This window comes from Bos indicus x Bos taurus, chromosome 19 (assembly GCF_003369695.1).
Source record: "Bos indicus x Bos taurus breed Angus x Brahman F1 hybrid chromosome 19, Bos_hybrid_MaternalHap_v2.0, whole genome shotgun sequence".
Taxonomy (NCBI): domain Eukaryota; kingdom Metazoa; phylum Chordata; class Mammalia; order Artiodactyla; family Bovidae; genus Bos; species Bos indicus x Bos taurus.
In genome coordinates this window covers 29,391,598-30,485,473 of record NC_040094.1, presented here as the reverse complement: position 1 = coordinate 30,485,473, position 1,093,876 = coordinate 29,391,598, and the positions used below count along the sequence as shown (strand labels likewise).

General features: G+C 47.0%; 12 protein-coding genes, 3 long non-coding RNA genes and 1 pseudogene across 37 annotated transcripts; 9 read left to right on the top strand and 7 right to left on the bottom strand.

Moving 5' to 3' along the window:
• Nucleotides 1–10,621: 10,621 nt before the first annotated feature.
• On the top strand, nucleotides 10,622–40,886 carry LOC113877399 (myosin-8). 2 transcript variants are annotated; one of them, XM_027517466.1, is made up of 40 exons: nucleotides 10,622–10,878; nucleotides 11,134–11,176; nucleotides 12,692–12,926; nucleotides 13,603–13,746; nucleotides 13,832–13,988; nucleotides 16,104–16,131; nucleotides 16,231–16,339; nucleotides 16,432–16,524; nucleotides 16,655–16,718; nucleotides 17,609–17,707; nucleotides 17,799–17,902; nucleotides 18,059–18,197; nucleotides 19,287–19,405; nucleotides 19,496–19,645; nucleotides 20,999–21,169; nucleotides 22,020–22,329; nucleotides 22,435–22,502; nucleotides 24,075–24,162; nucleotides 24,249–24,366; nucleotides 24,714–24,837; nucleotides 24,935–25,071; nucleotides 26,810–27,065; nucleotides 28,720–28,962; nucleotides 29,053–29,229; nucleotides 29,307–29,452; nucleotides 29,536–29,626; nucleotides 29,987–30,376; nucleotides 31,589–31,715; nucleotides 32,280–32,398; nucleotides 32,523–32,719; nucleotides 33,853–34,036; nucleotides 34,123–34,288; nucleotides 34,375–34,499; nucleotides 35,656–35,964; nucleotides 36,602–36,805; nucleotides 37,970–38,095; nucleotides 38,181–38,351; nucleotides 38,567–38,671; nucleotides 39,191–39,286; nucleotides 40,609–40,886. In XM_027517466.1, the coding sequence occupies exons 3-40, from the start codon at nucleotides 12,717–12,719 to the stop codon at nucleotides 40,756–40,758; spliced, it is 5,814 nt and encodes a 1,937-aa protein (XP_027373267.1). In that variant the 5' UTR covers nucleotides 10,622–10,878; nucleotides 11,134–11,176; nucleotides 12,692–12,716; the 3' UTR covers nucleotides 40,759–40,886. The 2 variants fall into 2 exon arrangements, with proteins under 2 accessions (XP_027373267.1, XP_027373268.1); XM_027517467.1 differs by having other exon boundaries at nucleotides 10,830–10,878; nucleotides 12,688–12,926.
• Nucleotides 40,887–67,111: 26,225 nt separating this feature from the next.
• On the top strand, nucleotides 67,112–114,561 carry LOC113877997 (myosin-13). Its single transcript, XM_027518769.1, has 38 exons — nucleotides 67,112–67,315; nucleotides 69,237–69,380; nucleotides 69,485–69,641; nucleotides 70,699–70,726; nucleotides 71,168–71,279; nucleotides 72,272–72,364; nucleotides 74,238–74,301; nucleotides 74,386–74,484; nucleotides 74,589–74,692; nucleotides 81,333–81,471; nucleotides 82,610–82,728; nucleotides 83,399–83,548; nucleotides 83,667–83,837; nucleotides 85,764–86,073; nucleotides 87,014–87,087; nucleotides 87,182–87,269; nucleotides 89,524–89,641; nucleotides 90,811–90,934; nucleotides 92,386–92,522; nucleotides 93,674–93,929; nucleotides 95,651–95,893; nucleotides 97,514–97,690; nucleotides 99,576–99,721; nucleotides 99,828–99,918; nucleotides 101,091–101,480; nucleotides 102,246–102,372; nucleotides 102,459–102,577; nucleotides 104,601–104,797; nucleotides 105,165–105,348; nucleotides 105,729–105,894; nucleotides 106,592–106,716; nucleotides 107,504–107,812; nucleotides 107,894–108,097; nucleotides 110,095–110,220; nucleotides 110,476–110,646; nucleotides 112,641–112,745; nucleotides 112,843–112,938; nucleotides 114,379–114,561. The coding sequence occupies exons 1-38, from the start codon at nucleotides 67,112–67,114 to the stop codon at nucleotides 114,544–114,546; spliced, it is 5,835 nt and encodes a 1,944-aa protein (XP_027374570.1). The 3' UTR covers nucleotides 114,547–114,561.
• On the bottom strand, nucleotides 112,522–145,925 carry LOC113877998. 2 transcript variants are annotated; one of them, XR_003506882.1, is made up of 6 exons: nucleotides 145,689–145,925; nucleotides 143,786–143,934; nucleotides 115,456–115,754; nucleotides 114,898–115,129; nucleotides 112,743–112,912; nucleotides 112,522–112,562 (listed from the first exon to the last, which is right to left on the bottom strand). It is a non-coding gene; the product is annotated as an uncharacterized LOC113877998 (long non-coding RNA). The 2 variants fall into 2 exon arrangements; XR_003506881.1 differs by having other exon boundaries at nucleotides 112,743–112,893.
• Nucleotides 145,926–149,900: 3,975 nt separating this feature from the next.
• On the bottom strand, nucleotides 149,901–169,062 carry LOC113877551. Its single transcript, XR_003506760.1, has 2 exons — nucleotides 168,609–169,062; nucleotides 149,901–150,094 (listed from the first exon to the last, which is right to left on the bottom strand). It is a non-coding gene; the product is annotated as an uncharacterized LOC113877551 (long non-coding RNA).
• Nucleotides 169,063–193,004: 23,942 nt separating this feature from the next.
• Nucleotides 193,005–403,144, top strand: GAS7 (growth arrest specific 7). 5 transcript variants are annotated; one of them, XM_027516623.1, is made up of 14 exons: nucleotides 193,006–193,579; nucleotides 320,908–321,028; nucleotides 343,380–343,460; nucleotides 354,079–354,164; nucleotides 363,031–363,084; nucleotides 370,714–370,803; nucleotides 374,026–374,141; nucleotides 376,940–377,014; nucleotides 382,013–382,091; nucleotides 389,348–389,476; nucleotides 390,591–390,714; nucleotides 394,257–394,336; nucleotides 395,905–396,003; nucleotides 396,624–403,144. In XM_027516623.1, the coding sequence occupies exons 1-14, from the start codon at nucleotides 193,397–193,399 to the stop codon at nucleotides 396,735–396,737; spliced, it is 1,431 nt and encodes a 476-aa protein (XP_027372424.1). In that variant the 5' UTR covers nucleotides 193,006–193,396; the 3' UTR covers nucleotides 396,738–403,144. The 5 variants fall into 5 exon arrangements, with proteins under 5 accessions (XP_027372425.1, XP_027372424.1, XP_027372428.1 ...); XM_027516627.1 differs by lacking the exon at nucleotides 193,006–193,579 and adding an exon at nucleotides 289,743–289,840; XM_027516625.1 differs by lacking the exon at nucleotides 193,006–193,579 and adding an exon at nucleotides 307,114–307,284.
• Nucleotides 403,145–407,990: 4,846 nt separating this feature from the next.
• On the top strand, nucleotides 407,991–416,073 carry RCVRN (recoverin). Its single transcript, XM_027519375.1, has 3 exons — nucleotides 407,991–408,478; nucleotides 412,041–412,152; nucleotides 415,568–416,073. The coding sequence occupies exons 1-3, from the start codon at nucleotides 408,098–408,100 to the stop codon at nucleotides 415,681–415,683; spliced, it is 609 nt and encodes a 202-aa protein (XP_027375176.1). The 5' UTR covers nucleotides 407,991–408,097; the 3' UTR covers nucleotides 415,684–416,073.
• Nucleotides 416,074–419,232: 3,159 nt separating this feature from the next.
• On the bottom strand, nucleotides 419,233–462,689 carry GLP2R (glucagon like peptide 2 receptor). Its single transcript, XM_027518798.1, has 13 exons — nucleotides 461,272–462,689; nucleotides 455,633–455,720; nucleotides 453,394–453,498; nucleotides 451,954–452,075; nucleotides 445,992–446,098; nucleotides 443,585–443,738; nucleotides 443,003–443,162; nucleotides 441,903–441,963; nucleotides 439,525–439,594; nucleotides 435,983–436,071; nucleotides 427,699–427,837; nucleotides 422,319–422,360; nucleotides 419,233–421,330 (listed from the first exon to the last, which is right to left on the bottom strand). The coding sequence occupies exons 1-13, from the start codon at nucleotides 461,458–461,460 to the stop codon at nucleotides 420,995–420,997; spliced, it is 1,662 nt and encodes a 553-aa protein (XP_027374599.1). The 5' UTR covers nucleotides 461,461–462,689; the 3' UTR covers nucleotides 419,233–420,994.
• Nucleotides 462,690–464,630: 1,941 nt separating this feature from the next.
• GSG1L2 (GSG1 like 2) lies at nucleotides 464,631–472,650 on the top strand. The gene is made up of 5 exons (XM_027516700.1): nucleotides 464,631–464,928; nucleotides 468,196–468,243; nucleotides 469,307–469,456; nucleotides 471,263–471,374; nucleotides 472,392–472,650. Exons 1-5 carry the CDS (start codon nucleotides 464,631–464,633, stop codon nucleotides 472,648–472,650), a joined length of 867 nt encoding a protein of 288 aa, XP_027372501.1.
• Nucleotides 472,651–475,823: 3,173 nt separating this feature from the next.
• Nucleotides 475,824–489,138, top strand: DHRS7C (dehydrogenase/reductase 7C). 2 transcript variants are annotated; one of them, XM_027519102.1, is made up of 7 exons: nucleotides 475,824–475,963; nucleotides 476,166–476,325; nucleotides 479,280–479,392; nucleotides 480,994–481,204; nucleotides 483,548–483,640; nucleotides 486,739–486,894; nucleotides 488,879–489,138. In XM_027519102.1, exons 2-7 carry the CDS (start codon nucleotides 476,172–476,174, stop codon nucleotides 489,085–489,087), a joined length of 936 nt encoding a protein of 311 aa, XP_027374903.1. In that variant the 5' UTR covers nucleotides 475,824–475,963; nucleotides 476,166–476,171; the 3' UTR covers nucleotides 489,088–489,138. The 2 variants fall into 2 exon arrangements, with proteins under 2 accessions (XP_027374903.1, XP_027374902.1); XM_027519101.1 differs by having other exon boundaries at nucleotides 480,991–481,204.
• Nucleotides 489,139–497,323: 8,185 nt separating this feature from the next.
• USP43 (ubiquitin specific peptidase 43) lies at nucleotides 497,324–548,907 on the bottom strand. Of its 5 annotated transcripts, none has more exons than XM_027517564.1 (16): nucleotides 548,282–548,907; nucleotides 539,587–539,718; nucleotides 534,397–534,486; nucleotides 531,502–531,605; nucleotides 526,290–526,382; nucleotides 524,250–524,385; nucleotides 522,357–522,492; nucleotides 519,672–519,807; nucleotides 519,141–519,252; nucleotides 513,299–513,402; nucleotides 512,095–512,172; nucleotides 511,037–511,163; nucleotides 510,594–510,945; nucleotides 508,011–508,169; nucleotides 506,247–506,411; nucleotides 497,324–499,052 (listed from the first exon to the last, which is right to left on the bottom strand). In XM_027517564.1, exons 1-16 carry the CDS (start codon nucleotides 548,780–548,782, stop codon nucleotides 497,971–497,973), a joined length of 3,507 nt encoding a protein of 1,168 aa, XP_027373365.1. In that variant the 5' UTR covers nucleotides 548,783–548,907; the 3' UTR covers nucleotides 497,324–497,970. The 5 variants fall into 5 exon arrangements, with proteins under 5 accessions (XP_027373365.1, XP_027373366.1, XP_027373369.1 ...); XM_027517565.1 differs by having other exon boundaries at nucleotides 510,609–510,945; XM_027517568.1 differs by having other exon boundaries at nucleotides 510,594–510,837.
• A 2,310-nt stretch (nucleotides 548,908–551,217) lies between these two features.
• On the bottom strand, nucleotides 551,218–576,948 carry CFAP52 (cilia and flagella associated protein 52). The gene is made up of 14 exons (XM_027517570.1): nucleotides 576,817–576,948; nucleotides 574,781–574,980; nucleotides 574,256–574,392; nucleotides 570,669–570,797; nucleotides 569,759–569,858; nucleotides 568,780–568,896; nucleotides 566,447–566,547; nucleotides 565,758–565,928; nucleotides 562,709–562,857; nucleotides 560,687–560,832; nucleotides 557,884–558,035; nucleotides 556,502–556,604; nucleotides 552,685–552,796; nucleotides 551,218–551,595 (listed from the first exon to the last, which is right to left on the bottom strand). The coding sequence occupies exons 1-14, from the start codon at nucleotides 576,896–576,898 to the stop codon at nucleotides 551,420–551,422; spliced, it is 1,875 nt and encodes a 624-aa protein (XP_027373371.1). The 5' UTR covers nucleotides 576,899–576,948; the 3' UTR covers nucleotides 551,218–551,419.
• A 698-nt stretch (nucleotides 576,949–577,646) lies between these two features.
• STX8 (syntaxin 8) lies at nucleotides 577,647–786,291 on the top strand. Of its 9 annotated transcripts, none has more exons than XM_027518815.1 (9): nucleotides 577,647–577,750; nucleotides 587,679–587,778; nucleotides 596,154–596,248; nucleotides 605,748–605,858; nucleotides 625,956–626,080; nucleotides 637,107–637,199; nucleotides 701,500–701,601; nucleotides 733,109–733,250; nucleotides 755,473–755,717. In XM_027518815.1, exons 1-9 carry the CDS (start codon nucleotides 577,734–577,736, stop codon nucleotides 755,630–755,632), a joined length of 945 nt encoding a protein of 314 aa, XP_027374616.1. In that variant the 5' UTR covers nucleotides 577,647–577,733; the 3' UTR covers nucleotides 755,633–755,717. The 9 variants fall into 9 exon arrangements, with proteins under 9 accessions (XP_027374616.1, XP_027374617.1, XP_027374618.1 ...); XM_027518816.1 differs by lacking the exon at nucleotides 755,473–755,717 and adding an exon at nucleotides 786,113–786,291 and having other exon boundaries at nucleotides 577,648–577,750; XM_027518817.1 differs by lacking the exons at nucleotides 733,109–733,250; nucleotides 755,473–755,717 and adding an exon at nucleotides 786,113–786,284 and having other exon boundaries at nucleotides 577,648–577,750.
• LOC113878019 lies at nucleotides 714,373–715,197 on the bottom strand (annotated as a pseudogene).
• Nucleotides 786,292–792,173: 5,882 nt separating the features above from the next.
• On the bottom strand, nucleotides 792,174–981,077 carry NTN1 (netrin 1). Its single transcript, XM_027518814.1, has 7 exons — nucleotides 980,725–981,077; nucleotides 979,189–980,270; nucleotides 860,853–861,041; nucleotides 848,326–848,475; nucleotides 845,174–845,227; nucleotides 810,428–810,502; nucleotides 792,174–795,934 (listed from the first exon to the last, which is right to left on the bottom strand). Exons 2-7 carry the CDS (start codon nucleotides 980,201–980,203, stop codon nucleotides 795,606–795,608), a joined length of 1,812 nt encoding a protein of 603 aa, XP_027374615.1. The 5' UTR covers nucleotides 980,204–980,270; nucleotides 980,725–981,077; the 3' UTR covers nucleotides 792,174–795,605.
• Nucleotides 796,306–798,366, top strand: LOC113878021. The gene is made up of 2 exons (XR_003506886.1): nucleotides 796,306–796,849; nucleotides 797,289–798,366. It is a non-coding gene; the product is annotated as an uncharacterized LOC113878021 (long non-coding RNA).
• A 34,744-nt stretch (nucleotides 981,078–1,015,821) lies between the features above and the next one.
• Nucleotides 1,015,822–1,090,305, top strand: PIK3R5 (phosphoinositide-3-kinase regulatory subunit 5). 4 transcript variants are annotated; one of them, XM_027517839.1, is made up of 19 exons: nucleotides 1,015,822–1,015,948; nucleotides 1,063,194–1,063,309; nucleotides 1,065,483–1,065,583; nucleotides 1,068,601–1,068,669; nucleotides 1,069,450–1,069,588; nucleotides 1,079,939–1,080,008; nucleotides 1,082,557–1,082,731; nucleotides 1,083,330–1,083,483; nucleotides 1,084,116–1,084,199; nucleotides 1,084,447–1,085,188; nucleotides 1,085,315–1,085,468; nucleotides 1,085,796–1,085,921; nucleotides 1,086,370–1,086,495; nucleotides 1,086,621–1,086,714; nucleotides 1,086,886–1,086,962; nucleotides 1,087,469–1,087,562; nucleotides 1,087,789–1,087,871; nucleotides 1,088,243–1,088,355; nucleotides 1,088,466–1,090,305. In XM_027517839.1, exons 2-19 carry the CDS (start codon nucleotides 1,063,207–1,063,209, stop codon nucleotides 1,088,617–1,088,619), a joined length of 2,658 nt encoding a protein of 885 aa, XP_027373640.1. In that variant the 5' UTR covers nucleotides 1,015,822–1,015,948; nucleotides 1,063,194–1,063,206; the 3' UTR covers nucleotides 1,088,620–1,090,305. The 4 variants fall into 4 exon arrangements, with proteins under 4 accessions (XP_027373640.1, XP_027373641.1, XP_027373638.1 ...); XM_027517840.1 differs by having other exon boundaries at nucleotides 1,086,367–1,086,495; nucleotides 1,089,205–1,090,305; XM_027517837.1 differs by having other exon boundaries at nucleotides 1,086,367–1,086,495.
• Nucleotides 1,090,306–1,093,876: the final 3,571 nt, after the last annotated feature.

The following is a 1,093,876-nucleotide window of genomic DNA, read 5'->3' as shown; positions in this document are numbered from 1 at the left end:
GCAAAGATGTGAAGAAAAGAGAACCATCATGAACTGCTAATGGGAATGTAAATTGGTTATAGCCTCTGTGGAAAACAGTACAGAGATTCCCCAGAAAATTAAGACTAGAACTCCCATTTGATCCAACTATCCCACTTCTGGATATTTATTCAGAGAGTATGAAAACATTAAAAAGATATATGCACTCCTATGTTCATTCTCAGCATTATTACAACAATCAAGACATAAAAACCACCTAGGTGCTCACTGATGGATGAATGGATAAAGAAGATGTATACAGAATAGAATACTACTTGGCCATAAAAAGGTGAATTCTTGTCATAAACAACAACATGGGTGGACCTTGAGGGTATTACGCTAAATGAAATCAATCATATGGAAAAAAGACAAATACCGTATGATTTCACTCATATGTGGGATAAACAAACAAACAAAAGCAAACACATAGATAGAGAACAAAGCAGAACAGTGGTTACCAGAGGAGAAAGGAGTTGGGGGGGGCGGAATGGGTAAAGGGGGGCCACCTATATGGTGATTAGGTAGAAACTAAACTTCTGGTGGTGAGCACATTGCAGTGCATACAGGAACTGAAATGAAAACATGAAATGTACACATAAAACTTACCATACACTTCCAAAACGAAGATATGTGAAGGTCCAATAATCAGATTTAAAGATGTTCAATATCACTGGTCTAAAGGATACTGATTAAAATCATAAGAAGCTTCTACTATACATCCATAAGCATGGCTAAAATTATAAAGACTGACAATGACAAGTGTTGGCAAGGATGCTGGACAACTACATTTTTCATGTATACTAGTAAGGACGTAAAATGGTTCAATTGTGTTTTTTAACTGTCTTACCATTTCTTATAAATTAAGCACATACCTTTACGCCTTTTGACATAGCTATTCTACTCCTCAGATTGAACAAATGAAATAAAAGATACGCCCACAAAAAGAAAGAATATGGTTTGGCAAGAGAATAGATGAAAAAATATGGTATATCCTTACAACAGACTGCTACTCACCAATAAAAAGAAATAGAAGAGCATAGATAATCTAAACAACATTCCTCTTTGGCACAAGTCATGAAAAGACAGGAGTTACTTCGTTTTCTTGAAGATGAGGTAACTAGAGTCTCATATCGGAAAAGACAGAAATGCCTCAACCGTCTGTAATTCCTCTGCTTCTCTTCAATCAAGAGAAAAAATAGAAAAATCCTCAGGGCAAAGAGAACCTTAGGAATTGTAAGTTAATTCTTGGCAAGGACTCAGAGTAGAAGGACCATTAGATACAGTAACTTAATGCTGGCTCTGGGCTTAATTGTAAGCAGATACCAGTGAGAAGAGCAAGGACAATGGATATAAGCCAGACCTTGGAAGAACTTTTGCTCCAAGTTAAAAGAAAGGAGTTGTCACACAAGAATATCTGCATTGGAGAAGGGTTGGAATACACCAATAAACAAGTTTTAGCAAAATACAGCTCAGTTTTCTTATACATTGCCATCAAAACTCTTCACATGCTTGTTTCAGATCAGATCATGTCCGACTCTTTGTGACCCCATGAATCGCAGCACGCCAGGCCTGTCCATCTCCAGTCCATCCCTGTCCAACTCCCGGAGTTCACTGAGACTCATCATTTTAAATAAGGTTTTCCATTTCCAGGGTTGCATCTCAAAGAAAACAAGTGGAAAATGCATTATGTTGATCCCTATCTCAGATTAAAGTGAGTGTTAGGTTTCAACTACTCACCACATAATCAGAGCATCACTACTTAACAGGTGGCCACTTAATTAATCACAGACAAAGTAACTGAAGGGACATTTGTTTCTAAAGTTTTGCTATTAGAAGAAATGTTAGATGCACAGCCTAGGCACACCTCTTGTCCCCCCACCCCTACCCCATGTTTCTATAGGAAAAGAGTAGGATGGCAATTATTGCAATTTTAAATTTCAAAAGATGGAACAAATTGCCCTGGAATTTTACACCCTTATCCATAGCATATGAGAGCATCCACTCCCCCACATCACCATTTGCTACTATCAATTTTGATGACATATTTACGGTCATTTAAAAAATCAAAATGGGAGTAAGGACGAACCTTTGTTGGCAAAGTAATGTCTCTGCTTTTGAATATGCTATCTAGGTTGGTCATAACTTTCCTTCCAAGGAGTAAGCATCTTTTAATTTCATGGCTGTAGTCACCATCTGTAGTGATTTTGGAGCCCAGAAAAATAAAGTCTGACACTGTTTCCACTGTTTCCCCATCTATTTCCCATGAAGTGGTGGGACCAGATGCCATGATCTTCGTTTTCTGAATGTTGAGCTTTAAGCCAACTTTTTCACTCTCCTCTTTCCCTTTCATCAAGAGGCTTTTGAGTTCCTCTTCACTTTCTGCCATAAAGGTAGTGTCATCTGCATATCTGAGGTTATTGATATTTCTCCCAGCAATCTTGATTCCAGCTTGTGTTTCTTCCAGTCCAGCATTTCTCATGATGTACTCTGCATATAAGTGGTCATGTATGGATGTGAGAGTTGGACTGTGAAGAAGGCTGAGCACAGAAGAATTGATGCTTTTGAACTGTGGTGTTGGAGAAGACTTTTGAGAGTCCCTTGGACTGCGAGGAGATCCAATCAGTCCATTCTGAAGGAGATCAGCCCTGGGATTTCTTTGGAAGGAATGATGCTAAAGCTGAAACTCCAGTACTTTGGCCACCTCATGCGAAGAGTTGACTCATTGGAAAAGACTCTGATGCTGGGAGGGATTGGGGGCAGGAGGAGAAGGGGACGACAGAGGATGAGATGGCTGGATGGCATCACTGACTCAATGGACGTGAGTCTGAGTGAACTGCGGGAGTTGGTGATGGACAGGGAGGCCTGGTGTGCTGCAATTCATGGGGTTGGAAAGAGTTGGACATGCCTGAGTGACTGATCTGATCTGATCTGATGGTTCAGGCATCCAAAATGGAGCTAGATGGACATTTTACATGTGGTTTAAGACATATTCCTACATGAAAACTTGAATTTTCTCTGAAATGCATCAAACTCGAGGACACTAACAACCATTTTCAAAACATTAAAACTCTACAAACTTAGTTTTAAAGTACTCTCCCCACCATATAATCATTACAGACCCCAAAAATCCTTGCTTAACAAGCACCTTCACTTTTTACCTGTTCCAATCCCACTTCCTGACAGTTTATGCAGCCTTGTGGGATTTTGTCTATATAAATCTCTCCCATTTTGTAGTCTCAGTTCAGTTCAGTTGCTCAGTCATGTCCAACTCTTTGCAACCCCATGAACCTCAGCACACCAGGCCTCCCTGTGCGTCACCAAATCCCGGAGTCCACCCAAACCCATGTCCATTGAGTCGATGATGCCATCCAACCATCTCATCCTCTGTCGTCCCCGTCTCCTCCTGCCCTCAATCTTTCCCAGCATCAGGGTCTTTTCAAATGAGTCAGCTCTTTGCATCAGGTGGCCAAAGTATTAGAGTTTCAGCTTCAGCATCAGTCCTTCCAATGGACACCCAGAACTGATCTCCTTTAGGATGGATTGGTTGGATCTCCTTGCAGTCCAAGGGACTCTCGAGAGTCTTCTCCAACACCACAGTTTAAAAGCATCAATTCTTCTGTGCTCAGCTTTCTTTATAACCCAACTCTCACATCCATACATGACCACTGGAAAAACCACAGCCTTGACTAGACAGACCTTTGTTGACAAAGTAATGTCTCTGCTTTTTAATATGCTGTCTAGATTGGTCATAACTTTCCTTCCAAGGAGTAAACATCTTTTAATTTCATGGCTGCGATCACCATCTGCAGTGATTTTGGAGCCCAGAAAAATAAAGTTAGCCACTGTTTCCACTGTTTCCCCATCTATTTGCCATGAAGTGATGGTCTAGCAGAACACAATTCAAGTGCTTCTTGTCCTAATAAAGAATAAAGCCCAAATAAATGCATCTTTATTCCAATCAAGTCTCCATTTCTGAAATTTTAGTTCAGTTTTGGTTTTGGTTTTGTTCAACATGATGGGTGAAATATACCAGTTGTCATTTGATCTTGAATATCCTGAACTTTGAGTATTTTCAAGTTTATTGGCCACTTGCATTGCCTCTTCCATTAACTGTCTGTCTGTATCTTTTGGCTACTTTTTCTATTTACTCGTATCTCCATTTCTTCTTGATTTTTTTTTACAGTTTTGCTTTGTTTTAATGCTTAAGATTTCAATTCATCTAGCATTTATTTTTATAAATGGTATCAGGCAAGGACCTAATTGTCCTTTCTCTCCCTGCCCCCAAGTGATCTGAAGTGCTATCTTTTGATATACTAAATTTCTGTACATGCCAGAAACCATTTTTGGACTACTAATAGTAGTTCTATTAATCTACTCATCTTCACCTACACTAACTTCACACTATTTCCATCACTACATTTCTAAAATATGTTTGATGTCAGGTAGGGTGGGCTTGACCTACATACAGCATATTAAAAAGCAGAGACATCACTTTGCTGACAAAGGTTGGTATATTCAAAGTTATGATTTTCTCAGTAGTCATGTAGGATGTGAGAGTTGGACCATAAGGAGAACTGAACGCCAAATAATTGATGCTTTTGAACTGTGGTGTTGAAGACTCTTGAGAGTCCCTTGGACAGCAAGGAGATCCTTTAGGATCCTAAAGGAAATCAGTCCTGAATATTCATTGGAAGGACAGATGCTGAAGCTCCAATACTTTGCCACCTGATGCGAAGAACTGATTTAATAGAAAAGACTCTGATACCGGGAAAGGTTGAAGGTGGGAGAAGGGGACGACAGAGGATGAGATGGTTGAATGGCATCACTGGCCCAATGGATATGAGTTTGAGCAAGCTCCAGGAGTTGGTGATGGACAGGGAAGCCTGGCATACTGCAGTCCATGGGGTTGCAAAGAGTTGGACACAACTGAGTGACTGAACTGAACTCAAGGGTGGGCTTGTTACTTTGTTGCAGTAAAAATTTATTATTCCTGGAAACTTGTATTCTTTTACTACAAACTGTGGTGTTGGAGAAGACTCTTGAGAGTCCCTTGGACTGCAAGGAGATCCAACCAGTCCATCCTAAAGGAGATCAGTCCTGGGTGTTCATTGGAAGGACTGAAGCTGAAGCTGAAACTCCAATACTTTGGCCACCTGATGTGAAGAGCTGACTCATTTGAAAAGACCCTGATGCTGGGAAAGATTGAGGGCAGGAGGAGAAGGGGACGACAGAGGATGAGATGGTTGGATGGCATCATCGACTCAATGGACATGGGTTTGGGTGGACTCCGGGATTTGGTGACGCACAGGGAGGCCTGGTGTGCTGAGGTTCATGGGGTCGCAAAGAGTCAGACACAACTGAGAGACTGAACTGAACTGACCTGAATATTGCAATTTGCTGTTGAATGACAGCTCTATCCTTCGTCTATTACTTCCAAATCTGTTCCCTTTCCATAGAGAAACATTACCGTAATCTCAGGAAATTTAGTTTTCATTGTCTTGGGGTAGAATAAATCAAGTGATTCCTAAACATCTACAGTTATTTATATTTCACCAGCAGCAAGCACAGTCAAGTCTACAATCCCCCACACACCCCCCACATACCCCCGCCTCTTTTCTTTTCCAACAGCTACTGGCTTAGTTTAGGTTCTCAACTCTTCCCTAAAATAGCACAACAACTGCTTAAGTAGGTTATCTCTGTTGCACTTTTCCAATCCATCTTCCATGATGCTACCATAACTGTGTTTAAAATGCAAACCTTAAAACGTCAGTTCCTTGTTTAAAAGACTCCAGCGATATCCTGTGACCTATGGTAATAGGGTCCTATCTTTTACATGGTTTTCAACAGAGTGATAATAGCCAATATTTATCAAATACTTTCTACACTGCCAGTTACTATGGTAGCTGCTTTACACATATTTCTCACTGATCCTGTGAGGATTAACTACATTTCTCATTAATCCTGTGAGGTGGTGGAAAATTATTATAATTGTCCTTTAACAGATGAACAAACTGAAGCCTACGGATATTAGGTGACTTGCGTAAAATCATATGAAATAACATCTGGCTAGTTACATGGATATTTAAGACACTGAGTGAGTGAGTGAGTGAAAGTCACTCAGTCGTGTCTGACTCTTTGCAACCCCATGGACAATAAAATCCATGGAGTTCTCCAGGCCAGAACACTGGAGTGGGTAGCCGTTCCTTCTCCAGAGGATCTCCCAACTCAGGGATTGAACCCAGGTCTCCCACATTGAAGGCGGATTCTTTACCAGCTGAGCCACAAGGGAAGCCCTTATACTGTGTACACCATAAAATACACGCCAGTTTGCAGCCTCTAAAACTTACCTATTAAAAGAAGTTCATATAATGAATTTTTAAAGTAGTTACTTGATTTTTTAAGCTAGATATAAAAAGATAGTCCATATACATGCTACCCAAAAGTAAAAGCAACACAGTATAGCAAAATATTAGCAAAAAAAGAACTCAAAGCAAACTACTACTAAAAGCAGCAGGGATAGTTCATATTTCATTTTAAAAAGATACAATCTACCAAAAAGACAAAACTATCATAAATTTCTATGGAGTTAGCAACTAACTTTGAATTACATAAACAAAAATCTGAACAATCTGATAATAACCAGAGTGGATTCTTAACTTACATCTATTAGAAAAATCACAGATCAAGTAGACAAAACTAAAAACAGATGATTTGAAAAACACAAATAATAAGCTGAATGATAAAATTTAAAAAAAAATTTGTAGCCAACAATGAGAGAACATAAATGCTTTTCAAACATCTAACACATACATTTTTAATGGAGGTGATATCAGTCCTTAAGAAGTAAAAATTAGTTCTTAGGAGAGCAAAAGAATCTTAGGCATTATAATAGTTTGTGCCTCACTATGGCCCCCAGGGAAAAAAAAGCTCAACCCTATCTGAAAAAACCTTATTGCTTAATCTCTTTTGTTATGGAGAAATTAATTTAAGTTTAAATTTCAATCCATTTAATTACAATCTTATGCTGAGTATTAATTTCTTAAAGAGAAATTAAACTTAATGAATTTAATTTGATTAATGTCTCTCTTCAGTGGGCAAGTTATTGAAAAAAAGGTTAAAATACACTGATCTAAAAAATGTATAAAAACTGAGTCATATGGGGGAAGACTATATCTAAATTTGCTTATACATACATAAAATACCTCTTAAGGACACACAGGAATCTGATAACTGTTGTTGACTCTGGGGAGGGAAACGCAATAGCTTTCTCACACTATTATAGTCTCACTTTTATTTATTTTTTTCCTTTTTTTTTTTAAATTTTATTTTATTTTTAAACTTTACAATATTGTATTAGTTTTGCCAAATATCGAAATGAATCCGCCACAGGTATACCTGTGTTCCCCATCCTGAACCCTCACTTTTAAAACAAGAAAAATAGTAAAAACATGATCTATGAAAGAAAATACTGATAAACTGGACTGCATCAAAATTTAAAACTTTTGCTATTCAAAAGGCACCATTAAGAAAATGAAAAGACAAGCCACAGACTACATGAAAATATTTGTTAATCATATATCTGATAAAGGACTTATATCAAAACATATATCTATATATGTGAGTATAAAGATCTCAAACAAATTATACGAAAATTATCCAATTTTTTAAATGAACTAAACAATTGGATACCTAGATAAAACACATAAATGGTAAATAAGCACATAAAAAGTAACCAAAATCATTAATTCATTAAGGAAATACAAATTAAAACCACATTAAGATACCACTCTACACTCACTAGGATATATAGCAAGCGCTGGTTGCTCAGTCATGTCTGACTCTTTGCAACCCCAGGACTATAACCTGTCAGGCTCCTCTGTCCATGGACTTCTCCATGCAAAAATACTGGAATAGATAGCCATTCCCTTCTCCAAGGGATCTTAGCAACTCAGGGATCGAATCCAGGTTTCCTGCATTGCAGGCAGATTCTTTACTCACTAGGATGGCTTTAACAAAAAAGGACAATACAAGTGTAGGTGAGAATGTGAAAAAACCTGGAAGCTTCATCTTATTGGTGGAAATGTAAAATGGCACAGCCATTGTTAGAAAGAATTTGGCAATTTCTTAAGAAGTTGCTGCTAAGTCGCTTCAGTCGTGTCCGACTCTGTGCGACCCCATAGACGGCAGCCCGCCAGGCTCCCCCATCCCTGGGGTTCTCCATGCAAGAACAGTGGAGTGGGTTGCCATTTCCTTCTCCAATGCATGAAAGTGAAAAGTGAAAGTGAAGTCGCTCAGTCGTGTCCGACTCCTAGCAACCCCATGGACTGCAGCCTACCAGGCTCCTCCGTCCATGCGATTTTCCAGGCAAGAGTACTGGAGTGGGTTGCCATTGCCTTCAGATCAGATCAGATCAGTCACTCAGTCATGTCCGACTCTTTGCGACACCATGAATTGCAGCACGCCAGGCCTCCCTGTCCATCACCAACTCCCGAAGTTCACTCAGACTCACATCCATTGAGTCAGTGATGCCATCCAGCCATCTCATCCTCTGTCATCCCCTTCTCCTCCTGCCCCCAATCCCTCCCAGCATCAGAGTCTTTTCCAATGAGTCAACTCTTCGCATGAGGTGGCCAAAGTACTGGAGTTTCAGCTTTAGCATCATTCCTTCCAAAGAAATCCCAGGGCTGATCTCCTTCAGAATGGACTGGTTGGATCTCCTCGAAGTCCAAGGGGCTCTCAAGAGTCTCTAGCAACTCAACTCCTAGTTATCTCCCCAAGAGAAATGAAAACAAATGTCCACATGATGACTTGTATGGAATATTATCAACAGCACTTTGCATAACAGCCAAAACTAGAAACAATTCAAATATCCATCAATTTGAATGGATAAACAAAATGTGGCACTATATCATAGACTACTAATTAGCAACAAAAATGAATAATCTGTTGATATATGCAACAGCATGGAGGAACTCAAAAAGCATATTAAGGAAAAGAAGCCAGACATGAAAGACTACCCACTAGAGGATTCCATTTGTATGAAGTTTCTAGAAAAGGCAAAACTACAGAGACAAAAAGCGTATCGGTTTTTGCCTAGGAGTTCTGATCTGGATGCTACCTGAACTGTTTTATTACATAAACACACAAACACAAATACAGACACACGAGGTCCCTCATTCCTATTTTATCTACTAAGAAGTAAACTGCATGTGTACACACGCACAAGAGAAAGAACCAGCAGCTGAAAGAGAATCCTCCCCCGCAAAGCCCAAATTTATACATCTGGAAATTAAAAAAAAGAAAACCACACTTAAGATAAATTGAGAGCTGAAATGGAAATAGAACTTTAAAATGACAATCGTACAAGGGTACTATAATACATATCAACCCCTGGGATTCAGCCAAAGTAGTAACCAAAGAAAATTTTATAACCATAAATAACATGCAAGATCATAAGAAAGAATGAAAATAAATGAAGTAAGCTTTCAGTTCAAGATGCTAGACACACACAAATAAAATAAACCTAAAGAACTAAAAGAATGAAGAAGATTAAAAGCAGAAAATAATAAAATAGAAGAAAACTTATTTGGTAAATCTAAATTAAAAAGAGCAAACACAAAGACAACACTTTGGCAAATATGATTTAAAATAAAAAGAACAAAATCAAAATACATTAAAAAAAATAAAAAGGAATAGATGACTACACAAGAGTTTTTTTAACCATAAAAAGATATGCACAAAAAAATGTCCAAAAAATCTATAAAAACTCACATGGAATGGGCAATCTTCTAGGAAAATATAAATCTTCCAACTGGGGGAAATAAAGGTAGAAACTGCATCCTGTCTATGGTAGTGGTTACAAGAAACAGTGCACATGAAAAACTCATAGAACAAAAGAAGTGAATTTTATTGTAAGTTTAAAATTTTTTAAAAATAGTAGCAAAAAAACATATAACTGTCACTTAGAAAGCGTGGATTTTGCTATATATAAAGTATACTTCAATATTCCTAACCATTAAAAAAAGGAGATTCTAATTTTAAAAGAATGTTAATATAATTTGTTTAAAGAATAAGAGTGTAAATTTCATTGGTGGTATGAAAATTATCTATGATATAATTTTTTAAGTAAAATGTAAAGCAAATATGTGCTATATATGTGTATATAGTTATGATCAAACTTATACGTCTATAACTTATCTTACTTCTGCATAATGAGATTACAGACATTTTTTTCTCTTTGCTTATCTGTATTTTTACTACAAAGAATACATATTATTCTCTAATAAATAATATTTTTTTCAGTGTTGGGTGGATGAGCACTGACTTAACGGTAGGGACTCAGTATAGAATCTTCTCTCCCCTTGGCCTTGCTGCCCAAGCCCAGACTCCAAGGGTGAGCCTTGGCAGTGACCCAAGGTAGTGAAGGAGGTGGGGGTTCCTATGGTAACAAAGAAGGAAAACGTGGTTAGGCCCCTAAAAGCAATGCTCGCTGAGGCTGTGATCATTGGGTTACCACAGGCATGTGTGAGAGTTTGCCAAATCAAATATAGCTCTTAGGAACTTACTTTGAGGCCCCACCAGGCACTGTCGAAGATTACCTTCCCAGCACACTAGAAAGCATTCTCTGCCGGCAGATTGGTCCCTGTCACATTATTTATAGGAGATTGGTTCACATACTCAAAATGATATGAATACTTCTAATTATATCCAAACATGACAAATGTCAGAACAAATTATTCTGAGGGTTCACGCTGCCAAATGTCTTGCCCTAACAAAGAGGAGCAAGCTGCGGCATCAGCACACCAGCTCCTATATAAGCACGATGAGCCCTCCCGGTACATCTCCACCAAGGACCCAGAGGTAAGTGAATGGGGGCCTTGGGACCTGCAGGGCTCCAGGGGACAGAAACAGCTTACCCCGCAGCCCATCTCTGAGCATGAAATTGTTCCTCTCAGCTCTGACTTTTATTTTCATAAAGCCATGGCAGGTTTTAATTCTGTAACTACCGTACTGGAATTTATTTAATTCTGTAATTTAGACCAGGCAAGTTTTAATTCTGTAACTATCTTACTGGAATTTCAGAGCTTCACTAAAAAGAAACTCGTTGCTTTACAGTTTTAGATGCTCCTGAACCTGCATCTTCATCTGGAATCCGGAGGTAAGACTCCACTTTATTCATTTATTGATGACAGAAGGGATGTAGCCTAACAAAGCTGGGGACAGCGCTTCATTGTACACCATTTCCTTACATTTTGCGGTTATGTAAATATGTTGTGCTTCCAAATGTCTGCTTAGAAATGCTGGGAAATCACTTCTTCCAAATGTCTTATTCTCAGAGACCACCGTCATTTGAGTTCCAGGATTAAAGGACCATTTGGGAAAGAATGAATTTTAACAGTGAGTTCTCAGCTGCACTTAACAACTGTCAGGGGCAATGGATTACTCCATGCCAACCTCCTTCTACTGACAAGCGTTGAAAACTTGGGTGTTTCACTAGTATTTTTTAAATACCTGTAAAAATTCTTAATCTAAAACATGTAAACAGAAATGAACATCTGCTTAAAACCATAGTATTTTAGCTACTTTTTCATGATTCACTGTAGTTTTTAGAAAGATTTGTTACTGTTTGTTTAAAAAAAAAATCACAAGAATTACACCCACAGAGTGCTATCACACTTTAAAATAGAAGGAGAGATTCTGGCCCTTCCCCCAAGTAATTCACTGCCTGAGAGTAAAGAAAAGACCCAATCAAAGTAATGAGCCAATGCTGAGACACATATCTATCAACAGAGGACAATGGCTCATATGCATGTGATAAACTCTTACACTTTTGTCTTTTCTTTTTCTGGATGAAGAGAAAAGAAGCCTGTGGAATTTATGCAGGATGAAACACCTTCATGCTGAAGCTCTCATTCCCCTGTGCTTAGATCTGTTAACTGACAGTTCAAATCCTTCATGCCAAAAGGAGAATGTTAAAAGAGATTTTGAAATTAAGGCAATGCTAAGTCTCTTGGTAACAAGCCAAATGATATATTTAAAAAAAACAACCCTAGAGTGATAACGATTTCTTATGAGGTTAATGACCCACCAAGAGATGTTTAATATAAAGTGGGTGTTAAAAAGAATTATTTGACTTACAAGAGAAAAAAAAAGGCCATCTAAAAGGCAAAAATGGTTTTGGTAGCTTGGAAGATATCAACTTTCATTTGCCCAAGACAAACTTTCCCTCCTAACTCTATGATTGTCCCAGCAAATGGCAGATGCAAACATTATGCATCTGAGGATTAAAGAATGACAGTTGCTATAAAACAATCCATCAACAACAGTCTTAGCTATAGATATTATTAGAGTTTAGAGATTAAAACAGGCAAGGATTCCATTCTCACTCAGCTGTAGGTGCCCTAGCCCTGAAGATCAAGACATGCCATCTGGGAAGGAAATTTTCAAAGCCCTAAAAATGAAGCCTCAGATTGCAGTCTCATTCCAAACCAGCCCTGTGCTAGTGTTATTAATACTTTATTAAGTTGAACGCTGGTCAACACAGGTTGGAAGAACAATTACAGTCCAGGCTGGGGATGGAACCTCAATATTTCTGTCATTTCAAATTTTTTTCTCACATGTATATAACTTCTGGTTTCTCTTTTCCCTCTCTCCCATTCTTTCCCCAAGGCAGAATTCTCTCTAAATAAATTGCAACCATGAGTGCGAGTTCAGACGCTGAGATGGCTGTTTTTGGCGAAGCCGCTCCCTACCTTCGAAAATCAGAAAAGGAACGGATTGAAGCCCAAAACAAGCCCTTTGATGCTAAAACATCAGTCTTTGTGGCAGAGCCCAAGGAATCCTATGTGAAGAGCATCATACAAAGCAAGGAAGGGGGGAAAGTAACTGTAAAGACAGAACGTGGAGCAGTAAGTAAAAACATAAGGAGAAAATCCTTCCCGTTTTATTTCTCCATCTCCTCACTTCAAGTTGAAGCCTTCCTTGCTCACAATTTCCAAGTCTATTGCCAATCCAGACACCCTTCCAGTCCATTAACAGACATCAGATTTGGAAGGTAAAAGAAATTCTCACTTCTCCCTTTCCCAACCACCAAAAGAACTTTAAGCCCCTAGTCAGCCTCCAGCATTTCCCTTCCATCACTCACTTCCCAGTCTAAATCTCCAAACCTGGGAGAAATAAAAACTAGTTTCTATCAAAAGAATTATTATCTACTTAGGTAAATAATGCATTAATCTTCCCATTACTTCCTCCCAAATTGAAGTTTCTTATAATAAATGGCAAGGAGAAATAAAAAATTAAACCCATTGAAGTAAAATGATATAAACGGATAAACCTGGGACATGAAAATGTGGGAGGAAAAAAGTAGATTTTAAAGAGTAGGATGTATTCTAGCTCATCACAGGAAACAGATTTTTTTTTTTTACCATCAAACTCTAAGATGAATACATTTTTGTGCTTTTATTTAAAGGACACTGAATAATATAATGGAAAGTGCCCACAATCGTAGTCTTATAACCAAAGCAGATACATATAAATCCTACTTCCAACCATTAATACAAACTTGACTCTCACTTTACTTGCCAGACTCTCACTGTCAGAGAAGATCAAGTCTTCCCCATGAACCCTCCCAAATATGACAAGATCGAGGACATGGCCATGATGACCCACCTGCACGAGCCCGGAGTGCTGTACAACCTCAAAGAGCGTTATGCAGCCTGGATGATCTACGTGAGCACCCTTCAACCTCTCTTTATTTCATCTATCTCTCCAAGTAGAATCAAATCCCACATGTTGAGTGTTCTGATTTTCTCAGACCTACTCGGGCCTCTTCTGCGTCACCGTCAACCCCTACAAGTGGCTGCCGGTGTACAACCCCGAGGTGGTGGCAGCCTACAGGGGCAAAAAGCGCCAGGAGGCCCCGCCCCACATCTTCTCCATCTCTGACAACGCCTATCAGTTCATGCTGACTGGTGAGTGAGTGATGCATCTATTTACAGAAATGTGGAAACGGAATCTTGAATGAACAAGTAGACTTTGGGCTTTGATTACAATAATACATTGCAGCCACACAGGGCTTCACTGTTTTCAAGAAACTTTCAGTGCTGTAACATCACATAATCTTCCCCACAGCCACTCTACAGATGAGTAAAATGAAGCTAGTCACTGAGTTCACTGACCTGCCCAAGCTAACCCAGATAGAAACTGGAAGCCTAAATGAAACAATTAGCAGACCTACATATATGTTGCTTTTCCATATTTTTTAATTTATGATTTGGAGAGGGAAAAAAGTTCAAATATATTTTTTTAGTATATTCACATCCACAGCAATCAAGGAAAATACTTACCAGCCATAGCTGGAAAGGGTTGTGAATTTCTTTATCTTTAATAGATACAGCCAACACTGCCAGCGTTTGAGATAGAAAGAACTGAGACTTCCCTCCCAAAGATTTTGAAGCATTTTCCTACTAGAATGGAAGAAAATAGAAATCCATCTTTCTTTGAAAACATTTTTTAAAAATTTATATCAAAGTCTGTTGCTCCTATCTTATCAAAACATAAACAAACAGCTTTGATACAAATTGCAGGCCCAAATATAGCATTAAAATCTTTTATCAGCATACACCAAATGTATTGCCTTTGGAAATATTCCAGATTCCTGAGTTTCCTGTTGTTCCATGAGATATTAGAAACTGGGGAAGATTTTGTTCCATTTTGGTTTCTCTTTTGTTTATTTTGTTGCACTGTTTTCAAATTGTCTTTTAAAGGAGAAAAGAAAGGGATAAAATACAAATCTTGCATTACAAACTGGCCAGCAATTCTATAAGGATTTCATGCTAGTAAACTGTCTTTGGTTGTCAACAGAACCTAGCTACCTTCCAGAAATTATTCAAATTCAGGCTCATTCCAGAGGTTTTAACATGCAGCAGTTGCATTTACACTGGTGGTATGTAAACCACCACCCCTACCAAGGTCCTCACTCCCCCAGCTTTCAGGGCTGCTCCAAATTCAAGATTACTTATCTCCAAACATGATTTTGATATAAAACCATGCAAAACTGTAGCATCTGACCAGGTTAGAGACTAAAACATTATTTTCTTACCTATGTTCCCACTAGCTGTGACATGATCTTTCATGATTTTTCTTCTATTGGAAAAAGAAATCAATCTGAATATGTTTCAAAATCTGTCTCTACTTCCCTAAACAGAGCTTTAAAGTTCCCTGAAGTCTATATGCACATCTAAATAGCATCCATCTTGTATCTATTTCTCTGAATAGGTTTTTTTTAGATTTACGAATGCTCTAGAATCTATCAGTACAAAATTAAAAATTTAACAGATCAGAAAATTGGTATAAATCCAACATATCAGTCATATAGAGTGACAGTTTTTGCATTACTTAGAAAATGTGTATAAAAGAGAGAAATAAAAGGAAATGAACAGTGACAGTTATTAATACAATTCCAGATCTCTTCCTTTTTTAGTATTACCAGCAGTCAAGTTAATATCAAGAACTGGGAGGAGGCCAGACAGCCGAAAAATATATAAACCAGAAGTCAAGAACACCAAAATATCTTAACAAGTGATGTATCTATCAGAAAAATCACTTATTCTTCCCTGGGTTCCTTTCTTTATCTGTTAAATGAAACTTCAGAATTCTGATTCTTACTGAAATAGCTACAGATGAAAGTATGTGATGCCTGGAATTTCCTTTAAAATAACCAAGCTTGGGATGGGAATATAGATTATATAAAATTGGCCATATAGTAACTACTGAAATGCTGTATACATAGGTACATAGGAGCTTTTAACAGTATTTTCTCTACCTTTGTATAGGTTTGAAATTGCCCATAAGTTTTTAAATTAATAAAATACCAGAAGAAACAGATGATTCTTTGCCTCTCATTTTCACAAATTTTACTCCAAGAGGCAAGTACTGTCTGGGAGCTATACCCAAAGCCAAAATCACAGGCAATATCTTCAAAATGTTAAAAAGAATAAACTGTATTTAATCTGAACAGAGTCAATAATCTTCATAGTGAATGTGCACTATTTTTAAAAATGATGGTCTTGATTTCTCTTTCACAGATCGTGAGAACCAGTCCATCCTGATCACGTATGTGATTTTTCCTTCTTCTCTGATTGGTGGTGATTGTCTTAGATGTTGACAATGTGAGCTGTAGTTCTGATCTCTTCTCTGGTTTTTATTTGACAGCGGAGAATCTGGGGCAGGAAAGACTGTGAACACGAAGCGTGTCATCCAGTACTTTGCAACAATTGCAGTCACTGGGGAGAAGAAGAAGGAGGAACCTGGCAAAATGCAGGTGGGTCTGATGGGCATGCGAGAATCATGATGGGCAGGGCGCTCAGGAAGCCACGGACTTCCTTGTGTTTCTGCTCTTGTGTTTCTCTGCAGGGGACTCTGGAGGATCAGATCATCAGTGCCAACCCCCTGCTGGAGGCCTTTGGCAATGCCAAGACCGTGAGGAATGACAATTCCTCTCGCTTTGTGAGTCTCTGGGTCACAGAAGGGTTTTCTCAGGCCTTAAATGCCCATAAAGGCATGTCTCAGTCGTTATTTCAGTCTCTTCTTATTCGTGTTTTATTTTGTACATAACATCGTCTTTTTTACTTGCAAGGGTAAATTCATCAGGATCCACTTCGGGACCACAGGGAAACTGGCTTCTGCTGATATTGAAACATGTGAGTAACACAACCATTGAAACTCAGGCAGATCAACCAGGGATGTCATTTGCAGGGATACTGTCAACACGTGGTGAGCACTGAGCCTGCCGCCAGTGCTGCTCGTGAGCTAATGCTGTAATTCTCCACAATCTCCGTGTGCTCTGCTTACCTTAGTGTCAGACTGACGGCTCTGCAGCACATTCTGAAATGCCAGTCTCAGAAGCAACTATGCCATTTTTTCCAGGACAAACAGTAGGACTATTCACGGGTTCCTATATGTTATCTACAGGTTGACAACACATTTCTGTGATTTGCTCTTTTTCTTTTTTTGCAGAAGGATTCATATTTATTGGTTCAAATAGAGTATCTAACATTTGCTAAACATGCATTTCACACTAACTGGCCACATTTCCACAGGTAGTCAAATTCTCAGAAAAGGGCCCATCCCTTGGCAGAGGGCCGGGGTAGCAGAGCCTGCCAACTATCACTTGGTCATGCAGGACTGACGGAGCCAGGTTGGCAGGCATTCTGTGATCTGCTCTTGATCTGAGGTTTGGTAGATGTTTCCAAGGTAATCCCTCACCAAGGAATCTAGGTGAGCTGAGGAAGGAGGGGATATTAAAGATCAGTTATAAGACAAAGGTCATAAGTCATCCATATGAAAAGCTGATTTGTTACTAGAGCATGCATACTTCACTCTTTGCTTTTAAATGGTGAGAACCTTGGGTAATTGCCATATGTATTTGGAATTCTTATATACAGTACCAACAGGATCAATCATCAAGTTGAAATCTCAATGAAGCCTATTGTAATATCCCCAATTTTAGCCAAAGACATTGTGGTTCATTTACTGTCTCAGCAGCATTGATATTTTTTCTAATTCCATGTCTATTTCCCCCTCTTTCCAGATCTTCTAGAAAAGTCTAGAGTTACTTTCCAGTTGAAGGCAGAAAGAAGCTACCATATTTTTTATCAGATCACTTCCAATAAGAAGCCAGATCTGATTGGTAAGAATGAACCTAAATTCACAGACAAAAGTTAAGATTTTTGTTAACTACTTTTAATGTGAAACATACACCCTGAACTCTGTGTCCCCAGAAATGCTCCTGATCACCACCAACCCATATGATTACGCCTTTGTCAGTCAAGGGGAGATCACAGTCCCTAGCATTGATGACCAAGAAGAGCTGATGGCCACTGATGTAAGACATAAACTCACTTTTAAAAAAATCTATTATGCATGGGAATGATAATAGCAACCATACTGTAAGTGTGGTTACCTTAGAATATAGTGTAAATTCATCAAAATATGTTAATATCTTCTGCCCTAACCTTTTTCCTGTCATTTCTCCTGACAGAGCGCCATAGACATCCTGGGCTTTACTTCTGAGGAGAAAGTGTCCATCTACAAGCTCACGGGGGCAGTAATGCATTACGGGAACATGAAATTCAAGCAAAAGCAGCGTGAGGAGCAAGCAGAGCCAGATGGCACTGAAGGTACCAATGAACCCCCAACTGGGTTTAAGACAGAAAATACGACAAGAAAAAATAAAAAGCTCTTCTAAACTCACATCTCCTTTGCAACTAAATTTCTGAAGGGCATGCACACATTACACATACTGCACTCTGTCCTCGCCCCCTTTTCCTCTTAGCATCTCCACATCTCCGTCATTTCTACACACACCAAATAGTGAAAATGAACCCTAATGGCCACTTATAAGTATGTATTTAAAAAGCACAACCTGGGGCCAGATCAGAGAGAGAGTAAGACAGAACCATATGCTTACTTTGCCTTAGAAATGACAAGAAGGTACACAGGATAACTTGGCATATGGGTGTGTTTCAGCACCAACTGGGTAAACCAAGCAGGGGGATACAATGTCTGCCCAAACACAGAGCTGGGGTGGAGGATATCCCGAGATATCTGTGCACGTGTGTGTTGTCTACATGTAAACCTGCAGACAATCTAGGCACCAAGTAAGATAAAAAGAAACTGAGAAAGAAAAGTCATATACTCTGTGGAAGGAATATGGAAATTACAGAAACCACCATGGAAGCTACAGTTATCTGCTCCTTTGAAGCCTTTCCTGACCATCCCAGTTCGACATTCTGTCTCCCTCATTTACATCATAGTCATTGGCAACATTTCAGAAGGGGACGAGGTAGGAATCATCCATTGAGATTTAGTTCCCACATTTTCAGATAAAGAAACTGGTCATTGATGGTAAGTTGGGAAGAGCAAAATTGAGATAAGGTGTATTCATGTCACCTTTCAACCATACCTAAGAGCAGGGACTCTGGCTTTTGTCTTACGTAAAGTTATTTCCATTAACATTGGACTTACGTTTGATTTTGCTAAATGACTCAAAAGCTGCTTGCAACAAATCACCAAAGGCCAGTGTAACTGACTGATCATTTATTAGCAAGTACATGCTCTAATGTACAGAAAGCCTTGCTTGACCTTCTATAGAATTATTTAAAGTTTTTTATTTAAATAATAATGAAAATGGATTGGAGGAACCTGGAAAGACTATCTTAAAGAAACATCTGCCATTAAACAATATTTCTTGAATTGTGTCTCTGCAGTGGCTGACAAGGCTGCCTATCTCCAAAGTCTTAACTCTGCTGACCTGCTCAAAGCTCTCTGCTACCCCAGGGTCAAGGTCGGCAATGAGTATGTCACCAAAGGCCAGACTGTGCAGCAGGTAAGTACACAACCTTCATGAATCACACATTTTCCAGGCCTTCAGTTCATGTCTTTAATAAGACCAATAATCATTACTCTGTCCATGAAGGTGTACAATGCAGTGGGCGCTCTGGCCAAAGCCGTCTATGAGAAGATGTTCCTGTGGATGGTCACCCGCATCAACCAGCAGCTGGACACCAAGCAGCCCAGGCAGTACTTCATCGGGGTCTTGGACATCGCTGGCTTTGAGATCTTTGATGTGAGTTATCTTCAGATTAATAAAAAGTGGGAGAAAGACAATCTGGGTTTTGATATATTGGGTATTCCCCAGTGGCTCAGTGATAAAGAATTCGCCTGAAATGTAGGAGATGTGGGTTCAATCCATGGGTCAGGAAGATCCGCTGGAGGAGGGCATGGCAACCCACTCCAGTATTCTTGCTTGGAAAGTCCCATGCACAGAGGAGCCTGGCGGGTTATGGTCCATGAGGTCACAAAGAGTTGGACATGAGTGAAGTAACTGAGCAGCAGCAGCAGCATGCTGGGTATTATTCATTTACATTTGTAGTGTCTACATCGCTTTCTCCAACATAGTACCTAGGACAAAATATCTAGGAGGTAACAGGATAATAGCAGTCGTAATAATAACGGCCACACTTTATCGAGAAGTCTGTATTTCTGGCACTCTACTAAGTACTTCAAATTGTTACCTCATTTAATCTTCACAATAACCCAAGAAGGAGTAACATACTTCTAATTAAATGTGGAGGAACAGATGCAAAAAAATCAGCACGCTTGCTAAAGATCCTCCAGCCACGTAAGGCAAAGCCAAGATAGGAACCTGGATCCGTAGTGTTTGGTCCATACACAAGGCTCCCTCCGTCCCATGGAGGAAAAAGGAGCTAAAAGGAGAAGCACAGTGACAGTTCATAGTCTTTCCTCTTCCAGCTTCATCTGACACCCACCATTTCCCCTCTGGGTCATTAGCTTCATCATCTATAAAAACGAAGGTGTCTATAAAGTAACGAAGATTACTATAAAGACTTCATCAGATCTTCAATGCTAGACCACACAAGGTCCCTACTTTCACAGATGTGACAATGAGAAGTTACCAAATGTTTGATATGAAGAGAAATTAACCTATTAATTTCACTTTGTACATCAAATAAAGGTCTTAAGAAAAGCTTTCCTTAATAAAGTGACAGCCAAAAGTGAAAATGTGAACTTCACCTTGAATTAGAGAGTGGGGTGGTAAAAAGGTGAGGCTTTGCAATAAATTACTTTCACCCTTAAATCTGAACCCATTACTCACTGGATTGTACTTTTGTTGTACTTTTAATGCACATTATTGCCCAGGCAATCTCAGAAGGGGAAGGAGGTCCATTCTACCAGAACTCTTGCTGTGTGGCTGACAGCTGTAAACAATGCCCAGAAATCACAAAAAGGGCTCATGTCAAAAATGATCCTTTCTTTCCTGGGATTTCTGAATAAACAATAATTAGTTCATAATTTTATTTCATTACTGAATTACACATATTTTCAATAAAAGATTTTTCAGTAATGAATTCTACCACTTTAAAAATCCATTTAACATTGGAAATTTGCTTTTGTGCAGTTCAACAGCCTGGAACAGCTGTGCATCAACTTCACCAATGAGAAACTGCAACAGTTTTTCAACCACCACATGTTCGTGCTGGAGCAGGAGGAGTACAAGAAGGAAGGCATCGAGTGGGAGTTCATCGACTTCGGGATGGACCTGGCCGCCTGCATTGAGCTCATTGAGAAGGTCTGTTTGACTTCTAAAGTAAATCTGAACTGTAAGCATAACCTTCCCAAGTGTCTTAAGCAACTTCAGAAAGTATTACAGTAATCTTAAATAGACTGATATCAGAACAAGTTAGAGAATTACTTTAGAAATTATTTCCTCTTTTCAGCTTTTACAGAAGGACCAGAGAATTTAGTTTCATTTTGTCCTGAGCAGTTTTGTTCTAACACTGACTCAAACCCAATTTGAAAACAGCACCTCTACTGAGATGGTCTACTTCACGAGAGAAACTACCTCATTTGTGACCCAAGACGTCAGCAATAGAAATAACTATTTTCTAAGTCAAAATTAATGCAGAGGTAACACAGCTAGAGCTTCTGTGAAAGATAATCTGTTTGGAAGTCAAGAAGTCAAATTGCTTATGCTTGTTCATAATCTACCTTTAAGGAGATTAAGTACACAAAATGTCCTATATAAAGTTTGGGTTATTTATACTATTGCATATAAAGTAAACATCATTCTAAGTCACTAAGTTCTTTTCATAGAAAAATAAAACTTTGACAATACATTAATTCACCAAGTAGGTGAGTTAATGTGATAAATACAGACATTTTAATGTCACCTCCACATGCTGTGCTGACATCTGGAGTTTGTATCTAGCTATTTTTTTACTTAAAAATAATGTTATGGATCGAATGTGAGAAAGAATGGTGGAAAGTCATTCTAGTGATAACAAAAGGACTATAAGCTTGATCCTGGTTTACTTTTTAAGTATATTTAATTAGGAGTGCTCATAATTCAATCAAATGACAGCCACTATACCTTTTGAGACAAGATAGACTGACACCAACGTCTGCTTTTCTGAATTCAGCCACTGGGCATCTTCTCCATCCTGGAAGAGGAGTGCATGTTCCCCAAGGCCACAGATACCTCCTTCAAGAACAAGCTGTATGACCAGCACCTGGGCAAGTCTGCCAACTTCCAGAAGCCCAAGGTGGTCAAGGGCAGAGCCGAGGCCCACTTCTCCCTGATTCACTACGCGGGCACCGTGGACTACAACATTGCCGGCTGGCTGGACAAGAACAAGGACCCCCTGAACGACACAGTGGTTGGGCTGTACCAGAAGTCCTCCATGAAGACTCTGGCCAGTCTCTTTTCCACATATGCTAGTGCTGAAGCTGGTACTTTCTGTGCCCCTGATTTAAATTAACCTATCCCCACAGAAAGTTTACATGCCATTCCAGCCTCTGGGATACATTCATTAATGGGTTTTCTTTTTATCTTAGACAGCGGTGCAAAGAAAGGTGCTAAGAAGAAGGGCTCTTCTTTCCAGACTGTGTCAGCCCTTTTCAGGGTAAAGTACAAATTTAATTCAAAAATCCATATGGTCTCTATGACTTATTAAAATTATAGGATTTAGAATAAATTAGGAGGGAATGGAATGTTAATAGGAATTATTTCAAATATTTCCTCTTGTTCAGGGTACTTCTGTAGGGCCGAATGTTTTACCCACTACTCCTTATTATGCTCATCTCATGTATTCAGGAACTCCAAAAATGCCTTTAGGAGTTTTCTGGTTCTATAATAAGGCTGATTTTTGAGGAAGCACAGCTGAACTTCAAAGGTCTCCCTGCGGAAAGCCGTATCTTTATTCCACTAATATTGCCCTTTGAGAACATTCCTGAGTCCCTCTTTGAGAATAAGCCTGAGACACATCCTTTAGGACATCTTTCCACCAAAATGCATCTTTGTCTTTTGAGGTAGATTTAATTTTTTGTGATAGCTGAAAATTACCTAAAGCCAAATCTCGTGATTTAAATGGATGATTAAGATAGAAAAATACCCGTAAAGAATTAAATAACAGTAATAATAACATTACTACAAATAATGTGATTCTCTTGGATGGCTTAAAAACTGGTTCTTCTAAAAGGGGACATATGGAGCATCTGATCTAATGGCTGCTTTGTCAGGATTTCTATGAACTTCTATAGCTAAGTCTCATTCCTTTTAAAACTAAAACGTAGATATAACATATAACCTAAACAAGAAAATGGCCCTGTTCTTTTCTCACTACCAATTTGCACTATCTCCCCAAACACACTCTTACACATATTTTCAGGATTAGAGACTCACATTACTTATTTTATATCCTAATAGTTAACTGAGATGTAAAAAATAAAGCAACTCTGACTTCTCAAAGAATATACCTAAGAAATACTGAAAAATATCTACATGCTGGTTTTCTACAGTTGAGTAAATCACCACTGTCTATCATAATCAGTTATTCTGTTTCTGGAATAACTGCCCCATATGCCTCAGACTGTGAATCATCCTCAGGTATCCGAGATCCACCTACAGAAGGTCATATAGTCTCGTGATTTTAGACTCTTCAAAAAACCCAAAAGGTTACAGGTCCCAGGGAATAATAAACTCAAGAAAGGAATCAAGCACTGGGACAGTGACTGACATAGGTCACCACTGTAGACTAGTACTGTGAGAATTATTAGCACTGAGAGAGGCAAGAGAGACCTTAGAGGTGATCTCAACCATTTTCAGATGAGACCCAGAGAGACAAAAGGGATTTCAAGCAGCTCGTTAGTGGCAAAGCAAGACGGTAGTCTTTTATTTTCTGATTCTTGCTCAAGAACACTTCATGTGCCTCAATGCCACTTGAATTGGCAGTTTGTTTACAGGACAGATCCTAGGTGTCATAAATGAATACCACAGAGAGCTATATTTCTCCGTAGCACTCTGGCCTTTCAGTTATTTGGCAGGCTACAACTCTTGAGACCCTTAAAACACAGAGCAACTGAAGCCTCATAGACTTAATAGTTAAGAGAGTGCCTAGGTTCATTTCATATAATTGCCAAAAAAAGCAACCTGAAATAGAACTTTCTCATCAAGTCCCTTCTCCCTGGTTTTCTAGGAAAATTTAAATAAATTGATGACCAATCTGAGGAGCACACACCCCCACTTCGTACGCTGTATCATTCCCAATGAAACCAAAACTCCCGGTAAGATCTAAGAGCACGAAATAATCAAACAGGCACAAGTGCGACAGTTGAACCGCCCAGCAGTATGCACTCTGATCTCTTTCTAGGGGCCATGGAGCATGAGCTGGTCCTGCACCAGCTGAGGTGTAATGGGGTGCTGGAGGGCATCCGCATCTGCAGGAAGGGCTTCCCCAGCAGAATCCTCTATGGGGACTTCAAACAAAGGCCAGTCACTCCTTGTTGTATTTCACTAAATGCTGTGCTTGTTTAATCATTTTTACTGTTGTCCTCTGTTCATTGTGTTCTATGTACCCTGTTTAGTGGGTATTATGAAGTAAGTCAAATAATATAGTCTTGTGGTGGTAGAACAGAATACAGGCTAGAGGAGGTGGCATTTCTTACAAATAGGAGGGAAGCATGCATTAGCTCGTGGAAAAATGGATTCACCAATATGGACAATTGGGTTTTCTATTTTGCTTTCTTTCTTTTTACTGATGTTTCTTTTTGGTGTCCTTTGACTTTCATATATGTTCACATCTTCCTAACCATTCATTCTTTCTTCAATGAAACAGATACAAAGTTTTAAATGCAAGTGCTATTCCAGATGGACAGTTCATTGACAGCAAGAAGGCTTCTGAGAAACTTCTTGCCTCCATCGATATTGATCACACCCAGTACAAGTTTGGACACACGAAGGTACAGCCGCTATTTACTTACAGCTGATCCAAGCACCGTCTGCCGTGTCTGTCTCTCCTGTAGTCTGTGGATCATTTGTGACTTTCCCTCTCTCCAGGTTTTCTTCAAAGCTGGCCTGCTGGGTCTTCTGGAAGAAATGAGAGATGAAAAGTTGGCCCAGATTATAACAAGAACTCAAGCTGTCTGTAGGGGATTCCTAATGAGGGTAGAATACCAGAAAATGCTGCAAAGGAGGTAACAACTATGCAGAGTATCAGGACGATGCGGTCCCTCCGGGACTCCACTACATCAGTCTTGCTCACTCATTAACTCTTCCATTTTTCAGTTCATATGCGCTTCTCACCCAGTTCAGAACCCACTCCTACAACACATCAGACTTTGCCCAAGCCCTCACATTTCGACTCCCATCAAAACTCTCTCCTCCCTCATTGTCTCCCTTCTATTCCTCTCACACACAGCTGCAGCAAGCACTGTTCTCATCATGCCATATTCAGTTGCAGTTCCCCATGGTCTCCCCTGTCAAATCCAAGTTGCCTCTGTGTCTGCCAAGGCCCTCTCTATTCCCCACCTCATCTGTCATCTCCAAATGCCTTGTCTTTTCCAGCCAGCCTAAACAGTTTGCTTATCTCTTATATTCTTATGTTTGCTCAAGCCCTCTCCTCTTGGCCTAATTTATTCACTCACCAGCTCACAACTTCCATTTCCTCTTCCCCTAATTAACCTCATCCAGCTCCACTGACCTAGCACGACTGCATTCCCTGTCCTTACACACACGTTTTGCATTCAGTCTGCTCATGCACACTTATTTATTTCTGCATTATAAGTTTTTCCAAGTCTTTCCATGTGTCAACATTATGGTGTATGCCTTCTTGGTTTATGGTTCTCATAAATTGGACCTGTAGAAATAGAATTTCCATTTTAATAAGCTTGAAGAAGCAAACACACTGTTCAAAGGCAGTAAAACTTTGCCAGTTTACTGCTACAGTGTGCAGAAGGGATATCTTTTATTACTATTTTTAAAATGTTATTTAAATAAAACAAATTTTGGAGCTCAATACAAGCTAAATGCTCTGTAGACAACAATCTAGTTGAGCGGGTAAGAATGAGTAATTTGAAAGGATTTGAGAAAAGCCAGTATATCATTTGAAGAAGCTAACAAAAGAAGTTCACAGAGCAGATAATTCAGGGGTAATTAAATAAGAGGAGAGGCTTCAAGGAATACATGATAAATCACAACCTCAACGTAGGTTCAGTTCAGTCACTCAGTCGTGTCCGACTCTTTGCGACCCCATGAACTGCAGCATGCCAGGCCTCCCTGTCCATCACCAACTCCCAGAGTCCACCCAAACCCATGTCCATTAAGTTGGTGATGCCATCCAACCATCTCATCCTCTGTTGACCCCTTCTCCTCCTGCCCTCAATCTTTCCCAGCATCAGGGTCTTTTCAAATGAGTCAGCTCTTCGCATCAGGTGGCCAAAGTATTGGAGTTTCAGCTCCAGCATCAGTCCTTCCAAGGTGGAGCAATTCAAAAAGCAAGCCATGCCCTTTCACGGTTCTCATCAGTGTGCCCACAGCTAAGCTGCATGATCCGCTTACAACTGCCATACCCACTCCCAAATCACTAACACTGTGATTTCTCAGATGTTCTTAAAATGGTGCATGCTGCTCATATATACAAAGTATCCCTCCTCTAAAGTCAGCTTCTTTGCTAGTGTGACAGGGTCTTGGGAACACAGAATCGTTAAGTATGAGCAGTGCACATTAGCCAACAGGTCATACTGAGGACCACTCTAAGGGGGAGTGGGTGGGAATGTGTGTTTATGTGGCCTGCATATAAAATATACAGAATCTGGCATATCATTTATATGTGGGGTGGTCATTAAAAGGGGAGTTTATATGTTTAAAAAAAATTACAACAACAACGTTGTCTCTAATGGATCAACCTACACTGATCCTTTCCTGTCATTTCAGAGAAGCCCTTTTCTGCATCCAGTATAACGTACGAGCCTTCATGAACGTCAAGCACTGGCCTTGGATGAAACTTTTTTTCAAGATCAAGCCCCTCCTCAAGAGTGCAGAGACAGAGAAGGAGATGGCCACCATGAAGGAAGAGTTCCAGAAAACCAAGGATGAACTGGCCAAGTCAGAGGCCAAAAGGAAGGAACTGGAGGAAAAAATGGTGACTCTCTTGAAAGAGAAAAATGACCTACAGCTCCAGGTTCAATCTGTGAGTACCCTCTGTGCTGAATGCACCATGTCAGTGACTTCAATTGCACCATTTTCTTGACTTCACAAACACCTTGGATTTACAAATGGCCTTTTCTTGAAAAAGAATATTTCCAATTGCTTTTTTCAGTATTTCACTTAACTTTCAACATTCCTATGAAGAAGGCAAGAACTACTTCCAAATTGCAAATGGGAAATTGAAGAATTTATTTAACAATGTCACAAATTTAACAGCCATGAAGGAAGCAATTTAAAGGCAAGCCCTCAAATCTCAGTCATTTTTCTGAGAAAATGACTGTTTTAATGCTTCAACCCAGCCTTAAAAGTGGAGCCCTATTTTCTGAATACACATGTATAAGATTGCATTTAAACTCAAAAAAGACAGTCATTCTTATTTCTCTCTGGATCTCTTTTTCCCAACCCCCAGGATTTAGCCCAACAAATTGACTTGCAGTTATTTGAACTGAACTACCAGGGTAAAAGGCAGAGCTAGTGAACCCTGTGATTCTTCCTTTGATACAGATCCCGAGTTCTTAAGGTCTCTCCTCTGTTTATTGATTCAAGAAGAAGCTGAAATCAAAGTGGGACAGGCTTGGCATCAACATTCTGGCCAATTACAATCTCCCATTTCCTTAGTCCAAGTCAAGCAAGCCCAACAATGTCATGAAGAAATCCATAAAAAGGATAGCTTTCTTAAAATTTTTAAGCTATTTTCAACTTTTCCTATTGATAAATTAACTTATATGAGTTACATTTTCCTTAAAGCACAGTATCACAGCCTCTTCATTTTAACCTCTCTTCATAGGTATTATCGTTAGTCAGTGAGTAAATATGTACTAAGCGTATCACTTGAAAGCAAAGGAACCCTGAAAAGTCCCCATTATCATTCATTCAAGCATTTTAAAAACTTAAGATATAAACAAACACTGAGAAGTTAAAGAAATTCCCCAGATCAGAGTAATCTAATAAGTCAGTGGCTGAACTGATTTTTATGAGTCCTTTAGTCATTTATAAAAACCTTATTGAGTTATATATAGTTTCTCAAAATTACAAGTTCTGACATACTCTAAAATTCCTTTTGAGACTAATTCTTAAAATGGAAAAGGAAACCTTGGACAATTATAGAACTGTTATGGCCTATCAGGGAGGTTTTGAGTGTATAAAAATGTTTCGTGGAAATATATCCATAGTATAAAAAATGTTCTTTTTCTTTTTTAAATTCAATCTAGTAACTAGAGAATGACCAAAGCCAAAATGAACCAATGTGACTAAGTCAAAATCTTTGAATATTATAGCTGAAATGCTCTTAACAATCATCTATTCCAACCCTCTTAATTACAGGAGATAACTGAGTATAAGAGGAATAAGGCAAATTTGAGACAAGAACTCAGGCTTTGGTCCTCCCACTCTTCTATACACTACTTTTTAAAACAGTCAATTGCTTCAATTCAGCCATTTTTCAGACTAATTTGTTTCTAAATCTATAGTCCCGGATCTAATTAGTTACATTTCTCCAAACAACGGAATAATGTTCAATTAACTTATACTCATACTGAAAAATTCATTAGCATTCAGTAAACACTTCTATTTCATGCAAAGAACAAGTTCAAAATAAGTAACAAATTCTCTAATTAGTTTAACGAATCTCCCTTCAGGAAGCTGATGCCTTGGCTGATGCAGAGGAAAGGTGTGAGCAACTGATTAAGAACAAAATCCAGCTGGAGGCTAAGATCAAGGAGGTGACTGAGAGAGCTGAAGATGAGGAAGAGATGAATGCTGAGCTGACGGCCAAGAAGAGGAAACTGGAAGACGAATGTGCAGAACTAAAGAAAGACATAGATGACCTTGAGCTGACACTGGCCAAGGTTGAGAAGGAGAAACATGCCACAGAGAACAAGGTATGAATCATACTGCCCTTTACCATGCAGAGACTGCCATCCATCTAAGCTGCTCCACTGCAGAGGTCACTTCTCTTTTAACTCTTTTAGGTTAAAAACCTCACAGAAGAGATGGCCGGCCTGGATGAAGTCATAGCTAAGCTGACCAAGGAGAAGAAGGCTCTCCAGGAGGCCCATCAGCAGACCCTGGATGACCTGCAGGCAGAAGAGGACAAAGTCAACACCCTGAACAAAGCTAAAGCCAAGCTAGAGCAGCAAGTGGATGATGTAAGTGTGTTTTTAATATCCATTTGGAAGTTTTTTCAATTTCCTTTAATTTTTAATGAAATTTACTTTTGCATTAGCTTGAAGGGTCTCTGGAACAAGAAAAGAAACTTCGAATGGATCTAGAAAGAGCCAAGAGGAAACTGGAGGGTGACCTGAAATTGGCCCAAGAATCCATGGTAGATATAGAAAACGACAAACAGCAACTTGACGAGAAACTTAAAAAGTAGGAACTCCCGAAAAAAATTCTATATGACACCATATTTCAATTCGTAGGAGTACTAATATGTCTTGTTCTTCTGTCTAAAGGAAAGAATTTGAAATCAGCAATCTGCTAAGCAAAATTGAAGATGAGCAGGCAGTAGAAATTCAACTACAGAAGAAGATCAAAGAATTGCAGGTGAGTCATCTCACTTCCTGGAGAAGGCAATGGCACCCCACTCCAGTACTCTTGCCTGGAAAATCCCATGGATGGAGGAGCCTGGTAGGCTGCAGTCCATGGGGTCGTTAAGAGTGGGATACGACTGAGCGACTTCACTTTCACTTTCATGCATTGGAGAAGGAAATGGCAACCCACTCCAGTGTTCTTGCCTGGAGAATCCCAGGGACGGGGGAGCCTGGTGGGCTGCCATCTATGGGGTCGCACAGAGTGAGATACGACTAAAGTGACTTAGCAGCAGCATCTCACCTCCGTTTGTTTCTTCACCCCAAAAACCTGAAATTGAGATGAGATCACGTTAACGTGCTATGTCACCGCCAGGCCCGCATCGAGGAGCTGGAGGAGGAGATCGAGGCTGAGCGGGCCTCCCGCGCCAAAGCAGAGAAGCTGCGCTCAGACCTCTCCCGGGAACTGGAGGAGATCAGCGAGCGGCTGGAAGAAGCCGGCGGGGCCACTTCCGCCCAGATTGAGATGAACAAGAAGCGAGAGGCCGAGTTCCAGAAGATGCGCAGGGACCTGGAGGAGGCCACCCTGCAGCACGAGGCCACGGCGGCCGCTCTTCGCAAGAAGCACGCGGACAGTGTGGCTGAGCTGGGGGAGCAGATTGACAACCTGCAGAGGGTCAAGCAGAAGCTGGAGAAGGAGAAGAGCGAAATGAAGATGGAGATCGATGACCTCAGCAGTAACGCAGAGACCGTTGCCAAAGCCAAGGTACCTGATACTCCCTTTATTTTTATTTTCCCAAAACTATCTTTCAGTTCAGTTCAGTCACTCAGTCGTGTCCGACTCTTTGCAACCCCATGAATCGAAGCATGCCAGGCCTCCCTGTCCATCACCAACTCCCAGAGTTCACTCAGACTCACATCCGTCAAGTCAGTGATGCCATCCAGCCAACAATTTTAGCTGAGATTAATAGTGCTCATAATGGGTTCCATGAAGGATGGGATTACTGATAAAATGGTACACGCTGGGAATTCCCTGGTGCTCCAGTGGTTAGGACTTTGCGCTCTCACTGCCGAGGGCCTGAGTTCAGTCTCTGGTCAGGGAACTAAAATCCCACAAGTCACATTCGGTGCAACCACAAAACACCAAAAAAATAGTTGAAGCAAAGTATCGAGCATTGTGCCAGACCTACAATAGGAACTTGAAAATGTGTTTTCCTCTTGTACTGAACATGCATTCCCAGCACCTTCCCTCTCAAGAATGCTCTGGTTTTCCTAGTCATGTGAGTTACATGCAATTGGTTTCACATTCAACTCCAGAGGGAGAAACTGATTGGCCTAAGTTGTCAATATAACCCAGCCCCATCAGGTAATTATTAATGATAATCTGTAAGAACCCTCACTGTTATCTGGCATTAAACATTGTTTACGGCACTGATCTAAAATTTTCTATTCTGATACATTCCATTCTATTTCGTTTTGTAAAATGCTGGATATGCTGCCCTGGTGGCTCAGTGGTAAAGAATCCTCCTGCCAATGCAAGAGATACGGGTTCAATCCCTGGATCAGGAAGATCTCCTGGAGAAGGAAATGGCAATCCACTCCAGTATTCTTGCCTGGAAAATCCAATAGACAGAGGAGCCTGGCAGGCTACAGTCTATGGGGTCATAAAAGAGTCAGACACAACTGAGCAACTAAAGCAACAAATAATTAAGATTGTTTCACAACCTTCTTTAAGTGTCAGCATCAAGTACCACTGGGATAAGTGAATAAGCTCCAACAATGACCACTTTAGGGACATCATGCACCCATCATGCTTGAAACCAAACATGTTCCATAGAGTTGGCCATAAGTTTCTAGTCACACTCGACATAGCTTTATGTCAACATAGCTTCACTCTAAAAATATTTTAAGAATCAAGTATTAATTTTATTTTTTACTGCATTCAGTATCTCATCTTTCATGGCTACGTGTCCTGTAGGGAAACCTTGAAAAGATGTGCCGCACTCTAGAAGATCAAGTGAGTGAACTTAAGACAAAAGAGGAGGAGCAGCAGCGGCTGATCAACGACCTGACAGCTCAGAGAGCGCGTCTGCAGACGGAAGCCGGTAGAGATTTCCCCACAGTCCCACAACTACGTCCTAGAAAAAAGCAATTTTGGGGATTCTGAGTTAATAGCAATACTCTCATATTACAGGGGGGTAAACAAACTACCAAAATTTGCTGACAAGGTCAGGAAAAAAAAAAGCAAGAAATAATCAGCAGTTCTAGTTTATTTGTTACTCTCCGATAGCAATGCTGCTTGTTAATCTCTATTAGCCTTGGACGGAGGAGCCTGGTGGGCTGCAGTCCATGGGGTCGCTCAGAGTCGGACATGACTGAGCAACTTCACTTTCACTTCTCACGTTCATGCATTGGAGAAGGAAATGGCAACCCACTCCAGTACTCTTGCCTGGAGAATCCCAGGGACGGGGGAGCCTGGTGGGCTGCTGTCTCAGGGGTCACACAGAATCAGACACGACTGAAGTGACTCAGCAGCAGCAGCAGCAGCAGCCAATTCTATAACAATATTTGAAGTATATATCTGTCAATTTTATGTATAATATATATACAAACCTTTAGGCTTATTTTTTTATGCCACTAGCAAATTCCTTTACTTCTATAATTCTTAGGTGAATATTCCCGACAACTGGATGAGAAAGATGCTTTGGTCTCTCAGCTTTCAAGGACCAAGCAAGCATCTACTCAGCAGATTGAGGAACTGAAACGTCAGCTAGAGGAAGAAACTAAAGTAAGTTTCACCAAAGATCTTGACTAATCAAATCTAAACATGTTCAGTTAGATTCTACTTTAAGTGTATAAGTTAACTATCACTGAAGAAATGATTTCAAGTCAGTGAACTCATACTTCCGCAGGCCAAGAACGCCCTGGCCCACGCCCTGCAGTCCTCCCGGCACGACTGTGACCTGCTGCGCGAACAGTACGAGGAGGAGCAGGAGGGCAAGGCCGAGCTGCAGAGGGCGCTGTCCAAGGCCAACAGCGAGGTGGCCCAGTGGAGGACCAAGTACGAGACGGACGCCATCCAGCGCACGGAGGAGCTGGAGGAGGCCAAGTGTGTACTGTGAACTCTGGAAGAGGAAAATGACAGGTTTCCTAGCTGAGCAACTCCCAGAAAGATCTGTGATGAGGATAATAACATAACAACAGCACAGGCTAACATTTACTGAGTGTATACCATGTCTCCAATACTAATATATATTACATATTAACATTTAAATGCTTTCATAGCAATATTACATCACATTGTTATTTGTATCCCTATTTTACAGATGAAGAAATTGAGACTGTGAGAGTTAACCAACTAACACAAGAGCATATGATTAATAAATAGTACAGCTGGGATTAGAATCAGACATTCTGATGCCAGAGACCACCTTCTTAAGTACTGAGGCACAAAGACAGATCTCTTAAAACTCATAATGGGGGCCACCCAAACTGTGCATAATGTCCAGGGTCAGTCTGAATAAAGTAAAGCCTTAGTCTGTGTACAGACTAAAGGAGATCTTCAGTAAATCTTCTAGAGCATCAGGGATAAGGGTTTTTGCATATGTTAGGCTTGTATATTTGGCACACAGTTGGGAATAAAGCAAGAATGTAGACAATTCAGAAGTGGGGTGGGGGGAAGAACCCCGCCTTTGCTTAGAATGCATGAATTGTCCTGATTTATTCCTTTCTTTTCCTGGTGAGACTCTCCAAATATACATGATTAAAAGAAACTGGCTATTTTTCTAGGAAAAAAAAAGTATATAAAATAAAATGGAAAGTCTGAGAAAGCAAAAGAATATGCCCAGTATATCTGTGCCCAACAGTTAGTCTCAAATCCTTTTTGGAATGAGGTGAGATATACATTAATCAATAGAATTACCCTTGCTAATCATTCTCCCTACCATACTCAATCAGAAGCCTGCAAGTCCCCAAACCATATGCAGTAAGATACATACAACATCAGCTCCAACAACAACCTCTAAGAATTCAAAAACAAAAACTTGCGTTCAACCATTCACCACTTTGGACCTTTTCATAGTTTATCCATCTAGAAAGCAGTTCTGGCTACCACAGTTTTGAAAGCCGTGCTACTTGACGTCTATTTCATAGTTCAGAATTAGGATTGTGAAAGGGGGCTGAGAGCTTAGCACTTACCCCTGTTCCTGACCTTTCCCCTTAATTGCCTGGCTAACTTCTCAGGAAGAAGCTGGCCCAGCGTCTGCAGGATGCTGAGGAACACGTAGAAGCAGTGAACGCCAAATGCGCCTCCCTTGAGAAGACCAAGCAGAGGCTCCAGAATGAGGTTGAGGACCTCATGCTCGACGTGGAGAGGTCCAATGCTGCCTGCGCGGCTCTCGATAAGAAGCAGAGGAACTTTGACAAGGTGGCTCAGCCTATATAAACTCCACCCACGTTTTATTAATACTTAGTCTCCCTTTCTCCATCGGCTGACAATTGACTGCTTTTCAGGTCCTATCAGAATGGAAACAGAAGTATGAGGAAACTCAGGCTGAGCTTGAGGCCTCCCAGAAGGAGTCCCGCTCTCTCAGCACTGAGCTGTTTAAAGTCAAGAATGCCTATGAGGAGTCCCTGGACCAACTTGAAACCCTAAAGAGAGAAAACAAGAACTTGCAGCGTGAGTGCACTTGAAATTCTCTATCCTATATGGCCTTGGCAGGACCTCTCCATTTCTGACCTCTTCTCCCTTCTGTTCACCCACAGAGGAGATTTCTGACCTCACTGAGCAGATTGCTGAGGGAGGGAAGCAAATCCATGAACTGGAAAAAATAAAGAAGCAAGTGGAACAAGAGAAATGTGAAATTCAGGCTGCTTTAGAGGAAGCAGAGGTATATATTATGATGTTGGGCAATGGTACTATGAAAGGGATCCATTATTACAGAGCTGGTGAAAATTTGAACTCATATAACCTTGATGAAGGGCAATTTGATGACAGTCATCAAAAGTCTTAAAAATGGAATACTATGACCTATCGGTTCCATTTCTAAGAATCTATCCCCTAAGACTGTCCTAAATGGAGGCAAAGTTTCAACATAAGCTATCCAATCCAAAAATAAAGTGATGCAATGATGAAATTTTCTACAGCCATTTAAATGTAATTAATACAGGGAAATATTTATGGTAGAGGATAATTTTTAAAGCAAGACATATATCTGCATATACAATTTTATCATGTGTAAATGGACATGGGTTGGGTGGACTCCGGGAGTTGGTGATGGAGAGGGAGGCCTGGCGTGCTGTGGTTCATGGAGTCACAAAGAGTCGGACATGACTGAGCAACTGAACTGAACTGAACTATGTATATATACAGGGAAAAAAACTAGAAGAAAATGCACCACATTAAAATTATGCCTCTGAGTGGAGGCACGATAGGAAGGTTTTCTCTGTTTTTATAAATTATGCCCACATGATGCAGTGAACATCTATTTTGTAATCAGAAATATATATATATATATGTTTTAAAACTGAGAATTTCTACAATAGGAATTAGTATAGCACTTTATACTTTACAAAGCACCCTTATTACAGAGCTTCCCTCTAAAATCCATGACTAAATAAACAGAAGGATGATTTACCTAGCAGAGTCCTGCTGCTGCTGCTGCTGCTGCTGCTGCTAAGTCGCTTCAGTCGTGTCCGACTCTGTGCGACCCCATAGATGGCAGCCCACCAGGCCCCACCGTCCCTGAGATTCTCCAGGCAAGAACACTGGAGTGGGTTGCCATTTCCTTCTCCAATGAATGAAAGTGAAAAGTGAAAGTGAAGTCGCTCAGTCATGTCCAACTCTTAGCGACCCCATGGACTGCAGCCTACCAGGCTCCTCTGTCCATGCGATTTTCCAGGCAAGAGTACTGGAGTGGGGTGCCATTGCCTAGCTGTTGTATTGTACTTTGTAAAATTAGACAAACTGATATTAGTAAGGGTTTGGCTCACAAGGGAATATCCTCCAGTCATTTTCCATTATTAATTGATCATTGTTTTGTTAAGGCATCTCTTGAACATGAAGAGGGAAAGATCCTGCGTATCCAGCTGGAGTTGAACCAGGTCAAGTCTGAAGTGGACAGGAAAATTGCTGAAAAAGATGAGGAAATCGAACAGCTGAAGAGGAACCACATTAGAGTTGTGGAGACCATGCAAAGCACACTGGATGCTGAGATCAGGAGCAGGAATGATGCCCTGAGAGTCAAGAAGAAGATGGAGGGAGATCTCAATGAGATGGAAATCCAGCTGAACCATGCCAATCGCTTGGCTGCAGAGAGCTTGAGGAACTACAGGAACACCCAAGGGATCCTGAAGGTAGATGGGTCCACTGTACAGCCCAGATGAGTGAGGGATGTAACCTGTCTCCCATTCATCACAACAGCTTGTTAAACCATCCATTTTTTTCCCTTTAACAAATTATAGCAATTCATAGTATGAGGGAGCTAAATTAAGTACACATAGAATATATTTTTAAAGAAATATTATGTAAAAAGGAAAATAACCCAGAAGCCCAGAGATATGATATGAGAGAAATTAGAAGAGTTTGGCGCCAATAGGCCTGGGGTTGAGTCTTAGTTTTGTCACTTACTAACTGCCTGATTTTAGGCAAGTTATTATTTAACCTTTCAGAACTTCTATTTCTTCCACAAAATAAGAATGAAACTACCACCTCGTAGGGTTACTTTTGAGGATCAAGTGAGAAAAGAGATGTCAAGTGATGGGTAGAGCATATAGAAAGTGCACCATAAATGATCCTAGCACGTGAAAAATAACCAGTTGATGGCATAAAACACAACAAGAATCCCTAGCTGGTAACATCGCCATTTTCATGCTCATTCAAATGGCAGGCCTGTCATTTCCTGTGCCTGGTACCAGCCCATTCTTCCAGTTCATCTCCTAGGATGTTCACACCTTCTTTAGAGTGTCTAAGGCCTTTTTATTAACCTAACAGGATACCCAGCTCCACCTGGATGATGCTCTCCGTGGCCAGGAGGACCTGAAGGAGCAGCTGGCGATTGTGGAGCGCAGAGCCAACCTGCTGCAGGCTGAGATCGAGGAGCTGCGGGCCACCCTGGAGCAGACGGAGAGGAGCAGGAAGATCGCAGAGCAGGAGCTCCTGGATGCCAGTGAGCGCGTCCAGCTCCTGCACACCCAGGTGACACCCTTATATCAAACAAATACTGTATACTGTGATGCTGCTGCTTCCGTTTAGTCGCTAAATCATGTCCAGCTCTTTGTGACCCCATGGACTGTGTAGCCCACTAGGTTCCTCTGTCCATGGGATTCTCCAGGCAAGAATACTGGAGTGGGTAGCCATTTTCTTCTCCAGAGGATCTTCCCAACCCAGGGATCGAACCCACATCTCCTGCTTTGGCCTGTGGATTCTTCACCACTGAGCCACCAGGGAAGCCCCACTCCATTTTTATAAATATGTGTATATTTAGAAGGATGGAGGAGATGCTTTAAAATATTAATTGCAATTATCTTGAAGTGATGAGATTATAGGTGATTTTTTGGTGTCTGTGTTTCTTTTTTAGATTTTATACCAAAAAAGGGACAGGGGTATTACTTTTTTTTTATTTAAAATTAGGGCTTGAGTCTTTAGATTATTTTCAAAACCATGATGTGGAATAAGCTTAAATAAAGATTATCCACTGACTACACAATCTGAAAATGCTCCATTTAATATTTCTCATTAGAAGCATGTCAGCATTCAGCCACTACAGTGCTTACAGTCCCTTTGCCTTGCACAACATTCAGCATCACTGACCTGCCAAGGCATTAAATACCCTAGTCATTTTGACAACCAAAAATATCCACCCCTAAAAGTTTCTAAATACCCACTGAGGTGGTATTGCTTCCCTTAGAGAACCACAGGGCAAAATTTTAAGAAAATGTTTTCAGAAGTACTCTTCTGAATTACTATTCAATACTCCCAAAGGGAGCAAAACATTCAAGTTAACAGAAAATAGATTCCTTCTAATAGAAGAACTCTCAGTGCCAGGCACTCTCACAAAAAGAAGCAATTCTTTTCGAACGTTTCAAGGATAGAATACTAGTGATGTCTGTTTGACATATAATTGAAAGAGCAATTAATTAATATAGGCATTTTTGAACCTCACACATCCTCACACACAAATCAGATGGGCAATCAGGGGACGCGACAAACCTTGCAAATGATTAACATTTTGCATGGAACAAACATTTAGTTTAGTGAAATCTTGCTATTAGGTCCCCTGTTTGAGTCAACAAGTAAGACATCAATAAAATCCCAAGTGTTCAAACTACTAGTCTTATAAATTTCCACTACTTTTAACAGAACACCAGCCTGATCAACACGAAGAAGAAACTGGAAAATGATGTTTCACAACTCCAGAGTGAAGTGGAAGAAGTAATTCAAGAATCACGCAATGCAGAAGAGAAGGCCAAGAAGGCAATCACTGATGTGAGCAAATGAGCATTTGTTTAATGATACTGTGTGTGTTACCTGCTATTACCAAGATTACGGTATTGTTTTATTTACTAATTAGGCGGCCATGATGGCTGAGGAGCTGAAGAAGGAGCAGGACACCAGCGCCCACCTGGAGCGGATGAAGAAGAACCTGGAGCAGACGGTGAAGGACCTGCAGCACCGCCTGGATGAAGCTGAGCAGCTGGCCCTGAAGGGCGGGAAGAAGCAGATCCAGAAGCTGGAGGCCAGGGTGGGTCTCTCAATCTCTGAATCTGGGAAGGGAAAAAGTCACCACCACCACCACCACCACCACCGCCCCCCCCCACCCCCGACCCTTCTCTCTTCTTGTATATTGATTTCCATCCTTACCCTGGGGCTGAGGACATCCACCCAGTATCATCAGTAGGTCATGAGTCAATTAATATCCCCCAAGACTGACTATATAATTATCTTTCTTGATTGTAGGTACGTGAACTTGAAGGAGAGGTTGAAAGTGAGCAGAAGCGTAATGCTGAGGCTATTAAAGGCTTACGGAAACATGAGAGAAAAGTAAAGGAACTCACCTACCAGGTAAGGGGAATAGCTTTCTAGAATATCCAGACTTCCTGCCCAAAGAAAACCTACAGACTGTGTGATACTCAAAAATAGCTACACATTAGCTTGATATATGTAAGGGGCAAATAACACAATCACCTATCACGGGCACTCTCCTAAGCCACAAAAATCAGGAATACCTTTAAAAATAGTGTAAGTGAAGAAAGAATATAGGTTTCAAGGCCAGGTCAACTGGTATTGGCATCTCTTACTTTTTAAACTCTGATAGGTTACCTAACACTAATCACCTGTAAATTCTACTCACCAGAGCAGGGAGGTAAGGATTAAAGAACTGTATAACTCTCTAACATAGTTCCTGCACATGGTATACTTATCAAGAGTGGCTACTGTTAATACTATGAAGGAAGCCTCAGTGTCGACCACATTTACCCCAGGCCCACCTGCCATCATATCAAAGTGATTTATGTCACCACCTATATTAGGTTTATTTTATTGGATTGAATGCAGACCTTTTTTTTTTTTTTTAACTTCCAGACTGAGGAAGATCGCAAGAATGTACTCAGGTTGCAGGACCTGGTAGATAAATTACAAGCGAAGGTGAAGTCATACAAGAGACAAGCTGAGGAGGCTGTAAGTATCTTTAAGCCCTTAAGAGAAGAATAAAACTTCTGTGGTATTAAGAGAATGTGTTAATTAGAAAGAGACACAGATGTAAAGAACAGACTTTTGGACTCTGTGGGAGAAGGCAAGGGTGGGATGATTTGAGAGAATAGCACTGAAACATGTATATAATCATATATGGAATAGATCGCCAGTCCAGGTTCGATGCTTGAGACAGGGTGCTCAGGGCTGGTGCACTGGGATGACCCTGAGGGATAGGATGGGGAGGGCGGTGGGAGGGGGGTTCAGGATGGGGAACACATCTATACCCATGGCTGATTCATGTGAATGTATGGCAAAAACCACAATATTGTAATTAGCCTCCAATTAAAATAAATTAATTAAAAACAAATAAAACCCAGGATTTATGACAAAAAAGAGATAAGTAAGAATATATCATTCTTAAGAAATGATATAAATTTGAATTTACTCCCAAATTCTAATTATGGAATAAGATTTCAAGAGGAGATATTTTTATTATTAAGCAATTTGTAGGGGTTGGGGGGAAAAAAGAAAATTCCAAATAACCCACCTTACTTGATAGCTGCAAAGAATCTCCAGTAGAAAATCTAACACCAAGATAAATATTCCTGTCCCTCTAGAAATGGGAAGAATCAAGTATTCCCAAAAGCCAAATAGAAATCTTTTACCCCAACTGACTCCTTCACTCACTAACCAGTGTCATCAGCAGAGGCTTATCCCTGCACACTTGCTATAGCAAATTGGGCTGTGTTGGAAGTCTCTCCAGCTTCACCTTTCCTGGTTGTTCCCCGTTCTTCCAGACACAACGTAGTCGGTAGGAGATAAGAAAAGCGCACACAAAAGGGAGCGACAGAACAGAAAGAAGTCCAGCCAACGGAGGGCATTACTTTCTTCCTAGCCCAATTTTTCTCCCATCTCTGTATACCAGAGTCAAAACATATGGCAAAAAAAAAAAAAAAAAAAATTAAGTGGAATTTTCCCAAAGTTAATAATTTGATCTTACATTTACTTTCTAATCTCTGTGACCATAGATGGTCTCTTCCTCCTTTCCACACAACCCATACATGGTAAACTGATTTCACATATACATGGGTTGGGCATAATGAGCCTGTCTCTTCCATTTCAAAACTGTTCCTTCTTTCATTCTTTAGAGTCAAAAAAGTAATTGAAACTACAAGTTCGGTCTGGATTTGAAGTCAAATATGACAAACAGACCATAAGAAAGAAGTATCTGAGTTGAGGAAATAATCCTGTTTCGTGACAAGTGCAATAAGAACCACGAAGTCTAATTCTCACAACTTTATTCTTAGGAGGAGCAATCCAACACTAATCTCGCCAAACTCCGCAAGCTCCAGCACGAGCTGGAGGAGGCCGAGGAACGGGCTGACATTGCCGAGTCCCAGGTCAACAAGCTGCGGGTGAAGAGCCGGGAGATTCACACAAAAGTCAGTGCAGAGTGAACACACCTGCCTGGTGCTGCCAAGGGCCTGAAGAAATGCACAAAATGTGCTATTTTGGGTCACTTGCTTTGTGATTTTTTTCTCTTATTGTTGAATAAATAAAAACCATAGTGAACTGATAAATTGAACCAGAGTGTAATTTTTTTATTTCCAGAATTCCTTATTCTCAAACACAGTTCTCACCTAGCTGTTATCTTTTAAACAGTATATATGCCTTTCCGGAACATTCAGTGTTTGTACCTTTCTCACCACCCAGCATCCCCTTTCCCATCTCCACCTCCACCACACACACACACACGCACACACACACAATTATCTTTTGCTGGACTTGATTCTATTAAATCTCTCAAGATTGTTACACATTTCTATGTAAAACACTCCCTGAGGTTACTCCTTCAGACAGGACCCATTCGTGCACCCACTCCATACAGCTACTGTGTACAGGGCCCTGCTCTCAGTTCTTGGTAACTGCCATGAACAAAGCATAGTTCTCACCCTCTAGGAGCTTATATTCTATAAGTAAAGAAAGGCGATGAACAAATAGGAAGCTGTGTAATGTGTCAGATAAGTGCTGATGAGAAATAAAAATAAGAAGAAGAAGGAAGCAGTTAGTGTTTTGTAAAGAGGAGTTGAGGAAGGCATCTTTAATAAGAACACATTTGAGCAGAGGCCTAAGGGAAGCAAGAGTATTCCAGGCAGAGGAACAAAAGAATATGCAAAGGTCTGAAGCAGAGGCAGTTTGGCAGGTTCCAGGGACAGGAAGGTGGCCAGCAGGCCTAGAGGAGAATCAGCAAGACAGGTACTGCATAAGAGAGGAAACCTGGGAGCCCAGAGAAAATGCAGGGCCTGAGGGCCCCCTGAGGACGTGTGTCTTTACTCAGAGATGGGAAATTTTGGGAGAGTTTTGAGCAGAGGAGTGATATTAACATGCCTTTGAAAGAATCACTCTGACTGCTGTGTTGAGAGTAGACTGAAGAGGGCAGAGGTAGAAACTGGGGAGACTAGTTAGGAGCCTACTGCAAAATAAAATATTAAAAAATGACAGTGGCTCAGACTAGAAAGATAGCACCAGGAGATGATGCGAAGCACATGATTCTAGATATACTGTGTAGTGTACACAGGATTTTCTGACAGATCGGATAGATGAATGGGTCAGAGAGAATGAGAACTTCTGAATAAAGGAAGAATATTCATTACTTTGCCAACAAAGGTCCATCTAATCAAAGCTATGGTTTTTCCGGTAGTCATGTATGGATGTGAGAGTTAGACTATATAAAGAAAGCCGAGTGCCAAAGAATTGATGCTTTTGAACTGTGGTTTTGGAGAAGACTCTTGAGAGTACCTTGGACTGCAAGGAGATCCAACCAGTCAATCCTAAAGGAAATCAGTCCTGAATATTCATTGGAAATAAATCAGAAACTCCAATACTTTGGCCTCCTGATGTGAAGAACTGACTCTTTGGAAAAGACCCTGATGCTGGGAAAGATTGAAGGCAGGAGGAGAAGGGGACGACAGAGGATGAGATGGTTGGATGGCATCACCAACTCGGTGAACATGAGTTTGAGTAAGCTCCAGGAGTTGGTGATGGACAGGAAGGCCTGGCGTGCTGCAAAGATTGGGTTGCAAAAATTCAGACATGACTGAGCGACTGAACTGAAGACAAGAAAGATTTAGTCCAGGATAAACATGAGGTGTTTGGTCTCTAGAAAACAAGGAGGAAATAAAACAAAAATGCAATCTAGACAAAAATTGTACCTATGCATGCCTGTCCTTCTCCATCTTCTACCATCCACTATCCCCTGCCTCCCAACCCTATCAGCCCACACCTTTACAGTACAAAATGAACAGGCCACAGTTTCATAAACATCTAAAGTTAATACAACAATTTAAAACCAGAAAAAAATTTAAATACTCTCCTAAATAAAACTTTGGATCAAAGAAGGAACCAAAAGTAGAATCATAAAAACTTTGAAAAGTAAACATAAGAGTAAATCTTTGTGACCTTGGTTCACACAAAGATTTCTTAGATGCCAACACAGAAACACAGCCATGAAAGCAAAAAAATGATATTCTGGATTTCATCAAAGTTTGTGCACCTTGAAAATCTCTATTAAGGAGAATGAAAAGAAAGCCACCAACTGAGAAAAAGTATCTGAGAATCATATTCCTGATAAAGGACTTGTGTCCAGAATATATAAAGAAATCTATCTTCACTAAAAAGAAATCACCCAATTTTTAAAGAACCAATATAAGACAAACATTTCACCAAAGAAAATATACAGAGAGCAAACGGGCATATGAAAAATGCCCAACATCATCAGTCATCAGGAGAATAATAATTAAAACATAATGAGATATCACTGACACACCTATTACAATGGCTGAAAATCCAAGTGTTAACCGAGAGGTAGAGGAACTGGACTTCTCACACCTGCTAGTGATCATGTAAAACAGCACAATCACTTTGGAAAAAAGTTTGCCAGTCTCTTAAGAAGTTAATTATCCATTTGTTCCCATCATTCCACTTTGATGTATTTACTCAAGAGAAATGAAAACCTATGTCCACACAAAAACCTGAACACAAATATTCACAGCATATTTATCTGTAACAGCCCCAAACTGAAAACAATCCAAATGAGCATCAACAGGTGAACAGGCAAACAGATCATGGTAAATTTATATAATGTAATACTTGTTGTTTAGTAGCTAAGTTATGTCTGACTCTGTGACCCCATGGACTGTAGCACACTAGGCTCTTCTCTCCATGGGATTTCCTAGGCAAGAATACCGAAGTGGGTTGCCATTTCCTTCCTGTTCTAAAGAACAGGTGGGGTTCTTTACCACTGAGCTACCAGGGAAGATTAAAATAAACTGTTAACAAACACACACCCCACACACACAAATGGATGGATTTCAAAATAATTCTGCTGAGTGAAAGTAGTCAGACCACAAAGTGTAGACTCCATTACTCCATTCATACAAAATTCTAGAAGCTAAAAATGAAACCACAGTGGTTGAAAGCTGACCAATACAGAGATAGGGATAGGGAGGTGGGATTTATGGGAGGTACAGAAGGGCAGTAGGACATATTGCAAAGGCCCAGGAGAAAACTTTGGAGGATAAGGCACACGTCCATCATCTTGATTCAGATGATGGTGTCACAGCGTACACATATGTCAAGACTCTTTATTATTTTTTTTCTCAATGAAAATAGAAAAGTATTTTATTTTTTTAAATTTTATTTTATTTAACGTTACAATTGTATTGGTTTTGCCATATATCAAAATGAATCTGCCACAGGTATACATGTGTTCCCCATCCTGAACCCTCCTCCCTCCTCATACCATCCCTCTGGGGATGCACCAGCCCAGTGCACCAGCCCCAAGCATCCAGTATCGTGCATCGAACCTGGACTGGTGACTCGTTTCATATATGATATTACACATATTTCAATGCCATTCTCCCAAATCATCCCACCCTCTCCCTCTCCCATAGAGTCCAAAAGACTGTTCTATACATCAGTGTCTCTTTTGCTGTCTCGTATACAGGGTTATTGTTACCATCTTTCTAAATTCCATATATATGCATTAGTATACTGTATTGGTGTTTTTCTTTCTGGCTTACTTCACTCTGTATCAATTATATACCCATAAGGTGTTTAAAATTTTTCACTGTGGGGGAATTCCCTGGAAATCCAGTGGTTAGAACTCCACTCTCTCACTGCCGAGGGCTCCGGTTTAACCCCTAGTCAGGGAACTAAACTCCCATAACATGTGGGGTAGGGGTGGAGGGGAGCAAAAGAAGGAAATTTCACTGGGGAAATACCGCAACTACAGTGCTTTGCAAAAATAATAATTAGGACACTGTATGTCTAAAGCCAGAGTTAAAATTTTGGATAGGAATCACATGTATTTACCAGTTTGGGGAAAACTGACTTATTTACTATGTTGATTCTGCCAATTCATGAATAAGTTATGTTTTTCCATTTATCTATTCTTTGATTTCTTTCTTTCTTGGTTTATAGTTTCCAGTACACAAGTCCTGTACATGTTTTGTTAGATTTACATCTAAATTTTTCTTTTACTTTTTGTTTTTAAGCAATTGTAAATGGTATTGTACTTTCAATTTGAGGGCTCACATGCTTATTGCTAGCTTAAAGAAATAAAACTGACATTTGTGTGTGTATCTTATATCTGGAAACCCTACTGAACTCACTTCATAGTTCTGAGTTTGGGGGGAAGGAAGTTCCTTGGGATTTTCTACATGGACAATCACGTGCCTCAGAAATCACTTAAAGTGAATCTAAATTAAAACTAAGTCCAAAATTACACAGTGAGGAAAAAGTCTGATTGGGGTTTTATCTTAAAATCAAGACAAGACTTCACTGGTGGCCCAAAAGATAAGAATCTGCCTGCCAATGCAGGGAACTTGGGCTCTGTCTATGGTCTGGGAAGATCACGCATGCCTCGGAGCAACTAAGCCTGTACGCCACAACTGCTGAAGCCCACAAGCCTAGAGCCTCTGCAACAAGAGAAGCCATCGTGGTGAGAAGGCCAAGCAAAGCAATGGAGACCCAGTGAAACAAAAAATAAATAATAAAAATCAAGTCAGAAGTATTGAAATAAATTTATTTGCTCCTGTACCTCACAGGATTTACACTGTAACTGCATCTCTGCTAACTCTTAGAACAAAGAATAAATCAGTGTTGGAGTTGGGAGGAAAGGGACATAGTTCCCAGGATCTTGTATGATAGGGCACCCTTTATGTTTGATTTTTGCAGTCCATCATAAAGAACGTCTTTTGCAGCAACAACAACAACGAAAAAAAAAAAAGTGTGATGCCTTTATTGCCTTCCTAATCCTTTGATCCTAAACTTACTCTCTCCTGAAACACTTATTGGATCATCATCTTTGCCCATTTTCAGATCTTTAATCATTAACTAGTTCAATGCTGCTGCAACACACTGGAATTGTTTTGCAAAATTCAAGCAGATTTCTAATACCACTTTCATCAACTTCAGGAAATTCTGTAAGTTTTGCAGTATTTGTCATTTTATTTTGCAATCATGCTGCATTGACTGTTGTATGTTTCCAACACCTGATGATCAGCATGATCACATACCACAATAAGGAATAAGAAATCTGACTCTATATTAAATGTTTCTTTTACTTTAACATTTTGTATTCTATAGCTTTTGCTACAAGATAAGAATGTTTCCTGTAGCTTGAAATATATAAGATAGCCCACTCCTAAGGCTCTGATCTTTAAGGGTATAACATTTTTCCATTTGTATAGAGATAAAAAGTTGCAAAACAGAGAATAACATTTATCTTTTGGAGGTTCACAGGAACATCATGACCTGACCTACATGGACAGCTGCAAGAACAAAGGAGTCCAACACCAAGAAGTTTGCAACAACCAACCACACTCCCTTCCCTTTTAGTATAAAAGAAGCCTGAATTCTAACTCAGGTAAGATTGTTCTTGGCGGTTCTAGTCCACCACCTTCTCAGTTTGCTAACTTTCTGAATAAAGTCACTATTCATTGCCCCAACTGTCTCTCAATTTATGGGCCTGTCATATGGCAAGTAATATGAGCTTGGACTTGGGACAATCATTAGTGAATACTTTTTGGTTTTTTATGCAATATCATTATGGTGGAGACAGTAATGACAGGCACCGCACTATAGCAAACCCGAAAACATCCATAGCCTTTGCTCAGGAAGTCTATTATATGAATTTCATAAAGATATACATAAACACACGTGCACAAGTTTACTAGAATACTATGACGTAGAACAAGAGTTAATATCATGATAAGAATTTCCATAATCTAATAAGCTGTAAAGGCATAACACAAAACCATGCTTACAGGCTGATATCCCAACTGTGTATTTGTTTAAAAACATGTTTTTTTAATTAAAAAAAATATTTATGTGTTTACAAACATAGGGGGAAAACGTATAAAAGGACTTACACCCAATTTAGGTAGAGATTACCTCTATGTTAAAATCTAGTAGTGATTTAAATTTTTCTTTCAGTATGTTTGATTATATTTTTCCACCTTTCTACAATGTGTACCTTAGTTTTGAAATTGTTTTAAATTCTTTTAATAAAATACAATAAATAATAGGAACTTGCTTCTTAAGATGTCTTCATATCCACTTCTCATCAAAGACATGGGTATAACTGACAAGAGAACGGTGAAGAGGAGTGGGTCATTTGATGGATGAGACCATTAACACAACTGCTAAAAGCTGCTGCCTTTCATCCACACTCTCGCTAAGGATTAACATTCCAGGGCTAACACAGCAGCTGTCAGTGAGCAAACTTAAATTCTACCTCCTGGCTGTGACAGAGGTTTGGGTGCATGTTACACACACCAGTGTCCCCAGGCACCTTCACTGCGGACTTAAGTGGGTCACATTTTCCTAAGTAGGAAGCAGAAGAATCAGCTGTGGGCAGATGGAAAGAACCTTACTTAACGGTGGAATTTACCAGCCTGATTCCTCCCTCCTGGCTCCAAGCCCCACCAAGATGCTGCTTCCGGAGCCCACAGAGAGAAAAAGAAAACCTCTTCGCTGATGAAGAAGAAAAATATCCCCCTTGGGGAACACACCCCAAACGTGACTTTTCTTAAATTACAGTAGCCTGACCTTCACAAGAGGTCAGGCTACTTTCTCAGCTCCTCACAAAATCTATAGCTTATGGCTCTCGCTCAGGGAAACTGAGGCACAACACAGTGGGAGCTCTCAAATTATAAAAAATATCATTAAGGGTATGGATGGGAAAGGTGGTACCTTCTGAGAAAAAGACTCAAATATTTTTTTTCTAGCATATTCAGCAAAGTAATTCAATTGATACCCACAATATTTAATACCCCAAAATGGATTTAGCTTATCCGAGGTATATGTATAAGCAATGTAATAACATGCCTATAAATGCACTGAAACGCTTCAAATGCAATTTGATGACTTGAAAATTTTCAAAAATTTCCTTGAGGCCCAGTCACCAAGATCTGGGCATTTGAATTCCCTCCCCACGTCTGGTTTCACACCCTCCTCTTTCCACACACAGTTACTCTCTGGAATCTCAGAGAGAATGATGAAGGCCTTCCTCTCTCACATACTCGCAAACACAACACTCACCAGCCAAGCTCCACCACAGGTTCCAGGCTGGTTCCAACAATGGCGGCATTGCTTCGGCCTTTCCAGAAGACATAATGGAGTGCAAAGTCAAGTGGGCCTGAGGAAGCATCACTACGAACAAAACTAGAGGAGGTGAGCTATTTCAAATCCTAAAAGATGGTTGGATGGCATCACCAACTCAATGGACATGAGTTTGAGTAAACTCCGGGAGTTGGTGATGGACAGAGAGGCCTGGCATGCTGCAGTCCATGGGGTCCCAAAGAGTCAGACACGAATGAGCGACTGAACCGAACTTCGGCCTTTCCTTCCTCCCAGGATGCCCTGGGGCCCAGTCCTCCCAGGATGCCCTGGGCGCACTCCTCCCAAAATGCCCTTGCGTGCACTGGAAATGAATTCCTCACTTCTCTGGGAAATTGAAACCTGATTTCTTCCCAGTTGTTATTGGGGGCTTCTCTCCAAGTCCAGGGCTACTGATTTTTTCATGTGTTTTCAATGTTGTGTTCCACTCACCTACCCCTAACTAGCTCTTAAGCTTTCTGAGAGAACCAACTGCTAATCCGTGATGCCTGGAGCAATGTCTTTATAAGCCATTTGTTAAATGAAGAGCAGGTGTTAAACTGTTGTTTGAAAGAATGAACCAAAGCTGAGTAGGAAAAGAGCAGATTAGAAAGAATGAAGAGACAGAGCCAAAGCAAAAACAACACCCAGTTATGGATGAGACTGGTGATGGCAGCAAGATCCAAGGCTGCATAGGAACCTGGAATGTTAGGTCCATGAATCAAAGCAAATGGAGTGAACATAGACATTTTAGGAATCAGCAAACTAAAATGGACTGGAATTTAACTCAGATGACCATTATATCTACTACTGTGGGCAAGAACCCCTTAAAAGAAATGGAGTACCCCTCACACTCAACAAAAGAGTCTGAAATGCAGTGCTGCTAAGTTGCTTCAGTCATGTCTGACTCTGTGCAACCCCATAGACAGCAGCCCATCAGGCTCCATTGTCCCTGGGATTCTCCAGGCAAGAACACTGGAGTGAGTTGCCATTTCCTTCTCCAATGCATGAAAGTGAAAAGTGAAAGTGAAGTCACTCAGTCGTGTCCAACTCTTAGCCACCCCATGGACTGCAGCCTACCAGGCTCCTCCATCCATGGGATTTTCCAGGCAAGAGTACTGGAGTGGGCTGTCATTGCCTAGTACTTGGATGCAATCTCAAAAGCGACAGAATGATCTCTGTTAGTTTCCAAGGCAAACCATTCAATATCGCAGTAATCCAAGTCTATGCCCCAAGCAGTAATGCTGAAGAAGCTGAAGTTGAACAGTTCTATGAAAACCTACAAGACCTTCTAGAACTAACACTCCAAAAAGATGTCCTTTTCATTATAGGGGACTGCAATGCAAAAGTAGGAAGCCAAGAAACACCTGGAGTAACAGGCAAATTTGGCCTTGGACTATAGAATGAATCAGGGCAAAGGCTGATAGAGTTTTGCCAAGAGAACGCACTGGTCATAGCAAACACCCTCTTCCAACAACATAAGAGAAGACTCTACACATGGACATCACCAGACAGTCAACACTGGAATCAGATTGATTATATTCTTTGCAGCCAAAGATGGAGAAGCTCTATAGAGTCAGCAAAAACAAGACTGGAAGCTGACTGTGGCTCAGATCATGAACTCCTTATTGCCAAATTCAGACCTAAATTGAAGAAAGTAGGGGAAACCACTAGACCATTCAGGTATGATCTAAATCAAATCCCTTACGATTTTACAGTGGAAGTGAGAAATAGATTTAAGGGACTAGATCTGATAGACAGAGTGCCTGATGAACTATGGATGGAGGTTCATGACACTGTACAGGAGACAGGGATCAAGACCATTCCCAAGAAAAAGAAATGCAAAAAAGCAAAAATGGCTGTCTGAGGAGGCCTTACAAATAGCTGTGAAAAGAAGAGAAGCTAAAGGCAAAGAAGAAAAGGAAAGATATACCCATTTGAATGCAAAGTTCCAAAGAATAGCAAGGAGAGATAAGAAAGCCTTCCTGAGTGATCAATGCAAAGAAAAAGAGGAAAACAACAGAATGGGAAAGACTAGAGATTCCTCCAAGAAAATTAGAGATAGCAAGAAAACATTTCATGCAAAAATGGGCTCAATAAAGGACAGAAATGGTATGGACCTAACAGAAGCAGAAGATATTAAGAAGAGGTGGCAAGAATACACAAAAGAACTGTACAAAAAAGATCTTCGTGACCCAGATAATCACAATGATTTGATCACTCACCTAGAGCCAGACACCCTGGAATGTGAAGTCAAGTGGGCCTTAGGAAGCATCACTACAAACAAAGCTAGTGGAGGTGATGGAATTCCAGTTGAGCTATTCCAAATCCTAAAAGATGATGCTGTGAAAGTGCTGCACTCAATATGCCAGCAAATTTGGAAAACACATCAGTGGCCACAGGACTGGAAAAGGTCAGTTTTCATTCCAATCCCAAAGAAAGGCAATGCCAAAGAATGCTCAAACTACCGCACAATTGCACTCATCTCACATGCTAGTAAAGTAATGCTCAAAATTCTCCAATCCAGGCTTCAACAGTACGTGAACCATGAACTTCCAGATGTTCAAGCTGGTTTTAGAAAAGGCAGAAGAACCAGAGATCAAATTGCCAACATCCATTGGATCACCAAAAAAGCAAGAGATTTCCAGAAAAACATCTACTTCTGCTCTCTTGGCTATGCCAAAGCCTTTGACTGTGTGGATCACAACAAACCGTGGAAAATTCTGAAAGAGATGGGAATACCAGACCACTTAACCTGCCTCTTGAGAAATCTGTATGCAGGTCAGGAAGCAACAGTTAGAACCAGACATGGAACAACAGACTGATTCCAAATAGGGACAGGAGTATATCAAGGCTGTATGTTGTCACCCTGCTTATTTAACTTATATGCAGAGCACATAATGAGAAATGCTGGGCTGGATAAAGCACAAGATGGAATCAAGATTGTCGGGAGAAACATCAATAACCTCAGATGTGCAGATAACAGCACCCTTATGGCAGAAAGCAAAGAAGCACTAAACAGCCTCTTGATGAAAGTGAAAGAGGAGAGTGAAAAAGTTGGCTTAAAACTCAACATTCAGAAAACTAAGATCATGGCATCTGGTCCCATCACTTCATGGGAAATAGACACAGCAACCCTGACAGACTATTTTTGGGGGCTCCAAAATCACTGCAAATGGTGATTGCAGCCATGAAATTGAAAGACGCTTGCTTCTTGGAAGAAAAGTTATGACCAACCTAGACAGCTTATTAAAAAGCAGAGACATTACTTTGCCAACAAAGATCCATCTAGTCAAAGCTCTGATTTTTCCAGTAGTCATGTGTGGATGTGAGTTGGACTATAAAGAAAGTTGAGGGCTGAAGAATTGATGCTTTTGAACTGTGGTGTTGGAGAAGACTCTTGAGAATCTCTTGGCCTGCAAGGAGATCCAACCAGTCCATCCTAAAGGAAATCAGTCCTGAATGTTCACTGGAAGGACTGGTGCTGAAGCTGAAACTCCAATCCTTTGGCCACCTAATGCAAAGAACTGACTCATTCGAAAAGACCCTGATGCTGGGAAAGATTGAGAGGAGGAGGGGAAGGGGGCAACAGAGGATGAGATGGTTGGATGGCATCACCGACTCAATGGGCATGGGTGTGGGTGGACTCTGGGAGTTGGTTATGGACAGGGAGCCTGGCGTGCTGCAGTCCATGGGTTCGTAAAACGTCAGACACAAATGAGTGACTGAACTGAACTGAACTGGGAGGGCCAGCCCTCAACAGAGAATAAGGAAGAACGAGTGGGTGCGTGCTTAATCACTCAGTTGTGTGCCATTCTTTACCACTGGATGGACTGTAGCCCTCCATGCTCGCTATCCATGGGATCTTCCAGGCAAAATACCTGAGTGGGTTGCCATTTCCTTCTTCAGGAGATCTTCCTGACCCAGGGATTGAACCCACATCTCCTGCATTGGCAGGTGGATTCTTTACCACTAAGGCACTTAGGAAGCCCTATAGGAAGAATAAAGCTAGCTTTATAGTAACAGCTGGCATGTAAAACCCCATATCCTTAGCTGCATTTGCAAGACTTTAACTATCTGGCCCATGGCCACTTCTGCCACTTCATTACTTACTACAGTATTCCTGGCTCCTTTCATTCCTTCCCCACTGGCCTTTACTCTGTTCCTGTGCAGCCAAGTTCCCCTCCCAAAGAGTTTGCCTTTGTTTCCTCTGCCTGAAATACTGTGCCTGGTTGATATTCTCCTGGCTTGCTCCTTCAATAAGTGTCTGCTCAAATATCACATCTTCAGAGAAACCTTCCTTGATTGATCTATTTAGACACCACACAGCTACTGTTTCCTTATCCTAATTTTTCTTTCCTTCAGAGAATTTATCACTAATTGACACTTGATATCTGTTGTTCCCACATACACACACTCAAATAGAATTTTCAGGAAGGCAAACTTTGCCTGTTCTGTCCTCTAGCACTTAAAATCTTCTCAGCATGTTGTAAGTCCTCAGTGGTTGTTTGGTGAATAAACAATTGAATGAGTGTGTTATAGTTTTAAAATTATCAGTTCCACATGTGATTTTTATCACTATCCTGGCTTGGTGACAGATCTCAGCTCATTCCATTCAACCTCATCTTTACTATCATACCTTCAACAACCTTTTGGGTAGGGTGATAAATTTATCTGAGTTTGCCAAGGACTGTCCTGATTTTAAAACTGAAAGTCTCAGGAATCTCTTCAAATCCAAGCAAATTAGGGTAAAGGGTCACCCTGCTTGGAGATATCCAGGCCTCATCTTCCTTCTTTTGATTTATTGTTGTGTGTGGTGTTGAGGGGCAAGCGGTAACTTAAGAATGTTCTGAGGGGATTCCTTGGTGGTCCAGTGGCTGGGATTCTGCACTTCCACTGAAGGGGATGTGGGTTTGCTCCTTGGTCGGGTAACTAAGATCCTGCATGCTGCACAGAAGAGAAAAAAAAAAAAGAAGTTTTGTGCCATATGAACAAGAAAATGGGAAGACTGGATGAATAATAGTCTGGCTGTGGTCAGCTGGTGAGCCTCACCAAACAACAATAAAAAAGACACGAGAGAACAACATAGAACACATTGTCCTGACTTCCAGAGCCGACTGGCACTGCCAGTGGTTGGTACATTCTCTAGAGAAAGCTCCTGGCTTCTGAGTCTCAGGCTTGCCTGTTGACATGGTCTCACCCACTCTGTGTCACTTTCAAAAAGGAGCCTATGATGCATTCATTAACTCAGTTGTCACGAGAAGCCCATAAGTTAGGTATTATTATTAGCCCCATTTTACAGATAAAGAAACTGAGGCCCAGAAAAGCAGAAGAAGTTTTGCCTTATTGCCCAAATTCACACAGTTTAAAAGGTGAAGTCTGGATGTGAACCCCAACATTCTGACTCTCAAAGTCCACTCTAAGTGACTAAATTATCATGCAGATTTTAACCATGTAAATATACATTTGGGCTGTGCCCAGCAAAGTTTTTGATCATGGTTTAGAAAAATGTTTTTATTATAGAATAAAACGGTATGAATTTTTAAGAAAAAAGGTATTAATCATGAACAACAAGGTTCTACTGTATAGCACAGGGAACTATATTCATCCTGTGATAAATAATAACAGAAAAGAACATGAAAAAGAATGTATGTATAACTGAATTGTATTGCTGTACAGCAGAAACTAACACACTGTAAATCAAGCATAATTTCGACCAAATAAAAATTTTAAAAAGTAATCAATCATGCTTTCCTTTGTTCTAATGAGGCTTTAAGCAACTGAAGTAATCAAAGCGCAACATAAAAGGTGAAATGATGGAGACCTTAACTCTCACAGCCATCAGTCAAAGTTAAGAGGCCAGATTGAGGGAGGTCTTCAGTTTACTGAGCAGACTAATTGGTAGAATTTCTTCTCTGGACACAATGTTCCCAGGTCATGAACACATGCTCTCCAGGATGTTTTTGGAGAAGGATGCCTGGTTTGTGTGTAGTTCTGAGAAGCGTGTATAATTCTGAGAACGTTCGTGTCTTACAGGATCTTGCAAAGCCAGAAGCAGCTGTCTTGTAGTGAAAACACAAACTGGACTTGTTCTAGTTCCCACTCTGCCACTTACTAGCTGTACGACTAGTCACTTAATCTCGCCAAGCCTCAGTTTTCCCACCTGTAGAAGTGATAAATCTATGTCCTCGTTGACTAAAGGAAAATCAATTTAAGCAATTCTCTGGATAATCTCCTATCAACTTTTTTTTTGCAAAACTGAAGCGCATACATGCTAGCAGTGCACAGGTTATGTATTGCACTGGGCTTCCCAGGCGGCACTAGTGGTAAAGAACCCACGTCAGCAGACTCGAGAGACGTGGGTTTGATCCCTGGGTCAGGAAGATCCCCTGGAGAAGGAAATGGCAACCCGCTATAGTATTCTTGCCTGGAAAATTCCATGGACAGAGGAGCCTGGTGGGCTACAGTCCTCGGGGTCGCAAAGAGTTGGGCACAACTGAGCACGCACACACACACACACACACACACACACTGGATAATCCATCAGCTTTTTTCTTTGCAAAAGTGAAGTGCATAAATGCTAGCAGTGCAGAAGATTATGTGTTGCACTTGAAAGTGTTCTGAACTAGCACTCTTGGATCTGAGAGTTAAATGGGGAAAGTTCTGTTTAATTAATTAAGATTAATTAGGTAACCTGTCCGGAACCTCAATTTCTGATTCTGTAATGTCAGAGTTCGATTAGCTAATAATATTCAAGGCAATATTCTAGTTCTGCAAGCTAATATTCTCACTCAGTGTTTTTAATTAGGTGATTAAATATAAATATATATCCTTCACAAATGTACCTGTCCTGTGACTTTTGCCCAGAAATTTCTGTTCCTGGCGGCGGGAGACCTTCTTGCTGCTTTGTGAAATTTCATCTGTTACATAAGCTTTTAGATGGTTGTGAGGGGTGAGGGTGATCCTCCAATTAGGACAATTAATTGCCCTTTCTTCTCAAGTAGCCCTCCAAGCCACGACCTTGATTACACTTGCTTTCTGGGCCTCTCTAGTTGGCCCTGCTACCGCTTTATCCATCCAAATCATGTCCTCTGAATGCACTTCCTATAGTGATTGGTGGAGAGATTTGCTCCCAGGGAAATGAGGAAAACTTTTTCCTCCTCCTTGACACCTGTCACTCCTTAATCCTTGCCTTCAGGGCTTCCACCCCCACCATCCTGCTGACATTCATGTCAGGATCACCTCTGTGACTGACCTAATGCCCTTTTCATGGTCCTCCTTTTCTCCATCTTGCCTGTAGAGCTTTTTATTATATCCTCTCTCTTGAAAACACCACTTCCCTTGAGTTACTTTGACACAAATAAAGTCCCCGTCACTTTAGAGTTGACAAAATGATTTTGTAACAAGACTAGAGAAAGCCCTCATGGACAGAAGAGTCTTGAAGTTGGGAGAGATGGAACAATGCCGTGGGTGTGAGCTACAGACTACTACTCCAATTTAAAAAATAAATTCATATTTCCCCCTTCAGTATTGCTCCTGGGCTGGTGTCATGCCCCTAGATTTCTCAGCTGCTGTGAGGGCTGGATGAAAGGCAAGATTCTCTGATTTCATTTCCCTCCTCAAACCCAGCGGCATCAAAGTCCTGTTGGTCCTGCCTTCAGGGTATCCCTTGGGTTTTCTCTTTCCTTTTACATCTCATTTCTGTCCTGCTGAATCAAGGCCCTCTTTGTTTTCCACTATGATTATTTTTTTATATTCAATGGAAATAGATATTGTTTGCTTGCTAAGCCACTTCAGTTGTGTTCGACTCTTTGCAACCCTATAGAATGTAGCCCCGCAGGCTCCTGTGTCCATGAGATTCTCCAGGCAAGAATACTGGAGTGGTTTGCCATTTCCTTCTCAAGGCAAATAGATATTACTTGTATGTTTAATGTGGACTTCCCAGGTGGCACTAGTGATAAAGAGCCCACCTGCCAATGCAGGAGACACAAGGGACGTGGGTTCAATCCCTGGGTTGGGAAGATCTCCTAAAGAAGGAAATGGCAACCCACTCCAGTATTCTTGCCTGGAGAATCCCATGGACAGAGGAACCTGGCAGGCTACAGTCCATAGGATCACAAAGAGTCAGACACAACTGAAATGACTTAACACGCATGTATGTTTAATAAATATATTGAGTGGATTTTAAGATATTAATATAATGTGGGGTAGGCCCTCAAAAAATAAGTCTTGAGCTCAGAGAGATCTTATACTGGCAAACATATTCCTTTCACCTCCTAGGGTTCTCTCTCTTTTTATTTTTTTGCCAGGCCTAAGTGTGTGTGTGTACATGTGTGTGTATATATTTACTTTTCTGCTTAAAAACCTTGAAACATTCTCCAATCATCTCAGAATAATGCCCTGATTCCTTCCAGGGTCATCAGGAGCCCATCGGAGACAAGCCCAGCCCACTTCTCCAGCTTCACCTCCGTGTTACCCCCAACCCTTCCCTCTAGGCTTGCCCAGTCCACCTTCCTGAAACACCTTCCTGAAATCTTGTTTCTAACCACAGTCCCTGCAATCCCCCACGATCCCACGATTGCTTCTGGCTCCATTGTGTACAAGCTGTGGGGCCTTTTGGTCAATCACTTAACCCCCTTAGGCCTCAGTTTTCTGTGTGGACAACAGAAATAATAATGATTATTATTAGTACTTAATAATATAAGTAATATAACCCCCTAAGGCTTGCAGAGAAAAATAAACATAATAAAACATAAAATTTGTGACCCTATGGACTGTAGCCCACCAAGCTCCTCTGTCCATGGGATTCTCCAGGCAAGAATACTGGAGTGGGTAGCCATTCCCTTCTCCAGGAGATCTTCCTGACCCAAGGATTGAACCTGGGTCTCCAGCATTACAGGTAGATTCTTTACCCTCTGAGTTACCAGGGAAGCCCCTGTAAATTGGAAAGAACCTAGATAGCATATTCAAAAGCAGAAACATTACTTTGCCAACAAAGGTTCGTCTAGTCAAGGCTATAGTTTTTCCTGTGGTCATGTATGGATGTGAGAGTTGGACTGTAAAGAAGGCTGAATGCTGAAGAATTGATGCTTTTGAGCTGTGGTGTTGGAGAAGACTCTTGAGAGTCCCTTGGACTGCAAGGAGATCCAGCCAGTCCATTCTGAAGGAGATCAGCCCTGGGATTTCTTTGGAAGGAATGATGCTAAAGCTGAAACTCCAGTACTTTGGCCACCTCATGCAAAGAGTTGACTCATTGGAAAAGACTCTGATGCTGGGAGGGATTGGGGGCAGGAGGAGAAGGGGACGACAGAGGATGAGATGGCTGGATGGCATCACTGACTCGATGGACGTGAGTCTGGGTGATCTCCGGGAGTTGGTGATGGACAGGGAGGCCTGGCGTGCTGCGATTCATGGGGTCCCAAAGAGTCGGACACGACTAAGCGACTGAACTGAACTGATAAAAAGCATTATTATCATCATCTCCACAATCACCAGCCCCTTCAGAGCTCTCCTCTCTTCCAAAGTGGTACCATATCATTAGTAAGAACTCTGATAATATTTTACATGCACAACATACCTTATGGGTTTCAAACACCTTGTCCATACATCTAATCCACTGGGCATCCCACTCATCTTGGCGCTAAAGTTTACCTTGGAAAAATAAATTGTACTTTTTGTGTCTCTGTACTCTCTTCCCATGTCCATTACCAACCACCTCCTTTGGGGCAGAGTCCCTATTTCATGTCTCCATTCCTCAGTATGCCAGCACTCAAAAGTGCTGGGCTTGCAAAAGCGAAAGGTTATAGGCATTGGCTCTAAAGCCAGAGAGGATTTGAATCCCATTTCTGCCACTTGCTGGTTGCATGGCCTCAGGCAGGTTACTGAAACTCTCAATGGCCCAATTTCTTCAGCCATAAAATGGGGATAATGTTAACACCTACCTCCCAAAACTATTACAAAGCGTAAGTGAGCCAATATGGCTAAAGCCTGGGTACGTGGTGAGCTCTTAATAAAAATAAACTCTCACACTCATGGTGGATTCATGTTAATGTATGGCAAAACCAATACAATATTGTAAAGTAATTAGCCTCCAATTAAAATAAATAAATTTAAATTTAAAAAATAAATAAATAAAAATAAATATAAACTCTTACTCTTAAGTGAGACTCAGTCTGATTCCATTCTTTTCCACTGTATCACTCTGACCCTCTTTCAACACAGATTCCCCATGAATTGTCTTGACTGGTTTATTCACAGGAACAACATTTACTGAGCATCTGCTACATACAAAAGAGGCTGTCCCTTGAATAAAAGCGGCTGTGTGTTTGCCTGATCGCTCTCTGTTGCTTTGTTCTAGGCCAAATGTTGCTAAGAAACAGAGACAACTCTATGGACTGCAGTCTTCAGCCTTCTGTTCTCGTTTTCTTGAGCAGGGAGTAAGATGGTGTTCCAACAGCACATCACTAGTTACAAGAAAGTTCTTCATGGTTCTTTACTGGTAGGCTTCTCAGATTCCTTACCATGCTAATATTTATGGTGAATTTCCAATAGCAGGGAATAGAGTTGGCCACATTTCCCAAACTCATTTAACCACAGAACCTTTTATTTCACAGTTTCTCTCAGAATCAGCATTCTGTCAAATCTGCTTTAGAAAATGCTATTGTGGAAGTTTTATTCCTATCTGCTTCTTCCTCTGCCTACAGTTTCATTTTCACTAATGCACGTTGTCATTTGGAAATGCCTTACTTACATGAGACTACCCACTGGAAAACTAGAGAATCTTTTTTTTTTTTTTTTTAATTTAAGGATAGTTGATTTGGGCTTCCCCAGTGGCTCAGGGGTAAAGAATCCACCTGCAATGCAAGAGTCGCAGGAAATGCAGGTTCGATCCCTGGGTTAGAGGAGGGCATGGCAACTCACTCCAATATTCTTGCCTGGAGAATCCCATGGACAGAGGAGACTGGCCGGCTATAGTTCACAGGGTTGCAAAGAGTCAGACACAACTGAAGCGACTTAGGACACAGGCACGCATAGTTGATTTACAATATTGTGTTAGTTTGGGCTATATGGCAAAGTGATTCAGTTATTTTTTTTCAGATTACATTCCATTATAGGTTATTAAAAAATATTGAATAGAATTCAGTACACATTGATCATATACAACATAAACAAGTCAGACTGTATTACTGTAAATGGCTCTAACTTCTAATATGTATGGTTATTCCTACATATTCAAGCATCACTTCCGTCTCAGCCAAAAAAACCTATGCAAACATAAGAGTTGTCACACAGACTATGTATTTTCATTAGAACTTCTAGAACTTTATGACTTTTTTTTTTAATTTAAGCTTGCTCTTAATTTTATAATGGGGCTTCCCAGATGGCTCAGTGGTAAAGAATCGCCTGCCAATGCAGGAGACACAGGAGATGCAGGTTCAATTCCTAGGTCAGGAAGATCCCCTTAAGAAGAAAATGGCAACTCACTCCGGAATGCTTGCCTGGGAAATCCTATGGACAGAGGAGTCTGATGGGCTAAAGTCCATGGGGTCACAAAGAGTTGGATGTGACTGAGAGACTAAGCATAACAAAGCAGAAATCATCATATTAAGTCGAAGTAAGCCAGACAAATATCATGTGATATGGCATATATGTGAAATCTAAAAAAAAAAAATTGATACATACAAACTTATACACAAAACAGAAATAGAGCCACAGACATAGGAAACAAATTTATGGTTACCAAAGGGGGAAATGGAGGGAGAAAAGAATAAATTAGGAATTTGGGATTAACAGATACACACTACTTTATAGAAAATAGATAAACATCAAGGACCTACTACATAGCACAAAGAACTATACTCAATATTTTGTAATATAAGGAAAACAAATCTGAAATATAAATACACACACACACATATATATATATATATAACTGAAATACTTTGCTATATACCTGAAACTAACACAATGTTGTAAATCAACTATACCTCAATTTTTTCAATGTTAAAAAAAAGAACGGATATGTTAAATGGCCAATATTATGTTTTCTGGAAATTTCTGAGAAGAGGCACACAGTATCTCATGTTTACAGTCCTTGGTAAAGGAGACGTAATTAGTATCCATGCTATTGATCACCCATTGCTTGACAATTCATCCTGTGTCTCTGCCCTTCACTGACCTTCTCAACACACTCTGCCCCAGTTCTACTCAGTCCCTAGTACTCTCTAAGTCTCAAAGATCTGTGTCCAACGTCAAAATCCCTACGCAGCTGACTTGGCATTACACAGCCTCCGCTGGTCATTTATCCAAGTAACTTAACAAGAGTGAGAGATCAGTGCTACGACGCATTTACATCTAACAAGTAAATGGTGATCCCCAAATATAGCCAAGCTAGAGCGCTGGGCTTGCAGATTTGGGGGTATAAAGGGAGCCCCGCGGGTCACGCTTCTGAAACCGCTTTGACCGCAGCATCGTGAGGTAAGTGCTCACCAGTGCCCACTTTTCTGCTCCATGTCACTCTGATTATACCTGATTAGGTTATGCGGAAAGAAGAAGAGAAAGCAATACAGTAGCCTTTGCTGAGGACCTAGTAAGTGCAAGGAACTGTGTTAAGCGCAGTATGGAAGACAAGATGACAAAGCCTTTCAAGAAGCTTCTACAAGGAGTAAAAAGACAAGAATATAAGCAATTATGAGACCAAAAAAATTACCTTGCAGGATATGAAGCTGAATACAATGCATACTTACCCTTCTAATTGTTTAAGTCAATATTATAACATGCAGTCAGCAAATAAACCTGCTAATTTGTGATATCTCTTCTGCAATTGCCTTGAACTATTATTTGAAATTTTTGTGATCATTTAAATGTTTTTCTTATGTCAGGATATCTGGAAGATAATTGTGGGAAGAAATCCTCTCATGCATTTTATCCATCTCAGAATGCATCCTTAGTCTGCTTAGGAATGACTGGTTTCCAGATTGCTCTTGCACGGTGTGCCCGGTGGACTTTGGGCTGGGTCATGTCTGACCCTGCAGAAGCATTTCTCAGAAGAGACTTGGGAGGCTTTGATTTCTGGCCACCATCTTCACCAGAAAGCCTCCTGTCATACATTCACATAGCTAAGAGGAATCTTGAGATTTTCTGGTCTGTCTCATTTGACAGAAGGGAACCAAAGCCCAGAGACATTACAACAGCTACTTTACAGGACTGGCATTAGAAACCTAAGGTTCTGCCTCCACGTCTGGTTTCTTTTGAACTGAGGGTTCAAAATAAAATACTTAATCATTTAATTGTTTCTGGAAAAATGTGGGAGAATTTTAGGATGTAGCTAGAAATCTTTTAAAGACTCATCAAAGAAAAAGATAAAAGGAGGCAACCAAAGTAGTAAAGCAAGTGTTGAAATGTCTGTTTCTACCTAAATGGTATTTCATGACATGATTCTCTGATTCTATAGCAGTACTCTATGGTAAATGGGAAGTTGAAGGCAGATTTTATATGGGAAATTATTCAGACTCTTATGATACCTTGAGATCTTCATGCAGGTTATAAACTTGTGGACTGAGGTTAGTCCCAAATAAGTTATCAGCTGACGTACCTTCATCTTCTCCAACAGAATATAGTATATTTAAGAGAGTGCCCTTCCTAGACCTCTTAAAGAAGTCTTGCCTATAATTCACAACTTTTCTCCCATTGCCAAAGAACTCAACTAACTGATCTAAAGATTCAGGTAACAGTCTGGATGATTCTTCCTCTTCCTTTCTTCCCTGACCCCTCACAGCCCCCTACACTCAGCCAGAAGCATCATCTCTGTAAGTCCCCTAACATTTCATTTAGACTCTTACAGAATTTGCATTATTCTTCCTTGTATAAGGATTTATTTGACCACTTCTCTTACCCTGTACTATATTTTGCATTATTTTAGAGTAGAGACTGTCTTTATCCTTTTTTATACCTGCTTAAGGCGCTAACTCCTGGAGAAGGAAAAGGCAACCTACTCCAGTATTCTTGCCTAGGAAATTCCATGGACAGAGGAGCCTGGGTGGGCTACAGTCCATGGACTTGCAAGAGTCAGACATGACTTAGCAACCAAACCACCAAGGAGCTAACATGGTACTTGGCACACACAGAAGATACTCAAAAAAATTATTAATCAATATTGTATTTAACCAATTATTTAAAGAATAAAGAACTTAACCAAAAGGAAAATGGAAAATTTATTTCCATACCACACCATCTACTGTGTACCCATTTAAAAGTAGATAAATTTAGAACAAGCACAGTTCCTAGATTTATTTAACTCTTCATAGTTCATTTTTCTTTGTTTTTGTTTGGTTTTGATTTCTGGAACCACCACCCAAGAAGATACTTCATTTCTGAAGGACACTGACGGTTGCTTTGGGAACCAAGAAGGTAAGAGTTACTATTTCGGTTGGGAATACAGTAATTGATTGAAATTAGCAAACATTTTATACATTGTCATCCTTGTCGCACTCATAAGAAGCTAAAAATGGTGAAATTAAAATCATTTACTTAAGTATTTCTAAAGGCAGATTACAAATGTGCAAATTGTATCTAAGGACGAATGGCTTCCCAAATTTGCCCATCATACTGAGAATAATAAAATACACTGCAGAACTCTGACATGTAAGCTCCAAGCCAATATACTTAGTTGGCAATGAGCATGATGTTCATAGGCTCAAGATTCAGTCTTCACACAAGTCTAACTTTGAGGTGTTTTGAGCAGGGTCCACACCCCTGAGTCCACTCAGCTATGCCTTTACTCACAAATAATGCTGAGAGAATAAGGAGAAATGGATTCAACCTTATGTCCACTATAGTAATAAAAACACTTCCCCCTTCAAAATCTGCACTTTTGGAGGTAACTCGAGATGAATCAGGACCAAGGAAAGCAAAGTATAATTAAGTCATGACCACACCGCTGTTGACAAGATACAGTAGCTGAGAAATCCCCAGGAGAAGGATGTGAGTTGAGATCAGTGTCATGTACACTGACAGCAGAAAGAGGGGGTGGGGAGCAGTAAAAAGGTGGTGATAGAGGTTAGGTAGACCGGAATGACTATCTCCATTGGAAGACCCTGAAGGCTGGAACAGAGTGGATGGTTGAAGGGACACAGCTGTGTAGGCTTGGAAGTAGGTTAAGCTCTTAAAACCGAGGAGAAGCTAATTAGGGGACTTTCTGGGGGTAGAGCCTCCAGGGACACCACAAGTCATGCCAAGGGTGTTGGATCAGACCTAACAAGGCTAAGTTTATCAGCCAAGCATAAATGGTTTTAGCCTGGGCCCCAGAGTACAGTTGTATAAATATGGGGACAAGATCTGACTTAGCAACCGCACGTAGGCAGCGGATCGAGGGGCTTTGCTGGACAGTGACTAGTGAGTCAGCAGTGTGATGAGACTGCCAGAAGGCAGTCACCACCCCAGGCGTAACACCTAGGTCAGGAGAGGTGAGTGCAATGCTGACGGAGAATGACATGTGGTCTGGGTGCCACACCTCGAGAGATTAACAGGAGTGAGCTCACCGTGACTGTAAAGGAGGTGCCAAAGCAGCAGAAGAAGATGGAGATGGTCCTGGGCTTATTCAGCCTGGAAAAGAAAAAGCTAAGGGGAACCCAGAGCAGCCATCAAATTGGTGTAGAGTTGTCTTCTAGGAAGAAGATTTGAACTCTTTTTGTTGTTACCAAGAACGGGAATGAGGATGGAACGTCCTGAAGTCACAGAAACCCAGATTTCAGTTTAAAGCAAGAAGAATCTTTGGCCTGAGAAACCTTTCCCAAGTGATTTTCAAAAACTTCCAAAATTTTTCCAAAATGGAAAATAGTCATCCTGGAAGGTGTTCGAGTAGCCTGGACAACACATTTGCCAGAATATCACGGAGACAACTCATGCATCATCTACGCAGGGTAATAGAGGAAATGAAAAGATACTGGATTTTCAGTCACAGTTGGAGTTGTGGGTAGAAAAAGAGAAATCTCCACCTCAAGACTGGTCATGACCTGAATCCCAGATGGAAGGTCCTATTTTTCTAGGAGGCCTAAAGACATAGCTTGACCACAAGCTAAGCTTGACCACCCACCTTCAGACTTCAGTCTTATGCAATCATCACAAAGTTTTCAATATTCACGTAATACCAGAAACCAATTCATTTAGTATTTTGACTTGTTTCCTTTTTTTTTCTTAAATGTGTTTTTCAAAGCTACCTTATATGCTTGCTATGAAAGTGTGAACCATCTATATGAGTGTCAGCTGAGATATTTAGATATTCACAGTCTCAAACTGTACTCATACCTGCTGAATCACAATATCCATTTCAACAAGACTCCCAGTTGGATTCCTACACACCAAAGAAGAGAAACACTGCTTTCCATCACTATATAAACAAATACTTCACAGTCATACTACCCTATGTTTTTTCTTCAGTGTCTTATCTTTTTGCCTTTTCCTACTGTTCATGGGGTTCTCAAGGCAAGAATACTGAAGTGGTTTGCCATTCCCTTCTCCAGTGGACCACATTTTGTCAGAACTCTCCACCATGACCCATCCATCTTGGGTGGCCCTAGACAGCATGGCTCACAATTTCATTCAATTAGACAAGGCTGTGGTCCATGTAATGAGTCAGTTTCTTCTGATGCAAAGAACTGACTCATTGGAAAAGACCCTGATGCTGGGAAAGATTAAAGGCAGTGGGGAAAAGGCGGCAGCAGAGGGTGAGATGGTTGGATGGCATCACTGACTTGATAGACATGAGTTTGAGCAAGCTCCGGGAGTTAGTGATGGACACAGAAGCCTGGCATGCTGCAGTCCATATGTTTGCAAAGAGTCAGACATGACTGAATTGACTGACCCTATTTCATAAGTTCTAATTTTCTTCGCAATTTTCACAGAATATTATCTCTACACTTGGGATGCATCTTAGAAGCAATGAAAAAAGTATCATAATAGAGAAGGTTTTATCCTGTATTTATGGGATGTAAAATTGTTCATGGCATTGTAGATTTTGTAGATATTTGTAGAATAAGGTAATAAACTTTAAAATAAACATATCACTATTAAAATTAAGAAATAGTTGCCTAAATCACTTTGTGTATGACCATTGGGACTATGCCATGGTTTTAGAAAAGCAAAATAATGTTCCCAAACATCACTGTGTTTGAGGCCCCTGGGAAAAATTCGGTTTCCTCAGTCTCAACCACAGAGATTCTGTGGCAGGTGATTTTGATATGGATCAACTTTCAGCACTTTGGGTACCAGGCTGAAGTCAAGCAGCCTGATGAGATTTCTTCATGCTCTGGTCCAACCATTCTCAAAATGTTACCCATGGGGACTTCCCTGGTGGCCCAGTGGTTAGGAGTCTGCCTGCCAACGTAGTGGACATGGGTTAGATCCCTGGTCCAGGAAACTCCCACAACCGCAGAACAACTAAACCCAGGCACCGCAACTACCGAGTCAAGCTCTAGGGTCCATGTGCCGCAACTACTGAAGCCCAAGCACCCAGAGCCTGTGCCCCACAACAGGGGAAGCTACTGCAATGAGAAACCCGTACTCCACAACCAGTGTAGCCTCCCACTCATGGCAACTGGGGAAAAGCACTCACACAGCTACAAAGACACATCATGGCCAATTAATTAATCGATTTTTTAAAAAGAAAAAAACGTGACCCATGGATCCTTGGAGATCCATGGAGAGGTACCTTGGAGAGATACATGAGGTCAAAAAAATTTTAATATAATACCCAGACACCATTTGCCCCGTCTTCACTGTGTGGACGTAATGATGCAAAAGCAAGGATGGATAAAAGTTCTAGTGCTTTATTACAAACCAAGACATGGCACCAAGCTGTGCTAGCAGTCGTAGAAATCTTCACTGCCATATACTGACACTGGAAAAAAATTTTCTTTATTTAAAAAGTCAACTTCATTGAAAAAAATGACAAGTTTTGCAGCAGTGGAAATGATTGGTTTTGTCACACCTCAACTTCATCCACGTCTTCATAATATTCTATGTAATGGAACAGGAAGTCCGCGTGACAAGCTCTCCTGCTGCACACTGGACTCTGAGGGTTGTCTGGAGGGAAAGCACGTGTGCAGTTGTCTCAGCTGCAAGATGAACCAGCCACTTGTTTCATGAAGCATCCTTTTTCCTGGAAAGAATGACTAGTGGACAAACTATGGTTTCCCAGACTTGGATATTTGGCAGACATTTTCTCAAAAAACAATGAAGTATGCTTATCCAACTTCAAGGAAAACAAGTATTTGTTACTAATGATAGAGTTGAGCTTTCAAGCAAAAATTGAAATTTTGAAAGACTTGTGTCTACCACCATTAGCTTGACAACATCCTAATATTTGAATTTCCTAATGAGTGCTGATATTAATGACTGTGATTTTTTTATATTGTGCAATGAAATATGTTGATATTTGGAAGTGTTGTAGAATTCAGTGAACAAGGTTTCTCAAATGATTGATGTATGATGTTTATACATAGGTAAAAGTTTCATTCAAAGTTCAACACAGACCAACAGATTATAAGGTAACAGGTACCAAATGTTTGTTGATGTGGTTTCCAATTCTATGCTGCGACTAGCCTTTAAGAAAGTACCACAGAAACTATCATGTGTAAGTTTTGGTACAGTATCTAAAAAGAATATCCACAATCATTTGAAAGGACAATTAAAATACTTTCCTCTTCCAAATTACATAATTGTGATAATTTCTACTAGGATTTATCAACAGTCATTCTTCTTAGACACCTTTAAGATTTGGGAATGACACAGAGATCATGAGGCTCAAATATGATATTGAATAAGGAAGCGTTTTCTGAGTTCTCTTTTATTGAGCTCAGCTTAGATTCCTCTAATTGGTTCAGACTTCCACACTTGGAGCTGGACTTAGAGCTGTTCCAAAATCAACACTCAGAGTTGAAAGCAACCCCTCAAAAATTTTTCTTGGAGTAAAATATCCCCTTTAGCTTGCCCCCACTTGCCTGCTCTAGGCCCCCAAACCTGGGCCTAGATTCCGCAGGAACTGGGTTAATCCCAAGAGCTTTTGAATCTGGCCCCTGTTTGAATAGAGATAATAGGCCGGGCCCCTCAGCCCCCGCCTCAGCAGCCCTGGTGTCCCCAGCCCCTGCAGCCATGAGTTCTGATGCGGAGATGGCCATTTTCGGAGAAGCAGCTCCCTACCTGCGGAAATCAGAGAAGGAAAGAATCGAGGCTCAGAATCGCCCGTTTGACTCCAAGAAAGCCTGCTTTGCAGTGGATGATAAGGAATTGTACGTGAAGGGTATGATCCAGGGCAGGGAAAACGACAAAGTCACAGTCAAGACCCTCGATGACCGGGTAAGTGTTGATCTCAGACGTTCTTGCTAACGTGGGCATCCTCCTTCATCCTCTGGAGTAGAATATTAGAAATTGCATGCTGATCCATGGCAACCTGATAACAGAACAAGACTTCCATTGATCTACTTTATGGTGACACGGCAGGTGAACACTGCTTTGACACACACCTTTGCCCCTGTCTCTTCCTTTCTCCAAGGATTTGAGCTTTGAGAGTTTTTGTGAGGTTTGCTCTGGGGAAAGGGGAAGGCGGTGGTGAAAGAGGTTGGACTATTGAAGGGAGAGATGGATGAAGACTGCTGCTGGATTGGTGAATATTCCACATAGAACTCTCTAGGCTGCGGTGTGACTTAGAGAGGGAGCTCCAGAGGCAATGTCTAGTTTACTACAGAGAATTACAGAGCACCGTTCAAGGTGGCTGAGATGGTAAAGAATCTGCCTACAATACAGGAGACTCAGGTTCGATCTCCAGATTGAGAAGGTCCCCCGGAGAAGGGAATGGCTACCCTCTCAGTATGCTTGCCTGGAGAACTCCATAAAGAGGAGCCTGGCAAGCACATGTGTCCATAGGGTTACACAGAGTCAGACATGACTGAGTGACTAACACTTTCACTATTCAGTTCAGTACTTACTGGACAACTACCACATCTAGGTCACAGTGTCCATCACTTTGCAAAGGTGAGAAAATCTCAGTAACCATTTCCCCAAAGTTTATCATCCAGGATAGGTATCAAGAGTACATGACGGGTACAAATCGCAGTTCACAAATCCAAGCATACAAAACAGGTGATTACTATTGTTGTTGACTTAACCTCTGATGTTAGTCTCTTTAAAAAGGGCCAGAAATAAATTTTCTTGAGTTACTATTGGGTCCACTCCCAAGAGTTGTGCCACATTTTCAGTAATACCATATTGGGTCTCACTGTCCCCCTAAAGGATCTGCTAAGAAGCAAGCCCTGAATCTTCAAGACTCACAGATTTTTCCATCTCCCTTGTGCTACTCTGGGTGTCTCTCTCTTTAGTGTAGGGCAGTGGGGCAGAAGGGCCTAATTTCCTCTAGAGATGTGGCCTTTACCAGCAAATCTCCTCCTTTTTTCAGTAAAACCCTCAAAGCTCTTCTAAGGATATAGGCTTATGGCAAAGACTAGAAAGCCTTACTGGCTGTTTCTCTTTTATGCACTAGTTTCTACCTTTCCTGAGTAATGGAGTGCCAGCTGTATGCTTAAAAGGAGGGAAAAACAGATAAGGGAAAATTAGGTATTAGTCTCAAAATACTGTTTGGCCATACATGGCCATATGGCCATGGACCATACTCCAAGTCCAAATGTTTGAACTATTAGAGCAGAGGTGCAAGGAATTCTGGAAGCCTTGAAAAGACAGGGGAGAGCAGAGACAGGTCATGGATGAGGGAGCACCTAAGAAGAGCTCTGAAGGTAGCTAGACATAATTTCAATGTAGATATTCTAGACAAAGGGACCCATGTGAATAGAGATATCGAGGTGGAGATGTACCAAATATGCTGGAAGAGTTCTTTCCAGTATTCCAAGCTTGAGCTCACCGTAGTACTCACAGCAAATGGGGTACACAGAGACAAGCTTCTCTGGCCTTGGCCATCCTGAGTACCCCTGGCCACCCTGAGGTTGAAGGGCTCTACAGCTTTGCACAGGTGTAAGCCACTCCTGGTGCAGAATGGCACACTGACTTGGGGGCATCAGACCAGAGCTGGTTACACAGTTTGACCACATGTAGATTCAACAAGAACAGGTGTTTATGGACCATCTCTGGGCACAGATATGATCCATGATGCTATCCATGGTAATGGGGTCATCGCACCACAATACCTCAGCACTTTCTCCACACTGGTACCATGGATACTGAACATCAGCTCTCCCACTCATCACCTGCCTTTCCTCTCAATATCCAGACACTCACTCTCAACAGCGAACAGGTGTTCCCCATGAACCCTCCCAAGTTTGACAAGATCGAGGACATGGCCATGATGACCCACCTGCACGAGCCTGCTGTGCTGTACAACCTCAAAGAGCGTTATGCAGCCTGGATGATCTACGTGAGTTTGTTCTCATGGCCCCTGTTCATGCAGGCGGTTAACATTTTGAAAACCAGTATTAATGTCCTCATGAAATAATTATATTCCTTTTTTTTATGGTGCAGACATATTCAGGTCTCTTCTGTGTCACCGTCAACCCCTACAAGTGGCTGCCGGTGTACAACCCCGAGGTGGTGGCAGCCTACAGGGGCAAAAAGCGCCAGGAGGCCCCGCCCCACATCTTCTCCATCTCTGACAATGCCTATCAGTTCATGCTGACTGGTAATTTCCGTTTTTTATGTATTTCTTTTTGGCTGTGCTGGGTCTTCTGGAGAAGGCAATGGCAACCCACTCCAGTGTTCTTGCCTGGAGAATCCCAGGGACGGGGGAGCCTGGTGGGCTGCCATCTATGGGGTTGCACAGAGTCGGACACGACTGAAATGTCTTAGCAGCAGCAGCAGCAGCAGTGCTGGGTCTTCATTGCTGCACACTGGCTTTCTCTAGTTGCTGCGAGCAGGGGTCATTCTCTAGCTTTGGTGCTCAGGCTTCTCATGACGGAGGCTTCTCACCTACTCCAGTATGACTGCATCTTTAAAGACATCTGCAATGACCCCATTTCCAAATAAGGTCACATTTTGAGGTATTAAGGGTTGGGACCTCAACCTATGAATTTTGCAATTCAACCTATTGTAAATGGAAAACCATTGTCACCTTCAAGTAAAAGCGAAAAGGAAAAGAAAAATGCAGTGACAACAAATAAGCAACCATAAGTCGAATTATTAATAGAAGCTATGGATTCTTACAAGTTCTGGGTCTGAGACTTGCGTTTTTGTGGTTGCTGTTGTTAAAAAGGGAGATAAGAAAGTGCTAGTGAGGAGATAAAGATCTGTGAACGTGAAGAACTTTCACACCGTGGGACTCACTGTTCACGTCCCATGCTGCCCACATTACACATCCTACATTTGGGAAATCTGCACAAATTGTCTCAAAGAAGATTGTGTATGTTTAGTTGCTCAGACATGTCTGACTTTTTGTGACCCCATGGACTACAGCCTGCCAGGCTCCTCTGTCCTTGGGATTTCCCTGGCAAGAATACTGGAGTAGGTTGCCAATCCAAGGATCAAACCTACATCTCCTGCTTGGCAGATGGATTCTTTACTGCTGAGCCACTAGGGAAGCCCTAAAGATTAGATATACCCAAATCATCACACCACTAGTTATGGCAAACTCAGAACTGGACCTCAGGGGCTCTACCCACCCCTACCCAGTGTTGCCTTATTTGTACATCCTGCCTCTTGGTTGGTCATTGATTCTGTTCTGCTTCCCTCTGTATTTCCAGATCGAGACAACCAGTCCATCCTCATCACGTGAGTAACCCATGTCTGCTCTAGGATGACTTGGAAGAGGGCCATCCATCCCTTCCACTCTCCTTTATCTCACTTACTTTTTTAAAATATATATTTTATTCAAGTATAGTTGATTTACAATGTTGTGTTAACTTCTCCTGTACAGCAAAGTGATTCAGGTATATATGTGTATATATTCTTATAGATACAATTCTTATATATGCAATTATATATATACAATATATTTCCATATTTTTCCCATGGTTTATCACAGGATATTAAATATTGTTTCCTGTGCTATACGGTAGGACCCAGGTGCTTATCCATCCTACATATAATAGTTTGCATCTTCTAATCCAAAACTTCCGGTCCATCTGTCTTTCATCTCCCCTCTCCTGTTGGGCCTCTTTCCACCCATGGGTCTGTTCTCTATGTCTGCATATCTCACTTTTAAATCAACAGTGGAGAATCTGGAGCTGGGAAGACGGTGAACACCAAGCGTGTCATCCAGTACTTTGCAACCATTGCAGTCACTGGAGACAAGAAGAAGGAGCAGCAGCCAGGCAAGATGCAGGTGAGCAGCCTCCTGCCCCTGGAAGCCTTCTGGAATAAGTACAACTTAAATCTTGGGTGAGCACTAGGTATTCTGTGCAGGGCTCTGTGCTCAGCACAGATGTACAGGAAGAGGTCTTGCCTGGGAGTACTTAGGGGACAAGACAAGAAATGGCTCCACCTCGTGGACTCAGGCTCTAGCACAGGCCCCATCAGCAACAGCCCAATGACCTTGACCATCTCCACACCCTCCTCTGGAGAAGGAGTGGTTTAGGCCAGAGGTTCTCAGAGGATTGCTAGGCTCCCGGCCCAGGATTTCTGCTTGAAATTCCTATCTCACCTTCACAGTCCTGGCAGGTTGCATTTCTCTCACTTTCCCACTCTTCATGCAGCTGGTCTAGGGACCACACTTTGAGAACCACTGGGCTGGACAATAGTTTCCAGAGAGCCAGAAAGATAAGCAATCATGCATGGAAGGGGGAGAGTGAAAATTCTGCTTTCCATAAGAGGGCTTTTAAATAATAATTTTCATGAAATATTTTATGCAACTTAAAAATATTTTCAAGAATCACTGTTTCTATCATATGGGTCACTTTCGTTGCTCACAGTCTAAATTCTACTTCTGAACCCAAATATCTATATAAATGGACCTGGTGCAGGCAGTAACACAGGTCTGTACTCCAAAAATCTGTATTTTATAATGAAATGTTGTCAGAGAAAAAAGGCAATCTGGGAAATTGAGATGGAGTGGATAGTACTCCAAACAGGAATCTGGTGTGGCCAGAAGTCACTGTGATGCTGTGCTAAAACCCTTTCTTGGATGAGACCTTGAAGCCTCCTTCAGTAGAGTAGAGATAGGCTTCTGGGTACTTCTACATTCTGCACCGGCCACCAGCCTGGACTGTGTGACATCTCTCCCTAATCCCTTCCCAGAGCAAGCATACTTTAGAGTCACTAAGAAATTACTTCAGAAGATGTCCAAAGTCCTCCCTTTTCCTCTTTTATTATTTTTAGGGAACCCTGGAAGATCAGATCATCCAGGCCAATCCCCTCCTGGAGGCTTTTGGAAACGCCAAGACTGTGAGGAATGACAACTCCTCGAGATTTGTAAGACTCATTCCAACTGTCAACAGCCCCCAGAAACCAAACCCTCTCCTCCGGTGCTGGATGTGAGAAAATGGCCACACAAACTAGGGTATTCCCGGCTTCATCTACCCTCAAGTGATTCAGATCAAGCTGCCCAACCGGGATATTCTGATACACTTCCAAGAACATGCTGGCTTGTTCCCAGCACAGGGAGGATTTAGCTATGCTTCCCTAACTAATCAACAGCACCTTGGAGCATCCTGGGGCTTCCCAGGTGGCACTAGTGGTAAAGAATCCACCTGACAGCAGGAGACACAAGAGAAGTGGGTTCGATCCCTGGGTTGGCAAGATCCCCTGGACGAAGGCACAGCAACCCCCTCCAGTATGCTTTCCTGGAGAATCCCATGAACAGAGGAGCGTGGCAGGCTACAGTCCATGGGGGTCACAAAGAGTCAGACACAGCTGAAGCTACTTAGCACGCACATACACGCCCAAGAGCATCCTGAAGTCACAATGACTCAAATTCCACAAGTACAGAGCAATTTCTTTATGCAATAATTGGTCTTTTGGAGTGGAATCATTTTAAAATGCAGAAGTCCGTTGAGCAACATCCACTGACTTACTAGCCATGAAAACCTTAGTGTGAAGTTAGTTAGCAGAATTGACCTTCTCCAAGTCAGCAGGACGAAAAACCTGGTGAAGGCAGCAGAGATCAAAAATTGGGGAAAAATTTAAATCGAAGGCTGTGTCCCATCCTTCAACATTTCACTTAGAATTAGCTCAACCAAAGAGGCATTTACCTCCGACATTGGCAAATAAACAAATATCCAGTCTTCTATCGAATTTCACTGGCCAGAGGAGCAAGTGCCCAAAGGCACTTCCATTAAGGAGCTAAAACTCCTGAGAACCCAACACATAATTCACATAAACCTTGGCTGATCCTTCATTAGCTCTGCTTTAGGCTTCATTCAGAAAATACTGAGAATATCACTGAGTACAGTAGATTCCAGCGTCTGTGGGTGAACAAGCAAGGCAGTATTTTTGCCCTCGAATCTGCTCACAGAATGGCAGAGACCAATTTAATGAACAATGTAAGGAGGGAATATACACACACATACACACGCGTACATTCACACACACACACACACACACACATATATATACTATATGTAATTTCACCTCTGACTACCCCAAACTGAGTGAACCCAGGTGCTGAGTGGGTCTTTAGGGAGCCAGCTCCTCCTGGGAGCTAGGTTTGCCTGTAGTAAACAGTAAGGGGATATGAGGCAAGAAATCTCAGAAGTAGCACCCAGAGGCAAAAAAGAAGTTAGTTATTCCAACCAGGTTATCAATGCAAAGATGTTATGGAGAGTTTGAGCAAGACAGAGACCAAGGAGGCAGTCAGGTGAGAGGTGGTCCCAAGAGAGAGTTGAGAGGGAGCTCACAGGCATCCCCAGAGCTAAAGGGACAGAGCCATGGGCTTTGGGCAGAGCTATCTGAGGCTTGGCTGAGCTGGTGGGGGGACCGGATGCCAAGCAAATGGAGAGAAGGAAGTCCTCAGGCTTCTGGCATCACCCTTGCTGACCCTACATGTCCCACCATCCACAGTCTCACCTAACAGAGGCTGCAACAATACCATGCAAATAGAATGGCCACGTGTCAGTCTCTCAGTGGTTCTCTTTGCGACCCCATGGACTGTAGCCCATCAGGCTCCTCTGTCCATGGGACTCTCCAGGCAAGAATACTGGAGTGGGTAGCCCTTCCCTTCTACAAGGGATCTTCCCGGCCCAGGGATTGAACCCAGGTCTCCCGCATTGCAGACAGATTCTTCACTGTCTGAGCCACCAGGGAAGCCCAGAATAACCTTGGTGTTTGTCAATCTGTCGTTGGACAGGGGAAGTTCATTCGGATTCACTTTGGAGCCACAGGAAAGCTGGCATCAGCAGACATTGAAACCTGTGAGTCCAAACACACACCTTGAATTTGGCCCCAGGGTCATCTCCTGGGGAACACAAAAATCACATTGCTTTTTGTTACCTTAGATCTCTTAGAAAAATCCAGGGTGACATTTCAATTATCCAGTGAGAGAAGCTATCATATTTTTTACCAAATCATGTCCAACAAGAAGCCAGAACTCATCGGTAAGTTTCCTTAGTTACAATTCTTATCTTCCAAACCAGTGTCATTGGAAAAATCCCAGAGTCATTTGTGCATTAGACGCTAAAGGGATCTTCCTGCTCCACAGACCTGCTTCTCATTTCAACCAACCCCTTTGACTTCCCCTTCGTGAGCCAGGGAGAGGTCACCGTGGCCAGTATTGATGACAGTGAGGAGCTGTTGGCCACTGATGTAAGTATTCTGTGTGTTTATTTACTTAAGTGAGGAATTGTTGAATTTATGAACTGGGAGGCATCCATGATCTCATAAAGAAGCTGGGACAAAAGGATGCTCAGTGATTAGACCCAAGATCTTGGAGAATTTGTACAGATGGCACCCTGCCCCCACTTCAGAAAACTCCAGAAATGGGAATAACTGAAAGTTCTCCAAAACAGGCCTTCAGTTCCATTCTGCAGCCTTTCAGGGTATAACGTTTGCATGGATAATGGATAAGTTATTGTTCAAAGTCTTCAGGATACAAGACCATCTACATGGTTCTTTAAGAAAATCTAGAAAACACAGAAAAGTCTAAAGCAGGAAAATTCAGCCCCACTCTGCAGTAGCTGCCCCATTCCCCCGTCTATCTGCCCTTGGGCTCACAGGAAGCACACCTGTCAGGCCTCTGGCCTTTAGCCCTGGGGAGCATCTCCAAAGTCAAATATAACTAAGTGCATTGAGCACTTACATGTGCTGCTGCTGCTGCTGCTGCTGCTAAGTCGCTTCAGTTGTGTCCGACTCTGTGAGACCCCATAGACAGCAGCCCACCAGGCTCCGCCGTCCCTGGGATTCTCCAGGAAAGAACACTGGAGTGGGTCGCCATTTCTTTCTCCAATGCTTGAAAGTGAAAAGTGAAAGTGAAGTCGCTCAGTCGTGTCCAACTCTTCGCGACCCCATGGACTGTAGCCTACCAGGCTCCTCTGTCCATGGGAGTTTCTAGGCAAGAGTACTGGAGTGGGGTGCCATTGCCTTCTCCCTTACATGTGCTAGGAACTGAAAAAAGCTTTGCCTGCATCGTCTCCTTTAAGCATCAACAAAACCTCTAGGATTGGCCCCACTGTTGCCCCCATTTCATAAAGGTAGAAGCTGAGTCTTAGGGAAATAAAAACTCACAATTTGCCTGAAGACAGTTTGTAAACAACTGTCTGAACCCAGATCTGCCCAACCCTGAACTTACATTTTTAACTAAAATACATCTCAGTGTAGTACATCTCTACCCCTGAGTGGCTCCACCCTCTCGGAAGCTGTAAGAGCTTTTAGAGAAGGGTCTTATCCAATAGCCCAGGGGCCCTGTCCAGGGCCCAGCTCCCTGGCCTTCATTTTCTGCCATTTCCAGGTGATGCTGATTGTTTTTAAGGCAAGGAGAAAATGCTCATGATCAATAAACTTCAGTTAACGTCAGTCTGGCTATTGTATATTTTTAACCAGGTTTCCTCACCAGGTTTCTCCAGCCTTTACCACCTGGGCAGGAAGCTTAGTGACTGACACAAGGCGTCCCAGCACCCCGCCACCTCCCGAAAGTCCCTCCTGTTGTGTTGGCCACTCAATCATGTTCTCCTCTCTGTGATTCCATGAACTGTAGCCCGCCAGCCTCCTCTATCCATGAAATTTTCCAGGCAAGAATCCTGGAGTGGGTGGCCATTCCCTTTTTCAGGTGATCTTCCCGACTTAGGGATCAAACCCTGGGCTCCTGCATTGCAGGTGGATTCTCTACTGTCTGAGCCACCAGAGAAGCCAAAGCCCTCCTAAGGAATTCTAAAAATTCCCAAAGTAATATCTCAGGTCCTCACAGGAGACCCCAGCTGTCAGGGGCTGCCGTTGCTCCCCCCTCCCAAGGAGAACATTCAGGGCAGTGGTTTACCTATGGCCAGAACGGAGGGGGACAGGTGTCTCCAAGAGACTGCGTTCTCTAGTAATGCTTTCACCGGCGTCCTTTTAGCTTTTAGCCAGAGTTCTTTCTCTCTTTATCTGTAGCCACCCGCTCCTAGGACACAGACATGCACCAGCTGGGGTGGGATACAGATTCTAGGGCCTCAGAATCTCCCCTCCCTCAGTTTCTTATGCTGATTCTCCCTCCCTCACAAGGGAGTGCCACCCTGGAGTGCCTCCCTCTGCAATACCGTCCTACTGACACAGACCTGGTCTGTACCATCAGCTCCCCAGACACATCCAGACCTGTTTCAAATCCATCCCTGCACATTGCTGCAAACTCTCTTAGAATATCAATTCTTCACCTGGTTCAGTTCAGTTCAGTCGCTCAGTCGTGTCTGACCCTTTGCAACCCCGTTGAATGCAGCACGCCAGGCTTCCCTGTCCATCACCAACTCCCGGAGTCCACCCAAACCCATGTCCATTGAGTCGGTGATGCCATCCAGCCATCTCATCCTCTGTTGTCCCATTTGCCTCCTGCGTTCAATCTTTCCCAGCATCAGGGTCTTTTCAAATGAGTCAGTTCTTCACATCAGGTGGCCAATATTGGAGTTTCAGCTTCAACATCAGTCCTTCCAATGAACATTCATAACTGATTTCCTTTAGTATTGACTAGTTGGATCTCCTTGTAGTCCAAGGGACTCTCAAGGGTCTTCTCCAACATCACAATTTAAAAGCATCAATTCTTCAGCACTCAGCTTTCTTTGTAGTCCAACTTTCACATCCATACATGACTACTGGAAAAACCATAGCTTTGACTAGATGAACCTTTGTTGGCAAAGTAATGTCTCTGATTTTTAATATGCTGTCGAGGTTGGTCATAACTTTTCTTCCAAGGGGCAAGTGTCTTTTAATTTCATGGCTGCAGTTACCATCTGCAGTGATTTTGGTGCCCAAAATATTAAAGTCTGTCATTGTTTCCCCTGTTTCCCCATCTATTTGCCATGAAGTGATTGGACCAGATGCCATGATCTTAGTTTTCTGAATGTTGAGTTTTAAGCCAACTTTTTCACTCTCCTCTTTCACCTTCATCAAGAGGCTCTTCACTGCTTCACTTTCTGCCAGAAGTGTGGTATTATTTGCATATCTGACGTTATTGATATTTCTCCCAGTAATCTTGATTCCAGCTTGTGCTTCACCCAGCCCAGTGTTTTTCATGATGTGCTCTGCAAATAAGTTAAATAAGCAAGGTGACAATGTACAGCCTTGACGTACTCCTTTCCTGATTTGGAACCAGTCTATTGTTCCATGTCCAGTTCTAACTGTTGCTTCCTGACCTGCACACAGTTTTCTCAGGAGGCAGGTCAGGTGGTTTGGTATATCCATCTCTTGAAGAATTTTCCACAGTTTGTTGTGCTCCCCACAGTCAAAGGATTTGGCATAGTCAATAAAGCAGAAGTAGATGTTTTCTGGAACTCTCTCACTTTTTCAATGATACAATGGATGTTGGCAATTTGATCCCTGGTTCCTCTGCCTTTTCTAAAACAAGCTTGAACATTTGTAAGTTCACGGTTTACATACTGTTGAAGCCTTGCTTGGAGAATTTTGAGCATTACTTTGCTAGCATGTATGATGAGTGTAATTGTATGGTAGTTTGAGCATTCTTTGGCATTGCCTTTCTTTGGGATTGGAATGAAAACTGACCTTTTCCAGTCCTGTTCTCAGCCACTGCTGAGTTTTCCAAATTTGCTGGCATATTGAGTGCAGCACTTTCACAGCATCATCTTTTAGGATTTGAAATAGCTCAACTGGAATTCTATCACCTCCACTAGCTTTGTTCATAGTGATGCTTCCTAATGCCCACTTGACTTTGCATTCCAGGATGTCTGCCTCTAGGTGAGTGATCACACCATCGTGATTATCTGGGTCATGAAGATCTTTTTTGTATAGTTCTTCTGTGTATTCTTGCCACCTCTTCTTAATATCTTCTGCTTCTGTTAGGTCCATACCATTTCTGTCCTTTATTGAGCCCATCTTTGCATGAAATGTTCCCTTGGTATCTCTAATTTTCTTGGAGGAATCTCTAGTCTTTCCCATTCTATTGTTTTCCCCTATTTCTTTGCACGGATCACTGAGGAAGGCTTTCTTATCTTGCTATTCTTTGGAACTCTGCATTCAGATGGGTATATCTTTCCTTTTCTCCTTTGCCTTTCACTTCTCTTCTTTTCACAGCTATTTGTAAGGCCTCCTCAGACAACCATTTTGCCTTTTTGCATTTCTTTTTCTTGGGGATGGTCTTGATCACTGCCTCCTGTACAATGTCACAAACCTCCATCCATAGTTATTCAGGCATTCTGTCAAATCTAATCCCTTGAATCTATTTGTCTCTTCCACTGTATAATCATAAGGGATTTGATTTAGGTCATACCTGAGTGGTCTAATGGTTTTCCCTACTTTCTTCAACTTAAGTCTGAATTTGGCAATAAGGAGTTCATGATCTGAACCACAGTCAGCTCCCAGTCTTGTTTTTGCTGACTCTGTAGAGCTTCTCCATCTTTGGCTGCAAAGAACATAATCAATATGATTGCGGTGTTGACCATCTGGTGATGTCCATGTGTAGAGTCTTCTCTTGTGTTGTTGGAAGAGGGTGTTTGCTATGATCAGTGTGTTCTCTTGGCAAAACTCTATTAGCCTTTGCCCTGCTTCATTCTGTACTCCAAAACCAAATTTGCCTGTTACTCCAGGTGTTTCTTGACTTCCTACTTTTGCATTCCAGTCCCCTATAATGAAAAGGACATCTTTTTGGAGTGTTAGTTCTAGAAGGTCTTGTAGGTGTTCGTGGAACCATTCAACTTCAGGTTCTTCAGCATTATTGGTCAGGCCATAGCCTTGGATTACTGTGATATTGAATGGTTTGCCTTGGAAATGAACAGAGATCATTCTATTATTTTTGAGATTGCATCCAAGTACTACATTTTGGACTCTTTTATTGACTATGAGGGCTACTCCATTTGTTATAAGGGATTCTTGCCCACAGTAGTACATATAATGGTCATCTGAGTTAAATTCACCCATTCCAGTCTGTTTTAGTTCACTGATTCCTAAAATGTCGATGTTCACTCTTGCCATCTCCTGTTTGACCACTTCCAATTTGCCTTGATTCATGGACCTAACATTCCAGGTTCCTGTGCAATATTGCTCTTTATAGCATCAAACTGTACTTCCATCACCAGTCACATCCACAAATGAGTGTTGTTTTTGCTTTGGGTCTATCTCTTCATTCTTTCTGGAGTTGTTTCGCAACTGATCTCCAGTAGCATATTGGACTACTGTTCATGGGGTTCTTAAGGCAAGAATGGGAGAAGGCAATGGCACCCCACTCCAGTACTCTTACCTGGAAAATCCCATGGACGGAGGAGCCTGGTAGGCTGCAGTCCATGGGGTCGCTAAGAGTTGGACACTACTGAGCGACTTCACTTTCACTTTTCACTTTCATGCATTGGAGGAGGAAATGGCAACCCACTCCAGTGTTCTTGCCTGGAGAATCCCAGGAACAGCGGGGCCTGGTGGGCTGCTGTCTATGGGGTCGCACTGAGTCAGACACGACTGAAGTGACTTAGCAGCAGCAGCAGCAAGGCAAGAATACTAAAGTGGTTTGCCACTCCCTTCTCCAGTGGACCATGTTTTGTCAGAACTCCCCACCATGACCCGTCCATCTTGGGTGGCCCCTACATGGCATGGCTCATAGTTTCATTGAGTTAGACAAGGCTGTGGTCCATGTGATCAGATTGGTTAGTTTTCTGTGATTGTGGTTTTCATTCTGTCTGCCCTCTTATGGAGAAGGAAAAGAGGCTTATGGAAGTTTCCTGATGGGAGAGACTGACTAAGGGGGAAACTGGGTTTTTACCTGGAAATCTTGAAAAATCTGTGCACCTATAAGGTTTTCATAGGGACTTAATGAGATAACACAGGGATGGTGTTATTCATTTTAAAAATAGTCACCACCTAAAATGTTGAGAGTTATGTTTTATTCGGCAGGAATTTTTAGGACTTCAAGCCCGGGAGGCAACATCTCAAATAACCTGAGACAACTGCTCGAAGGAGGCTGGGGGGCGGGGGGGGGGGGGGGGGGGGGGGGGGAGGGGTGATGGGGGAGGTTGAGGGGGGAAGTCAGGTTATAGAGAAGCTTTACAACAAAGGTCGGGTAGTCTGAACATGAAAAGATGATTGTTAATTTAAAAAAAAAAAACAGATATCCAAACTTAAGGAATGTAGGGCTTTTCTATGTATGGGAAGATGCAAGAGTCTGGACTCACTGAAATCATTCCTTTCATATGCACCTCAGCTCTCTGGAGCCAGTATCCTGTATTTTCACATCCTGAGTTTCCTTAGAGCTTACTGGCTCTTGAAGGAGGGCTGCTGTCGCTGATGGCTGTGATATCTTTTGCTTACTGATATCGCAGGAAATATTCCATTTATCAGTGCCTAGTGCCCTCCCTAGCTCCTTTCACATTTGAAAAATTGCCTTTTCCCTTCCAGTTCTAATATTCTATGATGCCATGTCATTGCTATTCTGAACAACACTGGAATTCCTAGATGGCAACGCCAAGCTCACAAGCTCTTGGATAACATCCATGAGCCTGCCTCCTCCCAGAATCACACAATCGTTCCCAATGGCCTCGTCCAGAAAACAGCCTCAAATCTATGCACATTAGGACAGGACTCAAATCAGTGCTCACTGGATGGAAGCAAACAGATAATTCACATTTTCTTCCCATAATCTCCACCCACCCACACAAACATGGTCAATGAAAGAAATGGTTTTTAACCCCTAACTTAACATACGCCACCTGTCATCCACTTATTGGGGTAATGCCGTCTCGTGTGCTCTACAAAATGCCAGGAAAGAGCTGCATTGGGATCCCTGAGGTCTGCTGTGACGGCTGTCCTTCTCTCTAATTCCCAGAATGCCATTGACATCCTGGGCTTCAGCTCAGAGGAGAAGGTCGGGATCTACAAGCTGACGGGCGCTGTGATGCACTACGGGAACATGAAGTTCAAGCAGAAGCAGCGAGAGGAGCAGGCAGAGCCAGACGGCACAGAAGGTATCACACATGGGAAGGGGATGAGGTTCAACTCTCCACGCACAGAGTCGGACACAACTGATGCAACTTAGCAGCAGCAGCAGCAGCAATCAGAATAATGGTAGAAAGTGAAGTCGCTCAGTCGTGTCCAACTCTTTGCGACCCCATGGACTGTAGTCTACCAGGCTGCTCTGTTCATGGTATTTTCCAGGCAATAGTACTGGAGTGGATTGCCATTTCCTTCTCCAGGGGATCTTCCCAACCCAGGGATTGAACCCAGGTCTCCCACACTGTAGACAGACGCTTTACCATCTGAACAAAGAGTGAAACACGCAGTTGGTCTCTTAGTAAGTCCTTAACAAACACTGCCCTGAATTTTATTAACGTGACTCCCCAACCAGCAATGAGGTGATGGTCCCAACCAAGGAGGAGCTTGGGAACCAGCATGCTTCTACTTCTCAATGAGCTCAAGGCAAGAACCCAGGCTCATTCCAAAGTCCACCGAACTAGTGAACTTTGTGAAATTGCCAGTATTCAACTGAACTTGACCATCTCCAAATACTTGCAGGCAAGATTTTGTACTTCTCTCTCAAGTATTTGCATGGCACATTGAGCTCCCCTGGTGGCTCAAACAGTGAAGAATCTGCCTGCAATGCAGGAGACCTGGGTTTGATCCCTGGGTCAGGAAGATCCCCTGGAGAAGAGAATGGCAACCCACTCCAGTATTCTTGTCTGGAGAATTCCATGGACAGAGGAGCCTGATGGACACGACTGATGATTAACACTTGTAAAAATTAGGAATGTGTTCAACTTATATTAATTGTCCAAATGGTGCTTCCTTTACCTATACACCATGTTGTTGTATTATCAGATTCCAACAGTACTAAGTAGCTATATATTTTTTGTTGAAATTTAAATTTCAAGTTTGTCAAAACTGACCTATTACTAAAGACTATCTATTATAGAAAGCAAAATGAAAGTTCTTGAAAACCCAGGACCCTGAATTATGGGATCAAAACTCCAGTGCAGGCCTGGGACTTGTAGGAAAACATAAAAACATCCAAAAGCATTATAGACAATACTTCTGGGAGGACCCAAGGCCTGACTGGATGTTTTAGCAGCTGCTGGCTGTGTGACACTGCGTCTTCTTTTCCTTCAGTGGCTGACAAGGCTGGGTACCTGATGGGTCTGAATTCCGCAGAAATGCTGAAAGGCCTGTGCTGTCCAAGGGTGAAGGTTGGGAACGAATATGTCACAAAAGGACAAAACGTCCAGCAGGTAAATGGAAATGCTCTAAATCCAATCAACTCGAGTGTTTTTCTATTTTCAATCTCATCCTGAAGTTCTTTCAGTTGCAGGGGTCAGAAAAACATATGCAACTGGCTACAGACAGCATGGAAAAGGAATTCATTCTTCAGGCTCAGGGTAACTCGAGGAGGGCCTTGGTGCTATGAGGGCCTGGGACCAGGCAGTGAAGAGCCCTCTGGAGCCAGGCAGCCTCCTTCTCAGGGACTGTAGACTGTCTTCTCTCTCCTGCTCTCTGTTCTTACTAGGCGGATAAGCTTTCCTTACCTCCCCTACCGTGACCACCCCAGAGCTCCCAAGTTTACATCTTCGTGGTTCCATCCACATCCTGAGACCAACATCTTTTTGATCCCAATTCCAAATTCTCAGGAGAAACACTGTTTAACCCAACTTGGAGCAAATGTCCACATCTGGTTCAATTAGGTGTGGCCAGGGCTAGAGTCATGTGTTATATCCATGCTCGGTAGAAAACGAGCTTTGTAAATGAAATTGACCTCATGTACTGAGAAAATGCCTTGAGATAGATTTAATGTTAGGTTAAACTGTATGAAATTGCCAGTGTTCTGCTGCCTTTCAAGGCATCCACTTTGTAGGTTTCATAAAAATACTAATTTGAGGGTTGAATGAATGATCCTTTTTCAAGGTGACCAATTCGGTGGGCGCTCTGGCCAAAGCCGTCTATGAGAAGATGTTCCTGTGGATGGTCACCCGCATCAACCAGCAGCTGGACACCAAGCAGCCCAGGCAGTACTTCATCGGGGTCTTGGACATCGCTGGCTTTGAGATCTTTGATGTGAGTTGTTTGGGTAAATGATAGACCTCAAAGGGCCCTTCTGCTTTGTGTCTGCTCTGTTGAATCACCCCTGGATTTTCCAGACTCACTTAAATTATTTGGTATCTGAAACACCCAGTTCAACAGCCTGGAGCAGCTGTGCATCAACTTCACCAATGAGAAACTGCAACAGTTTTTCAACCACCACATGTTCGTGCTGGAGCAGGAGGAGTACAAGAAGGAAGGCATCGAGTGGGAGTTCATCGACTTCGGGATGGACCTGGCCGCCTGCATCGAGCTCATCGAGAAGGTAAGAAACACTGCTCCCTGGGGCAGCTCCTCATCGGCTGGGCCACCCCCTCTTTGCTCTAACGCTTCTCTGCTAACAGACTGGCTCCCTAAACCCATGTCCCCAGGCTCTGAACCTTCAGAGAGCTGAATTCCCAGTGCAGAAAGGGTAAATGTTTGGAAAGCTCCCAGAATCTGTTCAGACAATTAAAAAGGTATGTGAGCGATTAAGATCCAAGGGCTCAGTGATCCCCAAGAATGTGAATGAAGCCCAGGGGTGACTGGGCATTTCATACATACCTGAATTGTCCAAGGAGGAGGGACCATGGAGCAGTGGGCTTCCTGGAGGAATGTTACTATGAAAAGAGGATGATATTAACTTTTTAAAAAGGAATTCCCATCACATTTTGAGCACTGGTTGTGTTGGAAGCTTGTCTTCCTAAGGTGGCTACTGAAAAACCCAGATTTTATTGCTTAAAATATTACTCATATGATTTTTATGTCTATGTATGGAAGGAAATGGCAACCCACTCCAATAGTCTTGCCTGGAGAATTCCATGGACAAAGGAACCTGGCAGGCTACAGTCCATGGGGTTGCAAAGAGTCGGACACAACTCAGCAACTGTCACTCACTCACTCATGCAACTTTACATTTTTTGTAAATTTGTTCCTAAAAGGGAGTAAGTCAGGGAAATATAGCTTTTTTTTCCCTTCCTATGTAGGGAAAAACTTAGTTCTTCCCTGGTGTGTGTTTCTCTTCTATGAATTTGCTTTACTACTCACACAGAGCACTTCATTTTTTATATTTCTGGTCACCAAACACATGGAGGTTTTTCCTCACGACAGCAAGCAATCCTCTGCAACATTAACTGGTCAACCTACAATTTCACTCAGTTCTGGCACTCTCTACCCAGAGAGGCCAAGTTCAAGCAGTAGGTCCCCAGGTGTCCTATAACTTCTCACTTCGTTGGCTTTAAATCAGTTTCTCACAACCCTGTCCTCAGGTTTAATTAATTTACTAGAGGGGTTCACAGAGCTCAGGAAAACAGTTACATTTACCAGTTTATTAAAGGGTTTGATAAAGAAAACAGATGAGGGACTTCCCTGGTGGTCCAGTGGTTAAGACTCTGTGCTTCCAATCCTGGGCACCCGGGGCTGATCCCTGGTTGAGGAACTAAGATCCCACATGCCACATATTATGCCCAAAATAATAAATAAAATTAAAAGTAAATAAATAAAAAAAAATTTTTTTAAGGGTACAGATGAAAAGCCAGATGAAGAGACATATGGGATGGGATCTGGGAGGGTCCCAAATGCAAGTGTTTCTGTCCCCCACCCTCCCAGTGTGGACATGTTTGCCAACCTGGAAGTTCTCAAAATCACCTACAACTAGGATTCTATGGAGGCTTCCTCATGTAGGCACGATCAATCATTAGCTGCATTTCCAACCCCTCTCCACTCTCTGGTGGATGGGGGAGGGGATGAAAATCCCAAGCTTCTCATCACGGCTTAGTCTTTCTGGTGACCAGCCCTCAGCCAGGGGCCCCCACCCCAGAGTCACCTCAAGAGAACAACAGATGCTCTAGTACTCATCACTAGGACACTTTACAAAGGCTTTAGACGCTCTTTGCCAGGAACCAGGGACAGAGACCAGTATATATATTTTCTATCATCTCACAAAGAGCTGCACTTACATACGTGCAATTTCATCCCATGCTTTTTTTGCTCAGCAAACATTAAATAAGCACCTACTATGCTGTTGTGCTTAATGTCAAGCACTATTCTGTCTGCACCAAGCAGACCGACAGCCTTGTTCTCGCAGCACTGACATCCCAGTGTTCCTAGTAACAGTGACGGCACCAAAGAAGTTGCCCTTGGCTCCTCCCGAAGATGGAGTCATGGGGCTGTACTAGTGAACGCTGAGGACAGTCTATTATCCTCCCTCCAGCCTATGGGCATCTTCTCCATCCTGGAAGAGGAGTGCATGTTTCCCAAGGCCACGGACACCTCCTTCAAGAACAAGCTGTATGACCAGCACCTGGGCAAGTCCAACAACTTCCAGAAGCCCAAACCTGCCAAGGGCAAGGCTGAGGCCCACTTCTCCCTGGTGCACTACGCGGGCACCGTGGACTACAACATCGCCGGCTGGCTGGACAAGAACAAGGACCCCCTGAATGAGACGGTGGTCGGGCTGTACCAGAAGTCTTCGCTGAAGCTGCTGTCCTTTCTTTTTTCCAACTATGCTGGTGCAGAAGCAGGTGACATCCTTTTTTAAAATCCCCCCTTGTGGAAACTATGTAATCACTCACAGCTCATGAAGAACCAGTAATTGGACATGAGCTTCAGGATGACTTTGATTTGCCTGTTTCTGTGTTTCTTTCTCCTACTTCTATTCTTCCTCTTCCTTAAGAGATTGAGTTCTAATCATATGACCCACAATTCTACTCCTGGGTATACATCCCCCCCAAAAAACACTAATTTCAAAAGACATATGCACCCCAATGTTTATAGCAGCATTATTACAATTGCCAAGGTATGGAAGCAACCTGTGTCTATCACCAGATAAACACATAAAGAAGACATGGTAATATCTTGTATGTGTGTGTACACACACATATAATGGAATATTACTCAGCCATAAAAAAGAATGAAACATTGCCATTGCAGCAATAAGGATGGAGTTGGAGGGCCTTAAGCTAAGAGAAATAAGTCAGACAGAGAAAGACAAATACTGTATGATATCACTGACTTGTGGAATCTTAAAAAACCAAAATCATAGAAACAGAGATTGGATTTGTGGTTGCCAGAGGTGGGAGGTGAGAGCTGGGGAAAAATTGGGTGAAGGGGGTTAAAAGGTGCATACTTAAGATTATAACATAAATAAGTTCTGTGGTTGCAATGCACAGTGTAGCAACGATAGTTAGTAATGCTGTATTGTATATTTGAAAGCTGCTAAGAGAGTAGATTTTAAAAGCACTTAACCCAAGAAAAAAATTAATTATGGAGGTGATAGACGTTAAGTAGCAGTGATCATTTTGCAGTATATACAAATATCAAATCATTCCTTTGTACACCTTAAATTTATGCAATGTTATATGTCAGTTACAGCTCCATAAAATGGGTGGGGGTGGGTAGGAAGGCCATCACTGTGTCGTCAGGACTCACCAGACACACCCGCCTTTGTCTGTCTGTCTCCAGGCGACTCCGGGGCAAGCAAGAAGGGCGGGAAGAAGAAGGGCTCCTCCTTCCAGACCGTGTCCGCCGTGTTCAGGGTTGGTTTTTCACACCTTCCACATTCAGTTGCTTTTCTGCCCAGTGAAACAGCCTTTGGAAAAGTAAACGTGCTTCTTCTGGTTTGTGTCCCAGGAAAATTTAAACAAATTGATGACCAATTTAAGGAGCACTCACCCTCACTTTGTGCGATGTCTGATTCCCAATGAGACTAAGACACCTGGTGAGTGAGAACCCACCAGCACAGGACTCCCTGAAACATAAGCGAAATCCTGCGGCGGGTGTGCACACGTGTGTGTGTGCACGTGTCGGCGAGTCTGTGTGCATGTGTGTGTGTGCTTCCCTGAGGACGAGGTCGTGATAGCCTTTATCTCTTTTCGGTCTATGAAATAGGGCTCCCAGATTTAACAAATTAAAAATATGAGACCCCTCCCCATTAAATTAAAATTTCAGATGAGACAGTGAAAATTTTCTTAGTATAAATATGACCCATGCAATATTTGGGATATACTTACACTGAAATAATTATTTTACTGTTTCTCTGAAATTCAAGTTCAACTGGGCGTCATTTATTTCACCTATATCCCTACTATGAAATTATTTCCAAAATATTATGTATTGGGTTGGCCAAAAAATTTGTTCAAGGATTCCATAAGATGTTACATACAAACTCTTTGGCCAACCCATCATCAACTCAATGGACATAAATTTGAGCAAACTCTGGGAGATAGTGAAGGACAGAGAAGCCTGGCGTGCTGCAGTCCGTGGGGTCACAAAGAGTCGGACATGACTGAGTGAACAACAACAACAACACATATATAGGTACATTATATTCATAACTTTCATAAGGTTCTTAGAAACTCCCCCTCCCCCTAAAAATGAAGAGCCACTATATTTGGCAAATAATCGACTTAGGTCTTTCATAATAAAAGCAGAATCAGTAACAACTGTTTTCTGAGCACACTACAGTCACATTATTATGTTACGTATTATAACAGTATTATGTCACTGCTTATAACAGTTCACTGCAAGATAAGTGTACTTATCTCCATTTCATAAGTGAGAAAATCGAGAATCAGAGACCAGGTATATAGACATAGCACTGTGCAGTACAGTAGACCTTTAACCATCCCCAATCTTGGATTCACAAATATTCTTGGAGTAGGACTGAGTTTCAGGGTTCTTTGTCACAAAGAAAAGAACAGACCATCACATACACTGTGGCTATCAGCCAAGCTGTTCCATCCCAAAGGCTGAGGTTCCAGCATCAAGTCCTGCTTCAGCAACATTACAGGAAAGCAGATGATGCAGGAAAACAGCTCAGCTCCACCTGCAACTGCTCAAGGGCCCGCAGCTGAGTCCTTTAGCTTTCTGGTCTATAAAAGGAGGCTTGAATGGCACTTTACTGATTCATCAACTTAGTTATTTACTCACTTATTTACTGAGTGAAAATGATAGTCACTCAGTCATGTCCAACTCTTTACAGTCCCATGGACTATTATAGCCTTCCAGGCTCCTCTGTCCATGGGATTCTCCAGGCAAGAATACTGGAGCTGGTAGCCATTCCCTTCTCCAGGGGATCTTCCTGACCCAGGGATCAAATCCAGGTCTCCTGCATTGCAGGCAGATTCTTTACCCTATGAGCCACCAGGGAAAATTAACCCCCTTCACCCTCCTTAGAGGGTTGTTGTGAGAATTAAATAAGCCAGTACATGTACAGCATTTAAAACAGGGCCAATCATAAGAGAAAAAATTGTAACTGTGTATGGTGATGGGGGCTAACTGGACTTCTTGCAGCAATCATTTCATAATTGTATACAAATATGGTTGTACACCTGAAACTAATAAAATGTTATATGTCAATGATGCCTCAATTTTTTTAAAAAAGTGCTAGTAGATAGCACTACAACAGTAGTTGTAGGTGAATTTAAATAAACTCTGTCAGCTCATGATTGATGAGGCAGACGAAAATATGTAGGAGTGCATGCAATATAATAAATTATACGGTCAACCTCGTCAAAATATCAAACACAGCAATGACAGAGGAGGCTTCTTCTTTGCATATTCTCATGAAACCCTTACACATGATTACTTATTAGGCCACCAAGGAAAATAATAAAAACAAAACAATATAGGGAAAATACATTATGAACACTCTGCAAATGTTGGCTGTCAATTATAGTAATAATAAAAACTGTTGTTACTATGAGAATAATAATGATGAGAGACATTTCTAGACCAAGACAACCATTCTGTCTTCACCAGAGTCAAGAGCGATGAACAGGGCAAAGATTAATATTTTGGCTTTTAGTCCCATGGTTATGGGGTGCTAGAGTCTCCCCAGGATGTTGAGATTATTTCTACTGGCACCAAACCTTCCCATTCGAGTCTGGGTATCCAGGGGTCTTGTGGTGCCCAGATCATCAGAGAAAGCAGTGGAAACGCCGCTAACAGGCCCTGGGCTCCTCTCTCCCCAGGCGTGATGGACCACCACCTGGTCCTGCACCAGCTGCGCTGTAACGGGGTCCTGGAGGGCATCCGCATCTGCAGGAAGGGCTTCCCCAGCCGGATCCTCTATGGCGACTTCAAACAGCGGTAGGTCGCCTGCCTTTGCAGCTCTCTCCTTTGGAGGGTACCTTCTGCATCCCCCAAAGGCACTCCTGCAGCTGGGTGTTGGGTGAGCTCCCAAGGTTTCCATAGCATTCTTCTGCTGGGGCGACGAGCCTTTGCACAGAGCAAGGGCTGGACCAGCCCAAAGTAATCCCAAGATCAAGCCCAGACCACTCGAGCCTGACTGGGACTCCAGACCAGAGTTTCTCAACCCCTGCACTGTGGACATTTGGGGCTAGATAATCCTTTATCGTGAGGACTGTCCTGTGTGTTACATGATTTTAGCAGCACCCCCGGCCTCAACCCGCACCGCCTCAATCTCAGACATTGCCCAGTGTTCCCCAGTTGAGATTCCCTGCCCTAGACCAAGGCTCTCCTCCCGACTGCCATCTGGGCCCACAAGTCCAGGTCTTGCCCAGGGGGACAGGTGAGAAGAGGACACTCTAGAATGACCACTAGCCTGCAGGTCACAGCTGATTTCAAGGCTCTATAAGTCAGATAAGTCATCTCCTCTGAAAGCACCATCCCAGCCATGCACTCAGCTGGCCTTGCTTCCATACATTTCTCTCCCTCCTGCCACAGTTGGCTGGCCTAAAATCAACTCCTAGATTCCCCTCTGCCAGACTAGTCACTGTATAATAATCCATTTCCATGGCTGGAGCAGGAGAAGGTTCTGGAAGGCCTGGTCTCAGGCACAGAGCCTTTCGTAGGAGTTGATTCCATTGGGAAATTTTGCCCCTCGACTGAAAGCTCCACCCTCCCCAGAACTGCCTGGATGGTGGGGGGATGTAGGTAGGTGCCAGTCCTGATCTGGACTGCAGTGCAAGTGAGGCGTCTCCTCGGCTCCCGTGTGCTGGGCCCGCTGCTGGCATGGCCTTGTCCCCTCAGCAGCAGTGGCTCCCTGGATTCTGCCTCCCAGACTCCACCCTGGGTACAAGGGACACCACCTCCTCCTGTCCCAGAGAGACCGGGCTGGGACCCCGCTGGGCTCCGTGGCCCCAGGGCCTGAGCAGGCAGGAGCAGGAAACAGCAGCCCCTCGGGAAACAGCGGGCCCAGCACCCTCCCGGCTCCACCCAGGGCTGTGTCACCAGAGGCTCTTCTCCAGACCACTGACACGCAGGCCCCACGCCGACCCCTCCCCCTCCCTCGTCAGGTACCGGATCCTCAATGCCAGTGCCATCCCAGAGGGCCAGTTCATTGACAGCAAAAACGCTTCCGAGAAGCTTCTGAACTCCATCGACGTGGACCGGGAGCAGTATAGGTTCGGCCACACCAAGGTGAGCACAGGTGGGGCAGGGACGACCCCCACCCCAGGTAACCCCCAGGCCAGTGGGGTTAACCCCCAAACCCCCTTTTGAACTGTGGTGTTAGAGAAGACTCTTGAGAGTGCCTTGGAAGGCAAGGAGATCCTACCAGTCAATTATAAAGGAAACCAGTCCTAAATATTCATTGGAAGGACTGATGCTGAAGCTGAAGCATCCAATACTTTGGCACTTGATGTGAAGAACTAACTCATTGGAAGAGACCCTGATGCTGGGAAAGATTGAAGGCAGGAACAGAAGGGGATGACAGAGGATGAGATGGTTGGACGGCATCACTGACTCGATGGACATGAGTTTGAGCAGGCTCCAGGAGTTGGTGACGGACAGGAAGGCCTGGTGTGCTGCAGTCCATGTAATCTTAAATAATTGCACACAACTGAGCAACTGAACTGAACTGGGCTGCTTGTGAGCTGATGGGAGGAAAGGTTTCTCTTTCCCATTCCAAAAAGCCTGACCATCCCTTGCCCAGAAGCCCAGGCCAAGAGAACTCTGTCCAGGAATAGGAAGCTCTCTCTATGCTGATTTTAAGTGTCTAGAGGCTTAATTGGAAGCCCCAGCTCCAGCCCCAGCAGCCATAGAAGAAATCAACAGCAGCAGAGAATGAGTGCCCAAGGGGAGAGGGAGCCCAAGAGATCAGAGAACACAGAATTCCAGGGACCATGAGGTCCTGAGAAGAATTATAACCAATAAAAATGATCACCATTATTGAGCACATGTACATTGAGACCTGTGACATGCCTTCTATACACATTTTACCGAATCTTTCAGATCACCTGATGGTGATAAGGGTGGTACTTACCTCATGAGGTTACTGGGAGGCTCCCAGAGGACAAGAGACTTGTTCGAGGTCGCATGGAGAGTGGGTGACAAAGGGCAGCTGCAAATCCTGGCCTGACTCCAAAGCTCCGTGTTCTGAAAGGGGCCAGGGGACCATCAACCCCATTAGGGAAAAGCCTGCAGCCCCCACGGGTGCCCTGCTTCCCGGGAACATCACAGGGGCAGAGGAAGCCCTGCAGGTGTGGGCAGTGCAGGGAGGGGCCCCGAGGGTGGGACCCACCTCCTCAGCTGGGCGGAGAGATTGGAAGATGAGGATGGGGAGGCAGAGGCGTCTGTGAGTCCCTCCTGGTCTGCATCTGTGATTACATTTCTGCCCCATCCTTGCTTCCTGCACATGAACTCCATCAGAATCTGTCTGCTTGGGCCAGCGGGGCCTGGAACATACCTTGGAACAGGACACAGAGAGGCTCCTGCAGAGAACACAGCCTCCAAAAACAGAGTCCTGGGAGCCAGATGCCTGCTGGTCCCAAGCCAGGGCTCTGAAGGCGAGGGCTGGGGCTAGACAGAGATAGCCCCCCTTGAGCACACAGGCTAAGGATGAAGCAGGGCCCATCTCTCCTTTCACACAGGTATTCTTCAAAGCTGGGCTCCTGGGCCTCTTGGAGGAGATGAGGGACGAGAAGCTGGTGACCCTGATGACACGCACGCAGGCTTTATGCCGGGGCTACCTGATGCGGGTAGAGTTCAAGAAGATGATGGAGAGAAGGTGATGCAAGCTCTCGCCTCCCTGCCCTCCTCCCGGGAGCTGACCATCGCTTCGTGCTTTAATCTTAAGATGTTCACTAATTTGTCCCACATTTACTGAGCCACGGTTCTGTTCTGGGGCCTCTGCTTGACACTGGGGAAGCAGAAATGATCCCTGGCCTCCAGGAGCCCACAGAGGAGTGGGAAGCAGACACCTGCTCGGCTAGTTTTGTGGACGGATTGGGGGCTGGGGTTGGCATGAAAGGGCAGCAAAAAACAAAGAGCTTTCCAAAGGAGGTTTTGCATGGCTGGAGGAAGGGTGGCCTGTGGGTTGGGGGGAGCAAAAGCAGGACACTTGACTGAAGCGAGGAGAGGCTGGCAGTGGAGGTCCCCACCTGCCACCTTGAAGAGCCCAGGTTAAATCTTCCTCTTGATGGGGAGCCATGAAGATGAGTGAGAGGATCGGATTTGTTTCAATAGCTCAGACAGGTCACCTGGGGGACTTTCCTGGCAAGCCAGTGGTTAAGACTCCATGCTTCCACTGCAGGAGGCACAGGTTTGATCCCTGTTCCAGGAAGTAAGATCCCGCTTGCCACACGGCGTGGCCATAAAAAAAAAGCACACATACTCAGAGAGGTCACTGGCAGCCGCAAGAAGAGCAGGCCTGAAGGCACAAGAAGGGGAAGGCCAGGCTGTAGCAGAAGTCCAAATAGAAGATGACAGGACCTGAATTAGCAAACAGGATGGAAAGGATCGAATGAAGCTTGGAGGGCCTTCGTCCTTCAGTAATTCAACAGGAGGAACAGCAGCACTGTGGGCCAGTCCTGTGCGGGGATTCCCTGCGACCCCTTCCCCCTGATTCCCTGTATTCCCCTGTCCTTCACTACCTCCCGGAGTTTGCTCAGACTGACAACCTTAGGGTGAGCATTTTCAGTAGGGTGGTGGAGGTGGAAGCCAGGTGGATGGCACCTCTCTCACCTCCTAAATTTGCACATGCTGTTTCCTCTCCTCTTCGTTTCCAGAACAGACTCTGGAGCTCATGGGATGGGTGCAGCCAAGCTGCACCTCTTCCCACCTGACCCATAAGGGTGAAGGTCTTGGGCCCCACGGGGGCAGGCGGGTGGAGACTGCACCTTGCTGTGGTCCATTAACCCCAGTCCTAACAATACACAGGGACTCCATCTTCTGCATCCAGTACAACATCCGATCTTTTATGAACGTCAAGCACTGGCCCTGGATGAACCTGTTCTTCAAGATCAAGCCCCTGCTGAAGAGCGCGGAGGCCGAGAAGGAGATAGCCACCATGAAGGAAGACTTTGAGAGAGCCAAGGAAGAACTGGCCAGATCTGAGGCTCGCCGAAAGGAGCTGGAGGAGAAAATGGTGTCCCTGCTGCAGGAAAAGAATGACCTCCAGTTGCAGGTCCAGACTGTAAGTATCCCCCTGAGGCCAGGAGGATCCATCAGTTTATTCAAGCGATAGTGGTGCCACCCAGTGGGCTTGTGGGGTATTACATCGCTGCCCTGCTAGTAAAAGGAGGCCAGCCTGGGCTTGTGGACTCAATACACTGCAGAATACATCTGCAAAGTGAATTTGTGCTCACTTTATTTCTCCCTGTCTTCTACAGCAGAGTCAGATGTATTTTGCTGTGGGATGAGGGCGATGTGTCTGTCCTAATAAAAAATCTGTCAGTGATGTACCAAGTCTTTTTAAAAATCATGTAACTAAATCACTGGGAGTTTCCTGGTGGCCTAGTGGTTAGGATTCCAGGTTTTCACTGCCATGGCCTAGGTTCAATTCCTGGTCAGAGAACTAAGATCTTGTAGGCTGAGTGGTTCAGCCAAAAAATTTAAAGATAAAAACATTTTTAAAAATTAAAGATATGCATATTTTCAAAGATATAGGGAAAATGAAGCTGTATATCTAGTACATAACACTCTGGCAGCATAATGGTCTCATTTCAGAGAGCCAAGACATTTAGTGTTTGCTCTTTTTAATGAACTCCCAATACATTTACCTTTTGCTTAAGTGCACAGCACCTCCTCCTCCCCTTTCACCTTCCCAAGCACGGTGAGCACAAGAACAAGTTTTGGAACCAGATATCTGGGTTTACATCCCAGATCCTCCACTTGGCAGCTGTGTGACCTCAGGCAGGTGACTTATCTTCTTTGTCCCTTAGTTTTCTCAACTGTGAAATGGGCACAGCAATAGCCCCTCACCTCTTAGGGTAGCTGGGAGGCTCAGATGAGTTCATGCATGTAACACAGGACATGTTCAGTAAACACAGAAGGCTATTCTTGCCGGACTCTTTTCATCCATTACCTTGAAATGCGTGTCCAGTTCTCACAACACTGAGAAGTAAGTAAGAGAGGATATAATGTGTTTACATTTAACATAACATAATCAGCTAATCGTGGCCACTCCAAGAGACTCATTGCAGAGCCTTCTGGGGAATGTACATATTTAATCACTTGTTTCTGTCTATTTGGGGTTTTCTGTTCTGTGGCTTAAGGAAGCAGGCCTCAGGAATTGTAAGAAGCACTAGCTGTGGAGAGTTTCAAAAGGTGGTCAAGTTTGGGGAATATTAGTTAGCGTGTGAAAGCACAGAGTGGATGCGTTGATCTTCAACTCGTGTAGGAGGAAGAGGGAGATGGCCGGGCGTCCAAATGTGACAAATTTGCAGAGGCTTCATGAATGCTACGTGCGCCTTTGCTTGAGAATTTCTATTAAGTAGATGACACCATTAGTGGCTAAAAAAAAGTATTTGGATGACATACATGAGTACGTGCATGCATGTGTGCACACATGTGCACATATGTGTGTGTGTATGTGTGTTTGTGGCGATGATCCATTCCTTGACTTGGGTCCAGATAATGGGCTTTTGGAGGGTAAAGCCCTTCCCTCTGGGGTTGGTCAAAAGGCTGATTAAAAGACAATAGTCTGTAAATAACACGATCCTGCTGTATAGCACAAGGAACTGTATTTAACATCCTGTGATAAACTATAATGGAAAAGAATATGAAAAAGAACGTGAATCTGTGTGTAAATGAATCACTTGGCTGCACAGCAGAGACTAACACAACACTGTAAATCAACTATCCTTCAAAAAATAAATTAGAAAAAACAATGATCTGTTTGGTTTTTTTTTTAAGGAAACAGAAAACCTGATGGATGCTGAGGAGCGGTGTGAGGGACTCATCAAAAGCAAGATTCAGCTGGAGGCCAAGGTGAAGGAGCTGAACGAGAGGCTGGAAGAGGAGGAGGAGATGAATTCTGAACTGGTTGCCAAGAAGAGGAACCTGGAAGACAAATGCTCCTCCCTCAAAAGAGACATTGACGACCTGGAGCTGACCCTGACCAAAGTGGAGAAAGAGAAGCATGCCACGGAGAACAAGGTGGGCATCCCCACCCCTCCTCCCAGGAGGAGACAGGTGGGGAAGGAATTGCCCGGAAGTGGGAGGGGAATGAATCCACCTCCACCCTGTTCTTAAACCTGTGGGCTCTTCCCTCGCTCCTGCTACCTGCCTGGTCACACCACAAGCTTCTAGCCCCAACCCTTCCTCCACAAAGCAAGAGATCCTTCAGGAGAAGCACTTGGCACAGGGAAGCCAAGGAACATGCCCATAGAGCCAGGCAGATGATCAGGGAGGCAGGTGGTGAAGGAGGCAGAAAACTGGACCACACCAAGGACTGGCAGGGAGGTTAGAGGTTCAGGGACCCTCATGCATTACTGGTAAAATGTAGACTAATGCAGCCTACGGGAAAGCCATCTGGAAATTCTTAGCTGAGTTAAGAATCCATGCATCCTTCAACCCAGTGATTCTGCTTCTGGGTATACAGACCAAGGAGTTCTTCTGCCAGGTCCATAAGGGGACATGTATGAGGAGGCTCATGGCAGCATTTCTTGTGGTGGGGGGATGGATGCTGGAGGCAGGATCAGGGTCCACCTGGGTGGGTGGAGAGGTGAGATGTGGAGGAGACACAACAGGGTGTACACACAGCCATTGGGACAATGAGATGGATGTAAAAGACCTCGTGCTGAGTGTGGGGACAGAGGGAGAAAATGAAACATATGGCATGAAACTGTTTATGTAGACTAAAATTACACGCACACAAAATAACACTTCACAAAAATACATGGAAAATACAGTCCATGATTCACATCATCTTTGTTGCCAGGGAGGTAGAGATGGCTCAAGGCAGTGTCGAATGGACAACTGGGTGTCAGTAGGGAGGTGACAGGGAGGGGTAGGGACTGTGGCAACCTGGAGAGCACCTGCCCTGCCCCCAGGTGGCAGCCAGGACCCAGTGCCAGCCAATTGTTGCCAGGTGGGGATGTGAACGCTGCATGGCCAGAGCTTCTGATTTTCCTTGAGGAATCAGACATCCAGATTTTAGGTGAAATCTCATTTTTTTTCCCCCAATGTTTACAACTTATTTAAAAGTTGTACACTATTATGTGGCCGGATTTGGCCCACAGGTCAGGAATTAACAACGTCTGGTCTGGAAGAGCGCTGCACGTGGGAAAAGCTCAGTTTAATGCTTTAAAGCTCCATGGTTGGTGCCCTGGCCCTGCTTCCTGACACAGGGGACTCCCCATTCTGGATTTTCTTGCGTAGCACCTCCTGCCTATTCCTCTTCCCCTTCCTGCCTCATTCTAAGCCCTGGCCAGCTAATAAACAAATTCCCATGGATATAATCTGATGAGTATAGGTTGATGTGTTGTTTTTTGGAGGCAGCATGTTTGCATGGATAATGTCCTTCTGTGTACCATATGATGTCCTCTTTAAAAAAAAAAATTATCCTAAAGGGCCCTGTGATAGGCCGGTGAGGACTGAAAAACATCAGAGGCTGCCAATTTCAGAATGATGCAGCCAACACAAGGGCACCTGCTGGAGAGGCAAAGAAGCAGTAACCAAAAAAGAGAAAGTCAAAGAAAAAAAATCAATAGCCTTTGCTGGAAGCTTCTGGTTTAATTGCTTGAACTGGTTTAAACTGGTGATATACTCCCTTAGGTAAAGAATCTTTCAGAAGAAATGACAGCGCTTGAAGAAAACATTTCCAAACTGACCAGAGAGAAGAAATCTCTGCAGGAAACCCACCAGCAAACACTGGATGATCTTCAGGTTGAAGAAGACAAAGTCAATGGTCTGATCAAAATAAATGCCAAGCTGGAGCAGCAAACAGATGACGTGAGGAGATTTCATTACTATGCCCTAACATTGACGACTCGCAGAAACAAAGACAAGATGAGGTCTACACGGGATGCAGGGGCTGAGGGTTCCGACTCTGGGGTCAGAATCTCTGAGTTCAGATCTCAGCCCCTTCCAAATAAATGTGGAATGCTGAGCGAGCCACTTAAACTTGTGACTCCTCAGTTCCCACCTTGTGAAATGAGGATTCAATTAGCTTTACCTCCAAGAGTTTTCATGGAAAGCTTAGCACACAGAGCGTGTTCAGTAAAATGTCAGCTGCTAATATCACCGCCACCATCGTCATCACTATCATCATCACCCTCAGCATCACCAGCACCAGCACCATCACCACCATCATCACCCTCAGCATCACCAGCATCATCACTACCACCATCACCATCATCATCGCCACCATCACCACAATCATCACTGTCACCACCATCATCACCATCGTCATCACCATCGTCATCAGCACTATTATCCCATCACCATCAGCATCACTGTCATCACCACCATCAGCATCATCACCACCATCATCACCATCATCGCCACCGTCATCAGTACCACCATCACCACCATCACCATCACCACCATCATCACCATCGTCATCACCGTCGTCATCAGCACTATTATCCCATCACCATCAGCATCACTGTCATCACCACCAGCACCATCACCACCATCATCACCCTCAGCATCACCAGCATCATCACTACCACCATCACCATCATCATCGCCACCATCGCCACAATCATCACTGTCACCACCATCATCACCATCGTCATCACCATCATCATCACCAATGTTATCCCATCACTGTTATCAGCATCACTGTCATCACCACCATCAGCATCATCACCACCATCATCACCATCACCACCATCATCACCCTCAGCATCACCAGCATCATCACTACCACCATTACCATCATCATCATCATCGCTACCATCATCACCATCGTCATCAGTACCACCATCACCACCATCACCACCATCACCATCACCACCATCATCACCATCATCATCACCATCGTCATCAGCACTATTATCCCATCACCATCACTATCAGCATCACCATCAGCATCACCACCATCACCATCACCACCATCATCATCACCACTACTATCCCCATCAGTACCACCATCATCACCAGCATCATCACCAGCATCATCACCATCAGCAGCAGCATCACTATCATCATCATTATTAGCATCCACTTGTAGGTCCTTGGGTTCCAACAGCTTCAATCCTGTTCTAACTTTGTTAAAAATGAGTTCCATTGGTAGTCTGAAAAATCACCATCAACCCCCTCCCTACCCCCACATCACGTTACACTTTTGTTCTTGATATAAGAGCCAGGTTTGAAGCTTTAAGGTTTCACTGCCAGTCATGGCTAGAATGTTTCCAGATTGCTACAATTGTCCTGAAGCCAGAGCAGGTGTCCTCCCCAACAACTCCTTTCCCTCACCACTCCCCACCCCCAAACACACATTCTTTGCCTAAATCTCCCCACAGCTGCCTGGTGCAGGTAGGGGAGAAGATTGACAGTATATAATCTAGACCGTCCCAGGCACAGCTGGGGCAGTGCCCTCCCACAGGTGCCCCGTTGTTCTGTCTGGGTAAGAGTGTGCATCCCCCAGCACCATGTTTCCATCATGGGGCATGGGTAGGCCAAATGGGCATCAGCTGAAAGAGGCACTGGGAGGCCTCGGGGGGGACCCAGCCTTTGCCAGAGGACAGAAGAGGGAGGAGGCAGGGGCCATGCTCCCTCCCAGGGCAGAGGTGAGAGCTCACAGCTGCAGGATCCCAGGGACACTGCCTTTGGCTAAGAGGCAAGCTCAGCTCCCAGCATATCTCAACCCTCCCCCACCATGTCTTCCCAGCTGGAGGGCTGCTTAGAGCAGGAGAAGAAACTGCGGGCTGACCTGGAGCGAGCAAAGAGGAAGCTGGAAGGAGACCTGAAGCTGTGCCAGGAGTCGATCATGGACCTGGAAAACGACAAGCAGCAAATGGAGGAGAAGCTGCAGAAGTAGCTCTTTCATGTTCACCTCTGTGTTTGAGCCCGAAAGCTAACTTCTGCCTGTGAAGGGCTCATCATTCGGGTATTTTAAATATATATACGTATCTGTTTGCAGGAAGGATTTTGAAATCAGTCAGTTACAGACCAAAATTGAAGACAAACAAGTTCACAGTCTGCAGTTACAAAAGAAGATTAAAGAACTGCAGGTAACGTGTGGACACCTTCCCCACCGACTGGAAATCCCTGTATCAGGGACCCCTCCTTGCTCTTTCCCCTAGGTTTCTCTTTTTAAAGTATTTATATATTTGGCCGCACTGGGTATTAGGTGCAGCAAATGACATCTTGTGTTGCATCATGTGGGCTTAGTTCCCCTTAGTTCCCGGACCAGGGATTGAACCTGAATCCTCTGCGTTGCAAGGCACATTCTTAACCATTGGACCCCCAAGGAAGTCTCATCCCCAGGTTTCTTTTGCTGCTTTTTTGTCTTAGTCCTGTTGGAGCTGGAGAGAATCTCCTTCCATTTTTTTGAAGTTAATATTCAAATTGTTTAAGTTGCATATAAATAGATTTTCTTGAAGATAATTAAAATTATCCATAGACTAAATATTATTGATAAGGGTGCTCTAAGCACCACTCCTAAGTCCAGGGTCCTTCCACCTTCTCGGAAATCCACTGCATCCTCTGGATCTTTTGTACACATGGATCTATGTACACAGACACAAAGAAAAATATATAGGAGATGCATGCATGCATGCTAAGTCACTTCCGTCATGTCGACTCTTTGCAACTGCATAGACTGTAGCCTGCCAGGTTCCTATATCCATGGGATTCTCCAGGAAGAATACTGGAATGGATCTGCAATGGATTGCCATGCCCTCCTCCAGGGGATCTTCCTAAAAGGAACAAGAATATTAAATAAATATGTATATATATAAACCTCTACATAATATATATGTATATGGGGACTTCCCTAGCAGTCCAGTGGTTAGAAGTCAGTGCTTCTACTGCTATGGGCCCATGTTTGATGCCTCGTCAGGAAACTAAGATTATCCAAGCCATGCAGCATGGCCAAATATATATATACATACAAAAAATATATACACTTAAAATATTATATAGAGACTATCATTACACGAGTTGCTCTCTTCATGTAGCTGTCCATGGTAGACATGAGTGGACATCTTACTACTTTGTGGTCTCCTGGACCATGGGCTGATCTGACCATTCCCCTATTGATGGGCACTTAGATTGTGGCCAAGTTTTCTTCCAAGGATTTAATGTTATAATGTATTCTTGACTATCCTCCCCACCATGTCCTCCCCAAAGTAGGGCTGTTGCCCAACCCCCCATGACCTTCCTGACCCAGTGACCCTTCCAGGCCCGCACTGAAGAACTGGAGGAGGAGGTGGAAGCAGAACACACACTCAGAGGCAAGATTGAGAAGCAGCGCGCGGACCTCTCCCGGGAACTGGAGGAGATCAGCGAGCGGCTGGAAGAAGCCAGCGGGGCCACTTCAGTCCAGATCGAGATGAACAAGAAGCGGGAGGCTGAGTTCCAGAAACTGCGCCGGGACCTGGAGGAGGCCACTCTGCAGCACGAGGCCACGACGACCACACTGAGGAAGAAGCACGCGGACAGTGTGGCCGAGCTGGGGGAGCAGATCGACAACCTGCAGAGGGTCAAGCAGAAGCTGGAGAAGGAGAAGAGTGAGCTGAAGATGGAGATCGATGACATGGCCAGTAACATCGAGACCGTCTCCAAGTCAAAGGTATCTGATGCTTTTGCTCTCTGCAAAGGCGAGGCAGCATCCACCTGCTGGGTGAGCAGGTACAGTTCCATGCCTGCAACTCACTGCATGTTCTCAACGGTAACACTCTCTCCACTTCCATCTGCTCCTGGCTCCCCAAATTCATTCAGGTCACCAGAGCCCTGATCCAAAGATCTGCTACAACTCAAGATCTCATCATTCATCCAGTCTGTCCCAAATGCTTCCAATCCATCTCCCATTTTCTTATTTATTTATTTGTGTGTCCATGCCTGCTAAGTCACTTAAGTTGCATCTGACTCTTGTGACCCTATGGACTATAGTCTGCCAGGCTCCTCTGTCCATGGGATTCTCCAGGCAATAATACTGGAGTGGGTTGCCATGTCCTCCTCCAGGGGATCTTCCCAACCCAGGCATCGAACCCAGGTCTCTTACGTCTCCTGTAGGTGGGTTCTTTACTACGAGTGCCACCTGGGAAGTCCATTTTTTTATTTGCTTATTATTTATTTGGCTGTGTCAAGTCTTAGCTGTGACACACAAAGTCTTTTGTTGTGATGCTCAGACTCTCTAGTTGCAGCACAAGGGTTTAATTCCTCCACAGCATGTAAGAGCTTAGTTCCTGGACCAGGGATCAAACCCGAGTTCCCTCCACTGCAAGGCAGATTCTTCAAAGTGGCAACCCCACTTTGAAGCTAAACTATCAAATGATTTGATACTGGGAACCCAGGATCCATTTTTCCCATTCATGTTGGCTTTTTTTTTTTCAAGAGTAATGTGGAAAGGATGTGCCGGACTGTGGAAGACCAGTTTAATGAGATCAAGGCCAAGGATGACCAACAGACACAGTTAATCCATGACCTGAATATGCAGAAGGCAAGGCTGCAGACCCAAAATGGTGAGGATGGGCAGGGCCCCAGGGTCCCACTGCACCACAGAAGAGGGTGGTCCAAACCCTGACGTGGGCCCACATCTGTTTGCCAGGGGAGCTAAGCCACCAAGTGGAAGAGAAGGCTGCTCTGATCTCACAGCTAACCAAAGGCAAGCAGGTCCTCACCCAGCAGCTGGAGGATCTCAAGAGGCAGCTGGAGGAAGAAACCAAGGTAAGGATGGATGCCTCCGTCTAGAAAGGTAGAGTCAGGTAGGACCTGAGAAGCCATGGAGCTGGTTGAGGGCAGTGCTGTGTCATGAAGTCTGATGCTGCTCCTCTCTTCCTTGCAGTAGGACAGGAAATGTTCTTGGAGGTTCCAGAACCTTGGCATTGGATCTCCTTCTTCAGAGCTAGAAAATTCTACCAGGGTGCTCCATCCTCGGAGCCCCTCTGTTCCCCAGTGGAGGGGCTGATAAACTCCCCTCCCCCACCACTGTACTAGCTGGGCCATCTCTGCCTCTGTGCATCTTCCCACTCTGCCCAGCAATCATTCCACCCCCTTGAAATTCCCTCCTCTCTCTCCCCCATCACTCTTTATGTATCACCAGCTACAACACCAACATTTAAGAACCCCCTCCTCCAAAAGGCTGGTTGGTTTGGAGGCGCTCTTGAAACATTTGCATAAATGCAAACACCATCATCATGTTCTTGACGTCAATATCAAGATATTTATAATTCACATCCCTCAACTAATCTGTCAACTCCTAGAGGGCAAGAATGATTTTTCCCCACTGTAGTAGTTAACAGTAGTTACAGCACACAGCAGAACAGTGCACACAGTGGGCGCTTAGTAAATGTTGTCGATGTGTGTTTGAGAACTAAAACACAAAACCAAGAGTGCCCAAAACTGCATATATATAGTTCTGGGGTTGCCATGTGCCAGCTAAAACTTACAGGGCACTTTTCTGGAATTCCAGCAAACTCCATCTGCCTCTCCTAAAAAACAAGAAAAGTGCTGTATTTGTCTCCCATCTTTCTAGTATATGGTTGGGGTTCCTGGGGGACTTGTGGGACAGAGGGAGTGGAGAGAATCAGAGCCTGAGAAGGCCCCTTCCAGGAGCAGGGCTGTCCTTTGGCCAGGATGCAGAAGGAGCTAAGCTTTCCTTCCTGGGAAAAGTTTGTTGTTTATTTGTGTCTTTGTTGTTGTTGTTCAGCTGCTAAGTCGTGTCCTACTCTCTGAGACCCCATGGACTGTAATCCATCGGGCTCCACTGTCCATGGGGTTCTCCTGGCAAGAATACTGGAGTGGTTGCCATTTCCTTCTCCAATTTGTGCCTTTAAAAGTATGCAAATATATGAGTTACTGCACTGGGCCAACCAGAAAGTGTGCTGTGACCATTATGATGAGAGCACCAGTTTCCTCCCGACCAGGTAGAAGTGAGTGATGGAGGCCTCCGCCATGTCCCCCTTCTGCTTGGGAAGTGGTGGCAGGGCCGTGGAAACTGCACAGCTCATGTCAGAATTCCCGGGTGGGGACACAGCCCGCTGATGACACCAGAATACACTTTTGGGGTTTTCATGGTCACAGTATTCCGAAAGACTGCATTAAGTAGTGAGAAGATCAACCCCTTTCTGATTCTCCTCCAATTATTCTGATTAAATAAGAAAAAGGTCTCAATTCGGATGTTGTTGTTTAGTCAGTGAGTCGTGTCTGACTACTCTGTGACCCCATGTGAGCCCGCCAGGCTGGTTAGTAGTCCATGGGATTTCCCGGGCAAGAATACTGGAGGGGGTTGCCATTTCCTCTTCCAGGGGATCTTCCCGACTCAGGGATCAAACCCAAGTCTCCTGCATTGGCAGGCGGGTTCTTTACCCCTGAACTAGGAGGGAAGCCCCTCAGTTTGGATACCATCTCTCTCACACTGGTGCATCCTCCTTACCAAAACACAAGAGCGTAGGACTAGGAGACAGGGTCACAGCCGCAAATTACTCAGCTAGAAGGTGGTAACACTGTCTTACCTCCATTGCATTTATTCGATTACCTTCTGTTTACCGCAAGTGTTAATGGTTTTCCACTTAAATATAATAGTCTACTTTTTAAAAAGTGAAGTAAAACAGGAGCTATGCTGCTCCAGCGAAGTTTGTGAAGGCAGCAAGCGAATGGTTCAAGTTGGGAAACACTGATTGAAACAAAATTACTTACCCTGGAAAATGACCAAACGGTTTTGCAATTTGCCACCACGGCGATTCCGCAGGCCAAGAGCGCCCTGGCCCACGCCCTACAGTCTGCCCGCCACGACTGTGACCTGCTGCGCGAACAGTACGAGGAGGAGCAGGAGGGCAAGGCCGAGCTGCAGAGGGCGCTGTCCAAGGCCAACAGCGAGGTGGCCCAGTGGAGGACCAAGTACGAGACGGACGCCATCCAGCGCACGGAGGAGCTGGAGGAGGCCAAGTAGGGGCTCCCAGGTTACACTAGGACAGACGACCTTAATACACAAGGGAGAGACAGGTGACAGGCCCTGTCTTCCTCCCTAGGCCTTCAAGTTTTCCTAAGCACACAGACCGGGTCTCCATGCCCTTCCCCCTGGGTCCTGTCCATTCATTCCACCTGGTCCCCTTGGCACCTCCTAGGTGACTGCTTTGCCACCAAACATTTTGGGGTTCTTCAGGTGATACTTAGCTCCTATCCAATCATCAAACTCTAGCCCTTGGTCTTATCAAATTCCAGTCCTTTATAGATGGCTCCATTCCCTCCTTATCTGACAGTTACTTCTGAAAGAGTCCACCTTTCCCAGCAACAGTAGGTCTGATCCTCTTAGGAAAAAACTGGCCCAGAGGCTCCAGGAAGCAGAGGAAAACACAGAGGCTGCGAGCTCCAAGTGTGCATCCTTGGAGAAAACCAAGCAGAGGCTCCAGGGAGAGGTGGATGATCTGATGCTGGATTTGGAGCGGGCCAACACCGCCTGTGCCTGCCTGGACAAGAAGCAGAGGAACTTCGATAAGGTCCTTCCCCAACACTCGATGCAAGAGATGTGTGAATGCACACACCTTCGGGGTAGCGGGAGGTGCAGAGAGCATCAAGTCCGGAGTGGAGAACTTGGGGCTTTGCACTGTCTCTTGATTTTGTGATGGTCCCTCTGAAAGGAATTTTATTTTCCATCAAAGTTAATTCAGATTACTTTGAGACCAGCATATCTTTCAGAATACAGCAGATGTCTGTAGAGATATCAGAGTTTAGAACCCCTGAGTTTGGGGAATCCCTTGTTTCTTTGGTCTCTAAAGATGGGAGGGTCCCACTTTGGCATCGCTGACATGACTCACTGTTAACATGACTCAGTTCCTGGCCTTCTCGGCTCTTGATGGGTCCCTCTGTCACCTCCTAGGTCATCTCAGAGTGGAAACAAAAACTAGATGAGAGTCAAGCTGAGTTGGAAGCAGCTCAGAAAGAGTCCAGATCTCATAGTACTGAAGTCTTCAAGATGCGCAACGCCTACGAGGAGGTGGTGGATCAGTTAGAGACACTGAGACGGGAGAATAAAAATCTGCAAGGTGAGCACTGCCCCTCGCAGGGGTAAGACAGCCCCCAGCTCTCTCCCCCCACTCACAGGAGTGCGACAGTCCCCCCTTCTCTTCCAGCCACCTCTCCCCGACTTAGCCACGGCCACCTCCTTCTCACTGCCCCACAAAATCCTCACATCTACTCCGTGACCCCAGGACCCAAACTCCACCAATGGAAGGCATAGTGGCAGCCAAGCCTCTATGTTCTCAAGAGCAGAGGGCTCCTGGGCTGCCAAGCTCCTACGCTGCTAGAGAACAGATCTTCCATGAATTCTGTCTCTACGTGGCTTTGTGTCCTCGGGTCTGACACTAAATCCCTTAGGGTCTCAGACTCCTGATCTACAAAATTAGACCAGACCCAATGCCCTCGAGAGCCCCTTCTATTTCCGAGACTGTGATTCTATGCACACTCTCCATGATTTCCTCCCTGGTCCTCTCCGTGACCATTTTGTAGACTGTGTGAAGATGCAGGGTCACAGTGTTCAGCTGTTCCTCCCTCTGCCCCTCCAGGTGAGGCCACACACCTGTGTCTTACCGACACCTCCCCCGAAAGGCTACACTGTATTTGTTCTTTCCTGTATCAATGTCATGAATGAATTGCCAGTCCCTCAGTTCCCTGCCAAAATTTGATCCTGTGCGATCAAACAGAACCTGTGGAAGTAGCCTGAATCAAGCCTGTCCTTTGCAGAAGAGATTTCCGACTTAACCATGCAGATTGCGGAAACAAACAAGAATCTTCAGGAAGTGGAGAAGACCAAGAAGCAGGCGGAGCAAGAAAAGTCAGACCTCCAGGCTGCCCTAGAAGAGGTGGAGGTAAGTGCCTGGGATGTGATGGAGAAGCACAGAGCACCACGGAAGGGGAACTAGACCATCTCCCTGGGCACCCTTCCGGCACTGGAGCTTTGCTGGAAAGAACATTCAGCTGCCTGCACCCCACGGTGGGGGTGGGAAGGGCAGCTGTGTCCTGCTGCTTCATCTCCTCCAAGTCCTCCAGTCCATCATATAATATTTTCCCTATTGAATAAATAAACCTGTCTTTATGTCCTCAACATCTCAGAAAGCAAGAACTCCATCACCAAACATCCTGAAAGCCAGCTCCAAATGCCTTAGCTTCAGCAAAGAGCTATGCACAGTCATATTTGGCCACTGGGAATTCCATGTGGCCCAAAGAGTGCAATGTCCTGATTTAATCATCCATGGTAGCCAGTGCAGGACAGATGGTTGAGATGTTTCTAAGGAAATTTCCACGACTCAGGGTAACAGGAGAGCAATTTCTCTTTCTCTGTCTTTTTAGAGATGAGGTAGGCTCCTGATTTATGGTCACTATTTTTTTTTAACAAAGACACAGTAATCAAATTTTTACTAATTCAAAGAGATGCTCTGTCCTCAAGACATAAGGCTGTTTGTTTATAACAAAGTTTCAGCTCTAGTTTCAGCACTAGTCACAACTTGGGAGCGAACCGTTTGACCTCTTTGAGCATTGTTCTAGTCATTTGTAAAACGAGCATAACGGCATCCATTTTATCAGGATGGGGATGAAAAACCTCGTTCCAGAAGGTGGCTGCCCCAGCACTCCCAGTCTCTCCTTTGCTTTTATCAGGGTTCCTTGGAGCATGAAGAGAGCAAGATCTTGCGTGTCCAGCTAGAGCTGAACCAGGTGAAATCCGAACTCGACCGCAGGCTCACTGAGAAAGATGAAGAAATCGAGCAGCTGAAAAGAAGCAGTCAGCGGGCGGCGGAGGCCATGCAGAGCATACTGGATGCTGAGATCCGGAGCAGGAATGATGCTCTGAGGCTGAAGAAGAAGATGGAGGAAGACCTCAACGAGATGGAGATTCAGCTGGGCCACTCCAACCGCCAGATGGCTGAGACCCAGAAACACCTGCGCTCAGTCCAGGGCCAGCTCAAGGTGAGTGGGCGGCCCACGGGGGACCTGGCGGGACCTCATCCTGCCCTGGGCTCCCGTCTCACCCCTGGCTTCCCTGTGAAGGACTCCCAGCTACACCTGGATGATGCCCTGAGGAGCAATGAGGATCTCAAGGAGCAGCTGGCCATGGTGGAGCGCAGGAACGGCCTCTTGCAGGAGGAGCTGGAGGAGATGAAGGTGGCCTTGGAGCAGACGGAGCGGACCCGCAAGCTGTCGGAGCAGGAGCTGCTGGATGCCAGTGACCGCATGCAGCTTCTTCACTCCCAGGTGAGTCCGTTCTTGCTGCACTCAGGGTCCACCCTGGGGGTCAGGCGGGATCCAGGCTCTGTGGAATGGAGTTTCCACCACTCCTCCCAGGCTAGTGGTCAAGACCAACTTTCATTAGGCTTAGTTCTTGGGATAACACTGTCTCTAGATGGAAGATGGCTGAGCTTTCTTTTATCCAAAGATAAAGAAGGATGAATTATTGCATAAAGGGGCTGGAGAAGGCTTCACAGATGCAGTAACATTTAAGCTGCAAGCTTAGATAATTAGGGCTTCCGTGTGGCTCAGACAGTAAAATATCTGCATGCAATGCGGGAGACCTGGGTTCAATCCCTCGGTCAGGAAGATCCCCTGGAGAAAAGAATGGCAACCCACTCCAGTATTCTTGCCTGGAGAAATCAATGGACAGATGAGCCTGGTGGGCTACAGTTCATGGGATTACAAAGAGTTGGACATGACTGAGCAACTAACACATACACACACTTAGATAATTAGGGTCGTCTTTTGAAATAATTTTTTTAAGAAAGTTACAAAATTCCTTGTTTTATTTATTTATTTTTGGCCATCCCACATGGCATGTGGGTTCTTAGTTCCCCAAGAAAGTGAAAGTGAAAGTCACTCCGTTGTGTCCAACTCTTTGCCACCCAATGGACTATGCAGTCCATGAAATTCTCCAGGCCAGAATACTGGAGTGGGTAGCCGTTCCCTTCTCCAGGGGATCTTAAACCAACCCAGGGATGGAACCCAGGTCTCACACACGGCAGGCAGATTCTTTACCAGTTAAGCCACCAGGGAAGCCCCAACCAGGGATCAAACCCTTGCCTCCTGCAGTACAAGCTCAAAGCCCTAATCATTGGACCATCAGGGAATTCCAAAAAAAAAATTCCTTGCTTTAAAAACTAGAGAATACAAGCCAAAACACAGAAAAATACCAACCATATCGTTAGCATTTGGGGATCTTTTATTCTAGACTCTTGTTTCTACACATAAATATGATTTTTTTAGTAAATGTCATCAGTCTTTTTGTGATTTTTTTTTCGTTTAACAATGTCATAAGCACATTTCTATATTTTAAAATAATTTTCCATGATACAGTCTTTTTAATGGCAGAAAAGTAGTCCATTTTAGTTGTGTATTACGACACTTTTATATAATCAGTCTTCTATGATTTGGTATTTTTAGATTGCTCCCAATAAAAGTTTTTATGATTAGAAGATTGCTATGACAAACTTCTTCATGTACATCCATGATTACTATTTCCTTAATATTCCTAGAAGTAAATAAACCCCTGGAAGCCCAATTTCATGGTCAAAACAGTAAAAGCATTTATATGCTATAAATTACTCTTTAACAAAGTTGTCCCAATTTTTATTCCTATTGGGAAAATATGTGAGAGTGCTTAGCAATTATTTGTTTTAATCTTCACTAATATTTATGCTTGAAAATGCCTCACTTTAAAATTTCATATTTCTTTGATTACTAATGAGGTAGAACATTTTGTCATATTTGTTGGTTATTTGTATTTCGTCTGGTGTGTCTTAGCTATTTGTACTTTTGCCCTTTTTTCTTAATGGTTTATCTTATTTACATATTAAGGAAGGAGATATTTTTTCAGCAGTGCACATTGCAAATGCTTTCTCATTTGTCATCACATTTACAACCCTATGGATAATGTTTGGATAATCAGAATTATTTTTCATTTCATATAGTGAAATCAACCATTTCCTTGTTCCAACAGCATTAATTAAATAATCTATCCTTCCTCAAATATTTGAAAACCTACCTTAATTGTTTATTGTTATTTTACCTACAATTCTTGAATCTGATTTGGGACTTTCTGTCTGATCAATAATGAGTCTTTTTTAATATTTTTTCACGTGAAAAATAAGAACCAGAACGTCCTCAACATTAGACTTCCTTCCCCACCCAACTCTCTCCCTTCCAATCACTGTAAGTGTCCATACGCAGCCTGAACCTCTGGTATCTAATTTTTCTTGTAGAACACGAGCCTGATAAATACCAAGAAAAAACTGGAAGCTGACATAGCCCAATGCCAGGCAGAGGTGGAGAACTCTATCCAGGAGTCCAAAAATGCGGAGGAGAAGGCCAAGAAAGCCATCACAGACGTGAGCTCCATTCTTTCCTCTCAGAGACACTGTCTGGAGATAAGAAAGGGGCTTCTAAGCCAGGGCCTGGCGAGTGGGTCTCCTCTCCTCAGCCCTGCAGTCAGTCAATGGTGGCTTCCTGGAGAGATGGAGACCGGAGGCTCAGCAGAGGCAGAGTGGGAGGGGAGCTGAGGGAGGGAGGACCAGCCTCGCAGCATCCTCCATGTGCCCGGGGAGGAGGGTGGGTGGCCCACAGACGTTTCCTGTGAACCACAGGCGGCCATGATGGCCGAGGAGCTGAAGAAGGAGCAGGACACCAGCGCCCACCTGGAGCGGATGATGAAGAACCTGGAGCAGACGGTGAAGGACCTGCAGCACCGCCTGGATGAGGCTGAGCAGCTGGCCCTGAAGGGCGGGAAGAAGCAGATCCACAAGCTGGAGAATCGGGTAGGGGGGCCAGAGGGGACTCTCATTCCCAGAGTGACAGAGGTTCAGCTGCCTCTGGCAGAACCACAGTCCCAAAACTTAGGTGGTGGGGAAGTGGGCACTGAGTCGATTGCAAGTGCCGTTTGAGGGCCACATGTGAAATTCCCTGTGAGCCAGATGTCCCTCCCCCTCCTTCCTCTCTGCCCTACACCCCAAGACATATACAGACCCACTTCAGAAAGGGTATCCCTCAATACCTGCAGTGCAACGACATACCACATGTTCACGGTCTATTTTTATTTAGATTCAGATCGATATTAACTGGGATGGGGGAAACATACTTTGCAGTCATAAGATCATACATTTGGGTGTAATTCATCAAGCTGCACTTTGATAAGGGGCTTCTCTGGTTGCTCAGTGGTAAAGAATCCACCTGCCAGTGCAGGACACTCAGGTTAGATCCCTGGGTTGGGAAGATCCCCTGGAGAAGGAAATGGCAACCCACTCCAGTATTCCTGCCTGGAGAATCCCATGGACAGAGGAGCCTGGCGGGCTACAGTCCATGGGGTCGAAAGAGTTGGACATGATTTGGTGACTAAACAACAATAAGCACTTTTATAAACAACAGCCCATCCTACGTAAAATCTGCCACTTTGGCTTCCAGTCCCAGGTCTCATTCCCTTCCTGGCTTTCCTAATGTCGATTTCCTACTGTCAAAATACAACTTGCGATTCTGGTGTCTTTCTCACTCCATCCAAAATGCAGGGCGATTGGCGCTTCCCCCAGGCTAACTCTCCAGCAACTTGCAATCCATACGCAGAACAGGATTGCTTTGTCTTGATCTGGGAGCATATTTTGTAGTTTTCAGTTTCTTTCCTGATGATTCCCTTCGTTTCCTGTACCCTTTGCTTTTCCCTTTCGACCTGGGATGGTTCATTTTATTTGCTTTTTAAACCGGGCTGCATTACCTGTTGGCAGTTTGGAGGAGGCCTTGGAGAAGGATGTGAAACTGTCTCTGTTGTCCCCGAGAGAAGGGACATGAAAGAGGCAGACATGATGAAGAGGTGGCGAAGAGAAGAAAACCACTTCTCCCACAGGAAAGACCCAAACGCATTCTTGATGCCAGCCTCCCAAAGATGTGGTCACCACACTTGTACACTTTAAATGTAGCCATTTTTTAACACCATAGTTCAAAATCCTCAATTCTTCGGCGCTCAGCTTTCTTCACAGTCCAACTCTCACATCCATACATGACTACTGGAAAAACCATAGCCTTGACTAGACGGACCTTTGTTGGCAAAGTAACGTCTCTGCTTTTTAATATGCTGTATAGGTTGGTCATAACTTTTCTTCCAAGAAATAAGCGTCTTTTAATTTCATGGCTGCAATCACCATCAGCAGTGATTTTTGGAGCCCAAAAAATAAAGTCAGCCACTGTTTCCACTGTTTCCCCATCTATTTCCCATGAAGTCATGGGACCAGATGCCATGATCTTAGTTTTCTGAATGTTGAGCTTTAAGCCAACTTTTCCACTCTCCTCTTTCACTTTCAGCAAGAGGCTTTTGAGTTCCTCTTCACTTTCTGCCATAAGGGTGGTGTCATCTGCATATCTGAGGTTATTGATATTTCTCCCGGCAATCTTGATTCCAGCTTGTGCTTCTTCCAGCCCAGCGTTTCTCATGATATGTTCTGCATATAAGTTAAATAAGCAGGGTGACAATATACAGCCTTGACGTACTCCTTTTCCTATTTGGAACCAGTCTGTTGTTCCACATCCAGTTCTAACTGTTGCTTCCTGACCTGCATATAGGTTTCTCAAGAGGCAGATCAGGTGGTCTGGTATCCCCATCTCTTTCAGAATTTTCCACAGTTTATTGTGATCCACACAATCAAAGGCTTTGGCTTAGTCAATAAAGCAGAAGGATCTTAAGTTCACCCTAAAAACAACCAGCACACAAGTGGTGAGAAAAGCCTGGGAGATGTGGCCTGACCCCTGTGCTCTCTTCTGGGTGCAGGTACGGGAGTTAGAAAGCGAGCTGGATGCTGAGCAGAAGAGGGGGGCTGAGGCTCTGAAGGGCGCCCACAGATACGAGCGAAAGGTCAAGGAGATGACTTACCAGGTAGGCAGTGACTCTCCTGAAACCCCAGCAGGCACCCTCTGGATCCCACCTGCAGAAGCAGCAGAGAATGGGTCTGGCATGGACCTTGTGTTTGCAGGCAGAGGAGGACCGCAAGAACATCCTCAGGCTCCAAGACTTGGTGGACAAGCTGCAGGCCAAAGTGAAGGCTTACAAGAGGCAGGCAGAGGAGGCTGTGAGTATGGGGTCCATCCCAGTCTCATAGGGTGGTCTTTATCCCACCCACCCTGACTCACAGCACTGCCCCTGACTCACTCAGAACTCCCTGCCCCTGTGAGCTGACCTCAAATACCTGGTCTTAATTCATGTCATCCCATCCTACCCCTGGCCCTGGCCCCCACCACCTCCATCCTTCCTCAGCCTCCCTAACTCCCACTCCCCAGTTCATGCTTTCAGATCTACCCTTGAGCAAACAGTGGAACCAACAGGGAGGAAATGGTTTGGGCTGAAATGAGCACTTCCCAAATACCTTCTGGGGACTCAAGGTCTGAAGGACTTTAATAGCAGGAAGCTGGGGTGGCGGGGAGGAGAGGGGTGGGGTCTTTCTCTTTGATAGATGAGAAATCCTTTAGGAAACTCTGGGTTCCACAAAGTTGGAGGGTTGCTTTACTTCAAGGGTTTCTCAGATTTTGCAGATGACGCGGGATGGACCTCATAGTGGAAGAGGTGTTCTGAGTTGTAGCATTTCTCACCCTTGATGGAACATGGCATCTCTTTTTAGTAAACAGAGCATCTCACAGGACTTGCACCCTGAGAGACAAAATCTGGGGGCACCTGCTCCAGATAAATGATGGAAGATGAGGCTTCTCTCCCTGCCCTTTGTCTTCCCTACTCAAGAGGCTGGGGCTTCCGTCCTGACCTCTGGGAAGCCGGTCTGGACTGGTTAAATGGGAGGAGGATTAGCACAGCTGCAGCAGAGCTGGCCAGGGCCCAGCAGGCCACTTTCATCAGAAACCCTTGGATGGTCCTCAACCAGACCCAGCCTGGCCATGGGAAGCCAGCACTGGGAGCAGGCACAGGGCAGGGGCAGGCACAGGGCAAGGGGGCATGGACCGTGAGTCTCTTGACACCTCTATGTGCCTTGGGAGACTTAGTCTCCTCTAAAGAGCTCTGAGGGGTGGGGATGGTACAGAGGAGGGGCACAGGGGAACAGGCAAGCATCCTAGGGGCAAAGTGACATGTTAATCACTCAGTCATGCCCGACTCTTTGCAACCCCATGGACTGTAGCCCACTCCTCTGTCCATGGGATGCTCCAGGCAACAATACTGGAGTGGATTGCCATTCCCTCCTCCAGGGGATCTTCCCCACCCAGGGATTGAGCCTGGGTCTCCTGCATTGCAGGCAGATTCTTTATCATGTGATCCACTGGGGAAGCCTAGGAAGCCCTATCCTGTGGGCAGCGGACCTCCAGGTGACTGCGCGGTGCACATGGTCAGGAGCTGCGGGCATCATCCTCACTGCTGGAGAGCTCAGCTCTCCCTCCTCTGACCTCAGGGAATTGGGGCCCAAGCTCTCCTGGCACCCCCGTTCCCACAGAGGCCGTCAGGGACCCAGGGCCTCAGAGCCAGAGGGAGGGGCTTCCTCAGCCTCCTGCCCCTTCGGCCTTCCCTTCAGGAGGAGCAAGCCAACACACAGCTGTCCAGGTGCCGGAGGGTCCAGCATGAACTGGAGGAGGCCGAGGAACGCGCCGACATCGCTGAATCCCAGGTCAACAAGCTGCGGGCCAAGAGCCGAGATGTGGGAGCCCAGGTGAGAGCAGACTCCCCACTCCAAACACCCTGAGACTCAGGACCAGGCAGCAGCCGCAGAGCTCAGAGGGTGCTTGTCAGTGTCCCTCCCTGGCTGCCGGCTGTGCCTTCACTGAGGTACTGCTTTAGCCAGGTCCCCGGGGGTTCCAGCTCACAGGAGCAGTGAGGGGCTGGGAGCCAGATGCCCTACTATCCCTGCCCCTCCCTCCCTGTTGCAAAAGGCAGTGCCCAAGAAGCCCCTGCTTTTGGGGGGATTCGCCCCATCTCCAGGGGCTCGACTAGTTTGCTTTTACAATGTACAAAGGGAGACAAAGCCACGTCTTAATGTTTTCCTGAGACTCCAGCCTCCCCAGTTACCCCACTTGAACACGAGGCCCAGCCTCACCTTTGCTTTGACTCATTTCCTGACTCATTTCCTGTGTACGATTCTTTTTCTCCCCCAGAAGATGGAAGAATGAGCCCCTCCCAATGCCTGTTGCCATGGGACACCTTGGGAGAGCAGAGGGATGGTGTCCTGAGAAATAAATTCTCCTGGCAACTCAGATCTCTGGCTCCGCTATGTTTATTATCACTGTCCGTTCTTCCTCCGTGGGGTGGTTCTCAGATTCTTGCCAGGTCTATTGTATAAACCATAAAGAAAGAGATGTGAAAGTGGACCCTCCTGGCCCTGAGTAGGAAAGAAGGAAAATCAACTCGCTGCAAGATAGACCACCGGCTCCCTAGCAGTTAAAAATAACTTTCAGATACCTGTGGGCCATTCTCTACTAGGAATTCATTATTTTTTCCAGCTCAGTTCCCCCGAATTTACAGACAGGGACACTGGACCCAGATGGATTAAGCACTCTGTAGTTATCCAGATTGGAGGAGCCCAGACCCCCAAGATCCCAGAGCCCCCAGGCTAGACACCTCCCCCCAAGACCTCAGGGCTCTTTCCCCCAGGCACCTCTGCTCTTCCATCCCGTCTCTCCTGGGGCGGTGTCTCCACTCCTCTCACACCACCCACAGGTCCCAGAACATCTTCAGAGGTAGCAGGTGCTCCTGAACACAGGATTCCTTCCTAGGACAGTTCCTTCGGGAAGGACTGCCCATAAGCTGGTCTGCAAGCTCTGCTTGTTCCTCCTTCCCATTTTCCTCCATGTGCACAGATCCTGTCCACGGTGCTCTGGCCAAGGATGAAGAGTGTGGCTAGTCTTATGGTCGCTCCCAGAGCCCCCTGACTCTGATTAAGTTGGGTTTCTTGCCCTGAAAGGATAGAAATGCAGCAGCATGAACAAGGACAGGATCAGGAGCCAAGACTAAATCTGAGCCTCAGACGGAGCACTTAGTAGCAATAGCTGTGTGGCCTGGCTTGGCCATGTACACTCTCTGAACCTGAGTTGCCTCAACGGTCAGACTGAGTCGTGTGGTCAGGGGCATGGACTTTGGGTTCCATCAAACCTGGATGGAATCCCAATATTATCACATACCAACTGTGTGGCCTTGAGCAACTTAAGACTAATTCCCTGGGCCTCACTTTCCTTATTCTGTAAGGCAGAGATAACAATAAAAATCATTGCTTCTCTGGGACAGATGGAGGGTTGGGGTGATGGCAAGGGGTGCAGAGTTTCTGGCTTACTATGTACCAGGCACTACAATGCACTCTCCTCTGACATCTTAGACAGTCCCTTCTCTCTGGCCTCTAGATCCGTCTTTGCATCTCATCACCAGCTCACCCCTCGTGCCGTTGACATAGGGATTGGCAGCAGCGGTGGTGGCAGGAAATGATTCTGAGGTCAGGTGACCTCAGATGTCTGACATCACCATCCCCACCATCACCGTCACCGTCCTCATCATCCCCACCATCACCATCATCCTCACCATCCTCACCATCTTCACCTTCACCATCCCCACCATCATCATCACCATCCTCAATATCATCACCATCATCACCATCACCCTCCCAGCATCATCATCACCACCATCACCCTCCCACCAACATCATCACCACCATCACCCTCCCACCATCATCATCACCACCATCACCCTCCCACAATCACCATCACCATCATCATTGCTATCATCACCATCCTTGGCACCATAATGCCTAAACTTAAAGACTGAAAAGGTCCATTAAAAAATGATCTCCTTCAATCCTCTCAATTTCATACACAAGGAAACCAAGGTCATTCTCAAAGTCCCCAGACACCAGATCCTAGCCCTACACTCCTGCCACGCCACTGCCCCACCCTCCCGATTAGAATGATAATACAGTTTCAGCTACGAATAACCATTCTATAAGATGCTGAGGATCCACGTGCCCCATTTTCGTCTTTTCCACAAGGGTCTCCCAACAATCCTGTCGGGAGGTCAGGCAGGTATTAACACCCCCGTTTTCTAGCAGACGGACTGTGGCTTTTCTGACGCTGAGAAGGAGCTGAGCTGGAAGCCCTTCAGACTCACGGTACAGCAGAGTCTCCCACGGTGGCCTTTCCCTGCGCATGTGGGGAAAGCCCTGGGCTGACCTTCTGGGTCCCAGTCCCACCCTACCACTCGCAGCTGTGCGATTTGGAACAAGTTACTTCGTGACTTTGAGCCTTTGCTGCCTCACGTGTAAAATGGGGTGTAATGATGTGCATTAGAGGGCTATTCTGAGAAGTAACTAAGAAAATGCAAGACATGCCCTTGGTCTGGAGCCAGACACATAGTTTATACTCTGGTAATGTGTCATCACAGTGGGCAGGGGTGACACGTGACCTCAGAGTGCAGGTGGAATGTCAGACGGGGGTTCAGAGGGGGCTGGGATTGGGCTGTGTCTCCATGGGGATTCCTCTCGTTTAAGGAGCTAATATACCATGCACTTGAGGGGCATCAAAAAAATTTCCTGTGGAATCACTTCTTTCTGACATTCCAAAAAAAAGCAGATATGAATTCCATCTGCTCCAACACTCCCCAGTTCACTTAGAGCTGCCTAGCATCTCTGCATTCACCCCACCCTGGTCCCCCAGATCTCTAGCACGTCACACTTTTCAGAAGGCCTTGGGAAAGTCAGGGAGTGTCTCTGAGCCTCAACGTGGAGCAGGAAGTCCTGGAATTTCCTACGTCAGGACAGAACTGTTGAAAGATTCACACCTGATGCGTGTAAGAGATTTTCCTAGTAACTATCCAAATTGGAGATGTTTTACTAACAAGAATGATAATAATAACGATACTGTTGGCTGCTGCTGCTGCTGTTATTAGTTTGAAACCTAGCCACCAAACCTGGGCTTCAAGTTCTGGGGGCCTTGGACAACAGAGCCTACCCTGACCTACAGGCCTCTTCAAAACAGAGCTTTGCTGCCACCTCCTGGCGGTGGGAAGACAGGCTTTTCATAATGCAGATGACCCAGAGGTCTTACCCCTCGAGTCTTGACAATAGACATTCAGAGTCAGAGGTGTCCTTGGGAAACAGGATCATCCCATCCAGGCCCCCGGTTTTGCAGATGATAAAATTCAGATTCGTGATGGGATCTGGTGACCCCCACAGGATGAAGTGTCAGAGCCAAACACCCAACTCTCAGGGCTCCCAGACCAGGGCTCCCCCTAAGTGAGTGTCCTCAGAAGAGGACCCTGCAGAATCTGAGATGGAGGCCTGGGACTGGCCGGGCTGTGAGTAGGCCCTGGTGATGGCCCTGGCAGCAGAGGGTGAGACCATGGCCAAGGGTCTTCTCCCAGGCCTCACTCCCCTTGTCCCAGAAATCACTGCCAGACTGGAAAAGAACGGTTGGTCCCCAGAGTAGAAGGCAGTGGGCCTCCACAAACAGCCTCCTGCTCCTAACAGGGTGGGTGACCAGACCCTGGGTGTCTCTGAGATGAAGGTGGCCTGTGGAGGTTCCAAATGTAAGTCTGTTGGCCCTTCTCCTAGGCTCCAGACAAAGGGAATACCCAGGTCCATAATGAGATACTCAGGTCAAGACCTTTGCCATCTGACCCTTCAGACCCCTCCCACTTTTCACTTGTCCCAAAAGAGGTCAAAGAAACAATGCTTTTCCTTGCCCTCTGGACTTTGGGTGGGTCCAGCCAACAGGGAGCTGAGATAGAAAAGCAGAGGGAAGAGGAAGAAGAGGGCATTTATTCCCTGCATCCTCCCACTCCCCAGCCTGCTCTGTCATCATCTCCACTGACCAGTCCCCTCACCCTGTTTGAACTTGGAGCTCTGCCTTATTCCCGTGGCCTCCCTGAACCTGCCTACATCTCTGTGCAGAGTCTCTTCCTCAAACACCCGACACGTTGTGCTGACCTGGGTGTGGCATCTGCTTCCAGCCAGAGCCCAGCTGGTACACACCCTGCCCTGCACATCTATTTCCCTGCTCCACGGCCCTCCTATGCAGTGGGGTCAGCTGACCCCACAAAGCACGGCTGCTTCACTGCACCATGTGTACATCTCCAGGTCATAAATCCCATTCTTATCACTAATGACCCATTCAGTTCCATTGCACGCTTCAACTCTGGCACAGGCCTCCTGCCAGATCAAGCTTTTAGGATCTCATCCAGGTCCCTGTTTTCATTTAAACCTGGGCTCACACCAATAGCTCTTGAACCCAGGAAGACGCAGTCATTTCCTGCTGAGATCTAAGTGGCATCAGTGGTATCCTGGAAACAGCTCGTACCAGCTCACAAGAGCCAGTTATGAAACTTTTAGGAATTTTGTGAGCCAGTTCTTAAGAGTTAAATTTTATAATTTACTTACTATTAAATTTAAATTTTATAATTTTACAATGAGATAAATTACAGCTCTTCCTCGACTTTCATCGTAAATTGAAAATACCATTTATTTGGAAATGCATTTGATACATCAAACCTACCAAACCATTATCATTTAGTTCAGCCTACCTTGAATGTGCTCAGAACACTTACATTTGTCTACAGCTAGGCAAAATCATCGAACACCGAGCCCATTTGAGAGTAAAGTGTTGGCTATCTCATGTGAGGTATTGAATACGCTACTGAAAGTGAAAAACAGAATGACTGTCTGGGTGCAGAAAGGCTGTAAGTATATCAGTTGTTTCCCCTCATGACTGCATTGCTGACGGGAGCTGTGGCTGGCTGCCCTGCCCAGCGTCAACAGAGGATCAGACTGCGTATCTCTAGGCCAGGGAAAAGATCCAAATGCAAAACTCAAAGCACAGTTTCTACTAAATGCATATTGCTTTTCTAAAGTTGAAAAATTGTGAATCGAACCATCAAAAGTCCAGGAATATCTGTATATTTTTTTAAAAAGGTAATAAAAAATCAATATGGGGACTTCCCTGGCAGTCCAGTGGTTATGACTCTATGCTTCCAATGTAGGAGGTATGAGTTCAATCCCCAGTAAGGGAACGAAGATCCAGCATGAAGCTCAGTGTAGCCAAAAAAAAAAAAAATTAATTAAAAATCAATACATAAAACTGCAAAAGATTGAAGGAGGAGAGGATGGCAGAGGATGAGATGCCCATCACTGACTCAATGGGCATGAATATGAGCAAACTCCAGGAGATAGTGAAGGACAGGGAAGCCTGGTGTGGTGCAGTCCATGAGGTTGCAAAGAGCTGGACACGACTTAGCGCCTGAACAACAACATAACTAATCTATTGCATTTATAACGATCTGTGATTTACAACTAATAAATCTGTGTGATAGACATACTCTCCAGTGGTTTGCTACTTACATCTCTTTCTGTCTCCACATTTAGGAATGTCATGGGGGATGCTGAACCTGGCCGAGGTGGAAATATTTACACCACAGAAACTGACAAACACTTTAGTCCAGGGCTTTTTATCTCTCTGCTTGTTAAACAGTTACCAGCATACCACTACGTGGAACCAATGAACCCAATAAAGACAAACCTGGAATTTGTATATAAAGATACTGGAGGACGTACTAGGTAGGCCAAGCCGACCCCCAGTTTCCACCAGTCCTACCAGGCCAGCTGATTCAAGGCAGCAGATTGAGAGGACTTCTCAGAGCCAAGGATTTCCTCCTTCAGAGTATGGGCAGGTGGGGAAGGCAGGAAGGAAATGTGGGCCAGGCCATCCTAGTCCCAATTCCACAGCTATCTCCTGGGCGTAGGAACTCATTCATCTGTGACAGAGAGTCAGCTGCAATGTCTAGGCAAGAAGGAAGATTTACTGGTTCACCTAAATGAACATTTCGAGGGTAGTCAATCTTCAGGCTGACTGGGTCCACAGATGTGTCATTGGATCTAGGATTTCAAACAGTTTCTTATTTTTCTCTTTTCTTTCCATCTGTCCATTCTGCTTTCCTCAAAATTAACTTTATTCCCCAGAAGCCTGCTCCTTTGTGATTACAACATGGCTAAGCTTGTATCCTGTATCTTCCCATCTTATGCTAGTGGCCTAGGAGCATCTTTTTTTCCAGGAGTTCCTGCAAAAGCCGAAGGGTTGGGCTTCACTGGTTGCTCAGTGGTAAAGAATCTGCCTATCAATGCAAGAGCCACGGGTTCGATCCCTGCTCCAGAAGATCCGACATGCCTCGGTGCAACTAAACCCATGTGCCACAGCCACTGAGCCTGAGCTCTACAGCCCGGGAGCTGAAACCAGTGAGCCCACATGCCACAGCTACTGAAGCCCTTGTGCCCTAGAGCCTGTGCTCCACGACAAGAGAGGCCACCGCAATGAGAAGCCAGTGCCCCGCAACTAGAGAACAGCGCCCGCTCACTGCAACTAGAGAAAGCCAGCACAGCAACGAAGACACAGCACAGCCCGAAAATAAAAATAAAAACAAATAAACAAATAATTTTTTTAAAAAGCTGAAGGGCTGGTTCTCATTGGCCTGGATGGTCAGGCCTGATGTCAGGAGATGGCAGGAGGACGGAGGGTTTTGACTGGTCAGTTCTAAGTCATGATGGTCCAGCCACACCCAAATCCAAAGTCAAGAGGGATGTTTCCTATTCCTCCTACGAGGTCAAGTTCCTACTCCCAGAAGAAGCAGTATAGATCACCTCAATTTGCTGCTCATGACCAGGGCTCACAAGCCAGGGACCGTGGGGCTTTGCTGAGTCTGATTTTCGGTTTGGGAATTGAACTGCCTTCCCACACAGTCACTGTGAGGACAAATCCATACACGGCAGTCAACCCCCTGGCACAAAGTGGGCTTCTAGAATGCCGGTTGGCATTTCCCTTTCTTCTTTGCTTGTCCCCACGAAAGAGGCACCATGGCCGGCCGCCTCAGAGTCTAAACAGGAGATCTCTCTTGGACCCAGCCGGCACACAGACCCAGCAGACATCCCTCGTCCTTCAACACTCCTGCTTAGAGTGTAACTTCTCATAACATCACATCATTTCCTCCCCCGCCAGTGACCTGAATTCCACCATGGGCCTCTCTCTCACCACCATTGGGAGGAGGAAGAGACTTTAGCTCCGAGGTACTGCCCTGCAGCTAGGGGCTTCCTGTCCCATGAGTCAGGAGGGAGAGGTCCGGGTGGGGCCAGACAAAACATCTGGACCCCGATCAGGACCCGGTAGGGATCTGGACCAGGCTGGTGGCCCTGCCGGGGTGTGACTCCTTCTAGAGAGCAAGCAGACGAGGCTTCCAGCCAGCCTTGGACAGACGGATGGAGGGACTCTCACATACTGGGAGCTGTTATAAGCTCTGGGAGTAAATTAGGGTAATAAATAATAAGACTTACAAGTGCCTTTCCCTCTGAGGAATTACAAGTTCATCTCAGACCCCAACCGCTCCACTGAGCGCCTCCCAACGTTCGCCCGCCTCACGGCCCTCACCCATTCCTCTCTGGGGCCCTTGGGTTTTCATAATCACCCAATTCCTGTTTCTCTCCATCACTAAACTGCCACCTCTTCAAGAGCCAGCACCCTCTTCATCATCTTAGAATCCTCCAGGGCAGGTGAGGCAGTCCACAGAGGTTGCCAGAATGGATCAATGTTCATAACAGCATTTTCATAACAATAAAATACTTGCAGGGCTTGTCAGAATCCTCTTGTTGTCTTTATTACGTGTGTTCTTTTATGGTCTTCTCTGATAAAAGCTTTATTAAATTAATTTTCATTATACCTCAAAAAAAAAAAATTGCAGGCCTTCCCTGGTGGTTCAGTGATGAAGAATCCACCTGCCAATGCAGGAACCACGGGTTTGAACCCTGATCCAGAAAGATCCCACATGCCACAGAGCAACTAAGCCCACATGCCACAGCCTGCGCTCTAGAGCCCAGGAACCGCAACTACTGAAGCCCGCACACCCTACAGCCCGTGCTCTGCAATAAGAGAAGCCACCACAGCGAGCAGCCCACACACTACAACTAGAGAGCAGCCCCCACTCACAACTGGAGAAAAAAGCCCGCACAGCAACAAAGACCCAGCCCAGCCAAAAATAAAATAAATGAATTTTTCAAAATCTTTTTACATGACTATTTTTAAAATTAAACAATCACAAATAACCTAAAATGCTTAGTAATTGAGGGCTATCTGAATACGTTGGGTCATAGTTCTAACAGCAGCTGATGTTAACAGAGCACTCTTCATGTGCTAGCTGCTGTTTTAAGAACTTAACGTGCATCATCTCATTTAATATTCACAAAACTTCTCTATTGTAGGCTCCTATTTTCTCCTCATTTTATAAGTGTGGTTCAGAGAGGTTAAGAATTTGCTTAATGTCACACAGCTAGTGAATGGCAGGGCTCGAGCTTGCAATTACCATGATAGTCTAGGATTACTCGGAGGGTTATGTATCTTGTAAGAGAGAACAGCACAAACAACATTTGAGTCCATCAAGATGCAGATATTAACGTACTTACTAAAAGAAGTTAAATGAAAGAAGCTTAAGTTAATACATACATGCCGATGACAGCCCTGTGTCAGACAAGCCCACAACCAGGATGATGAAATAGAGTTTCTCATCTCTTTGAGGTTTCATTTCTCTATAAAGCTGTGCATAATTTTCTAGAGTTATCTTTAGACTTTAAGATAAGATTTATGCCCTGGGGGCTGGGGAAACTACTTCCTAATTTGATAGAAGAATACTGGCTGAGATGTCAGGACTTGAGGCTGACTCAATTCTGCTCCTTCTCAGCAAACACATTTTACAGGGATCTTCCAAAACGAAGCCTTGACTGAAGCCTGGCTTCGGGGGAGTCCTGAGACATGGAGGTGGGGGCTTCAGGGTGGTGGGGATAGGGGATCCTTGTAAAGAGGGTCACAAAAGTGTCAAAGTAGTCATAAAAGCCCCTGTGTCTTGGTGTGGTCAGAGAGCCCCCTGTCCCCAGCAAAAGGAAGGCCCCCCTGTTATCTCCTCGAAGCCCTTCCAGTGAATCGGGTGCTTCAAGGGGGGATGCAGACAGGAAAGCCCAGGTCACCAGTGTTGAATTGAGGTGACTCTGGAGGGCAGACAGGAGACCCTGGAGAGGGCAGGGGTCAGGAGGCTCACCAGGGCATCAATCCAGGGGGCAGATGGACACTGCACTTTTCGGCTCTAGTGCAACTTCCTTCCTCCATCCTGAAGAGCTTCCCAGAAGCATGAGAGATCCAAAAATCCCCCCAGGCCTGGAGCCAACCTAGGAATGACTGAAGGAAATAGCCTCCCTGGTGGCTCAGACAGTAAAGAATCTGCCTGCAATGCAGGGAACCCAGGTTGGATCCCTGGGTTGGGAAGATCTCCTGGAGAAGAGAATGGTTACCCACTCCAGTATTCTCGCCTGGAGAATTCCATGGACAGAGGAGCCTGGCGGTCTACAGTCCATGGGGTCACAGGAAGTCGGACACAACTGAATGACTAACACAAGGTGCTCTACACAAGATGTCAGGAGGACAGGAAGAGGAAAGAGGAGGCAGGGCTGGGGGTGGGGGGAGGGGGGAGGCATGCCATCCACAGGTGCAGCCCGAATAGGGGTTGGGGTACGGGGGTGTGGCAACTGCTGCCTGAATAGCAATTGGGGGAACTGGTCCTCTTTAGTCCAGAGAAGAAGCTTGGGGGCTGGAAGCATAGTTGTCAGTTTCAAATATTTGGATAGCTGCTCATGACAAAAGAGAACATGCTGTAGTCAGAGGCTTCTGAAGTGTGATGATGCAGCAGCAGCAGCATCCCCGGGTGTTTAGAAACACAGACTCCAGGTCCCTCCCAGACACAGCGAATTCAAACATGGCCCTGAACCTGATCTCCAGGCCATCTGTGAGCACATCCAGTTCAAGAAGCACAGATCTGGAGTGATGCTACTCACACTGTAGTTCAGAGGCCAGTGCCCATCTCTGAATGGCTTGTTAATCGTTTCCCACAGATGAGTACAGACACTGAGAGTGTTTGGAAGCTTTTACAGCCATACGGTGCAGTGGTAAAGAATCCGTCTGCCAGTGCATAAGATTCAAGAGATGAGGGTTCGATCCCTGGGTCAGGAAGATCCCCTGAATGAGGGCTTGGCACCCCACTCCAGTAGTCTTGCCTGAAGAATCCCATAGACAGAGAAGGTTGGCGGGCTACAATCCACAGGGTCACAAAGAGTTGGATGCAACTTAGTGAATAAACAAGAACAGCAAACACCCTGGATTGGAATTTGGAACCAAAAAAGGACACTATTAGATCTAAGTACAGTGTGGAGTGTAACTGGTAATGCACAATGTTGGTTTTAGTTTTGTTAAGTGTGCCACGGTTATGTAAGACATAAACATTAGGGAGAACTGGGGAATTCCCTGGTGGTCCAGTGGTTAGGATTTGGTGTTCTTCCTGCCAGGACCTGAGTTGGATCCTTGGTCAGGAAATTAAGATCCCGCAAGCTATGTGGCATGGCCAAAAATAAAAAAACAACTTTAGGGAAAACTGGATGCGGGATATACTGGAACTCTGTTCTCTCTTTGCAACTTTTCTATAAATCTAAAATCAATCCAAAATTTAAAGTTTACTTATAAAAATTTAAAAATCTAAATGTAAAAATAAATTATACTTGTTTATTCCAGCACCGAACAGGTAGAAAATGATTTTTTAAATTATTCTGCTTATAATTGAATTTTTAAAAATCAATTTCCTAACAGCGAATAAAGCACATACAAGACCTCTAGAGAAAATTACAGAACTATTAAATTTTAGATCCTTAAGAACTACTAAAAAAAAATTTCATAAAACAAAGATACAGCATGTGAACTTATAGATGACTTTACAAAATAAAGGCATGGTTTCTTTCCAAATCTGTTTACAGACTCAGTACAATCCAGATCAAACATTTCTACAGTCTCGTATCTTCCTTCTCCCCTCAAACCCTTTCCCTCTCTCCCCTTTTCTTTCTTTCTTTTGACAAAAGTTAACAAGTTAATCCTACATTTTATAAGAAAATGCAAAAGATAAAGCATCACTAAAGCATTCTTGAAGAAGAAAAACAAGGTGGGAAGAAGGAGAGAGAAAAAAAGTTTTTTAAAAAAGAAAAACAAGGTGGAAAGATTTGCTTGTGTGTGTTCAGTCGCTCATCACGTCCAACTCTCTGTGGTGCCATGCACTATAGCCAGCTAGGCGTCTCTGTCCATGGAGTTTTCCAGGCAAGAATATTGGAGTGGGTTGCCATTTCCTACTGCAAGGGATCTTCTCAACCCAGGGATCAAACCTGCATCTCTTATGTCTACCTGCATTGGCAGGTGGATTCTTTACCACTAGCGCCACCTGGGAAGGCCCAAAGACTTGCTTGCTCTACCAAAAAGGACCTCTGGGGCATAGAAAAGAATGGATTAGTATTTTCTGTCTATTCATTCTATTAATTTTTGAAAGCTTGGTATTGAAACTCCAGTTTAAAATCTTAATTTAGCTACTTTAAAAAAAACTGTAATATAGAGTAGAACTATATTTAACTTTGTTCTGTATTTTCCAAGTCTCCTGTAAATGTTAATGTCATACTTTCATAATTCAAAAAAAAATTTTTTTAATTTAAAAAGAAAAGGTGGATTATTTTTAAAAGAATCGATTTACTTTTAACAAATACCGGGGCAGCCGGAAGCCCCAACACTCCAGACCATGGTGGTCCCGGTGGACAGGGCCCCTCGGGCTCAGGTAGTGGAGCCCGTCCCACAGGAGGTGGGGAGCGGCGCTGGCCAGCTGGCCCTGGTAGAGGGAGAAGAGGCCTGCCCGCTGCTGGGGGGCCAGGGTCCCCGGTGGAGCAGCGTCCTCTTCCTCCCCATGGGGCGCCCCCGCAGCGGAGCCCGAGCCTCCAGGACGCGCTCACGCCCCACGAGGAGGAGCAGCGGTGGTCTGTGCAGTTGGACCAGGGCTACATCTCCAGGAGCTCCCCGCAGCCCCACGACGACGACGGGGAGGGGGTCGGGTGGGGGAGGACGGAGGGCAGCCGCTGTCCCCCCAGGGCCTGAAGAGCCTGCGCAGCCTCCAGTTGCTGCTCTTCTTCCAGGAGCTTAGCAAGAACCCTGGCCTTGAGCCGGAGGAGCCGCCATGCGTGGCCCTCCCCTAGCCGGAGCGGTGAGTGAGCACGTGTACGCGTGTGTGCACGTGTGGGCTTGCATGCGTGAGGCCGCACCTTTAAAGGTAGCCAGCTTGACTGTTGGAGAAGGAAATGGCAACCCACTCCAATATTCTTGGCTACAGAATCCTGTGGACAGCGGAGCCTGGTGGGCTGCCCTATGGAGTCACACAGAGTCGGACACAACTGCAGCGACTTAGCATAGCATGCATACATGCTACAGAAAATAGCTTAAGATTTGAGGACTCTTCTGTGCCAGGCGCTATTCTAGGCCTTTTTCGTATATATACTCATTCAATACCCACAATAGTTCAAACAGGTGATTACTGTCCTTACCCCAGTTACCATCATTAGGAATACCAATGAGGACAAGGCCACAGCAGAGGACCTTAACGAAAGCCCTGGTCCCCAGAGGGCTCTGGCTACCAACACAGCTCCAAGAGATCTGGACACACACCAAGCTGCCCATCTGAGCACATCTGCCCAACACACGGTATCTCCAGCGGTGAACCCCCAGGTACCACCTGGGACCTCTAAAAAAAAAAAAAGACTTATTTCAGCCTCCAATCAGCCCCAGGCACTTACAAAGCTCCTGAAAGTGTTAGAAGGAAGAGGGGGGAGGGGGTACTAGGGTGCCAGAAAAACTTCTCCGAGAACTAAGATTCCTACTGATGCCAAGAACTAACTGGGAATTCCCAGAATGTTTCCTTTTGTTTTTTCCTCTTTAGCCTCTGTGCCCTTCACAGGACCCCTGGCATCTAACAAAAGCTGCCACAATTCTGTTTTAAAATGTTATGCAAATCATCCTCCCCCAGGGTCAAGGAGAAACTTAAGCAGAGAGCCAGAAAAAGAGGTGAGGGCTGCCCTGGCAGGGCCATCTATTAGTAGAAGGCCATGTGGTGGGGGCAGGGGCCCCAGAACAATCACAGTGTCTCCTTAAGTACAACCTTGGGTGGCAGGGGGAAGCTGAGGTTCAGGTCGTTCGGCTCCTATCAGCAGCTATCAGAACTTCTGGGGAGGAGTGATGAGCGGGCTTGTGTGTGTTTCCAGGCTGGCTTCCCAGCTGTTCTTAAGCCAAGGTCACACCACCCTGGAAGGCTTCTCACCACTGCTTACTGCTCTGGGCAGAGGAAAGAAGTAACAGCTAAGGGGTCTGGGACTTCGTTTAAAGTTTGTCTTTAGACTTGACCCTGGACTGAAAAATGTTGGTTGCCCTCGAAGCTAAAGACCAAGGGGAAATGGTATATTCCAAAAACTATGTGCCTCTCCCTTGCCAGACTCCCGAAGGTAATAATAACAACAACAACAGCAGTTATTTATAGAGTGCGTACTAGGGGCTTTCCAGGTGGAGCAGTGGTAAAGAATCCGCCTGCCAAGGCAGGAGGCATTCAATTCCTGAGGTAGGAAGAGCCCCTGGAGAAGGAAGTGGCAACCCACTCCAGTATTCTTGCCTAGGAAATCCCATGGACAGAGGAGCCTGACGGGCTACAGTCCATGGGGTCACAAAGAGTCATACATGACTGAGCGACTGAGCGCAGTGTGAGTGCCTACTATGTCCTACACACTTTCTAAGCCTTCACTCCCCTTTAGCCCCATGAGGAAGGAACCACTGTGCCCATTTTGTAGATGCAAAAACAGGTTAAAATTTGCCCAAAGCCACCCTGGAGCTGGGATTTAACCCTGAGGGTGACCCCGGAGCCCACACTCTCCTACATCTCAGTGCATGGCTCCTCTGATATAAGGAAGGCAGAAAATTCCAACCTGGTGTTCTCTGCAGGCCTCTGGTCACTCTCCAGATTCGGTTTGAGGCAGACTCTGAGCCAGACGATAGGACCCACCTAACCCTTGGGGTCACAGTGGGGGCTCCTTCGAGGGCAGCTGTGATCCTTCATTTACGGGTTCTCTAGAGGCCCTTTGAGGCAGGTTCTCGGGGCTGCAGTCAGTCCCCAGTTCTCCCTGCTGCAGCCACTCCCTCAGATGCTAACACAGCAGAGTCATGCTGATTCGTAGAAAGTCATGTGCTCTGACTCGGACACACAGCGACATCTCTGTCTTCCTACCCCAGGGCCTGACTTCATTGCATCTCCATGGGGACGTTCTAGCGCTCTGCTCAGGCAGGTGTAAGATCCTGAATAGCCACTGACAGTCACTGTGCATTTGGGGTTAGAGATTGCCCCTCAAGCCCCCATCTCAGCCACACACACACTAGCGCACCTCACTTCCTATGAACCACAATAGCATTCCTTGTCCCACAGAAGAACAAAACCTTTTTAAGCCGTCATCTGTACAGTCCTCGTCAGCCTATTTTCAGGCACTTATGAGAATCCCTTTCATTACTCCTCTGTCTGCCCTGACAGAGTTTCAAGGGTTTTCTTTAACCACCCTCTTCTCTGCCTGCAGCTGGATACGTGCCCCTCAGACCCCCACGGCTTCTCCGCTTTGCTCTCCCTCTTTCGTTCTCCCTTTCATGGTGAAGATTGATCTCTGCCCTGTAGGTGTTGTGAAGCTCCCTGCTACAGCTCTTTCATCTTCAGCCTGCCTCATCTGCGGTATTTTAACAGGAGCACCCTATAAGAGGGTCTACCCCTTCTCCCTCCTCAGATGTGGAAAGTTCTTTTCTGATTCGCTGGGCCTGCTCAGTTTCGGTCAATATTGGTCCATCCATTTCTGTTCTTCTTTGTTGATTTTACCCTCCCTGGGACCAAGCTGTCAAGCTTGTGAGGACAGGCACCCACCGTTTCATGTTTGAAACTACATCCCTGGGACCTGGGATAGCATCAGGCAAACAGTGCTCAGTCAATCAGTCGTGTCGAACTCTTTTATGACCCCATGGACTGTAGCCCACCAGGCCCCTCTGTCCATGGGATTCTCCAGGCAAGAATACGGGAGTGGGTAGCCAATCTCTTCTCCAAGGGATCTTCCTGACCCAGGGATCAAACCTGTGTCTCCTGCATTGGCAAGCAGATACTTTACTACTGAGCCACCAGTCAGGCACACAGTGGAGGTTCAATAAGTATCTGCAGACTTTGTTCAGCCCACCAATCCAACCTCCTTAACTGTTCAAGTCATATCTCAACATAATGCATTTGAGATGGGGAAAAGGAGGGAAAGGTGACATCCTGGAGCATCTCAGCTTGTCTTTCTTTTAAGGAAGAAAACTTTTCCCAGGAGCCCCAGCTACACTTCCTCTTCTTCTCACTGGCCCAAATCAGATTACATGGCCACATGTGGGAAATTCTGTACTTGGTTTTCCAGCTTCTGTAATTGCAGGCAGCTGGAGGGAAAAGGGGGGCCAGAAATTACTTGTGTAGTTAAACAACAGTGTCTTCCAGAAAAGCCTTCACAGAGAAACCACAAGACATCTGAATGAAGGCTACTCAAGCCATCTCAGGCTGGGAAATTTTTAAAAACTGAGAAGAAAGGCACACTTCAGACTGAGTTCAAACATTCTGACTTAGACTGCAGCTAGACCTATCCTGGGAAAAGCCCCCGGCTGGAAAGCACCTCTGCTGGAGGAAAAGCCCCTGTGTTTAAATACATGGCCCTTGGCTCTGGTGTGCAGCCAGAAATTCCATACCAGGAACCCAGATGATGGGTTATACTGTGGAGCGGGCAGAAACGTGGCCATATTATGCTAATAATGTGGCTTCATCAATAGTTAGGGATCAAAAGCTAGTGGAGGGGGCAACTCTCATCTCAAGTTAATCACATAAGCCCATCAACCTTGGATGAGATTACATCAGGAGTAAGGATAGAACTAAGGGACCAAGTCTACTTTCCCATCAAGAATATCCTTTTCCCAAACAAGCTGAACTGTATCCTTTACCCAAGTTATGTAAACACTTGCTACCACCATTATTATGGGTCCAAGTGTCTCATTTATGCTGACTCATGGGGCTTTGGGCTTCCACACACGGGAAGTTGGAAAGTGACAATTCAGTCAAAACAAAAATTTGGCATAACGCAGTAAAAAGGAAAAGAAAAATCCCAAACAAAGTCTCGTGTGTCTCCACACATGTGATTGGAGAAAACATACCCATGCATAATGTGAAAAAGCTATCCTGGCCTGATGACATCCTAAGCCCAGGCCTGTCCATGTACCTCTGACCGCATTCAAATGTTTCAAATCAGCAAATGATTTTGGACACCCACAATGTCTTTCTTTCATCTGGACGAGTTAAACCAAGTTACTTTGGGGTTTTGTTTATTTGTTTTTGGCCACACTGCACGGCATGCAAGATCTTAGTTTCCCAGCCAGGGATCAAACCTGTGCCCCTTGCAGTAGAACAGAGTTTTAACCACTGGACTGCCGGGGAAGTCCCTAAACCAAGTTACTTTGTGAAGAGAACAGAATTCATCATCGTGCTGCTGTGTTTAGAGACATTTTCAGCAAAATGAGCGCCAGCCTCTGCGACCTGCAATTTCATCCATCTATTCATCCAGTCATACACTCAGCCACCCAGCCCCCTATCGACCTATCTTTTCAGATAGATAGCTGTGTATCTATCTGTTCATCCATCCATACACCCATCCATTCATCCATCCATCCATCCAACAATCCTTCATTCATTTCCATGGGACTTTCACTATCCCCTCTTCTTCCTTGCTGCCTAGAGATGTACTTTCTCCCTGTTAGCCTTCCCTTTTCACAGCGAATGCCTTTCCCCTTCCTCATTTTGTGAAATCCCACTGATCCCGACAGTTCAGGTTCAATCTCTTTTGGAAGATGCTTCATGGACTTCCACTGTAAGCCCCAGAGTTATCTTAAGTCTTATGGTTCAGTTCAGTCACTCAGTTGTGTCTGACTCTTTTCAACTCCATGGACTGCAGCATGCCAGGCTTCCCTGTCCTTCACGAACTCCTGGAGCTTGCTCAAACTCATGTCCATCGAGTCAGTGATGCCATCCAAACATCTAAACCTTATCCTCCTGCCTTCAATCTTTCCCAGCATCAGGGTCTTTTCCAATGAGTCAATTCTTCACATAAGGTGGCCAAGGTACTGGAGCTTCAGCTTCAGCATCAGTCCTTCCAATGACTATTTAGGACTGATTTCCTTTAGGATTGCCTGGTTTGCTCTCCTTGCAGTCCAAGGGACTATCAAAAGTCTTATCAAACACTACAGTTCAAAAACATCAATTCTTGGCATTCAACTTTCCTTATGGTCCAACTCTCACATCCATACAGGACTACTAGAAAAACCATAGCTTTGACCAGATGGACTTTTGTTGGCAAAGTAATGTCTCTGCTTTTTAATATGCTGTCTAGGTTGGTCAGAGCCTTTCTTCCAAGGAGCAAGTGTCTTTTAATTTCAAGGCTGCAGTCACCATCTGCAGTAATTTTAGAGTGCAAGAAAATAATCTGTCACTGTTTCCATTGTTTCCTCATCTATTTGCCATGAAGTGATGGGACTGGATACCATGATCTTAGTTTTTTGGATGTTGAATTTTAAGCCAACTTTTTCACTCTCCTCTTTCACTTTTATCAAGAGGCTCTTCAGTTCCTCTTCACTTTATGCCATAAGGGTGGTGTCATCTGCATAACAGAGGTTATTGATATTTCTCCCAGCAATCTTGATTCCAGCTTGTGCTTCATCCGGCCCAGCATTTTGCATGATATATTCTATATATAAGTTATTTAAGCAAGGCAACAATATACAGCCTTGACATACTCCTTTCCCAATTTGGAACCAGCCCGTTATTCCATGTCTGGTTCTAACTGCTGCTTCTTGACCTGTATCAGATTTCTCAAGAGGCAGGTAAGGTGGTCTGGAATTTCCATCTCTTTCAGAATTTTCCACAGTTTGTTGTGATCCACACAGTCAAAGGCTTTAGTGTAGTCAATGAAGCAGAAGTAGATGTTTTCCTGGAATTCTCTTGCTTCTTCTATGATCCAGTAGATGTTGGTAATTTGATCTCTGGTCCTCTGCCTTTTCTAAATCCAGCTTGAACATCTGGAAGTTTTCAGTTCACATACTATTGAAGCCCAGCTTGGAGAATTTTGAGCATTATTTTGCTAGCATGTGAGATGGGTGCAATTGTGCAGTAGTTTGAACAGTCTTTGACATTGCCTTTTTTGGGGATTGGAATGAAAACTGACCTTTTCCAGTCCTGTGACCACTGCTGAGTTTTCCAAATTTGCTGACATATTGAGTGCAGCACTTTCACAGCATCATCTTTTAGGATTTGAAATAGCTCAGCTGGAATTCCATCACCTCCACTAGCTTTGTTCATAGTGATGCTTCCTAAGGCCCACTTGACTTCACATTCCAGGATGTCTGGCTCTAGGTAAGTGATCACACCATCATGATTATCTGGGTCATGAAGATCTTTTTTATATGGTTCTTCTGTGTATTCTTGCCACCTCTTCTTAATATCTTCTGCTTCTGTTAGGTCCATACCATTTCTGTCCTTTATTGAGCCCATCTTTGCATGAAATGTTCCTTTGGTATCTCTAATTTTCTTGAAGAGATCTCCAGCCTTTCTCATTCTATTGTTTTCCTCTGTTTCTTTGCATTGATCACTTAGGAAGGCTTTCTTATCTCTCGTTGCTATTCTTTGGAACTTTGCATTCAGATGGATATATCTTTCCTATTCTCCTTTCTTATGGTAATTCGTGTGGTACTTATATCTTATATTCTTCTCTTATTATGTAATAAATTACTGCCTTCAACATTTTTGCACTGTGGGATGGGTCTGGGTGGGAGGGAGGTTCAAGAGGGAGGGAATATATGTATACATATAGCTGATTCACTCTGTTGTACAGCATAAACTAATACAACATTGTAAAACAATTATCCTCCAGTAAAAAAATAATACATGGAAAAAAATTTCTGCACTGCTGTATTGCACTGCTCTTGTCTCTTGTGATTGACACATTTGTTTTATTTTTTTATCTCCCCGAGTAAATTGTAAACTCTGTGAGAAGAGAGACTATGGTTTTTACTTCTTTGCCACCTCCCTCCACAGCTGGCCTTTTGCATAGCATTATGCAAATTGTAGGCACTCAACAAATATACTTTGATTGGTTACGCAGTTTCATCTGTGAAGTGGGGATAATGTTTGTGTTATAGGAGTTCTGGGAGGATTAATTGAGACAGCGTGTATTAAAGAGCTTCTTAAACTGCAAAGTCCAAAAGACATTATTACTGATAATAATCACTTTATTTTTAATAAAATAATAAGTTAATAGCCATATGCTAGGTTATCTACAATCTGGATGACCAAGGATGTACCCCATAAACATTTCATTAGTACTTATAGAATCATTAGGTCCTACACAAGATACGAGAGCTACAAGGAGGATGGAACATAGTAGTAGCCTTCAAGGAATTCTTACTTTAGCAAAGGAGCAAAAACAGAAGTTCCTGCCATGTTGTGTGAGGCTACAGAAAGCTCTATAATACAGACACAAAGTGCTCGGAGACACTTAAAGGATTCATTTATCATGACTGGGGCATTAAGAAAAACTTCAAAGATGAACTGTCACTTGAGCCGACCCTGGGAGGTGAATAAAAGTCCAGTAGATGGAGAAAGAGGACAAGAACATCCTAGGGAAGAAAAAGAGTAGAAGTGCAGGGTGTTTGTAGAAGAGGACACAGGATTATCTGATTACAACCTAAGAACTTTGTGAACCGTGTTAAGGAACGTGAACTTGATTCCAAAGGCAATGCAAAAACTACAGAGAAGCGAAATGATGAGACTTGTATTCTGGCTAAATGACGATCAGGGACAATGCTTCCCACTGCAAATAACAGACATTCAATGAAAACTAACGTAAACCATAAGGACATTGATCATCTTACTGGAAATAAAGGGCAGGCAAGCTACAGGCATGGTACAACCAGCCCCATAAACACCCCAGAATCTCTCCAAGTCTCCACCGTGCAAACACTAGTTATTGCCTTTCCCTGGGGTGGCTGCAAAAAGGCAGTGCCAGTAACACATTCAGGCACAAATAAACCCTAAAGCATCTTCCCTACAGGTGCCTCTCCCCTCATCTCATTGGGTCACATGGCCCTGTCAGAGGAGAGAGGCACGTGCCATGCCGGGCTTGGGCCCATCATCTGAGCTGGAATGATACTGGAGCACCCACCATGATGTCCACCACAAAGAGCCTTGCTGCCAGCTTGCAGATGGGCTCCAAGGGGAGACTGAAAACAGGGAGACCCATTGAGGAGCAGTGCAAGATGGAAATTATACTCAGTATTTTATAATAACCAATGAGGAAAAAGGAATCTGAAAAGTCATATATACATGTATATATATATACATATAGATACATAACTGAATCACTATACTGTATACCTGAAACTAACATGACACTGTAAAGCAACTTAAACTTCAAGAAAAAAGGAGACAGAAAGAAAGGAAGGGAAAAAAAATATGTCAAATGCTAAAGTGGACTTTGGTGTTTTTTTTGGCTGCTCAAGGACTCTACTGAGGCAGAGTCCTACAGTAACTAGATAAGTAGAATATTCTGGATCTTCCTCTCCCAGCCTCCCGTGAAGCTCAAGCGTGGCTGGTGACCTAGACTGTCAATCAGATGCACACACTTCTAGGCTTTGAAATGAGGGGAGAGAGGGGAATTGAAGCTAGGAAAGAGGAACAGAGTGGGGCAGGGGATACCAGTCTTGACTTCCAGTGTCCAGGCCAGAGGGCTCAGCAGTGCAAGGCTCTGATCTCAGGAATTTAGTGGTGTCAACAGCATTCTTTTTTTACTGAACTAGTTCTGTGTCATGATCCACTTTTGCTGTTCTCTGACTGCAAAGGCCTGCTATATTCCTGTCTATTTGTCTATATATTCAATTAAAACTAATTTTTAAAAATCATTGCTTCTCCATACAAGCAACACATAACCCTGGAAAATGAGAAAATACAAATAAACAAAAGATAAATTTTAAAACTCTCACAACCCACCACCCAGTCATAATCATTGTAAACATATTCTTCCAGACTATTTTATCTGCTTATTATATTGTCTTTTCTATCAGTTGTTTAATAGTCCACGTATGATATATATCTAACCAGTACCGTCTGGATGGGTTCTGTACAGCTGTGTTTTGTTTTGCTGTTCTAAACAATGCTTTGATAAACCTCCTTATACATCTGTCTCTGCACATTTCTCTGATGGTTTCTTTTATTTCCAGCTTTATTGAGATATAAATAGACATATAACATTGTGTGAGTCCAAGGTGTTCAACACGTTGATTTTCATTTGCTACACTTACATATTGCAAAATGATGATCATCATAGTATTGGCCGACACCTCTATCCCATCACATAGGTACCATTTCTTTTTTGTGGGGAGAGAATTTCCAATCTGCTCTTCTTGGCAACTTTCAAGTATGTGATACAGTATCATCAGCTATAATCACCATGCTGTACATGAGATCCCCAGGACTTGGTAATCTTATAAATGGATGTTTGTACCCTTTAATCAATATCTTCCGGTTCCCTACACCTCCCACCAGCCCCTGGGAACCACCACTCTACTCTGATTCCCTGAGTTCAATTTTTTTAGATTCTCTTTGTCAGTGAGATCAAGCAGTATTTGTCTTTCTCTATCCGACTTATTTCACTTAGCATATCTGATGATTTCTTAATAATTCCTAGAGGTTGAATTGCTGGATCAAAAGACATGCATTTCCCTGTGAGGCTTTTCATTACTTATCACCAACTTACCCTCCAGAACCAATGTATACTCCTATCGGCAGATTACAAAAGGTTTTAAAGCTCCTGGAATTTTCACATGCGAGCCTGCCAAGCCAGGTGTCTACAAGTAGTCTGGTTTTAAGCTCAATGAAGTACTGTCTTTATATTTCCATAAGTGTGTTTCATTGACTCTAGTTTCTTATTTCCACCTGTTGAGATGATTATGTTAGCGACCCCATCTTCACTCCTGAGCATGAGATCTTGAGATTGAGTCAAGTTGGGGGTCTCTCATGAATCCTGCGTTCACATCACCTGCAAATCTAACTGTGTCCCTTCCATGTTTTCGCCTGAGTTATAGATGACATTGTTGGGTAGGACAGAGCCAAGAGCTGGCAATCTGTTGATGTGCCTTCAGCCCGAGATAATCATCTACAAACCTACCCAAAAGCTCTGGTGACACCCTGTATCATGCCTGGTCCTTCTCAAGGATCCGCCCACAATCCAGCAACAGACAGGTATAACGGCTCACACAGCAGGATGAGGCCCAGCCCTGCAGGTAGAGTCTCTTCTGGTCAGACCCAAGGTGTGTCAGTAGTTCAATGTTATTAATACTATGTTTGCATCCATGTTCTCACTACCATGATGAAACAGATGTTTGCCATATTTGTCTCAAATAATTTTCTTGAGGAAACAAGGTGTCTCAAACACAGCTGAAACCCCACTTCCATCCCCCAAAGAAGGAGCGATAGAATTCCTTTGCATTGTGTATGTTTAGTACACTTATATGTATCCATAGACAATGCACATTACTGAGGGTTTTTTTAATCTGAAAATTCTGTAAATCGGTGCAGCCACTATGGAAATGAGTATAGACATTCCTTTAAAAAGATTAAGAATAGAACTACTGCATGATACAACTATCCCACTTCTGGGTATTTATCCCAAGGATACAAAAACACTAATTTGAAAAGATATATGTGCACCAATGTTCACTGAAGCATTGTTTACAATAGTCAAGATAAGGAAACAATTTAAGTGTCCATCACATGAATGGAGAAAGAAGATGTGGTACACATACACTCTGGAATACTACTGAGCCATAAAAAAGATAAAAATCCTCCCAGCTGTGACAACACAAGTGGATCTTGAGGGTATTATACTAAGTGAACTAAGTCAGATGGAGAAAGACAAATACCATATGATTTCACTTTTATATGGAATGTAGCAAAGAAAAAAATCAAAGTAAGTGAACAAACCAAACAAAAGCAAACACATAAATTCAGAGAACAGAGTAGCCCTTATCAGAGGGGAAGGGGCAGCAGGGAGGGAAAAGTGGGTGAAGAAAGTTAACTGTATAGAAACAAAAGTTTTGGTGATAAGCATGCTGTAGGGTATAAAGAACTAGAAACATAATGTTAGACACATGAAACATACAATGTTACCTCAATAAAAAAAAATTAATTGTACAGCAGAAACCAAGACAACATTGTAAAGCAATTATCTTCCAATTAACAATAAATTTTAATAATTTAAAAATGCTAAAAAGATTTTAAAAGACAATTTGTTGTGCATTTTTCAGTTTGAAGATTTTGTTCTTGTTCCTCACAAAGGCCAGGGAAAAATGATCATCAGTACTGCTGACACAATGACCTTATCCCTAAATGCCTCTTTGATTGCTCCAAATGTTGGAATAGGACGTAGATACCAGTCATTCCTCTTGGTGGGTCAGCATCTGGATTGTTTCTCCAGGTCTTTGAGTACCCCACACCCCCATAAATCAGCACAGAGCTGATCACTGCTGACACCCACTCCCCAGCCTCCTCTGAAGCAAGGATATGGGCATGTGACCCAGAGCCTGCTGATCAGAGACATGCGTCTTAGACTTTGAATGCAAAGAATCACCAGCAGCTACGGAGAATGCTTCTCAAACCTTAATCTTCTCAAGAATTACCCTGAAGTCCTACTGAGACGCAGATGGCTGGGTCCCACCCTGAGAGAGTCTGACTCAGTAGGTCTGGGATAGAACCTGGGAATCTGCATTTCTAACGCTCCCAGGAACACAGCAGTGTCTTGAGTTTGAGCACCCTCTGTAATGAGGGCTGTGGTTCCCAGGGGAGAGTTCAGGTCCCAGGGCAGCCCAACTGACCCTGCACCCAGCATCGGCAGGGAAAACGGGGCTAGCTCTGCAGTGGAGTTCGAGCACTGTTTCTCTCTGGGGGCTGCTGCCACAGTCCTCCTGTCTTCCTGGCAATTCTATGAGCTGCTCTGCTCCCTTTAAATAGACTGTCTGGCTGCTCAAACTGGCCAGAGTTAGTTTCTGGTTAGCAGCAACTAAGACCGTTAACTGATCTAGTAGCCATTTTATTGTCTTTTAAATTTTTCTTTGAACCCTAAACCAGGGGTTCCCAACCTCCAGGATCTAATGCTTGATGACCTGAGGTAGAACTCATGTGATAATAATAGAAATAAAGTGCACAATAAATGTAATGCTCTTGAATCATTCCGAAACTACTCCCCCACCCCAGTCTGTGGAAAAATTGTCTTTCATGGGACCAGTCCCTCATGCCAAAAAGGTTGGGGACCACTGCCCTAAAGCACTCCCAACTTTAGCCTTCCTGACGTTATTATTCCGAATCTGTACTAATAGTACTGCATCCCTGGGATCTATGCCACTTAATTCATCTTTGGTACACATCTGTTAAAAATTACGATTTTCTTATTTCCAGAATAATGTATGCTTATTATAAACATATTTGGAAAACACCGAGAAGCTCATAGAAGCAAATTCACAATTATCTTTAATCCCACCACCAGAGACAACCATTATGAATGTTTTGTTATATTACTTTCAGTTTTTTTCTATATACACACAATTTTTATATATTTGAGATTATACAGTACACACAGTTTTTTTTTATAATTTTTTCATTCCAACAATATAAGTAAACATTTCCCCAGTCAAAAAATATTGCACAATATAATATGCAATAGCAACACAGCATTCCAGCATATGACGTGCTGTAATTTATTCAACTAACCCTTGCTATTTGACCTATATATATAGGTTGATTCAGATTTTTCACTAATACAAGTAACACTGCCAACTTCTGATTCAAAATAGCACATGGTGAGCAATTCTGACTATAACCTCTCCAAATTCTCTAAATTTCATTCATCCAACAAATATTTCTTGGGTGTGTACCATGTGTCACGCACTGTTCTAGTTGCTGAGGATAAAGAAATGAACAAAAATAGACAAAATTATCTTACCTTCACTGTAGCTTTCATTCCAGTAGGATGAATAGTAATGATACTACATGTCAATAGTATACACACAAATATACAATACACTAGTAATATGCCAACAATAAAATATGAGGGCAACTACCACTTATTAAATGTTTGCCATCTGTCAAACATTATGCTAAGCCCTTTCTGTGTAATAAATCCACAGATGCTATTATCATCTCCATTTTTCAGAAAAGGCCGTGGGCATTCTAACTTTCTCCTGCCTGCCCCCTCCCTTAACCTAGGAAGACCTGGTATTGAATCAGTTAAGTCGGAACCCCTCCTCAAAGGGGAGCGAGAGGAAGATGCCACCCCACAGAGCTGTGGAATCCCAAGTGAGAGCCTGTTTTAATCAAAGAAATGCACCAGGATCTGCATTGCTCAAGCCTTACTTCAGCTGTAGCCTGGGTAGGAAAAGGGACCAGCGTCTCCCATGAGCACAGGTGATTTGCCTTCTAACTGCTGACAAGTATTAGATCATGTGTTATTCAGAGCAACAAACCCAGAGACTTCCCTAGTGGTCCATTGGTTAACAATTCACCTTCCAATTAAGGGGCTGCTGCTGCTGCTAAGTCGCTTCAGTCGTGTCCGACTCTGTGCGACCCCATAGACCGCAGCCCACCAGGCTCCAGGCAGGAACACTGGAGTGGGTTGCCATTTCCTTCTCCAATGCAGGAAAGGGAAAAGTAAAAGTGAAGTCGTTCAGTCGTGTCCGACTCTTTTCGACCCCATGGACTGCAGCCTACCAGGCTCCTGCATCCATGGGATTTTCCAGGCAGGAACACTGGAGTGGGTTGCCATTTCCTTCTCCAATGCAGGAAAGTGAAAAGTAAAAGTGAAGTCGTTCAGTCGTGTCCGACTCTTTTCGACCCCATGGACTGCAGCCTACCAGGCTCCTGCATCCATGGGATTTTCCAGGCAAAAACACTGGAGTGGGGTGCCATTGCCTTCTCCACAATGAAGGGGACACAGGTGCAATACCTGGTCAGGGAACTCAGATCCCACCTCCAGCTCTTCTACTGAGCCCACGTCACAAAAGATCCCAAATGCATGCCACAACTAAGACCCAACACAGCCAGATTTTCTAAAAAAAAAGACAGCGAGAACAAAATCAGCACGGGGTCCACGAAAAAATCCAGTGGGGAACAACAACGACAAAGAAAGCAGATGCATTATTAGAAGGCCTAAAGGAAGAGCAAGCCACTGATAACCATCCATTGTTGCATCGGTAGGAAAATGCCAGGAAATTTTTTGCATCCACCAGAGGATACATGAAGACATGACCTTTCTGAAATATAGGATTACAAGGAAAAACAGACTCAGGTGAAAAGAAGACAGCAAGATAAATAAAAGTAGCATTAAGGGATTGATAAAGGAGGAATATAAGGAAACTGAGAACAATAGCAGATTACAGCTCATATCCTCAGTCCCTTTGCAAATGGTAGAATTGATGTTACCAAAAATGTTCGTTAATCAGACAATACCACATACTGGTGAAAACCTGAAGCGATTGGAATTTTCCCACGTTCCTCGTAAGAAAATTCGCAGGACAGGCAGACACACGAGGGTAATGGTTCCAAACCTGCTTTCTAACACCCACATGCCAGTCAGACCCTATACCAGTTAAGCCAGAATGCCTTGGGTGGTGGTGAGGGGGGATGAGCCACACATCAATAGGCTGTTGTTGCGTTAATTCCCACGTGATTCCAATGTGCAGTCAAGTTTGGGAACGACTGTTCTAGAGAAATCCTTATGTGTGTGCGCAGAGGATGACATATACCAGAATGTGAACTGCAACATTCTTTGTAATCGCAAGAATCCAGAAATTTCCCACTGTCCATGGGCAGAATTGATACAATGGGGTGCATTCACACAAGGAAACACTACAGCACCATAAAAACTAATTGCAGCCATATCCATCAGCATGGATGACTCTCACAGACGTGAAAATGGGAAGGGAGAAGCAATGCACAGAAGAGCATGTGTAACTTGATTGCACTTGCATAAGAAAAAATGCATTAACTAGACAATGTAAAAAGATATGCATGTTCATGGTATCAATAAGACTATAAAGAAATGCAAGGGAATGATAACCATAAGTTTCAGGATAGAGGTGACCGGGGAGGAGCATCTAAGATACTGTTCGATTTTAAACAGATGGTGGTAGCCTATTTGTTATACGTATGTTGTGAGTATTATTTTGCCTGCTTTAATTATTTTTTTTTTATTTTAAAAATTTAAAAAGGGGAGTATTCATGTGTAGGGACCAACCTGAAAATATTTTTCAAAATTCAGAGAAAAAGGGCAAAGAAACAAAAAAATGACAAGAGAAAAGTGCATCTGTGGAGGACACTGGATGGCCATAATGATACCTTTTATTATTATTATTATTCTGTAACATTCCCAGGTGGCTCAGCAGTAAAGAACCTGCCTACCAATGCAGGAGATGCAGGTTCAATTCCTGGGTCAGGAAGATGCCCTGGAGAAAGAAATGGCAACCCACTCCAGTATTCTTGCTTGGAAAATCCCATGGACAGAGGAACCTGGTGGGCTACAGTCCATGGGTTTGCAAAGAGTCAGACATGACCGAGCAACTAAGCACACAGGAATGCACAGCATCTTACATAAAAACAGGAATTTTTTTGCCAACTCAACATAAAGCAAAGAAAGTGGAAAGATTTTCTTAAGATCTCACCACTCAAAAATGAGATTTTCATAAACAGATGAGGATAAGAACTCCCAGAATCAGAAACGATGAAGAAAAAGATTTTCCTAAGTACAAACACAACTACAAACATAAAACAGCATTAAGATTATTGGGTAAATGTGTTGGAATAAGTTGATTGTATCTAACTCTTTGCTCCTGGCCTTGAATGCTTCCTTAGGCAAACTCCTGGAAGTAGAATTACTGACACATAAATAGATGTTCAAACAATAGTTGTTAAAAGCATAAATAGACAGAGAAGATTCCATAAAAGTAACATTCACACAGAAGAAAATTCTGTAAAACCATAGTGTCAGAGTTTAATTTTGAAGGTGGACTAAGACATGACTTTTATCTGACTTTTCATTTAGTCTGTGTTTTTTTTTTTTTTTTCCTTTCCAACAATGAATACATGTTACTTATATAATAAAAACAAAATGTGATTTTATAAGCAGGTGTATCAAGGGTAATTGCAGCAAGGACCTTTCCTAGGTCTTTCCTGGAAAAGCTCATGCGGTAAAAGCAACCTGCCTAATTTTAAAAGACTAAGAAAAAAGAGAGCTTGATTTTTAGCCAGATCCTCACAGTGGATAAACCTCATCATAGTAACCAGCCTCCCTCCGCCCTAGTATCTATGTCTCTGGGTATTCTTGCCCTTAGGTAGCTCCCCTCCCAATTATGAGAGTTGGTCTACGAAACCCACAGAATATGACAGAAGAGATGTTATTAGGTTTTAAAAGACACTTCCATCTTGGTCATTCTCTCTCTTTTGAATCAGCTGGTCTGGGGGAACCAGCTGCCAGGTCATGAGCAGCCCTGTGGAGGGGCCCATGTGGGAAAGAAGTGAGCCCCTTGCCAATGAGTATGCAGGCACACCATCTTGGAAGTGGATCCCCACCCCAGTCAAGCCTTGAGGTGATGAAGCTCAGCTGGGATCCTGACGGGGACCACACGAGATACCTGGAGTCAGAACCACCCAGTTAACCCTCAAAAACTATGTGGACTAATAATGGTTTATTGTTTTCAGCTGCTGCATTTTGGGGTCATTTGATCTGCAGCAATGGATAACCAATGTACCCTTTATAAACTGAGTTAGTAACTTTCAGGACCAGGGAGAAGTAAGGGAAAGGGTGTGGGGTGGAGAAAGGGAGGTGAAGACCTTGGACAGAGACACACTGGCGGGCCTTGGCTGCACCAAGCCTCAAGGCCGAATCCTACCTGGTACCCCATACCGGTGGGGCCAGCCAAGTACACAGCCACCAGTGGACGCTGAGGGCTAGTCAAGCAGAGAAGCATAGCCTGGCAAAGAAAGGAGGGGTCGTCCTTCTCCACTTTCCATGGGAGACCCTCAGAGCTGGCACAAGGGGCTGCAGGGAGGAGGGAAAGGGGTGTTAATAAGCAAAGTCATCTTCTGCTCCCCGAGCTGAGGGCAAGGAGGCTCTCAACTGACATGTGATGGAAGATGACAACATCTGAACATGATGGCACATTTCCAACTCTTAGTTGATGCTGCTGCTGCTGCTGCTGCTAAGTCGCTTCAGTCGTGTCTGGCTCTGTGCGACCCCATAGACGGCAGCCCACCAGGCTCCTCGGTCCCTGGGATTCTCCACCCAAGAACACTGGAGTGGGTTGCCATTTCCTTCTCCAACGTATGCATGCATGCTAAGTCGCCTCTGTCATGTCTGACTCTGTGCGACCCCATGAACAGTAGCCCACCAGGCTCCTCTATCCACAGGATTCTCTAGGCAAGAATACAGGAGTGGGTTGCCATTTCCTTCTCCTTCCTCGAAATGAAAACTATTTTAAACTGGAAGTGGCTGGACAGAGCTGATATTTATAAGATTGGGCTAACTTCAGTTTTTCCACTGCTGAGTATGAATAGGGTTTGGTTTTTTTTTGTTTGTTTGTTTTTTGAGAAGAAAAGGAAGTAAGTTATAAAAATAAAGCCAGCCTCGCTGGTACATGGCTAAGTGGTTCAATCAGAGCAGGGAAGTAAATGAATGGTGAGACCTGAGATACATATGCTGCTTCCTCTTGGGTGATATAAGCTGGTCAAGGTCCCCATACAGATGTCTAGCACACTTTCAAGATCTTCCACCGTTACCAATGCAGATATTTTAAAATTGCTTAGGCTCTCCTGCCCTTATAAATACTGCTCCTTCCTAGACCAGCTGCCCAACCAAACTTTCTGTGATGATGGACAAAGTTCTCTATCCACACTATCCAATAAGATAGCCACTAACCACACAGTTATCTGTAGAACCAGTTATCTTAATAGCCACTACCACATCTGTGCTCAGTCATGTCTGACTCTTTGCGAACACATGAACTGTAGTTCACCAGGCTCCTTTGTCCATGGGATTTTCTACCGGAGTGGGTTGCCATTTCCTCCTCCAGGGGATCTTCCTGACCCAGGGATCGAACCCATGTCTCCTGCATTGGCAGGCGGATTCTTTACCACTGAGCCACCTGGGAAGCTCCTTGATAGCCACTAACCGTCTAGTCAAGGCTATGGTTTTTCCTGTGGTCATGTACGCATGTGAGAGTTGGACTGTGAAGAAGGCTGAGTGCCGAAGAATTGATGCTTTTGAACTGTGGTGTTGGAGAAGACTCTTGAGAGTCCCTTGGACTGCAAGGAGATCCAACCAGTCCATTCTGAAGGAGATCAGCCCTGGGATTTCTTTGGAAGGAATGATGCTAAAGCTGAAACTCCAGTACTTTGGCCACCTCATGCGAAGAGTTGACTCATTGGAAAAGACTCTGATGCTGGGAGGGATTGGGGGCAGGAGGAGAAGGGGATGACAGAGGATGAGATGGCTGGATGGCATCACTGACTCGATGGACGTGAGTCTGAGTGAACTCTGGGCGTTGGTGATGGACAGGGAGGCCTGGCGTGCTGCGATTCATGGGGTCGCAAAGAGTCGGACACGACTGAGTGACTGATCTGATCTGAAGGGCTATCAACCCCTTGAAAGGCAGCCATCAACTGAGGGATGGACTTTCAAATTGTATTTAATTTTAATGAATATAAATAGCCACAAGGGCTTAGTGGTCCTTCATTGACAATGCAGTTTGAGATTATGTAAACAATTCTTTTTTTTTTTTTTAACTCTTTGGTTACCTTGGGTCTTCGTCGCTGTCCACAGGATTTCTCCAGCTGCAGCGCGTTGGGGCTCTCTTCTTTGTGGTGCACAGGCTTCTCGCTGCGGTGGCTTCTCTTGTAGCAGAACATCGGCTCTAGGTGCTTGGGCCTCAGTAGGTGCAGCACGAAGGCTCAGTAGTTTGGCTGATCCAGGTCTTAGTTGCAGCATGCACGGGATCTTCGATCCTGGTTGCAGCATGTGGAATCTTTAGTCGTAGCATGTGGGATCTAGTTCCCTGACCAGAGACTGAACCTGGGCCCCCTGCATTGGGAGCTCGAATCTCAGCCACTGGACCCCCAGGGAAGTCCCAGAATCAAATTTACAAAGTGTTTACAATAATATTTACACCAGGAAATTTTGAGCACAAACTGGCTATCTGATACTCTTTAAGAATTACTAAAATTTCATACTGAAGTATTTACAGATAAAATAATGTGATTCTAACTTTGGAGAAGGAGATAGCAACCCACTCCAGTATTCTTGCGTGGGAAATCCCATGGACAAAGGAGCCTGGCAGGCTACAATCCATGGGGTCACAGAGTCGGACACAACTTCATGACTAAACAACAACAACATGTGCAACTTGCTTTAGATAAGGGGAGTGGGGAGTGGATGGAGGAAACAAGGTGGGTTGAAAATTGGGGTTGTTTTTGGTTTGAGGAGGGTTGGTGTTTGGTTGATATTAACAAATGTAGAAGCTGGGCAATGGGTGTACAGGCCTCCCTTAGATTAGTCTCATTACATTTTTTTTTTAATTTTGAAAACTTTAAGAGTTTTTACTAATAAACACTGAATTGTGCACTTAAAAAAAAAAAGAGTTTTTAACAAAATGGGAAAGTACTCATCATAATATCCACTGGGAGGAAAAAAGCAATCTACAAAATGATAAACATACCATCAAATGGGGGATTTCTACCCATGGAATGAAAGACGTGGCCCACTGCAGTGGCTAGGAGCCCGATGGCTGAGTTCAGATTCTATGATACCCACTTGGCTTAGCAAACTTTTTTAGTTTCGATAAACCTCAGTCTCCTCATCTACAAAATGAGGCTCATACAAGAATGGATCTCTTAAAACTGCTGCAGAGATTAAATGAGCCTATTGATGAGATAATTAGCCAGTATCTGGCACACAAGTCCCATCATCACATCTGGAAATAGATTGATCAGCCGTTGCCGTTAGACCACCGTATTATCCAATTTTCCATAAAAGGGACGCCTTCCCTTTATAGTCAAGGGGGAAAATAACAGAACAGCTTCTTCTGTTATTACGTCTGTGTTCTGAAAAACTGTTAGCAAAGTAAGCTGATAATTTATCAGATGTTCTAAACTTCAGCAAAAGTAGAATTCCGGTTTATGCTTTCGATAAGTGGAATTCCCTGTGAACACCCTGTTTTGTGGCCTTTGCCACAAGACCAATTAGCAAAAGCATCTTCTGGAAGTTTCCTCTGGTCTAGGGTGGGGGTGGAGAGGGGAGTGTGAACTTGTTTCTGTGGTTCTCATTCTGGACCACAAAGCTCTCCACACTGGTGGAGAGACTTTCTTTGCTAATAATGCATACATAATTTCCCCTTTCTATTAGTTTGCATTTTTAAAGCAGTATATATCCTTCCATTGTCACCTTCTAGTTAGGAATCCCCTCCAAACCGAGAGTGGTGCTAATGAAATTTTATTTATCTTCTTTCGATAACATGAAAATCTTGCCTTATCCATTCCCTGTATCCTTCACATTGGGAGATAGACATGAAAGGCCATAAATAAAGTGTGGACCAACTGTCTTTATTTTTGCTCAAGAATAATAGCACTGTGTCTGTTACCCTGTTTCTATCTATATCACAAAGGCTGTTTTCCATTTTCTCCTATCAGTGGTAGCAAGTTCACAGAAACGAGACTAAACCAGAGACAGAGCAGGAGACAGAATATTGGCTCACATAACTGAGAAGTCCAAGGGGTAGGGATAGCTGCAAACATGGTTTAATCCAAGGTTTCTAATGTTTTCAGGAATTTCTCTCTCTCCATCATGAGGCTCCACTTTCTGCTATACTGACTTCCCTCTCAGATTCATTAAGATAAGGTAGCATTCAGAAGCTCCAAGTTTATAATCAACCATCTCAGCCACTCTAAGCAAGAAAGACTTCCCTGGTGGTGCAGTGGTTAAGACTCCATGCTTCCAATGCAGGGGAAAGCTCTCCACACTGGTCGATCCCTTTTCAGGGAACTAAGATCCCAAAAGCTGTGCCGTAAGACCAAAAAATTAAAAAAAAAAAAAGAAAGAAAGAAAGAAAGTGTAAAAGTCAAAGTGTCAGTCGCCCAGTCCTGTCCAATTCTTTGTGACCCCATGGACTCTAGCCTGCCAGGATCCTCTGTCCATGGGATTCTCGAGGCAAGAATACTGGAGTGGGTTGGCATTCCTTCTCCAAGGGATCTTCCTCACCCAGGGACTGAATCCAGGTCTCCTGCATTGCAGGCAGATTCCTTACTGTCTGAACCACAGTAAGACAGTAGTACTTACTGTCTTACATTAGTACTGTCTTTAGTACTAAAGTACGAAAAAAAAGGAAAATACTAAAAAAAAGAAGGCCTACCCCATTCCCAATCATTTGAGCAAAGTCCTAGTGACAATTCTCAATGATCTAGATCCAGTCACATAGCCAAGCTTCAAAACAGTCTTTAAGATTTTGATTGACTATTTCTGGAAGCAAAGGATGGAATCAACCCCCTTTAGCCAAATGGATGTTGAAGATGGATGGTTTTCCTTCAAAGATAAACTGGTAAGAGAAGATGGCAAATGGATGGCTGAGCAGACAAAAACAGCAGCTGTCCACTCCATGTCCCATAACAATATTTTTAAATGCCTTTTGACGGCACTGGGGAATCTCCTGCCAAACACACTCTTCCGCATCTCTGTGACTCTCAGTCCTTTGCCAGGAGCCTCCTATTCCAGTATCTTGGGCTTTTGCCCAGGAAGTGAAACCCTCATCATCACCATCAACATCACCAGCTGTTCACTCCCAGAATCCTCTCCTTTCTCTTCCAAAGTCACAGTCATCAGCTGGATGAAAAGATGGAATACCACCTGTAGCCTCAAATCCTTCCAAGTCCTTCTCAGAACTTTAAACTTCCAGAGACATAATTCAGATTTCCTGTGACTGCACCACTCATCTACACATGAATCAGAAGAAGTAGGTCATGGCTGGAGATTCTAAGCAAATATTCCATCATACCTTCTTATCTGTGCTCCAAATTAAATCCTGTATCTTGGAAATTCCCTAGTGGTCCAGTGGGTAGGACCTGGTGCTGTCTGGGAACACACAAGTTTTGTTTGTTTCTTCAATACATGTACCTGGCATGATGCTGAGGCCACACTAGATGATGCATGCCCTGTTTCTACTCTTGCCCTTTCCAAGTGCCCTTAAAAAAAGAAATACTAAGCTGAAGATAGCATTAGGAAGGGAATACCGAGGACTTCGTCTGTGATATATTTTTCAAGCTCGGAGGTGGGTATGTGAGTGCTCATTGTATGACTGGCTGGTCTTCTGAAGTACTTTATAAATTTAAAATTTTGTAGGTTCCAGCTCAAGCTGACAGATTGAAAAGCTAACCTGATCATATCACTCCCCAGCTTGGCTCCCCACAGCCCACAGGATGGCATCCAAGGTCCTCACAAGGCACACAAGGTCCAAGCTATGGCCCGGTCTTCCTTTCTTCCACCTGTAATGGTCTGAATGTTTGTGCCCCATTCATATGTTGAAGATCTAACTCCCAATAAGATAGTATTTGGAGGTGGGGCCTTTGGGAAGTGACTAGGGTTAGGTGAGGTCATGAGGGTGGAGCCCCTATGATGGGATGAGTGTCCTTATAAGAAGAGGAGGAAAGACCAGAGCTCCCTCTCCACACCATGTGAAAACACGAGAAGGCAACCTTCTGCAAGCCAGGGATAGCTCTCACCAGGCACTGAATCTACAGGCCCCTTGATCTTAGACTTCCCTGCCTCCAGAACTGTGAGAAATAAATGTCTGAGATATCATATTATTATATGAAGCCCTTTCACAGCCACTGCTTCATGCATCTTGAAGTGCAATGCTCTCTCTTGACTGGGTGCTTTGAAATCTGTCTCTCTCCATTTTTCCACATGGCTAACTCCTATAAACTCATTGTATTTGGTAGAGTAGGCTAATATAGATCCCAAAATGCAGTGGCTTAAAGAATATATTTATTTCTATTCATGTAGCAGTTGTGAGATGAACAATCCAGGTGAATGGAAGCTTTGCTCCTCATGGTTATTCAGAAACTCAGGTTCCTTCCAGTTTCTGCTCTGCTGACCTCCCAGTCCTCAAGATCATCTGCATGATGGAAGCTGGGTCACCATCACGTGCAGATTCCACCTGCAGGGAGGAGGAAGAGGGGTTGGAGAAGGCACGTTGGGATGTTTTTTGCAGCCCAGATCCTGAAGTGGTCCACTTCATTTTCACTCATGCTATTGGTGATAACGTAGCCACATGACCACAACTAACTGCCAGGGATGCTGGGAAATGTAGTCCTTCATTGAGCAGCCATGTCCCTGCCTAGAGTTGTCTTATAATAGAAGAATGATTTTCAACAAACAATTGAAGTTCAGAGCTTGAGTCCTCTGAAGAGCCTTCTCTATTTCCAACCTCTCTGTCTGGGTGATATTCCCTCTTGCAAACAGTGTGCTCGACAGCAGCTATCGCAGTAGTTTCTTACCACTCAGCTTTACCCATCCCCCTGTTCCCAAGTGGACTATGAACACAGTGGGTGTTGCTCTGTATCCTCATTGCCTGGCATTTGATAGAAAAATGAACACATTTTGAATAAAAGTATGGAGGACCAGCTACTTAATTTGCAGGGCCCAGTTCAAAACAAAAATGTAGGGTCCCCTGTTCCAAAAAGATTAGAATTTTAAGAAAAAAGCATCAGGAACTTCTCTGGCAGTTCAGTGGCTAAAATATCGTCTTTCGATGCAAGGAGCACACGTTTGATCCCTGCTTGCGGAGCTAATATCCCATATGCCTCTGGCCAAAAGTCCAAAACACAAAACAGAAGGCATATTGTAATGAATTCAATGAAGACTTCAAAAATGGTCCACATCAAAAAAATCTTTGAAAAAAGATTGGTTGGCCCAGGCAAGACCACAATAATAGGGTCCTCCTGAATGCAGGTCCCTATACACCTACATGGGTCACATGCCCATAAAGCCAGCACTGAAATTTTGAATAAATAAATGAATACAATTGAATAGCCTGAGTCATCCTCCATAAGAAAAGTCGCATATCTGTTGTATACCATGCAATGAGTGGAGATGAATCACACTTGTCCATATTTGGGAAGCCAACCTTTGCTCTCTCTATGGGGGAAACTGACTAGAGGTCATCTTGATGGTGAGGGCATATTCCTTGTCATTGAGGGGGTACGGACACAGCAGCTGGGGGGCTGCCAGCTCCCTGACAATCCAGATGCAGAACCTCTCACCTTCTTTTTGTCTCCTTTCAAACAAGTCACTGCAGCAGCAGTAGTCATCATGGAAATTTTCAGAGACTCCTGGGGCTGGGGAGACCTTAGAAGTCATTGCCAAGCAGTTCTCCAGCATCTGCTCAAACACCTCCAGCGACAGGGAACTTCCTACCTCCCCAGGCAGCTCCTTCTGTTTCTGACAGCTCTGCGGATGGAGCTCTTCCTAACAGAGGAGACGAAACCTCCTAGCTCGTGACTTGCATGCACTGGCTCAGAGCCACACGGAGGAAGTGTAACCCGGCTCCCATGCCCTTCAGGTGTTTAAAGGGCTCTGACGTTCACCAGAGAGCAGGGGTTGCCAACAAGCAGAAGAGAGATGGGATATGGGCCACAGATGTATTGTGTTTGGCCCAGGCAAGATTAAATATTGGTTTTGGTTGGTTGCCAACACTGAAAAATCTGGAGGGCTCATATAAAATGGAGAATCTAAGCATCTAAAACTTGGAAGCTCCAGCAATACTGAGCTCATCCCTCAATCCTACTTGCCACTAAGGATGCTGAAGAATAGATACTGGGTAGGTGACTGTCAGTCTTCACCATGGCCTGTTGCTTGGGCCTGTTGATATGGGTGCATATGCACTTGACTCACTTTCAGAATCCTTACCTTGATATTAATGTGCCCAGACTCCCTACTCTAGGAGTCAACAATGAGATGTAAACCCAAGCTTTTTAACTGGTTTCAGGTAAAGTTACTTAAAGAGTCTTTCATGCCTTTTTTTTTTCCTTCCTCCTCAGAATGTAGAGGTGTTGACTGATGTTTCAGCAGCTACCTTGTGACATGAGGTAATCTTGAAGATGGAGGCCACATACAGCAATGTTTGTTGAAACAAACAGATGAAGCAGGATCTTGGTTCAATAATGATTATAGAACTGCCATGTCAGCTCTCTCTACTTCTGAACTTCTTTTACCAAAAATTAATAATTAAAAAAACCAAACCAAAACCAAAAAGCCAATTAAAAAACAAAACCAAAAAGCCACTAAAAAAAAATTGGCTTTTTTCAAATTAAGTTTTTATTGTGGCAAACTCTATATATATACCAACATAGACTAATATCTACATGTAAAAGAATTAATTGAGACCTCTTACCTCACATCATATCTAAAAATTAACTCAAAATAGATCATACACCTAAACTTAAGGCTGAAACTATAAAACTCGTAGGCGAAAACATAACAGTGAAACTTCATGAAATTGGCTCAAGCAATGATTTCTTAAATATCACACAAAAAAGCATAAGCAATAGGAGAAAAAATAAATTGGACTTCATCAAAATTAAAAAACTTTTTGCTTCAAACAACACCTTCAAGAAAGTTAAAAGGCAGCCCACAGAATGGGGGAAAATATTTGCCAATCCTTTTTCTGACAAGAGACTTATATATAAAGAAGTATTACAACCAGAATATATAAAGAGGTATAAAATTTCAAATATTTTTTAGACATGATTTTAAAATGTGGAAAGGATTTGGAGAGACATTTCTCCCAAAGGAGATATACAAATGGCCAATAAGCACATGAAAAAATGCTCAACATCATTAGCCATCAGGAAAATGCAAATCAAAACCACAATAAGATACCCACTTCACACCCACTAGGATGGCTAGAATAAAAAATAACAAGTGTTGGCAAGGATGTTGGAGAAATTGGAACCCTTGTGCATTGCTGGTGGGAATGTAAAATGGTGCAGCTGCTGTGGAAAACAGTTTGGCAGCCCCTCAAAAAGTTAAACATAGAATTACCATATGATCCAGCAATTCCACTCCTAGGTATATATCCAAAAGAAAGCAGAAACGTAGGTATTTTTATACCAATATTCAAAGCAGCATTATTCACAATAGCCAAATGGTGAAAAATAGCCCAAGTGCCCATCCACAGATGAATGGATAAACAAAATGCAGTGTATACATACAATGGAATATTATTTAACAATAAAAAAGAATGAAGAACTGGACTTCCCTGGTGGTCTAGCGGTTAAGGACCCACCTGCCAATGCCAGGGACACAGGTCCCTGGTCCAGGGAGATGCCACATGCCTCGGAGCAACTAAGCCCGTGCACCGCAAGTGGGGCCCATGTGCCACAACTACTGAAGCCCATGTGCTCTAGGGGCCGAGAGCCACAATGAGAGAAGCCACCACAATAAGAAGCCCATGCGTCACAGGTAGAGAGCAGCCCCTCCTTGCCACAACTGAGAAAGCCCACGCACAGCAAGACCCAGCACGGCCAAGACATAGATAAATATGTATTTCTAATGAAGCACTGATACATGCTACAAAGGGATGAACCTAGAAAACACTATGTTAAGTGAAAGAAGCCAAATTAAAGATCACATATTATAGGAATCCATTTATATAAAATGTCCAGAACACGCAAATCTATGGAGACAGAATGGAGATTACAGGTTGCCAGGAGCTGAGAAGAGGAAGAAAGGGGAGTGACAGTTAATGGTAAGGGACTTCTTTGGGAGTTGATAAGAATGTTCTAAATTTAGATTGTGATGATGATTACTCAGCTCTGCAAACTAAAAATCACTGCACTGTACACTTAACATAGGTGAATTTTATGGTATGTAAATTATGTCCGATTCTTGTTAACTTCATGTTCTTCAGCAACATATTGGATCTTTCTCTCTGTTGCTTCATCTGTGAAATGGGAATAATAACCCATCAGCTATGTGAATTGAAAAGATGACATAAAGATAGATTTATAAGGTACCTCACTCAACGTCTGACATGGAATAGGCACTCCACAGCGGTGGTTCCCATCTTACCGGCCGTGCTTTATTAGTAAATATGAAATTGTGTTAATCTTGAATCAGCATCTTCTTAATCATAAAAGATTCAGCTCTTTTATTATTACTGTTTTGATTTTAAGGAATGGACTCATTTCCCTAAGTGTACTATCTTTATATACTAGTGATAATAAGAATCACTAACATAAATAATAACATTTCATGCAAAGATTGGCTCAATAAAGGATAGAAATGGTATGGACCTAACAGAAGCAGAAGATATTAAGAAGAGGTGGCAAGAATATACAAAAGAACTATACAAAAAAGATCTTCATTACCCAGATAATCACGATGGTGTGATCACTCACCTAGAGCCAGACATCCTGGAATGTGAAGTCAAGTGGGCCTTAGGAAGCATCACTATGAACAAAGCTAGTGGAGGTCATGGAATTCCAGTGGAGCTATTTCAAATCCTGAAAGAGGATGCTGTGAAAGTGCTGCACTCAATATGTCAGCAAATTTGGAAAACTCAGCAGTGGCCACAGGACTGGAAAAGGTCAGGTTTCATTCCAATCCCAAAGAAAGGCAATGCCAAAGAATGCTCAAACTACCGCACAATTGCACTCATCTCACATGCTAGTGAAGTAATGCTCAAAATTCTCCAAGCCAGGCTTCAGCAATACGTGAACCATGAACTTCCTGATGTTCAAGCTGGTTTTAGAAAAGGCAGAGGAACCAGAGATCAAATTGCCAACATCCACTGGATCATTGAAAAAGCAAGAGAGTTCCAGAAAAACATCTATTTCTGCTTTATTGACTATGCCAAAGCCTTTGACTGTGTGGATCACCACAAATTGTGGAAAATTCTGAAAGAGATGGGAATACCAGACCACCTGACCTGCCTCTTGAGAAATCTATATACAGATAAGAAAGCAACAGTTAGAACAGGACATGGAACAACAGACTGGTTCCAAATAGGAAAAGGAGTACATCAAGGCTGTATATTGTCACCCTGATTATTTAACTTCTATGCAGAGTACATCATGAGAAACGCTGGACTGGAAGAAACACAAGCTGGAATCAAGATTGCCGGGAGAAATATCAATAACCTCAGATATGCAGATGACACCACCCTTAGGGCAGAAAGTGAAGAGGAACTCAAAAGCCTCTTGATGAAAGTGAAAGTGGAGAGTGAAAAAGTTGGCTAAAAGCTCATCTTCAGAAAACAAAGATCATAGCATCTGGTCCCATCACTGAACGGCAAATAAATGGGGAAACAGTGGAAATAGTGGCAGACTTTATTTTGGGGGGCTCTAAAATCACTGCAGATGGTGACTGCAGCCATGAAATTAAAAGACGCTTACTCCTTGAGAGAAAAGTTATGACCAACCTATATAGCATATTCAAAAGCAGAGACATTACTTTGCCAACAAAGGTCCGTCTAGTCAAGGCTATGGTTTTTCCAGTAGTCATGTATAGATGTGAGAGTTGGACTATAAAGAAAGCTGAGCACCCAAGAATTGATGCTTTTGAACTGTGGTGTTGAAGACTCTTCAGAGTCCTTTGGACTGCAAGGATATCCAACTAGTCCATCCTAAAGGAAATTAGTCCTGAATGTTCATTGGAAGGACTGATGCTGAAACTCCAATACTTTGGCCACCTGATGCAAAGAGCTGACTCATTTGAAAAGACCCTGATGCTGGGAAAGATTGAAAGCGAGAGGAGAAGGGGATGACAGGATGAGATGGTTGGATGGCATCACCAACTCGATAGACTTGAATTTGGGTAGACTCCGGGAGTTGGTGATGGACAGGGAGGCCTGGCGTGCTGCAGTCCATGGGGTTGCAAAGAGTCGGACACAACTGAGCAACTCAGCTGAACTGAACTGATTGTAACAATAATGAACATTAACTGAATGCTAGCTCTGCAGCAGATACTGTACTAAGGGTTTTTAGTATCTCGTTTCATCTTCTCAGCCTCATTGTGTGTTAGGAATTACCTTAGAGAAGAGAAAACTCAGGTTGAGTTCAATTTACTCCCTACAAGTTCCCACAACAAGCAAATGGCTGGGCTGGGATGCTGGGCCCACCCGCTTAGTTCCAGAGCCTTTCGTGTCTGGCTTCTCTATCTACTCAATCCTCTGCCTCTAGCCCACCTAGTTCCTCTCCTTCCTAAAGAGCTCCACTGCTGCCGCCTTCAGGGCAGCTTGTAACCTGGGAGGCAGTGGTTAGGGGTTGGGCAGGAGAGGAAGAGGGGGAGGGGGGGGAACAGGGAGAGATGGGGAGAGGGCAAGCAGGAGAGAGAGGGTAGGAGCAGAACAGAAGTCACAGTCTGCTGTAACCTGATCTCAGGAGTGAGGACCCTCAGATCAGATCAGATCAGATCAGTCGCTCAGTCGTGTCCGACTCTTTGCGATCCCATGAATCGAAGCACGCCAGGCCTCCCTGTCCATCACCAATGCCCGGAGTTCACTGAGACTCAGGTCCATCGAGTCAGTGATGCCATCCAGCCATCTCATCCTCTGTCGTCCCCTTCTCCTCCTGCCCCCAATCCCTCCCAGCATCACAGTCTTTTCCAATGAGTCAACTCTTCGAATGAGGTAGCCAAAGTACTGGAGTTTCAGCTTTAGCATCATTCCTTCCAAAGAAATCCCAGGACTGATCTCCTTCAGGATGGACTGGTTGGATCTCCTTGCAGTCCAAGGGACTCTCAAGAGTCTTCTCCAACACCACAGTTCAAAAGCATCAATTCTTCAGCGCTCAGCCTTCTTCACAGTCCAACTCTCACAAAACCATAGCCTTGACTAGACGGACCTTTGTTGGCAAAGTAATGTCTCTGCTTTTCAATATGCTATCTAGGTTGGTCATAACTTTCCTTCCAAGCAGTAAGCGTCTTTTAACTTCATGGCTGCAGTCACCATCTGCAGTGATTTTGGAGCCCAGAAAAATAAAGTCTGACACTGTTTCCACTGTTTCCCCATCTATTTCCCATGAAGTCATGGGACCGGATGCCATGATCTTCGTTTTCTGAATGTTGAGCTTTAAGCCAACTTTTTCACTCTGCACTTTCACTTTCATCAAGAGGCTTTTGAGTTCCTCTTCACTTTCTGCCATAAGGGTGGTGTCATCTGCATATCTGAGGTTATTGATATTTCTCCCGGCAATCTTGATTCCAGCTTGTGTTTCTTCCAGTCCAGCGTTTCTCATGATGTACTCTGCATAGAAGTTAAATAAACAGGGTGACAATATACAGCCTTGACTGACTCCTTTTCCTATTTGGAACCAGTCTGTTGTTCCATGTCCAGTTCTAACTGTTGCTTCCTGACCTACATATAGGTTTCTCAGGAGGCAGGTCAGGTGGTCTGATATTCCTATCTCTCTCAGTATTTTCCACAGTTTATTGTGATCCACACAGTCAAAGGCTTTGGCATAGTCAATAAAGCAGAAATAGATGTTTTTCTGGAACTCTCTTGCTTTTTCCATGATCCAGCGGATGTTGGCAATTTGATCTCTGGTTCCTCTGCCTTTTCTAAAACCAGCTTGAACATCAGAAAGTTCACGGTTCACATATTGCTGAAGCCTGGCTTGGAGAATTTTGAGCATACTTTACTAGCATGTGAGATGAATGCAATTGTGCCGTAGTTTGACCCTCACTCCCCCTCTTTTTCTTAAGAGTCACCGGGTGGGGCTTAGGAGGCAGGAGATGCAAGAGACAAGGGTTTGATCCCTGGGTCAAGAAGATCCCCTGGAGAAGGAAATGGCAACCCACTCCAGTATTTTTTGTCTGGAACATCCCATGGACAAAGGAGCCTATCGGGCTACAGCCCAGGGGGTTGCAAGACTGAGCACGCACACAATGCACACAATGAGCTTGGGAGCAGATCCTTCCCCAGTTGAGCCTGAAATGACTTTGGCCTGAGCCAACATCTTGGTTAAGCTTATGGGACTCCCTGAGCCAGGGAACCTTGCTAAGTCTCACCAGGATTCCTAATTCACAGAAACTGAAAGATAATGTGTGTCTTGAGTTGCTTCATTTCAGAGTAATTATTATGGAAAAACAGGTAACTAATCGAACCACTGACTAGAGACTTCCCTAGATATACCCTTCATCTGTGCCTTTAACTTCCAGCACCAGATTAAAGAGCTCTTCTACTAAACACCCCTTGGGGAAGACCAAAGGGCTTTATGCAAGATACACTGGAGCACAGCCAAGGACCATTGTATTGCCAATTTGTGGGAAGGAGGCTTATTCTTTTAGGAGTATGTTCTCAACCAGGGGCAAAAATTGGTTCTCAGGAGGTAGAAGAATCTTACCCTTTGTACATATAAAGCACAGATATGTGTACAATACATAAGCAGACATACAATATATCCATGGTATTAACATTTCACGGGATTGGGGAGGGGTGGATAATGGTAATAAAAAGTTGAGAAAACACTGCTTCGGGATGACAAACCTGGCTGCCTGTGCAGGCGAAGAACTGCGGTGAAGAACAGGACAGCAGAAGCAGGAGGAAGCAGGGCAGGAGATCAAGAAAGCCCTAATAAGAAGACTTTTAGAAGCCTGCTTGGGGCCTGCCTCTCCCGGGGGTACTTCTGACATCCTGAACTTCTCCGTCGTGGAATTTAGCACACTGTTTTAATTTCCTTTTCTGCTGCTGCTGCTGCTGCTAAGTCGCTTCAGTCGTGTCTGACTATGTGCAGTCCCATAGATGGCAGCCCACTAGGCTCCTCTGTCCCTGGGATTCTCCAGGCAAGAACACTGGAGTGGGTTGCCATTTCCTTCTCCAATGCATGAAAGTGAAAAGTGAAAGTGAAGTCGCTCAGTCGTGTCCGACTCTTCGTAACCCCATGGACTGCAGCCCACCAGGCTCCTCCGTCCATGGAATTTTCCAGGCAAGAGTACTGGAGTGGGGTGCCATTGCCTTCTCCAATTTCCTTTTCACTTGTCAGTAAATCTGTAGAAGATAGGGACTGAGCCAGCCTAGGCCTGGCACATAATAGGAGGTCAAATAAAGACTGGCCACAGCTGGTGGTGCCCTGGGCCGTGTCTTCCCAGGCTCAGGACTCCCCGCTAGGCACCTGCATCCCCCCAACCCACCCCCAGTTGGGGTTGCTGACCTCACAGACCCAGGAAATCTGACCACCACAATGTAACTTCTACAATTTCTGGACAATGTGAAAGATCCCATTGCTTTATGGTAATATTTCATGAACAGGATCAACTCTAAGGTAATAAATAGGTAATCAAACAACCACAGGACAACTCAAACCCACTTAAATTTGGGATGAGAACCAGGTTAGAGGTGAGCTGACCATCCACCTTGGTCTTCCTCTGAAGACTCAACCTGCTGTGACTCAGATCAATATCTTGGCACCAACACTCATGGGTTGGGGAGCCTTAAGAAAGCTTATTAACTTCGCTATGCCTCAGTTTTCACATTTATAAAATAAGAGTAATTATAGTTCCTCCTCATAGGGTTGTTGAGAAACAAAATGAAGTGATGCATGTAAAATACTTTGAATGTTGCCTAGTATACAGTAGGAGAAGTGAAGTCACTCAGTCGTGTCCAACTCTTTGCGACCCCGAAGACTATAGCCTATCAGGCTCCTCTGTCCATGGGATTTTCCAGGCAGGAGTACTGGAGTGGGTTGCCATTGCCTTCTTTAAGTGCTCCATAAATGTTACCTCCAGGCTTCCGTGGTGGCTCAGTAGTAAAGAAGGTACCTGCCAATGCAGAAGTCATGGGTTCAATCCCTGATCTGGGAAGATCCCACATGTCACAGAGCAACTAAGCTCGTGAGCTGCAGCTACTGAAGCTCTCATGCCCTAGAGCCTGTGCTCCACAAAAAATAAAAGCCATCGCAATGGGACGCCCTTCCAACACAACTAGAGAGTAGCCTTCACAGCAAGAAAGACCCAGCATAACCAAAAATAAAAATAAATAAAATTTTATTTTAAAAAGATCAGATGATTTTCAAAAAAATGTTACCTCCATTGATTAATGGGTCCCCTCATAGTAAGTGCTCTCACATATTATGGTGGCAGGCTCAGAGTGTATATTTCCTGCTCCAAAGTTATTCTCTCCTTTCTTCCTTGCTGGTAGAAATGGCTTCCCATGTTAGCTTTCAGAAATGCTGGACATTCATTTCCCGATTCCCTCCTAGCAAGAGATAACCATGGGCCAGTTCTAACCAATAAGGTATGAAGGGAATCTATTAGAAGTGTCTGAGAAATGTTTCCTCCTTGATAAGAGAAACATTTGAAAATATTCCTCTCCTTTTGGCTTCCCTGGTGGCTCAGAGGTTAAAACGTCTGCCTGCAATGCAGGAGACCTGGGTTCGATCCCTGGGTCTGGAAGATCCCCTGGAGAAGGAAATGGCAACCCACTCCAGTATTCTTGCCTGGAGAATCCCATGGACGGAGGAGCCTGGTGGGCTGCAGTCAACGGGGTTGCAAAGAGTCGGACACGACTGAGCAACTTCACTTTCACTTCCACTTCATGCTTTGAATGATCTGGTGATGTGATGCCTGGCACTGAAGCAGTCATTTTGTCAACATGAGGGTAGAGTCACATGAATAGCAAAGACCTGGACTCATGCTGATATCATTGATCTTACCCTGGAACCACCTACCTCCCACCTTCTGTTTAACTAGGACAATTCAAAACCTTTCATTTTAAAGCTGCTATGTCTCACTTTCTGTTATTTATAACCAAAAGTGTCTTACACGTCTTGCGAGTTTCTTACTTGTCTTACAAGGAGCTTAAGTAATATCGTAAGTTAAGGAATCCTTATAACATAATTCGACCCTGTGACAGACGTATTGTTCCTATTTCATAGGTGAAGGAGCTAAAAGCAACATGGCAGGAGTCTCAAAGATAAATTACTTAACTTAATCCTTATAAAAACTCTGTGAGGTAAGTCTTATTTCTATTGATAGATTTCTTCACAGGTTCAGAAGGTTTAAAAAAGTGCCAATTTCACATAATTAATAAATGAAGAGTCAAGACTTAAAAACCCAAATGTAAATACAACATTCTTCCCAATGTTCTTTGGGGCTACTGCTCAGCGCCCACATCTTTCTGGACATTGTATTCCACTGCCAATGCTGAATAAGTAAAAGTTCAGTAACACTAATTCAGGTCATGTCAACCTGAACGTAATTATGTTCATCGCTTAGAAAAGAGCATTTGCTAACTAAATATTAGCCATAATAAAGAAGAATGGTGGCGACGGCTAGATGAAATTCACAGTCTGAAGACCCATGTGCCAATGTATATTTCTGTCTTTAGGCTCTTGGAGAATTTATATTCCTGATCCACACTTCAATTGGTAATTGCCCAGCGTCTGTTCTTTTTAAATCTTTATTATTTTTTATTCTCTCCCAGATGTTGATTTGAGCGGCAGTGATTTCAGAATTTCAGTGAGAGGTCCAGCTGCTGGGTTTGGGACGTGTCCATGTTTTGTTTCTTTTCAATCCTTCAACTTGAATTTATGATGAGGTTTTGATGAATAGTACCCTTCTCCAGCCCTGCCCTCTTTGCATGTGTCTGAGTCTGCGATATCGTTGGTCTAATTATGCGGATGTGTCTCTTGCTGGAAAATTTATGTGATGACTGTTGCCAAGAACTAGGAGCCAGAACCAGGGATTTGTGGTCTAAACATCCTTGATGCTACTCTGGGCAGTATATTCAAAGTCAAGTCAGGGAGACCAGGTAGCTAGTTAATTGAGGGCGCTAGCAGCTGAGAGTTTGAGAAAGTGTCAGCTCTTCCGCAAACTGCAAACTTATGACAGAAATCAAGGATCTGGAAGGTCAATCAAGATAGGAGCAAAGGAAGGGAGTGGGTATAGGAATGGAGGGAGAGAAAAGCTGGGATGTGTGGGTGTGTGTGTGCTCAGCTGTGTCCAACTCTTTGCAGCGCCTCTGTCCATAGGATATTCCAGGCAACAATACTGGAGTGGGTTGCCATTTCCTCCTCCAGGGGATCTTTCCGATCCAGGGATCAAACCCTTGCCTCTTGCATCTCCTGCACTGGCAGGCAGATTCCTTACCACTGTGCCACCTGGGAAGCCCCAGTGGGTGGGCGTATTTACTATCTTTACATAGACCGTGCTTCACAGTTTGGGCCTTGGTCACCCTGAGACAGCTGGCACTATCTAATAAGCTTGGCTAGGTTCACTCACTTCTTGGCTTTCCAACTCATTTTTAAGTTCCTTGAAGTCAGAATCTATTCTAGTGATCTCTTGCCGTATAACAAGTCACTCCAATTTTCAGTGGCTTAAAATAAAGATAGTCATTTCTATGAGTCAGGAATTCAGGATGTTCTCAGTTGGGTAGCCTCACCCCTTCCTCCACTATCCTCCCGGTCCAAGGGACTCTCAAGAGTCTTCTGCAGCACCACAATTTGAAAGCATCAATTTTTGGCTTCATTCAGAGCTGTTTTGGCCACCTGATGCGAAGAACTGACTCACTAGAAAAGACCCTGATGCTGGGAAAGATTGAGGCCAGGAAGAGAAGGGGACGACGGAGGCTGAGATGGTTGGGTGGCATCACCAACTCGATTGACTTGAGTTTGAGCAAGCTCTGGGAACTGGTGATGGACAGGGAAGCCTGGCATGCTGCAGTCCATGGGGGTCACAAAGAGTCGGACACCACTGAACTGAACTGAACTGTTCCTCTCTCCCCTCCCCCACTAGGCAATAAACTCCATGAAGGCAGGGATTTTTGCTTCTTTTGTAAACTGTACTCACCATTGTTGCCAGGCAGAAGCCCAAGTTCAGTGTTACCAGAGCTTCTGATTTTCCAAGAGAAATTACGTAGCTGTATTTTTACGTCAAATATGATGTTTCAGTACTGGTATGTAATAAAATTTTTCAACAATATTGCACTGGCTAAGTAACTTAGAACCATGGATCTCTAGTTTATGGTCTCTGGCCTTGTGTAAAGAGGCAGTAGCCAGGTTTGGAAAGCAGGCTCAGAAAGGACAAAGCTCTTGTCCTTTCTGAAGGTGGGATGGAGTGGGGCTTGGTGGGGGTCCCCCAAAGGCCCCGGATTGACAAGTTTAATGATGGCCACTAGGGGGAGCTCCCCACTACCTCCTTCAGATCACACCAGCCCTGTCTCCACTCCCAGGGAGGAAGCCCTTTGATGGAACCCAAACAGGAAAACATGGGCAGGAGGTCCCCAAAGGGAGGCACATCTGGTGTGACAAGCAAAGTGGTCCAAGGTTCTGGGGTCCACGTGGCCGGATCTGTTCAGTCTTCTCTTGGGACCTCTCTTGAGCCCTCCCTGTGTTAGAATTTTTCTGGCTCTTCAGATTGGATTCCAGCTTCTCAAGCCCTAAGTGTCCAGATGTGCCTGGGCAGTGTCCTCCTGCAACGCTGGGCAGGGGTAAGGTGAGGCCAGTAACAGAAGAGACGGGAAGGCCCAAGCTGGGCCTGGACACAAGCTTCAGTGAACAAACTAGAGGGACTAAATAGCTTCTTCATGAACCACCATCAAGGGCACAGGCTGCTGGTCAAGAAGAGCTGGACTCAGGGACTTGGCCCTAAGGTCCTTCTGTCTCGTAATTACCAACAACCTCATGAGGGACGTGGTATCTCCATTTTTATAGACAAGGACAAGTGACCAGAGAAGTGACAAACCCAAGACCACACAGCTGTGAGTGGTGGGCTTTGATTCAAACCCAGTGCTGTCTGACACCAGAGCCCAGCTTCTGTCCGTCCCACACCTCTGCCCAGGAGAGCAGCATGAGTGGCTCAGGAAGCAATCAGACTCCAAGGACCAGAGAGACCTACAAAGCCCCAGAGTCCATCACCCCACTGGACTTGGGACTTTTTTTTTTTTTTAATATTCTAAGACAGAAAATCAATTTATTTTATTTAACTATTGCTTGTTATAAACATGATAGTTTAGGGAACATTTAGCAAAAAAAATTGAGGCAAATTCTATATGCTTCCAGTGGTGCTGAGTCAGTTGGACAGCTGTATGTAAATCAATGAAGTTAGGCTACCCCCTCACACCATATTCAAAAATAAACTCTTAATGGCTTAAAGATTTCAAAGCAAGACATGACACCGTAAAACTCCTAGACAAGAACATAGACAAAACATTCTCTGACATAAATCGTACCATGGTTTTCTTAGGTCAGTCTCCCAAGGCAATAGAAATAAAAGCAGAAATAAACAAATGAGACCTAATCAAACGTACAAGCTTTTGTACAGCAGAAGAAACCGTAAACAAAAATGAAAAGACAACCTACAGATCAGGAGAAAATATTTGCAAATGATGCAACCGACAAGGGCTTAATTTCCAAAATATACGAGCAGCTCCTAAAATTCAATACCAAAAAAACAAACCACCCAATCGAAAAATGGGCAGAAGACCTAAATAGACATTTCTCCAAAGAAAACATCATGCTCATGCTTAGTCAGCTCAGTCATGTCCGACTCTTTGTGACCCTTTGGACTGCAGCCCGCCAGGCTCCTTTGTAAATGGGATTTTTCAAGCAAGAGTACTAGATCAGATCAGATCAGATCAGTCCCTCAGTCGTGTCCGACTCTTTGCGACCCCATGAATCACAGCACGCCAGGCCTCCCTGTCCATCACCAACTCTCGGAGTTCACTCAGACTCACGTCCATCGAGTCAGTGATGCCATCCAGCCATCTCATCCTCTGTCATCCCCTTCTCCTCCTGCCCCCAATCCCTCCCAGCATCACAGTCTTTTCCAATGAGTCAACTCTTCACATGAGGTGGCCAAAGTACTGGAGTTTCAGCTTTAGCATCATTGCTTCCAAAGAAATCCCACGGCTGATCTCCTTCAGAATGGACTGGTTGGATCTCCTTGCAGTCCAAGGGACTCTCAAGAGTCTTCTCCAACACCACAGTTCAAAAGCATCAATTCTTCGGCACTCAGCCTTCTTCACAGTCCAACTCTCACATCCATACATGACCACTGGAAAAACCATAGCCTTGACTAGACGAACCCTTGTTGGCAAAGTAATGTCTCTGCTTTTCAATATGCTATCTAGGTTGGTCATAACATTCCTTCCAAGGAGTAAGCGTCTTTTAACTTCATGGCTGCAGTCACCATCTGCAGTGATTTTGGAGCCCAGAAAAATAAAGTCTGACACTGTTTCCACTGTTTCCCCATCTATTTCCCATGAAGTCATGGGACCGGATGCCATGATCTTCGTTTTCTGAATGTTGAGCTTTAAGCCAACTTTTTCACTCTCCACTTTCCCTTTCATAAAGAGGCTTTTTAGTTCCTCTTCACTTTCTGCCATAAGGGGGGTGTCATCTGCATATCTGAGGTTATTGATATTTCTCCCGGGAATCTTGATTCCAGCTTGTGTTTCTTCCAGTCCAGCATTTCTCATGATGCATTCTGCATATAAGTTAAATAAGCAGGGTGACAATATACAGCCTTGACGTACTCCTTTTCCTATTTGGAACCAGTCTGTTGTTCCATGTCCAGTTCTAAATGTTGCTTCCTGACCTGCATACAGACTTCTTAAGAGGTAGATCAGGTGGTCTGGTATTCCCATCTCTTTCAGAATTTTCCACAGTTTCTTGTGATCCACACAGTCAAAGGCTTTGGCATAGTCAATAAAGCAGAAATAGATGTCTTTCTGGAACTCTCTTGCTTTTTCCATGATCCAGCGGATGTTGGCAATTTGATCTCTGGTTCCTCTGCCTTTTCTAAAACCAGCTTGAACATCAGGAAGTTCATGGTTCACATATTGCTGAAGCCTGGCTTGGAGAATTTTAAGCATTACTTTACTAGCATGGGAGATGAGTGCAACTGTGCGGTAGTTTGAGCATTCTTTGGCATTGCCTTTCTTTGGGATTGGAATGAAAACTGACCTTTTCCAGTCCTGTGGCCACTGCTGAGTTTTCCAAATTTGCTGGCATATTGAGTGCAGCACTTTCACAGCATCATCTTTCAGGATTTGGAATAGCTCAACTGGAATTGTATCACCTCCACTAGCTTTGTTCATAGTAATGCTTTCTAAGGCCCACTTGACCTCACATTCCAGGATGTCTGGCTCTAGGTGAGTGATCACACCATCATGATTATCTGGGTCGTGAAGATCTTTTTTGTACAGTTCTTCTGTGTATTCTTGCCACCTCTTCTTAATATCTTCTGCTTCTGTTAGGTCCATACCATTTCTGTCCTTTATCGAGCCCATCTTTGCATGAAATGTTCCTTTGGTATCTCTGATTTTCTTGAAGAGATCTCTAGTCTTTCTCATTCTGTTGTTTTCCTCTATTTATTTGCATTGATCACTGAAGAAGGCTTTCTTACCTCTTCTTGCTATTCTTTGGAACTCTGCATTCAGATGTTTATATCTTTCCTTTTCTCCTTTGCTTTTCACTTCTTCTTCTTTTCACAGCTATTTGTAAGGCCTCCCCAGACAGCCATTTTGCTTTTTTGCATTTCTTTTCCATGGGGATGGTCTTGATCCCTGTCTCCTGTACAATGTCACGAACCTCATTCCATAGCTCATCAGGCACTCTATCTATCAGATCTAGGCCCTTAAATCTATTTCTCACTTCCACTGTAGAATCATAAGGGATTTGATTTAGGTCATACCTGAATGGTCTAGTGGTTTTCCCTACTTTCTTCAATTTAAGTCTGAATTTGGCAATAAAGAGTTCATGATCTGAGCCACAGTCAGTTCCTGGTCCTGTTTTTGCTGACTGTATAGAGCTTCTCCATCTTTGGCTGCAAAGAATATAATCAACCTGATTTCGGTGTTGTCCATCTGGTGATGTCCATGTGTAGAATCTTCTCTTGTGTTGTTGGAAGAGGGTGTTTGTTATGACCAGTGCATTTTCTTGGCAAAACTCTATTAGTCTTTGCCCTGCTTCATTCCGTATTCCAAGGCCAAATTTGCCTGTTACTTCAGGTATTTCTTGACTTCCTACTTTTGCATTCCAGTCCCCTATAGAGTAGGTTGCTATTTCCTCCTCCAGGGGATCTTCCCGACCCAGGGATCAAACCTGTGTCTCCTGCATTGCAGGCAGATTCTTTACTCACTGAACCATTGGGGAAGCCCCAAAGAAAGCATACAGACAGCCAAAATGCACATGAAAAGATGTTCAACATCGCTAATTATCAGAGAAATGTACATCAAAACTACAGTGAGGTACTATTTCACACCATTCAAAATGGCCATCATTAAAAAGTCCACAAATAAAAAAATGCTGGCAAAGGTGTGGTGAAAGGGAACCCTCCTGCACCGTTGGTGGGGATGTAAGTTGGTGCAACCACTATGAAGAAAATATGGAGGTTCCTTAAAAAACTAAAAATAGAACTACCATGTGATTCAGCAATGCCACTCTTGGGCATATATCTAGACAAAATTATAACTCAAAATGACACATGCATCCATATGTTCACAGCCGCACTATGTGCCATAGCCAAGACATGGAAGCAACCTAAATGACTGTCAACAGATGAATGGATACAGAAGATAGATAAAGAAAGAAAGAAGGTATATATATACAGTGGAGTACTACTCAGCCATAAAAAAGAATGTAATCATGCCATTTTCAGCAACACAGATAGACCTAGAGATTATCATACTAAAAAAGGAAGTCAGAAAGAGACATTTAAATACCATATGATATCACGTATATGTGAAATCTAAAATGCGCCACAAGTGAACCTATCTTTGAAACAGACACAGACTCACAGACATAGAGAACAGATTGCCAAGCAGAGGGGGGCTGGATTGGGAGTTTAGGATCAGCAGATGCAAACTATTATATATAGAATGAATAAAGCAGGGTCCTACTGTATAGCACAAGGAGCTATAGTCAAAGTCCTGTGACAAACCATAATGGAGAAGAATATGAAAAAGGATGTGTATATATGTGTAACTGAGTCACTCTGCTGTGCAGCAGAAATTAACACAACATTGCAAATCAACTACAGTTTAATAAAAAATTCTATATGCTTCCTGCATAATATATAGTGAGATCAATCCCACTTTATCATATGTAAATGTAGATAATGTTCAAACTTCTTTTTTATTTTATCTTTTGAGACCAATCTTTATTGCTTCAAACTATTGGTCACTAGTGAAAGGTCCTGGAATAAATCTAGCATGATATCCCTCCCCACGTGTCTCTGACCAGCTCTGATCAGAACTTTGTCTCCCTATAAGGTTACACACCAGCTTCTGCACCACTTAATCCTCTTTCCCTAAGGAGGTCTCCTGCATTTGACCAAAGTCCTCAGTGCAGGAACCAAGCCCTCCTATCCTCCTAAACAGCACATCTTTCATTTAAAAGCACCAGGGTGTAGAGAAAGGAGTTTCCCAGGTGGTGCTAGTGGTAAAGAAACTGCAGGAGATGTAAGAGATGGTTGTTCAATCCCTGGGTCAGGAAGATCCCCTGGAAGAGGACATGGCAACCCACTCCAGTATTCTTGCCTGGAGAATCCCATGGACAGAGGAGCCTGGTGGGCTACAGTCTATGGGGTCTCAAAAGAGTCAGACATGACTGAAGCAATTTAGCATGCATGCATTTTAGAGACAAGACTGGGATTTAAATCAGGATCAGTGGGTGCCAGGAGGTGAGCAGGAAATGGGGGAGGCAGGTTTGTCCAGCGCCAGCATCTCTTACCTGATGAGCCCCAAGAAGATCAAGGTCAAAGAAAGTTCTTCAGGGCTGTTCCTTGGTAGCCTAGTGGCCAGGATTCCGTGCTTTCACTGCTATAACACAGGTTCAATCCCTGGTTGGGGACCTGAGATCCTGTAAGCCTTGGGGCTAGGCCAGAAAAAAAATAAAAAGAAAAAGAAAGGTCGTCAAGCCTCATCTTTGTAGGCGTTTTGAACAAGCTTGCCTGCCAAGGTTCTCAGCCTTTGCTCTGGAGCAAGAGCTAACACTGGTCTGGCTTCCTTCTGGCCAGCTGCAGACTGTCAGGCAGGCCTCTGCCCCAGAGCTCCCCAGCTCTTCTGGTCTGCTCTTGTCCGCTTGGCCAAAGGAGACATCACTTGCTGGTGCCACTGGAATCAGAGCAATTACAGGCCCCTGCAGATGCGCTGGGGGTGCGGTGGGCGTGGCGGTTGAGCAGGCCGGAAGGGATCAAAGCTGATGGAGACGGAGTCTGTCTCACCCACTCGCCCCGCCTGCACACTTTCACTCCCTCGCGGAGTTACACGAGTTCAGTTGACAAACCCTCCTTCCAGAAAGTCTCCCAAGAGAACGCACTAATCAGATCCCACGAGAAGTTGTTCCAGCACCTTTCTTCCCTGAAATGCCATCATCCTGGGTCTAATGTACTGATTATGCAATAAGAAAATGTCTTCATTAATTTCGTAAGTAAAGCACATTAGCCTACTTTGGAACTCATGCTTCCTTGTGAAATCATGAATAATATCAGTTCCTGTTCCTAAATGGAACCCATAAGGAAAATCAAGAATAATTACTGTGTTTATTAACATTCGGTGATTAACATTTCAAAAGCAATTTAAATAAATACAGTGCAAATCTGAGAGGGGGCCCCATGGTAGGGATCTGTATGGAGTAGAACCACATTCATTGGAACCTGGGAAATTTAAAATTCTTATTTTTCAAGGTGGCTGTCGCTGACCTAGGCACCAAGGAATCTGTCCAAAGATCTCAGGCTGTGCGGGATGAGATGGGTCCAGGGTCGCTCCCAGCTGTTTCTTCTCCAAACGCAAGGGGAGCCTGGAGACAACAGTCCTTCCCCCTGTATGTCCCCCTCCTCTGTGAGAGGGAGATGGCAGCAGAGGACAACATTGACTGCAACAGGGGGAGCCCCTCAGGTGGGTGTATAAAAAGTCTGCAGGTAGGAAGTTTCATTTTTTAACTGGCTCTGTCCCAAATTTCCTATGCCACTGTGATAGGCTGAATAACAGTCCCCTTCTTCCTAAAGATAACCACACCCTGATCTCTGATGCTTGTGAATATGTTGCCTTGTTTGGGGGAGGTGGGTGGGAAAAAAGAAGAAGACTTTTTTTTTTTGGTCTTGCCACATGACTTGTGGGTTCTTAGTTCCCTGACCAGCGATCAAGCCTCCAGCAGTCCTAGCCACTAGACTACCAGGGAATTCCCAAAAGAAAACTCTGTAGATGTGATTAAATTCAAGGTTTATTTTCAGTTGAAGTATAGTTGATTTATACTGTCTTAGTTTCTTGTGTACAGAAAAGTGATTCGATTGTACACACATCTTTTTCATATTCTTTTCCATTATGTTATTTTTTCTTTTTTTGGCTGCACTGGATCTCAGTTGTGGCATGTGAGATCGTCCTTGCGTTGCATGGGCTACAGAGCACACAGGCTCTCTAGTTGAGGGGTTTGGGCTCAGCTGCACCTAGGTATGTGGGATCTTAGTTCCCCGACCAGGGATCAAACTCTCATCCCCTGGATTGGAAGGCAGAGTTTTAACCATCGGATCACCATAATAAAACGTTATGTTTTATTGCAGGTTCCCTGTGCTATACAGCAGGACCTTATTGTTGATCCTAAACTCAGGATCTGAAGATGGGGAGAGTATCCTGGATTAGCCAGATGGGCCCTCAAGGCCATCACATGCATCCTCATAAAGGAGAGGCAAAGGGAGATATACTACATGCAGACGACAAAGAGGTGATGTGACCAGAGAGGCAGAGACTGCAGTGATGTGGCCACAAGTGAGGGAGTGTCCACAGCCACCAGAGAGGCCAGGAACAAAACCTCCCCTACAGCCCTTGGAGGCTGCAGAGCTGGGCCAATGAAACTGATTTTGGACTTCTGGCCTCCACAACAGTGAGACAATAAAGGTATGTTCTTGTAAGCCACCGAGTTTGTAGTAATTTGTTATAGCAGCCATGGGAATTAATAAAGTCACCTTCATGACTTCTGCTAAGTCTGTACATGTACAGGTTAATTGTTTACTAACATTTGTCTTTAAATCAATTCTGAACTAATAATAGAACTTTCTACCTTCACCTTGTGCTGGAAAACATTTCATGAAATCCTAAGCTTGATATTCATAAAATTTCAACATCATTTTAAATGCTCATGCCTGTGCCCCCTACAATTACCTGTTAAATCAGCAGACCACCAATAAAAGTGCCCATCACTTATGAAACACTGACCCAGCTCTGCACAGCATAGGAAGGATCCACGTGCAGCTGGGCTTTCAAAACTGCTCAGTTAAGTTCAAATTTCACTTGAAAATAATCAGAAAAAAAGAAGGAATCAGCCCCTTTAAAAATAGAAGCCACTTCTCCAGCAAATTTTCACAGAGTCAGATTTTAAAATGCAGAATTTAGCAGAATCTTAAATCATTCTTTGTAGAGTTACGAACACATAGACAAGGACCCTGAAAGGAGGGAGCCATAGAATGTGCTAGCAGGAGGCTGGATCTGATGGCAGCATCTGGCTAAGAGGAATCTTGTTTCCCCAGCTCAAACCGGAACTGCATATCTCCTTTTGTTTCTTTGTCTTCTCTGCCTCAGGACAGACGGATATGTAGTAAACCAGGAATTGCTGTGCAAGGGAAGGGACTAGGATTTTTAAGGCTGAGGGATGGTGAGGTGGTGGAACTGATAAGGTTCCCAATTAGAGAAGAATATGCCAATTACTGAAGTTTCCTATGACTCAAGCAGGAGAATGGGCAAAGAGGAAACTTTCTTTTTTTAAAATTTATTATTATTATTATTATTTGGTTGCACAGATTCCTCATCGCAGCACATGGGCTTAGCTGCCCTGTGAGGGCTTCCCTGGTGGCTCAGAGGTAAAGAATCCACCTGCAATGCAGGAAAGACTTGGGTTTGATCCCTGGGTTGGGAGGATCCCCTGGAGAAAGAAAGGCTACCCAGTCCAATATTTTTGCCTGGGAAATCCCATGGACAGATAACCCTGGCAGGCTGCAGACCGTTGGGTCGCTAGAGTTGGACACAATTTAGCGACTAAACCACCATCATGTGGAATCTCAGTTCCCTGACCAGGGACTGAACCAACATCCCCTGCATTGCAAGGTGGATTCTTAATCACTGGACCACCAGGGAAGTTCCCAAAGCGGAAACTTTCATCCACAAAGTTGAAACTGCCCAACTGGGCATACCTGGGGAGGTCTCAATCTGCAAAAGGAGAGTCAGGTTAGTGTAGCTCATGTCTGGGAATAGATATGAATAAGTAGTGAATACTGAGAGTTAAGGGCTTCCCAGGTGGTAAGGAACCCGCCTGCCAATGAAGGAGACCAAGAGATGAGGGGGTTCAGTCCCTGGGTTGGGAAGATCCCCTGCAGGACGGCATGGCAACCCACATCAGTATTCTCGTCTAGAGAATCCCACGGACAGAGGAGCCTGGCGGGCTATGGTCCATAGGGTCACAAAGAGTTGGACACAACTGAAGTGTCTTAGCGCATACACGCATGCACTGACAATTAAATTCTAAAAGGGGCCAGTACTGGATCTGCATCTGTATTTCCCCATTTAAAAAAAAAAAATTGTTTCATCACAAGGCATGGCAAGGAGGAAGTACTTCAAACGTGTTTGATGGGAAAACAGATACATGAATAGATTCTTTTAGTTTATACATTACTGCTGAGAAATGTAATCTGAAAACAAAATTCTGCTTTTTATTTCAAAAAGGTCTGTAGCTTAGGTCATCCAGGCTCCTACCAGCCAAGCCTGGGAGAAATCAAGGCCTCTGGCCTCACCTAAGTGAATAGTCACATGTTTCCTCCTTTGCCCCTGAAACTCAGCACTGATCTGACCCATCCTCTGATCACTAGCATAACTCCAGGGCTCCAGGAGGAACTCTCTCCCTTCGGTTCAGTTCAGTTCAGTCACTCAGTTGTGTCCGACTCTTTTCGACCCCATGAATCACAGCACGCCAGGCCTCCCTGTCCATCACCAACTCTCGGAGTTCACTCAGACTCACGTCCATCGAGTCAGTGATGCCATCCAGCCATCTCATCCTCTGTGGTCCCCTTCTCTTCCTGCCCCCAATCCCTCCCAGCATCACAGTCTTTTCCAACTCTTCGCATGAGGTGGCCAAAGTACTGGAGTTTCAGCTTTAGCATCATTGCTTCCAAAGAAATCCCACGGCTGATCTCCTTCAGAATGGACTGGTTGGATCTCCTTGCAGTCCAAGGGACTCTCAAGAGTCTTCTCCAACACCACAGTTCAAAAGCATCAATTCTTCAGCGCTCAGCCTTCTTCACAGTTCAACTCTCACATCCATACATGACCACAGGAAAATCCATAGCCTTGACTGTGCAAAGTAATGTCTCTGCTTTTGAATATGCTATCTAGGTTGGTCATAACTTTCCTTCCAAGGAGTAAGCGTCTTTTAATTTCATGGCTGCAGTCACCATCTGCAGTGATTTTGGAGCCCAGAAAAATAAAGTCTGACACTGTTTCCACTGTTTCCCCATCTATTTCCCATGAAGTCATGGGACCGGATGCCATGATCTTCGTTTTCTGAATGTTGAGCTTTAAGCCAACTTTTTCACTCTCCTCTTTCACTTTCATAAAGAGGCTTTTTAGTTCCTCTTCACTTTCTGCTATAAGGGTGGTGTCATCTGCATATCTGAGGTTATTGATATTTCTCCCGGCAATCTTGATTCCAGCTTGTGCTTCTTCCAGTCCAGCGTTTCTCACGATGTACTCTGCCTAGAAGTTAAATAAGCAGGGTGACAATATACAGCCTTGACGTACTCCTCTTCCTATTTGGAACCAGTCTGTTGTTCCATGTCCAGTTCTAACTGTTGCTTCCTGACCTGCATACAGATTTCTCAAGAGGCAGGTCAGGTGGTCTGGTATTCCCATCTCTTTCAGAATTTTCCACAGTTCATTGTGATCCACACAGTCAAAGGCTTTGGTATAGTCAATAAAGCAGAAATAGACGTCTTTCTGGAACTCTCTTGCTTTTTCCATGATCCAGTGGATGTTGGCAATTTGATCTCTGGTTCCTCTGCCTTTTCTAAAACCAGCTTGAACATCAGGAAGTTCATGGTTCACATATTGCTGAAGGCTGGCTTGGAGAATTTTGAGCATTACTTTACTAGCATGTGAGATGAGTGCAATTGTGCGGTAGTTTGAGCATTCTTTGGCATTGCCTTTCTTTGGGATTGGAATGAAAACTGACCTTTTCCAGTCCTGTGGCCACTGCTGAGTTTTCCAAATTTGCTGGCATATTGAGTGCAGCACTTTCACAGCATCATCTTTCAGGATTTGGAATAGCTCAGCTGGAATTCCATCATCTCCACTAGCTTTGTTCGTAGTGATGCTGTCTAAGGCCCACTTGACCTCACATTCCAGGATATCTGGCTCTAGGTCAGTGATCACACCATCGTGATTATCTGGGTTGTGAAGATCTTTTTTGTACAGTTCTTCTGTGTATTCTTGCCACCTCTTCTTAATATCTTCTGCTTCTGTAAGGTCCATACCATTTCTGTCCTTTATCGAGCCCATCTTTGCATGAAATGTTCCCTTGGTATCTCTAATTTTCTTGAAGAGATCCCTAGTCTTTCCCATTCTGTTGTTTTCCTCTATTTCTTTGCATTGATCGCTGAGGAAGGCTTTCTTATCTCTCCTTGCTATTCTTTGGAACTCTGCATTCAGATGTTTATATCTTTCCTTTTCTCCTTTGCTTTTTGCTTCCCTTCTTTTCACAGCTATTTGTAAGGCCTCCCCAGACAGCCATTTTGCTTTTTTGCATTTCTTTTCCATGGGGATGGTCTTGATCCCTGTCTCCTGTACAATGTCATGAACCTCATTCCATAGCTCATCAGGCACTCTATCTATCAGATCTAGGCCCTTAAATCTATTTCTCACTTCCACTGTAGAATCATAAGGGATTTGATTTAGGTCATACCTGAATGGTGTAGTGGTTTTCCCTACTTTCTTCAATTTAAGTCTGAATTTGGTAATAAGGAGTTCATGATCTGAACCACAGTCAGCTCCTGGTCTTGTTTTTGTTGACTGTATAGAGCTTCTCCATCTTTGGCTGCAAAGAACATAATCAACCTGATTTCGGTGTTGACCATCTGGTGATGTCCATGTGTAGAATCTTCTCTTGTGTTGTTGGAAGAGGGTGTTTGCTATGACCAGTGCATTTTCTTGGCAAAACTCTATTAGTCTTTGCCCTGCTTCATTCAGATCCAGTCAAATAGTGCCTTGGAGCTATGGAGGACCTTCCCAGCATTATCCCTCCTTTTTCTGACACAGCATCCAGCACCTCTCCTTGGGAAGGTTTCTTTGAGATTACTGGATGGAGCTGAGCCAGCCTCCTTAGTTTCTTGGGGTGGCCCTATATCAGATTAAGCCAATCACTATATCCCATCTGCTTGCCCCTAGAGAATGTTCAAGGGAGGGGTCAAAGAGCGTCAGGGTCAGAAATTTTATTTCAGATGCTAGAAGAATCGCCATACCTCAACTGAATCTGAGAGCCAGTAAGACTGGAGATGCTGTCTGCCATGATAACGAAAAAGTTTTAAAGAATAAATTTGATGCTGCTGCTGCTAAGTCGCTTCAGTCGTGTCTGACTCTGTGCAACCCCAGAGACGGCAGCCCACGAGGCTCCCCGTCCCTGGGATTCTCCAGGCAAGAACACTGGAGTGGGCTGCCATTTCCTTCTTCAACGCACGAAAGTGAAAAGTGAAAGTGAAATTGTTCAGTCGTGTCCGACTCTTAGTTGATGAGGCTACATCAAATCAAAAGAAAGCAGAGCTAAGGTACAGAGAAGTGAGCACATTGTTTGAGACCCTGGATCCAGCCATGCCTGAAGCATCATATCCCTGTACCCTTCATTTATAGAAATAATACAGGGACTTCCCTGTGGCTCACTGATAAAGAATCTGGAACACACGGGTTTGATCACTGATCTGGGAAGATCCCACATGCCACGGAGCAACTAAGCCGGTGTGCCACAACTATTGAGGCTGTGCTCTAGAGTCCAAGAACCACAATTGTCAAACCCACATGCCCTAGAGCCTGTGCTCCACAACAAAAGCCACTGCAATGAGAAGCCTGAGCACTGCAACAAAGATTGGCCCCCTCTCACTGCAACTAGAGAAAAGCCTGCACAGCAACGAAGACCCAGCCAAGCCAAAAAGAAATTAAAAGAAATAATGCAATACATTCTTCTTTTTTTTCTCTTTGGTTGGATTTTCTATTATTCACATTTAAAAGTGTCGTGAGGCACAAGCTATACTTTTGTACGAACAGGGCATGTTCCTCTTCTAGAGAGGCACATTACAAACAGGTGTACCTGCTTGCTCAGGCTGGGGCATGGCCAGCCTATCTGAGTTCAGCCTGGACTGTAATCCCCACTTGCCCCATATGCCTGGTGTTCTTGCGAAGGGATTAACCTATACAATATACTCCATGACAACACAGTCATGACTCAGAAAGGATTTTCTCCTGGTTGTAGCCAGCCTCCAACATGGCCTCCAGTGAGCCTAACCTCTTATATCTTATGTCTTCCTTATGCTCTTATATAATCCTTCTGAGCTCCATGTAAGGCTGTGTAACCACTAAGACATTGTAGAAGTAAGATGAATCACTTCTAAAGCTAGGTCATAAAAATGACTGCAGCTCTGTCTTGCTGGCTTTTCAATCACTGTCTCTGGGAAAACCAGCTGCCATGTCAGGAGGACCCTCAAGCAGCCCTTTGGAGAGGCTCCCTGTGTTGAGAACAGAAGCCTCCTGCCAGCAGCCACCACCAGCTCACCAATCATGTGAGTGAGCCATCCTGGAAGTAAGTCCTCCAGCCCCAGTCAAGCCTTCAGATGATGCAGCCCCTGCTGGTATCTCAACTGCAATCTCATGAGCAACCTCAAACCAGAAGCACCCAGCTCAGTCACTCCTGAATGACCCACACAAACTGCGAGATAACAGACATTTAACATTGTTCTGAGATGCTACATTTTGCAAGAATTGTTCCAGAACAATAGGTAGGTAGTGCATGCTTCTTCATCCGACTTCTCTCCTCGGATCCATCTCTTCCTCCTGGCTAAAGTCCCCGATTTCCTTACCAGGCTACCCACCCCTGTTCCATGCAGCCCTTCAGTCTCATCCTTTTTCCTCAGTTGCGGTTTTCTCTCCAAAGATGACCCTTCAGTGCAGCCTCATGACCCCTCTCCTTTCCCTCCACCCCTGCCTTCCTCTTCCACCTGAAGAAATGGCTCTTTCTCCTTCCTACATCCCCATTCACTCTCCTCTTGACAAACTTCCCAACAGCAATTACAGTTAACAGTCCTTGCTATAAGAAACTAGATTTCTTCATGTGTCCCAACAGACTGGGTAACTTGAGGGGGTTGTTTTGAGACTACTGTCCACTCCTTCACCCCATCTCCCCAAAGCTCAGAGGGGAAAAATCTCCCACATCCCTTTCCGGTGGAGAAGTCCAGGCAGATTGAAAAGCCCCGTGAATTCTGATTTTCACAGGGCTTTTGCAGTGGCAGAAGAGGGTTGGGGAGAAGTATGCCACGATTGTCATGGCAACACGCTCCCTGGTGGGTCCTGGGCTGCACTCCCAGGCAGGGGAAGCAGTCCCAAGTGTGTCTCTCGCTGTGGGCATCAGACGACGAGCTGCCCAGGAACAGAAGGCGCTGAGGCTTAACAGGTGTCCCATCTCCAGAGGCAGACAGCCAGGTAACAGAGCCAGTAAGTCTGGCACTAGAGGAACAGGTAAGCTCGCCCTGGGGTCTCACCAGAGCCCCACATGGGCAGGTTTCTGTCCTCCCTACACTATTTTTACTCCCCGAGGAAGTGGTCAGTTCTGGGCTTCGGGTGACTCTTGCCTCTGGAAATAAAGGTCAGCAAAGTCCATCCTTCACTGTGTCAATGGGTCCCAAACTTAGTTGTTCATTGGCATCTCCTGGAGGTCTTTACAAAATGCTGACGCCTAGTTCCCACGCCCAGATACTGACTTATTGGGTATGGAGTACTGCCTGGCCATCAGGATATTTTTATGTCTCCAGGTGAATCTAATATATAGCAAAGGGTGGGAAGTCTTGCACTAAGCCGAGTCTCAGGTCTGTGCTGAAAATTTAAGCATGCACACATCTAACAACTTCTCAGCCAAATTTTCCATGGTTAATCCCAGGTATTGGAACTTGTCACAACCTCACTATTGGTGTTTCATATCATGAATCCAGCATAACATTAGGCAAAGCTTTGTAGAATGGGTGGTCAACAAGGAATGTGAGAGGAATGGGGTGGGTTGGAGACTCCCACGGGCCTCACGTTACCTCTTGAAGGTAGATCTGAATGGGGGATGTTGCACCAAAACTTGTGAAGTTAAAATTGTTATTTGTATAGACCAAAAATGGTTTGTGGTTGTTGTTTTTATATGGTTCAATCTAATACCAACTCGCTAGGAGGCAGCTGTTTCCAGTGGCTTCCGTAAGAAGGCAGGCATGGTGGGGGCTTAGGGAGAGGGTCAGAGTTCAAGGTTCCAATAGCTCCGCAGGGTTATCTGCATGTGATACACATGCAGTTATGGCATCAGCTGGAGTTATCGGCCCAATGTTAATTGTTGATCCCCTACCCTGACCTGCATAGACCTGATTCCCCATCTCAACAGCTGTCTTCTCAAAACATCAAGGCTTGATGCCCCTGCTCGGGAGGCTAACAATTCCCACTCTATAAGGACAGTGTTGCTGGAAGGTGGGACTCACCATGGGCTAAAATCGGACTTGGTGAAGGGCCACAGGTACAAAATCTCTCTTCATTATTCCCTTGCTTATTATGCATATTTAATTTTTTATTTTTTATTTTTAGCTTTGGTTTATAGAAGTCATATGCGCTCATTTTAACTAAAGAAATGATCCCAAGATTTATAAAGGGTCATCTCCTCCTACCCTCACCTCCATTTCCACTGCTTTTTCCTCCAAGTGACCAATGCTGGCAGCCACCTCATTTATTTTTTTGTTAGGAAATGAGTTGTTCCACATCAATGAATTTGCCCACAAATCAAAACTGTCCCTTTCTGTGAACCCTCCTACACTGTTGGTGGGAATGTAAATTGGTGCAGCCACTATGAAAAACAGTATGGAGGTTCCTTAAAAAACTAAAATTAGAGTTACCATATGAGCCAGGTATCCCACTCTTGGGCTTATGTCCAGAAAAGACGAAAATGCTAATTCAAAAAGATACATGCTCCCCAATGTTCATGGAAACACTATTTACAATATCCAAGATATGGAAGCAACCTAAATGTCCATTGACAGATGAATGGATTAAAAAGATGCAGTGCACATACATAATGGAATATTACTCAACCATACAAAAGAATGAAATATTTCCATTTGCAGCAACACGGATGGAGCTAGAGATTAATATACGAAGTGAAGTCAGTCAGATAGAAAAAGACAAATATTATGTGACATCACTGCTGTGTTGAATCTAAAAAAAAATTAAAATACAAATGAACTTATTTGCAAACCAGAAACAGACTCACAAACCTAGAAAAAAAACTTAGGGTTACCAAAAGAGAAAGGGTGGTAGAGGGAGGGATAAATTAGGAGTACGGGTTTAATAGATACATACTATTATATATAAACCAAGAAGGATGAAATATATAGCACAGGGAACTATATTCAATACCTTGTAATAACCTGTAACAGAAAAGAATCAGAAAAAAGAATGTATGTATATCTGAATCACTTTGCTGTACACCTGAAACTAACACAATATTGTAGATCAACTACACTTCAAAAAAAAAAAAAAAAATCCTGTCCCTTATACCTGCAAATACTTGAAAAACTGGGGGTAGTTTAAGCACTGTGGATGAAGCTGGCCATAGATGGAAAGTGTCCTCTCACTCCAAATTAATATGTTGTAACCTGACCCCCAGTGTGATGGTGTTAGGAGGCAGGACCTTGGGGATGAGACACAAGGATGGAGCTCTCACAAAAGGGATTGGTGCACTTACCAGAGAGACCCCACAGAGCTGCCTTGTCCCTTATGTCCTGTGAGAATATGGTGAGAAGACAGCCATCTATGAACAAAGAAGCAGGTCCTCACCAGACACTGAATCTGCTGGTACCTTGATCTTGGACCTCAGTCTCTAGAACTGTGAGAAATAAATTCCTGATTATAAGCCACCCAGTCTAGGGTATTCTGTTATAGCAGCCCAAGTGAACTAAGATAAAGATCATTCCGAAAGGTATTACCCAGTGCCTTGGCTTTTAAAATGGAGGGGCTCAGAGTCATTGTCACTCTTATAAAACTTTACATTCAGTTCAGTTCAGTTCAGTTGCTCAGTCTTGTCCGACTCTTTGCGACCCCATGAATCGCAGCACGCCAGGCCTCCCTGTCCATCACCAACTCCCAGAGTTCACTCAGACTCACATCCATTGAGTCAGTGATGCCATCCAGCCATCTCATCCTCTGTCGTCCCCTTCTCCTCCTGCCCCCAATCCCTCCCAGCATCACAGTCTTCCAATGAGTCAAGTCTTCGCATGAGGTGGCCAAAGTACTGGAGTTTCAGCTTTAGCATCATTCCTTCCAAAGAAATGTTTAATAGTTCACAAGCCATCATTCAATGCATGAAACCTACTTTGGTTTTTCCAGCGGGCCTGTAGAATAAGGGAGACACCTTAGCTCCTGTTGCACAAATGAGGAAACTGAGGCTCTGGATAGAAGAGCAAAACCCCAGGCTGGCATCCACACAGCCTCCTTTTCAAGCTTAGTTCAGGATCGGCTTACTCAGCTCTGCCCCCAGGTCAGTGCTGCTCTGTGTATTAATGAACGTCCATAACCAACATCTTAGAAACGCCTCTGGGTAAGACTATTTTATTTTCTTGTGTCTTTTTTTAGTGATCCTTCCATATTCCTCTCCTCACCAGTGTCAACTGTCAGCTAGCCCTTCCTCCTGCTTCAAGATACCTTGCCCCACATAGTACTGACTGAAAAATCAGCTAAGGAAAATTAGTTTGTTAGAATGGTTTGAAAGCAGAGTGAATAGGCTCTCACTGAGATTCTGAAGGACTTTCCTACGAGTTAGGTATATGGAAGAGGCTCAGGGGCACATACTTCCTTTTTTATTATGGAAAATTTCAGTCCTGTAAAAAAGGAAGACTGATGCTGAAACTGAAACTTCAATACTTTGGCCACCTGATGTGAAAAACTGACTCCTTAGGAAAGACCCTGATGCTGGGAAAGATTGAAGGCAGGAGGAAAAGGGGATGACAGAGGATGACATGGTTAGATGGCATCACCGACTCGATGGACATAAGTTTGAGCAATCTCCAGGAGTTGGTGATGGACAGGGAAGCCTGCATGCTGCAGTCCATGGGGTTGCAAAGAGTCAGACACGACTGAGCGACTGAACTGAACTGAAAAAAGGAGAGAGAAAAGAATAATGAATCTTTCCACGCAACCCCTGGTTAAAGTAGACCACCTTCAACAATTACCACGGTTACACATTTCTTGTCTTGTTCAAAATGCATTTTTGCTCAGCTCTTGTTGAATTCCAGATCCCTGAAGTGTCTGGATATTCCTGCACCATTACTATCAACTTTGAATACCCAGGAAGGACCACCCCATCATGCACCCTTTTCTTTCTTGTGAGTGAGTGAAAATCTCTCAGTCGTGTCCAACTCTTTGCCACCCTGACTATACAGTTCATGGACTTCTTCAGGCCAGAATACTGGAGTGAGGAGCCGTTCCTTTCTCCAGGGAATCTTCCCAACCCAGGGATTGAACCCAGGTCTCCAGCATTGCAGGCTGATTCTTTACCAGCTGAACCACAAGGGAAGCGGTCACTCAAGATGCCGGCACGGGCGAGGCCAAAGGGCAGTTTGCTACAAAGTTCTCAGGAAGCACCTTGTGTTCAGCCCTATTTCCAGGGTCCGCAGTGAGTAGCTCATGCTTCTCAAACTCTGACCTTCAGGTGACTGAGGAAGAGCATTTGCCTGACCCGGGAGATCCTGCTGGGGAAGTCAGGAGGAATGCAAACCTGTGTTCTGTTTCCTTGCCAAGGTTGTTCTGGAAGGCTCTGGAAGGAATTTTTATTAGTCTAGAGAGAAAATAAGCATAAATTCCACCCGTTTATGACACCAAGCCTGGAAGTTTCCACATACCACTCTTGGGCTTCTCAAATCCCAGATTTAAGTCAAGTCTCTTCCATTCTGATAGCAGCCCAGGGCACACTCACTAGAGCTGGACTCTTGACCAAGAAGATTTCACAGATGACCCCTGGTGAGCCTATCCTTCCCATGGTCTCTTCTGAAACAGGTGTCACCCCCGCCCCCTACCCTCAAACCCCTGCTTCTGCAGATGACGAAGTAGAGCTTCGGGAGGTGAAGTCACTTGTCCCACACGTGTAATTAGTAAGCAGAAAAGTTAGGCTCAGATGAGCCTAATAATTTAAGTCTTCATTAATAAATGGAGAGCTAATTATAGTCATTGAAGAGCCTGTTCCTTTTCTGTTGTGATTAATTATGAATTTATTTTTAGTCTTTGGAAGAATGAAGACTCGTGGTGAGGTTTTGTTCTGAGCCAGAAACGTGCTATTCCTGACTGTCCTCCCGGGCCGGCCCCCTTTCCCTCGGGGACAACAACCCCAAGCAAGGTCGCCCGTGTGCATTTTTTTCAAGGCTCAAGATTCCCCAGGGATTTGGGTCCACTTAAGCAACTTTGGAGAACTATTTGCACACCTTGATAAGAGGGGCGCCACCTCCAGAATCCAGCCTCAGCCACACTGTTGGGAAAAGGAATGAGGGTCTGGTTTGTTTTGAGGGTAAGAGAAGCAGGCTGGATGGAAATAAAAAACCCATCTTGTGTGTCTGTGTGGACTTCAACAACAGCAGAGACCGGGAGCGGCGGCAGTTCTCTGAAACTTGTAAACTTCCAAGGAAAGATTGAGGAGAAGGGGGTGATGGAGGATGAGATGGTTGGATGACATCACCAACTCAATGGACATGAGTTTGAGCAAACTCCAGGAGATGGTGAAGGACCGGGGAAGCCTGGCACCCTGTAGTCCCTGGGGTCACAAAGAGTTGGACCTGACTTCGCTACTGAACAACAAAGCTTCCAGACAGCCCAGCCCTGACAGAGTGTATTTTCCCAGGCTTTACATATGTTAACAGCCACCATCAAGCTAGAGGTGGGGCTTGGCCCTGGAGACTTGCTGTCTCTTTAATGTGGCTTTGTCTATCTTTGTTGGGTTTCTCAATGACTTTTTTGTTGTTATTTACTCCCAAAGGGGAATCTCACTTCCTTACTTCCTGTTGCTGCCAGGGTTAGAGTGGGAATGGGGCAGACACTCCTTTACTACCCACTGCCAAGGACTGGTGTAAAGATACAGTTCTATTTCTAAATGCTATTTTTGGTCCCACAACTGACAATTTCTCCAAGGCCATTCTTTTCTTTTCTGTTCCTCTTTCTCTTCTCTTCTTGCTTCTTTTGCAAATGAATTTCAGTGGGGAAGTGAGGAACTGGCCAGATTCTGCTCTGGCTTCAGAGCCTGGTGGGTGGTTGGGAGGGTGAATGGGGTGGGAGAAAGAAGGGCTGTCTTTTCTCTTCCCTCCTCCCACCCTGATTTCTCTTCTCCTTCCCTTTTTACTCTATCCCATCCCCACTCTCTTCTTCTATAGTCTCTGTCTCTCTTACTCCCCACGATGGCTTCCTCTCCATATTTATCTATTCCATCTCTGCCTCCCAATTTCTGCCTGCCTCTGGCTCTTCTGCTTCCCTCAATAACATCTTTTTAAGTGGTGGTAGCCTGGCCAAATAGGATGCAAATTCAAACCCTTCCTACTTATAACTTACAACATTCTGTGATGGTACAAAGATTACCTGAAAATGTCTGGCAATCTTAGTGTTGAGGGTGATGTTTCTCAAAGTATGCTGCAAGGACTCCAGTAGTATTCTATTGGAGGTTTTATTCAAATAATAAAACAAAAAATTCAATAATCCAAAAGTTTTAATCAAAACACAGATTCCTGGGCCCTATTGTAGACCCACTAAATCTGAATCTCCAGGAATAGGCATCATTTTATTATTATTTTTTAATGGCTGTGCTGGGTCTTTGTTGCGGGACATGTCTTTTTTCTAGTTGCAGTGAGAGGAGCTATTCTTCCTGGTGGTGTGAGGGCTTCTCATAGCGGTGGCTTCTCTTGTTGAGGAGCAAAGTCTCTAGGCGCTTAGGCTCAGTAGTGGCGGCTCACGGGCTCTGGAACACGGGCTCAGTAGTCCTGGTGCACATGCTTAGCTGCTCCAAGGTATGTGGGATCTTCCCAGATCAGGGATCAAACCTGTGACCCCTGCATCAGCAGGCAGAGTCTTAACTACTGGATCACCAGGGTAGCACCTCCATGATTCTTATACACACTGAAGCTTCAGGATCTTTGGCTGCACCTCTTTTTCATTCCGATCCCAAAGAAAGGCAATGCCAAAGAATGCTCAAACTACTGCACAATTGCACTCATCTCACATGCTAGTAAAAGTAATGCTCAAAATTCTCCAAGCCAGGCTTCAGCAATATGTGAACCGTGAACTTCCTGATGTTCAAGCTGGTTTTAGAAAAGGCAGAGGAACCAGAGATGAAATTGCCAACATCCGCTGGATCATGGAAAAAGCAAGAGAGTTCCAGAAAAACATCTATTTCTGCTTTATTGACTATGCCAAAGCCTTTGACTGTGTGGATCACAATAAACTGTGGAAAATTCTGAAAGAGATGGGAATACCAGACCACGTGACCTGCCTCTTGAGAAATCTGTATGCAGGTCAGGAAGCAACAGTTAGAACTGGACATGGAACAATAGACTGGTTCCAAATAGGAAAAGGAGTACGTCAAGGCTGTATATTGTCACCCTGCTTATTTAACTTCTAGGCAGAGTACATCGTGAGAAACGCTGGACTGGAAGAAGCACAAGCTGGAATCAAGATTGTGGGGAGAATTATCTAACCTCAGATATGCAGATGACACTACCCTTATGGCAGAAAGTGAAGAGGAACTCAAAAGCCTCTTGATGAAAGTGAAAGTGCAGAGTGAAAAAGTTGGCTTAAAGCTCAACATTCAGAAAACGAAGATCATGGCATCCGGTCCCATGACTTTATGGGAAATAGATGGAGAAACAGTGGAAACAGTGTCAGACTTTATTTTTCTGGGCTCCAAAATCACTGCAGATGGTGACTGCAGCCATGAAGTTAAAAGACGCTTACTCCTTGGAAGGAAAGTTATGACCAACCTAGATAGCATATTGAAAAGCAGAGACATTACTTTGCCAACAAAGGTTTGTCTAGTCAAGGCTATGGTTTTTCCTGTGGTCATGTATGGATGTGAGAGTTGGACTGTGAAGAAGGCTGAGCGCTGAAGAATTGATGCTTTTGAAGTGTGGTGTTGGAGAAGACTCTTGAGAGTCCCTTGCACTGCAAGGAGATCCAACCAGTCCATTCTGAAGGAGATCAGCCCTGGGATTTCTTTGGAAGCAATGATGCTAAAGCTGAAACTCCAGTACTTTGGCCACCTCATGTGAAGAGTTGACTCATTGGAAAAGACTGATGCTGGGAGGGATTGGGGGCAGGAAGAGAAGGGCATGACAGAGGATGAGATGGCTGGATGACATCACTGACTCAATGGACATGAGTCTGAGTGAACTCTGGGAGTTGGTGATGGACAGGGAGGCCTGGCGTGCTGCGATTCATGGGGTCGCAAAGAGTCGGACACGACTGAGCAACTGAACTGAACTGAACTGAACTAGCTCAGACTCTAGATGGGAGAAGAGGGGAGAGGGTGGATGGAGCTCTGAATGCTATCTCTTCCTTGGAGGCCCAAATGCTAGGCTTTCCCCAGACTCCAGGAGAACTGGACCCAAAGTCCAGGCTTATTTTCAGTACACTAACTTCTTTTTCCTTCCCACTGTCTTCTTAAAGCTGACTCTCAAGATCACTGATTTCCCAGAAATCCACAGAATATCCACGAGACAAAGCAGGAAAACAGTGTTAGAACCTCTAGTTAAGTATAATATATATTTTAATATAACCCTTTAAAAATTTTAATCTTGTGTATTTTAAGATACTTATTAGCTTAGTGGTTCATGTATCTAATTTATAAATAATAGAAATATATATATATTGAGGAGTTTTACTGACAGAGGTGCGTAGTCAAGGTTTGGAGAACATCACTCTAGAATCAAGATATTATATATTCTTTAAGGTCAGGGACTATATTATTTTCTTTAACACACTATATTGAAGCATAACATTTATACAGAAAAGTGCACAAGGATGTATACAACCTGGAGAATAGCCCTGTGTAACTTGCACCCAGATCAAAAAGTAATTACCAGGATCCCAGATCCTTGGACCCCTGCTCTCAATACCCTTTCCTCCAATAATGATTCTCCTCACTTCTAGGAATTTCATAAAATGCCATCATGCTATGTATGGACTCTTTAGTGCTTTGTTGTTGTTGTTTTGCCATTATTTTGTTTGCTTGTTTGCCCAAAAGTACATCTGTGGGATGTTCATTCTTAAAGTGTAAAATTTTCCATTGTATAAATGTCATCATTTTATCCGTTCTCCTGTAGGTGAACTCATAATCAGTTCAGTTCAGTTGCTCAGTCATGTCCGACTCTTTTCGACCCCACGAATCGCAGCACGCCAGGCTTCCCTGTCCATCACTAACTCCCGGAGTTCACTCATACTCACGTCCATCAAGTCAGTGATGCCATCCAGCCATCTCATCCTCTGTCGTCCCCTTCTCCTCCTGCCCCCAATCCCTCCCAGCATCAGAGTCTTTTCCAATGAGTCAACTCTTCGCATGAGGTGGCCAAAGTACTGGAGTTTCAGCTTTAGCATCATTCCTTCCAAAGAAATCCCAGAGCTGATCTCCTTCAGATAACTCATAATAGTGTGGGGCTATTATGAATAGTAATAGCTTCCCTGGTAGCTCGGGTTTGATCCCTGGGTGGGGAAGATCCCCTGGAGAAGGAACACTCCAGTATTCTTGCCTGGAAAATCCCATAGACAGAGGGGCCTGGTGGGCTACAGTCTATGGAGTCAGACACAACCTAGCGACTAAACCACCAACCATTATGAATAGTGCTGCTGTGCACACTGTATACATCTTTCCCTGAGTGTATGAACACATCTCAGGCAGCTCTATACCTAGACGGGGAATGGATGAGCCACACAGGATGCTCCAGGCAGCTTTGCTAAATATGTTTTCCAACTGGTTCCTCTCAGCCATGCACGAGCGCTCCAGCACCTCAAAATATCAATACATGGTATTTTCTATTTTGCTTTTATATTTACCACATGATGAGTATATAGTTACCTTTTTATGATTAAAAGTATTTGGCCGTGTTGGGTCTTAGTTACGGCATGTGGAGTCTTTTGCTGCCGTGCACGAGCTCTCTAGTTGTGGTACGCAGGCTTTTAGTTGCTCCACAGCATGTGGGGTCCTAGTTCCCTGACCAGGGATCAAACCTGAGTCCCCTGCATTGCAAGGTGGATGCTTAATCACTGGACCACTAGGGAAGTCCCCCGCCCTTTGATTTTGATTTGCTCTTCTGATGATTGATGAGGTTGAACACCTTTTAATGTCATTGGTTGTTTGTATATCTTCTCTTATGAAATGCCTGTTCAAATCTTTTGCCCTTTTCTCTATTGTGTCATCTGTCTTTTTCATCTCGATCAATAGGAATGCTTTATATATACTCCACACTTCTCTTTCTATTCCAGGCCCAACAAACTGTCCGTTTTATAGAATGGGCTTAATAGCTTTTCAGATTGGTGCTGAATGAACTAGCACATGGGTGGGGAAGAGCATCCTTGTTGAATGAATGAGGCCTTTATACGTTTTTGTGTGTTTTTTGGCTTATGTTAGCAGCTTTCCTGAAATGTAGTTTACATACCAAAACATTTACTTGTTTTAAGTGTACAATTCAATGATTTCTGGAATTGTGCAGAGCCAATTGCCACAACTCAATTTCAGAATGTTGTCATCACCCCCAAAAGAAATCTCCTGCCTCTTTGTTTACCCCCTATTCTGACTTTCAGCTTCAGGCAACTGTTAATATATATACTGTCTCTATAGATTTGCCATTTCTGGATATTTTATATAAATGCAATCATACAACACTGGCTTCTTTGACTTAGTGCGATGGATATCTTTGAGTGCGTCCGTGTTGCAGCATGTATCAGTACTCTGCTCCTTTTTGTGGGTGAATGAGTGACCCACTGCATGGGTGAACCACATCGTCTCTATCTGTTCATCAGCTGATGATTGCTATTGTTTAGTCGCTAAGCTGTGTTTGGCTCTTTGTGATCCCATGGACTGTAGCTTGCCTGGCTCCTCTGTCCATGGAATTTCCCAAGCAAAGATACTGGAGTGGGTTGCCATTTCCATCTCCAGGGGATCTTCCCGACCCAGGGATCAAATCCGCCTCTCCTACAGTGGCAGATGTTTTGTTTTTTTTTTTAACCATGGAGCCACCCGGGAGCCTCAAGATGTACCACATCTTCTCTATCTATTCATCAACTGATGATGGGCATTTGTATTATTTCCACCTTTTGGCTCTGAGAAATCATGCTGCTGCGGATATTCACTGCAAGTTTTGTGTGGCTGTTTGTCTTCATTTCTTTTACCTAGGAGTACTGCTGGGTCCTATGGCAAATTTATGTTTAATTTTTTAAGAAACTGAAACTCATATTTCTCTGCCATCCATAGGCTGATGATGGAAAGGCATATGAAGCTGTCTCAAGTAAAAAAGAAATCCTGCCAGCACACAGCTATCAAGTGCATAGTGTTGAGAGAAAAGTTACAAAAGATGGAGTGGAGCCTGCTCTCAGGAGTTTACAGGCTAATCCAGATGTTCTAACACATGTGTTTATAGAGTAACTTGGCAGTATGGAAAATCTGAATCTGAACAGAGGTCCCAATAATCTGTGCAAAATGAATTCAGGAAATACTGGATGCGTACTTTTTGTGGCTTTAGGAAAGATAGATAGAAATTTAAAACAAACACGTTATCCCTCCCCTGAGTTACTAAGCAACTAATCAGTAAAATAAGGCCTAGTTATCAAAGAAGTTAAACAATTAGAGATTTAAATACAAAGTCAAGATAATACTAGAAGATGTGGGGTGCAGTGGGAATGGAGGGAGGAAGGTAAGAAGGAAAACAGAAAAACTTGTCTGTCCTTTGAGATCTTGTGAGAAAACAGAAACCCAGAATGTGTTCCTTTAAAATTGTGGCCTTTCCAAAAATGTAAGGGTTTCCAGTTCTATCACTGCCCTGGAAATCTTAGTTCAAAAAGAAGTGTTGGATAATAAATAATCAGGACCATTGAGCTAGATCAATAATAATGACTGCTAATATTTGAGTAATTAATGTGCCAGGAAGAAATATCAATAACCTCAGATATGCAGATAACACCACCCTTATGGCAGAAAGTGAAGAAGAACTAAAGAGCCTTTTGATGAAAGGGAAAGAGGAGAGTGAAAAAGTTGGCTTAAAGCTCAACATTCAGAAAACTAAGATCATGGCTTCTGGTCCCATCACTTCATGGGAAATAGATGGAGAAACAGTGGAAACAGTGGCTGACTTTATTTTTCTGGGCTCCAAAATCACTGCAGATGGTGATTGCAGCCATGACATTAAAAGACACTTACTCTTTGGAAGAAAAGTTATGACCAACCTAGACAGCATATTAAAAAGCAGAGACAGTACTTTGTCAACAAAGGTCAGTCTAGGCAAGGCTATGGCTTTTCCAGTGGTCATGTATAGATGTGAGAGTTGGACTATAAAGAAAGCTGAGGGCCAAAGAATTGATGCTTTTGAACTGTGATGTTGAAGAAGACTCTTGAGAGTCCCTTGGACTACAAGGAGATCCAACCAGTCCATCCTAAAGGAGATCAGTCCTGGGTGTTCTTTGGAAGGACTGATGCTGAAGCTGAAACTCCAATACTTTGGCCACCTGATGCGAAGAGCTGACTCATTAGAAAAGACCCTGATGCTGGGAAAGATTGAAGGCAAGGGGAGAAGGGGATGACAGAGGATGAGATGGTTGGATGGCATCACCGACTCAATGGACATGGGTTTGGGTGGACTCCGGGAGCTCGTGATGGACAGGGAGGCCTGGCGTGCTGCAGTTCATGGGATCTCAAAAAGTCGGACACAACTGAGCAGCTGAACTGAATTGAACTGAATGTGCCAGATGTTGCTCTAAACAGTTTACAGTTTTACTCATTTAATCCTCTTAATAACTCTATGAAAGAAATATTACTATCATCTTCTAATGGTAAGGAAAATGGGACTCAGAGAGGTTAAGTACATTGCCCAAGGGCACACAGCTAGAAAACAGCAAAACTGGAGTTTGGATACAGAGTCCAGAGCCTACATATTTAATCACCTCAAGTCGTGTAGTACAGTTATAGGACTCAGTCTCCAAATGCAGATGGGAAAGTAGATCCAGAGGTGTCTGGAGATTTATCTGAGATCAGGGATTGGAGTTGCACTCACTACTAGTCCAGTCTTACTTCTATCAAGAGTGACACTGGGTATCACCAGAGAGCCCATTATTAAGATGCCATTTGTGGATGAGCCATAGGAGGCACGGGTTTCCTGACTCCAGCAGAATGGACCCAAGGAAGCAGCGCTTCATGTACAATAAGCAGGTCTGACCTCTGCTGTTGACCGGCCACATGAGGGTGGGCAAGTTATACCCTCTGAGCCCAGTTTTTCTACTTGTAAACTGGGGGCAGTAGCCATACCAGCTCATAGGATTATAGGAATGAAATGAAAGAATGGAAGAGACTGACAGTCATTGCCAATTTTGGTACTGTTTGGGGCAGGTCATTTGGAACTGAAGTGTATAGGATGCTGTGTAGGCGGAGATTTCTCAAGTCCAAACTGGATAGCAGGTTGTTTTTAGGTATCCCACAGAATTCTGTGTTGCAGGAAGGCTCTGGACCAGTTGTCCTAACTTGATCTGGGTTATATCATCAGATGTCATATCTTTTTGCCTTTTCATACTGTTCAACTGCTATGTTTTTTTCAGTAATCATGTATGGATGTGAGAGTTGGACCATAAAGAAGGCTGAATGCTGAAGAACTGATGCTTTTGAACTGTGGTGCTGGAGAAGACTCTTGAGATAGCAAGTCTCTTAGACAGCAAGGAGATCAAACCAGTCAATCCTAAGGAAATCAACCCTGAATATTCACTGGAGGGACTGATGCTGAAGTTGATACTTTGGCCACCTGATGCGAAGAGCCGACTCATTGGAAAAGACATTGATGCTGGGAAAGATTGAAGGCAGGAGGAGGAGGGGGCGGCAGAGGATGATATAGTTGGATGGCATCATCAACTCAATGGACATGAGTTTGAGCAAACTCTGGGAGATTGTGAAGGGCAGGAAGGCAGGGAGGTGTGCTGCAGTCCATGCAGTTTCATATCATCAGATATGAAACCTGAGGTCAGTCTGCACATATGCCCCGATACAACACATTTTAGTCCCTTTTATGACTTGATTAGGTCGATTTCTTTTAGTGACTGTTTTCTGTACCAAATTTTGCAGCTCTGCTTCAAGGGACTCTTAGTGGTAACCATAGTCAAGAGTTTGTTTCCCCACGATTGTAGACATGCAAAGGTTGGTAAATTTGCAATCGATGGAATACTGTAAACCATCTGCATTTGTCAACTTGCCCCTGGCCAGAGGCCAGGCTGAGGCTGCTCTTCCAGCAAGATAGCTTTAATGCAGAATTTGGCTCTACAGTGATTTTCGAAGCTAGGGTGGGCCTGGACCTGAGCATTTAAAAGTTGCTCAGGTGATTCTAATGAGATCCACTGATTCTCACTAGAAAAATGTGTGAGATCTCAAGGTTCTTATAGCCCAGCTGGGCAGGTTTTGTAAAGGGTATCTAGGCAAGCATGTGTTTCTCTGGTGGCTCAGATGATCTGCCTGCAATGCGGGAGACCTGGGTTCAATCCCTGGGTTGGGAAGATCCCCTGGAGGAGCGCATGGCAACCCACTCCAGTATTCTTACTTGGAGAATCCCCATGGACAGAGGAGCTTGGCGGGTGAGATGGGGTTGCGAAGAGTCGGACAGGACTGAGTGATTAAGCACACAGGCAAGCGTAGTGAATGATGAAGCTGGGGGAGGTATTGTGTAGAGGGCCTGAAATGCACAGGCTGAGACTGTTGGCACTGAATATAAAAGGTTACTGAGTAGGACTCAAGGGTGGGTAATTAGAAGTATACATAGAGATTAAGGGGTTCAGCTATTCACAGTTTAGGAAACGGAATTTAATTTTCCTATAGAGTAGGCTAACAAAGCTTTTACTTCTATACCGCTCAGTTCAAACAAAGGTCAGCTTCCTTCAGCACCCCGGTCCACTGGTCCCAGCAGAGCAGGAGCTTGTCCAAAGGAATTTTGTAGGTCCCTGGCACATTGCGTGGATCTTAGTAGTCTCCCACTAATGTCTGTTGACAGAGTAAACGAGTGTAGACTTCTCGGCTTGGCGCATCTCGGTTTCAGGAGACGTGGTACCCTGGGCCGGTCTCGCTTTTGCATGTAAAGGCTGTTCCCCCTCTTCTCCCTTTATCGGTAATGACCTGCTTCCAATTCTACTAACTCGAGTTTTGACTCCGTCGCCGCCTCACTCGGTCCCACCGGCTGCCACCTGGCTCAGGAGTCGGCTTCAAGTCTGCCTCTCACCCCTCGTCCAGTTTCCGGTGAGTCAAGTTCAACCCCAGGTTCAACCCTGACAGTGACGGCCACACACACATTCCCTCACCGGCACCTCGGAGGAGGCGCACGCCCACCACCGGCCAATAGGCCGCGCAGAAAGGGGCGTTTCTAACCCCGCGGCTTTCCGGGGTGGGGGTGTGAGCCGGGAGACCCCTCCCGAGTAACCCGCCTGCTCTGCGAGGGAGCGCCCGGCCCTCAGCGGGCGTGGCCGCCCTGGCCCAGCCCCCGCCCAGCCCCGCCCCCGCGCGCAGAGAGGGCCCCCGCCCGGCCGCCAGCCCCTCTCCACGTCCGCTGCCCCTCCCTCGCCGCGGAGCCTGGCCGAGGGGGATGCTCCGGGTCCCACCTCCCCTGGGAGCTGCGCATTTCCGCGCGCCAGGGCGGCCTCGGCTGCGGCCGGCCCTCGCGGCGGACGCCCGCGTTCCGCGTCCCCGGGAAGTTGTCTCCGGAGCCCGCGGCGCCTGGGTCTCCTCCCCCTGAGCCCCGCCCCCCCGCCCCGAGCTGGGAGCCGCGAGCCGCCCGGCCCGGGGGCGTCGCCGCTCGCTCTCCGAAGCCAGCGAGTCTCGGTTTCCCTGCGCGGGGTGCACGTCCCTCGCCTGCCCGGGGAACCCCGGTTACCCCCGAGACGGCGCGCGCCCAGAGCGCGGGAGCCCGGAGCGCCGGGCGCCTGGGACCCCGCGGAGCCGCTGCCCAGCCCGCGGGGCTCGGCAGGGATGCAGGCTGCTGTGTGAGCCCCGGCGCCAAGGCCATGTCCGGCGCCCGCTGCCGGACCCTGTACCCCTTTTCCGGGGAGCGGCATGGCCAGGGGCTGCGCTTCGCCGCGGGCGAGCTCATCACGCTGCTGCAGGTCCCGGACGGCGGCTGGTGGGAAGGCGAGAAGGAGGACGGACTCCGCGGCTGGTTCCCGGCGAGCTACGTGCAGCTGCTGGAGGTAAGGGGCGAGGGCCGGGGCTGGGAGGCCGGCGCGCTCGCGTACCTGTTGCCTGTTCCCGGGAGGCCGGAGCCGCCCCTGCCGGAGGGGAGCCCGGGGGGCCGCCTCTGTGCGCTGGACCCAGAGCCGCGCGCTCCTGTGGGCGGTGGAGGCGGCGTGCGCCCTTGGGGCGTGGGCAGCGCGGGGTTCGCCCCCCGAGCGCTCCCCGTGCCGGGCCTCTCGAGCACATCGTGGCCGCCCTGAGGAAGCGAGAACTTGTTGCCAGTGTAAGCTCGGGAGCGGGCGGGCGCGTTCCGGCGGTGGCCGGGGCCGCCGGAGGGCTGCGGAGTCCGGCGGTCTAGGGAAGACGTGCAGACGATCGGGATGTGAAAAGTGGCCCCGGCGCCCCGAGCCTGCCGACCCGTGGACAGTTGTGCTGCGGCGGGTCAGCTCCCCGGCTGCCTCCGGGCCGTCCACTTACTGGTCAGCTGAGCCTGGCTGGCTACCAGCCCGAGCCCCGTCAGCAGGTCTGACCCGGGGGTGCCGCAGCCCCCAGCCAGCGCCCCCTCCCCTGGCCCAGCTCCCCTAGGTCAAGGTTCAGAACCTGGAAAGTGGCTTGTCCTGGGGTCCTGGCCTGGCCCCAGGTTTCACAGGACCTGCTGAGCCAAGTCGACTGGCTGTTTATTGTCTGGGTGACAGTTGGGAGGCCTCGCTGTCCTCTAATCGCTGAGCTCATGGTCACAGCCTGAGTGGGATCCGAAGTTTCTAAAGTCCTTTGGTGGGGGGTGGGAGGTGGTTTTACAGGACGTCCCCTTCAGCCTGACCCCAGGATTGCTGCAAAGACTAACTGTGAGTCGTCGGAAATATTATGTCAAAATACTGTCCAAATCATAGAGATTGAATTGATTAATAATTTAACCCCCACCCCCCACCGACCTACTTCACAAAGAACAAAGTAGCAAATTTTGACTGAAAATGCTCTGTGTGACTCAAAAAAGACAGACAGAAAGCCAGATAGGGGTGGAATGGTTATGGGTGAGTTTGCCTGAGAAAAACCCTCTGGAAACATTATCAGAAATCGAGCCTGGCCTCATAGAGATACAGTGATGTTTCTTTCAGGTCCAGAGAACAAAATCCCTCCTATGAGGCTTTAGTAGCCTTTGAGCAAAGTTGAGGCTGGAAGGAGCTTTCATGGGCTGTCCACTGAGGCTATTTGGAAACCTTCTTGGTTCTGTAATTTGAGAGCCAGGCAGCGTAGGGGAGGCGCAGGTGTTTCTCAGCTTTCCTAACTGCCTTCCTGAGATTCAGGTGTGAAAGAAAGCAAGTGAATGGCCCCTTATGAAGATCTGGAGCCTCCTTGTTTCTATTCCAGAAGCCCTGGGAGAGGCTCCTGTGGTAGAGTCCTCTGGTGGCCACACTTTTCCAGGAAACACTGATGTGGAAATCTGGCTGTTGGATGTCCGGTGAGGAGCGTCCCTGGCTGGACTGAGCCAGCTGTGTGTTGGGTGGGGAGTGAGGTTGGAGGGTTTGTCCACTGTGTTAGCGAGAGTGAAGTGGCTCTGCTTTTCCTTCCTGGGAGGAAAGGGAGGGTGAATCAGACCCAGGGGACAAACAGAACGATCAGATGGGACAGTTGTGGGTGTGTCGGTCACAGTTTGTGGTATATACATTGAGACTCTCCTATCTCCTAAGGGGCTTTCAGACCAGCACCCATCTGAGGGAGCAGTAACCCTGAGAGGGGCTCCCATTTTGTTAAGCACTTGCTAGGCACCAGGTATGGTCCATGCATTGTCACCAGTTCCCCTGACAGCCCTGGGAAGGGGAAGGAGCTATCCCCATTTTTGTAGGCAGGCAAATTGAATGAAAAAGGTGAAGGCAGTCAGCCAAGGAGTAGTTGGTTAGCAGCTCAGCTGGCTGAATATTACCCTTTGGGCCTCTGTCTCTTTTAAACTCAATATCCTGGGTCACACTGTACCAGAAGGCAAGTGAAGGGTCTGGATCCTTGTGGTGAAGGGTCTGTGTAGCTCCTGAGGTCAGCCTGCCGGAGACAGCGTCCCTAAGGGGCGGCAGAGATGCTGGGGCTACGGTGAGGGCAGCTGCTCCTACCCACTTGAGAAGCTCTCCTGCAAACCCTGATGTTTAATTTCACTCAGAGCCAGCTGTGTTTCCCACAGGTGGAGGGAGGAGTGGGCCTGAGTCCTAGGACTCTTTTCAGGGAAAAGCAGATGCAGCTTTGACAGGGAGGGTCTTTGTATCTGGGAACCTCATACATGAGCAGGCCTGGACCTCGAGGCTGAGGTTAGTAGAGATGGAGGATATGCAGGTAGGTTCCCCTGGGTTGCAGTGAGTCCCCAAAGATAGGCTGGGTTAGGGAATGCAGAACTCGCAAGGGGGTCGCAGGTGGTGGACTGGCCAGCATAGGGAATCATGGGTCTGGAGGACTGCCAGCCAGGTGTTGGTGCTGAAACCAGGTGGCCAGAGGAGCCCGTAGGTACTAGAGGTGGTAAACCTCTGCTAGTGGGGTGCCTGGCACTCAGCTTGCAGAGGGGCATGGAGTTCAGAAGGCCAGGGGAGCTGTTGGGGATATAAGTACAGACAGAAGGGGCTACACTAGGCTCCTGAGGCAGGATTCAGATGGGGGGATGCACAGCCTAGCCCCCACCCCAGTGCACCATTTGTTCTGATAGAGTGCTGTCAGGAAACCCCATCTTGGCAAAAATGTGCCAAAGATCGAGAGCCGTCTGTGCAAGATAGACACGCCTCAAGGATTTCCTCCTTGTTCATGTGGAAAAAAAAAAAAAGGGGAAGCACACCCCGTTGAGAGGAGTTGAGAGCTGACAGGGAGGTCAAAAGACCCGCCCTGGTGGCCAGTGAGCCCCTGAGCAGAGCCCAGTTTGACAGAGGTCCTGGTTCCTGGGGAAATCTTTTGGTCAAGACCCCAAGGAAATGAGGGAATGGGCTGCACATACTTGGCTTCCAAAGGGTGGCTTCCAGGAAAACCTCCGCCAAGCAGAGATGGGGAGCCCTGGTAGGCAGGGACTGGTCACAGGGATCCCACTCTTCAGTGGATGGGGCAGCCTTCCAGAGGGTGACAGGCGGAGGGAGCCAATTTTCCCAGAAAAGGGAGGAGGCGTAATAGATAAGATGCACAGCTGCCTAGGAATTATCAAGGCCCTTAGATAAAAGCCTAGAGGATCTGGTGGCTCAGACGGTAAAGCGTCTGTCTGCAATGCAGGAGACCCGGGTTCGATTCCTGGGTTGGGAAGATATATCTGGAGAAGGAAATGGCAGCCCACTCCAGTATTCTTGCCTGGAAAATCCCATGGACGGCGGGGCCTGGTGGGCTACTGTCCATGGAGTTGCAAAGAGTTGGACACGACTGAGCGACTTCACTTTCACTTTAGATAAAAGCAAGCAGAAACATCTTTCTTGAGGGTCTGATCCACCACAAAGAGCTCGAGGAGCTTAGAGAGACATGGTTGAGGAGCAGCTGAGGTGATGCTCTTACCTTGAATGGAGAGAATTAAGGATCTGGAAGGTACTGTAAAGCATCTGCAGAAACCTCTAGAGGTTTTGGGGATTAATCCTAGGGGTTGGGGGGCTGGTAATAAGATTGGAATGCACACACAATAGAGCTTTCCTTGAGCGAGGTGCTGTTTTCAGCATCCACAATCTGGCTGCAAGGCCTGGACTTCAGAGATAGTAACGGAATATGAGACTTTGCCAGTCAAACTAGTTGGCTGCAGAGGGTCACCCTTGCACGTCCTTCTCTCCAAGTCCTGTTCTCCCATTTTGGGTTCAGGTGATTGTGTTGCAGAAGTTTACAGAATGTTGCTGGGGGAGAGAGATGCTGGGCTGGGGAAGTGGGCTGTGCTGTGGATCATGAGGGATATTTTATCCATTGCTGTGAAATAAGCCCCCTCAAAACTTAGTGTTACAAAACAACTGTTTGTTACTATGGCACATGTTTCTGTGGATTGATGGGGCTCAGCTGGGTTGTTCTTCTGCTGGTCTTGGCGTCTCTCATGCATTTGCAGTCAGATGGTGGCCAGAGTTGGGGTCATGGAGGCTCCGCTGAGCTGGAACCTCCAGAAGGGCATATTCACTCACCCATCTGGTGCCTTTCATGTGGCTTCTAATGTGGTGTCTCATCCTCTGGTGCCTTTCTCTGCAGCAGAGCAGCTGGAGTTTTGACATACTGACTTCCAAGAAAGCAAAAGTGCAAACTGCCAGGCCTTCTTAAGGCTCAGGTTCAGACCTGGCGCATCGTTTCTGCCAGGTTTCATGGGCAAAGTGAGTCTCAGGGCCAGTCCCTGATTCAGGGTAGGAGGGCGGTTCATACAGGTGTGGGTACAGGTGTGACACTGAAGCAAGGTTCACTGAAGGCCATTTTGCAGACTGGCTACCTCACAAGGCTAGGGAGAATACCTGGGACAGATGATCCGTTAGAGGGGAAGGTGTACCAGGTCACATGGATGAGAGAGCTTCGGGGAGGTAAAATGAACAGACTTGGTCATTCTGCTAGGAAATTCTCCATCGTCATCCTTTTATGTTTTGTTTTTTTTGTTTTGTTTTTAAAGATGCCAGGGATTTCTTTGTAATGGCGATTAATGATGCAGCAGAATTTGAAACCAGATTTTTCTGTGCCTGAAGCCTGGGTCTGTCTCCTGAGCCACTGACAAACCAACTTTTTCAAGTTGGGGCTATTTGGTGCTGGTTGTTAATGGACATCATGCATCCGAACTGCCTGACATCTTGTAGATGCTCGATATGTTGCACAGATTGGTTTTAATACAGGGCCTTTCTTTTTGTAACATGGAGATTACCTAAAATGGGTGTGACCTTGTTCCTCATGCCTGTATTTTTCAAGGCAGTCATAAGCTCTGTCCACAAAAGAAATAATTAGGGCTGGTGGTTCGCGGAGCATGTGATTGTGACTGAAAAGATTAAGGTGCTTTCTGCCATCTTCACAAAGTCATCCTGCCCTTTGATTTGGGGGCTGTGGCCAGCGTTTGTGGCTCCCGCTGTGTGAAACTCTACCTACGGCCCACCCTCTGCCTCCGCTCCTGAGCAGCATTCCCCCCTTCACTGCTCTGTGCAGGTCTGGTCAAGTGGCCACCCCCTCGGGACTTCAAAGCAGTGGGCAGGGTTTGTGGATTCTCTGGATTCGGGGCATCTTCACAAAAGTTCCCTTAGCAACAAGTCGGCAGGAATCCCTGACATCTGTTAACCACCACGTGAATCCCCGGAGTCCATTACCAGTTAGAAACATGAATGAGATGCTGACCTGCTTGTACTCTTCCCAGCCCGAAGAAGCCCAGCTTTTATCTTACAGCCTGGTTGACCTTGTCTACGAGCACGGATGCTGGGCCTTACCTGGCTGGTGAAAGAAAAGGTTTGGTAAACCAGGAAATCTTGGATATAAGTTAGGTGTTAGGATTTTTATCCAGAGGTTGGGGTTCTCCCAGCTTGCCCACTTATTACTCCCAACAGCCACATGACAAGCTTTCTAACAGAATGTCAGCACGGGTCCCCAGCACTTAAAATTGCAAAATAAGTAGATTCCGCTCTGCCTGCAATGGCGAGGCTGCTGGATAGTGTTCCCTGCCCCCACCTGTTTTTGATTGAACTGTATATGGGATCTTAGTTCCTCAACCAGGGATCGAACCCATGGCCCTTGCATTGAAAGAGTGGCGTCTTAACCACTGGACCACCAGGGAAGTGCCTGGGTGGTGCTTATTCCCATGGAGAGAAGTAGAAGTGGTGGCCAGCTGGTGGGCTTGGCTTGTCCCTTGGAGCATCAGAGCATGGGTGACACTGTGGAGGTTCAGCTACGACAGGTGTGTGGTGCCAGGTTTGCATGGATTCCTCAGAGGACTCGCCCACCTCTTGCCTTTGCATTTAGTGTCTCTCCTGCCTCCCATCTGATAAAGATCAATTTTGTGAGATTAACTTCCTGGTTCACTGCATTCCCCTCATTTCTTGAGTTGGTAGCCAGACTCAGTCCCCAGGGACTCACATGTCCCATGTCCATACTACACTTTTAATCTCTCTCCTCCTCTAAGTGCCTTCTCCCCCCACCCTCTGAACCCTCTGACGGTGCATGTCACCGTCATCTCTCCAGTGTCACCCGACTCTACCCCTTCTTACCTTTCCTCTCCTGTTCGGTTGAGTGCAAACCTGGTCTGTTCTCCCTTAGAAACGTTCCTCAGAGCCTTCTCCTTCTTCGCTTGTGTTGGCAGACTTTTTCTGAAAAGGGCCAGGAAACATTTTCGGCTTTGTGGGCCAAGCGGCATCCTCAAGTTATAGCTGCGGTGCTGTGATGTGCAGTGCGCCGGAGACAGTGAGAAGCTGTGAGAGCACCCATATGGTCCCTGTCACAGCCACTCAGCCCTGCCTGTGGAGCACGAAGCAGCTCGAGAGGAGCCCTGAACCAGCGGGTGTGGCTGTGTGCTGATAAAACTTTATTTATGGACGCTGGGATTTGAATTTGTGCCATGCAGTATCTTTCTTCTTTTGCTTCATTTTCAACTATTTAAAGATGGATAGGCCAGGGACTTCCCTGGTGGTCTAGTGGTTCCCCTAGACCACCTAGGCGGTTCCCCTGGTTGAGGAACTAAGATCCCACGTGCCAAGGAGCAACTAAGCCCTCATGCTGCAGCTACTCTCGAGCCACAGCTAGAGAGTCTGTGCACTGCAGTGAAGATTCCCTGTGCTGTAAGACCTGCTGCTGCTGCTGCTAAGTCGCTTCAGTCGTGTCCGACTCTGTGCGACCCCCCATAGACGGCCTCCCACCAGGCTCCTCCATCCATGGGATTTTCCAGGCAAGAGTACTGGAGTGGGGTGCCATTGCCTTCTCTGAACTAAGACCTACACAGCCAGAAAAAAAAGATGGATAGGCCCTTCCTTAGCTCTGGGCTGTGTGTGGTTTGCCAATCCCTGTTCAGAAGTTGATCATTCATTCAACAATCCCTGAGTGCCTAACAATAGACTGTGAATGCTACTGTAGGTGAAGCAACGAAAGGCATAGAAAAGAAACTTACCTTTTAGTTGGAGAGATGGTAAACTAGCAAAAAAAAAATATATATATATATATATATGATTTTATATATATATATCTGATTTTATAGTAGTATATATGATTTTAAAGCAGGGTACTGTGATAAGTTAGGGGTGCAGGGTACAGGAAGGGGGGTTCCAGAAACTGTCAGAGAAAGCTTCTGCAAGGAGGGGATATCTGAGCAAAGAGCTGAGTGAGCCAGGCACATGAGGATCTGGGATGTGAGTGTTTGTTCTGCAAATGCAAATAACCTTAGAGAGGGGAGTATGTTTGATAGATATGAGAGAACCAGAATATTCCAGAATGGTTAGAGAGCAAGGACAAGCTTGGGATGTGGCAGAAAGGGAGGCAGGTAAGTTGGATAGTTACTTTCCTTCTCCCTACAGTATATGTAACTTGATTTTTCTCTATGAATTTATGTTTTATGTACCTGTTCTGCACAGTGAAAGAAAGGTACTGTCAAGCATTTGAGGTTCTTGCCTTTCCCTAGATTTGCATTTATGTTCTGGGGAATTTAACTGCAAACAGCGTCATTCCAAGGGCCCAGCTGTTCCTCCGTGTCCTTTGGGCCTCTGCTGACCTGTGCTTTCCTGTGTGGTTCTCTGTTTGTCTGTCCATACTCTTTTTGCCAGAGACAATCTCCTGTCTGAAGGGTCCCTCTATCTGGAGCCCCCTCTGCTCCTTCTCAGCGGTTTTTGGGTGGACAAAATCGGAGTATCATTCTCTGACACTCTCTGAAGCTTCTTCTGCCTCCAATGATGTGCTGGTAAATGTTTATTGATCAACTTTGGGGGATGGAGGATGGAAGTTCTGATTTGTAGCATCTGCCAATTTCTGGGATGTAAATACTCCCGCCATGGCCGATTTCAAGCTACAGATGGTTTCTTTTCATTGACTACATTGGACCTGTCATCTTGTGTAAAATTAAGGTATACAGCCTGTTCATCTGATAGCAGATATTATAACATGATAGCAACATTTAGCACCTCTATCACATTCCCTATTTATCCTTTCTTTTTCAGTGGTTCGTAGCTTTCGGTGTGATTGACAGGTTAGCATGCTCCGAGTTGTTTTGGAAAGCTCACCTGGGCTGTAGTGTGGAGGATGGATTTTAAAGGGCAGGAACAGGAGCAAGCAGATGAGTTCGAAAGCTGGGAGCAGGTTGGTGGGAGTGGAGGTTCTGAGAGAGAAGGGGATGGATTTGGAATATGTCTTGCAGGTTGAGTCAGAAGAATTTGCCAGTGGATTGACGGGGGACGTGAGGGGCCTTACCTCTGCAGGACTGTTGTGATGTACTCTATGGTATTTTCCTCATCCATGAATCGTCTACTCTGCCACCAGAGACCTCTTCCTTCAAAAATGAGCTAAAAGGCAAATAAAAATTGGGGAAAAGTTAATGTCCTTAATGCAGGAAGTACTTTTATAATTTTTTTCCCCCCAAAAGCAGAAACAGGAACACATCAGTATGCGAATGGGCAGGGAACTTGGATAGACACTTCATAATAAAAGATGTGCAAAGTCATCAGCATATTCAGTCTCATTAGTAATCAAAGAATTGTAATTTTTTTGGAAAAGGTAGCTTTAACGAAAAGCGTCAACATAAAAACAGAATGAGTCTTGGCTAGAGTGTAGGAAGATTGTCATATGCTTCCCAGAGTGTAATTTGGCAATACATCTTAAAACCATAACAATGTATGTGCCCTCTGCCCCAGCAATTCCACATGTAGAAATTTGGACTCGGGAAGAATCAAGCCATAAGCCTCAGAATACCCGTTGCAGCCTGTTTCTGTTATAGCTCAATTGGCCACACCCGACCTTCCCACCTGGAGGAACTGGTTAAAACAAGGTTCACCTGTGCCTCACACAAGGCCACCCATGCAAAAGGGGTTCAGCTGAATTTGAAAAATAAAACATTTTTGTCAGTGATGCTAAGTGTTTTTAATGGAGTTAGCGTGGTTCAGATTTCACCTGATGACAAGGCAAAATGAGCTGGTGTTTCCAAGAATGAACTGCTTTTTAAAAGCAGAGACTGTGTCCCATGCATTCTCTGATGTATCCTTTTGTGCAAAGACCCAGCTGAAGGAGTACTTGCCTGGCCCAAGGCCATGTTCTTTTAGATATCCTTAGTAACAGCAAATCTTTGTCTTTCAAGGGGTGCATTTGGTTTTTTTGGAAACAGCCAGATTTTATTTGGAGCCAAGTCTGGTGTGTCTGTATGTGTGACTGTCTGTCTGTCACCTTGTTGAAAAAAGGATGTAAAGCAGCTTACCAAAAAGCATACGGTACAGTAAGATAGAAGCATAAATACATGGGGAAATCTGGGGAAAGGAGAAAATAAGATGATGGAGTGAAGTCTGAAGAGTGTAGAAGGTCATTGAGTTAAGTAATGCTGTTCAGGGTTTAAAACGAGGTCCTCAAGTCATGATGTGTTTGAGCTGTTCTCAACGGGGAGAAACAGATGTTCTGAAGATGGCAGCATTGGGGGCTTAGGTGCTGTGTCAGTCAGGATGGGTTAGGGAATGCTGCTGTAACAAACAGTCCCCAAGTCTGAGTGCTTAAAAACAATATAGGTTCGCCTCTTCTCACACTGCCAGTCTATAGCAAGTCAGTTGGTGGCAGCGAGACCCTCCAGGAGGGACCCAGGATGAGGGAGCAACCACGGTCTTGGATCTTGCTGGGTGACCAACAGCACCTGGTTCTTAAAGCTTCTTCCCACAAGTGGCACATGGCGTTGGTGCTCAGATGTCATTGATGAAAGCCCAGCCACACCTCACTTCAAGTGGGTGGGGTGATGTAGTCCTGCCCGGTGCCCAGAAGGAGAGGAGGAGTGAGCTGCATGTATATGGACGGCTTTGGTGTCCACCAGGGTGTGTCTTCACTCAGGGGGATGCTCTGTTTCTGTTCTAGTTTAGTCTCCGTATTTTATGGCCATACCGAGTGGTGCTTCTCAAGTTGACTTTGATACCTCTAGAGCAAGGTTTCTGGATGTTGTTGGATGCAGATTCTGACTTAGTAGGTCTGGGGTTAGGCCGGGGACTCTGTGTGTCTGATAGGCTCCCTTGGAGTTCAGCCCCAGCATGGGCCCATAGCTACTGAGACCAGGATGAGCTTTTACTGTTCTTTCAAATCAGCTCCCCCTCCACCAAGCTCTCCTGGCATTTGCCATGCTCCTGGGCACACTAGTGATACTTGGCCTGATCCCAGACTTCCTGTGATTTTTTTTTTTTCTTTGCGGTAAATACATCTGTCAACGTTTGGTTCAACAAAATCAAATATTTATATTTGAGCACCTACTGTGTATGCTAGGCTCTCTGCAAGGCCCGGTGGATACAGTCGAGGCCTGGAGCCAAGGTCTTCTCTGGGAGCCCTCAGGGATGTGCCAGCCCCCCTAGGTGACTCTGGCAGATGATTTCTCTAAAAAAAACTTCAGTTTCACAACTTGTTCTACTGGAACGAAAGCCTTTCCAGAAGTTTTGCATCCATTGTTCTTTCTCAAATGCCTTCATTTCTCCACCCTTCTCATTTGCTTGTCAGATGCACAGAGAACTCCCATATTCGTCAACAAAAAAACTAATTAAGTTGTAAAAACTCTTCAGAGATGATATTTTAAAATTTCTACAGAAATGAATCCTTGTCCTAATTTAATCATGACAGAGGCTCCTTATTTTAGCGATGGCTCATGGAAGAGTGTCATTTGTTTTTGATTCATAATATAAAGTAGAAATAGAAATAGGAAGTTGGAGGCCACTCTTCTCATTTAGCAAGTGTTTTACTGATAAATAGCTACAAGCTTTTGTTGTGTTTGAAGTGAAAAATGAAACTGTTGAGTTCTGGATAATCAAGGACATACTTCACAGAAAATCTGCTAATCTGATGATGGTGTCGGTCAGTCCCTAAGTCGTGTCTGATTCTTTGTGACCTCATGGACTGCAGCATGCCAGCTTCCCTGTCCCTCGCTATTTCCCGGAGTTTGCCCACGTTCATATCCATTGAGTCGGTGATGCTATCCAACCACCTCATCCTTTGCTGCCCTCTTCTCCTTTTGCCTTCAACCTTTCCTAGCATCTCTACCAGCTAATCTTGTACTCAATCTAGTATTTTCGTATTTATAAAGAAGGTTTTGGATGCCTGGGGCCTCCTGCTTGCTGTGGGCACATGGAATCCACCTGTGCAACATACCATGTAGGACATTAAGCCAGCACTTATAATATTAATGTGCATGCATATCACAGGGGGCTTTTGTTCAGATGCAGATCTGGCTTCAGTGGGCCTGGGGTGGGGCCTGAGACTCTGCATTGTCTAACAAGCTTCCAGGTGCTGCTGGCCTCTGAGCCTCAATTTGAGTAGGAAAGCATTTGAGTACCCTAAGGGGTTTTTAAGTTTGCAAGCCATGATTAAATTCTGGAATTAGATTGGATTTAGTTTACTTTTCTTTCTTCATGGGTTATGTAAGACTACATAGGGTCATGGAAAGAACACAGGTTTTGGAATTAGACCTCAATTTGAGTCTGTTTAATCTGAGAGGTTTGAAGGTGGTAAAAAGGATGGTGGGCGGGAGGGTGGTATCTGGTGTTCCTATTTGCCCAGAGGGGTCTCTTGATCGCCATCATGGGTTGGAGGTGGGGCTTGGGAATGTTTCACCCTGGCTAGGTAAGGAAGAGAGGTGGCTGAGAGCTGAATGGTAGGCCCAGGGTCTTAACTACAGCATGCATGAACTTGACAGCATACAGAGAGCCCAGGGTGGTCTTGCCGGATACCAGTGTGTTAGGAAAAACATGTCCCCACATCTCAAGGCACTTGATCCCATTCCAAGGGGATGCTGGATGTGTTGTGTGGTTTGGTTTGTGGGCTGGAATGTGAGCCCTGTGGCTACCATCAGTGTGGACACTCTGCTCAGGGGCAGGGACAGAACCTCCTCCAAATGGCTGAAGAGTGCAGGGTCAGGGTCTGGCAGCTCTGGGTTCAAATCCTGACTCAGACCCTGCTGCCTGAGAGACCCTGGGCCGGTTGCAGAATCTGCGTAAGTTTCCTAGGGCTCCTGTGAGGTAGCCAGGCACCTTGTACACACTGTTAGTGGAGTCTACACCCCCCATGTTCTGGGGATCATGCCAAGACCAATACTGAGAGCTACCGCTTTACTGGACTTCCATTTATGGGGGTGCGGCTGGGGTGAGAGGAAACTCCCTCTTTCCCTGGGCCCCTCTGAGATCAAGTACAGGGCTCCCTGGTTGCAGTCCTGTGGTCAGGGCCTTCCGACCCACAGGCAGAAGTCACCAGAGCCTCTTACTGAATGTAGATTTGGATTCTGAGGGTCTGGGGTGGGACCTGAGAGTCTGCATTTTTAAAAAGGTCTGACAAGGAGATGCTGCTTGTCTGGGGCCCACACTCTTAGAAGCACTGCCGGAGAGCACTTCTCTGGATTTTTCAGGACCCAGATCCTACTATTTAAAGCAAGTGAAGCTGCAGCCGCTGGCCAGTTCTGGTTTATTGGAAGCTGCTGCATGATGGTTGTTGCTGCTCAGGCTGGGTTAATTAGTCTTAATTGCTTCTTACCTGGGTCTGATGGGCCTCTGGGTGCTCAGACGTTCCCCGAAGAGGCTCTTATAATGAGAAAAATGTCAGGAGAGGTGACGTGTTGGAGTTTACTGAAGGATTTAGGCATTCCTTTTCGTCTTTGCTGGTCCTGGGCCCACAGAAAGATTTGTTTCAAGGGCCTGGATGGGAAATTCTCTTCTGAAGGTGTTGCTGTGGGGCTTAGAACAACTGATGGTCTCAGAACTGGCGATGGAGTTAGTGCCGTAAAGCTGGCGTCTCCCACGGCCCCTGGATGCAGCCCTCAGGTCTACGTGGCTCTGCGCTTGGCCTGCCTCCTCTTGCCTGGATCACTGCCCTGGCCCCTAACCGCGCTGGCTCTGCCTTTGGCCCCTTGGTGATGTCCATTCTCCGTAGAAATGCCGTGGTGATTTCTCTAGCCAGTTCGGCCAAGGAACATTCCTGGTTAAGACTTTCCTTGGGTTTTTTTGTCTTCCTGATATAACATGACTTACCTTTGCTTATGCGTCCCCTCACTACCTGGATTCTGCCTCCCCTCCTGGTCACGTTTTTAGCCACTTCTCTGTATAGGCAAAGCTGGGAAGTAAGATTGTCACCTTGTATATAATGCACAGCAAGCCATACCAGGCCCTCCTGAAACAGGAGGGAAGAGGGCAGGCACGGTCTTTAAAAGAGTGATACAGCCGTTGAGGATGTGAGGTAAACGAGTCAGAACCTACTAGACCCAAGATGGCGGAGGATTCCACTTCCGGCGCAAGATGGTGGATGACTTGACTTCCGGGTCATAGACCTCAAGCCTTATTATATGCTTATCGTAATATATTAGCACCTTAATGACATGCCACCAGATGCCATGACAGTTCTGAGGCTGACCATAAAAAGGCCAAGATGGGCAGTGCCCCAATGCCTGGAAATCCCTGCCCCTTCTCCAAGATAGTTAGAATATTCTTCCCACTCATTAGCATACTAAATTACCCAACCCATAAAAACTAACAACCCCAGTATTCTGGGGCCTGTTTCACTTTCCAAGACAGCTCTATTTTCCTGCAGCAGTTCTGGAGTCTTAGAATAGGAGTGTCCTCAGTTTGTAGACACTCTAGTGTGTTGGTGTTCAGGGCTGATCTGACCTGGGTTTGAGTACTGGCTGTGCGAAACTTGGGGCCAGTCGCTTTCCTGTCCTTGGACCTTAGTTTCTATGTCTTTAAGACCCATGTCAGGCTTCCCTGGTGGCTCAGTGGTAAAGAATGCGTCCGCCAATGCAGGAGAGGTGGGTTCAATTCCTGGGTTGGGAAGGAAATGGCAACCTTTTCCTTCCCAAGGAAATGACAATCCTACTTCCCTTCTACCCCCTGGAGAAGGAAATGGCAACCTACTCCAGTATTCTTGCTTGGGAAATCCCATGGACAGAGGAGCCTGGCAGGCTACAGTACAGATCGCAAAGGAGTCAGACACGGCTAGCGACTGAACAACAGCAAGACCCGTATCAGAGGATCGTTGTGCAAGTTAGAGTTGTCTCCTTTGATGTCAGTGCTCTGCAGAGAGCCTGGTGTCAGGGAGCCGGATGTGCTTGTGGCCATCTATCACTCAGGGTTCTGGCTATTATTTTCTTAGTAAAAGAAACCTGCTTCCCTGAGCATCAGTTCAAACCTCTTGGTCACCATTTCTGGTGGAGACCTTGTCTCTCTGGCTCTTGTCACCTTAACTCAGTTTCCATCTTGGTTCTTCCAAGTTAAGTCTCTTTCCGTCAGGTTTCAGGTCATCATTGAAGATGTGTTTACAGGAGGATCACTGCCTTTTTGTGGATGGACCCTTTGTCATGGTGCATTTCGACCACAAACTTAAGCCAGAAATTCCTTTCTTGAAATGTCACAGTTGTCTGACTCTCCTCCCATCCGGATTCTCTCTGAATGTGATAAACCCGCCTGGGAGTGACCAAGATTAGAATCTTAGCTGGAGGTCAGCAGTCCAGGGGAATTTTATCTTAGAGCCTACGGCAGATAAACCCACTTATAAGGGCAGGTTTTTTTTTGCAGAAGATTGCCTCCTGAGGCCTGTGGGTAGGGTCCTGCTCAGAGTGAGGGGGTCACAGGACCCGTGGATGTTTTCAAGCTGATGTGTTTGCTACGTGGCCCTCGATTCCTTCTTTCGGCCAGCCAGCTGCCGAATTTCTGAGCATGGCTGCTGTAGGTTCTTTGCAGGTAGAACGGAAGCACAGTAGTGGGAGATTCTGCCTGTGCCCTGTATCCCTCCACCCTGGCTCCATAATCTGATTCTCTGGCAGCACTTGCAGGGCTTTCTGCTCATTGTTGTCCCCTCTTTGCATTCCCCCATGAACCAGGCACAGAGAAAGCCTGCTTTCTGTGCTCCTGACAGCTCCCTCCCCCCACCCGCCACAGAGAGGGCAGGGAGGGTTTTTTTTTTTTTTTTAACCTTTATTTATTTATTTATTCTGAGCAGCATGCAAGATCTTAGTTCCCTGACCAGGAATTGAACCTGTGCTCCCTGCAGTTGGAAGCACAGAGTCTTAACCGCTGGACCACCAGAGAAGTCCCTGTCTTCCCGCTTCTGACTCTTCTTTTGAAAAGAGGAGATAATCTGGTCTTCAGGGAAAAAAGGAGTATCAGTGTGAATCTTTTAATTGTTCACTTGCCACTCGGGCCAGATGACTGATGCACACCATCTGGGAATTTGGGATCAGAGAGACAGGGAGCTAAGGTTTCTGGAGGTTCATACGGACAGCCATGGGATGAGACCTGATCTGTGCGTGCCCTCAAGGAGCCCTGTGGTGGGCGTGGCTGTGGAGAGCCTGGTGTTGTTGAGAATTTCAGACCTGCCTCCTCTGCCTCCCTGAGGAGAAAACATTCTGAATTAAATTGTAGCCACGCCTCTTCCTCCTCTGTGCAGGGTCCTCTGTGGAGCCATTTCGAGTGTGTTCAGCATGTGGGGAGAGACTAGCCTGGCCAAAGCAATACCAGCCATTCCAGGGAGATTGTGGAGCCAGCTCTGGCCTGAGCCCTTTGCCCCGACTATGCCCCTGGTCCAAGAAGATGACTGCTGGTGCATGAATGGAGGCAGGGGAGCTGGAGCTGGCCTGAAGTCTGCGTCTCCCAGACCTGGGGTTCTCTGGTGCTGGTTCCTGGGATCTGACACAGTGCTGCTCTTCCAGGGACTATGGCTTGATCATTCTCCTGTTCAAGTGACTCCCAGGATTCCTCCAAGAAACCTGAGCACTCTGGGGGACACAGTTTGAAAAGCGCAGTCTCTCGGTCCACTAAATGCCAACCCTCTTCTCTGCCCATCAGGATCACTTTCAGTTAGTTCAGTTGCTCAGTCGTGTCTGACTCTTTGTGACCCCGTGGAATGCAGCATGCCAGGGCTCCCTGTCCGTTGCCAACTCCCAGAGTTTACTCAGACTCATGACCATTGAGTGGATGATGCCATCTCATCCTCTGTTGTCCCCTTCTCCTCCTGCCTTCAATCTTTCCCAGCATCAGGGTTTTTTCAAATGAGTCAGTTCTTCGCATCAGGATCACTTTAGAGGATGCCAACTCGAGTGCCATTCCGCGGTGCTTCTGAATTGAGTGCCAGGGCATGGTCAGGGTGCCCTGTTACTCTAGGTGGCTGGTCTGTTTTTTAATCAGTCCTGGGGAAATGATTTCTCAAGGAAGCAGCAGAAGGTGTAAATTACGTTTCACTGAAAATCATCAAGACTATATTCAGCTACAGCAGCAAGTCTCTTGCAAATAGGGACTGATGTGAGATGCAAGCAGGTTGGAAAGAGTCACAGTGAGGACCTGCAGCTGGCTTGATTGACGGTCACAGAGGCACATGCACTTGGCTTTCTCCTGTTTATAGGGGAGAGGGATGGAAAAGCAACAATTATTCTCAGAGAACTGTACCCCAAGGGGGACGGTTTTAAGGTGACTGACATCCACCTTGGAATGGACGAGTTTTCTGTTAACCTGCTTCTTAGTAAGTATTCCTTGTATTTCCACTGAGCCAGGAACGCTGGGCTTAGGGCCGGTGTCCCCACTCTGCCCTAGCCTCTTGTTGCCGTCCACAATGTCCTTCTGAGTCCAACAGAACCCTCTCCACTGGCTCCCTGCCATCCCTGTGTGAGGGTGCTCCTTGTGGGGATGAGCACGGGGCTTCATAAACCTACCCCCGCCTCCTCACTTGCCCTCTCCTGGCGCCCAACTCTGCACCCCCTGCCTTTGCACGGCTGCACCTCTCTCTGGGGTCCCTTCCCCCTCCGGCCTGTCTGGGGAATGATAATCCCCCTCCAGACCCAGCCCAAGTGTGGCCTTTGACCTCTCCCCAGGCAAGCAGGTCATTCTTCCTTGGCTTCCGTAGGGCTTCCTGCTGTGGTGGCCCTGACCACACTGGGTTGCAGTCACTCCTGTCCTGCACTCTGAGCTCCTCCGGTGCAGGAAACCTGCACCTGCATTGTCGTGGATCTTTGTGATGCCCAGCTTGACACAGTGCTTGGCATCCGTGAGATTTGGCTGGGTGACTGTTGGAACACCGGTTGGGTAGACAGATGAACTAAAGAGTTTGAAGAGAAGGCTTGCCAAATAACAATAAAATTCTTTTAAAAAGGTGATGAGTTAAGTGAGGTCAGTAGAGTGACTTTAGAAGAAGAGGAGGTCAGGACACAGACACAATGAGGAAGGCTCAGGAAGGAGACAGCTGTCTGCAATCCAAGGAGACAGGCCTCAAGAGAAACCAGCCTGCTGACACCTTGATCTTGAACTTCAACCCTCCAGACAATAGATTTCTGCTGTTTGAGGCCCTCGGCCTGCAGTTCTGGCCACCGGAGCCGACTCCTCAGTTCAGTTCAGTCGCTCAGTCATGTCCGACTCTTTGCGACCCTATGAATCACAGCATGCCAGGCCCCCCATCCATCACCAACTCCCAGAGTTCACTCAGACTCACGTCCATCGAGTCAGTGATGCCATCCAGCCATCTCATCCTCTGTCATCCCCTTCTCCTCCTGCCCCCAATCCCTCCCAGCATCAGAGTCTTTTCCAATGAATCAACTCTTCGCATGAGGTAGCCAAAGTACTGGAGTTTCAGCTTTAGCATCATTCCTTCCAAAGAAATCCCAGGGCTGATCTCCTTCAGAATGGACTGGTTAGATCTCCTTGCAGTCCAAGGGACTCTCAAGAGTCTTCTCCAACACCACAGTTCAAAAGCATCAATTCTTCGGCGCTCAGCCTTCTTCACAGTCCAACTCTCACATCCATACATGACCACAGGAAAAACCATAGCCTTGACTAGACAGAACTTTGTTGGCAAAGTAATGTCTCTGCTTTTGAATATGCTGTCTAGGTTTGTCATAACTTTCCCTCCAAGGAGAAAGCGTCTTTTAACTTCATGGCTGCAGTCACCATCTGGAGTGATTTTGGAGCCCAGAAAAATAAAGTCTGACACTGTTTCCACTGTTTCCCCATCTATTTCCTATGAAGTGATGGGACCGGATGCCATGATCTTCATTTTCTGAATGTTGAGCTTTAAGCCAACTTTTTCACTCTGCACTTTCACTTTCATCAAGAGGCTTTTGAGTTCCTCTTCACTTTCTGCCATAAGGGTGGTGTCATCTGCATATCTGAGGTTATTGATATTTCTCCCGGCAGTCTTGATTCCAGCTTGTGTTTCTTCCAGTCCAGCGTTTCTCATGATGTATTCTGCATATAAGTTAAATAAGCAAGGTGACAATATACAACCTTGACGTACTCCTTTTCCTATTTGGAACCAGTCTGTTGTTCCATGTCCTGTTCTAACTGTTGCTTCCTGACCTGCATACAGATTTCTCAAGAGGCAGGTCAGGTGGTCTGGTATTCCCATCTCTTTCAGAATTTTCCACAGTTTATTGTGATCTACACAGTCAAAGGCTTTGGCATAGTCAATAAAGCAGAAATAGATGTCTTTCTGGAACTCTCTTGCTTTTTCCATGATCCAGCGGATGTTGGCAATTTGATCTCTGGTTCCTCTGCCTTTTCTAAAACCAACTTGAACATCAGGAAGTTCATGGTTCACGTATTGCTGAAGCCTGGCTTGGAGAATTTTGAGCATTACTTTACTAGCATGTGAGATGAGTGCAATTGTGCGATAGTTTGAGCATTCTTTGGCATTGCCTGTCTTTGGGATTGGAATGAAAACTGATCTTTTCCAGTCCTGTGGTCACTGCTGAGTTTTCCAAATTTGCTGGCATATTGAGTGCAGCACTTTCACAGCATCCTCTTCAGGATTTGGAATAGCTCAACTGGAATTCCATCACCTCCACTAGCTTTGTTCATAGTGATGCTTTCTAAGGCCCACTTGACTTCACATTCCAGGATGTCTGGCTCTAGGTCAGTGATCACACCATCGTGATTATCTGGGTCGTGAAGATCTTTTTTGTATAGTTCTTCTGTGTATTCTTGCCACCTCTTCTTAATATCTTCTGCTTCTGTTAGGTCCATACCATTTCTGTCCTTTATCGAGCCCATCTTTGCATGAAATGTTCCCTTGGTATCTCTAATTTTCTTGAAGAGACCTCTAGTCTTTCCCATTCTGTTGTTTTCCTCTATTTATTTGCATTGATCACTGAGGAAGGCTTTCTTATGTCTTCTTGCTATTCTTTGGAACTCTGCATTCAGATGTTTATATCTTTCCTTTTCTCCTTTGCTTTTCACTTCTCTTCTTTTCACAGCTATTTGTAAGGCCTCCCCAGACAGCTGTTTTGCTTTTTTGCATTTCTTTTCCGTGGGGGTGGTCTTGATCCCTGTCTCCTGTACAATGTCACGAACCTCATTCCATAGCTCATCAGGCACTCTATCTATCAGATCTAGGCCCTTAAATCTATTTCTCACTTCCACTGTATAATCATAAGCCGACTCCTATAGGGCCCTAAACCTATATTTGGGTGGGAGACTTATTTATGTAATTCTGTGTGGTATTGACATATAACAAGGCTGAGCACCAAAGAATTGTTGCCTTCGAACTGTGGTGCTGGAGAAGACTCTTGAGAGTTTCTTGGACAGCAAGGAGGTCAAACTAGTCGGTCCTAAAGGAAATCAACCCTGAATATTCATTGGAAGGACTGATGCTGAAACAAGCTCCAGTACTTTGGCCACCTGATATGAAGAGCCGACTCATTGGAAACGACCATGATGCTGGGGAATATTGAGGGCAGGAGGAGAAGGGGACGACAGAGGATGAGATGGTTGGATGGCATCACTGACTCAATGGACGTGAGTTTGAGCAAACTCCAGGAAGTGGTGAAGGACGGGGAAGCCTGCTGTGCTGCAGTCCATGGAGTTGCAAGGAGTCGGATAGAACTGAACAACAACATGTGGGATCAACACTTTGGATGTGGCGGTTGTCCTGGTTTTCTCCTTCACACGTGTCCCCTTGTGAACACATGATATGTTTCAGATCCTACACTAGAGTATGAGCCCCACGAGGACAGCTGTGCATCATGTTTGTTTGCTGTAGGATCCCTAAAACTCAGCACACATGAGGGCTCGTGTAGAAGCTAGAATGTCTTTTGGATGAATTCTGTCTGAAACAATGGCCTGAAAGTCAAATACCTCACTCTGGGTCTAAATCCAGAATTTTTAATTAAAATCACTGGTTTTCTGTGTTCAGCTAGCTCTCTGCTTCAGGCTCACCCCACAAGGTGGCTTCCTGCTCTGTGTCCTCTGTCTCTCTCATCTCTACCCAGCCACCAAAGGTGATTAAAATGTATTGAAAATCAGAAAAGAGTTAATTTATTAGTTTTTCTTGACTCTCGGTGGGCTGAGCCACAGATTATGTTAAGCTAGGTCGTATCAGTCAATGAGTTTGAGTGCTGTGACCTTCCCAAGGGTTAACCCAGTGAGGCCAAGGATTTGCTTACTGCAGCATGCCTGACACCGATGACAGTGGCTGGTCCAGAGCTGGGGACTTACTCATATTTAGGAAATCAGCGATTCCACCAGTATAAAGGTGAAGTGAAGGTGTTAGTCTCTCAATCATATCTGACTCTGGCATGTGCCTCATGGACTGTAGCCCGCCAGGCTCCCCGTCCATGGGGTTTCCCAGGCAAGAATACTGGAGTGGGTTGCCATTCCCTTCTCCGGGGGATCTTCCTGACCCAGGGATTGAACCCAGGTCTCCTGCCTTGCAGGCAGATTCTTTACCATCTGAGCCATCAATATAAGGGGCAGATAGATAAATGCTTGGCATTTCCTGGTGGTCAGCTGCAGTCTTTTCTGCAGGAAAGCCACCCCGTGCCTCCAGGCTCCCATTGTCCCTGATCACTGGCCTGTTTTCCTCCTCAGGCTGCTGCTGGTGGTTCCTTGTCTGCAGCCCCCTGATGAAGGCACCCTTACCTCCTCAGTGTAAGAGAAGAGGTCTGCTTCTATACAGCACAGCTTGGCCGGTCTGGTGTGTGGAGAGGGCCCCTTTATTTGGAGAAACTCATGACTTGCCTGGGAATTTTTGACTCCTTTATCTTCCTCTTCCTCTGCATCTGGTTTTCTCATTTTTGTTTTTATCCCTGACTCCCTTTAAAAAAAGTGTGGTTAAACTCACACACCACATCACACTTTACCATTTTAAAGTATACAGTTCAGTGGCATTTAATACATTCGCAGTGTTGTGCAGCCACTGCTGTCCTGTTCCAGAACATTCTCATAATCCCCTAAAGAAACCCTGTACCCGTTAAGCAGTCATTTCCCATCCCCCTACACTCCCCAGTCCCTGCCAACCACTCATCTCTTTTCTGTCTATGGACTTGCCTGTTCTAGGCATTTCATATCAATGGAACCAAACAACGTGTGCTCTTCTTGTGTCTCGTTTATTTCACTTATCTTGATGTCTCTGTGGTTCATCCATGTTTCAGCATGTGTCAGGACTTCATTCCTTTTCATGGCTGAATAATATTACATCATAAGGATTCACCACGTTTGCATATCATCAGCTGATGATCCTGTGGATCGTTGCCATATTTTGGCTGTCGTGACTAGTACCATTCACCACTACTGTCTCTGGTTCTGCTTCCAAATGCTCTTTAATTTTATGTCCAGAATGCATAGGTTACCTCTGGTGGCAAAAGCATTGTAAAATGAGAAGGCAGAGTCCTGGTGCTCCGTTCTCCCTCCATCTCTGAGATTGTGTCAAGCCTCAGTTTGCTCATTTCCAAAAAGGGTGTAGGATTCTCAGCCTTCCTTACTCAGCCAGAATGTTGTATGAGGCACACGTCGTAGAATATGAGTTTAAGCCTTTTCCAAGCTGGGAAGTCTGATGTCAAATGAGAGTCGCTGATGTTCCTCATTTTTTCCTATGCTTTTTCTCACTTTCTGTTTGTCTCTCTGCTTCCTCTTTTTTCTTTATTTTGCTAACGGCTGCCCTTGGATTCCCTTTTCCTTTCTTCTCATTTCCTCTTTCTTCAGCTGGCTAGGGATGTAGGAGGTGGTCTTCTGTCCATTGATGTGCTGGAGATGAACAAGATGATGGATGTAATATGGGCATCCTTGGAAAGGGAGGGTGGTGGGTGGCAGAAGCTGGCAGTTAGCAGAACTGGCTGGGGATGGGGTAAAGTCAGCCACGGCTGGACCCAGTGGTAGAACATGGGCTGAGACATTCCTGCCGTTCTCTTGGCCTTGGCTTTAGAGACTCCATTTACAGGCAGTTTTGAGGCCTTTTGCAGTCTATATAGTAGGTGGTTTGATGGATACTTAGGCAGATATTAGAATCCAAATAAGCAGACCCAAGGGACACTTGGTGGAAAGCTGCAGATGGAGGCTATGCTTTTCATGGTGTTTTACTTTGCAAATGCTACATCTTCTGCAGTCCTGCATGTGTTGTTTTCCCAACTGAAGTTTAAGCTTCTTGAAGGCAAGGGTGATGGTCCTCTTTTTTATTTCTATCCCCTGCGCTTGCACATGGTGTCCTTCAGAGATTCTGGACATAAGTGGTGTTGAATGTATGTGATAAGAACTTTGTTTAGTCCTACAATGGTTGCAGGGGGCTTCCACATGGAAGTTTTCATGTGTCTTCTCAACAGCCTGGCAAGGTGAATTCTGTTTCTCAAATCTACAAACTTAAGGCTTAGAGAGGTTATGGAAGTTGCTCTGAATACACAGCCAGCTGGAGGGGCTGTTGGCTTCCTGGTTGCAGCAGCAGGGAGGTTTTACATCGGATAAGAACCATGTGGCAGCACTTATTCGGGGAGATGGGAAATCAATCCTTGTGCAGTTAGACCCCATTCATTTTGGAGATTTTTTTTTTTTTTTTTCTGGACACCTTAGAATTTCCGAGTCCAGAAGAAGTTCTGTTGGAGTTGCAGGTGGCCTTCCCTGTTAGTCAGGATAGATTCCTCTTTTCTCAACAAACTTTAGAGACGCCTCAAGGAAAGCTGATATCGTGCTACGTTGGTGTGTTCCTCATTTGCTACCAGCGGGGCTGATTTAAGGAACTGTTGTCATTCCTGGTGACAGCCTTGGAGCCAGCTCTCAATGACGTTGCCATTTGGAACAGGGTTCTTGGGTCACTGTCGGCATGCTGGGTTGGATGAAGTCTCTGAGAAGTCTGGCTCCGATGGGGTCTTGCAGGAGGGATGAGTGTTTTGGAGTGAGAGAGCCTATGGGGAGAGCGTGCCTGGAGGAAATTGGGTCAAGATGTTTGGTTTTAACACCTCTGATTTTCTTCCAAATCGGAGAAGGAAAAGATTCTAACTTAAGGGATGAAGGGAGATTTAGAGTTTTCCGTGAATAGAGCTCAGAGCTCCTTGGAGCCTAGGTTCTTCATGGCTCAGGTGAAGCTGCAGAGGGAAAAGCCATGCCTGGCATTTAGGAGAGCCATGTGCTTGGCTGGGCATATTGCTGAGCTTAGAAACCACATGAACTGGTAGGGTTCATGCTCAGCCACAGAAAGTGCCACTGTCTTTGAGTTGTTCAGGAACCTGTGTATATGTATTGTTGGGGAGGTGGAATTTTTAAGCTTAGAGATCTTCCCCAAGGTGACAGAACCACTGAGTATAGTTAAAGGGCACTTCCTGCCCATTGGAATCCTTAGGCGTGTTAACAAGATAAGTTCAGGGCATCATGGACTTTGCATTCTAGTGTCCATGGGGTCACAAAGAGTCAGACACAACTGAGTGACTTCACTCCCTCACTCACTGAAGGCAGCAGACCATAAACAAAACTAAGCAGGGTGATGACTAAGAAAATTTGAACCGGATGGGCAAGGAAGGTCTTATTAGGAGAGGACATTTGAGCAAAAGCTCTGGAGGAGGGAGTAAGACTTTGGATTTCTGGGAGAAGATTGTTCTAGCCAGAAGGCAGAAGGGGAACAGCCAGTGCAAAGGCCCTGTGGCCTGAGCATACTTTGAGTTCAGAGCAGCAAGATCAGGGTGGCTGGGCCAGGTGAGGAGCTGGGTGTGGGGTAGGGAGTATTGGAGGTGGAGGGCATCAGGGCAGGTGGACCTTGGAGACCCTCAGGAGGTCCTAATTTTTACTTTGGTGTTCTAGGGGGAACTGTTAAGTAGAGATTTGATGTGACCTGATTTATTTATTTCCCCCCCATTTTATTTATTTATTTTTGACTGTGCTGGGTCTTCACTGCTACACGAGCTTTTCTCCAGTTGTGGCGAGTGGGAACGCTCTCTAGTTGTGGTGTTTGGACTTCTCATTGCCGTGGCTTCTCTCGTGGAGCATGGGCTCCAGGGCATGCAAGCTTCAGTAATGGTGGAGCACAGGCTCACTAGTTGTGGCTCCCAGGCTCTGGAGCACAGGCTCTCGTTGTGGTGCACGGGCTTAGTTGCTCTGAGGCACCTGGGATCTTCCCAGACCAAGGATTGAACCCGTGTCTCCTGCGTTGGCAGGCGGGTTCTTTACCACTCAGCCACCAGGGAAGGCCTGCTTTTCTGTTTACAAGAGTCACTCTGCTGCTTTAAGAATGGGTGTGGGGGATGCAGATGGAATGGGGGGGAGAGTGAAAAGAAGATGAGTAAAGACATCATCGCAGCAATACAAGTGAGGGGTGATGACGGCTTTGACCAGGGTTGTATAGTTGGATTTTGGCTGTAGTTTGAAGGCAAAACCAGTGGGATCTGGTGATGATGGATTGGATGTGTAAGGTTTGAAGAGAGCTTAAAGATGAATTCAAGGTTTTTTGTTTAAGTGACTGGATGGAAGGAGCTGGTACTAAATGAGAAGGTGAGGACTGGAAGTTGTGGATATTGGGAGGATATCAAGAGTTTGGGCGTGTCAAGTTTCAGATTCCTATGTATAGTCGAGTCATGATAGTGAGTAGGCGTTTGAAAAGAGGATGCTTGAATTCAGGGGAGAAGTTGGCTGCTATTGTGACTTTGAAGTCTTTCTGGTGTAGATGGTCTTTCAAGCTGCTGTTCTGAATGAGGTCGCCCGGGGAGTTCTATGGATAGAGAAGCAGGCCAGGGGTGGGGCCCAGAGACACCCTAAAGAGGGTGAGGAGGAAACCAACCTCAAAGGAGAAGGTTCAGCCATGGGGAAGATGGGAGGGAAACCAGAAGACCAGAGCAACTTCATTGAGCTCTGAGACTGCAGCTCAGGGTCCTTGAGACTGGGGGCTCTCAACTAGGCAGCATTAAGTACACCATGCCTCTGTGCGCCTGCGCAGTCGCGTCCGACTCTCTGCATGGACTGTGGCCGGCCAGGCTCCTCTGTCCGTGAGATTTCCCAGGCAAGAATACTGGAGCTGTTGCCATTTCCTTCTCTAGGGCATCTTTTTGACCTAGGGCTCAAACCCGCATCTACTGCATTGATAGGCAGATTCGTTGCCACTGAGCCACTTGAGAAGCCCATTAAGCACTAGGCACACCCCAAACAGTGTTTGAGATGAAGTTTGCAGGTTATAGGATGATTAGAATTTTCTTCTGATTTTTGTATCCTTTTGGGTCAAGCACAGTCATCTTAGCATGGCTTTAGTCATATTTGCATTTTCTGTAATCCCCCCACCCTCATGGCTAGGCCTCACTGGCAGCCTCATCCACAGATAGTTTGGGGAAGGAGCTTTTAATTATTAAGTTTTAACCACACAAATCACACATGAATTAAACTTTACATCCACAACGGGTGGGCTTCCCAGGTGGCGCAGTGGTAAAGAATCCACCTGCCAATGCAGGAGATGTGGGTTTGATCCCTGAGTCAGGAAGATCCCCTGGAGGGGGAAATGGCAACCCACTCCAGGGTTCTTGGGTGGAAAATTCCGTGGACAGAGGAGTCCATGGCGGGCTACAGTCCATGGGGTCGCAAAGAGCCCAACACAACTGAGCGTGCACACATACTCCACAGTGGGTGGAAGGGAATTATATTTTGGATGGCAAGGATGTTCCAGGTCTTATTTGTGGTTTGTGACCATCCAGAGGCTATTTTTTGAGGAAAGATTTCCAAGTAAGCTGAGAACATCAGTATACCTCACCCTAAGCACCTCAGCATACTGAGGTGGTTAGTAACACTACTAACCACAGTACTGTGTTGGCAGTTATTTTATTCTTTTGAGGTTAAATTTGCATACTGTCAAGTGCGGATATTCTAAGAGTCATTTGTTGAGTTTTGACAACTGCCTACATCTGTGCAGCCCCAGACCCTATCAAGTTCCAGAACATGACTGTCACCCACAGGCCCCTTCCTCTCTCGGCCCTCACCCTCACCCACCAGAAGCAACCTTGGCTCTGATTTTTTTTTTTTCTACTCTAGAATCTCACTGTGGTTTTAATTTGCATCTTCCCAATGACTAATGATGCTTCTCACCTTTTAAGATACTTACAGGCCATTAGGGTTCCCTCTCCCGTTAACATGTCTAAGGATGACTTTTAATTTGAGGGTGGGGGACCCATGAGGGAAGGAGTCCAGTTGATTGGCAGGGGTACCAGGAGTATATTCTTGTAACAATATGATTCCAAGGTGTCTGCCATTAACTGAATGGCATACCCTATGAGACTTTCCAACAAGGAAATGCTGATATGTTAAGAAATCCAAAAACCAGGTGGAGGAGTGAAAATTTGAAGCTTGTCACTCAAAGCCTTATCTTCTAATCATTTCCAGTTATAGGACTTTGCTTCCAATGACTGTCAGTCCAGCAGAAGGACTCAAAATCATTAGCAGATTCATAAAGAGATTTGACCAACAGCTGCTAGAGGAAGTGTGGCTTTGAGTTCCCCATGCTGGTGTCAGACTGGTCCTCGTATTGTCAGGCGAGGGTGCTGGTGCAGGCGTGGAGGTTCCCAGGGCAGTTGACAGCAAGGGATTTAAAAAAAAAATTTCCCTGGTAAACTGCAAGGTTGACTTATCTTGCGCTTTAGAGCTTCAGGTCTCGCCCCATCCTTTGTGGGCAAGGAGTCTGGTTTTGCTGTAGGCTTATAAGTGGTGGGTATTGGGTTGACCAAACAGTCCATTAGGGTTTTTCCATAACATCTGACGGAAAAACCTGAACGAACTTTGTGGCCCACCCAGTATTTCCTCCTCCTCCTCGGGCCCCATCTGTCTGATCACGCAGCTGGACACATGTGGCCTTGTGACAAAGAGTGGGCTCTACTGGGGGGGGGGAAGTGAGGTCACCCACATCCTCACTTAGTTCTGTGTCTTATCAGCTGTCATTTTCTAAAGGAGCTATTGGTTGGGGGGTGGGGGAGGGAAGGTGGTCACCAGAATGTTCTTCCAAGGAACCTGTCCTCAGTGACAGCCGTGTCTGAATTGCACCACTGAACGGTGTGTCCATCAGAGTGTGGAGGGCAAAGAAACCTCTTAATTGTGGAGGCAGTGAGGAGTTTAAAGAAGGGAGTTTTCCCAGAGATGTAGGTGGACTAGGGGATGGTGAAGTAGGCCCTGGGAGGCAAGGGGAAGGAGTGGTGACAGGAAGCTGGAGAGAGGTCTGCAGCTGGAGGGGCGAACTGATAGAAAGATGTTGCAACCAACCACAGCCCACAGAGAGGGAGCAGGTGGAAATGCCCGGATCTCGTTCTTCTCCTGAATCCTCACCTCCCACCTGTCTCCCCCACTGGCTGATCCCCCTTGTTAACCAGTGGACAGGGGAGTCCTTAGCTGCAGTTCACGCAGGCTGGCCTCCCAGTGCACAGAGCAGGGAGAAGGGCCAGTACAGATGCCAGCGTGCAGGTGGAGAGTCACCAGCCCAGAGGTGTTTTCCAGACCTTGTCTCATGTTAAAATGGCACTTACTTGCTTTTGGAGAAGGACATTTAAAACCCTCTTGGAGAATTCTTGGAGAATTCAGAAGAGAGCCTGGAAACTGATATGAGATAAAATGCAAATACAGAGTATGTGGATCTTGAACATAGAGATCTTCCTCAGCTTGCTTTTAAGTCAGGAAACATGGCAGAGGCGTCCTGTGGTTCGTGTTGTCAAGGGGCTGGTGGAGCGGAGGCGCCTTGGAGGGATTGTGGGTCTGGGAGGTGGGGTGAGCCAGAAGGACCTCCCTGGGCTGGAGGTAGCTGGCAAGTCCACTCCTGTTGTTCAGTTGCTAAGTTGTATCTGACTCCTTGCCACCCCATGGATAGTAGCCCGCCAGCTTCCTCTGTCCATGGGATTCTCCAGGCAAGAATACTGGAGTGGGTTGCCATTTTCTCCTCAAGGGCATCTTCCCAACCCAGGGATCGAACCCTAGTCTCCTGCATTGGCAGGCGGGTTCTTAACCACTGAGTCACCTAGGAACCCTGGGAGGTCTACTTACTGCTACTGCTAAGTCACTTCAGTCGTGTCCGACTCTGTGTGACCCCATAGATGGCAGCCCACCAGGCTCCCCTGTCCCTGGGATTCTCCAGGCAAGAACACTGGAGTGGGTTGCCATTTCCTTCTCCAATGCATGAAAGTGAAAAGTGAAAGTGAAGTCAAAAGCTCAGTCGTGTCTGACTCCTAGTGACCCCATGGACTTCAGCCCACCAGGCCCCTCTGTCCATGGGATTTTCCAGGCAAGAGTACTGGAGTGGGATGCCATTGCTTTCTCAGAGTCTACTTACTAGGGAAATACAATTACATATCAAAAAGAGAGGGAGAGGGATGTCCCCAGCGGTCCAGGGGTGGGACTTGGTGCTTTGACTGCTGAGGGTGCATGTTCAATCCCTGGTCAAGGAACTAAGATCCCACAAGATGCACAGTATGGCCGAAACAAAACAAAAGAGATGGCGAGAGAGGAAGGTCATGGCAGAACCTAGGTTGTACTGAACAAGAAGGAAAACTCAACTCAGAGTGGAGAAGCAGCCGGCCAGGTCAAAGGTCAAGAACCCAGTCTCTAGACTGGCTTGTGGAACATGAAATACAAGGGCCAGGAGGGGGAAGGCTGTGAAGTGAGCTGAGCCTAAGTCAGTTCCTGGTGGGAGAGGTTATTCTGTGGAATCTCGACTCCAGGTGATGCTTAGCCATGGCTGTGGAGGATAATGGTCCAGAGTGTGGGGTTCTGCTGCCACGTAGTAGCTGTGGGACCACAGGAGGGTTACTTAACTTTTTGTATCTCAGATTTCTCATCTCGTAATGAGACCATTTTAATACCCATCTCATAGGGTTGTATTAAAGTTCTAGTAAGTCAGTAGACATGAACCTTAAAATTATGCCCAGCATAGAGTAATTGGGCTTCCCTGGTAGCTCAGTTGGTAAAGAATCTGCCTGCAATGCAGGAGACCCGGGTTTGATCCCTGGGTAAGGAAGATCCCCTAGAGAAGGAAATGGCAATCCACTCCGATATTCTTGCCTGGAAAATCCCATGGACAGAGGAGCCTGGCAGGCTACAGTCCATGGAGTTGCTGGTAGTCAGACACGACTTAGCAACTAAACCACCACCACCACCACCACCACGGAGTAATTAGGCAATTAGTGTTACCTGTTAACATGATTGTCATTTGAAAAAATATTGTTCCAGCCTCAGGAATTAAACCAGCATCCCCTGGAGGTAGGGCTTAAGCGTTATGCTATTTTTAAAGCTCCCTGGTGAGTTGCTGAAAACCATAAGCCACTGCTTTGTGGTTTAACCTTCAGGTTCTCTGAAGGCTGCTTCTGAACTGGAAAGGACCAAGTGGAACAGTTTTGGGGGCAGGGAGAAAGAGAAGAGAGGTCCCACCAGGGAGGAGAAAGTGGAGAAAAGCTGTGATCCAAACTGATCTTTGAGATCAACTGGGATCCTTGAGATCGCAGCAGACAGTGAGCCAGAGAAATTGGCTTGAGTTAGCATCTATTTGGAAGCTGCCTTTTTTCACAGAGGTGGCTTTTTGAAGCACAGCAGTCATTTACACTTCAATATGAACAGGTACTAGGATTCTCTGGTTTTGAATAGGGTACGGTTGGGGGACTTTAGGAGGGCACGGGTATCAGAAGGAAGAGTGTTGGGGAAAGGGAGGTGGAGGAAGAGGAGAACTTTTTACATCAATGTTTTCTCATCTTGAAGAGTCAGTGGTAGGTAGGATTTAGGACTGGAGGTTCCATGAAGCTTCGTGGAGATGAGTTTTAGGGGTGTTTATGTGTGTATGGCTTAGGTAGGGGTTGATGGTGGTGCCCCTTTTATGAAACACTTCTACAGGGTAGGTTTCCCAGAACACAGTGCAATAAACATCTTTTTTCAACTGTAATGAAGATATTGTACAGGTGGCTTGGAGCATCACAGATCAGTAGCCTCTTGGAAAGTATGCAAGAGGCACCTGACATACACCTCCCTGAACTGGCACTGTTAAAGCCCATGTGTTAAGAGAGAGGTCCTTGAAGACAGGGACTATCTCTCTTTCTTCTGTGATTTTTATTTATTTTTTTAACTTTATGTGTTTTTTTTTTATTTTTTTCCTTTTTTTAAAATTTAATTTAATTTTATTTTTTCTAATTTTATTTTATTTTTAAACTTTACATAATTGTATTAGTTTTGCCAAATATCCATAATTGTATTAGTTTTGCCAAATATCAAAATGAATCCATCACAGGACCCTGAACCCTCCTCCGTCCTCCCTCCCCATACCATCCCTCTGGGTCGTCCCAGTGCACTAGCCCCAAGCATCCAGTATCGTGCATTGAACCTGGACTGGCATCTCGTTTCATACATGATATTTTACATGTTTCAATGCCATTCTCCCAAATCTTCCCACCCTCTCCCTTTCCCACAGAGTCCATAAGACTGTTCCATACATCAGTGTCTCTTTTGCTGTCTCGTACACCGGGTTATTGTTCTCATCTTTCTAAATTCCATATATATGTGTTAGTATACTGTATTGGTGTTTTTCCTTCTGGCTTGCTTCACTCTGTATAATAGGCTCCAGTTTCATCCACCTCATTAGAACTGATTCAAATGAATTCTTTTTAATGGCTGAGTAATACTCCATTGTGTATATGTACCACAGCTTTCTTATCCATTCATCTGCTGATGGACATCTAGGTTGCTTCCATGTCCTGGCTATTATAAACAGTGCTGCGATGAACATTGGGGTACACGTGTCTCTTTCCCTTCTGGTTTCCTCAGTGTGTATGCCCAACAGTGGGATTGCTGGATCATAAGGCAGTTCTATTTTTTTAACTTTAAAATTATTAATTTATTTATTTTGGCCAGAGTTCGGGATCTTAGTTCCTGGATGAGGGATCAAACCTGCACCCTCTGCAGCAGAAGTGCAGAGTCTTAACCACTGGACAGCCAGGAAGCCCCTCTTCTGTGATTTTTATTTTTTATTTATTTATTATTATTTTTTTACTTTTTAGTCTTTTTATTTTTTTTACTTCTTTTTATTATTATTATTTTTTACTTTACAATATTGTATTGGTTTTGTCTTCTGTGATTTTTAATATGATCTCTTGTACCTGGGCACTGAGAGTTGAAGAATTTATACTTGAGTTTACATCTTGACTGTGTGACCTTGACTGAGACACTCGGTCGAGGTGGACCTGATTTTGTCAGATGTAAAATTAAGCTATCAATAATGAGAGCTGTAAGGGTTAAGAGATCAATGTACGTGAAACCACCTCTGCACTGCAAAGTGAAATCACAGAAACTCAGGGTATTGTTATCCATCCTCTTGTATCCCACCAGGATGTCTTAGTCAGTGCTGAGCACATAATTGTTTCCTGATAAAATCTCTTTGGGCAGCTGATTGCTTTCCAAAGTGTGTTGCTATAGATTTGGGTTTAACCCACCTGTTATGATGGTCTATGCCTCATCTTTTGAGGGGACTCATCCCTCTTCTCTTTATCCCCAACCCTGTAGTCCTGGTGGGGCGTATCCAAACAAGGTAAGTTGCTAAGCTGGGAGGAAGTTACCAATTCCCTCCTAAATTGGGGAGGTGCCACCTGCAGAGGACAGCCAATCAGAGGGGAGAAATGGCACCCTGTTGACATTGTGTGAACCCCTGGAGCCAGTCATCGCTGAACTCCACCCATTAATAGGTGTTTATACACCCCTCCCTCTACCCCCTCCCCATCCCTTTTGGCTTAAACTTGTGGGTTACTGAAAGCCTTGGCTCTCTTTCCCTTTCATCCTGGAAAGCAGCAATGGTCTCTTTTGTCCTGTTAATAAAAGGGAAAGAAAGAGGATGTCACAGGTAAAAAGTCAAAACTGGAAGATTTTAGTTAACATATATATACCATATCTCGGAGAAGGCAATGGCACCCCACTCCAGTGTTCTTGCCTGGAGAATCCCAGGGACAGGGGAGCCTGGTGAGCTGCCGTCTATGGGGTCGCACAGAGTCGGGCACGACTGAAGTGACTTAGCAGTAGCAGTATACAGTATCTTCCTGTAAGCAAATGCTATGCTGCCACTGAATGATGTAGAAGAATATTTAATCAGGAAAAGTCTCACCAAGGAACAATGAACATGTGTTAGTTTTGCAGTTAGAAAACAATCTTTGAAAGAAGTTTTGCACTAGGAAGAGGGCTTGCCATCAAGTCTGGGGAAGCTCAGAGCCAGCCCTCACTGACAAGTTTCTTTCTTTCATTTTCTTATTTATCAAGCACTCATAGAGCACTTGCTACACGCCAGGTGTTGTTCTAACTCCTCTCATCCTCACAGTGACTTCATGAAGTAGTTTCTACCATTGTCCCCATCTTACAGGTAAGGCAACCGAAGCCCAGAAGTAAAATGGCTCATCTGTAGTCATCACAGTGGCTGGGTTAAAGCCCAACAGCCACTTCCCCAGGTCGTGCTCCAAACGACCCCAGGATGCTGCCTTTCACAGACACATACTAACTACTGGCTGAAAGGAAAGAAGTTATTTTTTAAATACAGGGATAGACGTTCATAGAGAGAAGACAGTGTGAAGAGATAGAGATCAGTGAGATAATCTTTTCTTTTTTTTCTGTTGCATTTTGCATGTGTGCTAAGTAGCTTCAGTTGTGTCTGACTCTTTGGGATCCTATGGATTGTAGCCCACCAGGCTCCTCTGTCTGTGGGATTCTTGAGGCAAGAATCCTGGAGTGGGTTGCCATTTCCTTCTCCAGGGAATCTTCCTGACCCAGGGGTTGGCCTTTAATCCACTTTAAATTTATCTGTTCTTTGTTTTAGTTGCTATATTTTTTCGGTTTTCACATTTCGGGTGTCCTCTTTTTCTGATGTATTGTCACTGTTTACAGTTTCTAATTACCTCCTGAGATTTTTATGCTTGTCCTTAACTCCTTGAGCATAACATGCCTAATAATTTCATGGAATGTATCTTCTAATTGCAAAAAAAGCAAAAAAGCCCACTACCACCTGAACTGTGTTCAGTCATTCATTTTATTTTTCCTTAAGGATATAAACCAGTTAAGGGAAAGAAAGAAAGAAAGAAAGAAAAAACAGAGAAAGGAAGGAAAAGTCAGATGCAGGAGGGGGAAGGGGTGGGAGGGAGAAAGGGAAAGAACAAGTTAAACCATACCCAAGAACACATGGGATTGAAGGTAAGATGATGTCAGCTGTCCATGTCAGCCCTGATTTTCTCTGGGGCGGTAATGAAGTGAGTAACCCCTGTTAGGGCTGCCCTGCGCCTCTTAGTGAGTTGACAAATGACTATTCCTAGCTCTTTGTTTTTATAGTACATTTTAAAAATTGAGATATAATTCACATACAATAGAATTCACCCTTTTCAAGTATGCACTTCAGTGTATATTCACTATTTAATCCTAGGACATTTCTGTCACCCCAAAAAGAAACCCTCTATCCATTAACAGTTACCCCCTTCTTCTTCCCTCCTCATTCCTGACCACCGTTAATCTGCTGTCTATCTCCATGGATTTGCATGTGTTAGGTGTTTCATATAAATGGAATCACACACCGCGTGCCTTTCTGTGTTTGGCTTTTTTTTAGCATGATGTCTTCAAGGTTCGTCGGTGTTTTTGCATTGTCAGCAGTCCATTCCTTTTTATGGCTGAATAATATTCCACTGTGAATAGAGAACATTTTATGTATCCGTCCTTCAGTTGATGGACATTCGGGTTGTTTTTGATTTTTGGCTATTTTGAATAATGCTGCTACAGTTTGTGTGCACATTTTTGTGTGGACAGTTTTCATTTTCTCTTGGCTATATACTCAGGAGTGGAATTGTGGGGTCACATGGTGAGTCTGGGCTTAACTTTTTGAGGAACTGCCAACCTATTCCCAGCTCTTTAACCTCTAGTCCTTAAATGTCATTTATGGAAGGCTGTAAAAAGATAACCTGCTGCTTCAGTCTGTGGCAGTATCTTAAGTTCTCTGAGATAGGATATGGCTTGCCCTTAAAAATGGCCCCTCTTCTGTTGAAGCTGACGTGCCAAGTGCCAGCCTTCTGCAGCAGGAGATTGGTTTGTGGTTCCTCCAGGCCACCAGTGGTGATTCATGACCAGCAGAAAAGAGTCACCAGAAGAATGGTGTAGAGAAGGACCTAGGTTAATCCGAACCAACAGAGCCACTCCCCATCCCACAAAAGTGACTCCCCAAAAACCAAGATGCACCTAAGACATTAAAAAAAAATCCTTAAAACAGGTGATCCTGACTCTTTCCTGAGCTGCTCAGTCAACAATGCCTGCTGTTGGCAATAATTAAGGTTTGCAGGAGCTTGAAGGTCTATTGTGTTCTCACATGTAACTCATGGTGGGACCGTGAACTTGGGTGAGCAGTGACCCCTCCCATTCTCCTGATTTTCCAGCGGAGGACTTAGGAGGCGTGTCATTTGTGATTTGCTCCAGGTTAGGAAGTGGATGTTGGTCAAGCACAGACAGAGCATTCAGACTCTGATGCAGAGTTCTGTGCTCTTTTATTTCCAGCTCTTGGCAGCGCTCACACTCGTTTTAAAATGTAGATAAAGGTACTCTGGTTTTCTTTTTGAAATCAGCAAGTTATTTAGAGAGTTGGAGCTTGGTTTGGGCATGCTTTGATAAAATTGTGGTCGGATTTTTGGCACGAGGGAGGAGGTGGCCGTGTGTACCCCCGACCCCATCCTGTGTGTACAAAGGCAGTTTACCTAGTATACTTTTACAAGTGTGTTTTCTGTGTTTATGTGTGAGGTTTCTTTACCGTGCTTGGCTGGTCTTAGAGTCTCACTTTGAGCTCTAAGAGGAAATAGAAGGATGTTCCTGTTATTTTAATAGCTTGTAAATTCCAAACGGCTAGATAGGTTCAGCTGGGATCAAACGTCGTTTACAGAAACTTTCAGGATGTTTCCTTTTGTCTGAGTGTTTTAAGAATCTACCTAATTGATGTTGTCTGGAAATTTTTGCAAGTTTTAGAGACGCAGCTATGTATTTATACTTCACTGTGGTTAAACACAGGGACACATATGTGCCTCTCCCCCCACCCCCACCCCCCCCAAAAAAAACCCAAACTTCACTGCTTGGCTTTGCCCAAAATCATGAAAACAACTATTCATGAGCCAATACCCAGACACATAGAGGACCTTGTGCAAGTAGGATGAACAAAATACTTTCAAATGTTGTTAAGCGAATTGGGAAGGTATGCGTAAGAATATTGCCATTAACAAAAAATGTAAACTGGGTGACTAAGCATTTGAAGAGGGCTTTTGGATTTCCTTTTAGCTTGTTGAAATTTTTGATTTAATAGGTAAATCTCAATTTAGCGTGCCCAAAGGAGCACAGATTCTGAAATAGTAGGCCCTAAAGTAAGGAATTTTTACCGTCTCACTGCAGGAAAGGAGTGCCCTATTTTAAGCCGTCATCCCCTGATGGTGATGTAGCCTGTTACATTCTGAGGTGGTCAGGTTCCAGCTGCAGTGCATCAGTGCAGAACAGGGGCAGGGGGCGGGGGGGGGGGGGGTGGCGCGTCTCAGAGCCCCCCTCGGAGTTTTCATTTCAGGCAGGTTCCTAGTGATGCTGGTCCGTGGCCCACACTTTGAGTAGCAGGGCCCTGGAGAACTTGCCTTCTGTCTTTTGAGAGGATTTTGCTTTGTAAGGAAAGATGTGAAGGTCCGTCACAGTGTGGGAGACTCAGCCAGGACCTGGTCCTGGGGCATCTTTTCTTGGGTTGACCCGGGAGGTGAGCTGGGCTGGGTAGAACATTTCGTTTCTTATCCATTCTTTCTGTTTGATACTGGTTTTGGTCACAAAACCTGTTGATTCAAAGGATGTGTGGCTCATGCCCTGGATCCTTCCCACAAACCTCCTGCCTTTGGATCAGTAGGAGCAAGTTTCATCATTGAGTTGGCTGCTCTTAGCCCCACGGAGACAAAATAATGTGTCTGTCCACCTCACTGAGCCCCTGGGCTTTGCTCTAGGATTATGCCCCTCTGAGAGCTGGGAGATAGCCCTCATTTCTGGGGGTGTCAGGGAGCTTTGCTGTCACGCCCCCTCTCCCTGAGCCCTGGTCACTCAATGACTCCCCGGCTGCTTGTCCTGACCCAGCCATTCTGTCTGCCCAGCTGCAGGTGTGATGGTGTCCCCGGCAGGAACAGAGGACCCATGGGTGCCCCTTTTCCCCACATCAGGACCAGGCCACCAATTAGGCCGCCGCACCCATAGGAACTTGGAACCTGATCCTGGGGACCCGGCTCTGCTTAACCTCAATGCTGTATATATGACAGACTGCCAAGGCCAGGGTGGGGCTTCACCATCTAGTTTTAGGACTTTGAAGGTTTCTCCCCAGCCTCCGCCACCTCCTCCCTTAACTACACTTTCTAATGATGGGATTGGGGGCCCTTCTGGTCTTAGGTGCTGCCTGCACTTGCCTGGGCACCTTTTCTTTGGACTGACCTGAGCATGACTCTCTCCAGAGGAACCTGGGGGTTCTGTCCTTTCTGCATCCCATTCCCAGTGCTTCTCTGAAACACAGTTTGTTTTCCTGCCTTTGCATGTACACTGGAGCATTCTTTTTCAAAAATTTTATTTACTTATTTTTGGCTGTGCTGGGTCTTTCTTTATTGGGCTTCCCTTGTGGCTCAGCTGGTAAAGATTCTGCCTGCAATGCAGGAGACCTGTGTTCCATTCCTGGGTTGGGAAGATCCGCTGGAGAAGGGATAGGCTATCTGTTATTCTTGGGCTTCCCTTGTGGTTCAGCTGGTAAAGAATCCGCCTGCAATGTGGGAGACCAGAGTTCGATTCCTGGGTTGGGAAGATCCCCTGGAGAAGGGAAAGGCTACCCACTCCAGTATTCTGACCTGGAGAATCCCATTTGACCCTGCTCATGGGCTTTTCTCTAGTTGTGGCGAGCGGGGGCTACTCTTCATTGCGGTGGCTTCTCTTCTTGCAGAGCACAGGCTCTGGCTCACCGGCTTCGGTAGTTGTGGCACACAGGCTTAGTTGTCCCAGGGATCCAATCTGTGTCCCCTGCGTTGGCAGGTGGATTCTCAACTACTGGACCACCAGGGAGCCCCACTTGAGCATAGTGCCTTCACCAATACCTGTCTCCATGCCGCTGGCAGATGGCTCTGGACACCAGCGTGCTTGTAGACTTGAGCTGAGCGATGCTGTCCGCCAGGGATGGGATGCATTTTTTCCCCTATGGTTTCCCACCCTCTGCCTGGGACAGCCTGTCTTTCTTGAATCATCTTGGTGGAATGGCCCAGCCATGGTTGAGAACTCCTTTTTGAGACCTTGCTATGCATCTACAGAAAACACTCCTCGTCTTTGGTACCAAGTGGCTTCTGTCGTGAGTTTTCCCCTAGCCTCCCCCCACGCTTGTCTCTGATTAGGGATTTTTTATCCAGATGATTCTGGTCAAGAGATGGGCAGATCAGATCAGATCAGATCAGATGCTCAGTCGTGTCCGACTCTTTGCAACCCCATGAATCGCAGCATGCCAGGCCTCCCTGTCCATCACCAACTCCCAGAGTTCACTCAGACTCACGTCCATCGAGTCAGTGATGCCATCCAGCCATCTCATCCTCTGTCGTCCCCTTCTCCTCCTGCCCCCAATCCCTCCCAGCATCACAGTCTTTTCCAATGAGTCAACTCTTCACATGAGGTGGTCAAAGTACTGGAGTTTCAGCTTTAGCATCATTGCTTCCAAAGAAATCCCACGGCTGATCTCCTTCAGAATGGACTGGTTGGATCTCCTTGCAGTCCAAGGGACTCTCAAGAGTCTTCTCCAACACCACAGTTCAAAAGCATCGATTCTTTGGCGCTCAGCCTTCTTCACAGTCCAACTCTCACATGCATACATGACCACAGGAAAAACCATAGCCTTGACTAGATGGACCTCCTTTGTTGGCAAAGTAATGTCTCTGCTTTTGAATATGCTATCTAGGTTGGTCATAACTTTCCTTCCAAGGAGTAAGCATCTTTTAATTTCATGGCTGCAGTCACCATCTGCAGTGATTTTGGAGCCCAGAAAAATAAAGTCTGACACTGTTTCCACTGTTTCCTATGAATTGGTGGGACCGGATGACATGATCTTCGTTTTCTGAATGTTGAGCTTTAAGCCAACTTTTTCACTCTCCACTTTCCCTTTCATCAAGAGGCTTTTGAGTTCCTCTTCACTTTCTGCCATAAGGGTGGTGTCATCTGCATATCTGAGGTTATTGATATTTCTCCTGGCAATCTTGATTCCAGCTTGTGTTTCTTCCAGTCCAGCGTTTCTCATGATGTATTCTGCATAGAAGTTAAATAAACAGTGTGACAATATACAGCCTTGACAAACTCCTTTTCCTATTTGGAACCAGTCTGTTGTTCCATGTCCAGTTCTAACTGTTACTTCCTGACCTGCATACAAATTTCTCAAGAGGCAGATAAGGTGGTGTGGTATTCCCATCTCTTTCAGAATTTTCCACAGTTTATTGTGATCCACACAGTCAAAGGCTTTGGTATAGTCAATAAAGCAGAAATAGATGTCTTTCTGGAACTCGCTTGCTTTTTCCATGATCCAGTGGATGTTGGCAATTTGATCTCTGGTTCCTCTGCCTTTTCTAAAACCAGCTTGAACATCAGGAAGGTTCACGGTTCACATATTGCTGAAGCCTGGCTTGGAGAATTTTGAGCATTACTTTACTAGCATGTGAGATGAGTGCAATTGTGCGGTTGTTTGAGCATTCTTTGGCATTGCCTTTCTTTGGGATTGGAATGAAAACTGACCTTTTCCAGTCCTGTGGCCACTGCTGAGATTTCCAAATTTGCTGGCATGTTGAGTGCAGCACTTTCACAGCATCCTCTTTCAGGATTTGGAATAGCTCAGCTGGAATTCCATCACCTCCACTAGCTTTGTTCGAAGTGATGCTTTCTAAGGCCCACTTGACTTCACATTCCAGGATGTCTGGCTAGGTCAGTGATCACACCATCGTGATTATCTGGGTCGTGAAGATCTTTTTTGTATAGTTCTTCTGTGTATTCTTGCCACCTCTTCTTAATATCTTCTGCTTCTTTTAGGTCCATACCATTTCTGTCCTTTATCGAGCCCATCTTTGCATGAAATGTTCCTTTGGTATCTCTGATTTTCTTGAAGAGATCCCTAGTCTTTTCCATTCTGTTGTTTCTTTGCACTGATCACTGAAGAAGGCTTTCTTACCTCTTCTTGCTATTCTTTGGAACTCTGCATTCAGATGTTTATATCTTTCCTTTTCTCCTTTGCTTTTCGCTTCTCTTCTTTTCACAGCAATTTGTAAGGCCTCCCCAGACAGCCATTTTGCTTTTTTGCATTTCTTTTCCATGGGGATGGTCTTGATCCCTGTCTCCTGTACAATGTCACCAAAGCAAAAAGAATACCGAGCTGTGGATGTGACTGGTGATAGAAGCAAGGTCCGATGCTGTAAAGAGCAATATTGCATAGGAACCTGGAATGTCAGGTCCATGAATCAAGGCAAATTGGAAGTGGTCAGACAAGAGATGGCAAGAGTGAATGTCGACATTCTAGGAATCAGCAAACTGAAATGGACTGGAATGGGTGAATTTAACTCAGATGACCATTATATCTACTACTGCGGGCAGGAATCCCTCAGAAGAAATGGAGTGGCCATCATGGTCAACAAGAGAGTCCGAAATGCAGTACTTGGATGCAATCTCAAAAATGACAGAATGATCTCTGTTCATTTCCAAGGCAAACCATTCAATATCACAGTAATCCAAGTCTATGCCCCAACCAGTAACGCTGAAGAAGCTGAAATTGAACAATTCTATGAAGACCTACAAGACCTTTTAGAACTAACACCCAAAATAGATGTCCTTTTCATTATAGGGGACTGGAATGCAAAAGTAGGAAGTCAAGAAACACCTGGAGTAACAGGCAAATTTGGCCTTGGAATATAGAATGAAGCAGGGCAAAGACTAATAGAGTTTTGCCAAGAAAATGCACTGGTCATAACAAACACCCTCTTCCAACAACACAAGAGAAGACTCTATACATGGACATCACCAGATGGTCAACACCGAAATCAGATTGATTATATTCTTTGCAACCAAAGATGGAGAAGCTCTATACAGTCAGCAAAAACAAGACCAGGAGCTGACTGTGGCTCAGACCATGAACTCCTTATTGCCAAATTCAGACTTAAATTGAAGAAAGTAGGGAAAACCACTAGACCATTCAAGTACGACCTAAATCAAGAGACGGGCAGGGGCTATTGATCCCCAAAGTTGTATCTGCTGTATAGTTTCCTTCTAGTTGAAAATCTATATGTTTTCTTATAAATTCAATGTCCATAGATACTGATTTACATAGTCATTTCCCAGACCTTCTCTTATCTGATATTAGGGGTCCTGCAGAGATTGGCCACCTTGGGGCTGATTTCACAGCTTATGGGATTCACTCTGGTCTGATAGATTCAAAACCACCAAGTGCATCCTGAGGTCTGGCATGCTGTGAGTACTCATTCTCTTTCACTTGGGGTTGGTTCAGCCCCTGGGCCCAGCTCTGCCCATAAGCAGCAGAGGTCCATCTGTCTTCTGTGCACATTTGGTGAGCGCTTGGCAGCCATGGTCAGGACACACTCCTGGCTCTATTTTAGGGGCAATGAGGAGTGTAAATGGGTCCAGCAGCAGATTCCTCAGCTTGACACAGCGCCCCAAATGGAGCCAATCACCAGCTTCACCCCCCTCAGCTGTTGGGAGTCTTGTGATCACATCTCAGTGGGCTGCTGGTTGACCAGTCTCAGTCTTCTTCCTCCAAGCTGTCGGAGTGTAGAATCTACCACCTGACTATTCCTAGCCCTGGCAGGGTCAGAGGAGGGCTAGGGCTGGGGCCTGAGCCCTCTTCAACGGGCTCCTTTTTCCTCCACACTCACCAACTCGAGCTGTAACACACACCTGACCCAGGAGTCCTAGAAGCTGAAGGAGGACCTGGAGCGGGTGGTGGACCAGTTGCTGATGCAGGAGGACTGTGTAGGGGGTCGAGAGTTGTGGTCTGGCTGCTGCTTTGTGTCTGTGATGTGTCAGTGCATCACCTACAAGAGGTGTGAACTGCAAGGTGACTGTTACTTCTCTTTTACCCTCCGACCTCCCAAGACTTTTCCTGTGGTCCACCCTGAACAGGACATACAGGAAAATGGGTTCTGAGAGCTGAAGTTCAGCCTAGCCAAGGTGACCCATTAGAAATCCATGACACCCCAAGAAGGCTGGCTGAGCTGATGGGCAGACAGCACATTTGGGAGTCAGAATGATCTAAAGTTAGGGAAATGGTTTGACCTGTGCCTCTTCCTTGAAGGGGGAATAATAGTACTGCTGCTGCTGCTAAGTCGCTTCAGTCGTGTCCGACTCTGTGTGACGCCATAGACGGCGGCCCACCAGGCTCCCCCGTCCCTGAGATTCTCCAGGCAAGAACACTGGAGTGGGTTGCCATTTCCTTCTCCAATGCATGAAAGTGAAAAGTGAAAGTGAAGTTGCTCAGTCGTGTCCAACTCCTAGCGACCCCATGGACTGCAGCCCACCAGGCTCCTCCGTCCGTGGGATTTTCCAGGCAGGAGCACTGGAGTGGGTGCCATCGCCTTCTCCGAATAACAGTACTAGTACCATTCTTTGTGGACCTCCCCGGTGGCTCAGTGGTGAAGAATCCACCTACAGTGGAGGAGACTCAGGTTCGATCCCTAGGTCAGGAATATCCCCTGGAGAAAGAAATGGCAACCCACTCCAGTACTCTTGCCTGAAAAATCCCATGGACAGAGGAGCCTGGTGGACTACGGTCCGTGGGGTCACAAAGAGTCAGACATGACTGAGTGACTAAGCAACCTACCGACCTTTTGTAGAGGGTTACTAATTGCAAGGATTATATTGAATCAAGGGTGTCAAGGGTCTCACTTTGCTCCTGGATGCAGGGTAAGAAGTCTTGAGACCTCTTCACAGTTCTGGATGCTATCCACGGACATAATATCTCCACATAATTAAGTTTCGGTCTGTCCCCTTCATAAATGGCTTCATATCAGGCTTGTGTATTCCTTGTGTTAAGTCCATTCCTAGGAAGCTTCTATTTCTTCTTGTTATTGTGAATGAAATTTAATTATATTTTTAAATTGGTTATTGATGATGTATGGCTCCAGAAGGCTGTTAATAAATAACCATGTTCTATCTTAAATGGGAATTCCTCTGGGGTGTCCTGCTAACTCTCTAATCCTGGCCTTTGGCTTTTAGATAGCATGTATTATATTTTCTACTAGCATTTTAATATCTTTTTAATGTGTGTTTTTCTCTGTCCTCATGGAGCGTATATGATCAGGCTGCTCCTAACACCAAGAAGAGCTATTTTTGGAGCCACACATAGATGTGGAATTTTATCAAATGATGCCTTATCAGCATCTCTCAAGATACGCATAGATTTTAAAAGCCTTTTTGGAATTTTAATACCATTAATGATATTAATAGATTTTCTAGCAGGACAGTGTTGAGATCAGAGGCAACTCAATGGAGAGAGTGTAGAACAGAGTGTCTGAAAAGCCAGATTCCAGCTCTAGTTTGGTTCTCGGTTACAAATCTGACCTTGGACCAGTCTGTGTGCTTCCCTTTTCCGTTTAACGATAGCTCGCGTCCGTGTTTCCTTGTCTGTCATGTGGCCATAGCTCTGCTTTCCCTCCCTTTCTTGTTAGTGAGTTGGAAGGATCACAATGAATCAGTAGTTCTATCCTCTACATTTGTTTAAATGTTTTCTCATCTAAACAGTGACAAAAGTGCAAAATGAGGGGCGTCACCATGTTCCTTATTGGACTGTCAACGAGGAATTCATGTGTCCATTCAGTCATTCCTCCAGCAAATATTTATGGAGCAACTGCAGCGTGCCAAGAATTGTTCCAGACACTGGGAATACAGCCGTCAATGGAGTAGACCAGTTCACTTCACAGTGGAGCTGACATCCTGAGAAACACACACTTTCACACATATGTCAGCTAAGTGATACATAATATGAAGGTCTACAAAGCAGGGGGAGGGGGTGGAGAAAGAGGCGGATGTGGGGAGGTTTACTTTAAGTGGAGTGGTCAGCAGAGGCCTTTCCGAGGTGACATTTGAGCAGAGAAAGAAATGCAGATGGGCAACGAGCCACATGGAGATCTGGGGAAGGATAGCCATGCCTTGAGTTGGGTGTACTGGCGGGAGGAGGGGATTTGAGTTCTAGTAGGTCAAGAAAAGTAGATGATGCGGTATCTTGTGGACCTACCATAGGTGCTGTCTCTCTATTTTTTATTTTCAGTATGAAGGGAAGTCCTTGGGGATGAGGGGGTACGTTGTGAACTGTGAGTGACTTGGTAGCGCTTTGCATCCTAGACGGTCTCTCTGGCTGCCTGATGAACTGAGGCCGGTTGTGAGTTGGGGTGGGCAGATCCGAGGGGATGGTGATCCAGCCTGGGATGATACACGGAGGTGGTGACGAGTGTTGAATTTGGGGTTCACGTCTAAGGAGGCGCTGACGGGATTTGTTGATGAATTGCTAGCCTCATCTTAGAGATAGCTCCTTGGCTTTTCCCCTGAGAAGGAAATGTGTCAAGCTCCTCTTTCCTGAGATGGGAACTCTGGCCCACATTTCCCACAGCATCATTGTGCTGAGTTTAGAGAAACCCCGAGGACCCCCAGCAACTCTCCAAACCTCTGGCTGGACCAAGAAGTGAAGATAAATCACCAAGGGGTTTGGACGTCCCTGGAAGAAATCCCCTTCCAAGGCCGAGCTTAGAAACGCAGTTTGATCAGATCCACGGAGGAAGCCCCCCACCTCCCATGGGTCATGGGAGGTTCGTTTGGAAAGGAAGATGAGCAAGTTGGCGCCCTGCCCCAAGTTACAGTTGGCGGTAGTCACAAGATACTCTTCCACGGGTGACATCGTGATTAGTAAAAGACAGACCGCGCTTGGGAGGCATCTGCTTTAATTCGGGGCGTCTAATCTTCCTGCAGACAGCCCTTTGTCCTGCACTGGCTGCAGCCAACGCGTGCTGCTCTGGGGCCAAGTTGCTAATTTATGTCTTTGCCCTTTCAACTTTCCCTCCAACTCTGAACCAGAAAAAGTCTCATCTCTCCTCAAATCTTACGGCTTCAAGTCTTCCCCCATGGTTTTCTGCTGGTGTTCCTTCCTTTGATCTTCTACTGGGAACTTATTTCCTTCCAAGAGCTGAGACATGCAGCTCTGAGCAGTGCAGACACCCTCCCCCACCTTGGCTGGTGGGCACCCCCATCTCCACCCCCAGTTCTGAGCCTGTATTATGTGTGCTAGTGGGGCAGGGAGCTCAGAGAGTGGTACCAGAACTGTGAATGGATAGGAAAGAAAACGGCATCATGCCTGCACTGTCCAGCTCATTCCCTCCATGTGGAGATGGGAGAGCACAAGTTAAAAATAATCTTAAAAGGCAAAGTTGGAAATATAAACAAACGTAAACCGGCAGGGTGTGATGGAATGTTCATAGCCACCTCCCGCCCCTGATTTTATTAGTTTAGAAGAAGTCTGGCCAACCCAGTTCCTTGCCTTCATCGTGGCAATCCAATCTGAGTGATGGGCAGGGAGGGGCAGAGTTAGAGCAATCTGGAAAGCTAGTTTCAAGAAGAAAAGAGGAAGGGCTGATCTTGAGGATGTGTGTATGAGCATCTCTTGGTCTGTCTTTCGGAGAAAAATGTCTGCTGGGGAGAAAGACCCAAGCCATGGGGACACAGGAGGAATTTAAAGTTTTCTGAAGCAGGAGGAAGATGTGGTCTTTGGCTGACGCCTGCAAGTCAGATTGAAAGAGAAGAGGTGAAGGTTTTAAGTTTTGCTCTGTGCTGTGAATTGGACCCCTTTTCCTCCTTTTAAGAAGAGACTGAGTAAAGATCGCATTGCTTTTATAACAGTTTTTGGTCACCTGAGTCACGTTTCTTTGAATGTGATACCATGGGGAGGCTGAGTCATGGCTGTGTAGACAAGGAATTCGATGACGTGAGGCGATTATCTGTGTGTGCACACGAGCATGTACACAGAGGCACATATGCAGAATGGGTGGGGTTGAAGATAGAGAATCCAGAATTGCTGGATTCGATGGTGACTGTGCTTAACCTTCTAAGGAACTGCCTGAGGAGTTTCCAAAGCTGGGGCGCAGTTTACATTCCTCCATATGAGGGTCTTCCCATCCCTGCCAACACCTGTGGTCATCTATTTGATTACAGCTGTTCTAGTGGGTGTGAAGTGGCATCTTGTGGTTTTGATTTGCATTTCCCTGAATGCTAATGATGTTGAAGATCTTTTCAAGTGCTTACAGGCTATTCATATATCTTCTCTGGAGAAAGGTCTTGTCAAAGCCTTTGCCCCTCATCTTGAGTTAAATAACAGATATCTTTTTCTTACTGAGTTGTGAGTGTTCATATACTCCAGATTGAAGTCCTTTATCAGATACATGATTTACAGAAACTTTCTCCCATTCTGTTGGATTGTCTTTTCATTCTCTTGAGAGACTCCTTTGAAACATAAAAAATTTAAAATTTTGATGACATTTTCCCCCTGCATTGTCTCCTGTGCTTCTATTAAGAAACTGATGTCTAATCCAGCGTCATGAAGATTTACACTGTATTTTCTTCTATGAGTTTTATAGCTATAGCTCTTACCTTTGAAACTTAGATCTATTTTGAGTTAATTTTTGTAAATGATGAGATAAAGACGTCAGTTTCCTTCTCTTGTATGGGGTACGGACACGACTAAGCAACTAACACACACACTCTCTGGTCCCAGCACTGTTGGTTGGAAAGAGTGTCCTCTCTCTGTCTTACGGGCTCGGCACTTTTGTACTTTTGTCATCAACACATCTTTTAACTATGTTAAGTATTTAAGTCATTGGCCAGGGAAACATCTCATGTATGATGGTTGCGCAGAGGGAGAAATCAAATCAGTCAAGGATCGTTTATGTTAAAAGATGCCCTTTGTTGGAATTTTAAACAAGAGTTTGATGAGCACTTTAACTGCGAGTGAAAATAGGCGGCAGATGATGCAGTTGATTAAATACAAGTCACGAAACACGGAGTTGTATATTCTGGCCCCTTAAGGGGGATTAGGGGAGGCACTTGGCCTCGGTTCACTCTGGAATTCCATCATCCATGGACTGAAAAACAGAGCTAAGGGCATCAAGTGTGGGTCTGTGAGCACGAGCAGCCCCTCTGTCATATGTCACCCCAAGCCCCCTTCCTCAGAGGCTCCTTAGCTAAGAGGTAAATGCAGTGACAGAGGGCAGCAGTCGTCTGGGGGACTCTGCACAAGTTGTTTCTTGGCCTTGATTTAGGAAAGGGATTAGGGAATTATTTCCTCTCAAAGCCTCCACCGCAGAATGGAATCCTGGAGCACCGAGGCCTCTGCCTCCCACGTGTGGGCTGGGTGGTGGAGCCGCCCCGGAACCGTGGGTGTGGGCCAGGGGGAGGCATGCACGGCCTCATGGGGGGACCCGGGACCCTGGCCAGGCCAGGGCCATGTGCTGGGCTCCCAGGCCTGGCCTGGCTCCCTGGAAACTGGACCCGAATCCCCCTCCAGCTCGGCTGTTTCTGGCAGTCCACCCAAGCCGAATGCCCCAGAGCCGAGGGTTAGCTAAGCCCCAGATGTTTAGAACCCTGACTCAGTGTTTGTGTGTGCTCCGTTGAGGGCTTATGTGGCCCCCGAGGTGGTCCTGGAATTGCTCAGATCTTTGTGTGGTTCTCGGGTTTCATCCCTGTTTCCAGGGAGAGGGTTCCAGCATTTGCTCAGGGCTCTTTGTCCTGGTCTGCTCAGCCTGTGGGAACTTGCCCTGTCTCAGGGGCTTCAGGGAAGGGTGGTGGTAGGGGCGGTTCAGGTCTTGGAGGGGAATCTGGTCAGAGCTCTGGGCTTAGAAGGCTTCTCTGCCCAGGTCCAGTGTTTCCTGGGTTCAGGTTAGTGTCTTTAAAGTCAAAGTTTTCAAGTAAGCAGTGTGTCCTCCAGCCCTGAGTCTGTCCCTCTGTGTGCGTGCTAAGTCACTTCAGTCATGTCCGACTCTTTGTGACTCTATGGCCTGTACCTGCTAGGCTGTTCTGTCCGTGGGATTCTCCGGGCAGGAGTACTGGAGTGGATTGCTGTGCCCTCCTCCAGGAGATCTTTCCAACCCAGGGATCAAACTCATGTCTCTTAAGTCTCCTGCATCAGCTAGTGGGTTCTTTACCACTAGCGTCATCTGGGAAGCCCGTCCCTCTATGAGCCGACAGTTGAAATGCTTCCAGGAAGCTGGATGGAGCTGTTGATGACAAAGGTTCTGGAACAAAGAAAAAGTGAGCCTTTCATGCAGTACCTCAAGCCCAGGTTTCCTCCAGACCACAGAGCCAGTAGCAGGAGCCCACCCACCCCCAACTGCCAGGCCCCAGCATCACCCAGCTGCAGACTTTGCAAAAAGTCTGTGTGGTACCCTCAGAGAAACCAGTAGTCCCCCTGATGTAAACTGGAGCTGGGTCTAGAAAGGGGCTTATGGAGGGGAAGGGAGGGCCCAGTGATGCCTTCTTTCCAAGGCTCCCTGAGTCCCTGCTTCTTAGCTAACCCCAGCATTCAGAGCAGAAAGACACCCACAGTCACGGAACGTTGCTTCATCTTGAGTGGGGATGATGGATTCAGATGCCAGGTACCAGGTGGATCGCTGGGCTCCGAGGAACAACATGCCACTGGCAACAGGCAGCCCCGGCCGATTGTGGGGAAGCTTTGCCCAGCTGGAAATTTGAAATCACCCCGTTCTGTAATGTTGGTGATTGATTGAGGCTGAAAACAGCAGCCAGCAACAGAGTATGCCAGCCAGGATTACCAACCTCTGTCTGCTTGCAACCGCTTCCTGCAGAGGACATTCGGTTCTAGGCACAGGGTGACTCACCCGAGGTTGCCAGGCCGGTCAGCAGTGTGCACTCGCTTGGATCTAGACGCCCCCCGGGCTCTGGTGCTGTGTCCAGCCAACTCTATGAGACCCAGTGTGGTTACAGAAGGATCACTCAGCTTAGGGAAGGTGCCAGGCAGGGGTTTGAACCCAGAAGTGGGCTCTGCTCTCTGGCTCTGCCACTCTGCTCTCACTGGGAAAGGAGGTCAGGATCTGTTGGTTCCAGATCATGTTCTCTCCCCACAAGCCCCCCGGGATTGGTCCTGACCCTCAAAATAGGGCTGCTGTTTGACCAGCAAGTAGCATCCCCTAATTCTGTGGGCTGTTCAGGAATGAGAGGCGATCTTGTGGGTGTGTGTGCGTGCCCACGTTCTTTTCCTCTCCTCCCTCTCACACATTTATTGTTCCTGGGTTTTCTTTTTTGGCCGCATCTTGCAGCATGTGGGCCCTTACTTCCTCTGCTGCTGCTGCTACTGCTAAGTCACTTCAGTCGTGTCCGACTCTGTGCGACCCCATAGACGGCAGCCCACCAGGCTCCCCCGTCCCTGGGATTCTCCAGGCAAGAACACTGGAGTGGGTTGCCATTTCCTTCTCCAATGCATGAAAGTGAAAAGTGAAGGTGAAGTCGCTCAGTCGTGTCCGACTCTTAGCGACCCCATGGACTGTGGCCCACCAGGCTCCTCCGTCTATGGGATTTTCCAGGCAGGAGCACTGGAGTGGGGTGCCATCGCTTACTTCCTCTACTGAGAATCAAACCTGTGCCCCCTCCCTTGGAATGGAAGCTCGACATCTTAGCCACTGTACCACCAGGCAAGTCCCATTTCTGGATTTTCTCCCTGAATTCCAAGGAGTTCGCCAGGAGGCAGAGACCCGGAGAGTTGAAAGAAGAAGGAGATGCGGGCACGCCTTATTTTATTGCATTTTGAAGATACTGCATTAAAAAAAAAAAAAATCGAAGGTTTGTGGACACCCTGCATTGTCAGATGATGGTTAGCATTAGCAATGAAGCATCTTTAAATTAACGTATGTATTTTTTTCCAGATATAATACTGTTTCACACTTAATAGACTATAGTAGAGTGTAAACATCTTTTACACACACTGGAAAACCAAAAAAAAAAAAAATCTCTCATGATGTACTTTGTTGTGGTGGCCTGAGACTGAACCCACTGTATCTTCAAGGTGTGCCTGTACTTTTCTCTGCCTGGGAAGTGGCTCCCCATTGGTAGGAAAGACCTGTTTAACCCATGTCCTCCCTGAGTCACTAGGTCAGGTCATTGCTGGCAAGTTGGTGTCAGGGAACCTGAGTTAGTGTTGCCAGGCTCAGCACCTGCTGTAGGTCCCCTGCAGCTTAGGGGGCTGCTCTGAAGGGCGCAGTGGTAAAGAGTCCACCTACCAATGCAGGAGACCTGGGTTTGGGAAAATCTGGAGAAGGAAATGGCAACCCATGCCAGTACTCTTGCCTGGAGAATTCCATGGACAGGGGAGTCTGGTGGGCTTCAGTCCATGGGGTCACCAACAGTCAGATACAACTTATCATGCAAAGTAAGTACTGAGAGGAGAGCAGGTGCCACATGAGTGACAGACCAAGCCACAGACTAGCAGCATCCTCATCGGGCAGAGTCTGGGAGCTCACTGCTTCCACCTGGTCCAGGCCCCTCTGACTACCTGATGGGAATTGAGGTGAAGCGTCAGAAGTGGGAGAAGGGGTATGCGGCTGCTGCTGCTGCTAAGTTGCTTCAGTCGTGTCCGACTCTGTGCAACCCCAAAGACAGCAGCCCACCAGGCTCCCCTGTCCCTGGGATCCTCCAGGCAAGAATACTGGAGTGGGTTGCCATTTCCTTCTCCAGTGCATGAAAGTGAAAAGTCAAAGTGAAGTCACTCAGTTGTGTCCGACTCTTAGCAACCTCATGGACTGCAGCCTACCAGGCTCCTCCGTCCATGGGATTTTCCTAGCAAGAGTACTGGAGTGGGGTGCCATTGCCTTCTCCAGAAGGGGTATGAGGGGAAGTATTAATAAATAAAGCGGGGGGCATGTGTGCTAAGTAGCTTCAGTCATGTCCGACTCTTTGCAACCCTTTGGACTGTAGCCTGCCAGGCCCCTCTGTTCATGGGATTTTACAGGCAAGAATACTGGAGTGGGTAGTCATTTCCTCCTTCAGAGGGGCAGGGGGGGTCTTACTGACCCAGGGATTGAACCTGAGTTCCCTGTGTCTCCTGCATTGCAAGCAGATTCTTTGCCCATTGAGTGATCAGGGAAGCCCTCTAGCTGAGTGTTTTCTGGATGTTTCCTAGTCCGTTAAGGCTGGTCCAGAAGAAGGCCAAGCAGGAGTTTGTCTAAGTTCTCCACTGGCTCTCATACTCGGTGGACCCCTCATGCCAGCCTTGTTCCCAGCATCACCCACTCCCTCACTCTGTCACCATTCACGCCCCTTTTCCATCCTCCTGGGAAAGAAAGAACAATCTTCTTTTTTTCTCCCTTTTAATCATATGTTTTGCGAGTTGCTTTTTTTCTTTAAACTTAATATATGTTAAATGTCTTTTTATGTGAGTAGATGCATCTATTGTTGTTCAGTCACCACGTGATGTCTGACTCTTTGTGACCCCAAAGACTGTAGCCTGCCAGCCTCCTCTGTCCTTCAGTATTTCTTGGAGTTTTCTCAAATTCATGTCCATTGAGTCAGTGATGCTGTCCTACCATTCTCATCCTCTGTTGCCTCTTCTCCTCCTGCCCTCAGTCTTTCCCAGCATCAGGGTCTTTTCCAATGAGTCGGCTCTTTACATCAGATGGCAAAAGTATTGGAGTTTCAGCATCTATCAGTCCTTCCCATGAATATTCAGGGTTATGTCCTTTATTCAGGTTATGTCCAGGATTGACTGGTTTGATCTCCTACCAGTCCAGGGGACTCTCAAGAGTCTTCTAAAGCATTATTCTTAGTGTTTGCTTTTAGTTCATTTTTTGGATAAACTATTTATTACTTCTAATCCCCTAGTGATGGACACTGAGGTTACCTTCTTTTTCTTTTTTTGCTAGTATTAAGATCACTAAAGTCAGCATACCTCCTGAGGCATCTTTTCCTGGTAGTTTCCAGTTAGGCCTATGGTGTGCTTTTTTTTTTTTTCCCTTTAAAGTCTGTATTGAATTTGTTACAATGTTGCTTCTGTTTTATGTTTTGTTTTTTTTTTGGCTGTGAGGCATGTGGGATGCCAGCTGCCTGAGCAGGGATTGAACCCGCACCTTCTGCATTGGAAAGTGAAGTCTTAACCACTGGACCCCCAGGAAAGTCCCTCTGCGGTGTACATTTTGACTCATGCTGTCATTACCCTTCAGAAAGGTGGTGCCAGTTTACAGCCCTCGAGAGTGCCTGCTGCACCATTCACTGGCCAAGACTGGCATTTGCAGGCCTAAAGGAGAAAAACGTCGAGAACTGGTGGCAGTGTGTTCTACCAACACCCTTATGCCCGAGACACCTGCTCCTTCTCCAACATCAGTCTCTCTCCTCTGTGCTTTGCTTTTGCCCATCCTTCAAGACCCAGTTAGCACCCTGCCACTCCCAGGAAGTGGGCTGCTATGATGGAAGGAAGGCTAGACTTGAAGGCTGAGGTCCGAATCTTGGCTCTGTGCTTCAGCGCTGTTCAGTCACGGCTGACTCATTGTGACCCCATGAACTGCAGCATGCCCGGCTTCCCTACCCTTAATTACCTAAGAAAAATTTCTTGTCTTCTCAGCGACTCTTATTTTCTAATCTTTAAAATGGGAACAGTAATACTTACCTCACAGAATTATATACTTGGCACGTAGTGGGTGATGAGTAAATATCCACCTCTCTCTCTCTTTTTTTTTAATTGGAGTATAATTAACCCACTCCAGTATTCTTGCCTGGAGAATCCCCATAGACAGAGGAGCCTGGTGGGCTCTATGGTCCATGGGGTTGCAAAGAGTTGGACATGACTGAGTAACCAAGCACACACATAATTGTTTTAATTATAATTGTTGTGTTGGTCTCTGCTGTACAACAAAGTAAATTAGCTGTATGTATACATATATCCCCTTCCTCTAGAGCCTCCCTCCCACCCATCCAGGTCTTTATTTTCAGGTCTCCTTCAGTTATTCTAGTGCATGTAACTTCTCTCTCATCTCCCTGACCCCTGGCACCACATCCACCATGGGGCGCCTTTGTCCTTGAAGACTTGACCTATGAGTGATTTGAGTCTTTGAGTCCATGGTGGTAACCTAGGCTCTTCCTGAGTTGTTTTTCACCACTCAGACACCTGGAAGGTTGCATGAATGTGTGTCAGAATCACTGTGGTTCCGTCAGACTAAAAGGAGATCTTAATGAGATCTGTTGCGACCTACAAATGAAGCCACCTACAAATGATGCTGTGGGTTAGATGAGCGGGGCCCATATCTGCCAATAGGATTTGTGCCTGGGGTGGTTGGGCGGGGGGCCAGCAGGGCATCGGATATCTGGGCCCTTTCCTTTGGGATTTGGTCAGTAACTGTGTCCTGGAGACTGTGTTTCTTCCTTCTGGGACCTGTCCTGTTGAGTCTCATTTCCCCAAATCCCCATACTCAGATGCTCAGCCGTGTCTGACTCTTTGAGACCCCATGGACTGTAGCCTGCCAGGCTCCTCTGTCCATGGGATTTTCCAGGCAAGAATACTCAAGTGGGTTGCCGTTTCCTACTCCAGGGGATCTTCCTAACCCAGGGATCGAACCTGAGTCTCTTATGTCTCCTGCACTGGTAGGCGGTTTCTTCACCACTAGCACCACCCCAGGCAATGGCACCCCATTCCAGTACTCTTGCCTGGAAAATCCCATGGATGGAGGAGCCTGGTAGGCTGCAGTCCATGGGGTCGAGAAGAGTCGGACACAACTGAGCGACTTCACTTTCACGCATTGGAGAAGGAAATGGCAACCCACTCCAGTGTTCTTGCCTGGAGAATCCCTGGGACGGGGGAGCCTGGTGGGCTGCCGTCTCTGGGGTCGCACAGAGTCAGACATGACTGAGGTGATTTAGCAGCGGCAGCAGCACCACCACCCAGGAAGCCCAGGTCTCACTCAGTGGGTCTCACTTAGGACCCATGTACTCGGTTTTCTGAGTCTTGTGGTGGGTGAGGGCTGGTCTTCTCCCGGCTGTGCTCTTCCTTGTCCACCTTCAGCCTGGCCTGGCCTGTCCTTGTTGGCAGCTCGTGCAAGACCCTGGCACCAGGGGCCAGTCAGAGCTGGGGGGGCCAAGTGGGGAGCCTTCTCGGGCACAGTGAGGGCCCTGTTTTCCTCCCCCACCTCACCGGGGGCCCCCGTTCCCTGCAAGGAGAGTCACGCTTTCCCCCTTGAGATAAGAATAGAGCCTGACTGTGCCCCAGGACAGAGTCCAGCTTCTTCAGCCGGGCCTCCGAGGCCTGGCAAGGGCTCCCAGATGGTACTGGCATGAGTGGGCCCTGGCCGCCTGCCCCGCCAGCCCCTTGTGCATTGTGCAGCGGGGACACTGGTGCAGTGTGCGTGCCTGCCCGGCCCTCCACCCACTGCCCAGAGCCCTCTGTCTCCAGGCTCTGCTCAGGATGGAGGCGCCTGGCCTGGATCAGTTCCCCCAGGCTCTGTGGTGCCCCTTGCCTTCCCCAGGAGGGCCTCTCACTCCACCCTCCCAGCCGTGAGACCTCCTGTGAGCAGCCAGGCCTGACTTTTCCTGGAAGGGAGGACTGGAGCTGTGGCTAGGAGCGGAGACCAAGAAGAGGCCATCCAGAGGGCTGAGTGTTGAAGGCAGGGGGCCCAAGGGACAGGAGGCAGGAAGCAGCAGGGGCCTCGGATAGAGTGGTGGCGGGGTGCTGGGGCCTCTACCTTTGTTGCTGTTGTTCAGTCGTGTCCGACTCTGCGACCCCATGGGCTGCAGCATGCAAGGCTTCCCTATCCTTCACCACTTCGCGGAGCTCGATCAAACTCATGTCCATTGAGTCAGTGATGCTGTCTAACCTTCTCTTCCTCTACCGCCCCCTTCTCCTTTTGCCTTCCATCTTTCCCAGCATCAGGGTCTTTTCCAGTGACTTGGCTCTTCACATCAGGTGGCCAAAGTATTGGAGCTTCAGCTTCAGCATCAGTCCTTCCAATGAATTTCAGGGTTGATTTCCTTTAGGATTCACTGGTTTGATCTCTTTGCTGTCCGAGGGACTCAAGAGTCTTCTCCAGTACTGCCTGTGTCTGAGGTGGGAGCTGGAACAATCTTGCATCAGGCTGACAGCAGGACTGACCCAGGAGCTGTTAACCAGGCACAGGGCATGGAGTGTCCCCTGGCTCTTTTTGTGATCATGTTGGGGGATTCCCGGTGCCCTTTTTAGCCTTCAAATTCTAAGGCCAGGCTTCTCAAACTATGGTCCTTGGGCCAGCCTCAGCCGTAGACCTGCTCAATCAGAAAGCAGTGGAGCCCTGAAATCTGTGTTGAGCATGTTCTCCAGGGACTTCTGTTGAGCGTGGGAACCCTGGGACCCTGCTGATTTTAAATATAGTTTTCTGTGCTTTTTCCAGAGTCCAACAGGTGACTCATGAGTGTTGAGGCTGTGGCAACCTTGAGGGCCCCATCTAAAGACATTCAAGTAAAGAGATATGAAAATATGTGTTTGAATATGGGGTCCCCCATTTAATCTTAAAAAAACAGAGATCTCAGCCTGCACATTTAATTTGACAGCATGTCCAGTCGTGTTTGGGGTTTACGGGGTGAGAAAAGCCAGGGTTCATGGCTGTCAGTAACTGGTTTGTGCAGTGTAGTGTAGGCGTGGTTGGGAGCCAGGGTTTTCCACTTTGCACTGAGGGCTTTCCACCCTTCCTCCCATGGTTGTTAACCAACCCGCCACACACGTCAACTCAGGTGTTTGGGGGCGATGTGCTGCCAGCGAAGGTTGACTGGGTCCCTCTAAGAAATGCTGGCATAGACACTAGCTCCTCTCTCAAGAAGAAAGCACTGTTTGTGAGTCTTCAGTGGGAGGGCGGGATGAAGGCAGATGCAACGGCTGACCGTTTGAGTTTCCGAAGCACCGTCCCTGGGTTGGGTCTGGGAGAGGCAAAGAACCATGTTCACAGATGGGAAAGTCCACTCTCAGGGGTCGGGTCATAGAGCTCATCAGTAAGTCATGTCCTCTGATGTTCTTTTCCTTCCGTCTTGCCAGCTGCAAGGGCTATGGTGCAGATGGCCCTTGGGGCATGGGGTTTGATGGTGCTAATGAGAGTGGATGTTGTGTGACCTTTAGTGAGAGGTCAGGCTCTTGCCACATGCTTTGGGGGCCTTGTGTCAAGGGCTCACAGGGCTCCAGGCAGCCCTCAGCCCACCGCTTCCTAAGTCTTCCCCTGCAAGAATGGGTCTCAGTGAATTTTGAGATGGCTGTGGTGCGCCCTGGGTGGGAGGGTTGCCAAGTTCTTTACTGGGATGCTGGAGGCCCCCGGGAAGCACCTGGACTTCTGAAATTTCACTAGAAAGCCTGGGATTGGAGAAGCAGGAGAGAGGTTGATGAAGAAGAAGCAAGCAGTCTCAGTGGCCCACAGTTAGATCTTCAATACTCCAATACTCTTAACTAAGTAACAAGCCTGTGGCCTCACCGATGGGTGCGTGCGTGTATGCTAAGTCACTTCAGTCCTGTCTGACTCTTTACGACCCTTTGGACTGTAGCCCACCAGGCTCCTCTGTCCCTGGGATTCTCCAGGCAAGAATAATGGAGTGCGTTGCCATGCCCTCCTCCAGGGGATCTTCCTGTCCCAGGGATCAAACTAGTGTCCCTTACTTCTCCAGCACTGACAGCCAGGTCACACAGGTGGCTAGGCTATTTTAAAACAGATCTGTCCAATCAAAAATATTTAAGTAAGGACTTCTCTGGTGGTCCAGTGGTTAGGACTCTGATTTCTGCTGCAAGGAGGCACCGATTCAATCCCTGGTTGGGGGACTAAGATCTCATGTTACACAGTGTGGCCAAAACATAAAATTTAAAAAAATTTAATAGACAGCATTGACGTAGCACTTGTTGTTTTTCAGGTACTGTTCTAGAGACTGTACATTTATTTATTCACTCATTTCATCCTTGCAATAAACCTATGAGTACTACCAGGCCCGTTTTATGAGGAAATTGAGTCACAGAGCAGTGAAATAGTTTCTTCAGGGTCACCCAGTCAGCGACAGGATTTGTACCCATGCCATCTCTCTCCAGAGTGTGTGACCTGAACGACTGGTTGCTGTATTGATTTTGTATGTGCCTGCCACAGAGGGGCATGGAGCCCCCATAACTCAGTGCAGCTGTAAGGTGTGGAGCTCAGAGCATCTCTGCTGAGAGTCATCACCGGGGTCTGGGGATTGAGTCCTGCTCTAGCTGAACCATTCAGGGGAGACTCCATATCAGGGCTTCCCAGTGGTAAAGACGCTAGTGGTAGAGAACCCACCTGCCTATGTAGGAGATGTAAGAGATGCAGGTTCAATTCCTGCTCCCGGAAGATCCCCTGGAGGTGGGCATGACAACCCACTCCAGTATTCTTGCCTGGAGAATCCCATGGACAGAGGAGCCTGGCGGGCTACAGTTCATTGGGTCGCAAAGAGTCAGACATGAATGAGGTGACTTAGCGTTTACACATGCAGTAACAGGGCAGGATGGGAAAGTGACGGTGCCCCATCTTCTCAAGTCTCCTCCATTTCTGGAGAGAAATGAGACTGGAGGGTTTATGGCAGGGCAGAGGGAGCCTGGGGCCTGCCCTGGTCCTGCTGGATGAACAGTGGAAGGAGATGGATGGTCCAGAGGTCCAAAGACTGTCAAGGGTGTGCATCAAAGGCCAGTCTTGACTTTCCTCCACACAGGAAGAGCCTTTGTGCTCAGTTCACTTGCAGTCCCCCAGTGGTTAGTGCCACTGATAAGAGAGTTCCAAACTGAGGTCAGAGACTTGAGCTGCCAAATGCTTTTGGTCCCCAGATGGCCTAAGTGTGATGTCCTGCACGTCATCCTCTGCCTCTGGGCTGCCATGGGCTGGGGAGTGAGCACAGCTGGGCAAGAGGAATCAGAACCTGCTCGACAGAGATGCTCAGAGTGGAGGGGAGGCGATGGTGCTCCTTGGGAACGTGTTGGTCTGCAATATGGAACAAACAAGTGTGTCCAGAGGCCCTAAAACCAGCTGATGCTTTGGGATGGTGACCAGGCAGGGTGTAAGGACAGTCTGTGGGCAGCTTCCGCAGAGACCACTGAGTTGTGACTTCTGCTAATCCAGGTCCCGGTGGTGATGGGGGTGTGAAGTGGGAGGGAGAACGTGGGCCAGGCCCTTTGACCAACAATCCGACACTCTTGAGGGGAGGGGAGGTCTCCGTTGTGATTGGCATGCTTGCGGGAATCCTGTGGATGGTGAGCTTCTGCTCTTCTGTCACCCTTCTGGAATGACTGTCTTTAACTTCTCTCTCCTTGGATAAAATGTGTAATAAAATGTAATAAACTGTAAAAGAAAGCATGTTCATGAAAGTGGGGCTGTGCCCGGGGCTGACCTCCGGTGAGCACTCAGTGACTGAGGGAGGGAAGGAGGAAAGGAGGAGGCTGAACAGCTAGACAGTTCCTCCTGGAAAGAAGTTGTTTCTTCTTGGAAACAACTGTAATATTTTGAACCAGTTAGAATTGCTGCCCACCGTCCCCGTCTGCTCTGAACTCCTGATTCCCCTTGTTCTGTTTGTTTTCTTCCATCACCTTCTTCTTTTTAAAAATAATTTTCTTTCTTTATTTTTGGCTGTGCTGGGTCTTCATTGCTGCTCAGGCGTTTCTGTAGTTGCAGCAAGAAGGGGCTCCTCTCTGGTTGCGGTGCTTGGGCTCCTCATTGTGGTGGCTTCTCTTGCTGGAGCCCGGGCTCTAGGGTGCACAGGCTCCCAGGCACTGGAGCGCAGGCTCAGTAGCTGTGGCCCACGCACTTAGTTGCTCCTTAGTATATGCGATCTCGGATCAGGGATTGAACCCATGTCTCCTGCATTGGCAGGCAAATTCTGTACCACTGAGCCACCAGGGAAGCCCCTTCATCACCATTTTAATATTCTTTATAGTTTATTTATTGAGTTGGCCAAAAAACATCTGAACAACTTGGCCAGCTCAGTATTTATTGATTTTTATTGTCTGCTCCCTCTACCCCCATGCAGAAGTCAGTGGTCCACACAGACAGGGTTTTTCCCCTTCTGTTTGATCACTGACATGTCCCAAATGTCTAGGAGCAGTGCCTGACCCTGGGTAGGTACTCACTAAGTATTTGTCAAATGAATGAATGGATGGAAGTGCCAGGGAAGGGCTTGGCTTGTGCTGTCTGTCCCTGAGGATCCGCTTGCCGTAGGTGTTGGAACATGTTATCCTCAGGGAGGGGCAGGCCTGCGTCCCCTGGGAGGGGCCCACACAGTCTGGCCACCTGCCCTTGGCCCTCTTTGTCCTCCTGATTTCCTGGGCCCCTAGAGTAGGACTATGTTGATAGTGTCCAGCAGCTCGGACACAGAAAGGCTTTCTAGGACTTGTGGGCTGGACAGTGAGGACCCTTGGGGGCCAACCGGAGCCAGACCAGTAGTGAGGTGAGCTCTCCTCAATTGAGGATCCTGGAGTCTGTGGTCAGACTGTGGTCAGACTGCATTCCTGAATCCCGCCTAACTACCCCCCCCACCCTACCGCCGCCCTGGCCCCCCATCCCCACAACTCAGATTCCACCTTCCGGGCTGTGAGAAGTCGAAAAATTCCAGATTGAGCAACGGTAGGCTGAGACAAAATCCCTGTTGACTCAGCCTCTGTCTTCTTGTCTTGCAACTGGTGCCTGACCCAAAGGATTAACCGTGGTCATCCTGGCTGGCCCTACACCCTGGGCCGCCGCAGGGCCCAGGCGTGTCCCATTACTCTCAGGATCAAACCCAGACCTCAGTCCTTAGCCTGCTGTTTGGGCCCAGTCCGGACCCCTGGCAGCACCGCCGTGAGAGCCTTCAGTTGTGGCCAGCAAGTCCATTTCCAGCCTGAGCTCATCAGTTTTGCCCCTGACCTCCTGACCCATATCCAGTTGGCATTGCCACTCAGCCTGTCCACACCACCCGCAGCCTGTCCTGCTCAGTGAACTCCAAGTCTGTCGCTTCAGCCGCTCTGGCCAAAAACCTTGACAGCCCCCTCCCGCCGCTTTCTCTCACGTCCTGTGTTTGGTTTGTCAGATAAGCACGTGAGCTCCTCCTTCCAGATACGACTTAAAAAAAAAAATTTCCAACCATCCCACTGCTGTCATTTTGCTCTGAGCCACAGCCACCAGCATCATGCCCTTTGATTTGAACAGTCGCCTCCTGACTCAGAACATCTGGATGGGCCCCTACGATAGCAGAGTAAATGCCGACGAGGTCCCCACCACAGCTGACAAGGAGCTACACAGTCAGACACGTGACTGCCCTGACTCTGGGGCCTCTGCTCCCCCTCCCTCGCTCACCTCCCTCACCCTGCCTCTCTGGCCCTCCTGCAGCTGTTTCAGGCACGCTTCCTCCTCAGGGCCCTGGCAGCCCCGCATGGCTCACTCCCTGCAGTGGACTGAGTAATGGTCTCCACTCCAATGGACTAGTAATGTCCATGGCCTAGTCCCCAGAGCCTGTGGGGACGTTACCTTACAAGGCAGATGGGATTCCGCAGGCGTAAGTCACTTAAGGCTCTTGTGATGAGGAGGTGGTTTTGGATTATTCCGATGGGTCCAATGTAAGGACAAGGATCTGTAGAAGAGGCAGGCGGGAGGGTCATGTCTGGAGTGGATGTGACAGCAGAAGCTAGAGACTCAGGATGTGGGGAAGGGGCCTCGAACCAAGGAATGCGGGCAGCATCTAGAAGCTGAGAGGAGAGGCACGGACGCAGGTTCTCTTTAGGGCCTCTCGAAGGAGCTGCCTTGCCAGTACCTTGACCCCTTTCTAGGCCTCTGACTCCAGAACTGGAAGACAACACATTTATATTGTAACTTTGAGCTTTGGTGTTCTTGTTGTTGTTTGGTCACTGAGTCATGTCCGACTCTTTTGCAACCCCCAAGGACTGCAGCCTGCCAGGCTCCTCTGTCTGTGGGATTTCCCAGGCAAGAATACTGGAGTGGGTTGCTATTTCCTTCTCCAGGGGATCTTCCTGACCCAAGGATCAAACCCACATCTCCTGCATTGACAGGCAGATTCTTTACCACTGAGCCACCTGGGAAGCCAATTAGTTTGTGATAGTTTGGTACAGCAGCCAGCAGAAACGAACCCACTCTTTCATCTCTTTTGAGTCTCTCCCTCACCCCACTGTGCCCACCCCTTTGCGTTACTTGGTTCTTTTCCTCCATCACTTGTCACATTTCAACAAAACTGAGTCATTTACTCATCTATCCAGCTGTTGTGTGTCTCTACTCACAGGGGTGTGAGTTCCGTTAATGTTACGATGTAGCATTGTCAGAGCCTAAGAGACCTTGTTGATCTCTAAACACAGCCTTATTTCATCAGAGTGAGATGAGGAGGGGTCCTGCTAAAAGCTATGGTGTTGCCAGGGTAATTTCTAGAGCCCTGAGGGCTCAGACCTCCCAGTGCTTCCACTCTCAAGCCGTTATCTCTTTAGGGCTCCTCCTCCCTGAGGCCACACCCAGGGATAGCAGGGCCTGCTCACAGCCGGTGCTTAGAACTTGAAGGCTGGGAATCAGTCTTGGCTGAGGATTCTCCAGGCAAGAATACTGGAGTGGGTAGCCATTCCCAGGGGATCTTCCCGACCCAGGGATCACGCTCGAGTCTCCTGCATTGCAGGCTGATTCTTTACTGTCTGAGCCATCAGGGAAGCCCTCCTTTCCCTTGGCAGAGGAGTTGGTGGGTGAGGCAGGGTCTTACAGGAAGCCTGGAGATTCTCCCCAGGGAGTAGGGATGGGGAAGCTGATGGTCTTGTCCCCAGCAGCCTGTGTGGAAGATGGAGTGTTTGGAAGAAGGAAAGGAAGAGAAGATATGAAACAGTAGTGATGAGCAAGCAGGTAGGACAAGAGTTGTGTACCCACGATGGGCACCTGGGCTTGAGGACCCCAAAATGACATGGCACATGGCCAGGGAGGAGCAAAGGATATAGAAGACCTTCTTTTTAGAGGGCCTGAGGTTTGCTTCCCCAAGACACAGCTGCAGGGTGCAAAGGGTGACGGGTTGGCTGTTGGGAAGACTCCTTCCTGCTGTCTTCTCCAGGGAGGACATGGTTTGAAAGGCTTCCTGGATTGGGGAGGGGAGGTGACATTTTTGCCCCTCTCCCCGCAGGCTGCTGCTGAAGTGCGGTTAGTGATGAGCCTACAGCTGTGTTTTTGCACTGCTCCACCCTCCCTCCCGTCCGCCCGTCCCACAGGGCTCCCCCTCCCTCCCTCCCTTGTCCTCCCCCTGCTGGCGGGTGACTCACTCTGCTCTTGTGCAACAGCCCAGGCTCTCGGAGCAGAGTTGTTTTCCTCGGTGCATCAGCTCCCCTCCTGATTTATGTCTTTCCATTTGGGTTAATGCTTTCCACATTTGGGTCTGAAGATTAGTGTGTGGCTCAGGGCTGCAGCCACCAAAACCCCAGCGCCCTGCTTGGGTCTGGCATGGAGAAGCCAGCTAGCCAGCCCAACAGACAGCCAGACAGAGGGCAGCTTGGAGCTTTACCTGGAGGCCATCCTGCCTCTGGCCAGCCTCCTTGCCTCCCGGAGAAGGCAGAGAGGGAGGCTCACAGGCTCTGCACCTGGCTTGCCCGGGACTTGTGCTGTTTCCTGTGAAGGGCGCACAGCGTGGAGGGTGCGAAGAGGTAATCGCCCGAGCCTGTGACTTCCCATCAGAGGAGCTGCATCGTCGTCGGGAAGTGAGCAGCACAAGTCATAGGGCGTGGAGAAGTGATATCTCTGTGGCTGTGAAAGCTGCCGTACAACACATTGTGTGTGTGTGTTTCTCTCTCTCTCTTCGTGGAACAATAATATTACCTTCGTTGCCATGGTGTTGTTGTGGGGGTGGCTAATTGGACGCAGACCTGATACGGGCTGGTGTCCATAGTGATTATCGGACGCAGCCGTGGAGCCCGCTTGCATTTGCTCCCCTAGCTTGAGAGGCTGGCGGGGCATCATCGCCATGGCAATGGGCGCCCTGGGGTAGGGTGGCACCCTGGTCCGGAAATGGACCCAGAAACCAGGGCTTAGGCAGGGGCCGGAGCAGCCCTGATCACTTCCAGGGCTGGAACACAGCCTGGGTTTGCTGAGGACCAGGGTTTAAGGAACTCCTCATCCTCCTCGGAGGCCCTGGACCACAGGGGAGCGGATGGGGCATCTGTGGCACCGGGAGGGCCGGGGGGTTGACTCGAGGCTGCTTGCTGTGCAGCTGTTCCCCTGGGCCTCCTCACCTGGCAGGTGCCATCTTCCCACCAAGGTTGTAGCATCCATGCAGAAGGAGGTATATGGGGTAGGTTTTAAACTCTTTGTTGAGTGTGAATCCCAGGAATGTATCTTTGTTAGTTTTATTTTTACTGAATATGTCATATATAGATGAATTCTGACATTTGATGAGCACTAAGAAATACAGCAGGCTTCCCAAGTGGTGCTAGTAGTAAAGAACCCGCCTGTTAATGCAGGAGACATGAGAGATGCAGGTTAGATCCCTAGTTCAGGAAGATCTGCTGGAGGAGGGCATGGCAACCCACTCCAGTATTCTTGCCTGAAGAATCCCATGGACAGAGGAGCCTGGCAGGCTACAGTCCATGGGGTTGCAAAGAGTCAGACATGACTGAAGTGACATGAGCACATTTTTACTGAATAGGTAATATATAGATGAATTCTGACATTTGACAAGCACTAAAAAATAGAGTGAACGTTGGCCTACCTCTTACCCCGTCCTCTGCCTCTCAGTTCACCTCTCAGAAGTGAGCAAGTTATCACTTTCTTGTGGGTGTGGAGGAAATCATGCAGATGTTTGCAAATGTACATGTGTCTTTACTTCCCTTCACACTGTGATGGCTTCCTCTTCTTCACCTTGCTGCTGCTGCTGTTTTTTAAACCCTGTAACAATAAATCAATGGAAAGAGCATATTTTGTTTGTTTTTTAAAATGCCTTCCTGCCTCATTTCACCAATGTGCCTTCCTGGAGGAATTTTGATGTCCACAGATGTCCATGGCCCTGATCTGGGCCTTGTGGGCACAGGCATGAACAGAACAAGCCAGCCCTGTTCGAATACAGCATCTCGTGTTGTCTTTTCAATAATGAAATAAGCAGAAAATCATGATCCTTGAGCACTTAGAACTTTACCTCGCCCTGTTACAGAAAGGGAGGTGTTGGTTTTCTCTCGCCACAAATGTAGTAGTTTCTCATCCCTTCCATAAATCTGAAGAGCCAAAGTCTTAGATGAGTCATGAGGTTAAAAATCAGTGTCCCAAGACTGGCTTCTCCTGGGGGGGGGGGGGGCATCCATTCCTTTCTTTTTCCATCTTCTAGAAGCTCCTTCCAGGACTCGGGGCTGCACGTCTTACTGCTTTTTCTCCCCATTTCTGGCCTCACTTTGGCTTCCTTCCCTCTTTGACCTCGTCTCCTTCTTATAAGGACCTTTGTGAGTGTATTTAGGGTCCAGCCAGATAAACTTCTCATCTCAAATTCCTTAGCTTAATTACACCTGGCACATCCCTTTTTTCTTTTTGCGAGTTCCAGAGATTAAGATGTCGCTCCATTTGGGGGCCCGTTTTTCAGCCTGCTCCAGGGAGTAGCTTTCAGTACTTGTAGAAGAGCAAGTTTGTGTGAGAGAATGTCATTAACCAAGTCGGGCCCTTCCCAGGTGTTTCCTATTGGTGGAAATGGCCAAGACTTGAACTATTCCTTGAAGGTCTGATGTTCTAAATCAATGCAGCTCACTGTTTACAGTGGCCAAGACATGGACTCCTCAATGCCTGTGGACAGACGAATGGATAAAGATGTAGTACATATATACAATGGAATATGATTCAGCCATAAAAAAAAGAATAAAATCATGCCATTTGCAGCAACATGCATGGACTCAGTTCAGTTCAGTTGCTCAGTCCTGTCCAACTCTTTGTGACCCCACGGACTGCAACACGCCAGGCTTCCTTGTCCTTCACCAACTCCCAGAGCTTGCTCAAACTCACGTCCATCGAGTCAGTGATGCCATCCAACCATCTCATCCTCTGTCATCCCCTTCTCCTCCTTCCTGCCTTCAATCTTTCCCAGCATTAAGGTGTTTTCCAATGAGTCAGTTCTTTGCATCCGGTGGCCAAAGTATTAGAGTTTCAGCATCAGTCCTTCCAATGAATATTCAGGACTGATTTCCTTTAGGATTGACTGGTTTGATCACCTTGCAGTCCAAGGAACTCTCAAGGATGGACTCGAGATTATCATACTAAGTGAAGAAAATCAGAGACAAATACCATGTATCACTTATATGTGGAATCTAGAATAGGACACAAATGAGTTTACCTACAAAAGAGAAACAGACTCACAGACGTACGGAACAGACAAGTGGTTGCTAAGGAGTGAGGTGGGAGAGGGATGGATTGGGAGTTTGGGGTTAGCAAATGCAAACTATTATATATAGGGTGGACAAGCAACAAGGTCCTACTCTATCACATAGGGGACTATAATATCCTATGATAAACCATAATGGAAAAGAATACGAAAGAAACTGTTTATATATGTATAACTATATCACTTTGCTGTATAGCAGAAATTAACACAACATTGTAAGTCAAATATACATCAAAAAAAAAAAAGAAAGTGGTGCAGCTTACAGTTGGGTCTCTGCATCACCTGGGGATTGTGGGGAAGGCCCAGAGACCCAGATCTTATCCCGTGTCCATAAGCCTTGACCTTGTGCCCTTCGTGAACTCTTCATTGACTCTGTTCCTCAGTGAAGTTTGAGAAGCACCCCTCTTAGGAGTCATCTCGGGGATGATAATGTGTGTGTGTTGGGTGCGGGGGGTGGGTATGTGTGGGAGGTGGAACGTCTTGTCTTCCGTGAGTAAGCACCGAAGCTGGGCTGCAGACAGGAAGCGCTGGAGGAGACCAGAGGAGGGGCCGGTGTCTGCAGAAGCAGCCGCCACCTGAGCCACACCTGGGAGGCAGGCAAAGGTGCGGCTGCATGGAGAAGCAGGGAGGGTGCACCAAGCAGAGCGGAAGCCTTGACGGCAGCGCAGAGGTAGGAACAGGCATGCTACCTGTGGGGACACGGAGGCCGTGTGGGGCCAGAGGGACAGGAACGGGGAACTGGGCCGACAGGAGGAGCACTTGACAAGATTCACCTGCGAGTGTTTGCAGGCTCAGGATAGGGCAGAGGCAGGATTCTGTCTGCAGTGTCGTCGTGGGGATGAAGGCTGGGTGGTGGCAGGGAAGGTGGAGAAAGGGTGATTTAAGAGGAAATCTGAGTGGCTAATTGAGCAGGTGTGTCGGGCGCCGGAATGCTATGAGCCAGCCGGACAAGGTCCCTGATGTTGGAAGTCTGCTTCGGGGTGAGGAGGCGTGGGTGGGGTTGGGCAATAAGCAGACAAATCCAAATAAACAAGGAGGGCCTCAGCCCGTGGTAAATGCTGTGCAGGATTAAATTGGTTCCTGTGGTTGGAAGTGACTAAACAGTGGCTTTAGATCGGTGCTTGTGGGGGAACCTCCCACTTAAGCCGATGTCTGGATCCGGCCATGGGAACGAATTGCTGGGGAAAGGCAAAGGTAACAGCCCATGCCAAAGCCATGAGGAAGGACCGAACTTTTTCCAAGGAGCAACTAGGAGAGCGAGGTCGAAGCTTAATCTGCAGCGATGGAAATGTTCTGGTCATTTCCGGGTCATCCGTTCTGGTCATGTGGCCACCAGCCCCATGTGACAGCTCAGTACTTGAAAGGTGTCTGGGAACAGTTAGGAACCAAATTTCACATTTTATTTTAGTTGTCACTGTTTTAACTTTAAAAAAGCAACATACGTCTGGGAACCACACTGCATTGAGTGGCACAGAGCAAAGAAGGTTGGTGTGGCTGGAGGGGATGTGGTATAAAATGATGAGGGATCGGGTAGGTAGAAGGGCAGACTTTATTGCTTTGTGAATTAGGCGAAGTAGTTTGGATTTCTTTTTTCAAAGAGCAGTGCAAAGTCTTTGGATGACTTTGGTTGAGGGGGTTGATGTAATCTGATGACTGTATTCTAAGTTCTCTCTGGTTGCCATGTAGAGAATAGGTTGGAGGGGATGGAGAGCCAATTTGAAGATCACTGTGATGATACAGGGAGTGGTGATGGTGCCCTGGGAACGGGGTGGCAGCACTGGGTGGATTCTGGATGAACTTTGGAGGTGGATTGACCGGAGTTGAGAGGGATTAGATTGGGAAGGTGGAGAACTTGACCCTGGGTAGCAGCATTGTGAGAAGTCTGCTCAGAAGTCTGGCTACGTCTCAAAGTCTGGGTAAACTGTACCCAGATCCCTGACCTGCAGAAACTGAGACTCCGTGTCTGTTGTTTGAAACCACTGAGGTTTGGTTTAATTTGGTACACTGTGGGCTTCCCTGGTGGGTCATTGGTAAAGAATCTGCCTGCCAGTGCAGGAGACATGGGTTCGATCCTTGAGTTGAGACGATCCCTGGAGAAGGGAATGGCAACCCACTCTAGTCTTCTTGCCAAGATAATCCCATGGATAGGGGTGCCTGGTGGGCTACAGTCCATGGAATTGCAGAGAGTCGGACATGACTGAGCACACAATACTGATACACAGTAATATTATTTATTACTAATTATTATTTGCTTATTTGCTAGTAATTCTATTAGTAAAATAACTAGTAGAAGAGGCAAAGGCAGTGTCCTCAAAACCCTTCATCTCCTGGCTTTACTTTCCTCTATGTTGGCAGCATTTTCTAGCTTAGTCACCTCTTCAGAAAGATGCTAAAAACTCTTAGTAATTCCAAGGAAAGAGGAATATCACTGGGCAGCTTTCCAGTGGAGCCTAGGATGGCGTAGTTGAGAGGTGGGGTCATCCTAACCCCCATGGACTGTGGAAGGAATAAGAGTGATACCCAGAGGAAAATTAAGGTCAGCTGATTCCGGTGGGAGAGGAATGGAAATCTACCCGGCATGGTAACCAATGAGACGTGGCAGTGATGGAATCCTTGATGTGAGCCTGGAAGGCATTTGAGTGGACAGGTCCAGCTCTCAGGCAGAGAGGGACCTGAATGGCTGGTGTCATCAACATCAAGGGAACAGTCTCAAGTGTAAAGGCAACAGCTGCAAGGAGCTCGGGGAATGAGGTCGTGGGAAGTGGTGATCCCCGCGTTAACTGTGTGTGAGATTTGGTGTGCCCGTGTCCACGCAAGGACATTAAGAAGAGAAAATGGCAGTGAGATGCCAGGCAGGCAGATAGGGACCAGTCTTTTGAAAAGTCCAGCAGCCAGATTTTGTTCCTCTGTGCTAATAGGCGAGGTTGCCAGTTGCAGGCCTAGAACTATAATGAAATTAATCACAAAAAGGCAAGGCTGCCAGGAACCATATACATCACTTGTTTCATCATCTGTTAAACCTGAATTATTCCCCCAAGACTTCTTTTAACCTAAAGTTTCCGTTTCCTCCTTCTGAGCCTTCAGAACTCCTAACAAGGAGGGGAATAGCTGCCTCTTTTCCTCCCTCTTTCCTGGTCGCCTGTGAAGGTGCTAAGGAGCTAGATTAATAATAAGCTGAGAATATTCCTCCAGCCCAGCAGGAGTGAAGAGAGAGGTCCTGGCCCTGTCCTGTCCCCATCATGTGCCTTTTGGTATGAAGTGGAGCCTGATTGTGAGTTTGGGAGGAAGTTAGCTGTCAGGTCTGAGCAATGCTTGGTTTGTGAGAGAACAAAGATTTCTCAGGAAATAAGATTGGGCAGAGGCCATCACATGGACTGGCCACAGGGAGACTAATTTTGTAAAAGTCATGAAGATGCAGCTTTGTTTTTTTTTTTTAACATTTTATTTTGTGTTGGGGTGTAACTAATTCACACTGTTTTGGTAGTTTTAGGTGCACAGCAGAGAGAGTCATACATAGACGTGTATCCATTGTCCCCCAGACTCCCCTCCCATCCAGGCTGCCACATAACACTGAGCAGAGTTCCCTGTGTTATACAGTAGGTCCTTGTTGGTTATCCATTTTAAATATAGCTGTGTACAGATGTCCATCCCAAACTCCCCAACTATCCCATTCCCCCTATTCTCCCCCTCCCCACAGCCATGAGTTCTTTCTCTAAGTCTGTGAGTCTGTTTTGTAAGGAAGTTCATCTTTGTATCATTTCTTTTTAGATTCCACATATAAGGGATGTCATACACTATTTCTCCTTCTCTGACTTACTTCACTCAATATGACAATCTCTAGGTCCATCCACGTAGATGAAGCTTTCTTTTCAAGCCCAAGTGTTACATGCAGACACAATGGCACTGTTGTAACTGCCTGGGATGGCTCGCTTCCCTTTGGTATCAGGTGTATTCCATAGAGCAAGCGTGCAGAGTGTTAGAGGGTTCACTTCATGCCTGACCATCCAACTTGGCCACCGGAGCAAGAATCCTGCGGGAGACATAAATTGGAAGAGGAATTAAGAACTCCAGTTTGTCCCTCACTTCCAGCCTCCACACGGAGAGAGGCTGACTGCCTCTGCCAAGTCCACTCCAGGCCAGTGGAAAGATGCCCCTCTCAGGTCACTTGACACTGTGACCCACTTTAGACTTCTCACCAGCCAGAGACGCAAAGTCCCCGCCTGCTCCGGCTGCCCCCTTCAGCCTGTGTAATGGTTGGAAACCTGGCAGGGCTTTCTGCATCACCTTTCCTGGAGCTCCGCGGGAATGCGTCCTGGCCTTGCAGGGGCTGGTGGGGCAGGCACTGTTTGGTAAACAGGGGCGGGACTGGGGGAGAGGGGGAACTGGACGGGCGGGTCCCCGACTCCCTCTGCTTTTTTCCAATGACTCACAGGCTGTGATGCTGGAAGGGGCCTCTGGGATAGATCATCTGCTCCAGCAGGCTTATTTCACAAGTGCGATTTCAGAAACAGGGCTCAGGGAAGGTCCCAGAGCAGTGAGTGTAGGGGGAGGGGGACGTGGGACCCGTCACTCGTGTCCACTCATGTCCACTCCCAGGGCCACATGTGCCCTTATTTATTTAGACCCTGATGCTGGGAAAGATTGAAGGCAAGAGGAGAAGAGAGTGGCAGAGGATGAGATGGTTAGATAGTATCACCTACTCAGTGGACATGAATTTGGGCAAACTCCAGCAGATAGTGGGGAACAGAGGAGTCTGGCCTGCTGCAGTTCACGGGGTCGCAGAGTCGGACACAACTTAGCAACTGGACAACAACATATATATGGCAGGGATGGGGTAGGAATGGAGTTTGGTTTTGGACATGTTGAATTTGAGGTGTCAGTGGCCTGTGTTTCTGAAGCAAAATGTGGTTTATCAGACTTCCCTGGTAGTCCAGTGGTTAAGAGTCTGCCTGCCAATGCAGGAGACTTGGGTTCAATCCCTGGGTCAGGAAGATCCCCTGGAGGAGAAAATGGCAACCCACTCCAGTGTTTTTGCCTGGAAAAGCCCGTGGACAGAGGAGCCTGGCAGGTCTACAGTCCATGGGGTCGCAGAGAGTCGGACACGACTTAGCAACTAAACAACAAGGTTTTGTATTCTCAGAATAGAGGGTACTAGGAGTTGCTGTTTTCAATGAGGTCGACAGGAAGGGTCTCCGGTTGCGAACGTTTGAACAGAGACCCGAATAAAATCAGGGAACAAACCTGTGGGGTCTGAGAAGTGTGTTCTGTGGGGTGGGGAGGAAAATGCATGGGCCAAGAGTGGACAGGCCTTCATTGGGTCTGGAATAGAGGAAGATGGGTAGGTGGGAAAGATTTGACTGGAGGCATGACATGATTTCTTTTAAAGACTGAGATGAAATTCACCAAACCTAAAATTAACCTTTTAAACTGTAAAATTCACTGATCCTTAAGTGTATTTGCAATATTGTGTGACCATCTCCTCAGTCTAGTCCCAAAACATCTTCAGCAACCCCAAAGGAGACCTTGTACCCTTACACATTCATTGCTCATCGCCCCCATCCATCCCTCCCCGCCACTTGAAGCTCATGGTCTTTAAAGACTTTTTTAAACTATCTTCTTTTTCTGAATGGTGGGAGGAACTTCTTTTGGCTTTAGGGTAGGAATGGTGCTTGCCTTGAGCAGGTGGCTTGTTTTATCCTAAGGACACGGAGGACCCTTTAGCCAAACACATTTCCGTCTTTGCTCTGGCTGCAAAGCTTCATGCCAGATTTGGGGGCCACCCCTTCTAGTGCGGAGAGATTGGACTGGAGAGGTCCCTGACCATAGCCAGACCGCATCTTATTTTTCCTGCTCCAATTTTCTCTATCCACTTTGGCGCTCCCAGGGTCTGGACCAGGGAAATGGATCATGGGAACTTTCACTAATTCTCTCCCCTCCACTCCATCCTCCCAGCTTCTCCCCGCTCTGAAATCAGATGTGCTGCACTTGACCTCCCTGCCTCGGGGTTTTGTGCCCACACCACGTGTCCCCCCCACTGCCAGCGTGGAAATCAACAGCTCCAGAAATAGCATGCGTGGCAGCCCGCCCTGGGTCATTAGGGTGATTTATTTCTCTGTTAGAGACGCCGGACTGGGTGAGGATTTACCTTGAGTCCCTTCATTGCGCTGGGCTGAGCCTTGTGAAAAGAGGCTCGGTAATTAGGGCCGCGTGGAGCCTCCCTCAGCCCAGCCTGTGCGGGTTTAATGAGAGTCAGCCAGAGGCCAGGGAGCTTCAGGTTGGCACACGTGGTCCTCATCTCCTGAACTCTCATTGACTCAACTTAGGGGCCCAGAGGACCGGACTGTTAAGAGGTGAGGAGGTTGCCAGCAGCTGGGTTCCCTGGGACCTTGAACCCCTTCTCCATCCTCCTTCCGACCCCAGCCCACCTTCTTGGTGCCCCTAACAGAACCTCAGTTTCGCTGGCTCAGTAATGTATTCTCCCCACCACCTTTCTTTTTTAAAGCAGCACAAGCCTCTCCTTCACTCTCTTTAATGTTACTGAAATTGTACCTGGTGCAATTGTGCCTTGACAGCGAGGTGGGGGACGTCTGCTCTGGGTGAAGCCCCAGCCTCCCTTTTGACCCAGCCCATCAGGATTTTATTCTCTCCCCTCCTTCTGGATATACTCCCTAACAGGCAGATGCATTTCTTATTTTCAATTATTTTCTTACTAGAGGATGCTTAGGGCCCTGGCGGGGCAGGCTTCCCTGGTGCCTCAGGAGTAAAGAATCCGCCTGTCAATGCAGGAGATACGGGCTCAATCCCTGGGTCGGGAAGTCCCCTGGAGGAGAAAATGGCAACCCACTCCAGTATTCTTGCCTGGGAAACCCCATGGATAGAGGGGCCTGGCGGGCTACAACCCATGGAGTCGCAAAGACTCAGACACATCTGAGTGACTGAAAACCATCACATCATTGGGGCCTGTGGATTTCAGAACTCAGGGACCTCAGACTTCAGCCCTTCTTCCATTTCTGAGCTGTAAAGGGGTCATCGTTTCTGAGCTCAGCGGTGGTGGGCTGACTGCCTTCTGAGATCTTAGGCTTGCTGAGTCCATCCTCTTCACAATGATGAAGGTTTTGGAACTGTTTGAGGGAGCTGTTCAGAAAGGCCTCTTGATTGTTTCATTCATTCATCATCCATCATGATTCAGTGAATCTTTATTGAATGTCTTCAGTGTGCAAGGCATGTCTGCTGGATGCATTGTAGACACCCAGCATGGGCACCTGGCCCCCTGCATCCCAGGGACCAACAAGCTCATTGCCAAGCAGGGACAAGTCCATGCCACGCTCCAGCATCAGCCTTTTCTGGCAAGTGTTATTGACATGGTGATGATGCTTAGTGCCTCTCAAAAAGCATCCTGGCCCACTTCTTCCCTGGTGATCCCATCTTCCGGGAGACATGTGCCTGCTCAGCAGAAATCAGGGCAGTTTGTGTATACACCACCACCCCCGCGCCCCCCCCCCCCAATCCCCCCCCACCACAAACACAAACACAAGCCACCCGGGGAGGCCAGACCCTGCTCCCTCTGCAATCTGGGCGGGTGGGATGTTTCCTTCACGGATAGTTTCTTTTGTGAGTTTTCCCATGCATACCTGAACCTCTTAATGGACTCTCCTAAAACTAAGTGGGAATCACAGTTGTTCCCTTCGTTTAGAGGGCAGGGGAAAACCTTTCGTGTAACTGTTCCCTGTATCTGCTTGTGCCTTGGGGAGGTCCTTTGTTAAATTGACAGAACCATTTTTGGTTATTTGGGAGCCACTGAAGGATTTCCAGGTTGGTCTGAGGGGATCCTTGTAGCTTCTAGGCCTCCTCTGCCTGCAAAGGCCTCTAGAACTGGGATCTCTTGGGAATCTGTGCTACAGCTCTGAACCTCTCACTCCATGCCCCTATCTGTGCTGTAGTTCAGGTAGCTTTGATTCATGCTGAGATCATGCCTGATCCCCCAGCAGATCTCTTAGCACACCCATTAGGATCCATGAAGAAGCTTTGGTCTGAAACTGGATTTCTGCACCGACCACAGTTCTTACTGATTTCATCAGCTTGTGCAACCTGAGTTGATTCACTTTTCCCATCATGTTTAACGGGCTTCCCTGGTGACTCAGATGCTAAAGAATCTGCCTGCAATGTGGGAGACCCAGGTTCGATCCCTGGGTTGGGAAGATCCCCCAGAGAAGGGAATGGCAACCCACCCCAGTATTCTTGCCTGGAGAATTCCATGGACAGAGGAGCCTGGCAGGCTGCAGGCCATGGGGTCACGAAGAGTCAGACACGACTGAGTGTCTAACACTTGGTTTTAACTGAAACTCTGCTCCTATCCCCTCTGTTTAGAGAGCCCAGAATAAATTCAGGTTCCTTATGATGGTTTGAGAGCAGGGATGGTGCCAGGTATTGCAAATCCTGTGCCAAAGCCAAGGAAACATGATCCCTGCTCTCAGAGCCTCAGAGGGACATGTTGAGACCCTGTTTACCCGTCCTCCCTGCTGCAGAGTGTAAGCATTCTCAGCTGATTAGCTAATGACTTAGGACTGGGCTAGTGTGATGCCAAAAACGTGAGTCACTCACTTACAGGTATGGGCAGCAGTGCGCATGTTCTGTTGCCATGGGAACGTGAACGTGTATTCATCTCCAAGCAGAAAGAATTTACTTCCACTCCTCAGGGATGTGGATGGTTCCCACATTGTTCCCCGGGCATGTCTGTTCTCCCTAAGGCTGCAGCGTCTTCACCCCATCACCCCATCCACTGTGACACTTTTCTGGGTGAGTGTCCTGACCCAGTGAATGCATTGCCCCACCCCCAGCCCTTCTATTTTGTTGGTGCAGCCAACATCCCACTGTGCCTCTGATACCCAAGTTGAAGTCCCAGTGACCTAATTGTAAAGCAGGAGAAGCAGGAATGTTTTCTTGAGGCCAGGCAGCCTGATGAGGTGACAGGAGCCAGACTTTAAAGTTTGAACAGATTTGGCTCAGGTTCTGGCGCTGTCACTTATGAGCTGTGTAACCTTGAAAAAATATTTTTCTTCCTCTTCAGTGTCCTCATAGATAAAGGGGGGTTAATCCCTATGTTGGACTTCCTGGGTGGCTCAGTGGTAAAGAATCCGCCTGCAGTTCAGGAGGCACGGGGTTCAATCCCTGGGTCAGGAACATCCCCTGGAGAAGGGAATGGCTACCCACTCCAGTATTCTTGCCTAGAGAATTCCATGGACAGAGGAGCCTGGCAGGCTGCAGTCCATGGGATCACTAAGGGTCGGACACAACTTAGCAACTAAACACCACCACCACCATCAACAAATCCCTGTATTACCAGGTTGTGGGAAGGATGAAATTAAAGCATGTCAGTCTGCTTCGTGCGTCACTGAGTACATTTTCTTATTCTGTGCCCCAGCACCCTGGGGTGAAGCAGTGACGCTGAGTACCCTGAGGCATTACCTCTGGCTTCCCAGGTGGCGCTAGTGGTAAAGAACCCATCTGTCGATGCAGGAGACTTAAGAGACACAGGTTCGATCCTGGGTCAGGAAGATCCCCTGGAGAAGGAAATGGCAACCCACTCCAGTATTCTTGCCTGGAGAATCCAGTGGACGGTGGAGCCTGGCAGGCTGTAATCCATAGGGTTGCACAGAGTTGGACGCTGCTGGAGTGACTGAGCACACCACACCCAGGGACATCCTGGAGCATTCAGAACTCTGGACTGTGGGCTTCGCCTACCTTATGCTGGCTGGGTGATGTGTCATACGGGGTTCTTTGGTCACAAACTTCAGAAACCAATTCTTCGATGTAAGCAAAGTGAAATTTATTACAAAGATTCTGGAAGCTCACAGGATGGACAGGAGGCTGGGGATATCTTCTGAAAGCAGATAGAAACCAAGATGCTCGGTTGTGTGGGGCCAGGAGGTAGGACTGATAGGAATAACTTTAGAGCGGGACTGATAGGAATAACCTTAGAGCGAACAGAGCGTGCTCAGGTGTGCTTGGTCGTTAAGGGGGAAACCCCATGCGTCTCTCCGGGTGTCAGCGGAGAGCATCTGGCGGCAAGCACACCTTTGCCCTGTCAAAGAGGGAGGAACTCCCACTGGCATCCCTTAGGGCTTATAGAGGGAGGGCTGGCACCTGGATTCAGAGATCCATGGAGAAAGTACCTAGTAGGAGTGCCTTTTTTTCGTAAAAAAAGAAAAGAAAAAGTACAATGGTGTTAAGGTTTGGGTAAGGGACACTCGGCAGCTTAAGCAACAAATGTTTGCAGCTGTGATCTTGGACAAATTTCACTGCTTTCCTGAAAATGAGAGACTTGAACTTGATAATCTCAAAGGACCCTTGGGTTTCTAATAGGACTGCTGCAGTGATGAAATAGCTTTCCACGGGAAAGGATAGGATTTAGCATTAGGTGCCTTCTTAGTTCTTTGTTTTTCTCCGGAAGCCTCCTGCTCTGCAAGATATGCAGTTAATGACCAATATTTTCTAAAACCCACTTAGTTTTAACCAAAAAAAGAAGTTATATGTATCTACTATATCCCTATTTTAAAAATCAACTATAATTTATATATTTTACAATAAAGTATATAATTTACCATAAGTGTATCATGAAAAAAGTGAAAGTGTTAGTCGCTCAGTCGTGTCCGAGTCTTTACAGCCCCGTGGAATGTAGCACGCCAGCCTCCTCTGTGTATGGAATTCTCTAGGCAAGAATACTGGAGTGGGTTGCCATGCCCTTCTCCAGGGGAATCTTCCCAACCCAGGGATGGAACCTGGGTCTCCTGCCTTGCTTCTCCTGACTTCCTTGGTGGCTCAGACGGTAAAGAGTCCGCCTGCAATGCGGGCGTTCCATCCCTGGGTCGGGAAGATCTCCTGGAGGAGGAAATGGCAACCCACTAGTGTTCTTGACTGGAGAATCCCATGGACAGAGGAACCTGGCGGGCTACAGTCCATGAGAGTCACAAAGAGTCAGACACGACTGAGCGACTAAGCACAGCGTTGCAGGCAGAGTATTTACTGTCTGAGCCACCAGAGAAGCCCAAATGTATTATAATTTACCATAAATAAATAAAATGTGCTGTAAGCTATTATTTACCATAAAATTCACCCATTCTCACGATATAGGTCAGTGACTTGACAAATATATACACCTGTATAACTGCCATTCCAATTGACGTCTGGAACATGGTTCTGAAAAGTTCTCTCTAACCCATTTGCAATCAGTTTTTCTCCTATTCATCTCCTCAGGTCACCTCTACCTTCTACCCTATAGGTTAGTTTTGCTTATTCTAGGATTTCATAGAAATGGATCATGTGGTTTGTAGCCTTGAATCTTGGCTTTGTACCCTTGAAGTTTGGCTTCCTTGAATAGGATAAGGTCTGAGATTTAGCCATATTGTATCAGTTGTCGATTCCGTTTTATTGCTTAGTAGAATTTCATTGGTTGACCATACTCGTAGACCCAAACTTAACCCATTTGTCAATTGATGGACATTTGGGATGTTTCCAGCTTTTAGCTATTATGAGTAATTCTCCGAACTTTTGTATGTAAGTCTTTCAGACATGTTTTCATTTCTCTGGTATAAATACCTAGGAGTGAAATTGTTGGATCATATGATCAGTGTATGTTTATATAAGAAACGGCAAAACTAGTTTCTGCACTTCACTCGTCACTCACAGCAACATATGAGCTTTCAATCGTCCTAGGTCCTTGCCAAGATTTTTTTTTTAACATTCTAGTGAGTATGAAGTGGTTTCTCATTGCGCTTTCAACTTGTGTTTTCCTGAGGGTTAGTGATGTTGAACATTTTTCCTGTGCTTATCACCATCTCTGGATTCGACAGGTATCAACACTTGCCAAATGTCAGTTAGAAATACCACATTCAGTTCAGTCGCTCAGTCATGTCCACCTCTTTGTGACCCCATGGACTGTAGCACGCCAGGCTTCCCTGTCCATCACCATCTTCCGGAGCTTGCTCAAACTCAAGTCCATCGAGTCGGTGATGCCATCCAGCCAATTTATCCTCTGTCGTTCACTTCTCCTCCTGCCCCCAATCTTTCCCAGCATCAGGGTCTTTTCCAAGGAGTCAGTTCTTCACATCAGGTGGACAAAGTATAGAGTTTCAGCTTCAACATCAGTCCTTCCAATGAATATTCAGGACTGATTTCTTTTAGAATTGACTGGTTGGATATCTTTGCAGTCCAACTGACTCTCAGTAGTCTTCCCCAACACCACAGTTCAAAAGTGTCAATTCTTGGGCGCTCAGCTTTCTTTATAGTCCAACTCTCACATCCATACACGACTACTGGAAAAGCCATAACTCTGACTAGATAGATCTTTGTCGGCAGAGTAATGTCTCTGCCTTTTCATATGCTGTCTAGGTTGCTCATAGCTTTTCTCCCCAGGAGCAAGCGTCTTTTAATTTCATGGCTGCAGTCACCATGTGCAGTGATTTTGGAGCCCAAGAAAATAAAGTCTGTCCCTGTTTCCCTTGTTTCTCCATTTATCTGCCATGGAGTGATGGGACCGGATGCCATGATCTTAGTTTTTTGAATGTTGAGTTTTAAGCCAGCTTTTTCACTCTCCTCTTTCACTTTCATCAAGAGGTTCTTTAGTTCCTTTTCACTTTCTGCCATAAGGGTGGTGTCATCTGCGTATCTGAGGTTATTGAATTCTCTCCCAGCAGTCTTGATTCCAGCTTGTGCTTCCTCCAGCCTGGCACTTTGCATGATGTATTTTGCAGGGTGACAACATACAGGGTGACGATAACACATTCCTCGGCATTAAAAAAAAAAAAAAATCCCACGTGTTCCTCCAGTTCTATTCCCCTTTCTCCTTGTCTCTACAGAGGTAACCACTCTTCTGTGGTTGGTGCCTCGTTTCCGTGAACATGTTTAAACTTTATATTACCGTGTATGCATCTACAGGGGCTTCCCTGGTGGCTCAGCGGTAAAGAATCCGCCTGCCAACGCAGAAGACGCGGATTCGATCCCTGGGTCAGGAAGATCCCCTGGAGAAGGAAATGGCAACCCACTCCAATATTCTTGCCTGGGAGAACCCATGGGTAGAGGAGTCTGGCGGGCCACAACCCATGTGATCACAAAAAATCGGGCATGGCTGAGTGACTAAACCACAGCAACAGCATGCATCTGCAGTAAACATTTCCTAATGTCTTATGTCTTTTGAAACTTACATGAAATATAGTTCTGTTGGTGGGATTGGCTTTCTTCACGCATGTTTTTGAAGTTTATCCAGGTCAGTGTGTGTAGACCTGGTTCATTTTTCTAGCGCATGCGTATCTCATAGTTGATTCCTGTGGGTGGACTTTTTAGATTATTAGAAACAACTATACGTTTCTTCTTGTGCACTTCTGTGAGTATTCCTCTGAAGCAGGTAGATACCTAGAAGATTATCTGGGTCTCAGTATGTACCTTGGGATTTTGCCACTTGGGATTTTGTATTTTTCAAAGAGGTTTTGCAAATATACACGTAATGCTACTCGCAGAGTATACAATATCCACTCCCCTTGCCAAGAGAGCACACTTATTTTTGCCATCTGAACGTGTGAAATATTGCACCTCAGATTTAACTTGGGTTTATTTTCCCTTCATTGCTAGTGAGGTTGTGTATATTTTCATATGTGTGTTTGCTTTCAGATTTCCTCTCCTGTGCATATCCTATTCACACCCTGCTCACTTTTCCATCACGCTGTCTTTTAAGCCTTGCTTTTTCATATTTTTTAAATGGCATATTTTGTTACATGGCATTTAAAAATTGTGATCTAGTCAAATGCATGTATTAACTGCATAGACTGTTTTTATTGAGGGCGTAAGATGGTCCTCCCATCCCCAGAATTTGCTAATGTGTATTTAGGATTTTTACACCTGTGCTCTGTGAGGTTAAGAGGTAGGCTTTTGATTCTTACTTTGTTTTCCTTTGAAGATTTGTATCAGAGTATTCTAAAAGGAATTGACTGTTTTTCTATTTCTGGTAGAGATGGTGTAAATGTTGCCTTTCCCTCGAAGGTTAAAGAGAACTTCGTCAGTAAAACCACATAAACCCATTATCGTTTTTTAAGGTAGATTGTAAACCGCAGAATTGATTCCTTTGAAGGTTATGGATCTACTCAGGTTTTCTATTTCCTCTTGAGTCAATTTGAAATTTTTCTGAAAAATGATCAGTGGCAGGAGATAGCAAACAGTCAGGCGGTTCCAGGACTTGTGAGAAAGCAGCACCTTCTGCCGACTCAAATTCCAGACACCTAGGTCAGCTGAGGAGATCAAAGGGAAAGCACTGCAGGGCTTTGTATTATTCAGAAGGAGAAAAGAGTTATCAATTAACTGTGTGCTTGAAGTCAAGTGTACATGTAAAAAATGTCAGTGTAACCACCTAAGTAGTATAAATAGACTCTATAAATACCAAGTTTGTGGATTGGAGGGAAAATAAAGAAAATGCAGTCCATCCAACAGAATGCAAGCAGGAGGGAGCAGAAACCGTAAAGCAAAAAGCCTGGTAAATAGAAAGCATGTCATTACGATGGCCTGCAGGCAGCATCTCCTCCTAAGATCCCTTTCTGGATCCTCAGTTTTTCCGCTTAGCACTGCACCCATCCGTCACCCTGTGCCATGACTGCCCGTCTGCCATCTTTCTCTCTTTACAGAAGGCAGACTCTTCCCAGAACCTGACTGGGTCATATTTTTGCTGCTTATCAGTGCCTGACATATAGTAGGTGCCCACTTGGTGTTTGAACGAGCCTGGCAAACAATTTAATAAGTAAGTGAACAGATGGGCTAATAAATCTGGAAAGGTTACTCTATCAAGTTTAGTGGCTGTGGGGAGACATTTTAATCAGCGATTGCCTTAGTTGATCTGTGAGGGGGGAACTGAGGAAGTAGCTGGAGCCAAGGATTTGACCGGGGGTAGGAATCAGCGTGAGATGCCTAAACGGGACAAGAAGTGAAAGTCGTATCCAGCTGTTTGCGACACTATGGACTGTAGCCTGCCAGGGTCTTCTGTCCATGGAATTCTCCAGGCAAGAATACTGGATTGGGTAGCCATTCCCTTCTCCAGAGGATCTTCCCAATTCAGGGATCGAACCTGGATCTCTTACATTGCAGGTGGATTCTTTACTGTCTGAGCCTAAATTGAAACCACCTCTAAAGTCTTCATTCAGCTGTCTGTGTGGCTGTTACATACTTCAGTATGTGGTTAGTACCTTGAGAGGTACCTTATGCAGCCGACAAAGAGCCTCTGCTGCAAATCAGAGTTTCCCAAACATGAACCAGAGCACGGGTCACCTGTGCCCTTAGCAGAAAGCAGATTTTGATGCAGGAGGTCAGGGGAGGGTCCTGAATGCTGTGTTCCTAACCAGCTCACTGTGGCTGGTGTGTGGACTGGGCTTTTTGGAGCAAGGGTTCATGCTGTCATCTTGTCATCTACACCTTGGCTTTCCCCAGGGCCTCGGGGACAACAGAGGAACTCTAGACTTAAGAGAACAGGCTCAAACAAAAACCATTCTGACTTCCAGAATTGTTATCAGTGACCCTGAAAGAGCCCAGCCCACGCTGGCTGGGGAGGGGTATCAGCTAGCCTCAAGCTGTGTTTCATCCTCTTCCCCATTTTCCTGTTTCTCAGGCTGAGCCACTGGGCCTGTTAGGACACGTCGGATCCTGGGAAGCCCTCGTCTTTGTGATTCACATGTCACTTGTCACTGTTCTCCGGCCCTGCCACACTTAATCTGAGCAATCAAAATCCCATTTCCTTGCCTCATTCCTGTGAGCCTTTGCCTTGCTGTCACTAGGGTCCCCGGCCAGGGAGGGTCTCCTAAATCTCCATTTTGCTGCCCACCCTGGGCGAGACTATGTCATTCTGCACCCTTGGAATCATAACACAGCCTGGGAACTGTAATACCCTGTCAACCAGCTCGCTTCTTTTTAGCCCGTCTCCCCCTTTTTAGAGAAATGGCACAAAACCAGTGGGCAGGTAAGCCAGTAATGCAGCAGTCCTAGGGCCAGACAATCCGTGCACGTTGGTCCATCCCCAAGCCTCTGTCCACAGTCTCCCCCCGCCCCACCCCCGGAAACAGTGCTGGCAAGTGGTCCGCTCTTTTCTTTGTCTTATGCTCATTATCTGCTCCCATGGATCCAGGAGGCTGGTGGACAGAAAGATCATTCTCTCAGTAAATGATGGAACTTGGGGTTTCTCTGGGCATGGGGTAGCTCCAGGACTTTACAGGAAGGGTGTTGTAAGCCAGAAGAACCTCTTACCTAGCAAGAAAATCGAAATTTGAATGCCTTTGGGGCTGTTCCCAGACCGTGGGCAGAAGAACCCTCCCCACCAGCTTCTCTAGCGCACTCCTGGTCCTCAGTGAGCTGCAGCCTTTGGCTTTTCCCAGGATGGGCAGAGGTGACGCTGCCCTGAGAGGAGGCCCAGGATGACCACGCCAGCCAGCATCGCTGTTGTGGAACAGATGATGGTCAAAGCAGGCTGCATGCTGGCTTTGCGTCCCAGGGCCCCAGCCTTTCTTATTATTAACTTTGGCTGAGCAAGCTGTAGACCAGGTCGTGTCTGCTACCGGCCCCCATGAGGCAGGTGGTGGCCACAGAGTCATCCGAGCAGCTCTGTTGGCTGCATGTTGGAATCACCTTTGAGTTTGCAAGGCAGCCATCTCCAGGTGTCTCCCTGAGACATCCTGTTTCACGGGCCAGGGGATTCCTGGGCATGCAGGTGGCTATAAAGCTCCCAGATGGGGAATTTCCTGGTGGCCACTGTCACTGCCATGACCCCAACTGAGGAACCGAGTTCCCACAAGCTGTGTGGTGTGGCCAAAAATAAATTAAAAAAAAAAAAAAAAACTCCCAGGTGATGTTCATGGGCAGCCAGGCTGAAAACCACTGCTTTCGAGGATGACGGGGAAGATTTTCTTCATCCTGTAAGGACAGTTTTTGAATGGCCCTGTTGAGTTTTCGTGAGATGACTGCAGTCTTTTTTTTTTCATGGGACATTTCCTGGTTTTTAGGTAGGCCCCTGACCTGCAGGCTAAGCCCTCACCTCTCTGGCACAAACACCTGTTGGGTGGGGCCCCACCTCTCCAGCTCTCTGCTCACAGGCTGTTCACTGCACGTGTGGGGGAGTAATCTGCCTTCGGCTGTTTCCTATTCTTGTTCTTGGCTTCAGACTCAGAGCCCAGCTCCACAGAAATAATGGTACTGAGCCCAGTCTCTGGGCGCTTCCCACTACCCCTACAACAACCCTACTGGGTTCGTATGATTTTTGATCCTGTGCCTCAGATGTGGAAAGTCATTTGGCCAGGGGGATGGTGGAGCCAGGACTTGAATCTGGGTCTGTTTTCCTCATCAGCCCAAGCTCTCAGCCATCCCCACTGCCTTTCTGTGCTTGGGGTTCCTTGGTGCCTTCCTGCCTGCTGCCTCTGGATGGTTTCTGAGTGGGACCCTCTGTTTCTGATTGGATGGCTCCTTAAAGCCTTTGGTTGGGTTGGACCAGAAGATCATGTGGTATTGGGGAAGTGGGAATCAGGGATATCGTCCCATGTTTGAGAAAAAAGGCACATTTCCAACTTCAGAATGCTGCCCTCATCCCGGACCAACCCCCACATCCTAGATCATGACTTGCCTGTGAGAAACCCTCTGCCTGTCCCTCCCAGCTCCTCCTAATTTAGGAAATTGGCCAGAAGCACAGCATCTCTGGTGGCATTTTCTGTCCCCAAGATCAGGCCAGTAGCCAAGGCCAGCTGAATGGAGCTCAGGGGAGCAGAAACTAGGGATGAGGGAGAACAGGGCCCAGGCTGGGAGCAGAAGGGGCACCTGCCCCAAGTGGGTGCTGATGTTGCGTGACTCCTGGGCACAGTGGCCGCAGAGGTTGGAGAACAGGTGAGCCAGTGGGGCAGGGAGGAGCTGGAAAATGCCTTGGGATGGGGCGTGGGGCAGACAGGGAACCAGCCAGCAGCACCTGCTTCCCTGCTGCCTGACAGTGAGCCAGGCAGGGCAGGTTCCTATAGCACGTAGGGTAACCGTGTAGCATGTTCCAGAAGACTGGGCAAAGGTGGGTCTCAGTGGTCCACAGGCAAGACTTTCCGAACCATTAAATCACAAAAGGAGAAGTGTTTTCCTTTTGCAGTGCTCTCAGTTAAGGAGAGTTTGGGGTGGTGCTGAGTGAGAACAGGCCTCGGCAGGTAGCACTGTCTAGTTACGACTGAGTAGCATCGCTTGTTTTTTTTTGTTGCAGTTATTTTTGTGCTGTAGATTTCTGGCAGATGTTACTAGTTTTCCATTCAGAGAATACTATTAAGATTTTCTGAGAAATGTGTTTTTTTTTTAAGTAAAGAAAGAGTCAACTAAAAATATTAAGTAAACAAGAGTGGTATGATGTCATGCCAAAAATGATAGTGAAAGATGAGCTCCCAAGGGAAGCTGGATATAGGGGGTTCAAGGTCACCAGCTGTAGGGTCAAATAGACCAGGGCTCACACCCATTAAAATGGGATCTTGGGCAAGTCATTGCATGCCTGTAAGCTATAGTTGACACCATTGTAAACCGTGAATATTATATTAAATAAGGTCACGTGTGTCGCATGCTGGGCCCAGTGCCTGACATATAGAGAGTGATAGTAAGTGGTGGTGATTATAAGAAGTGCTCATCAGTGTGAAATATTGCAGTTGCAGGCCAGTGTTTCTGGGAGAAAAATGCTGTCAATGAGCACAGGCCAACCATGGGCCAGCACGCTGTGTGAGGGAGTGAGCTCTCCATCAGCACAAGGGTTTTAGAGGCTTGTCCCTTGCTTAGGGGTCAATGGCAGGAATCTGCCACTGAATGGGCCAGCCAGACAGCAGGAGAGGTCCCTTTTAAGGAACATTCTATATCCAGTGTGGAGAAACCGTTAACAGAGCCAGCCCAGGACTGCTCTCCTTACAGAGCATGCTTGCAGTGTTGGCCTTTGGCTGATGCCACTTGGCTCTAGGGAGGGTTCCCGCCATTCCAGAAATGATAAGCTGGCTCTTAGGTTCTTTCAAACATTGTGGTTCATTCTGAGCACCTGCTTTCCTTCTGGGAGTCTGGGCTTTTGCTATGTATCAGGCAGAGGATGCCTATGGGATCATGAGTGCGTGCTCAGTCACTTGGTTGTCTCTGGCTCATTGCAACCCCTTGGATTGTAGCCCACCAGGCTTCTCTCTGTCCATGGAATTTGCCAGGCAAGAATACTGGAGTTCCATTTCCTTCTCTAGGGGATCTTGCTGACCCACAGATCAAACCTGCGTCTCCTGCATTGGCAGGTGGAGTCTTTACCCCTGAGCCACCAGGGAAGCCCGCCTATGGGACCAGCCCCTGATCGAGCCCCAGAGCTCTGAGTCTCTGAGCATCCCTGGTAGACACACTTCTACCCATCGCAGCTGGACAAATTCATTGCATCTTGTGTGGCTGCTCTGGGAGGAGACTCCTGCAAGCTTTGCACCTGGTTTCCTCAGGGCCTGGCCCCAGACACTTTTTCCCTTTATTGATTTTTCTTTTTTTTGGTATTTTTGTGTTATAATAAATCATGGCTACATACTGGTTCTGTGAGTCCTCCTAGTGAATAACCAGACCTGGGTGGTCTTGGGAACCCTGACACAGCTGGTCTCTGCCTTCCTGTCAGAGGAGAACCCAGGCTCCTTCAGCCCTTGAGGGAAGGGGTGTGGGGGTGTGGATGCTGCTTCTGGGATGAGCTTGCCTATCAAGAGTGTGTTGGGGGGCTGCCCCTCTCAGTACTGGTGTGATTTCACTGAGCTGCTCACGAAGCAGCTTAAGAGGTTTGGGAGGAGCTGGTGGATCTTTTCACATGAGGCCTCAGTCTCAGCTGTAAGGCGTATGACATTCTGAAGGACAGATCACAGGCCGGGACTAGTTTGTGCAGAAGTGTCCAAGGTCAAGACCAAGACCCAGTGACCAAGGTCGTTTGATATAGATAGTGTCAGAGACACCATACCCCGGCTCTTTACAGAATGTGAGGTGACCATACCTCCGAGTCAAGATTATGGGATATTGCTGTCAGCTTCTCTCAGTTACAGAGTTAGCCGTCTCCTAGATGGGGGTCTCTCTAACAACTTCTAGGGGATGGTTTCTTATCTCTCATCAAGGCCCCTGCCCCCAGCCAGGGCAGAGCAGGGTGTGCAGTGTCCAAGCTGTATTCTCAAAGAACTGTCACCAACTGGAGAGTGACAGACATTCTGGCTTGGTGCTGGTTGGGCGGGTGGCCTGGTTTTTCTGTGTGGGTCTCCAGGGAGCTTTTCAGCCAGAAGCAAGCTGGTGGGGGCGGGGGCAGTAGTCTGCATGGAGGAGTGAAGGGGAGGCATTTAGTGACCTGCAAGGAGCCAAAGTGGATCATGGCTGCCCATGCAGAATGTCAGGGACCACGCAGTCCTTATGTGTTAGCTGTGTGTGGGTTTCCATAAGAGGCCTTAAAATGAGTGTGGTGCTATTTAAAAACGGCTCTCTTAGCCTGCCCAGGCCATCCTGGGCACCCTGTAAGGGACTACCTTGAGTGTTGGCAGTGTTACAGGAATGCCTGTGATTTGGGGAGCTTCCCTGGTGGCTCATTGGTAAAGAATCTGCCTGCCAAGCAGGAGTTTCCGTTTCAATCCCTGGGTTGGCAAGATTCCCCTAGAGGAGGGCATGGCAACCCATTCCAGTATCTTGCCTGGAGAATCCCATGGACAGAAGAGCCTGGTGGGCTACGGTCCATGGGGTCACGAAGAGTTGAACACAACTTAGCGACTAAACAACAGGGCTTTGGGGAACCCCACCTTGCCTCACCAACCAGGTCAGCAGACCGCAAAGGAAGCTCAAAAGTTTGGTTTTGTTCAGGGTGTTTCTGTGGAGATGTGGGCGTGTCCTGACCCAGCTCCCCACGTTGTGGGGGCAGCTTCCAGTTGGGAGGGGGGCCTTCCCCAGTTGCTCGAGTCCTCTTGGGGACTGGCAGAGGCCGGACACCCCACTTAGATCCGAGTCCACCCACATACTCTTGTAGGTGTGACCAGCCTCTGTTCTCCCCACGGTGGGGGTGGGGATGTCACTCCAGAGGCAAGCCTCCCCGACCCGGCCGGGGAGCACCTGTGATCTACAGGTCTGGTTCTTTCCAGTGGGTGGTCTTTCCCTTCCTTTTCTCTGGTGCCAGGGCCCCCTTAACAGCAAGTACAGGCCAGAATCATCGCAGCTGTAAGAAACAGCCCAGCTGGACATGGCTTCCTTCACACATCACACTCTCATTTTCCCTCCTTTCTTCCTGCTTCCAGTACAAAGGGGATGCCTTCCCCCATCCTACCCCAACCCTCCCACTCACTGGGGACATTATGGTTTATGTGGGGGTATGTTCTAATTAGCCTTACCTTGATCTGAGGTCATACTGCATTTTATCCCTCAGCAGACAGCCCCCTGACTCCAGCTCCCCAAAATGTCACTGATCAGACCTCATCCAGGAGTGCAAGCCACACTGGGCCGAGCCTGGCACTCTGCTCCCTGCAGTTCTTCTACTCTGTCTTTTAAAGACTCTGTGGTTATTTCCTCTCCTAGTGCTGCTTGGCCTGCCCAGGAGTTCCCCGCCATTCTGTGGAGCCCTGCTGGGCAGTCCTGTGAGGCCTAGGAGGTGTGAACCGTGGCGTGCCTTGTCCATGCTCACGTGATGGTCTGACTTGGCCAGGATGAGGGGAGATGGCGAGAATGGCTCCCAAAGTTGCGTCCGCATTCCAGTCCCCAGGCCCTGGGAAGTTACCGGATTTGGGAGAAGGGTCTCTGCAGATGTGACCAAGTTAAGGATTTTATGATAAAGAGATTATCCCAGATTATCCAGATGGTCCTAAATGCAGTGCTGGGTGTCCTTATTAGAAGGAGGCAGAAGGAGATGCTGCTGTGCCTGCAAGAGGAGGAATCTGACCAGGAAGGCGGAGACTGGAGTGATGTGGCCACAAGCCAAGGGAGGCTGGCAGCCACCAGGTGCTGGGAGAGGCAAGGACAGGATTCTCCCCCAGAAGTTCCAGAGGGAACATGGCCTTGCCAAAAACCTTGATTTCAGTTCAGTCATACAGATTTTGGACTTCTGGCCTCCAGAACTGAGAGAATGAATATATATATATACACATACACACACACACACACACACACACACACACACACACACACACACACACACACACACACACACACACACCTGAGAGAAGTACATATTCTGAGAGAATACATATAGACTTAGTTTTATGCTACCAAGTCCATGGTAGTTTTTTGCAGCGGCCATAGGAAACTAATACGGAGGATATTTGGGAATGCATGTCTCATTGGAAGAAGACTTTACCTTGATAGAAGGGGCTGAATCTCTCATACTTTCTGCTCTATGTTCTTTAGAGTTTGCTGCTGTTGATATTATGCCCTGGCCTGTGCTGAGAGAATGTTAGGCACAAATCTTTCTATTTCATCTTATATAAATGCCTCTCAAATTGGCTTCAGACAAAAAGGGAATTTATAGTTTGGTGTAACTGAAAAAGTCCCAGAATGTCAGCTTCAGGCATGGTTTGATCAAGCAACTTACACAGTATCAGCAGTCTGATGTCTGTCTCTCTCCCTACTCCCCTATCTCTTCCCTCTGTCCCTCACCAGCTCTTTTTTTCCTTCTGTGTAGCTTCCATACTCAGGAGGTTTTTCCCATAGGGTGTCAAGATAACCATCATTTATCTTACTGCATTTACCATTAGCTTCACATTTACCTTAATTCCAACTAAAATCCAGGAATTGAGCACCTGGGTTACTTGCCCCCTCCAGAGCTAGTCACTGTGGCCCGGGGAATAGACTGTGCTCCTTAGAGAGGCGAGGGCCACCTCTCTCCACAAACCATGATGACGGGGTAGGGGAAATATGCACCCCCAAAAGAAAATCAGGGCACTCTCAGCAGAAGTAGGGGTGTGTTGGGGGAAGGCACACTGAGAAAGGTAACTGTCACAAGTTGCTTCTGGCTTGGTGTTTCCTGGAGATGTAGCATGCTGTTGGAGCCCAGGGTGGTTTCCAGGCCCCCAGATCACTGTTCTTGGAGATACCAGGTCATGCCTTTGAGGCTTTCCCTCTGCTGCAAAAATCCAAGTGTGAAAACAGACGTCCACATCCCCACATGTCACAGGAGATGGAGATGCTGACCCCAGAGTTCCCGAAAGGAGGGTATTGGATGAGGGAGCCAAGAGGTTTGTGTCCAGCAGCAGCAGCTGCTTGCATTAGAAAATCCCATTATCAAAGCGTCTTTGAACTTCTGTTGGCATTTACATGACTAATGTTCGATCTGGTGAAAGCCGTGCTTGGAAAAGGGAAGTGGGGGTGGGTGCTCCCACCACAATGGGGCTTTCTCTTTGGCAACAGTCCAGGAGGGAGGTGACTCACTGTGGGGACTGAACCACAGAGGGGCTTCTGGAGCCACATGAAGACAGGATCCCTCTGCCCCTTGGAGGTGGGAGCCCTGGGGCCCGGGTCCAGAAGGAGGCATTCTGCAGGCAGAATGCTCAGTGGTTGAGCTGTGCTGGGTGGCGGTCAGGAAGCTGCCACACTGAGCAGGTGAGAGGAGAGGTGACTCACTAAGAGGTCCGGAGCCAGCTGTGCAAGTTCAGCAAGTTTCTACGGAATGCATAGAGCTTTTACACCATCGTAGAGTCAAGAAATCGTAAGTCGATGTCAACAAAAGTCACCATAAGCCAGGGACCATCTGTGCTTCCAGAACCTACCTCCAGGCTTGTGGTGAACGTACATGAACTGATGAGGACATTTAGCCATACAGTGTCGTGTTGTGTGTTTATTGTTGTGGTTGTTATCACCTGAAAATGAAGATGGTTTTTCACCTTCCTCCGGTGTTGGTTTGCCTGTTAAATCAGATAGTGTTCATCCATGTTTGGAGCCGAGCCTTACTGTTCTCCGTTCAGTAGAGTTAAGCTCCTTGTGGACAAGGCCCTTCTGTCTCGGCTGCTATGGTTTCCAGGTCTAGATGGTGTCTCGAGCTTAGTAGAAGCATGGCAAGTGTTTGCAGGACAGACAGATGGACGCACGTGGTGTGCTGTGTGGCCAGCACCTTGGCGCAAGGGGTCCTGAGTGCCAGGGCATCTCACTCACGGGGCTGGCTTCACTAGAGCTGGTGTTTCACATGCTTTGGGGCAGAGATGGTGGCTTTGGCAGAAAATGCTGGATAATTGCCACAGAGAAGTTAAATAAGCAGTAGGTGTAGAGCAGAGAGCAGGGGATTGTCTGGGCTGCAGGACATGGGGACACATGTGCCCATGCCCGGTGCCACCGTGCCTCTGCTCATCATTGTGGTGGAGGTGGGAGGGAGTAGGAACTCCTTTGTCTGAATGACAGAAAAGTGGGGTTCACAGGTCCTGCCTGTCCCTGCCAGGGAATTGCCAGGAAACCATCACCAACTCGATCTCTGCTGCTGCTTCTTGACCCACTCTGGGAGCCCCGGCCGGTGAATGGCCCAGGGGGTAGGATGGAGGTTGCCTGTGCGGAGGCGCATCCTTTCTGACCCTTTCGGTCTGCAGGGCTGGACGGGGCCTCCTGCACAGCCCTCCCCTCCCCAGGCTGCCCCAGCAGCTGCGGCTTCACCCATGCTGGGCTCCCCTGGCTACCCACAGGAGCCCAGGGGCTGGAGGGCTTTTGCTGTGGGGACTGAGACCTCTAGGTCATTAAGTACTCTCAACAGCTGCTGGTGGCTCAGCCCTCCTGGGAGAGAGGAGAGAGAACATGGGCGTGTGAGCACTTCTGGATTGCAAATTCAGGGGTTTCTGAGACCAAACAGCATATCAGACAGCAAAGCAGGATTAGTCATGTTATTTGAAGTTGTTTATGTAAAGGGATTTAAATGATCTATGTCCACTGTGTTCTTGGGCCTTCAGTGGGCAGGGTGCATTTTATTTGTTTTTAAAGCTTGTATGTATTTCAGAAAAGAATCATTTGAGGATGATTTTGGAACACAGAATCTACTTTAAAATATTAAACAGAATGGTAAGTGTTCCTCCTTCATCGTGAGTCACAGCTTCTCCTAAGGTCCAGTGGTTGGTCTCTCCATGGAAATGGACTTGAGTCAGGGTCACTGAGAACCTGATCAGTATTAGGCTGTACCAGAGTTTCTCAGCCTCGTCCCTACTGGCATTTGGGGATTTGGGGGTGAATAGTTCCTGGTTGTGGGCTGGGGGGTCCTGTGCATTGTAGGATGTTCAGTAGTATCGTTGGTCTCTACTCACTGGATGCCAGTGGTCAACACAATCATGCCACCCACCAGATGTCCAGAGCCCCCCTTCCTGGAACCTGTGAGTGTATTAGGTCACATGGTCCAGGGAATTGACGTTGCAGATGGAATTAAGGTCACAAATCACACCTTGTGTTATGTCCCGGGATATGTTGCAGTGTCTCCTAGTTTATGGTCTGTGGGAACTTGAATAAAATTTGTATCCCACTACTGTGTGAAATGGAGAAGACGATGACACTCCAGTACTCTTGCCTGGAAAATCCCACGGACGGAGGAGCCTCGTAGGCTACAGTCCATGGGGTTGCTAAGAGTCGGACACGACTGAGCGAATTCACTTTCACTTTTCACTTTCATGCATTGGAGAAGGAAATGCAACCCACTCCAGTGTTCTTGCCTGGAGAATCCCAGGGATGGGGGAGCCTGGCAGGCTGCCGTCTATGGGGTCGCACAGAGTCGGACACGACTGAAGCGACTTAGCAGTAGCAGCAGCAGCAACTGTGTGAAAATTGTTTAAATCTTGATTATGTTGAATTGGTTCTCAGTGCTTTTCGGGTCTACTGTACTTCTCTGTCTATTTATTCTATTAATTTTTGAGAGTTTGATATTGAAATGCCAACTAAAAAATCTTAATTTATCTACTTAAAATAATAATTGATATATATATATAATGGAACTATATGTAACCTTGTTCTGTATTTTCCAAGTCTCCTGTATATGTGTTATCATATTTTCATAATTTAAAAAAATTAAAGCAAGAAAATAAAAAAAATTGCAGAGCAGTTGACCTGGAGGTGAGTAGTTTGGATTATATAGGTAGGCCCCAATATAATCACTAGGGTCCTTATCAGTGGAAGAGGATGAAAGAGAGAAAAACCAGGGAACTTCCCTGGCGGTCCAGTGGTTAAAACTCTGTACTTCCAATGTAGGGGGCGAGGGTTGGATCCTTGTTCAGGGAATTGAGATCCCATATACTACTCATTACCTGCTCCCCCTCAATCAAAAAGAAAAAGAAGAAACCAAAGAGATCAGGGGCTTCCCTGGTGGCTCAGATGGTAAAGTATCTTCCTGCAATGTTGGAGATATAAGGAGTTCAATCCCTGGGTTGGGAAGATCCCCTGGAGAATGGCATGGCTACCCTCTCTGGTACTCTTATCTGAAGAATCCCATGGAGAGAGGAGCCTGGCGTTCTACAGTCCATAGGGTTGCAAAGAGTTGGACACGACTGAGTGACTAACACTTTGATTTTTCAGAGAGATAAAAGCAGCATGAAGAAGACTCGATTCACCATTACTAGCTTTGAAAATGGATGAAGGGGCCAGGAGCCAAGAAATGCAAGTGGCTTCTAGAAGCTGAAAATTAAGACAAGGAAACAGATTCTTCCCTAAAACCTCCATAAGGAACATAGTCCTGCTGACACCCTGGATCTAGCCCAGTGAGACCCATTCTGAAATTCAGAACTCTAAGAAATTTGTGTCGCCTTAAGCTACTGAATATCAATAACCTCAGATATGCAGATGACACCACCCTTATGGCAGAAAGTGAAGAGGAACTAAAAAGCCTCTTGATGAAAGTGAAAGTGGAGAGTGAAAAAGTTGGGTTAAAGCTCAATATTCAGAAAACTAAGATATGGCATCTGGTCCCATCACTTTATGGGAAATAGATGGGGAAACAGTGGAAACAGTGTCAGACTTTAGTTTTGGGGTCTCCAAAATCACTGCAGATGGTGACTGCAGCCATGAAATTAAAAGATACTTACTCCTTGGAAGGAAAGTTATGACAAACCTAGATAGCATATTCAAAAGCAGAGATATTACTTTGCCAACAAAGGTCCGTCTGGTCAAGGCTATGGTTTTTCCAGTAGTCATGTATGGATGTGAGAGTTGGACTGTGAAGAAAGCTGAGCGCCAAAGAATTGATGCTTTTGAACTGTGGTGTTGGAGAAGACTCTTGAGAGTCCCTTGGACTGCAAGGAGATCCAATCAGTTCATTCTGAAGGAGATCAGCCCTGGGATTTCTTTGGAAGGAATGATGCTAAAGCTGAAACTCCAGTACTTTGGCCACTTCATGCAAAGAGTTGACTCATTGGAAAAGACTCTGATGCTGGGAGGGATTGGGGGCAGGAGGAGAAGGGGACGACAGAGGATGAGATGGCTGGAGGGCATCACCGACTCGATGGACATGAGTTTGAGTGAACTCTGGGAATTGGTGATGGACAGGGAGGCCTGGCGTGCTGCAATTCATGGGGTCACAAAGAATCGGACACAACTGAGCGACTGAACCGAACTGAAGCTACTGAATTTGTGGGCATTTGTCAGGACAGCAATAGGGAACCGATACTCCTGCCGGTCACTCCTACCCCCATCGTGACAGCCAGTAAATGTCCCCAGACATTGCCAGATGTCCCCAAAATTGCCCCAGTTCAGAAACACTGGCCACTCGAACCACCATGCTGTTTCCCTAGAAACTGGGGAAGAGCTTCTCTGCTCCACGATGCAAATGAGGCCGGGAGTGGGTGCACCCAGCACGATTGGCTGTATGCCCAGCACGGTTCTCTCTGGAAGGAAGGGACCATTGGTGTAGAAGAGGGCAGGGGTGAGGCTTCCCAGGTAGTTCAGCTGGTAAAGGACCCACCTGCGATGTGGGAGACCCGGGTTCGATCCCTGGGTTAGGAAGATCCCCTGCAGGAGGGCATGGCAACCCACTCCAGAATTCTTGCCTGGAGAATCCCCACAGACAGAGCCTGGGGGGCTACAGTGCATGGGGTCACAAAGAGTCGGACACAACTGAGCGACTAAGCACAGTGGGGGCCACAGCTGCTCCCCCAACCCCTCCCCGAGGCTCCTGGTGCTGTCACCAGTGGCTGAGTGTGCTTGTGCATATTTGTGCAAAACTAGAAAAGAAGTTGAACTATCTTCAAGTGCACCATAAAAGAGAATATAAAAATGCAGTAAATGTCAGCTGAAGCAGCCTCGCTCATAGAGTCCTCGGTGAGGAGGACTAGCACGCCGGGTGCCCCAGCACTGTTTGTAAGCATTGTGGGCGGGGAGGAGAGGCCAGGGAGCCCAGCCCGTGCTGGGGGCCACCAAACCTGGGCTCTGGGCCAGACACTCAGACCCCGGTTTCCTTCTCCCCAACCCTGATGCTGTAATTCTGTTTATTTTGCCGACTACGAAGTCCATATGGTTCTGATTTTGCCTTTGTGATCCGTCATCTCTGCGTGGCTTCGGAGCCAGGGTCCATGTGAAGCAGCTTTGAAGTTGTCCTTCTGGGGTAAGCGGGACGTGGTGCCTTTCCAGGGTTTGATTGGAGCAGTGCTCCAGGAGTTGAGAGTAGGAGGTGGGCGGCCAGGTCAGAAGGGAAGAGTGTTTGCAGAGCCTGCAGCCCTGTGTGCAGCCCAGGGCCCCTCCCTGATCCTCCCAGCTCCTCCCAAGACTGAGGTCACAGTGACTCTTCCTTCCAGGCATCCCAACAGGACGTGTGATTCCATGTCAGTTAGAGCTGTGGCCCCTGCTCCTCCCTGCAGGGCAACGGCTGGCCTGGGGGCAGAATAAAGGCAGAGACGGGGAGAGGGGGAAAAGAGGAAGAGTCAGTGAGCAAGGAGGAGGTGGAAAAAGGCATTGTCTGCATCTGTACTTTAGACATTAAAGGGCCAGAAGGATCTGTGATGGACTGGCCTTAGATGGATCTAATGGATGTGTGGAGGCCAGTGGTCCCCAAATTTCAGCATGCATTGGAATCATTCACCCCAAAGGCTTGTCAGAAACGGACTGTGGAACCCCACCCCCAGAATTTCTGATTCAGGAGGCCTGGGTTGATGCCCCAAAGTTTCTACTTCTGATCAGATTCCCAGGTGATGCTGCTGCTCCTGCTCCTGGTCCAAGGTGGAGAACTATTCGTCTAAAACAAGAAGAGGCTCTTTGTAATTAAAAGCGGTATCAGTAACTAATAGTTCTCAGGACTTTACAGTTTATTGGTGAGGGCCCCTCCCTTTTTAAAATTATAAATATAAATAAATTTTATAATAAATTATAAATTTTAGTTTATAAAAGATAATTTTCAGGTATACAACATACTGATTCAATATTTTTATAGATATAAATATTCCATTTGAAGTTAATACAAAATAATGGCCATATTTCCCTATGCTGTACACTGTATCCCTGTTGCTTGGGAGGAGCCCACTAATGATCTGTTCTATAAGGAGACAGCATCATTGTCTGTGTTTTGTTTTTTCTTTTTCAAGGTGAAAGTAGCATGTATTTTAGTTTTTTCTAGACAATAAGATTGACCTTTTTAGGTATACAGTTCTGTGAATTTTAACACATTATAGACTTATGTGACCACCACCTGAGCCAGGATATAGAAGAGCTTCATCACTCTAAGATCTTCTCTCCTACCCTCCCTTTGCATTCATCCCCTCTCTGACCTAACCCTTCATGGGTCATCCATCCTTGTACAGTGGTTTTGTCTTTTTGAGAATATCATACAAATGGAATCATACAACAGGTAACCTTTTGAGACTGGCCTCTTTAATATCTATGAGATGGGTCCAGGTTGTGGCATATATCGATAGCTTGTTCCTTTGCGTTGGTGAGTAATATCCCATTGCATGGATGTTCCATAGTTTGTTCTTTAGTACCTGCTGAGATCCTTTGGGTTGTTGCCAGTTTGGGGTTCTTAGGAATAAAGCTGCTATGAACATTTGTGTACAAGACTTGCTGTGGACCTATATTTTAATTTCTTTGGGGTACGTGCCTAGGAGTGGAATTGCCGGGTCATCTGGTAAGTATATGTTTAACTTTGTAGGAAACTGCTGAACTGCTCTCGAGTGGCTGTACCATTTTGCATTCCCACCAGCAATGGATGAGATTTCCAGTTGCTCTGCATCCATGCCAGCACTTGATATTGTCCATCTTTTAAATTTTAGTCATTGCAGATCATGTCTGATTTTGAAATACGTAATCGAGTCTCAGAAAGGCGCAGAGAGTTGTCTAAGGCCCCTTGGCTCTTGGTGGCTCCTTGAATAACAGAATCCATACCTTTTGACTTAATGGCTGTGAGTATTCTGGGTGGTGGCTGTGCTGAACAGCACTGGTGGAGGGCTGTTCCACATGCCATACCAGGAACCAGGAGCTCCTGTGTGAGATGGGGGCTGTAGACATATCAGGGCTTATGTGGCAGGGTTAAGGCATATGTCCAGGGACGAAGGAAACAAGGAAAGTAAAAAACAGAAGTGAGAAAGGAGACAAGATGCACATCCTAGAATTGCAGAGGTAGGAGGGACTAAGCTGCTTCTTCAGTCCCTCATCCCCCCTGCCCTTATTTTTTCTTTTTAACTTTTATGGTGGCTCAGTGGTAAAGAACCCCCCTACCAGTGCAGGAGACACAGGAGACACGAGTTTGATCCCTGGGTCAGGAAGATCCCTGGAGGAGGAATTGACAACCCACCAGTATTCTTGCCTGAAAAATCCCATGGACAGAGGAGCCTGGTGGGCTACATTCCACGGAGTCACAAAGAGTCAGACACTACCGAGGACACAGTTAACTGACTTACAGTGTTGTGTTAGTTTCTGGTGCACAGTAAAGTGAGTCAGTTATACATCTGTGCACTCTGTTTCATCCATATAGACCATTACAGAATATTGAGTAGAGGTCCCAGTGTTATACAGTAGGTCCTTATTAGTTATCAATTTTACATATAGTAGTGTGCCCCCTTATTTTTACACTGAGGCTCAGAGAGGGGAAGCTGCCTGCCAAATGTCACTCAGCTCACTGATGCCTCTTGATTGCGTGTGGCCGACAGATGACAGAAGCCACCTTTGTTTCCAGAAGCTTCCTTAGAAATAACACAGGCTGCTTCCCCTTGGTCCTTAAGGAGTAGAGCTGCAGATAGACACACCTGGTCAGGGTCACCGCACCCCTTCAATGTCCTGGCCTCAGGTCTGTTCTGGGTAAGGAGTTGGCTTCAAGAAGGAGCTTGTGCAGAGGGCCACGGCCACAGCTGAAAGCAGAGGGGTGACTTCACAGGGAGGAGGTTGATGGAGGACCAGGCCCTTCTGCTGAGCTGTCCCACCCACCCTCGCGGGGGAAACGGCACAGCTGTCCTGGAAGGCTGTGGACATGCTTACCCGATTGCAGAATACTTACTTTCGTTTTGAATATCATTTGTTTGGTTGCCACAGCAACGTCAAGTCTCTATTTTAATGCTAACCTGCGTGGCTGCAACTTTCTATATATAAATGCTGCTTTGCACAGTGAATTAGCTGATGCCACGGGGAAGCAGCGGATGTGGAGACAGTGGCAGAAAATGACCAGCGGGTCAGCTTTGCAAGAGGAGGGTCTGTGGGGCTGAGGTGAGTGGGCACCCAGGGCGGTGCTACTGGTCTGCGGGGCAGATGCTCGAAGCTCATTGGAGCAGGGTGAGAGCGGAGTGGGGGAGGCAGCCCCCACACCTGCCACACCTGCGGAAAGCCAGGAGGCAAGTCCTTCTTGGACGGCCTCCTGCTGGGTGGGGGCGGTGTGAGTCTTCAGTTTCCCCACAGATTCCCCCTTCCTCTTCCCTTCACCAAGTCTGCCAGCGGGGGACCTGAGGCTCCTGAAAGAGGAGCCAGCCTCTGGGCAGAATGGTGTCTGCAGTGAGCTGAGTGCTGCGTCAGTTTTCCTTGTTTTCACTTTGACTGGGTTCCCTGGTCCGGAACTTCGCCTCCTCTCTTTAGCCTTTTCTCCCTTCCCTGTTGGGGCTGGGTGGCTCCACGTGGTACAGGTAGAGTAGTCAGGAGAAGCCTGGAAGGGACCTTGGGAGTCGGCTGGTTCAACTCCCTCGCCTCTAGATGAGGGCGAAGCCCAGAGAGGTACACGCTCTGCCCGTGTCACACAGCCGGTCAGAGAGACTGGGGCGGGAACCAGCTCCCCTAGGATCTTCTGACTTGGGTACCCATACCTCCTGTGGGCACTTCTGTCATGGGGTCAGGATGGCTGAGGGTATACACACCAGGCTGCAGAGAGGGGGCCCATTACTCGGGGGTGCTTCTTTCTTAAGTCACAAGTTGGGGGGGCATGTAAGGAACCCAGGATTACATAACAGGATCAGAAGCCATTAAGGCTTCAGGAAAGAGCATGGAAGTTGGAGTCTGGAAAACTTGGATTCAACAGATTCAGCCGCTTCCCGTGTGACCACTGTGTCCACTCTTCCGAGGCTGGATTTCCCCAGGGAGTACGGGCATCTCTTCCCCAGCACTGTTGTGGACGGTCAGTGTCCCAGCTGGTGTGGACCTGTCGGCGACAACACTGGGGCCCTCGTGGGGGTACATGCCTCTGAGGACGAGGGGCCTGGAAACCACGAGCATCCACGCGGCTCCGTTCCCCAGTGACAGGGAGAGGCTGCCGCCAGCAGCAGAGGGCTTTGCTGGAGATTGGGTTTCAGACATGCCTTGAAATGCACTACTATTTTATCATCGTTTAGAAAGTGTCATCTGGGCACCCTCTTCCATGATATCAAACATTCAACCGATATTTTAAGTGTGCTAGATCCAAAGGCTCGGACCCTGTTCTTTTTTCTTTCTTTATTTTTCCTTGGCCGTACCATGTGGCTTGTGGAATCTTCGTTCCCCAGTGAGGGATCAAACCTGGGCTTATAACAGTGAAAGCACAGAGTCGTAACCACTGGACAGCCAGGGAATTCCCAACTCTTCTTTTTATTATTTTTTTAAAAATTTTATTGGAGTATAGTTGCTTTACAATGTTGTGTTATTTTCTACTGTACAGCAAAGCACCAACTCTGTTCTTGGAAAGAGGAAATGTGTACAGTAATCCTGGGTGCCCACAAGTGCAGAGAGTCTGGTGCAGAGAGATTGGAAATGAAGAGCTTGCATGTCTCTCTGGGCGGCTCAGGAAAGTGCAAAGTAAGGGAATCCCTTGCAGGAATTTATGATGGAGAGTGGGGGGGTAGGTGTCCAGTGGGGAATTTAGAAAGAGGAGCTGTTGAGAGCAGATAAAGCAGTGTTTGTTTACTAAAGCAGGCATCACTAGCCACCTTGTGTCTATAACCTGTATTAGCCAGCATGGAAAAGAGGGGAAAACAGCAGAGTGCGTTGCGTGTGGTAAAAGCAAGTATTGCCTCGTGAAACTTTTGCTTTGCATGTATATTGGGTTGTGAAATAAAATGTGCTTATTACTTTGGGTCAAACTTTCAAAACAGACAAAAAAACGACAACTGCTGGCCTGGAGTGGTGACCCAGTGAGCCTGAAGTCTCCTGTGGGTGGCTGGGAGTGGATGTCCTTTTCAAGGAAGAGCTAGAAGGAGGAAGTATGGGTTCTCAGTGGGGAGAACCCACGCAAGCATTATCTTGAGAAGCTGGGGTGATGCAGTGGGCAGTTCAGATGGGGCCAAACAGGCCAGCTGGGAGGCGTGAGGTCAGGGGACCAGGGGACCAGAAGGCATCCCCTTCTCCCAGGACCTGAGAGCAGAGTTCCCTTTGGGCAGATTGAGAAGGATACCTGTGATCCTTGCCCACTCCCCCTGCTCCCTCCCCAGCGGTCCCAAAACACACATTCCCCTGCCCCGGAGCCTTGCAGAGCTCTGCACTGCTTAACGCGAGGAATGAATCCAGCCGTCCTCATCCCCAGGCACCATGCTTCCAGAGTTCTGGCTCCCCAGCTGCTCAGTGTGTGTGATCCCATGGAGGAGGTGGATCTCTGCTCACTCTAACAGCTGTGTCATCCACCTTTATACCCGATGGATGTGCATCTGTCCTCCCCAAGGCTGTGGTACTGGTTCACTTTCTCCTCCTCCTGCTCCATACTTGGCTTTGCCTCTGAACGCCTTCTCTGCCTCCCTGCCCAGCTGGTGATGCATGCCTCTCTCCTTAAGCTGTATATCAGCTTCCTTACTCACTGCCTCCCCTTCCAAACCTTCTCATCAACTGTTGAAGCACCATTTTTCCATAGACAGAGTAGCATGGAATTTCCAGGGTCCACCCTTCTGGTTCCCAAACCTCATCCCATGCCTCTCTTCCAAAGAAGGTTGGAGCCAGGCTGGGGTGCTCAGCTCTGGGTGAGATGTAGTTGGTCACACGTTTTCAGCCCTTGGAAGCTGTGTCCTGATACCCCGGAATTTGGTATTCAGTTCACTCACCAGGTGTCTTAGTAGTAAGAGGTCTTAGCAAGAGGGTGACTAATACTGGGTTTTGTTGTTCAGTCACTCAGTCATGTCTGACTCCCTTGCTGCCCCATGGACTGTAGCCAGCCAGGCTCCTCTGTCCCTGGGATTTTTTTCCCAGGCAAGAATACTGGAGTGGGTTGCCATTTCCTCCTCCAGGGGATCTTCCAAACCCAGGGATGGAACTCGTGTCTCCTGCATTGGCAGGCGGATTCTTTACCACTGAGCCACCTGGGAAGCCCTAATACAGGGTAAAAGTGCTAATTATACCTTTAGTCTAGGATGGTGGTATTCAGTTCTTTAACACGAGGGCACCCTCTCTTCAAATGACTGTTTAGGCAGGTCCACAACAATTAAAACCAGGAGCTACACACTGGTGGCCAGTGGGAAAACTCCAGGGGCTTTTGGTGGTGGTTTTTTGTTTCTGCCCATGGTTTCATTTAAAAGTTGTTGAGTTGATTACCAACCTCCAAAAATCTACAGATTTTATAGTAAGAATTCAAATCTCCAGCCTCTCTTGCAAAAAAAAAAAAAAGACTAGTTTTGACGACACTGAGCCCACTGTCCTGCATGACATCAATATGCTGATGATGATGGAGGGTGTTCCAGTTTGACCCAGTCCCCACCCATCCCTATTGTGATCGCCAGCACTGAAAACTATAATGAAACCGTTGCCAGTATTTGTGTGATGTTTTTCTTAGGGTTAGGAAATAGGAAATAGACCCTGCACCCATGTGTATGAAAAGAAGGAAAGTGAGAGGGTCAGTGGTTTCCAAGAAGATACTAAAGAATCTTATTTTGAAAGTGAATGTATCAGTCTCCTAAAGATGAATCTTTAAGGAATAGACTTAGAACAGGTGCTTTTTTTTTTTTTTTTTTGCCTTGAAATCAGTGGTTCTCAAAGTGTGATGCCTGAACTAGCAGTCGTATCCCTTAGGATTTTGTTCAGAAATGCAGGTCATTAATGGTGCTGCCCAGACCTGCCGATTCAGAAACACAGAGGGTGGAGCCCAACAGTCTGTGTTCTGATGGCCCTGCTGAAGAAGCTGAAGGCTGAGGACCACTGCTCTGAGGCTCAGAGCACAGACAGGCTTCCAGCACCCTGTGTGGTCACTTTCCATCCTTTTAAGACCCAGAAGGGAAGAAAGGCAGGGACCCCTGACCAAAGAGAAGGAGTTGAAGGTTTCACCTGACGCCACTCCAGGCAGAGTCCTGTGCATGTTTTGAGGGCAGGAGGGGTTCTTCTGGCTCCAGAATCTCCACAAATCCCAGCACTTTGTCCGGCACTTCCGTCTCTGCATCCCATTGGGGGCAATCGTGGTGAGGAGCCCTAATGCCTTTGACCATCCTGGGGAGATGCATAGTCACTGTGCTGGCTTCCCAGGGAAACAGCAGTGTGTGACCCCAACAAACAAGGCCCAGGAATGAATGACATGACGAGGGCCCAGATTGGCTGAAACTTATCATAGGTGACCAGGCATTCATGGGCTGGGAGTCCTTAGGTGGAAATGTTAATAATATACCAATTCTTTTAGCACTCAGATGTAAGAGCCCATCACAGATGTATATTTCAGCTCTCTCCTTGGTAACTCAGGCTGCTGTCATCATAGCTGATCACTTGGCTTCTGTCCACTTTCTCTCTGGTTAAAGGCTTTAATGACTTCAGTGGACAGCCTAAGTGAGCCAAGAGAGTACATTTTTTCCCGAGTGCCTTTACTTGAAGGGCACTAGGCCTGTGAGATGCTTGTTTCAGAGACCCTGACTGAGCCATTGTTGCCTTCTTTGCCCCTGGCCCATTTTGTTCCTTTATGATTTGGGGGCCCCTGCAGCGTGTGGTATGTAAGAGCCCTCCCAGCATAAAATAGGTAAACACATGGGCTGTGTGTCTGCCTCTGCCTTCCTCCTTCCTCTCTTCCCCTTACCCTCCCCTTCATGTCCTGGTGACCCTGGAAAATTAAGAAACCCACTTTCTTAGTGGACTGACAGTCTTACTCAGAGACTGAAGGAGCTCCATTGATTCAGCTGTACTTGTTGGGTGCATTTTCTTTGTCTGGGGACAGATTCGAGTAGGACTCTGTTCATGTTCTCAGGAACCTCGGGTAAATAAGCCGTGGCGACCACTCATCATCAACCCCTGAACAAGGCAGCCGTGGCAGTGATGAGAGGACCAGCCCAGGGGGAGGGAAGATGGGCTGGTGGGGTGGGGGTTGTGGGGGACATCTCCTGGGAGACAGCAAGAAGTGAGAAGGCTGGCCCACCAGACAGAGCAAGATGGATCTCCATGCTGGCTGGAGCAGGATGAGCCAGGATGAGCCTTAATTCATGGAGGAACCGGGGAGATGACTTGGGGTCAGTGGGCAAGCATCTACCTTGAAGACAGGACACTGGGCTCAAACCAGTTCTGTGTCTTGTTAGTGGTAAGACCTTGGTTTATTCGATTCTAAAATGAAAATGATTTGATTATAAAATGAATACTTCTCTCCCAGGATTCTTGTAAAGGTCACATAAGCCACAATAGATATGTTACTGACCCAGGATTGACAGTGCTTAAGCAAGAAGAGCTCCAGAGAAGATAAGGACAAATGGTGAAGTGCAGACAGAGGGAATCGATTTTGCGGGGGGAAAGAGACCTGGTCCTTTGTCCTCCTTGTTATCCAACATGTGTGCTCAGTCATGTCTGACTCTTTGTGACCCCATGGACTGTAGCCCGCCAAGCTCCTCTGTCCATGGAATTTCCCAGGCAAGAATACTGGAGTGAGTAGCCATTTCCTTCTCCAGGGCATCTTCCCAACCCAGGAATCAAGCTGGCATCTCCTGCATTGCAGGCGGATTCTTTACCACTGTGCCACCTGGGAAGCCCAACCTGTCTCATTTTTAGGAGCTTGAAGTCAGGGTTGGAAGCATTCTCTCCAGGTGTCCTGGCTGATGGCAACAATTCAAATGAAGGCACACGCGGGCCCCTTTGGGAAGGTTGCCAGGCCCTTGTGTAGGGCTTTGTGTAGGTGGGTTCACAGCTCTTGTGCAAGGCCGTGTCTGTTTCTTGATCTGATTTGCTAGCGGTCACCAACTTCCCAGGAACCCTGGTGATATAGGTGTTTCCAGGCCCCACAGATTTTACTGGCCCCTTCTGCTGGTCCCCAAAATCCTAGTCTTGCCCCACGGAGCGTGCTGATTCCCTGTCACGTGCTGTTCCTCTTTGTCCTTCAGCGAGCTCGGTCTGTGTCAGGAAGGTCATATGGTGTCACTCTGAGAGGTTAGCCCGCAAGCTGTGCAGCAGGAGTGACTCAGCGTTGGGGACCTCAGCTGATGAGTCTCCTAAAGGTTGCTCAGTGGTTTCATGGGGATGGAACAGTGTGGAAGTACAGCTGATACTTACAAAGTTTCTTCCATCATTTTGGCCCTCTTATTCAGTCTTTGCAAGAATTTTGTGCAGGGGGAGGTGGTATTTCCGTTTTTGCATGTGGAAAAGAAAAAGAGGTTCAAAGAGGTGAAGTGACTTGCCTGAGGTTATATGGCTGGTACGCTGTAGAACTTACACTTGAACTTCCTCTGCCCTGGCTGAAGGTGAGAAGCTAGGTTTAAGGACAAGCAGAGGCATGTCTGTGGCCATCCATGTGGTTTGTGGGGGTTGCCTCTTCTCTTTCTTATCCGTGTCCACAGCCCAGACATCGTGCATAACCTTCTTTAGGGAGCCCCCGTCGCGGAGCGGAGGCTGTGGTTCCTCGAAGCCTCTGGAATCTTCCAGGCCTCCTTGTTGGAATGGAGCTTTGCATTTCAATGAGTGGAAAAAAAATAAGCAGAAGAGGCTTTGCCAAAAGGGAAAATCAAGTGCGTTTATGACTCCTCTTTGTGTGCACAGATGTTTCCTCCCGGGTCACCCCCCCTTTGCGGGGGCTCACTGGCCACAAACAGATGGGAAGTGGCTCATGGTTGAGCTGAGAGCCAGACTTGTTGGCAAAGGTCTTCTTGCATGGAGCCGTGTGGGGGTCAGCCTGGGGAGGGGTCCTACGTGGGGTTTGGCTTCTGCCATGCCATCTGGCCGGACCTAGTTCTCCAGCCCTGATGGCAACATTAGCACCAAGGCTTAGGGCCAAAGATCAAGGAGGAGGAGGCTTGTCGTCTAACCTCAGTCTGCCTCTGAGCCTCAGTTTCCCCATCTGTAAAATGGCAACATGAGATTAAGTGATCTCTACAGTCCTTCTGATCTCTTAATTTTTGTGTTAGCCCTGCATTGGTTGAGTAAGTTCTTTACTGTTGCTCATTTTGTCTTAGTTCATTTTCTTAAAAATAAAGACATTCCCCCCCCCACCCGACCAAATCTCCCTGTCATTTGAAAGATAACACTATGAACCCTAATCTGATAAATAGTTTTCATTTTAGGGGATGGCAAATGAGGTGTGACATGTCAAGGGGGGTTTTACTAGCAAATGTTATCTAAATATTTTGTATTCCCTGGTGGCTCAGTGGTAAAGAACCTGCCTGTCGATGTAGGAAGTTCGAGTTTGATCCCTGGGTTGCGAAGATCTCCTGGAGAAGGAAATGACAACCCACTCCAGTATTCTTGCCTGGGAAATCCCATGGACAGAGGAGCCTGGCAGGCTGCAGTTCATGAGGTTGCAAAAGAGTCAGATACGACTTAGCGACTAAAACAACAATAAGTGAGATGGGATATATCGAGGGAGATTTTATCGGCAAATATTATCTAAATATTCTTCATAAGGCTATATGCATGCATTAACTCGTAATGGAATAAGTTAAAGCGTTTTTTTAAATGCACTTAAAATGAATATGCTCATTATAGAAAACTTGGAAAATGCAGAAATAAGAAAAAATAGTTAGCATTCTTTTCTGTTTTTTTTCTTTGCTGTGCATATTTGTCTACATAATTGGGATCATATGGTACATCTAACATTGTATATGCTGATTTTGGGGGGAAAGGCACTATTTACGACTACATCTTTAAAGAAGAATTTTTAATTTTTAAAATTAACTCTAAATTTTGAACGTGATGAAATAAATTGCAACAGCCAGAGGAATCCCGCAAAACAAAGACAGCCTTTGTAACATTTTCATGTGTTTCCTTTGTGCTCTGCTTGGAGTTGGGGGGAGTGTTATTTTCCGTGGTTGAGATCATGCTGCATACTCTCATTTCTAAAACTGGAACCACTCAGAGAAGATGATATAAAAGAGGGTTTTGATGGCGGAAAACATTGGCTATTGAGGGGTTTATGAGTCTTTCCTGTTTAAGGGTGTGGAGGAAGATTTGGTTCATTCAGTGTGAGTTTTGAATGTGCAGAAGATCATAACCCAAGTTCTTTGGCAGAGAAAGTGGCCCCTGTGATGTTCCCACATCACTTGGACCGTGGTAGATGAAGAAACAATGACTTGTTGTTGGGTGTGTCTCCCAGCGCAGCATCCACAAAGCTTCAGTAGCTGCTCCCCCCAGCCATCGGCTTGTGCTTGGACAGAAAAGGTGGCATCAGTTACTGATGTGCCCCACATGTGGCCAGAGGCTTCGTCTGTACTGGCCGTAAAGGATGTTGCAGGAGAAACGTGTATCATAGTTCCAGGGTGGGAGGAAAGCTGCAGAGGAGGACCAAGGGAAATACTCGGTACCAAACCCTGCAGCTGGACAGTCCCCCAGACTGCACAGTTTGCTGGATTTCTGAGTTGAGGGTCGGTGCACTAAGGAAAGGAGAAGGCAGTGGCACCCCACTTCAGTACTCTTGCCTGGAAAATCCCATGGACAGAGGAGCTTGGTAGGCTGCAGTCCATGGGGTCACTAAGAGTCAGACACGACTGAGTGACTTCACTTTCATTTTTCACTTTCACGCATTGGAGAAGGAAATGGCAACCCATTCCATTGTTCTTGCCTGGAGAATCCCAGGGACCGGGGAGCCTGGTGGGCTGCCGTCTATGGGGTCGCACAGGGTTGGACACGACTGAAGCGACTTAGCAGCAGCAGCAGCACTAAGGAATGCATCTAGGAGATTTCCCTGGTGATCCAGTGGTTAAGACTTCGCCTTCCAATGCAGAAGTGGAAGTTTGATCCCTGGTCAGGGAGCTGGGATCCCACGTGCCTCGTGGCCAAAAAGCCAAGGCATGAAACAGAAGAAGTGTTCTAACAAATTCAACAGACTTCAAAAATGGTCCACATTAAAAAAAAAAAAAAGGCATTTATATGGTTATTCCCCTGGCAGCATCTTCTTAATTTTGATTTCTCTCTCAATGTCTGGAGAGTAAGTGGGTGGTGTCTTCAACTTGCATGTCTACAGGAACATTCCTGTTCCTTTCATGACAAATATTAATATAACTCAGCTGGATATGTACATCTTGAATGTCTTAACTTTTTGGACAGAAACTCACATTTACAGCTCAGTCTTTTCCATCACTCAACAAATGTTTATTAGACACCCACAGGGATGAACAAAACCATGGTGATGCCCATTAAACTTTGACCTCAGTGGGATATGTTTTCTAGCACTTTCAGATGGTCCACGCCAGGCCCTGATGAGCTGTGAGCGAAATAAAGCCTTCCCCACATGGAGCTTTTTATTCTAGTGGGAAGTGTTCTCTGTTAGTAGGAGCAGAGGAAAAGTCTGGAGAAGGACTGATTTCCTGATAGCATTTTTCTTGTGCTTGTTGGTGTGCATGATTTTTGTCATTGATTGTTGATTTTCATATATTTGTTCTGGTCTTTTCTAGTGGAATACTACTTAAACCTACACTGATTCATTATATCCTTGCTTTCTGTGCTTTTCAGTTTTGGGTGATCCTTTTAAGTTTACTTTGCACTTTACTGATTTAATATTTTTATTTATCCACAGCTGCTCATGTGGCTTTAAATGAGCAGTTTTCATATAATCGTTTCCTCATCCCTTTTCTTCGTTACGTCATCCTTTCTGTTTTGCCTGTTTTTTTCCATTACAGTTTTTCTGTTCCTCTCTAAGGGGTCACAGCTTCTTACATTCTAGCAGTTTCCTGCCATTTTAAATTACTTTTTGAATTACTTTCCGAGATGTGCTCTTCCTTTGAGCCTTTGGGATGGTGTTTCCTCACTCATTTCCCATGTGTTTCCCCTCCGTTTAAACTTTCTTAACAAGGCAGGATCTATGTAGACTCTGCGTTATACCAACAGAGTATATAGATCATCTGTCACAGGCTTTGGCACTCTGTAAACTTGGGGGAAGGTGGAATCCCTTTTCACGTTTGCTCAGCTGCAGGTTCAGTGGTGTACTTATATCTCCCAGTCCGGTCCTTGTTTGCAGATTGGCCGTCACCTGCTGCATTGTCTTGTACTGCCTGGTTCTCTGCTCTTCCGAATGGGTGGAGGGCATGATAAACCCATCCTGGCCCCATCCCCGCGCACTGCTGCCAGGGCACCCTCCAGACTTGACCTGTGGGATCCAGACTTCTCCCAATAACCAACATCCCTCCCAGGCCCCTGCACCTGCCTGCACTACCTGCTGGCTCATTTTCTGGGCATCTCTGTGCTGAAACGGGTGGTGGAGAAGGAGGAGCAGCCCTCAGGCTGCTTCTGAGCCACAGGGGCTGGCTGTTCAGTGCTCAAGTGGGTGCAGATCCTGTGTATCACATCAGGACCCCAGAATGATGAGGGTGCCAAGTGCATCTCAGATTAGACACAGACCAGTGAAGGTGTAAAGGGCTGTTTCCCCTTTCACAATTAGTCTGTGCTTTGTAAGATTTTCTCCATTCACTCCACTGGCCTTAAAGGTTGTTGTTGTTCAGCCACTAAGGTGAGGTCAGGTGTCAGATATCTGACTCTTTGCAACCCCATGAACTGCAGCACACCAGGTTTCCCGGTTCTTCACTATCTCCCGGACTTTGTTCAAACTCATGTCTGTTGAGTTGATGATGCCATCCATCCATCTCATCCTCACTCTTCTTCTCCTGCCCTCAATCTTTCCCAGCATCTGGGTCTTTTCTAATGAGTCAGCTCTTCGCATCAGGTGGCCAAAGTATTGGAGCTTCAGCTTCAGCATCAGTCCTTCTAGTGAATATTCAGTGAAATTTCCTTTAGGATTGACTGGTTTGATCTCCTTGCAGACCAAGGGACTCTCAAGAGTCTTCTCCAACACCACAGTTTGAAGACATCATTTCTTCGGCACTCAGCCTTCATGGTCCAACTCTCACATCTGTACATGACTACTGGAAAGCCCATAACTTTGACTATACAGACCTTTGTCAGAAAAGCGATGTCTCTGCTTTTTAATACACTGTCTAGGTTTGTCATAGCTTTTCTTCCAAGGAGCAAGCATCTTAAAGGTTCTGGAGGATTTTTTCCTTGGATTCCGATTGCCACTATTTTTGGATTTTTCATAGCTTGGGTGGGTTTTATCTTTTCTTCTTATTGCCACTTTAGCCCAAGGTTGACAGAGGTGTTCACGGGGCTCCTGCCAATGCCCCTTCCCACAGGAAGTCCCCTGCATCCCTCTACTGTCCTCTTGGTCCTCCCTGTGGTGATTCAGGCCCACACCAGGGCCCTCATTCCTGCAGTTGTGGTTATGTGGTCACTGAAGAATTCCAGTTTGGTTTTCTGGGATTCAAAAAAGAACCTCCTAAACCACTGCCTGGATGCTGTGTACTAGTTTTACACATCGCCTGAGAGTATGTTTCTCCAACTGGCTGAGTTTACAACTAAGGATATACAAAATGATCTTAGATGATGATCATTTCTTATCTCCTAAGAAAACTTAGGAGATAAGTTTTTAAGCTCCACTGATTTCGCTGTGTAATATAAAAAAGAATCCAAACCCAATCAAATCCATGGTTTTTAGATATTATTGCTTTGGGCCAGGCTAAATTGAGGTTCCATGTAAGTCTGTAAAAAAGCAGTTAAGGAGGGACTTCCATGGCGGTCCAGTGTCTAAGAATCCACCCTCCAGTGCAGGGGACCAGGGTTCGATTCTTGGTCAGGGGAACGAAGATCCCACTTGGCTGTAACTACTGAGCCCGCACGATCTAGAGCCCGTCCTCCACAATAAGAGAAGCCTGCAATGAAGACTCTGCAGGCAAAACACCACCACCCACCAATTAAGTAAATCATAGTGTAGCTGATGCATGATGATGGAAAAGATTTGATAGCAGAATGTGAGTGACTGAGGTTCGGGAGATGCTGAGTGGGGGATCCCATAGTTCTAGAACTGGATCTGTTAGGAGGCCTTTTAGACAAATCAGGTGCCATTTCTGATTATGTCCACGTGATCTGGGGACTCCTTTATGATGGGGACACATCTCCCTTATGAGGGGCCTTGGACCCCACCATGTTGAATGCAAGGAACTGGCTGCCAATCACTTCACAGGAGCCACCGTGTGGCCAGGTAGGCTGGGCTGGCCACTGTCTACATTCAGCCACATCCTCTTTCTTGCTTTCTTCTGAGCGACATCTCTCTGAATGTTCCCTCGCTTCCCTGTGCATCCTCAGGCTCACTGATGCCTTGTGTGCCCGTGTTCAGATTTCCATACCCACCTTACTTCCATATTCCTCTTTCTGAGATTAGCAGGGGAAGTAGCCTCTCTGTAGTCAGCAAGCACTTTTTTCATTATCTCACATGGACACTTAACTCCACATTTCTTCTTAAGATCCTCTCCACATCATTTCCTGTGACTCTGATTCTCAGAACCTGCATCCGTTCATTCCCCGTCATGTAGCCCCTGCATGTGAGGCATTGGGCTGGTTTGGAGGGGAAACAGATTAAGACCTGGGTTTTTCCCTTCACCTTTAAGAATCCTGAGAGAAGCCCATGGAGATGGAGGGCATGGAGGTGGGATGGATGCATTCTTCTGCGACTTGAACGCGACACCCCCTTCTCCCGCCCCGGTAGGTTCCCCTGTGCATCCTTTCTGCATGAACTCAGCGTTGACCTGGAGCAGCAGCGCCCAGTCTTTTTGGCACAGAGTTTCCTGGAAGACAATTTTTCCACAGACTTGAGTAAGGAATGGTTTGGGCATGATTCAAGTGCATTACGTTTATTTTGCACTTCACTTCTATTATTATTACATTGGCTCTACCTCAAATCATCAGGCTTTAGATCCTGGAGATTGGGGACCCCTGACCTTTAGGATTTCACCATCTCCATGCAGGTGCTCCAGTTCCATGTGCTAGACTCACCGCGGCTGCCCAGTGATCACTTTGAACTTGGACGTGTCAACAACAGACTCCACCACAACCCCCCAGATGGCTCTTAAGGGCTGGATCACAGTGCGACTGGTTCTAGCTTCCCTTGCTCCCTTTGGAGTCGACTTTTACTATTGCTCCTTCTCCTGACGTCTCATCAGTTACCAAAACTTATTCTACTTCTTACTCAGTGTCTTCCTGCTCTGATCAAGCCCTTCTTTTCATCCCTGCTGTCCAGCAAAGTCTGTATCTTCTGAGGAGCCGCCCCTCCGCCTCCCAGATGAAAGTGCTCTGCCCTCCTCTGGATTCTGAAAGATCCTATTGTTCACCAGCTTATCAGTTGGCGCTCCTTACAGACTCCTCTGTATGGTTCTTCTTTTTTTTTTTTTTTTAACACTTGTGTTTGTCTGTGGCTTATTAACCTTCCAAATTTTTAGAAGTCAGTTCCTACATATAATACTTGCCCGCATCATCCACAGCATTCAGGAAGGTGTCATTAGTAACTTGATTACTTATGAGCTTGATTAGTTATTAGTTCGGAGAAGGCAATGGCAGCCCACTCCAGTCCTCTTGCCTGGAGAATCCCAGGGACGGGGGAGCCTGGTGGGCTGCCATCTATGGTGTTGCACAGAGTCGGACACGACTGAAGCGACTTAGCAGCAGTAGTAGTTATTAGTTGCTTGATGGATCAGGTAGCCAAGGGGCTGCATATGGGGTGGGTGTGTCTTTGAGACCCTGTACTGTAGAGACTCCACAGGCTGGTGAATAATTTCTCCCTTCATCACTCTGAAGCATTTAGAAAAAGTGAGTCATCACCATCCCCAGATGTTCTTTCTTATTAATTATCATTACAAGACAACATAATTTGTCCAACGGGGGTCCCTCAGCAAACGTGGCCTATTTTGGTTGACAGCGTTCAACTTGACTGAAAAAAAGAATAATTACAGGAGGGTTGGTTGCATCTAACTCCATTCAACTTGGGGAAAACGAAGCTTGGTGGAAATGATTGTGGGTCTTTTTGCTTTTGGATTATGGGGCTCCATAGGTAGAGACATACTTATTTTCAGGGACCAGAAGGAAATGAACAATTTGTGCTTTTTCACAGCCAACTGTACTGGTAGAGGACTATTCGTAAAGCAAAAGAAATATGACTTCTGGATTGAATGCTAGGATAACCCCAAACAGGAAACCTATTAGAATGTGTATATGAGTAAATGTTAACTTGGGTGATTCCTAAAGACCAAAATCTCTGCAGAACTTTTATTTCTACTCTATCTAGTTCAGGTCAGAGCAGATCAACCTCCTGGATTATAATGGTCCAGAAGGGCCCCTTGCCTCTGGCTGGAGAACCACCTTGATGGTGATTTCTGTGTTGCCTACAGCAAGGCATTATTGTCTGTGGTTGTATCAGCTTGTCTTTGTGGTGCAAGGTCAGAGCCACATCGGGGCTGAATGGCCTGAAAAGGGTCCCCTCTTTGCTGTTATAAAAACAAGAAGTCGTGGGCTGTAAAAGCTTCCATTGCCATTTTAATCCCAGAAAACCAGAGGGCTGGCACTTGCCTGGTGGTCCAGTGGCTAAGAATCCACCTTCCAACGTAGGGGGGCCCAGGTTCGATCCCTGATCAGAGAACTAGATCCCAGATGCTGCAACGAGGAGTTTGCATGCTGCAACTAAAGATCCTGCATATTGCAATGAAGATCGAAGATCCCGAATGCCGAAACTAAGTCCTGGTATACTGGAGGGGGTTGCCATGCCTTCCTCCAGGGGATCTTCCCATCCCAGGGATGAACCCAGGTCTCCCGCAATGCAGGCAAATTCTTTACCATCTGAGCCACCAGGGAAGCTCAGCCAAATAAATAAATACATGCATTTAAAAAAATCAACCCCAGAGGGCTTGAAGGTAAGGGTCTTGGCTGTCTAGGTGCAAATGAAGTTTGCTCTCATCTTCTCCTGGGTGGGAGCCCATTTCCAGGAGCAGAGAAGGACCTTGCTTTGTATTTCAGGGCATGGCTGGTCCCACAGCTCAAGGTGTAGGTTTGCGCCTGGTCTTCCCTCCCAGCCACAGAAAGGAGATAATCCAGCAGCCAAGGGAGGACCCTCACCTCTGGATATGTGCTCACTTCTTTTAGTGGCTGGTTTGGGACCATTTTACATATGTAGATATAGCCCATATCTAGACTGCGTGCATGCATGTGCTCAGTAGTGTCCGACTGTTTGTGACCCCATGGGCTGTAGCCCGCCAGGATCCTCTGTCTAGGGGATGCTCCAGGCAAGAATACTGGAGTGGGCTGCCATTTCCTTCTCCAGGGGAATCTTCCTGTCCCAGGGATTGAACACTGGTCTCCCACATTGCAGGCAGATTCTTTACCATCTGAGCCACCAGGGAAGCCCAACAGGTGTTATCTCATTGTGGTTTGAATTTGCATTTCCCTGTTTCCCTAATGACTAGAGACATGAATGTCGTTTCACTCACTTATTGGCCATTTGTGTATCTTCTTTAGAGAGATATGCTTGTAAAATCGGGTTGTTTGTTTTTTGTTGTTGAGTCTAAACCTTTTGTGTCCAGGGAAGCTGTAGCGCGGACTCCTTCAGCCCCTGCTGATAGTAACAACATCAACAGTAATAACTCACATCTCCCCCGCACTGTGCTAAGTATTTACATGGATTCTCTTCCCCTTTGAATCCTCACAACAACCTTTTGGGAGAGGTACTCTCTCTCTTTTACAGTTGAAGGAACCAAAGCTTAGAGGTCTTGCCCTGTGTGTCTCAGCTAGTAAGCAGTGAACCAGAAAAGACATGACCTTGATCAGACTGTGTCCCTAGTCAATAGTACTGATGTCCCAGCCCCAACCAAGGGTGGGCATTGAAACCTCCTGCTTAGACACTTCATTCATGTGTTTGAGAGAAGAAGTGATGATTTACAGGAAACCACTCAGTTCTTTTTTTCCATTGAGTCAGCTCTTCGCATGAGGCGGCCAAAGTATTGGAGTTTCGGCCTCAGCATCAGTCCCTCCAGTGAACACCCAGGACTGGTCTCCTTTAGGATGGACTGGTTGGATCTCCTTGCAGTCCAAGGGACTCTCAAGAGTCTTCTCCAACACCACAGTTCAAAAGCATCAATTCTTCTGTGCTCAGCTTTCTTTATAGTCCAACTCTCACATCCATACATGACCACTGAAAAAACCATAGACTTCACTAGACGGACCTTTGTTGGCAAAGTAATATCTCTGCTTTTTAATATGCTGTCTAGGTTGGTCGGGATTGGGGGCAGGAGGAGAAGGGGATGACAGAGGATGAGATGGCTGGATGGCATCGCTAACTCGATGCACATGAGTTTGGGTGAACTCTGGGAGTTGGTGGTGGACAGGGAGGCCTGGCGTGCTGCGATTCATGGGGTCTCAAAGAGTTGGACACGACTGAGCGACTGAACTGATATGAACTGACCCAGTCCTTGGGACCTCAGTCCCTCCGGAAAACCATATTTACTTCGATGTCAAGAATCAGTTTCTGAAATCCCTAAGATTTGCATCTGAAAGCGAACCCAGAAAGGCAGGGCACTTGTAAGTGCTAAACCTTCAGCTGTTCCAAAAAGCTTTGTAAGTGGAGTGACAGGGAAGATTCACCAAGGTGCCAAGTCCTTGCCAAACTCATGTCATTGTTGGAGACAGTGTTGCTCTCGGAGTCCAGTCCTTTCTTCACATGAAACCAACAGATCTCTGGTCCCCAGGCTGTTTTCGTCTGAGATGCCTGGCATCGCCTCCTCTTTTATCCTCTGTCTGTCCAGGTTTGGTAGTGTCAAGGGCAGAGTGAAGGCAGAGGACCCTCGTCTTGTTTCTCTGGGAGCTGTAGCTTTTCAGCCCTGGACGGGTGTAATACTATGGTTCTTTGGGAGGGCATTCTCCATCCTTTTTACGTTGGTTTTTATCTGGCCTTGGGTTTGCACAGCTGGGGCCGGAGCCGGGGCCAGAGCCGTGACTTCGGTTTGGGAAGAAGTTGGCGGAACATTCCCTTGCAGGGCCTGGGCAGACCCAGGGAGTCCCGCCTAAAATACAGTGGACAAAGGAGCTCTTGTCCACAGGCCTGGGGGTGGGAGGCAACTGGTCAGTGACACAGGCTTGGCCATTGTGTGTCCTGACCTCAGCCAACTTTTTTTTTAGCTGAGAAAGGGGAAAAAGAGAGAGTGCAAAAAAAAGAAGAAAGCAAGCAAGCCTCCAGACCCTTTGCATCTGGAAAGTCCAGAATGCATCGTTAATTTCCTCACAAGCGCTGGAGCAGATTTGGAAGGAACTGTGCAATGTAGTGGGTTCTTTGTGAAAGAACAGCAGTGTGAAAAGCCACAGGAACATCCTCCGGGCTGCTCGGAGCCCTGACCCTGGGGTAGCTGCCCGCCTGGGCCTCATTTCCTGCATAGGGGGCCCATGGTGAGGAAGCTGGCAGCCCGGAGACCTCACACAGGATCCTGAGTTAGCAGCCCCCAGAGAAGATGAGCTCGCCTCCGATGGTAAGACTCGATCCCTCTCACCTGCCAGTGTGTCAGCAGCTGGCTTTTCTGTGCATGTTTCTGGGATGAGTTCGTCATTGCAGAGAGGCAGTTCTGAGAACTCTCTGAAATACAGGCTCCCAAATGCTGAGTTTACAAGTCTGGAGTGTCAGGGGCACCTTTCATGGGTCTGAGGCCAGAGTGATGGGGGGAAGGGAAGGTATGGGCTGATGTTTGAGAAAGCTGGGAAGGAGGGGGAAAAGACGGAAAAGGGAATGTTTGTTGGGGGAAAGGAAGTCTTGCCTCCATCTTGCTACCTGGGAAGGCAGTTTAGTTCAGTGTGACGGAGAAACAGTGTGATGACGTGAGTTTTTCTATGATGGGGATTAGAGTTCAGGTCTTGCCTCCATTGCCTAACTTCTCCCACATCCTGGTTTCTGCCCACCCCCCAACCCCCTACTCCATGACCCAGCTCCAGCTGGGACAGTGGGCAATAAAAGTCCATTAAAGGATACAGGTCCCCAGAAGGTAGTTGGGTGTCTGCCCATTTAAGCCAGTGTTGACACTAGGGTTCCAGGTTGGGCTCGTTGCTTCTGTCCAGCTTGGTGGCCGCTGCAGTGACCGCCCTAAAGATGATGGATGTTCCTCCAGTACTTTCTACCCCCCTGACTGGGTCAGAACCAGCATCTCTGATTTTGGCATGACTTCTGATAGGGTCTTGCACCTGTAAGGAGGAGGAGAGATGATGCTAGTTGGCCTCTGACTGGTCATGTGACCTGGTTTCAAAAGTGCATCTGAATTGCCCCAGGACCTTCGCAATGGAGAGCCTGGCTCTAGGGTGGGGCCCAGGACCCTGTGTCTCTAACCAACTCGCAGAGGACTCCCCAGCTGTTGGCTGAGGGACCACACTTGGAGAAGGACCGTTGTAAAGAACCCAGACACTGTCAGTCCAGGGCCGACAGTTACCGTCACTCAGGACCTGGCTGCAGAGCGCTGGGCGGGTCTGGTCATGTCTGTGGGTGGCAGCAGGGAGGTTTACAGGGAAGAAGGGATTAGCAAGGAGATGAACACTGAAGGGCATTCAGGGAGCGGGGAGGAGCCCGGTAAAGCTCTTGGCAAGAGAACGAGGTGTGTGGGGCACCAGCCATTGGCAGGTTACAGAGTGAGTGGTGAGCAGAGGCCACTGTCTGCCGGCAGGTTCAGAACTGTTTTTCCAGAGCCTGCCTTGGGTGTGGGGCGAATTCTAACTTCTGATGTCTAGAATCTCAGGACACCAGGTGGATGTCTGGTTTTAGGCAAAACAGAGAGCAACCATGTGTGGCTGTAAGAGTGACAGGGAAGGGGCGGACATGGGCCATCAGGACATAACTCACTAGAATGTCCCACGGTGAGAGGCAGAATCACTGAACTCTGAGGCAGTGAGGCACAAGCGCAGGTGTTTGAGGTTAAGGCAGCGTTCCAGGCTCTCATACCTCTGAATCCCATGTCTACCCTTGAACATGACTTTTTTCCCTCCTACAAATATGGCACATCCCTCAAAGAGTTACACTAACATCTAGGATCGTTGAGCATCAGGCTGTATATTTTAAGCGGAAACAAACTCAGCCCTGGAGACCATCTTGTCCAACTTCCGTATTCTTGAAATGAGGAAATTCCGTACCAGCAGAGATGAAGTATGTTGCTCAAGATCTCACAGCAAGACAGTGGCCGTGCTGGGTCCATATTCTATTCACGATGCCCCGAGAGCGGTGGTAGACTCCAAACCTCAACAGCCATGTCCTCGGATGTCCCACTTGTCTAGTTTCATAGGCACCAGGAGCTGAGGCTCCAGAAATGGCAGCTGACTTGGGTTGGTTGGAATCACACCCCTTCTGACTCACAGTAACAGTCGCAGCCCCTCTTAGCCTTAATCTCCCTCTGGTGCTCATGGTTCTGAGCCCATTAGGAATCACCAGGAACAAGTTCACAGAGTTGGAAGTCTTTGATTGAAATCATTGGGAGCACACGTGGTTGGCACTGCAGAGTAACTGGAATTCGTCCCTACGGGGAGAAGATTGGTCACCCCAGGTTCCTTTTGGTCCCTGTGGTCCTGAGAGCAGCATCCATGAAGCTGGATCATCTGGATCTCGGCCACAGACAGAGCATCAGAGACCCTCACCTTTGTGCCCTGGTGAGCTCTACTCTGCCTCCCTTTTAGACAGCACTAACTCTCCCGGAGGAAGCCCGCTTTTGCCCCAGAGCAGCTGTGGGCAGCAACTGTGTCACCTGTCTTTGAAGCTCCTTTTCTGGCAGGCAGGCTGCTTTTCATGAGGTTCCCAAGCCTCTGACTGCCCGGACTAGCGACTTTCAACTCCCTGACTTACTTCTGAGCTTCTAAAATACATTTTGAACAGAACAGAATGCTTGGGAAACTCGATTATGGGGTTTTCTTCAGAGTCTTAACAACTTATAAGAGTGCCAGGAACGGCATAAAGTATTTTAGGGTTTTGCACCTTAATACTGAAGGAAGGCTATATTTCTTTTTCTCCTTTATTTTTTCCCTTTCCAATACCAAGTGTTGGCAAAATTCTCTTTTTCCCAGGTTTTTTACTTTGAGAAGGGAAACTGGACTTGGCATCATCTAGAAGGGCCTTCACCCTACTAGGAGCTCCCTAGGGAGGGTGTTGCATGTGGATGAGCCTCAAATGTCCTGCAAAAGTACCTTCTAGAATGGGATAATTGATGTCATTATAAAGTAGTATAGAAAATCTGGGATTTTTTTTTTTGCCTTCCCCCCCAACCCCGGATCTTCTTCTAGGATGCATTTTGAGATCCTTTACAACTATGTCATTCAGTTCCTAAGTCGTGTCCAACTCTTTGCAACCCCATGGATTGCAGCCACACTTCCCTCTCCTCCACTATCTCCCAGAGTTTGCTCAAAGTCACGTCCGTTGAGTTGATGATGCTATCCAACCATCTCATCTAAGGGAAGTGTTAAACTTTACCCCAACTCCTTCCTCTGAAACATAGAGACATTACAGCCACGAAAAGGCTAGAACAGTGACCTGTGGCAGAAAAAGGAGAATTCCGGGTTCAGTCTCCCCACAGAGGTTTCAGGTATATTGCCCACAATTCAGTTATCCAACTGCTGCGGTTCAGTCACTAAGTTGTGTCTGACTCTTTGCGACCTGGTAGACTGCAGCCTGCCAGGCTCCTCTGTCTGTGGGATTTCCCAGGCAAGAATACTGGAGTGGGTTGCCATTTCCTTCTCCAGGGAATCTTCCCCACCCAGAGATCAAACTCACATCTCTTGTGTCTCCTGCTAGGCAGGAAGATTCTTTACCACTGAGTCCCCTGGGAAGTTTAGGCATAAATTTTTATTTTAAAGAATTTTTTTTTAATGTGGATGGTTTTAAAAGTCTTTATTGAATTTGTTACAATATTGCTTCTGTTTTGTGTTGTTGATTTTTTTTTTTTTGCCCCCCCCCCCCACGAGGCATTTGGGATCTTCCTTCCAATCAGGCATCAAACCCCTACTCCCTGCATTGGAAGGTGAAGTCTTAACCACTGGACCACCATGGAAGTCCTAGGCATAAATTTAATGATTTCCAATTGCTGTTAATCACTTCACTGTTCTCTTTCCCACCAATCCCTAGTCTGCAAGAATGAAGCAGTAGTTCTAGATCAAAGGAGTTTCAGATCTCTGCCTCTGGAGCCCAAAGGAGTTTGGGGGGAAATTGTGCATAAAAAGGGGGGGAGGGGAGTTTCATGAACATTTATGTTCCTCTTCAGGAGGTTTCTGCCATCTCTCTTGTTTATGTGGTGGAGGCTTTTGCAAGTTCGCGCCAGTCATTTAAATGCCTTGAGATTTCCCTCATGGCAGTTTTGGCCTCTGTTATGAAAGATGCTCCTTGGGGTGTAGAACCCCAGTGTTTGAGGGCTCATAACCCCTGGTTTCACAGATGAAGAGAAAGAAGTCCAGGGAGGCAAAGGGGACCACGTGAATTACAGCTCGTTGCCTGGGAACGCAGCCTCTCTAAGCCTGGACCCCTGTGTTTTCTGCTGATGCTCCCAAAGTGGAGGTAGGATCTCAGAACAGCCCCTGCTATTTTTAATCTGTCAGCGGAGGGGTGGGAGGAAGGGAGCCGACATTCTCAACAGCCCATCAGGAAGCTGAGTTTGAATAAAATGTCTCTGTGAATCACAAGCTGGGGAGCAGAATCACTTGGGTTTTTCCTGCTCAGAAGTTAGAACCGGCTGCCGGGAGCTCACCACCTTGTCCTTTAGAGCGCGGAAACATCAGGATGAGACACACCTGAGACATGAGACAGGCGTTAGGGGTTCCCCAAGCCCCTCCAGACTCCAAGGAGGGGATACAACTGTGGCTTCTGTCTTACTCCTGGAGCATTCTCCATACTGCAGGAGCACCCACAGGAACCCCCATCCCCCTTCTCCCCACCATGTGGCCCTCAGCATGGCCACAAGGACTCTGGTTTCCTGCTCCTAAACTCGTCTGTAAGCAGCAAGAGGGATTGTGATATTCAGTGGCACGTTGATGCTGTTCAGTCAATGTGGAGATTCTCCCAGGAGACTCTGAGGAGTGAGCCCCTCTCAAATCCCAGCCATACTGGATGGTGCCCCAGGAAAAGTACCAGCCGCTCAGAATTCCCCATCTCTTTCATTGTCTTTTCTAAAACCCTGTTAATTGACTCTTCTGGTTTATATCTGTGTGGAAGGTGCAACAATAATGTCTTTCCTCCAGGGTCGGTGAAGTGGGGCTCATGTAAGAATGTGTGCAGGGCTGGTACAGAAGCCACTTCCAACACTATCCGTTCCTTCTTACTCTCTACTGCTTGGCCCCCGGACACTGCAAGGCCATGAAGTGGCCTCTGAACCTGGAGGGTTCATTCATCCAATTCATTCTCATAATTTGTGGTATTGCTTGCAAAGCTTTTCATCCATCCTTGCCCTGCTGGAGACCCCATGGTTTCCAGTTGAGCAAGTTTTCCTGTGAGAGTTGACTTCCTGTACCCTTGCATGGGCTACATTGTAATTGTGTTCATCAAAATTCCTGGTTCACCAGATCACTCCCTTCCTTTTCAGGGTCAGAAAATACAGAGTTGATTGTTCTGTGTCCTCTGCCTATTCAGTCCTAAGAAACATGCCCAGTGAATTGATGGGCCCCCAGGGAGGCACTGGGTGGAGGGTGGGGTGGGGGCTTGCTGATGGATATTCAGAGTTCCCGGGACCCTCACTAAGTCTTCAGGAGACAGTCTGCAATGCTCAAAGTAGTTCAGCCTCCGGGCCCAGGGCTGGCAGCTTTGTGGGTGCCGGGAGAGAGCCCCCATGGCACTGATGTTCACTTCTCAGAGCGGTACCAGTCTCACCCACGGTGTGAGGCTTCCTCTAGCAGCATGGTGGATGGAGAACAGTGGCAGGTTCAGTGGGGGGATTGTGGAAGGTAGCTGATGCAGACAAGGAGTTGGAGTGCACCTTTTAAGCACTTGATTGGTAAACATCCTGAGCCTTTATTGGTAGAGCGATGTATTTTGAGCGATTCCGTTCGTGAAAGGCAAAGTGACATAGTGAGGGACATGTGACATAGTGGCCACATAGAATGGCCTCAGCATCTTCTGCATAACGATCCACAGGTGTCTTTGGAATCGTGGTCACAGAGGAGCTGAGGGCCACTTTATTTATGCTCCTTTACTGGAGACACCCTCCTCCTCCTCCTCCCACTTAAAGGGTTGTAGGACTTTATCCTTTCGTTGCTGTGTAAATGTGTTGTTAGACGGTGTCGGCTTGTTGTTGGGCTTTGAAATCCCATTTTGCCTGGAGCAGTACAGGACCTTCCTGTGTGTCTTCTTTGAGCTGAGGAAAGTTTTCCCCCAACCCCAGAAATCTTTGTTTATAGTTTCTTTTCTGTTTTGGCTTTTGTTCTAGCTTCTTCCTCGGGAATACCTAGCACCTTGGCCTGCTCTTCTGTTGATTCCGTTTTCATGTTTTCCCATTTCCTTTTGCATTCCGGGAGGGAAAAAAAAATCTTCAGTTTGTTTTGTCCATAACTGATTCTTTTTTTTTTTTCCCTTTTTGCAATACTGATTTTATATTCTGTTGCAACCAGTGTGGCTGTTCCTTCTGTCACTATCTTTTAATTTTCCGTACAGTTTTGAGCACATTCTGTCCCTTTTTTATATCACTTTTTAAAACAAATTTGCCTTTTCTTCATTAGTTTGTTCTCTCCTTATGACTTTTGTAGCATAAATGCTGTACATTCCTGCCTTCTTTTGTGGTCACTCAATGGTTTCCTGGAATTTTTCTTCTGGAGATCAGATGAGCTCATGAGTAGAAATTTGTGCTGCTCCTGAGGCTTCCGGATGCTGTTCCTCAGTTTATTTCCTACACTTGAAAAAACACTGTATTATCTGGTCTCCCCACCTCCCTGTACTTGAACAGTCTGTTCAGTCAGATCCATGAAGAGCTGGGATGTGTTCATGGGTGTGTGTGTGTGTGCATGCGCGTGTGCACGCATGCATGTGCATGCTCAGTCATGTCCCAATCTTTGTGACCCCGTTGACTATAGCCTGCCAGGCTCCTCTGGAGTGGGTTGGCATTCCTTTCTCTAGAGGATCTTCCCAACTCGGGATTTGAACCCAGATCTCTTGCATCTCCTGCATTGGCAGGTGGATTCTTTACCACTGGCACATACATTGCTTGGACTGCTGTTCTCTACTTGTTTAGTGAGAAAGCCTCTCAAATCTGTTTGAAGCCTAGTTTCTGTTACAGTTCCCAGTTTCCGTTCATTTATCTGTCCATCCATCCATCCAATATTCTGAATGCTGAGCTTAGAGTAAAGGTAAGAACAAGATGGACGTGGCCTTGCCTTCCTGAATGTTTCTTTCTTGTGTGGCCTCTCTTCTGCTTCCACCTGTTTCCCCTCTGCCGCCTCCTTCTCCACCACCTCTTCTGCCTCTTCCTCCTCCTCCCCTTCACTCTGGCCAGGTCTCCAAATCTCTAACCCCTAGAAGATCCACTCGAAGACCATGAACATGCTGTCAACATCCATCCTCTTCCCACCAGCCTATAAAAGTACTGTGAGGACTACACTTCCCAGAATGCCCTGTGCTGTTGTCATGGGTCCCCCTTTCCTCCCCAGTTAGTGTCTGTGAGTTGCTCTCCATGGACAGAAAGGCTGCCAGAGCCAGAGAGAGCAATACTTTCACCTGTGAGATAGAGGCAAGGTGCCAAGAATTCTCGTAGACACAGCCTGTGGGCTGGCGGCAGCAGTGTGGAAGGCGGGGCCCCACTTCATGCCTGGTTTCTTAACCCATAGCCAAAGATGCTCTTTCCTTGGGTAGCCGTTCCCAGCTTTGTGTGGGGCTCTCTCCACCCTGAACACATGTCAGCAGAAGGCGTGGGCTGGACTTGAGTCTCTAGTCTCTGGCCCGACCAGGTCTTGGTCCTCTTGGTGGCTCCTTTGCAGCCCTGTCTCTAATTGGTTGGCCCATGTTGAGTGACAGTAGAGGCCGCTCTGGGCCGTTGGGTTCAGGACTGCTCTGGGCGCACCTGTAACAAAGTGGTTCCCGGGACCTGTGGCTCCCAGGCACCCCTGGCCATGTCTCGGCTGCCCCCAGGTGTCCCAGCTGGCCGTGTGGTTGAGAAAGGAGAACTTGCTGCAGAGTTCTTTGTGGAGAAGCCTTCAGGCAGTGCCAATCACAGCTCTGGGCTCATTAGCAGTCATTGCCATGGCAACAGGACTGCCAGAAAGTGGCTCGTTAGGCTGACAACTTCAGCACTGTTATATATAGATCTGGGTGTAGGGGGGTGGGGGCTCCTGGATATGCCTTTCTTTAGCTCTTCTATTGCTTCTGGGTTTGGGGTGTGATAAGACGTGGAATGGGGGGACCTTAAACCCGTCTGATCCGACTACAAAATCGAGTGTCTGACGACCACCCGTTACCACCAGTGAGGACCATCTGCTCACATCTGTGGAAGGTAAGAGCAAGATGCTCCTGCAAGTCTCCTGAAGGGCGAGGAGTCCCGGGTTGAACTTGAGGCTACCGGGAGCTGAGTGTTGGGGTTTGTACTGCCTGGAGGCTGCAGAGGGAGACTGGGTCTCTCTTAAAATAGTCTCTCTGAAGGGTCTGGGCTAGGGGCTAGGAGTCTTTTCTTTCATACATAGCCAGGAAGCCAAACACTGTCTTTTTATAAATTGTTAATTTTCTGTTCCCAGTTTTGATTTAAGAAGTGATCGTTTCTCTCCATCACTCCCTCTCAGGAAAGCTGCAGACCCTCTCTTCTGAGTTCACTGAGCATGAGACTTAAGGATAACATGTTAAAAGGTAGCTTCCCAGGCTCAAGGTTGATTTGAAGTCAGGACTCCAGCATCTGTACTTTAACCCACATCCCAGGTGATGGATGGGGTGTCTTAGGGACCACACTTTGAGAAACACTGCTGTAGCGGGGATTTGTTTTTAATCTCTGGGTGACTTCCCTTTGTTCACCTGCTCTTCTGCCCCTCTCCCCGTCCCACCCCAAGGGGGAATCAGTAGCCATTACTAAGAGGAAAATTTTCTTCTGTTGTGTTGTTCTAAGTAAGGAGACAAGGAAGTCAGCCCACAGACGGGGAACGTGACTGCTTGCACGTGGGTGGTGATATTTCTGCACATCTCCTGGGGAGGCATATGTTCGTTTGGAGACCGTGAGACAGGCAGGAGGATCAGGCTGGGGTGCCGTCCTCCTCGGGTGGGATCTGGAATGTCAGGTGGTCCAGGCGAAGATTCGAAGCTGATCACAGACAGCTGGGGAGAGATGGGCTGAGGGTAGCCAGGATCTGAGTTACTGGATGGAAATCTCTCGAATAAAGCTGATACTGTAAAGTTTGGTTTCACCAGTTAATTAGCTGTGCAGCTTTGGGTGAGATATTAAACTCTCTGAGTCTCGGATTCCTCCTTTTAAAATGGGGGAAGAAAATGGCATCTCTGCAGCAGGCTTGTGGTGATGATTGAAGATGAGTGTGTGAGGCACCTGGCTCAGTCCTTGGTGCAAGCAGTGGAAGTCATTATAGGTGATTGCTGGTGGGGTCCGAGCCCAGATGTTTCTTGAGGACCTTCTAGACTGGGCTTCTGAAGTCGTCTGGAACCTCTGCATGTTCCATAGGAAATAGGATGAGTGAGTAGGTAGACACGTGTCTTCATTTGAAGGGTGGGGGGCAGAAGAGCCAGAATTTGCTTTAGATTCTCAGAGGATGGGCTGTCATATACCGTTGAGCAGGTTCTATACTGAACAAGGGGGCCCAGGTTGGGAGGAGGTGAGGTCAAGGGAGGCCAAACCCAGCCTTGCACTCGGGGCCAGCCCATCTGGAGAAGAGGCGGTATTTCCTGATTCCCACAAAGCTGTGCTGTGCATGAGGTTAAGAATTTCTGAGTTGGAGGAAACTGGTCTCATCTCCCCTGATTCCCACTTCTTCTGACCATCTTCATTGTAGGTGTGGCCCCCAACCTCACCCTTCACCCCTGCTTCTAGTTCCTATTCCCATGGGAAAGAGCTGCTGAAATGGAAGGGGAGAAGCCACAGGACTAGGGAAGGGAAGGGAAGGATTTAAGTTGGAAGGAAACTAATTAGAAGTATAGGTTTGGCAGAGACCTTAATTACTGGGTAGTTCCTCATGCTGAATCCTCTTGATTGCTCTGGGGAAGCTTTCCCAGGAGGCCTGGCCCTCTGCAACCACAAGAAGATAATGGTGGTTTGGGCCACTTAAATGACGGCCTGCAGGTGGCAAGGCCAACTCTGTGTGTGTGCGTGTGTGTTAAAATACACCTGTACCTGTGTGCGTGCGTTCGACTCTCTGCAACCCTGTGGTCCATAGCCCACCAAGCTCCTCTGTCCATGGAGTTCTCCAGGCAAGAATACTGGGGTGGGTTGCCATGCCCTCCTCCTGGGGATCTTCCCCACCAAGGGATCAAACCTGTGTCTCTTGCATTGGCGGGCGGGTTCTTTACCACTAGCGCCACCTGAATAAAGCACAGGGAGCTCAGCTGGGTGCTCTGTGATGACCTAGAGGGGTGGGCTTGGGATGGCCCAGAGGGAGGAGATGTATGTATACATACAGCTGATTCACTTCGGTGTACAGCAGAAACTAACACAACACTGCAATGCAAGTATACTCCAATTAAAAGAAAAAAATACACCTAACATAAAAGTTATCATCAGTGACACATACACATTCTCAGTTTTGTGCAACCATCACCACTGTCTATTCCAGAACATTCTCATCATGCCCAAAAAGGAGTCCCTGTACCTGTTTTCCCCTCCCCGCAACCCCCTGACAACCAGTCATCTGTTTTCTATCTCTAAGGATTTTTCTATTCTGGATGTTTCATTGAAATAGGATCATACAGTATGTGGCCTTTTGTGGCTAGCTTATTTCACATGGCATCATTTCAAGGTTCGTCTGTGTTGTCATGTATATCAATACTTTATTCCTTTGGATGACCAAATCTTCCTTTTTATGGATACACATGGGCTTCCCTGGTGGCTCAGATGGTAAAGAATCTGCCTGCGGTGCAGGAGACCCAGGTTCAGTCCCTGGGTCAGTAAGATCCCCTGGAGAAGGGAATGGCAACCCACTCCAATATTCTTGCCTGGAGAATCCCATGAACAGAGGGGAATTTGTCGGTCTGTTCATCAGTTGACAGATACTTGGGTTGTTTCTACCAGTCGTCGATTGTAGATGCTGCTGCTGTGAATGTGTATACAAGTCTGTGTTTGAGCGCTGTTTTCAGTTCTCTTGATATACCCAGTTGTCCACACATCTTTGATTCCTGACTTACTTTAAACCAGCTAACAGGAGGGACTTCTCTCTGGAAGAAGGGAGACAACAAGGGAACTGTGCCTGCCTTGTGGGTGGGAGGTGGAAGCAGAACACAGCCAGATGGCGTGCGGAGCGGGGCCCCGTGGCCATGTTAGAGGGGAGGTGGAGACCATCTTTGCCATGTTGGCCCAGGTGCCCCCGTCCCCTCTTTCAGCACCCCTACCTTCTGGGCTCAGCATCCAGGAGACCTCTCCAGGTACCTTCCAGAGGGCCCTGCATCTCCTGGATGGGGGCAACCTCAGAGCGGTCATGGCCCCTCCTTGGTCATCAGTGTCTTCAGATGGAAACTCGGGCTTCTTCTGACCCTACAGAGTTAGGCGAGTTCACTAGTCCTTCTAAAGAGAACAGCACCACGCAGCTGTGGAGACAGGACAGGCATCACTGATGCTGTTTCACAGGTGGGACCCAGAGGCACGAAGGTCCAGTTCACTCACCCCACCAGCCCAGCGCAGGAGAGGTCGTCTCACCAGAGTGTGAGAGTCAGTGTCTTAACCCGCCAGCCTCCCCTGCAGGTCTGTGTTTGCCTTTTAAGTTGAGCAGTCCTAGAAATAAAAACTTCAGGGAAGTGACTGTGAATGGTGACATTCCATCTGCGGTGACGGTGGGGCAGAGGCCAGGTACGTGCCCCTGAACTTCACATTGTAGGAGGCAGAGGCTCTGTGAAGCTTGGTCTTGCTCAGCCTTGAATGGCTCCCCTTTCCTCTGGGAACCCCCATTTATTGAACACAGCAGGTGACAGGTACTGTCCTTGGTGGCTAGTGTGTTATTAATTTCCACGGTGTCTTCCACAACCGGGCTAATATCGCCACCCTCCTTTTCACAGATGTGGCAACAGACAGCTGGTTGAGTCATTTCCCCAGGTCACGTGGCTGCTAAGAGGCTGAGTCAGGATGGTGAGCCAGAGACCAGAGGACTGGTTTTCACTGTGCTTCTGGGTCTGTCTCTCCTCTGCAATGTATTTCTGATGACATCCATTTCTGATACCTCTTAAAAATCTCTCATTATTTTACCAGGTTATTTAGACAAGCTTCAATCCGGCCTTTCTTCATGGATTCTATAAGTTACTTTGGGTCAAGCAGAAGCAACCTGGTTCTAGAAGGTTTCTCTCTTGGGACTTCCCTTGTGGTCTGGTTTTCAAGACTCCGTGCTTTCAATGCAGCGGGGGTGGGTTCAATCCCTGGTCAGGGAACTAAGATCCCGCATGCTGCGTGGTGTGGCCCCCCCACAAAAGAACGTTTCTCTCCTCAGCCAACCCTCTGACCCTCCTCTGTTTTACTCCCACCTCCACTCAGCCAACATGCCCATCTCCTGCAGGAGGGATATTTTATACACAAAACACAATACTCATCATAGGGTTTGCATGTGTTTTTACCACTTTCCAATCTGGGAGGGGCTGAAGCAGTGTCTGGACACCCAGGTAAACATGCAAAGCTGTGTGCTTGGGCTCAGTGGACATTTTCTGCTGAGGAGGAGGCCTCCTGGCTGCTGTCTAGCCCTGGGAAGTTCTTCTAGAAGCCAGTCTTCTGCAGAGTCAGAGGTGCTGTGAGTTAACAGGTGTGGGAGTCGGAAGCCATTAGGGCATAGGGGAAGGCTTTTAATTAAACTGTGAACATTTGTAATGAAACATACACCACCACTCCACGGAGGGACACAGGGAGGCTGTGTTTACCCCAAGTCCCAAGAGCAACTACAATTGATCCCATCCCGCTGAGGGTGTGCAGGGCACCGCAGGAAGCAGAAGCATGAGACTTTGCAGCTTCAGAGAAGCTGAGAGCAGTCTGGGAAATGAGTGTCTCTACTGCTCAATTTCAATCTCTTATTTTCCCAAACAGTGGTCATCAGTGACCAGAACCTGCCTCTTCTGGTATGGCTGGAGGATTCTGAGGGCACTTAAAAGCTGATGAGTTTTAATATTTCTGAACAGGATCCAGCTTTGCTGAGAAATTCACCACACCTCTCCTCGTGTGGCTGGAATTCTGATTTTAGTCAACTTACTTTCTTCACAAGGAATAGCAATTGTCTGAGAGGCTAACTTGAGCCCTCTTTTCTTATTTTTCAATGTTCTTTATTTAGGTCACAACTTTTTTGTTGTGTGTGTGTATTAACAAAAATTTAGATGCGAGAGATAAGCAAAAAGAAAAGAATAAAAAATTCCTCATAATCCCACCACTACAAATCACCTCTGTTTAGCCTTTGTGTCTTTATCTTGTTTTTCTGTTGTGTACTTTTTCTCTGACCTTATTTATTTATTTTTAAAGAAAAGTACTGTCACGCTTAGTTAAAAGAATTAAACCACACATCAGTGCATACTGTGGAAAGGAAGAAGCCAGTTTCACCTCAGCTTCCCAGTTCTCTCTGCCATTTAGACATTTGACTAGAAAAAAACCAACTATTTGGTGGTCCTGGAGAGTTTCAGATTCCAGTGACCCCCCACCCCCCACCCCCTCAGGCAGGTGCAGCATCCCTGTGAGTGGTTTCCTAGGGGCCCAGGAGAGAAACCCCAGCCATGTTCATTGAGCACATCTCCACCCCCCATCCTATGGGGGGAGCTGTCCCTTCTGTGGTGGTTCTGAAAATCTAAGTGCTTTTCACCCGTCATTGCTCAGGCAACCTCCATAATCACACCTGTAGCCTGTTACCTCCCCCAGGGAGGCCTGTAGGCCACCACACCACCCCCAACCCCAACCAGCGTCGAGCCATTCTAGGGAGACTTCATCTGCCTCTCACTTCCCGGTTGAGAGACAGCTGCAAAAATGCCACACGTGTGTGACCTTCTCTTTCCTCCTCCACAGAAGCCTGGAATGGTCCCCCCTCCGCCGGGAGAGGAAAGCCAGACTGTTGTCCTTCCACCGGGCTGGCAAAGCTACTTGTCCCCTCAGGGCCGGCGCTACTATGTCAACACGGCCACCAATGGTGAGTCCTGCTCCGGGCAGCGTCTTACAGCAGCCCCCGGGGTCCTGTCCGTCTGGAGGGGCACCTCTCTCCTCCACCTCCTGTGCTTTAGAGCTTTCCTTCGAACTCTCCCTCAGAGGCTGCCAGGATATCTTTCCTTCCCCCAGGCCTGGGTGGCAGGAGGTTGAACCAGGGTGGGGAAGCCTGTCCTTCAAGGTTGGGGTCATCTTTGTAACCTGGCATCTTTGTGGAACCCAACCTCATGGTCTGGGACCATATTTTCCAAGCTGGGATCTTGTAAGGATCTGTAGTCCACAGCTGGTTTAAATCAAATCAAACAGGTTAAGCCACTGCATGATTTCTGGGAGCTTGGAATGTGCTGATTGATACCCAAACGGGTTACAAGAGTGGGGTTTTCCTGTGATTTCAACACAGCATGGCTCTCTTCCCTGAAGTATCTCACTTGCTGGTGTTTCTTAGGATGTTCTTTGGGAAAGGCTGGGGCTACTTATGGGTTTATTCTAACCAGTAAGAGAGGTCCACATGCATTTCCGAGTTGAGTCAAGATCACTTCTCTTTGTCCCAGTAATTGTGGGCATCCTGAGCCTTCAGAATGACTCCAGGATCCCAGCTCATTGCCGTAGAGTGACCTGCAAGAAGGGTCATAGAAGGAGAAGCGGTAGGAGCCATATAACAAGGTGGGCAGAGTGATGTGTAGGTTGTCATCTTGGACCAGACAGAGCAAAGCCAGCCATCAGCTCTGTCTCTTAACCCCAGGGCAGTTGCTATAAGAAAACAGAGAGGATGGAAACCCAGAAAATGAGATTTGGTGGGAATCTGTGCCAAGGCAGAATGTGAAATCTTACCTGAATGCACCTGTTGACACCTCACTTCCCTCATCTGTGCCTACCTGACTACAGCCACCTCCTCCCACCTGACGGGGCCATGGATATGGTTTATGTTAATGAACCTGCAGTCGGGACCTGGTGAGAGAAGAGCCAGCTGCTGTTTTAAGGGAGCAACAGAGAAAGCAGCTGAAAACTGCCACTTGGGGTGGTTGGTTTGTTTACATCTCCTGGCAACTCGGCCTTCCGCTCAAGGGGGTGTTCTAGTTGAAGACTTAACCGGGGTTTCTAGAAAAAAGGAAGTGGAACTCCTTCTGACCATGCTAATCAGAAAGAGTCTTCCTCAAAATAAACATGTGAGCCGCTTTGTACTGTTATCAGATTATCAGACTTTGAAGTTTCGGAGGAGAGTGTGTTTATGTGCAGTTCCCCATCTGTAAAATACAGAAATTGAGCCATATGACCCTGAGATCATCAAGAATTTGGCTCCATCCTTGTCCTGAATTAGCTCCTGTTGCAAAGGAGCAGAGGGGTAGAAGTAGCTTTCTCAAAATCTCAACTCATTTTTAAAAAACAACCGTGTAACAAACAGTCCACTGCTGATATACGCTCTCCTTCATTCAACTAGCCCTCTCTTTATTAGGGGGATAGTTAGGTCGCATTTTACCAGGCAGGGCAGACAGCTTTTTTCTGAAGCCCAGATGTCATGCCACTGGGTCCTGGAAGATAGTGGTCACAAGAGATGCTAGACCAGGGGTCAAACTCTTTTTCTCTGATAGTCCAGGTGGTAGATATTTTAGGCTCTGAGGCCCATGGGGTCAATGTCACAGCTACTCGACTCCACCATTGTCATGTGAAAGCAGCCATGCTGCTGCTAAGTCGCTTTAGTCGTGTCTGACTCTGTGCGACCCCATAGATGGCAGCCCACCAGGCTCCGCTGTCCCTGGGATTCTCCAGGCAAGAACACTGGAGTGGGTTGCCATTTCCTTCTTCGATGCATGAAAGAGAAAAGTGAAGGTGAAGTCGCTCAGTCATGTCCGACTCTTAGCGACCCCACGGACTGCAGCCTACCAGGCTCCTCCATCCATGGATTTTCCAGGCAGAGTATTGGAGTGGAATGCCATTGCCTTCTCCAGAAAGCAGCCATAGATGATGGTAAACCCATAGGGGCAGCTGTGTTCTGATAAAACTTTACTTAGACCCTGAAATGTGAATTTTCAATAGCTTGCATGTCATGAAATAGGCTCCTTTTTTCAACCATTTAAAAATATAAACACTGATCTTGGCTAAGGAGTTTCCAAGCTGTATGATGACATAACATGTATTGGTCCACAGGCCAAACTGGCAGGTGACACCTCTCTGGGCTCTCTGTCATTCCCAGTAGGACCTGCCCTGCTCACCCCTCCCCATTCTCTCCCAAATGCTCACAGTAATCCAATAATTACATTTATTATGTACATATTACATGTCAAAATGTGTTAAATTAGCCGTAAGTAATTTTATTTAATCTACTCAACAATTCAGGAAAACAGGGGCTTTCAATAGGGACAATTTTGTTCCCCAGAGAGCAAGTCTGGAAAGAATTTTGATTGTTCCAACTGGGAAATGTCCTGGCATCCAGTGAGTAGAGGCCAGGGATGCTGAAAAACCTCCTGCAATATACATGCAAGTTTTATTCATTCATTGTTTAATTCATTTTCATTTGTGTGGTTGATTGAATTGTTCATGCAACAAGCATGTTTTGGGCCTCACATATGGTCCAAGCAGAGTGTTGGATGCTGGGATATAAGAATAAAAAACAGCCTTGACTCTCAAAATGCTAATCTTCTTATAGTAGTAACAGATTTTATTTAATTTATTTTTATTTTTTGGCTGTGCAACTTGCAGGATCTTAATTCCCTGACTGGGGGCTTGAACCTGGGCCCTGGCAGTGAAAGCCCCGAGTTCCCTGGACTGCCAGGGAATTCCCAGAAGCAGATTTTAAATGAATCGAAATTTAATTACAATTGTGAGAAGGGTTGTGAAGGAGAGAAGTCCATGGTGTTTTGAGAGCATGTCCCTTAGAGACCCTGGGAAGTCAGGGGAAGCTTCCTGGAGGAGGAGGTACCCTTCAGCCGAGATGGGAAGCATGATGACAACATTAGCCATGTTTGGAGGGATCGTGCAGACCCTCAGGGTCATGTTAAAAGTTGTACTCTTTAGTTTTAAGGGACTGGGAAGACCAGATGTCTTTCTAATTCTCTCTGGGACCTCAGTCCTGTTTTGTCTGGCTTTTGGACTGCTTGGTAAAGTTTTGAATCTGACCCCCTTTTCTGCAGGAAGGTACTGAAAGCAGCCTCTCGGTCTTCTCACACCTACGTTCATCTGACCCCCTGACTCCTGGAGGCATTTGTGTCTCCTCACCACCAAACGGGCTGCACCCACCTTTCTGCCCCAACTCTTGGATCTCTGCCGGCATGTTACTCAGGCCAGAGCCAGGCACCACTGCCAGGGAAGCAGAGCCCCTGTGCTCAGCCGCCACGAGCCATTTCCCTCTTCTTCCTGTCTGTCTTCCTTTGCTCCAAGCTCTCCTAGTCCCTGTAATCCCTAATCACTTCTTTCCCAGGGGGTGCTGGGGTACAATAGACATGCTGTCCCTGTTTTTACACCACATACAAATGTAAGGAGTTTAAAGCCCAATTTACATTTGTATTGCCTTGCTCTGGCTAATCTGCTTATTTTCAAATCCATTTAGGATTTTTCTGCCTGGGAATTGTCCCAGGGCCGGCTGCTGTGCTATGCTGGGCTATGGGGTTGCAAAATCAGAGCAGAGGCCGTCTTTGCCTTCAAAGATGGAAGGTCTGATGAAGGCAGAGAAACCGGAAACCAATAATGTTGCGGGTGTTAGCGTGGAAATCTGGGGGCTCATTGAAGGGGGCCACCAGCTTTATCTGGGCATCAGACCAGTCTTTGAAAGGACAACGCTACTTGACTTAGGTGTTCCTAGCTGTGGTGTCAGCCGGGGGAGGCTGATGTGTTGGAGCAGAGAGAGAGGGACTTGAGAGTCTGATTCACTAAAGACCTCCTCTGGGTGAGGAGGAGTTGGGACTTTGCCCTGTGGGCATGGCAAGCGATGGAAGGATTCAGAGCGCTGGCTTGACATCTCGGAATGTTGTGGAAGGCTTGCTTGTGCTGCAGAGTGAGGGGTCAGAGGATGGCGAGCAGAGGCCTGGCAGACTCGATGAGAAGTAATGAGGTCAGCTCCACGGCAGCAGCTGTGGCTGGAGAAGAGGAGGTGGGATACGTCAGGAGGGATATGGCAGGTCCTGGAAGGTAGAACTCACAGGTTCCTTTTCTGCCTTATGTGCTGGAGCCATGTGGTGAGAACAGGGGATTCAAGGGAGGAATGGCCTTGGAAGAAAGAAGATGAAGCCCTGTTGAGCATGCAGTTCCCAGGGAACATTCAGGGAGAGATGGCCAGCGCATGTTGGATGGATGGGTCATGACTCAGAGGTCATCTGGGCTAAAGATGCGACTCTGGGGAGTCTTGTGGGTTCACAGCATGGTGGGCAGAGAGCAGGATGGATTTCACCCCTAATTGCCCCTTGGCCTGACCTTGTTTTTCTGGAACCAACCTGCACAAGCATGGGTGAAGCCCAGAATCCGCAAAGAACTGAGATCAGGAGTTCCCTCCCAGGGCAAGCCTCCAGGAGGAAGAGAGCCCGGAAGAACCATGCTTAAGGGAGGGACAGAGGGGGCTTGGAAAGAATTGTTAGAGATGGGAGGTATCCTTGAAAAGGCAATGTCATGAAAGGCAAAGGAGACAAGATTGTCAAGACAGACTGAAATATAGATCAGATTCATGGTGGAGGGATATTTTAAATCCCTAGAGAAAGCACAAACTATTTAATAAATGGTGTTGGGCCAGATGGCTAACTTTTGATGGGTAAGTTAATGCTCTTGTTTTCATATAAACAAACTCAGCTTAAACTTGGGTTTCCCTGGTGGCTCATTTGGTAAAGAATCTGCCTGCAATGCAGGAAACCCAGGTTCATACCTGGGTTAGAAAGATCCCCTAGAGGAAGGCATGGCAGCCCATTTCAGTGTTCTTCCCTGGGAAGTCCCATGGACAGAGGAGCCTGGCAGGCTACAGTCCATGGGGTTGCAAGAGTCGGACACAACTTAGTGACTAAAACACCACCAAACTCAGCAAGACCATCAGAGCATGAGACTTAGGGAAGCCCCCATCTCCCCTCATCTTCTCACAGTTTATGGCTCCCAAAAGCATTTTGTCAAGCTGGGTGGCCCTGTGCCCAGGCCCAGGAACCCTGGGGGTTCTGGTATCAGGAAGCTGTTCATGCTCTGCTGTTCTGGAAAGTGCTCCATTCCACCCAGAGTTGACTCAGTTGCTAAAAATGAGGGTTGTGTTTAATTTCTGGATTTTGACTTGTTAATAACTAGCCTGTTCAAGAATCTAAACTAGTGTGAAGGGAGACCTCTTATTTGTATAACAGATAGTTGCATTTCAAGAAATATAGCACAAAATTGTTTTGTTCTGTGTATAATTGGAAGGCCAGATATGCATGTTTAATCACTTCACAGTGCTACAGTCCTAGGTATTCAGGTCTTCTTTTTGCAGAGATGCTGACTTTTTAGATATTGTGTGGGATATATTTTACCATTTGGATTTTGAAGGGGTATTTCCAGCCAGTAATGAAGGCCAAGGGCTTCCCCAGTGGCTCAGCAGTAAAGAATCTGACTGCAGTGCAGGAGACTCAGGTTCAATCCCTGAGTCGGGAAGATCCCTTGGAGGAAGGCATGATAACCCACTCTAGCATCCTTACCAGGAAAATCCCATGGACAGAGAAACCTGGTGGGCTGTGGTCCAAGGGGTCACAAAGAGCTGGACACAACTGAAGTGACTTAGCACACTGCACACAATGAAGGCCAAGATGAGTTTTGTTTAGTGTATGTCAGTATTTGACTTCTTATTTCCGTATACTCTACATCTGATAGTTACACTGCTCTGTTGTCTTTCATTTCTAAAGAACGAGGATCTTTTGGGAGGCACCTTAGCCCTGTTTCTCTAGAAAGCATAGCCTGAGACAAGGATTAAGTGTTAACACCTTATTTAGGAGGTATAAGCCTAAAGGTGAGGATGGGTGAGAAGGGGAAGGGAGACAAAAGAAGATGCCCTGTGATGCTGGCTTCCCTCGTAGCTCAGACGGTTAAGAATCTGTGTGCAATACAGGAGACCTGGGTTCGATCCCTGGGTTGTGAAGGTCCCCTGGAGAAGGGAATAGCTACCCACTCCAGAATTCTTGCCTAGAGAACCCCATGGACAGACCATGGGATCACACAGAGTCTGACACGACTGAGCAGCTAAGCTAACACCTTTCACTTTCAAGGCCAAAGTGGTGAGGATGGGTGAGAAGGGGAAGAGAGGCAAAAGAAGATGCCCTGTGTGATGCTGGCTAGCCTTAACCCTGAACTGACAGTGAACTGGTCGCTCAGCAGCTATGTTCACATCTCTGCAAGGTTTGCAGAGAGGAGTCCTGCCTTTGCGTAGTCCACGGGAGAGCAAGGGGTTTTATCTGTGCACCTTCTTCTTAGCTCTTGTTCCCCATGGGCCATCCTTCTCCACTTGGGAGAGCTATTTCCGCCTCTTCCCCCAACTTTGGGGTTGTATCATCTGAACCCCAGCAGCCTCTCAGAAAGCTTCATTCCACTCCCATGGAGTGGTGCTTCTGCTAAGCCCAAGGCGTATGGTCAGGTCTAACCACAGTAAGAGGAGACAGTTAATGGAAATGTGAGGAAGAGCTCCATGTCAGTCCAAACCTGGAGGCTCCTGCAGCATTACCCATCTCTCCACTGTCAGACCTGGATGACTTGATTGTTTAGTCTTTCTGTGACCAATGACTTTTACTCCACAGTCATCCTAGGGGGATCCTTCCAAATCATTGGACACAGTGGTTGGCAACCTATAGCCCTTGTACAGCTTGTACAGGCAATCCACAGGGCTTGTACAACTTGCAGCTTTTTTTGTTAAAGTTTTACTGGAACACAGCTGTGCTCTCTTATTGTCTTATTGCCTAAGGCTGTTTGTTATTACCTGAAGATGGCAGAGTTGAGTATGGTCCATATAGCTCACAAAACCAAAAATATTTACTCTCCGGCCTTTAAAAGAAAACATTTGAGATTCCCCAGCCTAACAAATAGAGCCCATTCATTTTACACATGAGGAGGCGGGTCCCCCATGCGGTAAAGGGACTTGGTCACAGTTACCTGGCCAACCTATGCCTACATCTTCTGTCTTGTAGTCTTTTCCTTTTGCCTCAATATCCAAGAGGATGAACATGGGCAGTGGTGACTTAATTTGCAAAGAGGACAACTGAGTTCATGGATTAGTAGAAAAACAATCTGAAATAACTTTTATTTTTAAGAGAAATGCCACTGTCTTTTGAGAGTGTCAGCTGAAACCCAGGAGAGCTGGGAGTTGTTTTTAAGCTCTTTTGACAAAGAATTCATGTGTATAAACGTTTTATTATGTTTGCAAGCCCAGCTTGGAGGATTAAACCAGGATTTGAGCTTTTGGATTCATTTGCCAAATAGTCGGCACTTTTCTTGATTTCTGGTTTTAATTTTTCTTTAAATGAGTAGATTCCCACTTAACTTTATTACACCAGGAGCTAATGTGAGTTTCCGGATCAGTTTTCCAGTAGAACACTTTTTAAAAGCTTTCTCTGAGCTTTTCTTTGTTACAAATAATTGGGTACTTTTCTAACTCCCCAGAGAGAGCAACTCTGATAATTCTCAGTTAATAAAAGTTGCCCTAAGAAACTTCTGCATCCGAAAACATTAGTCTGTTTTCATCTATCCATCTGTGTTGAACAAATGTGAGATTAAAAAGATGCGTTTATTTGGCACATTCAGTTGATTGAATTAGTTGTGTGTGTGTTTTCATGTTTTTTATTTTGGCTGTATAATTTTTCTTTAACAGACCCTCTCTTAATGGAAGGGTTGTTGTTATTTTTCAGTTGCTCAGTCGTGTCTGACTCTGTGACCCCATGGGCTGGCTTCCCTGTCCTCCGCTGTGGCCTGGAGTTTGCTCAAGTTCATGTCCATTGAGTTGGTGATGCTATCTAACCATCTCATTCTCTGCTTCCCTCTTCTCCTGCCTTCAGTCTTTCCCAGTGTCGGGGTCTTTTCGGATAAGTCAGCTCTTCACATCAGGTGGCCAAAGTATTGAAGCTTCAGCATCAGTCCTTCCAGTGACTATTCAGACTTGATTTCCTTTAGGATTGACTGGTTTGGTAAAGGCTGTTGATCAAGACTGTAAATCTTACTATTAATCTATTTCTGTGGGGGTTGTATTTTTTCCTTTCCAAGAATTCATTTTAATTTGTAATGTTACTGTAACACTTTATTATACAACACATCTTATTTCTCAGCAGTTTTTCATACCAGTAATCTCTTAGAATTTTGGCAAATGCCAAGTGGGTTAGACAGTCGTTCACACTGCCAGTAAGTTGAAGTCCCATAAAAATCAAAAGACAAAGGAGACAGGAAGACAAAATGTTACTTTGAAGATGTTGACTTATTGGCTGTTAGGTGGAACCACAAATTAGTAGCAAATGGTTCAGGTAGGAAATAAAAAAGAATGTGTGGCACATGACCCAGCAATTCCACACCTAGATACCTATCCAAGAGAGCTGAAAACATGTCCACACAAAAACTTATACATGAATGTTCATAGCAGCATTTTCATAATGGCCAGAAACAACCCAAATAATATCCAAAATAAAAAAAATCTGGTCTTATCCTTGCACTGGTAAGTTCTTCAGCTGTAAAAAGGGATGCAGTACCAGTGGGTGTATGCCTTATGCATGGGAAGCCTTGAAAGTATCATGCTAGGTGAAAGAAACCAGACATGAAAAGCCGTGTCTCATATGATTCCATTTATATGAAATGCTTAGAACAGGCAAATCCGTAGACCCAGGAAATAGATGTGTGGCTTCTAGGGTCTAGGGGGGGAGAGGTGATTTCTCATGGGTGTCCTTTTGAGGTGATGAAAATGTTCTAAAATTAGATAGTCATGGTGGTTGAACATCTCTGTGAATACACTAAAAGCCCCTGTGAGGGATGCTTTTAGAGAGAGAGTTTCATTGTCTATGAGCTGTATCACGATAAAAACAGGTGTATTGTGGAGGGGACCAGTTGGTAACTTTCCTGGTGTCCTTCCAAAACAAGTCCTTAGATGCCCCAGTTGAACATTCCCTCTGCCTGATTCCCAGACTTTGGCGGACACAGAATCACAGAGGGAATTTGTCTAGAAACATCAACACACCGGACCTACTGCTAAACCTACTGGCTTGGAATCTATTATTTGGAAAGAGTGAAAATTTCTGCTTATTATATTTTTAAGTGTTTTCTTGTAGTCACCTCCTCTTTTTGACTTGTAAGGTGACAACTAGATTGAGGACAGCATGGCCAGTGGATCAGATATTCTAAACCTGGGGAGTCAATGTATTTATTTATGTACTTGTGTTTTTTAAATAAATTATTTATTTATTTTTTTATTTGGCTGTGCTGGGTCTTCGTTGCCATGCGAGCTTTTCTCTCTTGCAACGAGGAGGGGGCTGACCCTTTAGTTGCACACGTGGGCTTCTCATTCTCATTGTTTCTCTTGTGTTGGAGCACAGAGTTCTAGGCCCAAGGGCTTCTGCAGTTGCAGTCTGTGGACTCAGTAGTTGGGGCACATGGGCCTAGCCACTCCATGGCATGTGAGATCATGAGATCAAACCTATGTCCCCTGTATTGGCAGGCGAATTATTATCCTCTGGGCCACCAGGGAAGTCCTGCTGAGTCAGTTTAAATCCAATTTTCTCTTTCGGAAATTCATTGAGAAAATATGGCTTTGTTCAAACAAGTAAACATGTGTTGTAATCCCAAGGTGGAAGATTATATAAGTATAAACTATTGTAATTAAAGTATAATGTCATGGAAAAGCTACTTGAAGACAACTCAGTTTTACAGTGACAGGGAACCAAATGAGTATAAAACTACCAGGAAGGGCCCTTCACTGGCTAGTGTCTATATCCTTATGTGTCGTCAGGGTAGCGCACTTGAGGCTGTTTCTAGCTTTTACACTTATCCTCAGAACAGGATGTAGTGGCAGGTCTTATAATTTCAAAGCTTTTGAGTCAATAGCTCAGAAAGAATTTTTTTTTTGAATCTCGGTGTTTTTGTCATTAAAAAACAACAACAAGACCCATGGGCTCTAGTTTCAACTTTGTTTCTAGCTGCAACTAAGTCAAAGAATTTGGGGCTTCTATTTTTCATTTTCCCATTCTGTGTAGCACTCTGACATCTAGCCAGAATGAACACCATCCTTGCCTTCAAGGAAGTGCAGCTCTATGATGACTCCATTTCTAGGGCAGTGGTGTCGTAGTGCCTCTGAGTGTGGTGGCGGGCGGCAAGACAAGCTCAGAACCTCACCTCCATCCCAGTGAGCTGTTCTGCAGAGATTCAGGTAGACTCAGTGTCTCACAGTGGGTTGTCTTGAGGCCAGAAGCTGTCCACAGAAGCATTTCATTCTGTATGCACCACCCTTAAAGATGTTGAATGAACTGCCAACATTGAACATTGGGAGGTTTTTCATAAGCACCCACATACTTGTCTCCTTTTGAAAAAGCGTGAGGATTTTCAACCCACCTTCCTGCCTGAACACAACTGGATGGATCTGAGCAGGTCGCCATCACTCCTGATTTTTCTTAGACTCGAGAGTCTGCTTCCTTCAAGCATCTTATGTGTCCAGTGCTTGTGTGGGCTTGAGCTTTGACCTACGTTTGGACGTAGCCTTGTGGATTTACAATGAGTATTGCAGGGGAGAACTGGTATTAGACATAAAGTCAGGAAGCTATAAATACAGTTGGAAATCAGAGATTATGAAAGAGGACCAGGCAAGAGATTAAAGAATCTGGAGAGAAAAGACTGGCTCACTTCCACAAGGATCTGTCAGACTCATCCCACACTCTGTCTTATACCTGGAGCTTTTGTGTGCATCTGACATGTTAGTGCAGGAAGCCCTGCCTTCGGGGTCTTCCGTAAGGCCCATGTGTGTGTTGGGGGGTAAGGTGGGCTCATGTGGCTGCAGCAGGAAGTTGGGGTACACAGGGAAGGGCAGTCTGGACACAGATAGCCATCGATACTCTTGAAAGGTTTAGGTCCCTTGGAGTCAGTGGGATTCTTGGCAAAAATGGAAATTATCCATAGCTTATATCTGATGAGCAAGTGGGCCAGGACCACGTGGATTGGTTATCAAGCCACAAGTGTTTATTCAGTGCCTCCTCTGTGCCCATCTCCAGTTATGCACTTGGACTGCTCCTTGCAGGGGCGGTGTGGGCGAACACAATGCAAAGGACTTCGTGAGCGCTTCTTGGTGGAGATGAGATCACTGAAGGAGACTTTCCTCGTGGGTTGCAGCCCATTCTCTTTGCTGCCTAAGTAGACCCCTGAAGGTCCCTTCCAACTCCGAAATCCTGTGCAACCAGGAATTGCCGAACCACTGTGTTCATCACCCCCTTGAAATTTGGGGATGCGCCTCTGTACGGAGAGTTGGCGTGGCTCCCGGCAATCAGACCTTCATCACTGGAGGAAGATCTTGGAGTTTGGGAATAGCTTCTTGTTTCGGTCCAAGTTGGAATCCAGAGTAGGCAATGCTCTTGCAGGAGGCGTGGGAGGAGAATAGGCTGAAAAGTTAGTGGAGCGGGATGAGTGTTGTTTGCCCGTGCTCTCCAGGAGCGGGATGCTGGGCTGGGCGTGGGCTCTGGGAGCCTCCACTGAAGGATCTTGCTGTCCTTGGACAGATCATGGGCTGGGCCTTGCCCCTAGCGGGCCTCCTGGACATTCCTGTCAAATGAGATGCTGCCCTCCTGCCGGCTGTGGTTATTGCCTATCTGTGCGTCCAGCCTGGCATAACATCCCGCCTTCCTCAGTTCCTGTGCAGAGGTGGTCTTGTGTTCTGGGGACTCTTCTGGAGCTGAGATGCGCAACTGGAGCTTGAACGGGGCCTGGTCTTTTTTGTATGGTGCAAGAAGCATCCAAGAATGCCAGGCCCCATGGTCTGTGCCATGGAAGGAGGTGTGTGCTAGGCAGGAGTCAAGGACCCCGTCCCCTCCTCCCTCTCCATTTCTCCTTCCTCCCTCTTCTTTTCTCCCTCCCTGCCCCCCGTTCCTCCCCCGTCATCCCCTGCTACAGATAAAGACTTCAGTTGCTTTCAGCTGCTTTTGTATAAAATTCACATGTGCTAATGGGGGAGATGCTGCAGAAAAAGGTACAGATTGGACAGAGCAGGGAAGCCTTGGGAAGCAGGACAGAAGGGGCCAAGGAGCACAGCATTTTTTGATACAATATCCCACCCAGCTGGCTCAACTCTTTGATGAATAGGAAGCATGAATTCCTATTGCAAGCTATTGTGTCCAACTCTGCGACCCCATGGACTGCAGCACATCAGGCTCTTCTGTCTGTGGGATTTCTCAGGCAAGAATACTGGAGCGGGTTGCCGTTTCCTCCTCTAGGGTATCTTCCTGACCCAGGGATCAAACCCATGTCTCCTGCATTGGTAGGCAGATTCTTTACCACTGAGCCACCAGGGAAGCCCCACCCCCACCAGGTGTGCAAGCGCAAAGCCACCTTAACTAGCAGGTTTTAAGGATGGAGTGGAAATCCTTAAGAGGCTTCCACAACAACCTGAACATCTGTGATCCTGACAGATTTCTTCTTTGCTTTCAGAGCATCTTTGCAGTGAGACTCACTTTTTCTTTCTCTGACTCTCTCAGGCCAATTACACTATCTGTTGTGCGGTTTTCAGCAACATACTTGTTTGGGGGGAAAGGGTAAGCAGTGGATGCTTTCAAGTCAGAAGTAATTCGTGGGTTGGCTTGATGTACTTTTCAAAACAGGTTTTTTGGACACCCCCCCCACCACTGCCCCACAGCTTTATCTGCAGCCCCTGTAGACAGGATGTGAACTGTGGCAAAGAACTCTGTTCTTCCTTGTCTTAGTCTGCGTCTGCGGTTCTCAAAGTGGGGTCCCCAGACCAGCAGCATCAGCATCACCTGCGCATTTGTTAGAAACACAGTGTCTCAGGCCTCCCCCCAGCCCCGCTGAATCAGACCCTCTGGGGTGGCCCCGCAATCTCGGGCTTAACCAGCCCTCCAGGTGACGCTCAGATCATCTAAAGTTGGAGGAGGCTGCCCCTTTTCCCAGCGTTTTAGCATCTCCCTTACTGGATGAGGAAACTCCCCTGGTAGCTCCTGCCAATGCAGGAGATGGGGGTTCGATCCCTGGGTCCGGAAGATCCCTTGGAGGAGGGCATGGCAACCCACTCCAGTATTCTTGCCTGGAGAATCCCATGGACAGAGGAGCCTGGCGGGCTACAGTCCAGGGGCCTCGCAGAGCCAGACACGATTCAGTGACTAAACAACAATAATTAGATGTGCCTTTTAGATTCAACTCTGCCCATTTCTTCCTCATTTTGTTTGTGTCGTCCTCTCTACCCTGAATGCCCTTTCTTGATGTTTGAGAAGAGCTCCTTTCGCCCAGAATTTCTATACCTGTTGTGCAGTGTGGGTTCATGATAAAGACCAGGCACCTGAAGGTGCTTTGGGGCTGCTTGTGCCTTGGGGCTGGCCCGCCTTTCCCAAGGGCCCAGCAGCCTTGGAAGTGTCTTCGTGGCTACACCTCGCGGAGACGATTGCTGATTCCTTTTTTCCCAGAATAACCAGAGCTCTTTCTGACAGTTTCTTCCAGCTTGCGAAAAGCAACACTCTCAGTGGTTCTGAGCATTATTTATAAAATGTAAAGTCACACCTTTTACTGGAAAGTCTTCTAAATCTGCATTAGCAAAGCAGAGCAAGGGGAGTCCATAGATGTTGAGTTTCTCAGAAAACAAAGCAAAAAGATGATGTTTGAGTGGAAAATACCAGTTCGTGGGTAGAGAAGCTTCTGAATAGTTGAATGTTGTGACTTTTTAACCCCCCTTGGAGAGGTTATGGAAGCCCTACTTGAGGGCATCTTAAGACATCACAATTCAGCCTGGTCACAGAAAGAGGTTCCAGATGTGGATCTAATGGCCCTGGGACTGGTGTTGGTTGTTACAGGGCAGTGCCGTTTGGGGATTGTAGGTGGGCAGAGACTGTCTTGTAGAGAAATAGAAGCCCACCTGAACAGTTTATGGGGAAAAAATAAAAGACCTTTATTAGAAGGACATGGGGTATCTCACAAAAGCCCCCACTTAAGAACCGAAAAATCAGCTGCGTTGTTTGTCCTGGGTCTCTGGGATCTCATGATGTCGGTTCCTGGGTTGATTTCATACATATTTTTCTCTGCAGACTTGCCTTTTCTCTTTAGCAGCCATTTAGCAGAAAAAGATCCAATGGGTGGGGGGAAAAAAGTGTCTTAGACTGCACTTCTCCAATTTTGACTGAGAGGAAGCATCTTTTCTTATGGGTCATTTGTAATTGCTTTCCTGTGACCCACCTGTGTATGTTCTGGGCTCTTTTTGGGTTGGGCAGCTGGCTTGATTTGTGCTTCATAGTCTGCGAGGGGGAATTGGTGCTCTCTCTGCTCTCCATATGGATGGTTCGGAGGGTAAAGAATCTCCCTGCAATGCAGGAGATGTGGGTTCGATCCCTGGGTCAGGAAGATTCCCTGGAGGAGGACGTAGCAACCCACTCCAGTATTCTTGCCTGGAGAATCCCATGGACAGAGGAGCCTGGCAGGCTACAGTCCACGGGGTCACAAAGAGTTGGACATGACTGAACAAGTAACACTTTGAATTTCACTTTCTGGTCTCCATGGCCCTTCTTTGTTTCTGTCCTCTGTGTATCTTTTTATCTATACACACGTATATGCACTTACTCATTTTTAACATCAGCCACTGGCAGTGTAACTGGACTGACTTCTAACAGGGCTTTGAACTGAGTCTTCATTCATTCATCAAACATCTATTGACTGCCTGCATACTGGCAACCAGGGAAACAGCAAGGCATTTGTTTGACACAGTCCCAGCCCTCGGAGCACACCTCTGGGCGGACTGGATTTGAAAGCAAGTGTTGCAGCTGAGCTAGGAAGAGCTCATCCAAGTCCCCGAGGGCAGGGGCAATACTGTGAGCTCTCAGCGCCCCTTCCCAGCCTCATGCCTATTCACAGGGTTCAGAAAGCCTGAGTGATGCTGGTGGGGAAAACACAGGACCGTGAGTGTCCCAGCCGGGCTGAGAATATCCCACTAGCCCTGACCTGCCAGCTCCATCCACGCCAAGCACCTGGGACCAGGATTGCGTAAAACTTATCTTTCCAGTTCAGGACTTTGCCTCAGAAGCTTAAGATAAGGTTTCCTGGGGAAGGCCAGGCCCTGTTGGAGTGCTTCCTTCTGCAGCCTGCCCACAGGCTAGAACCTTCTGACACTGGGCTTCCTTCTCTACAATGCTTTCTACCCTCTCCTCTTCATCAGCTCCTCTTCTAGGAAAAACCCTAAGGACTCAGTCGTGCTAAAGGGTTTGTGATGGTCTGTGTGATTCATAAGGCTCCCCCAGAAGCTAAAATAGATAATAAAGCCACAGGCCAAAGCAGAGGCTTTTGCGCACAGATATTATAATCCTGATATTTTTAAAACATCAGGATGGACATGGCATTTCCAAGGGCTCCTTAAGTTTCCATACATTGCTGTCACACGTCTTGCTTCGTGTTGTTTTTTTCAGTCACTGAGTCATGTCCGACTCTTTTTGACCACATGGACTGTAGCACACCAGGCTTTCCTGTCCTTCACCATCTCCTGGAACTTGCTTAAACTCATGTCCATTGAGTCAGTGATGCCACCTGACCATCTCATCCTCTGTCACCCCCTTCTCCTCCTGCCCTCAATCTTTCCCAGCATCAGGGTCTTTTCCAACGAGTGGGCTCTTTGCATCAGGTGGCCAAAGTATTGGAACTTCAGCTTCAGTATCAGTCCTTCCAATGAATATTCTAGGTTGATTTCCTTTAGGATTGACTGGTTTGATCTCCTTGCTGTCCAAGGGACTCTCAAGAGTCTTCTCCAGCACCACAGTTGGAAAGCATCAATTCTTTGGCGCTCAGTCTTCTTCACGGTCCAACTCTCACATCTGTACATGACCACTAGAAAAATGGTAGCTTTGACTATATGGACCTTTGTGGGCAAAGTGATGTCTCTGCTTTTTAATACACTATCTAGGTTTGTCATAGCTTTTTTCCCATCTTTTAATTTTGTGACTGCAGTCACTGTCTGCAGTGATCACGCCTAACCCCTCCCCTGGGGTTTGTGTCTCATCCGGGTACCTCCCAGTCTGGCTGGTTCCTGTCATGATTTTACTGTGGACTCTACCCCGTTTTTCCCACATCTGATTAATCCCTGATACTACTTGTTAAAATGCTAACTTCTGGATTCCACCCAAGATCTGCTAAACCAGAACCTTTGGGCACAGGGTCTGGGAATCTGTGGCTTCAGCAGATGGCCCCAATGATCCTGATAAGAGGCCAAGTTTGGGAAACAGGCCTGGAGCTTTACCAAATCACTGTGCTGAGGGCCTGGGTCCTGAGTGTCCAGGCTTTGATTTGATGCGATTTCCTTTTCAGGACCCATCTACAGTTTTCTCAGCCACACAGCAGGGATCGTAATATCTGTGAGCTGGCAGTTGGCTTCCCACAGCTGTTGGTTCAGTGACCAGACACCCTTTTTGTTGTGTGGCATCAGCCCTCGTCACTGCCGGCTCAAGTTCAGGGATTCCTGCTGTGTTTGCCCGAGTCTGTGCTCTATGAGGAGGTTGGGGATCCTAAAGGGATTGAAGGACAGGCTCAGAGTATTCCAGGTGGGCCCTGCATCCCCTCCCACTAGAATTTCTCTGGCAGCTCCCGACCCCGCTCTTGCAGGACTGAGCCAGCTGGAGCCAGTCCAGAGCTTGGCTCAGGCCAGTATCAAAGGGCCAGGGCACTGCCGGGGCCACTGGTTCATCCACTGGCCTCTGTATCACCTATGAAGTGTGCATCAGGACCCCTGCCCCGCCCAGATCACAGGGTTGCATAAGGAGCCTGTGGGTTGCCACGTGGAGGGAACTTTCTCTGGTTAACTCAGGGACCCCCTTCAGCTCTGACGTGCGTTCTCACACCTCTAACCTGTCAGCATCACAGAGGGAGCCTGCCTTTGCTCTCCCTTTGGGAGATGTGCTCTGTGAAGGTGGATGGGGCAGAGTGGGGCGGGAGGAGCTGGTGGGGTGGAAGCTGGGAGGCGGAGGGAGGGAAGGAAGGAAAGAATGGAGAGGAGTTTGTTTTATTCTTGTCATTAAAGTCTTGAGGGCTTCCTCTGTCTCAGAGACTGTGCTGTATATGCTCGTTGGCTGCTCATCGCAGGACCACGAGACTACAATCGTGTTACCCCACTTTGTATGCTCAGTTGTGTCCAACTCTTTGTGACCCCATGAACTGTACCCCTCCAGGTCCCCTCCAGGTTCCTCTGCCCATGGAGTTTTCCAGGCAAGAATACTGGAGTGCGTTGCCGTTACCTACTCCAGGGGATGTTCCCAACCCAGGGATTGAACCTGTTTCTTGCATCTCCTGCATGCGCAGGCAGATTCTTTCCCACTAGCGCCACCTGGGAAGCCCTCACTGTAAGGAAACTAAGATTGAGGACCCAGTTACAAGGGGTGGACCTGGGATGCAAACCTCTGTGTGACCCCTGAGCTCTTAGGAACACCTCCAGGTTGCCTTAGAATATTTGAGGGGTGTTTTTAAACACCCAGGTGGTGTTAGTGGTAAAGCACCTGCCTGCCAATGCAGGAGACATAAGAAATGTGGGTTCGATCCCTGGGTCAAGAAGATCCCCAGAGGAGGGCATGGCAACTCACTCCAGTATTCTTGCCTGGAGAATCCCATGGACAGAGGAGTCTGGAGGGCTACAGTCCATGGGGTGGAAAGAGTCTGACACAGCCAAAGCGACAACATATTAAACACCCAGGCCAGGTTCCCTTCCATTTCTTTCCTTTCTTAAAACAACGAAGTCCTGGTAAACCCAGTTTTGTAGACATGTCCACTTCTCCTTCCAATTCTGAAAGGTTTTTAGATGCACCTCACAGCTTGCAGGATCTTAGTTCCCTGGAATCCAACCCCAGCCCCCTGAAATGCAAGTGCAGAATCCTAACCCCTGCACCGCCAGGAAATTCCCTGAGAGAGGTTGTTTGCGAGAAGCTTTTGTGTCCTTCTGTTTCCACATGGTCTGTCTCTCCCAAGGGCATCCATACTGGGTATGAGCAGGACCCCAGAACCCATTTCTTCCTCAGCTGGTGAAAGGGAAAGTCGCTCAGTCTTGTCAGACTCTTTGCCACCCCATGGACTATACAGTCCATGGAATTCTCCAGGTCAGAATACTGGAGTGGGTAGCCATTCCTCTCTCCAGGGGATCTTCCCAATCCAGGGACTGAACCCAGGTCTCTCTCATTGCAGGCGGATTCTTTACCAACTGAGCTATCAGGGAAGTCCTCGGCTGGTACCTATGGTTATTTCACTTGATAGCCAGTGGGGGCAACAGAGAGCCACTACCCCGCCAAGAAAATGAGTCAATCATGAGCCAGGAGTCTACTGGTGTGTGAGGTAGAGGGAGGGAGGTGGAGGGCGAGCAGGGAGGGGGCAAGGCTTACAGATCCACCGAGACCAGTGGCCTAGGTCCAGGGGCTCACTGACTCTCCCAATACCTATAATGCATGCAGGAAGCGGCCTTAACAAAGGGAGGTGAAGTTTAGAGGTGACTTTAAAGTTAATAACGCCTGCCTTGCTTTTTTTTTTTTTAATCATCATAATAATAGTTATGATGATTATTTTAAGGAGGGGGTATCTGTGCTCTGAAACCAGATTTACATCACTTTCCACCTTTCAACTTCACACTCTCCAAAAGTTTTATTCTACACAGAGCAGCTGCTGTAATGGGGAAGTGGAAATTTCTGGCTTTTCACGTGGTTGGCTGGAATAGCAACCTCCCTTAGTCTGATTTGATCCACGCTCAGCAGTCAGCTCATTTATGTGTGTCTGGATCCCCTGGTTTCAGCGAGAAAAGTTCAAGTTGAGTTAGAATTGCCTTTAGAAATAAAACATGTTTTCTCATGAATTGGTCAGAAGTTTTCCAAGCGAGGGTCTCACTCCTTCCATTCTGTCTTCACTGATCACCCCCCTCCCCCCTGGGGCCTTTGGGACCTGCATGGGAGCAACTGTTAGGAGCCTGGATGGTCACCTGAAATGACCTAGAGCCCCAGAATGGAAGCCCAGAGGATGCAAGGGGGCCCCAGTCCAGGGTAACTTGAGCCCCAAGCTGCCATTTCAGTTTTGCTTTGGTGCTTTGGCTCCATCAAGGAGCCTGGTGTGCTGTAAATAGATTAGGGAGTCTCTTAGAGGAAAAGACCTGGGAATGGCTTCCTCCCTGTGGGTGGTGTGGTCATCTGGGGCAATTTTTCCTGCTGCGGATGAGATCATTCAGCTAGAGCCCCAGGGACTCTCTCCAGATGTCCGCCCGGGCTGGCCCCATTCCTGCCCCAGGCTCGAAGTGGCTTTGTGTTTTGTGTTGACCTGAGCTGGCCAAGACCAGGAGGTGGACTGGGTGGAATCCTTCAGGCATCTGCATTGTCCATGATGGAGCCCTGGCAGAGGTTGGGCAGAGAGATTCAGCCCTTACAGGGATAAGGGTCTCCAGCCTCTGGGGGCCGGTGAGTGACCCAGGTCAGTGAGTGCAGGGCATGGGGCCTTCCTTTGGAATCCAGCATCTAGAGCGGGATTCTGACTGCAGGCAGCATCTTCCTGTGATTTCAGGGTCTCCTCTTGCAGACCCCTGGGAGGGCTGCATGGAGGGAGAAGCATTGTTGTTGGGACTTGACAAATGGACAGGATTCTGACACCCAGAGTTGGGGGCAGGAGGTGATTGGGGGTGTGTGAACAGCTACAGCAAAGACGTTCTGAGACCAGTGAGTGTGTTACCTGGGCTGGAGTGAGGTCAGCGTGGATCCATCTGGACAGACAGATAAGGTGCCTGTGCTAGAGCCTTGCTGACTGAGAAGTGGGGCAGTGGGTGGGGGTGGATGCAAAGTTTGGACTTTATTCTCTGTGCCATGTTGGAAAGGGCTCCACAGAGGACTCTCCAGGTGAGTGCTGACCCCCAAGTGGGGAGACATGTTAGGGGTGAGATGGAATGAGGAATGTGATGGAGGTGGATGCCTCTAGGCTCTGGGAACTGATTGGAGGTGGGTGGGGGGACCCAAGGGGAGCTGATGAAGCCATGAAGGTTGGTCCCCAGAGCCACGGGGGGCCAGGTTTGAGGAGAGAGCCTGAGCTGGGTGCTGTGGGCGTGCAGGCAGCAGTGTGGTCAGGCCGATCTGGCAGCAGAAAGGAAGGTCTTTTTGGAAACAAGACTGAGGCTGCAGGCTATGTCTGGTCCCAAGGGGAACCCACCTCATGTTGTAGGGAGGCTGTTTTAACATCTGAATTTCCCCCGCATTTTCACATCCAGCCTCCATGATCTGTTTGCTTTACTCAACTCCGATAAGGCACCTACTGTGTGCCCCTGTCATCCTGCTTCATGCTATTACAGCCCTGTTTAGGTGCCATCTTCATCCCCATTTTACAGTTGAGAAAAACAAAACACAGGTGGCTTCCAAAGGTCACAGGTCACAAGCGGCCAGGCCTAGACCACTTTGCACTGCCCTCGACCTCCGAGCAGGCTTGTGGTCTTCACACAGTCTCCAGGTCATGGTGCTCTCAGCTCCAGTCCAGGTGTCCGTCCTCCTCCAGGGAGGCCACTGAGCCTGCCCTCTGGTTGTCCCTCCTGGAAGACCCCTCTGCTCTCTCGTTCCTGGTCACATTCTCCCCGCAGCTTCCCTTGCTCCCCCCATTTTCTCTCCCTTAAGACGTGAAAGAGCCGTATTACCACCCAACTGCTAGAGCCATAAAACCCTAAAGTCCAAACAGTGGGTCTCAAGGTTTTGATCAAAGTCTGGGGGCAAGAGTCTTGGGACCTAAAAAGACCAGTCAGCCCAACCCTTTCATTTTAGGTAAATAATCAGAGGACCAGAGAGATAGCGTGACTTGCCCAAGGCTGCCCAGCAGATGAGAAGCAGATCTGAGGCAAAGACCCCAGTTCTCTCGAATCTCAGCTGAGAGAAGCTATGGGAAGGTTGTGCTTGTTTTTGTTTTTAATATTCGAAACAATTGAATTTTCAGTAATCGAATTTTGGATTCAATAATGTCATATCCATATATCAGATTAACTTTAACAATAACTTGACACTAAATACTTGTAAATGGGCATTTGGCATGAACATAGCAGCTGTCTTGGGTGGATGCCACTCTTGGTCTCATTTTACAGAGGAGGAAGCTAAGGCACCAAGGGGACGATGAGCTTGGTCAAGATCAAACCTGGTAATGAGAGGCAGAGCTCGTTTAGACCCAGGCATTTGGCTCTAGACTCACTGCTTTTACTTGGTGGCTCAGATGGTAAAGAATCTGCCTGCAATGCAGGAGACCCACGTTCAATCCCTGGGTCAGGAAGATCCCCTGGAAAAGGAAACAGCAACCCACTCCATTATTCCTGCCTAGGAAATCCCACGGACACAGGAGCCCAGCAGGCTACAGCTCATGGAGGTCACCAAGAGTCGGACACAACTAAGCAACTAACAACCGCTGTGCTGTCGGCCCTTTTAATTGTTTTGGAAAGATACCCACAGAAGTCCAGCTCAGTAGTTGCAGAGCTCAGGGTTAACTGCAGCATGTGGGGGTCTTAGTTCCTCGACCAGGGATTGAACCCGTGTCCCCTGCATTGGAAGGGGGATTCTTAACCACTGGACCTCCAGGGAAGTCCCGAGAAGGCATTGTGTTTTTTTTTCAGTAGATAACTTAATGAGAAGTCTTTGCTCACAGCTGTGAAATGGGTGAAGTAGCGTTTGGGGGCTGATCGTATAGCTACAATATTAGCTTTATTTCTGGCTGGGCATCAGAGGAGAGAGAAGTGTGTGATCAAACACAGCAGCTGTAATTCACACAAGGTGTGGAATTGGAGAAGCAGGAAGGGAGTCATCTTCACAAGACACAGAACCTGGGTCTCTGTCCAGACCCCTGCCCAGGGCTCCTTCCTCTGGGTTTTGGGGTTTCAGATGACAGTGGGCATTTGGGGAGTGATGGCCAGTTGGCAGTTGAGGTTCCAGGATAAGGAACTGAAGTGGAGATGTGTGAGGGGGGAAGGGAGGGGCATTGGGGACTGTTTCAGAGGGTCCCAACCAGGAGGCCACCTTTTGGTCCCAGCTTCATGGAGAAGGGTCCCCAATAAAGAGAAGCTTTGTTGCCCTGGGGGGCAGGAGAGACAATTATATGGGAGCAGAAGGCAGATTCTGGCTTCCTGGAGTCAAAGAAGCAGGTGATCCAGTGCAGCTCTGTGACACTCAGAGCTTCTGCCCGAGGAAATTCTCAATATGATTTTCTTTTTTTTTTCTTTCTTTGACCAGAGACCACCTGGGAGCGTCCCAGCAGTTCTTCTGGGATTCCAGCCAGCCCTGGCCCTCACAGGAGCTCTCTGCCTCCAACAGGTACTGTCCACACGCTATCTCAGGGCATCGGGATGGACCACACTCACATGCACCTTCATGGGAGAGGCCCAGCTTCTGGAGCCTGGATCTGAAACCTGGCTGTGGATCTCATGGGCCAAACCCGGGAGGGGTCTTGAGGACTCGGAGGCCCCGTAGGCTGTTGCCCTGTGGGATGGTTTCACTCTGGCAGTGCCAGCTGCAGCTCTGGTCTCTCTCACTCCCCTCGGGTGCTTAGAGGAGGGGGATGGCTGGGTGAGGTGAGGCAGCAGAGCTCTTGCCTGTCTGCGGGCGTGAGGACCTGAGCAGCGGCAGATTCACTCCACGTGGTTTCAGAAGACATCAAGGGGTAGAGGTTAAGGAGGCAGATGTTTACTCCTAACAGGGCGTCTTTAGGTCTCCTCCACCACTGAGAAATCAAAATGTGATGCCAGCGCATTATTTAGTGAAGATTGCTCGGCTTCCCTGGTGGCGCTCGTGGTAAAGAACCCACCTGCCAATGCAGGAGACGTAAGAGACACAGGTTCAGTCCCTGGGTCTGGAAGATCCCTGGAGAAGGGCATGGCAACCCACTCCAGTATTGTTGCCTGGAGAATACTACAGACAGAGGAGCCTAGTGGGCTGTAGTCCATGGGGTTGCAGACTGGACATGACTGAGCGACTTAGCACTCACACACATAAAGATTACTACCGTCAGCAGAATTCAGAACCGAAGTGGTGGCAGAATAGACCTGGAGAATCATCTGAGGCCTGAGAGAAGGGATGGGGGGCTGCTTTTCATGAAAAGTTCTTCTAGGCTATTAAAATGTTTTTATTTATATTTTTGTGTATATATGCATGTATACACACACACACTTTTTTTTTTTTTTTTTAACTTAAATTTAAGAAGGAACCCCCTGTGGGGCAGAAAAATGGGGCATTTCCTCCTGGTTTCCTGGGGATGCAGCCAGGGCTACATTCTCAGACCGAGTCCCCAGAAATGGGGCCAGTTAGCCTTCCTAGTGGTCATATGACGGTAGGCATTTCCCGGCACACTGCCTTGTCTTTTGTTGCTGTTCTTGTGTTTTTTTAACAATAGAAATGCTGGTGTGAATACTGTGAGGTGTGGCCCTCTATCCTGGCTGGCTCCAGGCCACCTAGACACTAGAGAGGAAACCCAGCTGTCTTTTGCAACCACAGGGGGGTCCCCAGAGCAGGACAGGGATGTGACACGGGCAGGGAGAGGCTGGGGCGTGTGAGATGACAGGTGATAACCCTGCACAGCCGGGTTGTGCCGGAGCCAGTTTGGAAAGCTTGCCCTTTAGGTCAGTGCGGTCAGCTCTCCGAAGCCTGCTGCCCCTGGCACCGTCCCCAGAAGCATCCTGTCCCCTCTTTGCTGTGGACGGAGCCAGCCCCCAGAAGGGGGGTTGTGGGGAGAGGCTCAGATCCAGGGAGAACTGCCAGGGTGGGCAGGGCATCAGACAGAGAGTGTGGCCCCCGACCTCCCTCCTCTACCTCAACCCCCTGCGGCCCGGGGCACCTCCTTCCCAGGTCTCTGCCAGAAAGGGCTTTGTAGTCAAATAGAGTTGGAAATCCTGCCTCCTCTCTCCACCTTTGGAGATCACACATCAGCTAGGAGAATGCCTGGACTGGACCCCATTTAACTCGGTGTTTCTGTCCTTGTGTGTGTTTGTCCACATCAAACTTAAGCTTCTCTGGCTCAGCTTCTTCTCTGGCTTCTCTTCTCTGACTCCGTCCGTAGTGGTTCTCAACTCGGGGGTGATTTTGCCTTCTGGGGGACATTCTTGGATGTCACCAGTAGGGGGTGGTGCTCCAGACATCTAATGGGGAGAGGCCAGGGATGCCACTCAACCCCTGACAGCCGTGCATGTCAGCAGTGCCCGGCTCGGAAGCTCTGTTCTAGAAGGACTCAGAACCTCAGCTCAGCACTACTCGGGGGTCAGACGATGGACTACAGCCTATGACAATGAGAAGCAGCCACAAAACACGCAGGACCCCAGCTCTGGATTCTCAGACCCACGTTTTTGGGTTGGTTTTGTTTTGTTTTTAAGATTTATTTGAAGATAGTTTTATTTAATTAATTAATTGTTTTGACCGTGGCATGTGGGATCCTCCTGACCAAGGATGAAACCTGCGCCCGCTGCAGTGGGAGTGCGGAGTATTAACCACTAGACCACCAGAGACGTCCTCAGGCCCACGTTTTATTTCCCAGTTTTAATATCTTGGAAATCAGTGGTGTGTCCTAGTCTAATTGGAAGCATCCTTTTTTTTTTCTTTCTCGATAGTGCTTAAAATAAGTGTGCCTCTAACAACCAGTGACATCTTAGATTTGTGACATTGCAGCTCCTTAGATTGAGGTCTCAGGCACATCCCTGCTCCTTGCCAGGCCTCACTTTGCCCACTTATAAATGGGAGGAAGATGCGGCTCAGGTCCTGTCCAGCCCTCCATGGCTGTGATTTGTGGTCCTCTCTGCCCTGGGGCGTGAACACACATGTCAACTCTCCATCCGCCCTCTGGGGTGGAAGAGAAGAGAACCCACTAGTGAGGCTAAGGCAGGATCTGTGATACCCTGACATCTTCTTTTCTGGTTTTTAAATAGAATCTTGAAAAATAAAGCAATAGCTAGGTTGGTATTTCTCCCTACAGGGGAGCAGCACCAGGATTTTCCCAGCCATTCTTTCTTTCAGTTTTATAAGCAGCTTTCAGGAGATTGATTTTTATTGTGGAGAGAGAAATAGACTTGATGAAGACATGACGTTGCTTCAAAAGCTGACCATCCCCATCCTCGAGTTCCTGGGGCTGTGGGCGCCTCGCCTGGAGACCACTCAGGGCCCTGGATTGAAGCCCCTTTTGTTCTGCTCCTGCTTCTGCAGAGCAGCAGTGATGGAATCGAAGCCTTTCCATTCAAAGAATGTACAGACATCGTTCTCAGTACTGGGGGTACATCCTCAGGCAAGCCAGACTTGTGGGGTCCCTGGTCCCAGGAGCTACATGCTAATGGGCAAGTTGGATAAACAGGCAAACGTGAACTTGATCAGATGTTCGTTGCATGGTCAGTGGGACAGATGACTGGGGCATCAGGGGCGGCCTCACTTTAGGTCAAGCTTTAAAGACAAGGAGGAGACGGTATGTGTGGAGGGTGGTGGTGGAGTGTTCTGGGCCAGGGGACAGCGGGTGCAAAGGCCCTGGGGTGGAAGTGATCTTGGCACATTTGCGAATGGAAAGCAGACCCGTGTGGCTGGAGGGTGGGGGACAAGAAGAAGGGTGGTAGGTGATGGGGGCGGGGGAAGTCAGGGTCCAGAGGAAGGTATTGTTGGGATTTCCCTCTGAGTGTGAGGGTTGGGATAGGGGGTGAAAAGCAGTGGAGGTGTCTTGTCTTTCTATGCAGCTACCCACTTGAAGCCACTGGGCAGCTCTTGGTTAGCAGTGATGGGGTTGGGGGTTGCCTGCAAGGTGGGTGGGGGCGTAAGGATGATGTGGGAGGAAAACAACCACGTTTACTGACTACAAGCATCCCATATGGTCGTTCCTGAAGGTCATGGACAAACAGGCCAGGAAGAATATGGGTGGGAACCACAAGTGAACCCAGCTAAGCCAAGCTTAGATAATGCCCCTTCAAAGAGGCAGAGGGGTGGAGGCGACCTTGGGGCTCAGGTTGACTTTTTTTCTTTTGGCCACACCACTTGGCTTGCAGGATCTTAAATCCTTGACTAGGGATTGAACCCATGCCCCCGGCAGTGAAAGCCCAGAATCCTAACCACTGGCATTGCCAGGGAGTTCCCTCAGGTTTACCCTTGAGTTGAGCTTCTGAAGAGGGTTGGCAGGACCGCTGTGGACAGGGCCAGTTTGTTCTTGGTCCAGGTTTGTCTGATGCCTGAAGCTCAGCCAGCCGGGTTATAGCCGGGGAGAGACCTGAAACACACCCAGTACCCACTCCCCACAATCTGGACTCCACTCTTGGAATGTTGGGGGCCACTTTGAGTCAGCACCGGACCCAGGACTTTCCGTGTGTGGAAAGTGTGTGGCCTCCTCTTGGATCACAGTGGGAGCTGTGTTTATTCAGTAACTTTATTAGAAGTATTTAATGCCAGGGTTTCCCAGTGGGGTCCATGCAAGTCAGCTTGAAACCCCAACAGAATACCGAAGGCTCTGTTCAGTAACTACTGCATGTATTAAGGAGAAGGCAATGGCACCCCACTCCAGTACTCTTGCCTGGAAAATCCCATGGGTGGAGGAGCCTGGTAGGCTGCAGTCCATGGGGTCGCGAAGAGTCGGACACGACTGAGCAACTTGACTTTCATTTTTCACTTTCATGCATTGGAGAAGGAAATGGCAACCCACTCAGGTGTTCTTGCCTGGAGAATCCCAGGGACGGGGGAGCCTGGTGGGCTGCCGTCTATGGGGTCGCACAGAGTCAGACGCGACTGAAGCGACTTAGCAGCAGCCGCAGCAGCAGCAGCATGTATTAAAAACCATCTTTGGGCTGGTTTAACATGCCATGCAGCAATAATGATTCATATGGAGAGAAATAGTAATAGGCAGATGGAAAGAAAACACGAGTTAAAAATAAAGTTCTGGGAATTTCAGGTAAGAGTTGCTGGGTCCAGTGGATGCCAGCACAGACCTCTAGAACTTTCTGCCCTAACGGAAATGTTCTGTCTCTACCCAGTATGGTAGCCGTTGACCACATGCAGCTCCCGAATACTTGAAATATATCTGCTCTGCCTGAAGAATGAAGTTTTCATTTTATTTAACTTAGTACTTTTCAAGTTTTAGAATAATTTTAGGCTTACAAAAGGAAATTGTGAAGACAGTACAGAGAGTTCTTATATAGCCTGTACTCAGTTTCCAGTAATGTTTTATGTATTTATTTATTTTTTGGCCACACCACATGGCATGTGGGATCTTAGATCCCCGATGAGGGATGGAACCCAGGCACCCTGCATTGGAAGGTGGAGTCTTAACCACTGAACTTCTGGGGAAGTCGCTCCCCTAATGTTAATGTCACATTACATAACTTCAGTCCATTTATCAAAACTAAGACATCAATGTAGTACAGTATTATTAACTAGTCTGAATTTCATTTGATTTCACCAGCTTTTTCAGTGTTGTCCTCCTGTTCTGGGATCCCATCCTGGGTACCACCCTGCATTTGGATTATATTTAAATGTAACGTGTTAGAATTTGAATAGCCACCTGTGACTGGTGGCTGCCCTATCAGATGACAGAGCAGGCAGGCATGCATAGAGAGTGAATTCCTTTCTGAGCTTCTAGGCCCGGACAGACGTGGGTTGAACTTGCATTGTGTTTCCCTTCGGGATGGAGGAAATCTGTCACTTATTGAGCTGCTCTGGGAGTGGGGGTGTTGGGAAGCCTGGGTTCAGATTCTGGCTTTGCCCAGCCTGGGGCTTGATTCTGCTGAGGGGTCATGCTTGGACAAGCAGCCTGCCTCCAGCAGCCGAGGAAAGCCAGATTGCAGGGGAGGGAGTGAGGTCTGTTGTTGATCAGGCAGGGCCCGCCTTTGAGTACACGCAGACAGCTGTGCCCCGCTATGAGCAGAGCACCCCAGGAAACAGGCTTCAGAACCTAGGCCTCACCCCCAACACATCTTCTTCTCCAGATCAGGAAGCCCCAGCCAGCCTTTCCCTCCCACATAGGAGCAAGTGGAGACCCTGGCCCGCTGCAGAAATACAAGCTGCCGGACCCAGAGCGCTTTCAACTAGGAATCACTGTTGACCCCAGGGGAAGGGCATGGGGCTCCACCTGTTCCTTGAGAAACATGCCCCTGTTGGCATTCCTTTCCTGGGGGCCCTTGCAAAGGCCTGTTTAACCTTTGATAACCAGGACAGTAGACTCAAATTTCCAACCTTTCACATCCATAGACACATAAATTGTAAGTTCTCTTTGGGGAAATATAGTTTACATCTTAGACAACCGGGGAGGCAGTGGGGACTGGGTAGTCAGACAGAAATGTAAAGAACAGAAGGATTTCCAGACCAGAGGGCTGTAAATGTAAAACTTCTTCCCTAGACAGACCTGGCCAAATGTGGCACACACTTGGGAAGGTGAATATGATGAAGAGCATCCTTTTAAGGCCACACAGGGCATAGTGGGGCAGCGAGGCAGGGATGGTACCCACCAATCTGGCGTGGGTATTTGCCTCAGTAACCTGACTTAAAACCTACTTTCCCACAGCCCCAGTTGCCTTTCCCAAAGTGGGTTCCATGACAGCACCTCTGCTTTCCTGGCACCCCCCCCTCCCCATCCTGGTTCTTTGTCCTTGTAAGCTTGGGACTGCCATGGTTCTGCCTTGATTGAGATTTACAGAGCACATCGGCATATTTAAAAAAGGCCTACCGTCAGATCCTGCCCTTTACTTTCACTGCAGGTCGCTTACAAGGAATGTCCTGCAGAATTGGTTGTTGTCACCTGCCTGGGGAGATACCCTGTTCCTCCAGGTTCAGATGTCGTAGGAGTGAGGCGAGAAGGATTTCCAGAACAGGGGCTTCCCAGATGGCTTTACATTGAGGAAAGAAGTTACTTGTTTATTCCAGAGACAAAGGAGATGAGCCACACCTGCTGGAGGCATCCAGGGCTGGTTTTCTTGTTTGGAAGAGTTAAGTCTTATCTTTAGGGTGTTTTAGAGAACAGGACCTGGACATTGGGGCTTGGAGAATAAACCATCTTACATGGCAAATTGGAGTTGGGGAATGGAGTCAGAGTTATAGGGAGGGGGTGAGTTCTGGGCCGCAGATGATGCTGGCAATTCTCTGTTGGTCTTATTTCTGTTTCTTTATCCACCGCTCCACCAGCAAATGACTTCTCCTTTCCACAAATTATATGCCCCCTTCTCTCACTGTAGAGAGCCCTCTCTTTGTTTAACTTCCCATAAAGAGGAATGAAGTATGTGTGTGTGTGTTTCTATTTGTGTTTGAAGTTACTAAAGTTACTAGATAGAGCTTTCTGTTCCCTTTTCTTATCTTAAAAACAGCTGAATTTGGTATTTTATATATGTTTTTTTCTTGTATCCCCAACTGAATTATGGTCCTTATGGTTATGAGTGATCTTTGACTATATTCTATTTCATTTTTACCCCTGGGAGGCTGGAGGCCTCTAAAGCACCCACCTCTGGCCGTGTTCAGTTTTGACCTCACCCTCAGTAAGCCAGGGGGCCCAGCGGCATGGGGATGCCCATCGGGACCATCTCAGGCGAGCTGTAACGGTTCAGATCCCCAAGGATGAAGGTGTGGGGACCGTTGGAGTAAAATGCAGTGAGACAGGGTGTTAGAGGAGAGGTGCTGTATGGGGAGAGATGGTTGAATGGAAAATTAGTTTTTCTTTCCCAGTAATTGTTTTGACATGAGTGGTAATTAGCCAACCGCTGACAGGCCAGAACTGAAGCGAGAACAAGGGGATGGATTAGGGGCAAATGCCATTGCATTAGATGGTTCCTGGCCGCTGTTAGCGTGGGGGCCGCCAGTCTGGGGGAGGCTGCAGGCGGGACAAGGGCATGTTGAGGGTGCACTTTTGGGGGGGGTGCTGTGGTGGGAGAAAGCGAGGATCAGAAAGACTCTGCCCTCAAGAAGATGGGGACCACCTTGGGTTACAAGGACCCAGTAGCATTAAAGGTAGTGACTGCTTCTAAACTAAGGCCTGCTCAGGTAAGAGCTTTCATATTTCATTTTCGTAGTCAACTGAACTGTGGTCCCATTTTTGTTCTTGTCCTTGGTGGGTTTTAGGATCAGGGCAATGCTGTCTTTGTAGAATAAACTGAGAAAGTCACCAGGTGTATTTATACTGTGCAGTGTAAGCCTATATATTTCTTTCAAGAGTTTGAATGACTTTGCCTATAAAACCATCTGGATCTGATGTCTTTTGACAGGGAGGTCCTTTTTCAAATGTTTTACTTGTTTTGGTGTCTCTGGTATTCTTTGAAATCATTTTGATCATTTGAATCTCATGGAAGGTTTTGTATTTATTAGCATAGAACTACAGATCAAATCTCTTGCATTAAAAAAAAAAAAGTCTCTGTTTGCAGTCTAATTCCCAATTTTAAGCATTTGTGTCTTCTTTCACTCTCAAATTAGGCTGATCTGCCTTTTTTATCTTTGTCATTCTCTACCCTTCAACCCCTCAACCAGCCAGAGTTGCTAATATCATCCTGTCTCCTAACTTATTAATTTCTCTTGCCATATTTATATCCTTGTCTCATGTTTTCCTTGGATTAATTTTATTGGCTTTTAAATTTTTTTCTAAATTCTTGAGTTGAATGTTTAGTCCATTTATTTTTATTCTCTTGGCCTTGGTAATGCAATAATTAAGGCTATGAATTTTCCTCCAAATATAATTCAGGCCCTTTCCCATTTGTTTTGATATGTTATTTTTCATTATTTTCAAAATATTGTGTAATTATAGTTTGAAATTGCTCTTTGACCTGAGATTATTTTTTAAGAGGGCATTCTCTTAAATGTCCAAGCTTCTCGGGTCAGGGTAGGGGGAGAGATAGGGACCTTGTCTGTCTGTTCTTTCATTATTTCTATCTACTTTTATTGCTTTCCAGTCAAAGAATATATCTTGTGTTATTTATGCCTTTTGCAATTTATTGATACTTTATTTATGGCTTAAGTAGGCCCAACATTTTTAATGTACCGTGGCTTCTCAGTAAAAAGAGATTATCTGTTTATAGGGTATGATGTTTAATCCATCTAGTTCAATCAGCCGTTTAAATTAAATCACTGAGACATTCCACATCCTGACTTTTGTCCACGAAATCAGTCCTAGCCTGAAAGCAGTATTAAGGTTTCCTACTGTTGCCTTCGAATTCTCCAGCATTTGCGTTTTGTCCATTTTAGTGCCGGGCTCCTTGAGAAGTTAAGTTTCTGGAATGTTATGACTGCCTCATAAGTAGTATTTATCTATCCAGTCTAGTCTGCCATTGCTGTCACGGCCTGTGCCAACCTGGGTAGGTTGTCCTCTGAGGCCTCAGTGTTCAGTGTTGCCCTTGGAATCCTACCCCCGACCCCTGCCTTTTACCTAGAGGACTCTTGGATAGAATCAACAGCTTCTTGAGGGCCCTGAGTATAGACCAGGAGCATGGTTGGCCACGTGAACCTAACTTGTTGTTCCTTCTTGTGTCCTAAGCCACTGCCCTGGGCCCCCGCTGTGTGGCCAATGCTTTGTTTTCCTGGTCTGTCTGTGCCCACCCTTCTTCCAGAGTACCCGGCCAACTGTCGGATCAGGAGAGACCCAGTTACCCCGGGAATCTGCTGAGTGCATCTCTGCTCACGGGTGCCCTGAAATTTTCCCTGCAGTTGGTGGAGAATGGGGGACACACCCCCAGGATGAAAAGGGCTCTCCGTGGCGTGGCCTTCACACCCCATTGCTTGCCCCTGGCCCTTGCCCTAAGAATGGGCAAATGGTCATAACTATAGTCCCTCCTCCTTTACCTCCTCCCTCTCTGTTGGGTTCTGGCAGCAAGACCCACGAGTGGACATCAGTGTGTCCATCTTTCTTCAGGCTGACCTGCAGTGATGTGTTGTAGCAAATCCTCCAAAGCCTGGGGCGTCAGGAAGATGGCTTTCCTGGTGTCCAGAGATCATACAAGCTTGGGGCTCAAGGCCACTAGATTAAGGACCTTCGTGAAAAGAGGATTCATCCATTCTCTTTTCATGAAGTGTTTTATAATTGAACGGATCCCTTCTGCAGGTGTGGATTTTCATCCCAACAGAGTGGGTTTGGAGACTAGGTAGAAGTGTTCCCATTTTACAGATGCAGAAGCTGAGGCTTCAATAACTGTATCCATGAGAGGGCAGCACCGCCTCTGGGAACTGAGGATGCGTGGGCCTCAGTGTGTATGTGTGATGTCAGGACCAGGCAGCAGTGTTGGGGGCTTCAGATAGGCCCCCCTGGGAGCTTTGAGGCCATAGAAATTGGCAAATACTGCAGACCAGGGCTCCCTATCCTCCTTTGAAGAGCAGGAGTATCAGCTCATGTTGGGAGCATGAGTGAGTGTCATAGGGAGAGACTTTTAGAGCCTTGAATATTTTTTTGTCTTAATTTTAGCAAAACCAGGACTCATGAAGGCTGTCATATGATCCCCTAACTCTTAATTAGCAAAGCCAAATTTCCTAGAAACCCATGAGGCCAGTTCTCTTGTCATTAAACTGACATTCCAGTAGGGGAGGGGGAGGAAGTCCTTGGGCGGGGAGTTGTTGAGGGGGCGGTGATTTGCCAGAGGGTGGGGGTGTCCCCACCTGACTCTAGGGAGAGACTGGACCCTTGATCCACACCAGTGATCACGGCCGATGAGGTTATTTTTGGCGATGACTGTTGGACTGTGATGCCTCTCCTCCTACTGAGCATCTTTCTTTTCTTTGGTTCAAAAAGATCCCCCAAGAGATCAGTAGTTGGGTGCTGGCACTTGGGAGATGCTCTCAACCCATCTCCAGCACCACAGATAGGAGTGAGAGCCAGAGAGGTGGTCCTGGCTGTGCAAGACCCCTCAGAGGTAGACAATGAGGTGGGAGAAGGGGCCTCAGCTGCCCACTGTGGTCTGCAAGGTCGGAGGGGCCTATCGGTGGCCAGCGCAGCAGCATCTGAGTGGTGTTTCTGTCCCCGCAGTGAATGGATACCACACGTCAGGGACCCCAGCGCACCCTCCCGAGACTGCCCACATGAGTGTCCGAAAATCCACCGGTGATTCCCAGGTAAGGGGCCCTGTTCCGGGATGTAGGGGCAGCCCTTAGGTAGGTCCAGGGAGGCATCATTAGAATGGGGACACTGTAGGGGTCCAGGTAGCTATAGCCCAGTCCTGCCCCAGGTAGGAAGAGGTTGGTATCCAGGTCATTCCAGTGTACCATGATTGCAAGAGAGATGGTGTGATTGTGGTTTGGTTTTTCCTAGAAGTTGAAGATGGTAGTTTTTTTTTTTTTTTTTTCGTCCCATGCCACATAGCTTGAGGGATTGAACCCGAACCTCCTACAGTGGACATGTGGGGTCTTAACCACTGGACTGCCTTGGAAGTTGAGGATGCTTTTGATGGGTTGACAGGGATGGGATTATAACCTCTCTGTGTTGGGGCAGAAGGTTCCATCCTGCTGTCTGGATTCCTAATGGAGTCCAGATTTCCCAACACTTTAAGAATATGGGTGAGTCCAGGCCATTTTCCTTCTCTGCGTGACCCTTTCCTACCCCTAGACTTCACCCAGAGTAAAACTGAGTCAAACATTTTGTCACATTTGATCATCCAGAAAGGGGCAGCTGCAGGATAGAAGGACATGGGAGTGTGTTTTAAGATTCCCAACCTGTCATCTCAGCCGACACTTGTACAAATGTAGGAAGGAGGCGTCAGCCTGTGTTACAGATGTGGTCATAGAGTCTCAGACCAGATACGTGACTCGAGCAGGTTGACATGATTACCAGGTGGTCAGACCGGACTCGATGCCAGGTTCTTCCAGTGGCCTTAAGCTGTGTCTGAGGAACTGGGGACGGGTCTTACGTGGTCCATCTATGAATTATCCACAAGATGTCCTTAAGCAGAAGCCTCCAGACCAGCCCTTCCAGGAGTTAAGATGCCAGGCCCCAAGGATGGTGGTGGTGGTGGTGATGGGATAACAGTAGTGGCTTGCTGTCAACAGCAGTGGGTTCTGTGTGCTGGTCCTGGAAGGAAAGCCCTTGTGGTCAAAGCAGCTCCAGTGTGACACTTAGCTGAAATGCAGGCGAGAGGGGCATGAGAGCACGTGTTAGGACCCAAAAGGTGGTGAACTATGCCTGGACGGGGTGAAGCCATAGGAAACTCCAGCGGAGGTCCATAGCGGTCCTGACATGCAAATTGGTCGTCCAACCTGGGTATATGGGGCGAGAAACCTCAGAAATCTAATTATGTTCTTGTCTTAGGAGGCTGAGCCTTGGGCTCAGGTCCGTTCAGTTCAAACTCTGGAGGAGAATTGGGACATCTGGGTGAGGCGAGGCTCCATACGTACTGATGGATGGACAAATCACCCCGGGCCTCCTGTTAGAATGCAGATTCTGATTCAGGAGGTCTGGGGAGGGGCCTAAGGTTCTCTGTTTCTCACAAGCCCCCAGGGGGTGCTGCTGCTTCAGGTAGGGGGACCGTGTCCTGACAGGCGAGTATCCGGGCACAGTCAGTCGTGGCAGCACATGTGTGTCCCCTTCATCCTCTGCTCACAGCACACGTCACAGCCCTGGCTCTGTGTGTTTCCTGCAGAGCCCCCCTTTCAACACAGCCTGTCAGTCTGTTCGAAATGAAGCTCATATGCCACCCAACTGCAGAGTGTTGTCAGTCCAAGTTCTGCCGTGGTCTCTCAGCAGCTAGAGAGGCACTTAGGAAGGATATTGGAAACAGCCCCCTCAGCCCCTCCCCCGTCATTCTTCTTTCCTTCTCTAATGACACATGACTCCCCCATCCTGAAACCCTCTCAAGTTGTTACTTAATCATTTAAAGCAACATGTATCCTGATCCTTATAACCTCCTGGGAAGGCAGTTGGACATTGTGTTGGCGTTAAGACTTTGACCCAGGAATTTCCCTCCAGACATCTGTTCTTGTAATAGGCACAGGGATTTTGATCTGTGTAAAGCTGTCCACTCAAGCATACAGCCTTTGACCCAGCCTAACTGTCCAGTAACGGGATGGGTAAAATGGATAATGGCAGTGAGCGTCTGTCTGGCCAAAGTACCATGCAGCCATGGAAACACATTCTCCTGGAGAAAATGTACTAATTTAAGAAAATGCAGAGACCATAATAGTGAATGAAAAAAGCAGAACGAAATTGCATATATGTATGTATGTTCAGTCGCTCAGTTGTGTCCAACTCTTTGGAGATCCCATGGACTGTAGCCCACCAGGCTCCTCTACCGATGGGATTTCCCAGGCAAAAGTGCTGGAGTGGGTGGCCATTTCCTCCTCCAGGGGATCTTCCCGACCCAGGGATCGAAGCCCCATCTCCTGCCTGTCTCCTACATTGCAAGCAGATTCTTTACCTCCTGAGCCATCTGGGAAGTCCCAAAGCTGCATTTATGGTCCATCTTGTTTGGGAGAAGGAAGTTCATCCATATATGAAGACACGTGACTGGATGAAAAAATAAACCCAAGCATTGGTGTTTCTGTCCAGTTCTCAGTCAGGGGACATTGGGCAATGTTTGGATATTTTGGTTGTCACAACTGGGCTGGGGGTTTTACTGGCATGTAGTCGGTGGGACCAGGGCTATTACTAAGTAAGGTGCAGGAGAGCCCCACAACAAAGAATAACCCAGATGAAAAGATGAAGGGTGCTGAGGTTGAGAAACCTCGGTCAAAGGTGATGTTTATTTTCTTTAGACTTTTAAGTATTTTAAGAATTTTCTAAAATAAACACATTTTACTTTTATAGACAGCAGATACAATGAGAACTAAGAAACAAAGAGTTAGAGGTGAGGTGCTGGGGATGCAGGAAAGATCGGCTCTGGATACCCTGGCCTGAGCGCTGCTTCAGGACAGGTGGAGTCCCGTGTCTTCCTTTTTTGGATGGTAACATGCAGAAGGTGAGGTATCATCAGCGTAACAATAAATAGTGCAGCACACGGAGAGAACAAAATACATGTGTCCACCAGTTTGCAGCACTGTGTTAGCCTTTTAGGCTGTGGAAGTGTTCGTGTTCCTGCAGAGCTGGCTGTCCACAAAGGCACCAGAGAACAGTCATAGAAATAGGTTAAGAAGGGTTGGTATTGAGAGAGCACTACCGATAAATGGTCCTCAGAATATGTATAAGCGCACTTCAGCAAGCTCAGTGTTTACTCCCCCATCCCAGGCTGTCAACTGTAATTAATGACAGTCATCACCTAATAATACTACAGGTGGCACAGTGGTAAAGAATCCACCTGCCAGTGCAGGAGAGGCTAGAGATGTGGGTTCGATCCCTGAGTTAGAGATCCCCTGGAAGAGGGCATGGCAGCCACTCCAGTATTCTTGCCTGGAATATTCCGTGGACAGAGGAGCCTGATGGGTTACAGTCCATGGGGTCACAAAGAGTTGGACCCTCCTGAGCGGCTTTGATAGATAGAGCATGCGCACAATATTGAAAGAGTGAATGAATGAATGAGTGAGTAAATGAACACATGGCCATTTGAGATGCTGGGTCAGGGTAGATACAGTACCTTGTCACACCTCTCTTATGCTCTTTTACTACTGCCTGTTGGCTGCCCCTCCTTGAGAAAGCTAATCAAGAAAATGAGAATGTTGGGCAGGTTTGGGGGTGGGGAGGCATGTGTAATCTTCATGGAAACCAGAAATGTGTCTGTACCATCGTGGGTGGAACTGAATGGCTGGGTGCCCTGCAGCCCCCGAGGGTGCCCACCCCTGCTCCAGGAGACCTGAAAGGCTGGGCATAGGTGATGGCAATCTGGTGCCACCCAGTGGAAGTTTGCAAGTGTGCAGCCCTGGGGCGAGCTACCTGGGTGATGGATGCAGGGGACCCACTTGATGGGAGGTTAGGGGATCAGAGACTGAGACTAGTCATGCTGGCCTTGGCAGAAGCACACCGAGCCTGTCCCCTGCCTGCCTGCCTGCCAGGGCTATGGTGATTTTATTTTATTTTTTAAATTTAAATTTATTTATTTTAATTGGAGGCTAATTACTTTACAATATTGTACCGGTTTTGCCATACATCAGCATGAATCCACCACAGGTGTACACGTGCTCCCCATCCTGAACCCCCCTCCCACCTCCCTCCCCGTACCATCCCTCTGGGTCATCCCAGTACACCAGCCCTGAGCATCCTGTATCCTGCATCGAACCTGGACTGGCAATTCGTTTCTTATATGATATTATACTAGGGTGATTTTTAGCCCTCTCTGATCCCTATGCTGCAGATGGTGATTGCAGCCATGAAATTAAAAGGCGCTTACTCCTTGGAAGGAAAGTTATGACCAACCTAGATGGTATATTTAAAAGCAGAGACATTACTTTGCCAACAAAGGTCCGTCTAGTCAAGGCTATGGTTTTTCCAGTGGTCATGTATGGATGTGAGAGTTGGACTGTGAAGAAAGCTGAGCGCCGAAGAATTGATGCTTTTGAACTGGTGTTGGAGACGACTCTTGAGAGTCCCTTGGACTGCAAGGAGATCCAACCAGTCCATTCTAAAGGAGATCAGTCCTGGGTGTTCTTTGGAAGGAATGACGCTGAATCTGAAACTCCAGTACTTTGGCCACTTCATGCGAAGAGTTGACTCACTGAAAAAGACTCTGATGCTGGGAGGGATTGGGGGCAGGAGAAGGGGATGACAGAGGATGAGATGGCTGGATGGCATCACCAACTCGACGGACATGAGTTTGAGTGAACTCCGGGAGTTGGTGACAGACAGGGAGGCCTGGCGAGCTGCAATTCATGGGGTCACAAAGAATCAGACACGACTGAACGACTGAACTGACTGACTGATCCCAATGCCGGTACAGAGAAGGCAAGGAATATGCCCCCCAGAGCCTAGACTCTTGTGACTCACTTTCCAACTGTTTTAGCTTTCCATGAACTGTTCCCCAGGAAGGTTATCTTTAGATGCAGAAGAGAGGAAAGGGAGTGGGACTAAGAGCTTGGAAACTTAAGGGACCCGTTGGAGGAGACAGTGTGTGATGAAGGAAGAGGTGAGATTCTGAGAGCTCATTTACTCAGTGGGGCTCCTCCTTCCCTACTTGGTCAATAGCTCGTGTTCTATTGAACATGTATTTCTTTGCCAGGTGCTGAGTCATAGACAGATAAAGCCCTTGTCTTGTCAGGGTTAGGGCTTCCCTGGTGCCTCAGATGGTAAGGAATCTGCCTGCAATGCAGGAGACCAGGTTCAGTCCCTGGGTTAGGAAGATCCCCTGGAGAAGGGAATGGTTACCCACTCCCGTATTCTTGCCTGGAAAATCCCACGAACAGAAGAGCTGGGTGGGCTATAGTCCATGGGGGTCACGAAGAGTCAGACATGACTGAGTGACTAACACTTTCATTTGATAGAGGTTAGTAGCTGGGGCTGGAGAGAGACAAATGTTGATTTCATATTGTCAGTGATGGGGCTGGAGGGGAGTGTGTGCTCTAAAGACCTGACCAAGTGGTGGTGGAAATGTCTGGAGATGGGCTCTTTAATAAAAGTTGAGACTGGAAAAATCAGCAGAGGTTTAGCTTGGTCGAGAATGATGGTAGGGGAACAGCATTCCAGGTGGAGGGAACAGCATATGTGGATGCTTAGAGGCAATGATTTTGAAAAAGCTGTAGAGGCCAAGCGGGACTATGGTTTACTGTGTTAGCAAGTGTGGGGAAGGCAGAAGAGGAGGCCAGAGAAGTCCTCGAGGCTGTTTTGAGGAGCTTGGGTTTTGTCTCAGTAGTGCTGGAGCCACTGAGAGGTTTCACACTGGGTTCTGCCTGCTGAGAGTATGGGAGCCACACTCTTCACACGCACGGAGACCAGGCTCATAAGATATCACAGAGCCAGGGGCCTGTGGAGTCAGCTGGGAATGACCAACCATGGTCTCCCGGGCACTGCCTCCTCTGTCACCACCCTTGATGGGTCCTCACAGTGCCAGCCAAGCAGCCCAGGTGAGGCCAGGAAACCAGGCTGGGCAGAGCTTTAAAAAAAAGAGGAGAAAAACCTTCTAGAATCATAGGAAAGAGAAATTAAAAAAAAAAAAAAAACTTCTGTTATGGACATTTGTAAGCATTTATAAGAGTAGAATGAATATTATAATAAAGGAGAAATGGACCAATCATTTAACTTCAGCAGGAGACCTGGGTTCAATCCCTGGGTCGGAAAGATCCCCTGGAGGAGGAAATGGCAACCCAGTCCAGTATTCTTGCCTGGAGAATCCCATGGACAGAGGAGCCTGGCGGGCTACAGTCCATGGGGTCACAAAGAGTCGGACGCAACTTGGCAACTGAGCGGCAGCAGCAAATACATGCATATACACATACACATGTATGTGAGATCAGTGAGGTGACAGTGTCAGGCCACGCACACACTCTGTCTCCTAGCAGCCTTTTCTCTCAGCCTTTTCAACCATCCCTGACGGCTGTGGCCTGAGTCTTTGACACTGAGCTTTGCCAGTGGTCATGTTTGAATTCCTTGCATACGTTTTCTAGACCTTCCCCTGTTAAAAAAAAAAAAAAAATGCTGCCCCTCCTCCGTCCACCTTTTGGAGTAATTCTTTGAGGTTATTATTCATATTAACGCTCCAGTGGTCCCAAATTTGGGTGTGGAAGCCCCTTTGAGCTGGAGTCTGTGTCCTTTTGTTAGGTCACACCGTTTGTCTAACACTTTTTTTTTTTTTTTACCTCCTGGCACAGGAGTTCCAGGTCCACCTGGCCTTTGGAACTAATCGATTCTCCAAGGAGCCTGGGTTCCTTTTAGTGGGGCATCATATTAAAATCCACTTCTGTCTACAGCTATGCCACCCTGAACGCATCTGATCGCGGAAGCTAAGCAGGGTTGGGCCCGGTTAGTACTTGGGTGAGAGAAGCCACTTAATTGTAGCAGGTGTTCTCAGCGTGGCTGAGATGTCGTTCCACCAGGGCCCTTTCAGTGGAGTGCTTTAGGGTGTATGTGTCTGTGTGTGAGTATGTGTGTCTCTGTGCATGTATGTGATGTCTGTGTATATGACATTCAAATAACAGGCACAGGTCACCAGCAGCAAAGACGTGAGACCACCCGAAGGACCCTGTGACCCCCGTGTGCAGCACTAGCCAAAACTGCACAGCTAGGAGGGCAGAGACCGGCACCCAGACTTAGAACATCCCCACCCCACCTCACAGTGCTATTACTTGCCCTCGTGTCCTGGCTGAGATTCTGGGGAGGAGGGTGACCTCTGTGTCCAGCATCATCCCAGACAGCCTCGGACACAGCAGTCCCCAAGTCAGTGTGTATGGGTGACAGAGATGTTTCTTTGGCCCTGCAGAGACACCTGGAAAAATAAGACATGGTCCCGGATTTCTAAGTGGACGGGTGGGGAGGCAGGAAAGAGTCGTTCGGGCTTGGGTGTAGGTTTGCTCTGTTTACCTGCCTTGCGTCTTTGGACACGTTGGTGTCTGCAGACCTCGGTGTCCTCATCTGTACAATGATGGTGATGCCAGTAACTTCCTGGGGTCAGGAGGACTCAGGGGGCATGTCTTCAGCTAATCTGATGCCTCCGGAGCTCAAGGACCATTGGCAACAGGTAACACTGAGGCTCAGAGCCGAGTTAACTCGACGGGATGTCGAGGCCAGTGAGTTCATCTTCTCGTCTATGAAATGATGACGTATGAAGGTCCCTTTGAGCTGGACACTCCAGGGATGTCAGTCTTGAGTAGTGGACTTCAGTTACCGGACATGGTAGGTCTGGGTGGGAGTGAGGGACTGATCGTGGATCTAGTGGGGAAGAGTCCGGGAGTGAGGGGACCGTGGGCAGGAACTCCCTTAAGCTCCTTATTTTGCCTGATGAGCAGTTGGGTTCCTGAGGAAGGGGCTGGCTCCCCCCCACCCCCACAAGACACTCATCTTGCTGGGTGATCCAGGGCTGTGCTGGCCTGGGGATGGGAGCTGTTGGTTCCCTGGGGCTTGCTAGAGAAGCCCCTCCACGCTTTTTCTGGGCCTTTCCCTGTAAAGGCCTAGCAGCCACTTTCTTCCATCCCACTAGAGACAGAATAAGGCTGTGAGTCCCAGGACACACATGCAATGCTGCCCCAGTGCCCTAGGGGCCAGCCTGCTTCCCAGCTCGACGTGTGGCTCAGGACAGGAGGGCACATCCCACATCTTGCTCAGGGACCCTACTCAGTCCCTAATGTAAAGGCTGATGGGACAGCAAAGAGCCAGGCTTGACCTTCCCCGTCAGGGCCATAGACTCTTAGGATCAGTGTGGTGTTTTCAGCTGGCAATCCTGAATCTTCCATTCCAGGGCCATCCAGGATCTAGAGGCAAGCTGCCGAGGTCCGGTGGGCCCAGTGGTCCTTGGGATGAGGGTCTTCTTGCCGGCAAAGGAAAGACCCCAAAAGGCAACCCCAAAGTCGGAATGGAAGCTGAAATCACAGCCTCCCTGCTCTTGGGGTAGGGAGGGTGACAAGTCACGGAGGTGTGGCCGAGCACCCCAGTCCATGGTACATGGATCCAGGGTGTGATATGTTGGACAAGGTGGGGAATTCAGAATAAGATGTCTTGTTCTGAATCCTGTAACAGGAGATGGTGGCCCACAGTCTGCCTTAACTCTCTACTCCCAGATGGATTCTGAAGGTGGAGACAGCTCTCAGAACTGCTTACCAGCAGAGGGCAACTGAAGGGTTAATGCTCCCAGCCACCGATGGGGAGACGAGGAGGCAGACCTGCTTTGGAGCAGTTTTCTCAGAGCTCCTGTTGGGAGGTTTCCTCCAATTCGCCTTCAAGCCAGGGCACGGAAGGCTCCTGCCTGCCCTCTCCCAGAACATGGTGACTTAGGGGTTAACAACAGCTGAAGGAGCATCCTCGAACTTCCCTGGCACGGGGCTTTTAACCCATCCCTCCACCTTCAGGGAACCCGAAGGAAAAAGGATGTCCAATATGGAGAACAGCTCTGACGATGTTTCTTGCCTCTCTCCCCAGAACCTGGGATCCTCATCACCAAGCAAAAAGCAGAGCAAGGAAAACACCATCACAGTAAGTGGCTCCCGCGCGGCAGGTGGGGTGGCAGGCTGGGACTCTGGTCCACAGCTGGGCTGTTGCCGTGGCAGTGTGAACCTCTGAGTGGAAGCAATGCCCAGCCTAGAATCTGGGAAGTTCTAAAGCTTGGACATAGCTGAAGTTTCCCACCACCCCCTGCTGCCCCCGACCCCCACCCCCTGCCTTGCCCTGGCCCTTCTTCTGTTGATTTCTTATTCACGTTTTCTCTCCAGGCAAATAAGTGGAAGGATGGTGCTCGGAATAACGCAAAACCATTTTTCTCAGGGCAGGCAAGGGAAGCTGGTGTGCAGGAGTGGGTGGGAGGGGGTGGACTGTGCTCTGAGCAAGTGACGTGACGTGTAAATTACAGCCGTGGCAGGGTGGCTTTTGTGCGGGGTAACTTCTGGAAGACGTCAAAGTTAAAAGCAAGAGAAAGCGCCCTAAGAATAGAGTTCCTGATGGGGAAGCAGGCAGCCTCTGCCTAGAGCAGCCACACAGTCTCCCAGGGCTGAAAGCCCGCCAAGACTCACCGGCCCCCCAACCCCGTGGAGGCTGAAGAGGACCTCCCCCCATTTCCCTCCCCACTGCCCCCACCCCACATCAGCCTTGTGCTCGGGGAAAGCTGGCACTGAATGTCAACATCCCTCCACGTAGAGAAACAACTTGTCCGTCTGCTCAGACAGACCAGAACTTGGAGATGGGAGAAGTGTGGTCCCAGGTATGTGGTTTTGACCAAGTGCCGCAGAGCTGGGACCGGGGGATGGGTCCCTAGGCCCATTGCCATGCTGCCCACAGCCTCAGAGATGGAAGTGGCAGGGAGACCCCTGACCCGGCTCATGCAGGCTGCACATCCACTTTGGAAGAAGAAGCAGTGGGCAAGCAGTGACAGTAACAATCATAATTGCTGCCACTGCATGTGCATTTATTATGCACCACTAGGCTTCTGAGCACCCATTCTAGGCTCCAGTCACTGAGGGAGGGGCGGGTGATTGGACCAAGGTGGGTGTGGGGATGGGGAACCTAGACTCTGAAGCCAGGGTATCAGTCACAGCACTTCTGAGCTGGGCAGTGACCTGGGGAAGCTTTCCTGGCCTCTCTGTGCCTCAGTGTCCCCGTCTGCACAATGGGGAGATGGTGGGCGTGTGTGCCCTAGGGATGGTGTAAGGACGGAGTGAGTTCATACCTGGAAAGCCCTTAGAACAGCCTGGCACACAGTAGGTGCTCAGTTCGCACCAGTCTCCTCGTCGCCCTATTTACAGATGAGGAAACTGAGGCACAGAGCAGGACCTCAGCCAAGGTCACAGCTAGGAAGCATCGGGGCTGAGACCTGTGCCCCCTTTTTTTTTCATTAATTTTTATTTGAGTAGAGTTGCTTTACAAAGTCATGCTAAGTTTCTGCTGAACAGTGAAGTGAATCAGCTATATCTATACATACATCCCCTCTGTTTTGGATTTCCTTCCCATTTAGGTCAGCAAAGGCATTGAACAGAGTTCCCTGAGCTCTGCAGGAGGCTCTTAGCAGTCGTCTGTTCTATTCATAGTATCAGTAGAGTATAGATGTCAATAGATGTCAGTCCGCACCTCCCAGTTCCTTCCACTCTTCCTGTTCCGCCTTGGTATCCATACATTTGTTCTCTATGTCTGTGTCTCTATTTCTGCTTTACAAATAAGACCACCTATACCGTTTTTTTTAGATTCCACATACATGCGTTAATATCCAATATAAACAAATACTGTATATTAAAGCGTATATCTGAGACCCGAACTCTTATCACCGGCAGTGTCCCCCTGGAAGTTGCCCCCTGAGGTGGGGGACCAGGTGACTCAGGGTGGGGCCAGCGACAGTTTCCTTGTTACTGGAGCTGATGGGCAGGGTGTGGGAGACCCCCACCCCACCCCCTGGGCAGACCTCCCATAGGTGAATTTCGCAAAAAGCCCTTAGGGTGCTAGGGCAAAGTAGGAGCTTCTGAAGTTTCCTGAAATAGGGAGGAGAAAGTGCAAGAGAGGGAATATGTTAGCATTGTAGAAGGAGAGTGAAAGAGAAAAGGGGGAAGCAGAGGGTTATGCCTCCCTTGGGTGATGGTGTGCCTCTCACAGGCTGGGGCCTGGGTCACCTGCCTCGGTCTGCCTTTCGCTCAGAGCTTAGGGCTTTGTCTGCGTGGGCTGGGTGTGGCCCTGGGTCTCCTGGCAACTCAACTCCTCCATCCCTGCCTCACCACCTTCCCTCCTCCTTCCCACTGCCCTGCATCACTGCCTCTCATCCAGAGCTTCAAGGGTACTTGTTTAAAATGCAGGTTCCAAGTTGGTCCCTCCAGGGTGAGGCTATAAAGTTCGGGTTGTAATCAGCATCCCCCCTGGGTTTGAAATAAACACTCAAGCCTTAGGGACTTTTTGCTGGGGCGACTGAGGAGGGGCACAGCGAGAGTGAGGAACAGAGCCCCCTGGCTGTGAACCTGGATCTGCCGGCTGCCAGCCCGAGGGCCCTGCTCATCTCCAGACTGGAGGTGGGTGTCCTCGCTGGCTGGCCGGCGGGGCTGAAGACCTCTGTACCTTGGCTCTCTTCCTCCCCGGGAGTACTCTCTCTCTACCCGCAGCTCCTTCCTCTGAGCCCTGATCCTGCAGAGCTCATGGTTTCCCTGGGAGGCAGTGTTGCAGGGGTGGGGCTGAGGGGGGAGCGTAGAGCTCGGGCCCAAGCCTCCCTCTTCCTGGCGTGTGGGATTGGGGTGAGGGTCCTCTTGCACGATCTGACCCTAGGAGCAAAGATTTGCAGACCTGTGTGGCAATGACGGATACAACCAGGCATCTGAGTCTGGCTACCAATGTGGCTGAGATGCAAGGACCCAGGTTTATTCTGTTTCTCTGGCTTGCCCCCCTCCCCCCACACACCCCACCCCACTGGGTCTGGAAGAAGTTTTGAAGAGGCAGACACATGCGCTGCTTGACAGCAATGGAGCCCCGGGTAGGGCTGGCGGTGAGTGGGCTTGATTGGAAGTGACGGGCGGTGATGGCAGTTCACAGCCCTCGGCACCAACATCATGCATAAAATCTAGAGGATTCGACAGCAGATGACAGCCAAGCCAGCCAGCCACACTCCTGCCCTATAAAGAAGGGTCTGGGCTCCCCTGATCCTCGGGTTCCTGGTGTGGCTCCCTGGGGCCTGGGGCCCTGAGTGGGAGCTTGGAGGCCAGATGTGTATGCACCAGGGGACATTTCTATTCTGCTTCCTTAGGTCTGGCTTTTGCCTCTTACATACCCTCCCCATTAGCCTCTCTCCAGGAGGAAATTCTGTAGAGCTAGGAGATCAAAGCAGTCCATCCTAAAGGAAATCAACCCTGAATATTCACTGGAAGGACTGATGAAGCTGAAGCTCCGATCCTTTGGCTACCTGATGGGAAGAGCCGACTCATTGGAAAAGACCCTGATGCTTGGAAAGATTGAGGGCAGGGTGACAGAGGTTGAGATGGTTGGATGGCGTCACCGACTCAATAGGCTTGAGTTTGAGCAAACTCCGGGAGATGGTGGAGGACAGGGAAGCCTTGCGTGCGTGCTGCAGTCCATGGGGTGCAAAGAGTGGGACAGGACTGAGTGACTAAACAACAGCAAAGGAGGAAGTTCAGGGCCCATTTAGATGTAAAACTACCATCTTTACTGTGCTGAAGGCGGCCTCTGCCTCCAGGGAGGCCTCCACGCCTGGCCTCCCCGCAGGAGGCGCCTTGGCTGGGTTGCGCTTGTATTCAACAGCTCTCGCACCATGGTTGGATGCCTTTGTGGCGACTGTAGCCCCCTTAAGACGCCCCCCAGAGAGATTCTGGGGGCTGCTCTTGTTCCGGTGGAACCCCAGCTGCTTAGTGGGCCCACTGGGAGCAGAGCAGGTGTTACTACGGTTACTGGGGGCTGGAGTCAGTCCCTGAGCGAAGATGCTGCTGGTCGAGGGTAATGATCCTGGGAGCAAGAGTGAGAGGGACCCCTGGAACTTTCCGCAGACACAGCAGGGTAGAAGGCATCTTCTGCTGCTGCCTCCAGCACCCCTTCCTACTTGCACCCCTGCCTTGGATGGGGACCTGGCATAGTTACATCTAAGTGTTTTAGAAGGTCGTGTGACACAGGTTAAGGGCCAGGTGTACCTGGCTGGCTTCTGACCCTGGCTCCACCATTACAGATGAAGTTTGCAATTACTCATTATTTCCTTGTTTGCCTTCCTCATCAGCCTGTAAAACCATCGAGGACAGAGACCACCCCTTCTGTCTCTAGGCTCTGTTCCTTGTACTGACAGACACTGGCAGCCCCCATCCTGTGGCTGTGCTGGGACACAGCAGGGAGCAGGGCAGTTTCCTCCTCTCTGGCAAAGAAAGAGAGATGCTACACAAGCAGTCAGGAGAAATACAAATGCACACGTGCAAAGTGCTAGAAAGATCTACCCTAGTGCGCAGCACCAGGTAGCCGTTCAACAAAGGTTTGCATGAACCGCAGACGAGCAAGTGTTCCTGGTACAGCCTCATGGATGCAAATACTTCTGCGACCCTCAGTTAATCAAATGAGGCCAGTGACCCAGCTCGTGGGGTTGCTGGGAGGATGAAGTGAAGAGCCACCAAAGCTCTTGGCAGGAATTCTCCCAGGAATTCCACGAGTTTTACAAGTTCCTTCCACAGCAGGGTTGGTGAGGTGCAGTTCTGGAGATGCCCACCAAGTGGGTGCAGGGCTCTGTGAGGATTCAGGAAAATTCCTGTGAGATTCCTGGGCTGGAGAAATGCCAAAATCGGGGTTGACTGAGTGGAGACGGGCACTCAGGGGCCACTGGCCAGTCCCTCTGAGGGCTAGTGCCCTCAGAGTGGCAGAAGCCACAAGCCCTCTCCCCCAGCCCCATTAGCTTTCCTTCAGTGGTGGTTACAGGGCCACTCTTTGTGGGAGCCCCCCTGCCTTCTAGACCCTGGACAGCACTTTCTAGAAGACCTCTAACCCTTCTGTGTGCCTTCAACCTCCTACTCCATGATTCTTAATGCCCAGTGCAATGTCATAGTTCGTTTGTCATTATTACATTTGCTTTCAATTGCCGTGGGCTACATTATGAAACAAAATAAAGATGGGCTGTGATCATCATTATTTGTTGAGGCAAGAAAAGCTGGAACGTGAAATAAGGACCATGTGAGGCTGTGGAATCCGGCCCTGCTTTCCAGAAGGAGACTCCCCTCTGGACATTCTCTGGGGTGTCAGCCTGAAAAGAGGGTTTGGGAAGACCCACTGCCTGAGCTGGGTGTCAAGAGGCTGTCTGGCCCCCAAGACTGCAGGCCAGTGATGCCTCAGGTGGCAGTGGGACGGGCTCGGGGGGGAAGCTCCCCACCCCGGGGTTGCCTTGGCCCCCACCTGGACCTTGGTGGCATTCCGTGTCCCCCTGCCCAGGGCTCTCTGGATCATCCCTGGCCATGGGCCTGCCTCTTGCGTCATGTTTCCTTCCAGAGCAGGACTCTCTGCCCTTACATTGGCCACGTGCTAGTTTCTGGAAAGAGGGGGCTCTTTCCCTGGCTGGAATTTCTCCTGGATTCTGCCCCCCTAGACTGCAGGAGGGGGATTTACTGGATTTACTTCCAGCCACCCCCGAGCCCCTAAACCAGAGGCTGCAGCTGGGGACCCATGGACCTGACTCGACTGGCAGAGGAGTTGCTTTGACTTGCAAGGGGTTGTTGTTGCTGTTATTAACCATGAGTGAATTGCCAACATTGGAGAAGGGACTGGCAACCCACTCTGGTATTCTTGCCTGGAGGATTCCACGGACAGAGGAGCTAGGCAGGCTACTGTAGTCCATGGGGTCACAAAGAGTCGGACATGACTGAGCAACTAACACTTTCACTTTCAAGCACTGAGATACTTGACGTATAAATCCTCGTTCTCCACTACTGTCAAGTCATCACATAAGCTGATAAGCCTGGACTCTTCATTCTAGCTTGACAGCAGTTGGCGGAAGCTGAGAGGAATCTGCTCCCCGCCCCCACAGACAGACCCTCCCCAGCCTACCCCACTTTTGAATGTGGAGGCTGGTCACCCCCCACAGCCTGAGCTGCAGTTTCCATGACGTGCAGCCCCACACTTGTTTCCATGGCTTTCTGGCAATGGAGTTTGTGGCTTCTATTCAGAACCTCGGGGATTTTCTGCACTGTTCTCCCCCTGAACGTCTGACGACTCCCACTTCAGCAGTTGCTGGGATTGTGATGAGGGTTAAAGACTGCCGGGGCTTAGGCCTTGCCTTCCTGAGGCCTTACAGCTCCCAGAACAAATTAGCAGACTCTCCAGGAGCAGATGTGGGGCTTGAAGCAGCATCAGCAGGGTCAGCGGCGAAGGCACAGCTGCAAGCAGGGAAAGCCAGGAGTGCTGCAGATAGGCTCCAGCAGAAAAGTCCGAGACAGAGCCCAGGAATCTCTGCACTGCTCTCTCCTGGGCCAGCTAGCCCCAGACACACACCCGGGATTCTCATTTCAGCTCTCTTTGTTCATAGAGTGCATGTTGTTCAGTTGCTAAGTCGTGTCTGACTCTTAGCGACTCCATGGACTACAGCACACCAGGCTCCCCTGTCCTCCACTGTCTCCCAGAGTTTGCTCAGATTCGTGTCCATTGAATCAGTGATGCCATCCAATTCTCTCACCCTCTGTCGCCCGCCCCCTTCTCCTCCTGCCCTCAGTCCTTCTCAGCACCAGGGTCTTTTCCAGTGAGTCGACTTTTTGCATCAGGTGGCCAAAGTATTCAGCATCAGTCCTTCCAATGAATACTCAGGGTTGATTTCCTTTCGGATTGACTGGTTTGATTTCCTTGCTGTCCCAGGGACTCTCAAGAGTCTTCTCCAGCCCTGTAATTCAAAAGCATCAATTCTGCAGCGCTCAGCCTTCTTTATGATCCAACCCTCATATCTGTACATGACTACTAGAAAAACCATAGCTTTGACTATACTCACCTCTCACCCAGGATGCTCAGCCACTTAATTCCTTTCCCTAGAAGCAAATGATGTCATCAGTTTCCTCCCAGAAATATGCCAAATTTGGATCTATTCCTACCTCCTTCCTTTTTTTTTTTTCTTAACTCTAAGACAACAAACCCTAAATACTATTCCACCTCTTCTCCCCAGTCACCCACCCACTTAACACTGTCCTGCACCTTCCTTATCAGTACAGAAGAATGTCTCGCTGGGCCTTTCACCATGGTTATGATTCCTATCCATGTCTCTCATACTTTCTAATGATTCTCTTGCTGATGGCCAGTAGAGTTGGGCTCTAGCCTTTTGCTGTGTAGGCATAGCTGTGGTAAAAACCATGTGCTTAAGTCCCTGTAGCCACGTGCAGGAGGAGGGGAGAATCCTACAAGCAGGGTCACTGGTGGAGGGCTCTGGACATTGGTTGTGTTGTTAAGCCCTGTTGCACTGCTCTCTAAGACGGCTTGGACTGACTCCAGCCCCTGTGGGGTGGGGGCGAATGCCGGTCACCCCTCATTTGAATGCTGACCACCGCACAATACCAGTGCATGTTCTCGACCAAGCTGGCCCTGTAGGGAGACTGCTTGAGTGCTTTGTCCCGGGACCAAAGCCTCCCCAGCTTCTCCTAACCCTCTAACCAAGCTGTGCTCTCTCCTGTCTGTGCCTTCCAGATAAACTGCGTGACGTTCCCTCACCCAGACACAATGCCGGAGCAGCAACTGCTGAAACCAACCGAGTGGAGCTACTGTGACTACTTCTGGGTAAGTGGTGCTCGGTGTTGCTTGGACTGTGGTCCCAGGGACCACGAGTGAGCACCCGAGAGGTGCAGGAGGAGCCTTGAGCTCAAAGCAAAGCAACTTCTCCAGATGAATCCTAACAGCTGGCAGTCAGTTGAGCACTGGAGGCTGGAAACTTAAGACCCACTTGGAGTCTAGATTATTCTGTAAACCTCAGAGAGTCCACAGGGCAAAACGGAAACTCCAGCCAGAATGTAGGTAAGCTGGAGGGTCACCTTGCTGCTCAGCGGTGACAGGAGACCAAAGTCAACTCCACGAAAGGAACCTGGGCTCCAGCCTGTTCTGTCGCTCTTGAAGGTGATCTTGGACAGTGCTTCTCCGACAGCCTTCCTGTCTCTATCAAAGTCACCAGGAATTTGTAGGGAGCTCCAGCGTGAGCAACTCTGTGGTTCCAGAGCTTTTGTGTTACTTATGGGAACCTCCAGTTTTGCAAGATGAGCAAGTTCTGGAATGGGATGATGGTGATGGTTGCCTGACAGTGCTGCTACTAAGTCACTTCAGTCGTGTCCGACTCTCTGCAACCCCACAGACGGCAGCCTACCAGGCTCCCCTGTCCCTGGGATTCTCCAGGCAAGAACACTGGAGTGGGTTGCCATTTAATGCCACTGAACTGTGCACTTAAAAATGGTTAGGATGATACATTTTATGTGTAGTTTTCCAAAATTAAACATCTTTTGACAGATGCCGAGTCCTACTCAGAAACTCTTAGAGTCCTCCTGGACATTTGTATTTTAAAGTTAACAAGGGCTTTAAAAATGAAATCACCCCATTCTGGAATCAGACAGTGGTGATGATTGTACAACCTGTGTATATATTAAAAACCAGTAATCATACACAGGGGCTTCCCTGGTGGCCCAGCAGTAAAATATCTGCCTGTGATGCGGGAGCCACAGGTTCAATCCCTGGGTCTGGAGGATCCCCTAGAGAAGGAAATGGCAACCCACTCCAGTGTTTTTGCCTGGGAAATCCCATGGACAGAGGAACCTAGCAGACCACAGTCCATGGGGTCACAAAGAGTCGGACATGACTGAGTGACTTAATCACCATCACCAATGGTACACCTAAAAAAATAAAGTTTTGCAAAGGCCCCAAGGAATCAGAAATTAAAAAAAAAAAAAACTTGATAAAATTTCATCCACCATGCAGAATGGATTATCTACCCTTTTTTAGATTTGCTAACCAAGTGTATATTAAATAGTCACTTTTGTCTTCCTACCAAACCTCTTGCACTTTAGAAGCTAGCCAGGGATTCCTGTTGCCCCATCTGTGTTTCTTCTAGATCTTCTGAGATGAGTATGGGGTGGGGATATTGCAGGAAGAACTCTGGCTCTGGCAACAGACACACCTGGAGATGGTGAAGAAAGAGCTCAGGGGTGTGGATGAGCAGGGACCAGAGTGTATGAGACCTCATAGGCTCCATCAGTGTGCTGTATTTTATTCTGTTTGCAGTATAAACAGATGGTGGAGGATTCAAACAGGAACAGGATGTGATCTGGTTTGTATGTGCCTTGGAACATGCGTGCATGTTATGTCGTTTCAGTCATGTCCAACCCTATGGATCCTCAGTTCATGGGATTCTCCAGGCATAATAATGGAGTGGGTTGCCCTGCCCTCCTGCAGGGGACCTCCAAGACCCAGGGATTGAACCTGCGTCTCTTACGTCTCCTGCATTGGCAGGTGGATTTTCTCTACCACTGGCACCACCCGGGCAGCCCCACGTGTCATGTAGGGAAGGCAGGAGTGCCCGTTAGCCTCTGGGAGGCCAGGGAAGATGGTGGCAGCTGTGGAGATGGAGGGGAGGAGCTGAATTTGGAGATGTCATCCAAAAAGAAGGGAACAGGAACCAGAGCATGGGAAGTGGACCAGCTTAGGCTCCAGGAATGGGTACCCTGGGAGCCGAGGTCAGTGGAGGGAGGGAGGTTGGAGAGTGAGGGGGAGTGGGCGATCCTGGTCAGTGCCATCTGCTTCCATCTCGATTCAGGCTTTCCTGGGACTCTGATACCTATCCTAGGGCTTTGTCTCCCTGACCATCAAGACCTTTTCTTCTCACAGAAATTTCTCTGCTGACACAATCCTTAAAGCCCACTTCTTTGGGCCGGTTTTCCCAGTGTGGACAAATTGCTCGGCCTGTCCATCCTCTCTGGGAGGTGGATTGGGGCTAAGTGTTTTGAATACTTTTTCTTTGACTTTTTCATGAAGATGTAGCATTCATACAATGGAGTGCACACATCTTAAATGTACTTGGAGTAAGTTTTCAATGGCCAGAGCAGCTGCACTGTGATGTGGCTGAGATGTCAACCCTGGAAACCTGCCTTTTTCCACTCCGGCAGCGGCCCTTCAGTCCAGCTTCTCCCCAGAAGTCACTGCAATCTTTTAGGCATGTGCATTGGAGGATGGCACTGCCTGGCTAGTGTTAAAGTGGATGGCAAGGCTCAGGGTTGGGGGTACCTGCCCCCGAGGTTATCCACTGTCTCCCAGCTCAGTCAAGATGCTAAAATTCTGCAGAGGATCTAGCCAGCCCAAGCAGCCACCTGGAGCCTGTGTTCTTGGCCACCTGCCCTTCCTTTTCTTCATTTCTAGGTTGAGGGGTTGAGAGGCCCAGATGTGGGGCGGCTGCAGTGGTCAGGGCTCAAGCATCCGGGAGCACGTTGGGGCAAGGGCACCGGGAGGGGCGTGAGTTGGGGCGGCTGAGACTACTGCCCTCGTCCTCCTTCTCGGGCTGAGGTCAGGGTTATTAGCAGGTGACTCGGGGTCTCTTGAGAGTCCCTTGGACTGCAAGGAGATCAAACCAGACAATAAAAGGAAATCAACCCTGAGTATTCATTGGAAGGACTAATGCTCAAGCTGAAGCTCCAGTACTTTGGCCACCTGATGCAAGGAGCTGACTCACTTGAAAAGACCCCCACGCTGGGAAAGATTAAGGGCAGGCAGAGAGGGGTGTGGCAGAAGATGAGAAGGTTGGATGGCATCACTGACTCAGTAGACATGAGTTTGAGCAAACTCCAGGGGATGGTGAAGGATGGGAAGCCTGGTGTGCTGCAGTCCATGAGGTCACAAAGAGTCAGACACAACTGAGCGAATGAAGAACAACAGGGTCTTTTCTGGGGTCTGTCTTCCCTACACTCGGTTCATCCCAGCTCCAGACGCCGGTGTCCCTAAGCGCTCCTGCCTCTCTCTCCCTCCTAGGCTGACAAGAAGGACTCCCAAGGCAACGGCACGGTGGCTGGGTTTGAACTGCTGCTGCAGAAACAGCTGAAGGGCAAGCAGATGCAGAAGGAAATGTCGGAGTTCATCCGGGAAAGGTGAGTCCTGGGCCCTCCCCGCTCCGGGGCTGGTGATGGCACCCACTGTGGTCCCTGAGCCCGGCGTGAGCCCCACACACCCAGCTCTGCACTAAGGGACATGCAAAATAGGAGTCAGACTCATGGGCCTTGGGACAAGTCTGGCCAGCAGGTGTGTTGCTTTGGCCTATGTAGTGTTTTCAAAGATTCAAACCAATGTTAAAAACTGGTGGATTTCACATTAAAATCTGCATATCTGACATCTCTGGGGAGAGCAAAAAGTCTGGCTCCGTGGCTGTGCATCCCTCATGCAACAGTGCCTGGAGCTGAGGAGCAGCTGCCCGTGTGCTGGGAGCCTGTGCTTCCAGTTTGCTGCAGTCCCCACCACTCCATAATATATTGCCATGAAGACTGCTTGGCTCCTTTGCTTATCTGTGCATGCACAGCCACTGTTCTTTAATGTAACAAAAAAGGAGAATGTTACCTTCTGTTCATCTTTGAGTCAAAACCACATCCCAGCCCTGGGCATCCAGAAACACCCACCCCTACCCCCATCTCTGCCTTTAGGGAACTCAGTCTGATGGGAGAGGTCAGGTCATTATGATAAGAGCGGAGTATAATAGTGGTTTGCCTGTGTGTAGATGAGGAAACAACGCATGCCTGCTCAGTCATGTCTGACTCTTTTGCAACCCCCTGGACTGTGGCCCGCCAGGCTCCTCTTCCATGGAATTCTCCAGGCAAGAATACTGGACTGGGTTGCCATTTCCTCCTCCAGGAGATCTTCCCCACCCAGGGATCAAACCTGTGTCTCCTGCATTGGCAAGGGATTCTTTACCGCTTGAGACATCAGCAAAGCCAAGGGAATGATGAATTCAGCCTAATGGAAGTGGGGAAAGTTCTAGTGACAAGCTCCTTCTCCATCTCCCTCCGTCCCCAGGCTCTCCCAAGTTATGAGACTCTGTTAAGCTGACATTTACCTGCACATTCACACACATATGCTTACCCCCCTCCCTCACACACATACATACACACAACTTCATATCTGGAATTTCAAAGGCACACTGGAAATATTTACGGTAAATGGCAATGTATTTTTGAAATAATTTTTTTTGGGGCCATGCTGAGAGGCATGTGGGATGTTGGTTCACCCACCAGGGTTCAAACCCACGCCCCCTGTATTGGAAGTGCAGAGTCTCAGCCACTAGACAGCCAGGGAAGTCCCAATGTTTCTTTTTTATTTACAGCAACAGTAATTCAGTAACAATTCTGTGGTATGTTAAAGCACCTGCTTTCCTTTAGGAGGCCTATTTTCTATAGATAGAATCAAATCTTTGCTTTATGGCCTATGAAACAGGTAGGAAATTGAGAGACTGTGTAGTTCAGGTGTCAGAAAACAATAGTAGACACCAGGCCAAGAGGAAAATGGCTAGAAAAGCCAAGTTTGAACATACTTGTGGTTTATGCTTTCATAAAGACGTCACATTAATAAATGAACCATACATGCGAGAACCCTGGTCTTCCCTGGGACAGGTGGACTCTTGAGACTTCTCAGTCCACCTAGGGTCTCGAAGGGGCACCTTTCAGAGCCAGGAGGGGTGGGACCTGAGGTGCAGAAGCAAGAGCTGGGCCAGGGTGGGAGGCCAGCTGTCCGGTGAAGCACGTGACCTCAGCTTAGGGGAGCGAGGCTGGCATCAGCCCTGGAGAGGACAGGCCTCGTGCCCGGTACACACAGTTGGCATTGCTGAACTTTTGAAGCTAAGAGTGTGACGTGGTTTTGACATGGTTAGATCTGCTTTCTCGAGAGATCTCCTGGCCGGAAGCTGCAGGCTGACCGTCCACATCCTCCTGGGGAGAGGAGGGACTAAAGACTCGCTGGATGGAGAGAAAGCGAGGGAGGCGGGCTTGGGAGGATGTGGAGATGGCAGAGGTGGTGGTGAGAGAAGGACCGAGACTGGGCCTCTCAGCACTGACGTGGGAAGTGATCGTGACCCCCGAATGCTGCCCGGAGATTCGATCAGGTCGCTCTCTCTACATCCTTTCACGCTTCAGCTCCTGAGAAGCCAAGAAGCAAATGCTGCAGCCCTGGGAGCATTTCTGGGTTTGTTTCGTTTCCCAGATGACGGACTAGGGGCCTCTCTGAGGCCCCAGCCGTCTGGCCGGCTCTGGTCATCACAAGCATGGCTCCTCAGGGGACTGCTTAGACAGTGACTAATGCCATGACAACACGTTTTACACAGTTGTGGCAGATAATACAGACCCCTCCCTGGAGAGCTGCCTTGAAAGTGTGTCAAGGGCCTGCTGAAAGTGAAATCCAAGGCAACTTCCCTCTCTGGGGATGTGGCATCTGCTGGGCACCACTGGTTTCCATGGAGATTCTTGCACCCTGCAGGCTGGGAAGTTGGTGGCCTTGAGGGCTGGGAGAACATGGACAGCGTTCTCTTCCTGCTTCTTAGGGGCTGTGGCTACCTTGCAGGCTCTCACGCCAGAGCTCTCACTTAGGGGCAGGGCAGCCGTGGTCCATTACCAATTACATCTCTTCATTTAAGTGTTTGCCGTGTGTCCAGCCCTGTGCTAGGGGCTATGCAGATGACCACTTTTCATCCTCACACAGGCACCAATCCCCGACTTTGCAGATCGAGGTTCAATTTCATTCCTTCATTCAGCTCATATTAAGCACCTACTGTGAGTTGGGTGGAAAGACAAGAGCCACGTACTTGCAGAGCTAATGGTCTTTACACCGTTAATGAGCAGCAAGGCTGCAGGTCAGATCCACGGTCTAGCTCTGAGGAGCTGACATGTTGGGTTTTCTCCCTTTGCAGGATAAAGATTGAAGAGGAATATGCGAAGAACTTAGCTAAGCTCTCTCAGAACTCCTTGGCCGCACAGGAGGAGGGGTGAGTAGGAGGAACAGGGAGTGGGGTAGGGAGGGGGAGGGACACTCAAGAAAGGGGAGGATCCCTTTTCACTGATCACTGGTCATTGCCATGGTCCCATATGGATGGTGAGGTCTCCATGCACCTGGCTGAAGGTGGGTGCCCATGATTCAAAGTGGGCATTCATGGTTAATGGTGAACATTCTTGGTTCAAGGTGGGCATTCATGGCTCCAGTTGACCAGCCATGACTCCAGGTGTGGGCATCCATGCTCAAGGTTGTGCTTCCACATTATTTACTCATTAGCAGCCAAGGGCCTCCTGGCAGATGCTGGAGTATGCCAGGACCCCTTCTGCCCTTTCCCCAGTAGCTTGGAACCAGCCTCCAGATGCCCACCCCTGCTCCCTTGTCTCCGAGAGCAGGCTGGCAAGAAACTAGATGTGGGAGGATTCCACACCTGGCCCCTTGGTTAGAATCTCTCCTGTGAGCCTAGGCCCAGGCTTCCCTCACCCTCCAGCTGTGACCATCCAGACCTCCGTGGGTGGGACCTTGGCTGGGGGAGGCCCAGCCCCACCCTTCTGGCCACAGAAGAGTCCCTAGTTGGGGGTAGATTGCTGCCTTCTGAGCTCCATATGTTAACATAGTTTCAGCCTGCTGGTGGTAAGGCAGATCGGCACAGCTGCTATGGAAAACAGTTTGGCAATGTCTCAGAAAACTAACCAGAACTCCCACAGGACCCAGCAATTCCACTCCTAGGTTTATATCCAGAAGAACTGAAAGCAGATATTCAAATATATGTACATGCATGTTCATAGCAGCATGATTTATTATAGTCACCAAGTGGAAATAACCAAAATGTCCATCAAGGATGAATGCATAAGCTAATTTTAGTCTGTCCACATTGGCTATATGGATAGGAATGTTATGCATCCATAAAAAGGAATGAAGTACTGATCCTCGTTACCATGTGGATGAACCTCAAAAACATTATACTAAGTGTAAGAAGCAAGATGCAAAGGTTGTATGTTATAGGATTCCATTTAGAAATGTCCAGAATAGACAGATCCATGGAGACAGAATGAAGATTGGTGGTTATCAGGAGTTGGGGGAAAGGGGACTGGGAGCAACTGTTTAATGGGTACAAAGTTTCCTTCTGGGGTGTATGTTCATCTGCTCAGGTTGCTATAATAGAATACCATAGGCTGAGTGACTTAAGCCTTATGACTTAAGCCACAGAAATTTAATTAATCCCGATTCTGGAGGCTGGGAAGTCTAAGGTCAAGGTGCCAGCAGGGTTAGTGTCCCGTAAGAGCTCTCTCCTGTGTGGCAGGTGGCTTTCCCTTGGTGAGGAGAGAGAAGGAACTCTCTGGTATCTCTTCCTATGAGGACACAAATTCTATCAGATCAGGGCCCCACCCTTATGACCTCCTTTAACCCTAATTACTTCCTTAGAGTAACAGATAAATGTCCAAATAACAGCCACACTGCAGGCTAGAGTTCCAACCTATGGATTTAGGGAACAACACAAGCATTCAGTCCATCACAGATGATATTGATAAAAAAAGCTTTGGAACTAGATAGAGGTGGTGGTTGCCCAGGATGGCCAATGTAGTAAATGCTTGTTCTCTTTGAAGTGGTTAATTTTTAAGAAAATATTTCTTTGGCTGTGCTGGATCTTAGTTGCGGCATGTGGGATCTAGTTCCCTGATCAGGGGTCAAACCCAGTGCTCCCCTGCATTGGGAGCACTGAGTCTTAGCCATCAGGCCACCAGGGAAATCCCCTGGTTACATTTGTGTTAAGTGAATTTCCCCTCAATCACAAAACAAAACCAGAATCTCAGGAGGTAAGAGCTGAAAGGCCCCCCGAAGTCCCCTCTCTAGTCTGACCTCCCTGCAGTGCAGTCTCTATTTGAATCCCTCCTATGAAGATTCAAATAGAGACTTCCTAGGGATGGAAGATACTCTGTCATAGTCATCAGAGAGCCGTGATGTTGAACAAGCCTGAATCTGCCTTCATAGCTTGAATTCTCCAGGGAACAGGGCTTTGCCAACCAAACATAGCTTTGATTAGGGCCTTTTCGTGGGCTTGCCATGCAGCCAAGAGGTTGGAATGGTTTTTACTGACGCAGCAGGCCACAAACCACAGGATCGCCCTGCATGGCCAGTGTCCCTTCCAGGGACATCAGGGAAGCTGCCTCCAGCCTCCTCCTGCTCCATGTACCCAGTCTGGGACCAGGGCAGGAGGGGACCCATGAGGGAGTCTCCCCTCTGAACTGGGGATGGGGCTTTCCTACGTGTTCCCACGCCCTGCAGTGTCGCACTACTGCTCCTAAGAAATTCCACCTCCTCAGCCTGGGCCACTGCCAGAGACACTCCATCCTGCCCATGCACATGGCATATGCTCCCAGCTACACGAGTCCAGAGTCAGGCCTCACCAGCATGCAGTACACATGTGCAGCCACAAACACGGGCAATCCACCACACACTCACAGTCATGGATTGGCATTGCTCACCTGCAACACAGCCGTGAACCCGTACCCCATCAGCCCCGTACCCACGTCCCGCTCCCACACACACGCTTCTTCCAGGAGGCACATGGGCCACTGGTCACAACCTGCCGCCCCGCCGCTTTGCATTCACACATGGCTCTGTCCGTCAGCCCTTCCACCTGAAACTTTCAGAGCATGACGCTGGAGCCTAGAGATGTAGGGTAGCCTAGGAAGATGCTGATGGGGAGACTTGAGTTGCCCTCAGATTCCACAGGGTGTGTACAGAATAAACAGAATCAGGAGATGAATCCTGCCTTCAGTTTTGCTCTCCTGTGTGGAAAGGATTTTGGTCTTTCCTGGTTGGTAATTGTGACAGTAACGTGGATTTTGATTTAGCAGGCCCCAGATGGTGTTCTGGAATAGAAATTATGTCTTGGGGTGTTTGTTTGTTTGTTTGTTTTTTCCCATCAACCTCTTATCACAGTCTTCAATGAGAGAATTTCTAAATGGCTTTTTTTCCTAAGTTGTGATGTGGCTCCAAGGCTGGCTAAGATATTGCAAGGGGGCTGAACCAGCTCAGATAGGCCCGTCCACGTGTTTGGAGTGATGTCCTCCTGCCTGTGGGGGCCCAACCCAGCAGTGGGGCCAAGGACACGGCCCTAAGTGTGAAACTGTGCTTCCGCCTTTCCTCCCAATAGTCCAGATGACAGTCTCAGGCCACTGTCACCGTCCCTGGGCCAGTTATTGACCGTGTGCTTTGCTAACAGCTGACTTACAAACACTCAGCACCAGCAGGGCTTCTGGGCTCTTGTTCAAATCTCCCGCAGGCTGGTGAGTAGCTTCGCTGCAGGGAGAAACGCCCCCTTTGACCTCACTGTCAAAGCTCCCGCTTCTCCCCAGGACTGCTGCTGTGAGCAGTTGACTTTTATCCTAGTTGTGTGATCCATCTGGAGGTCACCTGTGTGCGTGGCGTGGGGTCAGGGGCAGGATTTCTTTTTCCCTGTGGATGTAGAGTTGTCTCTGCACCTGGTGTTGAAAGGCTGTCCGTTTCTCCGTGAAGATGCTTGGCACCTTTATTGCACGTAGATCACCCGTATTTGGATAAATCTTTTTCTGAACCTGGTATTCTGATCCCATATCTGTATGACTCTCATGACTCCTTCCACTCCCTCCTTCTCCCCACCCCAGGCCCTCTACCCATCTGCCCAGTCAGGTGAGGGTACAGGCCACCCAGCATGGCCCCAACCCAGCTCCCATGAGCTCAGGCCCTTCAGGCCAAGACAGACGTCAGCAGCTTGCATCATCCCAATTCCCAATCCCTTCTCAGGTGGGCCCCCCAGCCAGAATCACCCAAGGGGACCTTTCTTTGGTGTCCGACTCCTAGATAAAATCGGTCAGGCACTTCCCGTAAACACCCACCCTGGCCTGAGCCAGCACCACCACCAGACAGGCCTGGACTCTGATCAGAGGGATCCATTCTGTTCTGTTGGGTAATTTTCAGCTGCTGGTTGCTCAGCTCAGAACCCAGAAGCCTCGCAGCAGGCTGTCTTTTAATCAGGTTTTGCCACTCGAGTTTAATGAATTCTCTGGGGGAAGTGGCTTTTTGATGAAAGGAAGTCAACTGACCGTTCAGCCCTGGTATACTGGCTGGGTGAAGAGGTCTCGAGCAAGAATGCAGGAGCATCAGTGGGAAGGTCAGAGAGGTTCAAGAGTTCTCAGTCAGGGAGATTGGAGCATGGGGGCATGCTTTCAAAAGTCCAGGGGACTTTGGGAGATTGCTTGTACTTGGAACATCTCTTTCAAGTGGAAAAGCAATTTAGCTTAGAGGACTCTGCCATTCTCTGGTTGGCTGTGGGCAGCACTGGGGCTTTATTACTGGCCAGAATAGGTTCTAGAGCATGGGTCGGGAGGCCATGTTCCTGAAGATGGGGATGGCGAGCCTTCTCAGCTGTGTGGGCAGCCCTAGGAGGCCCCTAGACCCAGATGGTCCATCTTAGCCCGCCCCCCCAGAAGTCAGGCCACTGGAGGTTTGCCTGGAGGCAGGGCTGTGTGATACCTTCTGTTAGAGAAGGGCTTCTCCCTGGAAAGGCACCCATTCTCCCTCCTTGTTTGCCAGCAGGTGTTTGCACCCCTCAACAACAAACCAGGGAGGGTGACGGGAAGGCAGGGGACAGTCATGGGACAGGTATCAGGGCCCTCATGACACCCCCCACCAGCCCCATCTGCCTAATCCTCTGGGCTTCTGGACACTTCGCAGGCACTCAGCTGGCTGCTGCAGTCAGTTCTCTCAGCTGTGCGATGCTCAGCTCGTTTGGGGGTGGCTTTTCCAGTCCCATAGGTCAAGGCATGGTACTCATGTTGGTTTTGTGCCCGACCTCCTCCTCATCCAAGTCCATGGTCTCAGGCATCGTACGTTCCCCAGGGACTCAGAGTCAAAACCCACCATCCTGCCTCATGGGGGGAGGGCTGTGGCCTCTGCCCTGAGGTCAGTGCGTCCGTCCTCGAGCCTCACCGTCTCCTTGGTGTTGCAGCTCCCTGGGAGAAGCGTGGGCGCAGGTGAAGAAGAGCCTTGCAGATGAGGCTGAAGTTCACCTCAAGTTCTCTGCCAAGGTAACCCCTCCCTGGGTTGGTCTTATACACACATGTGCAGCTGCTGCTCCAGTGTGTGGTGTTGCCTGGTTTCCATGGTGTAAATTTCAAGAGTCAGGAAGAGATGCTAGCAATAGATGGTTGCTCCCCTGTACCAACAAAATAGCATCGAAAGCCATACACATCCGTCAAGAGTGCAGATAATAGTCAGATGTCGTTAATAGGAGGGTGTGAGGGTATGTGCTACCTTTGTTTTTAATACAGTTTGTTAATTTTAAGTTTAGACCATTGAATTTTTAATACTGGTTGTTCTTTCCTAATCAACTCACAAAATTCCTCCAAGTTTAACCCTGGGCCATGGTGAGCCTTGGGCTTCCCTGGTAACTCAGACGGTAAAGAATCTGCCCGCATTGCAGGAGACCCAGGTTCGATCCCTGGGTTGGAAAGGTCCCCCTAGAGAAGGGAATGGCTTCCCACTCCAGTTTTCTTGCTTGGAGAAATTCCCTGGCAGGCTACAGTCCATGGGGTTGCAAAGAGTCAGACACGACTTAGTGACTTAGCACAGCACCCCACATAGCTGATTTACAATGCTGTGCTGATCTCTCCTGTATAGCAGAGTGACTCAGTTATATACAACATAGACATTCTTTTTTTTAGGGCTTCCCTGATGGCTCAGCTGGTAAAGAATCCTCCTGCAATGCAGGAGACCCTGGTTTGATTCTTAGGCTGGGAAGATCCCGCTGGAGAAAGGATAGGCTACCCACTCCAGTATTCTTGGGCTTCCCTCGTGGCTCCGCTGGTAAAGAATCCGCCTGCAGTGCTGGAGACCTTGGTTCGATCCCTACGTTGGGAAGATCCCCTGGAGAACAGAAAGGCTACACACTCCAGTATTCTGGCCTGGAGAATTCCATGGCCTGTATAGTCCATGGAGTTGCAAAGAGTCGGACATGACGGAGCGACTTTCACTTTCAAAGACATTCTTTTTACATTTTCTTTTCCATTATGGCTTAGCGCAGAACATTGATTAGAATTGCCTATAAGCCCACACTTTAAAATTGAGGGGTACGCCACCTCCTTTACTACTTGAAGGTGGCATCCCCCAAGATTGCTGCTCTTTCCCGAGATTTCCACGCTCAGCACTCGCTAATCCTGTCTCTTTTCTAGTGCTTTTCCCACAGCAGTTGCATTTCTGGGCTTTGTGCACTGTTGGGGGACAGGAAACTGGCTTTGTTTCCATGTCTCCCCACCCTGCCCCATGATGGTTCTCTGCACACCAAGGGCAGAATGAATGACTCATACAGTTGAGATGTGCGAAGGAGCTTTATAAAGAGCGGAGGTGGGAGGAGAAACAGTGCCATTACCAGCTCCCCACTCCTGAAGGATGCTGGTGCCCCGAGAGGGAGTTGACACCCAAACGTGAGTGAGAACTGGACCAACAAGGGCACACTAACCTTAGACACCAACCGTTTCACAAGGAAATTGCCTCTCGAGCACTGGCGGAGAAAGGAGCCCCGTAAACGAGTCGCCTTTGAACCTTGTATACAGAGCAGTGAGTTATTTTTAAGCTGTAAATCACAGCAGTGTTCCCTCTAGGTCTCCCTCCTGCTCTCCTAACCCCCAGCAGCTCCAATCTCTGCAGCTGTAGAAACCTCCATTGACTGTGAGATGAATGGTGAGGCTGTGTCGTGAGCATTGTGAGCATCGAGGCTGGGAGCCAAGTCTGCAGGCTTCTAAATGGTCACCTGCTGGATCCCCGGGAATCCTGGTGACCTTTTCTCCCCATCAGCAGGCCCCTGATTCTCAGTCATTTGTGAAGTGCTCACTGGGAGACAGAGCCCTCCCCCATGCAGTTCTCCTATAATCTTACTTTTTACTACTGCTGCTCACAGCACTGGCGGCTCAGACGGTGAAGAATCCGCCTGCAATGCAGGAGACCTGGATTCGATCCCTGGGTCGGGAAGATCCCTTGGAGAAGGGAATGGCTACCCACTCCAGTATTCTGGCCCGGAGAATTCCATGGACAGAGGTGCCTGGCGGCCTACAGTCCATGGGGTTGCAAAGAGTCGGACACGACTAAGCAAATTCTTACACATACTCACAGCACTACTTCTAGTCACCAAATGTCTGGGTTTTCCCCACACTGACCAATTCCCTGACCCCAGCTGGAGGTCCTACAGTGTAATTCACTTCTGACACTTAACTGCCCCGAGCTCAGCATCAGATCCTGCAGGTTAAGGACTCAGTCCCACGAGGCCACCCTTGCTTCAGACGGCTGTTATAAATAGTGGGTCACCGGGTTACTCACAACTTCTGTCCCACTTGGCTGCAAATCAGGGTTTTGAGTGATCCCCTCATCAGGTTTGGTAACTTATTAGAAGAGCTCACAAAACTCAGGGAGACACTTATTCATCAGTTTATTATATATTAAAGGGTATGATAAAGGCCACAGATGAACAGATGCTCAGGGTCAGGTAAGAAAGGGTCCTGAGTGCAGGTGTCTGTCCCCATGGTGCTGGGGATGCACATCCCAGCACGTGGGTGTGTTCACCAACTCAGAACCTCTTGGACCCTGTGATTTTTCAGACTTTTGTGGAGGTTTCATCACATGTGCTGTGTGTTAGTCTCTCAGTTGTGTCTGACTCTTTGTGACCCCATGGGCTGTAGCCCACCAGGCTCCTTGTCCATGGGGATTCTCTAGGCAAGAATACTGGAGTGTGGTTGCCATGCCCTCCTCCAGGGGATCTTCCCAACCCAGGGATCAAACGCAGGTCTCCCTCACTGCAGGTGGATTCTTTACCATCTGAGCTACCAGGAAGCCCATGAATACTGGAATGGGTAGCCTATCCCTCTTCAGGGGATCTTCCCAAGCCAGGAATCGAACTGGGCTTTCCTGCATTGCAGGCGGATTCTTTACCAGCCGAGCTCCCAGGGAAGCCCTTCATCACATAGGCATAATTATTAACTCAGTCTCCAGCCCCTTTCCTCTCCCTCCAAGGGATCAGAGGAAGGGGCTGAAAGTTCCAATCATGGCCTGATCTTTTTGGTGACAAACCCCCATCCAAGAGCCCACCAAGACTCGTCTCATAAGAAATTCTAAGAAATGTAGGAGTTGGTGTCAGAACTGGGCTCAAAGACCAAATATTAAGCCAGAAGACGCTCTCTCAGCACCTTTGTTGTTTAGGAAATTACAAAGGCTCCAGGAGTTCCGGCCAGGAGCGGGGATGAAGAGCAAAATAAACACGTTGTCATTTGGTGGGCCAAAAAGTCCATATGGGATTTTCTGGACATGGGAAAATCCTAACATATACAGCCAACCCCATGTATCACAGTATCACGGTTACATGAGTTTCATGTGCAGGATGTAACTCATCTCCCTCAGTTGTATCAGGCATAATGCAAGACAACATTGCCGTTTCACAAATGAGAAGGAACAAAGAGGTCAAGTCACAGCCCGTGGTCACATAGCCAAGTGGGCTCAGCTATTGAGGAAACAAAGGAGAAGACTGAGTGGGTTGGAGCCTTGACCCCTGGCCCTTTCCTCTGGGCAGACCAGTGGCATTTAAAACCCAGAACTCTGTGCTGAAGCACACTGCCCTCTCTTAGGGACTGTCCACCATGGTACAGGCTGATCTTCCAAATGCCGGGATGTTTTAATTCAGAGCTGACTTCATCTAGCTGATGGGAGGCTTCTGAAAAATACTCACACAAAATTCACACATAGATTTTTCCATAAGAATGTCTGCTGCCTCCAGCCCATCAGTCAATGTTGGTGGCCTCAGGCAGCCATAGTAGCAGCCCAGTGATTGTATGACAATCCCTTAAAAAGAAAAGACTATCCATCCACCATAGATAAATATAGCTCCACGTGTGAAAAACCCATTTTAACATCTGCTCCAAAAAGGCTCCTTGAAAATGTCCTTCCTGAGTATTCTGTGTCGAGGGGCAAGAGCTCTTTAAGAAATGCAATTTCATTCCAGGGATCTTAGGCTTTTCTAAGTCTCCTAGCTCGAGCCATTGTTCAAAGCAACAGACTATTAAAGAAATAAGATTGCTCTGTATAAAGGAAGTTATACCTGCTTCTGGGTGAGGAAGAGAGAATAGAAAAATTCCTTGCGATGGGAGAAAATTTAATCATGCAATCGAGGCCATGTATTCAGCCAGAAGATTTTTGGGGGGCACAGAGGGCCTCAAGAGAATGATAAAAAAATGATTTTTTATCAGTGCTATCACTCACAAGCTTTGTGATCTTGGGAGAAGCCACTTAGCATCTCTGGGCTTCCATTTTTTTCAAGTGTGAAGTGAAGTGTTTGGACCAAATCAGTGAGACTTGAAACTGACTTGACTGTGACCCAGTTATACATTTTCCATGGCCACCCGGAACACACACGTATCCACACCTAGATAATCACATACAGATACCCCCGTATGTGGCTAAAACATCTCTGATGTTTCCTCTTCATGTCTGGGCTATGCTCATCAAAAAGCCGTCCTGATCCACTAACCATTTCACAGCTCTTAGCAATGCACTGTTTGAGAAACACGGGACCAGATACAGGCATCCTTGTTCTATATAGTACTTGGCTTTAGTGTCTCTTTTTTACAAATTGAAGATGTGTGGCAACCCTGCATTGTCAGATGATGGTTAGCATTTTTTGGTAATAAATATTTTTCTTTTGACCGTACCCACAGCATGCAAGATCTTAGCTCCCTGACCAGGGATCGAACCCGTGCCCCCTGGCTTGGGAGCACAGAGTCTTAACCACTGGACCATCAGGGAAATCCAAGTAATAAGTATTTTTAAAATTAAGGCATGAACATTTTTAAGATACACTGCTATTGCACCCTTAATAAACTACATGCATGCTTGCTCAGTCATGACCGACTCTTTTCAACTCTGTGGACTGTAGCCCGCAGGCTTCTCAGTCCATGAGATTTTCCAGGCAAGAATACTGGAGTCCATTGCCATTTCCTCCTCCAGGGGGTCTTCCTGACCCAGGGACCACATCTCCTGCATCTCCTGCATTGGCAGGCGAATTCTTTACCGCTGAGCCACCTGGGAAGCCCTAATAGACTACAGTGTAGTATAAAACATTGCTCTCGTGCACACTGGGAAACCAGAGCATCCATGTGACCTGCTCTATTGCAACACTCACTGTTTTGTGACACTCACTTTATTGTGGCGGTCCGTCACCCAACCCACAGTTTCTCTGAGGTCTTCCTGTGGTGTCTGAAATTCCTTCCGACCTGAGACTTCTCTTGCTGTCTTCTGATGAGTGACGTGGAAGGAAGAGGCAGAAATTCTGAAAGACAAACTGAATGGCTTCAATGGCCTATTGCAGCCAAGCCAGGCCAGTTCAAGTTCATAAGGACAAACTTCTGTGGAGGACTTTGGCCTCCTGGTTAGCCTGTAATGCTTAAAACTTAAGAATGAGTATAAAGACATCTAGCCAACTTTCTTAAAAAATTAGCCTTTTTGTTAAAGTACTTAAAATATAGAGTGAGTCTCTGTGGGTCTTCAATCCATGGGATTGAATCACTTCTAACAGCCAGTAGTGTGATGTTTCCAGAATGTCATTTGGAATTTGGGGAGAGCCTTGGGGGTCCTGGCAGGATCTTGGTCCCTCCCCAGACCACACAGTCTGGGGCCAGGACCGAGAAATCCTGAGGATTGACAAGTCTCTGCAGGTCACTCCTGGGCATATGAATATATGGAAATCACTTGCAGTCCAGGGCCTCAGAAAGAGAGCTCAGAGTTACTGGGTCAACAAGCCAAGTTAACCCATATAGACCCACAACCAGGAGCAGTTTCCCAAGGCAGCCAACTGTGCAGCCCTCGCCTTCCTCCCCCAGTGCCTAATCTGTGTGGGGAGGGGGTTCCCTAGGTCTCAAAAGCAGTTAAGTTGGTAACATCTTACAGATTGCCACCAGATGGGGGTGTTTTCCTGTGCAAGGAATCTTCCCAGGGCTCAAAAACATGATAGCAGACATTACAGCCAACATGAGGGGAGGGGTGGAAGTGCAGCCCTGGCTCCATTAGACTTTGAAGGTCACCCACCAGCAAAGCATCATCTTGTCACCCAGAGCATCGGCCCCGAAAATCTCATTTTTCTGAGTAGTGCAGGAGGGCCCCCTGTGTACCAGCTCCGGCCAGGCACTGTGGATACAACAGGGGCCCAGCCAGCATGGCCTCCACCCTCCTAGAGTTCAGAGTCAACATGTAATCAGTGGTTTGGTACAGGGAGCACCTCCATCCTTGAGGCCTCTGGGGAAAAGGTAATGTAGCAAGAAAGAGCCTGGTGAGGAGGGAGAGAAGTCCCAGAGCTGGCATGTCATCCATCCAGGGAGGTTCAGTTCTGATTCCCAGCAGGAAGAGTGGAGGTTGAGAGACCCTGGAAGGCCAAGTCAGGGGCCCTAGGAGGCCAGTAAGGAGGTCCTAGAGGTTATTTTGGGGGCCTTAGGAGCCAAGACAGGGTGGGTGAGGCTCTGAGAAGCTGAGTCGGGGGCAGGGAGGCCTCTAGACTGTGCCTTTGACCACAGCAGGTCCATATTTATCTGTTGTCACATACATCTCATGTTCGTATCCTCAAAAAAAAGTTTTAAGTAACAGTTCTCCTTCCAAAGAGAGTGGGGTGGAAAAGAGGAATGAAAGAAAAGAAAGCTGGGAAACCTGATGCCACCCAGCGCCTCTCAGAGCATAAAGGGCCCTTCTCTGGCCCTAGAGGTGCAAGGCTGGTCCACTCTGGTGGCGTGGGGGTGCGCCAGCCTCCGCGCCGACCAGTGGGCACAGCCCAGGGAGGGTCCCTGTGAGCCCCCATCATGGCTTCCTGGAGATTTGGACCACGTGCACATCATCTGTGGTCCTTGCACCTGGCACGTGGTAGATGATCAATAAGTAGAACCGACCCGAGATCGCCTGGTTAAATGTCGCCCTTGTGATAGTGGCTGAGTGTTTGGGGTCACAGGGATGGTCCCCAAAGCTCCCAGTTTAGAAAGTAAGGGATACATCTGAGCAAAGCCCTGGAGGAGGCTCTGCGGGCTTCACACAGGAAGAGGGTGCCCACAGGGACTTGGTGGGCTCCAGGCACTAACCCATCCTTTGGTGTGAACCCTGGGCCTGGCCGGTGGAGGTGACTTCCTCAACTGCATACACAACCACGTGTCTCTGACCTCCCTGTGAGATGGTATCCATCCTCACCCACGGGGTGGGAGAGAGCACCCCCTCCCTCCTCTCATAGCTTGTGCCCCCCGGGTCCTGAGTGTGTCTCCCCCATCGACAGCTGCACAGCGAGGTGGAGAAGCCCCTGATGAACTTCCGCGAGAACTTCAAGAAGGACATGAAGAAGTGTGACCACCACATCGCAGACCTCCGCAAGCAGCTTGCCAGCCGCTACGCAGCGGTGGAGAAGGTGAGGGCCCAGGTCGCGGAGTGGGAGGGGTCCTGCTGGAGGGAGCAGGGGCTGGGGGCCGGCAGGGGCTCCATGTGCCCTGGCAGGGGCGTTTGTCCCCCCTGCAGCCAGATCTGGGGTTGCGGGGTAGTGTGAGAACCCCTCCCCCGGCCGAAGGTTACGTGTGTGCTTCCCCTGGTGCTCAGATTCCCGGTGAGTGTGGGAGAGGCTGCACCTGCCTTGGGGTTGTAGAATGTGAGACAAGATACACCCTGATTTTGAGGGTCCTGAAGCCTGGATGTACTGCCAGTCCACACAGGGCCCCTTTGTCTGGGTCTCACCTGGCAGAATCCCTCCTGACTGGACCACCCCCCTCCCAGAGGCCAAGGTGGTCTGACCTTGCTGGGAGCTCTGATGGTCAGTTATGGAGCAGAGAGAGGTCTCCCCCCGGGGCTGACCCCAGCGCCTTTGGGAGGGGTGCGGGAGAAGAGGACCGTGTTACCTCTGTGGGCACCCTAGACCTTGCCAGTGCCCAGCACCGACAGGCCCATTCCACCCCAGAAGGGGGAGGCTGGTGTCACCAGCTGCTGAGCACTGTTGGGAGGTGACGTCGATGATCTCTGTGGTCCCTGCCTCCCTGGAGAAGCTGTGGTCTCAGGACTGCCTGGGTCCCCAGTGCATGTACATGCTCCAGTGAAAACATGCTCTGGGGGGCTTGCTCTAGGCCAAGGATTAAAGGATGCTTTGCAGCCTCAGTGTGGTCCCCAGCTGGCTGAGTGATGCTGATCTGGCCACTCAGCCTCACGGAACCCCTGTAGCCTCATTTACCAAAGCAGGGAAAAGAAAGGACTTACCTAGGAAAGACTCTGATGCTGGCAAAGATTAAATAAAGGCAAGAGGAAAAGGGGGTGGCAGAGGGCAAGATAGTTGGATGGCATCACCAACTCAATGGACATGATGAGCAGACTCCAGGAGATAGTGACGGATAGGGGAGTGTGGTGTGCTGCAGTCCACGGGGTTGCAAAGAGTCAGAAACAACTTAGCGACTGAACAGCAACCTAAAAAAGGAGGCCAGGCCCAGTGGGCCCTTGCTGTCTCTGAGCCTGTGATTAACTCCACGTCCTTGGACCCCCAGGCCCGAAAAGCCCTCACGGAGCGGCAGAGAGACTTGGAGATGAAGACCCAGCAGCTGGAGATCAAGCTGAGCAACAAGACGGAGGAGGACATCAAGAAGGCCCGGAGGAAGTCCACGCAGGCGGGTGAGTGCGGCCCTGTCGCCTGCTGCCCTCTCTGTCCTCACCTGGTCCCAGAGGCATGGACAGGAGAGGCTGGGAGATGGGGTGCCTGGGAACATGCGTTCCACAGGGTGAGACTGGTGCAGGCTGTGGAGTGGGAAGCAGTGGCGAGGGAGGGGTCTCCCCACACCCTACCCAGAGAGGGCTGCTTCTGGCCCAAGCCCAGGGTCTCTGGTCAGGTGGTGGGCAGACTCCTCCAGGACCTAGAATTGAGGGGTCTTGCCCCTGCCTGGAGTTCCTTGAAGTGCAAACCCCACCCACCCGCCAAGTTGCCCCACCTCCCCGGGTACTAGTTCTCCAAAGGTTCTCCTCCAGTGATGGACTTCTGACCCAGAATAGAGGCTGACATTTTGTTTAAAGAAATAATCGTATTTCAGGATCTTCTCTGGCAATTCAGTGGTTAAGACTCCTCGCTTCCAGCGCAAGGGGTGCAGGTTTGACACCTGGTTGGATAACTAAGAACCCTCATGCCTTGCAGTGCAGCCAAGAAAATATTTTTAAAAAAGAAAAGAAAGAACCCTATTTCAGAGTCTCTCCAAAATATTCCTGTGAGTCAGCTTCTGCTTCCACCTAGAGGTAAAAATTAGCTAATGCACAAGGAAGGGGGAGAAAAATCAGCAAGAAAGTTTTTTTAAAAAAATTTCAATACTGCTTAACAACCAGTTTCGCAGTGTACAAGGTCAGTGCATTTTGCTTTCTGGGATTAGAATATGTGCTGTGAGATAAGGTTTGGATTGGATGGTTTGGTCTCTAAATCTTTTTCACCCCAACTTCTGGTGAACTTGGTGTAATTAGTTCATTAAAGGATGAAAAACAGCCATCTTAGGGACATTTGGAAATAAGGTGATGTAAAGATGTCATAACAGAATAATATAAATGCAACATTTATATAAAAATCTTTAATAGCACAGTAGTAGAAACAGAAGCCATGCTACACCTGTTGGGAGTAGGAAAGAAAACCCAAGGAGAGGAGAGGCACATTTAAATTAGCTTAACTACAGAAACTGTTAAATAATTATGTTACAAAAACAATATTGCTGCTTGACAAATATTTTAATCAACACATAAGAATATAAAATCTTATTCTCCAGATATAGTCACTGTCAACACACCCTAATTTTTTTTAATGTTTTTAAATGTATATACATATCATATTATACTGTTCTGAACTTACATTTTAATAGATGTATCTTAGAGATAGGTCTGTTTCATCATCAATTTATTTACCCATCCATTTATGTACATCAGATTTCCTAAACAGTTGAATAACGTGCAAGTATATGATTGTATCCAGATGTATTTCATCATTCCCCTAATGGACTTTTGTAGGACTCTCAGATGGTTTCAGAGTGTTTGTCAATGCCAGCGATGCTGTTACTATAAATGCCTCTCTGTGGGCGGGGGAGGGGGGGGGGTGTCTGCATGTCGCCGGGATGTGGAGGGGTGTAACTGGGTCAGAGGCTTGTATTCATTCTGATGGATGTTTCCAAGTTGCTTTGCAGATGGGTGTGCCTACTCTCTATGAATGCCTGTTCCCTAAACTCTTGTCAACACTGTATCCTGTCTCATTTTGATATCCTAGCTATCTAGTGAAAAATAGTATTTTGTTTCTAATTTAATTTACACTGCTTTTTTAGTGGAGTTGAGCATTTTAAAAATAGACTTTTAAATCATCTGTGACTTTTAAAATGATTCACTCATATCCTCTTCCCATTTTCTTGTCAGATGGCGGGTCTTGTTCTCATTGATTGATTGACAGGGATTATGTTAGGAAAATCAACATTTTGTCATTTGAATTGCAAATATTTTTCATAAGTGGTTTATTTTTTTATTTTGTTCTTTGTATTTCTTTTTCATTTTTTTTTCTTGGTTTGTCTAATCTTCACTGTGGCTCTCTGAAAGTACTGTTATTATCCCCATTTTACAGATGAGGAAACTGAGGCACAGGCAGGTGAATCAACTTGGTCCAAGGCTGCACAGCTAGTAAACAGTAGAGCTATATGACAACCCAGTAATCCGGTTCCAGAATCCGTGTCCTTAACCCGTACTGTTCAGAAGGGTCTGATTTCAAACCCTTGGACTACATAGGGAAGAGACACACCTGCCTTCATCTACTTTATTTCCTGATGTTGCAGAGGTTCGTGAAGCATGTTCTCAACATCAGGATCAACAAATAAAGCTTTGGGAATTTCGTATTGTGTTTATAAGGGTGACCTTACCCACAGTCAGGCCCAGGCTTTTGGTGGGACTGTGACTGCAGTGAAATATACACTTTCTTCCCTCCAGTTCAGTCCTTGGGATCGAGGGCCCAGCCATTGGCCTTGGCCCAAGAGCAAAATGAACCAAGCCCTTGACGTGGGTTCTGTTACTCAAGGCTTAGCTCCCAGATAATGGTGTGGCTCACTGGGGAGGAGACCCTGAGCCAGGCACTGGGCATAACTCTCCCCCACTTCCCTTCGCTTTCATATCTGAATACACGTGAGCAAGTGATGCCATTCTAGGGATCCCTTTGAAGGGTTAACCCATTATCGTTGGGTTCACTCATGAGTTTTCCCATCGTGAGCGAAGTCCCTGGTGTCTTCCTTTCTCTGGAACCCTGTGATAATCAGGAAGCTCTATGCAGACCGACCTGTGCTCCTCCAACTGTGATGTACACATGGATCACCCAAGGAACTTGTGCAAATCGTTTCTGATTCGCCCTGTCTGGGGAACATCATGAGATCACATTTGGAGCAAATATCCAGGGTGTACCGGTGCTTCTGGTCCAGGAATTGTGTTCTTTGTAGCAAGAGTCTAGGGTACCAGGACCTTAGTAACGCTTTCAGGTTGCTTTCTTTCTAACTATAAACTGTCTCAAACATATACAATTACATAAAAGAACACACTGGCCATCAAGATAGAATAGTTTGTTTCAGATGTCTCTCTTAAGAAATGCTATCGAAAGAGCCCATCCCTTCCCACCCGGACCCTTTCTCTGTTTCCCAAGGTAGCCAGTATCCTGGCATTGGTGTGGTAAACTCTGGTGCCTGTTTTTATACCATTATTGTACATGAATGAGCCATAAAGCATCAGACACGTTCTTTTGTGTTTCAGAATGACAGCTTGCTGCCTGTACACACACACAGACACACAATCACAGAGACACACAGACACACCAGTGGACGGACGTGGTGTGCAAACTTCCCTTCTGTAACTAGTACCGAGTTGCTTGAGACACATGTTCAACCAAGCAGGACTTGCCAATGTGAAATCAAACTGCCATCTCTAGAGGAGGAAGCATTTCTGGGGCTTATGATAGACTTGAGGGGTCCCCGGAGTACCCCGACCCACACCGTACATACCGCCTTCCTGAGTTTTTGGCATCTGGAGTCAAGTTCAGGTGCACGCTCTGAAGCCAGTCTTTGATAATGCTGGGTTGCCCCTTCTTTGCCTCCATCACCTCGGCCGTGGGGTACAGGTGGCAGAGGGCAGCCCTGGTGAGTGACAGTGGCCTTGGCCCTTTGCAGGAGATGACCTCATGCGCTGTGTGGACCTCTACAACCAGGCCCAGTCCAAGTGGTTTGAAGAGATGGTGACCACCACATTGGTGAGTGACTGGAGATGCAGAAGCACGTCCCCGCAGGGGTGGGCGCTCAGGAAGCTATGGGTGGATGCTGGTGGACGTGAGGTCGATGGGTGGAGGTGAGAGATGGTCATTAGATCTTCTCTAATGTTGAAACTGAGAGCTTATCTCCAGGCCAGGCCATGTGGATTCATACCCTTGCTCTGGCACTTCCTACTGTGTGAACACAGGCAGCTATGGGCTCTTGCCGTATCGTCCTGAGGGGTCAGGGTCAACCGAACAGAGAGTGGTCCATTTAGGAAAAATAGCCAAGTTGTAGGAAATGTGGGCCTTCCTTCCCCCAGAAGAATTAAGGGTCTACAATCACAGAGCCTTGCGAGACGTGTGGATGGGTGAGGTTGGGGCAGTGGGGGAGGCCTCTGACCAGGGGTGGGGGAACAGACATCGGACCACTTCTTTGCTCTCCTGAGTATTTCTGTGAAGTCAGCACCCGCTGCGTAGATGGTGAGATGGGTTGGCACTTGGGCCACTGGGCCAGGTGAGAAAGGAGCTGTCCTGCCAAGTGCTTATCACACCATCCCTCTGCCCCAAGCCACCCCTGTCCATCTGCCCATCCAGCACGGGACTACCCTCTGCCTTCTGCAGGCACCAGCCCACCAGAGCAGATTAGAGGCCTCCCCCGGGGACAGTGGCCTAGATTTCCTCCTGGTTAATCTCCTAATTAAGCTTCCTGCTTACTCCCCCGACTCCCGGCTAATCACCTGGGCAGTGACCTAGTTGGACACAGAATAGTGGCCGGATCCCCTAAATTCCAAAGAAGCAGGGCCATTTAGGAGTCAAAGCAAATTTCTGCTCTTCCCTGTGGCCTTGGCCACCCCGCTCCTGGCCCTCCTGCCTCCCCGGCCTGTCCCTCAGCACTCAGGGCGGACAGAGACGAGGCCACTCAGCAGAGGCCCAGGGACAAAGCCCCGAGAGTCTGAAGGGCAGAAGCTCCTGCACGTGTTTCGTTTCTCAGCCCTGTCAGGGCCTGGGGCTGCAGCCGTGCAGAAGTTTGATTAAGGGCACAACAGGGGGCTTCCCTGGTGGTCCAGTGGCTAAGACTCCACACTCCCAGTGTAGGTGGCCTGGGGTCAGTCCCTGGTCAGGGAACTACATCCCACATGCCGCAACTAAGATCCTGTGCAGCCAAAAAAAAAAAAAAAAGAAATGCACAAAAGTGCAAATCCCACTGCTCCCATAATTCCTTGTCACTTTGGGCAAGCGATGTAACCTCTCGAGGTGTTCATTCCCTTGTTTGGAAAAGGTAAGAACAGAACCTGTATCTCTTAACATTATGATGAGGACAATTAAGCGATGCATGGAAAGCTCATAGTACCCACCATGCCTGGCAAAAGGAGATTCAGGAAACAGCAGCTACTGCGTCCTTGGCTATACCTTCGCCCCCAGATATGGGGTGGGTGCCTCGCCAGACCCCAGGGAGTCGGGCAGCATCTGTGTTTTGCCTCTAGGATGGTCAAGGACCCGTGTAGGGGGAAGGTCCCCAGGTTGAAGGGACACCCCCCAGAGGTCTCTGTGGGTTTCCTCCTCGCCAGGAGCTGGAGCGGCTGGAGGTGGAGAGGGTGGAGATGATACGGCAGCACCTTTGCCAGTACACGCAGCTGCGGCACGAGACGGACATGTTCAACCAAAGCGTGAGTTCTCCGACCTAGGTCGAGACCAGTGGGGCCCCTGGGGGATGCTGGGCCAGGGGGAGCCATGGCCTTTGTGCCATGGTGGCAGGTTACATAGGAGGAATCTGTCCTGAGGGTGGGCAGGGACCTCTTGGGATGGACGTGTCAGTTACCCTGGGCAACCACGTGACTCCATCCCAAGCGCACCCCATAGATGTGTTATGATGGTTAAAATAGCTGGAGGTGACCTTGCCTCCTCTGTTGGATTTCTTACAATGCTGGAGCTATTCAAAACCTCTCAAGCTAAAGTTCAATAAACCTGTTTGCAGGTGGTAAACGGGGGGACACGTGAAAAGAGGAACGGGTCACAGACTCTTGAGCCCACCTGCCCTTTCACCCACCCTGTGGTCTGGAGGGTCATGTGTATGAGGGGAAGAAGAGCAGAGGCCAGAGCTCTGCATCGCCCCACCCCTGGTTCTCCCAGCCCCCAGGTCTGTCCCTCACACAGGCCTCCCTGGGACCCCACAATGCTCTAGAGGAGCTGCTGTGTCGGGCGCAAGGGTGTGAGTGGCGTAGCTCAGAGGATACGCCCCTGACTCCACCTCTGCCTCCAACTGTGTCCTCTTCTCCATCCCTTGCAGACAGTCGAGCCTGTGGACCAGCTGCTTCGAAAAGTGGACCCAGCCAAAGACAGGGAGCTGTGGGTCAGAGAGCACAAGACGGGCAACATCCGCCCCGTGGACATGGAGATATAGACGCACGGCCCGGGGGGTCCTACCGAGGAGGGGTTGGGGGTCCCACGGAGAGGAGGTGGCGCTCCCGCCGGGGGGGCCTGCTGTCGGGAGTGGCACTGCCCTCCCCCTGCTCTCCTGGTCCACTGAGGAGAGGGGACAGTGATGCCAGAAGGGCGGCCCAGATGGCCCCACAGGGAGCTCCCCGGTGTTCCCAGGCCGAGAAGATGGATCCACAGCCCTGCCCTTGTCTCTGAGGCTGAAGCCCCCTGAGTCCCGTGCTGCGCTTGCCACTCCAAGGATAAACCGAGACTGGAACTTTGTGGTCCCTGTTGAGTACCAGAGGGGTCCCCTCCCCACCCAGAGCAGTTGTGTCCCATGCTCATGCCCCTGGAAGCCCAACGGCCCTTCTTCCAACTGACCTCCTTGTCTCCAGGCCTTTGGAGGGGCAGGGGAGGGAGGTCTCCGTCTCCAAGCCAAGTGTCAGGATCAGAGTCATGGAGAGAAGGCCACCGTTCAGCACAGCAGCCCGCACCCAGAATCCTTTGCAGCAGCCCTCCCTCTTGATTTTTTTTTTCCCCCCTTGAATATTCTGAGGGCCTTGAATATTCTGAGGGCCTACATCCTGGCTCTTCTCTGCTAGTTTTCACCAATGGGAGTCTTGGGAAGAAGGTCTGGCTCCAGTTTTCCCAGACTGACCCTGCCTGGAGAGGTCAGGATGAAACTACCTCATTCAGCAAATTCACCCCAAGTTGGAGCAGTGAATCGTGTGCCTGTTAGATCAGGCATCCATGTCATGTGCTCTTTCCAGACATCCCAGTCCACCCAACCTGCAGCCTCTTCCTCGGGGAAGCCCCCTCCTCCACCCTCGCCCATCCCAGGGAGCTGAGTCAGTCTCACGTCAGGGAGGGGTTGGGACAAGTCTCTGTCACCTCGCAGGTGGTTCTATGTGCCTGTGCACGGTGGAGTTGGGACTGCCGTTCCGTGTGTGGCTCTCATTGGCGGGCACCACGCAGGCATTGCAGACTGTCGTGGCCACAGTACATGTCACCATCCAGGCAGTCGGGTACCTTGGCCTCTCAGCCCCTTCTGCACGTTCCCAAGCCTCACATGCAGCCCCTGCTTGGGGCTGGTGCCCCCTTGCCCTTTTGCCATCTCCTTTTTCCCTGGAAAGCCTGGTCTGAGCTGACCTGGGAAGCCACCGGGTCCTCACTCATCACTTTCTCGCTTACATACTAAATCTTGAGAATTGGCTTGAGGGGACTGGAAGCAGAATAGGGCTGGAGGAGGTCAGACGGCTTGCAAGGGGCACATTCTAGCCTGGAGCCCACACCCTAAGAACCCATGTTTCTTCACTTTTCCCATTGATTACTTTGGGTTCACAGGACTCATGTCTCATAAGGGCAGCCATCTAAGAGGATAACTCACTGGTCTTTCTCTCTCCATCGTCCAGGCTGGCAACTGATGACTCGTTTTTCTTGTATCTCTTGGTACCCCTTTCTCTGAGTCAGTATGGCGCCCTCATAGTGATAGTAGAAAGATGCTGAATATCCTAAAGCAAACCAAGCTTTGCCACTTTTCTTCTCAAAACATCCCAACCAGAAAGGTCAGTGTGAAGGCCTTCACTAACATGCAGCCCGCCAGGACAGATCTGTGTCTGGTGTGGAGAGCCACTCCTTCTCGTCTGGGGTTGGGCTGTGACACCAGCTGCCCATTTGGGGCTATCATTTCTTGGTTTCTTGATTAAAAAAAAAAAAAAGATTGGTGCTAGTAGTAACTGCTTTGTGGCTTAGTCAACTAATTTGTGGATTCAACTAATTTCCAACATTCAAAGCCAATAGCCTTGTTAACATAGATACGTTCATGTGTGATGTGGCTCATTGATTTTGTTTTCTCATCCCCATCTGAGGATTCCCGAGTCTTCTGTTATTCCCTGGGGCTCTCGCCTCTTTCAGGGTAGCCTGAGTTGGCCTCATGTAGGTCAGTCTATTTTCTGAAGTCATGCTTTCCCCCTTTTCCCTCAGTCTCGTTAGCCATCCCCCGTATACTTCTTTTCCTTTTTTCTTCCCTCCTTTATTCATTCATCAAGCATTTAGCTAAGCCTGGGCAGTATGCAAAGATCTAGGAACAAGATATAGCCCTATCTGTCATCAGGGAAACCAATGATCTGTTCTTTTGTGTAGACTCGTCTTTTCCCCAAGGGTCTTGCAGATGAGTAACCTTGGCATTCACCTACAGATACTCTCTGCAGAGTCTAGGTTTGCAGAGATACCCTCTGTTGTACTGATAGCTCTTCATTCATTCACTGATTCTCATTCATTCATCTAATCAGCAGACACTTGGGGCAAGCCAGGTATTATACAGTACTGCAGCCATAGCTGCATACCAGCCAGGAACTCCGCCCCATCCCCCAGCCCTTCTGTTCTCCATGGGGACAAGCGCATGTTTTCAGACCTTTCTGGGAAATGAGAGCCTTGCACCTCTTCCACGTTTAACCTACTGCTAGCCTGTAATAAGCCGTGTGGCATTTACCCAAGGACGGAAGAACCAGAGAGCACCAAGAGTATGATCATGGGGTCACTAGACCCTCACAGCTCACATCCAGCTCAAATTTGAGAGATTTGTTTGTTTTAAATAATTCTTGCTTTACACAGAGGAAGCATAAAGCCCAAGGCCAGCCAGTGAGAGCTGTGAACTGAATAGCGAATCACGAGCAGGGCTGGAGTTGAGAGTACAGGCCTCTGTCCCTGTGGTTGGGAGGAAGTCATGTCTGAGAGTCATCTTCAGAGTGGTGCTCTGTCCTCGTGGTTGGTTTGGTTTGGGTTTGGGTATTTAGGTTATAAGAGGATATGCTTGGCTTTTTTCAGGGTGAATGACTCCAGGTTATTCGTGAGCACATCCACTGTTCCATTTCTGAGAACAGGTGAGCCCCTTCTACCTAGGAGACACGGATGCACTTTGTTTCATCTGTGAAAGCCTGATTTTTAGAATAGAACCTAAGACAGTTACCAAGATAACCTCCAGGATAAGCTGCTTGTCCCTCTCTTTTTTTTTTTTTTTTTTCTATTGCTTCTGATCAGCGTTGGAAAGCACTGGCCAGCTGACCCACAGGGATGGGTGACCTGAGGTTCTTCCCATGGGAGCACCTTGGGTCTCCTTTTAATCTACCCAACACCTGTGTCAGCTGGGGAGCAGGGAAGGGTGGGTTGGATTTCTTTGAGGGGGAAACACTTCTTCCCTCACTGAGGCTGATTAACAACTGAAGCAAATAGAAAAACCCTGTGTATACTCAGGAACCAGGGGTTTGTATTCCCTTTGTGGAAACCAATCAATTACTAGATTAGGAGATGGAAGCAAAGAAGTCTTGGCAGAGCCAAAGTCCCTTCTTGGAAATGCAAGCCATAAGATTCCGAGGACATCAAAGACCTCGGCTTGTTTAAGTGATTTTACTTCCAATGGTGAATGGCCTTGACAAGGAGAATTTATACAGGATTCTGCAGACCTACTGGTGATTATGTAGATAGGGAAAGTTCCTGGACCAGTGTTAAGTGGGGCACAGATCAGAAGCACACTTCCTTAGCCAGCATACCGTTATTTCCATAAACCTTCCTGTCCCCACAGGTCCCACTGCCTTTTTTTCCAAGTTTATTGAGATATTTGACATTCGAAATTGGGGGTTCATGAGCGTACAAGAAAATTCACCCTTTTGAAGGATACAGTTCAATGAATTTTGACAAACTTACACAGTCTTATGGGGCTTCCCTGGTAGCTCAGATGGTAAAGAATCTGCCAGGAATGCAGGAGACCCAGGTTCAATCCCTGGATCAGGAAGGTCCCCTGGAGAAGGGAATGGCTACCCACTCCAGTATTCTTGCCTGGAGAATCCCATGGACAGAGGACCCTGGCGGACACATGGGGTCCATGGGGTCACAAAGAGTTGGACACGACTGAGCAACTAACACTTTGACACGGTCTAGTAACCACTGCTGAGATCAACATAATATTTCCATCACTCCAAAAACATCCCCTCATGCTCCTTTGATGTCCATCAACTCTTCCCAGCCCCAGCACCTGGCAACCACTGATGGATTTTCTGACCCTGCAGATCTGCCTTCTATAGTGTGTCATAGAAATAGGCAGAAGCCTTTGAGTCTGGCCTCCTCGCTCAGGTTGATGCCTCTGAGTCACCTTGTCGTAGGATGTCACTAGCTTGTTCCCTGCAATGCCCAGTAGCCGTCCATTGAATGGGTGTACCCCACTGCTTCCTTGCTCTTAAAAACACAAGTTGTCTTCCTGGAAGCTCCTGACCTGGAGTCTTGAGCTTGTTTGCACAGCTACTTCCAGCCAGCTGCATCCAGTGGTTTTTGGGACTTACACTTGGCTTTTTTTGAGTCATTTTAGTTTGGGGGGCATCTAACACTTAAGTTTTTCACAATGCAGAGAGCTGCTGGGGATGGAGGCGGGGATGGCGGACAGGGTCTCTGCTGCCCCCTGAAGCTGGTATCTCAGCTGGTAGATCCACTTGCTCCTTGGGACCCTCCCTTCACCTCGCCCAGTCCCTGCCATTTGGTGAGAGTTCAGGGGTGTGGGAGGTGGGTGGAGAGGGTGTGGGTGAGAAAGCAGGGGGCTGGCCATGGGCTCAGCACCACCTTTCTCTGGATCTTCCTTCACCTGCAAACTGAAGGTGTTTATTCTAGAACATTCTCCCAGGCCTCCTCCAGCTGCTGCATTCTGTCTCCTTCCGTTCTCATTTCCAGTTTTGTGCCCAATGCACATGTCATACCTAATCTGGGTCCGCTCGGCACAGCTGTGCATGCTGTCACCTCACACCTTCCTGAGAGGGGGCCCCGGGTGCTGAGAAATCTAAAAAGAGATTTTTAGACACAAAAACTTAGAGTTTCATGAGCTGTTGAGAATGAGGTAGTTCCTCCTCCTCGGACTCCTAAAGAAAGCAGAAGCCATTACCTTTCATCCACTGATGTTTGACACCATATCCCGAGGGTCACTTCCAAGGAGCAAAAACAGGCATGGTGTCAGAGCCCCCTCCCTTAAGGTCCTTGTCAGCGCCCTAGCCTTGCTTACCTGATCTATGCCTGCACCCTCCTGGGTGGTGGCAGAGAGAAAGCCACACCCAACTGCTGATGCTGGTCAGCTCTGGCCAAGATCCCCAAAGTAAGGACGCCTCCAGCTACGTCCTGATTGTGCCCTGCTCAGTGAAAGCTGAGCCCCGGAAAGCAACCAGGTACCTCTCCCAGCCAACAGAAGACATCCTTGGGTCCAGCCAGGTGACGGTGTGGGCTGTGGAGCCCACAACACAGGATCCCCCGCTGCCAGGATGCCTCTTTTTTTCTGGGGGAGGGGGGCCTGGGGGCTCTCAACATCTTCCCCACTCCACCCCACCCCCACTGGAGTAATTTCTATCGGGCCCTTTGTGAAGGTGGGGGACCCAACCCCTCTTTCCTGGCTTGGTGAGACTAAGGTGACAAAAATCAATGTTCTGTTTCCCCTGAACCTTCTAGATGCTGGGGCATGGCTACTGGGGGACCTTGTTGGAAGGTGTCTCCGAGGGAGAGGGGCTGTGATGCCTTTGGATCTCTGTGCTGTTCGGGGGACTTGACCCTTTATGTGTGATGGGGCATCCCTAACGGGCTTGCAGTGGTGGGAGGCAGAGGGTCAGGCACATGGGTACTCTGATGGGGACGGTGTGACGTGGTGACGAGGAAGGAAAGCATAATGAGCCAGGGCAAGAGCACCAGACTGGCCCCGCTTTGCTCTCATTCGTCCCGTAACCTGTCATTGTCACATCCTCTCCCGGGACCTGGGCGTTTGTTGTCCGTCGAGTGGAAGTGCTCTTCAACTGGCATTGCATGCAGCAAGAGACCAGCTCTTGGGACAGGGGCCTCCAGGCAGCCGTGTGGACCCAGAGACAGTCATTCAAAGGGACACATGCCATCCTTGGGGACGGGGCCCCAAATCGGTATCTCTGCCCTTAGGAAGGGGACGATGGGGCAGGAACAAGCCCCTTCACAGACAGGAGCACATCAGCAAACCCCATGTAAACGGGATTTTCTAACAAAATAAACTTGCTTGTTTGCTCTGTTTTCTGTAACTTTTGCTAAATACTTTATACATTTTTAATGTTAAAAAGCTGTGTCTCCTCCAGCATTCTTCATCCCGGTATGAATGTGTTTATTCCACGTTGTATATCCTTCCATCCCCTGGCTGCCTAGATCGGTAAATAAAGTTGATGTACTATAATTTATAAGTAACACTGTTGAAACTCTGATCCCTACAGAGGCTATAATCCGCCCTTCCAACCCCACCCCCATAATAGCATTCGTGTGTATTAATGCTGAAAAATTAAATGTTTAAATTTTGAAGGCGTTTGCTCTATATAATTGTTCTGCATTATTATAAAGCATTTTCAGGAAGTTAAATGCTCTCATTTTTTCCCCCTTTGGCTCTGTGTGTACACTTGAGATGCTTAGATTTCGTCCTGTGTAAAATAAACTGTCCAGAGACACCATGTCGTCCCACTGGGCAACCCTCTTTCCTGGAGGGCTCCCACACTCTTCTTTGCACAAATGGGCTCAGTGTCCTTCCCGAGCTGGGTGATCATTTTACCCCCAATGACTTAGCAGAGGGACAACGAGCATGTGGGCATTGAGCCTCCCCCACCCCAATGGGTATCATGCTGCCAGACCAAACCCTTGGCCCCAGTCCCCTTCCCTGGAGCCTTCTGTCCCTATGAACACAAGGGGCTCCTGGCTATTATTTCCTTTCTCCACCCATCCATCCCATCCACCCATCCATGCAATAATTAGTGAACACCACTGTATGCCAGGGTCTTTCCAGGTGGTGCTAGTGGTAAAGAACTCACCTGCGAAATGCAGGAAACTTAATATGAGACAGGAGTTTGATCCCTGGGTCGGGAAGCTCCCCTGGAGAACAGCATGGCAATCCACTCCAGTATTCTTGCCTGGAGAATCCCATGGACAGAGGAGCCTAGTGGGCTACAGTCCGTAGGGTCACAAAGAGTCAGACACGGCTGAAATGACTTAGCACGCACGCACAGAATGCAAAATACTGCTCTCAGTACTGGGAACACATTGGTGATGGGAACAGATCAAGAATCTTGACCTTGGAACTTATTTTCCAGCAGAAAGAGACAGGCTAACAAAAGGGTTTATAGAGTGTATGTAGAAAATGATAGGTGTTACGACAAAAGGGCAGGGGGAGGGTTTCAGGGGTGGTGGTGGGTAAGTGGCAACAGGAAATAGGGTGATTGGAGTGGCCTCATTGAGAAGGTGGCATTTGACTAAAGTCAAGGACACCTGGGAGGGAGCCCAGCAGGTAGCTGGAAGGGAGAACCTTCCAGGCAGAGGAGGTGGCCCTGTTAAAGGCTGGAGGCACCTCATTAAGGCCAGTTGGCTGGAGCAGACACAGTGACGGGGAGGAGGCAGCTTCTGCAGAGCTTTGCAGGCTTTGGAAAGCCTGTGATTTTGCTCTGGGGTCCATCCAAGCTGAGAGCGCACAGCCTGATTTCCTTGCTGGAGAGCTCACTGTAGGAAAAGGGGAGCAGGGCAGCCAGAATGCAGGGACAGGGGACGGTGCCTGCAGGGGTGGCCACGAGGAGGTGGGGAGAACGGTCAGATTCTGGAAGTGCTTTGAAAGTGGAACCAACGTGGTTTCAAGCCAGTTTGGAGTGGCTCGAAAGTGGGGTGTGACAGAAAGAGGGGCACAGGAGATGACTCCGAGGATTTTGGTCCAGGCAACCAAAAGGACAGACTGCTATTTACCATGATGGAGACAGCCATGGGAGAGGCGTTCCTCCCATTCTCTGCCTCCCACTCACCCTCTCTGAGCCCTCTTTCCCCTCTGCTTCCAGACCAGGGTCAAAGGGTTCTCTTGTCCTTCTGCTCACAGCAAGGGAAGGTGGGGGAGGGGGACCGGGGCTACGGGGCTCCCAGCTTAGGGAGAGGACAGGGCCAGCCTCTGGGAAGAGTGTGTGTCTTTCAGTCAGGGCCAGGCTGGGAGGGGGAGACACAAACAGATGCACTGGCCAGAGACGAGGGCTTCTCCCCAAGTGGTCTTTGGGGCTCGGGGACAGTTTATGGCCACAGCTTAGACTTAACAAATCCCCTCACAATACATCATCTCCAACAACTTGTTTGGCTAAGGAACATAAACTCTCCCTCTGATAGAAGATGTTTACGCAGGTTTTCAAACAAACCTCCAGGTCATGACCCCTCTCTCAGCATCGACACAGCTGCCTGTGGTCCCCTCCCACGGTCGGGCCCTCCTGGGCACAGCAACCTGAAGAGTGTGGGCAGCACCTGCTCCTTGCTCTTGAGAGGGGCAGAGGGGCTGGGGGCTCTGGCTGCCTTCTGTGTTAACACGGGGTCCTGTCTCCTGGCCCACAGCCTCTTTGTTGTCATGGCAACCCAGCTCCTCACCTTGAGAAACACAGCTTCTTGCCCACTCTGCTCACTCCTTGAGAACGAGAGCTTGGTTTCTTCCTGTGACATTGGCCTTGTCTCACCTGCAGGCTCGGTGTGGACACCCAGGAAGCACTTCTAATCCTCGCACACCAGGTTCAGAGGCAAGGGTGGAGGCGTCTGACTTCATTTTCAGGGCTTGGGTTTTGTTTGTTTGATGACTGTCCTATTTCTAGCTGCTCTTGAGAACAAATGCCTTGCTGCGGGCTAGTGAAAGCCTAGAAAAGGAGAAACCACTCCGTTTAAGAAAGACTATGCTATCAAAAACTGATGGAAAAAATAGTAAGTACACAGACACACACACATCTAACATTAAGGCCTCCTGAGAAGCACTCTGGACCCTCAGTGGGTGGGGCGACCAGGAGGAGTGGGTCAGCACACCTGAGCCTGAACTTCCGGGTCCTTCCTGCATAACATTAGCGGGGGCTGGTGGATGTCTTTCTCCCAGCAGCAGGGACCTGCCATTAGCCTCTTATGAAATAGGATACAAACCCTAAGTCACCTGCCTGCACACTGTGCGCTTTATTCTTTGCAGTTACTGTGTGTGCGTGCCAGGCTGCTTCAGTTGTGTCTGACTCTGTGTGGCCCTACGGACTGTGGCCGGCCAGGCTCCTCTGTCCATGAGATGCTCCAGGCAAGAACACTGGAGGGGGTGGCCATTTCTTCCTTCAGGGGATCTTCTCAACCCAGGGATCCAACCCACATCTCCTGTGCCTCCTACATTGGCAGGCGGGTTCTTTACCACCAGCGCCCCCTACAAAGCCCTTTGTAGTAACCACCCCTGGGTAAAGCCGAGACTTCTCTCCCATTCTAGATGGCGATTCTGGGGTTCCAGGTGTGATGCTCAGCCAAGCAAGGGCACCAGTGGCCTCTCCTTCGGGTGCTGAGATTTCAGGTACAAGCCTACTCATGAGGGCTCTTCCCTGAGGCCCACACTGGGTACTGAGCTGACCACAGGGGTGGAAGCCTCCCCTGGCAGAGCTCCTTCTTGTCCATTCATTCACTCAGCAAGCACATACTACTGTCTTCCAGCTCCTGGCACCAGGCTTGGTTGCCAACCAACGATATACAGCTGAAATCAAGCCACAGGTAAGTTGTATTTATCCCACACCATGTTGTTGAAAAAATTGGAAATCACTCCCACAGTTTGGAAATTGCATCTGGAAATCTGATTTCTGATTTCTCTTGGGTTACCAAAAAGTCTAGTAACACCAGGCCATAATCCCATCTGACTACATTCTAATGGAGGCAGCCCCTGCCATGTGGGACATAGGCCTCACCACTCCCTATTGCCTTCCTAATTCCCTGGCTTCACTCACACACTCCACATGCTGGCCTGGCCTCTGTTCGCAGTGCAGTTCTTGATCCCTGTCACAGAAGAATATTGGCAAAAGGTAACATGTGTTCAGGGCTTCCTTGATGGCTCAGTTGGTAAAGAATCCGTCTGCAATGTGGGAGACCCTGGTTTGATTCCTGTATTGGGAAGATCCCCTGGAGAAGGGATAGGCTACCCACTCCAGTGTTCTTGGGCTTCCCTTGTGGCTCAACTGGTAAAGAATCCACCTGCAATATGGGAGACCTGGGTTTGATCCCTAGGTTGGGAAGATCCCCTGGAGAAAGGAAAGGCTACCCACTCCAGTATTCTGGCCTGGAGAATTCCATGGACTGTCCATGGGGTCGCAAAGAATTGGACATGACTGAGCAACTTTCACTTTGACTTTTCACTTTCAACATGTGTTCGGCTCTTACTACCGCCCGGCTCTATCGTAAATGCACTGCACATATTAACTCATTTCAGGCTTACAGTAACAGCGATGCTATTACGATGCCCATTTAGTCAAGGAATGGTCACTGAGGGCCCAAAGCTGGCAGGTACCCTTCATGCAAAGGAAATGCAGTGGGGAACAAAACAGAATCCCTGCCTTCACGGTGCTTTCATTCTGATGCCATCCCAGGCAGCACGTGGAATAAATAAACACTAAGTCAGAAGGTGTGCTCGAGAGGAAGAACAACCACGCAGGATAAACAGTTGGGGCTTGCTGGTGGTTGGGATGGGGGTGCTGCTGTTACTGAGAAGGCAACATTTAAGGAAAACCATGAGGGAGGTGAAAGATTAGAAGAGAACTCTAGGCAGAGACAGGTTAAGAAACATGCCTGAAGCCGCTGTATAGGTCAGGGAGCTCAGCTCGGTGCTCTGTGATGAGCTAGAGGGGTGGGACGGGGGAGGGCGGTGCAAGGGAGGCTTGAGAGGGAGGGGATGTATGTACACTTACAGATGACACACGCTACTGTACAGCAGAAACTAACGCAGCATTGTAAATCAATTATACTCCAATTTTTAAAAAATGAAAGAAAAAGAAATGCGCCAGAGGGTCACACGGCTAGTAAATTGCAAAGCTAAGGTTTGAACCTTTGCTGGTTCCAGAGCCTGACTCCTAACCCAGCATTATAGGACCATCCGTGACGCAGAGACTCTCAGAGTTAGGGCAACGGAAGACAGGCAGGGAGCATCCTTGCTCTTAGAGAGCTAGAGCTAGCGGTGGGGGGTGAGGTAGGGATGGCCACGGGGCCTAGGTGAGGCCTCAGGTCTCAAGATTCTGATCTACTGTCCCGGCCTCCCAGAAGGCCAAGATGGATTGACCTCCTGCTGTCAGCTCTTTATTTTAATCTCAGGGGGCTTCTGGGAGCTCGCCTCCCTCCCCTAACCGCAAGCTCCAGGCCCCTCCTCCCTCCAAGTACTGGGGTGACCCGGCCACAAATCCGCCTAATCCATCAGCATCTCAGGGTGCGACTGTCTCCTGTGGCACCAAGCCTGGCAGCCAGGAGACCCCATTGCTCCCATCCACCCAGCAGTGATAGCCCGGCCGGGCCCACACCACCTCACCCATGGGGAACAGCAAGAGTGGGGCCCTGTCCAAGGAGATCCTGGAGGAGCTGCAGCTGAACACCAAGTTCACGGAGGAGGAGCTGAGCTCCTGGTACCAGTCCTTCCTGAAGGAGTGCCCCAGTGGCCGGATCACCCGGCAGGAGTTCCAGACCATCTACTCCAAGTTCTTCCCCGAGGCCGACCCCAAGGCCTATGCCCAGCACGTGTTCCGCAGCTTTGATGCCAACAGTGATGGCACCTTGGACTTCAAGGAATATGTCATCGCCCTACACATGACCAGCGCGGGCAAGACCAACCAGAAGCTGGAGTGGGCCTTCTCCCTCTATGACGTGGATGGCAATGGGACCATCAGCAAGAACGAGGTGCTGGAGATTGTCACGGTCAGTGTCAGCCTCCTCATCTCCGGCTGAGAGGGATGGGGGTCTCGAGGAATTGGGCTGCTACTAATTCCTCACGGGGGCCTGGCAGGGAGGAGGGAGTGGACACCCAAGGTTGGTGACTCAGTGGCTCTGAGAACGTGGTCAGGAGGAGTCTCCAACAAATCAATATTAATATTCTTGCCTGGAGAATCCCCAAAGACAGAGGAGCCTGGCTGGCCACAGTCCATGGGGTTGCAAAGAGTCAGACACGACTGAGTGACTAAGCACAGCACAGGGCACCTTCCCACAGCTTCATTTTCCTCCTAGAGAAGACGAATCTGGGTATTTTCTATTATTTACCTTTACCATTTCCTTCTTTCCCTCCCATCATTCTTCCTTTCTTCATTAAAGCGTTCTTCAGGGACTTCCCTGGTTGTCCAGTGATTCCAATGCGAGGGGTACAGTTTCCATCCCTGGTCAGGGAAATAAGATCCCACCTGCTGTGCAGTGCAGTTAAGAAAATATAAATAAATAAGTAGGTGTTAAAAATAATAAAACATCCTTCAGAACCTCCAATAGGACACACTCAGATTCTTTTTTTGTTTGTTTGTTTATTTGGCTCCAGGGGGCAGGGGGGGTCTTAGTTGAGGCACGTGAGGTCTAGTTCCCTGACCAGGGGTGGAACACCAACCCCACCCCCAGTACTGGGAGCCCAAAAATCTTAGCCACTGGACCACCAGGGAAGTCCCTTTCATAAGATCTTATGGACAAACCCTAACGAACTTTTCGGCCAACCCAATATATTTATGTATTTATGTTTATTTTATTTTGGTCCTGTGGCTTTTGGGATCTTACTTCCCCAAACAGGGATTGAACCAGGGGCCATCGCCACTGCAGTGAAAGCCCCGAGTCCTAACAACTGGACAGCCAAGGATGTCCCTTTTGAGTCATTTTAGAGACATAACATGTTTCAAGTATGTTGGCCCAGGATCAGATCATCTGCCAAGATTTTTAGGTGTTTGAAAAGTAGTTTTATTTAATATAAAATGCATGCAATTTAGAAACCTATGCAAAAGAAAATGCAAATTGCCTTTACTTTCATCATCCAGAGAAAACTACTGTCAACAAATAGGCATGTATCTTTCCAGTCTTTTATCTATATATTTAAAAACAACTTTAGAATTAGGACATATACACATATAGTTTTATCATACTTTTCTTCAGCCACTATTTTACTATGAATATTTTCAATATCAAATTGTTTTTAACAGCTGCTTAGAATTCCATCTTATAGACATGTCAAAATTATTTAACTGTTCCTGTATTTTTGGATAACGAGGATACTTCTATTTCTTCCCTATTATATCATTTTTTCCCTTCATTCAGTATCATTTTATTGAATTTTCCCCCTACCCCCACCCATGTCACTTGCTTTCTTTCTCTAATCCCACTCCTGTAAAGAGAGAATATTTTTCATCTTTTATATAATTTTTGAGGCATTTGTAATCCCACTTTCATTCACCCAATTCTTCCACCTTTATTAGGCAAAACCGTAGATAAAACAGTCAAGGATGCAGCTGTGGTCAGCGACTCCTTCTTGGGCCTCCCGTTAGGGGCAGGTGTGTGTCGAAACCTCACTGGTCTCTGGGTGGGGCCTGCAGAGCAAGCTCCCTGGATTGACAGGTGGCCTGTGGCAGGGACCACCTCCTCAGAACCACCTAAAGGATGCCAAGCCCAGCAGAGGCCTCTGAGTTGGTGATTCTTCAGAGAAAGGAGGAGGAAGAAGATGAAGGGGTAGAAGGGAAGGGAAGGAGGAAGGAGAGGGTGGGAGGTGTGGGGAGGCAGAGAGAGAAGGGCACGTCCACAGGTGAGGCTATGCAAGAGCGTGCCAAGCCTCTGCTATTCACCATGTCCAAGGTAACTGGCCTGGGAGTCGGTCATCTGTTGAGGGTTCTGATGTACCACCACCAAGCTGGGCGTCCAGAAAACCACAGAACCTCCCACCCCCAAGGGTGAGGACGTAATGGTTCTTTCTCAGTCCATTCCTGGAGGCCCTGACAGTGTGCCCTTGGTTTTAGAAGCAGGGTGATGGGCAGCCAGTCACTCTCAGCCTTTAGCCTTCCGACCTGCCCATGGGTCCCTGGCTCAGGAACTTAAGGAAGCCCTTACTTCAGTGCTGGGTACCTCCGGGCTCTGAGCACTGTCAGTGAGGCAGCTGCCCCAGCTGCGGGTTTTGACTCCCTTGCTTCTCTTGCTGCAGCACAGGGAGCTGAAAGGAGTTTCTAAAGCCACTGCTCTTCCCTCCAGGTTAATTTCATGGGCATCACTGCCCCTGCCCAGCTGGTTCCCTGGTGTCTCCACAGCGTCCCAGTCCCAACACTTAGGTCGCAGTCCCAGTCCCAACAGCTTAGGTCGCAAACTGGGACACTCAAGATGGGGGAGCCACAACCTTGAGCATCCACTCTGGGTCTGGCCAGCCTCCTGGAATCCTAGTAACCTGGAGCTGAAAGGACACATCAAGACTACCCTGTCCCTTTCCCTGACCACATGTCGGAAGGCACTTCCTGCTTTGCTGGACATTGTCTACTCAGCTCCTGTATTAGCTAGAGTAGAGGGAAGTGAGAAGGACACTTGAGCTTTACCCTCCCTAAGCAGAGGGGTAAAGGAGGAGCTTCCAGAGGCCTTACCCAGCCCCTACCATGCTCTCCAAGACATTCTAGGAATAGCATGAGATGCAAGCACAGAGGTTCTAGAACCAAACTTGCCAGGGTTAGAATCTCCAGTTTTCTGCTTCTGGTTGTCTGAATTCTAGCAAGTCAGCTGATTCAGTTTCTCCATCTGTGAAATGGGCCAATAACACCCACCTCATAAAGCTGTCATGAGTTTACATGTAAAGACACTTAGAAAAGGGCACAAACATTAGCCCTTATTACCATAAGCAATCCATGTGACACTGCTGTTGAAGAACCTGTCTGCCAATGCAGGAGATGTAAGAGACACAGGTTCGATCCCTGGATCGGGAAGATCCCCTGGAGGAGGGCATGGCAACCCACTCCAGTATTCTTGTCTGGAGAATCCCATGGACAGAGGAGCCTGGCAGGCTATAGTTAATGGGGTCGCAAAGAGTCGGACACAACTGAAGTGACTTAGCACACACGCACCATAGGCCAGCCTGCTAGGCAACCAAAGTACCACTTGGATTCAGAAAAAGCCGTCTGATGCACTTCTGGGCAGTGAGGTTAAAGGTACCAGTTTTCAAAATGCAGCCTTCAGGAAGCCTTTTATTTCTTATTTTCATTTTTTAATACAATGAAAGTAATATGTCTGCATGGTCAGGAAATTCAGACTGTGCAGAAAGGGACAAAATAAGAAGGGAAAGTCATCCTCACCCCTCCCCCGCATTCCCTTCCCCTTCTTAAAAGTACAGATGACTCCTCCCACTCTCAGGAACTAGGGAGGATTCAGTCAGGGCCAATGGGTTGGGGGGCCTGGGCATCTGCATTTTAACCTCAGCGTCCTGCTCAAGCCATGTGGGTTCCCCCAGAATCACTTCTGACCAGTGCTCCCCCTCAATTCGGTGCAGGCTATCTTCAAAATGATCAGCCCTGAGGACACAAAGCGTCTCCCAGAAGACGAGAACACTCCGGAAAAGCGAGCAGAGAAGATCTGGGGATTCTTTGGCAAGAAGGATGATGGTGAGTGACTTCTCCTTCCCAGCTCTTGATTTCACCATCCCGGGCTATGTCCTAGAGACCCCAGTGAGATTGACCCTTCCCAGTCCAGAGACCAGGTGGGACGGAGGACCCCTCCTCCCACTGCGAGGTGGTCAGCAGAAGAATGGTCAACAGACAGTTGTGGGCCCTTCTGGAACTGACTGAAAATGTCACCACCTCCCACTGCTCATAAAACTCCACCACTGCCTAAGATTCTCTGGGGGTAAACATAGGCTGTAAATGATGGGGTGCTTTGGAAGAAAAAAAAGCATCTTTTGTTTGGACAGAGTTAACCCACTTTGAAGAAAGAGTGAAAAATCAAGACAACAGCCCATCATTTTATATACAAATGACAAGTTTTGAGGCTTTGCAAGCATACTGCTTTCTTTTTGAATGGAGTGCCCAGTTTTGTGTTGTTATTTTAGGACACTTTGGTTTACTTGTTTAAACCAAACAAGTAGCCTTCTGCACGGCTGGGATGGGGTAAAGCTCACTTCAGAATTAGCGTGGCATCCCAAGTAAGCGGGATCTCAATTTATATGGTGTTACTTTAGGACATTAGTTTGGGTCCCCTCTCCCAACCCCCAAGCACCATCAGATGGAATTAGATTTCAATTCAATCTCAAGAGATTGATGGGGGTGGGGGGTGCTATGAGGGTAAATGAGGAGAGATATTCAGGAGGCTGGGAAGGCCATCAGACTGCAAAGCAGATGAACGGCTTATGGGCAGATGCAAGAGAAGTCTTAAACTGCAGGGCTGGGCTAAGAAAGTCTTGGTGAAGCTGAGGGTGTGTCCTCGGGCCCCCTTCTGCCAGGAGCTGACCTGTCTTGGCTCCCTCCCCTGTTCAGTCTGGCTGAGAGCAGCCAATGGGGAGCGTGAGCTTGTACCGAGCGGTGATGGATTCCAGAACTGGGCGGTGGGGGCTGCTGGTGCCTGAAGCCCATGTCCAGCTCGGGAAGGACACAGGAGAGGGGTTGGTATCAGATGGGGACTGCAAACTCGAATGACCAATGGGGCCGGGATGATGAACGTGAGAGAAGTGGACAGTGGCCCAATGAAGCAATAGGGACTGGCAAACACTGGGGCATGAGGGCCTGCCTGGTTTTATGGCCTCTGGTCAATTGTTACCACATAGGAATACAGAGCCGTTGGGGCCTCATCGTCTGCTTTTTTTTTTTTAAAGAGAAGCCAGCAATCGAGATTTTTAAAATCTGAAGTGCCTCCACTGATGAAACACTACATGGTCCACACACATCTGAGGAGCTGGTATCGGCCCGTTTGTGATCTCTGGGCGAGTCTCTTACCAGGGTTCCAGGTCACACACCCATGGAGGATGTTAAAGAAGGCCCCTACTAATCTGCAGTCCAGGGAGAAGGTGGATTAGCAACCAGATCTGTGAAGTTAGGGCCAGAACTAGGGTGAGGCATGTGAGGTGCCCTGGCACAAGACTTAAGGAGACCCCCCTTCTCAGATGCCAGCCCTGTGCCCATACGATGCTGAAAGTGAGAGCCTCCTTAAATGTTGAAGGGTAGGTACCTCCCTTTCCTCACCCAGACGTCATCTCCCCTTTGAACACCTTCTCCTGGCTGCTTCAGGTGCCTCCCAGTGGCATGTCACCCCTCTGGCTCTTTAACCTCCATCTTGACATCCTGCTGGGTCTGGCAAGTGCTGAATCCCTTGTTCTGCTACTTGCTGACCTGAATATTGACCCCAGTGAATGTCACAGGAGGCAGTGGTACTCCTGCCAGGTGACTTGTGTTTTCACATGGTCCATCTGAAGACCAGGCTTCACTCCACAATCAGCTTCTGAGAGTAGGAGTTTCAAGCTGTCAGTGAGGTTCATAGGGCACCTGGGACCTTAAAACCCACATTTCATCACCCTGACCTGCACAAGGAACCTGCATCCTAATCCAGGAAGGATTAAGGTCACTCAAAAGGCCTGGAACATAAAAAGCCAATGGAAACCCACTTCAGCTAAGCCAAGCTTTATTGAGCATTTAGTACATCAGGACTATGAGCCTCGCCATAAGCAGGGAGGAACATTTGCCTCATTCTAGAGTCATTTCTCGGAGAAGGCAATGGCAACCCACTCCAGTACTCTTGCCTGGAAAATCCCATGGATGGAGGGGCCTGGTGGGCTGCAGTCCATGGGGTCGCTAGGAGTCGGACACGACTGAGCGACTTCACTTTCACTTTTCACTTTCATGCATTGGAGAAGGAAACGGCAACCCACTCCAGTGTTCTTGCCTGGAGAATCCCAGGGACGGGGGAGCCTGGTGGGCTGCCGTCTATGGGGTCGCACAGAGTCGGACATGACTGAAGCAACTTAGCAGCAGTAGCAGCAGCAGAGTCATTTCTGGGCTTCCCTGGTGGCTCAGACAGTAAAGAATCCACCTGCAATGCAGGAGACCTGGGTTTGATCCCTGGGTTGGGAAGATCCCCTGGAGGAGGGCATGGCAACTCACTCCAGTATTCTTGTCTGGAGAATCCCCATGGACAGAGGACCCTGGCATGCTACATACAGTCCATGAGGTTGCAAAGAGTCAGACACAACTGACCAACTAAGCGCAGCACAGCACAGAGTCATTTCTACAGGTGACTGTCTCCCCATCAGACCAACAGTTCCCCAGGCCAGGGGCATTATCTCACTCCCTTCCATGTTACACCCTGCCCTCTGCCCCCTGCAATGACCTCAGCCCCATATACAGTGGCACAGAGGAAGGGCTTAGTGAGTGCATTTAACTGGAGAGAACTGAATTCAATAGTTGGGGCAAAGCCCTTTCTTGTCCCAAAGGGGGAGGTAGATTCAGTTCAGTTCAGTTCAGTTGCTCAGTCGTGTCCGACTCTTTGCGACTCCATGAACCGCAGCACACCAGGCCTCCCTGTCCATCACCAATTCCTGGAGTTCACCCAAATCCATGTCCATCAAGTAGGTGATCCCATTCAGCCATCTCATCCTCTGTCGTCCCCTTCTCCTCCTGCCCTCAATCTTTCCCAGCATCAGGGTCTTTTCAAATGAGTCAGCTCTTCGCATTAGGTGGTCAAGTATTGGAGTTTCAGCTTCAACATCAGTCCTTCCAATGAACACCCAGGACTGATCTCCTTTAGGATTAGGGATGCAGAGATGCCTAGGAAAGGATCGCCAACCAATCAGAAGAGACACAGCACTGGCCCAGCCTCCTGGAGACCCTGCAGGGCCTGTCACTAACCCTCTCATTGTTGGTTCACCGGGAGGTCCAGGGGTCCTAGGAAAGAGTTAGAGGGTGGGGTTGTCCTCAGGGGCAAGGAGATAGTATTTTCATAATAGAGCCATCCACTCTGGGTATGCTTGCAAATATCAGCTTCATTGCAGCTGGAAACAGTCTATCCTGACTGTATTATTTTCTCCTCTTGCAGATAAACTTACAGAGAAAGAATTCATCGAAGGGACCCTGGCCAATAAGGAAATTCTGCGACTGATTCAATTCGAGCCTCAAAAAGTGAAGGAGAAACTGAAGGAAAAGAAACCCTGATGTCAACTGCTCAGGTCTCCTCCCTCCCCACCCCTCTCAAATAAACACACTTGTGCACACATGTGCACGCACACAAACACACACCGCCCCCGGGGCCGGGAGGGCCTCCAACCCACAGCACATTAAACCCTCCTGCACACCTCCCTGCCAAACGGAAGTGTCGTTAAGCTATTCACCAAGTCCCGCCCACTATACTGCCCGCCTCCCCTCCCCCCAGCCCGCCTCCCCTCCCCCCAGCCCGCCAGCCCAGGCCTCCGTAATAATTCCAGGATTAGGTCACAGGAGCCCTAAATATAGGTCACTGGAGCCCTAAATATCCCCGCCCCCATGTAAGCTCCTTTGTGGATTGTTGGGTAAGCAGGTTCCAATAAATGCAAGAGGAGCCGGGCACTCAGCTGACTGGTCAATCTCCAACTGGAAAAGGAAATATTTCTGTCGGTTCAGCCTCACGGACAAGGCTGTGTCGCCGTCGCAGTCACAGACCAGGGTGCGGGGACTGTGGCGCTGCAGGAAAGAGACACGGCCCTGTTCTGGTACAGCTCAGGGTGCAGAGGGGACCATAGACCTTGAAGAAGCCGGCAGGGGTGGTGAGGTTACCATGGAGACACGCAAAGCATTGTGGGAAGATACAGTAGGCGGGGCTGACTTGTTCAGGGATGGGGAAGATGTTCCGGATGAAGAGGCGTTTCAACTAAGACCCAGGGGATTGGAGTGGGGGAAATGTGAGGGTGGAAAAGTGATGTGTCTTAGAGACCCTGAGTCGGGTATGAGCAGTTCAAGTTCTAGGACCCTGAGAAGGCCAGTGTAGCCCAAAAGCAGAGGGAGGAGGCGGGGAGAGCAAACTGAGTTAAGCTTCCAAAGTAGGCGGTGGCGGGGGGAGGCCAGACCATGCAAGGACTTCCCTGCAGGCCAGGGGAAGACCTAGGGTTCACCATGGGCGTAGTGGGGGCTGTGTGGGGTTGGAAGTAGGAGGGATTTATGTTTGTAAGAGAACTACCCCGGTACCCCCCGCAGGATAGGAATAAATTAGGCAAGACTGGGGCCTGGATATCACACTCCTATAATTGCCCAGGTGGCCTGGGCCAGGGGAACAGCAGTGGGGTGGAGAGAACGCGACCTGCTGGGAGATATTTAGAAAGTAGGATCCACCTGACTGGTTCAGGGGAAGAGGGAGGAGCAAGGATGGTCAGTAGCCAGGTTTGTGGCTTGGGTGCCCAGTGTAATCCATTTGATTACACCAGATGCCTCAATGGTTTTCACCTGGTTTTCATTGTGATGTCAATAGGTTTCACTGGTGATAGCCACCAGGGTGGGAAACAGCAGGGAGAGATGCTGGTTTCGGGGGAGGATGACCAGTTCAGCTCTGATCCAATGCAAGGTGAAGACAGATGTCCCCGCAGCCCCTACTTTTTAGGGGCAAGGAAAAGGAGCCACAGAGTCAGCAAGTGGCTTGGTTAGGGTCCACTAATGAGTGGAAGCCAGCCCAGTGCTGCCCATTGGCTCACACTCCCTTATCAGAGCTCCAGAGCCTGGGACACCTCGGAGCTCCACCTGCGGGTTCTCAAGATCATTGTGTTCCTTGTTTTGAAAGCTCTTTTATTCTTCAGCCTTAAGTTCCAAGACGAGGTCAGAAAAATATGCACATGTTCCGGACACTTGAGCAACCTGTATGCAGCCCTCGGGGGCTGGGGAGTCTCCCTCTGCTGGTGTGGGGGAATTACCCTCGCTTTAGCAACAGCAAAGGCTCAATCACCGCCACCAGAAGTGCTGCTCTTTGTGGAGGACAGCCTTGAGAGTTATCGTAATACTTAAGGATGCAGTGTTTCCTATGAGCCAGCCATTCTGCTGGATACTGGGCATTATTTCATTGATGGGGGTGTTATTATTAATATCCCCAGAGTATGGATGAGGACACTGAGGCCATAAAGTAAGAGTAGGGTTAGTACTCGAACCAGAGCCCCTTTGATTACACCAGAATGCCTCAATAGTTTTTACCTGGACCTGATAGGACAGAATTCTGGGATCGCACAGCATCAGAGCTGGAAGTGGGAATGGCTATACAGCGTCTAGTCCAGCGGTTTTGGCAGAAGGAGAGAAGCCAGCTGCCCAAGATGCCCCTCCAGTATCAGACATAGAGGCCACCCAGGAGCCATCTCGGGGGAGAAGAAAGGCCCAGGGTGGCCTAGGGAAAGAAGCAAAGGGCTCAAGGCCTCACTCCAGTGCTCTTTCCCAAGCTGTGTGCCGGGCTACTGGTGTGCCTTCTGGGCTCACCAGCCATCAATGTTTCTAGAATTGCAATGTTCCAGTAATTGCAAAGCCAGAATAGAGACCCACTAGGTGGGATTTTTTTTTTTTTTTTAATTTAGGCTGTGCTGGGTCTTCATTTCTGTGCACAGGCTTTCTCTAGTTGCAGCAAGCAGGGGCTACTCATCATTGCTGGGGGAGGGCTTCTCTTGTTGTGGAGCACAGACTCTAGGGCACCCTCAGCAGTTGTGATGCCCAGGCCTATTTTCCCCCCTGCATGTGGAATCTTCTGGGACCAGGGATCAAACCCGTGTCCCCTGCACTGGCAGGTGGATTCTTCACTGGACCACCAGGGAAGTCCCTAGGCAGGATCTTTAAAACAACAGCAAAGTGAATGATCTAGGGAGCAATCTAGAGAAGGCAGGCACCTGCCTTCTATGCTTTTGACATCTGACCTCTACTTCTCTCCCCTACCCCTCTGTCCACTCCTCTTGGTCCCTGAGACAGTGGACCCCCCCAGGCTTATTATCCCCAGGCTTATTACCGCAGCTCTTTTCCCCATTCCTGGCCAGGAGCAGTGCACCAGGTTCTCCAGGGGTGGAAACCTTCAGCTCCAGTGAGAAACCAATGGAAAAGAAGAGACAAAACACAAATCCAATTGAAAAACTTATTTTAATCATTAGCAGAACAAAAGCAAGCAGTCTGTGTGTGGCACCCCATTTGTGGAGTGAGTGGGGAGGACTTATTTACAAACACTTTTTTAAAAGTCCCTTTTAGAAATGGCCGGGCCCTGAATAACTGACTCTCAATAGCATCCAGTGCTCCCAAGACATATCTTTGTTTCCTTTGACGGATGTGTTCTGAACCTGTTCTCAACCAGCTATGCTGGGAACCAGCTAGGAATTCACACAGCCCAGCTTTCTAGGTGCTAATAAGCCAGTGAGAAACAGAAGAGACTTTTACAGAATGAAAAAACTAGGGCATATATCTTAATGATTGAATTGTGGATAATCTGGACACAAAAAAGAAACCTTTGCTTGGCTCTATACTTGCCTAAGGTCAATGCTTCAGTTTCCCCTGGTGCAGAGCAGAGCCAGGCCTGGGAGGAGGGGAAGATGGGCACTTCAGGTGCAAAATGTAAGGTGGGTGACCAAAAGCTCAGTAATCAAGATAATACTTTGATGTAATCATTTTAAAATAAAAATTAATGTTAAAATGTCCATTATGAGCAAAACATTCAAAATTTTTTTCTGGCTGCATTCTGCATCATGTACGGTCTTAGTTCTTTGACCAGGATAGAACCCACACGCCCTGCAGTGGAAGCGTGGAGTCTTAACCACTGGACCACCGGGGAAGTGTCTCAAAAATTTTAAAAGTCAGGACCAGACCCTGCGTTTATATCTCATGGTCCCACTTACTCCACCCTCATCGTGGCCTGGTCCCAGTAAAATATCATTTTTATGAATGGTCATGGGCTGTAGCTCACAGAATGGTCGTTGCTTTGTTATCACATTAAAATAGTACTTGACAGTTGTGGAGTTTTGTTTTTGTTTTTATTTTTAGTACTCTCTTCAATGTTGTACCTGAACTGCGCTTCTCATTTGCCTCTCCCTGGTCCCTGTCCTGATGCCAAGTGTCCTTGACAATGGAGTTGCCAGGTGACGTACCAGATGTACAATTAGACTTGAATTTCACATAAAATATATCCCATGGGATATACTTAGACAATACTATTATTCACTGATCCAAAATTCAAATTTAATTGAGGATTGTGTATTTTTAACTGTTGAATCTGGCAACCATACTTGATAAGCATCATACCTCCCGTCCCCCTAAAATAAGGCAGGATTTGGCCCCACAGCAATATATCCCACCCACCCACTCATGTACAGTTCACATATAATAAAAGCAACACTCCTGAACACCAAAACCCTATTTCCATAGCGCATTCCTCCTTTGACCTTCCCTCAGCCTCTCGCCTTACAGTTTCAGTCACTGAATTTGTCCCTAAGCCTGGGCCCTCCTCTGCCTCCAGAAACATCCTCCACTCAGGGCCTGTAGCACAACTCATTCCCCATCGGCAGACTGGGTTCCCTAGCCCTGGCCCTCCTCAGCACCACCTTGACATGTCCAGATCACCCATAGTCCTCTCATTCAACTGGGTACCCTCTGGCTCTTAGCATCAATTTCCACAGGAGGAGTAGAATTCTTATCAGTGGGGACTTAGGGGGAGCAGTGGGTAAACCCCCCAGGGAAGCAGGTACAGCCATTGATGGCAAACCAAACACAGCAGAGTCAAGTAACGCTTGAAGTCAAACTCAGAAAGGCAGGTGGAGCCAGAAAGGCGAGAAAACAACCAATGGCAACTTTCAGAGGGGCTCTGGGAGCTGGGGCCAATGCTCCAAGGAAGAATGGGCTTGTCTCGGGTCAAACAGAACTTCCATGGAGTGGGATCTGCACTGTCAGAGAAGGAGGGCAGGCAGGTCACAGCCTAACCGCTGAATGCAGAATACCACAGGCCTCGCTGGACCAGCGGCCAGCTCAGAGGGGTTTCTAGTTCCAGCACATCCTGCCCTGGATTTTCAAAATGTAGGCTTGCATCAGAATTGCCTGGGCTGCTTGTTATAAAAGTCCCATCACCGGCCATCTAAGTGCTCAGGTGCGCTCTCAGTATCTTTGCTGTGAATGAGTCAGACTCTGCATGTGAAACACTTGGCAGGTGGTCCTGAGACACCCTGCTCCCGACTTCAGATGGATACCTGGTGAGCGCTGGCCTCTGTTTCAGAGCAGACATCTTTCTGAGTCCTCAGGCGAATTTAGGGCCAGCCTGGGAGGCTAATGGTCATTCTGGAAAACACACCTGCAGGGGTGATGTGGATGACAAGGGCAGGCAGAAGTGGTGAGGGTATGCAGCCTCTGTCTACGGAGCAGGGAAAGCCTGGAAAGAGTCATGGTGTTGGAGAGAGCTGGATGTACCAGAATGATGCTCACCCTGCACCATCCAGCTTGGCCGCCGCCTCCTTCAAGTGCTCAGGAGTCCGTGGGAACTGGTGCAGTGGGCTCCTGCCTAGATCTCACTCTCCTTGAAGATCTCCTCCATGGTGTGCACCAGGGTGAAGTAGCCCTCGCTGCTCTCCGACAGGCTGCTGCCACGGGGCCAGGCTGCGTGGCCTTGATGAGGCGGGGTGCCTGCCACCCCTAGGCCCTCCTTGGTCAAGTGCAGGAGCCGCCCACCACCAGGCCAGGGCCGCGCCTTCTGCAGCGACCCGGAGTTGGTCCCCTCAGAGAGCTTCTTGGGACATTTCCCCAGGAATCGGAAGTTCTTCCCCAGCACCCAGGCCCTGCAGCCTGAGTGGTGGGCTAGCAAGAAGCGGGCCCACTGTTTTCGCAGCTCAGCCTTCACCTGCCAGGCGAGAAGAGAGCAAGGTTACTGCCCGGGAATCATTGAATCCTGCATCCACTCAGCAAATGCGTGTTGGGTGGCTACTCAGGACCACCCTACGGAAACTTGCGTTCTCACTAGGGGAAAGGAACAGAGAAGCAAACAGACACATTTGAGCAGAGCAGAGGGTAGTAACACCCAAGGCTGTTAAGCAGGACCACGGGAGGAGGCAACAGTGGCTAGAAAAGGACTGTGTCAAGGTGGCATTTGAGGCCTGCCTGATGAATCAAGGGTCCCTGTGTGAAGATATAGAAAAAGCAGCAGTGAGCAAGACAGACGAGGTTTTGCTGTCAAGCAGCTTACATTCTAGTGGAAGGAGGCAGAGATCAATATTTAAACCTGGGGTGGGGAGAGGGGAGGATGAAAGGGAGCTAGAAATCCCACTGGCTCCTAAGTCAGGAGCAAACTACTCCAGCCTGGGCCCTTCCCCCTTTCAAGCCTCTTTCCAAAGGAGCAGAGGGCTGACTGGGGCTCTGCAACAATAATAAATGTAACCATTGTTACGAGGCAGAGAACCTTTACCACCAGCGCCCCAGGGTAACACTGCAGGGCAGGGACTGTTCCTACTCCCATTTACAGACTGAGGTTCCAAGAGCCATGGTGACCTAACACACAGCTCCTAAGCGGGTGAGTCTTCACGGCTTGATGCGAATTTCTGGACTCTAGACTTGCAGCTGGTTCCCTCTATCACACTTTGATCCTCCTGCCTGGCATAGCTCCAGCGGGACCATGGTTGGGTTCTGTAAAGAAAACTCACCCCAACACCTTGTCCCCAGAGCCTCAGCTGCTTCTTCTCTCCACTGGACACCCGAGGTGCCCATTTGTCCCAACACATGCTGGTCACTGCATGTCTCCCCATGGCACTGTCATATAAACTGAACCCTCCAGGGGGCAGCAGGATGCCAGCCCCAGCCTCGCAGGAAGCTAGAAGTTAGCACAGAAAACTTACCTCTCCATTAGCAAAGCAATACTGCGAGGCCACCAGTAGCCCCTGGAATGAAAGGAAGAGGTGGTGTGAAGCTCTACTCAGTAGAAGATGTGTCTGAGGGTCACTTGGAATGTCCGCAGGCCAGCCCTAGTCTCAGCAGCTTCTACAAGATGCAGGCAGCTACTCGCTTGTGCTAACTAGAGTTAGTCTAGTTAGTACGTACTGGTGATGTTAACTCGGATTTCCATGGGGTCTCTTCTTTCTTTGACACCCACCACCCATATCAGCCAAAGCATTGGCTTAGGTGGTCATAGGTCAATGATGTGCGTGTGTGTGTTAGTTGCTCAGTCGTGTCTGACTTTTTGCAACACCATGGACTGTAGCCTGCCAGGCTCTTCTGTCCATGGGAGTCTCCAGGCAAGAATGCTGGAGTGGGTTGTCATTCCCTTCTCCAGGGGATCTTCCTGACCCAGGGATCAATCCCAGGTCTCCTGCATTGCAGGCAGTTTCTTTACCATCTGAGTCACCAGGGGAAGCCCAACATCATTTATTCAATTATACAAATACTGAAAAAGGCAAATGTCCCATTTCTACTTGTCCATAGTGGGCAGTTAAACTATTTTTGTTTTTTGCCTAACTTGCATCCTTTCCTGACCCTTCCCCACTCCCTGGGCTCTGGCAGGGCTGTCAATCATGCAGTCCTCATCTTCTATGAAAGCTATCACCACCATAAGCTGCTCAAATGGTCATGTGACCCTAGCAGGCTCAATCACAATTCTTTTCACTAACAAAGAAGGCTTCATCTCTTCCCCACATTGGCCAACTTCAGAGTCAAAGTCAGTCTGGAGACACTCAAGGGCATCTCTCCCAGCCACGCAGAGTGATCCCATCTGAGGATGAGGCCAACATAGAGAAAAGTTGAGGCTGGAGATTGTCAAGAGATGGGTTTCGGCGGTACTGCTATGGCTTTCCCTGAGACACGAGAGTCTCTGGGACTTAGACTGTGTGTCTGAATCACTGGAGATCCATATGTGTGCAGGACCCAAAGGCTTGAGTGTTTATGGGAAGAACATCATAAAATGCCAGGACTCACAAGCAAAGGACACATTTCCAAACAGAGAGTGAAGGTCATGGTGTAGGCTGACTCTTCCACCCCTCTTGATAACATTTCTCTCATCTGCTGTTGCTAGGGTGGGAGGTTTGGTGCTGGGAACAGAGCTAGACTTGAAAAGGAATTATAAAATGTTGTTCTGGGGCGGGTAGATTTTTATGCTCGTTCTCAGGGAAGTCAGAGATCGCCACACGGGCTGACACGACATCAGTCACGTGTTTGGATTCTGCCCAGGGGCCGGGAATTTTCCTTCTCCCGGGCACCTTTCTTTATTCCATGGCTCCAGAATGGCTCTGCTCTAGGGCTCCTAAAGGGGGCACAGTGCAACCAGTTTACCATTCTCACACACTCGGTCTCCTTGGAGGGTCAGAGCTGCTCTGTGCAGTTGGCAGGGCAGGTGTTATTTGCCTCTGGGTCTAGGATATTAGAACAGAGTGCTGGGACTCTCATGAATCAGTTGGCTAAAATAGGATTCCACATCACAAGCGTGTCTTTCACTTCACGTTCCCGAGTCATGGTTGGAGGAACATCCTGGAGTCTGGTTAATTTTTGTTCTAGATGAAGCAGGTGTGAAGGGCTCGGCCCCCCGAGCAGATGGCTCTCACTCCATATGTCACCACCACGTGGTAGTCTCTCCACAGATCCCTTGAGAGCAGTGGGAGGCTGATGAAATCCTCTAAGCAATAAGACCTTGGGAGAGCGAAGCCCCCCCCACCCACCAAAGCAGTTCAGTTCAGTCGCTCAGTCGTGTCCGACTCTTTGTGACCCCATGAATCATAGCACGCCAGGCCTCCCTGTCCATCACCAACTCCCGGAGTCCACCCAAACCCATGTCCATTGAGTCAGTGATGCCATCCAACCATCTCATCCTCTGTCATCCCCTTCTCCTGCCCTCAATCCTTCCCAGCATCAGGGTATTTTCACATGAGTCAGCTCTTCACATCAGGTGGCCAAAGTATCGGAGTTTCAGCTTCAACATCAGTGCTTCCAATGAACACCCAGGACTGATCTCCTTTAGGATGGACTGGTTGGATCTCCTTGCAGTCCAAGGGACTCTCAAGAGTCTTCTCCAACACCACAGTTCAAAAGCATCAATTCTTCAGCACTCAGCTTTCTTTATAGTCCAACTCTCACATCCATACATGACCACTGGAAAAACCATAGCCTTGACTAGACGGACCTTTGTTGACAAAGTAATGTCTCTGCTTTTTAATATGCTATCTAGGTTGGTCATAATTTTCCTTCCAAGGAGTAAGTATCTTTTAATTTCATGGCTGCAATCACCATCTGCAGTGATTTTGGAGCCCCAAAATATAAAGTCTGTCACTGTTTCTGCTGTTTCCCCATATTTGCCATGAAGTGATGGCAATGGCAAGCCACTCCAGTACCCTTGCCTAGAAAATCCCATGGATGGAGGAGCCTGGTAGGCTGCAGTCCATGGGGTTGCTACAAGTTGGACACGACTGAGTGACTTCACTTTCACTTTTCACTTTCACACAATGGAGAAGGCAATGGCAACCCACTCCAGTGTTCTTGCCTGGAGAATCCCAGGGACGGCAGAGCCTGGTGGGCTGCCATCTATGGGGTCGCACAGAGTCGGACACAACTGAAGCGACTTAGCAGCAGCAGCAGCAGATGGGACCAGATGCCATGATCTTCGTTTTCTGAATGCCGAAGCAGTAAGAAAAGGAAACTGTTGGGTCCAGTGCTGATTCCTGTGGTGGAGCCACTAAGACACAGCCCCCTGATAATGCACCTGCTCACCTGAGCTCCCACCTCTGCCCGGTGGCCTGGAGGGAAGAGCACAGGGTTATTCAGGAGGGCAGCCTCTGCCCCGGCATGAGGCTCTCAGTGTGCTTCTGTCTCTCTCTGGAGAGCCCATCTGATTCCTCACCCTCCTTGGCAGTGCTCCGGGGGAGCAGGGCTGCAGGACCAAGTGATCAGTGCAGTAGCTGGTCTCCAGAGACCGCCCCAATGTTTTCTCCATCCCTTTATGTGACTTCGAACATCAAGAGGTGGATCTTATCTTCCCTTCCCTCGAGGCTGGGATGACCTTGTGACTCCTCCTATGAGCACAATGTGGTGGGAAGTGACATTCTGGGAATTCTGGCCCTCCCTCTTAGAACACTTGCTCTGGGGATGTTCTGGGAGTCCAGCTGCCATGCTTCGAGGCGCACAAGATACATGAAGAAGCCACGTGGAGGAGGATGGAGGCTCTCTGATCCATATCCTCAGCAGAGCTCCCAGATGACAGCCCATGGCAACGTCCAGCGTGTGAATGAGCTGTCTTGGATGTTCCAGACCAATCCAACCTTCAGATGTTTGCAGCCTCATTCAAAGATGACATGTATCAAAAGGATCACTCTGACAGCCCAGCTCACAGACTCATTCAGGATAATAACATAGTTACTGCTTCAAACTATGATCGGGCCTGGTTTGTTACACAATAACGGGTGACCAAACATGTTTCCAGTCACCAGAGAGTTTGATAGGCTAGGATTCTTTCTCAGAAATCTGACCCACAAGACCCCACATGAGTGTCTGATCTTCAGCTGGCTTTGGGTACGTGAGATCAGCTGATCGAGGGGATCAAGCTCTCTGAGGAAAAAAGGGCACCAGATACTTCTGACAGAACAGCTGTGGGCTTTTGTTTTGTGTTGTCATTTCTCGTTTGGGATTACTTTTTAAAGAAGATTAAGACCAAGCAACATAGGAAACCCAAATGACTAAACTATATAGCCTTTGCAATCCCCCAAAAAGATGGAAATAAACATGGTTTCAAAATGCAAAAAATTATCAGTGTGTGCTCTCTGTTCAAAACTACATGCAATTCAGCTCTAACAGAAGGGAAAAAGAGCCATTGTCCAGTGATCCCTACCGTACCTCAGGCTCTGTCTCCCTGGCCTCTGGTGAGTGTGCAGTGGTCAGGAGCATTTTCTTCACTCTGCCCACAAACTCTCAGTACCTGACAGTGTCTGCTAGTGGCTTCAGGACTCTGATACAGGGACTTCCCTGGTGGTCCAGTGGCTAAGACTCCATGCTCCCAGTGCAGGGAATCCAGGTTCAATCCCTGGTTAGGGGACTAGGTCCCACATGCAGCAACTAGAGTTCACACGGCACAACCAGAAGATTCTGCATGCCTCAACTAAGACAGGGTGCAGCCAGATACATAAATAAATACTAAAAAAGAGACTGCTATAGGCAACTTGGTTCTGACCTTCACAGAGCACCTGAGAAGCCCTCCTGCACAGTGGTTACAAGCCAGGCTTAATCTCTGAATGCAAATCTCATCTCTGCTACTTGTTAGCATATGCAAAAGTTCCTCTGAGCCACAGATGTTTCAACTATAAAACGATAGAATAATCACTCCCTCACAGTGAGAATGGGAGGCTTCAATGACATTTATTTTGACCCAAACAAAACCAGTTCTGGTGGCAAAGAATTCACCTGCCAATGCAGGAGATGCAAGAAACGTGGGTTTGATCCCTGGGTCAGGAAGATCTACTGGAGAAGCAAATGGCAGTCCACTCCAGTATTCTTGCCTGGAGAATCCCCTGGACAGAGGAACCTGGTTGGCTACAGTCTATGGGGTTGCAAAGGGTCAGACATGGCTGAGCACAGCACAGAAAATCACTTCAGCCAGCCTCAGCCATCCAAGTCTGCAAAGCTTAGGCTCTAGATGAGTGGGGAAGTCATCTAGAAAGTTAAGCCCATGAATCCCATGAAAGAAAGATGAAACAGACCTACTATATCCTACCTGGATTGCTGACCCCCAGAATCATGAGAAATAATAAACATGACTGCCATTTTAATCCACTAAGTAATGGATGACAGTTTAAGCAATGGATGAGCAAAATGCCTAGGTACCTCAACCACAGCTGGCCTCTTGTTTCTAGATTCAGCTCCCACATAACTGTCAAGGTTCAAGAGCCTCCTGGTCTCTACTCACTGTTCATTTTGCACAAACTCTGTGGAGAACCCAGCAAAAATAGGCACTTAATAAAAGACTCCATGCTGACACTCGCAAAGAAAATGATTGTGAGTCACACCAACTATTACAGAGCAGGAAACAAACCACTTTCCCTTTTGTAGTCACCAAGTCATGCTGGCAAGATTAAAGCAACATGTTCTTCTCCACACTCTCCTAATTTGAAAGGCCCTCGCTGATCAATCCTGCCATTACTTGAACTCTTTTTCCACCTGCAGGCTCTTGAAATTCTGAGTCTGTTTGGATCAAAGGCATTAGGCTTTCTACAAAGGCAAGAAGTCCTTGTTCAGACATCTACTTACATGGAAGGAGCCCAGAGTCAATTGAATGAAGAGTCGTATATGTCTTGGAAATCCTTCAACTTGATCATCAGTGATGAAAGAGAAGAGAATGTCATGAACGCCCAATAAAGGGATGAGGACCAGTGTGGACTTGGCCAGTCTGCAAGTAACAACCGGAACAGGTGTCATGAAAGCCACCCTGGGAACAGGCAACATTTTCTGCTTTTCTGTGTACCGATTATGCTTAGTCGTTCAGTCATGTCTGACTCTTTGTGACCCCACGGACTGTAGCCCGCCAAGCTCCTCTGTCCATAGGGATTCTCCAGGCAAGAATACTGGAGTGGGGTTGCCATGCCTTCCTCCAGAGGGTCTTCCCAACCCAGGGATTGAACCCAGATCTCTCACATTGTAGACGGATTCTTTACCATCTGAGTCACTAGGGAAGCCCAAGAATACTAGAGTGGGTAGCCTATGCCTTCTCCAGGGGGAATTTCTCAACCCAGGAATTGAACTGGGGTCTCCTGCACTGCAGGGGGATTCTTTACCAGCTGAGCTACCAGGGAAGCCCTTTAGTATAGCTCTAATTGTATTGATAAATAGTTGGTTTTTCTGTTTGTCTCCTTGGGTACATATACATGGAATGCCCTAAGAGCCAGTATGGTCTTGTTCACAGATGCATCCCCACACTTGACTCATGGAAGATGCTCAGAAAACATGAATTAGATGGATGAATGGATTCCCCCATACAGATTATGATATACCTACAGATCTTAACATTTTATTTGATGGATATATTTACACGTACATGGGTATTCCCCTGGGACATTACACAAGTTCCCTATTGCCTGGCCAGCAAGTGCCTCTACTTCTTTCTCTATCCAGGACTTCCAACGTCAGTGCCTTACAGAGCCAGAGAAGGGAAAGAAAATGACTTGTCCAGGGTCACACAGCCACTAAGTGGTATCTCCCAGCCTGGAAGCAGGGCTTCTGACCTCACACTCAGGCCTTGCACACTAAAGCAGGATTTCATCATCTGTCCCCATGCTGTTCCCAACCTGACAGCGAGGGCAGCAGGAAATGAGACACTGATCCTTCTCGTAAAAAGCACCGTGTGGACACCGCTGTTGTATACACTCTACACAAAAAAGACAAACATTGCTTTGTACCACCCACGTGCAAATGCACAGCTGCGACCCAGACATTCCGTACCGCATACTGGTGGTTCCCAAATGGGCTATCAGAATTCCTACAAAGCTTTGAAAAAAAAAAAATATATATATATATAGGTTGGCTCTCAATACAGCTTCCTGGGTCCTGTGTCAACCCCCTGAATCAAAATCTCTGGAGGTTGGGTCCAGGGAATGAGGATGTGTAAAGGACTCCCCATGGGATATCAAGCAGCCACATTTGGAAACAACTTCTCTTCACTGTTGAGCAGCTTCTAAATTTCAAACTAACTACATGAGTAAAGGTGACTCACATTTGGGGCATAAACAAAGCTACTGTCTGATACACATCTGGGGAAAAAAGAGCTTAAATGTAATGAATTTTTTTTTTTTTTTTTTTGCCCAAGTCACTTGTCTTAAAGACTAGGAGAAGGTTCGTTTCTCCTCACTGAATAAAAACCCCATGGAGTTAAAGATGTGGAGGGACTTCCCTGGCAGTCCAGTGGTTAAGACTCTGTACTTCCGCTGCAGGGGTTCAGTCCCTGGTCAGGGAACTAAGATTCCACGTGCTGCATCTTGAAGTCAAAAAAAAAAAAAAAGATGTGGGAACAGAGAGGGTCAGCAGCCCCCATGTGCAGTATCTTCAGGGAGGTTTAATTTTATCCAAGAGAAAGCATCTATATGAATCTTGTATTTGAATGTTATCAATGAAATTAAAACCCTCACCTTTGTACCCTAAAAGGACCTACAGCCAGTAAGAGTTGAGCAGGAGTCACAAAGGAGGGGGACGCCCCCCACCCCCAGCACATGGGCTGAGCGTCCTAGGACAGAGCCCCGGGACCGAGGAGTGGAGAATCTGAGATGCAGCCACCAGTTAGGTGATCCTCCTGAGCCGAGCTCACACCTAGTAGAGCTCCCACACCCACCTGTGCACACTCACTTAGCTGAGCCACATTAAGGTGTTCCCAAGCAGAAACTCTGTCAAGAGTTTCACGTTTTGCTTGTTTGTTTCTCTAATTTCCAGGAGTATCTTAAATCAGAGGTGGCAAATTGGCATCCATGGGTTATATTTGACCTGCTTACAGCTTTTGCTTATGCTAGGTAGTGATCTTTGCTATTGGAGCTGCCCTTAAATAATGAGATTTCAAGCAAAGAGGTCCAGGTGTTCAGCTTCTTTTGAAAAGTAGGGAGATCTGACCAGACTGGGCCGCAATTCCTTGTTGCCAATCGTCATCTACAGCCTTTAGAGGGAACACGGTTTCTCCAACCCAAGACTGTTTGGCCCTTGCAAGCGTGTGAATCTTTGACCCTCACCCTGAGTTATTTAAAAAATCTTTATTTATGTATAAAAATATTAAAATATGTATGTATGTATGTATGGATTATTTTTAAAAAAAGATTTATTTAGCTGTATTGAGTCTTAGTTGTGGCACATGGGATCTAGCTCCCAGACCAGGGATCAAACCCATATCTCCCTGCATGAGGAGCTCAGAGTCTTAGTCACTGGACTGCCATGGCAGTCCCTATTTTGGATTTTAATAACACATACTTTCATGCATGTCTTATCATCGACTTATTCTCAGGGCCATGCTATGACATTATGTTTTTTAAATAAACTGTTCATCTTGAAATACTTTTCGATCTACAGAAAAGTAGCAAAGATCGCACAGAGAATTCCCACATACCCTTCACTTCCCCTAATGTTTAAGTTGTACAGACCCATGATGGGACCTTTGGCAGCACTAAGAAACCAGTGTTGGCACGTGGCCAATAACTATCCTCCAGACTTTACCCAGATTTTCACCAGCTTTTCCAATAACGTTCTTTTCACATTCCAAAATCCAATCCAAGGTCCCCACACTTAGCATGGAAGAATTGTTAAGGAATGATCATCTTCTAATGACTTTTTGGGTCATTTTACTAGCTGCTATCTCTCTGTGCGTATTCCAAAGGAATTTCCCATTCCTCATATGATTCTGAGTTCTCTTTGGACAAAAGACTATTTACATCTCTGTTTGGATGAAAATCCATAAGTACCTATAGCAGCTCCTCTTATGAACTGTGTTTATGCCCTTTTTCATCTACAGTCATTTGTTTATTTTAATGGTTTAATTTATTGCAGTCGGTTAGCTCTTCAACTAGAGAATGAAATGGCAACCCACTCCAGGATTCTTGCCTGGAGAATTCTGTGGACAGAGGAGCCTGATGGGCTGCTGTCCATGGAGTCACACAGAGTTGGACATGACTGAAGTGACTTAGCATGCATGCATGTATTGGAGAAGGAAATGGCAACCCACTCCAGTATTCTTGCTTGGAGAATCCCAGGGACAGAGGAGCCTGGTGGGCTGCCGTCTATGTGGTCGCACAGAGTCAGACACGACTGAAGCGACTTAGCAGCAGCAGCAACTCTTGTGAGTAAGTACAGAGAGGAGGAGGAGGAGCTGGGGCCAAAGGCAGTGGGACTTGAAGACAGTACCTGGGGCCGGGGTTTGAATCCCAGCACTGCCAATTACTAGCGATGTGGCCCTGGGCAAATTATTTAACCTCTCTCCCTGTAAAAATGAGGATTATACTACTACTACTATCATATGAAATGTTAAAATAATAATAAAAATATTATTAATAATAATAATTCCTAACATTGCCATTTTAAGGACTAAATAACATGGAGCCAACCCTCAGACTAAACCATACCCGATATGTGAAGCATGATCAATAACATTTAGTTGTCACTATTTTTAAAGAAGCCATCTCTCCCTCAGGTTGCTCACAATCTCAGTGACTTGGATCAATTTTTCTTCCATTGTGACATTTTTCTGAAAGTCCTTTATAAGTTCACTAAGAAATGGTTCTGGGCTTCCCTGATGGTCCTGTGGTTAAGAATTTGCCTTGCAGTGCAAGGGACACCAGTCTGATTGTCGGTCCAGGAAGATGCCGCGTGCGGCAGGGCAACTAAGGGCTCCACAACTACTGAGCCTGAACTAGGGGATTTCTTTGGAAGGAATGATGCTAAGGCTGAAACTCCAGTACTTTGGCCACCTCATGCGAAGAGTTGACTCATTGGAAAAGACTCTGATGCTGGGAGGGATTGGGGGCAGGAGGAGAAGGGGACGACAGAGGATGAGATGGCTGGATGGCATCACTGACTGGATGGACGTGAGTCTGAGTGAACTCCGGGAGTTGGTGATGGACAGGGAGGCCTGGTGTGCTGCGATTCATGGGGTGGCAAAGAGTCGGACACGACTGAGTGACTGAAATGAACTGAACTGAACTGATGGAGCAACTACTGGAGCCCGTGCTCCACAACAAGAGAAGCCAGTGCAATGAGAAGCCCAAGCACCGTAACTAGAGGGTAATCCTCGCTCTCCACAACTAGAGAAAATCTGCAGGCACAGCAACGAAGACCCATCACAACCAAAGACAGATAAATATATTTTTTAAAGATATGTACTTTAAAAAATAAAATAAAAATAAATTTTAAAAAAGACATGATTCTCCTTTATAAGTTCATTAAGAATCCTGCCCCACACATCACACCAAAAATTAAGATCATTTTTCTAGGAAGAGCATGTCACCTCCATTCTGGGAACCACAAGAAACAGAGAACTCCCTCCAGGCTGAGGGTCTGCTGGGGTCTGTCCACAATCCAGGGACACTGCTCTCTCTCCAGGTCTGCCTCAGTTGTCCTTTGCCAGACCATGCAGCTGGGCTAGTTACAGTTTACTGCTTGAATGATGGAAGCCGGGGAATGAGGGATAGGATTACAGAAGGTTCTGGAGTCCTAGCAACTTGCCTCTTTGGCGAGTCTCAAGTGTGTCTAATTTAAACTTTTCTAAAATATACTCCTGGAGGGGGTCCAAATCGTGAGAACTACATTCTGAAAGTTCTCGAAAACCTGGGAGAGTTGGAGGCCGGACTGTTCCTACCAGAGTTTGGACAAAATGCATTGGCTTCATCACCCTCTTCTCCTCATCCTTGCAGGGGCCCCAGTAGGGGGGACGTGGAAGAGGAGGACCTTCCAACATGGGGGAGGGCAGTATGAGCTGAGTGTGCTCATGACCCCTTGGGGTGACGGGAAGCAGCCCTCCCAGAACTTAGAAATGAGGGAGTTAGCACTGCTCAGACAGAAAGATGGGCAAATGCACGATTCCCTGGACCAGGTGGTAAAATAAGGTGGCCTAAGGGACATTTCCCTGGGGACTCCCCTTGTAGTCCAGTGGTTAAGAATCTGCCTTGCCACGCAGGGGCTATGGGTTCGATCCCTGGTTAGGGAACCAAGACTCCGCATGTCACAGGGCAACTAAGCTCAAGCACCACAACTATGGAGCCTGCGTGCTCTAGAGCCCACAAGACACAACTAGAGAGTCCTCGTGCTGCAATGGAAGATCCCATATGATGTAACAAAGATTCGTGTGCCACAACTAAGACCCAACGAAAATAGATAAAAATAAGTAATTTTTTTTTAAAGATAAGAGAAGTTTGAGAGCCATTGTTTTGGATAACTCTAGAGAAGAGCCTGGAAAAGAGGATGTCAGGCTGCTTAGAAACATACTTTCCATGGTCCAACCAGAAAATTGCATGTATCTGGTCCCATGGTCTATGTATTCTGACTGTGTATCAGAATCTTCTAGGAACTCTCCTGCAAGAAGTCCATGGGCAGGGAACACTGGTGGTCCAGTGGTTGCAATCTAGAACCTGTGCTCACAACAAGAGAAGCCCCCCGCCCAAGAAGCCCCCAACTAGCAAAAGCCTGCACACCACAACAAAGACCCAGCAAAACAACCCCCAACCAAAAGAAGTCCATGTGATGGGGCTCCATCCCTCGATACTGAATCTAATATCCAGCGGAGGGGCTCATGAGTCAGGGCTTTGGGGCCGGCTATCTGGTGATGCTTAACACAGCCAGGATGGAAAGCTATCATAGGGGCCACTGAGGGTCTGCAGCTCAGGGACGGCCCAGTGGTCCGTGGTGGGCTTTGGCAGGGTTTAGACACTCTGTCTGTGTGAGAGGTGGTGCCTTGACACTTGTCTGCCCCTGTTTCTGCCTCTTGGGAGTGCCGTCTTCTGATGGGTTTTCATGGTGACTGGGTTTCCCTGGTGGCTGGTTAGTGAAAGGATTCCCCGGTGAATGGACCCAGCCAGGGTAGAGGGGAGAAGCCCTGCTCTTGGCCTTGGATCTCCACCCTCAGAGACGGGTGAGAGGCTTAGCCTTGGGAAAAGGGCCAGAGAGGCTGTCAGCCACTTGGAGGCTTGGCCAGAGACGCCCAGAAAGACACATAGCTCTGTGTGGTCCGAGCCAGCTCAAGTACCCCCGGGCAATGGGGGTTTGCATAATATCTAAGCCAACAACTGTATATATTTGCCTGGTCCTGAACTGTATGTGTTTATGCTTCTGGAACTCCCGAGGGTAGGGGGTTAGGCTGATAGGACTTGGGGTCTGGAAACCCCAGGCAAATACTATTCATTGCATTTAATTAGGACCTCCTTTAACCCTCATCCCACTCCAGTATTCTTGCCTGGAGAATCCCATGGACGGAGGAGCCTGGTGGGCTGCAGTCCATGGGGTCGCAAAGAGTCGGACACGACTGAACGACTTCACTTTCTTTCTTTCCTTTAACCCTCGTCACAAGTTGAGGATGGGTCTGGGGTGACTCTCCCAGGTGACACACCAGAAAGCAGACCTGGGGAGGCCAAGCGACTTGCCCAAGGTCAGTCCAGGATGAAGGTCAGCATCGGCCCTCCTGATTCATTCTACACCCACATCCCGATCCGTGGCGAGTTGGAACGTGTACTCCTCACAGATGGGGTCCCCATCCTATTTTCCTTTCACTTGAAGAACAGGGATGGCACATCATAGACCCTCATTGAATGTCTGTTGGAAAAATGAAAAACTACCTTCCCCGCACACCTGGCTCAGGGTGGCTTCTGGCCTTAGAGGGAGAAGTCCAGCTATATAGCCACTCTCACGCATATCTCTGCCCCTGCTCTGCCACGTGGACTGAAATCTCTTAAGTTTTGAGCAAAACTTTGGGTTAAAACACTGCATCCCCAAGAAGCACACACATGCTATAGAAAGTAGAATAACTGGGAAAAGAGGAGGGGAGGGGGACCTTTGTCTCGCTTTCATTCAGCATTTGATTGACGGCAACACAGAAGTAAGTAATCACCCATGATCTGACACTGTGAGACGGGACCGCGGTCACCGTGGAAGCAGAACAAGGGATGCAGCAAAAGCAAGTCCCAGAGAAAACATGACTGTGTTAAAAATGTACTTCTTTGGGCTCCAAAAGTTTGTGGTCACATTACTCGAGGTCTTGATGCTGCTACTGCTAAGTGGCTTCAGTAGTGTCCGACTCTGTGCGACCCCATAGACGGCAGCCCACAAGGCTCCCCCGTCCCCGGGATTCTCCAGGCAAGAACACTGGAGTGGGTTGCCATTTCCTTCTCCAATGCATGAAAGTGAAAAGTGAAAGTGCAGTCGCTCAGTCGTGTCCGACTCCTAGCGACCCCATGGACTGCAGCCCACCAAGCTCCTCCGTCCATGGGATTTTCCAGGCAAGAGTATTGGAGTGGGGTGCCATTGCCTTCTCCGACTCAAGGTCTTAAAAATACCCAAATACTCTCTTCTGAGTTGTTGTTGTTCAGCTGCTATGTCATGACTGAGTCTTCTGTGACCCCATGGACTATAGCCCACCAGGCTTCTCTGTCTATGGGATTCTCCAGGCACAGATACTGGGGTGGGTTGCCATTTCCTTCTCCAGGGGCTTCTGAGTTACACTACGTCTTTTATTCTGTTACCTCAAATAAGGCAACTGTCCAACTCCCCTTCATGTGATTCTTTCCTATCCCTGTAAACCACCCACTCTTGGGGGCATTTTTCACAGTTTCCCCCTGGGAATGTGTGTGCCCTTGATTACTCACCACTGACTTCATTTTCATGGGACCAGAAGGTCCTCGATCTTTAGCAAAAGCCTTACATGACACCCTGACACTTTTTTCCAAGGGGCTCTTGCAGACACCCTCATCTCAGGAGAGAAACATATGAATGCCATTTTCCCCCTTCCTGGGACATTAGCCAGAATAGCCAGAAGGGGTCAAAATAAACTTTGACTGTTCGGTACTGACCTCAGGCCACTCACCTGTATTTATAATCTCTGAAGCACATTTGATGAGCTTTGAGCTTAGAAATGAGAAGCTTGAGAATTTTCAGGAAGATGAAGAAATTGACCTTGAAAAAAAAAGCAGATATAAATAAGTGATGGACTCTATGTGGCTATGACTATCAAGGTCACCCTGGACCTGCCATCAGATCCTTGTCCATGGAAATGGAATGGGGCAGGTTGGCAGTCAGCCAGTCAGGTAGTTAACAGTCAGAGTAATCACCTCTCTCCCAAAGGCCATCTCAACTGAGAGCCTGGAGAGGATTCTAAAGAGTCACTTATCCTTCTGGTTCTGGGACACCCACCACAATAGCCATCTGAGAAAGGCAAACAGACGTTTACATGACTATTTTTAATTAAAATTATTGAGGGACTTTCCTGGTGGTCCAGTGGTTAAGAATCCACCTTGCAATGCATGGGACACAGGTTCGATCCCTGGTCGGGGAACTAAGACCCCCACATGACACAAGGCATTGCCAAAAATTTTTTTAAATAAAAATAAGTAAAATAGAAAAGACTTTAAAATGCCTCTATGCAATGGAGAAAGAGCCCATAGAGATGGTGGTCAGGTTACAGTTAACGGAATAAAGTCTCTATAGACATTGAGCCAACACAATACTGATGTCCTTGTCTCAAACCACAGATTGAAACACAAGCTGAAGAATCCAACATGTACCTGTTATTACTTGTCTTATTGGCCTGGGGAAAATCGATACTCAAAGCTAAGACGGCAGGGTTTCAGGCAAGAGGCTATGTATCCAATCTGCAAGCCAACAGGGAGAAGGGAAATTCCCAGCCAAGGAATATTTAGTAACAGAACACTTAAAGGCAAACTAAGTGTAACCAAGTAATTTATCCCCTTTAATGGGATATCTGTTTTTCATCACAAAGAGAAAACGCTGTGTCCTTGGCTTAGTGGCTTGTTGAACTTGAGCATTTTTCTTACAAAGTAAGCCTAACAGGGAAAGGCACATATTTCAGGGAATTAATTTCAACCAGGACTGTCTCGTAGGAAATGAAGGTTTGTGATGAATGTGTTGATTCATTGTTCTTTGCGTCTTCCAGAGACCAGACAAGAGAAAATGGGCATCGACCACTGACATGGAATGAAACACCAGCCTAGTGGACCACAGAACCTCCATCCATCCAGGTGCCCCAGAACTCAGGGCTCAGCAGTCACAGTGGGATGGGGCGGTTTCTCATCTGTACACCATCTGGAAAGGGGCTGAAGGAGGACTTTTTTTTTTTTAACAAGTTTCTTTTTCTTTTGGCTGCACTGGGTCTCCATTACTGGGTACGGGCTTTCCCAAGTCACAGTGAGCGGGGGCTACTTTGTGTCGTGGTGTGCAGGCTTCTCGTTGTCACGGTGGCTTTCCTCCCTCGGCACACAGGCCCCAGGGCACGTGGGCTCAGTAGCTGCAGCTCCCAGGCTCTAGAGTGCGGGCTTCCATAGTTATGGCACACGGGCTTCGCTGCTCTGTGGCATGTGGACTCTTCCCAGATCAGGGATTGAACCTGCGTGCCCTGCATTCGTGGGCGGATTCTTCTCCACTCTGCCACCAGGGTCCTGAAGGAGGACATTTTTGAAGAACCAAGCCAGCTCCTGTTGGATTCTGTGACCAGACATGGGACACTTAGGATCCCAAACATATAAGGCTCTTTTTCCAGCCCTAGACAATACAGAATGCATTCAATTCAGTTCAGTTCAGTTGCTTAGTCGTGTCTGACTCTTTGCGACCCCATGGACTGCAGCACGCCAGGCTTCCCTGTCCATTACCAACTCCCAGAGCTTACTCAAACTCATGTCCATCGAGTCAGTGATACGATCCAACCATCTCATCCTCTGTTGTCCCCTTCTCCTCCTGCCTTCAATCTTTCCCAGCATCAGAGTCTTTTCCAATGAGTCAGTTCTTCGCATCAGGTGGCCAAAGTTTTGGAGTTTCAGCTTCAGCATCAATCCTTCCAAAGAATATTCAGGACTGATTTCCTTTGGGATTGACTGGTTTGATCTCCTTGCTGTCCAGGGGACTCTCAAGAGTCTTCTCCAACTCCACAGTTCAAAAGCATCAGTTCTTCAGTGCTCAGCCTTCTTTATGGCCCAACTCTCATATCCATACATGACTACTGGAAAAACCATAGCTTTGACTAGATGGACCTTTGTCAGTAAAGTGATGTCACTGCTTTTTAATATGCTGTCTGGGTTGGCCATAGCTTTTCTTTCAAGGAGCAAGTGTCTTTTAATTTCAGGGCTGCAGTCACCATCTGCAGTGATTTTTGGAGCCCAGGAAAATAAAGCCTCTCACAGAATGCATACGGTCAGATGTACTGTTCTTGGTGACATTTCTCTGGCAACACTCAGCTGCCGTGCTCAGATCTGGGTCTACAAGTTGGCAGGGGTGGTTGTAGAAAGGTGGGGGCTCAGAGTTTGATGTCATGTAACCCAAAACTCATCTGCCTCCCCACCACCCCATCAGCCCCCTCAACCCCCTCCACTCCTGCTGCATAGACTAAAATGCCTACGTTAGAACTACTCCTTTAGGTTAAAACACTCCATTCCTAAGAGCCCTGCTGAAGGAAGGGCACACCGAAGGTGAAGGGAGGCTGAAGGGGGATTTCTCTTTCTTATCTGCTCACTCGCTCATTTTTACAACAAGGAAGGATTCAATCAATACCTATGATCTGACTTGCTCTCATCATGAGAAGGAGAAGATGGGACAGCAAAGGAAAACAACCCACGTGCTGCAACCACTGAAGCCCAGGCACCTAGATCCTGAGCCAAGAAGAGCCACAGCAATGAGAAGCCCGCACACCGCAACACAGAGTAGCCCCACTCACTGCAACTAGAAAGCCCACGCTCAGCAAAGAAGCGCAGCCAAAAATAATAACTAAATATATATTTTTTAAAGGAATAAAGGCCCTTCCTCTGCAAGGTCTCAGAGTAGCATCACCAACTGACTCTAACCCTCAGCACAGCTTTGCGTTAATAGTGATTGACTATATATATATATATATATTTTTTTTTTTTTCCCCTTCTAAAAAAAGCTTCCTTAGTCTCCCCTCTCTCCTGCTAATGGTGTTGAAATCCAGGCCCATAGCTTTGCTGTCCCTGGACTTGTCCATGACTCAAGACCCTGCAGCCCCAAGGTTTGTCCACATCGAAGACAGTTGATAGGGGGTCACCGAGCTGACTACAGGTTTCTTTACATAGTCTGAAAACCCAGAGAGAAGGAGGCTTAGAGGGTGAGCCTGGATTTAGGTCCTGAACCAAAACAAGAAGTTTCTTGTGAGAGAGGAGATTATATGGCACACTTACTTCTGCCATGACACAACACCCATGAGGAGTTTCTTATTTGTTTCTTCTCGTTCAACAGATCCAAACCACGGCTCAGCATCTTCATCTCGAGGGATCTGGCCCAGGTTCTTTCTGAGCCAGAGAATTTGATGGGAGGCAGGGAAGGGGGTGGGGTCCTCCACAGCTGCTGAGCTCAGAGAGGGAAAAGGGTGGGTGGGGTGGTCCTCACCGTTATGCAAAGCATCATGGGTCCTCGGATGATCCACCAGATATTCTTATTCCTGTTGTTTCCCCAGCACCTAAGGCAAAGAGTGGGCAGTAGAAGACTTACAGTTGAGACAGTAAAGACCCCAAGCTCCCTGGAAGAAGGCTCACTTGGTGTGGGGAGGGAGGACTCAAATCCCTTCTTACTAGGTTGATAGTGTTGACTTTTTTTTTTTTTTTTTTGGTGAACCAGAAAAATGGTCTTCATGCTAACAGCTTGCAGTGTATCCTTCTACATATTTTCCCATGTTCGTACAAACATAAACTCTTCATTATATGAGCACACCTCGTTTTCCTATGCTTCACTTTGTTGCACTTTGCAGATACTGCGTTTTTTACAGATTGAAGGTTTATGGCAAGCTTGCATAGGGCAAGTCTATTGGTGCCATTTTTTCCAATAGCATTTGCTCACGTCATGTGTGTCTCTGCGTCACATTTTGGTAATTCTCACAATATTTCAAACTTCTTCATTGTTGTTACATTTGTTATGGTGATCTGTGATCAGTGGTCTTTGATGTCACTATGGTCATTGTTTTGGGGTGCTATGAACTGTGCCTGTATAAAACATTGAACTTAATAAATGTGTGTTTCTGACTCCTCCACCAACTGCCCATTCTCCCATCTCTCTCCCTCTCCTCATGCCTTCCTATTCCCCAAGACACAAATAGTGAAATTAATCCAATTAGTAATCCTACAAAGGCCTCTAAGTGTTCAAGTGAAAGAAAGAGACATATCTCTCACTTGAAGTCAAATGTTAAAAACAATTAAGGTTAGTGAGGAAGGCATGTCACAAGCTGAGACTGGCTGAAAGCTAGGGTTCTTGCCTCAAACAGTTAGCGAAGCTGTGAACACAAAGGAAAAGTTCTTGAAGGAAATTAGAAGTGCTACTCCAGTGAACACACAAATGATAAGAAAGCAAAACAGCTTTCTGGCTGATACGGAGACAGTCGGAGTCTGGAGAGAAAATCAAACCAGCCACAACATTCCCTTAAGCCGAAGCCTGATCCAAGCAAGGTCTTAACTCTCTTCAATTCTATGAAGGCCAAGAGAGCTGAGGAAGTTGCAGAAAAAAAAACTGTGAAATTAGCTGACATGGGTTAATGAGCTTTAGGAGAGAAGCCATCTTTATGACATGAAAATGTAAGGGGAAGCAGCAAGCGCTCGGTGCAGAAGCTACAGTGAGTTATCTGGAAGAGCTAGCTAAGACCACAAATGAAGGTGGCTACACTGAACAACAGATTTTCAAGGTAGGCTAAGCAATCATCCATTGGGAGAAGGTTCCATCCAGGACTTTCATAACTAGAGAGGAGAAGTCAATGCCTGGTTTCAAAGCTTCAAGGGACAGGCTGACTCTCTAGTTAGGGGGCTAATGCAGCTGGTGACTTTAAGTTGGAACCAGTGCTCATTTACATTCCCAAAATCCTAACTTGTACTAGAGCTACCCTGCCTGTGATCTATACATGGAACAACAAAGCGTGGATGATAGCACATACATTTACAATGTGAGTTACTGAAAATTTTAAACTCACTGTTGTAAACTACTCAGAAAAAAAAAATCCTTTCAAAAATATTACTGCTCATTAACAATCCACCTGGTCACACAAGAGCAGTATATGAGAATATTTGATCTTAGTTCCCGGACCAGGGATCAAGCCTGCATACCCTGCATTGCAAGGTTGATTCTTAACCACTGAACCAGCAGGGAAGTCCCTGTTTTGTTTTTAACTTCTGAATTTCTTATTGTGTGTCTCCTCTCTTCAATCTCATTTGAGACATAAGAATCAGGGACACATTTTTCTTGTTCTTATGTTCCTATCTTTACACATACCATTTTTTCAGTCTTCACCCAAGAGCTCTGATGAAGATGAGCAATGAGATTAATGTTGTTTTCATGCCTACTAGCATAACATCCATTCTGCAGTCCATAGATCAAGGAGTAACAGATGAATTACTACAAATCTTTGATTCTTTTACCTATATTCTTAAGTATATTCTATATGGCCCAAATGGAAGGGAGCGGATATTCTCTTTGGGAAAATGATGTATTCCTTATATTGGGGCCATCTTGGAATGAGGCTTCCCAGGTGGCTCAGTGGTAAAGAACCTGCCTGCCAATGCAGGAGATCCAGGAGATGTGGGTTCAATCGCTGGACTGGGAAGATCCCCTGGAGAAGGAAATGGTAACCTGCTCCAGTCTTCTTGCCTGTGAGATCCCATGGACAGAGGGAGTCTGGTGGGCTGCAGTCCATGGGGTCACCAAGAGCTGAACACGGCTGAACACACAGCATAGTACATCTCGGAATAACTAGCTCATGGAAGTTCAAAAAGAGGTGAGTTACCTACCCTGTATTCTCCAGCTGAGCACGGGCAATGCTCCAGGGCACAACGAAGAGCACCGGGAAGCCTGGGAGAAAACACGGAAATGGGGTCAAGGGCTGGTTGGCCAAACTTGCCTACTGCTCATCCCACCCTGATGGGCCAAGTACACCTGGTTAAAATTATAAAAAAAACAAACATCATAGAATTGTGGGCTGTGAGAGCTGGAGAGACCTACAGATGGCACAGAGCCATCCATTTGTTGGGAAACCAGGAGGCAGAGAGGAGACCAAATTTGCCACCTGTCACAAAGTAGCTTAGAGTAAATCCAAAGACATTAATCAAGCCTCCTGAATCCCAAGCCAGAGTTAGTCCTTCTGATTATTGCAACCTCAACTTCCCCAAGAATCTATGGCAGCAAGAGCTCCATATCTCATCCTGGAGGTTTGGTTGGCCCATGGACTGAATGTTTGTGTCCCCCAAATTCATACATTGAAGCCCTAACCCCCAGTGTGATGACATTTGAAAAAAGGACCTTTGGAGGTAATTAGGTTTAGATGGCATGTGTGTAGGGGCTGGTCATCATGATGGGATTACTGTCCTTATCAGAAGAGACCAGAGAGCTTGCTTTCTCTCTCTCTCTGCAATATGAGGCTATAGCAAGAAGGCAGCTGTCTGCAAGCCAAGAAGAGGAACTTCATCGGAACTCAACCATCGTGGTGCCACAGTCTTACACTTCTCAGCCTCTAGAACCTTGAGAAATAAACGTCTGCATTTTAAGCCACACAGTCTATGGCATTTGTTACGGCAGCCCTAGTAGATAATACAGTTGGGGACAGGTTAGGAGGAATGTCATCTGACTCTACCAAAAACTTCCCAATTTCTGAACATGTGTATTGGGTCTACAGCACTTATATCTACATAAATATACATGCAGGTGCATGCACACATGTGTACATGTGCACGCATGCACACGCACACACACACACACACACACACACACTACCCCTCTCTTCAGAGCCTCTTGTCATTGAGGAATTATCTATCCCAGAGACGTCCCTCCAACTCCAACCAAAAGCTCTACTGGGCTCCCATGTTCAGACAGATCCCCAGTTCAGGTCACTCACCCCAACCCACCAGCAGGTATCTGGGCCACAGCCGCCTTTCTGAAAGCATTATGGGCTCCAGCAGTGTGTGAAGGTAAAGGCCTTCGACGAGCAGCCACGAGTAATTGGTGCCCACAAAGTAGTGCAAGAGGACCTGGGCTGAGCGGCAGGAGGCAGCAATCTGGAAAGGACAGAGCACCTGGGGGTGAGTCCAGGTTTCTCAGCATCTGGACCACAGCAGAGGGGAGAAGGGCCTCCACACACAAGTCCCTGCCTCTGAACTCCCCTCTCTCTCAGACACAAGAGTTTTTTCAGAAACAGTGCTATTGCACACTTAATAGACCACAGCACAGTGTACATACACCATGGTCAGTGTTCTTGTTGTATGCACTGTCTGCTCTGCTTAGTCGCTCAGTCATCTCCAACTTTTTGCAACCCATTCTCGGGACGTTGGCTTTAAAAAAAAAAATCAGGTGATGCATCTCTTACCAGAAAGACTGACACCCCTTTCTCTCTCTCATCCACTCCCCAGCCTCACCTTCCTGCTCTCTGATTCCCAGGACTGATCCACCAGGTAGAGCCCAGGAATGAGGAAGCACATACCTCCGACACATAGGACAGCCACTCTGTCTCACTGTTGGGCGTCTTGGAGTAAGATTTGTAGAAGATGACGTCTTTCACCAGCACAGCCAGGGCTCTCAGGATGAAAGAGGCAAACAAGTTCATGTGGATGTAGTTACGTGTGCAGTGGAGTTTTCTGGGCAGGGAGAAAACCAAGGGTCTTCCCTCAGAAAAGAATGGCTCAGACCAACAGGTGTGTGCCTGAAACCTGTGTATGTGCCACCAAAGGGCACAGGTTCAGAGTGTAGGCTGCAGAGCTGGATGGATGGTGCAAAGGATCTTACCTCTCTCTGCCTCACTTTCCTCATCTGTAAGACGGGGAGAATAACAGGTACCATTTATAACATGCCAGGCTAGGCTCCAAGCTATTTGCATGCGGATTTAGTTAAGGGCATCCTTACTCCTATCACTTACATCACAGTCTCAGAGGAGTAAGTGCCAGAGGTGAGATTTAGATTCAGAAACTCTGAGGTCCACATATGGCTCTCCAAGACTCTACTCCCTCTAAGAACGTAGGCACTCGTCGCAAAGGCTACATGAGGATCCAACCAGTTAATGGGTGAAAAGTACCCACGCAGCACCTGGCACTTAAGAAGTACCCAGAAAATGTCAACTCTCATGACCTCCCTCACCCACCTGGAGCCTCCAGCACCAGCCGACGTAAAACTGCATCCTTGGTCTCTCTAGGCAAAAGGGCCCTTTTCCATCACTGTGTTCTCAGAGCCCCGCCTATGCCCCTGTGTGACACATGCCCAGTCCTGCCTCTCTCTAGAGCTATTATTACTTTTATCATTTCCAAAAAGATTTGAGCAGATCTTTGTGTTTCATGATTCATGCATTCTTCTCCCTAGACTGGGCAGGGACTGGGTCTTGCTCTCCTCAGAGCCAGAGACAAAAATGAAGACATGGTCGACCCAGGCTCTGCTCAAGTTAATTCTTCTGAGGCTGGGCAGTTATCTTCTCCTGGCCTTGTTCTGAGACTTTGGGAACGTGAGTGGAGGTGGTCACCGAGGGCAGTGGGCACAGGCTGCGGAATTCTCTCCTGATATTCAACGATTGCTCTCCCACTGGGGCAGGTGGTCATGACTCCGCTTTCTGCTCCAGGAGCTAAAGAACATCATGGGATTGAGGGGGCAGGTGGGGCCAGACTGGACCTCACACAGCCCAGGTGGGAGTGCTCTGGAACCAGCATCCAGGGTCCCCATCCAAGTCTCTGCATCCGTGTTGAACGCTCACTCTACCACGTTACACTCCATTAGGTTCTTGAATTGACCAAGACCAGGAGACAGCCTTGGAGGGTTCCTTAAGGGGTCTATAAGTATCTCACTTGAGTGACTTCTAAAATGACTTAGTAAAATGCACTCCAGTTTTGGATTCTGAAAAGCGCTACAATAAAGGAATGAAAGTGCTCAGCCTCTGGACCACCTGCTCATGATTTTGGCTCCATCATTCACCAGCTGTGTGACTGTGGGCAAGTCACTTCATCTCCCTCTGTTTCAGTTAACTCACTCATAAAATGGGGGCGATAATAAGGCTAATCTCCAAGGATTAGAATTCATCTTAATTCTGATTAGAAAGAGACTTAAATGACTTAATGCATGTAACAGGGCCCGGCATCCTCAAAAGGTTAATGGCTAATTGGAGTCCGAGGGTCCTGGGTTAAAATCCCAGCTCTCCCACTCACTAATATGCCTTGGGGAAGTTTCTTAATCTTGTCCATAAAAATAGTGCATCCAGTAGAGCTATGGTGAGAATGGGCTGTGGCAGTCATGGGTATGTACGACTAGGAATTTAGAGCAGGGACTAGGAGTTTGGGCAGAGCTCATCTAATCCAATGGAGAAGGCAATGGCACCCTACTCCAGTACTTTTGCCTGGAAAATCCCATGGACAGAGGAGCCTGGTGGGCTGCAGTCCATGGGGTCGCTAGAGTCTGACACGACTGAGCGACTTCACTTTCACTTTCATGCATTGGAGAGGGAAATGGCAACCCACTCGAGTGTTCTTGCCTAGAGACTCCCAGGGATGGGGGAACCTGGTGGGCTGCCGTCTATGGGGTCGCACAGGGTCGGACATGACTGAAGCGACTTAGCAGCAGCAGCAGCAGCAGCAGCATCTAATCCAAAGAGACAAAGACAGAGTTGGGAGCCCCAGGTTCCAGTCCTAGCTGTGCTTTGCAACCCAGGGTGGCTCAGTACCTATCCCTGGACCTCCCAGATCCCTTCTCTTTGCCTACAAAAATGGGATGGATGGACTGGAGACTGTCTCGGATCCCCTCCAGCTCTGAGGAGCCATGAAATCACCCAGCCTGGTCTCCTGCCTTCTCAAGGGAGCCAATGAGCACATGCCTGGATACCTGCCTGAGCACATGCAGGCAGCAGTTCCACTCACCGAAGAAACAAGAGGAGGGTGAGAGCCAGGAAGAGCGAGACGATGGAGAGAGAGTAGCCCACTGTGTACAACAGCTGCAGTGTCGACAGCAAGGTGCGGTGTTCAACCTGAGCGCAGAGGAAGAGCAGACATGACTGGCAAGCCAGGCAGCTATGGCGTCCAGCCCCTGGATCCATGCCCCCAACCACCAAGGGTCTAGGTTTGAACCCGAGGACACTTGTTGACACCATAGCCCTCTGGCACATCTCAGAGTTCAAGGAAACTTCATGAGTGAAGAACCCACTATGGGTCTCACCTCCGTGGTTGGTCCCACCACCACCCAGCAGCAATGCACCAAGATTCATGATATCTTAAGAGAACTGTGCCCAGGACCAGAGGGTGCCTTGGGAATGAAGACAGGTTCTTTGCCCCTGGATGTGCTGTTCCTACAGTGTAGGGGCCTCTCTCTCTGGAAGACAGGGCCAGCTTTCCATCTCGATGTCTCCCTCCTAAAGTAACTCTTCATAGATGATCCCTTAAACAAAGACCCAGTTAAACACTGGAATATTTTCTGAGTCCCAGGATAGCCTGATGGTGAACAGAGGATAGTTTACTGGAAATTCTGTGGGATTTTTTAATGGAATCCCTTCTCACTCAATCCATTGTGCATATAGCCATCAAGATTATGTTTCTGAATAAATTTTTGCACAAGAACCCACAGCTAATATGTATTATCTGCTAGATTATGCCTAAACTTCTCTGCATAACCTTAACAGAAGTTAATCAGCTTCACAGAAGTATAATTGGGATACAGCAAACTACACATATTGAAAGTATAAACCTCGGGAAATTTGGACATGACTATATCTCTGATGTCATTTTCACATTCAAGATAATGAACATTTCCATCACCTCCCCAAAGTTTCCTTGTGGCCCTTTGTAATTCATCTCCTCTCATCGTTTCTTGCCCTTAGAGACAAGTTTGCATTTTCTAAAATGTTTATAAATGGAAACTTCTAAGTATTCAATTTTCTGTTAGGCTTATTTCCCTCAGAGTAATTATTTAGAGATTCATCCTTATCATAGTATGTATCTTAGTTCATTCCTTTGTTGTTTTTATTGTTTAGTTGCTCTGCAACCCCATGAACTGCAGCATGCCTGGCTCTCTTTCACTATCTCCCAGAGATTGCTCAAACTCATGTCCATTGAGTCAGTGGTGCCATCCAGCCATCTCATCCTCCCCTTCTCCTCCTGCCCTCAATCTTTCCCAGCATCAGGGTCTTTTCCAGTGAGTCATTGCTTCACATCAGGTGGCCAAAGTATTTGAGCTTCGGCTTCAGCATCAGTCCTTCCAATGAGTATTCAGGGTTGATTTCCTTTAAGATTGACTGGTTCGATCTCCCTGCTGTTCAAGGGACTCTCAAGAATACTACTCAGCCAGCATTTTTTGACAATATGGATGAACCTCGAGGGTATTATGCTATGTGAAATAAGTCAGACAGAGAAAGATAAATACTGTATTATTTCACTTGTATGTGGAATATTAAAAATGAACAATCAAAAACAAGCAAATCAAATAAATGATCAAACCAAACAAAAATAAACATGTATACACAGAGAACAGAGTGGTGGTTATCAGAGGGGGAGAGGCAGAGGGAAGGGTAAATTAGGTAAAGGAGATCAACTCTATGGTGATAGATGGAAAGTAATCTTTTGGCGGTGAGCATGCTGTAGGGTTTACAGAGGTAGCAATACAGTGTCGTTCACGTGAAACTTAAATAATGTTATAAACCAGTATTACTGTTGAGTAGTATCCTATTATGAATATACCACGATTTACTTATGCACTCACCCATTGATGGACTTTTGGATTGCTTTCAGAGTTTAACTTTCACAAATAAAGTTGCTCTGAAAACTTCTGTACAAGATTTTACGTGGACACAGGTTTTCATCTCTCTCAGATAAATATCTAGAAATAGAATGACAGGGTAGCATGGTATGTGCTTTAACTTCTTAAGAAACTGCCAGACTGTTTTCTAAATAAGCTGTGTTCGTTTACATTCCAACCAGACTGCCAGCTGCTCGGGAATCGACTAACATTTCCTGCAATCAGTCTTTTACATTTCAGTCATTCTAATGGGTATGTCGTCGTGTCTTATGGCGCTTTTATTTGCACTTCGCTAATGATTAATGATGTTGAGAATCACTTCATGTGCTTATTTGCCATCTGTATGTTTTGTTTGGTAAAGTATCTGTTCAAATATTTGGCTGTCTTTTAAATTGGATCATTGGTCTTAATTTTGAATTGTAAATCTTTATATATTCTAGACATAAACCCATCAGATACATGTTTTGCAAGTATTTTCTTCCCCTTTATGGCTTGCCTTTTTATTTTTTTCAGTTCAGTTGCTCAGTCATGTCCGACTCTTTGTGACCCCATGGACTGCAGCACACCAGGCTTCCCTGTCCATCACCAACTCCTGGAGCTTGCTCAAACTCATGGCCATTGAATCAGTGATGCCATCCAATTACCTCAACCTCTTCTCCTCCTGCCCACGATCTTTCCCAGCATCAGGGTCTTTTCCAATGAGTTCTTCACATCAGGTGCCAAAGTATTGGAGTTTCAGCTTCAGCATCAGTCTTTCCCATGAATATTCAGGACTGATTTCCTTTAATTGACTGGTTTGATCTCCTTGCAGTCCAAGGGACTCTCAAGAGTCTTCTTCAACACCACAGTTCAAAAGGATCAATTCTTCAGAGCTCAGCTTTCTTTATGGTTCAACTCTCACATCCATACCTGACTACTAAAAAACCCATAGCTTTGACTAGACTGACCTTTGTTGGCAAAGTAATGTCTCTGCTTTTTAATATGCTGTCTAGTTTTGTATAGGTTTATTTTATTTTTAAAGTATCTTTAAAAGAGCCTAAGTTTTTAATTTTGATAAAGTCCAATTTATCAACTTTTCTCTGGTCACTTCGTAGCCCTCTCAGTTATTAGCCAGACTGTCTTAGTACAACAGAGTTTGTGTTTTAAGTGACCTTATTCTACTTGTTTATTGGTTTTAGTTGTTAAATTGCATCTGATTCCTTGTGACCCCATGGACTGTAGCCCACTAGGCTCCTCTGTCCATGGAATTTCAGGCAAGAATACTAGAGTGGGTTATCATGCCCTCCTCCAGAGGATCTACCTGACCCAGGTATCAAACCCATGTCTCTTATGTCTCCTTCATTAGCAGGTGGGTTCTTTACCACTGAGCCACCTAGGAAGCCCCATTCTACCTAATAACGGCCCCCAAAAGTAGTGATGCTGGCAATTTGGATGTGCCAAAGAGAAGTCACGATGTGCTTCCTTTAAATGAAGAGATGAAAGCTCTTGAGTTAAAAAAGAAAGAAAAAATATCACATGCTGAGGTTGCTAAGATCTATGAAAAGAACCAATCTTCTATCTGTGAAATTTTAGAGAATCAGTGGTGCTTGTTGTCACACTTCAAACTGTACAAGTTATGGCCACCGTGCATGATGAGTGCACAGCTACAACAGAAATGGTATTAAGTGTGTACAGTTTTGAAAGACACTCACAGACACACACACACACACAATATCCTTAAAAAGCACCAATTACTATGCGTAAAGACCCCCAGTGTGTTGTTAGTTGGAAGAACATAACACATCTCATTTTCCAAAACCCCAAAGGGCAGAGACTTACTAACACTAGCCTTGTTTGGGCAAAAATTCAACCCTCTACTAGAAATACAGGTAAACATGGCCAGAAATTTTGGGAAGTATTTGATTTCTTAGAAATATGATCATTTGCAGAGGAGAAGGCAATGCCTGTGTCCTCACTGCTCTAAAGAGAGAACCTTTCCTTCCTGTCTTGGAAAGTTCTTCTCAATCTTGTTTTGCGGTCTCAGTTGCCTGACCTGAGCCCAAAGCAAGTGGCAGGCATTTCACACCAGCTGGTGAGTTCGTCATCACCACGTCCCTTCAGAGTCACCTGGGGAACCTCCCCATCAGTATGGACGCCTTGACCCCACCACATCCCCACTGACTCAGAATCTGTGGAACCATTCAATATTTATGAAGTACCCACTGTATGTGAAGGTTCTGTGCACTTTACCAGCACTGTGCCAGAGGGTGGCAGCTGTTCAGATATGATGATGGCTTTGTGATTATTCTCAAGCAGCTTTGTCCAGTAGGGAAGATAAGAAATGTACACAGTTTGCCCAAATCACAGCATGACGTTAACAAGAGCATGGTGTTGTCACAAAAGTCAGACAAAATCTTGAGATAAGCTGAATCCAACCAACTGCAGGCATGATTTTAATACCTTTAAGAGGTGTGGCCTGTCACATGGTCTAGGGAACATGGAATTCTGCCAATTCCAGTCAAGGAATAAAGTTAAAGAGAGGTTTAGAAAAAATTCCCTGCAGATAGAGAGGCTGTGACGAAGGCTCTTCATGCCTGATGGGAGGACGTGACAGACTTGAGACTCAAGGACCGGCCAGTTCCCACTGGGGGAAGGAAGTGAACCACAAACACGATCATTCACTGCCCAGCGACCCGGCTGGATCCTAGGGGTGGAGTCAGCACTCTTACTTTAAGGTCGTGGTGACGAGGGGTCAGGCTTTATCCAGAGACTCGGACGTCTGTCAGCTCTTTAAACCCTCGTGCGGTCACGGGCAGTAACTGTGCTCTGCTGGGGCATGGGGAAGCAGAGGCCCAGAGCAGTGAAGGGTGAGGTAAGAAGAGCTAGAAAGCAAAGGGACTTCCCTGGTGGCCCAGGGGTTAAGGAGCCACCTGCCAATGCAGGAGACATGGATTTGATCCCTGATCCAGGAAGATCACACATGCCTCGGAGCAACTAAGCCCGTGCACCACGGCTATTGAGCCTGTGCTCTAGAGCCTGGGAGTAGCAACCACCCAAGCCCGAGTGCCTAGAGCCTGGGCTCCACAACAAAACAAGCCACAGGAACGAGAAGCTGGCTGACTGCAACTAAAGAGTAACTCCCACTCACCTCAACTAGAGAAAGCCTGCATAGCAAGAAAGACCCAGCACAGCCAAAAATGAATAAATTAAATACATTTTTAAAAAAATTAAGAATTAGAAACAGGGCTTCCCTGGTGGCTCAGTGATAGAATCTGTCTGCCAATTCAGGAGACACAGGTTCGATCCCTGGTCTGGGAAGATCCCACATGCCAAGGAGCCACTAAGCCCATGTGCCACAACTCTCTAGAGCCTGGGAGCTGCAACAACTGAGCCCATGTGCCACAACTACCGAAGCCCGAGCTCCCTAGAGCTCTTGCTCTGCAATGAGAGAAGCCACCACAATGCGAAGCCTGTGTACTGCAACTACAGAGTAGCCCCTGCTTGCCACCACTAGAGAAGAGCCTGCTCAGCAATGAAGACCCGCACAGCCAAAATAAATAAAACTATTAAAAAAAAAATTAGAAACAGTAAAAGAAAGAAAGAAATAGAAATTCCATATTAAAAAAAAAAAAGAGAGAGAGAGCTAGGAAGCAAAGACTCTGGATATGAAGGTGGGCTGCCTGGGCCCTTGGCCTTGAGCTTGTAGCCAGACACTAGGTGTGTTCCCTCAGGACACTCTGTCGGAGAGTGACAGGTGCTGTCAAGGCTGGAGAGACCACTCCCCATGGGGTGGCCTTGGAGGACTTCGCTTGAAAGGAGACGTTGACTTTGAAATGTGACTTTGGGGAAGGAGAAGCTGAAGAACAGCTGGGGAAATGTGGGCCAGGCGGCAGGAGCAGCAAGCACAGACGCTGCTTGTCTTTCCTTAGGGGTTCACGCCTCGGCCCAGCAGCAGAAGACATGCTGCGTCTGCCACAGGAGGTGCGGTTTTGTGTGACCAAGGACTTTGCCAAGTGAGTCTGGGGCCGACGCGCTGGGGCAGGCTCCTTGCGTGGAGCCCCAGCACAGGGCGGTTTGGGCCCTGAGATCCGCCCTCACCGAGCCCAGCCAACTCACTTTTTGTTTGAAGCTGTCATCCTCGGCGCATTCAGAGTTGTCCTGCCAAATATCTGTGGAGTTTTCCAGCGTCTGCCAAGCACCTCGAGACAGGCAGTATCTGTAGGCCCTTCCTGAGTTCTCTGAAAGTAAACACAGCTCTAGGGGAAAGGTCAGAGCACGCAGCCCGCTCTCCGAGCACGTGGGAAGGCCCTCATTCTCACTGCAAAGCTGTGGAAAAATCCCAGGGAAGAGGAATTTTCACTTCCCCTTCGGGGGACTCGTTAGCGTCCTCACTGTTTATTTGGGATGGAAGGAAAAACACGGAAGCCTCTACATTTTGTAGCAAACCACAATCCGTTAATGTCTGCTGTGTTTACCCAAAGTCCCTGGTGACTCAGAGATGTGACAGCCCTTCAAGGTGCAGCCCAGCTGGGAGACACAGAGCTGGAGCTTCCTGACGCCCAAGAGGCCATGCCATGGAGAATAAAGGGCCCTGGACCAAGCCAGTTCCGCCTCCTACAAGCTCTGTGGCCCTGGGTGGGGTCCTACCCTCTAGTCCATCAGTTCCCACTTCTGACGACAAGTCTTGACTGTTCCACCTCCAGTTCTTTTCTTTCCTCTTTCCTCTTCTTCCCAACCCATTGCCTCTGCCTGAATCCACATCCTCCTCCTCTTTTTCTGGATCACTGCAGGAGCTTCCAGACTTGCCCTTGTGATCTCCCTCCATCCCTCAGTCCATTAGCCACAGGCTACCCACGTCAGCTCCCCCAAACCACCTCTTCATGCCTTAACACCTTCAGTGGCTCCACATCTCTACAGAGGGGAGTTTAAAGCCCGAAGCATAAAGCACAGGCCCAGCCTCATTGCTTGGTCTTTTTGTGCCGGTATGTCCTCTCCCTTGGGCTTCCCTTGTGGCTCAGTCAGTAAAGAATCTTCCTGCAGTGCAGGAGACTGGGGTTCAATCCTTGGGTCAGGAAGACGCCCTGGAGAAGGAAATGGCAACCCATTCCAGTATCCTTGCCTGGAAAATCTCATGGACACAGGAGCCTGGTGGGCTGCAGTCCATGGGGTCATAAAGGGTTGGGCGTGACTGAGCAACTAACACTTACTTACTTACTTATTCTCTCCCTTCTTACATTCTAATGCTTCTTCCTCTAAGCTCATCCCTCGAGAACTCTGCAGCCAAGTCTGTGGTAGCCAGGCCTGGACTCTCAAATCTTCAAAGGAGAGAGGACCAGGATACAAGCAGAGCCTCCAGGCACAGAAGACTTGCAGGAAGATAGGAGAAGAAGCAGAGAGGAAAAGGAGGATGTGCTACTGACAGCTAAGAGGAGACCTTTCGTGGGAGAAGAGGGCTGGAGAAAACAATCTGGAGCCCCCTCCTAATCAAACCCTGGCTGCTCTATCCAGGGAAGCCTTAAAGGAAATGTTAGATATTGGTAAAATAAGACTTATTACCTTCGCGCCACCAAGGTAAATAGGAAGGGCAGGGGACAGAGACATTTCCAGGAGTGGAATGAGGCCAGCACACATACTTATCGAAGGTCCCATTACAGACTGCACCTGCAGAGAAAAGTGGGCAAAATAAACAGGTGGAGCCCAGAGCCCACCTCACTGGCATTGAAGCTGGTGTGGCCCGAGCAGGGACCAGCCAGGGCGTCCCACTCTCTGGCGTCAGATCAAGGATGAGGAACCATGTGGGGAGGACAGGAATGCTTCACGCAGCCCCACATGTGGCTCTGTCCACCCAACCTGACCCCTGGCGGTGGTCCAGTCTTTCATGTCAACATGCACGTCACACTGGTGTTGGTTTACTTTACATGGGCTGAACTCTCACAGAAACTCAGGGTCAGGAGGACACTTAGAGGTTCAGCCAGCATCTTCTGTCCTGTAATTAACCAGTTATATCTATGAAATGTGCAAAATGACTGGTGGATAGAAGGACTTCTGCAGGGTTGAGGTTCTCGGTCACGTGTACCTGAGTCAAGCACTACCTGGTCAGATTTCTCTGTTTGAAGATGAAGCCAACAATCATTATGAAATATCTGGGACTCTCAAGCAGCTCAGGGGATGAGCTGGTGCTTGGCAATGAGATGCTACAATGTAAGCATCAGCTTTATGAGCCCCCAGGATCAAACAAAGGGGCTTCAGGCTGGACCCCAAACATCCATATTGCAAACTCCTCACTCCTGGTTACCAAACATCATTTCCTACCATGGGCTCCCTATTAGGCTAGAACTCAGGGGCCACTCAGAATGAAGAGCCAGGTCGTTGGTATCAGGACCAAGCCACAGGTCTGGAGTTTGGGGCGCCCTATAGACCTGGCTGCCAGATCAGCACCCAATCAGTGCCTAGCCTGCGTGAACTCGTCAAGATGAGCTGCCCAGAGGGAGGTTCCGGATCAGGAAGGCCTCCCTACTCTTAGAAAGCAATTTTCCTCAAGATGGAAGTGGTTCCTATAATGAATCAAGCCTTGGCAGCCACCTGCTTAGCTAAAGGATATTTAAAAGGAAGGAGGCATGGCTTGGAGACTGGACTGCCTTTGTGTTGGGAAAAGGCAGATAGAGTTTCTAGTGTTCTGTCAACCTCCAGGTCCCTGAGTGAAGTCATCTGAAAGAAGCCAGGAGATGAAGGAGAGGGCAGTTTCTACCCACAGCTGACCAGTCTCAGAGGCAGGGGGCCAAGGCTTCTTACTTCTTTCTTTTCTCGACAAAAAAGAATCTGGATGCACCCAGAGACCCAGCATGTAGACAGGAGAGGCTGTGGGCTGAGCAAACTATTAACATATTTGCTAGAATGCACTCAACCTAGTGCAGTCCTAGATAAATGTTCGTACCATGGGAGACTGAAGGACAACCCCCCCACACATACGTATGATAGATTTCTGGGTTAATCTATGACAGTGGCTCATGTCATGTGATTAGGTGGTCAAAGTACCATGACACATGGCTTATATCAAACATGGTCACATGCATGTATATTCTACCTTGCATGCTCTTGGAGCATTGCAAGATGCTTGCAATTGGAGGTGGGTAGCCTTTGTAACTGTCCGACCCAACTGAACACAGCAGAAGTGACTTCCAAGGCTAGGTCACAAAAGGCAACATGGCCTCTGTTCATGCTTGTGCTTGCAACCCAGCCACTGTGCTGTGAGGAAGCCCAGGCCATATGGAGAGGCCACGTGGATGTGGCCCAGCCAACAGCCGCAGCATGACTCCCAGCATCAGCCCGCAGATGAGGGCATGAACCAGACTTCAGATGATTCCAACCTCCAGTCTTTGAGTGTTTCAGCTAAACTCCAGACATTGCAGAGCAGATATAAGCCCTCCCCAATATTCTCTGTCTGAAATCCTGACCCACAGAAACTGTGAGAGAAACGTGTGCACTCTAAGTCGTTTCAGTCGTGTCTGGCTCTTTGCAACCCTATGGACTGTAGCCCACCAGGCTCCTCTGTCCATGGGATTCTCTAGGCAAGAATTCTGGAGTGGGTTGTCACGCCCTCCTCCAGAGGATATTCCTGACCCCTTGATCAAACTTGCATCCCTTACGTCTCCTGCATTGGCAGGCAGGTTCTTTACCACTAGCGCCACCTGGGAAAGCCCATGAGAGATAGTAAATCATTGTTATTACTGTTTTGAGCCACTAAGCTTTGGGACTATCTGTTACACAGCCATAGATAACTGATACGTGTGCTTACCAGAAGTTTCCTTGAGTAAGTCTCTCAGACACTTCTCTTTATACTGAGCCCACTTCCGAGTTGTCTCCTCAAGGAGAGATCCTGTAACCTGAGCAGAAAAAAAAATTATAGTGAACTCCAGTAACCAGCAAGCAGGTTATCACATTTTATCACAAATTATCACCTCACACCATGATTCTCAAACCTTCCCACTGATAAGCCCATAATGGCCTGCACCATGGAACAATTTCTTTTGTATCTTATGTCCTATCTTAAATATTGCTGCTGTTGTTTAGTCACTAAGTTGCGTCCAACTCTTTTGTGACCCCGTGGACTGTAGCCCACCAGGCTCCTCTGTCCATTGGGATTTTCCAGGAAAGAATACTGGAGTAGGTTGCCATTTCCTTCTTCAGGGGGTCTTCCCAACCCAGGGATCAAACCTGCATCTCTTGTATTGGCAGGTAGGTTCTTTACCACTGAGCCACCTGGGAAGCCAGATGTGGGGGAGACTATTGTAAATTGCAGAGATATTTTATTGAAAGGCATTCAAACACACACATGCATACAGAGAGGACAAAACAAACAAAAACCATCCACGAGCCCTACAGGTTGCCAGTTTTCACCTCCTGAGTAATTAGTTCAATCTACCTCACCCCTCACCCTCACCACTCCCCAGCATGCCCCAGACCCAATCCCATGGCATCCACAGGGTCTGTGAGTAGTTCCTTTGCAATTTTTCCAGAAAATGACACAGAGAGCTTTCTGAAGACAAGCAAGTATGGTCATCGTTAGACTAGAGGTTCCCAAACTTTCTCAATTCTTGCTTCCTTTCCAGTCTTAATAATTTTCCCACAGCACCCCCAGGCCAATAGAAATACCGAATCTAAAGTTCCACTAATCAGACTTCCCTGGAGGTCCAGTGGTTAGGAATTCGCCACCAGTGCAGGGCACATGGGCTTGATCCCTGGTCTGGGATGACTCAACTTGCTGCAGGGCAACTAAGCCCACATGCCGCAAGTACTGAAGCCCACACACCGAGAGCCTGTGCTCCACAACAAGAGGAGCCTGCACAAGGAGACGCCCATGTGCTGCAACTAAAGAAAGCCCGTGCATAGCAGAAAGACCCAGAGCAGCCAAAAAACAGAGTGCATTAATTAAGTAGATAGGCCGAACAACTTATTAAATATTTACCTCCTAACAACTTAGTACCTACTGGGGATGATGTGTGCTTGTGCTTAGTCACTCAGTCGTTTGGAATCTCTGTGACCCCGTGGACTGCAGCCCTCCAGGCTCCTCTGTCCATGGGGATTCTCCAGGCAAGAATACTGGAGTGGGTGACCATGCCCTCCTCCAGGGGATCTCCCCAACCCAGGGATCGAACCCATATCTCCTGCATTGCAGGTGGATTCTTTACTGTCTGAGCCACCAGGGAAGCCCAGTGGGGATAGTAAAACATCTCAAACCTAACAGTCAGATTGACCACTACGACCTGTGTTCCTGTTCCGCCCTGGTTTTTGAAGTGTTTGCTTTTTATCACAGCAGCTGCAAAGAATCCCATCTTTGCAAAGATACGTCATGCAAGAAAGTAGTGCCATATAATGTTGAAACCATGGATTACCTCAAGTTCGTCATTCGCAGATGGAGTGTATCCCTGCTTCCCTCAAAAAATTAAAATTCCTAACAGCACCCCTGCCAGTTCACAGCAGGGGTGCCCTGGGACATCTTAGCACAGTTTGGGAACCATGGGATTATCCAGTAAGTAGTTATCATGATGATAATAATGATGAAGTAATTGGTATTTATCCCTTGGTTTCTGTTTCCAGTGCATTTTAAATCTCCATTAATAATCTCTCTTTCTCTGTTATGGCCCAAGAGGCACCATGGTACATTAGCAACACACTGTTTAAAGAAACACATGTCCTAACGGGAACATAACTGACTATATTAATTTTACAAGTTTGGCAGAGATGTTGATAACTAAATCATCAGCTTCCAGGATCCTCCAAGTCACCCAAGTGAAGACCTTTCCTTGGATAAAGTGCTGTTTATATGCACCAGGACCTAACAGAGAGAGAGACAATAAAATCAACTTATATGTGAGCTGTCTATGGACTAATATTCTCTTATCCCCCTGTTCTTTCCCATGACTGACGGCCATGGTCAAAAGAAAAATAAAACCAAAGCAGCACTCAATCTGATCAGTCTAGAAAAGCTGGACAAACTCTGATTATCTTCCCAGGTACTTGACCTAAGGACACCAAAAACATGAAAGGCTAATCTAAGTTCAATCACAGCCAAATCCTAATAAAGTAGTGATGAGTGGATATTTTCTAGCTGGAAAAATCCAGCTCAATCCTGATTCCTCTTTCTCTCGCAAGGGTAACCAGCACCAACTCACTCAACAGAGAATGGATTAAGAAAAAGGCAAAAAAAAGCTTCTGTTGACTTGCTTTCAACAAAACCTCTATTATTCTTTGTTACCAAAGGAATAGACTTCACTGTAGATAAAATAAAAAATGAAGACAAGCAGAAAGGGGAGAAGAAATGGAATCTTAATCTTTTTACCCAGAAATAACTATCTCCCTCCAGACTCTTCTCTCTACACTCACATACAATCCTTTCTCTTTTTTCTTTCTTTTCTCTTTCATTTTAACCCCAAAGAAAAATCATATTGTTGTGTAGTCTCTTTTTCCACTAGAATATACACAGTGCCTATATTTCCATTTCGAAAACTATACTTTTAAAACATCATTTTAAGAGCTCTGTAATTTTCTACAGATGAATGTGATACAATTTATTTCTCCAATCCTCTAGCAAATTAAACACCTACATTGTTCTAGATGTTTGCTAATATAAATGATGCTGTAATGAAAATATTCACAGCTAAACACTCGAGCACATCTTTGTTTTCTTAGGGAAAATTCTTTGAGTTGGAATTTCTGGGTCATCAACTATACATTTTTAAAAGCTTTTGACAATATACTGCCAAATGATCCTAGCCAGAAAGAATTTTTTTTAATTTAAAAATATGCACCTTTTTACACTCTCATTGGCAAAGTATGAAAGAACTACACATTCACTTCTTAAAGAGCCTGAAGAGTTTATATTTTTTGACACCAAAGCAACTCCTAATTAACTCAGCTGAGCTGTGGGAAGGGGGAGGAGGCATGAGGATATAGCACTGTTTCCCAGCTCGAATTTAGAATCTAAACTATCCCTGAGAATTTCTCATTAAGGGAATTTTATGGTGACTTCCTGCCAAAAAAACACGCCATGGTCATTTATATCCATGCAGGGTGAACGGCTACGAGCAAAAGTCATCACGGAAATCTACGCCAAGGCTCGTGTAACATAAACATTTGGAGAAAGAAGTTGGGCTTTAAGATGGGTGACCAAGAGGAGGGTCTTCAGGATTTTATACGCATAACACAGGACAGACAGAGGGAAGAGGTTCTGAAAACAGACTGGGTGGTGGAGGTGGGGAAGATAGGCTGCCCATAGGCACATTATTGATTATAAATATACCAAGGTGTGGCTTGGTCAGCGTCATCCGCCAGCCTGACTCACTGCAGATTTGGCTGTTGTCACATAGAAATATTCGTATGTCAACAGCTTCCAAGGAATGCTGGGGAAGAAAGAACACAGGACTTTCAAGTAGCCTGGGGGGAGGCGCAGTGTCTCCACCGCTCACAAGCTATCTCATCGCAGGTGATCAGACAAGATCCTGTGAATCTTGGTGGCCAGTGACAGTCACCTTTTCAGAGGCTCGTTGTGGGATTTGGGCAAGACCATTAGGACAAAATACCAAGTGCTGCAGCAGAACTTGGCACCTAAGAGACAGCCGACCCACGGTTGTGGAGAGGAGATGGACAAAACCAGAGAGTTAGCTGAACATATACTCCGTTTGAATATGAGACAGGGGACTGGGGCAAGGGTGAGAGATCTGTATCAATGCTTCCAACAACGGCCCCACCACTAACGAAGTCCCAGGCCACCTGCCCCAGGAACATTATGGTCACTCGCCGAGAGGCAGCCTCCACGGCAAGAATCCCAGGCAACCCTGGACCGGGTTCACATCTACTGACTACAGCCTCTGGGAGGACGTGGATGTAGTGAATTTGGTGTGGGTTTTCTGCCCCTCAGGTTCTGGACCAGCATCAGAAAGTCTGATAAGGTGAGCAATGATGAGACCCAGCACCCCAGCCCTCCCTCTGTGGGGGCAGGAGGAATACAGATATCCAAGGCTGCAAAAGGAGATGAACTCTGCCCGTAGACCAAAGGAAGAAGAGAAGCATTGAGTTCTCAAAGTACTTCCTCACTCAGGTGAAGGGAACTGAAGCTCCTTCACATCATGGCCCAGAATAAAGAAGAAACCTTGAGGGACCTCCCTGAGGGTCCAGTGGCTAAGAATCCTCACTCCCATTGCAGGCGGCCCAGGTTCCATCCCTGGTCAGGATACTAGACCCACACGCTGCAACTAAGAGTTCTCAGCTGGTTGGATGGCATCATAGACTCAACGGACACGAGTTGGAGCAAACTCCAGAAGATAGTGAAGAACAGGGAAGCCCGGCATGCTGCAGTCCGTGGGCTCACAAAGAGTCAGACATGACTTAGCGACTGAACAGCAAATGCTGCAACTAAGACCCGGCACAGCCAAATACATTTAAAAAAATTGGAAAAAAAAAAGGAATCGCAAAGGGAAGGGGCAAATGTCTCGTCTCCTTGGATAAGAAAAAATAAGCTACCAGAACGCCCAACTAAAGAAGATAGTTTCAAACATACATTATGATTCACCCCTGAAGTCCTTAAACATCATGCCATAGAGTTCAATTTTCTGACAGAAAAACATTCAACTTCCTTGAGCTTCAGTTTTCTCATCTGTAAATGGGGTTAACAGGAAAACCTCCCTCCTAGGTTTGCTGAGAGCATGAAATAAGATAAAGAGCCCCAGACCTGGCATCAGACCTGGAGCATAGTAAGTGTTCAGCAAAAATGTTAGCTTGGGTTAATAAGTATTTTGTTAAGGAGAAAAGCAGACTGTTGTTTTTCTTTTAAACTATATGTAAATAAATGGTAGAAAAGTATGAGTGTAAGCCAAAAACTGTGAATAAGGGTGATCTCTGGGTGGTGGGAGTACAGTAATTTGTAGTTTATATTTATACATCTCTGGATTTTATGAGTTTATTTCTGTAAACAAAAAGCATTCTGCATTTTTATAATAGGAAGGAAGGAAAAAGGAAGATAGGAAGGAAAGAAAAAAAAATCCACTCATTCAGTCTAAATACTCAAACCTGGAATAATGATGAAAGCGAACAAAAGAAACATGCAGGGATTTTTAAATGCTATTTGCAGGGTTCACGCTGACATGCAAAAATGCTTATCATCTGATGTAAAGGGGAGACCAGGATACAAAATGTTTTCCACATCCTAATTCCAGCTGGGGAAGAAAAAAAATGCATAGAAAAAGGATTTGAGGAACATATGCCATAATATCAACAGTGATTACCTCTGAAGGCTTGGGTTATGGTTGATTGTCATTGCCTTAATACCATTTTACATTTTCCAAATTGCCTACAAGAGGCCTGAAGTGCTTCTATCATCAGAAAATACATACAACTGATAATAATAACAATAACAATAATAATACAAACGGCTCTTACTTGTTTGATGGAAACCAGAAGCAGAAGGGCCAGGAAGGGCCTCGCAGGGGTCCAGTGAGCCAGCTTGTGGGGGGAGGAGAGAGGCCCAGCCCCCTGGGCAGCAGGGGTGCCCATGAGCAGCACATGGGCTCCAGGCAGGGGGCTCACTGCCCTCCTCCGGGACCCTGCCCAGCTCGGCCCCGGCCTCATCTTTCTTGCTGTGGGTCACAAGTGTCAGCACATCCTTCGAACGGTCCAAGATGTACCGCAGGCGGCCGCCTCTTGCATTCCTCTTCCTCCAGCGAGATGTTTGCACAAACCCTCTGCACACCGCCCCTGAGAGCGTCTGGCCCAGTCTAGAGCCATCTACCGAATCTCCAAAGTTTCTCATCCCCCGTCCCGCCTCCCCCTCAAAAGGCAGGGAGATTTTTCCCAGACCTTCCCCAAGTGCTGGGACTTCCTGGGCAGAGGCCGCCCAGGAGAAGAGGCAAGGCAGCCAGTGGGTTCCACCCCTGAAGCCCCACCAGCTGCAAAGGACCAGAGTGGGACTGACCTGGATTCCAGGCCCTGAGGACCAGTGGTGGGAGGATGGGCCTCCTGGTCTGAGGTGGGCATCTTCATCATGGGGGACACTTGTTATTGAGGCTTTAAGTTTGTCCAGGATGGGCTGAGCCCAGCTACCAAGGCAGGGTCTCCTCTGGCCCTGTTTATGCCAAGACTTCCAGAAAGACAGCTTTTCTGCCCAGGAGACACCAGCTCCTGCCCCAGGGCCTGAAGCAAAACCCCCATCAGTGGGCTTCCCTGGGGGTCCAGTGGTTGGGAATCCACCTGGCCAGGCAGGGGACATGGGTTCAGTCCCTGGCCGGGGAAAATAGGATTCCACATGACGTGGAGCAGCTAAGCCCATGTGCCACAACTATAGAAGCCTGAGTGTGCTAGAGCCTGTGTTGCACAAGAGAAGCCCCGCAGTGAGAAGCTCACACACCACAGTTACAGAGCAGCCCTCATTCTCTGGAGCTAGAGAAAGCCACTGCACAGCCACAAAGACCCAGAACAGCCAAATAAATACTTAAAACAAAACAAAACCCCATCACCGACTTCAGCTCCTGCTTCATAGCAGCGAACCAACATGCTGAAAAGTCAAAAAACGTGCTCGCCTCTAGATGGCTCTCACCTGTGAGCAAAGGTTGCTCAGTCCACCAGGCAGATCCTTTGTCAGAACCCATGATCCATTATTGCCAACTAACAGGTGTGTAGTTTTCCACCACAACTCACATGGACAAAATCTTCTCACCTGACAGCCTACTTCTTTCATCCTTAAAATAACCCTGTGAGGGGATGGTTAGTTCTCTGCTTGATGGCTGCAACATTGAGGTTCAGAGAGGTTAAGTGGCTTGCCCAACACCACACAGCATGTTAAAGGCAGAGCCAAGATACCTAGGTCTTCTGACCAGTCACCTGACCACAGAAGCTTGATAAGGTCCCATATCTGACCCTAACCCTCTAGGTGAGTTCATTTTTTCTAGGAGGTTCAGCACTGTATCTCTGAGATACTCTGCTTGGCCCTTCTCATCCACCCCTCCCTGTCCAGCCCCTTCCAAGCCTTTCCTGAACTTGAGATTCCACAGAAGACGTCCTGATTGTATGAAATGCAGGTCAGCAAGAGACAGGAACACCGTGTTTCCATTTAGGCTATTTTTCCCCCCATAAGTTGGACCAGAGGCTCTCATCTTGGCTAACTTTCCCAAGTGAGTGAACTTTGAACAGTTGGGGCAAAACAGGTGAGCATCCCTTAATAGAAATCCTTTGACAGCTTAAAACAAACAAACAAACAAACAAACACATGGCGAGATTTTAAATACCAGCAGTAAAACATTCAAAATGAACACAGACCCCCTACCCCAAGATGGACTCACATAATGATGCGACCTCTGGAATCCATGTGGTCATCCCTCTGGGACAGCAGAGAGAGGAATGGAGTAACCCAGAGGGAGAAAACTGCCCACATGATGGTTCTGATCCTTCCATACGGCTGTAAAGCTAATCTGTGATGCACTTTACAGATTGTCTTCCCAATCGCCTACTTGCAAAAACAGTGCCGCCTGCTTGATAAGAATATTCTGTCTAGCCTCTCTGAACTTTTTCTCAAAAACAGCCTTTTTCTAAAGGGACAGGGGTTGTGGGGAGGGGACAGCTACACATGACTTCCCCACTCGTTGGATGGATGCCATCTAGTGATAAAATGAGGTAACTCCTCTTCCCACAAGACTGGTTGGCAACCACACAGACAGACTCAGCTCACAGCACAGTCCTTGGTCTTTGCCAGCCGGAAAATCCAGGCTAAGTGATGTGGACCCAGATAACACCGGCCTTTTTTCCCACCTGCCCAGGTTGATTCTCTGTCATGATGGGGGAGGGGGGTTTGTCTTTGGGAGGTGTCCATCATAGAATGGAGAACCTTTGTGTTCCAGATGCCACGTGGAACCCTTGAGGACATCATGCCACGTGAAATAAGTCAGTCACAAAAAGACAAATTCCACATATAACTCGAGTGACCAAATTCATGGAGAGTATCATAGGGGCTGGGGAAAGAGGAATGGGGAATTGGCATTTAGTGGGGACAGAATTTCAGTTTTTGCAAGATAAAAAGAGTTCTGGAGCTTTGTGGCAGACTTGAATGTACTTAAGAGTGCACTTAAAAATGATTAAGACAGTAAACTCTGTATTATGTGTATTTCATCACAATTTAAAGAAGAACAAAAATGGCATCTGTGCTCAGTGTTTTGCAGCAGCCTGGATGGGAAGGGAGTTGGGGGGAGAATGGAAACATGTATATGGACGGCTGAGAACCTTCGCTGTTCACCTAAAACTATCACAATATTGTTAATCAGCTATACTCCAATTCAAAATAAACAGTTCTTTAGAAAGTGATGGTGAAAGTGTGAATAACACGAATCAAATTTAAGAGCATTTCGAGTTGGATCTGTAGCTATTCCATCGTGCCTAACACAAAACGGAAGGACATGGTCTTCCAGTATCTAAAAACAGTCATCCAGTTCAACAAAAGAGTTGCTCACATCACATGGGAATAAATGAAGTTCTGCCCTTGCAAAAAAAAAAAGAGAACAAAAACAGAAAACCAGCACCCCTACATCATGGGAAGGACTGAAGGGCTGACGGTGTTGAAGGGAGCACGGCCCAGCTCTGTGGCTCCTTCGGGCACAGATGTCACACCCTGGAGAGCACCAGTTCCCCAGGGTGACGTGCAGGGAGAGAGAGGTAAGGATGCCAGATGGTGGACCGAGGTGGGGCGGGTACCAGGATGAGGCAAGCGAGGGGGACCCCACTGCTCATCCTGCCGCTGCACCCCGCATTCAGCCATGGACCAGTGGGCTAGGCAGCAGCGGGCTCTGGCCCTCCTCCCGGTCTGCCTGGCCCTCACCTTCTCCCTCACAGCCGTGAGCAGCAGCTACTGGTGCGAGGGCACGCGGCGGGTGGCAAAGCCGCTGTGCCAGGATCGTCCGGGGGTGCTGCACTGCATCCACTACAGCCGTGGCAGCAGCAACAATGGGACCCAGGCCGTCCAGTACATTTGGGAGATGGGGGACGACAAGTTCGTCCAGCGCAGGTTCCACGTGGGGCTCTGGCAGTCGTGCGAGGAGACGCTTGGAAGCACAGGTGAGCTCAGCATAAACGGGTCCTCTGGTGGTTCGGGGATGTAAGCTCTCTGGCTTTCCATGTGAAAATATCACCTAGACCCAAGAGAGCCTGCCTGGGAAGACTGCAGCCTGGGGCCCCTGCAGGGAGATTGCTCCACACGCACATCTGCTAGTCAGTCTAATTTAGCACAAATGCCTGGGCGAGTTGATGCATAAGGAAAGGAGCAGATTACAACTGGAGGTGGATGGTGGCACCCACAGAGAGGGACAGGAGGGACGAGGGGGGCTACGGAGACCTGGCCGCAAGGACTCCAGCCTGGGGAGGATGCTCCTGGGCCCTGAACAAGCACAAGAAAGGGATCAAAGGGTGTCTGGTCACCCCCAGCTCTGCTGCCCACTGCAGCTTCCTGGGTATTCCCCTTCTTAATCAGCTTCATCTGCATCCCCCTAAAAGTTGACCCTCCGTTGGACACCCTAATAGAGTCCTCCTGGGGACCCCCTACCTGGAGTGCTATGTAGTGACCCCCCTACCTGGAGGTCATTTTCTAAATAGCTCTGCACCTTCTTCCCAATGCCTCTAAAGAGAGAACGCATTGTCTGAAATGAAGATGTAAAACAAAAACTCCTCTTAGAGAACAAACTTATGGTAGGTAGCCAGGTGGAAGGATAGGGAGCTTGGGATGGACATGTACACTCTGCTGTATTTAAAATGGATAATCAACAATGACCTACTGTAGAGCACAAGGAACTCTGCTCAATGTTATGTGGCAGCCCGGATGGGAGAGGAGTTCGGGGAGAATGGATACATGTATATGTATGACCAAGTCCCTTTGCTGTTTACTTGAAACTATCACAGCATTGTTAATCGACTCTACCCCAATACAAAATAAAAAGTTTTTTAAAAAAAGAAATAGAAAAAACCAAACATTCATGGTTGGGGCAGCTTTTCAACTCAATATTCTTTCTCCTGGGTGAATGAATTAGTCAGCAGAATGTGTTGATTCCAGACTCTGTGCGGTTCTGCTGAACCAAGAAATTCAAGCACAGAGGGGCCTAGGCACACCACAGCGGGTGGGGGTCTGGGGAGAAAAAGCAGACGGGGCGCCACAGTCCGTCCCCAGGACTCTGACACCGTCTCCCAGGCAGGCTGCCTGTACCGCTTGGCTGGCAAACCTCTGTCCAGCTATGTAACACCTGCCTGTCTGGCTTCATGGGATTTATAAAGATTTTTTCCTTTTAATCCTGCTGGACCTATTCAAAAGGAACATCATTTCTGAGGATTCATATTAACCAAGGGGTCACTGCGGTCTGATCCACACTAAACTCACCCTTCTAAGCTATTGTGAATTCTCTTAATCTCCTTGACTGGTCTCATTTTTCACTCTGCCCTGCCCCTGGCTCTGGACTTGCCTCCTTTTACCCCCCATTGAGATAAGGCAGCCCTCACCAGAAGGCTAGTTAGATGTCCAGTCCTCCATGCATTAAGCAGAAAGACAGCAGTAGGGTTTAAGTGCATACTAACCAGGAGAGAAGCTTTCCTATCTAAGTGTTTGTTGCTCAGTCGTGTCCGACTCTTCAACCCCATGGACTGCAGCCCACCAGGCTCCTCTATCCATGGGATTTCTTAGGCAAGAATACTGGAGTGGGTAGCTATTCCCTTCCCCAGGGCATCTTCCCGACCCAGGGATCGAACCCGAGTCTCCTGCATTGGCAGGAGGATTCTTCCTATCCAGTATCTTCAAAGCAAGGCTAACATGGGGACTATTAAACCAATTTTAGAAATAGGAAAGCCATTCCTCTGAAGAGTCATTAACGGGTGGGATGGGAGGGAATCTCAAGAGGGTAGGGATATATGTTACTGACGGCCGATTCGCATTGTTGAACCACAGAAACCAACACAACACTATAAAGCTATTATCCTCCAATTAAAACAAAAAAAAAAAAGAAAAAACAAAAAGAAGAGTCAATGATCTTTGCCCCTAACATTTGCGTCTTTTAGCTCCTAGCAGCCCAGACTGGGAGCCTCGGGATGTGTCTTCCCGGCACCTAAGCTCCTGGGTTGAATCACTGATGCGGCAGGACAGTCTTGGGGCAGTACTGGGCCCCTGCAAGCCCAGTTCTAATGCTGAAACTGCCTCTACCCGTGTTTTCTGTACCATGTTTCCCTCTCAGAGGTCCTAAGACACACTCTTCCTAACCGTGCAGAGACAAATCAGGCATGTCCTTGGCTCCTCCCACTCCACCATCTATGATTCAATTCGGAGCTGATGTGTTAATGGAGCAAGACGGGGGTACCCACCTGGGACAACATCCCAGAGGGTGATTCGCCCTGGTGTCAAATCCTCCATCCACTACTCACCCCCAAACCGGAATTTGGTGACATCAATATACTCAGTAGATAACCAAGGACTCATATCCTTCAAAGGGACTAAACCTCACAGGGGGCAGCACAAGCTTTTCTAGCCAATATGTGCAACATGACTGATGATACAGGCAAAGCACACCCCCTGGAGCACAGAATAAGTCTGAGGGTGGGTTCTGCCTGGTACCTGGTACTCACACACATAACTCTTTCCTTTCCTCTCCCACTCCAGAAAGCAGGATGGAGTGCAAGTAACTGACTCACTTCATAGCAGAGATAGTTCTGAATCTGCTCTATTTCATTTCTTAAAATGATTACAAACACTGTCACTTTCCCCTCTACCCAGAAAGAAATTATTTGAGACTCACGTCATCCTGGATGCTGTTTGGGAAGTCCAGCATCCAGTCGTGCAGCATCAGTCCAGATGGGCTAGGGTATGCTGTAATAACAAACAACATCCAAGTCCCACAGGTTTAAACCACCAAATTCATTTCTAGTTCTTGCTATTTGTATTTTGCCGGTTGGCAAGTGGTGTCTCCTCACTGGAGCCACTCAGGGATCCAGACAGAGAGAGGCTCCACCCGGACATAGGCTTCTGTGATCTCAGAGGCAAGAAAATGAGAACTTTTAGGCAAAACACTAACTCGTAAAGCTTCTGACCGGAAGTGACCCGCACCCACCCACCCCATAATTTCCACCCCCAGTCCTCGGCCATAACAAGGCATTTGACCCAGCCTGGATTCCCTGGGGCCGGATTGCATCATGATGCTCCAGGGAGGGGCACCACCTCTATGGGAACAATAAAGCCACACTCCCCAATCCTTGTTCAGAATGATGTGGGTGCAGCCAAGGGGGGCTGGAAACACAGCTTGTCCCTCGTTGTCAAGGTTCACCCTACTTGATTCTGTCTTCTTTTACTTCCAGGTGAAAACTGCAGAAGTTTCCAGAGTGTAATACCAGCTGAAGAACAAGGTAAACACCTTCCTTATGTTCTGTCCACCAGCCCTTCTCACCATTCGGACAATGTCTATGGTTTCGGTTGGGCTGGGGGGAAAACATGAACGAGTTATTTATAGTTTTTCCATGAATTCAAGTCCCACAGAGCCACTGGCTCTTTTCATGGGCCCTGTAGGCAGTAACGCTAAAAAAAGGTTAAACCATCAACTCTGCAGGGAGGAGGGGGATGCCTTGATAGGCGGTATTTGCAGCTTTTCGGGGTGTGAATACTCCCACCGAGGCCAATTTCAAACTATCAATGCAAGGTGACCGCAGAGCAGGAAAAAAGATGAGTCTAGCTCATCACTGCCAATAGCGTTTTCCCTCTCTATAACACTCATCAAATTTAAACTTACTTTCCTAGTATCGTTTCCCCAGCAAGAATTTAGCTTTTGTGATGACATGGACCATGTCTCTTTCATTCATTGCTGTGTCCCCAGAACCAAACTGCCTTATAGGAGGCTTTTTGCAAATAACAGTTTCGCTCTCTGCCCCTTTTATTCACTCCACATCCAACCTATTTCCTTGAAGCAGCAGGAGGGGTCCCACCAAAAGGATAAATTGTAGGTTGACATGGAAACAAATGAGATTCTTGGCATCTCGAATCAGGGGGCCTCAATGCTCAGACTCCTTCGTCCGCCCTGGTAAAGTTTACCCTCTCCTTCAAAAAATGAAGATAGTGTCTTCTGATGGAATCAAAATAACATGGTTAACTTCTGAACTGGGGAATGGGACCTCCAGCATCCTTCAGGAAGAATTTTGCTTAGTATTTTTTTCCCTCCCAGCTAATGACAATCTTCCCAAAGCTTCTCTTTCAAGCCCCAGGACTCCCCTTGCATTGTCAACTTTCCAAGACTCAGTAGAGGTTTCTGTGGTTTTCACCCCGTGGTGGTTTTTATTTGTTTATTTTTTGTTTTAGAAGTGACCCGAATCACATGATTGAATATCCTAGTATTTCTAAGGGGCTGCCCTGGTGGCTCAGATGGTAAAGAATCTATATTTCTGAGTCCCAGCATCTCTTTTATCCTTACATTTGCAGGTGTCTTGTGGCTGTCTATTGGGGCTGAGGTCCTGAATATCCTACTGACATTGACAAGTGCAGTCCTCCTGGGCTCCAGAGTGAGGCATCACTCTGGGTTCCACTGGCTCAAGGTGGATGCCTCAGTAGCCATCCTCACCGTGCTTGCAGGTACTTTCCAAGAGCATTATCAGAACAGGCAAATTCCCTGCAGCCTACCCCCAAGGGAACTGGCAGAGCTCCAAACTGGCTCTTCCTATCGCTGGCCCATTCAGCGGGACAACTGGTCCACTGGAGAAGATACCAAATTAATCCCATTGGTGGAAGCAATGGGAGGCTGATGAAAAAAGTGGGGATAGGCACAAATGGAAAGCAAAATTTATCAGCATGTCTTTGTCACAACTGTGGGGGAAGAAGTCCACTGGCTTTGAGGACAGAGACTGCCCTATTTGTACAACGGTAAAGCATGAGTCCGTGGAGAAATACTGCCTGGATTCAGAGATCTCCAACTTGCTGGCTGTCTGATTCTGGGCAAGTAGCTTCACTTCTCTAATTAGCTGCCTCAGAAAGCTGTGATGGAACTTCCCTGGCAGTCTGGTGGCTAAGAATTTGTGCTTCCACTACAGGGAGCACGGATCTGATCCCGGTCAGGGAAGATCTTGCATGCCAGTGCAGCTGAAACATACAAAAACAAACAAAATGCTGTGGTGATGACTCAGTAAGAACGCACACAGCATATAGTAAGTACTCAAAAATGGCAGCTTGTTAAAAATTATCCAAGTGGGGTCAATAGCCCTGTGAGTAAAGAACTCCTCTTTTTGGTCTTCTGTGTTGTCCAAGTAATTTTTCCATTACTGTTGTTCAGTTGCTAAGTTGTGTCTGACTCTGCGACCCCATGAACTGTAGCTAGCAGGCTCCTCTGTCTAGCAACAAATGGGACTCTCCAGCAACAGTACTGGAGCCTGTTGCCATTCCCTTCCCTGGGGCCTCTTCCTGAGCCAGGGATGGAATCCCGGTCTCCTGCATTGCAGGCAGATTCTTTACTGTCTGAACCCATAGACCAGGGAAGCCCATAGACCACTAGAGAAGTCCCAAAACTACTTTCTATTTGACCATTGAAGCCACAGTTGGTCACTCCCTGCCATACGTTTATTAAATTAAAATATAGCCCTGTAATGGGAGCCCCTGAAAAAGAAAGACAAAATAACTAATATTTAAAAGTAATATTCAAAGAAACTTTCTGGAACAAAAGACCAAAATCTATGCATATAAAACTCTAATACCTGGGGGGAAAAAAATGACACAGTACATTCAAGTCCTAGACATATCCCACTAAAACTGTTAAAGGAAAAGAAAATCATCTGGGTCCTCAAGCAAAAAGATCAATTCACTTACAGAGAACAGAAAATCACATTGGGAACTGACCAGTTCCTGCTGTGAAAGTCTAAGTGGCCAGAACCTATTCCGATTTTTACGCAAAGTTTTTCTGTGTTAGCAAACAATCCACATTCAAAAGAAAAAGTGACAGAACTTAGGAAAGTATGGCTTCAGGCTAAATGTAGCTCAAGGACCTCTTCCCTGTTCTGGAAAACAGAGGAGATAAAATCGGTGCCTCTGGGGACTTCACTTGTGGCCCAGTAGTTAAGACTCCGAGCTTCCAATCCAAGGGGCGCAGGTTTGATCCTCGGTCAGGAAACTAAGATCCCACATGCTGAGCTGTGTGAGCAGGAAAAAAAAAAAAAAACACCCCACAGCGACATGATAAAATAGAAAAAGGAGGTGGTCTTGAGACAGATGACATGGCAAAGGAACATTCACCACCGTGTAGATTGGTGACTCTTAAGAAATCAGTAGACGTGTAAAACATGAAGGCTGCTTGGAAGGGCTCAAGGAGGATGTTAGTGGGCTAGGACAGCCAACCCATGTGCCGTAAAAAACTGCATTCTTGACTGTAGCTCACAAGCTTTCCTTGTACAGGGCTCCTAGCCATGGTGGCCCACATGATGTACACAACCATTTTTCAAATCACCGTGAACCTTGGGCCAGAAGATTGGAAGCCTCAGACGTGGGACTACGGCTGGTCATACTGGTGAGTCGCTGGCCACGGTGGACAAGCAGGGATGCACACAGGTTTTCTAGGACCACCACCACCGCCCTTGGCCACGGCTCCACCACCTGCTACTCTTGGGACTTTGGGTTAGTTCCTCAACCTTTCTGTAGCTCAGATTCCTCATCTATAAAATGATAAAACCCAGTTCAGATATTTTTATGAGAATGTAAGGTTATGTTTATAAAATTCTTGGCACAGAGTGAAGCGCTCAAGAAACAAGAGATAGTGCTGCTGTTACTTTCTTGAACATGGTTTAAGGAGAAAAGTCCTATTATAATTCTTAATAAATATTTCAGTGAAGAGAGACCCCGTCCTCGATTCTAATGGAAAGACAGGCCATGACATGGAAGTTCTACTAGAAAGACTTGATGCAGAATTGGATACAGAAATGTGAAGTCACCAGCTCAAGGTTGCACAGTTAATGAGAGATGTGTGCAAACCCACAGTGCATGCCTGACTCCCAAGTCTGGTTCTCATTACCATTCACACATTCCCAACAAAAACACGTTGACTGCTCTCTGAGATCTGTGATTCAAAGCATTAGTCGCTCAGTCATGTCCAACGCTTTGTGACCCCATGGACTGTAGCCCGTCAGGCTCCTCTGTCCATGGACTTCTCCAGGCCTGAATACTAGAGCAGGTAGCTGTTCCCTGCTCCAGGGGATCTTCCCAACCCAGTGATCGAACCCAGGTTTTCTGCATTGCAGGCAGATTCTTTACTGTCTGAGCCACTGGGGAAGCCCAAACCCAGGTCCAAATTGGGTAGAACCGGGAGTTGATTTTCCATCCCAGCAGGAAGCCCTGGAATCAGCCCTGCACCCTTTCCTGCTGCTGCTGCTGCTGCTAAATCACTGCAGTCATGTCCGACTCTGTGCGACCCCATAGACGGCAGCCCACCAAGGCTCCTCCGTCCCTGGGATTCTCCAGGCAAGAGTACTGGAGTGGGTTGCCATTGCCTTCTCTGGCACCCTTTCCTAACCATGCCTTTTGTTGACAGCCTCGCCTGGGGTTCCTTTGCCCTGTGCATGGTTGCATCGGTCATGGCCACAAGCAGATACACAGCAGCCCGCCGGGAACTCGCAGACAAAAACAGTGGACAGAAGGGCAGTCGGCACTCTCCACAAGACTTCCAGAAACCCAAGGCTTCAGAAAGTGTTTGGGAAACAGAAACTGCTCCCAGCCCTGCGGGGTGTGCCCTCATTGGTGTATCTAAGCACCTGCCACCAGAGGCTGCAGGCAAGGTGTCCATGTGCTAGCCAGGGTTCATGGCTGACAGATCTGCACAGGCAGACACACCAGACGCTTGTCTACAAGGAGCATCCCTGGAGTGGGCTTCACAAGGCTGTGAAGTAAACTTCCCACCTGCCATCTTACCCTTCACTAAACACCTTTGCCTTCAACTTCTGATTCCTGTTATAATGCCAGTATTTTTAAATGAGATAACACCTACAGAAAATATCAACCATTGACACTCTAGTATAAGTGAGCATCCCAAGCTTTCCTGACAGTTTAATTAGGGTGACAGAGAAAGTAGGCGCATGTGAGGGCTAAGAGGAAGAGCTGAAGAAAGGGGAAAACAAGGCTTTGACTAAAACAATGTAGATTTGTTGCCCACACAGTTATGTTGACAAAAGAGTCTAGAAAGTCTTTTTCCTTAATTGACACACACAGATTAATAGTACATGTGACTATCCTATATTTTTTTCTGTTTTAATTGGGAAGAAATGAATTTAAAAATCAGTTTTGTGTTATTTTTAAAATACATTTTCTTCTAAATGTTTTACTTTCCACCTATAGGAAAATCAGTTTGGAAGGATAATCAAGTGATAAAACAAAATAATAAGGGCTGAATGGAATGACATCTTGTCACAGCTAAGTGGAACAAATGTTTGAATTGTGGTGCTTAAATTAAATTGCCAGGCACTTCTGCTTCTAAAAATAAACACAGTGAAACCTGAAAGTCTTGTTTGAAACAGTGGTATGCTGCGTGTTTCCTAACTTGTTCAGTTACAATATTATATACACCTATTTTGCATTTCAAACTAACATGGTATTGAGGCCACCGATTGTTAAACACATAACTTGGGTTTTAGGGGGGGGAAATGAACTGCCATATCCTAATAATTCTAAATGCATCCTAGCTTAGATTCATATTTTAAAATGTGTTTATGTGTGTAGTGAATGTATCATTTCTGAAAAAAAGTCTGAATGTTTCCAATAAAATCACTCAATCCATTTATGCTGAACTGTACCATGTATCAGAGAAGGCAATGGCACCCCGCTCCAGTACTATTGCCTGGAAAATCCCATGGACGGGGGAGCCTGGTGGGCTGCCGTCTGTGGGGTCGCACACAGTCGGACACAACCGAAGCGACTTAGCAGCAGCAGCAGCAGCCCCATGTAGACTGTCAGAGAATAAGGGGCAGTTCAGCTAACTTCTTCATAGTTGTGGATCTGCCTATGGAATGTTGTGCTATGTTGAACCAGGCATATCCAAAGTGGTATTAAATGGCTTTTTCCTGGAATGAGTCCAACACGAGGAAGGCGTGCTGGGGTCCTCTGGAGCAGAAGAGTTCATACTCAAAGGCCCTGCCCTCCACAGGGTGCATATTCTTTTATAGGACTTGTCACCCCTGTGCGTCTGTGTAGGTAAATCCTGTGTCAATGTCACAACATTGAGAGAGTCTGATCCTAGAGAAAAGGAAATCCAAAAGAAAAGTCCCCAAAGAGACACTCAGTTCTTTTAAAAAAAAAAACTTATGCCTGAAGTTTCCAAGGAAGAAACGAATGTTCTGGAGTCATGTGAGAGAAACTGACGTCAGCAAACAGGATACACGGCATCTGGGGAAAGGAGTCAGTGATGAACGACACATCGGGCCAGACAAGAGGTGACTGGTCCCCAAGGCTCAGGTCAAAACCGACTTTGCTGCATTCTCTGAGTTTCCAAGGCCCTCTGCTTTCTTTTATTTTTTTATTTTTGGCCACACCACGTGGCATGTGGGATCTAGTTCCCTGTCTAGGGACTGAACCCATGCCCCCTGCATTGGAAACGCAGGCTCTTAACCACAGGAACCCCAGGGAAGTTCCCCTTTTATATTTTTTAAGTCTTGATTTTATTCAAGTACAACATGCCTACAAAAAAATTACCCAAACCCTAAGTGTACAGCTTAGGAATTTTCAGACTATGAACACGGCCCCTCAGATCAAGGCATCTCAGCTCCATCTGTCTATCTTCGCTATAAAACAAATTCAGGTGGATTTTAATTCCTCCATATATTGCAATAATCTGTTTGCAGGTCTATTCCCCTCTTATGAACTGTCAATTATTTCTCTATAGCATGAACTGTCCTCTGTACCTCCCAGCATTGAAAACAATCATAGGCATATAGAACTCCCCAACACACACATACATATATATATATATATGTTTATATATATACATATACACACATACACACGTGTGTTTATACAAGTATATGCACACAGATTGCCTGACTGAGCCCTGGCATCTCTCACCTCTCAAGCCTGTCCAGGGTCCTGAGGAATGAGCCCTGATATGCATTAAGGAAAGGCAACCAGGAAACCAATGCAGACTAGGAAAAAACTGCCAGAGTGAAGGCAGAAACTGAAAGCAACAGGCACGGCAATGGACCAGACCCATTCTGGGTGTGGTACACAGTCACCTCCTATATTCTTTCTTTCATTCATTATTTTTGGCTCTCCTGGTTCTCATTGCTGTTCGCAGGCTTTCTCTAGTTGCAGTGCACGGGCTTCTCACTGTGGTGGCTTCTCTTGCGATAGACCATGGGCTCTAGGCACACAGGCATCAGTAACTGCAGCACTTGGTCAGTAGCTGCAGCACAGGGCCTCATTAGTTGTAGCCCACGGGCCCTAGTGCATGCAGGATTAATCACTAAAGAGAACAGAGCCATCTTCTCAGAGTCTGTTACTAAGCTGCAGTATCTTATTCTCCCAACAGTCCTGCAAGATGAGACGATTGTGCCCACTTTACGGATGAGGAGACTGAGGCTCCAAGAACTGGAAGCACTTGAAAGAGGAACAGCCCCAAACTGCCCTTTCCCATAGTTCATGTCACACCTTCAAGTGGTTCATCTGTTCTGTTAAACAGATTTTCTGTGTTTTTTTCACCTCCATCCAGAAAGTTCTCTTGCTGCCACCAGAGTCTGAACTACCTGGAAGCTACCTGATAGGAGAGTTAGGACGTGAGGGTAGGGATGTTTGTGCTGAAATCCCAGGTCCCAATCCCTAAGGTCCATCCCTGAACTGCAGAGGAACCTCTACTAGAGAGGCACCCAGGAGAGCTTTAAAAGGGTTGGCAGGGACTCTGAAATCAGACCCGGCCAGCATGTGTTCCTGAATATCAGCAGAGACACTATATTTACCCTGAAAGCCCTTTAGTGCACTGACAGCTATAAATAGCCATTAGGGCCCAAGCAAGTGGCCTTAACGCATGGCTTTCCTTCCAAAAATGCAGGCACATTTTAATTAAATTCGTAATTAACCTCTGGGAGGGCAGGTCCCTGGATTCCATCTGCTTCTGAAAACACCGTGAGTAATTCCCTCTTCATGACCATTTGGGGATTAGCACGCAGCCAGGAGCTCTGGAAGCAGCACTCAGGGGGTTTGCACAGAGCCTGGCTCCTGCAGAGGAGGCTCCCGGCTCAGGGCTTGAATGTGCAGCCTCGGGCCTCCTCTGCTTCGGGTTCCGAGTCCCTTTGTCAAGCGAGTTCCTTTTCCCCATTTTTCCCAGAACAAGATGGGGGTCACCGCCGTGCTCATGCTGCCCCTGCTGCTCTTAGGAATCAGTGGTCTCCTCTTCATCTACCAGGAGGTGTCCCGGCTGTGGTCCCAGTCAGTCGTGCAGAACAAGGTGGTGGTCATCACCGACGCCATCTCAGGACTGGGCAAGGGTAAGCAAGTTTTGGGCTTCCCCGACGGCTCAGTGGTAAAGAATCTGCCTGCCAACGCAGGAGACTCTGGTTTGATCCCTGGGTCAGGAAGACCCCCCAGAGAAGGGAATGGCAACCCGCTCCAGTACTCTTGCCTGGAGAATCCCATGGACAGAGGCACCTGGTGGGCTGCAGTCTATGGGGTCACAGACTCGGACACAACTGAGCACACACAAATGAGCTTCACAGCCTCTTGTGCCCACTTCTGCCCTGAAGGATGAGAGGCCATAGTGTGGGGTGTGGGTGTGCCCTCTGGGCAGGAGGGCATGGGTCAAGGCTGAGTTCTCTCCCAGCATATGTTAATCAGCCAGTGTCTTCTCTCTTGGAGGCTAAAGCTTGCTTGCCTGAGAAATGAGGGGATTGGAATATCTAGGGTTGCAAATGCACAGCCTATAGCCCAAAAGCAGTCTACAGAAGTGATTTGCTTTGCCTTCAGGGAGTTTCTAGAAATTTTGAAGTTCAAAGCCCTCAGCCGGGGCAGTGAACTGGTGATGAGGCCAGACCTGTGAGCTGGGTTCAATTCTTGGCTCCACCAATTACTAACTGGTTTTGCATTGCTCCGCCTTGGATTTCTCATCTGAAAGCAAGGATGCTAATACTCTGTGCCTCGTAATGCGGTTGTGATGACTAAATGAATAAAGAAATGGAAAGCCCTTAGGGACAGTGCCTGGCACTGTCGTGGGCACCTCTCAAATGTTAGCAGTGGCGATAATAATGAACAAATCATGCAGAGAACGCAAACGCCAGCGTGCCACACACCCCATAATCCCTGTTGTCTTACGATTGGCCTGATTCAGCCACATCACTTCCCAGTTCTGAAGGCATTTAGAAGTAACTTGAGAAGCTGGGAGTGGGGGTGTGACCTTCAGTAAACTCTTATGGTGGCTTTAACATGCTGCCGACCGCAGTGATTCTGGGTTCAAAGTGCTCCATTTCTCAGGTCCCAGGCAAAAAAAAATAGTGAGGGGCATTGAGCGGATGAGGTCAGTTACACATAGCCCACAGCACACACACAGTCCCACAGAACCTGACCGAACCCAGTGGGTAGCACTGGAGAGCAGCAAGGGGGCCAGAGCCAAGCTGTCTCCTAGGGAAACCAGACAGACAGAGATGTCAGGACTTCTAACTTTTGCCCCAAACCCACATAATTCAGCCAAGTCAGGAATAAAGTCACCTTGTACCCACTGTGTCTGCAGCAAGAATGATCTTCAAAATACTTAACCACTGCACTTCAACTGCTTCAGAGAACACAAACCTTGCCTGTGTTTCATCACCTCTAAGACACGTCGTTTTCTTCCTTTAACCATTCCTGAAATTGAGCTGGTGGTGGTGGTTTAGTCGCTAAATGGTGTCCGACTCTTGTGACCCCATGAACTGTAGCCCGCCAGGCTCTTCTGTCCATGGGATTCTCCCAGCAAGAATATTGGAGTGAAATTGAGGTAACTGTCCCTTAATCAACGGTCTCTTACGATGGCCCTGGGCCATCTTTGTGTATTTTAAAATCGCTGAAATCAAAAAGTGTCTTTCATACTAAAGGCCTCTGGTCTGTGAAACACGACCTCCAGGGCTGCCCACACCCAGCGCAGCTGCCGCTGCCACTGAGAATTACAGCCCCAACTTGAGACTAGCCATTCTCCCTCTGAATGGTTTCCTTTAGTGAATTCTCTTATTATAAAAACCACATATATTTAAAAGGATCTTTCAAGAAAAAAGAACCGAGGGACTTCCCTGGTGGCCCAGTGGCTAAAACCCTGTAGGTTCTGTTTCTAGGGAACCCAATATAACAAACCGCTGCATAGGATGACTGTGAGAATAAAATAAGCTAATATGTGTAAACCTCTTTCAATAGCCACTCAAGCAAGTAAACTGTCAAAGTCTGTTAGCTTTTATTGTTTCGTTTGTTGGCTGTGCTGGGTCTTCCTTGCTGCGCATGGGCTTTCTCTAGTTGCAGCAAACGGGGCTACTTTTCGGTACGTGGGCTTCTCATTGCAGGGCTTCTCTTGTTGCAAAGCACAGGCTCTAGGGCATGTGGGCTTCAGTAGCTGTAGCACGTGGGCTCAGTAATTGTGGCGCATGGGCTTTAGTTGCTCCACTGACTGTGGGACATTCCTGGACCAGGGATCAAACCTGTGTCCCCTGCAGTGGCTGGTGGATTCTTATCCATTGCTCCACCAGGGAAGTCCAGCTTTTATTGTTCTTAAATATCAACGTTATTGCCACATAAAAATATTTGTATTTACCAATCACTGCCCAGTTGAGAACATTGAGCAAGCAAGAAATTCATCTAGAATAAAATGAACTACACAGAAGACAACTTCACTTTTTTTTTTTTTTTTTTAAATAAAAAGAACCCTAGCTGGGGCATCAACCCACAATGAAAATGTAGAGGAAACTAGTGACATTTGATCTGGAAAAAAAAAAAAAAAAATAGCAACTGTCTCCAATATCCTCAGACTGAGATATACTTAACACTGTGCTTCTGGGGGTCTTATTGGACAGAGTCATCTTTCTGTCCAGTTTAAGAAAGAATATACCAGGATTTCCCTGGTGGTTCAGTGGTTAAGACTCCACTCTCCCAATGCAGGGGGCACAGGTTCAATCCCTGGTGAGGAAACTAAGATCCTGTATGCCACACAGCCTGGCCAAAAAGAAAGAAAGAGTGTCCCGAAAATCAGAACTGCTCAATGGAGGAGGGGCTATTCACACCCCCGTGAGCTGCCTTTCACAGAAGGCAGCCATGCTGAGGCTGGAAACAGGAAGAAAGTCCAGAGGAGGTTGAACGCAGTGCCCTCTAAAGGAACTCATAGCTCTAAGCCTTCTGAATTCTTTGAATCCTCGAATTTGTAACCACCCCACCTCCCATCTGCAGTTTTATCCACTCAGTGCATCCTGTCCTCCTCCCTTCTTCCCCACAGAGTGTGCTCGGGTGTTCCATACCGGCGGAGCCAGGCTGGTGCTGTGTGGAAAGAACTGGGAGAGGCTTCAGAGTCTATACGATGCTCTGATCAGTGTGGCTGATCCCAGCAAGGTAAGGCCTTCGGGCAGCCAGCATGGGCAACCCCTGGGCACCCTTAGTCTTCATGCTTGTCACAGAGCAGCTCTGCCTGAAATCTGGTGATAGCTTTGGGGAAATGTAATCTTGACACAGCCGACTTGGGGGTTGATTCATTTTGAACCCTCACCACGCCAAAAATTTCTTCTCTAGCCTCTGAGCCCCACCCCATTCTATTTAAGTCAGACTCAGAGGACCCAGAAGATACGGTATGTCATAGACACAGCTCTGTTTATAAATTCTTATGGCTGACTTTTAAAATAATACTTCAAATAATATCTCCTTCAAAGAGGGACTTCCCTGGTGGCCCAGTGATTAGGACTCGGTGCTGTCACTGCAGGGGGCCATGTTCAATCTCTGGTCGGGAAACTAAGATTCCTCAAGCCATGATGTGCAGCCCCAAGTGTTTTATTTCCGTCCCCGTCCATGAAGTTATATAGGAGGTAAACACATTTCAATGAAGCTGGGGTTTTCAAGGCATTTCTGGATCATTGTTTAAGAAATTGCTTTCAGAGTTCTCTTTAGGATTTGTTTTCTTTTTTTTTTGCCAATCTACATGGCATGTGGAAGTACCCAACCAAGGACTGGAAACAGAGTCTTAACCACTGGATCACCAGGGAAGTGTCAAGAATTTTTTTTTAATTAATCTTTGCCCTTGATGTTGAATTGGATTTTGGATAAAGCCAAAAATAATTCAGAACTAAGTCTGGTATTTGAGGAGATGAAGCAAAAGGATAACACCAAAACCCCAAAGCATGTTTCCTGGGATTTGATCAGGTATTGGTCGTGAAGTAGTAAAAAGGAGGTTCTGAGGTCAACTGTGTGGGAAATACTGAGTTAGAGAAAGCTTCTCTGACTGATTTCTTTACTGCAGGACTTTTCAGAACCTTTGTTATGTAAATATGCATTGTGTTATCTCCAAGAAGAATGTATAGTAGTCTATATTTCCCAAATATGTTGAACCAGAGAACATGCTTTTTTAAGGGCATATCTCAGGACTCATATTTGTGAAACACCAGGATTGTATCTGCCATGTGGAATTATCAATTTTTCCATCTGTACCCCTTCTAAATCATGAAAATCTTGATGACAGCATGTTTAGGGCTGAACACAATGCCTTGCACCTATACAGACGGTGTTCCAAAAAATTTATATCGAGTATATCATTTTGGCCAAAAAACAAATGTGGCTACAAAGTACTGGGCAGATTCTCTTGTGGCTTGGAAGCCAGTCTGAAAACCATTTCCAAAGAGGAGCTCAGAAATGTTATTAAAAAATGACATCAGAGAATTTATGCACAGCCTCCATTTAGATTTCTCAGTTCTGGCCCCTTGACCAGAAGATCAAACTTTGTAGTGCATGTTAACATGTTGGGAATGTTACTGTTACCTTGGTCCCCAAGGATGCATTTTCTCCATCAGTTTACCTTCTCCCAGTTATCTCTGTTTCATTTAATCATCTGTTTGTAGTCATTCCACAAGCTCTGAGTTTCAAAAGGGGCAACTCTTAGATGGAAGGGCCCCAAGGTCTGTGAGGATATTCCCACACGTGCCTTGACTGTCTCGTTGGTCCAGCAGACATTCACCCCAAAGCTGGTCCTCTTGGATCTCTCAGACATTAGCTGTGTCCAGGATGTGGCCAAAGAGGTCCTGGATTGCTACGGCTGCGTGGATATCCTCATCAACAATGCCAGCGTGAAGGTGAAGGGACCTGCCCATAAGATTTCTCTGGAGCTCGACAAAAAGATCATGGATGCCAATTACTTTGGACCCATCATATTGACCAAAGGTCTCGTGAGTTTGACCTTTCCGTGGATTCCTGGGTCACTGGGCTGCTCAAGAGGTCTCTGTTATGCCCCCAGATAGTCATCCACTTCTGGATGGAGCCTCTAGCCCTCTTCAGAAAAATCCCTGCTTGTTTGGTGAAAGCTTTCAGCTTTTGACTATAAATGTTGATGAAAGAAAAGGGTTGTGAAAGTCTCTTAGTGGTATATTCCTGCCTGCCTCCTCTGTTCAGTCCCCTTCCCAAACCCTGCCCTTTACTTCCCTTTTCTTACTCACATCCATGGCTCCCCTCCAATCCCATTCCACGTCTCTGGACCATTGTCTTCAACCCCTGCAAACCTTCTATTATATCCACCTTGTGGTTGATCTGCTCCTAATAATGACAGTTGGTCCAGTGTTGAAATTCTGTCCTCAGTCATGAAGAAAAGAGTTCATCCCAAACTACAAAAGACCCAGAATACCGTCAATTCCTTTTCAGAAACAGGAAAGTGTTAGTCACTCAGTTGTGGCCAACTCTTTGTGACCTCATGGACTGTAGCCCACCAGGCTCCTCTGTCCATGGGATTTCTCAGGCAAGAGTACTGGAATAGGTAGCCATTTCCTTCTCCAGAGGATCTTCCCGACCCAGGGATCGAACCTGCATCTCCTGCATTACAGGCAGATTCTTTACCATCTGAGCCACTAGGGTAAAATTATGGTCCCTTTGTGGAGATTCTAACAACCAAGTTCAAATGCAGGTCTGAAGCTAGGGTGGGGGTTGTGGAATAGCTAGAGATGACATGGAATAGAACCAAGAGTTAAAGCCCTTCCCCCACCCTAAATAAAGTTTATCAAAGCAGAATCACAAAAGGAAGAATATAAGGATATACATTTAGGGAGCAGGGTACACTGGCAAAGCTGAGAGAGCAGGATCTTTGAACTGCCTTCTGTACAGCAAGAATCTCCTCGAAAATGGGATTCTGAGAACTGAGACAGATGAAGGCAAAGCAGCATTGGGAGCAGAAAGATGACTCCCAGAGCTTCCAGAGATGAGAGTGCCCCAGAGACCACAGTTTCCTCGGCCCAGTCGCTGTGGACACACCCAGCAGGCCAGCCAACGTGCGTCCTCCTCTCAACCCCTGAGAGCTCCGGTTCCCTGGCAACAAAGTGAGGCATGCTAAGTTGAGTCTTGATTTTTTGCCGTCTCCTGATTCCACCTGTGCTATCATTGCTCTATAGCTTTTTCTAAATTCCCTCACTTGTCAATTAATTCTACTTAAGAGGAACTTTTTTTTTTTTTACCATAAATTAAAAGTTCCTTTCCTCTCCATAAATGGAAGAAAACCTGAAATCAAAACAAAGTCTTAAGTTTTCCCAAGACACAGGGCTGAGGTCTTTCCTCTTTTTCTTTTTTTTTTTAAAGATTAGCACATGCAAGAGAGGTTTTAAAGACCCACCTGAACCAACTTTCCTACTGGAGGAATAGGAGAATTGGAAAGGGAGCTACCTTTCTCACTACTAAAATCAGTGTCACTTCAAGGACATGGATGGGTCATTTAAAATCACCCAGGGTTGGGGACTTCCCTGAAGGTCCAGTGGTTAAGACTTCACCTTCCAATGTAAGAGGTGTGAGTTGGATTCCTGGTAGGGGAGCTAAGATCTCACATGCCTAGTGGCCAAAAAACCAAAACAAAACAGAAACAATACTGTAACAAATTCAATAACAATTTTAAAAATGGTTCCCATTTTAAAAAAGCTTTATAAAATATAATAAAATCACCCAGGGTTAGGTCTAGTGGTTAGGACTTCGAACTTCAACTGCAGGGGGCCTGGGAATTAAGATCCTGCATGACACAAAAATAATAATAAAATAAAATAACCCAGCAATTCACCAGTCAAGCCCAGCCCACTCCTAGGCAACACTGGATAAATGGTGGCTGGGATCCAGCCCACCTGTGTCCCACTGTAATCTAGTTAGCAGGGAGGCAAAGGAGCCTGTGGGAGAAGGCAATGGCAACCCACTCCAGTACTCTTGCCTGGAAAATCCCATGGGAGGAGCTTCGTAGGCTGCAGTCCTTGGGGTCGCTGAGAGTCGGACATGACTGAGAGGCTTCACTTTCACTTTTCACTTGCATGCATTGGAGAAGGAAATGGCAACCCACTCCAGTGTTCCTGCCTGGAGAATCCCAGAGACGGGGGAACCTGGTGGGCTGCCGTCTGTGGGGTCGCACAGAGTTGGACATGACTGAAGTGACTTAGCAGCAGCAAAGGAGCCCGTGTGATGAGGGGTCTGGGGAAGGGGTCTGCCGGCTGCTGCCTGACTCCATCTCAGGTTTGTAACCGTGAGTCTTCATCCTGTGCTTTCCAGCCCTGCTCCCCGACATGATCTCCCGGAGGACCGGACAAATCGTGTTAGTGAACAACATCCAGGGGAAGCTTGGAATCCCCTTCCGCACAGCCTGTAAGTTGCTAAGACAAGTTTCATCTCAGGTTACGTGTCTTATAAGACAAGAGATGTGGTGTCTAGGACGAAGCATATGGTTCCTGGGGGGAGAGGGTCCAGAGATGAAAGCATCCGTTGGCTTTTCTTCCATCCCCTCAGCTCCTATTTTTGAGCGCCTACAGCACACAGGTGACTGAGAGATAAAGATAAGTCCTTCCCTCGGACCCCAGAAGCTCATCTTGTTCTATGCTCACAGCAGTTATATCTGTTACTTCTACACCTCACCATATCCTCACTCTACAAGCCAGGCATCTGAGCCCTGGCACCTGCATTCTTAACCCTGATGGCCTCAGGACCCTGAGAAATCAGTCTTACGTGGGGTATCAGGCTTCTGAGAAAGGATATGGGAATTCACACCCATGTCAGGCATTTTACATACATTTTCTCACTTGGCAAGAGTGATACTATCCTTAAATGATTAATTAATTACCTCTATTTTATGATTTATTTTTACCTGAAGTGGTGTAATATTAATCTTTTTTAAAAAATTATTTAATATTGGAGTATGAAGAAGGCAATGGCACCCCACTCCAGTACTCTTGCTTAGAGAATCCCATAGATGGAGGAGCCTGTTAGGCTGCAATCCATGGGGTCGCTAAGAGTCGGACACGACTGAGCAACTTCACTTTCACTTTTCCCTTTCATGCATTGGAGAAGGAAATGGCAGCCCACTCCAGTGTTCTTGCCTGGAGAATCCCAGGGACGGGGGAGCCTTGTGGGCTGCCGTCTGTGGGGTCGCACAGAGTCGGACACAACTGAAGTGACTTAGCATAGCATGGTTGATTCTGGGACTCCTAGATGGCATTACTGGTAAAGAACCCACTTGCCAATGCAGGAGATGTTAGAGACATGGGTTTGATCCAGGGTTGGGAAGATCCCCTGGATGAGGGCGTAGCAACCCACTCCAGTATTCTGGCCTGGAGAATCCCCATGGACAGAGGAGCCTGGTGGGCTACAGTCCACAGGGATGCAAAGAGCCAGACACGACTAAAGCGACTTAGCACGCGTGGCTGATTTACAGTGTTGTGCTAGTTTCACATGTATAGCAAAGTGACTCAATTATACATACACATACATTCATTCTTTCTCAGATTCTTTTCCTATAATGGTTATTACGGAATATTGAGTAGAGTTCCCTGTGCTATACAATAGGTCCTTATTATCTCTTTTATATATAGTAGTGTGTATACGTCAATCCCAAACTCCTGATTTATCCTTTCCCTCCCTCCTTTCCCCTTTGGTCATCATAAACTTGTTTTCAAAGTCTGTGAGTCTGTTTCTGTTTTGTAAATAAGTTGATTTGTATCATTTTTTTTAGATTCCACATATAAGTGGGATCATATGATATTTGGGGATACCAGACCACCTGACCTGCCTCTTGAGAAATCTGTATGCAGGTCAGGAAGCAACAGTTAGAACTGGACATGGAACAACAGACTGGTTTCAAACAGGAAAGGGAGTACATCAAGGCTGTATAGTGTCACCCTGCTTATTTAACATCATGAGAAACGCTGGGCTGGATGAAGCACAAGCTGGAATCAAGATTGCCAGGAGAAATATCATTAACTTCAGACATGCAGATGACACCACCTTTATGGCAGAAAGTGAAGAAAAACTAAAAAGCCTCTTGAGGAAAGTGAAAGAGGAAAGTGAAAATGTTGGCTTAAAGCTCAACATTCAGAAAACTAAGATCATGGCATCTGGTCCCATCACTTCATGGGAAATAGATGGGGAAACAGTGGAAACAGTGACAGACTTTGCTTTGGGGGGCTCCAAAATCATTGCAGATGGTGACTGAAGCCATGAAATTAAAAGACGCTTACTCCTTGGAAGAAAAGTTATGACCAACTTACACAGCATATTAAAAAGCAGAGACATTACTTTGCCAACAAAGGTCTGTCTAATCAAGGCTATGGTTTTTCTAGTAGTCATGTATGGATGTGAGAGTTGGACTATAAAGAAAGCTGAGCACCAAAGAATTGATGCTTTTGAACTGTGGTGTTGGAGAAGACTCTTGAGAGTCCCTTGGACTGCAAGGAGATCCAACCAGTCCGTCCTAAAGGAAATCAGTCCTGAATATCCATTGGAAGGACTGATGTTGAAGCTGAAACTGCAATACTTTGGCCACCTGATACAAAGAACCAACTCATCTGAAAAGACCCTGATGCTGGAAAAGATTGAAAGGGGGAGGAGAAGGGGACGACAGAGGATGAGAGGTTGGATGGCATCACCGACTCAATGGACATGAGTTTGAGTAGGATCCGGGAGTTGGTGATGGACAGGGAGGCCTGGCATGCTGCAGTCCATGGGGTCACAAAGAGTTGGACACGACTGAGCGGCTGAACTGAACTGATTTGTCTCTGACTTATTTCACTTAGTATGATAATCTCTAGATCCATCTATGTTGTTGTCAACAGCATGATTTTATTCTTTTCATGGCTGAGTAAGATTCCAGTATGGGGCATCCCAGGTGGCTCAGTGGTCAAGAATCTGCCTGCCAAATGCAGGAGACGTGAGTTCGATCCTTGGGAAGGTGACCTAGGACCTAGAGAAGGAAATGGCAATCGGCTCAAGTATTCTTGCCTGGTAAACTCCATGGACAGAAGGACCTGATGGGCTACAGTCCATAGGGTCGCAAAGAGCCGGCCAGGCCTGAGTCTCTGAGTATGCACACACAATATTCCAGTGTATATATGTACCACATTCTCTTTATCCATTTATCTATTGATGGGCATTTCGATTGCTTCCATACCTTGCCTATTATAAATTGGGCTGCAACTGGACATTTTAAAGATGAGAAAACTGAATCTCTGAAGGTAAAAACTGGCCACTTGCCCAAAGTCACACAGTGGAATAGTAGCTAAAGTGGACTGGGTCCCATCTCTGCATCTGTTCACTGCTTCACAAAGGCTCTCTGTCCGCATCTACGAAGTGAGGGGCAAGGCTGGGGACTTTGCGGCCTCACCCAGCAGAGCCTGTAGGGATGTGTGTCTCCAACCCCCTCCCGGGAGGCACAGAGGGATCCGCACCCACTGCCGGGCTGATTTCTCTTCCAGATGCCGCCTCCAAGCATGCGGCACTCGGCTTCTTCGACTGCCTGCGGGCAGAAGTGGAGGAATATGACGTGGTCGTCAGCACCGTGAGTCCCACCTTCATCCGCTCCTACCACGTTGATCCAGGCCAAGGAAACTGGGAGGCCTCCATATGGAAATGTGAGCTTTCAGAGCACAGCTGGAGGGAACAGAGCTGGGGAGGGCTTGTGGAGGAGTGGGGTACGCCCAGGGTGGCGGGGGGTGGGGTTGGGGTACCGTGAGGGGAGGGTGTTCCTGAAGCGTGAGACTGGGGAGATGGGGTGTCTGCACCCCGCTGGCAGCGGGGAGGGACCCCAAAACTTCAGTTCCAAAGCACCAGGTAGAGGGTTCAGTTCAGTTCAGTTCAGTTCAGTCGCTCAGTCGTGTCCGACTCTTCGAGACCCCATGAATCGCAGCACACCAGGCCTCCCTGTCCATCACCAACTCCTGGACTTCACTCAAACTCACGTCCATCGAGTCAGTGATGCCATCCAGCCATCTCATCCTCTGTCGTCCCCTTCTCCTCCTGCCCCCAATCCCTCCCAGCATCAGAGTCTTTTCCAATGAGTCAACTCTTCGCATGAGGTGGCCAAAGTACTGGAGTTTCAGCTTCAGCATCATTCCCTCCAAAGAAATCCCAGGACTGATCTCCTTCAGAATGGACTGGTTGGATCTCCTTGCAGTCCAAGGGACTCTCAAGAGTCTTCTCCAATACCACAGTTCAAAAGCATCAATTCTTCAACCTTCTTCACAGTCCAACTCTCACATCCATACATGACCACTGGAAAAACCATAGCCTTGACTAGACGGACCTTTGTTGGCAAAGTAATGTCTCTGCTTTTGAATATGCTATCTAGGGAACCCTCCCTAACTCGCAGCCAGCAGACCAAGGCCAGGCTAGGCTCCATCACTCACAGGCTGTGTGACCTTGGTCCCGGGACTGCCCATCTCTGGGCCTCAGTTTCCCATGCTAAACAGCCAGGATTTGGTTTTGGAGAAACTTCTGCTCCACTTCAGAGAAGGCAATGGCGACCCACTCCAGTACTCTTGCCTGGAAAATCCCATGGACGGAGGAGCCTGGTAGGCTGCAGTCCGTGGGGTGGCTAACAGTCAGACACGACTGAGCGACTTCACTTTCACTTTTCACTTTCATGCATTGGAGAAGGAAACGGCAACCCACTCCAGTGTTCTTGCCTGGAGAATCCCAGGGATGGGGGAGCCTGGTGGGCCGCCATCTATGGGGTCACACAGAGTCGGACACGACTGAAGCGACTTAGCAGCAGCAGCGGCGCCCCTTCCCTAGGTGGCAGCACAGAGGAGAAGCTCAGAGTGTGGCCCAGAGTGACTATTCTGAAACTCACCTCTGTCTCATATTAAGTATTGGAACAGCAGCAACTCCCTTCCCCTGTTTCCCCTTTGGAAAATGAGAGATGATGGTACATACCGACCTGGTAGAGTCCTAGAAAGGAAAGTTCCAGCTCACAGAGTTTGGAACAGCAACTAGCACATCCTGAGTGCTCTGTAAGTGCACCTGTGATCTCTATTCTAGAATGCTCTATACAGAGCAGCTACCTCACAAGGCTCAGTGGTAAAGAACCCACTTGCCAATGCAGGTGGGTTCAATTTCTGGGTGGGGAAGATCCCCTGTAGAAGGAAATGGCAACCCACTCCTGGGAAATCCCATGGCTATACGAGCCTGTCAAGCCACCCATGAGGCCGCAAAAAAGTCGGATGCCACTTAGTGATTGAACAACAACAAAGACGTGGGCAACCGGTTCCAGGAGGCACTGGACAAGCACAGCCTGGCAACAATCATGAACAGCAGCCCCTTCATATGTCTGACACCTTCTTACCTTCTAAGCTCTTTCTCATCCCTTCCACCACTCATAACTACCCTGGGATGTCAAAGGGCCAGAAACTGCACCCACTTTACAGATGAGGAAGCTGAGGCAAGGCGGGTAAAGTGCCTGCTCATAGCGCATGGCCAGCGGCCAGCACGTGCAGGGTTGGCCCTGAGGCGGGACCCCTGCACCGCACACCCGTCCCCACCTTGGGGGGCGGGGCTCTGACCACCTCCCCCTTCCGGAGGCTATGAACCCCGCCCCTTCCGCGGGGGGCTTTTCAGTCTTTTTCAGGAAGCTGACCTACGGGACACACCCTGTGGACGTGGCGGAGGAGGTGATGCGCACGGTGAGACGCAAGAAGCAAGAGGTCTTCCTCGCCAACCCCATCCCCAAGGCCGCTGTGTACATCCGCACCTTGTTCCCCGAGCTCTTTTTCGCCGTGGTGGCCTGTGGGGTGAAGGAGAAACTCAGCGTCCCGGAGGAGGGTTAACTGCCGGGCTTCAAACAGGTCTCCTCGAGGGGAATAAAGGTTTTGCTGGTAGGTGGTGGGTCCTTCCATCTTCTCAACACGGGGGTGGGGGTGGGGAGGGAACAGTTCCCCCAGCTGCACTCCACGTGGGAGATACGCACCATCACAGTTAGGGTGGCCCTCAGTCACTCCGGGCCTCTGCGACATACCCGGGACAGATTTCCAGAAGCTTCTCGACTCTATAAGGTGACAATCCAGCAGAAAAACAGGACCCGTGTTGGGCTCGACACCCACAAACACACACACGCCATCAGCCTGCCCAGGCACCCAAAAAACCACCTCCATTTTACCTAAATGTGATCTGTCCAGTCAGCCCCCAACCGTAGAAGCTGGACTTGCCAGCTCCTTAGGGAAGCGCTGCTAAATAGAACTTTCTGGAATAATGGAAATATTGTATCATCTGCTGTGTCCAGTGTGGCAACCACCAGCCACATGTGGCTGTTAGGTACTTAAAATGTGGCCTGTGCAACTGAGAAAGTGAATTTTTTATTTTATTTAATTTGCATTAATTTAAATTTAAATAGCTGCATGGGGCTAGCGGTTCCCAGGTTAGCAGTACAGCAGAGCTAATCCTTGGTCTTGGCAGCAGAATCAGCCCTTTTCCATGGATTTCATTTGTCCCAAGAGGAGCCCAGGCACAGATGTTTAAATTTTTTTTCCAGTGGATTCTAAATTGCAACAAATCTTGAGAACTTCTGCCCTGGGGCATCCAGCTCATTCCAGCTTTTTCTTACATTCTCAAAGCAAAATTCATTTAAAACTGCCATCGTTATTATTGGTGGATGTTTCCCTTAGTTTAGTTTTTCTTAAATACAACAGTTAATGATTCTTCAGATCTTGGAAAGTGTAGGATATATTTTTTGCACTAATTTTGTAACTACTGCTTCAAACTTTTTCTAATATTTATAGTTGAAAGAGGGCCCAAATTTCCTCCCTGAACTCAAGCCATTTACAAAATTAACATACGTGGTACACATCCACATGTACATATCCCTGAATTTATAAAGGAAAATGTCAGGGACTTACTTCCCTGGTGGCCCACCTTCTAAGGCAGGGGATTCAGGTTTGATCCCTGGTTGGGGAACTAAGATCCCCATATGCTGCAGGGCAACTAAGCCCAAGAGCTGCAAACGAAGACCCAGCACAGCCAAAAAAAAAAACACACAGTGTCCAGACCATATGATCACCAAGGAACCCAGGCAGCCCCAGGATAAGGCAGCAGGCCAGGATGTATCTCCAGAATTTAGGACTCTTAAGTCAGGGCAGGCCTAGAGTCAGCAAGATGACCGTCTGTGTCATCATTGTTGTTGGGTGTCAGGGTGCCTGGAGGTGCCTCGGCCAGAATATTGGAAGGTCAGTAGGGGCTGGGAGGCAGGGGAGGGACAACACCATTAAGAAAATGACTGATGTGACTGGTGACCAGAGACAGAGAAGGCAGCTTCGGGACAAGAAGGGCTGGAGCCAGCCCTGCAGGCAGTCTTGGGGTTGCACCAGGACTGGGTTCCAGGTCAAGCTTGGCCACCACCCAGCCCTGGACCTGGGGTCCTGACCTGCTCTCTTTAAGGCTCTGCCTCTTCTCAGGGTGGAGTGGGGCTAAGGGGCCCCTCCTTTGATGGTGGGGGGTGGGGTGGATGGGTGGGGAGGGGCTGCGTCTGGGAAGCATCCACGCTGGCCCTGATCCACATTCTGGGAGAGCAAAGACTCGAGGACTCCAAGCTGAGGGAAGACCTCGGCCCCTGGGGTTCCTCAAAGGAAGCCACGTTGAATGACAGCTCAGGAAAAAAGGTCTCAGGAAGAAAGACATCTGTGTCAGTAGGCCTGCTCCACTGTCCCTGCAGCCAAAGCGGTCAGAGACCTACGGGTGGACCCATCCTCAGCCGGACTGTCTGGCTGGGACCCCAAGCTCCCTGAAGTTGAATTTCCTGTCCGGGGACTTTGGTCTCCCTCTGACTGGATGCCCCCACCCCATTGCCTTCCGGATGTCCCTGTGTCCACGCAGGCCCTGCTGCCTTCTCAGGATGGGATATCTCACCAGTCTAGCAAATGAAAACCCACAACTCTTAGGTGGAAACACAGGGGAAAAACTAAGTTGTTGAGGGGAAGGCATCATGCAATAAGAGGAATGGCCACCAGGGGTCACTGTGGCTCCAAACCTATTTTATAGCTGCATTCTCTGTTCAGTTCAGTTTGGTGGCTCAGTCGTGTCCGACTCTTTGTGACTCCGTGGACTGCAGCATGGCAGGCTTCCCTGTCCATCACCAACTCCCGGAGTTTACTCAAGCTCATGTCCATTGAGTCGGTGATGCCATCCACCCATCTCATCCTCTGTCGTCCCCTTCTCCTCCCCCCTTCAATCTTTCCCAGCATCAGGGTCTTTTCAAATGAATTGGTTCTTCACATCAGGTGGTCAAAGTATTGCAGTTTCAGCTCCAGCATCAGTCCTTCCAATGAATATTCAGGACTGATCTTCTTTAGGATAGACTGGTTAGATCTCCTTGCAGTCCAAGGGACTCTCAAGAGTTTTCCCCAACACCACAGTTCAAAAGCATCAATTCTTCGGTGCTCAGCTTTCTTTATAGTCCAACTCTTACATCCATACATGACCACTGGAAAAACCATAGCTCTGACTAGAGGGACCTTTGTTGACAAAGTAATGTCTCTGCTTTTTGTTATGCTGTGTAGGTTGGTCATAACTTTTCTTCCAAGGAGTAAGTGTCTTTTAATTTCATGGCTGCAGTGATTTTGGAGCCTAAAAAAATAGTCTGTCATTGTTCCCACTGTTTCCTCATCTATTTGCCATGAAGTGATGGGACCAGATGCCATGATCTTAGTTTTCTGAATGTTGAGCTTTAAGCCAACGTTTCCACTCTCCTCTTTCACTTTCATCAAGAGACGCTTTAGTTCTCCTTCGCTTTCTGCCATAAGTGTGGTGTAACCTGCGTATCTGAGGTTACTGATATTTTCCCCAGCAATCTTGATTCCAGCTTGTGCTTCTTCCAGCCCAGCGTTTCTCATGATGTACTCTGCATATAAGTTAAATAAGCAGGATGACGATATACAGCCTTGACGTACTCCCTTCCCTATTTGGAACCAGTCTGTTGTTCCATGTCCGGTTCTAACTGTTGCTTCCTGACCTGCATACAGATTTCTCAAGAGGCAGGTCTGGTATTCCCATCTCTTTCAGAATTTTCCACAGTGTGTGGTGATCTACACAGTCAAAGGCTTTGGCATAGTCAATAAAGCAGAAATAGATGTTTTTTTGGAACTCTCTTGCTTTTTTGATAATCCAACAGATGTTAGCAATTTGATCTCTGGTTCCTCTGCCTTTTCTAAATCCAGCTTGAACATCTGGAAGCTCACAGTTCACATACTATTGAAGCCTGGATTGGAGAATTTTGAGCATTACTTTACTAGCGTGTGAGATGAGTGCAATTGTGCAGTAGTTTGAGCATTCTTTGGCATTGCTTTTCTTTGAGATTGGGATGAAAACTGACCTTTTCCAGTCCTGTGGCCATTGCTGAGTTTTCCAAATTTGCTGACATATTGAGTGCAGCACTTTCACAGCATCATCTTTCAGCATTTGGAATAGCTCAGCTGGAATTCCATCACCTCCACTAGCTTTGTTTGTAGTGATGCTTCCTAAGGCCTACTTGACTTCACATTCCAGGATGTCTGGCTCTAGGTGAATGATCACACCATCGTGATTATCTAGGTCATGAAGATCTTTTTTGTACAGTTCTGTGTTTCTTGCCACCTCTTCTTAATATCTTCTGCTTCTGTTAGGTCCATACCATTTCTGTCCTTTATTTTGCCCATCTTTGCATGAAATGTTCCCTTGATCTCTGATTTTCTTGAAGAGATCTCTAGTCTTTCCCATTCTGTTGTTTTCCTCTATTTCTTGACACTGATCACTGAGGAAGGCTTTCTTATCTCTCCTTGCTGTTCTTTGGAACTCTGCATTCCAATGGGTATATCTTTCCTTTTCTCCTTTGCTTTTCGCTTCTCTTCTTTTCACAGCTATTTCTAAGGCCTCTTCAGACAGCCATTTTGCTTTTTTGCATTTCTCTTTCTTGGGGATGGTCTTGTTCCCTGTCTTCCTGTACAGTGTCACAAACCTCCATCCATAGTTCATCAGGCACTTTGTCTATCAGATCTAATCCCTTTAATCTATTTGTCACTTCCACTGTATAATCGTAAGGGATTTGATTTAGGTCATACCTGAATGGTCTAGTGGGTTTCCCTACTTTCTTCAACTTAAGTCTGAATTTGCCAATGAGGAGTTCATGATCTGAGCCATAGTCAGCTCCTGGTCTTGTTTCTGCTGACTGTATAGAGCTTCTCCATCTTTGGCTGCAAAGAATATAATCAATCTGATTTCAGTATTGACCATCTGGTGATGTCCATGTGTAGAGACTTCTCTGGTGTTGTTGGAAGAGGGTGTTTGCTATGACCAGTGTGTTCTCTTGACAGAATTCTATTAGCCTTTGCCCTGCTTCATTCCGTATTCCAAGGCCAAATATGCCTGTTACTCCAGGTGTTTCTTGACTCCCTACTTTTGCATTCCAGTCCCCTGTAATGAAAAGGACATCTTTTTTGGGTGTTAGTTCTAGAAGGTCTTATAGGTCTTCATAGAACCATTCAACTTCAGCTTCTTCAGCATTATTGGTCGGGGCATAGACTTGGATCACCATGATATTGAATGGTTTGCCTTGGAAATGAACAGAGATCATTCTGTCGTTTTTGAGATTGCATCCAAGTACTGCATTTCGGAAATGGCAACCCACTCCAGTGTTCTTGCCAGGAGAATCCTGGGGACAGGGGAGCCTGGTGGGCTGCTGTCTATGGGGTTGCACAGAGTTGGACACGACTGAAGCAACTTAGCAGCAGCACTGCATTTCAGACTCTTTTGTTGACTATGATGGCTACTCCATTTCTTCTAAGGGATTCTTGCCCACAGTAGTAGATAAAATGTTCATCTGAGTTAAATCCACCCATTCCAGTCCATTTTAGTTCTCTGATTCCTAACATGTCAGCGTTCACTCTTGCCATCTCCTGTTTGATCACTTCCAATCTGCTTTGATTCATGGACCTAACATTCCAGGTTCCTGCAGTATTGCTCTTTACAGCATCGGACTTTGCTTCTATCACCAGTCACATCCACGACTAGATGTTTTTGCTTTGGCTCTGTCTCTTCATTCTTTCTGGAGTTATTTCTCTACTGATCTCCAGTAGCATATTGGGTACCTACAGACCTGGGGAGTTCATCTTTCGGTGTCCTATCTTTTGGCCTTTTCATACTGTTCATGGGGTTCTCTGTAGAGCAGAGCAATAACAAGTCCACAAAATTGCATGCAGTTCACCATCTCCAATGAGCAGCCCCCCAACCCCCCCACCCAGGACTCCATTTAGTCTTCACACCAACACCGAGTCACTGGAACAGCTGAAAAATCCATTTCACCGACAGAACTGAGGGTGGTCCTGCTGTGTCCGATAGTCTTGGCCTCCAATCTGGGCAGAAATCTGACTCTATCCTTTCCCATGCCCTGTTCTCCCAGCCTTCCCTACCAGGTCCCTCTAGATGGGAAAGTGGTACAAGGGAACTCGGGCATCCTTGCAGAAGGTGTGGTGTGGCAGATAAAAGCACAGGGTCCAAGTGTAATTGCCTCTTCTATTCCAAATCCATAGCCTAGGGCAAGTGCTCCAATCTGTAGTGTATTAAAGAGAAAACTGCTAACAACTGGGCCCTGCTCATGATATCCAAGCGTGTTCAAAAGGGAGAAGCCTGGGTCACAATGCAACCCCTTAGAGGACAAAGGAAGTGGGGCTGGGCTTAGGAAGAGCTTGGGAGTGAAAGATGATGAAGGAGTGTCAACAGAGAAGAAAGAACCAGATACAGCAGGAGGACTCCTAGATTCCCATAAGCCGGGAGGACAAGTGTGTCTTCCCTATCACCTGAGAGCACGTGGATTAAGACTTGAAGAAAACACAGACTTCTTTTGAAATGCACTCTGGTCCACTGATAACATACATCTCTCTCTGGTGTCAGGTGGTGGGCCCCCCTGCTCATTTCCTCTGTCATCTCAGTTCTGTCTTGGAAGTGGTGCTCCAAAGTACATGGTCTCTACAAAGGACCCAATTTCATTCATTCTTATGGCTGAGTAATATTTCATTGCATATGTGTACCACATCGTCTTTATCCATTCATCTGTCGATGGACATTTAGGTTGACGTCCACATCCTGGCTATTATAGTCTAGAAACACGGAACAGATGAACCTATTTCATCAGGGAAGGGGAGGGTGGGATGAACTGGGAGATTAGGGTTGACATCCACTACCATGTGTAAAATAGCTAGGAAAACAGATGATCTGTGTAGCACAGGGAGCTCAGCTCAGTGCTCTGTGATGACCTAGAGGGGTGGGTGGCAGGGAGGCCCAAGAGGGAGGGGATGTAAGTAAACATATAGCTGATTCACTTCCTGTACAGCTGAAACGAATGCAATATTGTAATTATACTCCAGTTTTTCAAAAGTACAGTCTTTCTTATGGGGAAGAAAAAGAACCTCATTCTTCCTTCTTAGAAAAAGAACAGTAGCAGAGACACACCAATGAGTCATGCCAAGTGTATGAGGAAAGACTTAATTCAAGTCGGGTGTCTTAAATGGAAAGGAAGTATTTCTAGAAAATGGACTGTTGAAATAGAGACTCTCCAGTCACCTTACCTGTCAAGCCCTCTGTCTGATATCATTGCTGATATCAACAGCTATGAGCTTAGATAACCAACAAGGAACTATGCTCAATGTTTTTAAAAACGTACAAGGGAATCTGGAAAAGGATTTCTCTATCAGAGTCAGGTTTAGCAGCTTCCCCATAAGTGAGGCAATATTTGTTAAAACAGCTATGAAAAGTGTGCAAAGTTCTAGGAAACAGAGGACAGTCACCTTGAGACAGGCTGGGACCTGGGACCCTTTGCAGTGCTTGCATCTGGCAAATGTCCCAGAGGAAGAGATACAAAGAAACTATAAGGGAACTAAAAATAACTGCACATATAGGCTGCTGCTGCTGCTGCTGCTGCTAAGTCGCTTCAGTCGTGTCCGACTCTGTGCGACCCCATGGACGGCAGCCCACCAGGCTCCCCCGTCCCTGGGATTCTCCAGGCAAGAATGCTGGAGTGGGTTGCCATTTCCTTCGCCAATGCATAAAAGTAAAAAGTGAAAGTGAAGTCGCTCAGTCGTGTCCGACTCTTTGTGACCCCATGGACTGCAGCCCACCAGGCTCCTCCGTCCATGGGATTTTCCAGGCAAGAGTACTGGACTGGGTCGCCATTGCCTTCTCCACATGGGCAGTTGGCCCAAATTATAAACAAGAAGATAAAAAAAGGCCAAAACCCAACTGCCACTTCTGAGGGGCAGGGAGCAATGGCAGGGTCCTGCCCGTGATCCCTGCACACAGCACCACCAAGGGGGTGGGCAGACCACCTAAGCCGCCCCTCAGACCCAACCACCCTCACCCCATTTTAGGGACCAGCCTGCCCTCTGCAGGGAGGGAACAAGGGCACCCGTTGCTTGCCTTCGCTCCCTCCTGCTGCAGCACAAGTCCTGGTAAAGCCTTGCCTGAATTCCTCCTTTGGCCTGTCATCAGTTTCTATCATGAAGGAGTCCAAGGACCCCGATGATGATCCATCAAGACAGGCTCAGACTCTGGTCCTTGAAAGTACATGCTTTCCAGAGAGATACCTGGGGGGACTTCTATTTCCTTAGCAAACAGCAAGTCATTTTAATTAAAAGGACTTAAAATTTTCAGAAACAACGCAATCAATGACTTTCTGATAGCAACAGCAATGAGCTTAGATAACCAACAATGAACTATACTCCGTATTTTTAATAACCTATAAGGGGAAAGAATCTGAAAAAGGATCCATCTATCTATAACTGAATCATTGTGTTGTACAGCTGAAGTGAACATGACTTTGGAAATCAACTTATTTTTTTTGACCATGCCATGTGGCATGCAGATCTTAGTGGGGTCAAACCTGTGCCCCCTGCATTGGAAGTGCAGGGTCTTAACCACTGGACTGCCAGGAAAGTCTAATTATACTTCATTTTTTAAAAAATGGTTAAATGGGGGGAAAAAGCAATGAGCTAAGTTTATGCAGCAGAAACAAGAGCATTTGTCTAACTTGAATAATTCAGAGAGCTATTTGCATGTTTCATGGATGAACTTTTATTAAAATTGTACATAGATCTCACAGTTAATTTTTTTTTAAAAAGAACTTCCTTTTGCCCCTAGTATCAAAATAGTTATCTTTCTTAAATACCTTGAAAAACTTTAATACAATTGTTATATATTAAATAGTCTCCTAAAATACTCTCCGTTCATTCTAGAATCCTGCTTTAGTATAGCTACCACTTTGTTTGGCATCCTTAATGCTTCATCCCAGAGACACATCAGGAGGAAAATATTTTCCTGTTAAGTCCATTATTAAAAAACAAGGTTTAGGAGAACCCAATGACAATATTTGATTTAGTACTGAAGGTTCTTATTAATCATTCCTTAATACAAGTACTCAGGCCCTGGAATTACTTAAAACAGCAGATCTTGCCCTGAAATGGTTATACTGACCAACCAGCACCCTCTAGTGGTCTGGAAACACACAAACAGCTAACAACACAGGAAGGTCTTTTCAGACGTTTGGTGTTGGAAATACAGATGCAGAGACCAGAAATTTTAATTTTCAGGAGTCCAGAGAAGACAACTGGCTTCCCCCAATCCCACTCTCAACACGGGTTGCCCACAGGTGCTCGGTGCAGAGCCGAGAGAATGGCAGCTCCCCCCAGAGCACACAATCAGAAGCTGGACTCAGGCAAGGATTTCTTCCGACGTAAGGACAGCGTGTGGTACTTCACCTTCGGCAAGGTGCCAAAAGACGTCTGCTCCCCGGGGACACTCCTCTGTGACATGCCGAGGGCGCTGGCCCTCGGGGGCCTGCCAGTCTTGCGAGGGAGGAGCAGAGAGCTGGGCGCTGATCGGATGTCCCTCTCTCTTTCCAGGTGGCCGGCCGGGCCCCTGGCCAGGCTCTCTCGAATCCTGAGGGATGGAGATGAGCTTCGGGCCTCCCCATCCACAGCTGGGCTCCTCCTGCCGCTCACCAGGGAGACGGGGGCCACCTGGGGGGCTGCCTCTGGCCTGTCCCTCTTCCTGATCTCCTTCTTCCAAAACACAGACCTCAGAAGGGTGAGGGTCCCTTGTGGGAATCTGTCTGTCTCAGGGTCCCTTCTCTCCCCATTAGCCCTCATCTTGCCTGGGCTGTTTGGGCGACTGTCTGCACTCTTTCTAGGTAACGCCGCAGCGCTGGGACCCTCCTTGGGGGAGGGTGCTTGGCCACTGCTCCCGGTTAGGCCACTTCCCTTACAGCTTGTGGTCCTTTGGCCCTCAGGCCGGGCTCGTCTCCCATCATCTTCTGTTGAGGACATCACTGTGAGGGGCAAGTCAAACTGTTTGGGCAGCCTGATGTCCTGACTTGAGTTTTCCTTGAGCTTCCTGGCTGCATTCAGGCCATCTGAGTTGCCAGGGACCACGCAGTGGCCAGGATGGCCAGAGGGGCAGGGCGCTGTGGCCAGCACTGTGTCACTGGTTCGCCTACTGTCTTCACTCTCCGCAGAGAGGGTGGTGTGTGACTTCTGGTGACCGCCGGCAGGACCCGTCAGCAGCTGCACGATAGACTGGCTCGTGGACCGAGGTCTCCGTCTGGACTCCAGGTACTCCACCAGCTCGACAGATGTGCCCAGCGGTTTCTCCCTGGGGCCAAAAGACCAGCGGAGGGGCATGGTCTTGAAGGCCCCCTGCTTTGCTCGGGAAGGCGTAGGCACCTTCATGCTGATGCTGCGGCCTTGGATGCCCCGTGCCAAAGGCCTGGACTCCAAGCCTCCTGAAAGAGACACCAAGAGCATCAGTGCCTGACTCGCCCTCCAGCTGCAGTAAGAGGGGGGCTTACCTGGTGGTTCAGATGGTAAAGAATCCGCCTGCAATGCAGGAGACCCAAGTTCCATCCCTAGGTCAGGAAGATCCCCTGGAGAAGGGCATGGAAACCCACTCCAGTATTCTTGCCTGGGGAATCCCATGGACAGAGGAGCCTGGCAGGCTACAGTCCATGGGGTTGCAAACAAGTCAGACACAACTGAAGCAACTTAGCACCCAAGCAGTAAGAGTAGCCACATCCAACAAGCACTGACCGAGCACTTCTGATGATCAGGCACCATCCTGAGTGCTGGGGACATAGCAGTGAACAAGACTGGCTTCTGCCCTTGGGAACACCAATGTTTTCACTCACTGTTTCATGGGCTCCATTTATATATTTGAAGCCACAGGGCAAGCCAGGGCCAATGAAGGCAGCTACGTGCCAGGCAGTGCAGACTCCCAAGGAAGCTCAGTCTCTGAGGCCACTGGCCTAAGATTTAAGATTCTTTTCATTCATCTTAAATATGGTCATGGAACAGAATGCTCAGCAAAAATCCCTGCCTTTTCAGGTCAAATTAGGTGCTTTTACCTTTCAAATGCACCAATCTCCCTTAGGCTTAAAAAAAAAAAAAGAAGAGGATTATGTGTTTAATTTTATCAGAATTGCCAGATTCTCTATTGTGCGTTTTGTGACATAGAAAGATGCTTTTGATATGTACTATTAAGGACGATACAGAGTCTAGAAAAAGTAATCCAACTTGCAAAAAAAATATATATATATATATATATACACAGGTATAAGTATAGATCTGTGCATGTGTACATATGAAAACATACAAAGAAGTATAGAGAAATAAATACTAAAATGACAAGGTGTCGAAGGAACCATGGGAGTGCTGTGTGTTTTTTATTTTCTTCTCAATTCTTTCCTTACTCTCAACATTTCAGGGTTTCAGATTTACAAGATGAGAAGAGTTATAGGGAGTTAAAGGGAACATACATATACCCAAGACTGTGTATCCTTCCTGAAGACAGTCAATCAGTGTCAAAAAAAAAAAAAACCTCAGGCACTAACTTAAGCAAGGAGGTGACTTCTACACTGAAAACTGAAAAACATTGCTGAAAGAAATGAAAGATGACATACATAAATGAAAACAGATCTTGTGTTCATGGATTTGAAGACTGAATATTGTTAAAATGTCAGGCCTTCCCTGGTGGGTCCATGGTTAAGACTCTGCACTTCCAAGGCAGGGGGCACAGGTTCAATTCCTGGTCTGGGAACTAAGATCCCACATGCCTCATGGCATGGCAAAAAAATTAAAATAGCAATAAGAACAATATATAATTTTTTTAAATCTTCAAAAAAATTGTCAATGTTACCCAAAGCGATATATGGATTTAGTGCAATCCCTATCAAAATACCCATGAGGTTTTAAACAGAAATAGAAAAACTCATCCTAAAATTCATATGGAATCTCATGGGACCCCCAAATAGCCAGTCCCGGAAAGACACATACTGTATGATTACACTCTAAGAAGGACTCTGAGCAGCCAAAAGCAGAGACACGAAAAGTATAATGGTGGCTGCCAGGGGGTGGGGGAGGAGGGAACAGGGAATTAGTATTTAACGGGTTCAGGGTTTCAGATTTAAAGATGAGAAGAGTTATAGGGGTGGTTTTTGGTGGCGGTACAACAATGTGAATGTACTTAATACCACCGAACAGTACACTTACAGATGGTCACAATGGCAAAGCCTATTTTGTGTGTGTGTGTGTGTGTTTTCCTGGTTTGTGGGATCTTAGTTTCCCAACCAGGGGTTGAACCCAGGAACCTTGACAGTGAAGTCCAGAGTCCTAACCACTGGACCACCAGGGAAGTCCCTGTCGTGTTTAACACAGTTTTTAAAAGTTAAAAAGTCGTTGGTCATTGCACCATTAAGATGCCTTGATTTATGAGATGCTTGTCACCACTGAGAAAGGACTCCTCAGCTAAGCCCACGTGGCACAAGGACGGTCACCCTGAGCAAGGGCACCAGCCTCTTGCCCACAGTCCTCCACTCTCACCACAGGGCACGGTCCACAGCTCCCAAAATGAACAGGACTGTAGCCACCAAAGCCGACATCTGAGCTGTACGAAGAGGGCCCAGGGGGCGGGGGTGCTCAGGAGGTCAGAGGAGCAGATACGAGGGGTCCCCAAGCCGCCAGCTGGGAAAACACACAAGCATGTAAGCCAGCCGAGGTGCACAGACAGTCCGTCAACTCCACGAGGCGTCTGACAGCATCTCCGAGGTTCTGAAGATCTCGCCTTTCAAGTTTTCCACAGATAATCTTTGGTATTTTTTATTTTTTTTTAAAGCACTTCAGATTAGCCAGCGATGGACACAACATCACTCCCAAGTACTCTATAATTCCAGTCCTGAATGATGTTGTTGTTCCATCATTAAATTCCCACACCTTGGAGGGAAAAAAAATAAATAAAACAGTTCTGGGGGCTGAGATGTGTGGAAAGGTTTTGTTTCCTGTCCACAGCCCGGGGGAAGGGCAGAAAGAGAAGCTTTGTATTAGGAGTCACAGAGCGGTGACTTTCAGCCTTTCAAAACAGGAGGAGCCGACTGCAGCCCTGGCAGGCGGTGGAGCCAGCTCTCCATCCTTCCCCCAACCCCAATGGAGGGGCGCGGGCACCCTGCATCCTGTCACTGGAACTGCAGGTGTCCACAAAGCACCCAGCTCCTCTTTCTCAAGACACAGTGAGAAAGCACCTTGCCGATCAGGATTTTATTTCATTCTGTTTGTTGGATCTGAGAAGGAGCCAGAGCTTTGGCGGAGCGGAGAAATAAACGCGAAAGCACCCACTGGGAGCCAGTGCTTCCTGTTCACCAAAGACCTCGCTTTCGGGGAAGGTGGGGGGCGTTGGGGGGGGGGGCGGGCAAGTGCTCCCCAATAAGAGAAGCCACAGCAATGAGAAGCCCCAGCACTGCAATGAAGAGCAGCCCCCGATCGCCGCAACTAGAGGAAAGCTCACGGGCAGCAATGAAGACTCAGCACAGCCAAAAATAAAAATAAACAACTAAATAAAAGAAAGACTCTCTCAGGAGCCAAGGCCACTGGCCGTGTCCATCACTCCAAGAACCACCCACCACTTGAAGAGGGTGGAGGGCAGCCTCTATGTGCAGAAACAGAGAAGTAAGAACACACTTAAAGGGGTCTGGCTGGAGAAGGACGTGGTAATCTACTCTGGTATTTGTGCCTGGGAAATTCCACCGACAGAGGAGCCTGGCAGGCTGCAGTCCATGGGGTTGCAAAAGACTCGGAACTGACTGAAGGGCCTAAACAGCAAACAAAGGGGGTCTGGCAGTCAGAGAATATGAATAAACAGAAACATCAGAACAGGCTCTTTTGAGCCATCAAAGAAAACAGACAAAAGCTGTCAATGAGACTCCAGTGTAGAAACACAGGAGACTGAAATATGTGACTTTCAGGTTTCAAATTTCAGTAAATGAACTGAAGGCATCGAGGGTCACTGTTAAGACTCAGATTAGTGCCCTGAAGTGATCTTGAAATTTATGACATTTGGTACATTTCACAAATTCTATAATTGTGAAAGAAGCGTTTGAAGCCACAGAGCAAAATGGCAGAGATAGAAATTGCAGGGCAAAGCTAGGAGACTTCTGAGGATGGATGTAGGAGAATCAAGAGGCAAATAACAGGAATTTGAAAAGTAGGCAAGACAATAATTAAACAAAAAGAGCATTTCCTTAAAGAAAAGCCTGCATCTGGAGAAGGAGCATTCCGAGTTCCAGACAGGGTTGATGAACGAACACAGACCCAGGCATATTCTGGTAGGATTTCTAAACTCCAAGGTCAAAGCTTCCAGCCAGAAAGAACAAGTGACTCTCACATGAAAAAAAAGAACTTGTCACCTGCAACCTTGGGGCCTCATAGACCGTGGGAAAACATCCACAGATGCCTGAGAGAAAAACAACTGTAACCTAAGAGCCCTTCACCACCGAGCTACCATACACTTCCCAGGAAAAGAAAATATTTGCGGCTCTGCTGAGAGTTAGACAGCATGTCATGCATACCTAAAAAGAACTCTGAGCAAACACTAAAAGTCAGCACCACGCCCGCAAGACAGAGGGTGATGAAAAGACGACAGACCATGGCGTCCCAGCGGACCCTGCAACCAGGTACCATCCACCCTCCCGGGGAACGGGTGGTCTTAGGATGTGTTATGTGAGCTTAAGTTGGTGTGTTTGGGACAGGAAACCGACAGCAAGAGGAATTCTGACGACAATCTGGAACAGAGTAGGAAACCATCTCAGCAAAACCTAAGAGCTGGGGAATGACATGGGGGAGCTCCAGAAACAGACGGGAAGGAGCATGTGAGAACATTTCTAATCTCTCACTGGGGGGATGGCATGGAAGCGTCACACAGGTCATCTTATGGGGGAAAGAGAGGAGGCAGTGCTGAAACATAATGACTCCAGGAAACAGCAGGCTTCTCATATCCGTATAATAACAGGACAATACATTTGATTATAAATATTGGGAAGCATGAAGTAACAATTAATAAGATGTTAAAGAACAGCACTTCCAAGTGAAGGAAGAGAAAAAGGGAACACATTGTAACATGATCAAATCACTAAAAATAAGAAAAAAAGAATGAGTAATAGAAAACATTTTTAAATGAAAATTCACTATATAGAGAATAGGTAACCAACAAGGACCTACTGAATAGCACAGGGAACTATATCAATATTTTGCAGTAACCTGCAAGGGAAAAGAATCTGAAAAATATATATAATATATATATGTTATATATGCGTGTATGATGTCACTCAGTCGTGTCCAGCTTTTTGCGACCCTATGGACTGTAGCCAGCCAGGCTCCTCTGTCCATGGGATTCTCCAGGCAAGAATACTGGAGTGGGTTGCCCTCCTCCAGGGGATCTTCCCAACCCACGATCGAATCCATGTCTCTTATGTCTCCTGCACTGGCAGGCAGGTTCAGGAAATCACTTTGCTGTACACCAGAAGCTAACACAACATTGTAAATCAACTATAATTCAATTTTTAAAAAGGACGTGGTGAAATTGAATACAACAATCGACTCACCTAACTGAATACTTAAGATATAAAGCTCAAAAAAAAAAAAAGATACAAACTCACATTCCGCAAACAATGTACATTATTTTGTATATTGTGTACACAGAACACTGACAAATAACAAATAACACTGACAGAATAATCATCGTGTACTTACTTGATCACAAAAAGGGAATCGTTTTTGAAAACAACATTCTTGGATCACGATCCATAAAATCAGATATCAAGAATAAAGAGTGACTAAAAACTCTTAAACAATTGAAATACCCTGATAACCTTAAGATCAAAGAGGAGATCGAAACTGAAATAACATACTATTTGGAAAGCACTGAAAAAGAGACAATAAAACCTTTGAGGCTTAATAAAAGCCATAGAGGAAATTCACCATCAGGAGCATCGACACTGAAATGGTTTAGTCCTAGGGCCCCTCCTCTGAAAGGACCTCAGCAATTTTTTCACATGGTCATGTTTTTATATACAATTACACAAGTGTTTCTGTGTCCTTTTCTTTTTAACAGAGCCTCTCCCAACGTTCATCCCCAATTATATAAGTTGTGGTCCCCATAAATTTGAATCTGTTCATTTTTGTTTAAATTGCCTTCATTATTATGAGGTCCCATCACCAGAGCTATCGGAAGGATCAAACTGCCAAGCTCTCAGTGTTTCTCTGCAGGGGAACTGCTGGCACTTGGGAAGGACAAGTCTGTGCTGCGTGGAACCATCCCTGAGCATTGCAAGACATTTAGCATCCTTGCCTCCTGGGGACTAAATGCCAGTTGTCCTCTCTACTCATTTTGACAGTAAAAAAAATTCTCCCACAGACCCACAGGGAGAGGAGGTGGTACTAAGTGAAAATGTTAGTCCCTCAGTCGTGTCTGACTCTTTGCAATCCCATAGACTGTAGCCCACCAAGTTCCTCCATCTATGGAATTCTCCAAGCAAGAAAACTGGAGTGGGTTGCCATTCTCTTCTAAGGGATCTTCCCGACCCAGGGACTGAACCTGAATCTCCTGCATTGCAGGCAGATTCTTTACCATCTGACCCACCAGGGAAGCCCAACCACTGTTGAAAACCTATGGGCTGGATTTTGATCTCGCCCAGGCTTAGTATTCACAGGAAAATAAGGATGGATATACAACCATCTCAAGGCTTCTCAAACAGGTTCCAAATCTATCACCATTACATTCAAACTCCAAAAGGGAACACTCCTTTTGAACCAAGGCTCTGACCCATGTCCTAACTTGAAACTTGAATTTGGAATTTACACCTAAGAGCCGCAAAGCCAGGATTCGGGCAGCCAGAAGGAGCAGGTCTTCCTGCAGCCCAGCTACTATGCAACTGAACTTGTGACTGGTTACGTCTGAGGTTCAGCTTTCTCTTTTGTAAAAGGGCGATCATCTTACTTCTCCCAGAGAGCTGGATGAGGAGATGAGATACGTAACGTGCCTGCAAGGGTGTGGAGGTCAGTGACTCTCCAATACTATTTCTCCTTCCACCCCACCCCCTCTGTCTCTCTGGGGAGTTTTCTAGAGCTATGCCCCACCCCTGTCTGAGTACTATGTTGGAAAGTTGGCTGTCTCTTGAAGTTGCCTCCGTGAGCGATATGAAACACATTTTTTCTTGGGAGAACTGAGAAATGGCCCAAAGTCCTAAACCTCTGAACAGACCTGGGGTGAATTTATGAGCCTGTGAGAGGCTCATGCTAATGAGGAATGGACAAGCTTGGGAAAGAATGCCTTTTGGTTTTTGTTCAACAGACACTACCCTAAAATGTGCACAGATAAAAAATGTGAAGAGAAAAGAAATGCCCAGATAGGGTGAGTCAGAATATAATGCACTGGGACTTCCCTGGTGGTCCAGGGGCTAAGACCTGCGCTCCCAATGCAGAGGGCCCAGATTCCATTCCTGATCAGGGAACTAGATCCCACACGCCCCACCTAAAAGTTTGTAATGCTGCCCCAGCCAAGACCCAGCACAGCCAAATAAATAGACAAATATTCTAAAAAAAGAAAAGAAAATGAAAATAAGATCAGCAAATTTAACCGACATGATGGAACATACCCTTCTCCTGCCTGGGCAGGCTGTTGGTGCAGAAGGCAGACTCGGGCAACCGGGGCCGCGCAGGGCCAGGGGCAGAGCTCCAGGACAACAGGCTGCCCCTTGTACTGCCGTTACTGCTCCCGAGCCTGAGGAGCCAGTGGTCAGACAAGGAGGAGCTGGTGGAACCTGCAGAGGGAACACAGAGCTGGTGGGCTTGACCATCCTTCGGGGGCCCCAGAACACTTCTCACTGCCAGATTCCCATCCCCGCGCCCGGAACTACAGAACCAGAGCGGAGCTACAGAAATGAAAGTGAATTGCCAGAGGAGAACCTGTAATTGATGAACCATAGCTTCCCTGGTGGCTCAGAAGGTAAAGAATCTGCCTGCAATGTGGGAGACCCAGGTTTGATCCCTGGGTTAGGAAGATCCCCTGTAGAAGGGCATGGCAACCCACTCCAGGATTCTGGCCTAGAGAATCCCATGGACAGAGGAGCCTGGCAGGCTACAGTCCATGGGGTCGCAAAGAGTCGGGCACAACTGAGCGACTACACTTTCACTTTCTTTTTTAATAAACATAGCTCTCAGGTTGGGTTAAGCGATTATTTCCTATTGAGGACCCACATCCCTTATAACTGCCTCTCCCTTTCTAATGGGACTAATGCAGTGTTATACTACACAAGCTTAACACATTATTGACCTGAGATGTATTAATGTGTCTTTTGTTACCTGAACGTTACTGACTGGCGACACAGCAATACATTTGTAGAGAGTGATACAATTAACATCACCCTGAGAAGGTGTTAGAGCTTAAAATTGATCAAGGGTTTATTATGCAACTTATGAATGTCATTATCATTCACATTTTCCTCCCTTAGGTTTTTGTTCCAACCTTGTGTGTAGTCTAAACCTAAAATTTTCAAAAATGACACATCGCAAAATTTTGAGTGAAAAAGAATTTTTCAGTAAATTTTATGCTGATTGTCCAAGTGACATATATACTAGTGTCTCAGAAGATGACAGTTCTTCAGAATATAGTTCTGATTCAAACAATGTAATTATTAGGCCAACAAAAGATGGAAAGTGAAAATGAAACCTTGGTGCTAAAGAAGGCTCCTTTGCTTCTACAGTAGAGAGAACGAAAGACAACATTTTATGAAAATCGGAAAACTACAGTTGTGTCAGATGTAACAACTGAACATCATAACCGCAAACTGTTAATGAAATAACAGAACCAATTTTTGGCTGACCAAAATAAAAATCGGTGGCCAAGGCAATAGTTTCTGCAAAAATCCCTCGGTCAATAATGAGCTAATTAAGATCAGGCTCATATGAGCAAGAGAGAAAATATAGAATGCCACGCTCCCAAGAGTCACCTGTCACAGGTACAAAATGTTATTCCTTTTCCCGTTCTTGGATCTCAGTGTGTCCCGCCCACATCGTTACAAATGGGACACAGTTCTGTAGGGCTGTACATGCTCTGGAAAGTGAAAGTAAAAGTCGCTCAGTCATGACTGAGTCATGGACGCCCCATACAGTCTGTGGAATTCTCCAAGCCAGAATACCAAAGTGGGTAGCTGTTCCCTTCTCCAGTGGATCTTCCCAACCCAGGGATCGAACACAGGTCTCTCACATTGCAGGCAGATTATTTACCAGCTGAGCTACCAGGGAAGCAGACAAAGCTTCCTCCTTCAGACCCTTGCCAGACCTATCCTGGTCCTTGATGTGACTGAGCATCTTGCCTTTGTTCAATACCCCCCTCTCCCGGGAGGAATGGCAGTACCTACCTCTCATGGAGCTGCTGGCTGACCATGGAGGGATGCTGTTCCTCTTCTGATAAAACAAGATGTAAGCCCCTCGTGTATTGACCTCGTCTTCTAGAAGCGGCTCCACCATGCTGTCATCGTAACTGTACCACTGGCCGTCCAGAGAGTTCCGGCAGTAGGCTGCGAAGGTCCAAACCCCAAGTCCCCGTTAATTGGAGCCCCCCAAAGCAGGAAGAGATTTCCCACTGGCATGGCTGAAAAACAGATAATTTGTCATAGAATGAGAAACATCGGTTCATTTTTAGCCAGAAAGGAATTTGGTGGAATCAGAAAGGATCAACCAGGTATACATCCAGATGCTCACTGATAAAGTGAGTTGTTACCACACAAGCTGAATCCTTATGTTGTAGAGATTGTTCAGGCAAAATTTCTAATAAAAGCGTGTCCTGAGTTCTTTATGGGGGGCTTCCCTGGTGGCTCAGATGGTAAAGAATCTTCCTACAATGCATGACACCCAAGTTTGATCCTGGGTCGGGAAGATCCCCTGAAGAAGGGAATGGCTACTCATTTCAGTATTCTTGCCTGGGAAATCCCACGGACAGAGGAGCCTGGTGGGCTACAGTCAATAGGGTCGCTGAAGAGTCAGACATGACTGAGCAACTGATACTTTCACTTTTTTCAGGTAACAATGCTAACGGTCATCCTGGTTCTTTTGAGAAGCTTCAAAATGCACATCTCTGATTCAGTATGCAAGGAAAACATGCACTTGGGATTATAAGACGCTTCTTTCCTACCTAAGAACTGTAGCCAAACATCTAAGAAAATGATCATAGATAAGACTCTCACCACCTTCCAAACAAATACAAGAGATATTCCTCTCCTTTCCCTCCACGTCTCAGTAAATGGTACCATAACATACTAACTCAGGAGTAAAAGCCAGCTTTTTTTCTGTAATGGGCCAAATAGCTCATTTGGCCAATTTTTGGCTCTGCAGGTCACCTTTGGCCACCTACGGTCTCTGTCATATATTCTTCCTGCTGTTATTTGGTTTTTGTTTTGCCTTTTTACCCCCTTTTAAAATGTAAAAGCCATTTTTAACTCATGAACCGAGCGAACACAGGTACCAGACTGGATCTGCCCACGAGCCACACTCGGCTGGCTTTTTTTTTTTTTTTGGCTGAAACTCATGGCATGTGGGATCTTAGTTCCCTGACCAGGGATTGAACCCACGTCCCCTGCTGTGGAAGCACAGTTGACTGACTTGCACTGGCTCAAACCAGGCACGGGAAGTTCATCTTTGCTCCTGCCTCTCTTCCATCCCATGCTGAGTGCAAAAGCCAGTCTGACCAATTCTCTTTCTCAAATGTGTCTTGAATACCCTATCATTACCCAAGTCCCAGCCAACACCGTCTCCCACTTGAGGCCCAGAAACACCCTCCTAACTGCAATTCCAGCTTATATTCTTGCTCCACCCAATTCTCTGCTCAAGCTAAGACCTCACTTTGTGAACTCGATTATGTCTTTATTCCTCGGCCGAGAACCTTTTAATGGCTTCCCACCACGGTTTGGAAAAATGCAGTCTCTTTTCCATGGCCTCCAGCATCTTGGGATCCAGCCCCATCTTGACTTACTTCCCCCTTCAGTCACAGCGGGATTTCATCAATTCTTAAACACACAAACGCTGCCTCTGGACCTTTGCACACGCTAGCAGTGCTGCCCGTAATGCTTTCCTACCATTATTCACACAGCTAGTTCCACATCTTCTTTCCTAAAGGTAACACGCTCAGGCAGGCCTTATCTGTATCTCAGACACAGCAACCAATCACCTTTCCATGACGCCAAGTAGTGAAAGTGTTAAAGGGACAAGCACCTTTTTATTTCTGTGTCTGAAATTAGTCCCATGAGGGCAGGACTCCTATTCATCTTGTTCATCACTTAGGTTCCAGCACCTAGCCCAGGGTTTGGCATAGAATGGGGACTTCATAAATATTTGCTCAATGAACAGATGAGTGATGGTCCTGGTTGTTTATACGGTCCAATATTTTCCAAATTGCAGGTTCATGAGTACACTAGCAATAGCCCACTTTTCAAAAAAAAAAAAATATTTCCAAGAATTTTTTTCCAGAAATGACCTAATTTATATTAGTGTAGAACAGACCAAGGTATGCAATTATGAACTGAGTGAGCTGCCAAGCTCTTTGTTTCTGTCCTCCCATCCTTCATTCACTTCAAGTTCCTAGAAGGCAGTAACAACTGAATGTACCCCATAGAAATAAATACCAAATCTGATAAGTGGGAGTCTTTGGGCTGAATCACAGATGAGGACAAATGTCACTCTTTGGGTTTCACCTGATATGGTGAAAACTCAGGCTGTAACTAACTTTCTATCCCAACCACCCTCCTAAGCCTGCCCCATGCTTGGACCAGCACCCCCTACCCTCTGGCAGGTTCCGGGCATGGAGCGGGTGAGGGGTCAGCTGGTGTTCAGTGCCCGAGTGAGCTTGGCATCCCATGAGTGTCCCTTCCAAGGGTATCTGGAGGCCCAGGCCACAGCCACGAATGTGGGCATAGCAGCAGCAGCCACGGGCCGCGAGGCAGGCTCACCTGTGTAATGCCCACCTTGCAAACTGCCGTGGTGGTTGCAGACGGCGTAGAGGTCGTACAGGAAGTCTGGCGGGTAGCTGGTGGGCAGGCAGGCTGGCTGCTTCCAGGAAGGAGGCCAGGCGCCCGGCATGGCCTTGGGGCTGGTGCTCCTCTGGGCCACGTGGGGAGCCATGTTGAGCCCGGCGAGCGGGAACTTCACCAGCGTGGAGAGCTTGTTCCTCCTCTCGCCCACCTGGCAGAAGCGCTTGAGGTGGATGATAAGGATGTCAGGCAGGGTCCAGAGGCTCAGCTTCACCACGCCCTGCTGCAGGGCCTGGCAGTGGGGGCAACGCCATGCGTCGTCCTGGGCCAGCTGGAAGGGAAGCCGCCAGGACCGTGAGCCCACCCACCGACGGGCCCTGGCACCCCCCGTCCAGCAGGGGCGCAGACCCCCAGGGCGGGACCTGCTCCTCCTTGGTGTAGAACTGGAAACACTCGTCCAGGGTGCAGCTGTGTTGCTGGTGAGCCTGCTGCTGCCGCCTCACACTGTCTGCATCTTGCACCTGCTCCTCCTGGGGGCTCCCAAACAGGCTGCAGGGGGAGCAGACAGAGGCCGTGTGGGTGTCTCACTTCCCCGCAACACCCCCAACCGAGGGTCTCTACTCCCAGCTAATGGGGTGCAAAGCATCTGCTGTGGAGTCAAAGGCCCCCTTCCTTGGGCTCCCGGAGCGCCCACTCTCTCTTACTGGAATTCTCAGTCTCCCCCAGCAGCCCTGAGAAGGACCAAGCCCTGGGCTTAGGTATCTTTGTCTCATGTGATTCATGGCCTGGCACCTAGTTGAGATTAATAAACCCTCACCAGGCCCACTCCAGTGTTCTTGCCTGGAGAATCCCAGGGACGGCGGAGCCTGGTGGGCTGCCGTCTATGGGGTTGCACAGAGTCAGACACGACTGAAGCGACTCAGCAGCAGCAGCAGCAGCAGGCTGAACAGTGCCTTTTCCCAATGTTGGAAGATGCCCTCGGGGTTAGAGAAGCAGCCACACTGGGTGACTCAGAGTGTGCACTTGAGCCTGACGGCCTGAGTTCAAAGTCCACCTCTGCTAGGCACGGGCTGTGTGACACTGAGCGACCGTTTAGCCTCTCTGTGCCTTGGTTTCCTCATCTGACAAGGTGGATTCAAGTTGGCCCTACCTTACAGAATGGGATATATGAAATATCCTGCACGGATGGAAAGTGCTCAGGGCAGGGCCTGGCCAGGGGAAGTGAATAAGTGTCACCTCACCATTTACAACTGTGACTGTGACCACCACGGCCATCACCCACTGACATCATTATACTATTCCTACTGCTGTTGTTTATAGACAGACAATTGCCAGTGGGGCTTCTTGGAGGAATAGGTCACAGGGCATCTGGGAAGCTTCATACACCCCACAGTGGCATCAGGGGAGCTGGCACAGGAAGGTCCCTTATGCACAAACAGGCTTTGTCTCCTCTGCTGGAGCTGGGCTCTGCTGGACTCACCGCTCCTTGGTGTCAACGTCCCACTCCACGGCCAGTTTGATGTGCGGAGGGCCTCCTGGCCTCCTGAGATGCAGAGCCCTGATGAGAGAATAGGGGGCCCATCCAAGACATGGAGACGGGCTTCCCACTCTCCCCACCCTCCCCACCCCCAGGACCAATGTTCCCAACAGAAACGTCCAGGGCTGCATGGAAACCAAGGTCGGGGGCCTGAGGAGGCACTGTCTGCGGAAGGCTTGGTCCTTCATCTACCCTGAAGCCTCTGTCCTCCCTGTCCTGGGAGCTGTGAGCTCTGAGGGTCTGGTGGCTCAGCGCTCCCACTGCAGCCCCAGCCACCTGCTCAATGACAATAGGTCTGTTCTGTTTGAACATCCTATACACACACCCAATTCTGATGATGCCCAAAATGAGCTGCCGGGTTTCCCTCCACTGTGAAGTGAAAGGAGCACCTTTGAGCCCACCTCCACGACCTAAAAGGTCTTCCCCTTCCAGAGCCCCCCAGACCCAGAAAATCTCATTGGCCCATCGGTCTTTCCAGCTGCTTGCACTCAGCCCATTTCAGAAGAGACTGGTTGGCCTTAATGCAGAAGAAAGTAGAAGACGTGAAATCAAGACACATATAGACAAGCGATGGGAGGGTCTGCCCCTTAAAAGAAAGTTTTGAATGCCCCTTAAAAGAAAAAAGTGGAGATGTCACATAAGCCTCCAGCTGTCACCAAGATGATTCAAAAACAGGTTTTGAGGGACATCCCTGGGGGTCCATGGTTAAGACTCTGAGCTTCCAATGCAGAGGGCATGGGGTTACATCCCTAGTCAGGGAACTAAGATCCTGCATGCTATATAGCATGGCCAAAAAATAAAAATAACAAATAAAACCAAATTGAAACTATCAAAAAAAACAAAACAAAACAAAAACCCAGTGTTTGAGTTCATGGAAGGTATACAATCCTTAACTAGCCATGTGAGTGTGAATAAGTCCTCATCTTTGGGAACCCCAGGGTCCCCTCCATCTCTGAAGTGGCCATCAGTCCTGCTTAGACATAAGGACTGGAAGCACAGAATGTATACAAGGACCTAACCCAGTCGCTAGTGCTGAAGACCAAGGGCAACTAAGATTGTCATCAGTTTTACTGATACACAGCCTTGAAGGAGTCTAGTCAGACAAGAACGTATTCATTCTCTTACCATGTCTGGAACATCCCCTTACCTGTCAACTGCCCAGTGACAGAGGGGCCGACTGTCCTGTGGGGACAAGTAGCTACAGGCCAGGGAGAGTCCCACGACCCGGATGGAGAACAGTGACCCCAGGTTCTGCCAAGCCAAGAACAGGAAGCAGGTCAACGTGCATGTTGGTGTGAATCAGATGGTTATGTGCAAAGAAGTTACTCAAAAAATGCAACTTTCTGATTATAGGGATTTTTTGAATATGTCCTTAATAATTTTTTTCTAAACCTGGAGATATAAAGGCTTTAGATTTTTTTAGAAGATACACCCTATACCTTTTAACATAGTAATCTAATACCATGTAACATTAAATTTTCTGAAACAGCGAACACAGTGATTTAAAATAACATTTTAAAAAATAAAATAACACATGGTTAATTAAAGCAAATGTTGGCACAATAAATGGGAAATTAAACGAATTCTGTCCATCAATTATTAATGGAGAAGGAAATGGCAACCCACTCCAGTACTCTTGTCTAGAAAATCCCATGGACGGAGGAGCCTGGTGCAGGCTACTGCCCAGGGGGTCACAAAGTTAATAGGCAATTTAATTTATCAAGATGATTATAATCGTCACCAGATTACCAAAGTGAGGCAATTATCTAAAAGCAAGCTAGTGTACATTTTACTTATCAAATGCTAAGTATTTGTACACATCGAAATAAGCCACATAAAAGAAATGTCACATATGTTTTTATTCTAAGACATGTATTTTTTTCATATTCTAACTTTTCTGAACTGAAGTAAACCTTGAAAGTGAAAGTCGCTCAGTCGTACCTGATTCTTTGCAACCCCATGGAATTCTCCATTGAACCCCATGGAATTCTCCAGGCCAGAATACTGGAGTATGTAGCCTTTCCCTTCTCCAGGGGATCTTCCCAACCCAGGGATCGAACCCAGGTCTCCCACAATGCAGGCAGATTCTTTACCGTCTGAGCCACGAGGGAAGCCAAGTGAACCTTAAACAGCGTTATTTGCAATAGTCAACTGGTAGAAGTAACCCAAGAATCCATCAACATATGAATGGATAAACCAAATGTGGTATTATAAACACACAAGGGATTCCCTGACAGCTCAGCCGGTAAAGAATCCACCTGCAATGCAGGAGATTTCAGTTTGATTCCTGGGTTGGAAAGATCCCCTGGAGAAGGGATAGGCTACCTACTCTAGTATTCTTGGGCTTCCCTAGTGGCTCAGCTGGTAAAGAGTCTGCCTGCAATGCGGGAGACCTGGGTTTGATCCCTGCCTTGGAAAGATCCCCTGGAGTAAGGGAATGGCTACGTACTCCAGTATTCTGGGCTGGAGAATTCCATGGACTATACAGTCCATAGAGTCTCAAAGACACACACAATGGAATATTACTCAGCCTTAACAAACAAGTAAATTCAATGCATGCTGCAACATGAATGGACCCTGAAAACATTTTGCTTAGTGAAATAAACCAGACGCAGAAGGGCAAATATTGTATGGTTCTATTTATATGAGATACCCAGAGTGGTCAAATCCTTAAAGACAGAAAGTAGAATGGAGGTTCCCAACAGGCTAGGTGCTGGGAGAGCAGAGAGCTGTTATTTAATAGGTATAGTTTTTGTGGGTATGAGGAAAAATTTAGGGGGTATAGTGGTGATGGCTATGTATCATGAGGAATACAATTAATGCACACTTGTGAATGGTTAAAATTAATGTTACATGCGTTTTTCCACAATGTTTTAAAAAAATCAAGTCAGGGGTTGCCTGTATCATAATTTTGCAGGCCCCACTGACTGCTTGGTTCTAAAACTGAAATGGCTGTAGAGGTGCAGAGGCAAAAGTACATGGGAGACCACGGGGAGACTAAGAACAGCTGATTTCAGTGTTTGCATGAAAGTGGTTCTGTCCACTTTCAACAGCAAGGAGCACAGGGTTTGGGGAAGGCCAAAGCTATTACTAGGTATTCTGACCTACTTAGGGAGAAATTCGAGTTTCTAATTTGGGCAGATCTGCCGGGCAGTTCATGGAGCAAAAATGCTTTGGAGATAAAGATTTGGTACAAAGGTAGAAAAGGTCATTAACAAAATGATATTTGGGGTAAATCCTGAGTCAAATGTATGGTTTTCCCTGGGCAGGAAAGCACATAAATTATGAATAATTATGAAGAAATCCCTTTGAAATGTTTGGGACATCCTCCAAATGGGAAGATTGTACTTAGAGAATAATTGGGGGTAAATGAAACTCGGGGGCTACTGACCTGTCCCTAAAAATGTTAAAGTCTTCTATGCCAAGCAGCCATCAGAACAACTTCTGATGCTATCGGGGCTAAAAGGAATGGTTTTAGGGAATTCCCTTATGGTCCAGTGGTTAAGAGTTCGTGTTTCCAATACAAGGGGTGGGAGTTCTATCCCTGGTTGGGGAACGAAGATCCCACATACCCCATGGCATGGCCAAAAAATAAGAAATGGTTTTAAAATTTGTTGCTTTTATTTGGAAACTACCAGACTCTACACATGGACATCACCAGATGGCCAATACAGAAATCAGATTGATTATATTCTTTGCAGCCAAAGATGGAGAAGCTCTATACAGTCAGCAAAAACAAGACCTGGAGCTGACTGTGGTTCAGATCATGATCTCCTTATTGCCAAATTCAGACTTAAATCAAAGAAAGTAGGGAAAACCACTAGACCATTCAGGTATGACCTAAATCAAATTCCTTACAATTATACAGTGGAAGTGACAAATAGATTAGATCTGATAGGCAGAATGCCTGAAGAACTATGGATGGAGGTTCGTGACACTGTACAAGAGGCAGGGATCAAGACCATCCCCAAGAAAAAGAAATACAAAAAGGCAAAATGGTTGTCTGAGGAGGCCTTGCAAATAGCTGAGAAAAGAAGATAAGTGAAAGGCAAAGGAGAAAAGGATAGATATACCCATTTGAATGCAGAGTTCCAAAGAATAGCAAGGAGAGATAAGAAAACCTTCCTCAGTGATCAATGCAAAGAAACAGAGGGAAACAATAGAATGGAAAAGACTAGAGATCTCTTCAAGAAAATTAGAGATACCAAGGGAACATTTCATGCAAAGATGGGCACAATAAAGGACAGAAATGGTATGCACCTAACAGAAGCAGTATTAAGAAGAGGTATGAAGAATACACAGAAGAACTATATATAAAAAAAAGATCTTCATGATCCAGATAACCACGATGGTACGATCACTCGTCTAGAGCCAGACATCCTGGAATGTGAAGTCAAGTGGGCCTTAGGAAGCACCACTACAAACAAAGCTAGTGGAGGTGATGGAATTCCAGATGAGCTATTTCAAATCCTAAAAGATGATGCTGTGAAAGTGCTGCACTCGATATGCCAGCAAATTTGGAAAACTCAGCAGTGGCCACAGGACTGGAAAAGGTCAGTTTTCATTCCAATCCTGAAGAAAGGCAATGCCAAAGAATATTCAAATTACCACATAATTGTACTCATCTCACACACTAGCAAAGTAATGCTCAAATTCTCTAAGCCAGGCTTCAACAGTACATGAACTGTGAACTTTCAGATGTTCAAGCTGGGTTTAGAAAAGGCAGAGGAACTAGAGATCCAATTGCGAACATCTGTTGGATCATTGAAAAAACAAGAGAGTTCCAGAAAAACACCTACTTCTGCTTTATAGACTATGCCAAAGCCTTTAACTCTGTGGATCACCAAAAACTGTGGAAAATTCTGAAAGAGATGGGAATACCAGACCACCTGACCTGCCTCCTGAGAAATCTGTATGCAGGTCAAGAAGCAACAGTTAGAATTGGACATGGAAAAACAGACTGGTTCCAAATCAGAAAAGGAGTACGTCAAGACTGTATACTGTCACCCTGCTTATTTAATTTATATGCAGAGTACATCATCCAAAATGATGGGCTGGATGAAGCACAAGCTGGAATCAAGATTGCCAGGAGAAATATCAATAACCTCAGATATGCAGATGACACCACCCTTATGGCAGAAAGCAAAGAACTGAAGAGCTTCTTGATGAAAGTGAGAGGAGAGTGAAAAAGTTGGCTTAAAACTCAACATTCAGAAAAAGAAGATCATGGCATCTGGTCCGATTGCTGCCGCTGCTACTGCTGCTAAGTCGCTTCAGTCGTGTCTGACTCTGTGCGACCCCATAGACGGCGGCCCACCAGGCTCCCCCGTCCCTGGGATTCTCCAGGCAAGAACATTGGAGTGGGTTGCCATTTCCTTCTCCAATGGGTGAAAGGGAAAAGTGAAAGTGAAGTCGTTCCGTCATGTCCGACTCTTCACGACCCCATGGTCTGCAGCCTACCAGGCTCCTCTGTCCATGGGATTTTCCAGGCAAGAGTACTGGAGTGGGGTGCCATTGGTCTGATTACTTCATAGCAAATAGATAGGGAAACAGTGGAAACAGTAACAGACTTTATTTTTGGGGCTCCAAAATCACTGCAGATGGTGACTGTAGCCATGAAATTAAAAGACGTTTGCTCCTTGGAAGAAAAGCTATGACCAACCTAGACAGCATATTAAAAAGCAGAGACATTACTTTGCCAACAAAGGTCCATCTAGTCAAAGCTATGGTCTTTTCAGTAGTCTATGGATGTGAGAGTTGGACTATAAAGAAATCTGAGCGCTGAAGAATTGATGTTTTTGAACTGTGGTGCTGGAGAAGACTCTTGAGAGTCCCTTGGACTGCAAGGAGATCCAACCAGTCAATCCTAAAGGAAATCAGTCCTAAATATTCATTGGAAGGACTGCTGCTGAAGCTGAAACTCCAATACTTTGGGCACCTGATGTGAAGAACTGACTCATTGGAAAAGACCCTGATGTTGAGAAAGATTGATGGCAGGAGGAGAAGGGGATGTCAGAGGATGAGATGGTTGGATGGCATCACTGATTCTTTGGACATGAGTTTGAGTAAGCTCTGGGAGTTGGTGATGGACAGGGAAGCCTGGTGTGCTGCAGTCCATGGGGTCGCAAAGAGTCGGACATGACTGAGCGACTGAACTGAACTGAACCAGTCTGAGAATCAATAAACGAGCAAGGCATAAAGGTGTTCCTTCTTGGAGTTTTTCATGTGTTTTTCAAAAATTGGACAAAATTATTTGAATATCTACATTCTCATATTTGGACATAAACATCAATTTTAGTTTTCCACAGGAGTAATACTTCAAGTCCCTTAAAACTGTTTTTTCATTTCTTTTTTTATATTGGAGTATAGCCGATTAACAATGTTATGGTAGTTTTAGGTGGAGAGCAACAGGATGCAAGTCCATTGAAACTTTTGGTTCAAATGTCTACATTACAGTTTTTTACAGTAAGTTTCTCTCCAGGAAGAACTATGGGAAGCCACAAACGAATGATGTAAATTCCACTCTTTCTTCCAGTTTTTTAAAAAAATATTTATTTGTTTGGCTGCACTGGGTCTCAACTCTGGGATCTTTTCTCCTGGTTGAGGCATGCTAGATCTTCAGCTCCAGCATGGGAACAATTAGTCGTGGCATGTAGGATCTGGTTCCCTGACCAGGGATAGAACCTGTTGCCCCCTGCATTGGGAGAATGGACTCTCAGACACTGAATCACCAGGGAAGGCCCCAGTGCTGTTTCGAAAGATTTAACAAGCGAAAGCTCCATCTGTGAAAGGTCTTTGGTAATGTGACAAAGAGAGGAACGGCACAGGTCATAAAATGGTGATTTTTCTTGCATAAAAAAGTTATTTGATATGACAATGTGAATGCTGTCATTGATGCTAAATTCTTGTTTCTCCTGAGCTACCCCTAAATTCCTACCCTACACACACACAACACACACACACACGCACACACACACACACACACTGACCTGTATGGGGACTTCGCTCTTCATGAGGTATCGGACTTTGCTAAGAATGCACTGCTGGAGCTGGATCCATGAGATGGCTCTGTCTTCCCTTACCAAGAAAGGAGGCCCAAACCTGGAAATCCAAGTATATGAGGTTATTTCAGCAAAACAAAAACCAACAATACCCAAGAGTCAACAGTGTTGACTCTACTCATTGGCTTCACTCAATGGGATCCCACATACCATGCACCAGAGCCAATTAAAAAAAAAAAAAACTTAAAAAAAAAATAGAGATGAGAGCAGTTATCATTGTTCCTAAAACCAATAGAAAAACCTCTGATACTTAATTGTTACAGATGGTGTTAGCCATCTGCTGAGGGCTATCACTTTTGATCCTCTTGATCAGAAAGCACCTCACACCCTACTCCTTGTGGATCAACATTAAGAATGGATATTTAATCTTTTTCAAATTAGAATTATTCCAGCCCAAATTCCAAGTACATGTTGACACACCCCAGAAATCAAGTGAAAGAAAGACAAAGTTAAACATACCTGCTGGCCTGCTGCCCGGAGCCCACCAGATTACAGAAGAGGATTAGCACCGAGGTCTCGATGTGGACGGGCAGCGATAATCGCTGACCCTCACGGGCTGCCAAGCACGGGGAGACCAGTAGACCAGATGGACGAGCTGAAGATCAAGAATTACATTTGTGTTCTTAAAGGAGCTACTGCGCTGGGTCAGAACACTGGCTTCTAGCCCCTCTTCTCTTTGAGCATCTATTAACCACCCATGGGAGACACTGGAGGGCTACAGGGAAAGCAATATTAAGGTTCATGGCACATGTGCCGCTGGACACTTGGTGCAAGAAGAGGATCTACACGGTAGTGAACTTGCTGCTGTGTTCAGCCGATTTTAAAATACAGAGATTTTTCAGTTCTAATGAGATAGATGAAACTGGAGCCTATTATACAGAGTGAAGTAAGCCAGAAAGAAAAACACCAATACAGTATACTAACGCATATATATGGAATTTAGAACGATGGTAATGACAACCCTGTATGCGAGACAGCAAAAGAGACACAGATGTATAGAACAGTCTTTTGGACTCTGTGGGAGAGGGAGGCGGGGGATGATTTGGGAGAATGGCATTAAAACATGTATAATATCATATAAGAAACGAATCGCCAGTCCAGGTTCGATGCAGGATACAGGAAGCTTGGGGCTGGTGCACTGGGATGACCCAGAGGGATGGTATGGGGAGGGAGTTGGGAGGGAGGTTCAGGATGGGAAACACGTGTACACCCGTGGCGGATGCATGTTGATGTATGGCAAAACCAATACAATATTGTAAAGTAAAAAATAAATAAATAAATATATTTTAATAAATAAAATACAGAGATTTTAATCAACACTTTTCAAAGCCAATCTGAAAAATATACCAAAATGATTTTGGTTGCTTGTATGCTTTGATCAGAGAGCTGTAGAGTTTCTGCTCTCTTAGAAAGCCAACATAAGAAGAACAGAGGGAATGCAAAAATCTTTGTCATTGAGAAAGTAGAAGAATTGGACCATCCTCAATTTCCAATCAGCTCTGAAATTTTACTTTTAAGGCACAGACGGGTGACCTGTGATTAAATTTGAAACGAGGGCTTGTTTCACTGAGTTATCACATAATCAGGGCCTGTCAATGTTTTATTCCAGATTCCACACCCAGAGTCTCTCCAGTGACTCAAAGTGACTGCAGATACTTGGTTCCCACAGCCAGTCTGCCACCTAGGCTGGCTAAGGATACAGCCTGGGCAGAGAATTTATCTGTGGTACATGGTAAGACTGGCACAAGGTGCTCTAATATGAGTCTTCTTGACTGGTTAATTGGACCAAAATGTATACTGACCTACAATGAAAGGCTGTCAGAAACTGACCACCTTTGCCTATCCAAAGTTTAGGAAAAGTAAACATAGGGAAGTGAGACTATTAACAAAATGTCTTTTAATAACCTATTTGACCATCTACTACTCCAGTTTATAAGGGTTTTTTTTATTAATTTATTTTTATTGAAGGATAATTGCTTTACAGAATTTTGTTATTTTCTGTCAAACCTCAGCTCAACATGAATCAGCCATATATAAATATATCTCCTCCCTTCTGGAACTCCCTCCCATCTCCTTCCCTATCCCACCCCTCTAGGTTGATACAGAGCCCCTGTTTCAGCTTCCTGAGCCATACAGCAAATTCCCGTTGGCTATCCATTTTACATATGGTAATGTACGTTTTCATATTACCCTGTCCATACATCTTACCCTCTCCTCCCCTCTCCCCATGCCCATAAGTCTATTCTCTATGTCTGTTTCTTCACTGTTGCCCTGTAAATAAATTCTTCTGTACCATTTTTCTAGATTCTGTATGTATGCATTAGAATATGGTATTCATCTTTCTCTTTCTGACTTACTTCACTCTGTATAATAGGTTTTAGGTTCATCCACCTCATTAGAACTGACTCAAATGTGTTCCTTTTTATGGCTGAGTAATATTCCATTGTGTATGTGTACCACAACTTCTTTATCCATTCATCTGTTGATGCACATCTAGGTTGCTATAACAGTTTTACTTCAAGCACTGACCTTGAACCATAAGACTCCTGAAGACAAAGATTACTCCAGCACCCATTCTGAATGAAAGTGAGTTGCTCAGTTGTGTCCGACTCTTTGCCACCCTATGAATTGTAGCCTACCAGGCTCCTCCACCCATGGGATTTTCCAGGCAAGAGTACTGGAGTGGGGTGCCATTTCCTTCTCCAGAGGATCTTCCCCACCCACGGATTAAACCCAGGTCTCCTACATTGTAGGCAGGTGCTTTACCATCTGAGCCACAAGGGAAGTCCCATTCTGAATAGTGGTTCTCAAAATGTGGCTCCAGGATCATTATCACCAGAGCTTACCAGACAAGTAATTTCTCAGGCCCCACCCCTGGCCTTCTGAGTCAAAAGCCCTGTGGGTAGGATTCAGAAATCTGCTTAAACAAGCTCTCCAGATGATTCTGATACTAAGGTTTTGAGAATTCCTGTATTAGTTGATTGATTTTTAATAATGAATCATCTGTAAAACAAATATCAGAGAAAATAAGCCTGATATTTCCAAGTACTAAAACTGAATGTCTTATGCCTTAGCACCCAATAGGTATTCTCTCAAACCTATAATTCATAATATGCAAATAAAATTTTGCAAACACTACTGTACCTGAGAGCATCTCCTGCCCAGGTGATGGGGGAGCTTGGAAGGCATAGACATTATCTCCTTCTGCAATAGTATTCAGGTCCTCTTCATCAAAGAAAGACCGCTGGAGTCCACTGGGATACAGTTCAACCAAGATCACCTGGAATGAAAAGGATCATTTTCCCTTTTGTTTCTCAAAGGGAACTTAACAAAGAAGCAGTCTAAAAATGAACCAATTGCCTGAAACCTCTCTTTTACATTTTCCTTCCAAGTGGTTACTTATTTTTAGTAATAAAACACTAGGTGCTACAGTCAGACTAACACAGACTTGGATCTCAACTGCAACAACAGAATATCAAAGTGCCAAAGGAAGAGTGGGGAGAAGAAAATTGAAAAGCTAAAGTTTTATACCCAGCTAAACTATCCTGACAGAATGCGCCTAAAATGAAGCCTACTTCAGATAAACAAAAATTGAGAGTGTTTCCCACTAACCGATCTCCACTTAAAAAACTTCTAAATAGTACTGACAACTTTTCTCACATTGTACCATACATGGAAAATATTTTTATGGAACACTGAGGTGAGCAGAAAAGGCTGGTTTTGTAGTGGAGCAGATGGGTGACTACTGCTGTGAGGGTCCTGGCTGCCCCCAGATCCAACTCTGTCCCCTGAAGGGTGGAAAGAATCAACAACTGAGCACACAGACATACATTTTTTCCTCCAATGGAGATCTTTATTAAAATAGTGAGAAAAGTCAGAAGAACTGATTGGGTAGAAGCAGGAAGGAGCCCACTGGGGTGATAGAAAGGTTCTGTTATCATGGTGGTTACACAGATGTACATGTAAAAAGTCAACAAGTTATAACTTTAAGATGGACACTTTCTTATATCCCTTCCCTTCTGTAATGAAAAGGTTAAAAATATTCCTTAATTAGAAAAAAAAAAATCTCATGAGGTCACCAAGTCACCAATTTTACACCAATGGAAGTATAAAATTTCCATTTTACAGTTAAAGAAACAGAGGATCAGAACTTCCCTGGAGGTCCAGTGGTTAAGGCTCTGTGCTCCCAATACAGGAGGCATGGGTATGAGCCCTGGTCAGGAACTAAGATCCCACATGCTGCACAATGTGGCAAAAAAAAAAAAAACTAAAGAAAGAAATAGGGGACTGATTACTTAGTCTAAGGTCCGAAAACTAGAAAGGGACTGAATCACAATTAGAACCCCATTTTGAGCCCTTCCCTTGTTGCTTTTCACCACCATCCCTTCTATCCTGTCCTTTCATGAGGGACCCTATTATGGGTCTGTCCACCAAAGTCACAGTGAATCCAAACTCTTTACCAAGACACTTAAAAAAAAAAAAAGTGGAGCACACCCATCCCACTGTCCCCAAATCGCCTCTCTCATGTACTCATCCCAAGTTCCTCTTCAGTCTCCTGATTTATATGCTCAGGAGTGAAAACACAGAATAGTGGCTCAGGTTCTGAAATCACCGCCTGCATTCAAATCCTGGCCCAGGCACTGACCTTGTGTCACACTTGCCCAGTGCTCACTGGTACAATGAGCATAACTGTAATATCTGCCTCACAGGATGATGGTGGGGAGTAAATTAGCCATAAAGTTCACAGAGTGGTGCTCAGCACTTAATCAGCACTACTGAGAGTCAGCTATTGTTGAAAGGATGATGATCGCCATCATCATCACCTTTTTGGAAGACAAAGGTGATTTCCCCTCCGGGTTATTCTGTGAAAAAGCAGGGAGCGGTCTAGGCCCAGTCATCACAGACACCAGGGACTATTAATCAAACAGTATCTCATGAATCACACTGGAGTCACTGAGAGCCAAAAATTAGCCTAAATAGCCCAGAGGGCTGGTGCAGTTAGCATCCCTCATCCTATGCCCAGGTCCCCCATCACACCTCCTCTGGAGAGACGCCGCCTTCCTCTGCAACCATCTTCCTCAGGGCTGCCACTGTGCTCAGGATTGGCACGGCAAGGCCAATGCGCAGGAACCGCTGGCTCTTGGAGGGGAAGACCAAGGTGACACTCAAGAATCTGGAAAATAGGAAGGAGGCCACATCCTTAAAGGACGGACATGGGCTGTCACCAACATCACTGACACTAGACCAGGTTTAGCACTTGGGCAAATCTTTGCTTCCTGGTCGGGTCATTGCCTTTTAAGTACGTTGTCACCAGGTGGCAGCAGAGAGCCAATTCCCCAAGGCTCTCAGTAGCATGTACTTTTCCAGCGACTTAAAAGTAAAAGATATTTGATCAAGAATCACAGCACAGGTCTTCCTCAACTTACAGTGGGATTACGTCATTGTAACTTAAAGTATCTTAAGTCAAAAATGCATTTAATACCCCTAACCTATCAAATACCATAGCTTAGCCCTCCCCACCTTAAACATTCTCAGAACACTTACATTTGCCCACAGTTGGGCAAAATCATCTAACATAGAGCCTCCGTGATAATAAAGCTTTGAATTGCCCCTGTAATTTACTGAATGCTGTGCTGAAGGTGAAAAACAGAGCGGTTTTAAGTATATGGTTGTTTACCCTTATGATCACCCAGCTGGACTGGGAGCTGTGGTGCTGCCCTGCCCAGAGAGGACCATACCTCACATTGCCTGGCTGGGAAAAGATCAAAATTCAAATTGCAAAGTACGGTTCCTACTGAATGCGCATCACTTTCATACCATTGTACAATCAAAATATTGTACGTCGAACCATCGTTAAGTCAGGGACCATCTGTTCCGACCTATGGTCTCAAGATTCTATTTGCTAAGTAGATAATCTAAAGCAAAAAGAAACTTTGAAGTCTGAAAAGTAGAGCAGTCAAGTCTCTCCCTCCAGGACAACTCAACACTACTGACAAGGCTCCCCTTTTCCTCCTGAAGTTCTTTCTCCCTTGTGATGGAGTACAGCCCTTTTGCTCCCCAACTTCTCTGGACTCTCTCTAGTTCCACTGTCTACTACACCCAGCAGCACACCAGGGCTTACCCCTCCAACTCCTGTGTCTCCTGCTCTCTACTACAGTAACAATCTAATCCATGTGAATAATTAGCAGAGCTGAGACTTGAACCCAGGCAGTCTGGCCCCAGAGTCAGTGGTCCTAACCATTGTGCTATGCTGCTTCTGGCCAGGAATCACAGCTGATATCTATCAGTAGCCATCATATGATGATAGGATAAGTCAGTTATTAATATATTTATGGCACTGACAATCAGCAGAACAGGAGTTCAAAGCAGGAAGCGAGATTCAGTTGCCAGGAAAGGATATATAAAGCCATCAGTCTTCACCGCATCCTAAAGATGGAGGATATCAACAGGCAGAAGGCAAGAGAAAAGATTTTGCAAAGCGGGGGAACCCAGGGAAGAAAGGCCCCATATAGGAATTCACTAAGCTTCCATGTGGTTGGCAGTGGCCTTAACAGTCCCTGCCAAGACCTAGGCTTCTGGGATGCCTGTGCTACGTGCTTCCTCTTTTTGCAGAGCCAAACTTCATCATGTCTCCTACCTAATCCTGCCTCCTCTTTTCTTTTTTTCTCGTATCTCCCAACAACCCCTTTCCATTTCCTTTGCCCCTTAAATAAACCTTTTCCTACACCTTCCCCAAGAGGAAAAAGGATTTAGAAATAAAGCTGGGGAAAGCAGAGGATGACAAGTTTTCTCTGGTTCACCTCTGTCTGTTTGAGTGGTACCAGCTGGCCCATGCCAGCTTCTAAATGGGCCAAAGATGGAAGCCGGGCAATGGGGCTGATAAACAAAAGCATGTTTATAATCCCATCTTCAGCCAAAGAAGGAACTCAGTAACCTTTCACGTTAATCATCCCATTAGGTCATTGGATGTCCCCAAGAAGCAAGGCTTGGCTGAGAAGCAAAAGAGAACTTTGTAGCTGCAGGGTCCAGAGATTCCAAAAGATGGACATCAAGTTCACCAGCATGATGCTCACGTACCTCGTCTGGCGCAGAGGGATGGGCAGGGACACGCACAGGAAAGGGTCGAAGGTGTTGCTCTGTTTCAGGCAGTGGGGACAGGTCAAGGAAGATCTGTGAGGGTGGAGGATACACATTAAAGTCGAATCGCCACTTGAACAGTTGGGCAGTTCCTCAAAGAGTTAGAGCCACCATTGCAATTCCTCTGCTAGGGCCATACCACAAAGAATTGAAGACAGGTATTCAGATCTTTGTGCACAAAGGTTCAGACAATGTTATTCACAATAGCCAAAGGGTGGATACAACTCATGTGTCCATCAATGGATAAATGGGTAAACAGAATGTGTTATAGACACACAATGGATTATTATTCAGTCCTGAGGTCCTCACACTTGCTATATAAATGAACCTTGATAACATCATGTGAGTAAAAGAAGCCAGACACCAAAGGCTACATAATTTATGATTCCATGTATATGAAATACCAGAGTGAGTAAAGCCACAGGAAGAGAATGCAGATTGGTGGTTGCCAGGTGATGAGAGGAGGAAAACCTGGGGAGTGGCTGCTTCATGAGTACCAGGTCTTCTTTTGGGGGTGATGAAAATGGTTACGAACTAGAAAAAAAATAGGTGGTTGCACAACATAGTGGGTGTACATGCTGCTGAACTACAACTTTAAAATGCTTAATTTTATGTTATGTGGCTCTCAACTCAATTTCTTAAAAAGGAAAAAGTTTAATCATATGTATGGGGATTTCCCTGGTGGTACAAAGGCTAAGACTCTGCTCCCAGTGCAGGAGGGTGGGCCTATGTTCAATCTCTGGTCAGGGAACTATATGCCACGTGCTGCAACTAAGACCCAGCACAGCCAAACAAATAAATAAATCTTAAAAAAAGAAAAGATAGACCAGAGAACAGACTGGAGTATTTAATGTTCAATCACTCTCTGCCTTTGGTGAATTTTCCTTTGGGAAAACCATGGCAATGCTGTAGTAAAAAGGATGCACCAGGCATAGAGCGCCAGCCAGCAGGGGGACCTGATGTTTGTGGGGACTCCTCTGCCACCCTGTTTCTCTCCCTCCCTCCTCCCAACCTCACCCATCACATACTGTGCCATAACACAGACCTGAAAGATGTACTTTGTCATTGGGAACTTTCCAAACCCGTTTCACATTTAAGCAGACCAATGAGACGGAATGTTTTTCTTTGACTTACTCATTTTTAAAAAATCTACTAAAACTAAGCAAGGCCGAGTTTTTCTTGCAGATGCACCCTAGTCAACCGATCCAGGGACACGACCTTTAGATGGAGCCGTGAATCTCTGGCCCGGAGCAAGAGATGCATAGTTTGGCAAAAACATAGAATGACCTAATTTTGTATTTAAAGAATAAAGAAAGCATATTGTTTTCATAAAAAACCAGAGAGAGGACGTGAGAGGCACCTGTTCCTCAAAGGATGAGAAGAGGATGATGAGTATAACCAACAGATCAGGGGGAGAGGGTAGCATCACTTTCACAGAAAACTCCAGCAGTTACGAGGCTCCAGCTACACCTCAGATGTGGCCTGGAGGGGTCCTTTCGTCCTTGCCATCCCCTCCAGTTCATCACAGTCCTATCCTACTGTCTCCCAGGCACTCACAGGAGAAAGGACAGAAAATCACCCCAACGTCCTTCACTCTTCACTCGCCCATTTTCCCCAAGCTATTCATCCTCTCTGTCCAGTTGCTTCTGTTCCAAAACTAGCCTCTCATCTGCCGCTGGAACTCAGAACTGCTGTCTGCTCTCCATGGGTTACAAATGCCCCGAAACGACACTGCTCGTTTCACACCCTGGCCTCTCGCTGCCACTGAATATCCATCTGACACCTCCCACCCAGCCAGCTTCACCTGCTCGCTGGCTGGTGAGACGGATGTTCACACTGGCAATGGTAATTAAGACAATGCACAAGCAAGATGTCACCTCTCCAAATCTGCGATCTGAAAAACGCTTCTAAAACATACTCTGCCTAAAAGGGAATGCCACCTGTAATGGGAACCAGATTAGGATTTCTGTGAACAAAAGCTATGAATGCCATGGAGAGAGGAACACACACACACACACACACACTGCCTCCTCTAGCCAAAACTCCAACATAGCAACAATCCTTGACTATTAAACTTGCAGATGTTTTCAAGCCATGATAATAATTGTATAGAATAACCAATTATTTGCCCTCCAGTCCAGTGGTCCTGGACCTTTTTGGCACCAGGGACCAATTTTGTGGAAGACAATTTTTCCAAGGGGGAGGGATGGTTTGGGAATGACTCAAGAGCACTACACTCACTGTACACTTTATTTCTATTCTTATTACATCAGCTCCATCTCAGATCATCAGGGATTAGATCCCGGAGGTTGGGGGACCCCTGCTCTAGCCTACAACCTTCAGCACCCTAATACTATTCTCCCTTCCCTCCTCCAGCCACAGGCAAAACCTCAGCTCCCTAAAAAAGGGACAGCAAGGGGAGATATAGGGAGAATCTCAGTGAGCAGGGGGCCTCTGCACTAACCCAGAATAGCACTTCCGGCTTTTGGTTTCACAAAGAAGACTGATACCAGAGGGCATCCTCCCCAGGAAAGGAGACTGAAGAGGGTCCAGATCAGCAAGGACCACACCCTGGGATTCCAGCCTGGAACTGGCACCCACTATGGCTGCAGAAAACCACTGCTCAGACCTCAAAAGCCCTAACCTAGATGGATGTCCCTAATGATATTTTTTTCCTTTACTCTGGACCAGAAGGCAGAAAGCAGCTATTTTTAGCTGTCACCAATCTCTTTTTTTTAGCATGAATATCTCGCTTCTTACTCACCCTTCTACAGCAATCAACCCAAAGGGTGCTTACAGTCCTTAGTATCAGCCTAAATGTCACTTCTTCAGGAATCTGTCCCTGACTCACCTTTTACCTTGTGACACTGTGATTTATAATAAGAAATATATATTTATGTTGAAAAGCATGTATATTCCTGGCACAGAGCTCCTAAAACCCTTGGAATTTCCTAAGTGATGAGAGCAGAAATAAAGGCAAAATGAGCATTTTTTGCTATTCATAAAAAACCCCGTACAACCACACCTGAATTTATGCTAAAACCATAGGATGGGGCTGGTTGTCAGAGGAACCCAGCACAGGACGAGGACTTTCAGCTCCACGTGCTAGCTCCACACTAGCACTCAGCTAGGCTAAGATCCCACATGCTGCGGGGGCGTGGCCAAAAAGAAAAGAAAAAAAAAAGAAAGTAATGTAGAGGGAAACAAGAGATTTTTTTCCTCTTTCACACTCATAACATGCACTTCAACACTCCCCCAATTTTTCCTTCAAAGCACCTGCCAGTTATACAACTATGTAAAAACCCAGGAGTCGCCCTAGATGTTCACAGTTCCCTTGGTCCCTCCCCCTCTTACTCTTAAACCCACTGACAAGTCCTGGTGACTCTACATCCCCAACTGTTCCCCATCTACCCACCCTGCTCCCTCCATCTCCATCACTACCTGTCTCCATCATTCCCAGTGCTGCCTCCCTTCATCACCAAAACAACTCATTTCTTTCTTTCTTTGTTTTTTTGGCCGCAGGCCACGGCAGGTAAGATCAAATCCCCTATCAGGGATCGAACTCATGCCAAGTACAGTGGAAGCTCAGATTCTTAACCACTGGACAGCCAGGGAAGTCCCAACTAGCCAATTTCTTAAATGGATAATTAGACCACATGCTGCCTTAAACTTTGAAGTGGTCTCCTATGGCCCTTAGGCTACATACAACCCATGCTACCAGATTGCCCGTCCAACTCTCCAGCCTCGCCTCTCCCCACCCTTCACTACTTGGCAGTTCTCTGTTCCCTGAACTTGCATCATCTCCACCCCAGACCCTTTGCTGCTTTTTCTGCCTGGAATATCCTGTCCCCAAGTATCTGAATGGCCAGCTTCTTGTCACTCAGCTCGCAGTTCGAATGTCCCCCCTGAAAATAAGCCTCACCTGATCATCTTATCTAAGGTCGGCTGCCTCCCCAACCTCCCAAGTTATCATTTCACTCATTGTTATCACAGATTGTTGCATATTATGTGTGTATTAAGTCCCTTCCCAGGTGGCGCTAGTGGTAAAGAACCCGCCTGCCAATGCAGGACACGTAAGAGATGTGGGTTTGATCCCTGGGTTGGGAAGATCCCCTGGAGAAGGGCATGGCAACCCACTTCAGTATTCTTGCCTGAAGAATCCCATGGACAGAGAAGCCTGGCCAGCTACAGTCCAAGGATCACACGGAGTTGGACCCAACTGAAGTGACTTGGCAGGCACATATGTGTACTATCTAACACCTCCCCCAATACATGCTTTCAAACTGTGATGCTAGAGAAGACTCTTGAGAGTCCCTTGGACTGCAAGGAGATCAAACCAGTCAATCCTAAAGGAAATCAACCCTGAATATTCACTGGAAGGACTGATACTGAAGCTGAAGCTCCAATATTTTGGCCACCTGTTGCAAAGAGCTGACTCTTTAGAAAAGACCTTGATGCTGGGAAAGACTGAGGGCAGGAGAAGGGGATGACAGAGGACAAGATGGTTAGGTAGCATCACTGACTCAATGGACATGAATTTGAGCAAACTCCAGGAGAGAATGGAGGACAGAGGAACCCGGGGTGCTACAGTCCATGTGGGTCGCAAAGAGTTGGACATGACTTAGCATCTGAACAACAACAAACCCCCAATAGAATGTTAGTTAATAAGAACAGTGGCTGGGGTGTGTTCACAGCTCAAGTCTCAGTACCTAGAAGGGGGCCTGGCAGAGTCTATGTAAGTTTATATTTTTTATATCCTTCATTATGCTGGGAAATCTAGAACTCCAAATAATGTGTTAAACTCAGCTCTCTGGTAATAAAGAACAAATCAGAAAGATCTCACCCACTTCTCAGCAATGGCCTGGGGAGATCCTAGGCCTTCACATTCATGTTTTATAGAACCATCTTCACCAATACTCCTCCTTCAAGCAGGATGGGAGGCCCAGGAGCCAGCAAGAAAGGAAAGAAATACTGAAAGTTGGAAACAACAGGAGTAAGTGCTTAACTGTGATTAATAATGGGGGAGACAAGGGAGCTTATGGTTTCTGTTGTTTTACAATCTCAGGGTAAACCTGGCAATGTGAGGCTGGTTACCAGCATACAAGTTTGCTGAAGCCTTAGGCAACACATTTTAAACATACCCTATTCTTACCTGTATTGTGCTTGGAAGTGGCTTTGCACAAAGCTTTGGCCCATAGAAAGCGGAGCCGATGGCGACAGAAGGTTCTCAGAGGTCTTCCTGGCTTCAGGTTGAAGCTGCAAAGAAATGAGGGGAGGAAACAAAATTAGCCATGCCTCCCATCACTTCACTGCATCCAGACCAACGAGACTCCACCGCCTCCTGGGTCCACAGCATCCCTTTCTGGGACTAGACCTGCAGAACCAGGCTTTCCATGTTGCTTACCATAATCTACTGCTCCTTCAATCCCTGGACCTCCCCAATTCCCTGAGAGAGTGACAGAGAAAGGAAAGAGACAGAGGTAATGTGTGTTGTGTGTGTGTGTGTGTGTTGAAAGAGCATGACCCTTGGTGAACACTCACACATACTACCCCAGCTCCAACCATTACCTCTGGATTAACAAACCCATTCTTTACCCCCATGCTTCTAGGAACCCTGTGTCTAAATGTTTCCTGTACATTTCACTTGGATGGGCTGTCATCACTTCAAACACACCCACACCAAATCTGACCATCTCCCGCCTCCTAAACCATTCCTGAACATATTTTCCAGCGAGCCAGTCTTCACGTGAACATCGTCTTTCTCAGACAAAACAGGTTTGCATCTCAGAATAATGAATGTGTCAGCCTCCTCCCACCGTACTCTGTCCTACTATATTCTTCTCTGAATTCCCTTACGTATGAGTGTCCCATTGCAGCTATAATAAATGTAATAAAGTAGTGGCTTGAAACAATAGAAATGTGTCCTCTTGTAGATTTCAAGACCAGACATCCAAAATCAGGGACTTCCCTGGTGGTCCAATGGCTAAGACTCTGAGCTCCCGATGCAGGACACCTGGGTTCGATCCCTGGTCAGGGAACTAGACCCCATATACCACAACTAAAAGATTCCACATGCTGCAAGATCTGGTGCAGCCAAATAAATAAACCGATATTTAAAAAATAAAAAGGAGGGAGGGACTTAATCAAGACACCTTGTGTGACACCCTGTGTGCACAGCTCATAACTGAGCAGCCAATGGGGCAGGGGAGGAGACAGAGGAAGGGGTTCAGTTCAGTCACTCAGTCGTGTCCGACTCTTTGCGACCCCATGAGTCGCAGCATGCCAGGCCTCCCAGTCCATCATCAACTCCCGGAGTTCACCCAGACTCACGTCCATCGAGTCAGTGATGCCATCCAGCCATCTCATCCTCTGTCATCCCCTTCTCCTCCTGCCCCCAATCCCTCCCAGCATCACAGTCTTTTTCCAATGTGTCAACTCTTCGCATGAGGTAGCCAAAGTACTGGAGTTTCAGCTTCAGCATCATTCCTTTCAAAGAACACCCAGGGCTGATCTTCTTCAGAATGGACTGGTTGGATCTCCTTGCAGTCCAAGGGACTCTCAAGAGTCTTCTCCAACACCACAGTTCAAAAGCAGCAATTCTTCAGTGCTCAGCTTTCTTCACAGTCCAACTCTCACATCCATACATGACCACTGGAAAAACCATAGTCTTGACTAGACGGACCTTTGTTGGCAAAGTAACGTCTCTGCTTTTCAATATGCTATCTAGGTTGGTCATAACTTTCCTTCCAAGGAGTAAGCGTCTTTTAATTTCATGGCTGCAGTCACCATCTGCAGTGATTTTGGAGCCCCAAAAATAAAGTCTGACACTGTTTCCACTGTTTCCCCATCTATTTCCCATGAAGTGATGGGAAAGAGGAAGGGGTACATAGGGTCAACTCCAAGCTTCCGATCTGGTGCCTGGAGAACCCCTGATCCATTAACAGAAGTGTGTGTATGTGCTCAGGGGTGTCTGATTCTTTGTGACCCCATGGACTCTAACCTGCCAGGCTCCTCTGTCCATGGGATTTCCCAGGCAAGAATACTGGAGTGGGCTGCCATTTCCTTCTCCAGGGGATCTTCCCAATCCAGGGATTGAACCCTTGTCTCCTGCATTGGCAGGCAGATTTTTCACCACTGAGCCACCAGGGAAGCCCATTAACAGAAGAGGGAATGGCAACAGGAGAAAGGGGAAGTTGAGGGAGGGGAGAGCAAGCCAAGTTCCAGGCAGAGACACCAAAGGACAAGGGAATGAAGGGCTCGGAGGAGAGAGAGAGAGACCATGGATGCAGAGCAGACGTGGGCATTTGGGGCTGCCCAGGACGGTCTTCTTTTCACTGAGAGTAGCCCTCACTTTGGGAATGCTGAATTCAGTCTGGGGGGAGGGGGCAAGGCTCTTTCATCAGGAATCCTTTCCTCCCTCACCAAAGAGACTGGTACGTGATCCAAGCAGGATGGATGAGATGTCCCTGCTCTTCAAGTCAATCACAGGCAGACTGACCTACAGGCCGCAAACTGCGACTCTGGCAGAAGTGTCCAGGCCAGAGGATTGAGCCATTCCTGCCACTGACACCCTCCCCACACCCAGAGCTGTCTGGCTCAAGACGGTTCCAAGCCTAGTCTTCAGCATTCATTTCCATTCTTCACACCTGCCCTTTGCCTTCCAACTAATTCCTTTGTTGTTTGAGTTGGCTGATTGGCTGCCGTTCCTCACAACCAAAGACCTCACAATGACCCAGGCTGCTTCTCCATCAGGATGATAGGGCAGTGGGACTTCCCTGACAGTCCGGTGGGTAAGACCTTCCAATACAGGAGGTTTGGATTCAATCCCTGGTTGGGGAGCTAAGATCCCACATGCCTCAGGGCCAAAATAACTAAAACAGAAGCAATTCTTTGAAAATGGTCCACATTAAAAAAAAAAAGAAAATCTAAAAAAGATGATAAGGCAGCATGCGTTGGGAGCGGCTGCATACAGGACCGTCCAAGGAGGGGTATGTAAAGAGAAAATTCCAAACGAGGCTGGGGTGAGAGGCAATGGAGGGTCACTCACAAAGCATGGTGTATCAGGCAGGTCGGACCAGGCTGGGGCTACCCTGCTAGCCGAGTGATCCTGACTATCTCCCTGAGCCTTGTTCCACACCTAAAAGGAAGAGGAGTATTACGTCAGCTCAGGGAGTCATCATTTAAATAAAAAGAGATGAGGGTATCCTGCCTGGCACATAGTAGGTGCTTAATAGATGTTAGGTTCCTGGTCCTCTCCCCAGCCTCAGTCCCTTTCTTAATCCTGCAAGAGTGGCATTTTCTGTAAGATAAACTGCCCAAAATATTGCTGGTGTCACACTGTCCACAGGATAGTAAAAAGATGCCCTATTCACCAGATGAAAACATTTGTTACATTAACAGAAAAGAAAGTGGTCCTCATGTTTCCTGTTCTAGTTTCAAATAAATTGAGCTACATGGCTTTCATATGTTTGAAACAGAAATAGCCTCAGAAAGAAAAATTGTTCAGAGGTACACAGGGGCAGTCTCTTTCCTTCTTGGAAAGCGAAAATAAAGTTTGTGCCAAATAGTCCAACAGCTCTGCTCTTCTACCTTCAAGCATTCACAGCCAGCCCTCTGCAGGCAGCCCGATTTTCTGAGAGCAAGTTTCAGGAGGAGCTTTGACTCCATCCAGACACAGAAAAAGATCTTTCCTGGTCTCAATCAGGTCAGATGAAGAGCAGGGCAAGCTCCTCTCTCCGGCCAACAGCCAGCTGTGGTCTTGCTGGGTCGTGGGTGCCTTCTTGACACCCTTGGCCATTAAAGGAAGAGAAAGCAGCCGGCGTGACTGAGAATCATGAGTGAGGGGCAGAAACCAGGCAGAGCTGTTGGTGGGTCAGCCAGTTAGGGCCCCGTCAGCTGTATAGGAGTCTGGATTCTGTTGTAAATGCAACAGGAAGCTGCTGAGGAAATTAAAGCAGGAGGGTGATGCAATCTTATTTCCTTTCTGAAAAGATCCCTCTGGCTGCAGCATGAAGAACACACAGTAGCGGGGCACACTGGAAAATGGAAAACCAGTTAGGGCTGCTTTCATGAGGGTCTTGAAATCGTAACACATTATTGACTTAAACTCACTGTCATCTTAAAGACAGGTTTGAGGTGGTGTGCTGTGGTTGGGACCAAGGCTCCAGAGCAGAGTTCTCCATGAGGGGGATGCTTTTGCCTCTCCTCCAGGGGACATGTGGCTGTGTCTGGAGACAGTTTTGGTGATCAATCACAATTAGGGGTGCCACCGGCAGCTGCTAGGTAAAGAAATGCTGCAAACGGTACAACGTACAGGACAAACCCCACTCCCCTAGAATCACCTGGTCTTCCGTCAAAAGTGCTGAGGCTAAGAAGCCCTGCTCTAAGAGTCGAATTTTCTAGCTTTGCATCCTGGCTCTCCTACTGGCTTGCTGTGTGACTTGGGCCAAGTTACTTAACCTCTCTGGGCTCTCCCCCACCTCTATGGGATGCTTTTCCTGCCACCAAAGGATGAAAGAGAAGGATTGAAAGGTAACTGGGAAGGCTGTTTATTCCTCTAACTTGCCAGGTAGGAAGTGCTGCCTGGCACAGGCAGGGAGTGGGGAGGAGCAGGGGAAAAATGGAACAAGAAGCCTTTTCTTTTTTGGCCACATGGCTTGCAGAATCTTAGTTCCCTGACCAGGGATCGAGCCCATGCCCCCTGCAGTGGAAGCACAAAGTCTAAACCATTTGACTGCCAGGGAAGCCCCAGGATGGTTCTTTTTAAAAGAAGAAAACAGGCTTTCAAGCTAGATTCCCCTTGGACTTGAATCCTGACTCTGTCACTTCTTCAGCTGTGCTGCTTCAGGAAGGTTACACAGCCTGTCTGATTCTTGGTTTACCCATATGCCAAATGGGGATAATAACTCTTGAAACACTCCACAAATGACAGTAGCTATTCATACTGTGTATAACACTCCAAGATGCACTCTGAAAAGTACAGAACAGGCTACAATCACTATCTTCCCCATCCCATGCATTTGGCAACCTGCTGTCTCAGACATAAGAACTCTTTCTGCAGCTCTGTCAAGCTCTTTACCTTCTACATTATACTGTGGTTTAAAAGAGTTTATTCAAGACATGTATGGTGGTGCTCTCCTTAAAGCTGCAACTTGTCATTTTAAAAGAAAAAGAAACAGAGACAACTGGCTGTGCAGACAAGTTAAAGGAAAAAGGTGACTCGGCTTCTTGAGCCACTTTATTTTTGAATAAACATTTTATGTATTTAAGGAGTGCAACATGACGATTTGATACACACCAAGGTAGTGGCGGTGATGGAATTCCAGTTGAGCTCTTTCAAATCCTGAAAGATGATGCTGTGAAAGTGCTGCTCTCAATATGCCAGCAAATTTGGAAAACTCAGCAGTGGCCACAGGACTGGAAAAGGTCAGTTTTCACTCCAATCCCAAAGAAAGGCAATGCCAAAGAATGCTCAAACTACCGCATAATTGCACTCATCTCACATGCTAGTAAAGTAATGTTCAAAATTCTCCAAGCCAGGCTTTAGCAATACATGAACTGTGAACTTCCAGATGTTCAAGCTGGTTTTCGAAAAGGCAGAGGAACCAGAGATTAAATTGCCAACATCTGCTGGATCATGGAAAAAGCAAGAGAGTTCCAGAAAGACATCTATTTCTGCTTTATTGACTATGCCAAAGCCTTTGACTCTGTGGATCACAATAAACGGTGGAAAATTCTGAAAGAGATGGGAATACCAGACCACCTGACCTGCCTCTTGAGAAACCTGTGTGCAGGTCAGGAAGCAACAGTTAGAACTGGACATGGAACAACAGACTGGTTCCAAATAGGAAAAGGAGTACGTCAAGGCTGTATATTGTTTAACGTCTATGCAGAGTACATCATGAGAAACACAGGGCTGGAAGAAGCACAAGCTGGAATCAAGATTGCCGGGAGAAATATCAATAACCTCAGATATGCAGATGACACCACCCTTTGGCAGAAAGTGAAGAGGAACTAAAAAGCCTCTTGATGAAAGTGAAAGAGGAGAGTGAAAAGGTTGGCTTAAAGCTCAACATTCAGAAAACAAAGATCATGGCATCTGGTCCCATCACTTCATGGGAAATAGATGGGGAAACAGTGGAAACAGTGTCAGACTTTATTTTTCTGGGCTCCAAAATCACTGCAGATGGTGACTGCAGCCATAAAATTAAAAGATGCTTACTCCTTGGAAGGAAAGTTATGACCAATCTAAATAGCATATTGAAAAGCAGAGACATTACTTTGCCAACAAAGGTCCGTCTAGTCAAAGCTATGGTTTTTCCAGTGGTCATGTATGGATGTGAGAGTTGGACTGTGAAGAAAGCTGAGCGCCGAAGAATTGATGCTTTTGAAGTGTGGTGTTGGAGAAGACTCTTGAGAGTCCCTTGGACTGCAAGGAGATCCAACCAGTCCATTCTGAAGAAGATCAGCCCTGGGTGTTCTTTGGAAGGAATGATGCTGAAGCTGAAACTCCAGTACTTTGGCCACCTCATGCAAAGAGTTGACTCATTGGAAAAGACTGTGATGCTGGGAGGGATTGGGGGCAGGAGGAGAAGGGGACGACAGAGGATGAGATGGCTGGATGGCATCACCGACTCGATGGGTGTAAGTCTGAGTGAACTCCGGGAGTTGGTGATGGACAGGGAGGCCTGGTGTGCTGCGATTCATGGGGTTGCAAAGAGTCGGACACGACTGAGTAACTGAACCGAACTGAACTGAAGGTGGTTAAATAATTACTTCAGTCAAACCAATAAACATATCCATCTCTTCACATAATTCCCTTCTTGTGTGTGTGGTGAGAGGACCTAACATCTACTCCTAGCAGATTTCCAGCACTCAATATGGTATTATTAATTACAGTCACCATGCTGCATGCTAGGTATCTAGATTCATTCACCCTACAAAACTGACTGCCATTCAGTCTCTCCCTCATTTATCTACTCATTTTAATAAGTATAATTTATTTACAATGTTGTGTTAATTTCTACGTACAGCAAAATGACTCAGTTATATATATATATATATACACATTCTTTATTGTATTCTTTTCCCTCATGGTTTATCACAGGATACTGAACATAGTTTCTTGTGTTACACACTAGGACCTTGTTGTTTATCCTTCTGCTAATCCCAAACTCCCAATCCATCCTTCCCGCACCCCCGCCTCGGCAACCACCAGCCGTTCTCTGTGTCTGGGAGTCTGTTTCCGTTTCATGGATGGATCCATTTGTGTAACATTTTAGCATCCAATCTTTATTACCCACAATAATAGTCTCCAAGCAGGCAGTGTAAAGATGGGAGAGTAACAGGTGAAAGAGCGAAACACTTCCGAAGGGCTTTTTAATCGATTCGCAAGAGGGATGGGAAAAAATGGTCCAGACGTAAAACAAACAAACAAAACAAGCAAAGCAGTTCTTGTAGCTGGTTCTTGATGTGGACCAGTTTTGAGACACATCAAAAGTAATGTGCGACTGATTCATTACCAAAGCTTGTAAAACATTTTTTAAATTACAATGGATTATTCATGGACATTGTTTTGATAACTTTGCTCACTCGTGGTATAATAAATTTACTCACTTTTCCTTTCTTAAGTGAGAGATAAAAGGACAGAAACCAATATTGATCTTTATTTAGCAAAGCCCATAGAGAGTATAACTGGTGTATCAACCGACTGTGGCTATTACAAATGATCGTAGGGCTTTCTTACTCCCAAAGGTTTGAGGTTTCATCCAAATCTGGGAATGCTGAGGGCACACGTGAAAAGATCACCCATCCTGTGTCTTGAGAAAAATGATTGGGAATCACTTGCTCTGCAGGATAAGTAACTGAGAAAGCAGAGCTAAAATGGTAGCATTTGAAAATAATAAGCAACACCACCGATGGCCTTACAGGACCATTCTAAGGCATAGGATACTGACGAAAAGGAAAAATTTTTTTTTTCGAACTTTAAACCAAACAGAAACCATATTCACCGAATCACTGGGATTAGAGAGAATGAGGAACGGTGATGGGAGGAAACATCTGGTCTAAAACAAACGGGGCAAAGAGGAAGGCGCAGGGAATGGTACTGTGTGAGCAGCAGCCAGAATACACAAAAATCTACGGAGCTGAATTTCAAGATTTAGTTTTGAGGAGTTGAGTAAATGTTCAAGGCAAAAAACTAAAATTGAACACAATGTGTTTTCTGAGGGTGACTGACCTTGTCAGAACCCGGCCCTCGGGAGGAGCCCTCCAAGTCCTCGTGCACGCGATCCAACAACCAGAGCAGGAACTCCAGGGCATCGTGCTGGGCATTGCCTTGGAACTGAGCGCCATACTTGGAGACTGCGTTCTGAAGGAACAGAGAAAAACCAGAGGGGCAATGCGGCCTTTCCAACAGCCAAATACATACATCTCCACTCTTCGGAAGGTTCTTTTCCATATAGGTCATTATAGGGTATTGAGTAGAGTTCCCTGTCCTATACATTTCTGCTCTGTATACAGATTCATTTGTATAACTTTTTAGATTCCACATATAAGTGATATCATATGGTATTTGTCTTTGTATTTCAAGAAGCCCGCTCAGTTGTGTCCAGCTCTTTGCAACCCATGGACTGTAGCCCGCCAGGCTCTCTTTCCATGGAATTCTCCAGGCAAGAATCCTGGAATGGGTTGCCATTCCCTTCTCCAGCGGGTCTTCCCGACTTGGGGATGGAACCCGGGTCTCCTACATTGCAGGCAGATTCTTTACCATCTGAGCCACCAAGGAAGCTCACTAACACATAAGTAATATTGTATAGTATTTTCTTCGTCTGACTTATTTTACTAAGCATAATATTCTCCAGGTCCATCCCTGTTGCTGAAAATGGCAGTATTTCATTCTTTTGTTTTTTTGGCTGAGCAATATTCCGTTGTCTGTTTCTATTACATCTCTTTTATTTACTTATTTTATCACGCCGGTCTTCACTGGGACATGTGGGGTCTTAGTTGGAGCATATGCGATCTAGTTCCCTGACCAGGGATCAAACCTGGGCCACCTGCACTGAGGGTGGGGAATCTTAGCCACTGGACCACCATGGAAGTCCCCATATCTTCTTAATCCAATTGTCTGTTAATGGGCACTTAGTTTACTGCCATGTCTTAGCTATTGTAAATAGTGCTGCTGTGAACAAACAGGTGAGTGTATCTTTTCAAACTAGTGTTTTCATTTTTTTCCTGGAAATATACCCAGGACTGGGATTGCTGGATCATGTGGTAGAATGTTTTAATACACATGATTATCTCTCTTCCCTGAAGCTCTGGCCCTTGTAGTGCTGGGGCCCATGCTCCCCTGCCCCCATTAGTCTATTTCTGCGCTCTCTCTGCTCATCCCACAGGTAGACAGCTTCCGGCCCTGCTCTCTCAGCAGTGGTTTCCTTCGTTCCCAATTAACTCTCCTCTTTGAGAATGACCACATGACCCAGTGAAGTGGAATTCCTTAAATACCAGGCCTGTGGTTCCTTCACTGCCTCTTCCTAAAATGAATGGAATTTGAGAAGTCTGAACTTCTTCTGTGGTTAGATCACAGTGTGAGCCAATCCTTCATCCATCCCTTTAATAAATAGGTGTTTGTTGAGTGCCTACCACAGGCCAGGCACTAGTTTAGGGACGAGACTTCCTGCCCTCTCGGCACTCATATTCCCACGCCCTTCACTTTGCCCCGTTAAAGGATATGGCAACTTTGTCATTTTCTGGGTAAAGGCAGGTTCCAGCTTTTAAAAAATTTTATTTCAAAGGGTAATATATGCACCCACCTTTTTACATAAAGAATTCAAAATATAAAAAGAACAGTAATGAAAAGTCTTCCCTTGCCTGGGTGCCCCTCCCCAAAAGGAAGAAGACACTGAATATTTTCTTACTTAAGCATCCTTCCAGGGTCTTCTTTGTGCAACATGAGCATTTGAGTGTAAGCAACCCCCCTTGTCTGTGTACAGGGCACATCTTGTATATGTTCCCTGCAGGTCTGTCCTCTGCTCATGCCCACCCAAGGGAGCAATGTGAGCAAAGCTGTGGACCCAGCTGGTCTCACCACGTCCAATCAAATCAAAGGTGTGCCGTGTGCTCAGTCGCGTCCAGCTCCTTGCAGCCCCATGGACTGTAGCCCGCCAGGCTCCGCTGTCCATGGGATTTCCCAGGCAATAGCGGAATGGTTTGCAATATCCTTCTCCAGAGGATCTTCCCGACCCAGGGATTGAACCCACATCTCTTGTATCACCGGCACTGGCAGGCAAATTTTTTACCACTGAGCCACCTGGAAGCCCTAATGAAAGGGCCTGGGCTTTTTTTCTTTTAAATCTTCCTTTGGGATTTAAAGGCAACTTTAGGATGAGCTGAAGCGAAATTCAAGATTTGATTAACTGAAATGCTGGTTCTGAGTTTTTATTATTTGAAGCACACTACCTTGGGTACATTGGAGGGTCTAGATTTCTCTGCACTTTGACCCCCCCTCCCACATACACACACAAGCAGGGCTGCCCAATAAGCAAATAAAAAGAAGCATGAATAAGTGATAAACAATGTGTAATGTTTGTGGTAGAAGTATTCATATGCCCCAGGCAATAATGGGGATACATTTTGACTAACAAGTTATTGTTAATCTGAAATTCAAATGGAGCCGGGCATCATGTATTTTGCTGGCAACACTACCCCCCAGTCACCCTCAAACCTGTATCCTTAGCACCAACATTCCCTTCTGGGGGAGCAGCCACCACCCCCCAGCTGGAAATCTCTAAAATCAGCTCTTTGTTTTAATGTCAGAGTCCTCTTTCAGGGTCCCTCTCACACCCACATCAGTCAAGAGTTCTGATTCTGGCTTCCTGACTGCGCCTTCCAGAGTCCCATTCCCACTGTTGAGTCCTAATTCCTGTCTACCCAGATGACAATACCCATCTAGAAGGAAGTCGGGCCCCCAGAGGCTCCCCCTGCCCACCCACTGCCAAGACAGTGGACAGACCCTTCTTCCCACAAGCCTGCTGGTAAGGTCAGGCCCCCACCCCAAACCCTTCCTAACTGCATTAAAGCTATATCCTAACATGGGAGGGATGAATGGCAATATTTGGTATTTCTACCCTGCAATATGGCATAGCTCTTACCCATATGTGTGTTTCTCCTTCTCATCACTGATAATTTACAACATGTTTAAGCAGTATTCCTAGTTATTTCATATTTCTGGTTTTTAGGAATGAAATTTCATTTTTATGTTTCTAAAAGGGTCTTGCTTTTGACTATCTAGTACCTGACCCTATTAATGACAGTGATAATTCTAAAACATGGATTCCCCAAACCATTCAGTAGTTTCCCTTCCAGGAAAAAAAAAAAAAATTGAATTTTTTTTTTATCCTGTTTCCATTTCATGTCTTACTGTTTTGTCCAGAACTTCCAAAACATACAAGTGATGAAGGTATCCTTGTTTTTTAAAAAAGCAATGCCTCTGGTATATCACTTGAGGCATACTGCATTTCTAAAATTGTTGGTCTAAAATTGATCCTCAAACACATAAGCTAAGATAAATTCCAGATGGCTGAAATCCTTAAATAGCCATAGAAAAATCAGAAGTACATAACACAGAATGTTTATCGAAAGGTATGAAACAAATAAATCTAAAACTTTCTGTAGGTAGAAGGATTGAGTCTGGAGGAAATATTTTCAGCAAGTATGACAAGAGTTAAAGAATTTAAAGAAACAAGAAAAAAGAGCATTATGACCAAGGCAGAATGTTCAGACAAACCACATGAGCAGACAATTCCAGGAGCAGTCTTATAACCACTCATAGTGAAAAAGCGTAGAAAGATCCAACACTCGGCTCCAAACAAACAAATGTTAAAACCAAGATGCTATTTCTATTTGTTCAACATATTAATGAGAGAATATTTAATACTCAGGAAAACATGTATTGCTGGGGTATCTACAACTTGATATCATTTTTGGAAATTTGTCAATGCGGGCACTCAAAATAATCAAGCCCAATAAAGTTGATCTAAAAACTAAAAAGCAATAAACACTTAAAATTGGGAAGATGATTTATATAGATATCAAAACTCATCAGATGGTACTTAAAATTTTTACTCAGCCCTGAGAAGAAATTCTGCCATTTGCAGCAGCATGGATGGACATGAGGACATGACGTGAGTGAAATAAAAAGACAGAGAAGAACAGTGTATAACACCTTTTATAGTGGGATCCAAAAATATCAAAATTGAAAAGCAGTATATAGTGGTTATGAGGGGCTGAGGGTAGACGGAAGGGAGAGGTGTTGAAGGTACGTACTTATAACACTAGGTATTTAAGTTCTGGAGACTAGTACATGGTACAAGCAGACATCAGGTATGGTGGGTTCAGTTCCAGACCACCATAATAAAGCAAATATTTCAATAAAGCACATCACGTGAAATTTTTGGTTTCTCGGTGCATATAAAAGTGATATTTACACTCTTCTGTGGTCTCTTAATAGTACAATATTATAACGTACAATAATATGTCTAAAAAACAACATATGGACCTTAATTTTCTTAAACATTTATCGCTAAAAAATGCTAACCATCATCTGAGCCTTCAGCGAGTCTTCATCTGCTGCTGGTGAAAAGTCTGACCTTGATGTTGATGGCTGCTGAAGCCTAGGATGGCTGCGGGAATTTCTTAAAATAAGACAACAGTGACTGACATCTACGCTTGGATTGACTTTTCCTTTCACTTGAACCCTTAGAGGTCACTGCAGGGTTACTCATTGGCCTAATTTCAATGTTGTGTGTCTCAGGGAAGAGGGAGGCCCGGGGAGAGAGAGATGGGCGGAATAGACAGCTGGTGGAGCGGTCAGAACACACACATTTATTAAGTTCATCTTATATGGGTGCAATTCACAGCACCCCCAAAACAATGACAATAATGACATCAAAGATCACTGATCACAGATCATCATAACAAATATGGTAAAAATGAAACAGTTGGAAATACTGTGAAAATTACCAAAATGCGACACAGAGACACAAAGTGAGCAAACACTGCTGGAAAAAGAACACTGACAGACTTGCCCTACACAGGGTTGCCACAGACCTTCAGTTTGTAAAGAACACAGTCTCTGCAAAGTACAATACAATGAAATGTACCTATACAGTGATTATAGACAACAAAACTGTATTATAAATACTAAAGTCACTAGAGACTAAACCTTAAATGTTCCCAGAACTAGAAGAAATACAATTACATGATGAGATGGAGGTATTAATCTATTAATGCTACTACTGGCAATCATACAGTAATACAAACGTACCAGATCAATATATTATCAATATATACCCTACACAGGGTTGTATCTCACATATAACTCAATTTTTAAAAATGGGTGCATTTCATTGTACATAATGTATACCTTTAAAAGTTGATTTAAAAAGCAAGAAACAAAAAAAAGAACAAAACAGTCATCTTTGCTTTGACCATGTCATTTCACTCAAGAAATTAAGCGTATGGAAATGATCAGAGCTGAGGACAATGATTTAAATATAAGAATTTTCAATGCAGCATGATAGTTGGAAAATTGTACAGTATAAAAATGTCTCCCCACAGATGTACAGAACAGTCTTTTGGACTCTGTGGGAGAGGGAGAGGGTGGGATGATTTGGGAGAATGGCACTGAAACATGTATAATCTCATATATGAAACGAATCGCCAGTCCAGATTCGATGCATGATACAGGATGCTTGGGGCTGATGCACTGGGATGACCCAGAGGGATGGTACCGGGAGGGCGGTGGGAGGGCGGTTCAGGATGGGGAACACGTGTACACCTGTGGCGGATTCATGTTGATGTATGGCAAAACCAGTACAATATTGTAAAGTAATTAGCCTCAAATTAAAATAAATAAATTTATATTAAAAAAAAGTCTCCCTAGCAATTGGATCATTTAGTGAAATAGCATACAATCATTATTAATAAAAACTGTTTCATAGAACATTTTAATGACCAGGAGAAAGTCTCAAGTTAATACTTACATGAAAACAGCAGGATACAAAACTAGAATTTCCAATTGTTTGTACATGATTTGAAACACATCAACACACTAATGATGGTTATCTCTAGAAGGAGGAATTCCGGATCTTTTTTTTTTTTTTTTTAACACATTTTAGTATTTTTCATTTTTTTTTAGTTATACATATTTAATTACATCATCAAGAAATCAAAGTATTTTGGAACAGGATTTTTTTAATGTATTTATTCATAAAACAGTGGTCCTACTGTCAGTAGGAGGCTGGGTGACTCAGGGCCCGAGGAGGGGGACCCCCACAAACCCATCCCATTTGTGTGCCTGGGCTGGGGTCACACACTCCAGCATGCTGGCTTCTCAACTTCCTCTCTTCCTCAGTTCAAAGCTAATAATCCCTCTTAAAGACCAAACTCCTTCATACAACCTTCTGTGGCTTGTCCCCAATGAATTCTCCAGCTCCTCCCCCGAGCCACATAGGCTTTCATGGACAGAGGAGCCTGGCTGGCTACAGTCCATGGGGTAGCCAGACATGACTTACTGACAAAACCACCACCACCAATTCATTTTACCAAGCACTTATCCTGTCCAGCCCCACTCCACTCGGTGACTGGCAGTTTCAGTCTCCCGGACTACAATGCATTTTTCCCCCCACCCTCCTTTGTCCTTAGTTGACCCTTCATTCCTCAAAACTCAACTCAAAGCTTCACACTCCTGGGAAGTCTCCCTGCCCCGCCTCCTCACCCCACCTCCCCGGAACAATCAAATCCTTCTAGCATAATTGCCTGGTGTCTCAGATTGTAAAGAATCCACCAGGTTTGATCCCTGGAAGGGAGGATCCCCTGGAGAAGGAAATGGCTACCCACTCCAGTGTCCTTGCCTGCAGAATTCCGTGGATAGAGGAGCCTGGCAGGCTACAGTCCATGGGGTCGCAAAGAGTAGACTACCACTGAGCAACTCACACTTTCACATAACAGAATTGCCAGAGAACATCTTCATTTTGTAGTTCTTGTCACCAGTTCTAATCATGGGCCAGTGGGATTACTTCACTCATCTCCGTCTCTCCTGCTGGACCGTAAGCTCCCAGGATTTGCATTCATCCCCCACCGCGTGTTCCATGCTCTTAGTATAGTGTCTGGACACAATATTTGTTGAATGAATGAATGTTTCCTCATCTGGAAAATCAGAGAAGCCCACCTAGATTTCAATCCACAAGGTTTAAAAGCCCCTGTTCTAGACTCCTCCACTGTCTCCAAGGCTGTCTGCCTGAAAAGTCCCAAGAAAATTTGGACCATATCACCTTTATTAACAAATTAACAGTTTGATTATCGTTCAATTCCCCCAAGACTCACAAGGAGTTTCTTAGCTCTACGGATTTGAGGCAGAAGAGACATAGGAAATCCTGGTGAGTCACAGATTACTAATTCAGAAGACTTTTCAATTACTCCTGCCTCTCCATGGCTGCAGTAACTGGATGAGCATGCAAAGACCAAGAGAAAAGGTACACAGAGCTTACCTCCCTCCTTCCTCTTGGTCTCTGCAGGTGAGGAGGTATTAATATAATTAACTCATTTTATCATCACAACATCCCCGTAATAAGGTACGTACTGCTAGAGTCCCATTTTACAGATGAGGAAAGCTGAGGCACTACTGAACTTTTAGTAACTTGCTCAAGGTCACAGAGGTGGTATCCTTCACCACCATAGGACACTGCCTCTCATGTTTAAAAAGTGAATGCTACCAAAAGAGCTATTACTGACACCCATTTGACTCCCTGACGCCTGCAGAACAGTGCTTCCCTAGTGAAAGGAGAGAGGAAGGTGAGGGTTGGCATCCTTGTGGGTCACATGTCAAGGATTGTTTTCTCCGGCTGAAACTCAAGAGTGGTGATGCTTGTGGAATGAACACTGACAAGTTCCTCCTCCCCCAAGAACAACAATCCCTAGTCTTCAGGGAGCTTCAGCTCTCTGCCCAGAACTGTGGGTTTTGTTTTGTTTATTGTTGTTGCTGTTGTTTTAGCAGGAAGCCAGCCATGTGCCTCAATTTTCAGGACTCTTTCATCCAACTGGGACCCCAAACAAACGCTGGGTTTTTATCCTGGACAAAGTGATACACAGAACTTCCAAAGTCTCTTGACCCTGCAGCATCCCCAGTAAGGAGATGACCCCAGGGAAAAAGGATACAAACCCATGCTAATGCATCGTAGGGGATTTGATTCACACTAAACAAAAGGATGCCATCTCTGATGTAGCAGATCCACTCTGTTTCCCTGGCACTCAGTGCAGTACCTGGCGCACAGGTTCTCAGCTTGCCTTGGGCTTAGACTGAAATCCAAACTCCTTACCACTGCCTCTGAAACCTTACATGATCTGGTCAACTTCATCTCCACCTCACTCTACTCTCCTGGGCAACAGCCACCCTGGTTTTCTTTGATGCCTCCAACTCTCAGCTCCTTCAGGCCTCTGGTCTTGATACTTGCTGTTCCCTGGATTATGCCTAGATCTTTGCCTGGCTGCGTCCTTCTCGTCATTCACCTCCTTCCTCCCAGGCCCTGGCCTTTAAAGTCTGACTCCCCGCACCGCATTGGAAACCAGACTGGAAATTCCATACTTGGCGTGAGAACCAACCCTCCGAGGCTTCACCTAGCGTTTGCTGAACACAGAAATGTTGTATACACTCAAACCTACCAGCTCCTGGCACTCCCCCTCCTCAAGCGCTGACACACTAGTCAGCTCAAAACAAAAGCGATAATCCCAGGCTGAACTGGTAACTGTCATCTCGAGAAGTCCCCAAGAAGCCCCCTTCCTGATGGAGCACCCACTTGTCCAGAAGGGAAAAGCGAAAGGCCGGAGGGCGGCTGCCGCCGAGCGGCGAGGACTGGAGGCCGCTGGGCGCTGCCTACCTTGAACTCCGCGGAAAGTTGGGGCGTGTATTCGCGAGTCCAGAGCGCGCGCACCAGCGCCGCCAGCTGCTCGGTGACCTCGGCGCGGCCGGGCTCCGCCCGGTAGCGCCTCAGCGCCAGGAACTCGGCCAGCAGGTCGGTGTTGCTCAGACACTGCACCACGGCATTCATGAAACAGGTGTTGCCGTGGTTCTTCAAGCCCTGCGCTCCTGGGGGCCGCGCCCCGTCGCCGGCGGGGAGCTGGGGCTGGGGTCCGGGCGGGCGCTCCTCCCCGGGGCTTCCGGGCGCGGCGGGATCCTTGCCCTCAAAGCCCCCCTCCCCATCGCCATCGCCGTGTCCTGACTGGGGCTGGGGTCGGGGCCGGGGCGGCGAGTCCCCAAGGCGGGAGCGACTGCCCAGCGCCAGCAGGAAGCGGCCGAACAGGCGGCGCAGGGAGCGGCGGCGGCGGGGCCGGGGCGCAGGCGGCTCCTCTTCGGCCGCGGCCCCCGCGCTTGGGTCCATGGCTCCTGCCAGCGCCCCTCCCGGAACCAAGCCTCCAACCCCCGGGGGTCCCAGGGGGACAAGCCGCCGGCAGGCCCTTCCAGGCTCGGAAAGGTGCCCAGGCGCCGGCTACCTGCGGGCCAGGTGTGCCGGGACCGGGCGGAGGCGGAGCTAAGGGCGGGGCTGCCCCGCCCCGCGCGGGAATCCGGCTGCAGAGACCGCCCCGGGCAGCGCCCCACCGCCCCGACCCGCCTCCGGGTCCCGCCCCCGCCGCTCGGACCCGGAATCAAAGCACTGAGGCTTGGCTTTCAGCTTTCCTCCCCTTTCCTTATCTCTCCTAAACCTACCGACCCAAATTTAACCTCTGCTCTTAGTCCTCTCCCAGCCTTCAAGCTGTGAAAATAATAGAGGAATGATAAATATGAACGCCTGGTAAACTGCAAAGCCCTGGCTCTTGCTAAGTTTCTTGGAATGACGTCCAGGCGAAGGTGAAGCCTTCCCAAAGGGTAGCCGCGGGCGTAGCGAGACGCGCACAGGGAGCGGCGACGGGGTGGGGAGCGCTTTGGCACCGTTGGTTCCTCCGCAGGTTCAGGTGTGTGCGGACAAGTAGCACCATCTCCTTCCAGCCCGTCTGCCCCGCTGGGGAGGCAGAGTCTTTGCGGGACCCGCCATCCTGAGACCAGAACTGGGAGGCGTGTGTAGAAACACCCGGGGTGGCTGTGGTTTAGACCAGGTTAGAGTTTATCAAAACTTGCAAGCGAGACCTTATCATCCTCAGTTTAGCTTGGTGGACAAACTGGCTCAGAGAGGTTAACGCCATGGGCTGAGGCCATAGACCCATAAACAGGGAAACCGGAACTGAAGCCGGGTTCTGCCAATCCCGCAGCTTCGCTCTTTTCCAACCTCAGTATTTGCTTACGAAGAAGTTTTCCGGCTCCCTGGCGCGCCCCCTACGCGGTCACACTTTCATTCCTTAAAGCAAAATCCTAACTGGATTGCTACCCAATAAGAATTGACTTGGTATAGCCTCTCCCTGGATTCGCTGGGGGACTCCGCTCACCTGTCCTCTAACTGTCAGGTTTATAATTAATCCGACGAAGTCTTGCAAAGTGAATTTCTCATCCGTTTCTAGCTCAACAAGAGATCAGCAGGATGCGTCATTACATCAGTGCCCTGAAATGTTACTTATTGTTTGATGAATATGTGGTCATCATTTATTAAATATCCACCTTGACATATCAAATAGGGCAGCAGCAGGTTACCTGATGAAAGAAAAAAAAAAAAAAAAAGCAGCAGCAGCAGCAGCATTAAAGAACAAAGAATATGCCCAGAAGAAAAGACTGTTCTGTGAATTAGAAACTTGACGTGTTTCTGAAAAAATGCCTTCGTCTACCTTCCCTGGAAAAGGATACTGGGTTGGACAGTCAATAAACAAGTTCCATCACCTTTCTAATGGTAAGCAGAGGAGAAAGATTTTATGCTCAATTGCAGAAAAGCACCTATCAGATTTCACCTTTGATAATCACCCTCAGGGTCCCTAACTCACATTTTTATTTTAGAAAGCACAATTCATATTTAACTTTCTGCTCTGTGTCTCATGAATTCTTCTGATGCCTTAATATATTATTTCACTTAATTATAACAATAATTTTTGGAGCAGATATTCTTGCTTTGGGGCTTCCCTGGTGCCTCAGATGGTAAAGAATTCCCTTGCAATGCAGGAGACTTGGGTTTGATCCCTGGGTTGGGAAGATCCCCTGGAGAAGGGAATGGCTACCCACTCCAGTATTCTTACTTTATGAAAGTATCAGAAAGTACTTAAAACAAAACAAAAACCCTACCCAAGATCTGGACTCAAACCCACATCTTGCCCAAGGCAGCTTGACCAATGAAATGCTAATTAAGTAAACTCATATGTATACCTCAGAGAAGGCAATGGCACCCCACTCCAGTACTCTTGCCTGGAAAATCCATGGACGGAGGAGCCTGGTAGGCTGCAGTCCATGGGGTCGCTAAGAGTCGGGAATGACTGAGCGACTTCACTTTCACTTTTCACTTTCATGTATTGGAGAAGGAAATGGCAACCCACTCCAGTGTTCTTGCCTGGAGAATCCCAGGGACGGGGAAGCCCGGTGGGCTGCTGCCTCTGGAGTCACACAGAGTCGGACACTACTGAAGCGACTTAGCAACACATGTATACCTATGGCTGATTCATGTTGACGTATGGCAGAAACCAATAAAATATTGTAAAGCAATTATCCTTCAATTCAAAATAAAAAAAAATTTTTTTAAAAGAAAATAAACTCACCTTCTTTGTTTTTAGAGAATTACAGCAATGATTATCTGCAACAAATTGTGAGGAAGGGCTGTGGGGTTTGCAGACTCATGGAACAGATTAGGATAGGAAACCAATGACTGGGAATTTACTCATAATGAAAAAAAACAGTCTAGATTAATTATTCTTGAACACATCTCAATTTTAATATACAATTCAAGAATGTGCAATGCATTCTATAAAGGAAAGGAGAAACCTGTAGATAAAATATTTTGATCAAAGAACAAAAACACAGGTGTGAGAAAGCAAGATTAGTCTAGGAGTCTCAGGCTTCTTCAACAAGATGGTAATTGATGCTGTGAATCCAGGAGATCTCTGCTGCTTCATGAGGGAAATGGGTATTTCCACCTCAAAATGGCCCCATCGGCACTCACGCTAACGATGTACTGATTTCCTGGACTTATCCGGATACGGGTGATGTTGCCACTGTGTCCCACCCCAACATGGGTCACTTCACCCTCATTGTAATCCCAGACCTTGACCAGATGGTCATTTCCACCTGAAACAGACAAACAGTTATATGGCATGGCTGCAACAGAACAGAGAGAAAACAGTCCTGATTTTTAAAAACGACCATTTTCAATACATTCCCCATGTGATGATTTAAAGGAAGAAAAAACCTATCTTTATAAACACTCTTCCTTGACTGGGAAAAATCTAGAACTGTTGCAGTAAATTTGAGGGGAAAAAAGTAAAGAGGTGACATCACCCTTGATCCCACCATCCAGAGATAACAATTAGTAACTTCTTGGTTTAGTTCCTTCTGGTCTTTTCTCTGTAAGTTACACAGTTACACAGCTGAATATGTGATTGGGATTATACTGTGTCTACTTTTATATCCTCCTTTATGTAAATGTATTTGTGAAACTTTCATTGATTTAGAACATTAATTGGTTACTGTCCTGAAGACTCAAAGAGGCTGCAAGAAATAAGACTGATGCTGTTGCAATGGGCACATTGTGTAGCAAATGCCCCCTGGACATGCTGATTGAAAAGCCTGGCATCAAAGACTTCAGTAGGAAACATCACAGCAAGGCAGGCTGGATAGCCCAGTCTATGTAAAGGTCTATTTCTATCTTTTTTTTTTAATTGAAGTAGGGCTTCCCAGGTAGCGCTAGTTGTAAAGAACCTGCCTGCCAATGCAGGAGAACTGAGAGACAGGGTTCGATCCCTGGGTTGGGAAGATTCCCTGGAGGAGGGCATGGCAACCCACTTCAGTATTCTTGTCTGGAGAATCCTATGGACAGAGCAGCCTGGTGGGCTACGGTCCATGGGGTTGCAAAGAGTCAGACACGACTGAAGTAACTTAGCACATATCATTGCTGCCCATCACAAAGAAAAAGCAAACAGTGGAAGCTTAGCTTTTATTTGTGCCCCTCAGGCTCGTAGGCAAATGTGTCTTCTCATTGAAATGTGACTTCTGGATTTTTCTTTCCTAGCCACATAGGCTGCAGCGCACAGGCCTGAATCTAACCTCGTTGCCCTTTAGACCCTTCTGGGGTCACTGCAGTTGCCCCCTGGCCAGGGAATTCCAGGTTTCCATTTAAATAAGCTAAGCTTGGCTTTCTTCTCTGATTCCAGGACTGACCTGTAACAAAATGCACCCCTTCCACTGTGATGTCCATGCCGTTGACAGCCCCGGACAAGGAACCGTCCAACTCTCTGATGACTGAGCCGTCGAACACTTCCCAGTAAGCAATCTGGAATTGGAGAACGAAGCATGGGGCAGGATTCAGCTCAGTGGAATCATCCAAGCACACGCCAACAAAAGAAGGTTCTACTTTATATAGCAGGCAGCAGAAATATACTCAGGGATGATGTATCGGCTGACATTATAAATAGGCTAAGGCAGGGGATGGAGAAATCATTTTAATATTTTTAGGAGTGGCTTTTAAATTTGCATTCTATTTAAAGAGATGTTGATATGCTGGTAAACTGGATTGAGACAGAGAGCGCTTTTTGGTTAGATGGAGCAGATTGAGCCTGGAGGAAGCTGTAAAGGGAAGAAGAAACCGGCCAGTGCACAATTCTGCACTTAAAGGAGGAGAGCAAAGCTTTCTTTAGGCTTGGCAGGAGGGGAAATGAAATTTCTTTAGGGCCTTCAGCTTGGAGAACGAGCGGTTCTGCAAAATTCTGGAGACTGGGCCTTACAAAGTCAGCTCTCGCTGTAGCTGGCCCTCCTTCTTCCTCACCCCACACTTATCCCCACCTTCTCTTCAGACTCAAAGCAACAGAAGATTTTGCAGGGACGGGTTTAAACAGAAACTGATTATATTACCCCTGCCACCTTCCTGGGCCATGAAACTAGGTTAGGGGTGGATAGGAGACAGGAGCTCAAAGAGCGACGGTTTTTTCTCTGAATATACTGCTTTTATACTTTTTTGAACTTTGAACCTTGTCAATGTACAACCCTGTTCAAAAATAAAATTTCTTTCTAAACAAAAGTGCCCTTGACCGGAAATTGGGAGTGGGAACTTAGGTATGTATTACACCCGGAACTTTCTCTGTCTTTCGTGTTGATGGAAACTTGCTGTATTTCAGTCATGAACACCAGGAATCTATGTTCCTCTGAATTTAGCTAGAAATTGTGTATGCTATTTAAAATTTTTTTCTTTTCTTTTTTTTTTTATAATTTCTATTGATGCTGGATCGCTTTAACAATAAATTTCGGTTTTCAGACTAAAAGCATAAACAAGTGTAAAAGCATGCTGAGGGGACTTCCTTGGTAGTCAGTCCAGTGGTTAAGACTCTGTGCTTCCACTGCAGGGGGCACAGGTTCAATCCCTGCCTGGTTGGGGAACTAAGATCCCACATGCCACATAGTGAGAACAAAAAAAGCAGGGGGCCGGGGGGAGGCATGCCAAAAATCTTTGTTTCTCAGGAATCACATCCATGTAAGTCCTTGGTGCTTGACTACTAGTTTCCTTGACCAAGGAAGTCAAAGTGATCTTCAGCTGGGCTTTCCTGAGGGTCCTCTGCCAGAAGTGGTCTTCCCTGAGATCAAAGCATGGCTACGTCCCCCTGGCACTGAGGCCTCAGCTCAAGTGTCACCGCCTTAAGGAGGGCTCGCTGACCAGCCTCCCTAAAGCAGTTTCCTTCTCGCAGCCAGTACCCTATAACCGGATCTATGTATTTTTAGCTCTTTTGCCATCTTGTATCATCTTGGTCACTTATTACTCATTGCTCATTCATGGACTCTGTCACATGTGTACTGTTCAACTCCAGCCCCTCCCACCCAAAATTAATACAGAAAGTAAGTTGCCTCCATGACAGCAGGGACACTGTCATGCGCCTAGCGCTTAGTTTGACAGATTTGTGATTTATGGTTGGAATAGTCTGGTCAAAATTCAAATAAGAGGGAGATGGACTGTTTCAAGTCTCATAAGCTGAAACCTAGAATACAGCAGATATCACCCTAATCTAGAAATGATATGAATCGTATAGCAGAGCATTTATAATGACGTTGTGATTAGCTCCTTAATATCTATCCATCCTAGTTCCCAGAGGAAGCCCACTTAGACCACAAGTCAAGCATGCATTAGGGGATAGGCAGGTGTGGGCCAATTTGGACAGATGCGACACAAAGAAACTAACAACCTAGAGACTGGAAAGGATGCAGCTCTCCACGCCTTCCCAGAACACTCTGTCTGGTTGGTTCAGGCAGCCGTCCTTGGGTTTTTATGACAAAGCTGTTGAATCCTGCCCCCAGATCACAGATGCAAGGCCTTGTACCAAGGCCATGGAAGTACAGCCCAGAACCAAGGACACCTCTGAAGTTGAGCCCCTTTGTAAGCACTGCCAAAAGCCCCTGATTATCACTAACAAGCTTCTTGACTCCCAATTAGACAAAGACGCCCACTTCAGTAAACACCCTAAAGCGCCTCAACCAACCACCTGACGCTAGCTTTCCCCCAGGAATTTTCTTTGTCTTGAGGCTATAGAAATTGGCTGTTAACTCATGAAAACTGTCGACTCTCCTGGGCCTGTTGTGGGGCTGGCCCGCTGCGCTCACAGTGCCCGCTGTATCTGTGCTTTGTTCTTAGTAAACTCACTCCCTTCTGAAATGCTCCGTGTCTGGAAATTCTTTTCCATCCCACGCTAGGACTGCCTCAATGAAAGAAAGGGTCTTCAGGCTGTAGTTCCCACTCACCTCGGAAGCTTAAACAGGAAAAATCCCCACTTCTGGATTCAAATTTATGGGCGTGGGGGTGGGGAGGGCAAGTCCCTTTAGAACTTTGCCCGTGCTATTTTTATACTTTCCACTCCATTATCTCAGACTGCAGCTGGCAAACAATAAATAGGCAACCTCCTCTTCAATTATCTCAAAGGCGTCTCAAAGACTAAATTAGCGGGATCCAAACCCAATACCTGGATTGGCAGGGAATCAGGCCAAGATCTGACGGATCTGATGTGGCTGGCAGGATGGGAGACACCCTACCAGCTTCCTTGCCCCTCTCTCCTGAAGCCTCTTGCTCACTCTGAGGAGGAAATATTCCCCCCAAAAGAAGGGCCGATTTCCACCCAAGGACATGGACCCCCCCAGCTAAAGAGGTTTTTAACATATTGATGAAGTAGGGTGATGAGGGCTTCCCAGGTGGCACAGTGGGTAAAGAATCCGCCTGCAATGCAGGAGACACGGGTTTGATCCCTGGCTCAGGAAGATGCCCTGGAGGAGGAAACAGCCACCCACTCCAGTATGCTTGCCTGGAGAATCCCATGGACAGAGGAGCCTGGCGGGCTACAGTCCATGGGGTCACAAAAAGTTGGACACGACTGAGCACTCACTTATAGCATGAAGTGTTGAGAGATGAGCTCCATTGTCATTCAATTTGAATTTAATCACATGACAACTGCTTTGGACATGGCACTTCCATTCTAGCCCTAAAAATTTCCTCATAATCAAAACCAGTACTTACTAAGTGCCTGCTCTGTGCCAGCCCTCACCCTCAGCTTTTAGCATTGTGGCTCAGCTGGTAAAGAATCTGCCTGTAATGCAGGATCATTAAACCTGTAATGGGTTTGATCCCTGGGTTGGGAAGATCCCCTCGAGAAGGAAAAGGCTACCCACTCCATATTCTGGCCTGGAGAATTCCATGGACTGTACAGTCCATGGGGTCACAAAGAGTCAGACACAACTGAGAAACTTTCACTTTCACACTATATGAAAACAAGCTTGATTAAAGTCAAGCATGACTGTAATCCATGAGGTCAGTGGTGTCGTCACATCCATTTTGCAGACAACGAAGCAAAGGCACCCAAGAAAATGACACAGCATTTCCAAAGTGACACAGAGGATCACCGGCACTCCCATCCTCCGAACTGGCGTGGCTTGGCTCCAGAGCCTGTACCCGTGGTCACGAGGCACCATGGCTCTTCTCATGAACCAGAAAGGTCCCAACCCTTACCTTTCTGTCTGTGCCACTGGTGATGATCTGGAACTCCTCCGGGTGGTAACAGACACACTGGAATAAGGTGTTAGCCAGGATCATCTGATTCCTCCTAAGACGCCTGAAAAACAGATCCGAAAGCTGTGAAATCACTATTCTCTTCTAGAGAAATCTTATTTACCAGTAGAGCCTGGCCTGTGACATGGCCACCCAGCCATCTGGTCTATGGAAGGAGAATCGATATTTACACATTTCTTGGGGAGTTGTATTATTGTTATTTAGTCATTCAGTTCAGTTCAGTCGCTCAGTCATATCCGACTCTTTGTGACCCCATGAATCGCAGCACGCCAGGCCTCCCTGTCTATCACCAACTCCGGGAGTTCACTCAGACTCACATCCATCGAGTTGGTGATGCCATCCAGCCATCTCATCCTCTGTCGTCCCCTTCTCCTCCTGCCCCCAATCCCTCCCAGCATCAGAGACTTTTCCAATAAGTCAACTCTTTGCATGAGGTGGCCAAAGTACTGGAGTTTCAGCTTTAGCATCATTCCTTCCAAAGAACACCCAGGGCTGATCTCCTTCAGAATGGACTGGTTGGATCTCTTTGCAGTCCAAGGGACTCTCAAGAGTCTTCTCCAACACCACACTTCAAAACCATCAATTCTTCGGTGCTCAGCCTTCTTCACAGTCCAACTCTCACATCCATACATGACCACTGGAAAAACCATAGCCTTGACTAGACAGACCTTTGTTGACAAAGTAATGTCTCTGCTTTTCAATATGCTGTCTAGGTTGGTCATAACTTTCCTTCCAAGGAGTAAGCGTCTTTTAATTTCATGGCTTCAGTCACCATCTGCAGTGATTTTGGAGCCCAAAAAAATAAAGTCTGACACTGTTTCCACTGTTTCCCCATCTATTTCCCACGAAGTGATGTCATTAAGTCATGTCAAACTCCTTGCAACCCCATGGACCATAGTCCACCAGGCTCCTCTGTTCATGGGATTCTCCAGGCAAGAATACTGAAGTGGTTTGCCATTTCCTTCTCCAGGAGATCTTCCTGACCCAGGGATCGAACCAGTGTTTCCTGCTTGGAAGGCGGATCCTTTACACTGAGCCAGGGAGTTGCATTAGTGTAAGTTAAACCATGTTTTGCTTTGTGTATCTAGAGAGCTACTTCCCTATCCATCAAGAAACTTCTAAGGTCCAGCTCTTCCTGGAAGCTCTGCCCTTTCCACCAGTATCTGTGAACCCTCAACAGTCATGGAGATGAATGGCTTCTGAGATGCACCCCTTTCCTGTTGCCCAGAGGCAGGTTTCTGCCCTTTGTTTGAGTTTTCCCTCGAGTTCAATAGCTGGGACTGCATTCTGCATCAGTGGTCCTCCCCATCACTGGTACCTACACCAGGTCCCAGATGATGCAGGTGCCGTCCGTGCTGGCTGTGACGCACTCCTCATTACTCTTCTTCACCCGGATGCAGGACACGGAGGACTTGTGCTCCTTCAGTGCCTCCTCCAGCTTCTGGGTCTGGTGGCCTATGTGCCACACCCTCACCTGGAAGCCACAAAGCACAGGCTCTCAGTTCCAACTTGGGACTTTCTGATGAAAAACAGATCCCAAGAGTGTTCTCACCTCCTGGGCCTGATTTGTTTTTCTAATTCCCTGTTCTCATCTTGGTTGAGTGGGGTGGGGATATCAAGTTGCAGGGCGGGAATATTCTTTCATGGAGCCAGGAAGACGCCTACCAGGAGCCTACATCCATTTTTACTTTTAGGGCTGAGAAATTTACCAGGCCCCCGCTGCTAAAACCAGTAAAGCAAGGGCTGCTGCTGAACTGAGTGAAATAATAATGTCTGCTCGTTTCTGCTGAGCACTGCTATCAAATTTCTGGTGCCATCAGGGAATCTCTTGGGTACCCAGGGCCATATTTAAACTTTCACATAAGCTGCTCAGTTTCAATTGTTTAAAATCAGTGGTTCTCAACCCCATCAAAGTCAATACCCACTTTCAATAACAAATATTGTCTGACACCCCTCTGTCAACTTGAAATGAAATGCAGAGGTGATACAACTACCTACACACAAAATTTCATAACTGATGCCCTAACTGTAATAAAAAAAAGGGTAAGTAAAAAGGAAAGTTATTTGGTTATAACAGTGGGTCCTGTAATGGATAAACATGCTGTCACAGCTAGACCAGAAAACATTATCATGTAGTCAGATGCTCACAGTCAGATGCTTCCTATAATGAATGTGTTGGACCTAGGAAAAACAAGGAAAGTAGAAATAATTTTGTATAAGTGATACAAGACAATGAAAGAGCCATAGTCTAGTTGAACATGAAATGGAAAACTAGGGTCTTCACAACTCAGGTAGTGGGCATTTACCAATGAAAATGGAAGTAAAATACTCAAGTGTGTTTTAGTAACCATTGCATTCAGACCAGTACACACCTGTGGACCAGCAGCCCTGGCCTCCCGTACCTAAAAAGACCTTAAAGACTATGTCTCTTGGAAGGAAAGGTCTTTAGTAGCCAATGGAAATGGGAGGGGGGACTGTGAAAAGATTGCTAACCAGGGTCAGGGGCAACCAATTTGTAATGTGTAAGTTCCTCCAGTAGCCCTCCTCAGCCACGCGGGTGCATATGTGTGTGCTCAGTCATGTCTGACTCTGCCACCCCATGGACTACAGCCCACTGGGCTCCTCTGTCCATGGGATTCTCTAGGCAAGAATACTAGAGTGGCTTGCCATTCCCTTCTCCAGGGGATCTTCCCAACCCAGGATTCAAACCCATGTCTCCTGCATTGGCAGGCAGATTCTTTACCACTGAGCCACCTGGGAAGCCCTCCTCAGCAAGGCAGATGCCCCCAAAGGCTGAGGGAGCAAGCAAGGATGCTGCGGGTGTTAGCAACAGCTAGGCTGCAGGAATGACGGAAGGGAATGGAGCTGCAAGGGTCCAGAGAGGAGGGAGATGGCTCAGGGCTGGGCGGGTCTGTGGAGCATCTGCAAGGTCTTGTCTAGAAGATGTGCTCTGACCATGAAAGGCACACCAGGCTCTGAAGACAGTGCAAAATAAAGGGTGTAAAGTATCTCATTAATATCAGAATTGCTATCTTCATGTCACACTTTACTTTTACAGGACACTGAATCACAGAGAGGTTAAAGCACACAGCCCAGGTCACACAGCTTGGAAGTGGTGGGAGTGAAATTTGAGAAAATTGAGTGTGACTCCAGAACTAAAACACTCAGACACTAACTGGTTTGGTCTGATCTCTGCCAGAGGCTATATGAAGATGCTGTCTCTTTCTTCTCCTTAGGTCATTCCTATGATAGCATGGAGAAAGGAAAGGAAAATGTAATGTCCTATGTTGAGAGAAGGAAGGCTTTGGGATGGAAAAAAAACCCGGGGAGTAGAGGGAAGGGAGATACTGAGATGTATGAAAAGACATTTTAGGCTCCTTGAAATGATGCAAGAAAATGATTGAGTGTACTAATTTTAAAATGATGGTCAAAGTGTATAGGTAGATTAAAGAATTGAGTCCAAAAATGGCATTTCCTTTAAAAAACAAGATAAAGACAATTTAGAAATGGCAACCCACTCCAGTACTCTTGTCTGGAAAATCCCATGGACTGAGGAGCCTGGTAGGCTACAACCCATGGGGTCGCAAAGAGTCAGACACAACTGAGCAACTTCACTATGGTTTTTGAAGGGGAAAAAAAGGTATTCCAAACCTCTGGCAAAACACCAACTTGGTCCCTAGCTCGATTCCATATAGAATGCTTTCATGTCCGTATCCTAAATGTCCTTTCTGGGAACAAATATATTGATATGTGTATTTATACTATTAGAACTTTAATGTATGATGGACTTCAGAGTTTCATCAAAACCTTAATTTGGTCTTGCCTGACTCCTACTACAGATGAAAAAAATCAAATTAGTGGCCTGTTATGGGGCAGTTGAAAGATTGAAGGCAGAAGGAGAAGAGGGCAACAGAGGATGATATGGTTGGATAGCATCACCGATTCAATGGACATGAACTTGGGCAAACTCCAGGAGATGGTGAGGGACAGGAAAGCCTAGCGTGCTGCAGTCCATGGGGTCACGAAGAATCAGACACGATTTTCTGACTGAAGAACAATAACAAATGGGGCATTTGCTCTGAATATGTGACTATTTTTAAAAGATTCAGCCCTGGAGAACAGTACCTCCCCTTCTCCTCCGCCGCTGATGACCCTTTTACAGTCACTGGTGGTGGCGATGGCAGTCACGCCAATCCTGTGTGCATTGTTAATAACGTACATCAGTCGGCCTGTCTCCGGGGCAAAGGCTCGGATTCTACCATCGTCCCACGCTGGCATGAAAGGGAAAGAGAAGGCAGGCAGGATGAGCATACTCTAAATCCTAAGTGAGAGACAGGATGTGAGGGGACAGTGGTGGTGATAGAGGGAAGAGGCCAGTCCCCCACCCACTGCCAGGAATCACAGCCCCCTTTTCCCTGATTCCCCAAACTGGTCACACCTCCCAAAGGAAATGAACGGCTCGCCTTAGCTAAGCCTGCCTCCTGGTGTACCCCACCCCAGGAGACATTAGTTGGGGAGATCATCCCCCACCTCTCCCATGAGCTGTAAAACTTGCACAGTCAACTAGATGGTTGATATTGCAACTGGGATGTCAACCAGGGATCAGAAGTCAGCTTCCAGAAGAGTTCTGTTTAAAAGCATGTCAGCCCTGGGGACTTCCCTGGCCGTCTAGTGGTTAAGGCTTTGCCTCCCAGTGCAGGGGGTGCAGGTTCAATCCCTCATTGTGGAGCTAACATCAAGATCCCACATGCCTCCCAGCCAAAAACCAAAACATAAAACAGAAGCAATATTGTAACAAATTCAATAAAGACTTTAAAAATGGCCCGCATCAAAAAAAAAAAAAGTCTTAAAAAGGAAAAATACCTTTGAGTACTAGAAATGGCATAGTCTTACAAATTAAAGAATTTCCTGGCTTCTGTGTTGAGAGCAGATCGTGGAAGAAAGGTGACAGGTGAGGGCAGAAGCAAGGAGTCTTGGTAGGAAGCTACCAGAATAATCTAGGAGAGAGATGGTGGTAGTGACTGAGATGAGGGTGGAGATGATAAGATGCATGGAATCTTGGATATACTCTGAAGAAGGAGCCATTGGAGCAGGAGAAATGGGGTTTTGGTATAAGACAAAAAGAGAAGTGATGATGATGCCAAGATTTTTGACCCCAGGATTTGTTAGCTCTAAGTGTAATGCAAACCAAGAGCTCCTGGGGACCACTATGTGGAGAAAACATGCCCCAAGGTAGAAGCAGCACAAGGAGACAAAGCCAAGAAGAGAGGGCAGTGAGATGGTTCCTGATATCATCATTTTATATTATTATAACGATTGTTTTGGCTGCATCCAGGCACATGCAATCTTAGTTCCCTGACCAGGGATCGGACCGGTGTCTTCTGCAGTGGAAATATGTAGTCCTAACAGCTGGGCTTCCAGAGAATTCCCCTGATATCACCATTTTAATACCTGCCGCTAAACTCCGGGAGTTGGTGATGGACAGGGAGGCCTGGCGTGCTGCAATTCATGGGGTTGCAAAGAGTCGGACACGACTGAGCGACTGAACTGAACTGAAAGACTCACTTGACTTTTCATTGATGTGAACCAGTAATTCACTTTTGACCGTTGGGGAAATTTATACATGGATTGAACATAAATGATATTAAGAAATTATTATTTTATAGGCAAATATCTTCAGAGATGCATACTGAAGTCTTCAGAAATAGAATATCATGGTGTCTATAATTCATGTTAAAATATTTTGGCACGATATAATCAACTGAATTAAAAATAAATTCCCTTGGAGCTATAACTTAAAGTCAGGTTTTTAATCTCTTGAGCAACAAAAAAGGGTTCTCACACAAGAATCCTGGACTCGCTAAGGCCTCAAATCCACCCTGTGAGGTGAAAACTGAATTTTCCTGGCCAGAGAGAAAGCAACATGCTATATGAAGCAATGTGGGGGAAGAGAAATTGCTGTTTGGTAATTCCTAGCTCAGAAAGAATCCTAGCTGGAAGGGAATTCCAAAAACAGGCTAGATGAAAAGCAAGTGGACCGTGGGAGGCCACACCAGTTCATCCTCACACGGAGCCTGGTAGGAAAAGACTAGCAAGAACCGAAGCCACAGCCGGAACCGGAAGTCAAACCTGGTACTCCGACCTTACCGGAAATGATGCTCTTGCCGTCCCGCATGAAATCGATGCCATGGCAGGTCATATTGGGCACGGTGATCCGCAGCAACTCCCTGTTGGTCAGCGTGTGCCACACTCGGATGTCCTTCTTGGCGCAGGTGGCGAAGAGCTCAGCGGTGCCGCTGCAGAGAAGCCACCAGGGGAGTGAGACATGCAGCTGCACAAGACGCACAGTGTTTCTCAGATGCAGGTTTGACGCTAAAACGGGCTTCTTGAGGATGTAGGGAAGGATGCTTTTTGAAAGTGTTAATTGCACAGTTGTGTCCGACTCTTTGCAACCCCATGGACTGTAGCCCGCCAGGTTAATCTGCCTATGGGATTATCCAGGCAAGAATACTGGAGTGGGTTGCCATTTCCTTCTCCACAGGATCTTCCCAATCCAGGGATCGAACCCGGGTCTCCCACATTGCAGGCAGATTCTTTACCATCTGAGCCACCAGGGAAGCCACCAGGATGCTTTTAGATGCCTATTGTCTCAGGCTTAATGGCCTTACAGATTCCTTGTGCAGAATGGCATTTGATGGGGAGTTCCTTGGTGGCCCAGTTACTAGGACTGGGAGCTTTCACTGCTGGGGGCCCAGGTTCAGTCCCTGGCTGGGGAACTAAGATCCCACAAGGCGCACTGCTTGGCCACAATTAGTAAATAAAATACCACATTTTGGAGCAGTGAAATCGTCACACAAACCTTCTCACAAATAACAATTATAAAACACAGATAAAATGAACACAATAACAAGGCTGCCAAATCCCGAAGACACTGAAAATATTTTAAAATAGAAATCAAGAAGAGCTTGCTCTTGTGAAAGTGTAACTGGGGGACTTTCCTGGTGGTTCAGTGGCTAAGACTCCATACTCCAAATGCAGGGGGCCTGGGTTCAGTCCTTGGTCAGGGAACTAGATCCCACATGTTGCAACTAAAAAAAAAAGAAAAATCCTGAACGCAGCAACAAAGATCAACTAAGACCTGGCACAGCCAAAAAAACAAATAAATACCTTTTTTTAAGTGCAACTAGAAAGGGTTAAGAATCATTACTGTGCGATTTTCTAACCAGAGATGCCCCAAACTCCCTAGGTATGGTGACCACAGAAAAAAAGTAGCAGAAAAATCACAGCCTCACTGACTAAAGGTGCCGGCCATCAGAGTAAGGGGCTGGAAAATTCATCTGGAATTTAAAGGGAAAACCCTGGCAGCAAGAGAATCATAAGAGGAAGACCTAAATTCTGATTATTAAAAACTGCCCCAATTCCTGTGTGCCAGTTGAATTCTACACATGGGGGGTGCAGGAAACCTCGAGAGGAAAAAAAAAAAACAAAAAAACAGGAGGCAGAGACCAGAGAGGACACTACTTTTCTTTTTCAAATTCTATTTTTTTCTTTCTTTTTAAAAAATTTTAAGATTCTCTTTTTGAGGTCAGCACTATATGGATGAATCTGAGAGCTTTTTTAACTGACTACATTAACCAACTGTGCTTAGTTTGGGTGGCTGAAAGCTGAACCTTAGAGACTTAAAGTGACTGCTAGGATGTTTCTTTAGGGGGATATAAAATGTTCTAAAATTGATTATGATAATGGTTGCAAAACTCTGTAAATATACCCCTAAGAAAGCCATTGAATTGTATAGAGGGTGAATTTTAAGATACGTAAATTATATTTCAATAGAGCTATTAAAAAAAAAAAGAAAGGGGTACGAAACCTGATTAGATTAAAGACTGCATAGAAATTGAAAAGACATGTAAAAACTTACCCTTACAGAAGACACCAGGACCAAGTATTTTACAGATTGATTCTACCAAGCTCCTTAGAAAAAGACAGGAAAAGTGACACAGAAAGGAAATGACCAATTTTCAAATAAGAATTCGCCTGATGGGAGGCACCAGCCATTTTCACTTTTAGAAATAGGAGGGACCTAATCACAAAGGCTCAGGAAACCAAAACTACATTTGGTGACCTCAAGGACCAAGTTTTCAAAGAGCCTTGCTGCCTATACAACAATGATCTTGAGTTTTATAAATTCAAATGAATTACTGAAGAAGTTCAGAGCAAAAACTGTGACCAACTTTATGGGACAAATCTCGCCAAAGACAAATAGATTTCATAATCAAATAATGACAGACTCTGATGGCAGCTCTGTTTGACATTAAAACTGCTCATGGTTATATGTTTCACTGTCTTGTGAGAGATTTACCAATATATATAGCAACTAGGTTCAGAGGAATTCTTAATCTTATGGCCACTGCCATCAGGCAAGCCAAATCTGGAAGACACAAGAGGTGCAAACAAACGACCTGAAAGATGTTTGAAAAAAGGCATTACTAAGTTGTGCTCCAGACAGCAGTGGAAAACAGGAAAGTTTTTCCAGTCTGTTCACCCTTTCCATGATGAATTTACTAGAAAAGCCAACATTCCAAAGAGGCCCAAATTTGAATTATAAAATGAATGTAGCTGCTTGGTAAAAGCCAAAGAAAATCTATTAACATAATTCACTACAATAGAAAAATTCATGGAGAAAAAAATAATAATTTATTATTGTTAGGTAGTTAGAATAGCAAAAAGGAGTCCAAAAGGGTGGTGGCTAAAAGACAAAGAAAGGGAAAAGACCTTGAAAATAGAACAAAAGAAAATCCATGGACTGGAGTGAGAACTTCAGATGAAACAAACACACCCCCTTCTTGGCTAGCGCAATTGCACAGGGCAGGCTCAGCAGGGAGGAGATAAATGAATAAATGGAGGAAGCCAAGGATTGAGGCCTCTCCTTTGGGGTCGGCCCACCCTCACGCTTTGAAGATGTACTATCCTTTGCTTGCTGAATAAAACTCTGAGTTGTAACCAAGCTGTAACACTGGTCTGCTGTTCAAATCTTTGCTGTGGTGAGACACACCACACATAAACATAATGTAAATTATATTATGATTTATCATGATTGATTATGTTAGTAGGTGAAAAATGTGTTAATAAAATTAAATTTCCTTGCACATGGCATCAAATCTCTACATTCTTATCACTTTTTTACTCTTCTACTTACAATGGGAAGACAATGTCCTCAACAGATTCAAAGTGACAAGTTGTGATGAGAGTCTCTTTGAAATTAGTGAAATTGACACGATAAATGTGTGATTCTTCTGTTCCTACAAAGAACTGGTGTCCTTCCCCTCGAAGTGTGATAGAGGTGATTCCACCTTGTAACTGGATTTTCCTTTAAGGAGAAGCAAAAGGTGAAGAAGATTTACTCAATTGATGAGCATTTATTAACTGTCTGAAGCATTATAGAGGATACATATTAGGTATAAGAACCTGAGTCCTGCCTTCAAGGAGATCACACGGTTGGAAAGGCAGGAGTTAGAATATCAAGTGCCCATGGTCAGCAAAGGGGGAGGCCCACATGGTTTATGATAATCAAGGAAGTTTACAGTGAGATGTCCCTCTAAATGGGTGGTGGAACACAAGTAGGATTTAGATACAGGGAACATTCCAGGCAAATAAATGGGTAAAAATGACCATGGCCAAAAAACACTTCATTCACTCCATGTCTAACAAGTGGAATCTTTTCATTGGCAAAAACCACCATCTACTGTGTTTCCAGCTACTCATTTTAATAGCAAGATGAGATTTGTTTTAAACCAAATATCACTTTGTCCACATCATTTAGTTGCCGACTAAGCAAACCTCTCTCTAGAGGGTGTCTCCTCATCCAAACCCTGTGGGGTAACTTACTTGATAGGTTTGTAGCTGGGGCTTTTACAGAAGACCAGCAATCCATCTCCAGAGCCTACCAACAAACCCCCCATCTTCAGGCAACAGATAGCTGACACTCCCTAGAGGGAGAGAGAACATTAAGGGTAAAAAGCTAAATGGTTTCATCATTAGGAATCTATGCATCTCTATTTTTGCTTTGCAAATAAGATCAACTGTCCCATTTTTCTCAATTCCACATGTATCTATTAATACACGATTTTTGTTTTTCTGACTTAACTTTACTCTGTATGACACACATACACTATTGATACTATGTATAAAATAGACAACTTATGAGAACCTAGTATAGAGCTCAGGGAACTCAGTGCTCTGTGCTGACCCAAATAGGAAGGAAATCCAAAAGAAAGGGCATATATGTATATGTATGTGTGCATGTATGCTCAGTGACTCTTTGTGGCTTCGTAGACTGCAACTTGCCAGATTCCTCTGTCCATGGAATTTTCCAGGCAAGAAATACTGGAGTGAGTTGCCATTTCCTCCTCCAGAGGAATCTTCCTGACCCACTGATTGAACCCATCTCTCCTACTTGGCAGGCAGATTTTTTACCACTGAGCAACCAGGGAAGCCCCCTTGCTCTACATATTGTAAGTTAATTATATTGGTTTGTCCATAAAGTTCATTTGGGGTTTTCTGTGAGATGTATGGAAAACCCAAATGAACTTTTTGGCCAACTGAATACTTCAATAAAAAACAAAAATCTAAATTAAAAAAAAAAGTTGGCTCTATGGTTAGAAAGATGAAGAATTACTTGATATTCAAACCAACTGTCTTGATATTCAAACAAATACCTCCAATCCCTTTGCCCTGAAAGAATGATATCTTTCCACTTGTGTAACGGGCATCTTGGAAACATTGCTTTATATTATGTAATTTACCTTTACACCTGAATTAAGCACTAAAGCATCCATGGGGGAAACTTAAGTGCCACAGGTTTAAAGAACACTGAGACAGTCAGCATCTTTTCTGGAGAAGCACTGACATTCCAAGTACTCAGCAAAAATATCCAGGTCAGAATTTTCACCCATGGAGCCTTTCAGAGTCAGAATTGGCAGGACTCTCAACCTTGCCCTCCTTCAGCCTGATCTGATTTGGTTTCATCTGTTGAATATATTGGAATCCCTCTCCTAAAAATCATTTGAAAAACACTGATTTGGCCTGTGCCTATGCTGCCGCTAAGTCGCTTCAGTTGTGTCCGACTCTGTGCGACCCCAGAGACGGCAGCCCACCAGGCTCCCCCGTCCCTGGGATTCTCCAGGCAAGAACACTGGAGTAGGTCACCATTTCCTTCTCCAACGCATGAAAGTAAAAAAATAAAATGAAGTCGCTCAGTCGTGTCCTACTCCTAGCGACCCCATGGACTGCAGCCCACCAGGCCCCTCCGTCTATGGGATTTTCCAGGCAAGAGTACTGGAGTGGGTTGCCATTGCCTTCTCCTAGACTCTGCTTATTGCTAGACTCGACTCTACCTATACTGTAGCTTTCTCCCATTCTTAAAAGCTGAATAATAAGTGGTTATGTGACTTAGAAAACTCTAACACCTTCCCAGGAACACGGTGCAATATTTCAAAGCTTCTTGGGACCATCAGCTAAGTGGAAAATTATCTAAGCTTGAACCATCTGTTCCATTATCAGACATGAGATAGATAGGTGCAGAACCTGAAAGAAGCTTTGAAATCCAAAGTTTAGTAGAAACAGCCCTGTAACTTTCTGGGGGCACTGGAAATAACAGCACTTATTCTGTCCAATTACCCTTTGATGGTAGGCTTTTTATTTTGGTTTGGAGATCAAAGTCTCTTATTGGACTTTTAACCTGAATTGTTAGGAATTCTGCAAATATAAACAATGAACAATTTCTACATCTTGCTCATGACTTAAAATGTCAGCTGAGGCTAAAGTTTAAGATCTAGTTATTAGATTAGAAAAAAATGACAGATAGTCTTGTAAATCAAAGAGCACATGTCACTTACACATGGCAACTGGACTGCCCAAATGCTGGAATGGATGTGATTACAAATCACAAAGCCACAGGCCTTGAGCTTTGAAGATGCAAAAAAAAAAAAAAGTGTGATTCTGACCCCTAATTGAGGACACCTGGGATATCCTGAATATACACCAGTGATGAGGGTTTGATCGAACTAGTCAATGAACATTGCAAATTGCAGTGTGGCCTTGGGTGCACCATAGACGTGTTGTTTCTCCCCACAACCCTTGATGGAAGTCTGTGCTAACAGTGGCAGGAGGAAATCACTAGAAAACAGCAGGGCAAGCAGACTTTGATGGTCTCTACTTACCAGACTGAACTTGTCCTTTGCAGGCCCTGTGTCTGCCAGCAGCTTTGTCCTGGGGTTCATTTTTAAAATATCTCCAGTGGTGGTGCCAAGGTAGAAAAAGCTATCGTCATTAGCCATCTGGGGATGAGAGAGACAAGGAAACCTGAAGACCTGGTTTGCCCAGTTGATGCCCAGGAGCCCCTGATCAGGGAGGGGATGAGTTTTCTCTGAACCCTATGAAGACCTCCAAAAGTCCTTGAGGTGACTTCTGTCTCCTCAGACTCGAAGATGGGTAAGAACACCTTCAAGGGGAGCAGAATCAGGGCCAAATTCAGAACTGTATGAAACATCGGACTCCAATCAGCGTGAATTTCACTGAAATGGACTTGTGTCTGCTATTAGCATGCACTCCCTGAGGCATCTCCGAAGGGCTCCTAGGGTGAAGGTGTGCTCCTCCAGAGAGAATATGTATTTGCTTTATTTCCTATTTCCCAAAGTCTACATTCATAAAACGAGTGGAGAATGGGGTTATATGCATGAATATCTGAATCCACATTAAAGACACATGAATAATCCCTCTTTGTGGAGGAGACTGCATTTCAACAAGGAGTTTCATTGTTAGAAACTTTATTTCTTGTGCAGAAATAACATGAGTGGCAACAGGAGGTGCTGTGGGCCTTGAGCACCTCCTGGCTACCCTGCTTCCCACCAGGTGAGGCAGATTCCTGGGGTCTGATGGCAGTTCAGGTCCACTGAAACAGATTCCCCCAGAGCTGTGTCTAGGCAGCCTCTCCAGCTTCCCACGGGAGCTCCTGAAGTGAGACTCCCTCACCTGTGCCTCCCCAGGCAGTGCCCTCCATGTCCAGGGCTCCCCTCCCCACCCCCAGCCCAAAGAACATGTACTTACACACATGCACACATACACACACACACATACCCCTGTCTTGCTCAGTACTATTAACAAGGACTTGTACTAATAAAATAACAGAGTAATTCTTACTGAGATGCTCATGACTATTCTTTTCATCTGTCCTGTTTGGCACTCAGTTGGCCAGATCTTTCTGTTTGGGAGATCCAGTTCCCATACTCGAATTGTCCCGCTAGAGAAAAGAAACAATCAACTGGAGACCCATTTAATAAATCCTTCATCTCTTCTCTGTTTTCTGCAGTCTTTTGAAGGAGAAGCTGAAAGGAAGAGAACTAGGTATTTTTGAGGATTTGTTATGGCCTGGTGGTCTCCCCAAGACACAGTCGTCATTTGGATGCCGAAGTACTAGCATCTGCAGGCTTTCTCATTTGATTTGGTATAATGAATTCCTGAAGTTGGAATTGTCACAGAGAATCCAGTATAGATGGGTACCAAACCAGAAATCTTATTGAAGAGCAGTAACTTTTTCTTTCTCGGTTAGGAGGATCCCCTGGAGAAGGAAATGGCAACCCACTCCAGTATCCTTGCGTGGGAAATGTCATGGACAGAGGAGCCTAGTGGGCTACAGTCCATGGTATTGCAAAGAGTTGGACATGACTAAGTTACTGAGTGTGCACACACGCCCTGAGTGTGAGCACAGATTGTGGGCAGTGTGTTATCAGTAACAGGCAGACCAGAGGCAGAAATGGATTTAGCCAATCAGCAGAACTTTTTCAGTAGGAAGCACAGAATGATTAAATAACTGTATTTAAAAGGACTTCCAGCCAAAATAATTTTTACGTGCGTGCTAAAAACTCGCTCCTGTATTGGCAGGTAGGTTCTCTACCGATAGCATCAGCTGGGATTTTTCGTGTGAAAATTATGATGGAATCTCTTTTTTCAGGATGAAAACCACGTTCCCCATAATTGGAATGACTGTGTTTTCTTTGTAAGCGAATAGGGTGATTTACATGTTCTAGAAACCTTGACAGCAGACACGTACTTTCCAGCAGTGACAAACATCTCGTCGCGGCACTTGGAGAAGATGACTGTGGTGGCGTTCCCGACATTGAGGCCGGCTGCGGGGCTGCCACAGATGGCCTCTCTCTTGGCTATGCTCCAGACAACCACACTGCTCAGACGAAAGGACAAAGAGAATCAGGGGGAAACGGGCTTTCAAAATAAGAAATGGCTCTTTTAGCCGTTCTAGAAGGAAAGAAATACAAGAGGTTACTCACAAAGAAATGAAAGAATTATATTAACCATCCCCCCAACCCCCAGACATCTAAGTCTCTTACTAAAATAAAGAGATTTTTGAGACAGGCAGGGCATAAAAGTTTACCACTCATTTATCGCTTGTAAAAAATTCCCTTGGGGAAATACTCCAGCAAAAAAAAAAAAAAAAAAAAATTGTTAATTAGAAGCAATAAAAGAGAATGACATAGGGATGTTTTCAAACTTCACCATGCCATGTAGCTGATTCAGCTGGAGGACTTGCCAAAGCAGGAAGTGCTAGGACCTGCCCCCAGACGTTCTGATTCAGTAGGTCTGGGGTGGAGTCTGAGAATCTGCTTTGCTAAAAAGTCTCTGGTGTGCTTTGGTCTGGGGACCACACTAAGAGTAGTTCTGTTGTAGCTCAGGGCTTCCCAGGTGGCTCAGTGGTAAAGAGCAGCAAATGCAGGAAACACAGAAGATGTAGGTTTGATACCTGAGTCGGGAAGATTCCCTGGAGTAGGAAGTGGCAACCCACTCCAGTATTCTTGTCTGGGAAATCCATGGACAGAGGAGCCTGGCAGGCCCCAGTCCTTGGGGCCACAAAAGAGTCAGACATGACTGAGCACACACACAAACATGTTGTAGCTTACCTTTGCATCTTTCTGGGTGTAATCATACAATTTAGTCCTAAATTGATAGTGCTTGGTTAATGATATCAAGAATGCAGGGGAGAGGGTATTACGTTAAACCCTGGAATCACTGCAGAGATGTGGATGGACCTAAAGATTGTCATACGGAGTGAAGTGAGTCAGAAAGAGAAAAATATTGTATAATATTGCTTATATTTGGAACCTAGAAAAATGGTAGAGACGAACTTATTTGCTAAGCAAAGCAGAAATAGAGTCGCAGATGTAGAGAATGAACTTCCGGTTACAAGCAGAGGTGGGATGGACTGGGAGATTGACGTTGAATATTTACACTGTTGTTGTTCAGTCTCTTAGTCGTGTCCGATTCTTTGCAACCCCATGGGGTGTAGCTTGCCAGGCTCCTCTGTGCTCCACCATCTCCCAGAGTTTGCTCAAATTCATGTCCATTGAGTCAGTCATGCTACCTAACGATCTCATCCTCGGCTGCTCCCTTCTACTTTGCCTTCAGTCTTTCCCAGCATCAGTCTTTCCACATACCCTGTGCTGTGCTAGCCTGCCAGGCTTCTCTGTCCATGGGGACTCTGCAGGCAAGAATACTGGAGTGGGTTGCCATGCCCTCCTCCAGGGATCCCACACTGCAGGCAGATTCTTTACTATCTGTGTCACCAGGGAAGCCCATGAATACTGAAGCGGGTAGCCTATCCCTTCTCCAGGGGATCTTCCCGACCCAAGAATCAAACCAGGGCATATATACACTGCTGCTAAGTCGCTTCAGTCGTGTCCGACTCTGTGCGACCCCACAGACGACAGCCCACCAGGCTCCGCCGTCCCTGGGATTCTCCAGGCAAGAACACTGGAGTGGGTTGCCTTTTCCTTCTCCAATGCATGAAAGTGAAAAGTGAAAGTGAAGTCGCTCAGTTGTGTCCGACTCTTAGCGACCCCATGGACTGTAGCCTACCAGGCTCCTCCATCCATGGGATTTTCCAGGCAAGAGTCCTGGAGTGGGGTGCCATTGCCTTCTCCACTGCTATGTATGAAATAGATAACTAATGAGAACCTACTGTATTGCACAGGGACCTCTACTCAATGATCTTGTGGTGACCTAAATGGAAGGAAATCCAAAAAAGAATGGGTATATGTCTCCATTTAACTGACTCACTTTGCTACACAGAAGGAACTAACACAGCAGGAATGGGGAGTGACTGCTAATGAGCACTGGTTTCTTTTTGAGGTTGAAAATGGTCTAAAATTGATTGTGGCAAAGCTTGCACAACACGACATGTAAACAATGTCTTGGGGAAGTATTTTGGCAAAAATGATTCCTCAGGAGATTTCAATGTGTACCCAAGATTGAGAACAACTACCGTAAGTTAAGAATAGCAATAGACTGCTGGACGCATTTCTGTTGAGGAAAAAAACAGTCAAATGGGGATGGGCCAGGGACATGTGACTACTTTGCTATATACTGAGAACTATCAATATATAACTACACATGAATATAAATTTCCATTGTAATTAAGCTTTGCAGCTCAAACAAGAAAATATCTGTAAAAGTGCACCGAAGTGTTAAGTCCTACACAAGCCTTGGGTGTTCCTTTAGCACTTACACAGGAATATGCACTGCATTGATTGTTCTTCCTAATATAATGCTTTGAAATACTTTTCCCCCAATTTCGTTTGTATGTATTCTCTCCCTACTAACCTTGACCGTGAGATCCTTGAGGTCAAAGATCATGCCTTAGGGAAGTTAAAAATGCCACCTCTGAAGTCACACTTCAGGGTTTGTCCCCCAGCTCTGCTACTTAGCAGCTGGTGACTCAAGTTCATCTGTCATATAGCCCCAAGAGCTCCACCTCGTGGAGTTGCCATGAGGCTTAAATGAGATAATGCAGTTAAGATGCTTGGCACACATCTGACCTGTAGTAAGTGCTCAAAAAAAAAAACAAAAAAACAAACAGCTATGGTCGATGATGAAGATGATGATGACAAGGATGATGTCATCTTTTCCAGCAATGATTCTCGATTTAGCTGCAAATTAGGATCATATGGGAAATCTTTAGAACTCCTAAAACTGAGGCCAATTAATCAAAGTCTCTGAAGGTGGAGCCAACCACCAGTAATCTTCTAAAGCTCCCAGTTGATTTCAGTGCACTGCCAGGCTTGAGAATCAGTGTCTTATGGTATTTTCCTCACGGGCTTTTTAATTTTTTTCTTTTGATTCTTAGCATTTCAGAATATTTAATTTTCACTATTTTTGTTTGCAGTCTTTTCATACAGATGAAGTTTCATGTAAGTAGAATTCTTTATTCTGTGCTTTTTCTTAATATAGGGCATATAAATTTCCCAACCAATTGGGGAACTCTCTATAAGCACTTTAAGTCTTTAAAAATCTATAAATATTTTAAATTATCAATGGCCACTAAAAGTTAACATGTATTTTTTTAAATGACATTTCCCCCAGTTTTTGCTTGGTTCTACATATATATGCAGGTACTTTACTTTCATAGTTACATATTTTCTTTGTTATTTGTTTCTGTCTTTTCAGCTTAATTCGAACTCTTTCACCAAAAATTTATAATTTCCCAAATTCATATGAGCTTCATAAGCTTTTCACATCACACATGCTCAAATACAGACAGGCAAACAGAGAATGTTAGAAAGGGGACAGTTGTTAACACGTCTAGAAATATGCCTAGTAGAAAAGAAATAAGTGTGCTTAGTTCATTACCTTCCATCGTCTGGGCCTCCTAGTGATACCAAGTACATATCATTTGGTGAAAAGGCCAGAGCTTCAATTTTGCCCTTGTGAAGTGACAGCCGAGCCATCAGCTCCCTTTTCTTATAATCCCACAAAATGATATCTGCCTGGGGGCAAGAATACACTGTCAGACCATAGACAGGCTTTGAAAGGACCAGAGGAGAGAGCTACCTCTCTGTGTGAAAAAATAATCATTCATCACTTTTCTAGAAATTAGAGCACGTCTTCCGAACATGACAGCAACAAAACAGAAACAGGTGTAAGCGGGGACTTTTGTTTCTAGGTATTACCAGTCACAAGCTGCTGCACTGGGTATAAAGCCACCAGGTGCCTTTACTTTCAGCTTCACAGAGCGAAAATGAGTTCCAGGAGAGGCCAAGGGAAGAGGAGGCAGGGTGTACACAGGACAGTGCAGAGCTACTCTGAAGTGAGGCAGTTTTTCTTGGGAGGCGCCTCTGAATCAATACACGGTGGGTGGTGTTTTAATGTATTCACCTTAAAGCCCATGAATGTGACTTGTCCAGACGCAATGTAAAGTCCACTCTTGGAGATGGCCACACAGGAGACGTTGTTGCCATGACCGTGTAGGAAATTCTGTTCCTGAGTATTTATTGCCTGGATGAGGATGGTGCAACCCAGAGGGTAGACCAGATGCTCCTGGTCAGGATGGCATTTTAGACCAGTGGGGACATGTCCTGAAAGAGAGGTTGAAAATAATAAAAGTCGAGGGCAGAAGTGGCTAATTGTTTTTATTTAGACTGAGCATAAGGCTTTTAAAATAAGCCTTAGTTCAACTAAAATAAGTGTGTGTGTTTGGGGGTTGGGCAGTATTAGGTAATTTTACTCTACTGACAAGGCTGGTATAGAGTATATTCACTGCTAACGAAAGATTTTCAGGGCATCCGAGGTAGAAAAAAGTCTGGTTATAATATATACAGCATGAGTCCACTTTTATTAAAAAATTATGTCAATGTACATTTGAAAGGATCATACCAAAGTTTAACAGAGATATCTTTGGGACAAGTAATAATGGTTGATTTTTCCTTAGATTTCACTGTATTTTTCCACTTTTCTAAGCTCTTGTTCTTAAGTATGACTATGGATTTACCCCCTGTATTACTCTATATTCTCAGTGCATAGTATACTATTTACATGTGTGCGTGTGTGCTCAGTCGTGTCCGACTCTGTGACCTCATGGACTGTAGGCCTGCCAGGCTCCTCTGTCAGTGGGATTATCCAGGCAAGAATACTGGAGTGGGTTGCAATTTCTTCCTCCAGGGGATCTTCCCGACCCAGGATGGGACCCACATCTGGTGTCTCCTGCATTGACAGGCGTGTTCTTTACCACTGAGCCACCTGGGAAGCCCACCATACTACTTGGCATTCAGTAATTTTAGATAAATGCATATTTGACTGTATGAAAGAATATAAGTTGTCACAAAACCAAGAAGGCAAAAACAATTCAATTTTATTGAATTTTAAAAGGCCAAGATAATTGGAGACACTGAGATATAACTGACAATACTCTCTGAGCGCTACAAAACAGTATTGAACAGTACTGAATTCAGTAGCAGGGCTCTCTACTGGTCACCAGTGTGATCCTTTGCCCTCATAGCAGGTCACTCACTTCCTTTACCAATGATCTGGTGACCAGCTCTAAAGATGGCCAGTACTAGGATGTACTAAGTGCTCAATTTCTATCAGAGACCGTTAACATAAAACAAAGAGAAGGCTCAAGAGCCAAGTCCTAGAATGTGCTAAAGCTTTAGTTATTGATTGTTCTGTGTCTACATTACTACAATTTTAAAGCTTTCAGGCATCACAATGCATTTTCTTTAAAAGTTTGCTTTTTCTAAAATGCAATCCATTGTTTGTTTTCATCCTTCTCAAAACCCAAACAGCATTTCCCCTCTTCATGTTCCAAACAGGAGGTGGTCATAAGTCAGATTCGAGCGGAACAACCAGGCCCCTCTGACCAAAGCACCTCCCCAGTCCAGCTCCCCGTGGTGTCCATCATGGTCTGAAATCCTCACCTTCCTTCTGGTTAGAAGACAAATCATCCCCTAAAGTGGTTGCTCAAAACACAAGTTCCCCACTCCCTCCAGCCCCTTCTCATTAGTACATCAGCTGGGATTTTAGAGGTTACTTGGTCCCAGGGACCTACACGTATTCTGTAATCCAATACTGAGGGGCAGACAGTTTTGCTGGCTGTGTGGGGCTTAGAGCCAGGGGAGAGCTGGCTAGTGGGAGAAGGGTTTCAGATCACACTTTTTTATCCTTATGGCCTAGTAAGGGGGCATTTGGTTCCTTTCAGATGTTGGCAAAACCCATCCCGAATCTTTAAGGTCCGGAGCGAGGACATGACTCTAAGATCTTTGGGGAGGAGAGGCTGTTTGGGTCCCCAGTGCTTGACTCATGCCAGTGTCCCAAGCTGCCTTCCAGGTGCCGCCTGGTGTCTCACTCTCCCTGGTTGCACCACATTGTCCCTGGGGTCCCTAAACCACCTAGCCCAGACACGTTCGAGGTCTCACCATTGAATCCGATCACGGCCTCAAGCTCCAGCTCCACTGCCTCAGCCACCTCATCCTTGGGCGAAGTTTGGGTCTCCATCATCTGGAGACTCCGCTCACTTTCCTCTCAGCCTACAGAGGTGCAGCGTCTTCTGGTCGTTATGGTAACGGACTTGCGCATGCGCGTCAGATCCACGGTCGCGCTGAAAGCCGGCCTACGGAGTCCGAGTCCTTTTGCCCTCGTGAGAATCAAGAGAGGGCTTTTTTTTTTTTTTTTTTAATTTTCTAGTATTTCTCTGGAAATTTAAGGGGCACGAAATGCACAGACTAATTCCCTCCTCCTCCATGTAAAGAGTCTGTGACCTTTTGGGTAACGATATAATCAAGTACTTGATGGCATTTAAAAATTAAACATAAAGTTAAGTGCCTCTGCTGGGAAGGCTGCTATAATATATAATTGACACTTCTTTGGGTCCCTTGAAACAGGATAAAAAAATAATTAAACCATTGAGGTATAAATTACATATCCTAAAATTTATTTAAATAGAGTTTATACAATTGTGCAACTATCACCGCAATCCAGTTTTTTTTTTTTTTTTTCTTTGTTTTAAGCAGAATAAAATGTTAAATAACGCTAGAGGTCTTAAGGGGCTCCCACCTTCCGGGGAAAATGCTTGGATTTTGTTCGAAAACAATTTTATTTGAATTGCACCCAGCTGTTCGCGTCTCTTAATGGACACAAACTGGTCCAGCCCTCAGTCCCCGGGGAAGCGCTTTCCTTTTTCTCGTATCAATAGATTGGAGGCCTTAGGGTACGTATATTGCAAACTCCGAGTTCCGGGCGCGCACGGGTCGAGCCGCGGGGTCTGAGCCGCGCGGGCCGCCGTAGTCAGCTGCTGCGAGCAGGAAGTGTCCGAGCTGCGGGCGGAGACTGCACCATGGCCCCGGACCCTTGGTGAGCCCCGGGTGAGGGCGGCAGCGCGCGGACGGTCTCGGGGGAGGCCAGGCTTCCGGGGAGCGGGTGATCGCTAGGCATTGGGGATGGCGGCCTTTCGGAATGAGGGGTGGGGTAGCAGGGATCCTTCTGCCGCTGAGAGCCGGGGGTTGAGGGGCTGCGCTCCTCCGCATCCCGCCGCCACTCTCGGTCCTGCAGGGGTGGCTGGGGTGGGAGACGCGGTGTACACTTGGGGGAGTTCCAGCGCCAAATCTCTGAGCCGCATCTCCATCCTGGTGGTGGAGCTGGCTAATGCAGGCTTCCCCGGGACTCCTGTGAAAGTGAAGCACAGAGTAACCTTTTTTGTGGAACGCCAGTCCCTCTGGTGAATTTCCTTATTTCGCCGGTAGCGAAACCGAGGTTCAGAATTCACGGGAGTCCGCGAGTTAGTAACCAGTTGACGCTGGGGTCTAGATCTTGTGCGCCCTTCAAAGAAAACTAACCGGAGTCTGGGAAGGAAATTATGCCTGTTGTTGATAAGGTATTATATCCTCACCTCAGTATCTACAGCAGCAACTTATGCAGTAAAACAATAGCTGAGAAGAGTCTTTTTTTCAACAGTCAAGTCCCTAGGACTGAATGATGAGAGACATAAATTCCGATCCAAGGAACCTACTGCAATAGCATATTTACTTGAGCTTTTTGTTTACTAATTAAAAACCCTCTAGCTCTACAAAGTTCTTTTTGGAGAATATGTCTCACATTAGTACTTCTAACATAGTTTATAGTTAAGTTGCAGACAGTCTGGATATTAATAGATTAACTTTGCAAGATCAAAGTTAATCTGCCTAGGATCTGGATTGTCTGGACCAATGGCTTAACTAATTCCATACTATTTTTTTTTTTTCACCTAATTTTAACACCCTGATAGAAAAATTTAGAAAATACTGAATATTTGCAGAGGAAAAAAAAAAATCTTTAATTCTATCTGGAATAATTGCTGTTGTTGACTTTTTAAATGAATTTATTACTTTGTATAATATATGTATGTATATAATGTATTTTATAGAAACAAGGGCCATTCTGTGTATCACAAATATTCACCGAAAACACAATCTTTATGTTGCTTAATAGTGTATCATGTGAATAACCATAATGGAGTGTGATTTAATCATTGTACCTTTGTATGTTTTAAAAAAATACTAGGGTTTTTTTGCTTTTATTTTTTTTTAATTGGGAAGACTGCCCCTTGGAACCATCTCTCACTTCCTTGACTTACTTCTTGACTCCACTTCCTAGAAGTAGAGCTACTGGGTCCAAGAGTATGAACATCTTTAAGGCTGTTGATACAGATGGCTAAGTTGCCCTCCACTTCATGGAGGCTAATTCCCTCATTTTACACATAAGGTAGGAAATACAGCTCAGAAATAAGGTAGAGGTCCCAGGGTATCCATTTAGGTGGGTGGAAACTATCCCCAAACCCCTAGGCCTCTTCCACGGTTAATGTGCAAAAGTGCGGATAATTTCTCCTGCTACTCTCAAGTAGTTTAACTTAGCAGCTTCTCATGTTTGTTGAAAGTGAAACACTGGGGGACTCTGCTGTGCTCAGTCAGCTTCCTTGCAAAGTGGGCTGCTGATCAGGAGAGCAGAAAGGAGTAGGGGATAGGACTTAGAAAAATCTAGAAAAACAGACTTGATTACAGCTTAGCCCTCCTGCTATCGAGAATCATGTCAGTGATGCTTTACTCATGTTTAGAAGTAGAATATGACTGTTACTCTTTTAATGGCCTATCAAAGCAAATGGTAAGCTCACTGTGTAATAGAAATATCGCATGGAGACTGTCTCTGAACAGGCTCTTTGCTAAAAGTTAATCAGCTTTGCCACTTTTTCCCTCTCCATTCCAGTTCCTCAGCCTCTGTCATGGTGTCACCATCCTCTTAGTCTCTTAGACCTAAAAAACTCTGATCATCTACTTTTTCTTCATTCCTCCTATCAGATTATTGACTCATCTCCACGATTTTTATTTTTTTCTTTTCTGCTGTTGTCCAATTCTTTTTAGCCTTATGGTTTACAGAAAGTAAATGTTGGTGGCTGGTTATGGAGTTGAATAGCTGGAGAAGCCTTCTCCTGGTCTCCTGCCACTCTTCTTTCATTCCCAGTGATTTGTGCACGTGGAGTTCAGGTTACTTTTCTAAACTAGGACCTTAGGCACCTGTGTGCTTGATTCCATCATGAGGTTGCCCAGTGGTTCTCAAGCTGTGCTATAGATTGGAATCTCCTGGGGAGCTTTACAACGCCTCATGTCTAGGGCAAGCCCCCTGCCAATTCAATCAGAATGCTTGGGGTATGAGGAAGCTTTAAAAAACGTCCCCAGTGATGGAAGGGGCTTCCAAGGTAGCTCAGTGGTAAAGAATCTGCCAGCCGATGCCAGAGATGCAGCTTGGATCCCTGGGTGGGAAGATCCCCTGGAGAAGGAAAGGGCAACCCAGTATTATTTCCAGTATTATTGCCGGGAAATCCCATGGACAGAGGAGCCTGGCAAGCTATAACCCATGGGGTCACAAAAGAGTTGGGCACAACTGAACACTTGCAGACCAGACAGTGATTCACATGTGTAGAAGAACTTCAGAACCAGTTTGTAGAGCTCAGGCGAGAACACAAGGATTAGGAGCAAGACAACTGGGGTTTTGGCCATAAGCATTTCACATAACCTCTTCAAGGCCTCACTGTCTCTGTAAAAGTATACCCCACAGTTTTCAAATTCCCTTCAAACCTTATTATTATGCTACTCAAGGCTCTGCAGAAACCATCTTCAACTCCTTTCTGCCATCTTGTTCTTCACTGTCCTACCCAGGACCACCCCTCAGCCGACCATGCCAGGCTCTTTCCCTTCCTTTCATCTTTGCTTGCTTCCTGTGCCTCTCACCTCCTCTAAAAGGTGCTCCTCCCTCTTGCTTGAGTGAGAGCCCTGCTTTGACCTTGTGGTTCAGCCCAAGGTATAACCTCTTGGCCCAGCCTTATCAGGTCCAAGTGTCTTGGCCAGTAATTTCTGTCACTTCTGAACTCCAGATATAGGCACTTGTTATTTCTACTCCTCGTCTGTCAGGAGGTGTGTTACACCTTATTATTGACTTGCATTTATGTGGTCTGGGACCACAGAGCCAGACCTAAGAACCTCTTTTCATTGATGATGACATGGAGGGGAAATGGGGAAATGTGGCAAAGTCGGGGCCAGCACCCAATTTTTCTTATCAGCCTCCTGTTTCCTTAATTATGTATTGGCTCATATCACCTGCTCACTTTTGGTATACATGAATATATCAGATCAGATCAGTTGCTCAGTCGTGTCCGACTCTTTGCGACCCCATGAATCGCAGCACGCCAGGCCTCCCTGTCCATCACCAACTCCCGGAGTTCACTGAGACTCACGTCCATCGAGTCAGTGATGCCATCCAGCCATCTCATCCTCTGTGGTCCCCTTCTCCTCCTGCCCCCAATCCCTCCCAGCATCAGAGTCTTTTCCAATGAGTCAACTCTTCGCATGAGGTGGCCACAGTACTGGAGTTTCAGCTTTAGCATCATTCCTTCCAAAGAAATCCCAGGGCTAATCTCCTTCAGAATGGATTGGTTGGATCTCCTTGCAGTCCAAGGGACTGCAACACCACAGTTCAAAAGCGTCAATTCTTCGGCGCTCAGCCTTCTTCACAGTCCAACTCTCACATCCATACATGACCACAGGAAAAACCATACCCTTGACTAGACGAACCTTTGTTGGCAAAGTAATGTCTCTGCTTTTGAATATGCGATCTAGGTTGGTCATATACATATGGGCTTCCCTGGTGGCTCAGGGGTTAAAGCATCTGCCTGCAATGCGGGAGAGCTGGGTTCGATCCCTGGGTTGGGAAGATCCCCTGGAGAAGGAAATGGCAACCCACTCCACTATTCTTGCCTGGAGAATCCCATGGACGGAGGAGCCTGGTGGGCTACAGTCCACGCGGTTGCAAAGAGTCGGACACGACTGAGCGACTTCACTCACTTACAGTACATATGTAAGTTAATCCTGTTACAGAGCCAATTTGCTCACCAGTGGACAGTAAAGCCAATCTACTGACCCCTGGCGGTGGTGAAGGGAAGTGCAGCGTTTATCGCTGCCAAGCAAGGAGTCCTGGTAGTCACTGCTCCAAACACATGCAAGTTCCTTCCCCGCCCTGCCCCGCCCCCGCCAGGGGATCGCCAAGAGTCGGGCAGGACTGAGGCACTAACACTTTCATTTTCAGGGAAAGATTTTTAAAGACGGGATGAGGAGTTTGTGGGGCGCGTGATCAGCTCGTGGACATTCTTCTGATTGTGGTGGTGAGGTAATTAAGAATCAGCATCATCAACCTGTGGTTCCAAAACCGGTCTGGGTTCTACAGGCTTGGGGGCGCCGGGGCTGGGGACGGTTAAAATCGTCTGCCTGCTGGGGGTTTCAGCATCTGCAAGACAGCTTGAAGGACACGGCTCAGAAAAGGTGGCTCTTCTACCACCCTTGAAGAGGAAGTAAAGGTCCTTGACTTTGCTTAATGGCTAAACTATTCTTATTTTGTCTCGCTTGAGTGTTTTCCTTTCTTTCTGCATTTTCTTTCTTCTCCAAATTTACTCTTTGGAACTCAAGGAAGGCCTAAGAGGCTAAAGCTTTTCTATAGACAAGAGGCATGTCTTTTCTATAGACAAGAAGAAGACATGGAGGTAGGGGTCTATTCCAGGAAGGCCCCATAGGTTACACTACCTCACTGGATCCTTATTAAATTTAAAATGTAAAGCTCTTAGCATGGAACCTGACCCAGATCAGGTACTCAGTTGTTAGCCATAGTTATCATTACTATAGTAAGATTCCTCAGGGAAAGGACTGGAAATTGTTTTTTTCTCTTTGTTTAGAAAGACATTTGCCAGGTCCCCTCAGTGTTCAGGTGACACATGGGGATTCAAAGATTTTAAGAAATGGCTTGTTTATTTTTTTCAGACAAAAATTGGAACATTAGATTCCACAGGAGATCTAAATATTGTTTATTGGCACTGGAAAATATTTCTGTCATGTATTCATAGTCTCCACCCTTTAGAAGACGTGAAATGTCTATACACACTTAGATATTTTCTGAAACAGATAAAAAGTGAAAAGGCTCTTAGCAAAGGAAAAATTAAGGGACTGTTAGACATTCACTGTGAGCCTTTCAAAGCCCTCACCCCTGTTGAATAGCAAACAGAAGCTCAGGATGTGTTTCGAGAGAATTCCTGTGTCAGGTGGGTGTGTGTCCTTTGTCCTCAGAGCATTATGTTACCTGTTGTTCTGTAGGGCTCTTCCCTAAATAGCTGCTCTCCTGGCCTCTCACTCTCCATCCTTTTATCCTGCCTTATTTTCTTTCTTCAGTTCAGTCCATTTCCTCAGTCATGTCTGACTCTTTGCGACCCCACAGACTGCAGCATGCCAGCCTTCCCTGTCCATCACCAACTCCCGAAGTTTACTCAAACTCATGTCCATTGAGTCAGTGATGCCATCCAACCATCTCATCCTCTGTCGTCCCCTTCTCCTCCTGCCTTCAATCTTTCCCAGCAACAGGGTCTTTCCATTGAGTCAGTGCTTCGCATCAGGTGGCCAAAGTATTGGAGCTTCAGCTTCAGCATCAGTCCTTCCAATGAATATTCAGGACTGATTTCCTTTAGGATTGACTGGTTGGATCTCCTTGCTGTCCAAGGGACTCTCAAGAGTCTTCTCCAACACCACAGTTTAAAAGCATCAATTCTTCGGCACTCAGGTTTCTTTCTAGTCCAACTCTCACATCCATACATGACTACTGGAAAAACCATAGCCTTGACTAGAAGGACCTTTGTTGGCAAAGTAATGTCTCTGCTTTTTAATATGCTGTCTAGGTTGGTCATAACTTTTCTTCCAAGGAGTCTTTTAATTTCATGGCTGCATTCACCATGAATTGCAGTCACTGCAATTTCATCTGCAGTGATTTTGGAGTCCCCCAAAATAAAGTCTCTCACTGTTTCCATTATTTCCCCATCTATTTGCCATAAAGTGATGGGACCAAATGCCATGATCTTAGTTTTCTGAATGTTGAGTTTTAAGCCAGCTTGTTCACTCTCCTCTTTCACTTTCATCAAGAGACTTTTTAGTTCTTCTTTGCTTTCTGCCATAAGGGTGGGTATCATCTGCATATCTGAGGTTATTGATATTTGATATTTCTCTCGGCAATCTTGATTCCAGTTTGTGCTTCATCCAGCCCAGCGTTTCTCGTGATGTACTCTGCATATAAGTTAAATAAGCAGGGTGACAATATACAGCCTTGACGTACTCCTTTTCCTATTTGGAACCAGTCTGTTGTTTCATGTCCAGTTCTAACTGTTGCTTCCTGACCTGCATACAGATCTCTCTAGAGGCAGGTCTGGTATTCCCATCTCTTTCAGAATTTTCCACAGTTTGTGGTGATCTACACAGTCAATAAAGCAGAAGCAGATGTTTTTCTGGAACTCTCTTGCTTTTTCGATAATCCAACGGATGTTGGCAATTTGATCTCTGGTTCCTCTGCCTTTTCTAAATCCAGCTTGAACATCTGGAAGTTCACAGTTCACATACTATTGAAGCCTGGATTGGAGAATTTTGAACATTACTAGCATGTGAGAAGAGTGCAATTATGCAGTAGTTTGAGCATTCTTTGGGATTGGAATGAAAACTGACCTTTTCCAGTCCTGTGGCCACTGCTGAGTTTTCCAAATTTGCTGACATATTGAGTGTAGCACTTTCACAGCATCATCTTTTAGGATTTGAAATAGCTCAGCTGGAATTTCATCACCTCCACTAGCTTTGTTTGTAGTGATGCTTCCTAAGGCCCACTTGACTTCACATTCCAGGATGTCTGGCTCTAGGTGAGTGATCACACCATCGTGATTATCTAGGTGATGAAGATCTTTTTTGTACAGTTCTTCTGTGTATTTTTGCCACCTCTCCTTAATATCTTCTGCTTCTGTTAGGTGCATACTATTTCTGTCCTTTATTGTGCTCATCTTTGCATGAAATGTTCCCTTGGTATCTCTAATTTTCTTGAAGAGATCTCTAGTCTTTCCCATTCTATTGTTTTCCTCTGTTTCTTGGCACTCATCACTGAGGAAGGCTTTCTTATTTCTCCTTGCTGTTCATTGGAACTCTGCATTCAAATGGGTATTATATCTTTCCTTTTCTCCTTTGCTTTTCACTTCTCTTTGTTTCACAGGTATTTCTAAGGCCTCTTCAGACAGCCATTTTGCTTTTTTGCATTTCTTATCTATGGGGATGGTCTTGATCCCTGTCTCCTGTACAATGTCACGAACCTCCATCCATAGTTCATCAGGCACTCTGTCTATCAGATCTAATCCCTTGAATCTATTTGTCACTTCCACTGTATAATTGTAAGGGATTTGATTTAGGTCATACCTGAATGGTCTACTGGTTTTCCCTGCTGCTGCTGCTGCTGCTGCTGCTAAGTCACTTCAGTCATGTCCGACTCTGTGCGACCCCATAGACAGCAGCCCACCAGGTTCCCCCGTCCCTGGGATTCTCCAGGCAAGAACACTGGAGTGGGTTGCCATTTCCTTCTCCAATGCATGAAAGTGAAAGTGAAGTGGCTTAGTCGTGTCCAACTCCTAGCGACCCCATGGACTGCAGCCTACCAGGCTCCTCCGTCCATGGGATTTTCCAGGCAAGAGAACTGGAGTGGGATGCTATTGCCTTCTCCAACTGGTTTTCCCTACTTTCTTCAATTTAAGTCTGAATTTGGCAATAAGGAGTTCATGATCTGAGCCACAGTCAGCTCCTGGTCTTTTTTCTGCTGACTGTATAGAGCTTCTCCATCTTTGGCTGCAAAGAATATAATCAGTCTTATTTCAGCATTGACCATCTGGTGATGTCCATGTGTAGAGACTTCTCTGGTGTTGTTGGAAGAGGGTGTTTGCTATGACCAGTGCATTCTCTTGACAGAACTCTATTAGCCTTTGCCCTGCTTTATTCCGTACTCCAAGGCCAAATTTGCCTGTTACTCCAGGTGTTTCTTGACTTCCTACTTTTGCATTCCAGTCCCCTGTAATGAAAAGGACATTTTTTTTGGTTGTTAGTTCTAGAAGATCTTGTAGGTCTTCATAGAACCATTCAACTTCAGCTTCTTCAGCATAACTGGTCAGGGCATAGACTTGGATCACCATGATATTGAATGGTTTGCCTTGGAAATGAACAGAGATCATTCTGTCGTTTTTGAGATTGCATCCAAGTACTGCATTTTGGACTCTTGTTGACTATGATGGCTACTCCATTTCTTCTAAGGGATTCTTGCCCACAGTAGTAGATAAAATGTTCATCTGAGTTAAATTCACCCATTCCAGTCCATTTTAGTTCACTGATTCCTAAAATGTCAACGTTCACTCTTGCCATCTCCTGTTTGCCTTGATTCATGGACCCAACATTCCAGGTTCCTATGTAATATTGCTCTTTACAGCATTGGACTTTACTGCTATCACCAGTCACATCCACAATTGGGTGTTGTTTTTGCTTTGGCTCTGTCTTTTCATTCTTTTTGGAGTTATTTCTCCACTGATCTCCAGTAGCATATTGGGCACCTACCGACCTGGGGAGTTCATCTTTCGGTGTCCTTTTTGCCGTTTCATACTGTTCATGGAGTTCTCAAGGCAAGAATACTGAAGTGGTTTGCCATTTCCTTCTCCAGTGGACCACATTTTGTCAGAACTCTCCACCATGACCCGTTGTCCATCTTGGGTGGCCCTGTACGGCATGGCTCATAATTTCATTGAGTTAGACAAGGCTGTGGTCCATATGATCAGATTGGTTAGTTTTCTGTTTTTTTGTGGTTTTCAGTTTGTCTGCCATCTGATGGAGGATAAGAGGCTGATGGAAGCTTCCTAATGGGAGAGACTGACTGAGGGGGAAACTGGGTCTTGTTCTGATCGTGGGACAATGCTCAGTAAATCTTTAATCCAATTTTCTGTTGATGGGTGAAGCTGTGTTCCCTCCCTGTTCTTTACCTGGGGCCATACTATGGTGGAGGTTACTGAAGATAATGGCGACCTCCTTCAAAAGGTCCCATGCATGCAGTGCTACACTCAGTGCCCCCAACCCTGCAGCTGGCCGACCCACGCCTCCACCGGAGACTCCTGGGAAAGTCTGGGTCAGTCTCTTGTGGGGTCACTGCTCCTTTCTCCTGGTTCCTGGTGCATACAAGGTTCTGTTTGTGCCCTCCAAGAGTCTATTTCCCTAGTCCTGTGTAAGTTCTGGCAGCTCTATGTTGGGTTTAATGGTGACCTCCTCCAATAGGGCTTATGCCATACCCAGCTCTGCTGCACCCAGAGCCTCTGCCCTGCGGCAGTCCACTGCTGACCTGTACCTCCACAGGAGATACTCAAACACAGTTCTGTCTCAGTCTCTGTGGGGTCTCTTGAGTTCATCGTTTGCTGTATTCTCCCATGCCTGGAGCAGTGCTGAGCTCTCCAGAAATCTTTGCTGAACGTTTTGTAAATGAATGCATTGGGATGCTTTATCAGCGGCCAGAGAGCACAGTGGTTAGGAGCACAGACAGGCTCCAGCACAGAGGCCAGGCAGCCGGGGTTTGCTGCTGGAGGAGCCCATTGGGCAAGTGGCTCTACCTCCCTGTGCCTGATTTTTCTCAAGTATATGCTGGGGATGGGGACCCAGCTCCCAGTGTTCTTGTGTGGGTGGAGTGAGTTATTACAAAGGAAGAGTGGAGACCGAACCCATCCCATAGTGAGTTACCATTCACCGCGTGTACGCCTTCACTGCCCCTCTTATCATCCTCCCTGCCTGTTCACTGTCATGACTAGAATTACACACTGCAACTTTAGATTACGCTGACATTTCCTTTAAGGAACTTTCAACATGTCTGTCCCTTTATGACTCTGACGCAGGTTCTCCACCTACGATTCTACCTGCCAAATTGCACAAGAGATTGCCGAGAAAATTCAGCAGCGAAATCAGTATGAAAGAAATGGTGAAAATACAACCAAGGTAAGGCCAGGAGAGACTGGGCCCTTCAGAGGATTTGTTTGAGCTCTGAGGTCTGAAAACTCTCCCCTTTCAGAGGCTGTATGTGTAACAACCTGTGTGTGTCAGTCACTCAGTCGTGTCTGACTCTCTGTGACTCCATGCACTGTAGGCCCACCAGACCCCTCTGTCCATGGAATTCTCCAGGCAAGAATATTGGAGTGGGTTGCCATAGGTCAAATGGACATTACAACCAATCCATTCATTGTTAACTTAATCACTGAGACCAAATGAAGCAGGGCATCTCTTTAATTTCTCCTATTTTATCTTAAAAGCTGCTGACAGTTTTATAGTCTAGTTCCAGAGTTGGTACACTGTCCCCCAGGTGGTAAATCTATCAGGCTCTGCAGAACAAGAGGCAAGTTCTCACCTCTTTGAGTAACCATTCTCAAAAAAACGATGATAGTCTTTTTTCTTTTTTTACATTTTACGTTTAAACATGATCATCCTTTGCTTTCGGGCTGTAAAAAAGACAGTGGTGGGATTTGGCAAGGTTTTTTTGAGCAAATCCTGAGTCCATGCCAATTCCTTTGATTCTAATCCAGCATAACAGGTTTCTTTGTAACTTCCCCATTCCAAATTAATGTTTTCCTTTTCCTGCAGTGAGAACCCCGATTTCCACAAACATTGATATGTTCTTGCTCATTTGGTCTCTCTTAGGAGTGAAAGTCACTCGGTCATGTCCGACTCTTTGTGACCCCATGGACTATATAGTCCATGGAATTCTCCAGGCCAAAAACTGGAGTGGGTAGCCTTTCCCTTTTCTGTGGGATCTTCCCAACCTAGGGATCGAACCCAGGTCTCCCACATTGTGAGCAGATTCTTTACCAGCTGAGCCACCAGGGAAGCTCAAGAATACTGGGGTGGGTAGCCTATCCCTTCTCCACCGGATCTCCCTGACCCAGGGATCAAACCAGAGTCTCCTGCATTGCAGGTGGATTCTTTACCTGCTGAGCTACATGGGAAGCCCGGTCTCTCTTATAGTTTATACAAAAAAGTTTTCAGAATCATTACAGAAGCACCACTACATATGCTAAGTGTAGTTTGAGTCTCTCTATTGTTATTTTTAAAATTTAGAATATCCCACTAAGGATACTAAGGTTATTCTGTTTTAAAGATATGAGAATTGATTATTTTTTTCTGTATCTTATGCTCTCCTCTGTGTCTATTGATACTCATTTTCAGGGTTTACTTTTTTCTCTGCCCTTAAATTTTAAATATGTAAAACATTTATATAGTACAGAAGTCATATTATATATAAAGGTGTACTCAAAGTCTTGTCTCCATTCCACCCTTTTTCTTGCCTTCTTCAACTTCTTCTTAGAGTAATCCTTTCTTTTTTAACATAATTTCTCATTTATTCTTCCTGTGTTACTTGTGGAAATTAGCATCCGGGGGTGTGTGTGTGTGTGTGTGTGTGTGTGTGTGTGTGTGTGTGTGTGTGTGTGTGTGTGTGTGTGTGTGTGTGTGTGTGTGTGTGTGTGTGTGTGTGTGTGTGTGTGTGTGTGTGTGTGTGTGTGTGTGTGTGTGTGTGTGTGCGCGCGCGCGCGCGTTACTCTTTTGTCTCTTGCTCTTTTCACCTAACAGTAGTATCATAGAAATGTTAATTCGTTGAGATCTTTTTGGTTGTTCTCAGGACTTTGTCGTGCTCTCTTGTGTGTTGCTGTTTAGCGCTAAATTGTGTCTGATTCCTTTGTTTCCCCATGGACTGCAGCACACCAGGCTCCTCTGTCCATGGGATTTCCCAGGCAAGAATACTAGAGTGGGTTGCCATTTCCTTCTCCAGGAGACCTTTCCGACCCAGAGATCTAACCCAAGTCTCCTGCATTGGCAGCAGATTCTTTCCCACTGAACCACCAAGGAAACCCCTATTGTGTGTACTGTAGTTCACTAACCTGTCTCCTAAGAATAGGCATTTAGATTGCTTCCTGTATTTTGCTCTTAAGAATAATGCTGCAATACATAACTTTGTGATTTTTTTTTTTTTTTTTTTTGAGATTCTTTTAAGAGTGAATTCTCAGAACCAGGGCATTTGTGATTTCTTTTTTTTTTAATCTGTTGCCAAATTACCCTCCACAGGGGTTGTCACCTTTGGCTTCCCAGGTTGGCCAGCAGAGGGCGTTGTCAATTTCCTGAATTTTTTGCCAACCTAGGTGAGATAAAATATTTTAGTGTAATTTTATTTTATTCATTTTTTAAATGGAGGCATAATTGAATTATAATATTATATTGGTTTTAAGTATGCAGCATAGGGATTTGATATTTTTGTACATTATAGTGTGATTACCAGATAAGTCTAGTTACCATCTTACCATATGAAATTATTATATTACTGACTATATTCCCTATGCTGTACATTATGTTCCCTTGACTTCCTTACTTTGTAACTGAAAGTTTGTACCTGTTAATCTCCTTCACCTTCCAGTGTGGTTTTAAATTTGCGCTTTTCATGATATAAAGTGAAGTATGTTTTCACATTCATAAGCACTATATATATATATATATATTCTGTAAATTAATTCCCTATCTTTTGCCCATTTTTTTACATTGGATTATTGTTTTTTTTTTTTTAATTTTTAAGAGCTCTTATGTATTAGGGAGATTAGCTCTTTCTGATATATTGTAATTATTTCCTCTCCTTTATCATTTGTTGCTTGACTTTGCCATGGTAGCTTCATCATATGAAAGTTTTAGTTTGTTTTTTTTTTTTTATAAAGTTGACTATCAGTTTTTAATTGCCTCTGCATTTTCACTTATAGCTTTTGCTACTTGTAGGTTATAAAGGAATTTGTTCCTGATTTCTTCTAGCAAATTCATGGTTTCATTTTTTACATTTAGATCCCTGATCCATTCAACCAGTATCATCTTCTGATGATAAACCATTCTGCTAAGTCACTTCAGTCGTGTCTGACTCTGTATGACCCTATGGACTATAGCCCACCAGGTTCCTCTGTCCGTGGGATTCTCCAAGCGTGAATACTGGAGTGGGTTGCCATGCCCTTCTCCAGGGGATCTTCCCAACCCAGGGATCTATTCCGCATCTCTTATGTCTCCTGAATTGGCAGGCGGATTCTTTACCACTAGCACCACCTGGGAAGCCCAATAAATCATTTGACTAAGGGCTGGATGGGAGAAGGCCCGGGAATCCCACTCCAGTACTCTTGCCTGGAAAATCCCATGGACAGAGGAGCCTGGTAGGCTGCGGTCCATGGGGTCGCTGAGGGTCAGACACGACTGAGCGACTTCATTTTCACTTTTCACTTTCATGCATTGGAGAAGGAAATGACAACCCACTCCAGTGTTCTTGCCTGGAGAATCCCAGGGACGGGGGAGCCTGCTGTGCTGCCGTCTCTGGGGTCGCACAGAGTCGGACACGACTGAAGCGACTTAGCAGCAGCAGCAGCAAGGGCTAGATGAAGCACAAGCTGGAATCAAGATTGCGGGGAGAAATATCAAATATCAATAACCTCAGATACACAGGTGACACCACCCTTATGGCAGAAAGCAAAAAAGAACTAAAGAGTCTCATGATGAAATTGAAAGAAGAGAGTGAATAAGTTGGCTTGAAACTCAACATTCATAAAACTAAGATCATGGCATTTGGTCCCATCACTTCATGGCAAATAGATGGGCAAACGGAAACTGTGAGAGACTTTATTTTTTTGGGCTCCAGAATCACTGCAGATGGTGATTGCAGCCATCAAATTAAAAGACACTTGCTCCTTGGAAGGAAAGTTATGACCAATCTAGATAGCATATTGAAAAGCAGAGACATTACTTTGCCAACAAAGGTCCGTCTAGTCAAAGCTGTGGTTTTTCCAGTGGTCATGTATGAATGTGAGAGTTGGACTATAAAGAAAATGGAGTGCCAAAGAATTGATGCTTTTGAACTGTGGTGTTGGAGAAAACTCTTGAGAGTCCCTTGGACAGCAAGGAGATCCAACCAGTCAATCCTAAAGGATATCAGTCCTGAATTCATTGGAAGAACTGATGTTGAAGCTGAAACTCCAATACTTTGGCCACCTGATGCAAAGAATAGACTCATTGGAAAAGACCCTGATGCTGGGAAAGATTGAAGGCGGGAGGAGAAGGGGACGACAGAGGATGAAATGGTTGGATGGCATCACTGACTCAATGGACATGAGTTTGAGTAGGATCTGGGAGTTGGTGATGGACAGGGAAGCCTGGTGTGCTGCAGTCCATGAGGTCGCAAAGAGTCAGACATGACTGAGCGACTGAACTGAATTATAAAAATGAGTTTTCCATGTGGCTGAATATTGTCCAGGTTAGATTAAATTCCTCAATATAGGCTTTCTGGATTTAGGTTATATAAAATTTTAAGCATTTTAAAAATGTCTCAGATTCACATGTCTATACCAATTCTGATAAACTTTAAAAAAAATCTTTCTCTGTTAAGTATACAATAGTTTAATATACATTTTAAAAGTTACTTATGCCATTGAGCATCTTTTCATATATTTTTTGGATGTTTGTATTTCTTCCTTTATGAATTGCCTGTTACATTCCTATACATGTTCTTAACCTAGCTTATTATTTCTTAATTTCCAAGTGTTTCTTACCTATTTGTTAACTAAGCTTGGATTAAGCTTTGATTTGGCACATTTGATACAAATATTTTTTCTATTAATTTGGATTTTGATTTTATAAATGACTTTTTAAAAAATATACATACTTGTTTTTAAATTTTACTTGAAATTATCACTGTTTTTATTCATGGCCTTTTCTTATAGGAGAAGGGGAGTAATAGTTAGAAAGACTTTTCATACTCAGGGATTATATTAACAGAAATACTTTGTCTAATTACCTAAATTTTCTTTAAACTTTCCTCCTCTTTTTTTTTTTAATATTTTTTAGAACACAGAAATCTTTACAATATTTGAAATTTGTTTTGTGTATTATAATTTTTTCCCATTTGCTTAATTATTAATCTCCACCGAAGTATGAAATATTTCCTATTTCATTCACTGAATTTTTTCACAGCTGCACTGTTTATGGACATTCTGTTCTTTTGCACTAATGAAGCCATTGGTAACTGCTAGCATCACACTCTTGTAGTTTTTTTAATAAAGATGTAACATCTGATTGTTTAAGGCCACCTTTGTAACACATATCCTTGATTTTTCTATGCTGCTGCTGCTGCTGCTGCTAAGTCGCTTCAGTCGTGTCCGACTCTGTGCGACCCCATAGATGGCAGCCCACCAGGCTTCCCCGTCCCTGGGATTCTCCAGGCAAGAACACTGGAGTGGGTTGCCTTTTCCTTCTCCAGTGCATGAAAGTGAAAAGTGAAAGTGAAGTCGCTCACTTGTGTCTGACTCTTAGCGACCCCATGGACTGGAGCCTACCAGGCTCCTCCATCCATGGGATTTTCCAGGCAGGAGTACTGGAGTGGGGTGCCATTGCCTTGTCCGGATCTTTCTATATCTCCCTTCATTTATCCTCCTCTAACAGCAGTTTTGCATAGCTTTACTTAGTTTACTTGGAGAGGGGGGGTGCTGTGCTAGGTCTTCATTGCTACACAGGCTTTTCTCTAGTTGTGAAGAGTGGGGGCTACTCTCTAGTTTTGGCAGGTGGGCATCTCATTTCAGCGGCTTCTCTTGTTGTGGGGCACAGGCTCTAGGGCGCTCTAGGAGTTGCAGCTCCCAGGCTCTAGAGCACAGGCTCAACAGTTGCGGTGCACAGGCTTTGTTGTTCGATGTACGGCATGTGGGATCGGCCCGGATCAGGAATCAAACCCGTGTCTCCTGCACTGGCAGACAGACTTCACCACTGAGCCACCAGGGAAGCCCTGCATAGCTTTATTAAAAAGAATTTTGTGCTGTGCCTCATTTACCACCTCCTCTCAGAGAAGGCAATGGCAACCCACTCCATTACTCTTGCCTGGAAAATTCCATGGACGAAGGAGCCTGGTAGGCTGCAGTCCGTGGGGTCACTAAGAGTCGGACACAACTGAGCGACTTCACTTTCACTCTTCACTTTCATGCATTGGAGAAGGAAATGGCAACCCACTCCAGTGTTCTTGCCTTGAGAATCCCAGGGACGGGGGAGCCTGGTGGGCTGCTGTCTATGGGGTCGCAAAGAGTTGGACACGACTGAAGTGACTTAGCAGCAGCAGCAGCAGCTCTAATAAAAGCACTGCACACGGGATTTTGGATCGATGTGTAGTATATTTATAGATTAAATTGGGGAGCATTTACATTTTTGCAGTATTGATTCTTTCCCTTCACTCATTCCTTCAGCAGTATTTCCTGCAATTACTATAGGCCAGACACTGTGCTAGATATGTTTCAGATTTTGTTGATATTGTTAATGATGTTTAAAAATAATTTTTAGAAGAGTTCTTCCTACCTGAATTTAGGAATGCCCTGGATTTTTTCATTTTGTAATTGATCACCACCATGAATTCTTTACCTTTTTCTAGTCGTTGTTTGGTTGATCCTTTTAACTTTGCCAAATAGACTATTTTTAACCTGCAAATAATGATAATTTCATTTCCTTCTTTCCAGCCCTTATGTATTTCTTTTAACTTGTCGTATTGCATTGGTTAGAACTCTAGACCAAAGTTAAATAATATTGCCGTTAAGGCCAGCACTGACCCATTCTGAGTTTTCTTTCCTTGTTTTTGTCATGTTTTTAATTAATTTCCCCTGTGTTGTATTAATCATATGTTTATTCTATTTTTAGTTGTTAATACCCCTCATAACTTTAGTTATTAATACTATTAGCTGTATTATTAGATCTTCTAACATCAAAGTATTTTTAAATTGCTCAGATAAATTCTGCTTGGTGATGGCATGCTGTCATTTTTAATGTAATTCTGAATTTGCTTTGCTAATATTTTTTAAAGGCTTTACATTTATAATCCTTGGGGGAGATTGGCAAGTGGCTTATTTTTTTTCTCTTATCTCCTGTCAGTGTTGGTTACCAATGTTGTGTTAGCCTAAAGTATGAATTAGGCTTTCATCCTTTTCTGTGCTTTGGAAAGCTTCTGTTAAATTCTCATAACAGAATTTTTTTTCCTGAAAATAATAGTTTTCTTATAAAATATTAAGAAATCCTGCTACTTAGAGATAACCACCCTTGATGTTTTGATGTCGTTAGTTCCTGGGTTGTTTTTTTCTCTCTGTGAGTGACATTGCATTTTATGACTTGATTTCTTTTTCTTTTAATAAATTACGATGGATATCTTTCTATGTTAACAAATTTAGATGTCATTCATACTTTTTAATGACTACATTCTTTTTCATCTGTTAAATGCTTTTGATCTTTAATTTTTTAGACTCTCAGACCTGGTGTGTGTGTGTGTGTGTGTTCATTATTCTTTTGTTTGTCTGTTTTGCTCTTTATTTCTTGAATGAGGAAAGATCTGCCTTCCTTGGCGTTTCCCCATAGACGTTGTGGGTGGTTTTTCTGTGGTTCCCAGAGGTATTAGAACAGTTACGGTTAGGTTTTTCTTGGCTGCTGACACCTTTGAGGGTTGCTTGATGCATGTCGTGCTTGGCCAGCCTCTGCTGTTCTGCTGTGTTTTCCTTGTGTGACCCCCACTAATCTAAGGAGAGAGCCCCTGCCTCACTGCAGTTGTATAAGTGTTCCCTTTTAACAAGGTAGCAAATGAAACTTGGGACAGTCTTGTCTTTCTCAACATACCTCCAATTATATCCATGGTTGATTTTATTTTTCATATTTTTAAATTCCTGAGAGGCTGTCTACCATCCTTTAAGGCAGCACTTAGAGTCACAAACAAAACTTGACTCTGGGTTTGTAAATTAGAGAAAATTTACACACTCCTGGAAAAAAGAGTCATATGTGGTTAACATTCCTCTTTAAAGAAAGGCCACGCTGCTATAAAACTTTGAATGGGTTGTAAGGATACCAGTGTGTTTAGGGAAGACTGTCCAGGATGGCCATGGGACTTGACATCTTGCTCTTTGCAGTGTGGGTGAGGGAACTGTGGGGTTTTTGCTGGTGAACAAAGATGAGGTACATGCAATTTCCTATGTGGCTCCTGATAGACAAATAGGATCAGAAGGTAGATGTTCAAGGGCCAGAATTCAGCTGACTGTGAGAGCAAAGTCAGGGTTCATAGATGGACCGACTTACCACCTGGTCAGGTCATAGGATTGGGTATAAGTGTTAGATGGGTGGCTGGCCCAGGCAACCATTAAGATTCCATACAATCTTGAGGTTATCATTGGGAGGCTTGATGTCTCTTCCAGCCTTCCCCTGATGGAATCAGTTTGTAAAGCAGCATTTACATGATATTTTTAGGAGATTCCACACCTCTGGACTAGCATACTTAGGCTGTGTTCTTTTCTTTTCAGCTTACCGTGACAATCAGAGCTTTGTTGCAGAAACTGAAGGAAAAGATCGCCCTTTTGAAGGACTTATTGCTAAGAGCTGTGGCAACACATCAGATGTATCCATGTAAACATTTCCACCTCTTGCTAGAGTGGGAGGACAAGCAGTCTTATTTTAAGAAAGGAAGGAATCTGGGCCACCCAGATTTTTTCCACAGCTTGAGGAAGACCTGGTTTCCAAAATATTGCCTATAATCTCGATTTCTATTTTAAGGTCCGTTATATGTTTTACAGTGAATATGCTGGCGAAGCAAGACGCACAGCAAGAGCTTACTTAGTTGGGTGTAACCTTGACCGTGCAGGCAGCTCATGTTTTCTGTTAGCGCTGTGTTTACACCGAGCCCCGCGTTGCTACCTGTCTAGACTGCGGTGAAAGCAGTCCAGCAGCAGAACTTCGATGATGCTCTTGAGCCATGATTCTGCTCAATGCAGTTCCCAGAGTTTTGAACAATTCCTTTTCTCTTCCAAGAGACCCGTACCAGTAGAAACCGTACTTTTTTCCTCCCCGATTATGTAGGTTATTGAGATGTGACTTCTTCACCTTATGGTTCTTGAAGTGACAGTACCCCTGGTTTGGGAGGTTTTTTAGGTGGGGTATAAAAGCATCTGCCTCCAATGGGGGAGACCTGGATTCGATCCCTGGGTTGGGAAGATCCCCTGGAGAAGGAAATGGTAACCCACTCCAGTATTCTTGCCTGGGGAATCCCATGGACGGAGAAGCCTGGTAGGCTACAGTCCATGGGGTCGCAAAGAGTTGGACACGACTGAGCGACTTCACTCACTCACTTCACTCATAGGAGGCACCTGTGTGAAGTCAGTTGTGACATCACCTCTACTTCCTACCAACGATGTCAACTATTAAAATCTTTTTATTTTTTTAGAAATTCATGATCTGATCAATTTGGGAAAATATATGTGATCTGTTACATAAAACTAATCCCTTAAATCTGAGTTTACAACTGACCTCAAACTGGGCCTCTCTTACCATCCCTTTCCTTTATCCATGGTTCATACCAAAAACCCAGACTTTGGTATCTCAGGAAATGGATTGTTACTGCCGAATTTTAAGCATGGTGAAAATGTAGCTTTTTAGATAAAACAATAGAAGATGTGAAAATGTATTTTCTCCAAGTATCATCCTTATATGTCACCAGAGAGGTTGGTTTAGATAGTTGCATGATTTCTAGTATTCAGTTATTTACCCAGTAAGTTTCAAATAAAAGTTTAATTTCAGTGAACAATTGAGGCCTTATTTTTAACACAATTAGGGCATTCTGATATGTTCAGTTTGTAACTTTACCCTCCGTCTGGTATGGTTTGTTACTGCCCAATTAGTTTATTATGTAAGGAATTTTTATTTTATCAAAATCCACAAGTTTTAATATATTGACCTCAAGTTAGCAGAGCTGTTTTCTCTACCAAGTGCTTGGAAGTCTGCACATGGGCTCGAGGTGTGCAAACTCATTTTAGTATTAACCTAAATTGTATATTAGAAACATAGCTAAATATTGTTTCCTGATTTAATATTAATAACTGTATTTGCTAATAGGTAACTGATTATTACTCATCTTATAATGTGTGCATGTGTGCTAAGTCGCTTCAGTTGTGTCCAAATCTGTGCAACCCTGTGAACTGTAGCTCGCCAGGCTCCTCTGTCTATGGGAATTCTCCAGGCAAGAATACTGGAGTGGGTTGCCATGCTCTCCTCCAGGGGATCTTCCAACTCAGGGATCGAACCTGTGTCTCTGATATCTCTTGGATTGCAGGTAGATTCTTTACCACTAGTGCCACCTGGGAAACCCCCAGACATAGCACATCTTATAATATTTATGTGCTAAACCTATGGTGCAAGAAGATATAAATTAATAACTTTTACTTCTATTAATAATTTCTGCTAGTTATTAATTATAAGGCGTACCAAGCATGGTGCAATAATAATTGACTTTGTTCTTCTAAATGCTTGCAGTCTAACCACATTTTGAAATCTTGTGGCATCTGGTTTCGTGGCGATCTCAGAGTTTGCTGAATTAAGCACCAGACATTTAAAAACACCAAACCAAAAAAAAATAAATAAATAAAAAATAAATAAATAAAAACACCAAACCGAGTTATTAAATATATTATGAAAGTATTTAAGGACCATCATGTGAATAATTTAGACTTTCCTAGGAGAAATCAAGCACTCAACTGGAATATAACAACTTTCTTGAAGATTCTGTTTTGTTTTTAAATAAAATAATAGAGCCTCTTTCTACTGGAACGGCAACCACAGCTAGGGATGGAATTTAGAGAATCGCCCTATGGGAAAGTGAAAGTGTTAGTCACTCAGTCCTGTCCCACTCTTAGCGACCCCATGGACTGTAGTCCGCCAGGCTAATCTGCCCGTGGAATTCTCCAGGCAAGAATACTAGAGTCGGTTGCTGTTTCCTTCTCCAGGGGACCTTTCCAACCCGCGTCTCCTGCACTGCAGGCAGAGTCTTTACTATCTGAGCCACCAGGGGGCGCTCATTAACCTCTGGATTTTTCAGGGAGACGGTTTCTTAGACCGGGAAGAAGGAGGTAGCTTCTGTATTACTCAGGCCTCTATTTAATTAGTCTTGTTTCTTACATCTTCCCTCTCCCTGACCTTCCTCTTCCCAAACATTTAAGATAATTCTGTGGTGGTTATCTGAGATAATTCTAGGGCAGTTATCATCCAGATTTAAGATGTATCATATAGCAACTTGTCAGGCCTGGTAGGCTCGTATTATTAGACTGTTTGGGTGGGTTCTTTCCCTTCTTTACAAAAAAGGTACTGAGGCCAAGGCCAGCTTGTGCCTCAAGTCACTAATGTAAATTAATAACTTTTACTTTCAGCATTCCAGCAGAGGAATTTTCTTCACACCCAGGAGGAGAATCTTTAAGAGCTTAAGTAACTTGCCTAAGTCCCCGCCGCTGAGAAATGGAAAGCCAAGATTCCAATGCAGGGCTGTCTGGACCCAAAGCCAGTTGTTTAAAAGCTGAATTCTACTTTAGTGATAGAATACAGTCCACCGTCACATGACCTGTCTTCAGCGAGAATTCCCTATTACTTGGCGTGTTGCTGTAATGCCAAGACAAATCTTGTTTATAATGCAAATCCTCAAGACCCTTCTTAATCATCAGAAAGATTAAACAGTCTTCACTGTGGTTTATTAGGTATACTTTATGATGTTGTAATTCTTAGAAAAATGTGTGTCCATAAATCGCCAAGAGAGTGACTTTTTAATCCTTTTTCTTGAGGCATAATTAATGTGGGGTGACTTTTTTAATGTGAATATTTGGAAACCACATTTCCTTACTGTGTCGGGCAGTCGAGAGTTTCTGGTACCTGACTTAAGAAATTTATGCCTCTCTGCATTCGTGAAGTTTTCCAAGGAACACTAGGAGTTGCCAGAAAGATAAGTCCTATGAAAATGCCTTCCAAACAATTAAATTCTGGGATGTTAGGCATAAGATGTTACTGCTCTTTCCTGAAAAAGTATTTTTCTCTGGCAAGAATAAATGTGAAATTAAAATGAAAGTGGCGTGCTTTTGAATCGGTTAGCTTGCAATTCATAATCCAAAGTCCTGCAGCCAGAGTGAAAATTGCTGAAAAGCATTAACTTCTATTCACAGTGCTTCTTGGAGATGGTGATTATAATGGTCTCACCAGTTGGGAAAAGCTATGTGCAACAGGAGGTCGCATAGGAAATTTCAGGTAGCACTAAGGTTATTCTTAGAATTAGTTTTACATGAAGCTTGTCTTTTTGTTGGGTTTTTCAAAGGCAGCACTTTTAGTACTTTGAAAAGAATTTTTGAAAATCACTTTACAAAGGACTTCAGTATCAAAAGCTATTTTGGTCTCTTGTGAGAAGTCCTAGAGAACTAATTTTTAAGAATCGATAAATAAGGGGACTTTCCTGGCAGTCCAGTGGTAAAGATTTTGTCTTCTAATAGTGGGGATGCAGGTTCAAACCCTAAGATCCCACATGCCTTGCAGCCAATAAAGGCAAAAAGATGGTCCACATAGAAAAAATAATCTTAAAAACAACAAAAAAGGATACATAACCCTGTTCCACTTTGTTTTTTGGGGGAAGAAAGATGAGTAGACAGGTAGCTGGCTGGAGAGATCCCCGTGTAACAAACCTGGATACAAGGATACATGTATGTGTGGAGGAGCTCAGTGGATAGGTGTTAAGAATAGCCCCTGGGTGCCCCAGTAGTGGGGACGTGGTTCTAAAACACTGCACCTGGCCATGACAGTTTTCACTGGTGTCTGCTATTGTGAGAAAACTAAGGACAAGGTCATTTTTATTTCAGTAGGAATTTTCTGATTTATAGTCTGTGTCATGGTTCTCTCTGGTTTCGAGTGTTAACATCTTGCTTTTTCGCCATGGTAGTGAAAGCAGATGAGAGTTTTGTCTGTTGTGGTTTTTGGAATGTCCACGTAGATGGCAACGTGTACAATTGGTCTCTATAAATCCCCCCTCCCCACACCCACAGTTTGTTTGGAAATACTTCTGCTCCATGAAACCCCTAAGTCTGGGCACTGTTGGAACACTGCGAACAACACTGGCTCGGTGGCAAACAACTGAGGCAGAAGGCCAGCTCCACCACTGCCTCAAGGCCAGAGAGCAACGTGGCCTTTCCTGACCTCAGTTTTATCTACAGAGTAGGAATAATCAGACTTGCTTTGCAGGCTGTTGTGAAAGTTGAAGAAAATGCTCTATTTAAAGCATCTCACAGGACAAGTTCCCCCATAGTCATTGGTGTTGAATAAAAGTTTTCAACTCTTCGAGGGCAAGTTACTTAACTTCGTTGTGCCTTGTTTTCTTAACTTGTGAGAAAAGGATAAAGTACATCCAGCTTATAGCATTGTTGGGAGGATTAATTATATGCATAGAAGGTGCTTTGCATAAAGCAAGCCCTCCTCGAGGATTACCTGCTGCTTACCATTTTATCACTGTTAAAATTACAGCTAATGTGGAGGATTTACAGGTACCCTTTTATGGAGTTTATAACACATAAGGAGGGTACATCCAGGCATGGAGATAATGATAGTATTAAAATACTACTTGCAAAATGGGATCAGTGCTTTGAGGAAGGTTGGCACCTGGGGCTGGTCGGTAATAGACACTCAGTAGAGTTTGTTAACTTTGGAGGATCTTCCTGTCCCAGGGATTGAACTCAGGTCTCCTGCATTACGGGCAGATTCCTTACCTTCTGAGCCACCAGGGACTCCCCCTAAAAGCAAATAATAAATAAAAATGAAAGAGTTGAAGTGCTATGTGAGCCAGAAAAATCTCTGGCCTCTGGGACCTTAAACTGTCTCTGTGCAATTCTTCTTGTGGTTCTGGAAGTAATTATCCTTCTCCACAGCAATTAATTTGCACGGAAGACTTACTTAAATTCTTATGCCTTCTACCAATAAGGAGAAACTCCAGGAGCTGGAAGTGGGGGAGGGAATGGGGTGTTCCCTGGGTTCAGCCCCATCTTCACCCCTCTCCATCCTAGATTGGAAGTGCTTCCCAGGTTATAGCAGAGAAGCTGGACTCTGAAGTACAGTGATGCAAAATCAGGATCTAGTTTTATTTGCAACCTTGCATGAACTGGTTATAATTACATGTAAATTCAGTCTGGCCAAAGACAGAGTACTATGGTGGTTAGATCTTCTGTTTCCCTGTCTGTTCTCTGATCTTCCTCCTTGGTTATTCACCAGGTTGATGGAAGAGAAGGTCCCAGCACTGGCCTCATGACCATCTGCCCTGTTTTCTGCTTATCCTTCCTTACCCTGTACTCGGTCCCCCCAGCTACTATGAGCCTACATCCATGGAGTGTCATTACCTTCTAGGTGGTTCTCTGACCTCTTGTTAGCAGCAACTTCTATTATAGTAAGTGTGCCATGCAGAAGGGCTATGCATCTTTTTATTCTCTTCAGCTCCCTCTATCCCCCATTTCCTTATGCTCTGTTCACTCAATAGATTAAAATAAAAACAAAACCAGGAGGTAGAGTGAGTGTTCCTGATTGGTTACTTTTCCCGGTGTTCCAGATTTACAGGGGATCTCTGGAATATTCTGAATTAATATTATCAGTATTGTTATTAACAGGATGCTAAGAAGTGGCAAAGTTAAGTGAGCAGTACTGGGGGCCTCAGGGTAGAGAAGCCGCACTCGAGGTGGCGAAAAAGAGCTGGGCTCTCACCCACTGTTGCCATGGTTTCTGGTCTGGTGAACAGGAGATTCAACTTACCTGTCCCAGCATCAACTGTCTGTGATTCTGTTCTCCAGTTACCCCTCCTCTTCAAAACATAATCACCAAGTTTTACTGCTCTTAGAATTGATGTCCTTTGTTGGTTAATAGTTTAAATTCAGTGTCTGCTAAATTTTAAAACTTGCCTTTACTTTTTCTATAAAAGGTACTTTCCACCTGTCAATTTCCTTTTTTTTCAATATCATTTGGCTCTGTTGGATCTTAGTTGGGGTCCATGGACTCAGCACACAGGCTTCAGTAGTTTCAGCATGTGGGATCTTAATTCCCCAACCAGGGCTCAAACCTGAATCCCCTGCATTGCGAGGCAGATTCTCAGCCACACGAATCACGAGGGAAGTCCCTCTACCCATACATTTTCTGTTGTTAATTGTTTACTCTTCTCTCACTTCCGCATCCCCATCCTGTTCTAGCTCATTCTTCCACAGTTAACAGTGTTGGTGGTTGGTTCCTATTATCACAGACTTTTCTAGGCATGAACAGATATGTGTACATGTAAGTATAAAATGCTTTTGACTACAGAAGGATCATATGTTTCGTTCTGAAACTTTTTGTTAGCATTTAATAGAGTCAAACAGTCCAAAACAATACCCAGTAGATAGGAAGTCTCCCTTACACCCTGAGTCCCCGGTTCCCTTTCCTTAGAGGCAATTGTTTCTATATCCTTTGAGAAATTTTCTGTGTATATACCAACATATGTATTTAATGCACGCAGTGGGAGCATACTATTCACTATTTAGCTCTTTGCTGTTTTTTGTTTTTGTTTAACACTTTATTTTGGAGATTGTTCCATATCAAATAATTTATGTAGCACTTAGTAAGTGCTCATAAATGTTAATTTTCATTATCATTGATACATACAGGGCTTTCCTATTCTCTCTGTTTTGGGGGAAGGGGGCTACAAAACATGCCATTGCCGAGATGCGCTATTTCCTTATTGACAAACCTTAGAATGTTTCCAGTATTTGGCTGTTATAAATAATGCTGCACTGAACATCTTTTTTTTTTTGGCTGCACTAAGTGGTGGCTTGTGGGATCTTAGTTCCCCAACCAGGGGTTGAACCCAGACCTTGGGCACTGAAAGTGCGGAGTCCTAGCCACTGGACCACTAGGGAATTCCCTGCTCCTGCATCTTTGTATAGTCTTGTGAATGTATCTGTAGGAGAAATTCCTGTTAAAAGAATGTGCCTTTTAAATTCTGTTGGGTATGTAGAAGACAGTCGGGCAACTGGTTGAACCCATCTCCATTCCCACCTAGGATGTCTGAGAGTGCTTGGTTCCTCAGCCCTTTCCAGAGCCTTCTGTCACGGTTTCTTATCTGGCTGGCAAAAACGACAGTATGTTTCAATTTGTATTTCTTTCACTAATGTAAAGCTGCATTTTTTTTCAGTTTATTAGCATAATTCTTGTTTTTTTTCCAATGCCCTGTTATATCCTTTGCCGTTTTAAAATTTGTCACTGTTAATTTGCCACTTGTACTTTTATTTTGCAGATAGTTACAATTTTTATCCAGATTTATAGTTTCCTTCATGACCTCTGGGTTGACAATCTCGACTAGGAAGATTTTCCTTACTCTAGAGTATTAGAAAGTTCTCCAAAGGCGTTTTCTAATGATACTTCTGTAATTTTATTTCTTATGTTTAAACCCCTGAGCCAGTCAGATCTGTAATCTGCTTAATTGTAATATTGGATTATCGTTGAGTTTATGCTCACTTGGAGGATTGGATAACTGAAATCCCAGCAAAACCACAGGTTGCCAGAGTAGGTTGAGCATAGAATGGAAGACAAGGCTAATCAGCACTGTGATATAATTAGTAATTTCCACAATTAAAATTCCTGTTTTGTCCTGTATAATTTATGTCATAGCTTCTGTCCCTTCTCCTCCCCACCCCTCCTTCCATTCTCACGGGCCGCTTCTGCTTTATTGACAATTTACCACTGATTTGAAGCACACTGTATTTATTTTTGGTGTTGCACTGATCAGAAGGCTAATATTCGGCCCTTTTATTAGTACAGAGGAAGGACTTGCTCACTGTTTCTTGGTTACAGTTGCTGCTTCACTGTTTCCAAGATGGGTTCTTAGTGACCGTAGTCAAGTAGGAGATGGAAAAGCCATAGTAGTCATTTTTCTCAGGAAATCGGGGCATTCTGGAATGTTGAGAGAATGTATCCATTATTATTTTATAAATGTCCAGAGTCAATAACACTGCTTAGTTACATTGGTTTAGGGGGGATTTATGATTTTTCTAGCTAATATCTGTTACCGGGGAACATTTTTTTATGGGCTTATTTGCTTTTTTTGCTAGCTATCCAGCTCTTTCTATTCAAAATTATCAACAAAAGTAGATTCACTGGGCCGTGGTTTTCCCACCCAGGGAAAACTAGTATATTCTGCCAAGTTCTCAAACTTTTGGGGCCTAAATGCAGGATTTAATATCCCTCTCGAAAGGAGAAGTGTCTATAAATCCATAAATCCAAAGCAGTAGTCCCATTCTTTAACCGGAACTGGGAAAACCATGGCCATGAGTTGTGTTGGAAAAGGTATGAGAGATTACCTGGGGGACATCTGAAGAAACAGATCCAAAACACTGAAGTAATTGGTCACGACCATGGATACTGATCAAAACAGAACTAGTAGGCTTTTGGACCCCTAGTCTAGCACAGATCATAGATTAACACATTAGAATATGGTTATTTCTTTGTAATTTTGTTTAGAATTATTGAAGATCATGCAACGTATTTAGTGAGCTGATGGTAACAGTTTTTTTTTTAGAGCAAATCTGTATAAAGTAGCACTTTACAACATATATTGTAGGTGCATTAATAGGTGTTAATAATATGAAAGAAGGCAACAAAACTTTTTTTTTTCTTTTTTTCCTTTTTAACAGAGTATCTTAGGTATTAATGTCTAGGAAAAACCCTTGACCACTGTGACCAGCACTCAGAACTTAAGGATTCCCTGAGCCACAGTGTGCTGTAGAGAAGAACATTTCAGCATTGGCCACTGGGAGGAAAATCGTTTTTACCAACTGTATTTCTCAGTGAATGATCTCACATGGTGGGTCTGGTTCAGTGTTTGTAAGTCCTCTGCGATGGTTCTGTCCAGGTCCTTTACTGTAAGGGTCAGTGAAGGCTGAGATCAGAGCAGGAGAGCGCTGGCTCAGGACTCTTCGGGGTAGGGTTGATTCAAGTCTGGAACAGTCCCCTCTGACTTGGAGAGCTCGGTTAATAATGTAATAGATCAAATGAGGTAATTCACCTACTCTTGGACCTTAACGAGTCGCCTGCAGAACACAGCTCGAAGGAGACCGAAGACAGAACCTCTTGGATGATCTTGTAACTCGAGAGAGACTACTTCTGGCCTCCTTTAAGAACGAGGGTGCAGAACCCGATCTTATCAGGTATGATGCTTTCCTTTACAGGGATTAAGCAGTGGGCGAAACTTACTTGCAGTGGTTACAGTTGTTTCCCGAAGGGCTTAATTTCTTTATCTGGTAAAATACATCCTGTCTGTTCATTTGTAGTGCTTGACTGTCATTTTCTGTTCAGCATGGTTTTCATTAAGTTTCTGCGTTTGAGTAAACCAGGCACATTCAGCTGAATCCCATTTTGGAAGATGGTTATTTGGATAGAATACAGACGAAGTCAGAAAATGTCTCTTCATTCCCTGGTTGAACTTTTGCTGTGTTAGCTGCCTTTTAAACTCTGGACGTCATGTTTTTATCTGTGTTGGAAAATGATATGTTTTTTTTTTTAATTGACTTGTAGAAATGTGTCCTAAAGACTGTGTAGTCTATGGCTTACAGGACTAGAGGAGTTGGGGCCCTTGGTTTCTTCTCTGATCTTTGCCAGAGCATGATTCACACTTGACGGAGTTTGTCGGCTGCTCTGCACACAACTCCGGTGGAAGACTCAGACAGAGGAGGGGTCCAGCTTTCCGGATTGAGGTTAATAAAGTATAAACTGTGATATCTTTAGAACTGGCCTCCCCGGCTGCCTCTAGAACCCCCTTCACCACATTAAGGGACCCAGCACAAATGAGATCAGGATGAAACCTGCCTCTCCCCTCCTTCCCCACGAGGGATGGGGTCTTCACAGTGGGGGCGGCAGCTTGTTCCTGGTTAGGAATAATATGGCTTCCCAAGGGCAATGGTTTGTTTTTTTATTTAAATGGGGTGGGGTGGGGCGTGGAGGGCGTGGTCCTAGAGTGGTCCCAGGTGACTCTGGTCTGCAGTCAGAGGCTGGAGAATCACTGCCAGAGGGTGACCGAAAGAGGATGGAGCAGCAGCTTGTCCATTCCAGTCTTCTCAGGAGCTTGGGATTTAAGGTTTGTAGAGAGGAAGTGATGAAATTCCAGGAAGCTAGAGGAAATCTTAGAGTTGTTTCTTTGACCTAAAGGCCTAAAGTCAGGGAAGGAGGAGTTGGGTGCTGGGCAGGGTTTGTAAATGGACGGGGAGGCCTCCAGTGAGCGGGGCTGATCCATCATGGTGCCTGAGCCTTCTCGGGCGGATGCAGGAGTAGAAGTTTGAGGATGAAAGCTCAACCCTCAAACATTCAGGGTTGGTGAAAAAGAACCCGTGAGTGAGGAGGTCTTGCAAGGTGAGGAGAGAGTGCTGTCTGCGGGCATGGGCCTTTACCTTGAAGTTCAGAAACGAACTCAAAGTACCATGGCGAGGGAGGAAGTTTCCTGGGTGAGGAAGGGCCCGGTAGAGAGGGGTGATGGTGGGAGGAGAAGACCTGGAAATCTTCCTCCTCTGTCGTGGAGGTGACTGTGTGGTGAGAGCCTTCCATGTGTCAGGTCCGCTTCTCTTCACTGTCATTTAATGATGTCGAGGGGCCAGTTTAGGCCTTAGGTCTTTGTGGGGTGGGGTGGGGGATGAATGGTTGATTTTTGGTTCCTCTCTCCCTTGTTGACGAAAATAATAAACAGTAATAAGAGTAGAAAAGTTTCATTTGAGCCAAACTGAGGATTAGCCCCCAAGCCAGCTTCCCAGGTTACTCTGAGAAACTGTCCAGAGATGCAGGGTTTTTTTTTTTTTTAGCACAGTTTTATATCTTGCAAGAACAAAGAACACTAAACGAGTCAGGGGTACATTTCTTCAAGGTTAAAAATAAAAAATAAAAAGACCAGAACATACACAGGGAGTCAGCATGGCCTTGGCACCTGGGAAGGGAGTCGCTTAGCCCATCGTTGGCATCCCAGGAAGAGGGGCATAGCATCTTTATTTTTAACATGGACATTCTTTACTTCAGGTCAGTGTGCCCTTTTCTGTAATAAATAGAGCAGATGTACAATGGGTGTTAGATCAGTCACAAGCAAGCTGTTTTAGCATAAAATTCAAGTTAACTCATCTTTTTCCTCCCCCATAAAAATCTGTAGGCCAGAATGACTTCCCTAAATCTCAGTATATAAGAATTTATCACTTGTCACCTCCTTCTCTTTTTTCGGTTTTGGTCACTCCTCTTCTCTCCTGTGATAACCTTTCTTTGCTATTTAAAGCACTGTTCGCTCACGAGTCGGGTCATCTTCACCTGGGTGCCTCTTAGAAATGCAGGGTCTCAGACCCCACCTCTGCCCTCCTGAATGGAATCTTTATTTTAACAATATCCTCAATTTGGTTTGAATGCCCCTTCCAGCTCAAATACTGGTTTATATCACTTGTTCTTAATTATGGCACTCAGTCACCCACAAGGCTTATAAAATTTTTTTAAAGGAAAAAAAAAGTGTCCAGACAATATACTTGCAGACTCTGAATGAGTGAGTAGTCTGGGGGGAGCTCCGGTCGGGGTGAGAACAGTTAGAAACCACTGAAACCATTTCTTTCCCTCATGGGGTCTGATGAGCACTGGTAGCTAGCAGCTGCTGCTTGTTTTCTCCATGCCAGGCCCTGTGCCAAGCTATAGGTGCCTATGCTTAGGAGATCTTTATAACATCCCACCTTATAGAAGAGAAACTGAGGCTCAGAGGGGTCAAGGAACTTGCACTAGATCCTAAGGCTAATCCGTTTCAGAGTTTGATAGTACGTGTGTGGGTGAGTGAGCGCATGAACACTAACACTTAACACTGGTTAAGGTCAGGTAGGTTCCTGGAAGCAGATTGTCTCAGATTTGAGGCCAGAGTTTCCAGTCTTTGATTTCACTCACCTGCCCATACCTAAGTGTTATTTTTGCCTTTTTCCCCTACCCCCTGAATCTCTGGGTCAGAAAGATCTCTTGGAGAAGGAAATGGCACCCCACTCCAGTATTCTCGCATGGAGAATTCCACGGACAGAGGAGCCTGGCAGATTACAGTCCATGAGGATTGCAGAGTCAGACACGACTGAGTGACCAACACCCCTGAATCCCCACTTCGTTCCCCAGCTTCCCATGCCTGAATAACTCTTTTGCTTGGATCTGTCCTTCTGAGGGTCTGAATTCAGTTGTAGAGGTGGCCAGTTTGGGTTCCTGGTTCAGCCTTGCTCTCCTGCCTCCTGGCTGTCCAGTCATTTCTGAGACCTCATCAGGGACCTTTCAGCTCTGTCCCTGGAGACACCTCATTGTCCCCCCTGCTCTGATGTCCCCAGTGACTCACAGAGGTTTCTTCAGTCCTCCTGTAGGTCAGTTCCTAGTTCTGGGCTCCTCTAGCATCTTTGGTTGCTTCTCTAATCTCTGGATTCCTCCAGCATTTTTGATGGCTTCTGCCATTCTTGATATCAACGTGGGTTGCCTTGTCACCAGGGGGATAGGGAGGTGGGGGGCTCATGTCTTCCCTTTTGGTCACGACTCACAGACAGCGGAAAGCCTCACCCGAACTTGAAAATGTTCTGGACCTACTCTCTCTGGCACCTTTGGTCATTTGTGCTAGACTGTCACCAAGCATGTACTGTTGGAGAACTGGCGGTGATCTGCTCATTGGGCTTTCAGAGCCCCGTAATAACTGGTGGCAACATTGCAAGAGTTGACCCAGCCAGGACTCCCTGAGAACTGGTTGAGCCTCTCTGTCCTCCTGGGCTCTTCCATCTTCCTCTCCTGTTTCCTTAGTGTCCTCCTCCTCCCTCACCCCAGACCTTTGTGCTCTGTCTTTCTCTTCCCCATCCTTCATTTCCTGGGGTCCTTCTCCCCTCCCTTTCCTCCCCTTTTCTCTTCCTCCTCATATGTGGCCTTATTAAGGAGAGGAGAGTATTGTCAAACTTCAGTTCAGATTAGCATTTCCCTTAAACAGACACGAATGTAACAATCCCATAATTGAATGTGTAGCTGTCATGTGACAGAATCTGAGTTTTTACCTTACGGATTACTGATCATTGTTCTCACGCAGTAAGCCTTGATGTGAGACTCAGGTCTAAATAAGCAATGGTTGACTAATTGAGGGTATTTGGAAACTTGTTAAAGAAGTCTCTGTGTAACAATGTCTCTTAGAAGATAAGCCCTAACTTTATAAAGAGGTGACACAGCTTCTGATTGAAAACCCAACTGCCCTTTCTATTCGAGAGCATCGCTAAGTCTCACAATTAGTTAAATCTTTGTAAAGAGACAGGAAAAAAGAAAAATCATTGCATACTCCACTGCTCCCTGACCATCTCAAAGATTATGTGATTAACTAGGCTGTAGTGGGTGGCTAATTGGCTAAGCTTTAATCTTCACACCACCAACTATATGGAGGATTATAGGAAATAGGAAGTTATTTAGAAGTTGAGATGGTAGTTATGGATCAGGAGTGCTATATTAACAAGCAGACCAACTGCTAAAATCAAAGAATAGAAGATGATAATGAAATATTCACATTTTCTTAGAGTGTAAGCTTTACATTTAATTTCATATATTTACTTTTTCTTGGAGCTGCTTTTTTAAAAAAAGTATAATCCTTCGAATTTATATTTCATAGCACTATATTGGCAGCCAAGGAAGACAGAGGAAAAATTGACTTTAAATATTCCATTAAAAGTGTTCCCCCTCTACCATTTTAGATCATTGCATGTTTTCTTTCGATTTAAAACTTAGTTTATAAGAAGGATGATTTCTATTTGATAGTATTGAGATTTCCTAAAAACTATTAATTTATACTCTCTATTGCTTGAAGTTATGAACATATGACCAGCCTACTCTTCCAGAAGTAGGAAATGGCTGAGGAATAAACAACTGCATCATTACCTGCGAGACAATGGATAAGCCATAATTATTTATCTCTCTTACTTATGTCCCAGAAATACACTAACTTCCTAGGTCATCTGACATGTAAAGGATGTGCTGAAATCAGTAAAGATATGCTTTTCTCTGTATTTCGGTGAACCCAAGGATAGTTGAACCAGTTCAGTTCAGTCGCTCAGTCGTGTCCGACTCTTTGCGACCCCATGAATCGCAGCACGCCAGGCCTCCTTGTCCATCACCAACTCCCGCAGTTCACTCAGACTCACGTCCATCGAGTCTGTGATGCCATCCAGCCATCTCATCCTCTGTCATCCCCTTTTCCTCCTGCCCCCAATCCCTCCCAGCATCCGGGTCTTTTCCAATGAGTCAGCTCTTTGCATGAGGTGGCGAAAGTACTGGAGTTTCAGCTTTAGCATCATTCTTTCCAAAGAACACCCAGGGCTGATCTCCTTTAGAATGGACTGGTTGTATCTCCTTGCAGTCCAGGAGACTCTCAAGAGGCTTCTCCAACACCACAGTTTAAAAGCATCAATTCTTCGTTGCTCAGCTTTCTTCACAGTCCAACTCTCACATCCATACATGACCACTGGGAAAACCATAGCCTTGACTAGACGGACCTTTGATGGCAAAGTAATGTCTCTGCTTTTCAATATGCTATCTAGGTTGGTCATAACTTTTCTTCCAAGGAGTAAGCGTCTTTTAATTTCATGGCTGCAGTCACCATCTGCAGTGATTTTGGAGCCCCCAAAAATAAAGTCTGACACTGTTCCACTGTTTCCCCATCTATTTCCCATGAAGTGATGGGACCAGATCCCATGATCTTCGTTTTCTGAATGTTGAGCTTTAAGCCAACTTTTTAACTCTCCACTTTCACTTTCATCAAGAGGCTTTTTAGTTCCTGTTCACTTTCTGCCATAAGGGTGGTGTCATCTGCGTATCTGAAGTTATTGATATTTCTCCCGGCAGTATTGATTCCAGCTTGTGCTTCATCCAGCCCAGCGTTTCTTATGATGTACTTTGCATATAAGTTAAATAAGCAGAGTGACAATATACAGCCTTGACGTACTCCTTTTCCTATTTGGAACCAGTCTATTGTTCCATGTCCAGTTCTAACTGTTGCTTCCTGACCTGCATATAGGCTTCTCAAGAGGCAGGTCAGGTGGTCTGGCATTCCCATCTCTTTCAGAATTTTCCACAGTTTATTGTGATCCACACAGTCAAAGGCTTTGGCATAGTCAATAAAGCAGAAATAGATGTTTTTCTGGAACTCTCTTGCTTTTTCAATGATCCAGCGGATGTTGGCAATTTGATCTCTGGTTCCTCTGCCTTTTCTAAATCCAGCTTGAACATCTGGAAGTTCACGATTCACGTATTGCTGAAGCCTGGCTTGGAGAATCTTGAGCTTTACTAGCGTGTGAGATGAGTGCAATTGTGCGGTAGTTTGAGCATTCTTTGGCATTGCCTTTCTTTGGGATTGGAATGAAAACTGACCTTTTCCAGTCCTGTGGCCACTGCTGAGTTTTCCAAATTTGCTGACATATTGAGTGCAGCACTTTCACAGCATCATCTTTCAGGATTTGAAATAGCTCATCTGGAATTCCATCACCTCCACTAGCTTTGTTTGTAGTGATGCTTTCTAAGGCCCACTTGACTTCACATTCCAGGATGTCTGGCTCTAGGTGAGTGATCATACCATCGTGATTATCTTGGTTGTGAAGATCTTTTTTGTACAGTATTTGTGTGTATTCTTGCCACCTCTTCTTAATGTCTTCTGCTTCTGTTAGGGCCCTACCATTTCTGTCCTTTATCGAGCCCATCTTTGCATGAAATGTTCCCTTCTTATCTCTAATTTTCTTGAAGAGATCTCTAGTCTTCCCCATTCTGTTGTTTTCCTCTATTTCTTTGCATTGATCGCTGAGGAAGGCTTTCTTATCTCTTCCTGCTATTCTTTGGAACTCTGCATTCAGATGCTTATATCTTTCCTTTTCTCCTTTGCTTTTTGCTTCTCTTCTTTTCACAGCTATTTGTAAGGCCTCCCCAGACAGCCATTTTGCTTTTTTGCATTTCTTATCTATGGGGATGGTCTTGATCCCTGTCTCCTGTACAGTGTCATGAACCTCAGTCCATAGTTCATCAGGCACTCTATCAGATCTAGTCCCTTAAATCTGTTTCTCACTTCCACTGTATAATCATAAGGGATTTGATTTAGGTCATTCCTGAATGGTCTAGTGGTTTTCCCTACCTTCTTCAATTTAAGTCTGAATTTGGCAATAAGGAGCTCAGGATCTGAGCCACAGTCAGCTCCCGGTCTTGTTTTTGCTGACTGTATAGAGCTTCTCCATCTTTGGCTGCAAAGAATATAATCAATCTGATTTTGGTATTGACCATCTGGTGATATCCATGTGTAAAGTCTTCTCTTGTGTTGTTGGAAGAGGGTGTTTGCTAAGACCAGTGCGTTCTCTTGGCAAAACTCTATTAGTCTTTGCCCTGCTTCATTCCGTATTCCAAGGCCAAATTTGCCTGTTACTCCAGGTGTTTCTTGACTTCCTACTTTTGCATTCCAGTCCCCTATAATGAAAAGGACATCTTTTGGGGGTGTTAGTTCTAAAAGGTCTTGTAGGTCTTCATAGAACCATTCAACTTCAGCTTCTTCAGCTTTACTGGTTGGGGCATAGACTTGGATACTGTGATATTGAATGGTTTGCCTTGGAAATGAACAGAGATCATTCTGTCGTTTTTGAGGTTGCATCCAAGGACTGCATTTTGGCCTCTTTTGTTGACCATGATGACTACTCCATTTCTTCTAAGGGATTCCTGCCTGCGGTAGTAGATATAATGGTCATCTGAGTTAAATTCACCCATTCCAGTCCGTTTTAGTTCGCTGATTCCTAGAATGTTCACGTTCACTTCTTGCCATCTCCTGTTTGACCACTTCCAATTTGCCTTGATTCATGGACCTAACATTCCAGGTTCTTATGTAATATTGCTCTTTACAGCATCCGACCTTGTGTCTATCACCAGTCACATCCACAACTGGGTATTGTTTTTGCTTTGGCTCCATCCCTTCATTATTTCTGGAGTTATTTCTCCACTGATGTCCAGTAGCATATTGGGCACCTACTGACCTGGGGAGTTCCTCTTTCAGTATCCTGTCTTTTTGGCTTTTCATACTGTTCATGGGGTTCTCAAGGGAAGAATACTGAAGTGGTTTGCCATCCCTTCTCCAGTGGACCACATTCTGTCCAAGTTGAACCAAGGTGGTATTAAATGCAGTCAAGAATATTAAATATTTCCAGTAACTTAATGAAAAAAAACTTAGAGTAAGAAAGTGTGGTAAATAGAAAAATTTTGAGTGCCTACAACGTGCCAAGCACTGGTAAAGGGAGTGTGGTGGCATAAGGCTCCAAACAACAAAAAATATCTAGTTTTTGCCTTTGAGCTCTCTACAGTTCAGTGAGAGAAACAGACGTGAATTAAAGAGTCATTCAAATAAGTAAAATAAGTTCAGAAAAATATATTGTGCTTTGAGGGAGTATTAGTGGGGAAATGATTTAGGTAGGAAAGTCATGTGGTTTAATATTTATTTTGCAAATGCATATTTTGTTTCTCCATCTAAATTTTAAATACCTTGAGGATGGAGACTGAAATCTTGTACAATGCTTAATAGATACTTGCTCACTTAATGAAAGTCTTTGTGTTTCCTGTATCTTTCATAGATACTTAGCAGATTTTGGTATATAGTAGGCACTCAGCAAATTTCTGTTGATTGAAAGGTTGACTGAGTCAGAATAGAATAGCATGGGTTCTGTAACTAAAAAAATCTGGGACCCTCACAGGATTACCAGATGAAAAAGTTTTTTTGCCTGCCTCATAAAATCTGGTGGTTCTCTGGGACAGCTCCCTTCAAATGGTGATGCAGGTTTTCCCATCTTACAGCTGTGCTGTTTTCACAGAGGACCTCCATTTTCACTGTGAGAGGAGAAGAGAGAAGGTATAGAGGGCTCACACCCCTCTTATATGCTGTCCCCTATGTGTCATCCCATTGGCAGTAACCAGTCACATGGTTCTGATCTGCCTGCAAGGAAGGCTGGGAAATGTAGTCTTGTCTAGACTCACAAGAAAATGAAATGGGACTTGCGGCAACACATTGCTTGTCTCTACCTCACTGATTATCTTGGGTGGTTTTCTGAAGAGATAAATAACTTTGGGACATAGTCTGCCTACTTAATTAGCAGAGATTAGAGTCAGAAATTAATAAAGGCACATGAGCGGGCTGAGAGGGGACCCTGGTAGGGTGTGTTCTCCTTTTGTACAGTCATACTTGTTCTAAAAGGGTTCACTCGGGCAGGGGTACAAACACAGGACAGAGAAATTAAACTCCAATGGGTATGTGCAACGAAACTAGAAGAGGAGGTCATGTCTGCAGCAGTCAGAGGAGGAGGCCCAAGTAAAGCACCTGAAGGGTCTGGAGAAGATGGTGCTTGTGGTTCTTACCTTCAGCCAAAGGGGTGCCTGGTTTCGCTCAGGCACTGATACCCCAATTACGATGCCCTCAGCCATGAGGGGAGAAGGTAATGGAAACCCACTCCAGTAATCTTGCCTGGAAAATCCCATGGGGGGAGGAGCCCGGTAAGCTACAGTCCATGGGGTTGCAAAGAGTTGGAAACGACTGAGCGACTTCACTTTCACTTTTCACTTTCATGCCTCGGAGAAGAAAATGGCAACCCATTCCAGTGTTCTTGCCTGGAGAATCCCAGGGATGGGGGAGCCTGGTGGGCTGCCGTCTCTGGGGTTGCACAGACTCAGGCATGACTGAAGCGACTTAGCAGCGGCAGCAGCAGCAGCCATGAGGAACTGATGATTCTACTCAAAACCGCTTACATAAGGAAAAGTAGCTCCGTATAGTAATTTCCAAGTTAGAGAATTGAGGGAGGTGGTTAATTCTACAGCCAGTGGTGATCCAGAGTCTGCTGTGTCTTTGTTGTGTCTTTATCTTCAGACTGACTCTTCTCATGGTTGAGGATGCTTGTAGTAAGTTCCCAGACAGATGGGAGTGGGAGGAGAGGTTCAAGAGGGAGGAGACATACGTATACCTGTGACTGATTCATGTTGATAAATGGCAGAAACCAACACAGTATTATAAAGCAGTTATCCTCCATTTAAAAATAATTTTTTAAAAAAGCTCCCAGACTTCAAACAGCCATAGGAGAGGAAAGAGGGTGTATCTTGCTTAAGTCATATATTCACGTAGCTGAGATGTTTTGAAAGCACTTAACAATGTTCAATGAGAAGCCTCCCTTCCTCTGTGTCCCACCCGCAAGATAAATATCAGCGTTAATAATCTTTGGTCTATCTTTCCAGGGTTCTCTTAAGTATATGCCAACCGATAAGAATATATTTGCTTATTTCCCCCCGTCTTTTACACAAATGGTCGTATACTACACAAATTATCCTACAATGTTCTTTTATCATCTAAATATACTGGAGATCTTCCCAAACCAACACAAAGTCTTGTCATTGATTTTTGTAGCCTTATAAGATTTCATTGTATGTGCTACATAATTTATTGAATTAGTCTCCTATTAATATGTGTGTTGTTTCCACTCTATTACATTGTGTATGTATGTATGTACTTAATACCTGTACTTTTTTTTCTGTTACATAAATGCAATGGTAAATATCCTTATACATAAAGGGTTTCATCGTCTGAAAGCCTTAATCTCTAGTTAAGTTCTTAGAAGGTCAAAGGGTATTTACATTGATAATTTTTATGTCTTGGAGCTTTTTTTCTTTTTTTTTTTTTACAGACTTCATTTTTTAAAATTATATGTATTTTTGGCTGTGCTGGGTCTTCATTACCGTGAAGGCATTCACGAGTTGCAGCGAGTGGGGATACTGTCTATATGCAGCGTGTGGGCTTCTTATTACAGTGCTTTCTCCTGGTGCAGAGCATGGGCTCAGTAGCTGGGTGCACAGGCCTACTTGCCCTGCAGCATGTGAAATCTTCCCAGACCAAGGATTGAACCTGTGTCCTCTGCTTCGGCAGGTGGATTCTTAACCACTGTACCAGGGAAGTCCTAATGTGAAACTTGCGAAGTAGGATGTTTCAGTAGCACTCTTTTTATCTTAAAATTGTCTCAAGCTTGACAGCGTAGTCCTTTGAGATTTTTCAGGTAGGTGTGTACTTGTAAGACTGATTATCACTTGAAGGCATCTCTGTAGTCACTTAGTCCAATTTTTTTTTTTTTTTTCTCCGTGGGTTAGGAAAGGAAAACCCCTGTTAGCCAAATAGATAATCCTTCATTACCATTAGCATTGATTTGGATGGTTGATCAAGGGAGTCAACCCAGAGACCCTGAGATCTAAGTAAATCTTAAGACGTTGCAGCCCCGTGTTGCTCAAGTCAGTGAAGGTGCCCAGTTACTACCGTGTGGATGTGGTACAGTGTAGTCTGTCCACAAGCTGGCGGCAGCAACCTGGTAGTTCCTCTCCTCGGAAAGTCTTGAAAGCCAGACAGCAAAGAAATACCAAGTGAAAACTAATTTAAAATGCTATTTATAAATAGTATTTTAAAAGGCCACAGAGGAGTATGTCAAATGAAAGAAGTATGAAATCTATACACTCAAAACATTAGAGAAATGAAGGAAAACCATATTCAACATATTGCTGACTTTCCCTTTTTCTGTTTCTAAACATACTTTCAAGACTGCGTTGTGTTATAAGGCAAGGAGCTGCTTATAACACATGGTAATCATTGGATTGCTTTTCATTTTGTAGTTGAACTTCAATTTCTCACCAGCAGATGGCGCTCAGCCACCAGACATTTGACAGAGCAGCTCATTCCTCTTACACTTAGAATTCTTAGGTTTTATGTGTTATCCCTTCTTGTCCTCCTCCTGCTTTTCAGGTACCATGATAGTCACACGTAAGACAAAAGAATTGTTCCCTTTGGTTTTATTTGCTTGATTTTAGATTGCCTGGATGACTCAAGAATTTCTCATTTCAAATTGAGAAATGAGGCCAAAATGATTTCTGATGGCCTTTTTGACCCTCCAAATGGAGGGTCTTCTTCTATAAACTCTTTGTTGCTCAGTTATGTCCAACCCTTTGCAACTCCGTGAACTGTAGCCCACCAGGCTCCTCTGTCCCTGGAATTCTCCAGGCAAGAATACTGGAGCGGGTTGCCATTCCCTTCTCCAGGAAATCTTTGTGACCCAGGGGTGGAACTCGCATCTCCTGCATTGCAGGTGGATTTTTTTTTTTTTTTTTGGATTTTTTTTTTTTACTGTCTGAGCCACCAAGTTAGCCAACTGTTTTATTAAATTTTAAATTATAATATTAAAGCTTCTTATTGGTACACTTGGCCAACAGTGAATAGGGGAAAACAGAGTGGTTTAAAATGAGCAAATTGTTTGATTGCAGTAGATCTTCAGGTTCTGCGGTGAGACTTTCCTTGGATGATGTGTAAGCTATTTTTTCTTGAGTTCTTATTGTTCTGAACTAATACTAATTAGTTTAAACTAATTGACTAAAGATTATTCAATTTAACCAAAAAGAAAAATGAGTATTTACTTTTCAGAAGTCATAGTGTTAGGCATTTCTTCTCCCTGGAATGCCAGCTCTCTGAGGTCAGGTCTCTCGTTCTCTGCCAAGCCCCTAGATTCATGCTGGCACATAGAAGGGCCTCAGTATTTGTGTGGGGGAGGAATGGATGGATGGATGAATAGGTAGATGATACAGAAAGAACTGGACAGAGTACCAGACCTAAAGAAGTAAGCTGTCTGGGAAATAGGGGCTACAAGTAGCTTGTGGACTTTATTCTGATCACTTAGCATTGCAGTAACAGGGTGATATTCGATTTTCTTAATCATCAGCCTGCTAGTTTCCACCAGCATGGGGTCTGTGTACTTGTGTTCAGCATGTAGTCACCATCTTCCACCTGGGTGGGGTGTCTTGGTTTCTGCTGAAGAGCTCATAGGTATGTGTCAGACTGTAGTTCTGTGTATCCCTTGAGGAGAAACTAGGACTCTGTTTAATTGCTGAGCTGGGCTTCCCCAGTGGTAAAGAATCTGCCAGGAAGACCCCCTGGAGAAGAAAATGGCAACCCACGGCAGTATTCTTGCCTGGGAAACCCCATGGACAGAGGAGCCTGGCGGGCTAAGTCAAACCCGACTTAGCCACTAAACAGCAACAGCAGCCATGGATCCACAGCTCATGATTGTGACGGGACAGTTTTACTTTGGGGTTGTTATTGGGAGTTCCGTTGCAATTTGAGAAAATCCCAAAAGGAAATGAAACATACCTCCAAGTTGTGTCGATTCTCCAAGTCAACCCAGTTTGGAAATCTTGATCCTCTGTAGTCATTCTACTCAGCAGCACTTGTGAAGCTTTCCTTGGAATGACTGGGTGAATTGTCCCATCCCCGCTGTCCCGTTCTGCCACTCCCCTCATCCTGACTGCCATCCCCTTCTGCCTACATTGCCCTAGCCTTCTGGTCTACCTCCCTGACTGTGGCCCTTCCTCGGTGTAAGCCATCCTGGGTATTGCTGCCAGATTTTTGCCTCCAAAGAATTTATGCCAGAGAAACTATTTCTGATTGAAATTTGAGCCTCTGTACATCTTTATATTCACGGAAAGAAACTAACTGAAAAAGCTTTGAGGAAGGAATTGCCTTTTCATACCACAGTAGCATTTTCACACCTACAGGCAAGTCTAGTTACAAAGCTCTGCAGGTTCAATTCAGCTCGCTGACACCCTAGAAATACCATCTCTGGTCCTGACTGCGAACCTCTCTGTGATCTGTGAATACTCAAACACTGTTTTTTTCCAGACAAAACAAACATTTTATGTAGTTACTTTGATATCTTTTGGAAATGCTAGGAGAAGGCGCTTCTTGAAATTCACTGGTTTTTCAATGCTCCATTTGGTTGATAAGAACATCCTCCTTGTGAACTCTGACGAGCTTCAGCAACATGTGTCAGCAGAAAAATGTGGATCATCTGCACCTCCCGCATATTAACTTAATAAGATGCATCGTTCACTTTTGGGGAGAAAAATGAAATATTTTTATAGTGTCAGAAGGGACTATGAAACCTTTTGGTAAAATCTTTTTTAAGACAGATATCTAATGTATTTAGTACTGTGGCATTTATTTGACATGTTCCATTTATTAAATAAGCTCCATCTTGAAAGACTATAGAATAAAAATGATGGATTTATTTTTAAAAAACATTTCAGTCCTAATTGGGGGAGCATGGTAGTTAGCATTTCCTTTCTTTTTTAAAAAAATATTTATTTATTTGGCTGTGCCCGCTCTTAGCTGTGTCATGTGGGATCTAGTTCCCTGCCCGGGGATCTAACCTGGGCCTCCTGCATGGGAAGGTTGGAGTCTCAGCCCCTGGACCACCAGGGAAGTCCCAGCATTTTCTTTCTATAACTTACTTTTCAAAGGAGAAACACTCCTTCATTGTCCTTCCAAGAAGGAGTTTGAGCTACAAGGTGTCTTAGTGACAGAATTCCCTTTCAAGTTAAAATTCCCTCCATCTGCTTGAACAGCATCTGTTTCTGCTGCTAAACTCTTGAAGGCGGGTAGCAGTTGTTTCCTTTTGCTTTCTTCTTCTTCTTTTTTTTTTTATTCTCTCAAGATAAATGTTAAATACCCCTCTCTTTTTGTCTCCGTTGCTTAAAGAGCTCAGTGGGTTTCCTAGTTCTGTTTCACAAACAGATTCTGAATGCTTCTTCTCCAGCATACTCAGAGGAACTGTCTTTCTGGTCCTGGGGATAGAAACATGACGGTCATGTGGCCTCTTTCCTTCCAGAGTTTATAATTTAGGAAGGGAGACAGATGAGTAAATAACTAACTACAATCCTGCTTGATAAATGCCACGTCGGAGGTTTTGCGTGAGGTGCCATGGGAGCACCCTGGAGTGATTGATTCAAGGGAAGAGGGGGGTGAGGATGGGAATCAGGAAAGACTAAACAGCAGAAGTGACATTTGAGTTGAGCCTTAGGGGATGAATAGAATTTTGCCAGATGGACAAAGGGGTGGGGGCGGGGACCCTCCAGACTCATACAAAAACATGAGAGTGTGGAAGTTTGTGCCTTTGTCTGGAGACCTGGTGAGCAGTCCATAGGTGTGGAAGGGGGTTTGGGGAGGTGACATAGCCGATATATCACTGGGGCCATATTGTAAAGCTTAAACTTAACCTGTAGCTTCTAGGAAGCAGTGATAGTTTTAAAACAGGCGAGATCTTGGGACCTCTCTTGGCGGTCCAGTGGTTAAGACTGCACACTTCCAATGCAGGGGACACTGGTTTGATCCTTGCTTGGGGAACTAAGATCCCACATGCTAAGTGGTGCAGCCAAAAATAAAAAATAGGAGAAATCTGTTTTAGAAAGATCGTTGTGGCAGCAGAGTGTAAGATGATTTGAATGGGGGTGATTGGGAGCAAGGGGGCCAGTCAGAGGCCATGAGCATCTTCTACGGGAGAGATGCTTTTCTGAGCTGAGGCAGCAGCAGCATGGATGGACACAGGGCGTGGACTTGAGGGCCACCTCCTGCAGAGGCCTTGGGCGTTGATGAAACGTGGCCAGGGGTGGGAAGAAAGGAAAAACGGTCCAGATGACTCGGGAATGCAGCGATGCTGCTGAGTAGAGAGCATGGAAGAAGAAACTGCTTATAGGTGAAAGGAGTGGATTTGACTTTGGGTGTGTTGAGTTTGGAGTGGAGTTCTCAGCTGGAGATTCCTAAAGGAAAAGCCGTGAATGCAGAGAGAGCGAGCTGGTAGGGAGATGTTGTGGGTACGGAGAAATTTGAAAGGATGAACAGTTGAGGGACCTGCCTTGCCTGGATTTTGATATGTGGGTTTTTTTTTTTTTTTTTTTTGCTTTGAACTGTTTATGTGCCATTCCTTCCCTACCCCCAGATTCTGATTGTGTCCTGCTAGGGCAGGGGGCCCCCAGGTAAGAATCCATCACCATGATGAATGGAGAGAACCATGACTTATTGCCTTTGTGTTGGTGTAGAAACATGGTCTAAGCACTATTAGTGTCTGTCCTTACAGCCCGAAACCACAGGAACAGATAACACAGCCCAGAGAGAGACAATATAGCCAGAAGCTGCTCCTGCTAAGTCACTTCAGTCATGTCCAACTCTGTGCGACCCCATAGACAGCAGCTCACCAGGCTCCCCTGTCCCTGGGATTCTCCAGGCAAGAACACTGGAGTGGGTTGCCATTTCCTTCTCCAATGGGTGAAAGTGAAGTCGCTCAGTCGTGTCCGACTCTTTGCGACCCCATGGACTGCAACCCACCAGGCTCCTCCGTCCATGGGATTTTCCAGGCAAGAGTACTGGAGTGGGGTGCCATTGCCTTCTCCACAGCCAGAAGAGAAGATCTAAATAGAATCCCTGAGGCACACCACTACTTAAAGGGCAGATGGAAGGAGAGGTACCTGCAAGTTAGAGGACATGCTGTGGGAGAGAGGGGTGTGAAAGGAGCCAAGGGAAGAGGGCTTTCTTGGGTAAGGGAAGAAGGTCAGCAGTGACCAGTGGCCAGTGAGGCCTGGAGGACGAATGAAGTGAAAACGGAGAGGCTTTGTCAGCAAGGAGGTTACGGGTGAGAAGAGTCTTAGCAGAGCCCCGGAGGTGGAGGCGGATCCTGGGCTGAAGAGTGAATCCTGAGGGTCAGGAAGCAGAGCTGATGAGCACCGGCCATTCTTGAAGGAAGTCTGGCTGTGAACAGGAAAGAAGGCCTGAGGATTTATAGGATGAGGAACAGCCAGTGGAAAGCTGAGATCACAAGATTGTGGAAGTGTGAGGCTGGAAGACATAGAGGCTCACTCTGGCTGCCTATCTTGGAAGCAAGTCTACTAGACCCAGGCCCCCCTTCCTCCGTATCTCACCCCCTCCCCACTTTTATCCTGGGCATGTCAATGGCACATGTTTTCTGCTGAGAAATCATTTATTCATGTTGTTATCCTTTCCTGGGGTGTGTTTCCATGTCTTCCTCATAAAACTCAACCTTACCTGTTTGGGGTCTCCTTGCCCATCATGAAACCTTCGCTGAGATGGTAGAAAGAAAGGGCTTTGGATTTGGAGTCAGAAGATGTGGTTGAACTTTAGCTCTGCCATGAAGCATGTGGCCTTCAGGAAGTGACTTGATGTCTCTCTACCTTGATTTTTCTTGTCAGTAATACCTGCTCTGACTTACACACAGGCTTGTTCAACGAGTCGAATGAGATCATGTTTGTGAAATGCCATTGACATGACAGCACACAGAGCCACTGTGTTAGGTTACACTTGCCTAGCTTCTCTTCTTACTGATTTCATTCATTCAGTTGTGGGTTTTGCTGAATAAATTAACTCATTCAACTTTTTTTTTTTTTTGGTTTGTTTTTCCCTAGTGTCTATTCTGCCAGGCACTGAGGATATAGTGATGAATAAGACAGTCGCTACTCTCTGGAGCTTACAGTGTGGAGTGGGAGACAGGAAAATAAGTGTGTAGCATACAATTGCTGGCTGTTTCAGTGCTGTAAAGAGAAACGAGGCAGGCTGAGGAGGAGGAGAGCCCAGAAGTTACAGGGAGGGGTACTGTTTTAGAGGGAGCAGTTGGGGCAGCTTCTCTGAGGACATGACATTGGAGCAGAGTAGAATGAGCAGGGAACAGGGCCACGTGACCATCACGGGTGACCAGAGCCTTAGCCATGGGGGAGGGGAGGTAGCAGGTGCAAAGGCCCTGAGGTAGGAGTGTGCTCAGTGTGTTGTAGAAACAACAAAGAAGTGAACGTCATGGGTTAAAGATGTTGCATTTTACGCTAAGGGTGATGGGAAGGCACCGAGAGGCTGTGGCAGAAGAAACATTATCTGTACGGTGGTGGCTCTGGCAGCTGGTGGGGAGTAGATTGTGGAGGGTGGGAGCAGAAGCAGGAGGCAGGAGTGCCAGGGGCAGAAGCAGTGGAGCAGAGGAGAAGCGGGTGGATTTTAGGTATGTTTTGAAGGATTTGCTAATGGACTCAATGCTGTGAGGCACCAGAGAGTCAAAGTTGATTCGAGGGTTTGGGCCTGAGCCGATGATTCTGTGGTCGTCTTGAACTGAAATTGGGAAGAATGGGGCAGAGGAGAATGGGCTTTGTGGGGAATTTGTCTTTTTTTCTCTGTTCTTTGTGGAATTTAGCTATAATGAGAAAAACTTCCATTAAAACTGAAAGACTTCCATTAAAACTGAAAAAATCTTAAAGGTCTTCGAATTCAGTGATTTCCAAAGATATAAAGACATCTTCTGCAGGATTATGAAGAATACCTGCCTCCGCCTCCAACGTGAGTCTTTCCCGCTCACCTGCCAACCCACCGTTAATGAGGGTGGCGTGCCTCTCCAGAGTGGGGCTGGGGCGGGGGCTGAAAACCACTGACCCACTTGGTTTCCTTGTCTTGTGGCTGAGAAAACCAGGCTGAAGAGGTTATTGGCATTGCCCAGGGATGCAGGGCTAGCTGTTCTCTTATTTCATTTAAGAGTTCCTTCACGTGTGGTCAGTTTCTCTTTTCCGTTTGATTGTAAACTCCTTAAACTCTAAGATTTATATCTTAAGATTTTTCATAGACTTTCTTTCTTACCCAGAACAGTACTAATAGGCATCTATCCTAAATGTTAGGTTTTAGCACCTGATAATGAAAAGAAAATCAAGTCTCCTGCCCACAGCGGCACCTGCGATTTTACCTGCTCTTTTTAGTAAAGTCACATCCATCCTTGTTGAATTTCCCAACAGATTTAAGGCATCAGCAAAGTACAGACACACAAGGGAGAGGGCAAAGGGGAGGGGAAGAGGGAGAAAGTGATCGTTCAGCCTCGAAAAACTGAACCAAAAGTTTGGAATCAGCTCAGAAAGAAGGCATTAGGGACTAATTACCACTTAGGGAAACTGTAGTTTACTGCTGCTTTTATATTGAACTATGTGAAAGTGAGATCAAAACAGTTCTTCCAGCGTTTAGGACTTCTGCAGGACTGAATTTAGCCCTGGGAAATCTTTCTTGTATGTCTGGTGGTTGATGTGTGTTTGATATTAATATTAAATTGTGCCCGTGTTGTACTTTTATTCTCCAATAGGTTTAAAAAATTTTTTTCTAGAACCTAATTTTATTTATTTGTTTTTGGTTGTGCTGGGTCATCGTGGCGTCAAGAGCTTTCTCGAGTTGCAGAGAGTGGGGGCGACCACTCTCTAGTTCCAGCGTGTGGGCTTCTCAACTGCAGTGGCTGCTTTTGTTGTGGAGCACCGGCTCTAGGGTGCTCGGGCTTTAGGAGTCGCAGCTCTAGGCTCTCTTAGAGCACAGGCTCAGTGCTTGTAGCGTCCAGGCTTAGTTGCCCCCTCAGGTCTGTGGGATCTTCCTGGGTCAGGAATCAAACCCGTGTCTCCTGCTGTAGCAGGCAGATTCTTTACCACTGAGCCACCAAGGAAGCCCCTCTGATAGGTATTTTAAAAGTATATTTTAACTACTGAAGGCTCTGATTCAAATTTTCTGTCTTTTGAGAGTACAAAGACAATTTTCTTATATTTTTCCCCCATAAGAATTTTTAAAATTATGCTCTATGTGTGGCAAGGGCTACAGCGGGGACATTCCAGCATTGACTTTCGAGGAGTCTGCTGACCACTCGGGTGCAGCATGCTAACTGAAAGGAAGAGCGTGCTGATAAATGCACTTTCAAGTTCACTTTATTCACCTCTGACCCACCATCCTGGTTTTTGGCACTTGTGTTTGCAACAGTTCATACATAATATCCCAGGGGCCATGTGGGTTACGAGAGGGAGTCAAGATTAAGACGGATAATTCAGAATTTGTGTTATAAATGCTCGGTTGTATTCATTGAATTGGTTTTGAAACCTACATGTGTTTCTCTCTGTGAGTAGCCAGATTCCCTCTAATAAGGAATTCAGTGGTCATTTTTTATGCTATCAGCCGTCACAGCAACATTATATCTTCTTGAGAAATAATATTTGTGCCTTTGGTGCCACCTAGCCCGTGAGACAAACTTTGTCTCAATGGAAAGGACACTTCCATTTGGCCTTGAGTTTCTGAAATTTAAGACCCTCACTTATGATTATTGACTCAAATATATCATGGAGGATTAGTAAGAGTATTAAGTGTCGCCACAGTCTCCTTCACAAGCTGTAATTCTCCTGGGGACCAGGCTCGGGCCTTATTCATCCTCGTATCTCTTCCAGCCCTGAACACAGTTGCTGGCATAAACCAAGGATGCAATAAATTGCGGTCGAAATGAATTTTCAAAGCATGCGAGGCTGGCCCCCTCTGCCCCTGTGGGAGCGATTTGCGGCCGAGCTGGATTTTTTGAGCTATGTAACGCATTCAATCTTGTTCTTAGGTCCAGCCTGATGACTGGAGGGGCCAAGCGAGGAGCACCCAACCCTTGGCTCTTGGAGGAGCCGGAGGAGACCAGAGGCTTGGGTTTTGATGAAATCCGGCAACAGCAGCAGAAAATTATCCAAGGTACTAAATACCCAAAGGGTGTGGGCTCAGAAACCTGGTTGGGTTTTTTTACCTTAGCCTCAGATGTTCCCAATACCCATTGAAAATCGGAGGGAAAACGGTTGGTCTTTGAGAGTTCTTGGCGGTTCTGTGCCTCAGGGTACCTGGGGATTAGACAGATGCTGTCATCCATCCAGGTAGCTGGTGGAAGTAGGGATTCTCTCCTGGGAGAGGGACAGAGTGCAGCTCAGGGTCTGGTTATCCCAGGTGACTCGAGGCATGGGCCTCTTCCTCCTCTCCATGATTAGGACTCATTCTCCAAAGAAAAGGCTCCATTTTTTTTTTTTTTTTTGTATAAAAGTTAGTTTGGCTTTTACCTTCAGGTTCATCTTACCCAGCTGGCTTTTAAACCTGCTAATTTCTTCTGTTAATTTCAGAAGTAGTGCATGATTGTTATACAATGTTCAAACAATATAGGGATATATAAAATGAAAAGCTTTTTCTGTATTGTTCCTCTGATCTCAAACTGTAAACAGATTAACAATATATATTTCCTCAGGCTTTTTTTTGTACATACATGCATGTATACTGTATATTCAATATAAGCACATGTATGTTTTGCATAAGTGAGATCATAATATAGATATTTCTACAGCTTTTTTTTACTTAATATGTGTGATAGACATTTTTTGATGTCAGCGTTGCAGATGTTACTCCTGCTAATTCTCCTGATTGAAACACAGCTTTATGTAGGTCTAGTTGACATCATAAATAGCACATATATGAAGTGTATGATTCATTAAGCTTTGACATATACATACACCTTTGAAACCATCTCTACAATCCAGATAATAAGCATAATCATTACTCCTGATAGTTTTCTTCATTTCTGTTGGTAATTCTTACTGTTGTCCTCCCCACATACCCAGACAGCTGCTGATCTGCTTTGTGTTGCTATAAAATCATTTCTGTTTTCTCTAATTCTGTATAAATGGACTCATACAATATGAGCTCTTTGCGAGTTCAGGGGTGGGGTGGTCTGGCTTCTTTATCTCAGGGTAATTATCTTAAGATTCATCCACATTGTTCCATGGGTCAGTATTTTGTTCTCTTACATCACAGAGTAGTAATCCCTTGTATAAATTAACAACAGTCTGCATGTACATTTACATGTTGACGTATGTTTTGCTCTGACGTATGTGTGGGGAAAGGGCTATATGGAAACTCTTTGTACCCTCCTCTCAATTTTGCTGTGTATTTAAAACTGCTGTAAAAAACAAGTCTCTTAAAAAAAAAAAAAAGGTAAAACCTTTTTATCCACAGATGGCATTGACCATTTGTATAGAAAATCCTACAGAGTCTACTGCAAAACTATTAATTAGTGAGTTTAGCAAGGTTGTGTGATCCAAGATCAGTATACAAAAATCATTTGTTTTATATACTAGCCACAGCCAAGAGTAGGAATGTATAAATGCTGTTAATAAGAGACCAAAAAAACATGAACTACTTAGGGATAAATCTGGTGTTGAGTTTAACTCTTTGCCAGATCTGTCCATTTCTGAGAGGAGGCTAGAAGTCTCCAACTATGATAGTAGGTTCAGTCACTCAGTTGTGTCCAACTCTTTGCGACCCCATGGACTGCAGCATGCCAGGCTTCCCTGTCCATCACCAATTCCCGGAGCTGGCTCAGACTCATGTCCATTGAGTCGGTGATTCCATCCAGCCATCTCATCCTCTGTCACCCCTGTCTCCTCCTGCCCTCAATCTTTCCCAGCATCAGAGTCTTTTCCAGTGAGTCAGCTCTTTGCATCAGGTGGCCAGATTATTGGAATTTCAGCATCAGTTCTTACAATGAATATTCAGAACTGATTTCCTTTAGGATTGACTGGTTTGATTTCCTTGCTGTCCAAGGGTCTCTCAAGAGTCTTCTCCAACACCAGTTCAAAAGCATCAATTCTTCAGCACTCAGCTTTCTTTATGGCCCAACTCTCACATCCATATATGACTACTGGAAAAACCATAGCTTTGACTAGATGGACCTTTGTTGGCAAAGTAATGTCTCTGCTTTTTAATATGCTGTCTAGGTTGGTTGTAGCTTTTCTTTCAAGGAGCAAGCATCTTTTAATTTCATGGCTGCAGTCACCATCGGCAGTGATTTTGGAGCCCAAGAAAATAAAGTCTGTTGCTGTTTCCATTGTTTCCCCATCTATTTGTCAGGAAGCGATGGGACCAGATGCCATGATCTTAGTTTTTTGAATGTTGAGTTTTCAGCCAGCTTTTTCACTGGCTTTATCTGTTTCTCCTTGCATTTTAACAGGTTTTTTTTTTTTTGCTTCATGTAGTGTGATGCTCGGTGTTAGGTGCGTACACATTAAGGATTGCTGTGTTGTCTTGGAGAATTGACCCCCTTATTATGTAATACCCTTTTTTACCCTTGATAACTTTACTTGCTTTGAAGTCTACTCTATCTGAAATTAATGTAGCAACTCCTGGTTTCTTTTGATGACTATTATTGTGGTTTATCTTTCTCCATTCATTTGCTTTTAATCCATATTTAAAGTGAGGTTCTTTGAGGCCACATGTAGTTGAATTTTTGATCTACCTTGTCTTTGTCTTTTAATTGCTGTAGCTTTATGTCTTTATTTCAATCGGGATGCCTTTTATTTTTCTTTCTTGCCTTATTACACTTGCTACCACCTCCAGTACAGTGTAGGAATGATGAGAGCAGACATTCTTGCCTTGTTTCTAATCTTATGGAGAAAATAATTCATTTGAAAGCCAGATGTGAGTTTTTCTTGGTTTGGTTACTAGATATTTCTTTCTAAAAATATTCTTGAGATTTTCTTTTTTCCTTCTCCTGGGATGCAGTTATTCAGGTCTTGCTTTGTCAGGTGGACCAGAGGAGTGTTTATTTTAGGGCATGGGTTAGCAAACCATGGCCTGTGGACCACATCTGGCCCACCACCTGGTTTTGTATGGTCTGCAAGCTAAAAATGGTTTTTCCATTTTTAAACGATTGAAAGGAGCCCCAAAAAGAATATTTCGTGACTTGTTTAAAAAAAAAACACAAGACTGTGTAATACTCAAAAGTGTAGTGTTCATAAATAAAGTTTTATGGGAGCACAACCATGCTCATTCATTTATGTATTACTGACGGATGCTTTCCTATGACGAAAACAGGGTTGGGGCAGCTGCAACAGAGATCAGACGAACCACAAAGCCCAAAATATTTGCCATCTGGCCCTTTGTAGAAAATGTTTGCAGACTCCAGGCCAGAGGTTATTTCCCTCACTTCTGTGCCAGAACGATTTTGTGTACTCTCTGTGAATTATGTGGTGACCTGGTGAGTGGGGATTAGGAGTTGCGTCTTTTGATTGGTTATGTCTTATGTCCAGTTCCTGTGAACTCAGAGGGTTATTCCCTCTAAGGTTTTCAGGTGGTTCTTCCCCCGGCCTCAGTCAATTTCCTCACACACATGTCCTGATCAACACTTGCCTGAAGTCTCGGGGTGGATCCCATGCAAATCTCCCATTTTCTCCCTGCACAGCCCTCTGCTTTCTATGTACTGTGCCCTACATACTTGAGCCACCTTGACCTCTTTTTCTTTTTTTGGATTCTCCTCAATCTGGGAAGGCTGCACCTGAGATCCACCTTCCCCACGCCATGGCCTGGGACTCTCAAGCCAGTGATCTGGGACTGAGAGCTCATCTCATTTGTCTCCCAGATCTCAGGGATCACCGCCCTTTATTTCCTGACATCTGCATCTTGAAACTGTTGTTTTGTATATTTTGCCTGTGGTTTTGTGTATTGTTTTGTTTTCTCTTTGTTTGGGGCCAGAAGTAAATCTGCTCCCTGTCAGCCCCCCTCTTGTCCAGAAGCAGAAGTCTAACTCTATTTTGAACTCCTTTTTCACAGTGAAAGTATCTAGCACATGAAGTCCTGGTCCTCCTGAATCACTTCAATTCCATGGTATCTCACCCGTTATCGTGTCTGAAGCAAAGTGAAGAAGCTGAGAACAGTGCACCCTTGCACGTAGCCCAGCTGTTCATTTGCAGTGATTTACTTTTCAGGATTCATGGTTCCTGAAAGGAATGTCTTGATAGCTAATACTCATGAAATTTCTGGGCATTGTTGCTTTTTTTTTTTTTTGCCAAGAAAAGCTGTTTTCGGTCAAGAGAAGTATCTCTGGCACTGACAAGGTGCCTCATTCAGAGATCGCTGTGGGCTGGGTGTGAGAGGATGCAGCATGTAAGTGTTTGTGTTGAGTCTCCCACACTGAGAGCATCCTCGCTAAGATGCCCACCCTTTGGAAGCCGGCTGGCCTTTGGGGTTTATGGGGTGGGGCTGGGGAGTGAAGGAATGGAGGAGAGGGGCACTTACTACAGGTCTGAATGTTTTTCTGCTCTTCCCTTTGTGTTTTGAAACGCTCTATCCTTCCTTGCTTTCCGAGCAAGCTGCCTTTTCAAGGATGAATGCAAAAACAGAAGTTCTCTTTACATGAAACCCTCATTACTCTTTTCTCTGCCTCAAGAACCTTGGTGATATGTGTGCTGAGATTGCCATGGCCATGCTTCCTGGCTAGGTCCTGCACTACAGAACCACGAAGGGTCATTTCTAACTTTGCCTGTGGCATCTGTTAGCCTTTTTGTACTTGCGTTGACCTTTAGAAAACACTTGGAAAATCATCCTAAAATAACAGGTTTCTGGTGGAGCTTAGACTCAAGGCAATGAATGCCTTCCTTTCCTGATCTGGAGGCTAAGCCTCCTTACTGCCAGTTAGACGGCCTCAGTTTCTATGCTTCCTATGCTATAATTTGAAGCACAAATGGGCATTTGGCAGAAGATGGGTGAGGTGATGCAGTTAGTAACCGGATCATTCCTGGTGGTCCAGAGGTTAGGGCTCAGTGCTTTCACTGCCAGGGTCCAAGTCCATCCCTGGTTGGGGAACTAAGACCCCTCAAGTTACGTGGCACAGCACCCCTACCCCATGCCCATCGCCCCCAAATCCCTGAGATAAAACAAGGGAAACTGCCTTTTTGGTCGGTAAAGACCTTTGTCTCTGAGTCAGATGGTGGATGGTGGACCTGGAAGAAGGTGTATCACTTAGCCTCTCCCCAGGAGGTCTTTGTTGCTGGGGCTTTTAATTAGCTCCAACTCTCCTTTACCATAGTCTATAGATGTTGTTTCTAGATTCTAGCAGAAGACTGTGGATTAGTTATGGGTTTTTGTGTTTTTAGGTCTTGTAAGTATTTCCGTTAAAATAGTGGTGGGGAAAGTGACTGGCAGGGCTGTGGTGTACCTTGGCGTCATCCGAGTGGCTCATCTTTGAACCCCTGGATTCTTAACATCACAGACAGCTCTCTTTCAAGATACCCTTTCTTACAGCTGCCACCTAGACCAAGATTCCTTCCCCTAAAATCTTAAAACAAAAACATCTGTTCTTAGAACTTGCTCTAAGAGTCTTTCCAATGTAGTGATTAACTTTACCCAGCTTGACCTCATCTTCTGCTCATTCGTTCCTTATTTCCCCTTCTCCAGGGAAAGTTCCTGTATGTCAGATGTGGGAGTTTCCATCGCTCCTCTCTGGGCACTGGACAACACAGCCTCAGCTACTTTTTCTGCTACCTAAACTCAGAGGGCTGGCTAATGTTGACCAGAAGTCACTCCATATATATGTAGTAGAGACTATCTTTATTTCTTCAACAGATCTAGAGGGCCCTCTGTGGTCATTCCTTGGTTTAAACACATTGGTCAAATACTTGATCTGTTCCACCAGTTGGGCTCAGAAGTGGGGCAAAACCATAGGAAAAGACACAGCCTCAGGCCTCGGGGCTCTTGCCATGTGCTCAGTCAAGGGGTCCGAGATTGCCGTTCTTAAGAATGTTCCTTGGTTTTGTTTGCTTGCTAAAATGTTGGTAACTTTTTGCCGTTGACAGTTTGAAACATATGACAGTGAGAGAGTAGGCTGCTGATTCCATCCGACCCAGCGGTTGTTTCAGCAGTTATCAACTCATAGCCCATCTTGTTTCATCTATACATCTACCCACCTTCCCATCCCCGTGATTATCTCTGAAGCAAATCGTAGACATTATACCATTTCATTGGTGAATATTCCAGAATATATCTCTAAAGCATGTTTGTAAAAGATTCTTGTTGTCCAGTCACTAAATTGTATTGGACTCTCTGCAACCCCATAGACTGCAATATGCCTGGCTTCCCTGTCCCTCACTGTCTCCTGGAGTTTGCCCAAGTTCATATGCATTGAATCGGTGATGCTATCCAACCATCTCATCCTCTGTCTCCCTGTTTCCTCCTGCCCTAAGTCTTTCCCAGCATCAGGGTCTTTTCCAGTGAGTCAGCTGTTTGCATCAGGTGGCCCAGGTATTGTATCTTCAGCTTCAGCATCAGTTCTTCCAGTGAATATTCTGGGTTGATTTCCTTTAAAATTGACTGGTGTGATCTCCTTGATGTACAGGGGACTCTTGGGAGTCTTCTTCAGCACCACAGTTTGAAAGCCTTCTTTATGGTCCAACTGTCACATCTGTACATAACTACTGGAAAAACCATAGCTTTGACTAGACGGGTCTTTATCAGCAAAGTGATGTCTCTCCTTTTTAATACACTGTCTAGGTTTGTCATAGCTTTATTCCTTAATATAATCAAATAATCCAGTCAGATTGTTTGATGTTCAGATTTCTCTGATTGTCCAATGGTTTTTTTTCTTTTAGGTTGTTCAGTTCAAGATCTGAATATAGTCTGTACATTGCAACTAATTGATATGTCCCCTAAGTTTCTTTAATCAATATATGCGTTTGCCAACTCTTTTTCTTCACAGTTTGTTGACAAAACAAGGGCTTTTGCCCTGTAGTTTCCCACCATCTAGACTTGCTATTTGTTTCCCCATCTACTGTTTAATGTATTCCTCTGTCCTGCATATTTTCTGTAAATTGGTAGTTAGATTTAGTGGTTTGATCAGAGTCATGTCTGTCATTTTTGGCAGCAATACATTATGATGACCTTCCCTTTATTTTTAATCTGCAGCCACCAGATCATCCTCCCACAATTATATGACATTTAGTTAGAAGATGGGTTTTCTGCATGTCTTAAGACAGGAAGTGTTCAAACACCTAACCATTCTGAAGGGATTTTTCAAAAAATGATTGTATTAATTTTCTGTTGCTGCTATAATAAATTAGCACAAACTTGATGACTTAACCAACCTAGTCAGCATGCTAAAAAGCAAAGACATTACTTTGCCAACAAAGGTCTGTCTAGTCAAAGCTATGGTTTTTTCAATAGTCATGAATGGATGTGAGAGTTGGACTGTAAAGAAAGCTGGGCACCAAAGAATTGATGCTTTTGAACTGTGGTGTTGGAGAAGACTCTTGAGAGTCCCTTTGGCTGCAAGGAGATCCAACCAGTCAATCCTAAAAGAAATCAGTCCTGAATATTCATTGGAAGAACTGATGCTGAAGCTTAAACTCCAATACTTTGGCCCCATGATGTGAAGAACTGACTCATTGGAAAAGACCCTGATGTTGGGAAAACTGAAGGTGGGAGGAGAAGGGGATGACAGAAGATGAGATGGTTGGATGGCATCACCAGCTCGATGGACAGGAGTTTGAGCAAGCTCCTGGAGTTGGTGATGGACAGGGAAGCCTGGCGTGCTGCAGTCCATGAGGTTGCAAAGAGCCGGACATGACTGAGTGACTAAACTGAACTGATGACTTAAAATACAGATTTATCATCTTACAGTTCTGTAGCTCAGAAGTTCAGTACAGATCAAGGTGCTGGCAGGGCTGGGTTCTCTTCTGGAGGCTCCAGGGAAGAATTCATTCCCTTGCCTTTTCCAGCTTCCTGACGCTACCCACATCCCTTGGCTCATGGACCCCTTCTTTGTCTTCAGTGCCAGCACGTTGCATCTCTCTGACCCCTCCTCATAGCTCTCTCTGTCCACAGCTGGGAAAGATTCTGTTTTTAAGGACTCATGTGATTACTTTGGGCCCATTTGGATAATCCAGAATAATTTCCCATCTCAAATCCCTTAACTTTAATCACACCTGCAAAGTTTCTTTGCCCTGTAAGGTCATATATTCACAGGTTCCTGGAATTAGGAGGTGGACATCTTCAGGGGGTAATTATTCTGTATAGCACAGAGGTCGTTACATTTTTTAAAATTAATGGCACCCCACTCCAGCACTCTTGCCTGGAAAATCCCATGGACGGAGGAGCCTGGTGGGCTGCCAGTCCATGGGGTCGCTAAGAGTTGGACACAACTGAGCGACTTCACTTGCACTTTTCACTTTCACGCACTGGAGAAGGAAATGGCAACCCACTCCAGTGTTCTTTCCTGGAGAATCCCAGGGACGGGGGAGCCTGGTGGGCTGCCGTCTATGGGGTCGCACAGAGTCGGACACGACTGAAGTGACTTAGCAGCAGCAACATTGAATTATGATTAATAGAGTGTGGTGTGTTACAGATGATCTGTTGTGATATAAAGCCTTGGGCTGTACATTGGGTAGAGCAGAGTATAGTAATGAACTGTTATTATGATATCATAATAGTTTGTGGGGTTCTAGATTAACTCTCTGCATGGGTCTTGATAATTGTTGATATTTTTGAAAATAGCAGCATTTATTTTCCTTGTGTCTAAGATGACTGTACCACCTCCGTTTAAGAAATGCTGCTTTAAGACTTGCAGAAGCTCAGGTCATCACAGTCATTATTACTACATGCATAGCATCTCTGTTATCTGGGCCTTCTGTGTTTCTGAATTATGGGATGAAACTGTACTGTAGCACTTAAACATCGAGAGGAAGTACTAGGTTCTTATAGAAATGATTTGAGTGGAGCAGAATTTTTAGCCCTTTTTCTGTTTCTCATTAGCAAGATAACCTTTAGGTGGTTGAGGCAGGTAATGAGTCGAGGTTAAGTGAAAAGAGTGTAATGTAGGTATTTTTCATTCATAATCTGTGTCTCTGCTAGGTAAAGCAGCTCCAGGGCTTTGATAATTTTTTTTTTTTCCTAATTGAAGATCATAGAGGAATCTCCTGTTTTCTTCTTATATATTGTTTTACCTTTTAATTCATACTGACACTTGACCCTCAGTTGTATATATAGATTATTTGGGAGATGCATTTAGAGTTTTCCAGTAACATCGGTCATCCTATAGCAGCACTAGGTTGATGATAGATTTTTCTTGGAGTCCATCCAAGAGGTTGTTACTGAAGACCAAAAGGACCTCATTATAAAGTGATTTTGCTATAAAATGGTCCCATGGAATGATCCCTAGAGATAGCAGGTCATTTGTATGGTTAAAAAAAGAGCACATCGTGTCAAAAAATGTTACTAAGGGGTCCTTACCCCACACCATTAGTTTAAATAAATTCCAGATGAATTAACAAGTTGAGTGTAATGGCTTAATTCCATAAAAAAAAAAAAAATCTAGAAGAAAACCTAGGAAAAACTATGCAAGGAAATGTTAATGTGATCTTGGGCAGAAGGACCTTTGTGATTTCTGCTTTTATAGATGGGCCATCATGTGAAACAGACGTTTTAAAAACCCCAACAAGTGAAGCTGCGAATGGCAGAGTGCTCGGTGGAAAGAGTCGTTCGACTCGGCCTTGGAGAGTTCTTTCCAGTGCACCTGTGGGCAGAGGAAAAAAGTACAGGGATGGAGGCTGCCTAGAGTTAAGAAAAACAAACTTTAAAGATCTTGAGTAACTTAAGTGCTTTTCTCTTTGAAAATCTTAAAATCCAGAAAAATAACACATTACAACAAGATTTTTTTTGGCCACACGATGTGGCGTGCAGGATCTTAGTTCTCCAAGCAGGGATCAAACCCATGGCCCTTGAAGTGGAAGCACAGAGTCTTACTGGACCGCCAGGAAGATCCCCAAAAATAACATGTTTTTTAAAAGCAAAAATATTCTTTTACTATTGTATATATTGTTTTGTATTCTACTTTTTTTTTTTACTTAATAATGTTATCGTGAACTTCTTTTGGAAGTTCATGCCCCAGGAGGGGGTGTGTTGGGAGAAGTTGCTTGCCTTGGGGTGCTGCTGGTCACTGCACACTGAAGGAACTGTCAGCACCCAGAAGCCTGTCCGGAGGGCAGGCTGGAGCCAGGAAGGAAAATTCGTTTGCTCCTGCAGTGTTTCCGCAGTTTCCTCCACTGACAAAGCTGGTGAAGGAAAAATTATTTAAAGGACCCGGATCCATTTTCTCAGAGCAATCAAAATAAGGGAGAACTTGGAGCTAAGAAGCATTAAGTTGAAGAGCAGCAGAGGAAGCAGTATTTCAAGGAATAGCCTTGTATCGATTGGATTGGCAAAAAATTTACTTGGGTTTTTCTGTGCCATCTTGTAGAAAAACCAGAATTAACTTTTTGGCCAACCCAATACATCATTGCATACCATCCAATGTTTTATTGCATACATTCCTAGACACAGAATTGGTAGATATGGAAGTTAGCACAGTTCACTCTCTAGAAAGATATATTAGCTATCCCCCCATGACTTAGTACTTAGGAGCTTCTTTGCACTTTACTTAACCCGGGGTGTTAGCAATCTTTTTAATGCTTACAAATCTGATAAGTCAGAAAAAAGCTTCACTATTCTTTGATATCTTTAAAAAATTAGTAGTGATGTTGGAACTTTTATGTCTTTTTCTTTTTTACTCTTCTGTGCATTCCCTGTCTATATCCTTTGCCCATTTAAAAAAAAAAAGGAAGATTGTCTTATTGATTTCTACATGCTCTTTATTATCAGAAAGTATAAACATTTATGTAGTCAAATCTTACTCATTTATAATATTTAAAATTTAATTCATCTGGAAATTATTTTCATTTAAGTTCTGAAGTGTAGGTGTTTAACTTTTTTCTTTATTTTGTTCCAATACTGTTAACTATTTTCTCTTTTTTTCTGACTGATTTCAAATGTTACTTTGATCATGTATTGAATTGTGTTCCATGCCTGGGTCTGTTTCTGGACCGAAATTGTTTTCCTTAGGTTTTTAGTGAGTTAACTGCCTTACTTTTTCTTTCAGAACAGGACGCAGGCCTCGATGCCCTTTCCTCAATCATAAGTCGCCAGAAACAAATGGGGCAGGAAATTGGGAACGAACTGGATGAGCAAAACGGTAAGGACGTGTCTGACATTGATCAGATTTGCCACTGAGTACTAGTGCTGAAGGCTTGACTATTTGTTAGATGACTCTGATATTACAGAGCACCGAAAGTAGTTTAACGTCTATGGATTATTATAGTTTAATGCGATTGAGGGTGGTCTGCAGCCGATTTAGATTGTAGTTACTAAACACTAGGTTAAGAAACTTAATAAAAAATCTCCAGTTTTTGAAGCTGCTTTGAAAAGTGCTGTGTTCTGTAATTGAGTTATCCCCTGGGCCCTCCTCCTGTGGTCACAGGGTGAGGTGGCTCAGTGTTTTTCGAGGACGCAGGGGCACATGGAGCCTACAGGGACATATCCTCTGCACACCCAGAGAATTGGCTCCTCTTCCATCATAAATATCAGGCTGGGGGACAAAAAAGTCGTACGTGAAGCTTTTTTATTTCAGGGCTTGATGTGATGAACCTGGCTAGAGAAAGGTCAGTTTTCAGACCCACAAGCAAGATGGCTTGGGAGAGATGAAGCATTAAGTTAGGAGCCTACCTGGCAGGCTCTGGAGCTTAAAGTGTGTGGCTGAGGGTACAGGGGCTGGAATGGAAGATGCAGCGGTAGGATTATGTGGGGAAAAGGGAACGGAGGCAGGGGACTGATGGCACTTTTACTGAGTGGTCTTGGTCAGGGGAATGGGGGAGCGGGAAGTCACTGGTTTGGAGCAGAGGTCCTAAGTCCAGTGTGGACACATTCAGTGAGAGATGCCAGTGAGAAATCTGAGGCACAGCATCTAGTGGACAGTGGCAGATAAGCTACCAGAGCTCAGCAAGAGGACAGGACCACAGGGAAGAGAAGTGAGAAGCTTCAGTGTAGAGGCAATGGGTAGAACCATAAGAATAGTTGAGTTTCAGTGAGGCTGGTGTTGATCAAAGGCATCTGCTGGGTGCTAAGCCCTTCAGTCTGCGCCATTTCATTTAATCAGTTCACAGCATCGTGAAGGCGACATTATCACTGTTTGTCAGAGACGAAGCCCAGAGTGGCCGAGGTGCCCTGTTACGTCACCTCACTTGTCAGGAACAGAAATGAAATTTCACTCCAGCTTCCTCTCTAAGGAAGACAAAGTAAGGAGAGAAAAGCAAAAGGCTCGAAGCTGCTAGCTTGTGGTCATAGTGTCATGGAGGCTCACGGTGGAATGGCTTTCAAGAAAGGTTACCCCGTATGGAGCCCTGGGAGTCGGTGGTTGCTCACTCCAAATGGGGGCTGCACCTGTCAGACTGTATAAGCTCCACTTCTCGTCATCTCTCTAAGCAGTGAGTTCATTTTTTGCTATAGTACTATTCCATTTATCTATCGTAAATGAACAAATAAGTTAATTCCGTCTGTCTGCCATCTGTCATAAATAAATAGGTCAGCAAAGCAAATGGAGAAGTCCTCTAGCGTTACCATCCTAGTGTTAGTCGCTCAGTCGTGTCCTACTCTTTGCGGCCCCATGGACTGTAGCCTGCCAGGCTCCTCTGTCCATGGAATTCTCCAGGCAAGAGTACTGGAGTGGGTAGCCAGTCCCTTCTTCAGGGGATATTCCCCAGGGATGGAACCTGGGTCTCCTGCACTACGGGCAGATTCTTTACTGTCTGAGCCACCAGGAAAGCCCTCATCCTACTATACCAGTAGAGGTTCTTAATGGTTTAAGCACAGAGGGGAGGACAGTTCAGTCCTTTGCTAATGGTGCTGACATGCACGTACTAATTCATGTATTTGCATTTAACTCAATTACTGGCCAGTTCCTTCCTTGAAAGATAGTATTTGTAAGAAAATTGGCTCTATAGAAAGTCTGCTTATCATAGGTATAACTTTTCTTTATCCCAAGGAAGTTTAGCTTGCTCACTGGGTCAGAAAGAACACTGGCCACATGCTAATAAAGCATGTCCATCCTGTGATGTGCTTGGATAAGCCATGTCCAATAACCATGGTCCATGGTCAAGCTGGTTGGTGCCTACCTTAGTGAGGTTGACTTACTGACTTCCCAGATGAAATTGCCATGTATTTTCTTTTTTAAAAATTTTATTTCTTTTTGGCTGTCTTGGGTCTTTGTTGCTTTGTGGGCTTTTTCTCTAATTGTGACAGCCAAGGGCTCCTCCATAGTTGCAGTGCATGGGCTTCTCATTGTCGTGGCTTCCTGAATTGGCAAGCAGAGTCTTAACCACTTAGCCATCAGGGAAGCCCACCAGGCATGTCCGAATCTTATGTTTCCTCCTGTTCAGTAGTTGTCATGCTTTGCTGCATATTAGAATCATCTGAGAACCTTCTAAACCTTCAAAGCCCAGGCCATACCCAAATTGGTTTTCTGTTGTTGCTATAACACATCACTACAGACTCCATGGCTGTAAGCAATGCAAACTCCTTATCTTATGGTTCTGGAGATCATAAGTCTGCCATGCTCTCCCTAGAGGAGGCGTTGGCAGGGCTGTACTCCTTCCTGGAGGCTCTAGGGGAGAATTCGTTTCCTTGCCTTTTCCAGTGTCTGGAGGCTGTCTGCATTCCTTGGCTTGTGGCCCCCTTCTCCATCTTCAAAGCCAGCAATGTAGACTGAGTTCTTCTCTCATTGCACCATTCTGACCTTTAACTCCTGCCCCTCTCTTCCTCTTTTAAGGGCTTTTGTGATGACACTGGGCCCATCCAGATAATCCAGAAGGGTTTCCTAGTTAAAGTTAACCTTAATCCATCTGCAACCTTGATGCCCCTTAGCTGTGTAACCTAACATTCTCAGATTTGGGGACCTAGATGTCTTTAGGGGGCTGCTGTCTGCCCAACACAATACCTGATGCCAGTTAAGGCAGAATCTCTAGGATGAGGCCTAAGCAGGAGTACTTTATAAAGCTCCACAGATGGTTTCAATAGGCTGCCAGGTTTGGGAACCAGTGCTCCTGTTGAATGGGGTTTCCCAGGTGGCTCAGTGGTAAAGAGTCCGCCTACCAATGCAGGAGATACAGGTTCGATCCCTGGGTCGGGATCTCCTGGAGAAGAAAATGGCAACCCACTCCAGTACTCTTGCCTGGAGAATCCCATGGACAGAGGAGCCTGGCGGGTTACAGTCCATAGGGTCAAAGTCAGACACAGCTGAGGACAAGCACAAGCCCTTGTTGAATATGCTGAGAGAATGTGTCTTGTACTGTACTTTCTCCGCGTATGCTCACGTGACAGATGTAAAGCCCACATGTGCACAGACCGTTCACATGGTTACATGTTACATGTTTGCTGTCCTGGTCGCACAGACTGTCTTCCCATCGTAGTGCTTTACCCGCATCCCTCTCATCTCTTCCTCCGCACCTCCACAGTCCTCATCTCCGTCCCAGGCCCAGATGCATACATGTGTACATGGACAAACATGAGGTATTTTCCCACGAGTTGCCAAAACAAGCTGGGTTTTTCTCTGCGGTGGCCTCCCACTGAGCCTGCAGCTATGCTGGTGGTTTTCCGATGTGCACGCTCACCCCTCAGAAATAGGGCAGAGTCAGCCATTCTCTTTCAGAGGAATGGAGAGGCTCCCTGAGGGTAAAAGGTGATACCTCTGCTAGGACCGTGGTCAGTCTTTGTTCCTTTCGCCACAGTCAGGGCCATTCTGCGGTCGAGGTGTTGAGCACAGGGATGCTGCCCCATCTGGGGTTTTACTGTGACCCGTATGTGTCACGAGGCATCTGGGACCCTGGAGAAGGCTACCACTTTTGGTTGTAAATATCTCTCCGTGGTTTATGGGCCTACTGAATTGTTCTTTTGGTTTTCACTGAATGAGCGAAATAATAGGCTAAGATCATGGCCAGCCGGGCCAGGCTGGAGTCGGGTATCCAACCCTTAACTAAGAAAATACACGGTACTGAGAACATAACCACAAAGCTGAAGGGCTGGATCGTCATCACTGCAGGAATTAAGATTCCAGTCTCCTCATAGAGTTCAAAAGGGCCTGACCCACGCCAGTAATTATACCCTGTTCACATGCCAGGGACCCAGCCTAATGAGGAAGGGGACTGGCGGTTCAGTGACGAGGCGGGTGGTGGGAGACCTGGATGTCTGGTGGGTGTGGGCCTTGGCAGCTGGCGAAGGTGAGGGGATGCAGGAGAGAGAGGGGCGGAGGCCTGAGGTCACCAGGGAGACCCCCCACGAGGGACCAGGTCACGATGAACCACGTGGATGACCCAGGGGAAGAGGGCTCGTGTTGGGCTGACTCCCCAGATGCTGTTCCAAGGTGAAGCTGCGAAAAAGTCTTACAGAAAAATCCTTTAAAGTTCATGCTCAAATTAAAGTTCATGTTCAAGAGCACAGGGCCTTTTGAAAGGAACACTAAAACAAGAAAATGAACGGGACTGACCTGACTAAGGCGGGTATTTCCGATACCCGGTTTGGCTGTTGGCCAAGCTTTGAAGCCAGCGCCCAGAAGAACCCCAGAAACCCAGTTCTAACAGAGGGAACAGCACCAAAACAGGCTGTGTCACCAGCCTCTGCCAGCAGATTCGTTTTGATGTTCAAATATGCCAACTTCAGCCAGCCCTTTCGATGTTTCTCTGTCAACCTTTGAGCACTTCCTTGCTTTCTGGAAGAAACCACAGTGACAAGGAAGGTGACTTGTCTCTGTTGGCAGCCTCAGTAGTGGGGTTGAGGAGACCAGGGTGTGCTTTGAAAGAAGACCTAGACAAAATGCTTAAAGATTTCATGTACATATTAATGAATTACCATCTCATTCATACAGAGATTTGTGAGTTCCTCAGGCTCAGAGACTCATAGGATGGAGAGACGTTTCTGAGGTCACTCCCTTTCCCCATCCCCTGCCATCTTTTCATCTTTGGGAAGAATTCCACTCGGTCACCCTTGCCTACCGTCATCGGTGCTTCCCTCTGGCGCCCCTGGAGGCGTCGAGAGCTCTCTGGCTCTCTGGTTCATACGTTGCGTGTGCTTCTTCTACTGACTGGCTCCATAATCTGCCTGTATCTATGAAATCATTTATTTTCTATTTCATAAAAGTTTATCAAATAAACTTTTTATTAACCTAACAAGAAAAGGCCTCATTAAACCTGGTAAGATCTGTGCAGAGTGATACTTTTCCTTCCGTAGTACATCCTCTGTCCATTCAGCAAGCACTGAGGGCCGACTGTGTGTGCTCAGCCCTGTGCTAGAACCCGCCACGTCCATCAGGTGTGGGGAGACTTGGCTTCTGCCCTCAGGGAGCTTCTGCTCTGGAGGGGGAGGCAGAGGTTAGACAGACAACTGCACAGACGCCCAGCTGCAGACGGCGGTAGTGACGTCCCTGGGCACCTTGAGAACACAGAGCAGAGGAGACTGACACGGTTTAGCACTGAGAAAGCCTACCCCCGAGGAAATGATACCTGTGCTGGGGTTTACAGGGAAGACCGCTGCTGTCTCACTGTGACTATATATTTTTTCCTTTTCCCTTGTATTTCTTACGATTTTTGCTTTACGTATCTTTGTTTCTTTGTTGTTAAGGTGTCTAATGGTTTATGATGTCTATCTTCTTTGTGAATTGTACCTTCTATCATTAAAAAAAAAAGTAATAATAAAAAATAAAGGGAAGACCATTTCCAACAGCAGGAACAGCATATGCAAAAAGCCCTTTCATGGAAAGGAGGGTAACATGGGTGAGAAACGAGGGCAAAAGCCTGCTGATCCCAGAGTCCAGGGAGCCCAGGGAAATGTTAGAACAGTGAGCAGGGGAAGGCGGAAATCAGAGTAGTGTTTCTGTGATTAACATTTTATTCGCATTTGTTGTTGTTTAGTTGCTAGGTGTGTCCGACTGTTTTGCAACCCCATGGGCTGTAGCCTGCCAGGCTGCTCTGTCCATAGGATTCCCCAGGCAAGATTACTGGAGTGGGTTGCCATTTCCTTCTCCAGGGGAATCTTCCCAACCCAAGGATCGAATCCGCGTCTCCTGCATTGTCAGGCGGATTCTTTACTAATGAGCCACGGTACAGGTTGTCAAAAATGGTAGACTGAGCTGATGGGAAGCCCCTCACTCCCTTCCCGAAACACATGAAAATATTAGATAAAACATTAAAAAAATTGATTTATACTTCTTAACTGAGCTTGAACGCAAGAGTTTCTCTAGGTGTCAGAAAGGAAAGCGCTGCCCCACAGCAGTGAGTGCAGTGGAAGCCCCGTGGCCCTCAGAGATAATTGAGTGGATGTACACCCTAGGCAAAATTCTGAAAGAGATGGGAATACCAGACCACCTGACCTGCCTCTTGACAAATTTGTGTGCAGGTCAGGAAGGAACAGTTAGAACTGGACATGAAACAACAGACTGGTTCCAAATAGGAAAAGGAGTACATCAAGGCTGTATATTGTCACCCTGCTTATTTAACTTATATGCAGAGTACATCATGAGAAACGCTGGACTGGAAGAAGCACAAGCTGGAATCAAGATTGCTGGGAGAAATATCAATAACCTCAGATATGCAGATGACACCACCCTTATGGCAGAAAGTGAACAGGAACTAAAAAGTCTCTTGATGAAGGTGAAAGAGGAGTGTAAAAAAGTTGGCTTAAAACTCAACATTCAGAAAACGAAGATCATGGCATCTGGTCCCATCACTTCATGGGAAATAGATGGGGAAACAGTGGAAACAGTGTCAGGCTTTATTTTTTTGGGCTCCAAAATCACTGCAGATGGTGACTGCAGCCATGAAATTAAAAGATGCTTACTCCTTGGAAGGAAAGTTATGACCAACCTAGATAGCATATTGAAAAGCAGAGACATTACTTTGCCAACAAAGGTCAAGGCTATGGTTTTTCCAGTGGTCATGTATGGATGTGAGAGTTGGACTGTGAAGAAGGCTGAGTGCCGAAGAATTGATGGTTTTGAAGTGTGGTGTTGGAGAAGACTCTTGAGAGTCCCTTGGACTGCAAGGAGATCCAACCAGTCCATTCTGAAGGAGATCAGCCCTGGGATTTCTTTGGAAGGAATGATGCTAAAGCTGAAACTCCAGTACTTTGGCCACCTCATGTGAAGAGTTGACTCATTGGAAAAGACCCTGATGCTGGGAGGGATTGGGGGCAGGAGAAGAAGGGGACGACAGAGGATGAGATGGCTGGATGGCATCACTGACTCGATGGACGTGAGTCTCAGTGAAGTCCGGGAGTTGGTGATGGACAGGGAGGCCTGGAGTGCTGCGATTCATGGGGTCGCAAAGAGTCGGACACAACTGAGTGACTGAACTGAACTGACACCCTAGGGACTAGTGTTTTAGTATCCACGCAGAGATGAGAGCTGGGCTATAGTCCCTGGCATTGTGAGGGACTGAAAGCAGGCTCTGCATGCAAAACCAGGAGCTGAGAAATGACCATTTTATGGGAAAACGAATCTCCCCTACCCCCACCCAAGAATGAGATACTCAGTGAGGCCACCCACCTTGGGCCACAGCCTGTCTTACATTTTTAACATGTAGGCTTCAGTTTACGTCTCTGAATAAATCCAGATTAGAATTATTAAACTTTCCTTCAGACACCTCCTCTTTCATGTTTTAAACTGAAGTCCTCTTTTATTTTCTACTGACTGTATTTAGATTAACCAACATGTTTTTACTGATTTCTATTTCTACTCTCTTTTCTGTTACTCAGCTGTAAGTTTTAATACTCATGATTGTATGTTTTTAAGATTGTAAAGTCCTTTAAACCTTTGAATGGTGCCCATCAGAACTTTGCATCTTCTTTCTGCTTTTTGCAGTGTTTCTGAGCCCTCCAGGTATGTTTTGGTTTGTTCATCTCCATCTTAATGCTGTTACAGGCTGAATTATGTCTTCTCAACATTTACAGATTGAAAGTCCTGACTCCCAGAACCTCAGAATCTGATTGTATTTGGAATTAGGGTCTTGCTTTCATTCTTTTTTTAACTTTTAATTTAATATTGGAGTATAGCTGGTTAACAATGTTGTGATAGTTTCAGGTGGACAGCAAAGGGACTCAGCCATGCATATACATGTAACCATTCTCCCCCAAGCTCCCCTCCCATCCAGGCTGCCACATAACATTGAGCAGAGTTCCCTGTGCCATAAAGTAGGTCCTTGTTGGTTATCCATTTTAAATACAGCTGTGGGTACATGACCATCCCAAACTCCTTAACTATCCCTTCATCCCATCCTACCCCCACCACAACCATAAGTTTGTCCTCTAAGTCTGTGAGTCTGTCTCTGTTTTGTAAATCAGTTCATTTGTATCATGGAAATAGGGTGTTTAAAGAGGTGATTGAGTTAAAATGAGGTCATTGGGTTGGGCCCTATCCTATATAATTGGTGTCCTTATAAGTAGAGGAAATTAGGGCACCGATGGGAGACCACGTGAGGACACAGAGAGAAGACGGCTGTCTGCAGGTCGAGGAGAGAGGCCTCATCAGAAGCCAGTTCTGCTGACACCTTGATCTCCTACTTCTAGCCTCTAGGATTGTGAGAAAATAAACGTCTGTTGTTGAAGCCCTCAGGCTTGGACTTTGTTAAGGCGGGTCCATGAGTCAAGGACCATGCTGATGAGTATAGGAAACTGACATAGGCTTTGTTGGTATTTTGGTACATTTTGCTCTTGTTGTTCAGTTGCTAAGTTGTGTGTGACTCGTTATGACCCTGTGGGCTGCAGCACACCAGGCTCTTCTGTCCTTCACTGTCTCCCTGAGTTTGCTCAATCCATTTCCTGTAAGTCAGTGATGCTATCTAACCATCTCATCCCCTGCTGCCCCCTTCTTTTGCCTTCAGTCTTTCCAAGCATCAGGATCTTTTCCAGTGAGTCAGCTCTTCACATCAGGTGGCCAGAGTACTGGAGCTTCAGTTTCAGCATCAGTCCTTCCAATGTGTATTCAGGGTTGCTTTCCTTTAGGATGGACTGGTTGGATCTCCTTGCAGTCCAAGGGACTCTCGGGAGTCTTCTCCAACACCACAGTTCAAAAGCATCATTTCTTCTGTACTCAGCCTTCTTTATGGTCCAGCTCTCACATCCATACATGACTACTGGAAAGACCATAGCTTTGATTATGCGAACCTTGCATAAGCAAAGTGATGTCTCTGCTTTTTAATACAATGTCTAGGTTTATCATAGCTTCGCTTCCAAGGAGCATGTCTTTTAATTTTGTGGCTGCAGTCACTGTCCTCAGTGATTTTGGACCCTAGGAAGGTAAAATCTGTCACTGCTTTTCCCCCTTCTGTTTGCCATGAAGCGACGGGACCAGATGCCATGATCTTAGTTTTGGTAGGTTTGTTTACCCCCAGACCTTCTTTCTTGAGTGTCCTCTCTGTGGGCAGGCAGGGGTACCAGCAGGAACCTTCCCCGCAGGGTGATGTGGACACAGCAGATTCAGGACCCTTGGCGGCAACCCTGACCCCCACATCACTAAGGGAAGGAAAACTTTAACCTCAGGGTGACATTCTTGTATGTGTTTATTTCTTTTCACTTCTGTCTATCCTAGAGGCTCCTGTTCAACTCATTCCGAGCCTGAACCCCAACACTGTGGGCTCCCCAGGCAAACCCTCCTCTCCAGAGAGAGTGGTCTGGGCACTCCAGCTGGGAGCCAGTGCTGCAGACTCTAGGCTCCACCGAACAGGGTGGAGGCCCGCCCAGCTCAGCTGTTCTCTAGACAGCCCTGCCCTCAGATGCCCCATCCCTGCCTCCCAGCCTCTTCTCTGTAGGCCTTTCTTCGGCTCCCAATAGCTATTGATGGCAAGCTTGGAGCTTCTCCAGGGTTCTATCAGGAAGAAAGAGCTCCTATCTGTAGCTCTGATCATGTATTTCAAGCTGTTGCCCACCCACCCTCACCACCCCCCACCCCCGGTTTTGGTTTATTTGTCAATATAGTCCCAACTATCTTCTTCTTTTTTTTTTTTTTTAAAGAAAGCCTTTCAAATGACTTATTCACTGACAGCATTTCTTCATGTTTTCAGGGCCACCATGGATTGATTCTCCCAAAAAATCTTTTTACTGGCCTTTCATTGTGCCCGTGGGAAGGAAGGGGACAGCCATGTGTGCTGGCCCTTCTGTCCTGAGCTCAGAGTCTCGCTCTTATATTTTGGACAAAGAATCAGTATCTATAGAAATCATTTTCCTAAAACAGCTAGTGTTGTGGAAGCTCTGGTTAAACAAGTTTTCAAATACAGTCTGTGAAAGTTGTTTTCTGGGGCTTCTGTGATTGGAGTGATACTTCCAAGTTCTGTCAGTCAGTCTGTTTACAGATGGATTTGCTCAGAGATAAGACACTTAGAGATATGGATGGAAAGTGATTATTTTCCACGTACTTAGGGCTTCCCTGGCGGCTCAGATGATAAAGAATCTGCCCACAATACAGGAGACCCAGGTTGGTTTAGTCCCTGGGTCAGGAAGATCTCCTGCAGAAGGGAATGGCAGCCCACTCCAGTATTCTTGCCTGGAGAATCCCATGGACAGAGGAGCCTGGGGGGCTCCACTCCATGGGGTCACAAAGAGTCAGACACAACTGAGCGACTAACACACTGACTTATGGTACTAAGTACTTGGTGAATATAAAAGTAGTTCTTTATCAAAACATTCATTATTAATCTCTCAGAAGGGGTTTTATTAGTATTGTTTAGTTGCTATGTCGTGTCTGACTCTTTTATGACCCTATGGACCATAGCCCACTAGGCTCCTCTGTCCATGGGATTTCCCAGGCAAGAATACTGGAATGTGTTGCCATTTCCTTCTCCAAAGGATCTTACCAGCCCAGGGATCAAACCCTCATCTCCTACATTTCAAGGCGGATTCTTTACCACTGAGCCACAAGGGAAGTCCTAAGAAGGGGCTAGTTGATAATAATGCAGCTAGTGGGGGTGAGGGGAGAGAGAGAGAGCTCCCCAAGCCTCGTTGTTCAAGGTTTTTTTTTTAAATCATGGCTTCATTATACAGGCAGAATCTTCGTTGTATAGGTGTGATTGATCAAACCTTTGGCCACATGAGGAACCCAGATTCTTGGAATTTGCTGGGTCTGCCGAAAAGATTCTCAGACCCATGCCTGATGTTTGTCACTGGGAACTTCAATTCTGGTGACCTGGGCTGGAGCTACTTTGGGTCCCAAGACTTATTTTGTCCTCTAGTCTAGTGCTTTCTTTATCCTTTTTTTCTAGGCCAACGTCTTGGTCTTTACCCTGGCCCATGTAGCCGGCTGAGAGATCATCTGATGAGAGAGGCAAGGATTTTCCAAAGGAAAAGCTGTGGAAACAGTTGTCGGGGGAAAGGTCATTTATCTTCAGGCCCTGGGACAGCTGGCCCAGGCGATTCGTTGGGCTTCCCTCTCCCTGGGCTGCACCGAAGTCCCTAGTTGACTTCCAGGAGGGAGGCGGTCAGGCCAGCACCAGCAGCTGGAGTGGAGAGTGAAGGACAGAGGAGCCAGCCAAAACCGGAGACTGTAGAGACTCTCAAGGGGAGGGCCAGAGCAGTCACAGTTACAGGAGCAGGTCAAGCTGGGGGGCGCTGCCTTCTGCCACCTTGACCCAGTGATGGTGCTCTCCTCGTCCTTGGTGCCTTTGCAGGAAGGGGAGACCCAGAGCTCCCCTTGGAGGTCATGTTGGGGGTCTCCAAGGCCACCTCCAGGTTTGGTGCTTTGTTGAAAGGACTCGTAGGACTCAGCAGATACTTGCCTTCTAAAAATCTGTGTCTACCCTCAAATCAATACTTGTAGTGCTTTTGCAGTTATTCATGGACATGTGTAAAGGGGATAATTCTGGGTTATGTGATGAGCACATTCCTAGCCAAGGTCAAATCAGGTGATGGTCTGCCTTTTTATTTCTGCTTGCATACAGAGGTGGCCAAAGGAGGAGACTCTGGCTGTGGGGCCAGTTGAATGGGGTTTGAGTCCCAACTCTGGCTCCTGATTTGGGGGGGCCAGCTTCGGGCAAGTCACTTAATAGTTTTGAACCTCATTTTCTCTTGTTTACTGAAGTATAATTGATTGACAATATGGTATTAGTTTCAGGTGTACAGCAAAATGATTCAGATATATGTATGTGTGTATGTATACAAACAAACACATATTCTTTTTCAGATTCTTTCCCTTATAGGTTGTTACAAAGTATCGAGTTTAGTTCTTAGTGCTATACGGTAGGTCCTTGTTGGTTATGTATTTCATTTTCTTTACTGAAGAATAAAATAGAATTCACCAGGATTATCCTGTTTTTTGTTAGGTTTGAAGATACAATCTATATCTCCATAAAATGTAGACATACAGCAGTTCCGTATTTGCAAATTCCATATTCATGGGGACTGTGTAGAACAGAACTACCATGAATAACGATCGATTCTAGTTGTACTCATGGTCATTGTGATCAATTACAGTGAAAGAGCACAAAGCGAAGTCAGAGCAAGAAAAGGCAGGAGGGGAACCCAGACACATGCTTCCCGCGCCTTCTTCCAACAGGTGGAGTCACACGGAATGGGCCCTCACCCCACAGCAGCGGAGTTATAACAACACCTGTAAAGTGTTGCCAACCAGGGAAGCTCATGAGAGACTCAGGGCCCAGGGATTATTATTTTTTTTTTCTTTTAGGGAATTGCTATGTTCCCAGATTCCAAAAGGAAAGCTGGCATTAAGCATAAACCAGACTATTTATATGGTTTTGAACTAGTGACCACACTTACCAGTAATCGGTGGGAACCCTCCCCAAATCCAGGTTCCCAAACACCAGGCAGTTTTGTGAGCAGGCCTTCCTAAGAGAAGCAGTCAGGCCTGGCATGTTCACTGTTTTCCACACAGAGACCCCCACCCCGTGTGGTTTGTTTATCATATCTCTGTGCTTCTCTGTGGCTGGAGGGTCCAGGGAGAGTCCTGAGATGGGGTAGGCGTGGGCTCTGCAGAAGGGAAGGGGTCCAGGAAGCCGCCGGGGACCCGTGCTCACCTTTCAGCTGCACCTAGAATGTGTGAGGCCGGCTCCGTTAAGCAAGACCTTCTGCTGAGCTCAGTCTCTTTAGGAGCCACAGAGAATGTGCTTTTCAAAGTGGAAGTTCTTTAGCATCTGGGGTGGTGAAAAGGATTGAAGGACTTGGGTAATAAAAACCAAAGCAGCAGGAAGGAAGTGGTCTGATTAGAACCAAGTGCTTGGGCGGGGGGAGAGCGCGTGGGGAAGGAACTGGGGTGTCTGGGCGGTCCTTTCAGATGGTTCAGGATTGTTAAGGGACCTGGAGCACAAAGGTAGCTCGTCCCCACCATGCTTTTGGGGAACACCATGTTCTCTTTGCAGGCTGACAGTTCCGTCCCTCCAGGAGAGAGGAATCGTAGAGGAAACAATCAGTTGTTTTTAACTATTTAAAACAATAGTTTAGGAACTGGGTTGACATCAAAGGTAGAGTTCTCTCAGTTTGGTTAGTTTGAAATCCATAAACACAACTTTAAAAACTTTTTCTGTCGTGTACTAAAAAAATTAACCAGGGAGACTTCTGTAGTGGGCCAGTGGCTAAAACTCTGAGCTCCCAATGCAGGAGGCCTGGGTTCAATCCCTGGTCAGGGAACTAGATCCCACATGCTGCAACTAAAGATCTCACATGCCACAGTGAAGATCAAAGATCCTGAGTGCCACCATTAAGACCCATGTATAAATAAATTGTAAATATTATTATTATTTTTTTTTTTTTTACAAAAAAACAGCCTTTGAAAAGTGTGCTTCAGTGTTAAGTATTGTGTACCCACCAATAACTGAGCTGAAGGAGGCCCCAGTGTGTTTCTGTACCCTGGGGGTCCTTTAGGTAGGATCATTTGAGGCCCCATGTTCTGTTTCTGGCTTCACTCATGACTCCTGTAGGGTCTGCTCTATTAGCCCCAGCCACAGCTTGGCGGGTCTTAGGGGTGGGAGTAAGGTGAATACTTATTGACTGTTTTCTTTCATCATCCAGTCAAAAAGCATAAGAGTAGCCATTTTTGTTGTGCTTTGTTTGGAAAGGAATTTTAAAAACTTGCTCTTGTACTTTTCCTTGCTAGAAATGGACAGAGTCTGGGACGTGGTAGGTAGCTTGTGATTGTGAGAGATGTTTCAGGTGGCTTGTGGAGAGATGGGGCTTGAGATGGTGGTTTGGGATGTAAATTGATGAGATGGTTTATTTGCTTTTCACCTTTTGTCCTTGTGTGCGTGCTCAGTCATGTCTGGCTCTTTGAGACCCGGTGGACTGTAGCCCTCCAGGTTCCTCTGTCCATGGGGTTTTCCAGGCAAGAATGCTGGAGCGGATTGTCATTTCCTCCTCCAGGGGATCTTCTCAACCCAGGGATCGAACCTGTATCTCTTGCATTGGCAGGCGGATTCTTTACCACTGAGCCACCTGGAAAGCACCTTCTATCACTTACATATTAATACATGTAGCCTGACATCAGTACAATTAGGCCTCAGTTTTGGGCCCAGAGCATCTTTGTGTGTGTGTGTGTGTATTGTGTACAAGAGAGACAGGACACATGTGGGCTTAGACTCGGATGTGAATAGGAATACATCTGACGCTCTGGGAGTTCACAGTCTGTTATGTACTAGGTGGCAGTCCTGCTCACCCTGCTCAAGGGACTATGTGGGCTCCTCACTTGCCTCACTGAGAGTTCTGTTGTGCTCCTTTGTCTGGCTGGAATAATGCAAAGACCAACCCAGGTGGAGCTTCTCAGTCTCTAAGTTGAGTTTTAAAGGCCTGTGGAGTGTAGGTCATATAGAGGAGGAAAGACACCAAGATGATTATGAAGGCTTTTTTTTTTCCCAGCATCTTCTTTTAAGTTGTGTCACTTAACCTTGAAAACTGATTATCTTTTCTTATCCACAGAGGTGTTGAGTCATAGGTTGGATTCTCTTGGGAGCAGCCCCAGGAGGGAGTTTACTAAGCAGGATGTATATCAGGGAGTTCCCGGCAGGGTGGTGGAGGTGGTGGTGGTCAGCCCCTGTGGAAGGGAGGCCATGGAGGCCGGATGGGCAGAAGGAAAAGCTGAGCTCAAAGACAGCCTCAACCAAGCCCACAGGAAGCCTTGGATCCAAAATAGCCTGTCAGGGTGGGCCCATGTTGAGTTCACATGCCGAGGCCTCTTGACCCCCATCTTGATCAGTCGTCGGACGTGGAAGAGCATGTCATTGGGCAGCGCAGCTCTGTGCCCTGAGACGATCCCCAAGGAAGCTGATGGCCAAAGGCCACCTGGTGAAAGCGCTGTCAGTAGCTGGGGCACCGAGTCCTTCCTTGAAGGAGGGCCCAGGCGGTGCATCTCTGTTGGGTCCACCCCAACCCTGGATCAACTTTACATATTTGAGAATTGTTAGTGTTGGGAAGCCCAGTTAGCTGGTTGGAGAAGGTCCTTGGGAAAATGGCGAAGGGCCAGAAATACCCCAGCTTGGTGTGCTCGGGCAGAAAAACATCTTCTGCCTTTGGTTATGCCCGGCGCCAAGATTTAATAATAAATATTAAGGATGTTGCTTGAGAAAACGGGTTATGGGATAAACACATGGGTCACTTAGAGCGCGCTGTCCTTGAAATATTTTTACTGATTAGGTGTTAACCCCGTATGCACTCTGCTGGCTGTATACTCTAAGCTCTTTGTTCCTACTTCTATAAAAAGGCTTGACTACAAAAATAAACTTGTCAGTCCTTACAAGAGACTGTCCAAGTGTCCTTCTTCCATGTTCGTCGCTTCCAAGTCCCGGGGAGAAAATCCCCAACAGTTAGGTCTATAGAGTCAGAACTCAGCAGGTCAGATGGGATGTGTGTTAACTAGAACGCCAAGTCTCTGGGAATGATTGACCCTTACCTGACATTTTCAAGAGACATTTATAAATCTTTGGAATTAAACCAGTATATTGCTTCCACTCGATTTCTAACCATAGCTCTGTTCATCGTTAGGATAAAAATAAGGAACATTGTGTCTTTTCACCTTTTATAGTTAAATGTGTATCATTATGGGAGCTGTGTATTTTAGGGCTTTCTGTCTTTAAAAACTGTTACTCAGTTATAGCTTGTTCAAAAATAACGGGAATCTGTCAGCAGATATAAAGGGTTCTCTTCAGAAACTTGAAATAAGAATAAAAAAAAATCACAGCCAGTAGAAATGATAATTAGCTTTGTTTTATCTGCACCAGTGTCCTATTAACTGCATGTTCAGGCTCGTGCCTCTTTTCTTAATAAAAGAAAACTAGTTCCAGACTTCTTTATCCTTTTAAAGATTTCGTACTTCATGGGTAATTTCTTAGAATTATTTATGTGGCTGCTCTGGGTCTGGGTTGCTGCACGCAGGCTTTCTGTAGTTGCAGTGAGCAAGGGCTGCTCTTGGGTTGTGGTAGTCACGGTGCGCGGGCTTCTCACTGCAGTGGTCTCTCTCATTGTGGAGCACGGGCTCTAGGGCACGTGGACTCAGTAGTTGTGGCACATGGGCTCCGTTGCTCCGTGGCACGCGGGATCTTCCAGGACCGGGAGTCAAACCTGTGTCCCCTGTTTGGCAGGCAGATTTTTAACCATTGGACCACCAGGGACGTCCTGGTAATTCTTACTGTTGACTAGTTAATTAAGGGAAAGATGAAATGGGTAGATTTTTAATTGGAGACAGAAACCATTTAAAGAACCCAACTGTCTGAGTTCAGTGGGTTTCCCCCTGGGAATCAGCTTGTATGCTGTCTCGACCTTTCATGGGTTTGTTTTGTTTTATTTTGTTTTTGGTGGAGACATGGGGGATCTACCTTTTAAAATAGAACAAAGTAAAAACTCCTTCCCAAGAAGTTTTTCTCTGTATCTCACCTCAACTCAGGCTCCATTCTGAATTAACGTTGGTTAAAAGCATAAGGGGTGGTAATGACCATGCTGGCTGAAAGGCCTGGAGTGTCTGGGATGGCTGGCAGGGTCAGGACAGGTGCTCTCTGGACTCTGCGACCTGGAGCCTTCCAATGCCCCAAGCCCCTCTGGAGAATGGGCTGAGCATCCTGGCTTTCCCCTTCTCGGGCAGCGGGGGGAGCGGGGGGAGGTCCTGCATTTCAGGGAAAGAGAAGGGAATGGAGCCTTTGTCTTTATCTTCGCATGACAGTCACATCCGGAAGGGTGGACACTGTGTTTCACCCGCATAGCCTGTGGCGTGGCCTCAGTGATCAGTCCTGAGACTCAGGCACGGGACTTAACCTCCTCTCTATGCCTGGGTCATCTCGTTTTTAAAGCAGGGAGATGTTTCCACCCCACAGGGTTTCTGTGAGGACTAAATGGGATAAAACACATAAGGGGCACCCCATCTCGGATACAGCAAGCTCTCAACAGCTGCTCATTGTGGTCATCATCATGAAGCCGCGTGCTTCCCAGGTGGTCAGTGAAGTTGGTTGAAATGAGGTTCCGAGGGTTCTCTTGGAGCCACCAGGCCACCCCACTTGTTATCCCCATTATGCCTCAGGCCAAGGGAGATGGGCCAGGGGAGTGTACTGGACACAGGTCGGTGTCTCTTTGTTGGAAACAGTCGTGGGGGATTTAATCCCAATCCCTTTTTAGGGTGAAACTGAGTAGGAGTCTGTCATACCCCTTTTGAGCTTTCATTGTGTTCCTTAGAATTGGAAGAGCTGGCTAGTGTCCGTGCATCTCTGCGATGCTTGTTTCCCCACTCTCTCTCTCTCTCTCTGTTGAAAGGTCAGTGTTAAGTCCTTTCCAGCAGCCATCAGGTCTTTCGTCCTGGAAATAGTACTTACTTGGTCGCCCAAGGTGATTAATGTACTATAGTCCCTCCATTCTTTGGAAACAGTTGCTCCCCGTGTATTTCCAGGACCATCTTGTACAGCCTCAGTCTTGCCACGTTTTATTTTTTCTTCCATCTATCCGATTCTACAAACAGTTCATTTGGACTTTTCTCTAACAGCTTACAGAAGAGCATCAACAAAGTTTTTGGCCAACCAGGTAGTTTTTCCAGGTTCCCCGCCCCCCTTTTCTACCAGCACCAGGGCGTGAGGAAGGGGGAAGGACTGTTGCAGAGAACAGTAGTTAAGAACAAAGGCTTTGGAATCAGAGAGGACCTCTTCCCCCCACCCCACCCTACCCCTCTTCTCTCTAGCTGTGGGACCAAGAACCATTTTCTTAATCTTTCCAAGCTTTGTCTCCATATGGGATGATAACACCTACCTTATGGGCCGTGGGGATTAAACTGAATAGTATCCTGCCGGCTGGGCGAAGGCCCCAGGCTCAGCCCTGGAAGCCCTCAGTCAAGGGCGGCCTTGTTGCCCCAACAGCCCTCAGATAGCTCTGAGCACCGCTCAGTTTTTCATCCTTGGTGATGACAGGCGTGCGGCCCGAAGAAATGTTTGAACTCGCGTTCTTGAAAGTTCAGTTTCTGCAGGTGAGCTGGCACACCTGTGATACGGCTGCTCTCAGGGTATAAATTTCTCCAGCCCACAGAATTTCCTTTTCACCACGCCCAGCTCATTCCCAATATTAGTTCACCAAACTCAGAGCCTTCTGGTTTTGATTGGCCAGTCAAGGTTCATGGAGGCAAATTCTTTCCTGAGATGGGCCCATATGTTCTGGAAAGGGAGTGTTTGCGAGCCGCCCAGGCGGTCACGGAGACGCGAAGCCAGAAGACAGCATCATGTTGCCATTTTCAGCAACTCCCGGTGGACAGCCAAGCGGGATGATTAATATTTGAGCGTCTTTGTTCTTGCTGTTCCGTTAGAAAACCAGCGCTGTTTAAATCACTCTGAAAATAACACGCCTGACATTTCCACGGTTTAAAAAAGAAAAACAACCTGGGGAAGTAATCCACCCCGCCTATTACCGAGGAAGTGTTTTCAGTGAGAAACGAGAGAAAATTGTCTGACTTGGGGGAGAAGGCTAATTCCGAAGAGCTTCATGGCAGAGAATACATTAAAACCTATGAAGCTCAGAGGCGTGACCCAGCGTGTGTATTTAAGAGGCTGAGATTGGCCTCAGGAGGCACTTAAGCTCCATCTCTGGTCCCTGCGTCCGGCCACCGAGCTTGTGTTGAATGTGTATTATGCGCCCACTTCTGACACCATTTGCTGGAGACATGCACCTGAGATTTTTCAGCCCATGAAGCCATTTGGGAATGCGTGTTATATTGAAGCAGTACCAGAGGCCAGAGAACACAGTTTAATTTCATATTTAAGAATTTTGTTTCCTTCTTGTGTTGCTCTGTAAATCTAAAGGGAAAGTACGACCTACTCGGGTGTGTGTGGCATGCAGCTAAGTTTGAGACCTGCTTTTAGGGACCACATTGAGCTGTGGACCTGGACGCACTAACCATTTGCCTCATGTCGTAGCTGTGTTCTTAAAATAATTGCATGTCATAATTGAAAGATCATAATTACGGATCTCAATTTAGATCACCCCAGTGTATCGTTCTATTTATAAGGTTGCCTTCATTGCTTCAGAAAATGAGCTTCGACTCTTTCTGATAATTGCCTCTTGCAGCTGGTGATTTTTAGGAATCAGATTTAAGGAAGCTGCAGAGCATATATGACAACTGTCTGCAAGCAGCATGTTTCAGTCCCATGATAAATAAAATATTTAACTTTGGGGAGTTAACATTATTTTGATTCAGAAGAGAGAAATTAATACAAAAAAAAGTCTCTTAATGAAATGGATTCCAGTGATGTCTTATTTTCAGTAATTCTCTAGTAAGACATATAATTGTTCTTGTGAGTTGGGTGCCTACTCTGTTCCAGGAACTGTCTTCCTGGTTTATGTAAAGTACTGTGTTTAATGCTAGTCCCATTTAAGGGGTCGGAAAACTGACACTGAGAGAATTGAACACTTGCCTAGGATCCCACAGCAGTAAAATGGCAGCGTCCTCTTAAGGCCCTGTACCTGTAGACCAATGAGACACCCGGGTGTGTTCCTACATTGCTGCTAAGTCGCTTCAGTCGTGTCCGACTCTGTGTGACCCCATAGATGGCAGCCCATCAGGCTCCACCATCCCTGGGATTCTCCAGGCAAGAACACTGGAGTGGGTTGCCATTTCCATCTCCAGTGCATGAAAGTGAAAAGTGAAAGTGAAGTCGCTCAGTCGTGTCCGACTCTTAGCGACCCCACGGACTGCAGCCCACCAGGCTCCTCCGTCCATGGGATTTTCCAGGCAAGAGTACTGGAGTGGGGTGCCATTGCCTTCTCTGGTGTTCCTACATTGGGAGTTCTCAAGCATGACTCCTCTGCGAGATTCTCTTCTGTCTTCCTGGAAGCCCAAGGAGGTCTCGCTTCACATCCTTTAGGGCCCAGGTTGAATGGCTCGCACTTCTTTGAACTCCAAGGGCTGCAACCTAAGGACCAGCACCTCCTCCCCCCTCCCCCAACCCCGTCTTCTGGTGCCTGGGGAGCAGGGCTGGTCCCTCTGTGGGCAGTGTCCCCAGCTCGTTCTCAGACTCTCCTCCTCCGCTCACGTTGCCCCAGGGTAGAGGATTCAAGAAGGTGCCCCCAGACAGTCCTTCCTTGTGCAGACTCACTTTATCAAAAGGAACCAGTGATGGCCCCTTCAGGTTTCCTTGTATGTTTTATCATTCCACACATTGTTTTTTGTTTTTCCCTGATAGAAACCCATGAAAGGGAGGAGAAGTCAGGGTTGAAATGAGGTTTTGTTTTCTGTTCTGTCACAAACAAGCTCAGCTTCCATTGGCTTAGAACTACTGTTAAGCCCCTAGAGGGGTCTTATTTTCAGGTTTCCTCCTGTAAAGACCTAAGCCCTGGAAGCTCTCTGTGTAGTGTATTTGTGTCCCTCCTTTACTGGAACTGGTCACGTGGTCTCGCCCGCCGCCCCCCACCCCCACCCCTTCCCACAGTGGGAAGAACTCCCACGGCCTCCTTGTGTCTGGGCACCTGGCTGTCCTTTGGGCTTATTGCGAATCACTCTTACTGAGAAGGTCAGGCTTCCTCTTCTTCACCTTCTGCTGGCTTCTGACTCTAGCCCAGCTCCCAAAGGAGTGATAGTAGGAATTTTCTGAGGGAGATGAGCCAGAATCTAGGCTGCTGGCAGGTAGGGGGTGTGTGCTCTTAGGAAAAGTTCCACATGATTCTGATACACATTCTCTCAGCATCCTCCCCCCTCGCAAGGTCACTCCTCCTCACACTGACCATCTGCCTTGCCCGTATACCCTCCAGGGTGGGTTCTGTGGATGAGCCTGTAGTTTGGAGTGCTCCATTGTTCAGATCTGTCAGGAGGAGAATGTATTTTTTTTTTTTCAGGAGCCATGTTGTTGAGTTGCTAAGTCATGTCCGACCCTTTGCAAAACCCCATGGACTGTAGCAGGCCAGCCTTCCTTGTCCTCCACTGTCTCCCATAGTTTGCTCAGATTCATGTCCATTGAGTTGGTGATACCATCCCACTATCTCATCCTCTGTTGCTCCTTTCTCCTCCTGCCTTCGGTCTTTCCCAGCATCAGGGTCTTTTCCAGTGCGTCACCTCTTTGCATCAGGTGGCCAAAGTATTGGGGCCTCAGTGTCAGTCCTTCCAGTGAATATTCAGGGTTAATTTCCTGTCAGATTGACTGGTTTGATCAGGAGCCGCATATGTGGTGAAAAATAGGCAGTTTTACTTTGAAGGAACTCTAATTTTAGTTGGAAAGATGATTAGTTATTAAAAAATAATCCTAGGAGATTATTGAGATCAGAGCTGTCACAGAATGATGTGGAAAGTCTACAAAGCAGTTTTCTCAGAAGGCATGGAAGGGGACAACAGAGGATGAGATGGTTGGATGGCATTAGCGACTCAATCGACATAAGTTTGAGCAAGCCCCGAGAGTTGGCGATGGACAGGTGTTGGGGGCCAGAGTGAGGTACTCCGCCCGTGACAAAGGTCATGAGGAAGGAGGCTCGACATACGCAAAGGCGGGATCGAGCCTCAGGAGTCCCCCTGGAACTCCTCGAGCATCTACCCCCATAACCAGAGCCTGCCTACTTTACTACTTTGTGCTCTTTCCTACATCTCTGACTTTACAGGGGGCTGTCCCCCACCACCTCTTTCGGAGAAGGAGTTAACCTAGAGCTCCAGTTTATAATAATTCCTGGGCGTGATAAGAGTGTTTTAACCTACAAACTCCTCTGAAGGTTCTCTAGCCTGCCTGACAGGCTCGTCCGGCCACATGTGATTGCTCACAGCCTCCCAACCGTGAGAGGCACAAGATGCTTTAAACCCTCTAAAAACGGGTTCTTTAGAGAAGTTAGAAAACTATTAGTATAAGTATAACGGGCTGATTAGAAATTGTATTGGTGAAGGGTTTTTCATTTGTTGAGCCAATGTTTGTTGCTAAGTCTCCACATCCCCTGCCCTTACACACATTAATGAATATATAGAAGAAATAAGTATTAACCTTTGATATTAATCACGTTAGACCTTAGGCTAAGTAAATTCTTTCCTTAACTAAAACCCACTACACCCTCACCCTGTAGGAATGTAACTTTACTTGGGTGGCGTCTGTTTTGAGAAAAATCAGCCCTGGAGAAATAAGTGTCCTGATTGACTGACCGCTGTCACAAGGAGAGGGTCGTAAATTGTCAGCAGGCCCCCCTGGCCAGAAGATGATGTAACACCCCTAAGACCTCTGTATACATTTGTATGAAGCACCTGACTTTGATAAAAGTCAGGACTGCTGACCCCGCGTGACTTTTGTATAACATCTCAGTGTATAAAAACAGACTCTGGAAAATAAAGAATTGGGATCAGTTTCTCGAAATACTGGTCTCCCCATGTCGCTCTCTCTCTCACTCTGGTTGAGTCTCCATCTGGAGCGCGGAACCCGCCATGCTTACTAACTATGCCTGGGCTTCTAAGATCCGACCGGGGAGGCCTCAGTGTCTCCTCTCCTTCGGGAGAACGGAAGGACGCCTGCGGCCTACGTAAGTGGTGCAAACTTCTTGTCTTGAAGTTTTATTGGTCTCCGGCGTAAACCAAGCCACTCAGCCTCTTTTCTCCACTGAATTTTCCTACTGAGCTATCCTCATCCTATTACTCTTTATATCTTTGATAAAATATTTAAATAAATAAATAGGTCGCCGACGCCGTCCCCGCTTCGAATACCCTGGATCAGCCAGGGGAGGACCCCGGCAGGTGGCGCCCGAGACAGGGATTTTCGAAGGTAAGCTCCCCAAAGCAATCAGAGCCATCAGCCCTATTGCTCCCCGTTCTCGGAACAACTGGGTTACCAGCCCTCTTGTTCCCCCACGGAGCAGTTTGGGTCACCAGCCCTACTGCTCCTCCCTTGGAACAGTTTGGGCCATCAGCCTACTGTTCCTCCCCCGGAACAATCTGGGCCATCAGCCCTATTGTTCTTCCAACGTTCGGGACGGCTAGGACCCCACTCGAGGGTGCCGCGGACCCCCCTGTAGGATAGACAGGGCGAGTAGGAGTGGGAAGTGTTGAAAGTGTTAAAGAGTCAGAGAGCTATCGTATCCTGATCCTCGCCTATGCCGTCTCTCCTTCGAATACCCTGGATCAGCCGGGGCTGGTCCCCGGCAGACAGGGAAACCTGGTGTGTTGCAGTCCATGGGCTCGCAAAGAGTAGGACACGACTGAGCGACTGAACTGACTGATGGATGGACAGTATTTCTCTTTTCTAGGTTGTACATTCAGAGGGAGGAAGAAAGTTGTTGGCCAGCTTAATAAATTTTATGATGGTAATTAATTAAATCTCCATAACAACCTTGTGAGGTAAACACCATTTATACTGTGAAGCCCATTCACCTCCATCTTTCCCAAAGATACACCACTTAACTCCCCAAGAGGCAGCATGGTTGCTGCCATCACGTGACACTTGTTTACTGTGCTCTTCATAAGCCAGTGTCTCCCAGCTCCAGACACCCTCCCGGGCTCTCCTTTGCGATGCTGGAGCTGGCACTCTGTGAGCCACATTCTGTCTTGCCAGCTGGCTTCCCGTTGAGCTCTGCCAACAGGAAGTGCTAGGAGCATGCTGCAGGGTTGGGGGACAGAGAGGGGCAGGCACCTTCTACTTACTTCATGTCTGCGTGCATCACACGAGCCATGTCTCTTCACCCTGGTAACAGCAGCAGCAGCAGCAGCGCCTTCCTGAAGCAGCAGCCGAATGCGTTTGCAATTTTCCGGTAGTCGCAGGGTCAGCCTCTTCGGGTGCCCACCAGACACTAACGCCATCTGAGCGGCAGTCCCTCCAGAGAACTTTGAGTTCATTTCCATAGAACCCACCTTTAGGCTCCCAGTGTCAATAATCTCAACTTATTCGTTTTGCTCCCAGTACTGCCTGGCATGCTGCAGTCCATGGGGCTGCAGAGTTGGACACGACTGAGCAGCTGAACGACCACCACGGATACTGCTTCCTTGACGTCTTAGGGTTGTGCTTTCACCGTTTCAAGTACCTAGTTCTCGGCTTTCTAGTTAACAGTTCTCTATGTTAAATTCTCTCTCTTAAAATAACTACTGTGGTTTCTGGCTCCTGGTTGGACCCTGACTGACACACCTATAGAACTTGGACTGATACACCGATAGAACGTCTGACAGAAGTGAGAACTTAGCCCCAGAAGTCTAAGTTTAGCTTCATTAAGCTGCTTGTCCTCATAAGCCATTGTCTTCATCTGCGGGAGCCGCCCTCTAAGCAGCCTCTAACATACACTCGTACTGCACTGGAAAATTCTGACCGCCTTCGAGGAGCGAGAGCATGACAGCAGACTTGAAATTAGGACCTGGGATCTGTTTTCTAGCAAGCCATAGGCTGAGCTTCTTTAAGTCTGGATTACTTTGGACAGTGCTGTCATAGTATCACAGGGTGTCCTATGGTAGAAAACAACAGATTTCAACTCAACTCTCCTGCCCTTAATAGAAAAATCTGTAGCTGCATCTCTATATAAAACAGTATAAACAGAAACAACTATAGCTAGAATAAACAGTAAAATTCAAACTGGACCTTGGTTTTCTTGGTAAGATTGAGTTACTGTCTATCCCACAGGACTGATGTGAGATTAAGCCAGATGACATGTAAACACATCCAGCACCATGCTGGACCTTTAGTTCTAAGTCCCTGTAAACGGTGATTATCTCCCCGTCTTGGTGTTTGCTACACTGTGGGGGATCTGATGGCTGACTCTGACATCGGTCCCAAATTATCAGTCTGTGCCGATTACAGCACAACCATTCACCTTGTCAAAGATCGGATGGATAACTGACAGGTGTCCCATCCCAGACCGTCAAACAAGAAGGAGAAGGCCTCCTAGGGCCTCTGGCAAAGGTTTTCTCTCCCTTCTAGGACAGAAGTGGCTCAGGCTTTTCTTCCTCTGGAAGGTGTGTCTGGACATGACTCTTAGTTCAGTTCAGTCGTTCAGTCGTGTCCGACTCTTCGCAGCACGCCAGGCCTCCCTGTCCATCACCAACTCCCGGAGTTCACTGAGACTCACGTCCATCGAGTCAGTGATGCCATCCAGCCATCTCATCCTCTGTCGTCCCCTTCTCCTCCTGCCCCCAATCCCTCCCAGCATCACAGTCTTTTCCAGTGAGTCAACTCTTTGCATGAGGTGGCCAAAGTACTGGAGTTTCAGCTTCAGCATCATTCCCTCCAAAGAAATCCCAGGACTGATCTCCTTCAGAATGGACTGGTTGGATCTCCTTGCAGTCCAAGGGACTCTCGAGTCTTCTCCAACACCACAGTTCAAAAGCATCAATTCTTCGGCGCTCAGCCTTCTTCACAGTCCAACTCTCACATCCATACATGACCACAGGAAAAACCATAGCCTTGACTAGACGAACCTTTGTTGGCAAAGTAATGTCTCTGCTTTTCAATATGCTATCTAGGTTGGTCATAACTTTCCTCCCAAGGAGTAAGTGTCTTTTAATTTCATGGCTGCAGTCACCATCTGCAGTGATTTTGGAGCCCCAAAAAACGAAGTCTGACACTGTTTCCACTGTTTCCCCATCTATTTCCCATGAAGTGATGGGACCAGATGCCATGATCTTCGTTTTCTGAATGTTGAGCTTTAAGCCAACTTTTTCACTCTCCACTTTCACTTTCATCAGGTAACTCACATGACTCTCAGAACCTCTCTAATTACCATTCTGTGACTTTAGGAGGCTGAAGCCTTTGCTGAGGCTGGAAGGACAGAGATTTTTCAGGCCGAGTAGTGGCCCCAAAGTTCATGTCCTGGTCCCTGGAACCTATGACTCTCTTACTTTACACAGAAAAGGGGGACTTGGAGATGTGACTAGGGGTACAGGCCCCAAGATGAGATTATTTTGGATGATCTGCATGGGCCCGACATACAAAGGTCCTTAAAAGTGGAAGAGGGAGGTGGAGAGCCAGTGTCAGAGTGATGTGAGAAGGACTCCGCCAGCCATTGCTGGACTTGAAGGTGGAAGGGGCCATGAGCCATGGCGTGCAGGCAGCCTCTAGACACTGGCAAAGCAGGGACATAGGCTCTTCTCTGGGGCTTTCAGAAGAAGCTTCAGCCCTACCAACACACTGATTTCAACCCAGCGAGGCCCAGCTCAGACTTCCCACCTCCAGTTCTGTAAGATAACATGGTGTTTGAAGCCAGTAAGTCTCTGGTCACGTGTTACAGTAGAGATAGGAGACTAGTACAGAGGTGGAAGGAACCTGGTTGCTAAGTGACTTTGCGAACCTCTAATCAGCTGCCCCCTGGAGCTACTCCTGAATTTCTCCTCACATGAGACAAGTTTCTACTTTTAAATCCAGCTGGAGTTGGACTTTCTGTTTCAGGCAGCCCAAGATGTCCTGACTGACACACACATGCTTCACAGAACACTGTGTAGGTATCAGGTCAACTCTTAAGTTTGCATTTGTTGAATTGTGAAAAAGTGCTGGAGAAAACCCCTCAGAGTCCACAGCTGAAGAAGCAGGGCTGTTTTCTGATTCATACTAAGTAATAACTTAGAATTCTTTTTTTTTTTTTTTAAATAAAAGACACAAAAGATGTTTGGAAGGATGGATGAATTATTTTAACACTGAGAGGGCCTGGAACTTCAGCAGGTGCACTTTCAAATTGCCAGATTCATTTCCTCCTGTGACCTCCGGGCATCCAAATTCTCGTTTCCGAAATAACATTTCAACAGACTCCAAGAACACGCCAAGAAGTGATTATTTTTACAAATCCAGATGACTTCCTCATTTAGGATAGCCCCGGCAGAGGTAGAAACGAAGGGAAACATGGACTCTTTTTCCACCTCCGCAGAGAGGGAACAGCCCCATCCCTGGCTCTAACCGAATACTGCTGACAACTCTGAAAGCCGTTATCATCCGGACAGCTGTTCAGTGGCCTTCGTGAACCCAGCTGGGGGCGCGGCCCAGTTTAAGATCAGAGAGGCCAAAGATCAAACGCTATTTCAGTTGGTTTCCCAGCCTTCCCCCACCACTTCTGGGTTTCAGATTAGCGTTTGCAGTTGCTGCCCCAAAGACCATCATAAGACCCACAACCCTCTGTGCTCGCTACGTCTCCCACCCCCCAAGTACAAGTGTTTAGTCTCGCTACCTCCTCCTCCCCTTCACCATCGAGCTGGTTTTCTAAAGCAGATAAATCTCACGTCCACGAGAAAACAATACTTCTTGTATCATGGTGCCCAGCCCTGCCTGTCTAGCCAGGGCCTTCTCTGAAGGTTGTTTGTTTAATACGCTTAACATCCTTGGTTGTGATGGTTCTTCCCAGGATCTGCCTGGTTGTCCGTTTCTTTGCTTGCACTTCATGGCACTCAGCATCATCCCCCCAAGGTGGGTATTTCCTCCCACCCACCTGAACCTTTCAGAACTACAGTGTGTTTTTAAGCACTGATTCCTTCTCCCAAGGAAGCATTATGATCAAGGAGCTAAGAACCAGTGTTTCGAAATAGAAATATTTATATTTAACTCTCTAGTTAAGCAGAGATTTTCTTCTTCTTCTTCGTCTGTATTTGGTATCTAAATTCCATTCAAGATTGAAGAGAATTTTTTCCCCTCTTACCCCACCTTTCTGCAGCATCAGTTTTCTTCCCCACAAGCACTCTTGTGTTTGAAAGAAGGGAAAATGGAGCTAATCGTTTCAGGTATTTCTCAGCACGACAAAGGCTCCACCAAGAAGCTCTCAGGTACAGGAATGTCTGGGGTAAAAATGAACCAAGATACTTAGAATAAAACATCAAAGAAGACACAAGATTGCGTTATAGTTACTGCTGAGTAACTAGAATTTGAGTCACATACCAGCTGGGTCAGTATAATGATGAAATTGCCATTAGGGCACATCTTATTGTTTGACCCCAATAGAACAACTCATGCTCCTTGTGTTCAGAGAGATTTCGGTAAGTGCTTCAATATTTTAAAGGTAAATCATCAAGGTAGCTTAATTGGATTAAGAGAAAAGCATCCATCCAGATACAGCTTGAATTAAATCACATAAGAAAAAAGAAGCAAGCTATCAAACTCAAATCTTCTAAACAGTGAAACTTTAGTTTTTTTAAGAATCCAAGGACAGTGTGTGTATCTGTGAGTATGTCTGTGTATTTGTATATTTAAATCATGCGTTTATTTGTTATGAAGTAATCAAAGTTAGTGATCGTTTGGGGGGAAAAACACAACACCTTGGGTATTTTTCCATTCTTCCTTAAATACTCATTTTTCATTGAAAGGAAAACTTAGAGATGGATTTGTTTATAGAATTATAAAATAATTTGGACATCTGTATTGTGGGAACTAAATTATAACTCTTGGAATAGGGATTTTAGTTACTTTTACCTGACATAAAGTATATAATATTTCAAGTTCTACAAGCCACTAGAAACCATGAACTCTAGTAGGGGCCAGATCTGTGTCAACGGCCCCATTTTATTTAGAGAAATTATGAAAACCATTGCACCCAAAGGGAATTCGTGCTTAGTTTGGAAGATTCCACCAAACATTGAAACGATGCCTTGTGTAAGTTCTCAAACTGGGACTGTCTGTCTCCATAGACGGCACACTCAGTGACCAAGTGTGAGATGAAAAGATGAGATGACATTGACTTTTGTGACCCTGTTTTTTTCCCCCAACAAAAAGATGAATTTAAGCAGAATCAGCTCTAAGAAGTTAATGGGATTACAGTGAGAATTAGACCTGGGAAAAGTGAATAAATCAAAAGATAAATGCCGGGAGAGATAGTATAAACAAAGGAGAGATTTCTAAACTCTAACTCATGCCAGGAGTCTTGAGGGATGAAGGTCACCACTGCTTTAAGATGGAGGGAGGAAGTGAAAGAGGCGGGCTGGCTGATTCATCCTTTTCTCGCCAGTGCTGAGCACAGGGCCTGGTACACAGCCTGTGCTTCCAAACGTTTCTCTGTTGTTGAAAGCAGAGAGAAGGGTCCTCTCCTCGAGGAAGGCCACTAAGAGGCCTTGTTTCAGGATGTCAGTTGGACTTGCTCCATTGGTTAAGAGCAGATGCATGCACAAGTATGAGACCGCCAAGAATAGAAGTGCTTCATGAGAAGTGGTCCTGCACGAGCTTACAAGAGACTTGTTGATTTGAAGCTGATGAACGGGTCTCACCTCACCAAATCATCATGCTGGTCTTGGCTGGAGTGGCAAAATGTATTCAATTAAAAAAAAAATTACTAGCTAAAGTGTGTAATGTTTACTAGCTAAAAATTTTACTATCCATTTACTAGCTAAAGCGTGCCTGTGAACTTTGGTAAAAATCAGAGGAGAATTTTAAGGAATGTCTAATGTTAAAGCATTACTGTCTTTTGTTACTTTTGTGTGTCTGTTAGGTTTATTGAGTCATAATTTGCATATAGTTAGTTTTGTTGTTTTGGGCGCAAAGGTTACTCTGAGTTTTGATAAACAGGTACAGTCACAACACGAAGCAGGTCCATCACCCCAGATCGTTCTCTCACGTCCCTTTATGGTCGGCTCCTCCTTCCTTCCCAGCCTCTGGTCATCACTAGTGTTTTATGTCCTTATAGTGTTGCCTGGAATATAAATGGAGTCGTGCAGCATGTAGCTTCTGTTATCTGCCACTTCCACAGAGCATCAAGGCGTTTGAGCTTCATCCATTCTGTTGCTCATATCAGTAGTTTGTTACTTTTCACTGCTAAAGAGAAGTTCATTGTATCTCATTGTATTATTGTACCACAGTTTCTTTTAAAAAAAATTTTTTTCTTTTTTGAAGTGTCCTTGATTTTCAAGAGTGTGTTTCAGGTGTGCAGCACAGTGATTAAGCCTTTCTCAGATTATTTTCCACTATAGGTTATAAGACAATTGGAAAAAAAAAGATAATTGAATATAGTTCCCTGTGCTAAACAGTAAGTCCTTGCTGCTTTATACGTAGTAGTGTGTATCTGTTAATCTCAAACTCCTGATTTATCCCTCCCCTCCCCTTTCCGCATTGGTAACCATAACTTTTGTTTTCTATGTCTGTTTCTGTTTTGTAAATAACATTTAGAAAAATGTATCATTTTTTAAGATTATACATATAAAGTGATATCCTGTGGTATTTGTCTTACTCTGATTTACTTCACTAAGTGTGATAATCTCTAGGTCTGTTCATGTTGCTGCAAATAGCATTATTTTTGGTCTTTTTTATGGCCAAGTAGTATTCCATTGTATATTGGTATCTCATCTTCTTTACCCATTCATCTGTTGATGGCCCTTTCGGGTGCTTCCATGTCTTGGCTATTGTAGGTAGTGCTGCTATGAACACAGGATTTGTTTCTTCACTCGCCAGTTTGAAGGACATTGGGTTGGTTTGGCAGCTTTGAATCAAGCCACTGCAAATATTTGTATTTAGGTTTTTCTGTGAATAACTGTTTCTGCTTCTCTTGGTTAAACACCCAGGAGTAGGATTTCTGGTTTTTACAAGTAAGCGTATGTTTAGTTTTCAAAGAAACTGACAAGTTGTTTTCCAAAATGACTGAATTTGCATTTCCACTCACAGTGTATGAGAATTTCCGTTGCACCAAATTCTTGCCAGCACTTGGTATTGTCACTTTATAAAAAATTTTAATCATTTTTAATCTCTCTTTAAAAGTTGGTTTTGTTAATACTTTTTATAATGTAGAGTGCTTACTCTTACCCTTCAAAGGCAAAATCTGTCTTTCTCTAAAAAGTGAAAATTTTGTATTAAGGTCATTTAAAACAAACAGGCATTTCTCATGACTATCTTTATGATGTTTGTGGTCTACAGAGTCACTGTGAACACTGAAGGGTAGTTACGGAACCATTGCTCCTGTGGGAAATACCAGGTAAGGTTCCCAGGAGATTCTGGTCTTGACATTTGTGTCAGCTGATCAGTGTGTAATCTTAAGTGTCTTTCTGTTCAAAGACACATCATTTAATATGTTTCGTAGATTCATTAACATTGAGCTCACGGTCAACAGCTCAAACAAAGCCGATCTAATACATGCATTTTCTCCATAAGGCACATCACAGCCCACGCTTGGGGGCCATTCCAAACAAGCAAAATCACCAACAGAAAGTACAAAAATGGGGAGAGCGTAGCCACAGGTAGACCAGGGTGCGCTTGTTTGAAGTATGACAGCTGAAACAAGAAGGCAGACTGTCATCTTGTCTCACCTCACCTGGGGACAAGTGCATCTCCTGATTCAGATGTTTCATTCTGTGTGTGTCCAGGAATGACTGGCCATGTGCTCCGAACATTGTTTTTGGCAGGGTTACAAGTAAATTTTAGCGAGTGGGCAGATTTACCGATATTTTTCTATCAGGCTTCGCTGATAGTTCACTTGGCAAAGAATCCACGTGCAAGACAGGAAACCCTGGTTTGATTCTTGGGTCAGGAAGATCCCCTGGAGAAGGGAAAGGCTACTCACTGCAGTATTCTTGGGCTTCCCTTACGGCTCAGCTGGTAAAGAACCCACCTGCAATGTGGGAGACCTGGGTTCGATCCTTGGGTTGGGAAGATCCCCTGGAGAAGGGAAAGGCTACCCACTCCAGTTTTGGGCCTGGAGAATTCCATGGACTGTGTAGTCCATGAGGTTGCAAAGAGTCGGACACGACTGAGCGACTATCACTTTTCTACTCTAAAAACTGCTGAAACTTAGTTTAAATAACTATTTGTAGTGATTTGGTTCTGTGCCAAACACAATTAAATACTGCTTTAATAATTAACTCGCCAAACCAGGACCAGGCAGCATGAAGACTGCTTTAAAAACACCTCAAGACCTTCCTAAGATTTCTACCCCCATCGTGAAGACATACTCCTGATTTATGTTAGGTTCTGTACACTGTTCAGACATACTAAGCACCCACTTCATTCCTGAAAAGTAATATAAACTGTTCAACTCTGAATTTTATCATAGGAATAGCTATAGGGTATGTGTTTAAATTCACAGAGACAGGTTAATGCGCTTACCAAACCCCCATTGCCTAAAAGTAATTATAAGTTTTCTAGATTGACTGCCAATATGATATAGGTCCCAAAGAAATCACCCCCCTCTTTACTGAGACAGAACAATAAATTGGTTTTCCTGAATACAGTGGGTAAAGAATCCAAGTTCCTGACCTTGAATATTTCACTGGTTGTGTTCTGTGCAGTAGGGAACAATCAGGATGACATTTGCTGAAATGTTTGAGATTTATAACATAATAGCTTGAGCATATGTGCCAAAAAATAAAAATCTTAAAGCCCATCCAATCAAGATTAATTACCTATTAAAATGCTAACAAATAGTACGGTACAGGTGGTGTAATAAGCTGTCTCCCTTCATATATTGTTACAAAACAAACTATTTGGCGGTGACATGAGACATCATGTATCTTCTATCTCACTCTCAGTGGGAAAATGGGGGGAAAAATGGCTACTCGGTCATTCTCGGTGTGGATTTTGGCATTTCGTTAGGAAGTGCTATCACAAACCTTCTCACTGAAAAGCATATGCAGCACTCTGGAAACTGCTAGATTTCCTGGCTTTGTACTCCTGCCAAAAAGCTGTTGCTTCTTCCCGTCATTAGCTACTACATATTTATTCCTCTCTATCTTTGCGGAGAGTAAACCCATGCAGCACTCCCATGAAAAGGAAAACAGTAATGCACTTCTTCCCTCTCACTCACTTTGCAGAAATTAATCCCATGGGCTAAATGTCTTCTTTATATTCAGCTTAAATTTAATAGTTTCAGCGGTGGACCGAGTGGTAATAGCCTAAACAGTACAATCGTGATGTGGTTTCTTGACTGAGATGGTTTTCAAAATTGGTGGGAAAATTGCTGATGGAACTGTGTCAGTGACCTTCTATTAGGAATAATGGTGTTGCTAAGCTGGCTCCCAATGAATAGTCAGTCAGCAAATATTCTGTAAGGATCCGTGACATGCCAGGCGTGCTTCTAGGCTTCAGCAAGACTCTGGTGAACAAGATAGTCCCTACCAGTGTAACGTCCTCGTGCAGATCGTCTTGGGTTAAAATGTCTGTTATCGGAAGGTGATGGAAAACAAGTGCAGGAAACAATGGTTGAAATATTAAGGTACCCAAAGTGTCATCATAGTTTGAAAAGTATTAATAGTAGGTGGGAAGATGTTACAGCTTTTACTTTTTTGATGTGGATCCATTTTTTTTAATGTATTTATTTATTTTTTTAAATTTTTTTTGTGTATTTATTTTTAATTGAAGGATAATTGCTTTACAGTATTGGTTTGGTTTCTGTCATGCAGCAACATGAATTAACCATAGGTATACGTATGTCCCCTCCCTCTTGAAGCTCCCTCCTACCTCCATTTTTAAAGTCTTTACTTGATTTGTTACAATATCGTTTCTATTTTATGTTTTGGTGTTTTGGCCACGAGGCACGTGGTGTGGGATCTTGGTTCCCCGACCAGGCCTCGAACCCTCACCTCCTGCATTGGAAGGTGAAGTCTTAACCACTGGACAGCAAGGGAAGTCCCTACAGTTTTTAAAAAGTGCAAAATAATTGGAAAAGTTAATAACTCAAAGCACATCAGGTCACTCGGGTATCAATTTTCTTAAAGGAGTGAATATGCCTTGGCTGCTTGTGTGCTACTCAAAAGTGTTTCTTTAAAGAAGGGGAGATGTTTGACCCTCCACCCCATCCATGAGGAATCCCAGTGCTGTCCTTTTTCTGAGACCCTCACTTTCAGGAAGGGTGTAACAAGCTATACTTCTTCATTTGTTTTTGCAGAACAAACTCTTTAGCAGTAACATGAAGTATCGTGTCTCTTCTTTCTCACTCGCAGTGGGAAAAGGAGAGAGGAAAAAAAAAAAAAAAACTTCCTTGATCATTTTCTGTTTGTGGACTTTGGCATCTCGTTGGAAAGTGCCAGTAGGTATTCAGTTGTTATGTTGCTTTGGAAAGCCATAGCTGCCTTCCAAGTCACAAAGCAAACCCCGGTCCCTCCCGGTTCTCTAAGCCCAGGTCAGAAAGGTGGGAGACTTGTATTTTTCCAGGCGGGGAGTTCTTGAATAATACATTTGCAGCCTGCGTAGCATCCTCGTGTGCTCCATGGTCAGCTTCTCCGCCCTAAGAGCCACACATCAATCTGATGCTGATGGTCAGCAGAGCAGCAAAGAGCCAATGTTTTTGTGAAGCCACAGCAGAATGACTTGCTTCCAGCTGGTGATCAATCTGTGCTGGCCGGCAACGTGTTTGCCTCTACAAATGAGCTGGACCCCTCTGCCACATAGCTCTGCCAACTTTTGAAAGAAAGAGTCTGTTTCCATTCTCTCTGGAGTGGGAAAGACAAAAAGTCTGTCTCCCTTGACACAACCAGCTATTGAAAACTCCATGCAGATGTCCACAGCCGGTATCCTAAGGAAATCGTTTTGCGAGGTCAGGAAGTTGCCCTAAAAAGAATATGGATGGGTTCACACACACCAGTGCAAGAAGTATCTTTGTTTTGCTTTTGTCAAGATGATGTGCGCATGGTACCTATCACACCATCTCTGGAGAATTCTCACTGCAGTATTTAAAGATCCTAGGGTTTACGATTTTAATTAACTTCCTCAGGCTCCAGGTAAAGACAGCATTGTGCTAATGCTATGAAAATTGCTACAAAACTCTTAACTGAGGTTTTTTATTATTACTAACTAAAGCAGACTGACTGGGTCTAGGCTGGAAATAATTGCATGGAATCAGTGCTAATCGAGACACACAATGTGTGTTAGTAGTTGTGAACTTTTGAAAACTTCAAGGTCAAAGAGTCAGACACGACTGAGCACCCACACACACATTCTTCAAGTTCACTGTATAGTGATACAGAAAAGCTGTATATCATTTGGGGATGGAGTTAGTAACACACACGTAAGTGTGCATGCTAAGTCACTTCAGTCGTGTCCGACTCTTTGGGACCCTGTGGACTGTAGCCTGTCAGGCTCCTTTGTCCGTGGGATTCTCCAGGCATGGAGTGGGTTGCCATGCCTTCCTCCAGGGGATCTTCCTGACCCAGGGATCGAACCCACATCTCTTACATCTTCGGCATACTATAGTTCTTTCTTGACTGTGATCATGTTAGCCCACTGCATTAACATATCCTTTGGTCATTAGTACAGAAGTATAAAGAAGGAATGGGATTTGTGCATGCATATAGGGTAGGTGGGGTGTCTCATCTCTCAATAGAGAGTAGGGCTCTCCAGACCCCTGGAGGAGCTAGTGAAAATAAGGTAGATGGGGGACTTACCTGGCTGTCCAGTGGTTAAGATTCTGTACTTCCAATGCAGGGGGCTCTGATTCGATCCCTGGTTGGGGAACTAAGAATTCACATGCCACATGGCACAGCCAAAAAGAAAAAAAAAAGAGGTAGATGGGATAAAAGGAAGGGAACTCTGGAGAGAGTAGCGATCACTTGGGCTTCAAATTGATGCTCAGCTGGGCCATTCTCCCTGAGGCATTGCAGGGATTTCCAATTGTTCTAGGTGCACTTAATGGTGCCTTCCGGTAGCACATTCCATGTGAAACCGAAGCAGAGGGTACCACATTGCGAGATTTCAGGTTCCTTTCAGGTAGAGACTGTGTGTGACCATCTTTGTGCTCTCTGCATACCCCCAAGTAGTAAGATACTTGATGAGTACCACATTGCGAGATTTCAGGTTCCTTTCAGGTAGAGACTGTGTGTGACCATCTTTGTGCTCTCTGCATACCCCCAAGTAGTAAGATACTTGATGAATGAGCGAATCAATCTTTAATTCTGTTTTGGCGAAGAGTGAAGAATCAAAGACACTCTAGCTGCTTTCAGTAGTTAATTTAACTATTTGAATGTGAGTATTCCCGACTCAGAAGAAGAATCTCATGGAGCAGCTCAGGTTGGGAAGCCACTGGATTGTGAAGGTAACTCTGAACTCTCTCCTTCCAGAGGTCCCTTCTCTCTGTCTCTTTCTTAGTGAGGTTTTCCGCAGTTCTGCACATGGGCTAGTTTTTGTCACCAGCGTGTGTACCCTCCAGCTTTCCCTTACCCATTCTGACCAAGGTTTGAAAACTCTCATGTGGAGTGAAAATAACAGAACACCTTTTATTTACCATGTGTTTTTCTATGTTTCACAAACACTTGGGGACACCTTAGTGAGAATTTTTCTTTCTTGGTACTGTACGGCAGTACCTCCCATCTCCAGACCTCCCTCTCAACCCATCAGGAAGGAATATCGGCAATGCTTTCCTGATAAAAAATTACAGAATTTATGTGGAAGAAAGTACCGTAGTGATAGGAACCATCAATTATTTATTATAGCATGGAGAGGATACAGTCATTGAAGATAAAAGCGCATCTTGCCCAACAATAAAAAGCTTTTATCCTCCCTGTTGTATATTGCTAAGTTAAAATATGGTGTTAAGCATTGGCCTGCATTAAAATGAATACCGTATTAGACCTGAAAGAACGGTCTTGCTCTACTTTGTATTGTTGAAAAATCATTCATTGTGTTGATTGTTATGCATGTCACATTAAGGAATTGAAATGCATTACCTAGAGTTGCAGAATTGGCAAATAATGTCTTGCAAAGCATCAGGGCATAGAGCAGAGTTCAGCAAATTAAGGTCCACTGCCTGTTTTTGTGCAGTACACAAGCTAAGAATATATTGAAAAGTGAAAATGTTGTTAGTTGCTCATCGTGTCCGACTCTTTGCAACCCCATGGACCATAGCCTGCCAGACTCCTCTGTCCGTGAAATTCTCCAGACAAGAATACTGGAGTGGGTTGCCATTCCCTTTTCCAGAGGATCTTCCTGACCCAGGGATCAAACCAGTCTCCTGCATTGCAGGAGGATTCTTTACCGTCTGAGCCACCAGGGAAGCCCCTTAACAGTGTAGGTTTTTATATTATTTAATATTTTCAAATGGTCATAAAGACCCAAAAGTAGAATGTTATTTCATGACGTGAACATTATATGAAACTCAACTTTTATAAAGTCTTTTTTATTTTGAATATAGCCTTGCTTGTTTGTGGTTGCTTTTGTGTTGTTAACAGCAGAATTGAGTGGTTCCAACAGAGACGTAGAGCCTGCAGAGTCTAAATTATTTACCATCTGCCTGGGCTAAGGCAGCAGGTCCTCAACCTGAACATGCATGTGAATTACCTGGGAATCCTGTTAAAATTCAGATTCCCAGTCCGCGGGTCTTGGGTGGGGCCTGAGAAACTGCATCTCTGACAATCTTCCAGAGACGCCAAAACTACCGGTTCCTGGATCACACTTTGATGTGCAAGGGCCCAGGTATTTAAGGGTGGAAGAAGTGAATTGTAAAGGAGGCATTGTCAACTTTTAAAAATAGAAACAGACTTGATTGTAGTCTAGTCCAGAATCCAGAGCCAGGACCCGAGGGCACCAGCTACGGGGTTTATACGTTAGGAAGCACTTTCTGATGACATAAGGGAATCAGAATCACTGCAGTGTTGCAAGTGAAATGAAAACTGGGACGTTAGAGAGAAAATTCCTAGGCTGGGCAAGTGGCCGGACTTTCCCCAAAGTGGTAACTCGGGGCTCTTCTAGCTCAGTTTCTTTGATTGACAATGAAACGGTTTAGAGAGAATATGAAATCGGGAAGCCAGACTGATTTCTCGTCGATACAAAGCCAAGGTCTAACAGGCATGGCACTAAGTGGCCTAATCTTTCTTAAGGGGTGCAAGAGCTACTTTACCTGTGTAACAGGTGTAACCAACTATCGAGGCCTCATGTAAACTCATGGAGAGTAGTTGTTGAGCTGTGATTTTTATAACTTGTACTTAATATTTACAAGCCAGCCCTGATGTGCGCTGAAAAGGCTGAGTTGTCAGACTCATACAGTTTTATTCGTTCGCTAATGAAGCAATTAAAGGGTAATCCCCGCCCTCTTACTCTCCCCGCGGGGCCCCTTTCTCCCCACAACCCTTGCTTGCAATCTTGAATACCTTGTGCATGAATCCGGGCTCGCAATTGAATCTCCCAGCTGCAAGTCATTTGAGGCCCTGACGAGTGAATCCTCTTGTTAATGGCTCCTCTAAAGAAGTACTTTAAAAAAAAAAATAAGGAAAGAAACTAGCCATTTTGAGCCAGCCGATCAATGTTGGCGTCTGTAGCGCATTTAGACCGATGAGTGAGTCATGGAGTCCTTAAGCAACCTGATACATAGCTATTGAGGAATACCTTCAAAACCATAAAACTCATTAGGTTAATAGTATAGCTATCTGCACAAAATTCAGTGCAGGGCCGTCGTAGTGGCCTCATTGTATTCTTCAACCTCGAACACTTTTCACGGGCCTTTACAGACATGATTTATGCTGCCTAATACCCCGGGGAGGTTAAGTATTTTCATATTTATTGCACAGAGGAGCGTTCTGTGTTTGCTCGCCTGTCCTAAAATCGGTTTGGCTGGAAGAGGACCCAAGAATTCTGACCTCAGCTCTATATCCAAACCAGGAGTCAGCCCTTGAAAAATGTGAATCAATATCTTGCCCAGAGAGTGCGTTTCATTTCTGCTAACCTGGGGGAGGAACAGCTGGTGGAGGGAGGCAGCGTCCATACAATGCTGGCTTTTTCTTTTGCAAATCCACACGTATATACCCTCACGTCCCAGATCTCGACCACGGTGACACAGGCCAAACATCTTTCAGCTCTCAGACTTTTCAGACAGTTCTTCATCATCCACCGTATTCTGTACATCGCCATCATAATTGTTATCCTGACAATTAAAACCTGCGTAGCACAGAGAGTCTAGATTCTGTCCTAAGCAGGTTGATGATCTTACCCTCAACAGATGTGTGTGTGTGTGTGTGTGTGTGTGTATTTTTCAAAATCATAATCATTTTCAGTGCCGACTCCCCCTTCTTGTTATACACATGTGTACCAGGTCTCTTTCCACTTTTACAACCAAACAGTTATCTTGGCCTTGTCTTCCGTTCTTGTTCACCTTTCATGCAGTCCTTGGGTTTATTGTGGATGTCTCTCTTTTGGCAAGTCAGAGGCAGATACGTTTTAAGAGACACATTTTGGGACCCATGCATGTCGTTCTATGCAGTTAACTGGATGGATGATAATCCCATTTGGCTCTGGTGTTCTCCCAGGACCAGTGGCTCAGTTCCCACAGTTAATTCCTAATGAGTTCCATTGCTGCAGAATCTCTATTTTTCCTCCACTCCGTGTACCACTGCCTCATAAATCTTCTAAAGATACTATTTTTGTTGCATAACTTCAATACTCAGAAAATTTCATTTTCTTACTATCTGATGGATGACATTAAAATTCCTTAAGTCAGTATTTAAGGCCCCTTTTAATCCAAGCCTAATTTTCTTCAACTGTGTCTAAGTTTCTTCCGTAAGTGTCTTTTACATGCCTGTTGGTGTTCTTGGGAGCTCTTTAGGCAGTGCGTAGGAAGCATTATGTTCTTAATCAACTTGGGGAGACAGTGTGTTCTCACAATGCCAGTAAATAAGGGTAGAAGGGAGCATATAATTAAGAACATACTTATTTTTAAAGAGAACCATCACTTGAGTCCTGGCCTCTTCAGTGCCCTGTCTTTGGTTCTCTTTCTCTGCATGCTCTCGTTGAGCTCTTCTCTATTCTGATTGGTTAAATCTATAGCCTCATCCACTCTTGTGCCTTCTGCCTTGCAAAGGCACCAAGCCTGTTTCAGTCTCTCTTTCCCTGCAATCCTAGACCCACATTTCCAACTTCACCCAGAGTCTTCACCAAAGAAGGCGCTTCTGATGCAGTGTGTCTGCAGCACAATCCGTTTTCCTCCCCCACAAACCTCTTCCACTCCTTCCATTCTGTCTTGGTTACTGGTGTCACCGTCCAGCGTATCTTCAGGGTTAGACATCTGCAGCCAGTCACTAAATTCAGTCAGTTTCTCCTCTGAAACCGGCCCTAATACCTTTCCTTCCCACCTCTACCATCTCTGCTTTCCTCTGAGGCTCATCTTCTCCCTTTTGAGAAGACAAGGGCAGCCCAGCAGGTTTTCCTGCCCCCCCAGTCTTTCTGTGTTCCAGCCCACCTTCCCCTTGCTGCCGAATTAGCTTCTTAAAAGCAAATGTAAGCGTATTATTTTCCTGCTAAAAAATCTCTAGTGGCTCCTTGTCATATTTAGGATAAAATAGCCACTTTGAGAGGCTGGCAAACTACAGCCCATCCCATGCCCGGGCAGCCTCACCTGTGGACGCCCACAGTGGCAGCAGCAATCCACTTCACCCCTCTGCCCCTCACACGTTGTTCCCTCTGCCCATGGTGTGGTGCCTGTCTTTCTTAGCTAAAGGACACGGTCCTAGTACAGACGCCATCTTCTTCATAAAACTCGGCCCCATTGGCAGCTTTCTTTGGGCCCCGGCAATGACTCCCTGTACTGACTAAAATATTCACCATTTTGGATTTTCCCCCATTTTATTTATATTTTATTTTTAAAATATCCATCCATCCATTCAGCTAGCTGGCTGTGCCAGGCCTTACGGCACGCAGGACCTTCAGTCCCCATTGCAGTGTGCCAGATCTTTCAGCTGCCGCATCTCTAGGTGCAGTGTGTGGTAGCTAGTTCCCTGACCAGGGATGGAACCGCGGCCCTGCATTGGGAGTGCAGAGTCTCAGCCGCGTGACCACCACGGAATCCCCGAGTATTCACTGTCTTGGGTCTTCCCCTTCATTTGCAGAGGTGAAGCCTCGGGTTAAATGATTTGGTTGAGACTATGTAGCTAACACTGGTTGTACCGCTTCATTCCCACCAGGCTTGTACAGCAGTTCCAGCTGCCTCAGATCCTTGCCAACACTCAGGATCTGTAGTTTTAGCCATTCTGGTGGGTGTCTGGTGGTACCTCATTGTGGCTTTCATTTGCATTTCCCCCATGACACAAAAGATGTTGAGCATCTTTTGTGTGATTTTTTTTTTTTTTTGGCTATTCGCATATCTTCTGTGAAGTGGCTGTCAAGTTTTTTGCTGTTTTCAGTTGAATTGTTTGCATTCTTATTGAGTTGGGTATTCTAAATGTCTATTTGTGTATTCTAAATAAGTCTTTCATAAGGTTAAAAACAAAAAAACCAACCCTCAAAACTGTGTAGCTAATATGCAAAGGAGTCATGCCTTGAACCCAGATTGGTCCTGGGTCCAAGCTTATGCCTTGTTTTCTAGCTTCAAAATGCTAGTGTCAAGGAAAAAACCTCAGGAGCACGTTCTGAGACCCCCCACAAGGATAGTGGCTCTGTGATTATAAAGCCCTGGGAGCTTGTGAAGGAAGCCCGTGGTTTTGTAAAGGACTAGCACTCTCTCTCTTTTTTTTTTTTTTTAACAAGTGGTTTCCCTGACTGCATCCATATCTGTGTGGCCCGAATATTGTTTGACTCCCAAAGTAAAATTGTTGATCCAGAGTGAACCAGTTCCATGTTTCTCCTCCTCCCTCTCAAGAGTATTCCAGGGAGGCAAATGTTTAAAACCACACCTGAGCTATAAACAATTTATTCTGAAGGTAACAGTGTTAGTATTGCAGTATGTAAACTTTTAGCTAATAAAAATCAAAGTAGTCTCATTTGGAAAGTACACAGAAGGTTAGAGGGAAAGCTTGTAAATGTTTTCAAAGACTCTGTATTTAATTCTATCACCAGCTAGCAAAATAAATAGTCCAGCTGTTCGCTCTGAATCAGACACGTGTTGGAAATGAAACGTTAATAGTTTAAATGCATCGGTCATTAGAAATCAAAAGGAACACGAAGTGCACTTTCTAGTTTATGAGAAACAAGGTGAAAGTTCCCAAAACACATTTGTGGTAACTGGGTTTAAAATTGCTTCCTCATTTTGTATTTTAGTGGCTAATACTTACCATGGTGTAGGTGTGACTGTGGGGGCATTACCCCCTCATCCTGTCCCCGCCATTTTGATGTAAAGGTTTGGAAATAAATGGAGAATGGAAATCAGGAGATGTTAAATTCCAGTTTTCCTTGTGTCCAAGCTGTTTGCCGTAGGTTGCAAGCTGCGTGCCAGACTCTTCTGAGGAACGGAAGGTTACTCTCAATAATGTGCTCAGATTGACCTGAAATATTTAGCCAACACATCTGCTTGCAAGCTCTGGCCTTGTGTGAGAAGGTTACACTGGAATTAATTACCCCTGTTCAGTACTCTGACATGTTTTCTCCACATCTCGTTTTACCGTCATAAAACTTATAAAAATCAATTGGAACTTCTTTATTTTTCCTTGAACTTCAAAAAAAAAAGTTTGGTGAAAAAAGTGATCTGTAAAGCAATTTTTCTTTGCTTGCAGCAGATGTTCAAGAAAAGCATTAAAATTTGAACTTTTTTTCTTCAAAGCTTTGTTTTTAACTTAAAATTAGGATGGGTTGTATGCCTCTCATCCATTACAGCCATGGCACCTTTAAAATGTTTGATGTTATTGTTAGAAAGCCAGGAGAGTGAGTCGAGGGGCAGGGTTTGTGCTGAGGCGCTCACGACCTTACAGAACTCTTGGGGAAACTCGATGTTAGCTTAGGGACTTTGCAGCTTTGGAACGGGGAAGGCAGGGAGGATGCTGGGAAATCCCTGCAGCGCTCCTGGTTCCAACACTGTGGCAGTCATGCTGGCGTGTTTGCCGTTAGTATTGCTGTTCACCTGTTCAATCTTAACTTGGCCCTAACGGTTTTCTCCGTAAAATTGAGAGGAAAGCTGCCTTCAAGGTGTTGCATAGAGTTTCTGTTTGAGGTGATGAAAAAGTTTTAGAAGTAGATAGTGGTGAAAGTTTTCTCACATTGTGAAATATAATTATTGCCACCAAATTGTACCCCTAAAAATGGTTAAACATGGCAAATTTTATGTTATCCATGTTTTTCCAGTTTAAGAAAATGAACAATGGGATATACCAAAACCCACTGAATTGTACCTTTTAAAAAGATGAATTTACAGTTTATAAATTATATCTCAGTGGGGCTGTTAAAAAACAAAAACCTGTGTATCAAGAGTAGAATGTTTTGGTTAACTGAATATTTGAGGTAAATAAGGACTGGTACATTGAAACTCGCAAGTGAAAAGTGATTTTGTGGGATGAAAGGGTGTGAACATGAGGGAATTCCCTGGCAGTCCAGTGGTTAAGACTCCACACTTCTACTGCAGGGGGCATAGGTTCAACCCCTTGTTGGGGAACTAAGATCCTATAAGCCTCTTGGCACAGCCGGAAAAAAAAAAGAATATGAACTTGAAAAACACTTTTGTGCCTCAATGGGTTGTATATTCTTTTAATTATCTAAATTATCTATCTTTAGAAATATGTTCTTCTAAAAATGTTTTTATTAATTTTTCTTTTTTTTCTGTATCTTTAGAAATATGATACTTCACTGTCAACAGAGCATCAAGTTAGAACTGTGATGTCCAATGCAGTGGCCACTGGCCACTGAGCACTTTGTATGTGACTAGTCTTAACTGAGATGTGCTATGTGAGCAAAAATAACACTGAATTTTGAAGCTTGGATACAAAGAAAAGGCACAGTATCTTGTGAATAGTTTTTACATTGATTACATTGACATTACAATTGTTTTTTACATATTGGGCTATGTAAAATGTACTATTAAGTATATTTCTGTTTCTTTTTACTTTTTCAATGTGGCTGCCTTTTTTTTTTTTTTTTTTTAATGTGAATTGCCTTTGGGGCTTATATTATATTTTGATGGGATAGGCTGGTCTGGAAATCGGGCCCATCTACCCAGGGATTCACATGCTTTGAGATGAAGACTCACTTCTGATGACCAAGTAGAAGGCAGAAACATTCCCTGAATTGGCATGGATGTGGAGGGAATTTACCTCCCAAAAAATGGCTTCTGCCTCTTCTCCTATGCAGAGGGTTCCAGAAATGGCCAACCTAAGAAAGGTCCTTCCCCAACCAGGAGGAGCGCTCTGGGCATCGGTGCATCCCTGGCCCTAGGGGTACAGCTGCTCTGCTCTAGCACATGGATCCATAACACAGGTTTGCTCAGTTGAAGAGGGGAGGAGCGAGGTCAGTCATCCTGGAGGACAGATTGGTTCAGAGGCAGTTTTTCCTTGGCCAGAGGAGCAGGAATTGCAGGAGTAGAATCACAGCCTTCCACAAGAAGGTTTAGAGCCCTCACAGGCTGCGGGCGCCTCTCGAGTCAATTTTCAGAAAATAATGAGCACGCACTCAGGACCCCCTCCCTCAGGAAGGGCACCTCCCGAGCCTTGAAGGACTCTGAGCTCCTGGCAGGGGTACCCCCTGGCTCCAGCCTTCACTGTGTCCTCAAGCCAGCCCCACCACTCTGGGCAGGCCAGCTCATCTCTCCAGGCGTTCACTCTCCTTCTTGGTTGTGCTCTGGTTACAAAGTGACGTAGGTTTCAGAGGGTCTGCCCCAATGGTGTTCCCCACCATCTATCCTGTTGTTAATTATTTTTTAATTTTCCATTTCTTACCCAGCATTTTTTATTTCTCAGATTTCTACGTTCGGTGTTTGTTTTCCTTGCCAAAGAGCTTACGAGTAGATATTTATTTGGCTGTGCTGGGTGTTACGTGCGTCCTGCAGCGTCTTTTGTTGTAGCACGTGGACTCTCTGGCTGCGGCACACGGGCTCAGTAGTTGCAGCACGCAGACCCAGTTGTTCCGAGGCATGCAGGATCTTAGTTCCCTGACCAGGAATCGAACCCAAGTCCCCTGCATTGCGCTGGACCACCGGGGAAGTCCCACCCCTGTTATTTTTAGAGGGTGATTTTGTAGGATGCGAGGTTTTTCAGGAACGTGCCTATCACATTATAGCAGAAATACCCACATGGACTTTGTCCTGCTTCTTTGGTGGGGGAGTCTTACACCAGGTGACCACCGCCGCCACACTGGGAAGGTTTGTTCCTGGCATTTCACACAGACGCAGGTCGAGACCGTTGTACCTGGCAATCGAGTATGGCGGGATTAATACTGTTCCTCTTAAGATGTGGTGAATATAAACCTGTGGGCTGCCTGGGAACAGGTCTGCCTTAGCTGCATTATCTCTCTGGGCATCCTTGACTTCTGTGCAACCAATCTGCTAATATACTTTGAGAATTCATTCTCTGCAAGTTGGTGAATGCCTGCAAGCCTCTAGAAAACAACCCTCACCTTCCACCATCAGTGAGAGAGGAGAAAACAGGACACTGGAACTTAGGGAAGCTGAAGGGAGTTGTGAACATCACAAACATTGGAAGGCAATTAGTGATAAAATAGGAATTTCAGACTACCTTCCCAGCTCCTCACATCAAGACATCACTTACGTTGAATTATTTTGTTTTCTCAGGTCGCAACCTCTGAAAATCTTCAGAGAATAGATATCTTCCTCCCCAGTTCTTTACTAGCATAGGAGAAATCTTTTGGAATGTCAAAATTCAGAATATGGGGCGCTTCCGGCATTTTATCAACTTAAATGACAGCTTGTCTGCATTCTGCTCAGGGTGGATTTCAGTGGCTGCCTGATCCTACTTGAGAGTGGTAACAAGTATTACAGGATGAAGCCTGAGACCTTGAAGCTGTATTTCAGGGGGGTGTGTATGCCCGCACATACACCGTGTGTGTGTATGTGTGCACACGCATGCGTGTGCCTGCCAGTCCCTTCTCCAGGGGATGTTCCCAACCCAGGGATCAAACCCACGTCTCCCATATTGCAAGCAGATTCTTTACCAGCTGAGCCACAAGGAAAGCCCAACTGGGAGGGGCAGAGATTGAGACTGACTTGTCCAGAGATGTGCAGGCCCTTGGGGGTGTGTATGAGCCTTCCTGCAGGGGCCGACCTCCATCACCAGGTGATGCTGGGGATCTGGGCTGATGGCATCAGCACACCATCTCAGGGAGGCTTCCGGGCTTAGTAGAGCTCGCAAAGCTGTACCATTTACCTGTCACTTAACCAGAAGGAACAATGAAATCCTGCACTGCAGTTATTTTTGCAAGTATTACTGAAGGTAACAGCTTAATAAATTTAAAAGTTTGATCATAATGGATGGTAATGACGTTTTGAAAAATGGTTTACTTTTCGCTGTGAAAACCTTTAGGTGGTAATGTTTAGCTGGCAGCTATTATCATTATTAAATGCAGTTATTAAGTGTAGAGTCCCCTCCCCTCCCCGCCCCATTTCAGGCGCACATCTTTGTTTTCATGACAGGTGGAGGAATCATGGCATTTATCATACAGATATTAATAGTGTTCATAATTTAAAAATACAATGCATCTATGAAATATGGTTAATTAGGCTATTGAAAAGAAAGAACCCAGACGGGGGAGTGTGTGATAAATTAAGTTTGGAGATTTTGTAAAAGGTTGAATGCCAACTCCCTAAGAGATATTGTTTTCCTCTGCACAACTTGGGATGATGGAGCATTTCAGACAGAAAGCTGGCTGATTAGAAAGAACATATTGACAAGAGGCCAGATTCGCTCATTACTTATACATGGGATTTGAAAAATAGACTTTCTCCTAGTGTAGTTTTCAGAGTTCCTTAGAAACGATGGCCTCCTTCCCACCCCATAGAAATCCGGCTCATCCGTCAGTATCAAGCCCAGATGCTGCCTCATCCATGGATCCCTTCCTGCGCTTTCTGCCCTGAGATGATCTTCATCCTCTACACCCAGTGGCACGTTGTCCCTCTCTCCTGTCCTAGAGTATGCTTTGTGGTGGTCATTTACAGTTGTTTCTGAATTTGTTTCTCTGCTGAATCTCCTCACCTTCTTAAGGGAAGAGGACTAGCACATCTTTGCATCTTTAGAAAGAGCCTTGTGCAGACTCAGCAGATAGAAAGATACTGTTATCTGGGTGGAGTCGGTTCCTGATTTTATTTGTAACTTTGTAGAAGATACACCACAAGTATCTGTGGAGCCCTAGTGAGCTGTCCAGAATGCTTCTGTGAGCATGCCGGTACTGGCATTAGGACTTGATCCGTGATCAGCCAGGCCTGACCCAGAGGGAGAAGGAATTTCATTGTGAGAGGGGAAAGGAGCTTCTAGCTGTGAGCCAAGAGAAGAAGGCTGGCCACTCAGCTCAAGGCCTCTAATAGGAAGCGCCCGGCACAGAGATCCTGGGAGGCAGGGGGAGTGCAGTGTTGGTCTCCGTGTGCAGTGTTGGCATCTGTAGTAGGTTAATAGTTGGCAGGGAGCTTCAGCAGCAAGTTATAAGGACCTGACCGAGGGGAGCAGACTGGCTGGGAAACCAAGCACAGCCCCCATCTTGCAAAGATCCAGAACAAAGCACAAGCTAAAATCCCCCAGAATAAGCATGGCACAGGCTCCCAGCACCAGGGCACAAGCAGCCAGGACATGGCAGGTGCAAAAATGCCCCGCCGTTGATGCTCCTCTGCTCATTGTTCTCTTGTCTAGGCTCAGGCCTGGCACCCAGCTATCTTCAGCAAGTAGAGGGCTACCCAGCCCAGGAGCCCAGGAGGCATGGCTGTAGGGATGGGAAGAATACAGGCTTGGAGCACTTCTTTCACAGCTGTGGTAGGTGGCGGTTTTATGAGGTCAGCACATCTGGAAAATGTTTAGGGCCCGTCAGTGTTCAGAGATAAACCCTGCCAGCCCACCTGTCAGGGCTGAGCTGTGTGCGGAAGCCCAGGTCACTGCTGTCCCAAGCTCGGTGGCCGTAGATGATTTGCAGTGGTCCTGTGTCCGACATACACGATATGCTTTTCAGTAACAGTTAGTGGAAAACTTGGATCAAAACTCATCCGTGACTGACACAGACAGCATCTGCAAAGATCATCTCTTGCAGCACCTAGCTTTCTGGGATATAAAAACCCAATCTACTGTAGTAAGGGTTTTTTCTTTGGAGGGTCACTGACTTGCAAGGGAAGAAAAAAGTGACATCTCATTAAAAAAAATTTAAAAAAGCTTGTCATATTTTAAAGTAGTATTTTGTTTTGACTTTTTTTTAATTTCCTGTTTAAAAGCATCATATTCATTTGATTGCTCTTTCATTATTACATGTACATACTGATTTATAAAGAATAAAAATGATATAAATAAATGGACCTTAGTTTCCTCATTTAGATAACATCTTTTGACAATGATGATAAATGTAAGTAAAAGGTTGGAAATTTCACACAGTACAGAAAGGTATACTATGGTAACTGAGAGTTTCCTGTGATTCTCAGAAGTTTTATACAGAGATATATACATATATATATATATGTATATGTATATAACCTATAAATAAGGGTGTGTGTGCGTGTGTGTGTGTGAGATACAGCAAATCCCCACTGGCTATCTGTTTTGCCTGTGGTAATGTACATATTTCAGTGCTACTCTCTCAATTTGTCCCACCCTCTCCTTTTCCCCTGGAGCCAGAGGTATTGTTTTTTTGGGGGGGGGCGGGGCGGGGAAACATGACATGTAGGTTGCCTAAAAATAAAATGCATTTAAACTAAAAAATAGGAGGGAGGGTGATGTGTGCTCAGCATACTGTAATTCTTTGCTTTTTAACCTAGTCAAACCCAGAGGTCTTATCCTATAGGCATGCACGCATTTTTCTGATTCTTCCGAGGGGGTGTGTAGTATAACGTCATATGGGCTCACCATGATCACGCTGGTCCTCTAATGATAGACATTTTGTTTCCAGCATTTTTCTGTTCCGTACAGCACTGCAGTGACCATGAACAAGCTGATTCTCCAAATTACTTCTTCTGAAGGTCAGGGCATGTACAATCCAGGGGCTGGCAAGTTTTTTCTGTTAAAGAGCCAGATAACATTTTCAGCTTTGCAGCAAGCCATCCAGTCTCTTGTGACTACTTGCCTCTGCAGTTGTAGAGCACCAGCAGCTCTAGTTAGAGAAACAGACTGTGGTGTGTGCAGTGGAGTACTACTCAGCCATAAAGAGGAACAGAGTTAGAAACTAGAAAAGGTAGAGATTAAATCCACCTTATTAGTAGAAGTTTCAGTTTTTCCTTTCTCCATTCTAATGAATCATCCTGTGAGCCCCAGTTTGTAGATTATTGGCTTCAGATACAGTCCTGGCTTAAATTTCTCCCTCTTTTCCAACAGAAATGGAACCCAGGGAGAAGGCGACGTGGTTATATATATTGTTTTAACATTGATTATCCGGGACCGTGTAACGTAGGAATTTTCTGGTGTGCAATTTGGAAACAGCTGAACCACTTCTGAGAACTGCACAAACCAAGTTAACTTGAGACCTTTGTGATTAATAAGATAGAACTATTTCTCTTAAAGCAAAGCCAGGGATTAAGGCTTTCTTAGGGTTAAGAGAACATTCGTCTTGCAACCAGGGATTTCAGTGTCTTTCTACCGGAACAAATGCTTTTTTTCAGATCTAGACACAGTATGAAAAATAAGACCCTTTGCAAGGTGCTTGGGAAAGTTCTAAGTGGTTCCCAAGTGGGGAGGCCTTTGTTCTGGAGGAACAGGCCTGACTTGAGGGGTGAATCAGAGGGGCGCTGGGCCCATCATTCACGGCTTGAGTAGGTCAGAGAGAAAAGTTCACATCTGGGTGTTACTGACCACCAAGCCCTTTCTCGTGGTCCTTTCAGAAGTGATATATTGTCAAGCTTACCAAGAGCACAGACCTCTAGTGTAGATTTATTGGGGGAAAATACCCCTTGTCCACATGATAAAGTTATATATTTATTTTCTTTGAAACTTGGGGTAGGTAACATGTAAGGACTTTGTGCTAGTTATTCGAGGAAATATGCTAGCGAGTAATCCTAGCTAAAGTGTTTAAATGTGCACATCACACAGTGCCTGGCATATCGTTTGTCAGTTGCCTGGTTGAATGGGAGACTGCGCTTTTCCAAGGTCGACGGCTCTCGTTGTATGTGAGTGTATGAAGGTGGTCCAGTTTTGCTTTGTAGCTGTTCGTTAAACTGTCCATGTAAGTCAGTGGCTTTTTTTCTCTTTGTATGTGGCCTTTCACGATAAGAATGTTTTTAAACATTGTAGGAGAAAATGTAAATGAAGTAAATACCATACATGGGCTTTGTTTCTTTTCACGGTTTCTGGGTAATGTGCTTCAGTTTCCCTTGTCAAGTTGAAGCATAAACATGAGAGTGTTTGCTTGTCAACACATGGAATTTGGTAATTCATTTATATTTAGAAAACCTTTTCCGATTCTGAACATTTTAGGGAACAGGGTTTCCAAGTGCATCTCGCTAACAACCAGGAACAGCTGCATCTGTGCTGTTTTCAGACGGCTTCGCTGTGACGTCTGTGAAAACAGACAACTTCAGTAACTGAGCGCGCCTCAGTCACGTGGCCTGGAACAGCATTTAATGCTGTAAGGGGGCCAGAGCGCCCCTGGAGTCGGACAGTATGCCCACCTGTACAAAAATACACTTGACTTCCACCTGAATTCTAAATGTACCTGTATTACATCACCAGTGACTCAGTGGTAAAGAACTCGCCTACCAAGGCAGGAGATGTGGGTTCAGTCCCTGGCTTGGGAAGATCCCCTGGAGAAGGAAATGGCAACTGCCACAGTCTTCTTGCCTGGGAAACCCCATGGACAGAGGAGCCCGGTGGGCTCCAGGCGTAAGAGTCAGACACAACTTAGTGACTAAACAACAACACAAGGGTTGAAAGTTGCATTTTAACAAGAAGTGTAAACTGTTGACACAGTACTTCATTTTGATTGGTACCTGAACACATGTATACCTGTGGCGGATTCCTTTTGATATTTGGCAAAACTAATACAATTATGTAAAGTTTAAAAATAAAAATAAAATAAAATAAAAAAAAGATGATTCCTTATCAATAAATCTGATTTGGAATGGGCGTTTACAAATCTGGAATAAACAATGATGGCTTACCTGGCAGCGTTGTTATGACCATTATTAGTCAGAAATACAAGGGAAGTTCAGAGTCTATGCCCTTCGTGCAAACGTGAAATAGAACCGAGGATATTTAGGTGGGATGGGTTTGGGGAGGCGGGCGGGGAGCAGTACCTTCGCACCAACCACTTGGGCCTGTTCTCTTGCTGAAGTGTTTTCTGGATTTCTTTCACTCCCTCCCCCAACCCCAATCCTTCTGGGTCTGCATTTCACAGGAAAAAACAAGATCAGTCTTTTAAAAATCAGCCAGTTAATTAAGGGAAATCATGGGACAGTTTCTTGTTTTGTAGCTGCTCAGATTAAATGTGGCAAAGGGGCTTCTCTTTGACTCTTGTAAAACTCTTCTTAGTTTTTCCTAATAAAAAGCGTTCACTGGAGAGAAACCACGAACCCGGTTTTCCTCCCCTCAGTGCTTCCAATTAGGGATCTATTATCTCATTCCAGATAATTGGAAAAGGATATTCAAAATACTGCTCCGTGTAAATATGGCTTTTGCCTGCATTCTATTACTTAGGAGTTCCGAACACATCTGGAGCGAGGGCGGCCCCAAGGGCATTGAAGTGCGCTGTTTGGGTTGGCAGGGTGACATTAAAGTATATGCCAATTTGTAATGGCTTTTGGAAGCAGGCAGTTTTAAACTCTCCCTGAACTATTCCCCCGAGAAATTATTCAATTAAGTACAACTAAAATTAATGTTTAGCATTTTTTGTTTAAATAAAAGAGGCAGCTATAAAGGGAAATCTGTGGTTCATGCTTGTGGATTTTTTTTTTTGCTCTCAAATCCAGCGCTTGAGAAATAATTTAGTGGCCTGGAATTGGTGCATTTCCTAGAAGAGACCTAGTTTCTGGGTCCTCTTTACCACTTTCAGAACATGTCTCCATAGCTGCCTGGGCAGGTTTAGACACCTGGATGATTATTCAGTTTCCACATGTCCAGCACCAGCTGGGGAACCATGGGGAACATAGAGCCAGAAGGACGACTCCGTCTGTCTTCCTCATTGCTTCCCAGGCTTGAAATAGGCAGAAGTGATCACCTGAGGATCTTGTTAAAATGCAGATTTGGATTCATTAGTTGTGAGGTGGGACCTGAGCTTCTGCAGGTCTGTTAAGTTCACAAGAAATGATGCTCTGGCTGCTGGCCTGAGGGCCACACTTGGAGTAGCCAGGTTCTACGCAATAGTGGGGTCTACTTTGGGGGTTTGGTACCTAGACTTGACTTTGATTTCTAATTGGTGGCCTGTTGCGTAGGTATGACTCTTGCTCTTCTTCTCGGTATATTCTTACTTATGTCTCAGAAGCCCTGGGTCTCCTGAACCTTCCTAGGGCGCTCCCTCCCTCCACCCCCCAAAGACTGTTTGGGGAAATAAAAACAGTCACTTTTGATTGATTCATCACAGGAGATAATAGCTTTGGTTCTTCTGTCGTGAGTCTTCCTGGAGTCCAGAAACATTGTCTGCCTGGTTTTCTCTGGTGCATCTCTTTGCAGTCCTGTTATAAAGAAGGAGGGGAAAAGTTGACCTGATGTTCTTTAGTCTCTATTCGTAAACACAGAGGCCAGAACCCTGATGTGTGAAAGGGTATATAAGTAAGTGTGGCTTTGCGATTTTTAACCAAGCATTGTTACTTTGCAGGTTTGGCCCCTCAGGCCTTGAGGTCCAGGACCTTGATGGTCAGCTTTCAAGGGTGGTCTCATTGGAACATGGTTAAAATCCACCCTGGGTGAAATCTCCTGAAAGACTGATTCATAACCCGAGGTGGTTCTTTGTCCTTATATGAGAGGATGCTCTAGGAAAGACTACAATATTTGCATCTGCTGGACTGGTTCATTCCTTCCTTGTGTTGAATGCTAATTTATAGTCAGAACTGCCAGATAGAAGAAGATTGAGACGTCCTTGTAGTGGCCACTACATAACCCTCCTGATCATCCCCCACGGTGTGCTGTCTCAGCTCAGTGTGGTATCCACTAGGAATTCCTTACTCTTTTTTTTACCTTAAAACTCTCTGACAATCTGTCCTTTGTTTTTTTCTCATTCTCTTTTTTACCTTAAAACTATCCTTCTGTCAGTCTATCCTTTGTTTTTTTCTATCTCAAAAAATCTCTCTGTAGAGTACAATTCTGATCATGTCACTTGCTTGCGAAAACTCTCCAGTGGTGGTTCTTTGCCTAAGCAGTGTTTCCAAGACCTTCTGAGATTTTGTCGTATTCACCTGTAGTGTTACTTATTTAAAGTTCTTCTTTGGACTTAATTTTTTTTAATTTAATTTTTTATTTTTACCAAAGTAATATATTTTGATTAAAAAATCAGAATTAAAAAAAAAATCAAAATTAGAAGGCTTAGGAGAAGCAAGTGTTTTCCCCATCAGTCCTCCTCTCCTCAAAGTTCTATCAGCCAGAGGCAGTGCTTCTAATTGTCTTAGTGATTTGCATGTCAGTCTCTGTGGTACAAGATCTATATTTCAAAGTAATTCGCTCCTGTTTCTTTGTTTTCAATCTTCGTCCCTGTCGACTTCCTCCTAAGGAAGATGTTAATTTAACCCACAGCAACCCCATACATACACACTTCCCCTCTTCCCCGTTGCTCACACGGTTTTGTTAAATCAGTGTTGGTGGAATCGTGACGACATAAATGTTGTTCATGACGGAGCCACCCACAGTGGGAGCTAGAATTAGACATTATTTGATTGTATCCTTTTCCTCTAAAGTCACTAATTGCCTTTTTTTTTTTTGGTTTACTTAGTTGTCTTTATTGATGCTTTTTCATCTTCCCCTCACCTCCACCGCTGACAGAATTGTGAAATTCCTTTCAATGTGGACAAACTGGCGGTAGCTGTCTTAGTCTGTCCCAGCTACTGTAATCAGAACTGTTACTGCTGTCCTAATTTCTGAGAACTTATTTTCTGAAAGTTTCTATTCTACCTTGGTATAGTTTTATAGATGCATTGCCTTTTAACTCTCTAAGGAGGTGTGTGTGCTTGTTTCATTTGCTCCAAGAATAAAATAGAATGCAGAGCCTATCAACATATTGTATAAAATTGGGACGTTTTCAGTTTTCAGCAGTTCTATAATTGATGGGACTCCCCCACGCCCAGTTTGTAGTTCTGTGCTTCATAAAGGACTTTGCACTTGGATTTCTTTTTTGTACTTGGAGAGTTTAAACATGCATATAAAACAAAACACAAAGTTTATTTAAAATGCATGTATAATCAGATAGCAAAGATACATTGGCGAACTGTGGCTCCAGGTGACCTGTCTGTAGGTACCTGCCTAGAACCTTTACACCCCGCTTTAAGAATGGAGACACACGCTTCAGATAGATCCAGAGTGTGAAAACTGGTTGGAATAAAGGGAGGTAACTTTTTTTTGCAAAGGAGGAATGTTCCCTTCTAAAGGGGAAATGTGTTTCTTCAAGGTATTTGTTTCTTTTAAAATAAGAGTGTGTGGTTAACTTCAGTTTTCTGACTGATAGGTGTCATGGCACCAGATCTCTCAGACTCTATGTCTTAACCCACTCTCTGGGCTTCATCAGGTATCTTCTATGAGAAAGGGAGATGCAGAGAAATCAAGGTGATGTTCCTCTGGAATGGGAAAAATGCAGACTATGTTTAGTCTGGAGGTAGACATAGACCTGAAATTTGAGACATAGGAGGCATGAGCTACCAAGCAAAGCTTTTGAATTGAAATGCAGAGACCCGTCTCCGTGTCCTACTGCTTATTCATAAGGTAAGTTAGAGAAGTTGCATAATCTGTGTGGGCCTGTTTGGACATCTATAAAATACTCTGTTTCCCAGTCTATCTTCCAGGATTGTCAGGAGGATTGGATGAGATAATAAATGATTACAGTACATTAAAACTGTATTACTCTCCTCATAAGTATTTTTAGAACTCTTCATTTATAGGAAATCAGACTGAAACAGGAATGGAAGCCCTAACTTAAAAGTAATGCCACTTTATGGATTTCATAAAAAGCTTGTCTCTTTTGTTGAGCTCTCAGAGCAAGAACCAAGGAATGATGTTTAAGACTTTCTCCATCTGTCCCATTTTCTTTTTGGACTTACCTGCTTTGTTCTTACTGTGTTCTAAGAACTTCAACATGCTCTGAATATTCAGCAGCTGGGGCAGATATGGAAACACAAGGCTGTGATCCTATTAGCAGTTTTGAGTCTAAGAGGAAAAGTAACTGTTCTGGCAGGCAGTTACTGGATTGTAGGCTCTTTCTCAAAGGGAGCAAAAGTCTAATGGTTTGGGTCTAGGAATTTCATGAGAGACTGTCTAGATGCTTAAGTGACAGAATGGAGCTAAGTAAAAAATGTCCATGATTCTCTGTAATCACTTGTAAGAGGGGAAATGTTGGCAGTGACCTTAGCTCACTGTTGGAGGTTATATTCTCGACCAAAGTTGTGACATTAGATGATCGCGATTATGACCAACATACATCACAACATCACAACATTGCTTGTTGTTATGACCAGCATCACAGCAAGTAAGAACGGTACATTTTTATAACAGTTACAAAATAAGATTACATAGGTTTATAGCATTTAAATAATTCCACCGACTACGCAAGAAGCCATACATTACTACAAGGTATATACACAGCATAAAGAAACACTCTACTGGATCCTGGATTTGGCTCAAGGAACTCATATATTCATTGTACTAAGTAATAAACATTTACTTAACAATAGTTTAGAAGACATTTATAGGAAAAACTTGAATGATCTCATCTTCAAACAAAGCAAAGCAAAACAAAACAATCTTGGAACTTTTGCTCTGCTGTCCCCTTTTCCTTTCTGAATGTTAGGAAAAAGTCTCTGGAACGGGGTAGATTACAAGTAAGGGGTGTTGCTACCTACATGTACAGTACAGCTAGATGCTCAGAGCACAGTCTGCTTTCCTTCCTGGAATCCCCAGCCTCCTACGTGATTCTTTTTTTTTTTTTTAGTTTACATTCATTAAGGTTCACTGTTTATTTATTTGACTATGCCAGATCTTAGTTGCGGCATGCAGCATCTTTAGTTACAGCAAGTGAGATCTATTTTGAGTTGCATCATGCGAGCTCTTAGTTCCAGCATGTGGGATCTAGTTCCCTGTCCAGATATTGAACTCAAGCCCCCTGCATTGGGAGCCCCTGGACCACCAGGGAAGTCCTTAAGGTTCACTGTTTGTGCTGTAAAGTTCTGTGGGTCTCGACAAATGCATAACGTCGCATATCCATCGTACAGTATCATACAGAATTTTGTACTCCCTAAAAATCCTCTACGCTTTTCCTGTTCATCCTTCTCGTCTTCCTCCCGAACTCCTGGCCAACATGGATCATTGTATTCTGTTTATAGTTTTACCTTTTCCAGGATGTCATGTAATTGGATTCATACAGTCTGTAGCCTTTTTATTCAAGGTGCACAAAAACGTGTTGATTATTTTGAAATCATTTAGTCAAAGCTGAGCCATGTTGTCACCAGGATTCCAGTTTTCTGAAATAATAGGAAGTGTATTTTTATCGTCACTTTATTTGCTATAGCAAAGATTCTGATATGGCTTACCTTTTTTTTTTTTAAGTACATTTTTTTTTCTTGAAGGGCTAGGAAAATGGGTGAGGTCTATATTTTTAGCCCTATTATAGAGTTGTTTAATGCCTAACTTAAGATATTATGCCTTTAGCATCGTGTCTTCAAATTAGGACTGATAGCATCTTCTCGGAGCTCTGTGGTTGATTTTTTTTTTTAGTGACTTAAAATTTCATGTCTCTCTACTATTGATAATATTTAAAAATTAAAAGAATTTTCTGGATTATCAGGATGACCAATGTATTGTTTTGCCATGCAATTCTAGCTCACATTTGTTTGTGATTGTCTTAGTAGTCCTTGGCTGGTGATAAAAAGACAGTATACCTAATATGTAATGATATATTTGCTTCCAAGATAAGGCCAAAGGCTGTCACTGTGCTGTGTCTAAAGGATGTCTCCACCGCTGGAATAAAGAACAGCAGGACAACCCCAAAGGACCTATACTTTAGTCTGTATCATCTTCACATTTCAAGCAGTAATTTACTATTCACAAAATAAGCTTCCTCTGTCAGCGTGAAATTGTTGTTAAAATAGAATTTTAGTTTTCTATTTTTCTATAAACATAAAGAATATATCCCATCATTGATGTTTATAGTTAAATAATTTAAATAGAATAAACATATTAATACTGTGGGGTATAGAAGAAGTTTCTAAATTTTCTAACAAACTAGATACAACTCAAAATTAGAAAACAGCGACTTACAGCACCTGGCAAATTTTCAGTAAATATTAGGAGTTGTCATTTTGGTTTCAGATAATGGGAACTTTCGGATAATAGTGACAGACTAGTGTCTTCTGGCTGCCTTCTCTTGCCCACACTTGAGCTGCACTCGGTCCTGCAAATCAGGCAAACTGCCCCCTTTCTTCCCTTCCCTCCCACACCCAAAGCGCGTCTCAGCACAGCCCACAGCAGGGGACTGCGCCCATCCGCAGACACGGTAGACGCCACCTTCTTTCCTGGAGCGCTGCCCTGTGGGACTGCATTCTCTTCTGGGCGTGTTTTTGTTTTTGTTCTTGCCTCCTCCTTTGCTTTTAGTTTTTGTTCCTCTTGTTCTTTAAATACTGACGTTCTCTAATATTGTTCCTCCTTCACCTATACTTCTCTTCTTGTTTAATTTGAATTTTTCAGTTAACATTACAGAAAAACCATGTATGCCTGTGTAGTGCTGTACTTTTAACACACATGTAGATGAGTCTAACCGCTGCCACGGACAGGGGACACACAGCGGCTCCATCGATCGCTTGTCCCCTCCCCATCCCTCACCTTGGTGGCAACCAGCTGCTCTGTTCTCCATCAGCATAGTTTTATCTTTTGGAGACTGTCATATAAATGGAATCATACATATGAACTTCTGTAGTATTCCACAGTACTATTGAGCCCATCCAGTGAGTTTTTCTAATTTGATTCTTGTATTTTTCAGCTTCACAGTTCACATTTGGCTCTTCTCTGATTTCTGGGGTTTAAAAAAAAAAATTTTTTTTTTTTTTTTGCAAAACCATATCTTCATTTGATTCAAGAGTGTTCACCTTCACTCGTTAGGTCATTTTTATTGTAACTGCTTTAAAGTTTTTGTCAGATAATTCCAGTGGCTGTGTTATCTCAGCATTGCATCTGCGGACTGTCTTTTCTTGTGCATCTTGAGATTTTCTGGTACTTCACAGGCTGAGTGATTTTGGATTTGATCTTGGACATTTTGATTATTATATGATGAGACTCTGGTTCTTGTTTAAAAGGAAATTTATTATTTACTTGGGTATTGTTTCTTTCTTTCCTGTATCTTTGCCCCTCTTATTTTTTTCTTCCATGTTTTGCCCTCTTTAACCTTTTCCTGTGACTCCTGGGAGATTATTCCAGTTTGTTTTCCAGCTAAATATTTTATCTAGATTACAGTCTGCCTAACTGCTTCACTGTGGTTTTCTAATTTCACAAGTGTGTCTCTACCTGGAGCACTGTTTGTAGTAATTTAGGTCAGTCCCTCATTGTGGTTCTCTGTTGTGTTGTATTAATTTAGTGTCTTTTTGAATCTTGTTTTTTAAAAGGAGAAACCTCAAGAAACTGGTTTCTCTTTTTCTGGAACGAATTCTCTTTTCTAGCACAGAAGGGGTGAGGGAAGGGGAGAGGATGCTCCTTCTGTATTTACACCCATTATAAATACATTGGCCATTAGCTTCTGTATTTACACCCATTGTAAGTACCCGTTATAAATACATTGGCCGTTAGCTCGTCTGCACACACAGGTCAGTGTCTTCTGTTAGAAGTTGGGAAGGGTCCTAATCTTGGCATAGGCCTCTGTCACATATGTCACAGCCCAGTTGAGGGAAGATTGAAAGGTCATGGGTTGATGGTGGGAAGGAAGAAGGAAGGAAGCCTGTGCCTTCTTCCCAGCCTGGCCCACCCGTCCCTGCTTAAGATGCGAGCAGGTGCAGCCAGGGAGCTTTCTCCTAGGCCTCCACAGCCGAATTTTCCCCAGAGGCTCCGCGTGGGTGGGCAGTAACTCCCCACCCTAGGGTGCCATGGCCAATGTGTTACTTTTCCTTTGCTGTGTCACAGGTCCATCTCTCCTGTTCTGTTTCCCTAACCCCTTTCCTAGGGTGAGGGTAGGGTTAGGGTTTCCTAGCGTACAGAAAAGTGTACTGTTAGATGTTATCACCCACCTCACATTTAGTTTCCATGATAATAAAGGGAGTTAAATTAATGCCCTCAAGAAAAGCTCTTTATTCACTGTTTGTTGTGGTTTTTTTTAATGCTTGTCTTCAAATGTCATTAGCGATGTAAGCTAAAGGCATAACATAATGACTTTGCAAGTGCCAGCATCCACTATGAGTACCAAAAGATACCAAACTTATCTGAAAATATGCTACACGCTTCCTACACTAATATGGAATTCACTGAGACTGTAACTGAGTGTAGAAAACTTAAATATAATTAGATTCAGCTATGTTGGTACTGTATAATATTTCTTACTGCTCTTTGACTTAGTTTTGCATCACACTTCCTATTGTCCATTTTTTCCCATTCTGTATTGGAATGGCACTTGGTATCTCGAGTTAATTCACAATAGAAACATAAGTTCCTTCTTGAAACCAAATGCAAATAATTACCAGGAATCAAAATATCAGTTGCCATTTGGAGGCTGTACTGTCAGGAATCTGAAAGAGTCAGCTGGTTGTTTCTTAACCTGTGTTCTGAAACCTGTATTTAATTTGCTCGTAACAGTCTGTGGTTGGGGAAATTCCCCCCTTAGAAGCTGCTAGGCTGCAAGGTGGGAATTCCCCCAGGCTCCTTGCCCTTGGAAATCTCCTTCTGAGGTCATATTAAGGAGTGAGTTCAATTAAATCAACCCACAGTGGCAGTGAAGACCTTTTAAAAACTAACTTGGCAGTGTGTTTCAAAGTCCATGGGGCAGTCATGATCACACTTAATTAACTTAAGGAAACAACAGAGAAGAAGGAAGATGATCATGGAGGAAAGAATTCATTGACTCATGATGTAGAAATACAGAAGCATTCTCAGTATCCCACAATAGGCTATTTTTAATGAATGTTTATTTTAATGGAATGAATATTTTGTAACCATTAGAAATTATAACCATGAAGACTGTATAACAACATGAAAGCATACAAATGATATGTTAACAGGGGGCAGAAGGCTCATATATTGCAATTATATAAAAGTATGTATGTTTATGTCAAATCTTAGAAGGGAATCCATAGAAGATACTTTTCCATCTCTCATTTATAAACTTGCTATTATATAATTTTTATCAGTTAAAAATAAAGGGTTTTTTCTTTTTTTGGAAAGCAAACAAACTGATAATCAGATGAGGTTTACCAGCCAAGATGTTTGGTCTAAGATGAAAACATTAACCCATTCAGTGTTGACTACTGGTTTTTGTTTAGTTAACCTTCTACTAGTTTTTTATTTACCTCTAAGTAATGAATATTTATAAATCTAATGAGAGCTCTGTCCAGAAACCCAGTTAACATATAACAACTGACATATTTAGTATCTGACAAGGAATATTTTAACTTGACTTTCTTATGGTGCTATATAAGCTTATTTAGTCTGAATTTTATATTACATATTGTGACTTTAAAACATATCAGGCAGGGACTCCCCTGGTGGTCCAGTGATTAAGACTCCATGCTTTGAATGCAGGGGATTCAGGTTCAATCCCTGGTCGGGGAACTAAGGTCCCACAAGCAATAAATAAATAAATCTTTTTACCTTTTTTCCCCATGTTTTACTAAATAGTGTGGGACTTAAAATGTTTGATAGAAGTTGCCAGAGAAGGTTACTTTTGCCTTTTTTTATTATATAGGTTATTTAGGAATGGTTTCCTTAACATTCAAATATGTTTGGTTTTTTTTTTTCCCATCTTTTGTCATGTGTTCCTTCATCCTGATGAAAGATTCCTTTTTATCTGTGATCATACTCCTTGACTTGAAGTCGATCTGATCCATATTAATACAGCTGTGCCAGCTTTCTCGCACACACCCACTCTGTGGTTTATATTTGAAGTTATTGTGAAGGCACATAGTTGAGTAGTGTGGTTTTTTATTATTTTTGAATCTTGTCTGACATTCTTTATCTTTTGATTGAGAAGTTGGTCCATTTATATTTAATGTAATGACTGGTACAATTGGGTTTAAGTCTGCCATCTAGGTACTTACGGCCTTTTGTCCTATCTGTTCTCTGTATCTCCTTTCTTGCCTTCTTTGGGGTAAATTCATGCATATTTGGTATTCAATTTTATTCCCTCTATTGATTTTTTTTAAGCTATTCCTCTTGGTGGTGGTTATATGGTGGTGGGTGTGTTTTTTTTTTTTTAAGTTATTGCTTCAGAACTCTGCTGTTTAACACATTATTGACGAGAGACACATTAATACATCTTTTTTTACCCAACCATTATTGACATGTCAATATCATTTACATAACAAATTACTGGCCACAGATATTAATTCCTTAAAATAATCCCCTGGTCAATGATGAGTTAATATAATAATCACTAGTCACATATGGCTATTTAAATTAATTGAAACATGAAAAAATAAGTCCCTGACTAGAGTATGGAGAATGGATTGAAGGGGCTGAGGAACAGAAACAGGAAGGTAAGTTAGGACAGATTTAGAAACCCTGGAAACTTTTTGTGAGGTATTACTAACAGAGTTTAAGAGAAATGGTAGGATTGAAAGATAATGGGGAGGTGGAATCAACAAGAATGGCTAACAAAGGGAATGTGAGGTGAAGGAGAAGGGAGACGTTCGTGTGACTCCTAAGATTTCCTTCTTAGGCAAGCAAATGAATGATGGTACCATTCTTTAATTGAGGCAGGGAAGACAGGGGAGTCAGAGTTGGGGGAAGATGAGGAGTTTTGTTCTGGAGACCTTATGAGACAGATATTTGTAGGAATTTCAAGGTGGAGATAAGTAGTAAGCAGTTGGCTGTGTGAGTCAAGGATTTTTGGAGAGCTGTGTAGAGCAGAAATTTCTTTTTAAAAAAATTTAAATATTTTTAAAATTATTTAATTTAAATAGTTTTAAATGAAAATAGAATAGAAATATACAGAACTCTGGGGATCACCAACAAGAGGAGGACTGCCTGCCCCAGTGTGGGGGACAGGTTCGATCCCAGGTCCAGGAGGATTCCACACACCTTGGGGCAGTTAAAGCCTGTGTGCCACAACTACCGAAGCCCACCCATGTGCCTAGAGCCCGTGCCCCACAGCGGGAGAAGGCACCGCAATGGGAATCCCTAGGGAGTAACAACTAGAGACTAGCCCCCCGATCACCACAACTGGGGAGAGCCCGCACGCAGCAACTAAGACCCAGTGCAGACAAAAGAAGTAATACATATTTTAAAAAAAGAGGAAGAGGAAACACTAGGCAGAGCTTACAGATGGTTGAAAGAAAACCGCTGCTGCTGCTGCTACTAAGTCGCTTCAGTCGTGTCTGACTCTGTGCGACCCCATAGACGGCAGCCCACCAGGCTCCCCCGTCCCTGGGATTCTCCAGGCAAGAACATTGGAGTGGGTTGCCATTTCCTTCTCCAATGCATGAAAGTGAAAAGTGAAAGTGAAGCCGCTCAGTCGTGTCCGACTCTTAGCGACCCCACGGACTGCGGCCCACCAGGCTCCTCCATCCACGGGATTTTCCAGGCAAGAGTACTGGAGTGGGGTGCCACTGCCTTCTCCGAAAGAAAACTAGGAGAGAATATATCCTTGAATACAAGGAAATAGTTGTGAATAGATGGTTAAATAATAGTGACCGGATTACTAGGCAGATGTTGTGTAGATAATATTTGACAAATTTGGCTTAGATCCACTTTTCTAAGAAGCAGCAAGTTATTCAGTGCTTTGAAATTATTCAGTGCTTTTATCATTTATACTCCAATCATTCATTCCCTTTATCTTTTAGTATCTATCCTATCTTGCTGTGTATTGGGCACTCTTCTAGGGATAGGAGCTACAGAGATAAGAGTTAGTGTCCATCATCCTCTTCCTGTAAAAGAAAGACATGCAAAGAGATGTCTGTTGTTTATTTGCTAAATCGTGTCCGCAACCACAAATAAAGAGGAAGGGAGGGAAGGAGGGAAGAAGAAGAACCAAAATTGGAAAAAAAAAAAAGCATATAGAGCTCATCATAAGAAATTCAAGCAATTCAGAAAATCCAGGCAAGATCACCAAGGACCCCACCACTGAGAAATAATCGTTATTAACATCAGGTTAACACTGTCTGGATACATCTTTAAAGGTTGGTACATATAAAAGGAGGGATGGAAATAATTTTACCTAATTAGGGTTATACTATATGTGCTATTTAAATGTTAAGTGCTTAATTTCACTTTTAAAAGATAAGCATCAAAAAATAAACTTCACGTGAAGAATTCTTTCAACAGGTAGTAATTGCCAAAAGATCCATTTAAGGTTAACAGAAAAAGAGCGTAAAACATTGAAACCTTGGTTATTTTTATAAAGCTGTAAGTGTGTGTCTTACTTTTCAGCAGCCTGATATGACTCTACTGTCAGTGATGAAGAAATTAACACCTTAGTTTCTTTTCACCTTTCTCCTCGTGTTCCCCCTCTACCAACTGCTTCCTGATCTTCACCTTTAATTCCATTGTCACTGTTGGTAACATTTGTCTACTCCTCTGTAACCTGATCCATTTATTTGTTTATTCTCAGCTCCACATATTTGATTCAGTTTTTACCATCACCTCTTGTGTCATGGCCTCTGGCTTCTCCAGCCCAGAGTTGTGTTATTTTTTTTCACCTCTCGTTGGCTAGATTTCATCATCAAGTAGCTTTCTTAAGAAGGGCCCCAGTGGTCCCCGCAGTCCTCTGTACCGTCTGTCTGTCACCTTTTTATACTCAAATGACAACTTGGCCGGGCATAAATTTGTTGGGTCATGCTTTCTTTCCCCTGAACTTTTGACATTTCTCCTCTGTCTCCTGGAATTATGTTGAACTTTTTTTTTTTCTTCCTTTACTACTCCTTCCCTCTCTAACTTCCCCCCCTACCATCAATGAATCAGAATTGCAGTTTTCAAAGAAATGTAAGTTCTTTAAAACCGTCTCACACACTGCAGTTGAGAGAATTATTACTAGGAAGGCCCACCACAGCTATGAGACTCTGATGTGAGCCAAGGTATTTTTGGAGTGTTAACCATGCATCTTTGTTTTCCTTTATAGAGATAATTGATGACCTTGCCAACCTGGTGGAGAATACCGATGAGAAACTTCGCACTGAAACCAGGCGTGTGAATCTGGTGGACAGGAAGTCCACGTCTTGTGGTAAGAGACTGCTGTAGCTACAGCTCTTGCTTCTCTCATCGCTTGCGGATAAGCTTCCCACGTTTGGTCTGATTTTACCGCAGGGATCTGCTTGCTCTTCGAATACATGCAGTTTCATGGGATGAAGTGTTGAAATTTCTAGAAGATTCCTACATCTTGGCAAAAACGAAGTGAATTGTTACAAGTGCAGGGAAAGTAGAATGCATTGTTAATTTTTTTTTTTTGTAATTAAAAATAAGAAACTTTCCTCAGTGCTTACGGAGAATCGTAGTCTGAGAAATTGTATGATGTCATGCAGACCGGTGGTGCTAGATCTCACGGGTTTCACAGGCCACCTTGCTTGTTTTGTGCCTTGTTGTTTTAGTCACAAGCGTCCTTGCTGAACCTGGAGCCATAGAGCAGTTAGAGCATAGAGCCTAAAGTCCAGCTGAGTTTATATCCAGTATTTAGTGATGTTGTCTTTGGCAGTCCTTTTACTTCTTAATACCTTGTGCATGAAATGAGGAGACATAGGTCAAAATAAGAACCACCAGGAATGATGTTTAGAGTGCTGACTCCCTGGCCGTCCCCTTGAGACTGAGTAGAGCGAGGCTGGAGTTCCAGAGGGTTCATCATTTAACAAGTGTGTCAGGCACTCCTGATGCGGGTCCTTGCTCTTGGGCAGACATTCTGATGCAGATGCTTGTCGGGTTTCAATGATCTGTTGCCCGTGCACAGCGCCATGCCCACAGGTAAGTGACGATGAATGGTGCTGAAGCAGCAGTGATTACACTCATGGTTATTTGGTGTTTCATCTCACAAAGGTGCGCCAGATGTATAAAGCTAAGACTTTTGTTACATCTAACAGTGCACTAGCACTACCAAAAAAAGAAAAAAATCTAATGACCTGAACTTTTCGCTTTTTGCCTGATTTTAGCCCTTTCAATATGAAGAATGTAGTGGATCCCTCTGTTCTGTCCAGTTTTAGAAGAAGGACCTCTATGCCAGGGTCACCTGTGATGCACAGTTTGAGAAGTGCTACCTCCCTTGCCTGTGTGTGTGTGGTCAAACAGCAATCTAGAACAACCAGGTGATGGAGGGCCAGGTAGATACAGACTCTGGAATCTCAGAGGAAGTAGAACGTGGGGGCACCTGCCTGCTTCCTTTTCATCACCTGTCTGCTCCCCTCAACCTGGCAGTTCTCATCCACCGGATGCCAAGCCAGTCTATGCTCCTGCTTCTATAATAGAGCACGTGCTTCTTTCTGCTTCCTGCCCAAAGCAAAGCCTTCTTGATTTTGCTTTAACAGTCTTCTCATAACTTCCCACCATGCTGTTCTTTGCATCAGATCCTCCTGAGTCTCTGGCAACAGAGATACATGGGTTCACTCCCACCTCCATCTGTTATTATCTTCAATTCTCATATAAACTTAATCTTTCTGAACTTGCGTTTCCTTGGCTGTTTAAAAAAACAAAACAAGTAGATAGCCTGGTTGTCAAAATGAAATTATATAAACCATGTAAAGTATCCAACACTGGCCATTGTCCATGAATTTCCGTATTTTGTGCAGAGAGCGGCTACGGCCTGATAGTGAAGAGTGTGGGCTCCAGAGGTTGGACTCACATCCCAGCTCCACCATTTACCAGCCATGTGACCTTGGGAAATCCCACTCCCCTGTGCCTTGATTTTCCCATCTCCAAAGTGGGAATAATAATGGTACATATCTGAGAGGGTTGTTGTAAGGAATACATGATTTAATAGAGATAAAGATATAGATGATAAGTAGATAGATAGATAGGGATATATAGCACTTAGAACAGTGGTTAGCACATAGTAAGCAGTGAGCAAGAGTAAGTATTGACTGTTATCATTATATGTCAGTCTGTTTTGCATTTACAACATAGCGGTCCTCAGCACATGCCATTCATGACATCACAATGAAGAATATTGATTCTACTGTTGCTAATTTTTTATTTTATAGTTTTACCTGGTATTGATGTTTGTATCTAGAAATGTCCATAAAAATATTTTGAGCTGAGCTGTTTAATTTTTCTGTCTCTGCAAATATGACTACTTCTTGTCTCTACAACTGTGACTACTCTAGGTATCTCATGTAAATGAAACCATACAGTATCTGTCCCTTTGTATCTGGCTTATTTCACTTAGCATAATGTTTTCAGTATTCCCCTATGTTGTACCATGCATCTGGAATTCTTTCCTTTTTTAAGCTGAATAATATTCCATCGTTAATATTTATACCACATTTGTTTACCCATTTATCTGTCAGAGGACTCCTGGGTTGTTGCCACCTTTTAGCTACTATGAATAGTGCTGCAATGTGCACGAATGTACAAGTATGAGTTCAAACCCCTGCTTTTTTGTGTATATACCCAGAAGTGAAATGTCAAAGTGTTGATCGCTCAGTCATGTCCAACTTTTTGTGACTCCGTGGACTATAACCAACCCAGCTCCTCTGTCCATGGGATTTTCCAGGCAAGAATACTGGAGTGGGTTGCCATTCCCTTCTCCAGGGGATCTTCCTGACCTGGGGATTGAACCTGGGTCTCCTGCATTGCAAGAAGATTCTTTACCATCTGAGCCATCAGGGAAGCCCCATCTGAAGTAGAATCACTGAATCAAATTGTAATTCAGTGTTGAATTTGGAGAAGGCCCTGCCCTACTGACCTGACCTTTTGTTTTGCTTTCAACCTTTAAACTCTTAGTTACTTTCTACTGGTTTTGTTTTGTTTTGTTTTGTTTTTAGTGTGATAAAAGCCCAGTTGCAGGGAGGAGTCAGGGACTTCTGCAACCTGAGAGGGGCAGGCAAGTGGGGTGGAAGGTAAGGTCCTGGGCCTGCCTACTTGGCAAGTGTAAGAGGAGACCCTTACCCCATTAAAGTGGGGCCCTAAAGAGCTATACCCTGGGGGGAAGAGTGAACCAGAACCAAACTTGCCTTGGGGATTGTGGAGAAGGCAGCCTTGGCCCTGTACAGATGAGGAGAAGAAAAGGAAGAAAGACCATTTTTTCTGACAAGTTGTGGTCACAGAAAGGCCCTCATGTGCATTTGTATCCTGAGTAGACACACTCATCTGTTGTAGCTCCAGGTGCCTGGCGAAAGCAATGAAACACCTCTCTGGAAGAGAGAATATTATCCGTGGTCTCTAGGAATCAACCAGAAATAAAACGTCCAGGGCAATGACCAGCACACACCCAAAGATAATCTGGCATACACAGAGACAGCCCAGCATGAGCAGGGACCAGCAGCAGACTGCAGGAACCAACCTGCACACGCTGGCCGTATTAGAATTTTCAGATACAAATGATGAAATAAATTATTATATTTAAAGAAAGACATGACAGGCTTGAGAGTATCTTCAGAGAATAGGAAGCTATAAAGAGTAACTTAGAAAATCAAAAGGGATCAAACAGAACTTCTAGAAATAAAAAGTAACTGAAGTTCAAGACTCTGTGGACATATTTGGTACCCAGCAGAAGAGGGACTCAACTAGAGGACAGATGGGAAAAAAAAAAAAACCCAACATATTCCCTTTCTGTAAATGCAGGCATTTACAAAAGGCTGTCCAGACACCATGGAAGTTAAATTATGATCTTAATAAAAAAGGTGTTTAGTGGGGTAAGGGCTTGGTCTAAGAGCCTCAGGACATAGCAAAGAGTTAATCATTTGCTCTCCCCAAGTGCAGGGCCAGGTTGATCATTGACATGTAAATACAGACACACAGTACCTGAAGCTGCTAGTAGGGAGTATTTTAACTGTTTGGGGGCGGGGTGGGTGGGAATCAAGCCTCTCAGGGTAACTCAGTTACTGTTAACTTGATGACTGTTTAAGAGGGCTTGAGCGAGCTAAGAATAGCAGTGACGCCTCATCATTTTACTTAAGGGAGTGCAAAAAAAAAAGGCTGTGAACCGTGAAATGGTCTTTTGTTTTCCTACCGCCAGCATATCGCCCTACCGATCTGATATAATATCAGTCATAGATGCTTTCCCAATGAGGAAATTTCTGGTTGTATAGACAGACCCGATTGCAAGGGGGCCCGCTCAGAAGGGCCCAATGATGAATCTGTTTGTTCAGTTGTTAACAAAGGATTCAGACGCCTCTTTATGAACCTTTCACTCGGCAGCCTGGGCTTTAACATTTTTTTTTTTTACTGGGATCTTTGGGTGGTTTTTTCCCCCACCTCCCTTTTCTTCACCCACCTCCACCCCAATAACAACAGCATCAAGTATAAAACAATATTGTCTCTCTCCAGCTTCTAAACACAAACGAGACTGCTATTTTTCATTGGCACCTACATGTCCGTTCAGATCTGTTATGTGTGCTAAGGACACCCACATAAAAGCAGCATCTTTGTAATTGCAGTTTAAATATTCATTGTGCCCCGTCCTCATTAGAATTCAAAATAGAGCCTCGTCTGAGTCTGAGGGACGCAGCCAATTGTGAAAGGCCAGGCTCAGAGTTCTGAATGACCCGGGTCGAGGGACAGTGTTGCTTCTCAGCATATGGACTATTACGTAATGTTGTCTAAGCACAGCCATTGTGAGTTTAGCAGCGTCTCAGGGATGTGGTTAGAAATCAGCCCTGCTGGCACTGTGTTAACACTGTCTTAATCTGGAACCACTGGATTTGCCTTCCACTCCTCAGAAATGGGGTGGCTTGGGCAAGGTGGATCCGTTCAGTCTTTCAGAAAGGACAGTTCCGCATGGCTGTGAGCCCAGGCAGACCCAGGTCACAATCTGGGCTCTGACACTGACCACCTGGGTGACTCGGAGAGTGGCTTGCTCTCTCTAGGGCTCAAAATGGGCGTACCATGGTTATTCTGCAGACTATACAAGAACAAGTTGGGTGGCATCATGCATGCCTGTGCTACTGAGTCCTCAGTAAATGCCAGCAATGTTAAAATGTGGCTGTAAATTGGTCATCAAGAGCCGCCTTGACGAATGAGACTCAGAGGCTCTTACCTCTCACTGAAGTCAGCTTAGAATGGTCTTTAAGGAAAATAGTGATGACTCAAGAAAGTTATGGTGGAATATTATGGAGCTAGGAAGTTTGCATCCTCATTTAATCAGAAATGGAGTCAGTTCCCCCCGCCCCCGCCCCAGTTAAGCTGGAATTTATAATCTTGTGGCTGAAGCCATTTCCAGTCATGAAATTAGTGAAAGCCCCCTGGGGGGGCCTATTCAGGTGGCATGGCTTGACTTTTGTATAGCACAGAAATGACTTGCTCTTTTATTAGCACATTATTATTACTTATTACAGACTTATTTTCCATATAGACTTGTTTAGACCCAGGGTGGGAGCAGCATTAAGCCTTTTGGTATACAGGCATGCATCATCGTATTACACTTTGCTCTTATTGTACATCACAGATGTTCTGGGGTTTTATTTGTGTTTTACAAGTTTAGGGTTTGTGGCAACCCTGTCTTGTCAGATGATGGTTGGCGTTTTTTGGAGAGTATTTTTAAATTAAGGTATGTACTTTTTTTTTAGACATAATGCTGTCACACACTTAGTAGACTACAGTACAGTCTAAACGTGGCTTATATGCACTGGGAAACCAGAAATTTGTATGATTTGCTTTATCGTGATATTCCCTAGAATAGCTACTCAGGCAGCCTCAAACCAGCCCCTGGAGAGCCAAGGGGGCTAATTCAGTCTTTTCAGTCTCCGTACGCTCCTATTCCCCTTTTTAATTTGGCTTTGCTGAGTCTTACCTGGGGCAGGTGGGATCTAGTTCCCTGACCAGGGATCGAACCCAGGCTCCCTGCATTGGGAACTCGGAGTCTTAACCCCTGGACCACCAGGGAAGTCCCTCAGCCTCCCTTTGTCTTTCTTTTTTTCACTCTTCCATCTTCCATGGAAGACGTACTTAGGACTCAGTCCTTTATTCTTTTTTCCTTGGCACTTTTTCCTTAAGCTACTCTTTTGACTCTTGGATGGTTTCACAGGCAACTCACAGCTCTGCATCCCAGACCCCAACTTCCCCTGAATCTCAGGGTCTGTGTCTTCAGCTGCCGCCACACAGTTTCTCTTGACCGCACCCCCCCCACCCCCCACCCCCCCATCCCCCGCCCAGCACACTCTCAATCCCTGTATGCTCTTCATAGACTCATTGTCTTTAGCCCCAAATAAGCTTCCTCTTCCGTTGCTCCCCATTTCTTCAGGCTCAAAACTTCCTGTGTTCCCTCAGAGGCTTTCAGAAGCCAGACAGCAAGTCTCCTTGAAGGAAGCAGGCCCTCGCTGTTCTCTCTGGTGGCAAACGAGAGAGTGAACAGCAGAGTTTTGCTATGTGGGAATGCCACGCCGGATCATCTGTGTGTTTATTTTTATGGGAAGCCTGAAATCTGGATCTTTAAGTGAAATTTCCTAATATTTTAGTGTTGACAGTAAACGAACATTTAAAAAAAATTCCACGTGGGCCAAGTAAAGCATGTGGCGAAGCCCTACACTTTGGGGCCTCTCTCTCACTTCTGTTTGGTCAACCCCTAGGCCTGTCTGAGAATAACCGTGAAGTATCTGTCTTCCCCATTCATCACTTTGTGTTCTCACCACTCTGTTTCTGGCTCTTGTCACATTAAAAATAATAATGAAAGGATTTCCCTGGCAGTCCAGTGGTTAAGAATCCGAGCTTCCATTCCAGGGTGCTCAGGTCTGATCCCTGGTTGGGAAACGAAGATCCCGCAGGCTATAAGGTACAGCTGAAAAAATTAAAAGTAAATAAAACCTTAAATAATAATGATAATGAAGAATTCTGTTTACTGGGTACATAAAAATGTGCATGATTACAGCGTTGGTCATATTTATAGAAACTGTGGCCTGCCGTCTTGTGAATTTGGTGTCTGAATACAGGAGACGTCTACCTGGCTACCAGTGTTACCAAGATAAACAAGATGAATGCTTCTCTTAAGAGTTCTCTTATTTTGTCAACGTGCCCTTTTCAGTTGATTTAAAACTGTTTTGCTCCCTAGACATATCTGCTGTATATTTTAGAGAAATGACTGTTCTCCATCATGGAGATAATAGATACCAGGAAGTGAAACTACAGAGCGTAAAATTCTTAGGACACCTGCTTCTAAAGTCCAAGGAAATACGGGGACACTCCAATGAATATATTGGAATTGCTCGATACTCATTTTAGGAGCTGAAACGTACAACTCGCAGTCCTTCTCCGGGCACCTCTGAATACTCCCCTCCTGGGCCCCATGGGTGCATATGGCACTGGTGTCATGCATGTGTGACCCGTTTGTAATCAGGTGTCTTTTGTATGTGACCACACCACTGTTGTCTGCTTTGGTTTTGAATTCCTACTGTGGAAAAGCCTGGTTTTTCTGCTAACAACATTTATTTTAGGGGAGCGAGAAAAGGACCAGGCTGTTCAAATGTTGATGCTTTGGCTTAATCCAGGCAAAGTGAAGCCTTTGAGAGGAGCGCCAAATTGGAAAACCCCTACTTAATGGAAGGTGATTGATAAGGGCTGACAGCCCCAGAGCTGTCACCATGACCGCCTGCGAGGCCGCCACGCTTTTCTAATCTGTTACGAGGCAGTGACTTTTGCTATCATCAAGGGGTCAGAAATGATCACAAAGTAGAATCATTTTTTGATTATTGTTTTTGCTCGGTGTGGTTTGGAAAGATAAGGTGTGATTTCCAAGAGCGGCTTCTGTTGTGATGGAGCAATAACCACAGTGCACGGGCTTGGCTGATACCCCTCCCCCGGGCATGTTCGTGCGAGTTTTCTGGTTGTGTCTGTTCACCAGTGAATTCGTCTTTCAGCCTGCTCCATGGGACCGGCAAGTACTGGCTGGGTTTAGAAGGATGATCATGGCCTGGGACAGAGCGTGTTTTGCTCACTCAACGTGTATCTCACTCACCTCTATCGTGTGTCTACCACTTATGGGAGGCAGAGCCCCAGTGCCTACTCAGGGTACTTGTGTGCCTGCAGCCTGACTTTTCAGGAGTTTACCATTACAGGCCAGTGCTTCTCATTCTTACACTGATGTTATTTTATATTTGTAAATTGAAATGAGGAATTGGATTCTCTTTGTGACCAAAATTAATCCAAACGGGGAAGTCTTGGTATCTTTGATATCTTTCTTTTACCTATAAAGTCAATGGCTTAGTAACACTGTGTTGCAGTCACTCAGTGGTGTCTGACTCTTGTGACCCCAGGCACTGTAGCCCACCAGGCTCCTATGTCCATGGGATTTTCCCAGGCAAGAATACTGGAGTGGGTTGCCATCTCCTTCTCCGGGGGACTTTCCCAACCCAGGGATTGAATCTGAGTCTCCTGTGTCTCCTGCATTGGAAGGCAGATTCTCTACCATTGAGCCACCTAGGAAGCCTGGTTAGTAACGTTGACCATAAGCTAACGGTCAACATTACAAGGGTTTATTATTGGACTCTAATCCAATTATAATTGGATTTCCTCAGAAGAAATTGGCCGTTTTCCTTATAGCTGCTGCTGCTGCTGCTAAGTCTCGTCAGACTCTGTGCGACCCCTTAGACGGCAGCCCACCAGGCTCCCCCGTCCCTGGGATTCTCCAGGCAAGAGTACTGGAGTGGGGTGCCATTGCCTTCTCCCAAGTCCTTATAGCTAGATTCATCCAAATCTCATAAAGTCAGTAGGTGGGGGGTGGGGATGGGGGGGAGTCAGTGACTTAGACTAGATGGTCTTTGAGTTGATCCAACTCTGTTGTCCTCTTTCCATACCCCTTTGAGGAGAATTAGACACTTCCTTGCGCGTGCGCGCACACGCGCACACACACACACACACACACACACACACACACACACACGTCGTCAGATGTGAGCCAAGGGTCTTGGCCAGAACTTTGCTGATCTCATTTCATATAGGGTGGTTGGCACCAGGTTAGATACTTGCAGAGTTAAATCCTACCTGAACAGGGACTTTGACCTTTGATGTTATGTATTCTGTTTGATTGGGGGAAAATTTTAACAGTTATATAACAGAATAAAACCAAGTGAGATAGGGTAATTTTTAAATGGAAGATATAGAGACCATCTGTTGTAGTATGTGTTTGTATTGGAAAATAAAGCACTGGGCTTATTGAGCATAACTCCTGGGTTCTGTGTTATAAGTAGTTGGAAGAGATGCCTCACACGTTTCTCTCAATTTGGCTGTTATAGCTCTAGGGTATTTTTAGTAAATTAAATTTTTTAAAAGGAAGCTGTAATTTTTGAAAAACATCCCCTAAAATTTAAGTTTTGGGTTCAGGTTTTCATGCCACTCTCCCTCAAAAATTGTTACTATGAAATGGAATAAGTGGACATTTAGCTGATTTTAGGGTTATTTAAAGTCACAGTGATTCACAAGTGGATTATCTTCTCTCTGTATTATCCAAAGGGAAATTCAGATATCAGACGACCTTCCTGACTTTCTGGTTCTTGCCACTCTGCTGAGGCTCTCTAGCCCGGGCCAGTTTCTAGTGTGTACTCAGAGAACATCGTTTTACTACCACATCAGCCATGATGCCCAATGTGGATGCTTCCGAGAAAGAGTTGTTGTTCAGTCACTCAGTCATGTCTGACTCTTTTCGACCCCAAGGACTGTAGCCCGCCAAGCTTCCCTGTCCTTCACCATCTCCCAGAGCTCGCTCAAACTCATGTCCATTGAATCAGTGATGCCATCCAAGAATCTCATCCTCTGTCGTCCCCTTCTCCTCCTGCCTTCAGTCTTTCCCAGCATCAGGATCTTTTCCAGTGAATCAGTTCCAGTGAATCAGGTGGCCAAAGTACTGGAGTTTCAGCTTCAGGATCAGTCCTTCCAAGGAATATTCAGGACTGATTTCCTTTAGGATGGCCTGGTTGGATCTCCTTGCAGTCCAAGGGACTCTCAAGAGTCTTCTCCAACACCACAGTTCAAAAGCATCAATTCTTGGGTGCTCAGCTTTCTTTATAGTCCAACTCTCACATTCATACATGACTACTGGAAAAACCATAGCTTTGACTAGATGAAACTTTGTTGGCAAAGTGATATCTCTGCTTTTTAATATGCTGTCTAGGTTTGTCATAGCTTTTCTTCCAAGGAGGAAATGTCTTTTAATTTCGTGGCTACAGTTACCATCTGCAGTGATTTTGGAGCCCGGGTGATTTTGGAGAAAAGAGTAACCACTGGTAAAGTTGAATAGAAACAAGCAAAATTAAAAGAGCTGTCATACCTTCAGAAGTCATAATAATTAATACCTGGCTGCAGTCATTTCTCACTGTGCAGAGCGTCTCTGTCACCCCCTTCTGCTGCCTGTCCAGGACTAAGTCCCAGCCACCACTTTTCACTGAGCAGCAGACTTCACAGCGGCGCCCATGTGAAAAGCAATTCAATTTCAGGGCAGTGCTTCCAGTCCAGAGCCCTGACATTAATTTTTTTTTTTAAGTCTTTGTTGAATTTGTTACAATACTGCTTCTGTTTTATATTTTAGTTTTTGGCCCAGAGGCATGTGGCATCTTAGCTCCCCCATCAGGGATCAAACCCACACTTCTGCACTGGCAGGCAAAGTCCTAACCACTGGACTGCCAGGAAAGCTCCCAACATTAATTTTTTTTTTAAAGAACTTGACTGTAGACCTTGTTGCATTCATAAAAGAATTTTTTTTTAAATCAGCCCTAGGGACCCATTCATCTGCTCCAAGAGAACCTCACCAGTGTCACAGTTTTTAGTTTTCTGGTCACCTTTTTGTTTTTAGTTTTCTGCTCACCTTTTCTATCTCAGAGCCAGGCAGTCATGACACTTTCCAGTCATTGAACCGGTGTTAAATTCCTGAGAAAAATTGATTTGGAGCTCATTTGAAATCACTGTTGGGTTTTCTCTGTCCAAGAGTGTGAGCACTGAGATCAATTTCTCCGGATTAGCAGCAGAATGATCTTTGTATTGGACTCCGGCATCAGCGGTCCATGACGCGGCCCTCCGCGCATGCGCAGTATCGAGGACCCCCCCCCCCCCCCCCCCCCCCCCCCCCCGCGTATCTCGCTTTGTGCTGCTCTGCGCTGACTGCAGCCTGCAAAATGAGACTCCGTGGCCTTGGCAGGGCACGTGTCCACTGAGCGGCTCCCTACCCCACCACTCCACATTCTTCCACAAGTTGATTTATGGTGATAAGAGCCCTTCTTTCTTTTGGCCCTCCAAGCACTCATTCCTTTCAAAATGACTTTTGAATTTCTGAAGTCTTATTTTTTAAAAAAATAAAAAAAATTTTTTTTTTTTTGGGCAAATCTGGAGCTAAGATTCTTCATCATTGTGTTGGCATTTGTCTAGTATAACTTCTTACCTGTAAACCAACAGAAAAGTGGAAAGAAAACTGTAAAGAGTCGCTTTTTTAAATGGATAAATACAGTGGTGGTTGCAGCACAGTAATGTGAATTCATATTTAACCCCCTGAACTGTACACTTTAAAATGGTTAAGGTGGTAAATTTTGTGTTACATGTTTTTAGCATAGTAAAAATTTTTTTCTGTTTAAAAAATGAGTAAATACTTGGTGTACCCCATTCCAGGAAATATGGCAAAGTGAGAATAAAATTTCTTGTTATCTTTGTAAAATAATTTGTAATATTGTTCCATACAGCCATTTGTTATGTGATGTGCTAACAGAATCTTACTTAAATCTATATAGATTTGCCTAAGCAAAATAGAAGTAGGAACAAAAGTGGCTTCAAAAACCAGAGGGCATCTTGAAAATAAATGTAAGTGAATTAATCACTGTGGTTGCTATATCTTATTCTTGCCATTCTTAGTAATACAAAAAAGGAGACATAATTGTAATGCATTACTGGGTGTGTGTGTGTGTGTGCTTAGTCATGTCCAACTCTTTGTGACCTCATGTACTGTAACCTGCCATAGACATATACATAGCCATAATAATATAGATATTAGTTATTATTTTAGAATTATTTGAATAAAAAATTTATTTCTGCATTAATCATTTTGATGCAATAATTTTCTTTAGTGTTGAGGTCTTTAGGTTTATAAGGTCTTTAAAAACTTGAGGGACAAGCTTCTAAATAGTAAACAAAATCTGTTAATTAAAATAATAAAAAGATTATCCAGTAACAAAAAATTCAGGTAACTTTTAAAGAGTCCTTTGTATCCCCTTAGCTGGATATATTTCCAGAATGATGAACTGCAGACTCCTCAAATGTTACTATTGTTGTTGGGAGTGGTATTAGTAGAGTAAATCAGAATCTACTGCATGTGTTAGTAGAAGAGAATAAGTTAGTAAATATATTGATGTTCTTAGGAGCAAAACAGATAGAGATAGCAAATGGAAAAGAAAGAATGAACTTTATGGTGTTAGACTTGAATTAGAAGTATCACTGTAGACTCATGATTTAAAAATAAGGAAAAAATTTAAAAAAAAAAAAGACATTTCTTTTAACTACCTAAAGAGCCTAGAAGCAGTGATACTCCAGTATTTGACGACAGTTAGTGCCTAGATCTTTTTGGGGTTGGCCATTAAGATCTTTGGGAAAAATTCGAACAAACTTTATGGCCAATCCAGGAGTTTCTAAATAGTATTTACCCTGCCCCGCCCGCGCCCCCCCCCCCCCTCCCCCCGCAACAACACATATGCAAACCAAGTTTTTCTTGTAAAAACAACTAATTCCAGGTCTGGAGCAGAGAAATTATAAGGCAAGGGTGGAACTTCTTGGGTCAGAAGTCAAGGAAATGCCCTAACAATGATGAGGGCTTGGAGCTGGCTTAAAGGGACCCTTGCTGGTCAAATTTAGATAATTGAAGTAGTAAAAATAATGATGGTAATAAATATTGGATTTTTTGTTTGTTTTGATTGTTTATTAACCAGATTACAATAATAATCCTGGTAGATATCTTAGTTCATCCTTCTAATAAGCCTGTTGATCTGGTCTTCCCTGTTGCCAGCATCTCCACCTTCTACAAAATGGGTGGTCTCTTTCTTCATTCCACCTCGTGGAGAAGACAATTTAAAGGGCCACAGGAAGTTGTTTGCTTCTTTGAAACGTTTTCCAACGGTATAGATCTCATGAATCAGATCCTCCATGCAGATGATTCCATATTTCCCAAGAGATCGAGCAATCAATGCGTTGTCTGTCAGGGCAGTTCGCTTTTTGTTGATTTTGCCATAACCACGCTTGTAAATCAGTTCATTTACAGACTTCAGATTTGGGTACCCCCATGCAATGTATGGCTCCACAATTCTCAGCATGTTAATTGATGCCTTGTTGAGCTTCACAGAGGTGCCGCTGAATATCTGCCGGAGGCGAAGGAGCCGCAGCACCTTTCAAGCCTTTGGGCTCAACCATTGGTACCTCTGATCCTGATGACAAACGCCAATTTGGGTTCCGAGGGTACATAGAAGTTACCGGCTTTTCGTGCCATCCTAGCCATTCGAATTTCAGTTCTGTACATCTGCCTGTATTCCTTGTGGTAATGCTTAGCTTTTTCATAGATAAGCTTCCTCCTTGCCTTTCGAAGCATCTTTTGGGCAGACTTCTTTCTCAGTCGCTTGATCTTAAGCTCTGCGAAATTCTTCCACTTTTTCTTAAGGGTTTCTGGCACAGCAGGAACCTTCTTTTTCTTCTCTTCTGCACCCTCCATGGTTCCAGCCGGGAAAGAGGCTGGATTTTTAAAAAATGTATTCATGAGTCCACATCAGTAGTCCAAAAAGGCAGAGGTGAGGCTGAGGGTCATCTTGCCAGTAAATGTAGAAGAATGATAAAATTATAAAATCATAATTTTGCAACCACCAGTATAATCATTTCAGAATTGTCAATGGATGCCAGATTGTTAGGTGAGAAGGTTGTGGAAAGTAGGATGTTCACAGTCTCAAATGGCCAAATTATTAATTACAAAGGAGGAAAGAAACTTGAACAGAGTGACCACACTTAGCCTCACCAGCGTGAGTGACAACCTCGCATTGTGCAGCTCCAAATGTGACAGGCAGGATGTAATGCAACATTGTTGCCAGATCTAATTGAGAGAAACAGACTAGTTCAGATTGGTGGACAGTCTATAAGACAGCCATCCTGGGTCCTTTACAAGTGTCATGGAAGAAAGAAAAAGATGGGAGCGCTGCTGTAGACTAGAGGAGACTGAAGAGAGATGACAATTAAATGCAGTCTGTGGTTTTGATTGGATTCTGGATCAAAACTCACACAGCTCTAGAGGTATAATTGGGATAATTAGGGGTATTTTTTTTCCTTTTCTGTAAGTTTTAAATCTTTCAAAATAATAGGTCAGGGTGGGGGAAAAACAAGGAAAATATAAACAGTGAAGTTTCCCCTGGACTACTGTCGTGTTCCTATCGTACCACATTGTTTTAGGAAGGGATGAAAACCTGGTGAAGCATCTGGGTGTGCCCCAGTGGGTGTTGCTTTCCAGTCAAGTCCGAAACCGTAGGAAGATCTTGAAAGATGAAGGCATCTTAGTGTGAGCAGGATTAGGCGAACATGGTAGGCGCTGCACGTACAGGGTTGTGAGGCTCTGGCTGTGCAGGAAAGAAACCCTGATCTCACTGGGGCTTTTCACTGAAGACCTAGGCCATCAAGAAGGTAAGAAGCAAAACTGAAGGATGGCCTGCCTGCGCAGCCAGCGTATGTGCTTCCTCAGCTGGAATACTTGGTGAACTTGAACCCTCACAGTTTCGATTCCCATCCTGAAAGTCATCCTGCTGTGGGGAAGATGTCTGGATGTTTATCTTCCCACTAGACCTTGAGCTTCCTGAGGTCTTTGAACTATGTCTTTCAATTCTGATTCCTAGCAGCTTGCAAAATGATGGACTTTGAATGGGATTTATTTGAGAGGCAGCTGAAGTCCTGTGGGTGATGGTTTTCCTTCTTTTCCTTTTTTTTTTTTTTATTATAGTCGATTTACAATGTTGTGTTAGTTTCTGGTGTACAGAAAAGTGATTCCACTTTATATGTATATATGCTATGCTAAGTCACTTCAGTCGTGTCCGACTCTGTGTGACCCCAGAGACGGCAGCCCACCAGGCTCCCCCATCCCTGGGATTCTCCAGGCAAGAACACTGGAGTGGGTTGCCATTTCCTTCTCCAATGCATGAAAGTGAAAAGTAAAAGTGAAGTCGCTCAGTCATATCCGACTCTTAGCGACCCATGGACTGCAGCCTACCAGGCTCCTCTCTCCATGGGATTTTCCAGGCAAGAGTACTGGAGTGGATTGCCATTGCCTTCTCCGATATGTATATATATATGTGTGTGTGTGTATATATATATATATACTCTTTCATATTCTTTTTAATTATGGTTAATTACAGGATATTGAATATAGTTCCCTGTGCTATACAGTAGGATATTATTTATCTGTTTTACATGTAATCAATTGTATCTTAGATGGGGGTTTTCTGAGTCTTCAGACTTTTTTTTTTACTTATTTATTTTAATTGGAGGCTAATTACTTTACAATATTGTATTGGTTTTGCCATACATCAACATGAATCTGCCACGGGTGTACACGTGCTCCCCATCCTGAACTGCCCTCCCACCTCCCTCCCTGTACCATCCCTCTGGGTCATCCCAGTGCACCAGCCCCAAGCATCCTGTATCCTACATCACAGACTTTTTTAAGGACTTGTCAGTCTGGAAAGATAAAAATCTGAGTATAGCTAGAAAGTTTATTAGATTATGAATGACATAGATAGGGATCACTTGGATTTGTTTCTCATAGTCGACAATATTCTAATGTCTAGGGCCATAAAAAAAAAAACCACCTGTCGCATAAATAAATTCCTTAAGTTTAGTAGCTTGCAGCCACAGGCTACCCAGCCACCATCATCCATTTTGCAAAGGCACACACACCCATTCTGTGGAATATTACTCAACCAGAAACAGGAGTGAAGTGCTGATACATACTACTCTGTGGATGAACCTTGAAGCATTACATTAAGGGAAAGAAGCCAGACCCCAAAGACCACGTATATGAAATGTCTAGAAGAGTCAATTATATGGAGACAGACAGCAGATTAGCGGTTGCCATGGGTTTAGGAGGAAGCTGGGGGGGTCTTGCTTAGTGGGTATGAGGTTTCCTTCTGGGGTGATGAAAAGGTTCTGGAATAAGATAGTAGCAGTGGTTGTAGGACTTTGTGAATGTAAGTCATGCCAATGAATATACATGTTAAAATGGTAACTTATTATGTTATGTGTAATTTACCACAATTAAAAAAGAAAAAGAAAACCATGAAAAATAAGGAGTAATTTCTCTAGGATCCTGTGGTGTCAAGCAGCACAGGCAATTTGGGAAGGCTGAGGGTTTCCTGGTTTTCTATAAAATGATGGGTTATTAAACTAAGGTAAGTTGGGGGCATATTTGACTCTTGAAGCTGCTCACAAGGAGAGACGTGTCTGTGTCCCTCCTTGTTAATCATAAATCCAGCGAAAGACAGAACATTGGATCCGACTCAACAAGACCATTCCTATGGTGTCACTTGTGCCACTGAGCACATTAGAAGCTCCAGGGAGCCTGCGCACTTCCCTCCTCCTGATTTCTGAGTTGGTTTTCTTTTTCCTGAATTCGGAGGCCTGTGCGATCCACCCTTAGTCCCGCACTAGCTAGAAACACCCTCCCCTGCCCCTCTATTGAGTATGTGATAAAGTGTTTTGAGTTTTGTAAAGAGCGGTGACCAAGTGCGGCCAGTGTTCGTGGTTTGTGGTTGTCGCTTGCTAAACTTTTTCTTCCCGTGGTACCTCTCACAAGTTCTTCATTTTCCATGACATGCTGAGGTTGAGGTTCAAGACGATGGATGGGCAGACTGGCAAGATGTGTGCTCCTGGGGCGATGCAGGCTCAAGTCAAGGGGAGAGAGAGAGATGGGGGAGGGCCTAGTAGAGTGAGAGGCAGAAGAAAGGAAATTTAAGAGATGGGAGAGGAAACAGAGAAGAGTGGTTTTGAAAGGTCAAGAAGAGAGGTCCCCTGTGCTCCCCTGTGGAATCTGCTTCCTGACTGTGATTCCTTTTCTTGATCTTGACAGTGGAGGGCTTCCGTGGTGTCTCAGACGGTAAAAAATGTGCCTGCAATGCAGGAGACCCAGGTTTGATCCCTGGGTTGGGAAGATCCCCTGGAGAACGGCATGGCCACCCACTGCAGTATTCTTGCCTGGAGAATTCCATGGACAGAGGAGCCTGGAGGGCTACAGTCCAAGGTGTCAAGAGTCGGACACGAGTGAGCAGCTAACACTAAGTGATACTGGAAATGAAAGTGAAAGTGAAGTCGCTCAGTCGTGTCCGACTCTTTGCAACCCCATGGACTGTAGCCTATCAGGCTCCTCCGTCCATGGGATTTTCCAGGCAAGAGTGCTGGAGTAGACTGCCATTTCCTTCTCCAGGGGGGTCTTCCCGACCCAGGGATCGAACTCGGGTCTCCCGCATTGCAGGCAGACGCTTTACCGTCTGAGCCACCAGGGAAGCCCAGTAATACTGGAGGAAACATGCAAAGAGTTGGACACAACTAAGTGACTAACACTAACAAACAGTGGAGGAAACAGCAGCTGTTTCTTGATTCCCCAAATCATTTATAAATGTGAAAAATATGGCTGTTTGGATGAGGCATGGCAGATGGCTAGGTCTGTAGCAAAAAGCTAGGAGAGACCCATACCTCAAAACATTGCTTCTCCCCACTTTCCAAGAAATCCTTTATTTACTTGTACCATCATTTAGAGAGTCACGTAGGCCAGGTGTCACGGATCCAAGCACTAAGCAGGTATTAAGAACCTGAGAGCTGCAGACCAGACATGTAACATTTGGGAGTGCTGGCTGCCCCCAGGAGCTGGAGCACATGTGCCCACCTGGATGGCATGCCTGCCCTTCAGCCCCTAGAACTGGGGGCCCTGCATGCCCAAGTCAGCTGCCGCCTTCTCTCTCTCTGTCTTTTAAAGAGAAATCTGATTTTACGTGGAATTGGAAATTATTGTGGAATTTTTAAAACTCTGCTGAGGTCAAAACATAACTGTAGACCAGACCTGGCTCCCTGGCTGCTGAATTATGACTGGTGATTTAAGTCCACAAATTACTAGTATTATCAGATGCAGAGAGTGGATATAGTTAGGGGCAAACATATGGTGGGGAGGGGGTGGTGAGGGGAGGTCAAAGTGTTTGTTACTCGCCTTCCAGAATAACATAATTTGATTTGGAAAAATCACCAGGGAGTCATCCATGTTAGGGAAGTTAGCGCTTTGATGGAGAAATAATTTTGTACCCTGGGTGGAGGAGGATTGGCGGGGTGGACAGGCCTGGATGCGGTCGGATGCTGTGGACCGTGACAGGTCCGGGGTGGTAGCATGGGATCTCAAGTTGTCTGGGTGCTAGGCAAAGGAGGACCAGAGCACAGAAAGAAAGGAAAAAGTTTAGTTTCAAAGACACACTGTCCCGCTTCTTCATTTTACCCAGAACCCCCTCATCATCCAGACTCCTGCTCTCCCATCCCACCGGGCAAATGGGAAACACTCCCTTTGCTTAAAGGTGAAACCTACGCAGAAATGCAAGGATGAGTCCTATACCTGTGCGACATAAATCCTGGAACGTGAACAGGTTGCTCATGTATGTTTATCTGCTCCTTTAAAAAAAAAAAAAAGGAAAAAATTTTAAAGGAACCTGGGTGAACATTAACTTCATTTTTTAATAGATAGCACTAATGGTATATTGTTCCCAAACCCAACCAAGATGAAACAAGAGTGGAAGCCTGGTTCCCCCAGCACAGCAGTGAGTAGAGCAAGAAGCTGGTAGAAAGGCCAGGAGCTGACAGATGGGGGACCTGGGAGGCAGGAGCGGGGAGGGTCACGGGCTGAGTGAGAATCTGTGATTCGTGTGCTTATCTGTTCCCAGGCGGGAACCACACTTCACCCTCCCCACCCCTGGTCTGACATCCATCACCACCAGGCCTGCCTTCCCTGATCTGAAGGCAGAATTTATGGTTAAGTTCCGAAAACGTGGAAAGGGCATGGAAATGGGGATGATGCATGCATGGGATCCGCTTGTGAAATGATAAATCACGGCCTCTTAAGGTCTAGGATTATTTTTGGCGTCTTTCACGTATGGGTTCTTTATAGGAGGGGCTTTGAGAAATAGGAATACAGCTTAAAAATGTGTAGAATTTTGTTGGGGTTTTTTTCCCCTCAAGACAAAAAAAAAAAAATTACAGTGATAAATTTGGCTGTTTAAATAGTCGAAGTTTCATCATGGCCTCATTGAGGCTGTTTTGCACCCAGCAGTAGGAGGACAGCTGTCATGGACCGCTTTCATCTGATTTTACCGCCTCCGGGTAAACTGAGACAAACTCTAGTGGTAAAAACCTAGAGTGGTTGGGAATCTCCAGGCAAACAGTTTGGTTTGGTTTCTGAGGCTGTGTGTGGAAGAATCAAATCTGCAGTTTCCTTGAAACGGAGCAGAAACATTTCACGGTCAGTGCTGTGGATTGTCCCCAGACCTCCGATCTCCTTTCTCAGAAATCACCTCCGCCCCTCTGTCCCAGTGGTCCTGGTCATGCCGTGCCTCCGGTGTGTGGCTCTTATCCACGCATGTCTCTCTCAACCATCCTGTCATTTCCTGGCACTTCTCACGTCTCCTACCACACTCATCATTTACAACCTCCCACTTGGAGAAGGCAATGGCACCCCACTCCAGTACGCTTGCCTGGAAAATCCCATGGACGGAGGAGCCTGGTAGGCTGCAGTCCATGGGGTCGCGAAGAGTCGGATATGACTGAGCGACTTCACTTTCACTTTCCACTTTCATGCATTGGAGAAGGAAATGGCAACCCACTCCAGTGTTCTTGCCTGGAGAATCCCAGGGATGGCGGAGCCTGGTGGGCTGTTGTCTATGGGGTCGCACAGAGTCGGACACGACTGAAGCCACTTAGTAGTAGTAGTATGCACCACCTTGAGTGCACACACAAGACACACACATGTACTTAGGTACTGCTGCTGCTAAGTTGCTTCAGTCGTGTCCGACTCTGTGCAACCCCGTAGACGGCAACCCACCAGGCTCCCCCGTCCCTGAGATTCTCCAGGCAAGAATACTGGAGTGGGTTGCCATTTCCTTCTCCAGTACTTAGGTACTGCTGCTGCTGCTGCTGCTAAGTCACTGCAGTCGTGTCCGACTCTGTGTGACCCCATAGACGGCAGCCCACCAGGCTCCCCAGTCCCTGGGATTCCCCAGGCAAGAATACTGGAGTGGGTTGCCATTTCCTTCTCCAGTACTTAGGTACTGCTGCTGCTGCTGCTAAGTCGCGTCAGTCGTGTCCGACTCTGTGTGACCCCATAGACGGCAGCCCACCAGGCTCCTTATCCACGGGATTTTCTAGGCAAGAGTACTGGAGTGGGGTGCCGGGGTGCCGTTGCCTTCTCCGGTACTTAGGTACACTTGACACCAAAACAAACAGCCGGCCTCTCTCCAGGATTTGTTTATTTCATCACTGCTCTTCAACGACTCCAGTGGACAGTTGCTTTCTTACTTGAGCCTTTCCTCTTTCCCCAGGGCTGTCTATCCCCCAAGCCACAGCCTTTCTCGTGTGCTCTGTCTCCCCCTCGTCGTCATCACCGCTGGCCTCCAGGCCGAGCTCCTGCCGCTGTACCTTCGTGCAGGGCCGCCAGCATCCCTGCCTCTGGTCTCAGCTCTCTCCCGTGCATCTTGATCGCTCTGAGACACCACTCTCATTTTGCCCGGTGCTTTCCGGAGCTCCAGCCTGCCTGGCCATCCTCAGCTGTGGCCCCGGGGCCCTCTGCAGTGTGTCTGCCTTCCTGCTCCCCTATGGGAACCTTCCACTCCAGCCAAGCCAGTTACCTCCCCTCCTCTAAGCCTTACTTGTCCATTTCTTCCTCTGCGCATTTGCTCGCAGTGGTGCTGTTCTCTCTCCAAGCATCTTCCTCCAGCTCCACTTAAGAGTTAAATACTATCATTCCCCTCTAGGGCATGCAGGTATTTTTACTCTTCAATTTATGACCATAGTGAATCTAAGTCTCTCTGGGGGAGGACCCAGGCCTTCCTCTGTGTGGTCACCACAGGCTGGTGCTGAAGCGAATGCCCTGGGCTGCGGGGGCATTGAATCCGACCCTCTTCTCGGAGAGCTCGGCCCTGGGTGAGCCTGTGAGGTAGCCAGCTGGGTCCACCTTGATTTTTTTTTTCCCCAAGGAGAGCCAGAAGCTCCCATTTCCCTGTGAAATTGCTTAATTAACATTTTTTTCATATCATACTTAAAGGTGGTAACTTCCAGGGGAACACAGTTCCTTAAAATGACAATTGAAAGACTATCTCATGTGCAGCTTGGCTATGAAATAGCAGTACATTCTGTGTACCAATACAAAACGGAGTTAACAGCGCTGCTTTTCAGGATGGCTTCTGGATCTGTAAAAGTAGATTTTTCTAGGAAGTCAGGAGTTGAAGGCTCATTCAGTGAACCTGGGATTTAAATGGTAGGATAATCTGGCAGTGGTCACTGTTCACAGATGAATTTAGTAATATAACATCTCTGTTAGTAATGTAACCCGATGCCTCTAAGAGCCCCTGGTTATTTTCATTTTTATGAAAATATTCCAATGAAATAAATTTTTACATGGAATTTTTTTAGATTGACGTTAAAGGGGGCCGGTCTGTAGAGCAGGGTTAGTCGGTGCAGAGGTTGCCAGTGTGTTGGGGAGGATGCCGGCCCTTTCCAGGTTAGACGAGTGAGAGAAGGTCACGGGGATGCACCAGCTGCCCCCTCTCACAGGCCGAGAAGACACGAGTGAGGCGGCCTCGGCAGGTGTGCAGAGAATTCCCACACAGGTGCCGATTCCAGATGAATTGCAGTTTATTGCCCCCCCCACCTTGGGCTCTTGTGACATAGTCATCTGCCCATCCCATTTTTATTGAGTCTCTTCAGCCATGCCAGGGATCCTGAGATATATGGGCTGTAATCCCACCTGCAAGTTGCTTCAAGTCTAGTGGGAGAGAAAAAAAGAACCCTCACAACCACAGTAGTACCGGAGATGGGGTGGTGAGTGTTTCTCACAGTTCCTGAACGACCAGCTTAAAAAGTTAGTAGTAACAAGAGGAAGCAGTTTGCTTTCAAAGCCACATAGTCTCTCATATTCCTTATGTCACCTCTGTGGGGACCTTTGATTCCAGTCTTGTCTGTCTCTCTCAAATTTTTATTGGCATATAGTTGTTTTACAATGTTATGTTAGTTTCTGGTATATAGCAAAGTGAATCAGCTATATGTGTGTATATTATATATAATCCCTCTTTTTTGGATTTCCTTCCCATTCAAATCGCCACAGAGCATTGAGTAGACTTCCCTGTGTTAGACAGTCTGTTTTTAATTAGTTACCTATTTTATACACTTGTTGTTCAGTTGCTAACTTGTGTCCAACTCTTTGCAACCCCATGGACTGCAGCAGGCCAGGCTTCCCTGTCCTTCACTATCTCCCGGAGTTTGCTCAGACTCATGTCCATTGAGTCAGTGATGCCATCCAACCATCTCAACAGTCGTGTATATATGTCAATCCCAGTCCAGCCCACCCCCTTTTTCCCCCTTGGTATCTAAACATGTGTTCTCTCGGTCTGTGTCTCTATTTTTGCTTACAAATGGGTTCATCTGTACCACCTTTCCAGATTCCTCATATATGCATTAATATATGATATTTGTTTTTCTCTTTCTGACGTACTTCACTCTTATGTGATAGTCTCTAGGTCCATCCATATCTCTGCCAATAGCAAAATTTCATTTCTCTTAATGAATGAATAATAGTCTGTTGTATATATGTTCCAGTCTTGTCTCTCATATCCATGATGAGAGAACCCAGACACCTTCCTAGCTCTTGGGAGAAAAGCCGTTTCTGAGTACTGACCAATAGAATGGGTACAAATCAGGAAGGAGGGGGAGTACCTTTCTACTGTATATAATTAAGTTATGGTAAGTTTTCTTGGTTTATTTATGGAAGCAGCTTGATTTGTTATTTAATTGTGGACGAGCAGACAAAGGAGGTGAAGACGCCGTGTTTGCTTACCTCTTGAGTTGCGGTGTGCCCAGGTTGACGCAGAGGTACAATGTCAGGTGCTTGGATTCCTGGGGTGACAGCAGTCTTGGACCCCGATGTCCTAAAGTAGGTGGTTCTTGGGAGCTGTCCTTTGAACAGCTGAAAAGCTTGGGTTCACAAGTCGGAGAGCGAAAATGGCAGACAAGACAGAACTGCAGAAGCAGAGAGGCTGTGACGAGGCTCATCTGGAGGTCCATCCGCAGCGCTGTAGAAGGTGAGGGTGGGGTGAGAGCTCGTTTCCAGCCTCGGTGCCAGGAAGGCATTTGAGTTATTGCAGACAAGATGGGTGGGACACGGATGATTGGCACTGGGTTAAGAAACTTCAGGCTCAGGGAGTGGAGTGAGTGGATGGAGCACAAGTGGAGAAAACGGTGGGTCTTCAGGGGAATCTGATCAAGTCTCTCCCCAGCTTATGATCCTTCAGGGGATAAAGTCCAGAGCCCAGAATGTGGTTTCGTAGCCTAGCAAATCTGGTCCCTGACCTTCTGGCACACTGCCCCCAGCATGCGCACATGCAGTGTACACACACACACACTCTCTCTCTCTCTCACAGACACACACACACTTGCTTGATACAGTGCCCCCAGCATGCACACATGCAGTCTACACACACACACACACACACTCTCTCTCTCTCTCTCACTCTCTCTCCCCACAGAACACAAGCTGCTTTCTGTTCTTCATTCCCCTCTGCTGGCTTTCTAGGCCTTCAGCATTCAGTGTGGATAGCACATCTCCCAGAGCAGCTCATACGTGGCCCCTGAGAAGCTCATCAAAATGCAGATTCTGATTCTGAGGGTCTGGAGTGGGGTTCCGGTTGCTGCGTGTCTGACTCACTCCCAGAAAGCGTGGACACTGCTGCTCCAAGGGCCACCCACCAAGCAGGAAGGATCTAGAACAGCAGTTCCAGACAAATCAGAATCATCTGGAGAGGTTTTTGTTTGTTTGTTTAATTCCCGTTGCCTGGATTCCCCTTCCCTCTAAATTCTGATTTCATTGCTCTGGAATACAGAACATTGGGATTTTAAAGTTTTCCAGGTGATTCTGATGTTCACGTTGAGAACCTGGGCGACTGAAGTCTTCCCTGACTCCCCAGGTCTGGGCTGTGATGGACACCCATGGTGCGCCGGACCTGAGCCTCATGCCCACCATGTCCGTCTCCGAGGGGGCGTCTGTTCTGTGCTCTGGGGAACTGTGCAAGGTTTCCAGGATGTCTAGTAGACCTGGTCCCTGGGCTCAGAGCATCCACAGTGTAGAAGAAGAACCATCACTCAGCATAGTGCCTGAGTCGGGGGTTTGGGGGGCACAGCAGGGAGGCTTAGTCAGTGTTTATTGAATGAATGAAGAGGAGGAAAGGGAAGGAAGAATGGAAAGAAGGATGGTGGGGGATGGGTGCCTGATTTAAAACAGACATTTCATTATTCTGGGTCCGTCTCCCCGCCTCGCCATTTCTAGCCGTGACCTTGTAGGAATGAGTGGAAATGAATAAACAAGTGATTCTGAAGGTGAAAAACCTTGACAAGCAAGTATTATCATATATCCCATCTCGTCCTCACGCTCTTTGCACTAGGTACGGTCAATACCGCTCAGAGTCCCCACCTGAGCACTTAAAGCGGTGTTCTTCCCATTTCCTGATGCGGCAGTATTGGGCCTATAGGTCTGTAAAGTCATGTTCGGCAGCTGGGTCTTTAACATCTCTTTGGTGACCACTTCCTGACAGAAAGGGTTTTAACCCTGGTTTGCACTCAGTCTTCCCATCTCTACAACACGCTGAGTGCTCTAGTGAAAAAGTCAGAAAGGTTTTGAAATGCTAATGCACAGCTGTTGACAGGTACGAATCCCCATCAGCCTGGAATGTCACACCTGTTCAAAGTAATTGCGCGTCCTTGAGGATCATCTCCTTTAAAACCCAGAAATGTGACACCAGGTTGCTTCCAGCTGAGAGAGAACACTTCCCCCAGACTTCAGCAGCAATTTTGGCTCAATAAATTAGAAAAGAAATCTTCACAGGATTCCCCCACCACCAGTGTTTCTGTATAGCTTTAGGCATGTGTGTCTAGGGTGTGTGTGTGTGTGTGTGTGTGTGTGTGTGTGTAAGACACATCAATTGGGTGCCTCCTCTCTTATGCTAAGTCACTTCAGTTGTGTTCAACTCTTTGCTACCCCATGAACTGTAGCCCGCCAGGCTCCTCTGTCCATGGGATTCTCCAGGCAAGAATACTGGAGTGGGTTGCTAGTTAATAATTTATTTTTTGAAACTCTTCAGGCACATTTAGCTCATTTACTAATATATTACTTTAAAAAATGCTTGTTGAAGGTCTGTTCTATTTTAAATATAATAAATTTCCTGTAGCAAAATAGAGAACACTAAGCACAAAAGAACCCCCCACCCATAATCAACATTAACATTTTGGGTATATCTTTCTAGTCTTTTCTCTGTGCATATGTGTAATATGTCTACATGCATGACTTTTTAAAAACCATTTGGGATGATATTTTATATGCCACACAACTTGCTTTCTGCTTCCCAGAGTCTGAAAGGTTTCTCTGTCTTTACAGAGTTCCCGAAACAATGACTCTGATGCCTGTATAACTTTTTCAAAAACTGTGTATTATTATCTTTTTACATGACTTCCTGCTTTAAGCAAGAGTAAAAATTTCTAGCATTTATATTATTATACATTATCCTATTTATATTGTATTTATTATAAGATATCCTTGAAATTTGGGAACCACAGGAAACAAATCTATTTTTCTTTTTTTTTTTTTTTTTTGGTTGCAGGCCATGTGGAATCTTAGTTTCCCAACCAGGGGTCGAACCCATGCCCAGAAATGCAGAGTCTTAATCGCTGAATCTTTAAGGAAGTCCCAGGAAATAAACTCTCATATTCATTTTCAGTGGAGAAATACCACCCTTGAGGAAGATTTGCAGGTCATTCCTTTGGGGAGTGGCAGCTGAAAGCTTTTTAAAGATATTGTGTATTTTCCCAAAGGCAGGCAAAAAATATCTCCACCTCATTCGGCAAGCACATCTTGGGTTCTGGGGGCCATACTGGGTGAAACAGGATAGTACTGTAGCCCTGGCCTCGAGGGAGCTTATGTGGCTGTTGGAGGGGTGGAGAAGACAGTAAATAGTCAACAGGCACATAGATGTCATAACTACCAGCTGTGACAGTCTAGACAGCCAGAAGGCCCTCTGGATCCAACGGCTCTGAAAAGGCATCCAGTTCTGCATTACTTGGGGCTCCCCTGGTAGCTCAGCTGGTAAAGAATCCGCCTGCAATGCAGGAGACCCAGGTTCGACTCCTGGGTTGGGAAGATCCCCTGGAAAAGAGGTAGGCTACCCGCTCCAGTATTCTAGCCTGGAGAATTCCATGGACTGTATAGTCCATGGGGTCACAAAGAGTCAGACACGACTGAGCGACTTTTTCTTCTGTTACTTATTTTTTAATATCACTAAGATTGTCACCAGAGAGTGGCTTGGACAACGCAAGCACATTTAAGTATTATAATTTATGACAGACAAATGAAATCCAATACCATTGGCTCCATTTGAATGTGTCATAAACCAGTCTCCGGTTCCTCATCCACGTGGGCTCAGTGATATATCACTGAAGATATGGAAGGAGAAGCTAGAAGAGCTAGCGGAAGACAGCTGCAATTTTTGTTCTTCCCTTCTGTGAGCCTCATCCCCCTTCAGTCGTGGAGGATGCTGGTGAAGTTAACCAAAGCCAGCACCTCGAGGTGACGATGTATAACCAGTCCTCGTTGTCCATCGGTGCTTTGGATGAAGGAAAGATGATGCAGTTTCTGATACTTAGTCACCCTCCCTGACTCCAGCCCAACCCGCATTCCAGTTCACCCTGTCCTCATTATGAAGCAGAAAAGACTGCCTAAGGCCTGGTTTATTTACCTAATAAACTGGCTGTTGTATGGCCTGGGAAATGCTAAAATTTTTCAGCCAAGAAATCCTAGTAACAAGCAAACAGAGGTCCAGCAGTCAGGTTTCTGAAGAAACAACAAAATGAAGGTCAGCTAATATGGCCATTATTCCCCTTCCTGGTGGCCATGACAGCGCCGGGGTTTATTTGAAGATCCCAGACTTCGAATCCTTGCTCGCATTGTTCACTGCCCAAGTATTTCAGGCTGTGCCAACAGCTTCAGATATTAATGTATTCGAGAGATCAGTGAATGAAGAATTCCTCTGCACTTTTTTTCCCCCTTTTTAATTTTTTTTTTTTTCTCCCTTTGCCATACACTTTGTTTGTAGTGTTCTTTGTCTGCCAGACGTTGCCGGGCATTTCTAATGAGGAAGCAAAGAATTGCAGAAGGAAAAAGGCAAGAGGCGGTGGTGGTGGGGGGTGCGGTGTAGGGAGAAGAAAACAGGCGAGGAAACACAGGGCGTGTTTAGCACTTCAACCGTAAGGTGACGTTTTTACAAGCTAGTCAGGTGCACGGGACACGCTGGGGACCAGAGTCCAGGATGCTGGTGCAGAGAATACAGTTCTGGGAACAGCCAACTCATTGCTTAGCTTCTCGCCACAATAAACGCACTTTTATTTTTGAGCACCATTTTCCCTGCAGGACAGCCGGCCTCGATGCTGCTCTAAGTGTTCATCTCAGCTTGCATGATTGCAGCCACCTCACTAACCCACCCCGGGCGGCCGCTACAAGGGGGGAAAAAATCACAGCATTTCCTACTCCTGGTAACCTACTGCTGCAGGATAATTGGTGGCTGTTTGTGAAGAACTTTATCACTGCAAAACCCAGAAAGGTCTGTCTGAGAGCTGGTTGCTGGGGCTAGGCAAAGTGGGGAGGGCTCCGAAAATCACATTTCTGCAAAGGCAATGAGCTAGTAATTAATTTTTTAGCATCACTCGATCCTCGGACTCGTCCTTCCTGCTGTACGCACAGGGGGCTGGTTTTGCAGACTGTCCTTTGATACCACATGGAAATGTTAATGAGACGAAACCAGCTAAAGGGCTCTTCAGACAGCAGTGCTCCGGGGAAGGCCGAATGAAACGCAGACCCTCCGAGGGCTTCTCCTCCGCACAAGAAGTCCCTTTGTTTCTCGTCTTATAAACCAGAGGCATGTCTGAAATTGCAGGGAAAGTGAGAGGGGCCGGAGAGTGGGCGCCTGGGGCTCGGCTTTCTATGTTTTTTAAAAAGGGGAGGGGGAAACGATTCTCTGGTTATTCGTGGCTGAGTTTGGTAGGCAAGCGCAGGGTGTTTTTGAAGTTCCGAAGGAAGGTTCTCTGAAGATGCGAGCGGGATCTGTCTTTCACTTGGACTTAATTAAGAAACTTGCTGGCTTTGTCTGTGGGGGGCCCATTACGTGCAAGCTGCAGCCCCCTCTGAATAGGGGCTCAGCCTGGAAAGTGTATACATTCTGTACCGCCTTTGTGTCGTGTTGCCAAACTGGAGGCAGAGGCAAGTGGGGACGGGGCTCTGCCAGAGGCCATCCCGTGCTGCCCCCAGCGCCAAACAGAGCCACCGCCAGTGCACGGGTGTCCCTTGGGGGCCTGGACCGAGTGGGACTTTTACAAGATGAATCTCGTAGATATACAGGTGGTCGGGAGTCGGAGTCCTGCTTTTGCGCCCCGATCACTGGCTGGAGAATGGACCCAGGAGGCACTCAGAGTCCTGGGAACGAGCGTTTGGTCTCTAAACCCGGGGTGGCGGGAGCCCAGCTTCGGGTGCCGTCTCCCCCCGAACTTGCTTCTCCCTCGCCACCCCCACCCCCACCCCCGGAAGCCCAGGGAGAAAGTTTGCCTGGCCACTGTTCTTGTAACCTTGAGAATAATTTCCCCCTGGTGGGCTACTGTGGCCTACCCTATTTAGAACAAAGTTGCTGAATGCTGGAGGATAAAGAACAGTGGGAAGGCTGTGAGCAGTGGTTAATCAGCTAATTCGCATTTCAAAAGACACTAATAAGAGGTGATCAATTCAAATAAAGCCCCGGGTATGAGTACTTTCCTCACCCTGCAAAGCCTGCCGAGCGGGGCTCTCAGCCCCTCCTGCTTCTCTCCCCCTGCCCAGCTCCTCCCTTCCCCTTTGATGCTGTCGGGACCTCCCAGGGTACCTGCGCCTCCCAGGGTACCGAGCCCAGCAGACCTTCACCTTCTTCCAGGCTGAGACCAGCTGCTCCCAGTAGCACCGGCCCTGGCCCTTGTTTGCCTGGACTCTCTGTTCCCCTACTCCACCCACCCCCGCACCTGTTCAGCTTGACGAATGAGTGCCAATCTTTTCTCTCCCAAATGTGTGGTAACTGTCTCTATCTCTCCAGCTCTGGGACATCCGACAGCCTCCAGTCACCTCTGTCCATTCATTGGCTTGGCTGTGACGAGAGGGACCCTCCTCGTTAGTCTGGCATTAAGTGTCCTGCCCCTGGGACCCCCTTTGTGATGGCCTGAGTGGTCTGATGGGCCTCGAAGTGGCCCCACGACATCTCTGTCCCTGCCACCTCTCTGCCCCTGCTCCACGCCTGCTGCCCACACAGAGTCGGGTGGGCTGCGTCTTGAGCTTTTCCAGCAGGACTCCTCGTAATTGGGTCTTCCTGCAGTTCCAGGCTAATGGGCCTGTCCTGGAACTAGTGTCACTCACGCAGCGGCTGGAAAATCACCCCGCCAGCCAAGTGGCACTGTAGAAATAAAGCCGTAAATGCCAGCAATCAAGTGATTTTGTTCCAGCCAGGAGTTCAGTTCAAGTGTTGGGAAATGAGCTTGTCAGAGCTTTCTTTCTGCCTCCTCTCCCAACCCTTGGCAAAAAGTAAAATATTGTCACCATTGATAGAACACGCCTATAAAAGGGAGTGGGGTGAGGGCGGAGTCCTGGAGCATCCTTGACCCGGATGCAGAAGCCACACCACTGTGTTCAACGCATCTGGCTTTTTCTGCGGCCCTGATGTATGTGAAGCGTCTTTTGAGTGTGGTCCTTGGTGTTCAGAATCCCAGAGCACTTTAGCCCCACTGTGCCCCAGAACTCCATCAGGAACCCCACTGCCAGCTTAATTACATACTCCGAATGAAAGACATCTCATCTTCTGGCTGCGAGCAACATGGAATGTCCCTGAACTCCATTCCTGACAACCTGACGACAGTTGGGGATGTCCTCGAAAGCCCCAAGCTGACTGCTGACCTGGAGGGGAGAGGAGATGGCCAGTCTTCAGGTCTGTCACCCACGATAACGGCCTTCTGCTTAGTGTACCCTCTGGCTATCGGAAGCATCTTTATCTGCATCTTATTTTGACCCTGAATCATTCTGGAAGGAGTCCCACTTTCAGAAGGAGTGTGGGCCACGCGACCTGCCAGGTCCACTTCCACGTGGGCAGGCACCAGCGCTCCAGTCGCCACCCAGGGCTCGGGGCCCAACAGGCTTTCCCTCGGGACGCAGGGCTTCTTTGCTGCCTGTCAGCTGAAGGAGAATCAGGCTCCGTAACACAGTCCAGCTTTATATCAGAACAAGCTCTTGGCTATGAACAGAAAGCATCCCTGATTACTGAAGTACAGAAGAGAGGTGTTAGAAGGATACTGAGTGGTTTGAAAAATCACTCATGGAGAAGGCTGGAGAATCAAACTAAACCACAGGCGGCTGGATCATCCCCACAACCCCATCACAGAACCGTCTCGTACAACTTCTCATTGCCATGATTACTGGATGCTCTCCGGGCCTGCCATCCGCTAACCCCACCGGTGCTGACCAGCAGAGGCTGTAGCCAGGAGAGGGCTGCCTCTGATGTCCCTAGAGAACCACTGTTGTCTGGCTGTGTACTGGTGCTTGTGGGGAGGCAGGGGGTTGCCAGTGTTTGGCCCTTTTAGTCTTGCCTCCTACTAAGACTCATATAGCTAAGAATTCCTCCCTTGTTAAAGAAAAAAAAAAAAGGGGTTCAGAGGCTGAGCAGCTGAGAAACTAGTGTCCACTTCAGACTTGCAGCTCACATGGGAAAAATGCATTCATTGCGTCCGATTCTTTTGCAACCCCATAGATAGAGAAACCTGGCGGGCGACAGCCGTGGACTATAGCCAGCTAGGCTTCTCTACTGGAATGGGTAGCCATTCCCTTCTCCGGGGGATCTTCCTGACCCAGGGATCAGACCCCAGTCTCCTGCATTGCAGGCAGATTCTTTACCATCTGAGCCACCAGGGAAGCCCACACGAGAGTTACTTGCCAAAGATGGACGTCTTCTCCAAGACTCATCTCATTGAGCCACGGAGCTTTACCCAAGACGAACTATGTAATTTGTGAGGTCCAGTGAGAAATGAAAATGCAGGGCCCCTTGTTTAGAAATTATTAAGACTATCATGATGGTGACAGCATAGGACTTCTAAGCATGGGACCCTGTGTCACTACTCAGGTGGCTTTTCCGGAACAGGATCATGGGCTTATAGTTGAGTCTTGGGGCCCTTGTCAGGTCTTGTAAGTAGATTCCGGTAGGTCAGTGTTATTTCACTGTTTCCTGCCCACAACTTGAGGTGTGATTATGATTTCCCCCATTTTACAGATAGGGCAGATGGGGCTGGAGAACAGTGGAGCTGTGTATTCCAAGCTACATCTTCTGACCCTGAAGTTCCCCTCTGTCTACACCATGTCACACCACGTACCAGGAGCTTACAGAGAAAGAGCTGTGTGATGCTCCCTGGAAGGTACGCTTTTGGAGCATCGTCTCCAGAATTGTTAATGTTGTGGGAAAAAGACTCTACCTGCAATGCGTGAGACCTGAGTTCAATCCCTGGGTTGGGAAGATCCCCTGGAGGAGGGCATGGCAACCCACTCCAGTATTCTTGCCTGGAAAATCCCCATGGACAGAAGAGCCTGGTGGGCTACAGTCCATGGGGCTCACAAAGAGTCGGACATGACTGAGCAACTTAGCACAAAAGTATGGATGTGTGTGTGTGAGATTGATGCCCTAGGACCTTGAGCAAGTCATTTACTCAACTTCCCAGGGCTTCAGTTTTCACATCTATGAAATCCTTGGCCTTCTGTCATAAGATAGGGTTGGTGCCTCTCTGCCCTGCTCACCCGGCAGGCACATCTCATTCTTGGTATCAGTGCACACTCTGGGGCCCACATGCATTCCCTCTCTTCCAGCTCTCCTTCTGCCACTTGCTCTGGCCTTCGGTGTCCCCCTGGGGTTCAACCCCTTGAATGTCCAGCTTGCGCTGCCTGCCAGCTTCTACCCATACCACCCCAAGACTCCTTCTGTCCACAAGATGTTCCGTATGGGCTTCCTGTGTTCACAGTCCTAATGACCAGGGTATCTTCCTGCTTCCTCTGCCTTCTCCTTTCTCTCCTGTGCTTTTGTGTGTGTCCTTGCCCCCTCCTGGTTCCCAGAGAGCCCACCTCGGGCGATGTCTTCTGCAGAGCCGGGTCTATTAATCTCACCTGGCTTATTGATGTCTCTGGACTGTCTGATGTCTCTCGACTGTCTCTCTCTCCTTTTCTGTTTTATTTCCTACCCTTTTCTCAATTCTCTTGACACTATATGACATTAAGGCTTTTTTAAAAATAAAATTTATTATATTTATAAAATACAAGATTATTTGAAGTATTTTTAATTTAAAAATCATAGCTCTCAAAATATAGCTTTCTTTAAAAAGCTATTATTATGAATTTGTTTTTATTGCTATGGTAGTCTTTAACTGATTACTTTTTCCCCTTCAAGATTTTTTTTTTTTTTTTTTTTCATTTTAAACCCAGGGAAGGAGAAATTTCCAAAGGTTATTAGTTCATTAGCTGTTAGAAGGAATAATTGATCTGTCAACTCAAAGGATTTATAAGGATTTGGCTCACAGGATTCATGAAAGCAGTGGCATACGTTTAAGTTCTACCTCAAAAGAAAACATTTCAGAAGGGGCTTCCCTTACTTTCCTGGAGATAAAAATTAGCATCTCTGTAGTGATGAAAGGCCCCTGATTTTTTTTTTTAAGAGCCTCTCTATCTTAAGGCGGCATGTGCACCTATACCTGAGATAATTGGATGTGTATTTCAACCTAAAGGATGGATTATAAATAAATAAATATTACAAAGTTTTGAGTTTCTTCTACTGTTGTTGTGTTTTTTTTTTACCCCTATTAAAGGAATGGAACACAACTAACATTTCTTCAACCTCAAATGGGGTTTGCTTTTTTTTTTTTTCTTTAAGCAAATGCACCCAAATTGGGTTTGGTTCACAAAGGAGAGCCTGACTGCAGAGCTAACAGACCCATCATTAGCCACCCCTGCCCTCTCAAATGGCCTGTCCATTCCCCTGCTCACAATATGGGCGAAGGCCGTAAACAAGGGATCCCAGAGCGCTCCGGACAAGAAACATACAATGGAGTGGGATAAATTTCTTTAGCATAAATAGCAGTCTCCAAGGGTGACTGGTGTGAATGGATTCCCGCTGTGAGGGTCTCTGTGCCTACAGAGGAGATCTGTGGCTTTAAGAGCTATGGTCCCACCCCCTGGGCTGTGGAAGTGCTCAGTCTCCCCCGCTGGGCTCGGTCCGAAGGCCCCCTGTGGGCCTCCTCTTTCCTTTCAAGCTGTGAGTCCTAAGGAACTCCGTGACAGCTCCTCTTTCATTCTGCTCTGCAAATCCTTGAGCTGTTCCTAGTGCTTTCAAAAGGGAAATATAGGACATTTTACTTATTCTGTCCGGCAGGAGCATTGGAAGCCTGGTAAGACCCAGGATTATTCCAGCAGCGAGCCTGGCGGAGATCTTCCTCTTTGTGATGACTCGAAATTCCCTAAGGTGACCACTAACCCAGTTTATATCTCCTACTTCCGTTACACCATGCCCTGTGGGCTGCCATCTGTCTGAAGACCTGCTTCCTGCTGGCCAGTGTCTGGATCCCTAGACAGGAACTGTACCAGTAGAATTAGGTGCATCCAGGGGTACATGTCAAGGGTTAATTTCTTGGCAGCCATGAGCCAAAATATTCAGGTTCTAGAGTAAACCATAACTTTAGAAGAATTAAACAGTGCACGTTCACTTTTCAAAACCAAACAGTGCCCTGACTCATCCATCCCGATCACGATCCCAAGAGTCAATCACTTTGAACCATTTTTGCTTGTCCTTCTTCAAGTGATTCCTTGCGTATTAACACATCATTTTTTATTTCTAAACTGTAGACATTACCTATTGACTTCCTGGTCTGATACATAGGGTTTCACTCACTGGGTACTCAGCCTCGTTGTTTCTAAGATCCTGGTTTTATTCCTCTGTGTATTATTATTGTCACTTTCAGTAACACTTAAATCTCTACTTCCAGCTCCATGGGTGGTACACAGTATATTTGCCTCACGTTTTTTCCCAACCTCTTCTCATCTCACAGCCCTTCACTTCTGTCAGATGTTGATAATTTGCATTCTATTTTGACCACGATTAAGATTTCTAAACTGTGGTTGTTTCCAAGTTAATAGCCGATAAATAGCTTTCAGGTTACTTTATCTGTGTGAATGCTGTGCACTGAAAAACCAAGACGTGCACTGTGGTTGATTATATTTCCATCGGTGTAATTCCTAACTCATAATCCCTGTGTTAGTCAAAGGAGAATGTTGAGATCTATTCTTTTTTTAAATTCTATCGTTGGTTTAAAACCATGCCACATTTTGGTTTGCTAGAATTTTTTTCAGATTTCTTTTTGTTGTTGTTATTTTTTAACTTCTTCTGATTGTTTTTTTCTTTTTCTTGTTGTGAGAAGAAGCTTGTCTTTTTCACCACACCTGATATCTTTTGAATCCATTTCATTCTTCTAGAAGCCCATGAACTTCCTGTTTTAATTTGCTTATTCTAAATTACTTATTACTAATGCCATACAAAACTTACCCTGCCCTTTATATTTCTTAGATATTCTGATTGCCTTCGATTTTCCATATATTCATTCCCTTTATTTGTCTTGAAGTTTTTCTAAACTGAATCTCCCTTTTTTCCTGGAAACCTACATCCTCAAGCCCTCAGGCATTCTGTTCCAATCTGAGTGGGATTATGGCTCTGTAAACAGTATTTATTGCCAAATCAAGTGATATGCCACTGCTCTATTTTCTATCACTCCCCCCCTCCCCCAGATAACTGGTTATTCCCTTTTTTCTTCTCTTCACTTTTCCATGCTCTTGTGGATAATTCTTTCCAATATATCAACATGTCTTTAAAATGCCTCACAATGCTAATTTCTCTGTGGGAAAGTTCATCAGATAATCTCAGTGTTTTTATTTATCTTTTGGTTTGTTTGTTGTTTGCTTTTCGTTTATTGGTTTTCCTAGTAGTTTTCCTTCTAGATGCCTCTTCTTCTTTAAGCGAGGTTATTTTGGGTCCCCACCCCCCACCTCGGGTTTTTGGACTGTTCGTCGCCGTGGTATTTCTATTAGTTGTTGTTCTACGTGCTTATACTATTTCTCTGATCTCTCTTTCTCTAAAGTTTTAGTCCATATTTTGCTGAACCACACCCTTTCTAAGAAAAGGGGCAAGAATGGTATGCCTTATGAATTCCCACACGTAAAAACGCTTTATTCCATCTTCATGCTCCGTTGGTGGCTGGTCTGAGTATAGAGTTGTGAATTATAAATTACTTCAGGTTTTGCTTTAATATCTAGTATTGCTGATGACAAGTCCACCCAGACTGATTCTTGTTCTTTTGTTTGTGACCTGTTTTTATTTATCATTGACATACTGTTTGTTTATTATTCGGGAAGCTTTTAGAATCTTTTACTGTTGCTGTCAGAACAACAGAACAATGCATCTGGTTGTGGGTCTTTTCATTTGTAGAAGCTCTTATTCTTGATTGTTCTTTATTTGTTGGATTCTGTTCTTGTTTTTATAGATGCAATATTTTCCCCAAGTCTCTTCAAGAATACTAGAGTCTTTTATCATGTTGTGTTTTATTTTTCAGTTCTCTTCTTCTATCAGAATTATCTCTGTATCCTCTATGGTCAGTTTTTCTATTTGTTTACTGATGCTTTCTTAGTCATGATATGGACTTTGCTTAACTGCTTTGATGAATCCTCAGGATGAGTTTGTACGCACGAACCTGGAAGTAGAAAGGCTGTGGGAGCTCTGTGTATACAGATGGATCCGGTTGACTAATAGGCCTCATTGCCAGGTTGCAGAGGACCCCCTTCCCACCCCTCACAATATGCCACAGGCGGAGGACTCAGCTGTAGGACAGCAGCACCCACACTGGTAGCTCTGGTGCCCCAGGGAGCTTTTGCCCAATTTCCTTAGGGAAAGCACTCCTCGTTTTCTACATAGGTGTCAACAGTTGGTTTTGCTACTTAGTAGGTGGGAAGGTTCATATAAAGATCTTCAGTGAGTCCTGTGCTCAGTTCCATTTCTCTCATTCTCTTGCTTGGTGTCTCTCAGTCTGGAGCCTCCCAGGAACCGTGCTTGTTACTATTAGCAAGTTGGCACTCTCTTCAGTGGTTTCTCAGCCACTGCTTCCTCCTCACTTTGCATAGTCAGCCCTTCCACATTTGTCTTCTGTCCTCTAGAAATCTGGGGAAAGCTCTCTTTCACCAGTGCTTCCTCCCCAGTTCTGTTCATTGTGGTGGAGCTGTGCCTCCTCTTCTATGCCTCTCTGCTTTATCTCCTCTTGAACAGTTTCTTTCAGAGCAAATCTGATCTTATGTCTGTTACTGCTATTCATCTGCCCAAATACTCACACAGAGATCTTAGTAGGTAGATGTCCTTAGTAAGCTAAAGTTCAGGGCCCGTCCATGCCTGGGATTTAGGCCAGCAAGTATTCTTTGAGTGTATACTATAGTAGGGATTATGGGATGCATAAAGATGTAAATGATACATTCCCAATCTCTCAATCTAGTGGGAGGCCCATAGCTTAGGTAGAGCCAGGCCCAGAATTATGGGCATTTTTAGACGTTTTGTGTTTTGGTTGGAAGGAACCTCAAAGGCTTGCCAGGAACAAACCTGGCAATACTTCTCCAGGAATTGATACAGTGAGAAGCCACGTGACAGCTCATTCATTCTTCATAGATTTTAGGATTGTAAGGAACTGTACTAGAAGTTCATCAGATGCATACCCTGCCTCAAGGGGAAGTAGGACATGAAGGAGATAAGACACGTATCTAAGTATCTCTTCAATACAAGGCAAAATGAGATAAAAGGTATAAGAGGAATACAGGTAAAATGTTACAGGAATTTAAAGAGTGAAGAGGTGACTTCATGCAAGCGTGCATGTGGAATAAAGGAAATTAAAACAGACTTGTTGAAAGACAGCAGACTTAGACAACCTAGATGAAGGGGAGGAGAGGGCATTACTCAGATGAGTCCAGGGTACAAGGAGAAATTTTTCTCGACTGGAGCCAGAATTTCCAAGATGCTCATTGTGTGTCATCATAAAGTGATACTCCTGCCTTAGAACGTTGCTTCATAATTGAAGCATAGGTTTTCTCTGACCACTCGTTGCTCAGTCGAGGATCTTTATTCTTCCACCAATTTTTATATCTCAGAACCACAAAAATATAGCTCCTCCATTCCTGCCCTCCTGTTATTCCACCCAGGGAAGCCCATGCCACATGAAGTCAGCTTCTCCTTTCCAGCCTCCTCTGGCAGATAGTTTCTGGTTTTCTTTTTTAAGATTTTTTCAGTGTGGTCCATTTTTAAGTCTTTATTGAATTTGTTACAATATTGCTTCTCTGTTTTATGGCTTGGGTTTTTTTTTTTTTTTTTTGGCTTGTGGGATCCAAGCTCCCCGACCAGGGATCGAACTTGTGCCCCCTGCATTGAAAGACAAAGTCTTCACCGTGATACCACCAGGGAAATCCTAGGCAAAGAGTTTTGATCGTCTCCCTCACCACCCACTTCAGCCCCCTCCTAACTCTCCTCCCTGAATTACAGAGGTTGGAAAGTTACGAGCTACATTTCTCAGACTCCTTGCCACTGAGATTCCACATCTTTCCTGGCTTCCACCTTAAAGATGTGAAAATAGCAGTGACCACCGTGAGGTGTCAGCAAAACCCTAAGAGACCGGGTCTTCTGGTGGGCATGGGTTGGGAACGTTCGGCTGTTGACGAGGAGCCCAGCTAAGATCGGAGGGCCAGTTCTTGTCCTGTGTGTCACGTGACTGGCTGCTGCAGCGGTGGTGCCCACCTGTCACCTCGTGTGTTTGGCCCTCTTGGTCCCAGTTATATATCCTCCAGATCTGGTTTTCGGCTTGTGCTGAAGATCTGGTGCTCCTTTTTTTTTTTTTAAGCCCCCTTTGCCCAACCTAGCTAGAGTGACTGTTGTCATCAGCAACTAAAACCCCATTGATATGATCTGTCTTGACCTTCCAGCTACCCACCATTGCTCCTTTAGGATTTGGGTGCTCAATCCCCAGTTCTCTCTTACTCTGCTTCCTGCCATCCTGCAGTGGGATGACCCATCCACCGTTCTAGCGTCATCCTTTCTCCGTCTCCATGGCTACAGCCTGGCGTCTGTATATCCTGAGTGGAATCACCTGTAAAAGTTTCTCTGCCTCCTCTCATCCCTCTTCCCCACTCCACTCAGAGCGCCCTTCAGCCTCACCATCCCTCTCCTCTGACATGTCAGTGAAGCTTCCTTTCCCTGGAAGCCCCAACCGAACGAGTATTCATCTCAGCCACACTCCTGCCAGCACTCAAGTGTCCCACCCTTTGGACCTACCTGTCCATTTGTTGCGGAGAAGGCAATGGCAGCCCACTCTAGTACTGCCTGGAAAATCCCATGGATGGAGGAGCCTGGAGGCTGCAGTCCATGGGGTCTCTGAGGGTCGGACATGACTGAGCAACTTCACTTTCACTTTTCACTTTCATGCATTGGAGAAGGAAATGGCAACCCACTCCAGTGTTCTTGCCTGGAGAATCCCAGGGACGGGGAGCCTGGTGGGCTGCTGTCTATGGGGTCGCACAGAGTCGGACACGACTGAAGCGACTTAGCAGCAGCAGCAGCAGTGCATTTGTTGTCTCTTACGATAACCTTGAAAATGTTCCAGGCTGGTATAGGCTCCCATCACATACTTATTACTAAGGATATCATATGAGTTAATGCTTAGAAAGTTTGTACTATGTTCCTGGTGCTGTTCCAAGCACTTGATTAATAGTCCAAGGAGATGGGAACATTTAATGTCCACGTTGTACAGATGAAGAAACTGAAGCACAGAAAGGTTGAATGATTTGCCCAAGGCCACACAGCTAGTCAGTGGCTGAGCTGGGATTCAAACCATACCCTACCTGCATTCCCTTAGTCTGTTTTAAAGGATGCCAAGATACCTGTGCATCTTTATGTGGATATTAAGAACATTTTTTCTATGTAACCATAAAATGTGATGAGTATCTCAATGCTAATACCACAACTTGTGGTTTCTAAAAGCTACATCCCATTAATGTATCTGCCAGCCTTCTTTTTTTTTTTTATGAAAAAACATCTTTTTTATCTCGCATGTTATTTCCTCACTGTGCATTTCAAATCTCAATTCTGTTGTGAAATCTGGTGTCATACTATCACAGATAAAACTTTGGGGCAGCTGTTGCATAGCTAGGGTAATGGATGTCCCATGCTACCTACTGAGTCCTCTTCTTTCAGTAGCAATCCTGTTACCCCCCAGTAGTGCATTCTCTTCTAAAGAAAGTCTGCCAACTAGGAAAGGATGTCAATTAGTACTTCCTTCCTCTACTGTCTTCCAAGATAAGTCTAGTGCAGTAGGATCATTTTTTGGCTTCAAAACTCAGACCATGGAGACTTGAACGCCAGCTCAAGCATTAAGACCTGGGACAGGAGACAATCTCTCTAAGCTCCAGGGATTCCGTCTATAAAAGTGAGGATAGCCCTGTTGTAAATTGCATGTGAACAGATCACCAGGGCATACTACCCTCTCCCGCCCCACCTCCCCCATCCAGACTTAATCCCAGCACACTACACTACCCTTTCCTCCCCAAACAAGCACATCACCCATCACCACACCCATAACAGCTCCAAAAATTTTAATAAAGAATTTATAGAAGGTTTCACACTGAGACAGGTTACAATGTAATTTGTACAAAGCAGATCTTCCCTTTAAATTAAATTTTTTTTTAAAAGCGCTGCTTTGTCATCCGCTACTCTTTCCCCAGAAGCACCCTCGGGCTTCGTGGTCAGCCTCCTGGCCCATCCTGGCCCAGGCAGAATCTCTGCAGGTCCTCTGCCCTGTCAGACAGGTGTCGGGAAGCCTAAATTCCTGGGAGTCGAAGAGTATTCATTTAAAAGAGAAGCAGCAGCAGTATTTCACCCTGTTCAATTATTCCACGCAAAGCTTGACTTAGAGAGTTCATGGTTCCTTGACTTGTTTCCAAGAGTGAAGATGAGCGAGCGCTCCGCTCTGGTTTGGAATGCCTCCGGTCGCCGCTGTGCTCCTCAAAGGGAAATGTCATGCCTGTTTATGCCGGCTGTTCACAGTTCAGTTACTGGAAGCAGAAAGTCAGCACTGATACTAACAGCCTCCACAGCCAAGTTCTCTTATTTAGATTTCGGTTATCAGAGCTCCCGGTAGGCTTGTCATTGGGTTGGTTTCTCCCTCCTGCCAGAGAAACAAGGGTTTGTTTTCTGCCTCCAGATCACTTGCATTTATTTCCATTCCTTTCCTGGACTTTTTTTTTTTTCTCTCTCTCTCTGAAACATCATTTCAGGCTTTTCGTCAATTTGACTAATAATAGTCAACTTGATTATTGACTAGTGTGTGCTACAAGGAATACTTCCAACAGGGAAGATGTATTTTGTTGCAATAGGCTTGAACACGGCTATTGGTGGCTATTAATCACATAACTTCTATCTGCATGGAGTTTATGGGCTTCCCAGATGGCACAGTGGTAAAGAATCAGCCTGCCAAATGCAGGGGACACAGAGATGTGGGTTCAGTCCTTGGGTAGGGAAGATCCCCTGGAGTAGGAAATGGCAACCCGCTCCAATATTCTCACCTGGAAAATTCCACGAACAGAGAAGGCTGGTGGGCTGCAGTCCATGGGGTCGCAGAGAGTCAGATATGACTGAACACACACAGCACATACAGAGTTTATGGAGTTAATGCAAGGAGGTTAGGGAAGCCCCATGTTTTCCTAGAGTAATCATTTTATTGGCATCAGTGTCTGTACCTCTAGTATTTGAGAAAATTTTTTAAATCTTAAAGTCTGATAACCTGTCCCCCCTCCCCCTTTCCTTTCATTTGCTCCCTACAGGGTGAACCTCACCCATCAGAACTAAAGAACTGTTTGGAAAGTTAAATGAAAATTCATCAGAGTCCTAGTATTTATTGCTTCCCGAGAAGGTTCTTCATTGTAGATCATCCAGGATCCAGTAATGAATGTGTACTGTCAGGGGCCAGGGATTTTGGGGGATGAATTTCCCAGGGTTTAATCATTTCATAAGGCCTCTGAGTGTGACTTTTTCCCCAATAATCTACTTATCTCAGTAATTTACCCCTCCTACTGCCTTGCAAGGAAAATGAGTCTCCCAGGTTGTTTGCATGATAAGTAGCTGGGAATTGTGCGAGCCTTTCAACAAGCAGCCCTGAGTTAATTGTAGCAGCCTGAGCTAATGGTTTCCCATGTTAGTTGGCAGGTTAAGTGAAGAAGAGGGCTTGAAAACACCCTTTATTACAAGTACCACGAATTTGAAAGGCTGCAATCTTAAAAAATGTTTGCTTCGTGGAAGATGTTTTTCCCTTGCAGCATAAATGGGTGAGAAAAATGTCCTTCCAAAGATAGGACTAGCAGTTTTGCAAATAGCTCTGGATGTGGGCTCCCTGGAGGGGCTGGGAGGTTTTTGTTTTTGTTTCTCCAGTGGATCATGCTAATTTACCCCCACCTTCTCTTCTTTTTTCAGTCAAGTCAGAAATTGAAGAATAACCTTGTTCATTGCAAGAAAAATCACTTGAAAAAAAAAAATACACTTCCTAATACTTTCTGGTTGTACTTTTTTAGGTATATTTCACATGTATCCTTGACATTGTGAGTACAGTCACACACCATCCAGCAAGGACAAAATGGATTTTCTATGCAGGAAAAAAGTTAGAATACAGTTTGCTTTGAGAGGAGGGGGCCAGGGGAGATTCTGCTGGGTATCCTCTGAAGGCAGAGGGGGCTGCATGCCCTTGTCGACTGAAGAGAGGCCCTGGAAGAGGGAAGAACCAGAAACTCCTGCCCTGCTTGGTCAGCACCCTCCCATCCTTCAGATCTCCAGCTCACTCATCCTTCCTCTAGGAAGCCCTTCCTAATCGCCAGGCTGGGGAGTCTCATGTCCCCTAATCCCCAGGCTGGGGAGTCTCGTGTCCGTCTTTCTTTTATACCATTTTCACAGTTGTTATTTAGTCACTAAGTTGTGTCTGACTCTTTGCAGCCCCGTGGACTGTAGCCTTCCAGGCCTCTCTGCCCGTGGGATTTTCCAGGCGAGAATACTGGAGTCGGTTGCCATTTCCTCCTCCGGGGATCTTCCCGACCCGGGGATGAAACCCTACATTGGCAGGTGCATTCTTTACCATCGAGCCACTGGGGAAGTCCATTCATTGTTGTAATTGCAGGGGTTTTTTTTGTATGGTCTTTTTCTCCTCAAAGTTGTACCTCCTATATGTACATAAGGATCCTGTCTGTCTTTCACATACCATTTTACGCTCAGTATCTAAATTCTCAAAAAATATTTCCTACATGAATGGCTGGATGAATGAGAGCACAGTCGTTAGAGATACTTCAGTGAACACCTTTAAGGTGAGTTCACAGGTTAACTGATGACCGTGCGGGAAGAATTTAAGACTTGTTAAGAGGAAGAGAGAAAGGAAGAAAAGAGTCACAAACCTCAAAAGCAGAAGAGTACTTGGGAGCGAAAAAAGAATGTGTATGTGACATTCCCTGAATAAACTGGCCTTGGGATATACAAAGGAGAAAAGAACAAATGTGAGTGGTCTAAGAAGCAGATGACGGAATAGATCAGCCAGGTTTCCAGCGTAAAATAGATGGCATGTTCATCCAGGTGATTTCCAGGGAGTGTGGGCGGGGATGTGGGACCAGCTAAGAGATGCTGGGGCACCAGGGATCAGCCGCAGTGGGAAGCTATTACTCACTCTTGTCAACTCCCATCCCAAAGGAGCACAAGGGGAAAAACACAGTGTTTCTGAAGCTGACTTAGAGCTAGAACCAGAGAAGAGGGCAGCAGACAGGACGTGTGGATATAAGGGGGTACAGAACTGCAGTGCTGACACGAGAACAAATAAACCAGCCTTTCCCTCTCCTGACCTGGGATCCAGCCAGTGCCTCCATCGGCCAACCCAACAGGAAGCTAGAAAGCAGGAGAGCCCAGGGGATTTAGTGTGTGGAGATCAGCCACCTGTATCCCCAATCCAGAGTGCAGAGAAGAGGGGAAGAAAGATCGAGAGAGGCAAATGGAAAATAACCAGCCCAAAAGAGAATTGAGACTCAGGTTTTTTTTGTTCATTTTGTTGATAATGGTAAGGATCTTTGTAAGTACATAATTGAGGCTTCCCTGGTGGCTCAGTGGTAAAGAATCCACCGGCCACTACAGGAGATGTGGATTCGATCCCTGGGTCAGGAAGATCCCCCAGAGGAGGAAATGGCAACCTACTCCAGTGTTCTTGCCTGGGAAATCCCATGGACAGAGGAGCCTGATGGACTACATACAGTCCATGGGGTTGCAAAGAGTCGGATACACACGACTGAGCAACTAAGCAACAGCAAGTATGTGATTATATACTGTAGTGATTATTTAAGACTGGCCAATGAGTTGTTTTTAAAAGGCCAGCTTTTCCAAATACCTACCTGTAACTTTACTTTTTAACTTTTCAACTTGCTTTTCTTTTGAATATATATTTTAATGAACAAGATGTACTCTGGAAATTTCACTCCTCTCCTGTCTGCTTCACTTCCTCCTTCCCCACATAGTAACCACTTTTACCAAGCTTCTCGTGTTTTCTCCTAGTGTGTCTTTTTTGCAGATTCAAGCAAATATGCATATGTGTGTGTGTGTGTGTGTCATATCCCTACCCCCCACACTGTCTCCTGCACCGAGCACATACGTTATTGTAGGTGTCGAAGGGTGTGTGATACAGCTGTAGGACAGACTCCCACATGCACCAGTTTTGATCAATTTTGCCAGATTGCCCTCTGTAGGGTTCAGTCGTTCCATTGGTATTTTATGAAAATTTCTCCACAGCCTTGCTGAAAGTGTGTTGCTCAGCTTTTGGAATTTTGCCAATCTGATGGATTGGGGGGAAAATTCATTGCATTAGGTTGAACCAAGTGAAGCTGCAACGTGTTTCGATCAGTAACATATGATTCTCAAAGCTCCTAGGACTCTTTCCCTTTGGACTGCAGGGTTCAGTTGTTCAGAGCGTGCACTAAACAAGTCTAAACCCCAAGGCTTGCCGTTCATAGGCAGTCATCATAGATGTATTGGGGTCGTCAGATTTATGGCATGTTGTCATAGGAAGGAGCACTTGTTTCTAGCACACACAAAGTCACTGTTCGGGTTAGTGGTGGGGTTACATCCTCCACTCATTCATCTCTGCTTCGGCTTCATCTTTCCTGCCTCAGACTGGCTTTGTCTCCCTGGTGGAGAACATGACCACTGGCAGCCTCACATTCAAGTCCCCCTTGCTCTGTGGAAGGGTTGCTTCTTGAGAACAGTGAGGAAAGTCGTAGGGAGGTCTTCTTTCTGACCTGGCTGGAATCTTGTATCTATTCCGAAACATGGGTTATTATGTTCAACTTAGCCTGTGGTCCAGGGCACAGGCTGGCTGTTTCCTCTGAAGAGTGTGGAGGTTGGTTGGGGTGACAATTGCTAGGCAGGAAAAATTATAGCTACAGACAAGGAAGATTTGATTAAGTGTAGGAATATGCTATAGTCCCAGATTGGCTGGCTTCAGTTAAATTGCAGAGATGTAACTTTTTCCCCAAGTTGATATATAAATTTCACATAATCTGATTCAGAATTCCAAAGGGAGTTTTGAGGGGGTTACTTGACATCATGATTTTAAAGTTCATCTGGAAAAACAGACATACGTGGTGAGAATAGCTAGGAAAATTTTTGCCCAGTGAAAAGGAATCAGCTTAATTTGTACTATTTTCATCAGTATTATTTTATCATCTATCCTGGGCTTAAAATATGATCCAGTGTTGACACCAAATTTTTTAAGCTTTCCTCCCTGAACAATTTTTATATAACCCAAGGAACTCTGAATTAGGTATCCAGAGATCTAATATCTGATATTCTTACATCACTCAAATTATTCTGTGTATCCGCTGTGCACAAGATGCTGTAGAGTTACATTAGATGCAGAAGCAGACTCCCTTCCCATCCATCACTCCTTCTACATTAGTCTTTTCCAGCCAAAGATGGGTAACAGACATTTTAAGTTTGTCTTTCCTACATATGATTCAGGGAATACGTTTGCCAAAATGAAAAGAGCAGAAAGAAATGCAAAAGATCCGAGGTGCAATTACACAGACACAAAAAATCTTGGCGGGGACTCCCCTGGTGGTCCAGTGGCTAAGATTCCACGCTCCCAATGCAGAGAGCCTGGGCTGGATCCCTGGTCAGGGAAGTAGATCCTGCATGCCTCAACTGAAGATCGCGTGCCACACCTAAGACCTGCTGCAGCTAAATAAGTAAAAATAAAAATATTTCATTAAAAAAAGCTTCTTTGGTTGGTGAAGAGCTTTAGCTCCTGCACACTGTTGAGGGGGATGGTGGATAACATGCATTTTAAACATAAGGATATTTGTGGAATAGCAGTAAGAAAATTGCAGTTGTGCAGAATTTTCCAAAATGCCGGAGCTGACTTGAGCAGGAAAGCATGCATTGACTGCCCTAGCCAAAGGAGGGACAAAGGAGGGGAGAGGAAACATCAGTTCAAAGAATGTTTGCCTGGGAAATAAATGCCGGTCAGAAAAACTGACATTTGTGATTCTGTTTTGCGTTTACAAATGGCGCTCTTCTTGGGAAAGTAAACCCATGATTGAAAAAGAAAGCGGATGTGTAATGCATGAAAATGCCTTTGTAAATACATGTCAGGTCTCATTTCTTTGGCTTTTGAAGCAATTGGAGGCTTTTTCAACTCTGGAAATTTGTTAAAAAAAAAAGTAGGCAGGATAAATGTTTGTCTTCTGTGATGTATGTTCATACCATACCCAAGTTCAAAGTTCTTAACGAGATAACTGCTTCGGGGTCTCTTCATCTCCAGGTGCTGGCAACGTTAATTGATGGAGACAAACCTGAGCTTAAAAGTAAAGGAGTTTACATTGCATTCAGAGAAACAGAGAACTTGAAAGGAGGGCTTCTAGAAAGAAGTCACCATGCTCCACTGACTGGAGGCACAAGTAGTGTAATCAGCGTTCAATAGCGTTAAGAATGAATGCGGAAACGGGCTAGTCCCCTCCTCCCTCCAAATCCTGGGGGTTTCGCAGCTCAAACTCAGTCCCCCAGTTGGCTTTGTACAGGAAGGGCAGATATGGTAAGATTGTGCATTTCTAAGGAACATATGTTTGGAATTAATCAAACCACATTTGCCCTAGCTGAAGCTGGAGTTCAGGAAAACGTGGACAACCCTGGTGAGATCTGAATTCAGGAGGAGAGGTCATGGGGCCCGTGCTAAAACCCACGTCGGAGAAAGCTCATCCCGGCCACCAGGGCACCTGAAGCCCCAGAGCAGATGTGAACCCAATCTGGCCTCAGACGGCCAACCCCCAGGCCAAAGGGAAGCGACCTTCTTCAGCTAACGGGGAGGGAATGAAAGTGAGAGAGAGCCCGCGAAACACCGACCAGAGAAAAACCAGGTGGGGAGGTGAGCCCATCTGGCTAATTGGTCACAGGCTGTAAATCCACCCCCCACCCCCCGCTGCACCCTCCGCGAGCATCTTTCTTTTAAGCCACATCTGCTGTGGCTCCTGAGAAGGACCTAGGTCTTCAGAGGAGAGGCAGAAGGACATTTGCAGGGGTGGATGCCCCTCAGTTTTGGGGGGCTTTGCGGTTGGTTTGTTTGTTTTCCAGCATTTATTTGTTTGGCAGCATCGGATCTTAGTTGTGGCTCACGGGATCTCTGTCGCGGGGCTGAGACTTAATTGCCCCGCGGCGTGCAGGATCTTAGTTCCCTGACCAGGGACCAACCTGTCCCTTACCCTCACCCTTCTTATGTGGCTAAGAAGTCACATATGCTGAAATCAGAAGGGTTTTTCCTCTTCCTCTCTCAGGTACCAAGGAAGCTTTTCCAAGCCTATTTCATTGCCTCCTTCAGCCCTGCTTTAAAACGACAAGCTTGTCTGGCATTTTAAGTAGATGAAGAATCTCTCCATTAAACTGAAGTGGCGGGCAGGGTGGCAGGAATGAGATACATCCATCCTTCAGAAGTGTTTTGTCATTAAATCCTCACACCCACCCAGTGTGACAGACACTATCATTATCCCCACTTACAAGCTGGAACAATTAGGAAATTCATTGAGTTCTTGACCACTTGTGTGCTCCTCTGTAAGTGTGTTATGCTTCAGCAAAATTTACGTTTAAGAAAATGAGGCCATTTCAGCCCCAAGAAGTGAAGTAGTGGGCCCCCCAAGGTCACCTAACTGGTATTAACCCTGATGTGAGGGTTCGGCCGTCACCTCCGTGTCACTGTAGAGTCCACGCCACACATTTCATGGTAAATAGTTCACATAAGTACCTGTATTTGCAAGCTCTTACACAGCTAATCCTTCATTTTGTCACTTCTTCATTATCTAAGAAATGTCTCTTCTTTCAAGGGGTTCAGAGTCTAGTAGGGGCAGACAGACTTTTTTTTTTTAAGTCAATAATGTGTTATAGGGTTCTAAGATATAATCTCTTTATGGAAGGGGCGCGTCAAGGAGGAAGTGGCCAGGGTAGAAGAGAATGACCTCACGGAAGAGGTTACTTGGAGTGTTGAAAGATAAATAAGAGGGTCAGGGGGTAGCGAGGTCAAGGCTCCCATGGTCGGTCTGCTTGGGCCGCCATAACAAAGGGCTGCAGACCGACTGGCTTTAGGCAACAAGAATGTATTGTCTCGTGGTTCTGGAGAAAGGAGGTCCAAGGTCACGGTGCCAGCAGAGGTGGCCTCTGGGGAGACCTGTCTCCTGGAGTTGCATATGGCTGCCTTCTTTGCTGTGACCTCACATGGCCTGTCCTCTGTGAGTACACAGAGAGAGAGAGAGAGCGAAGTCGTCTTCTAAGGACATCAGTTCAGTTCACTTCAGTCCCTCAGTTGTGTCCAACTCTTTGCAATCCTATGGACTGCAGCACACCAGGCTTCCCTGTCCTTCCTATGTCTAAGGACCTATCAGATTAGGTCCCCACCTATGTATGACCTCACTTAACCTTCCAGTTGGTTGGTTGTTGTTCAGTCACTCAGTCATGTCCGACCCCATGGACTGTAGCACGCCAGGCTTTCCTGTCCATCACCAACTCCCAGAGTTTGCTCAAACTCAAGTCCATTGAGTTGATGATGCCATCCAACCATCTCATCCTCTGTCGTCCCCTTCTCCTCCTGCCTTCAGTCTTTCCCAGCATCAGGGTCTTTTCCGATGAGTTGGCTTTTTACATCAGGTGGACAAAGTACTGGAGCTTCAGCTTCAGCATGAGTCCTTCCAATGAATATCCAGGGTTGATTTCCTTTAAGACTGACTGGTTTGATCTCCTTGCAGTCTGAGGGACTCTTGAGAGTCAAGTTTGGTTCCACTGTCTGTCGGATTATTTTCATCTGCCTTGAAAATAGTCTCCAGGCAGTTGACTTGCCAGCCAGGTAGAAGGCCCATGCTTAGGGAGAGGGTCAGCGGCCATGACCTTTGAATACCTAGCGATGTCTGAGGACTTAGCACAGTAGCTGAGGAGCATATTCTGAAAAAAGAGCCCAAGGATGGCCAGCTCAGAAGGAAAGTCTGCCCTTTTCAAACCAGCCTGCGGTAGTTAGGCGAGATGATGTTACAAGCCCTGGTCAGCTGAAGCCAGCAGTGAGAGCTGCGCTCCCAAGGGGCTCAGTGCGCAAGTGAAAAAGGGGGAGTTCTCTTTCAGGGGGCAGTGAAAGGAGGAAACCTCATCCTACAGGCCTCACTGGAGCTCAGTCTTTTGCAGGTAGCTCGCGAAACCTCTGAGTGCTTTTTTTCCTCTTTATTTTGTCTGCCATATGATTATTTTCTGAAATCTGTGTCTTGTTATGAAAGAGACAAGTGGAATAAACAGATTCTATTTTTGTCCAGAGCCGTGGCTCCGCCAGGCATTCCAAGTCTGAACCAGGAGGAGCCCTTTGGGTCCTGCGCGCCTGTTAGTCTCTCTCCGGCCACACGGTGGCGACACATCTAAGCCACAGGGGTGGGTCTCAAAGTCCACGAACAGGGAAGTCCCGGCGCCCTGCACCAAGGTTGGGAGTGTGTGTCACTGACTTTCTCTTGCCCTCGTAAGAGGCAGGTTCAGTGTCCACTTACTTGTCATGTTTTTCCTTTGACCACGAAGAGGAGTTGTTCAGTGGACGGTGGGCAGCATCCATGCCCCTCTGGCCTGGTCCTCCTGATTCACACTGCTTCTGCCCGCAGCTCTAAGTCCCGTTCCCAGATTCGAGTTCTGGTCCGCTTAGCTGCATCCTGCCTGCACTCCGGAACACACAGACATGTGAGGAGAACAGCCCTGCTTCCCCTTAGTTCAACTAAGGCAAGGCTGGAGGATTGCAGTGAGAACTACTGCTTGGAAATAGCAGCAGAATATACACAACAGGTTAAATTAGATGGATAAGTTCACAGAGATTGGCTTGCAGACCAAGACTTGGGGATAAAATAGCAAAACAGTGAGCAGTGAAGACCAGCTGGCAAGGCTTGTGGACCATCCAAAGCCACCTCAGGATCCCAGGATCTTGTAGGGCAAACTTAAAGATAGCCCAGCTTCTGTCCCAGGGTAGATTTTATTTATAATTTGTAACCTCTGTGTCATGAAAATGTGGAGTAGCTTACTATAAGACAGGGTGCGCATCTGTGTAAAGTCTCAAAGCTGCTAAAGGAAGAAATTTAAATCGAATTTACAAGAATGTACGTAGAATTTATCAAACCAATAAACTGAGACCACACTGAAAGTGAAAGTTGCTCCGTCGTGTCTGACTCTTTGTGACCCCATGGACTCTACACAGTCCATGGAATTGTCCAGGCCAGGATACTGGAGTGGGTAGCCATTCCCTTCTCCATCTTCCCAACCCAGGGATCGAACTCAGGTCTCCCGCATTGCAAGCAGAGCCTCGCCAGCTGAGCCACCAGGGAAGCCCACGTTGGAGCCTTAAATTTAGCACCAAGACTAGAATCCAGGGAAACATAACACAGCAAGGGAGACAGGATATGTGACACAAGACACCATCTAATAGGAAAGAAACAAACTTTTTCCCAAGAAAGGCAATCTTGCTCCTGGTACCAAATATTTATCACTGTAACTGGAGCATATAATTCAACAGTGATTTTATAGAGCTCACAGCTCTTCTATTTGTTTGATAGCAATATGTGTTTGGGTTGATACTCCATTTAGATCTGACGAAATCCCTGTCTTCCCGGAATTTGTCTCCACACCCACCATGCTGTGTAACATCCCCTTCTTATTTATTTATTTGGCTGCGTCAGTGGGATTAGTTGTGGCACGTGGGATCTTGGTTGCGGTGCCGGGACTCCCTAGCTGTGGCTCACAGGCTCCAGAGTGGGAGGACTCAGCAGGTGGGATCTTAGTCCCCTTAGACCAGGGATCAAACCACGACCTCTGCATTGCAAGTCTTGCACCTCCCAGGAAGGCTTAGCACAGCCTGACAAGAAGGGTATGTTTTCTGGACTGTTCCCCACCTCTCCTTTCCCAAATGGGAGCTTTTGGTGGCATGGTCAAGGTGTTGATCTACAAGTGTATATATGTTGGGCATATGGGAGGTGATTAATTACGAATCGTAATATAGAGAACCATGTGTGGCCTGGATTGAGAAGATGGCCATCCACCGGAAATCCAGGACTTAACGGAGCGGAGCTTCCATGACCGTTCCTCATGATGCGAGGTTTCTCTGCCTTTGGGGAGGAGGTGAATGCAGTTTGGTTTGCACCTGGGAGAGCTGTATTAGGATGTGTGTGTTGTTAGGTTATTGCAGTTTTACACGGGTGTGTGGATCTGTGTGCCTAGACACACGTAGGCTCGCTGGCAGCCCAGGGGAGGCTGTCATGGGCCTGTGCTTCTCTTCTCTGGAGCCCAATACTGTGTTTATTCCATGTGGTCCCTGTTCTGGCCACACCTGCCCTCGCTTCCTGTGCCAAGCCATAGCGGTAGGCATTTAACCCGGACCCCAGTCTGGTGATGAGTCAGAATGACACCTAAGCATGGTTTACAAAGATAGTGGTCCAGGGTGCCTTTCCCAACAGAAAAGGGAGGCCAGCCATTACCTGCCCTGCTAGCCCTCCCACTCCAAAGGGAAGTCCCCTCTCTCCGCTGTTTCTTCTATTTTGCTCCTTGTTTCTAAATAATGTGTTTGTACTAATACTACTCGATTGGATTGCAGTTCTGGGTGTTGTCTGTGAACTTCCTGCTGTGGAAGACGTTGCACTTACACTTTTCCTCTGTGCCACCAACAGCATTAAATCACAGTTGTCAGTTAAATCACTACTCAGCATTTTCATCTCAGCTGTATTAAATATTTTTTTGGTGGTGATGCCAGGGAGCAAACTCAGAATGTATTAATGTTTTTAGCTGAACCATGTAGCTTACTATAATCAGATTTCCTTTCTTACACACTGTTTCATTCTTCCTAAACTTACTGTTATTTTTTCCTCCTTTGCTATTCATAATGCTTGCCCTAAATTACTTCAGCGCTGAGAAATCCCTATGGATATGGTGAAAAGCACATCAAATGACCTGTCTTTTTAATGTTTTCCTTGGGGCTCAGCCCTTTTGTAGCTGAAGAATATCTTTATGCTGCTCCTTGCAGTTGAGCAATTGACCACATCTACAGAACTTTAGGTTGCAGGCAGTTTGTGACTGGAATGTTGTAGGCGTTTTTCATTGTCTATCTTTCCTTGTTGATTCTTGAGCCAGGTTGACCACTGCACTTGGTCACGTGCCCTGTTTTCTCTCAAGAACTTCCCTTTGGCCTGAGTCATCTAGATTTCAGTGGAAGCCTTCCAGTCCAGTCTCCCCTGTACAGCACTGTTGTGTTGGGTACTCGGCCGACCCTTCAGTCTGGAATTCATGCCTTCACTTCTGGGCATTTTTCATTATATTAAAGTCTTGATAATTACCCCCTTGGTTTTTTTCTTTTTTCTTTCCTTCTGGTACATTCATTAGATGGAAAATGGGCTTTCTTATTTCCTTATTATCAGGTTGGTCAAGAAGTTTGTTAGCATTTTTCATAAACTATGAAAACCCAAATGAATTTTTACACCAACTCAGTATTTTCTCTCCTCTTTTTCCTGTCTTTGCTTTTTGTTCATCTTGGGAATGTTTCTTCAAAACTTTCTCCTGAAATTTCTTTTTTGCTGCTGTTTTTTAAACTCTCAAGTTTTCCGATTTCTTAAATGTTACTACTGTGTCCTAGTGTTACAGATACAAAGCATTTTATACTTCCGAGCATATTAATGATTGTTTCTTTGCTGTTTTCTTCTGTTCTTTGCATTGTATCTTTTTACTGAATTCTTTTTTCTGTTTTTTTTTGGGGAGGAGTATGTTTGGAGTCTCATTTTTCTCTTTGGTCAGGTATCTAGTGATTCTTGTCTACCCATTAATATTTAAGAATGAAGCACTAAAGAGACATCTGAAAGTTTTATATGCGTGGATGGGGCGTGTAGAGTTATCGGTCTCACAAGAGATTATCAGACAGGGAGCGGGGTCCCCACATGCTGGCGTCTGTAGGTCTTTTCTCGTTGGTTAGTCCCTTTCTGCTGAGAAGGGGCCCTGTGGTCTCCTGCCTGGTGAATAGAGGCTTAGCTGTTAGTGTCGGGGAGCCTAATATTGGGGAGGCCGCATGCTCTTACCTCCCATGTGAAAATGTGTATTTATCTTCTGCTTTCAGCCTCTCAACTCCTCCCTTCCTCCTCCTGCACCTGTCGCCTCATGCTCAGAATCCTCATCCTCTCGTCCCATTCCTCCACTGGCCCTCTTTCCCAAGAGGATAGTGCAGAGGTTGGTTATGCAGGGTGATGGAGGGATGTGAGGTAGAGTGGGTCCTCACGTAATCTTTGACCAGCCCCGCTGTTTTTGGCTCTGTCTTCAGGAGTACCTGGTACTACCATCCCTAGCCTTGAGAGGGATCCAGCCCCATAGCCAACGTCCTCTTCCCACCCCCATCCCTACTCACTTATTTGTTTCAGCATCTCCTCTCAGTCCTTCATCACTTGCCCGTGTGCTTTCCGTCATCCAGCACCGTGTTGATACATCTGATTGGATGTCATTTTCTCCCTTATTATTTTGGATCACGGGTTCATGCCATTTCTCCCCTTAGAGATGGGGTCCTGGGGCAGGGCAGAGGTAACTGTGAGTTTGGCCGTGTTTAACGGAACCAGCCCATTGCATACCTTGTACCCTCCAGTCTTCATTGCAGTCCCTGCTGTAGGTAGAAGTACTCCCTTACCGCAGATAAGGAACCAGGAGTCCCCTGCCCCCACCCAGAGGCAAGGCCCTTTGTCAGGGTCACTAGCTAATCAGTCACAGAGCCAAGGCTTGGGCCCAGGTGTGTCTCTAAAACTCACACTCTTCCAGCCACATCACACTTCTGATTCTCCAGGGCTGCTCACGGATCCCTTCTTAGCACACTGCACTATATCCATCAGGACCACATACCACAGGCAGTCCCAAGGGGCCATGTCGTTCAGCTCACGGGCCTTTTTTCCCCCTTCTTCCCTTTGTTTCCTGAAGCAATTATTTCTCTATTTCATTTAAAGACCTGGCCTCTGCAGCTGCTGCGGACAGCTTAGCGTTGTCTCAAGGTTGAAGAACAAGAACCAAGCCGTGAGCTTACGAGCCATCAAACTTGAAAGATGTATTGAGGTGAAATACCACTGCAAAGCCTCCCCACCAAACCTTTTCTTTTTTTCCCCTTAAGTGCCTTTTTTCTTTCCAAAATGAAAAAAGAACCATTTGTACTATACATGCATAATAAAATCCCTCCAGCTCACACACATAAAAATGTTCGGTTCTGGCGCTGCTCAAGACAAGATTTTTTTGGTAACTGCCCACCCCACCCCAACACAGCAGACAGTATAGTCTTCCGAAGCCAAAATAATTGCGTGTCTTACAGCAATACTTTGAGTCAAAGATCAGCGTATGTGTGTGGGCTGAAACACGTGCCTTTCCTTCTCCCCTCCAGAGAAGAATCCTGTCAAATAACATTGTTTTCATACCGAATATTTAAGTTGCAAATGTGAGCCATGTGGGCAGGGGTTTGAAATCAAGACAGCTAAACTGTGAGGTGCTTATGGAGTTCAGCATTTGCAAGAAACATAGTCTGACTTCACGGGGAAGCATGTAAGGGGCGTTTTTCATCCTCTGTATGATCTCGCTTTATTTTTTCCCTTCTTCCTAGCCTTCCCAAGTCCGGTATTTCCCTTGGCATTCTCCAAGAGGTCCGTATAGTTATTGGCAAATGTGAAGCGCAGTGATGCGAGGCTTCCAGAAGTGTGTTGCAGCTTTTTCAGCACTGAGCAAATCAGTCACTTTTGAAGGGAAAATGTGAAGGTATTGTTTGTGTTTAAAGTGTTTGTTTTTCTAAGCACAAGTGCCTTAGCAACTGTACGTGAAGACAGGTTTATTTGAGCAGAATTTGTAGTAAACAGGGTGTGTGGTTATGACCCAGCGATGGTACACCGAAGTGTCTCATTTGCGATTTGCAGGCATGCTATAACCAGGCCGTGGCCTTTCCCAGAGACAGTTTGCCGCTCCGTGTGTTTCCCAAAGGTGATTCTTGCTTCAGAGGACCAGACGTCCACCCATAGGTGTTCTAGATCTGCCCCATATAGGGTCAGGCCCTATGGCCCACAGTGCTTTGGACTGAGCCCTGGCCTCCTGGAGGCAGGCCTTTCAGAAACAGCCCATCCAGTGTAGATCCAGGAAGCAGTTGGGCCTGGGAAGACCAAGGTGTCCCCGATTCCCCCCTTTGGATTATGACTTTATTTTTTCTTGGCCATACCACATGGCCTGTGGGATCTCAGTTCCCTGACCAGGGATCAAACTGGCACCCCCTGCACTGGAAGCTCAGAGTCTTAACCACTGGACTGCCAGGCAAGTCCCCTGGATCATGACTTCAGTTTTTCCTGATTCTGTTGTTTTAAGTCAAGTTTGGCTGCTTATCAGCAATCAAAGAGATGTTTCTTACAACCCAGATGTCACCTGAGGCACTCATTAAAAATGCAGATTCCCCAGGGGCTTCCCTGGTGGCTGAATGGTAAAGAATCTACCTGCCAATGCAGGAGACACACATTCAATCCCTGATCCAGGAAGATCCCACATGCCTAGGGGCAACTAAGCCCATGCGTCACAGCTATGGAGCCCGGGAGCTGCAACTGCTGAAGCCCACGTGCCCTAGAGCCCATGCTCCGCAACAAGAGAAGCCATGGCTGTGAGAAGCCCGTGCACCACAACGAAGAGTAGCCCCCGCTTGCGACAACTAGAGAAAGATTGTGCTTCAACAAAAGACCTAGCACAGCCAAAACAAAAAGGTAAAGAAAATTATTTTTTACAATGCAGATTCCCGAGTCCAGCCCCAGGCTTTACTGAAGCTGGCTCTCCGGATCCTGAGGCCTGGAAATCAACCTTTCCCTCCTAGCTCCAATGACTTCCCCGCGGGTCCGGCCCCAGTCCCTGCCCCCTCCCCCCCCCCACCCCGTGCTTAGGCAAATCATATTATCCAGGACCATATGTTTTTCTTGTTGATAAGGATCACATGATGCTATTATTAAAAATACAGATTCTTGGGCCACATCCCAGAACCACTGAATCAGGATTGCAGGGGTGGAGGGGAAGGGTGACTGAGAAGCAAGGAGCGTGGAACCTAGTATTCCAGAAAACTTCAGATCCTAAGGTTGCCTGCTGGAAACCATCAGAGGGAAGAAACCAAGCCCCATTCGTGCCTGTGAAAGACTTTGCATATATTAATAAAAACGTAAAACCAGTGCGGGGGATTCCCTGGAGGTCCAGTGGTTAGGACTTGACACTTGCAGTGTCAAGGTCCAGGTTCAATCCCTGATTGGGGAACTAAGATTCTGCAAGCCACACAGCTCAGCAAAAAAAAAAAAAAGGTGAATGACGGAGAATAACCCAGGGAACCAGGGTCTTTGGGCCCCTGACAAATCACATCAGAACTTCTCAGAAGTTACTTTTACCTGTTTCATTCCTAACAACTTTTGAAGCTTTCTAATTCTGCTAAGTTGAAGTCAGAATATAAAATCGGTCCTTATTCTGCCGGTTAAAAAATTAGTGCTGGTGGTTTAGTCACTAATTCGTGTCCAACACTTGCGACCCATGGATTGTAGCCTGCCAGGCTCCTCACTCCATGGTATTTCCCAGGCAAAAATACTGGTGTGGACAGCCATTTCCTATTCTAGGGGATCTTCCCAACCCAGGGATCAAACCTGGGTTTCCCGCATTGCAAGCGGATTTTTTTACCTACCGAGTGAGCCACCAGGGAAGCCCTAATTAAAAAGTTAGAGACTCTTATTAAAAAGTTAAAGGCAACTTTAAATTTATTTTCTTTTCACTAATTATTTCCAAAAGTACATTTCATTTGCCTTGATTCATCAAAAGCAAGTGTTGGTTTTTATGCTTTTGAAGGAAAAAAAATTTTAACACCCATCATTTCTTGTATCATTTGAAGTTTTCGACTCCATCTATATGTAAACCGTGAGCTTCTGAGATCCCAAAACCGTGTACTGTTTGTCCCTGTGGCACCTGTGTGCAGATTGATGCCTTGTGTGTTAAATGACTGCTCCATGGAGGAGAGAAATATATTTTCTTTTACTCACTAAGTTGATTTTCTTTAACTAATACTATCACAGTTAAGCTTAACCTCTGTTTCTTTGGTGAGGCCTCTGACATGTGGTTGATTATTGGCTTATTAATTTGAAGATTTATGGGCGGGAAAATGCTGATTTTTCTTTTTCTTTTTTTTTTTAAATGTAAAACTGAGAGACAAAACATACAATTGTACATACCTGAAAAAGAGATGTCCAGATCCCCTATATCCTGCTGGGGAAATTTCATTGCATAAATGGGTTACTATTCGTTGATGGAAAAATTAAGTTAACTGGAATCCCCAATTCACCAATCGTGCCAGTTAACTGAGGTATTAGTGTCCTGGGTAAGCTCTTAGAGCTATTAAATTAAATGGTCATGACATGAAACCTCAGAAAAGTCTCATTGTGTCTAGAAAGATTGTGTACAGGTGTTGCTAGCCTGCTTTAGAATAAGAAAAGGCTTCAGTATTCTCAAAAATCATTTCCTCTCCTGAGGAAATGCACCATAGTAAAAAAAAAAAAAAAAAAGCCTTCCCCAGTGCAGTAATTGCTGGCTTTCTGCTTCAAAAGAAAAAAAATCCTTGAATATTATTCAAGTTACAGTTTCCATCAGGCTTTTCTGAATAGATAATACTTTGGTGTTTGATTAATAAATTCCAGAAAATGAACTGGAATCCCTACAGACAGAAGTTGTGGGAAACATCTAGTTGCTTAAGAACATTGTTTTTTATTTCAAAAGATGCTTACAGTTTAAGCTCAGGAAGTAAAAAGGGTATCTTCCATCTATTGGAAAAGCTCTACATTCGAGTACTTTTCTCAAATTTGTACTCTGACCCTATGAAATGAAAACCCTGAGAATTCTGTTTGAAACACAAAACGTTGACTGTTGATCAAAAGGAAAAAGCCTCCTTCATTTAACGAAAGACATTTCTAATTATCTACAGCTTCTTGTCAGAGTAAAACATATTATTTGATGGTGGAGGGTTCAGAAGTTACTACAGGCAGTCCTGAGGGCTCCACAAAATACTTTCTCTCAAATTCTGATAGTCTGGAGTCACATTCCATTTAGGGGGTCTGTCACCGTGAAGCCCCCTTTTTCCTATACCTGTCTGATTTCCTGGACTGCCTTATCCTCCAGCATCCCTAGCAAGGTTCTACAATAAACATCTAAGCTCTCTTGCTTCCACCTGTGTTGATGGGTGTCTTAGACATCCAGTAGGTACATACGGTTCTTCATTTGGTTAAAGGAAGACAGATTCATCCCCGTAAAGCCACTGTCTCATTTCACACATTTGAATTTGCAGATTCAACTCTTGGCTCTCAGAAAGGCCTGTTTCCTCTTAGAATCCCTCTTTCAGCTGGGTAGGCTGCCACAGGTGAGCCAGGGAAGCTCAACTCTGCTTCTTTTGCCCAGAGAGTTTGACCAGAGGCGTGTGGAATAGAGGAGACAGCCAGCTTTCCTCTGGCTGACCTTTCGCCACTCTCGGATCAACAGCTCAGTCTAAGGATCAGGGTACACGGGGGATCGTTATAAGTTAAGAAAACAGACACCTGGAGACACTGTTTCATTAATGAAAAAGGATGGCTTCCAATTACGTGCCTTTCCATTGAAACTTTCTTACCAGACTGTAAAACACCGTCATGTTTGGAGGAATACAAGGAGTGAATGCACGTAGCCTAGGATGTCAAAGAGGAGGGATTCTGGTAAGAAAATATCATCAGGGACCAACCAAAATATTATCACATGTACAAGAACGTAAAGTGAGTATCTGGGAGTCTTGGGAGAGAGGAGAGGAGAGAATGGGGAGGCGGTGTGGGGCTTAGCTTCTGAGAGGAGCACGGAGCACAGGCAGGAGACCCCAAGGGCCTTGCAGGGCGGGGTCTCTATCAGCCGTCTGCTAGACCAGTACCCGAGCCCCTTACCACTCTGACAACTGCTCCAACAAGCCATGCCTGCTTCACACTTGGGATCCTTAAAGTAGATTGTTGGCTGCCTCCAAACCCCCCACCAAAATAGGAAATTTTCCTCAATGGCTGGCTAGCCCAACAGACAAGTTTTATATAATCCCAGTGGAAGAAAAGCAAATACCAGGCTGTCAAAACTTGCTCGAAATAAAACCCAAAATGTCCAGAGTCAGGCTTGTGATCTTCTCCAGCCCCGCGCTTCTTTCTCTATTTGCTGATTTGATGAGCAAGACCACCAAGCACTCAGTTTTTCCAGCCAAATCCTCAGGAGTCATTTCTGGCTTTCCCCTTGTGCTTGGCCCAGTCCCTGTGGATCCTGCTTCCTGAGTGGCTCTGGAAAAGCCTCACAGGTTTCCTCCAGGTGCCTGCCATCTTCTGGGTCCCTCCTGGCATCTCCTGACCCTGTTCCCTGTCTCCCTTCCAACCCACCCTCCTCACAGAAGCCAGGGCATGCTTTGGGAAAATGTGAATTTGCTTTTAGCAACCATTTTCCTCTTTGCCACCATTTCTCTCTGCAGAAACCTGTCAGACAGGGTCTGCTTGGTGACAACACTCAAGGCCCTCTGTAACCTGCTCTCCTCCTTATTCCCTGCACACACATGTGCACACATGCATGCACACACATGTACACACAAGCACACATGTGCACGGGTATGTGGACATAAGTGTGTGCATGCATACACACATGCACACACACACAGCTCTGTGGCAGCAAAGGTCCAGTGGTGAGTGTTTGTGTCTCCACACTGATTGTCTTAGATGTTTTTCGTTTTATTCACCTCTCTAGGCCCTGGTTTCCTTATCTGCAAAATATAGGGATCTCCCTGGCAGATTCACAGTAATTTAGCAGATTCCTGAACCCCCGTTGCTGCTTTTATTGTAGCTGAGTTAAATGTTTCTGCTGATTTGGAGAGAAGGGACTTGTGCCCAGTGTGGGATCTTCCCATCCAGGCATATGAGTCTGGCTGTCTTTTTCTTCAGACTTATTCTTGAATGTCCCTTCAGTATTATGGCATTTTCAAACTATCAATCCTGCCCATTTTTATTAAGTTCTTTGTTCTCTGTTTATTAGCTTAGTTATGAGTCAGATTTTTTCATTGTGTTTTCTGATGGCTTGTGACCAGTTCATTAAGAAAGGGTTTGTAGCATTCTGTTTGTTAACCACCCTCTTTGCTGCTGCTAAGTTGCTTCAGTCATGTCCGACTCTGTGCGACCCCACAGACGGCAGCCCATCAGGCCCTGCCGTCCCTCGGATTCTCCAGGCAAGAACACTGGAGTGGGTTGCCATTTCCTTCTCCAATGCATGAAAGTGAAAAGTGAAAGTGAAGTCGCTCAATTGTGTCCGACTCTTCGCAACCCCATGGACTGCAGCCTACCAGGCTCCTCTGTCCATGGGATTCTCCAGGCAAGAGTACTGGAGTGGGGTGCCATTAACCACCCTCTTTACTTCAGTTTATATAGGTTTTCTGTTGACTGTTCAGTTATTTGCAACTTAGATGTTCTCATTTTCTGCAAGCAATAATTGTCTCCTTTAGTTCTCTAAGAGAAGCCAAGGACTAGATGTGGTTAGGCTTTGAATTCACAGTTAAGAGGAGGGTTGACTTGAGCAGCAGAGGGCGACTGTTGACGCCTGGTGGTCCTGGAGCAGGAAGGCAGAGTTGTCCACAGTAGTTCATCTGAAACCAGGCGACTGGCAGTGGAAGCGGAGAGGGTGGTTTGGAAGGTGTGTTGTCGGTATTCATAGGACTTCCTATACCTCTGTACAGTCTTCAGTTCAGTCGCTCAGTCGTGTCCGACTCTGCGACCCCATGGACTGCAGCACGCCAGGCTTCCCTGTCCATCACCAACTCCCGGAGCTTACTCAAACTCCTGTTGATAGAGTCGGTGTTGCCATCCAACCATACATCTGTACAGTCTTAATGTTACTGCAAAGTTTTGACCATGACTGTTGAAATTGGTGAAACCCAGGTTCATATCCAAGGCCCAACACAAAAGAGCTTTGAAACCTTAGGTAAATTGCTTCACATCTCTGAGCTTCGGGTTCTCTCACCGACATCATCATTGTCACAATCATGCTGTCGGTTTGCAGGGTTGTTATGGGGCTTCGAGTTGATGTACAGAAGACGGTGAGCAGAGTGCCCAGCACATGGTACACTCTCAGCTTCTCTCGTGACTAAATCCTAACTTCTAGGTCGCCAGGAGGAGGCGCTCCATCAAAGCAGCTCTGATCATAGCCCCTTGTTTGGCTCCTTCGCACTTACCCGTGATTTGTGATTGTCGTATTGTGTGGTAATTGGGATCTCTCTCTTATTGGCATGGAAGTTCCTTGGGGCGAGGGGTCACGTCCATCTTGACTGTTGTAGTCCCAGCCTCTGACGTCATACCCGGCACAGAGTCAGTTAGTGATGGATGGAGGATGCGTGGCTTCTCCTCTCGGCCCAGCTTAGACCCCATCCGGACCCATGTACATCCTGCCCTCAGTGACCTTCCCCAGCTCTCATCTCCCGCCCTTCCTTCTCTCCTGGCTCCACCCTGTGCTCCAGAAAGCTCCATGATTTCTCATTGGAGACACGTGGTTGGTTAGGGCCATTCTCCAGAGTGACAAGGACATTAACTGGAAAAGAGTTTGCTCTTCATTCACCTTCAGTCATGAAGACACTGGTCCTGATAATACTTGCAAACCCTGAGAATCTGGATTTGAAAAGGGGGTGGATGTTAAAAGGTGACTGACAAAAACCAGTTTTGTTCATGTCTTAGTTATCTCGCTGATGGCCTAAAAAGTCTGATTCCGCAAGTGACAGAAAGCCTCCCCGCCATCTTGCTGATGACTCAGAATGTTGAAACTAGAAATGTATTCCTTCCGTCCAACTCTGTCGTTTAAGTGCATATATCCGTATCACGAGACACATGGTAATTAAACCTTTGTTCTTTGGGAGATCTTTTGGGCTTCCCTGGTGGCTCAGATGGTAAAGCGTCTGCCTGCAGTGCTGGAGACCTGGGTTCGATCCCTGGGTCGGGAAGATCCCCTGGAGAAGGAAATGGCAACCCATTCCAGTACTCTTGCCTGGAAAATCCCATGGACAGAGAAGCCTGGTAGACGACAGTCTGTGGGGTCACAAAGTCGATTACAACAGAGTGACTTCACTTTCTTTCTTTCTTTGGTTGGAAACAAAACTAGAATCACTCACATTATCACAGTAATAAGCTCAGGCGGGTTTATCCTAAGGACCTGGTTACTGTTGTTAGGGAATACGGCGGACCTGGGGAGCACAGCGGACCTGGGGAGCCTGCATTGCTCCCAATTCCCTGGTTTAGCTCCAGAACAAAGAACCTGTTTGTGCAACTCAGCCTCATGTGCTGGGCTGAGATGGGCCAGGTGGGCTGGCTGACCTCTCTGTGTGCCCCTGTCACCATGGCTTGATGGGCAGCATCATGGGGTATAAATGGCCACTGCCTTGGGCCACCCTCCACCAGAGCCTTGGTCTAAACAGATCCCACTGGAAGGGGCTATTGAAACACCAGGAAACATGCCTGGTAAATGCTTAAGAAGAAGAAAAGGCAATGTTTGTCATGCACTTACTGTGTTACAGATTCTGTTTCCGGGGCATTTTGTACAGTACTCTTATCCTCATGTACAGTATTCTTATCCTTATGTCTTGGTGAGACCAAGACAGGTTAAATAGCTTGCCCATAGTCACACAGACGGGAAGTCGAGTGGCCAGAATTTGAACCCAAGCAGTGTGGCTCTAGAGCCTTCCATGTCACTGAGACCATGGGTAAAGACAAGGAGAGGGGGCACATAAACAGGGAAGGGTGGGGAGGGCAGAGCAACCAGGGAGAGGACCCGAGAGGAGGGAGATGGTGAGCACTGGTGGGCCCCAGTGTCGTGGGGCCGCTACTGGGGAGTGACGGGGGAGGGGTTCAGCCCGGGGGGTCAATGCTGAGGGAAGAGGCCCCTGCGATGCTTGTGGGTAAGAGTGGCCTATAGTGAGGAGGACACCCCTGGGGTCTGGGTCAGCCACTCAGCCCTTATACACTAGAGTAAGAGCAGGTCTGGTCATCAGCAGCTGAAGAAGTGAACCACTGACTGTAGTAGTAAAGTGATGAAAATTTGGGTGGTTTCTGACCCAGGGACCTTGAAAATAAATTGTTGTGCTTTAGAGGGACTTTGTTTAAACAATGTGGATCTTACCCATAAATGTGTTTGCTTTCCCTTTGGGCACTTACTGGTAGAAGTGACGAACAAAAATCAAGCTGGTGTCAGAACCCTTCTAGAACGTTGGTCAGGACCTTCACTACCACCCTGTCCAGCAAACGGGTGACATGTCTGAACAGGAACGCGTGTCTGTCCTATAACAAAACCCAGTTAGGCTGAAAAGCAAAATGGGAGAGTGGCGAGTGACATCCATTGGCAAGTTGGACAATTTTAATGAAAAAAGTTACTCGCCTGCCCGATTTTCTGGTACCAGAGTCTCACGTGCAGTCACTCACAGTCATTTCCCCAGAAACAAGGTGAGACTGTGGTGATGGACATATGGGCTGTGAGTCAGTTGCTCTGATCTTCCATCTGATACCTGAATTCAGCCTGGACAGAAGAACAGCATCTCATATCCGGAAAACTGCTCAAGGGGACCACTTGGAGCCAATGGCAGAGGCTGCCCCAGGACCCACAGGCCTGGAGCCGTTGCCTTGAGGTCCAGGCCCGGTAACCCCTGCCGGCTCCGGGGCAAGGATGACCCTCCGAGGTTTCCAGAGTGAGATGCGGCCTGAGCGGGGGCCTCGCCAGAGCAGAGGCCTCAGGCCAGTAACTCAGCTAGCCAACAGCCTGTGCCGGCCTCCGCATTTGTTTAAATAAACCTTGAAATTGCCAGCAAGCTCTTAAGCCAGAGTCTGTCTCTGTGAGGAAAAGTCAGACTGTGTACACCTGCCTAGCACCACGCAGCGTGACCCAGGAGGAGTTCCGGTCTCTCCCGCCACCCCTCCAGGAGCAGCGGCATCCTCAGAGAGACCCCTGGCTGTGTGTGGCCTGGCGTGGTCCTCGCTGGTGGGGAGAAGGGGCACCCTGAGGGTGGCCACCAGAGTCAGCACCCAGTGCCCAGGCCGCCTTTGTCACACTGCCTGCCCGGGCCCAGCCCCGCCGCCACATCAGGCTTGCACACACACACCCCCACCACCACACTCACACACATTGGAGCCTGTAGAGGGGTTGCTGGTTAGCAGAGACTGGAGCTCGGGGGTGTGGGAAGGAGACTGCTCCCTCTCCGTTCCAAGATGACCTTTTTTAGACCCAGAAGGGGAAACTGGGCTCCAGTTGCCTTTATCTGAGGCACTCGGAGTGCTTCCCACGTATCTCGTTTATCCTCACGACACCCCTGAGAGGTACGTTTGTTTGAGATTTCTACACAGTTATGATTATGCCTATAGACTGGAGTTCCTGACTCTGCGTCATTCTAAACCCAGAGTCTCATCTCATCTCACTTTTCCTAACACAGCTAAACCCTTCAGGGAATGAAACGTCTCCGGCCTTAGCCTAGCCAAAGGGGGATTTCCACCCCCCCGCCCTTTCCTTCTTTTTTCTGTTGTTGTTAAGTTTGATTTATTACTTTGCCTTCTAGCCAGGCTCGATGGATGGTCAGAATATTATAAATAATGTGGATTGAAAAGATTGTGCTGAAATGTTTATTGCATTCTTAGAAAGAGAACAGGAGATGGCGTGGAGAGCGTGGCCGTGGGGAAGGAGGGGCGTGGGGGGTGGGGGAGGCAAGTCTCGCCCCGAGGCCATGTCGGTGAGTCCATAAAAGACAGCACTCGGAAAGGAAGGCTCATATATTGCAGCCCCACAATCAAGAATGCAGGAGTGTTCCAGCGGGTGTAAAGAATATACTTCAAGAATGCCAGGACCATAAGGAACTAATCATTAGCCATCCCCCTCTCGTTTCCCCACCCACAGTGCTCGAAGGAGACGGCTAAAGGAGTGGCTGCCATGCTTTATGACCAGCTCCCCAGCATCCTGGCTTTGGGGCACCCTCTGGGATGGGGCAACTGTGTGTGTGTGTGTGTGTGTACGTGTGTGTGAGCAAGTGCCTCCTTTGACTCAGCACCCAGTGCTTTAGCATCATGAATCTCTATTTTTGGGGTACACCACTAGAAATACACATGTTCTCCAGGATCAGCACCCCCACACATGTACGCGGTACGGGAAATAAATGTCACGTTGGCCCACTGGCAATCAGTGGTCACCTGTGAAGCTGGAATCACACCAGGCTCTTCTTCCTCTCTTAGGGCCTTCCTTCTGGAAGGAAGAAGAAGGGTCAAAGCTCCTTAGGAACTAAGGCCACCTGGGTCAACCTGATGCTTGACAGAAAAGTCTGGCAACCCAGTGGAGATGGTTCTGTGCTGTTCAGTCGCTAAGTCATGTCCGACTCTTTGTGACCCCGTGGACTGTAGCACGCCAGGCTCCTCTGTCCTCCATTCGCTCCTGGAGTTTGCTCAAATTCATGTGTGTTCAGGCATTGCTACTGGCCAACCTCATCCTCTGCTGCCCCCTTCTCCTTTTCCCTTCAATCTATCTCAGTCTTTCCCAGCTTCAGGGTCTTTTCCAATGAGTCAGCTCTTCGCATCAGGTGGCCAAAGGACTGGAGTTTCAGCTTCAGCATCAGTCCTTCCAATGAATAGTTAGGGTTGATTTCCTTTAGGATTGACTGATGTGATCTCCTTGCAGTCCAAGGGACTCTCAAATGTCTTTTCCAACACCACAGTTTGAAAGCCTCCATTCTTCATCACTCGGCCTTCTTTATGGCCCGACTCTCACATCTCTGTACATGACTACCAGAAAAACCATAGCACTGGTTCTTTGAATCATTCTCTGTTCTGAGCAGGGGTCGTCTTTGGGCCACTCTGGCTGTTGGTTTGGTCCTGCAGAGCTCAGAACATAGCTCTCTCAGTCAAGAGGAAAGGAGGCCAAGGTGATACTGATGTGGGGCTGGGGGCAGGTGGGACTGGTGTGTCAGATACAGCCTGCTTGCCTTCCTCACTCTGGATATCATCAGCCGGGACAGTGACTTTCTTCCTGGCTAGGGACCCTGAGCGTCATCTATCTAGTACCCAGAGAAAGCCCTGGCTCTTCTTGTGCTGTTAACAGATTCTATTTGATCTTGTGGTGTGGAGAACCACCAGTGAGCTTTGATCCTGACCTCCAACCCAGTGGTTCTCAAACGTAAGTGCCAGAAGAATCACGAGCAGGGCTTGTTAACACCCAGCTTCTGGGAGGCCCCTCCACCCCCAGAGACCCGGACTCAGTAGGCATGAGTGGGGCCCTTGAAGCTGCATTTCTAACCAGCTCTAGGGCGATACTCCTGAGACCACAGCATGAGTAGTACTGCTCTGAACACAAGCATAGCGTTGGCAGCATCAGGTAGTTTTCGGTAATAACCTTCTCAGGAATATCAGCAAATGGCAACTGAATAAAAATTCCAGGGAATGAAGGAACTGTGAACAGGAACTGTTCAATGTGATACAAAGAGGGTCCCCTTGGCTGAAAATTCTGAGTCTGAATTGTGTGTTAGAAAGAAGCCCATGAGGATCTGGTAAAATCCTAGCGTTTCACCAAAATGTAACTGTTCATTTACCTGAAAGATACACGTAGAATCTGTTCTCTCCTAGGATTTGATACCAGGTCACTAACCACTAACGGGCAATGTATTGATTTTTAATTTGGCAACACCAACTTACTTTACCTGTAGCCCCTTATAGTTTTTTAGAGCCAATATTTTATGATAACCTCTTTTATTGGTAGTTTGTGCTCTTTCATACTGTTCATGGAGTTCTCAAGGCAAGAATACTGAAGTGGTTTGCCATTCCCTTCTCCAGTGGACCACGTTTTGTCAGAACTCTCCACCATGACCCGTTGTCCATCTTGGGTGGCCCTATACGGCATGGCTCATAGTTTCATTGAGTTAGACAAGGCTGTGGTCCATGTGATCCGGTTTGATTAGTTGTGAGAGTTGGACTATAAAGAAAGCTGAGTGCCAAAGAATTAATGCTTTTGAACTGTGGTGTTGGAGGAGACTTGAGAGTCCTTTGGACTGCACGGAGATCAAACCATGCAATTGTAAAGGAAATCAGTCCTGAGTATTCATTGGAATGAAGGACTGACGCTGAAGCTGAAGCTCCAATACAATATTTTGGCCAGCTGATGCAAAGAACAGACTCATTGGAAAAGACCTTGATGCTGGGAAAGATTGAAGGCAGGAGGAGAAGGGGATGACAGAGGCTGAGATGGTTAGGTGGCATCACCACTCGATGGCCATGAGTTTGAGCAAGCTTCTGCCGTTGGTGATGGACAGGGAAGCCTGGCGTGCTGCAGTTCATGGGATCACAAAGAGTCAGACACAACCGAGCAACTGAACTGAACTGATGCTCTTTCATGTGTTCACTCACTTACTTATTTCAACATACATCGATCACTTATTATGCACCAAGTGCTGTTCTACCAGCTAAAACATCCACACGAACTACTGCCAAGTGATAATGCATTTGAAATCCATCCTGTTGTTGTTTAGTCAGTAAGTCCTGTCCCTCTCCTCAACAACCCCATGGGCTGTAGCCAGCCAGGCTCCTCTATCCATGTGATTTCCCAGGCAGGAATATTGGCTGGGTTGCCATTTCCTTCTCCAGGGGATCCTCCCAGCCCAGGAATCCAACCTGCGTCTCCTGCAGTGGCAGGCAGATTCTTTACCCCTGAGCCACCAGGGAAGCCCGAAATCCATTCTACTGTCTCTTAATATCCAAAACAGTATTTGAATCTCAACAATGAGGTGCTATTTAATCCACCAAAACAAAAATACGTATGTGTTGAGCAGGTATTAAGTGACATCTGTCCTGGTCACCTGTGGATAACATGTTGGAGACACGGACACGGAAACACAAGGTCTGTCCTCTCAGAATTTTCCGGCCATTAGGGAGGTAGAGCCTGAACCCAGTCAGTCATTAATTTCCCCAAGTGTTAAGTCAATGTCTCTAATGCGCATGTTCAGTATGCAGAAGCCGCCCAGAAACAGTGGTTCAGAGACCGCCTTGGGCACACGGGAGGAGGTGTCCCTGGGGGAGGGAATGTTTTTGAGCTGAGGCCCCAAGCCAGTGTTGGGGTGCTGGCTGTAGAAGTTGGCAGGGGGCTCAGAATTGGTGCGAACAGTCCCTGCCAAGGTGCCAAGGTGTGAGAGAGGGTGCATGTTGAGTGAGAGGCCGGGGTGGGAAAGCTGGATCGTTTCTTTGGGACTGTGTCAGAATTCCACTTTTTGTATTTTGCTTTGAAATGATTTCTGAAATATCTGACAGACCATTTTTTCATGTAAGCCAACAAATATTTCAAAGCCAAACCTGACATCCTGAAATCGTCTCTTCGACTTTTTTTCGGGGGAGTGGAGGAGGAGACATTAATGACATCATTTTAATATTATCCTCAGACACCTGTAGCATCTGCCCTCACAGCTCACATCTGAAAGGCAGACTCTCCATGTGTTTTGCACAGCGTGTCAGAGGCAAACACCCGTCATCAGCTTGAACAGGCTCGTAACGTGTGACCCCTGGGACCCTGTGGCCATCAGCATGCCTTTCTGTGACTGTACTTCTGTGGTCTCTTTAAGCCCCTTACACATTGACCACCTTCAGAGGAAGGAAGAGGACGAGGACTTCTTCCCGGGTTGCCTTATCCTTGAAAGTTCCTTGGTCCACGTGTTGTAGGCCAGCACTGCAGGCCGGTCCTTCGGTTGGTCTGGTTCCCCCTCTTTGAACTCTGCTGAGTGAATCCCTGAGCCTCAGAGACTTCTGTTGATTTCTTCTTGCCAGTAGAATTTTTGCTCAACAGTTTTTAGGCTACCATATTCTAGAACATCTGGTTGGGGATCTCACCTGTTTGGGTTTTTTTTTTTTCGGTCAGCTCATTGGTGACATCATTGACCCTGAGCACCTGTCAGAGCCACATTGGGGCCAGGAAGGACGACTGTCCACCCTGACTGTTCACATAGGAACCCACACTCTGATGCTTCACTAATTGGTGCTGCCGAAAAGGCGCCTTTCTTCTGTGAAGGTCAAGGTTAATGGATCCTCGCCGTTCGTAGAAGGATGTCTTTGTGGGTGGTGAAGCACATTAGAGAATGTTGTTCTGGATGGGGCGTTGTTGCAGGGGTCCACACGACAGTAAGATGGCACCTTCACTGCACAGCGTGAACAGTGCTGCGGTGAGACCACGCGTGGGGTGGGTGCTCTGCAGCCTGACCATCCTGGGTGTTTCCTTTACTGAACTGCAAGCCTGCTGCTGCTTTGAGAAAGGGGCCCTTTTCCATGACGCAGTGCAGAGCAGCTTCTCAATCTTTGTGGTCCTCACCCAACCCATCCTGACGGCGCCCGAGGGCTCACAACTCTCCGTGCTGCCCACGGGAAGCTAGCCCCTCACCAGGGTGCTGGAAGGTTGTCAGTCCGCCCTTGCAGCCAGGCGTCTCACTGCAGCAACGTCATTAAATTCGTGTCTGAAAGCAGCAAGAGGAGGCCATCGGGGCCCTCCAGGTAGAAGACTGCGTGTGCTTTCTGATGGAGCAGATATGAATTGCATTTATTGATGCACTCTTAATTTATGATACATTAAGAAGTGTATTTTAATTTTTGTACATACAGGCATACAGGCTGTTGCAGAATTTTGCATGAGCACAAATTTCAGAATCTGTTTTTCCTGGTAGTCTTTGAGGAGTGACAGAGAAGATTTTCAAGAACAGTGTGGCAGTCATATCTGGGTTGCACCGAGTAGTCATGCCTGAGGGCAGGTGGCTGGCCACATAGCCCTCAGAGAACCCTTTTTCCTGGGTGTTGGTATTGTGAGCTGGAGGAGGCTAGGCAGCACTGGAGGCTAAAGGGGGTCACAGATGAGGGACAGAGCAAAGTGTCTCCTGGCCAAAGGTTGAGGACCCTGAGTGCCATGCTCGTAGCCACACCAGTTTATAGGAGGTGATAACAGCAGCCAGTGTCACTCAAGAACGTGCCGTGGACCAGGTCATGTGCTCGGTGCCAGGCCTTTTACCTCGTGGCGTCTCCATGACAACCCTGGGAGCTCAGGGTTAGAATTCTCCCGACTTGGGGCTCAAAGGATTGGTTCCTTCCCCGAGTGACAGAGTTGTGATTTGAATGCGAGCCATCTGGCGTCTCCACCCACGGTGCAGCTCTGGCTCTTCCACTCTGCGGCCTCCCAAGGAGGGAAAGCGTGTGTCCACGCCCGTCCCCCATCCCTCTGCTGCACGGTTGGGAAGTACCACGTCCGGCGCTGGGAGGTGGTGGGACAGAGAATTTGCGATCACTTAATGGCTGTGGCTTGAAAGCCAGAGTGACCTCCAGCTCACAGTAGGGCTCATTGGGCTGCCTCGTTGATGGGGACGGACTGCGCAGACAAGCTGAGGGATCAGGACGTCATTCTGGTTCTCTGGTAAGAGACTTGGCTCTTCAAGTGAAATGACCACTCCTGGCTGCTCGCCCCAGCCCTCAGTTTTCATTTCTCCCACAGCTCTTAGCGGTCATCCTTCTGTCCTCCCCACTGTGGCTCTTGGTTATATATAGTCCCTGTCACCTTGGAGGTGACAGAGAAAAACAGAGATTAGGTGGGGGGCCAGTATGACTTCAAGATGACAGAGTGACCCAAAGCACAAGGAATGTGCTAACCAGCCCCACGTCAGCTGAAACGCATTTACCCAAATTCACCCAAATTTGGGGTGACATCTTGTGTCTGCTCTGTCATCTGACTCCTACCTCCAACCCCCCCGCCACCCCCCACACCTTCCTTCCTCTTGACTAAAGCCCCCAGCTGGTGACCAGCACTCTGTAAAGTGAGAGGCCCCTGGTTAAGGCAACAGCCCTCAGTTTAAGAAGCACAGTTTTCACCAGGGCATGGAACTGCAAACCCAGCCACCCGCGGACACACGGTCTGGACCATGCATCCCCACAGGCCAAGCGGCTGCGGAGTGTGCGGGCCAGGGTCCCCCTGCACTGGCCAGGGCTGGCTGCCACTGGCAAGCCCTTCCTCTCTGGCCCACCTTTTCTACACTCCATAATAAGTCCCCCTTCTGTTTCCACTTGTCATTACATCACCCTTCATTCCAGCAAACTCTCGTCATGTGTTATTTCTAAGCTTACATATTATTAGCATTCAAGGATGGCAGTTCTCTGATGCCGCATAGGAAGGCACCCTAATCTCACCCGCAGTGTGTTTCCAGGTCCCGCTGTGGGGCGACCGGGTTCTGGAAAGAATTAGTGCCCCCTCCCCTCCACATGCCCCTGGAACTTGAGTGAGAGGAGAGCATGCCTCAGACCAACCCCCGCCCACAGCCTGCTCACTAGGACGACACAGGCTGTGCTACTCTTTCTTATCCCCCTTTTGGAACACAGTTTGGCTTCCCTGGTGGCCCAGCAGTAAAGAATCTGCCTGCCAATTCAGGAGATGTGAGTTCAATCCCTGGGTCAAGAAGATCCCCTGGAGAAGGGAATGGCAACCCACTCCAGTGTCCTTGCCTGGGAAATCCCATGGACAGAGGAGCCTGGCGGGCTACAGTCTGTGGGGTCACAAAGAGTCAGACATGTCTGAGGAACCACCGAAGCACATGGTTTACTTATTTTGGGTTTTGTCCGTTTTTGCCCGCTGCACCCCCAACACAGACACACACAGACACACAAATAGCAACTCAGTGAGGCCAGTGATTTGTCTGTTTGGCTTATTGCTGATATAACCAGTGCCTAGAATGGTGCCTGGTGCCCTGGACATGTTCTGTCGATGTTTGTGAAATAAATCAGCTGAGAAAGAGAGAACCCAGAGGGTTATCGGCACTGTTTCTGCTTTCCCAGCCACACTGGCAGTGGGGACCGTCTGTTTCATTTGTGGATTAAACACTGATCAAGCGACTCCATGTGAATGTGTGTAAAGAATCCACATGCCCGACAGCGCTAATGGTGGCACTGGTGGCTCTTGTTAGGACTCTGGTGGCAGGAACAGCGGGACTTGCTGGATCCAGGCGCCCCGTGGCCGTACATGGTGCGTCCTGGGGAGGAGGGGACCCCAGTGGGGAGGCTCTGAATGCCTAGTTCATGCTATCCAGGGGTCCTTGTTAGCACTGTTTAGAGGGGGCTCTATTGCCCTGATCTCTCCAAATACCTCTTGCCTGAGAATTGGAGGGCAGCTTTTCGTGCCTTTGATGCTTCAGGACATCTCTGGCAAATTAGAAAATACTTTAAAATAATAGGAGGTGTGTGTGTGTTAGTTGCTCAGTCGTGTCTGACTCTTTGTGATCTCATGGACTGTAATTATAGGATATGTGAATGTAAAAAAGAGTTTGGTCTCTGAGAAGGTATCTTAATGGCGACAGCTATTTCAAGTGGGACCTTGGCCCATTCAGACTAAGGTGTGAGGTGCAGCCCAAGACCGTAGACGCCCAGGAGCTACGCCTTCGCACTGTGCTTTCAGCACTCAACCAGTAAAGCAAAACCGTCCTCATGTGACTCTCATATTTTCCCAAATAATTCGAGACAAATTATTGTTTCTGCTGATGGTGTCTTTACTGAAGAATCTTAGTTACAAGTAAGAGGAAATGACTCTGGCTCCGTTAGGTTAAAGAACAAATAATTTATTTGAATGTCGTTGGGTCACCCGAACAAGTAATTTATTTGAATGATATTGGGTCACCTGTGAGGCTCTTTAAGTGTTGGTGGGGCCAGACAAGTCTCAGGAAGAGTTGGAAGACAGCGGCCTACATGTGTGGAGCACCCTTCTGGAGAGTCCCCTGGACTGTGGTTGAGCCCCACCTCTGTCCATCCAAACTCACAAAGTTCCTGGAGAAGCAAGCCTCGTTGTCTTCACACAGGCTTCACTACTGGACCTGCCAACTGTGGCTGTAGGGACAGGATCAAGTTGAACAGACGTGGCTGCCGCCTCCTCCGCTGCCAGAGATGTGTTCTTTCGAGGTCTGGGACTCTGAGACTCAGTTCAGATCTACCGCCCAGTAGCCTTGTGCATCTTGGTCAAGTGATTTGCTTTAAACAAAACAGAACAGACGGGTAAGCGTCTGGTATGTTGAGAAAGCATGCCGCAGATGGCCAGTCCTCCCTGCCTATCTCTACCTGAGCCAGAACTTTGGCCTGAGCGCCTTCCTGTCACCTTGCTCATCGTCCCTAATTAACCCCAGATGATGCTTCCCGGCCCACAGGGCCCAAACGAAGGGGTGAGTAACGGTGAATCCACAGCCTGGCCGGAGCCATCCAGAAATCGTCCGACACTTCGTCAAGAGGAAACTGACAGAACAAGATATCCATAACCAAGCTCATGACGGTTGTGCTTGGAGACACTTGAATTTCTGCCAGACTCCAGCCAGAGTTCCATTCCCAGGGGTGACGTGCAGCACGGTGAGGGGATATTGCTCAGCAGATATTGATGCGCCGGGGAATTGGCATTCAATTACTGACTTGACAACTCATCATAAGCTGCCTTGGACAGCTGATATGAAGGATTACCTAGTCACAATTGGATCCTGTTGTTGAATTGCGGCGGTCGCCAGGCTGAACTTATTTCAGGGAAGGGAAATGAATGACACTTTTAAGAACACAGATGGAGACTAGCAACCAGTCAGCACTCTCTGTGCAGGAAGCAGCACTAATGGCTGGGTTTTCACACGCTTCCTCCAAGGAATGGTGTCTTCTGTGGGATGTTTTGTTTTTGTTTTGGGGGAGGTAGGGATGGGTTTGATTTTCTGCCTCTCCCATGAGGCCTGTATCTTCACCCCATCGCACCTGGCCCACAGTAGGCACTCGGTACATTGTGTGGAGTGTGGTTCTGATGTGGGTCAGTCTAATGCCCGGGGCACATCTTAGCCAGGGCAGTGCCCTCAGTCAGGGCACTTGACCAATACGTCTGGCCCCTCCGTCGGAACCTTGTTTGCCCTGGGCCAGTGTAGTGAGCTCTCAGGTCCTCACATTGGGGCTCCGTGGGCCGAGGGTCAGCTCGCCATCCGGCGGCTGTGACAGGGCTGCCTGACGTCCAGCAAGGCCCTGGTTCCTGGAGCCCAGACTCCGGGAGCCTGCCTTTCGCTCGGCCTCGGTCCAGCTCCTCTGCCCCGTCTCGCGCAGTCTTAATTCCTTTTAATTTCCTGTTTCTAGGCAAGTCCTTTTTTCCTCGCCTCCCACCCCCAACCCCTCCCAGGTCACCCTCCCTGCTTCCTGCTGAGAACCACGCTGTCTCTGGCCCCCAGATGTCCCCCGCACCGCCCTCCCCTCCCCCAGTCTGCAGAGTTGCTTCCTGGTGAGTTTTTCTGTTTACACAGAGGAGGACTTCCTGTCCACATTGAAACAGGGTGCCCGCTGGGGCGGGGGTGATGCTCCCCATGAGGTGGACCGTCAGAGCACAGGAGTGAGTAGCCAGCATCACATCAGCGCAGATCCAGCCCAGCCACACTCGGGGACACCAGGCTCATCCCTCCAGAGACTCACTCCAAAGAAGACCCCAAAGCCTCAACCTCAGGGCACCTTCCAGAATGGAGTCATGTGCCAGCCCCCGCCCCCAAGGTGGGGTGCTGGGAATGTCACGTGACCCTCCCACAGCCTGGGGTGTGCCACCTCTGTCAGCCCCGGGGACCAGAGGTGTGGGGCAGCCAGCTCACACAGGCCAGCACGGGGCCGGGCTGGGGTCTGCAGGTCCTCCTGGTGCTCTGCGCCAGGGGCCTAAGCTGTGACCTTGTCTGAGGCCAGACACTCATCCGGTCGATGTGACGTGAAGCCACGGGAACGTTAAGATCTGTGTGATTTCAATCAGAACCAAAGCATAGGCACATTCCAAGCCCGTTCTTTGCCTTCAGATGTGTTTCTTGGTATTTCTAGAGGGGCTGCGCTGTCACTTCTGGGTCCCAAGCCCCGACTTTTCACTCCTTCACCCCCTGGACCTCCACGGGCCCCCAGGCCACCCCCTCCCCACCTGACGCTCCATCCCAGCCAGTCCTGTGACTGCTCCTGCCCTCCTGGGCTCTCAGAAGGGCCACACGAGGCAGATCGCCCCAGAGCCCCCACTTTCTCACCCAGAAACGGGGGAAAGTTATTGCTCATTGCCCAAAGGTGAGAATACGACTGGGATGTGAGCACTGGAGAGCTTTCAGAGCATGTGTGCCCCATGGCAGAACGGGAGCCCTGACATTTGCACTTCTTGTCTCGCTGTTGTGGTCATGGTCGTCGCCATCGCAAGTGGCCCCCGAGTCCCGCTCTGCCCATCCTCCCTTGTGGTCGGGCGCATCCCCGATGCAAGGCACACCTGCCCAGTGCTGTTTGGGTTTGCTTTCACCATCTCCCTCTGCTGCCTGCAGCTCCGTCCTCAGCACGCCCCTGCCCTGCCCTTCCCCAAAGGCCTTTCCCATTTCACTTTTCCACGGCTTCTCTCACCTGGTGTCCACTTGGCTGGGCTCCGCCTGCTTTCTGACCTCAGCTAGCGCCTCGCCCGGCACAGCTGCCCTTCCTGCGGCTAATAACCGTCATGGATGCTGCCAGATATTCCACTCTGAGCATCCAGCCTTTCCTGGATGCCCGTCATCACCGCTGAGCCTCGGCTAGGATCGGGCTGTTACTCAGCTAAATGCCACCCAGGTGTTCCCCTGTTTTTGCGCCTCTTCCTTCTCCTCCAGAGTGAGTGACGTTTGATTCCTGTCGTTAAGCCGAAAGGCCGGCTCGCTCGTCTGCCGCACACAAGGCACCTTTCTCGGGCCGTGGGTCACGCAAGGAGTCGAGGTTCCTGTCACCGTAGCTGCCATTTATGGAGTGCCAGTTATGATCTCGAGGTTTTATACACTTCCTTTTATTGAATCCTTACAGCAAGCCTGTGGAGTCGATACTCTCAGGCTTGTTCTGCAGATGGTGGACCCAAACTCGGTGTCGAGTAACTTTCCCAGCATTTCATAGCTGGAGAGTGGGTGGGCTGGAAGTCAGGTCTCCCTGGCTCCCCAAACCGGTGCCCCTTCTGTCCATGGTCCTTGCTTTTGGAGAGCCTGTGACCTGGGGAAAGAAGTGTTAACAAGTAAGATAAGAATTGAAAGATGGAGGCCAGTCGGTGGAGAGCAGTGGTCTGGCTCTGAGTGTGTCTCTGACTTCAGGGAGGTGGGGGTCTCTGTGGGTGGAGAGGTCTTCATGGAGAAGTGGAATCCGGGCTGGGGTGAGAAAGGGCTGGGGGTGCACACAGAGGGGCAGGAGGGTGAGGAGGAGGGATGGGAGGTCTGGTGAGGAGATGCGGGGAGCCCATGAGAGTCTTGGAGGAAGGTCTCCCCAACAGAGAAAGGGAAGTGCCAGGACAGAACAAAACCAAATTCAGCACATCAGAAGTGACTTCTGCACAGTATTCTGATGAAAGCACAGTTTGGAGAGAATTCAGATGGGGGACTGAGGTGTGAAACAGATTCAGGAGCAGGCAGGCCAGTCTGCCCACTGTGTCTGGGCAGACCCAGGCCCCCACGGTGGTTTCTCCCAGCCCAGCCGAGCTGCCAGGTAGGTCGGAGGAAGGCGGCTCGTGTCCACACCCCGTGGCCAATGAGGAAGCCAGACACAGCTCCTGAGTGGGCAGGTCTGGGCCAAGGGGTGAGTGCGAGGGGAACTGCCACGCTTCAGGCCTTCAGCCTGAAAATCAGAATGTCAGTACGTTCACCATCTCTGTACTGTGTCTACTCTTTTCGTAGCTTATTTGCCTAGTAACAGGATTAAAGGGGATATTTACATGAACTTTAGAAAACAAATATCCAGTTTTGTCTTTCCTCCTGCTTATTCCTCACCCCCAACTCAGGAGGCTGCTGCTGCAAAAAAAAAAGCCTGTTTGATAAGTGAGAACCCACTGGTTAATACATAAGCAAATGTCACCTATTGGGGGAGGGGACAACTAGAGGAGTCCTCCATAAATGTCCTCTGTGCATCTTCAGCGGCTGCGTGAGGGCTGTTTGAGGCCTGATCCTTCCTACAAGAAGAACAAAGCAAATCGGATAAGATTCGTTTTGGTTCCAACCAACCAACCACAGCCGGCAGCCAGTATGGCTTTCCTTGTGATGAGCAAGAACCAGATAAAAAGAGTTCCAGATAAAATTGGCCTTTGCAGCCCCCCCCCACCTCCTGCATGTCTCACCTCTATTCCCGCATCCTCTCCCCTCCAATGGCTCCCCGCCCCCATGCTGATCACTTGGGTTTTCTTGCAGTTTCCTCAGAGGCACGCATGTGTGCTCAGTCGCTCAGTCATATCTGATTCTTTTGCGACCCCATGGACTGTAAGCCCACCAGTCTCCTCTGTGCATGGGATTTCCTAGGCAAGAATACTGGAGTGGGTTGCCGCTTCCTCCTCCAGGGGATCGTCCCCACCCAGGGATCAAACCCGCATTGGCAGGTAGATTCTTGACCACTGAGCCACCTGGGAAGCCCTTCCTAAGGGAAGAACTGACCAGCCCAAGGGCCTGCTCCCACTCTGTCAAGAAAAGCCAGACTCTACACCCTGCCTGTCCTCGTCCTCCTCATCAATAAGCACTTGGAGCCTTGCCCTCGCTCCACTGTGGCAGAGGTGTTGGCCTCACAGCCGCCATAGTTTGCTGGTTTCCAGTGTTTCACTAGAAAAAAACCATGGCCCCTAAATCCCGATGAACAATCTCTAGCAAACACCGCACTGTTCCTGAGAGACCATGTTTCATATCCTTTCCCCGTTTGCAAAGGACTTTTTCTCACATCTTTTTGGTAATTGCCATGAGCTGGACTTGTAAATATTAGATGTGGTTGAGTAATACTCATCTGGTGAACTGACCAGAGGAAACGGACGTTTTTTTTTCCACTCTTGGAATTCTGGCACCCCAGGCCTGCCCCCCAAAAAGGGGCACTTGGGGATTGGCAGGGAAAGTCTGCCTCTACCGGTGCCGGCAGGCCCCGTGCGGGGCGGAGTGACGTGTGGGCAGAGGCTCCCGGCGCCCGCAGCCTCGCCAGGTGTTCCTGTGCTGGGCTCAGGGGCAAAGAGCGTTCATTGTTTCGGAAACTGGCAGGTTCCCAGAAGTTCCGCTGTCTTTCCTCGGTCTGAAATGTCAAACATTTCCTCAGCGGGGTGGGGGATGGATGATGGGACCCCCTGAGGTTCGAGCCCTGCTCTGAGGCGAGAGAAGGGAGTTCTGTCTCTCACATGTGGCTGAACGCTGTTCCCGTCCTTCCCGTGGCCGGTGGCCAGCTGTGGCTGAGCCTCCCTCGTCCTCTGACTGGATCCTCCTTCCTACATCTGAAGTGTTGGGGGCTCCCCCCTGCCTTAGTCTTTAAGAAGTCGCAGCCTCTCTAATGTGCTGCATGGTGGTGGTGGTGGCAGCGGCGAGTTTGCTAATGATGCCTTTTGGTGATACTTCCTGACGTTTCTGTAGATGAAACATGTCTGGGATTTGCTTCCAAAAAACACACCAGGGGAGGGTACGGGTGAGAGATGCACCGGGGGAGGGTATAGGTGAAACCACGTGGGCCTCAGATTGACCCTTGTTAAAGCCAAGTGATGAGTTCATCACAGTTCCATGGACTCTTCTGTCTGTTCTTATGTTTGCTTCCATTTTCCCACTATAAAAAATTATAAGAAGGAAGAAAGGGGGAAAAAAGAAGAAACTCTTGATCTCGATTTTTCAGCCCAAAGACATCTGGGCCTCTCTCTCTGATGAACCCTGTGCTGTATCTGGGATCAGGATCCCTCTGGACAGGCCCCGCTGGTGCAGGAATGGGGTAAGAGCATGGCCGAGGGGGTCCCTGCCCCCTGGATTCCAGTCCCAGGTCTTCCTCTCACCAGCTTTGGGGCCTTGGGTGACAGAGTGAGCCTCCCAGAACCTCAGCCTCCTCATAGAAAACAGAGATGAGAATTACCTATTGCTGAGACTCGAGCGAGGCCACCTGGCTGGCCCATGGGAATAATCCATGCACGCCATGGCCCAGCTCTCCCTGGCTTTCCAGAGACCCTCAATTGCTCTTTCTGAAACATCCTTCAGAGGAGAGAGACTCCATTCAAGGAAGGTGCCAGAGTTGTGTCCACATTCCAGAAAAGCCCGAGTCCTTAAAGAGAAAGCATTGCAGCAATAAGGTTTGTAAATATCTACTCTTTGACCCCAAAGAATCTACGAGGCCTCAGTTGGCTTATCACTGTCACTCGCCACCTTAGAATGACTTCCTCCATCGACCCTGGGGGCACCCCAGTTTACTTAAGCCTGCTGGAAGCCTCTTATCCGGAGGAGCCCTGTTTTGCTCTGAAAGGGTTGGACATGTCAGCATCTTATTTGTCGTTGCTCTCCAAGCCCCCCTTTTCATCTTTGGATTAGAACCCAGTGTATCACGTCTTATCGAGTTGCCATCTATGATGTCAGCTGGCGAAGCCCGTTTTCTTTCTTCACGGGCCTTGGGGAACCTTGTCGCACCTGTCCTGTGGCACCATCTGTAGAACCCGGTTTCTGTGAGAAAGTGGCAGCTGACAGAGGAATCGCTGTGTTGGTGATGGTTCTGACAGCTCCCGCCCTCTGCTCCTGCCGCGCTGTGAACCATCTCCAAGGCCCCGGGGACAGGCTCTCCTCCACCCTCCTGGTGTGGCTGCAGGGTTTGCAATTGGGGTCGAGCATCTTTGGGAGTATGTCTCTCAGCCTCCTTGACGCATCTTCCCAGCTCCTCTCTCCCTGTTGTCTGTCCCTTCAGTGTCCTTCTCATTGGCTCTTCTTGTTCCTTCCAGATACTCAATGCATTTATTCCTTTTTTAAAAAATATTTAGTTGTTCTTCAGTTGCTCAGTCATGTCCAACTCTTTGCAACCCTGTGGACTGCAGCACTCCAGGCTTCTCTGCCCTTCACCATCTCTTAGCGTTTGCTCAGATTCATGTCTGTTGAGTTGATGATGCCATCCAACTGTCTCATCCTTTGTCACCCCTTCTTCTCCTGCCCTCAGTCTTTCCCAGCATCAGAGTCTTTTCCAGTGAGTCGGCTCTTCACATCAGATGGCCAAAGTTTTGGAGCTTCAGCTTCAGCATCAGTCCTTCCAATGAATATTCGGGGTTGATTTCCTTTAGGGTGGATTGATTTGATCTCCTTGCAGTCCAGGGGACTCTCAAGAGTCTTCTCCAGCACCACAGTACGAAAGCATCAATTCTTCAGCGCTTAGCCTTCTTTATGGTCCAACTCTCACATCCATACATGACTACTGGAAAACCATAGCTTTGACTAGATGGACCTTTGTCAGCAAAGTGATGTCTCTGCTTTTTAATATGCTGTCTAGGTTTGTCATAGCTTGTCTTCCCAGAAGCAAGTGTCTTTTAGTTTCGTGGAAATACTTATTTATTTGTCTGTGCTGGGTCTTCATTGTGGCATGTGGGATCTAGTTCCCTCACCTGGGATTGAACCCAGGCCGCCTGCGTTGGGAGCGCAGAGTCCTAGCCACCGGACCACCAGGGAGGTCCCCATTCATTTATAGAAAGAAGAACATCTCATGCCTCTTTTGTGTGCCAGGCCCTGCTCCAGGCACTGGGGACGTGGTGGTGAACCCACAGGGCAAAGGCCCTGCCATGGATGCTCCCGTGGTGATGGTGGAGGCAAAGAGTAATTAACCGAGGACCTAAATCATAGTTTAAGAAGGTTCACTGCAGAGACAGAGGACAAGGTCCACTGCAGGTCATGAAGTGGTTCCTCAAGGCCCAGAAACTGATGCTGAGTTTTGGAAGATGAGCAGGAATTCACTAGGCCAGGGGTGCCAGGAGAGAGTGCCCTCAGGACAGCAGGGGTCCAGGCCAGGAGGCAGGGCACAGGGCCCGTGGGAAGACCCGGAGGCCAGGGTGGCCTGAGGACAGGTGCAGGGTGTGGCTTCAGGGGTCCCGGGGCAGATGGCGCAGGGTCTTCAAACACCATGAAGTGTGTGGATTTTAAGCCATTAGACAGTTTTGAGCCAGGAAGCAGCCTGATCTGATTTCCATTCCAGTTCACTCAAGGGGAAAGGATCAGGTAAAAGGAGCAGCAGGTCAGTTCCCGCAGTGACCCAAGCAGGAGATGCTGGTGACGACGGATGCCCGAGGCCGCTCCCCTTGGACTGCAGGCTTCATGCATGGAAACTCAAACCAGATGTGTGCTTTCTCCTTCCCAGCCTGTTATTGTTCTTGACTCCTCGGTCCTCATCACTTGTTCTGCTTTACCCATAACCACCCTGATTTAAAAATTCGGGGCCATTTGTGAGCCTCTCCTCTGGGCCATCGCAGCCTCGGTCCAGACCGGAGCCACAGGGGCAGCCTCTCAGGCCCATGTGGCCGCCCAGCTCCGGTTCTGGATGAGTGTTGGTGGCATGGCTTCTTCCTCAGCTACCACTCAGCCCATTTTCTCCTCTTTCCTCAAAAAATGCAGTCCTCCCCCTCATCTTCAGGATGAGCCTGGGCTTGAGAGGGCCAGAAATTGTCCTGCCACTTCCCATCGGTCTGTCTGCTTCCTCCATTTCCATTATTTTTTAAGGAAAGACGTTGTACAATATAAACCTTTTTCCCAGCCAAGAAGTAGTGGGATTCCTGCCCAAGTAGAGGCTTTGGTCAACCTGAAGATGTTTCTGGAGGGAGAAATGAATGAAAAAATGTGTTCTTCTGGTTCTGGCAAGATGAACTGAGATAATAGTCACACATATATACATACGTACACACACCCACCCACCCTTGCTACAAGCATCTTGAAATGCTAGATGAACTATTACACCACCCCCTCGAGTGTTAATGGATGGCTGCGTTTATTAATACAAGGAAGAAAGGAAATGCACAGATGAAAGAAGTGGAGAGAGAGCCAGAGCCCAGCCCCTGAGGTCATCGTCGGCCGCAGTGACAGAGAGCAGGGTCCGCAGATACCGTAAAAGGCCAGACAGTAAGCGCGCTGGGCTTTGCAGACCGCAGACAGTGCGTCACATCTCCTGTTTCTCTTTTGACAACCCTTTCAAAGTATGAAAACCACTCTTAGCTCATGGGTTGTACAAAAACAGGCCACAAGCCAGATATGGCCCATGGGCCACAGTTTGCAGACCCCTGATGTCGAGGCTTGGGTTTTGTGAAGACGGGAGAAAAAAAAAAAAATCATAGATCCTCAAGAGGAGGTGTTCTCCTCTCGGTTCATCGGTGAAAGAAGGTGTGTTAGAAAAAGTGCACCCACTGTCACAGGGAGGTGACAGGGAAGCCTGCCGTGAACTCGCTACTCCTTCCTCAGTATTTAAAACCATGAGCATGCTGTGCTTACTTGGGTTGGTTTTAAAATTTACTCAGACTGAATTCCATCGAACCCTGGGCACCTGTGGATAGAATTCAGGGAGTCCATGAGCTTGGATGGGAAAACATTCTTATCTTCACAAACCTCGGATTGAGCGTTGCCATTTCTTTTCTTCAATTAAGAAGGTAGGCAGCAAACCACAGCAGGACTAATCGTGCTTGCGATTTTGCCACTCACAGAAATCACAAATGTTTTCACACCAAAATATAGTACATGTATCATTGTCAGAGGAACCCGGTGGGCTGCAGTCCATGGGGTCTCATGAGTCGGACACAACTCAGCAACTAAAACCACCACCACCATCATTGTCTCAGAATTTTTAAGAAGTGCATTTCGATAAGCTTGTTTCAGTAAAATTGGAAATCTTAAAATCACTTCTAAATAATCACTGGGCCAAAGAAGACATTGTTGAAAATTGTTAAATGTTTAGAATTTAGAGGGAATTCCCTGGTGGTTCAGTGATTAAGACTCCGTGCTTCCACTGCAGGGGACACGGGTTTGAGCTCTGCCTGGAGAACTAAGATCCCACATGCCACACAGGGCAGCAAATAAATAAATAATAGAACTTAGAAACTAGCAACAATGAAATTATTTTATATCAAAACTTGTAGGTTTAGAATGGTACTATTTAGAGGAAAGTGGAAAATGAATTAACTTTCAAATAAAGAAGTTCAAGGAAAAAAAAACCAACAAACTAAATCCAAAGAAAGTCTGAATTGTAGGATTAATAAAAGTAAATGGAGAAATTAATCAATGAGAAGTGATCAGCAAAGTCAAACTTGTTCTCGGAAAAGGTTCATAAAAAGGCTCATTTGTGGCAAGGTTGGGGGCGGAAAATGCACAACCAGGTGATGTGAGAAATAAAAAGGACTGAGACAGGTGTCGTGCTAACATTATAGGAGAGTCTAATGAATAGCCTTATGCCAGTAATTTTGGATACTCAGGAAAAAATGGACAATTTCCCCCCAAAATACAATTTAACAACAGCAACTCAAGAAGAGAGCAGAATTCCCCCCGTGGGGAGCTGCCCAAGTGTGGCATGAGTGTTGAAAACGCATTGAGCAGCTATTCAGTCCTTCGTCAGTTCAACGGTTATGTGTGGAAATAAATGGCAGTGAATGAAATAATCGGAGCTCCACACAGTATGTCCATTTTGCCCAGTGGGACCTGCTACAATGATGGAGATGTCTGTCCTGTATTGTTTTTGTCCAGTAGAGTAGCCATCGGCCACATGTGGCTCTTTAGCTCCTGAAGCCAGATGTGGCTAGTGGTTATCTAGTTAATAAGATCAAGAGCATGTTAGTGGCTTCCTAGGAGACAATAAGTTGCTGAACGCTCGGAACCCTGACCTTTGCCAAAACAGCTCCTCAGCCTGCGGTGGGCAGTCCTGGTGGGCCAGACGGCCACGTGACCCCTGACTCCCGGTAGTTTGTAGAGCGTTTTCTCTGTCTCATCTCATCTGCTCCTCACTCCCCTCTCAGAGCCTCAGTGGCTCAGGGATCCTTCATTTCTCAGCGCCTGCTCTGTCACAGCCGTGCCGTGTCTCTGGCGTGCCACCGCCATGCTGGCCTCCAGGGTGAAGGAAGCACCTATTGCCCACAGGAGAAGTCAGCATGGAAGGTGGTGAGGGCATCGCGTAAATGGGCTGAGTCCTCCTGGCCCCTCGCTCTTCATCTGCTTTGAAGGAGTAGGCAGTGGTAGGTCCAGATGTGTGAACCAAGGGAGGCGGGGTGGCCTTGGCTGGACGCAGGGAGCAGACTGGCCGGGAGTACATGGTGGTCCCCAGCCAAAAAGTTGAAGTAAAACTAGAGAATATTAATATTAAAAAAAAAGTAAAGCAGAGGTCCCTCTTTCAGAATTCTTTCCAGATGAAAGACATAAGTTTCTTCAGCCCAAGAAGAAAAGGCCAAGCTGTGTGGATGGGGAGAAAATGGATTCTAGAGTCAGTATTTCTTTGTGAACTCTAAAGCCCTTTGCTTTATCACACCCTCATTAATTAGGACACAAAACATGGCCAAGTTGCACACAGAAGCCAGAGCAAGGGGGGCTGAATGGGGAGGCCCCACCTGGTCAGGAGCACGGGCACTTGGCCGGCACAATTCTTCAAGTGGCGAGATGGCAGCCCTTTGGGGTCCCTGGAGCCCCTCCCTCCTGCCTGCGAAGCCAGAGGCTGCTGACGCCCCTGACACACACTGGGGCTCCCTGGAGAACCGCCCCGCTGTCTCAGAAGATACTTGATGGGAGAGGTGAGGCTCTGCTGGTGGAAAGCATTACAGGGGGTCTTGCACGCTTCTGTTTTTCAGGGATGATAATGGTGATTTTACTGCTGCTCGTGGCCATCGTGGTAGTTGCAGTCTGGCCGACCAAGTAGTGGCCTTCAAGGGGCCACCAACCAGGACACCTGCCAGAGATGGAGTAAAGCCGAGCTTCCTCTTGGTACCCAAAAGCCACTCTCAATAAATTCCCCCAAAGTTCTGACCTCGCCGTGCGTCGCTTCAGCAAAAACAAACCGGGTGGTGCCTCTGCTGAGGTATCGTGCAGGATGGCTTTTGGGGTTCTGCCTTGGTCATTGGGGTGCTAGCCCAAGGTCCCTCAGCGGTCACTGCCCCTTGGCTGCCAGTGGATTCCGGCCACCCCTTCAGTGTCCCGGGCCACCTGTGGGATGATGCTGAATTCCAACTGAATTCTTGGCAGTTTGTAACCTGGCATGTCTGGTCTGCTCTGGGCAGTCACATGCCCACATGGGAGACCAGCGAGCAGCCAAGGCCACGTGTGTCTTGGAGGGAGGAAGGAGCTGTAATGCAGGCAGGGCTCTGTGTAACTGCCCCCCTTCCCCCCCAAGCTTGCCACTCCTAGTGGGGAAGTGTCTCTGGACTCTACTTTGGGAACTACCTTTGGACCTAGAATCACATGCTTTTTTCCTCCCTTGACGTAGTAAACCACTTCTCCAAAGCTGATGCATCTCTATCAGCAGCGGAATCAAGTCTGATGAACCAGGCAGGGAGACGGGAATGATCAAGCGGGAAAGTACCACGTAGGGTTCAAAGAAAGGTACGATTCTGCAGTCAGAACAGGGCCTTTCTCTGGCTTCTAAACTGACCCTGACCTGATGCAAAGAGTCGACTCATTGGAAAAGACCCTGATGCTGGGAAAGATTGAGAGCAGGAGAAGAAGGGGGTGACAGAGAATGAGATGTTTGGATGGCATCACTGACTCAGTGGACATGAGTTTGAGAAAATTCAGGGAGATAGTGAAGGACAGAGAAGCCTGGCGTGCTGCAGTCCTGGGGGTTGCAGAGAGTCAGACACGACTTAGCAACTGAACAACAGCAAACCAGCTGTGACAACCTTGCGTGTGTATGAGTGTGCACTGCACGCATTGCACACATGTATGCATGTGTGATGATGAGGGCAGACAGATGGGCTAGACCTTGAGCGGGGTGCCAGGCCCTCAAGGGCAGCGGTGGATCGGGTGGGAAGGGGCGGAGGGCCAAGCTTCATGCCCTTCTCCTTGGCTGTCAGAAGGCAGGCTGGGCTGCCAGGCCTTGCTTTGCCATCCATGGCTCAAGGAGAAAGAATTGGGGTTGGTGATAGAAAAATTAGGGTGGTTTCCAAGCACAAAATTTCACTGGAAGAGGCCAGATCAGGTGTGTGGGAGGGGAGTTTTGAGGTGGGGGGGGGTCTCCTGGGGATTCCCTAGAGACTACAAGACAGGCATGGGAGGGCTATGTGCCCCTGGCACAGCTTTATCTACTGGGACCCCGAGACCTGAGATGGCAGTGAGCAGGGAAGACCTGGGCCTCCATCAGTGGAGCCCTGGCTCTGCGCTTGGTCTCCTGTAAGTCACTGCAAAGGGTGGGTGACCTTCTTTCTTCCAGCTCTCCCCTCAAGGGGCTGGGTCACTTCCAGGCCACCTGGGCAGTCCCACGCCCACCTGCTGTGTGTGTGATGGTGACACACGGCACTCTCCCGGGAGGCAGTCTAGCCCTGGGCCTGGCCTGCCTGGGCCGTACCTGGACTCGGCTCCGTGTTAGCCAGGACGGTGTTGCAGTCACAACCCCCCCCCAAATCCCGACAACCTAGATCCGTCCCAGTGTCAGGGCCTCCCCACTGCTGCTCGTCCACGCAGGTCAGCTGGGGGCCCAGACCCAGGCCCAGGGGACAGCCCCATGGCTCTGGCAGAAGAAAGGGGACTCTGGACACCCTTGCACCAGCCGTGAAACGCTCTGCCCAGGAGGGAAGCCGTCAGCTCTGCTCACAGCTAGCTCACTGGCCTGACTGTCACCTGCTCTGCTCAGCAAGGGGACCTGGAAGTGCCCAGAAGACTGAGAGCCTGAACTGGGAAGGGACGGCCCCAGTGACCAGCACACTGCTCGTCAGCTGTGTGACCACAGGCCAGATGCTGTCTGGGCCTGCGTTTCCTCCTCTAGGCAATGGAGAGAAGACGGTCTTCTGCCTCCAGAGCTGCCATGAGGACCAGGTGAGTCAGCCCGTGTCGGCACAGAGTGCCCAGAGCGGTTCAGCATAGTCTACACCCACTGGGCCAGGTGGTCTCCGTGTCCAGGGCTCAGGCATCCTCTCCAACACAACCTCACTGTCGTGAGGATGTGAGAGTGAGCCGGGGCACAGCAGCGGCTCTCCTGTCTGACTGGCCCCGCTGCCCATTGACCTCCTGGGCGGCAAGCCCGTGCAGACCTGGCGAGGCCCTGGAAGCCACGTTCAGAGTGGGGACCTGAGGGCGGGGAGCAGGGCAGCCGTGAGTGGGAGCCCCACTGTAGGGATCAGGACAGGGTAGCGGAGGAGAGGCCATGGAGGCGCGCTTGCGTCAAGGCCAAGACACCAGCAGAGGGGCCAGGCTGGACTGCCGGGGGCGGGAGGCGGTTTGGACCTTAAGGTGCCCTGGAGGCATTTTCCCTGTGGGCGGGGGGTGGGGCGGTTGCCAATGGATGCCCCATGGAAGAGCAAGAATCCACCCATCTTGTACTAAACCCCAAATCTGTATAAACAGCGTCTCCTTGGAGTCCCCCATTTCGGGGCTCATGGGAGGTGGCATTTAAGGCCTGTTTGACTTTCTCACCTCCTCTTGACTTGCTCAGCATGGAGCCTCAGCAACTCATAAGGCATCTTTGAGCCAGAGCCCCGGCGGCCTGGCTGAGCCACACGGGGAAGGCCTTTCCAAGCCAAGCGTGGAGCCCAGGTCCTCACACAGCGGCCTCTGTCCTCCCGGCTGAGCGCGCTCAAGGCCCGGCCCCCGCACTACTGTCATGGGACCAGTGGCTTCACTTCTCTGGACCCAGGGACGGGGTGGGCGGAAGAAGCTAGTTGGTTGAGACCATGGGATCTGTCATCCAGGCCTGGAGCAGTGCCGGGCAGGGAGGCTCCCCTGTACCCTGGCTTCCTCAGGGTGGGCTTCTCATGGGAGACACCCACCCCACTCTGAACTGAAGGGCAGCCTGAAATTGGCAAGGCATCTCAAGTGGCTGGGTGGAGCCACTTAGGCTCTGCTGCATCAGGACACACGGTGCAGTCACGTGGCCTTTTCCAGTTGGGTTTGGCCAGACCTGGTTTGCCCCCTCCCCTCCCCACGCCCCACAGAAGCATCAGGACCAGGTCCCGGGGTGGCTTAAGGGCTCTGGATGGGTGGCATGAACAGCTACAGCTCTCAGCATAGAAAGAGCGGTGAGACCCCATCACCTTGGGTGCATTTTCAATGAAAGTAACTTTATTCAAACAACAGCATAAGTATTGTTGAACTGAACTGATCATTTACTAATCATAAGCATTTAAAGGCTCTTGTTATTTAGTCGCTCACTTGTGTCCGATTCTTTGTGACCCCATGGACTGCAGTCTGCCAGGCTCCTTTGTCCATGGAATTTTCCAGGCAAGGTGTACCATGTCAAGAAATCCGGGTACCTAGTTACAACTGGTACTTTTGTCCTGTTGAAGCCTCATGATTATCAACAACTGTAACTAAAGCTTAGTTTTCAGTAGCCCCAGGACACCTGCTCCTGGCAAAGCCCTGGACCCTCCTTCCACGGGGCTCCTGCAGGACTCCAGACCATCCTGCTTTGAGAAGTGTTGGGTTCTCTCCTAACCCGTCCTCTGAAAACTGCCGGCTGGCCTGTGGCTGGTACTCCCTGCCTCTTGGCATAGACTAGTTCAAGGTCATCTTTTATCTAGCTGGGTTTTCTAACCTAGCCCTGCTGAAGGTAAGTGCAGTTTTTCCCCCCTTCTTTTGAAAAGTGGGCCAAGGCTCCTCTTTCCTTTCATTGCTTCTTATGGCCTCAGAGTTCCTCCCAACTGCCTGCAGTAACAGAAGGCATCTGCGTCTTTGCAGACCAGACTTGCTGGCCTGGCGAGTGTCCACTTTGTTTTTTTTCCCCAAACACTGACAGACTTAATTGTGGCGGGGGGTTCCCACCTGTGATCCCAGCCACTTAAATAAAAAAGTGCATAGAAAAGAAGGGATTTAGAAACTTTTGTACAATATCTGCATCCTGGGCCCCCAGGGCAAGAAAGGGGTGATTGCTGGGTGGGCTGGAGGCAGGGCCCTTGCCACCTGTACGCCCACATCCACCTTGACATGAGGGTGGGGGTGGGATGCTCTGGTCGAGTCTCCACTTTGATACAGTATTTGGGTGGATTAATTCATTGCTGTATTTCTCACATGGGCTGGCTGTCTTTCACACCTAGGTTTTCTTGGTGTATTTCTTATACATCTTTATTTAGTCTTAACATGGACAGAGCTGTGTTCAACAGAATCTGAAACTCAGGTGTGTCTCTACCGTGAGTGGGCGACCCCCGTCCACAGTGCTGTCTCTGGCCCTGGCAGGTGGAGGCGTGGGGGAGGCCTTTAGAAATGTGGGCGCCTCCTCAGCCAGACCCTGGGGAGCTCTCACCCAGCAGGGTCTGGGCTTTGGACTGAACTCTGCTGGCCCCCAAGTGCCTGATGGGAATCTCTGTTTCCTTGTTCCTCAGCATTTCAGTCTCTAAAATGGACTTTTCCAACCACCTTGGGTCAGTGCTCCACAGGGAGCCGGCTGATTTCCTGCACTGAGTTTGGCAGATGTCTTAAATCCGGCAAATGGTCCAGCTGGGTCTGACTGGCTTTGAGGGGAGCCCAAAGCCGCAGAAAAGCCTCGCTTTCCCCTTGGCCTGTCCGGCCACTTGAGACCTGTATCCTGTCTCTGCCACGGGGTGTCAGTGCTGCCCTTATGACGGGGCTTACACCAGGGACCAGCCCTGCAACCACCTGTGCTGGCTTTGACCCCTGTTCTGAGAGCACAGCTCCCATGTCCACAGCCCTTGAGGAGGCAGGACGGGCCTTATTCCTTCCTGCGTGTGTGCTAAGTTGCTTCAGACCCCATGGACTGCAGCCTTCCGGGCTCTGTCCATGGGCTTCTCCAGTCAAGAGTACTGGAGTGGGTTGCCATGCTCTTCTCCAGGGAATAGTCCCAACCCAGGGATTGAACCCGTGTCTCATATGTCTCCTGCATTGGCAGGAGGTTCTTTATCACTGGTGCACCCTGGGAAGCCCTTAGTCCTTCCTGAGCAGCAGCTCATGGCCTCCCAGCCTGATCATGCAGGGGGAAGGGCCTTCCGTGCCATACAGGGGAAGGATGAGTCTGTGTCGTTGAGACTTGTCTTCAGAACAGCTGGGTGCAGAAATTACAGCTTCCTGGTGACGATCGGTTCCACTTTGCATGGCAACACAACATGTTCCTAATGACTGAATTGTTTGTTTAATAGAGAAATCGCAACCATTTGGAAGTTTAAATATAGCCTCCCAGAAACCCAGTGAGCTCAGCTCCTGGTGGTGCTGGCCCCGGCCCCATCCCTGCACCTCACGAAGCGTTAGCGACACGACGGCTTGAGAACATTCTCCAGTGTCACTGACCCTGCTGTCTTTGCCGGCGAGTCTCCCCTCTACTCAAATAGAAGAAACTGGTTACATGAAGGGCAGTAACTCCACTTGCCAGTTCTGAGTCAGATGGGGAAGAGCAAAGGTAGGCTCTGGCTTATCCCCGGGGCCCCCAGTCTCCAGGATCTAATGCCTGATGACCTGAGGTGGAGCTGATGTAATAATAAAGTGCACAATAGATATAATGCACTTGAGTCACCCTGAAACCATCCACCGTCTCCCCAGCCCGTAGAGAAACCGTCTTCCCTGAAACCGGTCCCTGGTGCCAGAAAGTTTGGGCACTGTCGCTCTAGAGCATCACGGGGCCTTGGTCTCAGGTTTGTCTTGCTGGGAGCTCTTAGACCAGAAGCCATATTCCTTAAATGGCCTGAAGACTCGCCAGCCTCTCACCCAGCAGGCTGACCACCCCTAGATCAGACCACCAATAAAGACTGGGAGACAGAGAACAGTGTACAAGAGTTTATTTAATTGATATCTGAATTTAGTTCTATCATGTGGGGCCCACGTTACAAGTTCCATCTGGGTCCATTACAACTCTAACCAAAAAAAAAAAGAAAAAACTTAAAAAATCCACAACTTTTTCCATGTCATTAAATATATTCATATATAATAACCATAATATATTAGTATGCATTGGAAAGGAACACTGACCCAAACAATATGTCATGGTCACAACTAAACATTTACAATTCTGAGTGAACAGAACTCCAGAACGCAGGGGGGCGTGGGGAGGTGGAGCCACGTTCAGTGACACAGGGAGCAGGACTGGCTTGATTCTGACAGGGGCGAGGCCCTACAAGTACACACTTCAATACCCTTAGGGTACGACTTGGCTATGGCCATGAACCGTGGCCCAGTAACCCCATCCATGGGTTTAGTTCATCCACTCTCCAGTCTTCCTTTGAGCAGTGAGACCCAAACATTTTTCAGTTGCCTAAAGGGACCATCTCCTGACCCCGAGGGGTCTCTCCTTGATTTCAGTCTCCAGCCTGGGGTTAACCCAAGACAGGCTGTACCCATTTCCTGCGGTTACTCTGGGGGCAGAGTGCTAGGTGAGTACCAGAGACCTTGGGGCAGCTCCCAGCGCCCCCAGCTTGGGCTGCGGGGGGCCCTCCCACTTTACCACCAGGACTTGCCTCTCACCTTGCTTTGCTCAGGACAGAAGCCAAGCTGCAGGTGAGTCCAGGGGGCAGCCCCCTCATCCTTCTTCCTTCCCTCCACCCCAATCCTTAGCATTACTGTGTGTCAGAAAGGCAGGGACCCCGCTGTCAGGGGCTCCAGACCCCCCAGCAGGTAAGAAAAAGGACAACTTAGAAATCTCTTTAAAAAAAAAAAAAAGACTAATCTGGTATGTTTTTCTTCAAACACCTACATATCACAACTCTGGTTAATACACTCTTCAAAATCTAGTTCCATTTTACATCCTTTCCTAACTGTACAAACCGGAACCTCAATTCCTATTTCCATTTCTACCCGGGGGGATGGGCGAGGGAAGAAGAGGGGTGTTTTCCCAAGGGGGGGGGCCTCCCGAATTGGTGGCTGGATTCAGAGGAGCAGTGGGCTGGGTTCTGGCTGGGTGGGGAAGGCCACCTGCCAGGACTGACCCCCCCCCCCCCGAATTCCCCTCCCCCTAGGCTGACTGGTGGCCCCGACATTCCCCAGAGGCCAGGCTGCTCTGCTCTCGGGATGCTGAGCCAGAGGGCAAGACTGGCTGAATTTAAAGCAAGATGCATCGCTGCCTGGCGGGCTGCTGGCCGCAGAGGCCACCAGTGCAAGTACCCCTCACAACGGGGGCCGAGACTTGGGCCTGGAGTAGGAGCTGGCAGGGCTGCCATGCCCTCCTGGGCAAAGCAGAGAAGCCAGGCTGGTGTGGACAGAAACAGGACGACTACCCACACAGGACAGAGCCTCTCGTGGACTGTGAGCCGACAAAACACACCCAAACCACACTGGGGCAGCGGTGGTGGAGGGCCAACTGTGTGGAGAGGGCCCTACACTTCCAGCCTTGGGCTTGGAGTCAGGCAGCACAGTTACGCCTCCCCAGGCCCATTCTGTCCTGCCCCTGCCCCTGGGAGCACCTCTGGAACCCCTCCAGGGTTCCTTTCTGCCTACACCTTAGGACCAGCCACGGCCTGCCTGCCTGGAACCTGGAGTGAGTGTACACCAGCCTCACGCACCGCCCTGGCTGTCACCTCTCAAGATGTGACTGTGCCCATCCCGGTCCCCAGTTCCTGACGTCTGTTCTCCAGGCCAGATGCCATCACCAGGGCCAGCATCTCGCAGGTGACTCACCCAGAAGCACCCCCCACAGCCTGCGAGGGAACCGAGGCGGGGTTACAGTGCCCAGTGAGGACCCCTGTCTCACGGGGCTGTCATGAAGATAGTGTGAGGTTACGGGGTAAAGTGCCTGGCACACAGCAGGTGCTCGGTAAATGGGGCGGTGGCGACGCAGGTGGAAGCAGAGGAAAGCCAGACCAGGAGGGCCCGAGCTTCATACTTGGTGTGACCCTTCTGAGCAGCCAAACTCCAGCAGGGAAGATGAAACCAATTTCCTGACTGAGAGGAGCCAGGCCTCGAATTCAGAGTGCCGGCTAGCGGGGTGGGGGCCCCTGGGCACAGGTCCTGTGTGAGGCCATCAGACCTGGATTGATTTAGGGCTGCCAGCTTGGAGACGGTATCTCTCGGAAGCTTTGGAAAGGGAGCCTGACCCCTCTAGCAGGCCAACAGAGAGGAGGGGGTAAGGTGCCACCCAGGCCATACCAGGATGGTGGCGGGAAGCCTCCTCTGTCCACTCCTTGGGGAGCCAGGAGCGAGGGCCCAGCAGGAAGTGGTCAAGGCTTCCCTGGTACCTGGGACCCTAATGGTTCCAGCCCTGCCAGCCGCGACTCGGGCACTCCCACGCCTCCCTGAGCCAGCAGAGCAGATCCCCACTCCAGCCAGCCCACTCCCACCCCCCAACCCCGCCAGGCCCAACTGCCTTAGCAGCCTGCCTTCCAGGCCCTTCCCAGCTGTTGACACTGCTGAGGGGCCTTGTGGGAGCTGACGTCATTACACAAATAGTGTCGCTGCCGTAAGCCCAGCCAGTGCCCCCTCCCCCCGCCCCCTGGAAAATGTCATAAAGGGGCTGCTTCCAACTTTCCAGAAAGGAAACTCTCTGGGAGGTTTTGCGTTGGCAATGCCTCCTTCCATCAGGCAGCTCCGGCGTGAGCAGTGACCGACCACCCGGCGTGGGCTTCTCAGGCGTGTCCCTAGTCCAGAAGCCTGGCCAAGCACACATCCACCCACCCCCCGCACCCCCAACCCGACCAGGGCAGGACCAGGACGGGGCTTCACTGCTCTGGCTGCACAGACTGTAACCCCTCCCCACCCCCCACCACCAGGAGGATGGCGGGGGCAGGTGGAGACCACAGAAGGCACGGGGAAGGCTGGCTGGACAGGCCACTTCCGCCTCCCCAGGTGCCCCCAGGCCGCTGCAGACAGGAGCCCGAGTTGTCACAGCCAGGGTTCCTATGGCAATCCCCCAGGAAGGGTCAGGAGAACCAGACGGGGTTTTCTGTTTGGGGCTGCGGGCCCGGGGGTTCACAGTTCTCCTCCTCACGTGCCCTTCTCTACCCATCGCTGCTGCCCACCTGCGCCGGCCCCGGCCGCCCTCCCGCCCCAGGGAAACGCATCTCTGCTCTGGAGGGAGCCCGTGAGGTAGCTAAGTCTCGGTCCTCAATTCTCCGGGGCCTGGCCGCCCAGGGGGCTGGGGGCGGGGCCGCCGAGGGCCCCGGCCCCACCCCCACCCTCCCCCCAGCTGGGAAGCCCCCGAGGGCCAAGTCCACGCCGCGGTGGCCGCCCCCGCGCCCAGCCCGCCGGCGCGCTGCTGCCTCCGCGCTAGGCCTTCTTGCACTTGCCCTTCTTCTCGCGCTGCTGGAACTTGCGCAGCCGCCGCGCCCATGTGTCCCGCCACTGGATCACCAGGCTGCTCTTGTCCGCCACGATGCCGCTCTGGTCGGGTGAGTCCTCCGCGTTGCCGAGCAGCAGGTACTTCTTGAGGGGCTTGATTTTCGGGCACTTGCAGGCGATGTCCCGCGAGCGGATCCACAGGTTCTGGTCACCCCGGCGGATGCGGCTGGTGCCCTGCTTGTACACGGAGATGATGTTCACCGTGAACTTCCACCAGTCCCCCGCCTTGTCTGCCTTCAGGATGTGGATCTGGACGGCTGCAAGGAAGCACAGGCAGGGCATGGGCCTCGGCTGCCGCCTGGGCCCCCTGGCTCCTGCCGCCAAGAGGCCCCGGGATGGGGCGGCCTGTTTGATGGAGAAGGAATAGGAGATCGAGTGCTGGGAGGTGACTGCAGCAGGAGCCCCACTGGGGGAATGGTGTGTGGAGGCAAAGCTGACCCTAGAATCCTGCCTGCTGATACGTCGGCCAAGGCCACTGCTCGGATAAGTCTTACTTCCTGCCTGTGTTGAAGGTGCCACCCAGCCTTGTCTTTGGGGACAATCCCCCTCAGAGTCCAGGAAGACACTATAGGAACTGACCACACCCCATGAATTCTGGGCAGAATCCAGCTGTTTGGGCAGGTGCCCTCCATGAGCACAGTGCTGGCCACTGGGGTGGACCAAAGCGGGCAGTACCTCCTGGGCATTTCCAGAGACCCCACCACCTAACATCAAGCCTCATGACACCCCCAGACACACAACCTTGCTCCTGATCTAATCTCAGACTGGGGTCTCAGTGCCCAGGGGCCATGCACCCTGAACAGCCCTCCAAGGCGGCCACAGCACCTTTTCTGAAGTCCAGGGTCCTTGTACTATCCCCTCCCATCCCTGCCAGGCCTCCGTGTCCTCTGGACCCTCCCCAAGCCCCCAGGCCATTCCCTTCCCTTTCAGTTCTCTGCTACTGTTTCCCCGAGTATGGGGGCTCTCTAGCTAGGGCAGGCATCAGAATCCCCTGGACGGCTTGTCACACACACATCACTGGCCTCGCCCCGATTTCCGATTCACCAGCTGTGGAGTGGGGCCCAGGAAGGCACACTTCTGACAAACTCCCAGATGGTGCTGATCCAAGGAACACACTTTAAGAATCAATGCCCTAGTGAATGTCAACAGATGCTATTTCTGCAGGATATAAGGTATATTATAAGAGAAAAACATTTTTAAAGGGTGGGGGATGGATTTTGTTCAAACCACTAGGTGAAATAGTGGGTTAAAGTCAAAAAGTTTTCTTACTGAGGGACTTTTCAGAGCCTTTAATCTACAAATTATGTGCGCCTGCACAGCTGTGGGCTTCCCAAACAACTCTGACTGCAGGGCCCTTTGGGTGGTTATCTCAAGTCACCAGAGCCCCAGAGGGCCTAGCTGAGGAACATTCTGGGTGCACGGGACACATACCATTCCAAGGGCTAAGTGCAGAAGTCTACACTGGACTAATGTCCAGCCAAAGGAAACTTGCACTCCTCCTCCATCCCCATGGTCAGAACCCGGCACCCTCCCCTCCACCCCTGGTCAGGCTGAAGCTTCTAGCGGCTGTGCAGACCTGAACCCTGCTGAGAAAGGGGCTTGTCTCTACAGGTGAAGACACCGAGACAAGGTGGGCTCAGTGGCTCCAGGAGCCACGCAGACGTGCACCCAAGGGAAGGCCGAGCAGTCTCACCTGCCCTCTTAGCTCCGGGTGCTGGGCCCACTCACCCATGCTGGCCAGCCTCTCTCAAGGTCTCAGGGGGCTACTCCCCGGGCCCTGCCCACACCCCTTCTGTGCCCACACTTGGCCCAGGACGATGGGAAGGGGCACGGATGGCCAGGCCCTCCATCGAATCCCACCCTTCTGGGGCGAAGCAAGTGGCGGATTTTCCCATATTTTCATTTCAGCTGTTCCTGGGCATCCTGAACTTTGCACTCCAGTCTGAGGGCTCCAAAGAATGGCTGCCATGGCAACCGTTTCCATGTTTTCGTCACCAAGGGACTCAACACTCAGTGTGAACTCGGAGGAGGGGGTGGGGAGCCCTCCAGCCTGGAGCAGTGGCTGGGCTCTGTGTGTTTGACTGTGCAGACAGAGGTCACCGTGGCAACTGAGTGCCCCTCAGCTAAGCAAAGGAGGGGAGCCGCCCCCAGCATCCCCAGGAGCCCCAGCTTCCTCCTCTCAGGACTGAGCTGAATGCAGAATGAGCTTCCCCCAGGGTGCAGCTGCTGCCTGTGTGGGACCTCAGACTCCCGGTCCAGTTGCAGTGTCCCGCCCTGCAGCCAGGGTGGGCTGAGGTAGCCCAACAAGGATGCTGCCGGAGGCACCCCAAAGAAGGTGGCTTTGCCTGTCTGCTGGTGTTACGAGCTGAACTGGGTATCGCTCCCTGCCGGTAAATTAATACACAAGTCCTGACCCCCAGTAACTCAGAACGTGGCAGTGTTTGGAGATAAGGTCTTTAAGAGGTAGTTAAGAGGAAGTTCGAAGGGTGGGCCCCAACCCAATCTGACTGGTGTCCTCATAAGATGAGGACACAGAGACGCACTGAGGGAAGACCACATGAAGACAGAACAAGATGACGACTGCCTCCAAGCCAAGGAGAGAGCCTTGGGGGTAACCACTCCTGACAACCCCTTGATCCAGTACTTCCAACCTGCAAGGCTGGGAGAAAGCAAATTCTTGTTTGAGCCCCTCAGTGGTACTTTGTTCTGGCAGCGCCGGCAAACTCATAACCATTGGAATCAGAGACTCAGGATCCCGGGCCTCAGCTCAGGGCCAGGTGGGAGGGGAGGGCTGTGAGGCCAGAGAGCCGGCTGGACAAGGTCAGGCCCTGGGCTGGCCCTCCAAGCCCCCGGGGCCCAACATTCCCTGGACCTGCAGGGATGTGGCCCTTCCCAGCAGGAGGCCTGGAGACCCCTGCCCCACCTTCCCTGGTCTGCACCCACCCTCTCTCTGGGGCAGCCTGCTTCCCCAGCCTGGAGGAAGCCTGCCAAACACGGAGGATGCAGCCTGGAGGGGGACCTGGTGGTGGACACAGGTCGATGGGGACGAAGCGCTGGCCCTCGTCCTCCTCCCAGCCCAGCAGCACCCTGGCAGCGGGTGGGATGGGCCGGGGGCAGGGCAGGGGCGGGTGGTGGTAGATTCATGTGATTATGCTGGAAAGAGTCCACATTTCCGCTGCCCTTGGCAACGCCTCCGCATATTACACAGCCCACCAAGTATGAGCTGCACACGCAGTGCACAGGCCAAGTCCCCGTGGTGCACACACGGCTGAAAATACTCAAAATACACATTGAAACAGTGACCTCAGGCAGACCAACTCGGCCCCCTCGGGGAGCGTGCGGGGCTCAAGACAGCGCGGGGCCGCCACCAGCTCTGATGCCCTGCTGGCTGGGGGCCAGGAACAACCGGCATCTCCTGGGGGCCCACGGCACTGCCCAATTGGGGGTGGAGGTGGGGTTGCAGTGGCCAGGGGCAGCTTCTTGCCCACCCTAGCCGCACAGAAAAAACTAGACTTGGAAAAGCCCTGATGCTGGGAAAGATTGAAGGCAGGAGGAGAAGGGGACAATAGAAAATGAGATGGTTGGATGGCATCACTGATTCAATGGACATGAGTTTGAGTAAATTCCAGGAGTTGGTGATGGACAGGGAAGCCTGGCGTGCTGCATTCCATGGGGTCACAAAGAGTCAGACACAACTGTGTGAGTGAACTGACTGAGGCGCACGGTCTCCAAGGCTGTGTCCTTTACACCCACCCAACGCTAACTCCAGGCTAACTAGCCTCAGCCCCTGGGACGTCTAAGCTCCACAATCCGTGTGCCGATGTCCTAAACTGGCCAGAACAAGGAGCTTCGGGGAGGATCCCCCACCCCTTATTCAGAAAGGAGGCAGATGAGACGACCCTCAGAAAGGCAGATGGTGAGATCAGACTGGGGTGATAAGAGGCTTGCCGAGACCCTCCCCCCGCACGCCCCCAAAGAAAGAGGGAGGGTCCCGGCACTGAGCTGGGGGTGGGGGGCAGGACTCTAAAGCACTGACTAAGGGAGTGGCTAAGGCAGACTGGCTGGAACAGGAGCCTGCCCCACTTGCTGGTGTCTGCCCACTCCCAGGCTGGGCTACGGTGCAGGTGAGCTTCACAGGTCCCACAGTTCTGCTCCTGTGCAGTCAGTCAGCAGGCAGGTGTAGGGAGGAACCCCCGAGGAGACGCAGGTGAGGCTGGCTCCAAAAGGTACCCCCCACCACCACGGAAGTGGGGACCTGCAGGATAGAGCAAGCAGGGGAAGAGTGGGGCCCTGAGCAAGTAGAATCGGCCTCCAGGTCCCAGGGGCCGGGCTGCACCTGGTCTTCTGGCCTCCAAGTCCCCAGGGCCCCAGAGCTCTGCTGGTGCGGCAGCAGGCAGGCTGGAACAGGGCCCCCTCAGCAACTCCGGGGCTCACGGGAGGGCCTTGTGCTCCAGGAGCCGACCCCAGCCACCAGGGCAGGGCTTAAGAGGGCCGATCTCCCCTGCTGGCCCATGAGTCTGCCATCCGGCTACCGGGCACATGGCTCTCCGTCCCTCGGTAGAGGCCTGCCCCTGGCCCTCAAGGGCGGGCTGGGGCTCTGAGAGGGAGAGCAGGGCAGTAAGCACCAGCCCAGGGAGGCAGGGGTCAGCATCGGGCTGGTCTGAGCCATGAGGCCTCGGGCTAGGAGGCAGGCCAGGGGCCTTGCCCATGCCCATTCCTGGCTCAGCCCGAGGCCCCGACATGTCCTTGCATAGGCGCAGACCTCTGGCTCTCCTACCCCGGGGCCTCCACGTCCACAGGGTCCTGGTGCTGGGAAAGTGGGAAGCTGGCCAGGGTGAGCTGAAAAGTGGAGCTCGGGGTCCCACCTCGAGCTCAAGCTCAGATTCCTCCAAAGGGAACCATGCACCCCAAGGCAGCCCCTGGTTCCTTCAAAGCCTCACTCCGTCCCCAGCTCCTGCCCTGACCCCAGAGACCAAGGATGGGTCAGCTCCGGACCGTCTGAGGACTGGGCACTGCCAGCACCTTGGACAGTCAGTAGCAGGAGGCAGCACTGGGCTGACTGCCGCCCCCCCACTCGCAGGTCTGGGGGATGCCTGGCTGGGGTCAAAGCTCCCAGCCAGGCCAGGTTCTAGGACCCAGCATGGCCACTGGGTCAGCGACAAGCACAGTTGGTGCACGTTCATCTGCCGGCCCAGCCAAGGTGGACGACCTGCTGGTGGGGCCTGGGGCTGTGGCTCTGGGGAGGGGGGCAGGCCTTTCTCCTCCTCTCCCCACCAGCTGGGGACACCTCTGCACCGAGGCTTCCTGCCTCCTGGAGGTCTCCTCGATTTATGGGCTGCTCAGATGGGGTCCCCAGGGGCTTCCCAGCAGCTGCCCCTCCCAAGGAGGCTTGGGTGGTCAGCCCTGGCCTTCCCCACCCCAGCGTGCCCTCCTGATGGGCCAGGCCAGCCCGAGACCCATCTGCCTCCAAGACGGCAGCCAGGACAAAGCAGGGAAGGACACCGGCCCCGCAGAAGCCATTAAAACCACGCGGCCCCATAAATCTCCCGGTATGGAAAGCGTGTCAGGAGCTGCAGCTGCTCTCATAAAGCACAGCTCTGACCACATGTTTCCCAGCAGCAGCACCACCACCCCCCCACCCCACCCTGTGAAGGTCAGAAGCAGCCAAGCACGGCCAGCCTTGTTCTCGGGGATGCTAACCTGCAGCAGGGGCGGGTGGGCGGAAGGGGTGTGGATGGGGTGTCACAGCAGCCCCCCAGTTTGCATCCCATCAGGTGGAGGGCTGGAGGTGCGCTGTGGTCAGAAAAACCCCGGGGGCTGCCACCTCCTGCCACACCCACCAAGGCCCCACCTCAGACCTGGAATAAAATGGGGACCCCCCCAACTTGGGGTTAGGGAAGGTTCCATCCTTCCCTCCCTCAGCAGAAGTTACGGTGCACCCCTCTCTCAGACCAACACAGAGGTGGCCTCAGTTTCACCTGCCGGGTCCCGGTGTTTTTAGGCTCTGTTCTTGGGAAGCGAGAGGGGTGAGGGGGCCTGGGATGAGCTGATTGCCCAGGGCTCCCTGGAGGAGGGGACATCAGGAGATCTGGGTTCAGAAGACCAGACTCTGGGGATGCTAGGGGCCCTGTTACCCAGGGGGATGGCCTGGCACACCCAGCCCTCAGGCGAGACGAGCTCAAGAGACTGGCCACCCTCTTCTGCAAGAGGCTCAGGCAGGACAGTGGACCCAGGACTGGCCCTGCCCGAGCAGGGCACTCTTATCACGGAGACTGGTCTCTCCTGCAATCAGCCTAAGGGAGAAAGTACCTCCCCCCACCAAGGCTGCCCCCCTCCCCATCAGAAGGAACTGTAACAGCCCAGCCCACTCCTGATCCAATGTACCCCACCCCCCCATCACAGCATCGCCACAGCTGTCAGAATGTGATCCTGGAGGATGGCAGAGCCCCGCCCCCTGCCCCCCAGGGCCTCAGACAGCCTCAGGAGATGCCCCACCACCCACACCTACCCCCCAGGTTGACTGCAGCAAACCAACCCACCCACCACACACAGGGCAACAGTGGGGATGCTGCCTGTCTGCTGTAAAGTCCCGCAGGTCAGTTCCCATCATCACTGGGGCTCCAGCCTCTGGGGGAAGAGGCAGGCATGAGAGTTGGTCCCCACGCGCCAGGGCTCACATCCCGGCTGCAAAACCTACCTGCTTCTCAGAGGGGCCTACCTAAGAGCCCCCCACCCACAGTCCTGCCACAGTCATGCTCGCAAACCCCACTAGGCTGCCACCTGGCCACACCCAGGACACTGCAGAGAGCCCTGTCCTGGAGGATGGGCGACCAGCAGGGACTTGGGTCCCTTGTCACCCTGTGAACACCACACTCACTCAGCTCCTAAAAATCAAACCACCCTCAAAGGATGGAACCTGCTTCTCCCAGGACACCCAGAGAAAGGGCCATGTTGCCCGAAACAGGGACCAAAGCAGATCCTGACCAGAGCTCTGCCAGGGGAGGAGCCCATTCTGGGGGTGACCCTTAGGAACCTTTGAGAAACTATTCTGTTTTTAAGGCCTCGGCTGCCTCCCCACGGGTAACCCAGGCTGCTCAAAGGGTGTGTACCCCCTGGGTGCGCCCCCTCCCATCGCAGCCTGGGCCAAGCAGGTAAAGCAGCAGGTGGGGTAGACCCCGGGAACAGCAATGGTGCTGGGGTCCTCATGCTAAGGCTCTGACCCCAGGGAAGGGGGGCGTCAAGACTTACGAGATCCATCCCCCTGGGGAGAGGTGCCCATCCCACCCCTGCCCGGGGATGGGGAGGGACATGCTCTGTGATCCTGGAGACGGGTCTCTGAGGAGCCGGAGAAGACAGGTGCTGCCTGCCTGTAGGGAGCCGGCTGGTGTCCCCAGGCGCCTTGGACAGATCACCTTTCCCCACCCCCACCGACCCTCGGTCTCATCTGGGAAATGGGAAGAAACATCTTTCACTGGGTGCCCTCCCCTACCCACACCTCCTTCCTAAAAACAGGACGTTCAGAGGAAAGGAAGCGCCAGGCCTCAGCACCCACAGCTGTGGGGGCGGCAGAGGTGGGCGCCTAGGCTCTGGGCCCTGTCCGTGGGGATGGGAGTCGCTGTAGCGGGCAGGGCTGTGCCCACTCCTGCCCCCACAGCGCATGGCAGGAGGCCCCGGTCAGTGCAGCGCCCTGCGGGCTCAGGGGCTTCTGCCGAGCTGTCACTGGGGCCTGCTGCCCGCCCAGCCCAACCCAGTGGTCACCCGCATTCTGCGACCTCAGGCTGACTCATGCCGACCCAGCTCCACATCTGGCCTCCATATGGGGCTGGCACTCCAAGGGGGGAGGTCACATCTGGCTGGGGAAATCGGAGGATCCCCAGGGGGCCAGTGACCCACGCCCCCGGGGAAGGGTCAGTGAGCCTCTGAAACTCCATGCCACGTGCTGCTGGCTGGGCTGCGTCTGACTCTCTGAGCTGGGGACAGTACTGGGGCAGGTGGGGAGGACTGCCCAGCCATCACCACCAGCTGCCATCCGGACCTGGCTAACCACCCTCAGCGGGACAGCCCCCAGGGTGCTCCTCTAACGTCTGTACCCCCGCTCCAAGCCCTGAAGTCACAGTCTGCTGCAGACACAGGAGCCTGGCCCCCAGAACAGGGTTGATAACCTGCCCCGTGTTCGGCCCTTGAAGGGATTGACCCTGATCAGGAACAGCCACTGACCCCAAGGTCGAAATGAGGAAGGGCAGGGGGTGTGAAGAGGGGCAGAGGCCATCATTTGCCAAGAGGCCCCGTGTCCCTCATGAGGCCTCCCCATCACCCCACACATCTCATCCCTGGCCTGAGCATCGAGACGAGAGCCGGCAGGCACCCCCTCTAATCTACACCAGCTCCATGGGCTTCTGCAGTCCCTCCACCGCCAGCATCGTCTCCACTGCCAGCTCAGTCTCCTCCCTCCTCCCTCATGGAGCTGCCCATGACCTCCCTCCGCCGCACAGCCAAGCCCACCACTGAGTAGTCATAACCACCCTGCCTCTGCTAGAATCACCGACATTCTCGCCCATCATCTTGGCTCCATCATCTCCAAGAGCCCCCCCACCGTGGTGACAATCACCCAAGCACCATGGTGACCACTCCTGCTGTTCCCCCATGGAGACTCCTTTCTGGCTTATCAGGAGTGAGAGAGTCAGGGGTCCCATGGGGGGAACCAGCCCTTGACCCTCAAGTAGGGGCAGCACCCATTCTGTTGCCAAAGGCTCAGCATCCTGGCATGGGAGGGGCGTGCAGGCAGGGCACATAAAGATCTCAGGCCTCAGGGGCCCCAGTCTTGGGCACGCTCCTTATCTTGCTGAGTCTCAGCATCCCATAAGGCCTTCCCTTCCTAGGTGTTTTTGAGGACTCACCCAGGGTGAGAATGAAGACTGTGAGATGCCCATCCGGGGCCTGCAGGGGAGGAACAGTCACTGGCCTGACAAGGCCTCATCTCTGGGGTTTCTGCCGCCCCAGGAGAGACAAGGTATCAATACTTGGGGGAGGAAGGGTCCACTCAGGTCCCCAGGCTCTCCTCTGCCAGGGGCCCATAAGACTGCACATGTGTGCACACACACGCACACACACACAGCCTCACAAACCCAGTTCCTCCCCACAAATGCCAACAGGACTTCCGCTTCGAGCTGTTATCCTCAGAAATCATCCTTGAGGGATGGCGGGAGGAAGGCGCGAGACCAATCATCTCATGAAAAGCATTCTGATTTTTCCATCCGCTGGTGCCAAAATGTCTTTCAACAAAGGGGGTGACTAATAGACATTTCTGGGAACGAATCATTTTTCCAAGAACTGGCAAAAGTGAGATGATCTCACCTTTCAGAATATGGGCTGTCTGTCCTCTCCCCCCACCTCTGAATCCCAGGGAAGCAGAGGTGGGTGGCAGCCCTCTGTGTGCCAGTGTGAGTGGGGCTGGCTCTCTGGTGGCCTCCGAGTGGCTTCTGCACACAGACGTGAACCCTCACCAGCCTCCCTGCCTCCCTGGCCTCCGCCCCTGTACCCCTATGTGCCCTCTCCTCCCATATCCCCAGCCTGCTCCTGTCTCTGTGCTCAGACACTTTGCTCCCTCTGCCTGGGAGCCTTGCTTTGCCCAGTGAGCACCAATTACCTGGGCTGCCTCCTCCAGGAAGCCCTCCCTCCACACCCTCTCTGGAGGATGGGCCAGGCCCCACTTACGCCCACTACAGGCTAGACCCTGGCCAAGGAGTCTATGATCTAGACTGGATTGGGAGGGTGGTGTGACAGGGGCAGGCTGGCCCCCCTTCCACGTGAATCAGGGGGTAGAAGCCAAGGGGTGTCTTAGCCTGAAGTCATTGTCAAGAGGTGGCCTTTCCCGCCAGCCCCCACCGTAAATGCCCTGGGAACAGTGTCATCTGGCCATCCTGTCTCCACAGACCGAGGTTCTGGAACCCGGGCTTCTAGGTAAATGAGCCACAGAGCCAGTGACTCCAGAAGGGATGGACACGTTCTGCCCATGTGGGAGCGGCTGAGTGAATGCGGGCTTCATGGGGAATGCTCGTGGGTGCATACAGGCACACATCTCCGCACATACACACACTCACTGGGAGCGTTCTACACAAAAGAAGGGCCCCTCTCGGCTAGGTTTTCCTGAGAAGTTGACAGGAAATGCTACCACACTCGAAAATAATAAAAACCCCCATCTTTGTGCACAACTGCCCCACCCTGAGCCTGCCCATGAGTGCCTTCTCAGCATTTGCAAGGTGAGCCGATTCCCCTAGAGGGCAACAGAGGACTGAGGTGGCCCCGGGACGGGGTGGGGGGGCCAGCGATGACAGCGGCGCCATGAACCCCTCCCTGCTCCTTGGAGATGGCACAGGGCCACCCTCCTGCCACACCTGGAAGGCCAGCGCATCCCTTCATCGACCTCCACTGGACAGACCAGGAAACTGAGGCCCAGCCTGGTCCAAAGTCACACAGCGAACGTGGAGTCTTCCTCAGGTTCTGTGGCAGTGGCCCTTCCCTACCTACAGATGGGAATGGAACTGCCATCCTTCTGGTCCTGGGGTCTCTCCAGACCAGAAAGGCATGGGGCTTGGCCCTCACGCCTCCCCAACCCCAATTCCTACCTGCTTCGTGTGACACCCACCCTCACCTGCTGGGTCCTCTCTCACCAGGAACACGGGCAGGACCAGCAGACCCCAACCAGCCCAAGCCACTGCTCCAGCCCCCTTCCCCACGGCCTCCTGCCCACTGGCCACCGCCCAGGTCAGCAGAGACCCAGATCCAGGTGGGTTGGTGGAGACCCAGATCCGGGTGTTCCGGCTGCACAATGTCAAGAATCTCCTGAGCTGGCCTCAGAGGAGGAAGGGGGCCTGGGGCCTGCCCTTCACTGACTTCCACCCCACGCACCCTGCTGAGGTTCTAATTAGCAGCTTCTGGAACATCCAAGTGCCCTAGCTGGAAAGCTGGAAAGTAGAGGAAATGCGTTTCCTAATTGGCTCCCTGCAGGGGTGTCAGTCAGAGACGGGGTGGGGATTATGCAGCCCCCTCCCCACCCTCCTGGGCCCACCTGCACCCCCGCCCCACCCCAGGCCAGCCAACTCCCCTCGCCCCCTCCTCCTGCTCACCTGACCCAGGTCTGCGGGTGTGGAAGGGACCCCTCCTCCAGGGGCCCGGCCAGGGGCCAGGCATGCAGAGCCCAGAGGGAGACCTGGCCTGCCTCAGAGCAAGGCCCGGCTGCCCCCGCCCAGCCACCCGGGGTGCCACTAACTCCGCCCTCCACAAGCCTCTCCTGGGGTCTCCCTCCCCAGAAGCCCCTCCAACCCCCACTTTTGACACTTCCTTGTCCTGCCTCCTGCCTGAACACACAGGCCTGGGTGTCCAGCCGGGCGGGCTGCTCCCCAACTCTCAGGTAACCCCAAGAGTGTTATGGACAGTGCGGGGGACCCTTTGGGGGATGGGAGGAGCAGTGCCAGTCCAGGCCTCCAGGCCAGGGTATGGGGATGAGGACCTTAAAGCTGAGGGTGCCATGCTCCAGACCTCGTCAGCACCCTAAGGGGGCACCCCGCTTCTCTCCTGACTCTGCGGTTCCTCAAATCTTGCCCGGCAGCAGAAATGTGGACACCTGGGCAGTGGGCTGGCAGTAGTGTGGGGCCAGGAGCTGGGGTGGCTGAGGTGAAGTCTAGGAAGACCTGGGTTCGATCCTTGGGTTGGGAAGATCCCCTAGAGAAGGGAATGGCTACCCACTTCAGTACTCTGGCCTGGAGAATTCCATGGACTGTATAGTCCGTGGGGTTGCAAAGAGCTGGACACGACTGAGCAACTTTCACTTTCTTGGTTTTGGGACGGATGGGGTCCAGGAGATCAACGTGATGAGGGGGCAGGAGGGAGGCTGGGGCTCTGCTGGGCCAGTCAGCCAGCCGGACCAGGACCCCACCTAGGACACCAGCTTTCCTTGGACAATCCAGGAGGAAGTCAACAGCGAGGAAGGGAGGACCAAGTCAGGGAGCAAAAGGCAAGAAGAGCTCAGAGACTGAGTCCCCACTCCCCACGCACAGCCCTGTTGCCCAGGATTGGCGGGGTGGGGTGGCGCAAAGCCAAGGCAGGGCTCAGGGCAGACCCCCCTGGGTCTATAACAAGAGGGAGCCAGGCCCCCTTCTGCAGAGATAGGGGCCTGCCTGCTGCTGAGGAGTGGGCAGGAGAGTCAGAGGGAGCCAAAGTGCCCCCGGAAGTATCAGGGGTGGGGAAGGCAGAATTCAATGGAGGAAAAGAAGTCAGAAGAGAACAAAACAAGTCCTAGAGAACCAGGTGGAAAACGGATCCATTGGGTAATTTTTTTAAAAAGTCCAATTTTCCCTTTTCTCATTGGAGGAACAGAATGGGGGTGGTGGTTAACCCTTCACAGAAAGTCTCCCCAGCGTCTGTCTGCTCAGAGGATGCTCCACACTGAAATTAAACCCACCCTTCCCCCAGGTGGCCAAGCTGCTCCTTCCTCCTGTTCTCTGTGGGGGAGGGAGATAAGGGGTGGCAGAGTGACAGGCCGGGGGTCTCCTCTGTGACCCTGGCTCTCTGACCCTGGGCATCCCCACGTGGCCCCCAGCCCTAAGCCTGGGACACCACAGGACCTTGGGCCTTCTTGCCCACATCCCACCTTGCCATCCCCAGCAGACTCTGATAGCTCGGGGTTGGGAGCACAGGGTCACCCAAGCCTCACCCCAAACCACCGGGGCCTCTTTGGCTACTGTCACCCTGGGTCAGAGACAGCACTTCCTTTATCCTTAAATCACCCCAAAGTTTGTTACCAAAATCACGGTTGGTTTTTCCTGTGAAAGTTGCCTTGGGATACAAGCACTTTAAAGGGGCTTCTTTTCAGGAATTCGCTATGGACCCAGGGCCTGGCTGCTTCAGAACAGATGCACAAAACCTACCAGCTGCTCCAGTACGATCGTGTACTGGGCTTCCGTGTGGGGTGTGTGCGCACGTACCTGTGTGTACACGTATGCCTGTATATGCACACACAGACACATGTGTGTGCACAATAAAATGAGGAAGTTTTAGAAGTTCTCAACATTCCTTTGGGTTCCTTTGGGCCTTTCTCTTCCCTTTGCTAAAAGGTCCTGACCATTGTCCTTATTAAAGAAGGACACCTTGCATTTGGTTCAAACAGCTGCCCCGATGAGACCCCAAAGGCCTGGCGTCCAGGCCAGGTTGCCAGAACCCCCGGGGTCTGGGAGGGACACCATGCAGGTTGTGGACAATGAGGCCTCAGCACCGGGTCACTGTTCCCTCCCCAGCCCACTTCTTCCTGCCCTGTCACCCAGCTGCCAGGGGACCAGCCATCTTTACCAGGAGCCCACCAGGCACCTGGCCCCATGCTGAGTGCTTCCATATGACACAGTCGGGCATCACCCCCACATGCCAGACAAGGAAACCGCAACTCAGACATGCAACCGGACTTGCCCCAGGTCCCTCAGGAGGCACCCGATCAGGGCAGACTAGGAAAGATGGGCAGAAAACACAGGTCGCTGGCCTTTCCCTGGAGGCGGCCGGGTGATGCTAAAAGGGGCAGGACTGCTGAGGAACAGAGCAGCAAGACCAGGAACACCCAGCTGGAGCGGGGAGGTACGTGGGGAGATGGGCAGAGTCGACTTTCGGGTCCAGGAAGAGGGGGCCCAGCCTCAGCCCGAAATAGCCAGGCCCACCGGGTCAGGAGGAGAGCCCCAAAGTGGAAAGACCAGGCCCACTGGATGGGTGCCCAGGCTGCAGCTACCTCCTGCCTGAGTGTCGAACACCTTGACCTCCATACCCTGGGCCTCCCCAGCTCCGCCAGCAGACAGCTGGACCATCTGCTTGGGATTTCTGTTTGCCTCTGAGCTATCTGCAGACACCTGCCCAGGGGCTGTGAGGGGCTCCTCTTCTCCCGCAGGCCCCCACCCACCCTGAAGTCAGCCTTGACCCTGAGTCCCGTGAGGTCTGGCCAGCCCAGGCCGCCAGCCAGCTCAGGGACCAGAAACCACAGAGCCGGTGCCCCGCTCCCACGGGGCAGAGCTGATGGAAGGCGGCAGAGGAGAGCCTGACAAAGGAGAGGTGCAAGGCCCCCGCCTCCAGGGCGCTGGGGTAGATGCTGCACGAGAGACTGGCAGGTGGGATACTCTTCCCCGGAAGGGAGCCTGAGGCCTGCAGTGCAGAGAGTCTGTGCAGGCCCCAGCTCCCAACGGAAAAGGCCCTCAGTGATCCCTGAGGCTCTGGTCAAACTTCTGGTGCATCAGAATTACCAGCAAGCAGTTTAAAATGCAGATTCTCCACCCATCCCTGGAGGTCTGTTTTGTGGAGTCAACCCTCAAATCGGCATTTTAAATACACCACAGAGCTCTCTTCCTTTCTCCAATACCTGAAAGACTTCTCTTTGAGCTACAGAGCCTCAGGCTGAATGCCCATGAGTACGGATGAGGGCACAGAAGACCAGAGAGGTAAAGCAACTGATTTGCAGCCACACAGCCCCTCAGAGGCAGAGTGAAGCCCAGGACCCCCCAGTGGCCAGGATGCAGGGCCGGGGGAGAACGCAGTCCCCATACCTGTGGCTACCGCTCCCCCACCCCAAGGAGGAAGAGCTGGGAAATTCCCAGGCACAAGATCCATCCCCCTCAGCTCCAGTCACAGGGACTCTGGGACTAACACCCACGCAGGGCCCCCTGCACCCCACTGGTCACATGGTGCCCTCCCCCTCCCCCAACAAGGGGGCTCTCACTCACCATAGTCCTTCTTGCAGTATTTTTTCATGTTAATCTTCAGCTTCCCTTTGGAGGCCTTGCAGTAGGAATCACAGTCTGCAGGGGACGGGAGAGCACAGACAAAACTTAATTAGGCGAAGAATAGGCTGGCGGGCGGGGTGGGCGGCCACCTCCCTAAACACCCAGAGGCTGGTGATACCCACAGGCCGGGCAGCCCGGGGGGCCATTCAGGGCAGGTCTGGCCCTCTCGAGTAGTGCTGGGACAAAGAGGTCCCCGCCTGACCCACCCCCACTGGCCCTCCTGGCCTCCACACAGGGACTCTGCGGGCTCCTGCATTGTGCCACCCAGGGCTTCGGAGCACCACACAAATTCCCCCGTTCTTAAGATGCACCCGGAGCCTGATTAAAGCCAATAGAGGCCTCATTGTCGCCCCGCGCCCTGGGTCTGTGTCAGGCGCTAGCTTCCATGGCGAGCAGCCTCTGGCTGGGGTCAGGCCCCAACAATAGAGGTCACGGAGAAAATTAGCAGCCCATGAAGCAGGAGAAAACCCCTTTGGTGTCCACGCTACTGGAGTGTGCAAATAAAATGCCCCACGAAGAAGAGTTCAGTTCTAATGAGCCCCACCACTGCTGAGAGCCAGGGCTGCTGGGCCTGCGTCTGCAGGGTATCACTTCAGGGGCGTCCCAGCGTCAGCTGGGCAGGATGTTGGGGGGGCGCCCAGGGGCCTGCTTCCCCTGGGGGTGGCCTGTGTCGGCCCAGCAGAGGCAGACCTCCAACACCGGCCCCACCAGGCCCTCTCCCCGCCAGCTCTTCAGTTGAAAGTGAAAGTCACTCAGTTGTGTCCAACTCTGCGACTCCATGGACTGTATACTCCATGGAGTTCTCCAGGCCAGAATACTGGAGTGGGTAGCCGTTCCCTTCTCCAGGGGATCTTCCCAACCCAGGGATCGAACCCAGGTCTCTTGCGTTGCAGGCGAATTCTTCACCAGCTGAGCCACCAGGGAAGATCAAAAATACTGGAGTGGGTAGCCGATCCCTTCTCTAGGGGATTTTCCCGACCCAGGAATCGAACTGGGGTCTCCTGCACTGCAGGCAAATTCTTTACCAGATAAGGTGATACAGTTCCTTGCCTGATCTGTGTTCACAAATCAGCTGTTGGCATGATGGCCAGCCCACCATGGAGTCTCACTACATCACTCCAGCACCCCCTGTACAACCACTCAACATGCCGGCTCTCACTAGATTCTCACAACCCTTCTTTGAGCTGTGGGGGTTATTCCCATTCTACAGATTAGGTATCGAAAACCACCTGCCAGTGCATCCCAGACAGCTAGCAAGTCAAGGCTGGGCCTTGAACTTGGGTCTGAGGTGGAAGGTCACTGTACCCACTGGAATTGGGCTGGGTGTGTGTCCTGGCAAGGGGACTCAAAAGGTGAAGGGGAAACACACATGGCTGCTCTAGAAGCGGGTGCCAGCCCCTCATACTCTAAAGGGGAAAACCCAGGCCAGGGTGGAGTGAGGAGCGATTTGTGAGGGAGCACAGGACAACAAGGCCAGGCCTCCTGGGCCCCCTGCCCCCCAAACCATCACTTAGATCTGTAGGAATATTCAGAGAGCACCCCAGAGTCAGCCTTTGGTCCCATGGGAGATGACTGCCTCCTTCAGGGTCCTAATTAAAGTTGAAAGAGCTCTATCCTGTTGCCCTGGGAGCCATGGGCCTGGCAGCTCCCTGCTGCCGTTAGGGCACCCTATTAGGAACCAGTCTCAGGAAATGAGAAAAACAGCCCCTCTTCCTGCTCCCTAGGGTGCGAGTCCTTGGACCACCCCCTGTCCATCAGCATGCCCTGCCCAGGGGCACCAGAGTCCACAGTGCCAGCTCCTCCTGCCACCTGGATGGCTACTGGAGTCAGGACCTCTCAGAAGGTGGGGTGTGGAGCATCCTGAGAGAGAGGCCGGGAGCCCACCGGGGATGTTGAGACACAGGGTGACAGTGACCCAAACCCACAGTCAGTGCCACTGGCACTCCCTCCCCCACGCCGTGACACCACCTCACCGCTGGAAAGAGCCACTCTCCGCCATGACTCTGCCAACTCGGGCAGGTGACGCTCACGGCAAAGCCACTGCTGGGGCTAAACCCCGGCCATGCACGAGTAGCTTGCGTTTCTAGCAAGCTGGCTGGAATCCCCGCCTGCTTGCTCCACTCGGGAAAGAACTGAACTGCCAGCAGTGCTGATGACGTCACTGCATGGATGGCCTTGAACCCACTCATCGCTTTTTCATTATTATTATTTTTTTGGCCCGTGTCATCAGTACCTGCATGCTGGTCAATCACCTGCCATGCCTCCTCTATAGGGGGGAATCTCAGCACCCCCTCGACCGCCACCTCCCATCATGGCCCTGGAGGCAGCCCCTGACAGCACACCAGCTCCCCTGAGCCTCTGGGCAGTCCCTCAAGAGAGGGACCACGACTCTCAATCTACACACAGGACAGTTGAGTTCAGCAAGGCGCCACAGTACTGATTCCAAGTGCGCCCTGCACTGCAGGCAGGAGGGCAGGTGGCCCCTGGGACGACCTGGCCCTGCACCTCCGGCTTCCCCTCCTCCCTTCCCTCCCTCCTGGCAGCATCTACAGCTCTTCTCTTCAAAGCCAAGTATCCACCTGGGCCAGAGATTGTCCTCGAAGTGCGTGGCATCCATCACTGCCTGATTAGATCCAGCTCTGGGCCCCGTGAGACCAATCACAGCCACCCTCATGAACATTAAAAGTCTGTCCCCCAATAACCACAGCCACCCACAGGGCACTAACCAGGCATGAGGCACTGCTCTCAGCCCTGCCTGTGCTTCTAACGGCCTGGTTCCCTACCTGGATACACAGTGGAATAGCCCAGAAGCTTTAGGAAAACACTAGTGCTTGGGTTCCCCCCAGGACATTCTGATTTCACTGGCTTAAAGGATAGCCTGTGTGTCCAGATTTTTAAAGTTTCCCAGGTAAGACCAATGGGCAGCCAGGGTTAGAACCACAGTCTGAACTGTCTGCAGCTGTGGGAGGTGGGCCAGGGTCTCTGCACCCAAGATTTGTAAGGAGGACCCAGGTTGGCAGAGGAAAAGCTCAGAGGAGTGGCTGTTGACTCAAACTAGAGTCAGAGGACATCAAACAGCTTTGCCCTTATAGGAAATGGTGCCAGCCTCAACATGTGCAGATTTATAGCTGTATCTGGTTTGTTGTTGTTTACTTTTTGTGGGTCTTATGTCTTTCCTTTCTGTCAGCCAGAAATTCTCATCAGGTCAGTGTGCTTGTCGTTGTCAAATGTGCCCTTGTTACTGTTGTTTAGTTGCTAAGTCGTGTCTCATCCTTTTGTGACCCCATGGACTGCAGCCTGCCAGGCTCCTCTGTCCATGGGATTTTCCAGGCAAGAATACTGGCGTGGGTTGACATCTCCTTCTCCATGGGATCTTTCCAACCTAGGGATCGAACCCACGTCTCCTGCATTGGCAGGTGAGTTCTTTGCCACTGAGTCACCAGGGAAGCCCCCCACATGTCCCCTACTCCCTACCGATTTGCTGATTCTGATTTGGTTGTGAGCTAGGAAAACAGAAAGACTAGGCTTGTTAGAACTGTATGCAAAGCATGGGTCAATAGGCCTGGAATGAGAGAAGGAACTGCTGTCCTCTGGGTATGGTGAATAACCTTCAGAGCACTGACATCGTAGCAGCTCTCTGGCTGCGTGCAGACTCTCTGGGTGTGTGCCAGAGAACTGAGGTCACTCGACAAGAGGTCCTCAGATAAGGGAAGTGTTCCTGCATTTTCTTCTTTTATCAAATACACACAAAGCTACAGAGACTGCCTCGAGATGGACCAGACGAAGCTTTGAAATGCATCTTTGACTCCTTCAAAATGGCATCTACTTGGCAGTTACCCACGTTTCCTCTCCTTGTTTTGTTCCAAAATAGCTATAAAGACAATGAAAAAAATGAAAATTCACACTAATGCCAAGAACTAAACTGACAGATGACCCAACACTGGAATCTGGGAGCAATCTCTATTAATTAAAGACAGATGGTGGTAGAACAAGGAAAACCTGTCCAGGTTTTACCTCAAGACACAGCTCTTTGTCTGATGAACAGAAAAGTCCTGGAAAATAGGAAAGATGACAAGGAGACACCAACCAGAAAACAAATGGCAGGAAGTGGGTGGTGGGACATGGAGGTGCCCTGTCGAGAGAGAGCTTAAGGAAGAGGAGGGACAGACAGGAAGGACAGTGTTTGCAGCGGGGACGTGAACTCGTGTTTTTATCTAAATCACTGATGCAGGGAATGAGAAAGTCTGGCAGTGGAGACAGAAGATCACCACCTCCACAGAGCAGAAGCAAACTGAGAGAAAAGGCCGGTAGGGACTAGGAAATGAAGAAGGAGCTGGAGGTATTCCCCTGCCATCCAGCTTGGGGCTGGAATGGGAATCCAGCTGTCACGCCAGGCCAGGGATCTGCAAAATTTTTTTGCAAAGTGCCAAACAGTAAATATTTTTGGCTTTGTGGGCCATACGGTCTCTGTCACAACTATGCGAACTGTCGCCATAGCTCAAAAACAGCCATAGGCGACATGTAATTGAATGGGTGTGTCAGACTTAAGATATTCTAAAAAGACAGCCTCTATGAAGTAGGAAGAAAAAAAGATACAAGGGAAGGGAGGTCAAGCTGAAAAGGCCACATGATGATGCAAAAAGGGTAACACATGAGAGAAAGAAGAGCTAGAAAAACCCAAACCCAAAAGCCCAGCAGCACAATGAGAATTGACTCTGGAAGCAATCAAGAAAAATAACACTGTAGGAGATGGATTCAGAAACATGGAGTGAATTGTGGAGATTCTCATACACAGAATAAAGACATGGAAACTGCGAAAGAGAAAATAATAGGGACAGAAGAGGGAAAGTGGACAGATGGCAGATGCCTGGGAGAAAACTGCAGCAGAAACCAAATAGAACAGAAATGAGAACCAAAGAGAGTGAACCAAGATGAGAACTCCTGAGGTTGAAGGCCAACCTACATATGAAGGAAAGGGAAAGGGAAGGGAAGTCGCTCAGTCCTGTCCGACTCTTTGCGACCCCATGGACTGCAGCCCACCAGGCTCCTCCGTCCATGGGACTTTCCAGGCAAGAGTACTGGAGTGTGTTGCCATTGCCTTAAACTTAATTTCCGGGAAAAAAGAGACAAACACATCCACATACATCTTTGCAAAACATACGAAATACCGGATAAAGAAAAAAGTATATATACAGATTTAACATCAAGAAGAAGCTCCAGATGACCATGGAACAAAGTCTATAGGTTGAGAGGAGGGAAAACTTTGAGTCCCAAGACTTTTATACCTAGCTATACTGTCCTCTATGTGTGCAGGCCATAATAAACCAAAGATATTCTCTAGTATGCAATATTCCAACCATGTATCCTTTCTGAGAGGAATATCTGGTAGTGTTTTTCAACCAACTATGAAATGGATCAAAAATAAGAATTTAAGAGGGGGAAAGTCACAGAATAAACACACTGGTGATATGCACAGAAACCAGCAAATAGAGAGGGTTCTAATACGGTTCTAAAAGTGAAGGCAAAGTTGAGAATAATTTTAAAATGTTTGAAAGGGAGCATCAGACAATGAATAGGTATGTATAAATAACTATAAAATCTAGTCTGCACTTTAGATCATATTAACAAAAACTAAGAATGAGGTGGGTAATACAACTCTTTGTCTGCGGTAAGTAGAACACCAAAGATGTTATTGCATGCTTGACCCTGATAAATAAGAGCTATTCGATCAAGCAGTGCTTTTGAAAACCCCCAAATAACCACAAAACACGAGAGAAGAGAAGAAATGGGTATAAGTAGTAAGACAGGAGAACACGCAAACCGGAAAATATAAAAGGCAACTGTGGTAAATTCAGATCACAGAAGAGCCACTATGCGAAAGCGAAACAATGACTGTCAACAGAGTTACAGATTTACAGGTGTTTAAACGCAACACCTCTACTGAAAAGCTAATTTTGAAACATTAAATGATTGTTGACGAGAGACTTGAACAAAACTAAAGCAATTCTTTAAAAGCTTACAACTTTTAAAGAAGTTGTAAAAGTTTGTCACTAGGTGACAAAGAAGTTCAAACGTAATAGAAAGATTTTGGTTTTTATTACGTCTTATTGAAATATGCAAAAACTTGAGAAATACAAAAAAAGAACAGACAGAAATACATAACTAGTAAAAGAATGCTAAATTAATTCCAAGGAGCTGAAACTGCATAGGCCACATTTCCTGACCACAATGTAATAAATATATTAAACAAAAAAGAACGAAAATAAATGAAGTGCTTTCCATTCTAGAAGTTAGAAAATAAGGAAAATAAAACCCAAAGAGGGCATGAGGAAATAATTAGTAACAGGAGTAGAAATTAATACAGTAGGATGCTGAAAAAGCTTCAAAGTTATAAATATACCCAAGAATTGAATCTTAGTAAAGCCCCCAAACCAACAAATACACACACACACACACACAGATAAAACACTGTTATGTCTAATAATGAATAAAAGAGAAAATAGACTCATTAGGAAGTAATGAGAAAGGGGTATAACCACAACCTAAAGAAGATTTTATAAATTACAAGGCTATCGTATACAGCTTTGGGCTGAAATCTTGGCCATCTGAATGAAACGCATTCCTTGTTAGGGAAACATAAGGGACCAAAGTGAACTAAAGAAGCGATACCCAATCTGAATAGATAAAGAATCTTAAGAAATCTCTGGATCCAGATGGTTTCAGAGGCTGACTCCAAGCAAACATTTAAAGGATGTTTCACGCTCTTTGGTTAGAAAACAGAAAAAGAAGGAACGCTAATAAGATGAACCACATAAAAGTGCCTAAAAATCGATCACTCCTCAACTTTACAAGAAAAAAGCAGTTTCGTATGGTTTGATCTTAAATAAGCACTGCCGTGAGCTTAGACACACAGAACCTGCAGACTATTGGTCGGCCTCACTGATTAATCAGGTCTGATATTTTATGCCCTGAAGGCCCCCATTCTCTCTGGGCCCAGGGCCCCGCCCCCTGCTCTACACAGGAGGATGAGGTGAGCAAGAAGCCCCACCCCCACCCCCCGGGGGATCCTGCGGGGCTAGAATTAAGGGTGTGCAGGGAATACTGGAAGATCTGCGGGGGCCCCTGCACCAGGGTCACCCTTCACCCCACCCTCCTCCCCAAGGAGAGGGGAGCTGCCAGGGAGGAGAGCTGGCACCGCTCATCTCCTCACCCGGACGTGCTCTGTCCCAGGGAGAGTGCAGAGACCCAGGGCCGCCATCTGTGGCTCGCAGCAGGCCCATCCTGGCTGGCTGGCATCCTGGCTCCTCCTGAGAGCAGCCAACCCTCCCTTTATTCCCCCCACCTGCTCCCCTGACCGACCAGCAGCCAAGAACGGAGCAGGGAGCCCCTGCCGCCCCACGCAGGCCCCATCCCAGTGGCTGGGCCCCTCCCTCCTCTTCCTCCACCTTGGGTAGCTCACCCTCAGCCCTGCCTCCTGTGCCCCAGGTGCCAAAAGTCCCGCTGGGCAGAGCTGCTCGCCGGATCGAGGCTCAACTCTGAGCATATGGCAGGCGGCGCCCGGCGTCCCCCTGTTGGAGCCAGGGGCGCTGCAGCTGGTACCGCCCCTGGAGCAGGGCGGGGAGCTGGCCAGGTTCTCACTCCTGGCAGCACCCTGGTTCCTCTGCTTCTGGGCTGTCGGCTCGGAAAGCTGGGTGGTGGGAGCAGAGCGAGAGACATCCAGCCACTGGGGTCTATCCCAGACAGAGGCCTGGAGGCTAGGGCAGTTTTAAATTCTGCTGGCTGGGTGCAGGGGAGGGGCTCCTGGAACCCCCCACCCCACCTCCACCCCTGACCCTGCTGGGGATAGAGCTCAAGGGGGCGGGGCCACTCTGCCCACCAACAGGTGACAGAAGACAGGTGAGGCCAATCTGCCCAGAGTTTTGGCTGCCTGACCTGGATCCACAAAGCCACTTGGAACTCTGCAGGCCAGAGAGACCGGCTGTCTGTGTGTGTCATTTTCACACGCAGAGAGTATCTGTAGGTTTCATAATGACTGTGTCAAGGCTGGAGGAAGCACTCCCCTCCAAGCCAGCCTTCACCCTCTGGGTCCTAGGCTGCAGATGGCTGACTCACTCCCCCTGGGGAGACCACCTTCTGAGCACCCCCACCACAAGCACTTTGATCGGCAGACAGCTGGAGTCCACAGGGAGCTCCCAAGCACCCACAGGTCTCTCCTGGCCTATATTGGTCTCGTATGCCCCCTCTATCACCTCCCAGCCCTGCCTGTCTCCACAGCATGACATCCATTGAACTCTGGGGCAGAAAGGCCAAGGTCATCATCCCAAATGAGGCAGTCCCAAGTAATGGACTGGCATGAGGTGCCTTGTAAAGCTTTGGGGAGAAAACCAAAAGTATTTGCAACATAGAGAGCAAAGCGTGGGTGTCTTTAATATATAAAGAACTCTTCTGAATCAATAAGAAAAGATAAGCACCCTCACACTCCAAGGAGAGAAACAGGCAATTCACAAAAGAGGGGAGAAAGTAGACAAGGAGATGTTAATAATGCTCATCCTCAAATAATCAAAGAAACACATCTTTAATCAACAGAAATGTAAGGCCTTTGCCTAGGGAGGTGTCAAAGCAAACACACAGTCTGAGATAATGTGGCTGCGGTGCAAATCAGTACCAACTTCCCTGAGTGTAGCTGCCATAGAAAGTCAAAATCCTGGAGAGCATACACCCTTGATTGCAGCAGCCCCATTTCTAAGAATGTATCATTGCTTCATACACTTCAAAGTTTGGCTAAGAGACTTCCACATGGCCGGCTCTGGGAGGCGCTAGGCGTGGCTCATGGAATGGTCAGGGTGGCCTTATAGCGGGAGAACATGTCAGTGACGTGAGTGTAGCCACACTCACAAAATGAGGACAATACCCAGCATGCGTGCCTTAGCAGAGGATGGAGTTAGGGGTCCAGGTGGAGACCACGTTGGATGTGAAGCCACTGTGAGGAGAAGTTACATCTAGGAGGACGAGGGAGGAGCTCTGTGAAGCAGCCAGGCCAGGAAAGGGCAGCGCAGGACTGAAGAACCAACAGAAGACAGGCCTGGAGCTGGGGGTGGGGGGTGGGCAGCCTGAGATGAGACTGCATGGTTCATGGGCGTCCCTTGTCAACCATGGAAGGGGTTTGAATTCTAGAAGAATACACTGTGCACCAAAATGCAGGGAGGAGGGACTGTGGCTGGTTTCTGTATACTCCTGCTTCGTCTTATCTGTATGTTTAACTTTACGATAACGAATATACCATTTTGGTATTAGAAGAAAAACACTAAACAACATTCTGAGGTGAGTCTCTTCTTCAGTGAGGATGGGGACTGAATGGGAGGAATCCCATAATGACATTACATTCCTATTCAGCGAGGTGATATTTCTATTCCTTTTTTAAAATGCTTTTTATTTATTTTTGGCTGTGCTGGGTCTTCGCTGCTGGACGCAGAATTCCTCTAGTTGCAGCGAGCAGGGGCCACTCTCTAGTCACGGCATTCAGGCTTCTCATTGCAGTAACTTCTGTTGTTTCAGAGCGTGGGCTCTGGGGTGTGCAGACTTCAGGAGTTGTGGTACATGGGCTTAGTTACCCCCCAGCATGTGTAATCTTCCCAGATCAGGGATCATACCTGTGTTCCCTGGCATTGGCAAGTGGACCCTTACCCAATGGAACACCAGGGAAGTCCTTAACTTTTTAAATTAAAAAACATATTTTTGGCCACACCACTTGGCATATGGGATCTTAGCTCTCTGACCAGGGACTGAATCCTTGCCCTCTGCACTTGAAGTGCTAAAGGGCTTCTACTGCTGGGTGGGGGTGGGGTGGGTGAGGCTGTGTGTCTGTCCTCTCTTTCCCTCACAAGAAGTGAGTGGTGGCTGGGACAGAGAGTCAGGGAAACCTCTCTGAGAAGGTAACACGGCACTGAGACCCAGACAGTGAGAGGGAGGCCAGGACAACAAGGCCTGGGGAAGACGGTTTCCAGCAGGAAGGACAGTTTGTGCAAAGACCCTGAGGTAGGATCGACCCTGGCAGAGTCCAGGTCCGAATGAAAGCCAGGAAGTTTCACAGAGAGTGAGCGAGGGGAGGAGCAGAGAAGAAAAGTCACACCAGCTGGACGGTCAGGGCAGGGCTGGATAAGGTTTGGATTCTGCGTAAATATAATGCAAAGCCACCAGAGGGTTCCAGCCTTCCTCTTGGGCCCTCAAGCACAGCAGGCCGCCCTCTATGCTCTCAGCACTCAGGACATGGTCTAGAATTATCTGTCTGCCTCCCCACCCAGCAGGGAACTGGAACCTTGTTTCCCAGCACCTGGTGCGGGGAGGTCACCACTGAACTCCCGTGGAACTCACTGGAATGTAAATTCTGGGTACCCGCTAAGCCCGTGTCCACAAACAGTGCAAAACAAGGTGAACGCACTGTAAAGCAACTTTCCTTCAATTAAAAAAAATTTTTTTAAAAGCTGAATGCAGTTGTCCCTGTGAGATACCAAGACTGCTCAGACAAACTTCCAAATCAGGCTCCCCAAACAAAAGACAAGCATCCTTCTCGATTATTCTGGGGACACCCATGAGAAAGCCTGGGCATTCAGGCATCTTTTAAATCTGCTAAGCTCTTCGACAACAAAGAGGGCATGATTTGGGCTGGCGAGGGCTTGAGTGACTCCAGAAATCGGGGGGGTAGGTCCTGATGCCTCTGCCAGGAGGCGCAGCTGATACCGGAAGCAACACCCTGAGCTCTGGATATGAGGGCTTTGCCCATTCTCCTTGGGAGGTAGAGTGTCCGTAGGACAGGATGCCTCTGCCTGGGACCCCAGGATACAACCTGGTGCACCGACCGATAGGGGTGGGGGTGTGTGTGGGTGTGGGTGTGGGTGTGGGTGTGTGTGTACTGGAGTGGGTTGCCGTTTCCTCCTCCAGGGGATCTTCCCAACCCAGGGACTGAACCCACAGGTCCAGAGACTCCTGCACTGGTAGGCAGGTTCTTTACCACTGAACCACCTGGGAAGCCCTATCTCAAAATACAGATGGGAAAACAGATGGGGATCAAGGCCATGGGATGGAGCAGCAGTCAGCAGGTAGGCTATGGAGGAACTCCAAACACTGGCTTCTTGACTCTTAAGCTGTGTGTCCTTGGGCTTGTGACTGCACATCTCTGAACCTCAGAGTCCTCATTTATTTTATTTTTTATTATCCAGACTTATTGTTGTTGTTGTTGTTAGAGTATAGTTGATTTACAATGTTGTGTTAGTTTCAGGCATATAGCAAAGTGAATCAGCTATACATATACCACTCTTTTTTGGACTCTTTCCCCATATACCTTATTTATTAAATAGGGTAAGAGCATGTAATCCTTTGAGGTGCTAACAAGATGAAGCCTAACAAACTCTTAAAAATGTTACCTGTTATTATTTTTGCTATAATTCAGGAGCCATGACAAGAAAACCAATCTTGTATTCTTGGCATACCCTATTAAAAAAAAATTTTTTTTTAATTTCTCACTCTATGTATCACATTTACTGACTGATGTTTGGCTGCCCCCAAAAACAAACCCATCTTGAGACAGTCTGGTCTCCCACCCCCAGGACGTGTCACAGTGCGGTCTCACACTTTTTCAACATGGTTTGCTTTTTGTCTGCCTCCCTCCCTGAAGGCAGGGGCCACTGCCCCTTCCACTGCTCTCCCCAGGGCCTGGGATACGTACAAGCTCTCAATAAATATTTGTTGAATAAGCGGGGGACTCAGCCGCCCCCACCATGTGGCAAAGTGACCCTTGGCCCCAGCAATCCCCACACGGCCGCAGTCCAAGGGTGAAGACCCCAGGCCTGCCGGGGAAGAAGCCGCCCCAGGACAGAGTCTGTGTAAACAGCAGGAGAGCAAATCCTGAAGCAGGATTCTGAAGGGTGGAAAAAGACAATTCTGGAAAATGCTGTGAAACACAAAAAGCCGCAGCTTGGCGAGAGCAGCTCCTCTCCTGGGCAGGACAGCGGGAGACGGCAAGCCTTCCCTCTCCAGGGACTTTGGAAGGGCTTCAGTGTTTTGTTTGGACTTTAATAACAGAGATTCAAAACCTGCTGCCTTATGACGAAAATATATTTGCAGATTGAACATCCCAGGCCTGGAATTAGGAGGGCAACCCTGGTAGGAGGGGCCAGGGAGGGTCAGAGCTGGGTGGGGCTTTCCTTGTGGGAAGGTGCAGCCCCCTACCAGGCCGCTGCCTTGGAAGCCTGTCTTGCCTGGAGCACTGGGACCCCCAAAGGCACAGGCAGGAAGCGCTGATGGAACAGACAGGCTGGGCTGGGCCTTCAGGAGGGGAGACCAGCACGCCAGGTTTTTCCCCTTCTGCAGCCCAGCCTGTGAAAAGGGTCAACCTACCCCAGTCCCATCCCTGCCGGGCAGGGTGGCCTGCAGTCTGGTTTGGGGGTGGGGTGACCAGGCTGGACGAGGTCAGGGGGCTGCATCAGCCTCATGAGGCGGGGAGCAGCCCCTCTTCCCCACTTGGAACAAGAGGGTGCCAGGAGTCCCCAGCACGCTCTTTCTTCTTGCTGAACAAGATGGATTGGAAAACAAATTGGCTCAAATAAAGCATGTAATTAGATTAAAGCCTCTTGCCCAGAGCCTGGGGGACTGCAAAAGCCCTCCCGACTGGAGGCGGGAGACCTCGGCAAGCTCAACCAGTGCCTGGACATCGAGAATTTTCTCTCAGCCCTCAGCTGCCCATCCCCAGTCCTTCCCAGCTGGGGCGAAGTACACCGAGGGGCTTCGTCCTATCCCAGAGGTGGTCCCCAGTCCTGTGCTGCCACCAGCCCCGCAGGCCTGGGGTCCCCTCTCTCCTGCCTGCAGACCCCACCTCAGCCTCAGAGGGCGGCTGTGTCCGATACTCAAGCCCCACGGGAGCTCAGCTGAACAGCTGAGTGGGTGCTATACCTGGACAGTACCCGCCAGAGCACTTTCCACCCATGACCCCATTTGAGCTGTACAATGACCAGTAAGAAGCCAGGCAGGTGGTATTAGGACCACCATTTCCACTACACAGGAGAACACAGGCCCACAGTGTTCTGCATCCCAGGTCACGTCCACTGGGGACACTTTCCCTGTCACCAACTGCCCCTCACTCCAGGTTAGGGCCACCCAGAGGGGTCTTTGTCCACAAAGCCTTGGGCAACCTGATGACTGAGCACTGACCCTTAACCTCCCCTACCTCTGATGCAGGGGCCGCCCCTCCTCAAGGGACCACACTCTCGGCTTCCTGTCCTCAGGCAGAATCCCTCTGCCCAGACCCCCCACCCTCAGACATCCCATCACAGCCCTTCCCATAGAGCCAGCATCCATCACCATGCCCAGTCCTTCCTCCCACCAGCCATGCCCTTAGGAAACACAACCTGGGGCTGTGATCACAGGTTGCCAGAGGAAGGCAGGAGCAGGCAGACCAAGTCAAGAAGCTGCTGCACCCAGAGAGTAGATTGCTTTTCCTGCAACTGCTTCTGATGTAGTTCCCCATCAAAATAGGAGATGAGCTTCTGGCCCTTAGAAGCGAATGAAAGCCTTGGCAGAGAAAGCAGGCAGGACACTCTGGAGTCCTAGTTTGAAAAGGCTTGATGAGGAGCAACTTATCTCTAGAATAAACACAACGGCTGCCCAAGAAGACAGTGATTGGGAGCAAGCGTGAAAGCAAAAAAAGCAATCAGACAGCATGCATGCTTAATTTCCATGTCCAAGCTCATGGCAGACATTACTAATCAACCTCAGAACCCAGAGGCCCAGAACTCAATCAGGTGCTCTTGCTGCTCAGTGAGAAAGCTGTCACACTCCTACCAGGTGGCGTTAGTGGTAAAGAACCTGCCTGCCAATTCAAGAGACGCAGGTTTGACCCCTGAGTTGGGAAGATCCCTTAGAGAAGGAAATGGCAACCCTCTCCAGTATTCTGGCCTGGAGAACCTCATGGATAGAGAAGCCTGGTGGGCTAGAGTCCAGGGGGTAGCAAAGAGTCAGACACGACTGAGCAACTGAGCACTCCTGCCATTCCTGGTTTATTCTGCCACTTGTCACCAACTGATAGACTGGAGACAGGCCACGGAATCCACCTTACGGGAGCTGAAAGTGGGATCTTAAAAGGCAGTTCACCCTTGCACCATTGGCCCCACTTCTGACCCTAGGGTTGTGCAGGATGTTCATCACCTGAGCCTCACCTATTCTGTAACTGCCCCCCTACCCCGCCCCACATCCTTCGTTCCACCTGCTGGAACAGCCCGGCACAAGCCTACCCATCACCTGTTTAACCAACAGTTCAGCCCTCAAGACTTTGGGGAAAGCACCCTGCCCTCCCAAGCTTCTCGGTTTCTTCAAACTCCAAGAACATGACTTCCTGGACCCTCATCATGCTGGTCTTTCTTAACCTCTCTGTCCCTCAGCTGTCTGATGTGAGAACCGAAGAGGCTAATCCTGTCTCTATCTACATTGGGTGTGGAAACGCTTCCAGACTGTGAAACCCTACCTGCCTGGAGGCCACCTGTCCGTTTCTCTCAGTTCCTTGGGATACAGGTGAGAACACAGAAGGAAGAGTTTGGAAGCAGCCAAATTACAAATTACAGCCAAATTACAAATTACTAGGGGATGACAGAGGATGAGACGGTTCGATGGCATCACCAACTTGATGGACATGAGTTTGAGCAAGCTCCAGGAGTTGGAGATGGACAGAGAAGCCTGACATGCTGCAGTCCACGGGGTCACAAAGAGTCGGACACAACTGAGCAACTGAACTGAAATTACTACCACAAAGGAAATCCCTCTAGATCTTCATTTAGAGCTTAACCATCCTTAATTCACAAACACTGATAATAAATGTCATTATCAGACGAGATGGTTGGATGGCATCACCAATTCAATGGACATGAGTTTAAGCAAACTCCCGGAGATGGTGAAGGACGGGGAAGCCTGGTGTGCTGCACTCCATGCAGTTGGGTCGCAAAGAGTTGGATGCAACTGAGCGACTGAACAACAACCGCCATTCCCAGAACACAGGACCCTGGGATCTACCTATTTAAAGGGTAGGGAGAACTTTCTGAAGATTCACCCACTGGCAGGAGGAAGGACTGGCTAGGAGAGAGCAAGAAAGAGAAAACTGTGAAACTATGAATAGCAGATGTAAAATACCTAAGGGCCATTTTGAATAGAGGCCAACACTCCTCAACGGCTGAAAAAGCTTCTTTACAGTATAATCCCTTTTTTGCAATGGTTGTATCATCCTGAGACATTAAATCATGCTCAATGTGCATTGCTGAATATGGCAGGAAAGCTGGCAATATACTTGGGAAAGATTTCCATGCAAAATGGTTTTTTAAAAACGTTACATGGCATTTCAATGAATTATGGCATCTGAAAACCGTATTTATGGGGGTCGCTCATTCCACAAAAATGCAAGAACCATGACAGATACTGAAACCCTCCCTTGTCAAGACCAGACTCTGCTACCCTCTCAAGTGGAAAATGAAGAGACCACATTTGCTTTGGGGAAGGAAAGGATTCTGGTTATACTTTGGGTCACCAGCACAGACCCCATGCCTCCCATGGAAGGTGCTAGAATCTTCACATTCCAGGCAGAGGCATGGCTGTCCTCCACAAGAGCCACTGCAGAGCCTAGAGGGTGATGGTCACCAACAGGCCAGTGGACTTCACCCCTGCCCTGCCCTCCCCACCTGGACACATCCAGGTTTAATAAGACAGCTAAAGTCATCTTCTATAGTAGGCTTCTGTTTCTTACCCATCTCTTCTGCCCCAGGAGTCCCCCAGACACGGAATTCCCAGTCAAGAGCTCCACATCTGTGTCCCTGTTGTCCAGGGCACCTTCTGAGCCTCTGCTGCCCAACTCCCACCCACAGACCAGAGGGTACTGGAACCAGAGGATGGTGTGTCTCAGAGGTCCAAGCATTGCTGTGGACCCCACAGACCCCCCAGAGCTGTCCTGACCCACTGCTGGGAAGTTCACGCTGGGAGAAGCATCCAGTGCGATTCTGGTAGCCAAGAGACTAACCAGCTTTCACCCACAGGTGAGGCCACATGTGTCGGAGGTACCCCTTAGTTCTGTTCCTACACCCCCAAGCACCAGCTCCCATTACAAGCCAGGAAATACCTATCTGGGTCCTGGGACAAGCTAACTGAGACCCTCCTGACCTCATATGCCTCCACCCTCTGAAGTCAGGCTTCACGAAAGCCCTGAGGTCCCAACCACCCTCTTCCCTCCCCTCCCCACTACAACACTCGCACTGAAGCCCTGAGCCGCAGAACAGGTTCCAACATCTTTTGTCAAAGATCCAACACCTGCAGGAGGTGGGCACTGTGAAGCCCGGCAGAGAGCTCAGGTAAGAGATTCCTACTTGCTTGACGATGCGCTTGCCTGTTGGATGAGGGAAGTCTGATTGCGGCAGACGGCGGCAGGGTCCCCACCTCTAGGAGGGAAAGACATGGAAGCCAAATCCACATCAGAGCCACATCAGAGCCACAACCTGGTCTTTTTCCAAGATGCAAATTCTGCCACATGAGACAGACTTTCCAAAAGTTTTGCTTGAAGACCCCAAACTTCTCACTCTGCCATGGGTTCTCCTTATGTGCCATCAGTGCCATGGGGAAACAGCAGCCCAACCGAGGGTTGACGAGCCACCTGGGACTTGAGTCTTTGAATGAGTGCAGAACAGAGCCAGCAGGCTCTCGACAGAGCCTGACACTGGGAGGCCCAGAGACAGCCATGGGGGTATCTGCCGCCATGTAAATCCTTGGTTCTGCTCTAACATTCTGACTTAGAGTCATCTATCTGTGCATCTTTCTCACATAAACCACAGTCCCCTGAATTCGAGACTCCATGTTCCATCATCTCTGGAACCCCAGCCCCTAATACAGGCCCTCAATAAATGTGCTTCTGATAAATGAATGAAAAGAAAATGAATCGACAGACAAGTGCACAAATCCTTGGCTTGGCATTCCCAAGGAGTGCTGAGAGTTGGCGGTGGGACACTCAAAACCACTCCCAAGCCTGGCTGGACAAGAAATCCCCATTTTTCAGGCTATTGCCCAGATGAGGCCAAGGGAAGGATTTATAGAGCGCGGGATCAGTATTTCATAAACCCTTCCGAACTGCAGAAAAGGCTGCACCTGCCTCCGTCCGTCTGCGGCCGCTAATCCCCTGTAACAGCTCCGCGCCCTCCTTTCTGTCTGCCGCGCAGAGGGCAGGGCCAGCCTGTGTATTGGCCTTTAACAAGCTGAAGCCATCGGGGCCCTGCATTCACTGCTGTCTGCTCCCACAGGGCCAGCCCCACGGGGTCTCCTTGTCGGCTCTGTGAGTGAACAGGGGATTTTGTGTTCAGCCGGGGAAACAAAGCTGTCCCAACGGGGATCCAGTTGGCCGTGGACACGCTTCTCCAGTGAGAGCCAGCGATGGACACAGCCTGGAGCTGCCATCCATAGGCGCTAAAGGGCGATTCAGTGGCACAGGGGAGGGAGGCGAAGCCAGGCTCCCTGGGAAGGTCAGGAAAGAGAGCAAAGCTGGTGGCCCTGCAGTATTCACCGCACTGGTTGGCTGGCTGGCAGTTGAGCCCAGCTAGTTAGGCCAGTGCCAATGCGGTCACACCTCTGCTGAGTTCCCTGGGTGGGCTACACCCCAATCTGGGCAGCTGGGCAGGCTGGATGTCCACCCCTTGGCCCAGACTGGGCTAACCTGCTTCCTACACAGAGAAAAGGCCCTCAAAGCTCACCATTGCTTTCTCATGCCAGTAACAGTGGCACCCTGAAGATAGGTGGCCACAGACGCCCCAAAGTCAGCAGAGTGAACAAAAAAGTCTACAGGGAAGACTGTATATAGTTTCCAAACACCTTTTTAGTTGCCTCCTGGGCTTAGAGACTACATTACCCAGCATCCCTTGCAGTTAGGTGTGGTCCTGTGACTGAGTCCAGCTCTGGGACTCAGATGGAAGTGATGCAGATGTTTTCGGGCCTGGCCTGGAAAGTGATCCCATAGTACTCTCTTTTCCAAATCAATGACCCTGAGGCTTCAGGGGATGGCAGAGCCACATGACAGAAGGAGCCTGGACCTCGGATTCACTGCTTAGAAGGGAGCCGCCCAGCCAGGAACACCTGTGATGGACTGTTGGGGACACTTGTTACAGCACAGAGCCCACTCTGACCAACACACCGTTGGTGGGAAGTAAACAGAATCCTGAATCAGGATGGTAGCAGCAGTGTGTGTGTGGCAGAGGGGAGAGATCTGAGGGAGATTGCAAGACTGTCTGTACTGAGTGACTGGTCAGGGGCCAAGAGGGAGGGCACAGGCCCCAGAGAATAACCACCAGGCCTTTCCACAGTAGAGCTGTTGGAGAGTTAACAAAACAGAAATCCACTGATAAGATCCCTTTTCCTGGGCCAGTGCACCCACCTCCAGCTGCTGCAGGAGCTGGTGGCCACAAGCTCACACTTGCACTTTCTCTGAAGGTTTGCCCTTGGCTGATGGAAACTGCTCTGCTTGGCAATATCCATATACCCCATCCCAGGAAGAAGTCTACAGCCAACAGCCAGCATTGTGGGTAGGTATAACAAACTAGTCAATCCTAAAGGAAATCAACCCTGAATATTCATTGGAAGGACTGAAGCTGAAGCTCCAATACTTTCGCCACCTGATGCAAAGAGCTGACTCATTGGAAAAGGCACTGATGCTGGGAAAGATTGAAGGCAAAAGGAGAAGCGGGCGGCAGAGGATAAGATGGTTAGACAGCATCGCCAATTCAATGGACATGAATTTGAGCAAACTCTGGGAGATGGTGAAGGACAGAGAAGCCTGGCATGCTGCAGTCCATGGGGCTGCAGAGAGTCAGACATGACTTAGTGACCGAACAACATAACTACCCAGCCCTTTTGCTTGTATGCAGGACAACTTCTTTGGGTTCTCTGGGGTGACTCACTGTCCAGAGCACCCATAGAGACAGGCTGAGGCCAGTCTTCTCCTGAACCTGAGCTAGGCCAGTTTTCCTAGCTTCTTCCTCCACCCTGTCCCGCTCCCCTCACTCTGTTACTGGTTTCTCCTGAGAACATCACCTCAATAAATCGCCAGCACAAGAACCCCTGTCGTGGGGCCCTTGACAGCCCGAAAGAGCAGCTGGTGCTGTGCCTTATCCCCGTCCACAGCAGTACATTCACCACCAAAGAGGAGGAAGGACAGGAATGAAGTGCAGAGCCAGGACAATCCTGGATTATCAGCCCTAAAAGGATGGCCACTTTCTCAGCACTCTCTCTGTCTGGTGAAGATGTCCTCGCCTGCAGGGAGGTTTCAGATGCTAAACTATGACTTCTCAACCCTGGGACTGAAGGAGGTGACCTCATGGGACAGAAGGAAGGCTTGGCCAGGAAGCTAGGGCCATGTCCCCCTGCTGGGGGAGGGGGATAAGATGGCAGTGAGTGAAAATCTAACCTGTCCTGGCTCGAAGGAAATTTTAAAGCAGCTTCCACTAAATCTGCTGCCCCAAACCCTTAAGAATTTCTCATCTCTCTTCAGCAAGAGGAATCTTCCAAGTCCACATGCTGATCTCTCTCCACAATTTGAAAGGGTGCTGGCTTGAGACAGTACGGTATGTGGGGAGATGGGAGACCTGGGTCCTCACCTGGGTTCTGCCATCAATCCACTGTGTAACCTCAGCCGTCACTGTCCTCTAGGGCTCAGCTTTCCCACTTGTCAAATGGGGAAGCCAGATTGGATGCACTAAGTCCAGATTTCATACTGCTATCAGGGGGCAAAATTCTAGTCTTGGGAGGTTTCTGGGGAGAAATGCTGAGAAATGTTTAACCACCAGCTCCCTGGGAAGAAAAAGCCTTGATTCACAGCTTGTGCCAATTTCCAAGGTGTAAATATTCCCACCACAGCCAATTTCAAACTGCCAGCACCGTGCCCTGAATGCAGAGTTGGAAGAGATGCCAGCAGTCGGCTCTCATGAGCAGGTGTGTGCCAGCTCTGGCACACCACCAATTCTCAGACACGTCTTTGTAAAAAATAAATTTGTTTCAGACCCTGATTCATTTCTAACCTCTGCAAACAGAATAGCTCTCTCCTTTCCTTGATCCTACAACACAATTTACTCTTGAGCAGAACCCACAAAACAATGCAAGTCACACAGGCCACCACCTCCCCTGGGAAGCAGCTGACCTCTCCTTTGGAAGGAACTGGAAGAGGGCAGGGTCCCTGGAGTCTCCTCAGATTCAGGTCCATGGCTCTAACTGAACTAAAGCTCTGAAGGCCCCTGATCTGTGCGGGTACGTCTTGGGGTAGAGTGGGACCGGTTTCATAAGCCCTGTCCATAGTTTAGAAACAGTGGGACAAGCAGCAGAGAGTCCTTGCCTGACAGGAGGTGGCGGGGTGGGGGTGGGGGGTAGTGGGGACAGTCCCTCATGCATATCAGATGGTAGGGGCAGCTGGTAGCCTCTCCCACCTCAAGACCATACTGGTCCTTCCAGTACTGAAGCTCTACGTCCACAGCCAGGGAGGATGCTCGATAATGGGCAGACGATGTCCCGTTCATTCTCCTTTTCACCTTCCTTCCCCTAGGTCTGGGCACACTTCCTGGTCCAAATCCCCCAGGATCCCCTCAACGCAATCTTGAAAGAGCCTCAAAGGCAACCACTTGTGACCAAAAGGCCCCAGAATCACTGTCTGCCAACCAGCCAGGACGCGGAAATACTGAGTGGGAGGGGGCTGGGAGGGGGCTGAACAGACCATCAGCCCACAGCTTCATTTCAATGGCAAGACAGATCCCAGAGCTATCAAGTGGTCTGCAGGACACGTTCATTGAGTCACTGGTGTGGGCGAGGGTCATGGAATACTCAAAACCTCTGTTTTAAAGTAAATGATGGCATTTAAGAATGCTGTCATCACTGCTTGCCATGGACTGAACTGTGTCCAACCCTAATTCCCGTGTTGAAGCCCAAACCCCCAAAGTGATGGTATTTGGAGGTGGGGCCTTTGGAGAGTAATTAGGGTTTGATGAGGTCATGAGGGTGAGGCCCATGAGGGTGGAATTAGGGCCCTTAGAAGAAGAGATATCAGAAAGCTCCCTCCCCGCCAGGAGAGCACACAGCAAGCAGTCGGCAGTCTGTAAGCCAGGAAGAGGCTCTTTGCCAAAACTGGACCATGTCGGCACCCTGAACATGAACTTCCGGCCTCTGGAACTTTGAGAAAATTAAACTTCTGTTGTTTAAGACACCCAGTCTATGGTGTTTTGTTAGGGCAGCCCAACTGAACTAATACACTACTATTATTACTATTGCTTTAGGTCTGGAGTAGCTTTTTTTCTTCTTGACTGTGCAGGCTTTTCTCTAGTTGCAGTGAATGGGGCTACTCCTCATGGGGCTGCACAGGCTTCGCAGGCTTCAGTAGTTGTGGCATAGGGACTTAGTTGCCCTGTGGCATCTGGAATATTCCTGGACCAGGGATCGAACCCCTGTCCCCTGCATTGGCAGGCAGATTCTTAACCACTGGACCACCAGCAAAGTCCAAGTCTGGAGTAGATTTAAACCTGGCAGGGTATTTAAGAAATCAGGGACCACTTCTGGGGTTGGTGGGGTGGGGGGCTTTACTAACTTCAGTAGCAAGAGAGGTTTCACAGGGGACAAACCCAAGAGCAAGCAGAGAGGGGACTAACTGTGATGCCTGACACCAGCGCCCAGCCCCCGGCCGCTACAGGAATCCCAAGGGAGGTTCCAGGCACAGCTCTGGGCAGGGGCCGCCCCTCGGGATGGGGGTGGGGGTGTCTCAGCCTCCGCCCCACCTCAGCCAGCTCTGCAGCCTGCACGCCCCCAACCCCCCAGCCTCAGCAACAAGGACCCTGTGACATCCGCGTGACACAGGGGCGGGCCCCGGGGATTCCAAGCCTCTCTCTCACTGACACCTGTCACTTGTCCCATCCCCACCAGCCACCCCCCCCTTGAGTCCCCAGTGGGAAGAGCCCCCAGAAGGGCTGAATATTCCGCCCCCACGTGCTCCCCTGGCCTCTGGGGGCTCATCCCTTTATCTTCCTCCAAGGCTGGTGGCAGCTCCACCTGCAAAGGCCTGGCCAAAGAGGAACAATGAGGGTCCTGAAACCTCCCAGGCCAAGGGGCTTCCTTTGTGCTCCCCAGGGTGACTGAGGCCCCCGGTGGTGGGATGGGGGCGGCGCAATCTCCCGGTCTTGCTCACCCCAGCCTGACCTCTGCCCTCGGCCCTTTGTGCAGGCCCTAAAAAGGGGGGAAAGGGAGGGGGAGGAGATGGAGGGAAAGCGAAGGAATAAGGAAGGTGGCAGAGAAGAGAGGCAGAGACAAAGGCAGAGAAAAGTCTCAGAGACAGACTGACAGACAGAGAGAGAAAGTCTGTCCAGCAGGCTGCCTGGGTCTGCTGGCCAAAAGGACAGAAGCAGTCAGTTGAGTCGTGTGAATCGCCACTTCTGTGGGCCACAAATGCTCAAAGAAAATGGCAATTCCATTCGGTCCAACCTAACACATACAGATCGGTCCGGTCTCCAGCCAGGGCAAGAGGAATGGGCGGGTGCTGCTCGAGAGAAAGGGGCCTTGGGAACCACTGAGTCCCCTGGCTCAGCCTCTGGTTCCTTTCCCAGAGTGTTTTAGGGAACACCACTGATGTCCGGAAATCTGGGCTTAACCAGAACCCGGCAGTTTTTAACCAGAAGCTGTTTTGCCACCAGAGGATATTGGATGGTCACAACCATTTAGAGATGCTGAACCAAATGGAAAATGCAGGGGACAGCCCCACACCCGAGAATTCTCCAGCCCCGCTTGGCACCTGAAGCCACTGCTGAATGGCTTTTAGCTCCAGCACCCTCAGCTCCCATCACAGAGGGTAGTGACAAGGATTTATGATGGTGGCTGGCTCCCTTGTCCCTTCGGCTGTGGAGGTGCCCATTCCTCAGGGACACTCCCCTGAAGGAAGCTCAGAGCTATCACCCCACCCCTGTCCCCAAAGCCCATGACCCTATGGCCAGATGTGGCCATGCGCCTTAAGATCATGAAGTTAACAATGACGACAGGTAACACGCAGGTAGCACTTTTCATTTGACACGGCACTTCACACACATTCTACCCTCAAAAACAGAACGCTAATGCACTTCTAAATATAATGCTTCGTGTAGCACATGATTGCATTATGTTGTAATCATTAAACCACTGAGTAGACCAGCTGCAAAAGACATTTGGGGGAGAACCAAGAAAGCTGGAAGGTGGACTGGGCATCTGATGATATTAAAGAATTATTGTTCCTTTTGTTAGGTGTAATAAAACTACTGAGAAGATGTAAGAAATGTTCTTTTTCAGAAGGAGGGGTTCTGAAATATTTAGGGGTGAAATGTCATAATGTCTAAGCTTTTCTCGGAAAATCTTTTGGCAAAAAAAAAAATCATTGAAGCAAATGGGGCATGATGTTAAGTGTTAAATCAATGTGATGGGAACACGGAAGTCTAACTCTGTTCTGGCCACTGCTCCAAGATTTTTCATCATAAAAATTTTAAATCAGTTAAATCACATTAATTCAAAATACAGTAATACACAGTAAAGCTCAGAACTTTGGATAAATTTCATATTTGGTTGGGCTAAAATTCACCATGGAAAAAGGATCAGACAAACACTTGCCTATGTGAGCATAGCATTACCTATGATTTCTGAAATCACAGCTAGCTGATTTCCGAAAATTTCAGTTTAGAGACTCCCTAGGTGGTCCAGTAACGGTTGAGGATCCATCTTACAATGGAAGGGACTGCATTCGATCCCTGGTCACAGAAGTAAGACTCCACATGTCCTGGGGCAACGAAGCCTGCATGCCACAACTAAGACCCAATGCGCCCAAATAAATAAATATTATTAAAAAAAAAAAGAGAGAAAAACTTCACTTTCTAAACCTTCATGCATGTGCGTGCGTGCTCAGTCATGTTTGACTCTGCAACCCCATGGACTGAAGCCCCCCAGCCTCCTCTGTCCACAGGATTTTCCAGGGAAGAACACAGGAGTGGGTTGCCATTTCCTACTCCAGGGGTCTTTTCGACCCCAGGATCAAATCTGAGTTTCCTGCATTGGCAGGCAGATTCTTTACCACTGAGCCACCTAGGAAGTCCCCTTCTAAACCCTCAGCTGCATCTGTTTCAATTTGACGAGTAACTGAGAAATCACCAGCAGCATCCTGCCTCAGTACTTCTGGAGAGAGCACGTGGGTGCTATCTTGCAAAAATACACCTGCCTTCTCAACCTCGGCACTCCTATTACCATTCAGGGCTGGATAATCCATCGCCGAGGGGGCTGTCCTGTGTGATACAGGATGTTCAGCAGCATCCCTGGCCCCAACCTACTAGATGCCACTAGCACTCTCCTCCTACTGACAACCAAAAATGTCTCCAGTAATGTCCAAACATCCCCTGGGGGCAAAACAGTCCCAGGCTGGGAACTATGTGAATATATGAGCACAAACGAAATAATTTCTCCGAAATGCTGTGTAAGCAAGTCTTTTCACCAACCAAAGTTGATCCTCCGCATGTAATTATATGTGTAATCTGCTTTAGCGGGTATACTGTATCTTTTCATTTCATATTCAAATATTCTCCTACAACATAATTATATGGATATTTCATAACGGAGTCACTAAAACACTAGTGAAAGACATTTGGTCCTTGTAGCTAAGTCACTACTTCCTTAGGCTAAACTCCTATGAGGGAAAGGATGGAGTCAGAAATACATTTTGATACATGATGCTAAATCGCCCTTCATAAAAGTGGTACCAAGTTACCTTCCCATCACCAGAGCAGGTGAGTGCCTGTTTCCCTAACTCCTTTAACACTAGGAATTACTTTTTGTTTACTAATGTCAATTTAATAAGGGTTTTTAAATGGTATTCTTTTTTCAGTATTTATTTGTTTGGCTGTGCCAGGTCTCAGTTGCAGCATGTGGGATCTAGTTTCTTGACCGGGGATCTAACCCAGGCCCCCTGCATTGGGAGCTTGAAGTCTTCTGACACTGGACCACCAGGAAAGTCCCTAAAATGTATTCTTGCTAATATTATTTCTTTATTAAGCAAATACTTACTAAATAAAAATATTTATTAACTAAAGTGTAATACTTCAAATACAACAAACTGTGGAAAAAATTCTTAAAGAGTTGGGAATACAAGACCACCTTTCCTGCCTCCTAAGAAATTTGTACGCAGGTCAAGAAGCAACAGCTAGAACTGGACATGGTACAACGGACTGGTTCCAAATTGGGAAAGGAGTACGTCAAAGCTGTATATTGTCACCCTGCTTATTTAACTTATACGCATCATGTGAAATGCTGGGCTGAATGAAGCACAAGCTGGAATCAAGATTGCCGGGAGAAATATCAGTAACCTCAGATATGCAGATGACACCACCCTTATGGCAGAAAGCAAAGAGGGACTGAAGAGTCTGTTGATGAAAGTGAAAGAGGAGAGTGAAAAAGCCAGCTTAAAACTCAACATTCAAAAAACGAAGATCATGGCATCCAGTCCCATGATTTCATGGCAAACAGATGGGGAAACAGTGACAGACTTTATTTCCTTGGGCTCCAAAATCACTGCAGATGGTGACTGCAGCCATGAAATTAAAAGACTCTTGCTCCTTGGAAGAAAAGCTATGACCAACCTAGACAGCATATTAAAAAGCAGAAACATTACTTTGCCAACAAAGGTCCGTCTAGTCAAAGCTATGGTTTTTCCAGTAGTCATATATGGATGTGAGAGCTGGACTATAAAGGAAGCTGAGCATTGAGGAATTGATACTTTTGAATTGTGGTGTTGGAGAAGACTCTTGAGAGTCCCTTGGACTGCAAGGAGATCAAACCAGTCCATCCTAAAGGAAATCAGTCCTGATTTCATATTCATTGGAAGGACTGATGCTGAAGCTCCAATACTTTGGCCACCTGATGTGAAGAACCGACTCCTTGGAAGAGACTCTTGTACTGGGAAAGACTGAAGGCAGGAAGAGAAGGGGACAACAGAGGATGAGATGGTTGGATAGCATCATTGACTCTATGGACATGAGTCTGAGCAAACTCTAGGAGTTGGTGATGGACAGGGAGGCCTGGCATGTTGCAGTCCACGGGGTCACAAAGAATCAGACACGATTGATTAATTGAACTGAACTGATTACTTCAGATACTTATTGCCATTTGAATAAATTCTCTGAATTTCTAGTTCATTTTCTCAGCTCAATTTTGTATTAGGATCTCTTTTTTGGTGAATTGTAAAAGCTATTTATTGAGGATATTAGTCTTTTGTCATTCACATTAAAAATGGATGTTTCTCAGCTTTTCGTTTGCCTTATGTTGGTTAGAGATTTCTGAGGTACAGAGGTTTTCTATTTTTATCTACTTAAAATCTTTCCCTTTATCATTTCTGACTTTTGTATATCAAGAAAGCCTTCTTTAGTCAAAGATTACATGATACTAGCAATGCTTTATCCTAGAATTTTTAAGATTTTAAAAATAAATTTCATCCACTGGAATTTATGTGGGTTCACAGCATGAAGCAGAAATTTAATTTTATTCTTATTTAAAAATAAACAGCCAGTTTTCCCAGCACCATTTACTGACCGATTCACCCTTTTCCTCACTGATTTATAATCACAGCTTGACCGTATACAAGTCCTTATGTTCATATTCAAGTCTGTTTCTGTTTCTGGAGTTGCTACTCGGTTTTGTGATTTCTGTTCCTATGCCAGGATGACACTACAGTCAATATCCTGTTTACAGTATTTAAAAAACCTGGTAGGACGAGTCACCTGTCATCACTCTTCTCTTTTAAAAAACACTCATGGCTCTTCTCACTCATTTATTTTCCTCCCTGAACTTAAGAATCACATTCTATCCAGTTGGAATTTTGGCTACAATGATGTTAAACTTATAGATTTCAGGGAGAACTGACATTTCACAGTATTGAGTCTTGCCCTCCCAGAACATGGTACGATCTTCCAATTTTTTCTTTAGTGTCCCTTGGGAAATAATCTTTTTTATTTCTTTTTAAAAAAATTTAATTTTTAAGTTCAATTTTTATTTTTGGTCACACTGCACTGCGTGTGGGATCTTAGTTCCCTGAGGAGGGATTGAACCCAGGTCCTTGGCAGTGTAAATGCAGAGTCCTAACCACTGGACCACTGGCAAATTTCCAGTTTTACCCTCTTTTTATTTTTTTAATATATACTGTGTACTTTTATTGCTACTTTTATTTCTGTGTATTTGATATTTTTGTTGCTATTCTAATTGGGAGATTGTTTCCATTACCATAAAAAAAAAGGTATATTCAGTAAACAGTTTCTACAGGCCATTATATGCTTTTCACTGGCTCTGACACAGTTTGTAACTAGGTATTGCTGATATAAGAAAAGTTACTGACCTTTGCATGTTAATTCTCTAATGGCTTCCCTGGGTTAGTCTTAGCAGTTTTAACAATTTTCAGCTGACTCTCTGCAGACACTTTTTAGGACATAAGGCTGTGAGGAAGTCACCGAGGCCCTGCCCACCCCAACCCCCAACCTATAAGCTGATCCACATGCCGGTCTCGCTCAGCTGCCTTGTGACCAAAGGGACAGGTCACTGCTAAGTGGTTCTCCCAAGCCCAGATCCTGTGGCCTCAGGCACACCAGCCACTCCAGCGCCCCACACCGACAAACCACACTCCCAAGGGGCACTTTAACGGGCACCTGTGGGAGACAGTGGCTTTTAACTGGCTGCACCTCCATCTCTACCTTGATTTTAGGTCCCCTATGGACACACAAGTTTGTCTTCTCTCTTGGTAGGATGTTACCACAAGGTCGTGTGTGTGTGACTACATGTGTTCATATATATATATATTAATATATACGTGTTTATATATTTAAAAAAAATTTTTTTAATTACCCTACACTGACCAACTAGCATGGCTACCGAGAGGTCAAATGACAGGGAGGTTAATGCCACTCACAGGGACTTCCCTGGTGGTCCAGCGGTTAAGAACCCACCTGCCGAAGCAGGGAACACCGGTTCAATCCTTGGTCCAGGAGGACCCCACGCGCCACAGGGCAACTAAGCCCAGGAGCCACAGCCACTGAGCCCTCATTCCAGAGCCCACGAGATGCAACCACTGAAGCCCACACACCCTAGAGCCCACACTCCACAAGAAGAGAAGACACCACAAAGAGAAGCCCAGGCCCCGTGACAAGTAGCTCCACTCACTGCAACTAGAGGAAGCCCGAGGCAGCAATGAAGACCCAGCACAGCCATAAATAAATAACACCACTCACAGACCTTGAGGTTGGAATCTCAGCTCGCTGACCTCTCCGAGCCTCAGTTTCTCCTACGTAAAATGGGGTAATAGCAGTACCTACTTCACCTAGGTAAATGAGGTGATTAAATGGCTAAGATTTGGGAAGCCTGCCGAGCACGGAGCAGGCATTCTATAAATGTCATCTCCTTCTCCTTCACTTAGCCAGAACTGCTTTATCTTCACTCCTGAGTCTGGACCAAACTCTTCAAGGGGCAATACTTATCTGATGGCCATTTACTCAAATGGCTGATCCAGGACAGCCCTACATCCTGTTTCACCCCATCTCCTGAAATCCAATTAGCAATCAATTAACAGACCTTGTCCTTACAAGTAGCCAGAGCTGCTTACAGGTGATTGTGGTCGGGGATCCCAGCTCCCCACTCCCGCCCCCACGAACTCACAGGTCCCTTTCTCCTATACCAGGAGTAACAATGGCTCCCTTACTGGGACCCAGAGAACCACATCCTCCTAAGACAACCCTAAAAGGAGAAGAGGACGCGGGCTGTGCAGGCAGATCTTTTCAACATAACACTAAGCCACACAGCCACTGGTGTACATCCAGAAGGTCACAGAGGACGTCCACCATTTCCCCATGTTGGTTGAGCTATTTCTGCTTGGGGACGAAGTGGGGAGGTACGAAGAAGCCCCCCAAACTCAGAAGTCTCCCAGTGAACAAAAGGTTGGGAAGGCAAGCTTGTCGCCCACTGCTGCCTGAGCCCCAGCGCCCCGTCCCCAGGGCTCCCGCTCTCCAGTCAGCCCACCCCAAACAAACCAGATCACTGCACCCTTGCACTCTGACCTCAAAAATTCAACTTAAAAAAAAAAAAAAAAAACTGTGGTAAGAACTTCCCTGGGAGTCCAGTGACTAAGACTCCATGCTCCAAATGCAGAAGGCTCAGGTTCGATCCCTGGTCAGGGAACTAGATCCCACATGTTGCCATTAAGAGTTCATATAGCCGTGACTAAAGAGCAAAGACCTTGCATGTCGCAACGAAGACCTGGCACAATTTTTTTTTTTCACATGGTGGTAAAGCACACATACAATTTACCGTTTTTAAATGTAGAATTCAGTGGCATTAAGTACATTCACAGTGTTACTCATCACCTCTCTCTAGTTCCAGAATCTTCCATCACCCTAAAAGGAATGCCTGCACCCATCAAACAGTCACTCCCCATCTCTCCCTCCTCCCACTCCATGGCAACCACAAATCTACTTTCTATCCCTGAATTTGCTTATTCTGGGCATTTCGTATAAACAGAATCATAGACTCTGTGGCCTTCTTAGTCTGGTTTCCTTCACTCAGGATAGTGTTTTCAAGCTTCCAGCATTTAAATGCTAGTATTTGAGGTACCAGCATTCATACTTTCTTCTAGTATGTTCAATGGGTCGAGCCCATGCTGGTACTCCATCCCTTTTTATGGCTGCATGATATTCCATCCTATGGACATGGCACATGGAGTTTATCTGGTCTGCTACTGGTGGACATTGGGCTGTTTCCACCTTTTGGCTATTATGAAGTCAAGCTCTTTAACTGGTTTCCAGTCTTTAAGAGGGTCTTATGGTCTGTAAGGAGGCCACCTGGCCTCTGTCTTGGGCAGCCCCACATGCTTCCAATCAAGGTCTTCCCAAGGGCCCTCCCTCTGGCTGACTCTCTGCACCCGTCCTCATGTAAACCCACAGTCCCAGCGAGGAACGGAGAGACTTTAGCCCAGCTCAGCCCCTCCCTCCATCTTGCTGTTGTTTAGTCACTAATTTGTGTCCCACTCTTCTGCGAACACAAGGACTGTAGCTCCCAGGCTCTGTCCCTGGGATTCTCCAGGCAAGAACACTGGAGTGGGTTGCCACTTCCTTCTCCAGAGGATCTTCCTGACCCAGGGATCAACACCCCACCCCTCCCCTTCCTGCATCAGCAGGCGGCTTCTTTACCACTGAGCCACCAGGGAAGCATCTATATTTTCCATGGCATTCCATTGCTTTTTTTTTTTTTAACTGAGCACTTATAAGCCCACTGTCGAACTACAGTTTTTACCCAGATCATCTCATTTAATCCCCACAATAACCATACTCAACAGTGTTATCATTACCCAATTTCACAGCAGAGGAAACAAGATCAGGCAAAACTCCCAATTCAGTGCCCTTCACCCCGCCACCCCAACCCCACCCAAATACCAGCCAATGCTGTGTTCAAGTCTTACCCTCTCCCCCGGAAAACCAAAGTCTAAAGTGAGAATAATCCAACCCTATCCAGCTACAGGTCTAGAAAAACCAAACTGTCTTTTAGGAAAAAACAGAGGTGCTGCTGGGTCCCCAGAGGTGACATCTCTAAGCCCACCCCTACCCCTTACACACACACCCCCATCCCCTTAAACACCCCCAACTTTGACCTGGGAGCACCTGAGTTGGGGGGTTGCTGGCTCATGTAGATTCAGCTGCCTGGCTCCCCTGAAGGGCTGCTGGGGGTGGGAGGCCTTGGAAGTTACCCCTACCCCCAGGCTGGGCCACTGGAGCGGTTGGCAGAGGGCACCACGTGGGGCCCTAAAAGGGGTAAGTGCAGCTGGGCTGCAGGGAGGACCCAAGACCAGTTGGGAGGTGGCGGGAGCCCAGGCGTTGGTTGTTCGCTCTCCTACCTCCATCTGGGGTCCAGCTTCCACTCGGACGACAGCCATGTCCCTTCAGACCCGGAGGCCAGCGCAAGCAAACAGCGCCTGGCCTTCTCAGAGGCCGCCCTGCCTCTCTCTGGTTTTCTGGTTCCCAAGGCGTCTACATACTATTTCCAGTGGGGAGGCTCACCTGGGCTTGGTTTACACCAGGGAGAGCAGCAAAGGCTAGAAATCAGGCCCCACCTCCAGCCAGGTGTTAACTATTTACCTGCACCTTCTGCCCACGGGGGCATGCGAGGCTCAGTGGGAGAAGCAGATCACCAGAGGGAGCAGGGGAGTGAGCAGGTGTTGACACGGAAGAAGAAAGCTTAGCAGAAGTTCATTCCTCCCAGAAGACGCAGGGCAGGGAGGCCCAGGACCAGTGGTCCCATCCTTTCATCCTTCAAGGAGGCAGAAAGCAGTCTTTGCTCTGTTCAAGGCTTCACTGTCAATGCTGGATCAACCCCAGATCTCCTGGCTTTGAGACAGTGCTTATTCTGCTAAACCCAGGAGCCTCTACAAACCAAACATGCAGATAGACCGATATCTTGGAGCTGATGCATGGCAAGGGGACGCAGGGGTAGAGGTCACTACAACTACAAATCAGTGGGTTTGAAGCGGGTGGTCTTTATCTCCCTCCCAGCCCCAGGTCTCCCACGGGCACACGGTTCCTTGCCTCCCTTCCCCCCAGAATGGGGTACCAGCTGGCTCAGCGAGCAGGTGGACAGCATTCCCAGAGAGAACTGGCCCTTCAAGGGGATGGGTGGGTTCAGGGTAAGGTTATGTCCATCAGCTTTCAGGACAAATTCTCGGCTTTATTAATTCTCCTTCGTTCCTCAGGCAAGAGTAAACAAGCTTTTCTCAGGCAGCCCAGCATGGAGGCCTTCCCTATTCAAACACTGCAAGAATCGACAGGCTCGGATGGACTGAGCTCCCAGGCCGCGCTTCCCAGGGGGCCCCCTGGCCTCCTGCCCACAACTTCCCTCCTGCTGAGACGAGGCGAGCAAGGCCTTTGCTGTGGCAGACCCCAGAGTCCCAAAGCCCGTGATCCGGATCTGGCCCAAGTTCCCTGGGGAGAGCATGAGAGATCCCGGGCATCCGGAGACCCAGAGAAGGTCACAACGGGTCTGGCCAAGGACCCAGCATCTCGACAGGCATCACACTTGCTCACCTAGCCCCTCGGTGGAGGAAGCACTTTGTCAAGGGTGTTCGTTGACTGTTTGCTTCCATTGAAATTGTGTTTTCCAAGGTCCATAAGAAAGAAAGGAAATAAACAGTAACAAAACCAAAAGGAATGAGAAAACTTAACTGAGAATTAGTAAAGTTTTTTCAAAGCAAGATGCTACCGCTTAGTTGCCCAGGAATCTTTTGTTTGGTTGAGCTTTATACCAGCTTCTCATAGCCTGTAGAGAAATCTCATGAGTTGTTTTTTTGCTTCTCCTCTATTCCATTTGCACGTTTCGAATTTGGAAGGAAAAAGCCAAAAACCACCGTGAGAAACCTAAAGTCAAGGTTGGAAGGACCAGAAAAGTGGGAGACGAGAGTGAGAGACCATGAAGATCTGCCTTGACCTTGGATGGGCTGTGTTCTCAGCCTGAGGAGCTCATCCTGGTGAGCTTTGCTGGGGCTCATGTCACAGCAAAAGCAAGAAGCAGGACTCCATGACCTGAAAGTGTCTTCTCGCTTCAACTGCTCTGAAAGTGAAAGTTGCTCAGTCGTGTCCGACTCTTTGCGACCCCATGGACTACATAGTCCATGGAATTCTCCAGTCCAGAATACTGGAGTGGGTAGCCTATCCCTTCTCCAGGGGCTCTTTCAGACCCAGGAATCAAACCGGAATCTACTGCATCGCAGGTGGATTCTTTACCAACTGAGCTATCAGGGAAGCCCAGGAGCTGGATGAACTGGGGTTGTCCCTCTGAATCTGTTTTTTATCAAAGAGTGTCCTCCCAGGCACCCATGATGCTGTTTCCTCCAGCCCCTTCCCAGCACAATTTCTCCTGTAAGTGTCCCCGAGACTCAACCAAAGGTGCTGAGGACCCAGCAACCTAAGTCCACTATGTCTTTGGTTCTCCCCAGTGAGGCCTCCAGCACTCCCTGAAATTTTCTGGCCTTTCCTCTTTGAGGGCCGTTTGGTGACTATGCATATCCAAGTTCTGAATCCATTTTCTCAAGTTCCCAGAGACCGGCCGATACTTGAAACAATCCAGTCTATTCTAAAGCATTCAGGTGATCACACCGGTACCCGGGCCTCCCCCACAGGCCAACCAGGAGAGGAGCAAAGGGGGCCCCCGAGTTGACTCTGAGGTCCCCTAGGGGCTCCACTGTCACCATTCTTGCCCCCCATGCCCACTCCTACTCCAAGCTGTTGTTTAGTCAGAGTTATGTCCTACTGTTTTGAGACCCCACGGACTGTAGCCCACCAGGCTTCTCTGTCCATAGGATTTTCCAGGCAAGAATACTGGAGTGGGTTGCCATTTCCCTCTCCAGGGGAGCTTCCAGACCCGGGGACTGAACCCATGCATCCTGTGCCTCCTGCACTGGCAGGCGACTTCTCTACCACTGAGCCACCTGGGAAGCTCCCTACTCCAAGTACCAGTACGCAAAAGCCCCATGTGACCCCAGGCCCACGGCACTGGGTACAGCCTGACCTGCTCTCCACCTGGTGCCCCCTCCAGTCAGGCTGGAGCCCTCTCTGTGCCCAAAGCCAGGGTTAGGTGACCCTTCTTGTACCAAGGATTGGTGACGTCCATGGGCCCTTTCTCCCAGTAATATTTCTAAATGCAGAAATAAAATCCACAAGACTACCAAGGAAACTAATCAATACTGAAGTACACTTACCCAAATATTTTCAAAACCCCAGATTTATGGTACAGTGATGTAATGTATGTGTTTCTTTATTAATGATTATAAATCAAGATCCCACAGCAGGGCTGGTAACTTTCATCATTTTTAAGCAATTAGCAAGCATAAATAATATTTCATGATACCTGCACCAATTCTAACATGATGTGAAAACGGCTGGGATTTCTGCAGGTGGCCAAATCTCCAATGTTGCTGACCCGGCTGTGGTTTGTGGTCCACCTTTGCAATGGAGGAAACTTTTTTTTTTTGGCCACACAGCATGCGAGATTTTAGTTCCCATCCAGGGATAGAACCCATGCCCCCTGCAGTACAAGTGCAGAGTCCAAACCACTGGACCACCAGGGAAGTTCTTTTTTTTTGGAAACTCTTAATTTCAGTTAGAGGGAAGGAACAGTGAGAGCGTGAGTCTCTTCCTGTCCCGATTCATACCCCTCCTCATTTTGTTTATGGATCCCAGTGCTCTAAGAATGTCCTTTCCATCCCCACCACCCATCTCCTTCCGTCTCTGCAAGAAGGAATTTACAGGACCCTGGCCTGGATGGCCCTGGGCTAGAAGACAGCTTCTTCCCCTCGCTGGCTGAGCAGGAGGACCGTGGCTTTGAGGGTCCCAAGCTTGGAAGGCAAGCTAGCCCTAGGCACTAATAAAGCCCCCTCCCCTTTATTCTTAGAAGGGACATCATCGCAGAAAATGCCATGTGGCTCCATCTTGCTCAGTGCAGCCCAGGGGAACCACTGATACCAGCCAGCGCCCCAGTGGTGGCCGGGGAGTCTGGCCCCTCTGACCTCCCTTCCCCAGCCCCCAGCGCACCCCACAGGAAAAGCAAGAAAGCAGCAAGGGGACCACTTACCTTCGGGCTCCTCCACGCTGCTGGCTGCAGTGGTTGGCGGTGCCACAGGGATCTCTTTGTGGGGTTCAGGGTGAAGGGAAAGGGAAACAAGGTCAGAACACGTTATTTTTGACCTTAGAGAAGAAAGAGCACAGTGCAGATTCCTCCCAACCTCCCTGAGCCCTCCCTCCTGGTCCCACTCTTCACCCCGGAAGATGATGGTCAGGGAGGAAGGGAAAGCCTGGCGTAGGGGCCAGGCCACCCTGTTCTCAGCTGGAAGCTGTCCCTCCAGCTGGCAGAGACTGGAGGAGGGGAAGGCAGGACTTTGCCCCCTCTGCTCTCTGGGTGCCATCTACTCGCCTCGGTGCCAGGAGCAGAGAGAGGGGTCCTTAGGCCCCCCTTACTCATCATCAACAGACTCTGAGCTCAGGCTGACCTTGACTTATGGGTGGGGAAGCTGTCTGTGGCAGGGGTGGCATGTGAGGGTGCTGGGAGGTGTCTTCCACATGCAAAGAGGGGCCTGCACCCTGGCTTAGGTTCCCACAGGCTCACACCTCAAGAGTAAGGTGTTTTCTCGGCAGGGAGAACAGACTGACAATACAGAAGATTGCAGGGCCAGAGAGAAGTGTGCTCTGTTGGGACCGTTCCTCGCCTACTGAGAACAGCAATGCGTTCCTACAAGCTCCGGTCCTGGACTCAGAAAAGGAGAGGAGCTTCAGCCAGTCTCTAGGAAAGACCCAGACTTCACGGCTCCAGATTCTCTTTCTAGTTGGGGCCAAACTAAGAACCCAAACTCCCTGAGTGGCAGGGAGTCACCTCCCCTGCTGAGTGACCGTATGAGTGTGGGGTCACAGTCACCTCCACGAACCCCACTGATTTTGGCCACCACCTGACTGCTAGGGGTTAAGATCTCCCTTGGACCCCCCCCAGACTCTAGATCAGCTGCCACCTGGGTCCTGGTGGGTGGTCAAGATGGAAAACTCGGGCCTGGGGGCAAACCTGAGGGTCACCCGCAGAAGCCAGCTGTGCACCTTCGGAAGCAACAGGCAGAGGGCTGGCCCTCGATATGGAGCCGAACCTCTACTCTCAGGTTGTTTTATCATCGACAGCAAGCTACAGGTGCCCTGTTACAGCAGCTCATTAAGAAGCTGGGCTCTCTCTGAGTCTTCATGAGCTACTTGGTCCCAGCAGGAACATTCCAGAGGGAAATCCAGACAGCCCAGCCTAATCCTGCAAGTCCAGGAAAGGGTTGGGGCCAGTGGCCATGGAGGCACCCTGGCTGCCCGAGCCCCACTCCTCGGGCCTGGCTCTAGGACATGAGCAGAGGGCCCCATGACTCCCAGAGTTGTGATCAAACAGATACAAGAGTCCAAGGTCCTGTCTGGACACCTGAAACCTGGTGCTGGCAGGAAGAGCTCACAGGAATCCCAGGATGGAGATCCTGGGTCTCTAGGTGGTTGGCAGTGACGCTCACCCCCAGCATCAGCCCGCCCTTTTCAAGAGGAAGGGAAAAGGTACACAGCGTGTTGGAAAGCGGGATGCTTTCTCATCTCCCAAGGTTTCCATCCCTAATTCTGAAACATCAGCTCCACTTCCAGGCCTTTCCCCTCAGGGATTTGAAATGTTGCTTCCAGCCACTCTGGGAACGTGACAGCTCCTGACTCCCCCTCGCAAGGAGACCTCGTTTGCTTCCCCTATGTTTTCACAAGCTCGGATGGTGGGGCCGATCTCCTCCCAGCTTTCTAAAAATGGTCAGCTTTCTAGAGGGCCAGAAGAGAAAGACCCTTGCAAGCTTGAGACCCGGACAATTAGACGTCGTGAAAACCATCTCAACCTGCTCCACAGGTTGGACACAGGCTGGATGGACACAGGCTCAATTTCCCGTGGTTCGGATTTGCGGTATCTGCTGTTACCATGGCAACATCTCCTGGTCGTAAAACCTGCTGGAAGCCACGCAGCCCGGACTGTCCTGGACATGCGGCCACACTCAAGTCAAGTGGGTGAGGTGTGGGATGTCCCCGCCCAGTGTAGGGGGGAGCAGATTCCCTGCAAGATCCAGGGCCCACTCCAAGGACCCCAAGCAGCTGCCTGGCCCCAGCCTCCTGCTCTGCTTCAGGTTGTCTGTTCCAAGACCCTGGTATCTGACCTGAGAAGCTGGTGCCCACCCAGAGCTACAGGACACTGAAAACCATAAAGCAGGGGTTGCCCGACTTCTCCAGCAAAGGACCAGCTAGGAAACGTTTTGGGCCCTTCAGGTCACAGGGGCTCTGTCGCCACTACTCAATTCTGCCGTCACAGCCCCAAAGTGGCCACAGGCAGTCCATGAACAAGTGAGCCCGGCTGGGTCCCATTAAACTTTATTTACAGACGCTGAACTTTTCCTTTCATATCATTTTCACATGTCGTAAATTAGTAATCTTTTAATTTTTGTTTTAATCATTTTTAAAAGGTTTTTTAAAAAAAAAAAAAAACCCCAGCCAGCCACATAAAACCAGGCAGTGAGCCAAATCCCCAGGCAGGGTGTGCTAAGCCCTGCTCCGGAGAGGCAGCCTTGTGCCTGGGGTCTGCCTCGGAGGCTGGGGTTCGCTCCTCCTTCATCCTCCCTTCTGGTTCAGGTCAGCCCTGTATTCAGGATCAAACAGGCCGAGGCCAGGGGCCAGCGCCCAGCCAGCCTCTGCTCGTGACACCTGTGCAGTTTTAACATGTTAAAGCTCTCCCGAGCCAAGGCCCTGAGCCACCCCTGTTCTCTCCCCAAGTTCCAGCAACTAAGGGGCTGACCACTAGCCTGCAGGGGCCTCTGGAACCCTCAGAGATGCTGCCATCCTTCCTAAAGGCCGCTGGTGCCCGCCTGGAGTCTGTTCTTTCTGCTCTGAATCTGCCAGGCCAGAGGGGCCTAGAATTCCCACAGCAGCAGCCCCTGATCCAGACCTCACTCCCAGCCCAGGCCCAGGGCCAAGGTGGATACAGGAAGAGGTGGATATGCTTCCCCTGGCACCCCGGGAGCAGGAGACTGTCAGAACAGAGCCATGGATGGGCTGGCTCTGCTGAGACTCCCATAGGCTTGGGGGTCTCACACAGGGCCCCAGTGAGTGCAGAGATCCACCTCAATGAGCGCTGGCCCCCTAACATGGGTGACCCTGAGCCCCAGCCGGGAGGAGGGGCGCCCCGCATACTTATGCAGGGGGCGATGGGCGAGCGGCTCTGCTGGTAGCCCTTGGCGCAGCGGTTGCAGGTGATGCCGGTCACGCCGTCCTTGCAGGGACACTGGCCCGTGGTCTGGTTGCAGGTCTTGCCAGCAGCGCCCACGGGGTGGCAATCGCAGGCTGTGGAGGACACACAACAGAGGGGGTGAGAGGGTGGGAGTGACCAGAGCACACCCTCCTCCGAGGCCCTCCCCACCTAGTGGCACCCTCCCAGACCCCACCCCAGGGGAAGAGCTGAGCGGGGTGCGGGAGGCCAACCCACACACATTCCAGAAGCTCTGATCACTGACCACCTGCCTACCTGGAGACAGGAAATGAAAATCAGAATGGACCAACCGGAAAGGACAGTCTGGGCAGAGGAGTCAAGTTGGGGTGCCCTTCTGAAGGCCCAGGAGGAACACCTCACAGCCCCTGGCTGAGTGGGAGGGCAGGAGTCAGATTTGGGGATACACCTGCCCTTGACAGGCTGCTTTGTGCCCTCTTGCTCCTTTGCCCCCAGCCAGCTCCTAGCGGCCAGGCATCCTTGCTAACCTCTGGGTGGGAGGGACAGGGTTTGGGACCTGATGGAGCCCTGGGGTTTGCCACCTCAGAGGGAGTCAGCAAGGAGTGTCCCTTCCAGGGCTGTTGCCCTCACTCTGCTCTGTCCAGCCAATCTGACTGGCAGGCAGGCAGTCTGAGATGCAGGCTTCTGGATCACAAAACCCATCAACTGTAGCTCCAGGAAGAGTCACAACTATCCTTCAGTTAAAGGCCCTGATGAAATTTAAAGACTTAGAGGTGAAAGAACCTCCCAGGGCCTTGCAGAAAAGGACTGGCCAAACTGGAAAGTGCCACAAGGCCCTGGTTCTCAGTTCAGGGGCTGCTGCACCCCACACCCCTCCTCCAGGTTTGCAATGGGCTAAAGAGCTGCGGTTGCCCACCCCGTCACACTGCACCCCAAGGCTCCGTCCCTATTTCCAGGACCCAGTGACAAAATGGCCAGAGGAGTTTAAGGGGACACGCCCCCTACTATGGACTGAATGACTCCATCCCCCCTGCACATTCATATGTTGAAAGCTAACCCCCAATGTGATGGCATTAGGAGGCAGAGCCCTTGGGAGGTAATCAGGTAGATGTGGTCACGTGGGTGAGACCCTCATGGTGGGATCAGCGCCCTCAGAAGACGAGGAAGAGAGAAAGAGCTCTCGGTACAAGCACACAGCAAGAAGGTGGCGGTCTGCAAATCAGGAAGCAACCTCCATCAGACACTAGATCAGCTGGCACCTCCATCCTGGGCTTCTCTGCCTCCAAAATCCTGATGAGTGTCTATGGTTTAAGTCACCCCATCTGTAGTGTCTGGACACAGAGGACTAGTGATCGTGCTATGTGCACTCAGTGTGTCCGACTCTGTGTGGCCCCACGGACTGTAGCCCCGCAGGCTCCTTTGTCCATGGGGTTCTCCAGGCAAACATACTAGAGTGGGTTGCCATGCCCTTCTACAGGGGGTCTTCCTAACCCAGGGATTGAACCCACGTCTCTTACGTCTCCTGCATGAGCACGCAGGCTCTTAACCACTAGTGTCACCTGGGAACTCGATGCCCATTAACTCCATGAGGCTTGAGCAAGAACTGTGGTATCTGCAAACACAGGACACCTGCCTCCCTGGACCGAGGCAGTGGACTCAGCAAAGGCAGAGGAGGGGAGGCAGGAAGGAGGCCAGTGCCCTCGCCCACTCCCCTGGGGTCTCCCTGGCCCTCCCCCCAGGGAAGAGAAGCCTGGAGAGGGTGAGGAGTTGTCTGCAGGAGGGCGACCTGCTGCAGGTTCACTTGGTGCCAGAGCTGCTCTGTTTCTATTCCAAATGGGGAAAAAGTATCCAAGGGAATAAGTGAGAGTAGTGCTCCCTCCCCAAAGAGCTACACTAACACCTCCCCAGCGGGTGCCGCTCAGCATGAGGGCGCCAGGCCGCGGGTGAAGACCTGGCCTCTCCCGGCTGGCCAGCCTTGGGCCCAGGAGGGGCCCCAGAGAATTAGGAAGAGGAAGGCAGAGGGCCGAGGGTGCAGAAAGGACAGGAATGTGAGGAATTGCTTGTTGAAGTTGTGTCTGGACACGTGAGAGCTTCTGGAAACCCTGGGAGTACGGGTCTGGGGGAGGAGGGGGCATGGGGCGGGGTACTCCAAGCCAGGTGAGGGGAGGGCAGGGGACAAGGCCTAGAGGAGGAAATGGAACTGTCCCAATCCCGCCCCTGTGGACAGCAGCAAACATTCTATTAGAAACCTCTGTCAAATCTATCCTAAATTCAAGTTCATTTCCCAATGTTTTTTTCTTCTTCTTCCCTCTTTTCTTTCACTCAGCCTCAAAGTGCACTGTGGATGATGCTATGAAGAGGGAATGGTTGGAAGTGACCAATGACCTTAGATCCATCCCTGTGACAGGAAGGGCGATGGGCCACGGAGGCCTCTCTGAGCTGGCCTGGTGACAGCAAAGGGCCAAGCACAGGCGCCTGGTGTCCCGAGCCCCTGGTGCAGGCGTGGGCACCACCAGGCGGATATGGACTCCCCAGGCTCCTGCCAGCTGACCTCCCTTGGCCAGCTTCGCAAGCCTGCTGGTAATCCTGAAACCCACGCCAAGACATCCTCCCCTCCGTGCTAACGGAACACAGCTGTGTGCCAGTGACTTCTGGGCCTTGGACTCGGCCAGGAGAGGGTCACCAAAGGTTGCATGGTCACTGGAGGGTCCGAGCCAAGTCACCCACAGGCCCAGGTCATCTTCATCGAGGCAGGAGCTGGCCCAGAGCAGAATCTGGGGGGAGCAGAGTGCATCGCCCTCACCTGAGGCCCTTCAAAGCTGGGGACCCCTCAGCCCCCTGGGGTTGGTGAGCTGGCAGGGAGGAGCCGGGCGCCAGCTGAGACGGGCAGAGCTGAGGGCCAAACTCGGTGATGGCAGGGCAGTATGTCTGCTTCACGGAGCAGGCACGTCCTTAGGCCCAGCCTTTGGTTACAGGAGAGGGCTCTTCGCTGTGCAGTTTCCAAATCATTCTCTCAAGATCTGCAAAGACTCCAAGCAGCTGGCCCTTGGTCTGAGAGAAGCAGCGGGCTGCCCTGTGCTTCACGCAAATCACTGTTCCAGGAAGAGAAGTCAGCCGAGTCCCAGAGGGTCCAGGTGGAGGCGTGGGTGGCGGTGAGTGGGAGGCTACTCAGGTCACTGCCATGGTGGGGGGACCATCCTCAGAGGTGGGCACTCCTGCAACACAGCCCTGCCACTCGGACCCCTGAGCCGTACACACCCCCACATGGCGTCCTTCTGGTCCTCGCACCGGCCTGTGAAATTAGCATGACTATACCGAGGAGGCCAGGAGTGGAGAGATAGAAAGGGCCTGATCTCTTGAGCGCGTCATGGAGGGCCCTCGCCCTCTCCTGTGTGTCCCCCTGCACTTCCCATTCTGCAAGGAGAAATACACCCTTCCCTGTTGAAACCAAGGCCAGGTGGCATCTCTTACGTGCGGCCAAATGCAGTCCCGACACAGACACTTGCATTGCACTCATTCTCAATTCACAGCTAAATGTCCCCAAAGTAAAGAGTTTTCCTCAAACCCCGTGATTATGGAAAGCTAAGTTATACCTTCTGGGCAAAGAAGGATGAGCTTCAAGGTGTGGGGAGAACTGATGAATCACAACAGCCCACAGTAGGTTCTCTACAACCTTGAACAAGAGAATGCAGCTAGTAATGCCCACAGGAAGAGGGTCTGAGCTGCCCACCAGTTACACAGGAGACTACGACCCTGGTCCTTAGAGAAAGAAAGCCAAAGGGATTGTGCTGTATCCTCCAAAACCCAAAACACACCCAGACGCACAAACACACATAGATTCCTACAACTCTCAGACACGCAGGCGCACACAGCACCACAGGGGGCAGGGGAGAGGATGAGGGCGGCAGAGCTGGGAGGATGTGGACGTGAGCGAGTAGAAGTCTTCTCCTTGGCGGGGGGTCTGGTGAAAGGGACAAAGTGAGAGCCTCCCGGATTCTTCCGAGAACAGGCTCTGGGTCAGAATGTCTTCTCCTGCAGGAAGCCTGGTTCGGTGACTCCCGTTTCCCTGGATGTCAGCCACTCCACTCGGAGGAGGTCAGGCCCTTCCCCGGCAAATCATCATCTGCACACAGCAGGCAGAACCTGGCCCTGGGAAACAATCCACCAGAGAGTTTTTCCATGAAGAGGAAGGTGAGACCAGGAGGAAGCCCAGGGCCCTGAGAAGGCGGCCGGATCAGGTTTCTCATGAACACATGGGCTGGATGGTAGCCTGATGGCGCAGAGAAGCCAGACTGTCCTTGCTTGGGGTCATCAGCCAGATAGGAACAGCTAAGGACACACAGATGGTTTCATATGGGTGTCAAGAGACCCAGGTCTGATCCTTCCCTGCCAGTAATGCGGTGTGACCCTGGGCTAGTGCCTCGCTCTGAGTCTTGGGTAGCTCATCTCTAAGGCCAGAGGTTTATACTTGCACTAAAGTTGCTTCCAACCAAACAGGCTAAGATCCAGGGCAGTGTCCTGTCCCCGGGGACCGTCACCCCCACCGCTGCAGTCCACTGCAGTGTCTCAGCTCAGGGGACCAGGAACATGCTCCTGCCGCCAGGCATGCCAGGCCCTCGCGCCACACCCATGGGGCACCCTGCCCGACACCATGCACTGCTGCACTGGGCTGAACTCTGGTCTCTGAGATCTGTGCTGTCAGCTATGAGAAGTGCACTGGGGTTACTGAGGGCCCCCACAAAGCTGACCCGGAGGCAGGCAGCCCTGACCCTCCTCTGCGGTGAGGCCCCTGTCCTGACGCCCGGCAACCCCGGATCTTTTCAGAATACCTTATTCTGGGATTTATGGAGGTGCCGGATGTATGGTCAGAGAAGGTGATGGCACCCCACTCCAGTACTCTTGCCTGGAAAATCCCATGGACAGAGGAGCCTGGTAGGCTGCAGTCCATGGGGTCACAAAGAGTCGGACATGACTGAGCAGCTTCACTTTCACTTTTCACTTTCATTCATTGGAGAAGGAAATGGCAACCCACTCCAGTGTTCTTGCCTGGAGAATCCCAAGGATTGGGGAGCCTGGTTGGGGGAGTTGCCATCTATGGGGTCGCACAGAGACAGACATGATTAAGTAACTTAGCAGCAGCAGCAGCAGGATGTATGGTGGATGGAATCATACAGCAGGTAATCTTTTAAAATTGGCCTCCTTTATGCCCAGTGTGTCTTCCCAGGTGGCGCTAGTGGTAAAGAATCCACCTGCCAATGCAAGAGATGTTAGGGACATGGGTTCGTTCAATCCCTGGGTTCAGAAGATTCGCTGGAGCAGAAAATGGCAATCCATTCCGGTATTCTAGCCTGGAGAATCCCATGGACAGAGGAGCCATAAGGTCGCAAAGAGTCGGACACGACTGAAGCAACTTATCACACACACATGCCTAATGCGTTTGAAATGCATCCGTGTTGCCAGGTCAGTCAACAGCGTGTCCATTTGCACTGCCAGATTCCACAACACGGACATACCACTGGTTGTTTGACCATTCACCCACCAAAGCACAGTTGGGCTGTTTCCAGTTTTTGCCAGTTGTGAATAATGCTTTTATCAACATCCATGTGCCTTTTTTTGTGTGAACACAGATTTCATTTCTCTGGGATAAACATCAAGAGGAAGCATTGCTTGGTATTATGGCAGCTCTATGCTTCACTTCTCCCTGGTGGCTCAGGAGTGAAAAAGCCACCTGCCAATGCAGGAGACGCAGGTTCAATTCCTGGTTTGGGAAAATCCCCTGGAGAAGGAAATGGCAACCCACTCCGGTATTCTTGCCCGGGAAATCCCAAGGACAGAGAAGCCTGGAGATCTACAGTCCATGGGGTCACAAAGAGTCGGGGCACAACTTAGCGACTGAACAGCAACAATGGGTGGGTGGTGGCATCTCGCCATGGTTCTAGTCTACATTTCCCTAATGCAGAAGAATGATGGTTGAGGCATTTATCCACCATCCCTGTATCTTCACCAAGTAGCCGTTCAAGTATTCTGCCCATTTCTAGCTGAGTGGTTGTTATTGCCTTATTGTGCAGTTTTGAGAGTTCTCCACATAAGCTGGATTCAAATCCTTGGCCGGATACGTGATGTACAAATACTTCCCCCTGTCTGCTCATTCACAGCAGAAGCTTCTTACGAGGCACACTGTGAGTATCAGTCTGGTCACTGATCCTTAGCCTTCCTGGCGGCCCCCGTGGCTCTCAGAACTGGCCCTTTCCTTTCCCTCCTTTCTGACTCAGAGCCCTCCAGCCCTCCAGCCCTTTCCTGCTCTCAGGCATGGGTACCGCTCCTCAGTGTCCCCATGGCTGTTTGCCCCTGAACCCCAGGTCTCATCTTGAAGTCCACCCCATCCTCAGACAGGTCCTCATGGGATGCCCTGCAAAGCAGCCTCCCCTCCCCACTGCCAGTTACACTATCTCCAGCTTATTTATTTCCTCCATGTAACTCACCACAATCTATAATAATCCTCTGCTTACTGTTTCTTCTTTATCATCAACCTCCCTCCAGAACATAAGTTCCACAGGAACCTGTCTGTGCTGGTCACCACTGGACCCCCAGTTCCCATGTGGGGCAGGAGATCCATGGACACGGGTTCAATCAGTGCACACGCTCAGGGCCACTGTGTCGCCCTCCCTGTGGGAAGAGGCTGTTTCATGGACCCTAAATCTGGAGGAGAGGGGGAGGGACGCGCAGGAAAGACCCTCCCCTCACATCTGAGATCAGTGGCAACCGCAACAACGAACACTCCCCACTTCCAAATTCTCTGTGCTAATGAGGGACGAGGATAATTTAAATCCACAGGTAATCCGCAAACTTCATCTCAGCTGTTTGTCCGCTCCTCCTAGGCTCTGCTTTTCTTTCTCCCAGCGGTTGCTGCTGCTAAGTCGCTTCAGTCGTGTCCAACTCTGTGCGACCCCATAGACGGCAGCCCACCAGGCTCCCCTGTCCCTGGGATTCTCCAGGTAAGAGTACTGGAGTGGGGTGCCATCACCTTCTCCCCCCAGCAGTTGCTAAGGAGGCACAAAAGAAGACACATTTCAAGTTGCACGACCTCTCTTTCCCCCGACACTTTCGGATGAAGGTGCAGACAGCAGGAAGTGGAAGGGGGAGCCCCGGCATCCCAAACTGGGTTATTTGACCCTCTGTGATCTATTAATAGTTAACTACAGTCTTCCTGCAGCTGATTTACAGGTGAAAGGTTCAGATGTGTGTGTGTGTTGTCTGCACACACTGGATGCACAGAGTCCAGCAGGCAAGCAGGGGCTGGATGGTGGGGGAGATGCCAGAGCACCAGGGTGACCGGTAATGGGGACCAGCTCGGGCCTTGCATCTGCCTTTCAGCCTGAGGGCCCTCAGATGCTGTGGATCTTTCTTAGTGGCACCTTCAGAACCGCACCTGGACACACCCAACCTGTTCCCATCTTCTCCGCTGAGCCCCCCACCCCCACCCCTGCCTGCAGCTGCCAGGCACCCAGCTCTGCTGTTCCAGCCATTTATCAGTTTTGCTCCTAATATTGAGTGTGTGCAATGGAATTAGGGCAAATTCCTCAGGCCCTATGCAGTCTGGTGGGAATCAGCTTTCAAGTCCACATGAGGTTTAAGCCCCTCAAGTAAGAGGGGCCAGCTGTCCTAGGCACCACGCTCACGGAAAGAACTAAGGCCGAGGGGAGCCTGGGCGATGGTCTCCACGTGGTGTGCACGCTGGCAGTAACAGCAGCTCTGGTTACTCACTTTTCCTCTGCTTGTACCAATGATTGTAACAGTTCCTGGTGTGGCATGCACGCCATGTGCCAGGCACCTCCTCTACATCATCTCATTTAATCAACTCTGTAACACTTGGGATGAGGGACTATTATTATTATTGTTGCTGTTGTTAAGTTGCTCAGTCATGTCCAACTCTTTGCTAACCCATGGACTGTAGCACACCAGGCTTCCCTGTTCTTCACCATCTCCAGTGTTTGCTCAAACTCATGTCAATTGCGTTGATGATGCCATCCAATTATCTCATCTTCTGTCATCCCCTTCTTCTCCTGCCCTCAACCTTTCCCAGCATCAAGGTCTTTTCCAATGAGTCGGTTCTTTGCATCAGGTGGCCAAAGTATTGGAGCTTCAGCATCAGTCCTTGCAATGAATATTCAGGGTTGATTTCCCTTAGGATTGATTAGTTTGATCTTCTTGCTGTCCAAAGGACTCAAGAGTCTTCTCCAGCACAATTCGAAACCAGCCTTTGGTGCTCAGCCTTCTTTGTGGTCCAACTCTCACATCCGTACATGGCTACTGGAAAAACCATAGCCTTGACTAGATAGATGGACCTTTGTTGGCAAAGTGATGTCTCTTCCTGATATCATTTTAATATGTATTTATTTGGCTGTGCTAGGTCTTAGCTGCATCACTCCGGATCTTGGATCTTCTCTGGCAGCATGCAGAATCTTTAGTGTCAGCATGTGAACTCTTAGTCACAGCATGTGGGATCTAGATCCCTGATCTGGGATTTAACCCGGGCCCCCTGCATTGGGAGCAGGGAGTTTTACCCACTGGGCCACCAGGGAAGTCCCAAGAAGGGACTGTTACTAATTCCCATTTTCAGATGGGACAATTCCTAGCCTGGGGCTGGGGACCACCTGCTGCTCTTCTGGTAGCAGAAGTTCCTTCCCAAGTAATGTCCCTGTTAAGGGGGGGTGTGGGAGAGAAGCAGAAGCTTTTCTGCTCAGACTGGGGACCCCCGGGGGCTACAGGTCCACTGTTGCCCACAGCTTCCGAGGGCTCAGGCACGTTCTCAGCGGCTTGCGACGAGCCATGGTGACTGTGAACTTGAAGGGGGCAGGGCAATGACGGCAAGAAACAGGCCGCTCTGAGCCAGGCGGGCGCTGGATGCCGTGGGTAATTTCTCCGTTCTCATCACAATTCAGTTCACGGGAGACACCCGGAATGTCTTTATCCATCACAGATGGTTTGAGGAGATGATAAATTAATATCGTTTAAAGGGAGGCCTGGCTGAAATGGTTAAATGGTAACGTCTTCTTTGCTGGCTCTAAAGAAAAAGAGCCCCCGAGTCCATAAAGAAGACAAACGGTAAACAAAACCGCCTATCCCTCTTGACAGATTCCAGGACGAGTATCACTCACACACCCTTCTGCAGAGAAAGGGGAGAAACTCATCTCGTCTGACTTTGTATAGGAAAACAGCCCAGGCCATAATGAGGCCTTCCCAGGGCTGTGAAATCGCGCTGAATGGCAGAGAGTGCAGCCGCCTGCTCCCTGGGCATGTTGACTACAGCCCTTTGTATGCACTAGCGCTGCCAGCCCCCCATCTGGTTCCAAACTAGGGGAGGGGAGAAAGAACCCAACAAACTTGTTGCTACGAAACTTCCCTTGGGGGGATGGCATAATGATGCTTGGGATGGAATGCCCTTGCTCCAGGCTGTTCTTGTCTGGGTCCACCCCTGCTCTCAACTGAACAAGGTCAGGAGTCAGCCCATCACCCGCAGTGTATGGGTGGCCTCAGGCCCATGCTCGGGCCTCCTCCCAGTCCCTGGGAAGTCCGGGCTCAAGGGGCCCCCATGACTATTTCCAGGCACCCTTAGGTCAACAGCCCAGTTGAGTCAAGAGGCACTGCTGGCTGTCCCATTTCCCCCATGAAATGCATTTGAGACAGAGCAAAGAAGTACAGCTTTCACCTCAGGGCTACAATCTACATGATTCTAGAAGTCTCTGACAGTGAACAATCAGGGATCAAAATACTGGGATCATGCTGCCACCAAAGGAACCATTTCCTTAAACCATCCAGCCCTGGGAAGACAAGACAGTGGAATTCTCCGAAGGTGATGACAAAGACCCGTGTCTGAAGATCTCGAGGGTACACATTACCCTGCCAGCTTCTGAACTATAGCTGGTTCCCCACAAATCCCAGGGTCTTTATGAGTGGGGGGAACTGTGGACTCCAAGTTCCCACATCTCTAAGGGGGTGACATCAGGAAAAAAAAGAGCTAAGAGGAAAGATGGGGAACTTTCAAAAGATGCCTTTCCTCAGAGGGAAATGGCAGGACCTTTCAGGTCACATTCTTCTTCTCACCAATCAGAGATGATATCTTCAACGTGTTGTCTCTTCTCACCAATCGTGAAGCAGAGCCCTTCAGGAAATGCTCTTCCTCACCAATCAGGAGGCAGGATCCTTGAAACACTGTCCTCCCCTGCTAATCAGGAGGCACTGACAGTCTCACTTCTCCTAACACATTTCCCCAGAAGGGTAAGCAAGTATTCTTTTGAGCAGATTCCATCCTTACATTTTTTTCCTCTTCCATGGTCCTTCTCTCAGAGTTAACATCAAAGTGGTTGCTGTCCAGGGCTGGGAGGAAAGACAAAGCCACCCAGGCTAGCCAGAGCATTTGAAAGAAGCCAGGACCCCACCCTCGCCTGCCTGAACCTGTTCCTCCTAGAAACCAGCACAGGAAGCCTGTAGTTCCACACCACTGAACCAGAGTGGCAGAGCCCCAGAGGATGGTCTGCAGGCTCCCAGGACCCTGTGGCCTTCTGAGATCTCACTCTGAGCATTGTCAGGCCACACTCGGCCCTCGGCCCTCCCCACAGCAACAGAGGAAAGGGAGGGGATGCAGATGGCAAGATGACCAAGGCCTTGCTCCTTCCTGACTCTCCAGGGGACATGCCTTTCCTTCTCTGACAGCTGAAACTGGCACTGCAGGAAGTGACCACTGCCCTTCCAAACAGAGCCCAGATCTCATTCACGGGCACAGGACTGCCCACCTGACTGGCCCCCGTTGAGAAAATTTTTTTGGCCAAATCTCCAAGAAATCTATGTGCAGCCAGTTGTTTATAAGACCTCAACTTCAATTTCTTCTGTAGAAAAAAGACAACAAAACACTTGGGCACAAGGCACTGGCCACTTTCCAACTACCTCCTCTGAAAACCCAAAGCCCTCCTTCCCTGGTGCCCCTGCCTTCCTGCTACTGTGGATATTTCTTGGGTCCGTTTTCCCAGGTCATCTTTCTCAATTTCTGGTCAAACTCTCCTGGGGCTTTCTCACCTGGATCGGTTGTTTTTAACATGGAAAACAGCCCAGCTACCTTAATGCTTAAATTTCTCTCAGCAACCACCAGAGGCAGCCTTAGGTCCACAGAACTGGAAAGAGACCTTGTGTGAGGGAAGCCACCCTGTTCATCTCTGCTTATTTGGAATCTCAGGGACTTCTCTGGGAGAAGACAGACTGGGAATATGTTTTTAAGAGAAAAGCTTTCTGCACCAGTAGGGCAGGCTGCATGGGCCCCACACTCAGAAGGGCACAAGCTAGGCTGAAACTCTGCTTGCCATTTTGAAATTCTTAGCAATTCCTGAACAAGAAGAAGTCCCATATTTTCATTTTGCACCGGGGCCCACAAATTATGTAATCAGTACTGCACACAAGTGCCCAACATCTGGTGGATTTCCTGTTAAGAAGATGATACTCTGGCTTCATCCAGGGCTAAGCAGTAGCCATAGAAGGACTCCTCTGCTGCAGCTCCTCATCCAGGCCTAGGTTGGCTTGGGTCTCTCCTGCCTCAGGGTCTTTACAGGCCCTTGTGAGGATCCCAGCCACACTGGCTTGTGGCCCAAGAGCCCTCAGAGATGAACATCTTCCCAGGAAGTCAGGCTCTCGGCAAGCAGTGTCCCTAGGCCCCGAGTTTTGGACCCAGAGGGCCTTGGTTCCTGGAATTCCCAAAAACAAATGCATGTGGCAGGGTGGGGAGGAGGAGGGGAGCACTTCTCCCCTCCTCCATTGTCACTAAATTCCCTGGCATTTCATCAACTCCTTGGAGTCATCTGATCACGGCTTCATTTTTGTTAGTGGGAGAAAACAAACAGCAGAAAGTTAAAACATTACAGCTTGCTTCAAGGAACGAAAATAGAGACCCCCGTCTCCGTTTAATTTTTTGTCCTGAGAAGTGAAACTGTTTGCAGGTGGATTAAATGCTCCTTCTGAACCCCTGCCTCTCACCCCACTTTCCCCCTCCCCAAGTTGCCGACATCTGTGAAGGTGCGCGTCTGTTTGAGTGTTGAGGGCTGGAGGAGGCCGCGAGGGGTGGGGTGGAGGGTGGTGGGCGCACACCTCCAAAGAAATGCATCTGCGAGGTTTTGGTGAAAGAGAGTCCTTTGTGCCGAGAGTAAGCCGGGGGAACATGACCCCCGCCCTGCGGTATGCAGCACACCTGTGCGGACAGAGGGGGCGGGGCGGGGCCGGGAGCCCTGCACCCTCGCGGGGATCACCACCCCCCTTTCTTCTCCTTGAGTCGCGTCTCCACCGCCCCTTTGTTCCGGCTTACACCTCCAAAAGGCGTGCATGCATGCGATGATCTCAGCATGGGGATAAGAATAAAAGAGATAGAGGGGGAGATAGACAGACAGACAGATATAGATAGATAGATAGATATAGGAAGATAGAGGCGGCGCCGGGGCCTCGCCCCGCCTACCTTTGCAGGCCTTGCGGTGGGTGATGGGCTTGCCCAGGTCGCGGTAGTAGCCCTCCTTGCAGTAGTGGCAGTGACGGCCGGCCGTGTTGTGGCGACAGTTAAGGCAGACGCCCCCACTCTTGCGCCCCGACAGCTTGTAAAGCTCCATGTTGAAACGGCACCGCCGGGCATGCAGGTTGCAGTTACAGGCTGTGAGAGGCAGGGACTCCGGTCAGGAGGGGGCCACCGAAGACTCTGAACATCCCCTCCAGTTCCCCCTCCTCCACGGCCCGACCTCAAGCCAGCCCTTCCTCTGGGAGCTTTTCCTAGGCTCCCCTGTTTGCATCCATCAGCCCCTACGGACCACCTGACTGTGCCTGACCCATCGCCAGGCACTTGCTTCCCTCCCCATGGAGATGGTTCAATTTCTGCAAAGGATCACCACCCCCACCCTCTATCTATATCCAGTCAGAGTTGGGAGGTGCAGCTGGCATCCTTCTTGTGCCCAAATCCTGCTTGTTATGGGCTGAACTGTGCCCCTCCCCTGCCCCCCATTCATATGCTGAAGCCCTAACCCCAGAATCTCTAAATGTAACTTGTATTTGGAGACATCCTGGCAGACAGAGGGCTTCCCTGATAGCTCAGTTGGTAAAGAATATGCCTGCAATGCAGGAGACCCCAGTTTGGTTCCTGGGTCGGGAAGATCTGTTGGAGAAGGGATAGGCTACCCAGTCCAGTATTCTTGGGCTTCCCTGGTGGCTCAGCTGGTAAAAAAGAATCTGCCCGCAATGTGGGAGGGAGACCTGGGTTCGATCCCTAGGTTGGGAAAATCCCCTGGAGAAAGGAAAGACTACCCACTACAGTATTCTGACCTGGAGAATCCCATGGACAGTATAGTCAGACACCACTGAATGACTTTTACTTCACTGGCAGACAGAGGACCTACCCTAGAGATGGGGTCCTCTCTCGTTTCAATGAGGACACTAGTGTGGGCCCTAGTCCAAGCACTGGTGTCCTCTTTTTATAGAGAGGAAGTCTGGACACCCAGAGAGGTGGCAGGGGTGCAAGTCAAGGAGAGAGGTCTCAGGAGAAAGCAGACCTGCCCACACTTTGATCCTGACTCCAGCCTCCAAATTATGAGAATACATGTGTTGGTTTAAGCGTCCCAGCGGGAGGCATTTTATCACCGCAGCCCAAGCAGATGCACGTACTGCTTCTGAGCATCACTTCTACCCGTGCACACTCCGCACGTCCTTGAGCTCCAGACACTGGCCTGGACTCTCCTTTTTCCCACCTCCTCCTGCACCATCTCCCCTCCTGCCATCAACTTGCAGAACTTCCTCCCACAGCGTGGTGGCCACACTCCTGGCAGCCGGGTCCTCCAGACAGGCCCTCAGCATCCCGCCCCTGGCCTTCACAATTCTACCTAATCCTGTTTCCCTCTGCCTGTTCCCCACACTAGTGTTCCTGTGGACTTTTCCCCTCCACTCTGATGCTCTCCCGGGTCTGCCTGGTTCACCCCTCACAGCAGTGACCGCCTCTGTGCTCCTGACCCGCAAATCCACATTTCCGGCTTCCGCTTCGAGGTCTTCTTGTGGACCCAGAGGCGCTTCCCCCAGACCCATTCACTTCTCTCCATTCATCAGATCTCAGACACTGCCCTCCCCCAACCCCCGCCCCACTGAGCCCTCCAGGCTCCCAACACTATAACCGGGACAGGAGTTCTGAGCCCCTGTCTGAGGATGTCCAGCACCTACTTGAAATTTTTCAGTGGCTCCCCACTGAATAAAATCAAAATCATTTAACACTGCCTCCAGGGCTCTGTATAAACTGGTCCAGCTCCTCTCTCCCACTGTAGCTCTGCTCAGCCCCCTCTCCTCTTAGGCTTCAGCTGTGTCAAACCCTTGCAGTTTCTGGAGCAGGCCACGTATGAGGACCCCTCACCCGTCCCCTCTGTGGGGACAGGCATGTGCTGCTCCTTCCCTCCTAGGACTCTCTGCTCTCAAGCCCCCTTCTCATCTGACTGCCTCCTTCCATCAGCCCTTTCTTGGTTTCAATGTCACTTCCAGGCCCATCTTCACCTTCCGCCCGCCCAGCTTACACACAAAGGATCTGAGCTCCCCAGGCACCCAGGAGGGCCCCCCCACTCAGCATTCCTTATGTTACCCTGTGACACTGTTACCTGTTTCTTCTTTAGGCTTCTAACTCGGGGTTATCTCCAGCTTAAATCTGGCCTAATCTTGCACACTCTACAATGCAACTTGCTTTTGCTTTTATGATAAGCTTGTTTTAAATAGCTTTTTTTGTTGTTTTCCCTGACTGCACCACGTGGCATGTGGGATCTTAGTCCCCTGATCAGGGATTGAACCCGTGCCCCTTGCATTGGAAGCAGAGTCTTAACCACTGGACCACCAGGAAAGTTCTAAATCACCTTTTATGTAATTGTTAAATATATATTTAATACCAGACACTTGAAAAACAAAAGCAGAAAGGTTAAAAAAAACACGTACACACACTCAAATTTCCACCAACTGCTGTTAATATCGGGGCTTTCCCTGCAGGCTTTAATTAACATTTACTCAGCTGTGGAGCTCTTTCTTTCTGACAGACATGGATCATCCATGTACCTCTCACTTCCTAGGTATTTTCGCATGATGATGAATATTTTTTAATGTCAGATAACGTGAATACACGAAATGGGCTCCTTGGAAACAGAAGTTCATGCAGTGAAAAGCTGGGCCTTGGGACTTCCCTGGTGGTCCAGTAGTTAAGACTCTGCCCTCCAATGCAGGAGGTGTGGGTTCAAGCCTTTGTTGAGGAAGATCCCACATGCCACGAGGTGTGGCCAAAAATTCAAAATAAAAAGCAGAGCCTTCCCAGGTTGGGCAGTTATTTCCAGTTTCTCACTATTATAAACAATACAGGGGTAACCACCTTTGAACACACATATGTGTACTCTGCTCTGAGGACTGTCATACAGTAAATTTTTCAGGGCAGAATTGCTATGTTAAATTTTGGTGTTTTTAACTCAAGATCCCAAATGCCAAATTGCCCTCAAGAAAGGCTGTCCTGGTTTACTCTCCCACTAGCAGGATGTGAAAGCTCCTACTTCCTATTCTCCATACTGCTGAAAAGAAAAACAATATGCATTTGGTATCAGCATTCCTTTTTTTTTTTTAACCTTTGCCAATTCATCTGGAAAACACACAATTTTAATTTGTATGTCTTTGATGACCAGTGAGGTTGGACATTTCTCCATGTGTTTGTTTTTCTATTTATATTTCTTTTTTTGGATATGCACTGCCTGTTCATGTCATTTGCCCAGTTTTCAAATAAGGTGGGTTTTTTTTTTTCTGATGACATCTACTGTATTTGTATGTTTTATATACCAGTTGCAAATATTTTTACCAGTTTCTTATTCACATACTACTTTGGTGATTTAAAAAATTTTGCCTCTTTCATTTTTCTCTCTGATGTTATGATAAACTTCTTTAAATATTCTTCCTAGAGTCACTCTCCAAATGACACACTATTTACAAGTAGAGATGGATGAGGGCTTTAGAGGACGTGCTGTGTGTGATACAAGAGAAAAGACCTCAGCTTAAGCCTGAAGTCTGGAAGCAGCATCCAGAAGCCAAATTAGGCCAAAGAATGACTCCCAAGAGCTTTACAAGTCTCCCCTCATCATCTCCAGCCCTCAGGGCTGAGTTCAACTAGATACAAAGAAACCTCTTCAGCCATGCCCTGCCCAGGAGCACAGGGCATGATACAAGTTCACAGTCCCTGGGGACTCACTCAGCCAGACTTGGGGAGAGGGTGCTGCTCTGAGGGGTTAAGCAAACTACCAGCCTAGGACCACTGAGCCAGGAAATGGGGGCCCAGGACTAGAGCCCAGGTCTCGGTTCCTGGCCAATTGCCCCAAAGGAAAGGACCCAGGTCCCTGGAAGGAACAGCTCGCCCTAGACCAAGGATCAGAATCCAGATCTTTTCTACTTGGACAGAAGTCACAGGGCCTGACATAGGGATCTAGAAGGATCTCCAGGGTGACACTTCCTCAGGCCTCTGGGCTAGGAGAAAGGCCTCAGGAGCAGCATCTTCTGGTCCATCTCAGAGGCAGATGCTAAGCTGGTATTTACATCTGCAAAGTCAGCCCATCTGTCCCCCGTGACCTCCTGGGAGCTCAGCACCCCACTTCCCCACTCCAAGGGAAACCTCTGGCTGGTATCGCTCTACTTTCCACGCACCTTCCACCAACCGAAGCTCTTCTCAAACAACTGGTCACACAAAAGAAAGCTCAGAGACTGAACATCAAAAGGCAGGGCTCCCCTGCCCCCCACCCTGTCCCCCTCCTCCTGGAGCTGTCAGGGGACATCAGTGACCATTGCCCACACTCAGGCTTCTGCAACGCATTTTACGGCTTGTTTTCTTTTCTCTTTGTTTTACTTTCTCTGCACAAATGGAAAAATGCGTCGGGCCAAGCAGCTCACATCTGGAGCCCTCGGCTGTACACAGGGATGTCACCCGGCTCCCAGCCTGTCTCCTGCCCCTTCCTTGGAAAGACACCTTAATCCCTCACGCCTTCCTGTTTATCTCCTGCCTCTCTTGGAGGCAAAAATATTGGGTATTAGTTCTGTTATCAGATTTCAAGGCGGGAAGGAAAGGGGAGGTTTGTGAGAATGGAGAGGTCAGCCTGGGAGACCAGGGAGGGCAGAGGGCAGCACAGCTTAGAGGAGCACCGCTGCACCCTGACCAGGGGGACCCCTGGGACCAAAAGACCAGCCACCCAAGGCAGCTGGTCTGGCCTGCACCCCAAGCACCATGCCTCCTTCAGTTGTTGTGTGGAGACCGCCAAGGACACGTCACAGACAGTTGCATTTCAGACCCAGAGGCATGACATGGGGACATTGGGAAAGAGGAAGGAGGAAGCAAGCTCCTCACCCACCACCCAGCAGGGAAAGGGGTTCAGGAGATGGGGTCCCATTTTCCTCTCCTATCGAAAGGTCCTCTAAGCCTCTTCACACATACCTGTCACCACCACTCCTTAAGCTTCTATGAACTTCTCCCACCAACCTGGACTGTCCAACCCCTCACCACCTCCAGATGGTTCAATCAACACACAGGTAGATTTGTGCCACGTCCAGTGCCACGTCCAGTGCCACAGGCCCTGAGGGAGACAGGGGCTCCTGGTATCATAGATGGATGGGGCAGATGAGCAAGTTCTTACATTAAGTGGGACAAATGCTCCCCTCAGTGGGGATGGTTCCCAGAGGCTGAGGACAGTGTTCACCCTTATATCTTCCAGCCCACAGCAGACCTCGATATGCTTTCATTGTACAAATGAGAGAAAGAGAGAGCAAAAATAAGAAAGCACGAGGGAAGATGAATGGATGAATGGATGGATGGACGGACGGATGGATGGGTGGGTGGCTGAGTAGATGGACACATGGATGATGGATGGGCTGGTGGGTGGGTGGGTAGGTGGATGGATGGATGATGGGTGGATGAATGGATGAGTGTATGGGTAGATGGGTAAGTGGGTGGATATATGGATGGGTGGGTGGATGAGTAGAAAGATTAGGTAGGTAGATAGGTAGAAATATAGGATAAGTGGGGGACTGACACCCTCCACCAAGGCATAGCCTTGTGGCATTTGTGATATTTCTTGTGGCTTTGAACTCCTTTAAACTTGTCCTCCTGCTTTAACTCATTGATTTAGCTCCTGTCTGCTCAAGTGGACTGCAGTGCTCCAAGGAGAAGAACCCACATTAGGATGCTCTGGACTCCTTCTGGGACCCCAAGGAAGGCCTAGTAAGACCTCACACACCATGGCGACTGAATCCGCCCCTGTTGGTTTGATAACAAACCCATTGGTTTGTTGGTTTTACCAGTCACAGGAGCTGGCCCTCTCCTGAAAGGTGTGATGTGCTAACCCCAGTCCCCCCAGGGCTCTCCCAGGCCCTGGGAAAACCCAGCACATGTTGCTAAGCTGGATCCTGGCCCTGTCTCTCAGAGACTCAGGTCCTGGCTCCCCTGAATGCCATGTGGCTCAGGGGAGCTCGTGGAACAGGGTGGGCCTTGTTCAATGGGTCCCCTCAGAGCTCGGAACACAGGGTCCTCTCCACCTTCCCCGCACACAGGATCCATCCTAACATTTTCCCCTTCCAGGTCAGCACTTCTGAGAAAAGTTGCCCGGGTTAGTCTGGCAGCACAGCAGGGCACTCTGGACTCACGTATCTGCAACTGAACTGCCCCAAATAACCGGCTCCTGTGTGTTCCACCTGCAGGCTGGGGGCTTTGTACGCAGGAAACAGTGCCTAGCCCTGGGCTGCCTGAGTGCCCATGGAAGCACAGTTCTCAGACCTGCCATGAGACCCCTCACTCATTACTGGTGAGACCAGCCCCTAACTGTCTGATCCAGCTGTCCCTCCATCAGTGGACCATTCCATGAGGAAAATGGAGCTAAGGGCAGTCACCACTTTCACTGGTTAAGCCTCTTTCTGATTAAAGATTTCGATGTTACTATCATTTTAGACCTGTTGTTTAAGTCACCTGCTTCAAATTCGAACACTCAGGTGTCTCTCTAGCTCAGCTGAGCGCCTGACACTTTTAAGCAACTTGCTGTCAAGATTTCAACAACTTAAATGGAATGGACACATTTCCACATGTCCAGGCTACCGGGGCAGGTGGGACACAGCGGGCACTTACAGGGTTGGAGGGGGAAGGGGCTGCCTCCATCACCAGTTCCTTTGCTAATTTGGTCTGTGGCTGCCAGGTGAGGCCCACAAGACCTACTAAGTGACACACGAAATGTCCAGAACATTCCAGGTAGGGGATTAGAGCGGTGGTTCTCAACCACGGGCCATTCTGTCCCCCAGCAGACGTTGGACAACATTACCACAGACATTTTTGGATGTCACAACTGCCAAAGGAGCTGCTATCAGCATCTTGAGGACAGACACCAAAGTCCTACCCAGCACAGAGCAGACACAGCCAAGTCATACCACCCCAAATGCTAATACTGCCAAGTGTGAGAAAGCCTGGGTTACAGAAATGGTGAATCCCTCAGCCCAAGGGTAGGGGAAGCTTTACATCCTTGGCTGCTGCCTGACACAGCAAACTCTGCAGCTTCAAATGCCACCCAGAGAGCGGCAGCCGTTTCTTCCTTCAACAAATGCCAACTGAAGCCTTTAAAAGGACCAGATTGTGGTGTGAGCAGACAAGACAGAGATCTGCCCTCAGGGCGCTTCTGTCTCAGAAGAGAGCCAGACAGCAGTCTGGTAACCACACTGTAGACCTGGAATTTCCCACTGTGCCTAGAGCTATGGGAGCTTCAAGGCTGGCTCAGTGGTAAAGAATCCACCTGCCACTGCAGGAGATGCGGGTTCAATCCCTGGGTCGGGAAGATCCCCTGGAGGAGGAAATGGCAACCCACTCCAGTATTTTTGCCTGGAGAATCCCATGGACAGAGGAGCCTGGCGCGCTGCAGTCAAAAAGGTCACAAAGAGTCAGACAGAACTGAGTATGCATGCTAGAGCTATGGGGGTACTGATGCTCAGGGAGGCCCTTCTGCTGAGACCAGATAGAGACAGCAGGGTCTGAAAAAAAAAAAAATCAGAGGACAGATAAGTGTTCTTGCCGTGGCTGTAGATGGAACCCCCTGCGTAACCTGTTCAAATGCAGATTCTGATTCAGAAGGGCCAGAGGGGCCTGGGAGTCTGCATCTCTAACAGCCACCCCCATGCCCCAACCCCGGGCACTGCTGCTACTGGTCCACAGACCAGCAGCAAAGGTTAGTGGAGTTAGAACTAAATTGAAAAGAAATCGGTTGGAATAGAAGCCACTCTGGAGAGACAGCCCATGGGGAGGCAAAGGTGGCGTCTGCAATGGAGCCGTGGGGGGAGGTCTGCTTTCAGAAGAAACTTCTGAAACGACTGGTTCAGGATAACAAAAATATTTGAGAGTTATTTTTAAGAATTTGGGGTAGTTTGTACTTCCTTTTATTTAGTCTTTTGCTACTCTACTTGGTATACTGTTTATTTAGAAATCGTTTGACCCTTTTTTATAAATGTTAAGTATTCCGCCCCCAGGGGTGGGTTCTTGGAGCCCAGTTCCAGCTTCTCCAAGATGACCAGGCTGAGCTGTCATGGCTCCCACACACCTGGCTCCCGCCAGCACCTGCGGACACTGTGCTGGGCCCTCCAAGGGCTTCGTCCTGGACAGGGGCTGAGGCAGAACCCACCCAAGCAGTTCTGGGGCCCCCACCCCTTTGTGTCTACAGCTGAGCTGGGCATAAGAAAAATGATCACTGGCATACGTCAATTTGCAAACTCGAGACTGTAGGTTTCGTTTTTACTAATGGCAAATCTGGTAGCCCATAGATTTATTTACTCACTCAGTTGGTATTTCCTGGGCACCTACTACATGCCAAGCTCCAGGCAAGGGGCTGGAATAGCACAGTAGGCAGGACAAATGTGGTCCCTACCCTGGCAGAGTCTTCGGGGATACCTGGTATATGAAAAAGTCTGGTCAATGCTGCTGTCAGCTCACTCCTGAGGACTACCCCTTCCCCCTGAATACAGGGCTTAAAGCTTGTCACCCGGACATCAGCTGCCAATGCGACACGGTGGTGCCCAGCTGGGGTGAGCCAAAGAGGCGGTGCAGCTGCTAAGAGACTAGAAGCATCTCATGGGAGCCATTTGGTTCCAGCCAAGGCTCGGGGGCTTGCAGTCATTTGCAGAGTGTGTTGCGTTGTGTCCAAGTGTCAGCTTCAATCTGAACTACTGTTGAACGCACCACCTAGACACAGCCAGGAGGACTGGACAACTCGCTTGACTGGAAGAAAAGCTAACAGTCCAGGCTGGGTGTGACAGTGCCCAGCTGAGCTAAGGATTGGTCCACGGGGTTCCAGGGGGTTCCCAGAAAGAAGATGTGATGCCTAAAGACATGAGACCAGACCACCAATGACACCCCCCACCAGACACTGCACACTTCTGCACGAGGGCTTGTCCCTCTCTTCATTCAATAAATATTAACAGAGCCCCTCAATATGCCAGCCTCTGAGTTGGGAAGCAAACCTGGAATGGGATTGATCCTGCTACACTTTGCTTGTTCAAGACTATATATGGTCCTCCTTCCTTCTCTTGAGGTTTGCTTTTCAATTCAAGGAGCCACTAAACCCCTGCCAAGAACCCAGCATGGGATGGTTCTCAAACGTGAATGCATAAATGAGTGCGCAGAACCACCAGGAGCGCCTGCCAAAACAGAGGCAGCTGAACCCCACACCCAGGACCTGTTCAGTAGGCTGCAGGCGGGGCATGACCACCTGTGCTGCTAACACCACCCCAGGTGATGCTGACGCTGCCCGTCCCAGGGCCACACCATGAGGACCACTGGCTCAGAACATGCAGAGGCAAAAAAAGATGTGTGAAGGCAAAGAAAGGACCTAGAACCTCACATTTGAGTGGAGTCATGATCGTTGCTGTTGTTATTGTTGTTTAGCCACTAAGTCGTGTCCGATTCTTTGAGACCCCATGGACAGTAGCCCACCAGGGTCCTCTCTCCATGGAATTCTGCAGGCAAGAATACTGGAGTGGGTTGCCATTTCCTCCTCCAGGGGATCTTCCCAACCCAGGGATTGAACCTGCGTCTCCTGCAGTGGCAGGTGAACTCTTTACCACTGTGCCATTATGATTAAGTAAAGTCAAAGTGGCACACAACTAATACAACATCATAAGGCTGCAGAGACGAGAGGCAAGAGAACTGGAGCTGATTTGGGAGAGTGGGGACCTAAGTGCTAGCCCTGGCTCTGCGGCTCACCCCAGTGTCCATCACTGGAAAGCCCTCGGCCTCTCTGAGCCTCTGTGTTCTCATCAGAAAAATAAGGACATTGGGTCTGATGATCTCCGAGTTCTTTCCCAGCCCTGAAAGTCTATGACAAAGGGACACCAAAACTCCTGGAGGTTAAGGGGCAGGTTCTACCTGGCAGGGATGCTTCTAGGAGTTCAGGAGGAGTGTGCTCTAGCTGCAAACAAGCCACAGGGGTGGGACTGAGTGGGTCAGGTGTCAGGAAGACCATTTTCAGCCTGCAGGTAGGTCAGAGATAGGGCACAATGGTACCATGGCTCTGAGGGGACTCCTGCAGACCGTGACCTTGATCTTGTGGAGGTGATGGGGCGTTCACCACGGGAGCAGCCTCAGAAGGGGAGTAGTCGACAAGAATGGTAACCACCTGCTTCATAAGGGCGGACTCGCCAGGGCTCTGGGCAGAGAAAACCATGCTGAAGGAGAAGGTCGTTGGGTGGAGAGCTGATGCAGGAATCTTGGTGAGAGGATTTCCAAGAGGGCTGTCAGCAGTGAGGAACCGTGGGTGGGGGGGCCCAAGAACCCCCTTGAAGCTGAGTTCTCATAGCGGGGAGTCCACTGAGCTTTCTGGAAATCTCTTTGACACCTTCTCTTAGGAGACAGAAGGCCTGCCAAGCCACAAAGCTTTTCTTTTCTTTTTTTTTAAGCTCCAACTTGAAAACAAAATCTCTGACCCCAGACCTGTGCTTTATCTCTGATATCAGAAACAGAATGGACAACAGGTGGATCAAGGTGTAAGAAAAAAGAAAAAAAGGAAAAAAAAAAACAAAAAACTAGAAAATGCTTTCAAAACCTTCCCCAGTGTCCCATCCTGGAGGCTGGAGTTCCCAGCGGCCAAGGCGGGCTTTAGATGGTTCCTGATAAAGTCCCGGGAGAGAAGTGGCCTGTGTTTGTCAAAGGCTTAGAGAGCTTTAGCCGCGTCTGCACACAAAGGGGCCCTCTGTCAACAGTCCTTCAGGCCACTAATAGGGCTGAACAAACACCAGGGTAACAAGCTCTTCACACCTGTGGGGCTTGGGAAAGGCCGGGGCCCCTTTGTCAAGACAGAGTACAAAAGAGCTCTCTCCCCCACCCAGCCAGACCCTCCTGGGCTTCTGAAGCAGGGCCTGGGGTGGGGTGGGGTGGGGGGGGTGCAGACATCTGAGCTCTGCAAGCAGAAATGTGAACTCCATTCGCGCAGGGAGACAGTGGATTAACGCGATTCGTGCGCACAGGCAGACAGAGAGCGGACCGGAGGGGGCCTTTCGAGGGCTGGGCTGGGGCCACGGCGGCGGGATGCGGGGTGGCAGGGTGAGAGACCGAGTGGCTTTCTCCCCCGAGGTCTGTGAGGGCGACTGGCCCCTCCCCAGGGGACCGCACAGAACCATCCCTCGAATGGGCTTGACCTCCCCGTCACTTTTTCCACTGACTTTTTTTTCTCTGTAAACATCGGAGCTTTTTCTTTCCCCTGCCCTTTTTTGGCTGCTGCACCTCCCCCGAAGGCTTTGAAACGATCCTTCCTAACGTCTCCCAGGCTTTTTTTTTTTGCTGCCGAGGAATAACTCAGGGCTCCTGCCGCACAAACATCCTCCTCTCGGAAATGCCGGGGAGGCTTCAGTGAGCCCTGAGGAGCCGTCTCAGTTCTTGGTCTGCAGCTTCAGTTCCTCACACCCTCACTTCCCAGGACCCCACCCAGGCCCCTCCCTCGGGGACCTCAGCCCGGGCCACTTGTGTTCTTCCCAACTCCAGTCGGGCCCCCCACCCCGATTCCCTCTTCTAACCCTCCTCTCACCTTGTCACTACCCTGTTCTGGAACCTTCCTCGGCCACCCACTGATTACAAGATGCCAACTCCCCTGCCCTCAAGGGTATTAATTTCAAAAGAGAGGTCCGGAGCCTAGGAGTCTTGCTTCTCGCTTATAACAGGGCTCACTCTGTGTGAACACCCCTGCCCACCCCCAGTCATGTCCAATAGGAAAATGGCACGCCATCCTCCAAGGGCAAAAACAGCATCTTGGGCTGCTGGGGGCTTCCAAGTTTTTCTAGTTTACCGTCTTGTCACAGAAGAAAGGAGAAAAAATGAGGCCCCGACGGGCAGAGAGACCTTGCCAAGGACCTGGAACTTGTTAGGGAGCTCTTTCCAGACCTCCAGCACAGTGAGGTGGCACGGCCGTGGGCAGGAAGAAGCTCGATAAACCCCGTGGTTGCTGGAATTCATTTCCCAAGGCCAAGAGTTTTCAAAGGCGAAGAGATTGTCTGAGCAAAACTGCCCCCACCCCCCAAGCGATGCTGTTTCCTCCCAGCCTCTCCACCCTGCCCAGATGCCTTGTCTAGCAGCAGGGGGCTGCCTTCCAGCCTCCGCTCCCCAGAGGTGGCGCACACGGTCCCCAGGCTTTATTAACAGACACAGGAGAGCTGATTTGCCAGTTGGCCAAGTCTGGCCCCTGGCTCCCCCGCCACCGGAGTCATTTCCCATCTGTAACGGGTCCCGTAGCCGAGTCTGGCACATGCCAGGCGGCAGCCTCCAGCGGCAGTGGGAGAGGCTGGCCGTGAGGCGCTTTAATGACTTGCAGCCAATTCTGTTCCCCTGACACCAGGCAGGAAAACATGCGACATGCAATTCCCCAGATACCTTGCCCCACGGTGCCACGACCCTGTGCTTCTCTGCTGGACCAGTTAATTGAATTCCACTTTGCAGATAACTTTGACATGGGCTGGAAGCCTGGAGACCAGTCTTGGCTGCACCCTACACTGCTCCGGGGGATGCGACCCCGCACGCAGGACCACGAGAGCCCAAGACACAGAGGTTCTGGCTCATGGACAGGGCCAGGCTGAAGCTGAGGTCCCCACAGACCCCTACCTGGTCAACACCAACGTGCCTTCTGGTTTCCTAATGTGCTCCCAACTAGGGTTGCCAGACTTCACAAATAAAAACACAGGACGCCCAGTTCAGTTGGAATTTCAACAAGCCCTTTTGAGTGAAGGTCTATGCCAAGTACTGCAGGGTGGTCCTATCTCCGTCACCCTCCAGATCCCCATCAAACTTGTGCTTCGCCCAAGATGTGATCTGGTACAACAAGCTTTTATCAAAGGTGGATCTGATCTTCTTGGCACCTGAAAACCCCCAAAGAGGTTAAGAGGGTCCCCCAATTCGTCAGGACCGGGGTGGGGGGTGCGTTCAGGCTTTTCTGAACTTCAAGGGTTGTCTGATTCTCCAGTTCCTGTGTGGTCCGTGCCAGCCTGTCCTGCCCTAATCACTTCCTTTTCTGCATCAGCTCCATAAGAACAGAAATCCCCGGCCTGAGACCATGAAGAGAAGTGAGAGAAGGGAAAGACCCTGCCCATCGGATTGCTACCAACCGGGTTTCTGGGACTCCCTAATCAATAGAAATTGATAAAGAGGCCAGACAAAAAATTCAGGCAAGGATTTACTGGGACTGGAGCTGCAACACAAGGGGCTGAAAACAAGTAACTAGTGCTCTTGTTTGCTCTTTGGGGGGAGCTTGTTCCTTATATGGGGTGAGGGTAGGGTGGGTCCAGAGATCAAGCTAGAGCCCCTTTGGTGGATATGAAGGGGGCATGTGCTTTTGCCTCCGGCTTTTCAGAAGTTGCCTCAGAAGTGGCCGTTGGGTTCTTTTGGTCTTTTTGGATCTTCCTGTCCATAAGCTGCACCAACTGCACATACACACAGTTTAGTCCCTTATGATTTCTTTGTATTTTGTTGCTGGAAGAGACATCTCTCCAGGTGCAAGCACTGCAGCAAAGGGTTCCAGGTCCCAGCCTGTCTCGTGATGACCCAAAAAGTGTTTTTGATGGACACCACCACCAATGCTGAACAGACAGGCCACTGCTTTGTCTCCATCAGGCCCTCTAGGGATCTGGTGGTTCCCAGCATGCCCCAGTATCAGATGCAAACAGCCCCCATGGAATCTTACCACCTTCCAGGAAAAAACAAGAGGAGGAAGGCAGTTATGATCAGAATGGTCAAAACTCTATCCAAAAAAAGGTCATTTTCATCAGGACATGATAAAACCTAGGACTGATTAAACCCTGAATCCTAAACCTGAATCCAGTTATTTCAATCAAAGCAGTTGGTATAGTTTATTTAGATGTATTGGTCAAGTGTGGATGCTATCACAATTAAAGACTTTAAATACCAGCTCACTGAAGAATGTGGGTGGCCTACCACAGAATAGACAGAATGACCGGGAACAGCTGATTCCAGCCAACCTGGAATGGGCCGCCCCCAGGAGAGTGATCTTGCCGTTTTGGAGGCATTCAAGAACACGGACACAGTACAGGAGATTCTGGCTCTGAGAGGGAAGGTGAACCAGATAAAGTCCCTTTCTACTCAATGAGCCTAAGAGGAGACACGGTTCCACTGCTGGGCTGGGAGGTCCTTCCATGTTTGAGGCTCTAGCTGGAGTCATAAACATTCTTAAACATGATTTAGTGAAAGGGGTGTCCCGAGAAGTCCTCCAGCCTGTAAATGACCCTGAGTGAGAAGGAGACAGCAGAAGAATTTCCCTGAGGGCAAACCTTGAAGAGTTACTTGCTGAAAATTAGTCCAAATGGTCCTTCTGGAACGAGGTCCCGTGTTATCAGCCACAGCTAGGGAAAATGGCCAGGGGACATGGCTACCTTTCCCTCATAGACAGCAGATAGCTCAGCAGCTGAGCATCTTCTAAAAGGGCTCTTGGACAATGTGTTGGTAAATTGGTATAGTCACAATGGAGAATAGTATGGAGGGTCCTTAAAAAACTAAAAACAGAGCTACCATATGACCCTGCATTCCCACTCCTGGGCATATATTTGGGGGAAAAAAAAACATGATCTGAATGGATACATGCACCCCAATGTTCACTGCAGCACTCTTTACAACAACCAAGACATGGAAGCTACCTAAATGTCCATCAACAGGATAAAGAAGATGTGGGACATATATATGATGGACTATCACTCAGCCATTGAAAAGAATGAAATAACCCAATTTGCAGCAACATGGATGGACTTAGGATCATACTGAGTGAAGTAGGTCAGACAGAAAAGGAGAAACAGCCTGTGGCATCCCTTATACGTGGAATCTAAAGAGAAATGATACAGATGAACTTACAAAACAGAAAGAGACTCACAGACTTAGAGAACAAATGGTTGCCAGCGGGAAGGGCTAGTTAGGGAGTTTGGGATGGGCATGTACACATCTCTATATGTAAAATGGATAACCACCAAGAACCTACTGTACAGCACATGGAACTCTGCTCAGTGTTATGCGGCAGCCTGGATGGCGGCGGCGGGGGGACCTGGGGGGGTACATGTTTATGTGTGGTTGAGTCCCTTTGCTGTTCACCTGAAAGTATCACAACATTGTTAGTCGGCTATACCCAAGTACAAAATAAAAAGTTCAAAAGGAAAAAGAAATAAATAAAAGGGCTCTCAGATCAGCACAGCAACAGCAGGACAGTGGTGGTTTGGCTAAAAACCAGCCACTTTTTCAGGGCTTCAAAGGCTTTGGGACAGACCAATCTTCTGCAGAAATGCACCAATGCATATACACCAATGTATGCAGCTGGGATCTCCGTGATGGCTAGTGCCAGGAAGTTCTTGTTTCTGGGCATTCTAAGCATCTCCCTTGGATTATTCCTAAATTATTCCATCCCAGTGGCTTGTTGGCTCTGTCGTACTAAAGCTCCAGGCCAGAAGCCCACGAGAGATTGGCCCTAACAGGAAAAGAGAGGGTCCCGTGATGGGTGAGCCCCTTTGCTCTCCTCCTCCAAATTGTTTTGAGCATCAATAGTGTGGCCAAATGCCTAGCTCACAAACAAGCTGAGAGATTCTGCTGCACTGCTCAGGAAGGCCTGGCGTGCTGCAGTCCATGTGGTCGCAAAGAGTCGGGCACGACTGAACTGAACTGAAGACACGGAAGCAACCTATATGTCCATCGATAGATGAATGGATAAAGATGATGCAGTACACATATACAGTGAAATGCTTCATTGTTGTTCAGTCACTAAGTAGACTGGACATCCAATCTACAACCCCATGGACTGCAGCACACCAAGCTCCTCTGTTCTTCACTATCTCCCAGAGTTTGCTCAAATTCATGTCCATTGAGTCAGTGATACTGTCAAACCATCTCATCCTCTGCTGCCCTCCTTTTGCCTTCAGTCTTTCCGAGCATCAGGGTCTTTTTTCCAATGAGTTGACTCTTTGCATCAGGTGGCCAAAATATTGTAGCTTCAGCTTCGGCAATAGTCCTTCCAATGAATATTCGGGGATTTCCTTTAGGATCAACTGGTTTGATCTTGTTGTTCAAGGGACTCTCTTGAGTCTTCTTCAGCACCACAATTCAAACGCATCAATTCTTTGGTGCTTAGCCTTCTTTATGGACTAACACTCACACTCATAAACGACTACTCAGCCATAATAAAAGACTGAAATCATGCCATTTGCAGCAACATGGATGGGCCTAGAGATTACCAAGATGAGTGAAGTCAGAAAAAGACAAATACCACATAATATCATTTATATGTGGAATTTAAAATATGACACAAGTGAGCTTATTTACAAAACAGAAACAGACTCGCAGACACAGAACAGACTTGTGGTTGCCAAGGGCGACTGGGGTGGGGGAGGGGAGGGCTGAGAATTCGGGATTAGTAGATGCAAACTAGTATATTTAAGATGGATAAACAACAAGGCCCTACTGTATGGCACAGGGAACTATACTGAATATCTTGTGATAAACCATAACTGAAAAGAATATGAAACTGCATGTATATACGTGTATATATATAAATAGCACTTTGCTGTACAGCAGAAATTAACACAACATTGTAAATCAACTATGGGCTTCCCAGGTGGTACTAGTGGTAAAGAACATGCCTGCCAATGCAGGAGACATAAGATGCAGGTTCGATCCCTGAATCAGGAAGATCCCCCGGAGGAGGCATGGCAACCCACTTCAGTATTCTTGCCTGGAGAATCCCATGGACAGAGAAGCCTGGTGCACCACAGTCCACGGGGTCGAAAAGAGTCACACACAACTGAAGCAACTTAGCATTCACGCACGCACATAGAACAACTATACTTCAATAAAATTTTTTTAGAAACCATCTTTTTACGTCTCTTCCTCTTCACTGGCGACATGAATAGAAAGCTAGCACAAACTTCCTTGCTCTTCAAAACGCCCCAGAATGTATAATTTATGTATCTTCATCTCACTAAAGGAAAGCACAGAATAAAAAAAGGTGGAGGACTAGGGGCCTAATACTTTAATCCACCCGACGTTTCACAGCGAAGTGGGTCAGACAGGCACCCTCATGCCCATTTTCCAGATGAGGGTGCCGAGGCCCCAGGCTTAGCCTCCATGGCTTGCAGAGGAGACTGGATGGAACCCTGCTTGGCTCCAGCTTGGAATCCTGGCATCGTCCTGCTTCCCCAGCAGCAAACCGTGGGGTTTGGCCCGGCCTCCCGGACCTCCGCTGGTGACTTGATTGGCTTTATAACCAGAAGAGAATGATTTAAGGCACAAGCGGGGCTGGGCTGGCTGGGGTGGCTTAGTGACAACAGTTCTCTCAGGTGAAGCCTCTGGATGTCTTCCTTTGCCTTAAAATTAGGGGCTTTGGGAACCAGACAGGTTCCTCGTACAAGTCGGGGGATGGACCCGCGTGTAAACGCCCCACGTTTCTTGGCCTTGGTGCTTCTGGCTGCTTTGGATTTGGCTAATTCCCCGGGCGTCCTCTGTAATTCCACAGTAATGTGGCTTTAATTGTCCCCAAAGCGGGCCATTCTTCCTTTATTGTGCAGTAAATTTCCCTCCAGAGTTCAGATTTCATGTGCCTGCTCCAGCCAGGGAGCCGGGCGCCCCACCGGCCCCAAGGGTGGGGAGGCAGCTGTCCTCACCTCACACAGGCCCCTTGTGCTGGCTGCCAGCCCTTCTCTGGCCTTGGCCAGGCCAGGGGGCTCAAGGTGGCCTGGAGCCGCTGTCAGGCCCCCGGGGCGGGCACACTGGCAGGAAGGCAGGGACACTGGTCTGTGGTTCTGTCTGGAAAACGAATTAACTAACAAATGCAAACAAGCTGCTTCACCGGGATTCATTAGGCCGGAGTTGAGATGGGGTTTCATCCGTTTGTCTCATCAACACGGAGGCAGGAGCTCAGGGGTGCTCAGAGGGGTGCACGGCCTGCTCGAGTCATCTGCCTGGGCCACCTGGGCCAGACACCTGCCTCCCTCCCAGCCAGCTTTGCCCGTCTGGAGTGAAGAGTAATTACAGGCATCCCCTTATCAGATGAGATAAGGCTTGTAAAACACAGTCAGCAGGGTGAGACGCAAGAGGTGCGATCCTGTCTGTCACACAGGAGCACGTGTACTTGACCTTGGATGTGCTTGTTAAGCTCTCTGGGTCTCAGTTTCCTTACTTGGATGAGGACAATAAAGGTGCCCACCTGTTAACAGCAGCTAACACACGGGGACAGTACCGAAGTTAACATGATCGTTCTGGTAACATCGTTCCAGGCACCCGTGGAAGGTCCGGATTCAGGACACAATGCTAAGAGATGGTCAGAGCTCTGGGTGGATTCCTCATGGGGAGACAGAGGCAGAAAGCAGGATGCTCACAAATGGGGTCCCCTCAGGGGAGAGACCCTGTCCCTTGAGAAGCAAGGCCGGCTCTTCTCCAAGGGCCCCTGCAGTTTAGGATACACTGTTCCAGCAGTGGACTGACATGGTTTGTGCTCAGAGGGTTTTTTGTTTTGTTTTTGTTGCTGTTTTCTTTCTGGGGCTACGCAGGTTTTACTTACAGCACTCAGGACCTTTCATTGGGGCACGCAGGCTTCATTACCACGCAGCATGTGGGATCTTTGTTCCCCAACCAGAGACTGAACAAGTGCTGTGTCCTCTGCACTGGAAGGCAGGTTCTTAACCATTGGACCACCAGGGAAATCCCTGTGCCCAGAGTTTTAAGGGACTCTCCCTATAGCCGTTTTTCATCTCTGGAACATAAACCATCTAGAACAGAGTCAAGAACAACACAAAAGGGAAAAAAAAAAATCTCTAAGCAGTCAAAACGGTGGTCACCACTTTTCTCCACTAAGATGGATGCTCTTTAGTCCCAGAAGGTCTCCTCTTCAGATTCTCCTCTCTGTTCAGACGGAATCCTAACACAGCAAGAAGGAGGAGCAGAAGTTTGACAGGGAGGCAGAAAACAGAACAACAGGCAAGGTAAGAGCCCAAAGCAGCTTGAGGTGTGAGGGCAACGGAGCAGGGGCTGCTGTGTAAGCAATGCCGCCTCTTCTTTATCCATTCGTGTCAGCGGACATTCAGGTTGCTTCCATATCTTGCAGTCAGAGGGTAAGCTGCTATTTCACTCATACCTGACATTGATGGCACAGAGTCTGGGCATGAAATAAAGACACTGCCCTCCTGTACTCTGGGTTTCCCAGGTGGCTTAGGGGTAAAGAATCTGTCTGCCAATGCAGGAGACATGAGTTCAATCCCTGGGTCCAGAAGCTCCCCTGGAGAAGGCAATGGCAACCCATTCCAGTATTCCTGCCTGGAGAATCCCATGGACAGAGGAGCCTGGTGGGTCACAGTCCATAGGGTCGAAAAGAGTCAGACGTGACATAGCAACTTTAACAACAACAAACAACTACTGTACTCTATACAGCACTGTATAGTACACTACATAACAGCATAACCATGTGCAGAAGATGCACACGTGTGACAGTGTACACCAGACACACAGACTACCGTAATTGTACATGTATGTTCGCATCTTTGAAAGTTCGCAACTTGAAGGTTCATATGTAGGGGACTTACTATAGTCGCTAATGAAAGTGTTAGTCACTGAGTCGTGTCCAACTCTTTGTGACCCCCTAGACTGTACCTCTGTCCATGGCATTTTCCAGGCAAAATACTGGAGTGGGTTGCCATTCCTTTCTCCAGGGGATCTTCCCAACCCAGGGATTGAACCCGGGTCTCCTATATTGCAGGCAGATTCTTTACCGTCTGGGCCACCAGGGACGCCTCTCGACAGCTCAATGGTGCATTTTTTTAGTTTGTGTTTTTGTTCCTTTAAAAAATATTCTGTCCTGTGCTTGGTTTCATCGCCTTCAGAGGCAGGGCATCCATTCTGCCATATGCAGTGCAGATACGTCGATGGATGAAATGCCACCCTGTGCCCCTCAAGGACCTCCCCTTGCCTGGTGACCCAGAGCGCACACAGCCCTCCCTGCCAGACGGATCCTTTAAGGAGCACTCAGCTCTCCTAGATGCCCGCCAACACGTTAAGTGTGCTGCTTTCCAATCCCCAGTGTGGCCAGTGCTCAACACACTGAGATAACAACCCCTCTGTGGGTCACGAGATGGGCTTAGCGGGTTGTGGGACAGGGTTAGAAAAACAAAAGGGAACAGAAAATATCAGGGTGGACCGCTCCTAGCCAGGGTTCATTAAAGTTTTATTTTGGATGGATGGGTGGATGGATGGATAGAGGTATTGGGTCATGATTCATATGGTAAATGTATTTTTACTGTGTGTCACGGTCCAAAAATGCTTCATTGAAATTCCACTGGATGTGGTTATGCTTCGTCCTTGAGGACGGGGGGCCGTGTTTTCCTTCCTTCCTATTCTCTCGCTGGACATGACCACGTGCAGGACTTGCTGGAGGCTCTTGGCAAACACGGAGAGACAAGAGATTGAGTGAGTTTCTGGACGAGCCAGGGAACCACTGGGAAGCTTATGCCCTGAGGTATAACACAGGCCCTTTCTCTTGGAACAGGAATCTGCATACCCCATACCTGGCCCTTGCCCGGTGAAGGCCAAGTCCATCCTTGACAGCCTCACCTTTGGCCCCCGAAGCCAGGGTTCCCTGAAAACTGAACCCTGGGGAGGGTGATAAATGTGGGCGTAGGTGGCAAGTCTGAAAAGTCAGGGTGGCAAATGGGGGGGTTTCTCCGTGCCCTCACTCTGCCCACTTGCCACCCACATGCCGTCAGGCCTGGGTTCCTGCCACTGCCCTTCCTCCTGCCCCCATGCCACTGCCTAGCAGACAGGCCTAAAGCGGCCTTTTTATCAGGCCCCTTGTGTGTTCAGAAGCCTGCCCAGCTCCTCAGAGCCTAAAGGATGTGTCTAGATTCCTTGGCCTGGCATTCAAGGCTCCCTGCAAACTCCCTGATCCCTGGGCCGGTGTCACCCACGATTCCCCTCCACTCCCCAGCCCTGCCCAACTACTCACTCCCTGCAAAGACTCCTCTGACTAAATCCTTTTTCTGTGATGTGATGGCCACAGACTTGACCCAGGGCAGCCTCCCAACTTCCTCTACCGCATGCCACAGGAACAACAGGATAGTCAGGTACCGGAGCCCGGACACGTCTGCCCACCTGCTCCCTGTGGGAGACTGGCCTGGGCTCCCAGCCACCTGCCACCTGGGGCACATCTGGTGGGAAAAAACCGTCCTAGGCTTCCTGGCTTTCCAACCTTCACGGCCCTCTTCCAGTCCGCATCTTCACCCCCCAGGTCCCAAGTTCTCTTCCTCCAATTCCCCATCCCCCTGCCAGAGCTCCAACGGCCTGCCACTGGAACCCAGTGTCTTGTCCACACTGCCCCCCGCATGAGGGGCTTACCTCCTTGTGTCTTTCGCTCCCCCATCTCCCTGTGACAGTACCTAGGGCCCGGCTGTCAGTGTGACAGTTCTCAATAAGTTGGTGTGGACGGATTGACTGATGGGGGGTGGGTTTGCCAGAGCCCAGGTGGGAGCGAGGGTTCTTCTGCCCTCCATCTCCCGCCTGGGCAGGGCCCTGGGTGACAACATGCTAGGGGTGGGGGCAGGCCAAGGTCAGGGACAGACGGGGCTGGAGTTCAAGGCTGAGCCTTCTCCTGGGGCTGCTCTTGCAGGAGCTGGCGCAGAGGACGGGCCCGAGAAAATCGGAGACACGCGTCTCGGCCGGACTGAGGCCCTGCCTTGTCTCGGCCGCCCCATTACAAGGTCTGTTGGAGCTTCCTCGGCCTGGGGCAATATCTCACCACTAACATTTATGCAAATAAAATAATGAGCAATTTGGGGAAAGGAATGAAATGCACAGCGGGATCCAAACCACCCCAGACACCCGCCTGCAGGGGTTTGCAAGTTGAGCAATCATTTTAAAGACGATTTAAAGTCACTCGCTGGGAAAAAAACACACCGGGATTCCTGCACACCAGCAGGCCCTGCGGCTTCAGGGGGCTCGGGCCTCACTGCGGGAGGTGGAGGAGGCTGGGCAGGAAGGGGATGGGGAGCTGGGCTTCAGGCGGGCCGGCCGTGAGCAAACCACAGGGCCACAGCCCCTGACCTGGGCAATCTGTAACATCCATCTCCTTCCAGAACCAGATCCTGGGAAAGAACCCCGGTCTAGCCCCGAATGCCGGAAATGCTCACCAGCTCTTACTGGTGGAGACGAGCCCACCCCAGGGATAGGATGCACTGAGTATTCATCCATTCATTCATTCACTCACTCACTCAACAAATCTTCATGGGACTTCCCTGGCGGTCTAGTGGTTAAGAATCCGCCTGTCAATGCAGAGGACACAGGTTCGATCCCTGGTCTGGGATGATCCCACATGCCTCGAAGCAACTAAGCCCCTGTGCCACAACTACTGAGCCCGCACACTCTAGAGCCTGCGCTCGGTAACAAGAGAAGCCACCTCAATGAGAAGCCTGCGAACCGCGATGAAGAGTAGCCTCCCATTCGCCACAATCAGGGAGAGCCTGCACGCAGTAACAAAGACCCAGCATGGCCAAAAATACATAAAGAAATTAATAAATACATAATTAAAACAAAAATTCTTCACGCAGTGCCTACCACATGCAGGATCTGCTCTTGATGATGGATTCCCTCCCTCCTCCCACCCCTGCCAGGAAACAAATATTCACTCAGCAAACATTGCCTGCACTCCAGCTTCACGTCATAACTGACCTGGGCAATGGGGAAGTGGCGGTAGGGGTGGGGTGGGATAAAATGTGAACAGGAGGCATTGTCTCTGGCATTCAGAAGCTTACAGTATGATGGGAAAGGGACAAAACACGGATGAAATTCAGGTTCCCGGCACCAACTGTGAACAAGGAGGGTTTAGAAAACGCAGAGGTCATTTCTAATGGGGCCAGCAGAGAGATCTTTCTGGGGGAGGTGTCATCTGAGCTAGCTCTTAAGGAAGGGATAGGAGCTGGGTGTGTGAGGGAGGGGAGGAAAGCTCTCCAGGCAGAGGAAATGGGACTGGAAAACTGTAGACCAACTTGGGGACTCAGGCTCTCTCCTAAGCCCTGAAGCAGAGAATTAGCCCGAGTGAGCAGTCACTGTGTTTTTTTTCTTACCGTCCATGTACATTCCTTTTAGGACACTAAAGAGATTGGAATCTCCCACTGCCCTCATCCTGCCCACTTTCTGCCCATAAAGGAGGAGCAGGGCAGGAATGAGCTGGGGAGGAAGGGTTAGAGGGGCCAGGCTGACACTGCAGAAGGACCTTAACTTCTATAAGGACTAGAGGGCAGGGTCTGCCTGCTGGTTCTAGGCCCTCACCTTCTCACCACAGTGCATGCTCCTACTACTCAAGACTGGAGTGCGGGATGAGGTGGGGGCTTCATAAAGACCAATTTCTAAGAAACAGAAAAAAGAGAGAGAGAAGTTGGGAGAGGTGCACAATGTGTTGGAGGACGGGGACATAAGCACTTATCCCAGCGTCCTTTTTTCTTGCTGCTGGTGCTTAGTCACTAAGTCATGTCTGACTCTTTGTGACCCCATGGACTGCAGCGCGCCAGGCTCCTCTGTCCATGGGATTCTCCAGGCAAGAATAATGGAGTGGGTTGCCATGCCCTCTTTCAGATGATCTTCCAGACCCAAGGACTGAACCCACATCTCTTATGTCTCCTGCATTAACAGGCGGGTTCTTTACCACCAGCACCACCTGGGAAGCCCTTACGGAAGGAATAACTGGGTTTTAATTAAAATACTCCAGGAGTTAGACTGGACCACACTCCTGTTGACCCTCAATCACATGGAGCTTTGTGTTATCAGTGTGGATGCGTCGTTTATTTCTTCATTGATTCACTAAACGTGCAGGTTGGTCTCATGCCAGACACTGTGCCAGGCCCAAGGGCACGAAGGGGCATGGGATGTGATAACTGGCTTGAAGAGTTCACCTTCGAACAAAGGAAGGAGGCATGACTTAGGGAGTGGGCCCCCACTGGAGGGGAGGGAAGCGCCGGAAAGAAGTGTTCAAGGCAAGTGAGGGATGACTAGGGTTTTGCCAGGGGCCCAAAGGCCAGGGCATTCTCAGCAGGTGGGACAGCAGGTGGAACACCAGGAGCCAAAGCTTGGAGATGGGACTGCATCACGTTCATGAAAGCACAGGGCTTTTTAGAGGGCAATGCTGTAGTTGCTATGTCGTGTCTGATTCTTTTGAAACCCTACAGACCGTAGCCCACCAGGCTCCTCTGTCCATGGGATTTCCCAGGCAAGAATACTGGAGTGGGTTGTCATTTCCTATTCCAGGGGATCTTCCCTAACCCAGGGATCCAACTTACGTCTCCTGCATTGGCAAGCGGATTCTTCACCACTGAGCCATCAGGAAGGGCAAAGTGAGAGTGTAAGGAGTACGAGTGTGGGGTGCAGGGGGCACAGAGGAAAGCAGGTACCTAGCTGTGGCTAGGTGACAAGGGATTAGATGTCAAAGGATTCAGTGACAAGGGGATTGGGTGAATATACAGAATCTACCCAAAAAGACAGCCTTTCAAAGGCCAAAGCGACATGCTCAGAATTCTATTCAGAGAGAGAATCCCGACAGAGGCTGAGACAATCATTTATTCACCAAAAAGGCATCGAGGAAATACGATGGCCAAAACAAACAGAACAAGGCTCTGCCCTCCAGGAGGCCAGCATCGAGTAGAGAAACTAAAATGAACCATTTAAACATGGGGTAAATGCACGTCATTCATTCACTCAGCAGCTATTTATTGAAAGCCCACGTGCCAGGCACTGTGCCCGGCACAGGAGAATCAGCCGGGAACAGACAAAATCTCTGCCGCCAGTGATTAAGGACAATCAACAACGCACAGGAAGGGATCACAGGGTGTGCGAGAGGATGACGAGTGTTATGAAGGAAAATAAAGCAGGATAGGAGGACAGAGTGTCTGAGAGGTATGCTGTGAGTATCACAGAGGTGGTAACCCGCTAGGTGACCTGTGAGTGAAGACCTTAAAACAGCTGAGGTGTGAGCCACATAGATACACACAGGGGAGGAGCACTGCAGGAGAAGGAACAGCCAGTGCAAAGTCCCAGTGGCAGGAATGTGCCTGGCAGTCTGGAGGAATAGCATGGAGGTCACTGTTGGAAACAGCTTCCCTGGTGGCTCAGCTGGTAAACAATCTGCCTGCAATGCAGGAGACCCCGGTTTGATTCCTGGGTTGGGGAAGATCCCCTGGAGAAGGGATAGGCTACCCACTCCAGTATTCTTGGGCTTCCCTGGTGGTTCAGACGGTAAAGAATCCGCCTGCAATGCGGGAGACCTGGGTACAATCCCTGAGTTGGGAAGATCCCCTGGAGGAGGGCACAGCAACCCACTCCAGTATTCTTGCCTAGAGAATCCGCATGGACAGAAGAGCCTGGCAGGCTACAGTCCACAGGGTTGCAAAGAGTCGGTCAGAAAACAGACAGGAAATACGGGCAGAGATAAAAAAAAGTTCAAGACACTAAGCTAATTGGGACACCACTCTCATGATAGATAAGAATAACCCCTGTGCCACAAGGCCCTGCCAACTTGGGTGGGATGGTGTGGACTGGGGGCTTGAATCAGAATGGTACAGCCACTGGAAGGATTTAGGCAGAGGTTAAACAACAGCTTCCATCTTGAGGTTGGACACCAGCTCATGAAGAAGGGGGAGACATCTGAGATGCCCTGAGGTCTTTAGGGACCAAGAGATGTCAAGGACCAAGAGGAAACCCACAGTGGGGACAGGTCTAGGGGAGCAGATGGATTCAGCCCAGGGCGGTTGAGTTTGAAGGGCAGCCAGTGGCAGGTCTGCGCAGGAGGTAGGTGGCCACCCCAGCTACAGCTCTCAGGGACAGAGATCTCCAAATAAGATCAGAAACTCCTGGGGCTTCCCTGGTGGCTCAGTGGTAAAGTATTCACCTGCCAATTTAGGAAACACAGGTTCGATCCCTGGTCCGGGAAGATCCCACATGCTTCAGAGCAACTAAGCCTGAGTGCTGTAACTACTGAGCCTGTGCTCGAGAACCACAACTACTGAGCCCATGTGCCACGCTGATTGAAACCCGCGCACCCTAACGCCTGTGCTCCACAATAAGACAAGCCAGCAATAAGAAGCCCATGCACCCCAACTAGGGAAAAGTCTATGGGTCGCAACAAAGACCCAGTGCAGCCAAAAAATAAAGAAAAATTAAAAAAAAAAAAGTCACAGGCCACATGTGAGTGATCAAACGCGCTTCACAGGAGGTGACAGTAAAAATGATGTGGAAGCTAAAGATCTGGAGTCATCAGAGATTGGGAAGATGTATACCGAGAGGGACGCAGTTTGGCTCCTGATTTCACTTGCGTTTTCCTTTTAACTTATGCACAAACCTTAGAACCAAGAGAACCGTAGGCGTGATGAAATTCACAAGGTCGCTCAATGCTGGGGCCAGAAGGGACTACTTCCTCCCTGAGAGGAAAAGTGATGGGGACAATGAAAATAACCAGAAAGCAGCAGCCATGAGGGGACCAGGAGGCACACCTGAAACTAACAATTCTAACTTGCATTCTTTCCACTGCGCCCCGTGGAGGCTCCATCTCCCTTTCTGACTGCGCCTCCCTCAAGGACAGGCTTTCTGGGATCTTACAGAAAATGCCTTTTAATAAGGTCCAGGTTCCCCAGCCACTCCGGAGCCTCTCAAGTCACGATGCCTTGAACGAGGTCTTCAATGGACCCACTGTAAACCCAGTCCCACGGTGGCTGGAGTGTGTTTCAATTTCCTCAGGTCTGAGTTCTCCAGAGACTTAACTAAGGGTATTAATCTCAGCTCTCGATTTATGTTGCTCTAGGTAACAACAGAAGGGAACCACTTCGAGTCATGTTACTACTGCCAGAAGGTGCTGGGGGATTATAGAGCCAGAACTCTGGTTCTATGAGCGAAAAAACCAAGCCCCTGGCCAGGGTCACACAGGGCAGCGTCCAAGACAGGACTGCAGACTCTTGGTTAAGCTGTAGATTCTCCTTCTTCTGGTCCAGAGCATCTCTGAAAATGTCAAATGCGATTTGGGGAATTTTTTATTTTTTTTACTCTAGGGATATTTCTTTCTGTTCTCTCAGTGCCTAGAAATTCCAGGAAGATTTTTATTTTGGTCACAACTCTCCACTTGGGTTTAGGTAAACGTCACCTACACAAGCCTTGGGAAGAGGGTGGAGATGGAACATTCTAGAGGCCCTGTGGGATGGGTAAGAGGACTCCCTGGTGGTGTACCAAAGGGACCAGGCATGCCAAGGTCTCTGGGTTCCACCTCCTCCCAAGACTTGAGTCCAAGGAAAACCACCAGGTGCAGCCTCGGGTTCAGATGGAGAAAATGAGTCCAAAAGCAAGAGTCTAAGGGGTGGGGGGCAAAGAAGGAGGATGTAGAAAGCATGAGGAACACTCCCTCTGCCCTGCACTGACGACAAGGAGAAAATTCATGGGCCAAGTTTAGGTGCCAGGCTGGGGAGCCACCTTCGCCTCCACATCCCTCCAGCTGGCTGCCTTGGCCCAGGGCCGATGGCCAGGAGCGTCGTGGTCATGGCCCACCCTCCACTAGCCTCCCACTCCATCGGTGAGCCACAGGAACAGTTCTGAGGTGGGTAGATCAGATCAGAAGCCCCATCTCCTGGACCGCAGAGGCCAGGGTAGCCTGGGATACCCTTAGACGAACTTGGGACTTTCTCCTCCTGATTCCCGAGATTAACTCTGCCCCAAGCTACTCAGGTCTCACGCATCAGTGAAATGATTGGTGGTTTCCACCATTTCCCAGCGCCAAGCTGCAGGACGCCTGGGGTCCCTGACACTCGTTATCTCCAGCCCCCAGAGTCCACAGCAGTTTCTAAGATCAAGTATGTCCAGATCAGATCAGATCAGTCGCCCAGTCATGTCCAACTCTTTGCGACCCCATGAATCACAGCATGCCAGGCCTCCCTGTCCATCACCAACTCCCGCGGTTCACTCAGACTCACGTCTATCGAGTCAGTGATGCCATCCAGCCATCTCATCCTCTGTCGTCCCCTTCTCCTCCTGCCCCCAATCCCTCCCAGCATCAGAGTCTTTTCCAATGAGTCAACTCTTCGCATGAGGTGGCCAAAGTACTGGAGTTTCAGCTTTAGCATCATTCCTTCCAAAGAAATCCCAGGGCTGATCTCCTTCAGAATGGACTGGTTGGATCTCCTTGCAGTCCAAGGGACTCTCAAGAGTCTTCTCCAACACCACAGTTCAAAAGCATCAATTCTTCAGCACTCAGCCTTCTTCACAGTCCAACTCTCACATCCATACATGACCACAGGAAAAACCATAGCCTTGACTAGACGAACCTTTGTTGGCAAAGTAATGTCTCTGCTTTTGAATATGCTATCTAGGTTCGTCATAACTTTCCTTCCAAGGAGTAAGCGTCTTTTAATTTCATGGCTGCAGTCACCATCTGTAGTGATTTTGGAGCCCAGAAAAATAAAGTCTGACACTGTTTCCACTGTTTCCCCATCTATTTCCCATGAAGTGGTGGGACCGGATGCCATGATCTTCGTTTTCTGAATGTTGAGCTTTAAGCCAACTTTTTCACTCTCCACTTTCACTTTCATCAAGAGGCTTTTGAGTTCCTCTTCACTTTCTGCCGTAAGGGTGGTGTCCTCTGCATATCTGAGTTTACTGATATTTCTCCCGGCAATCTTGATTCCAGCTTGTGTTTCTTCCAGTCCAGCGTTTCTCATGATGTACTCTGCATATAAGTTAAATAAACAGGGTGACAATATACAGCCTTGACGAACTCCTTTTCCTATTTGGAACCAGTCTGTTGTTCCGTGTCCAGTTCTAACTGTTGCTTCCTGACCTGCATATAGGCTTCTCAAGAGGCAGGTCAGGTGGTCTGGCATTCCCATCTCTTGCAGAATTTTCCACAGTTTATTGTGATCCACACAGTCAAAGGCTTTGGCATAGTCAATAAAGCAGAAATAGATGTTTTTCTGGAACTCTCTTGCTTTTTCCATGATCCAGTGGATGTTGGCAATTTGATCTCTGGTTTCTCTGCCTTTTCTAAATCCAGCTTGAACATCAGGAAGTTCACGGTTCACATATTGCTGAAGCCTGGCTTGGAGAATTTTGAGCATTACTTTACTAGTGTCTGAGATGAGTGCAATTGTACAGTAGTTTAAGCATTCTTTGGCATTGCCTTTCTTTGGGATTGGAATGAAAACTGACCTTTTCCAGTCCTGTGGCCACTGCTGAGTTTTCTAAATTTGCTGGCATATTGAGTGTAGCACTTTCACAGCATCATCTTTCAGGATTTGGAATAGCTCAACTGGAACTCCATTAGCTTTGTTCGTAGTGATGCTTTCTAAGGCCCACTTGACTTCACATTCCAGGATGTCTGGCTCTAGGTCAGTGATCACACCATCGTGATTATTTGGGTCATAAAGATCTTTTTTGTACAGTTCTTCTGTGTATTCTTGCCATCTCTTCTTAATATCTTCTGCTTCTGTTAGGTCCATACCATTTCTGTCCTTTATCGAGCTCATCTTTGCAAGAAATGTTCCTTTGGTATCTCTGATTTTCTTGAAGAGATCCCTAGTCTTTCCCATTCTGTTGTTTTCCTCTATTATTTTGCATTGATCGCTGAATGGCAAACCACTTCACTATTCTTGCCTTGAGAACCCCATGAACAGTATGAAAAGGCAAAATGATAGGATACTGAAAGAGAAACTCCCCAGGTCAGTAGGTGCCCAATATGCTACTGGAGATCAGTGGAGAAATAACTCCAGAAAGAATGAAGGGATGGAGCCAAAGCAAAAACAATACCCAGCTGTGGATGTAACTGGTGATAGAAGCAAGGTCCGATGCTGTAAAGAGCAATATTTCATAGGAACCTGGAATGTCAGGTCCATGAATCAAGGCAAATTGGAAGTGGTCAAACAAGAGATGGCAAGAGTGAATGTCGACATTCTAGGAATCAGTGAACTGAAATGGACTGGAATGGGTGAATTTAACTCAGATGACCATTATATCTACTACTGCGGGCAGGAATCCCTCAGAAGAAATGGAGTGGCCATCATGGACAACAAGAGTCCAAAATGCAGTACTTGGATGCAATCTCAAAAACGACAGAATGATCTCTGTTCGTTTCCAAGGCAAACCATTCAATATCACAGTAATCCAAGTCTATGCCCCAACCAGTAACGCTGAAGAAGCTGAAGTTGAACGGTTCTATGAAGACCTACAAGACCTTTTAGAACTAACACCAAAAAAGATGTCCTTTTCATTATAGGGGACTGGAATGCAAAAGTAGGAAGTCAAGAAACACCTGGAATAACAGGCAAATTTGGCCTTGGAATACGGAATGAAGTAGGGCAAAGACTAATAGAGTTTTGCCAAGAGAGTGCACTGGTCATAACAAACACCCTCTTCCAACAACACAAGAGAAGACTCTATACATGGACATCACCAGATGGTCAACATCAGATTGATTATATTCTTTGCAGCCAAACATGGAGAAGCTCTATACAGTCAGCAAAAACAAGACCAGGAGCTGACTGTGGCTCAGATCATGAACCCCTTATTGCCAAATTCAGACTTAAATTGAAGAAAGTAGGGAAAACCACTAGACCACTCAGGTATAACCTAAATCACATCCCTTATGATTATACAGTGGAAGTGAGAAATAGATTTAAGGGCCTAGATCTGATAGATAGAGTGCCTGATGAACTATGGAATGAGGTTCGTGACACTGTACATGAGACAGGGATCAAGACCATTCCCATAGAAAAGAAATGCAAAAAAGCAAAATGGCTGTCTGGGGAGACCTTACAAATAGCTGTGAAAAGAAGAGAAGCGAAAAGCAGAGAAAGGGAAAGATATAAACATCTGAATGCAGAGTTCCAAAGAATAGCAAGTATGCCCAGTGGAGGCTAAGTATTCAATACAACCAGAGAAGTCAGGTGACAGGGTCTGGTCTTTCTCCTCTGTATCTACTGCCCCTCTGAACATCCTGCTCCCCAGTCCATGGAAGCAACTTAAACGTCCATCGACAGACGAAAGGATAAAGAAGCTGTGGCATATCTATACAATGGAATACTACTGCTGCTGCTGCTAAATCACTTCAGTCATGTCCGACTCTGTGTGACCCCATAGGCGGCAGCCCACCAGGCTCCCCCGTCCCTGGGATTCTCCAGGCAAGAACACTGGAGTGGGTTGCCATTTCCTTCTCCAATACAATGGAATACTACTCAGCTACGAGAGAATGAAATAATGCCATTTGCAGCAACATAGATGGACCTAGAGGTCATCAAATTAAGCAAAGTAAGTCAGAAAGAGAAAGACAAATATCATATGATATCACTAATACATGAAATGTAAAATAATGACGCAAACGAAGTTATGCATGGAACAGAAACAGACACAGACACAGAGAACAAACTGGTGGCTGCCTAGGGGGAGAAGGCTCGGGGGAGGGATGGATTAGGAGCTTGGTATTAGATGGTGCAAACTATTACACACGGGATGGACAAACAACAAGGTCCAACAGTACAGCACAAAGAAATATATGCAATATCCTATAATAAACCATTGTGAAAAAGAATATATCTATAACTGAATCAGGGCTTCCTTGATGGCTTGGTTGTAAAGACTCAACCTGCCAATGCAGGAGACGCAGGTTCGATCCTTGATCAGGAAGATCCCCCGGAGAAGAAAACAGCAACCCTACTCCAGTATTCTTGCCTGAGAAACTGCATGGACAGAGAAGCCTGGCGGATTACAGTCCACAGGGTTGCAAAAGAGTCAGACTCAACTCAGCAACTAAGCAATGACAATAACTGAATCATCATGCTGTACAGCAGAAATTAACACAACACTGTTGATCAACTATACTTCAATAAATTTTTAAATTAAAAAAAATAAAAATAAAGGACAGATAAATAAAGCTCTCACAGAGCTTCCAGTAGCTAGAAGTGTAGGAAAAATAGGCACATACACGGCATTCACAAGAACACTAACCACAAACACGAAGCATGTGCCAGGCACCAGAAGATGTCCACACAGACCAACTCATTTAATCCTCACATCATCCCTGTTTTACATCCCCATTTTACAGATAAAGACACTGAGACACAGAAATGTGAAGTCATCTGTCCGTGTATCATGGTAGAAGCAGAGTCAGGGTTCAGACGGAAACAGCCAGGTCCCAGGGTTTGAGAGCTCAACCACTCGGCTCTACATACTGCCAGGCTCCTCTGTCCATGGGATTCTCCAGGAAAGGATACTGGAGTGGTCTGCCATTTCCTTCTCCAGGGGATCTTCCCAACTCAGGGATTGAACCCAGGTCTCTTGCACTGCAGGCAGATTCTTGGCACCAACCGAGCTACCGGGGAAGCCAGGTACCAGGACAAGGCATTGTAAAAGCAGGTTTCTCTAACTGCCCACAGCATCTCCCACTGTTCAGGGGACAGGGTGGTGCTCAGTCATTAAACTATGATCTGTGAACAGGAGGCCTCTACAGGATCTCCTCTTCAGCATCCAGCTACTGCCTGGTCATCACCAAAGTCACTGTCATCGTTGGCATCGTTGTCAGAAAAGAAAGAGCTGCTGAGTGTGGCCCAGGCCATATTAAGCCCTGCCCAAGGTGTGGCTACACAGCTCTTGGGAGTCTGGGCAGACCACCCAGCAGGCTTCCACCCACAAGTTCCCTAAAGCTCAGGAAGTGGAATCTGGAGACAAGCTGCCCGAAGGAGGGCACCGGAGGACGGTCTGTCTTAGAGACTGTCATGGCAATAGCCCAGGGAGGGGAGCAGGGAAGGGGCGTCCCTTACTTGCTGGACCTTGGTGTCCTTTCCCACATTTCCACCCTGGATTTCCCACCTCGGGAAGGAAAAAGCAAGGATCGTGCCCGGCACTCCCAATTATGGAAGGAAAGCATCTGGGAGTCAGAGAACATGAGTCAGCAGAACCGGATTGCTGATTTTTTAAGAAAAATGGATATGACTATGAGATGTGGGAATGGAGGGACCTGGGCTGACACAGACCTGCCTTTCCGGGGGCTCGGGCGCTGTGCGAGGCTGAGGGGCAAGGGATAAGCCCCATGCTGCCCACAGACCTGAGCCCTCGAAAGCTCAGAAGACAAAGTCATTGTACTCAGGATCCAGAGAAACAAGCTTTAAAAAACTTCAGTGAGTGTCCTACATACAAACCTTCAAGTTGCGAACTTTCAAAGAACCTAACGTGCGATCTCATATCCAATCACATAAGTTAGTTCACGTGTCAGGCGTACACTGTCATGTGAGGGCATCCTCTACAAGAGGTTGTGCTATTGTGTGCTGTACAGTACTGTACAGAGTCCTAAGGGAAGTCAACCCTGAATATTCATTGGAAGGACTGTTGCTGAAGTCAAAGCTCCAATACTTTGGCCACCTGATGCGAAGAGCCAACTCATTGGAAAAGACGCTGATGCTAGGGGAAATTGAGGGCAGGAGGAGGAAAGGGTGACAGAGGATGAGGTGGTTGGATGGCATCACTGACTCAGTGGACATGAATCTGAGCAAACTCCAGGAGATAGTGGAGGATAGGGAAGCCTGGTGTGCTGCAGTCCATGGGGTCACAAAGAGTCAGACACATCCTAGCGACTGAACAACAACAACACTGTATAGCGTACAGAAGTATGGCATCTTTATTTCAAGCCCAGGATGTCTGGAAGCAAGTATAAAAGCAGCAGTATATAGCTGGTTATGTTAGGTGAGTACTTAGGCTTACATTGTTGTATTTGCAAACAAATGCACTTAATGAATGCACTCTAGGAACAGAACTCCTTCGTATGTAGGGGACTTACTGTATGAATGTGTTACTCTCACCAGGGAGGATGGTGATTATAACTATATTCAAAAACTTGGTACAGCAACATGAATACTCCTTTGCTGGTATACAGATCACCAAGCCTCCTGAAGTTTTACAGTGTATCCTGAGCCCCAAGAGTCAAAACAGTATGAACTGGCATAAGAATAGAGACAAAACCTAATCAAACAGGGAGTCTAAAATAAGATTTGCTTATATCCAGCAAGTATAAGGCAAAAGTTGAGGCAAAAAAGTCGAGGAGGAAAAGTAGAGGCAAAAAAGACAGATAAGTGGTATTGAGGCAACTGGTTGACCATCCAGGAAGTATACTGGCTACACTCTACTTCCCTTCCTTCTTCCAAGGAAACTCAGACAGACTTAAAGTCTACATGGAAGAAATGGGGACTTTCCCGGTCGTCCAGTGGTTAAGACTCTCCCTTTCCAGTGCAGAGGGCGCAGGATTGATTTCTGGTTGGGAAACAGATCCTCATGCTCTGCAGGGTGGGCAAAAATAAATTTAAAAATTAATTTAAAAAAATTAAGTCTACCTGTAAGAAATGAGGCTGCAAAAATTACTGGAACAAAAAGTAAGTAGCTATATAATACTGAGGTCCAGATCACTTTTCTAAAGGATGATATCGAAAGCAAAAACTACAAAACGTGTATCTCACTTCGGGACCATTTTAAACTTTTTTGATATGTCAAAAAGCACCATAAATTTAAAAATTTCAATAATAAAATCGATCATAACCCAAGAGAAAGATCTGTAAGACCAAACATGGACTAAAAGTTACAATCTGTCACACAGAAAGAGTTCCTTAAGGAGAAAGATGAACTCTTACTAGAAGAATGTATGGATATCCCATTAGGTAATCCACAAAATATAAACTTACGGAAAATGTTCAACCTTTCTTGTAAGTTCTCAAAGACACACAAATTAAAACAATCAAATACTACTTTTCATCTTCCAGGTTAGCCAGTATTTTTTAGAGTAATTAGTGTCCAGTATACTAATGAGCAGCTTTCCTGGTAGCTCAGCTAGTAAAGAATCCACCCACAATGCAGAAAACCCCGGTTCTCTTACTGGATCTGGAAGATCTGTTGGAGAAGGGATAGGCTACCCACTCCAGTATTCTTGGGCTTCCCTGGTGGCTCAGCTGGTAAAGAATCTGCCCTGTAATGCGGGAGACCTGGGTTTGATCCCTGGGTCTCCAGGGGAAGATGGCTACCCATTCCAGTATTCTGGCTGGAGAACTCCATGGACTATTCCATGGGGTTGCAAAGAGTCAGACATGACTGGCTGACTTTCACTTTCTTTCTTTCTTTCTTTCTTTCATACATGAGAAGAAGGGCCTCCACCCATGGCTCAGTGTAAAGAATCCACTTGCAATTCAGGCGACATAGGAGTGGGTTTGATACCCTGGGTCGGGAAGATCCCCGAAGGAGAGCATGGTAACCCACAGCCCACTCCAGTATTCTTGCCTGGAGAATTCCATGGACAGAGGAGCCCAGCAGGCTACAGTCCATGGGGTCGCAGAGTCGGACATGACCTGAAGCGGCTGAGCATGTACACACATCCACGTGAAAACGGGGACAAGCACTCCGTGCTCTGTAAATTGGGATGATTGTGGGGGAAAGCAACGAAACAACACACATTAAGATTTTGTCTTCAACATGTGCTCACTCTGACCCAGCAGATTCATATCTGGGAATTTATCCTAAAGGAACACAGAGTGGCACAAAGATCCACTCAGAAGGATATTCAACCCAGCAAAGCTCAGAGTGCAAAAAATCCGAAAGCAGCCCCGAAGTCCTACTTTAATGCCTGATGAAGTAAGCCGAGGCACATCCACAGATACAAAACTATGCGCCCACACAAAACTCCAGAGCACAATACTATTCCACAACACAGACAGATGGCAACGATATATTAAGTGAAAAGCAGTATGACTGTGTGTGATGGAAACAAACACTCAGAGACAAAGGTCTGCAAGGTGACAGATACTCTGGGGCGTTAGCAGTCACTCGGGCTGGTGGGATTAACTGTTACTTGCCTTTTCTTTTTTTTTTTTTTCTAGTCTAGTCTTCCAAGTTTTCCACAATGAATAAGCATTGGCTTTGAAACATGAAAAGTAAAACAATAGGACAGTTTAACCGGCTTCCCAGGTGGCTCAAAAAAGAATCTGCCTGCCAATGCAGGAGATGCAAGAGACACAGGTTCAACCCCTGGGTCAGGAAGATCCTCTGGAGTAGGAAATGGCAACCCACTCCAGTATTCTTGCCTGGAAAATTCCATGGACAGAGGAGTCCGGCAGGTTACAGTCTATGGGGTTGCAGAGTCGGACATGACTGAGCACACACATACACAATCGGAAACAACGGTGCCAGACTTGGGGGCTGGGGTCATGCCCTGACAACCCAGCCACTGCCTGGGATATAAGGCTCCCCTAGACTCACTCTTCTGCTCTTCATCAGGGGTCAAGGCATCCTGGTAGAGTGATCAGCAGGATCACTGGGAAGGAAATAAAAGCCACTGCTCCATCAGAGTCACCATTTGCTAGTTATGAGCCAAGTTTGAGAGGACTTCTGGGTGTATTGGGACTGACTGAGTGTTGCTGCTAAAAAAAAAAAAAGTAATTCTGGAACTTTAATTCCTCAGAACCCCAAATGCATACACACCAGGAAAGACAGCACTCCCTTGACCCTGACTGGGTCGTATTCCAGTTCTGCCATATCAACAGAGGCACTGACAAATTAGGAGCTGTAGGGGGAAGGTGACTGAGACCACGAGAGGTCCGGAAATGGTCACACAAGGGAGAATTGGGAGAACTGGCTGAAGTAGGTGTGATGGAGGGGGGGGCGGGTAGAAAAGCCTGGGGCAGCCAGCGGAGGGGAGGATGCTTTGTGAAAGCAGGAGGCAGCTGTTCTGGAGTGTCCAGGGAAAAACTGTTCCTGGCCAGAATTGCCAGCCCTGGGCTGGGCCCTGATGCAGCTGACCAAGGGGTGTGGGGTGGTGGGCGGTGGAGGGGAGATGCTGCAGACCGCATTCCTATAAGGGGGTGACACGGGGGGCGGGGGGGAGCTGGCTGAATGACTCATGGGCACAAGAAGGGGTTGGGGGAGGCAGAAAAGCTTCTGCAGAGCACACGTGAGCGAGCACAGATTATCCCAGTGCCAGAAAGATCGTCATCATAAAAATGCCGAGAGGTCCCGGAGAGAACGTGAGGGCCTGAGCAGAGCGGGGGAAGTCACGGAGGAAGCATGCTTACAGCAGGCACGGATTAACGGAGAAGCAGGGGGAGGAATCCAAAATTAGGGTGAGGCACCGTTGCCAGATATCATACTGCGGGATGAAAAATTAACTCTCCGAGGCACAGCGCAAGGAGGGAGCAGCTGGGGAGGGGCTGTTCAAGGGGTGGAGTGAATGCCTCCCCCTCCTCTGGGAGCAAGAATCTGAATATAAATGGCCTCGAGGAAAAAGAGGAGGAAATCGTCCTTTGGAGCAGACGGGAGTTTTATCACCAGTGGGGTCATTAACAAGCCGGCTGCGGGGACCCGGGTGTCTCCTGGGAATTTTAATTATGACTTCCAGCTCTCTGCCCGTGTCCATCTGGACCATGGGTGTCCTCATTTTTCCTTGCCCCACCTGGCCCTATACTGAAACAGGGCCGACCTCCCTCCTGGTCCCACCACGCAGAGAGTGACACATAGCCTGGGGGCTTAATCCTCAAGCTCTGGGATGGGCTCCTCCCTTGAGGCTCACACAGGTCTCCAGTAAGGCACAGGAGATGATGCACTTGGAAGTGCTGAGGTCAAACCAAACCTGAATTCAATCCTCAGCACGCACTGCTCAACTCTTGGAAAAACCTGAGTATTTTTAGGCAAGAAGAAAAGGAAAAGGAAAGCGTATACAGAGCCTATGAGCCACCAGAGCAACTGGCAGCTGGTACAAAAAAACGGTAGGAAGATAACGGGGTGTGATGGAGGTGGGGGTGGGGCAGGACCTGGGGCATCTTGAGGGGGCTCCCATCGCTGCCGACACCCCCACCAGCAGCCTCTTGGCGGGGCTTGAGGATGAACAGAACCCAAAACCTGAGCAGCAAGGAAGTCACGGCCACAGGCAGCAGGTGTGGACAGCCCAGCCAGAGGGAGGCAGAAAAACCAAATTGGAAAGGTGCAGGTGGGCGTTTGGCCTGTGGCGGGTTGCAAACATTCCAGCCTCTCCTCAAATTGGCGGTATATTTGAAGAAAATAGAAAGGTACCCACTCCTGCATGCCTGGTTATTTATACAGCATCACCAGCCCCACCTCCATCCCCGAATCCTGCACACAGGTAGGAGTCTGGCATGCACAGGTAGGTGAGGAGTCTGGCATGCCAAATCCAAGGATCTCTCCCTAACGGTGACTTCCATAAGCTTCTCACGGGGAAGGCATTCCTCTCAAGCACATCTAAGAACTAACATAACCAATTAAAATGGTAAAGGATCTGAATAGACACTTCTCCAAAGAAAATGTACAAATGACCAACAAGCCCATGAGAGGAGGCTTAACATCGCTGGCTATCAGGGAAATGCAAACCAAAGCCATAATGAGATACCCACCTACTGCATACCCACCCAGATGAGACAAATATTAACAAGTGCTGGCAAGGGTAAGGAGAAAGTGGAAGCCTCACACATTCCTCCCAGTGCAGCCCCGTTGAAAAACAATCTGGCAGTTCTTCCAACCTTACACAGAGAGTTATCATGTGACCCAGCAGTTCCACTCCTGGGTATATACCCCAGAGAAATGGAAACACACATCCACACAAAACCTATACACCAGTGTTCACAGCTGTATTATTCACAACAGCCAAGAAAGCGCAAACAACGCGAACGCCCACTGACTGATGAATGAATACGTAAAATATGGTGTGTGCATACAATGGAATGTTACCTGGCCATAAGAAAGAATGAAGTTCTAATACGCGCTACTATGCAGAGGAACCTGGAAATCAGGATGCAAAATGAAAGAGGCCAGTCACAAAAGACCACATGGTATATAATTCCATTCATACAAAATCTGTCCAGAATAGGGAAGTAGATTGGTGGTTTCCTAGGGCTGGGAAAAGGGGTGGTTGGGAGAAAATGAGGAGTGACAGCTGGTGAATACGGTGTTTTTTTGGGGGGAGGAGGGTGACAAAAGTCACCACTGTGGTGATGGCTGCACAATTCTGAATATACTAGAAGCCATCGAACTGTTAATATATCCTTCAAGTGGCTGTGTTTACGGTATGTGAGTCATGCCTCCGGAAAGCTGTTTTTAAAAAAGAATTAACTTAAACCTCACATCCCTTTGAAGGGGGCACTAATATTAACACTCTTCTACAGGTGAGGAGGGTTTCTTTGGTGGCTCAGACAGTAAAGAATCCGTCTGCCAATGCAGGAGACCTGAGTTCAATCCCTGGGTTGGGAAGATCTCCTGCAGAAGGGAATGGCTACCACTCCAGTACTCTTGCCTGAAGAATCCCATGGACAGAGGAGCCTGGTGGGATACAGTCCATGGGGTCGCAAAGAATTGGACACGACTGAGCAACTAACACTTTCACTTCTTTCACAGGTGAGGAAACTGAGGCACGAAGATGAACCTGCCCTCCCCCACCCTACCACAGGTCACTTGGCAAGTGGCAGGGACAGGATCTGGAGCCGGAGGTGTGACCCATGGTCTCTGTTCTTAGACACATTGGAAGCTGCCCGGAGCCCAAGATGGGATTCCTGCCCCCTTCACCTGCCACTTGGGAGGGGACAACGGGAGGCAGAGTTTACCTCTCTCCGTCCTTTCCAAAGCGGGTGCTGGGCCAGATTCCCTCCCCCTTCTGTGGACCCTGTTCCTCACCCTCCCCAAAGTTTTGGGCATTCGGGCGGGTGGGCAACAAGCCCCTCACAGGGAGGCTTCCCGAGCCGACAGTCACTCCTCTGGGCACAGACCAAGGGCCAGCGGCTCTGTCTGAGGCTCTGCCTGTCCTCATGCTCCAGAAAGGTGCAGCCGGACTCCTGGCATCACCAGCCATTCCGTAACCACTCCACCCCCATGCCTGGCCTTCCCTCTGGGAGCAGGGCATCCCTTCCTGTTTCCCCTCCAGGCAGCCGCCCAGCCTCTTCGGCCAGGCAGCCCCTCTCTCCGGCTCCCACTAACAGTCTGCTTTACATCCTCCCTGCGTTGTCCCCTGGCTTCCTCTCGATTCACGCGCTGTTTCCTTAGACGCTGCAGTTTTTCCTATAACATCATGTCTGACCCAGACTTTCCTAAAAGCACCCTTTCACGCCTCGCAGCTTCTCCAGAGTGGCTCCTGGCTGGGCTGGACCGAGGCCCCTCCTCTGTAGAGCCACCCCAGCCGCTGTGCCTTACCCCATTCAGGAAGTCACAATACACATTTTCATATCAAAAGCCTCCCCGTGTACTTCGGGCCACAAACCCTTCCACCCAAAAGCAGACAAGATATCCTCCATCAAGAAGAAACACAATCAACAGGATGCACTCAACATTTAAAAATACTTATATCCCATACTTGTATTTTAACATACTGGAATGTTCTCCCACCTACAACTGCTTGTCTAGCTTCAAAAGAATGCATTTATTATCAACTTTTCTTGGGAGGACAAGAGGTATTTTTTCGCGTATTCTGTGAAAGGCCAGACCCCCCAGGCAATACAAATAAGACTGTCCTGAGGGGCGACTGGAAGCTGACCTTCGGGGACCTTCCATAGTGACAACAAGAGTGTGATGGATGGGAGGGCTCTCTGGCCCTGGGTTTTGAGCTGAGGCAGGCATCCTCGTCCTCGCCTCCACAGAAGAGCCTGGGGTTTCAGCTTTGGAAATAAAGTCGGGGGAAGTCACAGAGATGAGATAGAGAAAAGGGGTGGGAGGGGGGAGGGGGAGGGGGAAACCCCCACGATCTAGGGTCTCCTGCAATCAACGGTTCACAGAAGAAGCAAAGAGCCAGCAGAGATGCCAGAGACCATCCAGCTGTTCCCAGTGGAGCAAACATGGGCCCGCGAAGGCCCAGCGACGAGGTGAAGGCCTGTGGAGGCCACACAGCTAGTCGGTGGGCGGGCAGCCCGGGGTGGGGGCGGGGGTGGGGGGGAGGGCCAGAGTCACAATTCAGGGATGTTCCTGACCCCAGGGGGGCCCTGCCCACCACACCACACCGCCTGCCCTCACCGAAGAGCACCTGCTCCCTCACTCCACGCTCTTCAGGGCCGCCTGCCCGTGTGGACAAGGGTCTGAGAGGCTCGCAGCCTCGTTTCCAAGAACAACAGAGCCCTCGCCAGCACCAAGAGGCCACAGCGTTCGGTTAACCAAATAAGATGATGAGATCCACAGGCGGCTTTCCGGGCCTCCGAGAAGCTTCCACGGTCTGTCCCCTGGAGAAACAAATGCCGAGGTTGACGGAAGGGCCACCCAGCCAGTCCCTGGGGCCTCCGCCCGTCAGCCCCTGTTTGTTTTTGTTTGCAAGAGGAAAATGCTCCGACTGTCCAGAGAGAGAGGGCGAGAGGAGGTCCCTCCAGGACTTGGAGGCACTGGGTACCTGGCCTCCATCGCTCCACTCCACAGGAGGCTGCCAGGCCCAGGACCTCAGCACGGCCAGGCCTGCTGTCCCTGGAGGCTGAGGCCAGGGGAAATGTCAGAGCCGTGTGTCACCGGCCCTGGGGGCACATGAGTCAGAACGCAGATCTCGCTCCCGCCTGCCTTCTTTCCCGCAGAGGCCTCCTGATTGTGTTTGTGAAGCTGGTTTTTAGGTGAACTCCAGCACACACACAAGTGGGAGCATTTTGAGCATTTATCAAACCCTGCTCCAGATTTCAGCAGGATCTGTCCAGCTCCAGAACCTCTGTGGACAAGGACAGCTTTTCAGCAGGGCCATGGATTTCTCTTCCTGACACAAGCTCTGCGACCAGTGAGTCGGCTGCCGGGTACCTGGGGAGACATGCTGAGCAGACTTCAACACCCGGGACCTTCAGACAATCCCAACACACCACCTCCAATTCCCACACTCCAGCCAAAGCTCCAAAGGTTTTCTCAAAAGCCTTGAAGGAGCCTCGACACACCTTCTGGTCACCAGAATGAATGAACCTGAGGTCACTAGTTCTTTTCTTATTTGTGAATATTTATTTATTTATTTAGGCTGTGCTGGGTCTTGGTTGCAGCTTGCGGGATCTTCACCGCAACATGCAGACTTTTAGATGCGGCATGTGGGATCTAGGTCCCAGACCAGGGATTGAACCCGGGCCCCCTGCATTGCGAGCTGGGAGTTTCACATCTTCCCACTTTCACTGGACCCACCCAGGTGCTCCCATGTGGAAGAAGCTAGGGCTGGAGAGGGAGAAGGGCTACTGAGGCTGGAGCATCCAGAGGATGTGGTAGGGCAGGGGCTCCCTGCTTTATCCTCCTCACTAAAGAAGGAGATGGGCACAGAAATGCAAACGGTTCAGCCATGGGATAAATGATGGGCAAGTCAGTGGGGAACCAGGAACCAGGAGAGGACAGAGGAGGAACTGCTTCTCAGCATCTTATACTGTAAGGCTTTTTCCTCTTTTATTGTTGCTGTTGTTCAGTCGCCAAGTCGTGTCCAACACTCCGTGACCCCATGGACTGCAGTCAGGCTCCTCTGTCCTCCACTATCTCCCCGAGTTTTCTCAAATTCATGTCCATAGAATTGGTAATGCCATTCAACCATCTCATTCTCTGTCACCCCCTTCTCCTGCCCTCAATCTTTCCCATCTTCAAGGTCTTTTCCAATGAGTATCCTCTTTGCATCAGGTGGCCAAAGTACTGGAGCTTCAGCTTCCAGCTCTTCCAATGAATATTCAAGACTAATTTCTTTCAGGATTGACTGGTTTGATCTCCTTGCAGTCCAAGGGACTCTCAAGAGTCTTCTCTAACACCACAGTTTGAAAGAATCAATTTTTGGGTGCTCAGCCTTCTTTATGGACCAACTCTCACATCTGTACACGACTACTGGAAAAATCATAGCCTTGCTAATACAGACCTGTATTGGCAAAGTTACATCTCTGCTTTTTAATATGCTAAGTTTGTCATTGTTTTCCTTCCAAGGAGCAAGTGTCTTTTAATTTCATGGCTACAGTCACCATCCCCAGTGATTCTGGAGCCCAAGAGAAAAAAATCTGTCACTGCTTCCATTTTTTTCCCTTCTATTTGCCATGAAGTGATGGGACTGGGTGCCATGATCTTACTTTTCTAATACTGAGCTTCAAGCCAGCTTTTTCACTCTCCTCTTTTACCCTCATCAAGAGACTCTTTAGTTCCTCTTCACTTTCCTCTTTACCCTCACTTTAATTTTTTAACCCAAGTAATAATATCAATATATTTCTTTGCAAAAACTCAAAACACTACAGAAACATATGCATACTATCTACTAAAAGTAACCTTTATCCCACTCTAAATACCTTAATATAGTCATCCAGACCTTTATAAGTAAGCACATATACATCTTAAAAAAAGAAATTAAAAACATCATATGCTCACACTATTTTAAATACTGTCTTTTCCTTACACCTTGTAAGTCAATAAATAACATGATACAGTCATATAAATATATTCTATATAATATTATATAAACAATACCTTAATAGCTGAATCATACACATTTCACTTTATAGTCAGATGAGTTTTTTAACTCATCTACTGTTGGACACATCTTTTGCTCCTTACTGCCTGCGAAATGGATTTTGATCCTGCAGTTAATGTTTCAGTTTTCTGAAACCTTTCCTTATATTTCCATTCCATGGACTCCATGTCCATTTTATCCTGCTGTTAACCTCAGATCCCTTTAATCTCAGACTGTCCTCAACTGAGGAATGTTGGCTTTGGTTGCACGGAGAATATCTTCTTACCACTGAGGGTGCCAACTTCCTGACATTTGCTCCTAGATCTTTGTTGTTTGATCCCTTCACAGGTGGGCTTTTTTAGATGCAACTGACTCTCTTCTTCGTAGTGGTCACAGTCTGCATGGTTGCGGGAACACTCAGTGTATAAATACTGAACCATTGCTCCTACATGAAACGCAGCGTTAGATTCCTACGAACCTCTGGCTGAAGCGCTCTGGCCGCAGCCCTGTTGTAGACTGGCCAGTGCTTAGCCTTGTTGCACGTGTGTATCTGTTTAAAGACACCCTATTTAATATATAGTTGAGTCATGAGCATGGAACTCACAGCCAACAGCACCATAACTCGTGCCTGAAGGAAGCTTATTCAACACACAGATTTTCTCCGTGAAGCTCATCTTCTTGCACTTGGGACACTAGACAGCACTTCAGCCCTACACGTGGGGCCATTTTAAACAGTGAAATCGTCAACGGAAAGCACAGAAATTCCAAAAATGTGGCACCCAGTAGACCGCAAGAAGGAGGCTTGTTTACAGCATGAGCTGAGACAGGAAGGCTGTGCGTCGCCTTGCACGACCTCAGCTGGGAATGTGCCCTTGAGGGGTGACTCAGAGTGCTCGCAGCGCTGCTCTTCCCCGGGTGACTGTCAAAGGGCCGTGAGGACTGTTCTGGGGGTACAAACGGATTCCAGTGAGTAGGTAGCTTCACTAGTATGGAATCCACAAAAAACGAGGGTGGATCGATGGTACTAATTTTTACCTTGGTTCTGCTCTATTGTTTTCCTATGGGTCCTGTTTGTTTTCCTTTATTTGTAAAAGGCAAGATTTGTGAATGGATGGAGTAGGCTGCACTGGGTCCCGTCTTGGCCTACTTTTGCAGGGATGCGGTCGTCTGCTCAGCTCCATAGGGGCCAGGAATATGCTCAGCCAGGGGGCATCCTCCCTTGTACCCACTGCCTGTTTTCTGGGGCTCTGCACAAATGGAAAATGGGATGAACTACTATGTCAAACTACATGCATGGCCACTACAAACTCCATGAACTTCACGCACGGCCACTCTTCTCTGGGGAACGGCACTTCCCAAATAGACTGCTCCTCTGGGCATGCACTTCTCCTCTTCTACATCCTCCAATGCTGCACTCTTTTACACACACACACACACACACATACTTCTCCTCTACGTCCTCCAATGCTGCACCCTCTTACACACACACACACACACACACACTTCTCCTTAGCTACAGCCTCCACTGCTGCACCCTCTTACACACACACATACTTCTCCTCTACATCCTCCAAGGCTGTGCCCTCTTACACACACATACATACACACACACAACACACATACACACACACACACAACACACATATATATACTTCTCCTCTACGTCCTCCCAAGATTGCACCCTCTTACAGACACACACACACACACTCCTCCTCCTCTACATCCTCCAAGGCTGTGCCCTCTTACACACACACACACATACACACACACACACCCTGGTCTCAGCCCAGTTGTTCTCTAAGATTAACACAATGGGTTGAATAGCCACCCAAAGATATGACCATGTCCTAATTGCCAGTCCCTGTGAATATAACCTTGTTTAGACACAGAGTCTTTACAAATGTAATGAAGTTAAGGATCTTGATGTGAGATCGTCCTGGATTTAGGGTGGGCCCTAAATCCAGTGACAGGTGTCCTAATAAGAAACAGAAAAGGGAAAGACACAGAGACATGCAGAAGAGAAGGTCATGTGAGACAAAGGCAGAAATCAGAATGTTGCATCTATAAGTCAAGGATACCAAAGGTTGCCAGCAGCTACCAGAAGGGAGCAGAAAGCCATGAACTGAATTCTCCCTCAGAGGTTCTAGAAGAAATCAACCCTGCCAACACTTTTTTTTTTTTTTTAATTTTTAATTGAAGGATAATGTCTTTACAATATTGTACTGGTTTTTGCCATACATCAACATGAATCAGCCATAGGTATCCATATGTCCCCTCCCTCTTAAACCTCCTTCCCACCTCCCACCCCTTCCCATCTCTCTAGGCTGTTACAGAGCCCCAGTTTGAGTTCCCTGAGTCATACAGCAAATCCCCACTGGCTGTCTATTTTACATATGGTGTGAATGTGTTTCCATGCTACTCTCTCCATTCATCCCACTCTCTCCTCTCTGCCCCCCAGGCCCCTGCCTATGTCCGTAAGTCTGATCTCTATGTCTGCATTGCCATCGCTGCCCTGCAACTAGGTTCATCAGTATCATCTTTCTAGATTCCATATATAGGGTTTCCCTGGTGGCTCAGACAGTAAAGAATCTGCCTGCAATACAGGAAACACAGGTTCGATCCCTGGGTCGGGAAGATCCTCTGGAGAAAGAGAATGGCAACCCACTCCAGTATTCTTGCCTGGAGAATCTCATGGACAGAGGAGCCTGCCACAAGTCCATGGAGTCAGAGTCAGACACAACTGAGTGATTCCATATATGTGCATTATACACGACATTTGTTTTTCTTTTTCTGACTTACTTCACTTGGTATAATAGGCTCTAGGTTCATCCACCTCATTAGAACTGCCTCAAATGTGTTCCTTTTTATGGCTGAGTAATATTCCATTGTACATATGTATCATAGTTTCTTTATTCATTTATCTATTGATAGACATCTAGGTTGCTTCCATACCCTAGCTACTATAAGTAGTGCTGCAATGAACACTGGGGTACATGTGTCTTTTTCAATTTTGGTTTCCCTAAGCCAACCTTGCCAACACTTTGATTTCAGACCTCTGGCTTCCTGAACCGTGAGAAAATAAATTTCTGCTGCTCTAAGTCACCCAGTTAGTGGTGATTTGTTATGACAGTCCTAAAAAACAAACACACTGAGACAGAGAAAGCTGTAGGAGGTGGGAAGGAGGAAAAGGAATCCTGCCTTTCCCACTGCAGGGGGCGGCCCTGAAAGCGGTTTCAGGTTTTCTCACTGACGTGGATGCTGAGGTGCTGAGTCAGGCGGCATCCAGAGTGGGGAAGCATGCCCTCACTCAAGCATCTGCATGGGGCAAAACCACATTGGAGGATACAAAGGACAGGAAGGGGAAAGGACCATTACAGACTGGGGGAAAAGAATGGCAGCACATAAAACAAAGAACTGGTAGCCAGAATATATAAAGAACTGAACAGGGACTTCCCTGGGGGTCCAGCGGTTAAGAATCTGCCTTCTGATGCAGAGGACACAGGTTCAATCACCAGTTGGAGAACTACGATCCCAGGTGCCTCAGAGCAACTAAACCCACCTGCCGCAACCAAGACCTGATCCAGCCACATAAATAAATATGAAAAAAAAAGAACAGATAAATAAGAAGATAAACCAAGACATCCCATACAGATACACAATAGCTATGAATATGCCTGTTAGAGAAAAGGCAATCTGAAAAGCCAATAAACATATGAAAAGATGCTCAACCTCGCTAATAAGCAGGCATATGCAAATTAAACAGCCATGCAAATGCAAACTGAAACAATATTCCCATTGGACTAGGAAAATTATACAAGCCTGACAATACTGAGTGTTAGAGATGGCAGGGAGAAATGAAATCCTCCCTGTAGAGCTGGTGGAAATTGGTGCAGTCATCTTGGACAGCAATCGGGCAGCATCTAACAGTACTGTAAAGAGCCAAACAATTATGGGTTTTGGTGTCCATCCTAGAAAAATCCCACACATGACCCGCAGGAAGGACAGACAAAGCTGCTTATTGCAGCAATGTTTGTAATAAGAAAACACCAGGAAAAAGGCAAAATGGCCATCAATAGGAAATGGATAAATGTAGCTTACTTTTACAATGTCATATCATATAATCCTTAAAATGAATGAAGTAGAGCCCAGTGAAGCCACATGGGTCCATCACAAAAACACAAGTTATAAAATACATCTGGTGGCAATAGGATTTAGATGAAGTCATTAACTCATAAAACAACTCTGCATTGGACGTAGATATTTATATGCAGTAAAAGTTGAAAAAATACAGAAGGATAAATTGACTGTACTATTTGTATCTGGGAGGAGGGGAATTTAATGGAACTAAATAAGAGAATGAAAGGTACTTCAAAGGTACTGTATCAGCAACACTCTCTTATTAAAAAAAAAAGTCAAAAAGAAAGACATGGAAGAGAAAACTTGGATGCACATAACCATCAATGAAGAATATAAAAAATTCCTAGACAATAAGCAGATGAAGTGTTCTGAGAAGGCAGATGATAGAGTCCTCCACCTTAAGATGAAGGCTTCCTGAAGGAGGTGGTATGGAGCCTTGAAAGATGGATGGCTGAGATGTGGAGATGGGTCTGAGAATGCTTTCAATACCACCTTAGGCCTGCTCTCTTGGGCACACCATGTCAGTCTATTTGCTATGTTTCCTGAATAATGTCTTAAATTCTCAAATTTTAATTAAAAAAGCGACAGACTCAGACACTTTCTGTTTATCTTTTAAGGCAAAGCTACCAAAGTGGTGGCTATAATGATCTGATCCACATCCAGGGTCTGGAGAGCTGGCACTCTTCCCCGACTCCCTTGCAGCTAGGCCCGTGTGTGATCTGGGCTCTGCCAATTAAGCTCCTGTGTGAATCTGCAGGAAGAGAGCCATGGCAGGGGGCATCCTTCCATGGGGTGGGCAGTGCAGGGGAGCTGTGGTTCTGGGGCTGCAGTAATGCCTCCACTGCCTGGTTCTGCAACTTCCTGATTGTGGCAGAGACAGCAGCTCCCAGGTGGCTTGTTCTGGGAGACATTTGGGATCTTTGCTTCTGAAAGTCCACTTAAGAGTCTTTTCTTCAGCCCTCTCAACAATTCTGAGAGTTGTCTACTCTTTAATGAATCCCTTTGTGCTTGAGTAGCGGATTCTATTATTTGCAACTAAGAATCCTGACCAATGTAAATTCACCAAATGTTTCCCTGATTCAAACCTAAAGTCTTAGTTTGCAAACCAACCGCACCATAGGCTAAAAATACACTAAACCCATCAGCCCAACCTGTAGAGAAGTTGGGAGAAGTCAGTCATACCCCAGGCATTGATGTCCAGCCGAACATATAAATCTAATCCAATGTCTCCACGTTCATACAAATCTCCCATCACTCCCCAGACCCCGAACTTTCTCTTTCTCTTAAAATGTATAATCTGGAAACTGTCATAACTAGGAATATAGTATCCTCATGTCCTTCATACTTTTTTGGCAACAGCATAAATCACATTTTATTTGAGCATTTAGGATTCTTTTCTCTTAATTGGCTGAGATACATAGAATTTCCATTTTGGTATATAATTAAAATATAATTAAAATGCATTTGGAAACTTAAACTGACACAGTCATTCATGTTTATATTATAAAATCCCTTGATACACTTTAACATATGGTAATAATAACTAAACAAATTTGGCACTTACAGGATAACTTCTGTCCCAGAATCATAGAGTTTGGAGTATGTCACAAACACAAAACATACTACAGTTTTACCTAACCACCCAAGTTTTGTAAATAAGCGTAATGCTGGAGTCACATGGGCCCCAGTGCAAATTCCATCTCTTCTATTATCCACAACGAGTGACCATGAGCACCTTACGTACTTATTTTTCCGAGCCTCAGTTCCCTCAGTTTTAAATGAGATTAGTATGTGATTGGTGTGAGATGAGACGACCTGCATATTAAGCACAAGTCGTGGATTCCAGTAAGTGCTTGCTTGATAAAGGGTCAATGCTGTGATGACGGCGGCAGTGGTGGCGGTGATGGTGGTGAGGATAATGGTGATGAGGATGAAGAGGGTGAGGGGAGTGATGATGGTAATGATGATGATGTCAGTATGATGGTGATGATGGTAATGGTGATGTTACTGTAATGGAGATGATGGTGGTGGTGGTGATGTTGACAACAGTGGTGGTGACGATGATGGTGGGAATGATGGTGAGGGGGCTGGTGGTGAAGATTATGACGGTGGTGATGATAACGGTGACGGTAGCAATGATGATGGTGTTAATGTAATGGTGATGATGATGGGATGGTACTGATGGTGAGAACAATGATAGTAGTGATAATGATGATGGTGGTGATGATGAGAGTGATGGTGATGATGGTAGTGGTAGTGGTAATGATGATGATGACAGAATAAAGTATGTTTTGAAATATCAGTGACCAGATGGCAAGTCAAGGGTCAAAACCAAGCTCACAGCACTGAGGGTTTCCAGCCTTGTGTGTTAACTCAGAGGCAGGTCTGCAACTTCAAATCTTTTGTTCCCAAGATACACAATGCAAATGGATTCACCCAGGCATAAACTCCTTACCATCAAACACGAGATACTACTGTCCCATCTAATCTACACAGCAGGGGCAAAGTCCCACCTCTACAATTGACTACCTGCAGGATCACAGACAAGCCACTTTACAGCTCTGGGACAGAAAATGTGAGCCAGTTAGTGCTCCCTGCAGACTTCAAGGCTCAGATGAATCACCTGGAGAATTCTGTTAAAGTAGCTCTGAGGAGGGCCCAGTACTTTGCATCACTAGCAAATGTCCAGGTGCTGCTTCTGCAGCCTGAGACCATGCTTTGGGAAACAATGGCCTAGAAGATTTCTCAGTTCCTCCACCCCCAGACTAACAAGCTTTGATCAAAACACAAGGGCCCATCTGCTCACCATTCATTCTTTCCTTTTTCCTTCTCTTCAACCTACTCCCCTCTATCTTTGGGCTGCCCCCTTTTCTACCCCATCCATGCGTTTGGGGGTAAGGGGAGGAGTCCCAGAGTTCCTAAATAATCACAGATCTGTTCTCTATCAATAGCATGAATAGAAAGAGAGAGAGAATCAGAGAGATCCCAAGAAACCCCCTCCAAAATTTTTAAGGTGCAAATCCTATTTCTCCTTAGCATGGAGCCTTCACCCAACACCAGTCTCCACAAGAAGCCAGGGATATCACGAATACTGAGGGCCTCCCACATTCCCACAGATTTGCAACAAAACCATCTCAGCAGGAAAAAGTAATCTGGATTAATGTAGATGCCTTCTACATCCACCTGCCAGCTAAGAGCATTCTTTTCTAGTCCAGAAATGTTCCTAAACCTTTCCAGGCCACCAATCCCACACCTTTGGCTCCAGAGACCCACAGACAAGGCCCTGAAGAGGCAGCTGTCCTGGGACCGGCAGGGTGGCCTGAGTTGACCAGCTGGGTTGCCCCAGAAATCCAGGTGTCCGGACACAGCTCTTCTGGGAACCCTGTCTCTGCTGGAAACAGAGTTATTGCCATGCCTTCCTGTTACAGAGCAGACACTCAGAACAAAACACCTGCCCACAGCTCCCCAGGGTTCTGGCCCAGATGGGAAGTTCTATCCTCAGTGAGCCTCCAGCTCAGGATGCTTCCCCAGGCCCCCTGAAGCTGGGTCTCTTGCTGCCCACATGGTCAGTGGGGCCTCTGTCCCACAGTGAGTCCCAATGACAGGTCACCCCAGCCCTGCTCCACTTGGAGATGCTGTGACTGGAGCCTGGGCCTGGCACGTTCTAGCCCTTGAGTGGAAGAACTTGACTCTGAAATGTCCTGTGGGCAGCGGGCCCTGGCTGTCAGGTCAGGATTATGGTTCCAACCTCTCACTCCACTGAATAAAGCCCACGTGGGAAATCCTGCCCTGCCATGGGCCAGATTGCCTCCCCTGAGGGCTCCTGGCCTCCAGGACCTGCCGGGAACACTGCACAGAGGTCAGAACTCGGCCAGACCCGGGCACTACAGGGCCAACGCTGGCCAGGAGTGCCAGCCAGAGAGGAGTTTCACTCGGGCTGGCACAAGCACCCTTAAGCGAGCCAGTTTCGACATACTGGCCTGTGTACTCAGCCGCTCTGACCCTACCGCCACCTCCAAGGTCATGTCAGGCCTTCCCTACTCCGGGAGAGGTTTCTCAAGCCCATCTGTGCTCAGAGCTCCCTTTCTGGACTTCTCATGGTCCCCCAGCTGACCCGGCTTTGTCCTGTCAGTTGTTATTTGCAGTCATATATTCTACTGTAAAATACACACTGGGCTTCCCAGGTGGAGTTAGTGGTAAAGAATCCACCTGCCAAAGCAGAAGACACAAGAGATGTGGATTTGATCCCTGGGTCAGAAAGATCCCCTGGTAGGAAATGGCAACCCACTCCAGTATTCTTGCCTGGGGATACTCTATGGGCAGAGGAGCCCGGTGGACTGCAGTGCATGGGGCTGCAGAGTTGGGCAAGGTTGAGCACAAAATAACCAGTAACCAAAATACACACCACATAAAGCTTACCATCTTAACCATCTTTGAGCATGCAGTTCAGTGGCAATAAATACATTCGTAATATTGTGCAACCATTACCAACGATCCGTCTCTGGAATGTTTTCACCTTCCCAAACTGAAACTCAATGTCCATCAAACAGTAACCCCCCAAATCCCCCTTTTCCCCTCCAGCTCCTGGCAACCACCATTCTACCTTCAGATTTTATGAATCTGATTATTCTAGGTACCTCAAATAAGTACAACTATACAGTATTTGTCCTCTTGGGTCTGGCTTATTTTACTGAGGATAATGTCTTCATCCTTCCTCCAAGCTGTAGCATGTGTTACAACTGTCATGTTGAATGGGCTTCCCCAGCGGTTCAGTGGTAAAGAATCCACCTGCAATGCAGGAGACTTGGGTTTGATCCCTGGGTCTGGAAGATCCCCTGGAGAAGGAAATGGCAACCCTCTCCAGTATTCTTGCCTGGAAAATCCCATGGACAGAGGAGCCTGGCGGGCTGCAGACCATAGGGTTGCAAAGAGTCAGACACTACTGAGCATACAGGCACTGCTAAGTCACTTTAGTCGTGTCCGACTCTGTGCGACCCCATAGACGGCAGCCCACCAGGCTCCCCCGTCCCTGGGGTTCTCCAGGCAAGAACACTGGAGTGGGTTGCCATTCTCCAATGCATGAAAGTGAAAAGTGAAAGTGAAGTCGCTCAGTCTTGTCCGACCCTCAGCGACCCCATGGACTGCAGCCCTCCAGGCTCCTCCATCCATGGGACTCTCCAGGCAAGAGTACTGGAGTGGGGTGTCATTGCCTTCTCCGATACAGGCACTAAGACTGAATAATATCCCATTCTACATATACAGAAACATTTTGTCTATCCATCCATCCACTGATGGACACTGCAGTTGCTCTTCCTTTTGGCCGTTGTAATGCCACTATGAACATGAGTGCACAGTCCCTGCTTTCAATTCTTTGGGGTACATACCCTCTTCAATTACTTTTTTTTTTTGGCTATGCCAGGTCTTCACTGTAGTACACAGGATCTTTACTGCGGCATGCAAACTCTTAGCTGCGGCATGTAGGACCTAGTTCTGTTACCTGGGATCAAACCCAGGTCCCATGCACTGGAAGCACAGAGTCTTAGCCACTGGACCACCTGGGAAGACCCTCTTGTCAACTACTTTTTAACTTGAAATACAGTATCTGTCAAAAGATTACTCAGATAAGTGTACTACACATGGAATTTTCACAAACTGAAGACTCCATGTAATCAGTACCCAGATAAAGAACTAGAATACACCACCCGCCTCCTTAGAACTGCCCCCTCAAGTGCTCCCCCTCCCACAGGCACTACCCTCCACCCAACCAGGGTAATCAATATCCTGACAGCATAATTAGCCTTCCCTGTCTTTTCACTTGGCACAAGAGGAATCACACAACATGTGTGTGACTTACGCAACACTGTGTTCATAATAGTCTTACACGTATTTGTGAGTTAGTCACACTCACTCTTGTATGGCATTCTACTGTATGATATATCACAACTGATTTTTCTGTTTCATTGTTGATGGGTGTTTATGGCTGGTGTCCAGATTGGGACTATCAGAGATAGTGTTGCTGTGAACATTCTAACACATGTCTCTGGTGAACATATATACACATGTCTGATCAGTATATACCTAGCAGTGGAACTGCCAGGTCAGAGGATTTATATCTATCAGCTTTAGCAGACAAAACCAAACAGTTTCCCAAGTGATTGGTCCAGGTTACACTCCTGCCATGAAAGTGCTTTACCAACACTTGGTAGTCTCTTTTTCATGTTAGCCATTCTGATGAATATGCAGGGGGAGTGTTTTGTGGCTTTAATTTGCTTTTCCCTGATAGCTAATGATGCCGAGCACCTTGTCGTATATATTATTCCCTCCTACGTTTTAGCGACAGGTCACAACCCTCAACAAGAAGATGTAGCAGGGCTCTCAACGTCTTACATGTCTGGGTCTCCAAGTCTCCCATCTAGCCAGGACTCATGATGAAATCCAGGCTTAACCTTTGTTACACAAGATAAGGCTGAGTTCTCTACTCACCTGGCCAGGTCGCTATCATGGGCCCTGGGATGGATTAGACATGGCCAGCCTGGTCCTCAATCACTGTTTGTTCATAACTGTGTCCCAGGGCCCAGGCCTCTCGCCAAAAGTGCCAGATGTCACTGGGTTGGCACTGGCCGATGCCAAAAGCCAACGAACATAAATGTGCAATTCTTAGGAACAATGCGTTCCTCTCTGGAACGTACACCACAAATATGGAGAATTCTGAAATCAGACCTAAGAGTAACCCATGTCTGGTCTTGCTTAAGAGTCATGCCAACCAACTCCCTGAGCTAGACCTGCTCCACTGGTCCACTCAAATTCAACTTGATTCACTCTAGCAAGTATTACTGAGGCACTACTATGAACCAAGCACTGAGATGAAGATAATCCCACCCCTCAGACAGTCTACAGGAACATACCTATATCACAAGGCAGAATGTGATAAATGTCCTAAGTAAGGTATGTACATAATACAGGTAGAACATCATGAATTTAATGGAGAGAAAATGTCGGGTTACAGAGAATCAAAAAGACTTCATGGAGAATGAGGAGCTTGAGATAAACTCTGAACAACAGGTAGGGTGCCTCAACAGCTGGAAACTGATAGGGAAGGCCCTCTGGATGTGAGAACAGCAGGAACTACAACAAAGAGGCTGGGGTGGTAGAGGCAGGCTAGAGGAAGTATTACTTTGGTAGCTGAGTGATGAAGGGGAAAACTCATGAAAGAAAAAATACTGATATGACAAAGAATAACCTTTTTATTTAAAAAACCCACAAATATAATTAAAAGGCAAATATCACACTAGAAAAAGTTATCTGCGTCATAAGGAAGACCAACGGGGTTGTTCACATGAATTCTAGCAATCCATGCAGTAAGTCATTAAAATGATGATGTACAGCTACTTTCTGACCAGTTCAGATATTGACACATTGCTGAGTAGAAAAAGCAGGCTACTAAGGACTTCCCAGGTGAAGAAAGTGGTTAAGAATCCACCTTCCAATGCAGGGGACTGGGGTTCAATCCCGGTTAGGGAACTAAAATCCCACATGCCTTGGGGGAACTAAGTCCACACACTGCAAACTATAGAGCCCATGTGTCCTGGAGCCAGGGCGCTGCAACTAAGACCTGACACAGCCAAAAATAAATCAATAAATAGGTTACTAAATGACATGGAGTAAAATGTATGCAAAATTACACACAGCTAGATCTCTTGAAGAACTTTTATCAAAATGTTAGTGCTGATTAGTTCCAGGTGGAAAAGGATTACTCAGTAACTTTTTCATATTCATATTTTTCTACATTGTTTAATGTTAAAAAAATACAGATTATTTTAAATTCAGAAAAAAGCTATTCAACTCTTAAAAATATAATACACTTAATTATTTTGCCTAATATATAGGCAAAGATATTTTAAAATAATAACTCAAATGACAATGAAAACATGACAACTCAAAACCTAAGGGATGGAGTGACAGCATTTCTAAGAGGGAAGTTTAGAGCAATACAATCCTACCTCAAGAAACAAGAAAACATCGAATAGACAACCTAACTTTACATCTAAAACAACTAGAAAAAGAAGAACAACAACAACAAAACCCAAAATTAGTAGAAGGAAAGAAATAAAGATCTGAGAAGAAATAAAGGGAAAAAGAAATGAAAGGAACAATAGTAAATATTAATAGATTAATAAAACTAAAAGCTGTTTCTTTGAGAAGATAAAATTGACAAGCCTTCAGCCAGACTCATCAAGAAAAAAAGAGAGAAGACTCAAATCAACAAAATTAAAAGTGAAAGAGGAGAGGTTACAACAGACAATGAAGAAATACAAAGGATTATAAGAGACTATTATGAACAACTATATAACAATAAAATGGATAACCTGGAAGAAATGGACAGATACTTAGAAAAGTTCAATCTTCCAAGATTGAACCAGGAAGAAACAGAAATTATGAACAACCCAATTACAAGCACTGAAATTGAAGCTGTAATCAAAAATCTTCCAAAAAACAAAAGCCCAGGACCAGATGGCTTCACAGGAGAATTCTATCAAACATTTAAATAAGAGCTAATGCCTATCCCTCTAAAACTCTTTCAAAAAATTGCAGAGGAAGGAACACTTCCAAACTCATTCTACGAGGCCACCATCACCCTGATAACCAAAACCAGACAAAGACAACACAAAAAAGAAAACTATAGGCCAATACCACTGATGAACATAGATGCAAAAATCCTCAACAAAATTTTAGCAAACAGAATTCAGCAACACATCAAAAAGCTCATACACCATGATCAAGTTGGGTTTATCCCAGGAATGCAAGGATTCTTCAATATATGCAAATCAATCAATGTGAAACACTGTATTAACAAATTGAAAGATAAAAACCATATGATAATCTCAACAGATGCAGAAAAGCCTTTGAAAAAATTCAGCACCCATTTATGATTAAAACTCTTCAAAAAAATGGGCATAGAAGGAACCTACCTCAACATAGTAAAGGCCATATATGATAAGCCTACAGCAAACATTATTCTCAATAGTGAAAAACTGAAAGCATTCCCCCTAAGATTAGGAACAAGACAAGGGTGTCCACTTTCACCACTATTATTCAACATAGTTCTGGAAGCCCTAGCTACAGCAATCAGAGAGGAAAAAGAAATAAAAGGAATCCAGGTCAGAAAAGAAGAAGTAAAGTTCTCACTGTTTGCAGATGACATGATACTGTACATAGAAAACCCTAAAGACAGTATCAGAAAATTACTAGAGTTAATCAGTGAATTTAGCGAAGTTACAGGATACAAAATCAATACACAGAAATCACTTGCATTTCTATATACTAATAATGAAAAATCAGTGGCTACCCACTCCAGAAATTAAGGAATCAATCCCATTCACCACTGCAACAAAAAGAATTCAATATCTAGGAATAAACTAACCTAAGGAGACAAAAGAACTGTACATAGAAAATTAAAAGACACTAATGAAAGCAATCAAAGATGACATAAACAGATGGAGAGATAGTCCATGTTCCTGGATAGGAAGAATCAATACTGTGAAAATTACTATACTACCAAATGCAATCTACAGATTCAATGCAATCCCTATCAAACTACCAATGGCATTTTTCACAGAACCAGAACAAAAATTTCACAATTCATATGGAAACACAAAAGACCCCAAATAGCCAAAGCAGTCTTGAGAAAGAAGAATGGAACTGGAGGAATCAACCTTCCTGACCTCAGATTATACTACAAAGCTACAGTCATCAAGAGAGTATGGTACTGGCACAAAAACAGAAATATAGACCAATGGAACAAGATAGAAAGCCCAGAAATAAACCCATGCACCTATGGGTACCTTATTTTAGACAAAGGAGGCAAGAATATACAATGGGGCAAAGACAGCCTCTTCAATAAATGGTGCTGGGAAAACTAGACAGCTACATGTAAAAGAATGAAATTAGGACACTTCCTAACACCATACACAAAGATAAACTCAAAATGGATTAATGACCTAAATGTAAGACCAGAAACTATAAAACTCTTAGAGGGAAAACAGAGGCAGAATACTCAATGACAAAAATCAAAGAAAGATCCTCTGTGACCCACCTCCTAGAGTAATGGAAATAAAAACAAAAGTAAACAAGTGGGACCTGACTAAACTTAAAAGCTTTTCCACAGCAAAGGAAACTATAAGCAAGGTGAAAAGACAACCCTCAGAATGGGAGAAAATAATAGCAAATGAAACAACCAACAAAGGATTAATTTCCAAATATATAAGCAGCTCATATAACTCAGGAGTTTCCCTGATAGCTCAGTTGGTAAAGAATCTGCTTGCAATGCAGGAGACCCTGGTTCAATCCCTAGGTCGGGAAGATCCACGGGAGAAAGTATAGGCTAGCCACTCCAGTATTCTTGGGCTTCCCTTGTGACATAGCTGGTAAAGAATCTGCCTGCAATGCGGGAGACCTGGGTTCGATCCCTGGGCTGGGAAGATCCTCTGGAGAAGGGAAAGGCTACCCACTCCAGTATTCTGGCCTGGAGAATTCCACAGACTGTATAGTCCATGCGGTCACAAAGAGTCAGACACAACTGAGTGACTTTCACTTTTACTTTCACTTTTTCATACAACTCAAGGCCAGAAAAACAAACAACCCAATCAAAAAGTGGGGAAAAGACTTAAACAGAAATTTCCCCAAAGAAGACATACACATAGCTAACAAACACATGAAAAGATGCTCAACATCATTAATTATTAGAGAAATGCAAATCAAAACTACAATGAGATATCACCTCACACAGGTCAGAGGCCATCATCATCAAAAAGTCTACAAACAATAAATGCTGGAGAAGGTGTGGAGAAAAGGGAACCCTCTTGCACAGTTAGTGGGAATGTAAATTGATACAGCCACTATGGAAGACAGTATGGAGATTCCTTGAAAAACTAGGAATAAAACTACCATATGGCCCAGCAATCCCACTCCTAGGCATATACCTTGAAGACACATGTATCCCGTTGTTCATTGCAACACTATTTACAGTAGCTAGAACATGGAAGCAACCTAGATGTCCATCCACAGATGAATGGATAAAGAAGTTGTGGTACACATACACAATGGAATATTACTCAGCCATTAAAAGGAACGTATTTGAGTCAGTTCTGATGAGGTGGATCAACCTAGAACCTATTACACAGAGTAAAGTGAGTCAGAAAGAGAAAGATAAATATCATATTCTAACACATATATACAGAATCTAGAAAAATGGTACTGAAGAATTTATTTACAGGGCAGCAATGGAGAAACAGACATACAGAACAGACTTATGGACATGGGGAGAGGGGAGGAGAGGGTTAGATGTATGGAAAAAGTAACAGGGAAACTTACATTACCATATGTAAAATAGATAGCCAATGGGAATTTGCTGTATGGCTCAGGAAACTCAAACAGGGATTCTGTATCAATCTAGAGGGGGGCCAGAGATGGGAGGGAGGTTCAAAAGGGAGGGGATATATGTATACCTATGGCTGATTCATGTTGAGGTTTGACAGACAACAAAATTCTGTAAAGCAATTATCCTTCAATAAAAAAATAAATTAAAAAAAAAGAAAACTTCAAAAAATAATAATAACTGCTATGGGTAAGAGATTAAAGCATTCTTGGATATATATATGCGAGAATATGTGAGATATATATATATACGTGATATATATATTTCAATATTACATAACAAAATATTACTCAGCCATAAAAATGAAGTAATGCCCTTTGCAGCAACATGGATGGACCTAGAGATTATTATACTAAGTGAAGTAAGCCAGACAGAGAAAGACAAATATCATATGATGTCACTTATATGTGAAATCTAAAAATATATATATATACAAATGAACTTATTTACAAAACAAAAAGAGACTCACAGACATAGAAAACAACTTGATAGTTACCAAAGGGAAAGAGGTAGGAAAGGGACAAATTAGGAGACTGAGATTAACCTATATACACTACTATCTAGAAAATATTAATAGATAACCAACAAGGACCTAATACACATACAGCACAAGGAAATATACTCCCTATTTTGTAATAACCTATAAGGGAAAAGAATCTGAAAAAAATCATATATATGTGTGTGTATAGGTGTACACATATATGTATAACTGAATCATTGTGTTACACACCTGAAACTAATGTGATACTGTAAATAAACTATACGTCAAGAAAAAAATTTTAAGATTTTAAGACATCCTCATATGTTTCTGGTAGAACTATGATTGGTTTGATCATTTTAGAGAGCAAATTTAAATTTAAAATATTCTTATCCTTTGGCCCAGAAATTTCACCTCTAGGAATTTATTATAAGGAAATTAGGAATTTACACAAGTATACAACTAAGATATCCACTGTAGAATCTTTTCAAAGAAAGGAAGAAAGGGAAAACCTGGTTGTCACAAAGCAAGATTATATGAGACTACTGAAATAAGGCTATGGTTTTTCCAGTGGTCATGTATGGATGTGACAGTTGGACTGCGAAGAAAGCTGAGGGCCGAAGAATTGATGCTTTTGAACTGTGGTGTTGGAGAAGACTCTTGAGAGTCCCTTGTACTGCAAGGAGGTCCAACCAGTCCATCATAAAGGAGATCAGCCCTGTGTGTTCATTGGAAGGACTGATGCTAAAGCTGAAACTCCAATACTTTGGCCACCTCATGCGAAGAGTTGATTCATTGGAAAAGACTCTGATGCGGGGAGGGATTGGGGGCAGGAGGAGAAGGGGATGACGGAGGATGAGATGGCTGAATGGCATCAATGACTCGATGGACATGAGTTTGAGTGAACTCCGGGAGTTGATGATGAACAGGGAGGCCTGGCGTGCTGCCATTCATGGGGTCACAAAGAGTTGGACACGACTGAGCAACTGAACTGAACTGAACTGAAATAATCTTACAAAATATCTATTAACATGGAAAATATTTCCAATGAAGCAATTAAAAAGCCCCAACTACAAAACAGAATGTATAATTCCATTCCACTTAAAGATTCATGTATAAAGGAATAGGAAGAAATACCAGAAAAATATATGCCAAAATGTTGTTTTTCCTCTAGATAATAGGATTTCAGATTCTTTTTTCTGTATTTTCTTAAATTTCTCCAATTAGTACTCATTGCTTTTAGAATAAGAAAGAAATGAGCATTAGTGGTCAACAAAAGCTATCCCACCAGATGGAAAAGTGAGAGAAGAACTGCTCATCAATCTGAAAACCTTCATCTCCCCCACGACCTTGATCTCCAGCAGCATCTCGGTAACCTCCCTGGTCCACATCCCAGTGATAGATGCTGCTTATTTTCTCCGTGTGCAGGTGTGGCTGGAAACACACAGCATCATCTCCCGACTTGCTCCAGCCCAGGTCCTGTGAAGACATCTTCCTGCCCCAGGGTCCTCATAGATGCGACTCCTGCCTGATGCTCCGGCTCCACCCGAGTCTGTTTGTACTTGCTGCATCAAGTAGGATGCTCTGCAATGATTCTTCTCACATCCTTTAGGACCTACTCCACAGCTTCCCCTGCATCCCTCACTCCTCCAAGAGTTGTGATTACAACTCTTCAACCGCACAGGTGCCTCCCAGGGTACCCAGCTGCATCGCTGGGGATACTTCATGGCCACATAAGGCTCGCCTTGCCCACGCACGATGTTGATGAAACTGAATGAACATAAGGTACAGCTATAGTGGATGCAGGTCACATCCTCATCGGGCCAGGTGGCATCAACTTCACCTTTGGGGATGGGAGTGGGAGGAATCATTTAATTGGCAAACTCAGAAGTGAACAATGGCAAGTGACAATAAAAAAAAAGAATAAAACATCCATTTCATAGCCAAATAAACAAAACAAAATATGTAAGATCTATTCACTTTGCTCGACAGACTTGTTAGACTCTCATTCAGAACCTATTTATTCTCAGTTTACATTCAGTGTTGAATAGTTCATCTATTTCCTTTTTTGATGAGGTCAGAGTAAGTTGATTAGGAGCAGAAAATCAATAAAGGAGAGAAGAGGCTTATATTATTACAGATGTTCACTAGCTGTTTTTGGTATAGCAAAAGACTGGGAAAATCTAGGTACATCGGGGACCATATAAATAAATTATATCACCTGCATTTGATGGCATAATAAAGAATCCATATGTGCTGATTTGGAATTACTGTCACAACATATTAAGTAAAACATGCACTTAACTGTATGAATACTGTGTTTCTATTTGTGTTTAAAATACAAAGATATGTATTCATATATCTCCTGGTACACGCATCAAACCAATCTGCAAGGATACAAAACATTGCCTTTTTTGGAGTGAATAAGCATTTGGTATGAGAGGGAGACACTTTTTACTGCAGTGTTTAAAATTTTTGCTTTTGAATTTTTACTTATGCAGTGCTTGGAATGTTTTCCACACTCATGGATTATGACTTCAATTAAAACAATGGTTTAAAAAAAGAAAGAAGGGGCGAGGGATAACTTTTGGAAGTATACCCAGTGACAGCAGAAATAATTGATAACAGACAGCTTGGGAACAAGGGAAGAAATCCAAGGAAAGTTTCAGTAAGTCAATAAAGCAAAAGAAAGAGAAAGAAGATCAAAGAAAAACAGAAGTTTGGGACTCACAAGTCAGGTAGATACGTAAGATCCATGGATCCCAGGGGAGATTACTATTATAGGATGATTTTTAAATATTACTAACAATGCCTCTCAAACACCAAAAGATTAGGTTGCACTTAACACAAAGGAGGCAGAGAAATTTGAAACACAGGAGACATTCCCACTTATATCAGAATTAAGACGAGGACGTCTGTTGTCATCCTTACTATTTAACATTGTTTTGGCTAGTGCAGCCAATGCAACAAGACAAGAAAAGAGACTGAACAGCACAAATGCTGTAAAGAAAGAGACAAAAGACGCCAGAGACAAAAGACAAAAGACGCTCAGTAGTAAAGAAGCCACCTACAACACAGGAGGTGTTGGTTCGATCCCTGGGTTGGGAAGATCCCCTGGAGGAGGAAATGACAACCCACTCTGGTATTCTTGCCTGGGAAACCCCATGGACAGAGGAGCCTGGCAGGCTACAGCCCATAGGTGCCATGATGATTCACCCATAAAACCCAGGAAGAGAGACCCTCTGTTCAGTGAATAGACTAATTACTATATAAACATATGAAAATCAATCTTTTTATATATACCAACTGCCAACAGCTAGAAAACAACTGAAAATTGATACCATTCACCTTTCCTGCAAACAATTCACCATACCCAAGGATACATTTAAGAAAAGCGCAGGGACCTATGTGAGGAAACTATGTGAACAGCTGACAGACAGACTGAAGTTCCAGAGGAGACCCAGTATTACAAAGATGCCAATTCCCTCAGCATTCGTCCATAAACTTAATGCAATTTCAATCAGAATCACAGAGGAATTTTTTTCCCCAAGTTGACCAAATCATTCTAAAGTTCATTTGGAAATAAAACGCAAGAGCACAGCCAAGAAATTTTGTAATCACGGGAACCATGCCCTAAAATAATTAAAATATTAAAACAGTGTGGAACTGGCAAAAGAACATAGATTCCTATCATTGGACAGAAAAGTCCAGAAACAGAACGAAGAATATGCGAGAATTAACACATGACAATGGCAGCACACTGAACCAACGGGAAAAGGACAATGTCGGGATAATGTAAGGCTGGATTCTTTAACTCACATTAGACATCTGATCATTTTAGGAATGGAGTCAACATTTAATCCATTAAACATTTTTTTTAAAATCCACGTGAAAAATTAAGCTATAGAAGTGCTACAATAAACTAAAATGTAGATGAGTATCTATAACATAGTAGGTTGCGAAGAACGACACCAAAGACAGCAGTTAAAAAGAAAACAGACATATCTCTACAAGGAAATAAAAAGCTTTTTTTCAGTATCCACAAGTACCAAAAACCAAACTTAGAGCCAACGGGCAAACTGGAGTAAAACTGTTTGCAATCGATAGAACAAACAATTTACATTTTTGATATACAAAGATTCTTACAAATGAATAAGACAATATTAATCCCCCATGGAAAAAATACACAAAAGCCATGAGTAAGCAATTCCCCAAAGAAGAAACACAAATGGCTAACAGACATAGAAATAAAAGATGTTCAAAGAAATGCACACTTTTTAAACCAAGATGCTGTTTTTCACCATTCAGATTGACAAAGATATTTTAAACAACGATACTCAGCGTCAGTGAGGGTATGGGGAAGACCTCTTCGGTGCTGTTGATGAAAATATGAACAACTAAGCAAAACAAATCTGACAAGCAATTTGCCAGTACAAGTAAAAGACTCCAAAAGATTAAACAATGTGCACACCCTCTAACCCACCAACTGTGGTTGTAAGAATCTATACCAAAGGAAGAATAAACAAATGTACAAAGGTATGGCTCCAAGGATGCACTTTCCCGGTGGCTCAGTGGTAAAGAATCCGCCTGTCAATGCAAGAGACTTGGGTTTGATCCCTGGATCAGGAAGATCCCCTGGAGGAGGAAATGGCAACCCATTCCAGTATTTCTGCCTGGGAAACTCCACGGACAGAGGAGCCTGGAGGGCTACAGTCCACGGGTTTGCAAAAGAGTCAGACACGACGTAGTGACTAAACAACCACCACTGTGCATTACATGTACTGTTGGTAACGGGAAAACGGGAAAGGTAGCAGGTAGTTGGCTGGATTCCATGGCATATTCATGTGCTAAAATGCTAAAATCATGAACATCTGCAGCCAGAGTCAAGATAGCAGTAGGTTTGAAAAAAGCAAGTTACGAAATAGTTTGTGTTTGAATATAAAATCCTGTCTTTGGAAACTGAACGTGTTAATAAATGAAACAGAAGTACAGGTACTACAATGTACACAGATATGCTGGTGATTTACTTACGAGAGTGGTCTAATTCACAGAGACAGAAAGGAGAGTGGCGGATGCCAGGGGCTGGGGAGGGGAATGGGGAGTGTTAACGAGGACAGAGTTCCTGCTTGGGGGGATGACAAAACTTCTGGAGCGAGACAGAGGTGACTGCTACAGAGCAGTGTGAATGTCCTCAACACTACTGAAAAGCATACTTCAAAACAGGGAAGACGGTAAATTTTATGTGATGTCTATTTTACAATTCTTTAAAAAATAAAAAAGTTTGATGTACAGCTTATGGGAAAATCCGAATGAACTTTGTGGCCAACCCAATAGTTAAACTTTCAAAGTCTGGGGGAGGCGCTTCCGTGCTTTAGAAAAACCGCTTAGGAAGAACAGCTCACGCTCTGATAATGCCAAATAAAGGAGGTGTTATTATAGAAAGTGAGACATAACCAACACTCCAGAGACCTTTCATTTGGCACCGCTGACTCCTCTGCCTGGCATCCAGTGCCCTGCTGGGGCTGGAGTTTTTTCTAAACCCTCCTCCCTGAAGTCAGCCCTGCCCCGCTGGACTGGGGCTGAGAGGTCCCACTAGAGAGTGGGAACCCCTGCCCCCTTTCCTGCAGCAGCCTCAGGATGAGCAACCCTCCCCCAAAGATGGGCAAGCGTCCCCCATCTCCACCCCCGTTGTGGCCCCAAGCCTCCTCCAGGCCCCGCCAGCCTCCCTGCCCCCTTCTCTTGGCTCCCAGTCCATAGTAGCATTTGACTTTCTAATTCTTCCCTCCTCACAACAAAAAGCTAAATGTTCCCCAGGCACTTGGCCTGGTTTCTGTCCCCGGGCAGAGATGGTCGGAGAAGGCAGGCAGCAAGAAGCCAGTCCCAGCAAGTTCCCGAGAACAGCTGCCTCGAACACCATCCGGCTTCATAAACCAGCACCAGATCGGCCCATCTTCCTGCTCATCAACAGCCGGATACGTGAAGCGACTTCCTTGCTCAGGGACCCACAGTGAGTCCTTCCCTGCTTGGGGAATTGAGAGAAATCAAGTCAGCCCAGGGGAGCAGCCCCAAGGTTCCCATGAGAAGACAAAGCAGCGCCTGAAGTTGGGAGGAGGCAGGTGTCACCCCTATCCTCTGCTCACGACCCTACCGGGTCCTGGTGCCCCGGCCTGTCCCCGCCGTGTCCTCAAGTGCCCATCTCCTCTCCAGGCCCCAAAAGGATGGGCGGGCACATGGGCTGTAGGACTTCTCGGCACAGAAGGGAGCAGTATTAGTTTTGCTTAGTAACTGGTGGCTGTGTCCAGATACTTTGTTAGTGTTTAAAAAAAAAAAAAATCTCTTTGGCCATTCTAACAAGTGCTCACCAGAAACAGCAGGAGGCTGGTGGTAGGAGCCAGATCCTAAAAGGGAGATGAAACCCCCCGACTGGAAAAAGACGATCACAGGAGAGTGGCTTACAGCTATGCACACAGGCCCCATCTCCAGTCCCTGTGGCGTTGGAGATGAGTGGAGGGAAAGGATCCCGGTGTGGCTGAGGCAGGGGGCTGACACAGCAGGGCTTCTCAAAGGGGGGCGATTAACACTTAGGGTCAATCAGCAGCATGCAACCCACCCGGGAACCGGAAGGAGAAGCATCTGAGAAAGATTTAGACGAAAATTTTATTACAGTGACAAGGAGTTAACCCTCATCAGGACTGGCTGCAGCAATGTGTTCATCAAGGCATAAAACGTAGAAACCAGAGAGGAACCAAAATACATGTGTTCATTCAATGATAGAGAATGGGGAGTGCAAACCGGGCTCCTCAAGCCTGGTTCTCAGTCCTCTGCGATGGAGAAGAGCCTGTCTCCTGGCCTCGGGCACCCTGACTCCATGTCTGTCACCACCATTCGGGGGTGGGGGGTCACTCAGGAGCCAGTCATGGGGCTTGTGGAGAAATTAATTGGTAAACCCAACCGTTTAAAATAATTCAGACGCACCACGCGCTGCAGGGTGAACAGGTGTGAGAGAGGGTTTTTGTGACGGCTGGGCACACAGAACCTGGAGAGAGGTTGTTTCTCTGGATTTGAGATCGTTTAAACTCTTGGAAGGACCAGAACAGATTTGCAACCCCAAGGTCCTCCACTCTGCTCCCAGCCAGCTCGGAAACAGTCACCAGGACTCAGCCAAGCTGCCAGCCAGGTCTGAAAACCTAAAACCCACAAAGAGGGTTAACCGAAGCAGAAAAAGCCTCCATCTGTGACACTGAATGTGGTCCAGGCTTCCAGGCCCACCCTGAGGTCTCCATCCTTAAATGTGGCACCCGTCCCCAGAAGTTAGAGAGGGGTCCAACCAGGAGTCTGTCCACCCATCTGTCTGGGGGCACCTACCTACATGGTAAATGGGGGTGCTGGGATCTCCAGAGAGCCTCTGAGGACTTCTACAGACAACCCCTTGTTTCTCAAAAGGGAGGCTGAGGCCCAGAGAGTGGAAGGGTTGGCCCAGTATTTCCCAGTAAGCCAGGAATATAGCCAGTCTGGACCCAGAACTCATGAACCCGACTCACTAGGGATCCCTCCAAATCTTCAAGGGCAGGATGATGGGGAGTTTCAAGTGGTAGAACAGGTGGCTTTTGAGGCTGGCCTGCAGATGGACACCCACCTGCGCGCCTGTGGGGCCCCCTCGGCTCAGCCTTTGGCTGTCCCCTCTCCCCCTACCTCCCACTGTTCAGCATGGACGATGCCAGCCTGATGGAGCTGGGTTCCTGCTCACTCACCCAGTGTGCTGTGCCGCACTGGACTCCAGACGTGGCAGCCCCAACACCCCCTCCCGGGTTCATACAAAGTGAGGCAAAGCCATGCTGCAACCTCAGAGGAGGAGGGGACAATGGCAAAGAGCAAGGGAAAAGGGGCTTCGTGTAGCCTCCTGGTGCATCTGGGGCTGCTACTCCTGCTCCTGGGCAGAAGGTGTGTTCCCTGGGGCAGGATGCCCAAAGAGTGTTCTTATTACCTGGGACCTCGGGGACTCCTCTGGCTGCTTCTGAGCCAGACTCTTCAGCCTTGAGAGGAGTGGATCTGATGGACTGCCCTGTCCCTGGACCAGGTTCGAGGGTCAAGAGACCACGGCATAGGAGCAGCTTGGGAGATCTCGGCTCTAAACCCTACTATTCCCCATCCTCAAAACTGTCAGCGCTATAGGAAGCATAAGTCTGGCTCAATGTGGACCCTTTCCTCAGCCTTCATGAAGAAGTGACATAAAAGGCCAGCACTATGGCTTCCTGCATCAGATGAATCCATTGGAAACTTTATTGGGCAAACGGGCACCGGCCCAGAGCCCCACACAGAGGGAGGGGGTCACTGCCCCGAGGAAGGAAAGTGGTGACTGGGCCTCCCCAGCAAGGGGAAGGATGCCCAGAGGGACTCTGAGAATGACCACCTGCTCAGAGGGTGACCCCCTTTTTCCAGCCCCAGGACTCTCATGTGTGGGAGGTAGGTGACTTCAGACAGCCCCTGCCCCAGTCTCCCCATCCTCCACTTTGTGACCAGGGTGGTCCTTCCACAGCTTTACAAAACCAGCTGTGGCTCCCTCTTGTTTAAAATTCTTCAGTATCTTCCTCCTGATGGCATTGGACAAAGTCCAAACACCAGACACGGCCAAGAAGGGCTTGGGGACTGGACCCTGCCATTCATCCAGCCCCATCTCTCAGCCAGCCACCTAAGAGTTTCTGTGGGCCCTCACTGACCCCAGCTCTCTGTCACCTCTGCACCATGCCACGGACCCCCCTCCCCGGAATGCTCCCCACCTGGCCAACGCCCACTCGTCCTCCGAGCACGGATGGTAAGATGAGGCCCCAAGGCAGACAGCCTGAGCCTGAAACTGACAAACTTACTGTGATCAAACTGCCTAACTTGCATGGGCCTCGTTTTCTTCACCTCTTAAGTGAGAATAATAACTTTCAAGCGTGATGTTAGGCACAAAATGGGACAATGCATGCAAAGAGCACAGTGCCAGGCACACAGGGGGTAACCAATGAATGCCAGCTACCATGGTGATGGTGATAGACAATGATGGTGATGCTGGTGATGCTGACAGTGATGTGATGATGGTGACAGCGATGGCGATGTTCTGTTTCAAGATGCTTTCACTTCCTCCAGGAAGTCTCCCCTGATCCTGCCCCACACATCTGGGCCAGGTGCCTCTTCTTCCTACTTCCTCAGCGCCTGTTCTAACCCTCCTGTAACACTGACCACCCCCTCCTGGAACCACTGGTGTGCATGCCCCGCTACAGTGTCACTCCCTCGAGGGCAGGACCCATATGGTGGTCTCCACTGTATCCCCACCACTTAGGGCAGAGACTAGCATGAGATAAATGCTCCAGAAGTAGTAACCGAATGATTTTAAAGCTTGTTTATGGAGGTACCATGACGACTTATCTCCCTACACCTACTTTCTCTTGTACATTAAAAAAATACAAATAGCCCTCATAAAAAGAATAAGAAAAAGAGTGATCTTTTAAATGAACACAAATGGGATGCTACCTGGTTTTTATGAAGTGGTTTTAATAAACAGCAGAAATCCATCTTATGTAGGCTCTAGTGAAAATGTTAATCGCTCAGTCGTGTCTGGCTTTTTGCAACCCCGTGGACTGTAGCCCACCAGGTCCCTCTGTCCATGGAATTCTCCAGGCAAGAACACTGGAGTGGGTTGCCATTTCCTTCTCCAGGGGAGCTTCCCAACGCAGGGATTGAACCCGGGTCTCCTGCACTACAGGCAGATTCTTTACCATCTGGGCCACCAGGGAAGTCCAGACTCTATCACTAAATGCAAAAAGCCATCTGGAAGATTCTTACAAGGAGCCCTGACTTGGATACCCCATATTTGGTATCAGTGAGACCCAGGAAAGAGAGTGGTTAGAAGAGCTGACAGTTCTTCCCTAGTGGGTACCACTGTCTCCCCACTAGAATGTAAGTTCCCAAGGACTGAGCTTGTCTGGTTTTTCACTGCTGACTCCCCAGTACCTGGAACAGAGAGTAGGCACTCCACACCTATTTGTTGACTGAACACAGCCCAAATGGCAGCTCTTTTTTTAAAAATTATTTATTTATCTATTTGGCTGCCTCAGTGCTCATTTGTGGCACGTGGGCTTTGTTGCATCATGTGGGATCTTTAGTTACGGCACACGGACTTAGTTGCTCCGTGGCATGTGGGATCTTCATTCCCCAACCAGGGATCAAACACACATTCCCTGCATTGCCAGGCGGATTCTTAATCACTGGACCATCAGGGAAGTACCCAGCAGCTCCCTTTTGAGCACACAACTATGTGTGAGGGTCACACAGCTCTTCCCTCTCGCATGTTTCCACAGCACCCTGGTACAAGCAGCCACGCTGCTCTAAGTATTAGAAGGAAGCATTAATGTGCAAAGAATAAGACCAAAGCCACAGACGCCCACAGGAATCCTGGGGAATGAGCTGCAGGACATTTAGAAGTCTCCTTCCACCAGAACGTCCCTGGTGGTCCAGTGACTGAGACTGCAAGTTCCCAGTGGAGGGGGCCTGAGTTCAATCCCTGGTCAGAGAACTGGATTCCACGTGCTGCAACTAAGAGTTCCCAGGCCTGCCACGAAAGATCCCGCGTGCCACAATGAAGATCAAAGATCCCACGTTCCTCAACTAAAGACTCGGCTCAGCCAAATAAATGCATATTTTTAAAAAGAAGAAAGTCTCTTCCTACCGACAGTCTGTTTCATGGCAGGAAGAGGATTCAGTGGTCCAGGGATGCTGCTCCCCAGACGGAAATCTCCGGAACTCCCCGCTCCCTCAAGGGCCAGCCTGTGATAGCACCTTGTGAAAGCAACACTCCAGTGGCTGTTTCCACACTAAAATGATGACAGTTTGGGGTTTGGGCTTCCCCTCCCACAAAATGACGAGACAAAACAGTTTCTTCTCATTCGAATCATCCTGTGCCTTTGTGGAAATGTTCTCTTGCTATTCCCGGCACGATCACAGAAGGCACAAGTACATCTCATCTCGTGCAACACAGGTGCTCCCAAAACGCTAACAATTCCATGTTGCTATAAAACCTTACCCTTTCAAAAAAATGTATGCAGTGAGCTTTCCATTTAAAGAAGTGCTGTTAGCAATCTACACATAAAAGTGGACTGTCACCACTCGTGTATGTGTTCTTTAAACCTGGATTCCACACCCCTTCCCCAGCCTAGAGCTCTGTATCAGCCACTCTGCAGTTCCTCAACGTGCCTCAAAAAGACCATGGCACAGAAGCCAATGAAGTATTCCACACATACATGTCACCCCCATAGGAAGCAAGGGCTCTCATCTCCATGGCAGCTGAGATTCTCCACGTGCCAAGTAACAGAAAACTGAACTCAAAAGGCTTAAGAGAATGCTATGGGTCCATGTAACCGAAAGGCTGTGGGGTAGATCTGGTCTCATTCAGGGATGTCATCAAGGACTTTTCCTCCATCTGTTCCTTTGACCTTTGTGACATCAGTATCATCCCTGGGTGGGTTTCTCTCTGGTGGCAAAAAGGGTGCAGCCATTCTAGGCTTAGCATCCACACACCACACCTTCCAAGGTAAGAGAGAGGGCTGGAATCTCTCTCCAGAAAAGGACAGGAGATTCCAGAATCTCCTCCAGAAGAGGATAGGAGAATCAGTAGTACTTTATTTTACAAATGTCTTCAGTCAATGTGTTCTCATGCCTCATTAAGCCAAACTGGGCCACCTGTATGCTCCTGAACCAATTCCTGTAGTCAAGAGAAATTCTGTATATTGATGGATCACATCCATAGAAAGAAGGATGAAGTTGCCCAGATTGGATTAGACAACTCATGGACAATATCCCCGTGGCCACATGGCTGTACAGGGAGAAGAAGGGATGGACAGGAACTGGGGAGATGGTCAGTGACTGAAGATGACATTAGCTTCCATGGGCAGCCACATTCCATGGGTGACTCAACATAAACCTTTCATTCTACTGAAATCCTGTCTCCCAGATAACGGAAGTATTCATCACAATGTAAGGGTGCCATTCATTTTTTTGGACCTATGGCAAAGACTTTAGACTTCTATCCCAGATTTGTCATCTGATTAGGTTGTCTCAGTTGATAGTCATCCAAACTTAAAACAGAAAACCCCTTCTGACCCATCTTGACGCAGTGCACTCGCCAGCGTAGCTTATACTTTGCACCCTCTGTACAGCCCTTCAACCACTGTCCAAGGTGAGCACTGCTCATGGTGGTTGAGCTCTCAATGGCCAAATGTGCAGGCTTTCATCCCACTGAGAACAGCCAGAGAAGAGCCCTTGTTTCTATGAAAACTCCACTGGAAAGCCTCAACAAAAGTAAGCCACTAAATTTTCAAAAGAAGGGCTGTCAACGGAGCTGTGGAGGAGCTATATGGAAAGGACCCGGGAGAGGTTATAAAAAACAGGAGATGCTGAACCCAGATAACTTCCCAAGCTTCTCTAAGGAATCACTTCACTTTAATGAAACTGAAGATGATGTACCGCGGGCAAGGTTCATGCAAGAAAGAACACAGAACCAGCAGACGCACACTCAAAGAAAATGCCTTGGCCCCGCATCAAAAGCTTGGCAGACAGATGCACATCTACATGTCTGAAGTTAAAATCAAATATTTAAATGTTTATCTGACTTATTTGATTATCCAGCCAACTCTGGCCTTCCCACCCCAACCCCGGCTTCCTGCCATTCATAACTTAACTGGCCTGTCATTCATCTTCTCCCCAAAGGAGTAAAAACGTTGAGAAAGGCAAGCTGAGCCTAGAACTCGGTGCCAGCACGTCTGCTTCCTCGCTGACGTGATGGAAGGAGATGCTTTATAACCAAGAGTGTGGGTGTGGAGCTGGTGGGATTTGATGGGATCGGGGCAGGCAGGGAAAGAGACTAGTCGGGGGAAGGGCAGTCACATCTCCAGGTGAGCAGAGCTTGGGTGTTGGCAGTGTGAGAGGAGAGGAATAGGTGCAGAAGGACGTTACAAAAAGATAATCAACAAGATAGGGAGATTGCTTGAGAGGTCATAGACCAAGATGGCATTCCTGGGTGACTCTCAACAGCATAAACAGAGAAGACCATAGAGGAAGTACATTTTGGTTTATGGATGAGATCTCAGATGTTCCAAGTTTGAGATAGCAATATTGTATGTTTCAATAAAAACCTTGATTCATGGACCTAACATTCCAGGTTCCTATGTAATATTGTTCTTTACAGCACTGGACTTTACCTCCAATGAAAAAAGCTAGTGGAGGTGATGGAATTTCACTTGAGCTATTTCAAATCCTAAAAGATAATGCTATTAAAGTGCTGCACTCAATATGACAACAAATTTGGAAAACTCAGCAGTGGCCACAGGATTGGAAAAGGTCAGTTTTCATTCCAAACCCAAAGAAAGGCAAGGCCAAAGAATGTTCAAACTACTGCACAGCTGCACTCATCTCACATGCTAGCAAAGTAAAGCTCAAAATTCTCCAAGCCAGGATTCAACAGTACGTGAACCATGAACTTCCAGATGTTCAAGCTGGATTTAGAATAGGCAGAGGAACCAGAGATCAGATTACCAACATCCGTTGGATCATCGAAAAAGCAGGAGAGTTCCAGAAAAACATCTACTTCTGCTTTATTGACTACGCCAAAGCTTTTGTGTGGATCACAACAAACTGTGGAAAATTCTTAAAGAGATGGGAATACCAGACCATCTTGCCTACCTCCTGAGAAATCTGAATGCAGGTCAAGAAGCAACAGTTAGAACTGGACATGGAACAACTGACTGGGGAAAGGCTGTATATTGTCACCCTGCTTATTTAACTTCTATGCAGAGTACATCACGCAAAATGCCAGGCTGGATGAAACACAAGGTGGAATCAAGATTGCCGGGCGAAATATCAATAACCTCAGATATGCAGATGACACCACCCTTAAGGCAGAAAGTGAAGAAGAACTAAAGAGCCTCTTGATGAAAGTGAAAGAGGAGAGTGAAAAAGTTGGCTTAAAGCTCAACATTCAGAAAACGAAGACCATGGCATCTGGTCCCATCACTTCATGGCAAATAGATGAGGAAACAATGGAAACAGCGACAGACTTTTTTTTTTTGGCTCCAACATCACTGCAGATGGTGACTGCAGCCATGAAATTAAAAGACGCCTGCTCTTTGGAAGGAAAGCTATGACCAAACTAGGCAGCATATTAAAAAGCAGAGATATTACTTTGCCAACAAAGGCCCATCTAGTCAAGGCTATGATTTTTCCAGTAGTCATGTATGGATGTGAGAGTTGGACTATAAAGAAAGCTGAGTGCCGAAGAATTGATGCTTTTGAACTGTGGTACTGGAGAAGACTCTTGAGAGTCCCTTGGGCCGCAAGGAGATTCAACCAGTCCCTCCTAAAGGAAATCATTTCTGAATATTCATTGGAAGGACTGATGCTAAAGCTGAAACTCCAATACTTTGGCCACCTGACACAAAGAACTGACTCCTTGGAAAAGACTCTGATCCTGGGAAAGATTGAAGGCAGGAGGAGAAGGGGATGACAGAGGATGAGATGGCATCACTGACTCAATGGACATGAGTTTGAGTGGACTCAGACAGTTGGTGATGAACAGGGAGGCCTGGCTTCCTGCAGTCTATGGGGTCGCAAAGAGTCTGAGTGACTGAAATGAACTGAAGAGAAACTAGAAGATGGATGAATAATCTGGAACCATTTCTGTCTCAACTCTAGAGATGGAGTCTTTGAGACAAGACAGTTAAGTGGGAGGCAGGGTTTACCTCAGGCTTCCCTGGTGGCTCAGATGATAAAGAATCTGCTTGCAGTGCAAAAGATCTGGATTGAATTCCTGCGTTAGGAAGATCCCCTGGAGAAGGGAATGGCAACCTACTCCAGTACTCTTGTCTGGAGAATCCCCATGCACAGAGGAGCCTGGTGGGCTACAGTCCATGGAGTTGCAGAGAGTCAGACATGACTGAGCTACTAACACAACACAACAACAGGGCTCACCTCAGGACACACCCATGCTTGGGGGGTGGGGGGTGGGTAGAGAAAGACAGCCTGAGCAGGTATGGCAGGAGAGACCTGGGTTGTCAGGCCAAGTGTGGGGAGTCTCAAAGGGGTCGAAGAGGTCACAAAGGGCCACTTGGTTTGGATCCAGGAGTCATGGCTGCCTGGGGGAACCACTCTTTCACTGCCCAGAAACAGCCAGAAGGTGTGAGGGAAGGGGATGGGGTTCACAGAAAAAGACACACTGCTTACTCCTGCCAGCACCAACACAGTGGAGAGAAGCCATGCTCCCCAGCCAACCTCACCGTGCAGGATGCTCTTCAGAGGCCTTGGAACAAGCCCAGAGATCAGGAAGAAGCATCACAGACACTGTAGAGGCAGCCGGAGTAGCGGGGGGTGTAGGTGGAGCCCAGTCCCCCTCCCCCAGGATGACAACCCTGCAGTTCTCCAGCAGGACTATACCCCTCCAGTGAAGTGGTGAGGGTTTACAGGGGAGGCCCTTCCATCAGGACCTAGCTTCCAGCAGCACAAAGGATTCTGGGAACTGCTTTGCCATTCCAGGCTCTGCTTTGTGGGGGTGCGTCTCCTCTTCCAGGGCCAGAGGCTAGCATAGGGGGCGGGGGATGCTGGGGAGTCAAGACAACCACAGAAGCCACAGGGAGCTTCCCTACATGTATGATTTCTTTCCAGCCAGATGTACTGTGCATGTGTGTCTGTGTGTGTAGTCAATTAGTCATGTCCCACTCTTTGCCACCCCATGGACTGTAGCTCTCTAGGCTCCTCTGTCCATGGGGGCTTTCGAGGCAAGAATACCAGAGTGGGTTGCCATTCCCTTCTCCAGGGGATCTTCCCAACCCAGGGATCAAACCCTGGTCTTCTGCTTTGCAGGCAGATTCTTTGCCATCTGAGCTGCAGGGAAGTCCTGAATGTACCCCAGACCTCCTATGTTGGTTGCTATGTACCCCCCAAGGAAAGGTTCATGGGAAAACAGGAAGGGAGGCAAGGGCAAGAGAACAAACAGAACACTGAGTGTTGACAAGGAGAGCCTGACCACTGTCTGGGAATGGGCACACAGAGCTGAGTAATGATAATAAAACCTGTTATTGAAAACATCTTCCCTGGGATGACTTTCACACTCCCCATATGGAGCCCAGGAACCCGAAAGCCTCCACAAATACTGACCGCCAGGCAGCTCGTGGCCAGGTGGCTGCAGACTTGTCACACCCTCTCTCCTGTATGGGGGAGGTTTGGATGCCCTAAGATCAGAGAAACATGTGGTTTATACATGATTCCTTCTGCCTTAAATTTCCACCAATGATCCCTCTGCCATCTTTCCAATCTTCCTGGATATTTCACTAGCCATTAAGCTCATCTTCCCAAACATTCCCTCCTTTGTTTCTAACAGATCACGTCATGCATCGTGAGTGTGTGCTCAGTCTTGTCTGACTCTTCTGACCCAATGGACTTCAGCCCACCAGGCTCCTCATGGGATTTTCCAGGCAAGAATACTGGAGTAGGTTGCCATTTCCTCCTCCAGGGGATCTTCTCTGACCCAGGAATCAAACCCATGTCTCCTGCATTGACAGGCGGGTTCTTTACCACTGAGCCACCTGGGAAGCCTACCAGATACATCATCTTTACTATTATCATTATTGATATTATTATTCACATGACACCTTAAAAATGAAGCGTGTCATCTCTGGCTGAGCTCATCTGGTCTTCTCCTGCCTGGGAGGGAGCTGGGAATTATCATCTCCATCTTACAGGTGAGACCACTGATGCTTAGAAGGCTGAGGTGACCTGCTCACAATGCTACAACAAGCTGATGGTATGGCCTGAATCAGAAGCCAAGTCTTCTGTCTCTCCCAGCCCAGGGCTCCACCTCCAACATCCTGTTGCCTCTGGATGCCCGCCCTGTCACCCCAAATGCATCTGAACTTAGGTTCTCCTGGGCCTGCTCCTTAAACAACATGTAGCCCAAACCTTGTCCCCCTTCCCAGCCAAAACCTACATCATCTCTTCCACTTCTGTTCTTTTCTTTTTTAAATTTTTCCATCATTTCCAACGGGAGAGCTGGGGCTGGTTGCCCACATTTTGGAGACAATTTATCTCCAGCTGTTATCAGGTCTTTCCTCTCATCTCTCCCTTTGTTCATTCCAAGATGCCCCAAACAGGAAAGAAAATGATAACACAGCTGATCCTCTGTTCACCCAACTGTCTGCCATTACCTGCAGCAGAAAAGAGCAGGGCACATTTGCAGGGAAGAGGGGGAGAAGCAGCAGTGTGACCAGGGTTTCAGCTTCAAAAATGCCACCCCTCTCCGTAAATCTGACTCCTATGCAGAGAGCGAAACACTGAGATCCACACCAGGACTCGGTACTCGAGTGCTCAAAATCACCATCATTCAAGAAAATATGATGGGTCCACACTGGAGCTCCCAGAACAAGTGCAGGGGAGCTCCCCCACCTCCTTAGCAGGAAAGCACCTCTGACAATGTGAAGCCAGGACACCTGAGCCCTAGCTCAGGAAAGCCCAGCCCTGGATGGCAGCAGGTGGTGGAAAAAGTCACACAGGAGGTGAAAATAACTGATTGTCAAAATAAACTGAAAAATTCACTTAAATCACCAATAATAGCACAAAACACACACTGCTGTGATTCATTTTCACTCTTATTTATTAGACGTGTCGAAGGATGAGAAACTGTGAACTAGTACAAATGTCTCAGCATTCCCATCACTATACCTCCCATCACTATACCTGGAAGGAATCCCCAGTGTGTGTGCATGGGGGGCAATCAGGGGACTCTGCAAACTTCTCGCCAGGGCTGAGTCCGCCCCATTTTGACACGAGGGCCCCTTTCATTCGTAGAGGAGGTGGCTCTTGAGAGGATCAAAGCACACAGTGGGGCTAGGCGTCATCCATGGGTCAGGCTCTCCCGTCAACTCCCATAAGCAAGGCCAGCTGAGTGACCCTGGGGATTGTTTCATCTCTCCAACCAGCAGTTTCTAAAATACCTCCAGGGGCCCCAGGGTTTGCTGGCAACACCTTGAGGGGTACTCTGGGGTTGAGGGGTGGCCTAGCCCTTGGGGCCTCTCTAACTTCAACCCAAGGAAATCACCTACTAAGGGCAACTAACCCTAATACCAACCAGGTAAGACTCTTCTGGTTCAGTTGCTCAGTCGTGTCTGACTCTTTGCAACCTCATGAACTGCATCACGCCAGGCTTCCCTGTCCTTCACCATCTCCTGGAGTTTGCTCAAACTTATGTCCATTAAGTCAGTGATGCCATCCAACCATCTCATTCTCTATCGCCCCCTTCTCCTCCTGCCCTCAATGTTTTCCAGCATCAAGGTCTTTCCCAATGAGTTGGCTCGTCCCATCAGGTGGCCAAAGTATTGGAGCTTCAGCTTCAGCATCAGTCTTTCCAACAAATATTCAGTGTTGATTTCCTTTAGGATGGAATGGTTGGATCTTCATGCTGTCCAAGGGACTCTCAAGAGTCTTCTCCAACACCACAGTTCAAAAGCATCTCTTACAGAACCTCATTTTTACATGATGGGAAAACTAAGGCACAGAGAGAAGTAGGTAACTTGCCCAAGGTCATGACCATCATTAAGGGATGGGCCTGGGATTTGAATTCAGGCTGTCCGGCTCTGGAGCCCATGTCCTTAATCACTGTGCAACACTGCCCCTCAGGGAGAGCCTTGGTGCACAAACCCACTAGGCCTGACCACAATACAGCGAGGCCTTTTTAACAACCCAGAACATTCTGCAACCACACACTCCTTTGAGTCAGACCCTTGGGTGTTGGGGGTGGCAGAGTGAGGACTGTTCATTTACTCCAATACTTGTCTTGGGGCACTGTCCTTGGGGTTTCTGAATATCCAGGTGGCTTCAACCCATGGGTCTGGACAACACTTTCAAATCCAGCCCTGAGCTCTGGGTGCCAAATCTGGTGAGTGGGCTCAGGGATAAAGCTCGGGTGATGTTGTTCTTGGATGAAAACTATCTGTGCCCATACAGGCACGAATCTGGCCATGCCCCGTGGAGCTGGTAAACGGGGCTCCAGGTCAGTGGAAGAAGTGTATCTCCTCCCAAGGGGACCACTCCAGTAGACCGGACACGTCTCTGGACCTGTCAGCTCGGGTCTGTTCGGTGAAAAACAAAAAAGTCGGCTCCCTCCTAACAGTCACACCTCTGAGGCCAACGAGTCATGAACTTGGAGTTGTTTTTCCAACTCTGGACATGAATTTCCACTGATGCGCACAGCCGCTCACCCGCTCCACGGCTCACCCTCATAAGGAATGACACACATTTTCGAGAAGGCCGGCCAGGTGAGGGGTTCAGCCCAAGGCCGCGCGGAGAGACGCTCGCTGACCCTGATGGGAATGAGTCACAGCCCCAAGCTCCAACCCCAGCGAGCTGGCCGAGGCCCATCCCTAGTCCTCCTGAAAAATGCAACTGCTGAACTCACACGCCACCCTCGCCAGCCTCCTTCCTTCCCGCGCTGGTTCAATGTCAATGCCGCGAGTGGCCAGCACCGCTGCCTTCTCTCCGATGCTCCCTTTGAGGCCTAAGTGGCTGCGCTCTGGCTCTCAGCGCCAGCAGACCAATCTCCCCAAGTCTTCATTCAACCTTTCCACCAATTCCTAGGCCTCTCATGCTGGTCACTGTCCCCGAACCGAGAGCCCAGGGTGCTGGGCCCCTGGCAACAAGATCAGGCGTCTTCTAGGTACTACTTCCAAATGATTTCCCTCTTCCCTGTTTCCCTTGCAAGACAGTTGAAAAATTGGCAGGGCAGGGAGGGGACCAGCTTAGGAAAATAGCCAGGGTGGGGAGCGGGGGAGCTGGACCCAGTGCACCAGGGAAAACTGAGAACCCCGGCAGGCTGCCACGAGGAGAGCAAGCCACAGCCGCGGTCACAGCAAGGCTTTCCAAGCATCTACTTAGCGCCCATCCCTGACCATGCTGGACCACTGCTGCCCGTGTTCCCAGAAGGCACTTCCAAACCAACAGGTGTAATTCCCAGAATCTCTCTCCAAGAACCGACCCTGCGAGAGGGCAGACACCGGCCCCTGGAGGGGATGAACGTTTCCTGTCGGGGTTAACACGAAGGGGATTCCTGCACTGAGTGCCAGGTCAGGTGCTGGATCATCAAGAGCACCCTTCCACCCCCGAAATGTCACAAGTCTGTGACAATCTAACCCAGGGAGAGACACACACGTGCCCCAGGCCTATCACGGACATCGATGCCTTCCTGGAGAAGACTGAGAATTTTCCCTCCCAGGCTATTCCGGTGGGAGAGCCACCCTTGAGTCTGTGCCATGATCTAATGAACTCCCGGGACAGGAGGTGACGGAGCAGCCTCACAGGGGTGGGTGCTGGCTGTAAGAGTTCAACATCTTCCTAGATGACTCACCCTCGGCTTCAGCCCTCCAAGCCACCCCACACACTCCTTCAGCCTCCCCTGTCCTCGACCCCTGTGCTCAGGAGACAGGTGCTGGGGCCCCAGGTGGAGACCCGGCTCCTCCAGGCCACCGTTTGCGGAGTTGTACCCCACCCCCCCACCGCCTACCCTACCCCATCACCACCACCTCCTCCTCCTCGCCCGGCCTCCCGAGTGAAGCGCCGCTGCCAGCCTGCTTTCAATATCCGCTCGTCCCTCGCTGGCCTACCAGCCAGACGGTCGCCTCCCCACCCCTTTCTCTTTGAAGAAAAGTGATTTAATTTCATGAGACTTTGGGGTAATCATGTTATGATCTTCAACATTAACCAGAACCAACTCCCTGCTACAGGAGGGTGGGGAAGGAAAGGGGAAGAAAAAAGTAAACAGTCCCACTCAGGATTGCCAGAAATGAGAGGAAAAAGAAAATCACAACAGCTGCTCCGCTGGTTCCCCTGATGAGGACGGGCTTCTGCCAGAAACGGGCCTCTGTGCCAAGGTTTCTGGAAACAAGGAAGTTGGGCTTGGCAGGGCCTCTATTTCTACAGGTTAATCAGCTCAATTCTGGGGGCGGATTGAGGGAGGGTGGAGAGATTGGTTTTCACTCCTTAACCTTCCTCTCATTCCCACCCCACCCCCTAACCTCCACTCATTCCACGGCATTCCACACTGCCCCTCCTCTGAAGCTACCTGGCCTCCTTCTTTGCCCATGCTCAGGCCTCCCTGCCTCCTCGGAGGCCGGTGGGCTTTGGGGACCAGGTCAAGCAGCCACTTGAGGTTTTGCTGCAGGGCTTCACCTCCACACTTCTTTCTGCTGGCCTCTCAAAGCTTTCTGAAGAACGAAAGATGAGATGACTAGGTTGGGAGAAGGCAAGAATAAGTCAGAAAGAGCAGAGCTTAGGAAAAGACAAGGATTAATTCAGGGCCCAACCCCAGAACAGTGCATCTAAGGGTTAGCTGGAACTCGCAAGGAATTCTCATGAACAATGGTCCTTCTTGGCAGTCAGTCCCAGGGTGTGGTGCTAGCTTGAAAAAACAGCAAATAACCCAGGCTCCAGGGCCACTGGGAGGGGGCTGGTGTGAGGTGGGACAACTGGAAAGCTGGAGTGAGGTGCAGACACCCAGGAAGTGACAGCCATACTGGAAGGTGCAACCCTTGGGGCCAAGGGACACAGACTTTGGCCAGGCAAAGAACAGACAGCTCCAGGTCTGCCCTGGCCTCCCTCGCATCGCTCAGGGTCGCCTGTCTGCTCAGACCACCACCATACCCCATCACCAAAGCCTCTCTGGGACCCTCAAGGCTCTGGACCCTCCTTGAGGATGCTGAAACTGTAACATCTTCCAGGGGCTGTGACACAGGGACCACATAAGGCATCGCTTGGTCAGACCCCAGCATCCATTCAGATTCCAAGCCAGGGCTGAGAGTGTCTTAGGAATTCTGGAGGGAAACAAGGTCTGGACATGGCTTTGGAGACATATGTTTGCAGTTTAAGTCCTTTTCTAGGGAAAACAATACAAGTGAAATTGGCCCCCATGTGACTGCCACACCACCCCTAAACCTCCCTACCAGGTTGCTGGCTGAAGGGCACGCATGGGGGTCTCCCTCCACCCTGGGCAAGCAGGTGGGCACATCCTTAGACCCAGGGTGGGGGTCTAAGCGAAGTCCTTTGCTCCCCCACCCTGTGAGGCATGTCAATCATTCATTTTAATAGGTTTTTGTCTTTGCAAGCATGTTTGAGGGGCTTTGTTTTTCCACCTCATAGAAAAATTTTAATTTAAGATAAAGGTCAAACAGAGTAGAACAGAGGGATTACGAAGTCTAATTAGTGGGAATGTGAAGAGGTATCGTTATATTAGAAAAGTGATCAAAACAGGCTTAGAACAAGCCTTGGAGCGCATCTGGAGCTTAAAGCGCTGATTCCAGAGACTGCCCTTCTCACACTGGAGAAATGCTCAGGGAAGTCACTCCGTCCGAGGGTGTCAGTGTTGTTGATCCACGTTACGTTAGAATTGGGTCTGTGTCCCCAGAGAGGGCAGACACCTTCGGGCAGCTGACGGAGGTGGAAAAGCGCTGGGTTCACAAGCCCTGCCGCCTTCGTGGTTTGTGGCGACTCTCTCCATACGGAAAGTTCCGAGAGGCTGGAGGAGCTGAGGTCTGTGGGGTGTGGGGCAGGCTGAGGACCACAGAAGGGTTCCCGGGGGAAGCTGTGTGGCCGTCACATACAGCAGGAACATTCTGCAACAGGGCACCCCAGAAGTCTGGGGAAGCCCCGACTGTGGGTCGAGCCCCCACCGAGTGATACACAAAGCACATCGTTCTTCAAAGTGAGCTCCTAATCCCCGGCAGCTTAGATTACTGCTAAACGTGCTGGACGAGGAGGTAAAAGATTTAGGTTCTAATTCCATCTTTTCATCACATTGCACTTTTCCAAAGTTTCAGAGGGTCAGGCTAAAGGGGCCGGGACTGCTCTGTGTTCATTCTCCTGTCTGTAGGACCTCTCTAAATAGTGAAGTGAGCTTAGACAAAACCTCCTTCTGGAAAAGGGAAGAAACAACCGCAGATGAAACGTTCTGAATCGTTCTAACCAGCAGCTTAAGTAAAATCCACCCAGAAGTCTCACCACCACCATTTTTTTTTTTTTTTGGAGCTTTTTTCCCCTTAATTTTATTTATTTCTTGTTGGCTGCACTGGGTCTTCGTTGCTACGGGAGCGGGGGCCACTCTCTAGTTGTGGCGCACAGGCTCAGTTGCTCCTTGACATGTGGGATCTTCCTGGACTGGGGCTGGAACCCATGTCCCCTCTATCGGCAGGAAAATGGCTGACCCCTGGGCCACCCAGGGAAGTCCAACCACCAACATTTATTAAGCATTTGCTGGGAACCAAATACTGTCCCAAGCACTAGCTCACGTAACTCACAGCAGTCAATCGCGGGAGGCATTACTACCACCCCAGAGACAGAAGGAGGACCTGAGACACAGGACCTCAGCATCACAGGGCTAGTACGTGAGAAATGTGGGGCTCAAGCCTAGACATTCCACCACAGAAGTCCCAACTCTAAGCCCAAGAGACCACACCACCTACAAGAACAACATTCCCAATGTGCTCTGGCCAAAAAAGCTCTCGACCACGTGTCTGGGAACACAGTCAGACTAGCTCACTCTTTTCTCCCAATACCCACCAATCTCTTCCCAGGAGGATGGTCCATAGGTAGTTCCTTTAGCCCATGACTCAGAATCTTGTTGCACTCAGCCAGGAAGGCAAAGGTGGAACGTATTAGGGTCACAAACAGGGGTGAAGAAAGTGAAAGTTGCTCAGTCGTGTCCGACTCTTTGCAACCCCACGGACTACACACCATGAAATTCTCCAGCCCAGGATACTAGAATGGGTAGCCTTTCCCTTCTCCAGGAGATCGTCCCAACCCAGGGATCTAACCCAGGTCTCCTGCTTTGCAGGTGGATTCTTTACCACCTGAGCCACAAGGGAGGCCCAAGAATACTGGAGCGGGTAGCCTATCCCTTCTCCAGAAGATCTTCCCGACCCAGGAATCAAACCAGGGTCTCCTGCCTTGCAGGCTGATTCTTTACCTGCTGAGGTATCAGGGAAGCCCAGCAAACGTAAAACAGGGGAGCAAACTTCAAACATTTTAATATGGGAGTCAACCCCACCAGATTCTCTTTCTCAGGAGTAACTGGGAGCCCCAGGCAATAGCTCTGCTCTGATTCTTAAGACATTCTTTTTTTTTCTACATTAAGTCATTTATTTAAGACTATCTGTAAAGAAAATCAAAATATTCAACCTCCAGTACCTAACTTAGGCTTATTCTTTTCCTAAAGATATTGACATTATTACAAACTGGTTCCAGCTTAAGAGTTAATACCTTAATTATTTTGGCTTTTCAATAGTTCATATATTTGTTTCTTTTTTCTGTTAATATGTTGATTAATATTCCACAAAAGTAAAAAGAATCAATGTTTATCTGCTATGAGCAACACATTAAGCCTCATTAAGTCATTTATGTCACTATCCTTAATATGGGTGGGTTGCATTCATGTTAGTAGTTAAGAGCAGTATTTTTCTTTAATAGTTTTTTTTTCATTTCATACTATTAAAAAATTTATTTTTTATTGAAGTATAGTTAATTCACAATGTGTTAGTTTCAAGCATACAGCAAACAGATTCAGTTACATATGTGCGTATGTACACATACACACATATATACATTTTTTCAGACTCTTTTCCATTATAGATCTTTTTTTTCGCTGCACTGAGTCTTCATCACTGTGTGTAGGCTTTCTGTAGTTGCAGCAAGCAGGGGCTACTCTCTAGTGGTGGTGTGCAGGCTTCTCATTTGATGGCTACTCTTGTTGCGGAGCACGGGGTCAACAGTCGTGGTAGAGTAAGCGCTCAGTAGAGTAAGCGGGCTCAGTAGTCGCAGCTTACGGGCTCAGCTGCCCCACAGCACATGGAATCTGCCCAGACTAGGGATTGAACCCATGTCCCCTGCACCGGCAGGTGGATTCTTAACCACTGGACCACCAGGGAAGCCCCACATTGTAGACATTCTTACTTCAAGATGGCTTCCGGGGACTTCCCTAGTGGTCCAGTGGTTAAGATTCCACACTTCCACTGCAGAGGGCACACGGGTTCGACCCCTGATCAGGGAAGTTTCGCACACTACACGGTGAAGCCAAAAGACTTCTTAAAAGATGCCTTTAGGTTCTCCTGTCCCCAGATCCCTGTTGGTGACGAGAAGCTAGGTCCCCGAGATGCAGACAAGGCAAGACCTCCAACATGGAAAACGCAAGAACTTTCAGGAAGAATGCCATGTAGAAGATTCAAACTCTTCTCAAAAAGGAAATGACCTCCTTGGCTCCATTATTTTGTTTGTCACAAAGTGAAAGTGATTAATCCATTCTCAAACCATAACAGTTTATACACAGAGTCTGCTGAGGGCTTTTTAATTATGAAATATGAAAGAAAAAGAATGTTCTTCTTCTGCTCTGGAATAACAACAAGTCAGTAAAGTGGAAATTCAACTGATCTTTCAGGAAGACCAGAAAGAAATGTCCCTAAAACTTAATTTCCACTTTTTTTTTTTTAATTCCCATGACTATAAAGTAGTTGAATACTCCTTTCAAATGTTTTAATAGGAAAATTTCTGGGAGAGGAAGTGAGATCTTGGTGTCTAAAAGGTTCAAATTCAACAGTTGAGAAAAGTGTCTCAGCAGCATGCAATCCCCACAGGATTGTGAAATCCATCAACGTGGAGCTCTCAGTACTGGGTCTTCAGAAACAGTGGCAGAGGCCAGGCTGGGAAGCCTGAGCCTGTTTGTTCGTTTGTTTTAATCTGTTTTATTGAAGTACAGGCTTCTCAGGTGGTGCTAGTGGTAAAAGAACCCACCTGCCAATGCAGGAGACGTAAGAGATGCGGGTTCGATATCTGGGTAGGAAAGATCCCCTGGAAGAGGACATGGCAACCCACTCCAGTATTCTTGCCTGGAGAATCCCAGGAACAGAGGAGCCTGGCAGGCTATGGTCCATAGGGTTGCAGAGTCGGACACAACTGAACCAACTGAGCACACACTCACGCATGCACACGTACATATACATATATAATATATCGATTCTTTTTCATATTCTTTTCCATTATTGGTTATCACGGAATATTGACTATAGTTCCCTGTGCTCTACAGTAGAACCTTGTTGTCAGAGGCTGCTTCTAAAGATAGGAAAAGTCAGTCAGCGTCAGGCTCTGAAAGGCAGACAAGCTTATTCCTAGAGTCACGGAGGGGTGGGTGTGGGCGCACGTGCAGGGCAGCTGTCAGGGGAGCTGGGAGTCTGTATGCATTGCTGCCATGTGATCTGGGAGCCAACCACTCTCCCTTCCTGCATCTCGGGTCACCCGCTGAGAACCTGAGGTTGACACGCTGCTCTTTACCAAGGGTTTAGAGTGAGAAAGGCCTCAACCAGGGGATATAATCTGACTATTCACACCAAGAGGTACTTCCATAAGCTTAACTAATATGCCTTTATGACGCGTCTCTGTTAAGACACTAAGATTTTGCACTGAGAGATGCGATCTGAGCCCCATGGAGGCAGAAGCAAGCATGTTGGTCTGCCCTAGAGGATTCGGCACCTGAGCAGGAGCGTCCGGGGCTGCAGGGAGATGGACTCCACGTTTATCCCCCTCCCCCATCTCATCTTATGGAGGGACTGGCCAGGCAGAGCCCCCTGGAAAAACTCCAGAACCAAGACTGAGGGGGTTTGTACAGCACAAGTTCAGCAGGACACAGGATGTAACCGAACAAGTTAGAAAGATGGGCATTCCAATTCCACGCAAAGGACTTTGGACTAGATTCTGTAAGAGACAAGGATGAAGAATCAAAATCACAGAAGAAGGCAACTCAGGTGGCAGTGTACCAGGACACAGCATGAGTGTGAATGAAGGCACACAGCATGTGGTTCAATGGAATGTGCCTTATGCCACTGACAAACGTCTTTATTATAATGAAAACCTTAAGAGTCACTGCCATTCCATCTGCAACCCTACCAACACTCCATTTTCCAGACTGCTAACTTACACGATCCATGGATTTGATTCGACCATTCTGAATATGTGCTATTGCATTTCCTCTGTTTGAGCCACAAAGAATGCAACCAACATCAGTGTCAGCTTAGGATGTCTTTAATATAACGAGTGATCTTTTTAACCAGACAATAAACTATATCATGGCATTTTACTCATTTTTAAGGCTTAATGAATACATCCACACAAAGGTGTCCATTCTACAGCATTCCTGTCCAGGTGTGTATTTTTCGTCTTTCTCCAGACACAGACAAACGTACATAATCTCAGGCTAAAGGCAGATATTCAAGCAGAGATGCTGGGATTAGCAAAATGATAAATGAGGAGTTTGTGCATTTATAGTCAACACTGAATCTTGTGATGATTTGTTTAAATCAAGCTTTCCTGCCTTTCAAGTGAAAGTGTTAGTCACTCAGTTACGTCTGACTCTTTGTGACCCTATGGACTGTAGCCCACCAGACTCCTCTAATCATGGGATTTCCCAGGCAAGAATACTGGAGTGGGTAGCCATTCTCTTCTCCAGGGGATCTTCCCCACCCAGGGATCAAAGCTGGGTCTCCTGCATTGCAGGCAGATTCTTTGCCATCTGAACCACCAAGGAAGCCCCAGGATACTCTGTGAAAGTGAAAGTGAAAGTGTCAGTCACCCAGCCACGTCCAACTCTTTGCGACCCCATGGACTCCTCTGTCCATGAAACTCTCCAGGTGAGAATACTAGAGTGGGTTGCCATTTCCCTCTCCAGGGGATCTTCCCGACCCAGGGATTGAACCTGGGTCTCCCACGTTACTGACAGACTCTACCGACTGAGTCACCAGGGAGGAACTAGGATACTCTGTATAACATGCAATGAATAATGGGAAAAAAAAATACAGAAATCATACTGGAAAGCCCTGGGCAAAGTGATCAAATGGATTTCTCTCAGTCCCATAAGCACTGGGCTATGAGAATTGCTCCTTCAGTCTTGGCTAAAAGAGAATCTTTACTAAACACGCATGCTAACTTCCTTCACAGCAAGGTACGGAACCTTTGGATTACAGACTAAATCCCACCTTGGAGCTCAGACCACGGAGAAACACCATTTTCTGCTTATTATGGCGAAAATATCACAAAGCTTTAAAAGTCACTAATGATATCTATAAAAGGCTACAGGATGCATGGAGATTAGAGTCTTTCCTTTAAAAAAAAAAAAAAAAGCACTGATAGTCTCGTCTCTGAAACAGGATTTCTCTGTGGAAATGGAAAAGTACAAGTTCAAAAAGATGTGCTTTCAGATTTTAGACAGGCACGGAATAAATGCTGGAAATGTTTGTAACAACCCCAAATCTTTTTTCTAACATAAAGGTGACACTGGCAAACCTATTAGATTTTACTATGAGTTGACATTGTCACACCTACGGATACACTGAGTGTCAGATATCCTCATCACGTGATCCATAAAATGTAATGCCTGCACATAATTTCATGTGCTATTTTCCTGAGCTTTCTCATGAAAAGCAGGGTGACTTCTTGGGTAGCAGCAATTTACCTTTCATACTTCTGTAAGGAATCAAGGTGCCTGATTGCCTTGAATAACATTCCAGGCTGTCAGAATACTTCAGGGCTATGAATTAGCATTTCAAAACCTTTTGAAACCAAGGGTAGGAGGGCTTTTCCCCTAACTATAAGCTAGGGCTGGCAGGCTGCAAGAAGCCAGAGTTAGGTGCACACCTGGAGAAGCTATATTTCTGTAGGAGGATATTGGATGAGGGTCTTAAAAATGTGTCCAAAAGCTCAAGAAACATTCTGGCTCAATAACCATTGAAATTTCCAGGAATGATCTGAGTTCAAATGTCTCAACACTTTAGGCACAGAAACAACACTGTCTAGACTGTATCTCCAGCCCCAGAAGGAGCATTAAAATCGCTTGTGAGGCTACAGCTCTTAATGTGGAGTTGGGGAGACTTCATATCAAGAAAGTCATCAAAATGTAACAGTGGACTCAAAGATTTTTTTGTTAGCAGGTTGGACATCTGGGAGTAAAGATATACTGAGATTTTCCTCAATCTGAACCTAACGCATTCTCCCAGGATTATCTGTAGGCAGGAACAACACCTCAGACACCTTCATATTCTACCCAGTGGGGCCTGGGCCTGCCACAAAGTAGGCAGGCAATACAATGAATGATGATACAGAGGCCTTATCAGGTGCAAAGTGCATTGCTAACTGCTTTACGTACATTACCTAAGTTAATGCTCAAAATAGCCCTGTGAGGTAGGCACTATCGTTACCCTCATTTTTCAGATGGGTAAACTGAGAAGCAGGGAAATTAAGAAATCTGCTCAAAGCCATACACCTAGAAAGTGGAAGAGCCAGGATTAGAACTCAGGCAGTGTAGGCTCTTAAGCCACTATACCATCAGCCTCTCTCATGATCACCTCCCCTGAACTCCTTAAAAAGAAACACTTTGAGGTTGGGGTGGGGTTCCTGAAACCTAGGGTTCCAAAAGCAAAATCAAGTCAAACACGGTAAAATGGAAAACCAGTAAATAAGCTTACAACCGAAAACATCTAGCCTCCTTAGCATCTAGTGCCATTTTTTATCCTTTTAAGCTACCTTTTTTTTTTTTTGAGTGCCTACCATTGGTCAAGGCTATGACAAACCTAGACAGCATATTAAAAAGAAACATCACTTTGCCAACTGCCCATGTTTTTGTTGTTCAGTCGCTAAGTCATATCTGACTGTTTGCAACCCCATGAACTACAGCACACCAGCCTTCCTTGTCCTTCACTATCTCCCAGAGTTTGCTGAAGCTCATGTTCATTGAGTCCGTGATGCCATCCAACCATCTCATCCTCTGCCACCTCCTTCTCCTCCTACCCTCAACCTTTCCCAGCATCAGGCTTTTTTCCAGTGAGTCGGCTCTTCGCATCAGGTGGTCAAAGTATTGGAGCTTCAGCATCAGCATCAGTCCTTCCGGTGAATATTCAGGGTTGATTTACTTTAGATTTGACAGGTTTGATTTTGCTGTCCAAGGGACTCTCAAGAGTCTTCTTCAACACCACAGTTCGAAAGCATCAGTTCTTTGCTGCTCAGTCTTCTTTATGGTCCAACTATGCATCTATTGCCACTTTTTATTCTTTTCTTTAAGCTACCTTTTTTTTTTTGAGTTCTTATCATTAGTCAAAGCTATGAAAAACCTAGATAGTGTATTAAAAAGCAGAAACATCACTTTGCCAACAAAGCAGAGACATTACTTTGCCAACAAAGGTCCGCTTAGTCAAAGCTATGGTTTTTCCAGAAGTCATGTATAGATGTGATAGTTGGACTATAAAGAAGACTGAGCACCAAAGAACTGATGCTTTCGAACTGTGGTGTTAAAGAAGACTCTTGAGAGTCCCTTGGACAGCAAGATCAAATCTGTCAAATCTAAAGTAAATCACCCTGAATATTCACTGGAAGGACTGATGCTGATGCTGAAGCTCCAATACTTTGACCACCTGATGCGAAGAGCCAACTCACTGGAAAAGAGCCTGATGCTGGGAAAGATTGAGGGTAGGAGGAGAAGGAGGTGGCAGAGGATGAGATGGTTGGATGGCATCATGGACTCAATGAACATGAGCTTCAGTAAACTCTGGGAGATAGTGAAGGGCAAGGAAGGCTGGTGTGCTGTAGTTCATGGGGTTGCAAACAGTCAGATATGACTTAACGACTGACAACAACAACATGGGTGAAAAATGCTATGGGACCCCTAATTCTCATAAAAATCCTGTAAGACAGGCATTACTATACCCATTCTATGGATCAGAAAAGTGAGGCTTTTAACACACAACCCTAACTCTTAAGACTTGGCCATCTGGGTTCTTTTAAGGCCAGGACACAGAGTCCAACATGGTTCCATACGTTGCCTTTAACCTAAAGCAACAAATGACATTCGTGCAGATGATCTGAGCTATTAAGAAAAAGAAAGGTTATGTCTGAAGCACTCTGTTCAAGAAGAAAGATGAGTATAAAATGCATTTCAGAAAGACTGTTATTCAAAATGATGAAAATGAAATTAGAAGTGTTGCACTTAAAGCAGCTGTTCATAATTTTCTGGGAAATTTTTTCTACGTGGATCTTCTCAAACCTGATCTTGGAAGGTTGGTCTTGAGCCTGTCCACCCACCTGATGGCTTCATGGAGATGTTTTGTAAACTGCGATCAGCAGGTGAACAAGGAAGGGAACAGCAAGCCAAATATTATGGAATGGAAAATACCCATGAAATCAACGAAGGCAGGGAGATGAAGGAAGATGTGCTGAGCAGAGTGAAAACAGGTCACACACAGAAGCAGATCCTACCCTACCCAGCAAAGCAAAAAGCAAGCAAGACAGTGACAACCCTGGGAATTCACTAGGAAACAGACTGGGAGGTCAGCAGGGATCTGTGTATAATCAACACATCAAATTGAGGATCAAGTGATAAAATTATTTCAGTCAACATAGCCCAGGGCCTGTTATTTACACAGTATATTCAGTGGGTCAAAAAACAAACTGTTGTCCAAGTTGGTCCCAGGTCTCTCTTTACAAACTGCATCCCCCAGGGCCCTGTGGGTCCTCTGGTCCTTTGGGAGGGGGAATGGCAGGAAGAGGGAGCAGGAGAGATGAGAATGGTACACTCCAGCCCCCTCCCTTCACCAACACTTCCTTCAACCAAAGCAGGTCAACCCTTCCAAGTTTTCCACAGTTTACACATAAAATTTTGTATGAAGAAAGAATCCTGGGGAATTCCCTGGCCGTTCAGTGGTCAGGACTCTACTTTCACTGCCGAGGGCCCAGGTTCAAACCTTGATCGGAGAACTAAGATCCCTCAAGCCGTGTGGTGCGGCCAAAAACAGGTGGGAAAAGTGGAACCTATCACATCTCAGAGGGTCTTTGCTTGACCAGCCCAGTGGCTGTGGCCACAGTAGCACCCTGTGTGGTTCAAGTTCTCTGGACTTTCTGTCTGGCCATCTTCTCTATCCTTGGTACTGGTGGTGGTGGTGGTACAGTCATCAAGTTGTATCCGACTCTTTGCGACTCCATAACTGTAGCCCTCCAGGCTCCTCTGTCCATGGAATTTTCCAGGCAAGAATACTGGAGTCAGTTGCCAGTTCCTTCTCCCGACTCAGGGATCAAACCCAGGTGTCCTGGATTCCAAGTCGATTCTTTACCGACTGAGACACCAGGGAAGTCCATCACTGCTACTAGACTGGCCCCCAATCCCAGCAGTTCTTCTTCAAAAAACTGGCATCTCTTCCATCCCTTTGGCCACTGACCCAGGTCAGTCTGCTCCATCCCCTCGATCCCAACCTTCCTGCTGCCAGCTCTGCCAGCTGCCTATCTACCCTCCACCCTTCTCACCTGCCTGAAGCAAGCTTTCCTGACATCACCACTGATCCAAAGGGTCAAAGCATCCTCACTGACCTCAGAGAGGGTCCCAGGGCACTCGGACCAGGCTGATTCCTCACAACCAAGAGGACCATTCAGAGTACTCCCACATCTCAGAGCTAAGCATTTTCTTTCTCTCCAGTGCCCCACACCGAAACTGATGAAAGGCCAGCGAAGACTGTGTCCAAGTTGCACCCCGAGGCTCCGTAAGGTGCCCTGAGCCCCTCCCCACTGGCCTGTGTGGGTGCCCCGTAGGGCACAGGGTGTGTGACAGAACCGGGAGCTGAGATGTGAAGAGACTACAGCCTACATCTGCAGGTGGGATCACCCTGACCTTCACTTTCAGCAAAAGGGTTCCCTCCATCACTGCCGCATAACTGCTCCTACCAAGTTGGGCCTGCAGGCTCTGGCCCTGGAGGCTGCTTCTCACAGGGTTGTTGTTGTTGCTGTTGTTCAGTCGCCAAGTCGTGTCTGACTCTTTGCAACCCCATAGACTGCAGCACACCAGGTTTTCCTGTCCTTCACTACTTCCCAGAGTTTGTTCAAACTTATGTCCTTTGAGTTGATGATGCCATCCAACCATCTCATCCTCTGTCACCCCCTTCTCCTCCTACCCTCAATCTTCCCCAGCATCAGGCTCTTTTCCAGTGAGTCAGCTCTTCGCATCAGGTAGTCAAAGTACTGAAGCTTCAGCTTCAGCACCAGTCCTTCCAATGAGTACTCAGGGTTGATTTCCTTTAAGACTGACTAGTTTGATCTACTTGCTGTCCAAGAGACTCTCAAGAGTCTTCTCCAGCACCACAGTTCGAAAGCATCGATTCTTCAGCGCTCTGCCTTCTTATGGTCCAGCTCTCACATCCATACATGACTACTGGAAAAACCACAGCCTCTCACAGGGTGTAAATCCTATTTCTGGACTCTGAGCAGAGTGGAGGAAAGCTGAGTTAAGTGCTCTCCTGTTTCAGACTCCATGACCATGTTCACAATGAGTGGGCTCATGGCCTCATTCATCCTCTGGACTGTGCCTTGAGCCACAAGAATACCCTTCCTTGGCCCCAGGCTGGCCCCAGGATCACATGGCACCCCACATCCCCCCCACCCAAGGCTGAGCAGCTCCCAGTTCAGAGCCATCAGCTCATCTGACCCAGGTCCCTTCCCTGCTTCTCCTTTGCCCTCATCCTCGCCCAGCAGCCAGACAGGTCACCAGCCTACCTGAAACCCCGAGAGTCTCCTGCGGTCCTCAGAATAAAATCCAAGCTTCCAACCCACCATATGATGGTGGCCCTCCTGCCTTCCTCTCTACCCACCAGCCTTTGCTCTGTTCCTCAAGCATGGCAAGCTCTCTCCCTCCTATTCTCTTTTTATTTATCTTTGGTTGCCCTGGGTCTTCGTTGCTGTGCAGGGTTTCTCTAGTTACAGCAAGTGGGGGCTACTCTCTAGTTGCAGTGTGTGGGCTTCTCATTGCAGTGGCTTCTCTCGTTGCAGAGCACGGGCTCTAGGGAGTGCAGGCTCGGTAGTTGTGGCGCTTGGGCTTAGCTGCCCTTCAATCTACCCAGAGCAGGGGTTGAACTTGTGTCCCCTGCACTGGCAGGTGGATTTTTAACCACTGGACCACCAAGGAAGCCCGCATCTTGTTCTCTTGACCTGAAATGCTCCTACATCCAATCTCTGCAAAACTACCTCCTCTCACTCAGGTCTCAGCTCAAATGCACCAGCTCAGGAGGCCTCCCCTGGCTCCTGCTCTAATGCTGCTCTCCCCACACACACTCCCTGCCATGTGCTTAGTCGCTCAGTCATGTCCGACTCTCTGTGACCCCATGGACTGTAGCCCGCCAGGCTCCTCTGCCCATGGGAATTCTCCAGGCAAGAATACTGGATCAGCTGTCTCCCCTACAGAACATCCGCTCCACAAGAGCAGAAACCCTGCTTGTCCACTGTGGTGTCTGCAGCATTCAGAACTCTCTGAACATCGTCTGAACTCAGTGACTAAGGCTGAATAAGTGAATGAGTGGATGAGTGAATGAATGAGAAAATGAATAAGTGAATGCATGGTCCGAAGGAACACGTGCCAAGAATGAGCGCATGCACAGGTGGCAGGCGGCATGAATGCAGGGAGGTAGACATCCATCCAGGGGTCCTCAGCTCCATCCCCTGCCTTTTGCCCGGGGTGGGGGAGGGGGCCCCGAAACCCAGCAAACTTGGGCCCAGCCTTGGCTGATCTGCTTGGATACTCACTTAGCCCAACCGAGATGCTGCCAAGAAGACATGTGCGCTTGATTCTTCTTTCTCATAACACAGATCAAAATTGCACACTGTCCATTTAAACCCCCATTGTTTGGTCCTCCCCTAAGGAAATTTCAAACCTAAAAATGTCTTTCTCCCCTCATTTTGCCCCTTTGTGGGGAACGAAATGCTCCATTTAGCATTCCTAAAGGGCCATTAGCATCCCAAAGCTCTTGTGTGCGGGCCCGGCTGGAGGTGGTTCCCGGCAGAGCGGCTGTGAGCTGCTGCCTGGGGCTCAGCCTGCCACTCCAGGCAGCCTCCTGAATCCCCAGCCTCTTGGCAGAATCTCCCTCCTCCCTCGCCAAACTCTGCTGGTCCTCTCATTTCAGATATTCAGTGCATACCTCCCTTCTCCTTCTCCGGCTCTAGTTCCGAAGTATTTTTCCCTCTCCTCCTTTCTTTTGATAAATGCTGCACAGGGGAACTTTTTAATTCCAATAAAAGAATCACCCTCCCGCTCCAACAAGGCAAGATGAATATCCTCATTATAAAACAAACAGGGGAGGGGGTTAATCCTCCCTTTGCCACCCCCACTTCCTGCGCCCTCCATCCTTGTTCAAAGAGAAAGCCGAAGCCATGTCCCCAAGAGGCAGGTGGGGCAGACCTGGGTATGAGGCACACACAGCAGTGTCTCCAGACTCCAGAGAGGCCTGAAGAAGTGATTCCTCCCCAAGTTAGCATGTCAGCTTGCCAGGGACATTGCTCGGTGTGGTACATTGTTCTAGATAATCACCTGCTGTTGAAATTAGCCTGGGAATCAGACAAAAATCCTTCTTGAAAGGGTAACCCAGTGGGCCAGGTTCTCAGGGAGAGAAACTCATGGTCGGCCCTTTAGCTTCCATCACAGAGGATTCTCCTTTCTCACAGCAGCCTTGCATTTTCTATATCCGGTCTAAAACTTCAGGATGCCCACTTCCAATAGGGATCCCTGCCAAAGCAACAGGATGACCACTGGTCCCTGGAGACAGCGTGGCAGCCTTGAAGACCATGATGGCCTGTGTGTCCTGGACCTGGTGGGGACCTTGCTGACCTTCGCCTTCATCAGCCCCTGGGGAGGGGAGGCAAGACACTTCTTTTTCATCTGGCAAGTACTAGCCCCGTGAGCCATTTGCACAGCTAGTATTTCATTTAGGTGAACCAATTTCCTTAATTTTTGCTGACTGAGGTCAGCATAGGCTGCCCGAGGGGCAAGAGATTGGAAATGATTCTTTTTAAAAAAATACTTTTCGTTGATGTATTTATCCACTGTATGTATGTGTGTGTGTGTGTGTGTATACATATATATATGTGTGTGTGTGTATGTATATGTATGTGTATATATATACACAGACATATACAGTAGATAAATACATCAGTGAAAAGTATGTTTTAAATATATATATGTATTTTATATACATATACACACATATATATATACACATAGCCAAATTTAAAATATAAAAATATATATTAAATATATATATTTTTTAACTGGGCTGCACCAGCTCTGAGCTGTGGCTCACAGAATCTTTTCTCTGTGGTGGCATGCAAACTCTTAGTTGCAGCATATGGAATCTAGTTCCATGATCAGGGATCAAACCCGGGCCCCCTACACTGAAAGTGTGGAGTCTTAGCCACTGGACCCCCTGGGAAGTCCCTTCACAGTATACTTAATAAGCACGTACTATGTGCCAGCATCCTGCTGGACCCTGAGAACACAAAGATAACGGCCAAAGGACTGTCCTTGGGGGGATCAAGTCTGCTTCCAGGGGCTACTTCGGAAATTGTGTAATTCGAAGTGCTGGGGTTAACACCCATGGAGGACCTACACTGGAAAGGGCTTTGCTCCAGGGCTGCATGTGCTGGAGAGGGAGGGGATGCAGTGAATTTCACAATGACTAATTCATAATGAAGTATCCATCCATGGGGGGTTTTACAAACAGCTCTTCCAAACTCCACTGAAGTATACAGCATGAAATTCTCCAGGCCATAATACTGCAGTGGGTAGCCTTTCCCTTCTCCAACCCAGGGGATCTTTCCAACCCAGGAAATTGAACCTAGGTCTTCCACATTACAGGTGGATTCTTTACCAGCTGACCCATAAGGGAAGCCCAAGAATACTGGAGTGGGTAGCCTATCGATTCTCCATGGGATCTTCCCAACCCAGGTATCGAACCAGGGTCTCCTGCATTGCAGGTGGATTCTTTACTGAGCTACTAGGGAAGCCCCACAGCAGCAACCGGAATGGTAAATTCGTTTCAACATCCCCCAGACAGTGGACGAAATGGGGTGGTCTGGGAGAAGGGTCTAAGATATGTTTTGTCTGTGAAACAGCCAGATAATAATTATTTGAGGCTTGGTGGGTTGCAAGGTCTCTGGTGCAACTACTCAAACCCTGCTGTTGTACCAAAAGCAGTCACACACAACCTCTAAACAACAGACATGGCTGTGTTCCAATGAGTATTTACAAAACAGGCAACAGGCAGAACTTGGCCCACAAGCTGTAGTTTGCAAAGACATTGTCTAGTTCAATACCAAGAAAGAACCCACTCCAGGCCTAGTTCTTCATTAGTTTAATAAATCAATGATCCACCTAATAACAACAAGCTCACTCGAGTTACAAATTTCCTGAAACCAATGCTATTCCCAAAGCACCAGAGCTAAGACTGGCTAGGGAGAGGTGGAGGAGTAGGAAGAACACCCTGCTCAGGGGAGCACTTCAGTGACAGATGAGGCAGGATCTTGTTTTGACATGTGAGTGGTATTATACCATATATTATGGAGTTCTGTTCCTGGGTGCACACATATATTTATGATTTTAACTGCAGCATTATATTTTAGGGTGTGAACAGACCAGTTTATTTAGCCATTTCCTTACTGATAAGACATGGAGGCTGTGTTCTCTGCCTCTCTTATCTCTCTCTTTGTGTGTATGTAGAAATAGACAGGGCATAATGGTAAAGAATCTGCCGCCAATGCAGGAGACACAGGAGGCTCAGGTTCAATCCCTGGGTCCGGAAGATCCCCTGGAGGAGGAAATGGCTACCCACTCCAGCATTCTTGCCTGGAAAATTCCATCGATAGAGGCTGGCAGGCTACAGTCCTTGGGGCTGCAAAGAGTCAGACACAACGGAGCATGCACGTACCCATGCTATCCCCTCATACAATAGATATTTTGAGATAAAATTATAGAGATAGATATTAAGATAGATAAATAGATATATACAGTAGATATTTGTTGTTGTTCAGTCAGTCGCTAAGTTGTGTCTCTTTGTGATGAAGACAGTAGAAGCAGTAGATAGACAGATGGATATAGATCTAGATAAATCTGGGACAAACACTTGTTGATACCTTTCTGTGTGCCCTGTGTATTTCTCCAGGTTGGGCATGAAAGGGCAGAATTGCTGGGTCACAGGGAAAACCCACTTACATGCACACTTCAATGCACTCAGTCCTTCCAACGTTCTCTAATGATGCCCTTAACTGTGGCTCACCTTCTTGTGTCCCTCTGGCCTCGTGGGGGAGGCAAGTGACAGACTACGAAGGGGTCCCTACAAAAACAGTGACTGAAGGACTTCCCTGGCGGTCCAGTGGTTAAGACTCCACACTTCCACTGCAGGGGGCACGGGTCTGATCCCAGGTCGGGCAACTAAGATAACACACGCCATGTAGTGTGGCCAAAAAAAAGGGGGGTGTACTGAAAAACTACCTAAAGTACATGACCCAGTGGGAAGTCAACACAAACTGCTCTGTTTTATTATTTAAAATCATCCAAAAGAAAACCAGGCCAGCACAGCCACCCACATGCTGCAAAGCAGGGAGAGTTGGACACGGTGGCAGGTGGAAGGGCACCACCTTTGCGCCCGTGGCCGAGTCTCAGCTGTCAGCAGAATAAACGCCAGCAGGGAACCGGCACTGACTTTACTCTAATTAATTTGGACCCGGGGTCAAGGATGGGAGCAGGCCTGGGAGGGGAGCTCTCCCGAAGGTTCTTGGCATTCTCGGAGTGGGGGCAGAGCTACCGGGATGGTCTGGCCTGTCTGTGAGCTCCGAGGACTTGGATTTCTGAATTCAAATGCCAAGCCAGGCCTGGCACCGGCCAGGTTGAGCCCTCCTTTGTGTCTGAAAACCCTTTTTGTTTGAAGTTGGTGTAACTTTAAGCAGCCTGCCAAGGAGAGCCTGTGAGAAAGCTCTCCAGGCCAGACTCCTTTCCCATCTCAACCTCGTCGAACCCCCGCCTTCTCCCGTGATGCAACTTTTCTCGGCTGCCCAGCCCGGGTGCTTAGACGGCTCCCGGCCAGGCCAAACACCCCAGCCCAGAGGAACCATCAGCTGATCCTCTCGCTCCAAGGCCCGAGAGGGACCTGAGGCTGATTGAGTGGGAGAAGAACTCTGAACTGCGGGGGAGGGCTGGCATTTCCTAAGCAGCTGATAAAAGCAGGGGGCTGTACTTAGCATCTTGCTTACATCCTTTCACTGAACTTTCCAACAATTCCAGGGCACGGAGGTGGATGAATCCCATTTCTCAGATGACAGGTTGAGGCTGAGAGGCTCAGGATCTAGATGGAGAGGGTGTTCAGTTCAGGCCTGTCTGATTCCCAAAGCCAGAAATCTTCCTGCTACCCCACTGGCTTTCAAACTAGGAATCGTGACACTCTAGGATGGTGGTTTCTTGTTAATTTCATCGTTCAGACAGTAAAGGATCTGTCTACAATGCAGGAGACTGGAGTTCAATCCCTGGGTTGAGAAGATCCCCTGGAGAAGGGAATGGCTACCCATTCCAGTATTCTTGCCTGGAAAATCCCATGGACAGAGAAGCCTGGCGGGCTACAATTTGAAATAATTTCAGACTTAACAAAAAAGTTGCGAAACAGTGCAAAGAAGTCCTGTGTCCCCTTCACCCAGCTTGCCCAAATGTTAATGTCTTCTACCCATCCCATAATGATTACAACCAGGAAACTGAAATCTCATCTAAAAACATTACTCAAACTTTACCAACTGTCCCACTCATGTCCCTTTCTTATCCGGGATGGATCTGACCCAGCATCTGATATTGCACGTAAGCCTCTTGTCTTCTTTTTCTCCTCCAGGCTGCGACAGTCCCCCAGTCTTTCTTTGTCCTTAATGACTCTGATACTCTTTTTTTGCAGGGGGGAGGGGGTGGCTACATCAAGTCTTAGTTGGTTCGTGGCATGTAACATCTTAGTTTCTAGACCTTACCCCCAAGAGATGTGACTTCATTAGTCCAGGAAAATGCTCAGAAACACACATTTTAATAAACATTTCCTTGCCCACACAATTTTTTAAATTAAAATATCATTCCCATATCATAGAGTTTATCCTTTATACGTATACAATTCCATGATTTTTAGTACATTCACAAGCTTATACATCATCACTAATTCTAGAACATTTTCATCACCCCAACAAGAACCCCATACTCACTTAACAGTCCCTCCCCACTAACCCCTCCCTTCAATCTCTGGTAACCATAAATCTGCTTCCTAGATGGATCTGCTTATTCTGGACATTTCATGTAAATAGAATCATACAGTATGCGGCCTTCTATGACTGGCTTTCAATTATCATGAAGCTTTTTTTTTTAATTTATTTATGAAGTTTTTAAGGTCTACTCATGTATGAGCATATACAGTACTCTATTCCTTTATATGGCTGAATAATATTCTATTTTTAGGATGAGATGGTTGGATAGCATCACCGACTCAATCGACATGAGTTTGAGCAAGCTCAGGGAGATGGTGAAGAACAGGGAAGCCTGGTGTGCTGCAGTCCACGAGGTTGCAATGAGTCAGACATGACTGAGCGACTCAACAACAATACTCTATTCTGTGGATACACCAAACTTTATCTATTCATCTGTTGAGGGATATTTGGGTTGTTTCCACCTTCTGGCTATTATGAATAATGCCATTATGAACATTTGGGTTCAGGGTTTTGCGTGGATATGTATTTTCATTTCTACTGAGTATATACCTAAGAGTGGAATTGCTGGGTCATATAGTAACTCTACAGGCTTCCCAGGTGGCTCAGTAGTCAAGAATCCACCTGCAATGCAGGAAACCAGGGTTCAATCCCTGGATTGGGACAACCCCCTGGAGAAGGGAATGGCTATCCATTTCAGTATTCTCGCCTGGAGGATTCCATGGACAGAGGATCCTTGCAGGCTACAGTCTATGGGGTTGCAAGGAGTCGGACACAACTGAGCCACTAACTATACTTACTGTGCATGGCAACTCTATGTTTAGCGTTTTCGGGAACTATTTTCTAAAGCAGTTACATCACTTTACGTTCCCACAAGCAGAGTACCCACGAAAGTTCCAATTTCTCCACATTCTTTTGAACACCTGTTATTATTTTATTGATTGTAGCCAATCCGCCTGCAATGCAGGAGACCCCAGTTCGATTCCTGGATCTGGAAGATCCTTTAGAGAAGGGATAGGCTATCCATTCCAGTATTCTTGGGCTTCCCTTGTGGCTCAGCTGGTAAAGAATCCGCCTGCAATGTGGGAGACCTGGGTTTGATCCCTGGGTTGGGAAGATCCCCTGGAGAAGGGAAAGGCTACCCATTCCAGTATTCTGGCCTGGAGAATTCCCTGGACTCTATAGTCCATGGGGTTGTAAAGAGTCGGACACGACTGAGTGACTTTCACTTTCACTAGCGATCCTAGTAGATGTGAACTGGCATGATTTATATTTCTCCAATGGCTAATGATGTTGACATCTTTTCATGTGCTTATTGGCCATGTGTATATCTTCTTTGGAGAAATATCTATTCAAATTCTTGGCCTGTTTTTAAATGTATTTTGTCTTTTTGTTGTTGAGTTGTTTAAGATTTCTTTATATATTCTGAAACCTTTTCAGGTAGTTGATTTGTAAATATTTTCTCCTATTCTGTGGGTTGTCCTTTCTTTTGCTTGAAGATGTCCTCCAAACCACAAGTTTTCAGTTTGATGAAATCCATTGTATCTGTTTGTTTCTTTGGTTCCACAGAAGACTGTGAAGTAGGTCATCTATTTACAATCTTATGAGACACTCCAAGGGGTTGATCAAGATGCTTGAGGTCATATAGAGTCACCATATGACCCAGTAATTCCACTCCTAGCAATTCCACTTTTTAAATTTATTAGCATGAAGTTGTTCACAGTATTATCTTATTTTTGTCTCTGTCAGATCTCTGGTTATATCTCTTTTTCACTCCTAATGGTATTTATTTGTGCCTTCTCTTTTTTCCCCCCTTCCTCTACCAGTCTTCCAGATATTTGTTTATTTTACTAAACTTCCCAAACAACCAACTTTTGGCTTTGGTCTTCTCTGTTGAGTATTTGTTTTCTAGTTCATTGACTTCTGCTCTTATTTTTTATCTCCTCAGCCCCCACTTTGTTCTGGCTTATTCTGTTCATTTTTTACCCCTAACTTCTTAAATTAGATACTTAGGTCATTAACGTTCAGCCTTTCTCATGGTTCTGGTATCCTGTGAAACACATGCCTCTCTTCAGCATCCCCTCTTTCTTCAATGAATTAATCACCTCTTGGCAAGAGAATGAGGGGGCACAGAGGCCGGCATGGAGCTGAGTAACCTGCCTGTTCCTGTAAGTAAGTAGCCGCCTATGGGAGTGGTGGGGGGAGTCGTATTCCAGAGCCAAACTCAGCCGTCAGGGTCATATTTCATTACAGGAGGTGGCACCCCACGTCAGGGAGTTCTTGTGGCCTCACCAGCTTGTCCTTGCAGACTGACTTCTATTTCAGCACATCTCCTTTGCCAAGCCAAGAGGCAGTGAGGCAGATGCTCCTGTAAAGACAGGAATGAGCCAAAGCAATAAACCCAGCCCCAGCTGTCGGCTCAAACTGCTCCAAAGTAGGAATCATCCTGTCCTATTCTTTGCTTCTAATCCTTACTCCCAGTTAATTCCCTTCCTGGAACCACTTAGGAGGGAACCCCAAAACCATCCTCATGGAATGGGAGCACTGGAAGGGACCAGGAAGAATCTGCCAACTCCCTCTTTTCACCACGGAGACCAAGGCCCTGGTGACTTCCATTCACATTCATGATATGGTGCAGCTCTTCTGAAATCAGCTGCTGCTGCTGCTAAATCGCTTCAGTCATGTCCAACTCTTTGCAACCCTATGGACTGTAGTCTGTCAGGCTCCTCTGTCCATGGGATTATCCAGGCAAGAATCCTGGAGTGGGTTGCCACACACTTTGCCAGGGGATCTTCCGGACCCAGGAATCAAATCCTCATCTCCTGTGGCTCCTGCACGCAGGCAGATTCTTTACTGCTGAGCCACCAGTGAAGCCCTTTCTGATACCAGTGTAATATAAAATAGCCATCTTTGTCCTATTTAATGCAGTCTGCTCTGAACTCTACATTTCAGATACTATTTTGTGACCCCTGCTTTTACTTTGGGTTCAAGCACCATATGGCTTTGCACATCTCTTAATTTTTAAAAGGTCGGAAGACTTTGTCACTTTGTAAACACAAATTAAGAGAGTGATATGTTAGAGTCTACTGTTAATATGATCTTTTTGCTCTTTTTGTAGGCAAAAATAAAACAAAGATACAGAGTATCTGAAAAACATAATTAGTAAAATTGATTTTGATAAATATATTGAACTCTGTAGCCTGAAAACAAGAGCTCTCTTTCAGTTCCCATGGACTAGCAACAGAAGTAACCTTACATACACACATGAGATTATTTAAAAACAAAACAAAAATGTATATGTTGCAATGAAATGGAATTGTACACTAATAACAAAATATATACTTTGAGGAGTTAATACCCTAGAAATGAAAACCCAATTCATAAATAACTCCAGAAACAAAAAGATTATCAAAACTACAACGACACAGTCATTGGAAAAACAGTGACAATGAGAGCTGCTGCTGCTGCTGCTGCTGCTAAGTCACTTCAGTCGTGTCCGACTCTGTGCGACCCCATAGACAGCAGCCCACCAGGCTCTGCCGTCCCTGGGATTCTCCAGGCAAGAATACTGGAGTGGGCTGCCATTTCCTTCTCCATTGCCTGAAAGTGAAAAGTGAAAGTGAAGTCGCTCAGTCGCGACCGACTCCTGGGGACCCCATGGACTGTAGCCCACCAGGCTCCTCCATCCATGGGATTTTCTAGGCAAGAGTACTGGAGTGGCTTGCCATTGCCTTCTCCAGAGAATGAGAGCAGTACAAATCAAAACTAAGGCTAAGTGGTCAAAGCTACTCTAGAAAGGAAAAATCTTTGCCTTAAGTAGCTGTACTGATAAATATGAACAAGGAAAAAAATGATATTAGTTGAACTGAGCATTCAACTAGAAATGTTAGTAGGACCACAAAAGCCTAAATAAGAAATTAATAAAGATAAAACAGAAATTATAAAATTAGAAAGAATTTAAAAACATCAAAAAAAAAAAAATAAGTGGCAGGACTTCCCTGGTGATCCAGTGGTAAAGAATTCGCCTACTGATGCAGGGGACATGGATTCGATTCCCGGTCCAGGAAGACCCCATATGCCACAGAGCAACGAAGCCCGTCGGCCACAACTATTGAGTCCGCGCTCTAGAGCCCAGGAACCGCAACTACTGAAACCCCTGAGCCGCAGAGCCCGTGCTCCTCAACAAGAGCAGCCGCTGCAATGAGAAGTCCACCCACGGCAACCAGAGAATAGCCCCCGCTCACCACAACTGGAGAAGAAAGCCCTCACAGCAACGAAGACCCAGCACAGCCAAAAAATAAATTAAATAAATAAAAGAAAAATAAGTGGCAGACTAAAATAGTATGCAAGAGCTCTGTCTCCGAGAAGAGAGAGATCCTGAGTTACAACTCTGGGCTTTGTAGCTGTGTCTCAGGCAAGTTAAATGCCTGAACTTCTCAACCACCTGTAAATGTGAATAACAGTACTCAACTCGCAGAGTTGTTCAGATTCTGAAAAGCAGACAGTACATACAAAATACTTAGCACAGAGCCTGGCACACACGGAGTGTTCAACAGATATCAGATGTTATTATCATCACTTTCAAAAATGTCAAACAAACAAACTGAGGCAAAAAGAGAGAATATTCACTATTAGAAATTAGAACAGTGATACAGCCATATTTGAAAGTTAAAACAAAATTTTTTTAGTGATTGGGAATGGGAAGTGATTACTATACACAACTATGCTTAAAAAATGAAAATCTGGGTAAATCATTATTTTCTTGGAAAATAAATTACCAAATTTGACTCAGAAAGCAGTTGAAAAATTCCTGAATAAACATATAAGCATGGAAGAAATTGAAATGGTTATCAAATAACTCTTCACAAAATGGCACAGGGCCCAGATGGGCTAATTCTAGCAAATCTTCAAGGAAAAGTTCTTTCTCATGCTACTTAAAGTATTCCAGAGCATAGAAAAGAACAGAAATTTCTCACTTCATTTTATAAGGTTAGAACAGCCCTGATACAAAAGACAATAAAAAGAGAAAAAAGTTCAGATAAATTACACATTTGAACAGATACAAAAAAAAAATCAAACATAAAACATCACTAAAGAATAATATAACCAAGTAAACTTTATTCCAAGAACACTAGAATGGCTCCCATTTAGAAAATCACAAAACCACAATGAGATACTACTTCACCATCACCAGAATGACTATTATCAAAAAGAAAGAACAGAAATATTGATGAGGATGTGGAGACACTGGAATCTTCATACATTACAGGTAAGACATTAAAATGGAGCAGCTGCTCTGGTAAACAGTCTGGCAGCTCCTCAAAAAGTTAAATATGAAGTTACCATATGATCCAGCATTTCCACTCTGAGGTACATACCCAAGAGAAATGAAAACACGTATCCATGCAAAAACCTGTATATCAGTGTTCATAGGAGCATTACTCCTAGCTGCCAAAAGGGAGAAACAATCCAAATGTCCACTAGCTGAAGGATGAATTTAAAAAATGTGACATATCTAGACAATGAAATATTCAGACATAAAAAGGAATGAAGTACTGACACATGCTGTAACATGGATGAACCATGAAAACATTATGCTAATTATTTAGCATTAAACATTATGCTAAACATTGAAGTCAGTCAGTAACAAAAGGCCCCAGGGTATACGACCCTATTTATATAAAATGTACAGAACAAACAAGTCCATAGAGATCAAGAGTAGATTAATGTTTTCCTGGGGCTGGGACAGAAATGCAAGAGAAAAGGACTGGAAAGTGACTGCTATGGTAATAACGTTTCTTCTGGTGATGACGACAATGTTCTTTAATGATGGTTGCACCACTCTAGGTCTTTCCTGGTGGCTCAGCAGTAAAAAATCTGCCTGCAATGCAGGGGGCACAGGATAGATCCCAGGGTCAGGAAGATTACCAGGAGGAGGACAGGGCAACTCACTCCAGTATCCTTGCCTGGAGAATCCCATGGACAGAGAAGCCTTGCAGGCTACAGTCCACGCAGTCGCAAAGAGACAGACACCCCTGAAGTGACTTAGCATGCATGCACACACCACTCTATAAACATACGAAAATCCATTGAGTTGTATGCTTTAAATGGGTGAAGCATATAGTATGAGAATTATATCTCAGTGAAGCTATTAAAACTTTATCAAACCAATTAATATAATTCATTACTTAATATGCTTAAGCAGTAATATTATATGATCACTTTGATTGATATCTAAAGGATTAACATTCTAAAGGAACCACATATCCTTGATTTAAAACAACAGCAAAAAGGAGCAAACCTACAGTAAACCAGGAACCAAGGTCATTCCTTTGAGCACAATACAAAAGATCTATCTGAAACTAGGAACAAATGACATACTTAATAATAAAACTCTAGAAACATTCTCACTCAAATCAAGATCAACATAAAGGTGTCTTACCGTTATTCTATATCATTGCTTTCAAGTTCTTTTCAATGCAGTAAGGCAAGAAAAATAAAAGTCCAAATGCTGGAAAAGAAGAGCTAAAATATTCATGATTTGTGGGTTCTAATTGAATAGAGAAGAGAATTAACTGAAACACTATGACAATTAATTTTAAAAGAGTTCAGTAAAAATGCAGGTTGCAAAGTACTAATATAAAAATCAACACTTTAAAAAAAAAATCAACAACTTTCCTATATGTCAGCAGTGTCCAGTTGGAAAATACAATAAGGGTTTCCCTGCTGGTCCAGCAGTTAAGAACCCACCTTGCAATGCAGGGGACACTGGTTCCATTCCTAGCTTGGGAAGATCTCACATGGGACAAAGATCTCACAAGAGAAACTGAGCCTGCTCTCTGGAGCCCAGGAGCTGCAACTACTGAGCCCTAGCACCCTAGAGCCATATTCTATTCCGAAGAGGAAATGCCAATGGCCAACAGGTACATGAAAAGATGCTCAACAACCTTAATCATCAGGTAAACGCAAATCAAAACCACAATGGGACACCCCTCACACCTGTCAGGACAGTTATTATCAAAAGGAACACAAATAACAAATGTTGGTGAGGATGTGGTGAAGAGAGAATACCAGTGCACTGTTGGTGGGAATGTACATTGGGTCAGTCACTTATGGAAATGTCTCAAACAACTAAACACAGAGTTACCCTATGACCCCAACAATTCTACTCCCAGGTATATATCCCCCCAAAATGAAAACACTAATTCAGAAAGGTACAGGTACCCCAATGTTCACAACAGCATTATTTACAAATGCCCAGATATGGAAGCAAACTGAGTGTTCATAAGCAGAAGAATGAATAAAGAAGATACACACACTCACTAATATATAAACACGCAATGAAATATTACTCAGTCAAAGGAAAGAGTGAAACTTTGCCACCAGCAGCAACATGGATGGACATGGAAGGCATTATGCTAAAGTGAAATAAGCCAGATGGAAAAAGACAAATACTGTATGAAATACCACTTATATGTGGAACCTAAAAAAAATACAACCAACTGGTGAACACAACAACAACAAAAGCAGACTCAGAGACACAGAGAACAAACTAGTGGTTGCCAGTGGGGGCAGAAGGAGGGACAATATAGGGGTGAGGGATTAAGAGGTACAAACGGTTAGGTATAAAATAAGCTGTGAGGATATATTACACAACATGGGGAATCTGGCCAATATTTTAATAGTAACTATAAATGGAGTATAACCTTTAAAAATTGTGAATCACTATACTATACACCTGTAACTTATATAATATTGTACAGCAACTATGCTTCAACTAAAAACTTTTTTACAAAAGAAAGTTCAAGTCTAGAAGCAGCACTCCACCTCAGGGTCTCTTTTCTATGAGCCTCCTCTAAGCCCCCTCCTTGGGGGTGTGCCCCCTCACTTCCTACCCTACTCCATATACCAGTGAGGTCTGGAGCAGAGTCCCCAGGACTTGCAGGCATTGAAAGCCCAGAGAACTTCAATAACATTCCCAAGGTCACGCTGTGAGCCTGGACCCAGGACTTCAACCCAGGCAGTCTGAAGCTGGAGACGGGTTCTCTCAACCATAACCCCTAACACACATCTTGGTATTTCAGACACTATTACACAGAACTCTGTGCTCTCTGATCTTGATTTTAAAACTGAAGTGTGTTTCTATACAGCTGGAATATCAGAATTCGCTTTTCGCTGAGGGTTTAATTCTTCTGCAGACATCTTCGGTTGAAAACAACGAACAGGGACTTCTGTGACAGGGAGTAGAGCGGTTAACTCTGCACTTCCAATGCAGGGGCCGTGGGTTCCATCCCTAGTCTGGGAACTATGATCCTACATGCCGCGGAGCATGGCCAAAAAAATATAATGAGAAAAATAAAACAACAAACAGGTCTCTCATCTTGGTTCCGACAACAAACTGGGGTGAAGAACACAGAGGACATCCAGTCCTGGTCTTCCCTGCCGAGTCTGAGTAGCATTGATAGGTGATCCACCCCTAAACATGGCTTAAGTCTCTGTGGATTGGAGTGAGAAGCAGTTTCCTTTCTTGTGGCAGCCCGAGTACTTTCTCACCATGAGTTCTCCCTGGGGCTGAGCCGAGGACTGAGACAGGGCTGGGTCTGGGAAGAAAGACTTGGCTGCGATGGACCTGCCCACCTCTGAGGTCTGGCTGCGGGAAGAGGAAACGCGTTGGCCGCAGGACTCGGAGCAGGGGAACCGCTGTCCAACAGCCCTGCCCTGGGGCGCCCGACCCAAAGGTACTTTCATGCTTTGGAGGCCAAGCTCTATATCTGTAAACACAATATGTTTCCTTTTTCATGCTGGGGTTGAAACTGTTATTGTTCGGCACTTTTTCTGCTTCGGCCCAAATGCAAGCAGAGCGCTTGCCCTGGGCAGAGTCCTGTCTCCCCAGGTCACACAGACCTAGTTTGGGGTTCTGGGCCTGACTTCTCAGGTGGGAAGAGCCCCAGGCCCCCGACCCAGGTTGGGGGATAATTTCCTTTGCATTTCGGGGTAGTTCTAGAGTTTTCTCAGTCCAGGGGACCTTGCATGGGAACTTCAGGGCTGACTCTCCTGGGGAGGCCACTCTTCTAAGGGCCCCGTGATCTCTCAAACTGCTGGGGTAGGAGGAAACTAAAATACAGAGCAGATGCAGGAGGAAAATGTGAAGTGGACCACAGTGCCATCCCTCCCTAGTACAGGAGCCAAATCCAAAGCTCACTTCCTCTCAAGACCTACAGCATCTTCCGTGTGTCCCAGGCATTGAGCAAAGCTCCTCACTTGGAAGCCCACCCATGTGTATGGTTCAGTACAAGTGTTCACCACTCACACGCACACCCTCCTTAAAGAGACCACTTCCCACCTGCATGGAGGGCACCATTTCCCCCTTCTTCACATCCCCAGACCCAACAGAGCCACCTGACCACTGACTGCTCCAGAAATGTCCACTTAAGGCTACTTCTTCTTTTTAAAAAAAAATACTTATTTGGCTGAGCCAGGTCTTAGTTGCAGCACGGGGGATCTTTTTTTTTACTTGCAGCACACAGGATCTAGTTCCCTGACCAGGTATTGAACCCTGGTCCCCTGCACTGGGAGTGCAGATTCCTAGCCATTGGACCATTAAAGAAGTCCCCTACAGGCTAGTTCTTTGTCTCCAGGCTGGGGGACAGGGGAAGTTCTTCTGGGACCAAAACTGTCTTGCAGTTTTCATCTCCTAGGCTAATTCTAACTAAACAGCAATGGCTGCCTAGGATATTATACTGAAGTGTGTGTTAGTTGCTCAGTCAGGTCCAACTCTTTGCAACCCCATGGACAGTAGCCCAACAGGCTCCTCTGTCCATGGAATTCTCCACACAGGAATACTGGAATGGATAGCCATTCTCTTCTCCAGGGAATCTTCCCAATCAAGGGATCAAACTTGGGTCTCTGACACTGTAGGCATAATTCTTTACCATCTGAGCCACCAGGGAAGCCTAGAGTCTAATACCCTAAGACCATTTCTGGACTTAGGAAAATGAATACTGTGACTGATTAATGATGTCTGCCCTGGTTTCAGAATTTGGAAGAGATGCATCGCTAAGTACTCACCACAGCCACTCCAAACAGGAAGAGATGAAATCAGAAGTCCCAACAAACGTAATGAGGCAGCAGAAAGTGTCCATCCCTTTGGGACAGTCCATCCATGGAATATAATGCAACATATAAGCACTCAGGAAACTAAAAGAGGTCTACCTCATTTTCTTGTTACCTAAGACTCATTTATTCAAACCCAGCTCCTTCAAAGATGACTATGGTCCTACAGAGTGTCTAACGTAGGTGTGGAGCCTCTGGAATGTGTAAAAAATTGTACATGATAACTAATACTCTCTCTTATCTGGAGGCAGTAAAGGAGTGGAGAAAATCTAGAAAATCTAGCAATAGCACAGCCAGGAAGGAGCATGAATGGCTCTCAACTAAAGCTGAACCCTGCAGAGAGGCTGGTACCTCGCACACCTTATATAGGCTAGCCCCAAACCATCCACAGAGACTGAGTTCTAGAGCCTCCTTCCAGGCTGAGTTGGAAGGACTCATTGATTATCAGGTGATATCGTGAACTTTCTGTCCCTCCTAATATCACTTTCTGCCTTTCAGGTTCTCACTGAACAAATGTACTTTGACCTCTAAAAAACCACTCATCCTTCCCCTGTTTTTGGCAGCACCATACTGCATGCATGATCTTAAGTTCCCCAACCAGGGATCAAACCTGCAGCCCCTGCATTGGAAGTATGTGTGCGTGCTCAGTCGCTTCAGCTGTGTCTGACTCTGCGACCCTATGGACTGTAGCCCGCCAGGCTCCTCTGTCCATGGGATTCTCCAGGCAAGAATACGGGAGCAGGTTGCCATTTCTTCTTCCAGGGGATCTTCCCAATCCAGGGATTGAACTCGTGTCTCTTGCATCTCCTGCACTGGCAGGTAGTTTCTTTACCACTAGCACTGCAGTGGAAGTGCAGGGTCTTAACCACTGGACAGCCAGGGAAGTCCCCACTCACCCCTTTAAATAACCCAGAGGCCTGGCATACCTACTGAGAAATCTTTCTTCTGGATCGTCTTTATATGCATAAGTGCACTGCAAGGGGATTACAGCCTTAGCACTAGCTAATACACTGACCCTAATGGCAAAAGGCTCAGGGTCTCTAGGAATGACCCTAACAGAGGCAGAGGCAGTGTACATTTCTCCACTCCTTGGCAGCACTCCTGAACCACTGGTACACCTGTCTCCTTGCTGACATATTCCCTTGTTCCCTGAAGGCCAGTGGATGCATTGGCTAGAAACATCCAACACAAAAGAGGCTTGGAGCAGGCGCTTCAATGCTGGATGAGAAAGGCTCAGACGGAAAGCATCTCATATCTCATCCATCCCATGACCACAGTCCCTTCTCTCTGTCAGAGGGCAGAACTGGCACAAAAATAACAAAGTCAGGGCTGAACACAAACCGAGTCAAAGACTCCCAGGAGCTGGGGATGGAAAGGAAGTATTATCTCTAGAAGCAAAGAACTGACCAGCTGACGGGTCTCTGCCTTCTAACCTGGGGGAAGCTCACATTATATAATCATAAAACATTATGTCATTAAATCATTAAATGTTATGTAAATCATATAACATTCCAACAGAAAGGAAAATCTAATTCCAAGTTTATAATAGGGCTACATTTTCTGGAATACGAATACAGAAATGCACTCTTGAACTCCCCACGTGGTGCTATACACATCGAACCAAACTAAGACAAGAGACAGACTGGCGGTGAACAGCCCTATGTCCAAGGACTCTCGCGGGCAGTTTCCTTATTCCAGGTGCTGTTCAGAACCATCCCTGGGAGCTGGTTACAACAGAACGTGGCTTTTATGTGATCAGCCTTTGAGACAAGTGCCATGGTACCTGCCTGCTCTCTGCGTCTGCAGTGGCATCACTGAACAAGCCAAGATGTGCCCTGTCCACGCTCAGTTTTGTTTGTGCAAAACCTCCCTGCTGGTGGCCAGGACATCTGGTTTGGAAAGGCTTCCGTTTCTCATGGCAATCTGATGCACTGACATAGAGCACATGTAGAGCACCGAGTACAATGCCTGGCACTTAGTAGGGGTTTTCAGTCTGTCCTCAGCATGCAACCTGACATGCCCCTGGGACAGACACTTTAAACTCCCTGGCCACCTAAACCAAAGCTGCATCTTCCGAGGCTGCGGAGACCACAACGGCTGAGGAGTGTCTCTTCAGACCAACAGGCAAAATGCTGTCGGCCACTCTGTAAGTATTAACCTCCAATCTCGAGCATTTCAAAAGCCCCCCAAGACCTCCAGTCTCCCTCTAATGAAAGGCACTGCAGAAACTCAAGGTATGATTATCACTTCTGAAAGGAAGAAAAAAAAAAAATACTGGCTCACAAAATACCCGCACCACAGCATCAACAGATAAGACCGTTTTATAATCCAGTTCCCTAGAGAGCCATTTATTTTGGTGAAGCCAGTGTGCATAGCAGACGCCGTAGAAGCCATCAAGATAACACGAATAACAACCCAGTGGACTTTTGAAGTGTAAACATAAAAGTCTATTAAGAATACAATGTTGGTTTAATCCCAAGACAAAAAATTTACTTAATGAAAAGCACAACTCATCTCCAGAAGGAAATTATCGATACCAGCTGTGAGCAGACAATAAGGGGGTTCCTTCCAGGGAACATCTGAATTGCAACCCACTGCCTTTCCAGTATTTACTCTGGACCTGAAGTCTCAAATACTTTTCCGAGGATCTCATTTTTCTATGGGAGGAGGAGGAGGTCAGGGAGAAGTCTGGGCAGGGCAAAAGGACAGCTTGGCAAAGCCTTGGAAAGAAACAGACGCTCCCCAGAAGGTGTGTCTTGATTCGGCTCTGTCTCACTTCTCTGGGTCAAGCAGCGAGCAGCCTCTAGGCCCACCTCAGTAGAGACCCTCACTCCAGCCGCCATGGGGCCCAAAGTGATAAACAACAGCCCCATGCCACTGACACATGTGCCCTGCATGTACCAGCACCCCGCCAGCGACCAGGGTACACCATTAAACTCTCATCTTTATTTTTAAGACTTTTCTTTTTGATGTGGACCATTTTTAAAGTCTTTATTGAATGTGTTACTGTCTATGTTCACTGTTTATATTGCTTCTGTTTTAAGATTTTTTTGGTCTTTTGGCTGCAAGGCATGTAGGATCTTAGCTTCCTGAGCAGGGATCAAACCTGCACCCCCGGCATTGGAAGGTGAAGTCTAAACCACTGGACCATTAGGGAAGTCCCTCAACTCCCTTCTTTAACAATACTTCTTAGCCACATCCTATACTTTTTCCAATATGTCCCAGAGAAGCAACCAGCTACTGACCACTAGGGAGAAAGGAGAAGACCTGGTTAAAAAAGGAATTTCTGATTACAAGCTCTGTTCCACCACCTCTGAGAGAGATCACGGGCCCTGAAATCAAAACTCGGCCATGAGCAACACCTGTGCACGCTGAACACCCACACAAAGGTGGTTTAAACACTCTGCAGTTACATTCCTAAAAGCTCCCAGCTCCCACGAGGCCCAAAGGCTAACATCAAGGACAACTTTTTATATACAATTTCATATGCAAGCATTCAAGCATGTATGAACATAGTAAATACAATCTATGCCATCATATGACATATTACACATATTACAACACAACTAGGGAACCACCTTTAATTCCAGCAAGAGGCAACAGGTTGTTCCAACTATTGTCCTCTACATGCAGATCTCGCTTGATTGTATTGTGCTTTATTGAACTTTGTAGACATCCTGTTTCTTACAGGTTGAAGGGTTGTGGCAACCCAGCCTCGAGCAAGTCTACAGACACTGTAGCATAGACTCACTTCATGCCTCTGGGTCACATTTTGGTAATTCTTAGCAATAGTTCAAACTTTTTATTATTGTCTGTGTTATGGTAATCCATCATCGGTGATCTTTGATGTTACTACTATTAATATGACTCATGAAAAGGTTCAGAGGATGGTTAGCATTTTTTAGCAATGAAGTGTTTTTTTAGTTTTATTGAAATATAGTTGATTTATGATGTTGTGTTAATTTCTGCTGTGCAGCAATGTTTCAGTTATATATATAATTTTGCACATTCTTTTCCATTATGGTTCATCGTAAGATATTCAATATAGTTTCCTGAAATGAAGTATTTTTATGAATAATTGAGATATGCACGTTGCTATTTTTTAAGACAATGCTATTGCACACTTGATAAACTACAGTATAGTGTAAACAACTTTTACAGACACTGGGAAACTGAGAAATTCATGTGACTTGCTTTATTGCAACATCTGCTTTATCGCTGTGGTCTGTAAATGAACCTGCACTCTCTCTCTGAATTCTGCCTGTACATGAACTGTTCATTCATCCAGCCATCCAGCCATTCATCCATTCTATGGGGAGGCAGCACAGAAGATGCAGTAAAACAAAGCCTAAACTTCAGACTGGGGACCCAGCTCCACCACCTACTAGCTATATGACTTTGGGTAAACCCTTTACCCAAAGGTTATGGTTTCTTCCTCTGTAAAATAAGAACAATAATGGGGCCTAGTATTAGCTTAGCTACAATGATCAAATAACTAAATGTTGGGCAAAAAAAAAGCCCTCCAGGGTTAGTCATATAAAGATAATAATTATAATAAATGGTGGTGGTGGTGGTTAGTCGCTAAGTCATGCCCAACTCTTTGCAGCCCCATGGCCTAGCCCGCCAGGTTCCTGTGTCCATGAGACTTTACAGGTAAGAATACTGGAGTGGCTTGCCAGTTCCTTCTTCAGGGGATCTTCCCAAGCCAGGGACTGAACCCATGTCTCCTGCATTGGCAGGTGGAGTCTTAACCACTGACCCACCAGGGAATTACCTACCATGATAATTACTAGGACTATAAGAATATTCACTTATCTACAGCTATATACCAGACTGAGCAGCAGATCATTTTAGCCTTTTGATTTTGCAAGAGTTTTTATCGGGGCATTAGATTTCTCACAGCAACACCTCCCATATAACCTCCCTCTCCTGCCAGGAATGACGGCAGGCCCAGAGCCATTTACAGCCTGAGGACCCCCTCCCAAAGTCATGTTTAAACAATTACAAGCTTTATGGTGCAGGTACCCATGACCATAGGAGGCCAGCCCAGCACAGTGCTCATCTTGCAGAGACATCTTTTGTGTGGGTTTTGGGTTTCAGCAGGGCAACGCCAAGCCAGAGTGTGAGTTGCAAAACGAGTTTTCATAAGTTCACCCTGTCACAAACCAGGCAGGGGTTCATGCTGACATCCCCACAGTAAGATTAAACAGCATGCTTCATCAGGCACTAAATACTAACACAGCTCCGACGTCAGGGGGACACTGATTAAAACTGATGTCAATAATTTATGGAAACACAATATGGTCTTCAGATGCTCTTTTTTGAAAAAAAAAAAAAAAGGAAGGGAGGGAGGGCCTAGCAACCCAGGTGGTTTGAAACTGTTCATGCATTTTCTCTTGAATGTATACTCCCCCCCATGCATGGATGCTTCTTTACACGATGAATATAGATGCACATGTGTGTAAGAGCACGTGAACACTGCTGATACATATGGGCGGAAGAAAGTATTTAGTTATTCCACGGAGAGCTGTCGAGGCCATAACATTATACAGTCTTGTCTTTCATATTGTTTCGAGTTTTCTTTTCCGGAAGAAATCCAAAATTGAGTTTAAAACAAAATTGGACCTTATAAAAATTCACGTTTACTTCATAGAGAACTCAACCTTGAAACAACCCTGAAAAGAAAGCTGGACCAAAGAAAAACCTATAGGATATAATATTTTCTTGGCCCTATAGAGAACTATTTAGAAAAATAATAATATTGATGTTTTCTTAAAGTTTTAGGCTGGGGGGGCGGTGAGACAGTTAACTTAGAGAACGATGTCACTTTATTATGTCGTGTCTCATTATTTTAGAAAGGCAAAGACAGACAGTGATAGTGTTTCTTTTTTTTAATCAAAACATTTTTAGAGTACAAAATATACTTCTTTGCCTTAGCTGTAAATAATCTGGGTAGCCTGACTTTCTATGTCAACAGTGTGAAATTCACAAGATAGGATTATGTTGGGGGGGAAAAAATCTGAGCCGCTGATAGTACAAAAGTTAGTGTTTCAAGGATTTATTAATGCCTTTTCCTAGCACAGTGCCCTGTAGTGTCTCAGAACACCTGTCAAATACTAATTCATTCACGTATCTCCACTTCAGGGCCTTTTCATAAAAAGCTCGACCTTTAATTGTAAATCACTTCTAAATTGTCTTTGCTGGCTTTCTCTTTTGCGAAATGATGGAAAAATCACTAAGACTTCAATTAAGACTTTATGGGAACTTCAACCTGACATTCCCGAGGCTATATCTACAAGGTATCAGAACATCTATTCAAAAAGGAAACTATAAATAACTTTAACATCATTGAATTGGCTTGGCTTTTATGAGATGACTGAATAATTGGCAAGATTTAAAGATACTTTAACTACTGAGAATTAAAATAACTTCGGTGAAACCCAGAAAATATTGTCAGCCGATTATTTGTCATGTAGATTATGTACTTATTAGGCCTAATTAAACTTTTTGAACAAAAAGGCTTACTAATTACGTTAGTTAATATGTTGATTGCTCAATTTGGCTTAAAAAAAAAAAAAAAAAACCCAGTCAATCCAATTTGTGCAGAGTTAGTGCTTTGGTCAAAAGACAAAATCCTCAACTATGGAGATTATTTCAAGCGCATGGCCATTGTTATTACAATCGCGGGTTACTTCTCCACATACAAAGTGACGGAGAGCTGGAGGTGGGTGGTATCAGAACAATACCACCACGGCTAAGAGGAATCTTCAAGCCAGGAAAACGTTACCTTCATAGCCAGCTTATTTGCCTCCATGTATTCACTTGCGTGTTTTCCAATCAGACCCTGCTGGTGACGATGAGAAGTTATCTTTCATATGCACATACAAGTTAACACAGATAGCCAAACCCTGGGAGGCCTTTTAAATGTCAATAAAGGGTTTTCACTCACAAAAGGAAGAAAAGAAAAGAGGAAAGGCGAGAAGAAAGAGAAGAGATGGGAAAAACCAACATTTCTGAAGGAATGGAGCAGATCAAAGGCGTTCTATTCTCAAAGACGACTAAGTCGGGGAGTAACCACTGTCTCACCGCCCGAATCCTGAAAAGTCTCTTCCGACCAGCCAGCAGTGGCTTCCCTTACAGGAGGGGGAAAGACAATGAGGTCTGCAGAAGTGGACCCTTGGATGGAGTGCAAAAATGGAGATCGGGCCACGCAACAGGAGAACTGCCCTCTGCAGACCAGGACGCCCGCCTGGGCCTCAGAGCCGACCAAAACATGTTTTCCATTCCGAGAAAGTCTGCATCCACAAGTCATGAGGCACAAACTATTCAACAACAACATGACACAATTAATCAGAACCAGACCTCAAGACGTGTGTTTGTGGGGGCCAGCAAACTTTGTAATGTGCCTCAGAGGCTGAGGCAACTGAAGAAACTCACACTGGCTGTGTGGGAGGGGGAGGGAATAACTCTATTCCACAAAAGATGAACACCCAAGGGCGGATGGCCGAACTGAATGATTTTCCTTAAAATAAAGCATGGGATTTGTACCTTTACATCTCATACTGGAAAAGCTGATTACGGTCTAACTACCTACCTTTCCTCTACGTTTTTTCTTTTTCTTCTCCTGAGGAGAAACTGAGGGCTCAGAGTTTCTACAGCAGCAAAGCTGTATGATCCAGAAACGGAATGGATTTCTTCTTTTTTTCTTTTTTTTTAAGCCTCATTTCAGACCCAAGAGTATCCACCAGTACAGGGTTTTGTGAGATTTCTCTTTCAGGACCTGAAACCCCATAAAATCAAGAATCTGGGCCCTTAGTTAATTCGCCGGAATTGTTTAATTTCACCTCAACACACACACCATGCTAACAACAACAACGAAAATCTGGTATACTTCTTTTTTGGGCCGGGACTGAATTAGTTTAAAATAATTAGTTAACTCTCTTTTGTAATCTGCGGACAGTAATTAATTTAAATCACACCATTCTTTTGCTAGCCCAAACAGGCTATCAAAAAGAAAACTATATCTATTTTCAAACCGTAAAAGACAAATGGAGGACGCAGGAGCGATGTTCGTCGTGCACCGAATTAGCCCCAAATTGCAAATCCCTTTGCCACCTCCCAAGGGATTTGTGGTCATGGAGCTGGAACTTCCTGGGAACCCGGCCGGGGTCCCCAACAGCGAGACCAGCTGCTGCCCTGGGGCGGGGCGAGGGGGGTGGATCCCAGAGTCCCGCCAAACTGAGGAGAAGGCAATCAGTGTTTGCCCTTGGATCTGGGATTCGGGGGACTGACCGGTAAATTTTCTGCAAAGCCCACTCCCAGCATCTTGTCTTAGGGCAGCGCACAGGAGGCCAACCCAATCGGCCAGCGTCAGGCGCGCGAGTGGACCGACTCTCCCGGCCCCACCGCCCAGGATTTCCCGGAACGTGCCTCCCACCATCCCCACCACATTCACGCAGCCAGAGATGCTCAAGAACCCTCGATCGCTAGGCCCGTGCGCAGCCGCCCGGGTCCCCGCCCCGCCCGGGTCCCGCCCGCGTCCCCGTGGCGCCCCACTCACCCACGCACTCGTTGGCCTCGCGGGCGGTGGCGCGCTGCCAGGGCCGGTCGTAGTGGAAGGGCTTGCAGCGGTCACACTCCGGGCCGGCCGTGTTGTGCCTGCAGTCGCACACCAGGCTGTCGTCGCGGTCGCGCACGCAGCGGGCCGCGTGGCCGTTGCACTTGCAGCGGCCGCCCACCTGCAGGTCGGACACGGCGTAGAAGTACGAGTCGCGCGCCAGCTCCGAGTCGTCCTCGTTCTCGTCGCCGAACGTGTGCAGGCGGCTGAAAGCCACGCGGATGTCGGTGGCCGTAACCCAGTCCTGCAGCACCGGCGAGTTGTCGAAGTCGTGCGCCGAGGGTCGCCCGTCCAGCGTGCTGAAGGCGATGAGGCCGCCCGAGAGTGGGCGCATGTCGGTGTGCGAGTCGGTGCACACGGCCTCCTGCTCGTTCTGTTTGGTGATGGGCGCGCGGTGCGGCCGGTTGTACATCTTGCGGCACTGCGTGGAGTAGAACTGAAAGGGCACCCACGTGCGCCCGTAGTCCATGGACTTGTAGATGGCCATGGACTCGGGCCGGGGCGAGCAGAACTGCAGGCTCACGTAGGTCACCTCGAACTTCTTGCCGAGCGACAGCGTGAGCGTGACGTTGTGCGGGAACTGCAGGTAGTTCTCCGACTGCCAGCACGTCAGGTTGTGCGGGTTGTTGAGATCCGTGAGGAAGGCGGGCGGGTGCGCCTTCTTGGGGTCCGACGCGTTGCAGAGGTGGCAGGAGCGCAACCGCTCCTCGCCGCGCTCGCTCACCACGCAGTAGCGCGCCGGGGGCCGGCCGCAGGTGCTGGACACGCGCACGTCCTTGCCGAAGGCCGCGTTGACAAAGTCCGGGATGCAGCGGCGCGGGTGGCCGTTCTCGTCCGAGCAGGGGTCGGGCTGCGCCGCCTGGCCGGCGAACATGCTGAGCCCGGGCCCGCCGCGCACCGCGCCCACCAGGCATGCCACGGCCGCCAGCGCCGCCAGCGCCTCCCACACTGCGCGCATCGTGCTGCGTCCAGCCTGCCCCGGCCCCGCCGCGCCGAGGAGTCGGTCCGCCCGCCGCAGAAGGCGCCTGCAGAGAGAGGGGAGCCGCGCTCAGCCAGCCCGCCCCGCGCCCTCCAACCCCGCGGAGGGGCGGCGATCGGGGACGCGGGCGAACGCCCGGCTTCCCCCGCACCGAACACCCGCCTCGGTCCCCCGCGTCCCGGAGGCAGGCGAATCCGGAGACCCCCCAGGCCCCGCACTGCCCGCGCCTCCTCTTCCCCGCCGGCAGCGAGCCGGGGCCGCAGGCAATCGCTCGGTTTCCCCGCCGCCGCCGCCGCCGCCTCCACGCCGCCCGAGGGTCCTGCCCGCGCCCGTCTGCTCGTCCGCCGCCGCCCCGCCCGCACCCCTCAACTCGGGCGCGGGACAACTCGTAGAGCCCCTGAGCTCGCACGGCCCGCGCCCCCTCCTCCCGCAGCCCGGGCTTCCCGCTCAGCTGCCCCAGATCGCACTCCCGGCCAGCGAGTCCGCGTTCGGGACTTTACCTCAGGAGAGGGCAAAAGAGAAAGAAAAGTTTGCCCGGCCCCGGCCGGGGAGCCCGCGCGCCGGACGGCGGAGAGCTTCTCGCTGGTTGCTAGCAGGCGCGTCCTGCCTCAGCGCGGGCTTGCCAGCTCCATGCCCGGCGCGGCCGCCGCTGCCCCAGCCCCGGCCCGGCCCGGCCGCCGCCGCCTCTCCCGCCCGAATGACTACGCGGCCGCCCGGCTCCCGCCGTTGCCGCCGCGGTGCGAGTGCCGCCCAGCCCGCGCCCGGGGCGCACACACTCCCGCTGGCTGGCGCGCACTCACACACGCACGCACGCCCCCGAAGGCTCCGCCGCCGCCGCCGCCACTAGCGCAGGGAGTGGGGGGCGGAGGGGAGCGCGGGGGCGGGGGGCGGGGCCGCCGGGCGGGGCGCCGGCCAATAACGTCGGCGGGCAGCCGCCGGCTCCCGAGCCAAGTTTTCACCCCGGGAAAGAAGAAAGTTAAAGGGAAGCGGCCGGGGACCCGGAGAGAGCGAGGGTACGAGCGGGTGGGAACCGGGGCGCCCGAGAAGGAGAAGCGGAGACAAAGGGAAGCGAGGAGAGCGCCCGGGGAAACCCCGGAGAGGGGGCTGGGCCCGGCGCGCACCCCGCGGAGGGAGGAGGGGCCGGCCGGGGACCGTCCGCGTCGCCCGGCCCCGCGCTGCCCCGGGAGCCCAGCAGGTTTCCGCCGGCCCCACGCCCCTGGGGAGCGCGCAGGCGAGGGAGAGGGGGCGATTTTTCTCCCTCCTGGTCCCGGGCAAACACATCTGTGTTTGTTTTCTTTGCTGAGCTGGGGTCGGGCCTTCTTCTAACCCAGCGTGATGGCCCTGGTGGCACCGCGTCCCGGGCCGTGCCCCGTGGGCAGACAGCCCGGAATCGTGAGGAAGAGGGAGCCCCTGCTGGCTCGCCTCTCCTACCCGCAGCCCCTGGCATCTGGAGGGAAAGAGCGGCTCTCCCGTCCCCTCACAGTTGTCACCGCTCGGTGGGCCTGTCTGTAGAGAAAGCAGCCCCTTTTCTACCAGGGGAGTTGTAGTGGGCTGGAGGCTGAAGTGGGACGAAACCAGACAGCACCTGGGCACTGGCCAGCACCCCCCAGGCCTCGGGCTGGAGGTGGCCTAGCCCTCCCCGGATCCACAAGCAGCCTGATTAGGTGCTTACCGGCTCAGTGTGCAAAGGTGCTGTAGCCCATACTATCTGCTGGGAACCCATAACTGCTTTGCAGAGTAGGTGTGAAAGTCCATTTTGCAGATGAGGGAGGAAACAGTTCTCAGGAGGTGAAGAAACTTGCATAAGATCTCCCAGCCATAGAAAGCTGGCTCCTTCCTCTCCTCACGTTTGTCAAACCGATCATCCCACCCAGTTCTAGTCTAGTGGGACACCCTTGGGGCCACCTAGCTTCTTGCCTCCTTCTCTGCTACCCTCACCGAAGGGCCGAAGACAGTGACAGTATCCTTTGACCGTCTTCCAGCAGCAGCCAAAGCACTTCAGGGGAAAGAAGACACTAGGCTAAGAGTTTTGAACTGAACTGCCAGTTGTTAACTTTTAGATGAGTGAGCTGGTAACAGGCCTGGCTTGAAAACTTGGGATACTGGTTCTGGCCCAACAGCTGGCTTGCTGCATTAGCCCCATTGAGTGTCTTGTTTTGTCTTATTGGTATTTTCATAAACTCTGGGAGTCTAAGAAGGGGCCTCAGGGCTAGTCTGGCCCAGCTCAGTGTGTTTGGAAGACTGCCTATCCCAGCCTCCCTGAGAGATGGCCACCCAAGCCAGCTCTTCTAGGGATGGAAGTTCACTGCAGCCCAAGGAAATAAATCCACTTCATTGCAGGACTGGCTGGATTCATCCTCTGCCCTGGGGTAGAATTTTAACTGTTTTCTTGTGCCGGGTACCACTCTCTGCACTGTTTGTTTATGCCGTGGCAGAGGGGGATTTCAGGTGACTTACAAGGCTACTTAAAACAAGGCAAAATAACATAAATTAGTAAGTGAGGTGGAAGAAGATAAATGTTTCTTTTTTTCTGTTTAACTCCGTGAACTGTGAAATCTCAATGGCATCCTGAAAGGCAAGGTGGCGGTTTGGAGTTCAACACCCTTTGGAGTCGGCGTGTGACCTTGGCAACTTTTGCATCTTTCTGTGCCTTGGTTTCTTCATTTATAAAAGGGGGACAATAAGCTCTAACTCCTAGGGTTGTGAGCCTCAGATGAGTTGACACATATGAATGTTATAGCTTCTGTGTATACAAATATTGTCCTTAGGATATCTCCGTGGGTGTACTTTCATATACATGTATATGTGACGGATGTAGACATGTTAGTTGGTAGTATGTCATTATTAGATCTTCATAGAAATTTTAAGTTATTTAAAGACATTTAATTACATGGAAAGATATTGGTGACGTAGTATTATAAAATGAAAAAAGCAAATTACAAAACACTGTGCCCCCCCCAAAAGGTAAGCATGGTATCCTCTCATTTTTATTTTTTAAAAATATGCATAAAAGGACAACATTGATAATTGTGGGTATCTCTGGATAGTGAGATTACAGGCGATTTTTATTTTTGCTTGCCTGTTCTTGATTGTGTATGCTAAAATAAGGAGAGCTAAGAGAAGAAAGAAAAACCACAGGGAAGACAAAGCAGAGATGGGAATAAAGGTAAAGTGGTTCTGGGGCTGCGCTATTCACTTCCTGGGGGTGGGCCACAAATTTGTCCGGAAGCTTTTCCAAAGCCCAAGTGAAAAGGAGACCATGTCAGTCACACAATTGCCAGTGCCTGTGAGATAAAAACAGACCTATTACTCAAAAGAATTACAACTATTCTTAGTACTAAAATCAGTCAGGAATTTGTCCTGGAGGGCCTCCTAAAGAGACCACAGTGTGAGGTAACAAGCAGACACCCTCAGTATCCCCAAACTTCACGGAGGGTTTCTGTGATGGGCTATTGTGTAAACTGATAGCGTCACACCAGAACGTGAGTCAAGAAGACAGCCTCACAAGGAGGGTCTGAAAAAGGCACGCCGGGCTACCCCACTCCCTTCCGACCCAACATGGTCTAGTTTGGAATATCTTTAGGACCAGATTGGCTAGCGCTCTGAAGCCTTCCTTCTGCTAGGTTGTTTTTGTCTTTTTTAAATATCTATTTATTTGTTTGGCTGTGCTAGGTCTTAGTTGTGGCATGCAGACTCTAGTTTCCTGACCAGGGATCGAACCTGGGCCTCTGCAGGGGAAGCGTGGAGTCTTAACCATCGGACTGCCGGGGAAGTCCCCCAGTTCTTTCAGTGAGTTCTCACAGGACACTTTGCTGACCACCCACTCTGTAGTCTCTCCTGACGTCCTCTAATTTGTCAGTGTCCCTACAGCATACTGCGCTTTGAGGAGGCAAATGAAAAAAACAGATGTCCAAATGTTGTGAGAGCTTCTCGAAGTGACAGTTATAAATACACACCCAAAAAGGCATGTCAGGCTCTGAGCAATGGGATTCACAATACAAACTGATGTTCAAAACAGCACAGTGAGTTTCTTGAGTGAGAGAACACATTCCCAGGTGTTTGGGCCAGGAATGCAGTCGGGGGGTGGGGTGGGGGGTGGAGGACACCATTCTTGACACCTAAGCCTTACCTGGGAAGCCTGAGAATCACGCTAGGAAGATGAGAATGTGGAAGTTTTAGGAAACTTAGAAGTAGCCAGAGTAGTGGTGGTGGTGGTGTTTAGTCACTAAGTCATGTCTGACTCTTTTGTCACCCCACGGACTGTAGCCCACCAGGCTCCTCTGTCCATGGGATTTCCCAGGCAAGAATACTGGAGCGGGTTGCCATCCCCCAGGGGATCTTCCTGACTCAGGGACCAAACCCATGTCTCCTTCATTGTCAGATGGATTCTTTAATCCTGAGCCACCAAGGAACACCATACCCAGAAGAGGAAGAAAAGCAGGAGACTCAGGTGTCCTAGAAACCAGTGGGCAAGTTTCAAGCAAGGAGTGGTGAGCAGTGTCACATGCCTTCAAGGTCAAGATAAGATCTGAAAGAGTCCTTTGGATTGAATGACAAGGAAGTCCTTGGTGACCTTGACTGGTAGTGGCAGAAGAGTGACGGGGACACAAGCCAGACCGCCCCAGGTTATAGAGTGAATGGGAGGTGAGAAAGTACAGATAGCCAGTGAAGACAAGTTTCCAGAAGTGTGAAAACAAGTGGCAGGAAAGAGAAAGAGTGATTGGAAGGTGACATGGGAGTGAAGGAAGCTTGGGATTTTTTATTGTTGTTTATAAGATAAGGCTATTTGAACGTGCCTAAATGTTGATAGGAAGGAGAAGAAGGAAGTTGAAGACAGATAAAACTAGCCTCATAAAAGGGGCAGTCAGGTGGTCTGAAAGCGTCTCTTGTTTCAAAGACATAAGAAGTAATGCCACCTGCTGAGAGTGAGGGAGCAGATTTGGAAAGGCAGGAAGTCTTGATTGGGTCATTAATGAGAAGGGGACAATGCAGGCCGGTCAGAATTCAAAGACCTATTGAGGTTGGTGACCATCCAGGAGAAAGAATGCCACCCAGGAAAGTCATGCCCCAACAATGCTCAGTGGCCACTGTAGACCTGGAGAAAGCAGAAGGACTGGATTAATCCATAGTTGAAGGTTGGTTTGTTTGTTTCCCAAGAGGTGGGGCACAGGGACAAAGGGAAGAAGTTGGCTGATGTGATGGACAACAGGCAAAACTGAAGACAGAAGGCAGTGAAGACAGGCCACTAACGGCAGAGGAAATAGAAAGGCCAGGATCTATAGCCATGCTGATGGCTCAGACAGTAAAAAAAAATCTGTCTGCAATGCAGGAGACCTGGGTTTAATCCCTGGGTTGGGAAGATCCCCTGGAGAAGGAATTGGCAACTCACTCCAGTATTCTTGCCTGGAGAATTCCATGGACAGAGGAGCCTTGTGGGCTACAGTCCATGGGGTGACAGAGTCAGACAAAACTGAGCAACTAACATGTTCACTTTTCAAGACAATAGCCAGGGGGCTTTCCTGATGGTCCAGTGGCTGAGACTCCATGCTCCCAAGGCAGGGGGTACAGCTTCGATCTCTGGTCAGGGAACTAGATCCCACAGGTCATAACCAAGAATTTGAATGCTGACACTAAAAGATCCTGCATGCCACAGCTAAGACTCGATATGGACAAATAAATAAATATTTTAAAAAATCAAACAGTAATCACACATGGCTCATTTCATTTCAATTTGAATGAGCTAAAATTCATTAAAATTTAAAGGTTGGTTCCTCTGTTGCCCTGACTTGGAGAGAGAGTATAGATAAAGAACATTTCTATCATCACAGAAAGTTCTATTGGACAGAGCTGGTCTGGAGGCTCAGGAAGATAGATGACACGAGTTGGGAATAACTGAGGAGACCATGGTCTAAAACTGGATGTCTACAGCAAGAATTCCAGAGGTGGAATAGCTCTAGATGATGACAAGGCCCACAGAGGATGAGGTGGGTTTCTTTTGGGAAGCAGAGAAGGTGAATGGGGATGACGAAGTTGACCAGACAGGCTGTCTACCTAGGGATGGAAGATCCTCAGGACTGGCACCAGGGCTCGCTGACCCAAATGCTTCTGTGGAAACTGAGCAGGACCCTGTAGGGCTCCTGGGCATGGGACCCTTTCTGTTCAGCCTCCTGACCTTCTCTGGGTTCCAAAGGGCAGGTTCACCTAGTTGCTAACCAGGGAAGGGAGGGGATGCAGAGACAAGTGGGGAGCAGTCAAGAAACAGCAGAAGCCTTGGGAAAGGATCCTGGTTCCACCTCAAGGGACGCACAGAATGATAGCTTTGAGCTTTTCTGCAGAACCAGAACCCCCAACAAATGGAGGATGAGGAAGCATTCACTTGAGGAAGTATTCTTCAGAGAAGATTAGGAGATCAGCTGAGGCCAGATGAAAGGAATCCGGGTCTGTACACAGCCTGATCGTATTAGCAACCCCACCCTTGAACCATTGCTATAAAACTCACCAAATTCCACTAGGTCAGGACACAGTTTTTGAAGGGCACGAACCCAGTGTCCTACTTTGCCTAGCAAATAAAGCTATCCCTTTTTGAAAAGAAAAGTGAAAGTGTTAGTCACTCAGTCGTGTCCGACTCTGTGACTCCGTGACTCCATGGACTGCAGCCCACCAGGCTCCGCTGTCCATGGAATGCTCCAGGCAAGAATACTGGAGAATTTCCTCCTCCGGGGGATCTTCCCAACCCAGGGATTGAACCGAGGTCTCCCGCATTGCAGGCAGACTCTTTACTGACTGAGCCACCAGGGGATCCCTTTTTATTTCACCCAAAACTCTTGTCTCCAAGATTCGATGCGGCCCCAGTGCACAGAGGCTGAGCTTCTGTCATCAATGTTTTCAAAGAAAGAGAAGAGTGACCTGCGTAGGGAGGAGTCAGCATGGACGAGATGTGGACAGGGGAACAGCTGTATGGTTCTGGCCTTAGAGGAGCAGGGGGTTGCTGTCAGTTCCATGAAGATCACAAGAACAATGGAGATTGAGGAGAACAAGAGCTCCCCCTGCCTGGGTGCTGGGTGCCTCTGGTGTGGACAAGAATAGCCCCTCTGAACAGTGTGAATGGGACCTGGGGGAGGGCCAGGCTGGAGGGTCAGCATGAAGGTGGGGTGGGAGGAGCAACGGGAGAAAAAGGTGAGGATGCAGGGAGGGAACATCTCATAATGGGAGGGGGTGGTTCTCAGGCCAGTGGTTCACAAGGAAGGAGGACAGGAAAAGAGGGCTTCGGAGAAACGAGATGACCCGAGGGACCTTCACCTTGGGTATGACTGAGGGTTTTACTTTTGAAGTCAAACATTTATATAACGTCTGCCGTGTGTCAAGTCCTCTTCTAAGCACTCTGTCAGGCTTACGAGCACTCATAATTCTTGTAAGAATCTTATGAGATAGGGATAGTCCTAGCTCCATTTTACAGAGACTCGGGAAAGTTGCTGAAGCTCATATCACTGATGAGTAGAAGAACAGGAATTTGAACTGAAATGGTCTGGATGCAGGGTTCAGAGCTTTTAGTCAGCACCTGTGGGCAAGACAGGCTTGGTTGATGTTATCTGACACAAATGGGTCTCAGTTGTGTCTAGACAAGAGACGGGGTCCGGGTGGACCAGAAGTTTGAGCTGTGACCAGGCTTGACTGTGCTTCTGAGCATGTCCGGTCCAGTTAAGAGAACACACGTTAAATGAAGTGGTTTCCAGGACTCCTGACATAGTCTGGAAATTACAGCAGTGGAGGATTTTGATGCAGGTACCTGGCTTCCCCAGAAGAGTCAGTGGGGTCTGAATTGATTGTGTTACTTTGGGAAACAGAAAGAACTTGACTCAAACAAAACTTGACTCCAATTCACAACTTCATTGTGTGACCCTGAGCAAGTTGCTTCACCCATCAAGTTGGAAACCCATTGGTTTTCTCCCAGCGAAATGGAGACCATCACACTTACCTTATCAAGTGATTAAAAAAGCACCTGTAAAAGGAAAGAAGCTGGCAGACTGAGTATATGACAGTTGAGGGTATTTGAGGTTGGTTGGTTGGTTTTTAACTATTCATAATCCTCAGATCACTCACCCTGGAAGAAGTTAGGGGCCTCCTCTCATTTTGAGGCTTTGAGAGCCCAGCTCACCTGGTCAGCCTCTTGGAGACGCTCAAGGGATCCCAGGCCCCTGGACTTGACGCCAAGAGATCTGACTGTTCTGGAGAGTGCAGGAGAACAGGTGGGTCTAGAGCGTAGGTTTCCCCGAGCTTTGTCCGGGCCTCAGTGCTGTTGATCAGCTTCTTCAGCTGCCCTCCCTTAGTGCCAGCTTCTTGGCTGAGGATTCCGGAGCTGGGCAAAGAAGCCCATACAAACCCCAAACCCGCCAAATCCCTTAATCTACTGGAGCTCTTTGAAGGGGTGAAAACCGCCTGTGGATAAGGGGAACCAGCAGATGTCATTTATTTTCATTTGCAAAAAAAGCTTTTGAAAGGTCCCACCCTGAATGCTATTACAATAAAGAAAATGGGTCACCGTCCAGGGAAGCTTTGTCAAGGGTGGAAGTCTGGCCGTGAAGGAAGGAAACAAAGGGTGGACATAAAAGGACGGTTCTCTGGGGAGGGGGGAAATTATGGGAAACCTCTGGACCCAGAGCTCAGCTCACTGAACACCCACACACAGTCTGAAGGAGGGGATCCCCTCACATGTAGAGGTGACAGTCGAGCGACATCAGGCAGAAGAAGGTGAACTGGAGGATCTTTAGAAGTTGAATGGTTCATGGGACACAGGTTCGGCAGAAGGTGATGTATTGGGGACAAAATCATCTGAAGGACTCTTAAAGGGTGAAAGATTATCAAATACACTTGAAAAATACTATTTTAGGAGTGTAGTACAAATTCCTTCCTTAAGATAAGTACTCCACGCAGATGCTATTGGCATTTGGGGCCAGACAGTTCTTCACTGGGCAGAGCAGTCCTGTGTCCACTACAGGATGTTCAGTGTCCCTGATTCCTATCCACTAAAAGCTTCTAAGTCCCACCCCCAACATACACACATCACTGTGACAACTGACAAATGGTTCCTCTCATTTATAAGTCCCCCTAAAAGAGCCCTCATTCCAGTCCCATCCTGATCGACTTGAAATTTAGCTCAGGGTCTTCCTAAGGCCAAAAAGGTAAGAGAACCAGAAATAAAAACAGAATGCATTTGGGTTTAGAATCTTCTTCTGGGACGTTCTAGTCATCACATCTCAAAATGATTGCAATAAGTGCTAGAAACACAAACAGAGCAGAGGATGGGGGCACAGTGCCAGGAGAGGAGGTGGGTTTTAGACAAGATACTTGGGGTGGGAGAGGCTCTGAGAGGGATCCAGTAGAGCTAAGTGAAGAAGGGAGCTGGGGGGATATGCTGGTGGCAGGGGGACAGCGGGAGTGTGCATTCCAGTGGAAGGAAACGGCAAGTGCAATGGTCCTGACGCAGAGCTTGACTTGCGTAAGGAACACGAACAAGGGGCTTGGTGAGCAAGATGGGAGTGCTGGGAGGTGAGCTCAAAGAAGTCGCCATGCAGGCCAGAGAACACAGGGCTTTGCAGATTTTGAGAAGGAATTTGAGCACTCAATGATGAATTCTGGGTACCTCCAAGGCTTTGGAGGCTCTTCCCATGGCTCTTCATATCATAATGCTTCCCTGACTAATCCATCAGCTTCTCGAGAGAGGAACTAGGTCTTTACTCTTTGAATCCCCAGAGTTTAACAGACTGCCTGGCACAGGATAGGAATGTACTACAAACTCATTAAAATCAATCAAAGCACGACATTATGGACAACTGATGTCACCAACTGAGGTAGGTTGAAAAATGTCCTCCACCTCCACCCTCAGAGATATCTGTGTATTAATTCCTGGAACCTGTGAATGCTACTTTATGTGGCAAAAAAATGGGTCTCAGCAGATGTGATGAAAGTAAAGGATACTGAGATGGGAAGATCATCCTGGATTATCTGGGTGGGCCCTAAATGCCATCACATGTCCTTATAAGAAGAAGGGAGGGGGAGATCCAACAAATTAGAAAAGGGCAGGCAAAGACAGAGGCAGAAATCAGAGTGATGTGGCCACAAGCCAAGGAATATTGGCAGCTACCAGAAGCTGAAAGAGACAAGGAACTGATTCTCCTCCAGAGCCTCTGTAGAAAGCACAGCCCTTGGTTTTAGTCCAGTGACACTGATTTCAAATTTCTGGCCTCCAGAATTGCGAGAAAATAAATTGCTGTTGTTTTAAGCCTCCAAATTTGTGGGAATTTGGTACAGTGGCCATCAGAACTAATACACCACCAAATAGTAGAAATGCCAGAGTTCAGCAGGTTCCTTGCAAATCTTACGAGGCAAGCTTGGGGTAAATGAAAGGAACAAAAAGAGGGAGCATTAACACTCTGGCTTTGGAATGTTTCCCAAGTCTTCCTTTGGGTCTTCTTCCCATGGGCTGTATGGCCACGTCCCCCTATTCCTTACTTCATGCAATGCTGAGTTCAGGGCCTCCCACATTAGCTTGCCAGGTGCTCCCTCTTTCTGGAGGCCAGGGTCTCAGCATCCTTTACGATTCGGAACACAGTTCAGAAACAAGTTAATAGTCTCCTGGGCCTTTGAGAGAAGAGTCACCATGATATCCAGGGATTTCAGTTTGCATGGAAGCCAGAATACTTCACTTAGAAGTGTTTATGAGGTCAGGCATCTTCTGTTCTTCCAGGGTCACAGAGAATCACAGATCAGGACCCTAGGGGAATAGGTGACTGGGGGACAGTAACAGGCTGAGAAGTGACTGCTGAAGGGAGTATCCATTTCAGCCACCACCCAGGGATCAGGGCAGGTCTTGCAACCACCCAGCTTTCCAAGGGCATTACTGTCTGAGAGCCCAGAGGAGCTAGGAAAGTATAAGAGCAGCCCTTAGTGAGCACCCATTGAGTCAGGGCCCCCCTTTAACAAGGAGGAGACTGAGGCAGGGAGGCTGAGTGAATTGCCCAGAAGCTGATGTTCTGAGAGATGGCTTCAGAATGACTCCTTGGAATGGCTGTGGGTCACCCATTCAACCACACCTAGGGAATACCTGCTATATTCAATTCTGCTAAATTAGGTGGAGAAAAAAATCATGATTCTGGAGGGGCAAATGATTACATAAAAATTTTCTATGCTTCAAGAAGTAAGCTTCAGTTAACTGCAAAAATCAATTATGTGGAACACCTTATGTTCCCCAAATGTCAGTAAAATGAGGTATTACGGGTCTACACGTCACACAGGGAGAAGACTTAGGGGACCAGTTCCAAGAGGTGGTGCGTGATGAAAACAGCCATGGACCATTGACTCCAAATAGATTGAGTAAGTGCATGGATAATAAGGTATTAAGGGAAAGTAGGAGCTGGGGGGAGGGGGACCTCTCCCTCACTGATGCTACCATCAGGCAGGGGGTACCACTGTGCTAGGCCCCAGAATGATGCCAGAAGCTAGTCACAAGGATGGATGGACATGACCTAACCTAGGGAGCTACCTCCTTGTCTCTGGCTGAGCACCCTGCTTATGGGGCCTCCCAGGGGTCCCAGGTCCCTGGGACTGGAGGGACCTGGGATGCCTGGGTTTGTCAGGAGCTGCCTGGGTGGGTGGCAGGATAGTACAGGCCTAGATCATGCTCCAGGCATACACACTTCTTGATCTTCACACCTCTGCGACCGTGGGTACCAAGGACTGAATGACTGTGTCCCTCCCCCAGATTCATTTAAAGAGCCAATCCCCAACACAGTAGCATTTGGAGCTGGGGCCTTTGTGAAAGACTAACACAACACTAGATCTTGAAGGTGGAGCCCTCATGATAGGATTAGTGCCCTTATAAAGAGACATGAAACTAATAGAATGTGACATATCCATTATATCTAAATTTTTAAAATTAAATTGTTTTTTAAAAAACACATGAGAAACAAGACCTTTCTCTCTACCATATGAGGACACAGCCATTTGCAAACCAGGAAGAGAGCCCTCACCAGTTACCGAATCAGCCAGCACCTTCATCTTGGACTTCCCAGCCTCCAGAACCATGAGAAATGAACATCTGTAGCCCCAGTCGCCCAGTCTATGGTGTTCTGTTAGAGCGGCCTGGACTGACAGTGGGCAAGTCATTTCACCTCTCTGAGCATCAACTTCCTCTTCTGAAAAATGTGGATGGTATTATCATTTGTCCCCTTACTTTCTTCCTTCCTCCCTCCCTTCCTTCCATAGATATCAGGAGTATAGAGTTTAAAAAGGCAGGTACAAAAGACCCTGAGATGTCCGAAGTCTGAAGCCCTAAAGAAATATAATTTTAATAACGTCATGTGAAACCATCACCATGGTTACCACAAGGATGCTACCCTCTTGAGAGGATGACAAACTGCCCTCAGGCAACAGAAACTCATATACAGGACAGTGCCCCTAGCACTGCAGAAAGACTGGACTTTGGTGTTAATAATGTCAATAATCCTTTCCTAATTACCAATTAATAGTCATAATAAGTCAACAAGCATGAATAATAAGTGTCAATCAAAAGTATCTGATTCAGCTTGGGGTCAAGGTAGATCTGTCAAGAGTGGAGCCTCAGAGCAGCAACCACAGTCGTAAACACAACCATAATCACAGCCACAGCCGGAATCACAATCACAACCTTCATCACAACCACAGTCATAATCACGATCGTCATGGCAGCTCACACTTACAGAATGCTTCACTCACTGCCAGGCCTGGTCTGGGAATGGGTCTGCTGGATTTCAGCCAGGAAGCTTGTTGAGGCAAGGGCAGTGGTGGAGAGGCTGGAAGGGAATCTGTGAGAAGTTTCTCTTCTTGGAAAAGAGAGGCAGGGGGAGGGCAAGGCAGACCATATGCCCCATGACTGGGGCAGCATCATTCTTGCTCACTAGTGTCTGCCCAACACCCAGCACAGAGCTTGGCACATATTAGGCATTCAAAAAAATGTTTACTAGGGACTTCTCTGGAGGTCCAGTGGGTAAGACACCATGCTTCCACAGCAGGGGGCACAGGTTTGATCCCTGGTCGGGGAGCTAAGATCCCACATGCCATGTGGGATGGCATGGCCAAAAAATAGAAAAAACAACAACAAAAGCAAACAAACAAAATTTTTAAAAAATGTTTGCTAAATGAACAGCAAGAGGCCTGCCCAGGATGTCCCTAGGGAAGAAGCAGAGGTTTCTTGTTGTCCAGGAGCACATCTGGGCTTGAGATTAGTGAATCAAATTCTGCTTCCCTGGGTCTTTGATTTCCAATAACTCTTCACGTATTTGATGACCATTTACACTGCAGGTCACATTGGCCTTGCTTGGAGAACTAAATAATCCTGGCATCATCAACATCTCCTAACCTATGACATAGGCACGCATGTACGCACACACGTCTCCAGGCTGCAGAGTGGGAGCCAGCCCTTTTCAGCAGGAGCCAAGGACCCTCCCTGGGCTGGGTGCCCTCACCCCAGATCCAAAGGGCTTAGGAGACGGCTGCCTTCTGCCTGGGCCCCCTCCACTAGGATCTGATTTTCTCATCATCTGGATAGTCTCAGCAACTCACAGCAAAGGGATGAACCAGCCTGACCTTTCTGGAGGTTTGTTTAAAGCAGAACAATGTTTGTCTTGTCCAAACACTATGAATTACTCCAGAGAATCCTGCCCAGTTTTACAATCCGCAGCTACAAACGGCTTACATAAATAGGGACTCGTCCCCTCCCCGTCCCCCCTCTGTTCCTAACAGCTTCTCCCCACATCCCAACTTCCCTCCACTCTTCCAGGCCTCCCCCTGTGCCCCCTCACCCTTCCTCTCTTCTGAGCCCCAGCCTGGTGAAGGGCAGGTGTCCGTGGTTCCAGGCGACAGCTCACACCTGGGTTATTGCTGGCACGGATCCCGCCGGTGGGCTGCTCTCCCCGGCGTGGGCCAGGTTTGCCTGGCTCGCAGGGAGGGGAGGTAGGGGTGCCTTCCGGGCACATCTGTACTATCTGTGTGGGGCCAGCAGTGCACAGAGTTAGGTCCAGCTGGGAAAGTGTTGGGAAGAGGAGGCCCCTAGGTTTGGGGGCAAAACATCCAGTCACCCTGCAACCCACTTGGACCATTCCTTGTCTGACAGGATGCTCAGCACCCCCACAGCTGCTGCTTCATAGGCTGCGCATTCAGGGGATCTGAGGTTTCTTCTTAGAAGTGCACCCCACTCACTGCGGGCCTCCAATGGTGGTGGGTGACAGTAAATGTCGTTCTGCCCATCGAATACGGGCCACAAAAAGCAAGCAGGGCCCATGATCCCATTAGGGAAGGGACTGCCGGGGAAAGAGCTGTTTGGGCTGGGCTTCCCTAAGTATAGTTTCAGTCCCACATGCATCGAAAGGCTTTGGGGAGCTCATTTAAAATGTAGATTTCTGAGGACTTCCCTGGTGGTACAGTGGCTAAAACGCTGCCTTCCCAATGCAGGAGACCAGGGTTTGATTCCTGGGCGGGAAACTAGACCCTACATGCCATAACTAAGAGTTTGCATGATGCAACTAAAGATCCTATGAGCCACAACTGGAAAAAAAAAAAAAAAAAGTAGATTTCTGGGCCCCTCCCCCGGCCTAAAAAAGCCTGGAGGGTTGAAGGGAGGAGATGATGTTCAGGTCTGAAATTCACCTCCCTGCATGAAATCCTCTCCAGGCAAGTCCCCAGATTAATTAGCTGGATGACATCCGCCAGCCAACCACTTCGAGTTTCAGCTTCCCCATCTGTACAAAGCCCAGAGAATCTTTGAAAGGCCCCTTCCAGCTCTTAGAATGTGGTTTTAAGGAAAGCTGGCTACCAGAACCCAGAAGCAGCAAGGCTGGATGGAAGCAGCCGGAGAGAAAAATCAAGGGAGTCCTTAAACTCCGAGGAGAGGTGTTGGTGAAGACTTGGGGAGGTGCCGGGGAGGGTGCTGCTGGTTGGGGCGTGAGTGGTGTGTGGACTCCTTCCACCGAGGGCCCCACACTTGGAGCCAAGTGTGACCTCATTTCATCCTTGTTTTGCAGGCAAGGAAACTGAGACTCAGAAGGGAGGACGGACTTCTGCTCGGAAGTTGGTGAGTGGCGGGGATTCCATCACCGACACACCCTGGAACACCCATCTGGCCATTCCAGAAACGCCCCTTCCAGCCAGCTACTTCCCTTGTTTCAGCCTCTCCGCGGAGCACGGGTGTGTGTGTGTGTGTGTGTGTGTGTTTTAATCTCTCAGTCGTGTCAGACTCTGTGACCCCATTGACTGTAGCCCACCAGGCTCCTCTGTCCAGGGAATTCTCCAGGCAAGAATAGGGGAGTGGGCTGCCATTTCCCTCTCCAGGGGATCTTCCCCACCCAGAGATCCAGCTCGGGTCTCCTGCATTATAGGCAGATTCTTTACCGTCTGAGCCACCAGAGAAGCCTATTGCACCTTAGGGTCAGAGCTCCTTCTCTTCCCCCAATGGGAGGGTGCCACTGGGCGGGAGGGCCCTGGGCCAAATCTGTCCCACGAAGTGGATGCGCGGTGAGCCTCCACGGCAGGAAAATCAACTGCCCGGAGCTTCACCCTGGAGAGAGCCAAGCCGGTCTGGTCTTACCCACCCCCAAGCTCCACCGCCGGGCTGGGGGCGCCCTCAGGGCGAGGTCGTCCCGGTTAGGGTTGCGGCTGCAGCGCTCGATCCTCTTTCGCCCGAGGACAGGGAGCGCTGCCAAGGAGAGGCCCCAGCTCTCAGAGCCCGCAGACCGTTCGTGCCCAACACTCGGGGGGACCCGAGGTCAGAAGATAAAGCCGCCGCCACTCTCTCCGCTGATGCTTCGGGGTACACCCTGAGCTGGCAGGAGTGGCGAGCCGGGGGCCGCGAAGGGCACCTCCCCAGCCCCGCTGCTGGCAAAGACCTGGTGTCGCGGGAACTCGGGATCGAACGTCTGGTGCGGGTCGGGACAGTATCAGCGCGCCCTGCCTCTACGATCTCTGAGTGTGCACTGGGATCGCATTTCCACTTTGGAGATCCAGAAGCTTACCGTGCGACCCCGGGCAGCCGCGCGCGGCTCTGGGCCGCGCGCGATGCACTCCCCAGCCCAGCTCCAAAGTCCGCGCCTCGGATTAGCTGCGCCTCCCTTCCAGTTCAGCATTTGATTTTCTAATCAAGCTCTTTGTCCCCTGCGGCCTGAACCCGAGCCCCCAGCTTCCCCGTTTCCCCTAGGGCCCCGCCTGGGTCTCGCTGTCGCCCGACTTTCCCGTCGAAGGCAGTCGAGTGAGTGATTCGGGAGCCGAGGCCGAGGCCGGCGGGTCCGCGGCGCGGGCCGGGCTGTATGGAAATGGCCCGAAGAGCCGGCGGGCGCGGCGGCGATTTATTCTGGGAGTGACAGCCCCTTTGAGCGCTCAGCGAATGGCATTTTCTGTCTGTGAAAGCCTTTCTTCCCACCTCTGTTCAGATTAGCCCGGGGGATGAATGCGCCCATTATCCAGCCCGCTGACCATTCTGAAACGCCAAATTAATTACTAAGCACTGAATCAGGCGCCGGGGCCGGGGCACCGGGAGGTGTGAAAATAGCGAGCGACTGGAGCTGGGGAAGACGAGGGGCGCAGCGCCGAGAGGCCGGGCGGGGTGGCCCGGGGCGCGGGCGCGGGCGCGGCGGGTCTGGGGGCGGGCTTGGCCGGCCGCCGAGCGCGACCTGCCGGCGTGACCGGACGCGACCGCAGGGCGAGCGAGCTGCCGGGGCCCCGGGCGGGCGGCAAGGCGCGGAGCCGTGTGGCGGCTCCCGCGGATTGGGCTAGCAGGGGGCGCGGCCGGAGCGCGCCAAGTGCGCGGGGCGCGGGGCCGAGGCTGGAGCGTGCGCGGGGCGCCGGTGCGTCCCGGGCATCATCGCCCGGGACAGCTGCCCCCAGACGGCCCCGGTCCACGGGCGCCCCGCCGTCCCCTCCCAGGCGCTCGCCGCTCCAGCTGCCCTCCGAGGCCTTCAAACTTGCGCGCCGCCCGGCCACCACGGCCCCCGACTCGAGCTCCCCGAGAGCGAGGCCGCCTCCCCGGGCCCGGATTCCGGCTCGGCTGACCGCACTTACCTCCCGAGGCGCCGGGCGGGAGAGGGAGGCGAGCTCTCGGCGGCTCCCGCTGGAGTGCGCTGGGCGCGGGGAGCGCGCGCCTTTAAGACTCTTCCCCGAGACTCCGCCAGGTGGTGTCAGGCCGGCCGGGCCCTCTCGGCTCGGCACCCCCGCGGCCACCCTGCTCCCCAGCCCGCCCCGGGCGGAACCCGGCCGCTCGCTACCCCCTCGGCGCCCCGCCGAGCCCGCGCCAGCGGAGTGGAGCCCGAAGCTCGGGGGGACATGGGTGGTGATTTGGGGACACACGGATGCTCAGGAGGAAGGCATCCATCCTACCCACTCTAGCTTTGGCGGATGGAGGAATTTCTCTTTGGCCGGATGTTGGGGGTGGGGGAAGAAGAGGCAAGGATCGAGAAGTCTAGTCTCAGGACGTGGGGGTACGGTCCTCACTGTCATCACCCCGGGACGCGCCTGAAGTCCGCGCGAAACTGGTCCTCTCGTCCTTGATCCAAGATGGCGAGTGACACGCCTCCCCCAGTCACCGCTGACACGACCGAAGCGTTAGAGAACTGTCGCCACTTAAAACTGGGGCTATAGGAGATTCGCATTTCGGAAACAAAAGTTTTAGAGGACCCATGGGAAGGTTGAAGGAACTCCACCTTGGGCAGGCGAGAAGCCGGGGTCGGCCTGGGATGCGCAAAGAGCACTCCTCTTTCCCGATGCCCTCTAGGAGCCCAGGGGGGTGAGCTCACGAGCCGCCGGCACCTGGGGACCCTCCCCGCCGGCTGCAGGGCACACGTTTGGAGGCATAAACTGTGATTCTAGCCTTAGGCCATTATTAAAATTTTGTGTGTGTCTTCTCTTTCAAAAATAATTTCTTGACACTTGTTGAGATTTCAAACTGCACTAATAGTCAACTCAGTTTTTCTGTCTTCATCGTTCACTGCTATTTCTTTTATATAAACGTCTTCCTCATCCCTGAGTTCCTTATTTTGAGTAATCTCTCACACAACTGAAACTTACTTTTGAGTAACCCTGGGAGGGGGGGAAGGGCATGTGGGTGGTGGGCTTTTGGAATCTGTGTATGTCAACAGATGTCTCTCTGTTAACTTCTACAGACATTAGTCGGATATAGGATCCTATAGGATATAGGCTCCATGCTTTATTTACATTTATGACACTGCAAGATAGGGATGTCTTAGCATAAAGCAGGGAGGCAGGTGGAAAGTACTTACTCTGATCTGTGACCCATGATCTGGGGGAATCCATGAAGTGACTCTTTGTGACTATTATTGTTCCATCCATCTTCTGATTTTTATGTCACAGAAATTTCTCCCAGGTTTAGAGAATAACATCATTCGAAGTCTTTCATCTTATGGGGACCATCTGGCTTCAGTGTACTTTGTTAAAAGAAAAAAATATATGGGTTCTGTTACTGCCTCTTTTACTAATTGTCCCCCAGGGCTAGTCCCGTCTCTCTTCACATTCAGCGCTTCTCCCATAAAAATGAACAAATTGGGCTGCCTGACTGCTGTGGTCCTATCTATCGTCAATGATCTAGGAGCCTAAAATGCAATGACCCAGCCCACGGAGAGATCACGTCACACCAACTAGGATGCTATAACAGAAAAGACAGATAATTACAAGTGTGGGTGAGGGTGTGGAGAAATTGGAACCCTCCTGCATTCCTGATGCAAATGGAAAAAAAAAAAAAAAAGGTACAGCCACTAGAAAAGACTGGCAGTTCCTCAAAAGGTTAAACATACAGTTTTCACAGGATCCAGCAATTCCACTCCTAGGTATATACTCAAGAGAAAGGAAAACATATGTCCACACAAAAACACCGTACACAAATATTCATAGTAGCACTAATCACAGTAGCCTCAAAGTGGAAACATCCCACATGGCCATCAATCAATGAATTAACGAATAAAATCTGGCATATCCAAATAATACAATATTATTCAGCTATAAAAAGAATGAAGTACTAATACATGCTACAACATGGATGAATCTTGAAGACAGTATGTTAAGTGAAAGAAATGAGTCACCAAAGGTCATATATTGTAGAGTTCCATTTACTATGAAATGTCTTTAGAATAGGCAAATCCATAAGAGGCAGAAAATAGATTTGTGGTTGCCTATTACTTTGCCAACAAAGGTCTGTCTAGTCAAGGCTATAGTTTTTCCTGTGGTCATGTATGGATGTGAGTGTTGGACTGTGAAGAAAGCTGAGCACCGAAGAATTGATGCTTTGAACTATGGTGTTGAAGAAGACTCTTGAGAGTCCCTTGGACTGCAAGGAGATCCAACCAGTCCATTCTGAAGGAGATCAGTCCTGGGATTTCTTTGGAGGGAATGATGCTGAAGCTGAAACTCCAGTACTTTGGCCACCTGATGCAAAGAGTTGACTCATTGGAAAAGACTCTGATGCTGGGAGGGATTGGGGGCAGGAGGAGAAGGGGACAACAGAGGATGAGATGGCTGGATGGCGTCACCGACTGGATGGTCGTGAGTCTGAGTGAACTCCAGGAGTTGGTGATGGACAGGGAGGCCTGGCGTGCTGCAATTCATGGGGTCACAAAGAGTCAGACATGACTGAGTGACTGAACTGAACTGAATTGAGGGCTGGGGCTGGAGGTTGAGTGGGGAATGAGTGCTAACAGGAGTGGGCTTTCTTTTAGGGGTGATCAAAACTGATTGTGGTATGTGCATGCTCAGTTGCTCGGTCATGTCCGACTCTGTCTTTGCGACCCCATGGACTGTAGCCTGCCAGGCTTCTATGTTCATGGGATCCATCTCCTGCATTGGCAGGCAGATTTTTTTTTACCACTGAGCCACCTGGGAAGCCAAAATATATAGAGAAATATTACATTCTGTGTGCGTGCTCATGCTCAGTCAACTCCATGAACTGTAGCCCTCTGGGCTTCTCTGTCTATGGAATTTTCCAGGCAAGAATACTGAAGTGAGTTGCCATTTCCTACTCCAAGTGATCTTTCCAGCCCCGGGATCGAACCTGCATCTCTTTCGTATCCTGCATTGGCAGGCGGATTCTTTTACCACTAAGCCACCTGGGAATCCCTATTGGGTTACACAACTCTGTGAGTATACAAAAAGTATCATATTGTACACTTTAAGTGGATGAATTGTATGCTATGTGAATTGTGTCTCAATACAGACATTATATTAAAAAATATTTACCGCCAGTTCAGGATCCTATGGAATCAAGGGTCCTGCCCAAGGAATCAAGCGCCCTCCTCACAGTTACACACAAAGGTTTCCATGGCAAGACATAACAAAGGCAAGACTTTTCCGGATCTTGTTGTTCAGTCGGTAAGTCACATCCGATTCTTTTCTGCATCTTACCATATCCTAATACTTAGGTGTTACCTTTTTATTCTTCTTCCTCTCTGTTGGAAATCCTCCAACTGGCTGCAGGTAGCCCTGCAGACTCAGTAAGCTGATTCTCAGAACAGGGTCTCCCAAGAGAGCAGCCACTTTCAAGACTATATAGCACAGTTACTAAGAGTAGCAACCATGGAACCAGACCTCCAGAGTTCAAATCCCAGACCTGTCTCTCACTAGCTACCTGACATGGTCCAGTCACTTACTTTCTCTTTTCCTCAATTTCCCCATGTGCAAAATGAGGATAACAGTGCCTGTTTCATAGAGATTATGTCAGGATTAAATGAGTTAATATACCTAAGATAGCTTCTGGTGGACTATCCTAAGTGTTGCTGTGCTGTGCTGGGCAAGTCGCTCAGTCGTGTCGGACTCTGCCACCCCATGGACTGCAGCCCACCAGACTCTTCTGCCATGGGATTCTCCAGGCAAGAGTACTGGAGGGGGTTGCCGTGCTCTCCTCGAGGATCTTCATGAGTGTTAGCTGACGGTATTCCTCAGAGATGCAGGTTAAAGCACAGACCTGCTACTTTCCCATGTCCCACTAGGTGGCGCAATGGCACCACTTTGGGTAATGAAAATGGCCCCCTTTCACAAGGGTCCCGTGCACAGTTAACTCTGGACTTTGATAAACCATGCAGATAGTATTAACTTTGCATAAAGAGTGTCACAGTGGTTCCACCTGTGAACTATATGCAGTAATATCACCTATGGTGCGGCAAATTTCTCTCACTGGTGCCACTCACTGGGAAAAAAGTTCTCTCCGATCCAGAGAAACTAGTGTATATGTACAAATACCATGCATGGTCTGAGTAAAATGTTAGCTCCATTACCAACTCAGATGCAGCCACCCAACCAAAGTTGTGAGGCCTTTGTGTATGTAACACACATAATTTCTCCCTATATCAATACAATGCCCTGATGGTAATATTAGGAAGAAATCAAGAGTTTCGCAAAGTAAAATAACTGCATTTCAATATGTAAAGACTGTGAACAGAATGACCAAGATGACCCTGAGAACAATGATCATTGGTAGGTGTCTGTACCTCTGGTGGTTCAAACACCTTGAGTGATGTTGCCCCGCGCAACATGATTTTCCAAAGTGTTTCCAGTTTTGGTCAAGTTGCCTTCCTGGAAAACACTAGGGTGTGTTAAGATTGTGAATCAAAACAAAACAAATGCTTTGTGTTCACAGACAAAATAAAATCAGGCTCCAGGCATAAAATCAGGCTCCAGGCATAGAGGGTTTCTTGTCATTATGAACATCCAGCGGGACATTCAGAAGCTGTAGAGGAAGTTGTGTTGTATTCTCCCCGATGTGCAGTGCAGACGTCCGGCACCTCTGGTTTCTGATACTAAAGAGTAGTGTCCCCCAACAGTGTGGCAGCCAAGACTACTTCACCACAGATTCAGTTGAACAATAGCATCTCTGCTGAGAGCCCCTGGTCCAGGGTCAAAATGGCTTTGGGCATTTCCAGCAAAGCTGGCACTCAATCCGCTTTGCACTCAACTTGTAAAAAGGCATTGGCTTTTCTCTAGTCTACACAAATACGCTTGTCTGGGACCAGAGCCGGGACTCGAAGGGGGTTCCAGAGAGAGGGAGGCTGGGGTTTCCTCTAAGTGTCTCCTTTCTTTGTCCAGGAAGAGGAGGCCTGAGGAGGCAGGCTGCTCTCGCCTGCCAATCTTGGGCACAACCCAGTGGTCTGTTTGAGACTTTTCCTAAAACCCAGCTGGGAAGTAAATCAGCACAGACATAATCCTGATTTTAGCCACAGGGGCCAGGGCCTCTGCGCAAACCCCTGGCTTATGAGAATTTCCTGCTGTACATTTGCTTGGCATGTCAATCTCAAAGCTATTCTTGCTCTGCTTTCTCAGGGATGGGGCCAGCAGGTCCAGGGCTCCTGGGGACAAGGTTTTGACATACTGGCATGTACAGACTTGCTCACTGGCTCCATTAATTATGTCCACCTCCACCTGCTATGGGGCATTTTCCGGTCCTTGCATCTGGTCCCTCCTTTCTCTCGACAGTTATGGGACCAGTTCCCCACTCCCCGCCCCAACTTTCAGCTTGCTTGTCTTGAGAAGCAGGTATGACATGACCCGCCCCCCTTCACACACACACACATACCCCCACTGGTATTCCTGGAATTCAGCTGGTTTAGCAAAGCAAGACTGGATCTCTCCTGAGCAGGGCAGCTGTGTCTTTCTGGACACATTCCATCACTGCTGCCAATTGATGTCTCGGGGCCAGCTGGTCATCTACGACCCAGGTTTTGACGCCTCAAGAATTCCCTCCCAGACTCTCTGGTCTAAAAAGGGCAGCTGAAGGGCCCAGGAGCCTTCCTGTCATCAGACAAAAGGGTCAGAAGCCTGCGACTCTGTGCATTTCTGTTCTGCCGACAACAGTCCAGATGGTTCCTCGCCGAGGCATCCATGCACCTGCAGTTGTGGGCCTACACAGTATATCCAGTGACCAGACATTCAGGGACGGCCTCTGGTATGCCAGGGGCTCTGGGTGCACTGGGGACCTGGCAGACACAGTTCCTGTTCTCCTAGGATGGACAGCCTATGGGAACAAGATAGTCACTCAGTAAACAATAGTACAAACAGACATGTGATTGCAGCTAAGATGAGCAGTACAAGGAATACAGAAGCAAAGAAGTATCTACAAAGGCTATGGTGGAACAGGGGGCTAGCGCATCACAGAGGAGGCAACATTATGTTGAAACCTGAGAAGACTGGTCTAGTGGTTAACAATCCACCTGCCAGTGCAGAGGACTGGGGTTCGATCCCTGGTCTGGGATGATCCCACAGGCCGCAGGGCAACTTAGCCAGTGCACCACCACTAGTGAGTCTGCGCACCCTAGAGGCTTTGCTCCTCAATGAGAGAAGCCACCGCCATGAGAAGCTCCTGCTCCAGCAACTAGAGAAAGCCTGTGGGCAGCAACGAAGACCCAGCGTGGCGAAAAGTAAGTGAAAAAAATAAGAAAGAAACCTGAGGGATGAGAAGGTGAAGACAGTGGGGAGGAGCCTTTCCAGTGGTGGGAACAGCCTGGAGTGGTCAGAAAATCATAACAATAGCCAACATTCATGGATCATTCACCATGTGCCCAGCCTGCTCTACTGTCAGCCCCAGTTCACAAAGGAGGCCACAGAGGCACAGAGAGGTTACGTAATTATCCTAAAGTTCCCCAGCTACAAAGTGGCAGAGCCAGCCTTTGGACTCAGGTCAACCTACACAGGAGACGGTATCCTTTTTCTTTAAAATGTTCGTTCATTTGGCTGAGTTAGGTCATAGTTTCAGCATGCAGAATCTTAGATCTTCCTTTCTTTAGTTGCAGCATGTGGGATCTATTTCCCTGATCAGGGATCAAACCTCGGCTCCCCCTGCATTGGGAGCACAGAGTCTTAGCCACTGGACCACCATAGAAGTCCCCCTATGGGTTCTTTTAGGTCCTGCTGACCTGGAGTCAGGACTATCATTACAGCCAAGGACCTAGACCTGGGTAATCTTGAATAGCCCCCACTGTGTTGGCAAAGCCCTCCAAGTGCTGGTTGGCAGGTGGTTCATGACCAGGAAGCCTCCGTGTCTGTCACGGACAATTACACCAAGAATTATACCTCCACTGTCAACAGAGCGTGCCTGTGAGGGTTTGGAGGTGGGTGAGAAGCGAGCAGAAGATGGTCTGGAGCTGAGAGGGTCTGAGGCTGGCCGGTGAAAAGGCCAGGAGACAGTTGGGGGTAGTTTACTCTGCCTGAGCTAGAGGCATAAACGCCTCTTTCTAAAATACCAGCACCCCCTAGTGGGAGTAAGTCTTCATTCACACGAGCCTTTTTAACCTGGAGTTGCTGCATTTAGAAGGGAAGAACACACATCTCACTCACACCACCAACTGAAACGGAGCATTTCTTTCAATAATAGATGTATGTAATACACCACAGGGGTGCCAATGAACAGGACCTGTGATTTTATCACCAATACATTAACAGACCTTTTTGTATCACATTACAGTTGTTGCAGATAACCTGAAATATCATTTCCATTTATCACTACTTTGAAATTATGCCCATTTTATCTCTTCCCCTGGAGCACTGTTATTTAGCACATTAATAAAGAAGCATGTATGTTAGCAGATTTCCAATTTGTTTTTATTTGTATTAAACCTGTAATACAATGTAATTATTTTCTTTTGAGTCTTATGTTTTTTATTTTATGCATTGAAAGCACTATCCTGAAATGGGGTCCATAGGCTTCACTGGGCTGCAAAAAGGGTCCATTTTTTTTGCAGATTATATTCCATTATAGGTTATTACAAGATATTGGTTACCTTGTAATTCCCTGTGCTGCACATTATATCCTGTAGCTTATCTATACCTGATCCATTTTGTGAATCCAGATGTTTTTATTCCAAATTTATTGCTCTTAGCAACATCCCACAACTCATTAACTAGTCTTTCAAAAGCAGCATTATTGAGCTAAAGTTCACATGCTAGACAACTCACTATGTAAAGTATACAGTTAAATGGTTTTCTGTATATTCAGAGTGGGGCAACCATGACTAAAATAGACATTTTCATCACTCCCATCAGCAATCACTCCCCATTTCCCCTTCCCCTTTTCCTTCTCAGCATCCAGTCAAATAATTACACATCTCACCCTTAAGTAACCCACCAATTTACTATTTTCTGTCTCTGTGAATTTGCCTGTTCTGACCCTTTTGCATACAAATAGGATTACACAACACAGGGTCCTCTGTAAATGGTTTCTTTCACTTAGAATACAGTTTTCAAGGTTCATCTATGTTGTTGCTTGTGCCTGATTTCAAAGAGGATGCTAGGGATTTCCCTGTTGGTCCAGTGGCTAAGACGCGGCACTCTCAAGGCAAGGGGTCCAGGTTCGATCCCTGGTCAGGAAACATGCTGCAACCAAGACCTGGCACAGCCAAATAAATAAATAAAATAATAAAGAGAATGCCTTCAATAATTTCTTATTAAAACTATCTGTGTATTATAGGTATTTGATAGACATCCTATTTCAGGTTAAGGAAGTTCTACTCCTAGTTTTCTGAGAGGTTTTTTTATTTGTTCATAAATTTGAGAATTTTACCAAATGCCTTCTCAGCATCCAATCAGAAAATTGTACAATGTTTCTCCTTTTACACTGCTTATATGATGAAGGACACCACAGAATTTCTAGTGTCAAATTACCCTTGCATTCCTAGGATAAACCCAAGTGGTCGTAATACTTATTTTCACCCTCTTAATACTTCTGCATCTAGAGTCACAAACAAGATTGGCCTGTAGTTTTCCTTTTTTCTACTATCTTTATCGAGTTTGGATATCAGGGTCATGGTGGCCTCATAAAATGACTTGGGGACTCTTTTTTCTTCTTTTTCAGTCATCTGAAACAGTTAGTACATGATTGGAATGAACTGTTCCTTGGAAGTTTGCTAGAATTCATCTGTAAAATGGCCTGCGTTTGGGATTGCCTTTGTGAAAAGATTTAAAATTACTGCTTCAATGTTTTAGTAAGTTTTGGAATCATAGGCATTGTATTTCTTCTTGAGTTAGTTTTATTGTTATTTTTTCTGGGAAAAAAATTCCTATTTCATCTAAGTTTTAAAATGCATTCACATGAAGTTACTGAACAACTGTATTATAATTTTCATAACCTTCACTGTATCTATAGCTACATCTCCTTTTACATTCCGATTATTATTTACTTGTGCTTTCTATTTCTCATCCATCTTGCCAGATATGTGTTTGCCTTTCCAAAGAATCATCTTTCTGTTTATTTGGTTCTCTCTGATTTGTATTTGAATTTGGCTTTTATTTATAAAAGCCCTTTTGTGGGGCAGGGTGGGAACTTATTCTGTTATCCTTTGTCTAACTTCTTAGAAACTCAGCTAATTAATTTCAGCCTTTCTTGTTTTCAGATTAGCGTTTAAGAGGCCATACGATTCCTTCTATTTGCCGCTTTTATTGTATCTCACAAGTTTTGAAATGTAATATTATCATCATTCAGTTCTAAATATTAAAAAAAACTTTCCATTGTGATTTTTTTTTTCTGACCAGGAGTCATTCAGAAACATCAAGGTTTATGGTCATTTTAAACTGTCTATTTGTTGACATCTAATTTAATGGTAGTGCGGTCTGGGAAAGTGGTCTGCATGACATCAGTTCTTTGAAATTTGTGAAGACTTGCTTTGCGGTCTTGCAAGTGATGACTTTGGTCATGGCTGCATGTGTGCTTGAGAAGAATGTGATTTTTAAATTATCGAGTGCAAGGTTCCGTGTTCATCAAATCCAGCTTGGTTTTGATCCAATCTTCTACAGTTATTACATTTTATCTTTTGAAGTAGTAATAACTCAGGGAAGCTTGTTGAAATCCCTCACGATGATGGTGCCTTTCTCAATTTCTCCATGTCCTCCGCTTCATTACTGCTTTACACATATTTTAGATTTTTAAGATTAGTTTTGTACAGGTTTATATATTTTTTACCTGTTGGTAAATGAAACCACCAGAATGTATCACTCTAATAATGCCTATTTCAATCTGAATTTAAGACAACTAACCACCTTTATTTTAGTTATGATTTGCTTTTTTTTTTTTCCTGCCTTTTACTTTCAACTTTGGTGTCTTAATAACTCAGATATTATTATAGGCTACAAGTAACTGGATTTCATTTTCTCTAATCCAACAATCTCTATTATTAATCACATTATTTCACTTACCTTCATTATGATTATTGGTATCTTTTGGCTTGTTTCTACCACTTTATCTTGGTTTCTATTTGTCTCACTTTTTCTGTTTTTGTCCCCCTTTCTTGCTGTTTCTTGTTTGCTTTTTGTAGTGTGTGTCAGTTTTATTTTTTATATGCTTGTTCATCTGGGAGATTTCACTTTATTGGTTTTTAGTCTGGCTTTGTATTTAAATTGTTTGCTGTTAGATTTTATCCAGTATTTCTGCATTATTAAAAAGGGAGGAACAATTTCCTTTATCAGTACTGTCTGCCGTTTGTATGTATGTACACCCACACACACCTTCTCTCTCTCTCTCATACACAAAAATTTTTGTAAGCCTGGTTCCCAGAAATGTAATCTCTAGCTCAATAGGTTATGTACTGTTTTGAAACTATTCAACTTTTAATAGCATTATATAAAAATATTTCATGAAAGTGTCCTTGAAATATTATTTAATTGCTCACAATATTTTACTATTGTAAAACTAACCATATTTGAAAATGAATTCTCTATTTTTAAACACTAGTTTTGCTTATAATTTATCACTGCTATACTTATAAGCAAACTGATGACTAATATTCTTGGGCATATTTAATTACTGAATTAATTCAGAATTACTGCATACTCTTTAAAGTACAAGTACTTTTGCAACCTCATGAACTGTAGCCCACCAGGCTCCTCTGTTTATGGAATTTTCCAGGCAAGAATACTGGAGTAGGTAGCCATTCCCTTCTCCAGGGTATCTTCCCGACCAGGGGAATGAACCTGGAGCTGCATTGCAGGCGGATACTTTTACCATCTGAAACACCAGGGAAGCCCATATGTTTCCATACACAATACCAAACATATACTTACAGTCAGAGTTTACAAGAATTTGGGGTCTCCAAATGTTTGAAAATTCTGGGTAATATAATTTCTCTTATCTTTGCCTGGCTGTCAGATGGACGTTTATATCTCACTGTTTAAATTTACATTTTTTCCTTATAAACATTTCTCACATGCTTATGGCTACTTGTATATCTTTGGTGAACTGTCTGATCTGCTAAGACCACTTTTATTTGGGATATGTATTTTTTAATGTAAAAAATATATTTTACATTAAGGATGGCATGCTTAACACTCATTGCAAACATTTTGCCTTCGCATACCATTTCCCTTCTCATTTAATGTTTATGTGATTTTTCATGGACAGAAGTTATTTTACTTTTCTATACACAAATCAGTCTTTTCCTTCATAATTTCTGATTTTGGCCTCATGCTTTAAAAGGCCAGCTACAATTCCAATGTTATATACACATTTCCTTTTTTGCTTCTGCACTTCCCTTATTTTCACTTGGACGTATGGATCTAAAATTAGTCAGAATTAGGGGTGGGATATAAGATTTGAGGTAGAAACTACACTTGTCTTTTTCCTCCTAATGGCTGTCCTAGCCTATTTGTTGGATGATCGAGCCTATCTTCTTTACCATATATTAAATTCCTTCAGATACTTGTGTTTGTTTCTGACTGATCAACTTAGCCCCATTGATCTTTTTATAAACTGCAAGCAATTGGACTTCATTTTCTCCAATCCAACAGTCTCTATTAATAGTCACATTGTTTTCACTTACATTCGTCATGATTGTTGGTATCTTTTGGCTTGTTTCTACCATTTTAGCTTGGTTTCTGTTTGTCTCATTTTTTCTGTTTCTTTTTTCCTTTTTCTTGCTGTTTTTGTTTTTTGTAGTGTGTGTTTATTTTTTTGCCTGTTTATCAGTCTGGGAGATTTCATTTTATTGGTTTTTAGTCTGGCTTTGTATTTAAATTGTTTGCTGTTATATTTTATCCAATAGTTCTACATTATTAAAAAGAAAGGGACTATTTCCTTTATCAGTACCATCTGCCATTTTTATCTGGAAGGCTATGTATGTATGTATACTCCCTCTCATATACTGGACAAGAATTTTTGTGAAAACCCTAATCAATATTTTGTGACAACCTATATGAGAAAAGAATCTGAAAAAGAATGAATATATGAATATGTATAACTGAATCACTTTGCTGTACACTGAAACTAACATTATAAATCAACTATAGCCAATAAAATTCAAATTAAAAAAATAATTTTTATGAGACAAAGTCCCAGAAATGTAATGCTTTCAATCTGTGGTACATGGAACATTTTCGTATGTCAGATGGAAACTTCTACCTCATGACTAAACTTTTTTTAATGGCTAAACTTTTGAGGGAGTTTCTTGGCTATCCTCACACAATTATTTTTCACGACGAAATGTAAAGTCATTTTATCAATCTCCTTCTCCTCTTCTCACCAGAAGCTTTCTTTGGCTTTTGATTGAAACTATATCACATTTACATACTCCACTGGTAAGAATGGATATTTTTTATAATATCATTTTTCAATCCCAGAACATAAATGTTTTTCTATTAATCAAGGCTTCTTTTGTATCCCATAATAAAGTTTATCACTTAAAAAAATAACAGCTTTTGTTCACTTGAAACTATCACAAGATTGTTAATTGGCTATACCTCAATACAAAATAAAAAGTTAAAAAAAACAGAGATGACCAAAAAATAAAAAATAACTACTTTATTGAGACATGGTTCGCATTCACCATTTTAAAGTGAATGGCTTTTAGTACAATCACCATTGCAGTCAATTTTTTTAGAATTTAAAAAATACTTATTTATTTATTTAGGCTGTGCCAGGTCTTAGTTGGAGCCTGTGGGATCTAGTTCCCTGACCAGGGATTGAACCTCGGGCCTCCTGCATTCAGACTGTGGAGTCTTAGCCACTGGACTACCAGGGAACTCCCTGCAGTCAATTTTTAAACTTTTTTTTTCCCCACCACAACAAAGAAATCCCATGCCCATTAGCATTCACTCCCCATTTTCCTCCAATATTCCAGTGCTAGGCAACCACCAATTTGCTTTGTCTGTATGGATTTGCTTATTCTGAACATTTCACATAAAAGGAATTATACAGTATGAAGACTTTGTAACTGGTTTCTTCCACCTAGCATGATGTTTTCAAGGTTCATTCATCCTGTAACATGTCAGTCCCTCATTTCTCTTTATGGTCAAATAATATTACATGGTATGAATATACAATATGTTATTTATCCATTCATCAGTTGAGGAATTATCCATTCGTCAGTTTTTGTGTTGTTTCTACCTCTTGGCTAATAAATAATGCTGCTATAGATATTTGTATGTAAGTTTTTGTGTGCACATGTTTTAACTCCTCTTTGGTATACACCCAAGAGTAAAATTGTTGGATCATATGGTAACTTGGACAAAGAAGCCTGGCAGGCTACAGTCCATAGAGTTGCAAAAGGTTGGACACAAGTGAAGCAACTTAGCACCAAGGGCACACGTGGTAACTCTATGTTTACCTTTTGAGGAATTGACAAACTGTTTTCCAAAGCATCAGCACCATTCTACATTCCCATCAGCAGTGTGTGTATGCATGTTGTTTTCAGTCCCTCAGTCATGTCCGACTCTTTGTGACCCCAGGGACTGCAGCACACCAGGCTTCCCTGTCCCTCACCATCTCCCAGAGTTTGATCAAACTCCTGTCCATTGAGTTGGTGATGCCATCCAACCATCTCATCCTGGGTTGTCCCTTTCTCCTCTTCCTTTCAATCTTTCCCAGCATCAGGGTCTTTTCCAGTGAGTCAGCTCTTCACATCAGGTGGCCAGAGTATTGGAGCTTCAGCTTCACCATCAGTCCTTCCAATACATATTCAGGACTGATTTCCTTTAGGATTGACTGGTTTGATCTCCTTGCTGTCCAAGGGAATCTCAAATGTCTTCTCTAACACCACAGTTTGAAAGCATGAATTCTTTGCCACTCAGCCTTCTTTATGGTCCAACTCTCAGATGCATTCATGTATGTACGAGGTCTCCAAATTCTCCACATTCCTGTTGACACTTGTTATAATCTTTTTATTCAATGGGTGTGGTGTTTCCACTGTGGTTTTGATTTGCCTTTCTCTGATAACTAATGATGTTGAGCATTTTTTTCGTATGCTTGTCGGTCATTTATAGATGTTTGAAGAAATACCTGATCATATCCTTAGCCCATTTTTCAATTGGCTTTTTTTTATTATTCATTTATAGTAATTCTTTGTATATTCTAAAGTCTCTATCATATTTATATGATTTGCAAAAATCTTCTCCCATGCTGTGGGTTGTCTTTTATTTCTTGATGGGGTCCTTGAAGCACAAAAGTTTTAAATTTTGATGACATTCGCCTTATCTGTTTTTCCCTTTGGTTGTTTGCCCTTTTTATGTTATATCTTAAAAACCATTGCCAGGTCCAAGGTCATGAAGATTTACACCTATATTTTCTCCTAAGAGTTTTATAGCTTTAACTTTTATATTTAGTTTTTCTATTCCTTTTTGAGTTAATCTCCATGTGTAATGGGAAGTAGGGATTCAGTTTCTTTTTTGGGGGGATATGGTTATCCAATTGTCTTAGCATCATTTTTGAAAATAATTCTTTCCCTCTTTGAATTGTTTTGACACCCTCATCAAAAAGAGTGCATGCACGTGTGCTCAGTCGCTAAGTCACATCTGCGACCCCATGGACTGTAGCTAGCCAGGTTCCTCTACCCATGGGATTTCCCAGGCAAGAATATTGGATTAGGTTGCCATTTCCTTCTCCTGGGCATCTTCCTGACAGAAGGATCGAAACCATGTCTCCTGCATTGGTAGGTGGGTTCTTCACCACTGAGGCCCCAAGGAGGGTGTTGCCTCCCCATTGGGGTATCGAATCCTAGTCTCCTGTGTAACAGGCAGGGATACTCACCACTATATTAACAAGAATCAATTGATTGTAAATGTGAGAGTTTATTTCTGGATTCTCAACTTTATCCATCGACCTATAAATCTATCTATAGCTCTGTGGTAAGTTTTGAAATCAGGGAGCTTGAATCCTCCAACTTTGTTCTTTTTCACGGTAGTTTTAGCTATTCTGGGCCCCTTGAATTTCCTTTTCTTAGGCTTTTTTCATTGCTAGGATGAATGAACTCTTTTCTATTTCGTCACTGCTCTGTATAGAAAACTATTGAAAGTCATATATTTATTTTTGTGTCCAACTACTTTACTATGCTTGCATATAAGTTCTAAATATTCCCCAATCCATTAGATATGGGTTCTTAGCTAGACAATCATATCTTTTGCAAATAATAAGCTTGTCTCTTCCTTCCCAAATTCACATCTCATTTATTTTTCTTCTCATTGTTTTTCCTTGAATTTCACACTCTTCACAGTGTGACATCCTTGTTTTGCTCCTTGTTTTCATAGGGTTGTCTTTGTTATCAAGGATTATATTATTCATTCCAGGTCATCACTGAGGTATCACATTGTCTGTTGCATTGAAATAAATACATTTATCATCTTGACAAAGTCTTTTTATTCCCAGTCACTAAGAGTTTTCATCAGGGTTCATCTTATTAGGATAATTATGTGGTTTTTCTCCTGTGTCCTATTCATATGATGAACAATATTAATAAACTCTTAACATTCACACCCCCTCCCCCAGCCCCTTGCGTAAACTGTATCTCTTGAGTCAGTGGGAACAAATTAGCTCACATTAACAGGAATAACTGAGGTCTCACAGTGCAGCTCCCACCTGTATAATATAGAACAGATGTCACAAACTGAAAGTTGGCAGGTCACGTCTGGTTTGGCTTGCAAGGGGGGGGGGGTGGTGTGTGTGTAAAATACTGTGTTAAATTAGTTTCCAGCGTTTAAAAATCAGGAGATTTCAGACTAAGAGCTCCAATTTTTGGTTTCTCTTTACAAATGATAAAATCTGACCATGTGAGTCCTGCATTCTCATAGGATGACAGTGAGCTAAAGTTGCCCCCTGGGTGAGGGGGCTACTGTAGAGGACTCCTCATTTACATCTTTTTCACATCCTATTGTCTCCATACCATATTGTTCCCAGACATCAAGGTCAAGGGTCAGTTGCCAGACTTTATATTTGTGTAGTTATTTTTCTTATAATGGAATTAGGTGAAAGTGTGTAATCATGTCCCTAGCAAATGCGGAAAAACAAGAGACCAAGAGGGAAATGAGCTTCAGGAGAAACGGAAGCACACGTAATTCTCAGGGGAAGTGAAGAATATTCCTATAATGCTCAATACACAAACTGTGCCTGTTGAAAAGATACAATGTGAGATGCCACCAGCTAAAAAACTAGTAAGAAGAACATGAAAAAGATGTGTAGGGGAAAGAAAAAGGAGCGGGAGTGGGGTTCTGACATGTCCATTGGGCTTGTTTCAGGAGGCAGAGAGCACCCACAATGCTATCATGAAATACCGTACTCTATCTAGCAAACCAACACCATCTTGCTAGTTTTGTCCTTGAATCTGAGCTGTGTAGCTCTTGACCCTGCTCCAGTCCTGGGTGGCTGTAGTTCGAAGTCCTGGCCAATAGCTGTCAAGTGCTGATCAGATCTCCTGGTTGTTCTGCCCTCTTGGGCTGGGGAGACACAGACAGAGCTGAGGGGGAGAGTGGGGATGGTTAACAGGAGAGCTGGATCCACTTTTTTTTCAATTTATTTGATTGCACCCAGTCTTAGCTGTGACATGGGAATTCTTAGTTGTGGAATGCAGGATATAGTTCCCTGACCAGGGATCCAACCCAGGTACCCTGTATTGGGAGTGAGGAGTCTTAACCACCGGACCACTACAGAAGTCCCCCTGATGTGGGATGGGACCAAGTGGGCTTCATGAGATGCCCAGCTCCCTGATAGTAAACCCTAGTGGGCAATTCTGTTTCAGCTTTCTTCCACCTCCAGTTTCAGGGACATCAAGGATATGGAAAAAGTCAAGGATGCCATAACTTCTCCTGTAGCTTTCAAAGCACTCTCAGGATCCACCATGTCAATCCCGCTCATGCTGTGTCTTTCTTGCTACTAACTTTCCGCTTCCAGAGCCCTTCCAGCCCTTCCTCCCGACGTGGCCACCTCTGGGCTGCCTCCCTCTTCCCCCTTCTTTCCTTTTTTTTTTTTTTTTTGTGGTGGAAAAAGTAAGGACTGGGGAGACCAGAGTCCTTGTTTACCCTTCTCAAGATGAAAGACCTCCAGGATGTCTTCTCACAGACTTTGTGGCTCTGGTTCCTTGTTTGTAAAACGGTGGGGGGTGGGTGCTCTGGGTGGTCCATGCAAGAGAAGAAGTGCTCGAGGTTCTGAGCGCCTTCCCGTCTCTAACAGTGGCTGGGACCAGTTCTCTGTGCTCATTCACGAGTACTTTCTGTTTCTGTGTTTTTGGGGAAGTTGCTTTTTCTTGGTATTGAGTGAGTCAGGAGAAGAAAAATCATTGGCAGTCCCATCTCTCAAAGCCTCAGGTAGGGCTGTGGCTTCTGACAACACTAACGGCTGATCTTGAGGCCGATTTCGAATGCCTCTAACAGACATTGTGACACAAGTCCCATTCAAGAGTGAAAATGGAAATTCCAGCCTCGCCCTTTGTGACCTCTGAAATAAACTGCTATTCTTTCGTCGCCAGAGCTGCTCGCACAACAGCAGCCAACCTTCTCATTCCTAATTTGTAACGAGGAAACGGAGGCATGGGGAAGAGCAGTGATTTCCGGGATCCCTAAGAGTTCTTCAGGCTCTGGGTAAAAAAACACATCTGCTCGCGTGGCCTGTGGGGAGAACGGGTCGGGGAGGGCGCCAGAAGAGGGCCTGGACCCTGGAGACGACCCCTCCCCGCCTTCAGGAGAAATGGCTGCAGTCACAGCCACTGGTGATGGACGGTGAGGAAGTCAGACCAGAGGCTGGGGCAGCCGGGCCGAAAGTCTGGATGGGCTGGTATTTCTGGAAAGATTTCTGCCCAAGGACGAAGGGCGAGGGTCGCGGGCCCGTGTGCACAGCAGGGGTGCAGGCATTTTAAAGGTTAAGAGCACCCGTAGAAAATAGAAGTAGGAGGAGGAAGTGGGGCGCTGGGGCGCAGTGCGAGAAGGAAGCAACTCGTCGGAGCTTCCCCTTTTTCCTCCTTCCCCGAAGCCCCCACCCCAGGCCCCTCGCCCGCTCCGCCCACCCATCCAGCCCTGCCAAGCCGCGCTTCCGCTCCCCCTGGTCAAGCCTCACCTTACTTCTGGGGGCGACGTGGGGGAGGGTCGCTGGCGTCCCTCCGGCCTTGGCCAGCCCTCAGCCAGGACCTGTTCCTTCCGAGGGCAGAGGAGCTCAGAGCTGGGCGTCCTCATACGCGCGGTGGGCTCGGGCCGGACTCCGAGGATGCTTGGGGTCAGGCTGGCGCCAGGCCGACGCCGCCCAGCCACCAGGTGGCGCGAGAGTCCGGCTGGGCGGCCTGCCCCGCCCCGCCCTGGCATGGCCCCGCCCCGCCCCGGCATGGCCCCGCCCCCAGTCCGCCGTCTGAGCAGAGCCCCGATCGATGCTGGGACTCGCCGCGCGGGTCCCCAGCTCCGGCGCGGTGGTCGCGACGGTACCCGGAGTCGCAGGGAGTCGCCTCTGGAGAGGGACTCGGCGCCCAGCGGGGACTGCAGGTGTGTGGCCGGGGCGCGGGGACGCGGAGTGCACGCGTAGGGGCTTGAGGCAGAGCCAGAGCTGCCCGCGGACACTTGGAGACAGGTGCGCCCTGAAAGCACAGGCTGCAGCCAGTGCGCTGGACAGATCCTGCCGTCTTCTGCCTCTGAGAATAGGGCCCATTGCCGGGGACACGACTCGCACACACGCGTGCCCAGTAATCTCAGACAGAAGGGTATGCCGGCTGTCCATCCTTACCTAAGTAGCCACTGCTGGAGGCATCTGTGCGGTCCGACTGTGACCGCAGCCTCCTGCTGCCTCTTTCGAGGCTGCCCTGTGTCTTCGGGTCAAGGAGTCTGCTCTCCCGTCTGGGAGCGCTCTCTCTCTGGGAGCCTTGGCATCAGGGGTCCTCAGCCACCAGGACCTCCAGCGAGCGTGGGCCCCCAGACAGTGGCTGCTTTTCTCCAGAAGCGCACTCTTGGCGCTGTCAGCTTATCCGTGTTTACACCCTCTCGGTATCCTTGCGTGACTCTGTGTGCGCGTGTGCATGGGTGTGCGCGTGTGCATGGGTGTGCGCGTGCGCGTGCGCGCTGGCCCATCCCAGGCCTCGGGTAAATAAAAGTTCTTTAGGTCAGTAGGAGGAAGGAGATTATTCAGAGGGAAAAGGAAGGCGAGATGAAAGCAGCAGGATGTGGTATCAAGTAAGTTACAAGCCTCTTGCAGAGAGGAGGAGTGGGTTTGGGCGAAATGAGGGCCGGAACTGGGCCAGTCTACCTGCGTCCAGGGTTCTGTCTGGGTCCCCCGTCTTTCCCTCCCTGCAGTGGTCACTCTGCCTTCTCCTCCACACCTTCCCTCCTCCTGGCCTGGGACTACCCAGAAGGGCAATGGTTCCCAGAACTTGTTAAAACACACCTTCTCCAGGCACCCCCTACAGTACAGCTTTCCAAGGGTGGGATCTGGAATCTGTATTTTTCTAAAATTTGAATAAGATCCGTTAAGTGATGAGGCTGGTGCCATTGCTTGGGAACCCTGGATGCTTTGGAAAGGAGGCCCGGGTTCCAGCTGTGCCCAGCTGTGTGACCCTGAGCCTCATGAGCATCACACTGCCCTTTCCCAGCCTGCTTCCCTGTCTGCAAAATGGGCCCTAACCTGCAACCTCAGGGAGCAAATCAAATGAGAAAGTGTGAGCAGGGCGAATGCACAGGGAGCTGCCCTGGGTGTTTGCAGAACAAGGGAGTGGGTGTCTCGGGCTTACCTGCTTCCTCAGCGGGGACACTGCGGTGTGGCTCCTCCGGAAGACAGTTTTGAATGGTCCACTCTCTCTTCCTGCTCAGAAGACCCTCCCCTGCTTCTTGAAGAATAACTAACCAGGATGGTTATTCTGGGGACAGTGCAGAGTCTGTGTGTGCCAGGCCTCACTGTTTTTTGTTTGTTGTTTTTAAATTTTGGTTTTGAGGGCTCTTTGTTGCTGTGTGGACTCCTGTTCTCTAGTTGTGGGGCAGCTCCGTTGCCTGGGGACCTGTAGGATCTTAGTTCCCTGACCGGGGATTGAATGCGCATCCCTTGCATTGAGAGGGGGATTCTTAACCTCTGGACCCCAGGGAAGGCCCCTCATCAGGGTTTTAAGATCCTTGCCAATCTCTTCCGTGAGGGATAAAGAACTGTCTTCTCTTTACAAGCTGTAGTGGACAGAGAAAGACCTCTGTCTCTTTGCCTGTCTCTCCCCAGCATGCGCCCCGCTTTTTTTTCTTTCGAGAAGAATCAAGCGGAAGCTAACCGGGTGACCAGTGTGTTTGGGTTTACTACAGGGGTCATAATGTGGAGGAGGAGGCTGGCTGTTGGAGGCTGCTCCATGGCCCCAGGTTAGTCTGATCACTGGCCTTCCGGCAGAGATGCGGAAAAAGAAGAGGCAGTCACCTTTGCCTGGGCAGCCCAACGTTAGAGGCTCCAGCTTGGGTTCAGAGGAACACTCAAAGAGCGCTGACTTGGTCTTTGTTCAGAGAGCCTCACCCACAAAGGACTGAGCTGGCCAGACTTCTGTGGGACCTCTGTGAACTAGAAGACTTGTTTGGCTCAGCTGTGGGTAGACTGAAAGCCTGGATCAGCTTTTTAAGCAAGGAAGTATCTAGAGGGGCAAGATGGAGTGATTGTCATCAGTTCAAGGAAGAGGTTTGAGGTTCTGGCATAGATGGCATGGGGAGTGGACAAAGGAAAGACTATGTCTGACTTCTATCCAGAGGCAAGCTGAGACAGCACAGCAAACATATATTACTTATTAGAGTATTCCATTGATGTGAAGATGTACGCATTTTCACATTTTAACAACTCTGAAATCATCTTACCATCTATGGCATCTTACCATTATAAAAGGTGGCAATATTTCTTTCTGGCACACAAAATAATGGTGGTGTAGTCGCAAAGTCATTTTCCACCTCTTGTAGCCCGCCAGGCTCCTCTGTCCATAGGACTTTCCCAGGCAAGTATATTGGAGTGGGTTGTCATTTCCTTGTCCAGGGGATCTTCCTGACCCAGGGATCAAACCCATATCTCCTGCATTGCAGGAGGATTCTTTACCACTGAGTGACTAAGGAAGCCTAAAATAATGGTGCATCTTACAATTGATGGCATCTTTTTCGATTCTGTTAAATATGATGTGTATTTTGCAAATATGGGGAACGCTTTCGATGTACAGAGGTACACACAGAACCACATCATTCTTGTAAGTGAAATGGCACGTATCACTTTTTCCACCAGCTTTACCTTTTAAACACCAAAACTTTTCATGGTATCCAGTTTTTAAAAGAAATCCTTGTAAAATGTGTTGCTTGCCTTTATAAATCTAGCACATGGTGTGTGATTTAATAATTCCTTGAAAATATTAAACGGTTCTACCTGCCATTTTGTGCATACCTTGGGTCTGCTCAGGACAAAATTTTTGTCATCTTATTGTCCTTTTCCCCTTTAGCTATCATTTCATGGTCCTTGGCAGTGGGCTAAGTATTTCTCCATTTCCTTTTCATCTTCACTGCCATACTCAGGTTGCTACAACTATTATCCACATTTCATGAAGGAAGAAACTAAGGACCAGGATGATACTGCTAGGAAGCGCCAGGGCTGGGTGGATAACCAGAGATGACCCAGCCCAAGGGGTATTCTGCCTGTGCCTGTGGGTGTGGAGGGCATGGCTTGTGGGGCTGACTGGGAGCCTGAATGTGGCCATCTATAGGTCTTCTCTGTTTGCTTCCAGGCTAGTGGCCGGAAGGTTCTGGATAGTTGGGTTATCAGCCAAGTGCCTTCCAGATAAGTGAGGTGTAGCTGTAGCAAAGTGCACAAGATTGGAGGGTAGGGCCAATGAATGGGAAGAAGTGGGTGACCAGTGGCACCAAGCAGACATTGGGTCCTTCTTGAGTCTACCACATCTAGCACTTGGGGTGCATGGCTTTGAGCTTTAGGGTTTGTCCTTAGTGGGAGACGCCTGCCTCCAGCTTTCCCCAACTCCCAGTCCAGCTTCTCTCATGGGGATATAAGATGACAAAGCTGAACAGGTCACACTCCAGCTGTAAATCCTCCCGAGCTGCCCTGGCCCTCTGGAGAAGGTCCATACCCCTTAGCATGCCTAGCAAGGCCTCCGCCACCCAGCTCAGGTCACCCTGCCTTCTTCATCTCTTGAAGCTTGGGCAGACCTCAGTACCTTTGCACGTGCTGCTCCTTCCCACCACATTGCCCTTCCTGTCCACTGCCTGCCTGGCAGACCATGAATTCATCCTTGGATGCCCAGCTTCAACCTCATCATCTTTGAAGACTTCCCTAAGCCCCTCTTCACTCCACAGCACTGGCCACGCCATCCTTCCGTCCTCCCCATGCCTTCCTTGTCCTCCCGGAGCACTGGCCCCTCTGGCCTGCAGGGTCTGACCAGTGACATGGTGGCTGGCTCACCAGGGCCTTCTGATGCTCAGCACAGCTGTTCAGCTGTCACCATCAGACTCCCCAGGATTTCTGAGAAATCCACGAACAGCAATAGTGGGGGCTGCCAAGGGGGCTGCGGAGCACAGGGTGTTGTGGGGGGCAGAAGGGTGGGGTCCGGAAGGAGTGGTGTGCTTTTCATTTTCATGTCCTCAAGAGTCTTGCTGCTGTTGTTGTTGACCTAGGCAAATGAGTCTGTGTGGTTTCCTTGTCGGGGGCAGGGCAGGGGTGTGACAGCTGAAGGCAGCTTCTGCCTCCTGTGGAGTCAGGGGGGCTGTGTTTCTGCCTGATTCCCCTATTTCTAGCCCTGTGACCCTGGGTTGAGTCCATGTACATCAAAAGTGTCAGTTTCCCCATCTCCCTAGAAGCGTGCACAGATGCTTTCTATGGTCCCTTCCTCATCTCCAACAGTCCATTCCTTGGCTCAGCACCTCTGCACGGAGCACCTTCCATGTGCCAGGTACGTGCTGGGGCTCTGAGGACTGTGAGGGAGACAGATAACGTTCCTGGAAATTTTTCATTTTGGCTGCATTGGGTCTTCATTGCGGGCTTTTCTCTGGTTGCGGCGCTTGGGCTTAGTTACCCTGTGGAATATGGGATCTTAGCTCCCCGACCAGGGATAAAACCTACATCCCCTACATGGGAATGCAGATTCTTAACCACTGGACCACCAGGGAAGTCCCCCTCCCCTGGTGGAAATTAGTCTAGTGGGCAGGACACTAGATACCTATCGTGTAATTTCCATCATGAGAATGATGAGGTCCCGGGCGAGTATGGAAAGGGAACCCCATATAGTTTAAGGATTAAGGAGAGGCTTCCCTGAAGAAGTCACATTCGAGTTGAGAATTGAGAGATACAATATAGAAGAAAATACCAATGGTAATAAAAATGATCCCCAACACTGAGCAGACATGTGCTAAGCCCTCTCTGGGTGCACCCTCTCAGGAATTCCTTTATTTCTGTGGGGTGTGGGGGCCTCCTCTCCTACAAAAACCAAGTGAGGTTAACTCTGGCATAAACCAGAGACCCATCCCCTGCGCCCCATCTCCCCTCTCCTTGTCTCTCCCCCTCCTCCGAGGTCGCATGAAGGTCATTAACACTATGAGGGGGCGCCTCCCTTTTCCTTTGCACTGATCATCACCAGAGAGTACGTTCCTTTGCTGCTGAGGGGCTCCTTGCAGGAGTCCCTTGCATTTGCTCTCACATTGGCTATCCATAGCGAAAGGAGCCTCCATCCACAGAAAACCACCGTTGGCCTTTCGTTCCATCCCTCTCAGAGTTGCTGTCCTTACAACCCAGATTTTGTGTATTTCCTACGAAGTCATCCTCTCAGCCCCCACATCCTTCTTCCTTCCAGGTTTTCTTCCCAGGACCCCAAGGTCTCTGTGGACGTACCTCTGGCTTTTGGGTCTGAGCGTTTGTTCCTGAGTGACTTGGTGGTTTTGACTCTCATCAGGCAAATCTCCCCACAGCCACTTCCATGCAGCCTGGCTGAGGCCACCCTCCTCCTCAGTGCATTTTCTGGGTGAGATTACATCTACACCTGCTGCTCTTATGGGAGACTTTCGAACTCAGTCTCGATAATGGGCCTCTTTCAGAAGCTGATAAAGCCATAGATCATCCCCTCCATCTCCCCACAAAAGGCACACGTGTGCACGCACACGCATGCTCTTTCAAAGTTTTGCAGAAAACCTCTGGGTCTTCTCAGACCTCTGCTGTCCACCAGGGAACCCAGGTGAGTAACCTCTGATCTGGAAAACAGGACTTTCTATACACTGATTTCTTTGGCTCCATGCAGGAGTCAGCTGTTGTGAGAATGATGGATCTCTCCTTGGGGAGATCTCAGGGCTTGGTGTGGGGACCACTCACAAGCCGTGTGCACGCTTCCTGGGTTTATTATTGAATCTTGAATTCAATCCATTTCCAAGATGATTGAAGAACATCACTTTAGCTAGTAGTTGTTGTTGTTTAGTCATTAAGTTGTGTCCAACTCTACGACCCCATGTACTGTAGCCCGTCAGCCTCCTCTGTCCATGGGATTTCCTAGGCAAGAATAACTAGACTAGATCTTCCCAACCCAGGGATCGAACCCATGCCTCCTGCATTGGCAGGTAGGTTCTTTACTGCTGAGCCACCAGGGAAACCCTTACTTTGGCTAGTGGTGTCCTTAAAAGAAGCCCTCTGCTCTGGTTCCCCTACCCCCAGCCAGGGAGCTAGACTTAAGGCTAGAAACGAGACCCGAGAAGGTGCATGTTGGTGGCTATTCTCATGAATAGAGACGATCCAGGAAGCAGAGAGGCAGCCACTGCTGGTGTTTTTGCTGCAAATATTCTCACGGCCTCCCTTGTTCTCAGGGACTGGCGTGAGTGTGGGCCTTTATTTCTCTGATGTGGTTGTAGTTCTTTAGAGCTGATGCCTTGAAGTCAAGTGCCACGTGTAAAGGAAGTTTTCTTCAATTCCTCATTTCTAAGGATTTGTTAAAGCACAGATGGAAGTTAGGTTTGCCAGTTACAATTGGAAGCATCCAGTAGGAAAGCCTTGTATTCTTTCGCCTTGAGGTAGGTTTGCGTGATGTGTTACATCATTAACTTCCTTCTCTTCAGCCCTGCTTGCCCTTTTGGAGTGAACTCTGCTTAGTCAAGGAGTTTTGTTCTTTCAGAACAGTGCTAGGTTTGATTTGCTGCTATGGCTTTAAGAATTCTTGCATCCGTGCTCACAGATAAGGTCGGCCCGTATTCTCCTCTTTTGTACTGCTGTTGTCATGTTTTGATGTGCTGGTTATGCAAAGTGATTTTGGAGGCATTTCATCTCCTCCTGGGGCTTCCCTGGTGGCTTGGTGGTAAAGAACCCACTTGCCAAGGCAGATGAGGGTTCAATCCCTGGATTGGGAAGATCCTCTGGAAGAGGAAATGGCAACCCACTCCAGTATTCTTGCCTGGATAATCCCATGGACAGAGGAACCTGACGGGCTACAGTCCACAGGGTCTCAGAGTTGGACACAACCGAGTGAGTGATCATGAGAATCTTCTCCTGCGCTCTGGGGACAGCTGGCAGAGCAGGGCATGGTCTGTGTCTTGGAAGTTGGAAGAAGAGCTTAGTCTTAGGTCTCCACTACTGGATTCTCGGTTTCCCATTTCCCAAGCCTTCCTCTCCTCTTCTCTCTTCCTTAGTCCTCCCGGGTACACACCTAGCACCTCCGTGCTCCCAAGCTGGAACCTCAGAGTCATCTTTGATTCTTGAGCCTTCAACAATTCTCCACTGGTTCCCGTGAGTCTCTCCTTTTCCTGCCCTTCAGCTGAGGGAAGGCTCATTTCCACTCTTAGATGCTTCCATCCATCTGGAGAGTGGTGCAAGGCCAGGTGCTGTGTTTAGTGGGGACGCTGATAAACCATCTCATACCCAGAGAAAGGTAACCAAGGTAGTGATGGCACAATACCGCATGTTTACAGAAGGAGAGATGTTTTTCTATATGAAGAGGACATAAAGGAGAAGTCATATCCATGCAGGAGACATGGGATCAATCCCTGAAGAAGGAAATGGCAACCCAGTATTCTTGCCTGAAAAATCCCATGGACAGAAGAGCCTGGCAGGCTGCAGTCCGTGGGGTCACAAAGAGTCGGACACAACTGAGCAACTAACACTCTACTTCGGGACTAAGCATAATTCTTTGGAAAAGGTGAAGACCTGCCCTGTAGAGGTCGTTCTCCTAGGAGGAAAGGGACCCATGAAGGGAATTGTGAGGAAATAGATCTCAGCTTACCACAGGGAAGAGCTTAGAGAAGTTCAGAGCAGAATAACAATGGAATGGGCAGACTTGTGGTAGTGAGTTCCCCATTGGGAGAAACATTCAAGGAAAACGCATGTCAGACGTAGAAACGAAAGCTGTGAGAATAGAGACACATCACTTCATTTCTAAGCACCTCTAACTCTCCAAATCTTGGTGACTGTGTCTTACTGGCTGTAGGAAAGTTGGTCGTTCTGATAACATAATTTGAATTTAAGAAATTCAGTGGCCTCGAATAAACAAATCCCAAAGCTGGGCAGTTCCCTCACAAATCCTGCAGCCCGTCTTCAGAGCCTGTCCTCCCAGAGCAGGAGCTCGGTATTGGTTAGAAAACCAGAGCCATGCATGGTAAGACTCTGGAGCCACAGCTGGACATAGGGATGCTTGCCCATCTCCTGTGCTTGATAATGGACTTTTTTTGGGTGAGGGGCAGGGGGGAGTCTCTTGTTCTTGGCTCCTCTGAACCAATCTGATAAAATGGACTACTTCAGAGACACCTTCCTCTGTGGCTGTCCCACAGAAACTCGGTGCCAATCTGATCCACCTCCAGGTCACGCGGGGAGTTAATGGCCTCTTGTTCTTGGGGTTTTTGAGCCAACGTTTAATGGGCCTTTGCATTTCGCATTCACTTCTGTACTGACATCTTGAGAGTTTCATTTTGAGAAAACCCAAAACTCAGCGCTCTCCTTCGCCTGTTATTGTGCTTAAGTGAACACAGGGGGGTTGTGGTGTGATATTCAGACTACTGAATGGGAGTAGGAGCTGAGATCTCTAGTCCTAGCTGTCCCCCACTCAGCCGCTCATCTCCCTAAGCCTGTTCCCTCTTGGCTCAAGGGGCTGTATCTATATTCTGACATCCTATGAGTTTTACAAAGTCTTCTCTCCAAGTGTAGACTGATAGGAGCTGCTCTGATGAGCTAAGCAGAGAGGGGACCCGCTCCTTCCCTCATGTTACCCATGTCATGGCAGGACTCCCAGAGGCTAAAGTCCTTCTGACCACAGTGGTGGCCTGCCTCCCTCCACCCAGGCTTCTCTACTGGAAGTCTTCCTCTGAAGTCATTGGTGGCCTTGTAATGGCAGATTCCAATGGCTTTCTGCTAGTTTGCATCTCTTTGCAGTTTCTGTAGCATTTGATGCCCAGCACCACTTGCTAGAGAGCTTCCCAGGTGGCTCAGTGGTAAAGAATCCATCTGCCAGCTCAGGAGATGCAGGAGATGCAGTTTCGATCCCTGGATCAGGAAGATCCCCTGGAGAAGGAAATGGCAACCCACTCCAATGTTCCTGCCTGGGAAATCCCATGGACAGAGGAGACTGGAGGGCTACAGTCCATGGGTTCGCAGAATCAGACACAACTGAGCGACTGAGCACACACACACATCCTGACCTAGAGCCTCTTCCTCACCATATGCACCTCCTGGCATTCCTGTGCACGCTCCTCTTCTTGCTGTCCCAGGTCATGCTTAGCTCCCTCACCCAGACCCTCATGTCCAAGTCCATGCTGGTCAATTTTACCATTTCGACATCAATACAACTCCAGAGCCCAGCTCTTCGTCCACGACGCAGGCTTCCTCTCCAGACTTCCCCATTTGGGGATGTCTAGTGAAACCAGACTCCTGGTCTGGAGTGGAGACGTTGCAGTCACCTCTGAGTGCTCCCTCCCTCTTCCTGTCCCCTACTCTCCAGCCAGCTTTGATGGCGCTTCCTTTGGTTCTCGCTTCTTTTCACTTCCCTATAGTTCTCTCTGTCACCCAACTCAGCTTTCGTCACCAGCATCCTAGGCCTGCTTATGGGCCTTCTGGACCCTGCTGTCTTCCTCGCTTCCTCCAGGAGATTCTTCTAATGAAACTCTTTTTGTCACCACGCTCAGAAGCCTTTGGTGCCACCTGCCTCCTAGGGAAAGTCCGAAGTCCAAGGTCTTGTGTTTGGAGTTTCAAAGCCAAGTCTTGCTCTTAGAATCTTCTCCGTGAATCCACACTCTCTCCTCCAGCCAGATGGCCTGACTCAGTTTCCTCCCCAAGACCTGATGGGTATTCTTATTTCTCCCTTCTCCTCCCGGTGAGGAAAACTTCCCAACCATCTTGTACAGCGCCAACTCCCCACTGAGGGGCCAGCATCTAGTGATGCTCAGTTCATGTGCGGTGAATAAATGTTTGCCTGGTGGAGCACCCAGCACACAGGAAGTCTGGGTCAGCCCCGGTGGCTGATGATCAGGCATCTGAGTGCTTTGTGGGATTCAGTCAACCTCTGAGAATGCATTCTCAGGCATCTCCCTGGATTCTGTGGGTCCCACCTGAGGTAAGGGTATCCTTTTGGTTTTCCCTGGTGGCTCACACGATAAAGAATCTGCCTGCAATGCAGGAGACCTGGGTTGGAAAAATCTCCTGGAGAAGAGAATGGCAACCCACTCTGGTATTCTTGTCTGCAGAATTCCATGGACAGAGGAGCCTGGTGGCCTGCAGTACATGGACTCACAAAGAGTCAGACATGACTGAGTAACTAACACTTTCCGCTTTCAAAGGGGCAAAGTCCTGGGTCTTTGCACTCCAGTATGGGCAAGACAGGCTGGTGGAGGGGACAGGTGGGGAGGTGGGGTTCAGACGCGTTAAGCCCCTGGGAAACTCCAACTGCTAAGTCCTTGATCCTTGGGAAACTGTTCCACCCTCTAAGTTATTTCAGATTCAAGACAGCAGCTGGGCACCCCTGGTAAGCCCAAACAAGCCACTCCCAGCTGGTGACCCCGCCTTAGAGGAGCCTGGGGAAGTGTCTGTTTGCAACATGGGTGTTTACAAGGCAGAGGGGCTTCCTGTCCCGCCTACCAGGCTGACTGTGGGGCAATCAGGAGCTGTGTCTTCAGGGGCACTGGGGCAAAGAAATGCTTGGAGGATTTCTTGGGATTCTTCAGACATCCCAAGGTGGGGTGTCTGGCCATGCTGACCCTCGAGGAAGCCAAGGGCAACATGGAATGACCTCAGGTTTTTGAACCGGGAGAAAATTAAATGTGACTGATAATTAATTTGCACATCGCCCTTTACAACTTCTAAAGCATTGTTCATAAATGCAGCCCGGCTAGTTTAACGTGGAACCCTTTAGAGGGAAAAGAAATTCCCTTGGTCACGCCCAAGCAGGGTAAACAAGGAGAAGGTTCTCTTTTTCTTTACTGCTTTGGAGAGGAAAGAAGGCTTTCTGGGACTTCTCTGATGATCCAGTGGTTAAGAATCTGCCTGTCAATGCAGGGGACACAGGTTGGATCCCTGGTCCAGGAAGATTCCACATGCCCTGGAGCAACTAAGCCTGTGTGCCACAACTACTGAGCCTGTGTGCCTAGAGCCTGTGCTCTGCAAGAAGAGAAGCCACTGCAACGAAGGGTAGCCCCTGTTCTCCGCAACTAGAGAAAGACCCTGCCCAGAAACAAAGACCCAGCATAGCCAAAAAAATTAATATTTAAAGAAGAAGAAGAAGAAGGCTTTCTGGGGGAAGGAGAGAGTAGTGGAAAGATCTCCCCAGGAGAGAGAAGCTCCCAGTAGTGCTTCCGAGTTCATTCGACATGGCAAGTACGCCCCTCTTCTCACCCACCAGAGAAATGGGCCGAGGGGGCAGTCCCCCCACCAGGCTGTAACCACCACCACGGCACCCCCAAGAACAGGGGCTTGTGTCCAGGGCCCCCGTCCCTGGGTTCCGACATAAGCGCCTGGAAAGTTCTGGGAACGTACCTCGTGCTCTCTCGGGCCTGGGGACAGGGGGGACCCCGTGACCTTTCTCTAGTGAGCAGGCAATCCAAGGATGGGGTTCACCCCATCACGTGACTTCTGATGCCCTGTGGCTGTTTTCTCTGGTGACTGCTTTCTCTGAACCCAGTAGAGAGAAGATGCAAAACAGAAGCTGCACCCCAGCAGGGCAGAGGTGCTAGGGACGCCCGCGCCGTCAACACCTCAGCCTGCGCATCACGGTGCGATAATACTGGTCTGTGCAGGGAGGTTTATGGTAAAGCGCGAAGGAAGAAAAACAAGCACGCACAGCCCTCTAAGAATCTGATACTCAAACCTCCTACTTGAAAGTGGCAGAGGTTGGCCTGGGGGGTGGGGCTGAGAAGGGAGGCGAGAGGTCGTGTTGAGCGAGGACGAGCTTTGTATGGAATGAAGAAAAAAAAAAAAAACATTTCTGAACGAATGAGGCTGCGGAGCTCAGGTCCAAGGCATGGGAGGTAAAGTTTGGCGGTCGGGAGAGGAGGTCGTTCTAGGAGGCACTCGAGTGGGCTAGAAAAACAAGATGGCGGGGCCCTGCGGGAACTGACAGAAAGAAGCCCTCAATACTGGGCCGAGTACTGGGCGCAATGGAGACAGAAGGAGATGCCACCAATTTCCATTTCCTTTAGGTGCTGTCATGGTCCTGCGTCCTCCCTGAGATGGATGTAGCGGCTGAGAATGCCCCTTCTTGCACCAAGCCTCAACTCTACTGGTTTCCCTTCAAGGCTCCTGTGGAGGGAATGTTGAAGGATTGGGCTAGCACCATGGTTGAGTCCAGGGCACAGTCCTCTCAGAGAGTCCGGTTTTCCTCCTCCCCCTACCCCCACCCCCCCAGCATTTTCCAAGATGAGATTACTTCTCACTGACTGCTTACTCCTAAGACCTATTCAGTAGATGGAGGTGGGAACGTTATTATTGTTAATTAAATGTTTTAGAACAAGTTTAAGGTTACAACAAAACTGAGAGGAAGGTACAGATTTGTCATATTACCCCCTGCCCCGCACATCATCAACATCACTCACCAGACGGGCACATATATTTTTACACCAAGGACGAATGTACATTTAAAAAATTTTATTGGGTTGGCCAAAAGATTCATTTGGGTTTTTTCATAACACATTATGGAATATTGGAACACTATGGAATATACTCAAGACATTATGGAATATACTCAGTATTCTATATTGGAATATAGTTTTTTTCTTTTTTTTTCATCCTATCATTTTGGAGTATAGTTGATTAACAATGATGTGTTAGTTACAGGTATACAGCAAGGTGATTTAGTAATACCCATAAAGTATCCATTCTTTTTCAAACTGTTTTCCCATTCAGGTTATTACAGAATATAGAGCCAAGCTCCCATGCTATACAGTAGATCTTGGTTAGCTCTCTGTTTTAAATATAGTAGTGTGTACATATCAATCTCAAGCTCCTATCCCCACTCCCAGCCCTTCCCCCATCCCAGCCATAATAGATACACCTACACTGACATATCACAATCACCCAAAGTCTATAGTTTACCTTTGGTTTCACTCTTGATAGTTTTACATTCTATGAATTTTATGAATGTAATGACATATATCTATTATTATAATATTATACAGAGTATTACATGCGTGCATGTGTGCTCAGTCATGTGTGGCTGTGGCCCCAAGGACTGTAGCCCACCAGGCCCCTCTGTCCATGGGATTTCCCAGGCAAGAATACTGAAACAGGTTGCCATTTTCTTCTCCAGGGGATCTTCCCAACCCTGGGATTGAACCCACATCTCTTGCATCTCCTGCATGCTAGCAGGTAGGTTCTTTACCAGCTGAGCAACCAGGGACACCCCATACAGAGTATTGTCAATGCCCTAAAATTTCTCTGTGCGTTGTCTAGTCTTCTCCTTCCCCACTCCCCGGAAATCATTGATCTTTGTATTATCTCCATGATTTTGTTTGGAGGACATAATTTTTCACTGAACTGTTCGATCTTGTCTAGGGAGGAAGAGTTTTGTAACACCTATACTTTCTTTTCAGGATACCTTCTTATCACCAGTAAGAGATTATCTCTAAACGTTTACCAAAACAGTACCCTCTCAACTTGAGTTGCTTCAGTACTAGCTAGTTAAGCCAATTTGCTCTGAAGAATGTCTGACCTTTAGATAACTCAATTACTGCTGCTCCCCTTGGAGTGGGATACACAGAAGTGGGCACACTATATGGGAAATAGGGGCTGTTTCTCGGGAGGATGACTTCAGCTTTTATGATGTGCCTCTTTATAAGGGAATTTTGGGTACATTGTGTGGTCTCTATTTAAGGTCAGACCTTACAACATGGCCTACAAATTTGGGGAAAATCCCACCAGCTGTATCTAAATGACACAGTAATGGACAAACAAATACAATTGTGCTTCTAGAGAACTTGGTGGTGACTGAACTATTAGTTAGTATATTGGTTTCTTTGTTATTTCAGAGAGATGTAAAATGATGGTGGCTTAAACATGATAGAGCTTTATTTCTCCTTCATGTAAAAGTCTGAGCATAAGGGGTCCAGTCTTTACACAACGACTTCATAGATCACCTACATTCCTTCTATCTTGTTGCTTTGTTTTCCCCAACATGTAGCTTTCATCTCAGGGTGCATGATGGCTGCTTTAGCAATTGCCATTGGATTTGCATTCCAGCTAGCAAAAGGAAGAAAGAGAAAGGAGGAGGCACGCCTATCCCTTTTAAAAGCATGATTTGGAAATTGTACTTATCAACATCTACTTATATTCTATTGGCCAGAATGTAGTCAAATGGCCACAATTAGCTACAAGAGAATCTGGGAAATATAATCTAAATTTTCTAAAAATTACATTACTATAGAATAAGGGAGAATGGATATGGAAAGACAGTTATGAGTCTTATCCACGTTTGAACTTTACTAGTTTGAGATCTTTCTGAATCTTCAATGTTATATAAAAGTTCTTTATCCCTTCAATTGTACAAAAGCCTACCTTCTAAACCTTATTGAAAACCATTAATAAGAAAATGGCATACTGTTCTAAAAGATGGAATCCACATGAATGTCTGTCTACAGATGGAATAAACAAAATGAGATCTGTACATACAATGGAATAGTACTTAGCCTCAAAAAGGAATGAAATTCTGATGTATTTTATAATATGGATGAACCTTGAGGACTTTATGCTAAGTGAAAGAAACCCATCAGAAAAAGACAATATTGTCTGATTCAACCTACGAACTGACTACAAGTTCGTAGTGTAGTCAAACTCATAGAGACAGAAAGTAGAATGGTGATTATCAGGGGCTGGGAAAGAGTGGAGTGGGTAGCTAGTGTTCAGTGGGAAAGAATTTCAGTTTTGGAAGATGAAAAAGTTCTGGAGGTGATGGTGCTGATGGTCTCACAGTAATGTGAATGTACTAAATGCCATTCAGCTGTATAGTTTAAAATGGTTAAAATGGTAACTTTTATGTTGTTTATATTTACCACAGTGTTTACCATGACATGCTGTAAGGGGTCCCCAACCTCCGGGATCTAATGCCTGATGATCTGAGGTGGAGCTGATGTAATAATAATAGAAATAAGCACACAATAAATGTAACGCACTTGAATCATCCTGAAACCATCCCCCCACACACACTCCTGGTCCATGGAAAAATTGTCCCTGGAGCCAAAAAGGCTGGGGACCACTGCTATAAAGGACCAAAAGCAGAGTTCTCTGGCATTTTAGGAGAGGTGACCCCACAGATGAAGACCCTTGGCTCTCTTGGGTGAGGTTCTGAAGCCAGAGGTGAGTCCATTTATCTTATGATTATTGTGCTCACTTTTTTTTTTTTTGCACCGTTATGAGCCTATAGCAAGACTTGCTAAAATTCATATAAGCTATTTTTGTGCATTTTCTTGAGTCACCCCCTTAGTGAATCCATTCTTGCTCCTGGTAGTCCCTGGATCCTTCCCTGAATGTTGTTCACAAACTACCTCTTAATAACATAAAGAGAATGATGTCATGGGGGCTGGCAGACTCTGAGACTGTAGTTTCCAAGATGCTACTTTTGTTAAGTTCTCCAAAACTGGGACAGCCTTTTCTTGCGTGTCTCCCGTCTTTCTCTATCTCATCCTGTCCTTCTCTCGTACATCTTTCATTTTCTCTGATCCTTCAAAGAGTATCAGTAGCAGTTCCCTTTCACAACCTCAAGTTTCTTTATGACTCTGAGAGGTATTTATACTCATCTGCCATCCTCAACTCATTTTAAGCAGTGGCTTTTTACTTTAGAGCCCTCTGTGTCGGCGGACCCTGTCTCATCTCAGACTCCCCTTTATCCCCTTGCTGGTGCAATCATCTAAATTCCAAGGTCAGTGAGACATTCACCCACTGAAAATTTGGCCATAGTTCCATGTGGCACTGGACTAAACCCTTAAGCACTTGGCCTGACATTTAAAGCCATTCGCAGTCTGCCACCCAGCCTGGGCATCTTTATCTCCCCATACCTGTCATCCTTTACTCTCCAGTAGTTCTGAATGCCTGGGCATTCCCTGCAAGAACCAAGCTGTCTATACTTCTTAATTCTGTCCATTTCCCAACCCCATGCCTGAATCCCAAGGCAGCTTCTTCCTGTAGACTTATCTTGGAAGTTACCTTCTTTTTAAAAAAATTTATTTTTATTTTTATTTTTTGGCCATGCTGTGTGGCATGCAGGATCTTAGTTCCCCAACCAGGGATTGAACCTGAGCCCCCCTGCAGTGGAAACTTGGAGTCTTAACCACTGGGAGTTACCTTCTTGGAGAAGCTTTGCTAATTGACCTTGTGCCTCCTCCACCGTACCTGTCTGTTGTAAACCTACACGGAGATGCCCTACCCTCCAAGGGTCTACTTGGAGGTTATTTTCGATGGTGCCTCTCTGAACTTCCTGGTGCGTATCTTCTGAGCATGTACCCGGCGGGTGGAATGCAATGTTATGTGGCTGGTGCAGGTCGTGCTGTGGTGGGTAGTGTCTTCCATTTGGAAAGTGGCTGGACCAGTTCACACCCCACCTGCAGTCGTGAGGGGTCAGGTGCTTCATATCCTGAAGCGTGTGCCCATCTTGTTTGTTTCAGCCATTCAGGTGGGTCTGGTGGCATCACGTCATGGCCTGAATTTGCATTTCTCTGGTGCCTGATGAAATTGAGCACCTTGGCGTGTTTACTAACCACTTGGAGATCCTCTTTGGGGAAAAGGTCTATTCAAGTCTTTTGCCCATTTTTCTATCAAGTTATCCTGTCTTTTTTAATAATTTTTTTTCTTGGTGGTGGTCCTACCACGTTGCCTGGTGACCTTTGGACCTTATCTTCTCCTCTGATTGTGAACTCCTTGAGATTTCTGGAACCCCTCCCCCGTCTCAGTGCCTAGTAAGACCCCCAAATAATAGACACTTAATACATGCTTGCTGTTGACTGAACAAGCCATCTTTGATCCGTCCTTTCTGGTAGGATAACTATTCTCCTTGAGAAAAAGGATGGAGGAACTAGCCATGGAACAGTTCTGTTTTCTTTCCAGCATCTGTAACTATGCCCCAATCTGTCCTGAATGGCCAGGCTAATCTTTTTGGATTTAGGTTCAAAATATAACTCTCTGGGCCCTTCTTGATGTGTTCTGTGTTTTTCTCCAGCCTCCCTTTTGTGACATGCTCACTCTCGATCTTCAGTGTTCCATCTTACTTGGGGCCCTCACTTCCCTGTTTTAGGCACGCTCCAAGAGGTCATGCTGGCCCCTGACATCCCCCTCTTCACTTTCGTGAGACTCTGTGACTTGCCTCCAATTTAATTTTCAGAATTTTCTTTCCCTGCTAAGCCATTCTCTTGGGTTCCTGGCCTCTTAGGAGCCTGCTTCCTTAAAGTCTAAGATGTGGGTCTGACTGTCCAGCATTTTCTGCTAGGATTAGTCCACACTTTGAGATGATGTGGTCATTTCCCCTGTGTTTCCCCCTCGCTTCTATTTTATAAACCTCCCGTTATTCTTGGTCAGAATTAAAGACACAAGACACATTAGTATGTTTCCTCATTGCTTCCTTGCCCTTCCAAGAGATAAGATGACCAGAAGAGCAAGGCTTTCTCAGATGGCCTGGTTTTAACCCAAGGACGCTTCCAGCTTCTGTCCAGGTGATGCCCTTGGCCATCCTTGGCCTGTGGTGACCCAGTTCTGTGATTCATACAAGGAAAGCAGCATCCTTCTCTCAGTCAGGCTAGATGTGTGTGATCCCACATGCTTCTCTCTTCTATTACCTTTCTTTAAACCTCTTGGTCATTCACTTATTCATTTGTTATTTGTTCATTGACTCAGCAAATATATGCCGAGCACTCTTCCTAGTCCTCATGGAGTGATATTCTAATGGGGCTGGAGGAGAGAAAAAGCCTGTTATGGTTTATTATTTATATACTAAGTAACATGAATAGCGTGTCAGGTGGTGATAAGAGAGGTGAGAAAATGAAGCACCAGGTGCCAGAGGTGGGGTTTACCAGAAGTCCCAATTAAGACCGTACCATAAAGACCAGGAGGAGTGAGAATTAGTGAGCATCTGGGAGCAGAGCACTCCAGGCAGAGAGAATAGCAGCTGTCAAGATCCTGAGGCTCATGTGTGCCTGCAAGTTGCCCTGGTCATTCTGGTCCACAGAACGTGGCCACCTCCATGCTGGTGTCAGCAAGGGTCCGTATCTGAAAGGGCAATGTATCAGTGAAGTTTGTATCTACCGTAGCATCCAGAAAAGCATTGGGTTGACAAAAAAGTTTGTTTGGGTTTTCTGTAAGATATGATGGAAAAACCCGAACGAACTTTTTGGTCAGCCCAATATCCTGTGGTCATCTGCACTCCATAAGAGGAGTTTTTATTAGAGTAAGTGAATTTAGGTTGAATACCACTATGGGCCCTTGCACCTCTGAATTGCTGTGATTGTCTGAGCTGCCTGGCGGATGGCACTTGTGTCTGAGTAGCGTTTTTTTTAGTTGTTCCAGCTGGGCTTTTCTGAACACATAGTCCAATGCCTTCTTGTCATGTGGCCTGGTCTCTGCCTGGGTGTGGGGTCTATGCCAGATACATACGTTCCATATACTATTGCTTGTAATGTGCAGACATGCTCAGTCACTAAGTCATGTCCAAGTCTTTTGTGACCCCATGCCCGAATGCCCACCAGGCTCCTCTGTCCATGGGATTTCCCAGGCAAGAATACTGGAGTGGGTTGCCATTGCCTCCTCCAGGAGATCTTTCCAACCCAGGGATAGAACCCAAGTCCCCTGCATTGCAGGCGGATTCTTTACTGCTGAGCCACTGGGGAGGCCCTATTGCTTGTAACAAACTACCCCAAAATGTAGTATTAGAAGATGTTAACCATTTAAAAAAAAACAATTATTTGTGTCTGCCCTCGGTCTTTGTTGCTGCACATGGGCTTTCTCTGGTTGCCGTGTGTGGGCTTCTCATTGCAGTGGCTTTTTTTTGTTGCAGAGCACAGGCTCTAGGGTGCATGGCTCCAGTAATTGTGGTATACAGGCTTAGCCTGTGGCATGTGGGATCTTACCAGACCAACAATCGAACTGGTGTCCCCTGCACTGCAAGGTGGGTTCTTAGCCACTGGACCACCAGGGAAGCCTGAGGCTAACCATTTTAATATGCTCATGGATTCTGTGGACCAGGAGTTTGGGCTGGGCATATTGGGGATGGCTTGTCTGTGTTCAGTGCTGTCTGAGGCTTCAGCTGGTAAGACCTGAACAGCTGGGGACTGGAACTGCAAGTCAGAAGTGCCTGCAAGTGGCCTCCCCATGTGGCTTGGGCTTCCTCACAAAATGGCGACCTCCAAATGGGTAGTCAGATTTCTTCCTCCATGACTCAGAGCTCCAGGTGCAAGTCTTCTAGGAAATGAGGCAGTAGCTGTATCAGCGGCATTGCTTCCCTTCACCTCCACTGTCATCTATCAGTTGAAGCGGCCACAAGCCCGTCCAGGTTTCGGTTTTTTATTTTTTAATATGTATTTATTTGGCTGTGCTGGATCTTAGTTTCAGCACACTAAAGTTTCAGGATCTTTAGTTGCAGCATGTGAATTCTTAGTTGCAGCATGTGGGATCTAGTTCCCTGACCAGGGCTCAAACCCAAGCCGCCTGCATTGGGAGCACAGAGTATTAGCCACGGGACCACCAAGGAAGAGGGCTTCCCAGGCGGCGCTAGTGGTAAAGAACCTGCCTGCCAATGCAGGAGACATAAAAGACGTGGTTCTATCCCTGGGTTGGGAAGATCCCCTGTAGGAGGGTGTGGCAACTGACTCCAGTATTCTTGCCTGGAGAATCCAATGGACAGAGGAACCTGGTAGGCTACAGTCCATAGGGTCACAGAGTCAGACACTACTGAAGTGACTCAGCATGCATGCACACAGCAGGGAAGTCCCCCACCCAGGTTTAAGGGGAGGGAATTAGATTCCATCTCTTGTGTGGGGAAGTGTCAGGGCTGCATTGTAGAAGAAGCCATGGGATGGGAGGTGCCATGACCGTCTTTGGGAAATAAGCCTTATGACTTGTCTTCTATTTCCCTGGGGAGGAATTATCATTTTATGTTGTCACTGGGCTCTGGTGGATTTTCAGATGTCTGCTTTGTACCCCGTCTAGCATCAGCTCCCAGGGTAAGAAGGTTGCTAGGACCAGCGGCACCCCCTCCTCCCAATGCTTGGCCACTGGATGGAGGTGGTTCCCCAAGATGCAGGGCTGGTGGGCAGTCAGGCACGGAGCAGGTGCTCTGCAAGTATGTACACGCCCCTGAGGCATAGCAGATGGCGTTGTGTAACATCATTCTTTTGCTCAGTGTGGTAATGGTCTCAGGTCAGAGAATGTCCTTGTCCTTAAGGGAGGCATGGTAAAATATTAGATTGAACCATATACTTGTTTCAATGCTATTCTCTGAAATCATCCCACCTTCGCCTTCTCCCACAGAGTCCAAAAGTCTGTTCTTTGTATCTGTGTCTCTTTTGCTGTCTCATCTATAGGGTCATCATTACCATCTTTCTAAATTCCATATATATGTGTTAATATACCGTATTGGTGTTTTTCTTTCTGGCTTACTTCACTCTGTAAAATAGGCTCCAGTTTCATCCACCTCATTAGAACTGATTCAAATGTGTTCTTTTTGATAGCTGAGTAATATTCCATTGTGTATATGTACCACGACTTTCTTATCCATTCGTCTGCCGATGGACAACAGATTGAGCCATATGATCATGTTGATATCTGTTCCTATTTAATATGGTTCAATCTAATGTTGAGGAGTGACTTGTCATGATGTTACAACCTGCAACTTACTTTTTTTTTTTTTTAAGATTTATTTATTTTTGATCGTGCTGAGTCTTAGTTGCTGCATGTCGGTGTTCTCTAATTGCAGAGACCCGGGGCTACTTGTTGTGGTACATGGGTTTCTTGTTGCAGCGGCTTCTCTTTTTGCAGATGACAGGCTTTAGGGCGTGTGGGCTTCAGCAGTTGTGGCACATGGGCTTAGTTGCTCCACGGCCCAGGGATCAAACCAGTGTCCCTTGCATTGGCAAGTGAATTCTTAACACCACTGGACCACCAGGGAAGCCCTGAAACTTCCTTTCAAATAGTTTATATGTGTGAATGTTGTCAACCTGAGGATCGGGTCTACCCACTGGGGTAGCAGCCAAGTAGGAATAAAGCCTGAGGGCAGATGCAGGCTGGCTCACTTCTGTCTCCCTCCCTCCATCCACAGCTCCTACCCAGCCCTGCCTGTGGGGGAGTGAGGGAGGGGAGGCTTGCTGGTGGGGCTCGCTGGGGCCTTGCAGGGTGGGGGAGAGATGGTGGCCTGGGGTTCTTTGATTTTCTGCTCCCTGGAGCCCCCACATGCTCCTGACCGGACTTAGGAATTCAGATGAGCATGGCACAGCCCATCCACATGCATCCTCTGAAAGGGTCCTCTCAGCCCCTCGGACCTTCTGCTTCCCTGTCTCCCAGGCAGCATCCTGCCTCTGAGCATCCTCGAGCTGCAGATCTCTGGGGCAGCTCTGCCACATCCTGTGCCCGGGACTGCTCTCGAAGCACAGGCCAGATGTGCAAATTCTGCGGCTGTGCCCAGGGCCGAGTGTAGCACAGCTCGCTTTTCTTGGAAGTCACTGGTGATTTGTTAGAAAAACAGGAAACATTGGGGCTGCCGGTGTACATTTTGACTTTTTTGTTTTTGTTTTCGAGCCACCTTCATCCGTCCCAGTCTCAGGACGTTTTAAGGGTATTTCTGCTCCACCCAACCTTTCAAGCCTCCCACTTGACCTTCCCCCACCCTGCCCCAGTCCAGTGCATCCTCTTTCTCCCTCCCTCTTGCCTTCTGCCACCTCCCCCCACCCCCAATCACTGTTGCAGGGAGGAGGCAGGTCTAGGGAACCACTGACACAGGTGCCACATCTTGGTGATGTTGTAACTTCAGGCACGTGCTTCTGGGCAGTCTGGTTTCCCTGCACCTGCCCTTCTTCTCCTAGCCCGTCCCCCAGCTTTATCGTGGTGGTTAGACAGAAAGCAGAGTGGGCTCTGCCCACGGGGACCTGCTGGGGCAGCTGTCCTACTGACACTGGGGGGCGATGTGGCTGGGACAGGAAGTCCTTCATCCCCCATGGGTCAGACTGGGGCTGGAGGGGTCCTCAGAAGTCACTTTATCTATGGAGACACGGAGGCTGGGAGGGACCTTTCCAGGGCCCCCAAGTTGGATGCCTTGATTAAACAGGAAGAACGGGGAGGGGATGAGGAGGCCTGGATCCAGCTCTTCCCCAGGTCATCCCCTCCCTGAGGGGCAGGGGCTGCGGTCATTTTGTACATTGCGCTTGCATGCTAAGTTGCTTCAGTTGTGTCTGACTCTTTTTGACCCCATGGACTACAGCTGGCCAGGCTCCTCTGTCCATGGGATTCTCCAGGCAAGAATACTGGAGTAGGTTGCCATGATCTTCTCCAGAGGATCTCCCCAACCCAGGGATTGAACTGGTGTCTCTTATGTCTCCTGCATTGGCAGGCGGGTTCTTTACCACTAGTGCCAGCTGGGAAGCCCAGTTTGTACATTGAGAGATGGTTAAAGCACCAGAAAGCGCTACTGCTTCCCAGTGTCCCTTGGTGAGTTTTTTCCGGGCCTCATCTTGGCAGAGGTGGGCTCTGAGCATGCATGGTTCTTGGTTTAGAGTGTATTTGAGCCTTCTTGCTGTCCGTTCCTCACCCCATAAGGTACCATGATGGAGAGGCCTGTCTCCTATTTTATGGTTGAAGAAACTGAGGTCCAGAAAGGTTATGTAACTTGACCACTGTCCTCCCTTCTGCAGGCAGCCCCTCTAGGCAAGACCTCTCTGCCCTGGGAGGGCCCCTCCCCACCATTGCTGGACTTTGCCCTTGGTTCTCACCTTTGCACCACGCCTGCAGTGGGGCCTCCCCTTCTCCGGGGGCTGCCCTTCTGAAGTCATATGAGAAGTGTGATATGAGAGATGAGAAACTCCCCAAACCTCTCAGGGGTGTTGTTTGAAAAGGCATTAAACTGCCCAGAGAGAGAAAAGAATGGTAAAACAGAGACTAAGATGGGAACCAGGCTGAGAAACTGAAAGACTATTTAGGGAGCTTCCCAGAAGAGAAGCAGTTTTGAGGAATTCTGGAGCTCAGGAAGGACAGTGGACAGGAACGTGACCCCTCCTCACACAGGGACTCCTGAACATCCAGGGGCTACAGCTGACTCCGTGGGGGAAGGAAGGGGTCCTTCCCTTCCCCTCCCTCCTCTCTTGCCCACATTCCCATTCCCCCTGGTCCCATAGCTGCTGGGGAGCAGAGACTCTTAGCCAGGGGTCTGTGAATTGGGATGAGAAAGATGAGACATCCTTATTGTCACCCGCCTCTAACTGAAGTTGAGCGTTTCCTGCCGTGATGAATGTAGGCAGCAAAACTAGAGTCATATTAGTAGCTCCCGTGACTTGGTCACCGGTAGAAATCCAGATGTTTTCGTATCGCTTTGCAGTTCTTATAGGTACCAAAAACATCGTTTATGCCTTTACAACTTCAAAGTGATACTAATGATTTGACCCACTGCTGGATCTTGTTATTTAATGTGCAATGAGAAGAACAAATATAACCATCTGTTACTGAAAACAATTGATAATTATATTTCCATGCAGTTCATTTCCTTTGCAGTCCCATGTATTTTATTTCGTGTGTTTAAAACATTATTGTGAAGGGGGATGTCTATAGACCTCTGCAAATTGCCAAATGGCTCTAGGGTGTAACATAGTTAAGGAGTCCCACTATCAGAGCATTCAGGTAAAAAATTCTAGGTGTTGGGGCTTCCCTGGCCATCCAGTGGTTAAGACCTCACCTTCCAATGCAGGAGCTGTGCATTTGATCTGCTTGATGGACTAAAAAAAAACAAAACCCACAAAAAAAATATAAAACAGAAGCAATATTGTAATAAATTCAATAAAAGACTTTAAAAATGGTCTGCATCAAAAAAATCATAAAAATAAAAAATTCTAGATGTTACCTGACAGCTAAGGAGGGCTTTGGTGTTCTGCAGACGTGATTTGGCATCCTTGCTGTAGACCCTGAGAAAGTCACTCTGTCTCTGAGTCATAGTTTCCTTATTGTAAATGGAGGTAGAAAAAGTCTACCTTGAAGGACTGTTTTACGTGCAAATGCCAGGCAGGCAGTGGGAAGCACGATGGGTAGTAGCTGGGGACGGTGGCAGTGGTTGATTCAAGCCCACAAGACTCAAGCAGGATTCTCTTTTACTACAGAGGAAATTCCAAGCTAAGTTCACTTCTTATTATCTCTCATACAGAAGGGGAAACTGTACACCTGGCTAATGCCTCTCATCTTTTTCTTTTGCTCTGGACTGGGAGCAGGTAGTCCCCAGGTATCCAGTATGAATCTTGGTCCCTAAATTGAAGTATTTAAGAAATAACCGTGGTACATCCCTGCAATGGAATATTTTTCAGTGATGAAAAGAAATAAGTACTCTTACATGCTACAACATAGATGGACCTGGAAAACATGCTAAGTAAGTGAAAAAAGTCAGATGCCGAAGAGCACGTATTGGGGACTTCCCTGGTGGTCCAGTGGTTAAGATTCTGTGCTTCCAGTGCAGGGGGCACAGGTTCGATCCTCGGTTGGGGAACTGGGATCCCACACGCTACATGGCACGGTCAAAAATAAAACGGACCACATACTGTATGGTTACATTTCTATGAAATGTCTAGAATTCCAAAATAAGGAAGTTCACAGAAACAGAGAGTGGATGAGTGGTTGTCAGATGATGAGGGGAGTGGAGAATGGGGAGTGATTGCTAATAGATATGCAGTTTCTTTTTGCGATGTTGAAAATTTTCTAGATTTAGATTGTATGGATGGGTATACGACATGGTGAATATACTGAAAACCACTGACGTGTGCCCTTTAAAATGATGAATTTTATGTTATGTAAATTATATACTGTGACTCAGTGGAATTTATTCCTGGTATACAGGCTGGTTCAACGTGTGAAAATCAGTTAATGTAATCCATTACATCAATAGGCTAAAGAAGAAAAATCATTTGATTTTCAATAGATACATCCATTCACGATCAGTTCTCTTAGCAAACTAGGAATAGAGGGGAATCGTTCTCAACTAGGTAAAGAATATTTACAAAAAGTCTACATCTAACATCATACTTAAATGTGAAAAGTTAGTTCTCTCCCTAATATTAGGAATGAGGTAAGGCTCTCCCTTCTTATTCTTTCTATTCACATTGTACTAAAAGTCATAGCTAATGCAGTAAGACAAAAAAGGAAATAAAAGCTACACAGAATGAGAAGAAAGAAATAAAACGGTCTTTGTTTACATGTGACATGATTGTCTATGCAGAAAATCCCGAAGAATTAACAAACTCTTGGAACTAATAAGCTACTGTGGGAAAGTTACAGGATACAAGATTTATCCAAAGAAATCTATTGTTTTCCTATGTGCCAGCAATGAGCTATTAGAATTTGAAACTAAAAATAGAACGCTTTTTACCTTTAGCACCAGAAAATTGGCACAAGATCTACATGAGGAAAACTACAAAAGTCTGATGAATGAAGTAAAGGAAGATCTAAATAAATGGAAAGATAATCCATATCCATGGATAGGCAGACTCAATATGCCAGTTCTTCCCAACTTAATCTATAGATTTAGTGCCATCCCCATCAAAATTCAAAAAATTTACTGATTCTAAAGTTTATATGGAAAGGTAGTGTAAAACAAACAAACAAATCAGCGTATACAGGTGAAAGAACAGGCAGACAGGTCAATGAAACAGAACAGAGAGCCTAAAATATAACAACTGATTTGTGACAAAGGAACAAAGACAGTTCAATGGAGAAAGGATAGTTTTAATACAAATAGTGCTGGAACAATTGGACATCCACATACAAAAAAAAGAAAAATAATCTGTATATGTACCTTGTTATTATATAGTCGCTCAGTCATGAGCGGTGGACTGCAGCCCACCAGGCTCCTCTGTCCATGGGATTTTCCAGGCAAGAATACTGGAGTGGGTTGCTAGTTGCTTCTCCAGGGGATCTTCCTGACCCAGGGATTGAACTGCTATCTCCTGCTTTGTCAGGCCTATTCTTTACCACTGAGCCACTGGGGAAGCCCATATACATACCTTAAACCTTTCAAAAAAATTAACTCAGAATGGATCATAAACCTAAAGGCAAAATGCAAAACTATAAAACTCCTAGATGAAAACAAGGGAAAACCTAGATTACCTTGGCAATGAGTTTTTAAATATAATACCAAAAGCATGATACATGAAAGAAAAATTTGATGAGCTGGACTTCTTGAAAATTAAAAACTTCTGCTGTGTGAAAGACACTGTTAAGAGAATGAAGAGACTAGCCACAGACCGGGAGAAAGTATTTGCAAAACATTTATCTGATAAAGGACTTATATCTAAAATATACAAAGAATTTTTAAAACTCAACAATAAGAAAATAAATAGCCCAATGAAAAGTAGGCAAAAGATCTCAATGGCTCACAAGAAGATAAACAGATGCCAAATAAGCATATAAAAAATATGCTCAGCATCGTATATCATTGGGGCTTCCCAGGTGACTCAGTAAAGAAACTGCCTGCAGTGCAGGACACCTGCGTTCCATCCCCTGGAGAAGGGAATGACTACTCACTCCGGTAGTCTTGCCTAGAGAATCCCATGGACAGAGGAGCCTGGTGGGCTACAGTCCATGGGATCCCAGAGTTGGAGAGGACGGAGCGACTAGCACTTTCACTTTTTCTTTTCGTATATCTTTAGGGGATTGGAAGTTAAAACAACAAGGAGATACAAGTACATACCTATTAGAATGGCTAAAAAAAACCTGATACCACTAAATGCTGGTAAGGATGTGGAACAATAGGACCTCTGAATCATTTCTGGTAGGAATGCAGAATGGCACAGCTACTTTGAAAGACAGTTTGGCGGTTTCTTAGAAAGCAAACTAAGTCTTGCCATCGTGCTTCTAGATATGTACTCAAATGAGTTGAAAACTTACATCCACACACAAACTTGCACATAAATGTTTATAACAGCTTTATTCTGATTGCAAAAAATTGACAAGGTGTCCTTTGGCGGGTGAATAGATAGACAAACCAGGGAACATTCATAGAATGGAATATCTTTTTAGTAATAGAAAGAAATGAAAGGAAAAGAAATAGAAAGAAATGAGCTATGAAGCCATGAAGACATGGAGAAAACTCAGATGCATGTTGCTATGTAAAAGAAGCCAGTCTGAAAAAGTCTACATAATATAAAAGGCCAACTGCATGACATTCTGGAGAAGGCAAAACTCTAGAGACAGTAAAAAGATCAGTGGTTGCCAGGAGGTGGAGGGTGGGAAGGATGAGAGCTGGGGATTTCTAGGGCAATGAAACTGTTCTGTGTGATACTGTAATGGTGGATACCTGACCTTTTGTCTTTGGCAAAATCGTAGAATGTACAACACCAAGAGTGAACCCTAATGTAACCTGTGGACTTTAGTTATTATAATACTGTTGGATTAATACAGGTTCATCCGTTGTAACAAATATACTGCACTAATGGGAGATATTAATAATAGGGGAAACCCTGGGGAGAGGTGGGGCAGGGCGACGGGGATATATGTGAAGTCTCTACTTTCTGTTCAATTTTCCTGTAAACCTCAAACTCCTCTAAGAAAGTTAAAATTTATAGAAAGAAAAAGAATATTAAAAATTTTTATTGGAATATAGTTGCTTTACAATGTTGGGTTACTTTCTACTGTACAGCACAGTGAATCAGCTATAGGTGTACATACCAGTTCAGTTCACTCAGTCGTGTCCAACTCTTTTCGACCCCATGGACTGCAACACACCAGTCTTCCCTGTCCATCACCAACTCCTGGAGCTTGCTCAGACTCATGTCCATCAAGTCGGTGATGCCATCCAACCAGCTCATCCTTTGTCGTCCCCTTCTCCTGCCTTCAGTCTTTCCCAGCATCAGGGTCTTTTCCAATTAATCAGTTCTTCACATCAGGTGGCCAAAGTATTGGAGCTTCAGCCTCAGCATCAGTCCTTGCAATGAATATGACTGACTTCCAATGACTGATTTCCTTTAGGATGGACTGGTTGGATCTCCAGGTGTACATATATCCCCTCTATTTTTTGCCATTTCTTGATCTTCAACTGAAACCCAGCTCTGAGCCCCATTCCTCCTGCCAGGAACTGTCCAGTAGCTCGGAGTTTTTACGCTTTCCAGCAGCAAACCTTCCCCATGGGGGTTACCTTATTAGCATGGGAACAGAGCTTGGGGGAGGGAACCATGTCCAGAAAGAAATATATCAATAACGGCGTAATATCAAACACAGCCCTGTGTTAGTAACCTGTGGCCTTAAGAACAGCTCCTGGAAAGCCTGGGTTCTGACCTGAATCTCTCCCTTTAGCCTCTGTTAGAGGAAATACTGGAGGAAGCAGGTTTCCTAGGCAACCTGCCCCACATCGTGGGTGGCCAGTATGACTCAATCCACACCACCCTCCCAGAACTGACTCATTGAGAAGTTACAAGAGATGTGATTTCCCCCTCCAGGCCTGAGGAATATCCCGGGTGTCTCCGGTGTTTTGTAGGGTCACAGCCTCAGGGTTACATAATTGGGGTGGGGCCTTGGGTGTCTTGCACACTTACCCAACTGTCCCGGGAGACTCCACCCCATCTTGCACCAGGAGCTGGGTTAGAACAGTGTGCATGAAGGACGGGCCACTGTCAGAGGAAGCACAGACGGTGGGGAAGCAGAGGGGGAGGGGATGGGCACCCAAACCAGCCTGAAGTCTAGAGGCAAAGCGACCTTGTAAAAGGGAGACAGAAGAATGTCTATTAAGAGCCGCATTGTAATGGAAAAGAGTCTGAACAAGAATAGACGCACATGTATGTATAACTGAGTCACTTTGCTGTGCACCTGCAGCTAACATAACATTGTAAATCGACTAGACTTCAGTTAAGAAAGGAATCTCAGGTTTGGGGGAAGGTACAGTAAAAAAAGAGCCACATCAAAAGCAGGGAAGATGGTGGAAATGTTTTGAGTGAAGGGAACACAGGCAGGAAGAAGTCTCTTAGAGAGAAGGAAGGTGGGGGTGTAAGACTGGCCCGGGAGGAAGGGCCCAGACCCCTCAGGGGCTTGTAAGCAGGGTTGGAGGTTGAACTTTGTCCTAAGGCAACGGAAAAGCTTAAGCAGCAGGGAAGGAATGAGAGATATGCTTTGTCTGAGAAGACAATTCTGCATAGAACGTCTCTGCTCTGATTCTGTGAGTTTAAGAAAATGCAAGGGGGAAGGATGTGTTATATAGGCATGTAAAAGTATCAACCAGACTGGAAGGATAACAGGCCACCCCGAGCGGAGAGAGTGTATCTTTGAAAAGAAAAAGTGGGGTGCAGGTGTTGTAAAGCCACGCGTTCCAGGAAACAAACTCACTCAGAAGGACAATGCAGATAGTGAAGTGCAGTTTATTACTCCGGCGCGCCCAAGACACAGTCTCCTCTTAGCCAAGGACCTCGACCAGTTTGTGTGAAAACCTTATATACCCTAAGTGTATAAGGTTCCCTGAAACTAGTCTGAACAAAGGAAAAAGAAAGATACAATCAAAGTTAACCCATGATCATATGCCTTAAGCCAAGTTGTTCAGTTCAGTTCAGTTCAGTCGCTCAGTCATGTCCAACTCTGCGACCCCATGAATCGCAGCACGCCAGGCCTCCCTGTCCATCACCAACTCCCGGAGTTCACTCAGATTCATGTCCATCGAGTCAGTGATGCCATCCAACCATCTCATCCTCTGTCATCCCCTTCTCCTCCTGCCCCCAATCCCTCCTAGAATCAGAGTCTTTTCCAATGAGTCAACTCTTCGCATGAGGTGGCCAAAGTACTGGAGTTTCAGCTTTAGCATCATTTCTTCCAAAGAAATCCCAGGGCTGATCTCCTTCAGAATGGACTGGTTGGATCTCCTTGCAGTCCAAGGGACTCTCAAGAGTCTTCTCCAACACCACAGTTCAAAAGCATCAATTCTTCGGCGCTCAGCCTTCTTCACAGTCCAACTCTCACATCCATACATGACCACAGGAAAAACTATAGCCTTGACTAGACGGACCTTTGTTGACAAAGTAATGTCTCTGCTTTTGAATATGCTGTCTAGGTTCGTCATAACTTTCCTTCCAAGGAGCAAGCATCTTTTAACTTCATGGCTGCAGTCACCATCTGCAGTGATTTTGGAGCCCCAGAAAATAAAGTCTGACACTGTTTCCACTGTTTCCCCATCTATTTCCCATGAAGTGGTGGGACCGGATGCCATGATCTTCGTTTTCTGAATGTTGAGCTTTAAGCCAACTTTTTCACTCTCCACTTTCACTTTCATCAAGAGGCTTTTTAGTTCCTCTTCACTTTCTGCCATAAGGGTGGTGTCCTCTGCATATCTGAGGTTATTGATATTTCTCCCGGCAATCTTGATTCCAGCTTGTGTTTCTTCCAGTCCAGCATTTCTCCTGATGTACTCTGCATATAAGTTAAATAAGCAGGGTGACAATATACAGCCTTGATGCACTCCTTTTCCTCTTTGGAACCAGTCTGTTGTTCCATGTCCAGTTCTAACTGTTGCTTCCTGACCTGCATACAGATTTCTCAAGAGGCAGGTCAGGTGGTCTGGTATTCCCACCTCTTGAAGAATTTTCCACAGTTTATTGTGATCCACACAGTCAAAGGCTTTGGCATAGTCAATAAAGCAGAAATAGATGTTTTTCTGGAACTCTCTTGCTTTTTCCATGATCCAGCCAAGTTGTTAACAGTGGACAATTATCAATAGGCCTGTGGTCATACCCCAGTAAGCATAATAGAATGTATGATTCTATTCAATTACACAGATAATTGGGGTATTCTTTTAGCTACAGAGAGCCCTGGGGCTCTTCCTTCCCGGGGCCTGGTTTTCCAGTTGGCATGTCGTTTCCATAGATACTGGACAAATAGCTCAAAGTCCATAGTGTGGCCCAAGATGGAGTCCTGCTTTCAAGATAGAGCCTGTTCTGTTTCCTCCTTCACAGGTAGCTGGTCAGGCTAAGAAAGCTTTCAAGATTTATTCCAGACACATATATAGTGTGAGTCTTAAAATATTTTTATTGAGGTACTTTTAAAAAAATGTTATTTATTTATTTATTTGGTTGTGCCGGCACACGGGAGCTTTGATCTCTGTTTCGGCATGCGCGATCTTTAGTTGTGGCATGCGAACTCTTCTTTGCAGCATGTGGGATCTAGTTCCCTGATCAGGGCTGGAACCCAGGGCCCCTGCATTGGGAGCTCGGAGTCTTAAGCCACCGGACCACCAGAAAAGTCCCTGGGGTTTGGTTTACCGTATAGTGAAATGTCCAAGTTTTATTGTACAGTTTGATGGGTTACAGCAGATGCATACACCCATGTAACCTGTACTTCTATCAAGATACAGAATATTTCCATCATCCCAGAAAGTTTTCTCATGCCCATTCCTGGTCATCTCTCCTTATTAAGCCTTCCAGGGACAACTACTGTTTTGATTTATTTCACTACAGATTAGTTTTGCCTGTTCTAAAACTTAAATGGAACCATAGAATATCTGTTTTGTGTGTGTCCAGACTATTTGCACAACACATTTTTGTTATTCATCCATGTTACACACATTCGTAATTTGCTCTTTTTAATTCCTTCCATCACCAAGTAGTCATGGATTATAGAAATATATCAAATAATTGGTTTATCCATTCTCTTACTGGTGGATCTGGTTGTTTTCAGTTTGAGGCTATTATGATTTATCTATATTTTTTAGATAAAGAGTTTTTGTTCAATTATTTAGTACTCTTTCATTCATTTATTTGGCTGTGTTGAGTCTTAGTTGTGTCACGTGGAGCCTTTTGTTGCGAGGCACAGATTCTCTTACTTGTGGTGCCCAGGTTCAGTAGTTGTGGTGCACAGGCTTAGTTGCTCCATGGCATGTGGGCTTTTCCTGGACTGGGGATTGAACCCATGTCTCCTGCATTGGCAGGCAGATTCTTTACCACTGAGCCACCAGGGAAGCCCAGAAATCCACTGTCTTTTGAATTATTTTTTCTTCTCAGAGAAGATGTTATTTCTCTCTTGCCACTTTTAAAATTTTTCTTTTCTCTTTAGTTTTTCAAAGTTTGATTGTGTTGGGTCTTGGTGCGTATTTCTTGGCTCCGTTTTGTTTGGGATTCACACAATTTTTTCAATCTGTTGTTTTATGTATTTTGCCAAATTTGCCAAGTTTTCAGCCGTTATTTCTTGGCGTACTTTTTTAGCTCTGTCCTCTACCACTGGGACTCAGATGATAAGAATGTTAGAGCTGTTTGTATAGCCACATTTCCTTAAGGCTCTGTCCATTTTTCATTTGATTTTCTCTCTATTGTTCAGATCAGATAATGTTATTGTTCTGTATTTAAGTTCATTGGTTCTTTTCTTTGTCCCCTCCATTCTGATGTTGAACTCATCCACTGAGCTTTTTTTATTTCAGTTATTATATATTTTCAGTTCCATTTGGTACTTAATTTACCTCATATTTCTTTGCTGAGACTTTTCTAGTTTTCATGTGTTTATAATCATTCACGGAAGCATTTTAAATGATTATTGCTTTAAAATCTTTTTCAGGTATTTTTAATGTCTGTCATTTTGGGGTTGGCATCTACTGATTGCCTTTTCTTATTCATTTAGGATCTTCCTTATTCTTGATGTGACTTGTTACTTTCTGTCGCAATCTGGACATTTGGGGTATTTTTTTATAAGAGTTATAAGATGCTGGATCTTATTTAAACCTCTTATTTAAATCTGCTTTGTTGACTTTCTCTCCAACATGTTCCTGAAAGGGAAAGTGGGGCAGGGCTGGGGGCTGGGGTGAAAGAACCACCCTTTTACTGCCAGGTGAGGGTATAAATCTGGGAGAAGGAAATGGCAACCCACTCCAATGTTCTTGCCTGGAGAATCCCAGGGACAGGGGGAGCCTGGTGGGCTGCCGTCTATGGGGTCGCACAGAGTCGGACACGACTGAAGTGACTTAGCAGAGGGTATAAATCTAGGTTCCATGCTTAGCTTCCATTGACATTGAGAAGGTGCGTCCGTATTACCACTGGCTGCTGCTGCTGCTGCTAAGTCACTTCAGTCATGTCCAACCCTGTGCGACCCTATGAACAGCAGCCCACCAGGCTCCTCTGTCCACAGGATTCTCTAGGCAAGAATACTGGAGTGGGTTGCCATTTCCTTCTCCACTGGGTGGAGTGGGAATTCTGGCTTCACAAATAGGCCTCCACTGATACCTCCCTTGCTGGGAGGGGCAAGGGTGCATCATAGCTCCGTGCTTGCTTAGTCACTTCAGTCATGTCCCACTCTCTGTGACTCCATTGTCCATGGGGTTCTCCAGGCAAGAATACTGGAGTGGGTTGCCATTTCCTTCTCCATCGTAGCTCCACTGATACCAAATGGGTTTCCCAGGTGGCGCTAGTGGTAAAGACCTTACCCACCAGTGCAGGAGACCTAAGAGACACAGGTTCAATCCCTGGATTGGGAAGATCCCCTGGAGAAGGGCATGGCAAAGCCACTCCAGTATTCTTCCCTGGAGAATCAGGGGAGTCTAGCAGGCTACAGTCCATGCAGTCAGAAAGAGTCAGACACAGTTGAAGTGACTGAGCACATTGATACCTGGGGTGGAGGAAATGACCTCATTGCCGCTGGGTAGTAGTGAATGCCCTGACTCCTTCACTAGGCTTCCTCTGACACCACCACAGAGTGGGAGGAGGCACTCTTACTGTCTGTTGGGGCTGGAAATCCAGGCTTCCCAGTGGTCTCCACTGAGAAGTGAAGGTGGAGGGGGCTTATTACTACCAGTGTCGATACAAGACCTGGCTCCCTACTTGGCTTTCTCAGACACCACCTGTGGTTGGGGAGGGGTTGGGGTACCTCATGACAGTCTGGCCAGAACTAACAAATCATATTCTGGTAGCTCAGTTGATAAAGAATCCGCCTGCTAATGCAGGAGACCCAGGTTCAATCCCTGGGTTTGGAAGATCCCCTGGAAAAGAAAATGGCAACCCACTCCAGTCTTCTTGCCTGGAAAGTCCTTTGTACAGAGAAGCCTGGCGGGCTCAGTCCACGGGGTCGCAAGAGTCGGACATAACTTAGCAACTAAACCACCACCACCATTCATGAATGGAATAGAGAGAAGGAGAGAGACTTTTCATATCTAATTGGGCAAAAATTGAAAGAGCATAAAAAGGAGGCTGAAGAAGATGGGCATGCTGGTGACTGAGAGCAATCACCTGCTGGTGATTAATGGAGAGAAGATTGGTGGTAAGTGGTCTTCATCCTGAGAGGGAAAAAAAGATGTTCAAGGGATGAGATAATGAATTAGACAATCTGTCTCAAATTTATTTCAATGGCAGAGGATCTGGAGGTCTCAGTGTTCCCTAAAATCTTCTCTGCCCAAAACTATGAAATATTCGTGTCTGTTTTACAAACTGGAAATGGTTTTGCAGAAAGTGAGCAGCTGTAATGAATGCAATTTGTCACAACCACAGTCTTTTTCCACATCCAAAAAAAATCAGAAATCTGCCAGTATATGTGTAATTGGCCTTTCTGGAGTTTCTACATTTGCATTCATTTGCTGTTTTATTACTCCGTGAGCGTTTGCTGGCAAACAAGACAGGCTCTGAATTTGAAAGGCGGCAGGATTAAACAGGGCCTTCCCACGTGGTGCTAGTGATAAAGAATCCACCTGCATTAGCAGGAGATGTAATGAGATGTGGGTTTGATCCCTGGTTTGGGAAGACGGCATGGCAGGAGGGCATGGCAACCCACTTCAGTGTTTTTCTGTGGAGAATCCCATGGACAGAGAAGCCTGGTGGGCTACAGTCCATAGGGTCACAAAGAGTCGGACATAAACGGAAGCAACTAGCACACACACGGGATTAAACAGTCTCCAAGGCCAGGTGCCCACGGTTTAGCCCAGGAATCCATAGAATTTGGTTGCTGCCTGGGGTCTATGCCTTGGTACATTCTTATAGTCTGTCTTTGGTTCCCCATCTTGGCAGTAATTTCTGTTTACCCATCTCCAGCTCCTTTATGTATACAGAGAAGCTAAATTGCCTAGATCATGCCAAGACAAGACATGCCTCACTTACCAGGGAGAGAAAGCTCTGTCTCCTCACTTGTAAAATGGGAAAATGGGGGAAACAGTGTATCTACCTCATACGGATTCAGTGAATTAATTTATTGAAAACACCTAGACAGTGCCTGGCACATAGTAAGCCCTCAGTTAGCATTAACTGCTGTTATAAGTATTACATACAAAGGCAATATAATGCATCTTACTGTTTTTCAGTATTCTTCCAGATGATTACTTGGGTAGAAGGGAGTCAGATGGACCTGGGTTCAAATTCTGCCTAAACTGCTTGCAGTTGTATGATCTTGGGAAGGTCATTTAGCTACCAGGGACTGCATTTGCCTCCTCCTTGTATGTTCAGAGTTTTATGAGGTTATTCAGAGTAAATGAGCTCAAGGCTTCAAGCCCTAAGCACAGGAGTCAGTGCTGCAACCTGTTAGCATCTTTCTTCTTCTCTCCTCCATTCTTCATCCCATCTCTTCTTGGTCTGAACCACAACTTGGTCTTCCTGGGAATCCTTGTGCCCTTTCCTTGGTAAAGAAGAGTGTGAGCTAAGGTGGGAAGTAGGCAAAGGCTTATCTCTGCCCTCTTGGCTCCTTTTGGCACACTTCCCCTACATCCGCCCCCTGCCCTCCCATGCCACCACCACCTACCTTTTCACACATCCTCGCTCTCCCGGCCCTAGAGCCGTTCTGCTGCCCACTGTCCACCGTCACTGCCGTCACAGACCCATCTGTTGGCTAAATGTCCCTCCAGGAATCTTACGTTCTTGAAAAATAAGCGAGTACAGAGGAAGTGAGCCACCACCCTAACCCAGGGAGAATGAATCACTGACAATGAGGATTTAGGCAATTTTTGTGCAAGATGGCTTCCAGGGAAGCCTCATATGATAACACCGAGGTAAAACCATGTACCCAGCTCTTTGGGTGTCTAGAACACAGTGGAGATAACTTCCTGCAAACACGGTGTAGGCGATGGCGTGGGCTCTGGAGTACAGCCAAGGTGGGCTGTGCTTACAGCTCAGGCTATAAGAACGATGACCACGGGAATTTGTCCAAGTAAACGGCTCACCCTCCCTGAGCTGCAGGAATTGTACATAACTGTGAGTATGCCGTGGGGTGACTGTGATCATTAAACTAGACTGTCACAGGGGAGTACCAAGCCTGGGACCTGACATGGAACAGCCACTCAGTGGTAGGCAGTCTGTCCTCTTTCCTTCTCTCCTGTTCTCTAGGCTGAAACTGATAGACAATTGATGTTCCTATCTAATATCACAAAGATGTTGGTTAATTTATCTAATACCACAAAAATATCGATTAATTCTTTTTTTCTCACTGTTTTTAAAAATTGCAGTAAAATACTTATGACATAAACTTTACCACTGTAACTATTTTTAAGCGTATGGTTTCGTAGTGTTTTTTCACATTGCTGTGCAACTGACCTACAGAACTCTTTTCATCTTGTAAAACTAAAACTCTATACCCATGAAATAACCCCCGCCCCTTTTCCTGAACACCTGGAAACCACCATTGAACTTTCTGTCTCTACAAATTTGACTACTCTAGAGACTCATAGAAGTGGAACCATACAGCGTTTTTTTGTGACTGGCTTATTTCACTTGGCGTGATGTCCTCAAGATTCTTCCTCGATGGAGCACGTGACAGAGCTTCCTTCCTTTTTAAGGCTGAATACTATCCCATTGTATGTGCGGACCACGTCTGATATCCATTAGTCTGTCCGTGGACACATGGATGGCTTCTACATTTGGCTATTGTGAATACTGCTTCAGTGGACATGGGTGTCCAATAATATGTTCCGGTCTCTGCTTTCGGTTCTCTGGGGTATATGCCAAGAAGTGGAATTGCTGGATCATGTGGTAATTCTATTCTTGATTTTTTGAGGAATCAGCGTGCCATTTTCTATAGTGGCTGTCCCATTTTACTTTCCCACCAGCAGTGCACAAGGGTTCCAATTGCTCCACACCCCCACTAACACTTATTTTTGTTTTTCATAATGACTATGCTAATGGGTGTGCAGTGGTACCTCATTGTGGTTTTGATGTGGATTTCCCTAGTGATTAGTGATGTTGAGCATCTTTTCATGTGCTTATTGGCCAATTGTGTATCTTTGGAGAAATGTTTATTCAAGACCTCTGACCATTTTTAATTGGGTTTTTTGTTGTGTTGAGTTGCAAGACTTCCTTGTATATTTTGGATATCACCTCCTTGTTAGACATAAACGATTCGCAAATATCCTGTCCCTCTCTGTAGGCTGCCTTTTTACTCTGTTGATTTTTCCCTCTGATGCAAGAGTTTTATATTTTAATGTAGTCAAGTTTATCTATTTTTCCCTTTTATTGCCGGTGCTTTGGTGTCTTTTCCAAGAACTCATTGACAAAGCTAATGTGATGAAGTGTTCCTCCTGTTTTATTCTGAGTTTTGCAGTTTAAACTCTTTACGTTTCATTCTCTGATTCATTTTGAATTAATTCTTTATGATACTGAATTTTCCTGTCTACCGAAAGGTTATGCATTTCTGTTTATTTGCCTTCCTTTGTGTTCCTCAAAAGTTTTACTTCACTGAATTCCTGCAGATTTTAAAAGCTTATTTTCTCTTATTTTATTCTTTTTGTTGCTGTGTAGGTGGGTCTCTTTCCAACACCATTTCTGTTTTTTGTGTGTCTGAATGATACTAACTTCTACTTTAATTTGTATGCAGCCACCTTATCTGATTCTCTTATTTGTGGTAGCCATTTTTCATTTCATTATTTTGGCTTTCTATAAACAATTTGAGGGTGAAGAAGTATACATTATGCCAGTCCTATAGTTGGCAAAGCTGTAATTCATAGTAAGCCTCCATGAATGACACATGACACATACAGCCTCAGAAAGTTCCTCACCCACACACTCTTCCTGGAGTTACTCGAAATACCGTGGCTGAGCAACAAATGAATTAAAATTAAGAACTCGTAGATAAGGATAAGTGAAGTAAGTGCAGTCGTTCAGTCGTGTCCGACTCTTTGTGACCCCATGGACAGTAACCTGCACCAGGCTCCTCCGTCCATGGGATTTTCTAGACAAGAGTACTGGAGTGGGTTGCCATTTCCTTCTCCAGGGAATCTTCCCGACCATGGTACAAAACAAAACAGCAAGCAATGAAATAAACTGAACTTAAAGCCGCTGTTCAGGAAAAAAAAAACTATAATTATCGTAGTTATTATGTTTACTATAAATTTCAAAAATAATTATTTCAGGAATTGTGATGTGTGAAAATTTCTAACACAAATCTGGATTCTTATTTTAAGAGAAAACAATATTACAATAGTCAGATTAAGAGAGGAGCTAAAATCGCAAGATTCAAAAATAAATTTTAAAAATATATAGGAATTCTAGACCTAGATCCTTGCTAAGAAATTTAAAAATCTGACTAAGATGAATGATACCGTCCGAAAATTTAAATTTGCAAAATTGACCCAGGAGTAGTTGAATATCTACACAGCCCCAAAACTCTGGAATAAATTTGAAAAAGAATTCTAAAATTAACCTTGAGGAGAGGAGCAGAGGTCACTCACTGCAGCACAATAGTGTCTGATTCTCACTCAATCCGGAGGGTTGCATGACTGTCCTGAGGTTCTGGACTCAGATTCTAGTTATAGATTCACCACTTTCTTTAAAATTTTATTGATGAATAGTTGATTTACAATGTTGTATTAATTTCTGCTGAACAGCAAAATGATTCAGTTATATATATACACATATATGTATATAAATTCCTTTTTATATTCCTTTCCATTATGGCTTATCACAGAATATTGAATATAGTTCCCTGTGCTCTACAGTAGGACCTTCTTGTTTATCTAGGCTCTATATAATAGTTTGCATCTACTGATCCCAAACTCCCACTCCATCCCTCCCCTACTCCACTTTGCCTTGGCAACCACAAATCTATTGTCTATGTCTGTGAGTCTGTTTCTGTTTCATTGATAAGTTCATCTGTGTCATAGTTTAGAGTCCACATATAAGTGAGATACCATATGGCATTGATTTGTCTTTCTCTTTCTGACTTTCTTCACTTAGTATGATAATCTACAGTTCCATCCAAGTTGCTGCAAATGGCATGATTTCATTCTTTTTTGTGACTGAGCAGTATCCCGTTGTATATATGTACCACATCTTCTTTATCCATTCATCTGTAGATGGACATTTAGGTTGCTTCCATGTCTTGGCTATTGTGAACAGCTCTGCTATGAATGTAGGGGGTACATGCATCCTTTCCAGTTATAGTTTTGTCTGGATATATGCCCACGAGAGGGATTGCTGGATCATATGAGATTTGCCACTCTCTAATCTGAGCAAGTCCTTCATTGCTCAGAGCCCCCATTTTCTTGTCTGTAGAATGGGAGAGTTGCACTAGATGGTCTATAAGGGGCCTTTCTAGTCTCATGGTCTAGTGTATGATGCATGTGTGTGGTGGGGATGTGGGGATGAGTGTATTTGTAAAATAGAAAATGTTACTGTACATCAGAGTCATCCAGGGAGTGTTTTCTTAGCCTGACCTCAAAGCCACCTAGAGTTGAAATGTGTATACTGAGAAAGCACCCTGATAGCTAATTGAACACATTTATTGAATGTATATTATGTACCAGGCACTGTTCTAAATATTTTTCATTTATTAACCCATTATGTACAACCTTGAGCTCTCCCAGACACTAACAACAGTGTTCCTTTAGGGGACACCAAATTGATGATAGAAACAAATGCGTCAACATTTTATGGTAACATTTGGTCATAGTGTTATCAAGATATTCCAGAATATATTGATGTTGTTGTTCAGTTGCTAAGTAGTGTCTGACTATGACTCCGCAGACTACAGCACGCCAGGCTCCTTTGTTCTCCGCTATCAAATTCACACCCACTGAGTTGGTGGTACTATCTAACTATCTCATCCTCTGTCGCCCCCCTTTCCTCCTGCCCTTAATCTTTCCCAACATCAGGGTCTTTCCCATGAATTAGCTCTTCACATCAGATGGCCAAAGTATTGGAGCTTCAGCTTCAGCCTTGTATTAACTATTAAATACTAATTTTTCCTAATTGCCATCAAAATGAAAATACGGTTTAAGCATTCTTCCAGAAAGGCCTCAGAGACCCTCTAAAAACCCTAGAGATTCTCAACTCCAGTTTAGGAACATGGGGTTAGGGGATTTTGAGGCAGCCAGTTCTGCACTGGTCCACCCACAAGTAATTAGGACCTGTGACTGTTCATTAAATCTAATCAAGTTCATGAAGGGCAGTGAAGCTTTGCATACACACTTGGAAAGATATATAAAGGTTATGTAAAGCCTAGGTAACTATTAAAGCATTGTATAGACCCAGGTATACCCTTCACCAGGGCTTCCCAGATGGCTCAGTGGTAAAGAATCCTCCTGCCAAGGAGACGTGGGTTTGATCCCTAGGTCAAGAAGGTCCCCTGGAGAAGGAAATGGCAACCCACTCCAGTATTCTTGCCTGGGAAATCTCATGGACAGAGGAGCCTGGCGAGCTACAGTCCATGGGCTCGTAAAGAGTCAGACACAATTTATCGAATAAACAACAACTGCAACAACATACTCTTCACCAAGCTTCCCTTAACGTTAGCAGTTTATATGACGTGGTGCAATTATCCAAACCAGGAAATGATAGTGATCCACATCCGTACTTGAATTCTAGCCAGTGTCCCCTAACATCCCCTTTCAGTTCCAGAATCTAGTCCAGGACCCCACATCACATTTAGTTTTTGTGTCTCCTTAGTCTCCTCCTGTCTGTGACAATTACGAAGTCTTCCCTTATATTTTATGACCTTGACTCTTTGGTAAATTATATTGTGGAATTTGTCTGCATTCAGTTCTTTTGTTTTGTTTGTTTGTTTTGGCCACACTCTGAGGCATGTGAGATCTTACTACCCCATCAGGGCTCGAACCTGTGCCCCCTGCCTTGGAAGTGCAGACCCTTAACCACTGAACCGCCAGGGAAGTCCCTACGTTTGGTTTTGAATGGTTACTCATGATTTGGTTTGTGTGGTTGGGAATTTTTGGCAAGAATCCCACAGAAGTGATGTTGTGTCTCTTGTAGTGACTTGAATCAGGATATGGGAGGATACGTGATGTTGACACGTGTTATTATTGGTGATATTAAATTTAGTCATGAAGTTAAAGCAGGGCTGGATTTCTCTACTGTGACATTATTTTTTCTTGTAATTGATCAGTTTATTGGGGAAAATACTCAAAAACTATGCACATATCTTGTTTTCTCTCAGATTTTCACTCACAGATTTTAGTATCTGTTGGTGGATCTTGCCTGTAATAATTAGAACTGTGGTGTTGGTGTAATGGTCATTTTGTATTTTTCTCATTCCTGTCACATTTATTAACTAGAATTCTTTTGTGAAGAAGACCTGTACTTTCTCTTCCATTTATTGATTTTTTTACTTTATACTTTATGACATTAGTGTAGACTTATGGGTATTTATTTCATCCTGTGAATTATTATCCAACACTTTCATTATTTAGTTGTTCAGACTATCCTGGCTTTGACCATTGGAAGCTCCTGTAAATTGGCTCCTGTGCCTTTTAACATTCCCCATCAGTGGCTCAGTGGTAAAGAATCTGCCTGCCAATGCAGGAGCCACAGGAGATACAAGTTAGATCCCTGGGTCAGGAAGATACCCTGGAGGGAGAAATAGCAACCCACTCCAGTATTCTTGCCTAGAAAATCCCATGGAGAGAGGAGCCTGGTGGGCTGCGGTCCATGGGGTCACAAAGAGTCAGACACAACTGAGCATGCACACATCTTTTTCTAAATATTGGTTTATTTTCTGGTTCTACAAGATGTACCAAGCCTCCAGATTTATCTTCTGTATTTCCTGCCCCAATCCTAAAATCAGCTGTTTGTCTAGGAAGCCTTGGTTCCTTTGATTGGAAAATGATATTTAGAAACCAAAGTCTGGGTGCTGGGGGTGCTTATCATTACTGGGAAGTCATTGTTTCTAGGCTCTCTCAACAGTCAGAGCTAGAAAATATAGGTACGCATATTAATTCATAGTCCACACAAATGATTTTTTCACTTCTATATGTGTCCATCTGTTGTTGTTGCTCTAATACTTTGGCCACCTGATGTGAAGAGCCAACTCATTGGAAAAGACCCACATGCTGGGAAAGATGGAGGGGAGGAGGAGAAGGGGATGACAGAGGACGAGATGGTTGGATGGCATCACTGACTGAATGGACATGAGTTTGAGCAAGCTCTGGGAGATGGTCAAGGACAGAGAAGCTTGGCATGCTGCAGTCCATGGGGTCGCAAAGAGTCAGACACGACTGAGCAACTGAACAGATACATATCTTTCTGAGTAGACATTAAAACCCATGAGTTGATACTGATTTCTCCAATTCCAGTCCTACACCAGAAGTTGGTTCATTCTAGACTTATCCCTTTCCTTGTCTGTAACTTCTTTCTCTAACAGTAAGAAACTGGCTCTCGATATGTGTGATCTGTTTGCAAATTTGTTCGGTCCTAGCATACAGGTGCTAGTGGTAAAGAATCCGCCTGCAGTGCAGGAATGCAAGGGACACAGGTTTGATCCCTGGGTCGGGCATATCCCCTGGAGAAGGAAACAGCAACCCACTCCAGTATTGTTGCTTGGGAAATTCCATGGACAAAGCAGTGGGTTACAGTAGTAGGAGGTGGGCTACAGTCCATGGGGTCGTACAGAGTCAAACACGACTGAGCATACACACACCCAACATACACATGAAGGAGTTTCAGGATTTATAACCCACATCTCTATAAGAAGCAAGTTTAGTAACTAGAACGCAGTATTCATATATGGTTCTTTTTGTCTTTAGCCTTACAGTATGCAGTGGAAGTTCTGTTTTCCACTAAGTACTGTTTTCCTGTTTTACTCAGGTTAGTTTCTGTATTCCCATTCCTTACAGTGTGGTTCTACTAATCATTTAATAGTAGTTAAGGTAATTCGTTGTTTGGTTGTTTGGTTCCTACTTTTTCCCCCCACTCCTCCCCAGATCCTGGTTTGATTTCATTAAAAAATTTTTTTAAATTTATTTATGTATTTGGCTGCACAGAGTCTTAGTTGCAGCATGTGGGATCTAGTTCCCTGACCATGGGTCAGACCTGGGCCCCCTGCACTGGGAGCGCAGAGTCTTAGCCACTGGACCAGCAGGGAAGTCCTCTATTTATTTCATTTGGGATATGTAAAATATTGCTATGGTTCCAAGAGTTGAAGCCATGTATGAAGGTCTCCTCAGAGAAGAGCTCCTCCTCCTTACCCCCCATCTCATTCCGTTACCCCTTCCATCTCACCCCAGTCTCCTTGGTTTCTGGTATATCCTTCCTGTATTGGAAATGAAATTTTTACAAATTAGTTCAAAGAAGAGATTCTGCCTTATGAAGAGACATGAGGAGGAGACTGGTGATACAGAAGGGAGATGAAGCCTCAGATGACCGTAGGAAGGGGGAGAGGGAGGGGTGACCCAGGACCAAAGCAGTGGGGCCAGCCCAGCACCACAGGCCTTGGTGTTTCTCATATGTCCACCTTTGGGAGTAAGTCTTCAAAACGTGCGCCTGGAATATTCCAGAACACAAAGTTAGCAGTGTGGAGTGTTGCCAGAGCCTGGAGGCCCATACTTCCCTCTCTAGGAGATGTAGACTCCACAATTCTGCTGTTTTCCACTAAATCCCTCAAGAAAAGAACCTTTCTTCATGGCCACATGTGGGGCTGCATCAGGAAACCAGGCCGACCCTGCCCATGAGGGGAGGCGCCTCCTGTCTTGCATCGTGGGGTCATGTCATCATGAGAAGAGGTGGTTTCCCTCTGCCCTCCAGCACCTGCTCCCCACACCCCTGAGCCATCAGACCTCACTGGCCTCACTGTCCTGCTCAGGTCCCCAGTGAGGACTCATCCTTACTGGCTCAGAAGAGGAACTCAGAGGTGGAGGCAGGCCCTGTTGTTGAGTGTTTCAACACTACCCCACTGAGGGTGAAAGAGGGGGGCAATTCCCATTCCTGGCAGCAGCTGGAATTTCACAACTTGACCTCCTGGTAGTAAGGTGGCAGGGCTGAGGGCTGGGGGGTTGGTAGGGGGATGCCAAGGGAAGCCAGGCCTTGCCCACCAAGCCTTTGAGAAAAGTCATCATCCTAGGGAGGGAGAGGTACCCCCTCTTCCCCTTTCATCTCTGCCCCAAAGCCACTGGAGTTCTGCTGACAAGTCACCAAAGGCGGCTGATGACTGACTCATCAGACGGAAGTGAGCTTGCCAGAGGGCTGGGCTGTGAACCGCAGTGTGCTGGGCTAACCCCCCCAGTGCAGCCAGGATCCCCGGCCAGGCTCCCATCCCTCGGCTCCCAGGACCCAGCACCTCAGGGAGGTCCTGCCTCTGTGAAGAGCCAGGTCAAGCTCAAGATGGCCTCAGGGTACCAGGGAGACTGCCTAGTTCCTCAAGGATAAGGTCTTGATTTGTCTCTGAATGAGCAGCCAAAGACACGGAGGCCTGGAGATGGGAAAGTCGCTTGGGGCCCAGAGACAGGGAGAAGCCTGGCCCCGTGGCACTGGACGGGGTGCTGGGGAGTAGCCTTCAGCGTCCATGCGTCCACTGTCAGCAGCCCAGGACACTGCTCTGAGGATGGGGCGGCGGCAGACATGATGTCGGCTGAGGATGTGCGTTTGTGTCCTGCCTCTGCATCAGACATGCTGGGACATCGGAGGGCACTCATTCCTGCCTCCTGACACAGCCAGCTTGTCTGTTGCAGCAGGGATTGGATGGAGGGACCTTTAAACTTAGTTCACCGGGATGGCTCAGTGATAAAGAATCCACCTGCCAATGCAGGAGACACAGGTTTGATCCCAGATCAGGAAGATCCCCTGGAGGAGGGAATGGCAATCCACTCCAGTATTCTTGCCTGGAGAATCCCATAGACAGAGAAACCTGGCAGGCTACAGTCCATGGGGTCACAAAGAGTCAGACATGACTAAGCGAAGGGAAAAGGAACACACCAGGTTCTGCCTTTTCTCTGAGCGAGAGAACACCCGGGCCCCTTGAGCCATCGTGGTCATCACTCAGTCCAGCTGAGGTTGTTTGCTTCTGGGGGTCCTGGTCCTCTTCCTGGAGGAGGCAGGGCTGCGGTGGGCAGCTAATATAGACACGTGTGCTGGGAATGGAGGTCTCCTAAAGCAAGATCATGTTAGTTAACTGAGTCTACACTCGCCACGGTAGTAACAAAAAATGTTATTTTTCTCCCAGCAACTGTATCTGACTGGGCCAAGGAGCAGTCAGAGCCAGACTGTCTGGGTTGCCACCCCTAGCTGCGTGACCTTAGGCAAGTTGTTTAACCTCTCTGTGCTACAGAGTGCCCACGCTCCCTCTGGCTTCCCCACAAAGTGTCCAGTCTTTAGCCTCTTACTGCTTTGTTTCCCTTACCAGGCTGGAGGCCCTCCAGGTGAAGAATCAACAAAATAGCTCCAGTCCAGCTTTTCATCCTAGTATCCTAGATTGAACCCGTGTCTCTTGCGTCTCCCGCATTGGCAGGTGAATTCTTTACACCTAGTGCGGGGCCACTTTTAGTGCGTGGGGGTTAGTAAATCCATGGAGGAAAGAATGCATGCGCACTGCTTCCCGGGGGGCCTGCCCCCACGCCATCCCAGGGACATCGCTAAAGTGAGGTGATGCTGAGCTGCTCACAAAGGGCTTCTGTTTCCCTCGGTGTCTTGTTCCTCCCTGGCTGGGGAAGTGGGAGGATTTGCCTGCTGGGCTTCTGTGAACTGACCACTGGGTCCAGGCCAGGATGTCCTGCGTCTTTGCATGTCATTTGCATGGCTCAGCTCTGAGCTCTGTGCTTCTGCTTGTGGTTTCCGGGTCCATCCCCTGTTCCACAGAGCTGGACAACTGCTTCCTTTGCTTCCCTCTGTGACCTGGCCTGACTGGCCAACTGTGGGGTCAGCCTGGACAGGGTGAATGCAGGGAAATTCCCTAGGAAAGAGGGATCACGGAAAAGACTGTAGCAGGAACGCTTTCCTGTCTTGAAAGCTTGTTCAGTGCATCCACCCTGGCATTGAATTTCCCCAACAGCCCTGGAGGCTTAGTACCCTTATCATACCCATTTTACAGCTAAGTAAACTGAAATACAGAGAAGTGAAAGACATTGCCTAGTGCGTGGCTAGCAAATACTAGAGTGGAGATTTGAGTCCAAGTCTGTTGATGCCAAACACCAGGCTTATTCCTTGACTAGGTGACCTGTCACAGCTTCCCTGGGGACCCAGGAGCCCATGCTTCAGTGTGAAGCTGGCCCTGCTGCAGGCTTTCAGAATGGGGCCCTTGGCACCATTGCCCATCTGGTACTAAAACCCCTTCTTAGATCTCCTCCTCAGCAGCCCTCCAGCCTGAGCTCAGTACCCCTGTCCCTCATCAGCAGGAAAGAGAAGGTGGTTCTCTGAAAGACTAAGCTAAGGAAGGTCTTTGAGTAACTGGTAACTTTGCTAAGCCTCAGAGAAAGCAAAGAAAAACAGCCAAAGTGGAGGTGAGGGCAGGAAAGGACCGGGTGCCTGGGGCCTGGGCACCTAAGCAGAGGGTATGGTGTGCTGGGGGTGGGGCGCCTGTGAAGGCGGGAGGCCCCTGACACACTGAGGGGGATCTCTGCCATGTGGTCATCAGGAACAGGCTCCCTGCCTGCCCGTCCTTGGGGGCTGGGGGACTCAAGCCTGGAAATTCAGAAGAAAGTCCCCCAAGTGATGCTGGTTTTTCCTTTGAGGTCCTCCTGCCCAGCAATGGGGCTGTCCATGTCCCGGGCACTCCCCAGGCTCTTGGAGACACTCACCCCTGCCTGTGGGGCCCACACATCTCCACTCCCCTCCTCCCCCGACACCTCACTTCCCTAGCCTGTGCTGTTGGGTGGCCCGAGTGCCCTGTCTTGCCTCTCTGAGCAGCACAGCCAGGGGCCAGTCCAGCCCTGGAGGCAGCCAACTGACGGCCCGGGGCTGTGAGTGCCCACTGTCTCCACTGGCTGCCCTGCTCGGCCATGTGCTCCTTGAGCCTGAGGGTCTCCAGACTGACCAGTGTCTGTCCCCCACGCAGGCGATGACTCAGGATGCAGCAAGGGGCCACGACATGCACGGAGGACCGCATCCAGCACGCCCTGGAGCGCTGCTTGCATGGGCTCAGCCTCAGCCGCCGCTCCACCTCCTGGTCAGGTAGGTTCCCAGGGAGCCGGGGAGGAGGCCCATTGAGGGGCTGCAGGGAACACTGGGCCAGGCCCGGGCGGGCAGATTCTGGTTCCAACCCTGTCTGCTTGACTCGGACCTCACCTAGGCAGGTGCTCGGCAGCAGGGCACCTGACGGAGAGTTGCCCTGGGTCAGGGGGCGGGCGTTTCTCCTCTCCCCCATGCTGTCTTCTTCATCCTCCTTGGGTGCTGGAAGCCTATGTCCCTAAGGTCTGCTTAGAAACAGCTGCTGATTTCAAAAAAGCAGCTAAGACTCCATGAACAGCCCTCCCCATAATTCTCCCATTTTACCTGATTTCTAGTTCTCTCCAGAGCCTCGTCCTCCTCTTCCCCATAAAACAATGGAGAATCTCGGCAGACCTTCAGAAAGTAGGAGTTCTCCATGTCATGTGATCCCCAGGACTGAGAAACGGGGGTATCTGTAGACTGGGGCAGTTGTGTCTCCAAGGCTGGTGCCTAACTATAATATCTCCTTATGCTTTTAAAGATTTTCCCTATCTCACTTGCCTCCCTAACTACCCTATGAGATAGACATCCATGTGCCTTGAATATACCTGGTTCCTCCCTACTTCAGGACCTTTGGCACTTGCTGCCTGGGATTTATCCTTCAGAACTCTGCAGATCTGGCTCCTTCTCATTCAAGTCTCAGCTCACACGTCACCTTCTCAGAGAGGCTTTCCTTGGCCTTTGGAATTAAGCAGATCTGACTTACAGCTGACTCTCATGGGCTGTAGGAACTTGTGCAAGTCCCTTAGCCTCTCAGGGCTCAACTTCCTTGCCTGTAAAATGGGAATAATAATAGCAGGAACCACCTTCCCAAGGAGAGGATGGGAGACTCAGTGGAGGTGATGTATGAAAAGCCTGCCAACTTATAGGTACAGTTTTTGTTGTTCAGTTGCTCAGTTGTGTCTTACTCTTCGCAACCCCACGGACTGCAGCACACCAGGCTTTCCTGTCTTTCACTATCTCCTGGAGCTTGCTGAAACTCATGTCTATGGAGTCAGTGATGCTGTCTAACCATCTCATCCTCTGCTGACCCCCTTCTCCTCTTGCCTTCAGTCTTTCCCAGCATCAGGATCTTTTCCAGTGAGTTGGCTCGTTGCATCAGGTGGCTAAAGTATTGGAGCGTCAGCATCAGTCCTTCCAATGAATATCCAGGATGGATTTCCTTTAGGATTGACTGGTTTGATCTCTTTGCAGTCCAAGGGACTCTCAAGAGTCTTCTCCAGCACCACAGTTCAAAAGCATCAATTCTTTGGTGCTCAGCCTTCTTTATGGTCCAACTCTCCCATCCGTACATGACTAAAGGTACACAGTAGGTGCTCAATAAATGGCAGTTTTCTTCCTTCTGGCCTCCCACCCAGGTTTTAAGGAGACTAAGTTTACAGAATTGAGGGGCCATTTTTAAGTTAAAGAATGCAAAGATATCCGACTTTGGCAAAAGTTACCAAAACCTGTGACCATAGGAATGCAGTGTTCAGGACCTTCAGGACTTTGGAAGGAGCTCAGACACAGAGGGGGCCACTTGCGCCCACACTGCTCTCACCCCCCTATCTCACACACACACACAAGCCTCCATGACCGCCTCTTTAACTTGAGGATTTACCCTTACTGGCTGCAGGGAAGCAGATTGACAAACTAAGAAAAATCTGGGGAAGTTACAGGGTGACAAAGTAGTAATTGTCACTTTTAAAGCAGACATGAATGGTGCTTCCCCTTCCCAGGCTCCACCACCCAATAGTCCCTGGAGGTCCCATGGCTATCACAGACTCAGCCTCGTGTCCTGGGATGGAGCTTGTGGGGCACCTGTTCTTGTTCCTCCAACCGTCTCTGCTCCTGTCCCCCTTCCCTGCATCTCAGAGGTTGTGGGCAGGCTGATGCTCTCTGGAGGGACAAGGAGCAGAGTCGTGGCCTGTTCCTTGGCCTCTAAGGGAGATCCCAGCCCCTCTGTGTCACTTGAACCTCCTGTCTCAGTAGGAAGAAGCTTACTATTATCTAGATGGGGCCTGATAGGGTCCAGTGTGTTGGTCTAGAATTTTCTGAGAGTCTTCCATCAGAAGGTAATGCCCCAGTGCAGCCCCAGGGATGCCCAATTCTCTCCAACCCTGAGCTGACTGACCCCTGGCCTCTCCTCCGTTTCCAGCTGGGTTGTGTCTGAACTGCTGGAGCCTGCAGGAGCTGGTGAGCAGGGACCCGGGCCACTTCCTTATCCTCCTGGAGCAGATCCTGCAGAAGACCCGAGAGGTGAGGGCTCAGCTTGGCTTTGAAGGGCAGCACTGGGTCAGCCTTGTAGAGTTGAGACATAGGTCCCCACAGGACTTCCCTGGTAGCTCAGTGGTAAAGAACCCTCCTGCCAAAGCTGGAGGCATAAGAGACATGGGTTCAGTTGCTGGGTCAGGAAGATCCCCTGGAGGAGGGGATGGCAGCTCACTCCAGTATTCCGGCCTGGAGAATCCAATGGACAGAGGAGTCTGGCAGGCTACAGTCCATAGGGTCGCACAGAGTTGGACACAACAGAAGCGACTTAGAACGCATGTTCTGAAGGTCAGTTCGAGGGTGCCTGGACTACCAGGGGGCTTGGAGGCACTGGAAGCCTGAGTTCTCTGCTTCAGCGGTGCTTGTGGATCTAAGTCCTCAGGAGAGGGACATGGTACTTTCACTAAGAATGCATGCTGTATGAGCCAGGGGCCCAAGTTTACGCTGCTTCTTATGACAGACAGTGTTTTTATGTCACAGGTGGCGCTAGTGGTAAAGAACTTGCCTGCCAGTGTAGGAGACATAAGAGACGCCAGTTCAATCCCTGGGTCAGGAAGATCTCCTGGAGAAGGAAATGGCAACCCACTCCAGCACTCTTGCCTGGAGAATTCTATGGACAGAGGAGCCTGGCAGGCTACAGTCTGGGTCACAAAGAGTTGGACATGACTGAAGTGACTTAGCCCACCCACTCCTTATAAGTCAAAGGATTGACTACAGAGGAGAGAGAAATCTCTGCCAAATTCCTTTCCTCGAAAAGTCCCATGAGAACAAAAACACAAAAGTGAAAACTGATCTGATTGGAGAAGTAAGCCAAGACCTCCTCTAACTGTTCGATGTGCGTGCGTGCTCAGTTGTTCGCTTAGTTGTTTCCAACTCTTTGCAACCCCATGGACTGCAGCCCACCAGGCTCCTCTATCCATGGGATTCTCCAGGCAAGAACACTGGAGTGGGTTGCATTTCCTCCTCCAGGGGATGTTCCCAACCCAGGGATTGAACCCACGTCTCCTGCATTGCAGACGGATTCTTTACCACTGAGCCACCAGAGAAGCCCAACAGTTCAATAAATAGGCTTTTATGATTTAAAGAAGAGTAGGTTTAAAGCTGGTTTGGGCTAGGCTTCCAGAGCAGCCACAAGTCCCTACAGAGACTGACTTTATTATAAGAGTTTTTAAAGTTTTCCTTTCTTTCTTCTTTCTTTTTTAACACATGACTACATTAGAAAACACGTGTCTTTCTCAGCTGGTTTTTTACCTGTAAGAAGAAAGTCTTGGCTCATCAAGACACTCAAGGCCAGTTCTGACACCACCATTTACCTGATGCTTTCTCTGGTCACAAGCAGACCAGCTTAGAAGGGCTAAACCACTTCAAGGCTGCTTATCTTATGAACCCAAATATAAAGGAACAACCACTGTGTAGCAATAGGGAACGGTTTTGTATTGGATTGACCAGAAAGTTCACGTGGGTTTTTACAGAAAATCCCAAGTGAACTTTTTAACTAACCCAATAGAAGGGGCCAGCTGAGCAGCAGATGTGCTGGACACGTAGCCTCTTCAGGGTAAAAGAGGAGAATTCTAAATTTCATCCTGCTGACATCACTGGCCACAGCAGAGGTGGTGTGCCTTTCTCTGCCTCTTTAGCCCCCATGAATTCCACAATGAGTGGGGAGACCACTAGCATTTTAACCAAAGAATTCCAAATCGTGTGTATATATGTGTGTTTATGATGGAGTGGGTGAGCTCTATCAAAGAGATGACTCATAAAAGAAGAAACAGAACTTGTAAACAATATGGAAAATGTTGCCTTAGTTATAATAAAATAAATGCAAATGAAAACCATAACAACACAGCTTTTGCCCAGCAAATTTGCAAAAACTTTGAAATAACCCTTGCAGGGAAAAGTGTGGTGAAGCTGGTACTTTCATACATACAAAGATTTATAAATGGCAAAATTCTTTGGGAAAGCAGTTTGGCAATATATTTCCAAGATCATAAATATGGTTATAGTCTTTGAACCATTGATTCTACTTCTTGAACTCTGTCATAGATAGATAATCCAAATTATAGGAGTGTGCACAAAAGTTTTCATTGCATGAGTACTTAGAATAGCAAGAAATAATTTCAAGTGTATAAAACAAAGCTAATAAATTATGGAGCTCTACCAGAAGGAGTATTATACAGCTAATAAAAATGATGAATAGTACCCAAGAGTAGAAACAAAATTTAATACATTATAAAATTTTAGAGAGTTCCCTGGTGGCCCAGTCGTTAGAACTCAGTGCTTTCACTGTTGTTGCCTGGGTTCAATCCCTGGCTGGGGAACTAAGATTCTGCAAGTTGCAGGATGTGGCCAGAGAACATGGGGAAAAAAATTTTTTTTAACTTTTTTAATCCAGAAAGGAAAAAGTTAACATCTGTAATTTATGTACATTTTTTTAAAAATCCATTAAATTGGGACTTCCCTGGTAGTCCAGTGGTTAGGACTTTGCCTTCCAATTCAGGGGATGCGGGTTTGATCCCTCATCAGTGAGCTAAGATCCCACATGCCTTGTGACCAAAAAAACAAAACATAAAAAAGAAACCAGAAGTAATAATATTATAACAAATTCAATAAAGACTTTTTAAAAACTCCACAAAATTAAAAGATCAACAACAAACTGGAAAACATACATACAACACAAATAATAGATAACTGTGTAACCAGGAGGGGGAAAAAGGTGGTCTTAGAGATGATGTAGCAAGACAGAAATCCATTTATCATACTGTATGTAAAAGACATGAAGTATAAAAATACACACCCAATGATTACAACTTTGCAAAGGAAAGTACATAGAGAAACATGGTGTAGGGAGCAGTAAGTTAAAATATTAGCCGTGGCTAAGTTTGGAAGGAGGATATTGAGGGATTTTTTTAACTTTTATTTTCTAAAAGTTTGTCCTGGGATTACTTTTCACTTAATGGGTTGCACACCCCATGAGTGAGCCGCTCCCCATCCTGTCCTCCATACAGGTTCAAGAGAAGGGCACCTATGACCTCCTGGCCCCCCTGGCCCTGCTGTTCTACTCCACTGTCCTCTGTGTAAGTTCCCGGATGGGCCAGCCTTGGGGGCTGCGGGGGAGGGAAGGGAAGAACAGCCTCCTGGGGGTGGGGGGCAGAGCCCTCACAGTTCCGAGGATAAAGGCACAGCGAAAGAAACTGTCCACCAATGACACTGCAATGGGTGTTACCCCTCTGATGGCTTCAGATGACCATTTGAGAGACCTCCAGTGACTCCCCATGGACACCATCGTGCCGGGACTATCTGGGGACCCATGGAAGGGATGCAGTCACAGCCTGGTCCCAGTCACAGAGAGATTCTGCTAAGAGATGTGGTGTCCACCTCCTTTTGTACCCCCAGTGGTCAGTTCCCCCAGTGTGGTCACCCCCTGTTCACCAGACCAGTGGCACCAGATGACTCCATGTACATTGAGTCAGTCCACTGCAAAGAATAAACATTTGCCTCTCATGAGGATATTTAAATAAAGACAATTTAGCCCTGAAGACTATCCCATGGCAGCAGTGGCCCCATTTAGGATGACCTCCAAGGGGACAGCTTTTCAGAATTTGGTAAATTGTTTTGTTTGGTGAAAGCCAGGCCCCTGTCGTAGAGACATCCTTGGGCACCATCTCACCCGGCTGTCTGTAACTCACTTTTTGTGGGTAACTTTCAATTCTGCCCGCCTTCTCCCTGAGACACACTGCTGCCAGGAAAGGTGTCCCCTTGGTGGAACATTCCAGAAAGAAGCCAGGTCTGCCCTGGAACATCACTGAACTTTTTCTCACCTGACTTCTCTGCCTGCTGCTCCCTCTCCACCCCAGACGCCACACTTCCCGCCAGACTCAGACCTCCTTCTGAAAGCATCCAGAACCTACCACCGATTCCTGACCTGGCCCGTTCCTTACTGTAGCATCTGCCAGGAACTGCTCACCTTCATCGATGCTGAACTGAAGGCCCCAGGTGAGTGTGGAGGCGGCCAGCACATGGGGCAGGGACCCTACAGGTCAGGAGATTTCCCACCCTTCTGAAACTGGGCTAGGACCCTCCTCACCTCGCATCCCTCAGCTTCTCTCTATCCATGGCCCGCCTCACTACCTTGGAGTCCCTCACGCTCCATGTCTACATCAAAACCAGAAGACTGAAAGCCGTGAACACCAGCAGGAACTCCAGGAGGAATTCTCAGGGGGAGCTGAGCAGAGGTTCAGGTTAAGGAGACCCCATCTCATGGCTTGTGCCTCTGCTCTGGTTTGCCAAGGGATTGGTCTCTGAGGTTGCCCAGGTCAGACAGAGAAGCCCCCACAGTGTTGACAAGAGGCCCTTGTTTGTTGTCTTTACCCCAGAGCAGATAGGGGGATGCGTGTGTGATGGACTAGGTTCTGGCCAGGGAAGGTGGCTGGTGCCAGGAATGAACAGGTAGACAGACACCATGACAGGTATGGGCGAGTGGAACTCAGGGTTCTTGAGAAACTGCAGGTGCCATAACACAGGGGTCCCCAACCTCCAGGATCCAGTGCCTGATGATCTGAGGTGGAACTGATGTAATAATAATAGAAATAGAGCACATAGTAAGTGTAATATGCTTGAATCATCCTGAAACTATCCCCCCCCCCAATCTGGGGGAAAATTGTCTTCCATGAGACCGGTCCCTGGTGCCAGAAAAGGCTGGAAAGGGAAAGTGTTAGTCACTCAGTCGTGTCCGACTCTATGCAACCCCATGGACTGTAGCCCGCCAGGCTCCTCTGTCCAGGGCATTCTCCAGGCAAGAATACTGGAATGGGTTGCCATTCCTTTCTCCAGGGGATCATCTCCAGGGGATCAACCCAGGTCTTTTGCATTTCAGGCAGATTCTTTACCATCTGAGCCACCAGGGAAGTTCAAAAAGAGTTGGGACCACTGCTTTCACCAACATGGAAACAAGGTCTAACAAAGCTATTGTAAGAGCAAGAAAAACATAATCAAGTACAATTTACTGACAGGTGGCCCCTCGTTTGAGTAATTCCTCATATCAGTGGCTCAAAGGAATAAAGTCACTTAAGCGTCCTAGTAGATGCCTCTGAAACATTTGATAAAATTCAGTATCTATTCTGAATAAAAATATCTCAGTTAAAAAAAAAATTCAACAACCATTCCTGATATTCAAAGCCCCTCTAATATGTGGAAACTATTAATATATGGAAGAGTCCTTAATAAGGTAACAACCCATAGTGAAATACTAGAAACATTTCCATTATTAACAACCTTCCTCTTTATGCTTATATGATTTTGCCTATGCAAAAAGACAAAAGGAAAGAATATTTCCTCTTCTAGAGAAGATAATTTAATTTCACAGAGTTCAAACAATTGCTTATCTGTCAAGACTATGAGAATCACCCAAAGCAGTGTCAAACTAATTATCAGGGAGCTAAGAGCTTTTTCATATAATAGCATCAACTCATAAGAAAACATAATGGAGAAAAATAATTTAAAATAGCAACTAAAAATGTAAAATAAAGAAAGAAATGTGAATAACCTACACAGAGACAGCAAACTTTACTGAAGGATGACGAATTTAAGAGACTTTGTTGGATTGAATCAATATTGTAATAACATCCAGTATTATGGAAATAAATGTAACTGTAATCAAAAATACCAATATATTTTAAATTTTGACAAAGTAAAGTCTATTGAACAGAATAAATGCTCTACAGTGGCATTTATTATGTATTTATTTATGTATTCTTAGGGAAAAGTAAGAAAGGAATATTTCCCTACTAGGTCTTTAAAAGTACTGTAAGGCTGTTGTTATTAAAATAGTACAGTATTGGTATAAGAATAGATAAATTAAGGGGATGAAATAGAATGTCTCAGAATGGATCAACTGTATAAAAATGTATTATATAACAAAGAAGCATCCACAAGTCAGTAATGAAAAAATTGGTCATTTAATAAATGGTATTAGGATAATTGACAGACTGAGAATTGGACAGGTTAAACTTCTGTCTCAAAAAGCATTGAGTGGTAATGCAAGCATAAAAATATCTTTCAGATGGATTAAATGTTTAAGTGTGGAAATCAAGACCATGAAAGTAATGGAAGAAAAATAGGTTATATGAGCCTGGAGTGGAGAACAGATGGCAAATGTGTCCCCCAACCCAAGGCACAAATAATAAAAGGCTGACAGATTTGAGAGCATGAAATTAAAGCTTCTCTATGGCAGAACCCACCGTAAGTGGAAAGTAAATAACCAACTAGGAAAAATATTTGCAACAAATGATATATCAAGCCCATGAAGAGTTCTTTTGTCAATTGAAAAAATAAGCAAACACACCAATGGAAGTATCAATACGAGGATATGATTCAAGCACATCCAGAAAGAACCATTAACAGCTGAGCAACACCCCTCCAAAATATTCACCCTCACTAGTAGAAAAGAAAATGCAGAACTAAATAGTGAAGACACCTTTTCCCCCTATCAAATTGGTAAACCTAAAAATAGAACAAACATACCAGTGTTGCTCAGGAAGTGGGGCGGGAGGGTGTTCTCTAAAGCATTAAAAATAATTATCTTTCCACCCAGAAATTCCATTCCTGGAAGTTTATAACCTGATGAATAATTATGGATGTGCAAAGGTTTAGCTACAAAGGTGTTCATTGCTGCATTCTTTTTAATAATCTGCCAATTCCAAAAAACTTAAATATTGTACATATTAATAGTTGAATATATTGTACCAGAGTCATTTGGTGGAATCCTACTCAGTCATTTAAAATGAGATCATAGGGCTTCCCTGATGGCTCAGTGGTTAAGAATCCGCCTGCCAATGCAGGAAACGGGTTTGCCCCCTGATCTGGAAAGCTCCCGTTCTGTGGAACAACTAAACCTGTGCGGCACAACCACTGAGCCTGTGCTCTAGAGCCAGGGAACTGCAACTCCTGAAGCCCATGCTCTGCAGCGAGAGAAGCCACCACAATGAGAAGCCAACGCAGCGCAACTCGAGAGTAGCTCCTGCTTGCTGCAACTAGAGAAAGCCGGAGTAGCAACAAAGACCCAGCATAGCCCAAAATAAGTAACTAAGTCAAATGGTATCATAGAAATAAGGTTACTGAGATGAAAAGACGTTTAGTAACTTGTTGAGTAAAAAATCAGGCCCCCCAACACTATGTGTGTTGTAATCCCATTTTTGTTTTATTCTTTTAAATCTGTATATGCCCCAGGCTCTGTTTAGTACCCAGACTATCTAAGTGTCTGATCATGGGCATTAAATACACACAGAACAGATGTGCTGAATCTTATTCCCTAGTAATTAATGGATCCTAGAAAGCTCCAGACTGAAGCTTTATATGAAAAGTGCTTTGGAGGAATGTATGACTTCCCTTCCCAGGTGATCATCTGGTTTGTCTGCCCCCAACCAATGAGGTTGGGCTTGATTCCACCACAGAGCTTCCCTGGTGGCTCAGACAGTAAAGCATCTGCCTGCAATGCAGACAGACCTGGATTCGATCCCTGGGTGGGGAAGATCCCCTGGAGAAGGAAATGGCAACCCACTCCAGTATTCTTGCCTGGAAAATCCCATGGACGGAGGAGCCTGGCAGGTTACAGCCCATGGGGTCGCAGAGTTGGACAGACTAAGCGACTTCACTCACAGCCAATCAGGGGCTTCCTAGGTGGTGCCTCCTGCTAATGCAGGAGATGTAAGAGAAGCGGGGTTCCATCCCTCGTTTGGGATTATTCCCTGGAGGAGGGCATGGAAACCCACTCCAGTATTCATGTCTGAAGAATCCCATGGACAGAAGAGCCTAGAGCCTGGCAGGCTACAGTCCATAGGGTCACAAAAAGTCTGACACCACTGAAGCAACTTAGCACATAACACAATCAGCTTATCTGTCTGCCCAACCAATCAGCTAATCTATCTTCCTCCAACCTATCAGCTGATCTGTCTGCCCAACCATTCAGCTGTCATTACAGTCACTAAGGGCCTGGATAGGTACAGGCTAGGTGTCCTTCAGTCAAAAGCTCTGCACTACATGAGCCTCACTTCCTGGCAGAGGCTTGGGTGGAAGAATCGAGAAATCAGGGAGGCTCTCAGGAGAATGGCTGGACAAAGACAGGTGCTAAGGCATGTGATAAATAGACAAGTAGACCAACCTCGCTTTCCACGGCACCCTAAATGAACAAATCAATTTAATCTCTTTCATTCCCTTCCTCCTCACTATCCCCCCAAACAAACAGATCTAGATTGCTTCTGGGCTTCTTGGTGGTGACCAGAATTCCTTTAATGAGAAGGCAAAGCTTTTCTTCTTTTCTGTAACAGGACAGAAAGGATTTAAAATGCAAATGTCTTGGCAGGACCTTCAGTTTCTGCCTAAGATCTAAATGACATTCTTTTTGAAATGGGTCCGGGGGAGGGCTGTCACCTGCGTGCAGGGAGACCGCTTCCCAATTTCAAGTGGAACCAGCTGGCTGCCCTCTGCCACCCGCACACTATGCCTTGAGATGTTTTTGTGGGCAACTGAGCAGGAACTCAGCTCCCAGCAGCCCCCAGCGAACAGATGTGGAGCTGAGAGGCGGGCTGTGGGGAGGCCCAGACACTGGGACTCGGGGTTCTATTGGGGAGAGGAGAGCCAAGCAGAGCAGCAGCTGGAGATGGAAATGGAGTGAGAGTCCTTGAACTCAGAGCAGTGAGGGCTCGTGGAACCCTAGCCACTCACTGCTGAGGGTCTTCCCCTGGATCTTGCCCCTGGGACCATGTGAGGGCTCAGGTACGCTGGGGACCAAGCGAGTGGTGGAGGGGGATGCTCAGGCCAGGCTGCCCATGCCAACAACGCCTCCTCTTCCAGGGGAAGCAGAACCGAAATAGGAAACCATTTGCTCGTGCCAGACAATCCTTTTCAAACAGTTAAAAAGCCTCAAACTCAAACAGATGTATAGTGAGCCTGTGTCAAAGATGCATTCCAACTCGTTACTGAGGGAACCAGCCAGGAAGGTGGGAGAGGCAGTTTAAAGAAGGGTATCAGAAACTGAAATAAATTTCTCATCTAAGCCACGAAAAGATGGCAGAATTAGATACAAAATTAGTCAACGTCATATAGGGGAATGAAACATCATACAGTGGGGAGAAAACCCTTTGACATTATCTTTTTTAAAAAATGTTTTATTGGAAGATAATTGCTTCACAATGTTATGCCAGTTTCTGCCATACATCATTGTGAATCAGCCACAGGGATACATGTGTCCCCTCCCTCTTGAACCTCCCTCCCACCTCCCATTCCATCCCTCCCCCTTTAGGTTGTCTGTCGCAGAGAACTGGATTGAGCGCCCTGTGTCACACAGCAAATTCCCACTGGCTGTCTATTTTACATATAGTATATATTTCCATGCTACTCTCTCCATTCGTCCTTCCCTTTTCTTCCCACACCATTTCCACAAGTCTGTTCTCTGTGTCTGCATCTCCACTGATGCCCTGCAAATAGGTTCAATCAGTACCATCTTTCTAGATTCCATTCCGTTCAGTTCAGTTCAGTTCAGTCGCTCAGTCGTGTCCGACTCTTTGCGACCCCATGAACCGCGGCACGCCAGGCCTCCCTGTCCATCACCAACTCCTGGAGTCCATCCAAACCCATGTTTCTTGAGTCAGTGATGCCATCCAGCCATCTCATCCTCTGTCCCCTTCTCCTCCTGCCCTCAATCTTTCCCAGCATCAGGGTCTTTTCCAATGAGTCAGTTCTTCACATCAGATGGAGTTTCAGTATTGGAGTTTCAGCTTCAACATCAGTCCTTCCAATGAACACCCAGGACTGATCTCCTTTAGGATGGACTGGTTGGATCTCCTAGATTCCATACACACACGTTAATATACAATATTTGTCTTTCTCTTTCTGACTTCCTTCACTCTGTACACCAAGCTCTAGGTTCATCCACCTCATTGGGACTGACTCAAATGTGTTCTTTTATATAGCTCAGTAATATTCCATTGTATTTATATACCACAATTCCTGTATAAATTCATCTGTTGATGGACATCTAGGTTGCTTCCATGACATTATCTTTTATAGTGAACAAAAAGCACTCATCTCACATCTACAAGTAAGCCTCTAATTTCATAGAACCTGACCCCTCATTAATATTAATAGCAAGTAGTAAATTCAACCACATTATCTTCTTCTCCTTAACCCTTAGGTAGGCTAGTTAGAAAGTGCTATGCTGTACTGTGCTAACTCACTTCCGTCGTGTCTGACTCTGCCACCCTATGGACTGTCTCTGTCCACAGGATTCTCTAGGCAAGAATACTGGAGTGAGTTGCCCTATCCTCCTCCAGGAGATCTTCTGACCAAGGGAGTGAACCAATGTCTCCTACGGCTCTCACATTGTAGGCGGATTCTTTACCACTGAGCCACCGGGGAAGTCCAGTTAGGAAGTGCTTTGGTGTAATTTGGTAAAGGCAGGTGGGTAATAGTTTTGCCTCATTGCTGAGTGGCTCCACCTGCAGTAACCCAGCTGAGGGAGGCAGTAGGGGGAAGGGGAGACCAGGCCCTGAGCTCTGTAGGGGAGGCTGAGGCACATCACTTGGTGGTTACCAGTACTTGGTACAAGACCATCTTGGGGTCCCTACAACCCTGGGGCTGTGGGGCCTTTGGCAAGACATTTCACGTCATAGGAGCCTCAATTTCCTCATCTGTAAAATGGGAGGATAGTCGTGTCTCCCTCTCAGCAGTCTGCGAGGATAATGCTGGCCTACTTTGATTTCCCGTTGCTGGGGGCAGGAGGGTTCAGGGTGGTCTTATCTTAGTAGGTGGATCCTGGCAAGGTCACAGGGAGAAGATGACAGGGACTTGGTGAGCTGGGCCCTCCACCCATGCAGCCTTGTGGAGTCAGTTGCCATGGAGATGAGTGAAACAGTTTATCCCACTTTGATGTGGCTGGGTGGCAGAGGAAGTGGGCAGGTTATCAAGCCTGCGGACCTCCCCCTTCTTCCTGACTCCACCCCCGCCATAGGGTCGCCCACTGCCTCCATCTGGGTGCAGGAAGCCTCACATCAGTGTTTCCGGGTCCCACCCACCGCAGCCCCCTTGGGTTCAGCCCGCATGTTTGTTGAGTATTTACTCTGCCTGCCTGGCTGTGCAGAACACAGCACTTGCCTGCTGAGAGTTGGTCTGTCATCCTGATGGGCGACAGTGGGCATCATATGTGTGAGTTACACCTCAGTTTTCAAAGCATCCAGACCTCCACGATTGCATCACCCAGACCACAGCCCTGCCGAGTATGAGGGAAAAGCAGCATTGCTCCCATTTGTGCATGAGACAACTAGGACTCAGAAAAGTTCGATGATTCTCGCTTTAGCTAAAAGTCAAATGTGAGAGCAGGAACATGGGCTTTTGGATAACAAAGAACTCTGCTCTGCCACTTATTAGCTGGTGACGTTGGACAGGTTACAGAAGCTCTCTGAGCCTCCTGATCAAAAGTAGGACTGTGTTCATCGCAGCTGTGTTTACAGTAGCCAAGACACGGAAGGAACCTAAGTGCCCATCAACAGATGAATGGATAAAGGACATGTGTGTGTGTGTGTGTGTGTGAGAGAGAGAGAGAGTTCCGTGGCTGCTGTCCAGGGGACCCCAGAAGGAAGGAAAGCATAAGAGGAAGCCAGTAGCCAGGAGCGTTCGTGTCAGGGTACAATGTGGGTCAGGAGGAGGAAGCCAAGATCATCTCCTGGGACAGCCGTGCAGCTAAGGCTGAGCCTCCCCTGCCTCGTGTTAGCCCTGGGGACTCTGCCTCACGATGACCAGGCACCACGTCATGTCCTAAGCATGGATGTTCCAGAAGAATGTCATTAGCGTGGTGCCAGTTTCTGGTTGGTGACACCAGCAGTGACTGTCACTCATCTTCTGGCTTCTTTGTCAGCTGTCCTGTGCAGAATGGCCATTTCCAGTCATCACTTTAGAAAAGGGAAAGGGATGGTGGAGGGATAATTTAGGAGTTTGGGATTAACAGTTACACACCACTATATATAAACCAGATAAACAGCAAGGACCTACTGTGTAGCACAGGGGACCATATTCAATATCTTGTAATAACCTATAATGGAAAAAACCTGGAAAATATATATATATATAAAACTGAACCACTTTGTTGTACACTTAAAAGTAACTTAGTGTGGTAAATCAACTATACTTCAATCATAAATAAATAAATTTTAAAAAAATAAAAAGAAGGGAAGCTCAGTTGGGTAAACAAAGCTCAGTTATGAGGGCAGTCCTGTGCCTAGACAAGGCATTTGCACTTCACCGTGGCCGCCCACAGTGGCTGCCCACCACTCACCAGGACACATCCCTTGCCCGTATGGGGGGGCCCTTTTGATTTCCTACATTAAGACCAGACACAGAACCACCTAGGTGGGTTTTTTTTGTTCAGCCCTTGAGCCAGTCTTGGTCTAAATAAGTCTGTTTCAGAAAGTTGTTCGTGTCTGCTGAGGTGCCCAGGGAAGACGGGTAAAGGTCAAAGAGGAGAAGCACCCATCGCCACGAGGCTTCCCGATAAGTGGAGGTTCATTATCAAGAGAAGCCAAGGAAGGGGGATTTGATGGGTGTCTTTGGGGGAGGGGTAGAGAGTTTCAGCTGATGCTGTTGGAATCTGGGCTCTTCAGCACCTGCCAATCACTCTGGAAACAGCACCCACTAATAGAACATCATCAACCAACAGTAGCTCCCAGCTAGTGATGCCATAATTCCCAAATGTGATTGTTTGTTGTTTACTCACTAAGTTGTGTCCGACTTTTTGCAACCCCATGGACTGTAACCCGCCAGGTTTCTCTGTCCATGGGATTTGCCAGGCAAGAATACTGGAGTGCGTTGCCATTTCCTTCTCCAGGGGATCTTCCTGACTCAAGGATTGAACCCATGTCTCCTTCTTTGGCAGGCATTGGAAGGCAGATTCTTTACCAATGAGCCACCAGGAAAGCCCCTAAGATGAGCAGGTGGAGAAACAGGATGTTAGAGAATGCTCCTTGTCTTGTAGACTAAAGAGAACAGCAGGCTTCAAGGATAAAGTGGCCCACAGTACCTCCTGGACTGTGGCCCCAGCCTGGCCTGAGTCTACAGGGGCAGAACAGGGCAGCGGGGGTGTGGCATGACAGATCAATGGGGTGTGGGTTACCTGTTAAGAACAATACATGGTATTTAAAAGAGAAGTGTGGACAGATCAAGAGAAGACTTTGATGTCTGTGTGTTTTGGAGTCTGGGAGATTGGGGGGCAGGGAAACCTGGGATGGCCAGGGACATTGTTGTGGTTGAAGGGGCAAAGAGGGGACTTTTCTCCGTCATGTCTGTAGGCGGCCACTAGGTGGCGTCCTGAATCCTGATCGTCATCACCTCTGTTTCAGGGACTTGCCTGTCGAAGTAGACATAACATTAAAATCTAAACATGTGACAGTTACATAAAAGACACATCAAACAAAAGACACCGAAATCAAAGAAATCAGGTCTCAAGTTGGAATAGCACAAATTGGAAATGTTTGACTGCTTACAAAACAAAAGTCACAGCCCTCTGCTTACAGCCATCTCTAACCCCAGTCATGGCTTTGACTCCCCCAGGAGACTGCCTTCTGCTCCAAACTCTCACCCAGTCCACGCCCAGCAGGGTCCCTATGAGGATGTCCAAACCCTAATGAGGGGGACTGCCTGCCCCCACCCTCCACCACCAAATCCCAGCCCCCTTGGTGAGAAGAACCAGGTGTCGTGGAGTCTCCTCACTGTGGTTGACACAGCACCGAGTACCTGCTTTCCAGCTACAGAACTAAGTTTCAGGGAAAAAGGGAAACCTTGGCTCATTTCTTCTCAGCATCTTTGAATCAAGGGAGATGGATGATGCCATAAAGGAAGGCTGGGATGGGATCCGTGGTGCAGAGACTCAGCCGTAGAAGAGGACAACGCCAGGCAGGACCGCGGAATACTGAGGCTCCCCTGAGGCAGGGCCGGGATGCTGAGGGGAAGGCTGGGGGGCTGGTTGGGGCTAAGGCTGGGCTGCAGGAGGACACCGGAACCTGGAGAGGTGACAGAATCAGTACCAGGTGGACAGCAGGAGGCCACTTCGGGGTCCCTAGTCTCCTCCCTGGGTGCCCTACCCCTCAGTCTCTAAAGTGTGAAGCTTTGTGGGTTGGGTGGGGCCATAGAGGGGGCTGGGAGTCAGACTGTTAAAGGCCCTGGAGGCCAGGGGTCTAATCTTCCCGGTGTTCTGACCTTCATCTGGGAACTCCCAGTGCCGGCACCTCCAAGGAGCAGGGCCATGACTGCCGAAGGAACAGGTAAATTCATGAACTGCTCTTTTGGGTATTTTGGCCACAGGAATCTCCTACCAGCGACTGGTGAGGGCCGAGCAGGGCCTGTCCACTAGGAGTCACCGCAGCTCCACTGTGTAAGTGCTCTTGGGGAGGAAAGAATGGTGGGGAGGGGGCAGGTGGGTGTGATGTTTTGTGCACTGGCTCATTTTTCTGGGCTAAGGGTCTTTCATCAGATTCCTAAATGGGTCTGAGATATAAAACAAAAAACAAAAATTACCTGCTTTGATTACGCTGAACAAGCACACAAGGGCCCTTTCTTTACCCCTACTTTACAGATGAGGAAGCCAAAGGTCAGAGAGGGCAAGCAACTTCCCCAAGGTCACACCGCTAGTAAAAGTCTGAGCCAGGATTTGAGCCTCAGTCTTGCTCAGAAGCCCAGGCTCTTTGCATAATGTCTTTCTGCCTGTCAGTAAAATGGCATTTTCTAAACTTTCCTGACCAGGACCTATAATTTAAAAATGTGTTTTATATGAAAACCTGATACACACAGAGAGCTGAGACAAGTTTTAGGGAAGAAAAGTCACCTTCTCCCAAGCATGTTCTAGTTCACTTTGATTTCAAAGGCAGTTCTGGTTAGGACTCCCTGAGCCGATTTCATTACCCACGGCCTGCAGCTGGAAAAGCATTTGAGAGGAAGCCTCTATTCTGAGGGCCCTCCAGCAAGCCTCCAAACACATGGGTGCCTGGAAACCCCAGCCTCCACTGGCTCAGAAATTCCAGTCGCCCCAGCCCCTTCCCATCCTCAGTCCCAGGGGTTCACGGCACATTCACTGAGCAGATATTATTTGAGTTCCTTCTTGGTAAAAACAAACAGAAAAGCAAGTGGTAGATTTTGAGAGAGATAGAAAGGGCAGAAAAAATGTCTTGTAAAGAAAGGTTGGTTGATAAGCAAGCAGAATTCCGCCAGCAGGGCTGAGGCAGGTGGATGATGGATAATCACCAACAGCTTCAAGGTGCTTCCTGAACCCCAGGTAGTGCTGCAGGCGTCCCTCCATCATCCAGTCCTCCTGTTAAGTAAGCCTGTGAGAGAGGTATGCTTTAGATCCAGGAACTGAGGCACAGAGAGAGGTTCGTAGAAAGAGCTCACAGCCGAGTCCGTCTCACTTTGGTTAACAAGCGTGCAGAGGAGGTGCAAGTGGTGAGGCCTTGGGGTGGCTGGCACAGTCCTGTATACAGTGGTGCTTAATGCATGTCCATGAGGGGATCATCCAGCAGTCAGTAAAGGAGGATGGCTCAGTGGGGGACTACTTACTTGAGCCTGATCCCTTTTTCTTACAAATAGAGAAATCAAAATGAGTTTCTCCCTGAACCCTGGGGAATCTGACACAGCCCCATCCCGTCCCTGAGTTCTGACCCCTGGGCCGGCTCTGGGACAGTCGTCCACAGACACTGGCAGGAAGGCCACCTGCCTGGTGCTTCTTTGTGCTGTGTTTAAACGCTGCAGGACTTGTGAGGGAACAGGCGTGAGCAGTTCACACTAACAGCCTTCACAGGAATAACACTGCTATGGCTGATGTGTGCTCAGTCCTTCAGTCGTGTCCAACTCTTTGTGATACTGTGGACTGTAGCCTGCCAGGCTCCTCTACCTATGGGATTTTTCCACGAAAGAATACTGAAGTGGAGTACTTTAGAGAAAACGCAGTGATTGGGGGTTGTCGTGGGTGAAGTTCAAACAGTCATGTGTTAACTGAGTGATTGATCCTTGAGGCTCATGATTCTCTTAATATTTGGGTATGTTCGAAATGTCCATAATGCAGACATTTAAACACTGGCATCAGGAGGGAACCCAGGGGCCGATCTCACCTCCTGAGATGGACCACATTCTGCTGGTGGGATGTGTATCTTTCTCAATATACCTGCTTTCTGAGTGCTTTCACTCAAAAAAAAAAAAAAAAGAGTCCAGGGGAAGGGAGGTGGGGGTTAGTGACAGGATGCATGCTTCCTCCCCCAGCCCAGTGCTGGCCTTCATGATGGCTTTGGTGGTCCAGTGGCTGAGACTCTGAGCTCCCAGTGCAGGGGCCCAGGTTCAATCCCTAGTCAGGGAACTAGATCCCACATGGAGCCAAATAAATAAATATTTTTAAAAAGAAAGAAAGGGCACCCTCTGCCAGAAGAGGAGTCAGATGCAGCCCTGACTTGTTCCCTTTCCTCCTGGCAGAAGCCACCTCACACCCGATCCTTGACTTGAGGAGTGCACAGGCTGAAACTTCAGGCCACATCTCACAGCATGTGGTTGCCTTGCTGCCCCTTCCCCAAAATGATCACCTGGCCTCTAGTCACCTCCCCTAAAATACAATCCTTTATTGTGTCATTTTGTATCTGTTCAGATGTCTTATAGGAAAAATTTTTTATTTAAAAAAAAATGAAGGTAGAATTTATCTGTGGAAACGAAGTTCAGTTTTTAAAAGGTCTTTGTAAAGCCCAGCTGAAAACTGGTCAAAATTAGGTGGTAAGGTTTCCCGTTGGAACTGGGACCCCCAAGCCACCGGCTCTCCCCTGCCTCAGGTCCCGCCTGGGCTGTGAGAAGACCTGGGTGTCAGAGGGGCCGACCCCAGCCCGAGTGGGCTCTGTGGCGGCCCCACCCCTGTCCCCCAGTGCCCATGGCCGGTCCTCTGTCCCCAGCACTGTGCTCTTGCTGAACCCGGTGGAGGTGCAGGCCGAGTTCCTCGCCGTGGCCAACCAGCTGAGCACGCCCGGGCCCTCGCCGCACAGCACCTACACCACCCTGCTCCTGCACGCCTTCCAGGCCACCTTTGGGCCCCACTGCGACCTGCCGGGTTTGCACTGCAGGCTGCAGGTATGTGCCTGAGGCCCTGGGCTCAGCAGCGCCCCCTCCCGGCAGAGAGTCTCTCTACAAAGGCAGGGTCCGCCCTGGGCTCAGCAGCGCCCCCTCCCGACAGAGGTTCTCACTGCTCCCTTTTGGAGCCCGCCCGGGTACACGGGCCCCCCTCACCCCGAGTGAGGTCGCTAGAGCACTGACCTCATTGAGAGGTCTCTGTTCTGCTGGTTCCTAACCCGGGTGGATGGAACCGGGACTGAGGGACTGAACGCAGCCTCTGAGGGTGGCGTGGGCTGGGTGGCACAGGCATGAACTTTACACTGAAGCTGGCACCCTGGTGTCTAGGCTGAGCTCTGGGACCTTCCGGCTGTTTGGCTCCCCCTCTCTGAGCACTGACATTTCCTCCACCCCGCCCCAGCTCTTCAAGGCTCTGGGCCTTTCTTTCTGACCATTTCTGGAGAAGGGGGCTGAGGGGGCCCTGGCTTGGTGGTCAGTCATGGGTGGAGGCGGGCAACGAGGCCAGGGAGAGACGGGTCACTGGGAGTTTGAGAAGTTGGGCAGCCAGGCCGAGGTTCACGGGCAATCCTGCCTACCCTACCCCTACCCCGGCTTTCAGTCCAAGACCCTGGCCGAGCTTGAGGACATCTTCACGGAGACGGCGGAGGCCCAGGAACTGGCATCCGGCATCGGGGATGCTGCCGAGGCCCGCCAGTGGCTCAGGACCAAGCTGCAGGCGGTGGGAGAGAAAGCCGGCTTCCCTGGTGTCCTAGGTGAGGTTCTGGGGATAAGCCCCATCCCCCCATGGCTCCACAGCTGCCCAGGCAAGCAGCCCGGCTGGGCCTGCTCCGTATAATCATTCAGAGACCCAGATTCTCCAACACCTCCTGCTCTGCCATCCTGAGGGCATGGTTTCCCTCTGCAGGGTTAGGGTTCGGCTGCAGATTGCCACAGGGGTGGTAGTGGGAGATGGAAAAGGGAGGACTGATCGAGGGCACTGGGCTGCATTTGAAGACAATACAGAAGCTGCACGTACCCCTCTGAGCCCCCTTTGTCACATGGCTCACCTTGCCCCAGCGTCTCTGGGGAAAGTTTGTTACAGAAGAAGGGACTTCTGGTGAGCTGGTGCCCTCATTTTCCTGTTTGAACCAGAGGTTCAGAGCCTGAGACTTGGCCACAGTCCCACAGCTCACAGAAGGGCGTGGCTTCTACCTGGTGGGCTTGAGAAAAGCCCCCTGACTGCAAGTCAGGCATCTCAGCTTCCAACTCAGACTCAGCCCACCTGGCTGTTGGTCCCTCTCCCCGCTCTGGTCTCTCCTCCAAGGCAAAGAGGGGTCTGGGCTGGCCTGTTTCAAGGCGCCGGCCCAGCCCTCACCTCCTGCCCCTCCCTCCCCGGCTCCTCCAGACACCACCAAACCCGGCAAGCTGCGCACCATCCCCATGCCCGTGGCCAGGTGCTACACCTACAGCTGGAACCAGGACAGCTTCGGTGAGCGGCCCGCTGGGCTCCCCCCGGTGCCCACCCCCAAAACGTCCAGGGCTCTTTTCCTCTGCAGTGGGCCTCCCAGCTGAGCAGGCTCTGAGCAGAGCAGAGGGCAGGCTCTGAGTCCGGGGCTGGCCCCCTGCCCTCTCCCCCACAGTGTCGTTCTGTCTGAGTCTGTCACCCTGCCCAGGGTTGTACAGGAGGGGTCCCAGGGCCTGACACTCAGACAGTGTCCCCCCGTTGCTCCCGGCAGACATCCTGCAGGAAATCCTGCTGAAGGAACAGGAGCTGCTCCAACCGGGCATCCTGGGGGACGACGAGGATGAGGACGGGGAGGACGAGGACGAGTACGAGGAGGAGGAGGAGGAGGATTTGGACAGCGACAGGCACTGTGCCGAGAGGGACTCTCTACTCTCCACCAGTTCCACGGCTTCCCGCGACTCCACCCTGTCCCTTGCCTTGTCCCAGGCCTCAGGACCCACCCTCCACGGCCAGCTGCTGACCTCCTTCGTGTCGGGCCTGTCTGACGGCATGGACAGTGGCTACGTGGAGGACAGTGAGGAGAGCTCCTTCGAGAGGCCCAAGAGGCCTGGCACCCAGGAACGCCGGGGCCATCGCAGGTCCGGGCAGAAGTTCAACAGGATCTATAAACTCTTCAAGAGCACCAGCCAGCTCATGCTGCGAAGGGACTCCCGGGCCCTGGAGGGCGGCCCAGAGGGCGCCCTGCCCCTGCGGCGGGCCGGCAGCCTCTGCAGCCCTGTCAGCCCCCTGGATGGCCCGCGGCCTGCCTCCCGAGCCCAGCGCTCACGCTCCCTGCCCCAGGCAAAACTCAGCCCCCCGCTGCCCGGCTGGCTCCTGGCCCCCGCCTCCCGCCACCAGCGCCGCCGCCCCTTCCTGAGCGGGGACGAGGACCCCAAGGCCTCCACGCTGCGAGTCGTGGTCTTCGGCTCCGATCGGATCTCGGGGAAGGTGGCCCGGGCGTACAGCAAACTGCGGTGAGAGCTGGAGCTGGGCCTCCATCTGCCCTGGGCTGAAGCCCAGATGCTGGCGGCATCTGGGCTCGAGGACTGGGGTCCCCCAGGGGCCCAGGGGCTCCCTTCTCACCATCTTCTTCTCCGCAGGCGGCTGGAGAGCAACCGTCCGCTCCTCACGCGGTTCTTCAAGCTCCAGTTCTTCTACGTGCCCGTGAAGCGGACTGGTGGCTGTACCAGCCCAGCTTCTCCATGCCAGACGTCCCCACTCCCCGCAGACTCCCCAAGGCACCCCAGCCCTGCGGTAGGTCCCCAGCCCTGGGCCAAGCAGGGTAGCAAAGCAAGGAGACATGAGCAGGTCCCAGATCCCTGGAGGGTGTCTGGTCGGAAGTCAGGAGCAGCAGCTACCCCTGTTTACGAGGCACATCCTCCTGGGTGGGCCTGGCTCCTGGGTATGCTCCCTGCCCTGCATGTGGTGATGGAGCTGGGGAGCGGGGGACATGAACTGAGGGTCGTTAGACCTCTCTAAGGGCAAGGGAGAAGCTCGGGATGGGACAGCGGGTGCCGTGCAGGGCCCGCAGCGAGGGTGGCAGGGCCAGGGTGCCGGGTATGACTGTCGCCCCCTCTCCAGGAGCTGGGCGCGGCCCCCTGGGGGGAGAGCACCAACGACATTTCCCACTACCTCGGCATGCTCGACCCCTGGTATGAGCGCAACGTGCTGGGCCTCATGCACCTGCCCCCCGAAGTCCTGTGCCAGGTGAGCCGCCCCTTTCCGGGGTGCAGGGGCTGGGGGGCGCCTGGCTGCAGTCACCCAGTCTTGCTTTGAAGGCCCTAGTTTAGGGGGTCCAGCTGGAGGCCCCTCTGGAGGGCCAGGGCTCACTCGTGATGGAGCAGGGAGGCTGGGTGGAAGCAGGGCTGAGCTGAACCTGGGGCTCCAAGGCCCAGGGAGGGGTCTCTATGCTGGGAGGGAAGGAGGGGCCCTGGAAGGACCCAGGCGTCTTACGCCTCAGCCCCACTCCTCGACCCCCAGCTTGGAGGCTGGAGAGGAGGGACAGAGGCGGCCGTGGGCCCCTCCCCAGCCCTTCTGTTTCCATCTCACCGCCCCCTCCCTGGCCCTGCCTGCCTCTGGATGTGTCTCCTTTGTGTGTCGTCCTCTCATCCTCCCCCTTCTCTCTCCATTGCGGGGCTCCCCCCACCCCCAGCAGTCTCTGAAGGCGGAGTCCCGGCCCCTGGAGGGCTCCCCTGCCCAGCTGCCCATCCTGGCCGACATGCTGCTCTATTACTGCCGCTTCGCTGCCCGCCCGGTGCTGCTACAGGTCTATCAGACCGAGGTAAGGCCTGTCCTGCCGCTCCAGACTGGCTGAAGGGCCCCCCTCCGCCCATCGCCCTGTGCGGGGGGTGCCTGGGAGCCACTCTGGGAGGTCCATGCTGATGCCCACGCTCCTGCCCACTCCAGCTGACCTTCATCACCGGGGAGAAGACGACAGAGATCTTCATCCACTCCCTGGAGCTGGGTCACTCTGCTGCCACGCGTGCCATCAAGGCTTCAGGTGGGTCCTACCTGAGTTCCTGTGGAGGTGGGCCAGGATCCAGGGGGCCCCTGGGGAGGAGGGGTTATAGGGTAGTGAAGCAGGAGGGACAAGAAAGGGGCGGGGAGCCAGGGCCCCGGGTCTGTGAGGGCCTGGAAGGGAGAGGAGCAGAGGGTCTGTCTGTGTGCACAGGTCCTGGCAGCAAGCGGCTGGGCATCGACGGTGACCGGGAGGCCGTCCCGCTAACACTACAGATTATCTACAGCAAGGTGAGTCTGCTGCTGGCCTGCCCCTCCGGGTCTGCTCCCCATGCCGCCTCCCCAGAGCCAGCCTGCTGTGTACTGGGCCCAGTCTGTAAGCTGGAAGGCCGCGGCTGGCTGCCAGGGCTCTCCAGGATGCTGAGAGAGCGGGGAAGCAGAGGCAGTGGACCTTGCCCTCTCCCTCCGCCTCCAAAGCTGCCCTCCCTCCGGGGGTCCCCCTCCTCAGGGTGCTCGGGGACCCGGATTCCGGGCTGGGGGTGAGGATGGAGCAGAGTTCCACCCGGTTACCTGGCTGGCCCTGGACCAAACCGGTGACCTGGCAGCTCCTCCTGGGGTCCGCAAGGTCTTTATAGGGGTCGGGGGGCTCTTGGTGAAGCTGGCCGACGAGTGAAGGAGAGAGAGCTGCCTGGGTGTGCTGGTGGCGGGTGGCACCCTGTGGCTGGTGGGTCTGGAGCTGAAGGCACCAGGCACCGGGGGCCTGGGGCTCAGACAGTGTGGCTCTGCTCCCTTCCCAGGGGGCCATCAGTGGACGCAGTCGCTGGAGCACCATGGAGAAGGTCTGCACCTCCGTCAACCTCAGCAAGGCCTGCCGGCAGCAGGAGGAGTTAGGTGAGGGGGTGGGGGTGGGGGTGCGGGTAGGAGGAGCGGGAGGTGGGGTGGGGCAGGGGTAGGGTAGGGATGAGGACAGGGAGGTAAGACAGGGAAGTGGAGGTGGGGGACCGGGAGATGGGGTAGGGGACAGGGAGGTGCAGGTGGGGGACAGGGAGGTGGAGGTGGGGCAGGGGTGAGGGAGTGGGTAGGGACACGGGTGGTCCTGAGCCGCCCTGCCCTTCAGACTCGAGCACAGAGGCCCTGACGCTAAACCTGACAGAAGTGGTGAAAAGGCAGAACCCTAAATCTAAGAAGGGCTTCAACCAGGTAAGGGCGCCCCCTCCTCTCTGCCGCCCCCTCAGGAGACTTACTGGGCACATGTGTGTGTGCGTGTGTGTGTCTGTGCGTGTGGGGGTGGCGTGTCCAAGGGGGGAACCCCGAGTGGCTCCGTGTCAGAATGGACTCATGGTGCAGGCAGTGGGGTTTTCCTTCCAGAACAATTGCTCCTTCTAGACTCAGGAAAGGACAGAGGCTGGGAGAGAGTCAGGGCCTGATGGAGGCCGTGGGCCCATCCCCTGTGTGCCCCCACCCCTTGGACCCAGGTGGGTGGTTCCAAGGGAAGAGGTTGCCGAGGGCTGGCAGCTCCAAAGGAGAGGAGAGGTGGGCAGGGCTCCGGGTGACCCGGGCCCTCTTTCCAGATTACCACGTCGCAGGTCAAAGTGGACAAGGTGCAGATCATCGGCTCTAACAGCTGCCCCTTTGCTGTGTGCCTGGACCAGGACGAGCGGAAGATCCTGCAGAGTGTGGTTAGGTAGGAAAGTGGGGGCTCCCAGCCCTACTTCAGCACCCCTACCCCGACCTTGAGGCCTGGAAGGAGCTGGAAGGGTGGGAGCCTGCCCTGACACCCACCCTGCCCCACAGGTGCGAGGTCTCACCCTGCTACAAGCCCGAGAAGAGCAACCTCTGCCCCCGGCCCCAGAGGCCCTCCTACCCACCGGCACAGGGGCAGACCACGCCCGACCTCTGCTCCCTGCTCTGTCTGCCCATCATGACCTTCAGCGGAGCTCTGCCCTAGCTGTGCAGCACCAGCCTGGACAGGAAGCCCGGGGCAGCCTTCTTTGGGCCGCCTTTTCCTGGGAGGGCCTGTCTCCTGGTGGACAGCTGAATGGCCCTTTGCTGGGTCAGGGTCCCCACTGTGGGCTCTGCAGCAGACAGGGGGTTAATGGTGCCTCAGGGCTCTGTTTGGGAAAAAAAAAAACAACCAGGCATTAGGGAGGAGGGACCTGGCCTCACAGCCCCTCAGATTCCTCAGGTAGAGAGGAGAGGGATGGGTGAGCTGACCTGTGGAGGCCCTGCCCTCTAGATGGTCTAGGATCCTCTCTAGAAGGAAGATCCGAGGCTCTGGTGCTCTTGGGGGTGGAGGGGTTAGGGTTCCCCTCTCGACCCTTGGCCAGGCCCTCCCCTTACTTTGTCAGAGACTTGCGGGGTGGGGGGGCATTTGAGTCTGGAGTTCAGTCCCCCTACCTGGGGTTCAGGTAGTAGAAACGTGGGTGTTATTTTTCTGACCCCAGTGCCGCCCCCTACCCCCTTCTCCATCTATCTTTCTCTCTCAAACGCACACTTTCTCTCTCTCAAATTCCCTGGGTCTTCTAAAAAACAGCGTCAACACCTGTCTACTGTCAGGACTCAGAGCAGACTCTTTCTGGAGCCCCTTCCTGGATCGAGATTCTTGGAGGAGACAGGACAAGCCTAGATTCAGTGGCAGCTCAGTGACCTCCTGGCTAAATGGCCAGAAGGAAGTGAATTAGCGTCTTCAAGTCTCTAACGGGGGTGACGAGCCCTCCTTAAAGGGTTGAGACAAGACTGCAGAGCTCCTGGCCCAGCACCCCTCTCAGGTGCTCAGGAAAGGTCAGCGGCCTCGCCCCCTGAGCGCTGAGGCCCCGGTCTGGTGGCAGAGACGGGGGAAGGCTCTTCATTGCCTCTTTTCCAATTTTCTGCTGAGGCAGGACCCAAATGAGAGGGGAAGGGACGCTCAGCCCTACCCTCTGAAGGAGGAATTGCCTTGGTCTGGGTAAGGAGAGGGTCCACAGCTGCCCCAGCCTTCACCTCTGCCTCTCCCAGGCTGGCCTGCCTGACCCCGCCTCCCAACTCAGTCCATCACATGTGGAATCTTCCAGCCCCAAAGTTCACAGGCACCATTGCGCCTGGGCAAGTTCCCAGAGGAGCAGAGGGTGGAGAGCTGACCTCAAGGAGCTTAGAGCCTGACTGGGGGCAAATGGCTGATAGAACACGAGAGCCAAAAATTTGTAACCGCCAGATGGCACTGGTGTGAGAATCTGGACACTGATGTGTGGGCTGGGGTGGTCGGGTGGAAGGCTGGGCTGGGGCTCCGGGTTGGGACTGGGAGAGGTGGGGAAGTAACCACGGATGCAGACAGTTAAATCCGCACAGAACCCCTCCCGCTCCTGATTCATATGTGCCAACGGCTGTGGGCTCATAGGAGCCCGTGAAGCCCCAGCCCAGCATACTCAGGACCTGAGAGGAGTGGACAGAGCGGCTCCATCTCCCCCTGCCCCGTATTACCATCCCTCCCCTGTCCAGGCCATCTGTCCTTGCTCCAGGCCCCCGACAGTGGTTGGCAATACATCTTCAATATTTTTTGTCATGTGAGTCGGTTGTCTGATGACATGATTGACAGATGTTCAAGAATAAATGAGTGGAATTTAATATTATTGTCAAATAAAATTTGGTTTCTCTTGGATTTGATGATCTACAGTTATTTTCCTGCTAGTTTTAGTTCATGTAAGTCATTTCAGGTAGAATGGAAATAAGATTCTTAGGGGATTGTTTTGTTGATCTTTTTGTAATTTTCATCTCTGTAGAAAATACATTTTATGCCCAAGCCTTCCTTCCATATAACCCTCACTGTGGTGCTGAGCAGAAGGGAAGTGAGCTTTGTGCTGGACCTCACGGATTCATTTGGCAATTCGATAAAATGGAGAAATTTCTCAAAATTATGGTTTGCCAATCTGACAAAGGAAATGGATATCCCAAATGGGGTAATATAATTTTTATAATGGAAAACATTACTTAGACTGGCAACCAATTATCGTTTTACTGTCTCCCTAGTTGCAGATTTTCCAGAATACCATATAGTTGGGACCCTACGGTATCACCGACTCAAGGGGCATGAGTTTGCGCAAACTCCAGGAGATACTGAAGGACAGGGAAGCCTGGCATGCTGCAGTCCTAGGGTCGAAAAGTCAGACACAACTCAGCAACTGAACAACCTATAGTACATAGCTTTTTCATATTGGTTCCTTTCACTTAGCAATATGCACTGAGGATTCCTCCATGTCTTCATGGCTTATTTGTTTTTGTTGCTGAATGGTATTTCAATTTATTGCGGTACCAGGGTTTATTTATACATCCATCTAATAAAGAACATCTTGGTTGATGCCCATTTGGGGCATTTATGAATAAAGCTGCCATAAACATACGGTGCTGGTTTTTGTTCAGACATACACATGTTTTCCACTCCTTTGGATAAATACCAAGGAACATAGTTGCTTGATCATATGGTACAAATACGGTATAGTTAGGCTTATCTGTTTTCTCGTTCTCACCAGCAATGCATGAGAGTTCCTATACCCGCACACCCTTATTAGCATTTGGTTGTTGGTGCTTTGAGTTTTATCCATTCTAATGGGTGTGTAGTGATATCTCCTTGGTTGTTTTCTTTTGCAGTTCCATAAAGACTGATGTTGAGCATCTTTTCATGTGTTTATTTGCCATATGTCTATTTTCTTTGTTTTTAATGTTTAAAATAGACTATTTCTAGAGCAGTTTTAAGATCAAAGCAAAATTAAGCAGAGGATATGGAAAGTTCCCACGTACCCCATCTCCTTCCACTATCAACAAGTACATTTGTTACAACTGATGAACCTACATGGATCCATTATTATTGCTCGAAGTCTGTTGTTTACATTAGGGCTCACTGTTGGCATTGTATAATACATTCTATGGATTTGGAAAACTATATCCACCATTATAATATCACACAAAGTAGTCTCACTGCCCTGAAAACCTCTGTGTTCCCCTGTTCACCCATTCTTCCCCTACCCCCTGCCAACCACCGATCTTTTTACCATCTCCGTCGTTTTTCCTTTTCCAGAATGTTATGTAGTTGGAATTGTGTAGTATGTGGCTTTTTTTACATTAGCTTTGTCTCTTTTCTTTGCTGAGGTATCTGTTCAGATCTTTTGCCCTTGTTTTAACTGGGTTGTTTGTTTTCTTATTATTGAATGCTAAAAAGAGTTTTTGGAGCACAAATTTTGGATACCAGTCCTTTATCAGATATGTGTTTTGCAAATATTTTCTTCCAAACTGTGGCTCATGTTTTCATTCCCTTAACACTGCCTTTTGCAGAGCAGATGATCTTAATTTTAATGAAGTCCAATTTATCCATTTGTTCTGCTCTGGCGGCTTGGAACTTCCTTTGGGGCCCAGAGCACAGTGGTGTCAGACCTCTTCCTGTGGTCCCAGACCTCTTCCTGTGGTCCCTGACATCCAAGTCATGCCTCTTCCAGAGGGATGACTCTCCCACAACCCCTGGGGCAGGGAACGCTTAGCACCCCCCAGTCTGCTCGAAGGAAAGGCATCAGAGAGATTTCCAGATCCTACAGCTTCTCCCACACAGGAGATGCACGTGGACATGGACTGCTCGGCACCTGCCCTGGGACTTCAGACTTCCGTTCCCCCAAATGCCACACCCATCACACCCTCTAGCACTGGGATGGCAGCCGCTGCCCTGGGAGTGGGGCTCCTGGGTTTTCTTGGAGAAGAAACTACTCTTTTTGTCCAGTCTCTAAGTCCTTGTATTTGTTCCCCCCAGCCCTACCAGTACAATCAGGATAAAGGAAGCCAGCCCTCCTGGGAAAGAGTTCTCTCCCTGGGGCAAAGACAGGCAGGTAGCAAGTCGTCCCCATCTGCAGCAGGCACACCTGTGTCCTGGTCAGATCCCAGCCCCAGGATCTCAGTCTGCTTGGGCTCCTATAACAAAATACCATAGAGCGAGTGATTTAAACAACAGACATTTACTTCTCAAGAGACGTGTTCTATCCCTGGGTCAGCAAGATTCCCTGGAGAAGGGGATAGCAACCCATTCCAGTATTCTTGCTGGACAGTTCCATGGACAGAGGAGCCTGGTGGACTGTAGTCCATGGGGTCTCCAAGAGTCGGACACGACTGAGCACACACCTTTCTTTTGTGCTGTGCTGTGCTGTGCTAAGTCACTTAAGTCTTGTCTGACTCTTTGCGACCCCCTGGACTGTAGCCCACCAGGCTCCTCTGTCCATGGGATCCTCCAGGCAAGAATACTGGCGTGGATTGCCATGCCCTCCTCCAGGGGATCTTCCGAACCCAGGGATCGAACCTGTGTCTCATGTCTGCTGCATTAGCAGATGGATTCTTTACCACTAGCACCACCTGGGAAACCCTACCTTTCTTTTACTTCTCATAATTCTGGGGGCTGGGAGGTCCAGGGTCAGGGTGCTGACAGATCTAGTGTCCGGTGAGAGCTCTCTTCCTGGGTTGCAGGTAGCTGTCTCTCATTGCATCTTCACAAGGTAGAGGAAGCGCTGGTGTCTCTTCTTCTTAGGACACTAACCCCATCATGGCAGCTCCACCCTCATGACCTCATCTAAACCTACTTGCCTCCCAAAGGTCCCATCTCCTAACACCATTGCATTGGGGTTCAACATATGAGTTTGGGGACGACACAAGACATTCAGTCCACACTACTTGGCCATTCTGAACGTGTGGTCCCTGGAGGGTCAGCTGTGGTTACAGCAGCCACACGTGTATGCCTCTTTCTGCACAGGGTGAGGGGGAAGAAACAGGGCCCATTCGGGGAATCTCAGACATTTAGAGCTGGAAGGTGGAGCCTTGGAGTCACTGCAGCCTGACCAGGGCGTCTCCCCTGAACATCAAGGTAGTAAAAACTGAGATATTAGCAAATGGGCCCAGCATGGTCCACGCACTTTATGTGTTTACATAAACACCCGCCCTCCAACTTCACCACTGTTAACACCCAGGATGCCTGGACTCCTTAATCAGTAGAGCTTGATGAGAGGCCAGATGAAGAATTTAGGTAGGTCTTTATTGGGACTCTGCTGCAGCACAAGGAATTGAAAACAAGCAGCGAGTGTCCTGGCTCGCTCCCTGAGGTGGGGTGAGCTGGCCCCTCAAATAGGGTGAGGGTGGGTTGGGCCGGAGGGGCAGCACAGGTGGTCTGCCCACCCCTGGGTGGTGCTGTGTGCAGCAGTCTTGCT

What these genes read in the sequence shown, in the direction of transcription:
- CFAP52 (XM_027517570.1), bottom strand. Translation starts at nt 576,898, where the DNA reads ATGATGGAGACCCAAACTTCGCCCAAGGATGAGGTGGCTGAGGCAGTG. An exon ending in GAATAGTCATGAGCATCTCA is followed by an intron (nt 568,897 to 569,758) that starts GTAAGAATTACT and finishes TCTCATCCCCAG; the next exon opens with ATGGCTAATGACGATAGCTT. An exon ending in GCGGCGGAGGAGAAGGGGAG is followed by an intron (nt 558,036 to 560,686) that starts GTACTGTTCTCC and finishes TGTGGCTTCCAG; the next exon opens with GTGAGGGTGTGGCACATAGG.
- GLP2R (XM_027518798.1), bottom strand. Translation starts at nt 461,460, where the DNA reads ATGAGGCCGGGGCCGAGCTGGGCAGGGTCCCGGAGGAGGGCAGTGAGC. An exon ending in TTTACCTTGGTGGCGCGAAG is followed by an intron (nt 452,076 to 453,393) that starts GTAATAAGTCTT and finishes GTTTACTTTCAG; the next exon opens with AGAACTCAGGAAGGGCCTAC. An exon ending in TGACTCTGGGCTCCTTCCAT is followed by an intron (nt 422,361 to 427,698) that starts GTAAGTAGATGT and finishes CTTTCATTCCAG; the next exon opens with GGGCTACTGGTGGCCTCGCA.
- LOC113877399 (XM_027517466.1), top strand. Translation starts at nt 12,717, where the DNA reads ATGAGTGCGAGTTCAGACGCTGAGATGGCTGTTTTTGGCGAAGCCGCT. An exon ending in GAGGAGCTGGAGGAGGCCAA is followed by an intron (nt 32,720 to 33,852) that starts GTGTGTACTGTG and finishes CTAACTTCTCAG; the next exon opens with GAAGAAGCTGGCCCAGCGTC. An exon ending in CCAAGAAGGCAATCACTGAT is followed by an intron (nt 38,096 to 38,180) that starts GTGAGCAAATGA and finishes TTTACTAATTAG; the next exon opens with GCGGCCATGATGGCTGAGGA.
- PIK3R5 (XM_027517837.1), top strand. Translation starts at nt 1,063,207, where the DNA reads ATGCAGCAAGGGGCCACGACATGCACGGAGGACCGCATCCAGCACGCC. An exon ending in TCTACTCCACTGTCCTCTGT is followed by an intron (nt 1,068,670 to 1,069,449) that starts GTAAGTTCCCGG and finishes TCTCCACCCCAG; the next exon opens with ACGCCACACTTCCCGCCAGA. An exon ending in CCGGCAGCAGGAGGAGTTAG is followed by an intron (nt 1,087,563 to 1,087,788) that starts GTGAGGGGGTGG and finishes CCTGCCCTTCAG; the next exon opens with ACTCGAGCACAGAGGCCCTG.
- LOC113877997 (XM_027518769.1), top strand. Translation starts at nt 67,112, where the DNA reads ATGAGTTCTGATGCGGAGATGGCCATTTTCGGAGAAGCAGCTCCCTAC. An exon ending in ATCAGCAGACATTGAAACCT is followed by an intron (nt 74,302 to 74,385) that starts GTGAGTCCAAAC and finishes TTGTTACCTTAG; the next exon opens with ATCTCTTAGAAAAATCCAGG. An exon ending in CAATGAGACTAAGACACCTG is followed by an intron (nt 87,270 to 89,523) that starts GTGAGTGAGAAC and finishes CTCTCTCCCCAG; the next exon opens with GCGTGATGGACCACCACCTG.
- GSG1L2 (XM_027516700.1), top strand. Translation starts at nt 464,631, where the DNA reads ATGGACCAGTGGGCTAGGCAGCAGCGGGCTCTGGCCCTCCTCCCGGTC. An exon ending in GGAGACGCTTGGAAGCACAG is followed by an intron (nt 464,929 to 468,195) that starts GTGAGCTCAGCA and finishes TTTTACTTCCAG; the next exon opens with GTGAAAACTGCAGAAGTTTC. An exon ending in GACTACGGCTGGTCATACTG is followed by an intron (nt 471,375 to 472,391) that starts GTGAGTCGCTGG and finishes TTTTGTTGACAG; the next exon opens with CCTCGCCTGGGGTTCCTTTG.
- NTN1 (XM_027518814.1), bottom strand. Translation starts at nt 980,203, where the DNA reads ATGCGCGCAGTGTGGGAGGCGCTGGCGGCGCTGGCGGCCGTGGCATGC. An exon ending in CAGCGTGGAGGAGCCCGAAG is followed by an intron (nt 810,503 to 845,173) that starts GTAAGTGGTCCC and finishes CGTCCCCTGCAG; the next exon opens with ACTGTGATTCCTACTGCAAG. An exon ending in ATACTGCAAGAAGGACTATG is followed by an intron (nt 795,935 to 810,427) that starts GTGAGTGAGAGC and finishes GCTTCCTTGCAG; the next exon opens with CCGTCCAGATCCACATCCTG.
- USP43 (XM_027517564.1), bottom strand. Translation starts at nt 548,782, where the DNA reads ATGGACCCAAGCGCGGGGGCCGCGGCCGAAGAGGAGCCGCCTGCGCCC. An exon ending in AACTTTCCGCGGAGTTCAAG is followed by an intron (nt 539,719 to 548,281) that starts GTAGGCAGCGCC and finishes CTGTTCCTTCAG; the next exon opens with AACGCAGTCTCCAAGTATGG. An exon ending in GCAAGGTGGGCATTACACAG is followed by an intron (nt 508,170 to 510,593) that starts GTGAGCCTGCCT and finishes GGACCTTCGCAG; the next exon opens with CCTACTGCCGGAACTCTCTG.
- RCVRN (XM_027519375.1), top strand. Translation starts at nt 408,098, where the DNA reads ATGGGGAACAGCAAGAGTGGGGCCCTGTCCAAGGAGATCCTGGAGGAG. An exon ending in AGGTGCTGGAGATTGTCACG is followed by an intron (nt 408,479 to 412,040) that starts GTCAGTGTCAGC and finishes AATTCGGTGCAG; the next exon opens with GCTATCTTCAAAATGATCAG. An exon ending in CTTTGGCAAGAAGGATGATG is followed by an intron (nt 412,153 to 415,567) that starts GTGAGTGACTTC and finishes CTCCTCTTGCAG; the next exon opens with ATAAACTTACAGAGAAAGAA.
- STX8 (XM_027518815.1), top strand. An exon ending in GCTGTGGCAACACATCAGAT is followed by an intron (nt 596,249 to 605,747) that starts GTATCCATGTAA and finishes AGTCGCCTGCAG; the next exon opens with AACACAGCTCGAAGGAGACC. An exon ending in CGAACTGGATGAGCAAAACG is followed by an intron (nt 637,200 to 701,499) that starts GTAAGGACGTGT and finishes TTTCCTTTATAG; the next exon opens with AGATAATTGATGACCTTGCC.
- GAS7 (XM_027516623.1), top strand. Translation starts at nt 193,397, where the DNA reads ATGTCCGGCGCCCGCTGCCGGACCCTGTACCCCTTTTCCGGGGAGCGG. An exon ending in GCTACGTGCAGCTGCTGGAG is followed by an intron (nt 193,580 to 320,907) that starts GTAAGGGGCGAG and finishes CCTCCTCCACAG; the next exon opens with AAGCCTGGAATGGTCCCCCC. An exon ending in TCGGAGTTCATCCGGGAAAG is followed by an intron (nt 374,142 to 376,939) that starts GTGAGTCCTGGG and finishes CTCCCTTTGCAG; the next exon opens with GATAAAGATTGAAGAGGAAT.
- DHRS7C (XM_027519101.1), top strand. Translation starts at nt 476,172, where the DNA reads ATGGGGGTCACCGCCGTGCTCATGCTGCCCCTGCTGCTCTTAGGAATC. An exon ending in CATCTCAGGACTGGGCAAGG is followed by an intron (nt 476,326 to 479,279) that starts GTAAGCAAGTTT and finishes TCTTCCCCACAG; the next exon opens with AGTGTGCTCGGGTGTTCCAT. An exon ending in GGAGGCCTCCATATGGAAAT is followed by an intron (nt 486,895 to 488,878) that starts GTGAGCTTTCAG and finishes GGGGCTTTTCAG; the next exon opens with TCTTTTTCAGGAAGCTGACC.